General features: G+C 40.6%; 5 protein-coding genes and 2 pseudogenes across 17 annotated transcripts; 5 read left to right on the top strand and 2 right to left on the bottom strand.

The window, feature by feature from the left end:
* Positions 1–105,653: 105,653 nt before the first annotated feature.
* LOC114226488 (shugoshin 1-like) lies at positions 105,654–107,420 on the bottom strand (annotated as a pseudogene).
* Positions 107,421–116,118: 8,698 nt separating this feature from the next.
* LOC114226494 (transcription factor BTF3 pseudogene) lies at positions 116,119–116,433 on the top strand (annotated as a pseudogene).
* Positions 116,434–317,542: 201,109 nt separating this feature from the next.
* On the bottom strand, positions 317,543–803,792 carry OPHN1 (oligophrenin 1). Of its 2 annotated transcripts, XM_028126580.2 has the most exons (23): positions 803,639–803,792; positions 644,622–644,717; positions 611,882–611,943; positions 605,722–605,793; positions 539,149–539,250; positions 515,418–515,528; positions 512,772–512,876; positions 510,642–510,771; positions 507,950–508,050; positions 503,845–503,936; positions 498,493–498,571; positions 496,021–496,054; positions 495,425–495,487; positions 493,870–493,944; positions 437,866–437,950; positions 432,629–432,687; positions 431,397–431,502; positions 409,719–409,878; positions 370,225–370,372; positions 345,846–346,172; positions 326,710–326,875; positions 325,634–325,684; positions 317,543–317,576 (listed from the first exon to the last, which is right to left on the bottom strand). In XM_028126580.2, exons 1-23 carry the CDS (start codon positions 803,790–803,792, stop codon positions 317,543–317,545), a joined length of 2,412 nt encoding a protein of 803 aa, XP_027982381.2. The 2 variants fall into 2 exon arrangements, with proteins under 2 accessions (XP_027982381.2, XP_087885122.1); XM_088028996.1 differs by lacking the exon at positions 345,846–346,172.
* On the top strand, positions 698,833–699,513 carry LOC114226472 (V-type proton ATPase subunit E 1-like). Of its 3 annotated transcripts, none has more exons than XM_028126582.2 (2): positions 698,833–698,877; positions 698,932–699,513. In XM_028126582.2, the coding sequence occupies exons 1-2, from the start codon at positions 698,833–698,835 to the stop codon at positions 699,511–699,513; spliced, it is 627 nt and encodes a 208-aa protein (XP_027982383.1). The 3 variants fall into 3 exon arrangements, with proteins under 3 accessions (XP_027982383.1, XP_027982384.1, XP_027982382.1); XM_028126583.2 differs by having other exon boundaries at positions 698,833–699,107; positions 699,198–699,513; XM_028126581.2 differs by having other exon boundaries at positions 698,833–699,513.
* Positions 803,793–838,092: 34,300 nt separating the features above from the next.
* YIPF6 (Yip1 domain family member 6) lies at positions 838,093–863,264 on the top strand. 2 transcript variants are annotated; one of them, XM_028126597.1, is made up of 7 exons: positions 838,093–838,172; positions 848,605–848,733; positions 850,045–850,123; positions 853,498–853,540; positions 856,023–856,148; positions 856,785–856,942; positions 858,718–863,264. In XM_028126597.1, the coding sequence occupies exons 1-7, from the start codon at positions 838,116–838,118 to the stop codon at positions 858,834–858,836; spliced, it is 711 nt and encodes a 236-aa protein (XP_027982398.1). In that variant the 5' UTR covers positions 838,093–838,115; the 3' UTR covers positions 858,837–863,264. The 2 variants fall into 2 exon arrangements, with proteins under 2 accessions (XP_027982398.1, XP_087884889.1); XM_088028763.1 differs by having other exon boundaries at positions 838,117–838,206.
* Positions 863,265–877,984: 14,720 nt separating this feature from the next.
* Positions 877,985–959,650, top strand: STARD8 (StAR related lipid transfer domain containing 8). 9 transcript variants are annotated; one of them, XM_088028762.1, is made up of 17 exons: positions 877,985–878,000; positions 898,612–898,645; positions 946,327–946,398; positions 948,405–948,486; positions 949,463–949,526; positions 951,003–952,426; positions 953,039–953,212; positions 953,316–953,378; positions 954,210–954,369; positions 954,814–955,012; positions 955,421–955,631; positions 955,900–956,014; positions 956,271–956,495; positions 957,281–957,394; positions 957,497–957,714; positions 957,817–957,993; positions 958,147–959,650. In XM_088028762.1, exons 5-17 carry the CDS (start codon positions 949,470–949,472, stop codon positions 958,262–958,264), a joined length of 3,255 nt encoding a protein of 1,084 aa, XP_087884888.1. In that variant the 5' UTR covers positions 877,985–878,000; positions 898,612–898,645; positions 946,327–946,398; positions 948,405–948,486; positions 949,463–949,469; the 3' UTR covers positions 958,265–959,650. The 9 variants fall into 9 exon arrangements, 6 of the variants coding, with proteins under 6 accessions (XP_087884888.1, XP_027982401.1, XP_027982402.1 ...); XM_028126600.2 differs by lacking the exons at positions 877,985–878,000; positions 898,612–898,645 and adding an exon at positions 926,146–926,313; XR_003612768.2 differs by lacking the exons at positions 877,985–878,000; positions 898,612–898,645; positions 946,327–946,398 and having other exon boundaries at positions 948,412–948,486; positions 958,147–958,316; positions 958,511–959,650.
* Positions 959,651–1,050,556: 90,906 nt separating this feature from the next.
* On the top strand, positions 1,050,557–1,063,565 carry EFNB1 (ephrin B1). Its single transcript, XM_088028761.1, has 5 exons — positions 1,050,557–1,051,439; positions 1,060,032–1,060,309; positions 1,061,089–1,061,181; positions 1,061,387–1,061,515; positions 1,061,677–1,063,565. Exons 1-5 carry the CDS (start codon positions 1,051,312–1,051,314, stop codon positions 1,062,087–1,062,089), a joined length of 1,041 nt encoding a protein of 346 aa, XP_087884887.1. The 5' UTR covers positions 1,050,557–1,051,311; the 3' UTR covers positions 1,062,090–1,063,565.
* Positions 1,063,566–1,153,433: the final 89,868 nt, after the last annotated feature.

Below are 1,153,433 nucleotides of genomic sequence, written 5' to 3'. Positions count from 1 at the left end.
GTATTCAGGGAGTCTTTTTTAATTTAAAATCAATTATCATATAGTGTATTATTAGTTTCAGAGGTAAAGTTTATTGATTCGTCAGTTGCATAAACACCCAGTGCTCATTACATCAAGTGCCTTTTTTAAATGCACATCACCCAATCACCCCACACCTCGATCCACCTCCCCTCCAGCAACCTTCAGTTGGTTTCCTATAGTTAAGAGTCTCTTATGGTTTGTTTCTATTTCTGTTTTTGTCTTATTTTATTTTCCCTTCCCTTCTCCTATGTTCATCTGTTTTGTTTCTTTAATTCCACATATGAGTGAAATCATATGGTATTTGTCTTTCTCTGACTTATTTCGCTTAGCTAGTTCCATCCACGTCCCTGAAAATGGCATGATTTCATTCTTTTTGATGGCTGACTAATATTCTAATATATATATATATATATATATATATATATATATTCTTTATCCATTCATCTGTCAATGGACATATGGGCTTTTTCCACATTTTGGCTATTGTAGACATTGCTGCTATAAACATTGGGGTGCAGGTGCCCCTTCAAATCACTATGTTTGTATTCTTTGGATAAATACTTAGTAGTGCAATTGCTGGGTCATAGGGTAGCACTATTTTTAACTTTTTGAGGAACCTCCAACTATTTTCCAGAGTGGCTGCACCAGTTTGCATTCCCACCAACAGTGTAAGAGGGTTCTTCAGGGAGTCTTTTCTGCAGAAACATACTTAAGAGGAGAAAAGAACAACAAGGCCTTCTGGGATTGGTAAATTGGGGCTTCCATCTTTGGTCCTCAGTGTTTGCTTCTAGACTCCACTCACCCTGGTGTGCCACTGACAAATATGAATAAACCATAGAGGGCTCTCTAGCACTTCCTGTGTCTGCCTGGTTCCCAGAGCATAAATTCTTTTTTTCTAAATGAGGTATATTGACATATGACATTAAAATAGTTTCAGGTGTACCACAGAATGACTCAGTATTTGTATGTATTGTGAAATGATCACAATAAATCTAGTTAGTATCCTTCACCAAACATAGTTATAAAACTTTTCTCTTGTTATGAGGACTTTAAAGATCTACTGTCTTGGCAACTTTCAAATATGCAATACATTAACTATACTTATCAGGCTGCATATTACATCCTTATGACTTACTTATTTAATAATGGGAGTTTGTACCTTTTGATCACCTTCAGGCATTTCGTGACTCCCCTCTCCATGGCCTCTGGCAACCACCAGTTTGTTCTCTGTATCTATGAGCTTTTTTTTTTATTTTTTAGATTCCACATATAAGTGAGATCATACAGTATTTGTCTTTCTCTGCCTGACTTATTTTACTTAGCATAATGCTCTAAGTGCATCCATGTTAATGCAAATGGCAAGATTTCATTCTTTATATGACTGAATAATATTCCATTGTATTACTTTTCCATTCATCTGTTGATGGACACTTGGTTGTTTCCATATCTTGGCTATTGTAAATAATGCTGCAACAAACATGGGGGTGAACATATCTTTTTGAGTTAGTGTTTTCATTTTTCTTTGGATAAATATCCAGAAGAGGAGTTGCTGGATCATATGGTAATTCTATTTTTATGTTTTCAAGGAACATTTGTGCTGTTTTCCATAGTTGCTGAACCAATTTATGTCAGCACCAACACAAGGGAATTTTTAAGTGTGCAAGGTTTTCCTTTCTCCACATCCTCACCAATTCTTTCTTTCTCTTTTTTCTTTCTTTCTTTCTTTCTTTCTTTTTCTTTTTCTTTCTTTCTTTCTTTCTTTCTTTCTTTCTTTCTTTCTTTCTTTCTCTTTCTTTCTTTCTTTCTTCTTTCTTTCTTTTTTCTTTCTTTCTTTCTTTCTTCTTTCTTCCTTTCTTCCTTCCTTTCTTCCTCCCTCCCTTCCTTCCTCCTTCCTTCCCTCTCTCCCTCCCTGCCTCCCTCTCTCCCTCCTTTCCTTTCCTTTCTTTTCTTTCATTTCTTTCCTTCTTTTTGATAATAGGCATTCTAACAGGTATGATGTAATAGCTCATTGTGGTTTTGAGTTGCATCTCCATGATGGTTAGTGATGTTGATCATCTTTTTATGTACTTCTTGGCCATCTATAGGTCTTCTTTGGAAAAATGTCTATTCAGATAGTCTGCCCGTTTTTATTGGATTTTTTGGTTATTGAGTTGTATGAGTTCTTTATATATTTTGAATATTAATTCCTTATCAGAGATACGATTTGTAAATATTTTCTCCCATTCTGTAGGTTGCCTTTTCATTTTGTTGATTTTCTTTGTTGTGCAGAATGTTTTTAGTTTGATGTAGTCTCATTTATTTTCCCTTTTGTTGCCTTTGCTTTTGGAGTCAAATCCAAAAAAAAAAGCATTACCAAGACTGATGTCAATGAGCTTACTGTCTATGTTTTCTTCTAGGAGTTTTATAGTTTCAGACCTTACATTCAAGAACTTAATTTTTTGTGAGTGGTGTAAGATAGTGGTCCAGTTTCATTCTTTTGCATGTAGCTGTCCAGTTTTCTCAACACCATTTATTAAAGAGACTGTCCTTTCCCATTTGTATATTCTTGGTTCCTTTGTCATAAATTAATTAACCATATATGTGTGGGTTTATTGCTAGGCTCTCTATTTCCCAAGGTGGAGCCTCTGAAGAGAATAAAACTAATCAAATCCCAGATACCTGACATATAATTTTAGCCCAGTGAAGGAGAATGGCCAATAACCTTTCACTTCCGTCAGGCTCTGAATACCTTACTTGTTTCTTATCACAGAGAAGTGGGATAAGCAATGGCCAGGCTAGAAATTATGGGACAGTCATGTAAGGTAATCTTAATATCTGGATATCATCATTCCCTGCCTCCAGAGTTCAAGGTTTCTGTTCTGGTCTCCCCTGTGTTTATCAAAACCCACCTAACTTCTACCTCATCTAATAAAATTTCCTTCCCCCATCCTGAAGTGACAGCACCATTCTCCATAGTATCATAATACTTTCTCTGTCCCCTTATGATTCTCATCACTTTCTGACTCATTTATTAGCTATGTGTGCCTATGTTCTAGCTATCAGAGTCAGAGCTGAGTTCAAATTCAAACTCCACTACTTACTGAATGATCTTGGACAAATTCTTTAACATTTCTGAGCCTCAATTTCTTCATCTAGAAAATTGTCATGGCATCACATAAGTTTGTTTTATGGGCCAAAACACACGCTTAAAATATTTTCCCAGACCTCTACTTTCAGATCTAACATCAATCTTGTCCTAGCAACAAAAAAAGCCAAACTGAATATAAATGACTTTTCTTGGAGCCATCAGAGAATTGACATTTCAGGGCAAACCACTACACAAAAATCTGGAAAAACGGGTAAATCTACAGAATCACCACCCAGATCTAGAGCAACAATCATTAGAGCCATAAACTTGTAAGAACACTTAAGTGGTAATTTTGACAAATTGCTGGAATCTGAATGTGGATTAGTGTGAGTCGGAGCCTCAGTTTTAGTAAGGAAACCCATAATCTTATAGAGTTTATCTCCAAGAATTCCATCATTTTCTCATGTTGGAAAGTCAATAAAAATCCCCCTTGCAGCTCTGGCAGGGTAGAGGAAAAATAAACATTTTAAGATGCACCTAGAGCATTTTCACAACAAAGGCCTGTTCTTCAGAGGAAAAGACTTTACCAGAGCTTTATCCCACCTGCAGGGATAAGGCATTTATTCAACTCCAGTCCCCTTAAGACTTTTTGTTTCACATAGGGGAGTTTTTTAAAAAGCTAAAACAAACAAACAAACAAACAATGCTTGTGAAAGTCATATCCCAATAACACAGGTCCAATAAAAGACTGAAAAGTAATCATAAGACCATAGAACACTTCCCCTTCTTCATACCTTAGCACTACACCAATAGGGCTCCAGCATAATAACAGTGGATTACAACAGAAAGGACTGCAAAACACAAAGCTTACTTAAGGAGTAAGTCTTAGGGACACCTAAAGACAACAGGAGAGGGAAACACAAGGACAAGAGGAATTTGGAGCCTTTGGCACCTACTACTACATAAAATGTTAAATGCAGCCCAACTCCTGGCCAGATAAACATAAAACCTCACACCGAAGACCTATTTATCTCCATTGCTGCTATCTGGTACATTATTTCCTGCTTTCACCAAAACATTGCAATGTACACTAATTAAAGGCAGGAAGAAAACGTGGTCTGAATAGACAAAGAAAGCATCAGAACCAGACTCAGATATGACACAGAATCTTTAATTATTAGGCAGAATATTTAAGATAACTATGACTAATATGTAATAGGCTGTAAGGAAAAAAGTAGACAACATTCAGAAAGAGATCAGTATCAGAGGTAGAAAGATGGAAACTTTAATAAAGAAACAAAAAGAAATGCTCTAAATAAAAACTCAGAAATTAAGAATCAGTAGAATGGGCACAACCAAGGAAAGAATTAATTGGCTTGAAAATATGTCAATAGAAACTTCCCAAATTGAAACACAAAAAGAAAAAGAAAAGCAGAATATCCAAAAACTATGAGATAATGCCAAATGGTGTAAGATACACTTACTCAGAATAACAGAATAAGAAAAAAAGAACAGGGCAGAAGAAATATTTGAAATATTAATGGCTGAGAACATTCCAAAATTAATAACAAACACTGAGTCACAGATCCAAGAAGCACAAATGTCTTATCTAACCAGAATAAGTATCCCAAAAATGTACATCTAAACATATCATACTTCAAATGTAGAAAACCAAAGACAAAGAGAAAATCTTGAAGGAAGCTAGCAGTGATGGTGGTGTGATAACAGAAGGTATCTTATCGATACAGGAACAAGGATAAGAATCACAGCAGACTTGTCATCAGAAACCTTGCAATCAAGAAGAGAGTGAACAATTTAGAGAGCCAAAAGAAAAACGAATTCATGAACATAGAATTTTTTATATCCAGCAAAATTATCTTTCAAAAGTAAAGGAAAAATAAAGACTCTTGGACACACAAGAAACTGAGGGAATTTATTGCCAGCAGACCTTCCCTGCAAGGAATTTTGAAGAAGTTACTCAAGAAATAAAACCATATAGGACAGAAATTTGGATGCACATAAATAGGTAAGAAGAATATTGTAGAAAATAAATAAAAGTAAAATACAATAATTTATCATTATTAATTAATCTGAAACTGTTTAAAGTGATACTAGTAACAATGTACTGTGTGATTTTAGCATATAGCTAAATGAAATGAATGATAGCAATGTTATAAGGTATGGGAGGGAGGAGGGAATACCCTAAGGTACACCAACTTCTACATGAAAGTGGAATAGTGCTATCTGAAAGTGGACTTAGATTAGTTGTAAATTAATTCAACAAAGATTAGTTGAAAGTGGACTTAGTTGTACAGTATAAATCACTGTTTTTTAAAAGTATAATTAATGTTTTAAGAGAGGAGAAGAAATTAAATCATATAAAATGTAATGTAAAATGTTCAATTACAGCCAGAGAAGGCAGAAAAAAAGAGGGGAAGAAAAAAGGAAATAAAGAAAAAATACAACAAATAGAAAACAGTTACAAACATTAGAGATGTTTACATATTCAAGTATATCAATAATCACTTTTTTATTGCATCATTTTTAGGAAAAAATTAAATTTCAATTCCAGTATAGTTAACATCAAAGAAACAAATCAAAAAACAGACTCTTAACTATAGAGAACAAACTGTTACCAGAGGAGAGGTGGGTGGGGGGATGGGTGAAATAGGTGATGGGATCAAGAGTACACTTATCTTAATGAGCACTGAGTAATATATAGAATTGTTGCATTACTATGTTGTACACCTGAAACTAATATCAATAATCACTGTAAATGTGGTCTAAATACACCAAATAAAAGACAGAGGTAGTCAGAATGGGTAAAAAATAAATAAATAAACCCACTTTAAATATAAAGACTCAAATTAAAATTAACAGGATGGTGTAAAAAGTAAAGGATGGAAAAAGAATATAGGCATACCTTGAAGATGTTTGTAGGTTCAGTTCTAGACAACTACAATAAAGCAAATATCACAATAAAGCAAGTTAAATAAATTTTTTGGAAAAAAATAAAAATAAATAAATTTTTTGGTTTCCCAGTGCATATAAAAATTATGTTTACACTATACTGTAGCCTATTAAGTGTTCAATAGCATTATATCTAAAATAAGCAATGTATATACCTTAATTTAAAAATACTCTGTCGCTGGTGGAGCAAGATGGCAGAGGTGTAGGAGAGCTAGATTTCCTCTGGTCCCAGAATTCAGCTGGATAGGGATCAAACCATTCTGAACACCTACGAACTCAACAGGAGATTGAAGAAAAGAATAGCAACAACTCTCTGAACAGAAAAGCGACCACTTTCTGGAAGGTAGGCTGTGCAGAAAGTGAATCCGAGGTGATATTCGGGAGGATAGATGGCGGGGGAGGGGATCTCCATTCACCGCTTCTGGCAAGTGATAGAGCCATGGAGCACAAAATCGGAACTTTTAGAAGTCGGCTCTGCTGAGGGATGTTGCTCCAGTGGCTAAGCGGGGCAGGGGGGAATCCCTCATTGGGACAGTGTGGTCTCAGGACCCTTGAGGTCACAGAAAGACCTGGGGTGCCTGACTATGGCACAGCTCCCAGGTATCGGAGTGGGGAAGCCGGCTGCAGAGACAGAGCCGAGGAGAGGGCTCTCACCTCAGGGTTGCAATAAACTGTTATCCATGGCACAGTCAGGCCACTGTTCCTCCAGCAGGGACCCAACAAGCGGCAAATCCGGGGAGACTCCCCTTACTCCTCCAGGGGGAGCGGCATGGGAGTGCACTGCAGGGATCTGCTGGGTTTGGAGACTCCACACGGGGTCATGTGCCAGAGATAGAAATGCTCAGTCACAGGCTGGGTGAGCAGAGAGTGCAGCCGGAGACTGGGGAGAAGGGCATGACTGACTGCTTTTCTCTGGGGGCTCACTGAGGAGTGGGGCCCCGAGTTCTCGGCTCCTCCAGGGCGGAGATTGGGAGGCTGCCATTTTCACTCTCATCCTCCAAAGCTGTACGGGAACCTTGCAGGAAAAAAAAGCTCCCGAGAGCAAACCCGAACAGATTACTTAGCCCGGAATGGCAAGGGTAGGGCAATTCTGCCTCTGGCAAAGACATTTGGGAACCATGGCAACAGGCCCCTCCCCCAGAAGATCAACAAGAAAAGCCAGCCAAGACAAAGTTTACCGATCAATGAGAACGGCAGAACTCCAGCGCTAGGGGAATACTGCATATAAAATCCATGGCTTTTTTCCCCCTGATTCTTTAGTCTTTCAAAGTTAATTTTTTTAACTGTCTTTTTTTTAATTTTTCTTTTTCCCTTTTTCAAACAACATCTTATCAATCCCTTTTATAAAAATCTTCTTTATTTTTCATTTTTAGAGTCATATTCTATCCCTTCATAGTAGTTACCCTTATTTTTGGCATATATATATAAGTTGTTCTCTCTTTAAAATTTTGAGATACAATTTCTTCTAACAGATCAAAATATACCCGAAATCTCTAGTTTATGGCTTTGTTCTAGTCTCCTGCCTGATCACATTCTCTCCCCCCCTTTTTTTTACATCCCCTTCTTTCTTTTTTCAACCAACTTCTTATCTTATCAATTCCTTTTATAAAATCTTTTATAATTTTCATCTTTATAGTCCTATTCCATCCCTTCATTGTATTAACCTTTATTTTTGTACATATATATGTTTCTCTTTCTTTAAATTTTTGGGAGGCACTTTCTTCTAACAGACCAAAATACGCCCAAAATCTAGTGTGTGGCACTGATCTATGCACCAGCCTGATCATATTAGATCATATTCTGTTTTGTTTTGTTTTGTTTTTGTTAGTTTTTCTTTTTTCTTTTTCTTTTTCTTTTCTTTTTTCTTTCATTCCCTTTCTTTTCCCCGTTTCAGGTCTTTTCTGATTTGTTTCTGGGGACGTTGTTACCCTGTTAGCATTTTGTTCTCTCATTCATCTATTCTCCCTTGGACAAAATGACAAGATGGAAAAAATCACCTCAACAAAAAGAACAAGAGGCAATACTGACGGCCAGGGAACTAATCAATACGGACATTAGTATGATGTCAGAACTAGACTTTAGAATGATGATTTTAAAGATACTAGCTGGGCTAGAAAAAAGCATAGAAGTTATTAGAGAAACCGGTACTGGAGAAATAAAAGAAGTAAAATCTAACCAAGTCAAAATCAAAAAGATTATTAATGAGGTGCAATCAAAAAGGGAGGCTCTAACTGCTAGGATAAATGAGGCAGAAGAGAGAATCAGCGATATAGAAGACCAAATGATGGAAAATAAAGAAGCTGAGAAAAAGAGAAATAAACAACTACTGGATCATGAAGGGCAGAATTCGAGAGATAAGCGATACCATAAGATGAAACAATATTAGAATAATTGGGATCCCAGAAGAAGAAGAAAGAGAGAGAGGGGCAGAAGATATATTGGAGCAAATTATAGCAGAAAACTTCCCTAATTTGGGGAAGGAAACAAGCATCAAAATCCAGGAGGCACAGAGACAATAAAAATAGGTCAACAACCCAACATCTAATAGTAAAACTTACAAGTCTCACAGAGAGAAAATCCTGAAAGCAGCTCGGGAGAAGAGATCTGTAACCTAAAATGGTAGAAACATTAGATTGGCAACAGACCTATCCAAAGAGACCTGGCAGCCCAGAAAGGACTGGCATGATATCTTCAGAGCACTAAATGTTTTTAGTGCTCTGAAGCACTAAAAATGAAAAATTTCTCATTTTTCTAAATGAGAAAAATATGCAGCCGAGAATACTATATCCAGCTAGGCTGTCATTGAAAAAAGAAAGAGATAAAAAGCTTCCAGGACAAACAAAAACTAAAGGAATTTGGAAACACGAAACCAGTCCTCCAAGAAATATTGAAAGGGGTCCTCTAAGCAAAGAGAGAGCCTAAAAGCAACATAGACCAGAAAGGAACACAGACAATTTACAGTAACAGTCAGCTTACAGGCAATACAATGGCACTAAATTCATGTCTTTCAGTAGTTACTCTGAATGTAAATGGGCTAAATGCCCCAATCAAAAGACACAGGCTATCAGATTGGATTAAAAAACAAGATCCATTAATAAGCTGTCTGCAAGAGACTCATTTTAGACCCAAAGACGCCCCCAGACTGAAAGTGAGGGGGTGGAAAACCATTTACCATGCTAATGGACACCAAAAGAAAGCTGGGGTGGCAATCCTTATATCAGACAAATTAGATTTTAAACCAAAGACTGTAATAAGAGATGAGGAAGGACACTATATCCTACTTAAAGGGTCTATCCAACAAGAAGATCTAACAATTGTAAATATATATGCCCCTAACATGGGAGCAGCCAATTATATAAGGCAATTAATAACAAAAGCAAAGAAACACATCGACAACAATGCAATAATAGTGGGGGATTTTAACACCCCCCTGACTGAAATGGACAGATCATCTAAGCAAAAGATCAACAAGGAAGTAAAGACTTTAAATGACACACTGGACCAAATGAACTTCACAGATATATTCAGAACATTCTATCCCAAAGCAACAAAATACACATTCTTCTCTAGTACCCATGGAACATTCTCCAGAATAGATCATATCCTACGTCACAAATCAGGTCTCAACCAGTACCAAAAGTTTGGGATCATTCCCTGCATATTTTCAGACCACAGGGCTTTGTAACTAGAACTCAATCACAAGAGGAAAGTCAGAAAGAACTCAAATACATGGAGGCTAAAGAGCATCCTACTAAAGAATGAATGGGTCAACCAGGAAATTAAAGAAGAATTAAGAAAATTCATGGAAACCAATGAAAATGAAAACACAACTGTTCAAAATCTTTGGGATGCAGCAAAGGCAGTCCTAAGAGGAAAGTATATAGCAATACAAGCCTTTCTCAAGAAACAGGAAAGGTCTCAAATACACAACCTAACCCTACATCTAAAGGAGCTGGAGAACAAACAGCAAATCAAGCCTAAACCCAGCAGGAGAAGAGAAATAATAAAGATCAGAGCAGAAATCCTTGAAATAGAAACCAAAAGAAGAGTAGAACAGATCAACAAAACGAGGAGCTGGTTCTTTGAAAGAATTAACAAGATTGATAAACCCCTGTCCAGACTTATCAAAAAGAAAAGAGAAATGACCCAAATCAACAAAATCATGAATGAAAGAGGAGAGATCACAACCAACACCAAAGAAATACAAACAATTATAAGAACATATTATGAGCAAGTCTATGCCAGCAAATTAGATAACCTGGAAGAAATGGGTGCATTCCTAGAGATGTATCAACTACCAATATTGAACCAGGAAGAAATAGAAAACCGGAACAGACCTATAACCACTAAGGAAATTGAAGCAGTCATCAAAAATCTCCCAAGAAACAAAAGCCCAGGGCCAGATGGCTTCCCAGGGGAATTCTACCAGACATTTAAAGAAGAATTAATACCTATTCTCCTAAAACTGTTCCAAAAAATAGAAATGGAAGGAAAACTTCCAAACTCATTTTATGAGGCCACCATTACCTTGATCCCCAAACCAGACAAAGACCCCATCAAAAAGGAGAATTACAGAACAATATCCTTGATGAACATGGATGCAAAAATTCTCACCAAAATACTAGCCAATAGGATCCAACAGTACATTAAAAGGATTATTCACCACGACCAAGTGGGATTTATTCTTGGGCTGCAAGGTTGGTTCAGCATGCACAAATCAATCCATGTGATAAATACATTAATAAAAGAAACAACAAGAACCATATGATCCTCTCAATAGATGCAGAAAAAGCATTTGACAAAGTACAGCATCCTTTCTTGATCAAAACTCTTCAGAGTATAGGGATAGAGGGTACATACCTCAATATCATAAAAGTCATCTATGAAAAAACCACAGCAAATATCATTCTCAATGAGGAAAACCTGAGAACTTTCCCCTTAAGATCAGGAACACGGCAGGGATGTCCACTATCACCACTGCTGTTCAACATAGTATTAGAAGTCCTAGCCACAGCAATCAGACAACAAAAAGAAATAGAAGGCATCCAAAACAGCAAAGAAGAAGTCAAACTCTCACTCTTTGCAGATGATGTGATAGTTTATGTGGAAAACCCAAAAGACTCCACCCCAAAACTGCTAGATCTCATACAGAAATTCAGTAAAGTGGCAGGATATAAAATCAATGCACAGAAATCAGTGGCATTCCTATACACCAACAACAAGACAGAAGAGAGACAAATCAAGGAGTCGATCCCATTTACAATTGCACCCAAAACCATAAGATACCTAGGAATAAATCTAACCAAAGAGGCAAAGAATCTGTACTCAGAAAACTATAAAATACTCATGAAAGAAATTGAAGAAGACACAAAGAAATGGGAAAACGTTCCATGCTCATCGATTGGAGGAACAAATATTGTGAAGATGTCAATGCTACCTAGAGCAATCTACACATTCAATGCAATCCCTATCAAAATACCATCCACTTTTTTCAAAGAAATGGAACAAATAATCCTAAAATGTGTATGGAACCAGAAAAGACACGAAATAGCCAGAGGAATGTTGAAAAAGAAAGGCAAAGCTAGTGGCATCACAATTCTGGACTTCCAGCTCTATTACAAAGCTATAAACAAGACAGTATGATACTGGCACAAATACAGACACATAGATCCATGGAACAGAATAGAGAGCCCAGAATGGACCCTCAACCTTATGGTCAACTAATCTTTGACAAAGCAGGAAAGAATGTTCAATGGAAAGAAGACATTCTCTTCAACAAATGGTGTTGGGAAAATTGAACAGCCACATGCAGAAGAATGAAACTGGACCATTTCCTTACACCACACACAAAAATAGACTCAAAATGGTTGAAAGACCTCAATGTGAGACAGGAGTCCATCAAAATCCTAAAGGAGAACACAGGCAGCAACCTCGTCAACCTCAGCCGCAGCAACTTCTTCCTAGAAACATTGCCAAAGGTAAGGGAAGCAAGGGCAAAAATGAACTATTGGGATTTCATCAAGAGAAAAAGCTTTTGCACAAAAAAAGAAACAGTCCATAAAACCAAAAGACAACCATCAGAATGGGAGAAGATATGTGCAAAATCAAATAAAAGGCTAGTATCCAAAATATATAAAGAACTTAAACTCAACACCCAAATAACAAATGATCCAATCAAGAAATGGGCAGAAGACATGAAGAGACATTTTTCCAAAGAAGACATCCAAATGGCCAACAGACACATGAAAAAGTGCTCAACATCACTCGGCATCAGGGAAATCCAAATCAAAATCTCAATGAGATACCACCTCACACCAGTCACAATGGCTAAAATTAACAAGTCAGGAAACAACAGATGTTGGTGGGATGAGGAGAAAGGGGAACCTGCCTACACTGTTGGTGGGAATGCAAGCTGGTGCAGCCACTCTGGAAAACAGTATGGAATTTCCTCAAAAAGTTGGAAATAGAGCTACCATATGATCCAGCAATTGCACTATTGGGTATTTACCCCAAAGATACAAATGTAGGGATCCGAAGGGGTACGTGCACCCCTATGTTTATAGCAGCAATGTCCACAATAGCCAAACTGCGGAAAGAGCCAAGATGTCCATCGAAAGATGAATGGATATAGAAGAGGTGGTATATATATACAAGGGAATATTATGCAGCCATCAAAAGGAATGAAATCCTGGCATTTTCAATGACTTGGGTGAAACTGGAGGGTGTTATGCTGAGTGAAAAAGTCAATCAGAGAAAGACATGTATCATATGACCTCACTGATATGAGGAATTCTTAATCTCAGGAAACAAACTGAGGGTTGCTGGAGTGGTGAGGGGTGGTATGGATGGGGCAGCTGGGTGATAGACATTGGGGAGGGTATGTGCTGTGTTGAGCATTGTGAATTGTGCAAGACTGTTGAATCACAGATCTGTACCTCTGAAACAAATAATACATTACATGTTTAAAAGAAGAAGAAGAAGAAGAAGATAGCAGGAGGGAAAGAATGAAGGGGGGAAATCAGAGGGGGAGATGAACCATGAGAGATGATTGACTCTGAGAAACAAACTGAGGGTTCTAGAGGGGAGGGGGTGGGAGGATGGGTTGACCAGGTGATGGGTATTAAGGAGGGCACGTTCTGCATGGAGCACTGGGTGTTATACGGAAACAATGAATCATGGAACACTACATCAAAAACTAATGATGTAATGTATGGTGATTAACATAACATATTAATAAAAAATATTCTATTGCTTAAAAATGCTAACCATCATCTGAGCTTTCAGCAAGTCACCATCTTTATGCTGGAGGAGGGTCTTGCCTCCATGTTGATGGCTGCTGACTAATCAGGAGCTGGGAGGGTTAGAGAGAAAGGGAACATATTGGTCAAAGGGTACAAACTTTCAGTTATAAGATGAGCAAGTTCTGGAGACCTACGGTACAGCATGATGACTATAATTAATAATAATGTATTGCATAATTGAATTTGGTTAGAAAGTAGCCGAAAAATTTTCTCACCACAAAAGCAGTGGTACTTATGTGAAGTAAGTAAAATGTTAATTAGTTTGATTGTGGCTGTTGTTACCTAATGTATACATGCATTAAAACCTCAAATATATAAAATTTTTGTCAATCATACTTCAATAAAGCTGGAAAAATTTTTTAAAAAAGAATTACCAAAATGTGACACAGAAGCACAAAGTGAGCAAATGCTTTTGGAAAAATGGACTTGACAGACCTGCTTGATGCAGGGTTCCCACAAACCTTCAGTTTGAAAAAATGCAATTATCTGTGAAGTGCAATAAAGTGAAATGCAATAAAACAAGGTATGCCTGGATGTGAATGTAATGGTAAAATGCTTTCAGATAGTAAGAGCTCAATGAATAGTAGCTATGATTATTCTGTTGCTGTTGCTGCTGTTGTTATTAGCAAACTTGGAGCTCCTAGAGGGGTGGGGCCTAATCTGCTTCATATCTGCCTATCCAGTACCTGACATAGAGCATTGGAAGGAAGAGAAGTCAAATCAATGTACATAAAGTGGATTAAGTGACTACATTGTGCCAGGCCTTGTTTGGGAATGAAAGAAGTGCTTTAGGCCCAGATTTTGTCATTGAATAGCTCACAGTCAAATGAAGAAAATGAACTTAAACTCTTTCAGCAAATATTTATCTGTAAATCAATAATGAGAAGAACAATGTGGTAAATTTTTCACATTTTGACACCTTTAAAATTGCCAGGCATCTTGAGATCAATGGTGTCTTTGGTAGTGTGTTGTTGTCTAAGAGTATTTTTTCCCTCTGTGTTATATAAAATAATGGTGTGATTTCAACTAATAGCATCTTAAATTTGATGAACTATGGCAATAGATTATGTACAAGGCCTTCAACAACCTTAAGCCATTAGGTTTTATTTATGAGAAAACTGAGGTTTATTTATTTATTTATATTTTTTAAAGACTTTATTTATCTATTTGAGAGAGAGAGAGTGAGAGAGAGCATGAGTGGAGTGAGGGGCAGAGGGAGAAGCAGATTCCCTGCTGAGCAAGGAACCCGACTCAGGACTCAATCCCAGACCCTGAGATCATGACCCAAGCTAAAGGCAGATAAATGCTTAACCCACTGAGCCACCCAGGCACCTTAATATTGAGGTTTAGAAATGTTAAGTAATTTGTTCAAGGTCACACAGCTGATAAGTAGCAGGTCACTGTGACTGTAAAACTCATGCACTTTCCCTTTCATTATAACTCTTTTTTAAGTTTTCATTTAAGTTCCAGTTCAGTTAACATACAGTGTAATATTAGTTTCAAGTGTACAATTTAGTGATTCGGCACTTACATAGGACACCCTGTGCTCATCCCAACAAGTGCACTCCTTAATCCCCATTACCTATTTCACCCACCTCTCCCCCAATATCCAAAGGTTTGTTCTCTATAATTAAGAGTCTGTTTTCTTGCTTTTCTCTCTTTCTTCCCCTTTCCTCATTTGTTTTATTTCTTAAATTCCACATATGAGTGAAATCATATGCTATTTGTCTTTCTCTGACAGACTTATTCCACTTAGCATAGTACTACCTAGCTCCCGTCATGTCATTGCAAATATAGTATTAAAATTAATTTTACTTTTTTTAACTTTAAGAAAATATGGTCACTAGAACATTTAAAAATATATATGAGGCTTACATATTTATATTAGATAGCAATAAATATCATCAAGCACTTTATTTAAAAGGCTGGCATTTTCTGTTACTCACTCATTCATTTATTCATTTATTCCAATGCTCAAAGTGATACTGAGTGCCTACTCAATTCTTTAAGAGTCTTTTACTGTGAGCCAAGGAAGTCATTCCAATTAAAATCCCTACCTCATTTTCGGCAAACCAAGAAACAGACTCTATAAACTCTAAAGAACAAACTGAGGGTTGCTGGAAGGGAGGTGGGCAGGGGGATGGGTTAAATAGGTGATGGGTATTAAGGAAGAAAGCATGTTGTGATGAGCACTGAGTGTTGAATGGAACTGATGAATCGCTAAATTCTATACCTGAAACTAATATTACACTGTATGTTAACTAATTGGAATTTAAATAAAAATTTTTATATGTAATTGATGAATTCTTGAACACTAAATCTGAAACTAATGATGGACTGTATATTGACTAATTAAATTTAAATAAAAAATAAAATAAAATAAAATGAACAGAACATCAGTGATTGATAAATAAATAAATAAATAAATAAATAAATAAATAAATAAATAAAAATTTGGAGAAAGAAAATATAAAATCCTTACCTCATTTTCGCAAGTGCTGCTACTGGGTCTTGACTTTCCATCTTGTAATTGTACCTATAGTTTTATCCTCTAGCAAATCTTACCCTTTTTGCTGGGTCCTTATTATCTCACACTGAGGTAATTGTAAAGTCTCCTAACCAGTATCCTTGCCACCATTCTAGACTCCCTTCATTCTGCTGGCTTCAAGGTTTCCAGACTCTGAGAGAAGGACCAACTGTTCTCCAGCACCCTCAGGGATATGGAGTAGGCAAGAATAACAGTGAAAGAACTGAGATGAGAGATAATTACTTCTCCATCACAGGCACTTTATGGAGAAGGGACATGCTCTCCTAACTAGTTTTCCTACTTCCAGGTGCTCCCCTTCAACCTGTCCTCTACCAGCCACAAGTGTGATTTTTGTAACACAGATCCACATGTCACTCCCTTTCTCAAAACCCTTGAGAGGTTTCCATTACCTATAGAATAAAGTCCAACTCTGAATACAGTATTTAAGTCCCTCTAGGGTTTAGTTAAACCCTCCAGTGACTTCCCACCTCATTCAGAGTAAAAGTCAAAATCCTTAAGGTCACCTGTAAGACCCTACATGTTCTGCCCCTTCCCCTGCTTTATAATCCTAATCTCTCTGACTTCATGCCCAACTATTTACCCTACCTCATTCTGTTTCAAGTATACCAGTGGCCCTACTTATTCCTTGAACATGAAAAGTGTGTTCCCACTTTAGGACTTTTGTACTTGTCACTTCCTCTGTCTGGAGTTCTCTATAGCCAGATATTCATGTGGCTCACTCCTTAACTTTTTTCAGGTTTTTATTCACATATTACCTTCTCAATGATAACACCCTATATGAAATTACATTCCTCATCCTCATACATCTCATCTTTTTCCCTGCTTTATTTTCCACCATAGCATTTAATATCTACTATTTTTATGTTTATTATCTGTCTCCCTCTACTGGAATGTAAGTTTCATGAAGGCAGTGATTTTTGTCTATTGTTTACTGCCATATCCTTGACACTCCCTCAACCTTCCCATCTGGATATAATCTTCCCCCATCTCAATGCAGTGTCCTGCATTTGTCCCTTTGGTAGCACTTATCACACTGCACTATAATTTTCTCCCTGTCTCCCCACTAATTCTAGAGCTTCCTGCAAGGTTTGCACTGTGTCAGCATTTACTCTTTAATTGACTTTTACAGGTAGGTTTTGTATGTAGCTTAGGTGCAGGACTTTGCACTTGAATAAGATAAATGCATGTTGTTAGTTGTGGCCCAAGGTCCCAGTTCACACACAATGTCCTTGGGCTGAGGATGTGGTCTTGGGCTCCTGTCTCTTGACTCCACCCTTTCCCAGCTTCTTAACATTTGTGATATTGATTGGCATGTTCACTGGTTCCTCAACAAGGGGACTGGTGAAATTATCGGGCAGGATATTAAAGTAAAACCAGGGAAGGAATGCTTTTTTGCAAACTACCAAGGATATCATTTGGAAGAACTCTACTCTATTCCCAAATGTTGTATGAATGCACTCATTCAGTCACTCCAGGCACACCCTGCCTGAGATAGTCTTTATATTGGTCTTAGATATTTTCTTAAATTGTCTACAGGGAGGCAAAAATCCTCCACATACACATACACCTTCTGGTTTTTAACACTGATGTCCCAAACACACAGGATTCTCATAGACCTAAGGAGCTGCAACACTAAAGCACTTAAGTTCATCATATAGTGTCAGAGACTGCTGTGCCCCAGGACCTTTGAGGAGTAGCCTGGGAGTTTTTGAGGGGAGACATGTTATCTTATCCATCTTTGTATTCCTGAAATTTGATAAGGCCATGGCACAAAATAAGCACTTATCAAGAGATGAATGATAAATGGATGAATGAATAAATAAACTAATAAATGAAGTTGTTCATACTCTAGAATACAAGAGGAGGAAAGAAAACTATTTCTTAGAATTAACTAACAAAAAATATCAGGGACTAGAGGCCAAAAACCAAAACTAAAAAATCATGGTAAGATTCTAGACACCATATGCCCTCCCAACTCTTGTTTTAATGGTTACTCACCTCCAATTTCCTGATTAAATTATTAAGAAACAACCTAAAGCTCAAAAGGAAGCCTAGGGTTCATGAGAGTATGGAAAATGAGCACTATTAGTATTGTGTTGGAAAGACTGTAAATTGCTACATCATTTTTGGAAAGCAGTCGTGATTCAGCAGTTCTATCTCTAGAAACTGAACCTAAAGAGACAAAGAGACTATTAGAATACAAGCTTCAAGATGGCAGGAACTAGGGCTGTTTCATTCACCATTTTCCTACTTAGCATGATAAGTATCTATAAACATTCAATCAACAATAAATTGTTAAATAAATAAAATCTAGAAAACATGTATTTTATGCACAAGGATATTAATTATGATGTTTATACTATTGAAAAATTAAAAACTACCTAAATATCCTCCAGAGAGTGGTACCTGTGGAATACTATGTAGTCATTAGCAGTGGTGCTTTAGAACTATAAGTTTTTGCATATACATATGTACAAAACATATAGGTTGAATATATGTATTATATATAATATATCAATTTATATAATACTGCTTAAAAGGAGTAGACTAAAAAGCATGTATAACATGATCCATTTTATAAAAAATATTCTATGTGTGTATGTGTACGACATATATGTGTCTATATTTTCAACAAAATGTCTAGTGGGTTATGTCTGAATGGTAGGATTATAAGAATTTTGAACTTTCCTTTTTAAGTGTTTTATAATGTATTCTTTTAAAATGAGAAATTAACCCACTGCTAACAGTATACTCAATGGTGAAAAATTAAAAGCTTTTCTTCTAAGATCATCAAGACAAGAATCTCACTCTCAGGTGCCTGGGTGGCTCAGTTGGTTAAGCAACTGCCTTCGGCTCAGGTCATGATCCTGGAGTCCTGGGATCGAGTCCCACATCAGGCTCCCTGCTCAGCAGGGAGTCTGCTTTTCCCTCTGACCTTCTTCCCTCTCGTGCTCTCTATCTCTCATTCTCTCTCTCTCAAATAAATAAATAAAATCATTAAATAAATAAATAAATAAATAAATAAAATCTTAAAAAAAAAAAGAATCTCACTCTCACTACTCTTATTTCATAAAGTACATGGAATCCTGGCTAGTGCAGTTAGGCACGACAAAAACATAAAAGACATTCAAATAAAAAAGGAAGAAGTAAACTTGTCACCATTTTCAGGCAATATGTTTTTGTATATACAAAATCTCAAAGACTTAACCAAAAAACTGTTGTAACTAATCAATGAATTCAAGTAAAGTTGCAGGATATAAAATCAATATACAGAAATCAGTTGCATTTCTATACACTAAAAATAAAACAAGTGAAAATTAAATAAATAAAACTCATTTACAATAACATCAAAAATAATAAAATGTCCAGGAAAAAATTTATCCAAGTAGGTGAAAGATCTGTACAATGAAAACTACCAGACTTTGCAGAAAGAAATCACATAAGACAAATGGAAAGACATCCCATGTTCATAGATCAGAAGAACTAATATTGTTAAAATGCCCATATTACCCAAAGCTATCTATAGATTCAATGCAATCTTCATCAAAATACCAATGACATTCTTCACAGAAATAGAAAAAGCAGTCTCATAGTTTGTGGGGAGTTACAAAAGACCACAAACAGCCAAAGCAATACTACAAAAAAAAAAAAAAAAAGAAGAACAAAGCTGGAGGTATCACATTTCCTGATTTAAAACTATACTACAAAGCTATAGTAACAAAAACAGCATGGTATTTGCATAAAAATAGACACATAGACCAATGGAACAGAATAGAGAGCCCAGAATTAAACTACTGCATGTATGGCCAACTAATATTTGGCAAGGAGTTGAAAATACCCAATGAGGAAATGATAGTCTCTTCCACAAATGGTGTCAGGAAAACTAGTTAAACACATAAAGAACAGTGAAATTGGGCCCCTATCTTATACAACTTATACCACTCACAATAATTAACTTGAAATGGATCAAAGACTTAAACATAAGACCTGACTCCATGAAACTCCTAGAAAAACACACAAGGAAGAACTCTTAGACTTTGGTTTTGGCAACAATTTTCTGATATGATACCAAAAGCAAAAACAACAAAAGTAAAAATCAATAAATTAGACTGCTTCAAAATTGAAATATTCTGCACAGCAATGGAAACAAATAACAAATGAAAAGGCAACCTACATAATGGGAGAACATTTTTGCAAACTATATATCAGATAAAGGGTTAATATCCAAAAAATTAACAAACAAATTGAATCATAATATTGTTTGTTAGTATTTTGGATATTAACTCATCATCAGGGAAATGCAAATGAAAACTACAATGAGATATCTATCCCCTCAGGCTTGTCAGAATGGCTAAAATAAAAAACTCAAGAAACAAAAAGTGTTGGCAAGGATGTGGAGAAAAAGGAACCCTCGTGTACTGCTGGGGAGAAGCCCAACTGGTGCAGCCACTGTGGAAAAAGTATGGAGCTTCCTCAAAATGTTAAAAATAGAACAACCCTATGATCCAGTAATTGCACTACTGAGTATTTACTCAAAAAATACAAAAACACTAATTCAAAGGGATACATGCACCCCCACATTTCTAGCAGCATTATTTACATTAGCCAAATTATGAAAGTAGCCCAAGTATCCACCGATTGGTGAATGAATAAAGAAGATATGATTATATATACAATGGAATATGATTCAGCCATCAAAAAGAATGAAATCTTGCCATTTGCAAAGACATGGATGGAGCTAGAGAGTATAATGCTAAACAAAGTGAGCCAGATACCATTTGATTTCATTCATATGTGGAATTTAAGAAACAAAACACATGTTCAAAGGGAAAATAAAAGAGAGAGAGAGGCAAACCAGGAAACAGACTCTTAACTATAGAGAACAAACTGATGGTTACCAGAGGAGAGGTGGGTGGGAGATGGGTGAAATAGATGATGGGGATTAAGGAGCACACTTGCTGTGATGAGCACTGGGTGATGTATGGAATTGTTGAATTGTTGAATCATAATATTGTACACCTGAAATTAATATAACACTGTATGTTAACTACTGGAATTAAAATAAAACAACAAAATACAAAAAACACAAAATACATCAAGAACTCATATAACTCAATAACAAAAAACCAACCCAGTCAAAAAATGGGCAGAGGAACTAAATAGACATTTTTAAAAATAAGACACCCAAAGAGTCAACAAGTACATCAAAAAGTCTTCAACATCACTAATCATCAGGAAAATACAAAGCAAAACCACAATGAGATATCACGTCATACCTGTTATATAGCTATCATCAAGAAGACAAGAGATAACAGGTGTTGGTGAGGATGTGGAGAAAAGAGAACCCTCATATACCGTTAGTGGGAATGTAAATTGGTGTAGCCACTGTGGGAAATAATATAAAGATTCTTCAAAACATTAAAAATTGTTCTACCATATGATCCAGCAATCCCATTTCTGGGTATATACCCAAATGAAAGGAAAACAGGATATTGAAGAGATATTTGCACCCTTCTAGTTATTACACCATTATTCACTATAGCCAAGATAGGGAAACAGCCTAAGTGCCCATTAAAGGATGAATCAATAAAGAAAATGTGGCATAGATAGATAGATCGACAGAGATAGATACACACACACACACACACACACACACACGCACACACACACACACGAATATTATTCAGCCGTGAGAAAAAAGGACATCTTGTCATTTGCAACAACATGGATGGACCTTGAACACATATGCTAAAGTGAGATAAGTCAGACAGAAGACACATCCTGTATAATATCATTTATATGTGGACTCTAAAAAAGCCAAACTCCAGGGCACCGGGCTGTTTCAGTTAGTAGAACGTGCGACTCTTGATCTCAGGGTCTTGGGGTTATAAGCTCAAGGCCTAGATTAGGTGTGGAGCCTACTTAAAAAATAATAGTAATAAATAAGTAAATTAAATTAAATTAAATTAAAAAGCCAAACTCATAAAACAGAGAGTAAAATGATGGTTACCAGGGGATGGGAGTCAGGGTGAGAGGATAGGACAGATGTTGTTTCAGGGTACAAATTTACAAAAAATAGTAAGTCCCAGAGATCTAATGCCTGGTGTAGTTAATACAGAAAACAATATTGATTATAACCATCAAACATGCTAAGAGACCAACCACTAAAAAGAAATGATAATTACATAACTGATAAGAGGTACAGTCATATTATAATATATAAATGTATTAAATTAACATGTATACCTTAAATCTACACAATGTTATATTTCAAATATATCTCAAAAAAGTTAAAATTAATTAATGTATTAACATAAAATGAAATAAACTATTTAAGTGGCTACTAAAAAAATGGTCGAAGATACCACATCCTTTGCTGCAGTCAGTTTTTGGTCCTAGAGGTCATAGATAGGCCCAGTTTTAAAGAGGGGGGAGAAATCAACCTGAGTGCTCAGGACCAAGACTAGAGTTAGGCCAACCCTTCTGGGATAGAGAAGGGGTCCTACATTTAGCTGATTGGAGGCCCATTGGACCTCAGCTTTTGAGCCATCACAAGAGTCCTGTTGGTGTGTTGGTCTGCTCTTGCCTGGCTTGAAATTCCCTGGCAGCCAACTGGAATGGCTGAATGAACCAGTTAATGTATGGAGTTCTTCCTGATGGAAACCCAGCTAGGCGGGAGGAGACAACTGCTTTTTCAGCTAATGTTGTGCTGGTACTCACTGATCAAGGCCATTCCCATACTATAGGCTTTGAGAATTGTCCCCTGGAACACCTAGAGAAAGTGGCCCCACCCTCTTAAAGGAATGAATGAGGGACTGGATGTCCCAACAAAATAGCAAAACAGGCTTACATATACTGCTAAAATTTGAAGGCTGAAAGGGAGAGGGAGTATATTTCAAGCCACCGAGTTAGGCTCCAAAATGATGTCAACAGACTGAAATAACTGCCAGGTCAGTAAGAACCTGACCATATTATTGACAGTTACAAATGGAAAGTCCTGCGCTTGATGCAGAAAACCAACTGGCTATACACAGGATGTAAGAGACTGCCCTGTAGGGTGCCTGAGTGGCTCAGTTGGTTAAGCGACTGCCTTCGGCTCAGGTCATGATCCTGGAGTCCCAGGATCGAGTCCCGCATCGGGCTTCCTGCTCAGCAGGGAGTCTGCTTCTCCCTCTGACCTTCTTCCCTCTCGTGCTCTCTCTCTACCATTCTCTCTCTCTCAATAAATAAATAAAAATCTTAAAAAAAAAGAGAGACTGCCCTGTACACAGTTTATAGGAAAGGGAATTGAGACTTTGCCTAACAGGCATCACCATTAGGATGCTAAGGCCAAAAAATTTAATGAGGACTTAGGCTGCATTAATACAAGCATAAGTGTCCAGATCAAGTGAAGTAACAATCCCTTTTCACTCTGCCCTGGTTAGACTGACTCTTATTGACTAGCTGTACCCAGCTCTGAGTTTCATACATTAAGGGGTCATATGTGAAATGAGTCCAGAAGGAAGTGAGCAGTCAGGAAAGGGAGCTGAAAGAGAACTGTGGCTGTTCATGCTGGAGAAGAGAATATTTAAGGGTCATGGTCTCTGCATTCATACCTCTACAGAGCTGTCATGGTCAGAGGGAGCAGATGGGGTCAGGAGGCCTCAGAGAGCAGAGTTCATACCCATAGGTGGAAGATTTTAGCTCAAAAGAAGGAAGAACTTTCTAACTGAAAGGGATATAAATGGAACAAGTTGTCATCATATGGAGTGAGCTCTTTTTCATGGGAGATGCTCAGGAAGGGCTTAAAGAAGTGCTTTTTCTAGATGTTGCAGAGAAGTGTGTCAGCTAACAGGCATGAAAGTAGTCTAAGTGGCCTCTTAGCCTTCCCCCAGCCATGTATGTCTAGTTTTCTGGGCTCTGTTCAGCTGAGAATTCCCTTTGTACAGGCCCAGGCATAGCCTCTGTGGTGGTGTCTACCAGCTCATAGAAACTTAGATACTAACTTCTCCCTCAGGAAATTCTGTGGCACACTCCCCAGCCTTCCCCCTGGGACTTCAGAAGCTTATGTGCTGACTTATTTACTGTTTAAGCTGCTTTGCTGTTCCTAATTTAAAAAACAAAACAAAACCAAAAAACTGTCTACAAACCATTTCTTAGGATGAGAGCTGAGAACCAGAGAAAGACAAAAAGAATTAGACAAATGTTATGATCAGGTCACCCAGAAAGGGCAGGTTGAGAGGAAACACATGGGTGGGCTAGGGGACAGGCAGACAAAGACACACACAACCAGGGTGTGCCTGGGTGGCTCAGTTGATTAAGTGTCTGATTCTTGGTTTCGGCTCAGGTCGTGATCTCAGGGTCATGGGATCGAGCCCCGTGTCTGGCTCTATGCTCAGTGTGGAGTCTGCTTTTCCCTCTCCACTTCTTCACCTGCTTATGCGCTCTCTCTCTTCTCAATCAAATAAAAAAATAAATAAATAAGATCTTAAAAAAAAAAAAGAAAGACACACACAACCTGAAGGGGGTGGTGAGGCAGATGAGAAGAGGGATGGAAAGCGAACAGAAGAGTCCAGGCTGCTTAAAATGTGTGTTAATTGGACTTTCATTATAATGACAAAGCTCTCACCATTGTATGCTTAGTATTTAACTTCTGAATTTTTAGAGCTTCATAAATACTGATTACTTCTAAATTTGTCCCACCAAAGGGTGCTAAATTGCCAATATATCTGCCATGTATGCTTCTTGGTGATAAAGGTTTTTTTAACACAAGGAGAGAACACAGCAACCCCCCTCACCTCCACCCATGCAGGGATCTCACTGTCCAGGGGAGGCAGATACAGGTCTAGACTGAGATAGCCTCCTGACCTCCTGTACCAGTTCCCAGACCATCCCTTGGACATGGCTACCAACTTTGCAACTAGAAATGCCTCTACCTCTCCTTGGCATGTGGTGGGGGGGAACAGGCAGCAGTTGGGAAGGCAGGCCAATGAGAGGAACAGGTATTCAATTACCCCACACACTTGCCAAGCTCAGCACATAAAAAGACCAAGAGAATCCTAAAGGTAAGAATTTTCTGTAAACTGGACACTCCCACTTATTCTCTTATGTAATTCTCATTCATTCGTTCAACAGATTTCCACTGAAAACGCACTATAGGGGTGCCTGGGTGGCTCAGTTGTTAAAGGTCTGCCTTTGGCTCAGGTCATGATCCCAGGGTCCTGGGATCAAGCCCCACATTGGGATCCCTGCTCAACAGGGAGTCTGCTTCTCCCTCTCCCTCTGCTGCTCCCCCTGCTTGTGCTCTCTCTCTCTCTCTCTCTCTCTGTCAAATAAATAAATAAATAAAATATTTTTAAAAAATGAAAACACACTATATATCAAGCACTGTTCTAAGTGGTGGCATAAAAAAGTGAATGAAGCAGCCAAAGATCATCCCTGCTATAAATGGAGCTGATGTTCCAATGGGGAGTTGGGAAAACAATAAGCAAAGAAATTATAAAGTATGCAAAAAAGTGAGAAATGTTATTTTAAAAAAGGTAAAGCTAGATAAAGGGAATTAAGAGTGCCAAGTGAGGTACTGTCTCCATTTCACAGATAAAATGCCTGAGCTTTGAGAAGAGAGGTGATTTACCTAAGGTCACCAAACTGGCAAGTGTTGCATCTGGTATTGAAACCCAGAGTGTGGGACCTTTTCTGTTTTGCCATACTGCATTCAAAGATACGTAACTGAAGTTGAGATCCAGAAGGCTGACCTGGTAGCAAGGGTGGGAGGTGTCCTGTACTAGGCACAAGATTAGGAAGAAGACTCTGGTAGGGCCTAAGAAACCCACCAGGCTGACAGTTTTGCCTGCTGGCCAGACCTTCAAAATGAAACTTCCAGCAGCACACCAGAGAAGACAGAAAATTAGCTTGCTAAAGAGAGCTAGGAATCATATATACTTGCTATGCAGTTCTAGCTTCCTAAGTTCTTGTGATGAGAGGTCCATACCTTTTCCTCTCTGGGTCACAGAACCCCTTTTGTGTAATCAGATTTGGACTTTAGGAAGTTTTTAAGATGCTTTCCCCATCAGATGTTCTATTGGTCACTCAGCTTAGTAACAGAATGAAGTTAGTTACTCAAAAATTCTGTAAGATTCCTTACTATATTATGGTTCTGCCATAGCCTAGAAGTGAGTGGCACCAATACCTCAAGTTCCTGGATGCTCACTTTTGAAGAAGGCAAAAAAAAAAAAAAAAGGAAGAAATGAAGGAGATTGTGTTCAAATCCACAGTAAAAATGCAACTGGTCCTATGGGGATAGAACCCAAGAGAACTGAGTCAGTGAATGTAAAGAGAAGGAAGCAGATACAATCCTAGAGCCAGAGGAAAAGAGGAAGAGGAGGCCTCAGCCAGACATGGATAAGGCATTCTGGAAACTTCCCCCATCAGACTCTTGGATTCCCTGATCATATTCTCTTCACATTCTCCTTTCCAGCTCATCGTACTAACCTGCAAATGTAGTGTGGGTTGCACAGGTGGCCCAGTTCTAGTTTACCACTCTCATCATCTTCTGTCCCCCTTCCTTGATATGCCCAGGAAACTAACAGTTTGAAGAGAAAGTTTTTAAATTATTGCATGTACAAAGAGTATCTGCTTTTGTGTCAAAGCCCTGAGTTCTAGTCCCAGCTTTGCTCCTGACTTACTCTGTGGCTTTGGGCAAGTTCCCCTGACCCCCTTCTCAGGAGCTCATCTGTAATTTAAAGGTTTTGTAATGCTTAACTTTTTCTGGGATCGTAGACTTCTGAGAAACTGATGAAACCTGTGAATGCAGGTGGTACAATTTTGCATATAATTTCAGGCGACTCATAGACCCCCTAGGCTAAGAATTCTTGCCTAATAGCTAAGGGCTCTCTCAGCTCTCAGTCTGTGGTTATGTGATCTGGACATAAGGCCAAGGTCTGCCTGCCCCTTCCGGAGGAAGCAGAGGAGGAATCTACCCTCTAAATATATCCTTCGGCCTGAGCTTCCAGTTGCTTTTGGCTTTAAACCATGACACTGTGGCTATGGGGAGTTCTTGTTTCCCCCACAAGGCCTGAAACTGAGTCACAAAGACAAAGGCAAGGTGCTAGAGTCTGTTTAAAACCCAGTGCCTCTGAGCTCCCTTTCTAGGACCCCTTGGGTCCCAGCCTAAAATTAAAGGCAATAGGAGGTGGACCTCTGGTTCAGGCAGAAAATGACCCCAGGAAGTCTGGCTTGCATTGCTGGCTGGGAAGGCTTGTCCAGACTGTGCTGTCCTCTGGTGGCTGTGAACACGTATATAGACTTTGCTGGATGCCCTAAGCTTTAATGGCAGTTTACTGGGACAGTGATCAGCTGGTAGCAAACCCAAGGAAAGTCCCACAAGGTGCCTGGATTTTTTTCCAGAGCTACTGCTATAAGACAATCTCAGAATGTGGGCTGTGAGGAGTGAGAGCTGGGAACAGTACTACCAGAACATTCTGAGGTTAGGCTAAGCAAGTACTGACTTTTGATCTTGGAGGCATCATTACTCACTCTCGTGAGCCCCCTCTTTTACAGATCCTTGTTATTCTTTCCTTGGAACCCTGAAGTAGAGTTCCCCTATTATGACTCTGCCAGTATATTAGGTGTGAGAAAGTAGGGAGTGGTCAATGAATAGCCGGCCTCTAACTACAAATGAAGACCAGGGCTCCTTCCCAAGTATCAAGACTAATCTCGTATTTTCTTTTGGCTCAAACTTATGTAGCGAACTGGCTTTTGGGCATCATATACCTAGATGTGCCACAGATTTTCTCCCCAAATCACTGTATCCCAACTTAACTCCTCACTTTCCTTTCCTAACCTATTTGTATCACTTAGGAGGCTTTGAACTGCAGGTAACAAACTTAAGTAAAATAGATTAAATTACGATAAAATGTATGAAAATTTATTGTCTTTAACAAATGCCCTGGAGATAGTTATGATGTTGGTCAATTCAGTGGCTCCATAATATCAAGGATTCAAGTCGTTTCCATTTGTCTGCTCTGTTGTCCTCAGCATGTCAGCTACTTCTTTTATGGTCAAAAAATAGCCACAGCAGTGACACACATCAAGTTTTTGTGCAATGATGTCCACAGACTTAAAGACAAGACAATCCATCCTTTTGATCTTTTTCAGACGGAAAATATTTCCTAGGAACTCCACAGCAGACTTCTCCTTACATGTCATGGGTAAGAATTACACCATATGATTTGTGCTTTTAGAAGTTAGTGTCAGGGTAAATGCTAGTAAAGGTCTAGTAAAATGTATTTGTAAGCCTTCCTTCCTCTTCTATTCTTTGGAAATGTTTGAGAATAGGTGTTAACTTTTCTTCAAAATTTTTGGTAGAATTCACCTGTGAATCCATCTGGTTCTGGACATTTATTTTTTGGTAGTTTTTTGATTACCAATTCAATTTTGTTACCTATAATCAGTCTGTTCAGATTTTCTATTTCTTCCTGGTTCAGTTTTGGAAGACTGTCCATTTCTAAGAATTTATCCATTTCTTCTACATTGTACAATTTGTTGGCATATAATTGTTCCTAGTAGTCTATTATGATTTTTCCCATTTTTGTGGTATTAGTTTTACTTCTCTTTAATTTCTGATTTTATTTATTTGAATCCTTTCCCTTTTTTCCTTCATGAGTCTGTCTAAAGAATTATGAATTTCATTTATCTTTCCAAAGAATCAGCTCTTGGTTTCATTGATATTTTCTATTTTTTAGTGTTTATCTTACTTTTAATTTTTTTAAGTTTTCACTTAAATTCCAGTTATTTAACATGCAGTGTAATATTAGTTTCAAGTGAACAATATGGTGATTTGACACTTCCATACAACACCCAGTGCTCATCACAGCAAGTACACTCCTTAATCCCCATCACCTATTTCACCCATCCCCCTACCTACCTCCCCTCTGCTAACCATCAGTTTGTTCTTGATAGTTAAGTCTGTGCTATGGTTTACCTCTCTCTCTCTTTTTTCCCCATTTGCTCATCTGTTTTGTTTCTTAAATTCCACATGTGAGTGAAATCATATGGTATTTTTCTTTTTCTGAATGATTTATTTCATTTAGCATAATACTTGAGCTCCATCCCTATTCTTATATGGCACCTTTTCTTTATCCATTTATCAGTCAATGACACTGGGCTGTTTGCATAATTTGGCTGTTATAGATAATGCTGCTATAAACCTTAGAGGTACATATATCCCTTTGAATTAGTATTTTTGTATTCTTTGGGTAAATACCCAAAGAGTGCAATTGATGGATCATAGTGTTGTTCTGTTTTTAACATTTTGAGGAACTTCCATACTGTTTTCCATAGTGGCTGCACAAGTTTGCATTCCCACCACCAGTGTGAGAGGGTTCCTTTTTCTCCACATCCTCACCAACACCTGTTGTTTCTTTTGTTATTAATTTTAGCCAATCTGACTGGTGTGAGGTGATATCTCCTTGTAGTTTTCCTTTGTATTTCCCTGGTGATGGGTGATGTTGAGCATTTTTTCATGTGTCTGTAGGCCATCTATACGTCTTCTTTGGAAAAATGTCTATTCGTGTCTTCTGCCCATTTTTAATTGGATTATTTGGTTTTTGGGTGTTGTGTTTTATAAGTTCTTTATATAATTTGGTTCGTAACTCTTTATCAGGTATGTTATTTGAATTTTTAAGAATTTCATCTTTTTGTGTCTCTGTGCTGTCTAGATAATCTCGTCTGTTCTATCATCTATGACACTAATCCTCTCTTCAGGTTTGTTCAATTTGTTGCTAAACCTATCAAAGGTTTTTAATTCAATTACTATTTTTTATTTTGATAAATTCTAATTAAAATTTTAAAAATTTCTTCATGAAAAAATTCTCAATTGCACTTTATTATTTTCAGTCTTTAAATTTAATTAATTTATTTATTTAAGATTCATTTATTTTAGAGAGAGCACAAGCAAGGGGAGGGGCAGAAGGAGAGGAAGAGACAGAGAATACTCAAGCAGACTCCCCACTGAGCACAGAGCCCAACGTGGGCCTCAATGCCAGGACTCTGAGTTCATGACCTGAGCCAAAATCAAGAGTCAGCTGCTTAACCAACTGAGCCACCCAGGAGCCCCTCTTTAAAATTATGTTGAAACATTAATTCTCATTTTCTATTATGTGTCTGATAATTCCATTATTTAAAATCTTGATAACAGTATGTCTATTATTTCTGCTGGTTGTATGCATGGTGTCTTATTTCCTTCTATGTTTTGGGATTTTTAAGTATGTAATCTTATTTCTTAGAATCGCATCTATGAGAATTTTTTGAGCTTGTGATTACATTTCTACTTTCATTGCATTATTATGAGAAGAGATACTTTGTGTGATTTTAAACTTTTTTACAATTTACTAAAACTTGTTTTGTGGCCTAATATATGGTTGATCTTGGAGAATATTCCATGTGCACTTGAAAAACATGTCTATTAACAGCTTTTCTCAGGTAGACTGTTCTGTGTATTTTGTATCCAATTGGTCCATAGAGCTGTTCAAGTCCTCTATTCGCTTAGTAGTCTTCTCTCTGGTTCTAGCCATTATTGTATGTGAGGTATTGAAGATTCCTTTTACTATGGTAGTGTTGTTTATTTCTCCTATTAATTCTTTCAATATTTGCTTCATACATTTAGAAGCTCGGATGTTTGTGCCAATACATTGCGATTATTTTATTTTCTTGATGATGTGATCCATTTATCATTATATAAAGTCCATATTTATCTCTTGAAATATTTTTTTTTACTTCAAGTCTATTTTGTCTGTTATGTAGTGTAGCTATCTCTGCTCTCTCGGTTATAATTTTCATAAAATATATTTTCCCATCTTTTCATTTTCAACTTATATGTATCCTTAGATCAAAAGTAGGTCTCTTGTAGGAAATATATAGTTTGACTCTGTTTTTTAAATTCATTCTGTCTATTTATGTCTTTTGATTGGAGTTCAATCCATTTAAATTTAAAGTAATTACTGATTAGATTGGATTTATTTTCATTATTTTATTATTTGTTTTCTGTAAGTCTTATAGCTTCTATTTTTTAAAAAAAGATTTTATTTATTTGACAGAGAGAGACACAGCGAGAGAGGGAACACAAGCAGGGGGAGTGGGAGAGGGAGAAGCAGGCTTCCCATGGAGCAGGGAGCCCAATGTGGGGCTCGATCCCAGGACCCTAGGATCATGACCTGAGCCGAAGGTAGATGCTTAATGGACTGAGCCACCCAGGCGCCCCAGTGTTATAGCTTCTTTGTGTCTCATTTTCTCCATTATTGCTTTCCTTTGTGATTAGTTGACTTTTTTATGGTGACAGTTTTGATTCTCTTTGTATTTCCTTTTGTGTATATTCTCAATACATTTACCTTTTGATTTCCATGGAAATTACATATCATGTCCTAAAGTGATAATAATCTATTTTAAACTGATATCAACTTAACCTCAATCACATACAAAACACTACTTTATTAATGCTTTACCCTTCCCCACACTGTTATTAATGTCACAATATATTGTGTACCTCTTTACATAGATTTATAATTATTTGTCTCTTAAAACCTGAAGAAAAAGTAGAGTTACAAACCAAAATTACAATCATACTAATTTTTAAAATATTTTATTAAGATTTTATTTATTTATTTGACAGAGAGGAAGAGCGAGTACAAGCAGAGGGAGCAACAGGCAGAGGGAGTGGGAGAAGCAAACTCCCCACTGAACAGGGAGCCCGATGAGGGGCTCGATCCCAGGACCCTGGGATCATGACCTGAGCTGAAGGGAGACACTTAACTGACTGAGCCACCCAGGTGCCCCACAATCATACTGATTTTTATATTTGTCCATGTATTTGCATTTACTGATGGGGCTTTATGTATTTGTATGGCTCAAGTTATTATCTCCTTTTTTTGTTTTTATTTAAATTCCAGTTAGTTAACAACAGCATAACATTAGTTTCAAGTATACACTATAGTGATTCAACACTTCCATACAGCACCTGGTGCTCATCAGAACAAGTGCACTCCTTAATCCCCATCACCTATATAACCTCCCCCAAACCACCTCCCCCTGGTAACCATCAGTTTTTCCCTATAATTAATAGTCTCTTTCTTGGTTTGCCTCTCTCTCTTTTATTTCAGTTTGGAGAATTACCTATCACAGTCCTTGTAGGATAGGTTTAGTAATAATAAATTCTCTCAACTTTTGTTTACATAGGAATGTCTTAATTTTCCCTACAGTTTTGAAGAACAGATATGAAGAATATAGGATTTTGGGTGGACAGTTTTTTTTTCTTCACTGCTTTATTTTTTTAAAGATTTTGTTTATTAATTTGACAGAGAGAGAGAGAGATTGCGAGAGAGAAGCACAAATGGGGAGCAGCCAGCCGAGGGAGGAGAAGCAGACTCCCTGCTGAGCAAGGAGCCTGATGCAAGGCTCAATCCCAGGACCCCAGGATCATGACCTGAGGTGCTTAACGGACTGAGCCACCCAGGTGCCTCTGTACAGGAAATATTTTAAACAGTTGTCTTAAAACCAGGGGAGTTAAAGGGAGGTAAAATTTGTATACTTCATGAGAACTGGGGAAAAACAATATCATTAGATGATGGTTATATATATAGTCTCTTTCTTTCCTTCCAAATATATGTATTATATATATATATTATATATATAATACATATATACATTATACATATATATTATATATTATACATATAATATATATATTTGATATATATAAAATATATATAATAATATAATATATGGTATAATGTATAATATATAATAATATATCCTATATAATATATATTCTAGCAAAATGACAAAGAAAGAACATAAGATAAATTATTGATAATACAAATGTAATGTAAATGTAATATCTAGGTCAACCACTTAAAAGACAATACAAAAAAGACACGGACAAAAATAATAGAAATGTCTAAATGAAATTCTGCAAAATGTTCAAGTAATTCATAGGCAGATATAAAAATGAACACAGAGAAACAAAATACATAGTGAAAAATCAAAAACAAAAATAAAAAGCAAACTTAAGCCCTAATATATCAACAATTACATTAAATGAAAATTAATGAAATTTTTAAATACAGTATTTATAGGACAGAATGAATAATGTGAGTAACATCAGCAAAATGGCAAAGCAGGAAGCTGCATGCCCTTGATCCCCCATGGAAAGATTAAAATCCTGCCTAAAGATTGTTTAAAATAACTTTATAGGAGCTATGGAAATCTATCAGAGGTTTATAGCAATCAAGAAAATACCTAATCATGAAAAAGCCATATTCAAAATGATAAAAAGTTTTTAATTTAATTTATTTATTTGAGAGAGAGTGAGAGAGAGAGCATGAGCAGGGGGAAAGGGAGAAGCAGACTCCCCACTGAGCAGGAGCTGGACAAGGGGCTCAATCCCAGGACCCTGGAATCATGACCTGAGCTGAAGGCAGGCATTTAACCAACTGGGTCACCCAGGCACTGCTAAAATGATAAAAAGTTTGGGGCGCCTGGTGGCTCAGTTGGTTAAGCAACTGCCTTCAGCTCAGGTCGTGATCCTGGAGTCCTGGGATCGAGTCCCGCTGCAGGCTCCCTGCTCAGCGGGGAGTCTGCTTCTCCCTCTGACCCTCCCCCCTTTCATGCTCTCTCTCTCTCTATCTCATTCTTTCTCTCAAATAAATAAAATCTTTAAAAAATGATAAAAAGTTTTATGGCATTTTTTACTTGCCCTTGTCCTACACTTCCCTTAGCACAGTAAGGTCAGGAGGAGACAGCCCACTTCCCGGTTTCATTTCTTGGGACTGAGAGAGCAGAATAGAACTTATTTCTATGTTTCTCTTTTGCCTGATTTGGAGCTCAGACTGTGAAAAGTGGCATAATTTGGATCTCAAGCTGTGAAAGGCTGCAGAAGGCAATGACATGTGAAATAACTGAAATAATAAATTCACTAGAGAGGTTTTACAGCAGATTTGAGCAGGCAGATAAAAAAAAAATTAGTGACCTTAAGACAGAACAATTAAAATAGTCAAGTCTGAGGTGGAGAAAAAAAGAATAAAGAAACGTTGATTGGAGGCAAAGGGTCTTATAGGACAGGATCAAATGGAACCTATATATAAGAGTCCCAAAAAGAGAGATAGGGAAAGGGGCAGAGAGATTTTTTAAATAAATAATGGCTGAAAACTTCACAAATTTGAACACAAATCCAAGATGCTCAATGAATTCTGAATATGATAAAATCAGAGACCCACACTAAGATACATTATAATCTATCAAAAGACAAAGAGAAAATCTTAAAAGCATTGGTAGAAAAGTGACTTTTCATGGGCAAAGTTTCCTCAGCAAGATTCCCAACACATTTGTCAGCAGAAACCTTGCAGGCCAGAAGACAGTTGGATGATATATTTAAAACACTGATCGAGCCCTGTGTCGGGCTCCCTGCTCAGCTGGGAGCCTGCTTTTCCCACTCCTCTCTTTCACTATCTCTGTCTCTCTCTCCCTCAAATAAATGAATAAAATCTTTAAAAAAAAATTCCTGTACATACATTACAAACCACATCAGATAACGGTAAAAATTTTGCTATGTCACACATCATTTAGAAAACTCAAGGAAATAAAGCTTATTGTACTTACCCATACTTTTGCTTACTCTATTCTTCTGTTCTTTATTCCTTACTGATGTTCCAATCATCCTTATTTTATTACTTTCTTTCTTTTTAGAGAACTTCCTCACATCTTTTTGTGACAAATTCTTAGTCCTTTATCTGAGAATGTCTTTATTTCCTCACCTTCTCTGAAAGATATTTCAATGGGTATAATAAATATCTGGGTTTTTCTCTTTCAGTACTTAAAAAAATATTATGCCTCATCTTTCTGTCTTCCATGGTTTCTGATGACAAATCTCTTGTCATTTTATTGTTTTTCTACATTTGATCAAGTGTTATTTCTCATGCCTTTCAAGAGTATTTTCTTGTATTTACCTTTTATAAATTTTATTCTGATGTGTCTTGGCATGCATTTCTTTGGACTTGTCTTGTTTGGTGTTTTCTCAGCTTCTCTTGTTCATTATACTGTTCAGACTATCTTTGGAACTTCCCCCCTTTCCCCCCCAACTTTATTGATATATAATTGACATAAAACATTGTGTAAGCTTAAGGTGTACAATGTGATAATATATGCTTGTGTATATTGCAAAATGTTGACCACAGTAACAGTTAACACACACTTCACCTCACATAATATCCATTGTTGTTGATACGGTGAGAACATTTAAAACCCACTCTATTAGCAACCTTCCAGTATATAAAAGAATATTGTTAAATAGAGTCACCATGCTATATATTAGATCCCTAGAACTTATGCCTCTTAATAACTGAAAGTTTGAACACTTTGACCAACATCTCCCAATTTCCCCCACTACACAGCCTATGGCAACCACCAATCTACTTCGTTTCTATGGTTTCTGCTTCTTGAGATTCTACATATAAGTGAGATCATACAGTATGTCTATGTCTGACTTCTTCCATTAACATTATGCACCAAGTATTTTCCATGTTGTTGCAAAAGACAGTATTTCCATCTTTTTATTACTGAATAATATTCCATTGCACAAATATACCATATTTTCTTTCTCCATTCATTTTTTGATTGACATTTATGTTTTTTTTCATATTTTATTGTACATACAGCTGCAATGACCATGAGAGTGCATTTATCTCTTCAACATAGTAATTTCATATCCTTCAGAATAATATCCCAAAGTGGGATTGATGGATCTATGGTAGTTCTACTTTTACTTTTTTGAGAAACTTCTATACTACCTTTCCTTAGAGTATATATAATATAACATATATTATATTATAGTGTCTGTACCAGTTTACATTACTACCAGTAGTGCACAAGTGTTCCCTTTTCTTCACACCCTCACCAGCCTTTGTTATCTCTTGTCTCTTTATAATAGCCATTCCATCATGTGTGTGGTGGTATCTCATCATGGTTTTGATTTTCATTTCTTTGATGATTAGTGATGCTGAGTATCTTTTCATGTACATTTTCACCATCTGTATGTGTCTCCTTTGGATGAATGTCTATTCAGGACTTCTGTCCATTTTATAATTAGATTATTTGTTTTTTTGATATTGGGTTTTGGCTATTAATTCCTTATTGCATATATGGTTTGTAAATATTTTCTTTTCATTTTTTTAACTTTTTGTTTTTACTTTTTAAAAAGTTTTTTATTTAAATTCCAGTTAGTAAACATACGGTGTGATATTACTTTCAGGTGTACAATATAGTGATGTAACACTTCCATATAACACCCAGTACTCATCACAACAAATGCACTCCTTAATCCCCATCACCTATTTAACCCATTCCCCCACACACCTCCCCTCTGGGAAACATCTATAGTTAAGAGTATGTTTCTTGGTTTGCCTCTTTTTCTTTTTTTCCCCTTTGTTCATTTGTTTTGTTTCTTAAATTTGACATATGAGTGAAATCACATAGTATTTGTCTTTCTCTGACCGACTTATTTCAGTCAGCATTATATTGTCTAGCTCCATTCATGTAGTTGCAAATGGCAAGATTTCATTCTTTTTGATGGCTGAGTAATATTTCTGTGTGTGTGTGTGTGTGTGTGTGTCACCTCTTCTTTATCCGTTCATTAGTCGATGGACATTTGGGCTCTTCCCACAATTTGGCTATTGTTGATAATACTGCTATAAACATCAGAGTGCTTTGTATCCCTTTGAAAGCTGGAGGCATACAATTCCAGAGCTGTAGTGATTAAAACAGTATGGTACTGGCACAAAAACGCACACATAGATCAATGGTATAGAATAGAAGACCTATAAATGAACCCACAACTATTGGTCAACTAATATTCAGCAAAGCAGGAAAGAATATCTGATGGGAAAAATAAATCTTTAACAAATGGTTTTGGGAAAACTGGACAGCAACTTACAAAAGAAAGAAACTGGATCACTTTATTACACCATACACCAAAATAAACTAAAAATGGATAAAACACCTAAATGTGAGACCTGAAACAATAAATATCCTAGAGGAGAACACAGGCAGTATCTTCTTTGACACCAACCATAGCAACTTCTTTCTAGATGTGTCCATGGAGGCAAGGGAAACAAAAGCAAAAATCAGCTTTTGGGACTATATCAAAATAAAAAGCTGCACAGTGAAAGAAACAATCAACAAAACTAAAAGGCAACCTATAGAATGTGAGAAGATATTTGAAAATGACATGTCCAATAAAGAGTTAGTATTCAAAGTATATAAAGAACTTATAACATTCAACACCCCCAAAAGAATAATCCAATTAAAAATGGGCAGAAGGCATGAGTAGACATTTTTCTAAAAAGACATCTAGGGGCACCTGGGTGGCTCAGATGGTTGAGTGTCTGCCTTCAGCTCAGACCATGATCCCAGGGTCCTGGGATCGAGCTCCGCATGGGGCTCCCTACTTGGTGGGAGCCTGTTTCTCCCTCTCCCTCCACTGTTGCCCCTACTTGTGCTCTCTTGCTCTCTCTGTCAAATAAATAAATAAATTCTTTAAAAAATATATATCCAGAGGGCCAAAAGACACATGAAAAGATGCTCAACATCACTCATCATCAAAGAAACACAAGTCAGAACCATGATGAGATACCACCTCACACCTGTCAGAATGGCTAAAATCAACAACACAAGAAACAACAGGTGTTGGTGAGGATGTGGAGAAAAAGGAACCCTCTTGCACTGTTGGTGGGAATGCAAACTGGTACAGCTACTTGGAAAACAGTATGAAGCTTCCTCAAAAAGTTAAAAATAAAAGTACCCTATGATCCGGCAGCAATCATGCTACTGAGTATTTACCCAAAGAATACAAAAACACCAATTCAAAAGGATACATACACTCCTGTGTTTATAGTAGCATTATTAACAATAGCAAAGATATGGAAGCAATCCAAGTGTCCACTGACTGATGAATGGATAAACAAGTTGTGGGATATATAATGGAATAGTATTCAGCTGTGAAAAAGAATGAAATCTTGCCATTGGCAATGACATGGATGGAGCTAGTGAGGATTGTGACATGAAAAAAGTCAGAGAAAAAAATACCATATGATTTCCCTCATATGTGGAATTTAGGAAACAAAACAAATGATCAAAGGGAAACAAAAGAGAGGGAGGCAAACCAAGAAACAGACGCTTAACTATAGAGAACAAACAGATGGTTGCCAGAGGGGGGTTGGTGGGCACATGTGTGAAATAGGTGATAAGGATTTAGGAGGGCACTTGTCATGATGAACACTGGGTGATATATGGAATTGTTGCATCATTATACTGCACACCTGACACTATTATAACACCGTATGCTAAATATACTGGAATTAAAATGAAAACTTTAAAAAGTTATAAACAATGGAGTATATACCTTCTCTGTAATATCTAAAAATAAAAGCAAATTATTGTGATCTATAGGTATTAATTTTAAATACAACTATATTGAATTTGAAATATGAGTAACTCCAACAATTTTGGTTTATGTTTTTGACTTATGTCAAACTTTGTATGTCTTCATTACCCATGAGTTTTTTTGTAAAGTTTTTTATTCATTGTGAATATTGTTTTAAGTTTCGATGTGAAAATTGTAGCTAAACATAATCATTGTCACCAGTCTGTAAAAGAAGCACAATTCTATCATTATGTTTTACTTATAGTTATTAAATCATTACATTTATAATGTTTAAAAAATAACAGAATAGGAAACATCCTAGATTTTGCTAGAGAAAAGTTTCAAAAAATAGATATAGGAGGGAAAGTACAGCTTTTTTCAGATGTCCATATTTTATCTCCTGGGCTTCACTTTTCTTCAAAGTCTCTGGTTCTCACTGCCACCTCTTGTAAGGGAAGTGCTTTACTGATTTAATCACAACAGAGAAATTCCCAGGTTTGGACAAAGGGGAGCTTCGGAAGAAAGTCTTTCAAGAAGGAAGGAGCAGCTGCCCACAGCTTACCCCTCAGAATCACCTCATCCTCAGTAGACCCCATTGCCCCACCACTCTTCAAACTCCACTTGAAGAAGGTTGCAGATTACACCAATTTGAGATTGCATATGTCCACAAATAATAAAAGAAAACAAGCATACAAAAAACACAGAGGTTTAAATATATAAGGGATTTATTTTTCTCATATAATAAGAAATTAATAGGGAGTCTAGACCCACTGGGTATCCAGATCGCTGTGTCTTTATGTTCTACTATTTTTACCTGTGGTGTGATTCTTGGGATATAGAATTCTATCTATAAGATAGATAGTTCTTATAGCACCAGACTTCTGCATTGCAGGAAGAAAGGAGAGGAAAAAGCAAAAGTTATGCTTCCACTGAGTCTACCCCTTTTAAAAAATACTTTCCTAGAATCTCCACACAGTGACTTCTGCTTACCTGTCATTGGCCAGAAACCTTCTGGGAGGCTAGGAAGGCTGAAACATGCAGTTTTGTATTTGTCTGTTTGGTTGTTTATCTGGGACTACTTTTGCCCCAAACAAAATCAGAGTTCCATTAGACAGGAAGAAGAGAATGGATATTGGGTGAGGACAAGCTATGTCTGCAACACATATTTTCTGCTTCTTTGCAGCACAACTGAAAATTACTGACATTTCACAGACACAAAACTAACTACTAAAAAAAGATTAAAGGCAGAAAGAATGGTGAGAAAAGAAACACTTATTAATGTGGTTACACTTCCAAAGAAGGGTTTTGTGACCAGAACACAAATATCCTCACCTCTCAAGAAACTACATCTCTGCCCCCAGTTTCCTTCAAATACCACCTCTCTTGGACCTCACAAGCTCCTTCCAAACAAAGGCCAAAGACAGCGTTTGCCTGGGGCCTTATTTCCTCAGGTAGTTTTCACCTTGCTTCTTTCATAGCGCATTGGTTGGGCTTGGATAACAAGGGTGTCAGCAGAGGCCATGAGAACCTGGAGATTAGAAGCTCTTCTTCCATTTATCTGCACACTGTATAAGCCTCCTGGATTCTGGCGCCAACCTGGGATGTGGCAATAATATCTTATATAGAGGTGAGCAAATAGGGTATTCCACACAGACATGATTTTTTGTCTAAGAGTCATACCTAATGCAAAAGCCTCCTCCATTTTAAAGGATCCTCATTGTTTCTCCACATACCTCTTTGATTATGATCTTTTCCACTTGCTCCTTGCCATTTTCACCCTCTGTATCTCCACCCCTCCATCCTTACAGACTAGTCAAGATGTCTCTCACTAGTATCTGAAAGAGGCAATACCATGTAGTAGTTAAGAGCATCAGCTCTGAAGTCCAACTGCTTGGGTAAAATAATGCCTCCCCTATTCCCTAGTTAAAATAGCCTTGGGCAAGTCATTTAACCTCTCTGTGCCTCAGTTACCCATCTGTAAATGGGGTAATAATATTATTTACTTCATTGGGATTTTTGTCAGGATTAAATGAATTTGGCATAAAATACCTGACACATAGTAGATTCTCAATAAATATTAACTATTATAATCAGTCACAGGATTTGACATAGTTGTCCCTCTGCTTAGATCCCCCTTTCCAATTTCTGATGGTGAAATCCTATTTGTTGTTCCAAAATCACCAAAAAACTATCTTTTTGTGAAGTGTTGCTTGAGTCCCCTAACCCAAATTTTGTATGTAAACCCTAATCTTACACTGATCACTGTGTATTATAACACTGTCACATCTGCTTCCACTAATCTGGGCACTCCTTGAGGGCAGTGGTTAGTGCCTTATTTCTTTATCCCCAGACTCTCACACAGGTCTTAACCTACAATAGACACTTGGTGACTGTTTAGGAATGAATGAATGAGTGAGTGATTAATGAATAAGGAATGCAGCAATGAAAACCATATTCTCCCTGTGCCCTAAGTTTCTCAATGACAGAGTTTATAAGTCCTTCTTTCATATTGTCTTAAAATGTATTTCTAAGTACCGTTTTGTTCATGTCAATGTGTGGTGTGAGAATGCACTAGGCTAGCTGTCAGCAGAGGGGACTGGTAGTGATGGTGGGTGATGGGGAGGACAGGAGTTGGGTAAGAAGAGCACTAAGTCACCAAGATCTCCAGAGATGTTTTATTCTATTACATTCTTTTTCCATGAGGCATGCTCTTAGAGGTGTTTCTTGGGGGGGAGATGAAGCTTTCAGGGCCTAAAGCAGCTCCTGTTTGTGGAAATCTGTCCCTGATTATGGATAAATAGGCTGAGAACTCAGCCAGAGCAGTCATAAAAAACATACCAGAGCTTATTATAGGCTTAAGCTGTTAGATAACCAAGGTCTCAAGAAGAATCAGGTGTGGCTAGTAAGTGCTTTGAACCAGACTGAAGAAAGGGATAGGTCCCTCTCTGATAGTTCCCCTTGTATCCAAAAACTGGGTACTCACACAAAAACAAAAACTTTCAGGATGACTAGAGCACTGGGTGATAAAGGGCAAAATATGAGGCAGAGAAAATTTGCAAAATCAAACTACAATGTGGTTGCTACTCCTCCACAGGCTGCAAAGACTGGCTTTGCCACTGACTCATCATGTGAACTTGGGTAAGTCCTTTTCCTTTTCTAGGCCTCAGTCTCCCCATCTCTTCAATAAGGCAGTTAGACCTGATTGATGATCTTTAAGAATCCTTAAAGATCTTTTAAATTGTGGCATAAATAGTGGAATGAGATATCCATAGACCTTTACAAACAGGAGAGATTTCATCTGTTGGGCTTGAAAGAGAGGCTGCCCAGTGTGAAGGCAGGGAGCTTATTGAAGATGGTCCTCTTGAGGGCTCAGTAGGCCCTGAATGTCTGGGTTCCCCAAGAGAGCTGGGGATAATTGTGTGTTCACTCCACAGTCTTTTATCTCTGAGTGCCTCCCCAAGGTAAGATTCTTGCATTGAAGATTCTGGGAGAGGCCCTGGTTAATGAAGGTAATTCTTCCCTGGAAAGATTGGAGTGGTTTTCCCAGCCTGAGAGGGTGATGATTTTCTCACTTAAATCACATTTATTATAAACCTGACAGGAGCTTATTTGGAAAATAATTTAGTTTCTCAAGACAACTAAAGAAAAAAAAAACTATTAGTAGTGGGAGATAATTCCAAGCAGCTGGCATTTTTTTTTTATAGCTCTTTGGAGCTGAAAGGAGTGTAGCCAGAGGGGAACTCAACTCCCAAACTCTGAGGCAAGGCCTGGAACACTTTGTATTTTTTTTTTCTGGGAGTTGCAAGAGGGGGAGCATCCTTGGACTATGAGAAAATGTATAGGAGGATAATAAAGATATCCCCAAAAAAAGATATGAGGAGAAACACTAGTATCTGATTTTGGAAAAAGGCTTGGGCTACAGAATTGTTGGATTATGACCTTTAAAAACTAGAAGGACCTTAAAGAGATTATCTAGATCAAAATCCTCATTTTATAAGTTAACTGAAGCCCAAGGGACAGAGCAACATCCAAATTCATACATATATATATATACACACTTACAAACACACCTGATAGTTATGGAATCATAGATGCACAGTGTCCTCAAGCCAAACCTTTGTAAAATATATTATCAAATCTCCCTTATACTATAAATGGGGACCCAAAGGCCTAGAAAGGAGAAACCGTAAACCCGAGGTCACAAACTGATGGTTGCCAGGGGGAAAAGGGATAGGAGGTCGGGCAAAATGGGAGAAGGGGAGTGGGATATGTAGGCTTCCAATTATAGAATGAATAAGTCATGGGAATAAAAGGTACAACATAGGGAATATAGTCAATGATATTGCAATAGTATTGCATGGTGACAGATGTTAGCTACATTTGTGGTGAATGAATATAGAATAATGTACAGAGGTGTTGAATCACTATATTGTATACCTGAAACTAATGTAACATTGTATGTTAACAATACAAAAATTTAAAAAAAAGAAAAAGAAAAGAAAAGAAGCCTGCAATGCCAGGCTAAGGGCTTTGGATCTTATCCTGGATGCAATGGAGAGTCATCAAAGAATTTTAAGCAGGGGAGTAAGATTATAGGTTTTTTTGTTTTATTTTCTTTTAGATGATAATTATGGAAACAATGTGAAGAATTGGCTGGAGAAAGGGAGGACTAGAAACAGGGAGACCAGTTAGAACATTCTGAAGGTCAGAACTGAGTCAGTGGAAAAGATAGGAAAGATATTTAGTCAGTAGAATGAACAGAATCTGGGTAATATTGAGTTGAGGTGTCTAGCAGTCATCTTCTGCCATACTAATGCTGCCTAACAATCACAGAATCCTTATTTTTTTACTATATTTCCTTTAATTTAAAGAGTTTAAACATTGCCTTAACTATATTAAAAGAAAAATGTATTTCATGTAAATTATTCTTCACTAAATTGTATATTTGATTAACATTTTTTAATTTATTTTTTCAACAAATTTCATTATCCACCTGCAAAATCAAAAAGAACATTTATTACTTGAAGCATACCTCAGAATACATGGTTCTAAAAGATATATATATAAAACATTCCATCCAAGAAAAAGAGAACACACATTTTCCTCAAGTACACACAGAAAAATTCCCTAGTTAAATCACATAAAAAGAGACACAACAAATATTATAAATTTAAGAAAACTAAAATGATATCAAGCATATTTTCCTTTTTTTTCATCTTTCAAGTTTTTATTTAAATTCCAGTTAGTTAATATACAGTGTAACTTTAGTTTCAGGTGTAGAATCTAGTGATTCATCACTTCCATAAAACACCCAGTGCTCATCACAAGTGCCTTCCTTAATACCCATCACCCATTTAACCCATACCCCACCCACCTCTCCTCCAGTAACCCTCAGTTTGTTTTCTATAGTGAAGAGTCTGTTTTATGGTTTGCCTTTCATTTTTCTACCCCTATAGTCATGTATTGTTTCATAAATTCCACATATGAGTAAAATCATATGGTATTTGTCTTTCTCTGACTGACTTATTTTGCTTACCATAATAATCTCTAGCTCCACCAATGTCACTGTAAGTGGCAAGATTTCATTCATTTTTATGGCTGAGTAATATGCCACTGCATATATATATATACCACCTCTTCCTTATCTGTTCATCAGTCCATGGACACTTGGGCTCTTTCCATAATTTGTCTATTGTTGATAATGCTTCTATAGACATCAAGGTACATGTATCCCTTTGAATCAGTATTTTTGTATCCTTTGGGTAAATACCTAGTAGTGCAATTGCTGGATTATAAGGTAGTTCTATTTTTAATGTTTTGAGGAACTTCCATACTATTTTCCATAGCGGCTGCACCAGTTTCATTCCGACCAACAGTGTGAGAGAGTTCCCCTTTCTCTGCATCGTCACCAACACCTGTTGTTTCTTGTGCTGTTGATTTTAGCCATTCTGACAGGTGTGAGGTGATATCTCACTGTAGTTTTGATTTGTAGTTCCCTGATGATCAGTGATGCTGAGTACTTTACATGTGTCTGTAAGCTATCTGTATGTCTTCTTTGGAAAAATATCCAAGATAGAGAGATGGAATTTCTTTTAAAGTTTAAGAAGTAAATTAAGAAGGACCAACATAGATCCAATTAGAGTCCCATAAGGGAGGAGGAAAAAAATGGACAGGATCAATATATAGAAATAATGGCTACATATTTTCAAAACTTTTATGAAGGCAAATTTATATATTAAAAGACCAAGGAATATAAAGCAGGATAAATGCAATGGAATCTTCACCAAGTCATATCACTTCTAGCAAATAAAATAAATAAAAGATGTTAAAAGCAATCAGAAAAAAATATATACAAATTGTTCTTAGAAAAATTATCACTTCAATGATAGCTAACTTTTCTTTTCTTTTTTTTTTATTATTATGTTCAGTTAGCCAACAGAGTACATCATTAGTTTTTGATGTAGTGTTCAATGACTGATTAGTTGCATGTAACACCCAGTGCTCATCACAACACCTGCCGTCCTTAATACCCACCACCTGGTTATCCCATCCCCCCAACCCCCTCCCTTCTATAGCCCTCAGTTTGATTCCCAGAGTCCAGAGTCTCTGATGGTTTGTCTCCCTCTCGGATTTCTTCCCATTCAGTTTTCTCTCTCTTCCCTTATGGTTCTCTGCACTATTCCTTATGTTCCACACATGAATGAAATCATATGATAATTCTCTTTCTCTGTGTGACTTATTTCACTTAGTGTAATCACCTCTAGTTCCATCCATGTCGATGCAAATGGTGGGTATTCATCCTTCCTGATGGCTGAGTAATATTCCATTGTATATATGGACCACATCTTCTTTATCCATTAATCTGTTGAAGGACATCTCAGCTCCATCCACAGTTTGGCTATTATGGACATTGCTGCTATGAACATTGGGGTGCATATGCCCCTTTTTTTCACTACATGTGTATCTTTGGAGTAAATACCTAGTAGTGCAGTTGCTGGGCCATAGGGTAGCTCTATTTTTGACGTCTTGAGGAACGTCCATACTGTATTCCAGAGTGGCTGTACCAGCTTGCATTCCTACCGACAGTGTAAGAGAGTTCCCCTTTCTTCACATCCTCACCAACATTTGTTGCTTCCTGTCTTGTTAATTTTTGCCATTCTAACTGGTGTAAGGTGGTATCTCAATGTGGTTTTGATTTGAAATTCCCTGATGGCTAATGATGATGAACATTTTTTCATGTGTTTGTTAGCCATTTGTATGTCTTCTTTGGAGAAGTGTCTGTTCATGTCTTCTGCCCATATCTTGACTGGATTATTTGTTTTTTGGGTGCTGAGGTTGAGAAGTACTTTATAGATCTTGGATACCAGCCCTTTATCCCCTTTATCTGTAATGTCATTTGCAAATATCTTCTCCAATTCTGTAGGTTGCCTCTTAGATCTGTTGGCTGTTTCCTTTGCTCTGCAGAAGGTTTTATCTTGATGAAGTCCCAAAAGTTCATGTTTTGCTTTTGTTTCCCCTGCCTTTACAGACATGTCTTGAAAGAAGTCTCTGTGGCCGATGTTGAAGAGGTTACTGCCTATGTTCTCCTCTAGGATTTTGATGGATTCCTCTTTCACATTTAGGTCTTTCATCCATTTTGAATTTATCTTTGTGTATGGTGTAAGAGAATGGTCCAGTTTCATTCTTCTGCATGTGGCTGTCCAATTTTCCCAGCACCATTTATTGAAGAGACTGTCTTTTTTTCCATTGGGTAGGTGTCCTGATTTGTCGAAGATTAACTGACCATACAGATGAGGGTCCATTTCTGGGATCTCTATTCTGTTCCATTGATCTATGTGTCTGTTTTTGTGCCAATACCATGCAGTCTTGATGATCAAAGCTTTGTAATATAGCTTGAGGTCAGGCATTGGGATGCCCCCAGCTTTGGTTTGCTTTTTCAACATTTCTTTGGCGATTTGGGGTCTTTTCTGGTTCCATACAAATTTTAGGATTGTTTGTTCCAGCTCTGTGAAAAATGTCAATGATATTTTGATAAGGTTTGCACTGAAAGTGTAGATTGCTCTGGGCAGCATAGACATTTTAACAATGTTTATTCTTCCAATCCATGAGCATGGAATGTTTTTCCATCTCTGTGTGTCTTCCTCAATTTCTTTCTTTTTTTAATTTAATTTAATTTTATTATATTATGTTAGTCACCATACAATACATCATTTGTTTTTGATGTAGTGATCCATGATTCACTGTTTTCGTATAACACCCAGTGCTCCATGCAATACATGCCCTCCTTAATACCCATCACAGGGTTAACCCATCCCCACACCTTCTCCCCCTCTAAAACCCTCAGTTTGTTTCTCGGAGTCCATAGTCTCTCATGATTTGCCTCCCCCTCCAGTTTTCCCCCCTTCATTTTTCCCTTCCTTCTCCTAATGTCCTCCATGCTATTCCTTATGTTCCACAAATAAGTGAAACCATATGATAATTGACTTTCTCTGCTTGACTTATTTCATTTAGCATAATCTCTTCCAATTCCATCCGTGTTGATGTAAAAGTTGGGTATTCATCCTTTCTGATGGCTGAGTAATATTCCATTGTATATGTGGACTACATCTTCTTTATCCATCTGTCTGTTAAAGGGCATCTCTGCTCCTTCCAGAGTTTGGCTATTGCAGACATTGCTGCTATGAACATTGGGGTGCATGTGGCATTTCTTTTCACTATATCTGTGTCTTTGGGGTAAATGACCAGTTGTGCAATTGTTGGGTCATAGTGTAGCTCTATTTTTAATTTTTTTTGAGTCACATCCACACTGTTTTCAAAAGTGGCTGTACCAACTTGCATTCCCACCAACAGTGTAAGAGGGTTCCCCTTTCTCCACAACCTCTCCAACATTTGTTGTTTCTTGCCTTGTCAATTTTTGCTATTCTAACTGGTGTAAGGTGGTATCTCAATGTGGTTTTCATTTGAATTTCCCTGATGACTAATGATAATGAACATCTTTTCAGGTGTCTGTTAGCCATTTGTATGTCTTCTTTAGAGAAGTGTCTGTTCATGTCTTCTGCCCATTTTTTGACTTGTTTATTTGTTTTTTGGGTGTTGAGTTTGAGAAGTTTTTATAGATCTTGGATACCAGCCCTTTATCTGTAGTGTCATTTGCAAATATCTTCCCCCATTCTGTGGGATGCTTCTTTGTTTTGTTGACTGTTTCCGTTGCTGTGCAGAAGTTTTTTATCTTAATGCAGTCCCAAAAGTTCATTTTCGCTTTTGTTTCCCTTGCCTTTGGAGAGGTACCTTGAGAGAAGTTGCTGTGGCTGGTGTCGAAGAGGTTACTGCCTATGTTCTCCTCTAGGATTTTGATGGATTCCTGTCTCACATTGAGCTCTTTCATCCATTTAAGTTTATCTTTATGTATGCTGTTAGAGAATGGTCCAGTTTCATTTTTCTGCGTGTGGCTGTCCAGTTTTCCCAGCACGATTTATTGAAGAGACTGTCTTTTTCCCATTGCATATTTTTTCCTGCTTGTTTCAAGATTATGTGACCATAGAGTTGAGGGTCCATATCTGGGCTCTCTATTCTGTTCCATTGTTCTATATGTCTGTTTTTGTGCCAGTACCATGCTGTCTTGGTGATCACTGCTTTGTAATATAGCTTGGAACCCGGCAACATGATGCCCCCAGCTTTGATTTTATTTTTCAACATTTCCTTGGCAATTCAGGATCTTTTCTGATTCCATACAAATTTTAGGATTGTTTGTTCCAGCACTTTGGAAAACATCATTGGAACTTTGATTGGGTTGGCGTTGAAGGTATAGATTGCTCTGGGTAGCATAGACATTTTAACAATCCTCAATTTCTTCTGTAAGTGTTTTGTAGTTCCTAGAGTATAGATCCATTATCTCTTTGGTTAGGTTTATTCCCAAGTTATTCCTTATGGTTTTTGGTGCTATTATAAATGGAATAGATTCCTTAATTTCTTTCTTCAGTAGATTGTTAGTGTATAGAAATGCAACTGATTTTTGTGCATTGATTTTGTATCCTGCCACATTGTTGAATTTCTGTATGAGTTCTAGTGATTTGGGGGTGGAGTCTTGGGATTTCCACATAAAATATCATGTCATCTTCAAAGAGAGAGAGTCTGACTTCTTCTTTGCCAGTTTGAGTGCCTTTTATTTATTTTGGTTGTCTGGTTGCTGAGGCTAGGACTTCTAGTGCTATGTTGAACAGTAATGGTGAGAGAGTGGGTATCTTTCTCATTTTCCTGACCTTAAGGGAAGAGCTCTCACTTTTTCCCCATTAAGAATGACATTCGCTGTGGGCTTTTCATAGATGGCTTTTATGATACTGAGGTATGTTCCCTCCATCCCTATACTTTGAAGAGTTTTAATCAGGAAAGGATGCTGTGTTTTGTCAAATGCTTTTCCTGCATCAGTTGAGAGGATCATATGGTTCTTGTTTTTTCTTTTATTAATGTGCTCTATCTTTTTGATTGATTTGTGAATGTTGAACCACCCTTGCATCCCAGGAATAAATCCCACCTGGTCATGGTGAATAATCCTTTAAATATACTGTTGGATCCTATTAGCTAGGATCTTTGTTGAGTATTTTGGAATCCATGTTCATCAGGGAGATTGGTCTGTAATACTCGTTTTGATGGGGTCTTTGTCTGGTTTGGGGATCAGGGTAATGCTGGCTTCATAGAACAAGTTTGGAAATTTTCCTTTCATTTCTATTTTTTGAAACAGTTTCAGTAGAATAGGTATAAGTATTATTTCTTCTTTAAATGTTTGGTAGAATTGCCCTGGGAAGCTCTGGACTCTTGTTTTTTGGGAGGTTTATGATTACTAATTCAATTTCCTTACTGGTTATTGTTCTGTTCAGATTGTCTATTTCTTCCTATTTCAGTCTTGGTAGTTTATAAGTTTCCAAGAATGCATCCATTTCTTCCAGATTGCTTAATATGTTGGCATAGAGTTGCTGGTAATAATTTCTTTTGTTTTATTTCATTTATTTATTTGTCAGAGAGAGAGAGAGAAAGAGCACAAGCAGGGGGAGTGGCAGGCAGTGGAAGAGCAGGCTCCCTGCTGAGCAAGGAACCCAATACAGGACTAAGTCTCAGGACCTTGGGATCATGATCTGAGCTGAAGGCATCCTCTTAACCAACTGAGCCACTCTGGTGTCCATGCTCATAATAATTTCTAATAATTGTTTCTATTTCCTTGGTATTAGTCATTATCTCTCCCCTTTCATTCATGATTTTATTAATTTGAGTCCTTTCTCTTTTCTTTTGGATAAGTCTGGCCAGAGGTTTACTGACCTTATTAATTTTTTCAAAGAACCAGCTTCTAGTTTCATTGATCTTTTCTACTGTTTTCTGGTTTCTATTTCATTGATTTCTGCTCTAATCTTTATTATTTTCTTCTCTTGTTTGGCTTAGGTTTTATTTGCTGTTCTTTCTCCAGGTCCTTTTGGTGTAAGGTTAGCTTGAGCATGTGGGATTTTTCAAATTTTTTGAGAGAGGCTTGGATGCCTACGTATTTCCCTCTTAGGACTGCCTTTGCAGTATCCCATAGGTTTTGAACTGATGTATTTTCATTCTCATTAGTTTCAATGAATTGTTTAACTTCTTTAATTTCCAGTTGACCCAATCATTCTTTAGCAGTATGCACTTTAACTTCCAAGTGTTTGAGTTCCTTCCAAATTTCCTCTTGTGGTTGAGTTCCAGTTTCAAAGCATTGTGGTCTAAAAATATGCAGGGAATAATATCAATCTTTTGGTATCAGGTGAGACATTATTTGTTACCCAGTATGTGGTCTATTCTGAAGAAAGTTCCATGTGCACTCAAGAAGAATGAATAGTCTCTTGTTTCAGGACAGAATGTTCTGTATATATCTAAAATTCCATCTGGTCCATTGTGTCATTCAAAGTTCTTATTTCAGGTAACCTGGGTGGCTCAGTCAGTTAAGCCACTGCCTTTGTCTCAGGTCATGATCCCAGGGTCCTGGGATCGAGTCCCACATAAGGCTCCTTGATTAGTGAGGAGCCTTCTTCTCCTTCTACCTGCCACTCCCTCTGCTTGTGCTCCCTTCCTCTCTCTCTCTCTGATGAATAAATAAGTAAAATCTTTAAAAAAAAGCTCTTGTTTCTTGGGGGGGAAGAAAAGATGGCGGAGGAGTAGGGGACCCTATTTCAACTGGTCCCTGGAATTGAGCTGGATACCTACCAGGCCACTCTGAGCACCCACGAAATCAGCCTGAGACGTAAGAAGATCTAGGTCTCTACAAACAGAATATCGCAGGCGGTTGGTTTTGAGGTAAAAAGCAGGGAGCCGTGATTCTGCGGGCAGATATAGGAGGATAAATGGCAGCGGGAGGGTGCCTGGCCATGGGGATCTTACACCACTGGTGAGTGACAGCCTCACTCACTGGGGATGGGACACAGACTCGCAGACTGGTAGTGGTGGGGAAAGGACTTTAGGGCAGCCCCCGGGAAGGAAACCCAGAGTGGCGGGGTTGTGTGTGCGAACTGGGAGTGGCTGGTGGTTTTAAAAGCACAAAGGGCAGAGATGTGCCCAACCTGGAGGCAGGACTGGGAGTGCTGTGGAGGGGAGCACAACCCAGGATGCTGCAGATTATAGGAGCACAGACAGAAACAGAGACAGTGTGGCCTAGAGAGCTCACTGAAGAACAGACTGTGATCTCTCTGCTCTAAGGCAGAGGGTTGGAAATGGTCTCTATGGCTCTGACTCTCAGAAGAGACGCGGAAAGCCACCAGGGAAAGCCGCCAGAGAACAAAAGCCCCAAAAAACTGATTCCCACTGAGCCCATCCCCCACCACAGAGGGGCAAAGCAACTCTGCCCAAACAGGGTTGCCTGAGTAACAGCACGGCAGCCCACTCCCCCAGAAGACAGACTGGGAAAACAAGAGGCCAGCAATTATAAGGTCCCTAGAAAACAGGTGCATATTGCTTGGGTTCTGGTCAATAATTTGGACTCTATACATTCCCTCAACCATTCATCAAAAGAATGACTAGGAGGAGGAACCCCCAAATTAGAAAAGACTGAGAGATTATGACTTATGCTGCAGATTTACAAATGGATTCAGATATAACCAAGATGTCGGAGATGGAATTCAGGCTAGCAATTGTGAAGACAATAGGTAGAATGGAGAAATCAATTAATGGCAACATAGAGTAAGGACAGAAAAGAAAGCTGAATTGGCAGAACTTAAAAATGCTATCAATGAGGTCCAATCCAATCTAGATAATCTAACAGCTAGGGTAAGTGAGGCAGAAGAACGAAAAAGCGACCTGGAAGACAATATAATAGATAAAAAGGGAAAAGAGGAGGCCAAGGAAAAACAACTCAGAATCCATGAAAATAGAATCAGAGAAATAAGTGACACCATGAAGCGTTCCAATGTCAGAATAATTGGCATCCCGGAGGGAGTGGAGAGAGAGAGATGACTAGAAGATGTATTTAAGCAAATCATAGCTGAGAACTTCCCTAATCTGGGGAATGAAATGAACATTCGCGTCCTAGAGGCACAGAGGACCCCTCCCAAGATCAAGGAAAACAGGCCAACACCCCGGCATGTAATAGTAAAACTTGCAAATCTTAGAACCAAGGAAACCATCTTAAGGGCAGTGAGGGGGAAGAGATTCCTTACATACAGAGGGAGGAATATCAGAATAACGTCAGACCTATCCACAGAGATCTGGCAAGCCAGAAAGGCCTGGCAAGACATATTCAAGGTACTAAATGAGAAGAACATGCAGCCAAGAATACTTTATCCGGCAAGGCTGTCATTTAGAATGGATGGAGAGATGCAGAGCTTCCACGACCAGCAGAAACTGAAAGAATATGTGACCACTAACCCGGCCCTGCAAGAAATATTAAGGGGGTTCTATAAAAGGAGAAAGACCCCAAGAGTGATATACAATGGAAACTTACAGGGACAGTCTATAAAAACAACGTCTTCACAGGCAACATGATGACAATTAATTCATATCTTTCAATAATCACTCTCAACGTGAATGGCCTAAATGCTCCCATAAAAAGGCACAGGGTTGCAGATTGGATAAAAAGACAGGACCCATCCATATGCTGCCTACAAGAGACTCATTCTGAACCTAAAGATACATCCAGACTGAAAGTGAAGGGTTAGAGATCCATCTTCCATGCCAGTGGACCTCAAAAGAAAACTGGGGTAGCAATTCTTATATCAGACAAATTAGATTTTAAACTAAAGTCTGTAATTAGAGACACAGAAGGACACTATATCATTCTTAAAGGATCTATCCAACAAGTTCTAACAATTGTAAATATCTATGCCCCCAACATGGGAGCAGCCATCTACATAAGCCAACTGTTCACCAAAATAGTCATATTCATAACAATACGTTAATTGCAGGAGACCTCAATACTCCACTCTCAGCAATGGACAGATCATCTAAGCAGAAAATCAACAAGGAAACAAGAGCTTTGAATGACACACTGGACCAGATGGACCTCATAGATATTTACAGACATTCCACCCTAAAACAACAGAATACTCATTCTTCTCGAGCGCACATGGAACTTTCTCCAGAATAGACCACATACTGGGCCACAAATCAGGTCTCAACCGACACCAAAAGATTGAGATTATTCCCTGCATATTCTCAGACCACAATGCTTTAAAACTGGAACTCAATCACAAGAAAAAAACTGGAAGAAATTCAAACACTTGGAAACTAAAGACCACTCTGCTCAAGAATGTTTGGGTCAACCAGGAAATCAAAGAAGAACTTAAACAATTCATGGAAATCAACGAGAACAAAAACACATTGGTCCAAAACCTATGGGATACTGCAAATGCAGTTCTAAGGGGGAAATAGATAGCCATCCAAGCCTCACTCAAAAAAATAGAAAAATCCCGAATTCACCAACTAACTCTACACCTTAAAGAACTAGAGAAAAAGCAACAAAAGATGCCTAAGCCACACATTAGAAGAGAAATAATGAAAATAAGAGCAGAGATCAATGAATTAGAAACCAGAAACAAAGTAGATCAGATCAATGAAACTAGAAGTTGGTTCTTTTAAAGAATTAATAAGATCGATAAACCACTGGCCAGACTTATCCAAAAGAAAAGAGAAAGGACCCAAATTAATAAAATTATGAACGAAAGGGGAGAGATCACAACTAACACCAAGGAAATAGAAACAATTATTAGAAATTATTATCAAAAACTATATGCCAATAAACTGAGCAATCTGGATGAAATGGAGACCTTCCTGGAAACCTATAAGCTGCCAAGGCTGAAGCAGGAAGAAATTGACAACCAGAATAGGCCAATAACCAGGAACGAGATTGAAGCAGGGATCAAAAACCTCCCCCCAAAAAAGAGTCCAGGGCCTGATGGATTCCCTGGGGAATTCTACCAAACATTCAAAGAAGAAATAATACCTATTTTCCTGAAGCTGTTTCAAAAAATAGAAACAGAAGGAAAACTTCCAAACTCATTCTATGAAGCCAGCATTACCTTAATCCCCAAACCAGGCAAAGACCCCATCAAAAAGGAGAATTTCAGACTGATATCCCTGATGAATATGGATTCCAAAATTCTCAACAAAATCCTAGCTAATAGGATCCAACAATACATTAAAAGGATCATCCACCATGACCAAGTGGGATTTATCCCCGGGATGCAAGGGTGGTTCAACATTCTCAAATCAATCAATCTGATAGAACACATTAATAAAAGGAGGGAGAAGAACCATAGGGTCCTCTCAATTGATGCAGAAAAAAGCATTTGACAAAATACAACCTTTCCTGATTAAAACTCTTCAGAGTATAGGGATAGAGAGAACATTCCTCAAGTTCATAAAATCCGTCTATGAAAAACCCACAGCGAATATCATCCTCAATGGGGAAAAGCTGAGAGCCTTTCCCTTAAGATGAGGAACACGTCAAGGATGCCCACTCTTGTCACTATTGTTCAACATAGTACTAGAAGTCCTAGCAACAGCAATCAGACAACAAAAAGAAATAAAGGTATTCAAATTGGCAAAGAAGAAGTCAAACTCTCTCTTTTTGCAGATGACATGATACTTTATGTGGAAAACCCAAAAGACTCCACCCCCAAATTACTAGAACTCATACAGCAATTCAGTAATGTGGCAGGATACAAAATCAATGCACAGAAATCAGTTGCTTTTTATACACTAAAAACGCAACTGTAGAAAGAGAAATTAGAGAAATGATTCCATTTATAATAGCACCAAAAACCATAAGAGACCTCGGAATAAACCTAACCAAAGAGGTAAAGGATCTATACTCTACGAACTACAGAACACTCACGAAAGAATTTGAAGAAGACACAAAAAGATGGAAAAACATTCCATGCTCATGGATCGGAAAAATAAACATTGTTAAAATGTCTATGCTATCCAGAGCAATCTATACCTTCAATGCCATCCCGATCAAAATTCCAATGACATTTTTCAAAGTGCTGGAACAAACAATCCTAAAATTTGTATGGAATCAGAAAAGACCCCGAATCGCCAAGGAAATGTTGAAAAAGAAAAACAAAGCTGGGGGCATCACGTTGCCTGATTTCAAGCTATATTACAAAGCAGTGATCACCAAGACAGCATGGTACTGGCACAAAAACAGACATAGAGACCAATGGAACAGAATAGAGAACCCAGATATGGACCCTCAACTCTATGGTCAAATAATCTTCGACAAAGCAGGAAAAAACATGCAATGGAAAAAAGACAGTTTCTTCAATAAATGGTGCTGGGAAAATTGGACAGCCACATGCAGAAAAAAGAACCTTGACCGTTCTCTAACACCATCCACAAAGATAAACTCAAAGTGGATGAAAGACCTCAATGTGAGACAGCAATCCATCAAAATTCTAGAGGAGAACATAGGCAGTAACCTCTTTGGCATCGCCCACAGCAACTTCTTTCAAGATACATCTCCAAAAGCTAGTGAAACAAAAGCAAAAATGAACTTTTGGGACTTCCTCAAGATAAAAAGCTTCTGTACAGCAAAGGAAACAGTCAACAAAACAGAGGCAACCCACAGAATGGGAGAAGATATTTGCAAATGACACTACAGATAAAGGGCTGGTATCCAAGATCTATAAAGAACTTCTCAAACTCAACACCCAAAAAACAAATAATCAAGTCAAAAAATGGGCAGAAGATATGAAAAGACATTTCTCTGAAGAAGACATACAAATGGCTAACAGACACCTGAAAAGATGTTCATCATCTTTAGCCATCAGGGAAATTCAAATCAAAACCACATTGAGATACCACCTTACACCAGTTAGAATGGCAAAAATGGACAGGGAAAGAAACAACAAATGTTGGAGAGGTTGTGGAGAAAGGGGAACCTTCTTACATTGTTGGTGGGAATGCAAGGTGGTACAGCCACTTTGGAAAACAGTGTGGAGGTTCCTCAAAAAGTTAAAAATAGAGCTACCCTATGACCCAGCAATTGCACTGCTGGGTATTTACCCCAAAGACAAAGATGTAGGGAAAAGAAGGGCCATATACACTCCAATGTTCATAGCAGCAATGTCCACAATAGCCAAACTGTGGAAATAGCCGAGATGCCCTTCAACAGATCAACGGATAAAGAAGATGTGGTCCATATATACAATGGAATATTACTCAGCCATCAGAAAGGATGAATACCCAACTTTTACATCAACTTGGATGGGACTGGAGGAGATTATGCTAAGTGAAATAAGTCAAGCAGGGAAAGTCAATTACCATATGGTTTCACTTATTTGTGGAACATAAGGAATAGCATGGAGGACATTAGGAGAAGGAAGGGAAAAATGAAGGGAGGGAAATCGGAGGGAGAGATGAACAATGAGAGACTATGGACTCTGAGAAACAAACATGGTTTTAGAGGGGAGGGGGGTGGGGACATGGGTTAGCCCGGTGATGGGTATTAATGAGGGCATGTACTGCATGGAGCACTGGGTATTATACAAAAATAATGAATCATGGATCACTTCATCAAAAACTAATGATGTATGGTGACTAACATAACATAAAAAAAAGAGCTCTTGTTTCTTTGTTGATCTTCTGCTTAGATGATCTGTCTATTGCTGAGAGAGGAGTGTTGAAGTCTTCTACTATTAATGTATTATTATCCATATATTTCTTTATTTTGGTAATTAATTGGTTTATGTAATTGGCTGCTCCCATGTTGGGGGCATAGATATTTACAATTGTTAGATCTTCTTGTTGGATAGACCCTTTCAGGATGCTATAGTGTCCCTCTACATCTCTTCCTATGGTCTTTGGTTTAAAATATAATTTGTGTGATATAAGGATTGCCACCCCAGTTTTCTTTTCGTGTCCATTAGCATGGCAAATGGTTTTCCACCCCTTCACTTTCAATCTAAGGGTGTCTTTAGTTTCAAAATGAGTTTCTTGTAGACTGCATATGGATGGATCCTGCTTTTTATCCAATCTGAAACCCTGTGTCTTTTATGGGAATATTCAGCCCATTTACATTAGGAGTAACTATTGAAAGATATGAATTTAGTGCCATTGTATTCCCTGCAAAATCCCTGTTTCTGTAAACTGTCTCTGTTTCTTTCTGGCCATTAGACTCTTGGGGTCTCTCTTCGCTTACAGAATCCCCCTTAATATTTCTTGTAGGGCTGGCTTGGTGGTTACATATTCTTTCAGTTTCTGCCTGTCCTAGAAGCTCTTTATCTCTCCATCTGTTCTGAATGACAGCCTTGCTAGATAAAGTATTCTTGGCTGCATGTTCTTCTCATTTCATACCCTGAATATGTCTTGCCAGCCCTTTCTGGCCTGCCAGGTTTCTGTGGACAGATCTGATGTTATTCTGATGTTCCTCTTTCCATATGTAAGGAAACTCCTCTCCCTAGCTATTCTTAAGATAGTTTCCTTGGCTGTGAGATTTGCTAGCTTCAGTATTATATGTCAGGGTATTGACCTATTTTTATTCATTTTTGGGAGGGGTCCTCTCTGCGTCTTAGACACGAATGCTTGTTTCCTTCCCCAGATTAGGGAAGTTCTCAACTATAATTTGCTGAAATATACCTTCTAGACCTCTCTCCCTCTCCACCCCCTCGGGGATCCAAATAATTCTGATCCATTATAATTCAAACAGCATGGCAGGCCCCTCCCCCAGAAGACAAGCTGGAAGAACAGGTGAATTATGGAAGCTCTCTCCCCCTTCTGTTTATCTTCCGATATCTCCCCTCAGATTCATGACTCTGCACATCCTACCTTGCAAAAAGCAGTCACTTTTCTGCTTGTAGAGATCCAGATATATATTCTTACATCTCAGGCTGATTTTGTGGGTTTTCAAAATGATGTGATAGATATCCAGCTAAGTTCAGGGGACCAGGTGAAATGGGGTCCCCTACTCCTCTGCCATCTTGCCTCCCTCTAGCTAGCTTTTCAACAACAAGGTGAGAATGGATTTATATCTTTGTTGTGCTAAGAGAACAATGAAAGAAAACAAACAAAATCCATCAGCTCAGGATGTTACATCTAGCAAAGGAATCTTTGAAACTCAGAATAAACATATTTTTAGCAAACAAAAAATGAGAGTTTGTCACCAAAAGATCCATACTAAAGGAAGATGTAAAGAATGTTCTTCCAGCATAAGTAAAATAATCTCAGGTAGAATGCCTGGGAACAGTAAAAAATGAGAATGAAAGAAGTTATAAACATATTGATAAATCCAAATGAATAATAATTGTATAAAACAACCATAATAACACCATAAAAACACACCATAATAACAGTGATAACAACAACATCTTGTGTGTTTAAAAGAGAGACAAATCTAACATACATGACAAAATTCAAATATGTCAGTAGTGGGCCATAAAACTATGGTGCTCTGAGGTCCTCATATCTTTCAGGTGAATGGTAAAGATAATGACTAATCTTTTTATTTTTCTTCTTTTTTTATTTTTTAATGACTAATCTTTTAAAAGTCAAGACTAGCTTTAAAATTCTCTAGTATAAGGGCTCCTGGGTGGCTCAGTCATTAAGCATCTGCCTTCAGCTCAGGTCATGATCCCAGCGTCCTGGGATCGAGCCCCACATCATGCTCCCTGCCCAGCTGGAGACCCGCTTCGCCCTCTCCCACTCCCCCTGCTTTTGTTCCTTCTCTCGTTTTGTCTCTCTCTGTCGAATAAATAAATAAAATCTTTAAAAAAGTAAAATAAAATAAAATTCTCTAGTATAGCAGTGAAAGAAATAGAGATAAAGATGGGCACCTGGGTGGCTCAGATGGTTAAGCATCTGCCTTCGGCTCAGGTCACGATCCCAGGGTCCTGGGATCAATCCCACATCAGGCTCCCTGCTCCTTGGGAGCATGCTTCTCCCTCTGCTTCTCTCTCTCTCTCTCTCTCTCTCTCTCTCTGTTTCTCATGAATAAATAAATAAAATCTTAAAAAATAAACTTAAAAAAAGAAATAAATACAGATAGAGAATTTAACTTCCTAGTAGAGTGAAAAAATGCAAAGAGAAACATGTATAATAACCTAAAAGAAACAACAACAATAAAAAGAAACTGAAAAAGTAAAACAATTAGAAAGCATAAAATAAGCTGTGGAAAATCCAAAAATATCAGTATTACAGTAAAAAATGACTTAATACTCCATGTAATTTAAAAGACAAAAAAATCTGTCAATGGACATCTTGGCTCTTTCCACAGATGAATGGATAAAGAGGATGTGGTATATATATACAATGGAATATTATGCAGCCATCAAAAAGAATGAAATCTTGCCATTTGCAATGACGTGGATGGAACTGGAGGGTGTTATGCTGAGCGAAATAAGTCAATCAGAGAAAGACAAGTATCATATGACCTCACTGATATGAGGAATTCTTAATCTCAGGAAACAAACTGAGGGTTGCTGGAGTGGTGGGGGGTGGGAGGGATGGGGTGGCTGGGTGATAGACACTGGGGAGGGTACGTGCTATGCTGAATGCTGTCAATTGTGTAAGACTGTTGAATCACAGACCTGTACCTCTGAAACAAGTAATACATTATATGTTAAAAAAAAAAAAAGGAAGAAGATAGCAGGAAGGGAAGAATGAAGGGAGGGAAATTGGAGGGGGAGACGAGCCATGAGATACTATGGACTCTGAGAAACAAACTGAGGGTTCTAGAGGGGAAGGGGGTGGGCGGATGGGTTAGCCCGGTGATGGGTATTAAAGAGGGCATGTTCTGCATGGAGCACTGGGTGTTATACACAAACAATGAATCATGGAACACTACATCAAAAACTAATGATGTGATGTATGGTGATTAACATAACATAATAATAAAAAAATTAAAAAATTAAATAAAATATAAAAAAAGACAAAAAATCTCAGATTAAATTTTAAGACTAATTATAAGATACATATATACAACATAAGGAAAAAATATATTCCAGACAAATGTTAACCAAGAATATTGTATAGCTATAATCATAGCAAACAAAAAATAAACAGAAGCATTACTGAACATAAAGATCACTTTATACTGAAAGAAGTTTTAGCTCACTGTGATGACACACCATATTTCATCAAATCAAGAGTTATATAAATTGTAGGATACATAAATATGTGCTAAATTAAAAGAATATAGCTAATTATTATTGTAAGACACCATCAATTATAAGACACATATTGATTTCAGAAATGTGAAAATAAGGAAGAATTGTAAATCTTAGAATAGATGAAATAAGGTAAAACCTTTAAAATTATATCAAAACATTTACAATAAACATTGACAAATATGAAGAATAATAAACCCATCATGACTGTGAGTGATTTTAACTTCTCTCACAATAACACAGAACAAGCAGGTAAAATATCAGTAATGATATGAAGGTTTTGATCAACATAATTGACAAGCATATGCAAAAAGATAAACATACCAACTTATTTATACCTACATCTATATATAAAACAGTGTAAATATATATGTCCACCTACATATATGTGTGTATGTATATTTTTATATATTTAATGTATATGTATATATTTATACACACATCTATAATTACATATATATAATTGCTGAATATGCATTCTTTTCAAGACCACATGGAATATTTCTTAAAAATGATCACACATTGGTAAATTTTAAAGCAATAATACCATACAGGCCATATTCTCTAATGCCAACAAAATTTAGTTAATATTCATAATATATTTTTAAAACCATAATTCCATGTATGCTAGAAAGATCCTCATGAATTTAGAAATTAAGAAACATAATTCTAAATAACTCATTGGTAAAAGAAGATAATAATGGATAATAGAAGATATTTAGATCTTGACAATGATAGCAATGTTACACATAAAAATTGTGAGATGTATTTGAAAAATCTTTACAGCAAATTTTATAGCCTTAAATGCTTATATTAGAAAAAAAAGAAGGTTAAAATTTAATGAACTAACCATTCAATTTAAGAAGTTAGAAAAAGGCAACAGAATAAAGAAAGGAAGAACAAAGATAATTGAAATTAATAGAATGAACTAAATACACAAAGTATCAGCAAAGTCAAAGATTGTTGAAAAAACTAGTAATATGAACAAGGGCAGAGGGCAATATACATGAAAGAAACAACAACGAAACAATTGTGAGAATGAAGAAGTGTAATAGTTACAGATGAAAAACATTAAAAGATAATAAGATATTGAGTTTATGCTAAAATTTGAAAATTTAGATGACATGGACAAATTCTTAAAAATATATAACTTACTGAAATGGAATAAACTAGAAACAGAATATCTAAATAATTTTATAACAATTAGAGATAATAAATCTGTTGTTTAAATTATCCTTCCATGCCCCCACCACAAATACTGTAGGTCAGACAATTTTACTGGACAGTTCTAATAAACATTTGAGGAAAAAATATACATAATTTGAGACAACTATATTCTTATAGTATAATAAGAAATATATTTGATCCTTATCCTCTCTTCCTCACACAGAGCTCCTAAAACTTTTGGAATTCCCTGAGTGATAGGAATATCTTTTGTTATTCATAATGAGCCCCTTTAAACACATCTGAGTTTATGCTAATAAACTTAGGGTGGGGCCCCTAGATAGCCGCAAGATGGGGCTGGTCACCAGAAACTAGTTTGGCTGCCCATCACTCAAAAGACCAGTACTCAAGAGATGTGCTTTGATTGGAAAGGAATATGAGCTTTAATCAGGAGGCTGGCCACATTGGGAGAAAGCAGACTCTTGACTAAAGGCCAACTCCTAGGTTTCTGCCTGGCCCAGAGATTTTTAAAGGGGTTTAATCAGTTAAGAGCGTGCAGTGGTCTGTGACATTTCTTTTTTTTTTTTTAACATTTTATTTATTTATTTGTCAGAGAGAGAGAGAGATCACAAGCAAGGGGGAAGGTAGAAAGAGAAGCAGACTCCCCACTGAGCAGGGAGTCCAATGCAGGACTCGATCCCGGGACCCTGGGATCATGATCAGAGCCCAAGGCAGCTGCTTAACTTACTGAGCCACCCAAGAACCCTGTGACATTTCTTGATTACATGTAGACTCAATGATGTCAGCTACAGAGTTATCTCCATGCTCAGAGGTTGTGCAAGAAGTTCTAGCTCTTTGGTGCCCAGGGAAGTTGTGCAAGAAGGTCTGGTTCCTTGGTACCCATGGGTTGTGCAAGAGTACTCTGTTCTTTCTGCAAAGTAGGGCAAAGTCTACAGATGTACAAAGGTATGTCAGTAAAGTCATTTGTGTGGCCTTAAAAAAGAAAAACATTTTGCTAAAAGATTGCTTGGCTAATCAGAAAGCTAAGGGGGCTTCAAACAGACTTGCTGTCCTCTGTGGCCTGGGGATGTTCTGGTCCTTTATTCCCCAAGGCACAGTGGTCTTCAAGTCTCAAAGAAAGTAAATTAGTTCTGTTACAGATGAAGGACCTTAAGTCAGTCAGCAAGCAAGCAAGAGGTGTGTTAACTTTAAGTAAGTTAGCCCTTAAGACCAGCTAGAGTGCTGTTATAATTAGAGGGTTTGAACTTTTGCCCCAACCCACCAATCTCCAGGAAGAGGAGGGGCTCTGGTTGGAGTTTCTCCAAGGAAGGATGCACTCATTGGTGGGTGCAATTTTTGTTCTCCATCTACCTTGCTAGTGTCCCACAGCCAAGATTTCACCCAGCCCTGATCAAGTAGATAAAGTCTGCAGACTTGCTCTGCCCCTGTGATCTCCCACAGGCCCCCTGAAGCCAGTGGAACTGCCCCACCCCCAGGCACACCTTTAATCCTGCTGTAACTCACATGCTCACTCTGGCCCAGGCTTCCCTGTCACCCTGCTGCAGCCAGTGGGCTTGCACCTGACCCCAGGCTCCCTCAAAGCCCAAAGCCCTGCTGAAGCTGGCTGGGTTGGCCTGCCCCCACATGCTCCCATAGCTTTGCCATAGCCAGCAGGACTCTCTTGCCCTGGGCACCCCCACAGTTCCACTGAAAGACAGCAAGCTTGCCTGGACTCAGGCTCCCCCATGGCCCTGCTGAAGCTTGCAGGCCTGCCCTGACCCCAAGCTCCTTGGTGTTCCTGCTGAAGCTGACAGGCCTGCTCCAGGCCTAGGCTCCCAAAAGCCTATGCAGAAGGCAGCAGACTTGTGCATTCCACAAAGAGGACACCACTTAAACACCTGGCTCTGGTGACCAGGAGCACTTACATTGCTGAGTACCAGGGGACTGAAACAATTGGCAAAGCAGTTCTTGGCAGGCTAACCACCCAGGGCACAACACAGCGGATTGAAACACATCCCCCATCGTCCTGTGAAAAGGGCCTATTTACTGGTCCTAGAGCTCAGCCTGAGGGGCAGATTTCAGGTTAATCAAGTCTAGATGTTACAGAGGAGCTTTTAGAGAATATAGGCCAAGGGACACCTGTTTTGCATTCTCCCTAGCCTCCCTACAGCTTGCTGGTACCGCTCAGAAAGGAGCTTATAAACTCATCTGGAGCCCCAGTTGTTGCAACTGTTGCCCAAGGGCCACCTTTAAATTACCTGGTCTGAAGACCAGTAGGGGTTATAATTGTCCCAAAGGACTGTATATGTTTGCATACTTTACAAGCTGCTGCTAGTGAGTCTGCTTGAAATCAGCCTGAAATTACGTGCTGTTATCCCTCCCTTTGGAACACTGACAGGTTTTGGCATAACCTCAACAAGTGAGACCTATCAAGAATAAATCAGGCTACTGAGAAATATGAGAGTATGAAAAATAGTGAAGCCAAGGGGTAATGAGGTGCCACACATAAGTGAAGAAGTCATCTTGGAAGGGATCTTCCAGTCTCAGGTATCATAGCAGGCATCAGGTAGATCAGAAACTACCTAACCAAAGTTCTTACCAAATTCCTGACCTAGAAAATCATGAAATATAATAAAAATGGTTGTTTGAAGTCATTAAGTGTTGGGGTGGCTTGCTAAGTAGCAATAGATAACGAGAGCAATATTATACCCCTTTGTCCTATGTAATGGTTTTATCCTTTAACTCCACTTTTTCCAACAATAACATTTCTCCTTTAGTATGTCAAAACATTTTTTTTAATTCTCCTTTTGACCTTTTTTTTAAAAAAATGTGTTTCTCATAAGCATCATAGTTTGTGTCTTAATCCAATATTACAGATTCTCTTTTGCTTGGAGATTTCAGTTTTTTAAATTTTTTAAAAATATATTTGTTTATTTGACAGAGAGAGAGCGTGCACAAGTAGGGGGAGTGGCAGGCAGAGGGAGAAGCAAGCTTTCCACTGAGCAGGGAGCCCTATGTGGGTCTCGATCCTAGGACTCCAATATCATGACCTTAGCCAAAGGCAGACACTTAACAGACTAAGCCACCCAGGTACCCTGTTTGTTTACATTTATGTTGATAACTGAGACTTGGTTAATACTTCTATCTTATTTAATATTCATTATACCTTATTGTCATTTCCTCTTTTCTGACTTTGTTTCTCTGACTGACTCACTTTTCCCCTTTCCTTAATTTTTCTGGTTTTGTCACCTTTCATTTATTCCCATTTTCCCCAATGTTATTTTGAAAGTTCTACTAGTTTTTTAAATTCAATTTTGATAATGGCTTAATTTTCATGTCTCACAACCTTACTTTTCTCTATTACTATTAATTGATATTTAATAACTATTTTTGCCAGGTTGCTTTACTTACCCATAACCCTCTTCTCATCCATAGACTAAATTGGGACCTTTGCTCACTTAAACTTCCCTATTACCCAAGATTCATCTTTCTCTGCACTCTGACACAAACTCCCATCAGCCACATTGACTACCAATAGCAACAAGAAAAACAAAAATAACTGCTACAGTGTTTGCAAAGACTTTTAGACATTTTAATTCCAGGTAATCATTATGTTTTCCTTATATCATTTTCATGATCCTTCTGTTTCAACAATCTTTAATTAACATTTAAATATTTTTGGCAGTATAGTATCATTACTCACTTAACATTAATTACATACACACACATTACAAGATTAATTGCTAACTACTCTTTTCTTTTTTTTTTAAAGATTTTATTTATTTATTTGACAGAGAGAGATAGGAAATACAAGCACGGGGGAGCTGGAGAGGGAGAAGCAGGCTCCCCTCCGAGCAGGGAGCCTGATGCAGGGCTTGATCCCAGGACGCTGGGATCATGAACCGAACTGAAGTCAGATGCTTAAGGACTGAGCCACCCAGGCACCCCTAACTACTCTTTTCTTATACTTTTCATCATAGGTTAGCTTAAGAACATTCCATTTACATTTGTTTAGGGCACTTCCTTAAATATTTTCCTCAAATAGAGGAAAGTAAGTGGCACTGTATCTCATGCTATATATGTACACATTTTTTTTTCATTTTCCCCATCAGATGAATGATATTTTAGCTTATTTCAGGATTCATTGCTCTTTTTCTCTTAATCATCTACATATATTGATTGTTTCACTGTCTTCTGGCTTTCTGTGTGTATTAGTTAGGAAACAGATTAAGTTTCTGCAACAAAGGGAACATACAAAGAGTTATCTAAATAAGATGTAAGTTTATTTTTCTTTCATATAAAAGTCAAGGTATGTAATCTAATGTAGTTATGTCAATTCAACAGTGGAAGAGACCCATACTTCTTGTATTTTATTGCTCTATCATTCTCAAAACATGGCTTACATCTCATGTACAAGTTGGAATCAACAGCTTTCACTATCATATTTAAAGTCCAGGCAACAGGAAGGCAGAGTAGAAGAGGGAAGAGCTTGTTTCTTCCCTCTAAGTGTATGACCCATATTTTGCACAAGTTACCTCCATTCCCACCAAATTAGTCACAATTTAGTTTTATTGCTGTTTAACTACTAAGAAAGAAGGTTAAAATGGATATTGGGGGATTTGTAGTTTTTTTCAACATTCTACCCTATTGACCATCAAAATGTGTACCCTTCCTACCACACATCAATATGTTCACCCCTGTCCTCAAGAGACACACTTGCATCAAGCTCAAAGTATCTGAATGATGAGAAGTTATTGCCATCTTGTCTGAATGTGGCTTCCTGTAGCAGTGACCAATACACTAAAAGACAAGTTATCTGTACACACACAATATACAATGGAGGAAAAGAGACAATATGCCTGCATTAAAACACCAATGTGGAAAAGAAAAAAAAAGGACCATAAAAATTATAAGATCTTACTGAGTAATTATAACAATTCTCTTTCCTAATTGTGAAGTAATCTTGGTGAGCCCATGTTTCTTTCATCTTGGAGGCATTAATTCCCTTCTCCATTGACTTTCTTATTGCCTGGATTTTCTTTCTGGGAGATCCTCCCTTATCAGTTATCTTACAGGCACTGTTGGAGATGTCTTTCTTTTCCACTTCTAGAATACTGTCTCTCTTTTGGTAGCATGGAAGATTGAATCCCAAGCCAGCCCTTTCATCTGTAAATCTCAGAAGAACCTGTAGCCTCAAATGTGTACTACAAGACCAGAAAGCATGTCAATTGGTTGTTGTTCTACTGCAGATAAAAAGTTACAGGGGAGGGGCGCCTGGGTGGCTCAGTCATTAAGCATCTGCCTTAGGCTCAGGTCATGATCCCAGGGTCCTGGGATCGAGCCCCGCGTCGGGCTTCCCTGCTCCACGGGGAGCCTGCTTCTCCCACTCCCCCCTGCTTGTGCTCCCTCTTTCACTATCTCTGTCAAATAAATAAGTAAATAATATTTTTTAAAAATTACAGGGGAGATGTGCCCTGAAGCCACAACCTTCCAGGATCCTTATTAAACAACACTATTGTTTGGATTGTAAAACTCTGGAATTAATTAAATGTCCCTCAATATGCAAATGGATAAATTGCAGTACATCCACATTATGCATAAGGAGCCATTAAATAGTATGGTATCAGCCTACATGAACTAGCATGCAAAAATGACTCATATACTACTAAGTAAAAATCATAAGTTTCAGAAGCATATGTATTGTATTTTTCCATTTATAGTAAGAAAACCATGTATCCATATATATGTTAAAAGGCATAGGAAAGTATCAGAAATATACCAAAATAGTTAATACTGGTTATCTCTGGTAGGAGAAAAGAATAAGGTGAGAGTAGTAAAAGGGGAATCTTCCATTTTTTTTCTGAGTATTCATATTATGGCAATATTTTAATATTAGACAAGTCAGTTTTAGTCCCTTTAATTCCTGTTGTCCTACACCCTCTTTCCTTTTTAGATAATGTTTGTGAAATATTAGTTTACTCTTTGAAAAGGAGGCCACAGAAGAATAACAAATGACGAGTTAATTTTTGGATTCTGATTTTCAAAATACACTTTTGAATACTAACAGTCAAGATATATTCAATAGTTTATAGATTAGGAAGAATGAATGAAGACTTAAGAGTGGTGGGAGTTATGCATCTAGAGATGGAGATAGAGAGAGGGAAGTAAGAGATACAGACTAGTGAAGGTCACTGAAAAAAGTATCAATCTGACCTCTCTAAGAAATGGAGCATCAGAAACCTCCAGATGGTTTTGTGCAGATGAGAAAATTGTATCTTTATCTTGCTTCTCACTGCTTTCTTAGGAGGTGAATGAGAGAATAGAGTTGGTGGAATGGGGTGCTTAGTACAAATGGGCCTATATTAGGCTCATGGAGCCTAACCTCTGTGTTCAAGGATAAAAAGCTTATATTAGATACAGTAAAATTGAGGTAAGGCCCAGAGGTATTATGGTCAGGCTGAGAACTCCAAAGATTTGTTCAGACCAATGAAAAGTTGTTGGTTGAGGTTCCACACTTTTCAGTAGAAGTCAGTTGGCATAGATGTCAACCACTATGGACTAGGTAGTTCCTCTGACATGAAATGGACCACGTTGTCAATTTCCTGGAACTTAAAACAACCCAGGAAAGATGGGAGAAAAATAACTTTAAATTACTTTGGACTTAACTGAAAGAAAAAAAAAAAAGCAACCCTAATTTGATGGGATTTTGATCTAGAAAAGAATATCATCCTTTGCAACCAGAGTTTGTAACCTATAAGAACTATTTTCAGTTAAGATGGTGGAGGAGTAGGGGACCCTAATTTTGGTCCCTGGAATTCAGCTAAATAGTTATCAAATCATTCTGAACACCTGTGAAATCAATCTGAGAAAAGAAATGTTGCAATTCTACAAATAGAAAAGCAACCACTTTTGGAAGGTAGGAACAGCAGAAACTTGAATCCAGGTTGATATATCTGAGGATATGGGGGAAGAGGAGGTTAGGGAGCCAGCTTAAGAAGGCTACCACAAAGTATTATAAGCAGCAGTGTGCAAAATTGGAACTTTTAGAAATCTGTTACAGTGGGGGATGTCCCTAGCTTAAAGTTGCTCAAGTGGCAAAGCAGGGCAAAATCTGAGGTGGGACAGCATGGACTCAGGATCCCCGGAGTCACAAGAAGAATGGGGGTGCCTGAGTGCGGCAGAGTTCTCAGGCATTGGAGCAGGAAAGCCAGCTGAAAACAGTGAGTGTAGGTGCTGGTTTTATTCTCTGTATTGCCATAAACTGCAAACTGCTGCACAGTCATGCAACTGCTTTCAGGTCAGGAAACCAGCAAAAGGCAGAAGCATGGTGAGATCCCCCTCCCTCCCACAGGAGAAATGGTCCTTGCTGCAGGAGTCCATAAAATTTGGAGTCTTGAAACTCAGTTCCATGTTTGAGATAAAAAAAACTCCATCACAGTCTGGGTGAACAGAATTCGGATGGAAACCAGGGACACAAGAGTGAATGACTGCTTTTCTGTGAGGGCTCACTAAAGAGTGGGGGGCATGAACTATCAGTTCCAGGGCTAAAGAGCGGGGGACCTGCCATTTTAATCCTGCCCATCAGTGCTGAATGCCTTCAGGGAGCAAAACAGCACCACATAGTGGAATCAAGGGCCAGTTACACTGATCCTGTCCCCCTGGCAAGGGAGGCACATTTCCACAAGGGCAAGGGCACCTGAGAATCAGCACAACGGGCCCCTCTCAAAGAACAACACAAAGTTTACTGACCATAGAGAATTGCAAAGTTTCACTTCCTGGGGAAAAGAGTATATAGCATTTGTGGGGGAGTTTTATTATTATTATTTAGTCTTTCAGATTTATTTTTTCAGTTATTGTCTTATTTTTTCAATATTTTATTCTTTTTAAAATTTTTATTTTTATATATATGATATATATACCAAAAATAAAACTATATACATATATATATACATATAGTTTTACTTTTGGTTTCCTTTCATTGTATTTTATTTTATTTTTGTAAATATATGTTTTTCTTTCTTTCCTCTCTTGGGATCTAGTTTGTTTTAACAAGCAGACTGAAACACACACAGAATCTAGTTTTTTGTTTTGTTCTGTTTTTTTTCTTGATTTTTCTTATTTTGTTTAGTTTTTGTTTTTTTCTGGTTTGTTTTGGGTTTTTTTTTCTTGTTATTGTTGTTGTGATTGTTGTCTTTTCTCTTTCTTTCTTCTTTTCATTTCTGGACAAAATGACAAAATGGAGAAATTCACCCAAAAAGAAAGAACAAGACAGAGTAGTACTCACTGCCAGGGATTGAATTAATACAGATATAAGATGTCTGAACTACATTTTAAATGATTATAAAGATACTAGGTAGGCTTGAAAAAAGCATAGAAGACACTAGAGAATCCTTACTGTAGAAATAAAAGAACTAAAATCTACTCGGGCCAAAATTAAAAAATGTTATTACTGAGATGCAGTCCCAAATGGAGGCTCTGAAAGAGGATAAATGAAGCAGAAGTGAAAGTCAGTGATATATAAGATAAAATGATGGAAAATAAGGAAGCTGAAAAGAAGAGAAAAAGACAACTACTGAATCACAAAGGGAGACTTCGACAACTCAGCAATTCCATAAAGGAAAATAGTATCTGGATAATTGGGGTCCCAGAAGATGAACAGAGGGAGAGAGGGGCAGGAGGTTTATTTGAACAAATTATAGCTGAGAACTTCCCTAATCTGGGGAAGGAAACAGGCATTCAAGTCCAGAAGGAACAGAGAACACCCCTCAAAATCAATAAAAATAGGTTAGCATCTTAACATGTAATAGTGAAGCTTGCAAATTTCAAAAATAAAGAAAAAATCCTGAAAGCAGCTTGGGACAAGAGGTCTTTAACCTACAGGGTAGACACATAAGGCTGACAGCAGACCTATCCACAGAGACCTGGAAGGCCAGAAAGGACTGGCATAATATATTCAATGGGCTAGATGGGAAAAATATGTAACCAAGAATACTTTATCCAGCAAGGCTGTCATTCAGAGTAGAAGGAGAAATAAGGAGTTTCCAAGGAAAAAAAAGGAATTTGTGAACACTAAACCAGCCCTGCAAGAAATATTAAAGGGGATCCATTGAGCGGAGAGCCCAAAAGTAACAAAGACCAGAAAGGAACAAAGGAACAAAGACAATCTACAGAAACAGTGACTTTACAAGTAATACAATGGCACTAAATTAATATCTTTCAGTAATTACACTGAATGAAAATGAACTAAATGCTCTAATCAAAAGACAAAGGGTATCAGAATGGTTAAAAAAAGAAAACAAGACTCATCAGTACACTATTTACAAGAGACTTTTTATTTTATTTTATTTTTTACAAGAGATTTATTTTAGACCCAAAGTCACCTCCAGATTGAAACTGAGGGGGTGGAGTACCATTTTTCAAGGTAATAAACATCAAAGGAAAGCTGGAGTAGCAATCCTTATATCAGGAAAACTAGATTTTAAACCAACAACTGTAATAAGAGATGAAGAAGGACACTATATCATAATAAAAGGGTCTGTCCAACAAGAAGATCTAACAGTTGTAAATATTTATGCCCCTAACTTGGGGGCAGCCAAATATATAAGCCAATTAATAACAAACTTAAAGAAACTCAATGATAATAATACAATAATAGTAGGGGATGTTAGCACCCCACTCACAGCAATGGACAGATCATTAAAGCAGATCAAGAAGGAAACAAAGGCTTTGAATGACACACTGGACCAGATGGACTTCACACATATATTCAGAGCATTTCATCCAAAAGCAACAGAATACACAGTCTTCTTGATACACAGTCTTCTTGAGAGCACATGGAAAATTCCCCAGACTAGATCACAAACTAGGACACAAATCAGGTTTCAACCAATACAAAAAGATTGAGATCTTTTTTTTATTATCCAGCATATAGTTTTATTGTCATAAGGTTTTTTTAATTTTTTATTGTTATGTTAATCACCATACATTACATCATTAGTTTTTCATGTAGTGTTCCATGAATCATTGTTTGTGTATAACACCCAGTGCTCCATGCAGAACGTGCCCTCTTTAATACCCATCACCAGGCTAACCCATCCTCCCACCCCCCTCCCCTCAAGAACCCTGTTTGTTTTTCAGAGTCCATCATCTCTCATGGTTCGTCTCCCCCTCCGATTTCCCCCCCTTCATTCTTCCCCCCCTGCTTGCTATCTTCTTCAAAGATTGAGATTTTATCATGTATATTTTCAGAATAGAATGCTTTAAAACCTGAAGTCAATCACAAGAAAAAATTGGAAGGAACACAAATACATGGATGTTAAAGATCATCCTACTAAAGAATGAATAGGTCAACCAGTAAATTAAAGAAGAATTTTAAAAAATTCATGGAAGCAAATGAAAATGAAAACACAGATCTTCAGAACCTTTGGGATGAAGCAAAGATGGTCCTAAGAGGGAAGTGTATAGCAATACATGTCTTTCTCAATAAACAAGTAAAGTCTCAAATACACAACCTAGCCTTACACCTAAAGGAACTAGAAAAAGAACAGCAAATAAAGCCTAAATCTAGCAGGGGAAAAGAAATAATAAAGATTAGAGCAGAAATCAATGATATAGAAATAAAAAATCAGTAGAACAGATCAACGAAACTAGGAGCTGGTTCTTTGAATGAATTAATAAGATCAATAAACCCCTAGTCAGACTTATCAAAAAGAAAAAAGACCCATGAAAGAGGAGAGATTACAACCATTACTGAAGAAATACAAATAATTATAAGAGACTATTATGAGTAATTGTATGCAAATTAGGCAATCTGGAAGAAATGGATGCATTCCTGACACATGAAAAGATGCTCAACATCACTCACTATGAGGGAAATACAAATCAAAATCACAATGAGATGCCACCTCACACCAGTCAGAATGGCTAAAATTACCAACACAGGAAACAACAAATATTGGTGAGAAATCAGAAAAAGAGGAACCTTCTTACAATTTTGGTGGGAATGCAAACTGGTGCAGCCACTCTGGAAAACAGTATAGAGGGTTCTCAAAAAGTTTAAAATAGAACTACCCTATGACCCAGCAATTGCACTACTAGGTATTTACCCAACGGATACAAAAATACAGAATCAGATGGGTACATGTACCATTATCAACAATATCCAAACTATGGAAAGAGCCCAAATGTCCATCAACTGATGAATGCATAAAGATGTTTTGTGTGTGTGTATATATATATATGTATATACACATGTGTGTATGCGTGTGTGTGTGTGTGTATATATATAATGGGATATTACTCAGCTATCAAAAAGAATGAAATCTTGCCATTTGCAATGATGCAGATGGAACTAGAGTGTGTTATGTTAAGTGAAATAAGTCAGAGAACTACAAATCCCATATGATTCTACTCATATGTGTAATATAAGAAACAAAGCATGAACATATGGAGAGGAGAAAAAAGAGAAAGAGGGAAGCAAACCATAAGAGACACTGATAGAAAACAAACTGAAGGTTGATGGAGGGATGTAGGTGGAGTATGGGCTAAATAGGTCATGGGTTTTAAGGAGGGCACTTGTTATAATGAGCAATGGGCATTGTTATATGTAAGTGACGAATCACTAAATTCTACTCCTGAAAACAATATTGCACTATATGTTAAAGAAGTAGAATTTAAATAAAATTTGAAAAAAAATAAAAAATAAGTTTAAAAAGGAGATCAAGCTTTTCTTGTTTGTCTTTTCTCCTTTGTTAATTTTTTGTTTCTTAAATTGCACATATGAATGAAATCATATGGTATTTTTCTTTCTCTGACATTTCACTTAGCATTATACTCTTCAGATCAATCCATGTTGTTGCAAATATCCATTGATAGATGAGTGAATAAAGATACACACACACACAGACACAGACACAGACACACTGGAATATTACTCAACCATAAAAAGAATGAGATATTTTAATTTAAAAAAAATTAATTCTACAAATAAGTGAGAACATAAGGTATTTGTCTTTTTTTTTTTTACTTATTTCACTTATAATACCCTCCATGTCTATCCATGTTGTCATAAATGGCAAGATTTCCTTCCTTTTAGTGTATGAATAGTATTCCATGGTATATATACTACATTTCCATTAACTATTCATTTGGTGATGCACACTTAGTTTGCCTCTATGTCTTTGCTATTACAAATAAAGCTACCATGAATATGTTGGTACATATATATTTTTGAGTCAGCATTTTCCTTCCCTTCAGAAAATGGGTAGATATAGAATTGCCGAAAATCTTTAAAAAAAAAAAAAGGAGGCGCCTGGGTGGCTCAGGTGGTTAAGCATCTGCCTTCAGCTTAGGTCATGATCCCAGGGTCCTGGGATGGATCCTTTGTGGGGCTCCCTGCTCAGGGTGGGGGGTCTGCTTCTCCCTCTGCCCCTCCCCGACTCATGCTCTCTCTCTCTCTCTCTCTCTCTCTCTCTCACAAAGATAAATAAATAAAATCTTTTAAAAAAATAAAAAAAGAATTGCTGTAGCATATCCTAGTTCTAGTTTTGATTTTTTGAGGAATCTCCATACTGTTTTCTATAGTGGCTGTACTAATTAACATTTCCTCCAATGCTGTGCAACAGGTCTGTTTTCTCCACAGACTCACCAACACTTGTTACTTCTTGTCTTATTAATAATAGACATTCAAAGAGGCCTGAGGTGATATTTCACTGTGGTTCTGATTCACAATTCCTTTATTAGTAATGTTGTGCAACTTTTCATGTACCTGTTGGACATCTTTATGTCTTTTTGGGAAAACTTCTCATTCCTTGCTCACACTTTAATTGGATTGTTTTTATTTTCTACTTATTTTTATTTCTTGTTATTGAGTTGTATGAGTTCTTTACATATTTTAGATATTAACCCCAAACAGATAAATGATTTTCAGAGATTTTCTCCCATTCTGTAGGTGGCCTTTGAATATTACTGATGGGTTCCTTTGCTCTGCATAAGTATTTTAGCTTTTTTCAATTGAAGTACAATTAAAATATGGTGTTATAATAGTTTCAGTTGTATAAATAATGATTCACCAGTTTTACACATTATTTAGTGCTCATCAGGATAAGTGTACTCTTAATCCTCTTTATTTTACTCATTCCCCAACCCACCTTCCCTCTGGCAACCACCAGTTTTTTCTTTATATTTCAGTCTGGGTTTTTTGTTTGTTGCTTTTTCCCTTGTTCCTTTGTTTTGTTTCTTAAATTCCACATATGAGTGAAATAATGTTTTTCTCTTTCTCTGACTTATTTCACTAAGCATTGTATCCTCTAGGTCCATCCATGTTGTTGCAAATGGGAACATCACGTTCTTTTTTATGGCTGAGTAATATTTCATTATATACATATAAGATATATAATGAGTATATATATTAAATATACAAATATATTTATATATATAAAACATATTTATCCAGTTATCTATGGATGGACACTAGGTTTGCTTCTTTATGTTGGCTATTGTAAATACTGCTGCAATAAACATAAGGATGCAAATATGTTTTTGAATCAGTGTTTTCATTTTCTTTGGGTAAATACCCAATAGTAAAATTACTAGATCCTATAGTAATTCTGTTTTTAATTTTTTGAGGAAATACCATACTGTTTTCCATGATGACTGCATAAATTTGCATTTGCACCAACAGTGCCTGAAGGTTCCTTTTTCTCTATGTCCTCACCAACACTTGTTATTTCTTGTCTTTTTGACTCTGGCCATTCTAGTGTGAGGTGATATCACACTGTGGTTTTGATTTGCATTTCCCTAATGATTAGTGATGTTGAATATCTTTTCATATGTCTGTTTGCCATTTGTACATCTTCTTGAAAGAAAATGTCCATTCGGTTCCTCTGCCTTGTTTTTAATCAGGAAAAAGCTTTTTAGGTTCATATAGTTCCACTTATTTATTTTTGTTTTTATTGCCTTTGGTTTTGGTGTCAAATAAAAGAAAAATCATCTCCAAGACTGATGTCAAGGTTCACCTACTCCCTATGTTTTCTTGTAGGATTTTTATGGTTTCGTAAATGTAATTTTTCGTATAAGGCTTAAGAAGTGGTCCAGTTTCATTTCTTAGCATGTAAGTTGTCTGGTTTCCCAAAGTATACAAATATATATACTCCTGTGGGATTTGAGCATAAGCCCCACTGGCCACCATATCTGGTATTGTACAGTTGTCCCCTAGGTAGCAGCCACAAAAATCAGGGTGCAAGACGAGATTAGAAGTTCCTTTTCAGAAGATACCAGGGATCTTAAATAAGGTAGAAGGATAGAAAAAGATGGGAACTACCAGCCACTTTCCCAAGAGAGATCCCCTCAGGAGGGTCCTGGATGTGTGCCAATCCAATATCCTGCCTTTTAGGTCAAACTCCAAATTCAGAAAATAGGCATTTTTCACATAAAGAGCAGGTGTACATTTCAGTCTGCTGTTTATGCTGTGCTTAGGGGAAAATAGGTGGCCATGAAATGCCTCTCCGTTAAACTCCGATGGAACACATGAGCAGAATCCTTATTCATCACTGAGCATGAGATCCGGGGACATCTACTGGGTGGTTTACATAAAAACCAAAGTACCAGATATAAAAACAAGGGCACAAGACGTGTGTGCAAGTTCCCCTCCAGGTGATAATGGAAGAGGAATTTTATAGCAATAAACGCATACATCAAGAAAAAAAAGATCTCAAATAAACAATTTAACTATATTCCTCAAAAACTAGAAAAAGAAGAAATTTAGCATAGAGCTAGTGGACACAAGAAAATAGCAAAGATAAGTGCAGAAGTAAATGAAATAAAAACAGAAAATTAATAAAGATTGATACAAGTAAGAGTTGGGTTTTTTGAAAGGATAAACAAAATTTAAAAATTTTAGCTTGACTAAGGAAAAGAGAACATGTAAATAAATAAAAACAGAAAAGAAAGGAGTAATTAAAACCGATATCACAGAAATACAAAGAATAAAAAATAAGTACTTTGAATAATTATATACTTAGAAAACCTAGAAGAAATAAATTCCTAGAACATTCAACCTACCAAAAGTGAGCCATGAAATTGAAACTCTGAACAGATGAATAAAGTGCAAGGGTATTGAATCACTAATCATAAACTTCCCATCAGGGAAAATACCACGGCCAGGTGGTTTCAATGGTTACAAATGCACCAAAAAAACAATACAATAGCTAGGAATAAACTTAACCAAAGAGGTAAAAGACCTGTGCTCTGAAAGCTATAAAATATTCATTAAAGGAATTGAAGATGAAACAAACAAATGATAATATATATCATGCTCAGGGATTGGAAAAATTAATATTGTTAAAATGTCCATATTACACAAAGCAATCTACTGATCCAATACAATCTCTGTCAAAACACCAACAGCATTTTTCATAATACTATAACAAATAATACTAAATTTGTATGGAGCCACAAATGACCCTGAAAGCCAAAACAATCTTGAGAAAGAAAAACAAGCTGGAGGTATCAATGCAAGAGTTCAAAATATACTACAAATCTGTAGTAATCAAAAACAGTATGGTAAAATTCTACAGAAGATGGCAGAGTAGGAGGATGCTAAGCTTACCATGTCCAGTAAATACAACTAGATAACACGCACATCAGTGTAAATAACCCAGAAAATGACCCAAAGACTGGCAAAACAGACTCTCTACAGCTAAATGTAGAGAAGAGGCCACATTAGTAGGCTAGGCACAGACAGCTGGTCTAACAGAAGGCCCTACCCACCAACAAAAACTTCTCAGGTGACAGCACAGGAAAAGTGCCTGCTACCTCAGTGGTATTGCATTTCTGGCAAATGGCTGGTCTGACTTAACTCAAACACAAGGTGGCCCCAGACTGGGCCACCAAATACAGAGGGACCAAACTTTGCTCACAGGGCAGACATTATAGAGAACTGGACTAAAGACAAAAGCTGTTCAGCTTCAAAAGCAGGACACATGCAACACATGGGAGGCACCCCTAAAGAAAAAGGATCTGGTGAACAGGGGACAGTGTACTGCAGGGCACTACAGGAACTTTTCATCATAAAGCCACTACTCTCAAGGGCGCGAGACACAGCTGAATTTCCTGGCATACAGAAACAGTAACAGAGAATTACACAAAATGAGGAGACAGAGGAATATGTCCCAAGTGAAAGAACAGGGGAAAATCACAGCAAGCGACCTAAGTAAAAGGGAGATAAGTAATACGCCTGATATAGAATTTAAAGTAATGGTCATGAAGGTGCTTACTGGACTTGAAAAAAGAGTGGAGGACCTGAGTGAGACCCTAAATAAAGAGATAGAAAGCGAAAAAGAACCAATTAGAGATGAGGAACTCAATAACTAACATTAAAATACACCAGATGGAATAGACTGTAACTTAGAGGAAGCAGAAGAATGGAACAGCAACATGGAAGACAGACTAATGGAAAGTAATGAAGCTGAACAGGAGAGAGAGAAAAAAAATTTAAAAAATGAAAATACACTTGGGAACTCAGTGTCAAAATTGACCATAATAGGGGCGGAGCAAGATGGCAGAGGAGTAGGAGACCTAGATTTCGTCTGGTCTCAGGAATTCAGCTGAATAGGGATCAAACCATTTGGAACACCTACGAACTCAACAGGAGATCGAAGAGGAGAGTAGCAACAACTCTCTGAACAGAGAAGCGACCACTTACTGGAAGGTACACATGCGGAGAAGTGAATCCAAGGCGATATTCGGGAGGTTAGACGGCGAGGGAGGGGCCTCCGCCTGCCGCTTCTGGCAAGTGATAGAGCCGCGGAGCACAAAATCGGAACTTTTAGAAGTCGGCTCCACGGAGGAACGTCGCTGCAGTGGCTAAGCGGGGGGTGGAATCCTCCCGGGACAGTGTGGTCTCAGGACCCTTGGGGTCACAGAAAGACCGGGGGTGCCTGAGTGCAGCAGAGCTCCCAGGTACCGGAGCGGGGAAGCCGGCTGCAGAGACAGAGCGAGGCGCAGGCTCTCAGCTCGGGGTGGCCATAAACTGTGATCCGCGGCCCAGTCGGGTCACTGCTCCTCCAGCAAGGACCCAACAAGTGGCAGAGCTGGGGAGACTCCCCTTCCTTCCCGGGGAGGAGCGGCGCGGGAATGCACCGCAGGGATCTGCTGGGTTTGGAGACTCCACACGGGGTCCGGTGCCAGAGATAGAAACGCACGGTCACAGGCCGGGTGAGCACGGAGTGCGGCCGGAGACCAGGGAGATGGGAGTGACTGCTTTTCTCTGGGGGCACACTGAGGAGTGGGGCCCCGAGTTCTCGGCTCCTCCAGGTGGAGATTGGGAGGCCACCATTTTCACCCTGGTCCTCCAAAGCTGTACCGAGAGCTTACAGGGAACAAAAGCTCCTGAGAGCAAACCCCAGCAGCTTCCTTAGCCCGGACCGACAAGGGCGGGGCAATTCAGCCTCCGGCAAAGACATTTGGAAACCACAGCAACAGGCCCCTCCCCCAGAAGATCAGCAGGAACAGCCAGCAAGCCAAGACCAAGTTTCCCGATCAAGGAGAACGGGAGAACTCCAGCGCTAGGGGAATACTGCACATAGAATTCATGGCTTTTTTTTTTACCATGATTCATTAGTTCATCAAAGTTAATTTTTGTTAACTGTTTTTTTTATTTTTATTTTTCCCTTTTTCAACCAACATCTTATTAATCCCTTTTAAAAAAAAAAAAACGTTTTTTATTTTTCATTTTTAGAGTCATATTTTATCCCTTCATAGTAGTTACCCTTATTTTTGGCATATATATATATAAGTTGTTCTCTCTTTAAAATTTTGAGATACAGTTTCTTCTAACAGATCAAAATATACCCTAAATCACTACTGTATGGCTTTGTTCTAGTCTCCTGCCTGATCACATTCTCTCCCTTTTTCCTTTTTTTTCTTAAATCTTCTTTCTTTTTTCAAACAACTTCTTATCTTATCAAGTCCTTTTATAAAATCTTTTATAATTTTCATCTTTACAGTCATCTTCCATCCCTTCATTGTATCAACCCTTATTTTGTACATATACGTCTTTCTTCCTTTAAAACTTTAGGAGGCACTTTTTTCTAACAGACCAAAATACGCACAAAATCTAGTGTGTGGCACTGATCTATGCACTAGCCTGATCATATTTGATCATATTCTGCTTTTTTTGTATTGTTCTGTTTTTATCCTTTTTTTCTTTTTTTTTCTTTTTCTTTTTTCTTTCTTTCCCTTTCTTTTCCCCTGGTTTCAGGTCTTTTCTGATTTGTATACAGTATATTTGCTGGGGACGTTGTAAACCTGTTAGCATTTTGTTCTCTCATTCATCTATTCTCCTCTGGACAAAATGGCAAGACGAAAAAAATCACCTCAGCAAAAACAAGAGATAGTACCGTCAGCCAGGGACCTACTCAATACAGACATTAGTACGATGTCGGACCTAGAGTTCAGAATCATTACTTTAAAGATACTAGCTGGGCTTGAAAAAAGCGTGGAAGTTATTAGAGAAACCCTTTCTGGAGAAATAAAAGAACTAAAATCTAACCAAGTCGAAATCAAAAAGGCTATTGATGAGGTGCAATCAAAAATGGGGGCATTAAATGCTAGGATAAATGAGGCAGAAGAGAGAATCAGTGATATAGAAGACCAAATGATGGAAAATAAAGAGGCTGAGAAAAAGAGAGAGAAACAACTACAGGATCACGAGGGCAGAATTCGAGAGATAAGTGATACAATAAGACGAAACAACATTAGAATAATTGGGATCCCAGAAGAAGAAGAGAGAGAGAGAGGGGCAGAAGGTATATTGGAGCAAATAATAGCAGAGAACTTCCCTAATGTGAGGAAGGAAACAGGCATCAAAATCCAGGAGGCACAGAGAACCCCTCTCAAAATCAATAATAATAGGTCAACACCCCGTCATCTAATAGGAAAACTTACAAGTCTCAGAGACAAAGAGAAAATCCTGAAAGCAGCTCAGGAGAAGAGATAGGTAACCTACAATGGTAGAAACATTAGATTGGCAACAGACCTATCCACAAAGACCTGGCAGGCCAGAAAGGACTGGCAGATATCTTCAGAGCACTAAACGAGAAAAATATGCAGCCAAGAATACTATATCCAGCTAGGCTGTCATTGAAAATAGAAGGAGAGATAAAAAGCTTCCAGAACAAACAAAAACTAAAGGAATTTGCAAACAGGAAACCAGCCCTCCAAGAAATATTGAAAGGGGTCCTCTAAGCAAAGAGAGAGCCTAAAAGCAGCAAAGATCAGAAAGGAACACAGACAACATACAGTTAACAGTCACCTTACAGACAATACAATGGCACTAAATTCATACCTTTCAATAGTTACCCTGAATGTAAATGGGCTAAATGCCCCAATCAAAAGACACAGGGTATCAGATTGGATTAAAAAACAAGACCCATCAATATGCTGTCTACAAGAGACTCATTTTAGACCCAAAGACACCCCCAGATGGAAAGTGAGAGGGTGGAAAACCATTTACCATGCTAATGGACACCAAAAGAAAGCTGGGGTGGCAATCCTTATATCAGACAAACTAGATTTTAAAACAAAGACTGTAATAAGAGATGAGGAAGGACACTATATCCTACTTAAAGGGTCTATCCAACAAGAAGATCTAACAATTGTAAATATCTATGCCCCGAACATGGGAGCAGCCAATTATATAAGGCAGTTAATAACAAAAGCAAAGAAACACATTGATAACAATACAATAATAGTGGGGGACTTTAACACCTGCCTGACTGAAATGGACAGATCATCTAAGCAAAAGATCAACAAGGAAATAAAGACTTTAAATGACACACTGGACCAAATGGACTTCACAGACATATTCAGAACATTCCATCCCAAAGCAACGGAATACACATTCTTCTCTAGTGCCCATGGAACATTCTCCAGAATTGATCACATCCTAGGTCACAAATCAGGTCTCAACCGGTACCAAAAGATTGGGATCATTCCCTGCATATTTTCAGACCACAATGCTTTGAAACTAGAACTCAATCACAAGAGGAAAGTCGGAAAGAACTCAAATACATGGAGGCTAAAGAGCATCTTACTAAAGAATTAATGGGTCAACCAGGAAATTAAAGAAGAATTAAAAAAATTCATGGAAACCAATGAAAATGAAAACACAACTGTTCAAAATCTTTGGGATACAGCAAAGGCAGTCCTGAGAGGAAAGTATATAGCAATACAAACCTTTCTCAAGAAACAAGAAAGGTCTCAAATACACAACCTAACCCTACACCTAAAGGAGCTGGAGAAAGAACAGCAAATAGCACTAAACCCAGCAGGAGAAGAGAAATAATAATGATCAGAGCAGAAATCAATGAACTAGAAACCAAAAGAACAGTAGAACAGATCAAAGAAACTAGGAGCTGGTTCTTTGAAAGAATTAACAAGATTGATAAACCCCTGTCCAGACTGATCAAAAAGAAAAGAGAAATGACCCAAATCAACAAAATCATGAATGAAAGAGGAGAGATCACAACCAACACCAAAGAAATAAAAACAATTATAAGAACATATTATGAGCAACTCTATGCCAGCAAATTAGATAACCTGGAAGAAATGGGAGCATTCCTAGAGATGTATCAACTACCAAAATTGAACCAGGAAGAAATAGAAAACCTGAACAGACCTATAACCACTAAGGAAATTGAAGCAGTCATCAAAAATCTCCCAAGAAACAAAAGCCCAGGGCCAGATGGCTTCCCAGGGGAATTCTATCAGACATTTCAAGAAGAATTAATACCTATTCTCTTGAAACTGTTCCAAAAAATAGAAATGGAAGGAAAACTTCCAAACTCATTTTATGAGGCCACCATTACCTTGATCCCCAAACCAGACAAAGACCCCATCAAAAAGGAGAATTACCGACCAATATCCTTGATGAACATGGATGCAAAAATTCTCACCAAAATACTAGCCAATAGGATCCAACAGTACATTAAAAGGATTATTCACCACGACCAAGTGGGATTTATCCCTGGGCTGCAGGACTGGTTCAACATCCGCAAATCAATCAACGTGATACAATACATTAACAAAAGAAAGAACAAGAATCATATGATCCTCTCAATAGATGCAGAAAAAACATTTGACAAAGTACAGCATCCTTTCTTGATCAAAACTCTTCAGAGTATAGGGTTAGAGGGTACATACCTCAATATCATAAAAGCCATCTATGAAAAACCTACAGCGAATATCATTCTCAATGGGGAAAGGCTGAGAGCTTTTCCCCTAAGGTCAGGAACGCGGCAGGGATGTCCACTCTCACCACTGCTATTCAACATACTATTAGAAGTCCTAGCCACAGCAATCAGACAACAAAAAGAAATCAAAGGCATCCAAATCGGCAAAGAGGAAGTCAAACTCTCACTCTTTGCAGATGATATGATACTGTATGTGGAAAACCCAAAAGACTCCACCCCAAAACTGCTAGAACTCATACAGGAATTCAGTAAAGTAGCAGGATATAAAATCAATGCACAGAAATCAGTGGCATTCCTATACACCAACAACAAGACAGAAGAGAAACAAATCAAGGAGTCGATCCCATTTACAATTGCACCCAAAACCATTAGATACCTAGGAATAAATTTAACCAAACAGGCAAAGGATCTGTACTCAGAAAACTATAAAATACTCAAGAAAGAAATTGAAGAAGACACAAAGAAATGGAAAAACGTTCCATGCTCATGGATTGGGAGAACGAACATTGTGAAGATGTCAATGCTACCTAGAGCAATCGACACATTCAATGCAATCCCCATCAAAATACCATCCACTGTTTTCAAAGAAATGGAACAAATAATCCTAAAATTTGTATGGAACCACAAGAGACCCCGAATAGCCAGAGGAATATTGAAAAAGAAAAGCAAAGCTGGCGGCATCACAATTCCGGACTTCGAGCTCTATTACAAAGCTGTCATCATCAAGACAGTATGGTACTGGCACAAAAACAGACACATAGATCAATGGAACAGAATCGAGAGCCCAAAAATGGACCCTCAACTCTATGGTCAACTTATCTTTGATAAAGCAGGAAAGAATGTCCAATGGAAAAAAGACACTCTCTTCAACAAATGGTGTTGGGAAAATTGGACAGCCACATGCAGAAGAATGAAACTGGACCATTTCCTTACACCACACACAAAAATAGACTCCAAATGGTTGAAAGACCTAAACGTGAGACAGGAGTCCATCCAAATCCTAAAGGAGAACACAGGTAGCAACCTCTTCGACCTTAGCCGCAGCAACTTCTTCCTAGAAACATCGCCAAAGGCACGGGAAGCCAGGGCAAAAATGAACTATTGGGATTTCATCAAGATAAAAAGCTTTTGCACAGCAAAAGAAACAGTCCACAAAACCAAAAGACAACCGACAGAATGGGAGAAAATATTTGCAAATGACAGATCAGATAAAGGGCTAGTATCCAAAATCTATAAAGAACTTATCAAACTCAACACCCAAAGAAGAAATAATCCAATCAAGAAATGGGCAGAAGACATGAACAGACATTTTTCCAAAGAAGACATCCAAATGGCCAACAGGCACATGAAAAAGTGCTCAACATCTCTCGGCATCAGGGAAATCCAAATCAAAACCTCAATGAGATACCACCTCACACCCGTCAGAATGGCTAAAATTAACAAGTCAGGGAACGACAGATGTTGGCAGGGATGTGGAGAAAGGGGAACCCTCCTACACCGTTGGTGGGAATGCAAGCTGGTGCAACCACTCTGGAAAACAATATGGAATTTCCTCAAACAGTTGAAATTAGAGCTACCATTCGATCCAGCAATTGCACTACTGGGTATTTACCACAAAGATACAGATGTAGGGACCCGAAGGGGTACGTGCACCCCAATGTTTCTAGCAGCAATGTCCACAATAGCCAAACTGTGGAAAAAGCCAAGATGTCCATCGACAGATGAATGGATAAAGAAGAGGTGGTATATATACACAATGGAATATTATGCAGCCATCAAAAGGAATGAGATCTTGCCATTTGCAACGACGTGGATGGAACTGGAGGGTCTTATGCTTAGTGAAATAAGTCAATCAGAGAAAGACATGTATCATATGACCTCACTGATATGAGGAATTCTTAATCTCAGGAACAAACTGAGTGTTACTGGAGTGGTTGGGGGTGGGAGGGATGGGGTGGCTGGGTGATAGACATTGGGGAGGGTATGTGCTACGGTGAGCGCTGTGAATTTTGCAAGACTGTTGAATCACAGATCTGTACTTCTGAAACAAATAACGCAACATATTTTAAGAAAAAAGAAAAAGAAGAAGATAACAGGAGAGGACGAATGAAGGGGAGTAAGTCAGAGGGGGAGACGAACCATGAGAGATGATGGACTCTGAAAAACAAACTGAGGGTTCTAGAGGGGAGGACGGTAAGGGGATGGGTTAACCTGGTGATGGGTATTAAAGAGGGCACATTCTGCATGGAGCACTGGATGTTATGAACAAACAATGAATCATGGAACACTACATCAAAAAAAAAAAAAAGATTGTTCCAGCAGGAAAAAAAAAATTGACCATAATATTTGCATTATAAGAATCCCAGAAGAAGAGAGAGAAAATATTTAAAGAAATATTTAAAGAAATAAGAGCTGAAAACTTCCCATATCTGAGGAAGGAAACAGAAATCCAGATCCAAGAGGCACAGAGAGGCCCCAGAAAAACTGACCAAATGAGGTCCACCAAAATATATAGTAATAAAAGTGGCAAAACCTCATGATAAAGAGGGAATTTTAAAAGCAACACATGAAAAGAAAGCAGTTACATATAAAGGAAACCCCATAAGGGTACAAGGTGACTTTTCAGGAGAAACTTTGCAGGCTGGAAGGTTGAGTCATGATCTATTCAAAGTGCTGAAAGAAAAGAAAAAATTTGAACCAAAAATATACTATCAAGGAAGGCTACCATTCAAAATAAAAGGAACAATAAAGAGTTTCTCAAACAAAAGTTAAAGAAATTCATTACCACCAGCATCCTGATCAGAAATGTTAAAGGGCTTATTTGGGTGGAAAGAAAAGACCATATGTTGGAAAAAGAAAAGTAGGAAACAGAAAAGCAAAAAAAAAAGTATGTTTATAAAAATCAGCCAAGGGAATCATGAACTAAAGGTATGTAATGTATAACACCATATACATAAAATATGTGGAGGAGAGGAGTAAAAATGTGTTCAAACTTAAGTTGCCATCAACATAATATGGACTTATATATGCATATATGTTATATACAAACTTAATGGTAATCACAAATCAAAAGCCAGTAATAGATAAGCAAAATATACAGAGAGATGTATCCAAGTACATTGCTAAAGAAACCAGCAAACTGTGAGAAAAGAGAGCAAGAGAAGAACCACAAAAACAACCACAAAATAAGTAACAAGATGGCAATAAGTACACACCTATCAATAATTATATTGAATGAAAATGGACTAAACATTCCAATCAAAAGACATAGTGTGATGGAATGAATAAAAATGCAAGACCCATCTATATGCTGCCTACAAGGAACTCAATTCACACCTACAGACACATACAAAGTAAAAAGAAAGGTATGGGAAAGCATCATGCAAATAGGTGTGAAAAGAAAGCCAGGGTAACAATGCTTATATCAGATAAAATAAACTTTATAAAAAAGATCATAACAAGAAACAAAAGAGGACACTAATAATAAAAGGAACAATACAAGAAGATAAAACAATTGTACATACTTATGTACCCAACACAGGAGCACCCAAAAACATAAAGGAACTAGTAACAAACATAAAGAACTGATATTAATACAATAGTAGTAGGAGACTTTAACACCTCACTTACATCAACAAATAGATGATCCAAATAGAAAATCAACAAGGAAACAATGGCTTTGAATGACATATTGGCATGATGGATCTAACAGATATGTTGAGAACATTCCATCCTAAAACAGCAGAATATAAATTATTTCAAGTGCACATGGAAGCGTTGTGCTTCTATTAGGTCACAAAACAAGTCTCAACAAATTCGAAAAGGTCAAAGTCACACCATGAATCTGTTCCAACCACACCACTATGAAACCAGAAATTAAGTACATGAAAAAAATCTGAAAAGAAAACAAATAAATGGAGGTAAAATAATGAATGAGTGAACTAAGAAATCAAAGAGAAATTTAAAAAAATGGAGAAAAAATGAAAACACAATAGTTCAAAAACTTGAGTTCACCAAAAGTTGATTTAAGAGGGAAAATTAACACTGTATAGGGAAGGAGCTAAGATGACGGCATAGTAGGAGGACCCTAGGCTTGTCTCCTCCCTCCAACACAACTGGATACCATCAAATCATTCTGAATACCAAAGAAATTGACCTGAGGACTGACAGAACAAACTGCACAACTAGAGAAGAGAAGAAACCACATCGAAGAAGGTAAGTGCAGAGATGTGGTTTGGGGGAGAATTTGATTGTTGGTGCTGCCAACGGGAGGGAGAAAGGTGAGAGAGAGGAGTTCACAGGCAAATGCACAAGGAGAACACTACTCCAAAGCCGTTGGCTGGGAAAACGAGAGGGGCTTTTTCATGAGTTTTTGCAACCAGTGGGGCTCAAAGAATGGAGTTTTAAATGTAGGTGGGCTTGGCTGAGATAGAACCCTAAGGGCATTCCCCTACTTCTGGAGAAAAGGCGGGCAAACAATCAGTGGGCAGACAGCATGATCTGAGGATCACCCAAAGCACATGGGGGAAAGACTGTTCCTACTTCTTGGAGTGTATCTGTGAGAGGTGGTGTTCACAGATGTCTCTCTGGGGACAGAATACCTGGTGGGAGCCATTTCCTTCCTCTGACCCTCAGCATAGATGCAGAGATACCTGCTGAGGGCAGCTAACCCTAACACTGACTGTTTAGCCTACTTGCTCCAAATCCCACAACCCCTGCACTCTGGTGTGACTGCCCTTCTCAGTCAAACCTGCATCTGTCTGAGTGTGGTGAGTCCATCCCCCAGAAGACCAGTGCAGGCCCCCGCCACAGCATGACCCTAAAGTACGGAGTTTTAAAAGTCAGTAGGCTTGGCTGGGATAGAGCCCAAAGTGCACTACACTGCTCCAGGCAGACAAGCAACAAGAACAGACACCATGAAAACGGTGATCTGAAAAATGCCTGGGACACAGAAGGGGAAGTTATTTGCTTTACTAGGAGTGCTTCCCTAAGAGCAGCAAGCATGGAGATCACTCTCCAGGGACAAAGGAACTGGCTGGAACCCTTTCTCTCACCTGCCCCTCAGTATAACCACAGGGCCATGTGTGGGAACCAACACTCACTACCTAACTTGCTTACACCAAGCCGTGACCCCCCACATTCAGGTAGAACTGCCCTTTCTAGTTATGCTTGCCTCAGTCCCAGCGTGGCATCAGGTCTCATTTAACAAACAGATCAGAGCACACCTAGTTAAAACTCCCCACACTCTGGCCAAGGTCCAAACACTACCCACTGCAGACAAGGAGAACTTCTGCAGACAAATGGCCTGAAGGATAAGTCAGAAAAACACAGCAGCAGAATATGTGCAACACACACCAGAGACAGCCCCTGAAGAGCTAGGCTCTGGACACTATATGAAATGTTCTTTATAAAGCCTTTCTCTTAGAAGCAGGAAATAGACTTTGATTACACACAGAAGAAGACAGAGACTTAGAAAAAATGCCAAGACAGAGGAACTTATCCCAAAATAAAAAGCAATAAAAGGTCACAACCAGAGATCTATTCAATACAGATATAATTAATATACCTGATGGAGATTTAAAGCAACAATCATAAGGATACTTGCTTGGCTTGAGAAAAGCATAGAAGACATCAGGAAGACCCTTACCACAGAGACAAAAGAGCTAAAAAAACAATCATGAGCAATACAATACAAAAATGAGCAACACAAAAAAGAGCAATACAATAACAGATTCAAAATGGGGTAGATGTAATTACCACAGGGATGCAAAAAGCACAGGAATGAATAAATGATATAGAAAGTAGAATAATGGAAAATAATAAAGCTGAACAAAATAGAGAAATTATGGATCACGAGAACAGAGGTAGGGAACTCACTGACTTCATGGAACATAATAATATTCATATCATAGGAGTCCCAGATGAAGACAAGACAGGACAGAAGGTTTATTTGAGGAAATAATTGCTGAAAACCTCCCAAATCTGGGGAAGGAATTAGACATCCAGATCCAGGAGGCACAGAGAACTCCCATTAAGGAGTTCAACAAAAGCAGGCCAACACCAAGACATATTGTAGATAAATTTGCAAAATATACTGATAAAGAAAAAATCTTAAAGCAACAAAAGAAGACCCTAACTTACAAGGGAAAAACCATAAAGGTAGCTGAACATGTTTCCACAGAAACTTGGCAAGCCAGAACGAGTGGTTTGATATATTCAAAGTGCTGACTGGGAACAATCTGCAGCCAAGAATACTCTATCTAGCAAGGCTATCTATCATTTAGAATAGAAGGAGAGATAGTTTCCCAGACAAACAAAATCTAAAGGAGTTTGTGACCACTAAACCAACCCTGCAAGAAATATTAGAGACTCTTCAAGTGGGAAAGAAAGACCAAAGTGACAAAGATAAGAAAGGATCAGAGAAAATCTCCAGAAACAATGACAACACAAGTAATAAAATGGCAATAAGTACATATCAATCAATAATTACTGTGAATGTAAATGGACTAAATGCTCTAATCAGATGACATAGGGTGTCAAAATAGATTAAAAAAAAAACAACACCCATCTATATGCTGCCTAAAAGAGACTCATTTTACACCTAAAGACAACTGTAGATAGAAACCAAGGGATGGAGAAACACTTATCATGCAAATGGAAGTCAAAAGAAAACCAGTGTAGCAATAATTATAAAAACAAACTAGATTTTTTTTCTTAAGTAGGCTCCACACACTACATGGGACTTGAACTCATGACCTTGAGATCAAGAGTTGCATGCTCTATAGACAGAGCAAGCCAGGTATCCAGAAACAAATTAGATTTTAAGACAAAGACTGCACAAGAGATAAAGAAAGTATCTATATCATCATAAAGGGGGCTACCCAACAGAATATCTAACAATTGAATGTGTTTATGCCCCCAACATGGGAGCATCCAAATATATAAAACAATGAGAAACATAAGAGAACTCATTGATAATAATACAATAATAGTAGGGGACTTGAACACCCCACTTACATCAATGGACACATTATTTAAGCTGAAAATCAACAAGGAAAAAATGGCATTGAATAACACCCTGTTCCAGATGGGCTTAACAGACATATTCAGAACATTTCATCCCAAAGCAGCAGAATACACATTCTTTTCAAGTGCACATGGGACATTCTCCAGAATAGATCACATACTAGGTCACAAATCAGGCCTCAACAAGCGTGAAAGAATGAGGTCATACCACGCATATTTACTCACCAGAACGCTATGAAACTTGAAGTAAACCACAAGAAAAAATTTGGAAACACCACAAATACATTGAGGTTAAACAACATGCTACTAAAGAACAAACGGGTCAACCAGGAAATCAAAGAAGAAATAAAAAATACATAAAATAAATGCAAATGAAACCACAACAGTCCAAAACATTCGGGATGTGGCAAAAGCAGTGATAAGAAGGAAGTATAGAAATACAAGCCTACTTCGATAAGCAAGAAAAATCTCAAATAAAAAACATAACTATACCTAAAGGCACTAGGAAAAGAACAACAAAGACTGAAGCCAGTACATGATGAGAAATGATAAAAATGAGAGTAGAAATAAAGGATATAGAAATTTAAAAGAAAACATCAATGAAAGCAGGAACTGGATCTTTGAAAAAAAAATTGATAACCCCCTAGCCAGACTTATCAACAAGAAAAGAGAAAGGACCAGAATAAATAAAATCACAGAGAGGAGAAATAGCAACAAACACCACAGAAATACATACAATTATAAGAGAATATGATGAAAAATTATATGCCAACAAATAGGAGAACCTAGAAAAAATGATAAATTCCTAAAAATTTATACACTAGAAAAGTGAAACAGGAAGAAATAGAAAACTTGAACAGACTGATAACAACCAAAGAAATCGAATCAGTAATCAAAAATCTCCCAACAAAAGTCCAGGCCAGAATGCTTCACACATGAATTCTACCAAACATTTAAAGAAGACTTAATACTTATTCCTCTCAAATTAAAAAAAAAAAAATGGAAAGAAAACTTCCAAATTCGTTCCATGAGGCCAACATTACCCTGATTCCAAAACCAAACAAAGACTCCAATAAAAAGGAGAACTACAGTCCAATATTGTTGATAGATACGGATGAAAAATTTTCAACATGATACTAAAAAATCGAACCCAAAAAATACTTTAAAAGAATCATTTACCATGATCAAGTGGGATTAATTCTTGTATTGCAAGTGTGGTTCAGTATTCACAAATCAATCAACATGATATACCACATTATTAAAGAGAGGATATGAACCATATGATCCATTCAATAGATGCAGAAAAAGCATTTGATAAAGTACAACATCCATTCGTCATTAAAAATAAACACCCTCAACAAAGTAGGGATGGAGGGAACAGGGAAGTCCACTCGCATCACTATTATTTAGCATAGTACTGGGAGTACAAAGATTGTGAAAACAACTCTATTACCCAAAGCAATCTGCACATTTAATGCAATCCTTATCAAAATACCACAAGCATTTTTCACAGAACTACAACAAACTATCCTAAAATTTGCATGGAACCACAACAGACCCAGAATAGCAAAAGTAATCCTGAAAAAAAAGCAAAGCTGGTGGCATCACAATTCTGGACTTCAAGTTATATTACAAAGCTGCAGTGATAAAGACAGTATGGTACTGGCACAAAGACAGACACATAGATGAATGGAACAGGATAGGAAACTCAGAAATAAACCCACAATTACATGGTCAACTAATCTTCAACAAAGCAGGAAAGACTATGCAATGGAAAAAACAGTCTCTTTAACAAATGGTATTGGGTAAACTGGACAGCCACATGCAGAAGAACGAAACTGGACCACTTTCTTCCACCATACACAAAAATAAATTCAAAATGCATGAAAGACCTAAATGTGAGACAGGAAACCATCAAAACTCTAGAGGAGAACACAGGCTGCAATCTCTTTGACATTGGCCATAGCAACTTACTAGATACGTCTCTGGAGGCAAGGGAAACAAAAGCAAAAATGAACTATTGGGACTCCATCACAATAAAATCTTCTGCACAGTGAAGCAAACAATCAACAAACTAAAAGGAAACCTTCAGAATGGGAGAAGATATTTGCCAATGACATATCTGATAAAGGGTTAGCATCAAAAATCTATAAAGAACTTTTAACAGTGAACACCCAACAAAAAATAATGCAGTCAAAAAATGGGCAGAAGACTTGAATAGACATTTTTCCATAGAAGACACAGAGATGGCCAACAGACACGTGAAAAGATGTTCAACATCACTCATCATCAAGGAAATACAAATCAAAACTATAATGAGACATCACCTCACACTAGGCAGAATGGCTAAAATAAATGACACAAGAAACAACAGTTGTTGGTGAGGATGCAGAGAAAGGGGAATCCTCTCACACTATTGATGGGAATGCAAACTGGTGCAGCCATTATGGAAAACAGTATGGAATTGAAAATAGAACTACCTTATGACCCAGCAATTGCACTGTTAGGTATTTATCCGAAGGATACAAAAATACTGATTCAAAGGGATACATACACCCTGATGTCTATAGCAGCGTTATTAATAATAGTAAAATTATAGAAAGAGCCCAAGTGTTCATGGGCTGATGAATGGATAAAGAAGTGATATATAGGTAATGGAATATTACTCAACTATAAAAAAGAATGAAGTCTTGCCATATACAATGACATGGATGGAGCCAGAGAGTATTATGGTAAGCGAAATAAATCAGTCAAAGAAAAATACCATATGATTTTACTCATACATGGAATTTAAGAGACAAAAGAAATGAACATGGCGGAAAAGAGCAGCCAACTAAGAAACAGACTCTTTACTATAGAAAACAAACTGATGGTTACTAGAGGGGAGGTGGATGGGGGATAGGTTGAACAGGTAATGGGTATAGCAGGGGGCACTTATGATGAGTACCATGTAGTGTGTGTACATGTTGAATCACTAAGTTCTACACCTGTTACTAATATTACACTCTATGTTAACTAACTGGAATTTAAATAAAAATTTGGAGAAGACAAAAAAATAATAGGGAAGATAATAGCAATACAGGCCTACCTGAAGATAAAAGAAAAATCTCAGATAAACAATCTAACCTTACACCTAAAGGAGCTAGAAAAAGAGGATCAACAACAAAAAAGAGGGAAGGAAATAATAAAAGTAAAGCAGAAATAAATGATATACAAAATTTTAATAAACACAATAGAAGAGATCACTGAAACCAAGAGTATGTTCTTTGAAAAGATCAACAAAATTGAAAAACCTTTAGCAGACTTGAGAGAGAGAGAGAGAAGACTCAAATAAACAAAATCAGAAATGAAGGAGAAATTAAAAACTGACACCACAGAAATACAAAGGAATAGAAGATAATATTATGAAAAATTATATGCCAAAAAATTGGATAAACTAGAAGAAAAAGATAACTTCCTAGAATCATATGAACTCCCAAAACTGAATCAGGAATAACCAGAAAATTTGAACAAATAGATTGCCAAGAATGAACATGAATCTGTAATCAAAAAATTCCCAACAAACTAAACTAGGACCAGATGCCTTCACAGGTGAATTCTACCAAACATTTAAAGAAGAGTTAATACTTATTCTTCTCAAACTATTCCAAAAAATAGAAGGGGAAGGAAAGCTTCCAAATATATATTCTATGAGACCATCATTACCCTGATAACAAAGCCAGCTAAATATAAAATGAAAGAGAACTACAGACCAATATCTCTGACAATATAGATGAAAAAATCCTCAACAAAACATCAGTAAACTGAATCCAACAATACATTAAAAAAAATCATTCATCATGGGGTGCCTGGGTGGCTCAGTTGGTTAAGTGTCTGCCTTCAGCTCAGGGTCCTGGGATTGAGCCCTCCATCAGGCTCCCAAGCAGGGAGCCTGCTTCTCCCTCTCCCTCTGCCTGCTGCTCCCCCTGCTTGTGCTCTCTCTCTATCAAATAAATAAAATCTTTAAAAAAAAGAGAAAGTGGTCAAGTTTCATTCTTGTGCATGCTGCTGTCCAGTTTTCCCACTAAACATTTAAGAGACTGTCTTTATCCATTCGGATATTCTTTCCTGCTTTGTTGAAGATTAGGTGACCATATAGTTGTGCTTTCATTTCTGGGTTTTCTATTCTGTTCCATTGATCTCTGTGTCTATTTTTGTGCCAGTACCATACTGTCTTGATGATCACAGCTTTGTAATATAGCTTGATGTCTGGAATTTTGATGCCTCCAGCTTTGCTTTTCTTTTTCATGATTGCTTTGGTTATTCAGGGTCTTTTGTGGTTCCATGCAAATTTTAAGATTGTTTGTTCTAGTTCTGTGAAAAATGCTGGTGGTATTTTGATAAGGATTGCATTAAATATGTAGATTGCTTTAGGTAGTATAGACATTTTAACAACATTTGTTCTTCCAATCCATGAGCATGGAATGTTTTCCCATTTCTTTGTGTCATCTTCAATTTCTTTCATCAGAATTTTATAGCTTTCAGAGTACAGAGTACCTTTGGTTAGGTTTATTCCTAGGTATCTTATGGGTTTTTCTCTAATTGTAACTTGGATTGATTCCTTGATTTCTTTTTCTGCTGCCTCATTATTGGTATATAGAAATACAACAGATTTCTGAACATTGAATTTGTATCCTGTGATGTTACTGAATTCATGTATCAGTTCTATCAGTTTTTTGATGGACTCCTTAGGGTTTCTATATAGAGTATCAAGGCATTTGCAAATAGTGGAAGTTTTACTTCTTCCTTGTTGATTTTGATGCTTTTTATTTCTTTCTGTTGTGTAATTGCTGGGGCTACAACTTCCAGTTCTATGTTAAATAACACTGACAAGATTGGAATCCCTGACTTGTTCCTAACTATTGAGGAAATGCTCTCACTTTTTCTCTATTCAGGATGATATTACCTGTGGGCTTTTTCATATATGGTTAAAAACCACTGAGATGCAGCAAATGTGCTCCTAGCTATACAGGCCTACCTCGACAAGCATGAAAATTCTCAATTAAACTACCTAACCTTACACCTCAAGAGCTAGAAAAATAACAACAAACAAAGCCTAATGCCAGCAGAAAGAAAGAAATAAGGAAAATCACAGAAATAAATTATAAAGAAACTAAAACAAAAACAGAAAATATCAATGAAACCAGGAGATGGATCTCTGAAAAAAATTAGTAAAATTGATAGAGCTCTCACCAGATTCATCAAAAAGAAAAGACCCAAATAAATAAAATCACAAATGAAAGAGGAGAAATAACAACCAGCACCACAGAAGTACAATTATAAGAGAATATTAGGACAAACTATATGCCAACAAATTGGACAACCTGGAAGAAATGGATAACTTGCTACAAACATATAAATTACCAAAAGTGAAACAGGAAGAAATATAATACTTGAACAGACCAATAACTCCAAAGAAATTAAATCAGTAATCAAAACACTTCCTTGAAACAAAAGCCCAGGGCCAGAATGCTTCACACATGAATTCTACCAAACATTTAAAGAAGAGTTAATACCTATTCTCAACATATTCCAAAAAAAAAAGAGAAAGAGAGAGAGAAAGAAATGGAAGGAAAATTTCCAAATTAATTCTATGAGGCCAGCATTACTCTAATACCAAAACCAGATAAAGACTCTATGACAAAAGAGAATTACAAGCCAATATCCCTGATGAACATGTATGCAGAAATTCTGAACATTAAAAAAATCATTCACCATGATCATATGAGATTTATTCCTGCATTGCAAGAGTGGTTCAATATTTGTAAATCAATCACATTAATAAAAGAAAGGATAAGAAACATATGATCATTTTAATAGAAGCATAAAAAGCATTTGACAAAGGTCAATATTCATTCATGATAAAATCCCTCAATAAAGTAGTTTTATAGGGAATGTACCTCAAAATAATAAGGTCATATATGAAAAACCCACAGCTCATATCATCCTAAGTGGGGAAAATCTGTTAAATTTCTTTACAGTAATAATGAAGGAGCAGAAAAAAAATTAAGAAAATAATCCCTTTTACAACTGCACCAAAAAATAAAATACCTAGGAATAACCCTAAACAAGGAGGTGAAAGTCCTGTATTCTGAAAAGTATAAAACACTGGTGAAAGAGATTGAAGACAACAGAAGCAAATGGAAAGATAACTCCATGCTCATGGAATGGAAGAACAAATATTTTTTTAAACACACATACCACCCAAAGCAATCTACACATTTAATGCAATTTCTTTCAAAATACCAACAGCATTTTTAACAAAACTAGAACAAACAATCCTAAAGTTTTATGGAACCACAATAGACCCCCCAAATAGCCAAAGCAATCTTGAAAAAGAAAAGCAAAACTGGAGGTATTCCAGATTTCAAGTTATAATACAAAATTGTAGTAATCAAAACAGTATGGTACTAACACAAAAATAGACACAGATAGAACGGAACAGAATAGAAAACCCAGAATTAAACCTACAATTATACGGTAAATTAATCTTTGACTAAGGAAGGAAGACTATCCAATGGGGAAAAGATGGTCTCTTCAACAAATTGTGTTCGGAAAACTGGACGTCTTCATGCAAAAGAATGAAACTGGACCACTTTCTTACACCAAACACATAAACAAACTCAATGGATTAAAGACCTAAGTGTGAGAGCTGAAACCACAAAAATCCTAGAAGAAAGGACACACAGTAATTTCTCTGGGATTGGTTATAGCAAAAGTTTTCTAGATATGTCTCCTGAGGCAAAGCAAACCAAAGCAAAAATAAACTTGGGACTGACTACATGAAAATAAATACTTTCTGCATAACAAAGGAAACAATCAATAAAGCTAAAAGATAACCTACCAAATGGAAGAAGATATTTGTAAATGACAAGTTTAATAATAGGTTAGTATCCAAAATATATAAATAACATACAAAACTCAATGCCCACAAAACAAATAATCCAATTTAAAAATGGGCAGAAGACATGAGCAGTCATTTCTCCAAAGAAGACATCCAGAAGGCCAACAGACACATGAAAAAATGTTCAACATCACTCAGCATCAGGGAAATAGAAATCAAAATCAAAACCACAATAGATATCACCTCACATTCATCAGAATGCTTAAAATAAAAAACAGAAGAAACAAGTGTTGGCAAGGATGTGGAGAAAAATGATTCCCCCTTGCTTTGTTGGTGGGAAGGCAAACTGGTGCAGCCACTGTGGAAAAAATTTCCTCAGAAAGTTAAAAATAGAAGTACCCTATGATCCAGTAATCACACTACTATGTATTTATTAAAAAACAAAAACAAAAAGCAAAATCAAAAACAAAAACCACACACAAACACACAAATTCAAAAGGCTATAGGCACCCTTATGTTTATTACAGCATTATTTACTGTAGCCAAATTATGATAGCATCCCGTGTCCACTGATAGATGAATGGATAAAGAAGTTGTGATATATCGTGTGTGTGTTATATATTATATATTATTATATATATAATGGAATATTACTGAGACATATAAAAGAATGAAATCCTGTATTTTGCAACATGATAGATAGAGACACTAAAATGCTAAGTGAAATAAGTCAGTCAGAGAAAGACAAATATGATATGATTTCACTCATATGTGGAATTTAAAAACAAAACAAATGAACAAAGTAAGAGACAAACCAAAACACAGACTCTTAATTATTGAGAAAAAAATGAAGGTTATTGAGTGGAAGTGGGTAGGAGGATGGGTGAAATAGGTAAAGAAGATTAAGAATATACTTGTCATGATAAGCACTGAGTAATGTATAGAATTGTTGAATCAAAGGGAGAGGAGCAAGATGGCAGAGGAGTAGGAGACCTAAATTTCGTCTGGTCCCAGGAATTCAGCTAGATAGTTATCAAAACATTCTGAACACCAACAAACTCAACAGAAGATCAAAGGAAAGAATAACAGCAATTCTATGAACAGAACAGCAACCACTTTCTGGAAGGTAGGATGTGCAGAGACGTGAATCTGAGGCGATATTTGGGAAAACAGACCACAAGGGGAGGGAACCTCTGTCGGCCAACTACCAGCAAGTGATACAGCAAGTGACGTCGCTCCAGTGGCTAAGCGGGGGGTGGAACTCTCACTGGGACAGTGTGGTCTCAGGACCCTCGGGGTCACAGAAAGACTGGGGGTGCCTGAGTGTGGCAGAGCTCCCAGGTATTGGAGCAGGGAAGCCAGCTGCAAAGACAGCCAAGGATTGGGTTCTCAGCTCGGGGTTGCCATAAACTGTGATTCTTGGCACAGTCGGGCCACTACTCTTTGAGCAGGGACTCAACAAGTGGCAGATCCAGGGAGACTCCCCTTCCTCCCTGGGGAGGAGTGGCATGGAAGTGCACCTCAGGAATCTGCTGGGTTTAGAGACTCCAAACAGGGTCGTGTGCCAGAGATAGAAATGCTCGGTCACAGGCCATGAGCATGGTGTGTGGCTGGAGACCAGGGAGACAGGAGTGATTGACTGCTTTTCTCTGAGGGCTTACTAAGGAGTGGGGCTCCAAGTTCACAGCTCCTCCAGGGTGAGAGATTGGGAAGTCACCATTTTCATTCTTGTCCTCCAAAGCTCTACGGAAAGCTTTCAGAGAACAAAAGCTACCAAGAGCAAACCCAAACAGATTACTCAGCCTAGCCTCTGGCAAGGGCAGTACAATTCCACCTTGGGGAAAGACATTTGAGAATCACTGCAACAGGCCCCTCCCCCAGAAGATTAGTAAGAACATCCAGCCAAAACCAAGTTTACCAATGAATGAGAACAGCAAAACCCAGCACTAGGGGAATACAGCACCTAGAATTCATGGCTTTTTTCCCCATGATTCTTTAGTCTTTCAAAGCTAATGTTTTTAATTTTCTTTATTTTTTCTTTTTCTATTTTTTAAATTTTTATTCTTTCCTTTTTCAACCAATATATTACCTTATCAATTCCTTTTTTAAAAACTTTTAAAATTTTCATTTCTACAGTCGTATTCTATCCCTTCATTGTATTTAACCTTATATTGTGTGTGTGTGTGTGTGTGTGTATAAAGTTTTTCCAACTTTAAAATTTTTGAATACAGTTTCTTCTAACAGACCAAAATATACCCTAAATCTAGTGTATGGCTTTGTTCTACTCTCCCACTTGATCATATTCTCTCCTTTTATTCTTTTTAACTTTTTTCTTTCTTTTTTCAAACTTCTTATCAGTTCCTTTTTAAAAATCATTTTTAATTTTCATCTTCACAGTCATATTCCATTCCTTCATCATATTTACCCTTATTTTTGCATATATATATATATAAGTTTTCTTTCTTTAAAATTGTGGGAGGCAGTTTATTCTAACAGACCAAAATATACCCAAAATCTAGTGGGTCGCTCTGTTCTATTCACCAGCCTGATCATATTCTTTTTTTTTTTTTATTTCTTTTCCCCCTGGTTTTGGGTCTCTTCTGATTTGTTTAGTGTATATTTTTCTGGGGTCATTGTTACCCTTCTAGGATTTTGTTCTCTCATTCATCTATTCATCTCTGGACAAAATGACAAAATGGAAAAACTCACCTGAAAAAAAAAAAGAATAATAGGCAGTACCAACTGCCGGGGACATAATCAATACAGACATTAGTAAGATGTTGCAACTAGAGTACAGAATGATGATTATAAAGATACTAGCTGGGCTTGAAAAAAGCATAGAAAATACAAGAGAATCCATTTCTGGAGAAATAAAATCTAACCAAGTAAAAATCAAAAAGGCTCTTTATGACATGCAATCAAAAATGGAGGCTTTAACTGCTAGGATAAATGAGGCAGAAGAGAAAATTAGTGATATAGAAGACCAAATGATGGAGAATAAAGAAGCTGAGAAAAAGAGATATAAACAACTACTGGATCACGAGGGCAGAATTCGAGAGATAAGTGATACCATAAGACAAAACAATATTAAAATAATTGGGATCCCAGAATAAGAAGAAAGAGAGAGGGCAGAAGATATATTGGAGCAAACTATAGTGGAAAACTTCCCTAATTTGGGGAAAGAAACAGGCATCAAAATCCAGGAGACACAGAAAACCCCCCTCAAAATCAATAAAAAAGGTCAACACACCAACATCTAATAGTAAAACTCACAAGTCTCAGAGACAGATATTCCTGAAGCAATTCAGGACAAGAGGTCTGTAACCTACAATGGTAGAAACATTAGATTGGAAGCAAACCTATCCACAGAGATCTGGCAGGCCAGAAAGGACATTGGCATGATATAATCAGGGTACTAAACAAAAATATGCAGCCAAGAATACTATATCCTGCTAGGCTGTCATTGAAAATAGGAGAGATAAAAAAGCTTCCAGGACAAACAAAAACTAAAAGAATTTGTGAACACCAAACCAGCCCTACAAGAAATATTGAAAGGGGTCCTCTAAGCAAAGAGAGAGCTTAAAAGTAAGGGAAACCAGAAAGGAACACAGATAATATATAGTAACAGTCACCTTACAGGCAATACAATGGCACTAAATTCATATCTTTCAATAGTTACCCTGAATATAAATGGGCTAAATCCCCAAAACAAAAGACCTACAGGGTATCAGATTGGATGAAAAAACAAGACCCATTGATATGCTGTCTGCAAGACACTCATTTTAGTCCAGATTTAAAGTGAGGGGGTGGAAAACAATTTACCATGCTAAGGGACATCAAAAGAAAGCTGGGGTGGCAATCCTTATATCAGACAAATTAGATTTTAAACCAAAGACTATAATAAGAGATGAGGAAGAACTCTATATCATACTTAAAGGGTCTATTCAACAAGATCTAAAAACTGTAAATATCTATGCCCCTAACATGGGAGCAGCCAATTATATAAGCCAATTAATAACAAAAGCAAAGAAACACATCAACAACAATACAATAATAGTAGGGGACTTTAGCACCCCCCTCAATGAAATGGACAGATTATCTAAGCAGAGGATCAACAAGAAAATAAAGGCTTTAAATGACACACTGGGCCAGATGGACTTCACAGATATATTCAGAACATTCCATCCCAAAGCAACAGAATACACATTCTTCTCTAGTGCCCATGGAACATTCTCCAGAATAGATCACATCCTGGGTCACAAATCAGGTCTCAAAAACTACCAAAAGATTGGGATCATTACCTGCATATTTTTGGACCACAGTGCTTTGAAACTAGAACACAATCACAAAAGGAAAGTTGGAATGAACACAAATACATGGAGGCTAAAGAGCATCCTACTAAAGAACAAATGGGTCAACCAGGAAATTAAAGAAGAATTTAAAAAATTCATGGAAACAAATGAAAATGAAAACACAACTGTTCAAAATCTTTGGGATGCAGCAAAGGTGGTCTTAAGATGAAAGTATATAGCAATACAAGCCTTTCTCAAGAAACAAGAAAGGTCTCAAATACACAACCTAACCCTACAACTAAGGGGGCTGGAGAAAGAACAACAAATAAAGCCTAAGCCCAGCATGAGAAGAGAAATAATGAATATCAGAGCAGAAATTAATGAATTAGAAACCAAAAGAGCAGTAGAATAGATCAACAAAACTAGGAGCTGGTTCTTTGAAAGAATTAATAAGATTGATAAACCCCTGACAGACTTATAAAAAAAAGAGAGAAAAGGGACACAAATAAACAAAATAATGAATGAAAGAGGAGAGATCAACAACCAACAACAAAGAAATACTAACAATTATAAGAACATATTATGAGCAACTATATGTCAGCAAATTAGACAATCTGGTAGAAATGGATGCATTCCTAGATATGTATAAACTACCAAAACTGAACCAGGAAGAAAGAGAAAACCTGAACAGACCCTAACAAGTAAGGAAATTGAAACAGTAATCAAAAATCTACCAACAAACAAGAGCCCAGGGCCAGATGGCTTCCCAGGGGATATCTACCAAACATTTAAAGAAAAATTAAATACCTATTCTTCCGAAACTGTTCCAAAAAATAGAAATGGAAGGAAAACTTCCAAACTCATTTTATGAGGCCATCATTACCTTGATCCCAAAACCAGACAAAGACCTCATCAAAAGGGAGAATTACAGATGAACATGGATGCGAAAATTCTCACCAAAATACTAGCCAATAGGATCCAACAATACATTAAAAGGATTATTCACCACGACCAAGTGAGATTTATTCCTGGGCTGCAAGGTTGTTTCAACATGTGCAAATCAATCCATGTGATACAATACATTAATAAAAGAAAGAACAAGAACCATATGATCCTCTCAATACATGCAGAAAAAGCATTTGACAAAGTACAGCATTCTTTCTTGATTAAAACTCTTCACATTGTAGGGATAGAGGGTACACACCTCAATATCATAAAAGCCGTCTATGAAAAACCCACAACAAATATCATTCTCAAAGGGGAAAACCTGAGAGCTTTCCCCCTAAGGTCAGGAACATAGCAGGGATGTCCACCCTCACCACTGTTGTTCAACATAGTACTGAAAGTCCTAGCCTCAGCAATCAGAAAACAAAAAGAAATAAAAGGCATCCAAATCAGCAAAGAAGAAGTCAAATTCTCACTCTTCGCAGATGATATGATAGTTTTTGTGGAAAACCCAAAAGACTCCCCCCCAAAACTTCTAGAACTCATACAGGAATTCAGTAAAGTGGCAGGATATAAAATCAATGCACAGAAATCAGTGGCATTCCTGTATACCAACAAGAAGACAGAAGAAAGAGAAATTAAGGCATCAATCCCATTTACAATTGCACCCAAAACCATAAGATACCTAGGAATAAATCTAACCACAGAGGCAAAGGATCTGTACTCAGAAAACTATAAAATACTCATGAAAGAAATTGAAGAAGACACAAAGAAATGGAAAAAGGTTCCATGCTCATGGATTGGAAGAACAAATATTGTGAAGATGTCAATGCTACCTAGAGCAATCTACACATTCAATGCAATACCCATCAAAATACCATCCACTTTTTTCAAAGAAATGGAACTAATAATCCTAAAATATGTATGGAACCAGAAAAGACCCCGAATAGCTAGAGGAATGTTGAAAAAGAAAAGCAAAGCTGGTGGCATCACAATTCCGGACTTCCAGCTCTATTACAAAGCTGTCATCATCAAGACAGTATGGTCCTGGCACAAAAACAGACACATAGATCAATGGAACAGAATAGAGAGCCCAGAAATGGACCCTCAACTCTATGGTCAAATAATCTTCAACAAAGCAGGAAAGAATGTCCAATGGAAAGAAGACATTCTCTTCAACAAATGGTGTTGGGAAAATTGGACAGCCACATGCAGAAGAATGAAACTGGACCATTTCCTTACATCACACACAAAAATAGACTCAAAAAATGGTTGAAAGACTTCAATGTGAGACAGGATTCCATCAAAATCCTAAAGGAGAACACAGGCAGCAACCTCTTTGACCTTAGCCGCAGCAACTTCTTCCTAGAAACATCACCAAAGGCAAGGGAAGCAAGGGCAAAAATGAACTATTGGGATTTCATCAAGATAAAAAGCTTTTGCACAGCAAAATAAACAGTCAACAAAACCAAAAGACAACCAACAGAATGGGAGAAGATATTTGCAAATGAAATATCAGATAAAGGGCTAGTATCCAAAATCTATAAAGAACTTATCAAACTCAACACCCAAAGAACAAATGATCCAATCAAGAAATGAGCAGAAGACATGAAGAGACATTTTTCCAGAGAAGACATCCAAGTGGCCAACAGACACATGAAAAAGTGCTCAACATCACTCAGCATCAGGGAAATCCAAATCAAAACCTCAATGAGATACCACCTCACACCAGTCAGAATGGCTAAAATTAACAAGTCAGGAAATGACAGATACTGGCGGGGATGCGGAGAAAGGGGAACCCTCCTACACTGTTGGTGGGAATGCAAGCTGGTGCAACCACTCTGGAAAACAGTATGGAGGTTCCTCAAAAAGTTGAAAAATAGAGCTACGGTAGAAAAAATACCTACGACCCAGCAATTGCCCTACTGGGTATTTACCCTAAAGATCGAAATGTAAGCATCTGAAGGGGTACATGCCCCCCAATGTTTATAGCAAGAATGTCCACAATAGCCAAACTATGGAAAGACCCAAGATGTCCATCGACAGATGAGTGGATAAAGAAGAGGTGGTATATATATTCAATGAAATATTATGCAGCCATCAAAAGGAATGAGATCTTGCCATTTGCAACGACATGGATGGAACTGGAGGGTGTTATGCTGAGCTAAATAAGTCAATCAGAGAAAGACATGTATCACATGACCTCACTGATATGAGGAATTCTTAATCTCTGGAAACAAACTGAGGTTTGCTGGAGTGGTGGGGGGTGGGAGGGATGCGGTGGCTGGGTGATAGACATTGGGGAGGGGACGTGCTATGGTGAGCGCTGTGAATTGTACAAGACTGTTGAATCACAGATCTGTACCTCTGAAACAAATAATACAATATATGTTATAAGAAACAAAGAAGAAGATAGCAGGAGGAGAAGAATGAAGGGGGGGAATCAGAGGGAGAGATGAACCTGAAAGACAATGGACTCTGAAAAACAGACTGGGGGTTCTAGTGTGGAGGGGGGTGGGAGGATGGGTTAGCCTGGTGATGGGTATTAAAGAGGGCACGTTCTGCATGGAGCACTGGGTGTTATATACAAACAATGAATCATGGAACACTACATCAAAAACAAATGATGTAATGTATGGTGAGTAACATAACAATAAAAAATTAAAAAAAGAATTCCTCATATCAGTGAGGTCATGTGATAAAAAAAGAACTGTTACAATTAGTATTTGAATTTAATAAAGTTTCAGTTTATAAAATAAATATACAAACATCTAATAATGAACTATCAAAAGAGAAATTAATAAAACAATCCCATTTATAATTGCATCAAAAAGAATGAAATACCTAAAAATAAATTCAGCAAAGGTGGTTAAAGACCTGTATATTGAAAACAAGACATAAATGAAAGAAATAAAAGGCACAAATGAATAGGAAGGTATTCCATGCTCAGGGATTGGGAAAATTAACATTGTTACAATTTCCATACCACCAAAAGCAATTAACAGATTCATTGCAATCCTTAACAAAATTTTTTTTTCTAATCTCTCAAAAGAATAAGTTCAGTTTATTTATATAATAAAATACTGATGAAAATAATCTACATCTGCCAACATGGATAAATCTCAAAAACAATGGTGAATTAAAAGTCAGTTGCAAGAAAATATATACAAAATAACATTTATGTAAAATGTTAAAATATAAAGCAATTCTTAACAGTCTATGGATGAACACTACAGCAAGAATACAGTAATATTAAAAGTACAAAGACACCAAATTTGCAATCACCCAATAGAGAGCTTTCTATGGTGATGGAAATGTTTTATAGCTTCATTGACCCCAATATGGTAACCACTAATTAGGGAACTATCCTGAAAGTCCAAGACATAACAATTTGTGATTTTGCTGAGGTATCACTGAACAATGTACATGTAGAACTTGGTATTCAGAGCTTGTCACTTACCTATTCCCTGAGCCTAAGCAACCATTAATTATTTAATAATGATCTCACATTTTATTTGAAATTTTAAATATAACAGTGGTATAAGAGATCCACAAATAACTTAGGGTATACCCTCCTGTGCATGTCAAGGACTTATTTATTCAAATATTATATAAAGAGTTTCAAAAGATCCTTGGACTGTCTTCAAAAAAATCATTCATTCTAGTATTTTCCACTTAAGGGAAAAATAAAGACAACAGAACCTTATAATTAAAACATCTTAATTTGATTTTTCATTTCTAAAATTTTTGTAGAACATACATTCTGAGTAAAATTAAGTGTTTTAGGCAGTTTAAGAAATAGGGCTTATGGGACACCTGTATGGCTCAGTTGTTAAGCATCTCCCTTCTGCTCAGGTCATGATCCCGGGATCCTGGGATCTAGCCCCACACTGGGCTCCCTGCTCCACAGGAAGCCTGCTTCTCCCTCTCCCACTCCCCCTGCTTGTGTTCCCTCTCTCACTGTCTCTCTTTCTGTCAAATAAATAAAATCTTAAAAAAAGAAATAGGGCTTAGGTCCAGTTATTTATATTTAAAAGAAAAAATAAACCAAATTTATTAATGGTATGGAAAAAAGCATCACATTTGAAGTATAGGTGTAGTAGGATGAATTTAAACAGCATCCAACAAACACTTCACTGTATTTGCTTCGTTTTTTTGTTTTTTTTTTTTTTTGAACTGCGTCTGGAATCTTTTTTCTATTTGAAAATTGGAGAATTCAAGAAACACAAATATGTAAAATGATATCCTCTTCTCAGTTTTGAAGCGAGTGTGTTCCTTGTAATTCATACTGACTGCACACCTGCGCTTAGGCAGACACACTGCTGGGTTTTCTTTCTTTTATGGAGAATGAGAAAGTTTACTGATTTTCACTACAAGATACAAGGGGACATTGGTGATATCCTTCAGGCTAAAATGAAGTAAGCAGTGAGTTTTAGGTAGTGCACTGATAGGAGTTTTTGTAAGCTTAGAATCTTCCATCTCTGTTTCATCTCCATATTTTAGTGCTCTTTTAGGTTGAGACCTGGTGACTGGGCTCCTATCTGATTCACTGGAGAGATCTTGACTCTATTTGCAAGTGGGCAAATAGAGGTCATCAGAATCATCTCCTGAACTATTTGATTCACAGATGCTCACTTCAAATTCATTGTTGTTTTCTTCTCTGTTAGAATCATTGCTCATTTTTTGTCGGAAAGGAGTGAGATGAATAGCCTCTTCCAAATTAAGATTGTAAACATCACTGGAAGTGACAGATTCATCCAACTTTTTTTTTCTTTTGGAAACAGTTTTTTTTTTAATTTTCACTTTTGCTCCTTTCATACTTTGATAAAGATTTTGATTTTCTCCTGTTAGCTTTTCTTTTCTCCTTTTCTTCCTTGTGTACCTCTATGCTTACTTTTAGTTTGTTCAAGTTTATATTCTAAAATGTTTTCTTTTGTTTTAGTAGGTCTTCCTGGGTCAATCAACTTTGGTGATAAGTTAATTTGACCCTTATTTCATTAACAAACACTCTGTTCTACGTTTTCAGGGTCTACACATCTAATTCTTTTGGATTCAAAGGGCTGCACTGAGAAATGACTGATTTCAAAATCATCCAAGGTATTGAACTGACATAGATTGTTAAAATGTTTCTTTAAACTTCAATGGACAGATACAGTTGTAGGTAAGACATTATCAACAGATTTATCTTTATCTGAATCCAAATCAAATCCCAGTCTATCTTGAGAAATAGGTATTTGCTCTTCTATTTGGAATGATTCTCTTTGTCCCAGAAGGTGAGCTTCCTGAAGAGGAGCTTGTGGTATATCCTTCACAAATAAATCCCCAGAGTTGTTGTCACTATTGGAGTTCACTCCAGAGGGACATATTTCCTGGTTCTGAGAAGTTTCTTCTGTTTGTTGTGAAGTCGGTTTTTCTTTCAATGTGTATAGCTGACACGTGAGGTAGTAACATTCTTTTCTCAGTTGGAGGATGATATCTTGGGCTTTTCTCACTTTGGGTTTTTCATTTTCCAAAGCTAAAACTAACATTCTGTTTTTATCATGGTAGTTTTTCAGCAGTATAGAAGTGTTGGAGATTATTTGGCATGGTGCACTTATAAAAGACTTCTGTTTGCCAGTCTCTGCCAAATCTTTATTCCTTTTCTCTTTCATCCATTTCTTTGTGTCTTCAAGATTGTCTTGAAAGGACTTTTTAAGGCACCTTTCCTTGGCCACCACTTCTGCCACAGCTGTCACCCTCCTTCTTACATTCCAAGGTTCCGTGAGGCTCTCCAGCTGGTGTATCCCACGCTTTGGACCCTCTGGGTCTAGGTTCCATCTACTGTCCCCTATCAAAAATTCAATGGCATTTTTCACAGAAATAGCAGACAGTCTTAAAATTTGTACATATCTGCTAAACATCATGAATACCCAAAACAATGTTGAGAAAGAAGAACAAAGCTGGAGGCATCACATTCTTTATTTATAAGTGTATTACAGGGTATAGTAACTAAAACAGTATGATATTGTCAAGAAACAGACACACAAATCAATGGAACCAAATAGAAAGCTCACAAATAAACCCACCTGAATTTTTTTTAAGATTTTATTTTTATTTATTTGACAGAGAGAGACAGGCAGAGAGGGAACACAAGCAGGGGGAGCAGGAGAGGGAGAAGCAGGCTTCTCGCAGAGCGGGGAGCCTGATGCGGGGCTCGATCCCAGGACCCTGGGATCATGACCTGAGCTGAAGGCAGATGCTTAACGACTGAGCCACCCCGGCGCCCCTACCCACCTGAATTTTATGACAAAGAATCTATGTATGTACAATGGGGAAAGTATAATCTCTTTAGTAAATGATGTTGGGGAAACTGGACAGCCTCATGCAAAAGAATGAAACTAGACTATTATCTTACACCATACACAATGAACTCAAATGTTTTAGACTTAAAAGGAAGACCTAAAAACATAAAACTCCTAGAATAAAACACACACAATAAGCTCCTTGACATTGGTTCTGGCAATGATCTTGTACCTGACCATAAAAGAAAGGTAAAAAAGAACAAAAACAAAAATAAGCAAATGGGACTACATCAAACTTGAAAAACTTCTGCTCAGCAAAGAAAACTAAGAAAATGATAAAGAAACCTACTGAATGATGGGGTACCTGGGTGGCTCAGTTGGTTAAGCATCTGCCTCTGGCTCAGGTCGTGATCCCAGGATCCTGGGATTGAGCCCACCATCAAGCCCTGCATAAAGCCCCACATGAGCAGGGAGCCTGATTCTCCCTCTCCTTCTGCCACTCCCCCTGCTTGTTCTTCCTTGCTTATATAAATTAAAAATCTTTAAAAAAAAAAAGAAACCTACTGAATGAAAGAAAATATTTGCAAGTCATATCTGGTAAAGGACTAATATCCATAATATATAAAGAACTCATAGAACTCAACAGCAAAAATAATCTGATTGAAAAATTGTCAGAGGACCTGAATAGACTTCTTTTTTGCAAATAAGACATATAGATGGCCAATAGGCCCATGAAAAGATGCTCAACATCACTAATTATAAGGGAAACACAAAACAAATTCACAAGATACCACCTCACATTTGTTAGAATGGCTAGTATCAAAAAAACCAGAAATAATGAGTGTTGGCTAATATGTGGAGAAAAGGGGACTCTCATGCACTGTTGGTGGGAATTCAAATTGGTGCAACCACTATTTAAAACAATATGATTTCTTCCCAAATGAAAAATAAAACTACCATCTTATCCAACAATTCCACTACAATGTTTTTATCTGGAAAAATAAAATGAAAACACTACTTCTAAAAGATGTGTCCACCCCTATGTTCATTGCAGTATTATTTACAATATCCAAGATATGGAAATACCTAAGTGTCTATCAGTGAATGAATGGATAACAAAGATGTGGTATATAAATGCAACGTAACCATATTTCACTTATATGTGGAATCTAAAACCAAAACAAAATTCACTGATACAGAGAACAGAACTGTAGGTGCTAGAGTGGAGGGGGCTTTGGGTTGGGTGAAAAAACATTTCAAATATAAAATACAGTTATGAAGATGTAATGTACAGCACAGAGACTATAGCCAATAACACTGTAGTACCTATTTGAAAGTTGCCAAGAGAGTAAATCCTAAAAGTTCTCATCAAAATAATTATAACTTTGTATGGTAAAAAATGACAACTAGGCTTATTGTGGTGATCATTTAGCAGTGTAGGCAGATACTGAATCATTATGTTGTATACCTGAAACTAATATAATGTTATATGTCAATTATACTTCAATTAAAAAAAAAAAAAACTTCAGGTCAGAGTTTTAAAAAAAATCAAATTATCACCTATACAAATGAAGAAAGAGCATTTGACAAAATTCAACATGCATTCTTAATAAAACTCTCAATAAGTTGAGTATAGAAGGAATGTATCTTAAATGAAAGCTAAATATGACAAACCCACAGCTAACATAATACTTAATCGTGAAAAGTTGAAAATGTTTCCACTTAAGAGATCAGGAACAAGATATGAATGACCACTCGAACCACTCTTAATTATCATAGTACTGGATGTCCTAGCCAGAGCAATCAGATAAAAACAAGAAATAAAAAGCATCTAAATCACAAAGGAATAAATAAAATTATCTTTGTTTGCAGATGACATGATTTATATACTGAAAATCCTACAGATTCCACCAAAAAACTTTTAGATTTTAGATCTAATCAATAAATGCCATAAAGTTGCAGGATATAAAATCAACATTAAAAAATCAATAATGTTTCCATACACTAACAACAAAATATATTAAAAAGAAATAAAGTGAACAATCCCATTTGCAAAAGCTTCAAAATAACACTTTAGGAATAAATTTAACCAAGGAGGTGAAAAATCTCTACACTGAAAACTGTGACATTGGTGAAAATTTTGAATAAGACATAAATAAAGGAAATATCATGTTCATGGCTTATAGAATTAACATTGTTAAAATATTCCTACTACCCAAAGTCATATGTACATTGAATGCAATCTTTGTAAGATTCAAATGGAATTTTTATAAAAATAGAAAAAAACAATCCTAAAATTTATGTGAAACCACAGAAGATTGTGAACAGAAAATTGAGAAAGAAGAACAAATCAGGAGACAGTATGCTTCCTGATTTTAAACTATATTACAAATCTATAGAAAACTATACTATTTGCATAAAAATAGATATATGGAAGAGAATCAAGAGCCAAAAATAAACCCATGCACATCTGTTCAACTAATATTTGACAAGGGGTTCAAGAATATTTAATGGTGAAAAGATCATTTCTTCAACAAATGGTACTGGGAAAATTGGATGTTTACATGCAAAAGAATGAAATTGGACCATTATTTACACCATTCACAAAATTAACTTGAAATATATTAAAGACTATATGTATGACCTGAAATCATAAAATTTCTAACAACAACAAAAACAAAGGAGAACACATCCTTGACATTGGTCTTGGAAATTATTTTTGGATATGACACCTAAAGGACAAGCAATAAAAGCACAAATAATTAAGTGGGACTATGTCAAAATGAGAAGCTTTTTTAGATAGTGAAAGAAAATAATCAGATTCAAGAAGATGGTAGTGAAGTAGGAGGACCCTAGGCCCATCTCTTCTATGAACCCAACTAAATAACTATAAACTCATACTAAATACCCCCAAAATCAATCTGAACACTGACAGAAGAAACTCCCAACCTAAGGGAGAGAAGAGGCCACGTGGAAGAAGGTAGGACATACAGGGACTGCAGGTGATACAGAGGAGAGGGAGCAGTGGGTGAGGAGAAGGGCAAGAGAGAGGAGCATACTGGGGAATGTACAAGGAGAACATTTCCCCAAAGCAATTGTTTTGGAAAGTGAAAGGAGCTGAATTATGTGAATCCTTAACAACCAGCAGGGCTTAAAGCCTAGAGTTTTAAATAACAGTGGGCTTGGCTGGTATTAGCCTGGCGGGCACTGTGCCCTTCCTGGAGAGAAGGCAGGCAAACAACCTGGGGGCAGACAGAGTGGAAACAGTGATCTGAAGAATGCCTGGGGCACACTGGGAGGAGATTATTCACTCAAAGTGCTTCCCTGAAAGGCAGCATTCAGGGAGACTCCTCTCCAGGAACAAAGGAGTTGACCGGTGCCATTTCCCTCCCCCTCCCCTCAGCATAAACACAGAGCCATCTGGGGGAAGCAGCTCAGGGCTGATACAGGCCACCTAACTTGGTTACATCAAGTCCCACACCTATGTGCTCTGGTGTGATCACCCTTCTCTCTCAAGCTCACCTCAGTACCAGTGCTGCAGGCCACTCCTCCAGAAGACCAGCACAGGCCCCTGCCCAAACCACTTCCCTAAACCCTGGAGTTTTAATGGTCAGCAGGCGTGGCTGGGATAAAACCAGGAAGGCACTGCGCTGCTCCTGGAGAGAAAGCAGGCAAAAACCTGGAGGCAAACAGCATGGAAACAACAATCTGAATAATGCCTGGAGTTCATGTGGTGGGGGGCAAGGGGGCTTATTCACTCCCTCTGGGAGTGCTTCCCTGAGTGGCAGCATTCAAGGACATGCCTCTCCAGGGAGAAAGGACCTGGTCAGTGCCATTTCCCCCCACTCCCACCCCTCAGCATACACACAAAGACACTTGCTAGTAGCAGCATAGAGCTCACACTGGCTGCCTAACTTGCTTACACCAAGCCACACACCCTGCTCTCTGGTGGAGCTGCCCTTCTCAGTCAAGCTTGCTTCAGTCCCACCATGGCAGGCCCCTCCCCCAGAACCAACACAAAATCCAACCCACACCACATCTTCCAACCAGAGATCTGCAATGCCTCAGTTCCAGTGGAACTAGTATCAGGTCTCATTTCACAAGCAAACCAGAGTACAGCTAGTTAAAACTTGCCACATTCTGACCAAGAAACAAACACTGCCTGCAGCAGGCAAGGAGAGCCTCTGCAGACGACTGGCCTGAGGGACAGAGCAGCCAAAACACAACAGCAGAGCACAGGCAGCACACACCAGAGTCTCTATGAAGCACCAGATTCTGGACACTACATGGCCTCTTCATAAAGCCATTACCTTCAGGAGCAGAAGCATAACTGGCTTTTCTAATACATGAAAGAAGAAGGCAGAGATTTAGACAAAATGCCAGGAAAAGAAACTTATCCCAAATGAAAGAACAAGTTAAGGCTATAGCCAGAGATCTAAGTGAAACAGTTATAAGTAACACACCTGATGGAGAATTTAAAGGAAAAATCATAAGGATATTCAGTGGGCTTGAGAAAAGAATAGAAGATATCAAAAAGATCCTTACCACAGAGATAAAAGAGTTTAAAAAAATCAATCAGAAATGAAGAAAGCAACAAATGAGACTGTAAACAGGTTTGATGCAATAACAGCAGGCTGGAAGAAGCAGAGGAATGAATTAGTGATATAAAACACAAAATAGTGGAAAATAATGAAGCTGAACAAAAGAGAGAAAGAAGACTTATGGAATACGAGAATAGACTTAGGGAACTCAGTGACTCCATCAAACATAATGACAATCATATTATAGGAGTCCCAGAAGAAGAAGAGAGCGGGAAGTGTGCAGAAAATTTATTTGAGGAAATGATAGTTGAAATCTTCCCTAATCTGAGGCAGGAAACGGACATCCAGATCCAAGAGGCACAGAGAACTCCCAACAAAATCAACAAAAGCAGGCCAACACCAAGACATATTGTAATTAAATTTGCAAAATATACTGATAAAGAAAAAAATCTTAAAAGCAGCAAGAAAAAGTCATTCACTTACAAGGAAGACCTATAAGGCTAGCTGCAGATTTCTTAACAGAATCTTTGCAAGCCAAAAGAGAGTGACATGATATATTCAAAGTGCTGGATACGAAAAATCTACAGCCTACAATACTCTATCCAGCAAGGTTACCATTCAGAATAGAAGGAGAGATAGAGTTTCCCAAACAAACAAAAACTAAAGGTGTTCTTGACCACTAAGCCATTCATGCAAGAAATAGTAAAGGGGATTCTGAGTGGAAAAGAAAGACCAAAAATGACAAAGACAAGAAAAGATCAAAGAAAATCTCCAGAAACAACAGCAAAACAAGTAATAAAATGACACTAAATACGTATGTCAGTAATTACTCTGAATACAAATGGACTAAATGCTCAAATCAAAAGACATAGGTTGTATGAATGGGTTAAAAAGAAAAAAATAACAAAACCCATCTATATGATGCCTACAAGAGAGTCACATTAGACCTAAAGACATGGCAGATTGAAAGTGAAAAGATGGAGAAATATTTATCATGCAAAAGGATATCAAAAGAAAGCTGGAGCAGCCATACTTATATCAGACAAATTAGACTTTAAAACAAAGATTATAACAAGAGACAAAGAAGGGCTATATTAGAATAAAGGAGACAATCCAACAAGAATATCTAACAAATGTAAATATTTATGCACCCAACATGAGAGCACCCAAATATATAAAACAATTAATAACAAATAAAAAAGGAACTCATTGATAATAATACAATAATAGTAGGGGACTTGAACACCTCACTTACATCAATGGACAGATCATCTAAGGAGAAAATCAATAAGGAAACAATGGCTTTAAATGACACCCTGGACCAGATGGACTTAACGGATAGATTCAGAGCATTTCATTCTAAAGCAGGAGAATACACATTCTTTTCAAGTGCACATGGGGTATTCTCCAGAATAGATGACATACTAGGTCACAAATCAGACCTCAACAAATACAAAAAGATTGAAATCATACTGCATCTTTTCTGACAATATTGCTATGAAACTTGAAGTCAACCGTAAGAAAAAATCTGGAAAGACCACAAGTACATGGAGGTTAAACAAAATGCTAACAAACAATGAATAGGTCAACCAGGAAATCGAAGAAGTAATAAAAAATACATGGAAAAAATGAAAATGAAAACAAAACTGTCCAAAACCTTTGGGATTCAACGAAAGCCATCCTAAGAGGGAAGGACAGAGCAATAATGGCCTACAACAAGATGCAAGAAAAATTTCAAATGAACCACCTAAACTTACACCTAAAGGAGCTAGAAAAAGAAAAACAAATTAAGCCTGAAGCCAAAACAGAAAGTAAGTAATAAAGATTAGGGCAAAAATAAATGATATAGACACTAAAAAACAATAGGGGAATATGGGTGGTTCAGTTGGGTAAGTGTCTGACTCTTGATTTCAGCTCAGGTCATGATCTCAGGGTCCTGGGATTGAACCCTAAAAGGGGACCAGTCCTCAGTGGGGAGTCTGCTTGAGGATTCTCTCTCTCCCTCTCCCTCTGCCCTCCCCCTGCATGTATGCACACACACTCTCTCTCTCAAATAACTAAATCTAAAATATATATATACATAAATGATCAGTGAAACCAGAAGTTGGTTCTTTGAAAAAATTAAGAAAATTGATAAGCCTTTTGCCAGGCTCATCCAAAAGAAAAGAGAAAGGACCCAAATAAATCAAATCACAAATGAGAGAGGAGAAATAACAACCAAAACCACAGAAATACAAAGAATTATCAGACAATATTTTGAAAAACTATATGCCAACAAATAGGAAAACCTGCAAAAAATGGATAAATTCCTAGAAATATATAAACTAGCAAAACTGAAACAAGAAGAAATAGAAAACTTGAACAGACTGATAACCAGCAAAGAAATTGAATCATTAATCAAAAAACTCACAAAAACAAAAATCCAGGGCCAGAATGCTTCACACATGAATTCTACCAAATATTTAAAGAAGAGATAATACTGATTCTTCTCAAACTATTCCAAAAATAGAAAAGGAAGGAAAACTTCCAAACTCATTCTATGAGGCCAGCATTACCCTGATAGCAAAACCATATAAAGACTTCACTAAAAAAGAGAACTATAAGCCAATATCCCTGATGAGCATGGATGCAAAATTTCTCGATAAAATACTTGCAAACAGAATCTAAAATATATTTAAAAAATCATTCACCACAACAAAGTGGGATTTGTTCCTGGTTTGCAATGGTGGTTCAATATTCACAAATCAATCAACATGATACACCAGATTAATAAAACTAAGTATAAGAACCATATGATGTTTCAGTAGATGCAGAAAAAGCATTTGACAAATGCAACAATGATTCATAATAAAAACCCTCAATAAAGTAGGTTTACAGGGAATGTACCTGAACATAATAAAGGCCTTATATGAAAAAAAACACAGCTAATATCATCATAAATGGGGAAACACTAAAAGCATTTCCTCTTTAGTCATGAACAAGACAGGCATGTCACTCTCACCACTGTTATTTAACAGTACTAAAAGTCCCAGACTCAGCAAATAGACAAGAACTAGAAGATATCCAAATCAGCAAGGAAGAAGTAATACTTTGACATGATATTCTATATAGAAAACCCAAAAGACTCCACAAAAAATTGCTAGAACTGATGCATGAATTCAGTAAAGTTGCAGATAAGAAAATTAGCATACAGAAATTTGTTGCATTTCTATACACGAGTAATGATGCAACAGAAAGAGAAATTAAGGAATCAATCCCATTTACAATTGCACCAAAAACAATAACATACCGAGGAATAAACCTAACCAAAGAGATGAAAGACTTGTATTTTGAAAACTATAAAACACTGATGAGAGAAATTGAAGAGGACACAAAGAAGTGGAAACACATTCCATGCTCATGGATTAGAAAGACAAACATTTTTAAAATATCTATTCTACCAAAAAAATCTACACATTTAATGCATTCCCTATCAAAATACTAACAGTGCCTCTAGCTGCCATCTTGTGTCCCTGCGTGTGTGTACCTAATCTCAGCTGGTCCACAGGAGACCCCCTGAACACCAACCCTATTCCTCCGTGCCATCCCATTTCCACTCCAAGATGAAAGAAACTATCATGAACCGGGAGAAACTCGCCAAATTGCAAGCGCAAGTGTGCATTGGTGGGAAAAGAACTGCTCCCTGAAAGAAGAAGGTGGTTCATAGAATGGCTACAGCAGATGATAAAAAACTTTAGTTCTCCTTAAAGAAGTTAGGGGTAAACAATATCTCTGGTATTGAAGAAGTGAGTATGTTCACAGACCAAGGAACAGTGATCCACTTTAACAACCCCAAAGTTCAGGCATTGCTGGCAGCAAACACTTTCACCATTACAGGCCATGCTGAGATAAAGCAGCTGACAGAAATGCTACCCAGTATCTTAAACCAACTTGGTGCAGACAGTCTGACTAGTTTAAGAAGACTGGCTGAAGCTCTGCCCAAACAATGTGTGGATGGAAAAGCACCACTTGCTACTGGAGAGGATGATGATGATGAAGTTCCAGATCTTGTGGAGAATTTTGATGAGGCTTCCAAGAATGAAGCAAACTGAATTGAGTCAACTTCTGAAGAAGATAAAACTCAAAGAAGTTACTGGGAACTGCTATTTTATATTATGATTGCTTTTTACAATTTTGTTCATGGATCTGATATATTCTAGATCTCTAATATTTTTAAGCCCAAGCCCCTTGGACATTGCAGCTCTTTTCAGGTTTTGCTTATACACAATTCATTCTTTGCAGCTAATTAAGCTGAAGAAGCCTGGAAATAAAGTTTGAAAAAAGGGTTAATAAAGTTCTTTGCCTAGGATATGGTTTTATTTTTTATTTCATTGACACTGATTTGTACACAGAAAGTAAAGTTGTTTATAGAAAGCTAATCATGGCATATAATATGGCTGGTAATCTTTGATGAAATTTGATTAAAGATTTTAAATGGCCATATAATATACAAAAAAAATACTAACAACATTTTTCACAGAGCTAGAACAGACAATCCTGAAACTTGTATGAAACCCCAAAAGACTCCAAATAACCAAAGCAACTTTGAAAAAGAAAAGTAGAAGGAGGCATCACAATTCCTGACTTCAAGTTATATGACAAAGCTGTAGCAATCAGAACAGTATGGTACTGGCACAAAAATAGACACAAAGATTGATAGAACAGAATAGAAAACCCAGAAATGAACATAGAACTATATGGCAAATTAATCTCAAACAAAGCAGGAAAGAATATCCAATGTGAAAAAGACAGTCTCATCAACAATTGGTGTTGGGAAAAGTAGACAACAATATGCATAAGAATGAAACGGGACCATTTTCTTACACCATACACAAAAACAAATTCAAAATGGATTAAAGACCTAAATGTGAGACAGGAATCCATCAAATTCCTAGAGGAGAACACAGGCAGTAACCTTCTTGACCTCAGCTGCAGCAACTTCTTGCTAGACATGTCTCCAGAGGCAAGGGAAACAAAAGTGAAAATGAACTCTTGGGACTTCATCAACATAAAAAGCTTCTGCACAACAAAGGAAACAGCCAACAAAGCTAAAAGGCAATCTACAGAATGGGAGAAGATATTTGCAAATGTCTTATCAGACAAAAGGCTAATATCCAAAATCTATAAAGAACTTTTTTTAAGATTTTATTTATTTATTTGACAGAGAGAGACACAGGGAGAGAGGGAACACAAGCAGGGGGAGTGGGAGAGGGAGAAGCAGACTTCCGTGGAGTAGGGAGCCCAATGCGGGGCTTGATCCCAGGGACTGAGCCACCCAGGCACCCCAAAATCTATAAAGAACTTATCAAACTCACCCCCCAAAAAAATCTAGTCAAGAAATGGGCAAAAGCCATGAACAGACATTTCTCCAAAGACATACAAATGGCCAACAGACACATGAAAAAATGCTCAACATCACTTGGCATCAGGGAAATACAAATCAAAACCACAATGGGATACCACCTCACACCAGTCAGAATGACTAAAATTAACAACTCAGGAAACAACAAATGTTGGCGAGGATGCAGAGAAAGGGGAATCCTCTTACACTGCTGGTGGGAATGCAAACTGGTGCAGCCACTCTGGAAAACAGTGTAGAGGTTCCTCAAAAAGTTAAAAATAGAACTGCCCTATGATCCAGTAATTGCACCACTGGGTATTTATCCAAAGGATACAAAAATAGTGATTCAAAGGGGCACATACACCCCAATATTTATAACAGTAATGTCCACAATAGGCAAACTATGGAAAGAACCCAGATGTCCATCAACAGATGAATGGATAAAGAAGATGTGGTGTATATATATACAATGGAATATTACTCAACCATGAAAAATAATGAAATCTTGCCATTTGCAACAATGTGGATGGAACTACAGGGTATTATGCTAAGTGAAATAAGTCAGTCAGAAAAAGACAAATACCATATGACTTCACTCATATGTGGAATTTAAGAAACAAAATAGATGACCATAGGGGAAGGGATGGAAAAATAACATAAGATAAAAACAGAGAAGGAGGTAAACCGTAAGAGACTCTTAACTACAGGACAGAAACTGAAGGTTGCTGGAGGAGAGGTAGGTCGGGGGGATTGGGTAATTGGGTGATAGGCATTAAGGAGGGCACATGATGTAATAAGCAACTGAGGAATCATTAAATTCTACCCCTAAAACTAAGAATACACTATATGTTAACTAAATTGAATTTAAATAAAAAATTTTTTAAAAGATAACAATAAAAAGGTGACAAAAAAAGGAAAAAAATCAATGGAATAGAAAAGGGAACCTATGGAATGGGAGAAAATATTTGCAAACCACATATCTGATAAGGGTTTAATATCCACAATACATAAAATATTCATGAAATTTAACAGGAAAAACAAATAATAAACAAAAAACTGAGGTAATCTAATTTAGAAATAGACATAGGTCCTGAGTAGTCATTTTTCTAAACAAAGTATTCAAATGGCCATCAGACATGAAAAGGTGCTAATATCACTAATCATGAGGGAAATGCAAATGAAAAACACAATGAGATATCACTTCACACCTATTAGAACAGCTTATGAAAAAGACAAAAGATAACAAACACTGGCAAGGAAATGAAGAGGGAACCCTTGTACACTCATTCTAGGCATGTAAATTTGTGCAGGCACCATGGAAAACAGTATAGATGGCTTTGAAAAATTAAAAATCAAGTTATCATATGATCCAGCAATTCATCTTCTGGGTGTATATCCAAAGGAAATTAAATCACTATCTCAATGTGATATTTACATCCCTATTCTCATTGCAGCATTATTTAAAATAGCCAAGTCATGAAAGCCTAAGTGTTCGTCAGCAGATGTATGGATAATGTGGGATATATATACATATATATATATCCCTCATCAACCTACACTCTCATGGTATACAGTCATGGTACTCTCTCCCACCAAGCCCAGATAGTGCCACACAATCCTTTCCAAAATGGTACACAATACAGTCACAATTAATTAGTTAGTACATGCAATGTTATTCCATATATATTCCATATATGTATGGAATATTATTCAGCCAGAAAAGAAGAACCTGCCATTTGTGATGACAGGAATGAATCTTGAAGGTGTGATGCTAAGTGAAATGTCAGAGAAAGACAAATTCTGCATGATCTCATTTATAAGCAGGACCAGAAATACTGATCTTATAGAAACAGAGAACAGATTGGTAGTTGCCAGCATGGATGGATGGGGTGAGAAAAATGGGTGGAGGTGGTGAAAATGTATGAACATCCAGTCATAAGAAGTTATGAGGGTGTACTGTACAGCATGATGACTATAGCCAGCAATACAGTATTGTATATTTGAAAGTTTCTAAGAGAGTAGCCCTAAAGGTTCTTGTCACTAGAAAAAAAATGTAACTACGTGAGGTGATAGATATTAACCAAAGGTATCGTGATAATCATTTTGCAATATATTCATATATTCAATCACTATGGTGTATACCTTAAACTTGTATGATGTTATATGTCAATTGTATTTTAATAAAACTGGAAAAAAGAAAAAAGAATATTTATAACTCAGTGTAGAATTAAGACAGCTTTTCAAATCAATAAGAAAACTATAGATTACTTACAAATGGTACTAATACAATTTATCATTATTTATATATGTATTATCATTATTTGTACATACATATATACATATATATCTGTAAAAATTGGATGTATTTTACAACAATCATGCAAGGTAGGCATTATCACTATTAGGTTTGAAAAATTAGGTCCATAGAGTTTAGGTGAGTTGCCCTAATGTAGAGAACATGCCTGTCCTGCTCACTGTTGTGTCCCCATTGTCTAGAATAGTACCTGGCACAGAGTACTCCCTCAAAATATTTTTGAATGATTGAATCTTACAATTGTTGTGGAAAATATATTCCATCTATGCATTAGTCAACTTTTCTTTCATAGTAAGAGAATTACGATTTTTGTGTGTAACAATTTTCTCAGTTTAAAAGAAGATATACATTTCCCAGCCTTCTATGTAATTAGGAGTGGGCATGTGACAGAGTTTAGTCATTGAGATGTAACAGAAATCTCCAGATCGAACTTCTAGGAAAGCTCTTAAGGTCAGGATAACTCATCTTGTGTATTTCTTTTGTTCTCTGCCCTTTCCTTTCTTCTTATCTAGTATATGTATGTGATACAGGAAGTAGAGTAGCTATTTTTTGTCTTGAGAAGACATGGTTAACCATAGCCAAACCGTATAGCTTTGTCATGAGAAAGAGAAGGTGTTACTTCTAAACACAATGTTAATTTCTTCTTTCACTTACCCCCTTATTGAGCACCACTGGACAGTGAAAATTGTTAGAACCACGTGTTGCAGGCCGGACTGAATAGAAGACCAGAAAAGGCTTAGATATCTCAGAGCATCATAAAGCCACCTACCTCTGGAATTCTCCTGTGAGAAAAATAAAATCCCTAATAACAACAACTGTTTGGAATTTTCTGTTATTCACAGGTAAAGACAATGCTTAATTTATAAAACTATGGACAAGCCTCTTTGTGGGGGGACCATCATTGCCAGGGCAAGAAATCCATATCTTTTGGGGGGCACTTGGTAAAAATAGATTTTCCTGAAGAATGTGAAAACCCTATTTGAAAATTAGAGGGAGGAGTTACCAGGCCTAGTTGTGAAAAAACTACAATAATTTATTTCCTAGGAGTTTACTTCCCTCTAAAATGCCTAGCAAGGAAAAGGTTATTGCTGGAATTAGGAGTTCTGATAATAGCCCAAGAGCTATTTGAGCCTGGGCATGTAAGCAAAATTTGCATAAAGCAGTGAGTTTGTGTTCCCTTTATCTTATCAGTTCTGTTCTGATACTGGACTGGACACACACACACACCATTAAATGCATAATGGTTGTAGCTTTCCTATCCTCTGCACTCTGCACTTACTCTCTGTTCCCCCCAACATATGCCTCCTAGACAGAAGCCCAAAGTCCTACTGCTGACTGGGTCAAGAAGTCCTCAGAAATTATTCAGTACTCAAGAATACAGGCTGTCCCAAAGTGAGTGGGACAACTAAGAGTGATGGTGATGGTTGAGCTTGATCCAAAAGTCGGTATTTTAAATAAGCCAAAAATAAAGCCAAGTACACTCTGAAACCATTTATCCAAAGGGGCTCATCTCTGTCAACAAATATACAGACTGCATACTGCCACTCACAATCCCTCATCAACCTACACTCTCATGGTATACAGTCATGGTACTCTCTCCCATCAAGCCCAGATAGAGCCACACAATCTTTTCCAAAATGGTACACAACACAGTCACAATTAATTAGTTAGTACATGCAATGTTATTCATGTTTCACTCTAGGACTGGGCAGAAAGGGAGAATGTGGATGTAAAGGCAGTGATGTGGTAAATGGGGATCAAGACAAAAGCAAAAGGATTAAAAATGGAGTGCAGAATTATGGCTTTCAGAAACCAGCTGATACAGAGAGGGTGGATACAGAAGCTCTGTGGGAGGTAACGAAGGCTGAGAGAGAGTCAAGGACAAAATTGTTAGGATTGCTGGCTCAGCCTAGGTAGGAGTACCTCAACAGTGCTGTCTCACAGGAATCTTGTGGACACAGGCCTCTGGGGAATGCAGGCAGAGGTGAAAGTCAAATCAGAGAACTGTGATATTGGGGCTATAGAGAGGAGAAAGAAAACAAGAAAAGATGACTATAGTTTTCTCGTATATGTTTAGTCTAGTCCTAGTTACTAGGAGTTTAAACATTCTATCCCTACCTCTTAGACTTCCTTCACTGGACTATGACCTGTGACTTAGTATTTTAAAATTTTCCTCAAAATCCCTGAATTGGGTGCTGTACTATTTGGCCCTTGCTAAAAGGCTGTTTTATATGTTTGGTTCCTTCAATTTCTTTGAGGTCTACTGATGTTGATTTCTCATTGTTTTCAACCTCTGAGGCTAATTCTGGAAAACAGAATCTGTTTAACTGCTCCTCAGAAGGTTGCCTTCTTGAACAGACTTCAGTTCTCAATGCTAGCTTTTGGAAATCCCTTTTTATAAGACAAGTTATTTGGAGGCCCCCAAAAGGCTTCAAATTTTTTCAGAAACTTGTCAGAAGAAACTCCTTAGGGACAGACCACCATCTTTTGTTATGGCCCAAACATCTTTCACAAAATAAATAACTCATGGTCCTAAGAATGGATACATGTTTGGTTTTTTTTTCCTCTTTTCTCAGGGTGAGCATTATACCTCTCCTGGAGCAATGGTTTCCCTCTTAACTAAATTGGCTCACTTTTTGTCCTCTCTTTTTGTTCCAGAGTTTATATTCAGCTACAAAGTTGTCTCACTGCATTTATCAGGAGGGCTTGGGCCCTGCCTGGTTTAACCAATTCTCCTGGCCTTAGGCTCTACTAGCTCAAAATTCCAAGGGTGGATGTGCAGATTAAACCCTATGACATAATAATAACATATGTGTAAATAGAGCAGTAAAGCTTTTAAAGCACGCATGCCCATGATTTATTTTAATCCTTCCCTGTGAAATAAGTAGATCAGAGGTTATTATCCCCACTTTCAAAAGAAAAAAACAGTGTTCCAGAGAGGGGCTTTAACTTGTGCAAGGACACATTGTATGACTACATAATTCCCCCTCTAATGTTCTTTCTGCTCTACTATAGGCCTCTGAATCAGGGTAGTTTACACCCACAGTGGGATCAGCCTTCTCTTAACAAGGCCCTTTTACCACAGCCAAGGAGCTGGAGGCCTTAAAGCCCATCTGGTCTCCAGTGGATGAAGCTTTTAGTGATTGGTGACAAGCCACACCCTCCAGTCCACTCCATTAGGGAATGTTCTGTCTGAACTGCTGGAGACACGAAAAGCTCTATGGTATGTGAGTGTGTAGTCAAAATCTGCTTTGCATTTGCAGACTGCAAACCCCAGAACATTGGCATGGGGCTTAAAAGCATGAGAATGTTTGAGTGTGCCCACACTTTAAGACAGGGCAACATTTCCCGTGCCAGATTCCTGGAAGAAGACAGGGAAGATGTACTTAAAACAGAAACTCAAGAGATGGAAGCAAGTGGGAAAGCACTTCATTGAAACCCACTTTACACCATTTTCCAGATGAGGGAACAGTGAGTCTCAGAAAGATGAAAGGACCTAGTAGATGTTCTAATATCAATACTTGACAGTGGTGGGATTTTAACTCAGTCTGTGTGTTCTCAGACCTGGTAATCTCTCCACCGTACCACACTGCCATGCTAGGTGCCCTCAAGGAAAAGTTTCTTATTCTGGTTCACTTCCTTCCTCCCCTTTAGTCAAGGTTTAGGGTGCTCAACTTTCAAGTCCACGAGAGAAACTTGATGAGGAGGAAGTAGGGAGCAGCGGTAAAATGACTTGGGCTTATCCTGCATGCATGATGAATAAAGATGAGGGCTCCTCTTTTTAGCAGACTCACAAGGGGTGCAGTTCCTGCTGGCTTTCAGGCTGGCTTATTTCTTTTTATCACTTTTAAAGCATTTAATAATTCATTAGGAGTGATTGATAATGTGCCTGACTCACAGAGAGGGATGCAATAGGGAGAGATTTCCAATAACTTCATTTTGTAAGTGAAATAAGGAACAACCTAGTCTCGGCAAGTTTATGACCCGGGGCCTAAGCTAGAGAACTATGTGACTGCTTGCACCTGAATGTCTGGAAGACGGTGTTCTAGCCAGGTTCAGACCCTGAATGGGCTTTTCACTTGCTTTGTGAATTCTGAGTAGTCATTGAAGTCTCTTTTTACCTCGGGGGGGAGAAGATGCTCTCCATTCTTCCAGTGCAGGGCGCTGAAGGATCAGGATTAGCTCACATTTGATTTTGCAATATAACATAAATATTTACCCTGCGTCTTGGAATTGGTCAGTATAGACATTCCTGGTGGTTGCTGTCTATTCCTGACTAAGTTTATACTAAGATATTTAATTAAATGAGGTAGTAAGAGAGATCAGGGGGCAAGAAGTCAGGACATCAAAATTCTTATCTTAGCCAAGTGTCTTCTTTTTTGGGCATTGGTTTCCACATGAGAACACCAAGAGGTAGATTAACTAGTATCTAGGGGCCTTTCTATTTCTGACAGTCTCCTTTGAGCCTCTTCATACTCATACAGATTTAAGAATTTTTAATATGGTTTAATTTAAAAATATTACACAGGTATTACAAGGTCACTGTCCAACAATAAAAAATATAAACAACAAAAGAAAAAAATCAATTAGAATTTCATTTCTTAGAGATAACTACAATTAAAACTGAGAGGTATTTACTCTTCTGAACATTTTCTATGTACCTTTATTTATGCTTATATATTGAGTTTGGACTTTTTATTAAATAGATTCATACCATACAGACTACTATTTTGTAATCTACTTTTTTCAATTCACAATACATAATGAATATTGTGCAGAGATGGAAAATTTATGTCACTCTCTTCATGTTGTGGATTTGAAACATAGGAGATCTCTGTTCTCTCTCTTTATACAGGTATAATGTAGAGAGGGATTATTTACCCCTCTTGTCACAAGCTCACTAATTCCTTATTTGCTCCTTTACAGTAGTTACTTTTTTAAGTTTTTATTTTAATTCCATTAATTAATATACAATGTTATACCAGTTTCAGGTGTACAACAATTCCATACAACACCCAGTGCTCTTCACAAGTGCACTCCTTAATCTTCATCACCTATTTAACCCATCACCTCAACCACCTGCCTTCTGGTAACCACCAGTTTGTTCTCTATTGTTAAGAGTCTGTTTCTTGGTTTGCCTCATTCTCTTTTTCTTTTTACCCTATGCTCCTTTGTTTTGTTATATTCCACATATGAGTGAAGTTGTATGGTATTTGTCTTTCTCTGACTGACTTATTTCACTTAGCATAATACTCTGCATAATACTCTCTAGCTCCATCCATGTTGTTGCAAATGGCAAGATTTCATCATTTTTATGGTCAAATAGTATTCAATGGAATATATATTCCATGAAATACTATATATATACCATGGAATACTATTTGGCTATATATATATATCATGCCATCTTTATCCATTCATCAATCCATATACACATGGACTGCTTCCATTGCTTGGCTATTGTACACAAAGCTGCTATAAACATAGGGGTGTATATATCCCTTTGAATTAGTATTTTTGTATTCTTTGAGTAAATACCCAGTAGCGCAATTGCTGGATGATAGAAACATTCCATTTTTAAATTTTGAAGCACCTCCATACTGTTTTCCATGGTGGACATCAGTTTGAATTTCCAACAACAGTGCAAGAGGGTTTCTTTCCCTCCACATCCTTGCCAACACCCTGTTTCTTTCTTTCTTTTTTTGTAGAAAAAAATATTTTATTTATTTATTTTTTTACTTTCCTCCAAATATTTGTGGGGTTTTTTTGGTTTTCTTTCTTTATTTTATTTTTTAGTTAACATATAATGTACTATTTGTTTCAGGGGTACAGGTCTGTGATTCATCAGTCTTACACAACACCCAGTGCTCACCACAACACATACTCTCCCCAATGTCCATCACACAGCCAACCCATCCCCCCACCCCCACCTCTCCCCTACCCTCCAGCAACCTTCAGTTTGTTTCTTAAGATTAAGAGTCTTTTATGGATTGTCTCCCTCTCTGGTTTTGTCTTGTTTCATTTTTCCCACCCTTCCCCTATGATCCTTTGTCTTGACTCTCAAGTTCCTCATATCAGTGAGATTATATGATAATTGTCTTTCTCTGGCTGACTTGTATTTCACTTAGCATAATACTCTCTAGTTCCATCCACATCGTTGCAAATGGCAAGATTTCATTTTTTGATGGCTGTGTAATATTCCATTGTATATATACGCCACCTCTTCTTTATCCATTCATCTGTTGATGGACATCTGGGCTCTTTCCATAGTTTGGCTATTGTGGACATTGCTGCTATAAATATCGGGGTACAGGTGACCCTTTGGATCATTATATTTGTATCTTTGGAGTAAATACCCAGTAGTGCAATTGCTGGGTTGTAAGGTAGCTCTATTTTCAACTTTTTGGGTAATCTCTATACTGTTTTCCAGAGTGGCTGCACCAGCTTGCATTCCCACAACAGTGTAAGAGGGTTCAATTCCCTTTCTCCAAATCCTTGCCAATATTGTCATTTCCTAACCTGTTAATTTTAGCCATGTTTCTTGTGTTTTGATTTTAGCCATTCTGATGGGTGTGAGGTGATATCTCATTGTAGTTTTGATTTGCATTTCCCTGATGGTATGTGATGATGAAAATCTTTTCGTGTGTCTTTTGGCCTTCTATTATTCTTCTTTGGAAAAGTGTCTGTTCAAGTCTTCCACCCATTTTTTAATTGGATTATTTGTTTTTTGGTTGTTGAGTTTTTAAGTTCTTCATATATTTTGGATACTAACCCATTATTGGATACATAATTTGCAAATATCTTCTTTATATTTTTTGGATACTGACAGTTTTGGATATGTAATTTGCAAATATCTTCTCCCACTCATCAGGTTGTCTTTTACTTTTGTTGATTGTTTCCTTCATTGTACAGAAGCTTTTTATTTTGATGAAGTCCCAATAGCTTATTTTTGCTTTTGTTTCCCTTGCCTGAGGAGACATTTCTAGAAAAAAATGTTGTAGCCATTGTCAAAGTGGTTACTGCCTATGTACTCCTCTAGGATTTTTATGGCTCAAGGTCTCACATATAGGTCTTTAATCCATTTTGAATTTATTTTTGTGTATGGTGTAAGAAAATGGTCCAGTTTCATTCTTCTGCATGCTGCTGTACAGTTTTCCTGACACCATTTGTTGAAGAGACTCTTTTTTCGATGGGATACTCTTTCTTGTTTTGTTGAAGATTAATTGACCATATAGCTATGGGTTCATTTCTGGTTTTCTTATTCTGTTACATTGATCTATGTGTCCATTTTTGTGCCAGTGCCATACTGTTTTTGATTATTTCAGCTTTGCAATAATAATGTGAAGTCCAGAATTGTGATGTCCCAGCTTTGCTTTGCTTTTTCAAGATGACTTTGGCTATTCAGGGTCTTTTATGGTTTCATACAAATTTCCAGATTGTTTGTTCTAGCTCTGTGAAAAATGTGTGCATTTTGATAGGTATTACATTAAAAGTGTATGTAGATTGCTTTGGGTAGTATAGATATTTTAACAATATTTGTTCTTTCAATCCATGAGCACAGAATGTCTTTATATTTCTTTGTGTCATTTTTAATTTCTTTCATCAGAGTTTTATAGTATTAGAGTACAGGCCTTTCACCTTTTTGGATAGATTTATTCTTAGGTATGGCATGATTTTTGGTGCAATTATAAATGGGATTGATTCCTGCATTTATCTTTCTGCTGCTTCATTATTGTGTACAGAAATGCAATAGATTTCTGTGTGTTGATTTTTGTGTCCTATGACTTTACTGAATTCATGTAAAGGTTCTAGCGGTTTTTTGGTGGAGTCTTTCAGGTTTTCTATATAAAGTATCATGTCATATGCAAATAGTGAAAGTTTTACTTCTTCCTTATCAATTTGGATGCCTTTTATATCTCTTTGTTGTCTGAAAGCTGTGGCTAATACTAATACTTTGTGCGATAAAAATAGTGAGAGTGGACTAACTTGTCTTGTGTTGATCTTGGGGGAAAATCTCTCAGTTTTTCCCCCTTTAGGATGATATTGTCTATGGGTTTTTCATATATGGGCTTTATTATGTTGTGGTATTTTCCCTGTAAAACCTACTTTGTTGAGTTTATACCATGAATGGATGTTGTACTTTGTCAAATGTTTTTTATGTGTCTATTGAAGTGATCATATGTTTCTTATCCTTTTCTTATTGATGTGATGTATCACGTTGATTTATTTGTGAATATTGAACTATGCTTGAAACCAGAAATAAAGCCCACTTAATTGTGGTGAATAATTTTTTAACATATTGTTGAAATGCACTTACTAGTATTTTATTGAGGATTTTTGCATCTATGTTCATGAGGGATATTGGCCTGTAGTTCTCTGTTTTAGTGATGTCTTTATCTGTTTTTGCTATCAAGGTATTACTGGCCTCATAGAACGAATTTGGAAGTTTTTCTTCCTTTTCTGTTTTTTGGAATAGTTTGAGAAAAATAGATATTAGCTCTTCTTTAAATGTTTGTTAGAATTCATGTGTGAAGCCATCCAGGGCTGGACTTGTGTTTGTTGAGAGTTTTTAATTTTTATTTTATTTATTTTTATTTTTATTTTTTATTCTTTTAAAAATTTTATTTATTTATTTGAGAGAGAGAGAGTGAGTGAGAGAGAGAGAGAGACAGAAGTGCGGGGAGAGGCAGAGGGTGAGGGAGAAGCAGACTCCCTGCTGAGCAGGGACCCCAATGTGGGGCTCTCTCCCAGGACTATGGGATCATGACCTGAGCCAAAGGCAGACACTTAACTGACTGAGCCACCCAGGCACCCCTGTTGGGAGTTTTTAATCACTCATTCAGTTTATTTACTTTTATTTATTTGTTTATCAGTCTGTTCAATTTTACTATTTCTTTCTCTTGCAGTTTTGGTAGTTTCTAAGTTGTCCAATTTGTTGGCATACAGTTTTTCATCATATCCTCTTTTAATTGTATTTCTGTGGTGTTGGTTGTTACTTCTTTCTCATTTGTGATTTTATTTATTTGAGTCCTTTCTCTTTTTTTGTTGATAAATCTGAGTAGAGATTTATCAATTTCATTGATTTTTCAAAGAATGAACTCCTGGTTTCATTGATCTGTTCTATTGTTTTTTTACTTTCTATATTATTTATATCTGCTCTAATATTTACTATTTTCTTCCTTCTGTTGGCTTTAGGCTTCATTTGTTCTTCTTTTCCTAGCTCCTTTAGGTGCAAGGTTAGGTCATTTATTTGAGACTTTCCTTGCTTCTTGAGGTAGGCTGCTTTCCAATAAACTTCTTTCTTAGAACAGCTTCTCCTACATCCCAAAAATTTGGACCATTGTGTTTTCATTGTTTTTTGCTTCCACATACTTTTTATTTCTTCTTTCATTTCTCAATTGACCCATTCATTGTTTAGTAGTATGTTATTTAACCACCATGTCTTTGTGGTCTTTCCATTTTTTTTCTTGTGTTTGACTTTTAGTTTCATAACATTGTTGTCAGAAAAGATCCATGGTATACTTTCAAACTTCTTGAATCTGTTGAGGCTTGTTTTGTGGTCTAATATGTGATCCATTCTGGAGAATGTTCCATGTGCACTTGGAAAGAATGTGTACTCTGTTGTTTTAGGATGGAATGCTCTCAATATATATGCTTAGTCCATCTGTCCAGTGTGTCATTCAAAGCCCTTGTTTCCTTTTTGATATTCTGTTCAGATGATTTGTCCTTTTATGTATGTGGGGTGTGAAAATCCCTTACTATTATTATATTATTACTAATTAGTTTCTTTATGTTTGTTATTAAATATTTTATGTATTTGTGTGCTCCTATGGTGGGTACATAAATATTTACAATTTTTATAGCTTCTTGTTAGATTGTCCCCTTTATTATTATATAGTGTCCTTTGTTGTCTCTTGTTACAGTTGTAAAAGTCTATTTTGTTCAATATAAGTATTGCTACTCCAGCTTTCTTTTGACAACCATGTCCATGATAGATGTTTCTTCATCTTCTCATTATCAGTCTACAGGTGTCTTTAGGTTTATAATGAGTCTCATGAAGGCAGCATATAGATGGGTCTTGTTTTTTTATTCATTCTTTCACCCTATGTCTTCTTATTGGAGCATTTAGTCCATTTACAATCAAAGTAATTATTAATAGATATGTACATATTGCCATTTTATTACTCGTTTTGTCATTGTTTCTGAATATTTTCTCTGATACTTTCTTGTCTTTATTTCATGTTTTGCTGATTTTCTTTAGTATATTTGGATTTCTTTCTCTTTATTCTTTGCATATTTATTAGTGGTTATTCATATATGATTACCATTAGGTTTGTATATAACCTCTTCTGCATACAAGAGTCAGTATTAAGTTGATGGTTATTTAAGTTTGAATCTATTCTTTTTTCCTCTCCTCCCCACATATTAGGTATATATTATTATATTTTATATCATTTTTTATTTCCTTGACTGATTTTTTACAGAACTATTCATTCTTACTGGTTTTCTATTTTTTACCTTCATACAGTCACTTTTGGTCTCTTCTTTCCATTCACAGAGTTCCCTTTAATATTTCTTGCAAGCCTGTCTTATTGTTCATGAACTCCTTTAGTTTTTGTTTGTCTGGGAAATTATATCTCTTTATGTTCTGAATGATAACCTTATTGGACAGAGTATTCTTGGCTGCAGATTTTTCATGTTCAGCACTTTGAATATATCATGCCACTCTTTTCTGGTTTGCAGAGTTTCTGGTGAAAAATCTCCTGCTAGCCTTATGGGGTTTCCTTGGTAAGTTACTGACTTTTTCTGCCTTGCTGCTTTATTAAATATTTGTTTCTTTGACACTATATTTTTGTCACTATATTTTGCCAATTTAATTACAACATGTCCTGGTGTGGATCCACTTTTGTTGATTTTGATGGGAGTTCTCTGTGCATCCTGGATCTGGATATCTATTTCCTTCACCAGATCAGGGAAGTTTTCATCTACTATTTCTTCAAATAAATTTTCTGTCCCTTTTTTTCTCTCTTCTTTTGGTACTTCTACAATATAAATGCTATTATGTTTGATGGAGTCACTGAGTTCCCTTAGTCTATTCTTGTTTTACATAATTCTTTTTTCTCTCATTTGTTCAGCTTAATTACTTTCCATTACTCTGTCATCTAAGTGACTAATCTGTTCCTATTTCCTCCATCCTGCTGTTCATTCCATCATGCATGTTTCTCATTTAGTTTATTGAGCATGTTATCTCTGTTATGTTATTCCTTATCTCTGTGTTAAGGGTTTCACTCATGTCTTCCACTGTTTTCTCAAGTCAGGTAAGTATCCCTATGATCATTGCTTTAAATCCTCTATCAGGTATGTTACTTATATCTGTTTCACTTAGATCTCTGGCCATGGCCTTGGTTCTTTCATTTGAGATAAAATTCTCTTTCTCATTTTGTTTGCCTCATTGTGTTAAGAAAGTCATCTGTGTTCTGCTCTTGAAAGTAGTGCCTTTATGAAGAGGAGGTCCTGGAGGGCCCTGTGGGGACGTGTCCCTTGTTCACCAGAACCTGGCACTTCAGGAGAGTATCCTATGTGTGTTGCTTATGCCCTGCTCTTTTGTCTGAGTCACTTTTCCTTTCAGTGAAGTCATCTGCACTGACTCTCTGCCTTTTAGGGGCTGTGCTTGCTCTCTGTTGTGTTAGTGGGACCCAGGCAGGGCAGTTCTGGGGGTGGATGCCTGCTGGAGAACCTTGGAGTAGGGCAGAGGTGTTAGGAAAATTTATACCAGGCCAGTAGTCTTATGCCAGAACCCATGAAGTGCTACAGTGGCTGGGGGCTGTGTGTCAGTGTAGCTGGGGACATGAGGCTTAGCATAGTATTTGATGATGCCTGGGTTCAGTATGGCCCAGTGCAGGATGCTGGCTGGAGAGTGTAGCTGGGCATGGTGGCTGGGTGTAGTGCACATTAGGCTTTACCAGAATTTGCCCTGAGCCCAGGCCTGAGGCTAGCCATTTGGAATGGGCCATTTTACAGAATTCATGGCTGTGGTGCACTGCTAGCAAGTTAGGTAGCAAGTGTCTGTGCAGCACCACCTCATGCAGATGGTTCTGTGTTTTTGCAGGAGGATGGGGGAGGGATGTGGAGCCTTCCAGCTCCTTCGTTTTCAGAGAAGTCCTCCAACATGCTCCAAAATCCATATGAACAGATTTATCTCACATTTGCCCTCTGCATTGTGTAAACTGCCATTTTAATGTTGCCTCTCCACACAGGCTGCTGTCTAAGGGCAGCAACCCAGTTATCAGTCACCATCCCTGCTTACCTAGTGCTGAGTCAACTGACTTTTAAAGCTCCAGACTCCAAATACCACTGGTTATACAAACTTATGGAATTCAGTCCCTCTGGTTTGTAAAGCCAAATATTATGGGGATTAGTCTTCCCCATGTGAGCTCCCTGGTGAAAGGGCTCATTTCTTTGTCCTCTTCATGCTTATAGCGTCCTTCCTCCTGAGGGCAGCCTCCGTCAGGCTTTCTGACCTTCCTAAATTTTCAGATGCAGCGTCTTACCTATATTTAGTTGTGGTGTTTGTTCTTTTAGTCTTCAGATCACTCTCTGACTTATTGACTTAAATGTGGATGATATCTAGTTGTAAACATGGGATGGGTTGAACTCAGGGTCCTCCTACACTGCCATCTTCCCAAGCTCTTATAGTAGTTATTAGTTCAGAAAAATTTGGAGTGGACATATGTATTGATAGGCAAGGTTACAATAGTTAAAAAGTAGCATATTTCTTTCCTTTCATTTGCAATACCTATGCATTTCTGGCCCTCCTCCACATTCTGGACACTATAAGGTAAGGGCACTAGGTAAAAAACAAAAACTTGCCTTTTAGTTATCCTCCCAACTCACTTTCTTCTGCTTGCAATTGATGTATATGGCAAACTCTAATCTTCTTCTATAGGAACTTGTTGTGTAAACATACCCAAACCAGTTTTGCAGATTCAAGAGAGTGTAAAATGCAGCAATTCAGCCTCAAACCTACACTACTTTCTCTAAACTATAGCTCTACACTGGGGATATAAACATCTTGCCCAAGTGAATACAATTAACACTTGTTTTCCTTTTGAGTAATTATCTTCTTGTGTGCTTTCCATTTGCCAGAAAAAGGGAGAACAAAAAAGGTAAATGGTATTCTGATATTTAACAGTGAAGATCTATGTCAATGACTATATTTCTGTCTTGTCACTTAACCAGCTACAGGGTATCTCATTGTAAAGATGTTTCGTATTCATTTAAACAATTCCCTATAATTGAACATATAAACTATTTCTTTTTTTTCCTTGGCTATAGAATCTGTATGCTGAAAATTTAAAAATTCTGATACAAGAGATCAAAGAAGACATAAATAAATGGAAAGAAATACGATGGTCATGGGTTGGGAGAATCAGCACAGTAAAAAAATGTCAATTCTCCTCAAATTTATATAAGTTTAACATAATTCCTGTAAAAATCTCAGCAATATTTTTTGTATATACAGAATAGATAATTCTAAAATGTGGATGAAAAGGCAAAGAAACTAGAACATCTACAACAGTTTTGAAAAAGAAGTATAAAGTGGGAGGAATAACTCAGATATGAACTGTTCATATATAGCTGCAGTAATCAAGACTGTAGTATTGAGGGACAGATATATAGTTCAATAGAAAAAAAATAGAGAAACCAGAAATAGATACACACAAATATGTTCAACTGATTTTTGAGAAGGGTACAAAGCAATTCAATGTAAGAAGGTTAGCCTTTTCAACAAATGGTACAGGAGCAATTGGATATTCATGGGCAAAAAATATGAACTTTGACTTAAATTCCTTTACACAAAACTTAACTCAAAATGTATCACAGACTTTAATGTAAAACATAAAACTCTAAAACTTTTAGAAAAAAAAAAGGACAAAATCTTTGGTATCTGAGACTAAGAAAAGAGTTCTTTAATTTGTTGCCAAAGCATGATCCATCAAAAGCAAATTTGATTAATTGAACCTCATCAAAATTATTTTTAAAAAAATTGTTCTGTAAAAGCCCATGAGAAAAGGATGAAAAGACAAATTGAAGCCTAGGAGAAAAGATTTTCAAAGCACATATCCAAGAAAAGGTACATATACGTATATGACATGCCAGTGTGAGGAACTCCATGGTCCCACTCCCTGGTGAAACTCCTGAATATTATTTTAAAACAACCATTTAAAAGCTCTGGAAGTTGTCCTGAAGGAAAACAGCAAATGAAGCAACAAGTATTCAAGAAAAATATGCAAAGATTAGGTAAGAAAGTAGAGTATGTGGTATTTGAACCAAAACCATTCCCTCCCATTCTGCTCCCAGATTAACAAGGTAAATACTCCACTCCAAACAGCTGAAGCCAAAAACACAGTGTTCCCTCTTCCCTCAGCTACCAGTCAGAGGGCATTCTTCCCTAGAGAAACAGGAATTCAGCATTTTTCACATTGCCTTCAGATATCTGTTGCTGAGGCTCAATAAATAGGAAGCTCAGTCTAGATTTGGGACCAGAGGGCTTTTTTCTTCTGCCTAACCTCCACTTCTGAAAGGGTGACCTTGTCCTGGGTATGATGTGTTGAGAATACTGAGCAATGGGGCTTTTCGCCCATAATTTCAAATGGTGGTTAAATACCAGGAGAAGGAAGATGAGAGGACCTCAGGCTACTGCCCAGCCACCCCACCACCACTGAGCATTCAGCTCCTAGAATGACAGTGTCATTCAGAGAGATGCTTGTCATTGCCCCTGACTTCCTGAACCCTAGTTTAAAACATTTTGTTTGGGTGGACCTGCAAGACATAAAGCAGATAGCTCTTAATCTCTTCTCAAAGGAACTGACTTCATTTGTAAGAGCATGGGGAAGTTTAAAACGAAGAGTTCTCTCAAAACCAGTGACATTATGGTAAAGGGAATTGATAAAAGATTTATATATCTAATGAAGATACAGCCTAAACTGTAGACTGGCTAGTTTGAAGGAGAGAACTAGGGAATGAGACAGTTGGGAGGAGCTCTGCTAATGTCAGAACAAATATGAAACACTGACCACTGAAACCATTCCATAAAAGGAGCCACAATTTGATTAGATTGGTTTGTAGATAAATTTTATGCTCCACCACACTGTTGTAAATGATAGAGAAATAGGGAAGAAATTAGTAAAGCTTAGCAGCTGAGTATGGTCAGAGAAAGAGTGGGAGAGAACCTTACTATTATCACTGTCATCCCCTGGTAGCTGTGTACACTCCCAAAGTTTCATCATCCAGAGAAACAACACCAGAGATTTAAGACTGTGGAGGGTTGGAAGAAAGTAGACGTCATTAAAAAAATGCAGTCATTCACTGAAGAAGTAAACAAGTCACTATTAAAAAAAAAACAGGGGTGGAAGGACTAGTATACAGAATTGCTACAATATATTTTCTAAAATATCCAGTTCCCAACAAAACAAATTATAAGGAAAGGAAAGAAACAAGAAAGTATGACCCATACACCTGTAAGAGTGACAAGATGTCAAGTTTAAGAGGATAATATTTCAAAGTATCCATTATAAATATGTTCACATAACTAAAAAAAATACAAAAACACTTGAATAGAGAAGTAAAAGAAGGTATGACATTGTTGATCAAAAGATAATAAATTAGAGAAGGGGCAAAGATGGCAGAGGAGCAGGGGACCCTATTACAACTGGTCCCCTGAACTGAGCTGGATATCTACCAAATCACTCTGAACACCCACGAAATCAGCCTGGGATGTAAGAAGATATATATGATTCTCTACAAACAGAATATCACCAGTGGTCAGTTTCGAGGTATGAAGCAGGGAGTCGTGATTCCAAGGGCAGATATCAGAAGATAAACAGAAAGGGGAGGGAGCCTCCACAATTCTGCATCACCGGAGCTTGAAAGCCTCCCGCAATGGGGACTGGGCACAGACTCACAGACTGGTAGTGGTGGGGAAAGGACTTTAGGGCAGCCTCCCGGACTGAAACCTGGAGCTGTGGGGGCGTGCATGCGAACTGGGGGTGGCTGGCAGTTTTAGAAGCACAAAAGGTGGAGATGTAACTGGATCTGGAAGCAAGGACTGGAAGTGATGCTGTGGGAGACACAACCCAGGACACTGAGGTTTTAGCAGCACAGACAGAAACGGAGACAGTGTAGCCTGGAGAGCTCACTGAAGAACAGACTGCGATCTCTCTGTTCTGAAGCATAGGGTTGGAAAGAGTCACTTCTGCTCTGACTCTTGGAAGAGACACAGAAAGCCACCAAGGAAAGCCACCAGAGGAAAAAAAAAGTCCCCCAAAAATGGTTTTTACTGAGCCCATCCCCCCACAGGGGGAAGGGCAACTCTGCCCAAATAGGGTTGCCTGAGTAACTGTGTGTCAGGCCCCTCCCCCAGAAGACAGGCTGGAAGAATAAGAGGCTAACAACACTAAGGTCCCTATAAAACAGGTGCATCTTGCTTGGGTTGTGATCAATAATTTGGACTCTGTACATTCCCTCATCCACCCCTCAACAGAATGACTAAGAGGAGGAACACCCAAAATAGGAAAGATTCAGAGACTGTGACTTCTGCCATAGATTAACAAATGGATATAGATATAAGCAAGATGTCAGAAATAGACTTCAGGGTAACAGTTATGAAGATGATAGCTAGAATGGAGAAATCAATTAATGGCAACATAGAGTCTCTAAGGGCAGAAATGAGAGCTGATCTGGCAGAACTTAAAAATGCTATCCATGAGATCCAATCTAATCTAGAGACTCTAACAGCTAGGGTAAATGAGGCAGAAGAACAAATTAGTGATCTAGAAAACAAACTGATACAAAGAAGGAAAATGAGGAGGCCTGGAAGAAACAGCTTAAAATCCATGAAAACAGAATGAGAGAAATAAGTGATGCCATGAAATGTTCCACTGTCAGAATTATTGGGATCATTGAGGGGGTGGAGAGAGAGAGAGGACTAGAAGATATATTTGAGGAAATTGTAGCTGAGAACTTCCCTAATCTGGGGAATAAAACAAACATTCGTGCCCTAGAGGCAGAGAGGACCCCTCCCAAGACCAAGGATAACAGACCAACACCCCAGCATGTAATAGTAAAACTCGCAAAACTTAGAACCAAGGAAACTATTTTAAGGGCAATTAGAGGGAAGAGATTCCCTACGTACAGAGGGAGGAACATCAGAATAACGTCAGACCTATCCACAGAGACCTGGCAAGCCAGAAAGTCCTGGCAAGACATATTCAGGGTACTAAATGAGAAGAACATACAGCCAAGAATACTTTATCCAGCAAGGCTGTCATTTAGAATGGATGGAGAGATGTAGAGCTTCCAGGACCAGCAGAAACTGAAAGAATATGTGACCACTAAGCCAGCCATGCAAGAAATATTAAGGAGGGTTCTATAAAAGGAAAAAGACCCCAAGAGTGATATAGAACAAAATTTACAGAGACAATCTATAGAAACAAGGACTTCACAGGCAACATGATGACAATAAATTCATCTTTCAATAATCACTCTCAAGGTGAAAGGCCTAAATGCTTCCATAAAACAGCACAGGGTTGCAGATTGGATAAAAAGACAGGACCCATCAATATGTTGTCTATGAGACTCATTTTGAACCTAAAGATACATCCAGACTGAAAGTGAAGGGATGGAAATCCATCTTCCATGCCAATGGACTTCAAAAGAAATCTGGGGTAGCAATTCTCATATAAAACAAATGAAATTTTAAGCTAAAGAATATAGTTAGAGACACAGAAGGACACTATATCATTCTTAAAAGGACTATCCAACAAGAAGATCTAACAGTTGTAAATATCTATGCCCCCAACATGGGAGCAGCCAACTACATAAGCCACTGTTAACCAAAATAAAGAGTCATACTGATAATAATATGTTAATTGTAGGAGACCTCAATACTCCACTCTCAGCAATGGACAGACCATCTAAGCAGAAAATCAACAAAGAAACAAGAGCTTTGAATGACACACTGGACCAGATACACCTCATAGATATATACAGAACATTCCAACCTAAACCAACAGAATACACATTCTTCTTGAGCGCACATGGAACTTTCTCCGGAATAGACCACATACTGTGTCAAAAATCAGGTCTCAACCGATACCAAAAGATTGAGATTATTCCCTGCATATTCTCAGACCATAATGCTTTAAAACTGGAACTCAATCGCAAGAAAAAAATTGGAGGAAATTCAAATATTTGGAAGCTAAAGACCACTCTGCTTAAGAATGTTTGGGTCAACCAAGAAATCAAGAACTTAAACAATTCATGGAAACCAATGAGAATGAAAACACATTGGTCAAAAACCTATGAGATACGGCAAAGGCGGTCCTAAGGGGGAAATACATAGCCATCCAAGCCTCACTCAAAAAAATAGAAAAATCCCAAATTCACCAATTAACTTTACACCTTAAAGAACTGGAGAAAAAGCAACAAATAACGCCTAAACCATGCATTATAAGAGAAATAATTAAGATTAGAGCAGAGATCGATGATATAGAAACTAGAAACACAGTAGAGCAGATCAAAGAAACTAGAAGCTAGTTCTTTGAGAGAATTAATAAGATCGATAAACCACTGCCCAGACTTATCCAAAAGGAAAGAGAAAGGACCCAAATTAATAAAATTATGAATGAAAGGGGGAGAGATCATGACTAACACCAAGGAAATAGAAACAATTATTAGAAATTATTATCAACAACTATATGCCAATAATTAAGCAACCTGGAAAAAATGGATGCTTTCCTGGAAACCTATCAACTCCCAAGACTGAAACAGGAAGAAATTGACAACCTGAATAGACCAATAACCAGTAACAACATTGAAGCAGTGATCAAAAACGTCCTGAAAAACAAGAGTCCAGGACCTGATGGATTCACCGGGGAATTCTACCAAACATTCAAAGAAGAAATTATACCTATTCTCCCGAAGCTGTTTCAAAAAATAGAAACAGAAGGAAAGTCTCCAGACTCATTCTGAGGCCAGCATTACCTTAATCCCCAAAACAGGCAAAGACCCCACCAAAAAGAATTTCAGACCAATATCCCTGATGAATATGGATTCCAAAATCCTCAACAAAATCCTAGCTAATAGGATCCAGCAGTACATTAAAAGGATCATCCACCATGACCAAATGGGTTGTATCCCTGGGATGCAAGGGTGGTGTAACATTCACAAGTCAATCAATGTGATAGAACACATTAATAAGAGGAGAGAGAAGAACCATATGGTCCTCTCAATTGATGCAGAAAAAGCATTTGACAAAATATAGCATCCTTTCCTGATTAAAACTCTTCAGAGTATAAGGATAGAGGGAACATTCCTCAATTTCATAAAATCCATCCAAGAAAACCCCACAGTGAATGTCATTCTTAATGGGGAACTGCTGAGAGCCTTTCCCTTAAGATCAGGAACATGACAAGGACGCCCACTCTCAACACTATTGTTCAACATAGTACTAGAAGTCCTAGCAACAGCAATCAGACAAAAAGAAATAAAAGTATTCAAATTGGCAAAGAAGTCAAACTCTCTCTCTTCACAGATGATGTGATACCTTATGTGGAAAACCCCAAATTACTAGAACCCAAACAGTAATTCAGCAATGTGTCAGGATACAAAATCAATGCACAGAAATCAGTTGCTTTTTATACACTAACAATGTAACTGTAGAAAGAGAAATTAGAGAATTGATTCCATTTACAATAGCACCAAAAACCATAAGATACCTAGGAATAAACCTAACCAAAGAGATAAAGGATCTATACTCTAAGAACTACAGAACACTCATGAAAGAAATTGAAGAAGACACAAAAAGATGGAAAAACATTCCATGCTCATGGATCGGAAGAATAAACATTGTTAAAATGTCTATGCTGCCCAGAGCAATCTATACCTTCAATGCCATCCCAATCAAAATGCCAATGACATTTTTCAAAGTGCTGGAACAAACATTCCTAAAATTTATATGGAATCAGAAAAGACCCTGAATCACCAAGGAAATGTTGAAAAAGAAAACAAAGCTAGGGGCATCACGTTGCCTAATTTCAAGCTATATTACAAAGCAGTGATCACCAAGACAGCATGGTACTGGCACAAAAACAGACACATAGACCAATGGAACAGAATAGAGAGCCCAGATATGGACCCTCAACTCTATGGTCAAGTAATCTTCGACAAAGCAGGAAAAAATATGAAATGGAAAAAATATAGTCTCTTCAATAAATGGTGCTGAGAAAATTGGACAGCTGTATACAGAAGAATGAAACTCGACCATTTTCTTACATCATACACAAAGATAAATTCTAAATGGATGAAAGAACTTAATGTGAGACAGGAATCCATCAACATCTTAGAGGAGAACATAGGCAGTAACCTCTTCAACAATGGCCACGGCAACTTCTTTCAAGACACATCTCCAAAGGCAAGGGAAACAAAAGTGAAAACGAACTTTTAGGACTTCATCAAGATAAAAAGCTTCTGCACAGCAAAGGAAACAGTCAACAAAACAAAGAGGCAACCCACAGAATGGGTGAAGATTTTTTGCAAATGACACTACAGACAAAGCTCTGATTTCCAAGATCTATAAAGAACTTCTCAACCTCAACACCCAAGAAACAAATAGTCAAGTCAAAAAAAGGCAGAAGACATGAACAGACACTTCTCCAAAGAAGACATACAAATGGTTAATAGACACATGAAAAAATATTCATCATCATTAGCCATCAGGGAAATTCAAATCAAAAGCACATTGAGATACCACCTTACACCAGGTAGAATGGTAAAAATTGACAAGGCAGGAAACAGTAAATGTTGGAGAGGTTGTGGAGAAAGGAGAACTCTCTTACACTGTTGGTGGGAATGCAAGTTGGTACAGCCACTTTGGAAAACCGTATGGAGATTCCTCAAAAATTTAAAATAGAGCTACCCTATGACCCCGCAATTGCACTACTGGTTATTTACCCCAAAGACACAGATGTAGTGAAAAGAAACGCCATATGCCCCCAATGTTCATAGCAGCAATGTCCTCAATAGTCAAACTGTAGAAAGAGCTGAGATGCCCTTCAACAGACGAATGGATAAAGAAGATGTGGTCCATATATACAATGGAATATTTCTCAGCCATCAGAAAGGATGAATACCCAACTTTTACATCAACATGGATGGGACTGGAGGAGATGAAATAAGTCAAGCAGAGAAAGTCAATTATCATAGGATTTCACTAATTTGTGGAACATAAGGAATAGCATGGAGGACATTAGGAGAAGGAAGGGAAAAATGAAGGGGGGCAAATCAGAGTGGGAGATGAACCATGAGAGACTATGGACTCAGAGAAACAAACTGAGGGTTTTAGAGGGGAGGGAGGTGGGAGGATGGGTTAACCCAGTGATGGGTATTAAGGAGGGCGCGTACTGCATGGAGCACTGGGTGTTATAAGAAAGCAGTGAATCATGGATCACTACATCAAAAACTAATGATGTATTGTATGGTGACTAACATAATAAAGTAAAATTTTTAAAAAGATAATAATTTAGAATTCTTTTTAAACCCAAAATTTTAAATGAATCAAATGCAAATTCTGGACTTGAAAAACACAATAACTGAATTAAAATACTTACTAGAAGTCCCCCAGGAGTAGATTTATCAGGCAGAAAAATAATTTACAAACAAACATAAATTAATAGAGATTATGCAAGCTGAAGAACAGAGAGAAAAAAGAATGAAGAAAAATTAACATAGCTTCAAAAAAATGTGGGACATTGTTGAGAATGCCAAAATGCACATAATGGGGGTATCAGTAGGACAGAAAGAAGTAGAAGATAAATATTCAAAGATATAGTAGCCAAAACTGTTTCAAATGTATTTTTAAAATGACTACATACATGTCAAGGAAGTTCAATGAAGTCCAAGTAGGATAAACTCAAAGACATTCACAGACACATCATAGTAAAAAAAAAAAAAAAATGCTGAAAATAAACAAGGAGAAACGTCTTGAAAGCTGCAAGAAAAAAAAATTGTATATCATTTATAAGGGAACCCCAATAAGATCAATAGCTGATGTCTAAGCAGAAACAATGGAGGCCAGAGGCAGTAGGATAACATATTCAAAATTCTCAAGGAAAAACACTTCTCAACCAAGAATTTTATATCCAGCAAAGATGTTAAAAATTAAGGCAAAATAAAGACTTTTCAGATAAAAATTAAGGGAATCCAGACTTCTGGAAAGATGTCCCGAGTATGAGAATCCTGAGCTCACCTCTACCCAAGGACACACTGAGAAAATAACTACATCAGAGAAACTAACTCCTTTTTAAAAAAAATTTATTTATTTATTTATTTGAGATAGAGAGAAAGCAGGAGCAGGGGAACAGAGAGAGAAGGAGAAACAGTTTCCCTGCTGAGCAAGGAGCCCGACATGGGGCTCAACCCCAGGTCTCCAGGACCATGACCTTAGCTGAAGGCAGACACTTAACTGACTGAGCCACCCAGGTGCCCGGAGAAACTAACTCTTAAATGAACTAAAGACTACTAGTACAGACTTTTCAGAGTTAATCAAAGAGAGGAGGCAACACTGAAAAGGGTAAGAGGGGCAGAGACTCAGGCACCACACTCCCAGTGACACTAAATACAAATGGAAGGGGCATCACAAGCACAGAGAAGCAACAAGATCAGACCCCACAGCAGGCGCCACAGGCACTGTGGCATGTACTAGGAAGACAAGTCCTCATATCATTTGGCTTTGAAAACCAGTGGGGCTTAACAATGTGAGGTTTTACAATCACAAAGGCTTAACTCCAGGTAAATTCAAATCAGTCGCCTTAGTTTGAGAAGAGCCAGAGGGCAATAGGAAACAGAGTCCCCATCTTTAAAGAGCCAGCATAACAAGTAGCCTGGCCCAAACACTGCATAGAAACAGCAGGTTGAAAAGAACCTGGAGTATAGTGAAGGAAATTTATTCACTAGTCTCAACACGTGCTTCAGGGGAAGGGATCTTTAGGAGACTTCACCAAGAAGAAAAGTGCTGGTGGGTGTCATGTATCTCAGCCCCCAACCTGAGCCTAGATAGCCAGACACTTACACGAGCAAGTGCTTGCACTTTCCACCTATCTTGCTAACACCTCATGCCCTGCCCCCATGTTCCTTTGAAGATTCACTGCATCCAACCCTTTCTACTCCACAGGTATCCCTTCAAAGTGCCCACAAGGGGAAGACAATTCCCCATAGAAAATGTCTTGGAAAGAGAGACAGAACAAATTTTGTGAGTTCTTACAACCAGTGGTGCTTAAAGCCTGTTTTAAAAGTCAGCAGGCTTGGCTCAGGGAAAGCCTAGAGGGCATTGCACAGCTCTTGGAGAGAAGGCAGGGAAAACAACCCACAGACATATAGCTTGCAAACAGCAATCTGAAGAGTGCCTGGGGCACACAATGGGGAGGTTATTTACTTTTTTAGGAGCATGTCCCAGAGAGGAAGCATTCATGGAAAGACCCCTCCAGAACAAAGGAACTGACCAGCACCATTTCCCTCTCCCACCCCTCAGCATAAGCACAGGGCAACCTGTGGGAACCAGCACAGCACACACCAACACTTGCTACCTAACTTGCTTACAACAAGCCCTGACCCCCTGCATTCAGGTGGAATTGCCCTTTTCAGTCACAATTGCCTCAATCCCAGTGTGGCAGGCCCCCTCTCCCGGAAGACCAGCCCCAACTCCTGCCAACACCACCTCTCTTGAACTGGGAGTTATGCAGGGCCTTAGTTCCAGCAGCGGTGGCAATAGGTTTCATTTCAGAAGCAGACAAGAGCACACTGAGTTAAAACTGGCTACATTCAATTCAGGCCAGTGAAAAAACACTGCCCACAACAGGAAAAGAGAGTCACTGCAGATAACTGGCCTGAAGGATAAAGCAGCCAGGACACAACAGCAGAGAGCATGGAGCACATATTGGAGATAATCCTTGAAGAGCCAGGCCTGGAGGAACATGGGACACTGCACAGCAGGGCACTATAGGACCTCTTCTTCATAATGCCCTTACCCTCAAGAACAGGAGACATAGCTGACTTTCCAAACCCATAGTCAACAGGCACAGACACTTAGACAAAATGAGACGATAGGTGAATTTGCCCCAAATTTAAAAATAGGACAAGGCCACAGCCAGAGACCTAAGTGAAATAGATATTAACATGCCTGAAGAGAATTTAAAAAAATGATTATGAAGATACTCACTGGACTTGAGAAAGAGTGGAAGGCATCAGTGAGAACCTTAACATAGAGATAAGGAATAACATATCAGAGATGAAGGTACAATAATTGAAATAAGAAACACACTTGATGCACTGAACAGCAGACTGGAAGAGGTAGAGAAATGAATTAATGACCTAGAAGACCATAATAGAAAGTAATCATTCTGAACAAAAGAGAAATGAGAATAGACTTAGGGAACTCAGTGATTCCATCAAATGTAATAACATTCATATTTATAAGAGTCCCAAAAGAAGAGAGAAAAAAATTTACAGAAAATTCATTTGAAGAAAGAATAGCTGAAAACTTCCCTAATCTGAGTAAGGGAACAGATATCCAGATCCAAGAGGCACATAGAAACCCCCAACATCAACAAAATTAGATCCACACCAATCCATATTGTAATTAAAATGGTAAAATATAGTGATAAAGAAAAAATCTTGGAAGCAACAATACAAAATAAGACAGTTACATACAAGAGAAACTCCATTAAGTTACCAGTGGACTTTTCAGCAGAAACTTTCCAAGTCAGAAGGGACTGGGATGATATATTCAAAGTGCAGAATGTGAAAAATCTACAGCCTAGAATACTCTATCCAGCAAGGCTATCATTGAGAATAGAAGGAGAGATAAAGAGTTTTCTGGACAAACAAAAACTAAAGGAGTTCATGACCACTAAATCAGCACTGAGAGAAATATTAAAGGGGACTCTGAATGGAAAGGAAAGATCAAAAGTGATATAATGAAGATAGGAAACACAAATGCAGTAAAAATGAATATTTCTGTATAAAATTAGTAAAGGAACTCACAAAATGAAAGGATGTAAAATATGACACCATATACCTAAAACATGGTGGGTAGAGAAGTAAAGAATTGGTTCAAGCAATCATCAACTTAATATGGACTGCTAAATACTGAATATGATATATACAAACCTAACGGTAACCACAAAACAAAAACCATCTATAAATATGCAAAGACTAAAAAGGAAGAAATCCAAGTATATCAATAAATAAAACTAGCAAGCCATGAAAAAGAAAAAGACAAGAAAGGATCAGAGAAAATATTCATAAACAACAACAAAAGAAGTAATAATATCACAATAAATACATATCAATAATTATTTGAATGTAAATGGAACAAATGCTCCAATAAAAAGACATAGGGTGATAGAATGGTTAAAAAAAAAAAAAACAAGAACTATCTGCATGCTGCTTACAAGAGACTCAACTGAGACACACAGACTCCTGAAGATTAAAAGTGAAGGATGGAGAAATATCTATCATGCAAATGGATGTCAAAAGAAAGCTGGAGTAGCAATTCTAATATTGGACAAAATAGACTTTAAAACAAGGACTGTAATGAGAGACAAAGAAGGGCACTATGTAATAATGAAAGGGACAATCCAACAAGAAGATAAAACAAATTTAAATATTTATGCACCCAAAATGGATCACCTTAATACATAAAACAGTGAATAACAAAAATAAAGGAATGAATCAATAATAATATAATAGTAGCAGGGGTCTTTAACATCCCATTTAAATCAATGGACAGATCATCTAAACAGAAAATCAACAAGGAAATAATGGCTTTGAATGACACACAAGAGCAGATGGATTTAACAGATATATTTAGAACATTCCATCCTAAAACAGCAGAATACACATTCTTTCCAAGTGCACATAGAACATTCTCCAGAAAATATCACGTTAGGCCACAAAACGAACCTCAACAAATACAAAAATATTAAAGTCATACCATGTTGCTTTTCTGAATACAGTGCTGTGAAACTAGAAGTCAACCACAAGAAAAAATCTGGAAAGACCACAAATACATGGAGGTTAAAGAACATGCTAATAAACAAAGAGTGGGTCAACCAGGAAATAACAGAAGAAATAAAAAAAAATACATGGAAACAAATGAAAATGAAAACACAATGGCTCAAAACCTTTGGGATGCATCAAAATCTGTTCTAAGAGGGAAGTTTATAGCAATACAGCTCTACCTCAAGAAGCAAGAAAAATCTCAAAAAAAAAATCTAACCTTACACCTACAGAAACTATAAAAAGAAGAAATAAAAGCCAAAACCAGGAGATGGAAAGCCATAAAAAATGAAATCTTGTCATTTGCAAGGACATGGATGAAGCTGGAGACTATAAAGCTAAGCGAAATAAGTCACCCAAGAGAAAGACAAATACCATGTGATTTAACTCATATGGAATTTAAGAAATAAAACAAATGTTCAAAGGGGGGAAAGAGAGAGAGAGAGAGAGAAGCCAAGAAGCAGACTCTTAACTATTGAGAACAAACTGATGGCTGCCAGAGGGAAGGTGGGTGGGGCATGGGTGAAAAAGGTGATGCAGATTAAGGAGGCACTTGTCATGACAGGCACTGGGTGATGTATGGAATTGTTGAATTATTATATGAAGCTAATATAACACTGTATGTTAACCACACTGGAACTAAAATTTTTAAAAAGAATCCATGATAAGGGTGTGCCTGGGTGGCTCAGTTGGTTAAGCATCTGCCTTTGGCTCAGGTCATGATCTCAGGGTCCTGGGATGGAGCCCCACATTGGGCTCCCTCCCTGCTCAGCAGAGAACCTGTTTCTCCCTCTCCCTCTGCTGCTCCCCCTGTGTGTGCTTTTTCACTCTCTCCCTCTTAAATAAATAAATAAATAAATAAATAAAATTTTTTTAAAAAAGAATCAATGATAGGGGTGCTTGGGATCCCCCCATGGCAAAGTCCGTTGAGCATCCGACTTTGGCTTTCAGCCCAGGTCGTGATCTTGGGTTCATGAGATCAATCCCTGAGTCAGGCTCAGCACTCAGTGCAGAGTCTGCCTGGATTCCCTGTCTTTGCTCTGCCCCTACCCTCCTCTCTCTCTCTCTTTCCATAAAATAAATATTTTTAAAAAGAATCCGTGATAAATACATAGTGTGCAGTACTACTCTATAATAAGAAGTAACAAATTACTGATGAAGGCAACCACTTTGATGAATATCCAAGGAATTATGCTGAGTGGGAAAAAAAAAAGCCAGACACAAATGGTTACATACTGTGTGATTCATTTATACATGACTTATTTATTTTTGAAATAATAAAATTATAAATGTAAGACAGATTATTGGTTTCCAGGGGTTAGAAGTAGAAGAGGGATGCAAGAGGATGGTAGGTGTTGTCATAAAATGGCAATATGATGGATCCTCAGAACTGGATCAGTAACTGGACTGTGGTGCAAACAGAGTTGTTGGGACTAATCAGTAACTTGACTGTGGTGCAGGTGAAGGAATCTTCACAGGTGATACAATTTTATAAATTGTATAATATACACACATAAATGAGTAAAAACCTGAGGAACTATGAATAAGATTTATGGATTATATCAATGTCAGCATCTTTGTTCTAATAATATACTGTAGTTTTGCAAATGTTACCATGGGGGAACCTAGGCAAAGTGCACAAGAGATTTCTCTGTACTATTTTGTACAATTGTAGGTAATCCTCCAGTGATATCAATTGAAATTTCAATTAAAAAATAATTCTAGAAAAAATTTTGATGGGCCCTGCATAGTCTATCTCATTATTGATTTCAACTAAAGTCTCTTGACAAAAATACAAAAAGCAAATGTTTGAGGATTCTGAAAACTTAACAATAGTAAGCAGATTCAGTAGGAAATCAAAACTTGAAGAATAATTCTTATGGGAGTGAGTTTATTGGGGGTTTCCCTCATTTTTGTTTCTTGGCTTTGACTCTAGGGCAGTTCTAGTGCAGAACTGCACAACAAGCAGGGACAGTGAAAACTGAGAGAAACCCTGTCTTGCTAGCAAGAATATTGGGAAAGAAGACCACTCTTAGCCCCTAAATGTTGGAGCAATCTTTGTTTGCATTTATTTTTTTCTCTTTTTCTTTCTAGGCCCTGCCTTGAAGTGGCCCCACTCATGGGGCTCTACTGCAGCAGCAGTGGTACATTTATCTAAACCACAAGAGAAAATCCATATTTCTTAATAAGGAAAGGGGGACCTGTTGTTCAAAAACTGTGTATATAATTTTCTTTTATATTGTTTTTACATCTTTTTCTCTCACTGATTCCCTCTTAGGATGGCCTCAGATGTACATAACTGCATGGCACTGAGTGGCAAAATCTTTGAGAGAAAACACATCTTTCTAACAAGAGTATAGAGGAAAGAAGCTCCTAGGATCAAGGCAGTGTAAGAGAAATCACAAAGAAAAATCTGGTTAGGTGATCCCCTAACCCTGTGTATGAATTAATGAAATTCCCAGGTGCACACCTGAGCTGTGTATGTGAGGTAGAGACCCAAAGCAACATAGCAAAGGCTTTTACTACTGATAAGAGCCACCACCTAAGTCCCTGACTAACTGCTAAGTGGCACAAAGATGAGAGAGACAAAAACAGTATAAGAAAGTCTTTTTAATTAACTGACATTGGGGGGCGCCTGGGTGGCTCAGATGGTTAAGCATCTGCCTTCGGCTCAGGTCATGATCCCAGGGTCATGGGATCGAGCCCCACATCGGGCTCCTGGCTCAGCGAGGAGCCTGCTTTTCCCTCTGCCTCTCCCTGCTCATGCTTTCTCTCTCTGTATCTCTGTGTCTCAAATGAATAAATAAAATCTTAAAAAAAATTAACTGACACTGGAATAATCAGCAACAAAAGACAAGAGAGAATTTTCAGTCTGAACCTACTCAGGTTGAACTCCAGCTAAAACAAAGAAACAAATCAATATTACCAAGAGACTTTTAACAAGACCCAGAGTCTTATGACATAATATTCAAAATGTGCAGAATACAACCCAAAATTATTCAACATACAAAGAACTAGGAACATGTGACTAATTCTCAAGGAAAAAGACAAACAATAGATGCTGCCTACAAGATGATCCAGATGTAGGAATTATCAAACAAACATTAAAGCAACTATTATAACCATATTTTATGAAGTACAGATGAAAACTTTGAAGTTAACAGAAAGAGAAAGATTCTCAGTGGATAAATGGAAAGTATAAAATGGAGTAAAGATTTTTTTTCTTAAGATTTTCTTTTAAGATTTTATTTAAATTAAAGTTAGTTAACATATAATGTATTATTAGTTTCAGGGGTAGAATTTAGTGATTCATCAGTTGCACATAAAACCCAGTGCTCATTACATCAAGTGCCCTCCTTAATGCCCACCACCGCATTCCCCCATTCCCCCATTCCCCCACTGACTTCCCCTCCAGCAACCCTCTGTTGGTTCCCTATAGTTAAGAGTTTCTTATGGTTTGCCTCCCTCTCTGTTTTTGTCTTATTTTATTTTTCCTTCACTTCCCTTATGTTCATCACTTTCGTTTCTTAAATTCCACATATGAGTAAAATCATGTGGTATTTGTCTTTCTCTGACTGACTTATGTCACTTAGCATAATACACTTTATTTCCATCCACGTCATTGCAAATGGTAATACTTCATTCTTTTTCATGGCTGGGTAATATTCCATTGTGTATATATACACTACATCTTCTTTATCCATTAATCCATCATTGGACATCTGGACTCTTTCCATATTTTGGCTACTGTGGACATTACTGCTATAAATATTGAGGTGCATGTGCCCCTTCAAGTCACTATCTTTGCATCCTTTGGATAAATACCTAGTAGGGGAATTGCCAGGTTGTAGAGTAGTTCTATTTTTAACTTTTTAACTAGAGTGCCTGCACCAGTTTGCATTCCCAACAACAGCGTAAGAGGGTTCCTCTTGCTCCACATCCTTCCCAACATCTGTTTTTCCTGATGGGTTAATTTTAGCCATTCTGACTGGTGTGAGGTGGTATCTCATTGTGGTTTTGATTTGTATTTCCCTGATGTCAAGTGATGTTGAGCATTTTTTCATGTGTCTGTTAGCCACTTGTATGTCTTCTTTGGAGAAATGTCTATTCATGTCTTCAGCTCACTTCTTGACTGGATTATTTGTGTTTTTGGGGGTGTTGAGTTTGATAAGTTCTTTATGGATTTTGGATGCTAGCCCTTTATCTGATATGTCATTTACAAATATCGCCTCCCATTCTGTAGGTTGCCTTTTAGTTTTGTTGATTGTTTCCTTTGCTGTGCAGAGGTTTTTTATCTTAATGAAGTCCCAATAGTTCATTTTTGCTTTTGTTTCCCTTGCCTCTGGAGATATGTCTAGAAAGAAGTTGCTGCAGGTGAGGTCAAAGAGGTTGCTGCCTGTGTTTTCCTCTAGGATTTTGATGGATTCCTGTCTCAGATTTAGGTTTTTCATCCATTTTGAATTTATTTTTGTGTATGGTGTAAGAAAGTGGTCAAGTTTCAGTCTTCTGCTTTTTGCTGTCCAGTTTTTCCCAACACCATTTATTGAAGAGACTCTTTTTTCCATTGGATATTCTTTCCTGTTTTGTCAAAAATTAATTGACCATAGAGTTTTGGATTCATTTCTGGGTATTCAATCTGTTCCATTGATCAATGTTTCTGTTTTTATGACAGTACCATACTGTCTTGATGACTACAGCTTTGTAATACAGCTTGAAGTCCAGAATTGTGATGCCTCCAACTTTGGTATTCTTTTTCAACATTCCCCTGACAATTCAAGGTCTTTTCCAGTTCCATGCAAATTTCAGAAGTATTTGTTCCAGCTCTGTGAAAAATTCTGGTGGTATTTTGATAGGGATTGCATTGAATGTATAGATTGTTTTGGGGTGTCATTTTAAAAATATTTGTTCTTCCAATCCATGAACATGGAATGTTTTTCCAATTTTTTGTGTCTTCCTCAATTTCTCTCATAAATGTCCTATAGTTTTCAGAGTACAGATCCTTTACCTCTTGGATTAGGTTTATTCCTAGGTATCTTACGGTTTGGAGTACAATTGTGAATGAAATCGATTCCTTGATTTCTCTTTTTGCTACTTCATTATTGGTGTATAGAAATGCAACAGGCTTCTGTGCATTGATTTTATATCCTGTGAATTTTCTGAATTCCTATATCAGTTTCGGCAATTTTTTGGTGGAGTCTTTTAGGTTTTCTACATAGAGTATCATGTACTCCGCAAATAGTGAAAATTTCACTTCTTCCTTGCTGATTTGGATCCCTTTTCTTTTTTTAAAATTTTATTTTATTATGTTATGTGGATCCCTTTTATTTCTTTTTTGTATTCTGATTGCTGAGGCTAGGACTTCCAGTACTATGTTGAACAACAGTGGTGACAGTAGACATCCCTGTCATGTTCTTGACCTTAGGGGGAAAGCTTTCAGTTTTTTCCCCATTAAGGATGATATTGGCTGTGAGTCTTTTGTATATGGTCTATATGATGTTGAGTTATGTTCCTTCTATCCGTACTTTCTTAAGGGACTTTTATCAAGAAAGGGATGCTGTATTTTGTCAAATGCTTTTTCTGCATTTATTGAGAGGATCGTATGGTTCCTATCTTTTCTTTTATTAATGTGGCTTATCACGTTGATTGATTTGCAAATACTGAACCACCCTTGCAGCTCAGGAATGAATTCCACTTGATCATGGTAAATAATTCTTTTAATGTACTGTTGGTTTCAATTCGCTAGTGTCTTGTTGAGAATTTTTTGCATCCATGTTCATCAGGGATATTGGCCTGTGATTCTCCTTTTTAGTGGGGTCTTTGGTTTTGATATCAAATTAAAGCTGGCCTTGTAGAATGAATTTGGAAGTTTTCTTTCTATTTCTATTTTTTGGAACAGTTTGAGAAGAACAGGTGTTAACTCTTCTTTAAACATTTGGGAAAATTCCCCTGGGAAGCCACCTGGCTCTCAACTTCTGTTTGTTGGGAGATTTTTGATTACTGATTCAATTTCTTTGCTGGTTATCAGTCTGTTCAAATTTTCTATTTCTTCCTGTTTCACTTTGGGTAGTTTATATGTTTCTAGGAATTTATCCATTTCTTCCAGATTGCACACTTTGTTGGCATATAATCTTCATTACATTCTCTTATTATTGTTGGTATTTCTGTGGTGTTGGTTGTGATTTCTCCTCTCTCATTAGTAATTTTATTTATTAATGTCCTTTCTTTTTTCTTTTTGTAAGTCTGGTTTATCAATTTCATTAATTCTTTCAGAGAACCAGCTCCTAGTTTTATTGATCTTTTCTACTGTTTTTTTTTTTATTTCTGCTCTAATCTTTATTATTTCCCTTATCCTGCTGGATTTATGCTTATTTGCTATTCTTTTTCTAGCTCCTTTAGGAGTAAAGCTGGGTTGTGTACTGGAGAGTTTTCTTGCTTTTTTAGGAAGGTCTGTATTGCTATATACTTCCCTCTTAAGACTGCCTTTGCTGCATCCCAAACATTCTGAACTGTCTGTTTTCATTTTCATTTGCTTCCATGTATTTTTTTAATTCTTCTTTAACTTCCTGGTTGACCTATTCATTCTTTAGTAAGATGTTCTTTAACCTCTATGTATTTGTGGTCCTTCCAAATATTTTCTTATGGTTGACTTCAAGTTTCATAACATTGTGGTCTGAAAATACGCATGGTATCATCTCAATCTTTTTGTTTTGGTTGAGGCCTGATTTGTGAACCAGAATGTGATCTAGTCAGGAGAACGTTCCATGTGTAGTCAAAAAAATGTATATTCTGCTGCTTTAGGATGAAATGCTCTGCATATATCTGTGAAGTCCATCTGGTCCAGTGTGTCACTCAAAGCCCTTGTTTCCTTGTTGATCTTCTGCTTAAATGATCTGCTCATTGCTGTGAGTGAGATGCTATAATCCCCGACTCTTTTTGTGTTATTATCAATGAGTTTCTTTAAGTTTGTTATTAAATGGCTTATGTATTTGGGTGCTCTCAAGTTAGATACATAAATATTTATAATTGTTAGCTCTTTTATTGGATAGACCCCTTTATTATGATATAGTGTCCTTCCTCATGTCTTATTACAGACTTTGGTTTAAAATCTAGTTTTTCTGATACAAGTTTGGCTACTCCAGCTTTCTTTTTGATGTCCATTAGCATGATAAATGAGTCTCCACCTCCTCACTTTCAAAATGGAAGTGTCTTTGGATCTAAAATGAGTCTCTTGTAAGGAACATATCAATAGGTTTTGTTTATTTTTTAATCCATTCTAATACCCTATGTCTTTTTATTGAAGCCTATTATCCTCTTCCTTTCAGAGTAATTATTGAAAGATATGAATTTAGTTTCATTGTATTACCTCCAATTTTGATATTCCTGTAGACTGTCTCTGTTGCATTCTAGTCTTTGTTGCTTTTGGTCTCTCTTTCCTACTCAAAGTGTCCCCTTTAATATTTCTTGCAGAGCTGGTTTGGTGTTCACAAACTCCTTTCGTTTTTGTTTATCTTGGAAAATATCTTTCTATTCTGAATGACAGCCATGCTGGATAAAGTATTCTTGGATGCATATTTTTTCCCATTTATCACATTGAATATATCATGCCAGTCCTTTCTGGCCTGCCAGGTATCTGTGGACAGATCTGCTGTTAGCCTTATGTGTCTACCCTTATAGGTTAAGGACTTTTCCTTAGCTGTTTTCAGAATTCTCTCTCTATCTTTGTATTTTGCAAGTTTCACTATGATATATCTTGGTGTTGACCTGTTTTTGTTGATTTGAGGGGAGTTCTCTGTGCCTCTTGGACTTGAATGCCTGTGTCCTTCCCCAGATTAGGGAAGTTCTCAGATTTAATTTGTTCAAATAAACCTTCTGCCTCTTTTCCCTGCTCTTCTTCTTCTGGGACTGCTAAGATATGGATATTATTGTCCTTTGTGGAATCTCTGAGTTCCTTAAGTCTATATTCATAATCTAATAGTTTTCTTTCTCTCTTCTTTTCAGCTTCATTATTTTCCATAATTTTATCTTCTATATCGCCTATCCTCCCTCTTCTTCTTTAATCATCATTGTTTTTATGTCCAATCTGTTTTGCATCAGTTATAGCATTTTTTTAAATTTCAGCCTGACTAGTTTTTACATCTTTTATCTCTGCAGCAAGTGTTTCTCTGGTGTCTTCTATGTTTTTTTCATGTCCAGCTGGTAGTCTTATGACTGTAGATCGAAATTCTTGTTAGATATATTGCTTATCTGTTTTCAGCAAGTCCCTGGCTGTGATATCTTCCTGACCTTTCTTTTGGGGAGAATTCCTCCATCTTAACATTTTGGCTAAGTTTTTATCTTTTGTGTATTATGAAAGCTTGTTATATTTCCTGCACTTCAGAGTAATGTTATATTAAAAACAGGTCATACACTGTCCAGGGTCTGGCACTTCAAGAAGTGTTCCTGGTGTATGTTGTGTGCACTCAACTGTTATGTTTTGGCTGCTTTTTCCTACTGGTCAGTCCTCCTCAGCATTCCTCCTTGTTTGCAGTGTGGAGTGCTTGAACCTTTATCTAGGTGTGCTTTGATTTGTTTGTTGAATAAAGCCTGGAAAAAAAGGAAGAAAAGAAAAAGAAAAAAGAGATAAAAAGCCTGATGCAAACAAAAGAGAAAAGAAAGGGACTCGGAAACAAAACAAAACAAAACAAAAAATAAACAATCACAAAAACTATCAACCTGATTCTAAAGAAAAAGGAAGGGAAAAAGAAAAAAAAGAAACCTGATTCCAAAAACAAAGAAAAGGAAATGATAAAACAAACTAACTAACAAAAAACCATAACCCTGATTGCACAAGAGAAAGAAAGAATAAGAAAGAAAGAAAAAAAAAAAAACCCAGCCTGGTCCTATTGCCAACAAAACTGAAGGGGATGATTTGAAGCACTGTATGATCAGTAGACTTGGTGCATGTGGCATACTGCCTGTTTTGCTCTTCTGGGGGAGAGGCCTGCTCTGGTGGCTCAAAGTCAATCCTGACCAGTAAAAAAAGCACTTGCTATGCACAGTGGGGCAGGGTTTGATGTAAGTGGCTCCTACAAACACTAGGGGCCACTGTGTTGTTCTCTGATGTCCAGCCGTTTTGGTAGTCGTGGTAAAATGGCGACACCTCACTCTTTTGTCCCTGGACAAGGAGATCTCACACCCCCTGCTGTTCAGGAAGCCCTCACAGAAAAACAGGGGCCCTCATTGTGCCCTGCAGCCAGCTCTCCTAAGTTTTATCTTTGGCAAAACTGGGATTCAAAACTCCAAATCTCCTGCATTTTATCTTTGGCAGGTGCCTGGGATTCAAAACTCCAAATCTTAAAGAGCTGGCACTGCTCAGACCTGCTCTTCCTCCAGATTAGAAGCTTGCTGCACACTGACTAGTGCCCTTTGTCACAGAAAAACAGTCCCCTGCCTGTGCAGTGCACAGAATCTGTGGTATGTCACCATAAAAATGAGTAACAAGGTTAACTACCCTCTGCACATGCCTTTGTCCCCTGTCTAGGAAAGACATTTTGCTGGAGCCTGCAAGATCTTTTGTCTGTGGAGAGGCAATATATCCTCCTCCAAATGTATTCCAGGAAGAGGAATGATCTCTCCCAGTGTGACCCTGGAGAGCCCTACACCACTTTGTGCTCACTCCTGGACCAGAGCACTCCTTCTCTCCAGGTGTGCACCCTATAGCTCAGTCCCAGTGAAAGTCGTGCACTTCCAAAATCTCAGAGCTTGAGCTCCAGTTATTGTTTGCAAAATACCTGTGCCACTCAGTTCCTGCCCCACCTGGCTCCCCAGTCTGTGGTCTGAGAGGTTTCCTTTTTGTTTGAACTCAATGCCACACTCCCTTAACCCTTCTCTCCCTCTCTCCCTTTTCTCTCCCTGCAAAAAAAGTTCACTCTCCTCAGCAGCAGGGCAGCTTTTCTCTCCCCCAATTCACTTCCATGCACCTTCCACTTGCTATGCTGTTTCCTTCCAACTGTGGAGATCCTTCTTCCAACCTCAGATCTATTTGCTAGGTGTTTCAAGTGATTTGACCTCAATACAGCTGTGTACAAGGGACAAGGGATGCCCAGGGTCCCCCTACTTCTACACCATCTTAACTCCTCCTTGGAGTAAGTGAAGATTTTAGAACAAAAATATAATATCTGATAAAAAGAATCATTGGGGATGTCAGCATCATGATGGTGTATCTCTCCCCCTTTTTAAACAACTAATTAGGCATCCATAACCAAACAAAAACTCCTCTACACATTATATCAGGGGACCTGGGAGGTTTCTAGCCCACATGTGTATCTGAAATAAACAAAGAGTACCTTGGTAAGGATTGTAAATCCAAGGCAGTAGGCATATCTGCCTTACCCCACCATGGGGGGTAGAAACCTAAAGAGTACAAAGCTTAGCAGATACCTATGGCGTTGGTGGTATAGTGGTGAGCATAACTGCCTTCCAGATACCTATGAACAGGAGAATTGGTGGAAGTCCAGCCTGCCTAAGGAGAGATTCAAGCACACCACTGGAATGGGACAGTGACCAGTTTGAATACAGAAGAGAGAGAAAAACTTGTCAAGGTAGCCCCCTCCCTAGGATGACACTTCAAGGGGCTGGGCTTTTGGCAGCAATAGCAGCAGTCTCTCCAGCAGAGGAGATGGAAAGTGGTAACCTTTTCCAGGAAAACATAAAAGCAAAAGTAATGAGTGACTGCTGGCTTACCCCAATTGTGTAGGTTGCAGCTTGAGAAACCCATTTCTCTCCAGAAGCATCTGAATTGCTGAGTGAGGACCTCCATGACTGGGGGGAGGGAGAAAAAGAAGAACCTGAAGGAAACAGTAAAAACATCAAAGGACGTTACATGAACATGTTTCTTGCTGTCTACTTCAGGACTTCAGCAAGAAGTCTGTCCATAAACCTCTGAGAGTGCACCACTTGAGGATGTCCCCACCAGGTCTGTGGACATCATCCAAGCCCCAACTGCTAAATCCACACCTTTCTCAACTCTGCTGCCATTTCCTTGTAAGTGCTCCAGAGTGCATCTGTGAGAGTAAGTTCTGGTAAAAACAGGATCCTCAGATAATAGGCCAAGGTCAGTGGGCCAGAGAGAAACTACAAACGTGAGCTATAGTGTCACCTTCTGGAATATTAAAAAATGTTTCAAATAGCCAGCCTATTGAATTGTAAGAACTGTAGAAGAAATAAAACTTTAGTTAAGGAGGTGTCTGCTACATCAAATGTGAAAGCAGAAGCACAAACCTACAAACACCATGAAAAAATCAAACAAATATTGAATTGAAAAAAGAAAACAGTAATTCTCCAACTACTGAATTCAAAGGCACAAAATATTGTGGACTAACAAAGAAAGAATTCAAAATAGTCTTTGCACATAATCCAAGCTATTAGAAACCTTAGAACATAATTCAATGAACTCAAGAATAAAATTAATAAACAGAAGTTCTTTACCAAAGAGATTTTAAATTATATGTATAATTTATATAATATATATTATATATATCATGTATAAAATGTATACATGTATATCATGTATAAAATATATATTATATAATATATAATTATTAAATTATATAGAATTCGAGAAATGAGAAGAATTCAATAAAGTGCATTGGTAATAGAGAAGGCCATATGGAATAAGTGAACTGGAGGATAGTAATATAGAAATAATTCAGTCAGAAGAAAGAACTAAGATTTCTAAAAGTGAAGAAACCCTATGAGAGCTATCAGTTTCTATCAGAAAGGAAAATATTAGAATAATTGGGATTCCAGAAAGAGAAAAGAGGGAGAAAGTGGCAGAGAGCTTATTAAAGAAATAATAGCTGAGAATTTCCCAGACTTGGAAAAGAACTTGGACACACAAGTACATGAAGCTAATATAACACTCTATTATCTCAATAGGAAGAGCCTTTCTCTAAGACATATTATAATGAATCTGTCAAAAATCAATGATAAATAATCTCAAAGGCAACCAGAGAAAAAAGGAAGTAACCTACAAGGGAACTCCCATTAGATTATCAGCAGATTTCTCAATAGAAACTCTATAGCGCAGGAGAAAATGGAATGACATACTCAATGTGTTGAAAGACCAAAAAGTTACCAACCAAGAGTACTTTATCTGGCAAAGTTATCCCTCAGATATGCAGGCGAAAAGAAGACTTTCTCAGAGAAACAAAAGCTGTGAGAGCTCACCACCAGTAGACCTGACTTATAAGAAATGCTAGAAGGGGTTCTTCAAGCTGAAAAGAAAAGATGCTAATCAGTGGCATGAAAACATATGAAAGTATACAACACTTTAGTGAGTGAAAAATAGACAGTCAATAGACATTAGTTTTCTAATGTAACTCTGTATTAGAATGGAATGTTAACCACTTAACTATAGTAGAAAAGTTAAAGGAAAAGAGTATTAAAAATAACTATAGCTGGGTGCCTGGGTGGTTCATTCGTGTCTGACTCTTGGTTTTGGCTTAGGTCATGATCTCATGGGTCATGAGATTCAGACCCGCATCAGGCTCTGTGCTCAGTGGGGAGTCTGCTTAAAGATTCTCTCCCTCTTCCCCTACCCCAACTCATGCTTTCTCTCAATAAATAAATAAATAAATAAATAAATAAATAAATAAATCTTTAAAAAAGAATTGTGGCTACTATAATTTGTTAACAAACACAGAGGATAAAAAGAGGTAGATTGTGACATCAAAAAATAAAAGTGGAGGAGCAAAGGGTAGAGATTATACAAAAATAAAGATAGGTTGCTATCAACATAAAATTTATTGTTTTATTTATGAGATGTTTAATGTAAACCCTGTGGTAATGACAAAGCAAAAATCTAGAGTAGATTGTTGAAGCAAAAATGGGGGAGGGTAGGTAGACAGAGCATACCACCATGTAAAAGCACCAATTTACAAAAATAGGCAGAAACAGAAGGAAAAAGAAAAAATGGAGATACAAAATTACTAGAAGGCAAAAAACATGATGGTAGTCATAAGTCCTTACATATCAATAATCACCCTAAATGTAAATGGATTGAATTCACTAATCAAAAAGCACATGATAGCAGAAAATATTTTTTTTAAAGACCCAAAGGTAGGCTGCCTACAAGAGATTCATTTCAGCTCTAAGGAGACATACAGGCTCAAAGTGAAAGGATGGAAGAAAATATTTCAAGCAAGTGGAAAACAGAAGTGGAAGTAGCTATACTTATATCAGACAAATTAGACTTGAAGGCAAAACCAGTAACAAGAGACAAAGAAAGCCATTGAATAATAGTAAAGGAGCTAATACATCAAGAAGACATATGTGGAATTTAAGAAAGAAAACAAATTAATAAACAAAGGAAAAAAAGAGACAAACAAAACAGACTCTTCAATACCGAGAATAAACTGGTGGTTTCCAGAGCGGAGGTAGGTGGGAGAATGGGTGAAATAGATAAAAGGGATTAAGAGTACACTTATTGTGATGAGCACTGAGTAATGTACAGAATTGTTGAATAATTATATTGTATGTCTGAAATTAATATAACACTATGTCAACTATACTTCAATAAAAAAGGAAAATGTAACAATCATAAATATATGAACACCCATCATCAGAGCACCTAAATATATTAAGCAAATACTAACTAATCTGAAGGGAAAAATAAACAATAAAATAATATTAGAGGACAATGATATTCCACTTTCTGCAATAGATAGATCATCCACACAGAAAATCAGCAATAAAATGTTAAAATTGAAGCACACTTTAGAACAACTGGACTTACTAGATGTATATATAGAACATTCCAACCAATAGCAGCAGAATAAACATTTTTCTCAAGTGCACACAGTGTATTTTCCAAGGTAGATTATATAATAGGACACAAAACAAGTTTTAGAAAACTTAAGAAGGTTAAATTCATACCAATATCTCTTCTGACACAATGGTATGAATATTGAAATCAACAAAGATAAGACAGGTGAAAAATCTATAGGTAAATGGAAAGTAAACAGCACATTTTTGAACAACCTATGGGTAAATGAGAAATCAAAAGGGAAATAAAAACATTTTAAAACAAATGAAAGTGGAAACACAATATACCAAATATTGTGGGATGCTCCAAATCAGTTCTGAAAGGAAATTTATAGCAATAAATGCATATATTAAGAAATAAAAGGGAGCCGGGGAAGATGACAAATTAGGAGAACCTTAAGCTCACCTCATCTCACAGATACAACCAGATAAGAGCCACATTAGAGTAACTAACCCAGAAAATGAACTAAAGCCTGGCAGAACAGACTCTCCACAGTTAATCTTAGAGAGAAGGCTATATCAAAAATAGTAAGAAGGTGGAGAGGTACTCGGCAACAAAACTAAACTGTGAGACTAATCACAAATGGGACAGACACCACAAGCACAGAGAAAGGAGAGGAACAGACCCACCAGGCACCCCAAACATAGGGGACCTGCACTAAGAAGATGAGTACCCATAACATTTGGCTTTGAAAACCAGAGGGGCTTAAAGTCATGAGCTTTTTACACTCAGTGAGATTTAGCAGCTAGAACTTTAAAAGCAGTAAGGTTGGCTCTGGGATAGCTGAGGGCTATAGGAAAACAGTCTCAGCCTTTTAAGACCCAGCATAACAAATAGCCCTGTTGAGATACATCATAGAAGCAGCAGTTTGAAAAGTGCCTGGGGTATGCTGGAAGGAGATTTATTTACCTTTTTTCTTCCAAATTTTTATTTAAATTCAACTTAGTTAACACATAGTGTAATATTGGTTTCAGAAGTAGAATTTGGTGATTCATCATTTACATATAACACCCAGTGCTCATCATAACAAGTGCCCTCCTTAATACCTATCACCTGTTTGGCCCATCCCTCAGCCACCTCCCTCCATCACTCCTAGGTTTCTTCTCTAGAGTCTCTTATGGTTTGCTTCCCCCTCTTTTTTTTTTCTCATTCCCATATGTTCATCTGTTTTGCTTCCTAAATTCCACATATGAGTGAAATCATATGGTATTTGTCTTTCTCTGACATATTTTGCTTAGCATAATACTCTCTAACTCTATCCACGTTTTTGCAAAAGGAAAGATTTCATTCTTTTTGATGTCTGAGTAATATATATAATAATAATAATCACACATCTTCTTTATCCATTCTTCAGTCAGGCTCTTCCCATAGTTTGGCTACTGTTGATAATGCTGCTATAAACATCAGGGTGGATGTTCCCTTCCAATCTGTATTTTTGTATCCTTTGGGTAAATACCTAGTAGTGCAGTTGTGGGATCACTGGGTAGTTCTATTTTTAACTTACTGAGGAAGCTCCATACTGTTTTCCAGAGTGGCTGCACCAGTTTCCATTCCCACCAACAGTGCAAGAAGATTCCCCTTTCTCTGCATCCTCACCAGGATCTGCTGTTCCCTGTGTTGTTAATTTTAGCCATTCTGACAGATGTGAGGTGGTATTTCATTATAGTTTTGACTTGTATTTCTCTGATGATGAGTGATGTTGAGCATCTTTTCATGAGTCTGTTAGCCATCTGGATCTCTTCTTTGGATAAATGTCTATTAATGTCTTCTGCCCCTTTCTTAACTGGATTATTTGTTTTTTGGGGTGTTGAGTGTAATTAAGTTCATTATAGATTTTGGATACTAACCCTTTATCCGATATGTCATTTGCAGATATCTTCTCCCATTCCATAGGCTGCCTTTTACTTTTCTTATTATCTTCCCTGTGCAAAGGAATTTATCTTGATGAAGTCCCAATAGTTGTTTTGCATTTGTTTCCCTTGATTCCAGTGATGTGTCTAGTAAGAAGTTGCTGCAGACAAGGTCAAAGAGGTTTTGTCCTGTGTTCTCCAGGATTTTGATGGTTTCCTACCTCACATTTAGGGCTTTCATCCGTTTTGAATTTATTTTTGTGTATGGTGTAAGGACATGGTCCAGTTTCATTCTTCTGCATGTTGCTGTCCAGTTTTCCCAACACCATTTGTTGAAAAGACTTTTTTCCACTGGATATTCTTTCCTGTTTTCTCAAAGATTAGTTGACCATATAGTTCAGGGTCCATTACTGGGTTTTCTATTCTGTTCCATTGATCTATGTGTCTGTTTTTGTGCCTGTACCATACTGTATTGATGACTGCAGCTTTGTAATATAGCTTGAAGTCTGGAATCATGATGCCTCCAGCTTTGCTTTTCTTTTTCAGGATTGCTTTTGTTATTCGGGTCTTTTGCAGTTCCATACAAATTTTAGGATTGTTTCTTTTAGCTCTGTGAAAAATGCTCATATTTTGATAAGAATTGCATTAAATGTGTAGATTGCTTTGGGTAGTATAGACATTTTAACAATATTTGTTCTTCCATTCCATGAACATAGAATGTTTTTCCATTACTTTGTGTCCTCTTCATTTTCTTTCATAATCATAATTTTCAGAGTACAGATCTTTTACCTCCTTGGTTAGGTTTATTCCTAGGTATCTTATGGGTTTTGCTGAAATTGTAAATGGAATCGATTCCTTGATTTCTCTTTCTGCTATTTCATTATTGGTGTATAGAAATGCAACAAACTTCTGTGCATTGATTTTATATCCTGTGAATTTTCTGAATTCTTATATAAGTTCCAGGAATTTTTGTGGAATCTTATGGGTTTTCTACATAGAGTATCATGTACTCTGCAAATAGTGAAAGTTTGACTTCTTGCTGATTTGGATGCTTTTTATTTCTTCTTCTTCTTCTTTTTTTTTTGTCTGACTGGTGAGGCTAAGACTTGCAGTACTATGTTCAATAGTAATGGTGAAAGTGGACAGCCCTGTCTTGTTCAGGACTGTAGAGGAAAAACTCTCAGTGTTTCCTCATTGAGGATGATATTAGTTGTGGGTCTTTCATATATGGCTTTTATGATATTGAGGTATGTTCCATCTATACCTACTTTGTTGAGGATTTTTATCATGAATGGATGGTGTGTTTTATCAAATGCTTTTTCTGCATCTATTGAGAGGATCTATGGTTCTTATCTTTTATTAATGTGGTTTATCAGATTGATCGATTTGCAAATATTGAACTACCCTGCAGCCCAAGAATAAATCCTACTTGATCATAGTGAATAAATCTTTTAATGTACTGTTGGTTTTGATTTGCTAATATCTTGTTGAGAACTTTTGCAACCACGTTTTTCAGGGATACTGGCATGTGATTCCCTTTTGTTGGGGTCTTTGTCTAGTTTAGAATTAAGGTAGTGATGGCCTCATAGGATGAAGTTGGAAGTTTTCCTCCCACTTCTATTTTTGGAACAGTTTAAGAAGAATAGGTATTAATTCTTCCTTAAATGTCTAGTAAATTCCCCTGGGATGTTATCTGGCCCTGGACTTTTGTTTGTTGGGAGATTTTTGATTACTGATTCAATTTCTTTGCTGGTTATTGATCTGTTCAAGTTTTCTATTTCTTCCTGTTTCAGTTTTCATAGTTTATATGTTTCTATAAATTTGTCCTTTTCTTCCAGATTGCCCACTTTGTTGGCATATAATTTTTCATAATATTCTCTTAAAATTGTTTCTATTTCTGTGGAGTTGGTTGTGATCTCTCCACTTTCATTCATGATTTTATTTATTTGGGTCCTTGCTCTTTTCTTTTTGATAAGTCTTGCTAGGGGTTTATCAAGTTTGTTAATTTTTTCAATGAGCCAGTTCTTACTTTCATTGATTTGCTCTACTGGATTTTTTTTTGTTTCTATATCATTTATTTCTGCTCTAATCTTTATTATTTTCCTTCTTCTGTTGGCTTTAGGCTTTATTTGCTGTTCTTTTTCTACCTCCTTTAGGTGTAAGGCTCTGTTGTGTATTTTAGCTTTTTCTTGCTTCTTGAGGTAGGCCTGTATTGCAATATACTTATGTCTTAGGAGAGCCTTTGCTGCATCCCAGAGGTTTTGGACTGTCATGTTTTCAGTTTCATTTGCTTCCATTTCTTTTCTTTTTTTTTTATTTCCTCTTTAATTTCCTGGTTGACCCATTCATTCTTTAGTAGGATGTTCTTCAATCTCCATCTATTTGTGGTCTTTCCAACTGTTTCCTGTGGTTGACTTCAAGTTTCATCACACTCTGGTCTGAAAATATGTATGGTATGATCTCAATCTTTTCCTACTGTTGAATACTGATTTGCGACCCAGTATGTGATCTAGTCTAGAGAATGTTTCATGTGCAGTTGAAAAGAATGCGTACTCTGTTGTTTTAGGATGAAATGATCTGAATGTATCTCTTAAGTCCATCTGGTCCAGTACGTCATTCAAAGCCATTGTTTTCTTGTTGATTTTCTGCTTAGATAATGTACCTGGTGTATTAAAGTCCCTTACTATTATTGTATTGTTATCAATGGGTTTCTTTATGTTTGTTATTAATTATTTTATATATTTGGGTGCTCCCAAGTTGGGGGTATAAATATTTACAATTGTTAGACCTTCTTGGTGGATAGGCACCTCAATTATGATATAATGTCCTTCTTCATCTCTTGTTGCATTGTTTGTTTTAAAATCTAGTTTATTTGGTATTATTATGGCTACTCTGGCTTTCTTTTGATGTCCATTAGCATGATAGATGGTTTTCCATCCCCTCACTTTCAATCTTCAGATGTCTTTAGGTCTAAAATGAGTCTCTTGTAGGCAGTATATAGGTGGGTCATGTTTGTTTTATCTATTCTGAAACCCTATGCCTTTTAATTAGATCATTTATTTTATTTACATTCATGGTGATTATTGATAGATACAAATTTAGTGTCATTGTGTTACCTGGAAAGTTGGTGTTTCTGGTGATGTTCTCTATTCCTTTCTAGTATTTCTTGCTTTTGGTCTTTTTCCCCTGCTCAAAGAGTCCCCTTTAATATTTCTTGCAGGTCGGGTTTAGTGTCCATGAACTCATTTAGTTTTTGTCTGGGAAAATTTATCTCTCCTTCTACACTGAATGATAGCCTTGCTAGAGGAAGTATTCTTGGCTGCATAATTTTCCCATTCAGCCTGTTGAATATATCCTGCCACTGTCTTCTGGCCTGCCAGATTTCTGTGGAAATCCTTGTAGGCTGACTTTTCCCCCCCTTACTGCTTTCAGGATTCCTCCTTTGTGTATTTTGTGAATTTGACTATGATATATCTTGGTGATGGCTGCCTTTTGTTGCATTTAATGGGAGTTCTCTCTGCTTCTTGGTTTTCAACGTCTGTTTCCTTCCCAAGTTTAGGGAAGTTTCAGCTACCAGTGGTGCCCATTGGGTTTTTTGTCCCTGGAGAGGCCATGCTGCCAGTCCCAAATGCACTCCAAGCACAGGAACTGGTTCTCCTTGTACGACTCAGGGGATCCTCAGATCACATTGCTTGCCCCCAGGTCTCTGCCATCCTTCCCCATTGGAGCACCAGCAAGACCATAACGCCTAACCCTGGTGATGGAGTGGATCTCAAAACTTCAAAATTTTCACTCTGCCACTTATAAAAACTTGCAGTGGTTAGGCCCTATTCTTTTCCCAGTCAGTAGTTTTGGGGAAGACTTTTTTGTGTGTGCAATCCCCTTGCTGTGCTTTCATTCTTTCTCTCTGTCTCTCTCTCTCATACTCTTCTGTCTGTGAACAGGGCTTCTTCCCATTTGCAGCACCGATAGTTCTTTTCTCCTCCAAATCAACCCTCTGCAGCTCCTGCCTCCTACAATGTGGCCATTTTGCAAACTCTAGTTGTGCATTTTTGCTCTCTCTCAGTCCTCAGATCAATTTCTTGGGTGTTCAAAATAATTTGATATGGGGGGAGGAGCAAGATGGCAGAGGAGTAGGAGACTTAAATTTCGTCTGGTCCCAGGAATTCAGCTAGATAAGGATCAAACCATTCTGAACACCTACAAACTCAACAGGAGATCAAAGAAAAGAATAGCAGCAACTCTCTGAACAGAAAAGCAACCACTTTCTGGAAGGTAGGACGTGTGGAGAAGTGAATCTGAGGCAATATTTGGGAAGATAGACGGCGGGGGAGGGGACCTCCATCAGCCACTACCGGCAAGTGATAGAGCAGCAGAGCACAAAATCGGAAATTTTAGAAGTCGGCTCTGCTGAGGAATGTCGCTCCAGTGGCTAAGCAGGGGGTGGAACCCTCGCTGGGACAGTGTGGTCTCAGGAACCTCAGGGTCACAGAAAGACCAGCGGTGCCTGAGTGTGGCAGAGCTCCCAGGTATAGGAGAGGGGAAGCTTGCTGCAGAGACAGAGCTGAGGAGTGGGCTTTCAGCTCAGGGTTGCCATAAACCATGATCCAGGACACAGTCAGGCCACTGTTCTTCCAGCAGGGGCCCAACAAGTGGCAGATCCTGAGGGACTCCCCTTCCTCCCCTGGGAGGAGCAGCATGGGAGTGCACAACAGGGATCTGCTGGGTTTGGAGACTCCACACAGGGTTGTGTGCCAGAGATAGAAATGCTTGGTCACAGGCTGGGTGAGCACAGAGTGCAGCAGGAGACTGGGGAGATAGGAGCGATTGACTGCTTTTCTCTGGGGGCTCACTGAGGAGTGGGGCCCTGAGATCTTAGCTCCTCCAGGATGGAGATTGGGAGGCCACCATTTTCACTCTCATCCACCAAAGCTGTATGGAAAGCTTGCAGGGAACAAACCTCCCAAGAGCAAACCCGAGCAGATTACTTAGCCGGGAATGGCAAGGGTAGGGCAATTCTGCCTCCGGCAAAGACATTTGGGAACCATGGCAACAGGCTCTTCCCCCAGAAGATCAACAAGAACAGCCAGCCAAGACAAAGTTTACCGATCAATGAGAATGGCAGAACTCCACCTCTAGGGGAATACTACACACAGAATTCATGGCTTTTTCCCCATGATTCTTTAGTCTTTCATAGTTAATTTTTTAAAATTTCTTTTTCTTTTCTTTTCTTTTTTTTTGAATTTTTCCTTTTCCCTGTTTCAACCAACATCTTACCAATCCTTTTTTTAAAAATCTTTTTTTATTTTTCATTTTTGGAGTCATATTCTATCCCTTCATAGTAGTTAACCTTATTTTTGGTATATATATATCTAAGTGTTCTCTCTTTAAAATTTTGGAATACAGTTTCTTCTAACAGACAAAAATATTCCCTAAATCTCTAGTGTATGGCTTTGTTCTAGTCTCCTGCTTGACCACATTCCCTCTCTATTCTTTTTTAATCCTCTTCTTTCTTTTTTCAACCAACTTTTTATCAATTCCTTTTATAAAATCTTTTATAATTTTCATCTTTCCAGTCATATTCCATCCTTTCATCATATTTACCCTTATTTTTGTACATATATTTTTTTTTCTTTAAAAATTTGGGAGGCATTTTCTTCTAACAGACCAAAATACGCCCAAAATCTAGTGTGTAGCACTGATCTATGCACCAGCTTGATCATATTTGATCATATTCTGGGGTTTTTTTTATCTTTTTCTTTTATTTCTCTCTTTTTTTTCTATCCCCTTCTTTTCCCCCAGTTTCAGGACTTTCCTGATTTGTCTAGTGTATATTTTTCTGGGGTCATTGTTACCTTGTTAGCATTTTGTTCTCTCATTCATCTCTTCTCCTCTGGATAAAATGACAAGATGGAAAAAAATCACCTCAAAGAAAAGAACAAGAGGCAGTACCAACTTCCAGGGACCTAATCAATACGGACATTAGTAAGATTCTGGAACTAGAGTTCAGAATGACAATTTTAAAGACACTAGCTTCGCTTGAAAAAAGCATGAAAGATAGTAGAGAAACCCTTTCTGGAGAAATAAAAGAACTAAAGTCTAACCAAGTCTAAATCAAAAAGGCTATTAATGAGGTGCAATCCAAAATGGAGGATCTAAATGCTAGGATAAATGAGGCAGAAGAGAGAATTAGTGATATAGAAGACTAAATGATGGAAAATAAAGAAGCTGAGAAAAAGAGAGATAAACAACTACTGGATCACGAGGGCAGAATTTGAGAGATAGGTGATACCATAAAATGAAACAATATTAGAATAATTGGGATCCCAGAAGAAGAAGAAGAAAGAGAGAGAGGGGCAGAAGTATAGTGAAGCAAATTATAGCAGAGAACTTCCTTAATTTGGGGAAGGAAACCGGCATCAAAATCCAGGAGGCACAGAGAACCGCCCTCAAAATCAATAAAAATAGATTAACATCCCGACATCTAATAGCAAAATTTATGAGTCTCAGAGACAAAGAGAAAATCCTGAAAGCAGCCTGGGACAAGAGATCTGTAACCTACAATGTTAGAAACATTAGACTGGCAACAGACCTATCCACAGAGACCTGGCAGGCCAGAAAGACTGGCATGATATATTCAGAGCACTAAATGAGAAAACTATGCAACCAAGAATACTATATCCAGCTAGGCTCTCATTGAAAATAGAAGGAGAGATAAAAAGCTTCCAGGACAAACAAAACTAAAGGAATTTGCGAACAGGAAACCAGCCCTACAAGAAATATTGAAAGGGGTCCTCTAAGCAAAGAGAGAGCCTAAAAGTAACATAGACCAGAAAGGAACACAGACAATAGACAGTAACAGTCACCTTACAGGCAATACAATGGCACTATTCATATCTTTCAATAGTTACCCCGAATGTAAATGGGCTAAATCCCCCAATCAAAAGACACAGGCTATCAGATTGGATGAAAAAACAAGACCCATCAATATGCTGTCTGCAAGAGACTCATTTTAGACCCAAAGACACCCCCACCTTGAAAGTGAGGGGGTGGAAAACAATTTACCATGCTAATGGACACCAAAAAAAAGATGGGGTGGCAATCCTTATATCAGACAAATTAGATTTTAAACCAAAGACTATAATAAGAGATGAGGAAGGACACTATAACATACTTCAAGGGTCTATCCAACAAGATCTGACAATTGTAAATCTCTATGCCCCTAACATGGGAGCAGCCGGTTACATAAGCCAATTAATAACAAAAGCAAAGAAACACATTGACAACAATACAATAATTGTGGGAGACTTTAGCACCGCCCCTCACTGAAATGTACAGATCATCTAAGAAAAGATCAAAAAGGAAGTAAAGACTTTAAATGACACACTGGACCAAAAGGACCTCACAGATATATTCAGACCATTCCATCCCAAATCAACAGAATACACATTCTTCTCTAGTGCCCATGGAACATTCTCCAAAATAGATCACATCCTAGGTCACAAATCAGGTCTCAACTGGTACCAAGATATTGGGATCATTCCCTCATATTTTCAGACCACAATACTTTGAAACTAGAACTCATTCACAAGAGGAAGGTCGGCAAGAACTAAAATACATGGAGGCTAAAGAGCATCCCACTAAAGAGTGAATGGGTCAACCAGAAAATTAAAGAAGAATTAAAAAAATTCATGGAAACAAATGACAATGAAAACACAATTGTTCAAGATCTTTGGGATGCAGCAAAGGCAGTCCTAAGAGGAAATTATATAGCAATACAAGCCTTTCTCAAGAAACAAGAAAGGTCTCAAATACACAACCTAACCCTACACCTAAAGGAGCTGGAGACAGAACAACAAAGAAAGCCTAAACCCAGCAGGAGAAGAGAAATAAAAAAGATCAGAGCAGAAATCCATGAAATAGAAACCAAAAGAAGAGTAGAACAGATCAACGAAACGAGGAGCTGGTTCTTTGAAAGAATCAAAAAGATTGATAAACCCCTGGCCTGACTTATCAAAAAGAAAAGAGAAAGGACCCAAATAAACAAAATCACGAATGAAAGAGGAGAGTTCACAACCAACACCAAAGAAATACAAACAATTATAAGAACATATTATGAGCAACTCTATGCCAGCAAATTAGATAACCTGGAAGAAATGGGTGCATTCCTAGAGATGTATCAACTACCAAAATTGAACCAGGAAGAAATAGAAAACCTGAACAGACCTATAACCACTAAGGAAATTGAAGCAGTCATCAAAAATCTCCCAAGAAACAAAAGCCCAGGGCCAGCTGGCTTCCCAGGGGAATTCTACCAAACATTTAAAGAAGAATTAATACCTATCCTTCTGAAACTGTTCCAAAAAATATAAATGGAAGGAAAATTTCCAAACTCATTTTCGGAGGCCATCATTACCTTGATCCCAAAACCAGACAAAGACCCCATCAAAAAGAATTACAGACCAATATCCTTGATGAACATGGATGCAAAAATTCTCATCAAAATACTAGCCAACAGGATCCAACAGTACATTAAAAGGATTATTCACCACGACCAAGTGGGATTTATCCCTGGGCTGCAAGGTTGGTTCAACGTGTGCAAATCAATCCATGTGATACAATACATTAATAAAAGAAAGAACAAGAACCATATGATCCTCCCAATAGATGCAGAAAAAGCATTTGACAAAGTACAGGATCCTTTCTTGATCAAAACTCTTCAGAGTATAGGGATAGAGGGTACATACCTCAATATCATAAAAGTCATCTATGAAAAACCCACAGCAAATATCATTCTCAATGAGGAAAACTTGAGAACTTTCCCCTTAAGATCAGGAACACGGCAGGGATGTCCACTATCACCACTGCTGTTCAACAGAGTATTAGAAGTCCTAGCCACAGCAATCAGACAACAAAAAGAAATCAAAGGCATCCAAATCGGCAAAGAAGAAGTCAAACTCTCACTCTTTGCAGATGATATGATACTTTATGTGGAAAACCCAAAAGACTCCACCCCAAAACTGCTAGAACTCATACAGGAATTCAGTAAAGTGGCAGGATATAAAATCAATGCACAGAAATCGGTGGCATTCCTACACACCAACAACAGGACAGAAGAAAGAGAAATTAAGGCGTCAATCCCATTTACAATCACACCCAAAACCATAAGATACCTAGGAATAAATCTAACCATAGAGGCAAAGAATCTGTACTCAGAAAGCTTTAAAATACTCATGAAAGAAATTGAGGAAGACACAAAGAAAGGAAAAACGTTCCATGCTCATGGATTGGAAGAATATTGTGAAGATGTCAATGCTACCTAGAGCAATCTATACATTTAATGCAATCCTTATCAAAATACCATTCACTTGGGCGCCTGGGTGGCTCAGATGGTTGAGCGTCTGCCTTCGGCTCAGGTCATGGTCCCAGGGTCCTGGGATCGAGTCCCACATCAGGCTCCCTGCTCCTTGGGAGCCTGCTTCTCCCTCTGCCTCTCTCTCTCTCTCTCTCTCTCTCTCTCTGTCTTTCATGAATAAATAAATAAAAAAAAATACCATTCACTTTTTTCAAAGAAATGGAACAAATAATCCTAAAATTTGTATGGAACCAGACAAGACCCCAAATAGCCAGTGGAATGTTTAAAAAGAAAAGCAAAGCCGGTGGCATCACAATTCCGGACTTCCAGCTCTATTACAAAGCTCTAATCATCAAGACAGTATGGTACTGGCACAAAAACAGACACATAGATCCATGGAAGAGAATAGAGAGCCCAGAAATCGACCCTCAACTCTATGGTCAACTAATCTTTGACAAAGCAAGAAAGAATATCCAATGGAAAAAAGTCTCTTCAATAATTGGTGTTGGGAAAATTGGACAGCCACATGCAGAAGAATGAAATTGGACCATTTCCTTACACCACACACAAAAATAGACTCAAAATGGTTGAAAGACCTCAATGTGAGACAGGAGTCCATCAAGATCCTAAAGGAGAACACAGGCAGCAACTTCTTAGACCCCAGCCACAGCAACTTCTTCCTAGAAACATCTCCAAAGGCAAGGGAAGCAAGGGCAAAAATGAACTATTGGGACTTCATCAAGATAAAAAGCTTTTGCACAGCAAAGAAACAGTGAACAAAACTAAAAGACAACCGACAGAATTGGAGAAGATATTTGCAAATGACCTCAGATAAAGAAAGGGCTAGTATCCAAAATCTATAAAGAACTTATCAAACTCAACACCCAAAAAACAATTGATCTAATCAAGAAATGGGCAGAAGACATGAACAGACATTTTTCCACAGAAGACATCCAAATGGCCAACAAACACATGAAAACGTTCTCAACATCGCTTGGCATCAGGGAAATCCAAACCAAAACCTCAATGAGATACCACCTCACACCAGCCAGAATGGCTAAAATTAACAAGTCAGGAAACGATAGATGTTGGCAGGGATACGGAGAAAGGGGAACCCTCCTACACTGTTGGTGGGAATGCAAGCTGGTGCAACCGCTCTGGAAAACAGTATGGAAGTTCCTCAAAAAGTTGAAAATAGAACTACCCTACAACCCAGCAATTCCACTACTGGGTATTTACCCCAAAGATACAAATTAGGGACCCAAAGTGCTACGTGCACCCTAATGTTTATAGCAGCAATGTCCACAATAGCCAAACTATGGAAAGAGCCAAGATGTCCATCAACAGATGAGTGGATAAAGAAGAGGTGGTCTATATACAATGGAATATTATGCAGCCATAAAAAGGAATGGAATCTTGCCATTTGCAACAACGTGGATGGAACTGGAGAGTGTTATACTGATGAAATATGTCAATCAGAGAGAGACGTGTATCATATGACCTTACTGATATGGGGAATTCTTAGTCTCAGGAAACAAACTGAGTGCTGCTGGAGTGGTGGGGGGTGGGAGAGAATTGGTGTCTGGGTGACTGACATTGGGGAGGGTATGTGCTATGGTGAGCACTGTGAATTGTGTAAGACTGTTGAATCAAAGACCTGTACCTCTGAAACAAATAATACATTATATGTTAACAAAAAAAAGAAGAAGAAGAAGATAGTAGTAAGGGAAAAATGTGGGGGGAATCAGAGGGGGAGAGGAACCATGAGAGACTATGGACTCTGGACTCTGAGAAATAAACTGAGGGTTCTAGAGGGGAGGGGGGTAGGGGGATGGGTTAGCTGGTGATGGGTATTAAGGAGGGCACATATTGAATGGAGCACTGAGTGTTATAGGCAAACAATGAATCATGGAACACTACATCAAAAACTAATGATGTAATGTATGGTGATTAACATAACATAATAAAAAATTGTTTAAAAAATAATAATAATTTGATATTTACCAAGCTGTATTTGAGGGATGAAGCAAGCTTCGGGTCCCCCCTATTCCTCACCATCTTAACTCCTACCCTATAGAAAAGAAGCTAGATTTATTAAATAATCTCAGGACATATGCTAGAGGGGCGGGGATCTTTAGGAGGCTTCTCCAAAATCAAAAGAGCTGGTGGGCACCATTTCTGTTCCTCTCCCCCCACTAGTCAGATACACAGACACCTGCAGGAACCATTGCCAACACTTATTTCTTAGCTTAATAATACTGTGAATCCCACCTCCACATTCTCCTAGAGACTTGTCCCATCCAACCTACCCCACTCAGCAGGAATCTTTCCAAAGAGGCCTCAGGTCCCAGCTTGCAAGCCGAATAGTGTATACTTTTCTAATACCACACACTCTGCCACCATGCTCCAGTGGACTGTTTCATCTAACCAGCGTCACTTGGCAGGAGTCTAGCCAAAGCTACACGAGACATGTCTCATTCTCCAATTGGCCCTAACCATCGCCAGGAGCACTCCAAAGTGACACTAGGCCCAGGAAGGGTGGGTGGAGTCAACTGCGTACACCAGTGAGACTATAGCCCCAGCAGTAGGCTGGGGACAGGCATCTAATCTGACTGCTTGTTTCTTCCACCAATGGAAAACTCACATGGGGCAGCACAAACAGAGAAATCTGTAGCTCAGAATGACAGGAACTCCAACAGACAGACTGGAGGCAGATATCTGGTCTGACTAAAGGCCCCACCCACCAATGAAAGCCTCACAGGAAACAACACAGGGAGAGCACCCTCTTGGTGTGACTATAGTTTTGGCAAATGGACTAAGGGTTTGACCCAACCCAAACCCAAGGAGGCTCAAGACTGACCCCTTAACAGCACAGTGACAAAATCCTTTCCACAACAGGCAAAGAGGGCTATTTCAACTGAATGAACTTAAGGCAAACATGACTCAACCACAATAGTAGGACACATGTAGCACACATAGGGGACACACCTGAAGTGCCAGGTTCTGATAAACAGGGGAAATTACACTACAGAGCACTACAGTATCTCTTTATCATGAGGCCACTACTTCCAATATCAGGAGATATAGCTGACTTTCCTAATACACAGATATAGACCCAGAGAGTTAGACAAAATGAGGAGACCAAAGAATATGTCCCATATGAAAGAACATGACAAAATCACAGCAAAAGAGCTAAATAAAATAGAGATAAGCAATATTCCTGATAGGGAATTCAAAGTGATGATCATAAGGATAATTTTTAGACTTGAGAAAAGAGTGGAGAATCTTAATGAGACTTTCAACCAAGAATTAAAAAATATGAAAAAGAACCATGAGAGATGAAAAGTTTAGTAACTGTTATTAAAAATACACTAGCAGGAAAAATAAACTAGAGGGAATAAATAGTAGACTAGAGGAAGTAGAATAGATCAGTGATATGAAAGACAGTGATGGAAAGAAATCAAGCAGAACAGAAAATAGAAAAAAAAGAATAACAAAAGAGAATAGGTTAAGGAAACTCAGCAAAACCATCAAGCATAATAAAATTTGCATTACAGAGATCCTAGAAGAATAAGAGAAAAAAAGAGAGACAGAATATTTATTTGAAGAAATAGTAGCTGAAAACTTCCCTAATCTGGGAAAGGAAACAGAAATCCAGATCCAGGAGGCACAGATATCCCCCAAAAAATCAACCCGAGGATCACCAGACCAAGGCACATAATAATGAAAATGACAAAAAGTAGAGATAAAGAGATAATTTTTAAAGCAAGAGAAAAGAAAACAGTTACATATAAAGGAAACCCCTTAAGTCTATCAGCTAATTTTTCAGCAGAAATTTTGCATGTCAGAAGAGAGGGACATGATATATTAAAAGTGCTGAAAGGAAAAAAACCCTCCAACCAACAACACTGTACCCATTAAGGCAATCATTCAAAATAGAATGAGAGATAAAAAGTGTCTCATACAAACAAAAGTTAAAGGAATTCATTACTAATAAATCAGCCTTGTAAGAAATGTTAAAGGGAATTCTTTGAGTGAAAAGGAAAGGCCAGCAAAGGAAAACAATTCACAGATGCATACAAACATAATCAAAACAGTATATTAATCACTTATAAAACCAGTACAAAACGATAAACCACAAAAATGGTAAAATCAATTATATCTATAAAAATGTGAAGGCATTGACAAAATAAAAATCTACGAATATGACATCATATACATAAAAAGAGGGAAAGGGAGTAAAAATTGAGTGCTTTTGCAATATGTTCAAACTTAACTGTCAACCTAATAAAATCTGCTATATAAACCTAATGGTAACCACAAATCAAAAATATGTAATAGACAAGCAAAAGACAAAGAGGAAAGAATCCAAAAATATCACGAAAAGAAACCACTAAACCAGAAGGGAAGAGAGCAAGAGAAGAAAGGAACAGAAAGGAACCACAAAAACAATGATAAAACAAGTAACAAAATTGCAATAAGAACAAACCTATCAATAATTATTATTTTTTATTTAAATTCAATTAGTCAACGTATAGTACATCATTAGTTTTTGATATAATGTTCAATGATTCATTAGTTGTGTATAACACACAGTGCTCATCACATCACGTGACCTCCTTAGTGCCCATCACCCAGTTACCCCATCCCCCCACCCCCCCTTTCTGCACCCCTCAGTTTGTTTCCCAGAGTCAAGAGTTTCATATGGTTTGTCTCTCTCTCTGATTTCTTCCCATTCAGTTCCCCCCACCCCTATTGTCCTCTGCACTACTCCTTCTGTTCCAGATATGAGTAAAACCATATAATAGTTGTCTTTCTCTGATTGACTTATTTCGATTAGCATAATATCCTCCTGTTCCACCTATGTCAATGTAAATGGTAGATATTCATCCTTTCTGATCACTGAGTAATATTGGAATAACTTAACCAAGAAGGTGAAAGACCTATATTCTGAAAACTATAAAGTATTGATGCAAGAAAGTGAAGATGACACAAAGAAATGGAAAACATTCCATGCTCATGGACTGGAAGAACAAATATTATTAAAATGTCTATACTATCCAAAGCAATCTACACATTTGATGTAATTCCTATCAAAATACCTACAACATTTTTCATAGACTAGAACAAATAATATTGAAATTTGTATTAAACTACAAAAGATACTGAATAGCCAAAGCAATTTTGAAAAACAAAGAAAAAACCGAATACTACAAAGCTGTAGTAATCAAAGCTGTATAGTATTGGCACCAAAAGAGACACATAGATCAATGGAACAGAATAGAAAGCCCTAGAATACACCCAGGATTATATGGTCAATTAATCTATGACAAAAGATGTAAGAATATACAATGGGTAAAAGACAGTCTCTTCAACAAATGGTATTGGGGAAACTGGACAGCTACATGCAAAATAATGAAACTGAACCACTTTCTTTCCCCACATACAAAAACAAACTCAAGAGGGATTGAGAACCTAAATGTGAGACTTGAAACCATAAAATTCCTAGTAGAAAACAGAGGTAGTAATTTCTTTAACATTAGCTGTATCAACTTTTTTCTAGCTATGTCTCCAAACAAACAAACAAAAAAACTATTGGGACTACACTATAATGAATATCTTTCTTTTGCACAGCAAAGGAAATGTCAACAAAACAGAAAGCTTATGAAATGGAAGAAGATATTTGCAAATGATATATGCGATAAGAAGTTAATTTTCAAAATATATGAAGAGCTTATACAACTCAACATCATAAAAACAAATAATCCAATTTAAAAATGGGCAGAAGACATAAATAGACATTTTCCCAAACAGATACAGATGGCCACAGACACATGAGAAGATGCTCAACATTACTAATTATTAGGTAAATGCAAATCAAAACCACAATGAGATATGATCTCACACTTGTCAGAATAGCTAAAATGAAAAGCACAAGAATTATACAGTGTTATATTAGTTTCTGGTGTATGATATAGTGATTCAACAATTCTATACAATACTTAGTGCTCATCACAGTGAGTGCACTCTATCCCCTTCAACTATTTCACCATATGTTAATTATACTGGAATTTAAAAGATAAATACAAATTTTAAAAACACAAGAAACAGCAAGTGTTGGTGAGGATATGATGAAAAAGGAACCCTCATGCACTCTTGGTGGGAATGCAAGCGGATGCAGCCATTGTTGAAACAGTATGGGGGTTTCTCAAGAAATTAAAAATAGAATTATCATATAATCAAAAAAAGAATTATTATATGATCCAATAATTCCACTACTGGGTAATTATCCAAAGAAATGAAACGCTAATTCAAAAAGATATATTTACCCTTATGTTTGTTGCAGCATCATTTACAAAAGCCAAGTCATGAAAGCAACACAAGTGTCCATATATCTATAAAGAACAAACTGGTGTTTGCCTGAGGGGACCTGCATGGGGGATGGGTGAAATAGGTGAAGGGGATTAAAAGTACACTTAGGGTGTTGAACACTGGGAAATGTATAGAATTGTTGAATTACTATATTATACACCTGAAACTAATATAACACTGTATGTTAATTATACTTGAATTAAAAATAAATTTATAAAATAAAAAATAAATTAGAAAGATCTAAAATAAGCAACCCAACTTTACACCTCAAAAAACTAGAAAAAGAACAATTGAAGTCCAAAGTTAGCTGAAGAAAAGAAATAAAAAATCAGAGCAGAAAAAAGTAGGGACTAGAAAAAAAAAACAGAAAGGATCAATAAAACTAAGAGCTGGTTTTTTGGAGATAAACGAAATTGACAGAACTTTAGCTAGACTATAAAAAAGAGAGAAGACTCAAATAAATAAAATGAGATTTGAAAAAGGAGATATCACACTGATACTATGAAATACGTAGGATTATGAGGATACGATGAAATACATAGGATTATGATGTAATTATGAAAAATTACATGTCAATAGAATTAGATAATCTAAAAGAAATGGATGAATTCCTAAAAAGACATAACTTACCAAGACTGAATGAGGAAAAAATAGAAAATCTAAATAGACCAATAACATGTAAAGAGATTGAATCAGTAATCAAAAATTTCCCAATACAGACATCTTCAAGACCAGATGGTTTTCCTGGTATATTATACCAAAAATGTAAAGAATTAAATCAATCATTTTCAGACTCTTCCAAAAAGTTGAAGAGGAGCGAACACTCCCAAAATCATTCTACAAGGTCAGCATTACCATGATAGAAAAGCCAGATGAAGACACCACAAGAAAAGAAAACTATAGGCCACTACCTTGATGAATATGGATGCAAAAATTATGAACAAAAAATAGCAAACTGAATTCAAGAACACATTTAAAGGCCATGAACACATGGATTTTATCTCTGGGATGCAAGGATGTTTCAATGTATACAAAACAATAAATGTAATACATCACATTAATAAATGAAAGAAAAAACACATTACTATTGCAATAGATACAGAAGAAGCATTTGAGAAAGTACAACACCCTTTCATGTTAAAAACCCTTAACAGATTGGTTATAGAAAGATTATACTTCAACATATCAAAGGCTGTACATACACAACAAATCCACAGGTAATATTAGACACAATAGTAAAGAATTGAAATCTTTTCCTCTAAGAACAAAACAAGAATGGCACTCTCACCAGTCTTACTCCAGATAGTACCAGAAGTCCTAGCTAGGGCAATTAAGCAAGACAAAGAAGTAAAAAACATTCAAATTAGAAAGGAAAAAGTAAAAAATTGTCATTATCTGCAGATGATGCAATTTTGCATACAGAAAATTCCAAAGAGTCAAACCAAAAAACTATTGGAACTAATCAACAAATTTCAGTCAAGTTGCAGAATATAAGATTGATACAGAATTCAGTTGCAATTCTATGCACTAACAATGAAATATCTGAGAAAGAAATGAAGAAAACTATTCCATTCACAATAGCATTAAAAGCAATAAAATGTCTAGGAATAAATTTAACCAAGGAGGTGAAATATTTGTACAGTAAAAACCAAGACTTTGTTGAAAGAAATCTAAGACACATAAATGGAAAGACATGCCATGTTTAGGCATTGAAAGAATTAATATTGTTAAAATGTCTATTCCAGGGGTGCCTGGGTGGCTCAGTCATTAAGCGTCTGCCTTCAGTTCAGGTCATGATCCCGGGATCCTGGGATTGAGCCCCACATCGGGCTCCCTGCTCAGCGGGAAGCCTGCTTCTCCCTCTCCACTCTCCCTGCTTGTGTTCCCTCTCTCACTGTGTCTCTCTCTGTCAAATAAATAAATAAAATCTTTAAAAAAATGTCTATTCCACCAAACATCATCTATAGAGTCAGTGCAATCCCCATCAAAATACCAGAAACATTCTTTATAGAAATAGAATGAAACAATCCTATAATTAGTATGGAATTACAAAAGGCCACAAATAACTAAAGAAATATTGAGAAAAAAGAGCAATACTGGAGGTATCACACTTTTTGATTTCAAACTATACTATGAAGCTATAGTAATAAAATCAGTATAGTATTGGCATACAAATAGACACATAGACCAATGGAACAGAATACAGAGACCAAACCTAAAGCCCTGCATATATGGTCAACTAATATCTGACAAGGGAGCCAAGAAAACACAATAGGGAAAGGATAGTCTCTTCAACAAATGGTGCTGGGAAAACTGGATAAACACATGCAGAATAAATGAAATTGGACCCATATCTTACCCACTCACTAACTTGAAATGGAGCAAAGACTTAAACATAAGACCTGAAACCATAAATTTCCTAGAAGAAAAGACAGGGAAGAAGCTCCTTGACATTGGTCTTGGCAATGATTTTTTGATTGACACCAAAAGCACAAACAACAAAAACAAAAATCAACAAATGATATACTGCATCAAACTTAAGAGCTTCTTAACAGCAAAAGAAGCAATTAACAAAAAAGGAAATCTATAGAATTGGAACATTTTGCAAACTATATTGGATAAGGGGTTAATATCCAAAATATATAAATAACTAATATAAGTCAATAACAAAAAAATCTAATTAAAAAATGAGGAACTAAATAGACATTTTCCCAAAGACATCCAAAGGGCCAACAGGTACACAAATCTCACATGTTAGAATGGTTATTATCAAGGAGACAAGAGATAAGAAGTGTTTGTGAGGATGTGGGAAAAAAAGAACTTTGTACAATGTTGGTGTACAAATATAGGTCAACCATATGATTCAGCAATTCCACTCCTGGATATATACCAAAGGAAATAAATACAGGATATTGAAGGGATATATTAACTCCCATGTTTATTGTAGCATTATTCACAAGAGCCAAACTATGGAAACAACTTAAGTGCTTATCAGTGGATGAACAAATACAGAAGATGTAGGGGTATGAATAATATATATATGAATATTATTCAGCCATGAGAAACAAAGACATCCTGCCATTTGTAACAACATGGATAGACCTTGAGGGCGTTATGCTAAGTCAAATACTTCAGACAGTGAAAAACAAATGCTAGGAAATATATTCAATGGTATTATAATGGTGTTATAATAGTGTTGCATGGTGACAGATGGTAGCTACACCTGTGGTTAGCATAGCATAATGTATAGAATTGTTGAATCACTATGCTGTATATTTGAAACTACTGTAACATTGTGTTCCAACTATACTCAAAGGCAAAAAAAATCACTTATATGTGGATTCAAAAAAAGCCAAAATTCGTAAAAAGAAAGAGGGGATGTGGACGATGGTTTTTAAGAGCACAAACTTGCAACAAGTAGTAACCAAGTCCTAGAGATTTAATTTCCAGGATAGCAAATATAGATGGCAATATTTTATTATAATCATCGAAGTTGCTAAGAAACTAGAACTTAATTATTCCAACTACTAAAAAGAAATGATAATTATGTGTTGGGTAGTGGGGCTAATTATCTTTACAGTGGCAATCATATTACAATATGTAAATGTAGCAAATAAAAAAAATGAATCACTGGACAGGATCAATGTCATTATAAATATGACAAAGGTCAATAAAAATTATCAAATCTTTGGAACAGAGAAAAATATTAAAAATAAACTGAGTATCAGAGGCCTATGGAATAATATCAGAGGGTGTGACATTTAGGTCATTGGATTCTCAAAAGAGGAGAAAAAAGATATTGGCACAAAAATTTTTTTTATTTTTTTTAAATGTTTTATTTATTTATTCATGAGAGTCAGAGAGAGAGAGAGAGAGAGAGGCAGAGGCAGAGGGAGAAGCAGGCTCCCTGTCCAGCAGGGAGCCCGATGCAGGACTCGATCCCAGGACCTTAGGATCATGACCTGAGCCGAAGGCAGATGCTTAACCATCTGAGCCACCCAGGTGCCCTGGCACAAAACTTTTTGAAGAAATTATGTTCAAAACCTCCCCAAATATAGTAAAAGATAAAAATTTTAAATTCATAGTTACATGTATATTAAATTGTATACTTTAAATATGTTCAGTTTATTGTATGTAAATATCTCAATAAAGCTATTTTTCAAAAGACCTGTCAATATTTAAATTCACATTTGAATTTCTTTACTTGTATTAAAAAATAAGATATCATTAGTCATTAGAGAATTAAAATCACACCAAGGGCACCTGGGTGGCTCAGTCATTAAGTGTCTACCTTCAGCTCAGGTCATGATCCCAGGGTCCTGGAATCGAGCCCCGCATCGGGCTCCCTGCTCAGTGGGAAGCCTGCTTCTACCTCCCCCACTCCCCCTGCTTGTGTTCCCTCTCTCTCTCTGTGTCTCTCTCTGTCAAATAAATAAATAAATAATCTTTTAAAAAAATCGCACCAAGATACCACTTTGCATTTACCTAAGATAAATGAAAACTTATTTTCACAAAAATAACTGTAAAGTGGGTATTTATAGTAGCTTTATATATAATCACCAAAAATTTGACACAATCCAAAGAACTTCAACTGATGATAATGGATAAATAAACTGGTACATTCATATAATGTAATACTACTCAACAATAAAACATGCAAAAATGTAGATTAACTTCAAATGCATCCTGTTAAGCAAAAGGAGCCATACACAAAGACTAAATACTTTATAATTCCATTTATATAACATTCTGGAGAAAGCAAAACTATAGGAATGGTTTTCAGTGGTTGGAAATGGGCAGAAGGTGTGACTGTGGCAGTGCAAAATTTTTTCAGTCAAAGAACTTCACATATTGATTGTGCTGGTGATTACAAGACTCATAGAACCCTATACCAAAAGAGTAAATTTTAATGTATCAATATTTTTTAAAAAATAATAATTTAAAATATAATGTTGGGGAAACCATCATAGCCAAGTTTTTATAGCCATCCTTAATATTTGCTTTAAAATGTTCTTAGAGATATATTTGCTGAACAAATGGTATGCACATTTTAAGATCTTTGATATGATGGTATATTTTCCAGACAATGAACCCAACTGTAGTACCTTCCATTAAGGAGCTGCCCTGGGGTAAGAAGTGGGGAGTATTTCATTTCAGGTTCTTATTCATGCCTTATTTCAATTTAATGAGCTGTTATTTTGATTGATAGTCCTGTTTTCAATACAAATTGTTATGCATATAAATGATATTTATAGACATATTTTTAGACAATTAAAACTTGGTATTTAAGAGGCCCAGCTCTGAAGTTAGAAACTACATAGATTCAAATCTTAGCTATACTAATACCTAGCTGTGTGATAATGAATGAGTTATTTAACCTCTCCAAGCCTCAGTTTCCTTACGTTTCCTTAACATTGCCTGTCTCAGAGGATGTGTGTATTAGTTTCATAGTAAATACCCAATAAAGAGCAATAATAATGATTATTTATAATTTGAGAATATGAGGATTAAACAGAAACTGTTTAGCAAATGTATAGTACAAGAAGCTCTACATGCTTGCTTCTTACACTGACTCCTTCTGGACAAGCAGCTTTAAGCCATTGTTTCTCAATAAGATTATGCCATATGGTATGGGACCCTAATAGCCAGTCCACACATGATTGAATCAAGGATCCTGTCAAATCTAAAAAAATTCTCCAACAGTGTTTCTTAACCTATTAGGGATAATAAAATTCTTTCCTCCTGATAAAACTGCACATTTTTTTAAAAAATTTTACTTAGTTCATACAGAGCAACATGGGTTTCTGGAGTAGAATTCAGTGATTCAGCATTTACACACAACACCGAGTGCTCATCTCAGTAAGTGTCCTCTTTAATACCCATCACCCATATAGCCCATCCCCGACCCACCTCCCTCCATCAACCTTCATTCAATTTGTTCTCTATCGTTAAGAGTCTCTCCTGGCCTGTTTCCCTCTCTCCTTTTGTTTTCTTTTCCTTCCCTTATGTACATCTGTTTTATGTCTTAAATTCCACATGTGAGTGAGATCATATGGTATTTATCTCTCTCTGAGTGACTTATTTCACTTAGCATAATACATTCTAGCTCCAACCACATCGTTGCAAATGGCAAGATTTCAATTTTTATGGCTGAGTAATATTCCATTGTATATGTATATACTGCATCTTCTTTATGCATTCATCAGTCAGTGGGCATTTGGACTCTTTCCATAGTTTGGCTATTATTGATAATGCTGTTATAAACATCCAGGTGCATGTACCACTTCGTATCTGTATTTTTGTATCCTTTGGGTAAACACCTAGTAGTGCCATTGCTGGATCATAGGGTAGTTCTACTTTTAACTTTTTGAAGAACCTCTGAACTGTTCTCCAGAGTGCACCAGTTTTCATTCCCACCAACAGTGCAAAAGTGTTCTTCTTTCTCCACATCCTCACCAACACCTGTTTTTTCTTGTGTTGTTTATTTTAGCCATTCTGATGGTGTGAGATGGTATCTCATTGTGGTTTTGATTTGTATTTCCCTGATGATGAATGATATTGAGCATTTTTTCATGTGTCTGTAAGCCAACTGGATGTCTTCTTTGGAAAATTGTCTATTGATGTCTTCTGCCCATTTTTTAATTGGATTTTTTACCTTTTTAGCTAGGTTTATTCCTAGGTATCTTATTGTTTTTGGTGCAATTGCAAATGGGATCGTTTCTTTGATTTCTTTTTCTGATGCCTCATTATTGGTGTATAGAAATATAACAGACTTCTGTGTGTTGATTTTACATCCTATGACTTTGCTGAATTCACCTATTAGTTCTAGCAAATTTTTGGTTGAGTCTTTCAGGTTTTCTGCATAGACTATCATGTCATCTGCAAACAGTGAAAGTAAAACTGCACTTTGATTATACTTTGCCAAGAATTTTAAGGAGTCTGTGGACTTCCTGGAGATATCCTTGGGCCTCAAGATTTTCTGATGCAAAGACTGTATGAAAAGGAGAAGAAACCTATGTGACAATGCCTATGTAATGCTCAGTGACAAATAAAATCAATCAGAGCTTCCTTCTCACTTTGATAGTATAACCATGGCATTTAAATAAAGAAGGACCTAGGGAGAAATGGTGTTCTTCTTTATGGAGGATCAAACAGATATCTGAGCCATTGGAACTGTGGTTATATCTTGAATGATGCTGAGTCATTATTCTCATTCTCCCTGAGGTCACACAATTCTATCTCACCCACCATGGCCTCCATATACCCCAAGACACCTCTATATAACATGATCTGATCTTAGCTAATCCAGGTACTCATTTTCCTTGCAACTTAAAACTTCCTAATAACTTTAACATAAAAGGAGATCAGGTGTTATGAAAGATACATTTACTTTCCAAAACTTATTCTGTGGTCACCTATGGTAATGGGCCCCATCCCCACCCTGAGGCAGCTACAATGTTCTTTCATTTTTTAAGATTTTATTTATTTATTTGACACAAAGAGGAAGAGTATAAGCAGGGGTAGTGGCAGGGAGAGGGAGAAGCAGGCTCTCTGCTGAGCAGAGAGCACAACATGGGGCTCGATCCCAGGACCCTGGGATTATGACCTGAGCTGAAGGCAGATGCTTAACCGACTGAGCCACCCAGGTGCCCCTACAATGTTCTTTCTTATATTAAACTCAAATCTGTTTTATCAAGCTCCCACCTATAGATCTTGTCCCTCTTCTAATTAGATAATGCTGTTAAAGTGATGTATTAGGCTTACATTTTACTTTTTGGTTGTCTTGGGCAAATTATTGAGATTTTCAAAATTATCTTTTTTTGTGTATTCTTCTAATGAGGACATTAGCTATCATTTAAATAAGCAAAATTTTCAGACCTGCCAGAGATGATAAATATGTTGCAAGGCATCAGGACAGGCATTCTGTAGCCAGAGCCAAATCCCAGGTTTTGGATGTACTCAGAGAAAACCCAGGAGTCCACTGATGGGTGACCATGTAAGTCTTACATTTATTTGACAGAGTTTGTGGCATGTGCTTTATGCATGGTATCTTTTGAAAGAGGTCCCAATCTTCTGCACCCTTCTACCCTCCACTCTCTCCACTGCCAGGGACAACTCTCTAATAACTAAGTCACTTCATTTATTCTGTAATGCCCACTTGATTTTTCATGTTCATCTAAAATCACATGCTGGTAGAGTTTAGAGGCATTCTAGTCCCACCTCTCATGTTGCTTTCGGGAAATTGAAGTTTGGAGTGGTAAGAGTGTTTCCAAGATCACACAGATAGCCAATATATCTCTCACACCAGGGAAAATGCTTATCCTTAGGCTTCATAGGTCCCTTTTGGCTGTGACTCTCAGAACTCCAACTTAGACAATCAAAAGTGAATCTCTAAAGATAAGTTATTTTTCTTCCCCATCTGTGTTTACTCTCACTCTTGTTCTCCTTGAAGTCTGTTTTTTCTGTTACTTAGCTTCCTTCCTTGCCCCTCAGGCAGGCCATTGCATTCCTTGCTTTTATCTTTCTTTGCAGGCAGTTTTTCTTCATGCATTCCTTTCTCAGCTTTCCCTACTCTGGACCACTTCCAAGCCATTTTCTTCTATGTGTGGGGGCAGCAGTCCAAGAAGGAAAGGGTAGTCGTTTATCCTGGCATAGGGCAAGTTTCTGGCCAAATAATCTTCATGAGGCATAAGGACCCTTTTGCTGAGAAGATCATAGGGACAGTCAAGACTGGGTTCTGGGGTCACTTCCTTTAAAAAATTTGCAAATATCAGGGTATTCCAGAGGCTCCTAGAGGTTTCATCATAGCATAGTCATCAATTTGCCATCTGCTTTAGGCCAATCCTCCTCCTGAGAGGGAAGTCTCAGAGGTTGATTGTCTCCCAAGGTTCCCTTCAGTGAAGCAAATGCTATCTAAGCAATGGGAGAACTGGGCTTTAGGTTTCATTTTGTTTGTATTATTACTAAAGTATAAGGGAATTCAAATTTCCAGAGCACCTTCTATGCACCAGGTGCTGTGCCAGGCATATTATATATACTGGGAATATTCTCATTAGTGGCAACACCAACTTCGCAGACAAAGAGAGGATTGTAAAAGCCATCCTGTCTTCCTCCCTTGCCATCACCCTCCACAGACAACCTATCAGTAAATCCTCTTATTATATCTCTAAAATATTTTTATTCCATCTTCTTCCCTCCATACATTCAGCTGTGAATCCAGGCTAGTCCACTCTCACCTCTAGACTGGCCTAATGAAATAGTCTCTTAATCAATCAACTTATAACTGTTCTTATGCCCCTGCAATCCTTCACACATTAGCCAAAGTGATCTTTTAAAAATGAGTATTTGATTGTATCTCATCTCTGCTTCAATGCCTTTCAAATGCCCATTGGAGAAAGCCCCAAATACTTAACTTGACACACAAAGTTAAATTTAGTTTCCCAGCTTTATCTATCTCCACTTGCAACCTTTCTATTTCCACTCCAGCCACATTAGACCTCTCAGTTCTGTCAACATGCCAAGCCCTCCTCCATCTTAAAGCTGCAAACATGATATTCTTTACAATCTGAATATTCTCCCCTCTTTTTTTACCTAGTCAATTCCTACTTATCCTTAAGATATCAATTTATGTATCATTCCTTAGGAACATCTACCCTACATTTACACCCTAGCCTCATGCTGCTCCCATTTTCACCCAGGAAATGTTGGATTTTATTATACTATAGACGCATGAGTATTTAGAAGTATGTGGTGCAATGGAAGTGTATGGAAAATTCCTAATACTAATTACACTTATAATTATTTATTTAATTTCCATGCTTTGTTATAAACTTCAAGAGCACAAAAGCAATGTCTTCCACATTCCATATAGAATTAGTACAAATTCCTCCCTAAATATTTAGTATAATATTATAGTGAAGCCATGTGAACCTGAGGCTTTCTTTTTTTCACATACTTTTAAATCTTGGACTCAATTTTCTAGGACTCTTTTTTTTTATTTTTTATTGTTATGTTAATCACCATACATTACATCATTAGTTTTTGATGTAGTGTTCCATGATTCATTGTTTGTGCATAACACCCAGTGCTCCATGCAGAATGTGCTCTCTTTAATACTCATCACCAGGCTAACCCATCCCCCACCCCCCTCACCTCTAGAACCCTCAGTTTTTTTCTCAGAGTCCATAGTCTCTCATGGTTAACTTACCTATTTCTTACTGGATGTGTATTAGTAATCTGTGGATTATGAGAAATTGGTTCATTAATCTAAGTTGTTGAATTTATATGCATAGAGTTCTTTCTCATATTCCCTTTTTTTCACTTTAATGACAGCAATATCTGTAGTTTTATATGCCCTATTTCATTCCTGATATTGGTAATTTATGCCTTCTCTCTTTCTTTGTCAGTTTTACTTGATGTTTCTCAGTGTTATTGATATTTTCAAATAATCACCTTTTTGTTTCAATGATTTTCTTTCTTGTTTTTCCATTTTATATTTCATTGTTTTCTTTTTTTGGAGGTAATGGATATATTTATTATTTTGATTGTGACGATGGTTTCATGGATGTATACATATCTCCAAGTTTATTCATATTGTATACATTAAATGTGCCCACTGTGTTTTTTAAATATCAAAAATACTTCAATAAAGCTATTTTAAAAGTACATATACCAGTAGGTTTATGCTGGAGTTTGGAAGTATTTATTTATTCATTTACCTATGATATAATTCACATATAACATTGTATAACTTCAAGGTGTACAACATTCTTTGGCTTGCCTCTCTCTTTTCTTCCCCTATATTTATTTGTTTTGTTTCTTAAATTCAACATGAGTATTTTTATTTGATACATGTATACATTTTAATATGATTACCACTGTAGGATTATCTAAAACCTCTATCACATCACATAATAATCATCTCCTTTTTTGTGGTCACAGCATTTAAGATAGTTTCTTAACAACTTTAAAGTATACAATACAGTACTGTTTATCTAAATCACTATGCTGTGTGTTAGATCTCCAGAACTTATTCATCTTCTAGTTGCGAGTTTGCACCCTTTGATCAACATCTCCCAATTCATCTACTCTGCAGCCCCTGATAAGCACAATTTACTCTGTTTTTAAAAGTTGGCTTTTTTAGATTCCACATATAAGTGATACCAAACAGTATTTGTTTTTTTTCTGACTTATCTCAATTAGCATAATCACCTCAAGGTCCATGCATGTAGTCACAAATGGCAGGATTTCCTTCTTTCTTATGGTTGAATAGTATTCCCTTGTATAAATACATACCACAACTTGAGGGAGGGTCCAGGGCAGCAGCATAGGAAGATCTTGAACTCACATTCTCACATGACACACTGAATGTGTACCTACATATAGAGCAATTCCTCCTAAAGAACTGAGGGCTGATTGAAAAGCTTTGGCACAACAAAGGATAGAGGAACCACATAAAGAATGGCAGGAGAAATGGAGACGGAGTAATGATGGGAAGCCCACTCCCAATGCTGTGAACTGCAGTGGGGAAGATTAGTACTGAGGGACTCTGAGCAGGTTTGCTTGCCCTGGGGCACAGAAAAAAAAAGCCACAGTTTAAAGGACAACTATACTACAAGTGAACTAATCCTAGAGTGTCTGCCAAATGGTGGGAAAACACTGTAATTGTCTCCAGTGCTGTTTGTGCTGGCAAGTGTCACTGTGTATGTTCCCCCTCCACCTTGATAGCACAGAAAGGAGTAGGGTCCAGGTGCTCTAGCTGGCCTGCTGCCTCAGCAATCCCCAGACCCCTAACCCACACCAGTCCCAGGCACACTGGGGCACAGAATAAAAAATCTGTGATATAAAAAGCAGCTAGACTAGAATTGAACTAACCCTAAAGGATCTGCCAAATGGTGGGGGAATTGCTAGAAATCTTTCCAAGATTAAACGTGCTGACAAGCACCATTGTTTGCATTTCCCCTCCACATTTATAGCACAGACAGGAGTAGGATCTGGATGTCTAGCTAGCCTGTTGCTTTAGGGAGCACAAGGACCCTGGTCTATCCCAGCCCCAGCTCTCTCCTTAAAGTGGCCCCCACACTCATATCTGCCAAAGCTCCAGCCATCCCACTAAGGTGACCTCAGTGTGGTGCATACTGGGACATCCTCAGACTGCAACTACTACAAATCCAGACATCTCACAAGGTGACACAGGTACAAAGCAATTCAGTAAACTGCAGGCCCACACCCATTGCAACTTCAGCCAATTTGCTAGGGCATCTCCTCTTTGGAGTACCCCAGGACCACCTGGTCCATATCCACTTCAGCTCCAGATGTCCCTCAGGGCACTCTCATGTTCAAATGGCCTGGAAACACCTAGTCCACACTTGTACCTTCTTAAAATACAGCTATTTCAACAGGGTGCCCCCTGCAATAGAGCACACTGGGACCCCCTATCTGCTGCCCACTTCAATTCCAGTCATCCCACCATAATGGTCCCAACATAAAGTACCCAGAAAACTCCAGGAAGCATGCACTATGGCTTCAAGCAGCCAGCAAAACCCACCAGGCACACACAGTCTACCCAGGAGACGTTTTTCACAAAACCAGTTCTTCAACACTGGGAGAGGTAGTTTTTACCCTAATACATAGAAACAAACACAAACAAACAAACAAACAAGGACATCAAAAAAAAATGAGGAGAAAGGGTAATATGCTCCAAAAGAAAGAACAAGACAAAACTTGAGAAATAGAAAGAACTGAAATGAACATAAGCAATCAACGTGATGAAGAGTTCAAAGTAATGATAATAAAGATGCTCACCAAACTTGAGAGAAAAATGGATGAACTCAGACAGAATTTCAACCAACAGGTCAAAAATATTAAAAAGAACCAATCAAAGTTGAAGAACACAATAACTGAAAAATAAACTAGAAGGAATCAACATCAGATTAAAAGATGAAGAAGAACAAATCAACAATCTGGAAGAAAGGGTTTAGCACACAAGCTAAACAGCAAAAGAAAAAAAAAGTTAAAAAGAGGATAGAATCAGGGACATCTGGGACAACATCAAACATACTAATATTTGCATTTTGCAGGTCTCTAAAGAGACAAGAAAGACAAAGAATCAGGAATTTTATTTGAAGAAATAATAGCTGAAAATTTCTGAACCTGGAGAAGGAAACAGACATCCAAGTCCAGTAATCAGAGAGAGTCCCAAATAAGAAGAACCCAAGGAGGTCCACACCAAGACAAGTAATAGTTAAAATGGCAAATTTAAAAATAAAGAGAGATTCTTAAAAGCACAAGAGAGCAGTGACTAAAGTACAAAGGAAAACCTATAAAGCTATAACTTTATAAAAACTGATTTTCAGCAGAAACTTAGAAGGCCAGAAGAAAGTGGCACAATATATTCAAAACCTACAACAAGGGGCACCTGTGTGGCTCACTTGGTTGAGCAGCAGACCCTTGATCTCAGCTCAGGTCATGATCTGAGGGTCCTGGGATCAAGCCCTGCATTGGGCTCCACACTCAGCAGGGAGTCTGCTTCTGGATTCTCTCTAACTCTGCCCCTCTTCCTGCTCATATTCTCTCTCTAAATAAATAAATAAATAAATCTTAAAAAATAAAACTACAACAAAAAACACTCCACCCAGCAGCGTTATCATTCATCAATGAAGGTGAGATAAAAAATGTGTTTTTTTAAAGTTTTTATTTAAATTCCAGTAACTTAACATACAGTGTAATATTAGTTTCAAATGTACAATTTAGTGATTCATCACTTACATACAACACCCAATGTTCACCACAAGTGCCCTTAATACCACCACCCATTTAACACATCCCCCACCTATCTTCCCTCAAGCAACCATCAGTTTGTTTTCTCTAGTTAAGAGTCTGTTTCTTGGTTTGCCTCTCTTTTTCCCCCTATATCCATTTGTTTTCTTTCTTAAATTCCACATATGAGTGAAATCATGGTATTTCTCTTTATCTGACTGTTGTATGTTGCTTAGTGTAATACTCTCTAGCTACAACCATGTCACTACAAATGACAAGATTTCATTCTTTTTATGGCTGGGTAATATTCCATTGTATATATCTACCACATCTTCTCTATCCATTCATCAGTCAGTGGAAATTTGGGCTCTTTCCATAATTTGGCTATTGTAGATAATGCTGCTATAAACATTGGGTTGCATGTTTCCCTTTGAATCAGTATTTCTATATTCTTTTGGTAAATACCTAGAAATGCAATAACTAGGTTGTGGGATAGTTCTATTTTTAACTTTTTGAAGAACCTCCATACTGTTTTTCAGAATGGCTACACCAGTTTGCATTCCCACCAAGAGTGCAAGGGGGTTCCCCTTTTTCCTCAGTCACCAACATCTGTTGCTTCCTGTGTTGTTGATTTTAGCCATTCTGACAGGTGTGAGGTGATATCTCATTGTAGTTTTGATTTGTATTTCCCTGATAATCAGTGATGCTGAGCATCTTTTCATGTGTCTATAAGCCATCTGGATGTCTTCTTTGGGAAAGTGTCTATGCAAGTCTTCTACCCATTTTTAAACTGGATTTTTTTTTATTTTGGGGTGTTGAGTTTGATAAGCTCTTTATGTATTTTGGATATTAATGCTTTATCAAATATATAATTTACAATTACCATCCCCCACTCTGTAGATTGCCTTTTAGTTTTCTTGATTGTTTCCTTTACTGTGCAGTAAATTTTTATGCTGAAGAAGTCTCAATAGTTTATTTTTGCTTTTGTTTCCCTTGCCTCAGGAGACATATCTAGTAAGAACTTGCTATGGACAATGTCAAAGAGATTACTGCCTGTGTTCTCCTCTAAGATTTTGATGGTTCCTGTCTCACATTTAGGTCTTTAATCCATTTTGAATTTATTTTTGTGTATGGTGTAAGAAAGTGGTCCAGTTTCATTCCTCTGCATATTGTTGTCCACTTTTCCCAACATCATTTGTTGAAGAGACTGTCTTTTTTCTCTTGGGTATTCTTTCCCACTTTGTTAAAGATTAATCAAATATATAGTTGTGGATTCATTTCTGGGATTTTTATCCTGTGTCATTCATCTATGTGTTTGTATTTGTGCCAGTATGATACTGTCTTGATGACTACAGCTTTGTTAAATGGCTTGAAGTCTGGAATTGTGATATCTCTAGTTTTGGTTTTCTTTTTCAACATTACTTTGGCTATTTGGATTCTTTTATGGATCCATACAAATTTTAGGATTGTTTGCTATACCTCTGTGATAAATGTTGGTGGTAATTTGATAGGGATTCCATTAAATGTGCAGATTGCCTTGTGTAGTATAAACATTTTAACAATGTTTGTTCTTCCAGCCCATGAGTATGGAATATTTTTCCATTTCTTTCTGTCATCTTCAATTTCTTTCATAAGTGTTCTATAGTTTTCAGAGTACAGATCTTTTATCTCTTTGGTTAAGTTTATTCCTAAGTATGTTATTGGTCTTGGTGCAATTGTAAATTAGATCAAGTCCTTGATGTCTCTTTCTGCTGCTTCATTATTGTTATATAGAAATGCAACAGATTTCTGTACATTGATTTTGTATCCTGTGAATTTAATGAATTCATGTATCCGTATTAGCCATTTTCTGGTGGAGTCTTTTGGGTTTTCTATGTAGAGTAGCATGTCGTCTATAAATATTGAAAGATTGACTTCTTCCTTGTGGATGTAGTTGCCTTTTATTTCTTTTGTTGTCTGATTGCTGAGGCTGGAACTTCCAGTACTAATTTAAATAACAGTGGTGAGAGTGGAATCCATGTCTTCTTTCAGACTGTAGAGGAAAATCTCTCAGTTTTTCACCATAGAGGATGACATTAGGTATGGGGTTTTTTTGTATATAGCCTTTATTATGTTGAGGAATGTTCCCTCTAACCCTATTTTGTTGAGGGCTTTTATCATGAATGAATGTTGTACTTTGCAAATGCTTTTTCTGCATCTATTCAAAGGATCATATGGTTCTTTTCCTTTTTTATATTAATGTGGTGTACCATGTTGATTGATTTGTGAATATAGAACCACCCTTGCAACCCGGGAATAGATCCCAGTTGATCGTGGTGAATGATTCTTTTAATGTACTATTGGATTAGATTTGCTAGTATTTTACTGATAATTTTTTGCTTCCATGTTCATCAGGGATATTGGTCTCTTGTTCTCTTTTTTAGTGGAGTCTTTATCTGGTTATAGTATCAAGGTAATGCTGGCCTCAGAATGAATTTGAAAGTTTTCCTTCCATTTTTGTATTTGGAAGAGTTTGAGAAGAATAGGTATTAATTCTTTAAATGTGTGGTAGAAATTGTGTGTGAAGCATTCTGGTCTTGGACTTTTATTTCTTGGGATTTTTTTTTTTATTATAGATTCAATCATTGCTGGTTATCAGTCTGTTAAAGTTTCGTATTTGTTTTTCTTTCAGTTTTGGTAGTTTATATGTTCCCAGGAAATTATTCATTTCTTCCAGGCTGTCCAATTTGTTGGCATATAATTTTTTATAATATTCTCTTATAATTGTTTGCATTTCTGTGGTGCTGGTTGCTATTTCTTTTCTTTCTTTCTTTTTTTTATTTCAATGCAATTAGCCAACATATAGTACATCATTAGTTTTTGATGTAGTGCTCAATGATTCATTAGTTGCATTTAACACCCAGTGCTCATCACATCATGTGCCCTCCTTATTTTTTCTTATTTGGGTATTCTTTTGATAAATTTGGCTAAAGGTTTATCAATTGTATTAATTTTCTCAAAGAACCAGCTCCTGGTATCATTGATCTGTCCTATTGTTTATTTTAACTTGTATATCATTTATTTCTGCTAAATCTTTATTATTTTCTTCCTTCTGCTGGCTTTAGAGTTTGTTTGTTGTTCTTTTTCTGTCTCCTTTAGGTGTATGGTTAGCTTGTTAATTTGAGATTTTTCTTGCTTCTTGAAATAGGCCTGTATTGCTATATCCTTGCATCTTAGGACTGCTTTTGCTACATCCCAACATTTTGGATCATTATATTTTCATTTTTATTTGTTTCCATGTATTTTTTTAATTTCTTCCTTGGCTTCCTGGTTGAGACATTCATTGTTTAATAGCATGTTATTTAACCTCCATGTATTTGTGGTCCTTCCAAAATTTTGTTGTGATTGACTTCTACTTTAACAGTGTTCTGGTCAGAAAAGGTGCATAGTATGACTTCAATCTTTTTGTATTTGTTTAAGCCTGTTTTGTGACCTAATATGTCATCTAGTCTGGAGAAGGTTCCTTGTGCACTTGAAAACAATATGTATTCTGCTGCTTTAGGATGGAATGTTTTGAATATATGTATTAAGTCCTTCTGGTCCAGGGTGTCATTCAAAGCCATTGTTTCCTTGTTGATTTTCTACGTAGATGATCTCTCCACTGATGTAAGTGGGGTGCTAAAGCTCCCTACTATTATTGTTTTATTATTATCAATTAGTTCCTTTATGTTTGTTATTAATTGTTTTACATATTTGGGTGATCCCATGTTGGGTTCATAAATAATCACAACTGTTATATATTCTTGGTGGTTTGTCCCTTTTATGATTATATAGTGTCCTTCTTTGTTTCCTGTTACAGTCTTTGTTTTCAAGTCTAGTATGCTCAATATGAGTATTTCTACTCGGGCCTTATTTTGACATCCACTTGTGTGATAAATATTTTTCCATACTTCACTTTCAATCTGCAGGTGTCTTTAGATGAATCTCTTTTAGGCAGCATATAGATGGGTGTTTTGTTCTCTACATCTGACACCCTATGTCTTTTGATTGGAGTGTTTGGTTTAATTATACTCAAGGTAATTATTGATAGATATGTATTGAGTACAGTTTTATTACTTATTTTGTCATTGTTTCTGGAGATTTTCTCTGATCCTTTCTTGTGTTTGCCACTTTTGGTCTCTACATTGCACTGAAAAATTCCCCTTCAATATTTCTTACAGTGTTGATTTAGTGGTTACAAACCCCTTTACGTTTTGTTTGGGAAACTCTTTACTCTCCTCCTATCCTGAGTGATAACCTCACTGGATAGAGTATTCTTGGCTGCAGATTGTTCCCATCCAGCATATATCAAATATCATGGTATATATATAAAATCAACATATCATATATCATATAGCATGGTATATATATACATACACATGTATATATATATATATATATATATACACACATATATATATGTAGTGTAGTGTACATATATATATGTAGATATATATACCATATATCATGAATATATCATGCCACTCCCATCTGGCTTGCCAAGATTTCTTGAGAAATCACCAGTTAGCCTTATGAGTTTTCCCTTCTAAGTTAAGGACTTCTTTAGTCTTGCTGCTTTTAAGATCATTTCTTTGTCACTATATTCTACGAATTTGATTACAATATGTCTTGGTGTTGGCCTGCTTTTGGTGATTTTGATGGTGGTTTCTGTGCCTCCTGGATCTGGATATCTGTTTCCTTCCCTGGACTGGGGAAGTTTTCAGCTATTACTTCTTCAAATAAATGTTCTGCTCCTTTTTCTCTATCTTCATTTTCTAGGACTCTTATAAATTGAACATAATTACATTTGATGGAGTCACTGAGTTCTTTAAAGTCTATTCTCATGTGCATAATTCCTCTCTTTCTCTTTTGTCCAGTTTTATTATTCCATTTCTTATCTTCTAGGTCATTAATTCATTCTTCTGCTTCTTCTAGCCTGTTGTTCATCGCCTCAAGTCTGTTTCCAGTCTCTTGGAAGATTATATCTCTTTCACTTAGACTTCTGGCTGTGGCTTTGTTCTGCTTTTTTGTGTTTTTGTTTTGTTTTGTTTGTTGTTGTTTTTCATTTGGAATAAATTTCTCAGCCTCTTTTATTTTGTCTAACTCTCTGTCTTCTTCTGTGTGTTTGCAAAGCCAATTATGTCTCCTGCTCCTGAAAGTAGTGGCCTTATGAAGAAGAGGCCATGTAGTGCCCAGAGCATGGCACTTCAGGGAATGTGTCTGGTATGTGTTTCATGTGCTCTGCTGTTGTGTTTTGGCTGCTCTATACTTCAGAGCAGTCATCTGCAGAGGTTCTCCTTGCCTGCTGTGGGCTGTGTTTGGTCCCTGTCCTGAATGTGGCGAGTTTTCACTTGGTGTACTCTGGTGTGTTTGTGAAATGAGCCCTGACACTCCCACCACCAGAATGGAGGCCCTTTCAAATCATGTGGCCAGGAGATGTGGTGTGGACAGGGGTTTGTGCTGGTCTTCTGATGAATTAGACAGTCATGTTTGGACTGAAGTAAGCTTGACTGAGAAGGGCAGTTCTGTGAGAGCACTGGGGGTGGGGCTTGTTGTATGCCAGTTAGGCAACCAGTGGTTGTGCTGCACTGCTTCCCACAGGTGGCTCTGTATTTATACTGAGGGGCAGGGGAGGGAAATGGTCCCATCCATCTCCTTTATTCCCTAGGTTGTTTTCCTGCTTTCTCTCTATGAGCAGTGCAGTGCCCTCTGAGTTCTACTTCAACCAAGCCCACTGACCTTTAATGTATCTATGCTTTAAGCCTCACTGGTTGCAAGAACTCATGAAATGAGCCCCTCTCATTTTCCAATCCAGTGGTTTAGGGAAATGTTCTCCTTGTGCATTCCTCTGTGTTCTTCTCTCTCTCTGTCACTCCTTTTCATGACTAAGGCTCCCTGCCCTCCACAGCAACCACAGATCCTTTCTCCCCTATATCTCAACTTCACATCCTACCTTCTGCAATGTGGCCTCTTCTCTCCCTTTAGTTGTGGAGTTTTTCTGTTAGGCTTCAGGTTGATTTCTGGATATTTAGGATGATTTGATACTTATCTAGCTCTATTCATGGGATGAGGTGACCCTAGTGTCCTCCTACTCCACCACCATCTTCCTCTCCTCCTTGACATCCAATTTTAAATGAAATGTAGTATATGCACTTCTTTTTATTCTTTGTGTAAGCTCATCTTAAAATACTAGAAAGTATATGTAAATAAATAAGGAATATTCTGAAAGTTGGAAAAAGAAGGAAGTCGACCTTAGTACCTTGACACCCTATTGTCAATGTGGTAGTGAATTTCTCTGATTTCCTTTTGCTTCTGAATCCCTTGGATTTCTTTTTGCTTCATATATCCAGAACTGGGAGCTGTAGAAACTGGCATTAGAAATGACAATATTCAGATCGAAGAAGATGAAGACAAAGACAAAGATTAAGATGAAGACAAAGATGATGACAACAATGAAGAAGAAGAAGAAGAAGAAGAAGAAGAAGAAGAAGAAGCAGAAGAAGAAGAAGAAATATCAGTTCTCTCTATTCAAATAACCATGAAATGGAGACAGCCACTCATGACAGAAAGCTTCTAGATGATAATCTCCTTCCTACTGCAGCCAAACAATATGTAAAAACATGTGGCTCCACCTCATCTTCACCAGCAAAGCTAAGCAGGACACTTAGACATCCACTTTCACTGAGCTGTAATGAAACATCCTTCCTCACCTCACCCTACGAGGGTGGCATAATAGAACACTGAATAGGAATCTGCAACTTTGATTCCCATCTGGTGGCAACAATGCCCACAGCTTGTCTTAGTGGAGACTACATGGAGAATCTGTACTGTCTCCCCTACCTAGTGATAACAAGTAGCTCCTGCCATTCCACTTGAGTGATACCTCATGGAGAACCAGAAATTTCACCATTCCATAATGGTAACCTCATCTAGTTGTAAAGAAGTGCCCCATTCCATCACAATTTCAGTGGAAGCCATGGGGGGAGCAATTTTGAGATACTACTCTCCTTCTCAACCAGTGATTTTCTTGGAGGCCTAGTGATGAGTCTAAACTTCCACAGGAAAAAACTTAGAGCTTTTTCTTTATGATCAGGAACAAGACAGGGATGTCAACTCTCACCACTGGTATTTAACATAGTACTGGAAGTCCTAGCCACAGCAATCAGACAGCAAAAAGAAATGAGTCATCCAAATTGGCAAAAAAGAAGTGAAACTCACTATTTGCAAATGACATGATACTATATATAGAAAACCCAAAAGACTCCACCAAAAAACTACTAGAACTGATAAAGGAATTCAGTGAAGTCACAGTATGATACAAAATCAATGTTGAGGTATGTTCCCTCTAAGCCTACTTTGTTGAGGGTTTTGTTTTTTTTTAATCATGAATGGATGTTGTCGTGATGCAGGGTAGAAACAGTGATCTGGAGAATTCCTGGGGCACATAGTGGGAAGATTATTCCCTCTACTTGGGACATGTCCCTGAGAAGAAACATTTAACAATATTTGTTCTTTCAATCCATGAGCATGGAATGTCTTTCCATTTCTTTGTGCCTTCTTTAATTTTATCATCAGTATTTTATAGTTTTCTGAGTACTGGTCTTTCACCACTTTGGTTAGTTTTATTCCTAGGCATCTTATTGTTTTTGGTGCAGTTGTAAATGGAAGTGATTCCTTAGTCTCTCTTCCTGCTGATTCATTATTTGTGTATAGAAATGCAGCAGATTTCTGTACAGAAACAACTCTAGGATAGAGAAAACCAATTTAAAAAAGCTGGATTTTTTGAAAATTGTCATATATTGGGGCGCTTGGGTGGCTCAGTTGGTTGAGCATCTAACTTTTGATTTTGGCTCAGGTCATGACCTCAGTGTCATGAGATCAAGCCCCAAACTGGGCTCCATGCTCAACAGGGAGTCTGCTTGAGATCCTCTCTCTCCTTCTCCCTCTGTCCCTCCCCCACTCTCTTTCTCAAATAAATAAATAAATCTTTTAAAAAGTTGGCATACATCTACCAAGACTGACAATGAAAACAAAAGCAAATATATGATTTACCAATATCAGAAATGAAACAGGATATCACTGTGGATGTTGGTAGATGTTGTAGATATAATAAGGGTATACTATAAAGTAATCCACACATAAATTTGTAAGTTAGGTAAAAAGGACCAATTCATTGCAAACAACAAACCACACTGACTCAAACAATATTAAATAGTTTTAAAAGCTCTATAACTATTAAATAAATTGACTTAATAGTTTTAAAATTCCTGAAAAATAATCTCCAGGCCCAGATGGTTTCACTTGGATAATTATAAGAAACATCTGAAAAAAAATTGACATCAATTCTACACAGTCTTTCCAGAAAATAGAAAAGGAGGGAGCACATATCAACTCATTTTATGAGATCAATTTTCAAAAACCTCTACCTTTTTTGCCATTTCTATACTTGTATCATTTCAAGAATGTTATATAATGGAAAGCATACAGAATGTGACATTTGGAAGTGGTTATTTCACTGAGAGTAATTCCCTGAAGATTCATCCAAGTTGTTTGGTGTGTCAATAGTTATTTCTTTTCATTGTTGAGTAGATTTTATGGCATGAATGTATCACAATTTCTTTCACTTATGAAAGGATATTTGGGCTTTAAGTTTTAAGGCTACTATGAACAAAGCTGCTTTAAATATTCATGTACCAGTTTTTATGTGTGTATAAAGATTTATTTCTCTGGGATAAACGTCCAGAAATACAATAGCTAGATTGTATGGTAAGCATATGTTTATTCTTCTAAGAACTTCCAAACTGTTTCTCAGAATGGCTATATCATTTTACATTCCCAAAACTAATGTATGAGAAAGCAATTCTATGAATCATCACCAACATTTGATGTATTCACTAGTTTTTACTTTAACTCTTCTAATAGATGTGTAATGATATCTCCTTGTTTCTTTTTAAATTTTAAATTAAAATATAATTAACATACATTATATTAGTTTCAGGTTTACAATATAATGATTGAAAAAATCCATACATTTCTCAGCACTCATCACAGTAAGTGTATTCTTAATTCCCTTTATCTATTTCGCCCATCCTCTCACCCCCTCCCTTCTGGAAACTACCAGTTTGTTCTCTGTATTTAAGAGTCTGTTTTTTTAGCTGTCTCTTTTTTCTTTGTTCATTTATTTATTACATTCCACATATGAATGAAATCATATGGTATTTGCCTTTCTCTGACTGATTTATTTCACATAGCAATTATATCCTCTAGATCCATCCATATTGTTACAAATGACATGATTTCATTATTTTTTATGGCTAAGTAATATTTATTATATGGTTAAGTAATATATATTTACCTTATGGCTACCACATTTGTTTTATTCTTCCATTCTTGGACACCTGAGTTGCTTCTATATCATGGCAATTGTAAATAATGCTGCAATAGACATAGAGGTTAATATATGTTTTGGAAATAGTGTTTTCATTTTCTTTGGGTAAATAGCCAGCAGTGCAATTACTGGATTATATGGTAATTCTATTTTTAATTTTCTGACCAACGTTCATATTTTTTCCCAGAGTGGCTGTACCAATTTACATTCCCACCAACAGTGCATGAGGGTTCCTTTTTTTCTACATCCTCTCCAACAGTTATTTCTTATGTTTCTTTTTTATTTTAGCCCTTCTTACAGGCATAAAATGATATCTTATTGGACTTTTCATTTGCATTTCACTGATGATTAGTAATGTCAAGCATCTTTTCATGTGTCTGTGGGCCATTTATATTCTTTGGAAAAATGTCTATTCATGTCCTCTGCCCATTTTTACAGTGGATTATTTTTTTCATGTTGAGTTGCATAAGTTCTTTATATATTTTGAATATTAACCTTTTATCAGATATATCATTTGCAAATATCTTTTCCCATTCAGTAAGTTGCTTTTTTGTATTCTTGATGGTTTCCTTCACTGTGCAAAAGCTTTGTGGATTAAATTTACATTTTTACTAATGACTGGATGTGATAAATGTCTTTTAATATGATTATTTTCAAACTGCATATCCTTTACAGTGAAATGTCTGTTCATGTACCTCTCTAATTGGATTGTTTATTTTTTACTGTTGAGTTTTGTGAGTTTTTATATAGTCTACACATGATTAGTTTCTCAGATTTTCTCCCATGTCTGTAGCTTGTATTTTCATAATCTTAACAGGGTTTTTGGCAGATTATAAACATTTTAATTTCAATGAAGGAATTAATAATAATTTTTCAAATTTTAATTTTATGGGTCATGCTATTGGTATCATGCTTAAGAAAAGTTCACCAAGTCCTATGTAACAATTATTTGCTCCTAAGTTTTCTTTTTCCACAAATATTACAGACTTAATAACATTTAAATTGTGATTTATTTGAGAATGAAACTGAACTACTTTCTAACACCATACACAAAAATAAACTCAAAATGGATTAAAGAACTAAACTTGAGAACTGAAACCATAAAAATCCTAGAAGAAACCACAGGTAGAATTTCTCTAACATTGGTTATAACAATAGCTTTCTAGATATGTTTCCTGAGGCAAGGAAAACAAAAGCAAAAATAAAACTATTGGGACTTCATCAAGATACAAAGTTTCTGCAGAGCAAAGGAAACAATCAACAAAACTGAAAGGCAACCTACAGAATGGGAGAAGATGTTTGCAAATAACGTATCTGATAAAGGGTTAGTATCCAAAATATGCAAAGAACTTATAAAACTCAACACCCAAAAAATGAATAATCCAATTTAAAAATGGGCAGAAGACATAGACTTTTTTTTCCAAAGAAGACATCCAGATGGTCAACAGACACATGAAAAGATGCTCAACATCACTCATTATCAAGGAAACACAAATTAAAACTACAATGAGATATCACCTCACACCTGACAGGATGGCTAAAATCAATAACAGGTATAGGTGAAGATGTGGAGAAAGGGGAACCCTCTTACACTGTTGGTGGGAATGCAGACTGGTGCAGCCACTCTGGAAAACAGTATGGAAGTTCCTCAAAAAGTTAAAAATTGAGCTACTATCAGCAATTGAACTACTAGGTATTTACCCAAGGAATGCAAAAATACTCATTCAATGGGATACATGCACCCCAATGTTCATACCAGTATTATCTACAATAGCTGAATTATGGAAGTAGTCCAAGTATCCATCAAGAGATGAATGGATAAAGAAGTAGCATATAAAAATACAATGGGATATTATTCAGCCATAAAAAAGAATGAAATCTTACCATTTGCAACAACATAGATGGATTTGAGAGTATAATGTTAAGCGAAATAAGATAGAGAATGAAAGACAAATACCATTTGGTTTTACTTATATTCGGAATTTAAGAAACAAAACAGATGATCAAAAGAAAAAAAAAGGGAAACTGGGGTGCCCGGGTTGCTCAGTCAGTTGAGCATCTGCCTTTGGCTCGGGTCATGGTCCCAGGGTCCTGGGATCTAGTCCCGAGTAGTCGGGCTCCCTGCTCAGTGGGGGGCCTGCTTCTCCCTCTCCCTCTGCTGCCCCCCCTGCCTGGGCGCTCTCTCTCTCTGTCAAATAAATAAATAAAATCTTAAAAAGAAAAAAAAGAAAAAGATGGAAACTAAAAAAGACTCTTAACTATAGAGAACAAACAGATTGTTACCAGAGGGGGGGTCAGTGGGAAGATGAGTTAAATAGGTGAAAGTGATTAAAGGTACACTTATCTGAGATTAAGAATTCCTCATATCAGTGAGGTCATATGATACATGTCTTTCTCTGATTGACTTATTTCACTCAGCATAACACCCTCCAGTTCCATCCACGTCGTTGCAAATAGGAAGAATGAAGGGGAGTAAGTCGGAGGGGGAGACGAACCATGAGAGACGATGGACTCTGAAAAACAAACTGAGGGTTCTAGAGGGGAGGGGGGTGGGGTGATGGGTTATCCTGGTGATGGGTATTAAAGAGGGCACATTCTGCGTGGAGCACTGGGTGTTATGCACAAACAATGAATCATGGAACACTACATCAAAAACTAATGATGTAGTGTATGGTGATTAACATAACAATAAAAAATTATTTTAAAAAAAGTACACTTATCTGGATGAGCACTGAGTGATATATGGAATTGTTGAATCACTCTATTGTACACCTGAAACTATGTTAACTACACTGGAATTAAAATAAAATAAATATAAAAATAGAATATGTTTGATTTATTTGATGAAGTTTTTTTTGTATATGGTGTAAGGTTTACACTGAGATACATTTTTTTGGCCTCTGGTTATCCAATTATTTCAGCATCATTTGTTGAAATACTATCCTTCCACCACTGAATAGTTTTTACTTTTATACCTAAGCAGTGAATTTTTGAGTGACTATAAATGGTATTGTACTTTTTTATTTAAGTATAATTAACATACAACAGTTTCAGGTGCACAATATAATGACTCATCAATTCTATACATTTCTCAGTGCTCATCAAGACAAGTGCCTCTTAATCCCCTTTATCTATTTCACCCATCCATCCCACCTCCCTTCTGGAAACCACCAATTGTTCTCTTTACAAAAAATTGTGGGTTTTTTGTCTCTTTTTTTCTTTGTTTTGTTTCTTGAATTCCATATGGTATTATATTTTAAATTTCAGTTTCCATGTCGTTATTGCAAATATAGAAGTATAATAAATTTTATGTTGATCTTGTATCTTGCAAGATCAGAACTTTGCACATTTTGGTTCTGGAGGTTTTGGGGGTTTTGGTAGATTCTTGAGATTTCCTGTGGAGACCTTCATATCAACTACAAATTGGAACAGTTTCATTTCTTTCTTAAGCTTTGTATGTCTTTTTTATTTTATTGCTTTATAGAGCTGGGTAGGAATTCTGGTTCTATGTTAAGAGTAATGAGTGCACATTCTTGCATTTTCTTTTGCCATTGAATTTGATACTAACTGTAGGTTTTATGTTGATATTCTTTATCAAGTTGAGGAAGTTCCTCTTTTCTCCTAGTTTTCCAAGAATTTTGGTCATGAATGAGTATCGAATTTTGTCAAATGCTTTTCCTGTATTAATTGACATGGTCAAGTGATTTTTCTCTTTTGTATGATAACAAAGTGGGTGAATTACACTGATTATTTCCTGTCAGAAGATTATCAGTTTTACTAGATGTTTTAAGACACCAACTTCAGCTTTGATAAATTTTTCCATTGTTTGAAAACAAGTTTGTTTTAATTGAAGTAATTTTTGCTTTTATCTTTATTATTTCATTTCTCTTATTTCAGGGGGTTTGATTTCTTTCTAGCTTTCTACTTTCTTGAAATGGATTCACAGATCATTGATTTTCAGTCTTCTTTCTTATCTATACATGCATTGCTTTGTTATATTTAATGTATTGAATGCTATGCTTTCTTATGCATGTACTGCCCTCCAATTATGTCATTATGTGTTTTGCATAACTTTTGGCATGTCATATTTTTATTATCACTCAGTTCAATATATTTTTCTAATTTCCATAATAATTTCTACCTTGACTTATGGATTATTTCAAAGTGTCCTTCTTAATTTTCAAGCAGTTTGAGATTTTCTACTTATCTTTTTGTTATTGATTTCAAAGTAAATTCTATTATGGTCAGAAAATATAGTTTATTTTATTTCAACTCTCTGAAATTTGCTGAGACTTACTTTATGGTTCAGCATAGTGCTAATTTTTGGTAAATTTTTCACATACACTTGAAAATAATGATCATTCTTCAGTTTTGTGAGGCAGTGTTCTATACCTATTTAATAGTCCTCAGTTCAAATTTTCAATCTTCTTACTGATATTTTTGTAACATATCCTATAAATTACAGAGGTATTTCAACATTTCCCAATATGATTGTGGATTTGTTCCTTTTTTGTCATGCTATTAATCTTACACTTTATTTCAACATTTCTGTATCTTTGTATTTTTTTTACTTTAATAACACTGTATTTGTTCACAAATAAAACTAGATTTATTATAAACAACTTTGTAATTGAGCCTTTACAGAGTGTATTAAATGCAGCCCTTGTATTGAATACATTTTTTCACTAAATAGCATTCTTGCTTGATGCAACAAAATTATATTGCACATAGTAAATCATCTATTTATGTGACTAAATATAGTACATTCCATGTACCACAGTAGTAAACACATTCTAACACTATTAACACTATATTTATTCACAAATACAGCTAGTATTCTTAGCATCATCTTCTATACATGTGCCTTCATATAGTCTTTTCCATGTACCACTATGTGGATATATTATTTTAATCAAATAACACTGTGCTTATTCAGTTATTATTCTTAAATTTTTTAGTTCTGTGCTTTACAGATGTATTAAATGCAGCATATGTGCTATACACATTATTTCATGAATGTTATGTCATGAATGACATTACTTATATGAAACAAAATTCTATTATTCTGAGAAAAAACTCTTTGTAAAGTTTTTATCTAAATTCCAGTTAGTAACATACAGTGTGTAGTATTAGTTTCAAGTGTACAATATAGTGATTCAACACTTCCATACAACACCGGCTGCTCATCATAAGTGCACTCCTTAATCCCCATCACCTATTTAACCCATTCCCCTACCCACCTACCCTCTGGTAACCATTAGTTTGTTCTCTATAGTTAAAAGTCTGTTTTTTGGTTTACCTCTCTCTTTTTCCCCCTTTGTTCATTTGTTTTTTTATTCTTAAATTCTACATATGAGTGAAAACATATGGTATTTGTCTTTCTCTGACTTATTTCACTTTAGCATAATACTCCTTAGCTCCATCCATGTTGCGAACGGCAAGATTTTCTTCTTTTTTTATGGCTGAATAATATGGCATTTTATCTATATAATATAATAGGTAGACACCTATTCTTTATCCATTCATCAGTTGATGGACATTGGATATTTCCATAATTTGGCCATGATAGATAATTCTGCTATAAACATCAGGGTGAATGTATCCACATGAATTAGTATTTTTTGTATTCTTTGGGTTAAATATCTAGTAGTGCAATTGCTGGATCATAGAGTGATTCTATTTTTAACTTTTTGAGGAAACTCCCTACTGTTTCCCAGAGTGGCTTCACCAGTTTGCATACAAAGTGCTTATAAAACTCAACACCCAAAAAACCTATACACCACTTAAAAATGGGCAGAAGACATGAATAGATATTTTTCCAAAGCAGACATACAGATGGCCAAGAGACACATGAAAAGATGCTCAACATCATTGATTATCATGGAAATATAAATCAAAACTACAATGAGATATCACCTCATACTTGTCGAATGGCTAAAGCCAACAACACAAGAAACAACAGGTGTTGGTGAGGATGTAAAACAGTCTATATCTTTATATTAAAAGTGTGTTCCTTGTAAGCAGTGTTTATTTAATTTTTAATTTATAATTATTAATGCAGTGTGACAATTTTCATCTTTTAAGTCTAATGTTTCATTTATTTATTATTAATGAAATTACTGTTATATTTGCATTTAAATATGCCATATAAATATTTGTCTCCTATATATACATCCTATTATTTGTCCCTTTTTCTTTTTTTCTTTACACTTCATGCATAAATAACATTTGTAATTCCATTTCTTTGTTACACTTTTTTTTTAACAATTCTTTGTCATTATCCTAGATAATACAATGATTCTTTGACTTTTTAGAGCCTAATAAAAATTAGCCCTTTTCCACTATTTGGACAATATAAGGACTTCAGAACACTTAAACTACATTTATTCACTGCTGGCTTTTGTAATTTGTTTACAAGCATTTTATTTGTACAGAATTTTAAACCATTGAAGGCATTATTATTTATTATTGTTTACAGAAAACATTAATCTAGATTATTGCTAATGTTCACCATTTATGTTGCTTTTGATACAGTGATAAGTTTTGCCCTCTGGAATAACTTTCTTGTTGCCTAGAGGACTTACTTCAGTATATTTTTAGGGAGTATCTGCTGATAATCATTTCCTCATTTTTTTAAAACAGAAAATTTATTTGGAGGAGGACTTAAGATGGCAGAGTAGTAGAGGGACTTTGGCCTTGCCTCATCCCTCGAACACAGCTTGATCAACATCAAACCATTTTGAACAACTAAGAAATTGATTTTAGGATTAAGAGAATAATTTGCACAATTAGCAGTAGAGAACATGGCAGGTTTATTTTAACAAACAAATCAAAGCACACGTAGTTAAAAGTCCAAACACTCCCTGCTGCAAGCAAGGAGGAACTCTGAATAAGACTGACCTGTGTGGAAAAGGAGCCAAAACCCAACAGAAGAGTCCACACAGCACACAAGAGAAGCACTTCCTGAAGTACCAGACCCTAGACAGTGTATGACCCCTTATAATATAGCATTACTCTCAGGAGCAGGAACATAATAAGCTTTCATAACATGTAAAAGACAGAAACCTAGACAAGATGATGGAGGAATTCTTCTCAAAAGAAAGATCAAGAAGAAATCACAGTCAGGGGTTTACTCAAAACAGGACATAAGCAATATATCTGAACAAGAATTTAGAATTTAGTCCAAAAACTGCTGTAACTGATTTGGAAACCAACTGGATGTACTACAACAAGGATTGAAGAAGCAGAGGAATGAATAGGTGATATAGAAGATGAAATTATGGGGAATAACACAGCTGAAAAGACGAGGGAAAGAAAATAGATCATGAATATAGACTTAGGGAACTCAGAGATTCCACAAAGTGCAATAATATCCATATCATAGCACTCCCAGAAGAAGAAGAGCAGGAAAAATAGGCAGAAAGTTTATTTGAACAAATTATAGCTGAGAACTGCCCTAATCTGGGGAAGTAATCAGGCATTCAAGTTCAAGAGGCACAGAGAACTCCCCTCAAAATCAACAAAAATAGATTAAAACCATTACATATCATAGTGAAATTTGCAAAATACAAAGATAATAGAGAATTCTGAAAGCAGCTAAGGAAGAAAGATCCTTAACCTAGAAGGGTAGACACATAAGATTAGCAGCAGATCTGTCTACAGAAACTGGGTGGGCCAGAAGAGAGTGGCATGATATATTAAATGTGTTAACTGAGAAAAATATGCAGCCAAGAATACTTTATCCAGCAAGGCTGTCATTCAGAATAGAAGGAGAGATAAAGAATGTCCAAGATAAGCAAAAACTAAAAGAGTTTGTGAACACTAAACCAGCTCTGCAAGAAATACTAAAGGTGACCCTTTGAGCAGGAAGCAGAAACCAAAAGCAACAAAGATTAGAAAGGAACAGAGGTAATCTATAGGAATTGTGACTTTACAGGTAACACAATGGCATTAAATTCATATCTATCAATAATTACTATGCATGTAAATGGACTAAGTGCTCCAATCAAAAGACATAGGGTATCAGAACGGATTAAAATAAAAAACCATCGATATGCTGCTTATGAGAGACTCATTGTAGACTCAAAGACACTTCCAGATTGAAAGTGAGGGGGTGGAGAACAATATCATGTTAATGGACATCAAAAGAAAGTTGGAATAGCCATACTTCTATCAGACAAACTAGATTTTAAACCAAAGATTGTAATAACAGATGAAGAAGGACACTATATCATAAAATATATCATCCAACAAGATCTAACCATTGTAAATATTTATGCGCCCAACTACAACACAGACAAATATATAAATCAACTAATGACAAACTTAGAGAAATTCATTGATAATAATACAATAACAGTAGGGGACTTTAACATTGTACTTATAACAATGGACAGATCATCTAAGCAGAAAATCGACAAGGAAACAACGGCTTTGAATGACACACTGGGCCACATGGACTTAACAGATATATTCAGAACATCTCATCCTAAAGCATCAGAATACACATTCTTTTCAAGGGCAAATAGGACATTCTCCAGAAGAGATCACATACTGGGTCACAAATCAGGCTTCAACCAGTACAAAAAATTTAGATCATACCATGCATATTTTCAGACCACAATGCTATGAAACTTGAAGTCAACCACAATAAAAAAAATTGTAAAGACTACAAATACATGGAGATTAAAGCACATCCTACTAAAGAATGAATGGGTTAACCAGGAAATTAAAGAAGAAATAAAAAAATACATGGAAGCTAGTGAAAATGAAAATATGACAGTCTAAAATCTTTGGGATGCAGCAAACCCAGTCTTAAAAAAGAAGTATATAGCAATACTGTCTTTATTCAAGAAGCAAGAAAAGTCTCAAATACACAACTTAACCTCACACCTAAAAAAGCCCAAAAAAAGAACAGCAAATAAGGCCTAAAACTAGCAGAAGAAAGGAAATAATTAAGATTACAACAAAAATAAATGATATAGAAACCAAAACAGTAGAACAGATCAATGAAACTAGGAGCTGTTTCTTTGAAAGAATTAACAAAATTGATAAACCCCTAGCCAGACTTATCAAAAAGAAAAGAGAAAGGACGTGAATAAATAAAATTACTAATGAGAGAGGAGAAATCTCAACAAACACCACAGAAAGAGAAATAATTCTAAGAGAATATTATAAAATATTATATGCCAAAAATTGGACAATCTGGAAGAAATGGACAAATTAATAGAAACATACAAACAACCAAAACTAATACAGAAAGAAATAGAAAACTTGAACAGACTGACAACCAGCAAAGAAATTGAATCACTAATCAAAAACCTCCCAACAAACAAAAGTCCAGTGCCAGATGGCTTCCCAGAGGAATTCTACCAGACATTTAAGGAAAATTTAATGCCTATTCTTCTGAAAATGTTGCAAAAAATAGAAATGGGAGGGAAACGTCCAAACTCATTCCATGAGGCCAGCATTTCCTTAATTCCAAAACCCGACAGAGAACCCACTAAAAAGAATTATAGACCAATATCCTTGATAAATATGGATGCAAAAATTCTCAACAAAATATTAGCAAATTGAATCCAACAGTACATTAAAAAGGATTATTCACCACAGTCAAGTGGGATTTATTCCTGGGCTGCAGGGGTGATGCAATATCTGCAAATCAATCAGTGTGATACACCATATTAATTAAAGAAAGCATATGATCCTTTCAATAGATGCAGAAAAATCATTTGACAAAATACAGCTTCCTTTCTTTATGAAAACCCTCAGGAAAGTAGGGATAGAAGGAACATACCTCAAAATCATAAAGGCCATATATGAAAGATGCACAGTTAATATCACCCTCAATGGGGAAAAACTGAGAGACTTTCCTCTAAGGTCAGGAACATGACAGGGATGTCCACTGTCACTACTGTTGTCAGCAATCAGACAACAAAAAGAAATAGAAGGCATCCAAATCAGCAAAGAAGTCAAATTTTCACTCTTCACAGACAACATGATACTCTATGTAGAAAACCTGAAAGACTCCATCCAACTTTGCTAAAACTGATTTATGAATTCAGGTAAGTCACAGGAATTAAAATAAATGTATAGAAATCTGTTGCATTTCTATATACCAATAATGAAGCAGCAGAAAGAGATATCAAGGAATCCATCTCATTTACAATTGCACCAAAAACTATAAGATACCTAAGAATAAACCTAACCAAAGAGATAAAATATCTGTACTCTGAAAACTATAGAACACTTATGAAAGAAATTGAAAAAGATGCAAAGGAATAGAAAAACATTCCACGCTCATGGATTGGAAGAACAAACACAGTTAAAATGTCAATACTACCCAAAGCAATCTACACATTCAATGCAATTCCTATCAAAATACCAATAGCATTTTTCACAGAGCTAGAACAAACAATTCTAAAATTTCTATGGAACCAGAAAAGACTCAATAGCTAAAGCAATTCTGAAAAAGAAAACCAAAGCTGGAGGCATCACAATTCTGTATTTCAAGCTGTGTTACAAAGCTGTAATCATCAAGACAGTATGGTACTGGCACAAATACAGACACGTAGAGCAATGGAACAGAATAGACAACCCAGCTCTATGTTCAACTGATCTTTGACAAAGCAGGAAAGGATATCCAATGGAAAAAAAAAAAAGTCCCTTCAACAAATGGTATTGGGAAAACTGGACAGCAACATGCAGAAGAATGAAACTAGATGGCTTTCTTAGACCATACCCAAAAATAAACTGAAAATGGATGGAAGACCTCAATGTGAGACAGGAAAACATCAAAATGCTAGAGAACACAGATAGCAACCTTTTTAACCTTGGGCATAGCAACTTCTTACTAGGCTCATCTCAGGAGGCAAGGGAGACAGAAGCAAGAATGAACCATTGGGACTTCATCATGATAAAAAGCTTTTCCATGGTGAAGAAAACAATCAAGGAAACTAAAAGGCAGCCTTCAGAATGGGAGAAGATATTTGCAAGTGGTTTTGGATAAAGGGCTACTAATCAAAATCTATAAAGAACTTATCAAACTTAACAGCTCAAAATAAGTAATCCAGTTAAGAATTGGGCAGTAGACATAAGAGACATTTCTCCAAAGAATATATACAAGTGGCTAACAAACACATGAAAAAATGTTCAACATCACTCACCATAAGGGAAATACAAATCAAAACCACAATGTTACCACCTTACACCAGTCAGAATGGCTAAAATTAACCAGTCAGGAAACAGAGAGTTTGGGAAGGTTGCAGAGAAAGGGTAACACTCTTATACTGTTTGTGGGAATGCAAAGTGGTTCAGCCAATCTGGAAAACATTGTGAAGGTTCCTCAAAAAGTTAATAAGAGAACTACCCTACAATGCAGGAATTGCACTATCATGCATTTATCCAAAGAATACAAAAATAGTGATTTGAAGGGGCACCAGCACCCCAAAGCTTATAGCAGTAGTATCAATAACCAAATTATGGAAATAGCCCAAATGTCTATCAACTGATGAATGGATAAATAAGATGTGGTATATATACAAAATGGAATATTTCTCAGCCATCAAAAAGAATGAAATCTTGCCATTTGCAATGATGTGGATGGAGCTAGAGGGTACTGTGCTAAGCAAAATAAGTTAGAGTAAAACAAATACAGTTTGATTTCACTCATATGTAGAATTTAAGAAACAATAACTGATGAACATAAGGGAAGGCCAAGAAACACAAAATAAGATAAAAACAGAGAAGGAGGCAAACCATAAGAGACTCTTAACTATAGAGAACAAACTGAGGGTTGCTGAAGGGGAGGTGGATGTGGGGATTGGCTATGGGTGATGGGCATTAAGGAGGTCACTTGTGATGAGCACTGGGTGTTATATGTAAGTGACGAATCACTAAATTCTACTCCTGAAACCAATACTACATTATGTGCTAACTAACGAGTTTAAATAAAATCTTGGAAGGAAAAAAAAACAAAATTTATTTATTCACCCTTCACAGTTGAAAAAGAGTTCTGCTAGGAATAGAATTCTAAAATTGCAGTAATTTTCCTGGAAGAATTTTTTTTTTCCTTTTCAAGTTTCATTTAGATTCCAGTTATTTAACATACAGTGTAATATTCATTTCTGAAAACTACAGCTTTATGTCTTACGGTAGTATCCTAAGATTCTCAGCCATTACTTTTCACATAATGCTTCTGCTCCCTTTTTACTCCCCTCTTTTTCAGGAAATCCATTTACACTCATGTTAGTCCTTTCTACAGTTTCTTATACAACTCTTATTCTCGTTATGCTATTTGCTTATTTCCTTTATCCATACTTTTATTTTGAATATTATGTGCTGACCTACCTTAAATTTCACTAATGCTCTCATTAGCCATGCCTAGTCTGCTGTTAAATCCATCTATTGAGTTGTATTACTGTAACTTTAGTTCTAAAATATCTATTTTAATTCGTTTCTGTAGATTTCATTTCTCCACTAAAATTTTATGTTTTTATCCATTTTGTTTAATGAAAAATTATTTTAAAGTACAACTGTAATAATTGAAAAATATGAATCAATTGTAGGTATGCTTTTTATTGCATTTTTCCTTCTTAATCATGTCTCCTGTGTGTTGGCAATTTTTATACAATACTGGACATTAAAAAATTATAGAGGCTATGAATGATATTAATTTTGTGTCTATTAGGCAGGTAAATTAAAGGGTGGACAATTTAATCTAGTCTGGGATTGAGCTGATTTAAAGTTGTGTTTTAGTATTTATGAAAGCTGGTCTATTTTCAGTTGAATTTACTCCTAGGGACCAGTCCTTCAAGTGTCACATCATAAAGTCTGAGATATTCATCAAGGCCTCTCAAATTTAATAGGTTATTGTGGTAAAATATTTCAATTTCCTGCTCTGTGAGACTGTTTTAGCTCTGTTTATCTTTTCAAACTTGTAGTTATGCTCTCTGCTGAGCTTTTCAACCTCTAAGCTTTGTGCTAGGAATAAATGAGTAAAGACCATGAAGGGGGAAAAGGGGATACAAATGTTAGATTTACTTCTCTGTGTGTCAGGCTTACTTTTCTGTCTCTCCAGTATCGAATCCATTCAAGTCATGGCTGCCTTGGCAGTTCTCCAATTCCATTAGGTTTATTTTTTCCATATTCACGTTGTTTTATTTTAGCACATTTATTTTCTTTCTTTCAGAAGTGCTTAAATTTATATAATAAAACTGATATATAGATAGAGTTTTTTATTTTTTACGTTTTAAAAGATTGTATTTATTTATTTGTCAGAGAGAGAGAGAATACAAGCAGGGAGAACAGCAGGCAGAGGGAGAAGCAGGGAGTTCGACAACAAAGGGTTCCATCCCAGGACCCAGGGATCATGACCTGAGCCAAAGGGAGCCGCTCAACTGACTGAGCCACCCAGGCATCCCAGATAGAGATTTTTATTTATCTTTTTTAAAGAATTTACTTATTTATTTGACAGGGAGAGAGAGACAGTGAGAGAGGGAACACAAGCAGGGGAAGTGGGAGAGGAAGAAGCAGGTTTGCTGCTGAGCAGGGAGCCCGATGCAGGGCTCAATTCCAGGACCCTGGGATCATGACCTGAGCTGAAGGCAATCGCTTAATGACTGAGCCACCCATGCGCCCCCCAGTAGAGATTTTTAAAGATTTTTAAATTCATTTATTTGGAGAGAGAGAGAGCGGGAGGAGGGGCAGAGAGAGAGGGGTAAGCAGACTCCCCGCTGAGTGTGGAGACTGACATGGGGCTCGATCCAGGGACCCCAAGAACATGACCTGAGCTGAAAAGCCAATGCTTAACCAACTGAGCCATATAAAAAAGAATTTTAATATGAACATGGCTCTTTAATTTTTAAATACTAATTTTCCTAATTGTATAATTGTAAAATTTTAAGATTAAAAGTGGAGAGAATTGGATGAAGGAAAGATGGTGGAGGAGTAGGGGACCCTATTTCAACTGGTCCCCAGAATTGAGCTGGATATCTACCAGACCACTCTGAGCACCCACAAAACCAGCCTGAGATGTAAGAAGATCTGGATTTCTACACTACAAACAGAATATCTCAGGCAGTTGGTTTTGAGGTAAGAAGTGGGGAGCCATGATTCCACGGGGAGATATCAGAGGATAAATGGCAGCGGGATTGTGCATGGCCGTGGGGATCCTACACCGCCGGTGAGCAACAGCCTCTAGTGCTGGGGACAGGGCACAGACTCACAGAACGGTAGAGGTGGGGAAAGGACTTTAGGGCAGCCCCCAGGGCGGAAACCCGGAGCGGTGGGGTTGCGCCTGCACGCATGTAAACGGGGAGCGGCTGGCGGTTTTAGAAGCACAAAGGGCAGAGATGTGCTCTGATCTGGAGGCAGGACTGGGAGCACTGCAGAGGGGCGCACAACCCAGGACACTGCACTTTATAGCAGCACAGACAGAAATGGAGAGTGTGGCCTGGAGAGCTCACTGAAGAACAGACTGCAGTCTCTCTGCTCTGAGGCAGAGGGTTGGAAACGGTCTCTTCTGCTCTGACTCACTGAAGAGACGCGGAAAGCCACCAGGGAAAGCCGCCAGAGAACAAAAGCCACAAAAACTGATTCCCGCTGAGCCCATCCCCCACCACAGGGGGGCAGGGAAACTCCACCCAAACAGGGTTGCCTGAGTAACAGTGCGGTAGGCCCCTCCCCCAGAAGACAGGCTGGGAAAATAAGAGGACAGCAACCCTAGGGTCCCTAGAAAACAGGTGAATCTTGCTTGGGTTTTGGTCAATAATTTAGACTCTATACATTCCTTCAAACACCCATCAGCAGAATGACTAGGAGGAGGAGCCCCAAAAATAGAAAAGAGTCAGAGATTATGACTTATGCTGCAGATTTACAAATGGATACAGATATAACCAAGACGTCGGAGATGGAATTCAGGCTAACAATTGTGAAGACAATGGCTAGAATGGAGAAATCAATTAAGGGCAACATAGAGTCTCTTAGGGCAGAAATGAAAGCTGAATTGGCAGAACTTAAAAATGCTATCAATGAGGTCCAATCCAATCTAGATAATCTTACAGCTAGGGTAAATGAGGCAGAAAAACGAATAAGCAACCTGGAAGACAATATAATAGACAAAAAGGGAAAAGAGGAGGCCCAGGAAAAACAACTCAGAATCCATGAAAATAGAATCAGAGAAATAAGTGACACCATGAAGCGTTCCAATGTCAGAATAATTGGTATCCCGGAGGGAGTGGAGAGAGAGAGAGGACTAGAAGATGTATTTGAGGAAATCGTAGCTGAGAACTTCCCTAATCTGGGGAAACAAACAGTCACATCCTAGAGGCAGAGAGGACCCCTCCCAAGGTCAAGGAAAACAGGCCAACACCCCAGCATGTAATAGTAAAACTTGTAAATCTTAGAAACAAGGAAACCATTTTAAGGGCAGTTAGGGGGAAGAGATTCCTTACGTACAGAGGGAGGAACATCAGAATAACGTCAGACCTATCCACAGAGACCTGGCAAGCCAGAAAGGCCTGGCAAGACATATTCAGGGTACTAAGTGAGAAGAACATGCAGCCAAGAATAATTTATCCGGCAAGGCTGTCATTTTGAATGGATGGAGAGATACAGAGCTTCCACGACTGGCAGAAACTGAAAGAATATGTGACCACTAAGCCGACCCTGCAAGAAATATTAAGGGGGGTTCGATAAAAGGAGAAAGGCCCCAAGAGTGATATACAACAGAAATTTACAGGGACAATCTATAAAAACAACGTCTTCACAGGCAACATGATGACAATTAATTCATAACTTTCAAGAATCACTCTCAACATGAATGGCCCAAATGCTCCCATAAAATGGCACAGGGTTGCAGAGTGGATAAAAAGGCAGGACCCATCCATATGCTGCCTACAAGAGACTCATTTTGAACCTAAAGATACATCCAGACTGAAAGTGAAGGGATGGAGATCCATCTTCCATGCCAGCGGACCTCAAAAGAAAGCTGGGGTAGCAATTCTTATATCAGACAAATTAGATTTTAAACTAAAGTCTGTAATTAGAGACACAGAAGAACACTATATCATTCTTAAAGGATCTATCCAACAAGATTTAACAATTGTAAATATCTATGCCCCCAACATGGGAGCAGCCATCTACATAAGCCAACTGTTCACCAAAATAGTCATATTCATAACAATACGTTAATTGTAGGAGACCTCAATACTCCACTCTCAGCAATCGACAGATCATCTAAGCAGAAAATCAACAAGGAAACAAGAGCTTTCAACCATACACTGGACCAGACGGACCTCAAAGATATTCACAGAACATTCCACCCTAAAACAACAGAATACTCATTCTTCTCAAGCGCTCATGGAACTTTCTGCAGAATAGACCACATACTGGGTCACAAATCAGGTCTAAACTGATACCAGAAGTTTGAGATTATTCCCTGCATGTTCTCAGACCACAATGCTTTAAAACCGGAACTCAATCACAAGAAAAAAATTGGCAGAAATTCAAACACTTGGAAGCTAAAGACCACTCTGCTCAAGAATGTTTGGGTCAACCAGGAAATCAAAGAAGAACTTAAACAATTCATGGAAATAAATGAGAATGAAAACACATCAGTCTAAAACCTATGGGATACTGCAAAGGCTGTCCTAAGGGGGGAAATACCTAGCCATCCAAGCCTCACTCAAAAAAATAGAAAAATCCCGAATTCACCAACTAACTCTACACCTTAAAGAATTAAAGAAAAAGCAACAAACGATGCCTAAGCCATGCATTAGAAGAGAAATAATTAAAATTAGAGCAGAGATCAATGAATTAGAAACCAGAAACACAGTAGATCAGATCAACAAAATTAGAAGTTGGTTCTTTGAAAGAATCAATAGGACCGATAAACCACTGGCCAGAATTATCCAAAAGAAAAGAGAAAGGACTCAAAAATAAAATTATGAATGAAAAGGGAGAGATCACAACTAGCACCAAGGAAATAGAAACAATTATTAGAAATTATTATCAGCAACTATACGCCAATAAACTGAGCAATCTTGATGAAAGGGAGGCCTTCCTGAAAACCTATAAGCTGCCAAGACTGAAACAGGAAGAAATTGACAACCTGAATAGGCCAATAACCAGGAACGAGATTGAAGCAGTGATCAAAAACCTCCCCCAAAAAAAGAGTCCAGGGCCTGATGGATTCCCTGGAGAATTCTACCAAACATTCAAAGAAAAAATAATACGTATTATCCTGAAGCTGTTTCAAAAAATAGAAACAGAAGGAAAACTTCCAAACTCATTCTATGAGGCCAGCATTACCTTAATCACCAAACCAGGCAGAGACCCCATCAAAAAGGAGAATTTCAGACCGATATCCCTGATGAATATGGATTCCAAAATCCTCAACAAAATCCTAGCTAATAGGATCCAACAATACATTAAAAGGATCATCCACCACAACCAAGTGGAATTTATCCCCGGGATGCAAGGGTGGTTCAACATTCGCAAATCAATCAATGTGATAGAGCACATTAATAAGAGGAGGGAGATGAACCACATGGTCCTCTCAATTGATGCAGAAAAAGCATTTGACAAAATACAACATCCTGTCCTGAATAAACTCTTCAGAGTATAGGGATAGAGGGAACATTCCTCAAGTTCATAAAGTCTGTCTATGAAAAACCCACAGTGAATATCATCCTCAAAGGAGAAAAGCTGAGAGCCTTTCCCTTAAGATGAGGAAAACATCAAGGATGCCCACTCTCGCCACTATTGTTCAACATAGTACTAGAAGTCCTAGCAACAACAATCAGACAACAAAAAGAAATAAAATGTATTCAAATTGGCAAAGAAGTCAAACTCTCTCTTTTTGCAGACGACATGATTCTTTTTTTTTTAATTTTTTTATTGTTATGTTAATCACCATATATTACATCATTAGTTTTTGGTGCAGTGTTCCATGATTCATTGTTTGTTCATAACACCCAGTGCTCCATGCAGAACGTGCCCTCCTCAATACCCATCACCAGGCTAACCCATCCCCCTACCCCCCTCCCCTCTAGAACCCTCAGTTTGTTTTTCAGAGTCCATCATCTCTCATGGTTCGTCTCCCCCTCTGACATACTCCCCTTTTCTTCCTCTCCTGTTATCTTCTTCTTTTTCTTTTTTCTTAAAATATGTTGCGTTATTTGTTTCAGAAGTACAGATCTGTGATTCAACAGTCTTGCACAATTCACAGCGCTCACCGTAGCACATACCCTCCCCAATGTCTATCACCCAGCCACCCCATCCCTCCCACCCCCAACCACTCCAGTAACACTCAGTTTCTTTCCTGAGATTAAGAATTCCTCATATCAGTGAGGTCATGTGATACATGTCTTTCTCTGATTGACTTATTTCACTCAGCATAACACCCTCCAGTTCCATCCACGTCGTTGCAAATGGCAAGATCTCATTCCTTTTAATGGCTGCATAATATTCCATTGTGTATATATACCACTTCTTTATCCATTCATCTGTCGTTGGGCATCTTGGCTCTTTCCACAGTTTGGCAATGGTGGACATTGCTGCTATAAACATTGGGGTACACGTAACCCTTCGGGTCTCTACATTTGCATCTTTGTGGTAAATACCCAGTAGTGCAATTGCTGGATCATATGTTAGCTCTATTTTCAACTGTTTGAGGAACCTCCATACTGTTTTCCAGAGTGGTTGCACCAGCTTGCATTCCCACCAACAGTGTAGGAGGGTTCCCCTTTCTCCACATCCCCGCCAACATCTGTCGTTCCCTGACTTGTTAATTTTAGCCATTCTGACGGGTGTGAGGTGATATCTCATTGAGGTTTTGATTTGGATTTCCCTGATGCCAAGCGATGTTGAGCACTTTTTCATGTGCCTGTTGGCCATTTGGATGTCTTCTTTGGAGAAATGACTGTTCATGTCTTCTGCCCATTTCTTGATTGGATTATTTGTTCTTTGGGTGTTGAGTTTGATAAGTTCTTTATAGATTTTGGATACTAGCCCTTTATCTGATATGTCATTTGCAAATATTTTCTCCCATTCTGTCAGTTGTCTTTTGGTTGTGTGGACTGTTTCTTTTGCTGTGCAGAAGCTTTTTATCTTGATGAAATCCCAATAGTTCATTTTTGCCCTGGCTTCCCGTGCCTTTGGCGATGTTTCTAGGAAGAAGTTGCTGCGGCTAAGGTCGAAGAGGTTGCTACCTGTGTTCTCCTTTAGGATTTTGATGGACTCCTGTCTCACGTTTAGGTCTTTCAACCATTTGGAGTCTATTTTTGTGTGTGGTGTAAGGAAATGGTCCAGTTCCATTCTTCTGCATGGGACTGTCCAATTTTCCCAACACCATTTGTTGAAGAGACTGTCTTTTTCCACTGGACATTCTTTCCTGCTTTGTCAAAAATAAGTTGACCATAGAGTTGAGGGTCCATTTCTGGGCTCTCGATTCTGTTCCATTGATCTATGTGTCTGTTTTTGTGCCAGTACCATACTGTCTTGATGATGACAGCTTTGTAATAGAGCTCGAAGTCCGGAATTGTGATGCCGCCAGCTTTGCTTTTCTTTTTCAGTATTCTTCTGGCTATTCTGGGTCTCCTCTGGTTCCATACAAATTTTAGGATTATTTGTTCCATTTCTTTGAAAAAAGTGGATGGTATTTTGATGGGGATTGCATTGAATGTGTCGATTGCTCTAGGTAGCATTGACATCTTCACAATGTTGATTCTCCCAATCCATGAGCATGGAACGTTTTTCCATTTCTTTGTGTCTTCTTCAATTTCTTTCATGAGTATTTTATAGTTTTCTGAGTACAGATCCTTTGCCTCTTTGGTTAGATTTATTCCTAGGTATCTAATGGTTTTGGGTGCAATTGTAAATGGGATAGACTCCTTGATTTGTCTCTCTTCGGTCTTGTTGTTGGTGTATAGGAATGCCACTGATTTCTGTGCATTGATTTTATATCCTGCTACTTTACTGAATTCCTGTATGAGTTCTAGCAGTTTTGGGGTGGAGTATTTTGGGTTTTCCACATACACTATCATATCATCTGCAAAGAGTGAGAGTTTGACTTCCTCTTTGCCGATTTGGATGCCTTTGATTTCCTTTTGTTGTCTGATTGCTGTGGCTAGGACTTCTAATACTATGTTGAATAGCAGTGGTGAGAGTGGACATCCCTGCCACGTTCCTGACCTTAGGGGAAAAGCTCTCAGCCTTTCCCCATTGAGAATGATATTCGCTGTAGGTTTTTCATAGATGGCTTTTATGATATTGAGGTATGTACCCTCTATCCCTATACTCTGAAGAGTTTTGATCAAGAAAGGATGTTGTACTTTGTCAAATGCTTTTTCCGCATCTATTGAGAGGATCATATGATTCTTGTTCTTTCTTTTGTTAATGTATTGTATCGCGTTGATTGATTTGCGGATGTTGAACCAGCCTTGCAGCCCAGGAATAAATCCCACTTGGTCGTGGTGAATAATCCTTTTAATGTACTGTTGGATCCTATTGGCTAGTATTTTGGTGAGAAATTTTGCATCCATGTTCATCAAGGATATTGGTCTGTAATTCTCTTTTTTGATGGGGTCTTTGTCTGGTTTGGGGATCAAGGTAATGCTGGCCTCATAAAATGAGTTTGGAAGTTTCCCTTCCATTTCTATTTTTTGGAACAGTTTCAGGAGAATAGGTATTAATTCTTCTTGAATTGTCTGATAGAATTCCCCTGGGAAGCCATCTGGCCCTGGGATTTTGTTTCTTGGGAGATTTTTGATGACTGTTTCAATTTCCTTAGTGGTTATAGGTCTGTTCAGGTTTTCTATTTCTTCCTGGTTCAATTTTGGTAGTTGATACATCTCTAGGAATGCACCCATTTCTTCCAGGTTATCTAATTTGCTGGCATAGAGTTGCTCATAATATGTTCTTATAATTGTTTGTATTTCTTTGGTGTTGCTTGTGATCTCTCCTCTTTCATTCATGATTTTGTTGATTTGGGTCCTTTCTCTTTTCTTTTTGATCAGTCTGGACAGGGGTTTATCAATCTTGTTAATTCTTTCAAAGAACCAGCTCCTAGTTTCGTTGATCTGTTCTACTGTTCTTTTGGTTTCTAGTTCATTGATTTCTGCTCTGATCTTTATGATTTCTCTTCTCCTGCTGGGTTTAGGCTTTATTTGCTGTTCTTTCTCCAGCTCCTTTAGGTGTAGGGTTAGGTTGTGTATTTGAGACCTTTCTTGTTTCTTGAGAAAGGCTTGTATTGCTATATACTTTCCTCTCAGGACTGCCTTTGCTGTATCCCAAAGATTTTGAACAGTTGTGTTTTCATTTTCATTGGTTTCCATGAATTTTTTTAATTCTTCTTTAATTTCTTGGTTGACCCATTCATTCTTTAGTAGGATGCTCTTTAGCCTCCATGTATTTGAGTTCTTTCCGACTTTCATCTTGTGGTTGAGTTCTAGTTTCAAAGCATTGTGGTCTGAAAATATGCAGGGAATGATCCCAATCTTTTGGTACCGGTTGAGACCTGATTTGTGACCTAGGATGTGGTCAATTCTGGAGAATGTTCCATGGGCACTAGAGAAGAATGTGTATTCCATTGCTTTGGGATGGAATGTTCTGAATATGTCTGTGAAGTCCTTTTGGTCCAGTGTGTCATTTAAAGTCTTTATTTCCTTGTTGATCTTTTGCTTAGATGATCTGTCCATTTCAGTCAGGGGGGTGTTAAAGTCCCCCACTATTATTGTATTGTTGTCAATGTGTTCCTTTGCTTTTGTTATTAATTGCCTTATATAATTGGCTGCTCCCATGTTCGGGGCATAGATATTTACAATTGTTAGATCTTCTTGTTGGATAGACCCTTTAAGTAGGATATAGTGTCCTTCCTCATCTCTTATTACAGTCTTTGTTTTAAAATCTAGTTAGTCTGATATAAGGATTGCCACCCCAGCTTTCTTTTGGTGTCCATTAGCATGGTAAATGGTTTTCCACCCCCTCACTTTCAATCTGGGGGTGTCTTTGGGTGTAAAATGAGTCTCTTGCAGACAGCATATTGATGGGTCTTGTTTTTTAATCCAATCTGATAGCCTGTGTCTTTTGATTGGGGCATTTAGCCCATTTACATTCAGGGTAACTATTGAAAGGTATGAATTTAGTGCCATTGTATTACCTGTAAGGTGACTGTTAACTGTCTGTTGTCTGTGTTCGTTTCTGCTCTTTGCTGCTTTTAGGTTCTCTCTTTGCTTAGAGGACCCCTCTCAATATTTCTTGGAGGGCTGGTTTCGTGTTTGCAAATTCCTTTAGTTTTTGTTTGTTCTGGAAGCTTTTTATCTCTCCTTCTATTTTCAATGATAGCCTAGCTGGATATAGTATTCTTGGCTGCATATTTTTCTCGTTTAGTGCTCTGAAGATATCTTGCCAGTCCTTTCTGGCCTGCCAGGTCTCTGTGGATAGGTCTGTTGCCAATCTAATGTTTCTACCATTGTAGGTTACATATCTCTTCTCCCGAGCTGCTTTCAGGATTTTCTCTTTGTCTCTGAGACTCGTAAGTTTTACTATTAGATGTCGGGGTGTTGACCTATTATTATTGATTTTGAGAGGGGTTCTCTGTGCCTCCTGGATTTTAATGTCTGTTTCCTTCCTCACATTAGGGAAGTTCTCTGCTATTATTTGCTCCAATATACCTTCTGCCCCCCTCTCTCTCTCTTCTTCTTCTTCTGGGATCCCAATTATTCGAATGTTGTTTCGTCTTATTGTATCACTTATCTCTCGAATTCTGCCCTCGTGATCCTGTAGTTGTTTCTCTCTCTTTTTCTCAGCCTCTTTATTTTCCATCATTTGGTCTTCTATATCGCTGATTTTCTCTTCTGCCTCATTTATCCTAGCATTTAGTGCCCCCATTTTTGATTGCACCTCATCAATAGCCTTTTTGATTTCGATTTGGTTAGATTTTAGTTCTTTTATTTCTCCAGAAAGGGTTTCTCTAATAACTTCCACGCTTTTTTCAAGCCCAGCTAGTATCTTTAAAGTCATGATTCTGAACTCTAGGTCCGACATCGTACTAATGTCCGTATTGAGTAGGTCCCTGGCTGACGGTATTACCTCTTGTTCTTTTTGCTGAGGTGATTTCTTTCGTCTTGTCATTTTGTTCAGAGGAGAATAGATGAATGAGAGAACAAAAGGCTAACAGGTTTACAACATCCCCAGCAAATATACTGTATACAAATCAGAAAAGACCTGAAACCAGGGGGAAAGAAAGGGAAAGGAAGAAAAAAGAAACAGAAAAAGAAAAAAAAGAAAAAAAAGATAAAAACAAAAACAAAACAATTCAAAAAAGGCAGAATATGATCAAATATGATCAGGCTAGTGCATAGATCAGTGCCACACACTAGATTTTGGGCGTATTTTGTCTGTTAGAAAAAAGTGCCTCCTAAAATTTTAAAGGAAGAAAGACATATATGTACAAAATAAGGGTTGATACAATGAAGGGATGGAAGATGACTGTAAAGATGAAAATTATAAAAGATTTTATAAAAGGACTTGGTAAGATAAGTTGTTTGAAAAAGGAAAGAAGATTTAAGGAAAAAAAAAGGAAAAAGGGAGAGAATGTGATCAGGCAAGAGACTAGGACAAAGCCATACACTAGTGATTTAGGGTATATTTTGATCTGTTAGAAGAAACTGTACCTCAAAATTTTAAAGAGAGAACAACTTATATATATATGCCAAAAACAAGGGTAACTACTATGAAGGGATAAAATATGACTCTAAAAATGAAAAAAAAATAGAAAATGTTTTTTTTTTAAAAAAAGGGATTTATAAGATGTTGGTTGAAAAAGGGAAAAAGAAAAATAAAAAAAAGTCAACAAAAATTAACTTTGATGAAATAATGAATCATGGTAAAAAAAAAAAAAAGCCATGAATCTATGTGCAGTATTCCCCTAGCGCTGGAGTTCTCCTATTCTCCTTGATCGATCAACTTGGTCTTGGCTTGCTGGCTGTTTGTGCTGACCTTCTGGGGGAGGGGCCTGTTGCTGTGGTTTCCAAATGTCTTTGCCGGAGGCGGAATTGCCCCGCCCTTGTCGGTCCGGGCTAAGGAAGCTGCTCCGGTTTGCTCTCAGGAACTTTTGTTCCCTGCAAGCTCTCGGTACAGCTTTGGAGGACCAGGGCAGAAATGGTGGCCTCCCAATCTCCACTCGGAGGAGCTGAGAACTCAGGGCCCCGCTCCTCAGTGCGCCCCCAGGGAAAAGCAGTCACTTCCGTGTCCCCGTCTCCGGCCGCACTCCGTGCTCACCCGGCCTGTGATCGAGCGTTGCTATCTCTGGCACCTGACCCCGCTCGGAGTCTCCAAACCCAGCAGATCCCTGCAGTGCATTCCCGCACCACTCCTCCCTGGGAAGGAAGGGGAGTCTCCCCGGATCTGCTGCTTGTTGGGTCCCTGCTGGGGGAGCCGTGCCCCGACTGGGCCGCAGATCACAGTTTATGGCAACCCCGAGCTGAGAGCCCGCGACTCTGCTCCGTCTCTGCAGCCGGCTTCCCTGCTCTGATACCTGGGAGCTCTGGCGCACTCAGGCACCCCTGGTCTCTCTGTGACCACAAGGGTCCTGAGACCACACTGTCCCGGGAGGATTCCACCCACCGCTTAGCCACTGCAGCGACGTCCCTCCGCCGAGCCAACTTCTAAAAGGTCCGATTTTGTGCTCCGCGGCTCTATCGCTTGCCAGAAGCGGCCAGCGGAGGCCCCTCCCCCGCCGTCTATCCTCCCAAATATCGCCTCGGATTCACTTCTCCGCACGCCCTACCTTCCAGTAAGTGGTCGCTTCTCTGTTCAGAGAGTTGTTGCTACTCTCCTGTTCGATCTCCTGTTGAGTTCGTAGGTGTTCAGAATGGTTTGATCCCTATTCAGCTGAATTCCTGAGACCAGACAAAATCTAGGTCTCCTACTCCTCCGCCATCTTGCTCCGCCGCAGACCACATGATTCTTTATGTGGAAAACGCAAAAGACTCCACCCCCAAATTACCAGAACTCATACAGCAATTCAGTAATGTGGCAGGATACAAGATCAATGCACAGAAATCAGTTGCTTTCTTATACACTAACAACGCAACTCTAGGAGAATTAGAGAAACGATTCCATTTACAATAGCACCAAAAACCATAAGAGACCTCGGAATAAACCTAACCAAAGAGGTAAAGGATCTATACTCTAGGAACTACAGAACACTCATGAAAGAAATTGAAGAAGACACAAAAAGATGGAAAAATATTCCATGCTCATGGATCGGAAGAATAAACATTGTTAAAATGTCTATGCTACCCAGAGCAATCTATACCTTCAATGCCATCCAGATCAAAATTCCAATGACATTTTTCAAAGTGCTGGAACAAACAATCCTAAAATTTGTATGGAATCAGAAAAGACCCCAAATCGCCAAGGAAATGTTGAAAAAGAAAAACAAAGCTGGGGGCATCACGTTGCCCGATTTCAAGCTATATTACAAAGCTGTGATCACCAAGACAGCATGGTACTGGCACAAAAACGGACATATAGACCCATGGAACAGAATAGAGAATCCAGATATGGACCCTCAACTCTATGGTCAAATAATCTTTGACAAAGCAGGAAAAAACATGCAATGGAAAAAAGACAGTCTCTTCAATAAATGGTGCTGGGAAAATTGGACAGCCACATGCAGAAGAATGAAACTCGACCATTCTCTCACACCATTCACAAAGATAAACTCAAAGTGGATGAAAGACCTCAATGTGAGACAGGAATCCATCAAAATCCTAGAGGAGAACACAGGCAGTAACCTCTTGGACATTGCCCACAACAACTTCTTTCAAGATACATCTCCAAAAGCTAGTGGAACAAAAGCAAAAATGAACTTTTGGGACTCCATCAAGACAAAAATCTTCTGCACAGCAAAGGAAACAGTCAACAAAACAAAGAGGCAACCCACAGAATGGGAGAAGATATTTGCAAATGACACTACAGATAAAGGGCTGGTATCCAAGATCTATAAAGAACTTCTCAAACTCAACACCCAAAAAACAAATAATCAAGTCAAAAAGTGGGCAGAAGATATGAAAAGACACTTCTCTGAAGAAGACATAAAAATGGCTGAAAGACAGATGAAAAGAATGTTCATCATCATTAGCTATCAGGGAAATTCAAATCAAAACCACATTGAGATACCACCTTACACCAGTTAGAATGGCAAAAATGGACAGGAAAAGAAAAAGCAAATGTTGGAGAGGTTGTGGAGAAAGGGGAACCCTCTTACACTGTTGGTGGGAATGCAAGTTGGTACAGCCACTTTGAAAAACAGTGTGGAGATTCCTCAAAAATTTAAAAATAGAGCTCCCCTATGACCCAGCAATTGCACTCCTGGGTACTTACCCCAAAGACACAGATGTAGTGAAAAGAAGGGCCATATGCACCCCAGTGTTCATAGCAGCAATATCCACAATAGCCAAACTGTGGAAAGAGCCGAGATGCCCTTCCACAGATGAATGGATCAAGAAGATGTGGTCCATATATACAATGGAATATTATTCAGCCATCAGAAAGGATGAATACCCAACTTTTACATCAACATGGATGGGACTGGAGGAGATTATGCTAAGTGAAATAAGTCAAGCAGAGAAAGTCAATTATCATGTGGTTTCACTTATTTGTGGAACATAAGGAATAGCATGGAGGACATTAGGAGAAGGAAGGGAAAAATGAAGGGGGGAAATCAGAGGGAGAGATGAACCATGAGAGACTCTGGACTCTGAGAAACAAGCAGGGTTTTAGAGGGGAGGGGGGAGGGGTGATTGGTTAGCCTGGTGATGGGTGTTAAGGAGGGCACGTACTGCATGGAGCACTGGGCGTTAAACAAAAACAATGGATCGTGGATCACCACATCAAAAACTAATGATGTATTGTATGGTGACTAACATAACATAATAAAATTTTTTTAAAAAGTGGAGAGACTTGATAGTCATGGTATTTTTATTCCAGTTCCTTGGTGTAAAGAATTTTCTAATTTTGTGATTAAAAAACACATAAAATGAGATCTACCATCTTAACAAATATTTTAAGTGTACACTACAGTATTGTTAACAATATACACATTTTTGTAACACAGATCTCTAGATTTTTTATCCTTCATTCTATTAATTTGGTGTATTACATTAATTTGATTTTGTTAAATGTTAAACCATTTTCACATCTCAGGGATAAATCCCACTTGGTCATGGTATATGATCTATTTAATGTGCTATTGAATTTGTTTTACTATTACTTTGCTGAAGATTTTTACATCTATATTCATTAGGAATGGCTTATAGTTTTCTTACAGTGCCTTTGCCTGGCTTTGGTATCAGGGTGATACTGACCTCATAAAAAGAGTTGGAAAGTGTTCTTTCCTTTTCAAGTTTTAAGAAGAATTTGGGTAGAATAGACCTCAATTTTTCTCTAAATGTTTGGTAGAATTCACAGTAAAGCCATCTGGTCTCTGGTTTTCTTTGTTGGGAAGATTTTGATTACTGATTACTGATTATTCCTTACTAGTTATAGGTCTGTTCAAGTTTTCTGTTTCTTCATGATTCAGTCTTGGTAAGTTTATGGTTCTAGGAATTTATCCATTTTTAAAGGTTATGTTGTTAGGAATCTCATAATCCTTTCTATATCTGTAAAATCAATCATAATATAAAATTTCACATTTCAATTTTATTTTTGAGTCTTCTTTTTTCTAACTCTACTTAAAGATGTGTTGATTTTTTATCTTTTCCAAAAATAAATTTATTTTTTCTTGCTGTTTTCTATTGTTTTTCAGTTCTCTTTTTTATTTATTCCTGCCTGGGGTTGAATGATTTCTTTTCTCGTTACATGATGTTTAACATTGGATTGTTTATTTGAGATATTTCTTTTTTTTAAGATTTTATTTATTTATTTGAGAGAGAATGAGAGAGAGCACATGAGAGGGGGGAAGGTCAGAGGGAGAAGCAGACTCTCTGCCGAGCAGGGAGCCAAATGCGGGACTCGATCCCGGGACTCCAGAATCATGACTCGAGCCGAAGGCAGTTGCTTAACCAACTGAGCCACCCAGGCGCCCCTGAGATATTTCTTTTTTTAAAACATACGCATTTATTGTCATAAACTTAATTTTTACTACTGCTTTTGCTGCATCCCATAAATTCTGATATGTTATTTTTTAATTTTATTATGTTATGTTAATCACCATACATTACATCATTAGTTTTTGATGTAGTGTTCCATGATTCATTGTTTGCATATAACACCCAGTGCTCCATTCAGTACATGCCCTCTTTAATACCCATCACCAGGCTAACCCATCCCCCCACCCCCCTCCCCTCTAGAACCCTCAGTTTGATTCTCAGAGTCCATAGTCTCTCATGGTTTGTCTCCACCTCCAATTTCCCCCCCTTCATTTTCCCCTTCCTACTATCTTCTTCTTTTTTTTTTAACATATAATGTATTATTTGTTTCAGAGGTACAGGTCTGTGACCCAACAGTCTTACACAATTCACAGCATTCATCATAGCACATACCCTCCCCAACGTCTATCACCCAGGCACCCCATCCCTCCCACACCCCACCACTCCAGCAACCTTCAGTTTGTTTCCAGAGATTAAGAATTCCTCATATTATTGAGATCATATCATACATGTCTTTCTCTGATTGACTTATTTTGCTCAGCATAATACCCTCCAGTTCCAACCACATCATTGCAAATGGGAAGATTTCATTCCTTTTGATGGCCACATAATATTCCATTGTGTGTGTGTGTATATATATATATATATACTTCTTCTTTATCCATTTATCTGTTGATGGACATCTTGGCTCTTTCCATAGTTTGGCTATGGTGGACATTGCTGCTATAAACATCGGGGTGCACAAACCCCTTTTGATCACTACATTAGTAACTTTGGGGTAAATACCCAGTAGTGCTGTAGCTAGATCGTATGATAGCTCTATTTTCAACATTCTGAGGAACCTCAATACTGTCTTCCATAGCAGCTGCACGAGCTTATATTCCCACCAACAGTGTAGGAGGGTTCCCCTTTCTTGACATCCCTGCCAACATCTGTCATTTCCTGACTTGTTAATTTTAGCCATTCTGACTGGTGTGAGGTGGTATCTCATTGAGGTTTTGATATGGATTTCCCTGATGCTGAGGGATGTTGAGCACTTTTTCAAGGGTCTATTGGCCATTTGGATGTCTTCTTTAGAAAAATATCCGTTAATACCTTCTGCCCATTTCTTGATTGGATCATTTGTTCCTTGGGTGTTGAGTTTCAGAAGTTCTTTATAGATTTTGGATACTAGCCCTTTATTTGATATGTCATTTACAAATATCTTCTCCCATTCTCTCAGTTGTCTTTTGGTTTTGTTGACTCTTTCTTTTCCTGTGCAAAAGCTTCATATCTTGATGAAATCCCAAAATTCATTTTTGTCCTTGCTTCCCTTGCTTTTGGCGATGTTTCTAGGAAGAAGTTGCTGCAGCTGAGGTCGAAGAGGTTGCTGCCTGTGTTCTCCTTTAGCATCTTGATGGACTCCTGTCTCACATTAAGGTCTTTCAAACATTTTGGGTCTATTTTTGTGTTTGGTGTAAGGAAATGGTCCAGTTTCATTCTTCTGCATGTGGCTGTCCAATTTTCCAAACACCATTAGTTGAAGAGACTGTCTTTTTTCCATTGGACATTCTTCCCTGCTTTGTCGAAGATTATTTGACCATAGAGTTGAGGGTCCACTTCTGGGCTCTCTATTCTGTTCCATTGATTGACGTGTCTGTTTTTGTGCCAGGACCATATTGTCTTGATGATGACAGCTTTGTAATAGAGCTGGAAGTCCAGAATTGTGATGCCACCAGCTTTGATTTGCTTTTTCAACATTCCTCTGGCTATTCGGGGTCTTTTCTGTTTCCATACAAATTTTAGGATTATTTGTTCCATTTCCTTGAAAAAGGTGGATGGTATTTTGATAGGGATTGCATTGAATGTGTAGATTGCTCTAGGTAGCATTGACATCTTCACAATACTTGTTCTTCCAATCCATGAGCATGGAACGTTTTTCCATTTCTTTGTGTCTTCCTCAATTTCTTTCATGAGTATTTTATACTTTTCTGAGTACAGATTCTTTGCCTCTTTGGTTAGACTTATACCTAGGTATCTTATGGTCTGGGGTGCAATTGTAAATGGGATTGACTCCTTAATTTCTCTCTCTTCTGTCTTGTTGTTGGTGTATAGGAATGCCACTGATTTCTGTGCATGATTTTATATCCTGCCACTTTACTGAATTCCTGTATGAGTTCGAGCAGTTTGGGGGGGGAGTCTTTTGGGTTTTCCACATAAAGTATCATATCATCTGCAAAGAGTGAGAGTTTGACTTCTTCTTTGCTGATTTGGATGCCTTTTATTTCTTTATTTCTAACCCTCCTACACTGTTGGTGGGAATATAAGCTGGCGGAGCCGCTCTGGAAAACAGATTGCTGTGGCTAGGACTTCTAATACTCTGTTGAATAGCAGTGGTGATAGTGGACCTCCCTGCCGTGTTCCTGACCTTAGGGGGAAAGCTTTCAGGTTTTCCCCATTGAGAATGATATTCGCTATGGGTTTTTCATAGATGACTTTTATGATATTGCAGTATGTACCCTCTATCCCTATACTCTGAAAAGTTTTGATCAAGAAAGGATGCTGTACTTTGTCAAATGCTTTTCCTGCATCTATTGAGAGGATCATATGGTTCTTGTTCTTTCTTTTATTAATGTATCGTATCACATGAATTGATTTGCGCATGTTGAACCAACCTTGCAGCCCAGGGATAAACCCCACTTGGTCATGGTGAATTATCCTTTTAATGTACTGTTGCATCCTATTGGCTAGTATTTTGGTGAAAATTTTTGCATCCATGTCCATCAAGGATATTGGTCTGTAATTCTTCTTTTTGATGGGGTCCTTTCTGGTTTTGGGATCAAGGTAATGGTGGCCTCCTAAAACGAGTTTGGAAGTTTTCCTTCCATTTCTATTTTTTGGAACAGTTTCAGAAGAATAGGTATTAATTCTTCTTTAAAGATTTGGTAAAATTCCCCTGGGAAACCATCCAGCCCTGGGCTTTTGTTTGTTGGGAGATTTTTGATGACTGCTTCATTTTCCTTAGTTGGTTATAGGTCTGCTCAGGTTTTCTATTTCTTCCTGGTTCAGTTTTGGTAGTTGATACATCTCTAGGAACGCATCCATTTCTTCCAGATTATCTAATTTGCTGTTATATTGTTGCTCAAAATATGTTCTTATAATTGTTTGTATTTCATTGGCGTTAGTTGTGATCTCTCCCCTTTCATTCATGATTCTATTTATTTGGGTCATTTCTCTTTTCTTTTTGATAAGTCTCGCCAGGGGTTTATCAATCTTGTTAATTCTTTCAAAGAACCAGCTCCTAGGTTCATTGATCTGTTCTACTCTTCTTTTGGTTTCTATTTCATGGATTTCTGCTCTGACATTTATCATTTCTCTTCTCCTATTGGGTTTAGGCTTTATTTGCAGTTCTTTCTCCTTTAGGTGTAGGGTTAGGTTGTGTATTTGAGACCTTTCTTGTTTCTTGAGAAAGGCTTGTATTGCTATATACTTTCCTCTTAGGACTGCCTTTGCTGCATCCCAAAGATTTTGAACGGTTGTGTTTTCATTGTCATTTGTTTCCATGAATTTTTTTAAATTCTTCTTTAATTTCCTGGTTGACCCATTCATTCTTTAGTAGGATGCTCTTTAGCCTCCATATATTTCAGTTCTTGCCGACCTTCCTCTTATGATTGAGTTCTAGTTTCAAAGCATTGTGGTCTGAAAATATGCAGGGAATGATCCCAATCTTTTGGTACCAGTTGAGACCTGATTTATGACCTAGGATGTGATCAATTCTGGAGAATGTACCATGGGCACTAGAGAAGAATGTGTATTCTGTTGCTTTGGGACAGAATTTTCTGAATATATCTGTGAAGTCCATTTGGTCCAGTGTGTCATTTAAAGTCTTTATTTCCTTGTTGATCTTTTGCTTGTATGATCTGTCCATTTCTGTGAGGTGTGTGTTAAAGTCCCCCACTATTATTGTATTGTTGTCGATGTGTTTCTTTGCTCTTGTTATTAATTGGCTTATATGATCAGCTGCTCCCATGTTAGGGGCATAGATATTTATAACTGTTACATCTTCTTGTTGGATAGACCCTTTAAATAGGATATAGTGTCTTTCCTCATCTCTTAATACAGTCTTTGGTTTAAAATCTTATTTGTCTGATATAAGGATTGCCACCCCAGCTTTCTTTTGGTGTCCATTAGCATGGTAAATGGTTTTCCACCCCCTCACTTTCAATCTGGGGGTGTCTTTGGGTCTAAAATGAGTCTCTTGCAGACAGCATATCGATAGATCTTGTTTTTTCATCCAATCTGATAACCTCTGTGTTTTGATTGGGGCATTTAGCCCATTTACATTCAGGGTAACTATTGAAGGATATGAATTTAGTGCCATAATATTGCCTGTAAATTGACTGTTACTGTACATTGTGTTCCTTTCTGGTCTATGTTGCTTTTAGTCTCTCTCTTTGCTTAGAGGACCCCTTTCAATATTTCTTGTAGGGCTGGTTTCCTGTTTGCAAATTCCTTTAGTTTTGTTTGTCCTGGAAGTTTTTATCTCTCCTTCTATTTTCAATGACAGCCTAGCTGGGTATAGTATTCTTGGCTGCATATTTTTTTCATTTAGTGCTCTGAATATATCATGCCAGTCCTTTCTGGCCTGCCAGGTCTCTGTGGATAGGTCTGTTGCCAATCTAATATTTCTACCATTGTAGGTTATAGATCTCTTGTCCCGAGATGCTCTCCGGATTTTCTCTTTGTCTCTGAGAGTCATAAGTTTTACTATTTGATGTTGGGGTGTTAACCTATTTTTACTGATTGTGAGGGCAGTTCTCTGTGCCTCCTGCGTTTTGATGACTGTTTCTTTCCCCAAATTAGGGAAGTTCTCTGCTCTAATTTGCTCCAATATACCTTCTGCCCTTCTCTCTCTTTCTTCTTCTGGGATCCCAATTATTCTAATATTGTTTCATCTTATGGTATCACTTATCTCTCAAATTCTGCCCTTCTGATCCAATAGTTGTTTATCTCTCTTTTTCTCAGCTCCTTTATTTTCCATCATTTCATCTTCTATATCACTAATTCTCTTTTCTGCCTCATTTATCCTAGCAGTCAGAGCCTCCATTTTGGATTGCACCTCATTAATAGCATTTTTATTTCGACTTGTTTAGATTTTAGTTCTTTTATTTCTCCAGAAAGGGTTTTTCTACTATCTTCCATGCTTTTTTCACGCCCAGCTAGTATCTTTAAAATTATCATTCTGAACTCTAGTTCCAACATCTTACTAATGTCTGTATTGATTAGGTCCCTGGCAGTCCATACTGCCTCTTGTTCTTTTTTTTGAGGTGAGTTTTTCCATCTTGTCATTTTGTCCAGAGGGGAATAAATGAATGAGAGAACAAGATGCTAACAGGGTAACAACAACCCCAGAAAAATATACACTAAACAAATCAGAAGAGACCTGAAACTGGGGGAAAAGAAAGGGAAAGAAAGAAAAAAGAAAAAAAAGAAAAAGATGAAAATAAAAAGAATATGATCATATATGATCAGGCTGGTGCATAGATCAATGACACACACTAGATTTTGAGTGTATTTTGGTCTGTTAGAAGAAAGTGCCTCCCAAAATTTTAAAGAAAAAGAAACTTATATATGTACAAATATAAGGGTTAATACAATGAAGGGATGGAATGTGACTGTAAAGATGAAAATTATAAAAGATTTTATAAAAAGAATTGATAAGATAAGAAGTAGGTTGAAAAAAGAAAGAAGAGGAATTTTAAAAATGTGAGAGAATGTGATCAAGCAGGAGACTAAAACAAAGCCATATACTAGAGATTTAGGGTATATTTTGGTCTGTTTGAATAAACTGCATCCCAAAATTTTAAAGAGAGAACAACTTATATATATATACCCAAAATAAGGTTAACTACTATGAAGGGATAGAATATGACTCTGAAAATGAAAAATAAAAAATATTTTTTAAGAAAGGGATTGATAAGATGTTGGTTGAAAAAGGGAAAAAGAAAAATTCAAAAGAAAAAAAGAATAAGAAAAAAAAGAAAATTAAAAAAATTAACTTTGAAAGACTAAAGAATCAGGGGGAAAAAGCCATGAATTCTATGTGTTGTATTCCCCTAGTGCTGGCATTTTGCCCTTCTCATTGATCGGTAACCTTTGTCTTGGCTGGCTGTTCTTGCTGATCTTCTGGGGGAGGGGCCTGTTGCAGTCGTTCTGGAATGTCTTTGCTGGAGGCGGAATTGCCTTGCCCTTGCTGGGGGCTGGGCTAAGTAATCTGCTCCGGTTTGCTCTCGGGAGCTTTTGTTCCCTGCAAGCTTTCCATATAGCTTTGGAGGATGAGACTGTAAATGGTGGCCTCCCAATCTCCACCCTGGAGTAGCCGAGAATGTGGGGCCCCACTCCTCAGTGAGCCCCTAGAGAAAAGCACTTAATCACTCCCATCTCGTCAGTCTCCGGCCGCTCTCCATGCTCACCCAGCCTATGACTGAGCATTTCTGTCTCTGGCACATGACCCCGTGTGGAGTCTCCAAATCCCGCAGATTCCTGCAGTGTGCTCCCGTGCCGCCCCTCCCAGGGTAGGAAAGGGAGTCTCCCTGGATCTGCCGCTTGTTGGGTCCCTGCTGGAAGAGCAGGGACTGACTGTGCTCTGGATCATGGTTTATGGTAACCCCGAGCTGAAAGCCCACTCCTCAGCTCCGTCTTTGCAGCCGGCTTCCTGATACCTGGGAGCTCTGCCACACTCAGGCACCCCCGGTCTTTCTGTGACCCCGAGGGTCCTGAGAACACACTGTCCCAGCGAGGGTTCCACCCCCTGCTTAGCCACTGGAGCGACGTCCCTCAGTGGAGCAGACTTCTAAAATTTCCAATTTTGTGCTCTGCTACTCTATCACTTGCCAGTAGAGATTGATGGAGGTCCCTTCCCCCCGTGGTCTATCTTCCCAAATATCACCTGGGATTCACTTCTCCACCTGTCCTACCTTCAGAAAGTGGTCGCTTTTCTGTTCAGAGAGTTGTTGCTATTCTTTTTTTTGATCTACTGTTGAGTTTGTAGGTGTTCAGAATGGTTTGATCCCTATCTAGCTGAATTCCTGGGACCAGACGAAATTTAGGTCTCCTACTCCTCCGCCACCTTGCTCCTCCCCCTGATATGTTCTGTTTTTATTTTCATTTGTTTCCAGATAATTTCTACTTTCTCATTTGATTTTTTTTCTTTGACCAGTTGGTTGTTAAGAGTATGTTGTATAATTTCAACATATCTGAATATTCCAGTTTCCTTCTGGAGTTTAAGCTTTCTTTCAAATCTTCCAGCTTTCTTTCCTGGTGATTTCCAGTTTCATTTCATTGTAGTCAGGAAAGATATTTACTATGATGTCAATCTTTTAAAATTTTAAACTACTTATACAGCTTAATATATATTTTTATCCTGGAAAATGTTCCATGCGCACTTGAGAAAAATGTGCAACCCTGCTGTTTTGGTTAGAATGTTGTATATATGTCTGTTTGGTCTAGTTGGTACAGAATGCTGTTCAAGCACACTATTTCCTTATTTGTCTTCTTTCTAAAGTTTTTCTCCATTATAGAGATTAGAGTATTAACATCTTCACTACTATTGCAAAACTATTTTTTTCTTTTAATTCTGTCCATACTTAGAAACTGTTTTGTTCTGTGTATGCTTATAGTTGTTATATTATCATAATGTATTCATCTTTCTATGAACATATAATGCCCTTTTTGTCTCTTGTAACATTCTTTGACTTAAAGTCTATTTTATATGTCGAGCTATTTATATAGCTACCTAACTCTCTTTTGGTTACTATTTGCATAGAATAACTTTTTCGATCTTTTCACTTTAAACCTCTCTGTTTCGTTCAATCTAAAGCGAGTTTCTTTACACAATGAAAAGATGCTCAACATCACTAATCATCAGGGAAATGCAAATTAAAACCAAAAAAGAGATATCACTTTGTGTTTGTCTAAAATCGAATGATTGACTAAAATCAAAACACAAGAAATAACAAGTATTGGAGATGTGGAGAAAAGAAACCCTTGTACACTGTTGCTGGGTATGTAAATTATTGCAGTCATTCTGGAAAACAGTATGGAGGTTCCTTAAAAAGTTAAAAATAGAACTACCATATGATCTAGTAATTCCACAACTGGGTATTTACACAATGAAAATGAAAACACTAATTGAAAAAATACATGCACCTCTTTATTTATTGCAGCATTATTTACAATGGCCAACATATATCTAAAATATTTCAAAGCCATGAAAAAGAATGAGATCTTGCCTTTTGTAACAACATGGATGGACTTAGAGGGTATAATGCTAAGTGAAATAAGTCAATCAAAGAAAGAGAAATTATCATATGATTTCACTCATTTAAGAAACAAAATAAGGGAGGAGGGGAAGATGGCAGCAGGGTAGGAGGACCTAGGCTTGTCTCGTCCGGAACAAATACAACTAGATAACTATGAAATGATTCTAAATACCCCAGTAATTGACTGGCAGAACAAACTCCACAACTAAAGGTAGAGAAAAGTCCACATCAAGAAGGTAGGAAGTGTCGAGACATGGTTTGGGAGAGAAACAGATGGGCCACTGTCATGGGGAGGGAGCCTCAGTCACAGAGAAGGGTGAAAGAGTAGTACACAGGGGAAGGCATGAAGAAAATTAATCCCTATAGCAATTGGCTTGGAAAGCAAGAGGGACAAAATTTCCTGAGTTCTTGCAATGAGTGGAGCTTAGATCCTGAAGTTTCAAAGGCCAGCAGGCTTGGCTTGAATAAAGCCCAGAGACATTGGGGCTGTTCTTGGAGAGCAGGCAGGGAAAACAACCCACAGACACAAAGCATGGAAACCGTGAACTGAAGAGCACCTGGGGCATATGGGGGAGGGTGGTATTTGCTCATTTCAGAGAGTGTCCCAAAGAGGCAGCATTTACAGAGAGACACCACTGGGAACAGAGGAACTGGCAGGGGCCATTTTCTACTCCTCTTCAGGATAAGCACAGGGCCACCAGCAGCAACCAGCCTAACACTAACACTCACTGCCTCCCTTGCTTAGCCCAAGCCCCACCCTCCCAAATTCCAGTGGAATTACCCTTCCCAGTGACATTTGCCTCAGTCACAGCACAGTGGCCTTCATCCCCCAGAAGACTAGCCAAACCCCTGCATCTTCCAACTTGGGAATTTTGTAGTGCCAGTTTCATTTCTCAAGCAGACCAGAGCACATCTAATTAAAATGCACCACATTCAGGCCAGAGACCAAACAGTGCCCACAACAAAGAGAGCCTATGCAGAAGATTGGCATGAAGGATAAAGTGGCCAGGGTGAAATAGCAGAGCACACACAAAATGCATTAGAAACCCTCCTGGAAGCACCAGGCCCTGGGGAACAGAACACACTACACAGCAGGGCACTACAGGACCTTGTCTTCATAAGACAAATACCCTCAAGACAGGAAGCTTAGCTGACTTTCCTAACACAGATAAACAGACACAGAGACTTAGACAAAATGAGAAGACAGAGAAATTTGTCCCAGATGATAACACAGGACCAGGTCACAGCCAGAGATCTAGGTGAAACAGATATAAGAAACATGCTTGATGGAGTAAAGTAATGATTACAAAGATACTCACTGGACTTGAGAAAGAGTGGAAGACATCAGTGAAACCTTTAACACAGAAATAAAAAAACAATCAGAGATGAAGAATACAATAAACAAGATGAGAAAAATGCTTGATGCAATGAACAGCAGGCTAAAAGAAGCAAAGGAATGAATTAATGACCTACAAGGCAGAATAATCGAAAGTAATAAATCTGAACAAAAGAGAGAGAAAAGAATTATGCAAAATGAGAATAGAGTTAGGAAATTCAGTGACGCCATCAAATGTAATAACATTCATATTATAGTAGTCCCAAGAGAAGAAAGAAGAAGAAGGAGAAGAAGAAGGAAAGAAAGAGCACAGAAAATTTATTTGAAGAAATAATAGCTGAAAACTTGCCTAATCTAGGAAAAGAAAAATATATCCAGATCCAGGAAGAACAGAGAACCCTCAGCAAAATCAACAAAAGCAGATCTACACCAAGACATATTGTAATCAAATTGGGCAAATGTAGTGATAAAGAATAAAATTTAAAAGCAGCAAAATGAAAGAAGACAGTAACACAGAAGCGAAACCCCATAAGGCTATCAGGGGGTTTTTTGCCAGAAATTTTTCAAGCCAAAATAAGGTGGAAAGATATATTCAATGTGCTGAATGGCAAAAATCTGCAGCCAAGAATACTCTAGCCAGCAAGGTTATCATTCAGAATAGAAGGAGAGATAGTTTTCTAGAAAAAGAAAAATTAAAGGAATTCACGACCACTAAACCAGCCTTGCAAGAAATATTAAAGGGCATGTTTTGAGTGGAAAGGAGAGACCAACAGTAACCATATGAAGGTAGGAAACACAAAAGTAATAAAAATGGATATTTCTGTGAAAAATCAGTCAAGGAACTCACAAAATGAAAGAATATAAAATCTGATACCATATACCTAACACATGGGGAGGAGAGGAGTAAAGAATGCATTCAAACTTATATGACCATCAACTTAATATAACTGCTAAATACAGAAAATGTATACAAATCTAACGGTAACTGCAAATCAAAAACCACAAATAAATGTGAAAAAAATAAAGAGAAAGAAACCCAAATATATCACTAAAGAAATCCAGCAAACTATGAGAGAGAGACAAAAAAGTATCAGAGAAAATCTTCAGAAACAACTATAAAACAAGTAAGAAAATGGTGATAAATACTTATCTATCAATAGTTATTTTGAATGTAAGTGCATTAAATGCTCCAATCAAAAGACATGGTGTAGTAAAATGGATGCAAAGACAAGACCCATCTATATGCTGCCTACAAGAGACTCATTTCAGACCTACAGACACCAGCAGGTGGAAAGTGAGGGGATGAAGAAATATCTATCACGCAAATGGATGTCAAAAGAAATTCAAAGCAGTAATACTTAGATTGGATGAAACAGACTTTAAAACTAAGACTGTAACAAGAGATGAAGAAAGGCATTATATTATAATGAAGGAGACAGGAGCAACTGGGTGGCTTAGTTGGTTAAGCATCTGACTTCGCCTCAGGTCATGATCTCAGGGTCCTGGGATCAAGCCCCATGGGTTCTTCACTCAGTGGGGAATCTGTTTCTCCTTCTTCCTCTGCCCCTCCCCCCACTTGTGCTCTCTCTCCCTCACTCTCTTTCAAATAAATAAATAAAATCTTTTAAAAAACTAATAAAGGGGACAATCCAAAAAGAAGATCTAACAATTGTAAATATTTAAAATCAACAAGGAAATGACACATGGGACCAAATGAATTCAACAGATATATTCAGAATATTCCATCTTAAAACAAAAGAATACACATTATTTTCAAGTACACATGGAACATTCTCACAACAGACCACATACTGGGTGAATAAACAACCTCAACAAATTCAAAAAGACCAACATCCTACCATGTATTTTTTTGGACCACCAAACTATGAATCTAGGTCAACCACAAGAAAAAATCTGGAAAGACCACTAGTAAACAGAGGTAAATAACATGCTACTAAACAATGAATGGGTCAGCCAGGAAATGAAGACGAAATAAAAAAGTACATGAAAATGAAAGCACAATGATCCAAAATCTTTGGAATGCAGCAAAAGTGGTCCTAAGAGGGAAGTATATAGAAATACAGGCATACCTCAAGAAGTAAGAACAACCTCAAATAAACAATCTAACCTTACACCTAAAGGAGCTAGAAAAAGAAAAACAAACAAAACCTAAAACTAGAAGAAGGAAGGAAATAGTAAATATTAGAGAAGAAGTAAATAAGATAGGGACACCTGGGTGGCTCAGTCGGTTAAGCGTCCAATTCTTGATCTCGGCTCAGGTCATGATCTCAGGGTTGTGAGATCAAGCCCTATATCAGGCTCCACACTCAGTGGGGAGCCTGCTTGGGACTCTCTATCTCCCTTTCTTTCTCTGTCCCTCCCCCATCTCTTAAATAAGTAAATAAATAAAAATAACCTCTTAAAAAAAGAACAGGACAATGAAGCCAGCAGATGATTCCTTGAAAAAAATCAATAAAATTGATAAACCTGTAGCCAGACTTATCAAGAAAAAAGGCAAAAGGACTCAAATAAACAAAGAAGAGGAGAGGAGAAATAACCAACACCAGAGAAATACAAAGAGTTGTAAGAGATTAGGAAAAAATAAGCCAAAAAATTGAACAACCTAGAAAAATTGATAAATTCCTAGAAACACATAAATTACCAAAATGGAAACAAAAAGAAACAGAAAATTCAAAAAGACTGACAACCAGCAAATAAATTGAATCAGTAATCAAAACACTCCCAAGAAACAAAGCCAGGGACCAGATGACTTCACAGGCGAATTCTACCAAACACTTAATGAAAATTTAATACTTATTCCTTTCAAATGATTCCAAAAACTAGAAAAGGAAAGAATACAAAGAATACTTCAAAACTTATTCTGTGGCTCCACAACTACCATGATACCAAAACCAGATAAAGACATTACAGAAAAAGAACTACAGTTCAATATTCTTGATCAACATAAATGCCAAAATCCTCAACAAAATACTAGCAAAGTAAATCCAACAATACATTAAAAAATTCATTCACCATGATCAAGAGGGATTTATTCCAGGGTTACAAGGGTGGCTCAATGTTTGCAAATCAATCAGTGTGATACAATAAGACAAAGGGTAAGAACTATATCATCATTTCAATAGACACAGAAAAGGTATTCAACAAAGTACAACATCCATTCATGATAAAAACCATCAACAAAGTAGGTTCAAAGGGAACATAACTCAACATAATAAAGAACATCTAGGAAAATCCAACAGCTAACATCATCCTCAATGGGAAACAACTGAGAACTTTTCCCCTAAGGTCAGGAAGAAAACAAGGCTGTCCACTCTCACCACTTTTATTTAACATAGTACTGGAAGTCCCAGTCTCAGTAATCAGACAACAAAAAGAAATAAAAGGTATCCACATAGGTAAGGAAAAAGTAATACTTTATTTGCAGATGGCATGATACTCTATACGGAAAATCCAAAAGACTCCACCAAAAAACTGCTAGAACTGATAAACAAATTCAGTAAAGTCGTAGGATACAAAATCAATGTACAAAAATATGTTGCATATCTATACATCAATAATGAAGCAGTAGAAAGAGAAACTAAGAAAACAATCCCATTTATAATTGCAACAAAAATAGTAGGATATCTAGGAATAAACTTATCCTAAGCGTTGAAAGACCTGTACTTTGAAAACTATAAAACACTGGTGAAAGTTATTAAAGAGGACACAAAGAAATGGAAAGATATTCTATGTTCATGGATTGGAAGACAAATTATTACTAAATATCTATACTACCCAAAGTAATCTACACATTTCATGCAATACCTATCAAAATACTAACAGCATTTTTCACAGAAATAGAACAAGCAATCCTAAAATTTGTATGGAACATAAAAGACCCCAAATATCCAAAGTAACCTTAAAAAACAAAAGGAAAGGTGGAGGCCTCACAATTCCACACTTCAAGTTATATCACAAAGCTGTAGAAATTAAAAAAGTATAGTACTGACACAAAAATATACAGCTAGATCAATAGAACAGAATAGACAATTATATGATCAATTAATCTTTGACAAAGCAGGGAAAAACATGCAATGGGTAAAAGACAGTCTCTTCAACAAATGGTCTTTGGAAAACTGGATGGCATCATGCAAAAAAGGAAACTGGACCATTTTCTTTCACCATACACAAAAATACTCAAAGTCAATTAAAGACCTAAATGTGATACCTGAAACCATAAAAATCCTTGAAGAAAGGACAGAGAGTAATTACTGACATTGACCATAGCAAATTTTCTCTAGGTAGGTTTGCTGAGGCAAGGGAAACAAAAGCAAAAATGAATTATTGGGACTTCATCAAAATAAGAAGCTTTTGCACAGCGAAGGAAACAATAAACAAAACTAAAGGAAAACCTATGGAATGAGAGAAGATATTTGCAAATGACATCCAATTAAGGGTTAGTATCTAAAATATAAAGAACTTATAAAATTCAACTCCCTGAAAATGAATAATCCAAGTAAAAATTGGGCAGAAGACATGAATAGACATTTTTCCAAAGAAGACATACAGATGGCCAACAGATACATGAAAATATCTTCAACATCACTCATCATAAGGGAAATGCAAATCAAAACTACAGTAAGATATCACCTCATACCTCTCAGAACTGGTACAGTCAACAACACAAGAAACAACAGGTGTTGGTGAGGATGTGGTAAAAGGGGAAGCTTCTTGCTCTATTGGTGGAAATGCAAACTGATGCAGCCACTATGGAAAACAATATGGAGGTTGCTCAAAAAGTTAAAAATAGAACTACCCTATGACCTAGCAATCACACTATTATGTATTTACCCAAAGAATGCAAAACTACTAATTCAAAGGATACATGCTCCCTGATGTTTATAGCAATATTATTAACAATAGCCAAATTATGGAAACAGTCAAAGTGTCCATTGATTAATGAATGGATAGAGAATATGTGGTATACATATACAATGGAATATTATTCGGTCATAAAAAGGAATGAAATCTTGCCATTTGCAACATTATGGATGGAGCCAGGAGTATAATAATAAGTGAAATAAGTTAGCTTTAGAAAGACAAATACCATATAATTTCATTTATAGGTGGAATTTAAGAAACAAAGAATAGTAGCAAAGGGAAAAAAAGAAAAAGAGACAAACCAAGAAAAAGAAGCTTAATTATAGAGTACAAACTGATGGTTACCAAAGGGGTGGTGGATTGGGGGGATAGGTGAAATAGGTGATGGGGATTAAGGAGGACACTTATCATGAAGAGCACTGAGTAATGCAAAGAATTATTGAATCACTATATTGTACACCTAAAACTAAAATCACACTGTATGTTATCTATATTGGAATTAAAATAAAAAATTTAATACTGAAAAAAGTCCCATGGTAATTCCAATGTGCAGTCAGGGTTAATAAGCACTGATAAAGTGCAATTTTTATTGTATAAGTGAGCACACTGAGGCTCACAAGTTGAAAGAATTGTCAACTATGCCATAGTAAATGATTAAAATAATCTAAAATATGGGTCTTCTTAGTCCTAATCCCATACTTTTTCTGATGTTCCACATTACTTCTCAATGTAGAAGGCTAGTACAGTTCTGAGTTCCCTCTAATCATCACATATGTCTGGTTTTATATGGCGTAAAACCTATCACTATCATTCCATTCAAAATTCCTCAAGTACACCTCATGTAACCTTAGATTCAGAAAATGACTGAAATGTGGAGGAGTTGCTTTTTAATGTGAAATGAAATATCTTTGTGTCTGACCACTCCAAGGAACCCTTAACATCAGTGCATGGAAAAACTTACTTTAAAAATGGGATATTCTGGTCATTTTTATCTGCTTTTGTATGAGAATTCCCTAAATAATTAAATGTGGCTGCAGAATCTACCTATTTGTAACTCTGTTTTAATTAATTAATCACACATTATTGTACATTTAGATGGTTTCTGGTTGTTTTGCTATTATGAATGTCTTCAATGAACATTCCTGTAGTTAAATTTTTGCCACACTTAAGATAATTCCTTAGTGAAAACATCTGGAAGTAGAAAAGCAAACTATAAAAATACAAATGATGATTGTTTTTAAGCTCCAAATTATCCTTCCAAAAGATTGTACTGATTTATACAGTCACGGAAAGTAGAAATGTAGAAATGACAAATTCCCCACATTTTGCATACTATCTTTTTAACTCTTCACCAATTTGACAGTGAGAAAATAGTAACTTGTTTTAATTACATTTATTTTATTAATATAATTATTTTATATTTTATTAATATAATTTCCCATGTGTTTGGATTTCTTAAGGTTTCCCTGTTCATGCCCTTTGCCCATTTTAATAGACAAAATTCTAAAATGACCCCCAAGATTCCCAACCCTTGGTGTATATGCCTTCCTCTAGCATGCGAAAAGGATATGTGAATATGATGGGATAGACACTCTTGGTTAGGTTATGCTATATGGCAAAATTGATAGGATAGTCAGTCCCATGATTATGTTATGTTATATAAGACTTTGATATAGCATGCTGTAAATTGATTCTAGTTCTGGCCTTTAAGAATAAGCTGTCATGCCATGGAAGGACCATGTGGCTTGGAATTGTGGGTGGCCTCTAGAAGGAGAGAAAGATTGCTTTCTACCCAGTTGACAATTCAAAAAAAAAATAGCTACTCAGTTCTATAATCACAAGGAATAAATTCTGCCAATATCCTCCATGAGCTTGGAAGAAGACTCTGAGCTTTAGTGGATGTGATATTCTGTGACTTCAAAAGCTAAGTTTTGGGTATTAACCCTTTATCAGATATATCATTTGTAACTATCTTCTCTTATTCAGTAGGTTACATTCTTGTTTTCTTGGTGGTTCCCTTTGCTGTGCAAGATCTTTTTTATTTGATGTAGTCCCAAATTCCACATATCAGTGAGATCATATGATAATTGTCTTTCTCTGATTGTCTTATTTCACAGCATAATACCCTCTAGTTCCATCCACAAGATTTCATTTTTTGATTGCTGTGTAATATTCCATTGTATATATATCTTTTAGTCCTCTCTCTCTCCACCCCCTCAGGGATCCCAATAATTCTGACATTGTTTCATGGTCACTTATTTCTCTCATTCTGTTTTCATGGATTTTGAGCTGTTTCTCCCAGGCCTCCTCATTTTCCTTTTTTTTCTATCAGTTTGTCTTCTAGATCACTAATTCGTTCTTCTGCCTCATTTACCCTGGCTGTTAGAGTCTGTAGATTAGATTGGATCTCATGGATAGCATTTTTAAGTTCTGCCAGTTCAGCTCTCATTTCTGCCCTTAGAGACTCTGTTGCCATTAATCGATTTCTCCATTCTAGCTATCGTCTTCATAACTGTTATCCTGAAGTCTATTTCTGACATCTTGCTTATATCTATATCCATTTGTAAATCTGTGACAGAAATCACGTTCTCTGAGTCTTTCCTATTTTGGGGGTTCCTCCTCTTAGTCATTCTGTTGATGGGTGGTTGAGGGAATGTACAGAGTCCAAATTATTGATCACAACCCAAGCAAGATGCACCTGTTTTATAGGGATCTAAGGGTTGTTGGCCTCTTGTTCTCCCAGCCTGTCTTCTGGGGGAGGGGCCTGCCACATTGTTACTCGGGCAACAATATTTGGGCAGAGTTGCCCTTCCCCCTGTGGGGGGAGTGGGCTCAGTGAAAACCATTTGGGGGGGTGGCTTTTGTTCTCTGGTAGCTTTCCCTGGCGGCTTTCTGTGTCTCTTCCGAGAGTCAGAGCAGAAGTGACTGTTTCCAACCCTCTGCCTCAGAACAGAGAGATTGAAGTCTGTTCTTCAGTGAGCTCTACACTGTCTCCGTTTCTGTCTGTGCTGCTAAAACCACAGCATTCTGGGTTGTGCACCCCACAGCAGCACTCCCAGCCCTCGCCTCTAGGTCCATGCACGTCCCTGCCCTTTGTGCTTCTAAAACTGCCAGCTGCCTCCAGTTCCCACGTCCGCCCCCACAGCTCCAGGTTTCAGTCTGGTGGGCTGCCCTAAAGTCCCTTGCCTGCCACTACCAGTCTGCAAGTCTGTGCCCAGTCTCCAGTGAGGGAGGCTTTTGAGCTCTAGTGGTGCAGGATCCTGGAGGCTTCTTCCACCTTCCATTTATCTTCTGATATCTTCCCTCGGAATCATGGCTTCCTGCTTCATACCTCAAAACCGACCGCCAGCAATATTCTGTTTGTAGAGCTCCAGATATATCTTCTTACATCTCAGGCTGATTTCGTGGGTGTTCAGAGTGGTCTGGTAGATATCCAGCTCAATTCAGGGGACCAGTTTTAATAGGGTCCCCTACTCCTCTGCCATCTTTGCCCCTCCTCTCTCTCGTATATATATATACTACATCTTCTTTAGCCATCCATCTGTTGATGGACCAAATAGTTTATTTTTTATTTTGTTTCCCTTGCCTTAGGAGACATATCTACTAAGAAGTTGCTATGGTCAATATCAAAGAGGTTACTGCCTGTGTTCTCCTCTAGGATTTTAATGGTATCCTATCTCACATTTAGGTCTTTAATCCATTTTGAATTTACTTTTGTGTATGGTGTAAGAAAGTGGTCCTGTTTCATTCTTTTGCATGTAGCTGTTCAGTTTCCCCAACACCATTTGTTGAAGAGACTGCCTTTCCCATTGTATATTCTTGCCTCCTTTGTCATAGATTAATTGATCAGAAAAATGTGGTTTTACTTCTGGACTCTCTATACTGTTCCATTGATCTATGTGTCTATTTTTGTACCAGTACTATACTGTTTTGATTACTACAGCTTTGCAGTATATCTTGAAATATGGGATTGTAATGCCTCCAACTTTGCTTTTTTTCTTTTTTTTCAAGGTTGCTTTGGCTATTTGGGGTCTTTTGTGGTTCCATACAAATTTTAGGATTCTTTGTTCTAGCTCTGTGAAAAATGCTGTTGGTAGTTGGTAGTTTCATAGAGATTGCATTAAATGTTCAGATTCTTTTGGAGAGTTTGGATATTTCCTCAATATTCGTTCTCCCAATCCATGTTCATGGAATGTCTTTCAATTTGTTTGTGTCATCTTCAATTTCTTTCATCGGTGTTTTGTAGTTTCCAAAGTAGATGGTTTGCCTCTTTGGTTAGGTTTATTCCTAGGTAATTTTTTTTATTTTTTATTGTTATGTTAATCACCATACATTACATCATTAGTTCTTTATGTAGTGTTCCATGATTCGTTGTTTGTGCATAACACCCAGTGCTCCACGCAGAATGTGCCCTCCTTAATACCCATCACCAGGCTAACCCATCCCCCACCCCCCTCCCCTCTAGAACCCTCAGTTTGTTTTTCAGAGTCCATCGTCTCTCATGGTTCGTCTCCCCCTCTGACTTACTCCCCTCCATTCTTCCCTTCCTGCTATCTTCTTCTTTTTCTTTTTTCCTAACATATCTTGCATTATTTGTTTCAGAAGTACAGATCTGTGATTCAACAGTCTTCCACAATTCACAGCGCTCACCATAGCACATACCCTACCCAATGTCTATCACCCAGCCACCCCATCCATCCCACCCCCCACCACTCAGCAACACTCAGTTTGTTTCCTGAGATTAAGAATTCCTCATATCAGTGAGGTCATATGATACATGTCTTTCTCTGATTGACTTATTTCACTCAGCATAACACCCTCCAGTTCCATCCACGTCGCTGCAAATGGCAAGATCTCATTCCTCTTGATGGCTGCATAATATTCCATTGTGTATATATAGCACCTCTTCTTTATCCATTCATCTGTCGATGGACATCTTGGCTCTTTCCACAGTTTGGCTATTGTGGACATTGCTGCTATAAACATTGGGGTGCATGTACCACTTCGGATTCCTACATTTGTATCTTTGTGGTAAATACCCAGTAGTGCAATTGCTGGATCATATGGTAGCTCTATTTTCAACTGTTTGAGGAACCTCCATACTGTTTTCCAGAGTGGCTGCACCAGCTTGCATTCCCACCAACAGTGTAGGAGGGTTCCCCTTTCTCCACATCCCCGCTAGCATCTGTCGTTTCCTGACTTGTTAATTTTAGCCATTCTGACTGGTGTGAGGTGGTATCTCATGGAGGTTTTGATTTGGATTTCTCTGATGCCGAGTGATGTTGAGGACTTTTTCATGTGTCTGTTGGCCATTTGGATGTCTTCTTTGGAAAAATGTCTGTTCATGTCTTCTGCCCATTTCTTGATTGGATTATTTGTTCTTTGGGTATTGAGTTTGATAATTTCTTTATAGATTTTGGATACTAGCCCTTTATCTGATATTTCATTTGCAAATATTTTCTCCCATTCTGTAGGTTGTCTTTTGGTTTTGTGGACTATTTCTTTTGCTGTGCAAAAGCTTTTTATCTTGATGAAGTCCCAATAGTTCATTTTTGCCCTTGCTTCCCTTGCCTTTGGCGATGTTTCTAGGAAGAAGTTGCTGCGGCTGAGGTCGAAGAGGTTGCTGCCTATGCTCTCCTTTAGGAATTTGATGGACTCCTGTCTCACGTTTAGGTCTTTCAACCATTTCGAGTCTATTTTTGTGTGAGGTGTAAGGAAATAGTCCAGTTTCATTTTTCTGCATGTGGCTGTCCAATTTTCCCAACACCATTTGTTGAAGAGACTGTCTTTTTTCCATTGGACATTTTTTCCTGCTTTGTCAAGTTAAGTTGACCATAGAGTTGAAGGTCCATTTCTGGGCTCTCGATTCTGTTCCGCTGATCTATGTGTCTGTTTTTGTGCCAGTACCATTCTGTCTTGATGATGACAGCTTTGTAATAGAGCTGGAAGTCTGGAATTGTGATGCCACCAGCTTTGCTTTTCTTTTTCAAGATTCCTCTGGCTATTCGGGGTCTCTTCTGGTTCCATACAAATTTTAGGATTATTTGTTCCATTTCTTTGAAAAAAGTGGATGGTATTTTGATAGGAATTGCATTGAATGTGTAGATTGCTCTAGGTAGCATTGACATCTTCACAATATTTGTTCTTCCAATCCATGAGTATGGAACGTTTTTCCATTTTTTTGCGTCTTCTTCAATTTTTTTCATGAGTATTTTATAGTTTTCTGAGTACAGATCCTTTGCCTCTTTGGTTAAATTTATTCTTAGGTATCTTATGGTTTTGGGTGCAATTATAAATGGGATCGATTCCTTGATTTGTCTCTCTACTGTCTTGTTGGTATATAGGAATGCCACTGATTTCTGTGCATTGATTTTATATCCTGCCACTTTACTGAATTCCTGTATGAGTTCTAGCAGTTTTGGGAGGGAGTCTTTTGGGTTTTCCACATACAGTATCATATCATCTGCAAACAGTGAGAGTTTGACTTCCTCTTTGCCAATTTGGATGCCTTTGATTTCTTTTTGTTGTCTGATTGCTGTGGCTAGGACTTCTAATACTATGTTGAATAGCAGTGGTGAGAGTGGACATCCCTGACGCGTTCCTGACCTGAGGAGAAAAGCTCTCAGCTTTTCCCCATTGAGAATGATATTCGCTGTAGGTTTTTCATAGATGGCTTTTATGATATTGAGGTATGTAACCTCTATCCCTATACTCTGAAGAGTTTTGATCAAGAAAGGATGCTGTACTTTGTCAAATGCTTTTTCTGCATCTATTGAGAGGATCATATGATTCTTGTTCTTTCTTTTGTTAATGTATTGTATCACATTGATTGATTTGCACACGTTGAACCAACCTTGCAGCCCAGGGATAAATCCCACTTGGTCATGGTGAATAATCCTTTTAATGTACTGTTGGATCCTATTGGCTAGTATTTTGGTGAGAATTTTTGCATCCATGTTCATCAAGGGTATTGGTCTGTAGTTCTCCTTTTTGATGGGGTCTTTGGTTTTGGGATCAAGGTAATGGTGGCCTCATAAAATGAGTTTGGAACTTTTCCTTCTATTTCTATTTTTTGGAACAGTTTCAGGAGAATAGGTATTAATTCTTCTTTAAATGTCTGATAGAATTCCCCTGGGAAGCCATCTGGCCCTGGGATTTTGTTTGTTTGGAGATTTTTGATGACTGCTTCAATTTCCTTAGTGGTTATAGGTCTGTTCAGGTTTTCTATTTCTTCCTGGTTCAATTTTGGTAGTTGATACATCTCTAGGAATGCACCCATTTCTTCCAGGTTATCTAATTTGCTGGCATAGAGTTGCTCATAATATGTTCTTATAATTGTTTGTATTTCTTTGGTGTTGGTTGTGAACTCTCCTCTTTCATTCATGATTTTGTTGATTTGGGTCCTTTCTCTTTTCTTTTTGATCAGTCTGGACAGGGGTTTATCAATCTTGTTAATTCTTTCAAAGAACCAGCTCCTAGTTTCGTTGATCTGTTCTACTGTTCTTTTGGTTTCTAGTTCATTGATTTCTGCTCTGATCTTTATTATTTCTCTTCTCCTGCTGGGTTTAGGCTTTCTTTGCTTTTCTTTCTCCAGCTCTTTAGGTGTAGAGTTAGGTTGTGTATTTGAGACATTTCTTGTTTCTTGAGAAAGGCTTGTATTGCTATATACTTTCCTCTCAGGACTGCCTTTGCTGTATCCCAAAGATTTTGAACAGTTGTGTTTTCATTTTCATTTGTTTCCATGAATTTTTTTAATTCTTCTTTAATTTCCTGGTTGACCCATTCATTCCTTAGTAGGATGCTCTTTAGCCTCCATGCATTTGAGTTCTTTCCAACTTTCTTCTTGTGATTGAGTTCTAGTTTCAAAGCATTGTGGTCTGAAAATATGCAGGGAATGATCCCAATCTTTTGGTACCGGTTGAGACCTGATTTGTGACCTAGGATGTGATCAATTCTGGAGAATGTTCCGTGGGCACTAGAGAAGAATGTATATTCCATTGCTTTGGGATGGAATGGTCTGAATATATCTGTGAAGTCCATTTGGTCCAGTGTGTCATTTAAAGTTTTTATTTCCTTTGTGATCTTTTGCTTAGATGATCTGTCCATTTCAGTCAGGGGGGTGTTAAAGTCCCCCACTATTATTGTATTGCTGTCAATGTGTTTCTTCGCTTTTGTTATTAATTGCCTTATATAATTGGCTGCTCCCATGTTCGGGGCATAGATATTTACAATTGTTAGATCTTCTTGTTGGATAGAACTTTAAGTAGGATATAGTGTCCTTCCTCATCTTTTATTACAGTCTTTGGTTTAAAATCTAATTTGTCTGATAGAAGGATTGCCACCCCAGCTTTCTTTTGGTGTCCATTAGCATGGTAAATGGTTTTCCACCCCCTCACTTTCAATCTGGGGGTGTCTTTGGGTGTAAAATGAGTCTCTTGCAGACAGCATATTGATGGGTCTTGTTTTTTAATCCAATCTGATAGCCTGTGTCTTTTGATTGGGGCATTTAGCACATTTACATTCAGGGTACCTATTGAAAGGTATGAATTTGTGCCATTGTATTGCCTGTAAGGTGACTGTTACTGTATATTGTCTCTGTTCCTTTCTGATCTATGCTGCTTTTAGTCTCTCTCTTTGCTTAGAGGACCCCTTTCAATATTTCTTGGAGGGCTGGTTTCGTGTTTGCAAATTCCTTTAGTTTTTGTTTGTCCTGGAAGCTTTTTATCTCTCCTTCTATTTTCAATGAAAGCCTAGCTGGATATAGTATTCTTGGCTGCATATTTTTCTTGTTTAGTGCTCTGAAGATATCATGCCAGTCCTTTCTGGCCTGCCTGGTCTCTATGGATAGGTCTGTTGCCAATCTAATATTTCTACCATTTTAGGTTACATATCTCTTCTCCCGAGCTGCTTTCAGGATTTTCTCTTTGTCTCTGAGACTCGTAAGTTTTACTATTAGATGTCGGGGTTTTGATCTATTTTTATTGATTTTGAGAGGGGTTCTCTGTGCCTCCTGGATTTTGATGCCTGTTTCCGTTTCCTTCCTCACATTAGGGAAGTTCTCTGCTATTATTTGCTCCAATATACCTTCTGCACCTCTCTCTCTTTCTTCTTCTTCTGGGATCCCAATTATTCTAATGTTGTTTCATCTTATCGTATCACTTATCTCTCGAATTCTGCCCTCATGATCCTGTAGTTGTTTCTCTCTCTTTTTCTCAGCCTCTTTATTTTCCATCATTTGGTCTTCTATATCGCTGATTCTCTCTTCTGCCTCATTTATCCTAGCAGTTAGTGCCCCCATTTTTGATTGCACCTCATTAATAGCCTTTTTGATTTCGACTTGGTTAGATTTTAGTTCTTTTATTTCTCCAGAAAGGGTTTCTCTAATAACGTCCACGCTTTTTTCAAGCCCAGCTGGTATCTTTAAAGTCATGATTCTGAACTCTAGGTCTGACATCATACTAATGTCCGTATTGAGTATGTCCTGCCTGATGGTACTATCTCTTGTTCTTTTTGCTGAGGTGATTTTTTTCGTCTTGTCATTTTGTCCAGAGGAGAATAGATGAATGAGAGAACAAAATGCCAAGAAGTTAAGAACGTCCCCAGCAAATATACTCTATACAAACAGAAAAGACCTGAAACCAGGGGAAAAGAAAGGGAAAGAAAGAAAAAAGATAGAGAAAAGAAAGAAAGAAAAAAAAAGAAAAGGATTAAAAACAAAAACAGAACAATACAAAAAAAAACGAATATGATCAAATGTGATCAGGCTAGTGCATAGATCAGTGCCACACACTAGATTTTGGGCGTATTTTGGTCTGTTAGAAAAGCGCCTCCTAAAATTATAAAGGAAGAAAGACTTATATATGTACAAAATATGGGTTGATACAATGAAGGGGTGGAAGATGACTGTAAAGATGAAAATTATAAAAGATTTTATAAAAGGAATTGATATGATAAGAAGTTTGAAAAAAGAAAGAAGAAGATTAAAAAAAAAGGGAGAGAATGTGATCAGGCAGGAGACTAGAACAAAGCCATACACTAGTGATTTAGGGTATATTTTGATCTGTTAGAAGAAACTGTATCTCAAATTTTTAAAGAGAGAACAACTTATATATATATATAATATGCCGAAAATAAGGGTAACTACTATGAAGGGATAAAATATGACTCTAAAAATGAAAAATAATGTTTTTTTAAAAAAGGGATTGATAAGATGTTGGTTGAAAAAGGGAAAAAAAGAAATTAAAAAAACAGTTAAATAATTAACTTTGAAAAACTAATGAATCATGTTAAAAAAAAACATGAATTCTATGTGCAGTATTTCCCTAGCGCTGGAGTTCTCCCGTTCTCCTTGACCGGTAAACTTGGTCTTGGCTTGCTGGCTGTTCCTGCTGATCTTCTGGGGGAGGGGCCTGTTGCCGTGATTCCCAAATGTCTTTGCCGGAGGCGGAATTGCCCCGCCCTTGTGGGTCCCAGCTAAGCAAGCTGCTCAGGTTTGCTCTCAGGAGCTTTTTTTCCCTGCAAGCTTTCCGTACGGCTTTGGAGGAGGACAGTGAAAATTGCAGCCTCCCGATCTCCGCCCCAGAGGAGGCAAGAACTCGGGGTTCCGCTCCTCAGTGAGACCCAGAGAAAAGCAGTCAGTCACTCCCGTGTCCCCAGTCTCTGGCCGCACTCCGTGCTCACCCGGCCTGTGACCAAGCGTTTCTATCTCTGGCACCCGACCCCGTGTGGAGTCTCCAAACCCAGCAGATCCCTGTGGTGCATTCCCGCGCCGCTCCTCCCAGGGGAGGAAGGGGAGTCTCCCCGGCTCTGCCGCTTGTTGGGTCCCTCCTGGAGGAGCAGTGGCCCGACTGGGCCGCGGATCACAGTTTATGGCAACCCCGAGTTGAGAGCCTGCGACTCGGTTCCATCTCTGCAGCCGGCTTCCCCGCTCCGATACCTGGGAGCTCTGCCACACTCAGGCACCCCCAGTCTTTCTGTGACCCTGAAGGTCCTGAGACCACACTGTCCCGCGAGGATTCCACCTCCCGCTTAGCCACTGGAGCGACGTCCCTCTGCGGAGCCGACTTCTAAAAGTTCTGATTTTGTGCTCCGCGGCTCTATCACTTGCCAGAAGCGGCCGACGGAGGCCCCCTCCCCCGCCGTCTAACCTCCCGAATATCGCCTCGGATTCACTTCTCCGCATGTCCTACCTTCCAGAAAGTGGTCGCTTTTCTGTTCAGAGAGTTGTTGCTACTCTCCTTTTCGATCTCCTGTTGAGTTCGTAGGTGTTCAGAATGGTTTGATCCCTATTCAGCTGAATTCCTGAGACCAGATGAAATCCAGGTCTCCTACTCCTCCGCCATCTTGCTCCGCCGTCCCCTAGGTATTATTTTTTGATTTCTCTTTCTACTACTTCGTTATTGGTGTATAGAAACGCAACAGATTTCTGTACATTGATTTTGTATCTGGAGACTTTGCTGAATTCATGTATCAGTTCTAGCAAGTTTTTTGTGTGGTCTTTCAGGTTTTCTATATAGAATATCATGTCATCTGCAAATCATGAAAGTTTTACTTTTTTCTTGCCAATTTGGATGCCTTTTATTTCTTTTTGTTGTCTCATTGTTGTGGTTAAGACTTCCAGTACTGTTAAATAAGAGTGGTGAGAGTGGTGAGAGTAGACATCCTTGTCTTCTTCCTGACCTTACAGGAAAAGCTCTCAGTTTTTCCCCATAGAGGATGATATGAGCTATGGGTTTTTTTGTGTATGGTCTTTATTATGTTGAGTTATGTTCCCTCTAACCCTACTTTGTGGAGGGTTTTTACCAAGAATAGATGTTTTACATTGTCAAATGCTTTTTCTGTATCTATTGAAAGGATCATATGGTTCTTAACCTTTCTTTTATTAATGTGGTGTATTATGTTGATTGATTTGCAAATACTGATCCACTCTTGTAGCCCAGGAATAGATCCCAGTTGATGGTAGTGAATTATTCTTTTAATGTGCTGTTGGATTTGATTTGCTAGTATTTTATTGAGAATTTTACATCCATGTTTATCAGGGATATAGGCCTATAGTTCTTTTTTTTAGTGGAGTCTTTGTCTGGTTTTGGTATCAGGGTAATGTTGCCCTCATAGAATGAATGTGGAAGTTTTACTTCCATTTCTGTTTTTTTGGAATAGTTTGAGAAGAATTGGTGTTAACTCTTTAAATATTTGGTAGAATTTCCATGTGAAGCCATCAGTCCCTGAACTTTTGTTTGTTGGGAAATTTTTGATTATTTATTCAATTTGTTTACTGGTTATCAGTCTGTTCAGGTTTTCTATTTCTTTCTGTTTCAGTTTTTATTGTTACATGTTTCTAGGAATTTGTCCATTTCTTCCAAATTGTGCAATTTGTTGGCATACAATTTTTCATAAGTTCTTAGAATTATTTGTATTTCTGTGATGTTGGTTGTTATTATTCCTATCTCATCTGTGATTTTATTTATTTGGATCCTTTCTCTTTTCCTTTTGATAAGTCTGACTAGGTGTTCATCAATTTTATTAATTTTTTCAAAGAACCAGCTCCTCCTTTCATTTACCCGTTCTACTGTTTTTTGTCTGTTTCTTTCTATATCATTTATTCTTTCTTTAGTCTTTATTATCTCTTTCCTTCTCCTGGCTTTAGGCTTTGTTTATTGTTCTTTCTCTAGCTCCTTTAGGTGTAAGTTTAGGCTATTTAGATTTTTCTTGCCTCTTGAAGTAGGCCTTTATTCCTATATCCTTCCGTCTTAGGGCTGCTTTTGCTGCATCTGAAAGGTTTTGGGCCGTTGTGTTTTCATTTTCATTTGTTCCCATGTATTTTTTTATTTATTATTTGATTTCCTGGTTGACCCTGTTTAGTATCATATTGTTTAACCTCCATGTATCTGTGGTCTTTCCTAATTTTTTCTTGTGGTTGACATCAAGCTTCATAACGTTATGGTCAGAAAAGATGCATGGCATGATCTTGATCTTTTTATGCTTGTTGAGGCCTGATTTGAGAAGTATTCTGGATATATGATGTATTCTGGAAAGTTTCCATGTGCACTTGAAAGGAATGTGTATTCTGTTGTTTTAGGATGGAATGTTCTGAATATATGTGTTAATCCATCTGGCCCAGGGTTTCAAAGCCCTTCTTTCCTTGTTGATTTTCTGTGTAGATGATCTGTCTATTGATGTAAGTGTGGTGTTAATGCTCCCTACTATTATTGTATTATTTTCAATGAGTTCCTTTATGTTTGTTATTAATTGTTTTATATATTTGAGTGTTCTCATGTTGGGGGCATAAATACTTACAATTGTTAGATCTTGTTGGGTTCCTTTTATTATGATATAGTGTCCTTCTTCACCTCTTGTTACAGTCTTTGGCTCAAAGTTTAGTTTGCCCAATGTAAGTATTGTTGCTCTGGCTTTCTTTTGACATACATTTGCAAGATAAATGTTTCTCCATCCCCTCACTTTCCTTTTTTTTAAAGATTTATTTATTTGAGAGATAGAGAGCATGAGCACAAGTGGGAGGGGCAGAAGGAGAGGTAGAGAGAATCCCCAAGCAGACTCTCCATTGAGTGTGGAGCCCAATGTGGACTCAATCCCAGGACCCTGAGACCACGATGTGAGCCGAAACCAAGAGTCAGACGCCTAACCAACTGCACCACCCGGGCACCCCCATCCCCTCACTTTCAATCTGCAGGTGTCTTTTGGTCTAAAATGAGGCTCTTGTGGGGGTATGTAGATGGGTCTTGTTTTTTTTTTTTTTTATCAATTCTGACACCCTATGTCTTTTGATTGGAGCACTATCCATTTACATTCAGAGTAATTAGTGACAGATACGTATTTAGTGCCATTTTATTACTTGTTTTGTCATTGTTTCTGATTTTCTCTTTCCTTTCTTATCTGTCACTTTTGGTCTTTCCTTTCCACTTGAAGAGTCCCCTTTAATACGTATCTTGCAGTGTTGGCTTAGTGGTCATGAATTTCATTAGTTTTTGTCTGAGAAACTCTTTATCTCTCCCTTTATTCTGAATGATAGGCTTGCTGGATAGAGTATTCTTGGCTGCAGATTGTTTCCATTCAGCACTTTGAATACATCATGCCCCTCCCTTCTGGCTTGCCAAGTTTCTGTTGAGAAATCTGCAGCTTTTCTTACGGGTCTTCTTTTGTAAGTTAAGGACTTCTTTCGTCTTGCTGCTTTCAAGTTTTCCTTTATCAGTATATTTTGAAAATTACAATATGTTTTGGTGTTGGCCTGATTTTTTTTAATGTAATGGGAGTTCTCTATGCCTCCTGGATCTGGATGTCTGTTTCCCTCCCCAGATTAAGGAAGTTTTCAGCTATGAAATCCTCAAATAAATTTTCTGCCTGTGTACACTTCTTCTTTTGGGACTGCTAAAATACAAATGTTATGTTTGATGGAGTCATTGAAATCCCTAAGTCTATTCTTATGTTCCATGATTCTTCTTTCTCTTTTGTTCAGCTTCATTATTTCCATTAGTTTATCTTCTATATCACTTATTCATTCTTCTGCTTCTTCCAGCCTTGTGTTCATTACAAATCTGTTTCCAATTTCAGTTATTGCATTTTTCATTTCTGATTCTTTTTAAAATCTTTTATCTTTGTGCTAAGGGCCTCCCTGAAGTCTTCCATTCTTTTCTCAAATGTAGTGAGTATCCTTATGATTGTTGCTTTAAATTCTCCACCAGGCATGTTACTTTTATCTGTTTCACTTAGATCTCTGGCCATGATCTTATCTTGTTGTTTCAATTGAAATGAGTTTGTTCTGGCATTTTGTCCAAGTCTCTGTCTTCTTCTTTGTGTTAGAAAAGCCCATTATGTTTCCTACTCTTGAGAGTAATGGATTTATGAAGAAGAGGTCATAAAATGCCCAGGGCCTGGTGCTTCAGGGAGTGTCTCTGATGTGTGCTGCAAGTGCTCTGCTGTCATGATGAGCCTATTGTATACTTCAGGCCAGTTGTCTGCAGAAGCTCTCCTTTCTTAGAGTGGGCAGTGTTTGGTCCTTGCCCAGAATGTGTCCAGTTTTAACGAGGTGTGCTCTGGTCCGCTTGTTAAATTAAACCTGATTCCTCTTCCACTAGAACTGAAGTTCTGCAAAACTCTCTGGTTAGGAGATGTGGTATGAGCAGGGGTTTCTGCTGGTCTTTTTGTGATATGGCCTACCACACTGGGACTGGGACAAGCTTGACTAAGGTGAGCAGTATTGCGAGAACACAGGAGTGTGGGACCTGGTGTAATCAGGTTTGGCAGTCAGGTATTGGCACTGTGCTGCTTACCACAGGTAGTTCTGTGTTTATGCTGAAGGGTGGGGGAGGAAAATGGCAGCAACTAGCTCCCTGGTCCCCAGAAAGGAGACTCTGTACACACTGCATCTCTGGGTTGCACTCGAAAAGGGCAAAAAATCTTCCTGTGTGTCCCAGGTGCTCTTCAGATTGCTGTTTCCATGCAGTCTGCCCTCAGGTATTTGTTTGCCTTCTCTTCAGGAGTAGGACAATCCCCTCAGGGCTCTATCCAAGCCCAGCCAACCAACCTTTAAAATGCCAGTCTTTAAGCCCTGCTGGCTACAAGAACTGACAAACATCAGCTTCTCTCATTTACTCAGCCAATGGCTTTGGGGAATTGTTCCCCTTATGGGCTCCCCCCCACGCCATTCTCCAAGTCCATGGCTCACTTCCCTTTGCAGTGCCAGTCATCTGGTTTTCCCACACAAACAATGTCTCCACACATCCTTCCTTCCTCAATGTGGCTTCTTTGTTCCCTTTAGCTGTGGAGTTTGTTCTTTCAGTCATCAGTTTATTTCTAGGGTATTTAGAATGATTTGATAGTTATCCAGTTGTGTTCAAGGGATGAGAAAATCCTCGGGTCCTCCTACCTCACTGCCATCTTAGAAAAACTAAGGATTTAATTTTTTAAATGTTACAATGTGTACAGATTTAATGTGTTAACAAAATTATAATTTCTAGATTAACTTTAGTTAGACCTAAGTTAATTAATAAATAATTTTTAAATGCCTGTACAGTTTCTAAAAATCTCATATATACAAAAACACTGAGTATTAAATGTAATTTTTATTTGTTTTCATTTCTTAAAATGTCAGTAGATCAATGAAAATGCATATGCTTTTGGATAATAATACATATATCTTTTATTGCCCTCTCATATAAAAAAATCATATAAGATAAATGTAGTTGGAGAAAGTAACCGGATAATTTTTTATTTTTGTCCTCTGGAGTTTTTTGGGTCTCCAGAAGAAAAGAAAAAATTAGTTACTTTAATTAAAGATACAAAAAGGCAACCTACTGAATGCTAGACTATACCTGCAAATGATATATCAGACAAGGGTTAACATCCAAAATATATAAAGAATTTATATGTCAACAGCAAAATAGAAAAAAATCTGATTTAAAAAGGGGCAGAGGATCTGAATAGATATTTTTCCAAAGAAGACATAAAGATGGCCAACATACACATGAAAAAATGCTCAACATCACTAATCACCAGGGAAATGCAAATCAAAACCACAATAAAATATCATGTTACACATATCAGAATGACTAAAATCAAAACACAAGAAACAACAAGTTTTGGTGAGAATATGGAGAAAAAAAGAACACTTGTTCATTGTTGGTAATGTAAATTTGTACAACCACTGTGGAAAACAGTATGGAGTTTCCTTAAAAATTAAAAATAGAAATACCATATGATCCAATAATTCCACTGGTGGGTATTTACCCAAGGAAAATGAAAATACTGTTTTAAAAAGATATATGCAAGGCTATGTTCACTACTGCATTATTTACAATAGCCAAGATATGGAAGCCCCCCAAGTGTCTATTGATAGACAAATGGATAAAGACATGGTGTGTGTATATATATGAATATATATATGAATGTATATATCTATATCTATTTCTCTCTCTATATATAGATGCTATGCAGCTGTAAAAAAAAAAGGATGTGATCTTGTTGTTTGCAGCAACACGGATGGGCCTAGAGATACGATACCAAGCAAAATAAACCTGACTGACAGAAACAAATATTATATGATTTTACTCATATATGGAATATAAAAAACATAGCAAGCGAATAAACAAACAAAAAACATAATCAGACCTATAAATACAGAGAACAAACTAAACAAACTGATGGTTGCCAAATGGGAGGGGATAGGAAAAATGGGTGAAAGTGAGTGGAAGATACAGATTTCCAGTTGTAGAATAAATTAGCCACAGGAATAAAAAGCACAGCATGGGGAATATAGTCAATGATAATCTTTTTTTAAAAAAAGATTTTATTTATTTATTTATTTGACAGAGGGAGACACAGCGAGAGAGGGAACACAAGCAGGGGGAGTGGGACAGGGAGAAGCAGGCTTCCCGCTGAGCAGGGAGCCCGATGTGGGGCTCGATCCCAGGACTCTGGGATCACGACCTGAGCCAAAGGCAGACGCTTAAAAACTGAGCCACCTAAGTGCCCCAGTCAATGATATTCTAATACCATTATTGTGACAGATGGTAGTTACACTTGTGGTGAGCGTAGCGTAATGAGAAGCTGAATCATTATGTTGTACAACTGAAATGAATGCAACATTGTGTGTCAACTATACTCAAATAAGAAAAATTAAAGATAATTAATGTAAATAATTGATTGTAGCAGGTATAGTAATTGCAGAGAATTATAGGTATGTGAACAGGATAATAGATGTGATTTTGTTTATTTTAAAAGCTATTCATTCAAATGATAAATGTAATATGATATGTATTACTTATAATATACCTTCTGTTATATTTTAAAGCTTGACTTAAAACTATACATTATAACTTATTTGTATGTTTTTATATCTGTGTATGTTTAAATAAATATAAACAAAGGTACATTCATAGAGCCTTTAATACAATTTGTTAAATAATGTATCAAAGGAAGAAAATTAGAATTCTGTTTTTTCTTATAAAATGCCCACATTAGTAGAGGTTCAATTTTATGACCAAATTATTCTGTTAATTCTTGGTGTTTTTAGTATGGTCTTAAATCATTTTGTTAGAGAATGCCTTGAATAGCCTTGACCTAGTTTTATTTGTTCATTTTTCAAAATGTTATCAGAGACCTAAATTCTCTCTTAAAATATAAACCACTCCAAGAAATTAAGTGATCTCATTTGACTAAAATATTTGCCATTACCTGAGCCTACCAGCTGGAAGAAAGTAAAAGCAAATATTTCTATTGATAGATGTGCTTTTGGGGTAATCCACCAATTTGGAATGCTTTGGAAATAAAGAGGTTTTTAACCTTGATGAAAACCTAAGGGAAAAAATGATGACAAATTGAACTTTTAGTTGTTTTGCTATTACCTAAGGACATAGCTTTAATAAAAATAAAAGGTCACGTGAAGTACAAAGACCCAGAATTTCATGGTAATGCTTCAGAGGAATGGGAAGCTAAACAAGCAGCATTAACCAATATAATTGCTCCTGTAATCACACAGAGAAGAGAGAAGCTATTTATTAACAGTCAGAGACAACTCCCTGATTTAGAGAAAAGAAAATGGGAAAAGTTAGGATGCTTATTGCATAAAGATAGTATTTGCCATTTTAAAGATGGCCAACTGAAAACACCAAATAATTTAAAATGGAATTTAGTGAATTGCTTCATGAAATTACGTATAATAGCAGAGATAAACTGGCAACAATATTCAATAATCATTGATGGGGCAATGTTAGAGGTACTGCCAAGGGTGACCTAAAATATATCCAAACCTGCCAACAACTTAATCTTGGTAAAACTGCAAAGGTGGGACATGGATAGAAACCAAAAGCTTAAGGGACCTTTTAAACACTTCCAAATGGACTTCATACATATGTTCTCTGCAATAGGCTATGAATATGTGATGGTTATTGTTTGTTTATTCTCAGAGGAAGTTAAAGCTTTTCCTTACTGGAGAGCCATGACCCTGTAAATTCCCCTTCTCCCACAGCAAACCTGCTTGGTTTCTTTTTCTCAACCAAAAGAATGCCCATTTATTTCTCTAACAACAGATATTCATTTTGCTAGTAATGCTATTAGGGGACTCTAAATTTTTATCTTTTACCCAGACATGTCAATAGCTTTTTCATCCACAGTCCTTAGGAAAAAAAAATAGGACTCTTGGAATTCTGAAACTAAAATTAAAAACACTCTTAGAAACCCTTGAACTCTCATGTCCTAAATTATTACCAGTAGCTATAATATATAGAAGATCTCCTTATAAAATAATAATAGACCACCTCATGCATTTGATATTACAAGCAGATACCATTAATTACTTCAAGGGACTCATGTGATACCTCCAGCTTTATCATTAGCAAGTATGGGACTTTGTTTCCAAAACTCACACCTAAGCATCCTCCACATAATCAGCAACCTTGAGATTTAATCTTGAAAAAGACACTAGAAAAAAAAAATGCCCTTGAGACTTGATGAAAAGGACCTTATCAGATGTTATTAACAATTGGCACAGCAACAAAACTAAGATATAGATTCTTACATTCCTGTTTGCCAGTTCAAAATAGCTACATCCTTTCCTCCTGACTACTTAAGATCCATTCTACCTAGAAATAATAAAAAGGATTCTCAGAAATTCCCCAGAATCTATTGACTTCAGAGAGGGACAGCTTCTATCCAAGCCAGTGGAACAATATTAGTTTTTTGATTCTTCAACACTCTTCCCTGTCCTTTTACTTTATTACCAATTTGTCCTATTATTCCACTTTTATAACGTTTAAAACACTAAGATGATCTTTCTTACCTTCACCTTATTATTTCTGAACTTTATGGTTTCCTATTATTTAAGAGAGAGCAAAACTCTCTTACACATTTTCTCCAGTTGATAGCTACTGCTCTAAATCTAACAATTTGCTGACCCTTTTGCACCTCACCTGATGTGCCTGATGAAAATTTAATAGTCTTTCCTTTAAGTCTTTCAAAAGACAATTTCCCTTTAACAAGCTGATCTGATTCTTAAGTTTCTCTCACATCACTAATCCTAACCTTCCTTCACATAAAAATTAAACTTTGACCTCACATCAACAAAATGCTGAGGTCACTACAATCCTATCAGCAAGGCCTAGACAATAAAAAAATCAGCAAGGCTCATATGACTTATGTTTTGGATTTAGCCATTCTGACAGGTGTAAAGTGATTTCTCATTGTGCTTTTGATTTGCATTTCCTTGATAGATTAGTGATGTTGAACATATTTTCATGTGTCCATTGACCATCTGTTTGTCTTCTTTAGAAAAATGTCCATTCATGCCCTTTGAGCATTTTTTAATTGGATTGTTTGTGGTCTTTTTTGTTGTTGACTTATATAAGTTCTTGATATTAACCCCTTATCAGATATATAATTTACAAATATTTTCTCCCATTCAGTAGATTGCTTTTTTCTTTTGTTGATGGTTTCCTTCACTGTGCAAAAGCTTTATGTTTTAGTGTAGTACCAAAAGTTTAATTTTCCTTCTGTTTCCCTTGCCTTAGAAGATGTATCTATAGGCAATGTCAAAAAATTACTGTCTCTGTTTTCTTCTAGGAATTTTATGGTTTCAAGTCTCACATTTAGGTCTTTAATTTTGAGTTTATTTTTGTGTATGGTGTAAGAAAGTGGTCCAATTTCATTCTGTTGCATGTAGCTGCCCAGTTTTCCCAACAACATTTGTTAAAGAGACAGTCTTTTCCCCATTGTATGTTCTTGCCTCCTTTGTCATAGATTAATTGACCATATAAGCATGGGTTTATTTCTGGACTCTCTATACTGTTTCATTGACCTATGTGTCTATTTTTATGCCAGTACCATACTCTTTTGATTATTACAGCTTTGTAGTGTATCTCAAAACCTGGGATTGTGATATGTCCTGCCTTGTCTTCTTTCTCAAGATTGTTTGGCTATTTGGGGTCTTTCGTGGTTCCATGCAAATTGTAGGATTATTTCTTCTAGTTCTATGAAAAATGTTGTTGGTATTTTGATAGGGATTGCATTAAATCTGTGGATTGCTTTGGGTAGTAAGGATATTTTTAAAATATTTGTTTTTTCAATCCATGAGTGTGTAGTATTTTTTCCATTTGTTTGTGTCATCTTTAATTTCTTTCATCAGTAGGAATGCAAATTGGCATAGGCACTGTGGAAATTGTATAGAGGTTCCTTAAAAAATAAAAATAGAATTATCATATGATTCAGTAATTCTACTACTGGGTATCTACCCAATGAAAATGAAAACACCAATTGAAAAAGATATCTGCCCCCCATGTTTATTGCAGTATTATTTACAATAGTCAAGATATGAAACCAATCCAGGTGTCTATCCATGGTATATATATATGAATATAATATTGCAGTATTATTTACAATAGTCAAGATATGAAACCAATCCAGGTGTCTATCCATGGTATATATATATATGATACTCAGCCATCAACAAGAATGAGGTCTTAAAAAAAAAGGAATGAATGAGATCTTGCCATTTGCAACAACATGGATGGACATAGAGGGTATAATCCTAAGTGAAATAAGTCTGTCAGAGAAAGACAAATGCCATATAATTTCACTTGTATGTGGAATTTAAGAAATAAGGCAAATGAATAAACAAAGAAAAAAGAGGGGAAAAAAAACAATAAAACATACTCAAACAGAGAGAATGTGCTGGTGGTTGCCAGAGGGGAGGTAGGCAGGGCAAAATAGATAAAGGGTATCAAGAGTACATTTATCCTTTTTTTTTTTAGATTTTATTTACTTATTTGACAGAGAGAGACACAGTGAGAGAGGGAACACAAGCAGAGGGAGTGGGAGAGGGAGAAGCAGGCTTCCCGCTGAGCAGGGAGCCCAATGTGGGGCTCGATCCCAGGATCCTGGGATCATGACCTGAGCCACCCAGACGCCCCTACATTTATCCTTTTTTAAAGGTTTTTAGTTGAATTTCAGTTAGTTGGCATACAATGTAATATTAGTTTCAGGAAGAGTACACTTATTTTGATGAGCACTGAGTAATATGTAAAATTGTTGAATCATTTTATTGTACACCTGAAATTAACATAACACTGTAGATTAATTGTATTTTAATTTAAAGAAGAAAAAATAGTGTCATATATCGGGTGTTACTCTGGTTACAATAACTTGTTTATCTTCAGAGGTACTTCAGCTTGCTTTACAGAAATGGTTTGATTCCACTCAAAAAATCTGTGTACCTCAAGGGATACAAAATTCACTCACTCCTATTATAGTAAATAATATTTATGCTCTTAATACAAACTGTGCTCCACTAGGCTACTATTTCTTACATGGACATCAGGCTTATAACTGTTGACTGCACATTTACTTATTCTGTGTATTCGTTGTAATTGTTAGAGACTTCCAGATATTTAAAACTGTCATTGCTCCAGCAAATGATGTTTCTTTTGATATGTTGATCAGAGTTCTCCAAATTAAAACAATCACAGATTATTCTAGAAAACTTCCAGGGGGGTTATTGATTTCTTCCTCATGTGAGTTATAATTTCCACATTTGGAATAATACAACTACAAAAGCTGGTTCAAAACTTGTCTCTGACTTTACCAGAAGTCATTAAATGATAGTATTTCTTCTTTAAAGGCCAACAAATTCTAAATTCGTTAACTAGAGTTATCATGGACAGTGGTGTAGCCTTTGATTTCCTCTTAGCTAGCCAAGGGAGAGTTTGTGTTATAGCAAATACTTCTCATTGCATCTATATATATACTAAGAACAAGTAGAACAGTCTGTGACTAGAGTGAAATGAAAAGTACCTGGCTCTCTGAAACAGATCCAAATGAATTCTGGGACATATTTTTATTGCTTGGGTTTCATAATCTAGGTCCCCGGCTTCAAGACCTGTTAGAAGGACTAATAGTCATATTGTTTCTGACAACTGACTGTGTTATATTTGGCTGATATATTTTGTCTGGAGTCTTATATGCTACTTAGCAGCCCTAGTCATGTCTGATGGTTCAAAAACTTATTCTATAACAGAAGGATAAGAGAAATTAACCCTGGTTCAACTACAGATGGCATTCAATGGACATTCTTCTGATCTTAATCAAGAAAATACTGATAAGCGTGAAAAAAATCTGGATATCAATCACGGATTATTGTCCTGCAACATGACGTTGTGTGTCTTTGGCCATAAGGAGGGAACTGAGAGTGAAAATAATCAGACCCTCACCTCCAGAACTGATCTGGCATTCACAACTAGACTTCAAACCCAGGTCATTTTGTCCCACTGTTGGACATAAACAATCTCAAAGAACACAACCTCAGACTACATTACACTGAGAGTACAATGAAATAAAACAAAACAAGGCCAGTTAATAAATTTTTTTAGGCACAGACTAAAACAACATCATGAAGCTGTCTCCACTTTCTGACTGCATCTAATCTTGAGAAAACCCCCACTCCCTTCAACCTTCCCCAAAATTATGCAACACAGCCCAAATTTTATAATAAGTTCTTTCTAGCACCCTCTTACTGAAAGGAACACCATGGTTCCCCACAGAGTGTATCTTGTCTAACTCCAAGAAGTAATAAAATCCAATTTGTTTGACTACAGCTGTGCTCCTGATGGCCTTTGCTTAAAGGTCATTAACATCACATAGAATGTGCTCAATGAATATTTGTTAAATGAATGATTCATACAGTATGCCTCCTTTTCCAACTTGTATACAGGATGGCATTCGAATTGCCAAATCCAGTGGTTTTTCTCATACTAAATCCTCTTCAACTGATTGTAGCCCTTCACACACTTGACTACTCTGTCACCTTCCTTACCACTGATACTGAAGGTAGCCTCTCCTGGTTTTTCTCCTACTTTTCTAATTTCTTCACTGCTTTCTCTCCTCCTTCTCCTTCTCTTTTCCTCCTCCTCCTCCTCCTCCTCCTCCTTCTAGATTTTATTTAAATTCAAGTTAGCTAATATATACTGTTTTAGTTTCAGGGGTAGAATTTAGTGATTCATCAGTTGCATATAACACCCAATACTCATTACATCAAGTGCCCTCCTTAATGACCATCACCCCCCACCCACCTCTCCTCCAGCAACCCTCAGTTTGTACCCTATAGTTAAGAGTCTCTTATGGTTTGCCTCCCTCTGTTTTTATCTTATTCTATTTTTTCTTCCCTTCCCCTATGTTCATCAGTTTTGTTTCTTAAATTCCACATAAGAGTGAAATCATATGGTATTTGTCTTTCTCTGACTGACTTATTTGGCTTAGCATAATACACTCTAGTTCCATCCATGTTGTTGCAAATGGCAAGATTTCATTCTTTTTGATGGCTGAATAATATTCCATTATATATATATATATATATATATATAGTTATATATATATATATATCACCTCTTCTTTATCCACTCATCAGTTAATGGACATTTGAACTCTTTCCATGTTTTAGCTATTGTGGACATTACTGCTATAAACACTGCAGTGTGTGTGTCCCTTTGGATCACTATTTTTGTATCCTTTGAGTAAATACCCAGTACTGCAATTGCTGTATTGTAGGGTATTTCTATTTTTAACATTTGAGGGACTTCCATACTGTTTTCCAGAGTAGCTGCACCAGTTTGCATTCCCATCAACAGTGCAAGAGGGTTACCCATTCTCTGCATCCTTGCCAACATCTGTTGTTTCCTGAGTTGTTAATTTTAGCCATTCTGGTTGGTGTGAGGTTGTAGTTTTGATTTGTATTTCCCTGATGCCTCTTTGGTTAGGTTTATTCTTAAGTATCTTATGGTTTTGGTGCAATTGTAAATGGGATCAATTCTTTGATTTCTCTTTCTGCTGCTTCATTATTCGTGTATAGAAAATGCAAGAAACTTCTGTGCATTGATTTTGTATGCTGTGACTTTGCTGAATTCTTGTATCAGTTCTAGGAATTTTTTGGTGGAATCTTTTGGGTTTTCTATATAGAGTATCATGTTGTCTGCAAATAGTGAAAGTTTGACTTTTTCCTTGCTGATTTGGATGCCCTTTACTTCTTTTTGTTGTCTGATTGCTGAGGCTAGGACTTTCAGTACTATGTTGAACAACAGTGGTGAGGGTGGATATTCCTGCTATGTCCCCGGTCTCAGGGGAAAGCTCTCAGTTTTTCCCAATTGCAGATGATATTAAGTGTTTTTCTTTTGTAGATGGCCTTTATGATGTTGAGGTATATTCCTTCTATTCGTACTTTCTTGGGGGTTTTTATCAGGTAAGGTTGCTATATTTTGTCAAGTGCTTTTTCTGCATCTATTGAGAGGATCATATGGTTTTTACCCTCTCTTTTATTAATGTGGTGTATCACGTTGATTGATTTGTGGATGTTGAACCAGCCTTGCAGCCCAGGAATAAATTCCACCTGGTCCTTGTGAATAATCATTTTAATGTACTGTTAGATTCTATTAGCTAGTATCTTGTTGAGAATTTTTGCATCCATGTTCATAAGGGATATTGGTCTGTAAACTGCCTTCTCTTCTTAGTCCATTCTTAAATATTGGAAATCCATAAAGTTATACACTATCCCTGGGAGGATTAATTTGCTCCTAGGACTTCAACTACTATGAATATGTGAATATGTGAATGCTTTCAAAATTTCTGTTTCTTAACAAGATTTTTCTCCTGCCTATCCATTAACTCCACCTGGATGTGTCAATTCAACAATTGTCAAGCCATTACCTTATCCACTATTCTTTAGAATCCTTGCTTACAAATCTTTGCTTAGGAATCCCATGTCTCTATGCTGGCACATATGTACCTCTTACAACAACCCAGATCAGTGAGATACCATCAGTTATCATTGAAGACATGGTGTGTTATAGTCTGAAATTTATTTTGGCTCGAAATTTTTTTTATTGTTTTGATTCTAAAAAATTAAGATGCTGAAAACCAAATATTATCTGTAGTGGTAAAAGTCTGATTTCTAAACTGCTGTGTAATGTAACTAAAGAAGATCTTAATATTTAAGAGATAAATGCACCCAAAAATGTATGAACTTCCAAATTATAAATACTAATAGAAAATGTAATCTAAGATAAAAAATAATAAGCATTCATTGATTACTTGCTATGTGCCTGGTGTGGTGTTAAACTATTTCACATGCATTACCTCCTTTAATCTTCATAAGAATCCTATGAAGCAATTTTCTAATGAGAAAAACTGAAGGATAAAGAGGTTAAGTAACTTGCCCAAAGAGGTTAAGTAACTTTGGGCAAGTTACTTGCCAAGTAACTTTGGCAAGTTACTTCAACTTCACCACCAAGTTACTTCAACTTCACCACCATAAAAAGTGGTGAAGCCAGTATTCAAACCCAGGCAGTCTTGGAGGAGACAATGATTTTTTAAACGGAATAAAGTGTTAATCATTTAAAAATAGAGTATATTAAGATTAAGAACTTCTGTTCATCAAAAGACATAAATAAGAAAGAAAACTACTCTAGCCATGGATTAGAGGAAGATGTTTCAATGTATGTATTTGACAACGGATGTATATTCAGATATAGATAGATGATATAGATATAGATAGATAGATATAGACATATCCCCTACAAATTAATGAGAAAAGGCACACCAATAGAAAAATAAGCAAAGAACTTGAATAGGCACTTCAGAAAAGCAGACATACAAATGGCCAATAAATATATAGAAAAAGTGCTCAATATTATTAGTTGTCAGGGAAATGCGAAAGGAAACCATAATGAGATGTTACTCCACAATAACCAGAATGATTAAAATAAAAAATACAAAAGCCCCAAGTTTTGATGAGGATTCAGAGCAACTAAAACTCACATACTGGTGATGGAAATACAAAATAGTACAACCGCTTTGGAAAAATGTTTGGCAACATCTACAAAAACTGAATGTATGCACACACAATGACCCATCTATTCCATATCTAGGCATATACCCATCAGAAATGCATACATGTTCACTAGAAGGCATGTATAGAAATGTTTATAGCAGCACTATTTATAATTGTCAATAATTAGAAACTACTTAGTGGCCGTGGATAACAGAATGATCTAGATAAATATATTGCTGTACATTCACACAATGAAATACTATAAACCAGTGAAAGTGAAACAACTACACCTATTAGAGCAATATGGTTGAATATCACAAACATAACATTGAGAAAAAGAAGCTAGAGAAGAAAAGTAAATATGGTATGATTCCATTTATGTAAATTACAAAAACAGGCAAAACTAACTTATTGTGTTAGAAGCAAGTTTAATGGTTTCCACTGGTGGGGTGTGGAGTTACTATAAGGGAATGGGAGGAATGGTACTTTTAGGGTGCTGGTAATGTTCTGTCTCTTGATCTGAGTGTTGTTGCATAGATGTATTCATTCTGTGATTTTCAGTGATCTGTGTACATATAATTTTTGTGCTTTTCTGTATATATGATATATTTCAATAAAAAAAAAGAGAAAAGCAGTCTGCCTCCAGATACCACACACTTAACCATGATATCATACTGCCAATGAGTAGCAAACTGCAGAGCCAAGCTGAGATACAGATGATGGGACTGCTCATTAGTAAGTAACTCATTCCAACACACCACATTTGATTTAATTTCTTCATTGACAATTGACAAATGACTGCATGTTTTAATTTTTTAGGGTCACATTTGAAGCTCTGATTATTGAATTTTCAAAATCCAAGAGTCCTGTCTCAACCGTCTGGTAACTGAGACAAGAGTGTTGGCATTTCTGAGACTCAAAGTAATTGTGAACATTCTGTTCCAATTGAGAATTAGTTGGCAGGGGCAAGGGTGGATGGATAGTATAAGGTAGACATGGTTCTCTATAGGAATAGAAAGCAAAGATTTGGGAGGTTCTGTAAGAAGCAAAGACTTGAAGGAGAGCCTGAAGAAACCTCCATGAGGGTCATCTCCCTTGGTGGGTGGAGCTTTCCTCACAGCACTTGGAGGAAGACAGCTCTTAAATAATCACAAAATAAATGCATAATTATAGAATATGAAAAGTGCTATTAAGGAAGAGTAAAGAATAGGATAATAGATCATGAAAGGGAAATTGTTTGGCTTAGTTTGGGGGCGCAAAGCAAAATTTTCTAAGGTATTAACATTTAACTAGCTAGCTAGAGCTGAGAGATAAGACATTAACTCATGTAAATAAATGGAGAGAAATTGTCCAAGTCCAAAGAAAAAGTATGTGTCTAGGCCCTGAGACAGAGGAGAATGAGGAGAATGGTATGTTTGAGGAAAAGAAAATAGGTCAGTGTATCTGGAGGAGTGCGAGCATGGAGGGAAAAATACTGTGAGATGAGCTGGAGAAGTCATCTTGGGGGATAATGCAGAGACTTGTAGGGCATATTAAGGATTTGGGTGTCAAGTAAAATGGGAAACCACTTATAGCAGGGCTGTGGCATGATCTGATTTACATCTTAAAAAGATCAGTCTAGTATTCATGTGATACTTTTATTATAGAGCGAGATGAGAGGAAATATGGAGACCAATTAGAAGGATATTAAAGTAGTCCAGGTGAGAAGGTGGTGGCTTAGTCCTAAGTGATGGTCATGGAGAAAAAAGAGTGCATAGTTTTTGGATATATTTTGCATGTAAAATTGACAGGACTTACTGATGCTCTGGAGTGGTGAATGAGAGAGAAGGAGGCATATAAATTATGCCCAGATCTTTTGGCATGAGCAATTGGGTGATAAGAAACTGAGTCCCCACCCTTAAAGAGACAGCATAACAAACAATCCCATTGAGATACACTATACAAGTAGCACTTTGAAAATGCCTGGAGTATATGTGAAGGAGATTTATTACTAATCTCAGAACATGTGCTGGAGGGGCAGGGATCTTTTGGAAACTTCTCCAAGAACAAAAGAGTGGACAGGTGCTGTTTCTCTCCCCCTCTCCCCAGCGTAAATAACTGGACACTGTGGGAATCAGTGTGAACACCCTCCATCTACCTTGCTAATATTGTGTACCCCACCACCATGTTCTCCTGTGGATCTGCACCATCCAAACTGTCTCACCAAACAGCAGTCCTTCCAAGCAGCTCCTGTCACCTCTCATTTTCCAAGCAGCCCCAGCAGTGACTGGCACAACTCCAAAGTCACTTCGTCCAAACTGTCCCACCAAACAGCAGTCCTTCCAAAGCAGCTCCTGTCACCTCTCATATTCCAAGCAGCCCCAGCAGGGACTGGCACAACTCCAAAGTGATTCTGCCCTGGGGAGAAGGGAAGATAATAAGACACACCAGCTTTAGTGCAGTCTCACCAATCAAAACTCATAACTGAAAGTGTGGAGAGAGTGCCCTGACAGTTGGTATGTCTGCAGCCAGGTCAGACTGACTGGGGACAGGTCTCTGATCTGATTGTCAGACCCATCCACCAACAAAAGTCTCTCAGGGGATGATGTAGGGAGAGAGCTTTGCAGTTAGGTGCAACCACAGGCCTGACAACCAGGCTGAGGGCAAGCGTTTGGTCTGACACATCTACAAGCCCATGGAAGACCCAGACAGGCCCCTTATCAACAAAAGGACAAAATTCTGTCCACAACAGGCAAAGTGAGCCATTGCAGCAGACTGGACTGAAAGCAAATGGGATTCAGCCACAACATCTGGACACACACAACACAAATAGGAGACACTCCTGAAGTGCCTGGTTCAAGTGAACAGGGAACATTGTGTTACAGGGCAGCACAAGACCTCTTCTTCGTAGGGCCACTACTTGGAAGATCAGAAGATATAACTGAATTTCCTAATACATATAAATAGAGACAGACAAAATAGGAAGATAGAGGAATATGTTCCAAATGAATGAATAGGACAAAACTACAGCAGAAGAGCTAAATGAAACAGAGATAAGCAAAATGCCTGATAGAAAATTCAAAGTAATGGTTATAAAGATACTGGACTTGAGAAAAGAGTAGAGCATTTCAGTGAGACCTTCAACAAAGAGATAGAAAATATAAAAAAGAACCAATCAAAAGTGAATAACTCAATAACTGAAATAAAAAAATACACTAGAGGAAATCAATTGCAGATTACAAAAGGCAGAAGAATGGGTCAGTGAGCTGGAAAACAGAGTAAAGGAAAGCAACCAAGCTGAACAGAAAAGGAGAAAAGAATAATAAAAAGATGAGATGGGTTAAGAGAACTCAGTGACATCATCATGCATAATAACATTTGCATTATAAGGATCACAGAAGACAAAGAGAGAAAAGGGGGCAGAGAATTTATGAGAATAAATAATAGCTGAAACCATACACAATCTGGGGAAGGAAACAGACATCCATATCCAGGAGGCACAGAGATTCCTCAACACAATCAACCCAACGAGGTCCACACCAAGACACATAATAATTAAAATTGCAAAAAGTAGTGGCAACAATAGAATTTTAAAAGCAGCCAGATAAAAGAAGAATGTCACATAAAAGGGAAACCCCATAAGGCTAAGAGCTAATTTTTCAGCAGAAATATTCCAAGTCAGAAGGGAGTGGCATGATATATTCAAAGTGCTGAAAGGAAAAAATCAACAACCAAGAATAGTCTATTCAGCAGGGCTAGCATTTAGGATATAAGAAGAGATAAAGAGTTTCTCAAACACAAGTTGAAGGATGTTATCACCACTAAAACAGCCTTACAAGAAATGTTAAAAATAATTCTTTGGGTGGAAGGAGAAGGCTATAATCAGGAGTAAAAAAAAATAAGGAAAAAATTACACAGGTACATACAAACATAATAAATGTGGTAGATTAATCACTTATAAAACCAATACAAAGTTTAAAGCACAAAAGAACTGAAATCAATTATTTTTTTAAAGACTTTATTTACTTATTTGAGAGAGAGAGAGAGAGAGAATGAGAAAGAGTGCACAAGCAGGGGGAGGGACCAAGGGAGAGTCAGACTCCTGGCTGAGCAGGGAGCCCAATTCAGGGTTCCATCCCAGGACCCTGGGATCATGACCTGAGCTGAAGGCAGACACTTAACCAACTGAGCCACCCAGGCACCCCAACACTAAAATCAATTATATCCATAAAAATTAGTCAAGGGTTTAACAAAACAAAAGGATGTAAAGCATAACACCATACACATAAAAGGGGGAGTAAAAATACAGTGCTCAAATTTAAGTGACCATCAACTTAATATAGACTGCTATATGCATAAGATGTTATATATGAGCCTAATGGTAATCACAAATAAAAAATCTTCAAAAAATAGTGATGTACTATATGTTGGCTAACTGAACATAATAAAAATAAAATAAAATAAAATTCTCTAGAGTCCTAAAAAAAATCTGTAACAGATACACAAAAAAATAAAGAGAAATGAATACAAACATATCACAAAAGAAAGCTATCACACCACAACAGAAGAGAGCAAGAGAAAAAAAGAATAGAGAAGAACTATAAAAACAACTGTAAAACAAGTAACAAAATGGCAATAAGTACCTACTTATCAGTGATTACTTTGAATGCAAATGGACAAAATACTTTGATCAAAAGACATATGGTGACTAAATGGATAAAAAAAGAAGAACCATCTATATACTGCCTGTAAGACATTCACTTCAGTCCTACAAACAGATTGAAAGTGAAGGGATGGAAAAATATTTACCATGCAGATGGAAGCAAAAGAAAGCTGGAGTAGCAATATTCACATAGAAGAAAACAGACATTTTTTTTCTAGTTTCAGGTTTTTATATAAATTCCAGCTAGTTAACATACAATGTAATATTAATTTCAGGTGTAGAATTTAGTGATTCATCACTTACATTCAACACCCAAGTGCCCTCCTTAATACCATCACCCCTTTAACACATCTCCCCTGCCCATCTCCCCTCCAGCAACCCTCGGTTTGGTCCCTGTAGTTAAAAGTCTGTTTTCTGGCTTGCCAATCTGTTCTTAATTTTCCCCTATGTTCATCAGTTTTGATCTTAAATTCCACATATGAGTGAAATCATATGGTATTTGTCTTTCTCTGAGTGACTTATTTTACTTAGCATAATACTCTCTAGATCCATCAATGTTCTTGCAAGATTTCATTCCTTTATATGGCTGAATAATATTCCATTGCGTATATATATGCATATGTATATGTATATGTATATATATATATCACTTTGTGTGTGTGTGTGTGTGTGTGTGTGTGTGTGTGTGTGTATACCAATATCTTCTTTATTCATTCATCAGTTGATGAATATTTGGGCTTTTTCCATAATTTGGCTATTGTTGATAATGCTGCTATAAACATAGATGTGCATGTATCCCTTAAAATCAGTGTTTTTGTATCGTTTGGGTAAATACCTATTAGTGCAATTGCTAGATTGTAGGGTAGTTTTATTTTTAACTTTTTGAATAGCTTCCATTTTCCAGAGTGGCTGCACCAGTTTTCATTCCCACCAACAGTGCAAGAGGGTTCCCCTTTATCCGCATCCTTGCCAACATCTGCTGTTTCCTGTATTGTTCATTTTAGCCATTCTGGCAGGTGTCAGGTGATGTCTCAATGTAGTTTTGATTTGCGTTCCCCTGATGGTGAATGATATTTAGCATTTTTCATCTCTGTTAACCATCTGTATGGCTTCTTTAGAAAAATATATATTCATGTTTTCTGGCCATTTCTTAACTGGATTATTTGTTTTTTGGGGGTATTGAATTTGAAAAGTTCTTTATAGATTTTGGATACTAACCATTTATCAGATATGTCATTTGCAAATATCTTCTCCCAATTCAAACAGTTGCCTTTTACTTGTGTTGATTGTTACTTTTGCTGTGCAGCTTTTTATCTTGATGAAATCCCAAAATTTATTTTTGCTTTTGTTTCCCTTGCCTCGCAAGACATATCAAGTAAGAAGTTACTATGGCTGATGTCAAACAGGTTACTTCCTGTATTCTCCTCTAGGATTTTGATGGTTTCCTGTCTCATATTTAGGTCCTTCATCCATTTTGAGTTTATTTTTGTGTATGGGGTATGAAAGGGGTCCAGTTTCATTCTTTTGAATGTTGCTCTCCAGTGTTACCAACACAATTTGTTGAAGAGACTGTCTTTTTTCCTTGAATATTTTTTCCTGCTTTCTCTGAGATTAGCTGACCATATAGTTGTGGGTCCATTTCTGGGTTTTCTATTCTGCTCCATTGATCTATGTGTCTGTTTTTGTGCCAGTACCATACTGTCTTGATCACTATAACTTTGTAGTATATCTTGAAGTCCAGAATTATGATGCCTCCAGCTTTACTGTTCCTTTTCACGAATGCTTTGCCTATTTGGGGTCTTTTGTGCTTCCTTACAAATTTTAGGATTGTTTGTTTTAGCTCTGTGAAAAAGGTTGGTAGTATTTTGATAAGAATTTCATTAAATATGTAGGTTGTTTTTGGTAGTGTAAACATATTAACAATATCTGTTTCCCAATCCATGAGCATGGAATGTTTTTCCATTTCTTTGTGTCCTCTTCAGTTTCTTTCACCAGTGTTTTATGGTTTTCAGAGTACAGATTTTTACCTCTTTAGTTAGGTTTATTGCTAGGTATCTTATAGTTTTTGGTGCAGTTGTAAATGGGATCAATGCCTTGATTTCTCTTCCTGCTGCTGCATTATTCATGTACAGAAATGCAATAAACTTCTGTTCATTGATTTTACTGAATTTGACTTTACTGAATTCATGTCATTTCTAACATTTTTTTTGGTGGTGTCTTTTGGTTTTTCTACATAGAGTTTCATGTTGTCTGCAAATAGTGAAAGTTTTACTTCTTCCTTGCTGATTTGAATGTCTTTTACTTCTTTTTGTTGTCTGATTGCTGAGGCTAGGATGTCCAGTACTACGTTAAATAACAATGACAAGAGTTGACATTCCTGTCTTCTTCCTGACTTTAGAGGAAAACTTCTCAGTTTTTCACCATGGAGGTTATTAGCTGTGGGTTTTTCATACATGGCCTTTATTATGTTGAGGTATATTTCCTCTAACCCTACTTTGTTGAGTGTTTTTATCAAGAATGGATGTTACTCTGTCAAATGCTTTTGCTGTGTCTATTGAGAGAATCATATGGTTCTTATCCTTTCTTTTATTAATGTGATGTATCACATTGATTTGTGAATATTTAACCACGCTTGCAACCCAGGAGGAAATCCCAGTTGGTTGTGGTGAATGATTCTTTTAACATACTGTTAGATTCGATTTAGTAGGATTTCTTGAGAATTTTTGTGTCTATGTTCATCAGGGATATTGGCCTGTAGTTTTCTTTTTTTAAAAGTGGAGTCTTTGTCTAGTTTTAGAATCAGGGTAATGTTGGCCTCAGGATAAGTTTGGAAGTTTTCTTTCCATTGAAATTTTTTAGAACAGTGTGAGAATAGGTATTAACTGTCTGGTAGACATTTCCCTTTAACGTCTGGTAGATATTCCCCTTTAAATGTCTGGTAGAATTCCTGTGGGAAGCCATCTGGCCCAGGAATTTTGTTTGGTGGGAGATTTTTGATTACTGATTCAATTTCTTTGCTGGTTATCAGTCTATTCAAGTTTTCTATTTCTTCCTGTTTCAGTTTTTGTAGTTTATGTTTCTAGGAATTTATCCATTTCTTCCAAATCATCCAATTTGTTGGCATATGATTTTCCATAGTATTTTCTTAGAATTGTTTGTATTTCTGTGGTGTTGGTTGTGATGTCTCCATTCTTATATGTGATTTTATTTATTTGGGTCCTTTCTCTTTTCCTTTTGATAAGTCTGGCTAGGTGTTCATCAATTCTATTAATTTTTCAAGGAACCAGCTCCTGTTTTCACTGTTCTACTGTTTTATTTGTTTATTTGTTTGTATATCATTTCTTTCTTTCTTTTAGAGAAGGGGAGAGAGGGAGGTAGGAGCAGAGGGAGAGGGAGAGAGGGAATCTTAAGCAGGCTCCATGTGGAGCCTAATATGGGGCTTGATCTCACAACCCTGAGATCATGACCTGAGCTGAAATCAGGAGTTGGATACTTAAGAAACTGAGCCACTCATGCACCCTTCTTTATCATTTATTTCTGCTCTAATCTTTACTATTTCCCTTCTTTGGTTGGCCTTAGGCTTTATTTGTTGTTCCTTTTCTAGCTCCATTAGATGTAACGTTAAGTTGTGTATTTGAGTCTTTGCTTGCTTCTTTAGGTAAGCCTGTTGCTATATACTTCCTTCTTAGGACCACCTTTGCTGCATCTCAAAGGTTTAGACTGCCATGTTTTCATTTTCATTTGCTACTATGTACTGTTTAAAATTTCTCCCTTAATTTCCTGGTTAACCCATTCATTCTTTAGTAGGATGTTCCTTAACGTCCATGTATTTGTGGTATATCCAAAATTTGTGTGTGTGTGTGGTTGACTTCAAGTTTTTAGCATTGTGGCCTGAAAATGTGCATGGTATGATCTCAATCTTTTATCCTTGTTGAGGGTTGACTTGTGACCCAGTATGTGACCTCTTCTGGAGAATATCCCATGTGCACTTGAAAAGAATATGTGTTCTGTTGCTTTAGGATGAAATGTTCTGAATATATCTGTTAAGTCTCTCTGGCCCAGTGCATCATTTAAAGCCATTTCCTTGTTGATTTTCTGCTTAGATGATCTATCCATTGATGTAAGTGGGGTGTTCAAGTCCCCTACTATTATTGTATTATAATCAATGAGTTCCTTTATTCTTATTGTTTTATATATTTGGGTGCTCCCAAATTGGGGGCATCAATATTTACAATTGTTAGATCTTCTTGTTGAGTAGATTCCTTTATTATGATATAGTGTCTTTCTTCATCTCTTGTTACAGTCTTTGCTTTAAAATCTAGTTTGAAAAAATATATAAATAAAATCTAATTTGTCTGATATAAGTATGGCTACTCTGGCTTTCTTTTGATGTCCATTAGCATGATAAATGTTTCTCCATCCCCTCACTTTCAATCTTCAGGTGTGTTTGGGTCTAAAATGAGTCTCTTGTAGTCAGCATATAGCTGGGTCTTGTTTTTATATTCTTTCTGATACTTTATGTCTTGATTAGAGCATTCAGTCCATTTACATTCAGAGTAATTATTGATAGGTATGAATTTAGTGCCATTTTATTAGTTGTTTTGTCAATATTTCTGAAGACTTTCTTTCTTCCTTTCTAGTCTTTGTCACTTTTGGTCTTTCTTTCCCACTCAAAAAATCCCCTTTAATATTTCATACAGGGCTGTTTTAGTGGTCACAAACTCCTTTAGGTTTTGTTTGTGTGGGGAACTGTTTATCTCTCCTATTCTGAATGATAGCCTGCTAGATAGAGTATTCTTGGTTGCAGATTGTTCACATTCCATGCTTAAATATAATATGTCACTCTCTTCTGGCCTGCCAAGTTTCTGTGGAGAGTTTTGTTGCTAATCTTATTGGTCTTCCCTTGTCTTGCTGATTTTAGGACTTTTTCTTTATATTCTGCAAATTTAGTTACAATATGTCTTGCTGTTGGCCTGCTTTTGTTGACTTTGATGGTAGTTCTCTGTGCCTCTTGAATCTGGATGTCATTTCCTTCCCCAGATTGGGGAATTTTTCAGGTATAATTTCCTCAAATAAACCTTCTGCTCCTTTTTCTCTCTATTCTTCTTCTGTAACTCATATGACATGGATGTTATTATGTTTGATGGAGTCACTGAGTTCCCTAAGTCTACTTTTGTGATCTAAGATTTTTTTCCCTCTTTTGTTCACCTTCATTATTTCCCATAATTCTATCTTTTGTATCACTTTTTTTCCTCTATGTCTTCCATCCTTGAGGTCATTATATTCAGTTGGTTTTGAACCTAAGTTATTGCATTTTTCAATTCGACCTGATCTGTTTTTAGCTCTTTTATCTCTGTGGTAAGGGTCTCCCTGATGTCTTCTATGCTTTTCTCAAGCCCTCTAGTATCCTTATGGCTGTTGTTTTAAATTTTGGATCATGAATATTACTTATATTTGTTTCAATTAGCTGTTACCTTTTCTTGTTCTCTCTTTTGGGATGAATTCCTCTGTGTTGGCATATTGTCTAGGACTCTGACTTCTCTGTGTTAAGAAAGCCTCTTATGTTTCTTGTTCCTGAGAGGAATGGCTTTGTGAAGAAGAGGCCATAGATTGTCCAGGGCCTGGCGCTTTGGGAAGTGTCGCATGTGTGTGCTATATGCACTCTGCTGCTGTGTTTTTGCTGCTCTATCCCTCAAGACAGTTGTCTGCACATTTCCTCCTTGCACATAGTTGGGAGTGTTTGAACCTTGGCCAGAGTGTGGCAAGTTTTAACCAGGTGTGCTCTGGCCTGTTTGTTAACTGAGATCTGATGCTATTTCTTCTAGTACTGAAGTTCTCATAACTCTATGGTTAGTAGCATGGTGCCTGTGGGGGTTTGTGTTGGTCTGCTGGGGGAGGGGTCTGCAGCACTGTTCTTAGGAACACTTGCCTGAGTAAAGCAGTACCAGCAGAATGCAGGGGGATGGTACTTGATATAAGCAGGTTAGGCAGCCAGTGTTGGTGTTGTGTTATTTACTGAAGTTGGTTTATGCTGAGGGTCAGGAGAGGGAAATGGTGCCAGTCAGCTCCTTTGTCCCTGGAGAGAGGAGTTCATGCTTGCTGCTGTCAGGAAAGCCCCCCAAAAAAGAGTGAATAATGTCCCATCATGCATCACTGTGTTTTTTTGTTTGTTTGTTTGTTTGTTTCAGCTTGCTGCTTACACATTGTCTGTGTCTGGGTTGCTTTCCTGCCTGGAGCAGTGTAGTGCACTTTTGACTCTATCCCAGCCAGGCCTGTTAAGTTTTAAAACTCCAAACTTTAGGGACCTGGTGTGGTGGGGATCTGGTCTGGTCTTCTGGGTTACAGTCTCACTGTGCTGGAATCGATTCAAGTTTGACCCAGAAGGGCAGTCGCACCAGAGTGCAGGAGTGTGGGATTTGGAACAAAGCACACTAGACAGCCAGTGTCCGGGTTAGCCACCCTCAGCAGGTGTCTCTGCACTACTGCTGAGGGGCAGGGGAGGTAAATGGCACCCCACTGGCTCTTTTGTCCCCAGAGAGGCAATGCCACCTTTCTCAGATGCACTACAAGAAAAGGGAACAGTCTCTCCCGGTGTTTCTTAGGCAATCTTCAGATTGCACCGTTTGTCCCCAGGTTACCTGCCTCCCTTCTCACCAGGAGCACTGCAGCACCCTCAGGGCTCTATACCAGCCATGCTGTGGACCTCTAAAACTCCAGTCTTTGAGCCCCACTGGTTGCAAAAACTTAGGAAAATCAGGCCCTCTCATTTTCCCAATCAATGGCTTTGGGGAAGGGTTCTCCTTCTGTGATCCTTTGTGTGCTCCTCTCTCTTGCCTTTCTCCATGACCAGGCCTCTGGCCCCTCCTCAGCACCCATGATCCATTTCTCCCCCAAACTACGTTTCTGTATTTCCTACCTTCCTTGATGTGGCTACTTCACCGACTGTAATAGTGCAGCTTCTTCTGTCAGTCCTCACATCAATTTCTTGGGTATTCAGAATGATTTGATATTTATCTAGCTGTGTTTGAGGGACTAGGCAAGTCTAGGGTCTTCCTACTTCTCCGACACCTTTACTCTTACCCCAAATGAATAAAATAGTCTAAAACAAAGACTGTAATAATACAAAAATAATTGACACTACATAATGATAAAGGGAACAATATAACACAAAAATGTGACAATTATAAATATTTATGCAGCCAACACTCCTATATACATAAAGCAAGTATTCACAGACATAAAGGCAGAAATTGACAGTAATATAATAATAGTAGGGGACTCTAATACCCCACTTACATCAACAGATATTTCATTCAGACTTAAAATCAACAAGAAAACAACAGTTTTGAATGATGTATTGAACCAGATGTACATAAAAGTTATATTCAGAACATTCAATCTAAGAACAGTGGATACACATTCTTTTCAAGTGCACATGGAACAGTGCCCAGAATAGATCACGTTAGGACACAAAACCAGTGTCAATAAATGCAAAAAAAAAAGGAGTCATATACATCTTTTTCAACCACAACAACATGAAACTAGAAATCAACCACAAGAAAAAAACTGGAGAGAACACAAATACATGGAGGTAAATAACACGCTACTAAACAATGAGTGGATCTGTCACAAAATAAAGGAAATAAAAAATTCATGGAGACATGTGAAAATGAAAACACTGTGGTCTAAAATTTGGGGGATGCAGCAAAACTATTCTAAGAGGGAAGATTATGGCAATACAGGCCTACCTCTAGAAGAGAAATCTCAAATTAATGACATAATCTTATGCCTAAAGGAGCTTAAAAAAAAAAGAAAAGAAACAACGCTCAAAGTCAATAAAAGGAAGGAAATAATAAAGATTAGAGCAGAAATAAATGAAATAGCAACAAAAACGACAGATCAATGAAACCAGAAGCTAGTTTTTAAAAAGACTGACAAAATTGATAAGCGATAATCAACTCATCAAAAACAGAAAAGAGAAGCTTCATATAAATAAAATCAGAGGAAGGAGAAATAACAATCAACACCACAGAAACAAAAAGAATTATGAGAGAATATTATGAAAGTTATATGCCAACAAATTGGACAACCTAGAAGAAATGGATAAATTCCTAGAAACATACAACCTTCCAAATTCCTAGAAACATGTAACCTCCCAAAACTGAATAAGGAAGAGATAGAATATTTGAACACACTGATTATTGGCAATGAAGTGGAGTTAATAATTAAAAAAAAAAAAACTCCCAACAAAGACAAGTACAGGACCAGATGGTTTCACAGGTGAATTCCACCAAATATTACAGAAGAGTTAATGCCTATTCTTCTCAAATGATTCAAAGAATTAGAAAAGCTTTCAAAATCATTCTATGAAAAAAAAAATCATTCTATAAGGTCAATGTTACCCTGATACCAAAACCAGATAAAGACACTACCAAAAAATAAAACTACAAACTAGTATTTCTGATGAACATAGATGCAACAATCCTCAACAAAACATTAGCAAATCGAATACAAAAAGACAGTAAAAAAATCGTTCACCATTATCAAGGATTTATTCCCTAATGCAAGGGTGGTTCAATATTTGCAAATCAATCAAGATGATACATCACATCAATAAGAGAAAGGATAAAAACAATATGGTCATTTCAAAGCATTTGACAAAGTACAACATCCATTCATGATTAAAAAAAAACCATTCAAAGTAGGTTTAGAGGTAGCAAACCTCAACATATTAAAGGCCATATATGAAAAACCCACAGCTAACATCATATTCAATGGGGAAAGTCTGAGAGCTTTTCCTCTAAGGTGAAGAAGAAGACAAGTGTGCCCACTTTCACAACTTTTATTCAACATAGTACTGGATGTTCTAACCACAGCAATTAGACATCTCCTCCTCAAAAAGAAACAAAGGCATCCAAATTGGTAAGGAAAAAGTAAAATTCTCATTATTTACAGATTACACAATACTATATATAGAAAACCCTAAATACTCCACCAAAATACCATTAGAACTGATAAATGAATTCAGTAAAGTTGCAGGATACAAAATTAATATACAGAAATTTCTTGCATTTGTATATATTAATAATGAAGTAACAAAGGGAGAATTTAAGAAAACAATCCCATTTATAATTGTACCAAAAATAATAAAATACCTAGGAATAAACTTAACCAAGGAGTTGAAAGACCTGTACTCTGAAAACTATAAAACATTGATGAAAGAAATTAAAGATAACCAAACAAATGGAAAGGTATTAAGTGTTCATGTATTAGAAGAACAAATATTGTTAAAAGCAATATTACCCAAAGCAATCTACAGATTTAATGCAATCCTTATTGAAATACCAACAGCATTTCTTACAGAACTGGAACAAATAATCCTAAAATTTGTATAGAACCACAAAAGACCCCAATTAGCCAAAGCAATCTTGAAAAAGAACAAAGATGGATGTATCACAATTCCAGATTTTAAGATAACTACAAAGTTATAGTAATGAAAACAGAATTGTACTGGCAAAAATAGACATATAGATCAATGGAGCTGAATAGAGAATCCAGAAATAAACCCATGCTTTTATGGTCAATTAATCTATGACAAAGGAAGCAAGAATATTTAATGGGGAAAAGACAGTCTTTTCAACAAATGGTGTTGAGAAAACTGGACAGCTACATGCAAAAGAATGAAACTGGATGAGTTCCTTACAAAAAAAATAATAAACTCAAACTGGTTTAAGGACCTAAATGTGAGACCTGAAACCATAAAATTCCTGGAAGAAAACATAGGCTTAAAAACATTTTTCTAGATATGTCTTCTCTGGTAACAGAAAGAAAAGCAACATTAAACTATTAGGATTACACCAAAAGAATAAGCTTTTGCACAGCTAAGGAAATCATCAACAAAACAAAAAATGGAGCCTACTGAAGGGGAAAAGAAATTTGCAAATGATATATCCAATAAGAGGTTAATATCCAAAATATATAAAGAACTTATTCAACTCAACACCAAACACAACAATCCGAATAAAAATGGGCAGAGGACCTAAATAGACTTTTTTTTTTAAAGAAGGTATACAAAACAAGTGTGGGCAAAAATGTGAAAGAGAAAGGAACCCTTGTCCACTGTTGGTGGACAAACTGGTGCAGCCACTGTGGAAGGCAGTATGGAGGTTCCTCAAAATGTTAAAAATATAACTATCCTACAGTCCAGTAATTACATTACTGGGCATTTGCCCCCAAAATACAAAAACACGAATTCAGGGTGCCTGGGTGGCTCAGATGTTTAAGTTCTGCTTTCAGCTCGGGTCATGATCCCAGGGTCCTGGGATCGAAACCCGCATCAGGCTCCCTGCTCGGTGGGGAGCCTGCTTCTCCCTCTCCTTTTACTGCGCCCCCTGCTTGTGCTTTCTTGCTCTCTCTGTCAAATAAATAAATAAAATCTTTTTTAAAAAACACTAATTCAAAGAGATACATGCATCCCTATGTTTACAGCAGCATTATTTACAATAGTCAAATTATGGAAGTAGCCAAAGTGTCTATAGACAGAAGAATGGATAAAGAAGATATGGTATATATGCAGAGGCGTTAAGATGGTAGAGGACAAGGGGACCTTAATTTCTTCTGGTCCCTGGAATTCAGCTAGATGTCAAATCCTTCTGAACATGTGAGAAATCAATTGGAGATTGGAGAAAAGAGTTGCTGGAATTCTACAAATAGAAGAGTCCACTTTTTGCATGGTAGAAGGTGCAGAGATGTGAATCTGGGGTGAAATATCAGAGGATACCCCGTGGGGAAGAGCCTGCTCAAGGAGGCTACTGCAAAGTACTATAGACATAGTTTAATGGTTTCCACTGGTGGGGTGTGGAGTTACTATAAGGGAATGGGAGGAATGGTACTTTTAGGGTGCTGGTAATGTTCTGTCTCTTGATCTGAGTGTTGTTGCATAGATGTATTCATTCTGTGATTTTCAGTGATCTGTGTACATATAATTTTTGTGCTTTTCTGTATATATGATATATTTCAATAAAATCAGAACATTTAGAAGTCTGCTACAGTGACTGGGAACGTCACCGGCTTAAAGGTGCTCGGGTGGTGAAGCAGGGCAGAATCTCAGGTGGGACAGCATGGTCTCAGGATCCCAGGGGTCACAAGAAGAACAGTGGTGCCTGAGTGCAGGAGAGTTCGCAGGCATCAGAGCGGGGAAGCTGGCTGAAAACCCCAAGTCTAGATGCCAGCTTTCTGCTCAGTGTTGCCAGAAACTGCAAACTGCTGCACAGTTGCACCACCACACTCCAGGCAGGGGCCCAACAAAAGGCAGAAGCATAGCAAGACAGCCCTCCTGAACTTGGGAGAAATGGCACAAGTCCATGCCACAGGAGTCCATAATGTTTGGAGACTTTAAACTGGGTCCCATGCCTGACATAAAAATGCTGGATCACAGGCTGGGTGAACAGAGTTTGGAAGGAAACCAGGGAGACAAAAGTGATTGACTACTTGTCTGTGAGGGCACACTGAAGAGTGGGGGGCAAAACCTTTGAGCTCTGGGGCTAGAGATCGGGGCTTCCCCATTCTCATGCCCCCTATCAATGCTGAAAGCCTCCAGGGAGCAAAATAGCATCACATAGTGCAATCTGGAGCCACTAACACTGAGCCTGTCCCCCTGGCAAGGGAGGGGCAATTCCAACAGGGCAAAGACACCAGAGAATCAGCACAACAGGCCCCTCCAAAGGACCAGCAGGAAGAACTCCTTAGCACCAAATTTATGGATCATAGAGAACTGCAAAACTTCAGCTCTTGGGGAAAATGGTATAGAACATTCCTGTGTGTGTGTGTGTGTGTGTGTGTTTTACTCATTCTATAGTCTCTCAGTTTTATTTTCTTTCAGCTATTTTCTTATTTTATCAATTCATTTTTTAAATTTTTTTCATATATATATATGGTTTCCTGTCTTTATATTTTATTTTATTTTTGTATATATATGTTTTTTTGTTTTTCCTATTTTGGGATCTAGTTTCTTTTAAGAAACAGACCAAAATACACCCAGGATATAATTTATTGTTTTGTTCTGTTTTATTTGTTGAATGATTTTTTTTCTTATTTTGTTTCCTTTCTGTTTTCTTCTGGTTTGTTTGTATTTTTCTCTTTTTGTTGTTGCTATTTTTATCTTTCCTCTCTCTTTCATCTATTCTTTTCTGGACATAATAATGAGATGGAAAAATTCACCCCAAAAGAAATCAGGAGGCAGTACCCACTGCCAAGGATTTAATCAATATGACTATCAGTAAGATGTTGGAACTAGAATTCAAAAAAACAATTATAAAGATACTAGCTGGACTTGAAAAAAACATAGAAGTGGAGAATCCCTTACTGGCGAGTTAAAAGAACTAAAATCTGATTAAAATTTAAAAAGCTCTTACTGAGATGCAGTAAAAAATGGAGGCTCTACCTGCTAGGATAAATGAGGCAGAAGAAAGAGTCAGTGATATAGAAAAGAAAATGATGGAGAATAAAGAAGCTGAGAAAAATAGAGAAAAACAATTTTTGGATCACCAAGGGAGAATTCGAGAAATCAACAATAGCATAAAGTGAAATAATATTAGAATAATAGGGGTCCCAGAAAAGGAGGCGAGAGACAGAGGGGTAGAAGGTTTATTTGAACAAATTATAGCTGAGAACTTCCCTAATCTAAGGAAGAAAACAGTCATTCAAGTATAGGAGGCACAGAGAACCGCCATCAACATCAATAAAAATAGGTCAACAACTCAACATATAATAGTGAAGCTTGCAAATTTCAGAGGTGAAGAGAAAATCCTGAAAGCAGGTCGGGACAAGAGGTCCTTAACCTACAAGGGTAGAAACATAAGGCTGGCAGCAGACCTGTCCACAGAGACCTGGCAGGCCAGAAAGGACTGGCATGATACATTCAATGTGCTAAATGGGAAACATATGCAGCCAAGAATATTTTATCCAGCAAGGCTGTCATTCAGTATAGAAGGAGAGATAAAGAGTTTTCAGGAAACAAAAAGTAAAGGAATTTGCGAACACTAAACCAGACCTGCAAGAAATATTAAAGGGATCCTTTGAGCAAAGAAAGAGCCCAAAAGTAACAAAGATCAGAAAGAAACAGAGACAATGTACAGAAACAGTGACTTTATAGGTAATACACTGGCACTACATTCATATCTATCACAATGACTCTGAATGCAAATGGACTAGATGCTCCAATCAAAAGACACAGGGTATCAGATTGGATTTAAAAAAAAAAAGACCCATTGATATGCTGTCTACAAGAGACTCATTTTAGACCCAGAGACACCTCCAGATTGAAAGTGGGGAGTGCAGAACCATTTATCATGCTAATGGACATCAAAAGAAAACTGGAGTAGCAATCCTTATATGAGACAAACTAGATTTTAAACCAAAAATTGTATTAAGAGATGAAGAAGGACACTATATCATAAGAGGGTCTGTCCAGCAAGAATATCTAACAATTGTAAATATTTATGTCCCTAACTTGGGAGCAGCCAATTATATAAACCAATTAACAACAAAATTAAAGAAACACATTGATAATAATACAATAATACTAGGGGACTTTAACAACCCACTCACAGCAATGGACAAATCATCTAAGCAGATCAACAAGGAAACAAAGGCTTTGAATGACACACTGGACCAGATGGAATTCACAGATAAATTCAGAGCAATTCATCCTAAGGCAAGAGAATATGCATTCTTTTCAAGTGCACACAGAATATTCCCCAGAATAGATCACATACTGGGGTATGTCACAAATTAGGTCTCAACCAGTACCAAAAGATTGAGATTATATGATGCATATTTTCAGACCACAGTGCTTTAAAACTTGAACTCAGGGGGAGGAGCAAGATGGTGGAGGAGTAGGAGACCTGGAATTTGTCTGGTCCCAGGATTTCAGCTGGATACGGATCAAACCTTTCTGAACACCTACGAACTCAACAGGAGATCAAAGAAAAGAATAGCAGCAACTCTCTGAACAGAAAAGCGACCACGTTCTGGAAGGTAGGACGTGCGGAGAAGTGAATCCAAGGCGATATTCAGGAGGATAGACAGCGGGGGGCGGGGGGAGCTCCATCAGCTGCTTCTGGCAAGTGACAGACCGAGGAATACAAAATCAGAACTTTTAGAAGTTGGTTTCGCTGAGGGACGTCGCTCCAGTGGCTAAGCGGGGGGTGGAACCCTCGCTGGGACAGTGTGGTCTCAGGACCCTCAGGGTCACAGGAAGACCGGGGGTGCCTGAGTGCGGCAGAGTTCCCAGGTTTCGGAGCAAGGACGCTGGCTGCAGAGACGGAGCCGAGGAGCGGGCTCTCAGCTCGGGGATGCCATAAACCCTGATCCATGGCACAGTCGGGCCACTGCTCTTCCAGCAGGGACCCAAGCAGCAGATCTGAGGAGGCTCCCCTTTCTCCCCCAGGAAGAGTGGTGCAGGAGCACACTGCAGGGATCTCCTGGGTTTGGATACTCCACAAGGGGTCAGGTGCCAGAGATAGAAAGATTTGGTCGCAGTCTGGGGGAGCATGGAGTGCTGCCGGAGACTGAGGAGATGGGAATGATTGACTGCTTTTTGCTGGGGGTGCACTGAGGACTGGGGCCCTGAGTTCTCGGCTACTCCGGGGCAGAGATTGGGAGGCTGCCCTTTTCACTCTTGTCCTCCAAAGCTGTACCAAAAGGTTGCAGGGAACAAAAGCTCCTGAGAGCAGACCCGAGCAGATTACTTAGCCCAGACTGGCAAAGGCAGGGCAATTCTGCCTCCGGCAAAGACATTTGGGAACCATGGCAAAGGGCCCCTCCCCCAGAAGATCAGCAAGAACAGCCAACCAAGACCAAGATTACCGATTAATGAGAACAGCAGAACTCCAGCGCTAGGGGAATACTGCACATAGAATTCATGGCTTTTTTACCATGATTCTTTAGTCTTTCAAAGTTAATTTTTTTAACTGTCTTTTTTTTTAATTTTTCTTTTTCCCTTTTTCAACCAAGATCTTATCAATCGCTTTTTTAAAAAAATCTTTTTTATTTTTCATTTTTAGAGTCATATTCTGTCCCTTCATATTAGTTACCCTTATTTTTCTCATATATATGTAAGTTGTTCTCTTTTTAAAATTTTGAGATACAGTTTCTTCTAACAGATCAAAATATACCCTAAATCTCTAGTGTATGGTTTTGTTCTAGTCTCCTGCCTGATCACATTCTCCCCCCCATTTTTTTAATAAATTCTCTTCTTTATTCAAACAACTTATATCTTATCAAATCCTTTTATCAAATCCTTTATAATTTTCATCTTTACAGTCATAGTCCATCCCTTCATCGTATCAACCCTTATTTTTGTACATATATAAGTTTTTCTTTGTTTAAAACTTTGGGAGGCACTTTCTTCTAACAGACAAAAATAAGCCCCAAATCTACTGTGTGGCACTGACTTATGCACCAGACTAATCATATTTGATCATGTTCTGTTTTATTTTGTTTAGTTTTGTTTTTGTTTGTTTTTATCTTTTCCTTTTTCTTTTTTCTTTCTTTCCCTTTCTTTTCCCCCCAGTTTCAGGTCTTTTCTGATTTGTTTAGTGTATATTTTCTGGAGATGTTGTTACCCTATTAGCATTTTGTTCTCTCATTCATCTATTCTCCTCTGGACAAAATGACAAGATGGAAAAAAAACACCTCAACGAAAAGAAGAAGAGGCAGTACTGACTGCCAGGGACCTAATCAATACGGACATTAGTATGATGTCAGCAATAGAGTTCAGAATGATGATTTTAAAGACACTTTCAGATGGGCTTGAAGAAAGCATGGCAGTTATTAGAGAAACCCATCCTCGAGAAATAAAAGAACTAAAATCTAACCAAGTCGAAATAAAAAAGGCTATTAATGAGGTGCAATAAAAAATGGAGGCTCTAACTGCTAAGATAAATGAGGCAGAAGAGAGAACTAGTGATATAGAAGACCAAATGATGGAAAATAAAGAAGCTGAGAAAAAGAGAAACTACTGGATGATGAGGGCAGAATTCGAGAGATAAGCGATACCATAAGACAAAACAACATTCGAATAATTGGGATCCCAGAAGAAGAAGAAAGAGAGAGGGGGCAGAAAGTATATTGGAGCAAATTATAGCAGAGAACTTCCCCAATTTGGGAAAGGAAACAGGCATCAAATTACAGGAGGCACAGAGAAACCCTCTCAAAATCAATAAAAATAGGTCAACACCCTTACATCTAAGAGTAAAACTTACGAGTCTCAGAGACAAAGAGAAAATCCTGAAAGCAGCTCGGGAGAAGAGATCTGTAACCTACAGTAGTAGAAACATTAGATTGGCAACAGATCTATTCACAGAGACCTGGCAGGCCAGAAAGGACTGGCATGATATAAGCAGAGCACTAAATGAGAAAAATATGCAGCCAAGAATACTATATCCAGCTAGGCTGTCATTGAAAATAGAAGGAGAGATAAAAAGCTTCCAGGATAAACAAAACTAAAGGAATTTGCAAACAGGAAACCAGCCCTACAAGAAATATTGAAAGGGGTCCTATAAGCAAAGAGAGAACCTAAAAGCAACATAGACCAGAAAAGAACACAGACAATATACAGTAACAGTCACCTTTAGGCAATACATAGGCACTAAATTCATATCTTTCAATAGTTACCCTGAATGTAAATGGGTTAAATGCCCCAATCAAAAGACACAGGCTATCAGATTGGATAAAAAAACAAGATCCATCGATATGCTGTCTGCAAGAGACTCATTTTAGACCCAAAGATACCCCCACATTGAAAGTGAAGGGGTGAAAAACCATTTACCATGCTAATGGACACCAAAAGAAAGCTGGGGTGGCAATTCTTATATCAGACAAATTAGATTTTAAACCAAAGACTGGAAGAAGAGATGAGGAAGGACACTATATCCTACTTAAAGGGTCTATCCAACAAGAAGATTTAACAATTGTAATTATCTATACCCCTAACATGGGAGCAACCAATTATATAAGCCAATTAATAACAAAAGCAAAGAAACACATTGACAACAATACAATAAAGTGGGGGACTTTAACACCCCCCTCACTGAAATGGACAGATCATCTAAGCAAAAGATCAACAAGGAAATAAGACTTTAAATGACACACTGGACCAAATGGACTTCACAGATATATTCAGAACATTCTATCCCAAAGCAACAGAATACACAATCTTCTGTAGTGCCCATGGAACATTCTCCAGAATACATCACATCCTAGGTCACAAATCAGGTCTCAACCGGTACCAAAAGACTGGGATCATTCCCTGCATATTTTCAGACCACAGTGCTTTGAAACTAGAACTGAATCACAAGAGGAAAGTCAGAAAGAACTCAAATACATGGAGGGAAAAGAGCATCCTACTAAAGAATGAATGGGTCAACCAGGAAATTAAAGAAAAATTCATGGAAACCAATGAAAATGAAAATACAACTGCTCAAAATCTTTGGGATGCAGCAAAGGCAGTCCTAAGAGGAAAGTATATAGCAATACAAGCCTTTCTCAAGAAACAAGAAAGGTCTCAAATACACAACCTAACCCCACACCTAAAGAGCTGGAGAAAGAACAGCAAATAAAGCCTAAATCCAGAAGAAGAAGAGAAATAATAAAGATCAGAGCAGAAAACAATGAAATAGAAACCAAAAGAACAGTAGAACAGATCAATGAAATTAGGTTGTTTTTTGAAAGAATTAATAACATCGATAAACCCTTGGCCAGACTTATCAAAAAGAAAAGAGAAATGACCCAAATCAACAAAATCATGAAGGAAAGAGGAGAGATCACAACCAACACCAAAGAAATACAAACAATTATAAGAACATATTATGAGCAACTATATGCCAGCAAATTAGACAATCTGGAAGATATGGATGCATTCCTAGAGATGTATCAACTACCAAAATTGAACCAGGAAGAAATAGAAAACCTGAACAGACCTATAACCACTAAGGAAATTGAAGCAGTCATCAAAAATCTCCCAAGAAACAAAAGCCCTGGGCCAGATGGCTTCCCAGGGGAATTCTACCAAAATTTAAAGAAGAATTAATACCTATCCTTCTGAAACTGTTCCAAAAAATAGAAATGGAAGGAAAACTTCCAAACTCGTTTTAGGAGGCCGTCATTACCTTGATCCCCAAACCAGACAAAGACCCCATCAAAAAGAATTACAGACCAATATCCTTGATGAACATGGATGCAAAAATTCTCACCAAAATACTAGCCAACAGGATCCAAAAGTACATTAAAAGGATTATTCACCACGACCAAAGGGGATTTATCCCTGGGCTGCAACATGTGCAAATCAATCCATGTGATACAATACAGTAATAAAAGAAAGAACAAGTACCATATGATCCTCTCAATAGATGCAGAAAAAGCATTTGACAAAGTACAGCATCCTTTCTTGATCAAAACTCTTCAGAGTATAGGGATAGAGGTTACATGCCTCAATAACATAAAAGCCATCTATGAAAAACCCACAGCGAATATCATTCTCAATGGGGAAAACTGAGAGCTTTCCCCCTAAGGTCAAGAACACGGCAGGGATGTCCACTATCACCAGTGCTATTCAACATAGTATTAGAAGTCCTAGCCACAGCCATCAGAGAACAAAACGAAGTAAAGGCATCCAAATCGGCAAAGAAGAAGTCAAACTCTCACTGTTTGCAGATGATATGATACTTTATGTGGAAAACCCAAAAGACTCCACTCCAAAACTGCTAGAACTCATACAGGAATTCAGTAAAGTGGCAGGATATAAAATCAATGCACAGAAATCAATGGCATTCCTATACACCAACAACAAGACAGAAACAAGAGAAATTAAGGAGTCGATCCCCTTTATAATTGCACCCAAAACCATACGATACCTAGGAATAAATCTAACCAAAGAGGCAAAGAATCTGTACTCAGAAAACTATAAAATACTCATGAAAGAAGCTGAGGAAGACACAAAGAAATGGAAAAACGTTCCATGCTCATGGATTGGAAGAACAAATATCGTGAAGATGTCAATGCTACCTAAAGCAATCTACACATTCAAAGCAATTCCCATCAAAATACCATCAAATTTTTTCAGAGAAATGGACTAATAATCCTAAAATTTGTATGGAAACAGAAAAGACCCCTAATAGCCAGAGGAATGTTGAAAAAGAAAAGCAAAGCTGGTGGCATCACAATTTTGGACTTCAAGCTCTATTACAAAGCTGTGATCATCAAGACAGTATGGTACTGGCACAAAAACAGACACATAGATCAATGGAACAGAATAGAGAGCCCAGAAATGGACCTTCAACTCTATGTTCAACTAATTTTTGACAAAGCAGGAAAGAATGTCCAATGGAAAAAAGACAGTCTCTTCAACAAATGGTGTTGGGAAAATTGGACAGCCACATGCAGAAGAATGAAACTGGACCATTTCCTTACACCACACACAAAAATAGACTCAAAATGGTTGAAAGACATAATGTGAGACAGGAGTCCATCAAAATGCTAAAGGAGAACACAGGCAGCAACCTCTTCGACCTCAGCCGCAGCAACTTCTTCCTAGAAACATCGCCAAAGGCAAGGAAAGCAAGGGCAAAAATAAACTATTTGGGATTTCATCAAGATAAAAAGCTTTTGCACAGCAAAAGAAACACTCAACAAAACCAAAAGACAACTGACAAATGGGAGAAGATATTTGCAAATGACATATCAGATAAAGGGCTAGTATCCAAAATCAATAAAGAACTTATTAAACTCAACACTCAAAGAACAAATGATCCAATCAAGAAATGGGCAGAATACATGAACAAACATTTTTCCAAAGAAGACATCCAAATGGCCAACAGACACAAGAAAAAGTGCTCAACATCGTTCGGCATCAGGGAAATACAAATCAAAACCTCAATGAGATATCACCTCACACCAGTCAGAATGGCTAAAATTAACAAGTCAGGAAATGACAGATATTGGCAGGGATGTGGAGAAAGGGGAACCCTCCTACACTGTTGGTGGGAATGCAAGCTGGTGCAGCCACTCTGGAAAACAGTATGGAGGATCTTCAAAAAGTTGAAAATAGAGCTACCATATGACCCAGCAATTGCACTACTGGGTATTTACCACAAAGATACAAATTTAGGGATCCGAAGTGGTACGTGCACCCCGATGTTTATAGCAGCAATGTCCACAATAGCCAAACTGTGGAAAGAGCCAAGATGCCCATCAACAAATGAATGTTTAAAGAAGAGGTCGTTATATATACAATGGAATATTATGCAGCCATCAAAAGGAATGAAATCTTGCCTTTCGCAATGACATGGATGGAACTGGAGAGTGTTATGCTGAGCGAAATAAGTCAATCAGAGAAAGACATATATCATATGACCTCACTGATATGAGGAATTCTTAATCTCAGGAAACAAACTGAGGGTTACTGGAATGGTTGGGTTGGGAGGGATGGGGTGGCTGGGTGATAGACATTGGGGAGAGTATTGCTATGGTGAGCGCTGTGAATTGTGCAAGACTGTTGAATCACAGATCTGTACCTCTGAAACAAATAATACATTATATGTTAAAAAAAAAAGATAGCAGGAAGGGGAGATGAACCATGAAAGACGATGGACTCTGAAAAACAGATGGTTCTAGAGGGGAGGGGTTTGGGAGGATGGGTTAGCCTGGTGATGGGTATTAAAGAGGGCACGTTCTGAATGGAGCACTGGGTGTTATATGCAAACAATGAATCATGGAACACTACATCAAAAACTAATGATGTAATATATGGTGATTAACATAACATAAAAAAAAGAATTGGAAAAAACTTGAACTCAGTCACAGGAGAAAATTTGGAAGGAACACAATACATGGAAGTTAAAGAGCATCCTACTGAAGATTAATGGGTCAACCAGGAAATTACAGAAGAATTAAAAAAAAACACATGGAAACATGAAAATGAAAACATGACAATTCAGAACCTTTGGGATGCAGGAAAGGCAGTCCTAAGAGGGATGTATATAGCAGTACAGGACTTCCTCAAGAAGCAAGAAAAGTCTCCAATACACAACCTAACCTTATACCTAAAAGAGCTGGAAAAAGAACAGCAAATAAAGCCTAAGTCTAGCAGGAGAAGGGAAATAATAAAGATTAGAGCAGAAATCAATGAAATAGAAATCAAAAGAACAGTAGAACAGATCAATGTAATTAGAAGTTGGTTCTTTGAAAGAATAATAAGATTGATAAACCCCTAGCCAGACTTATCAAAAAGGGAAAGGAACCAAATAAATAGGATATTAATGAAAGAGGAGAGATCACAACCAACACTGAAGAAATACAAACAATTATAAGAGCATATTATGAGTAATTTTACACCAACTAATTAGGCAATCTTGAAGAAATCAATGCATTCCTAGAAACATATAAACTACCAAAACTGAACCAGGAAGAAATAGAAAACCTGAACAGACCCATAACGAGCAAGGAATTGAAACACTGATCAAAAATCTCCCAACAAACAAGAATCCAGGGCCAAATGGCCTCCCAGCTGAATTCTACCAAACATTTAAAGAAGACTCAATACCTATTCTTCTGAGGCTGTTTCAAAAAATAGAAATGGAAGGAAAATTCCAAACTCATTCTATGAGGCCAGCATTAGCTTGATCCCAAAACCAGAAAAACACCCCACAGAAAAGAATTACAGACAAATATCCCTGATGAACATGGATGCAAAAATTCTTACCAAGATACTAGCTAATAGGATCCAACAGTATATTAAACTGATTATTCATCATGATCAAGTGGGATTTATTCCTGGGCTGCAAGGGTGGTTCAACATCTGTAAATCAATCAATGTTATATACCACATGAATAAAAGAAAGGACAAGAACCATCTGATCCTCTCAATAGATACAGAAAAAGCATTTGAGAAAATATAGCATCCTTTCTTTTTTTAAAGATTTTACTTATTTATTTGAGAAAGACAGAGAGGAAAAAAGGCATGAATGGGGGAGAGGCAGAGAGAGAGGTAGAAACAGACTCCCCGCTGAGCAGGGAGCCTGACACGGGACTTGATCCCAGGACCCTGGGACCATGACCTGAGCTGAAGGCAGATGCTTACCCGACTGAGCCCCCCAGGTGTCTCCTACAGCATCCTTTCTTAATTAAAACTCTCTGCAGTGTAGTGATAGAGGGAACATAGCTTAATATCATAAAAGCCATATAGGAAAAACCCACAGGAAACACCATCTTCATTGAGGAAAACCTGAGAGATTTTCCCCTTAGGTCAGGAACATAGCAGGAATGTCCACTTTCACCACTGCTGTTCAACACAGTACTGGAAGTCCCAGCCTCAGCAGTCAGACAACAAAAATAAAAGGCATATAAATCAGCAAAAAGAAGTCAAACTTTCGGGTGCCTGTGTGGCTCAGTTGTTAAGCGTCCACCTTCGGCTCAGGTCATGATCCCAGGGTCCTGGGATCGAGTCCCACATTGGGCTCCCTACTCGGTGGGAAGCCTGCTTCTCCCTCTCCCACTCCCCCTGCTTGTGTTCCTGCTCTCGCTATCTCTCTCTCTGTCCACTAAATAAATAAAATGCAATTACATAAAATAAATAATATAAAATAAAATAATAAAATAAAATAAAATAAAATAAAAGAAGTCAAACTTTCACTCTTCACAGAGGACATGACACTCTATGTTGAAAATTCAAAAGAGTCCACCCCCAAATTTCTAGATCTCATACAGGAATTCAGCAAAGTGGCAGGATATGAAATCAATGCACATAAGTCAGCTGCATTTCTATACACTAGCAATGAGGCATAAGAAAGAGAAATCAAGGAATCAATCCCATTTACAATTGCACCAAAAACCATAAGATACCTAGGAATAAACCTAACCAAAGAGGTAAAGGATCTGTACTCTGAAAACTATAGAACACTTATGACAGAAATTCAGGAAGACACATAGAAATGGAAAAACGTTCCATGCTCATGGACTGGAAGAACAAATACAGTTAAAATGTCTATGCTACCCAAAGCAATCTACACATTCAACACAATCCCTATTAAAATAAGACTGACATTTTCAGAGAGCTGGAATAAATAATCCTAAATCTGTATGGAATCAGAAAAGACCCAAATAGCCAAAGGAATGTTGAAAAAGAAAACCAAAGCTGGTGGCATCAGAATTCTGGACTTCAAGCTCTATTACAAAGCTATAATCATCAAGATAGCATGGTACTGGCATAAAAACAAACACATAGATCAATGGAACAGAATAGAGAGCCCAGAAATGGAGCCTCAATTCTATGGTCAACTACTCTTTGACAATGCAGGAAAGAATATCCAATGGAAAAAATGTCTCTTTAACAAATGGTGTTGGGGGCACCTGGGTGGCTCAGTTGGTTAAGCGACTGCCTTTGGCTCAGGTCATGATCCTGGAGTCCCGGGATCGAGTCCCGCATTGGGCTCCCTGCTCTCAGCGGAGAGTCTGCTTCTCCCTCTGACCCTCCCCCCTCTCATGTGCTCTCTCTCTCTCATTCTCTCTGTCTCAAATAAATAAATAAAATCTTTAAAAAAAATGGTGTTGGGAAAATGGGACAGCCACATGCAGAAGAATGAAACTAGACCACTTTCTTACACCATACATGAAAATAAACTCAAAATGGATGAAAGACCTAAATGTAAGACAGGAATCCATCAAAATCCTAGATGAGAACACAAGCAGCAACCTCTTTGACCTTGGCTGCAGTAACTTCTTGCTAGCCATGTCTTCAAAGGCAAGGGAAACAAAAACAAAAATAAACTTTTGGGATTTCATCAAGATAAAAAGCTTTTGCACAACAAAGGAAACAGTTGACAAAACTAAATAACAACCTACAGAATGGGAGAAGATATTTGCAAATGTCTTATGAGAGAAAGGGCTAGTATCCAAGATCTATAATGAACTTATTAAACTCAACCCCCAAAACAAAAAATCCAGTCAAGCAATGGACAGAAGACATGAACAGATATTTCTCCAAAGAAGACATACAAATGGCCAACAGACACATGAAAAAATACTCCACATCACTCAACATCAGGAAAATACAAATCAAAACCACAATGATACCACCTCACAGCAGTCAGAATGGCTAAAATTAACAACTCAGGAAACAACAGATGTTGGTGAGGATGTGGGAGAGGCGAACCATCTTACCCTGTTGGTGGGAATGCAAACTGGTACATCCACTCTGGAAAACATTATGGAAGTTTCTCAAATAGTTAAAAATATAAATACGCTATGACCCAGCAAATGCTCTACTAAGTATTTATCCAAAGGATACAAACATAGTGATTCAAAGGTGCACATGTACCCCAATGTTTATAGCACCAATGTCCACAATAGCCAAAATATGGAAAGATCCCAGATGTCCATTGACAGATGAATTGATAAAGAAGATGTGGTATATATATATAGGAATATTACTCAGCCATCAAGAAGAATGAAATCTTGCCATTTGCAACGACATGGATGGAACTAGAGGACATTATGCTAAGTAAAATAAGTCCATCAGAGAAAGACAAATATCAAATGATTTCATTTATATGTGGAACTTAAGAAACAAAATAGATGACCATAGGGAAAGGGAAGGAAAAGTAAAAGAAGACAAAATCAGAGAGGGAGAAAAAGCATAAGAGACTCTTAACTATAGGAAACAAAGGGAGGGTTGCTGGAGGGGAAGTGGGGGGGGGATAGGGTAACTGGGTTATGGGCATTAAGGAGGGCACTTCATGTAATGAGCATTGGGTGTTACACCCAACTGATAAATCACTAAACTCTACCTCTGAAACTAATAATACACTATATGTTAAATAATTGATTTTAAATAAAAAAGAAGAAATGGTATATATACACAATGGAATATTAGTCAGCCAGAAAAAGAAATGAAATCTTGCCATTTGCAATGACATGGATGGAAGTAGAGAGTATTATTGTGCTAAGTGAAATACATCAAAGAAAACAAATGCCATGATTTCACTCATATGTGGAATTTAAGAAACAAAATAAATGAGCAAAAGCAAAAAATAAGGGAGAGACAGAGAGAAACCAAGAAAGAACGCTTAACTATAGAGCACAAACTGATGATTACCAGAGGGGAGGTGGGCGGCAGATGGTAAGGAGTATACTTGTTGTTGTAATGAGTACTGGGTGACGTATGGAATTGTTGAATCACTATATCATACACCTGAAACTATCACACTGTATGTTAACTACATTGCAGTTAAAAAAAAAAGACTTGGAAAAAAAAACTTGTAGAGCTTCAGTTTCTACATATCTCAAATTAGCATAGCATTATCTCTCCCAGAGCTATTATGAGAAATATATGAGAAATGTAGTGTATAAGAACCTAGCAGAGGGCCTTTACCTCTTCCGTTACTTAATTCTTTCTCTTAGCTACCAGTCAGCAGTGTAAAGCTTTAAGGTCTTCAAAAAATATGTTAATACTGTAAGTTCAAAGCCCTTCTTTCTCTCTAACTTAGCTTCCATAATTCCTTTTCCCTTAGAACCATGTAGGCCTTGATATGTAGAATAATCTTCTAGTCCTTAGATAGATCTGAGGCATGCTCATTCATGTCTCAGTTGTTTCATGATTGTTTCACCTCCTTTGCACTTCTGGGCACTTTTCCAGGGCCACAGAATGTGGTTGTGATGGCCACATCTCACCTTTCAATCAGAGATTTGTCTACTTATTAAATCTTTCTGGCAGATGGTCATAATGTGTCTTGAGCAATGGGTGTTTTTCTAATTCACACAAAGCCTCCATATAAACCAGAGGTAGTCCTGGGGCATCTGGGTGGCTCAATCCATTGGTGTCTGCCTTTGACTCAGGTCAGGATCCCAGGGTCCTAGGATGGAGACCTGCCTCAGGCTCCTTGCTCAGTGAGGAATCTGCTCAAGGATTCTCTATCTCCCTCTCTCTCTGCCCCTCTCCCCCACTCATTCTCTGTCTCTCTTTCTCTCTCTCTCAAATAAATAAATAACATCTTTAAGAAATAAAAAATAAACTAGAAGTAGTCCTGTACTTCCCTATCCCCAACTTGCTTCAGGCACTGGCTGTATACTTATTACTTCCCCCTTGCCCCACCTCTTGCAGCACCATAATGAAAAGTTTCTTTTAGAGATGGCAGTTCAACTGAGTTTGGGGGCCCTCAGTGTTAAAAAAGTTTTCAGTAATGAAAATATGCCATCTTTTTACAGGCTCAGGATTCCCAAAGGTCTCCATTCCTATCTTGGCTTCTACCATTTAATCTCTATGTGACTTTGAGCAAGTAACGATATTTCTGGATCTCAGTCTATTTATCTGTAAAATGGGACTAAAATGAGGTATTGGAGAGGCTCAAATGAGACAATGTACATACAGTGTATGTAATGTGCCTTCCAGGTGGTAGTACTGTTTTTTTTTTTTTTTTCACCCAGTTACCACCCTAACTCTTATCCTAGATCTCCTGGAACGACCCAAGGATTCAGTACCCTCCCACTTCATGCTTGGCTCATGATAGATATTCCACAATGTTTATTTCCTTCCCTTAGTCTCAGGGGACCCCCAACTCCATTGTGGGCCTTGTTTCAACTCCCAGTGACCTGAATTCTAGAAGAAAAAATTATACAAAGGCTTCAGATCTGATTCTCATAACCTATATATTTGTGGTCAGTCCTGAGCCCCTTTCTCCCTTTGTCACAGCGGGATTGGCCTGGCTACTTGGCTGACCGTGCTTCTTTCCCAGAGCTCTTCAAATTTATTTAAAGACTATTTCCTAACACATTTTGTGATATCTTATTCATTACAGGGAAAATAATGTGATATTTTGCTGGACATAAATACACCCTGGACAGCCAACCCAGGATTAATTTATAATTAAGCATGAAATCAGCCAGTAGCAGGATAGGGCTTCTTTCTATCTCCCCTGTAGGACTTGTCCACCACTTCACTGAGTGCATTTGAGGAAGAACCATAAGTACAATTGTAATGACATTAGGATTAAAAAATATAGGAGTAACTGTATTAAAAGAGTAAAAGAAAGTAAGGGAGAGTGGGAAAGACAGCTGCTCCCCAAAATATCCTAAGGGGTGCTCAAAAAGGTGGAGGTACCCTAGCCACATCATCAGGAGTTTAACTGTCATAGGAAGAAAAAGTACCTGTCAGACCTCAAGGCATAGGAATCCTCCAGACCTGACTGTTGGCAACTGCACAGGGCAGAGTAGTTGGGACTGTTTTTGGCATGAAAATCCTGTATGAGACCAAGTATGGGGGGAACTGAGCCAGTTATGGAAACAACATAGATAGGGTAGTAGGGGTCAGGATGGCTAGTTACAAGGACAAAGGACATAATAGTTTCCAACCAAACAGGTTACACTGCATTGAAAAATCTAAGAATCAAGTGGCAGATAACATTTGGGAAGATCTTGAATGACAGAGCATGATCCACCAGCTCTGAAGTGGTGTAGGGAAGATTCTATTCCTGGATAGCAACTGAAGCAGCTGCTGCTACCACCACCGTCACCGCCACTTCTTCTGTGACTACTTCTGGTTACTACTTCTATGACTATGATGGTTAATATTAATTGAGAATTTATTAAGGGCCAACCACAGTTATTAGGGTGAAATAACTTGCCAATGGTGATTGAGACATGAATATAGATAATAGTGCTTTAAATTCCTTCCATAGGAATTAGAAGCCAAGGTCTGATCTGCAATGGCTAGCAAAGAAGACACAGGGAGCGACAGAAAAAAATCAGTCTTTATTCAGTCCTTGTAGCTCTTAGCACCATAAGGGAGAGAGAATTCTGAGTCCTGCAGAATGATAGTAGGGGTGGAGAAAAGGTGAGCTACAGTTTGGACTGAGGTTGTTCATACCCTATCTACCTCATATCTTAATGGCTCCGGGAACTACAATAGGTTGGTAGCATCATGGGACCTAGATGGGAGTAGCTGAGGAAGCAGAAGCCAGAGGAGTAAATCCAGGTCTGACAATACTTGTGTAAACTCAGTTCCCACAAGCTTGCCAAGGCCTGGGAAAGGGCCAGCATAGAGAAGATGACTGCCTAGCTTTGTTCTCCAGCCCTCTTTTGCAGGCTTAATTTTAGGTACCTTTTTTGGGCGTTCTGAGGGCTTGGGCCTTCAGGAAATGGGCTTCACAGACAGAGAAAGTAGTACATCTTCAAAGCACACTAAAACAGGGAGATCTCCTATCTCATGTGGAGGCTACCAAGTGGAAATTCTACTCTGGAGAGAGCATTCCTGAGGCCAACCCATCATGACCACATTCACATGAACTGACAGTCTCCTTTTCCTCCAGCCTCTGAGAAAAGATTGGGCACCTTTGCTTTGTAGCCCATTGGCTCCATAAAACCCACTAAAAGTCTAAATTCAACATACTCTTTCAGAAAGTTCAGTTGTGCTCACTTGGGTTTCCAGAATTCCAGGACCCTGAGGGCAAGCTTAGAGAATCAAAGGTGCAAGGGACTTTTAAATCAATTTGGCCTCAGTGTCTCCTCTAGGAGAATTTTTTTTCTATCTACCTGTATATATGTCTTTTTTTTAAATTTTATTATGTTATGTTAATCACCATACAATACGTCATTAGTTTTTGATGTGGTATCCATGATCCATTGTTTTCGTATAACACCCAGTGCTCCACACAGTATGTGCCCTCCTTAATACCCATCACCAGGCTAACCAATCCCCCCTCCCCCCTCCCCTCTAAAACCCTGTTTGTTTCTCAGAGTCCATAGTCTCTCATGGTTCATCTCTCCCTCCAATTCCCCCCCCACTCATTTTTCCCTTCCTTCTCCTAATGTCCTCCATGCTATTCCTAATGTTCCACAAATAAGTGAAACCACATGATAATTGACTTCTCTGCTTGACTTATTTCACTTAGCATAATCTCCTCCAGTCCCATCCATGTTGATGTAAAATTTGGGTATTCATCCTTTCTAATGGCTGAGTAATATTCCATTGTATATATGGACCACATCTTCTTGATCCATTCATCTGTTGAAGGGCGTCTTGGCTCTTTCCACGGTTTGGCTATTGCGGACATTGCTGCTATGAACACTGGGGTGCATATGGCCCTTCTTTTCACTACATCTGTGTCTTTGGGGTAAGTACCCAGGAGTGCAATTGCTGGGTCATAGGGGAGCTCTATTTTTAAATTTTTGAGGAATCTCCACACTGTTTTTCAAAGTGGCTGTACCAACTTGCATTCCCACCAACAGTGTAAGAGGGTTCCCCTTTCTCCACAACCTCTCCAACATTTGCTTTTTCTTTTCCTGTCCATTTTTGCCATTCTAACTGGTGTAAGGTGGTGTCTCAATGTGGTTTTGATTTGAATTTCCCTGATAGCTAATGATGATGAACATTCTTTTCATCTGTCTTTCAGCCATTTTTATGTCTTCTTCAGAGAAGTGTCTTTTCATATCTTCTGCCCACTTTTTGACTTGATTATTTGTTTTTTGGGTGTTGAGTTTGAGAAGTTCTTTATAGATCTTGGATACCAGCCCTTTATCTGTAGTGTCATTTGCAAATATCTTCTCCCATTCTGTGGGTTGCCTCTTTGTTTTGTTGACTGTTTCCTTTGCTGTGCAGAAGATTTTTGTCTTGATGGAGTCCCAAAAGTTCATTTTTGCTTTTGTTCCACTAGCTTTTGGAGATGTATCTTGAAAGAAGTTGTTGTGGGCAATGTCCAAGAGGTTACTGCCTGTGTTCTCCTCTAGGATTTTGATGGATTCCTGTCTCACATTGAGGTCTTTCATCCACTTTGAGTTTATCTTTGTGAATGGTGTGAGAGAATGGTCGAGTTTCATTCTTCTGCATGTGGCTGTCCAATTTTCCCAGCACCATTTATTGAAGAGACTGTCTTTTTTCCATTGCATGTTTTTTCCTGCTTTGTCAAAGATTATTTGACCATAGAGTTGAGGGTCCATATCTGGATTCTCTATTCTGTTCCATGGGTCTATATGTCCGTTTTTGTGCCAGTACCATGCTGTCTTGGTGATCACAGCTTTGTAATATAGCTTGAAATCGGGCAACGTGATGCCCCCAGCTTTGTTTTTCTTTTTCAGCATTTCCTTGGCGATTTGGGGTCTTTTCTGATTCCATACAAATTTTAGGATTGTTTGTTCCAGCACTTTGAAAAATGTCATTGGAATTTTGATCTGGATGGCATTGAAGGTATAGATTGCTCTGGGTAGCATAGACATTTTAACAATGTTTATTCTTCTGATCCATGAGCATGGAATGTTTTTCCATCTTTTTGTGTCTTCTTCAATTTCTTTCATGAGTGTTCTGTGGTTCCTAGTGTATAGATACTTTATCTCTTTGGTTAGGTTTATTCCGAGGTATCTTATGAATTTTGGTGCTATTGTAGATGAAATCGTTTCTCTAATTTCTCCTAGAGTTGCGTTGTTAGTGTATAAGAAAGCAACTGATTTCTGTGCATTGATCTTGTATCCTGCCACATTACTGAATTGCTGTATGAGTTCTGGTAATTTGGGGGTGGAGTCTTTTGGGTGTTCCATATAAAGAACCATGTCGTCTGCAAAAAGAGAGAGTTTGACTTCTTCTTTGCCAATTTGAATACATTTTATTTCTTTTTGTTGTCTGATTGCTGTTGCTAGGACTTCTAGTACTATGTTGAACGATAGTGGCAAGAGTGGGCATTCTTGATGTGTTCCTCATCTTAAGGGAAAGGCTCTCATTTTTCCCCACTGAGGATGATATTTGCTGTGGGTTTTTCACAGACGGATTTTATGAACTTGAGGAATGTCCCCTCTATCCCTACACTCTGAAGAGTGTAATCAGGAAAGGATGTTGTATTTTGTCAAATGCTTTTTCTGCATCAATTGAGAGGACCATATGGTTCTTCTCCCTCCTCTTATTAATGTGTTCTATCACATTGATTGATTTGCGAATGTTGAACCACCCTTGCATCCCGGGGATAAATCCCACTTGGTCGTGGTGGATGATCCTTTTAATGTATTGTTGAATCCTATTAGCTAGGATTTTGTTGAGGATTTTGGAATCCATATTCATCATGGATATTGGTCTGAAATTCTCCTTTTTCATGGGGTCTTTGCCTGGTTTGGGGATTAAGGTAATGATGGCCTCAAATAGAATGAGTTTGGAAGTTTTCCTTCTGTTTCTATTTTTTGAAACAGCTTCAGGATAATACGTATTATTTCTTCTTTGAATGTTTGGTAGAATTCCCCAGGGAATCCATCAGGCCCTGGACTCTTGATTTTGGGAAGTTTTTGATCCCTGCTTCAATCTCATTACTGGTTATTGGCCTATTCAGGTTGTCAATTTCTTCCTGTTTCAGTCTTGGCAGCTTATAGGTTTCCAGGAAGGCCTCCATTTCATCCAGATAGCTCAGTTTATTGGCATATAGTTGTTGATAATAATTTCTAATAATTGTTTCTATTTCCTTGGTGTTAGTCGTGATCTCTCCCCTTTCATTCATAATTTTATTAATTTGGGTCCTTTCTCTTTTCTTTTGGATAAGTCTGGCCAGTAGTTTATCGATCTTATTAATTCTTTCAAAGAACCAACTTCTACTTTCATTGATCTGATCTACTGTGTTTCTGGTTTCTAATTCATGGATCTCTGCTCCAATCATAATTATTTCTCTTCTAATGTGTGGCTTAGGCGTCACTTGTTGCTTTTTCTCCAGTTCTTTAAGGTGTAGAGTTAGTTGGTGAATTCGGGATTTTTCTATTTTTTTGAGTGAGGCTTGGAGGGCTATCTATTTCCCCCTCAGGACCGCCTTTGCAGTATCCCATAGGTTTTGGGTTTTTTTTTTTTAAGATTTTATTTATTTATTTGACAGAGAGAGACACAGCGAGAGCAGGAACATAAGCAGGGGGAGTGGGAGAGGGAGAAGCAGGTCTCCTGCTGAGCAAGGAGCCTGATGTGGGACTCGATCCCAGGACCCTGGGATCATGACCTGAGCCGAAGGCAGACGCTTAACGACTGAGCCACCCAGGCGCCCTTCCATAGGTTTTGGACTGATGTGTTTTCATTCCCATTGATTTCCATGAATTGTTTAAGTTCTTCTTTGATTTCCTGGTTGACCCAAACATTCTTGAGCAGAGTGGTCTTTAGCTTCCAAGTGTTTCTGGGATCCCAATTATTCTGACATTGGAACGTTTCATGGTGTCATTTATTTCTCTGATTCTATTTTCATGAATTCTGAGTTGTTTTTCCCTGGCCTCCTCTTTTCCCTTTTTGTTTATTATATTGTCTTCAAAGTCGCTTATTCATTCTTCTGCCTCATTTACCCTAGCTGTTAGATTATCTAGATTGGATTGGATCTCATTGATAGCATTTTTAAGTTCTGCCAATTCAGCTTTTATTTCTGCCCATAGAGACTCTATGTTGCCATTAATTGGTTTCTCCATTCTAGCCATTGTCTTCACAATTGCTACCCTGAATTCCATCTCCGACATCTTAGTTATATCTGCATCCATTGGTAAATCTGCAGCATAAGTCATAATGTCTGAGTCTTTTCTATTTTGAGGGCTCCTCCTCTTGGTCATTCTGTTGATGGGTGTTTGAGGGAATGTATAGAGTCCAAATTATTGACCAGAACCCAAGCAAGATGCACCTGTTTTCTTGGGACCTTAAGGTTTCTGGCCTCTTGTTTTCCCAGCCTGTCTTCTGGGGGAGGGGCCTGCTGCGCTGTTACTCAGGCAACCCTGTTTGGGCAGAGTTGCCCTGCCCCCCTGTGGTGGGCGATGGGCTCAGCGGGAATCAGTTTTTGGGGCTTTTGTTCTCTGGCGGCTTTCCCTAGTGGCTTTCCGCGTCTCTTCCGTAAGTCAGAGCAGAAGAGACCATATCCAACCCTCTGCCTCAGAGCAGAGAGATCGCAGTCTGTTCTTCAGTGTGCTCTCCAGGCCACACTGTCCCTGTTTCTGTCTGTGCTGCTATAAACTGCAGCGACCTGGGTTGTGCGCCCCTCTGCAGCACCCCCAGTCCTGCCTCCAGGTCGGGGCTCGTCTCTGCCCTTTTCACTTCTAAAACTGCCAACAGCTCCCAGTTCGCACGTGCGACCCTGCCGCCATCCTGTGGGCTGCCCTAAAGTCCTTTCCCTGCCGCTAGGGGTCTGCGAGTCTCTGTCCTTTCCCCAGCATGTGAGGCTGTCGCTCACCGGCGGTGTAGGATCCCCACGGACAGGCTCCCTCCCCCTGCCGTTTATCCTTCGATATCTGCCTGGAATCAGGGCTCCCCACTTCGTACCTCGAAACCAACTGCCTGCGATATTCTGTTTGTAGAGATCCAGATCTTCTTACATCTCAGGCTGGTTTCATGGGTGCTCAGAGTGGTCTGGTAGATATCTAGCTCAATTCTGGGGACCAGTTGAAATAGGGTCCCCTACTCCTCTGCCCTCTTTTCTTTTCTCCTTTAGAATTATCTCAATCTGGTGGAAGGCACAGAGGATTAGCCATAGAGGAATTTACCATTTCCTGGCTCTGAGAACTTGGGTAAATGGCATAACTATTCTGTGCCTCAGTTTTCTCATCTATGAAACAGAGTTATTACCATTACTCACCTCATAGAAATATCAGGACAAATTCAATAAACCCATTCAAAAGCACATAAAGACATATTTGGCATACAGTATATGCTATACAAGTGTTAGCACCCCTGGTCAAGTTATATGGGGAATACCTATCTTACCTTGGGCCTTTGGGGAAGCTGCTTCTCCCTGTCCTAGATAGAATGAGACGTAGTTACGGAATTGGTCACCAGCATCAAGGTGCCATCTTGGAATACCATCAGCTTCCAAAGAGCCCCCCTTGCACTCCAGCTACCACTTTCTTTGGTGTGTTGCCCAATTGTCTCTTGAGTGTTTCTGAGAGATGGGAGAAGTTGAACAGCATCAGAGTTTCCAACTGCTCATGTAGGTGGGATGCACCTGGTAATTATTTTCTTCCCTAGGATAAAGACCTTGACAACTATGTGTCTTTACAGTGAAAGGCAGGGTTTCTGTAGGTAGCTGCTTCAATGTTAAGCAACATTATGACATTCAAGAATATTTTATGTCCTAATCTTTAGAACGGTAATTATATGGCAAAAGAGATGCTGAAATGTGATTAAGGTTACTACTGACATTAAAATAGGGAGGCTATCCTGGATTATCTGTGTGGGCCCAGTGAAATCACTCCAATAAAAGAGTAAGCCCTTCACAGCAGAGGCAAAAGAGGAAGTCAGAGAGATGCAAAAGGGGAAGCAGGATTTGACATGCCATTGTTAGCTTGAATATGGAGAGGGGCACATGTCAAACAAATGATGACCTCAGTCACATAACAACAAGGAACTGAATTCTGCCAATAACCAGCTTGGAAGAAGATTCTGAGCCCCAAATGACAACCACAACCCCAGCTGATATCTTGATTTTAGTTCAGTGAGACCCTAAGAATAGAATCCAGCCACACTATGCTGAACTTGTGACCTACAAAAACTGTGAGAGAATAAATGGATGTTGTTATAAGCTGCTCAATTTGTAGTCATTTGTTACAGCAGCAACAGAGAAATAATACAATGCTCTGGGCCTCAATTTATACATCTGTCAAATGGAGCAAAATGCCTTATCTTGCCTACCTTTTGGGCTGTTATGAGGACAAAATGATGGATCTAAGAAGGCTTTGCAGTTTCAAGTTATAAAACTGTTAGGATATTCTCCAACAGGGAAAAAAAGTCCATCTGTTTTGAAGCAATTGGATTGAAGCAATTAAAATCTTAGAGCTGTGGGGTGTCTGGATGGCTCAGTTGGTTAAGCATCTGCCTTCAGCTCGGGTCAAGATCCCAGAATCCTGGGATCGAGCCCCGCATCGGGCTCCCTCCTCAACAGGGCATCTGCTTCCCTCTCCCTCTGCCCCTCCTCCTGCTCTTTCTCTCTCTCTCTCTCTCAAATCTTAGGGAAAAAAAATCTTAGAGCTGACATTTCCCAGAAGTGCTGAGGGTTTGGAGGGCTGCTTCTCCTCTCCTAGAGAAGCAGTACAGTATAGATGAAATCAGAAAACCTAGGTCCAAGTTTATTTTCTACTTGCATGTCCTTAGTCATGTTGTGTCACCTCTCTGAGCCTCAATAAAACGAGGGTAATCATCTCTGCTCTGCCTAGATGATATGGTTGTGTGAGGCTTGACTGAAACAATGACTGTAAACATGTGATGGGGACAAAATACCCAGACAGAAGGTTTATTAGTCCTCCCCAGTGTGTGCTCTGATGTTGGAAGCAGGTATGATTTGGATAAACTAGTCATCCAAAGAAAGTAGAGTTGAACTCTGATCACCTGTTTTCTGCCATTGTCTCTGGTATGTGGCCTTAGGCAAGTCCCTTCTCCTCTCTGAATCTGTTTTTCCATTTTAAGAGGTTATATTATAGCCAGTTGTCTTCACCTAATAGGCATCAGAATCACTTGGAGAGATGAGCGGCAGATGGGGGATAAGTAGAAGTTCTCTCCTTTTTATATGCCTCTCCTACCCCCAATAAACTATCCCCTAAAAGCCCAAATCAGAGCAGTTTATTGAATCATGCAAAGTAAGCCCTATTTAGGATATAGGATTTGAATCCCAAGTATGTGGTTTGAAGCAATTGATTCTTAAATTTCAAAGTTTTTTTTTAAGATTTTGTTTATTTATTTGACAGAGAGAGACACAGCAAGAGAGAGAACACAAGCGGGGGGAGTGGGAGAGGGAGAAGCAGGCTTCCCGCCGAGCAGGGAGCCCGATGCAGGGCTCGATCCCAGAACTCTGGGATCATGACCTGAGCTGAAGGCAGACGCTTAACGCCCGAGCCACCCAGGCGCCCCTCAAATTTCAGTTTTCTAATTTAAATTTTTCCTAGCCAATTTCAAGCTGGTTAACTAGAGTCATGCCCCTCCCAGTTCCTTGCAATTCCCATTAATGTTGCTTTTTTGTGACTGTGAGATTTCCTCCCAGAATACCCCTTCTTATGTGAACTGAGGATGTTAAACTAGGGCCAGACAAAAGCCTATAGATTTGTCCATGTTTTAATTAAATGTAATCTGTAGCAAAACCCACAGTTGAGAATAACAGAACATCAAAACTTAAAAGGCACTTTAAGACTATCCTGTTTAAAGACACTCACATGTGGAATATAAGGAATAGTGCAGAGGATCATAGGGGAGGGGAGGGAAAACTGAATGGGAAGAAATCAGAGAGGGAGACAGACCATGAGAGACTCTTGACTCTGGGAAACAAACTGAGGGTTGTAGATAGGGAGGTGGGTGGTGGGATGGGGTAACTGGGTGATGGGCATTAAGGAGGGCACGTGATGTGATGAGCACTGGGTGTTATATGCAACTAATGATTCATTAAACTCTACATCAAAAACTAATGAGGTACTATATGTTGGCTAATTGAATTTAAATTAAAAAAAAAGACAATTTGAGACCTACAGAGAGGAAGGTATTTGCTGAGCATTAAAGAGAATCAGTGACAGAGGCAAATATGGAACCCCCAGGGCTTCTGAAAGGGGTTCCTTCCACTGCTGCATGTTGCCTTTCCACTGCCTTTAGTGGTCAGAGATTGGAAAATCAAGTGATTTTCAGTCTTTTTCCCTAGGCTGGTTTCACTATTCTTTGAAGTGAAGAAACTTCATTTACATGTCATCTAAGAATGAGGCCATGTACAAAGCACTCTAAGAAGTAGTCAGCTATGGACACAATCTTTCTAAACACTCCCAACATAACCAGATTGGCCTTATCCACCATTTTTGGTCTTTGGCTCACTCAAAGTTCTCCTTCCTCAACCTGCTTTTTTGTTTCAAATGCCTTATATCAGTGCTTCTCAAACTTTAATGTGCATAGAAATAGAGATCTTATTAAAATAAAGGTTTTGATTACAAATGTCTGTGATGCTGCTCAAGAATCTGCTTCTAACAAGCTCCCAGGTAATGATGCTGCTGAGGGGGATGATGGACCACATTTGGAGTAGCAAGACTTGTAGATGTTGTTTCCATCAGTCGCATTTCTAAACATCTTCTCTATTTACCATCAGGATTCCTTTACTACTAAGGGGGTAGTGTGATGTATTAGAAACAGTAAGGCCTCTGTAGCTTCCAGTCCTGAATTTTTATCAATCCTTAGCTGTGTGATCTTGAGCAAAGTCATTTCTCATCTCCCTGAACCTCAACTTTCCTTATCTGTAAAATGGGGCTATTACCCATCATGCAGTGATGTTGTGAGGCCTGAGGGAATGACAAGGGTTTGATGCAAAGTAGACTGTAGATTGAGAATCCTGGTTATAAAAAGATTCTGTGCTTGGGTTTCCTTAGAATTGCAAAAGATGACATGAGCAGTGCATGGTGGCTGCATCATCATGTCCAATATGCTCAAAGATTGTTTCCATGAAAAAATTGCCACTAGATATATGCAACTGATAAATCACTAAATTCTACCTCTGAAACTTATAATACACTATACATTAACTTGAATTTACATAAAATTAAAAAAAAACTGCAGATGGACACCATCAATACTGGACAGTCTGCATATTTTATTGAAAGTCACATGAATGGGCCCCAGGATCTCTTTCTTTTGTCTGATGTCACATATATATTTCCCATAGGCAGTCTTTCTAGCATCTATTAATGTCCTTGGTATCAAGTGCTTCTTTTCCCTGTGAAAATGAAGGCTTTTCTTCATCAAAAACATCTCTTCAAGGTATGTTGCTTCTCTCTGCAATTTTTAAGTGCTCCTGAAGCTTTTTGGGCTTGTAGTGTGTCAAGGCTATTTGCTTGCAGCTATGTTAAAACTAGTATCATTGATCTACATTCTTTTGAAAGCAATTTTTTTCTGGTCACAGAGACACATCTTCCTCTACTACTTTATTCTAGTTATTACATAATCAAGGAACTTCTAAAAAAGGGAAGTATCCTAAAACTATTATTTTAGAAATACTAGAGTATTTCTATATGATGTTTTATTACTGAAGTCGGTGCTGAGTTTCACACCCCCATCCTGTGGCTGGGCAACCTCCCCACCCTTTTTAAAGCAAAAACTTCAATAATATTTCTTATTCTAAATTATCTCTTAACTTTTGTTCTCACCACAGAAAACCTTGTAAGGATTTGACCCCAAGGCATTAAGTACCAGAGAGGCACCAATACCTTTTGTCCTCAAACTGTATGTGTGGATGTCTTCAGTCTCTTGGACTGAAAATAAACATGCTACAACCATGGTAAAGTACATAGACATATACAAGGACCCTTTTCTCTTTGAAAAACAGCTAAGCCAAAGACTTAGTAACTACGAACTAAAAAATAAATTCATTTCACAAGGTAAAATTGAATGATCCTTTTTAAAACATTACCAAATGAGTATATGGAAGGTTAGGAGAAAGCCCAACTCAGAAATCTCTTGCAGTCCAGTTTTTGTTCCCCTGTAAACTAGACCTGCCCTACTTCCCTTCAAATGCTTGTTTTTTAATATTTTATTAGGCAGAGAAAGTCAGTCATCCAGTTCCAGTAATGTAGCCTCTGTGTGGTAAAGAGAAAACATCATGGGGTACAGAGTCGGAGAGGCCTGGATTTGAGTCACAGTCCTGTTATTTACTTTCTGTGAGACCCTGAGCCAGTTACTTTAGCCTTCTGGGCCACAATTCTTTTATCTGTAAAATGAGGGACTAGCATCTACTTGCATCACTGTTGTAAGGACAAAGGAGATTATGTATATGAAGCACTTAGAACTTAGTAGGTGCTTAATAAATGTTACCACAGTCAGTTCAAGGTTTATGGTTCATCCATTGCCAGTTTCTCTAACCTGCTGGCCAAGGTATGCAGATAATTTCCTATAGTTGCCACTATTCAATTATCACCCCATTCCCATAGGCTCTTCTGAATGACTATTCATCCATCAAGCCTGGGCCAAGCCAGTTTCATTCCATGACAGTGAGCCTCACCACAGAAGCTTTTGCTCTTTAAATTAGAGCATAAAAGGGGGAGGCACTGAGGTTCATTTTTGGGCATTCTTCAGGTATAGCCCAGGGCAGGGGCAGAGCTATCCAGCTACTGCTTCCTGGTCTCCAGCCAGCCTGGTAGTCCCAACTTTCTAGGCCAGGCTCTTGATCTATGTCCCAGAAAACACACAGTAATCTCATGGTCACACTTCTGGGACATCTATTCAATTGGGACTGCAGTGGCTTTCTCTGGTTCTCAATAATCTTTCAATATTTGTAGTGGTGATTTTGGTATTCCCCTATCCCAAGAAAACAAGAGTGAAATCATGTCCTTACCATCTTCAAATGTACTGAAGCCCCACTGGCCACTGCTTCTGTGGCCAAAATCCACACACCTACTTGCTTTAGTTAGTTATCTAATGGGGCAGAGCAAGCAGAGAGGCCACAGCTCTGAGAACGGGGCTCAACAAGCACTTCCTGGGTGAGCCCAGGAGTCTCACAGCAACTTCCTTTGGGGGTGAGCCTCAGGTAGAATGGTGATCACTTGGCTCTCTTGTCCCTGGTTCTTATTAACTTGGCCTTTGAGACTGGGTAGAGCTGAGAGAGTTTTATGTGGCCACCTGGGCATGTCTTTATCGGGAATAGCATCAAGTGTCTACTCGATTACTTCCACAAAGGCCTACATGTTACTAATTCACCAGTGGATCATGTTGAGTTCAGTCTTGAAAGTGGCTATCATCTTTCAGTAACATTGTTTCAAAGGCATCTCAGAGTTGGTTTGGGCATGTGTGTATTCTCTCTCTCTTCCCCTTCTTCCATCTCCCTCTCCTTTCTTCTCTCCTTCTCCTCCCTCCACCCATGTCTATGCTTCTCTCTCAGTTCCATAGTGAAGGTATTGCTAGAAGGGTTCAAGTAGGAAAGCCCTTTTTCTCACATTTGGCCATATTATAATTACACAGACCCTAAAGACAGGTTATGGCCCGAGAGCATGGGAACACAAGCAGTGACACTTTCTCCAGCAGCTTCCCATCAATAAACAAGAATCAGAAATGTCTATTCAGATTTCTGAGTCACTATACAGGTCGTGTTTTAGTTCCTTTCTAATGACTGAAATGGCAAATGGAACACCAGGAGCTTGTGTCTGAAAGTTTTCCACTTGATAACAAATATGGGAGGCTCAAGAAAGGGTAAAAGCCCAACACTCAAACTGATGACCACTAAAGCCACCAATCATAAGGCCCCTTGTTAAACAAGTGTCGTATAACGGAAAGAAAATTGTACAGGAGCCCAGGGACCTAGGTACTTGTTTAGGCATGGCTGATAACTTGCTCTGCCTCAGTTTCTCCAATAGTAAACTAGGCAATTAGACTAAATAATTTTGGAAGGCCTTCCAATCAAATACTTTATGGGTTGTAAAGAGTTTTTTATCTCAAGTGCTGTGGTTCTTAACCCTTATTGGGTCACAGGCCCATCTGAAATTCAGTAGAATGTTATGGACCATCTCCCCAGAAAAGATACATTGTCATGGAATTTGGCATACCATTTCAGAAGCTTCATGGAGTTTCTGAATCCACGGACACTGGGTTAGGAGTTGCTTCTTGGAGGAGATAAAAGCTTATCTGCAGAAGGCAAACATGAAGCAACAGTGCCAGCTGCCTCACCTCAATCCATCTTAACAATTTTTCCCAGTATTTGACCCAAAAATGGAACTTCTGCAGGACAGATACAGTCTACCTTTTTTAAAGAACTGTTTTCAGTTTTTGTTTCTTTCTTAATTGTTTAGAAATTAAGCTGTCTGGAAAAAAATAGGAGGGAAAATAATTCAAACAGACCTAGGCTTCAACATGCAAAATATTCTTTGCAGATTTGTCCTAAGTGGTTTTATGCAAAAACAGAAAGGCCACCGTCCTGAGTTCACATGAAGTTGTGGTTGGGATCACCCATGCCGTCTGGCCCAACAGGAACAGACAGGTTCTTGGCAATATACTGCAGTGCCAGAGCTCCAACCTGGTGCCAGGGTCATTATCCTCAGTAAGAGACATGTTAAGATTCACCAATGTTTGGCAAACATTCCTACTCTTCTACTTCCAAGGCAAGCAATGGCCCCAACTCAAGTAGCTTTTACTTCAGGGTAAGACCTCTGAGATCAGTCTTTAGTCCCAAATATTTCAGAGTTTGATGGTCTTTTGAGGAGACAGGAAATTCAGAGAAGAGTTGAAAACTAAGTTCCTTTCTTCGACTCAGGTCAGTAGATAGCTTGGTTTCTGCAGTCTGGCTTGAGGGAGTTCAGCCATTCACAATCATATAGGAGCTCAACATAGACCTTCTGAGGGAACAAAGACAGAATACATAAGAGAAATAAACCTGTGTCTAAGACATGTGCCCCTTATTTTATAGCATCCTAGAGCCTGAAGGTGCAGGGCCAGGAAGGAGCTGCTCTCTTCAGCACAAAATGACTCAGCACAGAAGAGTTTGAAGAAGACCCTTCCAGAACAGTGAAGGGTCCCCTGAGGCCAAGGATTTTAAAACCTGAAAAGGAAAGAAGAGAGTAGGTAATTAGCTAGGACTGGTCAAGTACTTAACAGCCACTGAGAAGTGAGGCCTATCTTGGTAGGTAGGTAATTACATAATTGGTAGCTAATCTTCTGAGCAACAGAGGCTGGCTAGGAAAAGGCCCTTACAACTTAGATCCCATGAAACAGGTCTAAGATGGTGCTATAATCAGGGCTGGAAACTGTGCATTTGACCTCAATTGTAATCGCCCAAAAGTCTACAGAAGATGAAGCCTGATACCTTTGAGACTACCCACCTACAACATAGACACTGCCTTTATGGCCTTATACTGACTCCAAATTTCTTTTTTGGGATTCCACTTCCATGAGGGATAATAAGGAAAAGCTTATCAACCCATGGACCCCTGAGGACTGGCAGTGATAGGAAGTAAAGGGAGGCTGGGGAACAAATGGAAAGCTCTTCTCCAGATACCCAGATCTCATTTATATATATACTGGTTCATGTCATGCCAGAAATATGATAGCCAAACAATTATAACTCCTACGTAGAGAAAAATAAATTCTATGATCTCTGTAGCTCCTGTGACCTTAGCAAGTTAATTTATCCCTTCTGAACCTCAGTTCCTTTATTTGCTAAGTTAAAATATATATTATCCTCTTTATTCTGGCATCTGATATGGATCAAATGAAATAATGGAAGTGAAAGTACTTTTCATTAAACAAATATACAGGACTAAGGATAGAGGTTCAGGGGAAAAGACTTAAATAGTGATTTGGTCTGAAGGTGTGAAGTCTCTACATGATACTGAAGTGGACTCATGGTACTTGCCATAATACCAAAAGAGAGGTTACTGATGTCAGAGTTATAGGGCTCCAAACTTTTAATTTTACAGATTGGGAAACTGAGGCTCAGAGAACGAAATGTACTTGCCACAAATGTCAGAGTCTGGGATTCCAAATGAACTACACTGTAATTTGGTTGGGGGAAGAAAGAAAGGAAAGAGGAAGGAGACTTAAAAACACAGGGAACCTCAGAATTGGAAGGTAGTAAGTTTAAGGGTCACATAATTATAGGTTAATGAACTGAGACATGGAATATGTTCCTATCCTCTGGACCCACAAGATATTTTAGTCCTCAAAAGCTCAGATCCCATAAAGAAGGCTTACGTGTTACAAGGTTCTGTAATCAGGAGTGGAGACTACATACCGGAGGCCTCAACTCTCATCTCCAGGAACTCTGCCTTGAGAACTGTGGGTAAAGGAGGAAAAACATTTCACTAAGACTCTAGAAATCAGAACTGGAAAGGCAAAGCGAGGGGATGTGTGACCCTTCCAGGCCAGTGCCAAAGAGTCCATTTGAAAAATGGGAAGTGATTCCATCCAAATGTTTCAGAACATCTAGATCTATGCTTATAAGTTGGGCTACCTCTCTGGCAGATTTAGCAAGCCCAGGAACCGAGGCGAGATACAAAGAAATCTCTCAGGTGTCAGAACAATCCTTTGAGTGTTAGACTATGGGTTAGTGGAGCCCAGAGAAACTGGCCCAAAGACTATATTCTGTGATTATTTCTAATAGGTAGAAGGGCAAGGTGGAAGGAAGGGCAAATGTCATGCAAAACATGAATCATCCTTTGCCTTGAAGATCAAACCAACTTTCCCCAGCCTCTTGATGTGCTTATATCAGTACTAAATTAGGCTTGTCTGGGAAGAGCTGGAGGGAAGAGACAATCCTAAAGAATGAAGCCCTATATAGTGTTGCCAGAATATCCCAGAAAATAGCTGGTCCCAGGGCTATTTCTGTAGCATTGTTTTTCACTTCTTTCCTGAGTCTATTTATACTTACTTCCTGAGTGATCTTATCCCATTCATGGTTTAAATCACCACCAAATATTGAGAACCCACCAAAGGGCCACTATTCATATTGTGGTAAGTGTAAATGCCCCAGGAAGTTGCACAGTGGCTGTACTCAACAGTTCTACCCTTAAATCTCTGTGGGTTGAACCCCAACTACTATTCTAAGTTGCAGTTGCCTACTGAACATTTCCTTTTTTATTTACGTTTTATTTAAATTCCAGTTAGCTAACATACAATGTAATAATAGTTTCAGGTGTACAATAGAATAATTGGACACTTCCACACAATACCCGGTGCTCACCACAAGCGCCCTCCTTATGCCCACCATATATTTATCCCATCCCCACCTCCTTCTCTTCTGGTAAACATGTTTGTTCTCTATAATTAAGAGTCTGTTTCTTGGTTTGTCTCTCTCTCCATTTTTTCCCCTTTGCTCATTTGTTTTGTTTCATAAATTCCACTTGAGTGAAATTATAAGGTATTTGTCTTGCTCTGACTTATTTCCCTTAGCATAATACTCTCTATCTCCAAGTAGTTGCAAATGGTAAGATTTCATTCTTTTTAATGACTAATAAGCCATTGTGTGTGTGTGTGTGTGTGTGTGTGTGTGTGTGTGTGTGTACACACAACGTCTTCTTTATCCATTCATCAGTCAGAAATGGGCTGATTCCATATTTTGGCTATTGTAGATAATGCTGCTATAAACATCGGGGTGCAGGTATCCCTTTGAATTAGTATTTTTGTATTCTTTCAGTAAATACCTAGTGCTGCAATTGCTGGATCATAGTGAAGTTCTATTTTTACCTTTTTTATTAAGATTTTATTTATTTATTTATTTATCTATTTATTTATTTATTTATTTGACAGAGAGAGAGCGAAAGCAGCAACACAAGCAAGGGGAGTGGGAGAGGGAGGAGCAGGCTTCCCACCGAGCAGGGAGCCCGATGTGGGGCTCGATCCCAGGACCCTGGGATCATGACCTGAGCCGAGGGCAGACTCTTAATGACTGAGCCACCCAGGTGCCCCTATTTATACCTTTTTAAGGAACCTCCATACTGTTTTCCAGCATGTCTGAACCAGTTTGCATTCCCACCAACATTGCAAGAGCGTTCCCCTTTCTCCACATCTTCACCAACCTCTGTTGTTTCTTGTGTTGTTGATTTTAGCCATTCTGACATATGTGAGATGGTATCTCATTGTAGTTTTGATTTCCATTTCCCTGATGAGTGATGTTGAGCATCTTTTCATGTGTCTGTTGGCCATCTGGATGTCTTCTTTGGAAAAATGACTTTTCATGTCTTCTGCCCATTTTTTTAACTGGATTATTTGTTTTTTGGGTGTTGAGTTTTATAAGTTCTTTATATACATTGGATACTAACCCTTAATTGGATATGTCATTTGCAAATATCTTCTCCCATTCTGTAGGTTGCCTTTCAGCTTTGTCGGTTATTTCCTTCACTGTGCAGAAGCTTTTTATCTTGATGAAGTCCCAAAATTTATTTTTGCTTTTGTTTCCCTTACCTCAGGAGACATATCTAGTAAGAAGTTGCTATGGCCAATGTCAAAGGGGTTACTGCTTGTGTTCTCTAGAATTTTAATGCTTCCGTGTATCACAAATTTAGGTCTTTTATCCATTTTGAATTTATTTTTGTGTATGGTGTAAGAAAGTGGTCCAGTTTCATACTTTTGCATGTGGCTGTCCACTTTTCCCAACACCAATTGTTGGGGAGACTGTCTTTTTTCACATTGAATATTCTTTCCTGCTTTGTCGAAGATTAATTGACCATACAGTTGTGGGTTCATTTCTGGGATTTCTATTCTGTTCCATTGATCTATGTGTCTATTTTTGTGCCAGTACCATACTGTTTTGATCAATACAGATTTGTAATATAACTTGAAGTCCAGAATTGTGATGCCACCAGCTTGGCTTTTCTTTTTCAAGTATTGCTTTGGCTATTTGGGGTCTTTTGCGGTTCCATACAAATTTTAGGATTGTTTATTCTAGCTCTGTGCAAAATGCTGTTGTTATTTTGATAGGGATTGCATTAAATGTGTAGAGTGCTTTGGGCAATATAGATTTTTCACAAAATTTGTTCTTCCAACCCATGAGCATGGAACATTTTGCCAGTTCTTTGTGTCATCTTCAATTTCTTTCATCAGTGTTTTGTAGTTTTCAGAGTACAGATCTTTTACCTCTTTGGTTAGGTTTCTTCCTAGGTATCTTATGGTTTTGGTGCAATTGTAAATGGGATCAAGTCCTTGATTTGTCTTTCTTCTGCCTCATTGCTAGTGTATAGAAATGCAACTGACATCTGTGCATTGATTTTATATCCTGCCACTTTGCTGAATTCCTGTATGAGTTCTAGCAATTTGGGGGTGGAGCCTTTCGAGTTTTCTATATAGAGTGTCATGTCATCTGCAAACAGTGAACATCTCACTTCTTCCTGGCGTTTTGGATGCCTTTTATTTCTTTTGTTGTATGCTTCCTGTGGCTCGGCCTTCCAGTGCTATGTTAAGTAACAGTGGTGAGAGTGGACATCCCTTGTCTTGTTCCTGACCATAGAGGAAAAGCTCTGTTTTTCCCCATAGAGGATGATATTAGCTGTGGGCTCTTCATATATGGCCTTTATTATGTTGAGGTATGTTAGAGGGTCCCTCTAACCCTACTTTGTTGAGGGTTTTTTTTTTTTTTATCATGAATGGGTGTTGTACATTGTCACATGTTCTTTCTGCATCTATTGAAAGGATCATATGGTTCTTTACCTTTCTTTTATTGATGTGGTATATCACGTAGATTGATTGTTGAATATTGAGCCACCCTTGCAGCCCAGGAATAGATCCCAGTTGATCCTGGTGAATGATTCTTTTAATGTACTGTTGGATTTGGTTTGCTGGTATTTGAATGAGAGTTTTTGCATCCGTATTCATCAGGGATATTGGCCTCTCGTTCTCCTTTTTAATGGAGTCTTTATCTGGTTTTGGTATCAGGGTAATGCTGGCCTCATAGAATGAATTTAGAAGTTTTTCTTCCAGTTCTATTTTTTGGAATAGTTTGACAAGAATAGGTATTAACTGTTCTTTAAATGTTTGGTAGAATTCCCCTGGGAAGCCATCTGGCCATGGACTTTTATTTGTTGGGAGATTTTTGATTACTGATTCAATTTCTTTGCTGGTTATCGGTTTGTTGAAGCTTTCTATTTCTTCCTGTTTCAGTTTTCGTCATTTATATGTTTCTAGGAATGTATCCATTTCCTCCAGGTTGTCCAATTTGCTGGCATATAGTTTTTCATAATATTCTAATTGCTTGTATTTCCGTGGTGTTGGTCGTTATTTCTCCTTTCTCATTTGTGATTTTATTTATTTGGGTCCTTTCTCTTTTCTTTTTGGTAAGTCTGGCTAGAGGTTTATCAATTTAGTTATTTTTTTCAAAGAACCAGCTCCTGCTTTCATTGATCTGTTTTATTGGCTGTTTTTTAGGTTCTGTTTCATTAATTTCTGCTTTAGTCTTTATTATTTCCTTCCTTCTTCCTGGCTTTAGGCTTTGTTTGTTGTGCTTCCTGCATGTGGCTTTGTGTTTATGCTGAGGGGTGGGGAGTGAAATAGCACCAGCCAGCTCCTTTGTTCCTGGAGGTATTTCCGTGAACACTGTCTCTCAGAGATGCACTCTGAGAAGAGTGAACAGTCTCCCCTCTGTGTTCTGCAGGTGCTCTTCAGTTCATTTTCCACGCTGTCTCTCCCTGGGTTGTTTGCCTGCCTTCTTTCCGGGAGCAGCACAGTGCCTCCAGGCCTCTATCTCAGCAAAACCCATTCTCCTTTATGCTTCTCCCTCTCCCTCTGCTTCTCCCCCTGCTCATGCTCTCTCTCTCTGTACCTGTGTCTCGAATCAATTAAAAAAAAAAAAAAAAGCACAACTGCAGGCTTTAAGCCCCACTTGGTGCAAGAATTCAGGAAATTCAACCACTCTCATTTTCCAAGCCAATGGGTTTAGGGAAATGTTCTCCTTGTGTGTTCCTCTGTGTGCTGGTCTCTCTCTTGCCCTTCTCTGCAACCTCAGCTCCCTCCCCTCCATAGCACCTGAGATTCCTTTCTCCCCTAAGCCCACTCTTCGCATTTCCTACCTTCTTCAATGGGGCCTCTTCTCTCCCTTTATTTAAGGAGATTTTTCTGACAGTATTCATGTCTATTTCTGGGATATTTGGGATGATTTTTAGTTATCTAGTTGTGTTCGTTGGATGAGGCAAGCCTAGGGTCCTCCTATTCCACCACCATCTTCCTCTCAACCTGCACTGGGCATTTCTATCTGAATATCCCACAGGGTCTTCAAAAACACTGTGTCCAAAATTGAGAGCAACTTTCCCACAAAACCTGTTCTTCTATGATTAATTATTGTTACCATCCACTTAATTTTCCAAGTCAGACTTTTTTCCCTCTTAATCCTTCTCCAATGCTCCATGTTTTTTTTTTAAATATTTTATTTATTTATTAGAGAGAGAGAGAGAGAGAGAGAAAGATCAAGAGCATAAGTGGTGGGGAGGGGCAGAGGGAGAGGGAGATGCAGACTCCCTACTGAGCAGGGAGTCCAATGTGGGGCTCAATCCCAGGACCCTGGGTTTATGACCTGAGCCGAAGGCAGACACTTAACCAACTGAGCCACCCAGTTGCCCATCCAATGCTCCATGTTTGAAAAGTCAGCCAGGTCTCCTTGTGTCTATCTCATATCTGTCCTTCTATTCCATTTCACTGGCAATGCCATAGGTTAGGGCCTCATCAATTGTTGCCATGATGATTAGCCTCCCAATTTGTCTCTGTCTCCAGTCTTTACTCTCCCATCTATCTTTCTCATTACTAACAGAATGAGGTTTTATTTGTTTTTTGTTTTGTTTTGTTTCACAACTTAGTCATCTCAGAGTATGCATTGTCATGCTTAAAGGTTACATGATTCCCCATGGACTAAAGTATAAAGACCAAATTCCTTAGTATGTCATATAAGGTTTTACAATCTGGACCCAGTCTATCTTTCTGGCCTCACCTCCAGATAAGCTTCCCTCTTTTCACCCCAATATCATAGCCAAAGTGCAACACTAATCACTTACTGAACCTGTCTTGCATAAGCTGTTCTGCCTTGCTGAACCCCTTCCTTCTCTTCTTGATGGACCACTTCCCATTTTCATTTAAGTTTTAAATTTTTTATTGGTTGTGGAAGAGAGATGAATGAGGAAGTAAAGTGATTCAAATGTCAGGCTACAGTTGGGTACAAATGGAAAGCAAAAAGGAGCAGAACAAAAGCTAAACAGATCATTATTTTCATCAGAGAGAAGAGCTTGCCAACAATGTCTATAGATGGTACTGATGTGGCTAGTCTGAGGATCTTGACCAGTGGCCAGCATGTAGATGTACTGATGTAAGTGGTGGTCACAAGGTGGGAGTATAGACAGAAGTCGTGGTTTTTTTCTATGTGGATACTAAATGGGAGGAACCTATATGGCTTTATGGCTCATGACACACTGGAGGACAGGTGTATCCACTTCAGTCTTGGCCACACTCCTGGCAAGATGGAATCTGGGGATAAGGAACAGGATTAAATCTATGTTCCAGAGGCCTAAACATAGGATAAGTAGAGTGGTGCTTTAGCCTGAAGTGCCTGGTTTGGTTAGAGCCCCCCCCCCACCCCTTATTTTGTGAGTTGGTCCAAGAATTCCCTGAGCAGTAGGTGACAAAGCTCAGACAGCAGTATCAATCTTTCCATACTCTCAACATCAGTTTGGCTATAGTTTTCTTATTAGAAGTTGGCCTGCCTTAAAGATTCTACTGGACTTTGTTAATGCCTCTTACATATTCTCTCTCAATACACTGGTTCCCTGTCCAAGGATACAGATGAATTCCTCATACTTTTTGGTGTATTTCTACTCATTTTTAAGCCCCAAATTAGATATCACTTCCTCTAAAGAGTGTTCTTATAGATATACCCAGCTCACTCTGTTAATTCTAGTTTACTTCATTCCATTTCCTTGTAACTTATTTCTCATATGGCTTATTCTAGGGAGGGAGGAAGGAGCACCAGAAAATAGGAAGTGGTCCTGCTCAAAAGTGGGTACTATATTAAGAGTATTAAAGAGTCTCTCTGTCTCTCTCTTTCATCTTTTTTCTCAAGAGGGACATTTGACTAAGCCTGATTTAAAAACATCCTAGGCAAAAATTTTACTGTATTAGTAAGAGAAATCTGGGAGCTTGACCTCATTTTTATCTGTTATGGTAGAATAAATAGCAAATTATTGTCTAAGGAGAACTGGACCTGGTTTAATGGCTGACTGCCAAGCAGAACTAGGGTGACTTGCTGTGCAGTATCATGTCCTGGTGAGTTAGGTCTCACAGTTTTGACCAGATGATGTTAAACTTACCCTAGCTCCACTGCTGGTAAAGGCACATTGTTCTTTTAACTGACCACCTAGAAGAGTTATACTCTTATCACCCATCAGGAAACACAATTTCAAACTCTCTAAAAAGCAACATGGAGCAAAATCACAAAAGAGTCCCTAAAGTCTAAGCAACCATTTCTTAGGTATTCTGTTCTAAAGGGTCCCAAATGCCAAACTTTGGACAATTTGTACCAATACCTTAGAAGTTTTAAAAACAAACAAACTGGAATGAAGGTAGGAAGGAAGGAAATAAAACAAAAAAAGAGATTCCCAGGCCCCACTCCTGGAGATTCTGTGTTAGTGGGTCTAGGGTGGAAAGCAAATCTGTTTATGTTTTTGTTCCCTCAGTTGTTTCCAGGTGATTTATATCATACCACCTAATGTTTACCTGTGTTTATTCTAAGGCTGTTTATGTGAGTGTTGCATTCTATAGATTCCTATCAGCTGCCCTTTTAGAATATAATAGAATCTAAATAAGTAAACTAACAAAAAAACAAGACCTACATTGAATGTCATGTTCTTTTGCAGTATTACTTAGCATGTGAGTACTGTGTGTGTGAGAGACAGACGAGAGAAGCAGAAGAGAGGAAGAGGTAGAAAAACACAGTCAGAGACTCAAAGATACCACAGATACAGAGACAGGCAAAGAAAGAGGGAAAGGGGAGAGAGAGACAGAAAAAGAGTAAAACAAACAAAGAGGGAGACAGAGACACAGAAACAGAGATATAAGTAGAAAAACACAAAGAGAGACAGAAAGAGACTGAGAATGACAATGACACAGAGAAAGAAAGAGTATGAGGGAGACAAATAGAATAACAAGGACAGAGAAACATATGTACAGAGACAAAAACAGATGTGTAGGGTGAGAGAACAGGAAACAGAGAGACAGAACTAGGGGAGAGAAAGGAACAAACAGAGAGCCAGAGATGAAACTGCACAGAAACAGAAAAAGAGAATGTAAGACAGCAACTGTGATGCTCATGATCCATTTATTAAAAAGTAACCTGGTGTCTCTTCTGTTATCTATGTGTCTTACCTTCCTGTTTTTCGGGAAGCTGTTTCAAAGAACCTGGTCCTGGAAGCCACCCTGCAAACAGAAGCCAATCAAGTCCCATGAGTTGCTCTGGAATACATATGAGAACCAACAGACAATGGACAAGACAAAAAGTATAAACCAAACAGGCCACCAACTGAAGGGGCTTCCCTAGCTTGCAAAGGACCAGGGCCTAAGGAGAACCCAAATATCAGAATGTGAAATGACTCAGAGACCATAAGCACCCTCAAGGCTACGTCTAATGCCCTTTGCTTTCCCTTGGTTCAGAGTGGTGTAAGTATGTTGTTTGTTCAGGCTATTCTTATGAGAAATAAGTGAAACAAGTCCTTGGCTTCAATGTATAAATTGTTGACATTTTCGTAAATACACTTAGCTGCTTAATCAACATGATAGAAGCTTTGTTTTTCTTATTTCGCCCATTTTACAATTATGGAAAACAAGAGACACAAGAAAAAGGAATACTAGGAGGCAGTATATGAGAGGGGTCCCAAGCACTGGCTGAAGAGAGACCAGTCAGGCTAGTTATGACCATACAAGGCTAGTTCTTGAGAGCTGCTGTGGCCCTGCCTTAGCTACTTTATACCTCGTTTCTTGGCTTCCAGTCCCACCTCAGGAAAACGTGCTGGCCATTAGCTCAGTTCTTACCCTGCAAGAGGCTCTCTGGAGAACCTGAGTCATTTTAGAAGATTAAAAAAAAAAAAATCATACCACTGATTTAAAAAGAAAGCCTGAAGGCACAAGTACAATGAACAAATCTGTTCATTACAGTAGCAATAAGAAAATATGAAAAATTTCCAGAGCCAAGGGAGCATGAAAGCAGAAGGTAATCTTATCACCCTACAGAAATCAGGGCAGCGTTAGTGAAATCTCTCAGCCTTGGGTGCTGAGTGGAACACTCCAAACAGGGCTTGTCTGTGACATTTCCCTAGACTATGAAGTGAATGATACCCTGGGGTTGTGCACTGTATACCCTTCACAACCATTATGGTGATCCTGGAAAGAACTCCTGGTGGCCTAAGATGAGCCTTAGGCCAAGGTTGAGGAAAAACTCTACTTACACAGATGATGGGATTTCCCCTGCATTGCTAACCACAATATCTGGCTTTGGTTCTGGCTTTTGGGGAGTAGCTGCCCGGCATGGAGGGTCTGGAGGCCTCACTGGGGGGCGGACGATGGTAGGCTTTTCTCCTGGAGGCCGCACTTTGCTGAAACTGTCAGAATCTCCTGAAAGAGAAAATTACTTGAATGGTTAGCCAAATGGAACACTATTCATGAACAGGCATCCAATACTGGAGTTATCTGCGCTACCTCCCTTAGCGTCCAACTATTTTTGGTCATAACAACTCTGGATTTCTTTTCTTTTTTTTTTTTTTTTTTTTTTGTAATTCTTCCAGCAGCTTAATCCTTCAGAAAGCCTATGTTTGAAACCCAGCTCTAGAACTTCTATTTGTGTGACCTAGGGTATGTAATATCAATCTGCTAAGTCTTAGTTACCTCATCTATATAATGAAGACCAATAATACATTATCTTACAAAGATATTAAAATTTTAATTAGGTACTAACATGTTTAGTATGAGCCTGGCACATAGTAGGTATTTAGGCAATATGTGATGATGAATTTGAATTTATTAAATTCATAATTACCCAAACTCAGGCCCTTTTTACTTAAGACATTGACTATCACAGCAGTCCCCTAACTTGCCTCCCTGCTTCTATGTCTCTGGTTTCCAGGTCAGTCAATATAAAATAAATATATATAATTTTTTTATGAAATGGATTTAGCAGGAGTTTTGGCAGGAGAGACACTGATGCACTCACACATTGCTGGTAGCACTGTACACTGGGCTTATTCTATTTACACAGGCATTAAGAATTCTGGAAAAATGTAGACGAAATGCAAAATCATACATATGAGATAGTTCATATTTGTTGATCGATTGGATCCATTTTGGGGAACAGGCCAAGGGAATTAACCACCAAAAAATAGGAAAAACAATTGACACAAAAACATTCTTCTTAATAGAAGAAACTTGGGCCCAACCACAAAGACTACACAAACCATTTTGTACAAGTACTTAACCAATACATATTATACATGAACTGACAAGGATTTGGGCCAGGTCAAAAAAGTATGTGCATTTAAGTGGAAAAAATCCACAAAAAGTACTCATGGCCTGATGAACACCATATGGAAATAGGCATATGTACAACTATGCAAGGTTGTTAGTTGGGGGGGGGTGCGGGGATGTTGGGGAGGGGAGCAAAGATGGTGGTGGAGTAGGACTCTAGTCTTTGCCCCTCAAACACAGCTAGATAATTATCAAATCTTTCTAAATACTCCAGAAATCACCCTGAAGACTGAAAGAACAAACTCCACAACTAAAAGGAGAGATGAAGCCACATCAAAGAAGGTAGGATGTGTGGACACATGGTTTGGGGGAGAAATGGATCACGGGTGCTGCAGAAGGGAGGGAGCCATGGTCGTGGAGAAAGGCAAGAGAGAGAGGAGCACACAGGGGAATGCACCCCCAAAACCATTGGCTGGGAAAATGAGAATGGCTGACTTTCATGAGTTCTTGCAACCAGGGGTGTTTAAAGACTGCTGTTTTAAAGCTTGGCATGTTTGGCTGTCATAGAGCCCTGAGGGAGCTTCCCTACTCCTGGAGAGAGGGCAGGCAAACAACCAAGGGGCAGCTGACATGGAAATAAGTGATCTGAAGACCACTTGGGGTACACAGAGGGGAGATAATTTGCTCTTCCTGGAGCACCACCCTGAGAGCAGAGTTAAGGGAGACACCTCTTTGGTGACAAAGGAGTTGGCTGGTGCCACTTTCCTCCCCCACCCCTTAATACAAACACAGAGCTACCTACAGAGGGCAGCTCTGCCCTTACACTGGCTGCCTAACTTGCTTACACCAAGTCCCACACTCTTGCGCTCTGGCACAACTGCTCTTCTCTGTCAAGCTCACCTCAATTCCAGCATGGTGGGCCCCTTCCCAAGACCGGCACAGGCCCCTGCCCACACCACATTCTTAAACCCTACAGTTTTAAAAGTCAACAGGCTTGAAGTAATGAGCATTTGGTGTTACATGCAACTGATGAATCACTAAATTCTACCTCTGAAATTAAAAATACAGAATAAGTTAATTAAATTGAATTTAAATAAAAAATTAAAAAAACAAACAAATAAGCATCTAATCAACTTTTATCTTTAATTTGGAAGATGCATTTGTGGTTAACAGTTGGAAAAATTAATTAAATTTTAATTAATTTAAAATTAATTTAATTTTTAATTATTTTTAATTAATTAATTAATTAAAAATTAATTAAACTATACTGGCCTTTTTGATTTGCCAAAATTATGGAGGGACCTGCTGGCATTTGAAAGGATAGGTCAATATGCTGGATAGTCCATACAAGGAAGAACTGTCTCACCAATCGATGTTTCTTGATGAGCACCTCGCCACAAGGTAGTTATACATACATTGGACATAATACTGTGGTACTGTACATAGATCCCTTTTTCTTTTCACTATTTTCATTAATGCTATTACATATAAAATTTATCTGGAAATGAGGAAGTCAATGACTTCCCATATAGATCCCTTTGGAGAAACTTATGTAAATGATCTGAATTGAAGAAACTAGAGAAACCCAAATATGGAAACAGAGTTTATTCAAAAAAACACTTAACTCCATTTTCTCCAGGCACTGTGCTGGGTGCCTTAGAGGGTGCAAAGATGAATAAGATATGGCTCTTGCTCTTAAAAAGAAAATAAAGTGAGCAGGCTTTGCTGGGATAGAGCCCAGAGAGCACTGTGCTGCTCCTGAAGAGAAGGCAGTATACAACAGGGAGTCAGATAGTGTGTAAACAGCAATCTGAAAAACCCCTGGGACATATGGTGGGGAGATTACTTGCTCTTCTTGGAGTGCTTCCCTGAGAGGCAGTGTGCATGGAGGCACTCCTCCAGGGACAAGCTAGCTGGCACCATTCCCCCGTCCCAGCCCCTCAGCATAAACAAAGAGCCACCTGCAGGAAGCACTACAGCACCAACACAAGCTGCCTAGTCTGCTTATACCAGGTCCCATACCACTGCTCTCTGGTGGTACTGCCCTTCTCAGTCAAGCTTGCATCAGTCACAGTGTGGTGGGCCCCTTCTGTAGAAGACCAAAGAAACCCCTGCTCACACCACATCTCCTGAATAGAAAGCTCTGCAGTGCTTCAGTTCTACTGGAAGTATTAGCTCTCATTTCACAAGCAGACCAGAGCACACATAGTTAAAACTTGCCACAGTTTGGCCAAGAACCAAACACTGCCCACTGCAGGCAAGGAGAACCTCTGAGGATGACTGGCCTGAAGGACAGAGCAGCCACAGCACAACAGCAGAGCACAGGGAGCACACACCAGAGACACTCCCTGAAGCTCTAGGCCATGGATACTGTATGGCCGCTTCTTCATAAAGCCATTACTCTCAGGAACAGGAAATATTACTGGCTTTTCTAACACAGAGAAGAAGATAGAGACTTAGGAAAAAATGCGAAGACAGGGGGATTTATCCCAAATGAAACAACAAGATTAGGTCACAGCTAGAGATCCAAGTGACACAGATATAATTACATGCCTGATGGAGAATTTAAAGCAACAGTCATAAGGATACTTGCTGGGCTTGAGAAAAGAATGGAAGACTTCAGGGAGGCCCTTACCACAGAGACAAAAGAGTTAAAAAAGAATCAGTCAGAAATGAAAACTGCAATAACTGAAATTGGAAACAGACTTGATGGAATGAACACAAGGCTGGAAGAAGCAGAAAAATGAGTAAGTGATGTAGAGGACAAAATAATGGAAAATAATGAAGCTTAACAAAAGAGAGAAAGAGAAATCATGGAACATGAGAATAAATTTAGGGAACTCAGTGACTCCATCAAATGTAATAACATTCATATTTTAGCAGTCCCAGAAGAAGAGAAAGGAGGGCAGAAAATTTACTTAAGCAAATCATAGCTAAAAACTTCCCTATCTGGAGAAGGAAACAGTTATTCAGATCTGGGATATACAGAAAACTCACATCAAAATCAACAACATCAGGCCAACACCAAAACATACTGTAATTAAATTTTCAAAATATAATGATTTAGAAAAATTCTTAAAGCATAGAGACAAAAGAAATCCCTAACTTACAAGGAAGACTCATAAGGCCAGCTGCAGATTTCTCAACAGAAACGTGGCAAGACAGAAGGGAGTGGAATGATGTACTCAAAGTGCTGAATGGGAACAATCTGCAGCCAAGAATACTCTATCTGGCAGGTTGTCATTCAGAATAGAAGGGGAGATAAAGAGTTTCCCAGACAAGCGAAAAATAAAGGAGTTTGTGACCACTAAAACATCCCTACAAGAAATATTAAAGGCAACTCTTTAAGTGGAAAGGAAAGACCAAAACTGACAGGGACAAGAAAGGATAAGAGAATATCTCCAGAAACAACGAACAAATAATGAAATGGCACTACATACATATCTATCACTAATTACTCTGAATGTAAACAGACTAAATGCTCCAATCAAAAGATATAAGCTGTCAGAATGGATAAAATAAACCCATCTATATGCTACCTACAAGAGACTCATTTTAGACCAAAAGACACCTGCAGATTGAAAAGGAGGGGATGGAGAAACTTTTATCTTGCAAAAGAATGTGAAAAGAAAGCCAGATTAGCAATACTTATATTGGACAAAATAGAGTTTAAACAAAGACTGTAACAAGAGATAGAGAAGGGAACTATATCATAATAAAGGGGGCAATCCAACAAGAAGGTCTAACAATTGTAAATATTTATGCCCACAACATGAGAGCACTGAAATACATGAAACAATTAATAACAAACATAAAGGAACTCATTGAGAGTAATAATATGAGACTTCAATACTCCCACTTACATCAATATACACCTCATCTAAGCAGAAAATCAACAAGAAAATCAACAAGAAAACAATGGCTTTGAATGACACCTTGGACCAGATGGATTTAACAGGTATATTCAGACCATTCCATCCTAAAACAGCACAAAATGCGTTCTTTTCAGGTGCACATGAGACATTCTCCAAAATAGATCACATACTAGGTCACAAATAAGGCCTCAACAAGTACAAAAAGACTGAGATCATTCCATGCATCTTTTCTGACCACAAGGCTATAAAACTTGAAGTCAACCACAAGAAAAAATTTGGAAAGAACACATGGAGATTAAACAACATGCTATCGAACAATGAATGGGTCAACCAGGAAATTAAGGATAAAATTTAAAAAATACATGGAAACAAATGAAATGAAATGAAAATGAAAACATGATGGCCCAAAACCTTTGGGATACAGCAAAAGTGGTCATAAGAAGGAAGTAGACATAGGAATACAGGCCTACCACAAGAGGCAAGAAAAATCTCAATTAACTACCTAACATTAAAATTAAAGGAGCTAGAGAAAGAACAACAAACAAAGCCTAAAGCCAGGAAGAAGGAAGGAAATAATAAAGACTAAAGCAGAAATTAATGAAACAGAACCTAAAAAACAGCCAATAAAACAGATCAATGAAAGCAGGAGCTGGTTCTTTGAAAAAAATAACTAAATTGATAAACCTCTAGCCAGACTTACCAAAAAGAAAAGAGAAAGGACCCAAATAAATAAAATCACAAATGAGAAAGGAGAAATAACGACCAACACCACGGAAATACAAGCAATTAGAATATTATGAAAAACTATATGCCAGCAAATTGGACAACCTGGAGGAAATGGATACATTCCTAGAAACATATAAATGACGAAAACTGAAACAGGAAGAAATAGAAAGCTTCAACAAACCGATAACCAGCAAAGAAATTGAATCAGTAATCAAAAATCTCCCAACAAATAAAAGTCCATGGCCAGATGGCTTCCCAGGGGAATTCTACCAAACATTTAAAGAACAGTTAATACCTATTCTTGTCAAACTATTCCAAAAAATAGAACTGGAAGAAAAACTTCTAAATTCATTCTATGAGGCCAGCATTACCCTGATACCAAAACCAGATAAAGACTCCATTAAAAAGGAGAACGAGAGGCCAATATCCCTGATGAATACGGATGCAAAAACTCTCATTCAAATACCAGCAAACCAAATCCAACAGTACATTAAAAGAATCATTCACCAGGATCAACTGGGATCTATTCCTGGGCTGCAAGGGTGGCTCAATATTCAACAATCAATCTACGTGATATACCACATCAATAAAAGAAAGGTAAAGAACCATATGATCCTTTCAATAGATGCAGAAAGAACATGTGACAATGTACAACACCCATTCATGATAAAAAAAAAAAAAACCCTCAACAAAGTAGGGTTAGAGGGACCCTCTAACATACCTCAACATAATAAAGGCCATATATGAAGAGCCCACAGCTAATATCATCCTCTATGGGGAAAAACAGAGCTTTTCCTCTATGGTCAGGAACAAGACAAGGGATGTCCACTCTCACCACTGTTACTTAACATAGCACTGGAAGGCCGAGCCACAGGAAGCATACAACAAAAGAAATAAAAGGCATCCAAAACGCCAGGAAGAAGTGAGATGTTCACTGTTTGCAGATGACATGACACTCTATATAGAAAACTCGAAAGGCTCCACCCCCAAATTGCTAGAACTCATACAGGAATTCAGCAAAGTGGCAGGATATAAAATCAATGCACAGATGTCAGTTGCATTTCTATACACTAGCAATGAGGCAGAAGAAAGACAAATCAAGGACTTGATCCCATTTACAATTGCACCAAAACCATAAGATACCTAGGAAGAAACCTAACCAAAGAGGTAAAAGATCTGTACTCTGAAAACTACAAAACACTGATGAAAGAAATTGAAGATGACACAAAGAACTGGCAAAATGTTCCATGCTCATGGGTTGGAAGAACAAATTTTGTGAAAAATCTATATTGCCCAAAGCACTCTACACATTTAATGCAATCCCTATCAAAATAACAACAGCATTTTGCACAGAGCTAGAATAAACAATCCTAAAATTTGTATGGAACCGCAAAAGACCCCAAATAGCCAAAGCAATACTTGAAAAAGAAAAGCCAAGCTGGTGGCATCACAATTCTGGACTTCAAGTTATATTACAAATCTGTATTGATCAAAACAGTATGGTACTGGCACAAAAATAGACACATAGATCAATGGAACAGAATAGAAATCCCAGAAATGAACCCACAACTGTATGGTCAATTAATCTTCGACAAAGCAGGAAAGAATATTCAATGTGAAAAAAGACAGTCTCCCCAACAATTGGTGTTGGGAAAAGTGGACAGCCACATGCAAAAGTATGAAACTGGACCACTTTCTTACACCATACACAAAAATAAATTCAAAATGGATAAAAGACCTAAATTTGTGATACACGGAAGCATTAAAATTCTAGAGAACACAAGCAGTAACCCCTTTGACATTGGCCATAGCAACTTCTTACTAGATATGTCTCCTGAGGTAAGGGAAACAAAAGCAAAAATAAATTTTGGGACTTCATCAAGATAAAAAGCTTCTGCACAGTGAAGGAAATAACCGACAAAGCTGAAAGGCAACCTACAGAATGGGAGAAGATATTTGCAAATGACATATCCAATTAAGGGTTAGTATCCAATGTATATAAAGAACTTATAAAACTCAACACCCAAAAAACAAATAATCCAGTTAAAAAAATGGGCAGAAGACATGAAAAGTCATTTTTCCAAAGAAGACATCCAGATGGCCAACAGACACATGAAAAGATGCTCAACATCACTCATCAGGGAAATGGAAATCAAAACTACAATGAGATACCATCTCACATATGTCAGAATGGCTAAAATCAACAACACAAGAAACAACAGAGGTTGGTGAAGATGTGGAGAAAGGGGAACGCTCTTGCAATGTTGGTGGGAATGCAAACTGGTTCAGACATGCTGGAAAACAGTATGGAGGTTCCTTAAAAAGGTATAAATAGGGGCACCTGGGTGGCTCAGTCATTAAGAGTCTGCCCTCGGCTCAGGTCATGATCCCAGGGTCCTGGGATCGAGCCCCACATCGGGCTCCCTGCTCGGTGGGAAGCCTGCTCCTCCCTCTCCCACTCCCCTTGCTTGTGTTGCTGCTTTCGCTCTCTCTCTGTCAAATAAATAAATAAATAAATAGATAAATAAATAAATAAATAAAATCTTAATAAAAAAGGTAAAAATAGAACTTCACTATGATCCAGCAATTGCAGCACTAGGTATTTACTGAAAGAATACAAAAATACTAATTCAAAGGGATACCTGCACCCCGATGTTTATAGCAGCATTATCTACAATAGCCAAAATATGGAATCAGCCCATTTCTGACTGATGAATGGATAAAGAAGACGTTGTGTGTGTACATACACACACACACACACACACACACACACACAATGGCATATTATTAGTCATTAAAAAGAATGAAATCTTACCATTTGCAACTACTTGGAGATAGAGAGTATTATGCTAAGGGAAATAAGTCAGTCAGAGCAAGACAAATACCTTATAATTTCACTCATATGTGGAATTTAAGAAACAAATGAATATGAGTGGGAGAAGAGAGAGGAAAACCTGGAAACAGACTCTTAATTTACAATTAATACAATTAATTTACAATATACAATATTCCATTGTGTGTGTATGTGTGTGTGTGTGTATATATATATACACACACATGAAGATATCACATCTTTTTTTTCCAAGTTTTTCTTTAAATTCCAGTTGGTTAATATACAGCATAATATTAGTTTCAGGTGTATAATTTAGTGATTCAACACTTACATAGGACACCCTCTGCTCATCACAAGTGCAAGACCAAATGATAGTTGTCAGAGGGGAGGTGGGTGGGGGGATATGTTAAACTGGTGATGGGGATTAAGTTTTGCACTTGTTGTGATGAGCAGAGGGTGTCCTATGTAAGTGTTGAATCACTGAATTGTACACCTGAAACTAATATTATGCTGTATATTAACTGGAATTTAAAGTAAAACTTGGAAAAAAAAGATATGATATCTTTATGTGTGTGTGTATATATATATATATATATACATATATACACACACACACACAATGGAATATCGTATATATTATATTATATTATATTGTATATATACACAATGGAGTATATATGTATACATATATATACAATATTTTATATATATATATATACACACACACACACACACACAATGGAATATTACTCACCCATAATAAAGAACTAAATCTTGCTCTTTTCAATGATGTGAATGGAGCTACAGAGTACTATGGTAAGCAAAATAAGTCTGTCAGAGAAAGGCAAATACTATGAATTCACTAATATGTGGAATTTAAGAAACAAAACAAATGATCATAGGGGAAAAATGTGAGTTGCACACCAAGAAACAGACTCTTAACTATAGAGAACTGATGGTTACCAGAGGGGAGGTAGGGGGGTTGGGTAAATAGGTGGTGGGGATTAAGGAGTGCCCTTGTTTCGTTTTAAGATTTTATTTATTGGGCGCCTGGGTGGCTCAGTCGTTAAGCGTCTGCCTTCGGCTCAGGTCATGATCCCAGGGTCCTGGGATGGAGTCCTACATCGGGCTCCCTGCTCGGCGGGAAGCCTGCTTCTCCCTCTCCCACGCCTCCTGCTTGTGTTCCTGCTCTCGCTCTCTCTCTCTCTCTGTCAAATAAATAAATAAAATTTTAAAAAAAGATTTTATTTATTTATTTGACAGAGTGAGAGAGCACAAGCTGGGGGAGCAGCAGAGGGAGAAGCAGGCTCCCTGCCGAAAAGGGAGCCTGATGTGGGGCTCAATCCCAGGACCCTGGGATCATGACTTGAGTCAAAGGCAGACACTTAGCAACTGAGCCACCCAGGCACCCCTGGAGTGCGCTTGTTGTGATGAGCGCAGGGTGTCGTACGTAAGTGTTGAATCACTAAATTGTTCACCTGAGACAAATACTATACTGTATGTTAACTAACTGGAATTTAAATAAAAACTTAAAAAATTGAGGAGAAAAATATTGTTGGTGATTTTGATATTTCTTGATTTTTTGTTTAGTACATCTTTATAGTCTCAATTTTTCTTCTATAAAATTTTAAAGTAAATATAAAAAATATTAACTTTAATCTATGTAATACTGTTAAAAGGTTTACCCTAAGTATTTTAACATCATTTTTCTTCTTGAAGATCATACAGTAGCTATAAAATGTATAGGATATTGTGGATCACCACATCAAAAACTAATGATGTATTGTATGGTGACTAACATAATAAAATTTAAAAAATTAAAAAAAAAAGGATTTCATACTCTAAAAAAAAATGTATAGGATAAAGTTCAAATTCTTTACTATAAATTCAAGGCCCTCTATGAGCTGCTCCCAAATTATAATCCCAGGCAGCAAATCTGGACTTTATCTTCCAGCTCTACTCTAGTCAAACTGGTCTCCTAATTGCCCTATCAAAGCAAGCCCTTGATTCTTTTTTTAAAGATTTTATTTATTTATTTGAGAGATAGAGCATGAGCAGGGGGGAGGGCAGAAGCAGAGGGAGAAGCAGACTCCCTGCTGAGCAGTGAGCCCAATGTGGGATTTGACCCCAGGACCCTGGGATCATGACCTGAGTCAAAGGCAGATGCTTACTGACTGAGACACCCAGGCACCCTGCCAGCCCTTGATTCTTACTTCTAGGTGAGCTGGTATGGTATGGTGGAAAGTACTGAAAGTTTGGAGTTGGGTAGTCCTGATTTTGAGGCCTTGTTCTGCTACTTCCAAGCTATTGGACTCTGGGCAGTTATTTCCCCTTTTTGACCATCAGTGTCTTCATCCAGGAAGTGGGTATAATAACCTCTCCCCACCAGGTGATTGTAAGGACTAAATAAGCCTATTGACAGTGCCTAGCATATATGAGGAGTAAGTAAGTGTTAGACTCTGTTTTGCTTCCTGCCTGATATATGCCCCAGTTCTCATGTCTTATCTGTACTGTAACCAACCCTCAAAACAGCTCAGATTTCACCCCTCTGAACAGTTCTGGTGACATAGGTGATTTCCATCCATATAAACACTCATGAAGTACTTATATATTGCCTTGTGGGTTTTTTTAATTCCTCCAGCTAGCCAGCCATTCTGGTGAGGGACACAGATATGAAAAGAGATAATGATAATACAGTATGATTGGTATTCTAATGGAGGAATTATTTGTGTACACACATACAAATTCTGTCTCCCCATCTAGACTGTATCTTATATTTCTGAACATGACATTCCCCTTAGCACCAGGCTGGGTACACAGAATTGCAGCTAAAAAATGACCAAAATTATAATAATAATCTGATTTTTCTAACACACTTTATACCATTCAAAGCACTCTTCCAGATAACTATTTGATGTTCACAATAATCTTGGGAGAGAAACAGTGATGGGTCTTATCTTCTTCATTTCATAGAGAACAAAATTGAGGTTCAGAAAGACAAACTAATTCAAGTCACGTAGTTAGGTAAGTGATAGAGTGAGGGTTGAAACTCCTATCTCTTGTTTCTGCATCCACTGTTTTTCCTAGTGCCTGCTGTTTTGTTATTATTAGTCATATAAAAATTATAAATGGTAAAAATAATAGTAATGGTAATAAAATAGCTGGTAAAAATTTTGGCTTTTATTGAACACCTGCTCTATTCTAGATGTTAGGATACTATACTCAGTATTTTATGCATACATTCTCATTTAACATGGGTTATAACCTTCCAAGGTAGAAAGTATTATTCCTATTCTACAGTTGTGAAAACAGAGACACAGAGATAAGAAGTAACCTCATAGGTAATTGGTAATAGATTCAGATACATCTGATTTCTGAAGTCCAGGTAGTCCCAAGTACCAGTGGTTTTCAACCTTGGCTATACATTGGGAACATGAAAATCATATAGTATCTGGACCCAATCCCCAGAGATCCTAGTTTAATTGAATAGGGTAGGACTTGGGTATGGGTATGTTTAAAAGTTCCCCAGGTGGGACACCTGGGTGGTGCAGTTGGTTGAGCATCCAACTCTTGGTTTCAGCTCAGGTTGTGATCTCTGGGTTGTGAGATCAAGCCCTGCGTCAGACTCTGCTCTGGGTGTGTACTCTGCTTGAGTTTCTCTCTTCCTCTGCCCCTCTTCCCCTGCACTCTTTCTCTGAAATAAATAAATAAATCTTAAAACAAAAACAAAAAGTTCCCCAGGTGATGCTATGTGTAGCCAGAGTTAGGAACCACTAGGCCACATAATGCTAACTTGGTCACTGCAGATCAAAATGACCAGAGCTGATAATGCTGTTCCATTTCAAATGGATAGTGGAGGGGGTGTTGGACAGGAAGAGTATGCTGTGGTCAAACCAGAAAATACTTCTACCCAAACCTGGGTCCGTCTTAGGGCGATTGCTTTTCTTGATAAAAGAACCAGATGATGCCTCCTAAAATATGAATCCCATTTCTTTCCAACTTACAGCCAAATCCAAATGGACATCAACCCAAGGCCTTGGAAAACAAACATTAGGCTCTTTATTGATGATTCATTACAAGTCAAACTTTGAAGTCACAGCAAAGGGATTTCTTGGTTAAAACACCCCAGTGATGTTCTCTCTTATTCCAATTTGCCACAGTAAAACCACAATATCAAACTGAGGAGGCAGAGATGGAAGAGTAATATAACTGGGAGTCAAGAGACCTAGATTCCAGTCTTAATACTAAAACAAACTTGCTGTGTAACCTTGACAAGATCATTTCAATAGCTGTGCAACGTGGACTTGGACTGTTTTACAGATCAATGGGTTCATGATATAAGTCTATAGACCTATATCTCTCCCTGCTGACTTTTAAATGCTGCTTTTGGAGTATTTTAGAAGCCAGTTCTGATGATGTACTTAACCAGCTTGAAAAAAATCTCTTGATAGATAGATTTAGATTTAGACTCCATAGTTCAGTGTTGCCTGCAGAATAAACTCAATCATTTTTAACCTGGAAGTCACTATCCTCTTCCACTTGGCTTCAACTGATCTTTCTGATCTAGCTTTCCACCATTTCTCTTCACATATGCTACAGTCCACACAAACAGTATTATTTGTTGTTCCATATACATGTTTCACAATTGATCATATGTTCCCCAGATTCCCTTTACCCTATTCCCAAACACCTAAATTTACATCATCTATCAAGATTCAGCTTAAGTGCTCCAAGCCTAAGATGCTCCAAATTCTTTTCTCTGACTCCTCAGGCACTAATCATCTTGTACTTTGAATCAGGGCTCTTTGTTTTGGTGGCTCTATGTCCCCTATTAGAATGGAAGCAAGATGATAGCAAGATCCAGGTGGGATTCATCTCTGTAGTCACCAAAAGTCCAAGTAAATTGCTTTGCACATAACTGGTATTCCATAAATATTTACTGAGTAAAGAAAAATGTAGTTCAGTCCATTAGAAGACAACATAAAGAGATTTTCTTTTTTAAGTTCCCAGTTGCGACATCTTTGACACACACACAAACATGATATGGCCAAATTTCAGGGCTATTCTGGAACCTAAATTGAAAGACACGCTGTGTTTCTTGAGGGCTTTTGTGCCCAGCCTTATGCTCTTACAAGTGATATGATACAGACTTTGCCCTCCAGGGGCTTAAAACAGAATTGGACAATGAAGTCATACATTTAGAAAACAATTGTGAATACTGTAACTCAGCATCCACATTAAAGGGTCAAACTTGAATGTCAGAAGAAATGAGGTAAGGTAGAGTTCCCTGGGGCAGAACTGTCAGGAAGCTTCATGGAAGGAACAGGACTTGAGGTAGACCTTGAGGGATGGCGAAATATCCTTCCTTGTCTCTTCCCCTCAACAATGGTCCTCCTCTTTCTCAGTATTTGGCATGGTCAGAAAGTTTGAGGGTGGAAAAAGTAGCTCTGAGCTCTTAGATGTCATCTATGTTTGAGGCTTCAGCTTCTCACACGCTCCAAAATACAAAAGAATAAACATGTACCATCTTCTTTGGCTGCCAGTTTCCTGAGAGGTTGTTGCCCATCCAGTAGCAATATCATTTTTTGAACTTCTATTGTATTATTGCATAAATGTTTTGTATACCTAATCTTACTTTATACCCACAAAAAATGTTTCTTACAATGTAAGCATTGTCCCCATTTACAGTTAATAAAACTGGCTCAAAGAAGTTAAGTTTATCTAAGATTATGTAGCTAGTACTTAGCTTCCTATAAAAGCAAAACAATTGCTACCACTTACTGAGTACTCACTACGTGCCAAGCAAATGGATGCCTCATTCCATTGTTGTAACAATCCTATGGGCATAATTATTATCTTCATTTTACAAATAAGAAAACTAAGACTCAGAGAGGTTGTGGCTTGCCAAAGGTCCCACAGCTCTGAGGCAGAGCTAGGATTCAAAATCCTATCTCGGAGACTGAAGCTTGTCACATCTGAGACTTCACTAAGCCTTCTGAGCCTATGATCTTTCTACCAAACTGTACTTCCTCTTAATTTCTTTTTAACTTTGGTCCACACCTGACTTTTACTACAAATTTTACCTCCCTCTCCAGCCCAACCTCTTCTCTCCCTCCACATTCTCTGTAAAATGACTATAACCAATCTTAGCACTTGTTGATTTCTTAGTACCTCATGGCTATCAGTCTTCAACCTTAAACAACTTTCTCCCACCTTTTCTTATATCCATCTACATCAAATCTGAAAGCACGGTAAGGGGAGGTTCTTTCTCCTTGTACATTCCCCCAGTTTTCTAGAATCATCTCTTACTTTCTATGAAATTCTGCCATGCTCACCTGAAAGCCTCTCTTCTCCTGTAGCCACTAATTACTCTTTTGGATCACTTGGGAGTTAGGCTCCAGGAAAGGCAGAGCATGAAAACCAAACACAGTAGATTACTAAAGCATAATGAATCCAAACAAGCAAATGTGGATAAAGGCCAGCACAGCCAATTATTTCAAGGACAGGTCTGTTTCTAATGCTTCTGGAGCTGATGCAAATGCTACTCACTGCAATAGTTAACCCAGTGGAGAATTGATGGCCCTGTAGCTGAGCAAGGCCTTACAAGCACTCTTTCTCCAAACCCTAGAACACACCATCAGAATGTAGTCTTTTCTCTCTGGTCAAGACAGAGGAAAGAGTTAAGAAGGGATCCTAAACACATGTATTATAGGCTTCCAGTGTGGATATATGCTTCACTTTTATCTCAGAACCCAAGGCAGAGTGAAGCGCTCCTTGCCCCATGCTCCAACAGGAATTTATTCTCACCCCCGTCAGAACATGGGTCATACTGGACTGGGACTGGTTGCTTACATGCCAGCCTCACCATCCTCTGCCCTCTGGAGGGCAGGGACCATGCATGGCCTTTCATCTTTTTCTCTCCCACTGCATAGCACTATGCCCGAATAAATGAACAAATGCATGTAAGTAGATCTCTTCCCCACCCTACTCTCAAAAGGAACATCCTAAGTCCCTTTGTAGAAACTACACAAAAGCCCTCTCCAAAGCCAGGCCTGGTTAGAAGCAGTGCTGTCAAAGGAGGGCAGGATATTGGCTTGTATAATTTTGCTCTCCTAAAAGCTAATGCTTTTTAGAAAATAGAAAGGACAAAGTAGCTAAAGCTGTTTAAGAAATAAAAATGTGATACTCAAAAGAAGCCAAGGTTCAAGCTCTGTCTCCATATCTTACAACGTGGGTGACTCTGGGAAGTTGTTTCACTTCTCTGAGCCTCAGTTTTTCCTTAATGGGGAAATAAACGTGAAATGAGGGGAAAAACCTATCTCATAGGTCTATCACAATAGAATACAATAGAAAAAGAGAAAGCATCTAGTTCTATGTCTGGAAAAAAAAGAGTCCTTGACTAAATTATATCAGCAAACAATACTGATTTTTATTGTAAGTTGATTGCCATGGAACAATGCAATTTAACATGCACCTTGTGTGTGCTATTTTTAATTGCTAAGGAAAAATGTAAAGAATATCAAGTCCACTCAAATGTTGGATTGATACAAGGGATGGAGATGGGAGACATGAGAGTGGCACAGTAAGTAAGAAGTTGCTACGGCTAATGTCAAAGAGGTTTCTGCCTGTGTTTTCCTCTAGAATTTTGATGGTTATAGCAGCATTATAAACAGTAGCCAAATTATGGAAAGAGCCTGAATGTCCATTGATTGATGAATGGATAAAGAAGTCATGGTATATGTATACAATGGAATATTACTCAGCTATCAAAAAAATGAAATCCTGCCATTTCAATAATGTGGATGGAGCTAGAGTGTATTATGCTAACCGAAATAAGTCAGTTAGTCAAAGACAAGTACCATATGATTTCACTCATTATGTGGAATTTAAGAAACAAAACAGATGAACATACGGGGAAACAAAGAGAGAGGCAAACCATAAATCAGACTCTTAACTATAGAGGACAAACTGAGGGTTGCTGCAGGGCAGGTGTGTGTGGGGGATGGGCTAAATGGGTGATGGATATTACGGAGGGCACTTGTGATGAGCACTGGGTGTTATATTTAAGTGATGAATCACAAAATGCTACTCCTAAAATGAATGTTACACTGTATGTTAACTAACTGGAATTTAAATAAAAACTTGAAAAAAAAAACCAGCAAAGAGGCAGAAGTTTAGCTGATTTTCCACCAAGGCCAGAACCACTACCTCAGTTCTGATTTCTGTGGCTAAGGCTGGAGGCATAGGGCTTTGAAAAAAGCTGCATCACCCTAGCCTGTTGCTGACTGATTTAAGACAGAAAGCAAAAGCAGGCAATGATGTGGCCCAAACTTAGATAGGTTGGCTGATACTTGACAGCAAGATCAGTACTTTCATTGACTGAAACTGTTAGTTGCTGCCAGAAGTCTGGAGCAGGACTGTGGAGGAAGGGGAAGGGGGAATGCCTCTGGAATTTAACTTTGCAGTAGATGATGGTTAGGGAGGGCTGTTACTGTGTGTGCTAAACTTACAGGATCTGGCTGACCTCAAGACTTGGCAGCAGGCAAAACAAACTTCACTGTGATGAATATAACTTGAGTTACCCAACTCTCTAACAGATTGATGTGAAGGTCAACACATGACTTATAAATTGAAGTTGTGTCCACATAGAAGTCTGGTCTTAATTGGCTATTTCCTTGAATAGGCAAATCTTAAGAAGGGCAAGGGCAGAGAAAGGGAATTAATAACATATTTTGAATACTGATTACATGGCAGATATTTTGTTATTTTTTTTAACCTTAGCAATAATTCTGTGGGATGAGCTGTTTCTATTTATAGGAGATATAGATATAGATAGATATAGAAACCAAGGTGTGCAGATTTTAAATAACTTAACTATTAATCATACAGACAAATGCATCACTGGGTCAAGCCAAAGAATTCACAGAGTCAGTTACTTAGTGGAAATCTTATCAGACCCCCATAGAATAGCTTTTATTGAATTGTGCTCTGAGACAATGCAATCAGCCCATATTGAGGTTTTTATATGCAACAATCCTTGAGAGAAAATGCTTCTTAGAAATATTCTCTGGCTTCAAAAATGGATGAGTTGTGCTTTTTTGAACAACTTGCTTGTTGTTACCTTAAGAGCATGGATTTACATGACTATTAAGTTCTTTCGCTTTTCATTTTCTCTAGAAAGTTTGGAGCCAAATCTGTGACACTGTTCCAGCAAGTGTGTAAGGCTTCATAGCAAACATTTTGTGTACTAACTCCATTCTTTCCATATCCCTACTATCCTACCTTTTTTCCCTCTCTTGGCTTCATTTTTTCTCACCTGTACTCTCTAGAATCTAAGGCAGAAGTCAGCAAGCATTTTCTGTAAAGTATCAGATAGCTAATATTTTAGGACTTGTAGGCCATAAGATCTCTGTTGCTACTACTTAATTCTGCTGTTTTAGTGTGAAAGTAGCTTTAGACAATATGTAAATGAGGTGTTGTGTTTCTGTTGATGGGTACAGAAATTTTAATTTCATATAATTTTCATGAGTCATGACATATTATTTTTCTTTTGATATTTTTCAGTTAAGGCCATAGTTCGCTAAGCCCTGATATAAGCCTCAAGAGAGTAGGGACCTTGTATCTCTTATTCATTCTTATGTCCTTAATGCCTAGGATAGGGCCAGGCACACAACAAGTACTCAATAAATACTTGTTGAATAAATTATTCTTACTATTTTTAAGTTCCTGTATTTTCTATATTGTGAAAGCCTTAAATTCTTTCTGGAACAGGACAGGATAAAAAACAAGGCACATTTTTAGAAGGGCATCTAGCTAGAAAGTAAAAGAGCCACAATTTGGGTCTGAGCCTTTCTGATATCAAAGTCCATATTCTGTCCATTATATCATATTATCATCATAGAATTATGTACTGCCCTCCAGATACTCTCTGGATTAGCCCCAACCTCCAAACATGAGTCTCCAATTAAATTTACCAAAGTAAGCCACATCTTGAATTTGTAATTTAAAAAGTCCAGAGTTTTGCAGAAGTTGTGTCCCTTTGTCCCTATCTTGGCTAATCTGAAAAGTGAGAATGAGAAACCATCAGTTCACCAATTTCAAAGCTTCTTATACAAAGGAAAAGTGATAGTTCTGCCTTATTGGAAATAACACAGGCTTTGTTACCTGCCAGACTTGATAAGATTGAGATCCCAGCTCTGCTAGTTAGTAACTGTGAATCTTTGGCAAGTCACTTAGCTCTAGGATCCCCAGCTTTCTAGTAGAAAAAAAAAAAAAACAGTAATACATTCTTCACAGTAAGGTTGTGAGGATCGGAAATAATTTGTCAGTACCTAGTACAGTGCCAGGGACACAGCAGATACTTAACGGCAACAGCAGCAATAATAATATTGATAAAAACATCATTATTATTAATTTATTCTACAATGAGTGCTTACCTTGTGACAGTCAAGCATTGTCTAAGCACTTGGGATATAGAAGTAAATAAAATAGGCCCCAAATCCCCACCCTCATTAAGTTTACACTCTAGTGATTATTGTGAATGGCTTTTATGTTCTTACCCACCATTCCAATATTGGTGGTAGTAAACTGGAAACAAATCCCTACTTAAATATCTCCAACCTCAGAAAGATATTAGGGTGCAAAATAGTTGGTTTCAATTCTGATTCCAATGAGATTCCCAAGCACTTACCCTCCTTGTGGTGAGCCAGGGGTCGAGGAGCTGGTCTCTTTATGTGGAAAGAGGGGGCTTTGGTGGGCCCAGAGCCTGGCACAGGTCCATTGGTGGCCTTTGGTATGGCCTTGGTCCCTCCATCCTGCAGCCTAGACACCAGCTTCCCCACATCCACTTCAGGACAGGACTCCAACTTGCCATCTGAAACAGGCCTGCTACTTGGAGACTTCCTCCCAGTGTCAGCTTCTCCACTCCTCTGAATAGGCAGTTTGGGGTATTGTGGTAGCTTGGGGGGTTCCATACTGCTGGCGATAATACCATTGGGTGTTTGATGTTGGATTTCATCTAGGAAAAGGTGGTGCAAAGAGGGAAGATTAAAGCTAACTTCATTACCATTTCATTTTTATACACGCACACATAATATTGAAAAATTTTATACATTGTCAATGGAGCTATTATTGTGGAACAAATCACTGATATCTCGCAAAATCAGTCTCTATCTAGCCCAATTCATGTGGAGTCACAGATCCCATAAAATAGGGAATTCAGTTCAAGATGCGAGTTTGATTTTCACCACCACAATTTAGTAAAACCATAATATACCAAGATGCTTTATTAAAAGGGATATGTAATTTAAAAGGAACTTAAGAGTCCCCAATTATAATTCTCTTCTTTTCAAAGAGACACCAGTTAATCCTTAATGATTTCTATTTCTCTCAAAAGTAATTTGTTAAAATCTCTCAAATTTAAAGTTAATAAACTTAACAGAATTTAACTTCATTCTCCATCCTCATAAAGAAACCTCCAACTAGCCATGTTCTTCCCTTAGCTTTTGTGGTCCACAATTTTCTGTGACAATAGTACCTACTTTTCAGTTGTTCTGAGTCTTACTTAAAGCTTTGAGACTCTTAGGAGAGCCAAGGATACTCTCCCTAGACAAATTAACCCACACAAATACATGAAAAATTTTAAAAACTAATTTTAAGAGATTCATAGAGTCCCTTAAAGCTGTTCATCCTTGATTGAAAACTCCTGCTGTAAGGAAACTGTCACCTTTCTTCATAATAGAAAACCTAGATCAGAGTGTAGTGGTTAAGAATAGAGGTTCTGTTTGGCCAAATGAGACTTGAGAAACATGTTGAGCAGTTATAATACATATATCTTGTTGAATCCTGATTTTTAAAAAAATGATGGAGAATTTAAACATTGACTAGATAGTGATCTTAAGGAATTACTGTTTGTTTTGTTTTCTTTCAGGTATGATTATGGTATCGTAATTTTGGCTTTAAAGTCCTTATCTTTTAGAGATGTATACTGAAACATTTATGGATGAAATGACATACATGTGTCTTAGTTGGGGATGTGGGTAGGGGTACAGATGAAACAAGAACGGACATAATGGGTGGTAAATGTTGAAGCTGGGTGATAGGCACATGGGGAGTACATTATACTGTTTATTTTTTTTTAACTTTGGCTTATGTTTTAAACTCTCCATAGTAAAATGTTAAAAGAAATGCAGGCTTTGGAGTCAGATAGCCAGGTCTGAATCTCAGTTCTGCTTCTTATCAACTGTAGGACCTTGAGCAAATTCATAATCTCTCTATACCTCAAGTTTTCTCCTCAATAAAATGGGAATAATAATAGTACCTACTTCATGAGGTTGTAGTGAGGGTTACATGAGATGGTATACTTATTTCAGTGCCTGGGACATAATAAACACTCTGTAATTGTTAGTTATTACTTATGCTATTATGCTCTAAGAGGGCAGTGAGGTAAGAGTTTTTATGTGGGAAGGAAGGGCTAAGTTTTGCTGCAAAGACTTTTTTCCCCAGAGAACTTTCTTCTCCTTGAGAACCTGTCACCAATCAGTGCTGCCACCATTATAGGGATCAGGGCCAAAAGGATTCCCTCTATAGTTTCCTTACTCTGTAGCAAGGTAGGTATATAGCCCTGCTTTTATTAACCCTACCACAATTGCCATAAGACTAGAACATTCAAACAAAAATTTACCAAAGGCTCACAAATAATAGTAGGGACATAAGCACAAAAGAGCCACATAACTAGATCACGTGCTTCCAGGACATGCTTATGGCAGAGGCCACCTGTAAACCTCTAGCATTCAGGAGTAACCTTAAGCACATTTACCCTTTCAGAACAATGAAGTGAACAGTGACATGAATTTCTTCTCTCACATGCTTTAGGCCCAACATCTCAGTTACATGTTTCTATTTGAATACTTTCTTCTAATAGAAAGACCCTAGGAAATTTTATCCCTGCTCTACTTTAGAAGACACCACAGGGGTTGGCTGTGCCTTCAGGACATAACAGCATTGTTACCATCTCAATACATTTAGGGAGGTCCAATCTCATAAAGATGATCCACATACACAATCTCAAAGAGGCCACTACCTTCCACATGGGGAAGAACCATTTCCTGATGCAAGGAAATAGGGGATGGAATGATAGCAGCAATGGAGACTCTGAACTAGACCCTATGCCAAGGGAAACTATTTCTAGGTTCTGGAATATGCTGAATTATTATTGACAAAATGAGAAAATGGTAATGATAATAATGACAATGATGATAATGGTAAGAGATACCATTATTTGAGCACTTTATCTGTGCCAGGCCCTGTTCTAAGTGCTTCACAAGGATTATCTCATCATTATCTTCAAAACAGCTCTATAAATTAGTGAACTCTTATTAGTCCCATTTTACAGATAAGGAATCTAAGGCACTGAGACAAGCTCAGTGTCACAAAACTAATGTGGTAGAGCCAGTTTTCAAACTCTGAAGTCTGTTTCCAGAGTCCACACTTTCTGAAGAGAGAGTTTATACCTCCGGTCAGGTAACAAGAGTTTAGTTATCATTCTCTTTCTTTAACCAGCTATCCATTTCCACAGGAAAACATATAGACCAGCTTCAGAAACTGCAGAAAACTGGGAATAAATCAGGATTGACAGGGAGGCCTCACAAATAGGCAAGCAGCCAACTGTAGGCCTTTCTTCTATGTGTGGGTAAGTGGTAGGGAGAAGCTTTGAGATGTAACATACCAGTGCAGCAGGAGAAAAATATCAATTACTATGATACAAGTAGAATCATGCAAATAAGTACTATGAGGAGGACAGTGCTAATTCTGTCTGGAGGGGCTGAAGAAGATCTTGTAAAAGAGGTAACATTTGAGCTGGGCCTTGAAGGATTACAATAGGTTATAAACAGTGGGAGGGGGGAGGAGCAAGATGGTGGAGGAGTAGAAGACCTAAATTTGGTCTGGTCCCAGGAATTCAGCTACATAGGGATCAAACCATTCTGAACACCTACAAATTCAATAGGAGATCAAAGAAAAGAATAGCAGCAACTCGCTGAACAGAAAAGCGACCACTTTCTGGAAGGTAGGACGTGCGGAGAAGTGAAGCAATATTCGGGAGGATAGACGGCAGGGGTGGGGGCCTCAGTCAGCCACTACTGGCAAGTGATAGAGCCGCAGAGCACAAAATCGGAAATTTTAGAAGTCAGTTCTGCTGAGGGATGTCGCTCCAGTAGCTAAGCAGGGGGTGGAACCCTCTCTGGGACAGTGTGGTCTCAGGACCCTCGGGGACACAGAAAGACCGAGGTGCCTGAGTGCAGCAGAGCTCCCAGGTATCAGAGTGGGGAAGCCGACTGCAGAGATGGAGCCGAGGAGCGGGCTCTCAGCTCAGGGTTGCCATAAACCGTGATCCGTGGCACAGCTGGGCCACTGCTCTTCCAGCAGGGACCCAACAAGCAGCAGATCAGGGAGACTCCCCTTCCTACCCCTGGAGGAGTGGTGCGGGTGCGCACCACAGGGATCTGCTGGGTTTGGAGACACCACATGGGGTCATGTGCCAGAGATAGAAATGCTCGGTCACAGGCCGGGTGAGCAGGGAGTGCGGCCGGAGACCAGGGAGATGGGAGTGACTAACTACTTTTCTCTGGGGGCGCACTGAGGAGTAGGGCCCCAAGCGCTCAGCTCTCCCAGGGCAGAGATTAGGAAGCTGCCATTTTCACTCTGTATGGGAAGCCTGCAGGGAACAAAAGCTCCCAAGAGAAAACCCGAGCAGATTACTTAGCCCGGCCCCCAACAAGGGCGGGGCAATTCTGCCTCCAGCAAAGACATTTAAGAACCACTGCCAACAAGCTCCACCCCCAGAAGATCAGCAAGAACAGTCAGCCAAGACCAAGTTTACCGATCAGTGAGAACCGCAGAACTCCAGAGCTAAGGGAATACTGCACATAGAATTCATGGCTTTTTTCCCATGATTCTTTACTCTTTCAAACTTAATTTTTTAAATTTACTTTTTTTTTAATTTTTCTTTTTCCCTTTGTCAACCAACATCAATCCCTTTTTTAAAAAAATCTTTTTTATTTTTCATTTTTAGAGTCATATTCTATCCCTTCATAGTAGTTAACTTTATTTATATATATATATATATATATATATATATATATATATATATATATATATATAAGTTGTTCTCTCTTTAAAATTTGGGGATACAGTTATTTCTAACAGACCAAAATATACTATAAATCTCTAGTGTATGGCTTTGTTCTAGTCTCCTGCCTGATCACATTCTCTTCTTTTTTTTTTAAATCCTCTTCTTTATTTTTTCAACCAACTTCTTATCTTATCAATTCCTTTTATAAAATCTTTTATAATTTTCATCTTTACACTCATACTCCATCCCTTCATTGTAATAACCCTTATTTTTGTACATATATAAGTTTTTCTTTCATTAAAATTTTGGGAGGCACTTTCTTCTAACAGACCTATGCCCAAAATCTAGTGTGTGGCATTGATCTATGCACCAGTCTGATCATATATGATCATATTCTGTTTTTTTCTTTTGTTTTGTTTTGTTTTTTTATCTTTATCTTTTTCTTTTTTCTTTCTTTCCCTTTCTTTTCCCCCAGTTTCAGGTGTCTTCTGATTTGTTTAGTGTATATTTTTCTGGGGCTGTTGTTACCCTGTTAGCATTTTGTTCTCTCATTCATCTATTCTCCTCAGGACAAAATGACAAGCAGAAAAATCACCTCAAAAGAAAGAACAAGAGGCAGTAACGACTGCCAGGGATCTAATCAATACAGACATTAGTAAGATGTTGGAACTAGAGTTCAGAATGACAATTTTAAAGATACTAGATGGGCGTGAAAAAAGCACGGAAGATAATAGAAAAACCCTTTCTGGAGAAATAAAAGAACTAAAATCTAACCAAGTCGAAATCAAAAAGGCTATTAATGAGGTGCAATCCAAAATGGAGGATCTAACTGCTAGGATAATGAGGCAGAAGAGAGAATTAGTGATATAGAAGACCAAATGATGGAAAATAAAGAAGCTGAGAAAAAGAGAGATAAACAACTACAGGATCACAAGGGCAGAATTTGAGAGATAAGTGATACCATAAGATGAAACAATATTAGAATAATTGGGATCCCAGAAGAAGAGAAAGAGAGAGGGGGCAGAAGATATATTGGAGCAAATTAGAGCAGAGAACTTCCCTAATCTGGGGAAGGAAACAGGCATCAAAATTCAGGAGCCACAGAAAACCCCCTCAAAATGAACAAATATTGGTCAACACCCTTACATCTAATAGTAAAACTTATGAGTCTCAGAGACAAAGAGAAAATCCTGAAACCAGCTCGGGAGAAGAGATCTGTAACCTAAAATGGTAGAAACATTAGATTGGCAACAGACCTATCCACAGAGACCTGGCAGGCCAGAAAGGACTGGCATGATATCTTCAGAGCACTAAAGGAGAAAAATATGCAGCCAAGAATACTATACACAGCTAGGCTGTCATTGAAAATAGAAGGAGAGATAAAAAGCTTCCAGGACAAACAAAAACTAAAGGAATTTGCAAACACGAAACCAGCCCTACAAGAACTATTGAAAGGGGTCCTCTAAGCAAAGAGAGAGCCTAAAAGTAACATAGACCAGAAAGGAACACAGACAATATACAGTAACAGTCACCTTATAGGCAATACAATGGCACTAAATTCATATCTTTCAATTGTTACCCTGAATGTAAATGGGCTAAATGCCCCAATCAAAAGACACAGGCTATCAGATTGGATAAACAAACAAGACCCATCAATATGCTGTCTGCAAGACACTCATTTTAGACACCTCTAGATTAAAAGTGAAGGGGTGAAAAACCATTTACCATGCTAATGGACACCAAAAGAAAGCTGGGGTGGCAATTCTTATATCAGACAAATTAGATTTTAAACCAAAGACTGTTAAGAAGAGATGAGGAAGGACACTATATCATACTTAAAGGGTTTATTCAAGAAGAAGATCTGAGAATTCCAAATATCTATGCCCCTAATATGGAAGCAGTCAATTATATAAGCCAATTAATAACAAAAGCAAAGAAAAACATCAACAATGCAATAGTAGTGGGGGACTTTAACACACTTCTCACTGAAATGGACAGATCATCTAAGCAAAAGATCAACAAGGAAATAAAGACTTTAAATGACATACTGGACCAAATGGACATCACAGATATATTCAGAACATTCCATCCCAAAGCAACAGAATACACATTCTTCTCTTGTGCCCATGGAACATTCTCCAGAATAGATCACATCCTAGGTCACAAATCAGGTCTCAACCAGTACCAAAAGACTGGGATCATTCCCTGCATATTTTCAGACCACAGTGCTCTGAAACTAGAACTCAATCACAAGAGGAAAGTTGGAAAGAACTCAAATACATGGAGGCTAAAGAGCATCCTACTAAAGAATGAATAGGTCAACCAGGAAATTAAAGAAGAATGAAAAAAATTCATGGAAACCAAGGAAAATGAAAACACAAATGCTCAAAATCTTTGGGATGCAGCAAAGGCAGTCCTAAGAGGAAAGTATGTAGCAATACAAGCCTTTCTCAAGAAACAAGAAAGGTCTCAAATACACAACCTAACCCTACACCTAAAGGAGCTGGAGAAAGAACAGCAAATAAAGTCCAAACCCAGCAGGAGGAGAAATAATAAAGATCAGAGCAGAAATCCATGAAATAGAAACCAAAAGAACAGTAGATCAGATCAACAAAACGAGGAGCTGGTTCTTTGAAAGAATTAATAACATTGATAAACCCCTGACCAGACTTATCAAAAAGAAAAGAGAAATGACTCAAACAAAATCATGAATGAAAGAGGAGAGATCACAACCAACCCCAAAGAAATACAAACAAATATAAGAACATATTATGAGCAACTATATGCCAGCAAATTAGATAATCTGGAAGAAATGGATGCATTCCTAGAGATGTATCAACTACCAAAACTGAACCAGGAAGAAATAGAAAACCTGAACAGACCTATAACCACTAAGGAAATTGAAGCAGTCATCAAAAATCTCCCAACAAACAAGAGCCCTGGGCCAGATGGCTTCCCAGGGGAATTCTACCAAACATTTAAAGAAGAATTAATACCTATTCTTCTGAAACTGTTCCAAAAAAATAGAAGTGGAAGGAAAACTTCCAAACACGTTTTAAGAGGCCACCATTACCTTGATCCCCAAACCAGACAAAGACCCCATCAAAAAGAAGAATTACAGACCAATATCCTTGATGAAAATGGATGCAAAAATTCTTACCAAAATACTAGTCAACAGGATCCAACAGTACATTAAAAGGATTATTCACCACGACCAAGTGGGATTTATCCCTGGGCTGCAAGTTTGGTTCAACATGCGCAAAACAATCCATGTGATATAATACATTAATAAAAGAAAGAACAAGAACCATATAATCCTCTCAATAGATGTAGAAAAAGCATTTGACAAAGTACAGCATCCTTTCTTGATCAAAACTCTTCAGAGTATAGGGATAGAGGGTACATACCTCAATATCATAAGTCATCTATAAAAACCCACAGCAAATATCATTCTCAATGGGGAAAAACTGAGAGCTTTCCCCCTAAGGTCAGGAACATGGCATGGATGTCCACTATCACCACTGCTATTCAACATAGTACTAGAAGTCCTAGCCTCAGCAGTCAGACAACAAAAATAAATAAAAGGCATCTGAATAGGCAAAGAAGAAATCAAACTCCCACTCTTTGCAGATGATATGATACTTTATGTGGAAAACCCAAAAGACTCCACCCCAAAACTGCTAGAATTCATACAGGAATTCAGTAAAGTGGCAGGATATAAAATCAATGCACAGAAATCAGTGGCATTTCTATACACCAACAACAAGACAGAAAAAAGAGAAAGTAAGGAGTTGATCCCATTTACAAATGCACCCAAAACCATAAGATACCTAGGAATAAATCTAACCAAAGAAGCAAGGAATGTGTACTCAGAAAACTATAGAATACTCATAAAAGAAATTGAGGAAGATGCAAAGAAACGGAAAAACGTTCCATGCTCATGGTTTGGAAGAACAAATATTGTGAAAACGTCTATGCTTCCTAGAGCAATCTACACATTTAAAGCAATCCCTATCAAAATACCATCATTTTTTTCAAAGAAATGGAACAAATAATCCTAAAATTGTATGGAAACAGAAAAGACCCCGAATAGCCAGAGGAATGTTGCAAAAGAAAAGCAAAGCTGGTGGCATCACAATTCCAGACTTCAAGCTCAATACAAAGCTGTAATCATCGAGACAGTATGGTACTGGCACAAAAACAAACACATAGATCAATGGAACAGAATAGAGAGCCCAGAAATGGACCCTAAACTCTATGGCCAACTAATCTTTGACAAAGCAGTTTAGAATGTCCAATGGAAAAAAGACAGTCTCTTCAACAAATGGTGTTGGGAAAATGGGACAGCCACATGCAGAAGAATGAAACTGGACCATTTCCTTACACCACACAGAAAAATAGAATCAAAATGGATGAAAGACCTACATGTGAGACAGGAATCCATCAAAATCCTTGAGGAGAACAGAGGCAGCAACCTTTTTGACCTCTTCTTGCTAGACACATCTCCAAAGGCAAGGGAAGCAAGGGCAAAAATGAACTATTGGGACTTCATCAAGATTAAAAGCTTTTGCATAGCAAAAGAAACAGTCAACAAAACGAAGAGACAACCTACAGAATGGGAGAAGATATTTGCAAATGACCTATCAGGTAAAAGGCTAGTATCCAAAATCTATAAAGAACTTATCAAACTCAACACCCAAAGAACAAATAATCCAATCAAGAAATGGGCAGAAGACACGGACAGACATTTCTGCAAAGAAGACATCCAGATGGCCAAAAGATACACAAAAAAAGTGCTCCACATGGCTCAGCATCAGGGAAATACAAATCAAAACTTCAATGAGATACCACCTCACACCAGTCAGAATGGCTAAAATTAACAAGTCAGTAAATGACAGATGTTGGCAGGGATGCGGAGAAAGGGGAACCCTCCTATACTGTTGGTGGGAATGCAAGCTGGTGCAGCCACTCTGGAAAACAGCATGGAGGTTCCTCAAAACGTTGAAAATAGAGCTACCCTACTACCCAGCAATTGCACTACTGGGTATTTACCCCAAGGATAAAAATGTAGTGATCCGAAGGGGCACATGCACCCCAGTGTTTATAGCAGCAATGTCCACAACAGCCAAACTATGGAAAGAGCCTAGATGTCCATCAACGGATGGATAAAGAAGAGTTGGTGTGTACACACACACACACACACACACACACACACAGGAATATTATGCAGCCATCAAAGATGAAATCTTGTCATTTGCAATGACATGGATGGAACTAGAGGGTATTATGCTAAGCGAAATAAGTCAATCAGAGAAAGACATGTATCATATGATCTCATTGATATGAGGAATTTGAGAAACAAGACAGAGGATCATAGGGGAAGGGAGAGAAAAATGAAACAAGACGAAATCAGAGGGAGACAAAATATAAGAGACTCTTAATCTCAGGAAACAAACTGAGGGTTGCTTGAATTGAGGGGGGTGGGAGGGATGAGGTGGCTGGGTGATGGACATTGGGGAGTGTATGTGCTATGGTGAATGCTGTGAGTTGTGTAAGACTGATGAATCACAGACCTGTACCCCTGAAACAAATAATACATTCTAGTTAAAAACAAACAAACAAAAAACACATTTTTCTTAACCATGACAGAGAGGATTAAATAATCTTTCTGTCTTCTTTATGGAAAATTAGTACCAAATTTTTATCAAATAAAGAGAGGAAAAATATAAAGATATATCAGGTATTTCATTGTTTAAAATAAAAATAGATTTTGTGATAAAAAAATTTTAATTTATTTGAGAGAGAGAAAGAGTCTGTGTGTGAGAGAGAGCACAAGCAGGGAGAGTGGCAGAGGGAGAGAAAGAAGCAGACTCCCCACCGAGAAGGCAACCTGACCCACGGCTGGATCCCAGGACCCTGGAATCATAACCTGAGCTTGAAGGCAGATGCTTAACCGACTGCGCCACCCAGGCGCCCCTAGAGTTATTTCTGTATAAGATCATACCATCTACAGGGCGCCTGGGTGGCTCAGATGGTTAAGCGTCTGCTTTCGGCTCAGGTCATGATCCCGGGGGGTCCTGGGATTGAGTCCCGCATCGGCCTCCCTGCTCTTTGGGAGCCTGCTTCTCCCTCTGCTTCTCTCTCTCTCTCTCCGTCTCTCATGAATAAATAAATAAAATCTTAAAAAAAAAAAAGATCATACTGTCTACAAACAGACTATTTTACTTCTTCCTTTCTAATTTGGACACTTATTTTTTCTTTTTCTTGACTAACTTCTCTGGCTAGGACTACAGTATTATGCTGAATAAAAATGGAGACAGTGGACATCCTTGTTCCTGATCTTAGAAGAGGTTTCAGCTTTTCACCTTTGAGTATAATATTAGCTGTGGGTTTGTCATATATGGCCTTTATGATATTGAAGTACATTCCTTCTATACCTAATTTGTTGGGAATTGTTATCACAAAATAATATTGATGAATATGCTTTTTCTGGATCTATTGAAATCATATAATTTTTATCTTTCATTCTATCAATGTGATGTGTCGCATTTATTGTTTTATTTATATTGAACCATACTTGTATCCATCCTAGGGATAAATCCCACTTGATCATAGTTTAAGATCCTTTTAATCTGCTGTTGAATTCAGTTTTCTAGTATCATGTTGAGGAGTTTTGCATCTATGTTCATCAGGGATACTGGCCTACAGTTTTCCTGTTTTATATTGTCTTGTTTGGCTTTGGTATCAAGGTAATGCTGGCCCCATAAAATGAGATATAATTGTTCCCTCTTCTTAAAGTTTTTGGAAGGGTTTGAGAAGGATTGGTATTAATTCCTCATTAATTGTTGGTAGAATTCTCCAGTGAATACCTTAGGTTGTGAAGAAGCTTTTCTTGGTTGGGAGGTTTTCAATTGCTGATTCAATCCCCTTACTCATTATTGGTCTGTTAAGTTTTTCTATTCATAATTCAGTCTTGATAGCTTATGTTTCTAGAAATGTATCCATTTCTTCTAGGTTATCCAATTTGTTGGCAATTGTTCACAGTTGTCTCTTTATGATTCTCTGAATTTCTGTGGTATCAGTTGTAATGCCTCCTCTTTCATTAATAATTTTGAGTCTTCTCTTTTTTTCCCTAGTCTAAATAAATGTCAATTTTGTTTTTAAAAACAAATTGTTTTTAAAAACAATTTTTAAAAACAATTTCTTTTATTTTTTCTATTGTTTTTCTGATCTTTATTCCCTTTATCTCTACACTGATATTTATTTTTTCCTTCCTTCTGCTAACTTTGGCCTTATTATTTTTTTCTTTTTTGTAGTTCCTTATGATGTAAGGCTAGGTTATCTCTGATTTTTTTTTTCTTAATGTAGGCATTTGACACTATAAACTTCCTTCTTAGAACAGCTTTTACTACAATGCATAAGTTTTGGTACATTGTGTTTCCATTTTTGTTTGTTTCATGAGAATTTTTTTAATTCCAGTTTGATTTATTCTTTGACCCACTGGTTTCTTAGGAGTGTGTTAATTTCCAAATATTTGTAATTTTTTCTATTTTTCTCCAGCCATTTATTTCCAGTTTCATATCACTGTGGTCAGAAAAGATACTTGGTATGAATTTAATCTTCTTAAATTTGTTAAGACTTATTTTGTGGCCCAACATATAATCTATCCTGGAGAATATTCCATGGTGTTCATAAAAATGTGTATTCTATTGCTACTGAATGGAACATATGACTCTTAAGTCCATTTGGTCTATATTGTTGTTCAAGTCAGCTATTTCCTTATTTTCTGTCTGAATGATTGATGCATTTTTAAAAGTGGAGTATTAAAATCCCCTACTATTTTGTTATTGCTCTATTTCTCTCTTTATTCTGCTAATATTTGCTTTACATACTTAGGTGCTCGGATGTTGGGTACATATATATTTACAATGGTTATATCCTTTGATAAATGACATAATTATTATTATATAATGACCATTTTTGTCTCTTGTGACAGTTTTTGACATATAGACTATTTTTCCTTATGTAAGTACTGTTACTCTTGCTCTTTTTTGACTACCATTTGCACGGAATACTTTTCCTCCTCCTTCATTTTCAGCCTATTTGTGTCCTTACTGCTAAAGTGAATCTTTTCTAGACAAAATATAGTTGAATCTTATTTTTTAATCTACTCAGCTGCTCCATGTCTTTCATTGGAGAATTTAATCCATTTTCATTTAAAGTAATTACAGGCACACCTCAGATATATTGCAGGTTTGGTTTCAGACCACTGAAATAAAGTGAACATTACAATTAAAGAAAGTCAAATAAGTATTTTGGTTTCCCAGTACATAGAGAAGTTATGTTCATACTACACTGTACCATATTAAGTATGCAATGACATTATGTCTAAAAAGACAATGTGTATACCTTAATTTAAAAAAATACTTTATTGAGAGGACTCTGAGTAGAAAGGAAAGACCATAAATGAGAATATGAAACATAAGTATACTTGTAAAAATCAGTCAAGGGATTCACAAAAGGAAGAATGTAAAATATGATACCGGATACCTAAACTATGGGGAGGAGAGGAGAGAAGAGTGGATTCAAATTTAAGTGACCATCAATTTAATATGGACTGCTATATGCAGAAGGGGTTATATACAAACATAAAGTAAACATATATCAAAACCCACTAATAAATATGCAAAAAATAAAGAGAAATGAATCCAAGTGTATCACTAAAGAAAACCAGGAAACACGAAAGACAGCAAAAGAAGAAAGGATCAGAGAAAAATATAGAAACAACCACAAAACAAGTAACAATATGGCACTAAATACATATCTATCAATAATTACTTTGAATATAAATGGACTAATTGCTCTAATCAAAAGACAGGCTGGTGAAATGGATTAAAAAAAAAACAAGACCCATCTATATGCTGCCTATAAGAAACTCATTTCAAACCTAAAGACACTTGTAGATTAAAAATGAGGGGATGGAGAAACATTTATCATGCAAATGAATGTCAAAAAGCCAGAACTGCAAAACTTATATCAGGCAAAAGAAGCTTTATTTATTTTATTTTTATTTATTTATTTTTAACAAAATCCATTTATTAGTTGGTGGACATGTGGGTTGTTTCCATTTTTGGCTATTATAAATGTGATGCTATATACATTCACATACTAGTTTTTATTGTTGTTGTTTGTTTGTTTTTCTTTTATTTTAGTTTCAGGGGTAGAATTTAGTGATCCATCAGTTGCATATAACACCCAGTGATCAAGTGCCCTCCTTAATGCCCCTCACCCAATTACTCCATCCCCTGACTCACCTCCCCTCCAGCAACCCTGTTTTTTTTCCCTATACTTAAAAGTCTCTTATGCTTTGCTTTGCTCTCTGTCTTTTTTATTTCATTTTTCCTTCCCTTCTCCTATGTTCATTTGTTTTATTTTTTAAATTCCACATATGAGTCAAATCATATGGATCTGTCTTTCTCTGACTTATTTTGCTTAGCATAATACCCTCTAGTTCCATGCATGTCATTGCAAATGGCAAGATTTCATTCTTTTCGACTGCTGAGTAATATTACATTGTGTGTGTGTGTGTATATATATATATATATATATATATATATATATATATACACCACATCTTCTTCATCCATTCATCTACAATAGATATCTGGGCTCTTTCCATATTTTGGCTATTGTGGACATTGGAACTATATAAACATTGGGGTGCATATGTCCCTTCAAATCACTATGTCTGTGTCCTTTGGAAAAATACCTGGTAGTGCAATTGCTGGGTTTTAGGGTAGTTCTATTTTTAACTTTTTGAGGAAGCCCCATACTATTTTATGGAGTGGCTGCACCACTTTGCATTCTCATCAACAGTGTAAGAGAGTTCCTCTTTCTCCACAACCTCACTAACATCTGTTGTTTTCTGAGTTGTTAATTTTAGTCATTCTGACCAGTGTGAGGTGGTATCTCATTGTGGTTTTGATTTGTATTTCCCTGCTGCCGAGTGATGTTGAGCATTTTTTCTTCTCTCTGTGAGCTATTCGTATGTCTTCTTTGGAGAAATGTCTCTTCATGTCTTTTGTCCATTTTTTAAATTGGATTACTTGTTTTTTGAGTGTTGAGTTGTATAAGTCCTTTATATATTTTGGTTACTAACCCTTTATCTGATATGTCATTTGTGAATATCTTTTCCCATTCCATAGGTTGCCTTTTAGTTTTGTTGACTGTTTCCTTTGCTGTGCAAAAGCTTTTTATCTTGAAGTCCTGATAGTTAATTTTTGCTTTTGTTTCCCTTGCCTTTGAAGATGTGTCTAGCAAGAAGGTGCTGTGTGGCTGAGGTCAAAGAGGTTGCTGCCTGTGCTCTCCTCTAAGATTTTGACGGATTCCTGTCTCACATTTAAGTCTTTCATCCATTTTGAGTCTATTTTTGTGTATAGTATAAGAAACTGGTCCAGTTTCATTCTTCTGCATGTGGCTGTCCAATTTTCCCAACCATTTGTTGAAGAGACTGTCTTTTTTCCATTGGATGTTCTTTCCTGTTTTGTTGGAAGATTAGTTGATCATAGAGTTGAGGGTCCATTTCTGGGCTCTCTATTCTGTTCCACTGATCTATGTGTCTGTTTTTGTGCCAGTAACATACTGTCCTGATGATTACAGCTTTGTAATAGAACTTGAAGTCCGGAATTGTGATGCCACAAGCTTTGGTTTTATTTTTCAACATTCCTTTGGCTATCTGGGGTATTTTCTGGTTCCATACAAATTTTAGGATTGTTTGTTCCAGCTCTGTGAAAAATGCTGATGGCATTTTGATAGGGACTGCCTTGATTGTGTAGATTGGTTTGGGTAGCGTAGTCATTTTAACAATATTTGTTCTTCCATTTCGTGAGCATGGAAGATTTTTCCCTTTCTTTGTGTCTCCTTCAATTTCTTTTATAAGTGTTCTATAGTTTTCAGAATACAGAACCTTTACCTCTTTGGTTAGGTTTATTTCCAGGTATCTTATGGTGTTTGGTGCAATTATAAATGGGATCGATTCCTTGATTTTTCTTTCTGCTGCATCATTGTTAGTGTATAGATATGGAACTGACTTCTGTGCATTGATTTTATATCTTGTGACTTGGGCAAAGTAGGCTTTAAAAAACAAAGACTGTCGGGTGCCTGGGTGGCTCAGATGGTTAAGTGTCTGCCTTTGGCTCAGGTCATGATCCCAGGGTCCTGGGATCAAGCCCTGCATTGGGCTCCCTGCCTGCTTGGTGGGGAGCCTCCTTCTCCCTCTCCTTCTACTGCTCTCCCTGCTGTGCTTTCTTGCTCTCTCTGTTAAATAAATAAGTAAAATATTTAAAAAATAAAACAAAGACTGTAGCAAGAGACAAACAAGGACAGTATATAATAATAAAGGGGAAAATCCAACAAGAGGATATAAAAATTGTAAATATTTATGCACCCAACATGGGAGCAACCAAGTACATAAAACACTTCACAAACAAAAGAACAAATTTATAATAATACAATAATACTAGGGGACTTTAACACCATGCTTACATCAATGGACAGACCATCCAATCAGAAAACCAACAAGCAAATAACGGCTTTGAATGACACACTGGACGAGAAGGATTTAACAGATATATTCAGAACATTCCATCCTGAAACAGCAGAATACACATTCTTTTCAAGTACACATGGAACATTCTCCAGAATGGATCACAAATTATGCCACAAGACAAGTCTCAACAAATTCAAAAAGATTAAAGTAATACCATGCATATTTTCTGACCACCATACTATGAAACTATAAATCAATGAGAAGAAAAAATCTGGAAAGAGCACAAATACATAGAGGCTAAATAACATGCTACTAAACAATGAATGGGTCAACCAATAGATCAAAGAAGAAATAAAAAATTACATGGAAACAAATGAAAAAGAAAACACAACAGTCCAATAATCATTGGGATGCAGCAAAGGCAGTTCTAAGAGGGAAGTTTATAGCAAGACAGGCCAATCTCTAGAAGCAAGAAAAATCTCAAATAAACAACCTAACTTCACACATAAAGGAGCTAGAAAAAGAACAAACAAAACCGAAATCCAAGTAGAAGGAAGGAAATAATAAATATTTTAATAGAAATAAAAGATACAGAAGCTTAGAAAAAAAAAACTATAGAACAGCCAATGAAACCAGGAGCCAGTTCTTTGAAAAGATAAACAAAACCGATAAACTTCTAGCCATACTCACCAGAAAAAAAAGAGAAATTACTCAAATAAATAAAATCACAAATGAGAGAGGAGAAATAGCAGCCAACACCACAGAAATACAAACAAACATAAGAAAATATTATGAGAAACTACATGCCAACAAATTGGACAACCTAGAAGAAATGGGTAAATTCCTAGAAACATATAACCTACCAAAACTGGAGCAGGAAGAAATAGAAAAGTTGAACAGACCAATAACCAGCAAAGAAATTGAATTCAGTAATAAAAAAACTCCCAAAAAACAGAAGTCCAGGCAAGAGAGCTTCACAGGCAATTTCTACCAGACGTTTAAAGATTTGATATCTATTCTTCTCCAGATATTACAAAAATAGAAAAGGAAGGATAACTTCCAAATTCATTCTATGAGGCCAGCATTACCCTGATACCAAAACCAGATGAAGACAGCACACAGAAAAACCCCACAAACTGATATCTCTCTTGAACACAGATGCAAAAAAATCTCAACAAAATACTAGCAAATCAAATACAACAATACTTCAAAACATTTTAATTCACCACAAACAAGGGGGATTTATTCCAAGGATGCAAGGGTGGTTCAATATTAGCAAGTTAATCAATATGATACATCACATCAATAGGGGAAAGGATAAAAACCATATGATCACTTCAGTAGATGCAAAAAAGACATTTGACAAAGTGCCCATCCATTCATGGAAAAAAAAAAAACCTCAACAAAGTAGGTCTTGAGGGAACATACCTCAACATAAAGGTCGTATATGAAAATGCAAAAAAGACATTTGACAAAGTGCCCATCCATTCATGGAAAAAAAAAAAACCTCAACAAAGTAGGTCTTGAGGGAACATACCTCAACATAAAGGTCGTATATGAAAAACTCACAGTGAACATCATACTAAATGGGGAAAAACTGAGAGCTTTTCCCCTAAGATCATGAACAAGACAAGGATAATCACTCTCACCACTTTTATTCAACATAGTACTGGAAGTCCTAGCTACAGCAATCAGACAAGAAAAAGAAATAAAAGGCATTCTAACTGGCATGGAAGAAGTAAAACTTTCACTATTTGCAGATGACATGATACTATATATAGAAAAACCTGAAGACTCTACCAAAAATCTACTAGAACTGATAAATAAATTCATAAAGTTGCAGGATACAAATCAATGTTCAGAAAAGTCAATACATTTCTATATAATAGTAATGATGCAGCAGAAAGAGAAATATAAAAAACAATTCTATTTAAAATTACACTAAAAATAATAAAGTACCTAGGAATAAATATAGCCAAAGAGATGAAAGACCTGTACACTGGAAACTATATAACATTAAAGAAATTAAGGATGACACAAAGAAATGGAAAGAAACTCCATACTCATGGACTGGAATAACAAATATTGTTAAAATGTCTCTACTACCCAAAGCCATCTAGAGATTTAATGAAATTCCTATCAAAAGACCAGTAGTATTTCTCACAGAACTGGAAAAAACAACCCTAAAATTTATATGGAATCAGAAAAGACCCCAAATAGCCAAAGCAATCTTGAAAAAGAAAAACAAAACTGGAAGCACAATTCTAGACTTCAAGTTATACTACAAAGCTGTAGTAGTCAAAAGAGTACGGTACTGGCACAAAAATAAGTAGATAGATCAATGGAACAGAATAGAAAACCCAGAAATAAATGCACAATTATATGATCAGTTAATCTTCAAAAAGGAGGAAAGACTAAACAATGAGGAAAAGACTGTCTCTTCAACAAATGTTGCCTCTAAAACAGGGTAGCTACATGCAAAAGAATGAAAGTGAACCACTTACTTATACCATATACAAAAATAAACTCAAAATGGATTAAACATCTAAATGTGAGATCTGAAACCCTAAAAATTTTAGAAGAGAACATAGGCAGTAATTTCTCTGACATCAGCCATAGCATCATTTTCATAGGTATGTCTCCTGAGGCAAGGGAAATAAAAGCAAAAATAAACTACTGGGACCATATCAAAACAAAAGCTCCTGCACAGTGAAGGAAACAATTAACAAAACTAAAAGGCAACCGGTTGAATGGGAGAAGATATTTGCAAATGATGTATCTGATTTAGGGTTAGTATCTAAAATATGTAAGAAACTTATACAACTCAACACCTAAAAAACAATCCAATTAAAAATAAAGGTCTTATATGAAAAACTCACAGTGAACATCATATGAGCAGAAGAAATGAACAGACATTTCTCCAAAGAAGACATATAGATAGCAAACAGACACATGAAAAGATGCTCAACATCACTCATCATCAGGGAAATTCAAATCAAAATTACAATGAGATATTACCTCAAACCTGTCAGAAGGGCTAAAATTAAAAATATAAGAAACAGTAAGTTTGGTGAGGATGTTCAGAAAAAGGAAATCTCAGACACATTTGGTGGGAATGCAAACTTGTACAGCCACTGTGGAAAACAGTATGGAGGTTCCTCAAAAATTTAAAAATAGAACTACCCCATGGGGTCCTCTAAGCAAAGAGAGAGCCTAAAAGTAACAGACAGGAAAGGAACACAGGCAATATACAGTAGCAGTCACCTTACAGACAATAAAATGGCACTAAATTCATATCTTTCAATAGTTACCCTGAATGTTAAATGGGCTAAATGCCCCAATCAAAAGACACAGACTATCAGATTGGATAAAAAAACAAGACCCATCAATATGCTGTCTGCAAGACACTCATTTTAGACCCAAAGACACCTCCAGATTGAAAGTGAGGGGATGGAAAACCATTTACCATGCTAATGGACACCAAAAGAAAGCTGGGGTGGCAATCCTTATATCAGACAAATTAGATTTTAAACCAAAGACTGTAAGAAGAGATGAGGAAGGACACTATATCATACTTAAAGGGTCTATTCAACAAGAATTTCTAACAATTGTAAATATCTATGCCCCTAACATGGGAACAGCCAATTATATAAGCCAATTAATAACAAAAGCAAATAAACACATCGACAACAATGCAGTAATAGTGGGGGACTTTAACACCCCCCTCACTGAAATGGACAGATCATCTAAGCAAAAGATCAACAAGGAAATAAAGACATTAAATGACACACTGGACCAAATGGACTTCACAGACATATTCAGAACATTCCATCCCAAAGCAACAGAATACACATTCTTCTCTTGTGCCCATGGAACATTCTCCAGAATAGATCACATCCTAGGTCACAAATCAGGTCTCAACCGGTACCAAAAGACTGGGATCATTCCCTGCATATTTTCAGACCACAGTGCTTTGAAACTAGAACTGAATCACAAGAGGAAAGTCAGAAAGAACTCAAATACATGGAGGGAAAAGAGCATCCTACTAAAGAATGAATGGGTCAACCAGGAAATTAAAGAAAAATTCATGGAAACCAATGAAAATGAAAACACAACCGTTCAAAATCTTTGGGATGCAGCAATGGCAGTCCTAAGAGGAAAGTATATAGCAATACAAGCCTTTCTCAAGAAACAAGAAAGGTCTCAAATACACAACCTAATCTTACACCTAAAGAGCTGGAGAAAGAACAGCAAATAAAGCCTAAACCCAGAAGGAGAAGAGAAATAATAAAGATCAGAGCAGAAATCCATGAAATAGAAACCAAAAGAACAGTAGAACAGATCAATGAAATGAGGAGCTCGTTCTTTGAAAGAATTAACAAGATTGATAAACCCCTGGCAAGACTTATCAAAAAGAAAAGAGAAGGACCCAAATAAATAAAATCATGGATGAAAGAGGAGAGATCACAACCAACACCAAACAATTATAAGAACATACTATGAGCAACTATATGCCAGCAAATTAGATAATCTGGAAGAAATGGATGCATTCCTAGAGATGTATCAACTACCAAAACTGAACCAGGAAGAAATAGAAAACCTGAACAGACCTATAACCACTAAGAAAATTGAAGCAGTCATCAAAAATCTCCCAAGAAACAAAAGCCCTGGGCCAGATGGCTTCCGAGGGGAATTTTACCAAACATTTAAAGAAGAATTAATACCTATTCTTCTGAAACTGTTCCAAGAAATAGAAATGGAAGGAAAACTTCCAAACACGTTTTAAGAGGCCACCATTACCTTGATCCCCAAACCAGACAAAGACCCCATCAAAAAGAATTACAGACCAGTATCCTTGATGAACATGGATGCAAAAATTCTCACCAAAATACTAGCAAATAGGATCCAACAGTACATTAAAAGGATTATTCACCACAACCAAGTGGGATTTATTCCTGGGCTGCAAGTTTGGTTCAACATGTGCAAATCAATCCATGTGATATAATACATTAATAAAAGAAAGAACAAGAACCATATGATCCTCTCAATAGATGCAGAAAAAGCATTTGACAAAGTACAGCATCCTTTCTTGATCAAAACTCTTCAGAGTATAGGGATAGAGGGTACATACCTCAATATCATAAAAGCCATCTATTAAAAACCCACAGCAAATATCTTTCTCAATGGGGAAAAACTGAGAGCTTTCCAGCTAAGGTCAGGAACACGGCAGGGATATCCACTATCACCCCTGTTATTAAACATAATACTAGAAGTCCTAGCCACAGCAATCAGACAACAAAAAGAAATAAAAGGCATCTGAACAGCAAAGAAAAAGTCAAACTCTCACTGTTTGCAGATGATATGATACTTTATGTGGAAAACCCAAAAGACTCCACCCCAAAATTGCTAGAACTCATACAGGAATTCAGTAAAGTGGCAGGATATAAAAATCAATGCACAGAAATCAGTGGCATTCCTATACATCAACAAGACAGAAGAAAGAGAAATTAAGGAGTCGATCCCATTTACAAATGCACCCAAAATCGTAAGATACCTAGGAATAAATCTAACCAAAGAGGCAAAGAATCTGTACTCAGAAAACTATAAAACACTCAGGAAAGAAATTGAGGAAGACACAAAGAAATGAAAAACATTCCATGCTCATGGATTGGAAGAACAAATATTGTGAAGATGTCAATGCTTCCTAGAGCAATCTACACATTTAAAGCAATCCTTATCAAAATACCATCCACTTACTTCAAAGAAATGGAACAAATAATCCTAAAATTTGTATGGAACCAGAAAAGACCCCAGATAGCCAGAGGAATGTTGCAAAATAAAAGCAAAGCTGGTGGCATCACAATTTTGGACTTTAAGTTCTATTACAAAGCTGTAATCAACAAGACAGTATGGTACTGGCACAAAAACAAACACATAGATCAATGGAACAGAATAGAGAGCCTAGAAATGGACCCTCCACTCTGTGGTCAACTAATTTTCGACAAAGCAGGAAAGAATGTCCAATGACTTAATCAAGATAAAAAGCTTTTGCACAGCAAAGGAAATAGTCAACAAAACCAAAAGACAACCGACAGACTGGGAGAAGATATTTGCAAATGACATATCAGATAAAGGGCTAGGATCCAAAATCTATAAAGAACTAATCAAACTCAACACTCAAAGAACAAATAATCCAATCAAGAAATGGGCAGAAGACATGAACAGACATTTCTCCAAAGAATACATCCAAATGGCCAACAGACACATGAAGAAGTGCTCAGCATCACTCGGCATCAGGGAAATCCAAGTCAAAACCTCAATGAGATACCACCTCACACCAGTCAGAATGGCTAAAATTAACAAGTCAGGAAACAACAGATGTTGGCGGGGATGTGGAGAAAGGGGAACCCTCCTACACTGTTGGGGGAATGCAAACTGGTGCAGTCACTCTGGAAAACAGTATGGAGGTGCCTCAAAAAGTTGAAAATAGTGCTACTATATGACCCAGCAATTGCACTACTGGGTATTTACCCCAAAGATACAAATGTAGGGATCCGAAGGGGTACGTGCACCCCAATGTTTATAGCAGCAATGTCCACAACAGCCAAACTGTGGAAAGAGCCAAGATGCCCATCGACAGATGAATGGATAAAGAAAAGGTGGTATATATATATAATAGAATATTATGCAGCCATCAAATGAATGAAATCTTGCCATTTGCAATGACATGGATAGAACTGGAGTGTATTATGCTGAGCAAAATAAGTCAATCAGAGAAAGGCATGTATCATATGATCTCACTGATATGAGGAATTCTTAATCTCAGGAAACAAAGTGAGAGTTGCTGGAGTGGTGGGGGGTGGGAGGGATGGGGTGGCTGGGTGATAGACATTGGGGAGGATTTGTGCTATGGTGAACACTGTGAATTGTGTAAGAATGTTGAATCACAGACCTGTACCTCTGAAACAAATAATACATTATGTGTTAAAAAAAAAAAAAGAAGATTGTAGGAAGGGAAAATTGAAAGGGGGGACATTGGAGGGGGAGACGAGCCATGAGAGACTATGGACTCTGAGAAACAAACAGAGGGTTCTAGAGGGGAGGGGGTTGGGGGGATGGGTTAGCCTGGTGATGGGTATTAAAGAGGGCACATATTGAATGGAATACTGGGTGTTATATGCAAACAATGAATCATGGACCACATCAAAAATTAATGATATAATGTATGGTGATTAACAAAACATAATAATAAAAAAAAAGAACTACCCTATGATCCAATAATTACACTACTGGGTATTTATCCAAAGAATACAAAAACACTAATTCAAAGGGATACATGGACCCTTACGTTTATAGCAGCATTATTACAAGAGCAAAACTGTGGAACCAGCCCAAGTGTCCCTCGATAGATGCATGGATAAAGAAGATATGGTATATATGTGGGGTACATATAATGAAATATAATCATCCATATAAAAGAATGAAATCTTGCCATTTGCAATGATCTGTATAGAGCTAGAAAGTATTATCCTAAATGAAATAAGTCAGAGAAAGACAAAGACCATATGATTTCACTCATATGTAGAATTTAAGAAACAAAACAATCCAGCAAAGGGGAAAAGAGAGAGATAGAGAAACCAAGTAACAGTCTCTTAACTATAGGGAATAAACTGATGGTTACCAGAGGGGAGGTAGGTGCTGGAATGGATAAAATAGGTGATGGGGATTAAGGAGTACATTTGTTCTGATGAGCACCAAGTGTTGTATGTAAGTGTTGAATCACTACATTGTACGCCCGAAACTAATATAACTGTATTAACTAATATAACTTTATATTAACTATTTTGGAATTAAAATAAAAGCCTAATAAATAAAAGAATACTTTATTGCTTAAAAATGTTAACAATCATCTGAGATTTCAGCAAGTCACAATCCTTATGCTGGAGGAGTGTCTGGCCTTATTGTTAATGGCTGCTAACTGATCAGGGTAGTGGCTGCTGAAGGTTGGGCTAGCTATGGCAATTTCTTAAAATAAGACAATAATGAAGTTTGCTGCATTGACTGACTTCTCCTTTCACATGCCATTTCTGTTTAACATGCAATGCTGTTTGATGGCATTTTACCCACAGTAGAACTTTCAAAATTGGAGTTGATACTCTCAAATCCTGCCACTGCTTTATCAACTAAGTGTAAATAATATTCAGAATCCTTTGTTGTCATTTCAACAGTCTTTATAGCATCTTAACTAGGAGTAGATTCAATCCCAAGAAACCACTTTCTTTGCTCATCCATAAGAAGCAACTCCTCATCTGTGAAGTTTTCTCATGAGATTGCAGCAATCTAGTCACTTCTAATTCTATTAAGAAGCTAAGGATATACCTCAGTACTGACCTTCACTTTCATCCAAGGAAGAAGTATAAAAAACTGTTCTTTCCCGCAGCAAGCGTTTTGAAATTGTGATTGGTTTGTGCCTTCTTGCTGTCACTCGAGGTGGAGGCACTGGGGGTGTGGCACTTTCCTCAGGTGGACCTGAATAGATCTGTAAAAGGAGAATATTTTCAGGAAACAATTAGAAAGATCGAGTTTTTGTCTCCCTAATGCTAACTACCAGTTGATGCCTACCAGCACTACATCTAGAGTCTGACAGAGCAATTCTAATATGACTAAAGGAATTGGGATTTTTAAAATCACTCTAGTTACCAGCAAGTGTTTAGAAGTCTCCTATCATGTTTAAGACACAGGACCTGGCACTTCACAGTGTGGAGGAAAGAATGCAGACAAAAACTGCACAATCAGTTCTGGATTTCCACTTACTGCCTGGAAAACCTTAGGCAAGTCACCTATCTCTGAGCTTTAGATTCCTCATCTGTAATATGGGGAGAGCACCATGTACCTCACAGGGTGTGATGAGAATCAAGTAAAAAGGGTAGTCAAGGTACCTACTGTATGGGTAGGGGTGGGGTGTGGAGGGTTACTAAAATGCACCCAATATTTCTGAAAGGATACTAAAGAAATTGGTTAAATTGTTTGCTTCAAGACAGGAATAATGAGTGGCTGAGGAAAGGATGGAGGAAACTTATTTCTCACTCCTTTATCATTTTGATCTTTTAAAATTTCATACCATGTAGCATTACTTAGTCAAAAAAGAAAGGGCGAAAACAAAATGTTTTATACATTGTAAAAAGTGCTGGACAAATGAGGGAGAAGCTATCATTACAAAATTTTTTTAAGCAGGGTCCATGCTCAGCACAGAGCCCAACATGGGGCTTGAACTCACGACCCTGAGATCAAGACCCAAACCGAGATCAAGAGTCAGATGCCTAACTGACTGAGCCAACCAGGCACTCCTAATGATTACAATTTTTATATAGTGTCATATGTATTGGAAAATCTTTCTTGTCTCTGGGGGAGACTGAGCTTTTGGCCAGAGTGCACACATTTTGGGAGGACACACACATGGTGAGGGAAGAAGGGGACAATTGTGTAGTGCAAAAATGAAATCAACCCCGATGATTAGTGCAAAGAGAAATGCCAGAGACCAGTATCAGGCTGCAAGGTCACAAAAATTACATGACTGGGAACACAAGGAAACCTTGTGTAAAAGCTGAACAATGATAGAAAGCAGGGCATGTCTCAATGTTTCATGGCATAGGAAAGAGAGAATATGACATAGTAGCAAGCAGATAAACTTTGAGGCCATAGAGTTTCCCAACCTATAGTAATAATATTCTAAATAAACTACCACTTTGTGAGCATATGTTTATGCACTATAGGAGTTAAGAATATCCCTTGCCATTTATCAAACACACCAGGGCCTATGCACTGAGTGTTTCATCTACCTGGAGTGCTCTTCCTCCAGATATCCATATAGCTTGCTCTCTTAATTTCAGTAGGCTATGATCAAATTTATTCCTCTCAGTGAGTCTTCCAAGTGAATGTATCTAAAATTTTTATATACCTCCCTGTATGCAATGCCTCCTATCTCCCTTCCTTTTTTTTCTCCTTAGCATTTCTTATTACTTCCTAACAAGATATATTGTAATTATTTATTTTTTTGTTTTTGTGTCTGCCACTCTAATCTATTGTAAGGTATATGGAAGTACATTATCATGTTCACTGCTGTATCTCCAGCAACTAGAAGACTGGAATTGCTGGGTCAAAGAAAAACACATTTAAAATACTGAAATAAAAGGCCAAACTGTCCTCTGAAAAGATTATAATAGCTACTTCCACTTCTAGCCAAGATAGGACTAAAGGTATTAGGTTTAAATCTTCTGCAAGTAATAATTTAAAAACTAGAAAAAAATACACATAACAATGGGTTTCAAGGCAATGGAAATCTGGTAATGAAAGACGGTGATCCACGAGAGACAGGAAAAAGAAATGAGGTGAGCCTCATGATATTCCCAGCGTACAGTGTGGAGAGAGTCTGCAAGCCATAGTATATGGAGGGAAGCTCAGGGGGAGCCCATCAGTCTGCTTAAGTTGAAGATACTGAGTTGCGAGTATGGAGAGGGCAAGAAAGATAATTTTTCAGGGCAAAATATCAGAGAGAAGATAGCTGAACAAAGGGCTCTGGAGAACTGCAGGGGGGTCCTCTTTAACACTTTAGCTGATTAATACTTACGTGTGAGGAAAGAACCACAAAATTGAATTAAAGGGATTAATTACCTAAGATCATACAGTGCCTAGAAGAGTTCTTGTTTTACCAGCCACCGTGGAAAATCAAATAATTAAGTGCTGTGGGTGGTGGGCACTGCACATGTGGAGCATGCAGGCAGCTGGCTAGCTCCAGCAGAAGGCTGAGTTGCGACTTGGGTGTCATCTTTCTTTTGTCTTAAAGTGGGTGTTTATCAGTATAAAATTCCCTCTTAAAACTGCTTTGCTGCATCCCATAAGGTTGATACACTGTTTTTCCATTTTCATTTGTTTCAAAATAATTCTTTATTTCCCTTTTGATTTCTTCCTTGACCCACTAGTTGTTCAAGAGTGGGTTGTTTAACTACCACATATTTGTGAATTTCCAGTTTTCCTCCTGTTATTAATGCCTAGTTTCATATCATTCTGGTCAGAAAAGATACTTGGTATGATTTCAATCTTCACACATTTGCTAAGGCTTGTTTTGTGACCTAGCATATGATCTATGTTTTAGGAAGTTCCATGTGCACTTGAGAAGAATGTTGGATGCAGTGTTCTATAAATGTTTGTTAGGTTCATTTGGTCTGAGGTTTAGTTCAAGTCCAATATTTCTTTATTGATTCTCTGTCTGGATGGTCTATATGCATTGTTGAATGTGGGGTATCAAATTCCCCTACTATTATTTTTTGTTGTCTATTTCTCCTTTCAGATCTTAATTTATTTACTTAATATATTTTAGTGCTCTAATGTTGGGTGCATATATACTTACAATTGTTACATCCTCTTGAAAAATAGACTACTTTATCATTATATAATGACCTTCTTTGTCTCTTGTTACAGTCTTTGGCTTAAAGTTTACTTTGTCTCATATAAGTAAGCAATCCCTGCTTTCTTTTGGTTTCCATTTGCATGGTATTATCTTTTTCCATCCCTTTATTTTGAGCCTATGTGTGCCCTTAAAGCTGAGGTGAGTTGCTCTTAGGCAGCATATTACTGGGTCTTATTTTTAATCTATTTGGCATTCTATGCCTTTTGATTGAAAATTTTAATACATTTACATTTACATAATTATTGATAGGTAAAGATTTACTAATTCTATCTTAATTGTTTTCTGGCTCTTTTGTAATTCTACTGTTCCTTTCCTCTTCTCTTGCTGTCTTCTAGTGAAGTGATCATTTCTGTACTGGTATGTTTTGATTCCTTTCTCTTTATCTTTTGTGTATCTACTTTAAGTTTTTCCTTTGTGGTTACCATGAGGCTTTCATAAACAAAAATATCTTTTAAGCTGATAACAACTTACCTTTGAACACACACAAAACCTCTACCATTTTACACCTCTTCCCATATTTTGTTTTTGATGTCAAAATTTACCTTTTTATATTGTGTACCTATTAAAAAATTATTGTACCTAGTTTTTTTTTAACACTTTTGTATTTTAACATTGATACTAGGGTTACATAGTTAACATACTACCATATTACAGTATTAGAGTATTCTGAATTTGAGTATATACTTACCTTTACTAGTAGATTTTACATTTTCATATATTTTTATATTACTAATTAGTGGCATTTCATTTCAGCTTGAAGAATTCCTTTCAGTATTTCCTGTAAAGCAGGTCTAGAGTTGATGAAGTCCCACAGCTTTTGTTTGTTTGGTAAAGTCTTTATCTCTCCTTCATTTCTGAAAGATGACTTTTCTTTTTTTTTTAACCTTTTTAAAATTTTATTTAAATTCAATTAGCCAACATACAGTATATCATTTTTGTCAGATGTAGTATTCAATCATTCATCAGTTGTGTATAACACCCAGTGCTCATCATATCATGTGCCCTCCTTAATGCCCATCACTCAATTACCCCATTCTCCCACCCACCTCCTCTCCAGCAACCCTCCATCTATTTCTTATAGTTAAGAGTCTCTCATGGTTTTTCTCCCTCTCTGATGACTTCCCATTCATTTTTTCCTCCCTTACCCTATGATCCTCTGCCCTGTTTCTTATATTTCACATGAGTGAAACCATGTGATAACTGTCTTCTCTGATTGTCTTATTTTGCTCAGCATAATACCCTCCAGTTACATCCATGTCGATATAAATGGTAGGTATTCATCCTTCTTGATGGCTGAGTAATATTCCATTATATATATAAACCACATCTTCTTTTTTTATTTAAATTCAATTAGACAACATATAGTACATCATTAGTTTTAGATGTAGTGCTAGAAAATTCATCAGTTGTGTATAACACCAAATGCTCATCCCATCACATGCCCTCCTTAATGCCCATCCCCCCAGTTGCCCCATCCCCACCCCCACTTCCCCTTCCACAACCCTCAGTTTGTTTCCCAGAGGCAAGAGTCTCTCATGGTTTCTCTCCCTCTCTGATTTACTCCCATTCAGTTTTCCCTTCCTTCCCTTATGATCCTCTGCACTATTTCTTATATTCCACATATAAGTGAAACCATATTACAATTATCTTTCTCTGATTGACTTATTTTACTTAGCATAATTCCCACCAGTTCCATCCACATTGTTGTAAATGGTAGGTATTCATCCTTTCTGATGGCTGAGTAATATCCCATTGTATATATGAACCACATCTTTTTTTATTTGTATTTTGTTTTATTATTTTTATTATGTTCATTTAACCGAATATATAACATCATTAGCACATCTTCTTACTCCATTTATCTATGGGAAGGACATCTTGGCTCCTTCCACAATTTGGCTATTGTGGACATTGCTGCTATGAACATTGGGGTGTAGGTGCCCCTTTGGATCACTACATCTGTATCTTTGGGGTAAATACCTAGTAGTGCAATTGTTGGGTCATAGGGTAACTCTATTTTTAACTTCTTGAGGAACCTCCATACTGTTTTCCAGAGTGGCTGTAGCAACTTGCATTCCCACCAACAGTGTAGGAGGGTACCCGTTTCTCCGCATCCTCGCCAACATCTGTCATTTCCTGACTTGTTAATTTTAGCCATTCTCACTGGTGTGAGGTGGTATCTCAATGTGGTTTTGATTTGGATTTCCCTGATGCCGAGTGATGTGGAGCTTTTTTTTCATGTGTCTGTTGGGCATTTCTATGTCTTCTTTGGAGAAATGTCTGTTCATGTTTTCTGCCCATTTCTTGATTGGATTATTTGTTCTTTGGGTGTTGAGTTTGGTAAGTTCTTTATAGATCTTGGATACTAGCCCTTTATCTGGTATGTCATTTGCAAATATCTTCCCCCATTCCGTAAAGATGACTTTTCCAGGTAAAATATTCTTGGTTGGCAGTTTTATTCCTTCCACATTTTGCATATATCAACCAACACTCTCTTAGCCTGAAAGACATCTGTGGGAAATCTGCCGATAGCCTTATAAGGTTCCCTTATATGTATTTTTTTCTTTCTCTCTTACTGCTTTGAAAATTCTTTTTTTCATTTTACATGATATTTTGAAGAAGACTGTTTCAGGTTGAAATTTTGAAGCACTTGCTAGGTTCATAAATCTCTCCCCAGATTTGAGAAGTTCTCCTTTTTTTTTAAATTTTAATTCCAGTATACTTAACATACACTGTTATATTAGTTTGAGGTGTACAATATAGTGATTCAACAATTCCATATATCACCCAGTGCTCATCATGAGAAGTGCCCTCCTTAATCCCCATCACCTATCTCACCCATCTCCACCCACCTCCCTTCTAGTAATCATCAGTTTGTTCTCTATAGTTAAGAGTCTGTTGCTTGGTTTGTGTGTATCTCTCTCTCTCTTTTTCCTTCACTCATTTGTTTTGTTTCCTAAGTTCCACATATGAGTGAAATCATGGCATTTGTCTTTTTCTGACTGACTTATTTCGCTTAGCATTATACTCCCTAGCTCCATCCTTGTCATTGCAAATGGGAAGATTTCATTTCTTTTTTATGGCTGAACAATACTCAATTCCATTTATATACCACATCTTCTTTACCCATTCATCTACCAATGGACACTTGGGCTGCTTCCATAATTTCACTATGGTAAATAATGCTATAAACATAGGGGTGCATGTAGCCCTTTGAATTAGTGCTTTGTATTTCTGGGTAAATACCCAGTAGTGAGATTACTGGATCATAGGGTAGTTCTACTTTTAAGTTTTAGAGGAAACTCCATAAAGTTTTCCACAGTGCCTGCACAGGTTTGCATCCCTACCAACAGTTCACATGTGTTCTTTTTTCTCCACATCCTCAACAACACTTGATGATTCTTTTGTTTTTAATTTTAGCCACTCTGACATGTGTGAGGTTATATCTCCTTGTAGTTTTGATTTGCATTTCTCTGATGATGAGTGATGTTGAGCATCTTTTCATGTGTCTGTTGGCCATCTGGATATCTTCTTTGTAGAAATGTCTGTTCATGTTTCTACCCATTTTTAATTGGATTTCTTTTGGGGTGTTGAGTTGTATCAGTTCTTTATATATTTTGGATACTAACCCTTAATCAGATATGTCATTCACAAATATTTCTCCCATTCAGTAGGTTGCCTTTTAGTTTTGTTGATTGTATCCTCAGCTGTGCAGAAGTTTTTTTCTTTTTTGATGTAGTCTCAATAGTTTATTTTTGCTTTTATTTCCCTTGCAACAGGAGGCATATCTAGAAAAATGTTGCTATGGCTGATGTCAGAGACATTACTGCCTGTGCTCTCTTCTAGGATTTTTAGGGTTTCAGGTCTCATATTTAGGTCTTTAATCCATTTTGAGTTTATTTTTGTGCATGGTGTAAGAAAGTGGTCCAGTTTCATTCTTTTCCATGTAGCTGACCAGTTTTCCCAATACAATTTTTTGAAGAGACAGTCTTTTTCCCTTTGGATATTAAGCCATTATTTCTTTAAATAAGCTTTCTCCTAATCTTCTCTTTCTGGGATTTCCAGGACTTCAATAATGCACAGATTGTTTCTTTTAATGGATCACACAATTCACATAGGCTATCTTTATTCTTTTTCATTTATTTTCTTTTTGTTCCTCTAAATGTGTGATTTTAAATGGCCTGTCTTCTTTTTTTTATTTTATTATGTTATGTTAATCACCATACATTACATCATTAGTTTCTGATGTAGTGTTCCATGATTCATTGTTTGCATGTAACACCCAGTGTTCCATTTAGTACGTGCCCTCTTTAATACCCATCACCAGGCCAAACCATCTCCCCACCCCCTTCCCCTCTAGAACCCTCAGTTTGTTTCTCAGAGTCCATAGTCTCTCATGGTTCGTCTCCCCCTCCGATGTCCTCCCCTTCATTTCTCCCTTCCTACTATCTCCTTCTTTTTTTAACATATAATGTATTATTTGTTTCAGAGGTACAGATCTGTGATTCTTCAGTCTTACACAATTCACAGTGCTCACTATAGCACATACCCTCCCCAATGTCTATCACCCAGCCACCCCCAACCACTCCAGCAACCCTCAGTTTGTTTCCTGAGACTAAGAATTCCTCATATCTGTGAGATCATATGATACATGTCTTTCTCTGACTGACTTATTTCGCTTAGCATAATACCCTCTAGTTCCATCCACGTCATTGCAAATGGCAAGATTTCAGGGTTTTTTGATGGCTGCATAATATTCCATTGTGTGTGTGTGTGTGTGTGTGTGTATACACACCACCTCTTCTTTATCCATTCATCTGTTGATGAACATCTTGGCTCTTTCCATAGTTTGGCTATTGTGGACATTGCTACTATAAACATTGGGGTGCACGTACTCCTTCGGATCACTACATTTGTATCTTTGGGGTAAATACCCAGTAGTGCAATTGCTGGGTCATAGGGTAGCTCTATTTTCAACTTTTTGAGGAACCTCCATACTGTTTTCCAGAGTGGCTGCACCAGCTTGCATTCCCACCAACAGTGTAGGAGGATTCCCCACATCCCCGCCTACATCCGTCATTTCCTGACTTGTTAATTTTAGCCATTCTGACTGGTGTGAGGTGGTATCTCATTGAAGTTTTGATTTGTATTTCCCTGATGCTGAGCCATGTGGAACACTTTTTTTGTGTGTCTTTTGGCCGTCTGGATGTCTTCATTGCAGAAATGTCTGTCCATGTCTTCTGCCCCTTTCTTGATTGGATTATTTGTTCTTTGGGTGTTGAGTTTGATAAGTTCTTTATCGATTTTGGATACTAGCCCTTTATCTGGTATGTCATTTGCAAATATCTTCTCCCATTCTGTCGGTTATCTTTTGGTTTTGTTGACTGTTTCCTTTGCTGTGCAAAAGCTTTTCATCTTGATGACGTCCCAATAGGTCATATTTGCCCTTGTTTCCCTTGCCTTTGACGATGTTTCTAGGAAGAAGTTGCCGTGGCTGAGGTCGAAGAGGTTGCTGCCTGTGTTCTCCTCTAGGATTTTGATGGACTCCTATCTCACATTTAGGTCTTTCATCCATTTTGAGTTTGTTTTGTGTGTGGTGTAAGAAAATGGTCCAGTTTCATTCTTCTGTATGTGGCTGTTCAATTTTCTCATAAATGGCCTGTCTTCTAATTCACTAAATCTTTCTTCTGTTTGGTCAAGTGTAATGCTGAAGCTCTCTATTGAATTCTTTAGTCACTGTTTCTTGAACTCTAGGATTTGCTTTTTTTAAATGGTTTTTATTTCTTTGTTGAACTTCTCATTTTGTTCATGTGTTTTTCCTCTAATTTCATTTAGTTGTCTATCTGTGTTTTCTTATAGTTTACCCAATTTCTTTAAGATGATTATTCTGAATTCTTTATTGACAATTCCTGGATCTTCATTTCTTTAGGGTCAGTTATTGGAGCTTTATTAGTTACCTTTGATGGTGTCATGTTTCCTTCATTATTCATGATCCTTGTGTCCTTGCATTTGTGTCTGGCATTTGTCCAAGTAGGCATCTGTTCCAGTCTTTATAAACTGGCTTCAGCAGGCAGAAGCCTTCAGCAGTTAGCTCATTCTGAGATTCTGAGTGGGCCATCTGGTGGTGTCTTTGGGGAGGCTTGTGGCTGGAGTTCTTGGACAGGTATGTCTGGTGCCTGGATGAGTAGATGGGCAGGCCTGATGCCCAAGGGGGTGGAGCTTAGATTCACTGGGGTGGGCCTGGTGTTTGAGTCTGTGGTGATGGACCTGTAATCTGAGTTTGTGTGGATGGACCTAAATCTGGACCTGGGTCCATGGGGGCTCACTAGGCTCAGGGGATTACTGGGGTGTGTCTGGCATCTTGGTCCACAGGAACTGGCATGATGCTGGGTGGGCCAAGAGCCTGGTTTCATAGGAACTGGCCTGGAGGCTAGGGCCATGGGGGCTGGCCTGCTACTAAAGTAAGCCTGGAGCCTAGGGCCATGGAAGTTGACCTGTAACCTGGGGCCTTGGGGGCCAGCCTGGAGATTGGGTCTATGAGGTCTGGCCTGGTCTGGGCAGACAAGGAGCCTGGGTCCATGAGAGTTAGCCTATAGGCTGAAGCTTCAGGTGTTGGCCTAGCACTGAGGTAGACCAGGAGGCTGGGTCCACAGGAGCCCACATGGAGCCTGAGCCACAGGGGCAATCCTGGTGTTGAAACAGGCCAGGAGTCTGGGTCTGTGGGACCTGGTCTAAAGGCTAGTTCTGTGGAAGCTGGCCAGTTCTGGAATCAACCAAGAGTCTGTGCACACTGGAGCCCACCAGGAGCCTGGTGACACGGGGGCTGGCTGACAGTGGGGTGGGCCAGAAGCCTGGTTTGTGGCGGCCCCCCCTTAGCCTGATGCCTTGGGAGCCGCCTAAGGGCATGGGATCTGGGTGATGCTGGTGTGGCTTGAGGACTTAGGTTCACAAGAACCTGCTGGGCCTGATGCTGTGGGAACTTTCTGGGGCTACAAGAGCTGCCTGGGACCACAGAAGCTGGAGGACACCTGGGTGGGGAAGGGGACTGGGTTTTCAGGAGCCCACCAGGACACTAGGGCTATGGAAAACACCCAGGCCTGCAGGAACTGGCCTGGTCCTGGGGAGGGCCAGCAGTTGGGTCCATGGTGAAGTCAGGTGCTCACTTTACTCTCCCCCTGGGGAGGGTGTCTATCTCTGCATTGGGCTGTCAAGGATTGGGGGAGGGGTGACAGGGATAATGTGACTATCTTTCCTCCTTGGTGTGTCTTTTCTTATTTCTGTGCTTCACCCAGGTGTTGTAATCCCTCACCAGGATTCCTTAGCTCTTGTGAAGATATTTTTGCATGTAGACAACTGTTCAAATTTATGTTGCTGGGAAGGGCCTGGCCTCCACTTTTTCATATCCCATTTGCTCCTCAACCTGGTCTCTGCCCATACCACTCTTGTAACTGTTTTCACAGTGATTACCACTAACCTCCTAACTGCCAAATCCAATGGTCCCTTTTCAATCCTTATTTTGACTTTGCCTCAGCATTTGACAGAGTTGACATTCCTGTTCTAAAAATGTAGGCTAAAGTGGGTAACCTTTACCTTTCTGAATAAACATATTCCTACCTCTCCGAACACTGCCCAGTCTCTTTCACTGGCTCTTCCTAAATGTTGATCTTCCCCAAAATTATGTTTTCAGTCCTCTAATGATCTCACTTATCTAGACTCATTCTTTCTCTCAACACTTTAATTCACTCTCATGGTTTGCGCTACTAGTTTTCTCTAATAATTTCTATACCAGTATATCTAAATTGCCTGCTCAATAGATGCCATTTGGATATCTCAACCTCAATATTCTGAAAATTAAACACATTTAATTCTTTCCTTATAACTGTTTATTACTCAAAAACAATGCTAATATCCAAGCCAGAAATCTGGACATTATTATCCTTGTCTCCTCCCTCTCTCTCACACCCCACATCCATTTAATCACCAAGGTCTATCAGTTATACTTCCTTAATCTCTCTACTATATCTTCTCTGTTCACTGCCATTGCCTTGGTTTCATGGATCATCATGTCTCTCTAATATTACTACAATCGTCTCCTGTTTCTCTATGCCTCCTGTCACTTCTTCCTTTAATATGTCTACAAAGTATGGATTGAGGGACCTTTATAAATTCAAAATATAATCATGCTACTCCTCTGCTTAAAATATTTCAGTGACCCCACACTATCTTTGGGATAAATTCTAAATTCCTTAGCAGACAAGGTGTTCCATAATCTGGTCACTGCCTGCAATCTCCAGTCTCATCTTCCACTACTTCTATTTTCCTACTCTACTACAGCCATACTGAATTATTATACCCCTTTACATATCATGTTTTCTCACTCCTTCGTGTATACAGAATTCTCTGTGCTTATAACACCTTTCCTCCTTATGGCAGAGACTGCTAATTGCTTCTCAGTGTCTATCCCCTCTTCTTGCTTTTACTTATAGAAGTCACTGAGTTTTAGCTGGGTGCCCATGCCTACATTTTCCAGCCTCACTTACAACTAGGTGAGACCATGTACTTAAGTTTTAGGTAATAGAATACAAGTGAAAATGATGTATGTAAACTTCTGGATCATGTTTTTATAAAGGAATTGTCTTTATTCCATTCTGTCTCTTTTTCCCCTTCTCTTTGGGTGGTACAATGTCTAGGACCCAGAGATTGAGGCCAAGTGGTGAGGATAACAGAGCTGCCCCACAAATTTTGGACTGTTTACCTCTGGACTTCTCCATGACAGAAATGAACTTTTCTCTATCTTATATATGTCACTGAATTTGTGGTTCTCTTTGTTACAGGATGTTGGCCTGTACCTTAATTAATCCACTCTTCTTTAACTTTCAGGACTCAAATCATGCATTACCCAGTGTATGAAGTCTTCTCTGACTCCCAAACAAAGATATATTCCCCTTCCATGTGCTCCCATAGCATCTAATATATATATATATGTATATATATATATATATATATACATATATATATATATAGTTATTATACTATATCCTGAGTGTTAGTTGGTCCAAATTCTCTGCCAGTATCATGAGCTTCCTGACAGTAAAGATTTTTGTCTCATTCATCTTTAGAAGCAAGAGCCCTACTAGGGCACCAGACAAAAGGTAGCAGCTCAGTGGCAGTTTTCAGAATTAATAAATGAATCTTGGCTGCCAGGCCCCTCAAGGCCATTAAATAATAGAGCCCATTCTCACTTATTCCTTCTCCAACTGTGATTGGGAAAAGAAAGCATAGCAGAGAGATCAGAGTCAGCTTTGAGTCAGAATCAGTTGTGTTGGGGCTTTACCACTTACTAGCTAAGCAACCTCAGGGAAGGAACTTAAACTATATGAGCCTGACACTTGAGGCTCAGTTTGCATTTTGCAAACAGTTGCAAAATGAGGATAATAATACCATCTACTTCATAGGGTTGTTGTAATGATAAATAAGAAAATATATGTAAAGAGCACAGTTTCAACATATTAAACACTCAATAAATGATAACTATTCTATTAGCAATCCTAAAAAGGACTTAAACCCATATTTCCTTGGATAAGATGGATAAGGAGCTGGGGCAGGAGGGAAGTGGAGATCAGAACAATAAGGGGTGAAGTGGTTATGTGCTATGCAAATCAGGGGATAGGAACTTGTTGGCTCTTTAAGGTCTCTGCCAGATTAAATGATTTTATTTCCCTCTTCCAGTTATACAAATTATTCATCTATCATTTACAAAGCTTCTTCCTCACAGCCTGCTCTTTAAGGAATTACCCAGGCCCCAAGATGGATATTGGCTCACCAACCTCTAGGGTTTGTAATGAGAACTTCCAAATTTACCTGGACAGGATGTCTCCACCAAATAGACTAAGGCACTGGTTGGGAGCCTTTTGAGACCAGTTCTGCCAATGTGCCAGTAGGCAGAGCTCAGAGAAGATGCTTGTTAGGCTTAAATTCACACTCTCTCTAAATGAGAAAAGTCTAGAAAAACAGAGAGGACACTTCCTGTTGTGCATCCTCTCTAAAATTAAAACATGGCCTTTATAACCCTACAGTCAACACGGATTGCAACATCTTCCCCAAAGCTGGCCTACATATGCAAACCTTGAAGGCAGGCTTTAATGTGGAAATATTGAAAATTACTGCGGTAGGAAAAATCCACTACCTCTCTCTGTTCTGTGGGCCCTCCAAAGGTCTCATTTCACATCTCTTTTTAAATGAGCTTTAACCTATGTGTTACTGCTATTCCCTTTGAGAAAAGAAATGGAGTAAATGGTCCTGCTTGCTCATTCAACCCTGGCCACTTTGGCCTCTTTGCTGTTCAACATGCCAAAGAACTTCTGCCTCAGGGCCTTTGCTGTTCAATATTCTTGGAGCAGTTCTTCCCCAAGATACCCACCATGGCCTGCACCCTTAATTTATTCACTTTTTTGACTAAATATGATATGACATGATATGATGTTATATTAATATCATCTTCTATAAGGTGACAATCCCTTACCTTGTTTTATTTTTCTTCAGAGCACTTATCACCACCTGGCAAATATATCAAATTGTTTATCATTTTGTCTCACCCAAGTAGAATATAAGATCCTTTGTTTTGTTTACAGGTATATATAATAAGAATTTAGTAAATATTTAACTAACAGATATCATTAGCTTTTTGAAAATAGAACTATAAACTACAGATTAACTAGTGACCCTTGGAAGGAAATCCTGGGAAAATCTCCACAGTTTCTCTTATGAGAGGAGAAAGTAGAGATGATGGGCCCATGATCTCTGGACTTACTTTTGGCAGTCCATTTTTAATGAGGGGAAAACTTTTAGAGATGAAGGGAGTTAAGAAAGGCACAAGAAGGGAAACCCAGTCTGTTCTACTCAATTCCCTATCAACTTCTTGAGTATCCATGAAAAGACATTCTAACCACGCTCTGAGAAAGGAATAACAGTATACCCTTTGAAGGTAGAAGAAACAAATCCTAAAGGATGGGAAACTCATAGTGCATGGGGCTCTCCTAGGGATGGATGGGGACAAATACCAATGGCACAGGATACAAAAATAGCTCCTCTGTGTCTCATGCAATCATTGCAAAGGGGAAGTGACATCAGTGGCAAGAAAGGGCATAAATGGTGGGACCAGCTGCTGACCTAGAAGACTGACTAAAAAATGGCTTTGGTGGAACAAACTTTTTCCAAGTTCAAGCCATGGGTCAGAGCTGTTTTTAATGACCAGCTCCTATACGGTGTTTACTATGTGTCGAGCACAGTTTAAAATATTCTACATATACTAATTCATTTACTGATTGTTCACAAATTCCTTTCTCTGAACTTCCAAAGGGAATTTAGGGCAAAAGGACATGGTTGATCAACTAGCACATTAGGGTAACCACAGAATAAATCCCTCTATCCACCCTTTTTCATAGGATTAAGAAGGGGAGAATAATTGGCAATGTAAATGGAAAGTTGAATAAACTATCACTAAAACTTGACAGGAAATAAGTCCTTACTTTCTCCCACTTTGGTCACTGGAGTAGCTCATCTAGAGGTGAAAAATCAAGCTGGTATTCTTAAATCTTAGACAGACTAGGTCAATTCACTAGAGAGAAGACTAGAGAGGGAAATTTGAGGCTAAAAAGTTGGCTAGGAATGAAGAGTGTGCATTTTCCAAAGTACCCTGATCGTAAGTGGCAGGACCATGATATGAACTCAGATGTATTTAGCTTTAAAGTTAACATTTTTTCTACTATATAGCATAGAAGGAAACATTTTAAGTTTAAAAAATAATTCCTTGAGTGGAAAGAGTATTAGGCAAAACTTATTTACCCACTCTCCAAAACTCCAGATAGAGAACAGACTGATCTGGCTTTCTGTGGACTGGTTAGGAACACTTAGCGTTTTGTAGTCTTTGATAGTGACTTCAAGAAAAATCCCAGAGGGTAGCCAGAGCAGAGTCTGGGGGTAAACCAGTGCTTATATGTTTGCTGGGTACATGGTTGGCATTGACTGAATGTTAGCTGAGTTGAATTCTATTTTTTTTAATTTTTTAAAAAATATTTTATTTATTCATTTGAGACACAGAGATACAGAGAGAGAGAGAGAGAGAATGAGCAGGGAGAGAGGCAGAGGGAGAGGGAGAAGCAGGCTTCCTGCTGAGCCAGGAGCCCGATGTGGGGCTCGATCCCAGAACCCTGGGATCATGACCCGAGCCAAAGGCAGACGCTTAACCATCTGAGCCACCCAGGCGCCCCTAGCTGAGTTGAATTCTAAAGGCCTGATCTAAAAAACTCAATATTCAAGAAATACTATTTCACTCTGTTGGGCCTTAGCCATTGCCAGGGGTTATAGTCAGGAGTCCAACTCCTGGGAGTTCTTCTAAAGGCTCCTGAGGGCTAACACTGGATGATAAAATTTGTTGAGCTTTGAGGGACACCCAGAGAAGGATCTACACAGGGAACAGGGTTCATGAACTTCTTGCCTGACTGGTCACATATTAACCCTCTTCTGGTTTCTTCTCTTTCATGTCTTTAGGTGTGAAATAAAGAAGAAATTTAACACAAGACAATCATTTTTCAATTGCTAATTGTCATGAGGTCCACATTCATTCCAACTCTTGGAAATTTTGGCAAAACTGAGCAACTATCTGGATTCTTCCCAGATGCTGCTTCAGGGCTACGAATATCAGATTGTACAAAAAGCATCTTGCCTTTTTATAAATCAAGGCTACAAGACTTGGCCTTGATGAAATCCAGCTTTCCACTGAGTCTCCATTTATACTCTAGCTGAGGCTGTGTTGGGCTTTCTGGGCCTTGGTTATATTAGCAAAAGCTGTACTCTGAACTTCATTAGAAAAAAGGTGGTGATGGGGTTAAAATAATGAGCTCTTAGCATTTGGCAGAGATCACTTTAAACATCAAGTGTGTCACCACGTTTTCTTAGAGTATGCACAGAAATTTGAAAATATCATGTCTGTTGTTACCAAGAGCCAATTTTTTAAAGAGGGCTGTCACCAGCTCTGTCTTTGGTCTCTTCAACACGTAGTCTTTAAGGCCCATCTAGATGTAACATTCTAGAATCCTACCTAGTCTTACCCATACATCATACTTATGTGAAAACTAATGTCCAAACAGGGGAAGTGATTTGCCCAAGGCTCCAAAGCTAGTAGGTGGTAGAACTGAGACAAGATCCCAACAATTCTAATCCTCAATCTGGTACTCTATCCCCTTAAAACATAGTACTTCCTATATAAAACAATTTTTTTATACTCCCACTGATTATATCTAATAGGTCTATAATCTATACTCTGTCTGTCAGTTCATTCCCCTGTCTAGTTGACTTGGGAAGAGAATACTGAGGGAGAGAAACAATAAAGTCAGATTCTGCTAAGGACACCTCCATCTACTTGGCATGGGTTATGTTTTCTACTCAGAATGAAATGGCATATTTCAAATGAAGTTTTCCTTTAGAACTATTTAGGATGCTTTTAGGCTGGGGAAATGAAGTTTTAGTATCATTTAACAACCAATAATTAACAATGGTCTAACAACAACTGAGGAAAGCCCATTTCGCTACAAAGACTTAATAGACACCAAGGGAAAAGGATTATGGAAGAAGGTCATCACTAAGATAAAGTTAATTTCCTGTCAATACAGTAAAGGGATAGTAGTATATGGCAAATGGAGGTATTAAAATTTGGTGGGCAATACTATCTACAAAGTACTTGACATATTTATCTCATTGAATCCTCCCAACAACAGAGTGAGAGAGGTCTAATTATTAGCCCCATTTTTAAAGTAAGGGTAACTGGGCTCAGGAAGGTAGACTAGCTTGTTGAAGACCACCCAGCTAGCAAAGGATGGAGCTGGGATTCAACCTCAGGGCCATCTGGTTCCAAAGCATTTTTTCCATTCTTTCCATCATATACTTACCTTTTGTGATATTTGGCAAGCCTACAGAGTTGGCCTTGGCATTTTCAGGGTTATTTTAAGATGTTTTAATCCAAGAAAGTAGCAGTGCTCCAGCCATCAGTTCCAAAATCTCAGAACAAAGAAAAAGCCCACCAATGGTCCTCCACTGATTCCTGGTTTTTGAAGTTTCTATAGGCAGTACCACCAGACTTAGGAACTTCAATCTGCTTCGAGTCTAACTGCCGAAGTACACATCTGGCCCTCTAGCACACTGGCCCCAGTCTTACTGTATTATTTAGGCTCTGATTTTCAAACCTGAGACTCAGACCACTCAAAGGACAATAGTAAAGGCAAAAGTATATGGAGATCTTTTTAAATTCTCAAAAGTCTATAATTCTCTCTCTCTCTCTCTCATTCTCTCTCTCTCAACAAGCACACACATGCACAAACATATGCAAGCAAACTACAAAAATACAATAAAAACAGATATTTGATTTTGGTATTCTGCAACAAATTTAGCCCCTTATAGGTCTCAGTTTACCTCAAGTAAAAGGAGGGAATACCTCATAAAAGTTGGAAGGATTCAATGAGATGTTGAATGTCAACTGCTTAGCACAGTACGTGGCACATAGCAAGCTCTCAATAAATGCTATCATTTTTGCTGTTGCAGTTATTGTTTCAGTGCCAGCTGAAGAAAGAAAAAGGAAGGAGAAGGCATTTCCACCTTTTGCTGAATCTTGAATAATTCTTAGGGTGACAAGAATCAAAAGGGTGACTCATGGGGAATGTTACAGCTCTCTGAAGGTTGAAGGGTAAACCCCAGCTCACAGCTGCATTCTACACTTATCACACTATCTCATCAGGCTTGGACATGTTTATTCATTTCAAACAGGTCTCGACCTCACTTCAAAGCTAAGACAACTAGGCTTTTGGAAAGTGTGTGATCTTGATTTAGCCAGAATTGAAAACTTGAAGTTATGTTTTCAAAGATTCACTATGACTAATGAACATATCTGAATTTCTCAATCTTAATAATTCTCTGTTCAAAGATGTTTTCCTTCAGGTTACAGTTTGCTCTTAATAATCACTACTTAAAGATATTTTTTCTGAAGATTCATTTGAAAATGTTTGCCAAATCCCCAGCTAACTACATATTAGACTGAAAATGTTTTCACACATACAAGTTAACAAAATGTTATTTTTAATAACTTTTAGGTTAACTTTATCATTTCAGAAATTAATGACAATGAAGTACAGACCTGGCTTAATTAGATTCTCTTGTTCTCTCCGTATGCATATGTGTGTGTGTGTACACATATAGGTATATATGTAGTTAGGCACACAGAGATATATTTTAAAATAGATAAAACATAAATCTATATTTATATTTACTTATATTTTAAAACATGTATCTACCTATTATTCCAGAAAGCAGAGGTGGAGGGAAACATTCATCTATTCTCTTGCTGCCCTCTGGTGGCAGACCAAAATTCACAGAAGCCACATTTCAGAAAGAAAGGAGGAACAGACTAGAACTAGAAGGGTCTTGTTTCCTCTGAGTTGCTAAATGGGTGTCTAAAAGATACATAAATCAGAGTAGTTCCTTAAAAGGGACTCTTGTTTGCTTTCCCAAATCCATTATATTGCTACGATGTAGAGTTTTTCCTGGACAAGTTCCCATTTGGCCATTTGGGAACTAGGCACCAACTGAGTTCCCCCAAATTGCACTAAGAACAACCCAGCTTTCTCTGGCCAATTTACAGAAAGAACTGCCCTCAGCCATATAGATCTGTAGCAAAGACTGTACTGTTTAGTTTCCTCAACCATGGCTTCTAACCATACATATTTAGAAATAAGAATAAAATCCATTTTCACATATCCTGATAATAGATTTTCTAATTATCTTGAAAATAATTAATTATTTTCCCAGAACACTGCACTTAAAGCAGTAAAGCAAGATTCTGTAGGATTAAAAGGCAGCTTCTCACCCAGTAAAAGGACGAGATTGGCAATGTGGATAGAGCTCAAGGGAGGTTAGAAAAGCTAAGTCAACATCAGTGATACAAAGATAAGTACCAAAACTCGCTGTTGTTTTTAACATCTCACATAAAGGGATCCACATTCCCTGAGGTCCAGCCTTATACTAATAGACCTAGATTTAAGTCTCAGCTTTGCCACTGACCACACTCAGTGCCTAATAAAAAAAAATGAAAACACTAATACCCATCAATCACAGTTACAATAAGGAATAAGTGAGATAAAAAGTAATTGCCCCACACTGGTCACATAGCCTGATTTCATGTTCCTTGAATACAAATCTAAATCTAAAGAGACAAACTTGCTGGTTCCTAGCTCCAACATAATGATCTCAGGAGTAGTAAAAGGGAAATGCCAGCTCGTATAACTGAGAAGATGAATTTGCAAAGCACAAGTGAGACAACTGGTAAGACTTTGGGGCTGGTACCAGAGTTCTTTTATAAACTAGTTGGGAAGAACTTTGGAGGTAGGTGGGTGAGCGTGGGCTAAAGTTCCAAAGAGTAGATGACTGGGAATGGAGTTGGAGAAATGCAAATTTGTTACCACGACTGCAGCATGCATAAAGGGACTTAAATTAAATGATGAGCTGAGACCAGAAGGTCTTCAAGGTCCCTTTCCCAGTATTAATATTCAAATGGATCGATCCTATATTTTGTCCTCTGAAGTGAAATAACTTGCTGTCCTCAAAACTAAATTGCTAAGAGCTGACCTCCCTTCCACTGTATTTCCTGAAAGTTTCCTAAGACAAAATGTTCAGAAAACTGAAGTCAGTCTTCCTCTATCAGTCCAAACTGCCTGTGTTTCAAAGCAGCAGCATCAGGTTTGGGCACCCCGACACATACTGCTCAATGAGGTGGGAAGAGACAGAACTTAAAAATGACTGATGTTGTTCTAGGGATCAGAGTAGAGGCAGATCTTCCCCAATCATTTACTTACCTACCAACTTAGAAAATAATTTAGAAAAGATTATTCAAATTGTTTAAAAAACTCTTTAAAAAAGACTTAGGAATGGACTCCTTAAGTATCAATTCTTTTGATGCATTTAAATTTTATTCACAAAACCTGGATATTCTTAAAAGAGAGGCTGAAGGAAGGGAATGACAGAGAAACTTAAAACCAATGTGATTAAGCCCTTTTCTATCTAAGAGCAAGTATAAATGGAAAAAACACATTACTGAAATTATAATATGTCAACTGAAAAATCATATCCCATTAACAGAACAACTTGGCAGGAACATATAATCCCTGATACTTGTAGAGCAGCATCAGTTCTCATATATATTATCTCTTTTAATCCTTGCAACTATCCTATGAGGTTACACCTACATAAGGTCCAGAATTTCTGAAACAATCTCACCCACACATCATTTTGCTCTTTTTTAAAAAAGGCAATTCAATATAAATGTATAATAAACTGGGACTTCATTTCATAGCTCCATGAAAGATATTTCATATGAAATACATTTATAAGTCAGGAAAGATCCTTGGTTACCATGTCTTTGTTTGGAAAACATGGTCAGAGTACATCTCTGGTATCACACAAAGGTCAGAACTTCAATCATTTAACACATATTTACAGGTTACAAGGTATAACAACTTCACTCAAAAGCTGACCATTGGTTAGTAGAAATGATCCTATTAGATCTCGGGGATAACAGATTATCAACACTGTAATCACTCCACAGAATACACTTTTGATTTGCTGGCCAAAAGCATAGCAAAATCACACTAATAAACTCAGTGGGGGTTGAGGTTATTCACACAAAAAAAGGATTTCTGATAAATTGAAGTTGGTATTTTCTCTAAAAATTATATAGAATAACAATACAAAAGCCCCTATTTTGTTAGATTAATGAAGAGAGACCAAGCACACTGTGTCAATCTTCTATCCACTTGTTAATTAATTAGAACATTTAAAATGCAATGAATCATGCAATGAGCTTCCATGTCTCCCTATTACCTTCAAAATAAAAGACCTGACCACTTAGCCAAGCATACAAGATGCATGATCTGACCACCAAATGCTAAAATTAGAAGAATATCTTCTAATGCAACTTGTCATGGTCTATGTAGGTGACTCTTCAGCAACTGTTGACTCAAAAGTTCCATGGTCTTTTCATCGCCAGTGACCTTCACCTCCATTTCAGGCACCTATTTTTCTGAATGTAACAAAGATCTTGAAGCGGTAGAGTAAAGATCTGAACTGCCTGGTTCCAAATCTGATCTCCAGTACTTACTCACTCTGTGACCCTGGACAAGTCACAACTACTCTGTGCCTTGTATTTTTCTTATGTGAAATTAGGTGTAAATTTCCTAACATGTGTAAAGTGCTTCAAACAGTGTTTGGCACATAGTAAGGACCTTATATGTATCAGCTAATACCTTTTTGTCATCACCTAGAAACTTGCTTCATCTTTGACATTTAAAATACTAGCATTTCTGGAGGCAAGGGAAACAAAAGCAAAAATGAACTATTGGGACTTCACCAAATTAAAAGCTTCTGTACAGCAAAGAAAACAATCAACAAAACTAAAAGACAACTTACAGAATGGGAGAAGATATGTGCAAATGACATATCTGGTAAAGGGTTAGTATCCAAAATCTATAAAGAACTCATCAAACTCAACCCCCCCAAAACCCCAAATAATCCAGTTAAGAAATAGCAGAGGACATGAATGGACATTTTTCCCAAAGAAGACAAATAGATGGCTAACAGATACATGAAAAGATAGCTCACTATCACTCATCATCAGGGAAATACAAATCCAAACCATGATGAGGTACCACCTCCTACCTGTCAGAATGGCTAAAATGAACAACACAGGAAACAGCAGGTGTTGGTGAGGATGCAGAGAAAGGGGAACCCTCTTACACTGTTGGTGGGAACGCAAACGGTACAGCCACTCTGGAAAACAGTATGGAGGTTTCTCAAAAAGTTAAAAATAGAACTACCCTACGATGCAGCAATTGAACTACTAGATATTTATCTGAAGGATATAAAAATATTGATTCAAAGGGGCACATGCACCCTGTTTTTAGCAGCGTTATCAACAATAGTCAAATTATGGAAAGCACACAAATGTCCATTGACTGATGAATGGGTAAAGAAGATGTGTGTACACACACACAGGAATATAACCCAGCCATCAAAAAGAATGAAATCCTGCCATTTGCAATGACATGGATGGAGCTAGAGTGTATTATGCTAAATGAAGTAAGTCAGTCAGAGAAAGACAAATACCATATGATTTCACTTATGTGGAATTTAAGAAACAAAACAGATGAACATAGGGGAGGGGATTAAAAAAGAAGAGAGGGAAGCAAACCATAAGAGACTCTTAACTATAGAGAACAAACTGAGAGTTGATGGAGGGAGGTAGGTGGGGGATGGGATAAATGGATCATAGGTATTAAGGAGGGCACTTGTTGTGATGAGCGCTGGATGTTATATGTAAGTGATGAATCACTGAATTTTGCTCCTGAAACCAGTATCACCCTATATGTTAAGCTAACTAGAATTTAAATAAAAACTTGAAATGAAGCACAAATCACCTGAAATCAGTCAATATAATTTCCCACACATAAAAATCAAAACACAAAAAAAGGAATGATAAATTTGCTCATAAAGTTAGTGCATTCCTTATATCTATCTAAATTACACTAGCACTCACACCTTTGTTAAGTGTATTGGGTAAATAACCTTATTGCACCTGAATGGAAACCTTACATTAAATTTGTACATAGAGCTCAAAAAAAAAAAAAAAGAAAAGAAAAGAAAAGAAAAATAAATGCTAGTATCCAACTTTGATGACAACTTCTTATCCTTCTAGCAATCTCATGCTTTCGCTCTCTCTATTCCTGGTCAGTTTACCAAATCCCTCATTTCCTTCCCCTCCTTCTCAGATTGGTCTAAATGGTGGAATAATAAATAACTACCTCAGAATTTTTGGTCTTTGTTCATTTTCTGCACTTCCTTAAAAACACCTGAAGGCAGCACATAATCAGTCTTTTCTAATTGTACACACTGGCTTTTGAGCAGTGCTGGGTGGGAAAGTAAAGCTCCACCAAGGATGGTACCACTCTAGATTTATGGTGTGCAATTTCCTAACAGCCCTGTAACATGTCCTTGGCCAGCTTTCTCCATTCCCTTCATAGACTGTTCTAAACCTTCTCTTACTCACTTCAAGCCTCCAGCCCTACACCCATTTTCCCTTACTCTCAGCAGATAAGATAAACTTGCATTGTATTTGAGAAAATGGAGTACAGCAATCATTATCTTCCTCAGTTTTCACAGACACTGCTTCCTCATAATCCCTGCCTTCCTAAAAGGTCATCCAAAGCAATCCTTCTTGCAGTAATCTGGAGGCCATTTGCTCAAAGCTCCTTAGGGACCTCCCTCCATCAATTACTCTCTCTCTCACTTGGATCTTTAATCGCTTCTATCATACTAATTCTACTCACCCTGGTTTATAAACATGTACAGGTTTATCAGTTTTAAAAAGATTATCTCTTGAATCAATGTCTCTTTAGCCACTGTCTCCAATTTTTTTTCCTTTTACAACTAAGTTACTTAATGTTTATTTCCTCACCTCCCACTAAATATTTAAAAATAATTTATTATGAAATATTTCAGATAGATATGAGATTAAAAATATTATAACAAAAACCTGTGTAACTACCACTCATTTTAAGATTAATAATCCTCAGCAACTGCACTGCCTTTCTTCTCACAGAAGTAATCACTATCCTGAAGTGAAGTTTTTAGTGACTAAAGATTAAATGGGTGTACAAGAATAATAGGCACACATCCAAATTTCAACCCAGTAAAAACAATCTGCCACCCCCATCTCTCAACTAAAATAGATAGCTGTTATGGACCGAAATGTGACCTCCCATTCATATTTTGAAGACTTTAACCCCAGTGTGACTGTATTTGGAGATAGGGCCTTTAAAAGCTAATTAGGGTTAAATGAGGTCATAAAGGTGGAGCCCTAATCCAATATTACTGGTGGCCTTATAAGAAGAGGAAGAGACTCCAAGGAGGCACACACACAGATAAAAGACTACATGAGGACAGAGTGAGAAGGGATCCATTTGCAAGCCAAGGAGAAAGGTCTCAGAAGAAACCACCCTGCCAGCACCTTGATTTTGGACTTCCATCTTCAAGATGGAATTTCTGTTGTTTAAGCCACTCAGTATGTAGCATTTTGTCATTACAGTCCTAGCAAATTAATATAACCAATAAACATATGAAAAGATAACCAATCTCATTCATAATTTCAAAAATTTATTGAAAACAATGAAATATAATTATTCATTTACAATCTGGATAGCATTAAAACATTCAGTAATATCCTAGTTTATTGAGAATGTGAATAGACCAAATAACGATGGTGCCAGTATATATCAATAAAAGTGTTTTTCTTTTTATTTTGCAGTGATTTTAGACTTACAGGAAAATTGCAAAAATAGAACAGAGTTTCCATATAACTTTCACCCAGATTCCCCTAACATTAACATCTTACATAATCATAATGCAATTATCAAAATAAGAAAACTAATATTGACTGATAATATTAACTAATCACAAATTTTGTTTGAATTTTGTCAGTTTTCACATTAATGTCTTTTTTTTTTTTCTGGTTTAAGATGCAGTCCAGGATCCCATGTAGCATTAAATTGTCATGTCACTTTAGTCTCCTCCAGTCTGTGATAATTCCTTAATCTTTCTTTGTCTTTCATGACCATAACACTTTTGAAGAGTACTGGTGTGACAGAATAATGATACCAAGATGTTCATGTGTTAATCCCCAGATCCTGTTATTATGTTACCTTACATGGCAAAAGAGACTTTGCAGATATGATTAAGGCAAGGATTTTGAGATGGGAAGATTATCTTGGATTATCTGGGTAAAACCACTATAATCACAAGGGTCCTTATAAGTGGGAGGCAGGAGGGTCAGAGGGATAAGGTAATGTGATAACAGAAGCAAAGGTGAGTTGGTGAGTAAGGGAGTGAGAAAGAGAGACAAAGAGACAGAGATTGATTGATTAAGTTGAAGATGCTACACTTTGAAGATAAAGGAAGGGGCACAAACCAAGGAATGCAGGAGGCTTCTAGAAGCTGGAAAGGGCTAAGAGAGAGAGATGTAGCATTGCCAAATGATTTTATACTTCTGGCTTCCATACTTGTTAAGATAATGCATTTGACTTGTTTTAAGCCACAAAGTTTGTGGTAACTTGTTAAGATAATACATTTGACTTGTTTTAAGCCACAAAGTTTGTGGTAATTTTTTACAGCAACAATAGGAAATTAATATAAATTTTGGAACCTGGAAGTGGTGTGCTGTACACAAAATACTTAAAAATTGTGGAAGTCTAAATTTTAATAAAATTGTGGAAGTGGCTTTGTAATTGGGCAGTGATCGGAATGATAGAAACAGCTTAGACTGCCTTGAACAAATTGTTAGAAATGTGCATATTAACAATTCTGCTAGTGAAGGCTCAGAAGGAAGTGAGGAGCACAACAGAGAAAATGTATATTAGAGAACACTGAAATTGTTATAAACAGACTATTGGTAGAATTATGGATGTTAAAGATGCTGCTGCTGAGGGTTCAGAAGGAAATGACAAACATGTTATTAGAAACTGGAGGAAAAGGGATTTTGCTATATAGTGGTGGAAAACTTAGCTGAGTTGTGTCCTACAGTAAGGTGGGAAGCAGAACTTGTAAACAGTGAACTTAGTTATTTAGCTGAAGAGTTTTGCAAGCAAAGTATCAAAGACATAGCCCGGTTTCTTCTTGCTGTTTATACTAAAACATGAGAGCAAAGACATAAATTAAGAAAAGAACTGTTAAGCAAAAGGGGAGTAGGTCTTCTAGGACCAGATAATGTAGGAAATTCACAGCCTGTACAGATTGCAAAAGATTCTAAAATTAGGAGATACACTGTCAGAAAAGCATCTTCTAGAGAGAAAGCCAAGGATATGGCTAGATAGCCTTTTGCTAGTGACTCAGAAGGATCAAAAGAGCACAGTAGTTACACAGGGGGCTCTTTAAAGAGACTATGCATATGACTCACGAATCCCCTTAGCTATCACAGTAAAAGCCAAAATTAGAGTTGGTATGGCTAAAAGGATTATTTAGGAAAGAATTGTGGAGAAACTTCTTTTCTAGTAGAATGAATCTCAATGACATACCTGGGGGACCCACAAGATTTTGAGGATACTTATACCAACATAAACACTGCCAGCTTGGCCTCAAAGGGACAGAGAGTAGATGAAACGAAAGAAGGCTCAGACCCTCAAAATTCCACAAGCAGGACATAGGCTAATGAAACTACTCAGCTTCAAACATATGCTACTTTTCATGAAAAAGGAAGGAAAACTCAGAGGGTGGAGCTGCAAGCCCAAAGGATTGAGCCACATTCACAGAGGATTATTACAGGCCTTGAAACCTAAAAAAAAAAAAAAAAATTGCCCAGTTGGATTTCAAAATTGCTAGGTATTGGTGGCTCATTTTTCCTTCCATTTTCTCCCCTTTGTAATGGGAATATCTATAACTGTTATCTTGTATCTGTCCTACCACTATATTTTGGGAGCAAATTACTTGTTTTCTAGATTCATTGGTGAACAGATGGTAAGAAATTTCACCCTAGGATGAATTATAACAAGAGACTCACCCATATGTAGTTTAGATAATTTAGATTAAGAAATTTGTGACTTTTGAGCAGATAATAATTAGATAAGGTTTTAGACTTGTATTGATGCCATTATCAGTTGAGATTTTGGGGGAACTTGGAATAGTTTGGTTGTATTTTGTATGTGGGATGGATGTAAATCTTTTGGGGCCAGAGGGCGAACTGTAGCAGACAGAATAATGACCCCCCAAAATGTCCACATCCTAATCCTCAGAACCTGTAAAAAGGTCACCTTACATGGAAAAAGTGCATACAACTGGGCAGTTATTTTGTAGGATTCAGGCAATGTGGGGTTTTATGATATTGTCTCATGATTAGATTTAGGCTATGCATTTTTAGAGAGGAAGCGATGCTGTACCCCTCTCAGTGCATCATATTAATGATACAAGATGTTAATATATCTTATTACAGGTGATACCAGACTTTCCACCATAAAAATACTATTTCCCCACTTCTCATTAATAAGTATCTTGCAGAGAGATATTTTGAGACCATGTGATGTGGGAAACAGAGGCAGAAGAAAAATTATTAAATTTCCTTACTACCTACAGCCCATTGACAAGTCCCTGAAACAGGCAGAGTAACCTTCCTCTAGGGACTCAACTGCCTCAGTGTTCATACTTTGCTAAGGGCTAAAGGCAACCCTAGCCTGACCGCCCCCACCCCCGCCCCCCAGGATCCTGTAAGTCTACTTTAACATATAAAAATTCCTTTAGAAACTTCCTTTATCTCTAAACCCTCCAAGATACACGTTGGCTATCATCCCCCAAGCCTATGGCCCACCGAGATACATCTGAAGGGTCTCATGACTGAGGTTTTATTAGATGGTAATAAATGACCTTTTCCCAACAATAGCTAGCCCCCTCAAGGTCCTGGAAACCTTGCTTCCAAAATTTCTTAGAGACTTACACTATCCCTAACCCCCTCCCTACTTGGAAGTATATAATGGGCCACTCCTCATGACCCCATTACAGCTCTTTCTGCCCACGGGTCCTGTCCCCATGCTTTAATAAAACCACCTTTTTGCACCAAAGACCTCTCAAGAATTCTTTCTTGGCCGTTGGCTTCGAACCCTAATAATGTCTTTCCCACATCACATGCAGATATCCTGATTCTGGCCATAATTTTATCCACCAATTTTAGTTCTGTTAATGGTTCTTTCCTGCAAACACTGTGCTATTTACTGTAGTGATTTTCTATTTTTTCTTATTCATTCTAATTTGTTATATAAAATTCTATGGTAAGAAAGAGCTGTTAATTCTCCCTCCTGTGTGTTTGTTTCTATCAGTATGAAATCATATATATTTACTTTATTCTATGGCTTGTAATTCAATAATAACATTATTTCGTTGCTCAAATATTCTCACTTTGACCATTGGGATCAATTTCATGTTGGCTCCTGTGTCCTTTCATCATGTCCTTGTAATTATTTTTTAGCTTTTCCTTATTTTCTGGCATCACAAGACATTCTAATCTCATCTTGTATTTTCCATGCTCCAGATCTGGAATCAGCTATTTCTCTAAGAAGTCCTGGTTATTTTATTGGCGAATGGTATTTAGAAACCAAGATCTGGCTGTTAAGTGTGCTCACTGGTACTAGAGTGGCACTGCTTCTAGGCCCTCTCAGCAGACAGACACAGATACATACTAATCCATATTTCCTTCTGTATCTATCTGTATTTTTTTAAAAAATGAATTCACATTGATTCTTTCCATTCTAATCAAATACCACAGTAATCACTGTAACCTCCGCCCTTTGTTTATGTTTAATGTCCATCTTCAGTAGCAATAAATTTAATTTTCAATAGTCATAACATACTTTTTAAAAAAAGATTTTATTTATTTATTTGTCAGAGGGGGAGAGAGAGAGAGAGCAAGTGCACAAGCAGGGAGAGCTGCAGGCAGAGGCAGAGGGAGAAGCAGACTCCCTGCTGAGCAGGGAGCCTGATGTGGGACTTGATCCCAGGACCCTGAGATCATGACCTGAGCCGAAGGCAGACATTTAACTGACTGAGCCACCCAGGCTTCCCTATTCATAACATATTTATTTATTTAATCCTAGAATATAAGCACATTAGTTTCAGAATTGCTAGCCCATACCAACTGTGAGCAATAAATTTACCAACTAGAGTATGCTGTTTGTGTATAGTTCTTTCTTTTTTTTAAAGATTTTATTTATTTGACAGAGAGAGACACAGCAAGTGAGGGAACACAAGCAGGGGGAGTGGGAGAGGGAGAAGCAGGCTTCCCGCGGAGCAGGGAGCCCCATGCAGGGCTCAATCCCAGGACCGTGAGATCATGACCTGAGCCAAAGGCAGAAGCTTAATGACTGAGCCACCCAGGCACCCCTGTGTACAGTTCTTTTTGTCTTTGTCTTAAAATACAGAGTAAAAATACTGTTTTCCAAATTACTGTTGTTAGTTCTTTCTGTCCCATCCTCTTCAATACGGCTATTATGGATTTGTAATATAAGGTTAATTTGTTACTATGTGTACTTCACTTTAGGTTCTTCCCCCAACCTGGTTGATTTTATTTAGTTAGAGTACATGAAATGTTACTACGATTCTGTAAGTCAGACCTATGCAAAAAGAAAAAAAAAAAAAGTATGCTCAAAGAGTTGCTCCTCTCTCGTCCCTACCAAACCATTGTCATTATCCCATTCTTACCAACATATACTCACCAAATGCCTACAGGTAACCAATTCATTAGGTTCTGGTTTACCTGTCCTGTAAAACTTTACACAATGTGAAGACACATTTCTATTTTCTTATATCTCCTTTCTTACTTAAAGGGTAGTATATTATAGACACATTTTTGCACTAAGCTGTTTTAATTTAAAAGTATATAATGGAAATAATTCCATATGAGCATATTGAGATCCTCCTCATTTAAAAAATTTGTATAATATATATTATTAAACGACTTATGTCCAAAATATTATTCCCACATGTAACCAATAAGAAAAATTTGAACTGATTTACATTTTCTAACTTTTTATTTTGAAATAATTACAGGTTCACAGGATGTTGCAAAGACAGTGCAGAGAGGTTGCACATACCTCTTACCCAGTTTCTCCCAACAAGGTGACATTTTACATAACTACAGTATAATATCAAAAACTGGAGAATATTGGCAAAATGTGTATATAATGCTATGCCATCTTATCACATGTAACCAAAATCACAATCAAGATACTATTTCATCATCTCAAAGATCTCCCTAATGCTACCCTGTTTAGTCACACCCACCACTCTTTGTCCCCACCATCACTAAACACTGGCAACCACTAATACGTTTTCATCTCTATAATTTTGGCATTTTGAGAATATTATACAAATGGAATTATAGGGTATGTAACCTTTTGAGATAGGCTTTTTCACCAGCAAAATGCCCTTGAGACCCATACCAGTTGTTGTGTATACCAATAATTCATTCCTTTTTATTGCTGAGTAGTATTCTATTGTATTAATTACTGCAATTTGTTTAACCATTCACCCACTGAAGGACATCTAAGTTGTATCCATTCTTTGGCTATTGTTTACAAATAAAGCTGCTATTAAAATACCTGTAGAGATTTTGTGTGGACATGTTATTATTTCTGCGGGGTAAATGCTCAGGAGTGTAAATGATGATTTATATAATAAGTACATGTTTAAGTTTCTTTTTAAGAACCTGCAAACTTTTTTAGAGTAGCTATACCATTTTATGTTCCCACCAGAAGTATATGAGAGATCTAATTTTTGTGTACTCTGATCAGCATTTGGTGTTATCACTATTTTTGATTGTTCTAATAGGTATGCAGTGATATCTCATTGTGATCTTAATTTACATTTCCCCAATGCCTCGTGATCTTAAACATCTTTTCATGTGCTTATTTGTCAACCACACATCTTTTTCATGTCTTTTGCTCATTTTCTAATTGGATTGTTTGATTTTTACTATTGAGTTTTGAGAGTTCTTTATATATTCTAGATATGAGTCCTTTATCAAGTATATGGTTTGCAAATATTTTCTCTACATTGGTAGCTTGTTTTTTCATCTTTTTAATAAGGTCATTCATAGAGCAGAAGTTTTTAATTTTGATGAAGTCCAATTTATTGATTTCTTTAATGGTTTGTGCTTGTGGTTGTCATGTCTAAAAGCTCTTCAGTAAGACTTCAATAGGCTCCAAAGATTTTCTCCCATGTATCTTCTAAAAGTTTTATAGTTTTACATTTAAATGTATAATCATTTTGAGCTAATTTTTATATAATATGTGAGGTTTAGGTTGAAGTTTACTTTTGTTGCCTATAGATATGCAATTGCAACCATTTGTTGAAAGGACCATCCTTCCTCCTTTGATATACTTTTGTATCTTTTTCAAAAACAATTTGGATGTACTTTGTGAGGCTATTTGTGGATTCTCCGTTCTCTTCCACTGATCTGTGTTTATCCATCTGCCAGTCTCACACTGTCTTGCTTACTGCAGCAATACAGTGAGAATTAATATAATACCTCCCAATTTATTCTTTATTGTCAAAACTGTGTTAGCTCTGCTAGTTCCTTTGTTTTTCCATATATATTTTAGTATAATCTTGTCTCCATCTACAAAATACTTTTTTTAAGATTTTATTTACTTATTTGTCAGAGAGAGAGAGTACAAGCAGAGGGAGCAGCAGGCAAAAGGAGAAGCAGGCTCCCCGCTGAGCAAGGAGCCCAATGCGGGATTTGATCCCAGTACCCTGGGATCATGACCTGAGCCGAAGGCAAATGCTTAACCAACTGAGCCACACAGGCGTCCCTCTATCTATAAAATATTTTGCTGAGATTTTGATATCAATTACCTTAAACTTATATATCAGTTTGGAAAGAACTGACATCTTCATTACATTGAGTCTTCCACTCCATGAGCACAAGATGTCTCTCAATTTACTTGCATCTTCTTTTACTTCTTTCATCAGCATTTTGTATTTTCAGCATATAAATCCTATAAATGTTTTATTAGACTTATAGCTACGTATTTCACTTGTTTTTGAGAGTTTGTAAATTGTATTCTATTTTTAATTCATTTTCCACACATTCACTGCTAGTATATAAAAATGCAATTGAGCTTTGCATGTTGGCCTTGAATCCTGTAACCTTGTTAAACTCCTTTATTAGTTGTAGGAGGTTTTCTTAATAGATTCTTTATGATTTTCTATGTAGACAGTCATGCCATCAGCAAATAGAGAAAGTTGTATTTCTTCCTTTCTGACCTGTATGTGTTTTATCTTCTTTTCTTGCCAAATTGCACAGGGTAGAAATTCTATTACTATGGTGTATAGTAGTGGTGAGAAAAAGCATTCTTGTGTTATTCTAATCTTAAAAAGAAAGCATTCAATATCTCAACATAAAGTCTGATGTTAGCTATAGGTTTTATTTATTTATTTATTTTTGTAGATGTTCTTTACCAAGTTGGGATAATTGTCCCCTATCCCTAATTTGCTGAGTTTTAGTTTGTTTTTTATGAATATATGTTGATTTCTTCAAATACTTATTCTGCATAAATAGGTATGATCATATGATTTTGCTTCTTACCCTGTTAATATGGTAGATTATACTGATTGATTTTCAAATCAATTCAGCCACCTTACATTCCTGGAATAAATCCCACTTGAGCATAATATATATACATACATATGTATATATATAAAATAATATATTTATATAAATATATATTCATATAAACCTAAACCTCACATATTATAAAAAATATATGTATAACCTAAACTTCACATAGCTCAAAATGATTATACATTTAAATGTAAAACTATAATATATATATATATATCTATCTGTAACATTTTGTATGATTTTCGCACTTAATTTATGAGGGATATTGGTCTATAGTTTTCTCTTTTTTTTGTACTTTTTTCTGGTTTTGGTATCAGGGAAATACTGCCTTCATACAATGAGTTGGAAGTGTTTCCTCCCATTCTATTTTCTAAAAGAGAATGGTTAGAATTGGTCTTAAATTTTCTTTAAACAGTTGGTAGAATTCTCTAGTACAATCATCTGGGTCTAAAGATTTCTTCCTCAGATGCTATTTAATTATGAACTGAATATTCTTAATAGTTTTAGGGCTATTCAAATAATCTATTTCATGTCAAGTGAGTTTTGGTAGTCTGTACTTTTTAAAGAACTGGCCTGTTTGATCTTAAGTTGTCAAATTTGTGTACATAGAATTGTTTATATTATTCCCTTATTATCATTTTCAGATCTACAGGATTAGTATGATACTACTTGTCCTCTCCTTTTTCCTCATACTGGCAATTTATGTCTACTCTCTGGTTTTCTTTCTCAATGCTCTAAGAGGATTGCCCCTTTGAATCTATGTTTTTGTATCCTTTGGGTATATACCTAGTAGTGCAATTGCGGGGTCCTAAGGTAGTTCTATTTTTAACATTTAAAAAAAATTATTTATTCATTTGAGAGAGACAGCACAAGAGAGAGAGCATGAGAGAGAGAGAGAGAACATGAGCAGGGGAGAGGGGCAAAGGAAGAGGGGGAAGCAGACTCCCTGCTGAGCAGGGAGCCCTGACACAGGGCTCGATCCCAGGACCCTGAGATCATGACCTGAACCAAAGGCAGATGCTTAACCCACTGAGCCACCAAGTTGCCCCTATCTTTAACTTTTTGAGGAACCTCCATACTGTTTTCCACAGTGGCTGCACCAGCTTGCATTCCCACCAACAGTGCAAGAAGGTTCTGAGAGAGGGCTGTTAAAGTCTTTGAGTATAACTGTGGATTTTTCTATTTTTCCTTTCAGCTCCACAAATTTTTGTTTCATGTCTTTTGAAGTTTTGTTGTTTATTATATAAACATTTAGGATTTCTATGTCTTCTTGAGCACTTTTTATAATTCCAGTTTGATTTATCTATAGTGCTTCTGAGTGTATCCCTTTGTATAGATTTTTAGTGGTTGTTTCGGGTATTACACTGTACATATATGAGTCACCACAGGCTACTGGTTTCAACATTTTACCTGTTTGCTGAAATGCACAAACCTTACCTCCCTCTAATGTTCTTTATGCTCCCCCTTTTATAATGTGTCTTAAACATTTCTTTCACATACATTGAGAATCACATCAGATCATATTGTAAATTTTGTTTTATCTCAATAAAGCTAAAAAATAATTTGCTTTAACCATCAAACATCACTGAGAAAACTCAAGAGGAAAAGGAAAGTCTATTAAATTTACCCAAATATTTGCTTTTTCTATTTGTTCATTTTTCCTTCCCAATATTCCAAGATTCCTTCTTTTATTGTGTCTTTTTTGTTTAGAGAACTTACTTTAGCCATTCTTTTAGGAGAGGTCTGCTGGCAACAATTTCTCTTAGTTTTCTGTTGTTTGGATTGCATAATTTCTGTTACTCTAAAAGTTCAGTCTCTTTCCCCTGTCCTCTCCATTCTATTGTTAGCCCATCCATTGGATTTTTAAGTTTCATTTATTGCATTTTGCAGTTCTATAATTTTTACTTGGTTTTTCTTGATATGTTCTATTTATTTGCCGAATCTGTATTTCTTTGCAGAAACTTTCTATTACTTTGCTGAGATTCTCTATTTTTTTTCTTTCAAATGTATTCCTAATAGCTCATTAAAGCATTTTTATAATGGCTACTTTAAAATTCTTGTCAGATCATTAACATCTGTGTCATCTTGGTGTTGGTTTCTCTTGATGATCTTTTCTCATTCATGTTGTGATGAATCATCTTGGTATGATTTTGACAAATGATTTTCAACTGAAGCCTGCACATTTTGGGTACTATGTGAGTCTTGTTCTTACTTATATCTTCTGTTATAGCAGGCCTCCTCTGGCACTGCCACTCTAACATAGGAGGAGCACTGCCTCATTTCTGCCAGGATAGAGTGAAAGTCCAGGTTTTCCACTTGGCCTCCATTGACATCTCAGTGGAAGGTAAGAACTTCTTGTTACTGCTAGGCAGGAGTAGGATTTCAGACTTCTCACTATGCCTCTGATGATACCACTGTGGCCAGAGGGGGAGGAGTGTCTCGTTACTGTTCCCCAAATGGTCTCCTCTCCACTGACACTATAGTGTGCTAGACTTATTACCACTGAGTGGTGGTGAAAGTCCTGTATTTCTACCAAGCCTCCTCTGATGCTACTCCAATGCCAAATAGGCATGGGTGTCTAGGTGCTTCATGTGGTCTCCACTGACACCACTGAGAGTGGAAGATGGTGTCTCATTACCACCAGGTGAGGATGAAATTCTGGCTCCCCACTTGGCCTTCTTGACAACACTGCATGAAGTGGGGGGAGAGAGGCTCAGGTGCTTGTTACAGCCTGGCAAAGGTAAAAATCTAGCTTCTCCACTCAGTATTTGCTGGAAGGGGTGGGGGTGGGGCTGCATTTCTTTTCTGTGCTATTTTGCTGGAGTACAGAGGTTACTATCTAAAATTTTTCTGTGTTGTAGGGCTGTTCCTTTCCAGGTCCTTTGGCTAGAGAGAGTAGACTTTTGTTGATACCTTTTTTGACCGCACCCAATCTGGGAGATGAGGCAAAAACAAAATCCAGGTGACTTGTGGCCATGTCATTCCTCAGGTCCTAAGGTCCTTAGCCAGTCTGGTCCACCTTCTATATTTCAGAGTCTTCTTGTGTTATTTTTATATATAATGTCCAGAGATTTTAGCTGTACTAAGTAGAAGAATAATATATGCATATAAAATATGTCAAATATTTTATATGCACATCTATGTGTATATACGCACTTTTTTCCTTTGCCAAAATGACCAGAAACTCTTGAAATGAGGATTGGAATTAGGAGTTGAACACAGGTAAAGGATAGAAATGTGTTTTATTCTTTATGGTTTGTATTTTTGCCATGTATAGATATTGCTTATATTTAAAAAAAATTTATATGTAAAGCAGTAGGTACTTTTCAGTGCTTGTCCAACATAACATGTCTTGAGAAATTGTAACTACTGTCTACTCTTTCCTTCCTAAGACTCTCTCATTTCCAGGGCTCTGTGGCTCCCCTATCTCCTAGATCTGTCATTGATCAATCCTTCTCAATCTGTTTTGTAATCTCTTCCATTGGCCCTTCAAACACTGGCACTCCCTAGTTTTCAATTTTTGGTCTAACATTTATTCTCTCACAAAAGTGTTCATTAGGCCAGAATATTCATTCACATTGTCTTAAACACCAACTCTATGCTGTTGAAGGCCAACTCTATTTCTCTAATCCTGTTTTCTTCTCTGATCTCAGATGTCTCATAGGCTGAACTTCTGCTCCTTTTTTCTTTCAAATCTGCTCCTCCCTCATTCTTACATAGCTCAGTAAATGGCAACTTCATCCTTCCAATTGCTCAGATAAAAAACAAAAACAAAAACCCTGAAGTTACCCATGACTCCTTTCTTCTACATTCCACCTGTCATTTGTCAGCAAATACTGTTGGCTCTGACTTCAAAATACATTCAGAATCTGACCACTTCTTACCATCTCCACTATTACTACCCTCATCCAAGGTACAACTATTTTTTGATTGCATTATTAAAACAGCTTCCTAATTAATCTCCTTCCTTCTACCCTTATTTCTACACAGCATCCAGAATAGTCCTGTTAAACATAAATCAAATTGTGTTATTTCTCTTAAAAACCTCCCTTTTATCTTACTCAGATACAGCGAAGTCAAGTCCTTCCAATGGATTCTAAGGACCTATAGAATCTACTCAGCTTTCTCTATTTTCTTTCTGAATCCATCTTCTTATATTTCTTTCTTTTTCGTTTGTTTGTTTGTTTGTTTGTTTAATCCTTTTTAGCTAATCTAGCCTCCTTTTTGTACTTTGAACATGATAGACACACTTCTGCTTCAGGGATATTGTGCTTACCATTTTCTCAGCCTAGAATGCTTTTCCCTCAGATAGCTGAATGAAATCACTCCTTTATTTCCTATAGATCTCTGCTCAAAATTTGTCCTTTTAGTGAGGACTTACTGTATTTTAAAATTACAAAACCACTTTCCAACCCTTCCTATTCCCCTTCTCTGCTTTATTTTTCTTCTTAATGCTCATTACCATCTAACACACTATGTATTTTACTTATTTTGAATATTGTTTTTCTACTTCCTTCAGAATGTAAATTCCATGAGGGCTGTATCTCCAGGACCTAAAATAGTACCTGGCAAATAGTGGGTACTCAATACATATTGGTTGATTGAATATCAATCAATCAATTAATTAATTAATGAAATTTGGGTTTTAGACCAAGAGTCAAGAAATTGCAGCCCGCGGGCGCCTGGGTGGCTCAGATGGTTAAGCGTCTGCCTTCGGCTCAGGTCATGATCCCAGGGTCCTGGGATCGGGTCCCGCGTCAGGCTCCCTGCTCCTCGGGAGCCTGCTTCTCCCTCTGCCTCTCTCTCTCTCTCTCTCTCTGTCTCTCATGAATAAATAAATAAAATCTTTAAAAAAAAAAAAAAAAGAAATTGCAGCCCATAGGCCTGCTCCCTGCTTTGTTAACAGAGTTTTATTGGAATATTCATTTGTTTACATGTTGTCTATGGCTGCTTTCCCAATACAAAGGTGGAGTTGAATAGTTGTGAAAGATTTCTATGACCTGCACAGCCTAAAATATTTACCATAAATATTTTCTTTGAGTAAAGTTTGCTACTCCTTACTTTACTCCAACTACTTCATAAATACTGCTTTCTGGATATCCTTCAGGAATCTGAAGTCCAACCTGCAGCAAATCAAGTTTTTTTTCCATCTTCTCCCAACCTTTTCCATTCTGTATTTCTTATATTTATGAAGGACAGCCCCATCCATCCAGTCAGCCGAGTCAGAAATCCAGAATTCAGACATCTTCCTCTCCCACATTTTCCACTTCCAATCACTCAGTCCTATGCTTTTCCCTCCCTGTTCCTCTTCCCACCACCCTGACTCAGACTACAGTTATTTATTGCTCTGATAATGGCACTACCCTCTCTCTTTGTAATCTATCCTTCACACCACAGACAAGATAATGCCTCCTGAATGTAAGTCTATCCATAATACTACTCTACTTTTAAGCAATGCTTTCCCAAGCCTGTAGGAACAATGCCAAACATTCCAAACTCTTCAACTAGACAGAGTTTAGTCCTTTTGGGACCTGGCCCCTGTCTGCCTCCAATCACATCTCTGACCACTGCTATTTTTATTTCATGTTCCAACAATACCAAATTACTTGAAGTTTTAGGTCTTTGGGCCTTTGTTCATGCTGGGTCATCTCCTTGAAATTTCCTTTCCCTATTTTCCTTTATTTCCACCTACAGTAGTGACATAAATTGTACTTCTTTGCAAGTACCCATCCTTGATAATCCCAAGTGTCCTCTATGCCCAATAATATCACCATTCAAAAATGATCAATGAGGCAGCACTTCATAGTGATTAAGTACTTCAACTCTGAGCCAGGCTACTTGGATTTAAACCCCAGCTCTGTTACTAGCTAAGTGGCCTTGGACATTTACATAGTACTTCACATAGTACAGGTTTATTATCATCTTCACATTTTAGCTAAAAAAAATGACTATCAGAGAAGTTGTTTGATGTAACACAGATAATATAGCAGAGAATACCAGTTGTAATCCAATATACACTCATTTTTCTTTTAGAAAAAGAACTAAAGATTTATCTGGGCACAGGAGGGCCCCAGATAAAAACTATACTTCCCTAACTCATCTGCCAGATGTGACCACAGGATTAAATTCTGAAATGGTATATAAATAAAAGTGATATATGTGACTCTCAGGTCCTGGCCTTAAAGGACAGGGTTGTATCCTTCATTTTCCTTTCTTTCATCCTTCTCAACTGATATGATATAGAAGATATTTGGTCATGCAGTGAAGCAGCCCTTAGAGATGGCAGAACAAGAAGAAAGAAGGAAACTGGGTTCTTGCCCCTGTCAAGTCACGATATCAGCACTGGAACACCTCACTGGACTATCCCACAATCAAGTAATAAATGTCTCTTTTGTTGGAGCCACTGTGTTTATATGTGGAGTCTTAGAAGCCTAACCTATATTCCACCAAATATAGCTGGTAAGTGGTAGAGCTTGGGTTTGAACTGTAGATGCCATCTAGATAGTGTCATTAGCCTCCTCCCCCTGCAGAAAAGTTTTTATTGAATTAAACCTTGCTAGGATGGTACTGGCTACTAGAAAGCTTAAGAGTCAGATGAAAGGCCATCTGTAGCAAGTGTACAGGACTTGTCAATAATTATTTCTTGTCTAGCCTCATTCCTGGGTTCATTTTCTGTCTCTATCCTTATTTTTCCTTTTTCATTTGACCTAATTATGATGTATAATATAGTACCTTGTATTTTATATACCATATAAAATATACCACCTTAATTTTTTTTGAAATAGGATGAGGTTAAATAAGTATAGATATTGCTTTCTTTATGGTTTCATTATACACGCACCACTTTCATATCTATCATTTTCATTTGTATATATGGCTATCTTCATATTATACTATTAACTCTGTACAGGCATGAACAATGATTTTTTTCTTCTTCTATACCATCTAGCCTGGTGCCTGATAATAAAATAGTTATAGAACTGAACAGTATTTGCTAAATGAATGAATTTCAGTGTCAGAAATGCTATTTAAATGCCATTGTGTCATAATAGAATTCCCTTCCATTATCAACTTGAACAAGGGAGGGAGACACAACTCTAAAAGGTGGCTAGGGGAAAGTGTCACATGCTTGGAGAAGTGATGGTGAGAACAGGGAATACATACCTTGACGAAGTGCTCAATTAGGATTTCCACCACAATGTTCTGGAATTTGATGTTCATCATGGCAGCGACAGTGTCCTCCTGAGCTCTCATCAGAGTGGGCCCAAAGATCACGCCCATGTTGGAAGGGGTCATAAGATTCTCTTTGCTGTGCTCACATACACTGCCAAAAGAGAAAAAAAAAATGATTAACAAGATTTTCTCCAAGACCCCCTTGTAACCAAGACTGTGTTAGATGATATGGGGGCAAGAGAAACTAAAAAGTAGGAAAAAAGTAGAGTCCAAAATATATATGAGAAGACTACAAAGCAAACAAGTAGCAAAGAATAAAAGTATATTATTAGGGGCCTAAGTGAGACACAGCTAACTTAGTAGCACTGTAGGAGTTAAGAGAAGGGGGGTAGGTAGCCATAGTTAGAAAGTATTTAGAAAGACAGGAAAGAAGCAAGACAACATTCCAGGCAATAAGTACAGCATGTATAAAGCACATATAAAAAAGAACAAAGCACATAGATAAGTACCTACCAGTCTCACCAGTCTGACACCAGTCAGGAATGTAGCCCCTCCCCCACCCCTAGTTTGAAAGTAAAAAACTCAAAAGAGCTGGAAGGGATCCTTGAAATTAGCCCTTTATCATCACTGTCCTCATTTTACAGATGAAATCACACACACACACACACACACACACACACACACACACACACCCCAAAACAAAAACAAAACAAAAAAACAGAGGTCCAGGGCGCCTGGGTGGCTCAGTTGGTTAAGTGACTGCCTTCGGCTCAGGTCATGATCCTGGAGTTCCAGGATCGAGTCCCGCATTGGGCTCCCTGCTCAGCAGGGAGTCTGCTTCTCCCTCTGACCCTCCCCCCTGTCATGTGCTCTCTCTCATTCTCTCTCTCAAATAAATAAATAAAATCTTTAAAAAAATAAAAACAAAAAAACAAAAAAACAGAGGTCCAAAGAAGGAAAGGGATTTCCTTGAAATCACAGTCAGTCTCATCAGAGTAGAGCCTGTAATTACCAATATTCTGATCCCTAATCACTCATCTTGCTAAAATTCTCTTTAGGGGCTTTGTAGCACTTATAGGATAAGGCCAGCTCTCTTCAAAGTTGCAACTTATAGCCTGTTTCTAATCCCAATGTAAAGGTTGGACTCTGAAGCTGACGTGGGCTTGAATCCTAACAGTACCACTCAATTGTGCAACAGTGTTAGTGACATAACCTCTCTGGGCTTCAGTTTTCCCATATGCAAAAATAGTACCCACCTCACAGGGCTGTTTACATAGAGCTAAATTGCTTTCACGTGGTATCGTGAAAATATTGCATTAGAAATATCTGCTATTATTATTACCTCTCCAGGAGTCTCCATCTAAGTACTGCTGACCTCTGATACTCTTGATACACTATACTGCTTAGATTAGGTTTTCTGGCTATACCATGTTGTTTCATGCCACTCCTGCTTAGAATGTCTCCTTCCTTCTGGATATAAAGAATGTCTATTTATCCTCTGAGATTCACTTTAGGTGACATCTCCTTCAGGGCTATCACAGCCCATTGTCCTCTTCTTGATTGACACCATTGGCAAGCAAATATGTTACAATTTTCTGTTTCTTATCTGCCTCCCTTACTAGATGGTAAACAACTTTCAAGTGTGTGTGACTCATACAAAGCAGCTACCAATTAATTATTTTGAATGGAACTAAGTGCCTCTACTGCTCTTTCAAATAGTACTGGAGGCAGCAAATAAAATATGAGCAGCTCTTTGGTTAGTTTGGCTGTGAGGGTGGGGAGGTGAGGCAGTGAGACCACCCACCTCAAACACTAATTTTCAAAACCCTCCCAGGTAAAGGCCCCTGAGAGACTGACCCTATCAACAGGCAGGCTCTTTACTAAGTGGGTAACTGACAGAGACAGAATCCTTGGACAAATCCTGATGAAGTCTGTTAAGCTCATTACAAAGGTTGGGTGCCATTCACATGATAATGAACAGCAACCATTCACAGGCATTTATTATTGCTGGGCTGGTGATGGGTCCCTTTTAACAGTTTAAATATTTTGACAATTAACCCTTATTATTTAATGACAATTTTTTTGAGATGTTAAAATGGAAAAGCAACTCCATACCACCACCAAGTGGCTAAACCACTAGTAGCAAGGCAAGGACACTCGTGAGACTGCAGCCTCCAACACCTGTGAATGCTTATCTCCTTCTGTGAACTTTGAAAGGAATGGACTTCTGGTGAAGGTGCCAGAGCTCACTTAACACTCCCAACTCCAAAAAAGGCAGAGTGTTTTATCTCTGAAGCCTAGGTTTACAGAAGGTAAAGCACTTAATCAAGGTCACACAGTTTGTGAATACATGACAAGGATTCAAACCCATATTTGTTGGGCCACAAGTCTTACAGTCATCCTATTGCATCCCACTGCTTGCTTATCTAATTCCTGTTAAGAAATCAAAACCCTTGTGGGGCTCTCTTTAAGCTAAAGCCACCTTCTATTTTTCTAAGGGAGGTTCCTGGTATCCCGTTTAGGACATTCTTTTTCTTCTTGGCCTTCTTATGAGATTTGGAAGGTAACCTATTTTAGAGGGAGATTTCTTTGCATTTGACATCTCTCTTTTTATTATACATTATCATTAAGAGGTATGTCACACCCCAAATTGTGGGTTAATAAGGGAAATAAAACCAAAAATAAGAGCATTGTGAGTAGTGAATTAGGTAGGAGTTTGTGATATGACTTGACAGCAAACAAATCTCAAATTCCCTAGTCCACATGGACTCGCCGACAATGGGTACAACTTCTGGAACATCAAAATTTAAAACAAAAAATGGCTATCAGAGGGAGGTTGTAAAAAGCCTACAGTTTAGAAAAATAATTTTGATTAGATGGTTTAGATCCGAGGTCATAAACTAAAATGTCTATAAAATAGAACTACCTTATGATCCAGGAATCCCACTTCTGGGTATATATCCTGATGAGAGAAAAACTCTCTCAAGGCCTGATACACAAGGGAAGCCATTTTAGGTTTCTTTTTTAGTTAGCATTACTGTACATAAATGTTGTTTAAATCAAAAGCCTGATTTATGGCTCAACATGCATACATTGTACACCTGCTTTGTGAATGAGTAGCCTAAAGGAAAACCATCATGTCCTTGAGATATCAGTCAATATTCCTACCCCTATGATGAGAAGAAAGGCAAAAGAAATGTAGATACAATTAAATTTCCTTACAACTTGCAGCCCATTGAGAAATACCTGAGACATGCAGAGTGTGACATTCCTCAAGGAGCTCATGGCTGCCTTAATGTTGACGTTTTGCTAGAGACTAAAAGCAACCTTAGCTTGACAATAGCCAGACCTCCAGGATCCTGTAAGTTTTCTTTAACATATGGAAATCCCTTTAGTGACTTCCCTTATCTCTGCCCCCCAATTTGAAAGTATATAGTCAATTTCTCCACACAGTCACAGTGCAGCAATTTTGTCCATGAGTCCTGTTCCATGCTTTAATAAAAACACCTTTTTGCACTGAAAACATGTCAAGAATTCTTTCTTGACCTTTTTTGCTCAGAGATCCCACATCACCTGCATTCCTGAATGATGAAACTCGTGATTCCTGCCTATGTGCTAATCTATAATATTTTGAGCCTTTACAAGACGTAAAAAAGTATTATAATCCTGTAAAAAAGGTTCATTTTTCTGGAGCACTTTCTTCCTTGTAAAGACCATGTTTCCTGGGCAGCTGTCCTAACTTGGGCTCAAATAAAACTCTCTTTCTACTTTTATTAGGGATTCTGAAAGGTTTGTTCATTTTGCATAGACAATCCAAAGGAAATGAAATCACTATCTGAAAAAGTTATGTGTACTCCCATTGCAGCATTATATGGGAGCAAACTAAGTGTTCAACAATGGGTAGCTAGATAAATATATATATACAATGGAATGTTAAACAGCCTTAAAAAAAGAAGGAAATTCTGCCATTTGCTAGGTTCATGGATGAACCTAGAAAGACAAATACTAAACAATCTTGCTTATATGTGGAATCCAAAATAGACATAGAAGCAGAAAGTAGAATGGTGGTTGCCAGGAGGTGGAGGGAGGGGAAAATGGGAAGATGTTGGTAAAGAAGTACAAAGTTTCAGTTATATAAGATGATTAAGTTCTGGAGATCTAATGTATAGCAGTGAGAATAGAATTAACAATACTGTATTATACATTTGAAATTTGGTAAGAGGGTAAACCTTATGTGTAATCACCACAAAAAGAAGAAAATGAAATTATGTGAGGTGGTAGATAAATTAATTAGCTTTATCGTGGCAATTATTTCACACTGTATACATAAACCAAACATCAAGTTGTATATCTTAAACATATATATAATTTTTATTTGTCAATTATACCTCAGTAAATACAGAAAACATAAAAATAAAAACTGAAGCAGTTCATTAAAGCTGGTTCAGTCACTTATGTGACTTTTGGCTTATTTTTTTCTATCCCATGTATGTATTCTCTCATCTGTAAAATGAAAGTTTATTAGGTGATCTAAAGGCACTTCCATTTCTGTCATCTAATGAATCTAAAAAAATCCTTCTCTTGAAAAGGGGAGTATGTCAGAGGGGGAGACGAACCATGAGAGATGATGGACTCTGAAAAACAAACTGAGGGTTCTAGAGGGGAGGGGGGTAGGGGGATGGGTTAGCCTGGTGATGGGTATTGAGGAGGGCACGTTCTGCATGGAGCACTGGGTGTTATGAACAAACAATGAATCATGGAACACTGCACCAAAAACTAATGATGTAATATATGGTGATTAACATAACAATAAAAAAAATTAAAAAAAAAATCCTTCTCTTGAAAGGAAATTAAATAATACATGGAAGCAAATGACAGTGAAAACACGACAGTCCAAAACCTTTGGGATGCAGCAAACGGGGTCCTAAGAGAGAAGTATATAGCAATACAGGTCTACCTCATGAAGCAATAAAAATATCAAATACACAACCTAACCTTACACCTAAACAATCTAGAAAAAGAATAGCAAATGTAGCCTAAAGCCAGTAGAAGGGAAATAATAAAGAATAGAGCCTAAATAAATGATACAGAAACAAGAAGAACAGTATAACAGATTAAATAAGGAGCCAGTTCTTTGGGGAAATTAATAAAATTGACAAACCCCTAGGGTGAGTGAGTTAAGATGCTGGAGAAGTAGGGTACCCTGAGTATGCCTGGTCCCTGGAATTCAGCTAGAGACTTATCAAAGCATTATGAACACCTGTGAAATCAATCGGAGATCTAAAAAAATAAATACTGCAATTCTACAAATAAAAAAGCAACAGGGGCGCCTGGGTGGTTCAGTCAGTTAAACGGCTGCCTTCGGCTCAGGTCATGATCCCAGGGTCCTGGGATCGAGCCCCGCATCGGGCTCCCTGCTCAGCGGAGAGCCTGCTTCTCCCTCTCCTGCTCCCCCTGCGCTCTCTCTCTCTCTCTCTCTCTCTGTCAAATAAATAAATAAAATACTTTTTTTAAAAAAAGGAAAGAAACCACTTTTTGGAAGGTAGGAGGTGCAGAGACTTAAATCCAGGGCAGTAATTCAGAGGATATGGTGGAGGGGAGGGAGCTTGTTTAGGAGACCATGGCAAAGTATTATAAGCACCTGAGCACAAAATCGGAACTTACAGAAGTCTGCTACAGTGGGGGACGTCCCCGGCATAAAGGTGCTCAGGCAGGGAAGCGAGGCAGAATCCCAAGTGGGACAGCATGGTCTCAGGATCCCCGGGATCACAAAAAGAATGGGGGTGCCTGAGTGTGGCAGAGTTCCCAGGCACGAGAGTGGGGAAGCCAGCTGAAAAGAGTGAGTCTACGTGCCGGCTTTCTGCTCTGTGTTGCCATAAACTGCAAACTGCTGAACTGTCCTTGGACCACTCTCCAGGCAGGGGCCCAGCCAAAGGCAGAAGCACAACGAGACCACCCTCAACGACCCCCACCCCGGGAGGAACAGCTGAGACCACGCTGAAGGAGTCAATAAAGACTGGAGACTCAAAACTGGGTTGCATGTCTGTGATAAAATGCTCAATCATAGGCTGGGTGAACACAAAGTATGCACGGAAACCAGGGAGATAAAAGTGATTGTTCATGAGGGCTCACTGAGGATGGGGGGATTTGAACTTCCAGCCCCAGGACTAGAGATCAGTGCTGAAAGCCTACAGGGAGCAAAACAGCACCACATGCTGTTTTGCATGTGCAATGAAATCTGGAGCCACTTACAATGAGCCTGGGCTGCTGGCAGGAGGGGTGCAATTGCACCAAAGCAAGGACTTCTGAGAATCAGTGCAAGGGGCCCCTCCCCCAGAAGACCAGCAGGAACAAATGGTTACCACAAAGTTTACCAATCAGAGAGAACTGTCAAATTTCAGCTCTTGGAGAAAACAGTATATAGCATTTTTCCTTAGTCTTTCAGGTTTATCTATTTTCAGCAATTTTCTTATTTTTTCAATCTTTCTCTTATTTTTTCAATTTTTATTTTAATATATAATTTATATATATATTAAATTTGGTTTCCATTCTTTCCATTTTATTTTATTTTTGTGTATGTATATATGTGTGTGTGTGTGTGTATATTTCTTTCCTTCCTATTTTGGGATCTAGTTTCTTTTAACAAACAGACCAAAATACACCCATGATCTAGTTCATTGTTTTGTTCTGTTTTATTTCTTGTTTGATTTTTTCTTCTTTTGTTTTGTTTCTTTCTTTTTGTTTCTTTCTTTCTATCTAAAATCAGATATATTATTTTTGTCTTTGCTCTCTCTTTCTTCTTTACTTTTCTGGACATAATGATGAGAGAGAGAAATGCACACCAAAAGAAAGAACAGGAGGAAGTAGACACTGCCAGGGATTGAATCAATACGGATATAAATAAGATGTTGGAACTAGAACTCAAAACAGTGATTATAAAGATACTAGCTGGGCTTGAAAAAAGGATAAGACACTAGAGAATCCCTTACTGTAGAAGTAAAAGAACTAAGGGCAAAATTTAAAAATGGAAGCTCTCACAGCTAGGATAAATGAGGGAGAAGAGAGAGTCAGTGATATAGAAGACAAAATGATGGAAAATAAGATAGCTGAGAAAAAGAGAAAAACAACTCCTGGATCACACTTCAAGAAACCAGTGATACCATAAAGTGAAATAATATCTGAATAATAGGGGTCCCAGGAGATAAAGAGGAGGGCAGAAGATTTATTTGAAAAAATTATAGCTGAGAACTTCCCTAATTTGGGGAAGGAAACAGGCATTCAAGTCTAGGAGGCACAGAGAACCCCCAACAAAAACAATAAAAATAGATCAGCACCTCAACATCTAATAGTGAAACTTGCAAATTCCAGAGACAAAGAGAAAATCCTGAAAGCAGGTTGGGGAGAAGAGGTCGTTAACCTACAAGGGTAGAAACATAAGGCTGGCAGCAGACCTGTCCACAGAGACCTGGCAGGCCAGAAAGGACAGGCATGATATATTCAATGTGCTAAATGGGAAACATATGCAGCCAAGAATATTTTATTCAGCAAGGCTGTCATTCAGAATAGGAGAGAGAAAGAGTTTTCAGGACAAATGAAAACTAAAGGAGTTCATGAACACCAGCCCTGCAAGAAATATTACAGGGATCCTTTGAGCAAAGAGAGAGAGCCCAAAAGTAACAAATTTTAGACAAAGACACCTACAGATTGAAAAGAAAGGGGTGAGGAACTATTTATCATGCTAAAGGACATCAAAGAAAGCTGGAGTACCAATCCTCATATCAGACAAAATAGATTTTAAACCAAAGACTGTAATAAGAGATGAAGAGGGACACTATAACATAATAAAAATGTCTATCCAACAAGAAGGCCTAACAACTGTAAATATTTATGCCCCTAACATGGGAGCAGCCAATTATATAAACCAATTAATAACAAAATTAAAGAAACACATTGATAACAATACAATAATAGTAGGGGATTTTAAGACCCCACTCATAATGGGGTCTTAGATGGACAGATCATCTAAGCAGATGATCAACAGGAAACAAGGGCTCTGAATGACATACTGGACCAAATGGACTTCACAGATATATTCAGAGCATTTCACCCTAAAGCAACAGAATGCACAATCCTCTCAAGTGTACATGGAACACTCTCCAGGATAGATCACATACTGGGTCACAAATCAGGTCTCAACTAGTAGAAAAAGATCAAGATTATACCATGCATATTGTAAGACCATAATGCTTTGAAATCTGAACACAATCACAAGAAAAAATTTGGAAGGAACACAAATACATGGAAGTTAAAGAGCATCCTATTGAAGATTAATGGGTCAACCAGGAAATTATAGAAGAATTAAAAAAAATACATGTAAATAAATGAAAATGAAAACACATCAGTTCAGAACCTTTGGGATGTAGTGAAGGCAGTCCTCACAGGAAAGTATATAGGCAATAAAGGCCTTTCTCAAGAAACAAGAAAAGTCTCAAATATACAACCTAACCTTACACCTAAAGGAGCTGGAAAAACAACGGCAAATAAAGCCTAAATCCAGCAGGAGAAAAGAAATAATAACGATTAGAGCAAAAATCAATGCTATAGAATAAAACAAAACAAAACAAAAAAAACAGTAGAACAGATCACTAAAACTAGGAGCTGATTCTTTGAAAGAATAATAGTGATAAACCCCTAGCCAGACTTATCAAAAAGAAAGAGAAAGAAACCAAATAAATAAAATCATGAATGAAAGAGGAGAGATCACAACCAACACCAAAGAAATACAAACAATTATAAGAACATATTATGAGTAACTATATGCCAACAAATTAGGCAATCTGGAAGAAATGGATGCATTCCTAGGGACATATAAACTACCAAAACTGAACCAGGAAGAAATAGAAAACCTGAACACACCCATAACCAAAAAAGAAACTGAAGCAGTAATCAAAAATCTCCCAACAAACAAGAGTCCAGGGCTGGACAGCCTACCATGGGAATTCTACCAAATATTTAAAGAAGAATCAGTATCTATTCTTCTGAAGCTATCTCAAAAAGTAGAAATGGAAGGAAAACTCCAAACACATTCTATAAGGCCAGCATTAGCTTGATCCCAAAACCAGACACAGACCCCACAGAAAAGGAGAATTACAGACCAATATCCCTGATGAACATGGATGCAAAAGTTCTCACCAAGTTACTAGCTAGCTAATAGGATCCAATACTACAATAAAACGATCATTCACCATGAGCAATTGGGATTTATACCTAGGCTGCAAGGTGGTTCAACATCTGCAAATCAATCAATGTGATACACCACATTAATAAAAAAAAAGAGAGAGACAAGAACCATATGATCCTCTCAAAAGATGCTGAAAAAGTATTCGACAAAATACAGCACCCTTTCTTGACGAAAACCCTCTGCCATGTAGGGATAGAGGGAACATACCTCAATATCATAAGTCATATACAAAAAACCCACAGCAAATATCATCCTCAATGGAGAAAAACTGAGAGCTTTTCCCCTAAGGTCAGGAACATGACAGGGATGCCCACTCTCATCACTGTTGTTCAACATACTACTGGAAGTCCTAGCCTTAGCAATCAGACAACAAAAAGAAACAAAAGGCATCCTAATCAGCAAAAAAGAAGTCAAACATTCACTCTCAAACATATACTCACACAAGGTACTCTACATAGAAATTCCAAAAGACTCCACCCCAAAATTCCTAGAAATGATATAGGAATTCAGCAAGTCACTGGATATAAAATCAATGCACAGAACTCAGTTGCATTTATATATACTAACAACGAGGCAGAAGAAAGAGAAATCAAGGAATTGATCCCATTTACAATTGCACCAGAAACCATAAGATACCTAGGAATAAACCTAAGCAAAGAGATAAAGGATTTGTACTATGAAAACTACAGAACACTTATGAAAGAAATTCAGGAAGACACAAAGAAATGGAAAAATATTCCATGCTCATGGATTGGAAGAATATAGTTAAAATGTCTATACTACCCAAAGCAATGTACACATTCAATACTATCCCTATCAAAATACCATCAACATTTTTCACAGAGGAGGAACAAACAATCCTAAAATTTGTATCGAACCAGAAAAGACCCAGAACAGCCAAAGGAATGTGGAAAAAGAAAACCAAAGCTGGCGGCACCACAATGCAGGGTGTCAAGCTCTATTACAAAGCTGTCTTCATCAAGACAGTATGGTACTGGCACAAAACCAGACACAGAGATCAGTGGAACAGAATAGAGAACTGAGAAATGGACCCTCAACTCTATGGTCAACTAATCTTTGACAAATCAGGAAAGAATATCCAAAGGAAAAAAGACAGCCTCTTTAACAAATGGTGTTGGGAAAATTGGACAGCTATATACAGAAGAATGAAACTGGATCACTTTCTTAGACCATACATGAAAACAAACTCAAAATGGATGAAAGACCTAAATGTGAGACAGGAATCCAACAAAATCCTGAAGAGAACACTGGCAGCAACCTCTTTGATCTTGGCCACATCAAATTCTTGCTAGACACGTATTCAAAAGCAAGGGAAATAAAAGCAAAAATGAACTATCGAGACTTCATCAAGATAAAAAGCTTTTGCACAGCAAAGGAAATAGTTGACAAAATTAAGAGGCAACTTATGGAAAGGGAGAAGATATTTGCAAATGTCTTATCAGAAAATTGGCTAGTATCCAAAATGTATAAAGAACTTTTCAAACTCAACATCCAAAAAACAAAAAATCCAGTCAAGAAATGGGCAGGACAAAAACAGGTATTTCTCCAAAGAAGACATACAAATAGCCAAGAGACACATGAAAAAATGCTCAACATCACTCAGCATCAGGGAAATACAAATCAATACAGTGAGATACCAAATCACACCAGTCAAAATGCCTAAAATAACAACCCAGGAAACAAGAGATGTTGGCAAAGATGCAGAGAAAGGGGAAGCCCCTTACACTGTTGATGGGAATATAAACTGGTACAGCCACTCTGGAAAACAGTATAGAGGTTCCTCAAAAATTAAAAATAGAGCTACCCTATAACCCAGCAATTGTACTACTAGGTATGTATCCAAAGGATACAAACATAGTTATTCAAACGGGCACATGCATCCCAATGTTTATAGCACCAATGTCCACAATAGTCAAAATATGGAAAGAGTCCTAATGTCCATCGACAGATGAATGGTTAAAGAAGTGGGGTATATATATATATATATATATATATATATATATATATATATATATATATATATATAATGGAATATTACTTAGCCATCAAAAAGAATGAAATTTTGCCATTTGCAGCAATATGGATGGAACTAGAGGATATTATGCTAAGTGAAATAAGTCAGTCAGAGAAAGACAAATATCAGATGATTTCACTCATATGTGGAATTTAAGAAACAAAACAGATGAATTAAGGGAAGGGAAGGAAAAATAAAATAGGATGAAATAGAGAGGGAGACAAATCATAAGAGACTCTTAAGTATAGGAAACAAATTAAGGGTTGCTGGAGGGGAGGTGGATGAGGGGGATGGGGTAACTGGATGATCAGCATTAAGGAGGGCAGTTGATGTAATGAGGTGTCTGTGTTATATGACACTGATGAATCACTCAATTCTACCCCTGAAACTAATAATAATACACTATATGTTAATTAAATTGAATTTAAATAAAATATTTTTTTTAAATTGACAAACCCCTGGATATAACTATGGGAAAAAAACTGAGGGTTAAAAAAAAGAAACTGAAGAGTGCTGGAGGGGAGGTGGGTGGGGGGATGGGGTAACTGGGTGACAGGCACTAAGGAGGGCACCTGATGTGATGAGCACTGGGTGTTATATGCAACTGATTAATTACTGAAACCTACATTTGAAACTAATGATACACCATATGTTGGCTAATTGAATTTAAATAAAAATTTTAAAGTAAAAGTAAAATAAAAAAAGGAACCCAAATAAATAAAATCATGAATGACAGAGGAGAGATCACAACCAACACGAAAGAAATACACTATAAGAGAATATGAAAAAGTATATGCCAATAAATTGGGCTATCTGGAAGAAATGGATAAATTCCTAGAAACATATAAACTACCGAAACGGAAATAGGAAGTAATAGAAAACTTTAACAGACTGATACCCCACAATGAAATGGAATCAGTAATCAAAAATCTCCCAAGAAATAAAAGTCCAGGGCCAGACAGCTCCCAGGAGAATTCTACCAAACATTTAAACAGTAAATACCTATTCTTCTCACACTGTTCCAAAAAAAAAAAAAAAAGGAAGGAAAACTTCCAAACCCACTCTACGAGGTCAGCACTACCTTGATTCCAAAACCAGACAAAGACGCCATAAAAAGAATTGCAGACCAATAACCTTGATAAACATTGATGCAAAAACTCTTAGAAGATAGTAGTTAATTGACTCCAACAGTACCTTAAAAGGATTATTCACCAGGACCAAATGGGATTTATTTCTGGGCTGCAGGGGGGTTCAATATTTGCAAATCAGTAAATGTGACAGAACACATTAATAAAAGAAAAAGAACCATATGAGTTTCTCAATAGAAGCAGAAAAATCATTTGACAAGTTAGAACTCCATTCTTGATAAAACCCTCAACAAAGTAGGGATAGAGGGAACATATCTCAACATCATAAGGTCACATATGAAAGACCCACACAAATATCACCCTCAATGGGGAAAAACTGACAGCTTTTCCTCTATGGTCAGGAAGAAGACAGGGATATCCAATCTCACCACTGTTATTTAACATAGTCCTGGAAGCCCTAGCATTAGCAATCAGACAAAAAAAGAAATAAAAGGCATCTAAATCAGCAATGAAGAAGTGAAGAAACTTTCAATATTCACTGATGACATGATACTCTGTATAAAACCTGAAAGACTCCACCAAAAAATTGCTAGAACTGAAACACAAATTCAGTAAAGTCACAGGATACAAAATTAATGTACAGAAATCTCTAGAATTTTAAACACCAATAATGAAGCTGCAGAAAGAGAAATCAAAGAATTGATCCCATTTAAAATTATACCAAAAACCATAAGATACCTAGGAATAAACCTAACCAAAGTGGTAAAAGATCCATACTATGAAAAGAACAGAATATTTATGAAACAAACTGAAGATGACACAAAGGAATGGAAAAACATCCCATGCTCATGGATTGGAAGAACAAAATACTGTTAAAATGTCTATGCTACCCAAAGCAATCTACACATTTAATGCAATCCCTATTAATACAACCAGCATTTTTCACAGAGCTAGAAGAGATAATCCTAAAATTTGTATGCAACCACAAAAGACCCCAAATAGCAAAGCAAGCTTGAAAAAGAAAAGCAAAGCTGGAGGCATCACAATTCTGGACTTCAAGTTATATTACAAAGCTGAAGTGATCAAGACGGTATGGTTTTAGCACAAAAACAGACACATAAATCAGTGGAACACAACAGAGAATCGGTAAATGGACCCTAACTATACTGTCAACCAATCTTCAACAAAGCAGGAAAGAGTATCTTAGAGAAGGAAGACAGTCTCTTCAACAAATGGTGTTGGGAACAGTGGATAGCAACATGCAAAAGAATGAAACTGGACCACTTTTTTTTTTTCCACTTTAAACTCTTTATTAAGGAAACATAATTATCAGTAAACATTGTTCTTTTCTTTTTTTTGGATTTAGCTTTATTTATTTTTTTATTATGTTATGTTAATCACCATACATTACATCATTAGTTTTTGATGTAGTGTTCCATGATTCATTGTTTGCATATAACACCCAGTGCTCCATGCAGTACGTGCCCTCCTTAATACCCATCACCAGGCTAACCCATCCTCCCACCCCCCTCCCCTCTAGAACCCTCAGTTTGTTGGAAACAAACCGGGCCACTTTCTTATACCATAGACAAATCAAATTCAAAATGGATGAAAGATCTAAATGTGAGACAGGAAACCATCAAAATCCTAGAGGAGAACACAGGCAGTAACCTCTTTTATATCAGCTGTAGCAACTTGTTACTAGATATGTCTCTGGAGGCAAGGGAAACAAAATGAACTACTGGACTTCATCAAGATAAAAAGCTTCTGCACAGTGAAGGAAACAATCAACAAAACTAAAAGGCAACCTTCAGAATGGGAAAAAATATTAGCAAATGACATATCTGATAAAGGGTTATATCCAAAATCTATAAAGATCTTATAAAACTGAACACCCAAAAAACAAATAATTGTTTAAAAAAATGGGCAGAAGACATGAATGGACATTTTTTCAAAGAAGATAACCAGATGGCCAACAGACACATGAAAAGATGCTCAACATCACTCAGCATGAGGGCAATACAAATCTAAACTAGAATGAGATATCACCTCACACCTGTCAGAATGGCTAAAATTAACAGCACAGGAAATAACGCTGTTGGTGAGGATGCAGAGAAGGGGGAACCCTCTTACACTGTTGGTGGGAATGCAACCTGGTCCAACCAGTCTGGAATACAGTATGGACATTTCTCAAAACATTAAAAATAGAACTGCCCTACAACCCAGCAATTGTATTAGTAGGTATTTACTCAAAGGATACAAAAAATATTGATCCGAAGGAATACATGCACCCCAATGTTTATAACAGCATTATGAACAATGGCCAAATTATGGAAAGAGCCCAAATGTCCATCGACTGATGAATGGATAAAGAAGATGTGGTTTATAAATACAATGGAATATTACTCAGCCATCAAAAAGAATGAAATATTGCCATTTGTAATGTGGATAGAGCTAGACTGTGTTATGCTAAGGGAAATAAATCAGAGAAAGACAAATACCATATGATTTCATTCAAATGTGGAATTTAAGAAACAAAACAAATGAACATAGGGAAAAAAAGAGAAGCAAATCAGGAAATAGACTCTTAACTACGGAGAACAAACTGAGGGTTACTGTAGGGGAGGTGGGTGGGGGATGGATATTAAGGAGGGCACTTGTGATGAGCACTGGTCATTGTATGGAAGTGATGAATCACTACATTCTAGCACTGAAACTAAGATTACACTATTTGTTAACTGTCTGGAAGTTAAATAAAAACTTAAAAAGGAAAAAAAAAGAAGCATGCTGTTCTACAAAATCACAAAATATTTTCATACCCAAGAAAATTTACAGTGTCACATCATCCAATTAGTGGTCCATATTCAGATTTTGTCAAATGTCATGCAAAAAGAAATTATAGTTGGGCTTTTTCAAACCTAGATCCAGAGTTCATGCACTGTATTTGTTTATGTTTCTTTAGTCTCTTAATATAGAACAGTACCCCTACCTCTGTTTCCCAGGCCAGGGAAAAGTTCAAGCTAGTTTCTTAATAGAATGTCAAGCAGTCTGTATTTTTCTATACCCTCTATTTTTTTGTAAACTGGAAAGGTTTAATTTGATTCAGGTTAAACCTTTTTGGCAAAATTATTTAAGTTATATTGTGTACTTCTTTCTGTATCCTATCAAGAGGCACATAAGGCCAGTTTGTACTATTATTAGTGATGCTAAGTTTGATCAATTAAGTAAACTGGTGTTTGCCAGATAGCTTGATTGTAAAGATACATTTTTTTTCATTTGTAATTAGTAAGTAATCTGTGGGTGATACATTGAAATTATGTGAATATCTTGTTCCTGAACAATCTTTTACCCAATGGTTTTGATATATGCTTGAAACGGTACTGAGGTTAGAAACTACAGGTTTGTCTAATTCTATTATTTCTCCCACATCTATTAGCTGGCATTCTTCTGTAAGGAAGAGCTTTCTTTATTCTACTTATCTCCCATAAATTTTTATTTATTCAAAGAGTTATACTCAAATACAGTATTTTTGGTTTTGATGTTTATGTTGACTCCAAATGTAATCAGTGTCAGCCTTTTCAAGCAGGTTCCTGTGTCCTCGTGACATGACTGTATTAGTACTTGAGCTCTTATTTGCTCACAAAGGTACACTTTATCCTAGGCTCACCTGGTATTTTCCTTGCCTCAGACCTGTAATCAGCCATTTCTCTAAGAAGTGAATGTTATTTAGAAACAAAGAGCTTGGCATTATGTATGTTCATAGCTTTTTTGGGGGGGTAGAATCACTTCAAGACTGGTTCAATGAATAGAAGTTTTGTTGTTTTGTTGGGGTTGTTTTTGGTTTTATTTTATTTAAATTCAAGTTAGTTAACATATAGTGTATTATTAGTTTTGGGGTAGAATTTAGTGATTCATCAGTTGCATATAACACCCAGTGCTCATTACATCAAGTGTCCTCCTTAATGCCCATCACCCAATTACCCCATCCCCCCACCTACCTCCCCGCCAGCAACCCTCAGTTTGTTCTCTATAGTTAAGAGTCTTTTATGGTTTGTCTCCCTCTCTATTTTTACCTTATTTATTTTTCCTTCCCTTCCCTTACATTCATCAGTTTTGTTTCTTAAATTCCACAAATGAGTGAAATCATACAGTATTTGTCTTTCTCGGACTGACTTATTTAGCTTAGCATAATACACTCTAGATCCATTGTTATTTCATTTTTAAATCATGAGTTCAGGGGCGCCTGGGTGGCACAGTCGTTAAGCATCTGCCTTCAGCTCGGGTTGTGATCCCAGGGTCCTGAGATCAAGCCCCACATCAGGCTCCCTGCTCAGTGGGGAGCCTGCTTCTCCCTCTCCCACTCCCCCTGCTTGTGTTCCCTCTCTCGCTGTCTCTCTCTGTAAAATAAAATAAAATCTTAAAAAAAGAAAAAAATATTAAAAAAATAAATCATGAGTTCATATTGGCTTTCTAAATTCAACTTTACCATTATAGATTTTTTCTTTATATCTTACATTTTGTATCTTTATCTCTTTTTCTTACACCATAAATCTTGTCGTCTGATAATACTAATATATTTACTTTTTCCTTTATCCTTGTGATATATAAATATAAAATAGTTTCAAATTTAATTATAATATTGTTACTATTACTAAACCTACTGGGTGATGCTTACTATTTTGTAGCTTTTCCTGCTTTTAAAATATTATCTCATTAAGGATGAGTCAGAGGACTGTGTTTATAAATTATTTGCAATAGCTATTTCCTTTATGGGACTATGTTACCAATTTGATAAACATTTAGACTCATTTGCTTTTTTAAAATATTTATTTATTTGAGAGAGAGAGAGAGAGAGCATATGAGCAGGGGGAGGGGCAGAAAGAGAGGGAGAAGCTGACTCCCCCTGAGCAGGGAGGGAGCCCGATGCGGGGCTTTATCCCAGGACCTGGAGATCATGACCTGAACCAAAGGCAGAGGCTTAAATGACTTAGTCACCCAGGCGTCCCTCATTTACTTTTTTATCTTCAGTCTCGGGGCTTATATCCTTGATTGATTTTTACTTTTTGGATATATAAAACATAAGTATGGTTCAAAAGTCAAAACCATACAAGGAGGTGGATTTAGAGGAATGTGGCTCTCATCTTTATCCCTTCTACCCTATTCACCAACTACCCCCTTTAGTAATCATTTTCATTAGTTGTTTTTTTTTTTTTTTGCCTTTTGGATATTTGTACCTCTTAATCCCCTTCATCCATCCCCCGCCCACCCACCTTCTCTCTGACAAACACCAGTTTGTTCTCTGAATTTAAGAGTCTGTTTTATTTGTTTTTGTTTGTTTTGTTTTTTAGATTCCATAGTATTTATCTTTCTCTGTCTGGTTTATTTCACACACACACACATCCATTATATATATTTTATATATCCATTATATATATAATATGTATATTATATATATAATATATGCATTATTTTCACATCTTCTTTATCCGTTCATCTATGGATGGGCACTTGGGTTGCTTCATTATCTTGGCTACTGTAAATAATATTGTAAATAATGCTGCAATAAACATAGGGGTGTATATATCTTTCTCAGTCAGTGTTTTCATATTGCTTGGGTAAATCCAGTAGTGGAATTACTGGAATTATATGGTAATTCTATTTTTTAATTTTTTGAGGAACCTCCATACTGTTTTCCACAGTGGTTGCACCAATTTACATTCTTACCAACAATGCATGAGGGTTCCTTTCTCTCCACATCCTCACCAACACTTGTTATTTCTTGTCTTTTTGATACTAGACATTTGGCAGGTGATATCTGATTATGGTTTTGATTTGTATTTCCCTGAAACTAAGTGATGTTGAGCATCTTTTCACGTGTCTGTTGGCCATCTGTACGTATTCTTTGGAAATTGGAAAAATGTATATTCATATCTTTTACCCATTTTTAAATCAGATGGTTTGGGAATTTATGGTGTTAGGTTGTATGATTTATGTATTTTAGACATTAACTTATCAGATTAATATCTTCTTCCATTCAATAGGTTCCCTTTTTGTTTTGTTGATGGTTTCCTTTACCATACTTATTAGTTTGTTTTTATAACAGCTTTATTGAAATATATTTCACATACCATACAATTCACCTTTTTAATGTTTTTTCAATGGTTTTAGTATATTCACAGAGTTGTGTAACCATCATCACTATCTAATTTCAGGGTATTTTCACCACTCCAAAAAGAAACCCCATGGTAATCACTCTTCATTCCCTCCCATGTCCCCACATCCCAGCCCTAGGCAACCACTAATCTACTTTTGGTCTTTATAGATTTGTCTGTTCTGAACATTTTATATAAATGGAGTCATATAATATGTGGTATTTTGTGTCTGGCTTCTTTTACTTAGCATAATATTTTCAAAGTTCATCCTTGTTGTAGCATGTGTCAGTGCTTCATTTCTTTTTTTTAAGATTTTATTTATTTATTTGAGAGAGACAGCACTAGCGAGAGAGCATAAGCAAGAGGACTGGATCCCAGGACACTGGGATCATGACCTGAACCGAAGGCAGATGCTTAACCACCCAGGTGCCCCAGGGCTTCATTTCTTTTTTCACTGAATAATATCTCATTGTATATTTATACCACATTTTATTTTTTTATTTATCGGTTGATGGTCATTTGGGTTGTTTCCACCTTTGGGCAACTATGAATAATGGTACTGTGGATATTTGTGTATATGTTTTTACGTGAACATATGTTCTCATTTCTCCTTATTATATACCTAATAGTAGAATTGCTGGGTCATTTGGTTTAACTTTTTGAGTCATTAGGTTTTTATTTATCTTATTGTGTGCTTAATTTGACAAAAGTAAGAAACTATGTGTTTAATATTCTTATATATCCTTATTTCCCTCTTTTGTTCTTATAAAAAGGGTAGCATACTCAGATACCTTGTTTTTAACTTTGGGTTTTTTGTTTTTATTTTTGCTGTTGTTCTCTGTTATACACCCTGAAATTCATAATGCATTCTAGAAATCACTACAAAAAAAGTTTGTAGGTATTTTCCTAATTCTTTTTTGACTGTATAATACTACATTGTTTGAATATACCATTATTTACTCAACTAGTCCCCTATTGTTGGATACTTTGTATTTCTAACCTTTTGGTATTAAAAAATTGTGCTTCAGTGTTTAACCTTGTGCATATGTTGTTTGGTACTTGTGGAGGTGTGTCTTCAGGGTATATGTCTAAAAGTAGAATTTCTAGGCACAGGGTAAGTGAATATGCAGACTTGTTAGATCTTGTCAAATTCTCCTCCTCTAGTGTTGTATTGCATTAATGCCAGCAATGTAGTAGAGTATCTATTTGCCCCAAAGTCTCATCAACAGAGAATGTGGTCATGCATTAGGTTTCGCCAATGAATGGTATCTCAGTGCAGATTTTAATTTGCATTTTTCTTCTTTGAGGAAATGAGCAGTTTTTCATATATTTAAGAGTATTTGTTTATCTATTTCTGTGTCTTGTGTGTTTGTGTCTTTTGCTCCTTTTGTTCTAGGCTTTTTGAGGACCAAGATTTTTTTTTAAGATTTTATTTATTTGACAGAGAGAGAGAAAGCAAAAGAGAGAGAGTAGGGGGAGTGGGAGAGGGAGAAGCAGGCTTCAGCCGAGCATGGAGCCCAATGGGGGGCTCGATCCCAGGACCCTGGGATCATGACCTGAGCCGAAGGCAGCCACTTAACTGACTGAGCCACCCAGGCACCCCAAGGACCAAGATTCTTGAAGTAAGGCAGTAGCCAACCTTTGGGTAGATGGAAGCAGGTGCTTCTCACTAACTGCTAGCAGGATAATCCTTAGCTCAGTCCTTGGCTCCTGTCACATACTAGGAATCTCAGAAAATCAGAGCAGGAATAACTATTTTAGATTAGCTAGTTCAGTCCCCTCATATTATAGATGAATAAATGGAGGCCCAGAGAGTGGGAGGGACTTTCTTCAGTTCACACAGAAAATCAGTGGTAACGTGGAACTTGAACCCAATTTCTCTTTCCCCCAGGGCAACTTCAAATTAATATGCAAATGATTTATGTGCTGATTGTTATACTTTCATTGAAATTATCACAAACAACTTTTTGGGAAGAAACTGCCTCGTGATGTCCTCTATTAGCCCAAATTACAAATATTGGCAATAAATATAAAAGGCATCCTCTTGTTAATTCTGCCTCTTTATCTATATTAGTGTCTATAATGCTCATTTGTTATAGAAGTATAAGAAAAACATAGAATGTCAGCTGCACTGAATCTTGGTGATGTCTCATTATGTCACAGGGAAACCTGAGATCCAGAGATGCAGAATTTATCACAGGGGGAGACCAAGAGGGCCATTTAGCCTGGAGCCTCACCTTCACTAAAGGCTTCAAGTTTAGGTATTTGAGATCTTCTCCAAATGAGGTTAAAAATGTATGACTACTGCATTTTTTTTGAGTGTCATGATAGCTTTATTTTGAAAAACAGACACATATAAAATGCATTGCAATTTCTCTAAGCTTGTTGTCTCATTTCTGTACTTTTTAATATACCAGAAGAAGCCTCAAGAGTGACCTGCCCATGATTGTCAATAAAGCTAGTAGCAGAACTGACACCAGAACCCAGATTTGCTGACCTGTAGTCAGAGTGCTTTCTGCTGCACCATAATGCTTCATAAGAGCCAGTTTCTGGCCTTTTACAAGTCAAGTAAATTCATCTTCATCCACAACATTGAACCCTCTGGCCAGAAAGCACCACCCATGCCACTTAAATGCACCATCTTGGAGCTCATCACAAAGCCTACTCTCTATAATACTGTCTTTCCTGCCTGCCATACCCAATTAAAAAGTTGGCCACAATCTTCATAATAACTCCCATTTCTTGAGAATCTCCTATGTGCTATGCACTTTATCTGTGTTCACTCAAATCCACAGAACAGTCCTGCGTGGTGGGCAATACTATTCTCATTTTACAGATGACTAAACAGGCTAAAAGATTATACAGCTAAGTAAATGGTACAACTGGGATTTAAAACCAAGTTTATCTGACTGCAAAGCCTGCATTCAGCCCATTTTACCCGGTATTACTCTTCAACTGAGATGCATGATGACTCTGGGAGGATATATACAAGGGCCAAGGCAAAATCACCTTCTTCATAGAGCACTCAGACTGTCCAGGATGAAACAGTTGGTGGCTGGGACATAAGGAGATGACAAACAGTTTCTCTGCGATGCTACCCTGTGGGCCAGTCCTCTAATAGAAACTCTTCCTGAAAACCCAGAAGTTACTTACTTGACCAAGTGTCTTATAAGAAGTTCCAGCATCTCTCTGTTCTTTTCGGGTAGCTTATATACCAGGGAGTGAATAGCTCCCAGCCGGTAATCCAGGTTGTCGGACTCTGAGAGAGAACAAAGAGAAATAGTTTTGCCTTTTGGGCAACTGGATCAAGCAAACTCTCATACACACACACACACAAAATCAGAAACACAGAGAGATGAAAAGAGACAGAGAGATAAACAGGCAAAGGGAGATCAAGAAAAAAAGACACTGAGATGGAGAGAGAAAGACAAAAGAGACCAAAAGAGAGATAAAAGACAAAAGAGACCAAAAGAGAGATAAAAGACAAAAAGAGAGATAAAAACAAAGAAATAGGCCTAGAAAAATAAAAAAAAAAAAGAGAGAGAATAGAAAGATGAGAATATAAGACCATCTCTGAGGAAGTCAGAGTTCTAGGTATAGCAGGTTGTCCCTAAAGTTCCACATGTAACTTGCCCACCCATCTTTCTGTGGTGCTGGGAGGTATACTGCTACCTCTGGGTTTATGTGAAAATCACTGAGAGAGCTCAGAGTAAAGACCAAAGGTCTCTTGCCTCAACAAAAATTCATTATGAGGTCAAGTCTTCTCAGTCTTTTTCCTGCACACCACAGAGAGCACAGAGCAGGAGAAGGGTCATGTAGAGATAGGGAGGGATACTCATATACTGGCCTCAGCCAAAACTTTTAATACTTCTTCAGCTGCCACATTTTGGAGTGATTCTATATGCCGTATTTCCCATGCAATGCTCCACTTTCACCCTCATTTTTATCATCTAGGAAATGTGATTCTAGCACTAACAGATTAGGAGTAATAATTCATAGCACAAATGAAAAGCATTTGAAAAGGCAAAGTTATGAAAAAATCTAAAACAGCAACTATTATGGAACCATTTTGGTGCCCCCTAGTTATGTGAACCAATGCTCTTATTCTGATTGAAGAGGCACATTCAGTCAATAAAGCCCTCACACCTGTCACATCCTCATGTTAGCCAGTTTTCTCCAACCTACTCAACTTACATTGATTTATGAAAAGTAATATAACACTCGAGTTAGACAGCAAGCAAGAATACTCTCATTTGGCAGTGGACAAAAATCTATGGGTATGTTTTGTTTTTTCCCCTCACTTTCTCTCATTTTTCTAGGTTCATTGCTATGAACATTATTAAAAAGCCAAGACAACACAATTAACTAGTAACATAAATACTTACTGGCAGCCGAGACCAGCTCTTTGTGAAGTCTATAGGTCATGACAGGTTCAGAGAGATTCCTGAAATTAATGAAGACTGTAAGTTCCTTTGGGGAGGGAATAGCTGGGTCTTAGATTTTCAGTTCTGTGGACAGCAAGGCTTGTTTCTGATCCCTAGAGCTTAGTGTGTGACTACATACATTTCTCTCTTCACCTGAAACATTGTCAGAGGAATGCTACTTACTAGTAATTCAATAGAATACCTGCAAAAGTAAAAGCCAATTAGTCCTGCAGGGTCTCTAATTAGTTCCCAAAAGTGAAAGGAGTCACAAACCAGTACTGAAAAATTCCAAAGTGAACCCACTCTGAATGCTGCTATAAAGTCCTTGCAGTTTGATAGTTCCTTAGTTTTCAAAGTGTTTTCATATCTGTCCTCCCATCTGATCCTTCCAATGATCCTGTGAGATGGAGCACTTATTCAAATCCCAGTTTAATGGAGGAGAAAACTGAGGCCCAATAGGTTTCTTTATTTAGTAAAAAAATATTGGCTGAGCACCTACAGGTACCTGACATTGTGCCAGATATTGAGGCTGCAGAGATGAGTAAGACAGACCCCAAACCGCCAAGGAACTAATAGTCTAGTTGAGAAGAGTGCCATATACAAAATTTACAATGTAAAAGGACCAGTGTGATGATAAAATAAAGATAGGTGGTGCATAGCTCAGAAAAAATAATTCACTTACAATAATAGTAAATGCTTCACTGTTCTAAGTGATTTGCATATATTTACTAATTTAATCCTCATGACAACCCTGTAAGGTAGATATTGTTATTATATCCATTTTATAAATGGGGAAACTGAAGTTCAGAAAAGTTAAATAATTCATCCAAGACCATGCACAGCCAGTAAGTGGTAGAACTAGGCAGTCTGTCTTGAGTCTATGTTCTTAATCACTGTTATACTGCCTGCCACTATTATTATTGTAGTAGTCCAGTTGAGAGATAATAAAGGCCTAAACAAAAACAGTGGCATCAAGGATAGAAAGAAATGATGAGGAGAATTATTTAAAAGACATTAAAGACAGAACTTCTTCAATGACAGGTATACTGGTGAGGGAGAAAGTCATCTGGTTTATGAGACTGGATAGAATAGAAATGGATTCAGAAGGAAGTAGAGATGCTAAGCCAGAGGGACTTTTGGGATAGCCAAAGGGAGATGTCTATCAGGCAGATGGATGGAATGCCCTTCTAGATCTGAGAAGTAAATATGAAAATCATAAACCTAGGTGAGTGGTTAAAACCATGAACACAGGTGAGTGGTTAAAACCACAAGAACAGATACCACGGCTCAAGGAGAGATGGCCAACTCACCCAACAGCTACACGGGGCCTTCCATTTATTATTTGTCCAGAATAGTGTATTAAAAAAGACATGGAATTGTATTAGTTATCAGAATATAAAAATTTGAGATATTTCACAAAAGATCCATATTTTCTACCTCTACTGAAAAATGGAAAGATCTGGCTATATTGGGCCCATATGGTTATTTGTGGAAGTAAATATTATTGCTGATTATATATAAACAAAGGGATCACTATGCAAATACAGGTTCAATATGCAATGTTTTAATATGGAAGTAGTCTGCTTCATTCATTTTCGTGTCCTGGACCCTGTGGATATTTGAATTTTCCATCCTTCCATTATAGGAAAAAGAGAGGAGAATCCTGGAAAATATCAGGTAGAAAGTCCATAAAGGGGACTGCTAAAAATGGTCAAAAAAGGTACGAGGAAAGCCAAAAGCAAGTGATATATTAGAATCCAAAAGAGGAGAAAGTGTCAAGGAGGGCTCATTAACAGCTTCAAATGCTACAAAGAAATCAAGTAAAGACTGAAAATTGTACATTGTGTTTAGCACTGAGGGAGTCACTAGTGACCTTGGCAAGAGCAGCTGCAGTGGAGAAGTGTTGGGAGGGAGACTGCAATGGGTTAAGGAGCAAACTGGGAGATTAAGAAGTAGAGACACTGGGACACCTGGACGGCTCAGGGGGTTAAGTGTCTGCCTTTAGTTTAGGTCATGATCCCAGGATCCCGGAATCAAGTCAAGCATCGGACTCCTTGCACAGCAGGGAGCCTGCTTCTCCCCCTGCCTGTTGCTCCCCCTGCTTGTCCATGCACTCTTTCTCTCTGACAAATAAATAAATTTTAAAAATCTAAGAAAAAAAAAAGAAGAAGTAGAGACACTGTGTGTAGATTACTTCATATACTGAAGCTTGGATAGGAAGGCATGAAGTATCTCTCTTATTAGGCAATCTCATCCAAGCTCCTTCCTCCCAATTACCATATATATTTTCAATGATTCACAAATTTTTAGCTCAAGCTCAGATTTCTTCTCTGAGTTCATTCCCATATATGCAATTGCTCACTTAATATCTTGCCCTGATTTCTTCAGACACCCAAATTTGACATATCTAAAGCCCAACTTGTCATCTCCCCTACATCTAGTTTTTGTCTTGTGTTTCTCAAATCAGTAAATATATGGCCACCATTTCGTTGTATGGGCCATAAACATGGAAGTCATTCTTTTATCTCCATCTCCCCCATTCTCATATCTAAATTTACTCCCTAAATTTCTTAAGTATGCTTATTTCTACCAATCTACACTGTTACTCCTTAGTTCAAGCAGAAGCATCATCTCTTTCATGCACCACAGCAATAGCCTACTAATTGGTTTCTATCTCTACCTACCTATTGATTCCCTCTAATCTGATCTCTATATGTTTTTTTCAAAATGCAAATCTCATCATGTAACCTACTGCTTAAAATCTCTCAGTTTATTCCCATTCCTTTTAAAATAAATCCAGACCCCAATGGGGCGCCTGGGTGGCTCAGTCATCAAGCGTCTGCCTTCGGCTCAGGTCATGATCCCAGGGTCCTGGGATTGAGCCCCACATCAGGCTCCCTGCTTGGCGGGAGGCCTGCTTCTCCCTCTCCCACTCCCCCTGCTTGTGTTCCTGCTCTCGCTGTCTCTCTCTCTCTCTCTCTGTCAAATAAATAAATAAAATAAAATAAATTCAGACCCCAATTCTTAAAACATCCCATACAACCTTGCATGATCTGGCTCCTAATATCTCTCCTTCCCTCTCTATACTACAACACACCACTTATACTGGTACATGTAGAAGGGGTCATTCTCTCATGCTTCAAGGCCTTTGCGTATATAGTTCTGTCTGTCTGGAACTGCCACCTCTCAGCTGACTCTAAGTTACAATTCAAACCTCAGTTCAAAAAACAACCAGAATAAACCAAGTCTTCCTATATATGTCTTCATAACACCTTGCACCTTTTCTTCAGAGCACTTATTATGGTTTGTGATATTTGTATGATTATTTGTTTTTTTCTGCTCTCCTAACTGGACTATAACTTTTTCAAATTTAGAGACCACATCTATTCACAATTGTATACCTACTGCCTAGTACCATGCTAGACATAGACTAGATACTCAGGAAATGTTTATTGAATAATTTAGGAAATGGGAGAATGAATTTATTCATTTATGAAAAAAGACACAGGTCAAAGTGATGTGCTTTACAGGAGCATATTTATATGCTGAGAAGAAAGAGCCAGTTGAATAAGAAAGATTAAAGATATTAGAGAGAGAAAGGATAGTTTTTAGGGTACTTTTCTGGAAATGTTGGAATAAGGGGCGAGTTAGGTATATATAACACAGATGAATAGTCCCTCTCTGAAAATACTAAAGTATTTGAGAAACCTAAAGGGTGTTAACTGGCTAGTGCATATTAAATGCCCATACATTACGTCTTAAGGACAAATCTTTTCTTGGAGGTATTGCTCATTCAGGTTTTCAGGCTTGATCTTCCCATCTTTCAAAAGGGCCACACTGCTTATTATGGGATGAGTTGGGAAAGATGTAATGTGGGGAGGTACTTAACCTATATAAATCTTTGAAAAAAATTGACTGCTTTGAAAAAGGCTAGAGACATAGAATCATTTACCCTCACTAATCACCACCAGTCTTCTAAAAGTATGCATAGTATATTGCTCTCTGTCTTCACTAAAATTACCCAAGCAACTCCAAGAAGGTCATAGCCCCTGAGGGTGGGAAACAGGAAGAAGATGTTCCAATACCAATGGCCTATATGTCAGAGATAGTTAGGTTCAAATAATATGAGCTGTGAGCATGGATATTACTTAACAGGAAAGGAGGTGCCTTTCAATTTCCTCTTCTGTAAAATTAGTATGATACCACTTACCTAACAGTATTATTGTAAAAAAACAAAACAAAACAATGATATTATCAATGTAAGCAACTAGAACACTGCTTAGTACAGTATAAACCCTCTAACAACAATACATTTCTTCTTTGGCAGATGCCAGAGAAATACTGCCGGAAAGAGCATTCATGTTTATATAAAGTTCTAAAATGATACTACAGCAGAAGGTCACTTAACAGCAATATCTGGGACCCAATTTATTTTGGATTAATGATATTCAAACATCTATCTTAAATGCCTAAAGAGTACAATAATTGAAAAAAAGACATTTAGTAAATAATGTATGGTACATACTATTGGACATAAAGAATAGTAAGAAATGAATGAGTTTAAAAAGTATATGTCCCCCCTCAAAAAAAGTATATGTCCCAAATATTTTTACATAATATAAATTTATGCCAATCAACTAAATGATATATTCATCACCACTGTGCATCACCAAATTTTGCTGATAAGGTAAATTTTGTTTTCCTATTGCTCTCAATTCACTCAGTTCTAACATTTGTATGACTGCATTTTCTTGTTCTTTTTATTTCTATTATATGGATGAAAGCATGAAATATGATGCATAACACACAGACACAAATATTATGTTTGTCAAATGCAATTTAATGTTTCAAAATAGTTATTATTCAACAAAACATGTTAACAACCTTGAATTGTCATAAATCCTGATATTATTCATGAGCACATTGAGACATCACTCTATCTATGAACAATGGCAAAACTTCCATTACTTTAAGGAAAAGCCATTTTTCAATAATTCTATTATTTTGATGCCTTGCTTGCCTAAATTCCCAGGTTAAAAATTTTACAATACACATTCTTTTTTGATGGAAATCCTTTTCACTCTTTTTTTCTTTAGCAACTCCAACCTCCTGAAACTGTGACCACATAAGCTCCAATCTCCACCTAGACAAATTTCATCAACTATGAAAAACAAAGTCCCAAATTGTATCAGGCATACCTGAGGTAGAATTTCAAGGAGCTGGTGATTGTCTTAATGTCCCAGTCACTATTATGAAAATCAACATCTCCTGGGCATTTAGGATCTAGTTGAGGGAAAAAAAAAAAGAAAAAAGTTAATGTTCTAAAAGTTCTTACTGTTTACCCCTTTAAAAGAAAAATAAAGTGGGTAGCCTAGGTGGCACAGTTGGTTAAGCATCAGACTCTTGGTTTCTGCTTGGGTCATGATCTCAGAGTAGTGGGACAGAGAGCCAGGTTGGGCTCTGTGCTCAGTGCAGAGTCTGCTTGAGACTCTATCTCCCTCTCTCTCTCTGCCCCTCCCCCTACTTTCTCTCTCTCTCTAAAGTAAGTAAAATCTTTAAAGAAGAAAAAGAAAAAGAAAATACATTACATTAAATGATAGTCACTCTACCCAGTTTTCAAGAGATGAAAACTTTGTACAACGACCATGTCTTTGATGTCTTAAAAATTCCCTTGCATTCCATTCAGGCATGTAAGAAGCTTGGAAGTCATGTCTTCCATCCACACAAGAAAAAAAGTGTAACAAACTGAAAATCAACTCCTCTTAGATCCATCAGAGAATTAAGGTCATATAACAAACTACTGTCCTTAAAACTGAAGAGAGAGGCTGGCAGATCCAGAAAATCAAAACTTACTAGAACAGAAGCCCAGGAGCAGAAAACTCCTTGGGAACCACTACAGGGTTAGGAAAACCTAACCTGCAATTGATTTGATAGAGGCTCAGTGTGGACAAGTTTGAGAGTTAAAAATTTTAAGGGGGCTTGGTTCTAGGGGGACCTGCACACTTTTGTGAATTTTACCTCCAGGAGCCCTATCAGGCTCTCACAGTGAAGATCTGAGAAAAATTCACTCATGTTTCTGTGTTTCTTTTTAATAAAAGAGAGGATAAGAACCATACGATCCTCTCAACTGATGCAGAAAAAGCATTTGACAAAATATAGCATCCTTTCTTGATAAAAACTCTGCAGTGTAGGGACAGAAGGATCATACCTCAATATCATAAAAACCATATAGTAAAAACCCACAGTGAATCATTCTCAATGGAGAAAAACTGAGAGCTTTTCCTCTAAAGTCAGGAACACAACAGGGATGTCCACTCTCACCACTGTTGTTCAACATAGTACTAGAAGTCCCAGCCTCAGCAATCAGACAACAAAAAGAAGTAAAAGGCATCCATGGGTGCCTGGATGGCTCAGTTGGTTGAGTGACTGCCTTCGGCTCAGGTCATGATCCGGGAGTCCCAGGATCGAGTCCCTCATCGGGCTCCCTGTTCAGCGGGGAGTCTGCTTCTCTCTCTGATCCTCCCCCCCCATGTGCTCTCTCTCTCTCTCTCATTCTCTCTCTCAAATAAATAAGTAAAAATCTTTAAAAAATAAAAAGAAATAAAAGGCATCCAAATCAGCAAAGAAGAAGTCAAACTCTCACTCTTCACCAGAAATGGCCACACTGGTGGTCCCAGCTATTTCAGACCTGGATCCTGTTATATACATAGGGAAGAGGGATGTGACCTTATAAAAGGGTAGAGACTACTTTAGCAGCTTAAAGTAAATCCATCTGTGGTCAATTGGTTCTCCCTGGATTCAAATTACATCAAGATTATTAATAACACTTATAACCCTGAAGCAATAGTTCTGTCAGCGAATCTACCCAAAGTATACATTAGAATAGACTCATCTACAAATACATCATCACAAAAAAGGAAAAAAGTTAAATGCTAAATAATAAGGAAGTAATCTGATAAATATTGGTCCTTTTATTTACCATAATATTATAGCCATTGAAATATTTACAAAGTATTTTTAACCATATGTGAAATGCATATGTCAAGGTAACGTTGGCCATGTAAATCTAAGTCTGTCTACACATCCTCCAGAAAACAACATGGAACCACCAGAAAAACAGGGCTACACAAAGCCATGCCCTCCACATAATAAAAACATAGAAAACACCCAAATTCCAAATCACTTGAAAGTAGGAATATAAACATTAAATCCCAGGGAGCTATCACTAACATTCCTTCTCCACAAACATTTGCAGGGAGCAAGCGAAATGCTGGGAAAAGGTCATTCATAAGAAAATAAGGGGTCTGGAGGGCTAAGATTAATCTGAAACCAGCACCAGAAAGACAAAGTCTAAACAAACTATAAAAATACTGAAAAATAGGGTAAATCAGAGCACTTGTGGAAGAGTGTTCTAAGTGATCTTCAAAAAGAAGTCATGGAAGGTATTGCTCCTAGGAAAGGAAAGGGCAAAACATAATGGAAAGACATCAGCCAAAGAGAAGTGAAGCAAAAGAGGAAAATTTAGGAATGGGCAAAGATCTACCAGGCAAATGCAATCAGTATCAGGCAAAGTAGATTTCAAGCCCAAAAGCACTAAATGAGACAAAGAACACTTTTAATGCTAAAAACCTTACTCAAAATGAAAGCAAAACAGCTATGAATATCTGCATATCAAATAACATGGCAACCAACTTTATAAAACAAAAATACAGAATACAAAAGGAGTCATCAGTAGGGACTTCCAGGGGAGATGGAGGAGAAGGAGGACTCTCTACTCACCTCTCCCAAGGATACAACTAGATAACACTTGCACAGTGCAAACAACCCAGAAAAGGACCCAACGACTGGCAGAATAACTCCATAACTAAAAGTAGAGAAGAGGCCACATTGAAGAGGGTAGGAAGGGCAAGGATTCAGTGGGAACCTAAACCCTGTGGGTCTGAAAGCTGGAAGGAGGGAGCTGCAGGCTCAGAGAGGAGCAAGGAACAGACTAGCACACTGGGGAGCCTACAAAGGGAAAAAAATCCTCATAGAATTTGGCTTTGAAAATCAGAGGGGCGGAATTTTGCGAGTGCTTATGACCAGCAGAACTTAAAGCCTGGAACTATAAAAATTAGCAGGCTTGGCTCTAAGAAGGCAATAGGAAGCTGAGCCCCTATCCTTAGAGACAGCACAGCAAACAGCTCATGGAGATACAGCTTGGAAGCAGCAGTTTGAAAGGCACCTGGGGCTTACAAGAGGGAGAATTAGTTACTAATCTCAGAGTTCACTTGAGGGACTTCTCCAGGAATGAAGGAGCTGGCAGGTGACATTTCCCTTCCCGGTCCAAATTCATAAATGCACAGCCACCTGTGGGAACTAGTGCAGCACCAGCACTCATTACCTAACTTAATTACACCATAGCACATGTCCCCAGCCAGACCTCTCTCAGTCCCAGTGCTACAGATCCCCTCCCCCAGAAGACACATGCAAACCTTGCCACCCCTGGATCTGTCAGCCTCTCAGAGAGGATGTACACAACTTGTTAAAACCGCACCTGCTGCCCACCATGCTGTATGGAGCAGCCAGCTCCAGTCTCTGTGGCAGATGTGCATCCCCAGTGGAGGAGGGCCAGTGTGAACAGTTTATGGCACTGCACCCCCATCAGTCCACTCAAGTTTTGTGCAGTGGCCTTGGCCAGTTTCAGTCTCCACAGTGGCTGAGCATCCCCTGTGGTGGAAGACAAGTGCCACCTAGTTAAAAGTGCACACTCTGACCACTACTTTCAAGAGCAATAGGTATAGCTGACTTTCCTAAAACACAGAAACAGACACAGAGAGGTAGGCAAAATGAAGAGAGAGAAGATGTATCACAAATGAAAGAACAGGGCAAAACCACTGCAAGAGACCAAAGCAAAAGGGATGTAAGTAACATGCCTGATAGAGAATTTGAAATAATGATCATAAAGATACTCACTCAACTTAAGAGTGGAGGACATCAGTGATATTCTTAATACAGATATAAAAAAAAACAATTAGAGATGAAGAGGACAATAAATGAAATTAGGAACACAATTGATGGAATAAATAGCAGGCAGGGAGATGCAGAAGAATGAATTAATGACCTAGAAGACAAAGTAATGGAAAGTAAATAAAGATGAACAAATGAGAGAAAAAAGAATTATGCAAATTGAAAATACACTTAGGGAAATCGGTCACTCTATCAAGCATAATAATATTCACATTATAGGCAACCTAGAAGGAGAAGACAGAGAAAAGGGGGCAGGATATTTATTTCAAAAAATAATACCTGAAAACATCCCTAATCTGGGGAAGGAAAAGGATATCCAAATTCAGGAGGCATAAAGATCCACGAAGACACATAGTAATCAAAATGAAAAAAAGTAGTGATAAAGAAAAAAAATTAAATCAGTAAGAGAAAAGAAAACAGTTACATAAAAAGGTAACTACATAAGGCCATGAACAAATTTTTCAACAGAAACTTTACAAGCCAGAAGAGAGTGGCATAATATATTCAAAGTGTTAAAAGGGAAAAATCGATAGCCAAGAATACCCTATCCAGCAAGGCTATCATTCAAAGTAGAAGGAGAGATAGAGTTTCTTAGACAAAAACTAAAGGAGTTTTTGACTACTAACACAGCCCTACAAGAAATATTAAAAGGGACTCTTTGAGTGGAAAGGAAAGATGAAAAGTGAGAGTATTAAAGAAGGAAACACAAAAGCAGTAAAAATAAGTAATTCTGTAAAAAAAAAATAAGTAAAGGGAGTCACAAAATAAAAGCATGTAAAATATAACAACATATACCTAAAATGGGGGGGGTAGTGATGAGTAAAGAAAGGTTTGAAATGTAAGCAACCATCAACTAAATATAGACTGCTATAGGCAGAAGATGTTATATACAAACCTAATGGTAACCATGAATCAAAACCATTAGTAGATATGCAAAGAATAAAGAGAAAGAAATCCAAGTTTATCACTAAAGAAAACAAAGAAACCATGAAAGATATAGTAGCAATACTTCTATCAGACAAAATAGACTTTAAAACAAAATCTATAAAAAGAGACAATGAAGGAAACTATATAATAATAAAGGGAAAAATCCAACAAAAAGATATAACCATTGTAAGTATTTATGCACCCAAAATAAGACCCCCCACATATATAAAACAGTTAATGACAAACCTAAAGGAATTTATCAATAGTAATACAGTAATTGTAGGGGAATTTAAAACCCAATTATATCAATGGAGAGATCAGCCAAACTGTTTGGCTTAAGGAAGGAAATAGTGGCTTTGAATGACACACTGGACCAGATGGACTTAAAAGATATATATAGAACATTCCATTGTAAAACAGCAGAATACACATTCTTTTCAAGTGCACATGAAACGTTCTCCAGAACAGATCATGTATTAGCTCACAAAACAGACCTCAACAAATATAAAATGACCAAAATCATACCATGCACCTTTTCTGATCACAATGCTATGAAACTAGAAGTCAACAAGAAAATTTAGGAAAGACCACAAATACATAGAGGTTAAACAACATGCAACTAAACAATGAATGGCTCAACCAGGAAATCAAAGAAGAAATAAAAAAAAATTCCATGGAAAAAATGAAATTGAAAACACAATGGTCCAAAACCTTTCAGGTGCAGAAAAGCAATACAGGTCTACCTCAAGAGACAAGAAAAATCTCAAATAAACAACTCCATTACACCTAAAGGAGCTAGGAAAAGAAAAACAAAACCCCAAACCAGCAGAAAGAAAGAAACTATAAAGATTATAGAAGAAACAAATGATATAGAAACTAAAAAAACAATAGAACTTATCAATGAATCAGGAGCTGATTCTATGAAAAGATACATAAAATTCATAAATCTCTGGCTAGACTTATCAAAAGAGAGAGAGAGAAAGGACCAAAATAAATAAAATTACATAGAAGGGAGGAGAAATAACATCCAAAACCACAGAAATACAAACCATTTTAAGAAATTATTATAAAAAACTCTATTCCAACAAATTGAAAAACATACAGGAAATGGATAAATTCCTAGAAACACTTAAACACCAAAAGTGAAGCAAGAAGAAATAGAAAATTGAATAGACTGATATCAGCAAGGAGATCAAATCATTACTAAAAAAACTGACAAACAAAAGTCCAGGACCAGATGGCATTACAGTTGAATTCTACCAAACATTTAAAGAGTTAATACCTATTCTTCTCAAACTATTCCAAAATATAGAAGACGAAAGAAAACTTCCAAATTCATTCTATGAGGCCAGCATTACCCTGATGCAAAAACCTGAATAAAGACAAAAACAAAAAAGAGAACTATAGGCCAATATCTTTGATAAACACAGATGGAAGATTCCTCAACAAGATATTACCAAAAAGAATCCAACAATACATTAAAAAAATCATTCACCACGATCAAGTGGGATTTATTCCCAGAATGCAAGGGTGATTCAATATTTGCAAATCAATCAACATGATGCATCACATCAATAAGAGAAAGGATAAAACCATAGAATCATTTCAATAGATGCAGAAAAAGCATTTGACAAAGTACAGCATACATTCATGATGAAAACCCTCAACAAAGTAGGTTTAGAGGGAACATGCCTCAACATAAAAAAGGGCATATATGAAAAACCCACAGCAAACATCACACTCAATGGAGAAAAACTGAGAGCTATTCCCCCTAAGGTCAGAAAGAAGACAAGGATGTCCACTCTCACCACTTATATTCAACATAGTACTGGAAGTCCTAGCAACAGCAATCAGACAACACAAAGAAACTAAATGCATCCGAATTAGTAAGGAAAATGTAAAACTTTGATTATTTGCAGATGACATGATACTCTCTATAGAAATCCCTAAAGACCCACCAAAAAACTACTAGAAGTGATAAATGAATTCAGTAAAGTCACAGGATACAAAATCAATGTGCAGAAATGTATAGCATTTCTATACACTAACAATGTGGCAGCAGAAAGAGAAATTAAAAGAAAAATCTCATTTACAGTTGCACCAAAAATAGTAAGATACCTAGGGTTAAACCTAACCAAAGAGGTGAAAGACTCTGAAAACCATAAAACACTGGTGAAAGAAACTGAAGATGACACAAAGAAATGGAAAGACATTCCATGTTCATAGACTGGAAGAACAAATATTGTTAAAATATCTATAATACCCAAAGCAATCTACACATTCAAAGCAATCCCTGTCAAAATGCCAACAGCACTGTTCACAGAGCCAGTACAAAAATCCTAAAATTTACATGGAACCAGAAAAGACCTTTAATAGCCAAAACAATCTTGAAAAATAATGGCAAAGCTGGAGGCATCATAATTTCAGACTTCAAGTTATATTACAAAGCTGTACTAGTAAAAACATTATGGTATTGACACAAAAATAGACACATAGATCAATGTAATAGAAGAGATAACCCAGGAACAAACCCACAATTATATGGTCAATTAATCTTCAACAAAGGAGGAAAGAATATCTAATGGGAAAAAGACAGTCTGTTTCACAAATTGTATTGGGAGAACTGGACAGCTACATGCAAAAGAATGAAACTGGATCACTTTTTTCCACCACACACAAAAATAAACTCAAAATGCATTAAAGACCTATATGTGAGACAGGCAACCATAAAACCAGCAGAATACACAGGCAGTAATCTTTTTGACATTAGCCTTAGCAACATTTTCTAGATAGGTCTTTTCAGCCATGGTAAATAAAAGCTAAAATAAACTATTGGGACTGCATAAAAATTAAAAAAAAAAACAAACAACTTTTGCATAGTGAGGGAAACCACAAAGAAAATGAAAAGGTAACCTACTGAATGGGAGAGAACATTTGCAAATGCTATATATGATAATATTCAAGATATATAGAGAATGTATGCAACTCAACACCAAAAAGCCAAATAATACCAATAAAAAATGAGCAGAGGACCTGAATAGACATTTTTCCCAAAGAAGATATACCAATGGCCAACAGACACAGGAAAAGATGCTCAGTATCACTAATAATCATGGAAATGCAAATTAAAAACACAACAAGATATCATCTTAAATCTGTCAGAATGGCTAGTATCAAAAAGATAAGAATAGCAATCTCACTCCTGGATACATATCCAAAAAAATTGAAATCAGTATCTCGAAGAGATATCTGCAACCCCCATGTTCATTGCACCACTATTTACAACAGACAAGACTTGGAAACAGTCTTGTGCCTTAAGTGTCCTTCAACAGATGAATATATAAATAAGATATGATATATATATATATATAATAGAATATTATTCAGCCATGAGAAAGAAGGAAATACTGCCATTTGTGAATTGTGACAACATGGATGGACCTTGAAGGCATTAAGCTAAATGAGGTAAATCAGACAGAGAAGGACAAATATTTTATGATACCACTTATATGTGGAATCCAGAAAAAACTGAAGTTGTTTTTCTTTCAATTTAATTTTATACAGGTTATGTATATATTTGGAACAACATTTTGGAAGTATAGAAGATACACTATGTAAAAGAAGTCTCCTCCCACCCCGGTCCCTAATTGTCCAGTTCCCAACCCAGGAAGCAAACACAGTTACCATTTTCTCTACTATCCAGTTCTTTCTTTTGTTGTTGTTGTTTAATTGAAGCATCGTTGACACATAATGTTACATTAGTTTCAGGTGTACAAAATAGGGATTCAACAAGTTCATACATTATGCTATATTTACAAGTATAGTTAACATCTGTCAGTACACAATGATATTACAATACCACTGACCATAGCGATGCCTGGGTGGCTCAGTCCATTTAGCGTCTGACTTCAGCTCAGGTCATGATCTTGGGGTCCTGGGAACAAGCCCCATGCCAAGCCCTGTATCAGGCTCTGTGATCAGTGGGGACTCTGCTTGTCCCTCTCCCTCTACCCCCTCTTGCTCATGCTCTCTCTCTCTCTCAAATAAATAAAATCTTTAAAAAAAAAACCCGAAATAATACCACTGACTATATTCCTTATGCTCTAATTTTTATCCTCATGACTTATTTACTCCATAACTGGAAGCCTGTATCTTCCACTCCTCTTCACCACTTTTTGTCCATCTCCCTACTCCTCTCCCCTCTAGAAACCACCAGTTTATTCTCTATATTTATAGGTCTGCTTCTGCATTTTGATTTATTTGTTTGCTTTTTAGATTCCAAATATAAATGGAATTATATGGTATTTGTGTTTCTCTGTTGGCTTATTTCACTTAGCATAATATCCTCTAGATCCACCCATGTTGTCACAAATGGTAAAGTCTAATTTTTTATGGCTGAGTAATATTCCACTGTATGTATATGCCACAACTTCTTTATCTATTTACCTATCAATGACAGTTGGGTTACTTTCATATCTTGGCTATTGTACATAATGCTGCAATAAATATAGGGATGCATTTATGCATTTATCTTTTCTACTTGGTGTTTTCATTTTCTTTGGGTAAATACCCAGTAGGTGAAGTACCGGATCATATGTATTTCCATTTTTAAATTTTTGAGAAGCCTTTATCCTGTTTTCCACAGGTTGCACTGATTTACATTCCTGCTAACAGGGAACAAGGGTTCCCTTTTTCTCCACATCCTTACCAACACTTGTTATCTTGTATTTTTTATAAAAGCCATCCTAACAGGATTTTTAAAAAACTGAACTCATAAACATAGAGGGAATGGTGATTTACCAGGGGCTGGGGTTGACAGAATTGGGGAAGTGTTGTTTAAGGGTAAAATCTTACAACTAGTAGTTAAATAAATTTTGGAGCTTTTAAAATTTTTTTTATTTATAGATTTTTTTTAATTTATTTATTTGAGAGAGAGAATGAGATAGAGAGAGAGCACGAGAGGGAAGAGGGTCAGAGGGAGAAGCAGACTCCCTGCTGAGCAGGGAGCCCGATGCGGGACTCGATCCCAGGACTCCAGGATCATGACCTGAGCCGAAGGCAGTCACTTAACCGACTGAGCCACCCAGGTGCCCCTAAATTTTGGAGCTTTTAGGCACACCAAGTGAGTATAGTCAACAATACCATGTTATAAACTTTAAAGTTGCTAAGAGACTAATTCTTAACAGTTCTTAACAAAAAAAGAAATGATAAATGTGTGACATGATAAAGGTGTTAGCTAATGCTACTATAGCAATAATATCACAATATATAAATGTATGAAACCAACCATTGTATACCTTAAACTTATACACTGTTATATGTCCATTATATTTCAATTAAAAAAAGAAAGAAAAAAAAGACAAAACCTCATCATAAGCAAGGCCCTACCAAGAGAGTACGTACATGTTGAATACTTGCTGTCCCAAGAGGAGGTGGTTACAGATTTGAGCAGAGAACACTAAGAAATCAGGTAGGGCACTCAGAAGTCTCTATCCAAACACCAACCTTTTGAGGATAATTTAACTCAAGAGAAGAAATAACAGCTTCCTTTTAGACCTAGCAAGTGCCAGCTGACACATTCTCAGTGGGAACTTTCCTTGAGCTATATAAAGACTATGTGTAAAGAGAAAAACTAAACCCTTAGGCAATTCCATTGGACTTGGTATAGTTCCTTTAAAAATCTGACAACGACAGACACAACATATTAGATCCACACACTAGAAAGAAAGCCTCAGCAGTAAATGATGAGGCCATGAAAGAGATGGATCAGCTTGAAGCAGCCATCCCAAACTGTTGCCATATCTTTACAGGTTCATTGGACATAGTCAAAATAATTGCCCAGAATAGTTCCTTCCTTATGGAAGAGATGACTGAGGAAAAAAGACTGACGAACCTAGATACCAGAGGAACAACTGCATGATCTGACCAACGACCAGAACAATTGATAATGCTAATGGATAACACTATCTTAAAAGAGTCTTTAATGAAAAAAAGCAAAGACTATGACTGGTTTTGCTCATATTTTTATCCTTTGCATTTATCACCATGTTTGACATTTAGTATTTATTCAATACACATTCAACAGAAGGACTTAAGATAGGCCCATATAACAGGAAACACTCATAGGGCAGCAAGAAGAATCTCTGTCATGTTGATTTAATAGGCCAGCATAAAGCAATGTGGTAAGGTCAGGGCAGAAACAAGGGACTACATGTAAACAAAATCTCTGTGTGTGAAGGTTACCAGTGTGACTTTGTATACTTTCTTAAATTACTGCTACTTCAAATCTAAAATACCTTTAAATGTAATTTCTACCATTATTTTTGTATTAGTAAGAGAGAAGAAAACTGTCAATTATACTGACATACCATCACTTATGAGATAAATCTCAATTTAATAAATGTGAAAATGTGAAAAATGTGTGAGTCTTAGAATCAAGGAAATATGATATTTATGGTTGCTGGGACTGGCTCTTTCCCAGTGTGGGTATAGCTACTCATAAAGAGGGTCCAGTGACTGAGACTTATGGGCAAGAGAGGCCCTAAAAGAAACCAGAAGTGCATTGTGACCAGGAAAAGAAAAGTCGAAAGAGGGAGAGAAAATGAAGATAGTTATGATTTAATAGCAGAAAACATGGTGTTGATAAGAGAAAAGGAATTGGAGAGTCAAGGGCCCAGCTTGGAAGAGTTACAAATGAAGAAAGTTGCCTATTGATCTGGACAGTCTTTGAGATGATGCCTACAATTGGGCCCCTGGCAAACAGCCCCTCAGTCCTGACATTGTCCCCTGTTCCAAATGTTCCTACACGGTTTCCCAAATGTTGATGAAGCATCTATTAAGCTGACGGAACTATAATAATGCCTATTCCATGTTTTAGATGGTGCTGACACAGGACTTAGGACACAAACAACAATATTCCAGGACATCATACCCTGGGGAATTCTTGTAAGAGCATGATGACATAGGTGTTATACAAATGTAGATGCTAAAGGATTATTCAAAGTCTTAAGAACATACATGAAGATAAAGTATTAAAATACAGTGGAATAGGGATAAGTATACAATTAAAAGGAATGAAACATTTTCCCAGATGGCTTTAATTTGGGGAAGGATGGATATTTTATTGGTAAACAGAATCATTATTTTATAAATTTATTATATAAAATCTTGAGATAAATTATCCATTCTCTGCTTGATAATTTGTGGTGAAAAAATATAAAACTGGAGAACAATATGGAGTGGTAAAGTTATGTGAAAATCTGGACCTGGCAACCACTCTCACTAGGACTTATCAAATAAAAGATTTTACTTTATATACCTCCTTATTCTCTGCTTTTGTTTGATTTAACTTCTGGGATGTTGACAAAAGTGATTAGGAATTATTTGTAACAATATTTAGGATATCTGAGATGTTCTATGTGTGTGAAAATTTTGCTTGTTACGATGGATTATGTTCAGTACGTGAATTGTGGCTATGCTTCTTTTTCTTTGATAAAAGTCTATGATCAGATTTATTCTGCAAATAATTGGGTGGGGGGATGGGTTAGCCTGGTGATGGGTATTAAAGAGGGCATGTACTGAATGGAGCACTGGGTGTTATACGCAAACAATGAATTATGGAACACTACATCAAAAAGTAATGATGTAATGTATGGTGATTAACATAACATAATAATAAAAAAGAGAAAAAAGGAAATTACATAGCTTTAAAAACCTGGATAAGTATTAAGCACTGTTCTTGGTATATATTATCCTGCAAGGACCTTTTTGTCATGTCTAATTTCAATTGCTCAGATTAAGAGATGGACATGATTTGTGGTCTCTTACCCGCTATGTTAACCCTTACAGAACAAGCCTTCTCTGTGAGTTCCTTTACTCTGGATTCAGACTTGAAAACCTCCTCTTTTGGTAAGGAAATGTGGGTTCTCAAAGAGGATTCTTGAAGACCCCCAAGGTGCTTACAGTAAATAAGAAGGTATGTTGATACTTTTTGGAATCATACCCTATTTCTGGCATATAACCATAGTGCTGGGCCTCAGTAGAAACAATTTCCTTTTCAGTCTTTCTGTAACTCAACTGACAATGGCTATGGGCACTGTACCATAAAGAGTGACAATTATAGAGAGTAATGAACTAAAACGACACTGAAATAATAACGGCACAGATAAAAGCATCAAATGTAAAAAAAAGTTTGCAGAGTCACACAAACAAGTTTCAATTGAGTAAAGAAACCAAAAATTGGCATTTAAATATTAAGGTTTATAAAACATATTTAACACATGAAATTGGGTGAGGTAATAAATAGCGTATTACATAGAATCTGATATATGCATACTGCATATGAAAAAATAAAAAGAAAACAGGATGTCAAAAGTAAAATTATACTAAAGAAATAAAAAGGGAACTGGGGTGAAACTGCACATTAATCAATCAAACTCAGAGCTTTGAGTTTCCATCTTCCACTGTGTTATCTAAAATTGCCTTTGGAATAACCCCACATCTCACTAGAAACCATGCAGAACTATGCCCTCTGAAATGAATAACATCATTCATTTATTTATTCAACACATGTTTCTGAAGTAATTTTTCTGTGCCAAACACTATTTCAAGGTTCTAAGAACATAGCAGTAGATAAAACAAAATTTCTGTTCTCATGGAGCTCAATATATGGTTCATTTCATAACTCTTCACCAAATGAGTTCAAGGTCAATAGAAAAGAATGCCAGCCTTCATCTTGGAACAAGAAAAGCAATGGTTATGGAGCATCATATTACTAAAAAGGCACAATACTGTTCTTCCAAACTGAATATAGTTCGTTACCAAGCTATTTTGGGGGACAATAAGAAACATAGGAAGGATACAGTATCTTAAGGATGTCAACAAGGAAGGCTTCTAGGAGGAGATGGGACACTTGATGGATATCAAAGAATTATCAAGGGTTTTTTGCTTTTTGGTTTTAGGAATTATCAAGTTTTAATGCTGTGATGTGTTTACTTGTCACTGGCCTTCAAAGAATATTATTCCTGCTGTTACGATTTTGCTCACTATCCTTTCTGCTTGAAACATTCCTCCCATATTCAGCCTATTCAAACTCTACCCATCTTTTAAGGTCACCTCAAATTCTTTCCTTCCTTCAACAAGAACCAATAATAAAATCCTTAAAACAAGAAAAAAAAAGGCACAATGTTTGCCAGGTTTTCTAGGATACTTCTGGAGTGGCCAGAGGCAAGTCACAGAAAAAGCTTCCATGATGAGGAGAGGTAGTTAATTAGATTATTAAGTAATTAGATTTAATTGGAACAAGCTGAGTCTTTTTAAGGGTCCACAAAACCACAGAGAAAATGCAAAGCTAATATGAAGTATGCTAGAGAATAAGGTCATAAAAAGTTATTGTAATATGTATATATTGTCAAGAAATTATGCAACAATTCTGTAAAGAGAAAGAAGGAAATGTTATATGTTGACAAAAAAGAGCTTACATCTTAATATTCAAATCATCTATCATAAACTGTTATTGCATTAAAAGCCTCCAGACATAAATGTAGTAGATTCCAATCTGCTAACATAAGGACTCTTCATTTTCCACCATGCTAATATTCCTTAGAATTCTTGCACGCATCAACAGCAGAGGTGGCAAAGTGATGGCATCTGAGTCAAATTTAGCTTTCAAACATGTTTTGATTGGCTTACACAGTGTCTTTTATTGTAAAATATTTCAAACATAAAGACAAAAAGAGAAAAAATATAGCAAAAATCCATGTACTAATCGTATCATAATATTATGCCATATATCCATCAGATCATTTTTATAAAGAAATTAAACACTGTAATTAAATTGACTCACTCTGTGTACCCATCCCTCCCTCTTCAGAAATAACCACTATCATGAATACATGTGTGCGCATGTGCACTGACACACACACACACACACACACACACACACACACATATCCATAAATATTATATTCTTTTTTGGGTCTTTAAACTTTATCCAAATGTTAATAAAATGCATGAATCCTTCTACTTTGTTTATTCAAATTATGTTTCTGATATTTATTCATGTTGATATATCCTACTTGGTCCAAAACCAACCTGCGACCTGTTTTTATAAATAAAGTTTTATTAGAACACAGCCACTGGAACACTCTCATTAGATGACATATTGTTTATGGCTGCTTTCTCACAATAGCAACGGAGTTGAGACAGATAATGTGGCTCTCAACCCCTCAACTATTATCTGACCCCTTACAGAAAGAGTTTACCAACTCTTCTAATAGTTAATTCATTGTAATTGTTGTGTAGCATTCCATTGTGTGAATGTATAACATGCAGATAAACATTTTTATTTCTTCAGTTTTTTTCACTATTTAAAGCCTCACTTGTGTGCATTCTTCTTTTCCAGTCTACCTGTGTTGTTATCTCCTCAATTCTACAAGTGGAGATCAAATGGACACTGAACTCAACCTTCTGAAACATATTGAGCCAAAAACTGCTATGCCAAGCCAAAGGCCTTATCTGAGAAAGGCTTTCCAACAGCTGAGAGTTCAAATGGTACCAAGCAGGGTATGAGTAGAAAATAAAAATAAAATGGAACAAGCTGAAACTGCAAAGTGGTTTTGAGTCCATGATGAAATTGAAGCAAAAAGACAAGTTTAACATGATCTGAGTGATACAAGATAGATATTTCAAAGTAGTTGTAAAGAGCACATTTTTATTAGAAAGTAATCACTGTAACTGTTAAGAACTCATATGCCAATGACAATAAAAATGACAAAGGGCTATATGATATCATGAGAGAATGTGTCCAAATATCCAGGACTAACATCCACTGTGCAGAGTAAGCACAATGCCTAGGGCCCGTGATACTTTTAGAGGCTCAAAAAATATTTTTTTAAATCAAAAGAAAATATTAATATAGTTCATTCTCTATAATATTTGCCTTTATAACCAAACAGTCATAAAATAGAACTTTAAGGGGTGCTTACATGGCTCAGTTGGTTAAGCATCTGCTTTTGGTTCAGGTCATGATCCCAGGGTCCTGAGATTGAGCCCTCTGGCTCTCTGCTCAGCGGGGAGCCTGCTTCTCCCTCTCCCTCTGCCTACAACTCTGACTACTTGTGATCTGGAAGCCAGGGACACAGGAGGGGTGATTTTTTGCATGTCTGTGAGGGCTTCCTGAAGAGTGGTGGGCACAAGCTCCCCACTCCACAGACCAGAAGAGGCGGAGCCATTTTCACCCCTTGCCCACCAGCAACGACCTACCTCAGTGAGAGAAAAGAGCACCACCAAGTGGAGGTCAGAGCTGCTAACTCCAAGCCCCACCCCCCTGCACCCTGCAGGCACATCTCCACTAGGGCAAGTCCAACTGAGAATCAGAGCAGCAGTTCCCTCCTTCAGAAGAACAGCACAAACCCCTCTCAGGCATAAAGTCTATGGATCAAAGAGAGCTGCAAAGTTTCAGTTCTAGGGGAAACAAGATCTAGCTTCCTTTGGGTATTTTCATTTGTTTGCTTTTTGGTTTTGTTTTTGTCTTTGTTTTTTTTTGTTGGATGCAAAAAGAGTAAATTATTTTTTTCATTTTCAATATTTTATGTGCTTTTTTCATTTTTCTATCAAGTGACCTCTTAACAAGCAGACCAAACACTTCTAAGATCTAGCTTCCTTCCTTCCTTTCCTTTCTTCCTTCCTTCCTTTTTAAAGATTTATTTAATGATTTGAGAGAGAGATAAAGTGCAACCAGGGGGAGGGGCAGAGGGAGAGAATCTCAAGCAGACATACCACTGAGCATGGAGTCTGAGGCAGGGCTCAATCTCACCACACTGAGATCATGACCTGATCTTAAATCAAGAGTTGGATACCTGACTGTGGCAACCAGGAGCCCTTATTTATTTATGTTTTAGTTTTAATTTAATTTAATTTTACTTCTTTTTGACTTCCAAAACGACAAGATAGAGAATTCACCCCAAAAGAAAGAACAGGAAGAATGATGGCCATAGCTTTAATCAATACAGATATAAGTAAGATGTCTGAACTACAATTTAAAACAACAATTATAAGGATACTACCTGGGCTTGAAAAAAACATAGAGGACACTAGAGAATCCCTTACTACAGAGATAAAGGAGTTAAATCTAGTCAGGTTGAAATTAAAAAGGCTATAACCTGGATGGAAATCTGAATGGATGTCAGAACAATGAGGATGGACAAAGCAGAGGAATGACTCAGTTATATAAAAGATAAAATTATGAAAAAAGATGAAGCTAAAAAGAAGAGGGAAACAAAGGTAATGGATCAGGAGGGTATAGACGTAGGGAACTTAGCAACTTATTAAAATGGAATAATATTCCATTGCATTCTGGAGTCCCAGAAGATGAAGAGAGATATAAAGGGGCAGGACGTTTATTCTAGCAAATTATAGCTGAAAACTTCCCTAATCTGGGGAAGGAAACAGACATAAAAATCCAAGAAACACAAAGAATTCCCATTAAATTCAAAAAGGTGAGCCACTGCCAAGGTATAGTCAAATTCACAAGATGCACAGACAAGGAAGGAATCCTGAATGCAACAAGGGGAAAAAAGTCCTTAACCTACAAGGGAAGACAAATCAGGTTTGCAGCAGATCTCTCCACAGAAACTTGGCAGGCCAAAAGAGAATGGCAGGATATATTCAATGTGCTGATTGGGAGAAATATTCAGCCAAGAAGACTTCATCCAACAAGGCTGTCATTCAGAACAGAATGAGAGATAGAGTTTCCGAGACAAACAAAAACTAAAGGAGTTTGTGACCACTTAACCAGTCCTGCAAGAAATATTAAGGGGGATTCTTTAAGTGGGAGAATAAAAACCCAAAAGCAACAAAGCCTATAAAGGGACAGAGAACATCACCAGAAACACCAACTTTACAGGTAACACAATGGCACTAAATTCATAGCTTACAATAATCACTCTGAATGTAAATGGACTAAATGCTCCAATCAAAAGAAATAGGGATTCAAAATGGATAAAAAAATGAACAAGATCCATCTATAAGCTGCCTACAAGAGACACATTTTAGACCTAAAGACACCTGCAGATTGAAAGGGAGGAGATGGAGAACCATCAATCATGCTAATGGATGTCAAAAGAAATCCAGAGTAGCCATATTTCTACCAGACATACTAGATTTTAAAAAAATTTCTGCACTTTTTATTAAAAATAAAGACTGTAACAACAGATGAAGAAGGGCATTATATCATAATGAAGGGGTCTATCCATCCAGAAGATCTAACAATTGTAAATATTTATGCCTCTAACAAGGGAACACACAAATATATAAATCAATTAATAACAAACATAAAGAAACTCACTGATAATAATACAATATGAGTAGAGGACTTGAATACCCCACTTAATTGAAGAATATATTCAGAGCATTTCCTCAGAAAGCAGCAAAACACACATTCTTTTTGAGTGCACATGGAACATTCTCCAGAATAGATCACATACTGAGTCACAAAAAACCATCAACAAACACAAAAAGGTTGAGATCATACCATGCATATTTTCAGGCCACAATGCTATGAAACCTGAAGTCAACCAAAAGAAAAACTATGAACAGACTACAAATACATGGAGGTTAAAGAACATTGTACTAAAGAATCAATGGGTTAATCATGAAATTAAAGACAAAATAAAAACGTACATGGAAGCAAATGAAAATGAAAACATGACAGTCCAAAACCTTTGTGATACAGCAAAGGCAGTCCTAAGAGAGAAGTATATTGCAATAAAGGCTTACCTCAAGAGGTAAGTAAAGTCTCAAATACACAACCTAACCTTACACCTAAAGGAACTAGAAAAGGAACAGCAAATAAAGCCTAAAGCCGACAGAAAAAGGGAAGTAGTAAATATTAGAGCAGAAATAAATGATACAGAAACAAACAAACAAAAACCCCCAGTAAAATAGATCAATGAAACTGAAAGCTGGTTCTTTGAAAGAATTAACAAGATTGATAAACCCATAGCCAGATTTATCAAAAACAAAAGAGAAAGGACCCAAATAAAATCATGAAAGACAGAGGAGAGATCACAACCAGCATCACAGAAATACAAACAATTATAAGAGAATATTATGAAAAAATATATGCCAACAAACTGGGCACTCTGGAAGAAATGGACAAATTCCTAGAAACATACAACCTACCAAAACTGAAACAGGAGGAAATAGAAAACTTTAACAGACCCATAACCAACAAAGAAATTGAATCAGTAATCAAAAATCTCCTGACAAACAAAAGTCCAGGGCCACATGCCATCTTAGGGAAATTCTACCAGAGATTTAATGAAGAGTAAACACCTATTCTCAAACTGTCCCAAAAAATAGAAATGGAAGAAAAACTTCCAAACTCATTCTATGAAGTTGTCATTACTTTGATTTCAAAAACAAAGACCCAGCTGAAAAGAACTACAGGCCAATATCCCCAATGAACATGGATGTAAAAAATTCTCAACAAGACACTAGCAAATTGAATCCAACAGTACATGAAAAGAATTATTCACCACGATCAAGCGGGATTTATTCCTGAGCTACAGGGCTGGTTCAATATTTGCAAATCAATTCAACATGTTACACCACGTTAATAAAAGAAAGAATGAGAACCATCTGAACCTTTCAATAGATGCAGAAAAAGCATTTGGCAAAATACAGCATCCATTCTTGATAAAAACCCTCAACAATGTAGGGATAGATGGAGCATACCTCAACATCATAAAGGCCATCTACAAAAAAACTCACAGCTAATATCATCCTAAATGGGGAAAAAGTGAGAACATTTCCCGTATAGTCAGGAATAAGACAAGGATGTCCATTCTCACCATTTCTATTTAACATAGTACTGGAAGTCTCAGTCTCAGCATTCAGACAACAAAAAGAAATAAAAGGCATTAAAATTGGCAAAAAAGTTCACTATTTGCAGATGATATGATACTTTATATAAATGACTTGAAAGACCACCAAAAAATTGATAAAAGTGATACATGAACTCAGTGAAGATGCAGGATACAAAATCAGTGTACAGAAATTTCTTGCATTTCTATACACCAATAACAAAGAAGCTGAAAGAGAAATCAAGGAATTAATCCCATTTACAATTGCACCAAAAGCCATAAGATACCTAGGAAGAAACCTAACCTAAGAGGTAAAAGATTGGTACTCTGAAAACTATACAACACTGATGAAAGAAACTGAAGATGAAACAAAGAAAGGGAAAAACATTCCATGCTCATGGACTGGAAGAACAAATACTGTGAAAAATCTATATTACCCAAAATGAGCTATACATTTAATGCAATCCCTATCAAAATAACAGCATTATTCATATAACTAGAATAAACCATCTTAAAATGTGTATGGAACCAAAAGACCCCAATTAGCCAAAGCGATCTTGAAAAAGAAAAGCAAGCTGGAGGTGTCACAATTCCGAATTTCAAATTATATTATGAAGCTGTACTCACCAAAACAGAATAGTACTGGCACAAAACCCACAACTATATGGTCAATTAATCTTTAAGAAAGCAAGAAAGAATATCTAGTGGGCAAAAGAGAGACTCTTCAACAAATGGTGTTGGGAAAACTGGACAGTGACACACAAACGAATGCAACTGGACCATTTTCTTACACTATACACAAAAGTAACTCAAAATGGATGAAAAATCTAAACGTGAGACAGGAATCCATCATCCTAGAGGATGACACAGGCAGCGATCTCTTTGACCTCAGTTGTAGCAACTTCTTACTAAACACACAGCCAGGGGCGCCTGGGTGGCTCAGTTGGTTAAGCGACTGCCTTCAGCTCAGGTCATGATCCTGGAGTCCTGGGATCGAGTCCCGCATCAGGCTCCCTGCTCGGCAGGGAGTCTGCTTCTCCCTCTGACCCTCCCCTCTCTCATGTGCTCTCTCTCTCTCTCATTCTTTCCCTCAAAGAAATAAATAAAATCTTTTAAAATAAAATAAAATAAACACACAGCCAGAGGCAAGGGAAACAAAAGCAAAAATGAAATACTGGGACTTCATCAAGATAAAATGATTGTGCACAGTGAAGGAAACAATCAAGAAAACTATAAAGCAGCCTATGGAATGGGAGAAAATATTTGCAAATGACATATCTGATAAAGAGTATCTAAAATCTCTAAATAACTTATCAAACTCAACACCCAAAAAACAAATAATACAGTTAAAAAATAGGCAGAAGATATGAATAGACATTTTTTCCAAGAAGTCTTCTAGATGGGTAACAGACATGAAAAGATGCTCAACATCACTCATCATAAGGGAAATACAAATCAAAACCATGATGAAATATCACTTCACATCAGTCAGAATGGCTAAAATCAACAACACAAGAAACAACATGTGTTGACAAGGATGCAGAGAAAGGGGAACACTCTTACACTGTTGGTGGGAATGCAAACTGGTACCGCTACTCTGGAGAACAATATGGAGATTCCATAAATGTTATAAGTAGAACTACCATACGATCAAGCAATTGTACTACTAGGTATTTACCCAAAGGATACAAAAATACAGATTCGAAGGGGTACATGAATCACAATGTTTATAGCAGCATTATCAACAATAGCCAAACTATGTAGAGAGCCCAAATATCTATCAGTTGATAAATGGATAAAGAAGTGGTATTTATATATATATGTGTGTGTGTGTGTGTGTGTGTGTGTGTGTGTGTGTGTGTGTGTGTGTGTGTGTATATATATTAGTCAAGAAAAATAATGAAATCTTGCCATTTGCAATGATGTGGCTGGAGCTAGAGTGTATTATGCTAAGCAAAATAAGTCAGTCAGAGAAAGATAAATGCCATATGTGGACTTTAAGAAATAAAACAGATGAATATATGGGAAGGGGGAAAAAGAAAAAAAGGGAAACAAACCCTAAGAGACTCTTAATGATATAGAATAAACTGAGGGTTGATGGGGGGACATGGGTGGGCAAAGGGCTAGATGGGTGATGGGTATTAAAGAGGACACTTGTTGTGATGAGTACTGGGTATAGTATGTAAGTGATAAATCACTGAATTCTACTACTGAAACCAATATTGCACCATATGTTACAGAACTACTATTTAAATAAAAATTTTAAAAAGATACTTCTCAGCCTCAAGAAAGAAAAAAAGAATTCCATAATACTTTATTGGTGGTGTCAACTTTTTAGTATAAAAGTTAAAAGACAAAAAATTAAGAAACACTATAATTAAAAAATTTATTAATGATATACAATATAAAAAGATGTCAGTTGTCAGATCAGTAACAAACGGTGGGGTACAGAAGCAAAAGTATAAAGTTCTTAATGGATTGATTTTTATTTTCAGCTTAAAGTAAACTTTTAAAACTTTAAGATGTTTTATAAAAGCCTCATGGTAACCACAAAGAAAATACTTATAGAAGATTTAAAAAAAAAGAAGAAAATGAGAGTGCAGGGTATATGGTAGAGTAGGAGGATCCTGAGCTCACTTCATCCCACAGAGTCACTGAGGCAAGAACTACATTTCACCTAACTCTGAAAATAACCTGAAGACTAGCAGAACAGATCTTCCACAGCTAGTTGTAAAGAGAAGGCCACACCAAAAAGGGTAGAGAGGGCTGTAGAAAAGGTTGGGAACCAAACTCCCAGCATGATTAGCCACAAACAGGAGGGGCATGAAAAGCACAGAGAAGGGAGGGTATCAAACACACTAGGCATCCCCAGGCCTGGGGACCCACAATGGGAAGATGAGTCCCCAAAATGTGTGGCTTTGATATCTAGTGGGGCTTAGTGCAGGAATATTAAAAATCAGTGGGCCTTAACTCAGAGAGCCAGAAGGCTACAGGAAACCAAGACCACACCCTTAAAAAGACAGCACCCTAAATAACTCTGCCTGAGACATAGCAAAGACACATGAATTTAAAATGTACCTGGAGACAGAGTAAAATGGCAACAGAGTAGGAGGACCCTAGGCTCCCAACTATCCATGAATACAAGTAGACAATTATCAAATCATCCTAAATAACCCAGAACTTGACCTGAAGACTGACAGAACAAACTCTACAACTGAAGGGAGAAAAGAGGCCACACCAAAGAAGGTAGGAAGTGCAGAAACATGGCTTAGGGAGAAAAGAGATCACAGGTACTGTGGAAGGGAGGGAGCCATGGTTGCAGGGCAGAGCAAGTGAGAGAGAGCACACAGGAATGCACAAGTAGAACATTTCTCCAAAGTAATTGGCTTGGACAATGAGAGGAGATGAAGTTTCTGAGTTCTTGCAACCAGTGGGGCTTAAAGCCTGGAATTTTAAAGGACAGTGGGTTTGGCTGATGTGAACCTGGAGGGCACTGTCCTGCTCTTGGAGAGAAGGAAGGCAAACAACCTAGGGGCAGAGAGCAAGTAAACAGTGATCTGAAGAATTCTGGGCACACAGGAAGGAAATTATTCTGAGCACATCTCTGATAGGCAGCATTCACAGAGATGCCTATTCTGAGACAGGGGAATGCCAGCACCATTTCCCTTCCCTGAACCTCAACATAAACACAGAGCCACCTGTGGGAAGCAGTACATCACCAACACTAGCTGCCTAACTAGCTGACATCAAACATCACTCCCCTGTGCTCCAGTGGAACTGCTCTTCTCAGTCATGCTTCCTTCAGTTCCAGCACTGTAGGGCACCTCCCCCAGATCAGCACAAAACCCTGCCCACAGCATGACTCTGGATCAGAGAATGCAACAGGGCTTCAATTCTAATAGAAGTGGTATCAGATTTCATGACACAAGCTGACCATAGCACACCTAGTTAACACTGGCCACATTCAAACCAAACACTGCCCACTGTAGGCAAGGAGAGCCTCTGCAGATGACTGGCCTGAAGGATAGAGCAGCTAAAACACAACAGCAGAGCACACAGAGAACACACTGTAGACACTCTGTGAAGTGCCAGGCCATGGACACTATATGACCTCTTCATAAAATCATTTCTCGTAGGACCAGGAAAAATAACAGGCCTTGCTAACACACAGAAGAAGGCAGAGAGACAAAATGCAAAGCTGGAGGGATTTATTCCAAATGAAACAAGATAAGGTTGAGGCTAGAGATCTAAGTGGAACAGGTATAAGTAACACATCTGATGGAGAATTTAAAGGAACAATCATAAGGACACTCAATGGACTTCAGAAAAGAATGGAAGACTTCAGGGAGAACTTTACCACAAAGATAAAAGAGTTAAAGAAGAATCAGTCAGAAATGAAAAATGCAGTAACTGAAATTGGAAACAGACAATGCAATGAATACAACGCTGGAAGAAGCAGAAGAACAAATAAGTGATACACAGGCCAAAATAATGGAACATAATGAAGCTGAACAGAAGAGAGAAAGAGGAATTATGGAACACAAGAATAGACTTAAGGAACTCAGTGACTCCATCAAATGTAATAACATCTGTATTTTAGCAGTCCCAGAAGAAGAAGAGACAGAAAAGGGGTCAGAAAATTTGAGGAAATCATAGCCGAAAACTTCCCTAATCTGGGGAAAGATACCCAGATCCAGGAGGCACAGACAACTCCCATGAATACCCACAAAAGTAGGCCAATACTAAGAGAGATTGTAATTAAATTTGCAAAATATAGTGACGAAGAAAAAAATTTAAAAAGCAGAAAGACAAAAGAAGTCCCTAATATATAAGGGAAGACCAATATGGTTAGCTGCAGCTCTCTCAACAGAAATTTGGCAAGTCAGAAGAGAGGACCATGATATATGTAAATTGCTGAATGGAAAACTCTGCAGCCAAGAATACTCTATCCAGCAAGGCTATCATTTAGAACAGAAGGAGAGATAAAGAGTTCCCCAGACAAAACAAAACAAAAACTAAATGAGTTCCTGACCACCAAACCAGCCCTGCAAGAAATATTAAAGGAGATTCCTTGAGTGCAAAGAAGAGACCAAAAGTGACAAAGACAAGAAAGGATCAGAGAAATCTCCAGGTCTAATTACAAAACAAGTAATAAAATGGCAAAAAATACATATCTATCAAGAATTACTTTGAATGTTAGTGGACTAAGTTCTCCAATCAAAAGACACAGAGTATCAGAATGGATAAAAAAAAGAGCCATCTATATGTTGACTACAAGAGACTCAATTTATCTCTAAAGATACCTGCAGATTGAAAATGAGGGGATGGAGAAATATTTATCATGCAAAAGAATGTCAAAATTAAGTCAGAGTAGCAATACTTAATCAGACAAAATAGACTTTAAAACAAAGACTATAATGAGGCAGTGTACTATAAAATCATAACAGGGAAAATTCACCAAGATATAACAACTGTAAATATTTATGCACCCAACAATTGACCTCACAAATACATAAAACAATTATTAGCAAACATAAAGAAACTCATTGATAATAATACAATAACAGTAGGGGACTTTAAGATCCCACTCACAGCAATGGACAGATCATCTAAGCAGAAAATCAACAAGAAAACAATGGCTTTGTATGACACAGTGCACCAGATGGACTTAACAGATATATTCCAAACATTCTATCTTAAAAACAGCAGAATACACATTCTTTTCAAGTGCATATAGAACACTGTCCACAATAGATCACATATTATGTCATGAAACAAGTCTTTACAAATACAAAAAGACTGAAATCATACCATACTCCTTTTCTGACCCCAACACTATGAAACTAGAAGTCAACCACAAGAACATTTTGGAAACACCACAAATACATGGAGGTTAAACATGCTACTAAATAATGAATGGGTCAACCAAGAAATCAAATAAGAAAGAAGAAAATACAGGGGTGCCTGGATGGCTCAGTTGGTTAAGTGTCCTACTCTTGATTTTGGCCCAGTCATGAACCCAGGGTTATGAGATTCAGCCCTACCTTGTGCTCGGTGCTGGGCATGGAGCCTGCTTAAGATTCTCTCTCTCCTTCTGCCCCTCCTACCCTCCTACGCTCCACCCACCCCAACTTGCATGCAAGCTCTCTCGAAAGAAAGAAAGAAAGAAGGAAAATTTAAAAAGAAATAATACATGGAAACAAATGAAAATGAAAACACAACTGTCCCAAACCTTTGGGATGCAACAAAAGCAGTCCTAAAATGGAAGAGTAAAGCAATACAAGCCTACCTCAAGAAGCAAGAAAAATATCAATCCACCCTTACACCTAAAGGAGCCAGAAAAAGAAAAACAAATGAAGTCTAAATCCAGAGGAAGGAAAGAAATAATAAAGATTCGAACAGAAATAAATGATATAGAAACTAAAAACAAACCAACAAACAACAAAATCAAAAACAATAGAAAAGATAAATGAATCAGGAGCTGTTTTTTATTTTTTTAAGATAAACAAAATTGATAAACCTCTAACCAGACATACCAAAAAGAATAGCGAAAGGGCCCAAATAAATAAAATCACAAGTGAGAGGAGAAATAATTAACACACAGGTTACTCCTTGTGTTCTCCTCTAGGATTTTTATGGTTTCAGGTCTCATATTTAGGTCTTTAATCCATTTTTAATTTATTTTTGTGTATGGTGTAAGAAAGTGGTCTGGTTTTATTCTTTTGCATGTTGCTGTCCAGCTTGCCAAAACCACTTGAAGAGACTTTTTCCTAGTGGATATTCTTTCCTGCTTTGTCTAATATTAATTGACCATATAGTTGTGGGTTCATTTCTGGGTTTTCTATTCTTTTCTATTGATCTATGTGTCTATTTTCATGCCAGTACCATATATTTTTTTATCACTACAGGGTTGTAATATAACTTGAAGTCTGGAATTGTGATTCTCCAGCTTTACATTTCTTTTTCAAGATTGCTTTGGCTATTCGGGGTCTTTTGTGCTTCTGTAGAAATTTTAGAATTTTTTTGGTCTACTCTGTGAAAAATGCTGTTGGCATTTTGATAGGGATTACATTAAATGCGTATATTGCTTTGAGTAGTATATACATGTTAACAATATTTGTTCTTCCGATCCAGGAGTTGGAAATATACTTGGCCAAATGCTTTCTCTGCATGTCCTCAAATGATCTTATGGTTCTTATCCTTTTTCTTATTGATGTGATACATCATGTTGATAAATTTGTGAATACTGAACCACCTCATGTCCCAGGAATAAATTCCACTTCATTGTGTTGATTTTTTTAATGTACCGTTGGATTTGGTTTGCTAGCATTTTGTTGAGGATTTTTGCATCTATGTTCATCAGAGATACTAGCCTATAGTTCTTTTTTTTTTTTTCTTTGTGGTGTCTATCTCTGGTTTTGGTGGGTATACTCACCTCATAGAATGAATTTGGAAGATTTCATTTTTTTGTTGTTGTTGGGAATGATTTGAGAAAAATATGTAAGAATTTGCCTGTGTAGCCACCTGGTCCTGGAATTTTATTTGTTAGGAGTTTTTTGATTACTGAGTCAATGTTTTTGCCAGTAATCAGTCTGTTCAAATTTTCTATTTCTTCCTGGTACAGTTTTGGTGGGTTATATGTTTCTAGGAATTTATCCTTTTCTTCTAGGTTGTCTAATTTGTTACCATATAGTTTTTCATAATATTCTCTTATAATTGTATATCTGTGGTGTTGGTTATTTCTCCTCTTTCACTGGTGATTTTCTTTGAGTCCTTTCTCTCTCTCTCCTTTAAATGAGTCTGGCTATTGGCTTAGTAATTTTGTTGAAATTTTCAAAGAAACAACTCCTGGTTTCATTGATCTGTTCTATTACTTTTTAGTTTTGATATCATTTATTTCTACACTTGTCTTTATTATTTCTTTCCTTCTGCTGTTTAGGTTATGGTTGTTTGTTGTTGTTGTTGTTTGGCTCCTTTAGGTACAAGGTGAGGGTTTTGAGATTTTTCTTCCTTCTTGAGTCAGGCCTCTATTGCCAGAAACTTCTCTCTTAAAACTGCTTTTGCCCTGCCCTCAGTGAGTATGGCATCAATGTGAAGAAGCCACACTACTTCACCTGAGCCACCCAACCTAAATGTACTTGTCTGTCCCCTTGTCGCCACACCAGTCTGTTTTCGTAATAAACTTTATTGTGAAAGGTAAAACAAAACAAAACTGCTTTTGTTGCATCCATAAGGATTTGGACCATTGTGTTTTCATTTTTAATTGTTTCCATGTACTTTTTGACTTCTTCTTTGATTTCTTGGTTGACCCATTCACTGTTTAGTGGCATGTTGTTTAACATCAATGTATTTGTGGTCTTTCCAGATTTTTTTTCATGGTTGCTTGACTTCTAGTTCAAGTTCATAGCATTGTGGGCAGAAAAGATGCATGGTATGACTTGGGTCTTTTCGAATTTGTTGAGACTGGTTTTGTGAGCTAATATGTGATCTATTCTGGAGAATGTTCCATGTGCACTTGAAAATGTTAGATCATTCCCTTTATGCTATCCTTCTTTGGAAGGATAGGATATGCTATCCTTCTTTGTCTCTTGCTACAGTCTTCATTTTAAAGTGTATTTTGTCCAATAATGATATCGCTAGTCTGCCTTTCTTTTGACATTCATTTGCATGATATATATTTCCCCATCCCCTCACTTTCAATCTGCAAGTGTCTTCAGGTCTGAAATGAGCCTCTTGTAAGCAACATGTGCATGGGTCTTGTTTTTTTATCCACTCTGTCTCCCTATGTCTTTTGATTGGAGCAGTTAGTCTATTTACATTCAAAGCAAGTATTAATAGATACGTTATTTATTGCCACTTTGTTACTTGTTTCATGGTTTTTTTTTTCATATCCTTTCTTCTTTTTCTCTCTTTAATGGTTTGCTGGTTTTCTTTAGTGATATACTTGAATTCCTTACTCTATTTCCTGCATATCTATTCCTATTTTTTCCTTTGTGGTTACCATTCATGCTGTAAATAACATCTTCTGCATATTGTAGTCTATATTAATTTTAAACTCATTCTTTACTCCTCTCACCTCCACATTTCCTGTATTTGGTTCATATTTTGCATCCTTTTATTTTGTGCTTGACTGATTTTTACAGATATACTTATATTTTTTTTTTGCTTTTGTGCTTATTTTTCATACTCTTACTTATGGATTTTGTTTTCCACTCACAGAGTCCCCCTTAACATTCTGCATCTGTGAACATGGAACTTTATCCAAACTCAATCATGCAAGCACCAATAATGAAAAACCTGCCTCAGACCAGATTCCAAAAACCTTGTTAAGTATGTACTCCCTTTGATTTTCCTCTTCTGAGAGGATACTAAGACAGTATCCTACAGAGATGGTTTACTGGTCATGAATTCTTTTAACTTTTGTTTGTCTGGGGAACACTTTATCTCCCCTCTATTCCGAATGATAGCCCTGATGGATAGAGTATTCTTGGCTACAGAGTTTTTCCTTTCAGCACATTGTATACATCTCATGCCCCTCCCTTCTGGCTTGCAAAGTTTCTACTGAAAAATAAGCTGAAAGCCTTATGTGGTTTTCTTTCTATGTAATTATATTGTTTTCTCTTGTAACCTTAAAAATTCTTCCTTTGTACTATTTTTGCCATTTTAATTACTATGTATCTTGGTGTGGACCTCCTTGGGTTGAATTTTTGGGGGAATCTCTGTGCCTCCTGAACCTGAATCTGTTTCCCTCCCTAGATTCAGGAATTTTTAGCTATTATTTCTTCAAATACATTTTCTGCCCCCCTTCTTTCTCCTTTCTTTCTGGGATCCCTATAATGAAAATGTTATTATGCTTGATTGAGTCACTGATTTCTCTAAGTCTATTCTCATTATGCAATATGTATCTCTCTTCTGTTCAGCTGAGATTGATTCAGCTTTCCATTACTCTATCCTCCAGGTCACTGATATGTTCTTTTGATTCTTGTAGCCTGCTATTTGTTCCATCTATTGTATTTTAATTTCATTTATTGAGTTCTTCATTTCTGATGTCATCTTTTTTTTATCTCCTTGTCCTGTTTTTCAGTGATGTCCTCCATGCTTCTCTGAAGTCCAGTGAGTATCTTATGGTCATTTCTTTAAATTCTCTATCAGGCATATTATCTATTTCTCTTTTTCTTCAGTCTCCTGCTGTGATTTTGTCCTGTTCTTTCATTGGGATATATTTCTCTATCTCCTCATTTTGTCTACTGTTTTGTCTGTTTCTTTTTGTTAGGAAAGTCAGCTATGTCTTCTGCTCTTGAAAGTAGTGGCTCCATGAAGAGGACCTGTAATACCCTGCAGTGCTAAGTCCCCTGTTCACCAGAACATGGCACTTCATGGCATTCTCCTACATGTGTTGCCTGTGTCCTGCTATTGTGTCTGAGTCACTGTCCTTTCAGTCCAGACATCTGAACTGATTCCTTGCCTGTTGGGTGCTTTGCTTTCTCTGTGATGTTAGTGAGACCCAGGCGAGCTGGCTCTGAGGGAGGCTGACTGCAGAAGGGATCAGACTGGCAGAGTTAGCAAAATTTGCACTGAGCCACTAGTCTTAGGCCAGATCTCCCACAGTCCAGTGGCTGCCAGGGGCACAGTGCACAGCCACAGTTGTGGCAACTTGGGGTGCATGGAATCTATGTGTTCTGAACTTTGCCTAATCTAAATCATGTAGGCACCAATACTGAAAGACCTGCCTCAAAACAGATTCCAAAAACCTCATAATATGCACTCCCTTCTTTGATTTTCCTGTTCTGAGAAGATACTAAGACAGTGTTGTCATGGTTGTGGCCTTCCTTACAATAGTGCAACAAACTTGGATTTGCTTGATCAGTGGACTATTTTGGTGTCCTCATGGACTCATCAGTCAATAAAATGCAAACTTACTTCATAAAACTTGTTTTAAAACATTGTCATTTTTCATTTTTCTTATGTTAAGGAATAAAATCTTAACATGACTTGTAAGTTCCTATTGCACCTGACCCCAGATTCAGGTTGCCAGATAAAATACAGGATGCCCAGTTTCATTTGAATTTCATATAAACAACAGTTAGGGCTTTTTTGTTTGGTTTGGTTTGGTTTGGTTTTTTTGTATAAGTGTATCCCAAATCTGTTTATCTAAAATTAAAATTCTAAAATTAAAGTTTGGCAAGCTTACTCCATCTTTATCTTAGGGTCACTTTCCACATAGATATCAATTCTGAATATTTATCCATGGAGTACACAGATCCCGTGTGTAGAACATTGGGCAGAGGCTGGCTGGCTGGAGCCAGTAAGGCAGGTTATTAGTCTCTGCAGGAGGCAATTAACTAACTGAGCATTTGGGTTCAGGAGTGGGATGATCTCCCAGAATGCTGGTGGGTGCACACAGATATAGGAGAGTGGCCGCACAATGGGCACCAGAGTGAAGAATAGACTAGAGATGCACAAGCAATTACAGTCTGATAAAATCTTAGGACTTACTTAGTAAGAAGCTCTGTAGCTTCTTTCCCTAGGGTGACAGTTTCTTCAGGAGGGGGCGTCTACATATGTGCAAACTATCAATATACACTGAGTGGGTCCTAACTTGACAACTCTGAGAGACATAAAGGGCCCTGGAGCAACTGACTGCTTGGAAAATAGAGGCTTCCTACAAGGACTCCTGTAGGAAAAGGTTAAAATAGATAAAGAGAAGTTGGGCGAGCGGAGGGGAAAAAAAGAGGAGGGGGAGGGGAAGAGAAAAGGGTGGGAGAGGTAGAGGGACTCATAAGGAGCAGAGAAGAGAAACAGCAGAATTATCTCTGGCCTTTTTGAAATCTAAGAGGTGAGCAGTTGATATCCAAAAATACCCAGAGATAAAGCATCTAGCTGCGACTGTGCAACAGATAATAGATTGGCCTAAGGGGTCCTTGAAAGGACTGAGGTTAATGTTGAAAATACATATCATTTCTAAATATTCAGGAAATTGGTGGTAACAGTGTCTGTCACAAATTCCAGATATCTCCAGGAACTCCAGATGGAAGTGAAAGATTTCAAAGGCCCACAGTCATATTCCATTAAATTAAGATTCTAGAAATTCTTGATATGCATATATACATGATGCTCAACTAAGATTAAAAAGTAGTCTCTCGCCTTAAGACACAGTGAAGCAGGTCAGATAAGCCCAGAAGTAATTACTTCACAGTAGGAAATGCACAATAATAGAAATTGTACAAAGTACAGAACTAGTAGAGAAAAGGAAGTGATTAACTGTTTTGGGTAAGATGCGGTTTGGCTTTTGTGGATACAGAACAGAAATCTAATAGGTGAATAAAAATTCACAAGGTGGACAAATATGGAAGTATGGCCAGACTGCTTGGCTTTAGAATGTACATAATTTTTTTTTCTTTTTTGAGATGACAGGTTCCCCACTAGAGGGAGACCACAATATGCTCTAAAAAAATTAAAAAGATGAATTGAGTGGGAAGAATAATCAAAACTGAACTAACTAACCAGGTAAGAACAGCCTATAGAAAGGTTGGATGTGATCATCTGGCCAGCAAAGGAACAACAGTAAGGGAAAGATGAGGACAATACGAAAAACAAATAAAAGATGCCCTTCAACAGAGAAAAAAAGCTGTTATTTCCCTTTGCAAATTCTAATCTACATAGATTAAATGAGGGATAGCCTCTGATGGGGATTTAGGCATCTTTGAGAATTCTGGCTTCCCATGTAAAAATATTACTAACTTGTTAGTTACTATTTCTTTCCAAATACATTTTTTAAAGATTTTATTTATTTGACAGAGAGAGAGAGAGAGAGCTCAAGCAGGGGGAGCAGCAGGCAGAGAGAGAGGGAGAAGCAGGCTCCCTGCTGAGCAGGTAGCCCGATGGGGGGCTTGATCCCAGGGCCCTGGGATCATGACCTGAGCTGAAGGCAGACGCTTAACTGACTGAGCCACCCAGGTGGCCATTATTTCCAAATATTAATTACCTGTCAGTTTAGATAACTTGGTGGTACTATCTGTAGAGATTCACAGAAACCGTATTTTATAAAACCATATATGGTAGGAATTTTATGCAATGGTATGAAGTACAGTCATGTATATAATGGTTCCTTTTTTGAGAAACAAATTCTCCTGGGACAACTATGCATCAAAAAATAATTTCAATACAACATGATAGGTGATAGGTAAAACAAAAAAAAATGTGTTCAAGATATGGAGTTAGTACAGAAGAGTGAAACATTTATTATTGTACTTTAATTCTGAACAATAAAAATCCTTATTGTTAAATTTGTCCATTATTTGTGGGTTTCATGCTTTTAGTCGTGATTTATTAGTTCTCTTCTCTGTATTCTATAGAATTTTGAGTTATAAAAAAATAAGACAACAGGCCCAGAATGGAGTCACTTATGCTAAGTCCATGTTACCAAAGTGCGAATTACAGTTTTGGCTCCCAAGAAAATAATTAAAATAATAATAATAAAAAGAAAAATGGAATTTTTAAACAATCAGGAATTACCCTTACAGCACTAGTTAGGTAATCTGCCTAATAAACCACTGCCATCCTTTATAAAGGAAGTAAGCTTGCAATAACCAACATGCTTTTTTGCTAGTATAACTTCCTTGTTCCTGCTCCCTTCTGCCCATAAAAGTCTTTCATTTTGTACAGCTCCTCTGAACTCCTTTCTATCTGCTAGACTGGATGATGTCTGATTCGAACTGATTTTTGCTCAAATACACTTAAAGTTTTTAATATGCCTTACTTTATCTTGTAACAGTTCTGATGTCACAAATGGGATCTGAAGGAGAAACCCACTTCCAAAGGCCTCCAAGAACAACAAGCAACCACACAAGGGTACCAGTTGAGCCCCTTGAGTCTGCTGCTTTCTTGCTGCCTCTGGAGGTTGTGAGTAAGTCCTTCTTGGATCCTAGCTCTGCAGCCTTTGCATTATGAGTTTTCAGACTTTATTTGAGCATGTATTTTTCTGGACTGAGTCTGATGTGGAAACCAGACTGGGTCCAGCATCAGACTGAGACTGATTTAGAAACCAGACTGGGTGGGGTCAGACTGAGACTGACTTAAGCTGGACTAGCTCCAGTGTGAGGCCTCAGATGAATGAAATTTTAAGGATGAACAAGCACATTAACCTTACTAAAATCATCTTGAATTACAATGGCTACAATGGAGAACTTTTAACCTAAGTACACTTATCAATTTTGGAGATCTTCTAGAGATAAATGGTCTTCAGCCAAGCACTCACCATAAAATGTAGAGGGAAAATTATTTTTCCTCCTCTACGGTCTCTGATGACCATGATCATACCCACTGAGACAACCCATTTGCTCTGGAGCCTACAGATGGGATCCCAGAAAAATGGGCAGAAGCCAGCAAATGGTGAGAATTCTTACCAAAGTCAGCTCTCACAGATATCTGTAGTGCCTGGTAGAGGAAGGTAAACATTTACAGTGTCCCTTCCTTATCAAATTCAGATTTGCAGAATTAAACTTTTGTAAGAATTAAATTTTTGAACTGTGATTCATGACTTTGCTTTCAGATACTTTTGTCATGGGTTGTTGGTCTTACCGTGGACAGCCACTGCCTTCTTCTTTGTCTTGTTTTGTGTCCTGAGAGCTTGGTTTGGCAACTGTCAGGTTGGGTAGTCTCCCAAATTTGGCCAGACAGAAATGTGGGCTGTACCCCATTTAGGGCTAGCTATGGCTGAACAGAAATGCAGGACACATTCAATTTGCATCTAGTGTCCTACCAACTATTGCCTACTCTCAGGGGAATTGCCTACATCTTTCTTTCTTTTGGCTATTATTTTCGGTTCTGGATCTTAGGGGGTAGCATCTTCTGTACCCTCTTTCGGGACAACTCTTGCATCCAAAGGGTTGCCAGGAATATTTATTATTTGTCCCAGTTGAATCCTGACAAGATACTTGAAAGGATTTTTTTAAGGTAACTCTATGTTCAGAAGTTGGCTAAATTGGAAGTTTTTATTCAGAGCCTGATAGAAAGGATTTTTTAGGCCTTCTTCCCTAAGGTAAAATGAAAGACGTAAGATCTCCTTTCGTGTTTGTATGTTTATGAATGTCTATATATGTATGTTATAGATGTGTGATATTTTTCTACCCTCCAGATGATATTGCCAAACTTAATTTATAAACAGCTCTATTTAATTGCTTAAAGACAAATAAGAATTTATATAAATCAAGTATACCCTCAGAAGTATAGAAACCAACCCAAATGTTTTTCAAGTTCATGTGAACTAGGATAATCTTCAGTAAATAAAAGCTCATTTGTTTGTTGGTTTAATTAAAACAGGCAGGTCTTTAAAGTTATCAGTATTAAATATACTTTTATTCTATCTAGGTTTACTAAAAGTCATATAAGCTCATGTTATCTCTGTTACAGAATTTATCAGCAAGAAAGAGAACTTAATATAATGGTTAGCTATATAATATCTCATAAAATTTTCATGACTAATTTAAACATAATTGTTAAGAATGAGTAAGTTTAAACAGATGTAAGTAAATGTTTATAAACAGGTTTCCAGCTATGGAATGAATAAGTCATAGGAATAAAAGGCACAACATAGGGAATATACTCAATGATATTGTAAGAGTGTTATATGGTGAAAGATGGTAGCTATACTTATGGTGAGCACAGGATAATGTATAGAGATGTGGAATCACTATGTTGTACATCTGAACCTAATGTAACATTGTATATCAAGTATACTCAAAACATTAAAAGTAAATAAAAATTTTAACAATAATTATACTTTATGGTGTATCTATTTAAAAATAGTTTCCTAAATCTTTTTGGTAAGATAAAACATTAAAGTTATACTGAGATAAAGTTAAATGATGGATATTCATTGAATACTAGATCATTTCCAAATAAGATAAAACACTGAAACATTAATTATTAAACATAGGTTTATCTACCTTTGGCTTCCTTTTATAGAGGAACAGATATCTGAGTCTATAATTAAACATATTTTGCACCACTCTGGAAAATTCACTATGAGGAAGAATATACTTCTAAAAATTATGAAATGTACTTATAAATTTTCCAGTCTACTATTGTTTACTTCGTGGTTTTTACTAGAAATTAAGGATCCTAAGGGTTAAGAATTCTAATTAATATATGTAATTAAAACTACTAGAAATAATAAGGGTTCTAAAAACAAGCTATCATATCAATTGTACTTATGTAAAACTAAAGCTAAAAATTTTCTTTCATATGCTAAAAGGACAAAATTTTTCTGGATTATTGGTCTGCTCTTGATAAGAAATTATGAAAGGTTTTTCTTTGCCTTTTAATAATCTACATGGAAAGCAAAGATTTTGTGTCTGACCAAAATAACTTACTATGCTTCACATTGTCTTTATCAGGTCTTTAATAATTAAGAAAACCCAGTCTTCTCAATATTAAGAGAGCTAAGGTTTGTTCAGAACTATATAACCTTATGTGTTTGTCTTTACCATCTTCTTTGTCACTTTGGTTAAATATATAAAATATTATTTCATTATGAAATTTGATCCTTTTTAATCAAATGCTCAAACCTTTGACACTTTCTCAAAATCAAATTCTAAATGACATCTTTTCTACCTCAAACTAACTGAGATTTCTCAGAAGGTACTTGAAAAATCTCAAAGGATTTGTCTCTCAGCTTGTAAAAGAGAAATGTTAAACTAATTAGGCTTATTTGGTATGTTAAATTACATGGGGAATATTGTTAGGTAAATGATGATAAACTTTCTTAGGTTATATTGTATGGATGTATATTATTGATATAAGTGATCTAGAAATCATGTGAAATTCCTAAAAATCTGATACACCTTGGTATAATATCATCAGTCATAATTCCAGTAATTACCATAAAATGTTATGTATCACAGAAATAACCAAATTTTGTTGACAATTCTATTATAGCGAACTATCATCAGATCTTTAACCATGGACATTTGTAAGTCTATTGCCATTTACAGACAGTTATTATTTACTCTGTTGCTTTTGCAAAAGCATTTCATCTTTGGAGAGATTCACAAAAAGAATCTGACAATTACTTTAGAATACAGGTTTCTGATAACGTTACCATTATAAAACTGAACTGAGCAAGAATGTCCAGAACTAATGGAAAAACTGGATTCAAGCAGAACAACAACATGAAGATGAATGAACTAATGAAGATAATTATATTTTTCAAAACTTTTTCTTTGAAACATTGCTTGTTCCTTAATGTTTTCTTTTATCCAGATTTAAGGAAACTTCTCTCTCCTAAGCTATCTATGAACTATAGTAACTTTGTAAAGTATAACTAATTAACCAGAACATAACCATTTACTTTTTCTCTTTACCTGATTTCTCCAGAATTTAAACTTACTAAGTTTTCTTATTTCAAGGCAATATAGTTATTTGAATAAGTTCAGTAAGAATCTGTTCTCCTTAGACACAACTGGAAACAATGGTTATGTTACCAATGCTTTGACTGGAATGTTGTATTTGAGAATATGCATAGAATCAAATATGAAGAGACATCTTTAAAGAACTAAGGTTGACTTTATGGACTTAATAAAGCCCCTTGGAAAAACAAGCCTCGTACCTTGCTTACAGGATTCTTAGCAGCCTAACCAGGTGAATAAAGGAGGTCACTTCCTGGCAGGCCTAGGGACCTCAGAATATGTTGGGGACCTCATGAAGAGAGGAATTCATCCAAATCTAAAGGTATTCCAGAAGTCTGATGGGGAGTCGTTGGCTTGGTTTTTTAGCCTGGAGAGGGTTTTAAAAGTCCACTCTAAGATTACATAGGAAAAGTTACAGCAAAGCAGATTTAAAAAGAGCCTGTATGGTCAATCACTATTTTTGCTGCACTCATAATCAGGCCACTGTAATGGACTAGATTTATTTTGCAAACAAATTAGTCTCACTGGGATTATCTTTGATAGAAATGAGCATGATTGTAGAAAAAAATGAATGTTTCTGTAGAAAATTATAACACAACTCTGAAATATCAAATTTTAGTCCTATTTATTGTCATTGAGATTTTGTTATATAACTCCACACTGGAGTGGATTCTAAATTCTGCTACTTCCCTCAGTTATCCAGGCTACAAGCTATAATTTTCCAAACTAATATTTCCAATTTTCTCCCACCCTTCTTATTAGGAATTATTAAGAATAAAGAGTGCTCTTGAACCTCCTTGAAAGGGACTATACCAGGTCCCCCTCACTACCCAGACAGGAGTCAAACTTCTAGAACTTGAACCTTAGGTCCACAGCTCCCAATTTAAAAAAGCTCCTTCAGACTCTTGGAGCTGTACACCAGTTAGAGATCTAAAATTATTATTCACTAGGGAGGTTCCTCCCCAGAAGTAGATGGCATCTTGAGGTGCAGAGCTCTCCCAAGATTGTAGATCAGGATTTTCATATCCAATAGGAAGCCTTTCCTTTTGCCTTTCACTACTTGCTTTTCCTCTCTGTTAATACACAGGAAAACAATGCTCCTTAACTCTGGTGACTATACCTGAATCTACTACTCAAGCAATAACTGCCCCAAAAAATCCCTAGACTTTCTGAACAAAGTTGGATAGCCCTTGATTATCTTTCAGCTGAGCAGGCAGGTGTTTGTGCTATGGATAATATGAAATGCTCACTTGGACTGACACTTCTGGGAAAGTTGAGACTCAGCTACATAAGATTACTGAACAACTCACTTGGATTAAGAAAGCAACTTCAATGGGGTCTTTCTTTGACGTTGATTCTGATTGGTTTGGATATTGGGAACCATGGCTCCAAAGTACACTCCACACATGTGGAATTATCTTCTTTATAATAATCATAGCAGTCTTGGGGCGCCTGGTTAAGCATCTGTCTTTGGCTCAGGTCATGATCCCAGGGTCCTGGGATTGAGCCCCGCGTCGGGCTCCCTGCTCAGCGGGAAGCCTGCTTCTCCCTCTCCCACTCCCCTTGCTTGTGTTCCTTCTCTCATTTTGTCTCTGTCAAATAAATAAATAAAAATCTTTAAAAAAATAATAATCATAGCAGTCTCCGTGGGACACTGTGTTCTCTCAAAATCTCATTTAAGCATGCTCACAGCTGCTAATAATCAAGAAAATGACCTCCCTGGGATTAGAATGTCAGAAAAGGAGCAAAGAGAATGGCCAACTTAAAGAGTGTGAATCCGATGTCATGACATATGAATACCACACAGAATCAGAAAAGAAAACAAACAAACAAACAAAAACACCTGTGAGCACCCCAGTGCAGTAGCTGGAAGTAGCACTAGTGCCTTAAATTTTGATCACATCTTTCAATTAGGCTGAGAGTCTTTTCAAAAGAGGTGCACTTCTTAAAAAAATGAGACAACAGGCCCAAAATGAAGTCACTTATGGTAACCCCCACATTACCCAAACTGAGACTTAATTATTATTTTGTTTTTCCCAGAAAAGGAATTTTAAACCAGTCCATCAGAAATCAATTAATCAGCACTAGTTAGATGTCTGAAAAACCCGACATTCCCTAAAGGAAAGTAATCTTGGTAATAAGCAACCTACCCTTCCTCCCAATATAACTTCCTGTTGCTGCTCCCATCTGCCTATAAAACTCTTTCATTTTCTCTGCTTGACTTATTTCACTTAGCATAATCCCCTCTGGTTCCATCCATGTCTTTGCAAATGGTGGGTATTCATCCTTTCTGATGGGTGAGTAATATTCCACTGTATATATGAACCACATCTTTATCCATTCTTCTGTTGAAGGGCATCTCGGCTCCTTCCACAGTTTGGCTATTGTGGACATTGCTGCTATGAACATTGGGGTGCAGGTGCCCTTCTTTTTACTACATCTGTATCTTTGAGGTAAATATCCAGCAGTGCAATTACTGAATCATAGGGTAGCTCTATTTTTAACTTTTTGAGGAACCTCCATACTGCTTTTCAAAGTGGCTGTACCAGCTTGCATTCCCACCAACAGTGTAAGAGGGTTCCGCTTTCTCCACATCCTCACGAACATTCGCTGTTTCCTGCCTTATTAATTTTTGCCATTCTAACTGGTTTAAGGTGGTATCTCAATGTGGTTTTGATTTGAAGTTCCCTGACGGCTAATGATGTTGAACATTTTTTCATGTGTCTCTTATCATTTGTATGTCTTCTTTGGAAAAGTGTCTATGCATGTCTTCTGCCCATTTTTTGACTTACTTGTTTTTTGGGTGTTGAAGTTTGAGAAGTTCTTTATAGATACGGTTTCACTCATATGTGGAACATAAGGAATAGCATGGAGGACATTAGGGAAAGGAAGGAAAACCTGAACGGGGGAAAACAGAAGGGGAGATGGACCATGAGAGACTATGGCCTCTGGGAAACAATCTGAGTGTTTCAGGGGGGAGGGGGACGGGTTAGCCCAGTGATGGGTATTAAGGAGGGCACGTACTATAATGAGCACTGGGTATTATACGCAAATAATGAATCTTGGAACACTACATCTCAAAAACTAATGATGTACTGTATGGTGACTAACCTAACATAACAAAAAAAAGTTGGAGGCGGGGCATGGGGAGTTATTGCTTAATTGCTATAGAGTTTCTGTTTGGGATGATGAAAAAGTTTTGGAAATAAATACTGGTGTTTGTACAACATTGTGAATGTAATTAATGTCACAAAACTGTACACTTAAAAATGTCTAAAATGGCAATTTTATGTTCTATATATTCTATGACAATAAAAATTTTTAAAGGAAAAAAAAAGTCTTTCATTTTCTACAGAGCCTTTCAGCTCTTTTCTATCTGCTAGACAGAATGCTGCCCAATTCAAATGGATTTATCCTCAAATTAGCTCTTAAATTTTTAATACGCCTCAGTTTATGTTTTAGCAGTACATGTACCTACCATGGAATGTAAAATTGTGAGTGCAAGTATAGACTGATCAATCTGTGAAATCAGTTTAGAATGTATACTCACACTACAATGGGACTTGCTGAGCATTCTATTCTACAAATTTTGCTGATTTCTAATGTCAGTTTTTATTTCAAAAAGTATGTGAAAGACTGTTAAATGTAACTGGCAATTAATTACTTGTACCATTATTAAAAGTACATGAGAAATAAATGAATATGGAACTATAGCTGGATTTTGCTGTAGCCAGCACTGTGTCCCAAGTATTGTGACTTTTGGAATTATCATTACACCACTCATTCATTCCACAAATATTTCTTATGTCAGCCATTGTGCTGGATATTAGATTCCTAGAGATGCAAGCATCTTGTGGGGAAAAAAAATAGACTGAGGAATGCTAGAGTATGTACCACCTACCTGAGAATTCTGTAAATGCAATTTTCCCAGATGACAACTAGATTTGATCTAGAGAAGACTAGTCTTTTATTTCTGATTGAATTGACTGGTTACCTGTATCTGAAAGGGTCTCCAATGTGAGCTAATGGGAGACATTTTATGAAAATAAATTGACAGTATGTCAGAATGGAAGGCAAGGGATATGTGAAGCATAGGAGAAAAATAAAAGATAAAGAGAGGTAAAGAGCAGCCATAAACACTAGTGTCTATCATATAGTAGACATTCAATAAACACTGAATCAATCAATAAATGAAATGGCGTGAACTGTAAGACTGGTCTAAGGAAAGTAGAAAGGGGTTCATAAGTCAAGACAGGAGGAGGCAGAAGATAAGCAATAAGACCAGGAGGAAAATGAGAACCAGTGGAGTTTAGACAGAGAAAATGAGGCATATACTCCATATCAGAAAAAAATAATACTTTTACACTATCCCAAAGATAATAAATTCTTCTTACATAATTCATATAAATAGTATGAAAGACCTTGGTTCAAGGAGCAGGCTGTTTTTTCAAAACGTAACTGTGATTTCTCTTTTCCAATTGCCTGTACTGTCAGGTGGAGATCAACAAAACCCTGGATTGGGGATATTCCAGAGTTTATTCTGGGAGGAAAATGTAGGACTATATCCATGAACAATATGGCTGCTGCTAGACTCTATGCTTCATGAGGAATGGGTTTTTTGTCTGTCTATTCACTGCTATACACCTACCACCTGATACAGTGCCTGGCACATAGGAAACAAGGAAAGTAGTCAGCTCCTAAAAGCTACAAAAGGCAAAGGAACAGATTTTCCTTTAGAGCCTCCAGAGTGAACGCAACCCCACCAACACCTTGATTTTAACTCCATAAGACTGACTGATTACAGTAGCAATAGGACATAAGTGCAAAAAGTTCCCTGGTTCCTTATTCATGGTGAGATAGTGGATAGACTCTCCAAATGAGAAACCAAGCAGCAGGTAGCAGGTAGCAGGTAGGGTAAGGAGGTTACCAGATTGATATGTCAAAAATTTAACTTTTTTGTAAGATAAGATACACCTGACACAAATATTTCTTTCCCACTTTTCACACATTGTCAAGAATGCTAGAAAAGGGCAGTATGTTGGTTGGGAACTGAAGATGACTTTGATATCCATTATTCAGATTTTAAGAAAACAATTGAAAAAACAAATATTCATAGCACAAACTTTATTTCCAGCTTCAAAACTGAAGGCAAATAAAGAATATAAAAAAGAACATTAAATAACTATTTACAAATTATTCCAGCCTCTTAGTGGTACTGGTTCAAAGTACACATGATCTGAGAACATTCAACGTACCTATTTCGGTGACTAAGAATAGTTGTGATTAAGGTACTGAACCTATAAGTTGTTAAATACATGCGCGCGTGCGCGCGCACGTGCGCGCGCGCACACACACACACACACACACACACACACACAAAACCCTGACCTTAGGAATAAAAATGCCTTGATTATGTATTGAAAGGTAAACCTCCCCACTATACTTGAGTATAATAAAGGTTATTAACCTGCAGAGTTGCTTTACAGATAAATGCATAGAGTTCAAGTAATGCAGCTCCTAAAGTAGAGTGTGATACGCTTTTGTTTAATATCCTAGGGGTATTATGTCTCTGTAATTCAAAGAGCTCATATACTTTGAAGATGCTTCTTTTCAATATATATTTATGATCTATTTGTCTAGATACATGTGAGTTTTATACTAAACATAAGTCTTTAGACGCTGAATAGTTAAGTATGAAATTTTTTTAAATTTTATTTTATTTTATTATGTTATGTTAGTCAGCATAGAGTACAACGTTAGTTTTTGATGTAGTGTTCCATGATTCATTGTTTTCATATAACACCCAGGGCTCCATGCAATACATGCCCTCCTTAATACCCATCACCGGGCTAACGCATCCCCCCTCTCCCCTCCCCTCTAAAACCCTCAGTTTGTTTCTTGGAGTCCATGGTTTCTCATGGTTCATCTCTCCTTCCGATTTCCCCACCTTCATTTTCCCTTCCTTCTCCTTATGTCCTCCATGCTATTCCTTATGATCCACAAATAAGTGAAACCATATGATAATTGACTTTCTCTGCTTGACTTATTTCACTTAGCATATCTCCTCCAGTCCCATCCATGTTGATGTAAAAGTTGGGTATTCATCCTTTCTGTGGCTGAGTAATATTCCACTGTATATATGGACGATATCTTTATCCATTCCTCTGTTGAAGGGCATCTCGGCTCTTTCCACACTTTGGCTATTGCGAACATTGCTGCTATAAACATTGGGGGGCATATGGCCCTTCTTGTAACTACATCTGTGTCTTTGGGGTAAATAACCAGTAGTGCAATTGCAGGGTCATAGGGTAGCTCTATTCTTAATTTTTTGAGGAACCTCCACACTGTTTTCCAAAGTGGCTGTACCAACGTGCATTCCGACCAACAGTGTAAGAGGGTTCCCTTTTCTCCACCTCTCCAACATTTGTTTCTTCCCTTGTCAATTTTTGACATTCTAACTGGTGTAAGGTAGTATCTCAATGTTGTTTTGATTTGAATTTCCCTGATGGCTAATGACGATGAACATTTTTTCATGTGTCTGTTAGCCAATTGTAGGTCGTCTCTTGAAAAGTGTCTGTTCATATCTTCTTCCCATTCATTGAGTTGATTATTTCTTTTTTGGGTGTTGAGTTTGAGAAGTTCTTTATAGATCGTGGATATCAGCCTTTGTCTATAGTGTCATTTGCAAATATCTTCTCCCATTCTGTGGGTTGCCTCTTTGTTTTGATGACTGTTTCATTTGCTATGCAGAAGCTTTTTATCTTGATAAAGTCCCAAAAGTACATTTTCCCTTTTGTTTAACTTGCTTTTGGAGATTCCTAGTAATCTTGAAAGAAGTCCATGTCGCCGATGTCGAAGAGATTACTGCCTATATTCTCCTCTAGGATGTTGATGGATTCCTCTCACATTGAGGTCTTTCATCCATTCTGAGTTTATCTCTGTGTACAGTGTTAGAGAATGGTCGTTTCATTCTTCTGTGTATAGCTGTCCAATTTTCCCTGCACGATTGATTAAAGAGACTGTCTTTTTTCCATTGCATATTTTTTCCTCCTTTGTCAAAGATTATTAGACCATAGAGTTGAGGGTCCATATCTGGGCTCTCTATTCTGTTGCACTGGTCTATATGTCTGGTTATCTGCCAGTACCATGCTGTCTTGGTGATAACGGCTTTGTAATATAGCTTGAAATCGGGCAATGTGATGCCCCGAGTGTTGCTTTTCTTTTTCAACATTTCCTGGGCAATTCGGGGTCTTTTCTGCTTCCATACAAATTAGGATTGTTTGCTCCAGCACTTTGAAAAATGCCATTGGAATTTCGATTGGGAAGGCACTGAAGGTATAGATTGCTCTGGGCAGCATAGACATTTAACAATGTTTATTCTTCCGATCCATGATCATGGAATGTTTCTCCATCTTCTTGCGTCTTCTGCAACTTCTTTCATGAGTGTTCTGTAGTTGCTAGAGTATAGATCTTTTACCTCTTTGATTATATTTATTCCAAGGTATCTTATGGTTTTTGATGCTACTGTAAATGAAACTGATTCCCTAATTTCTCTTTCTACGGTTTCATTGTTAGTGTATAAGAAAGCAACTGATTTCTGTGTATTGATTTTGTATCCTGCCACATCAGTGAATTGCTGTATGAGTTCTAGTAATCTGGGGGTGGGGTCTTTTGGATTTTCCACATAAAGTATCATGTCATCTGCAAAGAGAGAGTTTCACTTCTTCTTTGCCAATTTGAATACCTTTTATTTCTTTTGGTTGTCTGATTGCTGTTGCCAGGACTTCTAGTACTATGTTGCACAATAGTAATGAGAGTGGGCATCCTTGTCCTGTTCCTGATCTTAAGGGAACGGCTCTCAGCTTTTCCCCAGTGAGGATGATATTCACTATGGGTTTATCATAGATGGGTTTTATGAACTTGAGGAATGTTCCCTCTACCCCTATACTCTGAAGTTTTAATCAAGAAAGGATGCTGTATTTTATCAAATGCTTTTTCTGCATTAATTAAGAGGACCGTACGATTCTTCTCTCTCCTCTTATTAATGTGTTCTATCACATTGATTGATTTGTGAATGTTGAACCAACTTGGCATCCTGTGAATAAATCCCACTTGGTAATGTTGGATGGCCCTTTTAATGTATTGTTGGATGCTATTAGCTTGGATTTTGTTGAGAATTTTGGAATCCATATTCATCAGAATATCGGTTTGAAATTCTCCTTTTTGATGGGGTCTTTGCCTGGTTTGGGGATTAAGGTAATGCTGGCCTGATAGAATGAGCCTGGAACCTTTCCTTCTGTTTCTGTTTTTTGAAACAGCTTCAGGAGAATAGGTATTATTTCCTCTTTGAATGTTTGGTAGAATTCCCCAGGGAATCCATCAGGTCCTGGACTCTTGTTTTGTTGGGAGGTTTTTGATCACTGCTTCAATCTCGTTACTGGTTATTGGCCTATTCAGGTTGTCAATTTCCTCCTCTTTCAGTCTAGGCAGTTTATAGGTTTGCAGGAAGGCATCCATTTCTTCCAGGTTGCCTCATTATTGGTATATACTTGTTGATAATAATTTCTAATAATTGTTTCTGTTTTCTTGGTGTTAGTCGTGATCACTTCCCTTTCATTTATAATTTTGTTAATCTGGGTCCTTTCTCTATTCTTTTGGATAAATATGGCCAGTGGTTTATCGATCTTATTAATTCTTTCAAAGAACCACCTTCTAGTTTTGCTGATTTGATCTACTGTGTTGCTGGTTTCTCATCCATTGATCTCTGCTCTAATCTTAATTATTTCTCTTCTAATGCGTGGCTTAGGCATCGTTTGTTGCCTTTTCTCCAGTTGATTAAGGTGTAAAGTTGTTGGTGAATTCAGGACTTTTCTATTTATTTTGAGTAAAGCTTGGATGGCTATGTATTTCCCACTTAGGACTGCCTCTGCAGTATCCCATAGATTTTGGACCGATGTGTTTTCGTTCTCATTGGTTTCCATGAATTGTTTAAGTTCTTCTTTGATTTCCTGGTTGACCCAAACATTCTTGAGCAGAATGGTCTTTAGCTTCCAAGTGTTTGAATTTCTGCCAAATTTTTTCTTGCGATTGAGTTCCAGTTTCAAAGCATTGTGGTCTGAGAATATGCAGGGAATAATCTCAATCTTTTGGTATCGGTTGAGACCTGATTTGTGACCCAGTATGTGGTCTATTCTGCAGAAAGTTCCATGTGCGCTCAAGAAGAATGAGTATTCTGTTGTTTTAGGATGGGATGTTCTGTATATATCTATGAGGTCCATCTGGTCCAGTGTGTCCTTCAAAGCTCTTGTTTCTTTGTTGATTTTCTGCTTAGATGATCTGTCCATTGCTGAGAGTGGAGTACTGAGGTCTCCTACAATTAACGTACTGTTATCAATATGACTTTATTTTGGTTAACAGTTGGCTTATGTAGATGGCTGCTCCCATGTTGGGCACATAGATGTTTACAATTGTTAGATCTTCTTGTTGGACAAACCTTTTAGGAATGATATAGTGTCCTGTGTCTCAAACTACAGTCTTTAGTTTAAAATCTAATTTGTCTGATATAAGAACTGCTACCCCAGCTTTCTTTTGAGGTCCGCTGGCATGGAAGATGGATCTCCATCCTTTCACTTTCAGTCTCGATGTATCTTTAGGTTCAAAATGAGTCTCTTGTAGACAACATATGGATGGGTCCTGTCTTTTTATCCAGTCTGCAACCCTGTGCCATTTTATGGGAGCATTTAGGCCATTCATGTTGAGAGTGATTATTGAAAGATATGAATTTACTGTCATCATGTTGCCTGTGAAGTCCTCCTTTTTTCTATAGATTGTATCTGTAAATTTCTGTTGTATGTCACTCTTGGGGTCTTTCTCCGTTTATAGAACCCCCCTTAATATTTCTTACAGGGCCGACTTAGTGGTCACATATTTTTTTCAGTTTCTCCAGGTCTTGGAAGCTCTGCATCTCTCCATCCGTTATAAATGATAGCCTTGCCAGATAAAGTATTCTTGGCTGCATGTTCTTCTCATTTAGTACCCTGAGTATGTCTTGCCAGCCCCTTCTGGCTTGCTAGTTCTCTGTGGATAGGTCTGACGTTATTCTGATGTTCCTCCCTCTGTACGTAAGGAATCTCTTCCCCCTCACTGCCCTTAAGATGGTTTCCTTGGTTCTAAGATTTGCAAGTTTTACTATGACATGCCTGGGTGTTGGCCTGTTTTCTTTGATCTTGGGAGGGGTCCTCTCTGCCTCTAGGACAGGAATGTGTGTTTCATTCCCCAGATTAGGGAAGTTCTCAGCTACGAAATGCTCAAATATATCTTCTGGTCCTCTCTCTTTCTCCACCCCCTCAGGGATCCCAATAACTCTGACCTTGGAATGTTTCATGGCGTCACTTACTTCTCTAATTCTGTTTTCATGGATTTTGAACTGTTTATCCCAGGCCTCCTCTTTTTACCTCTTTTCTATCAGTTGGTCTTCCAGATCATTAATTCATTCTTCTGCCTTATTTATCCTAGCTGTAAGAGTATCTAGATTAGATTGGTTCTCATTGATAGCATTTTTAAGTTTTGCCAATTCAGCTTTTATTTCTGCCTTTAGAGACTCTATGTTGCCCTTAATCAATTTCTCCATTCCAGTTATCGTCTTCACAGTTGCTACCCTGAATTCCATTTCCGACATCTTGGTTATATCTGTATCCATTTGTAAATCTGTGGCAGAAGTCACAGTCTCTGAGTCTTTCCTACTTTGGGGGTTCCTCCTCCTAGCCATTCTGTTGAGGGTTGATTGAGAGAATGTACAGAGTCCAAAATATTTACCACAACCCAAGCATGATGCACCTGTTTTACAGGGACTTATCAGCCTCTTGTTCTCCCATCCTGTCTTCTCGGGGAGGGGCCTGCTGCGCTGTTACTCAGGCAAACCTGTTTGGGCAGTGTTGCCCTGCACCCCTGTGGGGGGGATGGGCTCAGTGAAAACCGGTTTTTGAGGGCTTTTGTTCTCTGGTGGCTTTCCACGTTTCTTCCGAAAGCCAGAGCAGAATAGACTGTTTCCAAACCTTGCCTCAGAGCAGAGGGATCGCAGTCTGTTCTTCAGTGAGCTCTCCAGGCCACACTATGTCCGTTTCTGTCAGTGCTGCTATAAACTGCAGCGTCCTGGGTTGTGGGCCTCTCAGCAGTGCTCTCAGTCCTTGCCTCCAGGTCGGGGCACATCTCTGCCCTTTGTGCTTCTAAAATCACCAGCCACCCCCAGGTCGCATGCATGGCCCCGCCACTCTGGTTTTAGTCTGGGGGACTGCCCTAAAGTCCTTTCCCCATTGCTACCTGTCTGCGAGTCTGTGCCCCAACCTCAGCACGGGAGGCTTTCGCTCACTGGTGGTGCAGGATCCTGAAGGCTCCCTCCCCCTTCCATTTATCTTCTGATATGTGCCCACAGAATCACAGCCCCCTGCTTCATACCTCAAAACCAACCGTCTGCAATGTTCTTTTTGTAGAGATCCAGATATATCTTCTTACATCTCAGGCTGATTTCATGGGTATTCAGAGTGGTCTGGTAGGTATCCAGGTCAATTCAGGGGACTGGTTGGAATGGGGTCCCCTATTTCTCCACCACCTTTATTTCCTCTCAAAGTATGATTTTTGTTAAAAAAAATTCACTATAATTTCTATTGTATTTAACTGTCTACATATGATTATATTAGGTGTTCCATTTAGTTTCTGAAAATTAAATGTATTTTTTAATAGCATAAAGATAAAAGGAGAAATTTTAAAACCTAAATAATTAACATTTTACCAATTATATGTTACTTTACTCACTATGTTCATTTCTCCTCTGTTTAGTTCAGCAGGCCTCTGGCATTAGGTAACAGTATTGTGGGAATAATGCTTTTCTGTGTATGGCTTCCTAGCTAGAATCAACTTCATAAAGGACACATGTCAATACATCCAGTCTCCCTACTCTATCTCACCCCTCTGTTTCAGTCATTGTGAAATACTCTCTGGAGCACAAGATTTTGGAGTCCCACTGAAGGAACCTGCAATGTGCTAGGTACATTGGTATTATCATGTGCATGGTTATGATTATCAAGATTATAATACAAATATATGTAATTATTATAATAGGTATTATCATTAATAAGATGACTATGACTTGATAAGGGGTGGAGAAGCAGAACACTTAGATGCAGTACCAAGCTGTTTCTGAGGTAATCAGATTAGCTTCTCTGTGATTAGAGTAGTTTATGATGGATTCAGCATGAGTGAAGATGTTACCCCCTCAGTTTGCAGAATCTGTTAAAATAGAGCATAATGGGTATTGAGGAGGGCACATGCTGTGACAAGCACTGGGTGTTATACATAACTAATGAATCATTGAACACTGCATCAAAAACTAACGATGTACTATAGAGTGGCTAACTGAACATAAAAAAAAAAAAACCACAGAGCATAATGCAACAATCTTGGCTGGGGGAGGAATGTGACTAACCCAATGATGGCCTGAATGAAAAATAATTAGATTGTGGATGTGTTTTCCCCTCCCATTGACTTTGTGGTCTGTGTTATATTTTATTTGGCAAAAAGACAGATTTTCAGTTGGGCAAAGAATGGAAGCTTTTAGTAAACAACAACAACAACAACAACAACAAAAGCCCACAGTCATGTGTTATAGGAGATGCTATAAAGAAAGTACTCTGAGGGTTGTTTAAGTTAAAAAACATAGCTGGAAGTGTACCTTTGACTTACATAGAGCATGAGACTTAAGGAAAGAAGAGATAAAAACATGCTGTGCTAGCAAAAGGAGAGGAATACTCTTCCTCCCAGGATAAATCATGATGAGGCTATATGGAGCCAAGGCAGCTGGCCCCTAATGGTGTGGAAATAGATCAGGTAGGGTGAAAAGAAGCAAGAATACTTTTGAGGATCCCAGTGAGCATCCCCAGAAGACATAATATACAAGAAGCTTAGAAAGGAGATCACCCCATACAAATATAAATTGCAAGTTAGCAGAAAGACAGTCTTTCCTATAAAATGTAGGCCCCACAAAGGCAGGAAATGCAAGTGATATGTTCATTGTAATCTACATCCTTGAGCAAAATGCCTGACCCTTAGTTAGATACTCAAATTATCTGTTAAATGAATAAGGATCACCAAATCTAGAATTAGAATTGGGGAAAGGATCAGAGTTTACCACTTTTATGCATAAATAAGTAAAACTGACACTGTTTTATATTATATGTATAAATATTTATATCCAGAAATTCTTGGTCTACTTTTCAGATATTCATGTAAGTAATGATATTTGGAACTTGATGTTGAATAGATGCAATATGCCAACCCTGCCACTTTCTATGATATATGAATCAAATTGTATTGCCATGTATGATTTGAGGGAACCATTTCAGTCCTATTGAAGCCTGTAAGAGAATCAGTAGGATATTGAGCATGGCACATGTTTTAGCTTATTATATATTAGGTAGAAGAATGTAGTGATACTAGACAGAGAATTCTAAACAGCTAATCTGATTTCAATAATTTTTCAGAGATTAAGTATTCTGGGTCATGCTTTAAGCCCTTTCATAAATAAAAAAAGTGTCCTATAGCTTATAAAATGTGATGTAAATGGCCTGGAATAGGACAATGTGATTTTTTAAGTCAAGAACGCAAAGTGATAAATGCAAACAAATGCTGAGGCAATAATGATGTACTCTATAATACAAAAACTCTATACCTGCTATTACTACATGCTGTAGCATCCTCAAATACTAACAGGGTTAGGTTGTCAGGCCTACAGGGTTATGGAAGGTAAGCTATGCATCAGAGAAAAGACCAAAAACACGTGCTTTATTCAAACTACAGCTCTCCACATTCAATTTGTTTTCTGACGCTTTATGAAAACTGCCATTATCAGATAGTTTACTACTATTCACAAAACGAAGAACAGCAGGTTTGCAGAAAGATAAAAACAATTAAGTTTAGTTCTGAACATGTCAAATATATGTATCTGTGAAACATGTATGTACAGAGAGAGTCTGCGACAATTCCAATTCCGATTCCTTTGGCCCTTGGAGCTTAATACCTCTGCCATGATCAGTTTTTTTCATATAACAGAGTACGCTATACAGATATGATCATTACAATGTACCATGACCTAAATAGATTTGGGAAGCACAGGTCCAGTGAGAAACTAGATACACTGCATTTAGAACTCAGGAGATGATGTCTAGGCTAGAGATTTTTGGGTGCTGTCCGCACAGAGGTGCTAGTAAAACCCCACAGAGGGACTTCTACTCCAGGCCACGTTGGAGTAACTGGTACTAGACTTGCTCTCCTGTTGTAACAATTAGAAAATTGGGCAAAATATAAGAAAGAGTTCTTTGCCAATGACTCTGAAAAAAAGGGAAACAAACTAAGTCCTACCATTGTCACCACTTGCTACCTGAAAGCAGCACATTCTGAATGGTAGCATAGGGAGCTTGGAAGTCTTGCTGAGCATGGAAGTCTTCCTCAGGTGGAAGAGACAAAGACTGGAGTTCAGAGAGGCTGAGACAGCTAGAATTTGCAGGGCAGTGTACCAGAAAAGAGAGCTGTATAGAGAAAGAACTAAAAAAAAAATTTCTATGGGTCTCCTTGAGTCTGTCCATTGAATACTAAGCCATGAGTGGCCAAGATAAAAATGTATGAGCTAGGGGCACCGGGGTGGCTCAGTCAGTTGAGCATCTGACTCTTCATTTTGGCTCAGGTCACGATCTCAGGGTCGTGGGATCGAGCCCCACATTGGGCTCTCCACTCAGTACGGAGTCTGTTTGAGTTTCTTTCCCTCTCCCTCTGCCTCCCCCTCTGTGGCTCCCCCAGCCTGTGCTCTCTCTCTCTCTAAAATAAATTAAAAATAAATAAATAATCTTTAAAAAAAAAGTCTATGAGGTTAGCCAATGAAGTATCAGGGAATTTTAAGCTGAACAATTCCAAGAAGTGATGCAGAGCTGGGAGATGTTTAAGTTCCAACCAATAAGAATGAAGAGAAAAAAGAAGGCAGACTTTAGTAGTAGGACTAACCTGGCCAGTAAAAGATACCTTATATTTGTCCTAACAAGCTTAAAAGGAAGCCTGAAATGGACGAAGTTGATCTACAAATAACTACCTGAAAAACTAATTTCAATACTCTTTAATAGAAGTCAGCAAAATCAAGACATGCAATATCCACGATTTTCAGAATCTAATCAAAATTGCTAGACATACTCTTAAGAGGGAAGTATATACCAATACATTAGGCCTACTTCAAGAAGCAAGAAAAATCTCAAATATACAACCTAACCTTACACCTAAAGGAGCTAGAAAAAGAGCAATAAATGAAGCCTAAAACCAGCAGAAGAAGAGAAATAAAAAGATTAAGCAGAAGAAATGATATAGAGGCAAAAGAAACCAATAGAACAGAACAATGAAATCAGGAGCTGTTTCTTTGAAAAAATAAAGAAAAATGATAAACTCCTAGCCAGGCTTATTAAAAAGAAAAGAGAAATCACCCAAATAAATAAAATCAAAAGTGAGAAAGAAAAAATAACAACCAATACCACAGAAAGACAATTATAAGAGAATATTATGAAAAAAATATATGCCAACAAAGTGGACAACCTTGAAGAAATGGATAAATTTCCAGAAACATATAAATTACCAGAACTGAAACAGGAAGAAATAGAAAACTTGAACAGACTGAAAACCACTAAAAAATTGAGTCAGTAATCAAAAATCTCCCAACAAACAGAAGTCCAGGGCCAGATGGCTTCACAAGGGAATTCCACCAAACATTTAAAGAAGAGTTAATACTTATTCTTCTCAAACTATTCCAAAAACTAGAAAAGGAAGGAAAACTTCCAAATTTATTCTTGAGGCCAGCATTTTCCTGATACCAAAAGCAGATAAAGACTCCACTGAAAAAGAGAACTACAGGCAAATATCCTTGATGAACATGGATGTAAAATTTCTCAACAAGATACTAGCAAATTGAATCCTTAACAGTACATGAAAAGAACCATTTGGCATGATCAAGTGGGATTTATTCCTGGGCTGTGAGTGCTTCAATATTTGCAAGTCAATCAACATGATAGACCACATTAATAAAAGAAAGGATAAGAACCATATGATCCTTTCAATAGATGCAGAAAATGTATTTGACAAAGTACAACATCCATTCATGATAACAATCCTCAAAAAGGTAGGATTAAAGGGAATACCTAAGCAAAATAAAGGCCATATATGAAAAACCCACAGCTATTATCATCCTCAATGGGGAAACCTGATAGCTTTTCTTCTACAGTGAGGAACAACACAGGAATGCCCACTCTCACCACTGATAACATAGTACTAGAAGTCTTAGCCACAGCAATCAGACAACAAGAAAAAAATAAAAGGCATCCAAATTGGCAAGGAAGAAGTCAAATGTTCACTATCTGCCAATGACATGATACTATATTTAGAAACCCTGAAAGACTATACCAAAAACTTGCTAGAAATGATAAATGAATTCAGTAAAGTCGCAGGATACAAAAACAATGTACAGAAATCTGTTATATTTCTATACACCAATAATGAAGCAGCAGGAAGAGAAATCAAGGAATTGATCCCATTTGCAATTGCACCAAAAAGCATAACATACCTAGGAATAGACCTAACTGAAGAAGTATATGATGTGTACTCTGAAAACTATAAAACACTGATGAAAGAAACTGAAGATGACACAAAGAAATGGAAAAAGACCCATGCTCATGGATTTGAAGAATAAATATTATGAAAATGTCTATAGTACCCAAAGCAGCCCCTATCAAATTACCAACATCATTTTTCACACAGCTAGAACTAAGAATCTTAAAATTTGTATAGGACCACAAAGACCCTGAATAGCCAAAGCAATCTTGAAAAAAACAAAGCAAAGCTGAAGTCATCACAATTTTGGACTTCAAGTTATATCACAAAACTGTAGGGATCAAGACAGTATGGTACTGGTACAAAAATGGACACATAGATCAATGGAACAGAATAGAAAACTTAGAAATGTACCCACAACTGTATGGTTAGTTAATCTTCAATAAAGCAGGAAAGAAAATCAATGGAAAAAAGACAGTGTCTTCAACAAATGGTATTGCAAAAACTGGTAATCTACATGAAAAAGAATGAACCTGGAATGCTTTCTTATACCATTCACAAAAATAAAAATGGAGTAAAGGCCTAAATGTGAGACAGGAAACCATCAAAATCCTAGAGAAGAACACAGGCAGTAACCTCTTTTATATCAGCCGTGGCAACTTCTCAATAGATATGTTTCCTGAGGCAAGGGAAATAAAAGCAAAAATAAACTATTGGGACTTCACCAAAATAAAAAGCTTCTGCACAGCAAAGTAAATGATCAATGAAACTAACAGGCAGCCTATGGAATGGGAAGAGGTATTTGCAAATGACATATCTGATAAAGGGTTAGTATCCAAAATCTATAAAGATCTTATAAAACTGAACACCCAAAAAACAAATAATTGTTAAAAAAATGGGCAGAAGACATGAATAGAAATTTTTCCAAAGAAGACAAATAGATGGCCAACAGACACATGAAAAGATGCTCAACATCACTCATCATCAGGGCAATACAAATCAAAACTACAATGAGATAATCACTTCACACTAGTCGGAATAGCTAAAATTAACAACACAAGAAACAACAGGTATTGACAAGGATGTAGATACAGGGGAACCCTCTTGCAGTGTTGGTGGGAATGCAAAGTGGTGCAACCACTCTGGAAAACCATGAGGAGGTTCCTCAAAAAGTTTAAAATAGAACTACCCTATGATCTAGCAATTGCGCTACTGGGTATCTGCCCAAAAAATACTAATTCAAAGTATAAATGCACCCCAATGTTTATAGCAGTACTATGAATATAAGCCAAAATATGGAAAGAGCCCAAATGTCCATTTGACTGCTGAATGGATAAAGAAGATGTGGTATATATACACAATGGAATATTACTCAGCCATCAAAAGGAATGAAATCTTGCCATTTGTAACAGCATGGATGGAGCTAGGGAGCATTATGCTAAGCCAAATAAGTCAATTAGAGAAAGACAAATACCGTATGATTTCACTCATTTGTGTAATTTAAGAAACCAAACAAGTGAGCATAGGGGAAAAAAAGAGAAAGGCAAACCAAGAATAGATTCAACTATAGTGAACAAAGTGATGGTTATCAGAGGGGAGGTGGGTAAGGGGATAGGTTAAACAGGTGATGGGGATTAAGGATTATATTTGTGATGAGCAATTGGTGTTATATGGAAGTGCTGAATCACTATATTATACATGTGAAACTACTATCACACTGTACGTTAACTAAGTGGAATTTAAATAAAAACTTTAAAAATCAGTAGACATGTAAAAAGGGGAAAAAATGTCATGCATAACCAAGTTAATATTTATTCATTAGGAATACATGTAGAGGAAGAAGCAACGGGTGGCAAAGATGGAATGCTGGAAAATACCCAGCCAAGATTTAGAAGATGAGAAGAAGAAAAAGGACCTGACAAGAGTCACTTGAAAGGTTTAATACAAGATTTTAGAAAAGTCACAGGATGTTGAGTCACAGAAGTCACATTAGGGAGAAAGTTTCAAAAAGGAGGAAATAGTCAACAAGGAGATCAAGCAAGACAGAGTCTGAAAATTGTTCACTGGATTTCACAGAAGATACCTTCTAAGCCTGGCAAAAGTAGTTCCAGTGGAGAGGCTGAGGAAGAAGCCAGACTGCAAAGGTTCTGAGGTGTCAATATGATGTGGAGAAGGAGAGATGCTAGTTGTTTCAAGGCAAGATTGTCTCTGAGCCTGGGTAGGCAAATATGCGTACATTTTTCCTTTGAAAATATTTCTTAAACATTCTACAACCTTTTTTAGCAATGTCTCCTTTCTCTTATAGACACATTTATTTTTAATACACAATTTCCAATAAGAATTATGAAATTAAAATTGTTACCAAAAAAGGCATTCAGCAGCTTCTGAACCTGAATGTTGCTGCCCACAGTACGGTATAATCCCTCTGTCTTGATCCCTAGGGAAAGAAATTGAGGTCAGTTTTGTTTCCATAGCTAGAGCTTTCATTTTCCTCAGGGTAGAGAAAGTAGGTACTTACACCCTGGTTTCAGTTCAAACAGGAAAGTGTCTCCCTACCCTCTGCAAGCTCTCCAGCCTTCCCCTGCAATAGGGGAACAGTTTTGAAGCCTCTCTCCAAATTATTCTCTCCATACTTTCATTTGGATTATACCAAGATTTCATTAATGTGAACAGAAGAGAATATACTCTATAGTAAATAGAAAAATATGCTTAGGTGGGTAGCAGCAGGTGGCTGAGAATAGGGTTTAATTGAAAAAGGGAGCTACGGTTTAATTGAAAAAGGAGGAAATATCAACCTCCGAGTTGCTTGTGAGCAGTGATATAAAGGGAGAAAGGGATGGAATATGGCATATGTGAAACAAATGGCCATTTTGCATATAGAGAAATTCTAGCAACATTTCAAAGAATAAAGAGGCTTGGCTCATATACTACCTGCCCACATTCTAAATATTCTCAGAGAGAAACTAGAGAGTATAATCAACCTGGGAAAACACTGATTCCATATTTGTCTGAGTTCAGCTTTGCACCCCATCAATTTTTAAACTGATATGTATTGTGGCAGAAATTGAACTCTTTATTTATTTGCAATGGAACTGTCATAACACTATTTGAGGAGTGCCCAGTAGTATTTTAGAATACTTTATAAGCTGTTTGAAGCTCTTTCTCTTTATTTTTTTTTGAAATACAAGAGGCTGTACATATTTAATATATACAACTTGGTGAGCTTGGAGATAAAGGAAACCATCGCCACAATCTATGCAGAAACACATCCATCACCTCTAAAACTTTTCTGTGGCCCTCTTTATTCATTATTATTTTTTTGTGATAAGAACTCTTAACACAGGCGCCTGGGTGGCTCAGATGGTTAAGCGTCTGCCTTCAGCTCAGGTCATGATCCCAGGGTCCTGGGATCGAGTCCCACATCAGGCTCCCTGCTCCTTGGGAGCATGCTTCTCCCTCTGCTTCTCTCTCTCTCTCTCTCTCTCTCTCTCTGTCTCTCATGAATAAATAAATGAAATCTTTAAAAAAAAAAGAACTCTTAACACAAGATTTACCATCTTAGAACATTTTTAAGTCTGCAATACAGTATTGTTAACTACAGCTTTGTGCTGTACAGCAGATCTCTGGGACATAATTATCTTGCATAACTTAGAATTTTGTACCATTTGATTAATTAAGCTCTTTCTCTTTAAAAGCAGGGAACCACAAATTATCCCAATATGCTTGGATACCACTGGCTTGGAATTTGCTGGAATTTTAGAAATTTGTGTCTCGTGTTCAAGGTTCATAAATAGTCTTCATTGCTAAAATGAGTCCTGACCAACAAATGACATCATTGCGACTTTAGAGAAATTGCCCCAGAATAAATTCAGAGTGACCGAATTCAAACACTGCCAACACTCTGGTTCATGTCTTACCTTTAGTCTCAATGACATTGATGCACTTCCTAACAAACTTGAACCCCACTTCATTCAGCTCCACTGTTTCAAACAAAGGAAAACAGAGTTAGATCCTGCTATAACAAGCTTTACCTACCAAACATTTATTGATCATGCTAAGAGACTGCAATGAGAATAAGGGGTATGGTTTTTCATCTCCAATACCCTTAAATGGAAAGATCTTCCCCCCCCCCTCAGGGGAAGAATAGAGCTTTTACTCTTATAACACAAAATGCTTTTAGTGATTCCATTGTATTATGTTTGTTTTAGACATGAGCAACATCAAACATGAAATGTTAGGGTGGAAATGCACATAATTTCTATCATGTGTTTAGAACAAGAAAGATATAATGCTATTCTCTATATTACTATTACTACCCACACCATAAGCTAAGATAAAGTGACTTCCTTATTTCAATAAGTAGACATATTAAAAAAATAGGTCTGAATTTTATTCTACACAGAGGAATCAATAAACACACTTGCATCAATATTACATATTATTGATGATAGTATTAACTGTGATTAGGACAGCTAGCAGTTTGTAATGTCAATAGATCATAAATTTGACTCACTTTCTTCCTGTTTTGTTATGGGGCTGTGGTAGATCTACAAAAGAAGAGAAAGAAAAAGCCATGGCTATTGGGAATCACTATAGGTAAGTATGGCGAATAATACTAAATCTCTTTCCCCAGATAGTCCATCAAAACCATTAGCGACTCTAAAGCTTTAATAAGATGAAAAAGTGGACTAAACAGAATGATCTTTGCCTAGGTCCCTAGAAAACACGTGGATTAACAATCTCTGAAGACTATGGCAGATTCCAAGTAGCTCACTGCAGCCTACCCATCTTAGAGATTTACTTATGTAAAGCTTGCAGAATTTTTCTGATGGAGCAAGAGAGCATGAGAGAAAAGAAATAGTTTTCTAATGGATATATGGCTAACGGGCATTGATGGTAAAATGTAAATGTTCCCAATACCAACCTCCTACCCCAAAGGCTAACTAATGGGTGTTTCTCTGTAGAAAAGCAAGTGTCCAACTGAAAGAGATCCATGCATTGATCAAGATTTGTCTGAGTCATATTGAAGTACACACTGTGACAGCTGTGTGAGAAACCAAAGAGGAGATCCTTGACGAAGTCTAGTCCAGGCTCCACCTCTACCTCATTATGAAATCTCGGGCGTGTGTGTCCTTTTCATTCTCTACACTTCAAAATTAAGATCTCTAAAATGATCAGGATTGGAGTAGATGTCCCTTCAAGTCCTGATCTTCTCTGACACTTTAAACAAAGGCATGTATACCCAGTATAAGATTAGTGAACTGAGGTGTTTAGTAAAGCAGCAAAAACAATAATGTGAAACTGCAGGAAATAAGCCTTCTATATGGCATCTATTAGTCTGCTTTAACAATCTCTCCTTTTAAAAGAAAATTATCTGCATCTGTGTGTATGCCCATGGATATTTCAATGAAGGAGATTTCTATGCTGACCAGCCCTTGCTGCCACTTTTATAAACAAGATATTTGTGGGGGCGTCTGTGTGGCTCAGTCGTTAAGCATTTGCTTTTGACTCAGGTCATGATCCCAGGATCCTGGGATCAAGCCCCGCATTGGGCTCCCTGCTCAGCGGGAAGCCTGCTTCTCCCGCTCCCGCTCCCCCTGCTTATGTTCCCTCTCTCTCTGTGTCTCTGTCAAATAAATAAATAAAATCTTAAAAAAATAAACAAGATATCTGTGGAAAGTCTATCATAATCAAGTTGTTAAGGATCCACATTCAGTGGACCTGTATTCTAACGTCATTCTCCACAAAAAGCCATCTGCATCCTTTGACCATTAAAATCTAAAGAGAGAACAAGTTCAGAAGAGGGAATCAAGAATAAAATGCTCTGCTCAGCCTCCCACCATCTTCCTAGAGAAACATCAAAGGCATGCAATAGTTAAACTTCTTGGGGGCTATAAATGCAATCTGAGATCTGGGTATTCCTCTTTAGTCTCCAGGGCACTGAGGAGACACAGAAAGAAAACCCTGGAGTATATTTCCCCCTCTTAGCACATTCTTGCCTTGAATAAAACAAGATTAGACTATATCCAAATATTATTGAATCTCAGTAGCTTTGCACTCTTTCTTCAGCCCAGTTAGAAGCACCTAAAACTAATATAGCACATTATGGTTGACAGACTTCCATTCATTTGATTTTACAAAGCAACTCTGTGAGGTAAGTAGAACAGAGATTATTAAACCCATTTTACTGAAGAGAAGAAAACTGAATCTCAGAGAGATGGAATAACTTGCTCAAAGTCACACAACCACTGAATGGCACAACAAAAGATCCAAATTCAGGCTTTTGGAATTCCAACACTAGTTAGGTGATATTAGTTCATATGCCACTAGAAGAAACCTACATGGAAGATACTGAAGAGAAAAAGTGCTTTTTCCTCGTTTCTGACTCTTCATATTGGTCTTTCTATGACAGTCACTAAAACTTTTAAGGTACTGTTTGTCCTCTTATGTAACAATGTTCTAAACGGACCAGTACATCTTGGGATATAGTATGGCAGTACCATCTTCCCCAATAGCTGTACCCTTAAAGAGAATAAGCTGACTTAGGAATGTAAGATGGGAGCAGCAAAACCAATGTGAATAAAATCTTAACAAATGCTTATTCAGTTATGACAATTATTTTCCATCTTTCTATATGAACACATGTTTTATAAACTGAAAAAAGGCTTAATTTTCTTTCTTAAGAAGATCTTGTGGGCACAGCTGCATCATCTAGCACTGCAGCAAGAAGCTGAGAAACCTGGATTCTAGGCCCAGCTGTTATGCCTTTTCTGAGAGTAATTCCAGAGAAGTCCCTCACCCTCTGGAACTCAAAATTGCCTTACTTTTTAAGCAAGAAATATCAAGTCAACAATTCCTTCTAGCTCTAAAATTTTGAGTCTGATGATCTGACTATTTAATTGTCCTAGACCCACTGGTACCACTAAGGGCACTCACACACTGGATTATGGTGCTGAGGTTTCTCTAGTATCCTGAGGTAACTTACAGGTTCTTTTCCATCCATGGCCTCCATCCATAGCCTTCTGTTAGCTTCTGAAAGGGCCTGCAAAGTGATGGTTCCTGGCCTAAGGGGAAAAAGATGACAAGTTAAAAGTAGAAAACTCACCCGAGAAAATGAAGTCTTGTGATCTAGGGTCCCTCTCAGCCCTGGGAGGTGTCACACTGAGCAGGCACATACAGAATTCCAATTTTTCAAAATCTCTCTTACTCAAAAAAAAAAAAAAAAACAATGAAACATTTAGAGAGCAGTAACGTTGGGAACCCTAGGGGAGATGGTATCTTGGCAGCCTCATGCCAGGGTCAGGCAAGGAAATAGGAAGGTAGATCCCAAGACACCTCATCAGAATACACACTTAAATTGGCTCCATTGTACTTGAGACAAACCGTGGCTCTCTTTGCCTTTCTTAGAAGCCAGCAGTTTGGTCTGGGCTCTAGGAGTAAGCATGTTCAGCATGGGCACATTCATCCATCAAAAAAAAAAAATGGCTTTCCTACTTCCCCCATCTATGATGTCCAAAGAGTATTTCCAGCTGGAAAGAATTCAACAACATGCACGCTAGCTCAGCACAGGGAGGAGGCCTTTTGGCTGACTTAAGCAATCTTATGACTAAATAATAACAGTTACTGAATGTTCATTAGGAACCAGGTTCTGTTCTAAGTATTTTATAGGTATAAATTCATGTCATCTACCTAGGAACCTATAAAGCAGGTACCATACAGGAATCCCTATTTTACAAAAGGGGAAACTGAGGCACCGAGTTGTTCCCTAAGTTCACACAGTGGGTAAGTATAGAGCCAGGATTTAAATTTAGGAATTCTGGTCCAACAGCCATGTTCTTTCTTAACCACCATGCTACAAGGCCTTTTCTCCATCAGAGATGGCCTCAAACCCATTTTTTTTTTCTATTTACTTGTAGGCTACCTATAGCCAGAGATACTCCAAGTTGGTATACTCTGTATGGTCTTCTTAGACTTTCACAACCAAACTGAGAATTCCAGATTGACCATATTATTGCAGATATAAAGTCTCCTTGCATTATCTGTATATCTGCACCATTATGAGAAACTGGTTCCTCTTAACTCCTTCTGTTAAGACCTCTCTCAGAGTCGTGGAATAGTAAGAACAATGACAAGAGAGTTCAGAGAGCCTGGAAAAGCAACTGGGTCTCTATGGGCCTCAGTTTCTTTATCCATAATGGTGTTGGACCAGATCAGCTGGGAGGTCCCTTCCAGTTTTGATACCATGGGATTCCTATTTGACGTTCCATCTTTTACTCCATTAAAGTACACCTTAAAAAGGAAAACCCCCAAATGATCTTTAAGACAAAATCAACTGAAAACCAGAACTTGGCTTTGGGCACTGGATTCTTTCAAGTTTACTCTTCTCTAACAAATAACCAACTTTTTGGATATATCACATGGGGCTAGCAAGTCTAGAAATCTTTGTAAAGACAGCTACCCAGCTGAATCCTGAAGCCAGAGGAAGAACAAGGAAATGGGCAACAGATATAAAAGCAGACAGTACAGACCAGATATGACATTAAACACATTCTGGAACTCAGCTTCCCTATCTAGGAAATTAAAACTCCAGTGCGTGTCTTCTCTTAACCTTACAGAGAGGCTGAAAGAATGAATAAGTGACTATTCAAGAAGCATTTGAAGATTCTTGGGTGCCACAGAAAGTCAAATTCACAGAATAATATTTATAAGAACAGGATGACAAAGTAGAAAGAACATTGACTTCTAGTCCAGGATTTTCCACTGACTATCTTTATGACCTTAGGCAAATCCCCTGCCCTTCCTGAGGTCCCAGTCACTCATCCAGAACAAAAAGACATACATAGCATATGTGCAGTACAGAGCAATGGTCAAGAGTGTGGGTTTGAAGACTAGAATTCCTGGATTTGGATCCTGGCTCTACCATTTGCTGTGTTACCTAAGTTGCTTAATTTCTCCCTGTCTCCTTGTCCTCCTTTATGAAATTGGGATAACATCCCATACCTCATGGAACTTAGTGAGGATTAAACGAAATTATACTCTTCAAGGGCTGAGAATAGTGCCTGGTACATAGGCCAACGTTAGCAGTTGTTGTTAGGTTATTATTATTATTATTATTATTATTATTATTATTATTGCACTTCAAGTTCTATGAGCTATAAGCCTGTGGTTTCAAATATTGGCAGCAAATCTATTTATTTTTTTAAAGATTTTATTTAATAAAGAGACAGAGAGCACAAGCAGGAGGAGCGGCAGGCAGAGGGAGAAGGAGAAGCAGGCTTCCTGCTTAGCAAGGAGCCCAACGTGGGGCTTGATCCCAGGACCCCAGGATCATGACCCGAGCCAAAGGCAGAGGCTTAACCAACTGAGCCACCCAGGCACCATGGCAGCAAAACTAATTAAAAAAAATAGTTACCCTCTATTCCTGAGATAGTAAAAGGAACTCAAAGAGTCCTTAGCTCTCTGTGCTGCAGGGACATGAGTATAGGTGACTGATGCTTGCTGGGAATGCTGACTTTGTTTCTTATATCAGATTTACTATCCAGGAAAGCAGATGCCACACTCTTCACAAAACTTCATGCACACAGAGGTACCTCAGCACCTGTTCATTATTATATTTGACCCTTTATTTCACAGCATGTTTATTCTCCTTATAAGACAATGGAGCAAAATTAAAAAAAAAAAAAAAACATGGACTTTGGAGACCTACAAACGAGCGTTTGCACTCAGCCTTGCCACCGTGTGACTTTGGGCAAGTAACTTAACATATTCAAGTCTCAGTCTCCGCACCAGTAAAGTGGGGGAGGGGGATTAGGTGAGTGAATGTTTTTTAAGAGCCTAATATGTGGTAACTAAAATCACAGACACACCAAAACTTTAATTCCTGGGTTCTAGTCTCAGAATTCCTCAGTGTTATGGGGTGGGAAAATACATTTAAAAATAAACACCAAATTTAGTACCTATCATGAGCTACGCATAGCACTAGGTGCAAGATATATGATGATAAACTGGTCCCAGCACATTATCTCAGGGCCAAATTGTCTGCAACTGCTTTAAGTCTATAGGGATATTATTTGCAAATAGCTTGCAAATTTAAGCTGAAAAGGGAATCAGAATGAAACTAGACACAGATAATTTTAATTTCTTTTAAGCACCTTGATGCTACAGAGCGAGAGACAATAAAGGTTCATGAAAGAGAAGCCACAGCCAATAGTTATTTTTTGCAGTAAATAGGACTATAGTTCCCCCTTCCAACTAGGCCTGAAGCTGCTGGAGAAATGAGGGACAGCTGCATGGTTACCAGTAACAATGTTTACTATCACAACCATCTTCGGTCAGGACCATCCATTTCTAACAAAGAAATCATATGGATTAACAAACAGATTTTCAAATGGGGAAAAGGACTTTTTACTTATTTCCAGACTAAAATAAATAAATAAATAAAAGCCCTCATCTCTTAGTATAATCTTTATGATTCCAGTCCTTGATAGTTTAGTTCATATGATATTCTAATTCAACCTTTAAGTCCCTTTCTAGGAAATCTGTTTTGTTAAATTCTATTCTATTATGTGGTACCTAACACATAGAAATAATAGACCGAAATAACGTACAGGGACATTTATTCACTGAATTTTGGATCAACCTCTCAACTACATAATATGCTTTTCTCCAAAGGAACTCCAAATGCTCTCATTTTAAAATTTCAAGGTTAAATTCACCTCTGATAAAACTGCCCAGTTCCAGAAAACAAAAAGAGGGTACTGGAGAGAAACAAATGCAACAAAGTACAAAGTTTGAAAGCCTTAGCTGAAATCAGAAAGTTGATAATCAAACTATTTCCAGTATACCTGCAAAGTAGGGGAAGTCTGTATCATGTTTGCACCAAGTGGGGAAAAAAGACTCCCCACTACCACTACCATCTTCCATCCCTTCTATCTCCCCTTAAAAATGTGTTTTAATTAACTCATTCTTGTATGTTATATTAGGAGATAAAAGAATGAGTTTTGCTGAATGGGAGAAGATACTTGCAAATGACATTACGGATAAAGGGCTAGTATCCAAAATCCATAAAGAACTCATCAAACTCAACACCCAAAAACCAAATAATCCAGTTAAGAAACGGGCAGAAGACATGAATAGACATTTTTCCATCGAAGACATATATCCAGATGGCCAACAGACACATGAAAAGATGCTCAACATCACTATCATCAGGGAAATGCAAATCAAACCCACAATGAGAAACCACCTCACACCTGTCAGAATGGCTAAAATTAACAACACAGGAAACAACATGCATTGGCAAAGATACTGAGAAAGGGGAACCCTCTTATATTGCTGGTGGGAATGCAAATTGATGCAGCCACTCTGGAAAACAGTATGAAGTTTCCTCAAAAAGTTAAAAATAGAGCTACTCTATGATCCAGCAATTACACTCTTGGGTATTTACCCAAAGGATACAAAAATACTGATTTGAAGGAATACATGCACCCTTCATGTTTATAGCAGCATTATCAACAATAGCCAAATTATGGAAAGAGCCCAAGTGTCCATCGACTGATGAATGGATAAAGAAGATATGGTGTACACACACACACACACACACACACACACAGGAATATTACCTGGCCATGAAAAAGAATGAAATCTTGCCATTTGCAACAACATGAATTGAGCTAGAACACATTATGCTAAGTGAAATAAGTCAGTCAGAGAAAGACAAATGCCATATGATTTCACTCATGTGGAATTTAAGAAGCAAAACAGTTGAACATAGGGGAAAAAAAGAGAGGCAAACTAGGAAACAGACTCTTAACTAGAGAACAAACTGGGGTTGCTGGGGGGAGGTGGAGGGTGGGTTAAATGGGTGATGGGCATTAAGGAGGACACTTGTGATGATGAGCACTGGATGTATGTAAGTGATGAATCACTAAATTCGACTCCTGAAACTAATATCACACTATATGTTAACTAACTGGAATTTAAATAAAAACTTGATACTACAAAAAAAAAAAAAAGAATGAGTTTTGTTATGCTGTCTCTGCAGCGTCACCAAATGTTGACTGTTGCAGCATATCTCATAGCAAATTAAATCCTAGGAATGACTTATTCTGCCTAGAGCAGGTGAGGCAAAGCTGGCTGAAGTTCCCACAGGGAAAACCAGCTCTGGGCCAGGTCTAACAGGGGTTCCTGTGAATAGCAGCCAGAGAGCCAAAACAGTAATGTCATGAACAGATTTGCTCATTTTCAGCACGAGAGAGGACAGAGGAAAATAAAAGATCTACTCAGGCTCAGCACCTGGCACATGAGGACATTACCAGTTCATACCAGCACAGCTTACCTTTCATTAGTTTCTATATCAAAACAGAACCTTTTGTCGATAGACTCTGTCTTCCTCCTCACGCAGTACTTCAGGGTTAAGTCCAAAGGCCCCTGATATAAGAGAAGGATTAATAGCCAATTTGAAAAGAAAATGCACAGAAGCTTCTTCTGCCTCCTGCAGTAGCCTCAGCCACTTGGAAGGCATCTGTCAGGGCAGCAGGAGTAATGTTTAGCCTCACTGAGAACCTTGTCCCTTCAAACAGTATCTGCAGCAGATGGTTTCTTCTTGCTCCAATAATTAATGGTTGAGACCAGGACAAAATGCTCGGGATAGGTCAGTACTGTTTTCCAAGCATGGTAGATTAAATAGGAAGCTAATTATACATAATATCAGGGGAATGTAGGACAAATGGGTTGACCAAACGGCATTAAGTGTATTGAATAAAATTTTCATGAAACTTCCAGGTTGGGAGTGGCTTTATGCGACCCTCCTTCTATTAAATTGGCAGATGGAGGAGGGGAGAGAAACATTTTCATTCCCCACCTCCAGACTCTTCAGGAAGACAGGAATCACAAAAGCAATCTCTCCAAAGACTGGGCAGGAGTAGAGAAAATGAGCAAATTTATATATTACTCAAAGTTCCATTTGATATTTCATATATGCAGAACAGTGTAGCCCACCTTAGTCTTATGGGCACTTAATAAGGCCATTGAAGTCCACTGTGTCCACAGATTAAAATTTCCCAATCCCACATTGTTCAGTTTCCCTCTATTATCTCAACAGAGACAATGTGGTATAGGAAAGAGAAGTAAGATTTATCAATTACCTACTATTTGCCACACATTATGCTAGGTATCTTTAAATCAACTTTCTTCATAACAACCCTTAGAAAGAAGTGAAGCTCAGAGAGGTAAAATGGCTTACCCAAAGTCAACCAAGTCAGTATAGTAGAAATAGTAATAAACTAGGAAGTTTAAAACCTGGGGTTTTGTCTCAGTTATGCCATTTACTAGCTTACAATCCAGGGCAAATTGTTTTCCCCTCTGAATCTTAACTTCACAATCTATTAAATGGGGAAAATGCTAACCACCTAGCTGCCAGAAATTCAGAAACACTTCCCAAGTGCCAGGTCTGGGTCTAGGTACTATGCCATCCAAACTGGTCCATACAGTTGATCCAACTGATCAAACAATACTTCTTTTTTTATTTTATTTTATTATTATGTTCAATTAGCCAATATATAATACATCATTAGTTTTTGATGTAGTGTTCAACAATTCATTAGTTGCATACAATACTTCTTTCTTATTGGCACACTCAACCCCCTTTCGGGCCTATCCTTTTACTGTTCCTACACTATAAAAATTCAACTCTAATTTCATTCTTCAATCTGCCTTCTTTACCCCAATACTAAAGGTATCAAGAATTACTAGACTTTCAAGATGACAGTAACTTAACAGCATTATACACTCACCCTCCCTCTTTAAACTCTCAGCTCCCTCAGAGTCAAAGGCATCATAGCTCAGGGGCCTAGGCCCTGTCTATTACTCCAGGTTACCTCTAGCCACCCCCATCTGTTTCATGCCTCATCCGTGCAGAAGTGCTCTCATTTCACACATGTCATAACTCTCATGATTCCATAACTGTAAATAATGTTTCCTCCACCTGCAATGACTTTATCTATATTCTTGGTCTGGCTAAACTCTTAATTGTTCTACAAACTGCAGTTCAGCTTTCATTTCCTCCAATATTCTTCCCCAATCCCATGCACTGTTCACTATGTGTTTTGTGCATTATATTAAAACTTCCTGTTTTCATGCCTTATTTCCCCAATTGACTGAGAACTCAAGGGCATGGGCAGCATCTTATTTATCTTTATATCTCCAGGGTCTAGGAAAGAGTTAGTGCCCAAGAAATTTTTATGAACTACAGTATCATTCTTGCCATTTTTCTGATGAGGAAAATGATACTGAGTAACATTACATAATTTACTTGGGGTCAAAAAGCTACTAGGCCAAAGAGCTAGGATTTAAACCCAATTGTTGAAAGTCTATAAAAATACAGCACTCTTTCCTCTTACCACAACTGCCTGACAGGTAAATGATGGGGATCTTATAAAACATAATTTGGGAAGATAACCTGTAAAATGAGCAGCACAACACAAGTGGAAGTTGATAGGCTGAACTAGTAGGGAACACTGGTAAGTACCATAGTCACAAAGAGGGCTAATTCTGCCACCTTCAAATTGAACTATTAATACTTGCCAGGGCTACTGGGAAAGTAAATGAGGCACATGCCGAAATGTGTCTAGCTCAGTGCCTGGCACACAGTAGATGTTCAATAAATAGTGGATTTTATGGTGTTATTACAGTCTCACTTACTTGTATTGTTTACCTTTCTAAAACACAAACCAGTAATAGGAACTGAGAGAACTGACAAGAAGAAATTATTTCCAGCTTCATTTTAGGGAAATTCAAGTTACTACTTTACCTTCCCTTCCTTCTAAATAGAGAAACAAGTTCCTCTTTCCACCCCATAAGGAACTCCATATTAAAACTGCTTAGACTGACACTATTGCAATTTTACAAGCAGCCACTCAATGAAAAGGGAAGAAGGAAAGAAAAACTAAAAGGAGAGCTTGTGCTCATCTCATAGGAGGATATGAAAGTGGTACGTCCGCTTCTGTCTTGAGCTTTGTAGTAGGTGCCTGAGCAGGGGAAAGGGGGCCTAAATCAGCTTACTTTAAAGTCTGGGACTGGGAAAGTAATGTGTGTAGGAGAAGAAAAGGAAGAAATTACAGGACAGTGCTTATAAGCACTAGCCAGTAAAATACATAGCTAAGTTCTGACAGAAATGGAAAAAATTCTGTGATAGAGCACAAGATAAATTTATTGAAACCACATTGAAAGGTACTTTGGCAATTACCAGACTGGAAACCAGTAAGAGTTTTGGAGTCAGGAATGAGCAACTAGCCCATAGAGAAGCATGGATGAGGCTTCTGGAAACCCCATTTGGTACACTTCATTAGAGGTGCCTTCCATCTCCAATACACGTTAAAAGCCGAGTGACAAAATTTTTGGTTAAAGACAAAAAGGCAGTTTTCTATAGCCTGACATCAAATTTCAGTCCTCTCTAATTTTCTGTGAACAAGCCACACAAGAGAGATCTTCCATGGAAAGCACCAGCAATGGAGACAAATTGGTCCAATTTTTCTCCAAATTTCTGCCTAACAAATTGGGTCTTCTCACACCACCAAGGTTCAGTGCTAACAAATGAACCCTGCTAGACTTTGTAAACAATTTGTAAAGAATAGAAATCCTCAAAATCATGCCTTAAGACCCAGTCTGAGGGACAGTTTAAGGTACACACTAAACTACTTTTAGAATATGAACAGTCTATCTATCAGCTTTTATCTTAATAAACCCTTGAGAGAGAGACAGAGAATTTCCAACGCCTCTACAAAGATAGGCAAAAGTGAGATTGACAGAATAACATTTTTTGGCTGTGTGGTCATATATATAGTATAGTACAGTAAGTAATGTATAAGATTGGGTTCTTCCAGGTAAGTAACTATCTTCTTAGTATGTTCAATTCATCTTGACATTTTAGGGAATCAGGAAGGTTTGAAGGACAGAAGAAGTATTATCTGCTTAAATATATCCGAACATTACACAGAATATGGGGTATAGGTTATTCCAACTTTAGGAAACAGACATGCTTCTCTAAAAAAGGAATTTTGGAAAATGATATTTTAAACTATTTAAAGGAATCCTAAGAATCCTAAGAAGTAGAGACTTCTTAAAAGCAGGTAACACTATCTTCCTGCAATTCATCCATATACTTGCAAATTTTCTTGTACAATGGATGAGCACTTGTAATAATTTAATAAATGATCTGAGAAAGTACAAGCACTTTCAGAAGGCTTGACATAATTAATAGATATATTTCACTCAACTGAGTAGTATCTGGCCCAATGCAAACTTAGGCCAAGAGGAACATACAGAGTCATGGCTTCACATGACAGTGTTGGACTTGATTCTTTGACACTAAGTCAAGATATACTCTTTTCTGAGATGCAGTCACAGATGCATTTCAAAAAAATATGGCACACAAAAGAACTGACCTGTTTAGCACCTGGCTTCTGCTCCATAGGTGTCATGGTGAGCGTTTTGGTCTCCTTCTCATACTGGCAGTAATATTTCACCCAGGATATTCCCAAAGCCCCTACAATGATAGGCAAAAGTGAGCTGACAGACTATATCCATTTGGCTATATGGTCAATACACTCCTAAGATGGAAATGCTATAGTCTGCTCTTCATAGTCATAGGGCTTCAGATCTAGCTCTAACCTTCCCCTGAACTCCAACCTTGTGGGCTATCGACCCACAGCACATATAGGGATCCTAATCCTCATCAAATGCTTTCCACATTTGCTCTAGCATGCTCCAAATAGCTCTTCTTGCCATGTCCCTTCTAAATGCTTCTACTGTTCATCCTATTGTATGAGTTGGAAACATCTGTAATCTTCTGCTTCTTCTTCCCTGTAACCTGTCCCATTTGATTGGTGGTTGGGTTCTGCTCATTCTTTTCCCCACATGTCTCTCCTTCAGCTGCTTCCTCCTCTCCATCCCTTTTAGGACTGAATTAGTTCAGGGCACTATTGCTGAATTACTTGTAGATGTTTTATGATCTACTTCAAACAAAATAAAAACTCACCATTTCACTAATTAATTATGACAGTGGCCTTCTCTCTGATTTCCCCCATTTCTGATCACTCCTTTCTAGTCCATTCTCTATTCTTTAGTTAAAGGAATATTTTTTAAATACATATTTCTCTTTATATAATTTTTCTTATAAATCACGCATGGCTTTCCCACCGTCTCTAAACTCAGGTTGGCCCACAAGACCCTTCATAATATGATATTTACCTTTCCTACTTTGTCTTTTGCCACCCTCTATGGTCCTGCCTCACTGAATTACTTTCACTTACCAAATAAATAGGTCGCCATATATTTTTAGTCCAAATTCAATACATACTTAAGAGTGAATGGGGTCACTATTAATAATTACATCAGGATGACAAGTGTAAACCAGGGCTATTCTTGGCAAACTAAGACCCTGCAAATAAACTACATCTTCACACACCTTTGTGCCTGAGTAACATGTGTATAACTGGAATTTTTCTTCCCCCCATTTTTTGCCTATCAAACTTCCACTCATAATTCAAGTCCTAATTCAAACATTGCTTCCTCAGTGAAGCGCTTAGATATATGCCCCAAATGCAGTACTCAACACATTTCCTTATAATTCTTGATATAGTTGTCTGCCTTCCTCATCAGACTATGAACTTCTTGGAGGCAAAACCAAGATTGGTTCATTTTTTTTTTAAATCCCCAATGCACTGCATATTGTCTGGCAAAAAGTATGCTCGATAAACATTCAACTGAATAGCAACGTCATATCCATTTGACAAATTACAAAACTGGGGCACAGAAGGACCATGTAGCTAGTTGATATTACAGCCAAGATTACAAAATCATTATTCCCACATCTTTTATAATACAGTAGTAGTTCTCAACCAAGGGCAATTTTGCCAAAGAGATATTTGGCAATGCCTGGAGACATTTTAGATTGTCACACCTATAGAGTGCTCTTAGAATAAAGTGAGGACAGGCCATAGATGCTGCTAAATACCCTACAATGTACATGATCCCCCAGCCCAAAACGTCAGCCCAAAGTATCAGTTGCACTGAGATTGAGAAATTCTGCAATGCAGAGTTGAAGAGATAAACCTGAAAGGTGGAAGAACATATCTTTGAAAACCACCAAAAGTTAATTTCTCTAAGAGAAGAAAAGATGATAAGATCATTGCTTAAATGCCCTGCTTTGTGAATTGCAGTAGTTTTTCAAACTGGTAACATCTGAATAGCCTCTTTTGCCTCTTCTTCTCAGGTATAATAATTCTGGGCAGGGCTGAAATCACAGGCTTTGGGAGCATTGGGTCATAGTTCATAAGGAAAATCAAAGAGCACATACAGATTTTCATAATGTAATTTAGGAAGCAGGAAGGCTTAAATACTCTGCAATATTCAGTGAATGGGTAAGTTAACCCGTGGTCCTTGGTTAGCAATGAACAACTGTCTTGCTCACTGAAAGCACAAGGGTTGTTGTTCAGTGCTTTAAGAGCAAACATGTGCTCCTAAGGCAGTGGAAGGTACAGGGTGTGACAGGAGCATAGGTTTTGGCATTTCAGAGAACTGAGTTTACTCTTAGGCTTGCTAATTGATAGTTGGGTAACTTTCTTTTTTTTCCCTTTTTTTTATTATGTTCAATTAGCCAACATAGAGTTGGGTAACTTTCAACTAGTGATCTCTCTAAGCCTCCATGGCCTCAAGTAAAATGGGTATGATAAGCGTTTTTAAAGATTAAATGAGATAGTATATTTAAAGCACTTAGCACCATGCCTGGTACATAGTAGGTGTAATAAATATTATTTTTCTGCCTCCTTTCCCCTACCTCCTTTTTTTTCCCCAGTCACAGTCATCAGAAGGATTAAATAATTAACAATCCCCATTTTGAATCACAGAGAAAAACCTTAGATCTTATCATCCCAAAGTCCTTGGAAGACAAATCCTTAACCTCCCCCTCCAATTTCTCCTTCCTTTTCTTTTTTTCACTGTTCCCAGACTCTTCTCCAAAGAGGTGTAGTTGTCAGGGGTCTGTAAACAATATGGGTGCCAGGAGTTTGGAGAAGCCAAGTGGCAGTAGGTGCTAGCCTACTGAAACCCAGTGGGTATCCTTGTATTCCCACACACATTTCTCTTGTGTATAGAGATAGCCTTCGATGGTAGGCTGTCCTGGAAGTTTGCATGTCTGGGGAGCTTCTTTCATCCTTTTCTTAAGTTCTTCCATCTCTTCCCGGGTACTGGAGAAATGATTTCTTGTCTGTGAAGATATTATCATTGTCACTATTATCATTATCACCATCATTACTAAAAAGCACTTATTGGTCATAGATCCAGTTCAGAGTTTTCTTGGTTTGCATATTATGTTACAACATAGCAAAAAAAAAAAAACGTAGAACGACATAGTGACTAGAAAACAATTTTATGGAGTTTAACAGTGCTGAAGACTAAAAGGGAAACAGAAACATAAATAGCAATATAAACATAAAAACACATCTGGGAGAATTTTTATTCTAATGGGAATCACATAAGCCAATAAATAAGGGTTCTTAGAATTCCGAGCACCAAACTGAACTTCGCTTTACAGGATGGGAAACTGTAAAGAAGGTTTCCAAAGATAATATTATCATGGCAACTTCTAAGCTCTGCCTCAAGTAAAGTTACTGCCTACTTGACTCTGAACCAAATTCTGGCTATTAGGATAAAATACATGACAAGGTGCTATCTTTGAAGACAGGTCAATAGAAAAGTTATGTTTTCATTTCCATGAATAACAAAAGCTAATGGTAAGAAGAAATCTATTTAAACCTACACCACTAAAACACAATAGCAAATGTTTGAAATGTGAGTATGAAAATCACTAGAGATAGGTCCTTAGTGTCCAGCCTCAAGACTGTTAGATCAGTCAAAAAGGTGATCTGAACTACCTTATCTTGTTGGGCCCACTCTATTGATTATCCTGTGAATGAGTTCATCATATACACAGATACAAAGTGCTGTTATTAAACTCATACTTTTCAAGTTCTATTTGGAGGAAGATTCAAATGATTAACCTGGTTATAGGAATATTTTATAAATCCATAGAAGTCAGGGGCTCTCACATTCTGGTGAAGGTGAGTACCCAGAAAGAAACAAAACAACTCTAAGTCAGGATCCTCCTAAACAACCAGGTGAGGTTTATTTCCACTACCAACCTTATTACCAACCTTTTTCATATAAAAATACAGATTTTATGCAATGCAACAACTAGTCCACAGTCACTATCTCAGTGATGCCTTCTCTAACTGTGCCAAGCAGTCAAATGTTCCACTTTCTGTGCTTCCTTCAAATTGTTGGTCTTAACACTATTGAAACACTTATCACAAGGAATTATGATGTGTTCCAGTGTTTATGTTTCTTTCCTGTTCCCTGAGGAAAGAAAAATTAACGTACTTCATTATGGTATGTCCATGTCTGGCACAGAGTATATATTATATCCATAACCATTCATTAAATGTGGGTTAAATAAACAAATGAGAAAAAATATATACGTTACAAAGATGGGAAGGTGGTGCCTATGGCCATCTACAAAAACCAGCATGGGAAAGAAGGTGAATAAAACCTTTATATATAATTTATTTAACTCTAGTAATTAATGAGAAAAGGAAGAGAGGGGAAAATGGGCATTCACGTTCATAAAACTCACAAGTGCCTTGACTGACCAACACGGAAGTAGCATAAGATCTGTGCTTAAAACAAGCCCATAGCTGGGTTCTGATCTGAGAGGGATGCAGTAAATTAGCAACATTTAATATTTATTGGATAAATAGAGGTGTCAGTGGGTGGAAGGGTAGGTTTGAACAACAATAAGCCTCAGGGGCACCTGGGTGGCTCAGTTGGTTAAGCAACTGCCTTCGGCTCAGGTCATGATCCTGGAGTCCCGGGATCGAGTCCCACATCGGGCTCCCTGCTCAGCAGGGAGTCCACTTCTCCCTCTGACCTTCTTCCCTCCCGTGCTCTCTATCTCTCATTCTTTCTCTCTCAAATAAATAAATAAATAAAATCTTAAAAACAAAACAAAACAAAAAAAACAATAAGCCTCAAAGACTGGTAAGAGTTGAAACTGGAAGAGCAAGCACACTAAAATATTTATGATCCACACTAGTATGTCCTGACAAATTGGCTAGAATGCAATAAACTGGGATTTCAAGGTCAAGGTCATTGGGGCTGAAATACAATTGGAATGTAGGGACAGGTAAAGAAACCCCCATGCAAACTCACATTCTGCAAACTGAGCTGGAGCTGCTGTTTGTATGGGAGAAAATCCTGTGTGAGCTCCACAGTCAAGCTGTTGGAAATGAAGAGACTATGAAGAAAGGCCAACACCTAGGGAAAATGTGTAAAAAAAACTTTATCACCAGTACCTTCTCATTACCAAATAAAGGAAAAAGAAACACGGAAAAGAAATTCCACATACCGAGTACAGTGTTAAAAGTAATTGTGAAAACACAAACAGGTCTACACATAGCTATTCTTTTATTAAACATTTACAATGAACTTACTTCCAGAATATAAGAACTACTAAAAATGTATTCATTCAGATCCTTTCCAGATAGCATATAAAACCATTCATAGTTTGGACCAGATGGGAATAGACTGTATTTTCTCTCTATAGCCTCAGAATTGGCACAGAGTAGGTACTCGATATTTGTTGAATAAATAGATAAGTGAATAAATGAGTAAAGTAAGATTCTGTACCCTAATGAAGACTGCCCTAATGCTAAAAGATTCAAAGAGCGTGAGCCCATTTTCAAATCAGAAATGTTTCAGAGGGGTTTCAGAATAAGACATACAAATGATCAATAAAATTTTTTAATGTTCCAAATATTCAACCTCATTAATAATTAAATACACAGAAATAAAAACAATGAAAATATGATTTAATCTATGAAATACAAACCTTTAAACAATAATGCTCAATTCTGGCAATAGTGAAGTGTAATAATAGGAAGTAGTAATAACTGCTCTACTCATTTTAGAAAATAAGCAGGTAGGTATATGTAAATATGCACACAGATACACCATATGCATATACACATGCATATATTATAAATATAAACACAAACTATATATATATGTATATATACATAAACATATAACAACTATGTACATACACACACACGTGTGTGTGTGTGTGTGTGTGTGTGTGTATAGGTGGGTGTGTGTACCACATACGTTGTCATATACAAAATCTTTCTGTTTCTCCTCCAAGCTTTCTCATCTCAGGAAATGACACTACCACCCACTCAATCAAGCCAGAAAGTAAAGAATCATCCTCGATTTCTCTTCCACTCACATATCAATCCAAATCCTACCAGTTTTTCCACCAAAATATATCTCTAATCCAGACATTCTTTTCTGTTGCCACTTCCACCACCCTAACCCAAACTAACATCTTTTCTTGCCTAGACTGCTGTAGTAGCCTCCTATTTGGTTTCCTTACTTCCACTTTTGTTCTCTTCCAAGCCATTCTCCACACAACAAAATCAGCTCATGTCATATCCAGCTTAACACTTATCAGTGGTTTACCACTCCACTTAGACTAATATCCAGACTCTTTACCGTGATTACAAGTCCTATGCCTTCCTATCATACATTATTTCCTGCCACTTTCCTTTTCTATCGCCTGTATCTAAAGGCACTTATCTTTCCATCCCTCGGGCATACGTTCTTTCCTAACTTAAGGACCACGCACACGTGTTTTTCTGTGTTTTAATATTATTTCCCCATTATTCATGTGGCCTCATCCTCTCTTTCTTTAGAACTTAAGTGATACTTCCAGAGTTCCTCTTTGAACACTTAATCTAAAGTAGCTGCCCATTCTTGTTATTTGTTTTAGCCCTTATCATAACTTACAATTAGTTTTATTTATGTGTATCCTTCTTTCCCTTCTGTCTACCCAATAAGAGTGTAGTCTTCATAAAGAGAGAAACAGAGTCTGTCTTCTTCACTGTAGAATACCCAGTGTTTAGCACAGTGCCTGACATATAACAGAAGCTCAATTATTTTGTGTACAAATGAATAAACACTTGGCTGCACACACATATATATACAGATATATACAAATGTGAGGACAGATACACATGTACATAGATATACATGCTCATGTGCAAAACATATACATGTGTACACAGACCTGCACACAGGTGTACACACACCCACATCTACAAGTACAAAGACACACATAAATAGAGAAAGAAATATAATAGATACACAGAAAATTTGGAAGGAAAATGCCAAAATATTAACAGTGACTATCTCTGTATGGGGAATTTGTGATTTTTGTTTTGTTTTTCCTATAATTTTTTTCTAGCTTTTCTGCACCAAGAGTTAAAATTCAGCATAGTTGTCAAATCAAAGCATACCTCTTTTATAGTCAAGGAGATGTAAGTAGAAAAAAATAAAGAAGATAGAAGTAAAAATAGTACAAAAGGAAGTCATTGAGTGCAAGGGACATGAGCTCCTAGAACACTGACTGGCATATGATAGGCACTTTAGAAGATTTATGAAAGCATGAGAGCAAGGAAGGGAAGGGAACAAGGTAAAAGGAAGGGTGACAGAGAAATCAAAGGAGGGAGAAAAGGAGAAAGGAAGCAAGAAAAGAGAAGGAAAGAAAAATCATACCTGGGGGGGAGAAAATGGGAGAGGAAAAAAGGTGGGGGAGGGGAGGTAAGGAAGAGAGATAAAATATTACTAGTAAGAGAGCAAGAGTTACCCAAGCTAGTGTGTTTATTTTCTTGATATTCATTATTAAACATTAAATATCCTTCACCATCTTTGAAATTTCAATTTTATGGTCAAAGTAATCCACATTAACCTGGCATTTGGTAAATATTTCTAGACTATTCATCCACAGATAGAACTTACTGGCTCCACAATGTTGAACTTCTTGGACTCCTGAACTTCCTGGATTTGATAAACATAATCAAGGGAGGACTCAAAGAAATTGTGCCTCTCCTTGTCCACCTGGAGGTCTGCCTGTAGAAGAAGAGTAGCAAATGTCACATAACAGCATAATCATTTATGCAAGTCACTGCTTAGGGACTCAACAGAATGCTAGAGCTAGGGGAGAATTTAAACATCAAGTAATGATCTTAATTCTTTTATTTTACAGACATAGAATTATAAATCAAGAAATAAAAAGTGATCAATGTGAAACTTCTGGTTTCTGGTCCAACAATTAAAAAGCTTGAAAGTTAGCTCACCCATCCTCACAAGATAAATGATGAACAAGTTGAAAATGAACAACTCCCCTTGGAAACAACAGAGAATTGAAGTCAGAGGGCAAACAGTTGCCTCAAATATTGGATAGACAGTTGAAAATGGAGAATCAGAGCTTACCAGAGTGGAAGCCCAGAAGCAGAAACCTGTTACTGCAGACAATATCAGACTATCAGTTATTTAAGAATAACTCTCAGGGCCCTTGGGTGGCTCACTCAGTTAAGCATCTGACCCTTCCTTTCGGCTCAGGTCATGATCTCAGGGACATGAGATCAAGCCCCACGTCAGGATCCAAGCTCAGGGGAGAGTCTGCTTGAGAGTCTCTCTCTCCCTCTGCTCCTGCCACACCCCACACTCATCTCTCCTTCTCTCTCTCTCTCTCTCAAATAAATAAATATTTTTTAAAAAGAATACCTCTCTAAGGAAATCCAAAGACAATGGGGAAAACAGAAAGAAAAACACCAGAGGAAATTCTGGCTTCTGAGAACAATAGCTGGAATAAACCAAGCATAGTCTAACAGCAAACTAAGCACAGCTTAACTCCTAGTCACATAAACATAAAGCCTTATACAAAAGGTCTATTTATCTCAGTTCCTTTTACCTGGAACATCATGCCTGGCTTTCAACAAAATAGTACAAGGCATTCAAAAGGGCAACAACAACAAAAACCAGTTTGAAGATAAACAACAAACATCAAAACCAAACTTAAATAAGGCAGAGATAGTGGATGGTGGAATTATTACACCAGAAATTACAGTAAGGGCTTTAATTGAAAAAGAGGAGAATACACAACAACACATGAGTAATATATGTGGATATGTGAAAACGTGAAGAAATAATCAAAAGGAAATGCTAGAAATCAAAAACAATAGCAGAAATGAAGAATGCCTTGAATGGGCTTATCAACAGACTGAACAAGGCTACAGAAAGAATCACTGAACTTGAAGATATGTTAATAGAAACTTCAAAAACTGAAATGCAAAGAGAAAAAAGAATAAAAAAGATAGAGTCAAATATTTAAGAAGTGTTGGGCAATTTTAAAAGGTGTAAGTTATGCATACTAGGAATGCCAAAAGGAGAAGAAAAGGAGAAACATAAGGAATACTTAAAGTGATGACTAAAAATTTTCCAAAATTAGACAGGTACCAAACAAAAGATTGAGAAAGCTCAGAGAACAACAGCAGTATAAATACAAAAAAATCTACATGTAGGCATATCATATTCAAACTGCACAAAGTTAAAGACACAGAGAAAATCTTGAAAGAAAATCTCCAAGAGGAAACACCTTATCTAAAGAGGGGCAAGAATAAAATTTCTCTTAAGACACCATGCAAAGAGAAGAGAGTAGAGTGAGATATTTAAGATATTGAAAGAAAAATCACAAATTTAGAATTCTGTATCCAGTGATGTTATTTTTAAAAACGGAAGAAAAATTAAAGATTTTCTCAAACAAACAAAAATTGAAGGAATGTGTTGCCAGTAGAATAACGACCCAAGAAATGTTATAAGAAGGGTGCCTAGGTGGCTCAGTTGTTAAGTGTCTGCCTTCACCTCAGGTCATGATCCCAGAATCCTGGGATCGAGCCCCGCATCTGTAAAAAAAAAAAAAAAAAATCTGTAAAAAAAAAAAGTTATAAGAATTTCTTCAAGCAGAGGGAAAACTATATAAGTGAGAAATGCATTACCAACATATAGAAAAGAAGAGCACTAGAGAAGGAATAAAGGAAGGTAAAATAAAATCACATTTTTTCTTTTTTTTTAAGATTTTATTTATTTATTTGACAGAGAGACACAGCGAAGAGAGGGATCACAAGCAGGGGAGAGGGAGAAGCAGGCTTTCCGCTGAGCAGGGAGCCCAACGCAGGGCTCAATCCAAGGACCCTGGGATCATGACCTGAGCAAAAGGCAGACGCTTAATGACTGAGCCACCCAGGCGCCAACATTTTTTATTTTTAACTAATCTTACAGATTAGAGTTTGTCCAAGATAATAATTGTAACAATGTATCTGGTAATTATAGATTATTAAAAAGTAAGGTGAATGACATCAATATTATATGGGACTGAAGGGAGAAATTGAAAATATTGTTATAAGGTTCCTGTGCCACAGCATTATGTTATTTGAAAGTACACATGCATTAATTGTAAATGCATATGGCAAAAAAGATTAACCACTAAAGAAAGTTTTTTAAAAAGTATAATTCATATGCTAGGAGAGGACAGAAAATGGAATCATATAAAACTTTAAGTTAAAAAAAGAGAAGGCAGGAAAAAACTTAAGAGGACAAAAAAATAAACAAAGGGTAGCAAACAATAACAAACACGGTAGAAATCTGCCCAACTATATCAATCACTTTAAAGGTTAATGGCCTAAACACACCAATTAAAAGTCAGAGACCGTCAAAGTGCATAAAAAGTAAGAGCCAACTATACGTTATGCATAAGACATCACTAGAAATATAAATGACATAGAGAGACTAAAAGTAAAGGTATGGAAAGATATTCCATGCTGACAGGTATCAAAAGAAAGCTGGAGTAACTATATTAATTTCAGAAAAAGGAGACTTCAGAGCAACAAAACCTGTCAGGGGAAAACAGGGGCATAACATAATGATAAATGGGTCAGTTATCTAAGAAGATATAACAACCCTTATTATGTATAATAGGAAATCAAAACAAGTGAGGCCAAAAACTGATAAAAATAAATGAATCCACAATTAGAGTTGGAAATTTCAACATTCCTCTCTCAGTAATTGAGGCAGAAAATCAGTAAACACATAACTGAATTGAACAGCACCATCAACCAACAGGATCTAATTAACATCTGTAGAACACTTCATCTAACAACAGCAGAATACACCTTATTTCAAGTTCACATAGAACAAGCACCATGATCAACCACATTCTGGGACATACAATACACCTGAATAAATTCAGAAGAATAGTAATCATACAAAGTATGCTCTCAGACCATGAATAAATTACACTAGAAGTCAATAACAAACAATGGCTGGAACCTGCCAAAATACTCAGAGATTAAACAGCACATTCCTAACTGATACATAGGTCAAAGAAGAATTCGTAAGAGAAAATAAAAAATATTTTGAACTAAATGACAAAGAAAATGCAACTTAGTATTTGTGGATGCACTGAAAGTAATGCTTACAGAAATGTTTATAGCATAAAAGGCATATATTAGAAGAAATCTAAAATCAATAATTTAAGATTCCACCTTAGTAAACCAGAAAAAGAAGAGCAAATTACAACCAGAATAAGAAGAAAATAAATAATAACAATTTTTAAGGAAACCAATAAAATTAACAGGAAATCATAGAAAAAAAACCAACAAACTCAAAAGCTGGTTAATTCAAAACATCAAGAAAATTGATAAGACTATAACCAGGTTAAGGAAGAAAGAGAAGACCTAAATTTAAAATGTCAGAAATGAAAGAGGGGTCATCACTACTGACCTCATGGATATTAAAAGGATAATGAAGGAGTATTTACAACAACTCTAAGGCCTAAAATTTGATAACCTAAAAGAAATAAACCAATTCCTTGAAAGACACAATCTCACAAAACTCGCAAAAGGTGAAATCACACAATCTGAAAGGATATTTATTAAAGGAATTAAATAAATAATTAAAAGCCTTCCAAAAAAGAAAGCACTAGCCTAGGTGGGTTCACTGCCGAATTTTACTAGATATTTTAAAGAAGAAATGATCCCAAAGTTCTACACTCTCTTCCAGAAAATAGAAGCAGAGGGAATATTTTGTAACTCCTTCTCTGAGGCCACCATTACCCTGACACTAAAACCAGACAAAAACATTACAATAAAAGAAATGTACAAATCAGTATATCTCATAAACATAGATGAAAAAATTCTAAACAAAATATTAGCAAATCAAATCCAACAAGGTCTAAAAAATTATATATAAATTATATATAAAAAATATACAGGACCACATGGGAATTATTCCACATAGGCAAGGCTGGTGCAACATTCAAAAATCAATTGATGTAGATCATCACATCAACAACCCAAAGAATAAAAATCATATGATCATACCAACAGATATAGAAAAAATATTTGACAAAATCCAACATCCATCCATTTATGAGAAAAACATTCATCAAACTAAAATTATATGGGCACCTGGGCAGCTCAGCTGGTTAAGCGACTGCCTTCGGCTCAGGTCATGATCCTGGAATCCTGGGACTGAGTCCCACATCAGGCTCCCTGCTTAGTAGGGAGTCTGCTTCTCCCTCTGCCCCTCCCCCTTCCTGTGCTCTCTCTTTCTCTCTCTCTCTCTCTCTCTTTCATTCTCTCTCTCAAATAAATAAAATCTTAAAAAAACTAAAATTATATGGGAACTTCCTCAATTTGATAAAGAATATCTGCAAAAAACCTACAGCTAACATCGTATTTGACGGTGAGAAACTAGATGCTTTCCCTCTAAGATCAGTAACAACTCCTATTCAAATCATAGCGGAATTCCAAGCTAGTACAATAAGAAAAGGAGATAAAAGATATATATATTGGGAAGAAAGTAGTAAAACTATCTTTGTTCACACATGACACAATTGTGTGTGTAGAAAAATCCCAAAGAATCAACAAAAATCTGTTGGAACTAATAAGTAACTACATATACAACTGCAGGATACAAAGTTGATGTACAAAAGTCAATTCCTACATGCTAAGAGTGGACAATTGGAATTTAAAGTGAAAAACACAAAACAATTTGAATTAGAAGAAAATTTGAAATACTTTGGCATATAAAATATGCGTAAGGTCTATATAAAGAAAAATATAAAACTAATAAAGGAAATCAAAGATCTACATTAATGAAGAGATATTACATGTATAGACATAGAAAGAAAATATGAAGATGTCATTTCTTCACAACTTGATCTATACGTTCAGTGCAATCCAATTCAAAATCAATGCAAGCTATTTTCTGTATATCAACAAAGTGATGCTGAAGTTCATAAAGAGGGGGGGAAAAATCTAGAAAAGCCAACCCAATATTTGGAGAGAAGAACAAATTAAAGTATTGACACTATCTGACTTCAAAATTCCTATAAAGCTACCATAATCAAAACAATGTGCCACTGGTGAAAGAATAGACAAACAGATCAATGGAACAGAATAGAAAACGTGAAAGGTATATTTATATATAAATATAGTCAGTCAATCTCTGACAAAGGAGCAAAGGACAAAAAAAGAAAAGATACTCTTTTGGCATGAGGATGTGCTGGAACAACTGCACATCCTCATGCCAAAAAAAATGAATCTAGAAAGACAGATCTTACATTTTTTTCCAACAATTGACCCCAAATAAACCACAGAACTAATTGTAAAAAGCAGAACTCTAATACTCTCAGATTACTGAAGAGAAAATTTAGGTTACCTTGGACTTGGTGATAACTATTTTCTTAATATTTATTAATTTTTTAATTAAAAAATTTAATCTAAATATTAGGTAGTTAACATACAGGGCAATATTGGTTTCTGGAGTAGAATTCAGTGATTCATCAATTACATACAACACCCAGTGCTCATGATAAAAAAAGTACCAATTTAATAACCATCACACATCTAGCTGATCCCCCACCCACATCCCTCCATTAACACTGAATTTGTTCTCTATCATTAAGAGTCTCATAGGACTTGCTTCCCTCTCTCCTTCTTTTATATTCCCCTTTCACACATATACATATATTTTCTTTGTTCAAAGTTCCAAATGAGTGAGATCATATGGTATTTGTCATTCTCTGACTGACTTATTTCACTTAGCAGAATACATTCTAGCTCCATCCACATCATTACAAATGGCAATATTTCATTCTTTTTATGCCTGAGTAATATGCCATTGTGTATATATATATATACCAAATATTCTTTATCCATTCTTTAGTTGATGGAGATGTGGGCTTTCTCCATCGTATGTCTATAGTTGATAATGGTGCTATAAACATTAGGGTGAATGCACCCCTTTCAAATATGTATTTTGTATCCTTTGGGGAAATGCTTATTAGTGCAAATGCTGGATCATAGGGTGGTTCTATTTTTAACCCTATAAGGAATCTCCATACTCTTCTCCAGAGTGGCTACACCAGTTTGCATTCCCATCAACGATGCAAGAGGGTTCCCCTTTCTCCAAATCCTCTCCAAAACCTGTTCTTTCTTGTGTTATTAATTTTAGTCATCCTGACAGGTGTGAGATGGTATCTCATCATGGTTTTTCATTTGTATTTCCCTGATGATGAACTATGTTGAGCATCTTTTCATGTGTCTCTTAGCCTTCTGGATGTCTTTTTTAGAAAAGTATCTATTCATGTCTTCTGCTCATTTCTTAACTGGGTTATTTATTATTGGGGTATTGAATTTCCTAAGTTCTTTCTAGATTTTGGATACTAAACCTTTACCAGATATGTCATTTGCAAATATCTTCTCCCATTCTATAGGCTACCTTTTGTTTTGTTGATTCTTTCCTTTGCAGTGCAGAGGCTTTTTATCTTGAAGAATCCCCAAAAATTCATTTCTGCTTGTTTCCCTGCCTGTTGTGAGGTGTCTAGTAAGAACCTGCTATGGTCAGGGTCAAAGAGGTTTCTGTGTGTGTTATCCTCTAGGATTCTGATGGTTTCCTGTCTCCCATTAAGGTCTTTCATCCATTTTGAATTCATTTTTTGGACAGTGAAAGAAAGTGGTCCACATTCACTCTTCTTGCATGCTGCTGTCCAGTTATGTCAACGCAATTTGTTGAAGTAACAGTCTATTTTACATTGGATAGACTTTTCTGCTTTGTCGAACACTAGGTGACCATAGAAATGTGGGTCCATTTCTAGATTCTCTATTCTGTATCATTGATCATGTGTATGTACTTGTGCCAATACTATACTGTCTTGATGACTACAGCTTTGTAATATACCCAGAAATCTGGAATTGTGATGCCTCCAGTTTTGTTTTTCTGTTTCAGAATTGCTTTGGCTATATGGGGTTTTTTGTGGTTCCAAAAACTTTTAAATTTCTTGGTTCTAGTTCTGGAGAAAATGATGGCAGTATTTTGATGGAAATCACATTAAATGTGTCAATTGCACTGGATAGTATAGACATATTAACAATGTTTCTTTTTGCAATTCATGAACTTGGAATACTTTTACACTTCTCTGTGTCCTCTTCAATTTCTTTCATAAGTGCTATATAATATTGAGGCTACAGATTTTTATTTCTTTTTTTAATTGATGAATGTTTTTTTATTTATTTTTTTAAATTTTATTGTTATGTTAGTCACCATACAATACATCATTAGTTTTTGATGTGGTGATCCACGATCCATTGTTTTTGTGTAACACCCAGTGCTCCATGCAGTACATGCCCTCCTTAATACGCACCACCAGGCTAAACAATCCCCCCTCCCACCCTCCCCTCTAAAACCCTGTTTGTTTCTCAGAGTCCATAGTCTCTCACGGTTAATCTTCCCCTGTGATCCCCCCCTTCATTTTTCCCTTCCTTCTCCTAATGTCCTCCATGCTATTTCTTATGTTCCACAAATAAGTGAAACCATATGATAACTCACTTTCTCTACTTGACTTATTTCACTGAGCATAATCTCCTCCAGTTCCATCCATGTTGATATAAAAGTTAGGTATTCATCCTCTCTGATGGCTGAGTAATATTCCATTGTATATATGGACCACATCTTCTTTATGCATTCAACCGTTGAAGGGCACCTCGGCTCTTTCCACACTTTGGCAATTGCGGACATTGCCGCTATGAACATTGGGGTGCATATGGCCCTTCTTTTCACTACATCTCTGTCTTTAGGGTAAAAACACAGAAGTGCAATTACTGGGCATTGGGTAGCTCTATTTTTAAATTCTTGATGAACCTCCACACTGTTTTCGAAAGTGGCTTTACCAACATACATTCCCACCAACAGTGTAAGAGGGTTCCTCTTTCTCCACAACCTCTCCAACATTTATTGTTTCTTTCCCTGTCCATTTTTGCCATTCTTACTGGTGTAAGGTGGTAAATCAATGTGGTTTTGATTTGAATTTCCCTGATGGCTAATGATGATGAACATTTTTTCATGTGTTTGTTAGCCATTTGTATGCCTTCTTCAGAGAAGTGTCTTTTCATATTTTCTGCCCAGTTTTTGACATGATTATTGGCTTCTTGGGTGTTGAGTTTGAGAAGTTCTTTATATACAGATTTTGGATACCAGGCCTTTATCTGTAGTGTCATTTGCAAATATCTTCTCCCATTCTGTGGGTTGCCTCTTTGTTTTGTTGACTGTTTCCTTTCAAATGCAGAAGCTTTTAATCTTGAGGAATTCCCAAAAGTTGATTTTTGCTTTTGTTTCACTAGCTTTTGGAGATGTATCTTGAAAGAAGTTGCTGTGGCCGATGTCAAAGAAGTTACTGCCTATGTTCTCCTCTAGGATTTTGATGGATTCCTGTCTCACTGAGGTCTTTCATCCATTTTGACTTTACCGTTGTCTATGGTGTTAGAGAACGGTCGAGTTTCATTCTTCTGCACATGGCTGTCCAATTTTTCCAGCACCATTTATTGAAGAGACTCTTTTTTCAAAGCATGTTTTTTCCTGCTTTGTCGAAGATTATTTGACCATAGAGTTGAGGGTCCATATCTGGGTTCTCTATTCTGTTCCATTGGTCTATATGTATTGATTTTATGCCAGTACCATGCTGTCTTGGTGATCACGACTTTGTAATATAGCTTGAAAACGAGCAACGTGATGCCCCCAGCTTTGTTTTTCTTTTTCAACATTTTCTTGGTGATTCGGGGTCTTTTCTGATTCCATACAAATTTTAGCATTCTTTGTTCCAGCACGTTGAAAAATATCATTGGAATTTTGATCGGGATGGCACTGAAGGTAATAGATTGCTCTGGGTAGCATAGACATTTTAAAAATCTTTATTCTTCTGATCCATGAGCATGGAATGCTTCTCCATCTTTTTGTGTCTTCTTCAATTTCTTTCATGACAGTTCTGTAGTTCCTAGAGTATAGATCCTTTACCTCTTTGGTTAGGTTTATTCTGAGGCATCTTATGGTTTTTGATGCTATTGTAAATGGAATCGTTTCTCTAATTTCTCTTTCTACAGTTGCGTTTTTAGTGTATAAGAAAGCAACTGATTTCTGTGCATTGATCTTGTATCCTGCCACATTACTGAATTGCTGTATGAGTTCTAGAAATTTGGGGGTGGAGTCTTTTGGGTTTTCCACATAAAGTATCATGTCATCTGTGAAAAGAGAGAGTTTGACTTCTTCTTTGCCAATTTGAATACTTTTATTTCTTTTTGTTGTCTGATTGCTGTTGCTAGGACTTCTAATACTATGTTGAACGATAGTGGCAAGAGTGAGCATCCTTGATGTGTTCCTCATCTTAAGGGAAAGGCTCTCAGCTTTTCCCCATTGAGGATGATAGTCACTGTAGATTTTTCATAGATGGATTTTATGAACTTGAGGAATGTTCTATCTATCCCTATACTCTGAAGAGTTTTAATCAGGAAAGGATGTTGTATTTTGTCAAATGCTTTTTCTGCATCAATTGAGAGGACCAAATGATTCTTCTCCCTCCTCTTATTAATGTGTTCTATACCATTGATTGATTTACGAATGATGAACCACCCTTGCATCCCAGGGATAAATCCCCCTTGGTCGTGGTGGATGATCCTTTTAATATATTGTTGGATCCTATTAGCAAGGATATTGTTGAGGATTTTGGAATCCATATTCATCAGGGATATCGGTCAGAAATTCTCCTTTTTCATGGGGTCTTTGCCTGGTTTGGGGATTAAGGTAATGCTGGTCTCATAGAATGAGTCTGGAAGCTTTCCTTCTGTTTCTATTTTTTTGTAACAGCTTCAGGATAATACGTATTATTTCTTTTTGAATGTTTGGTAGAATTCCCCAGGGAATCCATCAGACGCCGGACTCTTGTTTTTTGGGAGGTTTTTGATCACTGCTTCAGTCTCATTACTGTTTATTGGCCTATTCAGGTTGTCGATTTCTTCCTGTTTCAGTCTTGGGCAGCTTATAGGACTCCAAGAAGGCCTGCATTTCATCCAGATTGCTCAGTTTATTGGCATATAGTTGTTGATAATAATTTCTAATAATTGTTTCTATTTCTTTGGTGTTAGTCGTGATATGTCCCCTTTCATTCATCATTTTATTAATTTGGGTCCATTCTCTTTTTTTTGGATAAGTCTGGCCAGTGGTTTATCGATCTTATTAATTCTTTCAAAGAACCAGCTAAGAGTTTCCTTGATCTGATATACTCTGTTTCTGGTTTCTAATTCATTGATCTCTGCTCTAAACTTAATTATTTCTTTTCTAATGCGTGGCTTAGGCATCATTTGTTGCTTTTTCTCTAGTTCTTTAAGGTGTAGAGTTAGTTGGTGAATTCGGGATTTTTCTATTTTTTTGAGGCTTGGATGGCTAGGTATTTCCCCCTCAGGACCGCCTTTGCAGTATCCCATAGGTTTTGGACTGATGTGTTTTCATTCTCATTGATTTCCATGAATTGCATAAGTTCTTCTTTGATTTCCTGGTTGATCCAAACATTCTTGAGCAGAGTGGTCTTTAGCTTCCAAGTCTTTGAATTTCTGCCAATTTTTTTCTTGTGATTGAGTTCCAGTTTTAAAGCATTGTGGTCTGAGAATATGCAGGGAATACTCTCAATCTTTTGGTATCGGTTGAGACCTGATTTGTGACCCAGTATTTGGTCTATGCTGCAGAAAGTTCCATGTGCGCTCGAGGAGAATGAGTATTCTGTTGTTTTAGGGTGGAATGTTCTGTATATATCTATGACATCCACCTGGTACAGTGTGTCATTCAAAGCTCTTGTTTCCTTGTTGATTTTCTTAGAGGATCTGTCCATTGCTGACAGTGGAGTATTGAGGTCTCCTATAATTAACGTATTGTTATCAATATGACTCTATTTTAGTGAACGGCTGGCTTATGTAGATGGCTGCTCTCATGTTGCGGGTATAGATATTTACAATTGTTAGATTTTCTTGTTGGATAGACCCCGTAAGAATGATATAGTGTCCTTCTGTGTCTAACTACAGACTTCAGTTTAAAATCTAATTTGTCTGATAGAAGAATTGCTACCCCAGCTTTCTTTTGAGGTCCGCTGGCATGGAAGATGGATCTCCATCCCTTCACTTTCAGTCTGGATGTATCTTTAGGTTCAAAATGAGTCTCTTGTAGGCAGCATATGGATGGGTCCTGTCTTTTTATCCAATCTGCAACCCTGTGCCGATTTATGGGAGCATTTAGGCCATTCACGTTGAGAGCGATTCTTGAAATATATGAATTAATTGCCATCATGTTGCCTGTGAAGACGTTGTTTTTATAGATTGTCCCTGTAAATTTCTGTTTTATATCACTCTTGGAGTCCTTCTCCTTTTATAGAACCCCCCTTAATATTTTTTGTAGGGTCGGCTTAGTGGTCACATATTCTTTCAGTTTCTGCCGGTCGTGGAAGCTCTGCATCTCTCCATCCATTCTAAATAACAGCCTTGCTGGATAAAGTGTTCTTGGCTGCATATTTTTCTCGTTTAGTACCCTGATTATGTCTTGCCAGGCTTTCTGGCTTGCCAGGTCTCTGTGGATAGGTCTGACGTTATTCTGATATTCTTCCCACTGTATGTAAGGAATCTCTTCCCCCTAACTCACCTTAAGATGGTTTCCTTGGTTCTAAGATTTGTGAGTTTCACTATTACATGCCGGGGTGTTTGTCTGTTTTCCTTGATCTTGGGAGGGGTCCTCTCTGACTCTAGGACACGAAGGCTTGTTTCATTCCCCAGATTAGGGAAGTTCTCAGCTACGATTTCCTCAAATACATCTTCTAGTCCTCTCTCTCTCTCTCTCTCTCCACTCCCTCCGGCATTCCAATTATTCTGACTTTGTAACGCTTCATGGTGTCACTTATTTCTCTGATTCTATTTTCATGGATTCTGAGTTGTCTTTCCCTGCCCTCCTCTTTTCCCTTTTTATCTATTAAATTGTCTTCCAGGTCACTTATTCGTTCTTCTGCCTCATTTACTCTAGCTTTCAATTATGTAGATTAGACTGGATCTCACTGATAGCATTTTTAAGTTCTGCCAATTCAGCTTTCATTTCTCCCCTTAGAGAGTCTATGTTGCCATTAATTGATTTCTCCATTCTAGCTATTGTCTTCACAATTGCTAGCCTGAATTCCATCTCTGACACTTGGTTATATCTGCATCCATTTTTAAATCTGTGGCATAAGTCATAATCTCTTAGTCTTTTCTATTTTGGGGGGGTCCTCCTCCTTGTCATTCTTTTGAGGGGTGTTTGAGGGAATATATAGCGTCCCAATTATTGACCAGAACCCAAGCAAGATGCACCTGTTTTCTAGGGACCTTAGGGTTGCTGGCCTCTTTTTTTCCCAGCCTATCCTCTGGGGGAGGGGCCTGCTGTGCTGTTACTCAGGCAACCCTGTTGGGACAGAGTTGCCCTGCCCCCCTGTGGCGGGGGATGGGCTCAGTGAGAACCAGATTTGGGGGGATTTTGTTCTCTGGTGGCTTTCCCTGGCGGCTTTCCACGTCTCTTCTGAGTCAGAGCAGAAGAGACTGTCTCCAAACCTCTGCCTCAGAGCAGAGAGATTGCAGTCTGTTCTTCAGTGAGCTCTCCAGGCCCCACTATTTCCATTTCTGTCTGTGCTGCTATAAACTGCAGTGTCCTGGGTTGTGCACCCATCTGCAGCGCTCCCAGTCCTGCCTCCAGGTCGGGGCAGGTCTCTGTCCTTTGTGCTTCTAAAACCACCAGCTGCTCCCAGTTCACACACGTGACCCCGCTGCTCCGGGTTTCCATCCCCGATAGTGCCCTAACGTCCTTTCCCTGACACTACCAGTCTGCGAGTCTGTGCCCCGTCCCCAGCGCACGAGGCTGTTGCTTACAGGCAGTGTAGGATCCCCATGGCCAGGCTGCCTCCCACTGCCGTTTATCCTCCGATATCTGCTTGCAGAATCATGGCTCCCTGCTTCAAACCTCGAAACCAGCCGCCTGCGATATTGTTTGTAGAGATCCAGATCTATTTTCTTACATTTCAGGCTGATTTCGTGGGTGCTCAGAGTGGTCTGGTAGATATCCAGCTCAATTCCGGGGAACAGTTGGAAAAGGCTCCCCTACTCCTCTGCCATCTTTTCTCCAATCTAGATCTTTTATTTCTTTAGTTGGATTTATACTAGGTATCTTATTGTTGTTGGTACAGTTGCAAAGGAAATCAATTCCTTGATTTCTTTTTCTGCTGCCTAGTTACTGGTGTATAGAAATACAACAGATTTCTGTACATTGATTGTATATCCTGCAAATTTGCTGAATTCATGTATTCATTCTAGCAATTTTTTGGCAGTCTTTTGGGTTTTTTGCATAGAGTATCATGTTGTCTGCACATAGTGATAGTCTGACATCTTTCATGCCAATTTGCATGTCCTTTTTTCCTTTTTGTTGTCTGATTGCTGAGGCTAAGACTTCCAGATGTATGTTAAATAGTAATGGTGAGAGTGAACCTCCATCCTTGTCTTGTTCCTAACCATAGGGGAAAGGGTCTCAGTTTTTCTCCATTGGAGGTGATATTATCTGTGGGTCTTTTGTATATGGCCTTTATGAGGTTGAGGTTTGGTCCATCTATCCCTACTTTGGTGAGCATTTTTATCAGGAAAGGATGCTGCATTTTCTCAAATGCTTTTTCTGCACCTATTGAAAGGACCATATGGTTCTTATTTTTTCATTTATTAATAAGGTGTATCATGTTGATTGATTTACAGATATTGAACCAGCCCCTATTGTCCAAGAATAAATCCCACTTGATTGGGATGATTAAATCTTTTAAAGTACTGTGGAATGTGAATTGCTAGTATTTTATAAAGAATTTTTGCATCAATGTTCATCATGGACATTGGCCTGTAATTTTCCTTTAAACTAAGGTCTTTGTCTTGTTTTGGAATTAAGGTAATGGTGGCCTCATAGAATGAGTTTGGAAACTTTCCTTCCATTTCTGTTTTTTGGAATAGTTTGATGAAGAATAGGTGTTAACTCTTCTCTGAATGTCTGGTAGAATTCCCCTGGGAAGCCATCTGGCTCAGGACTTTTGTTTCTTGGGAGATTTTTGATTATTGATTCAATTTCTTTGCTGGTGAGGAGTCTGCTCAAATTTTCTATTTCTTCCTGTTTCAGTTTTGGTAGTTTGTAAGTTTCTAGGAATTTCTCCATGTCTTCCATGTTGCCCAGTTTGTTGGCATATAATTTTTCAGTGTTCTCTTACAATTGTTTGTTTTTCTGTGGTGTTGGTTGTGATCTCTCCTCTTTCATTCATGATTTTATCTATTTTGATCCTTTCTCTTTTCTTTTTGATAAATCTGGCTAGGAGTTTATCAATTTTATTAATTCTTTTGAAGAACCACCTCTTAATTTCATTAATCCATTCTACTGGTTTTTATTCTATATCATTCATTTCTGCTGTACTGTTTATTATTTCTCTTCTCCTGACATTAGGTTTTATTTGCTGTTCCTTTTCTAGCTCCATTAGGTTTTTAAAAAAGATTTTATTTATTTATTTGACAGAGAGACACACAGCAAGAGAAGGAACACAGGCAGGGAGGAGTGGGAGAGGGAGAAGCAGGTTTCCCGCGGAGCAGGGAGGCCCATGCGGGACTTGATCTCAGGAGAAGGCAGACACTTAACAACTGAGCCACCCAGGCACCCTGCTCCTTTAGGTTTTAACTTCAGGTTATGTATTTGAGACTCTTCTTGCTTCTTGAGGTAGGCCTGTACTGCACTGTACTTCCCTCTTAGGACTGCTTTTGCTGCATCCCACAGGTTTTTGGTTGTTGTGCTTTCATTGATAGATCCCTTAATTATGATATAATGCCTTCCTTCATCTCTTGTTAAAGTCTTTATTTTAAAATCTAGTTTGTCTGATGTAAGTATGTCTATTCTAGCTTTCCTTTGACATCCATTAGCATGATAAATGGTTCTCCATCCCCTCCCGTTCAATCTGCAGGTGTCTTTAGATCTAAAGTGAGTGTCTTGTAGGTAGCATATAGATGGATCTTGTTTTCTTATCCATTCTGATACTCTATGTCTTTTGGTTGGTGTGTTTTTTTTTTTTACATTCAGGGTGATTATTTAGAGATATGAATTTAGTTCCATTGTGTTACCTATAGACTCGCAATTTCTGGTGCTGTTCCCTGGTCCCTTCCAGTTTTTGTTACTTTTGGTCTTTTTTTTTCCCCCCCACTCAAAGTGTCCCTCTTAAAATTTCTTGCAGGGCTGATTTAGAGCTCACAAACGCCTTTAGTTTTTGTTTATCTTGAAAACTCTTTAACTCGCCTTCTATTTGGAATGACAGCCTTGCTGGTAAAGAATTATTGGCTGCATATTTTTCCCATTCAGCACATTAAATATTTCCTTCCACTCTTTTCTGTCCTGCCAAATCTCTGTGGACTGATCCACTGCAAACCTGACATGTCTTCCTTTGTAGGTTAAGAACCTTTTTTTCCCCTTACTGTTTTCAGGATTCTTTCCTTATCTGTTTATTTTGTGAATTTGACTATGATATGCTTTGGCAGTGACTAGCTTTTGCTAAATATAATGGGAGTTCTCTGTGCTTCTTGGATTTTGATGTCTGTTTCCTTCCCCAGATTAGGGAAGTTTTCAGCTATAATTTGTTTGAATAAAGCTTCTGCCCGTTTCTCTCTCTCTTCATCTTCTGAGACTCCTATAATATGAATGTTATTATATTTCACTAATTTGCCGAGTTCTCTAAGTCTTCCTTCATGGTCTATTACCTTTCTTTCCCACTTACTTTTGGCTGCATTGTTTTCCAAAATTTTGTCTTCTATATGACTGATTCGCTCCTCTACTTCATCCATCCTCATTTTTATGACCTCCATTTGTGTTTATATCTCAGTTATAGATTTTTAATTGCAGCCTGACTAGATTTTAGTTCTTTTATCTCTGTAGTAAGGGATTCTCTAGTGTCTTCTATGCTTTTGTCAAGCCCAACTAATATCCTTATAATCGTTGTTTTGAATTCTACTTCAGACATCTTACTTATACCTGTATTGACTAAATCCCTGGTCATGATCTTCTTTGGGGGTGAATTCCTCCATCTAGTCATTTTGTCCAAGAAAGAAAAGAAGTAAGAGAAACAACACCACCACCAACAAAAACAACAAACAACAAATAACAATGAAACAAAAAAGCAAAAACCAAAGAAAAAGAAAAAAAACAAAAATAAAAACACAAAACAAGACAACCAAAAAAACCTAGATCCTGGGTGTGTTTTGGACTACTGGTTAAAAGAATCTAGATCCCCCAATTTTTTTTTAAGATTTTATTTATTTATTTGACAGAGAGAGACACAGCAAGAGCAGGAACACAAGCAGGGGAAGTGGGAGAAGGAGAAGCAGGCTTCCCGCCGTGCAGGGAGCCTGATATGGGGCTCAATTCCAGGACCCTGAGATCATGACCTGAGCTGAAGGCAGACGCTTAACGACTGAGCCACCCAGGCACCCCTAGATCCCAAAATTTTAAAAAATAATAAAATGGAAAGTAGACAAAAATATGCATACATATGAAAGTATACACATATATATTTTTTAAAATAATAAAAATTTAAAATAGAAATTGGAAAATACAAGAAAACAAATGGAAAAAATAATAAAAATAAAAGAAATAAAGAATAAAAGTAAAAAGGAAGTTCAATTCTACTTCCATTAGAGCTGTAGCTTTGCAGCACTCTATGGTTAATAAACTTGGTGAGAGCTAGGTGTTTGTACTGGTGTTCTTGGTGAGAGTGTCGTGCTGATTCCCAGGCTGACTTGTTTCAGTGGAAATGCTTCTCCAGATCACAGGGTGGGTGGGCCTTGGTGTAACTGGCTCTGGTCTCCAGTAGGTGGCGCTATTTTGCTCTCTGAAGGCTTTCAGCACTGATGGGTGGGATTAAAATGGCGGCACCCTGCTCTTTAGCATTGGAGCTGCAGATTCATGCCCCCTACGCATCAGTGAGCCCACACAGAGAAATGATCAATCACCCTATTTGTTTCCCCAGTCTCCGTCTGGAAACTGCATTCACCCTGCCCCTGTCCAAGCCTTTTTATCTCCAGCATGTGACTGAGTTTCAAAACTCCAAACATCAGGGACACCCATGGTGCGGAACCACACTGTTCCTCCAAGAGAAGTTCTAACTATCTTTCCCAGCCCATCCCAGGAAAGCAGTCATAGGACCATGCAGTGGTTCACAGTTTATAGCCAAAACCTGGCACCAAGACCAGATGCTCTCTGTCACCTTCCCAGCTCCTATGCGTGGGAACAGTGCAGCACGTTGGTGCCACCTGTTCTTCCTGGGACCCAGGAGATCCTCAGACCACCCTGTCATTCCTGGGATTCTGCCCCTCTTCACCACCTTAGCATCTTTGATCCAGGCATGTCCTCCATGGGAGCAAACTTAAAAGTTCAGATCTTGTACTCCACTGCTTCTAATACCTTGTGGTAGCCTCCATTAGCAGGCTTCCTCCCTTCCGCCGCATCCACAGCTATGTCTCCCCCAAGTGAACTTCCACACCTCCTACCTACTAAAAGGTGGTCACTTTTCTACTTGTAGACTTGCAGTTTTTATTCTCTAAGGCCTCCAATTGACTTCTTGGTTGTTCAGAATAATTTGGTAACTATCTAGCTGTGTTTGAGGGCTGAGACAAGCTCTCAGGGTCCTCCTACACCTCTGGTGACAAATTCTTAGATATAACATCCAAAGCATAAGCCACAAAAGAAAAAACTGGTAAGTTGGGTTTCATTAAAAATTATTTCTGCTTTAAGAGAAACTTGGTTAAGTGAATGAAAAGACAAGCCATAGACTGGAGGAAAATCTATGCAAAACACTTATCTGATACAGGGCTGATATCTAAAATAGACAAACAAGCATCACTATCAATAATAGCAAAATTATAGAAAGAGCCCAAATGTCCATCAACTGATGAATGTGTAAAGAAGTGTGGTATATACATACAATGGAATATTACTCGGCCATCAAAAAGAATGAAATCTTGCCATTTGCAATAATGTGGGTGGAGCTAGAGTATATTATGCTAAGTGAAATAAATCAGTCAGAGAAAGACAAATACCATATTATTTTACTCATATGTGGAATTTAAGAAACAAAACAGATGACTATAGGGGCACATAAATGAGAGAGGGGCAAACCAAAAACAGACTCTTAACTATAGAGCACTAACAGTGGTTGCTGGAGGGCAGGTGGGCAGGGGGATGGGCTAAATGGGTGAGGGTATTAAGGAGGGCACTAGTGATGAACACTGAGTGTTATATGTTAGTGAAGAATCACTAAATTTTGCTCCTGAAACCAATATTACAATATATGTTAACTAACTAGAATTTAAATAAAAACTTAAAACAAAAATCCAAGTTAAAATTTTATTTTTACCCTAGAAAGCTGAAATAAATATCTCTTACCCGGGGTGGGGGGTGGAAAAAGAGAAGTAGTAGGATATTCTTTGAAAAAAATAGAAAAATAGTGAGGCACCCGGGTGGCTCAGTTGGTTAAGCCTCTGCCTTCGGCTCAGATCATGATCCTGGGGTCCTGCTTGGGATCAAGTCCCACATTGGTCTTCCCGCTCAGCGGGGAGTCTGCTTCTCCTTCTCCTTTTGCCTCTCTGCCCCTCCACTCCACACCTATGCTTGTGCTCTGTCTCTCAAATACATCTTAAAAAATAAAAATAGAAATAAAAATAAAATGGACAAAGAGCTCTTAAAATGCAATAATAGGAAAACAATCCAATGAAAAAGGGCAAAATATTTGAACAGACACCTCACCAAGAGATCTATACATGGCAAAAAAGAATATGAAAAGATGTTCAACATCATATACTATTAGGGAAATGAATTTTTTTCTTTTTGGTGGGCAGTAAAGTAAAGTTTATTGAGCAAGAGTACTGAGCAATAGTACAAAGCACCTGAAGAGGGAGGGTACCTGAGAAGGTTGCCCAGGAAATTAAAATAATAATAGAAATGCGATCACAGTGCAGACCTATTAGAATGGCTAAAATCCAAAACACAGACAGCACCAAATGATGGCAAAGAGAGCAACAAGAAAAACAAGAGCTCTCATTCATTGATAATACAAAAAAAAAAAAAAAAAATGGTACAGCCACTGTGAAAGACAATTTGACAGTTTCTTACAAAACTAAATGTACTCTTACCATGTAATCTACCAATTGTGCTTTTTGGTAATTGCCCAAATTATTTGAAAAGTTATGTATACAAAACCTGCTCTCAAATGTTTATAGCAGCATCATTAATAACTGACAAAGTTGGGGGGCACCTGGGTGGCTCAGTCATTTAAGCGCCTGCCTTCAGCTCAGGTCCTGATCCCAGGGTCCAGGAATCAAGCCCTGAGTCAGGCTCCCTGCTCAGCGGGGTGTCTGCTTCTCCCTCTCCCTCTGCCCCTCCCACATTTGTGCTCTCTCAGGTGTGCTCTCTCTCTCTGAAATAAAAAAAAAATTCTTAAAAAAATAATTGACAAAGCAGGGAGGAAGCCAAGATATCCTTCAAGAGGTGAAAAGATAAAAGAAAGCTGTGGTAAATCCACACAGTGGAATCTTATTCAGCACTAAAAATAAGTGAACTATCCCATCATGAAAAGACACAGAAGAACCCTAAATGCATACTGCTAAATGAAAGAAGCCAATCTGAAAATGCCACATACTGTATAATTTCAACAATAAAACATTCTGGAATAGGCAAAAAGATAGAGACCATAAAAAGATCAATAGTTGCTAGGGGTTTGCAGTGTGGAAAGATGATGGAGGGATGAACAGGTGGTGCCCACAGACTTTTCTGGCAGTGACACTATTCTGCATGATAGTGTAATGATGGATTCATGTCATTATACATTTGTCAAAACCCACAGAATGCGCAATACATTGGCTCACCAATCATATCAATGTATCTCACTAATGCAAATGTTAATAGTAGAGGAAACTGTATGCTGGCAAATTAGGGATATATGGGAACTCTGTACACATATTCAATTTTTCTTTAATCCTGACACTGCTCTAAAAATCAAGACTCTTCATATAAAAAAGTGACCCAGGGTCCCCCAGATTATTTTTAATTAAAGAAGTACAAAGGCTGCATCCTTGCTCTTTAGGAAAGTCAATGGGAACATCTACATAAAACACCACACTTCTAGGACATTCCAGAAGCTTTCATTGGAAAATCCTCCAAAAGAATAAAATTTGGACTATGTCCAGGGTTACAAATCCCCAGGTTTGGTAATTCTGTAGAGGGACTTAAAGGACTCAGCATATAGTCATACTCATGGCTAGTATTTACTTTAGTCAAAGAATATAAAGCAAAATCTGCAAAGGGAAAAATACATGGGATGAAGTCTAGAGGAAGCTAGGTGAAAGCTTACAAGAGTTCTCCCTTAGAAGAGTCACACAGGACACAACTAATTCCTCCAGCAAGAACTTTTAACAACACATGTGAAATTTTGTCTACCATGGAAGCTCTTGAGACTCACTGCCCTAGGTTTTTATTGGGGGCTGTACAGAGGCACCCACTACTAAGCATATACCAAAATTCCAGACTCCCAGTAGAAAATAAGATGTTCAACATAAACCACATTGTTTGTACAGGCAGTCTAGGCACAGTGAGTCACTCTTACCATTTAGGGAAAATTTTATATCTGCGTAAGAAACTGTTCACTAGCCAAGTTCCCAGATACAAGCCAAGAGCTAATCTTGTAGTCAGATTTTTCTAATCATAGTAGACTTGGCCTATTATGTTAACTCTTTTCTGCTCAGGAACCTGACCCAGAATATATGCAAAAGGAAGGAAACAAAAGAATGCAGAAGGAAAATGACAGAAGACCCCAGACTATTCCAGTTCAAGGAAGAAAAGTAGTCCTTCACCTTTTCAATACTAAGTCTATTCACCACTGAGGTTCCTGACTCATCAATTTGAAACACCTCACATGACGTAATGGATATTCACCAAAGCACATATCAGGAGATAAGCTTCAGCTTTGTCACAATCTGTGTAACCTTGGACAAGATGATTTCTAAGAACTTTCCTAGCTCATGTCAGACCTTATTCATTTGAGTGTCTCATTTTATACTTGAATCTAAAATATCTCCATCTTTTACTGGATCTATTATCCAACACAAGGATCTATCCATTAAAAAGTTGTATTTTTTAAGGGTCTATTTATTTTAGAGAAAGAGAGAGAGAGAGAACCCATGTGACTGGGGGGGAAGGGCAGAGGGAGAGGAAGAGAGAGAATCTGAAGGATGCTCTTTGCCCAGCGCAGAGCTCAATCCCATGACCCTAAGATCACAATCTGAGCTGAAATCAAGAGTCTGATGCTTAACTCACTGAGCCACCCAGGTGCCCTGCCATTGAAAACAGTTTAAAATCAGTTAGTTCCTTCCCTTCCTTCTCCAGTGCCACTCTTGTGACTTAGACCCTCTCCCCTAGATCATTGCAATAGTTCCCTAAACTGGTTTTCTTGCTTCCAGTCTGTCAGGGGTCTAATTCATCTTACAACCTCAGACAGTTCAAGCTTCTTAAAACAGAATTCCACTCATATTGCTTTCACTACCAAAAGTGCTCAATGATCCTCCCAGGCCCGAGAGAATTCAATACAAACTCCTGAGACTATTACTCCATAATATGACCTCAACTTCCCTGATCCTATCTTGTCTTTCACTACTCTCCAAAAGCAATGAAAATTCTGGTCAAATGTCCCCAAACGTACTCCATGTTTTCTATTCTTGGGACCATTTCCCTCCATGTGAGAGGTCCATTTCTCCATTTCTATCAAAGGCTTTACCTTTTGTTGAATGGGCACCGCTATGGTGCCAGGGCAAATCTCCACATCCAGATGTAAGGTTTTTATTCTCCAGACACCTTCCCACCCCTACACGGACACCACATACACATTCATGTTACAGTATGTAAAAATTCTACTTGTTTAAGTGTCATGTGTATTCTTATTTTAGCATTCCAATTATAAGCTGCAGAAGGACAGGAAGTATGTCTCATTGACTTTGTAGTCCTGTTGCACCCAGCATAATGCCTGGCATGTGGTATGCACTCATGGAATTGTGGCTTATTTGAACTGAAGTCACTGAAAATCCATTAAAAAAAAGGTAATGTTGGAATATCTTGGGAAAAATGTAGAAGACCTGCTCCTGATCTACCAAATACAACACTAGTTTAACTTTATCCTCATGTGGATTATGGAATCAGAAACATAGAACTGAAAGGGACTCTGGAGATCACTGAGTACCACTCTTCCTTTGACAGAAAGGGAAAATGAGGCCAAGAAAACAATATGTTCTCCAAAGTCACACCATGAAAGATAAGAAATAACAAGTGTTGGAGAGGATGTGAAGAAAAAGGAACCCTCATCTACTGTTGGTGGGAATGTAAACTTGGGCAGCTACTATGGAAAACAGTATGGAGGTTCGTCAAAAAATTAAAATTAAAGAATTACGATATGACCCAGTAATTCTACTACTGGGTATTTATACAAAGAAAATGAAAACACTAATTCAAAAATATATATGCACTCCTATCTTTATTGCAGCATTTACAACAGCTAAGATATGGAAGCAACTTAAATATTCATTGATAGATGAATGGATAAGGAAGATGTAGATATTGGGATATTAGACAGGCATGAAAAATGATGAGCTCTTACCGTTTGTGACAATATGGATGGCCCTAGAGGGTATTATGCTAAGTGAAGTAAGCCAAACTGAAAAAGATTAATACCATATAATTTTACTAATATGTGGAATCTAAGAAGCAAAACAAATGAATGAACAAACAAAAAGTAGAATGAGACTATAAATACAGAGAAAAAACTGATGGGGGTGGACAAAATATGTGAAAGGGAGTGAGAGATACAGACTTCTAGTTATGGGATGAATAAGTCACAGGAATAAAAGGCACAGTGTCAGGAATATAGTCAATAATATTGTAATAGTCTTGTATGGTGAAATTTTATTTTCTCAAACTTGCATTTTATTGCTTACATAAACACGATTTATGTATTAAATTATTTATTCTAATGTCCAAAACACAAACAACAACAAAAATGTCACACGGTGAGTTAGTGGAGGAGCTGCCTTGAGAACTCAAGGCTCCTGAGTTCCAGGCAAAGATTTTAACTGTAAGTACTACTATTATAGTGGATCCCTGCTGAGGCAGGGCAGGAAGAGAGCCTTGGAATAGGAAGATGCCAATGTTACCAAGACACAGCCGGCAAAGGAAGATGGGAACAGCTTTTTGAACATACCTCCTGTAACTGAGATTCTTTCTTTTTGGAAGATAGATGTAAGTGCCGATCCAGCAAGGAATAAAACCTCTCACCATCCTTTTCAAATTTTTTTTTCCGCTCCTACATGTGGGAGAGAAAGCACACATTAAGATATCTATATAAGTTTTTAATTCACTATGCTCAGAATTAAGAATGAAAGATGCAGTGTCAGGATTCATCTATCTAGCCTCTGGGAAGAACACAGAAAGAATTTGCTTTAGCATTGGTCTCAGAAGTTTCCAATCTCTCTAGCCTCTGGGAAGAACACAGAAAGAATTTGCTTTAGCACTGGTCTCAGCAGTTTCAATTTCCTCAAATATAACCCTGAATCATTCCACCTACACAAACGGCAATTGTTATTAGTATACCTGAAGGCTCTGGGAGCTGCTGCTCCAAAAATGACACTTAAAATGGGCCTGTACACTTGTTACTTTTTCTTCTTCCCAGTATTTTTCTTATTTTTTTCACATGCATTAACTACTCCCTCATTTTTTTCAAAGGAGAAAGAAGGAACACAGTGGTGAATTCAATATATGCCTTTAGAAGTCATATACAGATTGAGGGAAAAGATGGTGGAGGAGTAGGGGACCCTATTCGAACCAGTCCCCAGAATTGAGCTGGATATCTACCAGACCACTCTGTGAACACCCATGAAATCAGCCTGAGATGTAAGAAGATACATCTGGATCTCTACAAACAAAATATCGCAGGTGTCTGGTTTGGAGGTAGGAAGCGGGGAACTGTGCTTCTGCAGGCAAATATCGGAGGATAAACAGAAGGGGGAGGGAGCCGAGCCATGGGGATCCTACACCACCGGTGAGCGACAGCCTCCCATGCTGAGGACAGAGCACCAGGCCTCCTTTCTTTCTTGTCTATTAATTGGTCTTCTAGATCACTAATTCATTCTTCTGCCTCACTTACCCTAGCTGTTAGATTATCTAGATTAGATTGGATCTCACTGCTTGCATTTTTAAGTTCTGCCAATTCAGCTTTCATTTCTCCCCTTAGAGACTCTATGTTGCCATTAATGGATTTCTCCATTCTAGCTATGGTCTTCACGATTGCTAGTCTGAATTCCATCTCCGACATCTTGATTATATCTGAATCCATTTGTAAATCTGTGGCATAAGTCATATTCTCTGAGTCTTTCCTATTTGGGGGGTTCCTCCTCCTAGTCATTCTGTTGAGGGGTGGTTGAGGGAATGTATAGAGTCCAAATTATTGACTAGAACCCAAGCAAGATGCACCTGTTTTCTAGGGACCTTAGGGTTGCTGGCTTCTTGTTTTCCCTGCCTGTCTTCTGGGAGAGGGGCCTGCCACACTGTTACTCAGGCAACCCTGTTTGGGCAGAGTTGCCCTGCCCCCCTGTGGCAGGGCACGAACTCAGTGGGAACCGGTTTTTTGCGGCTTTTTTTCTCTGGCGGCTTTCCCTGGTGACTTTCTGCATATCTTCCGAGAGTCAGAGCCGAAGAGACCGTTTCCAACCCTCTGCCTCAGAGCAGAGAGATTGCAGTCTGTTCTTGAGTGAGCTCTCCAGGCTACAGTTTCTCCGTTTCTGTCTGTGCTGCTATAAACTGCAGCGTCCTGGGTTATGCACCCTTCCACAGTGCTCCCAGTCCTGCCTCCAGGTTGGGGCACGTCTCTGCCCTTTGTGCTTCTAAAACCACCAGCCACTCCTAGTTTGCACGCGTGACCCCCACCGCTGTGGTTTCTGTCCAGGAAGCTGCCCTAAAGTCCTTTCCCCACCCATACCAGTTTGCGAGTCTGTGCCGCATCCCTAGCGCGGGAGGTTATCGCTCACCAGCGGTGTAGGATCCCCACAGCCAGGCTGCTTCCTGGTGCTGTTTATACTCTGATATCTGTCCATGGAATCATGGCTCCCCAGTTCGAACCTCGAAACCAACCACCTGCAATCTTCTGTTTGTAGAGATCCAGATCTATCTTCTTACATCTCAGGCTGATTTCATGGGTGTTCACAGAGTGGTCTGGTAGATATCCAGCTCAATTCCAGGGACCAGTGGAATAGGGTCCCCTACTCCTCCGCCATCTTTTCCAAAGCCCCTGAATACCCAACTTGTATATCAACATGGATGAGACTGGAGGAGATTATGCTAACTGCAATAAGTCAAGCAGAGAAAGGTTTCACTTATTTGTGAAACAAGGAATAGCATGGATGACATTAGGAGAAGGAAGGGAAAAATGAAGGGGGGGGAAATTGGAGGGGGAGACGGACCATGAGAAACTCTGGACTCTGAGAAACAAACTGAGGGTTTTAGAGGGGAAGAGTGTGGGGTGAAGAGTTAACCTGGTGATGGGTATTAAGGAGGGCATGCACTGCATGGAGCACTGGGTGTTATACGAAAACAATGACGTGTGGATCTCTACATCAAAAACTAATGATGTATGGTGACTAATATAACAATAAAATAAAATTTAAAAATAAAAGTCATATACAATGCATTTAGACAGACTAATACTAAGTAAAACTTTTCCAAGGCAATAGGAACCTTGGACTGTCTCTATATATGATGAGTTCTTTGATACTGTTTAAGCATTTTACTACTGCCCTATTAAAAGATGATGTTACAAAGGAGGAAACAATCCTGGAAAGTGTAGCCAGAAAGCAAGAGACAAAAAGCTTTATGGGGGATGGAGGACTCAGCCGTCACTCTCCTTAAGTATGAAATTTAATTAAGTTCTCTGCCTCAGCACAACTGGAAGTCACACAGCTCCAAAGGAGCATTAACAATGCTCATATGTCACACACGAATGCTGACACACTGCAATCCTCTCAACACCATGCTGAGAAATTCATGTAAAGGGCCTGTGTTGTGTCATAGTAAATCCAAATTCACTGAGCACCTACAGAGTGCCAGTTACTAGAAGAGGCACAGCAAGAGACACACAGGCAAAAAGAAAAAAAAAAAAACAACTCACACATGATTTATTTCTAGAGGCAATCTGTTCCTGGGCAGGAAGCCAGGACCAAGCTCAGTGACCTCTGACCTGGAAGGAAAGTGTTTTTTCCCAAGATAAAGAAGCAGAGAGGAAACTAACATTAACTGAGGCCCACATCAGGTCAGGCAGTGAAGTAGGTACTTATAATCCATTATTTCATTTAGTCTTCACAACCCTGAGAAGTAGCTATTGTAAAGGAACCTAAGGTTCAAAAAAATGAACTAACTTGTCCAAGGTCATATAATATATAGATCTATTGGATTTCTTCCACATAGTCAAATAGAGCCCAGATGATCATGAGAGGAATTACACTCAGGAGGCCTGTAAATAACCAGGAAACCTTGTGAATAAAACTCAAGTAGGTCTATAGCCCTAGCCCACACTCATACCAAATCACATGAGATAGAAATTTTCCCACAAAACATAGGTAAGACACACCGTTCCTCCAGCAGGTGAATCTATTTAAAGTAGCAATTCTTTGAAGAAAGCATTAGAGCCAGAAAATGTCAGTGAATTCTCTAAGAACAGATTAAGTTCTGTTGGTCACTTCTTCCTCCAATTCAATTTTTAAAATAAAAACTATAAAATGTAATTCACATATAAAATTCATCCTTTAAAGTGAACAATTCAAGGTTTTTAGTGTATTTACAAAGTTGTGCAACCATCACTGCTGTCTAATTCCAGAATATTTCCATCACCTAAGAAAAACCCTATACCTATTAGTAGTCATTCCCCCCTTCTCCTAATACTCCCCTCAAAAGCCAAAATTTAACTTTTGTCTCTGTGTATTTGTATACTCTAGAGGTTTCATATCATTCTAGTCATACAATATGTGACCATTTGTGCCTGTCTTGTTACACTTAACATGTTTTCAAGATTCATTCATGTTGTAGCATGTATCAGTACTTCATTCTTTTTTATGGCTGAATAATATTTGATTGTATGGATATACCACATTTTCTTTATAAATTCACATTGATGGACATTTGGGTTATTTCCATTTCCTCAGCAATTATGAATAATGCTGCTGTGAACATTCATGTACAAGATTTTCTGTGGTCATATTTTCAATTCATTTGGGCATATATATATATATGCAGTGGAACTGCTGAGTGATATGACAACTCTATGTTTAACTATCTAAGGAACTACCAAACTGTTTTCCAAAGCAGGAGTACCATTTTACATTGTCAACAGCAATGAATGAGAGTTCCAATTTCTGAACATCCTTACCAACCCTTATGTGACTTTTTGGTTACAAATAACCTATTGGGTGTTAACTTGCATTCACTGTAGTTTGACTTGCATTTCCTAAATGACTAATGATGTCTTTTCATGTGTTTATTGACCCTTTGTGTATACATGTATATACACTCACATATATATATTCTTCAACAAAATGTTTATTGAATTATTTTGCCCATTTGTAAATTTGTTTTTTTATCTTTATATTTTCAAGTTACAAGAATTTGTTATATAACTCTGAATACTAGCTGTGGTGTATTTTCTCCCATTCTTTGGGTTGTTCTGGCACTTTATTGGTAGTGTCCTTTGAAACATGAACATTTTTAATTTTGTGAAGTTCAATCAGCCTATTTTCTTCAATTTCTTGTGTTTTTGGTGTCATATCTCAGAAAATGTTGCCCGATCAAAGTTCATGAAGATTTATAGCTGTTTTTTTCCAATAACTTTATATTTTTTGGTTTTAATTTTTGAGTGCAGTGTGTTATAGGGCTCCAACTTCATTCTTTTGCATATGGATAACCAGTAGTCTCAGAACCATTTGTTCTAAAGACTATTCTTTCCGTATTAAATTGTTTTGGCATTCTCAGAAAATATCAATCAGCCGTAAATGTATAGGTTTATTTCTGGACTCTCAGTTCTATTCTATTCATTTATATGTCTATCTTCATGTCACAACCACACTGTCTTGATTACTTTGTAGTAAGTTCTGAAATTAAAGACTGTAACTCTTTTTTTTTTTTTTTCAATATTTCCTTTTCTATTCTGGTCTTCTGTGTGGATTTTGGGTCACCTTATCAATCTGAAAAATGGCCAGCTGAAATTTTGGTACAGATGACACTGAATCTGTAGATCAATTCTGTGACTATACTATCTTAACAATATGAAGGCTGATTCATGAACACAAGATGTGTTTCTATTTATCCTTCTATTTATTTAGGTCTTAGTTAATTTATTCCATTAACGTTTTGTACTTTTCAACATATAACTCTTGCAATTTTTTGTTAATTTATACCTAAGTACTTTAATATTTTGATGCTACTGCAAAGGGGAATTTTTTATTTTAATTTTCAAATAATTTATTAATAGTATATAGAAATATAATTTATTTTTGTATATTGATTTTGTATCCTGCAACCTTGATGAACCCCTTTACTATTCCAATAGTGTGTGTGTGTGTGTGTGTGTGTGTGTGTGTGTGTGTGTGTGTTTGTACCTTAGGATTCTATATTTAAAATGAAGTAATCAGCAAACACAGATAGTTTTAACTTCTTCCTTTCCAATCTTGGCTAATTATCCTGGCTAGAACCCCCAGCATAATGTTAAATAGAAGTGCCAAGAGTGGACATCCTTGATTTCTTGAGATTAGAGGGAAGGGTTATAGTCTTTCACTTATGTATATGATGTTAGTAATGGGTTTTTTATATTTCTCAATTATCAGGTTGAGAAAGTTCCCTTCCATTCCTAGTTTGTAAAATATTTTTATCATGATAGGGTGTTGGATTTTGTCAAAAGCCTTCTTTGTCTTGAGATGTTCAAGTACTTTTGTCCTGTAATCTATTAATATAGTATACAGTATTGATTGATTTTTTTGGATGTTAAACCAACCATGCATTCCAGGGACAGATCTCACTTGATTATGGTATATACTTATTTTTATATGCTGATGGATTTGGTTTGCTTGTATTTTGCTGAGAACCTTTACATCTATAGAGTAGTACACTCTTATCCACAATTTTGCTTTCCACAGTCTCAGTTACTAAAGTCCACCAAAGTCTGCAAGAAGATCCTCTTTCTAATGTAACATCAGAAGGTCAATAGTAGTCTAAAGATGTCTCAATGCTTATGTCATTCATGTCACTTCATCTGACCACACAGGAATTTTATCATTTCACATTAGCAAAAGAAGGATAAGTAGAGTACAAAAAGATATTTTGAGAGAAAGAGAAACCACATTGTTATAACTTTTATTATAGTACACTGTTACAATTGTTCTTTTTTATTTTTAGCTATTGTTGTTAATCTCTTACTGTGCCTAATTTATAAATATTATCATATGTATATATGTATAAGAAAAATATATATACATATACATACACACACATACAGCTTGGTACTAAAAATTTTATAGATACATATATGGCTTGGTACTACCCATGGTTTCGGGCATCCACTGGGGGGGGTCTTAGAATGTATTCCTCATAGATAAGGGGTAACTATTCATGAGCCATAGTAGCCTGTAATTTTGTTTTCTTGTTATGCCTTTAGTTTTGCTATCAGGGTAATATCTGCCTTATAGAATGAGTTAGGAGGTATTTCCACCTCTTCTGTTTTTGGAAGAGTTTGTAAAAGATAACTGTCAATTCTTTAAACACTAGGTAGAATTCCCAGTGGGTCCAGTTGGTCCCGGGCTTTTCTTTTTTTTCTTTTTTAATTTTATTTTATTATGTTACATTAATCACCACACATTACATCGTTAGTTTTTGATGTAGTGTTCCACGATTCATTGTTTGCGCATAATACCCAGTGCTCCATTCAATATGTGCCCTCTTTAATACCCATCACCAGGCTAACCCATTCCCCCACCCCCTTCCCCTCTAGAACCCTCAGTTTGTTTCTCAGAGTCCATAGTCTCTCATGGTTCGTCTCCCCCTCCGATTTCCCCCCCCTTCATTTTTCCCTTCCTACTATCTTCTTTTTTTTTTTAACATATAATGTATTATTTGTTTCAGAGGTACAGGTCTGTGATTCAACAGTCTTACACAATTCACAGCACTCACCATAGCACAAATCCTCCCCAATGTCTATCACCCAGCCACCCCATCCCTCCCACCCCCCACCACTCCAGCAACCTTCAGTTTGTTTCCTGAGATTAAGAATTCTTCATATCAGTGAGATCATATAATACATGCCTTTCTCTGACTGACTTATTTCACTTAGCATAATACCCTCTAGCTTCATCCACTTCGTTGCAAATGGCAAGCAACAGCCAAACTATGGAAAGAGCCAAGATGTCCATCAACAGATATATATATATATATAATGGAATATTAAGCAGCCATCAAAAAGAAAAAAGAAAAACTAAATCTTGGTCCTGGGCTTTTCTTTATATAAGTCTATTAAGATTTTCTATTTCTTCTGGAATTCACTTACATTTAATTCCACTAATGTCAACAATCAGTGACATCAGCCTACTTCTTCTGGGACATTCCAATATCAGTTAAAAAGAGCTTTCATTTCAGGGACAATTTGTCTCCAAAGCCAAATGTAGCAGAGGCTCTGATCAAGAGTCACTGGCCATCCTCAAGTTAAATGGCTGCATTAAAACAGTTGTTAGACTGATCAGGAAGGAAAGGAACTCCTATACATTGAGAATATACCTTTGCCAAGCAGGATGTGAGGTTCCTTACTGTATACCAACTACGAACTCTGAATGCTAGGTTTAACTTTTACAAATTTTCTTATTTAATAGAAATTTATAGAGAATCAGAGACTGAATATGGAAAACAGACCCAGGAAATTTGCTTGCAGCATTACATTCATAATGCCCAAGTGATCACATCAGAAGCATTCATGTTTAAGACTTTTATTAAAGTCTTAATTCAAATTATCATCTAGTTCCATGCAGTAGGTTAAGACAAGCAGCTATACCCAGTCACCTTTCTATTACCTCTTCTTTAGAAATAACCTCTTTTGTCTCTAAGCCAATTATTCTAGTATTTACTTCCATATCTCTAATATCTCAAAATAAATTTATATTGCTATTATGAATTTTAAAATTTTGTGCATTATCTATTAACTCTCAAATAAAGATGAGGATTTAACTCTTTCTTCTCCCTATCTCATTACCACTACCATCTCCTTTGTCCCCCAACCCAAAACCATTTCCTGATACTCTCAATATACTTTTAATGCAATTTTTCTTTGATTTATAGTCAGTAATTACATTTGTATGACAATCTAAATATTACTTATAGCTTACATATATATTATTAATGTTACCTTCGTGTACAACTAGATAACAATCAAATCATCCTAAATACCCTAGAAATTGACCTAAACACAGGCAGAATAAACTCCACAAAAAAAAAAAAATAGAGAAGAGGCCACATGAAAGAAGGTAGGAAGAATGGAGATGTACTTTGGAAGAGAAAGAGATCGTGCCTGCTGCAGTCACAGAGAAGGGTGTGAGACACACTAGCATACAGGTGAGCTCACAGGGAAAATGAATCCCTATAGCAACTGACTTGGAAAACAAGAGGGGCCAAATTTCTTGAGTTCTTACAACCAACAAGTTTAAAATCTGGAGTTTTAAAGGTAAGCAGGCTTGGTTGGGATAGAGCCTGGAGGGCATTGCACTGCTCTTGGAGAGAAGGCAGACAAACAATCTGGGGACAAACAGAACGGAAGGAGCAATCTGAAGACCCTGGGGCACACAGTGGGGAGGTTATTCACTCATCTCAGAGCATGTTCCAGAGAGATAGCATTCAAGGAGAGACACCTCTGGAAACAAAGGACCCGGCCAGCGACATTTCCATCCTCCTACACCTCTGCATAAGCACAGGGCCAGATGCAGGAACAAGTGCAGCACTGACCCTCCCTACCTCACATGCTTACACCAAGTCTTCTATCTCCCATGCTCTGGTGAAACCACCCTTCCCAGTCATGTCTGATTCAGTCCTAGTGTGGTGGGGACACTCCCCAAGAAGAGTGGCCCAAATCTCTACTCATACCATGTCTCCCAACATGAGAGTTTTGCAGAGACTCAGTTCTGGAAGCAGCGGTGATAGGTATCATTTCACAATCAGACCAGAGCACATCTTGTTAAAATGCACCACATTCAGGCCAGGGACTAAACACTGCCCACAACAGGCAAAGAAAACCCTCGCAGATGACTGACTTAAAGGATAAAGTAGATAGGGCAAAACAGCAGAACACATGCAGCACACATTGGAAACACTACTGAAAGTGCCAGGCCCTGGGGAACAGGGGACACTACATGGCAGGACACTGCAAGACCTCTTCTTCATAAGGCCATTAACCTCAGAAACAGAAGATGTAGCTGACTTTCTTTTAACACAGAGCAACAGGCACAGAGACACAGACAAAATGAGAAGACAGAGAAATTTATCCCAAATGAAAGAACAGGACAAGGACATGGCCAGAGATCTAAGTGAAACAGATATAAATAACATGCTTGATAGACAATTTAAAGATCATAAGGATAATCATACTACTTGAGAAAAGAGAGGAAGACATGAGTGAGACCCTTAAAACGTGGATGAGAAATAACATAGGAGAGATAAATGACTCAATAAATGAAATGAGAAACATGCTTGATAGAATGAACAGCAGGCTGGAAGAAGCTGAGGAAGGAATTAATGACCTAGAAGACAGAGTAATGGAAAGTAATTAAGCTAAACAAAAGAGAGAAAGAAGAATTATGTAAAATGAGAAGAGACTTAAGGAATTCAGTGCCTCCATCGAATATAATAACATTTGTATCACAGGGGTCCCAGAAGAAGATGGCTTAGGAAAGGGGGCAGAATATTTATTTGAAGAAATAACAGCTGAAAACTTCCCTAAACTGGGGAAGGAAACAGATATCCAGATCTAGGAGGCACAGAGAACTTTCATCGAAATCAACAAAAGCAGATTCATAGCAAGAAATATTGTAATTAAATTGGCAAAGTATAGTGATAAACAACAAATTTTAAAAGCAGCAAGACCAAAGAAGACAGTAAGTTACAAGGAAAACCCATAAGGCTATAAGCTGATTTTTTAGCAGAAACTTTCAAAGCCAGAAGCGAGTGGCATGATATATTCAAAGTGTTGAATGGGAAAAATCTGAAGCCAAGAATACTGTATCAGGCAAGGCTATCATTCAGAACAGAAGGAGAGATAGAGTTTCCCAGATGAACAAAAACCGAAAGAGTTCATGATTACTAAACCAGCCCTGCAAAAAATATTAACAGGACTCTTTGAGTGGAAAGGAGAGGCCCAAACTGATAGGATAAAGGTAGGAAACACAAAAGCAGTAAAAATAAATTTCTGTAAAAAATCAGTCAAGGAAATCACAAAATAAAAGTATGTAAAATATGACAACATATACCTAAAACATGGGGAGGAGTAAAGAATGGGTTCATGGGTGCCTGAGTGGTTTGTCCAGCTCTTGGTTTCGAATCAGGTCATGATCTCAGGGTTGCAAACCCCACATCAGGCCCCATGCTCAGTGTGGAGTCTGCTTGGAATTCCATGCCTCTCCACCTCCATCTCCCTTCCTTGCTCCCTCTCTCTAATAAATAAATAAAATCTTTGAAAAAAAAAGAATGGGTTCAAACTTAAAACAACCATCAACATAATATAGACTGCTATATGCAGAAGAGGTTATATACAAATCTAATGTTAACCATATATCAAAATCCACTAACAAATAAGCAAGGAGTAAAAAGAAAGAAATCCAAATATATCACCAAAGAAAATCAGCAAACCTTAAATGAAAGACAAGAAAGGATTAGAGAAAATCTTCAGAAATAAGCAAAAATCAATAAAATGAAAATAAATGCATATCTATCAATAATTACTTTGAATGTGAATGGACTAAACGCTCAAACAAAAGGCACAAGGTGACAGAATGAATTAAAAAAATAGACCCATCTATATGCTGCCAATCAAGAGACTCATTTTAGACGTAAAGACACCAGCAGAGTGAAGTGAGGGGATGGAGAAACATCTATCATGCAAATGGATGTCAAAAGAAAGCCAGAGCAGCAATACTTATATTGGACAAAATAGACTTTTAAAACAAAGAGTATAGCAAGAAATGAAGGACACTATATAGTCATAAATGGGAAAACTCAACAAGAAGTTATAATAATTGTAAATATTTATACATCTAACATGGGAGCACCCCAATACATAAAACAGTTAATAACAAACATAAAGGAACTAATTGATAATAATACAATAAAGGTAGGTGATGGGAAATACAGAATGCACTTGTCATGATGAGCACTGGGTGATGTACGGAATTGTTAAATCACTATATTATACATGTGAAACTAATGTTACATGGTATGTTAACTAACTGGAATTTAAATAAAAACCTAAAAAATAAACTCACTGACAACTCAAAAAAATGAAGAAAGAATTATATAATTTTACAATAGGTGAAGATATCAATACCCACTTTCAATAATGGATAAAATGTGTAGACAGAAGAATAAGGAAATACAAAATAAACAACACCATAAACTATTGATACCTAACACACATATATTAAATATCCCACCTAACAAGAACAGGAAACACATTCTTTTCAACTATACATAGAATATTTTCTAGGACAGACAATATATTAGGCCAAAAACCAAGTCTTAATACATTTGAAAATTTGGCATTACTTAAGTATCTTTTCCAACCACAACAAAATAAAGCTCAAACTCAATCACAGAAGGGAAAACCGGAAAATTCATGAATATGTGGAAATTAAATAACACTCTCTTAAACAATCAAAGGAATAAAGAAGAAATCACGAGTGAAATTAGAAAATACTTAGAGATAAATAAAAAGAAAATGCAACTTACTGAAACTTATGAGATGTAGCAAAGGCAATGTTGGGAGGAAGATTTATAGATGTGAATGCTTATATTAAAAAAGAATAAAGAGGTAAAACCAATAACCTTCATATACACCTTGAGGAATTAGAACAAGAAAAGCAAACTAAATCTAAAGCCATCAGAATGTAGAAAATAAAGATTAGAGCAAAGGTAAATGAAACAGAGAATAGAAAAACAATAGAAATCAACAAAACCAAAAGTTGGTTCTTCAAAAAGATTTTAAAAATTGACAAGTTTTTACCTAAACTAACAAAAACGAGAAGAAGGAGTCAAAATCAGAAATGAAAGTGAGAACATTACTATCAACCTTCCAGAAATAAAAAAGGATTATAAGAGAATACTATGGAAAACTGTATGTCAACAAACTGTGCAACCTAGCTGAAATGGAGAAATTCTGAAACTACTCAAAATTACTTAAACTGGCTCAAGGAGAAATAGAAATTTTAAACATACCTTTAAAAAGTACAAAAGATTGAATCAGTAATCAAAAACCTCCCAACAAAGAAAATTCCAGGAACAGATGACTTCACTGGTGAATTTTACTTCATTCTGTGAGGCCAGCATTACTCCGATACCAAAGACAGATAAAAACATCACAAGACAATAGCCTTCCATGCTACCCAGAGAGGTGTCCATATGGCAGTTTGTGTTTCTGTCATAACTTAAAGGGAAACTTTCACAATTCCAGAGCCCTTGATGTCCTGAAAATCAAGGAGGACGTACTCAAATTCCTTGCAGCAGGAACCCACTTAGGTGGCACCATCCTTGATTTCCAAATGGAACAGCGTATCTACTAAATGTAAAGTGACAGCATCTACATCATAGATCTGAAGAGAACCTGGGAAAAGCTTCTGCTGGGAACTTGTGCCATTGTTGCCATTGAAAACCCAGCTGAATTTACAGCTATGATTTTCTTTTACTGATTATTTGCTGATTTTGACTATATCCTTAAGAATGACAGAGTATGTTTTATTCTCATAATTTTTCTCCTAGTCTCTAATTATAGATTTGTATTCTTCTTTGATTGAAAAATTATTTAGGATAGCATTGTTCAATTTCCAAAGGGTAGTTTTTCTGATTATAACTCATATTGTTAATTTCTCATTTTATTACAAAATAAACAGAGACTATCTTGTACATTTCTGCTTTTCATATACATTATGAGTAATAGAGGATGGAGTTAGCAAACATTTTAATGGCATGTGGAAGAAATAATACATTCCTCATTTATAATGTATTGTTAGTTAGAAACTGCTATAAGAGAACTCACAAGATTTTTAATGATCTAAATAAAACTGCTAAATAGCTTAAAAAAAAAAAAAAAAACCCCAGCTGATGTCAGTGTCATATCATCCAGGCGTAGTGGCCAGTGAGCTGTGCTGAAGTTTGCTGCTGCTACCGGAGCCACTCCTATTGCTGGCCACTTCATTCCTGGAACCTTCACTAACCAGAACCAGGCAGCCTTCTGGGAGCCAAGATTTCTGGTGGTTACTGATCGCAGGGCTGACCACCAGCCTCTCAATGAGGCATCTTTTGTTAACCTGCTTACCATTGCTCGGTATAACACAGACTCTTCTCTGCACTATGAGGACATTGCCATCCCTTGCAGCAACAAGGGAACTCACTCAATGGGCGTGATGTGGTGGATGCTGGCCCAGGAAGTTCTGCGCATGCATAGCATCATTTCCTGTAAGTACCCATGGGAGGTCATGCCTGATCTCTCCTTCTACAGAGATCCTGAAGAGACTGAAAAAGAAGAGCAGGTTGCTGCTGAAAAGGCTGTGAACCAGGAGGAATTTCAGGGTGAATGGATGGCTCCAGCTCCTGAGTTCACTGCTACTCAACTTGAAGTCACAGACTGGTCTGAAGGCATGCAGGTGCCCTCTGTGCCTATTCAGCAGTTTCCTACTGAGGACTGAAGTGCTCAGCCTGCAAGCAAACACTGCTCTGTAGCTCCCACTGCTCAGGCCACTGAATGTATAGGAACAATCACGGAGTGGTCCTTTGCTCTTCCACAAAGGCAAACAAAATGAAAATAAGGTTGATAGAAAATAGAAAGTTTCGGGCACCTGGGTGGCTCAGTTGGTTAAGCGACTGCCTTCGGCTCAGGTCATGGTCCCAGAGTCCTGGGATTGAGTCCTACATCGGGCTCCTTGCTCAGCGGGGAGTCTGCTTCTCCCTCTGCCTGCAGCTCCCCCTGCTTGTGCTCTCTCTCACTCTCTCTCTCTCAAATAAATAAATAAAATCTTTAAAAAAGAAGAGAAAGTTTCTAAAAAAAAAAGCAAAAACAGAAAAGCAAACAAAATCGTAAGAAAATAAAATTATAAACCAACATAAGTTGTGAATACAGATGTAAAAATCTTCAACAATATACTAACAAACAGAATCTAAGAAAATATTAAAAGGATTATAGACTATGACCAAGTGAGTTTTTTTTCCCAGTAATGAAAAGGTGCTCGTAAGAAAATCACTGTAGCAGTCTCTAAAGATGGTGGAGCAGGAAGATCTTGAGCTCATCTCCTCTCATAGACACACCAAAACTACAACCACATGGAGAACAACTATCTAAGAATGACACAATGACTAGAAGAACAGTTCTTTCACAACTACAGATAAGAAGAAAAAGCCACATTAAAACACATAGGAGTAGAGATGAGGTCTAGTTAGGACCCACACCTCAGCATGGCAAACCATAATCAGGAGGGATATCACAAATGCAGAGTTCCTTCCTAAGGATCAAGGGTTTTAAGTCCCACCTTGAGCACCCCAGCCCTGAGGACCTACACCAGGAAGACAATAACGCCTGGCTTTGAAAACCAGTGGTGCTTAGTTCTGGGAGCTTAGAACATCAGTTAGGTTTTTAACACTGGAAGAGCCAGAGGGCTATATGAAATGAAGACTCTGCTCTTATAGGGCTCTCACACAAACACACTTGCTTGGACATGAAGCACAGAGGTAGCAATCTGAAAAGTGCCTGGTCATAGATGAAGGAGATTTACTGTCTAATTTTAGGATGTGTGCTGGGGGGGCAGGGATCTGTAGGAACTTTCTCCAGGAAAAAACTGTGGGCAGGTGTCTTTTTTTTTTGTTTTACTTTCTTTCTACCTACCTGGCCCAGCACTGGATGGTACCATTTCTGAAGGTCTCCATTTATTTTGTTAGCATCATTTGCCCTGCCCCAGCATTCCCCTGTGAACCCACCACACTCCACCTGCCTGCCCTGGCAGATGTACCTCCAAAGCTGCTCCTGCTATACCACACCCTGTGGGAAAGCTTGGCTGGAACTAGCAACTCCTACAAAGTGGCTCCTGACCCACCAAACCAGGCAGGAGGTCACAACTGAAACTGGGGTCCCCTCAAAGTGCCTCTCATGCTGCCACACATAGCAGGTGGACTTGGTCATGAGCAATGTTCTCCCAAAGAAGCTCCTGGCCTACCATACCAGGTGAGTGGCCTCCATCTAGAACCACAACATACCAAAACATTCCCATCATTGAGGGGGATCAACCCCACCCACCAGCATGCCTGCAACAGTCATGGCCAGGCCATGCAGCCAGCTGTGGTGGAGGGCTAACCCCACCCAAAACTATGACCTCAACAACCACAGCCAGGCCTCCTAGCTAGCCTCATTGGAATCCAGCCCCACCTACCAGTGCAATCACAGCCATAGCAGGTATTGCAGCCAGCCAGTTTGGGAGCCAGTCCTGCCCACCAGCACATCCACACTAATCATAGCCCAGCTACAAGAGAAGAGTGTATGGAGCCCACAGAGGGAACACCTCTGGAGTGCCTGGTTCTTGTGACAGGGGGAGATTGCACTTCTGTGATGCTCAGGACACATTGTAAATTTGCATACTCCTTCAAGACTGGGAGATACAGTTGATCTACCTAATTCATAAAAACAAACAGGGAGTCAGGCAAAATGAGAAGACAGAATAATATGTTCCAAACAAAAGAACAAGACAAAACCTCAGAAAAAAACTAAATGAAACAGATTATTAATCAACCTGCTAAAGAGGTCAAAATAATGGTCATAAAGATCTGAAGGGAACTCAGGAGAAGAATGGATAAATACAGTGAGAACTTCAACAAAGTGGCAGAAGTTATATAAGAAAAAAAATCAGAGCTGGAGTACAATAATTGAAATGAAAAAAATATATATACTAGAGGGAATTGATAGCAGGTTAGATGATGCAGAAGAATAGATCAGCAATCTGGAAGACAAGTTAGTAGAAGTCGCCCAAATAGAACAGCAAAAATAAAAAAAGAATTTTAAAAAATGAGAATAGTTTAAGGGACCTCTGAGACAACACTAAGTATACTGACATTCACATTTGGTGGTCCAAGAAGCAGAATAGAAAAAAAAGGGGAAAGAAAATATATTAGAAGAAATGTTGTTGAAAACTTACCTAATATGTGGAAGGAAACAGACATCCAGGTCCATGAACACAGAGAGCCCCAAACAAGATGAAGCCACAGAGGTCCACATCAAGACACATTACAATTAAAATGTCAAAACTTAAAGGGAGAGAACCTTAAAAGCAGCAAAAGTAACTAGTTATGTATAAGGGAACCCCCATAAAACTATCAGCTAATTTGTCAGCATTAAACCTTGCAGGATAGAGAGGGTGGAATGATCATCAATTCAAAGTGGAGAAAGGAAAAAACCTAAAACCAAGAATATTCTACCCAGCAAGACTGTCATTTTAAATTAAAGGAAAAATAGTTTCCTAGAAAAACAAAAGTTAAAGAACTTCAGCAACATTAAACCAGACATAGAAGAAATGTTAAAAAGACTTCTTGAAGTGCAAAAAAAGGCTATTGCTAGAAGAAAATTATGAAAGAAAAAATATCTCACTTTTAAAAGCAAACATATAGGTAATGACAACCATTTATAAGCTAGTATGAAGGTCAAAAGACATAAGTAGCAAAACCAACTATATCTACGATAATTGGTTTATAGAAACACAAAATAAAGATCTAAAATATGGTTAGAAAAATACAAAGTCTGGGTGGGGAAGGGAGTAAAACTGTGGTGCTTTTAGAATGCATTCAAACTTAAGCGACCATCAACATCAAATGGACTGTTGTATACATAGATTGTGATATATAAACATCATGGTAGCCAAAACCCCAAGACCTATATAATACACACACACACACACACACACACACACACACACACGAGAAAGGAATACAAACACAGCACTAAAAAAATCATTTAATCACAAAGGAAGAGAGCAAGAGAAGAAAGGATCAAGGAAGAACTACAAAAACAACCAGAAAATAATGAACAAAATGGCAATAAGTACATACATATTAATAATTATTTTAAATAAAAATTGACTAAATGTTCCAACCAAAAGACACAGGGTGGCTGAATGGATAAAAAAGCAAGATCCAATTATATGCTACCTACAAGAGATTCACTTCAGATATAAAGACACACACAGACTGAAAATGAAGGGATGAAAAAAGATCTTCCATGCAAATGCATACAAAAAGAAAGCTGGTGTAGCTATCTATACTCATATCAGAGAAAACATACTTTAAAACAACGACTGGAAGTTTAAAAAAGGGCACTGCATAGTGATAAAGGGGTTAATTCAGCAAGAAGATACAACATTTATAAATATACATGCACCCAAAAAGGGGCAGTAAATATATAAGGAAAATATTAACAGACCTAAAGGGAGAAACTGACAGCAACACAATCATAGAGGGGGATTTTAATATACCACTTAAATAAATGTATAGACCATCCAGATAAAAAATCAATAAGGAAATCTTGGTATTAAATAACACATTAGACCAAATGGACCAATACATGTATATAGAACATTCCATGCAAAAATAACAGTATACACATTCTTTTCAAGTTCACATGGAACATTCTCCAGGATAGATCACGTTAGGCCACAAAATAAGTCTCAATAAATTTAAGAAGACTGAAATCATATCAAGCAACTTTTGTAGCCACAATGGTACGATAATAGAAATCAATTACAAGGGAAAAACTGGAAAAAACAAAAACACATGAAGGATACACAACATGATACTAAACAACTGGTCAAGGAAGAAATCAAAGAGGAAATCCAAAAATGCCTTGTGAGACAAATGAAAATGATAACGCAGCATTACAAAATCTATGGGATGCAGCAAAAGCATCCCAAGATGGAAGTTTAGAGTGAAACAGGCCTACCTCAAGAAATAAGAAAAATCTCAAATAAATAACCTCACCTTGCACCCAAAGTAACTAAAAAAAAGAAAAGCAACTGAAGCCCAGAGTTAGTGGAAGGAAGGAAATAATAAAGCACAGGGTGAAAATAAATAAAATAGAAATTAAAAACACAATAAAGAAGACCAATGGAACTAAAAGCTGGTTCATTAAAAAGATAAATGAAACTTATAAACCTTTAGCCAGAATCATCAAGGAAAACAGAAAGAGGGCTCCAATAAATAAAATTCAAAATGAAAGAAGTTGAAGCAGACATCACAGAAATACAAAAATAAATAAATAAATAAATAAACAGACTATTAGGAAAAATCATATGCTAACAAATTGGACAACCTAGAAAAAAATGAATAAATTCCTAGAAATATATATCTTCCAAGACTGACTCAGGAAAAAAACAGAAAATCTGAAAAGACTTGATTACTACTAGTAAAACTGAATCAGTTATCAAAAAACTCCCAAGAAACAAAAGTCAAGAACTAGATGCCTTCACAGATGAATTTTACCATTTAATTAAGAGTAAATATCTATTCTTCTCAAACTAAAAAAAAAAAAAATTGAAAAGTCAAGAATGCTTTCAAAATTATTCTATGAGGCCAAAATTACCTTGATAACAAAACCAGAGAGAGATGAAAAAAATTTAGAAGTCCATATCCCTGATGCAAATAATCCTAAACAAAATATTAGCAATCTGAATTAAATAACACATTAAAATCATCATATACTATGATCAAAGTGGGATTTATTTCTGGGATGCAAGGGTGGTTCAGTATCTGCAAACCAATCAACATGATACAAAACATTAACAAAATGAAAGCTAAATATCATGTGATCTCAATAGATGCAGAAAAAGCATTTGATAAAATTCAACATCTATTTAAAATTTAAAACTTTTAACAAAGTGGCTATAGAGGGAACATATCTCAACATAATAAAGGTCATACATTACAAAGTCACAGCTAACACTGTATGCAATGGTGAAAAGCTGAAAACTTTTCCTGTATGATCAGGAGCAAGACAAGGATGTTCATTCTCATCACTTTTATAAAACATAGTACTGTAAGTCCTAGCCACAGCAATTAGACAAGAAAAAGAAGTAAACGGCATCAAGATTGAAAAGAAGTAAAACTCACTATTTGCAGATGATATGATACTATATATAGAAAACCCTAAGGACCCTACAAAAAAATCTATTAGAAGTAATAAATGAATTAGGTAAAGTTGCAGGATACAAAATTAATATACAGAAATCTGTTGCATTTCTATGTATTAATAATGAATTAGCAGAAAACAATCCCATTTACAACAGAATAAAAAAAAAAAAAAAACCTAGGAACAAATTTAACCAAAGAGGTGAAAGACTTATACTCTGAAAACTATAATGCACTGATGAAAGATATACTGTGCTCATGGATTAGATAAATTAATATTGTTAAAATGTCCCTACTACCAAAGGCAATCTACACATTTAAAGCAATCCCTATCAAAATACTAACATTTTTCACAGAACTAGAACAAATAATCTTAAAACTCGTATGAAACCACACAAGTTCCTGAATAGCAAAAGCAATCTTGAAAAAGAAGAACAAAACAGGAGATACCACAATCCCACATTTCAAGATATACTACAAAACTACAGTAATCAAAACAGCATGGTACTGGCAAAAAAAACAGTCATACAGATCCATGAAACAGAACAGAGAGCCCAGGGCGCCTGAGTGGTTCAGTTGGTTAAGCATCTGCCTTTGGCTCAGGTCATGATCCTAGGGTCCTCAGATCAGGTCCCGCGTAGGGCTCCCTGCTCAGCGGGGAGTCTGTTTCTTCTTCTCCCTCTGCCCCACCCCCCTGCTCCTGCTAGCTGTCTGTCTCTCTCTCTCTCTCTCTCTCAAATAAATAAATAAAATCTTTAAAAAAAAAAAGAATAGAGAGCCCAAAAATAAACTCGCATTTATATGCTCAGTTAATTTATGGCAAAATAGCCAAAAATTTACAATGAGGAAAAGACTGTCTCTTCATTAGATGGTGTTGAGGGAATTGTAAGGCTACTGCAGAAAAATGAAACTGGACAACTTTCTTACACCATATACAAAAATAAATTCAAAATGGATTAAATACCTAAATATGATAAAGAAAACATAGATGGTAAACTCTTGGATATCTGTCTTAGTGATACATTTTTTTGGATCTGCCTCCTCAGACAAGGGTAATAAAAGCAAAAATAAACTATTGGGACTATAACAAACTAAAAAGCTTTCACACAGTAAAGGAACTGTCTACAAAACAAAAAGCAACCAACTGAGTTGGAGAAGAAATTTATAAATTATATATCTGATAAACTATATATCTTATATAAAGGGTTAATACCCAAACTAAAGAACTCATACAATTCAACCTAAAAAAAAAAACACAATAATCTGATTAAAAATGGGAAGAGGGCTTGAACAGACATTTTTCCAAGGAAGACATACAGATGTCCAAAAGACACATGAAAAGATGCTCAACATCACTCATCATCAGGGAAATACAAATCAAAACCACAATGAGATGTCACTTCACACCAGTCAGAATGGCTATTCATCAAAAAGACAAGAAATAACAACTGTTGGCAAGGATGTAGAGGAAAAGGAACCCTTGTGCACAGTTGATGGGAACGTAAAAGGGTGCAGCCATTGTGGAAAACATTACAGAGTTTCCTCAAAAAATCAAAAATAGAACTGCATTATGATACAGCAACTCTACTTCCAAAGTATTTATCCAAAAAAAAAAATTAAAACATAAAAAGATACATGCACCCCTATCTTCACTGTAGCATTATTTACAACAGCCAAGATATAGAAGCAACCCAAGCGTCCATTGATAAATGAATGGATAACAAAGAGGTTTTACATACACACACACACACACACACACACACACTGGAATATTACTCAGCCATAAAAAGAATTAAATATTAGCATTTGTGACAACATGACATACCTAGATGGTATTAAGTAAAATAAGTCAGAGAAAGACAAATACTGTGTGATTTCACTTATATGTAGAATCTAAAAAACAAAACAAACATAAACAAAACAAAACAGAAAAAGACTCATAAACATAGAGAACTAATGGTAGCCAAAGGGGAAGTGTTGGGAGAATGGACAAAATATGTGAAGGAGATTAAGTACAAACCTCCATTTATAAAGTAAATAAATCACAAGCATGTAATGTACACTATAGACAATATAGACAATGATACTGTAAATAATACTGTATGGTGACAGATGGTAAGTAGACTTATCATGGTGATCATTTCATAATGTATATAAATGTCAAATCACTATGTTATACACCTGAAGTTAATATGTCAATTATACTTCAATAAAAATAGAAAATCAATCTAATACACCATATTAGTAGAATGAAAAAAACACATGATCGTTTGAATTGATGCAAAAAAGTCATCTGACAAAATTCAAAAAACTTTGATAATAAAAACACCCAGAAATTTAGGAATGGAGGGGAACTTCCTCAACATAATAAAGGGCATTTATTAAAACTGCACAGGTAGCATCATAGCATCATATTAAATATCAAAAGGCTGAAAGCTTTCTCCCTAAGGTCAAGAAACAAGATAAGAACTCCTTTCACAACTGCTATTCAATGTTGTACTGGAAGTTCTAAGCAGGGTAATGAGGCAAGAAAGAAAAAAGAAAAGAAAAGAAAAGAGAAGAGAAGAGGAGAGAAGAGAAAAGAGAAAAGAAAAGAAAAGAAGAGAAGAGAAGAGAAAAAAAGAAAAGAGAAAGAAAGAGAAAGAAAGACAGACAGACAGACAGAAAGAAAGAAAGAAAGAAAGAAAGAAAGAAAGAAAGAAAGAAAGAAAGAAAATGCATCCATATTGAAAAGGAAGAAGTGAAATGATGTCTCTTCAGAAATGACATGATTCTATATTTACAAATTTATTTTTAAAAATGCACAGGAAATCTACAAGAGCTAATAAATGAATTCAGCAATGTTGCAGGGTACATAATCAGTTGTGTTTCAATACACCAGCAATGAACAATCTGAAAAAGAAAATTAATAAACAATTCCATTTACAATAGTATCCAAAAGATTAAATTACCTAGAAATAAATGTAACAAAGGAGTTGAAAGACTTTTACACTTAAATCCTCAAAATATTGATGAAAGAAACTGAAGAAGACCCAAATAAATGGGAAGATACCCTGTGTTCTTGGATCATAGACTAACTATTGTTAGGATGACAGTACTACCAAAATTGATCTGCAGATTCAATGCAATCTCTATCAAAATCCAACATTTATTGAAGAAATGTAAAAAGTGATCCTCATATTTATATGAAATTGTAAGGGGCCCTGAACAGCCAAAATATTTTTGGAAAAGAACAAAACTGGAGGACTTACACTTTCCAATTTCAAAAGTTACTATGAAACTACTGTAATCCAAACAATGTGGTACTGGCAATGGAATAGAAATGAGAATCTAGAGTAAACGCATATATATGTGGCCAAATGATTTTTGACAAGGGTATCAATATCATTCAATGGGGAAATAAATAGTGTCTTCAACAAATGGTGCTAGGACAATTGGATTTCCATATGCAAAAGAAAAAATTTGGACCCCTGCCTCATGCCTTATATAAAAATTAACTCAAAATGAATCAACAACCTAAATATAATAGCCAAAATCATGAAACTCTTAGAAGAAAATACAGAGGTACATTTTCATGACCTTGGATTTTGTAACGGATTTATTAGATGTAACTCCAAAATCATGAGCAACAAAAGAAATATAAACTAGATTTCATAAAAATTAAAAACTTTTGTGCACCAAAGGCTATTGTCAGGAAGGTAAAAAGACAATCTACAGAATGAAAAAAAAAATTTGCAAATTATACATCTGATAAAGGTCCAGTATCTAGAATATATAAAGAATTCTTGCACTGAACAATATTCAGACCATATAACTCAATTATTTAAAAAATATGAGCAAAAATATATGGGCACAACTTGAATAAACTTTTCTCCATGTCTCCAGATATACAAATGGCAATAAATACAAGAAACGATGCTCATCATCATTAGTCATTAAAAATGCAAATCAAAACCACAAGATACATCCACTTTATACTACCTGGATAGTTATAATTTTAAAAAAATTATGGAAAATAACAAGTGTCAGCGAGAATGTGGAGATATTGGAAACCTTGTGCACTGCCAAAAGGAATGTAAAGTGGTAGAGTCACCTTGGAAAACATTTTGTCATTTCCTCAAAAATTTAAACATACAATTAATAATGTGACCCCTCCTGAGTATATATCTGAAAGAACTGAAAACAGGGACTCAAACAGATACTTGGTTGCCATTGTTTATTCCAGAATTATTCACAATAGCCAAAAGCTGGAAACCACCCAAGTGTTCAACAATGGATGACTGAATAAACAAAATGTGGTATATACATACAATGTAATATTCAACCATAAAAATGAATGAAATTCTGATACATGCTACAACATGAACCTTGAAAACATTATGCTAAGTGAAGTAAGTCAGACAAAAAGACAAGTATTGTATGATTCCACTTATATGAAGTATGTAGACTACAAAAGTTCATAGAGTTCATAGAGATACAAAGTAGTTTAAAGTTTATTAGGAGCTGAAGAGAGGACAGAAAGGTGTCAATTGGCTACAGAGTTTGTATGTGGGATGATGAAAGGGTTTTAGAATTATGTAGTGGTGTTGGCTGCACATAATTGTGAATGTAATCAATATCACTCAACCGTGCACTTAAAAATGATTAAAATGGCAAATTCTGTTATAGAAATATATTTTCTTTTAAACCACAGTAAAAAAATAGTAGGTGCAGGGATCAGACAGACCCAAACTCAAATTCTGGTTATATTATGAATTTTATGACTTTTGAAAAGTTAACCTCCCTAAACTTCAGATGTCATACTCTTCAAAATAATCACAAAAATAACATAGTATCCTATTCTATTTGGGTTACTTGAGGATTAAAATGAGCCAAATACATGTAATGTCCTTATCACTATATCTAATATACAAAAGCTATTATTATCAAAAACAGAAATCAGTCACATCACTTCCTTCAGCTTAAAACCTTCAAGAGTTCTCTGTTGCCCTTAGGATTAAATCCACATTTCTTACTATGACCTACAAAACCCGACATGATCTGATCCCTGTGTTCTTCTCCAACTACATCTTCTACCACTCTCTCCCCAGTGTTCACCCCAGCCAAAATGAATTTCTTTCAAGTTTCTTAAACATACAATCAAGCTTCTCTTATCTCAGAGCCTGGTACTAACTGTTTTCATGACTAAAACATTCTTTCTCCAGCTCTTCCCAAGGCTGGCTCTTTTTTAACATTCGGGTCACACCTAAAACGTCACCTTTTTAGAAGCTTTCTAGTATAAACCCCTTTAAAGTTGCCCAGTACTATCTCTACCCCCACCAGTCAAATTACCAAATTATCCATTTTATTGTCTTTATAGCATTTATCACTATCTAAAATTATTTATCTAATTGTTTACCTAATAGTAAATAATTTAATTTATCTAATTATTAGCATCCCACCCCCTGCCACACCATTATAATGTAAGCTTCACACGGGCACAGACTTCATCTTTCTTGGTCACTGTACATGAAACAGTCTCTTGTATATGGTGGAACTAAATAAATATCTGTTGAATGAATGAATGAAATGGACTTGCAACCTCAGCTGCAGAACAAGCAATATGTTTGGATCCAAATATAACCACAGCATCAAACTGCTGTTGAATTAGAAATACTAATGTGAACTACCTGCCCATAAGTATATTACATCAACTCCTTTTAGTCTATTTTGGGCAACTTTTGCAAATAGTTGCAAATCACATTTTTATCTCAATTATATATAATACTATAAAGTTACCATTTACTGAGGATCATTTGCCAGTTGTTATATTATGCATTTTACATGCATTACTTCTTTAAATCCTGACAAAAGCCTCTGAGTGTTACTATTGTTATCCCCATTTTATAGATGAGGAATGAGCCTGAGCCTCAGAGAACTAACTTCCTTCAGGTTGCACAGCTAGAAATGGAGGAGATAAGATTTAAACCCAGATGTGACTCTAAAGTTCTGGCTTTTTTTTTTTAAGTGTTTATTTAAATTCCAGTTAGTTAGTTAATATACAGTGTCATATTACTTTCATGTGTACAATTTAGTGATTCAAAACTTGCATTCAACACCTGGTGCTCATCACAAGTGTACTTCTTAATCCCCATCACCTATTTAGCCCATCCCCGATCCACCTCCCCTCCAGTAACCATCAGTTTGTTTTCTATAGTGAAAAGTCTGTTTCTTGGTTTTCCTTTTGTCCCCTTTGCTTATTTGTTTTGTTTCTTAAATTTCACATATGAATGAAGTCATATGGTATTTGTCTCTGACTTATTTCACTTAGCATAATACTCTCTAGCTCCATCCATGTCATTGCAAATGGCAAGATTTCATTCCTTGTTATGGCTGAGTAATATTCCATACCATATCTTCTTTACCATTCATCAATTGATGGATATTTGGGCTCTTTCCATAATTTGGCTATTGTTAATAAATGCTGCTTTAAGTCTTTGCTTCTAACTCCAATACTATACTAGGTTATGTTAAGGGCACTGAACCAGGTTTAAATTCCACCTTTTCCAATTATTACTTATGGTACCTTAAACAAAACACTTTCTGGCCATCAATTACCCAATGTGAAAAAAGACAATCTTGTAAAGAAACTATCATATATTTTATAAGAAAAAACAATCAAGGAAATGCTTTAAGGACACACAGCACACCACTGAACCAGATCCCAAGACCCCAGTTATGGGATAGCAATAGTAGACTTAATTCAGTACCAAGTACAAGCTCTTTAGTCTGGAATTCAAGGCCCTCAGTCTCATCCCAATATACTGTCTAGTCTCATATCCTGCACTCCTTGTATGAACCACTCATGTTCTAGCCATATCAGAGTATTCTATGTTCTTGAAATATGCCATACTTTTCATACTGTGCTTTTGTCATGTTATTTTATCTACTTAGCATGTCTTTCTCCAACATCTCCTAATTGAAATGGTGAGACCTTAGCCAGCCAGTTCCTTCTCTTCCCAGGAGTGAAAGCTACTTGACATGCTCATACAGGTCTAGTTGGCTTTAGTTGCTAAGAAGAGGCCTACCATGGGGCAAGATATATTGAGAACTGTGGACCCATACACTGGACTCACCACTATGTCAATGTGGCTACTAGCCTGACTTTGACTTTGTGTCTTATTTGAGACATCAGGATTTCCACCTGGTTCACCCTGCATCTCAGTTGAGTCCCATACTGATTTCCTATGCCTTAGTCCCTACATTGGTAATCAGGTTCTCTAGAACTAGATCCTTTCTGATTCTGGACAACACTGATTACTCCCACCACTCCCACACTCCTACCACTGAACTAGTCACCTTTCACCCTGCTAAGAGACTATCCTTGAACCATCTATCTCCATTTCTAAATAACGCTGACTCCTGAGTTCTGTTGCTACAGTGCTTTGACTAACACTGGCTGGACCAACGCTGTTATGCTGTGGTCTCTCCAGATCCTAGGGATAAGGATGGAGCTCTGTGTTTAATGCAGGAAAGATTTAAGTATGTTTCTATATAGAGGGAACAAATAAGAAAAGACAAGTGAAGAGGATAGCATACAAAGCTCATATGGAAAGACAATGGGTAGGAGAAGGTCCAAGATGCTATCTGACAGGGGAGGGAAGAAGGTAAAGATGGATGGGGATAGAGAGAAGTTTAAAGAGGGCTAGAAAATGAATGGGTTTATGATTTCCTAATGGCATAGAGGAGACCGGAAACCATGGCCTTGTGATTATTATAGTTAGGTACATACTTCAGAGCTCCTTGAAGTCAAGAACTGTCTTATTCAACTATATTCCTAGGGCTTAGAATTGAAACTGGCACATAATAGGTACTCAAGATACACCTGTTAACCTACCATGTAATGCAAGAAATCACAGATGAGTACAAAGAAAGAGAATCAAATAATTTCTTAATACCTCTAATACATCACACATTGTCTGGACCTGTGAACCCCATGTAATCATCAGAGTTACCTTACAATAAACATGATGATGGTTGTTTTACAAATGAAGAAACCAAACTTGAGAGAAGTTAAATGGCTTGCCCAAAGCCACACAGCCAGTAAGAAATGGAATGAACTATGTAAAATCTACCCCATTCCCCTCCTTAAAAGCTTTCAGTATTGGCCGCATGTTTATACACCTTGACCGGACGTACAAGATCCTTTGTGAGATGATCAACGTGTACCTTGACAGTCTTCTATCTTTGCATAACTTGTGCCCAACACCTAGCAAGTTCTTTCCTCACACTCCATTCACTCGCTAACTCTACTTCATCCTTCATGATTCCATTCCTGTATCATGTTCTCCATAGTATCTTTTTTTTAAAAAAAGATTTTATTTATTCATTTGACAGAGAGAGACACAGCGGAGGGAACACAAGCAGGGGGAGTGGGAGAGGAAGAAGCAGGCTCCCTGCTGAGCAAGGAGCCCAATGCGAGGCTCAATCCCAGGACCCTGGGATCATGACCTGAGCCGAAGGCAGATGCTTAACAACTGAGCTACCATGGTATCCCTCTTTTTTCTTTTTTGACGGGGGGGGGGGCGCACAGGGAGAGAGAGAGAGAGAATCTCAAGCAGGCTCCACACCCAGCACAGAGCCTCACATGGGGCTTGATCTCACAACCCTGAGATCATGATTTGAGCTGAAATCAAGAGTTGGATGCTTAACCAACTGAGCCACCCAGGCGCCCCTCCAAGGTGTCTTTTCTAAGCCTTCCTCCATGCCTCATGTCCTAGTCTGGGTTTGGGGTTCCTCCTGTGCTCCCTCAGCACTGTGTACATAGTAACAGAACTGAACAGAGTGTACTGTAATTGTCTATTTGCTGGTCTAGACTGTGAGATCTTTGAGAGCAGGAACTATATTTTATTTATCTCTGTACTCCCAGAGATAAATAAATTGCAGTGTGTGGTAAAGAGCAGGCACTCAGTAAATGCTGAGTGAGAAAGAGATGTGAGAATAAAAAAAGAATGGGAAAAAGAAAAGGAGATGGACAAACAAAAGGAAGGAAGAAGGATTTGTTATGAACAGAATTATATATATTAATATTTTAGTCATTCTAGTACATCCAATAACTAGAAATATTGTCACTGCACCATTTTAATATGAAGATGCTATAATACCATTTACACACAGTAAAATTGTTATAGAAGAACATTATGAGAATAAATCATCATAAGAATTAAGTCCATAGGCAAACAGTTTTCCTTTTCTTCTCCAGTTTTGTTTCTTAAGTATAATTTCAACATTCCAGTCATAAAATTATTTCATCTGTTCTAGCTATAAATATAGTAGCTGAGTTTGTACAAAGCATGGGCTCAGCTCAGAGGGAATTTTGAAGAGTAAACCAGCCTTCAAGACCCTCATAGGTCCAGCAAGGACAAGAGATGTACCCCAAAAGTCCAATATTCTGTTCAGTTGTAAAAAGAAATGAAGTTAATTAATGTGGTAACAACATCTTTCACAAATAAAGAGAATTGGAGTAAATGAAGAACAAATCACTTAACAGAGATTGCTGCTTCTTACGTGTCCTTGCAGATTTTCTTATTTATATATTTTTTAGTCTAGTGGATTGAAGCTGACACTGAGGCAAGAGCAACTGTCCAACCAAAAGTGTGAGTGTAATGTAGGCTTTGAACTCTTGCACCATGAGAGCTTCCTATAGATGAGCAACTAGATGAAGACCATACAAAATGCCTAGAGAACACTATGTCCAGACAGCCAGAGCCAACAAACTTCTGTCCTAGCTAGAGGAAGTTAACATAAGTTGCCAAAGGTTTAAGACATTGGATCTGGTTCAGGAAATCTCCCTTCCAATGTGCTGAGGAGGCTCCTTCTCTTGCCTAATGAAGCTGGGATCATTTGGGCTGGCAAGACCAGCTGTGGAGCTGACAGCTGTTGTCCTTCTCTTCCTTCCCCTTGGAAGGGGATATGAGCTTATATAACTCCTCCACCCACTTGCACATTCCCTGGGGACCCCAGTATGCAGCACATGCTGGGGTGTGAGCTTTTTGTAGATAGTGTATTATTCTTTGTATAGGAGGATGGTGCTTCTGTCCACAGACATGGGACTCTGGTATTTAGCAACATACTCAGGCCCTTCTTCACAAGGGCACCAGAAACGAATTTCTTGTTGGGGGTTCAGAGAAGAAATAATGAACATAAATTAGCAAACTCAAAACCATAATACAAGATTTATTCTCAACACTACAGATAAAATTCATATTCAGTACCATTTTTAAGGTAAAGATAACTTAGGAAAAAGGAGATGGCACAGCTCAGCAACCTTCCAGACAGCCAAGACATATGGGGTCACTGGCTTTTAATCTCTTCCCTGAGGGAAATTGCCTCATTGTTTTTTACCTTGTGTCAAACGGAGATGGCAATACCAAATCATCTTACAGAGTTGCTAAAGCATAAATCATATGGATAAATCAAACAAACTAAGGTTATGAAGGGTTGAAAAGAATACTTAGAAAGACATTTTAAAAACTGATAGAAGTAATTCACTAAAATGGAACTAATGTTTCAGTCCCAAGCATGTTTTATACACTATCTCATTTAATGCTCACAACAATCCTGTAAGGTAGTGTATAATTATCATCTACGTATTACAGATGAAACTGAGGCTCAGAGTGGTGAAATAATTTCTCATCTCACAGAACCAGTGAAAATAGCAGAGATGGTCTGTTTAGTTGTGAGTTCTGTGTGCCTTGATACTGCCCTGTGCCTTGATTCTTGGTACTGCATAGCACAGCAGTTAAGGACATGGACCATGGAACCACACTACCTGGGTTCAAGCACCAGTTCTGTTCCTTTCCAGTACATGACTGTGAGAGTTATGTAACCTCCCTAGGCCTTATACTTTTGTTTTTGCTTGTTTTGTTACTGTTTAATGTATTTTTCCTTTTTTATTAAAGTATAATTAACATAGTGTTATATTAATTTCAGGTGTACAATATAATAATTCAACAATTCTATACACTACTCAGTGCTCATCAGGATAAGTGTACTCTTAACTCCCTTTATCTATTTCACCCATCACCCTCCCACCTCCCCTCTGGCAGCCACCAGTTTGTTCTCTGTATTTAAGAGTCTCTTTACTTGTTTGTCTTCTTTTGTTAGTTTGTTCATTTCTTTCGTTTTCTTAAATTCCACATATGAGTGAAACCATATGATATGTGTCTTTCTCTGACTTATTTCACTTAGCATTATACCCTCTAGGCCCATCTATGTTGTAGCAAATGTTTATTTTAATCTTTAAAAGAGGAATAAATAAGTGTCTCTACCTCATAGGCTAGTTTTGAGAAATAAGTAATTTAATATCTGTAGAGTACTTAGAAGAGTATCTGGCACAAAATAAGCACTATGTAAATGTTTAACGAATAAACAACTATACATACAGAGTTGTAGTACCACAAAATTACAAGAGGTCATGAATCATATCTACCCCACTTTGCTGCTTTGACAATAACTCCCCTTAACACATCACATAGCAGCAGATGCCTTTCTGAAAGATCTTTGAGGAAAGCAATGTTAACAGTTTCCCTAACATACAGCATTTAAATGCTGTTCCATTTAGGAAGTAACTATCTCAGCTTGAACTTCAATCCCTCCTGTTATGACTTCGGACTACTTCCTCTTGTTCAGCCCTTGGAAGAAATGGAAAACATGAGCATTGCACTGTGGGAAATGGAATCACAGTAAAACAACTTCAATTTCATGAGGAAAGGAGGAGGGCTGAAAACTCTCTTCACACCACCTCCAAATATTTCCTTTTCTGTAGTGATGAATACATAGGAATAAAATAGAACCCTAGGTTTTAGTCGTGGCTCTGCTTCCACCTAGCTATTTGAAATCAGGCTAATAATGACTTCACCCCTCTTGTTTCAGCAACTTATCTAGAAAATGAAATACTTAATAAAGAGGCCTCATAAACTTAATTTTGAAATATCATAAGAGAAAATGACTTCATCAAAGTCCTACCAAGTAGTGTCAAGGTAGTACTCAAACCCAAATATCCTGACCCCAAGGCTCTTCTTACTACATCTCTTTGTTTCCATCAAAAGATCTTTTCTAACTCTCACCTTCTGATTCTATCACCACTAATGCTCAGCCAGGTCATGGTAGATTGAATTACTGTTCCCAAATCTTCCCCCTTCCCTGTGCCATTCTCCTTAGTCATGTAACTTTGCAGTCCTCCCACTAGAGGCAGAAATTATTGTACGCTGAACTGATGTTAGGCTATATAGCTTGTTTTGGCCAGTGGAATTTATGAGAAAGTAACAGTGTGAGAGTTTTAAAACTTTAAAAGACCTCACATTTCTCTGCTTACCCACTATGGACTTCTGCCCTCATCATTAGAAGAATATGCCCCAGTACCCCCAATCTTTGAAAAATAGCCACATGGAGAAGACCTAAATAGCACTTATGGCCTTAGCCAAGCCATTTAAACCCATTTGAGGTCAACAGAGCTACCACAATCAACACATAGATGTGTGAGCTAGAAATAAATGCTTAATGCTGTATTCCACTGAGGTTGGGAGTATTTTGTTATGCAGAATCCTTAATGCAATATCTAACGAATACACAAGGTTTTCTAGAGTTCCCAGAAAGGTATTTTGTGGCCATGATACATTTCTTCAGGAATAAAAACTGGAGGCCAAATTAAATTGTCATTCATGGGGCACCTGGGTGGCTCAGTCAGTTAAGCAACTGCCTTCGGCTCAGGTCATGATCTCAGGGTCCTGGGATTGAGCCCCGCATTGGGCTCCCTGCTTGGCGGGAAGCCTGCCTCTCCCTTTCCCACTTCCCCTGCTTGTGTTCCCTCTCTCGCTGTCTCTCTCTCTGTCAAATAAATAAATAAAATCTTTAAAAAAATAAAGAAAGAAAGAAATTGTCATTCATTTCAGCAGGTTACTTCATCTAGCAACAATTTCCCTTTATTTCCCAGTATGAGAATTTACCCTTGAATCAAATACCAGCTTACTTAAGGTTCCTATTTCCCTGCCTTTCAATTTCCTCATATGCAAAATGAAGATAATAATAGTACCTATATCATAGAGTTATTGCAAAGCTGAAAAGAGACAATGTAGAAAATTGTAGTTTAGGCTTAAAGTTGTTTCTTCACTGTTACTGCCTAATAATGTCAACTGCTTATATATAAGAGAGAAGTATGTAAGAAGCAGCTCAGTACATTTCCTCTCTCAGACACAAAAGCTACACAAGTAACTAAGCAAAAGAAAAAGTCTTTGGACATGCCATCCTGGGAGAGTATACTCTACTGTGTGGAGACTCATTTCCCGGAGAGCCTTTTCAGGGGAAATCTGGCTTTGGAATGTAGACCTCCTCAAGGACTGTTGTGCCTGTTAGGACTGATGACATAATGCCAGTTAAAAGACAGAATCCTTAGATATCTGTTTTGGTTAAAACATAGGCGAGGAAACAAAAAGTTCTATTAATTAAGTTGTCTGGATAGATATTGGCTTAAATTAAAAAGGGACTCCTTGATTTTCAGACACGCAATCTATAGACCTAGCTATTGGTTCCAATCTTGTTTGTATGATTTATAGAACTTCAGAAGTAAAATGTCTGAACTATGTCACTCATTCCCCTCATTTTTTTTCCAAATAAGGAAACTGTGATGCACAGAGGTGCACCTGGTTCTGTCTGAAGGGAAATGACTGAAGTAGGGAAGGGTGAAAGAAGGGGCATGACTTTGAGCCTACAAAGTTAACACTGCAGTACTGCCCTACTTGGATTTTCAAGGATGTCGATAATATTATAAGTGATTAGAGAATACACAGTAAAGCTGAGCTCTAATATATCATAATTATGGAATACCTTTGAAGGGAAGTATGATTACACCTGAATAGGAGTAGGATGACCTGGGTTCTGGTCCCATTTCCCCCACTAACAAGCTTTGCCTCTAGGGTCAGTCATGTAAGCCTCTGTTTCCTCATTTGTAAAGTGACATTAGACTTATGCCTTTGAAGGTCCCTTCTACTACCAAATATAAACTACAATATGAATGGCAAACAGTAAGTCAAATTATGTTAAATTTTTAACTGGAAAACCACAACATGGCTATGTTATATAGGTAGGAAAATTTTCCATAGAATTTTTTAAAAGATTTTATTTGTTTATTTGACAGAGAGAGAGAGAGGGAGAGCACAAGCAGGGGGAGTGGGAGAGGGAGAAGCAGGCTCCCCGCCGAGCAGGGAGCCCGATGTGGGAACTCGATCCCAGGACCCTGGATCATGACCCGAGCTGAAGGCAGATGCTTAATGACTGAGCCACCCAGGTGCCCCTCCATATAATTTTTAAAGTGATTAAGATACTCTGAATCCAGGACCAAATGTGATACAAAGAGCATGAATCAAAAGAACATGGGTTCTAATTCTAGTTCTGCCACTAGCTTACTATGAGACATTGGAGGAGTCACTTTCCCTCTCTGGCTCTCCCTCTCTCCTCGGAAGAGAAGACATGAAAAAAACTTCTGTGGTTATTACATGAAACTACTGCAGGCAGATAACCAGAATTTTACTATTTCCTGACCTTTGTGCATATTCCAGAGGTTTTTGGTTAGGGTCCAAAATCTCTATTTTTGAAAGGCCATTATGGCAGTCACTTTTTATTGCCGACCTAACAGCCATCCTTCTTATTCCTTAGTGTTTCTTCGGATATCAGGCAGGTAGCAATGTTCTCTGGGAAAGCAAGACCAAGGGGAAATCTTAGTACTTCAGTTTCTCTTTTTCAATTATTGCCTAAAATTTGACCTATGACTCTGTTCTTGCCAATGAGATAAAAGGGGAAATCCGAAGGTGGCTTTAGGAAGACATTTTTCTCTCTGTATAAAAGACAGAATATGTCATATGAAAAAAGCCCTTTTATTTCCTTCTTGATTAAGATGCAAATATGTAGGGTGTGATGTGTTGAGCGGTGACAATCATGTTATGACCTTAAGGCAAAGTCGAAGAGAATCATAAGAGAAGGTATCTAGAGGCCACTGATTGCAAATTAGAACTGCCTAACTCCAGAGTTCTTAAATCAATAACAAATGATGTTATAATGTTATGATGATTAATTTTATGTGTCAACTTGGCTAGGCTATGGTACCTAAACTTTTGGTCAAACACTAATCTAGGGGCGTCTGGATGGCTCAGTTGGTTAAGCATCTGCCTTCAGCTCCCCGTGTCAGGCTCCCTGCCCAGTGGGGAGTCTGCTTCTCCCTCTCCCTCTGCCCCTCCCCACGGCTCGTGCTCTCTCTCTCACACTCACTCCTAAATTATAAAATCTTAAAAAAAAAACCCACTAGTCTAGATGTTGCTATGAAGGTAATCTTTAGATGCAATTAACATCTAAATCAGTAGATTTTAAGTAAAGCAGATTACACCTTGTAATGTGGATGGATTTCATTCAGTTAGTTAAAGCCCTTAGAAGAAAACAGACTGAGGTTCCCCAAGGAAGAGGGAATGCCTTCAGGCTCGAGCAGCAGTATCAATTCTTTGCTTCTTCTCCAGGCTGCTATCTTGCCCTACAGATTTTGGACTTACCTGCCTAAACAATCACATGAACCTATTCTTTCTTTCTTTCTTTCTCTCTCTCTCTCTTTCTCTTTCTTTTTTTTCCTTTAAGAGAGAGAGAGCATGGAGAGTGGGGGGGCGGGGGGGGGGCAAAGAGGGAGAGCGATAATCCCAAGCAGGCTCCATACCCAGAGTGGAGCACAATGCAGGGCTCAATCTCACAACCCTGAGATCATGACCTGAACCAAAACCAAGAGTCAGACACTTAACCGACTGAGCCACCCGGGAGCTCCTCACATGTACCAATTCTTAATATAAATCTCTCTGTACATATATATGGATACAAATACATACACATACACAGATACAGACATCCTATTGCTTCTATTTCTCTGTTCTGTTTCTTATGAGAATACTGACTGATACATGATCCAGTTTTGGGAATGATTTTTTTTTCTTTAGGTTTAGAAACAAGTATATCTCTTTTCTTCTTCCAAGTTTTACATAAACTGCAGTTAGTTAACAGTGTAATATTAGTCTCACGTGTAGGGTTTAGTGATTCATCACTTCCATACAACATCCAGTGCTCATCAAAAATGCCCTCCTTAATACCCTTCACCCATTTAATCCATCCCTCCACCTACCTCCCCTCTAGCAGCACTCAGTTTATTCTCTATATTTAAGAGTTTGTTTCTTCATTTACCTCTCTCTTTTTCCCTCTATGTTCACCTGTTTTATTTCTTAAATTCTGCATATGAGTGAAATCATATGGTATTTGTCTTTCTCTGACTTATTTCACTTAGCATAACACTCTCTAGCTCCATGCATGTCATTGCAAAAGGCAAGATTTCATTCTTTTTTTATAGCTGAGTAACATTCCACTGTATATATACACCACATCTTCTTTATCCATTCATTAGTCAATGGACATTTGAGCTCTCTCCATAATTTGGCTATTGTTAATAATGCTGCTATAAACATTGGGGTGCATGTATCCCTTCAAATCAGTATTGTTATATCCTTTGGGCAAATACCTAGGAGTGCAGTTGCTGGATTGTAGGGTAGTTCTATTTTTAACTTTTTGAGGAACTTCCATATCGTTTTCAAGAGTGATGAGCACTAATTGCACTACTGGGTATTTACCACAAAGATGCAAATGTAGGGATCCGAAGGGGTACGTGCACCCCAATGTTTATAGCAGCAATGTCCACAATAGCCAAACTGTGGAAAGAGCCAAGATGTCCATCGACAGATGAATGGATAAAGAAGATGTGGTATATATACACAATGGAATATTATGTAGCCATCAAAAGGAATGAGATCTTGCCATTTGCAACGACGTGGATGGAACTGGAGGGTGTTATGCTGAGTGAAATAAGTCAATCAGAGAAAGACATGTATCATATGACCTCACTGATATGAGGAATTCTTAATCTCAGGAAACAAACTGAGGGTTGCTGGAGTGGTGGGGGGTGGGAGGGATGGGGTGGCTGGGTGATAGACATTGGGGAGGGTATGTGCTATGGTGAGCGCTGTGAATTGTGCAAGACTGTTGAATCACAGATCTGTGCTTCTGAAACAAATAATGCAACATATGTTTAAAAAAAAAGAAAAAAGAAGAAGATAGCAGGAGGGGAAGAATGAAGGGGAGTAAGTCGGAGGGGGAGAGGAACCATGAGAGACGATGGACTCTGAAAAACAAACTGAGGGTTCTAGAGGGGAGGGGGGGTGGGGGGATGGGTTAGCCTGGTGATGGGTATTAAAGAGGGCACATTCTGCATGGCGCACTGGGTGTTATGCACAAACAATGAATCATGGAACACTACATCAAAAACTAATGATGTAATGTATGGTGATTAACATAACAATAAAAAATAAAAAAAAGAGTGATGAGCACTGTGTGTTATACGCAACTAATTGAACACTACATCAAAAACTACTGATGATTGTCTAGTTGAATTTAAATAAATAAATAAAAAAAAGAGTGGCTGCACCAGTTTGCATTCCCACCAACAGGGTAAGAAGTTACCCTTTTTTCTGTATCCTCGCCAAAACCTGTTGTTTCCTGTGTTCCTAATTTTAGCCACTGACAGGTGTGAGAGTGGTGATATCACATTGTAGTTCTGATTTGTATTTTCCTGATGATGAGTGATGCTGAGCATCTTTTCATGTGTCTGTTAGGCATCTGTATGTCTATTCATGTCTCCTGCCCACCTTTTTTTTCCCCCAAAGATACAGATGTAGTCAAAAGAAGGGCCATATACACCTCAGCATTCATAGCAGCAAAGTCCACATTAGCCTGTGGAAGGAGCCGAGATGCCCTTCAACAGACGAATGGATAAAAAAGATGTGGTCCATATATACAATGGAATATTATTCTGCCCACTTTTTAACTGGATAATTTGCTTTTTGAGTGTTAAGTTTTATAAGTTCTTTATAGATTTTGGATAAGAACCCTTTATCAGTTATGTCATTTGCAAATATCTTCTCCCATTCTGAAGACTGCTTTTACTTTTGTTGTTTCCTTCACTGTGCAGAAACTTTTTATCTTGATGAAATCCCAATAGTTTATTTTTGCTTTTGTTTCCCTTGCCTCAGGAGATGTATCGAGTAAGAAGTTGCTAGGGCCAATGTCAAGAGGTTACTGCTTCTGTTTTCAAGGATCAGGTCTCACATTTTAGGTGTTTAATGCGTTTTGAATTTGTTTTTCTGAATGGTCTAAGAAAGCGGTCCATTTTCATTCTCTTGCATGTTGCTGTCCAGGTTGCCCAACACCATTTGCTGAAGAGACTGTCCTTTTTCCATTGGCTATGCTTTCCTTCTTTATGGAAGATTAGTTGACCATATCGTTGTGGGTGGATTTCTGGGTTTTCTATTCTGTTCCATTGATCTTTGTGTCTGTTTTTATAACAGATCTCCTTGTTGGGCAGACCCCTTTGTTATGACCTAGTGCCCTTCTTCATCTCTTGTTACATACAGTCTTTGAATTAAAATCTAATTTGTCTGATATAAGTACTGCTACTCTGGCTTTCTTTTGACATCCATTTGCACGACAAATGTTTCTCCATGCCCTCACTTTTAATCTGCAGGTATCTAAAATGAGTCTCTTTTGGGCAGCATATAGATGGGTCTTGTTTTTTATCCATTCTGATACCCCATGGCTTTTGATTGAAGCATTTAGTCCCCCTACATTTGGAGTAATTATTTATAGATATGAATTTAGTACCATTTTATTGCTTCTTTTGTTGTTGTTTCTGGAGGTTTTCTCTGTTCCTTTCTAGTCTTTTTACCAAAGACTTCCCTTTAATATTTCTTGCAAGGCTGGTTTAGTGAACATGGACTCCTTTAGTTTTTGTTTATCTGGGAAACACTTTATCTCTCCTATTCTGAATGACAGCCTTGCTGGATAGAATATTCTTGGCAGCATATTTTTCCCATTCAGCATGTTGAATATATCATTGCACTGTCTTCTGGCCTGCCAAATTTCTGTGGAGAGATCTGCTGCTAACTTTATTTGTCTTCCCTTGCAAGTTAGGGACTTCTTTTGTCTTCCTACTTTTAGGGGTTTTTTTCTTTATCTCTATATTTTGCAATATAGATGGTTGGTGGCCTGGTTTTGTTGATTTTGATAGGAGTTCTCTGTGCTTCCTGGATTTGGATGTCTGTTTCCTTCCCCAGATTAGGGAAATTTTCAGCTATAATTTCTTTTAATAAACCTTCTGCTCTTTCTCCCTCTTCTTCTTCTGGGACTTCATTGAGTCACTGAGTTCATGAAATCCAGTTTCATGATTTAAGATTTTTGTTTCCCTCTTTTAAATGGCTTCATTATTTTCCATAATTCTATTTTCTATATCACTTATTTGTTACTCTGTTTCTTCCATCCTTGTGGTCATTATATCCAGTCAGTTTAAAAGCTTTGTTTTGCCTTTTTCATTTTGGCCTGATTGGTTTTAAGCTCTTTTAATGCTGCAGTAAGAGAATCCCTGGTGTCATCTATGATTTTCTCAAACCCAGCTAGTATCTTAAGGATTGTTGCTTTAAATTCTGATTCAGGCATACTAATTATTATCCATTTCAATTAGAGTTCCTGGCTGTGACCTTTACTTGTTCTTTCTTTTGGGATGAATTCCTCCACATTTGCATTTTGTCAAGGTTTCTTCTGTGTTTTAGGGAAAGTCTGTTACGTTTCCTGCTCCTGAGAGTAATGGCTTTATGAAGAAGATGTCATATAATGTCCAGGGCCTGATGCTTCAAGAAGTGTCTCTGGTGTATGTTGCATGCACTCTTGCTTCCGTTATGGCTGCTCTATCCCTCAGGACAGTCTTCCACAGAGGTTCTCCTTGTCTGTAGCAGGGAGTGTTCGGACCTTGGCCAAAGTGTGGCAAGTTTTAAGTAGGTGTGCTCTGGTCTGCTTGTTAGAAAAGACCTGATGGTATTTCCACTAGAACTGAAGCTCTGAAGAACTCTATTGTCAGTAGACATAATGCGTTCAGGGGTTTGCACTGGTCTTCTGGGGAAGGGGCCGCCTGTGCTGGTTCTTAGGCACACTTGCCCATGAAAAGCAGTTACCAGCAGAATGAAGGGGAGGGGAGTTGGTGTAGGCAGGTGAGACAGCCAGTATTGGCACTGTGCCATTTGCTGACGTTAGTTTATGCTGCGGAACAGGAGAGGGACATGTTGCCAGCCAGCTCCTTTGTCCCAGCAGAGGGGAGTCTGGCTCATTGCTGTCAGGGAAGCCCTCCCAGAATCGCAAATAATTTCCATTCACGTGCTGTAGTTGTTTTTCAGATCACTGTTTTCCCACTGTCTACGTCTGGGTTGCTTGCCTACCTGGACCAGCACAGTGCACTTTGGGCTCTATTCCAGCCAGGCCAGCTGAGGTTTAAAACTCCAAACTTTAGGGACCTGGTGTGGTGGGGACCAGTGCTGGTCCTCTGGGGAAGGGTCTCATTACACTGGGATTGATGCAGGCTTGACCCAGAGGGCAGACACACCAGGGCACAGGAGCAACAAGTTTGGAGCAAAGAGCACTAAAGAGCTAGCGTCCTGGTTAGCTACCCTCAGCCGGTGTCTCTGTGCCTATGCTGAGTGGCGGGAGAGGGAAATGGTGCCTGCCATGCCACCTCTCTCAGATGCACTCCAGGAAGGTGGAACTGTCTCTCCCAGTGCATCTTAGGTGATCCACAGGTTGTGCTCTTTGCCCCCAGGTTACCTGCCTGCCTTCTCTACAGGAGCACCGCAGTGCCCTCAGGGCTTTATACCATCCAAACTACAGACCTCTAAAACTCCAGTTTTTGAGTTTTGATGGTTGCAAAAACTCATGAAAATCTGCCCCTCTTATTTTCCAAGTTAATGGTTTCAGGGAAGTGTTTTCCTTATATTATCCCTGTGCACTCCTCTCTCTCCCCTGCCTCTCTCCATGACCAGGGCTCCCTCCCCTCTACAGCACCCGAGATCAGTTTCTCCCCCAAACCATATCTCTGCACCGCCTATCTCCCACGATGTGGCCTCCTCCCTCCATCTAGTTGTGCAGTTTGCTCTGTCAGTCCTCAGATTGATTTCCGGGGTATTCAGAATGATTTGATATTTATCTACCTGTGTTCGAGGGATGAGGCAAGCCTAGGGTCCACTTATTACTCCACCACTTAGCTTCTCCAGGAATGATTTTTTTGCTTCAAGTTAACAAGAAGCCCAACTGACTCAGTCACTTTATTCCTGGTTACTTATTATTCCTCCTGAACATCTTACTAAAGAAAATCATCATCAAAGCCCTTGGAATCTAAAGTATCAACAAACTAATTTGTTAATGCAAATTAGCAGTTAAGAATTTGCAATTACCTGTGTTATAGGACATTGAATTTTAAGCTTTCCTGGTTAACAGCTAGAGCCAAACAGCAAGATCAAAACTGTACCCAAACTATACAAGATGAAAGGAATGACTTTGGAATTGGAGAGACCAGACAGACCAGAGTATAATCTTAGCTCTACTATTTTGTACCTGTGTGACCTTGGACAAGTCCTTACCCTCTCTGATCCTTGGATTCCTCATCTGCAAAACAGGGATAATATTGTCTTCACAGGTATTGTGAGAACTAAATGCCAGTATAGATTGCAATACATAGTAAGTACTGAACAAATGTTAGCTCCCCCACCTACCCCTACATACAAAATATTATTTTATATTGAAGTACAGTTGAAATATAATGTTACATTAATTTCAGGTGTAGAACTCAGTGATTCAATGAATCTATTATATATTACGCTATGTTCACCACAAGTGCGGCTAGCATCTGTCACCATACAACACTATTACACTGCCATTGACTATATTTCCTATGCTGTACACTTCATTCATATGATTGCATTCTATAATTGGAAGCCAATACCTCATATTCCCTATCACCCATTTTACCCTTCCTCCTACCCCCTCCCATCTAGCAACCCCCAGTTTGTTCTCTGTATTTATGGGTTTGTTTCTGATTTATTTGTTTATATTATTTTTTAGATTCCACATACAAGTGAAATCACATGGTGTTTGCCTTTCTCTAATTTCACTTATCACAATATACTGTAGCCCCAACAATGTTGTCACCAATCGCAAAAGTTCATTCTTTTTAAGGATGAATAATGTTCCATTGTGTATATATATATATATATATCACATCTTCTTTATCCATTCATCTACTGATGGACACTAACTTATGGTAGCTAATGCAAATTATGTTGCAATAAACACTAGAATACATATATATTTTTGTATCGGTGTTTTCATTTTCTTTGGGTAAATACCCAGTAGTGAAATTACTGTATCAAATGGTATTTCTAATTATATTTCTATGTTTAGTTTTTTGAGAAACCTCCATACTATTTTCCACAGTGGCTAAACCAGTTTGCATTCCCACCAACAGTGCATGAGGGTTCATTTTTCTACCTATCCTCACCAGTATGTGTGGTTTCTTGTGCTTTTTATTTTAGTCATACTGACTAAAAGATGATATCTTACTGTACATTTGATTTGCATTTCCTTGATGACTACTGACGGTGAGCATCTTTTCACATGTCTCTTGGCCATCTGTATATTTTCTCTGGAGAAATGTCTAAGTCTTCTGGCCATTTTTTAATTGGATTATTTGTTTTGGGAGGGCTGAGTTGTATAAGTTATTTATATGTTTTGGATACTAACCTTTTATCAGACAAAGAATTTGCAAATATGTTCTCCAAATCAGTAGGATTCCCATTAGTTTTGTTGGTTGTTTCCTTGGGTGTGAAGAAGCTTTTTTTGATGAAATCCCAATAGCTTACTTTTGCTTTTATTTCCCTTCCTCAGGACACATATCTAGAAATATGTTGCTACAGCTGATTTCAGACACATTATTGCTATGTGCTCCTCTAGGATTTTTATGGTTTAAGGTCTCACATTTAGATCTTCAATCCATTTTGAATTTATTCTTCTGTATGGTGTAAGAAAGTGATCCAGTTTCATTCTTTTGCATGTAGCTCAACAATTTTCCCAACACCGTTTGTTCAAGAGACTGTCATTTATCCGTTATGTTTTCTTTCCTATGTCAAATATTAATTGACACATAATTGTGCCTTCATTTCTGAGTTTTCTATTCTGTTCCATGATCTTTGTGTCTATATTTGTGCCAGAACCACACTGTTTAGGTTACTATGGCTTTGTAATATAACTTGAAGTCTGGAATTGTGTTACTTCCAGTTTTGTTTGTCATTTTCAAGGCTGCTTTGGCTATTTGGGGAGTTTTGTGGTTCACAGAAATTTTAGATTGTTCTAGTTCTATGAAAACCGCTGTTGGTATTTTGATAGGGATTGCATTAAATGTTAGATTCCTTTGGGTAGTATAGACACTCTAACAATATTTATTCTCCTCCTCCATGAGCACAGAATATTTTTCCTTTTGTTTGTGTCATCTTCATTTTCTTTCATCAATGTTTCATAGTTTTCAGTGTACAGGACTTTTACCTCTTTGGTTAGATTTATTCCTAGGTATCTTACTGTTTTTGGTGCAGTTGTAAATGGGATTCATTCCTTAATTTCTCTTTCTGCTGCTTCATTATTAACATATAGAAATGCAGCAGATTTCTGTACATTGATTTTGTATCTGCACCTTTACTGAGTTCATTTATCAGTTCTTGTAGTTTTTTGGTGGAGTCTTTCAGGTTTTCTATATATACTATCATGTCAGCTGCAAATACTGCAAGTTTGACATCTTCCTTACCCACTTGGATGCCTTTTATTTCTTTTTCCTGTCTGTTTGCTGTGTCTAGGACAGCCACTACTATGTGAAATAAACGCGATGAGAATGGACATCCTTGGCTTGTTCCTGATCTTAGGGGAAAAGCTCTCAGTTTTTCCCAACTGAGTATGATGTTAGTTGTGGGTTTTTCATATATACTCTTTATTATGATGAGGTATACTGAGGGCTTTTTATCATGAATGGATGTTATATTTTGTCAAATGCTTTTTTCTGCATCTATTGAGATGATCATATGGACTTTATGCTTTCTTTCATTAATGTGATGTATCACATTGATTGATTTGCAAATATTGGACCACTCTTGCACCCCAGGAATAAATCCCACTTGATCGTGGTGAATGATATTTTTAATATATTGTTGGATTACGGTTTGCTAGTATTTTGTTGAGGATTTTTGTATCTATATTCATCAGAGATACTGGCTGGTAGTTCTTTTCTTTTTGTGGTATCTTCTTCTGATTTTGGTATCAGGGTTATACTCACATCATAGAATGAATTTGAAAGTTTTCCTTGTATTTTCTGGAATACTTTGAGTAGAATAGGTATTAACTCTTCTTCAAATGTTTTATAGAATTCGTCTGTGAGGCCATCTGGTCCTGGACTTTTGGTTCTTGGGAGTTTTGTGATTACTGATTCAATTCCTTGCTGCTAATCAGCCTATTCAAATTTTCTATTTCTTCCTGCATCAGCTTTGGTAGGTTACATGTTTCCAGAAATTTATCCATTTCTTCTAGGTTGTCTAATTTGTTGGCATATAGTTTTTCATAATATTACAATTATTTGTTATAATTGTGTTGGCTGTAATTTCATCCCTTTCATTTGTGATTTCATTTACCTGGTCCTTTTTTTTTTCTGATGAGTCTGTTTAGAGGTTTACCAATTCTGTTGATAATTTCAAAGAACCAGCTCCTGGTTTCTTTGATTGGTTGTGTGTGTGTATAACACACACACACACACACACACACACACACACACACACACACGTATATATATATATAAAACATATATATATTGTATGTTATATGTTATGTTAAATATATATATTAGTATATACATAAAATATGTACTATTTTATATATATATACTAACAATACTAATATACTAAACTATAATATATATAGTAGTTTAGTTTTTCTGTTCCTACATCATTCATTTCTGCTGTAATCTTTACTATTTCCTTCCTTCTGCTGGTTTACAGTTTTGTCTGTTTTTCTTTTTCTAGCTCCTTTAGGTTTAAAGTTAGGTTGTTTATTAGAGGTTTCTTGCTTCATAACATAGCCCCGAATTGCTATAAACTCCCCTTAGAACTGCTTTTCCTGCATCCCAAAAGTTTTGGAATATTATGTTTCATTTTCATTTGCTTCCATGTACTTTTTGATTTCTCCTTTAATTTCTTGAATCTGAATATTACAATCTTTTTAAAAAATATTTTATTTATTTATTTATTTATTTGAGAGAGAGAATGAGATGGAGAGAGCATGAGAGGGGGGAGGGTCAGAGGGGGAAGGAGACTCCCTGCTGAGCAGGGAGCCCGATGCGGGACTTGATCCCAGGACTCCAGGATCATGAGCTGAGCCAAAGGCAGTTGCCCAACCAACTGAGCCACCCAGGCACCCTGAATATTACAATCTAATTCAAGGGTTACGTGCTCTTGATTTTCCTCATTTCTTATCCTCTCCAGAGTTGAGTTTGAAGCCAGCTGCTATCGGAGACAAAGTTACAAGCTCACGTGGGTCCCACTCATTTGAACACAGTCCTGCTTGTAATTACAAACATGCTTTTAAATAGTTCAAGTAGAAAGGTCACTAAGGTAGAGAGGATGGGCAGATAACACTCTCATTTTTTTATCACAAAATGAAGGATAAATCTTTTGGTGTCACTCTGTTTTATGATGCAATTTCCTTCAGCTCTACTGAAGGATGGCAAGGAAGATGAAAAACAGATGTGATCTCCTTCTAAAGCATAATCCTTTCAACATCACAGACAAATGGGATGATATTCCCCTTTAACCATCTCCTCTTCACGCTAAATGCAGATACTTTTCTATTTTGGGGGCGATAGATTACCTCATAAAAAGTTTTTATCAATAACATTACCATATTAGCCTGAGTGAGTACATTCCTAAATTTATTGAGGAAAGGTGACTACTGTATGGCAGGTACTTTACATGTGTGATCTCATTTGGTATTAAGTAGAGTTCTTTCTGTTTGCAAGACAGCAGATTTGCATTCCAGTATAATTGCTTTCATTCTGTTCATGGGATACAGACACAATAAACATTTGCTGAATGAAACTTTCTTACATGTTTCTGAACCAGCTTCTGTTTTCCTTGGACATGGAGCAAAGAAAATTCATTCACACTCCTGGTAATGACACAAATTGGTAATAGCCACTAAAGATGTGCATGCCCTACAACCCAAAAATTCTATTTCTAGGTATATACCCTGGAAAAAATTCCAAATGTGCAAAAGACACGTAGAACACTTCTATGGGAGTAATGTTTGCACTAGCATAAAAAAGAGAAGTAACTTTTTCATCAATCAATAAAAGAATGTTTAAAGAAATGACAGTATATTCTCACAATGGAGTACCATATAGCAATAAAAATGAAAGAATTTGTGTTAAATATATGAACACAAATGAATTTCACATATATAATATTGAGTCAAAAAAACAAGGTACAAAAAGAATAAATGAAAAATTATTTCTCTTTTATAAACAGGAAAAGCACTAATAACAAACACACAAAATGCTTATTAGGTATCAGACACTGTTCTAAACACTATATACAAATTAAAACTTTTATTCCTCACAACAACTCTTTAAGTTCGGTACCATTATTTATCCCATTATAGATAAGAAAATTAAGCCCAGAGAAGTTAAGTGGCTTGCCTAAGTTCAAAAGATAGTAAGTTGATGAGCCAGGATGCAAAGTCAGGTAGTCTGGCTCCACAATCCATGGTTTGACTACTATACTATGCAAAACAATACTATGTATTGCTTAGGGAAAGTCGCATATGGGGGAAAGGGAGGGAAAGTCATAATAGCAGAGGAAGCTCCTTAGGAAAGACATTCAGGAACATAAACCCACAGATTTTGCATCAAACACTGACGCCCTCTATGTACATACACAAGAGACTTTCAGCAAAAGATACGATACAAGGAAATATTAATATTTTAATGTTCTTTTATGAATTTTTGGAAAATTGTAACATATGAAGAAGCTTGGAACGATGGTGGAGTGAGTAGGAGGACCCTAAGCATCCCTTGTGCCACAGATACAACTAGATGACACTCAAATAAGCAAAAATATCCCAGAAAACAATCTAAAAACTGGTAGCAAAAACTCAAAATTAAAGGCAGAGAAGAGAACACCTAGAAGAAGGTATGAAATGTGAAGATGCAGTCTGGAAACAAAACAGACCTTGGCAGTCTGCAGTGGGGAGGGAGCTGGTGGTATGGATAAGGACAAAAAACAGTCTTTCACACCAGGGATCCCACAGAGGAAAAATGAATCCCCATAACATTTGTCCTTGAAAGTAAGAGGGTCTGAATTTTGTGAGTTCCTACAATCAGTGAAATTTGGAAATTTGAAAATCAGTAGGCTCAGCTCTGGTAGAGTCCTAAGGGCATTAGGAAGCTGAGAACCTGCCCTTAAAGGAACAGTACCAAAAACAGCATGTGCAGATGCAACAAAGAAAGAGCAATTTGAAAACTGCTGGGGACAGACAGGAGTGAGAGTGACTTACTCATTTCAGAGCATGTCCTGGAGAGGTAGGGATCACAGGGAAACCAGTCCAAAAACAAAGGAGCTACAAGTGTCATCTCCTTCCCTTGAACTCCAACATAAACACAGAGCCACTAGTGGGGACCAGCATGGTGCCCATACTTACTACCTAACTTCCTCACACCAAGTCCCATCCCACCACACTTTGGCAAGATCTGCCCTTCTTAGTCACACTCGCCTCAGTTCTGACACATCGGGACCTCACCCCCAGACGGGCACAAACCATAACAACACCCCATCTACCGACCTGAGTGTTTGGGGGGACCTCAGTTCCAAGGATGGCCATACTGGAAGGTCTCATTTTCCAAGCAGACCAGCTCCATATTGTTAAAATGAGTGCCAAACCTGCTGGAGACCAAAGACTGCCCACAAGAGACAAAGACAGGCTCAGAAGACAACTGGACAAAAGGAAAAAAAAGACCAGCATTCAAAAGCAGAGCACACACAGAAAACACATAGGAGACACTACTTGAAGCGCAATGCCCGGGGGAAAAAGGAACACCGTACTGCAGGGCACTACGGGGCTTATTCTTCATAAGGCCACTACTGCGAAGAGCGGGAGACATAGCCTTTCTGAACCCACAGAAACATACACAAAGAGTTAGACAGAAAAAAAAAAGGCACAGAGACATATGCCCAAATGAAAGAACGGCACCAAACCATAGCAAGAGACCCAAGCAAAAGAGATATAATTAATATCCCTGATAGAGAATTTAAACTAATGATCATAAAAACACTAACAGGACTTAAGAAATGAGTGAAGGACATCAGTGAGACCCTTAACACAGAGATAAGAAAGAACCCATTGGAGATGAAGAACACAATAAATGAAATTTAGAATATAATTGATGGAATAAATAGCAGGATGGAAGAAACAGAGTAATGAATTAATGACCTAGAAGACAAAGTAATGGAAAGTAATCAAGATGAACACATGAGAGAAAAAAGAATTGTGCAAAACTAGAAAACACTTAGGGAAATCAGACACTCCATCAAGGGAAATAACACTAGCATTATAGGGATCCCAGAAGCAGAAGATAAGGAAAAGGGGACGAGACATTTACTTGAAGAAATAATAGCAGAAAACTTCCCAATTCTTGAGAAGGAAACAGATATCCAAATCCAGGAGGCACAGAGATCCCTTAACAAAATCAACCAAAGGAGGTTTACACCAAGACAAATAGAATTCAAAATGGAAAAAAGTAGCAGTAACAAAAAAATTTTTAAATAAGCAAGAGGGGAAAAAAAAAAAACAGAAAACCCATTAGGCAATGAGCAGATTCTTCAGCAGAAACTTTGCAAGCCAGAAGAGAGTAGCATGATATATTCAAAGTACCGAAAGTGAAAAATCTACATCCCAAAATCCTCTATCCAGCAAAGGTACCATTCAAAATAGGAGAGATGAAGACTTTCTAATACAAAAACTAAAGGCATACATTACCATTAAGCCAGCTTGAAATGAAATGTTAAAGGGAATCTTTGAATGGAAAGGGAAGGCCATAAGTGACAGTTTGAAAAGAAGTAATCACAGAGGCAATAAAAATAAGTATATCAGCAAATCAGTCAAGGAATTCACAAAATAAAACGATGCAAAATATGACAATATACACCTAAAAGATGATGTGGGGAGGAAGAGAAGACAGTGTTGAATTTAAGTGACCATCAACAATATAAACTGCTAGGGGCACCTGGATGGCTCAGTCGGTTAAGCATCTGCCTTTGGCTCAGGTCATGACCCCAGGGTCCTGGGATCGAGCCCTGCAGGAATCCTGCTTCTCCCTCTCCCACTCCTCCTGCTTGGCTTCCCTCTCTCGCTGTGTCTTTCTCTGTCAAATAAATACAATCTTTAAAAAATATATATAGACTGCTATATGCAGAAGATGTTATATATAAATCTACTGGTAACTTCAAATCAAAAATCATTTATAGATACGCAAAGAATGAAAAGAAAGCAATCCAAGTTTACCACTAAATAAAACCAGCAAACCATTAAAGAGAAAAAGACAAGAAAGGTCAGAGAAAAATTATAAAAACAACCACATAACAAACACAAAAATGGCAATAAATACATATTTATCAATGATTACTTTGAATGTAAATGAACTAAATGCTCCAATCAAAAGACATTCTGTGACACACTAGATAAAAAAAACAAAAGACCCATCCATACAGTGCCTATAAGAGACTCATTTCAAACTTAGACACCTGCATATTAAAAGAGAGGGGATGGAGAAATATTTATCATAATGGCTGTTAGAAGAAAGCTGGAGTAGCAATACCTATATCACACAAAATAGACTTTACAACAAAGTCTATAACTAGAGACAAAGAATACTATATAACAAAGGGACAAACCAACAAGAAGACATAAAAATTATATTTATTCATCCAACATGAGAGCACTCAAATACATAAAATAGTCAATAACAAACAAAGAAAAATCAGTAGTAATAAAATAATAGTACAGGATGTTAAAACAACATACACTTCAATGGACAGATCATCCAAACAGAAAATCAACAAGGAAAGACTGGCTTTGAGTACCACACTAGAACAGAGTTATTAACAAATATAGTCAGAACATCCATTCTAAAAAAGCACAATACACATTTTTCTCAAGGTGCACATTGAGTATTTTCCAGCACAGATCACATATTAAGACACAAAACAAGGCTCAGCAAATTCAAAAAGATAAAAGTCTTACCATGCATCCTTTCTGATCACAACGCTACGAAACTTGGAATCAGCCACAAGAGAAAAAAATGGAAAGAATACAAACATATGGAAGTCAAATAATATGCTACTAAACAATGAATGGGTCAATCAAGAAGTCAAAGAAGAAATCAAAAAGTACATGGAAACAAAGGAAAATGAAAACACAATGATCCAAAATATTTGGAATATAGTTAAAGCATTATAAGAGGGAAGTTTATAAAAAATACAGGCCTACCTAAAGACTCAGGAAAAATCTCAACTACACAATCTAATCTTATACCTAAAGGAGCTGGAAGAAGAGCAAAAAACAAAACTTCAAGCCGAAAGAAGGAAATAATAACAATTAGGGCAGAAATAAAAATAAACAAACTAAAAAAGCAATAGAAAAGAAAAATGAAACCAAGAGCTGGATCCATGAAAGATCAACAGAATTTGTAAATCTCTAACCAGTTTCATAAAAAAAATACTTAAACAAAATCACAAAAGAGAGAACAGAAATAACAACCAACACCACAGAAATGCAAACAACTGTAAGACAATATGATGAAAAATCATGTACAAAAAAATTGTACAACCTGGAAGAAATGGATAAACTACTAGAAACATATAAACTACCAAAACTGAAACAAGAAGAAATAGAAAACTTGAACAGACCAATAACCAGCAAAGATATTGAATCAGTAATCAAAAAACTCCCAAAAAACAAAAGTCCCAGGTCAGATGGCCTCACAGGTGAATTCTACCAAACATTTAAATTAATACCTGTTCCCCTCAAACTATTCCAAACACCAAAAAAGGAAGGAAAACTTATAAATGCATTATTTGAGGCCAGCATTACCCTGATAACAAGACCAGATAGACTCCACAAAAAAAAAAAAAAAAAAAGACCTACAGGGCAATATCCCTGATGAATATGAATATAATAATTCTGAATAAAACAATAGCAAACTGAATCAAACAATACATTAAAAGAATCATTCACCACAATCAAGTGGAATTTATTCCAGGGGTGCAAGGGTGGTACAATATTTGTAAATGAATCAAGATGATAAACCACATTACTAAAAGAAAGGATAAGAAGCATATAATCATTTCCATAGATGCACAAAAAACACTTGACAAGGTACAACATCCATTCACGATAAAAACAATACTGTAAGGTTAAAAAGAACATAGCTCAGCATAATAAAGTCCATATATGAAAATCCCACAGCTAACATGATCGCCAATGGAAAAAGATAGGGATGTCCATTCACCACTGTTATTTCACATAGTAGTAGATGTCCTAGTCACAACAATCAGGTAACAACAACAACAACAACAACAACAAAAGGTTTCCAAATCAGCAAAGATGTAAAAAAGTTCCTACTTGTAGATGACATGATACTCTATATAGAAAATCCAAAATACTCCATCAAAAAACTGATAGAAGTGATAAATAAATTCAGTAAAGTCACAGGATACAAAATCAACAAGAGAAATCTGTAATCAGTAATGAAGCAGTAGAAAGAGAAACTGAAGAAACAATGCCAGTTAAAATTGAACCAAAAACAAGAAAATACCTAGGAATAAACTTAACCAAGAGGTGAAAGACCTGTACTCTGAAAACAATGAGGAAAGAAATTAAAGATGACAAAAAGAAATGGAAAAACATTCCATGCTCATGGGTTGGAAGAATAAATACTGTTAAAATGTCTATACTACCCAAAACGTTCTATGCATTTAAGGCAAACCCTATCAAAATACCACCAGCATCTTTCACAGAGCTAGAAAAGACAATGCTAAAATTTGTATGGAACCACAAAAGACCCTGGATAGCCAAACCTTCAAAAGGAAAGGTAAAGTTGGATGCATCACAATTTCTGACTTCAAGTTATATTACAAAGCTATAGTAATCAAAAGAGTGTGGAACTTTTGTTTCCTTTGCCTTTGGAGACGTGTCTTGAAAGAAGTTGCTGTAGCCAATGTCGAAGAGGTTATTGCCTATGTTCTCCTCTAGGACTTTGATGGATTCCTGTTTCACACTGAGGTCTTTCATCAATTTTGAGTTTATCTTTCTGTATGGTGTAAGCGAATGGTCAAGTTTCATTCTTCTGTATATAGCTGTCCAATTTTCCCAGCACCATTTATTGAAGAAACTGTCTTTTTTCCATTGCATATTTTTGCCTGCTTTGTTGAAGATTAGTTGAGCATAGAGTTGAGGGTCCATATCTGGACTCTCTACTCTGTTCCACTGATCTATGTCTGTTTCTGTGCCAATACCATGCTGTCTTGGTGATCACGGCTTTGTAATATAGCTTGAAATCAGGCAACGTGATGCCCCAGCTTTGTTTTTCTTTTTCGACATTTCCTTGACGACTCAGGGTCTTTTCTGGTTCCATATAAATTTTAGGTTTGTTTGTTCAGCACTTTGAAAAATGCCATTGGTATTTTGATTGGGATGGCATTAAAAGTATAGATTGCTCTGGGCAGCACAGACATTTTAACAATGTTTATTCTTGTGATCCATGAGCATAGAATGTTTTTCCATCCTTTTGTGTCTTCTTCAATTTCTTTCATAAGTGTTCTGTAGTTTCTAGAGTATAGATCCTTCACCTCTTTGGTTAGGTTTATTCCAAGGTATCTTATGGTTTTTGGTGCTATTGTAAATGGAATTGATTCCCTAATTTCTCTTTCTACAGTTACATTGTTAGTGTATAGGAAAGCAACTGATTTCTGTACTTTGATTTTGTACCCTGCCACATTACTGAATTGCTCTATGAGTTCTAGTAATTTAGGGGTGGAGTATTTTGGGTTTTCCACATAAAATATCATGTCATCTGTGATGAGAGAGAGTTTAACTTCTTCTTTGCCAAACTGAATACCTTTTATTTCTTTTTGTTGTCTGATTGCTGTTGCTAGGACTTCTAGTACTATGTTGAACAACAGTCGCTAGAGTGGGCATCCTCGTTGTGTTCCTGATCTTAACGGAAAGGCTCACAGCTTTTCCCCACTGAGAATGATATTTGCTGTGGGCTTTTCATAGAGCTACCCTATGATCCAGCAATTGCACTACTGGGTATTTACCCCAAAGATACAGATATAGTGAAAAGAAGGGCCACATGCACCCTAATGTTCATAGCAGCAGTGTCCACAAGAGCCAAACTGTGGAAAGAGCCTAGATGCCCTTCAACAGACGAATGAATGGATAAAGAAGATGTGGTCCATATAAACAATGCACTATTACAGAGCCATCAGAAAGGATGAATACCCACCATATGCATCAACATGGATGGAACCAGAGGAGATTATGCTAAGGGAAATAAATCAAATAGAGAAAGTCAATTATCATACGGTTTCACTTACTTGTGAAACATAAGGAATAGCATGGAGGACATTAGGAGAGGGAAGGGAAAAATGAAGGGAGGAAAATCAGAGGGGGAGATGAACCATGAGAGACTATGGACTCCGAGAAACAATCTGAGGGTTTTAGATGGGAAGTGGGTGGGGGGGATGGGTTAACCCAGTGATGGGTATTAAGGAGGTCACATAGTGCATGGAGCACTGGGTGTCATACGTAAACAATGAATCATGGAACACTATATCAAAAACTAATGATGAACTGTATGGTGACTAACAAAACATAATTTAAAAAAAAAAGAAAAGAAAAACAAAAATGGAATTTTTACAATTCCAGACGTCAAGTTATGTTACAGAGCTGTAGAAATCAAAACAGTATGGTACTGGCATAAAAATAGACTCATAGATCAATGTAACAGAATAGAAAACACAGGAATATACCCACAATAGTATGGTTAATTAATCCTTGAAAAAGAGGAATGGATATGCAATGAGAAAAATGCAGTCTCTTCAACAATTGGGGCTTGGAAAACTGAACAGCAACATGCAAAAGAATGAAACTGGACCACTTTCTTTCATCATATACAAAAATAAACTCAAAATGGATGAAAGACCTAAATATGAGACCTAAAACCATGAAAGTCCTAGAGAGCACAGGCAGTAATTTCTCTGACATCAGCCATATCAATATTTATCTAGTTATGTCTCCTGAGGCAAGGGAAATAAAAGCAAAAATAAACTACTGAGACTACATCAAAATAAAAAGGTTCTGCACAGCGAAAGAAACAGTCAACAAAACTAAAAGGCAATGTACTGAAAGGGAGAAGATATTTGCAAATGACATATCCAATAAAGGGTTAGTATCCAAAATAAAGAACTTACACAACTCAACATCCAAAAAACAAATAATCCAATTTAAAAATTAGGCAGAAAACATGAATAAACTTTTCTCTAGATAAGACTTCATAATGTCCAACAGACACATGAAAAGATTTTCAATATCTCTCATTATCAGGGAAATGCAAAATCAAAACTACAATGAAGGGCGCCTGGGTGGCTCAGTCATTAAGTGTCTGCCTTTGGCTCAGGTCATGATCCCAGTGTCCTGGGATCGAGCCCCGCATCGGGCTCCCTGCTCCACAGGAAGCCTGCTTCTCCCTCTCCCATTTCCCCTGCTTGTGTTCCCTCTGTCGCTGTGTCTCTCTCTGTTAAATAAATAAATAAAATCTTAAAAAAAAAAACTACAGTGAGGTATCACCTCACACCTGTCAGAATGGTTAAAATCAACAACACCAGAAACAACAGGTATTGGCATGGATGCAGAGAAAGAAAGGGGAACCCTCTTGCACTGTTAGTGGAAATGCAAAGTGGTGCAGCCACTCTGGAAAAAACAGTATGGAGGTTCCTCAAAAAGTTAAAAATAGAGCTACCCTATGATCCAGCAATTGCACTACTAGGTATTTACCCAAAGAATACAGAAAAACTAATTCAAAGGGATATATGCCCCCTGATGTTGATAGCAGCATTATCTACAATAGCCTTTTTTATGGAAGGAGCCCAAGTGTCCATCAACTGATGAATGACAAGGAAGGTGTGGTGTACACACACACACACACACACACACACACACACACACACACACACACAGGAATATTATTCAGCCATAAAGAGGAATGAAATCTTGACATTTGCAAAAACATGGATGAAGCTAGACAGTATAATATTAAGTGAAATAAGTCAGGAAAGACAAATATCATGATTTCATTCACTCATATGTGGAATTTAGGAAAGAAAACAAACAAGCAAATGGAAAAAGAGCGAGAAAGCAAGAAACATACTCGTAATTATAGAGAACAAACTAATGGTTACCAGAGGGGTGGGGGTGATGTATTAAATAGTGATGGGAATTAAGGAGTGCATTTGTGATGGAATTTTTGAGTCGCTATATTGTACACCTGAAATTAATACAACACTGTATGTTAACTATACTGGAATTAAAATTTAAAACTTAGTTAAAAAAATGTAACATATAATCTGAAAAATACTCTGCACTATTCTCAATAAATATTCACAAATGGAATACACCGGACTTTCTCACTTATACCCCCACTCTTGGGTAACCAGTATCCTGGCTTCTAACACCATCATTTATTTTTGCCTGTTTTTGAACTTTGTACAAATATATACATACAGTAGGCAATCTTTTGTGACTAGCTTTTTTCCCCTTGATCTTGTATTTGTCATTCATCCCTGTTGTTGTATACAACAGGTCTAGTTCATTCATTCTTATTACTGTAAAATAGTGTGATTTTGTCACAATGTATTTACCCATTAAATTATCAGTAGGCATTATTAATCTATCTTTATAAATTTTTTCATAACAACCCCACAAAGCTGGTTTCAGAGTATATAAAAAGGAAAGAGTATGATTTCTGGAATTAACAAATATCTGGTTGAAGCTTGCTTCTGTTAATAACTTTCTGTCCTTGGACAAGTTATTTGACCATTATGGGTCTTGACTTCCTCATCTGTAGGAAGTGGATAATAATGCTTAATTGAGGTAACATACAACAAGCACCTACTATGTGGTAATTATTATTACAAAGCATGTAAAGTATTTGATGTTGGCTTGAAAATCACTTATGGATTACTGTCACACAGCTTAGCTCTTGAGCATGTTGAGTCCTTGACTCTTCTACCTAATACATTACGGGGCACTGAGACTCAAGGGATGAAGTGATCTGAAATTCAAATTGTAGCTTTTCATGGTTATTTGCTCCTCCTTCCTTCCTCTCTGTCCCAGGATATGCACTCACATTTGGAATCCAGGGCAGACTAATACCCTTAGCCTCACCTACCCTAATTATCAGGGTTCATTTTGTTCCATCTTCTTTACTTTTTTTCAACATTATCTACCTCCAGAACAAGCCCTTTTCCTAAAGTTTTTTCTATGATCTCTGTTCATGGAGAAGAAGTAACAGTAAGACTGGCAAACTTATACATTACTGTCAATGCCTACTTGCCTGACATCTGTTGGGTGAGAACACACTATATCATAGCTTCCACACAAGCTCCAACTCTTCAGAAAGTGGGTTAAATGCAGATTCAGATGTCTTAGGCCATTTGGCCCTTATTCTCACCAGAGAATACACAAAGGCTCAATTCAGTGACTATTCTTTGGCAAGAGCATCCTTAAAAAAGAACTGAAAACATAATACTGTGGGCAATTCTGACAAGCCCCAAAAAATATGAATCAAAGGGTACAAATACTTTCTCTGTCATGTGTCTACAGTGGATGACTAAGTCTTTATTCTGCCATCTCCAATGGACAGCCCGGCATTCTACAATGCAGGATGAAAGAACCATTATGAACAGAACTGGACTGAGTTTGGTTTGTCCTTCCTTGACCTTGGTGCAGGGGGCTTGGGGGGGTTGAATGGTGGTGAGAAGGGGAATAGTGGTGGGAAGGGTTCTGCTAACCAAGTGATAACTAAAATATACACATGGGAAATTACTCACAAGATTTGCATGTGCCAGGACTTTTGAGAGGTGAGAGGAATAGAAGGAGTTAACCAAATAGGAGTCTAGAGTAGGTAGACAAAAATTATCTAAGCCTAGTAGACAAGAAATTAGGAGAAAAGGGTAAAGAAGGGGATCATCCTTGATCTATCCTAGCCACCAGAAATTAATACTCATATTAATCCAGTATAGAAAAATGTGAAAATTGGGGAGCCTGGGTGGCTCAGTTGTTAAGCGTCTGCCTTCAGCTCAGGTCATGATCCTGGGATCGAGCCCCGCATTGGGTTCCCCACTCCATGGGAAGCCTGTTTCTCCCTTTCCCACTCCCCCTGCTTGTGTCCCCTCTCTCACTGTGTTTCCCTCTGTCAAATAAATAAAATCTTAAAAAAAAAAAGAAATGTGAAAATTCATGGACTCAGAGCCAAGAAACTTGAGTTCAAATCCTGGATTTGTCACTTGCATTTGTCACTATAAAATGAGCTTAATAATAACCACCAACAAGATTTAATTAAGGTTCCAGACTAGAATAGTAGTGTGATCAACCAGTAGTAATGTGATCAACCCTACCAGTGAAAAGTGAAGGTGTGGTTGATAGGAGTCGAGGGTTTAGAGGCAGTAAAGGAAGATAGAAGTGTTAATATCTCCATCTTACAAAGCCACAGTCAAAAGTGAGTAATGGAGTAAGAAATAGGGGTTAAGTATATTATTTAAAGTAACAGAGGTAAGTAAAAGGATGTTATAGTTATCAGAACTTAGAAGTGGTAGAATAGACAGTTAGGCTTTAACAGGATGTCTGGAGGCCAGTAAGGTGGGAGTCACGGCCCATTATCAAGAAAGTTAGAAACCTGTCTTGGCAGTATTCCAAAAACAAAGCCAAAGGAAGCCAGATCACACCAGACAGGCCCTAGACAAAGAAGGCCAGAGAGCCTGACCAAGTAAGGGCGAAAAGGCATGAAACCCTGCTCCCAAAGAAATCCCCTCCACAAATAACAAATATTCTACCCCTTAGTTAATAACTGTTAATAAAAGATAGAGACCTCAAACGCTAGCTTAGGCACAGCTCTCACTTGAGCTCACCAGCTCTCAGATCTCAAAAGTGTACTCTCCCTTTAATAAACTCTTCCACTTGTACCACTCAACCACTGTGTCTGATCCATCCTTGAATTCTTTCTTGCAATGAAACAAAGAGCCTCTGGCAACAAACCAGAGATAGGTTGGGAGGAGGCGTCAGGGTCTGGAGATCTCCCCAGTCCACCCAGCAACAGAAGGGGAGGGAAAGAGAGAGGTGTTGAGCAATGACTTCCTCTATTCATAGCAAGACAAAATAAATAATTTCTTAAGTGGATAATGCAGTAGCAATAAAAGCATTTTTTTAAATATGAAAGCAACTACCAAAAGAATACAAATGGTTAAAAATATATGACTTTGAGGAGTGGGGAAAGAATGAAGACTGTTGAGTTTTTAATAGATCTTATTGTATTATTTTATTTTAAATTATTGTGCAAGTGTGTGTTGTATATAGGTTCAATTTTTACAGTGGAAAAAATAAACACTTTTTTTCTCAAAACTCAAGGGTTGTAAAATGGGATTAGTCTGATCACACTGCAGATTACACACTAAAATTTGAGGAAAACAAACATGCATCTAATTGCATAAGTATCCCAACTGCCATACAGAGATTAGAAGACATATCCTATTTAATTGGAAAAGAGAGACCAATCGAGTTTTAGCGTAAAGAGGTGGTTTGCAAACCTTTTAGCCAATAGAATCCTATTTTAAAAGAAATATTGCCCCAAAAGTTCAGTATATAAAACAGATCCAAGAGAAACTGCTCTGGCTAAAGTAGGGATTTAGGAGCCCTACCAGCACAGTTTCCCCTGGGAAAAAAATCCTCTGATGGAGAGGATACCTGTGAAATCATCTGGCCCATGATTCTATGCTTGGGAACCCAACCATCTGAGGCATTTAGAAGCTATTGTATAACAAAAGCTAGTGTCCAAGACATCACAGAATGGCTAATCAGATAGAGAAACTGTTGTCTTTGTGAAATATCTCAGTTACAAAATGGCCTTTTGAGATTCTGATTATTGAAAGAGCCTGTCCACTGGGACTAAGTCAGCCAAGTTGAACTGACAACAGAGTTCATTGGTCTGCAAATGGACTCTGCAAACATTATAACTTGCATTACCCAGCAAATTCCCTAACCAATAGCTCAAAATCTATTACAGGAGTCACAGGAGAAGAGTATCATTTGAATATTACACATCAATCCCCACCATGCATGCTCCAACACTTTCCACAGATTTCACACAAGATATTCATTATTTCAAGAGGTACTATCATCAGCATCATTTGAAGAGGCTAATCCTCTTTGAACAACAAGATGAGTTTATTCCAAATATGTCCCCTCTTAGTTCCCAGCACTCTCAATTATTTGCCCCTCCCCTTTTCTAACTTCCTATGACAAAAAGACATCTCAAACACCCCGCAAAGCCAGAGACACAAATCTGGAGATCCAGTGACATGAAACCTCTCCATGTACCAGTAGTCACGTGGGAAACATTCATTGCCACTGTATTTATCTTCCTGTCTCACTCATTAAATTTTCTCCTTGTGAATTTTTAATCAGAGTAAGACTATCACCAATTGGACAATTTTATGGAAAGTGTTCTATTCTCCCTGTTTTACTGCCAATAACAATGATAATGATGAGGATGATGATAACAACAACAGAAAACACTAACATGTATTACATGCCAGGTGCTATTCGAATAATTTTATTTATGTTAACTAATTTAATTAATTCTATATCTATGTGTATATGAATTTTCATCAAATGCTGCCTTCCTGTTGATTCTGAATCCAGAGAACCCATGAAATGGCAGAAGCTTTCTACCAAAAGTAAATAGTTGGACCTAAATGTGAGACCTGAAACCAAAAATCTCCTATAAGACAATATAGGCAATAACCTCTTTGACATCAGCCAACATTTTCCTAGATATGTCACCTTGGGCAAGGAAAACAAAAGCAAAATTAAACTACTGGGGGAGGGAGGCAAGATGGTGGAAGAGTAGGGGAACTCCTTTCATCTGGTCCCTTGAATTTAGCTAGATAACTATCAAACCATTCTGAACACCCATGAATTCAGCCTGGGATATAAGAAAAGAATTGCTAGAATTCTACAAACAGAAAAGTGACCACTTTCTGCAAGGTAAGAGGTGCAGAAAAGTGAATCTGAAGAGATATATCAGAAGATAAATGGTGGGGGGAGGGAGCCTCTGTAAGCCAGCTACTGGAAAGTGATAGAGCCCAGGAGCACAAAATCGGAACCTCTAGAAGTCTGCTCCAGTGAGAGACATCCCTTCCTGAAAGATGCTCAAGTGGAGAAGCAGGGAAGAATGCTAGCTGGGACACTGTGAGTGGTCTCAGGAACCCAGGAGTCACAGAAAGAACAGGGATACCTGAGCCAGCAGAGGTCCCAAGCACTGAAGCATGGAAACTGGTTGCAGTCAGTGAGCCCAAGAGGGGACTCTCAGTTCCGTTCACCATAAATCCCAAACTGCGGCACTATCCAGCAACCACTCTGCAGGCAGGGCCCTGAAAGGGGCAGAGACCCAGCAACCCTCCGCCTTCCCCCAGGAGGGGCATCGCGGGTACATGCAGGACCAGGTGACTGCTCTCTGTGTGGGGAAACAAAAGCAAAAATGAACTACTGGGACTTCATCAAGATAAAAAGCTTCTGCACAGCAAAGGAAACAGTCAACAAAACTAAAAAGCAACCTATGGAATGACAGAAGATATTTGCAAATGACGTATCAGATAAAGGGCTAGTATCCAAGATCTGTAAAGAACGTATCAAACTCAACACCCAAAAAAGCAAATAATCCAGTGAAGAAATGGGCAGAAAACATGAACAGACGTTTCTCCAAAGAAGACATACAAATGGCCAACAGACACATGAAAAGTGTTACACATCACTTGGCATCAGGGAAATACAAATCAAAACCTCAATGAGATACCACCTCACACCAGTCAGAATGGCTAAAATTAACAAGACAGGAAACACCAAATGTTGGCGAGGATGTGGAGAAAAGGGAACCCTCTTACACTGTTGGTGGGAAGGCAAGCTGGTATAGCCACTCTGGAAAACAGTATGGAGGTTCCTCAACAAGTTAAAAATAGAGGGGCGCCTGGGTGGCTCAGGTCATGATCCTGGGGTCCTGGGATTGAGCCCCACATCGGGCTCCCTGCTCAGTGGGGAGGCCTGCTTCTCCCTCTCCCACTCCCTCTGCTTGTGTTCCCTCTCTCGCTGTGTCTCTCTCTGTCAAATAAATAAAAAATAAAATCTTTAAAAAAAAAGAAGTTAAAAATAGAGCTACCCTATGACCCAGCAATTACACTACTAGGTATTTACCCCAAAGATACAAATGTAGTGATCTGAAGGGACATCTGCACCCCAATGTTCACAGCAGCAATGTCCAATGGCTTTCCACAATAGCCAAATTGTGGAAAGAGCCAAGATGTCCAACGACAGATGAATGGATCAAGAAGATGTGGTCCATATATACAATGGAATATTACTCAGCCATCAGAAAGGATGAATACCTACCATTTGCATCGACATGGATGGAACTGGAGGGGATTATGCTAAGCGAAATAAGTCAAGCAGAGAAAGACAATTATCATATGGTTTCACTCATATGTGGAACATAAGGAATAGCACAGAGGACCACAGGGGAAGGGAAAGAAACCTGAATGGGAAGAAATCAGAGAGGGAGACAAACCATGAGAGACTCTGGACTCTGGGAAATAAACTGAGGGTTGCAGAAGGGAAGGGGGTGGGGGGATGGGTAACTGGGTGATGGACATTAAGGAGGGCACGTGATCCAATGAGCACTGGGTGTTATATGCAACTAATGAATCATTGAACACTACATCAAAAACTAATGATGGACTATAAGTTGGCTAACTGAACTTAAGAAAAAAAGAAAAAGAAGATGTGGTGTGTGTATATACATACACACACACAATGGAATATTACTCAGCCATCACCATTTACATCAATGTGGATGAACTAGAGGCTATTATGCTGAGCAAAATAAGTCAATAAGAGAAAGACAATTATGATATGGTTTCACTCATATTTGGAACATAAGACACAGTGCAAAGGATCATAGGGGAAGGGCAGGAAAACTGAAAATCATCAGAGAGGGAGACAAACTATGAGAGACTCTTAACTCTGGGAAACAAACTGGGGATTGCTGGAGGGGAGATGGGTGGGGGGATGGGGTAATTGGGTGATGAGCATTAAGGAGGGCACGTGTTGTGATGAGCACTGGGTGTTATGCACAACTGATAAATTACTGAACACTAAAATAAAATAAAATATTGGGACTACACCAAAATAAAAAACTGCACAACAAAGGAAACTATCAACAAAATGAAAGACAACCTACTGAATGAGAGAAGATACTTGCAAATAGTATATCTGATAAGGAGTTAGTATTCAAAATATATACAGAACTTGTACAACTCAATATCAACAAGCAAATATTCAATTAAAAAATGGACAGAGGACCTGAACAGACATTTTTCCAAAGAAGACATCTAGTTGTCCAATAGTCACAAGAAAAGGTGCTTAATATCACTCATCATCAGGGAAATGCAAATCAAAACCAGGATGAGATACCACCTCACACCTGTCAGGAAGGCTAAAATCAGCAACACAGGGAACAACAGGTGTTGGCAAGCATGCAGAGAAAGAAAGGGGAACCCTCTTGCATTGCTGCTGGGACTGTAAGCTGGTGCAGCCACTGTGGAAAACAGTATGGAGGTTCCTCAAAAAATCAAAAATAGAAATAACACATGATCCAGTAATCCCACTACTGGGTGTTTACCCAAAGGAAAAAACAGCACTAATTCAAGAAGATATATACAGCCCTGTATTTACAACAGCATTATTTATAATAACCAAGGTATGAAAGCAACCCAAGTGTCCACTGATAGATGAATGGGTAAATAAGATGTGGTATATATTACTCAGCAATAAAAAAGAATGAGATCTTGCCATTTGTGACAACATAGATGGACGTAGAGGGTATTACATGAAATAAGGTCAGAAAAACACAAGTACCATATGATTTCACTTACATGTGCAATCTAAAAAACAAAACAAATGATCAAACGAAGAAACAAACCAACAAACCCAAAAAGAAACTCTTAAATACAGAGAACAAACTGGTTGTTGCCAGAGGGGAGCTGGGTGGGGGGGATGGGTAAAATGGATAAAGGGAATCAAGAAGTACAAACCTCTAGTTATTAAACAAATAATTCAACTGTACTTACATTGTTTAGTTCAGTGTTACCAAATAGAAATCTAATACAAGCCATATCTATAATTTTTACCTTTCTAGTAATCATATTAAGAAAAGGAAAAAGAAACAGGTGAAATTAATTTCAATGATATATCTTATTTTACCCACTATATCGAAAATACCATTCAACATGTGATCAATATAAAATATTAATGATATTTTACATTTTTCACACCATCTTCAAAATCTAGCACATATTTTACATTTACAGCACAGTAAATTCTGACTAGCCAATTTCTACTACTGAACAGATGCACTTTTAGTTAATTACCCTTAGAATCTCACACAGATTAGATTAAGGATTATTTGTCCATTGGTTTTGTTGTACATATGAGAAAACTGAGGCCAAGAGAGAAGTGCTATCTTTTTTTTTCCTTTGGGATCCTTGTAGGGAAAAATAATGGCCTACTTTTCATACTACTTGCATAATTTCTGCTAACCATATTTACATGGAGAATTGCATCATTTTTTATGAAATACTGGACATGTGAGTTGGCCTTTATTAAAAAAGGTGACTCCTTGAACTGGAGCATAAAAAATTGGAGTTATTTCTCAGAACATGCAGGCAGACTAAGTTGGACCCTACCCTGCTGCAAAAGTTTTTGTTTTGCTTTTCCTCTAGGCTCAAAGCTTTTGGGTTACTTGGCAAATTGAAGTAGCACATCCACTTGTGGTGTATGTTGCCCTCTAAAAGCAGAAGACATCAACTTAGCATTGTCCCTCTTAGCAGGCCATGCTTAGTGGATGGGTAACAGGGAATTCCTCCCCCCCCTTTTTCAAAGTAATCTCTATGTCCAACATGGGGCTTGAAATCATGACCCCAAGATCGAGGGTCACATGCTCTACCAACAGAGCCAGCCAGGTGCCCCAAGGAACCCTTCATTTTAACCATTAAATTTTTCCATGGAGTATTACCAAGATATGTACCTGCAGCAGCTCCATCTGGACCTGCGACCTGGAATTCAAGGCTTTTTTTTTTTCTCCCCCAGACTTACAATCGAGAGAAATGAATTCAAATCCAAGCTCTGCCACTTCCTGGTTGAATGACTTTAACACTACACCTCACTGAATCTTAGTGTCCTCATCAGTAAAAAAGGACAATAAGTTCTACTTTACAAGGTTCAAATGAGAACATACATCTATATTTGTAAGGGCCTAGCAAAGCATTTTCCACTACCAGTTAAGTCACAGAGCCAACTAGCAGCAGTGCTGGGTGTATCAGTCTGGGCCCAATCAAAAGATAAAAACCACTATATAGATTTATTAAACTCCAAACGTATTAAACTAAAAGAAAAAAAAACTAACTATAATATATAAGGAAATTCTTTACAGTACCCTGAGGCTGAGGGAGGGTACCCATGGAAGGGCAAATTTGGAAGGGGCTCCAAACTCATTGGAAAAGGTGTAATTTAAGCAGAGAAGTTAGCTTAAATTGGTTTGGCCTGGTGTTCTAGAGTCACTAGGTAAGCAGGAGGCAACTCTCCAGAGTGTAGGTGGGGAAGCAAGCAGCAACTAGTGGAGTAGGAATAGAGAGAGAATGGGAACCTTTTAGGTTACCAATAAGCTTTGCAGGACCAGCCTGCCTCAGTAGGAACCCCCTAAGGAGCAAGCAGGCTGTATGGGGGCTTGCAGAGGAAGCAGGGAGCAGCAGCTCTGTTATAAACCTTCAGTCAGCAGGTGGGAGAGGTGTGGGGCCTACAGAGGGGAGCTGGGGGACAGAATGAGTGGGGAGGCCTTCAGGGAGAGACCTAAATTGAGAGATCCGCAGATAAGTTATCGCCAGGCCAGGCAGAGGCTTCAAAGGCACTGAGGGGCCATGTATTCTAGATGTGTGGCTGGGTCAGAGCCCCCACCAGATAGCTCACTCCCTCTCTACTGACCCCCACTTTGCAGCAGTTGGAAACTTCAGGAGAGCCCCTTCCTCCTGCAATATCCCTCCAGCACCATCTCCTGAGAAAGCTTTACAGCTTGATCATTGTAAAGGAGAGATGCTTAAAGGAATTCCATCCATTTTCACAGAATAGGTATTGAGAAGTGTTGGAACTGATAGGCAATAATTTGAAAACACAGGGGTAGACGGGAACCTGCATTTTCTAGTCCTTAGTTCACTGCTCTTTCTATTACCCTAAATTTTACTTACTACCAGGATAATTCTAGATAGTTTCTTGAAAACAGCCCTCACCCTGAGAGTTGGTCACTCGCCTTTTAGGTGTACAAGTTGACCCTATGGTAAGGAAGTAGGAAAAAAAAAAAAAAGACCGATAGGAATATAAGAATATAACCTTTCTGAGTCTCAGTTTCTTCATTGAGATAATGGATATTATACATCCTACTTCATAGGTTTGCTGTAAGAATTAAGGAAGACAACACATGTAAAATCCTCAGCACAGGCCTGGGACATAGGAAATATATAATAGATATTTGTTTCCTTTCCCTCAGATGACATGAGGTCAATCAACCACTGCAGCATATTCTTACTTTCCTTTTTCCTAATCTCATCCAGGAGTGAAAGTAGACTATGTGAAGATTTTCACATTATCTGTCCTTCTTCATAAAGATTCATTGTTATGTAACAACTGTCATATCACTTAACTATTTTCATACCACACTTATGATTTTAAAGGTTCTTCCCTCCTTCAATTATATATTTTCCCAATTAAGTACTTACATTAATGAGATTCCAGATATATCAAGTAGAATCCAGAATTGCTGGGCTATCCATATTAACTCAGTTAGCCTGAATGGCAGTCATTCAAATAATACCCAGGTCAAGCTGACTGATGACATCCAACAGTGACATCACATCCACTAATCTCGTCTTTCCTCTTTCCTCTCTCAACTTGCTATCTTCAATCCAAACTGCTTGCTGTCACAATATTCCAGATAATAACCAGATGGTGTGTTCTCAATCCTTTTTAGGACCAGATGCTTAGTCAAGATGCTACATTTAGTTCTGGAAGACTATCTAGGTTACATGTTGCATACATACTGGAGTTCAAAAAATAGGTCTATTCTTAGCTGAAAAGAAGAAATTTAACAATTTTTCGTACCTCTTTATGAGACACTGGGGAGCCAGATCCATGAGTGATCAAGCTGGAAATAATCTGAGATTATCTGGCACAGTGCTGTCCAGTAGAAATTTCTACAATGACGGAAATGTTCTATGTCTGTGCAATCCAACACAGTAGCTAGTAGCCACATGTAGGTACCAAGCACTTGAAATGTGACTAGCATGACTGAGAAACTGAGTTGCTAATTTTATTTTATTTATATAGCTATGGATACCATATTGGACAGCAAATATCTACATAGTAGGGCTTAATGGAAAGAATGTGGGATTTAAAGCTAAAAGAAATCCTAAAGTCTAAATGCTGGCTACTGTCCCTAACTATAGAACTTTGGTCAGGTTTTTTTTATCTTGCCCAAACCTCAGCTGCCTCATTTGTAAAATGTGGAAAATACCAGAACCTCACACAACTGTTGTGATTAGAGAATGAATGTAAAGCATGTAGCCCAGTGCTTAGCAAGCACATAGTAAGTGCCCTTTAAATAATGCCTATTATCAAGCTCCTCATTTTCCAGATGGAGAAACTGAAGCTCCAAAAAGAGAAGAAACTTGTCCACAGTTGCACAGCTCGTTGGAAACATAGCCAGGAGCCAATTTCAGATTTTCTCACTTTTTTGAATGAATTTTCGTATATATATGAACCCTCCTCACCCCTAAAGAGTGAAGAGTGGTAGCCCAAACTACTCAGGTATAAAAAATATCTTATACATTTGGAGAAAATGTACCTTGGTAAAGCCTATTTGCTCCTTCCGAAAATTTTCCAGGGGTTTAATCAGCAAATCACTAGCATTGTGTACCTAGAAAAAAAGAAAGAACACACAAAACAACTTTCAGATTAGAAAGGTTCAGATTCAGTTTCCTTGTTACTAAGGCATTACCCTGTAATACATCAACCTGCAAAATGTAAATTGATTTGCGGGTTTTTTTCATTGTTGTTACTGTCTTTTTTTCCCATACTGGTCTCTTAAAATCAAATGTTTTGAGAGGAAATGAGAGAAGCGACATTAGGGGCATTTCTCTGTAACTTACTGGTAGTCTGATCTGAGTTTTTAATCAATAAGTATCTATAGTCATGTCCAGAAACAGATACAGGGGGCCTGAAGTATATGTGGAAAAGAGAAAGAGAATGGAAAATGTTTGAAAATACCAATTGCACCAAGTGCAAACCATTTCATGGGAGGCAAATGATTTAGCAGTAATAGCATCAGGATAAATCCCAGGATAAACTATTTCCGGTCCTGCCAGGGAGTGTCATAAAAATCAGAACATTTTCTTCAGAACTTAGGAGTATATTACAGCATCACAGAGAGCACTGGATCAGGCCTTCAAATTACCTACAAAGGTAGGCATCAGCTCCAAAGCTGATAAAAACAGCCTGTCCAAGAATGAAAAATATTGACATTAATATGGTTCTAGAGATATAAAAACACCATTTGCAAACTGGACCCCTTGCTCAGTGGGCAGGCAGAGATATACAAAGATTTGTGTTCATATAAACCTCTTGAAAGATTGCATCTATCCAAGGCAACAAGTGGGGTTTGTTTTCTTCAGTGGTGTGAATCAGCTGTACATTAATGGAGGACCTAAGAGAATACATCTGAAGGGCTGGATTTTAGGACCCATTGCACTAATTTTGAGATAAGACAGGGAAATGAGGTACTGCCTTCTTTGTCAAATGAGACATAAAGTGTCAGTAAGACAAGATATATCTTCATAACAAAAGTAGAAAAAAACAGTAGAAAGCCAGTTTTGACCAGTCCTGTATTCTCCAGATTAAGAGGCAGTTTTTAAAGACTTTTATTTATTTATTTATTTGACAGAGAGAGAGAGACAGCGAGAGAGGGAACACAAGCAGGGGAAGTGGGAGAGGGAGAAGCAGGCTTCCCGCCGAGCAGGGAGCCCAAGGCGGAGCTCGATCCCAGGACCTGGGATCGTTACCTGAGCCGAAGGCAGACCCTTAATGACTGAGCCATCCAGGCGTCCCAAGAAGCAGTTTTTAAACTACCACCAAAATGCATGGGCATTTGGGGTTGGCGCATTAGTACATATTTTTTAATCTGTGTCCTGCAGGCACTTTGGGTCTCCTGTTTTGCGTCCAGGTATGATTCAGAGTTCAACTAAATGGCCAAACTCTCATCTAATCAAGCTCTACCAGAAGCCCTAGTACCAAAAATAAGGACATCAGTGATTCTCCTTGATCAAAAATAAGAATTCTTTTATTAGGGGCACCTGAGTGGCTCAGATGGTTAAGCATCTGCCTTCGGCTCAGGTCATGATCCCAGGGTCCTGGGATCGAGCCCCGCATCGGGCTCCTGGCTCAGCGAGGAGCCTGCTTCTCCCTCTCCCTCTGCCTCTCTCCCTGCTCATGCTCTCTCTCTCTCTCTCTCTCTGTATCTCTGTGTCTCAAATGAATGAATAAATAAATAAATAAATAAATAAATAAAAGATATTTAAAAAAAAGAATTCTTTTATTAAAAGTACTAGCTCACTTAAGAGGGCACATGATGGGATGAGCATTGGGTGTTATACATGACTGATGAATCATTGAACATGACATCAGAAACTGATGATGTACTGTATGCTAATAGAATTTAAATTTTAAAAAAAGTATTAGCACATCTCTCTTGCCCAACACACTCTATAGTTCTATGGACTGTGAGATATGTGATAATCAACTTTGTGTACATACCTGGAAACAAATTATGTCATTAATGTCATAGATCCAGTACAGAGAGTCATTTTTCTTCTCTCCTTTTGTGCAAGTTTTAAAACATGGCCACAAATTTTGTGATACTTTCCCCACTGAGAGGTGAGGTCGCTGTCCCCTCTACCTTAAATATGAGTGGGTTTATTACTTCTTTGAACCAATAGAGTATAGCAGAGGTGACACTATGTGACTTCTCAGACTAGGTCATAAAAGGCCAGCAACTTCCACCTGGGTCTCTTGGAACACTTCCCCTGGGGTGCCCTGAGCTACCCTATAGGAAGCTGGACTATCCTGAGACTACCTACCGAGAGAGGCCAAATATACACTTTCTGATCAAAAGTCCAGCTGAGCCCAGCCTCCCAGCCATTCCACTAAGATGCTTGATAGGTGAGCAAAGCTTTGGACTGCTTTGGACTCTCCACCTCAACCCACCTCCCAGGTGAATACTACCACATGAAGCAGAAAAATTACCCAGCTGATCCCTATCTGAATTCCTGACCCACAACATAATGAGATAAAATTAAATGGTTTTAGTTTAAGCCACTACATTTTGGAATAGGTTGTTGTGCAGCAACAGATAATTAGAAAACCTATTTCCACTTTCACAAAGGTAACACACAAAAAGTGGTTACCTGGGACACATTGAAGAAGTTTGCCTTTGAATACGAAGTGAACATGCCATTTCTAAGGAGAGTAGTATGTGTCAAACTTCTATATGGACTTTCAGCTGAGCCCTTGCATGCACAGGCAACCCAAGAATGGTACAGTTGCCAGTTTTTATGCTTCAAAGGGGATTTTCTTGTATAAGCAGGTGTGCCAGCAACTTCTTACACAGGTCCATAAGGCCACTGCTTTTTGTATGTTTGGCCCTGTCTCTGTCAAGAAAACTAGCACATGATTCACTGAAATTGGACGCCATAGTTCTCACTTGATCACATTGATTATAATACTGCTACCAGTCTCCTACAACACAAATAAATACGCTGAGCATTTCCTCTCTTTGACACTCATTGGTTATTATAATACTTTCTGCCAGAACACAGAGCTAGAGATGTAGGAAAAGATCACACTGAAGCTTGACTTTTTTTTTATTTCGTTTTATCCTCAAATCTCTTAGAAGTCTAGCAACTACTCAAAAAAAGCCCTTTTAATTAAACATGATCTTTATTCCCCTTTCTGATCACTACACCCATTTCATAAGCTCTCTAGCAGAAAAGTTCCTACCTGCTATCCCAGGGTAGAACCCCCAGCATGATAAGTGACACTCTAAACAACACATTAGTGAGTTTAGCTAATCAGGTTCCTATTGTATGAATCCCAATTAACACTAGGTAGGGCATTTAGCAGATTAGAGATGGTACTCAAACCAGCAGTGTAGGATTGTTCATGAATCTTTGATGGATAACTAATTACCAAAAGAAGTCATTGAGGATATACTGCTTGAAATAGTATGGGTCTCTTTAGGTCATTCTTCGCAGTCCTCAAAGACAGACCTTGCACATTGCTAACAGGGTCGCCTTCAGAGTCAGAAAGGCACCTAGGCAAGCAAAACGTTAATCATACAGGAAATCTGTTATCCAAACTTTTCAAGGCCAACTTCTGAGGTAATACAATATCCCACAGGGTACTATTTAAGAACATCACAGTTGGAATGCCCCTCTTCAAAACTTTCCTCCATAATTCCTTCCACAATTTAAGTTCATTTACAAGAATGACTAGACATTTGCAATTATCACAGGCTAGAGCTGTGAACTTCCTCTTCTAAAGCTTCTTTTGGCCTCTTCTTATAGAAAGGAAAAGAAGCTATTTAACACCTCCCATATTATCCATAGTGGGGTAAGAAGTCCTTTTACCACAGTTCTAGGAAAAGGGAGAGGTGCAGTGAAGCAATGAATTCCTGGCATGTTGTGAAAGGCCCTCATTGAGCCTAACCTTCACAGCATTCCTAAAATTAAACGGGAAATGGGGAGCCAACACTCAATACATGATTGAAGAGTTGTGGGGACAAAGAGGCACAACATAATGAGAGACAGAAGAAAATGAGTCACTCCTGTGGAAAAAAGCCAGCAAGAAGGGTGAGAAAAACAATGTCTCAAAAGATGAGTCCTACTTTCATATTTTAGAGCTTTGTAATTGGGTAAATAAAAGAGATCAAGAAACAACTAGGTACCGAGGTACAGGTCTGTGATTGGAGGGCAAGGATGAAGGGGGGGAAATCGGAGGGGGGGACGAACCATGAGACTATGGACTCTGAAAAACAAACTGAGGGTTCTAGAGGGGAGGGGGGTGGGGGAATGGGTTAGCCTGGTGATGGGCATTAAGGAGGGCACGTTCTGCATGGAGCACTGGATGTTATACACAAACAATGAATCATGGAACACTACATCAAAAACTAATGATGTAATGTATGGTGATTAACATAACATAATAATAAAAAAAGAAATGCTTTCTTGATTAAAGTCACTCATGATCTCAAGAGAAAAAAAAAAGGAAACAACTAGGGCTGAAGAGAAGTATAGCTGAGCTTTCTAGTGGTACATGAATGAAATGGAGTTGAATGCCTTTGAGATCAACATTGGCAGCAGTCCACAAATTCTTCAGGCAGAAGAAAACATTTAGCAGAGTGTAGATTAGCTAGGGTGGCCATCTACCAGACTCCAAAGAAACTACCCATATTGGTCTCTCCTTAATATCTCCTAAACTAAGAAAATTCCCAAGTCAAATTTCCATAAGCAGAATCTTGGAAGTAACAAAAGTTAACTACAAAGAACACTCACTTAATAAGTATTTTTTTGCTATTTATAGAAGACTTTCATATTCATTATATCATTTGGAGTTCTTACAACCACCTTGGGAGGTGGGGGTTATTTTCCTCATTATACATATGAAAAAAGAAAGACAGCGAAATACCATTTGTTTGAAATCAACAATTAGCAGCACTGCCATTATTAGAACCTAAGTCTCTACTTCCCCTACATCCAAGTCCTGCCTTCAATTCTACTTCTCTAGGAGCCTAGATGAAATGGCAGCAGGATTCTCAGAAGCCAGTATCATACTGTTGAAAAGGATGAGTAATGACAGATTAAAGAACTCTGGCTATTGAATAAATAGACTTAACAAAACTGAACTGCCCACAGGAAATCATCCTATCAAGAAAGGGAAGGTAGATCTCTCATCACCCTCTACAAAGTTCCAACATTACCTTCACACCCCTAATAAAAAGAAATATTGACCAACTTAGGTACTTCTACATTTAAGTCCAAATAGGTCTGGGGTGGGGCCGAGGACCTGCATTTCTAACAATTTCCTAAGAGACATTGGTGCAGCAGGTCTAGGGACCACACAAAAAGATTATTTTTTAAGCTGCTAAATAGAGTTCACCAAAAAAAAAAAAAATGAAATATAAGATCTATGTAAGGAAACTACAAAACTCTGATGAAAGAAATCAAAGAAGGGTTTAATAAATGGAGAGATAATCCATGTTCATAAACAGGAAGACAATATTCTTAGGATGTCAGTTTATCCCAACTTGTTCTATAGATTCAACATAATCCTGATCAAAATCCCATCAATTTATTTTGTGGGTACTGACAAATTGATTCTAAATTTCATACCTAACATTAAGTCTTACTACAAAGCTACAGTAATCAAAACAGAAGAAAGGGGTTCTGTGAAATCTCTCTGTACTTTCCACTCAGTGTTTTCGTAAAACTAAAACTGCTCTAAAAAATAAATCTATTATTTTAAGAAATAAACTTTAAATATAAGGAGAAGTCTACAGAGAGATTTAAATAAAACAATTATATGTCAAATATAAATAAAGTCTGTATTATTTATTTCTATAAGCAGAGAAACAGAAAAATAAATGAGTAATTTAAGGACAATAAGGGCCACAATTTCTTTCCACATGTTCAATAGCCCAGTTTAATGTCCTTTGAAACCGCTTCTTGCTGATATGAACAGAAATGGAATTTCCACACTAATTTCTACCTAATGCGAAACTCCCAGGGTAAAAGCTTAAAATAGAATAACCAGATCTACTTCCTAAATATCTTTACTGTTCTAAACAGCCATGAGACAGACACTGAAACAACAGAGTATCAATCCAATGAATGAGGACAGAAAAATCCCCAATATCAGCCAAGATACCAGTTCAAGCCCCAGTGTTAGTGACCTACCATCATCATCCTCTCATTTTCTACTTCGTTGAGCAATTCAGCAAATTCCTTGAAGGATTCAGCTAGAAAGACAGAATAAAAGATAAACCAAATTAATCAGAGTACTTGATAGGGAAGTGGGCAGAGATCTGAGTGATATAAGTTAGGGACCAGTGCTCCAAGCCAGCCTGGACACGAGAGGAAGGCATCAAACCTAAGGCCAATAGGAGAATGTGTTCAGTGCCTGTTGAATATTTCTTTTCTTTTTTTGTTTTTTCTTTCTTTTCTTTTCTTTTTTTTTTTTCAATTCCACTACCCAAGAGATTTTTTCCCTTCAGTTTTATTGAGATATAATTGACACACAACACTATGTGAGTTTAAGGATAGGATCTATTCTCTTGGCAACTTTCAAATATACCACATAGCCATGCTAATCACAGTCATCATATTTACATTATGCCCTCAGTTTTTATTTATCTTATAACTGGAAGTTTGTACGTTTTGATTACCTTCATTCAATTACCCCAACCCCCACAAATCCAATTACCTTTCCTAGGAGTTTCTTTTTTAGGTTCCACATATAAGTGAGATCATACAGTATGTCTTTATTTCACTTAGCATGATACCATAAAGATCCATTCACGTTGTCACAAATGGCAGAATATCCTTGTATTTTATGGCTGAATAGTATCCCAGTATGTATGTATATATGTGTATATGTGTGTGTGTGTGTACCATATATATACCACAACTTTTTTATCCATTCATCTATCAATGGACAATTAAGTTGTTTCCATGTCTTGGCTATTATATATAATGCTGCAGTGAACACAGGAGTGCAGATATCTCTTCAACATAGTGGCTTAATTTCCTTTGGATAATTAATTCCCAGATGTGGAATTGCTGGATCATAAGGTAATTCTATTTTTAATTTTTTGAGGGACCTCCATTCTATTTTCCACAGTAACTGGCACCAATTTACATTCCTACCAACAGTGTACAAAAGTTCCTTTTTCTCCACATCCTCGCCAGCATTTGTCATCTTGTCCTTTTTATGAAAGCCATTCTAACTGAGGGAATATCTCATTGTGGTTTTAATTGCATTTCCCTTATGGTTAGTGATGTTAAGCAAGTTTCATGTACCTCTTGGCCATTTTAATATCGTCTTTGGAAAAATGTTGATTCAAGCCTTTTGCCCATTTTTAATTGGATTATTTGAGGGTTTTTGTTTGTTTGCTTTGCTATTGAGTTGTCAGAGTTGTTTATATGTTTTGGCTATTAACCCCTTACCAGATACATGATTTGCAAGTATTTCCTCCCATTCCATAGGTTGCCTTTTCATTTTGTTGACTGTTTCTTTGGCTGTGCACAAGAATTTTAGTTTGATACAGTCCCTCTTGTTGATTTTTTTTTTATGTTGTTGTTTGTCCTTTGGTGTCATAGCAAAGACCCCATCAAGAAGCTTTTTCTTTATGTTTTCTTCTAGGAATTTTATGGTTTCAGGTCTTACATTTCAGTCTAATCCATTTCAAGTTAACTTTTGTGAATGTGTAAGATTGGAACCTACTCTCATTCTTTTACAAGTGAATATCTAGCTTTCCCAACTCCAGACTGTCTTATCCCTACTGTATATTCTTGCCTCCTTTATCTTAGATTAATTGACAACATAAGCCTGGGTTTATTTCTGGGCTTGCTATTCTATTCCACTGATCGATATATCTGTTTTTATGCCAGTACCATACTGTTTTGATTACTACATCTTTGTAGTATAATTTGAAATCAGGGAGTATGATGCCTCTAGCTTTGTTCTTCTTTCTCAAGACTGCTTTGACTATTCAAGGTCTTTTGTGGTTTCATACAAATTTTAAGATTATTTGTTCTAGCCTGTAAAAGATGCTGATGGTATTTTGATAGGGATTGCTTTCAATTTGTAGACTGCCTTGGGTAGTATGGACATTTTAACAATATTAATTCTTCCAATCCAAGAGAACTGTATCTTTCCATTTATTTGTGTAATCTTCAATTTCTTTCATCAATGCCTTATAGTTTTCAGAGTATAAGTCTTTGACCATCTTGGTTAATTTTATTCCTAAATACTTTTGTTATGATGCTCCTGTAAATAATGTAAATAAAATCATTTTCTTTATTTCTTTTTCAGATAATCTTTTTGTTTTTTAACTGTTTATCCCCTTCACCTATTTCTTTTACCCATTACCCCACATTTTTCTGATGAAGTCTTTAGGATTTTCTATATATAAAATCAAACAGAGATGATTCTACTACTTTCTTTCTGATTCTAATGCTTTTAATTTCTTTTTCTTACCTAATTAATCTGGCTAGGGATTCCAGTACAATGCTAAATAGCAGTATTAAGTGGACACATTTGTCTTGTTCTTGATTTTAGAAGGAAAGCTTTGGAACTTTCACCACTGAGTACGATCTTAGCTGTGGGCTGTCACATATTGCCTTAATTATGTTGAGGTACATTCCTTCTATACCTAATTTGTTGAAAGTTTTTATCATGAACAGATGTTGAATTCTGTCAAATGTTTCTTTAGCTATTATTTTTATTGGTGGTTAATCATAATATAATTAGTTTATATTTGTTTTGTTTGCATTAACATTATGAAAGATTCATTTCAGGATACCTTTAATTACTAAACTTTCCTAACATATTTAAAATGTAAATATTTGATTTGTAAAACTTTCCAAACTTTCCAACTTTCCAAAACACATCTGTTTTGTTGAGTAAGGTGCTCCCATAGCCCCGACTTATGATTGAACTATAACAATGAGGTGATGCTTGGCCTTTATTTAGTCTTGATTACCTAAGTCCAGCATTTAGGTCCTGCAGTGCAGTTATTTTGAAACTAATCTCTTTACCCCATTTTGAACATATTATTTCATTTTACTTTATTTTCATCATGATAGGTATATTCTTTAATCCCAAGCCCTATTTCACCAATCCCCCCACACTACCCCCTCTGGTAACCATCAGTTTGTTCTCTATAATTAATAGTCTGTTTCTTGGTTTGTCACACTTTTTTTTCCTTTGCTCGTTTGTTTTCTTTCTTAAATTCCACACATATGAGCAAGATCATGTGGTATTTGTCTTTCTCAGACTTATTTCATTTAGGAATATACTCTCTAGCTATACCCACGTCATTGCAATTGGCAAGACTTCCTTCTTTTTTATGACTGAATAATATCCCATTATATAGATCTAGATAGATAGATATAGATAAAATATTAATACACACACACCATATCTTCTTTATATATTCATTTATCAATGGACACTTGGGCTACTTCCATAATTTGGCTATGGTAAATAATGCTGCTATAAACACAGAGGTGCATATAACCCTTTGAATTAGTGTTTTTGTATTTTAGGGGTAGATATCCAGTAGTGCAATTACTGGATTGTAGGGTAGTTCTATTTTTAATTTTTTAGGGAACTTCCATACTGTTTTCTACAGTGGTTGTACCAATATGCATTCCCACCAACAGTGCAAAAGGATTCCTCTTTCTCCACACCTTCATAAACACTTATTTCTTGTGTTTTTTATTTTAGCCATTCTGACAGGAGTGAGGTGATACCTCATTGTAGTTTTGATTTGCATGTTCCTTTTTTTTAATTATGTTGTGTTAATCACCATACATTACATCATTAGTTTTTGATGTAGTGTTTCATGATTCACTGTTTGTGTATAACACCCAGTGTTCCATGCAGTACGTGCCCTCTTGAATACTCATCACCAGACTAACCCATCCCCCCAAACCCTCCCCTCTAGAACCCTGTTTGTTTCTCAGAGTCCATAGTCTCTCATGGTTCATCTCCCCCTCCGATTTCCCCCCCTTCATTCTTCCCTTCCTGCTATCTTCTTTTTTTTTTTTTAACATACAATGTATTATTTGTTTCAGAGGTACAGGTCTGTGATTCAACAGTCTTACACAATTCACAGCGCTCACCATAGCACACACCCTCCCAAATGTCTATCACCCAGCCACCCCACCCCTCCCACCCCCCACCACATATTCATGATAATGAGTGATGCTGAGTAATTTTTCATGTGTTTGTTGGCCATATTTATGTCTTCTTTGGAAAAATGTTCATGTCTTCTGCCCATTTTGATTGGATTATTTGTTCTTTGGGTATTGAGATGTAGCAGTCCTTTATATATTTTGGATACTAACCATTTATTGGAAATGCCATTTGCAAATATCCTCTCCCATTTGGTGGGTTGTCTTTTAGTTTTGTTGATTATTTCCTTTGCTGTGCAGAAACTTACTTTAATGTAGTCCCAATAGTTTATTTTTCCTTTATTTACCTTGTCAGGAGACGTATCTAGAAAAATGTTGCTACAGCTGATGTCAGAGACATTGCTGTCCGTGTTCTCTTTAATGGTTTTTATGGTTTCAGGTCTTACATTTAGGTCTTTAATCCAATTTGAGTTTATTTTTGTGTATGGTGAAAGAAAGTCCAGTTTCATTATTTTTTTATGTTATGTTAGTCCCATGATGTAGTGTTCCATGGTTCATTGTTTGCGTATAACACCCAGTGCTCCATGCAATACGTGCCCTCCTTAATACCTATCACCAGGCTAACCCATTCCCTCATCTCCCTCCCCTCTAAAACCCTCAGATTGTTTCCCAGAGTCCATAGTCTCTCATGGTTCATCTCCCCCTCTGGTTTCTCCCCCCTTCATTTTTCCCTTCCTTCTCCTAATGTGCCCCATGCTATTCCTTATTCACTTATTCACAAATAAGTGAAGCCATATGGTAATTGTCTTTCTCTGGTTGACTTATTTCACTTAGCATAATGTCCTCCAGTTCCATCCATGTTGATGCAAATGTTGGGTATTCATCCTTTCTGATGGCTGAGTAATATTCCATTGTATATATGGATTCAGTTTCATTGTTTTACATGTTGCTGTCCAGTTTTCCCAACCACAATTTGTTGAAGACACTGTCTTTTTTCTGATTGGATATTCTTTCCTCTTTTGTCAAAGATTAAGGACCATATACTAATTGGTTAATTTGGGGGTTCTCTGTTCTGTTCCACTGACCTATGTGTCTATTTTTATGCCAGTATCATACTGTTTGGATTACTACAGCTTTGTAATATAACTTGAAATCTGAAATTTCGATACCTCCAGTTTTGTTTTTGTTTTTCAAGATTGCTTTGGCTATTTCAGGTCTTTTGTGATTCCATACAAATTTTAAGATTGTTTGTTCTAGTTCTGTGAAAAATGTTGTTGGTATTTTCGTAAGGATTGCATTAAATCGGTAGAATGCTTTGTGTTGTATAGACATTTTAACAATATTTGTTCTTCAAACCCAACAGCATGAAATGTCTTTCCATTTATTTCTGTTGTCTTCAGTTTCTTTCATCAGTGTTTTATACTTTTCAGAGTACAGGTCTTTCACCTCTTTGGTTAAGTTTATTCCTTGATATTTTATTGTTTTGGTGCAACTGTGAATGGGATTGATTCCTTCATTTCTCTTTCTGCTGTTTCATTATTAATTTTTAGGAATGCAACAGATTTCTGTACATTGATTTTGTATCCTGTAACTTTACTGAATTCATTTCTCAGTTTTAGTAGTTTTTTGGTGGAGTCTTTAGGGTCTTCCATATAGAGTATTATTTTATCTGAAATAGTGACATTTTTACTTCTTCCTTACCAATTTGGATGCCTTTATTTCTTTATGTTTTCTAATTGTTATGGCTAGGACTTCAGTACCATGTTGAATAAAAGTGGTGAGTGGACATCCTTGTCTTCTTCCTGACCTTAGGGGAAAAGTTCTCAGTTTTTCACCATCGAGTATGATATTGGCTGTGTGTTTTTCATAGAAGGCCTTTATTATGTTGAGGTATGTTCCCTCTAGACCTACCTTGCAAAGGGATTTTATCATGAATGGATATTGTACTCTAGCAAATGCTTTTTCTGTATCTACTGAAATGATCATATTGTTCTTATCCTTTCTCTTATTGATGTGATTTATCACATTGATTGATTTGCAAATATTGAATCACCTTGCATCCCAGAAATAAATCCCACTTAATCATGGTGTATGATTTTTTTAATATAGTGTTTGATTTGGTTTGCTAATATTTTGTTGAGGACTTTTGCATCTATATTCATGAGAGATATTGGCCTATAGTTCTCTTTTTTGTGGTATCTCTATCTGGTTTTGGTATCAGGGTGATACTGGCCTCCTGGAATGAAGTTTTTCTTCCTCTTGCATTTTTTGGAGTAGTCTGAGAAGACCAGGCCTTAGCTCTTCTTTAAATATTAGATAGAATTCACCTATGAATTCCGGTCCTGGCCTTTGGCTTTTGAGAGTTGTCAAATGGTTTTTCTGCATCAATTGAAATGATCATTGGTTTTTACCTTTCATTCTATTAATGTAATATATCAAATGTATTGATCTGCATTTGTTGAACCATCTTTGCACCCCAGGGATGAATCCTACTTGATCCTGGTTTATGCTCCTTCCAATGTGCTTCTGAATTCTGTTTTCTAATATTTTGTTGAGAATTTTTACACCTGTATTCGTTGAGAATATTGGCATGCAATTTTCCATGAGTTCTTTCATAGCTAATATTTAATTTAATCCTCACAGGCATCCTTAGGAGTAGCTAGGACTTCTCTCATTTCACAGACAAGCAAAATGATTAGGGGAGGGGCGATGGGTTTGCTGTATTGAAAAACAAAAAAGCTGAGCTAAAATCTTGAGACTTGAGTTTGAATCCCTGCTCCACTACTTACCAACCTAGACAAATTTCTCAATTTAGCCCTTCCGTGCCTCAATTTCTCCAACTGTAAAATTAGGATATTAAATTGTTACTCAGAGTAGTTATGGAGATATAATTGAATAATGAGTTGCCAACAGATTTTATAAAGTTTGAGTGTTTTTTCTTGTTTTTAGAAGCACTATGGCTGAGTAAAAAGCACATGTGACTTACTAGCTATGACCTTTGACAAGTTACTCAAATTCTCTGAGACCAACTTCCCCTGCCTAGAAATAATAATTCCTATCTCACAGGGTTATTTGATGATTAAACAAGATAACATCAAGTATAGCTCCCAGAACACATGATAGTGATTCAATAAATGTTAGTTCTGTTCCTTCTTTGATTTAAGGCAGTGATACTTGACACTGGCTACATATTAAAATCATCTGGGAAGTTTAGATACTAATGCCAACCCCCCCCTTCCCAGACCATTTAAGCCCTGATTCACTTGCTAAGTGTCAGATAGCTTCATTGGTAAAATACAATTGCAGTGGTGAACACTCAGAGACTGAGTCAGAAAATAAAGCTTAACTACCCAAGAGTATATTCTTATATTGAAATAAAACAAAAATGAATCAACAAAACAAAATACCAATAATAAAACTATGTTGTGTAGTACAGAGAGCAGTAAGACCCAGGTACTCTTTTGCTTCTGTTTTGTGTTAGTGTTATTATTATATTTAACTACCAGCCTTCTGACCTAATTTTATCACAATTTGGACATTAGCTCCATAAACAACAAGGTGAACATCTTGTTCCACAGTAACAGAAGGAACTCAGATGGTCTTACCCAACTCTTCATGCAATGCTTCAAAACCTGAGGAACTACCCAATCTTTGCTGACACACATCCAGTGACAGTAGTGAAGACCAACTTTTCTTATTATGCCCAGGATTGTCGCAGTTATCAAACTAGAAGCCTTTTATTCCAGGAAAACCCAAAGTCTTAGTCTGCCCAGTACTGTAAGTCAACTAAATAACAGGGCTCACTCTCTCCTAAGGCAGGCCATTCCTTGCTTTCAGGATGTCTTTATTTAAATCTCCTTCCTTAATATTAAGATAAATTCCATCTCCCTGGATTCTAATTTTGTTTTTCCTCAGATTCCTAAAGAGTTTTTGTGGGATTATAGATAAGAAGGGCATGTGACATGATAGAAACATCTATTATTAGGGTGATAGATAAAGAGGATTCTAGTTAAGGGGACAGCTTAGTGAAATAAAAAGAGCATGACTTAGAGAGAGAGAGAGAAAGAAAGCTGGACTTGCAGCCATATTTTATCATCTTCTTGCTGTACAACTTTTGATAAGTGACTTAACTGAGTTTCAGTTGCCTCATTTTTCAAAGAGGCATAATATATCTATGAGAGTGTTGTTATAAAAACTAAATCAGAAGATAAATGTAAAGTGCCAACACACAGTAGGCAATAAACCTAACCCCTTCTCCCCCATCCCAACTTTCTACTCTTCTACTGCCAGTTCTGCCACCTATTGGCAAGGTGTCTGGGCAAGTAACTTCTTCTTGGACCTCATGGTCTTCACATATAAAAAGAAAGATGAGTAAAAGTCTTTAGTGTCCCTTCAAATTCTGGCAACTATTATTTTAAAGGTCACAACTTCTCGCCAGAAACAGAAAGTACATTCTCAAATGGTATCTGATTTAAAGAAAACATACTGAAAGCCTAGAAAATAAATATATTCATATTAATATTTTTATTTTTTTAATTTTATTTTATCATGTTATGTTAGTCACCATACAATACGTCATTAGTTTTTGATGTAGTGATCCATGATTCATTGTTTTTGTATAACACCCAGTACTCCATGCAGTATGTGCCCTCCTTAATAACCATCACCAGGCTAACCCATCCCCCCATGCCCCTTCCCTCTAAAGCCCTCAGTTTGTTTCTCAGAGTCCATAGTCTCTCATGGTTCATCTCTCTTTCCGATTTCCCCGTCCCCTTCATTTTTCCCAAAAACACAGATGTAGTGAAAAGAAGGGCCATATGCACCCCAATGTTCATAGCAGCAATGTCTGCAATAGCCAAACTGTGGAAAGAGCTGAGATGCCCTTCAACAGATGAATGGATAAAGAAGATGTGGTCCATATATACAATGGAATATTACTCAGCCATCAGAAAGGATGAATACCCAACTTTTACATCAACATGGATGGGACTGGAAGAGATTATGCTAAGTGAAATAAACCAAGCAGAGAAAGTCAATTATCATATGGTTTCACTTATTGGTGGAACATAAAGAATAGCATGGAGGACATTAGGAGAAGGAAGGGAAACATTAATATTTTTTAAAGATTTTATTTATTTATTTGACACAGAGAGAGAGAGCACAAGTAGGCAGGGTGGCAGGCAGATGGAGAGGGAGAAGCAGGCTCCCCACCAAGCAGGGCGCCGGATGTGGGGCTCAATCCCAAGACCCCAGGATCATGAGCAAAGCCGAAGGCTCAGCTGCTCAACCGACTGAGCCACCCAGGCACCCCAAACATATTAATATTTTTAATAAAAAATAGATTCCCCTTCCCAAGAGAACTGGACAACTAATCCAGAACTCCTAGTACCAAAGAAACTACATTCTGGGTCAATATAGGACACCAATGACATTCTTTTCTTCTGAGGATCAAGTTGCTCCACATACCCAGGGAGGTCACCTTTGGTAACACTGCAAATTAAAAGCTCAAGCTCAACATAGATAAAAAAAAATACCCTAATCAGGAAGAGTAAATAGGAAAAAAAATGGAAATGTTCTCTGACCTCCTGTCCCCAAATACTGTATGCTACTGTGAAAATTAATAAAGGGAAACCTAACTAAAGTAAACTCGGGATGCTAGAAGGAAGGGCTGGAAGGGGGAGTCATAACACTCAATGTCAATTAAGGGACAAGTCGTCAATCACAGACCCCTAAGAGAAGAATCCTCAGCAGGAAAGAATCATCAATTACAGGCCTCAACAGGGAAAGATGTACATTGCATCTCCTACAGATACCAACTACCCCTGCAACTCAGCCAAGGAGAAACAATCATCACCCTAAACTCTTGCTTTTCTTCAACAACCCCTCTCAACTTCCTCCTTCTCCATAAAATAATGTTTCTTTCCTTTGCTTGTTGAACTTGCCTATGGTTTTGCCATAATTTACTTGTCCTGAATTGTAATTCTCTCTTATTCCCAAATAAATCCATTTTTGCTGGTAAAATAACTGACCGTTTTATTTTTAAGGTTAACACTACGAAAGGAGTCAGGGAGTTTTGTTTTGTTTTGTTTTGTTTCTTATTCTAGCATTTTTCCAGGCAAGATCAGTGTGCCTCTAAAAGAAATGAGATGTATATCATATTGGAACATTGAAAGGAAAAAGTTAATTTCCTGAAACAAATGGATAAAGCCCTTTGGCTGACAGCTTAATACTCATAAAAACTTTATTAGGGACATGTAATTATCCCTAAATTGAACATGAGAATACGAAGGCTCACAGAAGGTAAGCAACTTGTTCAAGGTCACACAGGAAGTAAATGACAATTCTACATATCGAATTCTGACCTTGCTGCCAGAGCTAAGGTCTTTCCACTGTCACACTGCCCACAACTCTCCAGGGAGAGATAACCAAAGATTCGGTTACTAAATACCATCTGACTAGATTATCAAAAAGAAATGAGGGAAGCTACTACTACCAGCAGGTAGGTTTTTAAAATTAGTCAGGCTTCATCATTCATGAGGAAAAAAATGAAAAATTTGACAATATTTAGCTTTAGCTAAATCACTTTTTTGAGATATTACTCACATACCATAAAATGTACCATTTTAAAGTATCCAACTCAGTGGTTTTTAGTATATTTTCAAAGTTGTGCAACCATCACTGCTATATAATTTCAGATCATTTTTATCACCCCTAAAAGAAACCACAAACTCATTAGCATCACTTGCCATTTCCATTTCCCTCTACATTCAGGCAACCACTCATCTACTTCCTATCTCCATGGATTTGCCTACTCTAGACATTTCATATACATACATATATGAAATCAAATAATATGTGGTCTTTTATGACTTTCTTCCACTTAGTATAATATTTTCAAGGTTATTCCATGTTGTAAATCAATATTTCTTTTTTTATTACTACATAATGCTCCATTGTATGGCTGTATCACATTTGTTTGACCACTCATCAATTGAAGGACACATATGTTAGCATTTATTGGCTATTATGAATAATGCATCCATGAACATGTGTGTACATATTTTATGTGGATGTTTTCCATTATTTTGGTATATACCTAGGCAGGGAATTGCTGAATCATACGGTAACTGTAGGTTTAACTTTTTGAAGAATTGCCAAAACGGTTTTCCAAATCATCTACACAATTTTTCTCCACATCCTTGGCAATATTTGTTATTACCTCTCTTTGTGTTACCCACAAACTTAGTGGGTTTGAACTGGCATCTCATTGTGGTTTTGTTTTACCCTAATTCATAATGGTATTGAGAATCTTTGCATGTGCTTATTGGCCATTTAATTATCTTCTTTGGATAAATGTTTATTCCATTATTTTGCCCATTTTGTAATTAGGCTACTTGTCTTTATTATAGAGTTTTAAGAGTACTTTGTATACTCTGGACAAAAATCCCTTATCAGACAGATTATTTGCAAAATCTTCTTGCCTTCTATGAGTTTCTTTCACTCTCATTAGAGTCTCCTTTAAAGAAAAAAAGGTTTAAAATTTTGTTAAAATCCAACTTATCTACTTTTTCTTTTATTGCATGTAATTTTGAGGTCTTATGTAAGAAACCACTGTTTAGTCAAGGTTGTGAATATCTATTTCTTTTCTTCTAAGAGATTTATAGTTTTAGCTTTTACATTTAACTCCTTGATCCATTTGAATTAACTTTTATATATGCTGTAAGGTAATGGTCCAACTTCATTTTTTCACATGTCTATCCAGTTATCCCAGCACCATTTATCAAAAAGATTTTTCCCCCAATTAATGATCTTGGCAGCCTTGTCAAAACCCAACTGACCATAAAATAAGGGATTACTTCTGGACTCTTAGTTTTATTCCACTGATCTCTATGTCTGTTTCTATGCCAGTACCACACATTTGTGATAACAGTTCCTTTGTGATGAGTTTTGAAATGGGGAAGTATGCGTCCTCCAACATTGTTCTTTTTCAAGATGGTTTGGCTATTCTAGGTCCCTTGAATTTCCATATGAATTTTAGTATCACCTTGACAATTTCTGAAAAAAAACAGCAACTGAGATTTTGATAGGTACTACAATGAATGTGTAGATAGATATGGGGATTACTGCCAACTTAACAATATTAAGTTTTCTGACACATGAACATGGGGGTACCTTTGGTTTTTGTATCAGGGTAATGCTGGCCCTACAAAATGAGTTGGTAGGATATTTTTTTTAATTAAAATTTCAATCTCTTTGTTATAGGTCCAGTAACATTTCCTATTTCATTAGTTTTAGTAGTTTGTATCTTTCAGGGAATTTGTTGATTTCACTAAGATTATCCAATTTGTAGACATAGAAATGTTTATACTATTTCCTTATAATCAGTTTTGCTTCTGTAAGGTCAAAAGTAATGGCCCCTATTTCATTCCTGATTTTAGTAATTTAGTAATGCTCTTGGGTCAGTCTAGCTAAGGGTTTGTCAATGTTGTTTAACTTTTCAATAAGCCAATATTTGGTTTTGTTGTTACTTCTACTGTTTTTCTATTCTCTATTTCATTAATTTCTTCTCTGTTATCTTCTTCATTCTGTTTTGTGTTGGACTTAACTTTGCTCCTTTTTTTCAGTGACCTAAGGCAGAACTTTAGGTTATTGATTTGAGACCTTTGTTCTTTCTTAATGTTGGAAATTTGAAGCTACAAAGTTCTCTCCAGTCATTGCTTTAGCTGTATTCCACACGCTTTGGTAAACCGTGTTTTTGTTGTTATTAATTACAAAGTATTTTATCATTTCCTTTGTGATTACCTCTAAATTTAATCTGTTGATTATTTAAGAGTATGCTCTTTAATTTCCACATATTTATGACTTTTCCAACTTTGTTATTAATTTCTTAATTCATTCCATTGTATTCACCAAACATATTTTGTATGATTTTGATTCTTTTAAATTTATTGAATCTTGTTTTATGGCCTAACCTATGGTCTCTCCTGGAGAATATTCCATGTGCACATGAAAAAAATATATTCTACTGTTCTTGGGTAGTGTTTCGAAAACATCTGTTAGGTAGAGTTGATTTATGGTATTGTTCCAGTGTTCTATTCCCTTGCTTCCAAATTTGTCTGTAATATGTTTAAGCACATATTTACAAGTTTTCCTTCCCTCAACTTTTGTTGAACTTATTGGATGAGCAGATTAAAGTTATTCATCACATTTAGCAAGATTTTGGACTTTGTTTCTTCAAATATCTGTTCTGCCTTTTCTCTCTATTCTCTTCTTCTGAGACTACCATTATGTATATTCTATTATGGGTCTCGGAAGTTCTTTTCATTTTTTAATTTATTTTTCCCTCAGATTGAATAATCTCAATTCATCTCTCTTTATATTTAATTCCATCTTCTAGTACAAATTTGAGGTGAAGCCCCTGTGAATTTTTCATTTCAGTTATGTTTTTCAACTACACAATTTTAAATAATTCATTCTTTTTTATTAAATAAATAAATTACAATTTTATTCACGTATAAGTATGTTTATAATATTTAAAACAGCTCATTGGAAGTCTTTTTCTAGGAAGTCCAATGATTTGTCTTCCTCAGGGACAGTTTATATTGATCTTGGGTTTTTTTTTCCTTGTTCATGGGAAATTTTCTTATTTCTTTACATGTCTCATAATTTTTGTTGAAAAGAGAACATTTTAAACTACATATTGTGACAACTTGAGAAATCAAAACCCCCCCTTTTTCCCAATTTTGTTGTTCTCATTGTTGCTGTTTGTTTAGAGACTAATTCTATAAAGTCTGTGTTCTTTATCATATGAAGCCAATGACATCTCTAGTCAGGTAGCTTAGTGGTCAGCTAATGATTAAACAGAGATTTATTTAATTTGAAACATTAAGTCTCCCAGCCTTTGTTAAAGGGCTCTCGTGTGTGTTGGTGAGTGCCTTCAACACTCTGCCAGATAGTTTATAACTCTGTCTTAGTCTTCCTGCCCAGAGCTTCAAATTCAGCTAGAAGTAAGAGAATAGAGCTTTCTCAAGTCTTTTCTAGATAGGCACAGAACGTGCATAGGAGCAAAGCCCTACACATGTACATGATCTTCTATATTTCTAGGAATATGTTGCAACTTTTCAAAGTTCTCTATAGACATCTCAGTCTCCAGGTTTTCTTTTAAGTTTATTGTTTGGCTTCTTGTTTGCTATCACACTTCATGCAGCCTAAGAGAGCTGCAGTACTAAGAAATTACTACCAATTAATTGCTTTGACAAATGCTCTGAGGAATAACCCACTTGTAGTAAGCCACTCTGAGTCAATTCAAATAGGGAAACCCCTACAAGTAATGTTTTTCAGCTTTAGGGTAGCTACAATCTCATTCTGCCCTCTCCAGTGGCTACTAAAATGATGGTTTTCACAGCTTCCCTAACTATCCAGCTGTTAGTTTTCAAAGCTACCATGGAACATAGAAAATAGGGCAAAACACCACAAAGCTCACTGATCTTTTAATTATGCAGCTGTTTTTTTTTTTTTTTTTGAACAAGCACACCTTCTATTATTTCAAATTTTGGTGGATTTCCAGAGTTCTTAAAAAGTTGATTTTGGAAATGTTTGTCATTGTTTTTATTGCTTTTATGAAAGAGCAGCTTTTCAGAGGTCATTTCTCAACCATTCCCATGGAGGTAACCTGGTCAGAGCTTTCTGATCCTTACTTTCAATTAAAAAGAATTCTGTGATTGTTGAATCAATTTAAAATTCAGTAACTGAATCGAGGAAAACCATTTGTTCAATTGCTGGCCTCTAATAACCTTATAAATTTATTTATTAGGTGACCAGAAGACTTTAAAAGTCTACCGAGGTATATGTCAACAAGCAAAAAGTAAAGATATTTTTTGCATTCTGGTCACCTACTATGGGAAAGGCTCAGACTTTACATATTAACTATTTTAGTCCAACTACCTTGATTGAGTCATAAGGAGACTAGAGTCCAAAGATGGGAACTGTCAAGGTCACACAGTTAGCTGCCCAGAGAGATCATGAATTCAATGCTCTGTCTAACCACTGTAAGATAATAATGTGACTCCTGTCACAGCCGAAGTATCCATGTCACATACTTTTCTCTAATTGCCCCCCAAATGATGTTTTCAGTTCTTCAAAAGGTCTCATATTCACTATTCTTTGCTCATGTCTATAGTGAGTTGAGAAATCCTTCAAGAGCTAAAACAGGAGGTCCGGGCAATGGTTATTTCTGGCATTGAGACATGAAGTCCTATAAGACCTCTTACTGATACATTTTTAACCAAATATTATGGGTCATTACAGTACCTTCTAATAGCTAACCCTGCAAATGGCTGTTTAGGGTTATTTTTTTTTAAGTCACAGTAAGATGAGATTATCCATAATACTTAAAATGTCAAAGATTAAAGATAAAGACAGAATCTTAAAAGCAACAAGAGAAAAGCAAACAGCTATATACAAGGGGAACCCCCAAAAGGCTATCAACTGAATTTTCAGCAGAAATGGCACAAATTAAAAAAACCTACAATAGATACACAAAAAATAAAGAGAAAGGAATCCAACCATAACACCAAAGAAAGCCATCAAACCACAAGGGGAGGGAGCAAAAGAAGAACAGAGGGAACAGAGGAAACTACAAAAACAACCAGAAAGAAATTAATAAATTAATAAAATGACAACAAGCACATACCTATAATTACTTTAGATGTTTATAGTGATATAAGCCTACCTCAAAAAGTAAGACAAACCTCAAATAAACAATCTAACCTACACCTAAAGGAATGAGGACAAGAACAAGCAAAGTCCAAAGTTACTAGAAGAAAGGAAATAATAAAGCTTGGAGTAGAAATAAATGAAATAGAGGCTAAAAAAACTTAAAAGATCAATGAAACCAAGAACGGCTTCTTTGAAAAGATGAACAAAATTGATAAACCTTTAACATACAATCATCAAAAAAAAAAAATAAGAGAAGACTCAAATTAATAACATCAGGAACGAAAAAGGAGAAATAACAACTGAAATCAGAAATATAAAAAGGGGGTGCCTGGGTGGCTCAGTTGGCTAAGCATCTGCCTTCAGCTCAGGTCATGATCCCAGGGTCCTGGGAGCATCCATCTGGCTCTCTGCTCAGCGGGGAGCCTGCTTCTTCCTCTCCCCCTGCCTGCCTCTCTGCCTACTTGTGTGCTCTCTCTCTCTCTCTCTCTCTCTCTCTCTCATGGTCAAGTAAATAAACAAAAATTTTTAAAAAAGAAATATAAAAAGGATTATAAGACAATATTATGAAAAATTATATACCAATAAACTGGTCTGGACTGGACAACCAAGAAATGGATAAATTCCTAAAAACATACAATATTCCAAAAGTCAATTAAGACATAGAACACTTGAATAACCAGAGAGGGAGACAAACCATAAGAGACTCTTAATCTAAGGAAACACACTGAGGGTTGCTGGAGGGGAGGGGGGTGGGGGTTGGGGTGGCTGGGTGATGGACAATGGGGAGGCTATGTGTTGTGGTGAGTGCTGTGTGTTGTGTAAGACTGATGAATCACAGACCTGTACCCCTGAAACAAATAATAGAATATATGTTAATAACAATTTTTAAAAAAGAGCACTTGAATAAACCGATCACTAGGAACAAAACTGAATCGCTAATCAAAAAACTCCCAACAAACAAAAATCCAGGACCAGAAATTTTCACAGATTAATTCTAACAAACAGTAAAATAAGAGATAAAACTCATTCTTTTCAAACTATTCCAAAAAAGAGATTGGAAGGAAAGTTTCCAAATTCATTCCACAAGGTCAGCATTACCTTGATATCAGAACCAAACAATGACATTATGAAAAAAAGAAAACTACAGGCCAGTATCCCTGATGAACATAGATGCAAAGATCCTTAACAAAATATTAACTTGTACACACACTCTCTCAAATAAATAAATAAAATCCTAAAAAAACACAAAATACTAACAACAATACTATTGTTGAACAAATTCAACAATACATTAAAAGGATTATTAACATCAAATGGAATTTATTCCAGGGATGCAAGGATGCTCAATTTTCACAAATCAATAAATGTAATACCTAGGATGAAAACCATATAATCACCTCAATACATACAGAAAAAGCAGTTGGAAAAATACAACATCCATTCATCATATAACTTTCAACAAAGTAGGTTTAGAGAAAACATACCTCAACATAATAAAGGCCATATATGAAAAACCCTTAGCTGATACCACACTCGATGGCAAAAAAACTGAAACTTTCCTTCTAAGACCAGAAACAAGACAAGGATGGCCACTCACCATTTTCATTTACATAATGTTGGAAGTCCTACCTGCCAGAATAAGGCAAGACAAAGAAATAAAAGGCATCTAAACTGGAAAGGAAGAAGTAAAGTGTCACTATTTGCAGAAGACATGACAGTATATAGAAAACTCTAAAGGCTCCACCAAAAAACTGTTAGAACTAATAAATGATTTCAGTAAAGATGCAGAATAAATAGTTAAATTAATATACAGAAATCAGTTGTATTTCTCAATACATATAACAAAGTAGCAGAAAGAGAAATTAAGAAAACAATTTCATTTGCAATTGCACCAAAAAGAATAACATGCCTAGGAATAAACTTAACCAAGGAGGTGAAAGACCTATACTCTGAAAACTACAAGACACTGATCAAAGAAATTGAAGATGACACAAAGGAAAAGATACACCATTCTCGTGCACTGGAAAAATTAATACTAATAAAATGCCCATTCTGCCCAAAGCAATCTACAGATTCAATGCAATCCCCATCAAAATACCAACAGCATTTTTTTACAGAACTACAACAATCCTAAAATTCATATGGAACCACAAAAGACCACAAATAGACAAATCAATCTTGAGAAAGAAGTACAAAGATAGAGGTATCACACTCCCAGATTTCAAGATATATTATTACAAAGCTATAGTACCCAGAACAATAGAGTGTAGACACAAAAATAGAACACAGACCAATGGAACAGGATAGACAGCCCAAAAGTAAACCCATAATTATATGGTCAGTTAATCTACAAGGAAGGAGGCAATAATATACAATGGGGAAAGATAGTCTTTTCAATAAATAGTGTTGGGAAAACTGGACAGCTACATGCAAAAGAAAGAAACTTTATTACACCATATACAAAAATAAACTCAAAAAGAATTAAAGACCTAAATGTGAGAACTGAAACCATAAAAATACCTAAGGAAAAAAAAAAACAAACAAACATAAACCTTAATCTCTTGGACATCAACTTAAGCAACATATTTACATATATGTCTCCTCAGGCAAGGGAAACAAAAGTAAAAAGTAATCTATTGGGACTACAACAAAATAAAAAGCTTCTGCACGGCAAAGGCAACCATCAACAAAACAAAAAGGCAACCTACTGAATGGGAGAAGATATTTGAAATGATATATCTGATAAGGGGTTTATATCCAAAATATATAAAGAATCTGCACAACTCAATATCAACAAGCAAATGGATGAAAGACCTAAATGTGAGCCCTGAAACCATAAAAATCCTAGAAGAAACCACAGGCAGTAATTTCTCTGACATCAGCCATAGCAACATTTTTCTAGATACATCTCCCAAGGCAGGGGGAACAAAAGCAAAAATAAACTATTGGGACTAAGCAAAAATGAAAAGCTTTTGCACAGCAAAGGAAACCATCAACAAACAAAAAGACAACCTACTGAATGGGAGAAGATTTTGCAAATGATATATGCAATAAGGGGTTAATATCCAAAATTTTGAAGAACTCACAACTCAACACCACAAAAACAAACAATCCAATTAACAAATGAGCAGAAGGGGGCACCTGGGTGGCTCAGTTGGTTAAGCGACTGCCTTTGGCTCAGGTCATGATCTTGGAGTCCCAGGATCTAGTCCGGCATTGGGCTCCCTGCTCAGCGGGGAGTCTACTTCTCCCTCTGACCCTCCTCCCTCTCATGCTCTCTGTCTCTCATTCTCTCTCTCTCTCAAATAAATAAATAAAATCTTTAAAAAATTTTTTTAAAAATGAGCAGAGGACCCTGAAGAGACCTTTTTCCAAAGTAACATGAATAGATGCTCAACATCACTAATCATCAGGGAAATACAAATCAAAACCACAATGAGGTATCACCTCATGCCTGTTAGAATGGCTAAAATCAAGAAGACAAGAAACAACAGGTGTTGGTGAGGATGTGGAGAAAAAGGAACCCTGATGCACTGCTGGTGGGAATATAAATAGGTTCAACCACTGTGGTAAGCTATATGGAGGTTCTTCAATAAATTAAAAATAGAAATACCAAATGATCCAGTAATTCCCCTACTGGGTATTTACCAAAAGAAAACAAAAACACTAATATGAAAAGATATAGGCACCCCTGTGTTTATTGCAGCATTATTTACAATAGTCAAGATATGGAAGCAACCCAAGTGTCCACTGATAGATGAATGGATAAAGAAGATGTGATACACACACACGGATATTACTCAGTTATAAAAAAGAATGAGCTCTTGCCATTTGCAACAACATGGATGGATCTAGAGGATAATCTAGAGGATATTATGCTAAAGGAACTAAGACAAAGAAAGATAAATACCATACGATTTCACTTATATGTGCAATCTAAAAGAATAAGACAAATTAATAAGCAAAAGAGCAGAATCAGACCCATAATTACAGAGGACAAACTACTGGCTGAGGGGATGGGGTGAGAGTATGGACAAAATGGGTGAAGGGGAATAAGGCATGGGAATAAAAGTACAGCACAGAAAATATAGTCAGTGATACTGTAATCGTGTTGTATGGTAGTCATCATACTTGAGATGAGCACAGCATAACATATAGAGCTGTTGAATCACTATGTTGTACACAAGAAACTAATATAATATTAATGTCAAGTATACTTCGATAATAAAAGAAAAAACAACTGGCTAGAAAAAGAAGACAGACCTGCATAACCACGTGTCACCACCACCACTGTCAACAATATCCTCTGCCCTCCTCACCACAAAACATAGCTTAGAAAATTGACTGCAATGTTGTTGGCTTGCAAATTCCTAGGGAGCCTCCCAGGTGTAATATGAAATTGGTCCCCATAAGCAGAGGTCAGGGATAGACTGAAGATTAGTAGGTGGTAGTTTAAATAGGCAAAGGAAACTTACATGCAAGGTTTGTCTTGGGTGACAGTAAGATGAGTAGATATCTGCACCCACCTACCACATCTTAAAAGTTTTTATAAAGGTCTTAACTTGGTTCAATCACATATACCATCTAAATGGTCTTAGCAACCCCTTCATTATCTTAAGGCCATATCCTTTTGGCAGCTTCAGGGAGCAGAGAAGGCAAGTAGGACAGGGGTGGGGGACACAAGCCTCCAATTGCCAGGATCCAGCTCATGGGTGCAGAGGTCCCACCTTCTCGATGACCTCCCCCAACAAATACTCTTTAATAATGTCCACTGGTCCCAGAGTATTAAAATGAGAGTCCAGAAAAAATTAACTATCCCTAGAAAATTTCAAGGGAGAAAGAGCAAAAAGTTAAGGGGAAAGGAAAAGGAAAGACACTATGCTAGATGCTTCTCGTGTCTTATTCATTATAACCTTTTTTTAATAAGAAAACTGAGGTTTAGCAAGGTCAAGTGAGTTTCTTAACACTAATATACCCTGTCATCCAAAAGGGTTGTAAATTTCCAATGAAGGCTGACAATATGGATCAAAAGGCTCAAAACTGTTTATACTCTTTTAGCCAGTAAATTCCTTTCTAGGAAACCACACCTAAAAACTAATCCTGAATACAGAGAAAGAAACCTTGATGCCCAAAGGTAGGCATTCAACATTATTAATGATAATGAACAACTGTAAACAAAATGTCCAATGACTGAGGAACGATTAAGTACATCTACTTAATGGACTATTACTACAGCCATTAAAAGGGAGCAGTACACATTTTATAAACATGACAAAATGCTTAAGGTGAAATATTATATGAAAAAAGAATACAAAAATTGTACATAAAAAGTGTACATAAAATATAATCGTAACTATGAATAGAAAATTATGCTTAGACCAAAGAAAAGGAGTGGTTTATACATCAAAATAATTGTGATTTGTTGAGTGGAAAGCATATATGTATAAGCTTTCAAATCAAGAACTGATTTTAAATCCCACTTAAGCTAATTATTAGCTATATTATCCTGGGCAAGTTTTTTAACCTCCATTAGCCCGTCTATCTCCTTAGAATTGCTCTGAAAATTAGATAATGCAAGCAAAGCATTTTGCACATAGTAGCTACTCAGCAAATGACAGCTATTCATATTCTGTCTGAACATATAGAGAAGTTAAATGTAAACATTCAGGTAAATGTTGAACTTTATCTGAGCCCTGGGCTCCAGGAAAGCAGCAACTGTTAAGACATGCCTCACCCTTTTGTATTCTGTAAAACAGCTCAACTGCAAAGGACCATCCTGTCTTCAAACATTAGACCCATCTTCAACCTTCCTCGTGACTCCCATTAAGACTCACAGATGGCTCCCTTATTTACTTATCTCTATAATACCCCGCGTTTCCTTTCTTAATACCCCACGTTTCCTTTCTTTGAAATGTTCCTCATTAACAAAGTTTCTCCCTGTGGCAATAATCTGAATACACCACATCTTTAACTGTCCAGCGCACAGCTTTAGTGCTTTTGGTTTTATCATCTGTGTTACACAGGAAGCACTGTCAAAACCGAAGAAATGCTTAGCCTTCCCTAATTTAAATTTGTATGCATTAAATGTTTCAATATACATGTTTCACATATTGTATAATGTACAGAAAGTTCCTAGAGAATTGTCAATGCCCTCCTTGTCCACGACTTGTTTCTATTTATCGGAGTCCTGGTGCTGCCTTCCCTGATATTAGACAACAGTATAGTGTTATCAGTTTTAACTTATTTGTTAATTTAGCATTGTCAAGTCAGTGGTTTCAAATGAAGACTCACATCACTTATCTATGCTACCTTATCAATATACAGATGTTAAGGACCTATTCCAGATTATTAATTCTCTTTACTTGATATTCTTGATGTATTCTTGGTATATTCTAACTATATGATTGGTATATTATGTCATTATTATTATATTATATCTGGAGATTTTTTCCCTTGTAAAGATTGTATTCATTCATTTTTATAAATGACATGTAATATCCACTCCTTGAAAATAGAAATCATTATGTTTATAGATATTTTGTCTAAAAACTTTTCTTAGATTGACTTTTATCTTGTTATGAATGTCACAGAGACAACCATGTCTTTGTCAGTTGCATTATTTTTCTTGTAATGAACTCTCATCAGATCTTTCACTTTTGAAAATGATTAGTAATAAGCTACAGCCATTTAAATCTTTTTCTCATCTATAATATTTTATATTTTAAACTGATGTATCCAAGAAAACCAGGGTACTTCTCTGTTAACAAAGAAGAATTTTCTCAGAACCCCATGGAAAAGAGCTGTACCAGTACTTCTATGTACATGCTTCTGATGGCACTTTTTAAAGAACTTTGAGGTTGTACCAGTGAACTGAGTCAGGATTTCCAGAACTCTCATCAAGAATCAGGTGAGTTAATGTGACTGTTAATGCACAGTCAAATGGAACAAGAATTAATTTCTTAGGACCAAGTAAACTGATGAAGGATGACTGCAGGTTTTGTTCAGAATATTATTGATGATATAATGTTCTATTTTTGGAAATATAAGGAACACACTTCTCTTATTTCATAAGCTATCTATAAGTCATAACAATTAGTGGATTATGCTTTTATAAAATGAAATGATTCTAAATGATACCTTATTCTCTCTTCCAAAATCTCTCCATGATTCAAAAATTCATATTAAATATTTTTATTTCCAAGAAAATATAATTATTTGCATAGGTTTAATGACAGTCTGAACTCTTTGTTATCAGGACAGGATTGAAAACACTGGTTATGCAACCAAAGCTTTGCCTGGAATGACATAACTGAACGTGATGTTCATTGAATCAGATATATGTGACCAGATATGTTTGAGGAGGAAAGGTTGACTTTATAGAGCCAATGCATACAAAGCCCTCTTGGGGAAACCAGGCTGATACCTGATTACATAGTTTCCAGCCTTATAAGTGAGTAGGAAAGTCTCCTGGCAGGCCCGAACACTTTTGGATATTTTTGGGGATCTAGAGAAGAAAGGAATTCACCCAAATTTATAGGTAGTACAGATGAAATCTGGGAGATTTAATACTTAGATTGGCTTCTTAGCCTCAAGAGACTTCTAAAAATCCACCTGAGATTCTTTATGAAAACTTCTGGCAAAGCAAACTCAAATAGACCCATATGGCAAATTACCATCTTGGTTGCAACTGTATAAATAATTAGGCCAAATCTAGTAAGACCAGCCTTGTTTTTTGATCAAGAGTAATTTATCTTTGGAAAAAAAGCAATTTATCTTTGAAAAAAATTAATCTCTGAGATGAACTTTGATCAAAAGAGAGAAATTTTGTTTTAATGGGGAACGATGCATAGCACACCCTTTTGGATGATCAGTTTTGCCCTGTTTTTTGGTCTTTGAGTTAGTTGAGCTTTTGCACCTCTTGTTAATTGTGGGTAATTTATGAGCATGCAAATTCTATCTTGCCTGGTTGAGATTTCATTGGCTTTCTCCCCTTCTCTGTCAAAAAAAAAAAAACAGTTTTGGTACCTATCTGTAAATCAGACTGGATCCTGCTATCTTGCCCAATTCGTAAATACCAAATTTCCAATCCTTTCCATTTCCTTTAATATCTAGTTATAATCCTCCAAACTAACAATTCCAATTTTCGCCCTCTCATATGACTCGGACTCATGAAGAACTAAAACCTGACAGCCCAGTTTCCTATAAAGATTCCAGGTTGCCTTACAACTGGCCCTTTCCCCAAGATCTGAAGACCTGTGAAATAAAGCCTGATAACTTGGTATAAACTTCTAATGAATGGCTCACCACAACAGGAGACCATGCATTGAGCTAGACTCTCCCTGGAAAAGACATTGTCTGGATTAAGAAAGCCTGGTAAAATGTTCAGTTTATGTATGCCCTTATACGCATGGTAGCCAAGTCTGTGGACAATGTCACCTAAAGCACTGACACCCAGCTTGGGAGCTTCAAGAAACTCCAGGAGTGGTACAGTACAGTTGATAGATTTTTCCCCACTGACCTCTTAGAAACAACTGGAACTTCAGGGTTTAACTCCTGGCTCTTTTCTTTAATATACACTTTGATATTAGTATTTCTCTTTTTCACTTTAGGTATCCCTCTTCTTTTAAGATGCCTGACGCTAAAAAAACTGACTTTTGCCATCCCCCTCTCAAAAAATGATCCGGTTTTATAGAAAAAAAAAAATCAAGAAAACTCCTCAAGAGACTAACTCCTTTCTAATCAGGTGGTTTATGACTGGCTGTGAGTTTTCGGCAATGAATAATATCCATGTTGATTAAACGTACGGGGGCTGAGGAGGGGGGAATGACAATGTTGAACTTTATTTGAGCTATCTGCTCCCAGAAAGCAGTAATTGGTGGTTGATGGAATTTTCTACCTGCAAGTTTGACCTTAAGTCAATCTGCTTGGTCCACAAAGGGATTTCTTCAAAAATGTTAGGATGACTAGAGTGGAAATGTAATTTGTAGTCTGAGATTTTACAACACTGTTTTTTCTTTCTCTAGGCATAAACAAACCTGCTAAAACTTAATAGGTGCCATCTTCTGGGAAAGAGGTAACAAGCCAGGTGCACAAAAGAGGACTATGCTACCAGGGTTCACCCAGTGGATACCCCACTTAGTGATGACAAGACTGAAACTCAGGGTTAAAATATAAGGTTCTTGGCAGAGACATGGTGGCATTGCCTCTCCAGGAACAAAAGAGCCACCTGGAGCCATTTCACTTCCCCACCCCTCAGCAGACACACCTACTAAAGGTGCCTAACCTAGACATTGGCTGTTTAGCCTGCTTTGCTCCAAGTCCCATGCCCCCATGCTCTGTCATGACTGCCCTTCTGGGTCAATACTGCATCAGTCCTAGCATGGCAGGACCCCAGAAGACCAGCGCAGAAGATCCCTGCCACACCAGGCCCCCAAAGTATAGAGTCTTAAAAGTCAGCTGGCTTGAATGGGATAGAGCCCAAAGTGAACTGTGCTGGTCCAGGAAGGCAAACAACTCAGACACAGTGTAAAAACAATTTGAAAAACACCTGGGACACATGAGGGGAAATTATTCGCTCTTTTGGGAGGGCTTTCCTGATGGTAGCAAGCAAAGACTGTACTCCCTAGAGACAAAGGAACTGGCTGGTGCCATTTCCCTACCCTGCTCCTCAGCATAAAGGAACTTCAGTAAACAGCACGACACCAGCACTGGCTGCCTAACCTGCTTACATCAAGTCTCGCCCCCCTGCACTCTGCTAGTACTGCTTTTCTCAGGAAAGTGTGCCTAAGGACCAGCACAGCAGGCTCCTTCCCAAGAGGAAAAGCACACATCTCCAAATGCACCATGTCTAGTGACCACTGAGTTCTGCAAAGCTTCAGTTCTAGTGGAAATAGCATCAGGTCTCATTTAAAAAGCAGAAAAGAACACACCTAGTTAAAATTTGCCACACTCCGGCCAAGGACCAAACACGGCCCACTGCAGACAAGGAGAACCACTGTAGAAGACTGATCTAAGGGATAGAGCAGCCAAAACAAAACAGCAGAATGCACACAATACACACTAGAGCCGGAAGCACCAGGCCCTGGACGTCACACAACTTCATCTTCATAAAGCCAACCTAGACAAAATGCCAAGACAGAAGAATTCATCCCAAAAGAAAGAACAAGAAAACATCATATACACTACACACACACACACACACTCACACAATGGAATATATTACTTGGCTCTAAAAAGAATGAAATCTTGACATTTGCAATGATGTGGATAGAGGTAGAGGGTGTTATGCTAAGCGAAATAAGTCAGTCAGAAAAAGACAAATAGCATATGATTTCACTCATATGTGGAATTTAAGAAACAAAAGAGATAAACACAGGGAAAAAAGAGAGAGAGGCAAACCAGAAAACGGACTCTTAAATATAGAGAAGAAACTGAGGGTTGCTGGAGGGGAGATGGGCGGGGAGATGGGTTAAATGGCTGATGGATATTACAGAGGGCACTTGCGATGAGCACTGGGTGTTATATGTAAGTGATGAATCACTAAATTCCATACCTGAAACTAATATTACACTGTATGTTAAATGGAATTTAAATAAAAACTTGAAAAGAAAAAAATACATATATATATATACATATATATAAGGTTCTCCAGTGAGGTCCACCAGAGTTTTTAAGATTAAGTCAAAACTTTTGGGAATCTGCTTAGGTCTCCTTCCTGATCTCTTCCCATTTGTGTATTACTCCCCATAAACTTCAGGATACAATCCAAGATATTTCATGAGGTATTCCAGGCCCCTCACTGTCTAACCCAGGCATCAGCATCACAAACCCATGTACTGTAAACATACCAACAGGTATGTTTTGTTTGGTTCGCATAGTGTTTTTGACTGAACTGCTGACACTTAATACTATGCATAAAGTATCTGGGTATCACTTTCTGGGAAAAAATAGGAGATTCTGGCAATATAGGCCCACATTTTTAGATAGCAACAATCACTGGAGCCCATTCAAGGATGCTGCTCTTAGATGGAGCACGTCTTTTTCTGTTTGTCACAAGCCCTACCTCTCATTACCAAGTCACAGAGACAGAATATCAATTGTCATCCTATATACAGTCTGCTTTGCTCATTTTCATCACCTGCCAAGACTCTAACTTAGCCTTTATGCAACCTCTCAGGTCTTAATCTCTGACTCCTTCCCCATCTTTTCCAGTCACATTCAGTGACTTCCAGTTTCAAGAAAGATAATCTTACTCCCCTCAACTGTGCTTTTGTATATTTGTTTTCTCTGTTGTCTTTTCTTAATTCTCATTCATCCTTTAGAAATTCAACTCAGATCAGGACCAGGACAGGAGAGAGGCAAGTGAGGCACTCATGGTGCAAAATTTAGGAGGCACTCACACTCTGGTGCCCACCTGCACTTTGCATGAACCTGAGAATAAGTGCTTTCTTAAATTGTAGCCCTAGCACCCTCACTTGCCTCACCCTAGCCCTGCATCTAACTTAGATATCATTTCTCTGAGAAGCCTTCCTTGTTTATTCTCCCTATCTCTCTCTCTCTCTCTCTCACACACACACACACACACACACAAACACACACACACCAGTGTGGAGTAGGAGCCACTGTGTGCCTACCTCTATCATAGTACTTTTTATATTGTCTTGCAATTGTCTGTATACTCATCTGCCTCCTTTAATAGACTATGAGATCCTCAAGGGCAGGGAGATTCATTGTGTCTCTGAATCCCCAGTCTATGGCACTTAATGGACACTTTCTACCTATTTACTAATGAACAAATACAATAGCAGGGTTCCTACGAAAAGAGCAAGGAGGTTCTCTGAAGCCTACATGGGAAGCACCCATCTTTCTTGCTCCTGGTACTGCAATGATATAGGAAGTTATTTGCCTATACTTCTTCCTAAAACTTACCTGAATGGAAGCTCCATGACGGCAGGGTTCATGGCAGGTGCTCAATAAAAATTAGTTGAATAAATCAATTGGGCTTTAGGAGACCTTGGTTCCAGCAATAAATCTGGCACTACCTTCAACAATCACTAGCCCAACTCTGGACATCAGTTTCCCTATCTGTAGAATTGGCAGGAGTGGTGGCAGGAAGGTTGGTAAACTAGCTTAGTATATTCTCATCTTCTCCTTCCCTCCCTCCCTCTCTTGCTCTGTGGGTGTGTGTGTGTGTGTGTGTGTGCACGTGTGCGTGCGCATGCGTGCACACATGCCTCTCTCTGTCCCTGTCTCTCTGCTTCTCTCTCATCAGTTTATGTAAAGTGCTTAAAACAAGACCTGGTACTTGGTAAGCACTGTGTAAGTATCAGCTTATTTTTTAATCTGGAAATTCAATTTTTCAAGTAAATTCTTACATGCTTCATTTGAGCACTGGTGGATAGGAGAAATTGAGGATCCAAGGAACAGTTTGAAAAATCCTGAAAACTGACATGGGGTTCCAAAATGCTCATCATTTTATGATGACTGTGTAGAAATCAGGGCGCTAGGCTCCACTACAGAGATTCTGATTCATTTGATCTAAGAGAGGTCCTGAGACTCTGAATCAATAAGAGCTTCAGGTCACTGTGACATATATTAGGAATAACTAAGCTAGATACTCTCTAAGGTTCCTAGAATATTAACAGTTTATTTCACATTTTCTTTTGCAGTTATTCAGAAAGTATAATTTCAAACTGAAATTTTCCAAAACAGGTTCTACCACCTTTCTGGTAACAACTATGAAATACTGAGCACCAATCACAAGTCAGACACTGAGCCTAATCATTTACATATACTCTCTGGTATATGTATTTATCTGATTTACTCCTCACAGTCTTATGAAATAGATTATACTTCCTGCTTTACAGATGAGGAAAACAGAGGCCCAAAAAGCTTAGGTAATGTTGCTAAGATCCCATAGCTAATAAATCTGAAGTATACACAAAAGTACCCAAACTCCTGAGATTTCCTTTGGTTACTGAGCTACAGAGGTAGAGAAAAAGCCAGGCAATGCCAATTGAAGGCATAGATGTCTTGCTCTAGAGCAGGGACAAATGTCATCATCAGGGCAGTGAGACATTTTCTCCCACTTGTCCCTGTTAGACACAGACTACTCAAGTTAGTTACTAGCGCTGATGATCAAGGGAAGGGACTCTCCAAAGAAGCCTCAGGTTTTGACTCACATCCTCTAGGAATCACTACCATCTCTGTTAGACAACTGGTATCTACAAGGGGGTTAATGGTACTGAGTCACATTTTGCAGCCATCATGAAAAATGCATTATGAAAAGAACTGCAAGGCTCTGTTCACATATAATGTGAAATCTAAATCTCAACCCAAAATTCTATCATAACTGTACTTCTACCAATTTTTCTAGTTGAACAGAAGATCTACCTACTCTGGGCCAGTAGTGTTGGCAATTGGAGGGTATGGCACACTCTCCTGTCTCAGCTTCCAAAGCAACTGTTTCCCAACAATGCCCTCCCAGTAGGGTGTCTAATATTTCCTCTCAAAGCCTCCAAAGAGCCTTACCTTAAACTGCTGGAGCACTGGTTGTTCTTCTCACTACCATCACAAATCCCAGTTCTCAAAATGACACATTCAACAAGGACAATGACTATGACAGGCCAATTAAAATCTCAAAATCTTTTCTCAGTCCCCATCAAGAAAAGTCAATTCATGAGTCATCATCCCTAAAGGCAATGATCAGATGGTAACTGTGAGCTTCTGGAGATGGTAGGCAAATGGCAACTGAGTTAAAGTGTTGTTGTAAAGCATACATTAAGAAGCTGTGTCACAGCTAGCAACTTAAATGGAGCTCACAAACACCCACAAGAACCTGGCATCAATAGCCGGGGGGGGGGGGGGGGCGCCATTTTTATTTTTGTTTATAAGCCATCATGCTCAAACTCACACACCTTTTCCCTAAACGGCACTTGTTGACATTTACGGTAAGATGGGTGTTGTACCCTCAGAGAGCCCACCCCTTACAGCTCCTTGGGCATTGGTATCACCCTTTCAAATCTAGGGGGAGGCCCTAGGTCCTCTGCACTCTACACATGTGATGGAAGTGGCAGCCCTGATGATCTCAGGATTGGCTTCAGAGTCCTTCTTCTCTTGTCTTTGAAAAATAGTGCATGTTCATAGCCAAATAGCTATATGGTCTGGTCTAATAGGGTCTAAGAAGTCAGTCTTCCTTCATTTTGTCCCATTTTTGTTTCCTATACTCCCAGCTGGTAGTGTTTCTGCTCATATAATTCCATCTCTATTCCTGGCTTCTGTTCCATGGTTCACACCCACATTGATCTCCTTATGCAATGGTCAGTCCACCACACCCTTAGTGTTCTCTTCCAAACACACTGTCATTTTTTGTAATGTGGACAGGCAGAGAAGTGTCCAAATCTTGAAGTTCTGGTTCCATTTTGTTTAATAATTCCATCTTCAATTCATTTTTCTCCTCTCAGCTTTTGGTAGAAACAGGGGGAACCAAGCCATTCTTTTAACACTTTGCTTAGAAATTTCCTCAGCCAAATATTCAATTTTTTTCAGTCAGAAAACACCATCTTCCACAGAACACTAGAATGCAAACACAACTCAGCCAAGTTCTTTGCCTACTTTATAACAAGGATTGCTTTTCTCTATTGTCTAATAACATGTTCTTCATGGAAACTTTCTCTATGGCTCGCCTTTTTTCTTTCTGAGCTCTCACCACAATTGCCTTTAAAATGCCATTCATGACAATCTAGACTTTTCTTAGCATGCACCTCCAAACTTTTGCAGCTTCTTCCCATTACTCAGTTCCAAAGCTACTTCCACATTTTTAGGTATTTGGTACAGAACACCCTGACTTCCCAGTACCAATTTCTTTCTGTCTTACCACGTTTAGGATGCTATAACAAAATACTGTAGACTGAGTGGTTTATAAACCACAGAAATTTATTTCTCACAGTTCTGGAGGCTGGAAGTCTGAGATCAGGGTGTCATTATAGTTAGGTTCTGGTGAGAGCGCTCTTCGAGGTTGTAGACTGACAACTTCTTGTGTATCCTCACGGGATGGAAGGAGGGTAAAAGAGTCCTCTGGTGTCTCTTTTAGGAGGGCACTAATCCCATCAATGAGGGGTTCCACTTTCATGACCTAATCACCTCCCAAAGACTCCAGCTCTTGATACCATCATATCAGGGGTTAGAATTTCAACATATGAATTTTGGGAAGGACACAGAAGCACTCAGTCCATTGCAGAGTACAAAGAAATCAAGTCTTATATTAACAATGATTAAACAGTTAACATATATTTAGGCACTGTGCACACTTGGCATTGATCATCTCAACCCTATTTCAAAGATGAGAAAAATTAACATTCAAAAAAGGGAAAGTCACCTCCCCAGATTACACAGATAATAAATTCCAAAGCTAGAGTTCAAATTTGGGCTATCTGACTCTAGAGCTCATGATATTAACTTTTAAATAAGTCATGCCCTTAGTCAAAAATAGATCTGCAAAATTAAAATGAAGTGAATAAATAATCTAAATGCAAATGTGTGCCTCATTAGTTACACTACCACATTTACCAAAACAGTCATCAATCTTAGTCTCATGAAAGTACTCATTGCAGTATTATTTATAATAGTGAAAAATTAGAAATAAGCTAAATAGTTGAATATCATATAAACTATGGCTCCTATAATAAAGAGATCTGAATTCATCCATTATTTATTTACTCAACAAACATGTGCTGAGTATCTACTATATGTTAGGCACCCTCTACATGCTAGGGAAATAGCAGTGAATAAAAACAATGTCCTTGCTTCCCCATGAAATTTACAAAGAATTTTAAATGATATCAGAAGCTGATTAGGATAAACTGTTAGGTTAAAAAGATAAAATTACATATTTAGCATGAACTAAATTGCATACACATAAGAGACACATGTACAAAAAAGAGCCAAAATATAACATGCCAATACCATCTAATACATTGTTTCTGTGATGGAATATCTTACTATCATAGGTAATTTTATATTTTTATATATTATTCATATTTACTACAATGACCATTAAATAATAATAATACATTTTCATATTTTAATGCTGGGGTTCATAAATACAACCTTGTAACTAACTTGTTTCAGTGACATTAAATCATTCACCATAGTCCTGTGATCCAGTGTTCTTGTCTAGCAAATGCTTTACACTAATTCTTTAGCTCACTGGTTACCAAACTTTTTCTTAGATGACCAGAACAAATATTTTAGGCTTTGAAAGCCATCCAGTCTCTGCTACTTCTACTCAATGTTGTTGTCCTACCACAAAAGTACCCTTAGACAATATTTTTTTCCCTTAGACCATATTTAAACGAATATATGTGGCTGTGTTCCAACAAAACTTTATTTACCAAAAGAAGGGGGCAGGCAAGATTTGGCCCAAGGGCCATAGTTTGCTGACACTACTTTAACTTCATACCAACTAACACAAAGTTCTTTAACATCCACTATTCAATCTCTTCCCGGTAACATTCTTGATATTAATATTAAACACATTTTATAGATGATAAGACTAAGGCTCAGAAAAAGGAAGTATCGGTCCAAGATCACACAGCTCATAGAGTGAGTTGTTAAATTCAGTTCCCAAGAGAGATGTCAAATGTCCTGTTGTCTGAAAAGCTGGACATATATAAATGTTACTTTTAAACATTCTAGAGGAATTTATTCCTTGGAGGACTATTATTCTAAATCATTTTAGAATTAAAAAAAAAATCACTCTTTCATTTATATTTTACAAAAATATCTGTTTTCATGTATTAGATTCTTTAAAGAAAAAGTCCCCTGCAGATTGACTGAGTCAAAGGCCTCAGTGGAGGCTTAAGGGCTATCTTTTTATTGCTTTTGTTTGAGAGGAGAAGGGGACTGGGAGACAATGTTTCTTTACCCTTCTTAAGCAGCCTCCCATGAGCTTGACACTAGATCACAGAGGATGAAGATGCCCAGGTTCCCTGTATCCAAAAACCTAGGAGTCTCAGAACTGCCTCAAGAGGCACAAGGCCACATGTAGCTGAAGACTTACCAATGTTAATCTCATCATCAGTCAGAGTGTCTCCAATAAAATCAAACTGAAAGGACTGAAGTGTCTGAGAAAATTTCTGAACAGCTGAAGAATAATCTGCAAAGTAAGAGGAACAGAAGAAATGGTCAAGACTGCTGTCCTTTAACTGATTTACTCATTTCTGATAAGGCTGATAGAAGAAAAGCAAAAGGAAGTTCTCCCAGTAGTTAGCAACTTGCATTTAATAAAGTTAAACAAAAGATCAGAACTTCAGTAGAAGATTTGAGCAACTAAAACCATTAAAGATGGAAGGAGGGCAGCTTAGTGAAGTCCTTCTTTTAAGTTATAGGACGTGTTTTACTCTCAATTCCTTACCTCTCTGACTCCTTCTACCCAAAGCCTATAAGACTTAAAACTACTTCGTTTTACTCCTAAAGAATCTCTTTAAGCATTAATTGAGCACCAATTATGGGCACTAACTAAATGCTTTCTCACCTCTCACCAAACAAATACCCACAATCATTCTACAAAGGAAAAAAAATAGCTGAATTTTAGAGCTGTGGTACTCAAGGTCCCTGAGCCAGCCGGCAGTATCAAAAGTAGAAGCTAGATGGTCTGTCCTTTTCCATGGCAACACAGGCACAACCTGGACATTTTACACATTAACCCTATGGCAGCCTGGGTTAGGATACTATCTGGCAGGAGAACAAATTTAACTTGTTCACATAGTATTCAGCAAGGGATCTGAACTAAGGAAGCAATTAATGAAAAACTTCAGGGTGGTATGCCTAGACAAATGCTTTTATTTTGGGTGAATAATTTTGAATTTTATTATATGAAAGTCTAATGAAGGTATAAAACTAAATCATATTTAGCTAGCCTTTTGACAAATTTTCTTCAGTGAAATTTTTTAAAATATGACCTTCACCAAAAGGTACAGCCAAACTCTCCAGCCTTGCTACTCTGAGCGCATCTCAGAGCAGAATCATCATCACATGGGAGCTTTATGGAAATACACATTCCCAGGTCAAACCGCAGACTTACAGAATCAGAAACTGCATTTTCATATACTTCATATGTCCTTTACAGTTTAAGGGGCACTCCTCCCACTAACTAAAGTAATCCATTAGAACATCTTCCAGGGAAGCTCAAACTTCTGGTTATTTTTGCTTCCCTTTTCGTATTTCTTCTTTAACTCCATAGTTTCAGCCTCCTCCACTTTCACATCTATCGATCAGATACATAGGCTTATGAGAGTTTTTACTCTCAGACCAACAGAAAGGGAAACAGTGCAAACAATAACATCTATTCCTTTCAATAAAAAGCTAACATGGTTAGGCACAAACACAATAAAACGTGCTCAGACATTTGGTTGGAACAGATTAAGGATTTAGATCCTTGACCCTTTAAACACATCACTGGTGAGGAGGAGAAGCAGGAGAAGGAGGAGGAAGAGAAGGGGGAGGAGGAAGAGGAGAAGGAGAAGAAAGAAGAAGAGAGGAGCAGTGGCTCAGCCAGTTAAGCATCTGACTCATGATTTTGTCCCAGGTCATGATCTCATGGGTACTGGGATTGAGCCCTGTGTCAGGACTGGTGCTCAGCGGGGAGTCTGCTTGAGAATCTCTCTCTCTCTCTCTCTCTCTCTCTCTCTCTCGCTCTCCCTCTGCCCCTCCCCCCACTCGCTCACACTCTCTCAAATAAAACCTTTAAAAAAGAAGAAAGGTTTTACAAAGCGTAGGGACTGCACACCAGGTTACCATGCCTTCTCAAATTTCCACACTTTGGAGTAACATTTTCTACATCAAATCTGGTACACATAAATGTAAGAGGCGCATGCACACCCTGTTTTCCGTATTTCATCAGAAAGAGAACACAAAACTGGCTCCATGGCTGGAAAACAATCACTTTCCTCTGGCCTCCTTGGCTAGGAGCAGAAAAGGACAAGCTCAGAATTCCCCCATGTGATTTCTGTGTCACTCAGGGAAATTAAATAAGAATATTCATTATATTGCCCTTTCACAAATACCTGGATTCCTTCAGTTTTTTCTTAATACAAAGTACAGTTAATAATCACTCCTCTTTTAGAACTATCTAAACATTTCAGAAACCACAAATATTATGATTTTTTTACATTTATATTATTTTGTAAGTAAAAGCATGGGGTAAAAAAGGAGTTGCATTCATTCCCATTTTCATTATTTGCAACAACATCTCTTCTCCAGACCTTGGGCTGGATGGAAAACACTACTTTACATTTGCACAGAGCTTGAAAAAGTTTATGAAGGACTTTCCATAAGCACTCTCATTTACTCCTCTTAAATACACAAAGATAGGCATTCCTATACTTACCTTCTAAACAAACAAATAAAAAATGAGACAACGCAAACAAATCACATTCACAAATATGAACAAGCATAAATTAGCAGCTCTTCAGCGAAAGAAAGTCTCATATATTTGGCCTCTATACTAAGAAAAGTGTCAGGAATGAGTCCTGTATTTCAGATAAATGAGTTGAGTAACTTTTGGACACCAAAGCATCAATAGATAACCTAGCAATGCTTGTTATGTATGGGGCATTTATTTCCTAATTAAAATAAAATTTACGGGGCGCCTGGGTGGCTCAGTCGGTTAAGCGGCTGCCTTCGGCTCAGGTCATGATCCCAGGGTCCTGGGATCGAGCCCCATGTCCGGCTCCCTGCTCAGCAGAGAGCCTGCTTCTCCCTCTCCCTCTGCCTGCCACTCTGCCTACTTGTGCTCTCTATCTCTCTGTCAAATAAATAAATAAAATCTTTAAAATAAATAAATAAATAAAATAAAATAAAATTTACTGCCTCACTCTACACCATGTAAAATCGTTATTTTATCTTTCCCAATGCTTCTGCATCCCTGTCGACCAAGCCTCGTTCTCCTAAGTGTTCAAGCTATCTTTGAGGGTTATCTCTACACCACCTTCATATTCATCTGTCTTCTGTAATGTTTTTCACCCACTCATTCTAGAATGTAGCAGAATAGTGTTTGTTACACAACAGAAGCTTTCTGGGAATAAGGTAAATTAAAACAAGACTAATTAGTCAGGTAATTAATGTTGTAGAGAAACCAATTTACTTATTATCACTATTATTGTCTATGGGATCATATGGAACATACTCTTATATCTAAATTACTTTGGTCTGCACAATATCGTAGAAATTCATCGATCTGTAATTCATTATTTTTGTTGCTGGGTAAATTCCATTGTATAAATATACCATAATTCATTCATTCACCTATTTATGGACATTGTGCTGTTTCTTCACAATAGTGAAAAACACTAAACATTCATGTATAAATCTTTCTAGGACATATATTTTCATTTATCTTGGGTAAATACATAGGGGTCCAATAAATGGGTTACAGGGTTAGGTGCAAGTGTACCTTAAAACATACAAGAAACGGTCAAATTATTTTCCAAAGCCAATGTACTATTTTGTATTCCAATCAACAACAATATATGAGAATTTTAGTTGATGAAATTCCAACAGCCGGTAACTTAAAATCTTTTTAGTGGTTTTGGGAAAAGATGGCAGAGGAGTAGGGGATGCTATTCCAACCAGTCCCCGGAACTGAGCTGGAAATCTACCAGAACACTCTGAACACCAAAGAAAGCAGCCTGAGATGTACGAAGATAGACCTGGATCCCTACAGACAAAATATCGCAGGCGTTTGGTTTCGAGGTACGAAGCAGGGAGCCTTGATTCTGCGGGCAAATATTGGAGGATAAAGGGCAAGCAGGGGGAGGAAGCCATGGGTATCCTACACCGATGGTGAGCAATAGCCTCCCGTGCTGCAGACAGGGCACAGACTCACAGAGCAGTAGCAATGGGGAAAGGACTTTAGGGGAGCCCCCTGTACTGAAATCCGGAGCAGTGGGGCCACGAGTTCGAACTGGGGGCAGCTGGCAGTTATAGAAGCACAAAGGGCAGAGACATGCCCTACCTGGAGGGAAGGACTGGGAGCGCAGCTCAGGGGCACACAGTGAGGACATTGCAGTTTATAGCAGCACAAACAGAAATGGAGATAGTGTGGCCTGAAGAGCTCTCTGAAGAACAGACTGCGATCTCTCTGCTCTGAGGCAGAAGGTTAAAAACGATACCTTATGCTCTGACTCGCAGAAGAGACACAGAAATCTGCCAGGGAAAGGCGCCAGAGAACAAAAGCCCCCAAAAACTGGTTTTCACTGAACCCATGCCCCGCCACAGGGGGCAGGGCAACTCTGCCCACACAGGGTTGCCTAAGTAAAAGCACAGAAGGCCCCTTCCCCACAAGACAAGCTGGGAGACAAAGAGGCCAGCAACCCTAAGGTTCCATGAAAACAGGTGCACCTTGCTGGGGTTGTGGTCAATAATTTGGACTCTGTACATCCCCTCAACCACCTCTCAACAGAATGATTAGGAGGAGGAACTGCCAAAATAGGAAAGACTCAGAGACTGTGACTTCTGCCACAGATTTACAAATGGATACAGATAAAACCAAGATGTCGGAAATGGAATTCAGGGTACCAATGGTGAAGACAATAGCTAAAATGGAGAAATTGATTAATGGCAACATAGAGCTCTAAGGGCAGAAATGAAAGCTGAATTGGTAGAACTTAAAAACGCTATCAATGAGATCCAATCTAATCTAGATAATCTAACAGCTAGAGTAAGTGAGGTAGAAGAACAAATTAGTGATCTAGAAGACTAATTACTAGATAAGAAGGAAAAAGAGGAGGCCAGGGAAAAACAACTCAAAATCCATGAAAATAGAATCAGAGAAGTAAGTGACAACATGAAACATTCCAACGTCAGAATTATTGGGATCCCTGAGGGGAGTGGAGAGAGAGAGGACTAGAAAATATATTTGAACAAACTGTAGCTGACAACTTCCTTAATCTGGGGAATGAAACAAGCATTCGTGTCCTAGAGGCAGAGAGGACCCCTCCCAAGATCAAGGAAAACAGGCCAACGTGCAAGCATGTAATAGTAAAACTCGTAAATCTTAGAATCAAGGAAACCATCTTAAGGGCAATGAGGGGGAAGAGATTCCTTACGTACAGAGGGAGGAACATCAGAATAACGTCAACCCTTTCCAAAGGGATGTGGCAAGCCAGAAAGGACTGGCAAGACATACTCAGGGTACTAAATGAGAAGAACATGCAGCCAAGAATACTTTCTCCGGCAAGGCTGTCATTTAGAATGGATGGAGAGATGCAGCGCTTCCACTACCGGCAGAAACTGAAAGAATATGTGACCACTAAGCCGGCCCTGCAAGAAATATTAAGGGGGGTTTTATAAAAGGAGAAAGACCCCAAGAGTGATACAGAACAGAAATTTACAAAGACAGTCTATAAAAACAAGGTCTTCACAGGCAATATGATGACAATAAATTCATTTCTTTCAATAATCACTCTCAATGTGAACGTCTAAATGCTCCCATAAAACAGCACAGGGTTGCAGACTGGATCAAAAGACAGGACCCATCCATACGCTGTCTGCAAGAGATTCATTTTGAACCTAAAGATACATCCAGACTGAAAGTAAGGGGATGGAGATCCATATTGCATGCCAACAGACCTCAAAAGAAAGCTGGAGTTGCAATTCTTATATCAGACAAATTAGATTTTAAACTAAAGACTGTACTTAGAGACACAGAAGGACACTATATCATTCTTAAAGGGTCTATCCAACAAGAAGATCTAACAATTGTAAATATCTACGCCCCCACATGGGAGCAGCCATCTACATAAGCCAACTGTTAACCAAAATAAAGAGTCATATTGATAACAATACATTAATTTTAGGAAACCTCAATACTCCACTCTCGGCAATAGACAGATCATCTAAGCAGAAAATCAACAAAGAAACAAGAGCTTTGAAGGACACACTGGACCAGATGGACCTCATAGATATTTACAGAACATTCCACCCTAAAACAACAGAATACTCATTCTTCTCAAGCACACATAGAACTTTCTCCAGAATAGACCACATACTGGGTCACAAATCAGGTCTCAACTGATACCAAAAGACTGAGATTATTCCCTGCATATTCTCAAACCACCGTGCTTTAAAACTGGAACTCAATCACAAGAAAAAATTTGGAAGAAATTCAAACATTTGGAAGCCGAAGACCACTCTGCTCAAGAATGTTTGGGTCAACCAGGAACTCAAAGAAGAACTTAAACAATTCATGGAAACCAAAAAGAAGGAAAATGCATCACTCCAAAACCCATGGGATACTGCAAAGGCGGTCCTAAGGGGGAAATACATAGCCATCCAAGCCTCACTCAAAAACATAAAAAAGTCCCAAATTCACCAACTAACTCTACACCTTAAAGAACTAGAGAAAAAGCAACAAACAATGCCTATGCCACACATTAGAAGAGAAATAATTAAGATTAGAGCAGATGCCAATGAATTAGAAATCAGAAACGCAGTAGATCAGATCAACAAAACTAAGAAGCTGGTTCACTGAAAGAATTAATAAGATCGATAAACCACTGGCCAGACATATCCAAAAGAAAAGAGAAAGGCCCCAAATTAATAAAATAATGAATGAAAGGGGAGAGATCACGACTAACACCAAGGAGAAAAAAACAATTATTAGCAATTATTATCAACAACTATATGCCAATAAATTAAGCAACTTGGAAGAAAATGGATGCCTTCCTAGAAACCTATAAACTGCCAAGACTGAAACAGGAAGAAATTGACAACCTGAATAGGCCAATAACCAGTAACGAGACTGAAGCAGGGATCAAAAACCTCCCAAAAAACAAAGAGTCCAGGGCCTGATGGATTCCCTGGGGAATTCTACCAAACATTCAAGGAAGAAATAATACATACTATCCTGAAGCTGTTTCAAAAATAGAAACAGAAGGAAAGCTTCCAGACTCATTCTACGAAGCCAGCATTACCTTAATCCCCAAACCAGGCAAAGACCCCATCAAAAAGGATAATTTCAGGATCCAAAAATACATTAAAATGATCATCCACCATGAACAAGTGGGATTTATCCCCGGTATGCAAGGGTGGTTCAACATTGGCCAATCAATCAATGTGAAAGAACACATTAATAAGAGGAGAGAGAAGAACCATATGGCCATCTCACTTGATGCAGAAAAGCATTTGACAAAATACAGAATCCTTTCCTGATTAAAACTCTTCAGAGTATAGGGATAGAGGGAACATTCCTCAAGTTCATAAAATCCGTCTATGAAAAACCCACAGCAAATTATCATCTTCCATGGGGAACAGATGAGAGCCTTTCTCCTAAGATCAGGAACACATCAAGGATGCCCACGCTCGCCACTATTGTTCAACATGGTACTAGAAGTCCTAGCAACAGCAATCAGACAACAAAAAGAAATAAAAGGTATTCAAATTGGCAAAGAAAAAGTGAAACTCTCTCTTCACAGATGACATGATACTTAATGTGGAAATTCCAAAACATTCCACCCCCAAATTACTAGAACTCATAGGGCAATTCAGTAATGTGGCAGGATACAAAAGCAAAGCACAGAAATCAGTTGCTTTTTAATACACTAACAATGCAACTGTAGAAAGAGAAATTAGAGAATCGATTCCATTTACAATAGCACCAAAAACCATAAGATACCTCGGAACAAACCTAACCAAAGAGGTAAAGGATCTATACTCTAGGAACTACAGAATATTCATGAAAGAAATCGAAGAAGACACATAAACATGGAGAAACATTCCATGCTCATGGATCAGAGGAATAAACATTGTTAAATTGTATATGCTACCCAGAGCAATCTATACCGTCAATGCCATCCTGGTCAAAATTCCAGTGACATTTTTCAAAATGCTGGAACAAACAATCCTAAAATTTGTATGGAATCAGAAAAGACCCCGAATTGCCAAGGAAATGTTGAAAAACAAAGCTGGGGGCATCACGTTGCATAATTTCAGGCTATATTACAAAGCAGTGATCACCAAGACAGCATGGTACTGGCACAAGAAACAGAAATATAGACCAATGGAAACGAACAGACAGCCCAGATATGGACCCTCAACTCTATGGTCAAATAATCTTCGACAAAGCAGGAAAAAATCTACAATGGAAAAAAGACAGTCTCTTCAATAAATGGTGCTGGGAAAATTGGACAGCCACATGCAGAAGAATGAATCTCGACCATTCTCTAACACCATACACAAAGATAAACTCAATCAAAGTGGATGAAAGACCTCAGTGTGAGACAGGAATCCATCAAAATCCTAGAGGAGAACATAGGCAGTAACCTCTCTGACATCGGCAACAGCAACTTCTTTTAAGATACATCTCCAAAAGCTAGTAAAGCAAAAGCAAAAATGAACTCTGGGGCTTCATCAAGATAAAAAGCTTCTTCACAGCAAAGGAAACAGTCAACAAAACAAAGAGGCAACCCACAGAATGGGAGAAGATATTTGCAAATGACACCACAGACAAAGGTCTGATTTCCAAGATCTATAAAGAACTTCTCACACTCAACACCCAAAAAACAAATAAGTCAAAAAATGGGCAGAACATGAACAGACATTTCTCCAAAGAAGACATACAAATGGCTAACAGACACATGAAAAAATGTTCATCACGATTAGCCATCAGGGAAATTCAAATCAAAACCACATTGAGATAACACCTTACACCAGTTAGAATGGCAAAAATTGACAAGGCAAGAAACAACAAATGTTGGAGAGGTTGTAGAGAAAGGGGAACCCTCTTACACTGTCAGTGGGAATGCAAGTTGGTATAGCCACTTTGGAAAACAGTGTGGAGGTTCCTCAAAAAATTAAGAATAGAGCTACCCTATGACCCAGCAATTGCACTCCTGGGTATTTACCCCAAAGATACAGATGCAGTGAAAAGAAGGGCCATAGGCATCCCGACGTTCATAGCAGCAATGTCCGCAATAGCCAAACGGTGGAAAGAGCCAAGATGCCCTTCAACAGATGAATGGATCAAGAAGATGTGGTCCATATATACAATGGAATTTTACTCAGCCATCAGAAAAGATGAATACCCAACTTTTACATCAACATGGATGGAACTGGAGATTATGCTCAGTGAAATAAGTCAAGCAGAGAAAGTCAAGTATCATATGGTTTCACTTATTTGTGGAACATAAGGAATAACATGGAGAACATTAGGAGAAGGAAGGGGAAAATGAAGAGGGGGAAATTGGAGAGAGAGACGAGCCATGAGAGACTCTGGACTCTGAGAAACAAACTGAGGGTTTTAGAGGGGAAGAGGGTGGGGGGATGCTTTAGCCTGGTGATGGGTATTAAGGAGGGCACATACTGCATGTAGCACTGGGTGTTATATGGAAACAATGAGGCATGGATCACTACATCAAAACCTAATGATGTATTGTACAGTGACTAACATAACATAATAAAATTAAATTAAAAAAATAAAATCTTTTTTTAGTGAAGCATTTCTGAGATACAATGTTATATTAGTTTCAGGTATACAATATAGTGATTCAACAACTCTGCTATGCTCACCACAAATATAGCTACCATCTGTCACCATAAATGCTATTAAAATGCCACTGACTATATTCCCTATGCCATACCTTTCTTCCTGGTGATTTACTCATTCCATAGCTACAGGCCTGTAACTCCCGCTCTCCTTCACTCATTTTGCCCATTCCCCCACTCACCTCCCCTCTGGCAACCACCAGTTTGTTCTCTGTGTTTGTGGGCCTGTTTCCGCTCTTTTTGATTCCACTGTAAGTAAAATCATATGGTATTTGTCTTTCTCTGTCTGACCTATTTCACTTAGCATAATCCTCTCAAGGTCCACCCATGTTGTAACAAATGGCAAGATTTCATTCTCTTTTATGGCTGAGTAATATTTCATTGTGTGTGTGTATATATACACACACCATATCTTACTTATCCATTCATCTATCAACAGACACTTGGATTCCTTCCATATATTGTCTATTGTGAATAAAGCTACAATAAAAATCTGGTAAATGACTTTTTTTATTTCAATTTTAACCATTTCAATGGATGTGTGGTGGTATCTCACTATAGTTTTAATTTGCATTTTCTTGATGACTAATGGTGCTAAGTAGTTTATCATGAACTTATTGGGCATTTACAATATCTTTTTGTCATGAAGGGTCTGTTAAGATTCTAGCCAGTTTTATAATTGGGTTTTTGTCTTCTTATTGTTGAGCTATTGAGCTATAAGATTTCTTTATATATCCTGGACACAAGTTTTTTCTGTCATATATGTTATATATATAACAGATTATATAATATATGTTAGATTATACAATATACATAATAGTCTCTAATAAATTAAAGGCTTAACAATGTAAGGATTCTCTGTTCAAGATAAAAGATTGAATCTTGATAATACCAGTGTACTTTGTTGTGTATTAAGTAAACCTAATCAAATCACTCTCTCCCCAGCTCTGCTGTAGCATTGAAAACCAACAGCTTCCCAACTATGATAGCTGTGTAAACCAACAGGTTAGCAGCCACCAGGGAGAGCAGAATGGGGTTGGAGTTTTACAAGGCTGAACTCTTAAGGGACCTTCACTATTTGTCCATTTTAACAGGTCCTTAAAGTTCCATTCTTAAGTCTAGTCTCTGTCCTAACAAAGCTCATTCTTTGTAAGCAGTGCCGTTTTGGGGGCATTTATGAAAAACAATCATCTCAAATTTTTAAAAAATCGTGGTAACCCAAGGCAATGTAAAAGTTGGGAATTATCAAGAGGTTAACCAAAATATTTACTGTGCTACTGTGATTTATAAGAAATATATATTTGATCATTCAGATGACCAGAATATACTTCTCATATATATTTGGTCTTCATCCACCATTCCCAGCTCACAGCTCCCAAAACCCTTGAAATTTTCTGTGATGAGAGCCATAAAATTGTCTTTTGTTAGGTTAATGGCATGACTTTTGGACCACACCTAAAAATGGGAACTGGTTGCCAGGAGAACTACCCATGTGATTAGAGCATTGGAACTCTCATTCTCACTCCCCTGACCTCTGGGGAGGAGAGAGAGACTGGAAGTTGAATCAACCACCAGTGACCACTGATTTAATCAATCATTCCTATGTAATGAAGCCTCCATAAAAACCTAAAAGGAACTTCCAGGTTAAGTAAATATGTAGAAAAGTGGGGAGAATGGTATGCTCAGACAGGGCATGGAAGCTCCACACCCTTTTCCCATCATATGCCTTATACATACCTTCTATATAGCTTTTCTTATGTTATATCCTTTCATAATAAGCCTGTAATCTAGTAAATAAAATATTTCATTGAATTCTGTGAGTCATTTTAGCAAATTAATCAAACCTAAGGACATTTTGGGAACCTCTAGTTTATAGCCAGTTCGTCAGAAGCACTAGACCTGTGACAGACATCTGAAAGTGGTAGTGCAGTCTTGTACAACTGAAACCTTAACCTGTAGAACCCGGTTTCCAAGGAGATAGTGTCATAGTTGAGTTGAATGGTAGGACATCTAGCTGGTATTCAGAGAACTGTTAGTGTACGGAATCTACTCCCAAAAATACACTGGAATTGGGTCCAAGAACACAAAATGCTTCATCAAAAAACTGGAGAATGCAATTTGGAGAATGACATGTGCACAGGCCCTATGCAAAGCTACAACCTATTTCTAAGAATCTAGAAAGACATGTGTGTGTGAAGGAATGTGTGCACACCTCAGACTATGTCCATGAAAGATTTGAGATGGCCCTAATCTCTCACTTCTATCTGACCTTGAGGCCCTGAACAAGAAGAGAGAGAATGGGTAGGCAGAGTTGTGAACTGACTGGCTAAATGTTGGGGGCATGCCATAACATACACCAACAAAGCCCTTCACCAAAGGCTGGGAAACTTGCTGACTCAAGATATTTCATTGAATCCTTGTACAATCAGTAGGTGATCACTAAGCTAACCTACCAAAGACTTCAGTGGCTACATACAACAAAAAATACAGACTTTAATAGAGAATTAGTTCAAGAAGTCAATAAACAAGGAGACAACAACACACACACAAACCATGGGGAAAGAGAAAGGTTCTCATTTCAAGAATTGTCACATTACATATTAAATGTACACGTTTCATCAAGAAATTAGGAGACCCACAGAAACAGGAAACATTGGCTTATACTAAAAAAAATGTTATCAACAGAAACCATCCATGAGAAAGCCCAGACATTGTACTTACTAGACAAAGATTTTAAATTAGCTATTCTAAATATATAAAAAGAATTAAAAAGAACCATATCTAAAAAAACTAAAGGAGAGAATGAGAACAATGTCTCACCAAATACAGAATATCAATAATGAGTCCGAGAATATTTTAAAAGATCAACAAAAATTCTGTCGTTAAAAAATATAATAATAAACATGGAAAATTTACTACACTAGCTCAAGATGAGAATTGGGCAGGCAGAAGAATCAGTGCAGCTAAAGACAGGTCAATTGAGATTACCAAATCTATAAAACAGAAAGAAAAAAGAATTAAGAAAAATCAACAGACTCCCAGAGACCTATGAGGCACCATAAACATAACAACACACACAATGGGAATCCTAGAATAAGAGAGGAAGATGAAGAAAGAATATCTGCCACATTTGATAAAAATAAAAATCATCTTCACTCCCAACAAGCTCAATGCACACCTAAAGGAAGATAAACTCAGATATACACACCTAAAAATATCACAGTCAACTGCTGAAAGATAGAGAAGGGGACAAAATCTTTTAAAAAGGCAAAAGAAAAAGACATCATGAACAAGGAATCCTCAATAAGATTAACAGCGGAATTTTTCATCAGGAATCATGAAGGATCAGACAAAGTAGCATATTCAAAATGCTGGGGTGGAGGGAACTATCAAGATAATGAGTAAGGGACAGGAGAGGCTAGGAAGGGAAAGACAGGTAGGGAGCTACATGACTAGGCTCACAGAAATCCCAGATGTGAAGAAATGTTATAGATGAGATATTAAACAGAGAGAAGGGAAGGTAACAAATCTACTATCTTTGTTCTAAATATAGACAGGATAGTCTCATGATATTTACAAATACACCCTGTTGTTCTTACCTGTTATTGACAAGAAATTTGCCAAGTTCCCTGATCAGCTTTCTACAAAAGACTAACCATAAAAGCCCTCAGTGGCAACCCATTCAGAACCCCTCTCACTCTAGAGAGCTCCTTTCCTTTCCTCTCTCCTCTCCCCTCCTTCTCCCCTCCCCTTGCCTCTCCTTCCCTCCCCGCTCCTCTCCTCTCCTTTCTCTTCTTGACTTCACTTAATAAACTTTCACTTCACTTCACCCTTTTGTGTCCTGGAGACTCATTGTTCCACTCCGTGAGACAAAAACCCTACAACCCTACAATAATATTCTACATCTAGCGAAATTAACCTTCAAAAAAGAAGATATGCCCAGATAAACAAAAACTGAATTACTTGCTAGCAGATCTGCTTTACAATAAATACTAAACAGAGTCTACCAGGCTAAAATAAAAGAAAAATAAACCAGAATTTGGGAAGATAAGTGTCAGAACAGAGAGACTCTAGGTTGGTCTAGTCCCATGAATACAATGAGATAACTATCAAATCATCCTAAATACCCAAGAAATCAACCTGAAGACCAACAGAACAAACTCCACAACTAAAGGGAGAGAAAAGGCCCCACTGAAGAAGGTAAGTGGGGAGACATGGTTGGGGGAGAAATGGATCATGGGAGCTGCAGAGAAGGGTGAGAGACAAGCACACAAAGGGACACACAAGGAGAATGTTTTCCCAAAGCCATTGACTGGGAAAACAAGAGGGCTGAGTTTCCTGAGTTTTCGCAACCAGCAGGGCTTAAAGTCTGGAGTTGTAAAATGTCAGCAGGCTTGGCTGGTATGAGCCTGGAGGGAACTTCCCTGCTCCTGGAGAGAAGAAGACAGGCAAAAAAGGGGGAGGCAACAGCCTGGAAACAGCAATCTGAAAAATGCCTGGGACACACAGAGGGGAGATAATTCATTCTACTGTGAGTGCTTCCCTGAGAGACAGTGCTCACAGAGATGTTTCTCTGGGGACAAAACAACTGGCTGCTCCCCATTTCACTCCCCCTCCCCAGAGCATAAACACAGAGCCACCTGCAGGAAGCAGCTCAGGGCCTTACACAGGCTGCCTGACTTGATTACAATTCTTACACCCCTGTGCTCTGGCAGGACAACCCTGGTCAGTCAAGACTGCCGCAGTCCCAGCACAGCAGGATCCTCCCCTAAAAGTCCAGCACAATCCCCTACCCACACAACATCTCTAAAGCATGAAGTATTAAAGGTCAGCAGCCTTGCCAGAATTAGAGCCCAAAGGTCACTGTGCTGCTCTTGGTGAGAAGTCAGTCAAAAACCTTGAGGCAGACAACTTGGAAACAAAAATCTCAAAAACGCCTGGGGCACAAAAGGGGAAGACTATTCACTCTTCTCAGAGTACTTCTCTAAGAGGCAGCCTTCAGAGAGAGCTCTCCAGGAACAAAGAAGCTGGCCAGAGCCATTTCCCTTCCCCCTCCAGCACAAATGCAGAGACCCTTGCAGGAAAGAGCTCAGGGCTGACACAGCTGCCTAACTTGCTTATACCAACTCTCAAGCCGTGGCACTTTGGTGGGACTGCCCTTCTCCATCAAGCTTGACTCAGTCCCAGCATGGTGGGCCCTTTCCCCAGAAGATCAGCAGAAACCCCTGCCCATGCCATGTCTCCTGACCAGAGTTCCAAATGCTTCAGTTCTAGATAAAGTAGGATCCACTCTCTTTGCAAGAGCAGACCACAGCTAACCTAGTTAAAACTTGCCACACTCTGACCAAGGACCAAACACTGCCCACTGCGGGCAAGGAGAGGTTTACTGATGACTGGTCTGAAGGATAGAGCAGACAAAACATAACAACAGAGCACAGGAGCACACACCAGAACGACACCCTGAAGTGCCAAGCCGTGGACACTACATGATCACTGCTTCATAAAGCCATTACTCTCAAGAACAGAAAACAGAACAGGCTTTTCTAACATAGAGAAGAAGAGAAAGACTTAGACAAAATGCTAACATGGAGGAATTTATTGCAAATGAAAGAATAAGATGAGGCCTTGGCCAGAGTTCTATGCAAGGCAGATATAAGTAACATGACTCCTAGAGAATTTAAAGCAACACTCATAAGGATACTCACTGGACTTGAGAAAAGAATGGAAGGCAACAAAGAGAATTTTACCTCAGAGATAAAATAATGCAATAACTGAGACTGGAAACAAACTTAATGCAATGAACAGAAGGCTGAAAGAAGAATTATGAAACACAAGAATAGACTTAGGGAACTCAGAGATTCCATCAAATGTAGTAACATTCATATTACAGGAGTCCCAGAAGAAGAGAGGGAAAGGGAGGCAGAATATTTATTTGAGGAAATAATAGGTGAAAACTCCCCTAATTTACCGAAGGAAAGAGACATCCAGATCCAGGAGGCAGAGAGAACTCCCATCACAATCAACAAAAGCAGGCCAACACCAAGATATGTTGTAATTAAATACAGTAATAAAGAAAAAAACTCCTAAAAGCAGCAAGACAAAGTACCTAACTTACAAAATAAGATGCATAAGGCTAGCTTCAGCCCTCTCAACAGAAACTTGGCAAGCCAGAAGACAGTGGCATGATAAATTCAATGAGCAGAACGGAAAAAAATCTGTAGCCAAGAATACTCTATCCAGCAAAGCTATCATTCAGAATAGGAAGAGTTAAAGAATTTCCCAAACAAAAACTAAAGGATGTCATGGTCACTAAGCCAGCCCTGAAAGAAATATTAAATGGGACTCTTTGAGTGGAAATGAGAGGCCAAAACTGACAAAGACAAGAAAGGATCACAAAAATCTCCAGAAACAATGACAAAACAAGTAAAACAGCACTAAATACATATCTATCAATAATTACTCTGAATGTAAACAGACAAAATGTTTCACTCAAAAGATACAAGGTGTCAGAATGGGAAGAAAAAAAAAAGACCCTATATGTGGCTTATTCATTTGAGACCTAAAGATGCCTGAAGATTAAAAGCAAGGGGATGAAGAAATATTCATCATACAAAGAGACATCAAAAGAAAGCCACTGTAGCAATACATATATTGGACAAACTAGACTTTAAAACAAAGACCGTAACAAGAGACAAAGAATGGCACTATATAATAGTAAAAGGGAAAATCCAACAGGAAAATCTAACAATTGTGTTTATGCACCCAACATGGGAGAACCCAAATATATAAAACAATTAATAACAAACATAAAGGAACTCATTCATCATAATACAATTATAGTAGGGGAATTAACACCCCACTTACATCAATGGACAGATCACCCAAAGAGAAAATCAAAAAGGACATAATAGCTTTGAATGACAGGCTAGACCAGGTGGACTTAACAGATATATTCAGAATATTCCAACCTAAAGCAGCAGAATACACATTCTTTTCAAGTGCACATGGGTCATTCTCCAGAACAAATCGCATATTAGGTCACAAAACAATACATATAAAAAGACTGACTCATACCACGCGTTTTTTTCTGACCACAACACTATGAAACTTAAAAGAGATCCACAAGAAAAAATTTGTAAATATCACACATACATGGAAGTTAGACAACATAATGCCATACAATAAATGGGTCAACCAGGAAATCAAAGAATAAACAAAAAAAAATATGGAAACAAATGAAAATAAACACACAACGGTCCAAAACCTTTGGTATGCAGCAAAAGCAGCCCTAAGAGGTAAGGATATAGTAATACATGCCTACCTCAAGAGCTAAGAAAAATTTCAAGTAAACAGCCTAATTTTATACCTAAAGGAGCTAGAAAAAAGAACAAATGAAGCTTAAAGCCAGCAGACAGAAAGACGTAATAAAGATCAGAACACAAAGAAATGTGTTCTGTATGTGTTTCTATAGAGAAATTAAAAACACAGTAGAAAACATCAATGAAACCAGGAGCTGTTCTTCGAAAAATTTTAAAAGTTGATAAACCTCCAGGGGCACCTGGGTGGCTCAGTCATTAAGTGTCTGCCTTTGGCTCAGGTCATGATCCCAGGGCCCTGGGGTCCGGCCCCACATCGGGCTCCCTGCTCCGTGGGAAGCCTGCTTCTCCCTCTCCTGCTCCCCCTGCTTGTGTTCCTCTCGCTGTGTCTCTGTCAAATAAATAAATAAAATCTTAAAAAAAAAAAAGTTGATAAACCTCCAGCCACACCTAACAAAAAAAGAAAGGCCCCAAATAAATAAAATCACAAATGAAAGAGGAGAAATTACAAATAACACCATGGAAATAAAAACAATTATAATAGAATATTATGAAAAACTATATGACAACTAATTGGACAATTTGGAAAAAATGGATAAATTCCTAGAAACATAAAAATTACCAAAACTGAAACAGGAAAAAACAGAAAACTTGAACAGACTGATAACCAGCAAAGAAATTAAATCAGCAATAAAAAAAAATCTCCCAGCAAACAAAAGTCCAGGGCCAGGTGGCTTCATAACACCTATTTTTCTCAAACTAATCCAAAAAATAGAAAAGGAAGTAAAACTTCCAAATTCATACTATAAGGCAAGAATTACCCTGATACCAAAACCACATAAAGATTCCACTAAAAAAGAGACCTACAAGGCAAGATCCCTGATGAACATAGATGCAAAAATTCTCTATCAAATACTAGCAAAGAGAATCAAAGAATATATTAAAAGAATCGTTCACCACAGTCAAGTGGAATTTATTCCCGTGTTGCAAGTGTGGTTCAGTATTTGCTTATCAATCACTGTGATAAGCGACACGAATAAAAGGAAAGATAAGGACCATATGATCATTTCAATAGAAGCAGAAAAAGCATTTTACAAAGTACAACATCCATTCATGATAAAAACTCTCAACAAAGTAAGATTGGAGGGAATAAACTGCAACATGATAAAGGCCACATACACTAAAACCCACAGGTAATATCATCCTCAATGGGGAAAACCTGAGAGCTTTTCTCCTACAGTCAGGAACAAGACAAGTATATCCACTATCACCACTGTCATTTACATTGAACTGGAAGTCCTAGACACAGCAAGCAGACAACGAAAAGAAATGGCATCCAAATCGACAAGGAAAAAGGAAAACATTCACTATATGCAGATGACATGAAAAGAAAACCCAAAAGACTACACCAAAAACTTGCTAGAACTGATACAGAATTCAGTGAAGTTACAGGGTACAAAATCAACATACAGACATCTGTTCTATTTCTAAACACCAATAATGAAGCAGCAGAAAGAGAAATTAAGGAACCAATCCCATTTACAACTATACCAGAAACCATAAGATACACAGGAATAAACCCAACCAAAGAGGTGAAGGATCTGTACTCCGAAAATGATAAAACACTGACAAAAGAGATTGAAGATGACACAAATATATGGAAAAGCATTCCATGCTCATCGGTTGCAAGTACAAATATTGTTAAAATGTCTATACTACCCAAAGCAATCTACACATTTAATGCAATCCCTATCAAAATACCACCATCATTTTTCACAGAGCTAGAACAAACATTCCCCAAATTTGTATGCAACCACAAAAGACCCCATGAAGCCAAAGCAATCTTGTAAAAGGAAAGCAAAGCTGGAAGCATCACAATTCCGGACTTCAAGTTCTATTACAAAGCTATAGGGATCAAGACACTACGATACTGGCACATTAATACACACATAGATCAAGGGAACAGAATAGAAAACCCAGAAATTAACCCAAAGCTATATGGTCAGTTAATCTTCGACAAAGCAGGAAAGAATATCCAATGGGAAAATGACAATCTCTTCAAGAAATGGTGTTGGGAAAACTGGACAGCAACATGCTAAAGAATGGAACTGGACCACTTTTGTACACCACACACAAAAACAAATTCAAAATGTATGAAAGACCTAAACATGAGACGGGAAACCATCAAAATCATAGAGAACACAGGCAGTAACCTCTCTGACATCGGCCCTAGCAAGATCTTTCTAGATATGTCTCCTGAGGAAAGGGAAACAGTTCTAGCAGTTTTTTGGTGGAGTCTTTTGTTTTTCATATACAGTATCCTGTCATAGTGCAAACAGAGAAAGTTTTACCTCTTCCTTGCTGATTTGGATGCCTTTTATTTCTTTTTGTTGTCTAATTGCTGTGGCTAAGACTTCTAGTACTATGGTGAATAACATTGGTCTTGTTTCTGACCATAGAGGAAAAGTTCTCAGTTGTTCCTCACTGAAGATATTAGCTGTGAGTTTTTCATGTATGGCCCTTATTATGTTAAGGTATGTTCCCTCTAACCTTACTTTGTTGAGGATTTTTATCATGAATGGATGTTGTACTTTGTCTAATGCTTTTTCTGCATCTATTGAAATGGTCCTTATGCTTTCTTTTATTAATGTGGTATATCACAGTGATTGATTAGCAAATATTGAACCACACTTGCAACCCAGGAACAAATCCCACTTGATCAGGATGAATGATTCTTTTAATATATTGTTTGGATTCTGTTTGCTAGTATTTTATTGAGAATTTGCAACCCTATTCATCACGGATATTGGCTTATAGTTCTCTTTTTAGTGGAGTCTTTATTTGGTGTTAGTGTATGGATAATGTTGACCTCATAGAATGAACTTGAAGTTTTCTTTCCTTTTTTTATTTTTTGGAATAGTTGGCGAGGAATAGACATTAGGTCTTCCTTAAATGTTTGGTAGAATTCACCTGTGAAGCCATCTTCTCCTGGACATTTGTTTGCTAGGATATTTTATTACTGATTCAATTATTTTGCTGGTTATCAGTCTTTTCAAGTTTTCTATTTGTTCCTCTTTCGTTTTGGTAGTTAATATGTTTGTAAGAATTTATCCATTTTTCCAGTTTGTCCAACTTGTTGCCATATAGTTTTCATAATATTCTGATTGTATTTCCGTGGTGTTGGTTGCATTTATCCTCTCTCCTTTGTGATTTTATTTATTGGGGTCCTTTCTCTTTTCTTTTTGTAAGTCTGATAGACATTTATCAATTTTATTAGTTTCTTCAAAGAACCAGCTTCTGGTTTCATTGATCTGTTCCATTGTTTTTTAGTCTCTATATCATTTATTTCTGCTTTAATCTGTATTACTCTTTTCCTTCTGCTGGTTTTAGACTCCATTTGTTGTTCTTTTTCTACCTCCTCTAGGTGTAAGGTTAGGTTCTTTATTTGAAATCTTTCTTGCCTCTTGAGGTATGCATGTATTGCTATATCTTTCCATCTTAGGACTATTTTTGCTTCATCCCAAAGATTCTGGACCATTGTGTTTTCATTTTCATTTTTTTCGATGTATTTTTAAATTTCTTCTTTAATTTCCTGGTTGCCCAATTCCTTCTTTAGTAGCATGTTGATTAACCTCCATGTATCTATGATCCTTCCAAACTTTTTCTTGTGGTTGACTTCTAATTTCATAGAATTGTGGTCAGAAAATATACCTGGTACAATCTCAATCTTTTTGTACCTGTGGAGGCCTGATTTGTGACCCAGTATGTGATCTATTCTGGTGAATGTCCCATGTGCACTTGAAAAGAATGTATATTCTGCTGCTTTAGGATGGAATGCTCTAAAGATATCTGTTAAGTCCATCTGGTCCAGTGTGTCATTCAAAGCCATTTTTCCTTGTTGATTTTCTGCTTAAATGATCTGTCCATTGATGTAAGTGGGGTGTTAAAGTCCCCACCTATTTTTGTACCATTATCAATGATTTCCTTTATGTTTGTTTTTAATTGTTTTATATATTTGGGTGCTCCCATGTTGGTGTATAAATATTCACAACTGTAAGATCTTCTTGTTGAATTGTCCCTTTTATTATGATATAGTACGCTTTTACATCTGTTGTTTCAATCTTCAGTTTAAAGTCTAGTTTATCCAAAATAATTATTGCTACTCTGGCTTTCTTTTGATGTCCATATGCATGATAAATGTTTTTTTCATCCACTCACTTTCAATCTCCAGTTTTCTTTAGGTCTCAAATGAGTGTCTTGTAGGCAGCATATAGAGGTGCCTTTTTTTTTTAATCCATTCTGATACCCTTTATTCTTTTGATTGGTGCATTTAGTCCATTTACAGTCAGAGTAATTATTGATAGATATGTTTTTAGTGCCATTTTATTACTTGTTTTGTCATTATTTCTGGAGATTTTCTATGATCCTTTCTTATCTTTATAACTTTTGGTCTTTCCTTTCCATTCAAAGAGTTCCCCTTAATATTTCTTGCAGAGATACTTTACTGATCACAAACTCCTTTAGTTTTTGTTTGTCTGGGAAACTCTTTATCTCTCCTTCTATTTTGAATGATAGCCTTGGTGGACAGAATATTCTTGGCTGCAGATTTTTTCCATTCAGCAAGTTGCATATATCATGCTACTCCCTTCTGGCCTGCCAAGCTTCTGTGGAGAGAAGTGCAACTAGCCTTATTTGTCTTTCCTTGTAAGTTAGGGACTTCTTTTGTCTTGCTGCTTTCAGGATTTTTTTCTTCATCACGATATTTTGCTAATTTATTTGCAATATGTCTTGGTGTTGCCCTGCTTTTGCTGATTTTGATGGGAGTTCTCTGTGACTCCTGGATCTAGATGTCTGTTTCCTTCACCATATTAGGGAATTTTTCAGCTATTATTTCTTCAGATAAATTTCTGTCACCTCTTCTCTATCTGCTTCTTCTGGGGCTCCTGTAATACAAATGTTATTATGTTTGATGTAGTCACTGAGTTCCCTAAGTCTATTCTCATGTTCCATAATTCTTTCTTTTTCAGTTTCATTATTTTCCATTATTTTATCTTCCATATCATTTATTTGTCCTTTTGCTTCTACCATCCTTGTGCTCATTACATCCAGTCTGATCTAAATCAGAATTACTGCATTTTTCATTTCTGATTTTTAACTCTTTCATCTCTGCAATAAGGGCCTCCCTGAAGTCTTCCATTCTTTTCTCAAGCCTGGTGAGTATTAGGATTTTCTGCTTTAAATTCTCCTTCATGCATATTGATTATATCTGTTCCAATTAGATCTCTGCCTATGACTTTATCTTGTTTCATTTGGGATGAATTCCCCCATCTTGACATTTTCTCTAAATCTCTGACTTCTTTGTGTTAGAAAAGCCTGTTCTGTTTCCTGCTCCTGAGAGTAATGGCTTTATGAAAAAGAGGTCATATACTGTCCAGGGCCTGGCCCTTGAGGAATTGTCTCTGGTATGTCCTGCATGCACCCTGTGTTGTGTTTTGGCTGCTCTGTCCTTCAGGCCAGTTATTTACAGAGGCTCTCCTTGCCTGCAGTGGGCAGTGTTTGGTCCTTGGCCAGAGGGTAGAGAGTTTAACTAGGTGTACTGTAGTTTGCTTGTTAAATGAGACTTGATACTACTTCCCCCAGAACTAAAGCCTTGCAGAACTCTCTGGTTGGGAGATGTGGTGTGGGCAGAGGTATCTGCTGGACTTCTGGGAGAGGGGCCTGCCATGATGGGCCTGAGGCAAACTTACCCAAAAAGGGCACTACCAGCAAACCACAGGGGTGTGTGACCTGGTGTAAGCGGGTCAGATAGCCAGTGTGGGTGCTGTGCTATTTACCAAATGTGGGTGGCTCTGTGTTTATGATGAGGGGTGGGGGTGGGGAGAACGGCACTAACCATCTCCTTTGTCCCTAGAAAGGCATATCACTGAATATTGCCACTCAGGGAAGCATTCCAAGAAGAGCTAGTAATCTCCCTCTGTGTGTCCCAGGCATTTTTCACATCACTGATTCCATGCTGTCTGCCTCTGGGTTGTTTGCTTTCCTTCTCTCCAAGAGCAGCGCAGTTCCCTTTGGGCTTTATCCCAGCCAAGCCTGCTGACTTTTAAAACTCTAGGCTTTAGGGAATTGGTGTGGGCAGGGGCCTGCCTTCATCTTCTGGGATAGAGTCTTGCCATGCCAGGGCTGAGGGAAGTTTTATGGAGAAGGGCAATCATGCCAGAGTGCAGGGCCATAGGACTTGGAGCAAGCAGGCTTAGGCAGCCAATGTGGGGGCCAAGCTGCCCTTTGCAGGTGGCTCTCCGTATGTTCTGAGGCATGGGGGAGGGAAATGTTGCCTGTTATCTCCTTTGTCCCAGGAGATAAGTCCCTGTGAATGCTACCTCTCAGGCAAGTGCTCCAAGAAGAGTTGAGTATCTCCCCACTGTGTGCCTGAGGCATTCCTCAAATCACTGTTCCCTTTCAATCTGCCCCTGGCTTATTTGCCTGCCTTCTCTCCCTGAGTAGTCTAGTGCCCTAAGGGCTCTATCCCAGCCAAGCCCACTGACCTTTAAAACTCCACTCTTCAAAGCACCCCTGAGTGCAAAACCTCAGAAAAATCAGCCCCTCTCATTTTCCCAGGCAATGGCTCTGGGGAAGTGTTCTCCTTATACATTCCCCTGTGTGCTCCTCTCTCCCTTGCCTTTCTCCACAACCAGGTCTCCCTCCCCTCTGCAGTACCTGGGATCCCTTTCTCCCCCAAAGCACCTCTCTGCACTTCCTACCTTCCTCCATGTGGCCTCTTCTCTACCTCTGGTTGTGAAGTTTGTTCTGTCAGTCTTCAGGCTAACTGCTTGGGTATTCAGAATGATTTGATAATTATCTAGTTGTGTTGGAGGGAAAAGAGGAGTCTAGTGTCCTCCTACTACACAGCCACCTCAGTTGCTCCTCTCCCTATGGCTACTACTCATACCACAATAAACTGAGCAACAAAAGGGTCTGTGCAGAAAGCTAGAAAGGCCAATACAAGAACCATCACCCTTTCTGTCCGGTACACACATTGTGTTAGCTCCTCAAGGCCAAAATGTATCACTCTTCAATAGGCTCATACCTTGTTGCCTTGTTTTTTAGATATGCAGGCAGGCAGCAATCTTTATTTAAAAGAACTCTTCCCATTTCTTATAACTACTTGCTAGTAACAATCTGGGAATTCTGGTGATGGCTTCCCAGACATTGCTCTGCTATCAGGCTAGAAATTGTCCCGTTTTTAAAAACCTTTATTCTTCCTAGTCAACTTAGAATAACCCTCTTCAGCAACAATTTGGTGATCCTCTTGCCCCTGCCTGTTCTATCATTACCAGTCTAGCAGAGCAATGTCAGGATAATTTAAAATGCAAATAAATTTCATACTATAATGTCCAAAAAGTGTATGGTATGTTTTAACTATATAATATGGAAAGAGTTTATATGCACTTAATGCACAAGGAATCATGCTATCCTCTTAAGAGTAAATCTGTAACTATGCTGTAATAACTGTCTCACATAATTTCTTTTCTAGATAAGATTTGCAATTTTTTTGAAATTGAGAAAATAACATTTAAACTAATAAGGTTGAAATTGTCAAAAAATGAGTTTGGTTTTTTTTTTAAAAAAACTACTAGAAATAATAAGGGTGAAAGGTAGTGACTATATGAAAAGTAAGGAAAACAGAATGTATTTTTTAGATAAGGAAAGATATAAAAGACATGGTAGGGGAGTTGGCAAAGGAAAAAAGAATGTAATTTTGTCCTACTAAAGTAAAATAATTGTTCCAGGAAAAAGATAGGACAAACCTAAATAGATACAGAAAGTTGTAAAATGTTTATGGAAAGGAATTATATATATGATCAAGTTGGCTACAGATTGAATTGTTATTATAAGGGTTTTAAAATTAAGCCTTGGGGCACCTGGGTGGCTCAGTCATTTAAGCATCTGCCTTCGGCTCAGGTCATGATCCCAGGGTCCTGGGATCGAGCCCCGCATCGGGCTCCCTGCTCAGAGGGAAGCCTGCTTCTCCCTCTCCCACTCCCCCTGCTTGTGTTCCCTCTCTCGCTGTATCTCTCTCTGTCAAATTAAAACAAAAATTTTTTTTAATTAAAAATAAAATAAAATTAAGCCTTAATACCCATAACATATTTATGTAAAACTAAAAATTATCTTTTATCTGTTAAAAGGACAAAGCTTTCTCGGAGTATTGAGTTGCTTTTGATAAGATATTGTGAAAGGTTTTCTTTATCTTTCAAAGTAATATATTTAAAAAAGATTTTGTGTTTTATCAAAATAATTTCCTGTACAACTATGTAACCCTTATATTTGTCCTTGAAATCTTTTTTTCTCTTTTTTAAAGATTTATTTATTTTAGAGAGAGAGAGCAAGTGAGCATGACTGGGAGGGGCAGAAAGAGATGGAGAGAATCTCAAGCAGAGTCTTATGCTGAACGAGGAGCCCAAAGTGGCTCCCTTGTCTTTGAAATCTTTTATTGTCACAGTGGTCAAATAGATAATTAAATACTGTTTCATAATGATAATGATAATGATCCTATTTGGTCAAGTAATCCAAAAATTTTGGTATTTTTAACAAACTTCCCCAAATTAAATTCTAGACTTTTTTTGTAATATTTTTTTAATTTGAGTATACTTGACACACATATTACATTAGTTTCAGGTGTACATAGTGATTCAACAAGTTTATACATAATTATGCTTTGTTCACCACAAGCGTAGCTACCATCTATCTCCATACATAGCTATTACAATATCATTGACTATATTCCTGATGTTGTGCCTTTTATTCCCATTATTTATTCATTCCATAACTGGAAGCCTGTATCTCTCACATTTCTTCACCCATTTTGCCCAACCCCCACCTCCTTAACTTTGTGATTTTTAGATGGCCCCTGGAACTTCTCAAAAGATTTGTTCCCTCTCCTTATAAAAAAATGAGATGTTACAATAATTATGATTACCTAATATGTTAATTTACATAGGAAGCATTTCAAAAAGTAATACTTCTTTAATGTTATATTTGTACAGGAATATATTCTAAGTGTTCTAGAAATAATGTAATATTCCTAAAATCCTGGTATGTCCTGGTATAAAGATAATTCTAGTTATTATCATGAAATGGTGTGCCACAGAAATCACCAAATCTGCTTGTCACTTGCATCGTAATGAACTTGCTTCAGATCTCTATTTTTTTAAGTCTTTTGTCATTTATGGACAGTTATGGTTTTAAAAGTGCTTCATCTTCAAAGAGATGTATAATTTGACAAATACTCTAAAACACAGGTTTTGATAAATTTAAGATCATAACACTAAAGTGGGTAAGAATTTCTCAAACTCTAATGGAAACAGATTTCTTCAATGTTTTGTTTTCCAGATTTATAGGACCCCATTTTCTCCTCTCCTTTAAGCTATTTATAACTTACAACTTGGTAAAGTGTATCTTTACAACAAAGGTTGAAGGCTTTATCTTTTTCTCCCTACCTTATCCCTCTAGAATTCTGAAACTCTTTTAAATATTCTTATTTTCCATGACAATGTGTATATTTGCGTAAGTTCAATAAAATCTGTTCTCCTTGTAACAGGATGCCCAATGCACCTAGCCATTGATTACTTGCTGAACAAGGAGGCATGTAGGCATGTATTTAATAGTAATACCACCTGCTGCACATGGATAAATTCCTCTGGGAAAGCAGAAACATAATTGCATAAAATCAGAAAACAAGCACATTGGCTGCAGTGAATTTCACCTAAAGACCCCAGGTCTTTTAATCTATTTAACTGGTTACCTTCAGGTCTGGGCACTTGGTTTAGAATAATCATACAAACTGTACTTATCATAGTACTTTTAATTCTTTTTTATATAATTATTTTAAAATGTGTACCTATTGCCTGTCAAATTTCTGCAAAAATAATGCATCAAATAGGATGATGGTAGCTCAGTGTTTTGAGATGATCTCCAATGCTTATGACCTTGATAAGATATACACTTTAAATGGGAAGTACCTGAATGTTCTCTCTACTACCCTTCATTGTTACTTAAATGTGACCTCAATGGTTTCCAGTCATTACACACTAAACTGGTTTCATTGTGTTTTTTATACTACTCTATAATTTAATGATTCTTAAATGCATATCCAAACTTATTCTTTCTGCTGTACCCAGCTCAGTCACATGCTTTATGATTTGCCACATGACCATGCTTGGCATTACTAAAATTCACAAAGCGGACAACCCATGTGAATCTACCTTCTAACCTAGGATACCAGAACGGGATCACTAATATCCCCGTCCAAGGTACAGGAGGGAACCAGATTAGGTATTGAAGACCACACTGGCAATGAGGGGTCAAATGTTGACCTGTGATGTTTTACAGAGGAGATATCTCAATCAAAAGGGGGAAATGTAAATCTGTTGAAAACCTCTGAACATGAGACTTTATTTTAGGACTAAAAATTTCATCCTGCTTTTTTGAAATAGGGACTACACTGAACTACTGAAGTGGGCAGAAGTATATGACTGAACACAAGACTGTTACGTCAACATTCTTGAAAAAAATTAGACACTCTGCACATATATTTTCCTAGTAACAGACATAGGGTACCCAGAAAACCAGTGAGTTGTAAAATGTAATTACATCTTCCAGTCGTAATCTTTGGAAAACAACTTCCATGCATTTTCTAGTAACTCCACAATTTACTAATGAAGACCCCTGACTTTTACTCTTCAACAGGACACATCTGTGATGCTACCTGAATCTATACTCCCTGAACTGCAATTCTAAGATCCCCAAATAAATGCTTTTATTTCAGTACTTCCTCTTTTCTTGGCTGACAACAGAAAAAGAGACATACAATATTTTATTAGTTTCTGCTGTAGAACACAGTGATTTGATAGTTATAAATATTATGTAATGGTCACCACAATAAGCCATTACCATATATCACAATACAAAGTAGTTACATTATTTACTACATGCTCTGTGTTGTAAATTACATCCCCTTATCTTACTTATTTTATAACTGGAAGATCACACATTACATTTAGTAGTCATGTCTCCCTAGGTTCCTTTTAGCTGTGACAGTTACTCTGTCTTTTCTTATATTAATGACCTTGACAGAGCACTAGTCAGGTATTTTGTAAAATATCATCCAATCAGAATGTTATGATATTTCTCACATAACCTAGGGTTAAATATTTTGGGGAACAAAACACAAAAGTGCCATTCTTATCACATCATATCATGGACACACACTATCAACATGACTTACCACTGCTAATGTTGACATTGTTTACCTGGATGAAGCAGTGTTTCTCAAGATTGTCCACACTAAAATTAGTGTTTCTTTCCTTCATTCTATACCGTATCTTTGGAAGGAAAACACTGTATACAGCCCACACTCAAAGAGAGAGGAGTTATGCTCCACCTCCTAGAGTGCAGAATATCTACATAAATTATGGCCCAACTGATTTTTATCTAAAGTGTAAAAACTATTGATTGAAACAAGGATAACTTTTTCAACATAAAGTCCTGGAGTCATTAAACATGAGGCATAAAAAAATACAAAAATTAACTCAATATGGACCTTAGCCCTAAACCTAAAACAATAAATTTTTAGAAGAAAACCTGGAGAAAATCTTTAGGTCATAGTCCTTGTTAAAGGGTTCTTAGACTTGATACTAAAAGCATGACCTATAAAAGAAATATATCTATAAATCAAATTTCACCAAAATTTTAAAATTTTACTCTGCAAAGTGACCCTGTTAAAGAGGATGAAAAGACAAGTTATAGACTGGGAGAAAATATTTACAAACCACATATATCAGAAAAGCTTCACAGAATAGAGACTATATAAAGAATAACCAAAATTGAAAACTAAATACAAACAATCCAATCAGAAACTGGGCAGATATGAAGAAATATTTCACTGAAAAGGACACATGGATTGCAAATCAGTACAAGATATGATACTCAACATCATTAGCTATTTGGGAAGTGCAAATTAAGGCAACAATGAGATATTGCTATATACTTATCAAAAAGGCTAAAACTGAAAATAGTGACAATATCAAAAGCTGACAAGGATGCAGAAAAACTGAATCTCATACACTACTGCTGCAAATGTGAAACTGTAAGACCACTATGGAAAACAGTTTGAAATTTTCTTAAAAAACACCATAAAACCCAGCAATTGTATTCCGAGGCAGTTACTCCACAGAAATGAAAATATATGCCTGCCCCAAATCCTCTACACAAATATTTACAGCAGCTTTATTAGTAGTCAAAACCCGGAAACAACCCAGATATCTTTCACCAGGTGAATGGTTAAACAAACTATGATATGTCCATACCAAGGAATGCTATTCGGCAATAAAAAGGGACGAACTATTGATGCACACAACAACTTGAAAGATTTTCCAAAAAATTGTTCTGAGTGGGGAAAAAAAAGCCAGTCTCAATAAATCATATTCTATATGATTCCATTTGTATAGCATTCTCAAAATGACAAGAAATATAGAGATGGATAACATATTCTTGGTTGCCAGAGGATAAGGAGGGGTAAGTACAAATACAAAGGGGTAGCATGAAGGAGATCTTTGTGGTAATGGGCTAGTTTTATATCTTGATTGAAGTTATAGTCACACAAATCCACAAGTGTGATGAAATGCATAGGACTTTACATAACACACTAAACCCATATCAGTTTCCTGGTTTTGATATTGTATAAGTTATTTAAGAAGTAGCCATTGTCATAAACTCAATGAAAAGTACAAGGAACATTTTTGTACTTTATTTGTAATTCCCTATGATTCCTTTTTTTAAAAGATTTATTTATTTATTTGAGAGAGCAGAGGGGAGGGGCAGAGGGAAAGGAGAGAGTCCCAAGGAGACTCCCTGCTAAGCACAGAGTACAACACAGGAGCATGGCTCAGGACTCAATCTCACGATCCTGAGATCACGACCCGAGCTAAAACCAAGAGTCAGTTGCTTAACTGACTGCACCACCCAGGCACCCTAATTTCCAGTGATTCTATAATTATTTCAAAAAAATATATTTTTTAAAAACTGAGAAAGCTATCCAATTATTTATTGGCCTGACAGTAAAACCAGGGTTAGCCACAGTGGCTTTCTTTCTATTCCTTCAACTTACCAGAAACATGCACCCTTCAGGGCCATTAAAATTTCCCCCACATGTCTTTACTGAAATGTCACTTTACCAGAGAGCCTTCCTTATAAATCCTTATCTAAGAACGCATATACCCTATGCACACAAATATATAAACTCTATCCCCATTCCTGCTTATTTTTTATCATTGGCATTTGTCAATATTTAACATACTATATATTTAATCATCTTGTTTATGATCTGTCTTCTTCCTAGTAGAATATAAAGTTTAATGAAAGCAAGGATTTTTACCCACTTCATTCATTACTATCTCCACACTTATTAAAACAATACATGGAACACAATATGAAATTAATAAACACATGTTGAATGAGTGAATGATAAAATGTACATGGAAAGAAAATTCTAGACCAAACTCATTTATGAAGATAGATGCAAAAATCCTAAACAAAATATTGGTGTATAAGCAATGCAAAAGAAAGTCACTGTAAGAAGGAAATCCTGCCACATACAACAGTATGGATGGACACTGAGGGCATTATGTTAAGTGAAATAAGTCAGACAGAGAAAGACAAATACTCATGATCTCACTTATATGGAGAATCTAAAAAAAAGAACTCAGAAAAGGAAAAGGAGATCAGACTTGTGTTTTCCAGAGGCAGGGCGTAGGGGGTGGGAGCCTGGGGGAATTAGATGAAGGTGGTCAAAAGATATAAACTTCCAGTTTTAAGACCAATAAGTACTTGGGAGGCAATGTACAACACAACAGACTATAGTTAACAGGGCTGTATGGTATATTTAGAAGTTGCTAAGAGAGTAGATCCTAAAAGTTCTTATCACAAGGAAAAAACATTTTTTCTTTTTTTATACATACAAGGAAATGGATGTTATGTAAACTTATAGTGGTATTTTTTTTGTAATATAGGTAAATCAAGTCATTGTGCTACACATCTTAAATTTATGCAGTGCTGTATGGCAAATATATTTCAATAAAACTGAAAAAAAGTCACTATATATCATGTCCAAGTAAGGTTTATTCTAAGAATTCAAGGATAATCCAATATTTAAAAATCCAGGAAACCCCTATAACTCTTACTAACAAAGATTATGTGGAATTCCAGCCATTGCAGTTAGACAAGAAAAAGAAATATTAAGTATAAAGCCTGGAAAGAAAGTCTTAAAATTATAGGTGACATAATTTACTACTTAGCCAATCCAAGCAAACCTACAGGCAAATCATTAGAACTAATGAGACTTCATCAAGGTTCCTAGATACAAGATCAACATATAAAAAATAATAGAATTCTTATATGTTAAAAATAATTTTCTAATTATTTTTCATTATGATTCATTATAGCAACTAAAAGAATAAGCTACCTTGAAGTAAATCTAAGAAAAGAAGTGCATGAATTTTATGTAAAAAATTTTTAAACAGTGTTGAAAGACACAAATGTCCCCATATTAATATCGCAATCATCCATTTCCATACATGGAAAAACTGAATTATCATAAGGGGTCAGTTCTCAATCTATAAATTCAATGCAATTCTAATCAGTAGGATTTTTTTATGGAACTTGATAAAGTCAATCCTTCAAAAGAGAAGTGCCAGTCCAAGAATAGTAAGGAAAGTAATGAATAACAAGTTGGTAAAACTCTCCCTACCAATAGGCTAGATATGTTATAAGACAAACCTAGATGCATTATAACCTAAATGTGAATATCAAATCTTTAAAACTTACAGAAGAAAACAAAATATCTTCCTAACTTTAGTGTAACAATTTTTAAAGATACTAAATGTGCAAATAATAAAGGAAAATATGAATATATTTAACAGTTAAAAACTTCTTTACGACAAAAGGCAACATAAGATAAAAAGGAAGAGAAGGTGAACAGAGTGTTTGCCTTTGGCAATGGAAAAGACTAAGGAAGAGGGGAAAGTTACTTGTAACATATTTAACAGAATTAACTTCTGGAACATACAAATAACACTTATAAACCAATAATAAGAGCCAGCAAACCAAAAGACAAAATGGGTAAATAATACAAAAACAAGCAATTCACAAAAGTTGAAATACGAATGGCCAATAAACATATTATAAAGTGCTCAATTAATAGGTTAAAAAATATAAAGTCTGGTCCAAGGTGGTGAGGTAGGAAGACCCTGAACTCACAAGCTCTGTGGAAAACACCAAATTACACCTATATATAGAACAATTCCTCCTGAAGAACTGAGGGCCAACTGAACAGAATCTGCACAGTAGAGGACAGCAAAAGAGACCAAGAGAGGGGGGAACATGGTAACAAAAGAAAACCCCACCCTGATGCTGAGAATGGCAGTGGAGAGGGATACTAAGGGACCAGGAACAGATTCCTCTGTGCCAGGTCACAGAAAAAAGGCATGGTTTAAAAGAGCAACTAGTTCATCACAGACAACACTAGAACTCTGAAAAATGACAGAAGAGCTTCAGCAGACCTCTCCGAGTCAGAGAGATTGGAGATCTACACAGTTTACATTCTCCCTCTAACTTAAAAAGCCCAGACCAGAACTGAGTCGACACATAAAAACCAGAGGGTTTGGTCCACACAGTGAGCTTGATGCTTCAAATACGTTCCAGGTCTGCAAGCCCATATCAGGCCAGGACATATTGAGGCACAGGGAAAAAAAAAAAAAAGGTCGCAATTTAAAAGGACCAAGGAGCTGCGCAAATGCTGTCTCCACTTTCACATTAAAAGCCCAGATACGGACGCCTGGGTGGCTCAGTGGATTGAGTGTCTGCCTTCAGCTTGGGTCAGGATCCCAGGGTCCTGGGATCAAGTCCCCACATGGGGCTCCTTGCTCAGCAGGGAGCCTGCTTCTCCCTCTGCCTCTGCGCTCCCCTTGCTTGTACTCTCTCCCTCTCTCTAGCAAATAAATAATCTTTAAAAACTAAACAGGCACATGAAAAGATGCTCAAAATCAGTTATCAAAGAAATGCAAATCAAAACTATAATGAGATATCACCTCAAACCTGTCAGAATGGCTAAAATTAGGAACACAAGAAACAACAATGTCAAGAAAAAGGAACATTCATGCACTGTTAGTGAGAATGGAAGCTTGTATAGCCATTGTGGAAACAGTATGGAGGCCCTCATAAAGTTAAAAATAGAAGTGCCTTCTGATCCAGTTATTGTACTACTGGATATGCAAAAACAGTAATTGAAAGGGATAATGATTAATAACTGAATTCTACTCCAGAAACCAATATTGCACTGTATGTTCACCAACTAAAATTTAAATTAAAAAAAATAAATAAATCCAAAGGGGTGCATGCACTGCTATGTTTATTGCAGCATTATTTACAATGGCCAAATGATGGAAGCAGTTGAATTGTGCATTGATAGATGAATGGATAAAGAAGAGGTGATATATATGTACGTGTACACACACACACACACACACACACACACACACACACACAGAGGAATATTATTCAGTCGTAAAAAAATAAAATCTTGCCATTTGTAAGGATATGGATGGAGCTAGTGTGTATAATGCTAAGTGAAATAAGTCAGTAGGAGAAAGACAAATAACATATGGTTTCACTCATATGTGGGATTTAATAAATAAAAGAAATGACCAAAAGAAAATAAGAGACAAATCAAGAAACAGACTCTGTAGAGAACAAACTGATAGGAGAGGGGAGGTGGGAAGGGGGATGTGTTAAATCGGTGATGTGGATTAAGTAGTACATTTATGATGAGCACTGGGTGACGTAATAGAATTGTTGAATCACTATATTGTATACCTGACACTAATATAATACTGTATGCTAACAATACTGGAATTAAAATGAAAGCCAATAAAAAAGAAAAAAAAGGAATGACTAGATGGCTTACTCAGTTGGGGATCCAACTCTTGATCTTGGCTCAGGTCATGATCAGGGTCCTGTGATCGAGTCCTGCACTGGGCGTGGAGCCTGCCTGGGATTTTCTCTCTCCCTCTCCCTCTGCCCCTCCCCACCCCACTTGTGCTTTCTTTCTCTCTCTAAAAAAAATTAATTAAAAAATTTAATACTGTGGTTATTTTGATAGGGATTGCATTAAATCTTTAGATTGTGTTCATCTCTGATTGTTTCTTTTTTCATCTTTTTTTAAGGGCCTCACTTATGTCCTCTACTTTTTTTCTCAAGTCCACTGAGTATCTTTATGATAATTTTTTTTTTACCTTTTTTTAATCATTCTTTAAATTCTCTGTTAGGCATGTCACTTAGGTCTCGTGCTGTGGTTTTATACTGTTCTTTCATTTAGATCATGCTCCTCTGTCTCCTCATATTGTCTCTCTGTGTTTGTTTTGGTGTATTATGAAAGTCTGCTATGTCTTCTGTTCTTAAAGGTAATGGCCTTATGAAGAAGAGGTCCTGCAATTCCCTGCAATGCAGTGTCCCCTGTTCCCCAGGACCTGTCATGTCAGAAAGTGTTGACTATATATGTTGCCTATGCCCTCTCGTGTGTCCTGCTTTTTCTTCCAGTGCAGTCATCTACAGAGGCTCTTTGCCTGTTATGGGCAGCATTTTGTCCCAGCCAGAGTGCAGTGTGTTTTAACAAGATGCACGCTGGTGTTCTTGACAAGTGAGACCTGCCACACTGACACCAGACCTATGGCTATGCAAAATGCACAGGTCAGAGATGTGGTGTTGGTAGCATTTGTACTGGTCTTCTGGGGGAGTGGACCCACAGTGTTGTGGACTGAGACAAGCGTGACTTGGAAGGGCAGATATGCCAAAGCACATGGGGGCAGGTCTTGGTACAAACCAGTTAGGTAGCAAATGTCAGCATTATACTGGTTCCTGCAGGTGTCAGTGTGGTTATGCTGGGGGTGGGGCACAGAGGGAAAGGGCACCTGTCAGCTCCTTTGTTCCTGGAGGGGTCTCCCTGCTATCCTTTTCTCTGGCACATGCTCTGAAATGAGTAAATAACTCTCCCTCCCATATGCCCCATAGGTTTTCAAACTAGTGGTTCTACACTGTATCTCCATGGGTTGTTTGTCATGCTATCTCTTTAAAAGTGGGGACTTGGATTCCTAGTACCCTCCAGGCTCTCCCAGAGCTGAGACTATTGATTTTTTAAAATTCCAAGCTTTAAGTCTCACTGGTTATAAGGATTCATGAAATTTGGCCCCTCTCACTTTCAAAGCCAAATATGGGGCTTTGTCTTCCCCATATAGGTTTCCCAGCATGACAGTCTGTTTCTCACCCTTTTCTGCACCACTGGCTCCCTCCCACCCACAGATGGCCATAGTATGTTTCACTCCCAAACTGTGTCTCTGCTCTTTCTACCTTCTTTGATGCGGCCTCTTCTCTACCTTTAGTTGTAGAGTTTGTTCTGCCAGTCTTTGGGTCATTTTCTGCATTATTTACCCTGATGTGTTAACTAGTTGTATGTGTGAGATGAGGCAAGCTTAGCGTCCTGCTTCACACTCTCACGTTTTTTTGCTTTATCTTTTCCTTTTTTGTTGTTTCTTTCTTTCTTCTTTTCCTTTTACTCCTTTTTTTCTTTTTTCTTCATATTCTTTAAATTAAAGACTTAATTTAAAAAAAAACTGTTGTTATATATAAAAGCCTCAGCCCTAGAACTTCACCAAACAACAGTTGGGTAGCTACTGGAACATTTTCCAGGTGGACAGGGCCAACAGACATGGTCTACACTACCCCTCCACTTTGAAAGCACAGACCAGTGCACGGTCTGGACACCCTAACTGGCCTGCTGCCTCAGTGAAGCCCCAGGCCTCCAACCACAGCATTCAGTGAAGGTGGTCATGGGGCGATGCACACTGGGACACCACTGGTTAGCACTCACTACAGCCCCAGCCTTCATGCCTGGGTGACGTGGATGCAGAGTACCACAAACACCATGGCCCACACATTTCAGACAGCTTACAAAGGCAGCCTTGGTGCAGAATGCTCTAGAACCTCTTGACTGATGTCAGCCACAGATTCAGTCACTCAGCCAGGGTGCCCCCCATGTGGAGGGCTCTGGGAACCCCAAGCCTATGTCTGCATTGATTTCAGCCACTTCACCAGGGCTCCCCTATGTGGAGCATCCTGGAACACACCCGCCTGCACTGGCTTCAGCTCTAAACCAGTCAGGGACCCTCCCCTCCATGATAAACACCTCGGGATACTACAGCCTGCACCCATTTCAGCTTCAGCTGTCCTCACAGGGCATCCACTATGTGAAAAGCCCCATGACCCCCAGCTCCTGCCAGCCATAGATCCACTCAACGAGGAAAAGTTACCATAGCCACACAGTCTATATACAGGACAATCATACACAAGACCATTCTTTCAAGTTTAGGAGAGGTAGCTGGTCTACCAAATCATAGAAACAAATATAGAAAGTCAAGCAAAATGGGGAGACAGAAATATGCTCCAAAAAAAGGAACAAGAAAAAAACCTCAGTAAAATAACTACATAAAATGGAGATACATAGTATGCCTGATAAAGAATTTAAAGTAATGATCTTAAAAGATGCTCACTAGGCTGGAATGAAGAGCAGAAGAACTCAGTGAGACCCTTAATAGATAGAAAATATAAAAAAAGAACCAGTCAGAGTTGAAGAATACAACAACTGAAATAAAAAATACACTAGAGAGAATCAATAATAGATTAGCACATGCAGAATATATCAGCAATCTGGAAGACAGGGTAAGGGAAAGTACCCATGTTAAACAGCAAAAAGAGACAAAGAATAAAATACAAATGGGGATAGCTTAAGGGATCACTTGAACAACAAGTGAACAAATATTCACAATATAGGAGTCCTTGAAGAAAAAAGAGGGAGAAAAGGGGGTAGAAAATTTATTTAAATAAATAATAGCTGAAAACTTCCCTAACCTAGGGGAAAAAAATAAACACCCAAATGCAAAAAGACCAAGGAGTTCCAAACAAGATGAAGCCAAAGGAAGTCCACACCACAACACAAAATAATTAAAATGTCATTCACCATCATCAAGTAGGATTTATTCCAGGGATGCAAGGATGGTTCAATATTCACAAATCAATCAACATGATACATCACATCAACAAGGGAAAGGATAAAAACCATATGATCATCTCAATAAATGCAGAAAAAGAATCTGACAAAGTACAATATACATTCATGATAAAAACTCTCAACAAAGTAGGCTTAGAGAGAATATACCTCATCTTAATAAAGCCCATCTATGAAAAACCCACAGCTACCATGATACTCAATTGTGAAAAGCTGAGAGCTTTTCCTCTAACATCAGGAAAAAGACAAGGATGTACACTCTTACCACTTTTATTCAACATAGTACTGGAAGTCCTAGACACAGTAATCAGATAAGAAAAAATAAATGAGGCATTCACACTCATAAAGAAGAAGTTAAACTGGCACTATTTGCAGAAGACGCGATGCTAATAACAAAGGAGCAAAATTAAGAAAACACCACCACTTATAATTGCATTAAAAAATTACCTAGGAATGAATTTAACCAAAGAGGTAAAAGACTTGTACTCTGAAAACTGTAAAACGTTGATGAAAGAAATAGAAGATGACACAAATTAATGGAAAGATACTCCATGCTCATGGATTACAAGAACCAACATTGCTAAAATGTCCATACCACACAAAGCAATCTACAGATTTAATGCCATCCATATCAAAATACCAACAGCATTGTTCAAAAAACTGGAACAAATAATCCTAAAATTTGTATAGAACCACAAAAGACCTAAGTAGGCAAAGCAATCTGGAGAAAGAAGAACAAAGCTAGAGGTATTACAATTCCAGATTTCGAGATATACTACCAAGTTGTAGTAATCAAAACAGTACGGTACTGGCACAAAAACAGTCTGCCATAAATCAATGCAACAGGATAGAGAGCCCAGAAACAAACCCATCATTATGTGGTCAATTAATCTATGACAAAGGAGGCAAGAATATACAATGGGGAAAAGACAGTCTCTTCAAGAGATGGTGCAGGGAAAACGGGGCTGCTACATGTAAAAGTAAAAACTGGACTGCTTTTTAACACCACACAAAGAATAAACGGATTACAGATCTAAACGTGACACCAGAAACCATAAAAATATTACAAGAGAACACAAGTAGTAATTTCTCTGACATCAGCCCTGGCAGCATTATTCTAAATACGTCTCCTAGGGCAAGAGAAACAAAAACAAAACAAACAGAAAAAAATATTGGGACATCATCAAAATAAAAAAAGTTTTGCACAGGGAAGGAAACCACCAACAGAATGAAAAGGCAATCTACTGAATATGAAAAGGTATTTGCAAATGATATAGCCAATAAGGTTAAATATATAAAGAGCTTATATAAATCCACAATATATAAAGAACTTATACAACATCAAAAAAAAATCTGATTTAAAAATGGGCAGAGGACCTATATAGACATTTTTCCAAAGGACACATACAGATGCCCAATAGATACATGAGAAGATGCTCAATATCACCAATAATCAGAAAAATGGAAATTAAAACCACAATGAGATATCACCTGTTTGAATGGCTAAAATCAAAAAGACAAGAAATAACAAGTGCTGGCAAGCATGTAGAGAAAAAGGAACACCTGTCCACTGTTGGTGAAAATGTAAATTAGTACAGTCACTGTTGAAAACAGTGAGAAATAATGAGGAATATATGATTTAATAATTCCACTATTGGGTATTTACCCAAAGAAAACCAAAACACTAATTTGAAAAGGTATAGGCACCCTATGTGTATCACAGCATTATATTTACAATAGCCAAGATATGGAAGCAAACTAAGTGTCCATGAATACATGAATGGATAAGGAAGATATGATGTATACATACACAAGTGCGTGCATGCACGCACACACACACACACACACACACACACACACTCTCTCTCTCTCACACACACGAATATTATGCAGCCATAAAAAAAGTTGAGATCATGCCATTTGGAACGACATGGATGGATCTAGAGGCTATTATGCTACGTGAAGTAAGTCAGACTGAGAAGACAAAAACCATATGATTTCACAATTATACATGGAATCTAAAAAACAAATGAATATATAAAGAAAAAGCAGAATCAGACCTATAAATGCAGATAACAAACTAATGGTTAGCAGAGAGGAGAGGGGTGGGGGCAATGGAAAAATTGGGTGAAGGGGAGTAGGAGATACAGGCTTCCAGTTATGGAATGAACAAGTCATAGGAATAAAAGATACAGCATAAGAAATATATTCAATGATATTGTAATAGTATTATATGGTGATGGATGGTAGCTACATTTGCGGTGAGCATAGGATAACATACAATAAAGTTGAATCACTGCATTGTACACCTGAAGCTAATGTAGCATTGTGTGTCAACTATACTCAAATTTTAAAAAATAGGAAAATAAAAATCAAGCAATAATGAGATTCCATTTCAGAGTCATCATATTGGCAAAATTTTTCAGGTACAACATCAAGCATTGAGGATGTGGATAAATGGAGAATACCATATTTGTTGGTAGAAGTATAAATGGATATAACCACTCAAAAGTGTAATTTGGAAATATCTGGTAATTCCAAAAATGTTCATTACCTGAGAAACTCTTGCACATTTTCCAGGAAGGCATATATGAGGATGTTCATTGTCATATTATTAGCAATAATGAAAAATGAGAAACAGCCTACAAGCCCATTAATAGAGAAATTAATAGATAAATATGTGTTATACTGTAGGATTGAATGTTCCTGGTTGCCACGAAGGAAAGACCTTTTCCCCTCTCCCTTTCATTTCCTTGAGAAAATTTAATTGTAAAGCTGCCTTCTGTCCCTTCGATATATATGCAAATATTTGTCAAAGCTATATAAGCATTATGACCCAGGAATATTTGTCTTAAAGGCCTAGGAGCAATCTCTTTGAAATATTAACATCAAGGAAGATTAAGTCCTTATCTCCCTGTTACCCTGGAAGTTTACTTGAGGTGCCTTGCTTCAAGTTTTAACTGCCTGCTAGTCATAAGAGATAAAAGTTTTCTTTTTTTCCCTTTTGATAAAGACAATTTAAATGCATAGCATTTCAATTACCAGGTGAATTTTGGATGATCTATGTATATCTAACAGTGCTGTCAAGTCACTTTACTTGAGGACAAGTTATAGTTTAGTTTAGAACATGTACATAATTGGGGCGCCTGGGTGGCTCAGATGGTTGAGCGTCTGCCTTCGGCTCAGGTCGTGATCCCAGAGTCCTGGGATCGAGTCCCGCATCAGGCTCCCTGCTCCTTGGGAGCCTGCTTCTCCCTCTGCCTCTCTCTCTCTGTCTCTCATGAATAAATAAATAAAAAGTTTTTTAAAAAAAAAGAACATGTACATAATGGATTGTATCTGTTTGGCTATACAAAAGGGTGAGATTTCTTTCTCTCCTTGCAATCTTGGTAGTGGACTGTCTATTATTTACATCCCAGTTTATTTTAATGTTTATTCAATAATAAAACAGTTTTCGTTCTTTTCTATATTTACAAAAACGATTTCCTGGGTTAGCAGATTTTATTTTTAATTTCCCCAACAATATTCATAACAGAAGTATACTATTCAGTATTAAAAGTGGATAAATTATATATATATCACATATATTACTTATATATTACATATAATATATATTACATATATTATATTACATATATATTACATATATATATAAAATCTCAACATGGAAATAGCTAAGCATCTAAAAGGAATAATTCTGAGTAAAAAAGTAATTTAATGGTACATGTAGTATGATTTCATTTGTGAAAAAATTCAAATAAATATATATAAAGATTTTATAAACATATCAAATATCTCTGAGATATATGGATACAGACAGAGATACACAGAGAGAGAGAGAGAATGGCCAAGAAGGATACACACCCAATTCAGCATTGTGGTTGCCTGTGCTGAGGACTAGAGAGAGAATTAAAAGCAGACCTCACTATCTCTGTAATGTTTTATTTAGAAAAAGAGAGCAATAAAGAGTACAAAAAGAGAGCAATAAAACTAACATGACAAATGTTCATCTTCAGGAAATGGATGCAACAATGTTTATTATACGACTCTCTGTACTTTTTAATTTTCATTAATAATAGTACTACTACTACTAAGAAGCAGCAGCAGCAGAAGTATGGTTGGTTTTCCCTGTGTCTGCTGTTCTCTTTCCAGAACAGGTAACTTTTTTTTCCAAGATCCCTACGTGCTTGTGGCAGCAACTGGCAGTTCAGCACTCAGTAGCAGCTGTTTAGGGACACAGAGAGAAACCCAGAGAAAATGTGAAAATCTGGCACCCAAACAGGCACCAGTGCTTTTTGGCTTGTTGTGACCTTTGGGAGTTGTATGGAATTCCAAAGTCAGTGAAATGCCTTCTGGTGGAATTCTACCTTTGAGATCCCTTCTTAAAGTTATCACCAATAGTAAGTATCTGGCCAGAGGCCAGGGAAAGGTTATACTGCTTGGGTATTTAATTTGCCCTCCATGCTGCAGGGTCCTGCTTAGTCTTATTAACATCTGAAAAGCTTGTCTTTTTCAGATTTACTGAGTACTAGGCCATTCTCTGATTCCCAAGGGAAAACTCTCATTTTTTTTTTTTTCTTGGCAGGGCCTATGCAAAAGACTCAGCCTTTGAGAGAACAAAGAAGGAGACTTCTAGGCCAAAAAGGACTGAGAGAAAATCTTTATAAGCTCCCCACTATTTTTCCTATTCTAATTTGTCATCTGTGGAAACTGTTAAAAAAGCAGAGAGCTTAGAGCCTTCAAATCATAAGAATATAGGCTGCTGTTATGCCTCTAAAGAGACCTACAGGAGGTAAAGCAAAACAAATTCTGCTATCTGGGTGTAGAAACAATAGCAAATGTCCTTTTGGGGCAAATTTCTTTCTTTAGCACAGGAAAACAAAATTCTTCAGAGACTGACTATCACTGGCTAGCTTCTAGGTCCAGTCAAACTTAGAGAAAGGAACCAAAATGCTACAAATTTAAGCTGACATTCTGGCCCCTGTTAAATCACGATTACAGTACATATAATGTAACAAAGAAATGCATGTAAATGTGATATAATGTAACAATATCCAGCCAATAAGATTGGTACTTTAAAGCAAATATACCTGTGTACAAACACACACACACACACACACACACACACACACACACTCATCCCCACATATGAGAGGGTTGTGGCAAAATAGCTGAATTTTATGTTCATATTAACAGTGAGTACCTATCAGGAAATAAATATGTCATTAATATGAGAAATCCCACCCCTGAGTTTTAAGAGTCTCTAATCACACTCCTAAGGACCAATACTGACAGGGAAATTTTAGCTAATTCAACTAGTATTTCCTAATCAGGTCCAATACAATCCAATCAGTTCTAATCTGACATTAGTAGTTAATCAAATCCAAAAGGATACCTCCTTCTCTAATTCTTAAACTTCAAAAGGAAAGCAGTTTTTATACCTTTAAACAATCACTAAATTTCACATGTAACCGCACATCTTAAACTAACAGACTAAAGTGGAAAAGATAATTAAAGGAGTTTTCTTGTAAAACTGCTTATTCTAAAATGAGAAGATTGAAGTCAAAGGAGGAAACATGATTTCCTCTATGGCACAGAATTAATTACTGTAGTGTCAGCGCTAACTATTAACATGCTCTAACTACTGGTAGGACAAAAAAGGATGTGCTTTTCTCAGTGAGGAGGTGACAAAATCCAACAAAATTCTCTTAGTATTTTAATAAAAAGCATTCCCTCTCTAGCTCCCAATCCTGAATTTTGATATAACTGGATTTTTATGTAGTTATATTTTGATATAGATGCATTTTGATTTAGTTCGATTTTGATGTAATTGGATTTTAATGGATTTCAATGTTTAGATTTTAATACAGTTGGAAAACTACACTGAACTGCTAAATAATTCTAACACTACTTGTAAAGTGGCTAGGCACTAAATGAGATAACATATACAGAGTTCCTGGCCTAGAAAAAATACTCAGTAAATTTTAGTTGCCTTTGGCTGTAATGATGGCTTACATGTGCACGCAGGCTTAATACTTTACAAAGGAGCTTGTTTGTCTCTGATTAGTCTCACAACTATATGAGTTATATAGAGCAAATATTCTTCTCAGAGAAAAAGGTAAAAGTGTCTCAAAGGAGGTAAGTTGCCCAGCAACACCCGAGAGCTGGCCAGTGAAAGCTCCAAAACTCATTGGAAGTCTTCCTACCACAAAGCCCACAATGCTCTTTCTCTATCTATGTCAGCACTCAAACTTCAAAGTGCATCAAAACCAAGAGGAGAGATAAAGCTTGGTAAAACAGAGTCTACCGTGCCCCATTCCTACAGTTTCTGATTTAGTAGGTGTGGAGTAGTAGCTGAGAATTTGCATTTCTAACGTTGTGCCCAGTGATGCTAATGCTGCTGGTCTAGGGAACAGACTTTGAGAACTACAGATCTATGCCATACTGACGAGTCATGAATATGCAGTCTAATATGGGTTAAGAATCTCAGGGATATTGAGGTATGTACCCTCTATCCCTATACTCTGAAGAGTTGATCAAGAAAGGATGCTGTACTTTGTCAAATGCTTTTTCTGCATCTATTGAGAGGATCATATGGTTCTTGTTCTTTCTTTTCTTAATGTATTGTATCACATGGATTGATTTGCAGATGTTGAACCAAACTTGCAGCCCAGGAATAAATCCCACTTGGTTGTGGTGAATAATCCTTTTAATGTACTGTTGGATCCTATTGGCTAGCATTTCGGTGAGAATTTTTGCATCTATGTTCATCAGGGATATTGGTCTGTAATTCTCCTTTTTGATGGGGTCTTTGGTTTGGGGATCAAGGTAATGGTGGCCTCATAAAATGAATTTGGAAGTTTTCCTTCCATTTCTATTTTTTGGAACAGTTTCAGAAGAATAGGTATTAATTCTTTAAATGTTTGGTAGAATTCCCCTGGGAAGCCATCTGGCCCTGGGCTTTTGATTGTTGGGAGATTTTTGATGACTGCTTCAATTTCCTTAGTGGTTATAGGTCTGTTCAGGTTTTCTATTTCTTCCTGGTTCAGTTTTGGTAGTTGATACATCTCTAGGAATGCATCCATTTCTTCCAGATTATCTAATTTGCTAGCATATAGTTGTTCATAATATGTTCTTGTAATTGTATTTCTTTGGTGTTGGTTGTGATCTCTCCTCTTTCATTTATGAGTTTATTTATTTGGGTCCTTTCTCTTTTCTTTTTGATAAGTCAGGCCAGGGGTTTATCAATCTTATTAAATCTTTCAAAGAACCAGTTCCTAGTTTCGTTGATCTGTTCTACTGTTCTCTTGGTTTCTATTTCATGGATTTCTGCTCTGATCTTTATTATTTCTCTTCTCCTGCTGGGTTTAGGCTTTATTTGCTGTTCTTTCTCCAGCTCCTTTAGATGTAGGGTTAGGTTGTGTATTTGAGACCTTTCTTGTTTCTTGAGAAAGGCTTGTATTGCTATGTGAATTCATCAAATAACCTAATCAAAAGACTGAATGCAAACTGGATTTTTAAAAAAAAACTCAACAGTATACTACCTATAGGAGACACATATTACATTCAAGATACAAATAAGTCAAAAGTAAAAAGATGAAAAACATGGCTAGAATGTCTAGTACAATGTTGACTAGAACTGGTGAGAGTGGACATCCTTGTCTCATTCTTGAAATTAGGGCGAAATTATTCAGTCTTCACTACTAAGTATGAAATGAACTGTATGTTTTTCATAGATGTTCTATACCAGGTTGAGGAAATTTCCTCTATTCCTAGTTTGTTGAGTGTTTTAATATGGAAAATTGTGGGATTTTGTCAAATGCTTCATTTCTATTAAATGAGATGACTATGTGAATTTTCTCCTTTATTCTATGTTTTAGAGGGGGGGTGAAGGGCAGAGGGAGAGGGAGAAAGAATATCTTAAGCAGGCTCCGTGCCCAGCACAGAGCCCAACACGGATGCTTTAGTGGTTATATATGCATCAAATAAAATACAATTCAGAGCAAAAAATGATACTGGAAATGATGAAGGACATTTTATAATGATAAAAAGGCCAATTCATGAGGAAGGTATAACAATTATAAACATATATGTATCTAACAATAGAGCTCCCAAAGTACATGTAACACAAACAATGACAAAATTGAAAGGAGAAATAAACAATAAACAATTCAACAATAATAGTTGGAGAATCCAATAACCTACTTTCAGTAATGGTTAGAACTAGACAGAAACTTGGGGCACCTGGGTGGCTCAGCTGTTAAATGTCTGCCTTCGGCTCAGGTCATGAGCCCAGGGTCCTGGGATCAAGCCCTGCATTGGGCTCCCTGCTTAGTGGAAGCCTGCTTCTCCCTCTCCCACTCCCCCTGCTTGTGTTCCCTCTCTCACTGTGTGTGTGTCTCTCTCTCTCTCTCTCTCTGTCAAATAAATAAATAAAATCTTTTTAAAAAAAAGAACTAGACAGAAAATCAATACGGAAATATAAGACTTGGACACATCAGAAACCAATTAGACCTAACATACCTCTATAGAACGCCCCACCCAACAACAGCAGAAAACATATTCTTCTCAGGTGGACATAGAATATTCTCCCACTTAGACTATGTGCTAGTCCATAAAACAATCCTCAATAAATTTGAAAGAACTGAAATCATAGAGTATGTTCTATGACCACATGGAATGATATTAGAAATTACTAATGGAAATAAAGTTGAGAAATTCACAAGTGTGCAGAAAATAAACACACTACTAAGTAGTAAATGGGTAAAATGAGAAATCACAAGGGAAATTAGAAAATACTTAGAGATAAATGAAAATGAAGATACAACACACAAAAACATAGGGCACGTAGCTAAAGCAGGGCTTACTGTACAATTTATAGCTACAAATACTTATATTTAAGATGTCAAATCATTAACCTTTCCTCTTAAGATACTGGAAAGAGAAGAACAAAATAAAAATAAAGCAAGTATAAGCAAGGAAATATTAAAGCAACATATAAAATGGATTATGCATTATGGCCAAGTGGGATTTACTTCAGAAATGCATGAGTGGGGGCATCTAGGTGGTTCAGTCAGTTAAGCCTCTGCCTTCAGCTCAGGTCATGATCCCTGGGATCGAGCTCCACATCAGGCTCCCTGCTCAGGGGAGCTTGTTTCTCCCTCTCCCTCTGCCCCTGCTCATGTTCTCTCTCTGGCTCACTCTCTCTCTCAAATAAATAAATAAAATCTTAAAAAAAAAAAGAAATGTATGGATGGTTCAACATGAAAATCAATGTCATGCATTACATTAAGAGAATAAAGGAGAGTGGGGCACCTGGGTAGCTTAGTTGGTTAATGCCCGACTCTTGATTTCAGCTCAGGTCATGATCTCAGGGTCCATCATCTTTGTGCTGGGCAAGGAGTCTGCTTAAGATATTCTCTCTCTCTCCTTCTCCTTCTGCCCCTTGCCCCCCCCCCAAAAACATAGAATAAAGGAGAAAAATCACATAGTCATCTCAGTTGATAGAAATGAAGCATTTGACGAAATCCAACAATTTTCCTTATTAAAACACTCAACAGACTAGGAAGAGAGGAAATTTCCTCAACCTGGTATAGAGCTTCTATGAAAAACATACAGTTCACTTCATACTTAGTAGTGAAGACTGAATAATTTCCCCCTAATTCAAGAATGAGACAAGGACGTCCACTCTCACCAGTTCTAGTCAACATTATACTGGAGATTCTAGCCATGGCATACACACACACACACACACACACACACACACACACACACACACACTAAAAAAAGAAATAAAAGGTATCCAGATTGGAAAGGAAGTAGAAAAACTATATTCGGGGCACCTGGGTGGCTCAGATGGTTAAGCATCTGCCTTTGGCTCAGGTCGTGATCTCCAGGTCCTGGGATCAAGCCCCATGTCTCTCCCCCCTGTTCGTGCTCTCTCTTGCTCTCTCTCTCTGTCTCTCTCTCTTTCCCAAATGAATAAAATCTAAAAAAAGGGAAAAAAAGAAAAACTATATTTGCAGATGACATGATCTTGTCATGTAAAATATTCAAATGGAATCAGTAAAAATACCAATTAGAATAAACAAATTTAGCAAGGTTGTAAGTTACAAAATAAATATATAAAAACAAATCATGTTTCTATATACTAGCAATGAACAATCCAAAAATGAAATTAAGAAAACCATTTACAATAGTAAAAGATTCTGAACCCAATTTCAATGTGTATGTTGCATGGGGCAGATTCCCACACAAAGAAGAATTTAATTATGACACTATCTACCTGGAGATAGAATCAGATTCTATGGGTTAAGGAATCAGTCCCACAAGACTGCCCTCTACTTCAGAGGTCAATTGGAAGTCAAGAAGTTCCCAGGACCCCCATCTAGGGTTTGATTAACTTGCTAGAGCAGCTCACAAAACTCAGGAAACCCATTTACTTAATGGATTACCAATTTATTACAAAGGATACTAAAAAATCTGATTTCCGGGAAAGATGGTGAAATAGGAAGACCCTAAGCTCACCTCATCCGATGGATACAACAACTAGATAACACCCACATCAGTGCAAATAACCCAGAAAACACCCCAAAGACTGGCAGAACAGACTCCACAGCTAAATATAAAGAAGAGGCCACATCTAAGGAAGTAGGAAAGGCAGAGATGTGTGGTCTAGAGCTAAACTGACCCAGAGGGCTGTCTGAGGGAGGGAGGGATGCCACAGGCATTAAGAGGGGAGATCGTTACACCAGGTAACCCAGGCACAGGGAACCTGCACAGGAAAGATGAATCTCCATAACATTGGCTTTGAAAACCAAAAGGGCCCAATTTCACAAGTTCTTACAATCAGCAGAGCTTAACACCTAGAACTTCATAAAAATCAGCAGGCAGGACTCTGGGAAGGACAGGAGTGCAAAAGGAGAGTCTCCACCCTTAAAGAGACAGCACAACAAACAGCCCTGGGAAGACACAGCATAGAACCAGCAGTTTGAAAAACACTTGGGATATACAAGAGGGAGATTTGTTTACTAATCTCAAAGCTGTGCTGGAGAGGCAGGGATCTTTGGGAGATTTCTCCAAGAACAGAAGAGCTGACAGGCACCATTTCCCTTCCCTACACCCAGCCTAGATAAACAACACTGCAGAAAAGAGTGAAGCACAAAAAGCACTACACCTAGCTTGCTCACAGGACGCCCTGCCCCATATTCTCCTGTGGACACACCCCCTCCAGCTTCAAGTCCCCTCCACAGCAGTCTTGAGCAACCCTTGCTAACAGGAGGCATTCAGCCCCATGTTCTCCTACAGAACTGCCCCCACCTTGGCTGGAGTCCATCAAAAGCAGTGCCACAACCAACAGACACATGAAAAGATGCTCAACATCATGTTCATCGTCAGGGAAACATAAATCAAAACTACAATGAGGTATCACCTCACACCTGTCAGAATGGCTACAATCAACAACACAAGAAACAACAGGTGTTGGCAGGGATGTGGTAAAAAAGGAACATTCATTCACTATTGGTGGGAATGCAAACTGGTGCAGTCACTCTGGGAAATAGTATGGAGCTTCCTCAAGAAGTTAAAAATAGAGCGACCCTACAATCCAGCATGTACACTCCTGGGTATTTACCCAAAGGATACAAGAACACTAATTCAAAGGGATACATGCACCCCTGTGTTTATAGCAGCATTATTTACAATAGCCAAATTATGGAAACAACCCAAGTGTCCATCAACTGATGAATGGATAAAGAAGATGTGGCATACATATACAATGGAATATTATTCAGCCATCAAAAAGAATGAAATCTTGCCATTTGTAACAACATGGCTGGAGCTAGAGAGTAGAATGGTAAGTGAAATAAGTCAGTCAGAGAAAGACAAATACCATATGATTTCACTCATATGTGGAATTTAAGAAACAAAACAAACAAGCAAAGGGAAAAAAGAGAGAGAGAGAAAGCAAGAAACAAGACTCTTAACTATAGAGAACAAACTGATGGTTACCAGAGGGGAGCTGGGTGGGGGAATGGGTTAACTACATGATGGGGATTAAGGAATGCACTTGTCATGATGAGCACAAGGCAATGTACGGAAGTGCTGAATTACTATGTTGTACACCTGAAACTAATATAGCACTGTACGTGAACTATACAGGAATTGAAATTTTTAAAAAAGTGTGAGAAATGTTAACATGTGAGGAACCTAGGTTGAGTATAAAGTTTATATAGAAATTTCTTGTAATATTTTCTAACTATTCTATAAATTTAAAAATATAAAGTTAATGAAAAACCTCAAAATTGTATTTAAATAACTAAATATATTTTTAAAAAATTGGAATGATACCTTTTTTTCCAGTTTGTACCTTTCAACCACCTCCACCCAATTCTCACACCCCTCAACCCTGTCTCTGGCAAATACCAATCTGTTCTCTGTTTTTATGAGTTCAGGTTTTTAGATTTCCACATATAAATGAAGTCATACAGTATTTTTTCTCTGACTTATTTTACATAACATAATGCCCTAACATTATAGTCATGCTATCACAAATAACAGGATACCCTTCTTTTTATGGCTGAATAATATTCCATTGTACATATATACCACAACTACTTTATCAATTCATCCACCACTGGACATTTAGGTTATTTCCATGTCTTGGCTATTATAGATAATGCTGCTATGAACATGGGGGTGCAAATATCTATTCGAGATAGTGATCTTGTTTTCTTCAGATGTATTATATACCCAGACAGGGGATTCCTGGATCATATGGTGGTTCTAGTTTTTAATTTTTTGAGGAACCTCCATACTATTTTCCATAGTTGTTACACCAATTTACATTCCCACCAACAGTGCAAGAGGGTTCCCCTTTCTCTACATGCTTCCCTTTCCTCCATATCTCTTTTCTTTCTGAGGAAAGCAATTCTAACAGGTACAAGGTGATATCTCATCATGGTTTTGATTCTCATTTCCCTGATAATTAGTGATGTTGAGTATCTGTTCATGTACCTGTTAGCCATCTGTATGTCGTCACTGGAAAAAACATCTACTCAGATCCTCTACCCACTTTTTAATTGGACTGCTTGATTTTGTATACTGTTGTATTAATAGTGGTTGAACTAAAGTGGTGGATCCTGAAGTGATTTGTTTTCCTCTTATTTTCCAAATATTTTTTATGCAGTTACATTACCTTTATATTGAAAAAGATTATTCAAAAACATGCATAAAATATATATGGATAAAATGGGACAAGATAGAAATATTTAAGAGCTAAGCTTACAGCTAAAAAATTTTTCAATATTATTACAATAGTATTTTGATAGTAAATAATACCCTTTTATTTTATTTTTTTTTAAGATTTTATTTATTTATTTGAGAGAGAGAGAATGAGAGACAGAGAGCACGAGAGGGAAGAGGGCCAGAGGGAGAAGCAGACCTCCCACCGAGCAGGGAGCCCCATGCGGGACTCAATCCCGGGACTCCAGGATCATGACCTGAGCCAAAGGCAGTCGCCCAACCAACTGAGCCACCCAGGCGCCCTAAATAATACCCTTTTTAAAGAAAGCACAGAGACTATTAGCAGAGATACAAACTGCATGGCCTTGAGATACACATACTGTTATATTTGGTGGTGTTCTGGCTAAAATAAAATATCAGTAGAGTCCTCTGAGCACTGAATGGTTGTCAGAACTGATGAGCTGAGGAGAGAAGTGACAAAGAAGACAAACCTCTATTAATAGCAGAACAATAGAGTCTGATGAGAAATGAACAAGCAAAGAAACAACTGTGAAATTCAAGAGAAAACAAAGGGATCTACAGAAATGACAAATGCAGCATGCCCGTTAGTCTGTAGCATGAAACAATCTAATTAGGCAATAGGGAGAGAATGGGGGCCTCTCCTGGAATGCAGCAGATGGCTAGGAGTGGCTGCTTCAGCAGAATGCTAAAAATGCCTTTAGAACCTAGGATATCAACACAAGAAGATTCACAAGAGGAACCAATATAACCTCTGATCTTACAAAAGGGGAAACCAAGGCCCAGAGAACAGGGGAAGGGTCTTATGTAAAGTCCACAGTGAATTCTGGGAGGGCTAGGACTGAATCCCAGACCAGAACTCTTTCCACCAACATCAGTTGCTTTCCCCAAAGTGTGTATGCTGAGAATGTCACTATTTTTATGAAGGGAATCTAAAACTCCCGAACAATCATGCAGTTGACCCTTGAACAACACAGTTTGAACTGCATGGATCCACTTACACACGGGTTTGTTTCTTTGTTTGTTTTTCATAAATGTGGTGCAGTACTCTAAATGTATTTTCTATTTTATTAATAACATTTTCTTTTCTTTAGCTTACTTTATTGTAAGAATATAGTATGTAATACATAAAACATTATAAAATATTTGTTAATCAACTATTTTATGTTAACAGTAAAGCCTCCGGTCAACAGTAGGCTATTAATAAAGTTTTGGGGGAGTCAAAAGTTACATGTGGATTTGTGCACAGGGGAGAGGGGTCAGTGCCCCTAATCCTTACATTGTTCAAGGGCCAACTGTACTCCAAATTAGGTTCATCATGAAAATGGGGCAATATAATCTCAATTTCTCTATAGAGAATTTCTCTGAGAAAACAATCCAATTTCTTTAACTTGAGACAATTGCTCCTGTGCATTTACAACACAGGACTAAGGTGTAGGAAGGAAATGCATTTTTGTGGACCATTTCACAATTGTAAATATGATCATTGCTGTATGTCACAGGAAAGACACATATCCAAAGCCCATCTCTTTCACCTACTCTCTGGCTTCTGCCTAGACATATTCTCTAGTGTCTTCAGTACAAATGGCAGGAGGCCTGAGCTCCTAGTGGTGTCTGCCATTTTACAGCTAAGTGATCCTTAGCTCCATTTCCTTCATCAATAAAATAGGGAGCTCTACAGGATGACTTCAAAGGTCTCTCCCAGTTCTAACATCCTATGATTCTGTGAACCTAAGTTAACACTGCTATCATCAAACTTTCAAAACCTCCATATTAAATTTGTATTTCCTTATGAGAAAATTAGGAACTCGGGCACCTGGGTGGCTCAGATGGTTAAGCATCTGCCTTCGGCTCAGGTCATGATCCCAGGGTCCTGGGATCAAGTCCCGCATCGGGCTCCCTGCTCCTTGGGAGCCCGCTTCTCCCTCTGCCTCTCTCTCTCTGTCTCTCATGAATAAATAAATAAATCTTTAAAAAAAAAAGAAAATTAGGAACTCTCCTCAGAGAAACCAGTGGGCCCTAATGGCCTAAATTCAAAATCTAGGAGCTGAAGTTATGAATTATATTCCCAACTCTAATAAGAAGTTCTCTAGGTGAGCCTGGGAGAAGTCACAAAGCAAGGGACCATTCTACCCTGGGTCATTTAGTCAGTCAAACTAACATCTCAGGAACACTAATTTTGCAAGAATTTTGATGAGAAAAGACTTACGGATTTTGGAGATAAAAGGTATCTTCAACAACAGAACAACACTTGAACAGAGTAGCCAATCAAGAAGACATGCTGGCCTGGGAATCAGTAGACCTGGAATCAGTCCTAATGTGCCAATTACCAGTGTGTGACCTTAATAGGAACAAGAGGCTGGGAGCAGGAAGGACACTAATATTCACTGAGTACCTATTATATGCCAGGCACATGAGTTGATCTGAAAATAATAATGGAGGCCTATCTCCCCCAAGATATCTTCCAGCTTAAACATCCAAATTTAATCTCCATCGGTGTTTAAAGAACAAGGTAGAAAAGCAGGTGGATTGAATCATGCAAAATGTATTTGGAATTTTGATTTTATAACAGGCTTGAAAGGAAAACAAGATCAGTGAAGGTGGCGGGCATAGCTGACAGAGAGAATACCATATAATTAAATTTTCAGGAGGAAACTACTAAGTATGAAAGCAGAAAATGGAGAAAAGAGAGAGGATAGCAGCTATATGAACATGAACAGAGCAAACAAACAAACAACAAACAAACAAACTAGGGGAATAATGAAACATGAGATTAAAAAGAATTAATAAAGGGAGCTAATTAAACATTTACCAAAAAATGCAAAACTATCTAAAGAATATAAGATACGCTTAGAGAAAAAGACTGAAAGAAAACATGTCAAAAAAAAGTGGTTACTGGGGACTGTGCATGATTGTTACTTTCTTATTTATATCTTCTGTATTTTCTAAATTTTCTTAGCAAGCATATATTGATATTATCATTATAGTGAGAAAGAGGATAAATCTCATGTAAAATGTTTACTCAGTATCTAAAAAAAAAAAAAGTAATATATATTTGGCTGTGACTACAAAAATAAAGAGACATTTACCCAGGTGAGAAGGGATGAGAAAATTCTGGGCAAAAGAAATAGCCAATAAAGAGATAATGAATATGGAAAAAAATAGAAATATTCTAAGAACCTCATGCAGTTGGCAAGTACAGTTATGGGCAAGAATAGTAGGAAATAAATCTGGAAAAGTCTTATAAGTAGAAGAACAACTATGAAGAGCTTTGTATGTCATACAAAGAAGTTTAAATTTCAACCTACAAAAGCTTTTATGAACCAAAGAATAACCAAATCATATTTACATGGTAAAAAGAGCTTTTTAACATGCCAAGTGTTTCCAAAATATAAGACTGCCTCTGCCATATTTTATCTTTTACACATTATCTTTTAGTGGTTTCTTTATTTATCAGAAATTCTTATGGCATTCCCTCAACCAGATTTCAACAACATGAAAATGTCAGGGGAGGGGGAAGAAAGAGGCAAGAAATTCCGTAGCATTATTTCCTCTCTTCTAACCCCTGTCTATAAGTTCAGGGGTGCTCTCAAAAGAGAATTACAAAATTCTCATTTGTCTGTTATCAGTACTAAGTGTCTCAGAAAATAAGGAACAGCACTAATTTAAAATATTCTATCCTGTTGTTACCTTAAGCACGTAAGTACATTGCTATTAATAAAGAGCATATATTTCAAATTTGGGTTCACTAAGAATGGTGACCATAGTATGGCTAGTTGTAAATATGCCTATCTTTCCCATTAGGCCATGTGCTACCTATAAGTTGGCACTGTGTTTACTTCATCTCTCTGTCTCCTAGGCCTAGCACAGAACTTCATGGTAGCCTCACGGCATCGAGTGGGTAAAACCCTCTTAAGAGTCTTCAACTTTGCTTCCAGCCTAAGCTAGAGCCAGTGGGCCTCCAGCCTAGCAGAGCTTTCACCATGGCCCTCAGCGATGCTGACATGCAAAAGCAGATTAAGCATATGGTGGCTTTTATTGAACAAGAAGCCAATGAGAAAGCAGAGGAAATAGATGTGAAGGCAGAGGAAGAGTTCAACATTGAGAAAGGTCATCTTGTGCAAACCCAAAGACTGAAGATTATGGAATACTACGAGAAGAAAGAAAAGCAGATTGAGCAGCAGCAGAAAATCCAGATGTCTAATTTGATGAATCAAGCAAGGCTCAAAGTCCTCAGAGCAGGAGATGACCTTACTACAGACCTACTAAATGAAGCAAAACAGAGACTCAGCAAAGTGGTAAAAGATACAACCAGGTACCAGGTGCTGCTGGATGGACTGGTCCTTCAGGGTTTGTACCAACTGTTAGAGCCCCGAATGAATGTTCGTTGCAGGAAGCAGGATTTCCCTCTGGTAAAGGCCGCAGTGCAAAAAGCGATTCCTATGTACAAAATTGCCACCAAAAAAGATGTTGATGTCCAATTTAATCGGGAGGCCTACCTGCCTGAGGAAATAGCTGGTGGAGTTGAGATCTACAACGGGGATCGTAAAATAAAAGTTTCCAATACCCTAGAAAGCTGGCTGGATCTCATAGCCCAGCAGATAGTGCCAGAAGTACAGGGAGCCTTATTTGGTGCAAATGCCAACAGGAAGTTTTTGGACTAAACCTTTGGGTGAGGCAGAGTTTATCCACTGCTCTCCTGCTGTAATGCGAAAGTTTCTGATATTTGAAGAAACAAGATATCCTCTTCGCTGTTGTAATATTCTATATTTATCAGTGGATTCTCTCTGTAGCTAATGCCCTTGGCCTAATTGTTAACAGGAGAGAAAGTCTGACTTACTATGAGCAGGAAACCTCCTTCTTAGCTTATCTGAAAGTAGCACAACTTTCATCTGCTTCTGTAGCATGAAGGTGAGGGTATCAGATGGTGGTTACTGGAGCTTCCCCGAGTCTCTGCTCTTCCTCTCATCTTCTGCTGTCGTTCTCAAGTCTAGAGGGTGATGTGTATGGTGTTCTCTGACATTCAGTCTCTGCTCTTTAGGCTTCAGATGCATGGGGGGGGGCATGCATTCCTACCAGCACTAGTAGCACTGTTCACCTGTTTGGGCCTAGAAGCGTTCCTCATCTGTAAATGTGATTTAGAATCTAAGCCATGAATCGGTCTTATTTATTAAAACAAAAGGTTTACATGGCAAAAAAAAAAAGAGTCTTAAACTTTGTAAAATTTCCCACAGAACATTCATTTCATTCCTAAAAGATTTTCCTCTTAAGATTTAGTAGTTTGTTCCTAGAAAAATCCTTTAGAAGTTTTTTTTTTTTTATTTCATATTAATTCACAAAAGAAATGGGGGGGGGAACAAGCCCTCTCCAAAGCACATTACTGTTAGTAAGAAGTAAATTATCAGCAGAGCCCACTGACCTGCTATGTACACATTTCTCATAAGCTTTAACTCTATGTAAAGGAATAATATCACCAGAGCTACAATTACAATGTGAGTATTTATGGGCAGAAAAATGAGGACAAGGCCTAGACACCTCAGCTATGGGAAAACAATCCATTATTAAAATAAACACAAGGCTTAGAATGGAAAGCAACTTGGGTTTCACTGGGGATTTTGATGAAACTAAAACACAAAACCTTTCATAAAGTCATTTCAATGTCAGAATTAGATAGGGCTTTGATATAAAGTAGGAAGAGAAAAAGTATGTTTTAAAACCAGTTACAGGAAAGAGCAGCATCCAAGGGCAGAGGAGCTTCTCAATGCTTTGGGATAAGGAAAAAGAATGTTGTTGACAAAGGGAAAGAAAAGTTTCTGCATTAGAAAGACACAAATGTTGGCGAGGTTGTGGAGAAAGGGGAAGGAACCCTCTTACACTGTTGGTGGGAATGCACGTTGGTACAGCCACTTTGGAAAACGGTGTGGAGGTGCCTCAAAAAATTAAGAATAGCTACCTTATGACCCAGCAATTGCACTCCTGGGTATTTACCCCAAAGACACAGATGTAGTGAAAAGAAGGGGCACATGCACCCCAATGTTCATAGCAGCAATGTCCGCAATAGCCAAACTGTGGACAGAGCCGAGATGCCCTTCAACAGATGAATGGATCAAGAAGATGTGGTCCATATATACAATGGAATATTACTCGGCCATCAGAAAGGATGAATACCCAACTTTTACAACAACATGGATGGGACTGGAGGAGATTAGGCTAAGTGAAATAAGTCAAGCAGAGAAAGTCAATTATCATATGGTTTCACTTATTTGTAGAACATAAGGAATAGCATGGAGGACATTAGGAGAAGGAAGGGAAAAATGAAGGGGGGGGAATCAGAGGGGGAGATGAACCATGAGAGACTATGGACTCGGAGAAACAAACAGAGTTTTAGAGGGGTGGTGGGTGGAGGGATGGGTTAGTCCGGTGATGGGTATTAAGGAGGGCACATACTGCATGGAGGACTGGGTGTTATACGAAAACAATGAATCATGTAACACTACATCAAAAACTAATGATGTATTGTATGGTGACTAACACAATATAATAAAATCAAATCAAATTAAATTAAAAAAAGAAAGACAAAAAAATCAGAATAACGGGGAGATTAAGTGAAGTTTTTTTTTAAATACCTTTATCGAGATATACTTCATATATCATAAAATTCACCCATTTAAAGTGTAAAAGGTAAATTTATGTTGTTTTTTATTTCCTACTTAAAAACAAACTACAGGGGCGCCTGACTGGCTCAGTAGTTGGGTGTCTGCTTTTGGCTGGGGTCATGATCCCGGAGTCCTGGGATCGAGCCCCATGTCGGGCTCCCTGCTCCACGGGAGGCCTGCTTCTCCTTCTCCCACTCCCCCTGCTTGTGTTCCCTCTCTCACTGTGTCTCTCTCTGTAAAACAAAATAAAATAAAATAAAATACAACACTATACTCTTGGGGCGCCTGGGTGGCTCAGTCGTTAAGCATCAGCCTTTGGCTCAGGTCTTGATCCTGGAGTCCCAGGATCGAGTCCCGCATCGGGCTCTCTGCTCGGCGGGAAGCCTGCTTCTCCCTCTCCCACTCCCCCTGCTTCTGCTCCCTCTCTCACTGTCTCTCTCTCTCTGTCAAATAAATAACAAAATCTTTAAAAGATAAAAAAATAATAAAAAAACAAACTATGCCCTTTTTAGAACATTAAAGCATGGCATCTTCAAATAATGTCAAAAAAAATGATAATTCCTTATCATTCTCCCTTAAGTGAAATCATTTGTAAGATTCCATTCTATCTAATAATTTTCACTGCATAATTTCTTCATTGCTAAGTCCATAACTTTTTTAACATATACTCAGTGTAGCTATACAACAAAGCATGCAGCAAGTCGTTTTTTCTTGCTAAGATATAATCCTGTAAAAAGTTAGCAGTGAAGCAAAATAGGTAGCCAGATCTTTCAATGCTATCAATTCAACATTCCCAGATCATAGTGAAGACTCCTCAACAATGGATGTTCAAATCCAAAAAGTTACAAAAAGTACATTATTTCAAAGAACGAGGCTTCTGACTCAGATACACATTTTGAATTCACAAATATTCACACAAAATCAGTATCTATTCTGACAAAACAGCACTGAAATGATTTTAGCCATTAATAATCCCTCTGGACTAGAAAGGGGAACCCTCCTACACTGTTGGTGGGAATGCAAGCTGGTGCAACCCCTCTGGAAAACAGTATGGAGGTTCCTCAAACAGTTGAAAATAGAGCTACCCTACGATCCAGCATTTGCACTACTGGGTATTTACCCCAAAGATACAAATGTAGGGATCCGAAGGGGTACGTGCACCCCAATGTTTATAGCAGCAATGTCCACAATAGCTAAACTGTGGAAAGAGCCAAGATGTCCATCGACAGATGAATGGATAAAGAAGATGTGGTATATATACACAATGGAATATTATGCAGCCATCAAAAGGAATGAGATCTTGCCATTTGCAACGACGTGGATGGAACTGGAGGGTGTTATGCTGAGTGAAATAAGTCAATCAGAGAAAGACATGTATCATATGACCTCACTGATATGAGGAATTCTTAATCTCAGGAAACAAACTGAGGGTTGCTGGAGTGGTGGGGGGTGGGAGGGATGGGGTGGCTGGGTGATAGACACTGGGGAGGGTATGTGCTGTGGTGAGCACTGTGAATTGTGCAAGACTGTTGAATCACAGATCTGTACTTCTGAAACAAATAATGCAACATGGTATGTTTAAAAAAAAAGAAAAAAGAAGAAGATAGCAGGAGGGGAAGAATGAAGGGGAGTAAGTCGGAGGGGGAGATGAACCATGAGAGATGATGGACTCTGAAAAACAAACTGAGGGTTCTAGAGGGGAGGGGGTGGGGGGATGGGTCAGCCTGGTGATGGGTATTCAAGAGGGCACGTTCTGCGTGGAGCACTGGGTGTTATGCACAAACAATGGGTCATGGAACAGTACATCAAAAACTAATGATGTAATACATGGTGATTAACATAACAATAAAATTTAAAAATTAATTAAAAAAAACAATAATCCCTCTGGACTGTTGAGTAGCATTTGAACCACCATGATGAAGTAAAAAGAACACTGGCTTTGTAGTTCAAATTCTGGCCATAGTTCCTACTGTCTTTGTGACCTTACGTAAGGCTGTCCTTATCCCTAATGTTCCATACCTCTAGGCCAAACACTCCTTCAAGTGACATGGGCACACATATCTTAGGCACATTTTGGGGGACTAGCATACATGACCAGACTCTTTCTCCACACACACAACTGCCTTTGGGCTTTATTTTCAATATTGGCTCTTCCTGGTTACTATAGATTTAATGTTTGTGTCCCTCCCAAAATTCGTATTTTGAACCCTAATACCCAGTTGTAATGCTGTCAGGAGGTAGGGCCTTTGAGGGGGTGCTTACATCATGAGGACAAAGCCTTCATGAATGGGATTTGTGCTCTTATAAAAGAAGTCCCAGAGAGCTCACTTGTCCCCTTCTGCCATGTGAGGCTACAGCAAAAAGACACAATCTATGAACTAGAAATCAGGCCCTCCCCAAATACTGAATCTGCCCGCACCATGATCTTGGTCTTCCCAACCTCCAAAACTGGGAGAAATAAACTTCCATGGTTTATAAGCTTCCCAGTTTATGGTATATTTGTTATATAGAAGCCCAAATAGACTAGAAGCCCAGTAGACCCTGGTTCTACTGCAGATTGCCTTTGCACTAGAACTGCAACTTTTTCCTAGTTCTCCAACCTGCGGGCCTCCCCGATCAGATTTTGAATTTGGCAAGCCTCCACAATTGTGTGAGTCAATTCCTTAAAATAAATACCTTTCTATACATATACACATCTTATTGCTTCTGTTTCTCTGGAGAACCCTGACTAATACAGCAAAATCTCACCTCCAAATGCAGAGTTTTTAAGAACAGGCTCCACAATGTGTCTGAACCTTGAAAATATCATGCTAAGTGGAAGGAAGGAAGGAAGGAAGGAAGGAAGGAAGGAAGGAAGGAAGGGAGGGGGGGAGGGGAGGGGAGGGGAGGGGAGGGGAGGGGAGGGGAGGGGAGGGGAGGGGAGGGGAGGGGAGGGGAGGGGGGGAGGGGAGGGGAGGGGAGGGGAGGGGAGGGGAGGGGGGGGAGGGGAGGGGAGGGGAGGGGAGGGGAGGGGAGGGGAGGGGAGGAATTAAGTCACACTGATGAGCTAGAAACTCAAATATTCAAATGCCAGGGCAATATTCAGGTTTTACTGGTATATATTCCACTTTTCAGCCCCACCTTCTTTTCCTTTTTTTCTCTACTCTAATGAAACAAATATTAGACATTTTATTATAATCACAATGGTCCCTTAGGCTCAGTTCATTTTTTCATCTATTTTTTTCTCCCTTATGTTTAGACTGGTGAGTTTCTATTGTTTTATCTTTAAATTCACAGATTCTTTCTTCTTTCCATTCTGCTGTTGGCTTTATCCATTGAGTTTCTAATTTCAGTTATTTTTCCATTTAAAATTTTCATTTTATTCTTCTTTCTATTGTCTATATTTTGCTAAGATTTCTATTTCTTCATTTGTTTCAAGCATATTAACAATTGCTGATTAAAGCAATTTTATGACTGACGTTTAACATTTAATGATTCTTGGTATAACAGATTTTTTCTTATATCCTGGGCATTTAAGGTATTCTGTTATGAGATCCTTAATCTCATTAAATCTTGTGTTTTAGTGAGCCTCCTCTGACACCTCTCTGATGGGTGAAGGTAAGTGCCCATTATTGTCAGGTCCTGGGGAAAATCGAGGATCTTGGCCTCGACTGATACCTAAAAGAGGAAGGGTTTCTCCTTATTGCTACATAGGTGTGGGAGTTCAGGTTCCTCAGCACCTCAACAGGCTTCCAATGATACTACCCGAGCTGGAAGAAGTGGTTAGGGTGCTTCATTCATTTCAGTCAGGCAAGGATGGTGTAGATTCATAAGCTGGTCTTTGCTGGTAGTGATGGAGGTAGAGCCATACAGTTTTCTGTGGTATTTGACTTGAGAAGAACAGTTATTATCTAAAAGTCTTCTGTCTGGCTAGGCTGCCCCTAGAGCAGACTTTGCTTGGGTTTTTGTTTTTTATTTTTGCTTCTCCCTATTGGCATTATCTGGTTGCCAGCTTCTACAGCTCCCAGACTGGGTATATGAGACCAAAAGAACACCCAGGGAATTCACCACCATGTACTTCCTCAGGTCAAGGTTCCTAGACAGTTTGTCTACCTGTTTCTACTCATAGTCTTCTTGTACTATATCTGTTTTATATATAATGCCCATGGTTCTTATTTGTACATTGCAGGAGGGATAGGAAAAAAAGGACATCTACTCTACATTTCCAGAAGGGGAAGTTCCCTACAATGTGTGTGTGTGTGTGTGTGTGTGTGTGTGTGTGTGTGTTGCATAATCTTTTCTAAATTTTATATATGATAAATATTTTAACATTTTCATTTTCAAGCAGGTATCTATTATAATAATCAACAAAAAAGTCACCCTAGACTCCCATTCTAACCACCAGGTCATAAGCTCCATTTCTAACTTCTGGGCTGGTCATGAGCACCTACTCTGGGTATAGCACAGTACCAGAAGTTATAGTGATACAAGATGAATAAAATGTGATTCTAGCCATTGGGAAGTTTACAATACATAAAATGGAGAAAAGGAGAGCAGAAACTACCACAATCCTGAATGAAATCAGAGCTATAACAGAGTTGTTTTGTGGTAGTACCTAGGAAAGAATAATGAACTTGGCTTAGGGAGCTTGTAAAAGGTTTCCTGTTGGTGACCCATCTGGAGGAAGGAAAGAAACTACTGTTAACTGATTTCCTATCATGTATTAGGTACTGCCCTGGGTACTTTATATCATCTCATATCATCCTAACAACCCTATGTGAAAGTTGATATCATCCTATTTTACAAATGAGAAAACTAAGGCTCCGCTATGAGCTCTCATCATCAGAATAAAGTTCACACAGCACAGATCTGGATGAAACTTTATAATAGAGCTTGTTGCATTATTGGACACAACGAAAAAATGGACCTGAAAAACTCATTCTCAATCGAAAGCTGGTTTGGTAAGATGGTGCAGATACAAGAAAGACTAATATTGCAGGTTAAAATATCTCTGCCTACCAAATACAACAGTAATTTGTTAAGAGTCTTGAAAGTCATTTGAAATTGTGACCAGTAACCAAGTTCACAAGATCCAAATAAGAATATCCCATAATATACTAAATAGTTGCATAATGAAGAATTATGACATAAAATGGAATTAAAACAGTATTTAGCATCCAGGATTAGGAAGATGACCATTTAAGTCCCATCACCAGCACTTTCCAGATGTGTGACCTTAGTCAATTGATAAATCTTTATAAGCTTCAGTTTCCTCGTCTATAAAAAAATTAAAATGAGGATACATAAAAGCATTTGTTTTGTTGCTTTATGATTCTGCCATAAGAATTAAAATGACCTCTTCCATGAAAATACTTTCTACATCAGTGACGTCCAACAGAAAATGAGGTGTGCCACAAATGCAAACACGTATCTAATTTTAAATTTTCTAGTAGTCACATTAAAAAGGTATAAAAAGAAATGAATTATTTTTGATAATGTTATTTAACTCAATTTACCCAAAATATAATTTCAACATGTAATCAGTATAAAAGATGATATTCTGGGGGCGCCTGGGTGGCTCAGTCGTTAAGCGACTGCCTTCAGGGCTCAGGTCATGATCCCAGGGTCCTGGGATCGAGCCCCGCATCGGGCTCCCTGCTCAGCGGGACGCCTGCTTCTCCCTCTCCCACTCACCCTGCTTGTGTTCCCTCTCTCACTGTGTCTCTCTCTGTCAAATAAATAAAATCTTAAAAAAAAGCTTTAAAAAAAATAAAAGATGATATTCTGTATCTACAGATGTAAAAATGAGATTTCCTATTTTATCATACCAAGTCTTTGAAATGCAATACATATTTTACACTTACAGCACATCTCAATTCAGACTAGCCACACTTCAACTGCTCAATAGGCCCATGTGGTCAGTGCCTACCATAGTACACAAGGTAGTTCTAGACATAACAATATGCGGACTGCCTGGGTACAAATCCCACTCTACCACTCTGCCAAAGACTAAACTGTCACCTAGTTGACTTCGCTTAAACCATCTTTAGACTCTCTTCAGAAAGGTAGTAAAATGTAGTACTTAAGAGCCTAGATTCTGGGGGTGTCTGGGTGGCTAAGATGGCTAAGCGTCTGCCTTCAGCTCAGGTCATGATCCTGGGGTCCTGGGATCGAGCCCTGCATCAGGCTCCTTGCTCAGCAGGGAGCCTGCTTCTCCCTCTCCCTCTGCCTGCCTCTCTGCCTACTTGTGCTCTCTCTCTCTGTCAAATAAATAAAATATTTAAAAAAAAATAAAGAGCATAGATTCTGGAAACAGCCTGCCTGGGTTCCAGCTCTACCCATTACAGGCTTTTTAACTTCAAAACAAACTCTTTTAATTTGTCTTTGCCTCAGTTTCCCATCTACCAAATGAGGATAATTATACCTACCTCATAAAATTGTCTTGAGGATTAAATTAATATTATAAAAATACTTAATATAGTACCTGGAATATAATAGTGCCTACTATTTATTGAGTTATTATAACTAAAATAATAATTATTAATCTCTAACTCTCTAAACTTCATAAAATAAACTACTGTAGAATGCATTTTATTCTATTGTATATTGTTGCAAAATTTTATTATATTTTGTCCAAATACAAGGCAGTGCACGGTAAGTGCAATGTGCATGCTGCCAAAGTTCAGGCAGAGAAAGGAAGAATTGTTTCCGTGGGGTAAATCACAAGAGGCTTCTTTGAGGAAGTGTTTTTTTTAATTGGGCTTTAAAGATCTTATACAGATCTTTATTTCAACAGCTAAAAAATGGGGAGGGCATACCAAGCAAAAATATATATATTAGCCAAAGAATGGGTGTAAGAAAGTGCACTTTCAAAGAGTAATATGTCTTCTAGATTAACAAGAGCAGGTTCACACTGGGAAGTAATGAAAGATAACACTCAGAAAAGCTGACCAGGACAGGCCAGTTCATGGCGGTGCTTGAACACCAGGCTCAGATGTCCATATTTATTGAGTACATAATAGAGTCACTGAAGGTTCTGACAAGGGATGTTTTAGGGCAAAGGTTCTCAACCCTGGTTACACACTAGAATGACAGGAGCTTTAAAATTTCCAGTGCACAGAATGCACCTCTGACCAATTAAATCAGAATTTTTAGCTGTGGATCCCAGGCATCAGGTTTTTAATTCCCTTGTTCTCTGGGGCGCCTAGATGGCTGTCGGTTAAGCCTCTGCCTTCAGTTCAGATCATGATCCTGGGTCCTGGGATTGAGCCCTGCATCAGGCTCCCTGCTCAGTGGGGAGTCTGCTTCTCCCTCTCTGCCTGCTCCCCAACTCCTGCTCTCACGCTCTCTCTTGCTCTCTTATCTCAAATAAATAAATCAAATCTTTTTTAAAAAAATAAAAGAACTACTAATCTCAGGAGGCTTATTCAAAGAGCCATCATCTTTGGCAAGAAGACCAGTTGAAGGTAAAAATATATATATATATATCTCTTCCAGGAAGAAGAGACACAGAAGAAATATTCTCCTTTTCCAGAAAGAAGAAAAGGATCTGCTACAAGGAGAGTTTGGTGAAGACAAGTGGTGCTCGCCACGATAAAATCTTAGTCCACAGTTAAAAGCAAAAAGGAGTATAAAACCCATGCTAGAGGTAGCCCAGAGTCAAAGAAGAACATAACTGAGGTATATAAGTATAGAAATAAATCATCTGTCTACAAAAAAAAAAACACAAACCACCATCTCTTCTCAACTTTAAATATTTACTGAACTACAAATACATGTTAGGCAAGTTTCATTTGTGTTAGTATAATAATTATCAAGACTAGAGCCATCATTTCCCTGAAAACATATGACATATCAAGCACTAAGCCAAATGGCTTACAAGGATTCTTTAATTTACTACTCAAAACTATATTGTGATAGGAACCACTGTTAGTTCCAGTTGAGGAAAATGTAGCTGAAAGAGGTTAAGTAACTTCCTCAAGGTTAAACAAATGTTAAGTGAGAGAGCCAGGATTTGAATCCCAGTCCATTTGACTTCATGTTACCAGAACCTGAGTTTCTAGCCACCTTATTTGCTGCCTTATGTATTTTGTGATTTACTTTGCATATTAAGAATTCCGTTTTCAGATAAGGAAGCTGATACTCAGAGAGAGTAACTTGTCCCAAATCAAACAACTATTAAACAGTGGAAATGTGATTCGAATCCAAGAATACCAATGCCAAAAACCCCTCGGGTTAATATTCTTAGTATCACCTCACATACGTCTTCTTTCCCTATTCTCCCAAAATGACAGCCCTGGTCAGTCTGGAAAACTGGAAGAGCCAATGAGGCTAGGGTTTCCCTTTCTAACCAAACGTTTTGTTTTCTACTCATCTTTGCTCTATTATTTCATTCATACTCTCTTTAGCAATGGTTACCCCATTCAAATATGAAAAAAACACTTTTGATGCACGCCCCCCCCAAATTTTGGACCTTCTCATGTGATTTGTAATTGTAATTTAAAATATCCACCAAATAAGAAAATATAAGTGCAGTGAATATTTATTATATACAAACTTTAAAAATAGTGTTCACACTATTATTCTACACTACAGGTAAGGTTTGGGGTACATATGGATTTATTGATGCTTTATAATAAACACAAGCCTCCAGTGGTCTCATATCCATAGGACCCATGGCTTTTATGAAACAGAATGACTGGAATGGGAAATGAGTAGTTTCTATTTTTGTGAGGAAGCACAAGAGATCACAGAAGGAAAATATTAAGGGGTACATATGGCTTTATTGATGCTTTATAATAAACACAAGCCTCCACTGGTCTCATATCTATAGGACCTATGGCTTTTATGAAACAGAATGACTGGAATGGGAAATGAGTAGTTTCTATTTTTGTGAGGAAGCACAAGAGATCACAGAAGGAAAATATTAGAGATGATTAAAAAGGAAACTCCCCTGAAACATGAGCTTCCTAGAGCATATTACAAACAGGCCCCAAAAAAGGCATATTCACACCCATCCTACATTCAGTAGTACTACTTATCACTTGTTAGGAATCATCTAGAAGAGAAGAGCCTGATTGCCTAAGTTCAAATCTCTACTCTGAAAGGTAATAGCTTTGTGGCCTTAGGCAAGTTACTTAACGTCTCTGCTCCTCAGCTTCCTCTTCTGTAAAATGAGCATGATATTAGCACACTAATGTTATACGTTTTCTAAAGTACTTGTAAGAGTGCCTGGCATATAATAAGTGCTTGTAATTTACAAACTACTTGGGTGACATTAGATAAATCTCTTAAAACAAGTGGCTTAAGCTATAAAGTTTGAAAGAACTTCCTGGTTTCCAGTAAGTATGTAAGGAGCATGGAAGACATCACTACAAAAATAAGGTGAACAAACTGCAAATCAATAGTTCTTAAATTCATCAGATAATTGAGGTCACAGGACAAACTTGGGCCTCAAATTTGGAGGGACAAACAGGTTAATACAAAAAGTCATACCTTGGTGGAGCAGAAGCTCAGGAGTACAAACCCTCATTGGAGACAGTACCAGGGTAAGAAAACAAAATTATAATTGTTTAAATTTCTGGAGGATCAGTGTGGACAAGTTTGAGATTTAAAAGCTCTGGTGGGGGGCAGTCTTAGGGAGTCCCCCAACAATTCTGTGAGTTTTAGCACCAGGAGCCCTACCAGGTTCTCACAATGAAGATCAGAGAAAAACACCCTTATGTTTCCAGCAAGAGGAGGGGGAGAAATAACCATTTTGAAATACACCCAGAGCATTCTATTCTTCTTTAAAAAGACCTAAACTCAAGGGAAATTATTTTATGAGAGCCTAATTGACTAGGGTTTTATCAAAGCCTAACCAATCTGAAGAAAGGAAAATTCCTAACTGAAGCAAAATTTCACCATTCACACAGAGAAATGAAAGTACTCAACTCCAGCAACCTCTACTTTTCCATGCAGGAAAAAGAAAATACCAACTCTAGGCCCCACTAGCATTTCTCTCATAACCTAAGGTAAGAGAACTGAGAAGCACTTGTAAAGGTCACAGCCCAGGGGCACAGGATCACTAAAACACTAAATCCTAAACATGTGACTACTGAATGCTTCTCATCTTGCCCTCCCCCCAAAATTTAGCAGAATATCAAAAGGGCTCATGTATAATATGAGGAAAATACAACTGAAAGTACTGTACCTTTCAAACCTTATTTCAGAAGAAATCACTAGGGAAACCCAAAGACAAAAAAGGAGACAAAAACAAGGATACCAAAGGAAATTTTAGTTTCTGACACCTCCAGAAATAGCAAACACCAATACAACCCAAGTCTTAGCCAGAGAAACATAAAGTCTCACACTAAAGGTATATTTACCACAACTCCCTTTATCTAGTACATCATGCCTGACATTTAACAAAATTTACAAAGCATACTAAAAAACAAAAAACACAATTTCAAGAGACACAGCAAGCTTCAAAACTAGACTCAGATGTTTCACAAATGTTGTAATAATTAAATCGGGGATTTTTTTAAAATATGACTAATATGTTAAGGGCTCTAATGGAAAAAAGTGGACAACATGCAAGAACAGATGAGTAATGTAAACAAAAAGATGTAAACTACAGAAAAGAATCAAAAGGAAATGCTAGGAATCAAGAACAAAAATGAAGAAAGCCTTTTATGGGCTCATCAAATGATTGGAATAGGCCAAGGAAAGATTAGTGTAAGCTTGAAGATAAGTCAACAGAAACTTCCAAAACTGAAATGCAAAGAGAAAAAAATAATTGAAAGACAGACAGAATATCCAAAATTGGTAGGGCAATTAAAAACAGTGTGACATATGCATAATGAAATTACCACGAAAAGAAGAAAGAAAAGAACAAAAGAAATATTTGAAGCAATAATGACTAAGAATTTCCTTCCAATTATTTTCAGACACCAAACCACAGATCTAGGGGGCTCAATGAACACGAAGCATGGTAAATACCAAAAAGTCCTACCCTCATGTATAGCATACTCAAACTGCAGAAAATCAAAATAAAGGAAAAAAAAAAGAAAGAAAGAAGCCAGAGGAAAAAACACCTTACTTATAGAGGAGGAAAGATAAGAATTATATCCAAATTCTCCTTAGAAACCATGCAAGCAAAAATAAATAAAAGAAACCATGCAAGCAAGAAAACAGTGGAGTAAAATATTTATCATGCTGAGGTGAAAAAAAAATCCATCAGCCTAGAATTATGTGCAAATGCAAAATTATACTTCAAAAGTAAAGGAGGGGGTGCCTGGGTGGCTCAGTTAGTTAGGTGTCTCACTTCAGCTCACGTCATGATCCCAGAGTCCTTGGATCAAGCCCTGCGTCAGGCTCCCTGCTTAGCAGGGAGTCTGCTTCTCCCTCTTCCTCTGCCCCTCCCCCTGCTTGTGCGTGCTCTCTCTCTCAAATAAATAAAATCTTTAGAAAAAAAACATTTATTGCTAATGAAAATGAAAATGAAAATGAAAATGAAAATGAAAATAGTACACCCACTTTGGAATACAGTTTGGCAGTTTCTTAACAAAAGTAAACATACTTTTCATCAAATGATCTGGCAAACACCATCCTTGGTATTTACCCAAATGAGTTAAAAACTTTTGTCCCCACAAAAGCCTGCACACATATGTTTACACAGCTTTATTCATAATTGCCAAAACTTGGGAGCAACTGGTGTATCATTCAGCAGGTAAATGGATAAACTATGGTATATCCAGATAACAAAGTATTACTCAGAAAAAAAAAAAAATGCTATCAAGCCATGAAATAACATGGAGAAACTCTAAATGCATATTGCTAAGTGAAAGTAGCCAATCTGAAAAGGGTCCTACCATATGATTCCAACTATATGACATTCTGAGAAAGACAAAACTATGGAGACAGTAAAAAGATCAATCATTGCCAAGGATTCAGTAGGGAGTGGTACATAAGAATGTGTAAGTGGCACACAGGGGATGTTTAGAATATAACAATTATTCTGTATGCTACTGTAATGGTGGATATATATCATTATACATTTGTTAAAACCCAGGTCATGTACAACATAAAGAGTAAAAACTTATGTAAAATATGCAAGATTTTAATAATATGGGAAAGGTGGGGGTGTAGTTAGGGAGCATATGAAAACTCTGTACTTTCAACTCAATGTTTCTGTGAAATAAAACTGCTCTAAAAAATTAAATCTAATAAAAAAAGATACAGTTTGAGGCAATCAAAAAATATAAACTTAGACTGGGTAGTAGATGATATTAACAAATTACCAGCAATTTTTATTGAATATGATGATCTGTAGTGGTTATATATACTTAAAAAGTCCTTATCAGAGATACATACTGAAATATTTGTGGTTGTAATGACATACTTGGGATCTGTATTAAAATACTCCAGAAAAAAAAACTGTGTGTGTGTGTGTGTGTGTATGTGTGTGTGTGTGTTGGTGGGGTGGGGGGGAGGAGATACATGAAATAACATTGACAAAACGGTAAGTGATGGATACATGGGGTTCATTATACCAGACTCTGGTTTTGGTATGTTTAAAATTTTCTGTAATAAATTTTTTAAATATGTGTGCACTGAAATACCAAAAGAGCTCAGTTTCCTTCTAGCCCTAAGGTTCTTTGATTCTATAGCCTGTAATATGTCCACCCTTATTCAATGTATGTTCTGTGTGGGGAAGCTGGGTTTTCTCAATAATTAATAAAAATGCATTCTTCCTCAATCTCTAATATCCACGCACATGAAGAGTCTGTCATGGATTTTTTTCTAGGACCTCTTGTCATGGTAGCAACAACTTTGCTCGCTGGGTGGTTTTCATAATCTCCTGTTCCTTTAGCCCAACACCAATTGTCTTTGATGGGATGCTTAAGGCGGTAGTATTTCTGTGATTTTAAACTTCCATTGGAATAATTACTTTTATATGTTTGTGTTTCAGCCAGAGCAATAACATCCCCCCCAACATATACTGCAATGTTTCATTTTTGTGCTGTATAGTTAATATGGTAAAAAGATGGATTTTATTTTTTTAAAGATTTATTTATTTATTTGAGAGATAGAGAGCATGAGAGGGCAGAGGGTCAGAGGGAGAAGCAAACTCCCTGCTCAGCAGGGAGCCCGATGCAGGACTCGATCCCGGGACTCCAGGATCATGACCTAAGCTGAAGGCAGTCGCTTAACCAACTGAGCTACCCAGGAGCCCAAAAAGATGGATTTTAAAGTAATGGCTAAGAATATCTATTCCCAATAACAATTTTTCCAATTTATACAGCCTTAACACTAAGTCTTGATAATACTAACAAATTGCTTACAAAAGGACCTAGCATGCTGAAAAAGCTGGTAGATCAGTGTGGCAAGTAGATGGGGACTTGGTTAATGTAAGGACACCGTTACATGATTAATATAAGAAAACAACAACAGGAAGCAAAAATCTCATAATGTACAAGCTGACATGAAGTAATGACCATTTTTTGTTCATTTTCCATAAGCAGCTGTCTTCCCACTCAGCATTAGGAATGTCTCTCTGACCAATTATAGCTATTACCTTTTCCCTCATTGGCAAATTCACTGAAGAGAGTAATAGTACTCTAATTTTACACAATAATATAATCATATACAAGGTCTGAGCTGAAATGGGAAAATGTCAGTGAACAAAGTTCTCTCCAAGAAGTAGCAAAGAAAACTACCAATTAGTGGAAATCTACTATCTACCAATCAACACTTAGAAGTAGTATCACTTCACCCTCTACTTAGAAGTAGCAAGAAAATATTCAGAAATACAAAACAAGTAATAGAATAGCAATATACACATACCTATAAATAATTACTTTGAATGTAAATGGACTAAATGCTCCAAACAAAATATACAGGGTGACAGAATGAATTAAAAAACAAGACCCATCTATCTGCTGCCTACAAGACATTCACTTTAGACCTAAAGACACCTGCAGATTGAAAGTGAGGGGATGGAGAAAGATCTATCATGCAAATGGATGTCAAAAGAAAGTCAGAGTAGCGATACTTACATCAGACAAAATAGACTTTTAAAAAAAGACCGTAATAAAAGACAAAGTAGGACACTATACAATAATAAAGGGACAATCCAACAAGAAGATATAACTATGGTAGATATTTATGCACCCAACATAGGAGTACCCAAATACATTAAGTGTTAATAACAAACATAAAAGAACTAATTGATAATAATACAACAATTGTAGGGGATTTTACATCCCCACTTACATCAATGGACAGATCGTATAAACATGAAGTCAACAAGGAAACAACGGCTTTGAATGACGCACGGCACCAGAAGGATTTTAATAGATATATTCAGAACATTTAATCCTAAAACAACACAATACACATTCTTTTCAAGTGCACAAGGAACATTCTCCAGAATAGGTGACATATTAGCCCACAAAACAAGTCTCAACAATTTCAAGAAGATGGAAGTCATACCACGAAATTTTTCTGAACACAACACTATGAAACTAGAAGTCAACCAAAAGAAAATTTCTGGAAAGACCAAAAATATATGGAGGTTAAATAACATGCTAATAAACAATGAATGGGTCAACCAGGAAATCAGGAAGAAATTAAAAAGTACATGGAAACAAATGAAAATGAAAACAGTGGTCCAAAACTTTTGGGATATAGCAAAAGCAGTTCTAAGAAGGATGTACATAGCAATATAGGCCTACTTCAATAAGCAGGAAAAATCTCAAATAAAAAACCCACCATTACACCTAAAGGAGCTAGAAAAAGAAAAACAAACAAAACCTAAAACCAGCAGAAGGAAGGAAATAATAAACATTAGAGCAAAAATAAATGATATAGAAATTGAAAAAACAACAGAACAGATCAATGAAACCAGGAGCTGATTCTTGAAAAAAAAATCAATAAAATTGATAAACCTCTAGCCAGACTTATCAGGAAAAAAAGAGAAAGGACTCAAATAAATAAAATCACAATCAATAACAACCAACACCACAGAAATGCAAGTAATTCTAAAGGAATATTATGAAAAACTATATGGCAACAAATTGAACAACCTAGAAGAAATGGATAAATTCTGAGAAATATATAAACTATCAAAACTGAAACAGGAAGAAATGGAAAATTTGAACTGATTGATTCCCAGCAAATAAATTCAATCAGTAATCAAAAACTTCCAACAAAGAACAGTCCAGTAATACATGGCTTATAGGCAAACTATACCAAATATTTAAAGAAGAATTAATACCTATGTGAGTTTTAAAAGTTAATACCTACACTTCTGAAACTATTCTAAGAAATGGAAGAAGGAAAACTTCCAAATTTATTCTATGAGGCCGGCAATACCCCGATAGCAAAACAAGAAAAAGACACCACAAAAAAGAGAACCACAGGCCAGTATCTCTGATAAACACAGATGCAAAAATCCACAAAAAGTACCGTAAAATTAATGCAACAATACATTAAAAAAGTCATTCAAAAATATCAAGTGGGATTTATTCCTGGGTTGCAAGGATGGTTCAATATTCACAAATCGATCAATGTGACACAACATATCAATAAGAGAAAGGATAAGAACCATAGGATCATTTCAATAGATGCAAAAAAAATGGATTTGACAAAGTAAACAACCATTCATTATAAAAACCTTCAACAGAGTACATTAATAGGGTACACACCTCAACATAATAAAGGTCATTTATGAAAAACCCACAGTTAACACCATCCTCAATGGAGAAAAACTGAGAACTGTTCCCCTAAGGCCAGGAACAAGACAAGGATGTCACCACCATTATTCAACATAGTACTGGAAGTCCTAGCCACAGCCATCAGACAACAAAAAGGAATAAAGGGTACCCAAATTGGTAGGAAGAAGTAAAACTTTCACTAATTACAGATGACAGAATACTATATACAAAAAAACCTAAAGACTCCATGAAAAACTGCTAGAACTACTAAATTAATTCAGTAAAGTCACAGGATAAAAAACCAATGTACAGAAATATATTGCATTCCTATACACCAATAATGAAGCAACAGAAAGAGAAATTAGGAAAACAATCCCCTTTACAATTTCTTTGACATTGGTTGTAGCAACTTTTTCCAAGATAGTTCCCCTGAGGCAAGGCAAACAAATGCAAAAATAAACTATTGGGGGTACACCAAAATAAGAAGCTTCTGCACAGCAAAGGAAACAATCAACAAAACTTAAAGGAAATCTACTGAATGGGAGAAGATATTTGCAAATGGCATATCTGATAAAGGATTAGTATCCAAAATATATAAAGAACTTATAAATCGCAACACCCAAAAAACGAATAATCCAGTAAAAAACAGGCAGAAGACATGAACAGACATTTTTCCAAAGAAGACATACAGATGGCCAAGAGACACATGAAAAAAATGCTCCACATCACTTACCATCAGGGAAATGCAAATCAAAAGTACAGTGCGTTATCACCTCGCACCTGTCAGAATGGTTAAGATCAACAACACAAGAAACAGCAGGTGTTGGTAAGGATGTGGAGAAAAATGAACACTCATGTACTGTTTGTGGGAATGCAAACTGGTGCAGCCACTGTGGAAAACAGTATGGACATTCCTCAAAAGGTTAAAAATAGAACTACCTATGATCTAGCAATTGCACTACTAAATATTTACCCTAAGAATATAAAAATACTAATTTGAAGGGATACATGCACCCCAAAGTCTATAGCAGCATTATTTACAATAGCCAAATTATGAAAGTAGCCCGTGTCCATCAAATTGATGAATGGATAAAGAAGGGAGTATGTATCTATATACACATACATATGCACACAATTGAGTATTATTCAGCCATTAAAAAAGAATGGAATCTTGCCATTTGAAATGATGTGGATGGAGCTAGAGAGTATAGTGCTAAGCAAAATAAGTCAGAGAAAGACAAATACTCTATGGTTTCATTTATATGTGGAATTTGAGAAACAAAACAAATGAGCAAAGGGGACTAAAAAGAGAGAGACAAACCAAGAAATAGACTTTTAACTACAGAGAGAAAAGTGATGGGGTTACCTGAGGGAAGGATGGCAAGGGGATGGGTGAAACAGGTGATGGGGCTTAAGGAGTACACTTGTAATGAGCACTGGGTGATGTATGGAACTTGCTGAAACACTATATCGTACTGCTGAGACACTATATCGTACAGCTAAAACTAATATTACACTGTATGTTAACTGGAATTAAAATTTTTAAAAAGTGTAGTCAGGAAGTAACATTAGCAAAATGGCAGATAGTAGCTCTAAGCTCTTGCCCCACTCCCTCATCCAGAAACATCAGAAAGCAAGTAGAAAATGTCAGAACCAACTTCATCAGAACTCTGGAAAACAGTCAAAAGTTTACACTCACCAAAAAAATGCTGAATCAAAAATAAGGCAACCTCGGGGCACCTGGGTGGCTCAGTCATTAGGCATCTGCCTTCGGCTCAGGTCATGATCCCAGGGTCCTGGGATGGAGGCCCACATCGGGCTCCCTGCTCAGCGGGAAACCTGCTTCTCCCTCTCCCACTCCCCCTGCTTGTGTTCCCTCTCTCGCTTGTGTCTCTCTCTGTCAAATAAATAAAATCTTTAAAAAAAAAATAAGGCAACCTCACAATAGTAGGAAGGTTTGTGGGATTTTTAACTTGCCTTTTATCCACCCCATCTCTGATGCAATGGCATTTGTGGTCTTAAAATGGTGGCAGCCTGTGTTCCCAGTGTGTGACCTTAGCCCTTGGTCCTAGAAGGTGCAGATCAGATCTTTTTCACAAATCATCATGTATACCTGTTTGAACCTGTCTGGTGGATACCTGAAAGACTGAGGTCAGGTGCTTGTGTTTGTTTCATGTAACTCAAAACTCAAGCTGGGAAAGTAGTTGGGCAATTCTTGAAAATACTGCCAGATGACCTAACAACCCTCTGATGCTTCAGGCAGGAGATTATGTTGAAACCAACAATACACTGACTACCGCATGGGAGCAAAAGCTAAGGGAGAGTTTCCTCGGAAAATTAGAATATTCAAAAGCAACTGTGTATACGGGGAATCAAACAAAACCACATTCATGCCCAGAGCAATATGCATTCTCAGAAAATACCTGAGAAGACCCTAAACTTTCACCTTGGGCCAATCCCTAGTCAGTGCAAGCCTGGCTAATTGTTAAAGGATGACTCAAGCACAGGACCAATCAGGAAAGACTGGGAGAGTTATTTGTTTATTGGTTTGTATATTTGTTTTCAGCTTTTGGCATTCAAGAAAACCTGTGTCAAAATTCTAGTTGAACACAAGCTAAGTATCAGAGACATTCGTGACCCCACAGGACAAAGCCAAAGGATATAGCCTTTGCCAAAATAGTTTAAAGAAAAAAGAAAGAAAATCTTGTGGAAGGGAGAGAATCTAATTTCCAGAGTCACCACCTTATAATATTCAAATGTTTACTTTTCAACAACAAAAAAAATCACAAAGCATATGAAGAAACAGGAAAAGTATTGTCCAAAGGAACAAAATAGTCCGAAACTTAGGATGTCGACATATCATATTTACCAGGCAATAATTTCAGAACAATAACTTTTTTAAATATGCTAAAAGAGCTAAAGGAAAACAGCAAATAAAAATTGGGAATATAATACATAAATAAAATGAGAATCATTAAATATATTAAAGACTGAACAGAATCTCAGAGACCTGTGGGACACCATCAAGCAGACAAGAATATACACTATAGGACTGCCAGAAAGTGAACAGACAGTAAAAGGGGCAGAAAGACTATTTGAAGAAATAATGGCCCCAAACATGCCAAATTTGATGAAAGATAAAAATCTATACATCCAAGAAGCTCAACAAACTTCAAGGAGAACAAACTCAAAGAGACTCACACAGACACACTGTAATTAACTGCCAAAAGTCAAAGATAAAGGAAGGATCTTGAAAGAGAAAAGTGACTTGTCATGTAGAAGGGATCCTCATTTATGATTAACAACCAATTTCCCATTAGAAACCATGGAGGCCAAAACTGTCCTTCAAAATGAGGGAGAAAATAAGACATTCCCAGATAAACAAAAGCTAAGGGAGTTCTTTACCACTATACTTCCCTTACAAGACATGCTAAATGGACTCCTTTAGGTCGAAATAAAAGGACACTAGAAAGTAACTCAAAAATGAAGGTATAAATAAAGATCTCCTGTAAAGGCAACTATATATGCAAATATAAAACCTAGCATTATTGTATTTTTGGTTTGTAACAGCACTTTTTAATTTCCTACATGATTTAAAAGACAAATGCATACAAATAATTACATGTCTACGTTCCTGGACACACAGTGAATACAGATGTAATTTGTGAAAAAAATACACAGGGGAAGGTCAGAGCTGTAAAGAAGCAGAGATTTGTTTGCTATTGGAGCTAAGTTGGTATCAATTCAAACTTGCTTGTTATAAATTAAGGATGTTAAATGTAATCCCCAAGGTATCCGCAAATAAAATATTTTAAAAACATACATAAAAGGAAATGAGATGGGAATAAAAATGTCTCACTACAAAAAACTCAACTAAACACAAAAGAAGGCAGTACAAGGAAATGAGGGACAAAAATAGTAGAGGACACACAGAAAACAAATAGCAAAATGGCAGAAGTTCTTACCTATCAATAATTACTTTAAATGTAAACAGATTAAACACTCCAATAAAAAGGCAGAATCCATAGAATGGATCCATACAATTAAATAATCACATAGGATTTAATCCATGGAATGGATTAAAAAACAGGATCCAACTACATGGTATCTACAACAGACTCACTTTAGATCCAAAGACAGAAATACATCCAAAGAAATAAAGGATGGAAAAAATTATTCCATACAAATAGTTATCAAAACAGTATGGTACTGGCATAAAAACAGACACACAGATCAATGGTAAAGAATAGAGAGCCCAGAAATAACCCTCACATGTATACGGTCAATTATTTTATGACAAAAAAGGCAAGAATATACAATGGGGAAAGGAAAATATCTTCAATAAATGGTACCGGGAAAACTAAACAGCTACATGCAAAAGAATGGAATGAGACTACTATCTTACATCATACACAAAATTAACTCCAAATGGATTAAAGACTTGAATGTAAGACCTGAAATCATTAAACCCCTAGAAGAAAATATAGATGGTAAGTAAACTCCCTGACATCAGTCTTGGCAAGGATTTTTGGATCTGACGCCAAAAGCAAAGGCAACAAGAGCAAAGATAAACAAGTGGGACTACATCAGACTAAAAAACTTCTGAACAGCTGGGGCGCCTGGGTGGCTAAGTCATTAAGCAACTGTCTTCAGCTCAGGTCATGATCCCAGGGTCCTGGGATCAAGCCCCGTGTCAGGCTCCCTACTCAGCAAGGAGCCTGCTTCTCCCTCTCCCACTCCCACTCCCCTGCTTGTGTCCCTTCTCTCGCTGTATCTCTCTCTGTCAAATAAATAAATAAAAATCTTTAAAACAAAAAACCTTCTGAACAGCAAAAAAAAAAAAAAAAATCATCAACAAAATGAAAAGGCAACCTACTGAATGGGAGGAAATATTTGCAAATCATATATCTGGTAAGAGGTTAATATCCAAAAAAGTAAAGAACCCATACAACTAAATAGAAAACAAAACAAAACAAAACAAAAACAAAAAATACATCTGATTTAAAAATGGGCAGAGAAGGGCGCCTGGGTGGCTCAGTTTGTTAAGCAACTGCCTTTGCCTCAGGTCATGATCCTGGAGTCCCGGGTTCGAGTCCCACATCGGACTCCCTGCTCAGCGGGGAGTCTGCTTCTCCCTCTGACCCTCCCGCCGCTCATGCTCTCTCTCTCTCTCTCATTCTCTCTCTCTCAAATAAATAAATAAAATCTTTAAAAAAAATAAAAATAAAAATGGGCAGAGAATCTGAATAGACTTTTTTTATTTTTTAATTTAAATTCAAGTTAGTTGACATATAGTGTATTATTAGGTTCAGGGTAGAGTTTAGTGATTCATCAGTTGCATATAACACCTAGTGCTCATTACATCAAGTGCCCTCCCTAATACCCATCACCCAATTACCCCGTCCCCCCATCTACCTCCCCTCCAGCAACCCTCAGTTTCTTCCCTATAGTTAAGAGTCTCTTATGACTTGCCTCTCTATTTTTATCTTATTTTTCCTTCCCGTCCCCTATGTTCATCTGTTTCATTTCTTAAATTCCATACGTGAGTGAAATGGTATTTGTCTTTCTCTGACTGGAATGAAATATATATACATATTCCATTACACACACACACACACACACACACACACACACACACACACACACACACACCCCACATCTTTAGCTATTCATCCGTCGATGGACATCTGGGCTCTTTCCATATATTGACACTCGTGGACATTGCTGCTATAAACATTGGGATGCATGCGCCCCTTTAAATCACTATTTTTGTATCCTTTAGATAAATACCTAGTAGTACAATTCCTGGGTCGTAGTTCTATTTTTAACTTTTTGAGGAACTTCCATATTGTTTTCCAGGGTGGCTGCACCAGTTTGCATTCTTACCAACAATATAAGAGGGTTTCCCTTTCTCCACATCCTCACCAACATCTGTTGTTTCCTGAGTTAATTTTAGCCACTGAATAGACATTTTTCCAAAGAAAACCTACAGATGGCCAACAGACACGTGAAAAGATGCTCAACATCACTAATCATTAGGGAAATGCATATCAAAACCACAATGAGTTATCACCTCATACCTGTTAGAATGCTAGTACCTAAAGGACAAGAAATAAGTGTTGGCAAGGATGTGGAAAAAAATGGAAATCCTTGTGAATGCTGGTAGGGACATAAAATGGTACAGCCACTATGGAAAATAGTATGGAGATTTCCCAAAAAAATTAAAAATAGAACTACCATATGATCTAGTAATTCCACTTCTGGGTATTTATCTGAAGAAAATGAAAAACCTAACTCAAAAAGAAATCTGCACCCTTATGTTCATTGCAGCATTATTAACAATAGCTAAGATATAGAAACAATAATGTCCACTGATGGATGAATGGATAAAGATGTGGTGTGTATGTATACATATACATATGTATACAATGGAATACTATTCAGCCATAAAAAGAGACTATTTGCAAACAGGAACCAAAAGAGAGTTGAGGTGGATATACTAATAAAACACAAAAAAGACTTTAAGTCAGAAACTGACAAGGATGTCAAATCCATTCAATGGAAAAAGAACAGTGTGTTCAACAAATGTGGCTGGACAAGTGTATTTCCACAGGCAAAATAATAAATTTGGACCTTTACAACACATCACATCCAAAATTTACTCAAGTGAGTAAAACCTAAAATAAGAGGTAAAAGCATAAAACTCTTAGAAGAAAACATGGGAGTAAATCTTCATGACCACAGACTTGACAATGAATTTAGATATAATAACAAAATCATGAACAACAAAGAAAAATAGAAAAATTGGATTTCATCAAAATTTAAAACTGTTGTGCAACAAAGGACATCATCAAGAAAGTGAAAGCCTACAGAATGGGAGAAAATATTTGGAAGCCATATATCTGATAAGGGTTAATAGCCAGCACATAGAAAACTACAGATCAGCAACAAAAAGATAAATAACCCAATTTAAAAATGGGCAAAGGACTTGAATAGACATTTCTCCAAAGAAGATATACAGATGGAAAATAAGCATATGAAAAGATGCTCATTCTTAGTCATTAGAGAAATGAAAATAAAATCTATAATAATATATCTCCTTCACACCTACTAGGATGTAGTTTAAAAAAAATAACTAGGAAGTGTTGGTGAAGATATGAAGAAGTTGGAACTCTTGTACATTGCCAGTGGGAATGTAAAATGGTACCACTGCTGTAGGAAAGTTTGAAAGATCCTCAAAAAGCTAAATACAGAATTACCATATGGAGGCACCTGGATGGCTCAGTTGTTTAAGCATCCGACTCTTGATTTTGGCTCATGTCTTGATCTCATTGTGAGATGGAGCCCCATGTGTCGGGCTCTCAGCGCAGAGTATGCTTGAGATTCTCTCTCTCCCTCTGCCCTTCTGCCCGCTCATGCTCTCTCTCTCTCTCTCTCAAATAAATAAATAAAATCTTAAAAAAAAAAGAATTACCATATGACCCAGCAAATCTACTCCTAGGTATAACCCAAAAGAATTAAAACAGGTATTCAAACAAAAACTTATTCACAAATGTTCACAGAGCACAATTCACAGTGGTCAACATGTGGAAGTAACCTAAATCCCTATCAACAGATGAATGGATAAATAATATGTGATATATATATCACATACACACAGAAACCACAGAATATTCATTACTTGCCAATAGGAAGAAATGACATAGCGATGTGTGCTACAACATGAATGAACCTTGAAAACATTATGCTAAGTGAAATAAGCCAGCTATAAAAGGACAAATATTATATTATTCCATTTACATGAAATATCTAGAATAGGGAAATTCATACAGACGGTAGATTAGAGGTTAGTAAGGGCTGAGGGGAGGGCTAATGGGGAGTTATTTAATGGTTACAGAGTTTTTGTTTGGGGTGATGAAGACATTTTAGAAACAGTGGTAATGGTTATACACCATTACGAATGTAATGCCACTGAAGTGTACATTTGTAAATGTTCAAAATCACAAATTTTATGTTATATAATATATTTTACCAAAATACAAAAATTCAAAAAAAAGTAGGCAATCTGCCTCAGAAACTATGCTCTTGAACACTATGGGTGATAACCCAGCCCCCTCCAGTTCCAAATCCCTGACAGCTTGCATATCTATAAAATATGAAAAATAATCCCTGCCCTGCCTCTCTTGTCCTTGTTGGAAGAGTCAAATTAAATAGGGCACATCACAGGGCTTTCTAAACTACAAAGGACTGAAGTCAGGTACCATTATCATCTTGGAGGTTTACACATAAACCACCACAATGAGTTGATCTTCAGTACTGTGCAATAAAACATATTTGTTTTGCTTTTTCTTGCAGCTCAGAGGCAATTTCAATTATACTATCGGTTTCCAATGACACTACCCTAAGTAAAACTTCACACTTGACCAGACTGATAGGAATCTCTGGTCAGAATGGTTGTGACTACACGTGCTTATCAGAAAAGATTAATTCACGTAGGATCTCAGAACACAGACCAAAGAGGAAGTAAAAAACAAACAAAAAAGCAAACAAACAAACAAAAAAAACCACTGAAGCTTCCAGCTCTTTCTCAGGGAGACTAAGGAGAGTTCCTAGGCAGCCAACAAGATATGCAATGCCAGAGAGCATAATGGGGATCAACAAAGTGGCATGGTATCCAGTTTTTGAAATGGCTTCCAGACCAAGACCTACCACAGGCACAATCAGCTTTCTGAGAAGGTTCTTCAGCCTTTACAGCTTTATTAAGCGGTATGTTTTAGAAAGATTTCCCAGAGGGCACCTGGCACATCACCACACTATTGGCGTCAAATCAGAAGTGTTCACAGCAAAACAAGGTCTTGGACTAAATTCACTTAGAGAAAAGAGGGCAAAAGACTTCCACACAGCTAGTAAAGAGCATCCTGAAGTGAAATGCCAAGTCCAAGACCTTTAAAAAAGGCTATGAGGCCACAATTCAATAAGAGTGTATCCCAATATTTTACTCTATACACAAAGTCCAGAACCCCATTTGCCCTTACCAATTCTGAAAAATTTTCTTGAATTCTCTCTTCCATAACATTTGACTTCATTTTTTATTTCCCGTTTTTGGCTACACATACTCTTGACTTGTACTGAACTGGCCTTGGTCTCAGCTCCTCTTCCCAATGGGAATTGCTGTCACTTCCTCACTACAAGTACTTTCAGTCATCATCTCAATAGAACCCATCTGCCAGAACCCTACGTTAGCACTGATCCATGTTCCCCAACATCCTTGGAAAGGATTAAAAGAGACAATGTATGTTATCAAATTTTGTAAATTATAAAATAAATTACCAAAATTTGAAACTCTGTAAGTGTAATAATAATGGCTACTAGCAGGTGTTTACACATCTAGTCTAGAATCCTCACTTCAACCTTAGAAGTTATGTCCTATTATTATCCCCATTTTTGAGGAAAGGAAAATAAGGCCATGAGAGGTTAAATAATTTCCCAAGGTGTCACAGTTAAGAAGTGGCAGAGATTTTTCAACAAATGTTGTGGAGCAATTGGATATCCATAGGCAAAAACAAACAAACCACTTCAACCTAAACCTTGCACCTTATACAAAAATGAACTCAAAATAGACCATAGATCTAAATGTAAAACCTAAACTTGTGACACCTCTACAAGAAACCATAAGATAAAATTTTAGTAACCTAGGGTTATGTGACATGTTCTTGGACACCATAAGCACAATACATAAAGAAAAAGTAAATACATTGGGCTTCACCAAAACTAAAAACTTGTTCTGTTGAAGACCCTAATGAGAAAATGTTCAAAAAAGTAAGCCACAGACTAGAAGAAAATATTTGTAAATTACATATTTTACAAAGAACTCATATCCAGAGTATATAAATGATTTACTAAACCCAAAGGTAAGAAAACAAACAACCCAATGAGATAATGGGCGAAACACTTGAGCAGATACTTAGTGAAACAAAATATACAGATGGCAAATAAGCACATGAAAAGATATTCAACATCATCAGCCACTAAGGAATAGCAAATTAAGGCCCAGATGAGATTTCACTACACACCTATTAGCATGGCTACAATAAAATATAGTGACAATACCAAGTGCTGGCAAGGATACAGAGAAAATGGAATTATCATACATCGCTAGTGGGAATATAAATTGGTTTAGCCACTCTGAAAAAGGGCTAGTCAGTTTCTTATAATATTAAACATGTACATATATGAGCCCACAATCCCATTTCTGGGCATTTATCCTCTAGAAATGAAAACTTGCATTCACATGAAAACCTGTATGACAATGTTTAACGCGGCTGTATTTGTAATCACCAAAAACTGCAAACAATCCAAATGTCCTTCAACTGGAGAATGGATAAAAAACCAGTACATCCATACAATGGAACACTCAGATGGATCACAAGGGCATCATGCTGAGTAAAAAAAAAAAAAATGCCAGTCTCAAAAGTTCACATTCTATAGGATTCCATTTAATAAATATTCTTGAAATGACAAAACTATAGAGATAGAAACAGATCAGTGGTTGCCTGAGGTAAAAGAATTTGAAATTGAGACCTTAGGAAAACCTGCAGACATCTTTGAGAAATATGCCAGTAGCTATATGTGCAGAGATAACAGGAATTCTTTGTTGAGTAATCACATGGTGAACAACTGAAATTTTTTCAAGAAACTCTTATGACAAATGCTAATATTATGTGTGACTAAAATCTTAGAATGTCAAGAAATTTCTGCAGGAAAATCTTTCAAAACAAAAAGCAAAGACTCCTGATGGCAGCAGACACCAAATTTTATCCAACTGTGCCTTAGTACCTAGATCATGGCAGGCACTCAGGAAATACCTGTTTTCAGTAATGTTGAAATTAAAGAGATCACTAGACTTCTCAAACTGCCTTGTCCATAAATATGCTGGGTAACTAGTTGATTTAGGTAAGAAAAGCTAACATTTATAGAGTACTTACTATGTACTAAGAAGCGTCAAATATTATACACACACACACACATATATATATATTAGTTCATGTAATTCTCAAAACAACCCTATGAGGTAGAGATGACTATGATCCTCATCTTACAGATGAGAAAAGTGGGTCACAGAGAGATTAAAGGACTTGCTTCCAGGCCCCATCTCCAGGAACAGAAGGAGCTACAATGTGATCTGGATCTAGAATTATATCCCCATAATTGTTATAAAGCCTTATTACTATATTCTATAGTCTCTCTATGATACACTTTTCAGTCATTAAGCCTTTGGTTTATGTTTAGGTTCATTAAAGATTCACAAATACAGGACTGTTGAAAATTTTCTTAGATAACACAGAGGGATCTGTATAGTTATGATTCCTTCAGTCAGCAAGCATTTCCTTAATAGCAATTCCAGCACTAAGTACCAGAGACCCAAAGAGAGACAAAATACAATCCTGCTTTCAAGGAGCTCATTCTGGTGATGGTGACTCACATGGAACAAGTGCAATTCAGCGGAGTAACTCTGACAGTGGGAAAAATATCAGAGAAGGCGTCCTGAAGGAGGGGGATATATGAGTTGAGGATGTGAAATTAGAGATTGCTAAAAAAAAAAAATATGGCAGGGAAGGGTGCTTCAGGCAGAAGGAAATGTAGCTGCAAACGAATGAATGATAGAGACAGACAGAAAGACAAAGAAATTAAGAGACAAAGAGAAATATCAGTAATAACATGGTTCAGTGTGGTGGGAAGGCTGGTTGCTATACAGGGCAAGGTTGCAGAAGGAGTGTGGCCAGTACTGAATATACTACCTACTCCACAACCAAATTTCCCTTCTTTCATGCTGGCAGCCTTGAACAAGGAAGAAAGAAAACTTCCTGGGGTATAAGTAGTATTGGTCACCAGTGCACTCCCAGTATCTAGGATAGTACCTCTTATAGAGTATCTTGTATTAGTTGCACTTTGTGATTTAAAATTGTACTTTATGACTTCACTGACACAAAAAATTAAATGTTACTATCAGAACTGTAGACGGACCAAAAAGAATGGAAATGCAATTTTCACAGGCACTGTCCATAATAACTCTTCACCTTGTACAGTATTACACAACTAATAAAATTTTTATTCATATTATGCCAAGTAATCCAGAAAAAACTCTTGTTAGATATTTCTACAGAAGAGAAAATAAGCCTAGGGAATTGAAGTGACCTAAGGTTACTGGCAGAGTCCAAACCATATGGATTCAAATCCAGTGATTTTTCCACAATACCACAGCAGCTAGACTCAGAATAACAAGCTAGACCCAGCTCTGACTTGACCTTGACCTTCCTACCTGCCTCCATGCTTCTCCACACCTAACTTCTCACTTCCAAATCATCTCTCTTAGGCAATCCCAAGGATAAATGTTCTGCCAAAACAAAATATGAGAAGTTTGTTAACAGCTCTCTGCTTTCGAAATGAAAAAGTTAAAACTATAAATTTATAGCCACTACCTCCTACACCGGACACACCCTATCCCCTACTTAATCAGTCATACAATCTGATTTGTAACTGACTTGTCATCTACTTCCTCAAACAGAATTTAAGTTTCTTTGAGGACAGGGATTTTTGTCTTCTGCCTACTGCTCTACCTGAATATCTACACAAGTGCTAGTGCATAGCAATTGCTCAATAAACATCCATTAAATGAATGAATGTACTCTTTTGTCTGATATGAAGACCCTTCACAGTTTGACTTGCACAATGGTCTCCCTCACCATCTTCCAATCTCCAACCTATCTCAAGATCCTCCCAATATGTTTCCAGGCCTTCCCAACCCTATGCCTTTGATGTTATTCCCATCTACATTTAGGTAAAACCTACTTCTTTCTGGAAGTCTTTAATCACACCAGCCCACTTTAATCTCACCTTCCACTAGGCTTAACAGTATCAACCATCTGTGGCAAGTGTATGGCATCTCTAAAGTGTGGTGCTACACTATAAACCAGCAACCAACTAGATTGGAAACTTTTTAAGGAAATGATCTCTGCGTCAGTCCTCTCCACATGCCACTTTGCTTCTGTACCAGTACCTGATATGTAGCAAGTAATCAATAAATACGGACTTACTTCATTTTTATTTTATTTGGGTTAGTTGACACACAATGTTACATTAGTTTCACATGTACGACATGGTGATTTGACAAGTTTAAACATTATGCTATGTTCACCACAAGTGTAGCTACCACCTCTCACCATACAATGCTATTATGTTATCATTGACTATATTCCTTATGCTGTGCCTTTTATTCCCATGACTTATTCATTCTATAACTGGAAGTCTGTTATCTCCTACCACTCTTCACCCATTTCGCCCATCCTCCCACCCCCTTCTTCACTCTGGCAACTCAGTTACTCTGTGTGTTCACTCACCAGTTTATCATAGAACATCTCAAATCATGGTTCACATTGACGAGAAGTAGGGAAGACTGTGCTTATTCCTATCACATGACCAAAGTGTGACGGGGTGATGAATTGTTAAAAGCTATGGAGTCAAGGAAGAGGAGGGAAAGATGGTGGCACTGTACAAGGACCCTAGGATCACCTCTTCCCGTGAACACAACTAAGTAATTATCAAATCATCCTAAGTAGCCCAAAAATTGACCTAAATACTGGCAGAACAAACTCCACAACTAAAGGTAGAGAACAGGCCACCTCAAAGACGATAGGGAGTGCAAAGACAGGGACTGGGAGAAAAAAAGATCATGGCCATTGCAGTGGGGAGGTACCTGCAACACAGAGAAGGGCAAGAGACAGACTAGCAAACAGGAGAGCCAAACACAGGAAAAATGAATTCCCATAGCAATTGGTTTATAAGGTGAGAGGGGCAGAATTTCATGAATTCTTGCAACCAGCAAGGCTTCAAGCCTGGAGTTTTAAAGGGCAGTGGGCTTGGCACAGATACAGCCTGAAAGGCATTGTGCTACTTTGGAAAGAAGGAAGGCAAACAATCCCTAGACATTCAGCACTGAAACAGCGATCTGAAGAACACGTGGGCACATATTGCAGAGGATATTTGCTCATTTAGGAGCATGTCCCAGAGACACAGCGTTCATGGAAAGACCTCTCTGGGAACAAAGAAGCTGGTAGATGCCATTTCCCTCTGCCATCTCTCAGCATAAACAGAGAGCCTCCTATGGGAACCAGCACAGGAATGACACATGCTACCTAACTTGCTTACACCAAGCCCCGCCCGCCCACACTGTGGTGAAACCACCCTTCCCAGTCACACTTGCCTCATCCTTCCCAGTCACACTTGACATGGCAAGCACCCTCCCCCAGAAGACGGGGGCAAACCCCACCTCACACCATGTCTGCTGACCCAGTAGTTTTGCAGAGTGGCAACAGATCTCATGTGACAAGCAGACCAGAGCATATCTAATAAAAATTTGCCAGATTCAGGCCAGGGACCAAATACTGCCCACACCATACAAAGAGAGCCTCTGCAGACAAGCGGCTGGAAGGATAAAGCAGCCAGGACACAAATGCAGTACACACAGAGCACACAATGGAGACACTCCCAGAACTGCCAAGCCCTGAGGAACAGGGGACACTACATGGAACAGCAAAATAAGACCTCTTCTTCATAACACCATTACCCTCAAGAACAGGAGATATAGCTGACTTTCCTAACAAACAGAAACAGGAACAGGGAGAGACAAAATGAGAAGACAGAGATATCTGTACCAAATGAAAAAATAGGACAAGGTCATGACTGGAGATCTAAGCAAAATAGATATAAGTAATTTGCCTGGTGGAGTAATTAGAGCAATGATCATGAGGATACTCACAGGATCTGAGAAAAGAGCAGAAGACATCAGAGAGACCCTTAACACGGCAATAAAAAAAGAACCAATCAGAGAGGAAGAGTGCAAAAACTGAGATTAGAAACATGCTTGATGCAATAAACAGCAGGCTGGAAGAAGCAGAAAGATTAATTACTGACCTAGAAAAGAGAGTAATGGAAAGTAACCAAACTCAACAAAAAAGAGAAAAAAAGAATTATGTAAAACAAGAACAGAGTTAGGGAACTCAGTGACTCCATCAAACATAATAATATTCATATTATAGGAGTCCCAGAAAAATGAAACAGAGAAAAGAGGGCAAAAATTTATTTGAAAAAATAGCCGAAAACTTCCCTAATCTGGGGAAAGAAACAGATACCCAGATCCAGGAGACATGGAGAAACCTCCAACAAAATCAACAAAACACAAGACATATTGTAATGAAACTGCCAAATACAGTGATAAAGAAAAAATATTAAAAGCAGCAAGACAAAAGAAGATAGTAACATGCAAGGGAAACCCCATAAGGTGAGCAGCCAATTATTCAGCAGAAACTTTCCAAGCCTGAAAGGAGTGGCATGATTTATTCAAAGTGCTAGATGGGAAAAATCTGCAGCCAAGAATACTCTATCCAACAAGGCTATCATTCAGAATAGAAGTAGAAATAGAGTTTTCCAGAAAAACAAAACCTAAAGGTGTTCATGACCATTAGTCAAAACCTGAAAGAAATATTAAAGGAATCCTTTGTGTGAAACAGAGAGATCAAAAGTGACAGTATCAAGGTAGGAAACACAAAAGCTGTAAAAGTGAATATTTATGTAAAAAATACGTTAAGGAACTCACAAAATAAAAAGATGTAAAATATGACACCATACACCTAAAATGTAGGGACGGGAGGAGTAAAGAATGAGTTCAAACTAAAAGAATCATCAACTTACTATAGACTGCTATAAGCAGATGCTATATATAAACGTCATGGTAATCACAAATCAAAAACCACTAATAAATATGCAAGGAATAAAGAGGAAGAAATGCAAATATATCACAAAAGAAAACCAGCAAACCATGAAAGAGAGAAAGGCAAAAAAGGTTCAGAGAAAATCTTCAGAAACAACTACAAAACAAGTAATAAAATAGTAATGCATACATATCTATCAATAACTCAGTGTAAATGGACTAAATGCTCCAATCAAAAGATATTAAGGGTGGCAGAATGGATAATTACAAAAAAGTCCCATCTATATGCTGCCTAAAAGATACCCATTTTAGATCTAAAGACACCTTCAGATTGATAGATAGACGGAGAAACATTTATAATGCAAATGGATGTCAAAAGAAAGTCAGAGTAACAATGCTTATATCTGCCAAAACAGACATTAAAACAAAGACTATAACAAGAAGGGGACAATCTAACAAGAAGATATAACAATTGTAAAAATTTATGCACACCAAATGGGAGCACCCAAATACATAAAAGAGTTAATAATAAACATGATCAACAAAATCAATAATAATACAGTAACCGGAGGGGACTCTAACACCCCACTTATATCAATAGACCGACCATCTAAACAGAAAATAAACAAGGAAACAATGACTAAATGACACACTGGAACACGTGGATTTAAGAGATATATTCAGAATATTCCATCCAAAAACAGCAGAATACACAGTCTTTTTAAGTGCACACAGATCATTCCCCAGAATAGATCACATATTAGCCCATAAAACAAGCCTCAACAAATTCAAGAAAATGGAAGTCATACCAAGAACCATTTCTAACCACAATGCTATGAAACTAGAAGTCAACCACAAGAAAATTTCTGGAAAGACCACAAATATATGGAGGTTAAACAACATGCTACTAAACAATGAATAGGCCCAACCAGGAAATAAAAGAAGAAATAAAGTACATTGAAACAAATGAAAATTAAAACACAATGGCTCAAAACCTTTGGGATACAGCAAAAGTGGTTCCAAAAGGGAAGTTTCTAGCAATACAGGCCTACCTCAAGAAACAAGAAAAATCTCAAATAAACAACCTAACCTTATACCTAAAGGAAATAAAAACAACAAACAAAACCTAAAACCACCAGAAGGAAAGAATAATAAGTATTAGAGCAAAAATAAATGATAGAGAAACTAAAAGAAAAAAAAAAAACAATAGAACACATACATGAAACCAAGAGCTGGTTCTTTGAAAAAAAAACAATAAAATTGACAAACCTCTAGACTGACTTATCAAGAAAAAAAAGAAAGGACTAAAAGAAAAGAAATCACAAGTGAAAGAGGAGAAATAACAACCAGCAGCACAGAAATACAAACAATTCTAAGAGAATATTATGAAAGACTATATGGCAACAAATTGGACAACCTAGAAAAAAATGGATAAATTCCTGGAAATATATAAATTACCAAAACTGAACCAGGAAGGAATAGAAAATTTGAACAGGACCAATTATCAGCAAAGAAATTGGATAAGTAATCAAAAACTCCCGACAAGCAAAAGTCCAGGGCCAGATGGCTTCAGAGGCAAATTCTACCAAATATTTAAAGAGTTAATACCTATTCTTCTCAAACTGTTCCAAAAAATAGAAGGAAAACTTCCAAATTCATTCTATGAGGTCAGCATTACCCTGATAACAAAACCACATAAAGACCCAACAAAGAAAAAAGGAACTAAAGACCAATATCTCTGATAAACACAGATGCAAAAACCCTCAACAAAATACTAGTAACCCAGATCCAATAATACATAAGTGAATCATTCACAAAAGATCAAGTAGGTTTTATTCCTGGGATGCAAGGGTGGTTCAATATTCACTAATCAGTCAACGTGATACATCAGATCAATAAGAGAAAGGATAAGAACCATATGATCATTTCAATAGATGCAGAAAAAGCATTTTACAAGGTATAACATCCATTCATGATAAAAAAAAAAACCCTCAACAAAGTAGGTTTAGAGGGAACAGATCTCAGCATAATAAAGGCCATCTATGAAAATCACACAGCGAACATCATCCTCAATGGGAAAAACTGAGAGCCATTCCCCTAAGGGCAGGAACAAGACAAGGATGTCCACTCTCAGTACTTCTATTCAAAATAGTACTGAAGGTCCTAGCCACAGCAATCAGACAACAAAAAGAAAAGGAATCCAAATTGGTAATGAAGAAATAAAACTTTCACTATTTGCAGATGACATGACACTATACGTAGAAAGCGCTAAAGACTCCATGAAAAAAACTGCTAGAACTGATAAACAAATTCAGTCCATTTATAGGATACAGCATCAACATAGAAATCTGTTTTATTTCTATACGCCAATAATGAAGCAGTAGAAGGAGAAACTGCATAAACAATCCCATTTACAATTACAAGAAAAAAATAAGATACCTAGGAAAAAAACTAACTAAAGACATGAAAGACCTATACTTTGAAAACTATAAAACAGTGAGGAAAGAAATTCAAGATGACACAAAGAAATGGAAAGGCATTCCATGCTTCTGAATTGGAAGAACAAATATTGTTAAAATGTCTATACTACCCAAAGCCATCTATACATTTAATGCAATCCCTATCAAAATACCCACAGCATTTTTCACAGAACTAGAACAAACAATCCTAAAATTTGTATGGAACTACAAAAGACCCCGAATAACCAAAACAATCTTGACAAAGAAAAGCAAAGCTAGAGGCATCACAGTTCTGGACTTCAAGTTATATTACAAAGCTGTAGTAATCAAAACAGTATGGTACATGTACAAAAACGGACACAAAGAGCAATAGAACAGAACAGAAAATCGAGAAATAAATCCACAATTAAATGGTCAGTTGTTTTTCCACAAAGCAGGAAAGAATAACCAATGGAAAAAGGACAGTCTCTTCAACAAATGGTGTTGGGAAAACTGGACAGCAACATGTAAAAGAATGAAACTGAACCACTCTCTTACACCATACACAAAAATAAATTCAAAATGGATCAGAGGCCTAAATAAAACACCTAAAATCATAAAAATCCTAGAAGAGAATATAGGCAATAAAGACTCTGACATTGGCTGTAGCAATGTTTTTCTAGATAGGTTTCCTGAGGCAAGGGAAATAAAAGCAAAAATAAACTATTGGGACTACATTTAAAAAAAAAAAAGATTCTGCACAGCACAGAAACAATCAACAAAACTGAAAGGCAACTTACAGAATGGGAAGAGATATTTGCAAATGACATATCCAACAAAGGGTTCATATCCAAAATATATAAAAAAAAAACTTATAAAACTCAACACCCAAAAAACAAATAATCTACTTTAAAAATGGGCAGAAGTCACAAATAGGTATTTTTCTAAAGAAGACATATAGATGGCCAACAGACACATGAAAAGATGCTCAGCATCACTTACCATCAGGGAAATACAAACCGAAACTACCATGAGCTATCACCTTACATTCTGTCAAAATGGCTGAAATCAACAACACAAGAAATAGGAGGTGTTGGCGAGGATGTGGAGAAAAGGGAACCCTCTTACACGACTGGTGGGAATGCAAACTGGTGCAGCCACTGTGGAAAACAGTATGGAGGTTCCTCAAAAAGTTAAAAATAGAACTACCCTGCAATCCAGCAATTGCACTGCTGGGTATTTACCCTAGGAAAACAAAAATACTAATTCATGCACCGCTATGTTTACAGCAGCATTATTTACAATAGCCAAGTTATGAAAGCAGCAAAAGTATCCATTGATTGATGAATGGATACAGAAGATGTGGAATATACATACAATGGAATATTATTCAGCCATGAAACAATGAAATTTTGCCTTTTGTAATGACATGGATGGAGCTAGATAGTATAATGCGAAGCAAAATTAATCAGAGAAAGAGCAATACCATATGATTTCACTCATAGGTGGAATTTAAGGTACAAAACAAACGAGCAAAGGGAAAAAAGAGAGAGAGACAGAGAGACAGAGAGACAAACCAAGAAAAGACTTAACTATAGAGAACAAACTCTTGATTACCAGAGGAGAGGGGGTTGAGGGTGGTTTAAATAGGGGATAGGGATTAAGGAGTGCACTTGTTGTGATGAGCACAGGGTGATGTATGGAAGTATGGAATTAGTATATTGTACATCTGAACCTAATATAACACTGTATGTTTATTAAGTGTAATTAAAAACTTAAAAAATGCTGTGGAGTCAAACAGTCTGCATTTGAATCCAGGCTTCACCACTTAAAACCTGTTTGATTCTGAACAACTTTTAAATGTCTCCATGTTTCCTCAGTTTCCTCATTTGTAAAATGGGGATAGTATCAGTCCAAAGCTTACAGGATTGTGACAAGTATTAAATGAGATAATACATGCCCAGTGCACAGAATACACTCTCAACAAACATTAGCCATTATGATTGACATTGACCCAGGCTTAGTAGTAGGCCTTTCTAATGCGTATAAGGTTTCTCTTTGGAGTGATGAAAATATTCTAAAATTGACTGGGGTAATGGTTGTACAACTCTATGAATGTACTAAAAACCAGTGAATGTTACAGTATGAATGGGTGAACTGTATGGTGTTTTTAAAATAACCCCCAAAACAAAATAGGCCTTGGATCTATTCATTAATTGGAACAGGAGGTAGAACATAAAAGGATCTCTGCCCAAAAGCATATTATTAACACTATTTGCCCAAAGCCTGTAGAATACCAAGGTTTACTTTCTGTTCTGGTGATAGGCAAGATCTTTGTAGTTGTGGCCCACCTAGGAGGAGGGGTGAGGGTCACCATGCTAAGCATACAGATTACATTAAAAATGCTACTGAGTGAAATCAGAGATAAAGGGGTAGAAAAACATCACTTTTCATCTCAGACCAACTATAGATTGCCTAAGTCTACTTGGAAAACATTTTGGCATGATCAAAATGGAATTAAATAGGCAGTTGGAGGAAAATCCTCTAAAGGGAAGCTCAACGTTGAAAACAAGGGAAAAATAAATGGAAAACAATAGGCTGTCCAGAAGAGGACAAGCCCTCAGGGATCCTCAGAAAGCTCCAATGTATTCTTTCAATTCTTTCTCTTATCCATGAGAGAGCTAATCACATTTAGTAATCTCAGGCAGAAACCCCACAGCAGAGAAGACAGTTCTGTGTTTATTTATTTGCCTCATTGTCACTGGTGAAAAAGGTAAGACCGAGTGAGATGCCACCACTTGGCCTGGGAATAAGTTCAGAATCATTTCCCCAAGCGGGAACATTTGCCAGGTACCTCATGAGTTCACACTCTGACCTGGGTTAAATAACCGGAAAGCAAGTTTATATGTCATCTACAACTTATGGGGGAAGAGTGATTGAAGAAAAAATAAAGCAGCTGGTGATCACACCTGATTCCTAGTGAATACTGGGAAGCAGCTATGGAGAGGAAAGGAGAGAATGGGTTGCAAATACTTCATTGCATTCAACTTAAAAAAAGACCTCTTTCCAGAGCCTTAAGTATTTTTTTTCATATCACCACCTCTTCCCATGTATATTATTTCAAAAGTAGAGGCTCATGAGAGATACCATTTTTTTCAAGCTGTCACACAGCAGACATAGCTAAATTTCTTGTCTAAGTAAAAACTGAAGCATAATATTCTTTAATTAAATTCCAGATTCTACTACCTTTTGACCATATGTATGCCTGGGAATACCTTCTCACCAGTCAAAACTCCCTAAAAGTACAAAAGACATCAGCCTAAAAGTAATTAAATGAACCCTTCAAAATATCTGGCAAGAAAGGACACTAGGCGAATTTCAGGAGAGCTGAATTTTAGTCCAGCTTTGTCACTAGTTGTGTAACCTTCAGCAGGTCTCTCTAGTCCTCAGTCACCCCTCTAAAATATGAGGAGTTTAAAATTTATCAATAGTTCTCAATCTCAAGGCAGTACTATATAGCCAGGGGACAGTTGGAAATGTGTGGAGGTGATTTTGGTTGGCACAATGACTCGGGGAGAACTACTGGCATTTATTGCAAGATAGGGAGGGACAGCTAAAATACTAGACAGCTAGCAATGCCCAGAACAGACAAACACAAAAATACCTATCCTGTGGGACGCCTGGGTGGCTCAGTTGTTTAAGTGTCTGCCTTTGGCTCAGGTCATGATCCCTGGGTCCTGGGATTGAGTCCCGCATCGGGCTCCTTGCTCAACGGGGAGCCTGCTTCTCCCTCTGCCTCTGCCTGCCGCTTCTCCTGCTTGTGATCTCTCTCTCTCTGACAAATAAATGAGTAAAATCCTTAAAAAATTAAAAATTAAAGAATTATCCTGTCTAAAATGTCAAGAGCATATTAATCTCTCCTACCCAGAAATAAATGGACAAAATAAGATCTTGTCAACCTCTAAAATCCTTTGCCATAGGCAAATGTAACAAAGAATACTGCAATACTGTGTTTGGCCTGAACAGTGGGGAAACTTCAGTCATATTTGGCTCAGTAAATGAGAAGAAAAGAAAAATAAAGAAATTACTCTGCATTTCATGCTATAAAACGTGTAATTAACAAAATCTCTTTTAGAACAGATCTGAATCTGGAAATGAACCTTACGACTGAAGACATTAGGCACACACACACACACAGAGAACTATTAACTGCAACCAGATGTTCCTTAAGGACCATTTGTTTAAAAAAACACAAACAAAAAATTCCATTAGACTTTGTTGTTCACATTTGAAATCCAAGTGAAACTGAGTTAGGAGCAAGTAAGAAAAGGAGTTGGAAAAGTGTTCATAGAACAGCAAAATGTTTACTCTGCTGGATCCGTGTGTTTCAGGCCAATTAAAAAACATGAGTGGCTGTGTATTAGCTGTAACCCAAGAGTCAAGAGGTTTTACTTAATATAATTTACTATTTTTAATTCCTGCTCTGAAATTCTTCCCACAAATCCTACATAAGTACTCTGCCTTATGGATCAGAAACAATGAGCTACTTTGTGTCTGCTACTTATCAATCTGAAGGTAAATCAATTGGAATAAAATTTTAACTCCAGGGTCTTAACCACAAACTGTTATAAACTGATAATGAACTCACTGATAGAATACCAGGAGCCAAAGGAAGAACATAAAAGCCTCTAGCACACCAACAGAAGAAGGGCCAACAGTTAAATAGGATCTTTTGAAAAAATAGCTTTTCTGGTTTTTCTGGACACAAACTATAATAATCCCATCCATACCCATTACTCATCAAAGCCAGATTTAACCCCTTCCTGAAACCAGCCAAGAGATTACAGCAAATAAATCCTTTCCTTTTAAGGATGTATTTCAAAAAGCAGTTATTTTCTGTGGCAGAAAAAGCAGATCTCCATGGCAAACCCCACCTTGGCAGCAGTCTCCTAGAATATAGCCTAGAGTTCCAGAAATTTAAAAATCCTGAATCTGCGCTAGCAGTTTTTACCACTGGCCTCACTGGGCTGGTATCCAAACTCTAGGGTCTAATGTTTCAAAATAAGCCAAACCCAATACTGAACAATCATCCTTACTGTTTAGTAGTGTCTTCTAAGAATATTTTGCTCCCCACAAATTCTCATCTATACTGAGGAACTAATAACTGTATTTGGCTCTGACTAATCAATTATTTTCCCTGCCACCCACCAGTTGACTTCTAGCCAATCTATCCACAACTGTTATTAACTTTCAAAGACCAATATGGCCCTTCTAAAGGGCCAGTTGTGTGGGTCAGGTTTTTTGAAAACTGAATAAGGAAAGGGAGGGGCAAACATCTTGTCTCCATCTAACGTTTGCAAAAGGTGAAATATAAGAAAAACCTACGTAAACTCTAGTAATTTTAATGCCTAAGGAAGCCAATTTTCAACTGTCAAAATGCTTCCTTCTCTCATCTCTGCTCTCACAAATCAAAGAAGTAAGGATAGGGGAATGAAGTTTTGCTTATGCTATCCAGCTGATAAAAATTCTAGACTGACAAAAACTACCCTTGTTTATTCATTTCAAATAGGCATCTCAAATTTTATTATGTCCAAATAAAACTATCTTCTCTCTCACACTCACTCTTGTGTGCTCTCTCTCTCTCTCTCACACACACACACACACACAAACACACACACAATCCAGGTTATCAAGCCAAGAATACTTGTGACTCATCCTTGATCTCTTTCTTCCTCTCTTTCCCTCCCTCTCCCTTCCCTTCTATATCTCTCAACCAATTCATTGGCAAGTAATAAATAACAATGGCTCCAGTTGTTTTTTTTTTTTTTAAGTAGGCCCCATGCCCAGCATGGAGCCCATCTCAGGGCCTGAACTCACGACCCTGAGATCAAGACCTGAGCTGAGATAAAGTCAGACACTTAACCAACTGAGCCACCCAGGTGCCTCAGTGGTTCCAGTTTCTAAATATCTTGAATCCCTATGCACTTCCACCACCTCCACCACTACTTCGGTCCAGGCCACCACCATCTCTTAACCAGATTAGTGTAATACCCCTTTAACTGATTTTCCTGCTTCCAACTCTTACTCCTATAATTCATTAAACTTACAGAAGCTACAAGTAACTCTTAAAAATATAATACGTATGATATTCTCTATCCCATTATCCTGCTGTATTTTTTCATAGAACTAATAACTATCAAGAAATATCTTATTATAGAGAACAAACTGATGGTTACCAGAAGGGAAGAATTGGGGGGCTGGGTGAAATGGGTGATGGGGATTAAGGAGGGCACCTATCCTGATGAGCACTGGGTGATGTATGTAATTGTATTATATACCTGAAACTAATATAACACTATATGCTAAATAACTAAAATTAAAATAAAAACTTTTAAAAAACAAAATACCTTATTTAATTATTTACTACATTTTATGTTTTTCCTCATTAAAATTCAACCTCCATTAAGAGAAAGGACTTGGTCTCTTTCACCACTGAATCTGTAACACTTAGAACATTTCATGGCATACAGGAGATGTTCAGTAAACATGCAGAATGAATGAATGAATGATTATTGAACAAACTTTTAGGGAGCACTTACTTTACAAAACGGTGCTAAGGACTATAGGTGATGGAGACAAAGAAGACATGGTCCCTGACCTGGAAGAGCTCACATGAGGGATATAGACATTAAATAATCATAATACAATGTCATGAATGTAACAATAAAAGTATAAATCAGAGGACCTGGAAAAATAAAACAGGGGGTCATCTGACTATACTTGGGTGAGATGCAGAAAGCTTCACAGAAGAGAATAAATGCGAGCAGGAACTTGAAGAATGCATACATTTTCCAGACTGAGAAAATGTGCAATATGTATGACAGGTAAAGGAAACAACACAGACTGAGAATGGAGTTGTAAGCAAGGATATGGGGCTTAAGAATGACAACAACGTTCAGGAAAAATTAAGTCGTTTGGTGGCTAGAATGGAGGATGTATATGGGAGGAAAAGCTAGGAAAGGAAGCTTGAAGAGGTGGGCGGCAGTCAGATAATAAATGATCATGCTTTGTTAAGAAGTTTGGTATTAATTCCCATACACAGGGAGGAGTCAAGTGCAAGTAAAGAGTGAAAAACATTCATCCATTCAACAAATGTTTATTAAGTGTCTGGACAGATTTGTTTTTAAGGAAGATAACCTAGGCAATAAGGGCAAGAGTATACCAACATTTGGAATAAACTAAAGGGAGGCAGAAAAATTAGAAAGATGCTACCAATACCATACTGTTTTGATTACTACAGCTTTGCACTATATTTTTTTACTCTTCATTTTTTAAAAAACGTTTTTATTTGAATTCCAGTTGCTTAACATACAGAGTAATACTAGTTTCAAATGTACAATATACTGATTCAACATTTCCATACAACCGGTGTTCATCTCAGCAAGTGCACGCCTTAATCCCCACCACCTATTTAACTCAGCTTCCCCACCACCACCTCCCCTCTGGTAACTGGCAGTTTATTCTCTATGGTTAAGAATTGGCTTCTTGCATTATCCCCTCTCTCTTTTCTTCCCTTTTGCTTCCTTGTTTTGTTTCTTAAATTCCACTTATGAGTGAAATCATATGGTACTTATCTTTCTCTGACTGATTTATTTTGCTTGGCATTATAACACTCTAACTACATTCACAAATTTGCAAAAGGCAAGATTTCATTCTTTCTTACAGCTGAGTAATATTCCATTATGTATATTTACACCACATCTTCCATATGAATTCATCAGTCAATGAACAATTGGGCTCTTTCCATAATTTGGCTACACTTGATAATGCTGCTAAAAACATCGAGGTGCATATTTCCCTTTGAATTGCTATTTTTGTATGCTTTGCATAAATAACTAGTAGTACAATTGTTGGATTATAGGGTAATACTATTTTTAACTTTTTAAGGAAATCCTATGTTGTTTGCCACAGCGATTACACCAATTTACACTCCCAGCAAAAGTGCAAGAGGGTTCCCCTTTCTCCACACCCTTGCCAACACCTGTGGTTTCTTGTGTACTTGATTTTAGCCATTCTGACAGGTATGAAATGATACCTCATTGTAGTTTTGATTTGCATTTCCCTGATGAACAGTGATGTTCAGCATCTTTTAATGTGTCTGTTAGCCATCTGTATGTCTTCTTTGGAAAATATCTATTCATATCTTCTGATCATTTTTTAATTGGATTATTTGTTTTGGGACTGTTGAGGTTTCTGTAAGTTCTTTATGTATTTTGGACACTAACCATTTATTGGATATGTCATTTGCAGATATCTTCTCTAATTCAGTAGGTTGCTTTTTAGTTTTGTTGTTTCCTTCACTGTGCTTAGAAGGGTTTTATTTTCATTAGTCCCAACAATTTATTTTTGCTTCTTTTTCCCTTGCCTCAGGAGACCTATCTAGGAAGAAGTTGCTACAGCCAAAGCAAAAGAGGTTACTGCCTATGTTCTCCTCTAGGATTTTTAGGGTCTTATATTCAGGCCTCTGATCCATTTTAAATTTACATTTGCATATGGTGTAACAAAGTGGTCCAGTTTCACTGTTTTGCATGTTGTTGCCCAGTTTTCCCAGCACCATTTGTTGATGAGACTGTCTTTTTGAATTAGATATTCTTTCCTGCTTTATCAAAGATTAATTGACCTTATGATTGTGGGTTAATTTCTGAATATTCTGTTCTGTTCCATTAATCAAATGTGTTTCTTTTTCTGCCAGTACCATACTGTTTTGATTACTATAGCTTTGTAATATAATTTGAAGTCCAGAATTGTGATACTTCCAGCTTTGTTTTTCTTTCTCAAGACTGCTATCCCTATTTACGGTATTTTGTGATTCTATACAAATTTTAGGATTGTTTGTTCTAGTTCCATGAGAAATGCTGTTGGTAGTATTTTCATAGAAATTGAATTAAATGTGTAGGTTGCCCTGGGTAGTATTCATTTGAACAATATTTGTTCTTCCAATCCAGGAGCATGGAATGTCTTTCCATTTCTTCATGTTGTCTTGAATTTCTTTCCTCAGTGTTTTGTAGTTTTCAGAATATAGGTCTTTCACCTCTTTGGTTAGGTTTATTCCTAGCTATCTTAGTTGTTTTGGGTGAAGCTGTACATGGAATGGATTCCTTAATTTCTCTTTCTGCTGCTTCATTATCAGTGTTTAGAAATGCAACAGATTTCTATATGTTGATTTTGTATCCTACAACTTCACGGAATTTGTTTATCTGTTCTAACAGATTTTTGGTGGAGTCTCAGTTTTATAGATAGAGTATCTTGTCATCTGAAAATCATGAAAGTTTTAATTCTTCCTTGCCGATTTGGATGCCATTTATTTCTTTTGTTGTCTGATTGATGTGGCTGGGACTTGCATTACTATGTTAAACATAAGTGGTGAGAGTGAACATCCTTGTCTTGTTCCTTGACTTTAGAGGAAAAGACTTCAGTTTTTCCCCATATATGATGATCGGTTTTTCATAGCTGGCCTTTATTGTTCTGAGGTGTTTTGCCTCCAAACCAACTTTGTTAAGGGATGTCATCATAAGTGGATGCTGTGCTTGGACAAATGCTTTTTCTGCATCTATTGAAATGATAATGTGGTTCTTATCTTTCCACTTATTGATGTAATGTATCACATTGATTCATTTACAAATATTGAACTTCCGTTGCAACCCAGGAATAAATCCCACTTGATGGTTGTGAATGATGCTTTTCCAATGTATTGTTGGATTAGGTTTGCTAGTATTTTATTCACAATTTTTGCATCCATGTTCATCAGGTATATTGGCCAGTAGTTTCCTTTTTTAGTGGAGTCTTCATCTGGTTTCGGTATCACATTAATGCTGGCCACACAGAATGAATTTGGAAGTTCTCCTTCCTTTTCTAGTTTTCAAATAGTTGGGGAAGAATAGATATTAACTCTTCTTAAATCTTTGGTAAAATTCATTGGTGAAGCCATGTGGTCCTGGACTTTCCCTTGGTGGGAGATTGTCGCTTACTGATTCAATATTTCTTGTTGATTATCAGCCGGTTCAAGTTTTCGTTTTCTTCCTGTTTCATGTTTGGTAGTTTATATATTTCCAGGAGTTTATCCATTTCTTCAGGTTGTCCAATTTCTTGGCATATACTTTTCTATAATATTGTCATTTAATTATTATTTCTGTCGTGTTGGTTATTATTTCACCACTCTCATTTCTGATATTATTTATTTGGGTCCTCTCTCCTTTTTCATAAATCTGGGCAAAAGTTTAGAGATTTTCTTAATTTTTGCAAAGAAACAGCTCCTGGTTTCATTGATTGTTCTATTGGGATTTTTTTTAGTTACTAAATCATTTATTTCTGCTCTAATGTTTATAATATGCTTCCTTTTGCTGGCTTTAGGCCTCATTTGTTTTTTTCTTTTTCTAGCTCCTTTAGGTATAAGGTTAGGTTCTTTATTTGAGATTTGTCTTGCTTCTTAAGGTAAGCCTGTAGTGTTGTATACTTCCCTCTTAGGACGGTTTTGCTGCATCCCTAAGTTTTGAACCATTGTGTTTTCATTTTCATTTCTTTCCATGTACTTCCTTATTTTTTTATTTCAATTACAGTTAGTTGGGGTGCCTGGGTGGCTCAGTCGTTAAGCATCTGCCTTCAGCTCAGGTCATGACCCCAGGGTCCTGGGATTGAGCCCCACCTTGGGCTCTCTGCTCAACGGGAAGCATGCTTCTCCCTCTCCCACTCCCCCTGCTTATGTTCCCTCTCTCGCTGTGTCTCTCTCTGTCAAATAAATAAATCTTTAAAAAAAATTACAGTTAGTTAACATATAGTGTAATATTAGTTTCAGGAGTTAATCTATTAATTATCAAGATTAAAAATTTCTGCACAGCAAAGGAAACAGTCAACAAAACTAAAAGGCAACCTACGGAATGGGAGAAGATATTTGCAAATTACATACCAGATAAAGGGCTAGTATCCAAGATCTATAATGAAAAGTTTAGAGATTTTCTTAATTTTTGCAAAGAAACAGCTCCTGGTTTCATTGATTTGTTGAATGAAACAACAAATTCATTCATACATACAACACCCAGAGCTCATCAGAGCAAGTGCCCTCCTTAATACCCATCCCCATTTGACCCATCCCCTTGCACACCTCCCCTCCAGCAACTGTTACTTTGTTCTCTACAGTTAAGAGTCTGTTATTATTTCTTTTCCTTCTGCATAGAAATCATCTTTGTTTTATTTAAATTGAGTTAGCCAACATATAATACATCACCAGCTCCAGATGTAGAGCTCAACAATCCATCAGCTGCTTACAACACCCACTGTGCACCACATTACATGCCCTCCTTAATACCCATCACCCAATTAACCCATCCCCCCACCCACCATCCCTGCAGCAACCATCAGCGTGTTTTCCATAGTTAAGAGTCTCTCATAGTTTGTGTCTCTCTCTGATGACCTCCCATTCAGTTTTCCCTCCCCTATGATCCTCTGCACTATTTCTTACATTCCACATGAATGAAACCATATGATAATTTTCTTTCTCTGATTGACTTATTTCGCTTGGCATAATATCCTCCTGTTCCATCCAAAGCAATGTAAATGTTAAGTATTCATCCTTTCTGATGGCTGAGTAATGTTCCATTGTGTATATATACACCACATCTTCTTTATCCATTCATCTGTCAATGGACATCTTGGCTCTTTCCATAGTTTGGCTATTGTGGATGTTGCTGCTATAAAAATTGGGATGCATGTGCCTCTTCGAATCATTACATTTGAATCTTTGGGGTAAATACCTACGAGTGAAATTGCTGGGTCATACGGTACCTCTATTTTAAGCTTCTTGGGGAACCTCCATATTGTTTTCCAGAGTGGCTGTACCAGCATGCATTCCCACCAACAGTATAAGAGGGTTCGCCTTTCTCTGCAACCTCCCGAACACTTGTTGTTTCCTGTCTTGTTAAATTTAGCCATTTTGACTGATGTGAGGTGGTATCTCATTGTGGTTTTGATTTGTATTTCCCTGATGCCAAGTGATGTGGAGCATTTTTTCATGTCTGTTGGCCCTTCTTATGTGTTCTTTGGGGAAATGTCTGTTCATGTTTTCTGCCCATTTCTTAACTAGATTATTTGTTTTATGGGTGGTGAGTTTGATAAGTTCTTTATAGATCTTGGATACTAGCCCTTTATCTGATATGTAATTTGCAAATATCTTCTCCCATTCCGTAGGTTGCCTTTTAGTTTTGTTGACTGTTTCCTTTGCTGTGCAGAAATTTTTAATCTTGATAAAGTCCCAATAGATCATTTTTGCTTTTGTTTCCCTTGCCTTTGGAGACGTGTCTAGCAAGAAGTTGCTGTGGCAACTTCTAGCAAAGACGGTGCTGCCTTTCTTCTACTCTAAGTTTTTGATAGATTCCTGTCACACATTTAGGTCTTTCATCTATTTTTAGTTTATCTTTGTATATGATATAAAACAATGGTCAAGTTTCATTCTTCTATATGTGGCTGTCCAATTTTCCCAACACCATTTATTGAGACTATCATTTTTCCACCGGATATATATTCATGCTTTGTCAAAGATTAGTTGACCATAATGTTGAGGGTCCATTTCTGGGTTCTCTATTCTGTTCCATGGATCTATGTGTCTGCTTTTGTGCCAGTACCATGCTATCTTGATAATTACAGGTTTATAATATACCTTGACATCCAGCATGGTGATGCCACCAGCTTTGATTTTCTTTTTCAACATTCCTCTGGCTATTTGGGACCTTTTCTGGTTCCATAAAGATTTTAGGATTATTTCTCCCAGCTCTGTGAAAAATGTCGATGGTATTTTGATAAGGATTACACTGAATGTGTAGATTGCTCTGGGGAGCATAGATATTTTAACAATATTTATTCTTATAATCCATGAACATGGAATGGTTTTCCATTTCTTTGTGTCTTCCTCAATTTCTTTTGTAAATGTTCTGTAGTTTTTAGAGTACAGATCCTTTATATCTTTGGTTAGATTTATTCCTAGGTATCTTATAGTTTTTGGTGCAACTGTAAATCTGATCGATTCCTTAATTTCTCTTTCTTCTGTCTCATTGCTAATGTGTAGAAATGCAACTGATTTCTATGCATTGCTTTTATATCCTGCCACGTTGCTGAATTCCTGTATGAGTTCTAGCAATTCTGAGGTGGAGTCTTTTAGGTTTTCCACATAAAGTATTATGTCATCTGCAAAGAGTAAGAGTTTGACTTCTTTGCCAATTTGAATGCCCTTTATATCATTCTGATTCCTGATTGCTGAGACTAGGACTTCTAATACTATATTGAACAAAGGTGGCGAGACTGGCCATCCCTGTCATGTTCCTAACCTTAGGGGAAAAGTCCTCAGTTTTTCCCCACTGAGAATGATATTCACTATGGGCTTTTCATAGACGGCTTTTATGTTATTGTGGTATGTTCCCTGTATCCCTATACTGTGAAGAGTTTTAATCAAGAAAGGATGCTGTATGTTGTCAAATACTTTTTCTGCATCAATTGAGAGCATCAGATGGCTCTTGTCCTTTGTTTTATTAATGTGATGTATCACACTGATTCATTTGCAAATGTTGAACCACCCTTGCAGACCAGGAATAAATCCCACGTGGGCATGGTGAATAATCCTTTAATGTACTGTTGGACACTCTTGGCTAGTATTTTGGTGAGAATTTTGGCATCCATGTACATCATGGATATTGGTCTGTAATTCTCATTTTTGGTGGGGTCTTTATCTGGTTTTAGGATCAAGGTAATGTTGGCCTCATAGAACAAGTTTGGAAAATTTCCTTCCATTTCTGTTTTTTGAAATAACTTCAGAAGAATAGGTATTAATTCTTCTTTAAATGTTTGGTAGAATTCCCTTGAGAAGTCGTCCAGCCATGGACTCTTGTTTGTTGGGAGATTTTTGATTACTGCTTCAATTTCCTTGCTGGTTATGGGTCTGTTCAGATTTTCTATTTCTTCCTGGTTCAGGTTTGATAGTTTATAAGTTTCTAGGAATGCATCCATTTCTTCCAGATTGCCTAATTTGTTGACATACAGTTGCTCATAATATGTTCTTAAAATTGTTTGTATTTCCTTGGTGTTGGTTGTGATCACTCCTCTTTCATTCATGGTTTTATTAATTTGCGTCCTTTCTCTTTTCTTTTTGATAAGTCTGGCAAAGGGTTTATCGATCTTGTTAATTCTTTCAAAGAATCAGCTCCTAGTTTCATTGATCTGTTCTATTGTTCTTTTGGTTTCTACTTCATTGATTTCTGTTCTAATCTTTATTATTTCTCTTCTCCTGCTTGGTTTAGGCTTTATTTGCTGTTCTTTCTCCAGCTCCTTTAGGTGTAAGGTTAGCTTGTGTATTTGAGACTCATCTAGTTTCTTTAGAAAGGCTTGTATTGCTGTGTACTTCCCTCTTAGGACCGCCTTTGCTGCATCCCAAACGTTTTGAACATTTGTGTTTTCATCTTCATGTGTTTCCATGAAATTTTTTAAGTCTTCTTTAATTTCCTGCTTGACACATTCATTCTTTAGTAGGATGCTATTTAACCTCCAAGTATTTGAGCTCCTTCCAAATTTCCTCTTGCAACTGAGTTCAAGTTTCAAAGCACTGTGGTCTGAAAATATGCAGGAAATAATCCCAATCTTATGGTACCAGTTGAGACCTGATTTGTGACCCAGTATGTGATCTGTTCTGGAAAATGTTCCATGTGCCCTCGAGAAGAATGTGTATCTGCTGCTTTAGGATGGAATGCTCTGTATATATTTGTGAAGTCCATCTGGTCCAGTGTGTCATTCATAGCCATTGTTCCATTGTTTATCTTCTTCTTAGATGATCTGTCCATTACTGTGAGTGGGTTGTTAAAGTCCCCTACTATTATTGTATTATTATCAATCTGTTCCTTTGTTATTAATTGGTTTATGTAATTGGCTGATCCCACATTAGGAGCATGAATATTTATAATTGTTAGATCTTCTTGTTGGATAGACCCTTTAAGTATGATATAGTGTCCCTCTTCATCCCTTACTATAGTCTTTGGTTTAAAATCTAATTTGTCTGATATAAGGATTGCTACCCCAGGTTTCTTTTGATGTTCATTAGCATGATAAATGGTTCTCCACACCCCCCCACTTTCAATCTGGAGGTGTCTTTGGTCTAAAATGAGTCTCTTGTAGACAGCATACGGGTATTTTCTTATTTCTTATTTGATTTCCTGGTTGACCCATTCATTGGTTAGTAGCATGTTGTTTAACCTCCATGTATTTGTGGTATTTCCAAATTTTTTTCTTGTGGTTGACTTCTAGTTTCATAGAGTTGTGGTGAGAAAAGATGCATGGTATAATTTCATACTTTTTCTATTTGTTGAGGCCTGATATGTGACCTAATATGTGATCTACTCTGGAGAATGATCCATGTACACTTGAAAAAAATGTGCATTCTGCTGCTTTAGGATGGAATGTTCTGAATATATCTGTTAAGTCCATTTGGTCCAGTGTGTCATTCAAAGTCATTGTTTCCTTGTTGATTTTCTGTTTAGATGACCTATCCATTGATGTAGGAGTGTTGGGCACCTGGGTGGCTCAGTCGGTTGATAAGTGGGGTGTTAAGGTCCCCTAGTATTAATGTATTATCAATTAATTCCTTCATCTTTATTATTTTTATATATTTGGGTGTTCCCACATTGGTTGCATAAACATTTACCACTGTTAGATCTTCTTGGATTTTCCCCTTTATGATTATATAGTGCCATTCTTTGTTTCTTGTTAAAATCTTTGTAAAGTGTAGTTTGTCTAATATAAGTATTGCTACACTGGCTTTCTTCTGATGTCCATTTGAATTAAAAATATTTCCGCATTCCCTCACTTTCAATCTCCAGGGGTCTTTAGGTCTAAAATGAGTCTCTTGTAGGCAGCATATAGATATATCTTTTATTTTTATCCACTCTGACACCCTATGTGTTTTGACTGGAGTATTTTATCCATTTAGATTCTAGGTAATTACTGACAAATAGGTATTTTGTGCCATTTTATTATTTGTTTTGTATTTGCTTTTGGAGATTTTCTGATCCTTTCTTGACATTTTCAATGTTGGTCTCTCTGCACTCAAAGAGTCTCTAATATTTCTTGCAGAGGCTGGTTTACTGGTCATAAACTTCTTTAATTTTTGTTTGTCTGGGAAACTCTTTATCTCTCTTTCTATTCTAAATGACAGCCTTGCTGGACAAAGTATTCTTGGCTGCAGATTCTTCACATTCAGCACGTTGAATATATCAGGCCACTCCCTTGCGGCTTGCAACGTTTCTGTTGAGAAATGGGCTGATCACTTTATGGGATTTCCCTTGTATGTTACTGTCTTCTTTTGTGTCTTGCTGCTTTTAAGACTGGTTCTCTATCACTATATTTCGCCAATTTAATTACAATATGTCTTGGTGTTGGCCTATTTTTGTGGATTTTGATGGGAGGTCTCTGTGCCTCCTGGATCTGGATGTCTCTTTCATTCCCCAATTTCCCCTATTATTTCTTCAAATAAATGTTCTGCCCCCTTTTCTCTCTTCCTCTTCTGGGACTCCTATATATGAATGTTACTACATTTGATGGAGTCACTGAGTTCCCTAAGTCTATTCCCATGTTCCATAATCCTTTCTTTCCTCTTTTTTTTTCAGCTTCATTATTTTCCATTATTTTATCTTCTGTATTACTTATTCATTCCTCTGTTTCTTCCATCCTTGTGTTCATTGAATCAAGCCTGTTTTGAAACTTCATTATTACATTTTTCATTTCTGATTGTTTTTTAACTCTTTTATCTCTGTGGTAAGGGCCTCCCTGAAGTCTTCCATTCTTTTCTCAAGCCCGGTGAGTATCTGTATGATTTTTGCTTTCAGTTCTCCTGAATCAGGCATGTTACTTATATTTGTTTCACTTAGATCTCTGGCCATGACCTCATCTTGTTTCATTTGGGATGAATTCCTCCAACTTGGCATTTTGTCTAAGTCTCTGTCTTCTTCTGGGTGTTGCGACAGCCCACTATGTTAACTGCTCCTGAGAGTAATAGCCTTATTAAGAAGAGACTATATAGTGTCCAGGGCCTGGTGGTTCAGGGAGTGTCTCTCGTGTGTGCTGTGTGCTCCGCTGTTCTGTTTTGCCTATTGTATCCTTCAGGCCAGTCATCTGCAGAGGTTCTCCTTGCCTGGAGTGGGCAGTGCTTGATGCTTGGCCAGAATGTGGGCAGTTTTAACTGGGTGTGCTCTGATCTATTTGTGAAATGAAATCTGACACCAACTCCACAAAAACTGAGGCCCTACAGAACTCTCTGGTCCAGAGATGTGCTGTGGACAGGGGTTGGTGCTGGTCTTCTGTAGAATGGGTCTGCTGCACCAGGACTGATACAAACTTAACTGAGAAGGGCAGCCCTGCCAGAGCACAGGGGAATAGGGCTTGGAGTAAGCAAGTTAGGGAACCAGTGTCCACACTATGGTGCTTATGCTGAGGGGCAGAGGAGGAAAATACTACCAGACAGCTCCTTTGTTCCCAAAGAGGTATCTCCATGAATGCTGCCTGTCAAACACGTGCTCCAAGAAGAGTAAATGATCTCCCATACATGACCTAGGATTTCTTCAGACCGCTGCTCCCATGGGGTCTTCTCCACAGGTTGTTTGCCTGACTTCACTCCAGGAACAGTGCAGTGCCCTCCAGGCTCTATCCCAGCCAAGCCCGCTGATCTTCAAACCTTCATGCTTTAAGACCCACTGGTTGCAAGAACTCACAAAATTCAACCCCTCTCATTTTCCAAGCCAATGACGTTGAGGAAATGTTTTGCCTGTGCATTCCCCTGTGTAATTCTCTCTCACCCTTCTCTGTGACCATGGCTCCCTTCCCTCCACAACACCTGCAATCCATTTCTTCCCTAAACCATGTCTCCACACTTCCTACCTTCCTCCATATGGCCTCTTCTCTCCCTTCAGTTGTGTTCTGTCAGTCTTCAGGGTGATTTCTAGGGTATTTAGGACGATTTCATATTCATCTAGTTTTATTTGTGGGGGGAGATGAGCCTAGGATCCTCCTTAATCTGCTGCCATCTTCCTCTCTCTGTGGTATCTCTTAAAATCTAGAATTGAGATAGCTTCAGCACTATTCTTCTTTCGCAATTGCTTTGCTTATTTGAGGTCTTTTGTGGTTCCTTAATATTTTAGTATTCTTTGTCCTAGTTCTGTGAGTAATGTTGATATTTTGGCAAGGACTGCATCAAATCCATAGATTGCTTTGGATAGTTTGGACATTTTAACTATATATTCTTCCAATCCATTGGACAGGCTATCTTTCTATTTGTTTGTGTTGCCTTCAATTTCTTTCATCAGTGATTTATAGTTTTCCAAGTATAGGCCTTTTACCTCCTTGGGTAAGTTTATTCCTAGGTATTTTACTCTTTTTGGTGCAATTGTTAATGGAATTTTTCTTTGTACTTCACTTTCTGCTACTTTATTGTGTATAGAAATGCTACCAATTTCTGGATAATACTTTTATATCCTGCAACCTTACTGAATTCATCTTTTACTTTTAGTCATGTCTGGTGGAATTTTTAGGATATTCTACATATAGTATCATGCCATCTACAACTAGTAACAGTTTAACTTCTTCCTTATCAATATAGGTGGCTCTTACTTCTTTTTCTTCTGTGATTGCTGTGACTAGGACTTCCAGTAATATGTTGAATAAAAATAGTGAGTGTGGACATTTTTGTCTTGTTCCTGACCTTAGGGGAAAAGCTCTCAGTTTTTCACCATGAAGTATGATATTGCCTGTGGGTTTTTCATATATTGTTGAGGTTTGTTCCCTCTAACACACTTGGTTGAGAGTTTTTATTATGAATAGATGTTAAATTTTGTCAAATGTTTTTTCTCTCTCTGTTGAAAAGATCATATAATTTTTATCTTTTGTTTTGTTGATGTGTTGTATCACACTGATTGATTTGTGAATATTGAACCACCCTTGCATCCCCAGAATATATCCCACTTGATTATGGTGAATGATTATTTTAATGTATTGTTGAGTGCAATTTGCTAATATTTGGATGAGTATTTTTGCCTCTATGTTCATCAGAGATGTTGGCCTGTAGTTTCCTTTTTTTGTATGGTACTGACACAAAAATAGACACATTGATCAATGAAACACAACAGAGAAATAAACCCATCATCATGTGGTCAATTAATCTATGACAAAGCAGGCAAGAATATACAATAGGGAAAAGATAGTCTCTTCAATACATGGTGCTGGGAAAACTGGACAAGCTACCTGCAAAAGAATGAAATGACCACTTTCTAATACCACACACAAAAATAAATTCCAATTGGATTAAAGACCTAAATGTAAGACCTGAAACCATAAAACCCTAGAAGAGAACACAGGCAATCGCTCATTTTTCCAGATATGGCTGTTAAGGGAAACAAAAGCAAAAAGAAACTATTAGAATTATATGTAAAGAAGAACTTTTGTACAGTGAAGGAAACCATCAATAAAACAAAAAGACAACCTATTGAGTGGAAGAAGATATTTGCAAATGATACATCTGATAAGGGGGTTAATATCCAAAATATGAAAGAACTTAGGTAACTCAACACTAAAAAGAACACAAACAATCCAATTAAAAAAATGGGTAGAGGAACTAAATAGACCTTTTTCAAAAGACATACACGTGGCCAAAAGACACAATGAAAGATGCTCAACATCACTCATTGAAAGATGCTCAACATCACTCATCATCAAGGAAATGCAAATCAAAACCACAATGAGATATCACCTTATGCCTGTCAGAATGGCTAAAATCAAAAAGCTAAGAAATAAAAAATTAATGTATTATTAAACAGTAGTGATGAACAATATGAAAAGGAAATTAAAAAAAAAAACAAAATTCTATTCACAATAGCATCAAGAAGAATAAAATACTTAGGAATAAACCTAACCAAAGAGGTGAAAGCCTTCTATGGTGAAAACTCCAAAACATCACTGGAAGAAATTAAAGAAGACACAATACATGGAAAGACATCCTGTGTTCATAAATTGAAGACTTAATATTGTTAAGATGATACTACCACCCAAAGCAATTGACAGCTTCAATGCAAGCTCTGTCAAAATCCCAACAGCATTTTTTACAGAAATACAAAAACCCACCCTAAAATTCATACACAATCTCAAGGGACCTTGAATGGCCACATCAATCTTGAAAAGGAAGAACAAAGTAGAGGACTCATACTTCTCTATTCCGAAACTTACTACAAAGGTTCTATAATAAAAAAAAAAAAAACATACTGAACTGACATAAGGACATATAAACTAATGGAATAGAATAGAAATCCAGAAATAAACCCTTGCATATATGGTCAATTGATTTTCAATAGGGATGTCAACACCATTCAATGGGGAAAGAACAGTCTTTTCAACATGTGGTGCTGGGTAAACTGTCCACATACAAAGAATGAAGATAGCCCCTTATCTTACACTACATACAAAAATTAACTTCACATGGGTCAAAGACTTAAATGTAAGAGGTAAACATGTAAAACTCTTAGAGGAAAACATAGGGGAGAATCTTCATAGAATTTGATTTTACAATGATTTCCTGGATATGACACCAAAAGTATAGGTTACAAAGAATAAAATAGACAAAAATGGACCTCATCAAAATTAAAAAACTTTTGTTCATTAAAAGATACTATTAAGAGATTGAAAAAGCAACCCATGGAATGAAAGAAACTGTTTGCAAATCATTCATCTGTTAAGTGATTAATATCCAGAATATATAAAGAATTCTTACAACTTAACAACAAAAGACAAAAAAATACAATTCAAAATTGGGCACAGGACTTGAAAAGATATTTCTCAAAACACGATACAGAAATAGACAATAACCACATGAAATAATTTTCAATATCACTAGCCATTTAAAGAAACACAAATTAGCGGTGCCTGGGTGGCTCAGTCTGTTAAGCATCTGTCTTTGGCTCAGGTCATGATCCCGGAGTCCCAGGAATTGAGCCCCACACTGGGCTCCCTGCTCAATGGAGAGTCTGCTTCTCCCTCTCCCTCTGACCCTCCCCCTGCTCCTTTTCTCTCTCTCAATCACTCTCTCTCTCTCAAATAAATAAATAAAACCTTTAAAGAAAAATAAAGAAATGAAAACAAAACCACAATGAGATACCACCTCACACCCATTAAGACGTGGATTATTAAAAAAAAGAAAATAAGCACTATGGGGATGTGGAGAAACTGGAACCCTTGTACATTGCTGGTAGGAAAATAAAATGGTGCAGCCACTGCAGTAAACAGTATAGTAGTACCACAAAAAATTAAACAGAATTACCGTATGATCCAACAGTTCTATCTTTGCGTTTATACAAAAGAATTGACTCAAGCAGGTAACTGCACACCAGTATTCATAACAACACTATTCACAATAGCCAAAAGACAGAAACAACAGAGATACAAAATGTAGTAAGACATACAATGGAATATTATTCAACCTTAAAAAGGAATGGGAATAAAAAGGAATGAAAATCCGATACATGTTACAACATGGATAAATCTTGAAACTATTATGGTAAGCGAAATAAGCCTGACACAAAAGGACAGATACTATATAATTCCACTCAATATATATTATGTACCTGGAATAAGCAGACTCATAGACAAAAAGTAAAATGATGATTGCCAGGGGCTGAGGGGATGGAGTAACAGAATTATTATTCCGTGGGTACAGGGTTTTTGTTTGAGATCATGAAAATGTTCTGGAAATGTACAGTGGTGATGGTTGCATAAAATTATGAATGTGCTAAATGCCACTGAATTGTACATTTAAGTATGGCTAAAATGATAAATTTTACATTGCATATATTTTACCACAATAAAATAAAACCTCAGTGTCCCACACTTATCCTAGACCAATCACATCAGAATCTCTGGAAGTAGTCTTGGCATCAGTATTTTTAAAGTACCTGGAGTAATTCCAGTGTTCAGCCAAGATTGAGAACCATAGCTCTGGACTTTTTCCTCTCTTGGGGCACACTCAATTATCACTTGCAGATCACTGATGATGGATGCCCAACTGTGCTTTTCCCAACCAAAGTGAGGCCATTGGCTCTACTCATTTTCCAGGTTGTCTCTGAATACTAATTTCTACCCTAACTTGAATTACTAAGCTACTAGGATACAGTTGCTACAACTGAATAGTATAAAAATTGTGTTTAATGCTAAAGTATTTTTTAAGACTTTATTTGACAGAGAGAAAGAGACAGTGAGAGAGGGAACACAAGCAGGGGGAGTGGGAGAGGGAGAAGCAGACTTCCTGTGGAGCAGGGAGCCTGATGCGGGGCTCGATCCCAGGGCCCTGGGATCATGACCTGAGCCGAAGGCAGCCGCTTAACGACTGAGCCACCCAGGCGCCCCTAATGCTAAAGTATTTACAGATAAAATTATATGTCTGAAAATTTGCTTCAAAGAAATCCAGCCCAGGAGTAAGGTATCAGGTGAGGGTTAGAGATAAAAAAGATAGTCCATATGTTAATAATTTATGAAGCTGCATGATGGGTACACAGGTGTTCTTTATATTCCTCTCTACTTTGGTGTGTATTCGAAATTTTCCAAATTAAAAGTGGAAACAAATTCAATTAAGTTTACAAAGGAAGTGCTAATACAATCTTGGTCCTATAAATTTTAGTAGATATATCTAATGGAATATTAAGCAACATGTTTAAATGACAGTAAAAAATCTGTAATGATATGGGAAGATGCTTACGATGTGTGATTTGGTAAAAAAGCAAGTTATCAAAATCAGCATATACAGTATGAGCCAATGATTGAGCAGGCTGTGGATGGAACATAGTGGTTAAGAGTATTAGATCGGGAGTCTGACAGATCTGGGCTTCTGCCACTTACAAACTGTGCAATCTTGGGCAAGGGTGACAATAATAGCATCTACCCCTCATGGGATTTTTATAAGGATTAAATTAAGATCATGTATATAAAGCACTTAAGAGATTATTATTATTTTATTATCATTAATATTATTATCAGCTATGTGTGGCAAGAGCTACTTTTGGGAAAAAGCAAAACATTGGAAAAAACTTAAGAGCTAATTGAAATACTAGTAAGATAAATTATGGCATATTCATTAATTTACTAAATAGTTATTAAGGGGCCACTGTGGAAAAGACATTGGAAATATAATGGTGATCAAGACATAAATACAAGGTAGCTATGCTCACCACAATACAAAAATCAGCTATTTCCATACACTAATAATAATCTGAAAAAGAAATAAAGAAAACAATCCCATTTACAACAGCATCAAAAATAATAAAATACTTAGGAGTAAATTTAACTAAGAAGATAAAAGATCTGTACACTGAAAATCATATACATTCATAAAAAAATGATGAACATACAAAACAATGGAAAGACAGCTCATGTTCATGGATTGGAAGAATTAATAGTACTAAAATGTCCATACTACCCAAAGCCATTTGGCAATGCAATCCCTATCAAAATTCTAATGGCATTTTTACAGATATAGAAAAAGCAATCCTAAAATTCACATGAAACAACAAAAGAGCAATAACCAAAGCAATCTTGAGATAGAAGAACAAAGCTGGAGGCATCATGATACCTAATTTCAAACTTCATTATATAGCTATAGTAATCAAAATAATATGGAACTGGCATAAAAACAGACACATAGACCAATGAAACAGAACTGAGAGCCCATCATCAATCCACACATATATATGGCCAACTAATATTTGAACAAGGGAGCCAAGAATACTCAATAGGAAAACAATGGTCTCTTCAACAAATGGTTTTGGAAAAAAATGGATATACACATCCAAAGGCATGAAATTGGACCCCTATCTTACATCATTCACAGAAATTAACTCAAAATGGATTAAACACTTAAATGTAAGACCCAAAACTATAAAACTACTAGAAGAAAACATAGAAGTAAAGCTTTTTGACATTTGTCTTAGCAACAATTTTTTGGATGTGACACCAAAAGTACAAGCCACAAAAGCAAAATAGACAAATATAAGTCCATGAAACTAAAGAGCTTCTGCACAGCAAAGGCAACAATCAACAGAGTGAAGAGACAACTATAGAATGTGAGAAAATATTTGCAATCCATACATTTAATAAGTTAATATCCAAAATACATAAGGAATTCAAACAACTCAATAGCAAAAAAACCCAAGTAATCTGATTAAAACATAGGCAAAGAACCCAAATAGACACTTGACCAACGAAGATATACAAATGCCCAAAATATTTATGAAAAATATGCTCAATATCACTAATCATTGGAGCAATACAAATGAAAACCACAATAAAATATCACCTCACAACTTTTAAGACAGCTATTATCAAAAAGAAAAAGGACAATTGTTGGCAAGCATGTGGAGAAAAGGGAAACCTTGTGAACTGTTGGTGGGAATGTAAATTAGTGGAGCCAAAATAGAAAACGGTATGGAGGTTCCTCAGAAAATTAAAAATAGAGCTGCCATACGATCTAGCATCCCACTTCTGGGGATATATCCAAAGGAAATGAAATCACTATCTCAAAGAGATATCTGTACCCCCAAGTTTGTTGCATTCACAATAGCCAAGACATGGAAACAACCTAAGTGTTGCATGGATAAAGAAAATGTAGTGTAAATATAAATGTGGTGTATATATATATATATATATATATATATACACTTATGTATAGAATATTAATATATGAAATATTATTCAGCCATAAAAAAAGAAGGGAATCCAGCCTTTTGCAATATGGATCAACCTTGAGGGCACTGTGCTAAGTGAAATAAGTCACAGAAAGACAAAACTGTATGCTTTCATTAATCTAAAAAAGCTGAACTCAGAGAGCAGACTGGTGGTCGCCAGGGGTTGAGGGTTGGAGGAAATGAGTAGATTTTGGTTAAAGGCTACAAACTTCCAGCTTTAAGATGCATAAGTTCTGAAGATATAATGTACAGAATGGTGACTATAATTAACAGTACTGTATTATATACTTGAAAGTTAAGAAAATAGAACTAAAATGTTATCACCACACACCAAAAAAAAAAAGGTAATTATGTGAGGAGATGGAGGTGCTAACTAACCTTATTGTGGTAATTACTGTACAATATATACATGTATCAAATCATCACATCTTAAATGTACAGATATGTCAATAACATCTCAATAAAGCTGTGGAAAAAATACATGAATAGTCCCTACCCTTGTACAACTTACAGTCTAGAAAATAAGGCAAACAAATAAACAGTGATAATATTAAAGTAAAGGGCCATTAATTACAGTGTTCACAAAAAAAGTTAAAGCATGTGGGAAAATGCTTATCATTTAAAGAACTTGCATTAGTTTTCTAATGCTAGTGTAACAAATTACCAAAAATTCAGTATTTTAAAATGACATAAATTTATTTTCTTACAGTTCCAGAGCTCAGAAGTCCAAGAATTCAGTCCTTCCCTTTTTCAGCTGATCAAGGCTATACACATTCTTTGGCTCCTAGATGCATTACTCAACCCAGATAATCCAGAATATCTCCCTATCTCAGAATGCTTAATCATCTTTATAAAGTTTCTTTTGCCATGTGTGGTATAGTATAGTCACAGGTTCTGAGGATTAGGGCTTTGAAATCTTTGAGAGTCCTTTATTCTGTCTACTACTAACTTTGAATTTAAAAAAATAAAAGGAAATATAGAAAAAAATATTAACAGTGTTGAGTCTGGATGGTTGAATTAAGTTTTACTCTTTTGCAACTTCCAAAAGCTCTAAAATGAGCATATGTCACTTTTTCTAAAGAGACAATACAGACATACAAACACAAAAAGTTCAAAGGGCATACAGTAAATTGTCTTTGTCACACCCTTGTCCCTCAGCCCCCAGGTTCCTCTCTCTAGAGGCAATTATCATTAGCAGTTTCTTCTTCTTCCAGAGAGAGGATATGCCAGAACATGTCCATGGTAGGCTAATTAATGGCCCCTCGAAGATGTTCATGTCTTAATCCCCAGAACCTGTTAATATATTACCTTACTGGCAAAAGGGACTTTGCAGATATGATTAAGGATTTTGAGATGGGGTGATGATGACCAACTGTCTGGATAAGCCCAACATAATGACAGGGATCCTTATAAGAGAGAAGCAGGAATTAGGGCTAAGTGGGGAGAAGACAGCTAAGTGACAACAGAAGCAAAGACTGGAGAGATATACTTTAAAAATGGAGGGAGGACCCACAGACCACAGAATTGAGGAACCCACTAGAAGCTGAAAAAGGCAAGAAAACAAATTTTCCCCTTAGAGCCTCCAAAAAGAACCAGCCCTATTCATGCCTTGACTTGCTCAGCGAAACTGATTTTAGACTTAGGACCCCCAGAACTGTAAGAGAATAAATCTGTCTTGTTTTAAGCCACTAGATTTGTGGTCATGTGTTACAGTGGCAATGTAGATCATCTTTGGACATGTATCTTTTTGCACATGTATGGATATATTGGATATATCAATAGAATAAACCCAAAGAATTAGAATTCCTGGGTTAAAGTATATAATTTTTCATTTTGACTTAAACTGCCAAATTTCCTACATGCCGAATGTACCAATCTCTACTGCAATAATGTATGAGTGTAACTCATTTGACTTTACCATGATGCTCTTTTTCCAGAGGTTTGAGTTTCATGCATCTTTTCCTCTTATTGCTTCCTAATTTTGTATCACAATTTAGAAATACCTACTCCAAACTTAATTTTTAAACACTCCCATATTTCCTATTAGTTTTATGGTCCAATATTTTACATTTAAATCTTGATCTAACTGTGGTTAACCATGAGGTATGGATGCTACTCATTTTCCCAAATGGCTACCAAGGTGACCCTTAAGTAATTCATCTTTTTCTCACTAATCTAAAATGCCACCTTTATCAGATGTTGAATTTCTATCTGATTTCAATCTATTTCTAGACTTTCTAGTCTGTTTCATTGATTTGCCCATAAAATCATGTAGCAGTACCACACTGCTTTAACTACTGTAGCTTAAAGATGTCATTTTTAATCTCTGATAAAACATCTCCCTTAACTATTCCCCTTTTCCAAATTTCTCTGGGTTTTCATGCTTGCTTGTTTTCACATATGATTTTTACATCCAGCTTAACAAAAAAATGTATCTTTACTTGAACTGAGTTTAATTTATCTTACTATTTACTTAAGTCTTGAGTAAATTAATGTATTTTATATTATTTTTCCATTTAAGAATATGCCATGCCTTTCTATTAGTCTAAATATTCTTTTATGGTCCTCAGTAAATTTATTTTTTCATTCATGCAGAACTTACATATTGTTTATTAAGTCTACTTTTAGATATTTTCTCTTTTCTATTGCTATTTAAATGTGGTCTTTCTGGAGACTTCTTGGAAGATAGCAGATCAGGAGGATCTGATGCTCGCCTCACCCCATGAACACACCTAGAGAGCAGACACATCACTGCAACTAACCCAGAAAATGACCCAAAGACTGGCAGAATAGACTTTCCACAGTTAATCATAGAGAGGGGGCCACATCAAAAACGATAAGAGGGGCGGACATGCAGTCAGGAACCAAACTCCCAGGCATACTAACCACAAATGGGAGGGACACCAGAAGCACAGAAAAGGGAGAGGGACAGACCCCACACCAGTCACACCAGACAAGGGGTACCTGCAGTAGAAAGACAAGTCCCAATAACATTTGGCTTTGAAAACCAGTGGGGCTTAACTTCAGGAGTTTTTACAATCTGTAGGGCTTAAAACCCAGTACTTTAAAAAAATCAGCAGGCTTAGCTCGGGGAAAGCTAGAGGGTGATATGAAACAGTCCCAGCCCTTAAGGAGCCAGCATAACATACAACCCTGCTGAGATATGGCATAGAAGCAACAGTTTGAAAAGTGCCTGGGGTACATGTGAAGGAGATTCACTTACTAATCTCAGAACATGTTCTGGAAGGGCAGGGATCTTTAGGAGACTTCAAGAACAAAAGAGCTAGCAGGCACCGTTTCTCACCACCCCCTCCACCAGCCTGGATAGCTGGACACTTGCAGGAACCAGCACTAACACCCACCACTTAACTTGCTAACATCCCCTGCCCCACCTCCAGGTTCTCTAGGACATCCACCCCATCCAACTCACCACACTCGGCAAGAGTCCCTCTAAAGTGGTTCCCGCCATGTTTCATCCTGTAAGCAGCCCCAGCAGGGACTAACGCCACTCTAAAGTGCTTTAGAGAGGAGAAGATAACCACATACACCAGTTCAACTGCAGCCTCAGCAGATGGACTAGAGGCAGATATCTGATCTGACTTCTCTCCCTACCCACCAACAAAAATCTCTCAGGGATGCAGCACAGGGAGAGAACCCTGTAGTTCAAGGTCACTGTGGCCCCAGCAGACAGATCGGGGATGAGCACCCAGTCTGACTGCCAGCCTCACCAACCAACAAAATTCTCTCGAGGGACAAGGCAGGAAGAGCACCCTGCAAGTCAGTGCTATTATAGCTCCAAAAATGAACTAGGGACAGGCACCAGGTTCGACTGCAGGACCCATCTACCAACAAAAGTATCTCAGAACACAACACAGGGAGAGTGCCCTGCAGTTTAGTGGTATTGCAGCCTCGGCAAACAGGATGAGAACAGGCATCTGGTCTGACTGCTGATATTGCCCAACTATAAGCCTATGGCAGCTGCAGACTGGCCCCTTAACAACACAGGGACCAAACTGTTCCCCACAACAGGCAAAGTGGGTGACAGCAGCCACTGGACTGAAGACAAACACAGATCAGCCACAACAGGAGGGCACACACAACATACATAAGAGACACTCCTGAAGTGCCTATTTCTGGTAAATAGGGGGCATTATGCAAGAGTACACTGCAGGACCTCTTCTTCATAAGTTCACTATTTTCAAGATCAAGAGATTTAGCTGATTTTCCTAATACACAGAAAAAAATACAGAGAGTTGGACAAAATGAGAGGCAATGGATTATGTCCCAAGTAAAAGAACAGCAAAACAACAGAACTAAATTTAATGGAGATAAGCAATATGCCTGATTAAGAATTTAAAGGAAGGGTTATAAAGACACTCTTTGGGCTTGACAAAAGAGTAGAGGATCTCAGTAAGACCTTCAACAAAGGGATAGAAAATTTTTAAAGAACCAATCAGAGATGAGGAACTCAGTAACTAAAATTAAAAATATATTAGAAGGAAAACTAATGATGTAATGTATGGTGATTAACATAACAATAAAAAATTAAAGGAAAAATATATATATATTAGAAGGAACCAGGGCACCTGGGTGGCTCAGTTGGTTAAGTGTCCAACTCTTGGTTGCAGCTTAGGTCATGATCTCAGGGTTGTGAGATCGAGCCCCGCATTGGGCCCCGTGCTCAGTGGGAAGTCTGCTTGAGATTCTTTCTCCCTCTCCTTCTGCCCCTCCACCCCCACTCTCTCTCAAATAAATAAATGTTTTAAAAATGTACTAGAGGGAATCAATAGATTAGAAAAGGCAAAATAATGGGTCAGCAAACTGGAAGATAGTAATGGAAAGCAACCAAGGCTGAATAGCAAATGAAAAAAAAAAAGAGTTAATAAAAGATGAGAACAGGTTAAGGGAACTCACTGACATCATCAAACAGTAACATTCACATTACAGGGATCCCAGAAGACAAGAGAGAAAGGGGGTAAAAATTTGTTTGAAGAAATAATAGCTGAAAACAACCTTAATCTAGGAAAGGAAACAGACATCCAGATCCAGGAGGCACAGAGAGACCCCAGAATAATGAACCCAAGGAGGTACACCAAGACATGTCATAATTAAAGTGGCAAAAAGTAGTGATACAAAGAGAATTTTTTTAACGATTTTTATTTGAGTAAGAGAGAGCATGAGCAGGGGGAGGTGCAAAGGGAGAGGGAAAAGCAGACTCCCCACTAAGCAGGGAGCCTGATGTGGGGCTCGATCCCAGCACTCTGGGATCATGACCTGAGCCAAAGGCAGACACTTAACTGACTAAGCCACTCAGGCGCCCCAGTGACACAGACGGAATTTTAAAAGCAGCCAGGGAAAAGAAAACAGTTACATACAAGGGAAATTCCATTAGGCTATCAGCAGATTTTGCAGCAGAAACTTTACAAACCAGAAGAGTATGGCATGATATATTCAAAGTGCTACAAGGAAAAAACCTGTAACCAAGTATAATCTCTCCAGCAAGGCTATCATTTAGAATGGAAGGACACATCGTGTTTCCCAGAAAAACAAATGCTAAGGGAGTTTGTCACCACTGACCCAGCCTTATGAGAAACATTGAAGATAATTCTTTGAATGGAAAGAGAAGACCATAATCAGAAGTAAGAAAATTAAGAGAGGAAAAAATTATAGTTGCATACAAACATAATAAATGTGGTAGATTAATCACTTATAAAACCAGTACAGGTTAAAGCACAAACACAGTAAAATCAATTATATCTATAAAAACCAATCAAGGATTCAAAAACTAAAAGGATGTAAAGTATGACATCATACACATAACAGGTGTTAGGGACAAAAAATTTAATGCTTTTGTAATGGGTTCAAACTTAAGCAAACATCAACTTAATATAGACCACTCACTATATGCGTAAGATGTTATATATGAACCTAATAGTAACCACAAATCAAAAATAAGTAATGGATACACTAAAAATAAAGAGAAAGGAATCCAAGCATATCACTAAAGAAAGTCATTAAACCACAAGGGAAGAGAGCAAGAGAAGAAAAGAACAGAGAAGAACTGCAAAAAAATAACTGTAAAAGAAGTAATAAAACAGCAGTAGGTACACACCTATCAACAACTACTTCTAATTTAAATGAACTAAAGGCTCCAATTAAAAGAAATGGCGTGACTGAATACATGACAAAGGAAGACCAATCTATATGCTGCCTACAAGAGATTCACTTCAGACCTAAACACACACACAGATTGAAAGGGTAACAGGATGGAAAAATATTTACCATTCAAATGGAAGCAAGAAGAAAGCTCAGGTAGCAGTACTTGAATCAAACAAACTAGACTTCAAAACAAAGACTGTAACAGTGACAAAGAAGGTCACTACATAATGATAAAGGGAATAATCCCATAAGTGAATATAACAATTGTAAATATTTATGCACCCAACAAGGGAGCACCTAAATACATAAAGCAACTATTCACAGACATTAAGGAAGAAATTGACAGTAATAAAACAATAGTAGGAGACTTCAACACCCCACTTGTATCAATCATCCAGACAGAAAATCACCAAATGGTTTCAAATGACATATTGGAACAGATGGACCTAACAAATATATTCAGAACATTTCATCTGAAAAAAGCAAAATACACATTCTTTTCAAGCGTACATGGAACATTCTCCAGAATAGGTTACACATTAGGACACAAAACAAGCCTCAATAAATGCAAAACAATTGCAATCATTTTATGCATCCTTTCTGACCACAACAATAAGTAACTAAAAACATCAATCACTAGAAAAAAAATCTAGAAAGAAGACAAATACATGGAGGCTAAATAGCATGCTACTGAACAATGAATGGGTCAACCAAGAAATCAAAGAGGAAATCAAAAAAATACATGGAGACAACTGAAAATGAAACACAACATTTCAAAATCTCTTGGGTACAACAAAAGCTGTTTAAGAGGGAATATTATGCTAGTACAATTTTTGCTACCTCAAAAAGCAAGAAAAATCTAAAATAAACCAAACTTTACATATAAAGGAGCTGGTGAAAGAACAAACAAAGCCCAAAACCTACTACAAATTTAATGCAATCGCTACCAAATACCAACAACATGTTTCACACAACTAGAAAAAATACCAAAATCTGTATGGAACCACAAAAGACCCTAAATAGCCAAAGCCATCTTGAAAAAGAAAAAGAAAGCTGGAGACATCACAATTCCGGGCTTTAGGTTATATTACAAAGCTGTAATAATCAAGGCATATGGGTGGCTCAATTGGTTAAGTGACTGCCTTTGGCTCAGGTCATGATCCTGGAGTTGCTGGATCAGGAGAGTCCTGCATCGGGCTCCCTGCCGAGCAGGGAGCCCGCTTCTCCCTCTGACCCTCCCCCCTCTCATGTGCTCTCTCTCTCTCTCTCTCTCATTCTCTCTCTCTCAAATAAATAAAGAAAACCTTTTTAAAAAAAACAAAGCTGTAATAATCAAAACAGTATGGTACTGGCACAAAAATAGACACATAGATCAACAGAACAGAATACAGAGCCCAGAAATAAACCACGATTATGGGGTCAATTAATCTATGACAAAGGAAGCAAGAATAAACAATGGGGGGAAAGACAGTTTCTTCAATAAAAGGTGCTGAGAAAACTGAACAGCTAAAGGTTAAAGAATGAAACTGGACCGTCTTTTAACATCATCAACAAAAATAAACTCACAATGGATTAAAGACCTAAATGTGAAACCCAAAACCATAAAAATCCTCAAAAAGAACCCAGGCAGTGATTTCCCTGACATCAGCCCTGGCACTAATTTTCTAGATACATCTCCTAAGGCAAGGGAAACAAAAGCAAATAAAAACTATTAGGACTACATGAAAAACAAAAAGCTTTGGAACAGAAAAGAAAACCATCAACAAAACAAAAAAAGCAGCCTGTTGAATGCAAGAAGATATTTGCAAATGATATATCTGATAAGGGGTTAATATCCAAAATATATAAAGTGCTTATGCAAGCCAACATCAAAAAAACCCAAATAATCTGATTAAATAATGGGCAGAAGACCAGAACAGACATTTTCCCGAAGAAGAGATATAGATGGCCAATAGGTGCATTAAAAGATGCTCAACATTACACTAAATCATCAGGGAAATGCAAATCAGAGCCACAATAAGATATCATTTTACACCTGTCAGAATGGCTAAAATCAAAACCACAAGAAATAACAAGTGCTGACAAGGATGTGGGTGAAAAGGAATCCTCATGCACTGTTGGTGGGGAATGGCAAACTGGTGCACCCACTGTAGAAAATAGTATGGGAAAAAAAGAAAATAGTATGGAGAGTCCTCAAATAGTTAACATAGAATTACCATATAATCCAATAATTCCACTAGTGAGGAAAACCAAAACACGAATTCAAAACCCCTTATGTTTCTTGCAACATTATTTACAATAGCCAAGATATAGAATCAACCCACCACGTGGCTATCCATCGTTAAATGCATAAAGATGTGATATATATAAATGGAATATTATTTTTTTAAGATTTTTATTTATTTATTGAGAGAGAGAGAATGACAGAGAGAGAGCATGAGAGGGAGGAGGGTCAGAAGGAGAAGCAGACTCCCTGCTTAGCAGGGAGCCTGATGCGGGACTCGATCCCAGAAGTCCCAGATCATGACCTGAGCCGAAGGCAGTCACCCAACCACCTGAGCCACCCAGGTGCCCTAATGGAATATTATTTAGCCTTAAAATAGAATGAAATCTTGCCACTTGTAACATAGATGTACTTAGAGAGCATAATGCTAAGTGAAATTAAGTCATTCAGACAAAGACAAACAGCATATGATTTCACTCATATGTGGAATTTAGGAAACAAAACAAATGAACAAAGAAAAAAAGAGACGAAATAAAAGAGACTTTTATTTTAATTCCATAATAGTTAACATACTATGTCATATTAGTTTCAGGTATACAAATAGAGCAATTCAACAGTCATGTACATTACTCAGTGCTCATCATGATAAAGTGATCCCTCCTAACAGATACTTGAATATAGAGAACAAACTGGTGGTTGCCAGAGGACAGATGGGTGGAGTGATAGGTGAAAAAGACAAAGGGGATTAAGAGTACACTTACCTTGATGAGCACCAAGTAATGTACAGAACTGTTGAATCACTATATTGCACACCTGAAACTAATATAACACTGTTAAGTTTACTGGAATTTAAAATAAAATAAAATAAAATAGGGACACTTGGGTGGCTTGGTCGGTTGGGTGTCTGCCTTCGGCTCAGGTCATGATCCCAGGGTCCTGGGATCGAGCCCCACATTGGGCTCCCTGCTCAGCGGGGAGCCTGCATCTCCTGCCTGCTGCTTCCCCTACTTGTGCTCTCTCTCTCTCTCTCTAACAAATAAATGAAATCTTAAAAAAAATTAAAAAATTAAAAATTAAATAAAATAAATAAATGAAGTCTTTCCTTTCATTATATATTCTAATTGTTACTACTTCACATGAAGGCAATTTCAGGATTCCTAAGGAATCTGGGATCCTTTCTTTGAATGCATAGCAAAGATTCTGATCAATAGATTACTGAGGTTGGAAGCTGGCTGTTAGGATCCTCAAACCATTCCTCCCTGAGACAGAACAAGGCAGGATCTCCCTGTATAGGCAGTAAGCATCAAGAATATGAAGGCTAGGTGAATCCACATGCCTTCTCCCCATGTCTATGGCTTAAGGTTTTATAGGAAGGACTACCAGGGAGTTACTAACTCTGAATACTTGTCTTGCAGGTTGAGCCCCTGGTCAGTAGTAACTAGCTATAACTTTACCCATCATTCCCTGCCTTCCTAGGGGAACTTGCTCCCAGAAGCATGTGATTCTGTCTGGACTGTGGGGCTTGAGGAAACTGCAAATAACTGGATCCTGTTGTTAATCTTCTCTGGGTGGCTAATGAAAATTATGTCCCCATTGTGAGCAGCTCTTGCCTTGGGAGCAGTCCCAGAGCTGTTTAACAAGAGCTATGTTGAAAAAGCCTCCAGTACAGTTCACTCCGATTTCTTTTAATCTTCTCTAAGCCTGTAATGGAAGTTCCATTTAGATAAAATCATAGCAAGGTTAACGACCTTTTCCTCTTTTTTTTTTTTTTAACCTCTAACTTAAAATTTGCTGTTAACTGGGGACCATATGCATTTGCCACAGGATTCCCAGCCAGTTTACAAAACAGGATTCCCCACCCCCATCCCCCTTCTCCCCCCAAACCTTGCCCCAGGCCTTCTATCAGTGAAGCCAATTGCATTTCCCTACAAGCCTGCAGTTTCTCAGGTAGCTGAATTCATTTCCACACTGTGGCCTCAACACAGCTTGTCTGTTTCTTTTGGCTTTTTTTTTTCTCTATTAGATTAACTAGTTAACCCTTCTTAATTCCCCGAGTTGTTTGGGTTTTGTTTTTGTTTTTTGTTTTTATCACCACCATCTTTCGTTTGGCACTGCTCTTGCTTGCTACTTTTTCTTCCCAAATCAGGCTACTTCCATCCTCTAACATTTATAAAAAGGTAATTTAATGATCTTGCTTGGGGTTGGGAAGTGAGTCAAAGAAAAACTAAGAGGCCAGCTATTCCAGACCAGAATATCTACAGGAAAACTACCAGACTGGGACACAAAGGACTGCAAAGAAACTGGAACTGACTTCAATCTTATGTTGCCTCCTGCCTTTTCTCTGTACCTCCATTTACTAGCTTTTATTGGCTAGTATTTTTAGGAGACACTTTTATAGTTGTTCATGACTGAATCTGTGTACATTTTCCTCAACTTACCCTCTGTCCAATAAGAGAAACATCCACCTAAAGATCACCCTCTTCCATAGTGCCCCAATACTGGAATGATCTTTGGATGTTTTGGATTCTCATCTACTGCTCCATTAATTGATTTCAGCTGCAGCTATAATAACCCTATGGAATGGTTGCCAAATATGTCAAGCCAACACATTTTTCACTTGAAATTTTCAAACCCACTAAAATGTTCTCCAGCCCCTTCTATGTGTTCCCTTCCTGCAGTGATGATGCATTTAATGGTGAAAAGGAAACCACACAGGGCTATCAGGCTTGTAAAGAAGTCACTTTACCCTCGTCCCCATGCCTCAAATGAGGAGCACATTTATACAGTAACAGAGAGCCGGCCCTAACCTACAGGCAGTATGCCTGGACTGTGTGTCAGGAAGGCTCCTCAATATATATGTAATCTAATGCCCAATCTTCCACAGAACAGTTTTTGTTTGTCCAGGATTCCCCATCACAGAGAATGGCTCCAACATCCATCTAGAAACCAGGTATCTGTGATATTTCCCTCTCCCTCATTTTCCATATCTAATCTGTCACCAAAACCACGGATTTAAACTCCTAAATATCTAATATACTTTTCTCTGACTCCCCCCAATCTAAGCCATCATCATTTCACATGTACCTCCTGCACCTACCACCTAAACAGTCTCCCCTTGTGCACTCTTGCCCATCTTGAATTCATTATCCATGGTGCAACCCGAGTAAGTTGAAAATATAAATTGTATCACTTGAATCCTCCTGTTTTAAACTCTCTAATGGGTTTACATTTTATATCCCTACCTGCCGGATAGGCTCTGAGTGAATAGGCAATTACTCAATACTTTCTAACCACATTGCTCTTCTTTTAGTATCTTAAAGGGGAAAAAAGGAAGCTCTTTGCAACCTCAGAGTCTTTGTCTGCAATGTTCTCCTAATCCCTTTGTGTGGTTGGTGCCTTCCAAATTAAGTTCCAAATTAAATGCCACCTTTTCTAAGAAGCCTTCCCTGACCATGCTACCAAAAGAAAGTCTCCCTTCATTATTCTCTCAACCTTTGTGTAGTCCCATCACAATTTTTACCACAATATTGGTCTGCTTACTTATTTTTTGCCTGCCTCTGGAATGTTAGTTCCCTGAAAGCAGAGACCATATTAGTCTTGTTCATCACCCTATCCCAGTGCCTAGTATACAAAAGGTGCTCAATAAGTACCTCTGCAGGACTTAAATTCTGATTGAGCTGAACACTTCCTTATCCTTCTCCCCTGCCCTCCCTAAACATCCTGGATTAAGTTTTTATAATATGGCTTTCATGAAGCCTTTACTATGTATGGTAGATATTAGTGTTGTACACCAAATATTGCTGATTCCTACTTCCCAGGCAGCTGGTAGGGTTGCACTTTCCCATCTTCTCTAAAGGCAGCTTTGACCATGTGACTTACTTTGGCCAGTGTAATATGAGCAGAAGTGATGTATATCATTTCAAGTAGAAGCTCTAAGAGCCATGGAGGAGACCCTCATTTTTTTCCTTTGCCCCAGTCATTATGAAAAGCATATATGAAAATGGAGCTCCAGACACATGAAAAGATGCTCTACATCACTCATCATCAGGAAGATACAAATCAAAACCATGATGAGATACCACCTCACACCTGTCAGAATGGCTAAAATTAACAACACAGGAAACAACAGGTGTTGACAAGGATGTGGAGAAAGAGAAATCCTCTTATACTGTTGGTGGGAATATAAATTGGTGCAGCCACTCTCCAAACCGATATGGAGGTTCCTCAGAAAGTTAAAAATGGAACTACCCTATGATACAGCAATTGTACTACTAGGTATTTACCCAAAGAATATAAAAATATTGATTCAAAGGGATGTATGCACCCCGATGTTTATAGCAGCATTATCAACAATAGTCAGATTATGGAAAGAGCCCAAATATCCATTGACTGATGAATGGATAAAGACGTGGTATGTAATGGAATCTTACTCAGACATCAAAAAAGAATGAAATCTTACCATGTGCAACAACATGGATGGAGCTAAAGAGTATTATGCTAAGCGAAATGAGTCAGTCAGGGAAAGAGAAATACCATATGATTTCACTCATATGTGGAATTTAAGAGACAAAACAGATGAACATAGGGGAAGGAGGGAAAAAAGGAGAGGGAGGCAAACCATAAGAGACTCTTAACTACAGAGAACAAACTGAGGGTTGCTGGGGGGGAGGTGGATGGGGGGATGGGCTAAATGGGTGACGGGCATTAAGGAGGGCACTTGTTGTGATGAGCACTAGGTGTTGTATGTTAGTGATGAATCACTAAATTCTACCCCTGAAACCACGTTACACTATATGTTAAGTGGAATTTAAATACAAAATTGAAACAAGCAAAAAAAAAAAAGAAAGAAAGAAAGAAACGAAGCTCCTCAGCCTCAGTCCATGCGTCTCTATGATAAACAGGGCACCCAGACAAACTTCCATGGATATGCACCATGATAAAGAAATAAACCTTTGTTATTATAAGCCATTGATTTTTTTTTGTAGGTTGTTTGGTACTGCAGCATGAGGTAGACCATCCTCACGATATATCTTATCACCTATTGTTAGTATTACACTCACAGATTTTTTTTAATGTCACAACCTTCTATTCTTACACACAACAACCCTAGATGTGTTCATATAGCCTCTAATTCCTAGTGGATATTGGAACTTCACCATTCATGACTTAGACAAGGAAAGGTTCTTAGAGTGGGTCTCAGATAATTGGGAGAAAAGTTGTTCTATACACTAATCACTCTATGAATGTGGCTGAGCATAAGAATAGCTTTTTTGAAAAGAAGATGAAAAAATATAAACTTTAGGATAATTATAGTTACTCAATTCAACTAACAGTCACTGAATATCTTTCTATGAGCTAGGCACTGTGCTTAATGTCATGAGATATACAAAGATGAATCAGAGCCAGTCCCTCTCCCAGGAGGGGAAGGGAGATATTCCCAAATTTAGCTAACTTAATAACAAAATAGATGGCTACAAATACAGTATAAATAACATATAAATGATCATCAGTGGATGTAGTGCTAGTTCTAATTGAGAAGGTGGCATGTGAGCCTGGCCTACAAAAATTTCAGATAAACTACTGAAACAATAAAGATAACTAAAGAGAACTCTATTCAGTTTCACAAATAATTATGGAAAGCCAGTTATATGCAAAGCTCTAGGCCTCATATTATTCAGTAATATAAAGATTATTAAGAAACAACTGCTGTCTTTGAAGGACAATATCCAATGAAGCAGTGAAGATGAGTATATAAATATCTATAATATCAAGAATCATACAAGCCTCATGAGACATAGATAGGCCCGTGAGAGTTCAAATAAGGAAGAAATCACATTCAGTTGGGAGGATCTGGGAAGAAGGAAGAAGGTGAGATTTGACATGGGCCTTGTAAGATGGAAGGATTACAACAAAGAGAGATGATGGAGACAAAAGCAAAAGAATGGCTAGGGCAAAAAGGACTAAGGTGGTACAGAGCTAAGCATAGGTTTGGAAAACAGTGTGGAGTCCAATTTAGCTTGAAAACAAAGGATACAAATGGGTGTAACAGGAAATGAGTCTGGAGAAGACACTTGGGTGCCTAATCTGGAAAACCTTGAAGGTCAGACCAAACATTCTTTTTTTTTTAAGGAAGTTCACAGTATGAGAAGCCATTTAATGCTTCTGAACAGGAAGTGGCATGATGGGTGCTTTGATTTGGAACAGTTCATCTAGAATCAGTATAGGACAAACTAAAGGGGAAAAGAAAGATAAACAGTTGAGGACCAGTTTTTGCTCAGGAAAAAGTGGTTAACAGTTTGAAATGCACCCAGAAGGAGAGCAAGGGAAAGGTAGAGTTAAATGCGAAAGACAATGCCAGAGATAAACCTACCAGACTTGGCCATTTATTGGATGTTAGGGCCATGGGAAGAAAAAAAGAAAGAAAAGTTGTCTTTGAGGTTTCAAGTCTGGCCAAATGGCCAGCCGGGGATACCATGAACCAAAATAAGGAAGTCAGCAGGATGTGGGGAAAAGGCTTAGCTGGGTTTTCACTCAAAACAAAGACAAAGTAAATCAAATTATGAAACCCCAGGTATAAATAAACCCTGCTGCATACCTTATGTTGACAGGCCTTAAGATATGTTCTCTTCAAACAGTTCAGTAAGAGTTATAGATAGCGCTACACCAAGAACTAGAAACCAAAGAAATAATCCCTGGTAAGATATTCAGATGAGTGCTTATAAGATCAGGTTTGCAACACATTTTCATAATGAAAAGGGCCAAGATAGGTCCCACATATGGCCAGCAGTTTTCAATCTTTGGAAATTCACCAAACACTATGGACTTGCTCCCTGAGAAAAACATACCTTAGTATGTACCCACACATTAAAATATAAAATTGTGGGGAGGGGATGTTGGATGGACCCTAGAGGGTATAATGCTTAGTGAAATAAGTCAGAGAAAGACAAATACCTTCTGAGTTCAGTCATACATGGAATTTAAGAAACAAAACTAATGAACAAACATAGAAAAAAGAGACAAAAAAACAGACTCTTAAATACAGAGAACAAAGACGTGGCTGCCAGAGGAGAGGTGTGTGGGAAGATTGGGTGAAATAGATAAAGGGGCTGAAGAGTACACTTTCTGTGATGAGCACTGAGTAATGTATAGAAGTGTTGAATCATTATGTTGTACACCTAGAGCTACCATGACACTGTATGTTAGTTATACTTCAATAAAAGTGAAAAATAAATAAAAGTGGGGAGGTGTTTCCACAAAACTCCTAATAGAGAGTTATAATTATATAGGAGTAGTTGAAGTAAATACTCAACATTTTGATAGTCTGCCTAGAAAGAATGATAGTGTCCTTGACGGAATTTGAACAAGCCAGCGCTAAATCATAAGCAGGTTAAGATGGGAAGATGATAAACAAAGCCAAAGATAGAGAATTAAGATACAGTCCCTGCTGCCAACTGTCCCTGTGTGCTGAATAGGAATAGGAACACAGACACCAAATGTTTCAAGTCCGCAGATTCCAGGAGGACACTGTTTATTTAGCAATCTATGGCTTAGGGAGCTTGGTCTTAGGACCTTTCACACCACTAACGTCAGAGCCCAGATACAGAACCAGTATCAAATGCCTTTCACTTTAGCAAAAGAGAATACTAAAATGATCCCTATGGAAGAGGAAAAAGACACCAAATAAATTGAAAACCAAATTTAAAAACTCAAAATCAGGGAGACACAACTTGTGGTAGGAAGCATTCCTAGAGAGAAGGGTAATGATGTGCTACAACTGAAATATAAAAATCATATGCCTTTTTATTTTAGAACTGCCTCTCTTCCCTACAGATGAGCAACCTTTTCACATGTGTGCAAGCATGTGTTATTTTTGGAACTGTTGATGTTGAAATAATACCTGCTTTAAATCGGGAGAAATCTAAGGGGGAGGGGGTCAGTGCTCAGCAACTAAATCAAAGACTAACTGTGTCTTTCAACTCTAAAAAGGAAAATTCCCTATCAATGACCTAGTGCCATAGAGACTCACAGAGCTGTGCCAGTTGGCTACTTCCTTGTGTGTGATCCTGAGCTCAAGAGCACAAGGCAAAGGAGCAGTGATGAGTCTCACCTGAGGCAGCATTCTGAACTCTAAGAAATCAGGTACTACACCAGACACACTGTTTGATGGATGGGACATTTCTTGAGCAACGGGAACATCTATACCACACAGGCTCAAGAAAAATTCTAAAATAGAAGTACCACAATCACATCTGAGGAGCTCTGGAGGGATGGCATAAGCAGGGAAGGAACAAAGGAGGAAATGAGATACAGAATGCAGAGTAAGATGACCTGGATTCAAGTCTCAGCTTTACCACTGTGTGACTTTGTATATTTAAGTTATTTTGCTTCTTTATCTGCAGGACAGGGTTAATGACAACAACCCTATTTCAAATAATTTGTATGAGATGCAAACAGGTTTGTTAAAGTAATGCATATTCATTTGAAATAATAAAGTCCTACATATTTATATGGTACAACATTTCTTGTTCATCATCTATCCCCTATTCTACTCATTCCAGTCCCTGAAATTATTTTATTTTTCCTCTATTTTGGCACAGCCACATTCCTGTAATACAACTGACATCAGACCTGTACATGACTGGGATTTCCTAGATGTCAACAGGAAAGCTGGAAGATGCCCAAGTCCTTGCCTTGTTGAAAGCAGAAGCTGCTGCAGAATAAGTAATCTCTATCTTCAACAGTTCTGGGTGGTAGGTGAGGTTTCACAAAAGGTGCAAGCAACCTGAGGTAGTGCAAAGGAAAGAGGGTATCCATATTCCCATTTTGTTCTAGCCATCATGTGACCCTTGGGAAAGTTACTTGGCACCTTTCAGTTCAATTTCTTCAGATAGTAAAATGGAAGCAATGATACCTATATGCCCTACCTACTTTTCAGAACTGTTCTAAAATGCAGAGCATAACGATGCTAACTATGTGGAAGACTTGAAAAAAAAAAAAACAAAAGCTTTACAGTCTAGAGACGAGATGCAAACCACTTATAAGAATAGATTGCATGGATCCTACCTGAAGCCTCAGTATTCTCATCTGTAAAATGGGAGTAACAATACGCACTTCAGTGGATCACTGTGCAGTTTGTAAAATGAGACAATGCCTATAGGAAAGTCCTTTATTTATATTTATAGGTAACATACCAGAAAAGATAAGGACCATGTGTTCCTCTCCAGATGATGCCACAAATCTGGCATAACAGTACCCTGTTAAGGCCCTCTACCTGTATATTAGGTGTAATAATACTAAAGTATCCAGCTGTGAAAAATAAAAATAATTTTAGGGGCGCCTGGGTGGCTCAGTCATTAAGCCTCTGCCTTCGGCTCGGGTCATGATCCCAGGGTCCTAGGATCAAGCCCCGCATCGGGCTCCCTGCTCAGCAGGAAGCCTGCTTCTCCCTCTCCCACTCCCCCTGCTTGTATTCCCTCTCTCGCTGTCTCTCTCTCGCTCTGTCAAATAAATAAATAAATAAATCTTAAAAACAAAAATAAATAAATAAAAATAATTTTATAATGATCACTAAAATATTAATATAATAATGTCCTATTTATTCAGCATTATTGGATAATGCATCATTAAAGAAAGTTAATTTTCAATTTGGATAAGGCTTAACCCTTTAAGCACTGATTTTCTTCATTTTAACCATTTTAATGGAAAGCTATCATTTAATACTTCCTTCTAAAGAGATTTTGGATGACTCAATTTCATCATCATGATACCATCAATCAATCTAAGACTATCATATACTCAACAAATGTTCAGGTACATAGAACTGTTTATCCCTCCACAAAATCAGCCCAAACAAAATGTTTTGTAGACTTTATACCTGTTTTTCAGATATTTTGAGTTGCCTCCCTAACCTTAATTCAATTAAATTTGATTACTTATTCTTCATATCAAAGCTCTGTTTCTAGACCCCTTCTTACTTCACCTTCACATCCTTAGTTTTTGCCTCTAAATTTCTGAGGGGTAGGAAACCACATGCTCTTTCATGGAGTAGAATGCCCAGTGAAAACCACTTTAGCTATTTAAGACTATTTGAGGCCAACCTTTAGACTCTCAGTTTTATTCTGGATATTGAGATAAGAAAACTGACCTTCAAATATATAGTGCTATTACTGCAATGAGGCAGTAAGAGCATTTTTATGCACGTTAGGTTAGTTACCCTAATTAGCAACTGGTCCAATGGCTTATAAGTAAGTCAGGGAAGCAAAATTATTTGATACATCCTATAATCTTTAAGTCTCAATCAATCAACATTTCCCACCAGTGTACAGCACTTAATAAAAAGTAATCTAACTTCTATAATTTCACTTGATTCTCAGAATAATCTTAAGGGGTAAATAGGGCAGGTATTCTTTTTTTTTAAAGATTTATTTATTTGAGAGAGAGAGCGAGAATGAGAGAGCACGAGCAGGGGGTGGGGAGGAGTAAAGGGAGAAGGAGAAGCAGACTCCCTGCTGAGCAGGGAGCCCAATGCAGGGCTTGATTTCAGGACCCTGGGTAAACAGGGCAGGTGTTCTTGATTCCATCTCACATATACAGAAACTAAGGCTCTAAAAGATAAACTGTACTTAATATGTGGGTAGCAAAGATTTAGGACTTGACTCCTGGTTCTAGGAATGCTAGGCCAGTCTTCCTGGTACTAGACCACATTGACACTCATGAACACACCAAAGCATCTCCGTAAGTGAATAAAATGAAGAGCATTTTATCAGCTACAGTCCTCAAGGGGAGGAGGTGTGGACTGTTTCCAAAAATTACAAGCCCAACAAAACGGTGATTATCACTAAGCAGGGAATTACACACCTTGCAGACTGAAATCTCCTCCCTTGGCTTCAGCATTGCCCTGGAATGCTAATGACAATGTTCAGAATGTCATATGAGACCTGGACATGATCCAGAAATAGAGGACCAAATGTTGGCCAAGCAACTGATGTGTTTTAAAATGAAATGCTAATGGAACAACTACAATTACTTTATCTGAAAAGATGATGACTGATAACTGAAAATAGAAACTGGCAGAGTCACACAAGGTAAGGAGATGTTAATACATGGAGTTTTCTGTTTTTGTTTTTTAGCAAATCTGAAAAACCAAAACTTAAGTAGGCATCATCTTGAAATTTCAATGAATCAGTTTAAAGAAAAATTAAAGAGTCATACTAAAACAAAGAAAGCCCCAAGCCAGTAGAAAGAAGGAACTGATAAAGATTAGAGCAGAAATAAATGAAATAGAGACTAAAAAAACGATAGAATAGATCAATGAAACCAGGAGCTGGCTCTTTGAAAAGATCAGCATAATTGATTAACCTTAGCCAGACTCATCAAGAAAAAAAAAAAAAAAAGAGAGAGGACTCAAATAAATAAAATCAGAAATTAAGGAGGAGAAGTAACAACCAATACCACAGAAATACAAAGGATTATAAGAGAATACCATGAAAAATTACATGCCAACAAATTGGATAACCTAGAAGAAATGAGTAAATTCCTAGAAACATATAACCTTCCAAAACTGATTCAGGAAGAAATAAAAAAAGTTGAACAGTTCAATTACTAGCAATGAAACTGAATCAATAATCAAAAACTTCCCAACAAACAAAAGTCTAAGACCACATAGCTTCACAGGTGAATTCGACCAAACATTTCAAGAACAGTTAATTCCAATTTTTCTCAAACTATTCCAAAAAAGAGAAGAGGAAGAAAAGCTTCCAAATACATTCTATAAGGCCAGCAATACCCGCATAACAAAACCAGATAAAGACACTACAAAAGGAGAAAACTACAGGCGAATACCTCTGACGAACATAGATGTAAAAATCCTCAACAAAATATTTGCAAACCAAATCCAACAATACATTAGGAAAATCATTCACCATGATCAAGCTGGATTTATTCTGGGGATACAAGGGTGGTTCCATATTCACAAAATCAATACCCATGACATGCCATATTAACAAGAGAAAGGATAAAAGTCATATGATCATCCCAGTAAATGCAGAAAAAGCATTTCACAAAGTACAACCTCCATCCATGATAAAATCTCTCAACAAACTAGGTGTAGAGGGAACATACCTCAACATAATAAAAGCCATATGAGTAAAGTCCACAGCTAACATCATACTCAATGGTGAAAAACTAAGAGCTTTTCCCTTAAAGGATCAGGAATAAGACCAGGATGTCCACTCTCCCCACTTACCATTAACACAGCACTGGAAGCTCTAGCCATAGCAATCAGATAAAGAAATAAAAAAGGATCCAAATCGGCAAGGAAGAAATACAATTTTCACTATTTTCAGACAAGATACTATATGTAGAAAATCCTAAAGACTCCACCAAAAAACTACTAAAAGTAATAGATGAATCAAGTAAAGTGGCAGGATAAAAAATTAATACCCAGAAATCTGTAGCATTTCTGCACACTAATAACAAAGTAGCAAAAAGAGAAATTAAGAAAACAGTACCATTTACAATTATCCCAGAAGGAATAAAATACCTAAACAAAACCTTAACCAAAGAGGTCAAATGCCTGGACTCTAAAAACTATAAAACACTGATGAAAGAAATTGAAAATGACACAAATAAATGGAAAGATATCCCATGCTTATGGAGTAGAAGAATGGGTGTTGTTAAAATGTCCATACTACCAAAAGCAATCTACAGATTTAATGCAATCCCTATCAAAATAGCAACAACATTTTTCACACAACTAGAAAAAATACCAAAATTTGTATGGAACCACAAAAGACCCCAAATAGCCAAAACAATCTTGAAAAAGAAAAACAAGGTTGGAGACAATCACAATTCTAGACTTTAGGTTATATTACAAAGCTGTAATAATCAAGACAGTATGGTACTGGCACAAGAACAGACACATAGATAACAGAACAGAATACAGAGCCCAGAAATAAACCACGATTATGGGGTCAATTAATCTATGACAAAGGAGGGAAGAATAAACAAGGGGGAAAAGACAGTCTCTTCAATAAAAGGTGCTGGGAAAACTGAACAGCTAAAGGTTAAAGAATGAAACTGGACCATCTTTTAACACCATCAACAAAAATAAACTCACAGTGGATTAAAGACCTAAATGTGAAACCTAAAACCATAAAAATGCTCAAACAGAACCCAGGCAGTGATTTCCCTGACATCAGCCCTGGCAGTATTTTTCTAGATACATCTCCTAAGGCAAGGGAAACAAAAGCAAATAAAAACTATTAGGACTACATGAAAAACAAAAAGCTTTGGCACAGAAAAGAAAAACATCAGCAACAATAAAAAAAGCAGCCTACTGAATACAAGAAGGTATTTGCAAATGATATATCCAGTAAGGGGTTAATATCCAAAATACATAATGAATTCATATAACTCAGTAGCAAAAAAAATTTTTTTTATTTAAAAATAGAGGATCTTAGGGCACCTAGGTGGCTCAGTCAGTTAAGCATCCAACTCTTGATTTCAGCTCAGGTCAGGATCTCAGGGTCATGAGATCGAGCCCCATGTCAGGCTCCCTGCTCAATGGGAAGTCTGCTTCAGATTCTTTCTCCCTCTCCTTTTGCCCCTCCCCCCACTCTCACTCTAAGTAAATAAATAAACTAACAAATAAATAAATAAATCTTTTATAAATAAATAAACAAAAATAGAGGCTCTGAATAGAGATTTTTCCAAAGACATCAGATGGCCAACAGGCACATAAAAAGATTCTAAATATCACTCTTCATCAAGGAAATGCATATCAAAGCCACAATGAGATATCACCTTACACCTGTCAGAGTGACTATTATCAAAAAGATGAGAAATAACAAGTGTTGGCAAGGATGTTGGAAAAAATGAAACCTCATACACTGCTGGTAAAAATGCAATTTCGTGCAGCCACTATGGAAAACAAACAGAGGTTCCTCCAGAAGCCAAAAATAGAACTGCCATTTTATCCAGCAATTCCATTTCTGGGTATATATCAGAAGAAAATGAAAATACTAATTCAAAAGGATATATGCACCCACATGTTTTCTGCAGCATTACTTACAACAGCCAATATATGGAAATAACCTAAAGGTCCACTGATAGATGAATGGATAAAGAAGATGTGGTATATATTTGCAATGGAATATTACATAGCCATAAAAAGGATGAGATCCTGCCATTTGCAACAACATGGCTGGACCTGGAAGGTATTATGCTAAGTTAAAGAAAGTCAGTCATAGAAAGACAAATACTGTATGATTTCACTCATATGTGGAATCTAAAAAGCAAAACCAATTTTTAAAAAAGCAGAATCAGACCTATAAACATGGACAACAAAGTAATGGTTGCCAGAGGCTTTGGTCAAAATGGGTGAAGAGGAGTGGAAGATATAGGCTTCTAGTTATGGATGGATGGTACAGGAGAGGGAATCTAGTCAAGGATATCGTAATAGCATCATATGGTGACAGGTGGTAGCTACACTTGTGATGAGCACAGCATAACATATAAAGAAATTGAATCACTATGTTTTACAGCCGAAACTAATGTAACATTGTGTGTCCACTGTACCTCAATAGGAAAAAAAAAAAGTACGAAAAGAGCTGCTGCAGTGACTCAAAAGCAGACAGGAAGCAAAGGAAGAGGAAAAGACAAAAACACTCAAATAGCCTGCCATCGAATGTGAAATTATACCTCTCCAATTTGTTTAGGCCTACTGTGTAACAGACCCTGTTTATGTATTTCCGCTGGGGTTTCCAAATTACTTCTGCAACAATTGGGGCACAGTGAGGAGTTCAAAAAGGGGCCAGCTTTCTAGAGACAGAGGGTGTCTGTATATTCAGAGAGAGGACTTCTACACACAGTTTTATTAATGTACATTAGCCCTACCCTGTGGCTCTATCAGAATAACTCATTTTAATCAATGCCACCTCCCTGAGGAATGTAGTCAGATCCAAGGAGTCAAGGCTGTAGAATGAGATATACCCTCTATACCCATATCCACACATCACTGTTACTGTGCTTTTCTTCCAAGTCACCACAACCATAAAATCCATGCCATGACACCCAACCTTCTCCATACTCCCACCTAGGCCCCTTTGTTCAACCTCTTCTCTGATTAGAGACAAAAAAGGGCCCTCCCTATTTGTAGCAATGTCAACAACTATGAAATCCTAGCTAAAACACTGTACTTTGAATTGCCATATAGCATTCTCACTGCATTTTTAACCCACTCTCCTAATTTAGGTAGACGCTGATCACCAGCTGGTGAGGGGGAAGGAAGTCCCTTTACATTATACTGCATGAGATGCATGGGGCAAGAGGAAAGAGAGACTGGAAAGGGAAGGATTTGTGTTAAAAAAACCAAAGTAGGAGACCAGGTCCCATTAGGGACAAGGCCACAATTTCTGTGTTATTCCTTGGATAAGCCACTTAACTGTTCTTTTTCTCAATTTACCTGTTGTAAAATGGCTCTCATTATTCATTCGAATAGAATACTTAGAGAATACTGAGGATCAGGCACTATGTTAGGCATTTTGACCAGACCTAAAGAGTGTTCCCTTTCTCAGTGCCAGGAGAACTGCAGCAAAGATATGACACTCAACTGCAAATAGCAATGCTAATCTTTCTCAAATTATTATTATAGAAAAGGAGACCAAGATCAGGCACACTGATACCTTCCTTGTGAGTGAAATTCTTTTATATGCTATATCAGAAGGCATTCTGATCAGTCCCTACCTTACTTACTCTCACTGGGGCATCTCTGCAGGGCTGTCTGACAGAAAGCACTATGACTCATGTTACTTTGCTCTTCTCTTTGTAAAATGTATTCTTGAATTCTCAATTAATGGCCCATACCCAAACTCCAACCAAGTTGTTGATTACTACAATTTAAGTTTATTTATGGCACAAGGATTGCCACAAATATGTTTTTAAAAAATACTTAGCAGATCCTAACAATTATGAAGAGCATGTTACTTTTAAATATCTGATTTCATTAATACACTCAATGACCAGGGTTGGTATTACTATCTCCATTTATAGTTGAGGAAACTGAGACTTTAAGAGGCTGGTAGCTTGCCAAATGCCACTCAACAAGTCAAAAGCAAATATGGAGTTTTAACCCAGGTCTCTGTGCCTAGAATGCACAAAACATCAAGCTACTGTGCTAAGCTTCGCCATGTCATTCTTTGCTGATAAACTCTTATTTCCTAGACAGAGAATATGCTGAAACCTAAGTTCAGTAACATAACCTCAACCAAGAGCATATCTTTAACTACTTTAGTCCCAAGTGTCCTTTAGGTAAGATTGAAAAAAAAATAGAAGACTTAATTAAAGCCCTGGGATCCAAAAGTTATATTTTCCCTAACAAACTAGTACCCAGTGCTCCCAAAAGGACAGAAGTTAATGATGGAAAACATCCCTAAGGCAATAGTCTAATTCCATACCTTTTCTAGCTCTCATCTATTTTGGCTGATTTAGGTGCCTGGAAAACATAGCTGTTGTTGACTCCATGACCTCCCGAACCCCTTCTAACACTATAATTCTGATTGCCTTACTTATATAGGGGAACTTGTGGTTATTCTCTAAAACTAGGTTTTAGAGGCCAGACTGTTCCATTTTAGTAGAGGTACCACAAATAACATGAAATCACATCTAGCAATTGCCATGCTTTTAAAATTTATATTAAATCATACCAAAATGCCAAAATCATACCAGTTAATCACAAGGAATAAATAAAAACCAGGAATGCTGAGAGGTACTCCTGTTCATAACATTCCATTTCTTTGGACCTCTGAAATAATATCTGACCAGTTGGAGAAAGCCCGACTGGGCAGCATGCCCAATTGTGACTTTTGTGGTTCCTGTCCTGTCACCTTCATTGTTAACTCTCAAGGGAACTGCTATCTGGCCCCTTTAATGAACCAGAAGTTCCCAAATTGGTCAAGGAGAAGAAAAGATTCTTGTTATTTTATGACAAATCATACATCAGAAATCATGCGTTTCCCTTCTAGCAAAGCCATAGATTACACCTTAGGGCTTAATATACCAGTTCAAAATCAACCAATGCATACAAACTCTTCAGGGGATTTGTAAAAGACTCCAATGATCTTTTATCCAATGATGGTCTCTAATGGGAAGGAGGAAACAGGGGTTCATGGCCAAATAACTGAAAGATGATCAATTTTTGCACTGGAAAAGCAACGTGCTTCTGACTGGTCACTGGGGAAAGCAAAAACCCTGGATGATAGCTTCTTGAGACCAGAGCTGAGATTGAGTCAGGCCCTGGGCTAGGCATTAGGGATGCATCACTGATGGAGGCTTTTACCCATTCAAACAACAACAACAGAAACAAAAACACCCAGTAGTACCATATGGATTCTAAGCCTTCATTGTGTTTTAGGAAGTAGGCTATTTCTAAAACCACTTCCTTATATACCTCTCTACACAAACCCAGACAAAGCTGGACAAAAACTAAAGGGCCCAAGGAACATTCAAGAAACTCCATGTCTTGCCCTACCCAACAACAGCCAATTAGTGTTACACAGACTATTTTAGTCATCAAGGGCTATACTGTCTCTGCTGAAACTACTCAACTCTGCCATTTTAGTGCAAAAGCAGCCTTAGACAACATATAAACAAGTGGGTGTGGCTCTGTGCCAATAAAATGTTATTTACAAAAACAGACATTATTTACAAAATAGGTGGTGGGCAGGATTTGGTCCATGAGCCATAGTATGGTGACCCTTGCTTTGGTGCAAACAGAGCAAGGAGACCTCTTTGAGAAATCAAGTAACTCCTTATCCCATCTCCCTTCAGCCCAGGACTTCTAAGAAGGAGCAAAGAGCAAAGGTGCAAGGCTAGAAAAGTTTCCCTCAATCACTTATTCTTAAAGTCAGAGCCTACAAAACACTTCGAAGTATACGATGCCTGTGAGTATCCCTTCCACCAACTTCTACTTGTCACCATTAGAAAACAAAAGTCTTTGCTGATCCAATAGAGAGACCACAGTGACATTCTCTGATGTGCCAATGGAATGATTTTTTTTTTTAAACATCACATTATTAATTCTTGCCTGATGGAGGAACTCAGACAGTATCCCATAGGAAACATCAAAGCCACAATTGTCCAGCAGCCTTCATGAACACCCAGAAGCTCCTGGAGGGCCACACTTTGGGAAAGCCAGTCCTAAAGAGGACTACTAACTCCTTGAGGATGAGACTGCTACTGAGAGAAAAGAATTCTCCCTAGAAAGAAGACTTGCCAAGCAAGTGCCTCCTTGCCCAGTGACTGGTTCAATGCTTTAATCAGCCAGATCCTGCTGGACTTGTTAGACCTGACAAAACACCAGCAATATAGCTTTGGTAATAATGCCAGACATGGGTCAGGGCAAAACAGCTTGCTGCAAAGGAAATCTATATAATGGGCTTTGCCCAGGAAACATGCCAATTATTCTCATATTACCAGGGAAGCAGAAGCTGATTAAAGGCACAGGGGTAAGAGAGAAGCAAAGGATTGGTCCTAAACATCACCATGGCACACCTAATATTTATGAGCTCCTTTGAATGGGGGCTGTCTAACACATGGCTTGAGGGAGGGGCCCAAAGACTTTAAATCACAATTTGGAGGGTGGCAGGTAAGTCATCAGAGCAGAAAGAGGTAGCTAGGCATAAAAACAAGGCACAGAAAGGCAAGGTTTCTGAGAGGGCTTCCTAGGATCCAGAAGGTAGGAGATGGCATCTGGCACTGGGCAACAGTGAGGAGACTGAATAGTAATAAGAGTTTAACAGAGAGTGAGATAGATAAGGAAATGGTGTTAGGAGGGCAGGCTCAAGGAGCAGAAGAGGACTGAGTGCAAAGCCAGGCCAGAGCTAGGACACACATCAGGGAGAATCAGGTACCTACCATGGCAAGAGACTAGACAAGAAAGCCAGAGACACAGACTTCCCAAACCCACCCTGTAAGGCATAACCACTGATCCCATTCTACAGAGAATACATTAGAATAAGAATAAAATCTGAAGCCCCTGAGAGCCAGAAAATCTAGGTTTGGATCCCAATTTGCCACACATTAGCTGAATAACTCTGAGCAAATCACTTAACTTCTCTGAATTTCAACTTCCTCATCTGTAATAGTGGGAGACCATTAGTTGCCCTCGGTCACTTCACCTGTATAAAGAGGAACACTAATAATACCCTGCCTGATTAGCTCTTTAGGGTTGGTGTAAAGATGAAATTGAAATCATAGGTAAAACAGGTGAACTGAAAAATACTAAGAGAGATGTTTTACTTCCATTATTTTTATGAAGTATTATTACGTATGATATCAGTGCAAACACACAACTCCATCTAAGGATGAAACTGGTTTCAAACAAGATATGCATTAGCCCTAAAAGTCAACATTCACATAACTTGGACTAAATAATGTCTGCACCACCAATGAAACCTCTAGAATAGAAAACTAAGTGGCATATTAAAATACCCACCTATTTTACTTCCTTATTAGCTAAAGTGCTATTTTAAGCTTCATTTTACATCCCAAATCTGTAATGAACGTTGCCCAGGGCCACCCCCCTCACCCATCATCAATATGAAGCTTCTTCAATTCTTTCTAACCACCTTCCCTGGCTTCGGAGAATTCTCCTTTAAAGACCTCTACACTGGGGCGCATGGGTGGCTCAGTCGTTATGGCTCAGGTCATGATCCCAGGGTCCTGGGATGGAGCCCCACATTGGGCTCCCTGCTCGGCAGGAAGCCCGCTTCTCTCTCTCCCACTCCCCCTGCTTGTGTTCCCTCTCTTGCTGTCTCTCTCTCTGTCAAATAAATAAATAAAATCTTAAAAAAAAAAAAAAAAGATCTCTACACTGGTCTGGACTGTCTTCTTCACAGCAACCTTCCCAGAATAGCACAAGTAGGTTGATGATGCCAGAGACTCTACCACGAGCCCTGGGCTATCTGCCCTGCCAGCTACCCACTTCTTTACTGCTGTCCTCCAGCTTTCAAACCTTTCTTAATGGCCACTTCCCCTATACACGCATACTGGTGGCTACTCCTGTTTCTCTACAGAAGGCGACGTATCTCTTCTTCAGATCTGTTCTTTCTAAACTATCTGTTCCTCTGAATAGCACTTATATTCTCTTTCATCATTAAAGGGGAAAAAAGCAATGTGGAACAGCGGAAAGATTACTCAGAAAATCTAAGGCTTAGTCCTACTACTGACTAGCAGTGGGAAAGTACTTAAGCTCCCTAAGCCTTAGTTTCTTCATCTATAAAATGGAGATAATAACATTTTCCTTCCCAGATTAAGTGACATAACGTATGTGAAAGTGCCTTGTATACTATAAAGTGCTTTGCAAATGTTAATTTATACCCATATCTATATCCACAGTTTATGCCTATATCTATATCCACATCCAGGTAATTGGTCAACCCGAGTAAGACCACATTCACAGATCCCAGCCTTGCTGTTGCCCAGCACAAACTTCACCATACCTGAAACACAACTCAATTTGTATTAGAATTACTTCTTCCTCATGCATAATTGGATTCTCTAAATTCCACATATCTGGAGGGGAATTCTATTATAAAAGAACATTCTCTTGATCTGCTTCATCAAGCTAGGCAAGAGCCAACTAGAAAAAGTACAGCAGTAACTTCAGCCTTCCTGAACCTTCCCTCCCCTACTCCATTCCCGCAGGTCTGTGAAATGCGTGGCTGTCTTTAAGGCCAACACTGGAGGTGCATTCTTGGCAAGAGGCAGTAAAGAGAAAACAAGTCTTTTCTTTCACAATCTGAAAGTGATTCTGAAAAAAAATCACAGGCTCAGCAAAGAGGCTGTGAAGAGTAGAGAGTGTTTTGTGAGGCATAGTGATATTGCACAGAGCCCAGGAGAGGGAACTAGTTACTGGGTTCCAGTAATGACTCTCTGACTAACTGGCTCCATGATCTTGGACAAGCAACATCCCCTCTTAAGTTTGCTTCTTCATCTGAAATATGAAAGAGTTAAATGTTCTCTGAAGGGCCCTTGGAACTCTATGCGTCCATTTCCAGCAAGATCGTGCCCACTAGTCAAAAAGAAAAGGAAATAAACAGCAACTGCTTTTCACAAAGGAAAAGCAAACAAAATGCCAAGAAGCCCCAGCTTTCCCTCCCCTTCCTTTCTGCCAGTGCAGCCATACAATCCCTGGCTGAGCTGTTACCCAATTAGCACACTGATAACCTTTTGCTTTCCTATTTAGTGCCATAACAGAATAATCATACCCATAAACCCTGAAACACTGGGCATGGGCGGGGATTCTAGAAGAGAGATCTCTCCAGACAAACCAGACATGGAGAGCTATGAATATTTACCATGTTAAGAGCAAGAGAAATTCAGCATGGTGACAATGGTGGCAAGGACATTCTCTCTACAACTCCCTTTGGAGTTTTTCTCCTGCTCTAGACAAAAGCTGTAAGGGGCAGCTATAAAACACCTTGATGGCTTGTTACTCACCACCCTCCCCCCACCTAATGAATTCAGGATGGATGAATTCAGGATTAGTCCCCAGCTGTCAACTGCCATATGCAAAATACATATTTTTCCAATCACACGGAAAGGCTTTTCCACGACAGCCTGGCTCTGTAAAGAGAGTTGGAAGCTGAAATGTGGCCCTCCTATTTCTGGGAAGTCCTTAATGAAAACCTTTTGCAAAGAACTGCCTTTAAGTTCCTAATATGGTACTATAGTGTGGGGCCTACTGCTTGCCACTTAGAAGAAATTTCATGCTGCCTTACGATAAAAATAATAGGGGGGGAGGACTTTGTCACCCTTTAGTAATGCCACACATTTCCCAATTAGACACTACCCACTACAAGAAAAGCAGCTGCTTTTGCCAAAAGACATCAACAAATGAGCAGAGAAGAGAGGAGGCCTCTGGAACTGCCTAACCAGCTGGTGTAGGCTCTTAAGGAAGGAAACAATGAGGACGAGTGTCACACCATCAGAATGTATAGCCGTTCTTCTATGACAAAGGACAGAAAACACAACCAGATCCTAATTAAATTGAGGCTAGACTGCTTAACAGGGAAACCCCTAATCCCAGCCATGATGGTGGGCTGGGGGAAGGGAATGAAAGGAAACTTACTACTGGTCCAGCTCTTTACTGCCAACTGGGTCATTTGAAACAAAAGTACCCCCGGTCCCAATAAAAAATATCCAGGCAGTTTTAATGCAAGATACCTGCTTTAGAGTACAGTATAAAAAGAACCTTAGAATTGAAAACCAGGAAATCCGATTCTGGTCCCAATTTGGATGCCAGCTCTATGTCCCTGGACTCAGTTCTCTCCCTTGGCTTCCTTTTCCCTAGACATAAACTCAACAGAGTGGATGTAAAGTTTCCTAAACAACCTTCCAGGTCTGTTATTCTGTAAGAACCAAAGGAAAAAGTAGGACTATAAGCCAAGCACCTCCGTTTCACATGCACAATGTGGGAAAAAAAATGGCTTTAAGATATAACTCACATATCACAAAATTCACTCATTAAAGTGTACAATTAAGTGGGTTTCAGTATAGTCAAAGAGTTGTACAACTATCATCACAATCTAATTTTAGAAGATTTTCACAACCCCAAACAGAAATCCTTCGCCTATTAACAGTCATAATACATTGCGACCCTCTCCCCCAGCCCTAGACAACCACTAACCTGATATACCTAGTTTAATGGTTTTTAACATAATAAGGTTTTTAAAATATCTGTATCATATGGGGGCACCAGGATAGCTCAGTCGGTTAAGTGTCTGCCTTCAGCTCAGGTCATGACCCCAGGGTCCTGGGATCCAGCCCTGCATCATGGCTCCCTGCTCAGTGGGGAGTCTGCTTCTCCCTCTCCCTCTGCCCCTCCCCCAGTTCGTGCTCGAGCATGCTCTCTCTCTCTCTAATAAAAATCTTTAAGAAAATATCTGTATCTATTATATGTTTTTTCTCTTATTCCAATTATTTGGTGCATGATTACATTGATCGATTTTCAGATGTTAAACTAACTTTGGATTCCTGAGATAAATTCCACTTGATTATGGTCTATAGTTTTATTTTCTTGTGCTGTCTAGTTTTGCTATCAGGCTATTAGTGGCCTCAGAGAATATGTTAAGAAGTGTTCTCTCTCTCATTTGCAAAGGATGGGTATTAATTTTTATTTAAATGTTTGGAAGAATTCACCAGTGAAACCAGCTAGGCCTGGACTTTTCTTTGTGGGCAGTATTTTGATTACTAATTCAGTATCTTTAGTTGTTATAAGTCTATACAGATTCTCCATTTATTGTGGAGTCAATTTTGGTAGTCTGTGTCTTCCTAGAAATTTGACCATCTCATCTAAATTACATAATTTATTGGCATAAAGTTATTCATAGTATTCCCCCATTTTTTTTTAATTTTTGTAGGGTTGGTAGTGTCCCCACCTTCATTCCTGCTTTTAATAATTCAAATCTTCTATCTTTTCTCTGTCAGTCTAACTAATGATTTCTCAATATTGTTGGTCTTTTTAAAAACCAACTTTTGATTTTTTTAAATTTTCTCTATGGCTCTCCTATTCCTTATTTCATTTAATTCCACTTTATATTTTTCTCTTCTTTTCTTCTACTTTCTTTTGGATTAGTTTGTTCTTTTTCTAGTATCTTGATGTGGAAGGTTAGATTACTGAATTGTGGTCTTTCTTCTTTTCTGATGTAGGCATTTAAAGCTATAAATTTTCCTCTAAGCACTGCTTTTCCTGCATCCCATAATTTCTGGCATTTTTTATTTTTATTCATTCCAACATATTTGCTAATTGCCCTTATGATTTCTTTGGCCCAAAAGACACTTAGAGTCTGATAATTAATTTCCACATATTTGTGAACTGCCTAAATATCCTTTTGTTATTGATTTGTAGTTTCATTCCACAGTAGCTAGAGAATATGCTTCATGTGAATAAATATATGTAGGCATGTTTTGTGGCCTAGCAGAAGGTCTATCCTGAAAAATGTTCCATGTGCACTTGAGAAGAATGTGTATCTGCTGTTGTCATGTAGAGTGTTCTACAAATGTCTGTAAGAGGTCTCGTTGGTTTATAGTATTGTTCAAGTCTTCTATTTCCTTGTTGATCTCTGTCTAGTTAATCTCTCCCTTATTGAAAGTGGAATATTGAAGTCTCCAACTACTATTTTTAGAGTATCTATTTCTCCCTTCAATTCTGTCACTTCTGCTTCATGTATTGTGAGGCTCTGTTGTTAGGTGCATATGTTTATAATCTTCTATCTTCCTGATACATGAACTGTGTTTACCATTATAAAATATTTTTCTTTGTATGTCAAAAATATTTTGTCTTAGAATCTATGCTGTCTGGGAGCACCTAGGTAGCTCAGTCAGTTAGGCATCTGACTCTTGGTTTTAGCTCTGGTCATGATCTCAGGGTCATGAGATTGGACCCCGCTTTGGGCTCCAGACTCAGCACAGAATCTGGTTGTCCCTCTCCCTCTGCTCCTCTCTCTGCTCGCTCTCTCTCAAATAAATAAACAAAATCTTTTTTTAAAAAATCTACATTGGGGCACCTGGGTGGCTCAGTCATTAAGCGTCTGCCTTCCGCTCGGGTCATGATCCCAGGGTCCTGGGATTGAGCCCCACATCGGGCTCCCTGCTCCACGGGAAGCCTGTTTCTCTCCCTTCCCCACTCCTCCTGCTTGTGTTTCCTCTCTCACCGTGTCTCTCTCTGTCAAATAAATAAATAAAATCTTAAAAAAAATAAAAATTAAAAAATCTACATTGTCTGATATTAGTATAGCCAACCACAACTCTCTTTGGTTACTGTTTGCTTGGCATATTTTTCCATCCTTTTATTCTCAACCATTTGTGTCTCTGAATCCAAAATGTATCTCTTAAAGACAGTATGTATTTTAATCAATTTATCCATTTTGCTAATTCCTGCCTTTCTACTTCAGTGTGTATTCCATTCACACCTGATATAATTACAGATAGGCAGGATTTATGTCTACCATTTATTTTCGATATATCTTATCTTGTGTCCTCTATTCCTCCATTACTACCTTCTTCTGTGTTAATTATTGTCTACTGTACTATTTTAATTCCTTTGTTTCTTTCACTATATATTTTTTAGTTGTTTTATTAGTGGCTGACCTTGGGATTACAATTACCACCTTAATTTAAGACAATCTGGTCCAGATTAATTTTAACTTAATTTAGAAAGCATACAGAAACAATGGTGCCAGTATAATTGTTTCCTCTCTCCTGCTCTGTGCTGTATTGTCATATGTATTGCATCTTTATATATCATAAGCTCATCAACATAGCTTTGTAAATATTGCATTATGCAGTTGTCATTTAAGTCGGGTAGGGAAAAAAGAGGTACTAAAAGACAGTTATACTGTCTCTTATGTCTTCGTATATAGTTACATTTACTTGTACTCTTCATATTTTGTACAGATTTGAGTTACCATTCATCATTCTTTCATTTCATCCTGAAGGATTCCCATTAGTATTTCTTATAGGGCAGGTCCGCTAGTGACAAATTCTCAGTTTTTGGTTTTGTTTGCCTGAGAATGTCTTAATTTCTCCTTTGTTTTTGAAGGAGGAAGGATGGTTTTCATGAATACAGAATTCTTGGTTGTCATTATTTTTCTTTCAGCACTTTGAATTTCAGCAGCACTGCCTCCTCGTCTCCATGGTTCTTGTTAAGTTACCTTTAATCTTTTAAGGATCCCATTTACCTGGTGAGTTACTTTTCTCTTGCTTCTTTCAAGATTCTCTCTGTCTTTGGTTTTTAACTGTTTAACTATAACATATCTAGGCACGGCTCTCCTTTAGTTTCTCCTATGTGGAGCTTTTTGAGCTTCCTGAACCTGGAGATTAGTGTTGTTCATCAAATTTGGGAAATTTTAGGCCATTATTTTTTCAAATATTCTTTCTGCCCCTTTCAATCTATTTTCTCCTGGGACTTCCATTATGCATATCTTATATACTGTGTCCCACAGTTTCTGGGGCTCTGTTTGTTTTTCTTCATTTTTTTCTTTCTTTTGCTCAAACTAGATAATCTCAATCTTCAAGTTCTTTACTCTCTTCCGCTAGCTCAATTCTGCTATTGAACTTCTCTAGTGAATTTTTCATTTCAGCTATTTTACTTTTCAACTCCAGAATTTCTCTTCTTCTTCTTTATAATTTTTGTTTGTTTGTAGTGTCTCTTTGTTGATACATTGTTCTCATGAATTCCTTTAAATCTTTAGACATGGTTTCCTTTATTTCTTTGATTATATTTATATTAGCTGATTTAATCTTTTTTGTCTAAATTCCAACATTTAGGCCACATCAGGGACAGTCTCTACTGACTGCTTTTTTTCCTACATAGAGGTCAAATTTTTTTGGTATGCCTGATCATTTTTTGTTGAAAATTGGGCATTTTAAACAATATAATGTGGTACCTCTGAAAATCAGATCCTGACCTCCACCCAGGTCTTGTTGCTGTTGTTGTTGTTGCTTTGTTTAGTGTCTTTCTTGGATTATTTCTGTAATGTTTGTATTCCTTGTATTCCTTGCCAATGACATCTCTGCTTGGTTAGCTTAGTGGCCAGCTAGTGACTTCTCAGAGACCTTCTTAAATGTCTTGAACCATTAAGACTGCCACCTTTTGGGGCGCCTGGGTGGCTCAGTTGGTTAAGCGACTGCCTTCGGCTCAGGTCATGATCCTGGAGTCCCTGGATCGAGTCCCGCATCGGGCTCCCTGCTCGGCAGGGAGTCTGCTTCTCCCTCTGACCCTCTTCCCTCTCGTGCTCTCTATTTCTCATTCTCACTCTCTCAAAATAAATAATAAATAAATCTTTAAAAAAAAAAAAAAGACTGCCACCTTTTGCCAAGGGGTTCTGTGTGTATGTTGGGACATTCCCTCAACACTCAGCCAGGTACTTCACAATTCTGCCTCAAGTTCAGCCATAAGGGAGAAATTAGAGCCCTCTGAGGTCTCTTCTAGGCACATGCATAGTCCTGGGCATGCACGTGGCCTTCTAGATTTCCAGGAATATGTCAGAGCTTTCCAAAGCCCCCGTGGGTATCTCATTCCCCATTTCTTCCTTTCATGTTTTTGGCCAGGCTCTTGCTTGCCCTACTGGTATTGCAGTCTCATGCAGCTGTAATGTTAAACACCCTAGGGATAGAACTTTTCTACTGAGCTAGCCCTAAGTCAGGTGAAAAAAAGAGAAGTCCTATAAGTGGGCTTTTCTAGGTAGCTTTGAGACAGGTTAAATAGTGACAAGACTCTGGGTATGTGAGTTCTTGAGGAGCTACAAACCCAGTCTTCCCCCTCAGATGCTAAAAGGGCTGGTTTCCACAGCTAATGTGGTTATGAGGCTGTTGGTTTTCAAGGTTACCCCAAAACTATGGAGAAGGGAAAAGGAGGCAGGTTAAGTTAAAATGCCACAAACCCTGCTGCTACAAAGGTTCTACATCTTTTCAGATGAAACAGAAGTTAAAAGAAGCAATGGGGTAAAGTCTTTTTAAAGAATAAACAAACAGCTACCTGTTGTTGCTGCTAGGGTGGAGAACCCGGGAAGTGGGACATAAGAGGAGGCAGAAGGTTTAGCCTTTTGTACCTTTTGAATTTTGTACCATGCTCATGTGTTACTGATCAAAAAAAATTGTAATATAGTTATAAAAGGAGACAGTAGGTACTATAGATTTTCCCTGAAGACCCCATGAAATGTACTATACCCTGTCTGTTTCTGAGAAAATTTCCACTCACTTGAAGTATCTATTAACTACCATTAGCCAGGACCATTAACTACAAAGGGAAGGATAGTAAGACAGGTAGCTTTGACTTAGGAACTCTTCCTTTTTCAGTTCATTCTTTTTCCTATGGACAGTTACATCCCCATAGTCTAACTCCCTTTTCTCCCCCACAAAGATCCTCCTTGTAACATGTGATAGAATATACATCATACCCTGAACTTTTCACTGCTATTCTCACAATTGTAATTAAATTATTTAAATGAGCAATCAGATGTTTTATGTATGCTCCAAGAGGGAGAGCCCATAGCAGCCTTATTCACCCCATTTCCAGGATAGTACCTGACACATACAAGTGCTTAGCAAATCCATGTTGAATTAAATTGAAATGCCTTCACATTGTGCAAGGCTTTAGCACTTGATGCGAGTCCAATAAAGCATCATGTGGGCTCTCTACCCCACCAGCAAAAAAACTCAGCTCAAGATTTCAAGGGTACTCCCCTGGAAAACCATATTTCCTTCTAGATCTTCATGGGCTTTAGAAAATTCCTATAGTAAATGATTAGAGAAACAGATGCCAGAATAAACAAGACTGCGGCTATGCTTTAACAAGTGAGGCTATAAAAATTAAGCTAAAAAGTAACTTCCCTTCATCACTATTAACTCTGAAAAACTGCTCTTAACAAGCAGGTCAAGCCACAACATTCCCTACCCGATCCCAACACCATCCCCCATTCCGCCCCAACAAAAAACTTCTTATAAATGGTCACACTGAAAGGCTGGTTTGGTTCCCTTTTCCTCCCAAGTCCCTACAGCACTACTAGTCCAACTACTTTAGACTTTGGAATCTGGTTTCCTGAGGGCCTTCAACGAACATGGCAGTAATGCCCCCACCAAATTCCATTCGACACCGGTTAACACTTACTAACAACAGTACCACATGACATACTCATTACATTGATCTGACTTCAGAGAATATCTAAAATAACCCCATGTGTTTCTAAGGCACTAATTAAATATCACCAAGATAATGACAGGATATCTGCTGAGAATGTATATTACATCACCAACTCCTCCCTGCACACCATGACACTATACCCACCCCGAAGGAATTAAAAGCCTTGGGTTCTCTCACTAGAGAGCTATTCTGGACAGAATGAAAGGCCATCAGGGTGACACCTTTCAGGAAGCATTCATCAAGAAGATAATCAGATAAGTTAGCACGATTCAAGTCATGTACTTATGCTGGACATATCAGTTTGATTTTCCCCTTGCCTACTCTTCCAGAGTAAAGGTGAATTGGCTCTAAAGTTTATAACAGAATCAATTTAGGCTGCTTGGCTATGAGCAAGACAGTTGCAGCCCAGAAAACAGAGAATGATAAAGCCGGGAGGAACGCTAAGGCTTACTGACCAAAACTCTAATTTTACAAATGGGAAAACTCGGGCTCACAAAGCTAACGACTCATTCAATGTCACACAGCAAGCTAGTGACAGAGTTGGAACTAGCAACCAGGTTCCCATTGATATTCAAGATCAAATTTGCCTCACAGAAGGAATCAATCCGTCCTTCCAAGAAAACACTTACCAGACAGGTGCCCCAGTTGCCAAAGCAAGAGGTGAACAGATACCCCAAAAGGTCACCTTAATGTAAATATCTAAAACTCTTGTCTTTAAAAAAGTATAGAATAGGGGCACCTGGGTGGCTCAGTCGTTAAGCGTCTGCCTTCGGCTCAGGTCATAATCCCAGGGTTCTGGGATCGAGCCCCGCATCGGGCTCCCTGCTCCGCAGAAGCCTGCTTCTCCCTCGCCCACTCCCCCTGCTTGTGTTCCCTCTCTCGCCGTGTCTCTCTCTGTCAAATAAATAAAATCTTTAGGAAAAAAAAGGATAGAATATAAGAAAGTGGCATTTTTAAAGAATTTAAGACTGGGTTATAAAAGCTATACAAATTATATGATTTCTACTTTATCAACTTCATGTACATTTTTAGTACAGAATGCATCTTTTATATTTTTATTTTTTTAATGTTTTTAAGTTTATTTATGTAAGTAATCTGTACACCTAACATGGGGCTCAAACTCATGACCCCAAGATTGAGAGCCGCATGCTCTACTAAGCCAGCCAGGCACCCCTCTTTTGTATTCTTTTAAAACAAAGGTTTTCATTAGTCCCAGACAACCTATGTATGTGTGACTATACATGTATATGTATAGGCTTAGTGATATAATTCTTTTTTCCTGACATCTGCTTTATATATACAAACATACATAATGTATGTTATCCTTGGTTTTTGAAAGACTAAAATTTTTGTTTAAATGTTTCTATTTAACTAAATACTGACATGTACACTAAAATAATGTGAAAATTTATGTAGGCATAAAATAAGTTCCTATAATTGGGTTAGTCATTTCTTTCCCAAATGAGTAAACTACAATATGCAATACAAAAAAAAAAAAGCCATGGAATGTTAGAGCTGAAAGTGAGCTTACAGATCTCCTGCCCAGCCCCTACCTTTATAAAGCTGCAGACCTGGGGCCCCAAAAAAATGACTTACAAAGGTCACAGATCCCATTAGTAACAGAACCATACCCAGGTATCTAATCGTTATGTCTAGGGATTGTTCCCCATTATACTATCATTCTGTCTCTGCTCATATGGAAACAGTGCCCTGTAGTGCTTCCCCAGAGAAATCTCGATCTGAAGACTGTTGCCTTTCATTTCCCTAGCACATAAGCATTCAAGACTCATAGACTAATAGAGTTAGATCATCTAGCTCAGGAGTTGCAACCTGATTAAATATAGGCTCTGAATGTATTTTATTTAGTTAGCACATTAAAAAAAAAAAGAAGGCCATTTGAATGGGGTGAGGCTGCTATATTTTGCCCCAATCTTTCCAGCCCTATTAACCCATTTCCAACAGCTTTATACTTTTCCGTTTTCTCCTTGGTCTCTGACAGCACTTGAGCCTGTGATCCCTGAATCCGGATCAGGCATAATTAATAGCACACCAAAGGAAACCTAGTTGATGGAAATGTGAAATATGGCATTATATTCTACCATTAGCTATTTTCATTGCCTCGCCAATAAAAATCCATTTCGGTTTTTTTAGGTTGACTAGTTATATCAGAGGTCTGCCAACTACTACCAGACAGACAAACCCAACTTGCTGCCTATTTTGGCATGCCTCCCTCCCCTAGCTGAGGTGAGAATGGTTTTTATGTTTTTAAACAGTTGAAAAATTCTAAAGCAGAAGAATATTTTGTGACATATGAAAAATTTTTTAAAGATTTTATTTATTTATTTGACAGAGAGAGACACAGCGAGAGAGGAAACACAAGCAGGGGGAGTGGGAGAGGGAGAAGCAGGCCCCCGGCCGAGCAGGGAACCCGATGTGGGGCTCGATCCCAGGACCCTAGGATCATGACCTGAGCCAAAGGCAGTTGCCACCATGCCTCTCTCCTAACGAAAAACATTTTTAATATTCCCTCTATCTATGAAGAAAAATCTGAAGTATTTAACAGGTCCCTGCACAATTAAGGCCTCAACCTTCCAGTCCAACCTCATCTCCCAAAATGTCCTTCCTGCAACCTATCCATTGCAGATAACTTGAATTACCTGCTGTCCCTTTACATCTTCTAGGTCATTCCTACTACATGAAATGCCTCGTCCCGAATACAGTGCAACACAGTAAAGTAAGCAGGGCCTTTAGAGTCAGGTCTGGGTTCTAATTCACACTCTCGCCCTTATTTGTTGAGAAAGTTACTCAGCACCTCTGAACTTCAGTTTTCTCATCTATACAGTGGGAATAATCCTTACCTCATAAGGCTGTTACAATATTTTAATGCCTGGCACTGGGAACAGTTAACAAGCAGTAAGTATGATTTCTGTCAAATACAATGCTATTTCCTCCTTTCCTTTTCCTTGCCTTCCCACCAAGAAATGAGCTCTCCTGCTGGTGTCATGTGCCCTGATACCCACCCGTTTCATTCTTATGGCTCTGATCCATATCTACTGCCTTACATGATAGTGATCTCTACCCATGTCTTTTCTCTCCTACTAATCTAGGAACTCTCTGAGGGCAGGATCCATGTATGACTAAGCCTGCCACATCTGTGACAGCCCTGAGGACAGGCTTGATTATAGTATGTGTACAAGTATTTACTGAATGAATGGTATGTGTTCACTGAACTATATATATCATTTATTAGGTGTATCATGTTGCCTTGTGATATAAGCAGGAGCCACGTCACTTCTTCTGAATAATTCCTAGCCTGAGTGCCTAGAAAATATTCAAACACCACCAGGGACCAAAACTGCCAACATAAAAACAAAGGACAAACAGAAAAGCAGGCAATATGTTCACCTTTCAGAGTCATGGTGTTTTTATTTTCCACTAGTTTAAATTATAAGCATCATCTTGTACCCCAACGATTATAAATAAATCACATTTAAAGGGGGGAAATCAACTACTTCCCCAAGGGAGACATGTTGAGTATTGTTCATAACATCAATTACCTCTGAGTACAGATGTAAGTAAATCTAAACACTCAAAAGGGACCTATGTTTAATGACTAAATCATGACACAAAGTTGTGACTTAAACCTTATCTGGAGCTCTGTACAAAATCAGACACAAGCAGGATAAATGTAGAAATCCAGTTCCACCTAGGCTAGCAACTTTAACAAAAACTGCAGCTAGTTTTTGCAGCACAATGCACCAAGTTTCATTGGTTCCTAGAAACACTAGCCATTTGATTTGCTAGTCAGGTTAGTGAGGTAAATGGAAAGGTGTCAGTCATTCTTTCGGATGTTAATGCCAGGCGCCAAATGCCAAAATGAATCCCCACACATGAATACAAAATTAATCGCTGAGACATGCCAATGTAGGGAGTGACATTTTCCAATAAGATGACAGCAAAAATTATGTTTCCAACTACTTCTGTTTATTCATTTCCCTTCAGAAACCTACTGAAAAATACACACTCACCAGCAGATACATTATTAGCCTAAAGACATATTATCAACAACTTTCTATGTTTAGCTGTTTCCATTCAAAAAGCACTTTCATAATCCATTAACTCCTTTGAGTCTCACAACAACCCTGTGAGGTGGGTATAATCACCCCTATTTAACAGATGAAGTCAGCAATCTGCGCCATCTTATCCCAAGATGGCGAAGCCACGTCTTCTAACTCCAGTTCCAGCGTTCTCTTTTCCTGTTTCCTCCACACAAAGAAAAAGCATACCTTTGCTTTGCTTCCCAATTTACTCTCAAAAAGCTAGCACACTGTGAGGAAGTAGAGTGGGAGTATAAACATTACTGTGGTCAAGACAGTGGGAAACATCCCGCCTTTGCCTCTATCTAATCATGTTTTTAGAATCATGCAACTCAAAGGAAAGAAATGGAGTGTGGGTTAGCTGCTGGGTTTTATTTCCTCCCTGCCCTATTTTGGCTTTCTATGTATATTCGGAAACAGAAAACCACCCTGAATATCAAGAAACCCCACGGGCCAAATTATTTCTTGGATCTTCCACCCATCTGCAAAGGTTTAGGCCTGCTTAACTGTTGACTCTTACCAGTCTCAGTCTCAGAGAAGAAGGAAAGAGTAAGAACCACTACTTGCCCCTAGCATACAAAAATCTGTCCTTCCTCAAATGTTAATGTTAATCTTAATCTCTCTGTATCTGGTCACTTTTTAGCACAAACAATTTCAGCTTACCATACACTTCACAAAACCATTCCCTTCCTGGGGCTTATGATGAGCTACATTTGACTGTAGATAACTACACCAAGCAGTTTATCATAATAAGTAAAAATTTTAAAAAATCCAAACATTCTCCCCTTTTCCTTTCAATGAACCCTCAATCTTTCTAACTACTTTTGTGGCATAGCCTGCATATCTTTAACCCCTCAATGAATTCTATTAAGTGGCAACACACCCCAAAGCCTAGCCTATACGCCTCTAAGGATCAGCATTTCAAATACCCCATCTTTAAGGTGCTTCCAAGAGTGTGCTCTTGTTTAGACCACAATACGACAAAAAAATTAAATAATCAAACTCAATCAAATGACCAGCAGGAACTTGGGCAATTGATATACTCTCACCAAAGTGGGCAGACAACACTGGCAGTGAAAGCACAGATTCCCAGGAGCAAATCAAAAGAGCTGCACAAAAATACCAGCTGGTAGCTGTTACCACCGCACCCCCAAGCCTTTCTCCCTGCTCTTCATCGGTTCCATCTGCCTTGAGAAGGTCCCCACACTGGACTCTGGACACAGTTTTTCAGGGATAAACCCATTCAGAACACAGTTATAAGCAGACGGGACATATTTACCAGTGACTCTGACCAGTGACTTTACTTTTTGCAACCACTTTTCAGCCAAGAAGAGAAAAAATTATCACTCCACCCAACTGCTATCCTCCATTCTTCTGGGTATATATACTTTGGCACAAAGGGCTGGCTTGCCTGCACTCTTGTTGGGAATATTTATTATTCTTTCTCTTACTCCAAGCCTTCTGCCAACTAGCAGAAATAAAAACTCCACACAGTGGGGAAGGGGGGGTAGGGTCCCACAGCTGCCAGCTGTGACCACTGGGAAAGCCAAACTAGATGAGGTTCCTTCAGACCACTGGCCCTGAAGTATGCTCCCTGGGGGTTGGGCTCCTTATGCCAGGTACCAGGTAGGTCTCAGTTTCACCCCCAAGCAGAATTCAGTGGCACGTGAGGCCATCCAATAATTCAGGGCTTAGACTGACTCTGACCAAAACCATAGCTCAGGACCTTAAAGGAAAAAAGTCACTGGGGCAAAGGTGCTTTCCTTAGAAAACAGGTTGATACAGAGATTTTTTTTTTTTTTTTTTTTTTTACTGCCCCGACCCTCATCCGTTAGCAACCAGAAGCCAGGACAAAACCATTACTCAAGCTGCCGGCTTCAAATCTCTCTTCTTTAGGAGGTGCTAGGGCAAGTTCCTTGGTCAGCTTGAATGTCTCCTTACCCAAGCCATGAGTACTAAACATGTCCAACAGTACAGGCAAATTGTCCCTTCAGAACACCAATCTGCCAAGTAAGGATAGCTGCAGAGCAAGGGGGTCCTTGGCACAGGTACAGATCAAGTCTTACAAAGTCAAGGCCACTAAAGTTCTAGTTATAGCCACCACCTTCCACTTCAACTGACGCCGCTTCCTAAGTGTTCGGAAACCCACTCGCCTCAGAGAACTGGATTGGGAAGCACCGTGAATCCTCCCTTTCCCCTGCGGTGTGGAAGAGCTGAAAGGCCAGAGCCACTAGCTCAGGGAAACAGCTCATCCATCGAAACCTTCCACTTACTTCTCATTGCGCTGATAAGCGCGTTGCCATCTTTGATCACGTCCTTAATGAATTTATTGGTTCTCTCCAGCTCCTGCTCGTAACACTTGAGCCTCTCGCGGAAATCGGGGCTGTCCAGGTAGCAGTCGCTGAACTCCAGAGGGGGATGCCCCATGGTTCTGATGGCGAGGGCTGAAAGGAGAGAGGAAAGACACAAAGACCAAGAGCATCAGCGGCACAGCAGGGGGGAGCAGATGGGAGGAACTGAGCGCGGGACCCGCCTGGGAAACTCGTAGCCTCCCTCCCTTTGGAGGACAGGTACCTGTTCCGTGGAGATTCCTGGGCAAAGCTGGCTGGTCTGTGCCAGAAGCGGGCGGCCGGCAATTGCTTCAGGTGACACAGAAAGCTAACTAACGCAGTCCGACCCCGGAGGGGTTCTGCCTAGCAAGCAGCATGCCCCCAAGGCATTGCCTCCCCTGACAGGCAGCCCAGCCTGCCTCCGGAGACCAGCGGGAGTCCTTCCTGAGCAACTGCAAACGTGACACTTCGGCCCGCCCAGGGTGGAGGCTGGGGTGGGCGCTGGGACGGGAAGCCTCCTCTCCTCGCTCCTCGTTCCCGAGCTAGCTGAAGATTTCCTTTGCCGAACTCCGCGGGCAACCCTGATTGCACTATCCCCTCCCCCTTCTTAAAGCCAGAGCTGCCGCCCCGCCCCAGCGAACCTTTGTGCCGAGCCCCAGCCCTCGGGCTCCTTCTTCGGCTGTCTTCCTCGCACCCTGGGATTGCGTGACCAGAGTGTTCTCGCTCCCAAGAGTTCTTCCTGGTCCAAGGGAGCCGGCCTGCTGTCCTGTTAGGCGTCGGAGGGGTTAAGCCCCGGCAGCAATTGAAACGTAGCCTTCCTCCCGAGACACCCGAGAGGGAAGAGGAGGGCGATATCGCTACGCACAATAGCTGCGGTAGCCTGGCGCTTGCCTACGGAAACTGGGGAGCAGTCGGCGCCCTAGGATTCCTGCTGGAAAGCGTGGCGGCCTGGGAGATGTAGTCTTTCCGTTTCTCGCCCCATGACTCCTCCCTGCGATCTCCCCACCACCCAGCCAGGGCGGAGGCTCTCCTAGCAAGACTTTCCCAGCCTGCCCCAGGCTCGCTCCCCAGGCCCAGCCTCGAGGGGCAGGTGCGCCACGCTGGAGCCTAAGAGGAAAAGTTTCCGAAACGAGCGAGAGAACCCGGGAGGCGTCGGTTGTGGGAGGCTATCTCTCACTTCCCATTGGCTTTTTTTTTTTTTCCTTACTCTCTTTCCAGCTAACCTCTGAGGGAGCAACTTCCTTTTCCCTTCCCTTGCCCATTTCTCCTGATCCTAGTGTTCTAATTCCCATGGGCCCTCGACCTGGACAACCTCAAGGGTTGACTCCTACTCTAGGATCTCAGTGTTAGGCTCAGAACCCCCTGCCAAAGGAAGGGAGGCCATAATTAGGAGTTCACTTTTTCCTGACTAGGACCTCAGAGTATGGTTTTTGTGATTCAATTCACTGCATAGGTTGTTCATTAAAGCACATGATTTTCCATGTGTAAGTGGAAAACCTAAGAAGAAGATGTTATAAATTGTCTTGCAGCTTGGCTAAGAGACCTCTTGTTCATTGTCCAAGGTAGGAGAACTGGGGCTACTCTTACAGGTGGATGCCTTGAGATTAAGAGCAGCTTCGCGGTGGAAAATCGTGTGTCCGTGGGCAAAAGGATCCATTTTTATTGTGGAGAAGGGTTTAGATTACGTTGCCTTGTGAAGAAAGCCAAGAAAAGCCAGAACTGAAGGGAGTTGTAAATAGGGTAATAATGGCTAACCCACCGGTATGGGTGTCCTATTTCTGCTGTAAAAAATTACCACAAACTTGGTGACTTAAAACAACATGAATTTATTATCTTAAGAGTTCTGGAAGTCAGAAATCAGAAATGGACCTCACTGGGTCAAAACCAAGATGTCAGAAGGCTGTGTTCTTTTCTGGAGGCTCCAGGGGAGAATCCACTTCCTTGCCTTTTCCAGTTTATAAAAGCTATCCACATCCCTTGCTTCATAGCCCTCTTCCTTCCTCTTCAAAGCCAGTAATGCCTGATCAAGTCTTTCTCCCACTGCATTGCTCTGACTCTGACTTTCCTGCCCGCTTTCGCTCATAAGAACCCACCAAATAACTCAGGATAATCTCCCCATCTCAAGAGCCTTAACTTAATCACAGCTGCGATTATTTTGTTTGTCACATAAAGTAATATATTCACAGGTTCCAGGGATTAGGACATGGACATATTTGGGGGCAACATTCTTCCACCTTCCACACAACCTATAATTCTTTAAACCCATTTCACTAACCCTCAAAACAATCCTATGAGGTTAGTATTCTTATTATACCCATGTAAGGATACCTGAGTTGAAGAGAAGTTAAATGACTTGCCCAAAGACACACAGCTACTTAAGTGGCAGTGTTTGAACTTGAGCCTAACCTGGCTGGTTCCAGAGGCACTGCTTCTAACCACTACACTCTACTGCAGTTTGGTAAAGAATCCAGTGAAGAAACACCTTCAGAAAATTAATGAGTAGCCACGTCCCAGGGAAGGATTTTATTGCCTACTCCTTTCATCTTTATGAGAAAATGTCCAAATTGAGCTTTTAAAACACCGATGCAGGTACTAGGGAAGGTGCCCAATAAATGGGTGTATGGTCTTTCATTCTAGCAAGGTTCCTCATAGCATTCATTCACTAATTTGACAAGCATTTACTGCATATCTACTATATGCCTTGACTTATAGTCTATACCTGTTTTCATCACTATGAATATTACCATTGACATTATTGATGTTAGGTACACTCTTACTTGTCTAATTTCCTATACCCAAAGTGTTTTTACAATCATCTGTTTTATCCTTTATCTAGACAATGAGGCTAAAGTACAGAGGAAAACAAATGCCCTGGATCAAATACCAAAGAAGAAAGAGGATTAAAATGAGAACTCAGTCCTCAAATAATAGCTACATTAATTGAGCATTATCCTAGATGCTTTGCATACATTATACCTCACCCTCACAACAACTCTAAAGGATTGGGATCTTCAAACTTGTATTCACATAACCCCTAGAAGAATTTTGAGAAGCTATGTACTCCCTCACATATTTTTAGGTTGACATCTAAATTTTTCATCATGTTTAAATAATTGCAAAAGGTACAATATCCAGTATACTATACATATTGACAACTGAAAATAAAACTTTTATATTATGCTTTTAAAGATTTTCATTGGATGATAAATACCAGAGCAATTTGATGCCCACTATCAAACATTAAACACAAAAGTGTAAACTTTCCTTTAACCTTCAGAAAATTTGCATTGTTTCTTTCTTCTCCTTGAAATCAAATATCCATTGCATTCTCCCCATAGAATTGTATTCCATCATAATATATTTTTATACTTGAAAGTCTTCTATTGATCACCATATTGAATTTCTCTACAACAAAGATTTGTCCATAAATAGAAATTGAATTATTTTTATTTCTTTGTGATCATAGCCTCCAAGTATAAAAAATCTTCTAGATTCAGTTACAATTGCAATTGTTACGCAAACACAATAGATAAAAACAGCATGAAACTCTTATATATTGTGATTATTATTTTTTTCAGATCTCATAAACTTTATTTGTAACAACATGCCTCAAATAGCCATTACAAAATCAGGGTAACCTGAGATCCAACATCAAGGTCATAAACCATCATATCAATATGAACCATGTAATAGGATTGTGCTGCTATCCCTAGGATATCTTGTTCCACGGATCAAAGATTTGAGTCAATTAATGATATTATTTGACTGGAATAAGTCTAAGTGTGGTCATTAAGAGGTTTTTCTCTTTTTATGTTTTTATGTAAATTCCAGTTAGTTAACATACAGTATAATATTAGTTTCAGGTATACAATATGGTGATTCAAAATGTCCATACAACACCCAGTGCTCATCACAACAAGCGTACTCCTTAATCCCTATCACCTATTTAATCCATCCCCCCACCCACCTCCCCTCTGATAACCAACAGTTTGTTCTCTCTAATTAAGAGTCCATTTCTTAGTTTGCCTCTCTCTTTTTTTTTCCTTTTGCTTGGTTGTTTTGTTTCTTAAATTCCACATATGAGTGAAATCCTATGGTATTTATCATTATTAAACTTAAAACATAAACTTTATTGGAAATGCAGCTCTTAGTGAGATGGATGGGGAAGGGGTAGCACAGGACCTTGACTTGAAGAAAATTCCTGGACATCAATTTTTGAAATTGTTGCCTTGCTTAGCACCAAGGGTTTTTACACCCTGAGTCAATGTACCTTAGTAAGATTTTTGACCTTTGAAAGGTATGCTTTCGTTTTTAGAGACTTGGAAAGGGAAGTAGGAAAGGCAAAGAGAAGATGAGAAAAGGCAAATAAGTTTTTTTTGGAAGTAGTACTAAAGAAAGTTGAGGATTTGGAAATTGGTCCCCTTTCAGCTTTATTCATAATTATCAAAACCTAGGAAGGAACTAAGATGTCTTTCTGTAGGTAAATGTAAAAATATGCTGTGGTACATCCGTACAATGGAATATCATTCAGTGCTAATAAGATAGGAGCTATCAAGACAAGAAAAGACATGGAGGAAACTTAAATGCATATTAGTGAAATAAACCAATCTGAAAAGGCTACCTACTTTATGATGCCAACATTATAACATTCTGGAAAAGGCAAAACTATGAAGACAGTAAAAAGACGGGTTGTGCTAGAGGGTATGGAAAGGAGGGAGAGAAATGAATCGGTGGAGTAAAACAGGATTTTTAGGGCAGTGAAAATACTATGTATGATGCTACAATGGTGGATACATATCATTATACATTTGTACAGCACCAAGAGTGAACCCTAATGTAAACTGTGGACTTTGGGTAATTATGATGTGTCAGTGTAGGTTCATTAACTGTAACAAATGTGCCACTCTGGTGGGAGATGTTGATAACAAGGGAAGCTGTGCATGTGGGGGGGTGGAGGGTATATGGGAAATCTCTGTACCTCCCTCTCAATTTTGCTGTGACCTTAAAATTGATCTAAAAATAAAGTTTTTAAAAAATGTTGGGGGAAACAAATCCCATTTCCCCTATTTCCTGTATGTAAAGGTAACACCAACCTCTACAGTCTTAATGCAGGACAGTATCTCTTTCCTAAGCAGTCACTCTTATGTTAGCTCTGATGCTGTGGAAAGAACACAGAGCTGGAACAATATTGGTAATACAGAGCTGAAATATGGTCTAGCTCCACCCCTTAGAATCTCAGTGACCTGAGTAAGTCATGTAAACTCTCTTTGGAATAATATCTTCTTTAGAAGTTTTTTTTTAATCTTTTTTTTTTAGATTTTATTTATTTATCTGACAGAGAAAGACACAGCATGAGAGGGAACACAGGCAGAGGGAGTGGGAGAGGGAGAAGCAGGCTTCCAGCAGAGCAGGGAGCCCGATGTGGGGCTCGATCCCAGGACCCCAGGATCATGACCTGAGCCGACGGAAGACGCTTAACGACTGAGCCACCCAGGCACCCCCAAAAGTTTTTCTAAGGATTAACTATAGATAATATATGTGGAAGTACCTGGCATATAATAATTCCTCAGTAAATGTTGGTTGAGCCCAAAGCTTTTTCATTGTTCTTGGTCTGATGAACAACATCAGAGGCAGAGAGAGTCAGATTGCTTACAATGATATTCCTAGAAAAACATTACTATTTACATAACAACACAACTTGATCCTTGTTCATTATCATTATAGGAAAACAAAAACAAAAACATGCTCAGAGAAATTTACATTTCAACTAATACAGAAACTATATCCTGGTTTGTGGTCTGGTTAAATATGCTTTCTTTCAACTTTCAGTACACTCAGAGTCCACAGCATAACAAGGCCAAGACTCCCTTTCAGGTTTTAAGAACCAGAACCTGAAATCCCCAGGAGTTAATCATTTTAGTGGATTACTCTAAGGTGGAGTTGCAGGACAGCTATAAGTCTCAACACTGTTCAACTCAGGTCCTCCAGGATAGGAACTTATCAACTTGATGTGTCTATCTGTCTGTCCCTCATGTCGGAACCAGAGCCATAACCCTTTAACCCAATGAAGCAGATCATTGGGTTAAATGATCTTGTAAATTTAAAATTTATTTCACAATTTGCAAGATATAAGGAGTGGGAAAGTAAAGAAACCATATGTCATAGATTTTTAGGAAAGGCAATATACGTCCCTGAGAAAATCAAACAAATATCCATAATTAACTTAATATGCCAACTTCTACTTCATCTCTCCCATCTGGGATCAAAGATGGCTTCATTAAAATATTTCAATACAGTGCTTGTTAATCATTTGCTCTTATCCACATGTGAAAAAATATATATATATATGTAAGGAAGGTTTTGTTTTTTTTTTTTTTAATGCTCTGGGCACCTGGAAAGAAAGGTAATTTTCCAAATGACATTTTAAGCTCCAGTAACTTATGAGATGTGTTTTAAGAGAGTTTTTATCTTAAAGATATAAAGTAATATTTTATAACCCTTCTGCTTCTTATAAAAAATCTTAAAGGTGTTTGTTCTAAAATGTTATAGTTCTTCTTTCACAAAAACATAGAAAAGATACATCAGTTAACTGGGCTGTATCAGTAACAAGAAGAGAAACTAGAGGGGAAGCAAGAGTAAGTGGAGGGCTAGGGGGCAGCACGGGTTGATGACTTCTCTTATGCCAGGCACTTTACATAAATGTTCTCATTTACTTTACATGACAACTCTGTGAGAAAGGTTCTGTTGTCACCTTCATTTTACATATGAGGAAACTAAAACTCAGAGGAGTTAAGCTACTTGGCCAAGAAATTAAATGATGTACCAGAGATTTAAATCCATGTCTGAATCTGCAGCCATTTTTTTGCCATTGCATTACAATGCCTTCCTGTCTAATACATCAATATCTAATCTCCATTTCATCCTGTTTATGTGACTGGGTGTACTTAGTACTGTAACACGGAAAAAAATAATTCAAGGTCATTTGTTGGTAACTGCAGCAAATAATTTGAAATTAGCCTAGGTTTAATATTAACGAAGGTTTTATGGTGAACTTCTTTGAAGACAGCTGACAAATCTGGCTCCCATGTTCCATATGCCCAACCTTCTACATTTTCCAGACTTGAACTGCATGGAACATAAGACAAAGTGTCTATCAGTCCCCCAGCCCCACCACATGGCTAGCCTTGCTCCTAGTTCTAGCCTAGCCTAAATCCTATACTATTGTTGGCACCATTCCCAAGCCCCAGCCTTGGCTCTGGCCCATTCGCTGTTTTGACTAAACTTGGCCTAGTTTCTTTCCCTAGCCTAGGCCAAGATTTTAGTAGTTATAAGTGGCAAATGGTTGAAGGAAGGGAAAATCCTTTTCCATAGTTATCCAGATATCCAATGCTCCACTTAACTTCCCTCTTCAAGTCTCCCCTTATGATATTTCTTGGTGGAAAAAACCATCAATTTATAGCTTTAAAATTGTAATCTGTTTAATCCATGTTATTTACTATCTACCAAAATTCTTTATTCCTAGAATTTAGCATTTTCATCACACTTTCATGTCAGCAGGACTATGTCAAAGCTGTCTATTGGTAAAGATCTGAGGATGATCTCCTTGTGGCTATTTTCTGCGTCCATTTTGATTCTTAACTAGCCACAGTTCCAAAAAAAAAAAATCCAAACAGAGCCTATTTCAATTCTGAGAGACATTCTAAGGATGATGAAGGCATGGCTGTTTACACTGAAACTCCCAGAAAGGGATGCCTGGGTGGCTCAGTCTGTTAAGCATCTGCCTCTTGGTTTTGGCTCAGGTCATGATCTTGCTGTCATAAGATGGAGCCCGGCTTTAGTGCGGAGTCTGCTTCAGATTCTTTCTCCTTCTGCCCCTCTCTGCTCAGACACATGTGCTCTCTCTCTCTCTCTCTCTCTCTCTCTAAAATAAACAAATAAATAAAATATTAAAAAAACTCCCAGAAAGATACCAATACCCACCATTCCAGTACAGCCTGCTTGCCTACTCCATTTTCTAACATCTTAGAAGGTACTATGATCTACTGAAGGGCCAGAAACTGTCCAAAAATTTCTAAGGACTCTTACTAAATAGTGGAACCTAAGTCATGATGTTCAACTAATGTTTCTTGAACTTTGATTCACATAAGAATCACTCAGGGTGTTTGTTGAAAATGAAGACTTTCTTGAAACCTTCTCCCAGGGTCTGAGAGTATAATATGGATTCAGGTATGGGTTGAGGCCAAATAATATGGATTGAGGCCTGAAAATTACAAGGAATCCAAAAAATGGAAGGAGAGGAGACCTAGGTAAGTTCTTGGGAAATCTTAATTTTAAACAAGTACCGACATGTGGTTTTGTTGGAGGGGGTCCACAGTCCTGTCATCCAGTCATTGATATAGGGTTTTATCTATTAAAAACTGGTTTAGACATGACATTCCTCCTACAACAGTGGTTTTGATTAATAACATGAGTGAAAGTTTCCACTCCTCATTTTGGCAAAAGTTAGACTTTCTGACTTCCATGGCAGTTCATCTTACACTCTAAGCTAATAATTAAATAAATGTGATTCAATAACTGTGGCATTTGTTTAACGTTTTGTATGCGGTCATTTTTACTCATATCACATAGCACATTACCTCCTTTTTTAACAGAATTACTAGAATAACTTGAGAAAAATAAAACAACTGAGATATTTTCCAACAGGTTTTTGGCTCTGAGGGTGATAAGACATGAGGAAGCCTTCAGACAACTGAGGCTAGCAACTTATTTTAGTTTCTCTTAAAGTAAAACAATACAAGATAAAACATATGATTCTTTCTTTAAATCTCTTCCTTTTTTCACAGTAAAACAAGCAGTAGACAAATGTAAAGAACATGTCACTGACTGCAAATGGATATGTATTTATACTTAAAGTAAAATATTAAGATATAAAACAAAGCATTTTAATAATTCTAGAGCAATATAAATTGGACCGTTACCCACAAATTTGCAGTAATTTTATACTAGCAACTTTATAAATGGAAACATCACACCATGAACATCAAGATGGTTGTCTAAAGAAGGGAACAGTGCAGTGGCAATGCTCTGGCAAGGCAGCAAGGGGCCAGTACATGCCAATCATGCTTTCTCTTTCTCATTGTTAAACCAACATTACCACAGGAAGGAAACTGGTTTCAGAACTACTAAAAATGAATTGTGGGTGAATTTGCATTTCAATCTTCAAAAAGCTTGATTAGACCACTAAGTTACTCTACTTTCTATTCTCAAAAACAACATTGAATTTTAGGTTAATAATGTTAAATACTGAAAGGTAAATAAATACTAACATTTACTGTGTCCGAGGTACCTAGGAATATCATTGCTATTCCCCAGATGAGGAAACTGAAACTTAAATAGATAAAGTAATTCGACCAAAGTCACACAACTTGGAAGTGTTTGAGCTGGGAATCAAATCTAGCTGCTGGGACCCCAGGATTTCATCTTAATTTCTATGCTAGCCTGCCTATGTGCTGGTGATATTATTTTCATCAAATTGGACAAGCTTAAAATGTTTCTAAAAACTGATGTTGACAAGGAGAAACAGGAACCCTCATAGACCGATTATGGGAATGTAAACCGGTGTAAACACTTTGGAAGGCAATTTGGCAATATATATCAAAATTTTAAATGCATATTCCCCTTGACCCAACAGTTTTACTTTTAGGAATTTGTGCTATATATTTCATCACAGAAGAATGCAAAGATATGGACGAGTATGTGTACTATAGCATTTTTTTGTAGTAGCCAAACTGGAAACCCCTGATATGGCCATTATGGAACTAGATATATAAATGATATACATCCATGCAGTAGGAGATTATGCACACATAAAGAGAACAACTTAGTACAAAAATTCACCCACGGTATGTAAGTGAAACAAACTAGTTGAAAACTAGTTTTACATCAGTATCTAGAGTATGACAAATTTTGTGTTTTATATTATATATTATAATTTATAATATTTTTAAGTTGTATCTAAATAAAATGGGAGTGTGTATGTATATATGTATTTATATAAGTAATTTTAAGGGCCCTGATTTGAGGGAGTGGAAATGCGATGGGGGGGGCTTTCATTTTACACCCTCCTAGACAGTTTGAGTTTTTATTATATCTTATTAAAAATAAAATTAAGACCAAAAAAACTCAAAAACACCCTCAAAACCAAAAACTCAAGGAGCATCACTTAAGTCAGTACCATTTGAACTTTTTTGACAATGAACATAGTAAGCAATACATTTTACATCATAGACCAGAACATATATGAAGTTTCACAGAATACTACATAGTATGTGCTCTACTATCTTCTATCCTATTATATTCTACTCTATTTCATTTTTTTAAAAAAACTTTGATTACTACCCACTAAAGTGATCTCATATAAGTAAATCCTGACTTGTCCTGCAGACATGGGTATAGGCCCAACTAGATAAAAGTAGGAGGTAGACCTCATTTACACAACAGACCATGTCCAGCCATCCTGAGTGCTTACCTAACCCACAAACCCAGATATTCCCAGCCCAATTAACAAAAGACACTGCTTTCCTACAACAGCACAGATGCGGTCTCAGATCTTTTCAGTTTAAGGGACTTATCCCATTCTTCCTATCCCCAGTCTCATATCCCAAAAGCTACCTAGACTTTACTAAATTGGGTTCCCTGTTTGGCAGTAATACTTTTTTGACTCAGCTACCTGTAGTGTGACCTGATCTAATTCACTAAGGAACCAAAAAAAAGTTGTTTCTGTTGCTTGTTTTTTTTTAAGATTTTATTTATTTATTTGAGAGAGAGAGTGCGAGAGAGAGCATGGGTTGGGGAGAGAGGCAGATGGAGAGGGAGCCTGATGCGGGGCTCGATCCCAGGACTCTGGGATCATGACCTGAACGGAAAGCAGCCGCTTTACCTACTGAACCACCCCGATGCCCTTGTTGCTCATTTGTTTTAACATGACTTTTTTTGTTTTCTTCCCAGTGTACTACCAGTTCACATACCCAAATTCTTACGTCCCCTATTCATATAATGAATATTCATATAACCCATAAAATCATATTCCTGATTTACTTATTCTGAGATTGTGCAAAGTAAAGCCAAGCTTTCTTGTAGCCAGCAATAACACATTTTTTAAAAGCCCCACTGAACCCAAAGATGTGGGGAGAGTTTGGTTCACCACAAAATTTAAGTGAGGCATTAGATTATTTAATGTGGGACCCAATTTAAAATTGTACATCATGTGGTTAAAAAAATGCTTACTTTTTGTGGTTCATGTGAGCTTATGTAAAACTGCTTTGTTAAACTATAAAGGTAAAACAAAATTAAATAAATAGAACACTGAGGAGAAAATGCAAACTATTTTACATTTTTAACATGCCTTTATCAATAAACAGTAAATTGGAACTATTTAAATTTTAAATAAATATGAAACAGTGCATAGTTCTTGAAATAACCATTCTGGGAGGACTGAAAACTTTAGTCACTGTCATGCCTAACCAATACTTTGCTGCAATAGCCCTAGACTTTTTTTTTAGTTAACAGTTTTATTGATATATAGTTCATATACCAAATCCACACATTTAAAATGTACAATTGAATGCTTTTTTGCATAGTCACAAAATTGAACAACCATGACCACAATAAATTTTATAAATTTTTCATTACCTCAAAATTAATAAATAAACAAAAACGTATTAGGAATCACTCCCCATTTCCCCACAAACCGACCTCTAGCAACCAGGCTCTACCAGCCATTATTCTGCCTTCTGTCTCTATAGATTTGCCTATTCTGGACATGTTACCTGAAAGGAATTATATAACATGGGACCTTTACTGCCTGGCTTCTTTCACTTATCAATTTTAATGTGAATCAGTACTTCATTCCTTTTAATTGCTGAATAAAAATCTATTGTATAAATATATCACATTTTGTTTATCCATTCATCAATTGATCATTTTGATTCTTTCCACTTTGGGGCTATTATAAATAATGCTACTATAAAAATTCATGCAATAAAACTAGACATTAATAACAAAGGATAACTAACAGATCACATATATTTGGAAATAAAATTGCATATTAATAAACAATCCTTTAGCTAAAAAAAGAAGCATAAAGGCAATTAAGAAATGTTAGAATAGAATAATAAAACTATGCATCTTAAAATTGGGGTGCAATACCTGAAAAAGGCTATATAAGTATACAGGCTAAAATTTATGACATTAAATAACTTGAACAGGAAACCAGAAAGTTTAAAAACAAAAAATGTTGAACATTCAAATCATAAATTGGGAAGAAGTGCATAGAGAAAATATTAAAAAAGAATAATAAGGATAAGGGAAATAATGAAATAGAGAAGAAAAAAAAACAACAGAAGATTTACAAAATGAATTGCTCCCTTAAAAAGATTAATAAGACAGAACTTTGGCAAAACTAATTGTTTAAAAACATTTCTCTGAAGAAGATATACAGATGGCAAACAGACACATGAAAAGATCCTCAACATCACTCATCGTCAGGGAAATGCAAATCAAAATCACAATGAGATACCACCTCACACCTGTCAGAATGGCTGATATCAAAAGAAACAGCAAGTGTTCGTGAGAATATGGAGAAAAAGGGACCTTCATGCACTGTTAGTGGGAATGTAAGCTGGTGCAGCCACTGTGGAAAACAGTATGGAAGTTCCTCAAAAAGTTAAAAATAGAACTACTGCATGATCCAGCAATCACACTACTGGGTATTCACCCAAAGAATTAAAAAACACTAATTCAAAGGGATACATGCAGCCCTATGTTTACAGCAGCATTATTTACAATAACCAGGATATGGAAGCAGCCCAAGTGTCCATTGATTGATGAATGGATAAAGAAGATGTGGTATATACATATACAATGGAATATTATTCAGCCACAAAAAATAATGAAAATTTGTCATTTGCAATGACATGAATGGAGCTAGAAAGTATAATGCTAAGTGAAATAAATAAGTCAGAGAAAGACAAATACCATATGATTTCACTTATAGGTGGAATTTAAGAAATAAAATAAAGAGTAAAGGGAAAAAAGGGGAAAGACAGAGACAATCAAGAAACAGACTCTTAATTATAGAGAACAAACTGATGTTTACCAGAGGGGTGGGAGTGGGCTAAACAGGTGATAGGGATGAAGGAGTGCACTTGTCATGATGAACTCAGGGTGATGTGTGGAATGTTGAATCACTATACTGTACACCTGAAACTAATATAACACTGTATATTAACTAACTGAAATTAAAATAAAAACTTAAAAAAAGAAAATAATTCCATATACAATTTCACCAAAAATAATAAAATACTTAGGAATAAACTTAATTAAGGACGTGAAAGGCCTATACTTTGAAAACTATACAACATTGATGAAAGAAATTGAAGATGACACATAAAAATGAAGAGATATTCCATGCTCATGAATAGGAAGAACAAATATTATTAAAATGTCCATACTATCCAAAGCAATCAACAGATTTAATGTGATCTCTATCAAAATACTAACAGCATTTTTCAAAGAACTAGAAAAAATAATACTAAAATTTCTGTGAAACCACAAAGACCCTGAAAAGCCAATGCAATCTTGAAAAAGAACAAAACTGGAGGTATCACAATCCCAAATTTCAAGTTATATTACAAAGCTGTAGTAATCAAAACAGTTTGGTACTGGCACAAAATTAGACACATAGATCCATGCACGAGGAGAGGGAGCCCAGGAAGAAACCCACAAGTATATTGGTCAATTAATCTTCAACAAAGGAGGAAAGAAAGTGAAATGGGAAAAAGACATTCTCTTCAAACATGGTGCTGGGAAAACTGGACATCTACATGCAAAAGAATGCAACTAAACCTTTAAGAAAAAAAACTCAAAATGGATTAAAGACCAACATGTGAGACCTAAAACCATAAAAGTCCTGGAAGAGAGCACAGGCAGTACTCTCTTTGGTATTGGCTATGGCAACATTTTTCTAGTTATACCTCATAAGGCAAGGGAAACAAAAACACAAAGAAACTAATAGGACTTGATCAAAATAAAAAATTTTCTGCACAGCAAAGGAAACAATTAACAAACCTAAAAGACAACTACTGAATGGGAGAAGATATCTGCAAATGACATATCTGATAAGGGATTAGTATACAAAATATATAAAGAACTTACACAAGTCAACACCAAAAAACCCAAATAATCCAATTAAAAAATTGGCAGAAGACATGAACAGACATTTCTCCAAAGAAAACATACAGATGGCCAACACACACATGAAAAAGTTCTCAACATCACTGATCGTCAGGGAAATGCAAATCAAAACCACAATGAGATATCACCTCACACGTGTCAGAATGGTTAAATCAAAAACAGAAGAAATACAAGTGTTGGGTAAGGATGTGGAGAAAAAGAAATTTTCATGTGCTGTTAATGGGATTGCAAACTGGTGCAGCTACCATGGAAAACAGTGTGGAGGTGCCTCAGAAAATTAAAAATAGAATTACCATATGATCCAGTAACTCCACTACTATTTACTCAAAGAATATGAAAACATTAATTTGAAAAGATATATGCACCCTTACATTTATTGCAGCATTATTTACAATAGCCAAATTAAGGATAAAGAAGATGTGGCACACACACACACCTCCCCCCCCACACACACACACCATGGACTATTACTCAACCATAAAAAGAATGAGATCTTGCCATTTGCAACAACATGGATGGATCTAGATGGTATAATGCTAAGTGAAATAAGCTGGTCAGAGAAAGACAAATACCATATAATTTCACTCATTTGTGGAAGTTAAGAAATAAACCAAATGATAAAGCAAACAAAGCAGAAGCAGACCCATGAGTACAGAGAAGAAACAGGTACTTGCCAGTAGCAGGGGAGGGGGGATGGGCAAAATGGGTGAAGGGAAGTGGGAAGTACAGGCTTTCAGTAATGGAACAAATAAGTCCTAAGGATGGATGGTACAGCAAAGGGAATATTGTCAATGGTATTGTAATGGTATGGTGACAGATGGCAGCTCCACTTATGGCTAGCATAACATAACATATAGAGTTGATGAATCACTAGGTTATATACCTGAAACTAATGTAATATTTTGTGCCAAGTAAATCTCAATTTTTAGAAAGGTAAATTAACCTGAAAATAATGCACAACACCATTGATTATTAAAAAATGCAAATTAAAATTTCAGTGACGTACTGATACACACTTCCAAGAGTGGCTAAAATGAAAAGGTCTAACAAAAACAAAACAACAGTTAGAATAATAATTTACAGTCAGTGGATTTAACAAGGTCATAGAACACAAGGTTAATAAGAAAATTGATCATATGTTTACATACTAGCAAAAGAAATGTGAAAAATTTTTTACAAATCCAAATACAGTAAATATAAATGGCAAGAAATAAATTTTTAAAAAGATATCTAAGATCTGTACAGTATAATCTTCAAAAATATTGCTAAGATAAATTAAAGAAGATCTAAATAATTTAAAAACTATGCTATATTCATGATTGAAAAATGTTTAATTATTTAATATTGTTACGATGGTAATTCTCCCCAAACTGATCAATAGATTTAATGCAATCCCAATAAAAATTTCCACTGTCTTTAAAAACGTAAGTTAAAAAGCTAATTCTAAAATTTATATGGGGGATGGGTGAAATATGTGATGGGAATTAAAGAGTATGCTTATCATGATGAAACAAATAAAATAAAATGATAAAAAAAGAAATAAAATTTATATGAAAATGCTAAGCACCTACAATAACTAAAGACCTTTTTAATAGGGACAAAGTTGAAGGACTTACCCTATCTGATTCCAAGATTGAATGTACAGCTACGGTAACAAAGGGAGTTGGTATTTTTGACAAAAAATAGACACACAGATAAATAGAATGAAACAGACAGCACAGAAATAGATCCAGACATCTTCTATCAATGAATTTTTACAAGGTACAAGGTGATTCAATGGGAAAAGGCAGAATTTAACAAATGGTTTTTAACCAATGAGAATTAAATGTGGAAAAAATGAGTATCTACATCATGCACAATTAGCTGAAAATAGATCATAGACATAGAAGGGCTGAAAGCTATAAAATTATTAGAAGAAAATATAGAGGCAAATCTTTGTGACTTTGAGTTAGCTATGACAGCCAAAGGACAGCAACAAAACATTGGACCTCATTGAAATTTAAAACTACTGTTCATCAAACAAAACTATCAAGAAAGTGAAAAGAAAACACATAGTATGGGAGAAAATATTTGTAAATTATATATCTTACAGGAAAAATGTATATATAATATGTAAATTACTCTTAATAACTCAACAATAAAAAATACAATAATTTTTAAATGGGCCAAAAGTTTGAATAGACATTACTTCAAAGAACATAGGTAAAATGCCAAAAAGGAAATGAAAGATGTTCAACACCAGTAGTCCTTATGAAAATGCAAATCAAATCCACAATTAAATATCACTTCACACCCACCAGGTGACTATAATACATATACAAAATGTATATAAAATAACAAGGGTCTGCAAGAATGTGGAAAAATTTAAACCCTCATAAATTGCTGTTGGGAATATAAAATTCAGCCATATTGGTGAACAGGGTGGTAGTTCCTTAAAATGTTAAACATAAAATTACCATATGACCCAGCAACTCTACTCTTAGGTATATAAAACTTATGTCCACATAAAGGCTTTCATGCAGAAGTACACAGCAACATTATTCATAATAGCCAAAAGAAATGGAAATAATCCCAATGACCATGAACTGATGAGTGGATAAACAAAATGTGGCTTATTTATACAATATAATATTACTCAGCCATAAAAAAGAATGAAATACTGATACATACCTCCACATGGATGAACCTTGAAAACATATGCTAAGTGAAAGAAGCCCACATATTGTGTGATTCCATTTATATGAAATGTCCAGAAAAAGAGAATCTCTAGAGAGAAATGGTTGCTTAGGGCTGGGAATGGGCAATGGGAAATTGACAGGTAATGGCTACAGGATACATGATTTCTGTTTGGGGTGATGAAAGTTTGTAAAATTGATTGTGGTGATGGATGCATAACTCTGTGAATATACTAAAAGTCATTGAATTATATACTTCAAATGGGTGAATTATATAATATGTGAATTATATCTCAACAGAGCTGTTACAAAAACCCTTGAGGTTTTAATAAAGATAATTTCAGACATAAAATAGATGAAATAATTTATCACTAGTAAGCCTGCACTACAAGAGATATTAAAGGAATTCCTTCAAATGGTAGACAAATGATACCAGTGGGAAACCTTGGGCTACACAAACAAATTAAGAACACCAGAAAGGCAGAAAGGGTAAATATACGTATGAATATAAATAATTCCTTTCTTGTTATTTAAATATGTTTAAAGGATTATTGGCTGTTTAAAGAAAAACAACCATGTATGACAGAGTTTATAATATATGTAGAAGTAAAATCTATGAAAGCAAGGGCACAAAGGCCAAGAAGGAAGAAATGGAAGTGTTATAAGGTTCTCACACTATAAATGAAGTTGTATAAATTACTTGAATATATCACCTGACTGTGATATATTAAAGATATTTAATATAAACCTTAAAGCAACCACTGAACTAATAGAGCAAAAAATTATAGCTAATCATCCAAAAAAAGGATAAAAAATGGGATGATAAAAAACAGTGAATTAATGAGAAAGAAATCAGAAAAAGAAGAGAGAAACAAAAATCAGATGGAACAAATAAAAAACAAATTGCAAGATGGTATATATAACACCATGTATATCAATGATAGAAATGATCTAAATATATCCATTACAATACAAAGATTGTCTGATTAGGTAAAAAAGTAAGATCCAGCTGTATGCTATTTAAAAGAAACTTACTTTGAATATAAAAATCTATTATGTTAAAAGTAAAAAGATAGCAAAAAATACCATGCAAACACTAACCAAAAGAAAGCTGGAGTACCTCTACTAACCTGAGAAAAACTAGACTTTAGAACCAGGAATACTATCAGGAATAAAGAAAGATATTACATAATGGTAAAAGTGTCAGTTCTCCAGGAAGACATAAAAATCCTAAATGTGTATGAACTTTCAAAATATATAAGGCAAAAACTGATAAATCGGAAAAGAGTGATAGATAAATTCACAAGTATAATTGAAGACTTCAACACTCCTTTCTTAGTAATCGATAGAACAAGTAGGCAGAAAATGTTAAAGAATATATTTTACATGAACAACATAATCATTCGGCTTGACCTAACTAATATTTATAGAGCATGCCACTCAACAACAGCAGAATAGACATTCTTTCCAAGTACACTTGAAGCAATCACCAACATAGACCATATTCTAAGTCATAAAACAAACATTAAATTTTAAAAGGATACAAATCATGCAAAATATGTTCTCAAACTATAATGTAATTAAATAAGAGAGTGATAACAAAATATCTTGAGAAATTCCCAAATATTTGTAAATTAATCAACACACTTCTAAATATCTGGCACATCAAAAGGAAGAATCAGGGAAATTTAAAATATTTTGAACTAAATGAAAATAAAAATAAAATATATCATTTTTTGTAGGATGCAGCTCTCACAGTGCTTAGAAAGAAAATTATAGCATTAAATTCTTACATTAGAAAAGAAGAAAGACCTTAAGTTGGTAACTTAAGCCTCTAATTTATAAAATTAGAAAAGAAAGAGCAGAAGAGAATTGAAACTAAAGCAAGCAGAAGGAAGAAAATAATATAGATTGGAGGAGAAATGAATGAAGCCAAAAATAGAAAAATAATAGTGGAAATAAATGAAACCAATAGATGGTTCTTTCAAAAGATCAATACAATTGATAAACCTCAAGCAAACCTGAATAAGAAAAAAAAGACGCCAATTACCAACATCAGAAATGAAAGAGATCTCTACTGATTGCACAGATACTAAAAGGATAATAAAGAAAAATTACTACAAACAACTCTATGCCCATAATTTAACAACATAGATAAAATGGACCAATTCCTTAGAAGAGATCAACCATCAAAAATCACACAAGAAGAAATAGCCTAAATAGTCCTGTGTTTATTAAATAAATTGAATTTACAGTTAAAAAGAAAAACCTTCTATCGGCCATCAAAAAAATGAAATCTTGGGGCACCTGGGTGGCTCAGTAGGTTAAGTGCCTGCCTTCAGCTCAGGTCACGATTCTGGTGTCCTGGGATGGAACCCCACAGCAGGGAGCCTGCTTCTCCCTCTCCTTCTGCTGCTCTGCTTCTGCTCTCTCTCTCACTTGTGCTTTCTCTCTCAATTAAATAAATAAAAATCTTTTAAAAAAAATCTTTTAAAAAAACTTCCAAAAAAGAAAATTCAGGCCCAAATAGTTTTCGCTGATGAATTCTACCAAATATTGACAAAGAAATTATACCAATTCTAAACACTTCCTTACAGAAAATAGGATATTGCACACCCTATCTCATTTTATGAGGCCAGCATTCCTTTAATACCAAAGCATAAATATTAAAAGAAACCTGCAGATCAAAATCCTTTCTTCAACAAAATCTTCACAAAACACTAACATCAAATCCAGCAATATATAAAATGGATAATACAATACCACTAGGTAGGTTCCATCTTAGGATAGCAAGACTGGTTCAACATTTGAGAAATCAATCAATGTAATTCACCATTTTAGCAGACTAAGTAAGAAAAACCATACGATCATGTCATATGGTATGCATTTTCTGTAATCGATGCAGAAAAAATATTCAACAGAACTCAACACCCGTTCCTGATAAAAACTCTCAGCAAACCAGAAATAGACAGGAACTTTTGTAATCTACTAAAAAGCATCAGTGAAAAATCTACTCTAACGTCATAATTAATTTATGAAGAAAGCAAGGATGTCCTCTCTCACCACTCCTGCCCAATGTCATACAGGAAGTCCTATTATGTGCAAAAAGATGAGAAAAAGAAATGAGGCATCTCATACAGGAAGTCCTATTATGTGCAAAAAGATGAGAAAAAGAAATGAGGCATCTAGATTGGAAAGGAAGAAATAAAATTGTCCTTATTCACAGATGACATGATTGTTCACCCAGAAATCTAAATAAATCTACAAAAATCTCCTAAAACTAATAAATGAGTTTAGCAAGATTACAGGATAAAAAGTCAATATAAATACTGGCAATGAACAGGTAGAATTTGATATTTTAAAAATACCATTTACAATAATGCTGGAAATGAAATGCTTAAGTATAAATTTAACAAAAATATGTATGCATTTTTCTGAAAACTACAAAATATTGATGAAAGAAATCAAAGATATAAATAAATAGATATATTCTATATTCATGTGTGTGAAGCCTCAATACTGTTAAAAATGTCAGTCCTCCCCAAGTTGACATATAAATTAATTGCAATTCCAAGTGAAATCCCAACAGGATTTTTGGTAGATATAGACAAGCTGTTATCATACCAAAATTAAACAAAACAAAATAAAACCATTCCTTAATCTCATCAAAAATATCATCAGTATTGAAAATTATGCAGGTTGTCTCAAATGGTGTTTTTTTTTAACTTTTGTTTTTTTGAATTACGATCCAAGTAAAATTCACGCATAGCAATTGAGTTTTGCTTTTGAATTTATTTTCAAAGTTGGGACTGAGGAGGAGATGTTGAGCTTTTGAGGATACACCACAAACAGGTTGTTTGTAGATTAGAGTTTCCCTCAGTTCGGATTTTGCTGATTGCATCCCTATGGTAGCATTGAACATGTTCTTCTGCCTTCTGTATATCTTGTAAACAGGTAGCTAGAGCTAAAGCAGGAATTGGCAAACTACAGCCTGCAAACGAAATCCAGCCTGCAGACTGTTTTTGTGCTGCTACTTAAGTCAAAAATGGTTTTTGGTGTGCTATGGTCTATAAGTTTGTGTCCCCTCCCTCGGATTCATATGTTGAAATTCTAACCCCAAAGGGATGGTATTAGTAGGTGGAGCTTTGAGGAGGTTATTAGGTCATGAGGGTAGAGCCCTCATGACTGGGATTAGCACTTTTATAAAAGAGAACCCACAGAGCCCTCTAGCCCATTCCACTATATGAGGACATAGTGAAAATGTACCAGCTATGACCAGAAAGAGGGCCTTGGTGTTAGTGCTTGGATCATGGACTTCTAGCATCCAGAATCGTGAAAAATATATTTCTATTGTTTATAAGGAGCCCAGTCTGTGGTATTTTGTTGTAGCAGTTCAAACAGGCTAAGACACTACATTTTTAAAGAGCTGTAAAAATTCAAAATAAAACAAAAAGAACATGTAAGAGAAGCAATAGGTCTTCAAAGCCAAAAGCATTTACTATCTGTCCTTTTACAAGTAATATTTTTCAACCTCTGATTTATAGAACTGATTCTCTGACTATTTAAAATGTTTTCTTAAAAACTGGGGACCAATACTTAAATCAGACAAAATAGACTTTAAAATAAAGACTGTAATGAATCACACACACACACACACACACACACACACACACACAAATGTAGGTTTTAAAAAGGTGAAAATTTACTAAAGTCTGTAGTCTAGTTCTCTAGTTCTTGGTAGTCTAGTTCTCTGATGTCAATTTTTTGGTTTTGACATCGTACTACAAGTATATAAGATATCACTCTGGGGTCAGAATTACCTATGACTCTTTTGTACTTTGCAACTTTCTGTAAGTCTATACTCATTTCAAAATAAAAACAAAAAAAAATCTTTTTTAAAAAAATCACCTTTAGGGGTGCCTAGGTGGCTCAGTCTGTTAAGCATCTGACTTGGCCTCAGGATGTGATCTTGGGGTTCTGGGATGGAGCCACACATCAAGCTTGCAGCTCGGCAGGGGGTCTGCTTCACCCTCTCCCTCTCCCCCACCCTCGCTCGTGTGCTCACTTGCTCTCTCTTAAATAAATAAATTAGTAAAATACTTTTTAAAAGTCACTCTTAAAAATATCTATTAGAAAACAAAGTGAAAAAGTAAACAAAAATAATATTTTAGAATTTCCAAATATTTAAAGTTGATAAAGTGACATCAGTTTAAGTTCACAATATTCATGGGATTAAAATGGGATTTGGTTGGATTCAGAGTGAAAAAGTGATCTGTTATCCCATCACTCAAAACCGCATGTTACCTAATGTGTGCACAAAATACATAAAATTAGCAATTAAAAAAAACTGTAACAAGAGACAAAGAAGGGCGTTACATAAAGATAAAGAGATTAATCCAACAAGAGACTATAACAACTGTAAATGTCTATGTAGCCAACATTGGAGCATGTGAATACATAAAGCGATTCTAATGGACATACAGAGACATGAATGATAATAAAATAATAGTAGGGCAGTTTAACATTCCACTTCCATCAATGGATATTCAGGCAGGTACTCAATAAATTAACAGTGTCTTTGAATGACACATTAGACCAGATGGACATAACAGATTTATATAGAACATTCTATCCAAAAACAACAGAATACACATTTTTTTAAGTGCACATGGAACATTCTCTAGAATAGATCGTATGTTACGCAACAAAACAAGTTTCAATAAATTTAAGGAGACTAAAATTATACCATGCATCATTTTCAACCACAATGATACGAAACTATAAATCAATCACAAGAAAAAAACTGGAAAAAACACAAACACACGGACATTAAGCAACATGTTAATAAAAAAACCAATGTGTCAATGAAGAAATTAAAGAAGAAATTTAAAAATACATGGAAAAAATGAAATGAAAACACAAATGTTCTAAATCTTTAAAATGGGATGAAAGCAGTTCTAAGAGGAAAATAAATAGCAATACAGGTCTACCTCAAGAAACAAGAAAAATCTTGAATAAACAATCGAATTTTCCACCTAAAGGAACTAGAAAAAGAAGAACAAAAAAGACGCAAGGTGAGTAGAAGGAAAGAAATAATACAGATCAGAGCAGAAATAAATCACATAGAGTCCAAAAAAAATAAATAAAATAAAAAAATCGATGAAACCAAGAGGTGCTTCTTTGAAAAGATAAATAAAATTGATAAATCCTTAGGTAGACTCATCAAGAAAAAAAGAAAAAGGACCAAAATAAATAAAATCAAAAAAGAAAGAAAAGAAGTAAAAACAGACACTACAGAAAAACAAAGAATCATAAGAGAATACTACAAAGAAATATATGCCTGTATATTGGACAACCTAGAATAAATGGATAAATTCCTAGAAACACATAATTTTCCAAAACTGAATCAGAAATAAGTATAAAATCTGAACAAACCAATTAGTAATAACTAAATTGAATCAGTAATAAAAACAAAACCAAAAACTTAAAAGTCCAGGACCAGATGGATTCACAGATAAATTCCGCCCAACTGGCACAAAAATAGACACATAGATCAATAGAACAGAGTAGAGAGCCCAGAAATAAACCCATGCTTATTTTTTTTAAAGATTTTATTTACTTATTTGACAGAGAGAGACAGTGAGAGAGGGAACACAAGCAGAGGGAGTGGGAGAGGGAGAAGCAGGTTTCCTGCTGAGCAGGGAGCCCCATGCGGGGCTCGATCCCAGGACCCTGGGGTCATGACCTGAGCAGAAGGCAGATGCTTAACGACTGAGCCACCCAGGCGCCCCCATGCTTATATTTTCAATCTACAACAAAGGAGGCAAGAATATCCAATGGGAAAATTGGACAGTGACATACAAAGAATGAAACTGGACCACTTACACCATACACAAAAATAAACTACAAATCATTAAAGACCTAAATGTGAGACCTGAAACCATAAAAGTCCTAGAAGAGAACACAAGCAGTAATTTCTCTGACATCGGCTGTAGCAACATTTTTCTAAGCATGTTTCCTAAGGCAAGGAAAACAAAACCAAAAATAAACTATTGGAACTACATCAAAATAAAAAACTTTTTCACAGCAAAGGAAACCAACAAAACAAAAAAACAACCTACTGAACGGGAGAAGATATTTGCAAATGATGTATTCAATAAAGGCTTAATATCTCCCAAAATATATAAAAATTTAATCAACTCAGCACCAAAAAACTTCACAAATAATCTGATTTAAAAATGGCAGACACTTGAATAGGTATTTTTGTAAAGACGACATAGAATTGGCTAACAGATGTATGGAAAGATGTTTCACATCATTAATCATCAGAGAAATGCAAAATAAAACCATAATGAGATATCACCTCACACCTGTCAGAATGGCTAATATCAAAAAGACAAGAAACAAGTGTTGGCAAGGATATGGAGAAAAAGGAACCCTCATGCACTGTTGGTAGGAATGTAAATTAGTGCAGCCACTGTGGTAAGATTTGTGGAGGTCCCTCAATAAATTGAACATAGAAATACCATACAATCCAGTTATTCCACTACTGGGTATTTACCAAAAGAAAATGAAAACACTAATTTGAAAAGATATATGCACCTCTATGCTTACTGCAGCATTATTTAGTAACCAAGATATTGAAGTAACCTAAGTGTCCATTGAGATAAATATAGTGCAATATTACACAGCCATAAAAAGGATGAGTTCTTGCAATTTGCAACACCATGCTTGGATCTAGAGAGTACCATGCTATGTGAAATAAGTCAGACTGGGAATGACAAATGTCACATGATTTCATTCATATGTGGAATCTAAAAAACAAAACAAATGAATAAACAAACAAAGAACAGAATCAGACCTGCAAATACAGAGTATTGGTGGTTGTCAGAGGGAAGGAGGAGAGTGTGTTGTACAAAATGGGTGAAGGAGAATGGGAGATACAGGTTTCCAGTTATGGAATAAATAAATCAAAGGAATAAAATAGCACACCATAAGAAATATAGTCAATGATATTGTAATAGCATTGTATGGTGACAGATGGTAGCTACCCTTGTGGTAAGCACAGCATAACATATACAGAAGTCGAATCACTATGTTGTACAACTGAAACTAATGTAATATTGTGTGTCAGCCATACTCAAGTAAAATATTTTTTAAAAATAAAATATGTTATTACAAAGGTATTGTTCTGATAAGGTTTTTTAAATCCTCCTGGGGCAGTTTCGATTTATATTTTCCTAAGAATCTATCCATCTCTTTGATGTTTTTAAACTTGTTTGCATGGATATGTATATAGTACTCTTATATAAATTTAAAAAACCTTCATTATTACTCTTGGCTTAATTTTAAGCCCACTTTTATCACTACAAAATTTCTGAGTGATTTGGAACAAATCACGTATCTTGTTTTAAGTCTCATAGTCTCATAAAATGGGAAGAATAACAAAAGTTACCTCACAATTTTTGTGAGGATAAGATGCAATAATGTATGTGAAATTCGTTTCTAAAATAGTTGAGCCCAAGTTGAGGCTAGTTGTTATTTTTAACCTGCTAGGTTATTTGTTATTTTAACCAACTCATTTCATTTATGTAGACATTTCCTTTTAACTTTGACATGTTATCTTTGAGTGGGAAGATAGGGGATTGGATCTAGTACACGAGTGAAGGGGGTTAGCCCTATATAATAGTGACATTTGTCGGGAGCAAGGGCAGAGAGTGTGGTTACAGATGTTTATAAGTGGGTAGTTGTGGTGGTGAAAGTCTGTAGAAGTTCTCTTTTTATTGCTTTTATGTTAGTGAAGTTGAAGGCAAAGTTGTCATGTGAAATTCAGGACTAGAGAGAAAATGTTGAGGAGACAGAGGTATAATAAAATACTCGTCTAAGCGATTGGGTGAGTGACTGGACTTATAAAATATGTGTGATCACCAGGCAGCATTAACCAGTCCATAAAACTTTGTGGTCATTTAAAGTGAGACCAGTCAGCGTAGTTGCAGGCTTTACTCTAATCACACCTAGCTAACTGTGGCAGGCACCAAGAAGATCTGGTGTTGCCTTCAACCAGGGCTAGACTTTTGCCACATAAATACGATGAAGCAAAACAGGGTCAAAGGAGTTGAGAGTTTTGCAAGGGCATGAGTACAGTGATCATCAACGGAGTTTGAGCGGAATAAGTAGGGAAGAGAAGATATCAGCGGGATGTGGGACAGTGAAATATCAGTAGATCAATTAATTTTAAGTCCCAATGAAATCAAAGAAGAGAAGGAGTGAGGTGGTTTTGTTTCTCCCTGAGCTTGTTTCTTGCTCATCTCACATACATTAAAGCAGTGGGCTTTTCTAAGAATTCACACATAAACAGAGGTAGGAAATAATTTGGTGAGCTGAACTAAAGAAGTAACTATATTTTAAGTTCTCATACAAGTAGTTCAGATATTAGTGGATTATGTATGCTTCCTTAATTTTTTTTAAGATTTTATTTATTTATTTGAGAGAGAGAGAGCACATGAGAGGGGGGAGGGTCAAGGGAGAAGCAGACTCCCTGTCGAGCAGGGAGCCCGATGCGGGACTCGATCCAGGGACTCCAGGATCATGACCTGAGCCGAAGGCAGCCGCTCAACCAACTGAGCCACCCAGGCACCCTATGTATGCTTCCTTAGGGACTGCAAGATCTAGGAAAATCAGTGGCCTCAGCCCCACTTTGTCATGCCCACTCACACCATTTTCCTTTCCCAACCTTCTTATAGAGGAAACCTACCTCAAAATGATTCCAAATGGTGTTTTCATATTGCAGTTTACTTAAAGAAAGAGAAGTGAAGCTGTTCCATACTCCTCAGAGTGTTCTTTCCTTTCCTATCCTTCCTCCTGCTCTCCTTATTTACAACCTCCCTTTTTGAAAAAGAGATGTTGGGGAAGGGTGGGAAGAAGAAATGTATAGTCCAGCAGACACATTTCTCTTTGCTCTGTGTGTAATTTCAATGAAAGTCTAATTGCAAAGGTTTTGTTCACTTTTGAAAAGTACACTTTTCAGGGGCGCCTGGGTGGCTCAGTCGTTAAGCGTCTGCCTTCGCCTCAGGTCATGATCCCAGGGTCCTGGGATCGAGCCCCGCATCGGGCTCCCTGCTCCGCGGGAAGCTTGCTTCTCCCTCTCCCACTCCCCCTGCTTGTGTTCCCTCTCTCACTGTGTCTCTCTCTGTCAAATAAATAAATAAAATCTTTTAAAAAAAGAAAAAAAAGAAAAGTACACTTTTCAGATGAACTTATTCAGAACAAACACTGACCAGACATTCTACATTTTTAGTTCCTGTGGTCCACTGAGCCAAGAAATTCTCTCACAGTAGTCCCATGTCCTCCTTCTTCCTAGCTACAAAAGAGGAGGGCATTGCTGCTAACAAGCAAGATAGTGAAGGACGAGAAAAAGAGGCAGAAGGAATAACCAAAGGAGGTAAGGGAAGGAATACTCCTCCTTGGCTAGCTAGATACTAACACTCACCACTCAATTTACCTGCTTTGCTTTCCACTCCTCAGTTTCCCTCAACACTTGACCTGACCTGACATTGCTGACAGAATAGCTTTGTGTCACCTTCCAACTACCTAAGCCCGAGATTTCCTATCTCAATATCCTATCCATGTCCAATCCCTCCCTGGCAGTGTGGTTTGCTTTTCTTTCACTTGAAAACAAAAGCATTCTAACAGATACAGGACATTTTGTGTTTTATATACTTAGGTATTTTGATTCCTTACGACAAACATGTATTTCCATTGTAAGTATTAATAGCTAACGTTTAACTCATAGTCCTTACAACTCTGTAAGTCAGCTATTGTTATTGTCTCCATTTTACAGATGATGAGTCTGAGGCACAGAGAGGTTTAGTAACTTGACAAAAGTCAAGTAAGAAGTAAATGAGTAAATGGTGGAGTTGAGTTTCATACCCAAGTGCTCTGGTTCCAGAGTTTATGTTCTTATTCACTTCACTAAGTTGCCTCTCTTTTTATAAATGCAAATATAAAAATAAAGAAAAAAGTAAAACAAAATTGCTCCTTTGGCATTCCTACTGCCACCACTATTTTGCAGATGTCCATCATCTTGTGTTTAGACTAGGCATCTACCTCTCTTGCCGGGCCTCAATCCTCTCAGCCCTCCATTCTGCCAGGCTGAACCGAAAAGCACTTGTCTATGCTGTGCTATATTTCACCTTCTGTCATAGGCCTATGGAAATCTCTTCTGCCATTCTGAAATGCGCGCATGTTTGGAGATACAAGAGACTTAACACTCCACATAGTGACCTTTGACAATGGGATGTGGGAACTGTAGAGAAATAGTTCCCTCTTCTGTCTCTCCAGGGACAAATGTAAAGCACATTCTACATGGTTCCCCAGTGGTATCTATCCCCAGTTTTGCAGCTTGAAAATGTACCCTTCTAATGAACTTCCTTCCATTTCTGCTTCACTCTTCCCAGTTCCTACTGTTGCCTGGGATCACTTCCCAACATCAACATGTATATAAAAGTCCTTGTCTCAGGCTCTGCTTTCTGAAGGAAATGCAGGGTAAGACAGACTACTCTTCCAATAGAGTATATTTAACTTTAACTTTATTGTCCACACTTTGCTACTTTCTCATTTAAGCCTCCAAAATTTAGTTTGAATTAAGTGTTGACAGTATATCTCCATTTTCATAGAGATATACTTATTCATATATTGCAATAACATGTGATGATTCTTTTAAAAAATTACATAGAATATGAAAAGACCATTCTCAGCCCATGACAATTTGTCCATATCTTTGTCTTCTCTTAGTTGCAAGTTAGCCGCTACACCTCCAGACATCATACCTGCATTCAGGGAAGGAAGAGTGGGGGAAGAGGCAAGCCATGCAAGCTGAATTTGTTTCTTCTATCTTACAAAGCCTTTCCCAGAAGCCTCCCTGGATGACTTCTTTTTGTTCTCATTAGCCAGAACTGGATCATATGGTCATCCATGTCAGCAAAGGAAGTTGGGAAGATTGCCATGATTGACTTGAATTGATCATGATTCAATACTTGGGTCTGGACACATTGCCGAACTGAACAAAAGTGGGGTCTATCAAGAAGGAATAAGGGAAAAATGGATATTGTTGAGGCAATTAAATTCCTGTCTGCATTAACCTCTATACTTAACACAAATACTGTTTTTTATATGCCGCTTTTTTCTTTTAATATATCATGGACATCTTCATATGTCAATACACAAAGATCTATTTTTCCTTTTCCAAACAATGCATGCTTAAGTGTTTAGGCATGAAGTATACTAATGTCTTTGCTTTGAAATGTATAAAGAATGAAATGAATGATGCATGAAGAGATTTGTTGGATGGACAGATGGATAGAGATGTATCCATGTATGATGGCAGAAATAGCAAAATGTGAATTGTAGAAATCTAGGTGGAGGCTCACTGTACTAGTCTTTCAACTTTTCTATATATTTGGATATTTGGATATATTTGGATATTTTCATAGCAAAATTTTGGGGAAGTATGAATCAAATAGAATAATATGGACAAATGTACAAATATTAAAAAATAAATTATAAAATTATTTCTTTTGCTACAAAATTATAATTTGTCACATGTTAAGATTGTGAATATAATTTTATGGATAAAAAAATCAAATGTCAACTGCTCTATTGAAAATATCCATTTTTTAAAAAAAGATTTTATTTATTTATTTGACAGAGAGAGAGAGGGAACACAAGCAGGGGGAGTGGGAGAAGGAGAAGCAGCCTTCCCACGGAGCAGGGAGCCCAATGCGGGGCTCAATCCCAGGACCCTGGGATCATGACCTGAGCCAAAGGCAGACACTTTACGACTGAGTCTCTCAGCCGCCCCAGAAAATATCCATGTTTTTAAAAAGAATAATTAATGTAGGTATACACAATCATAAATGTTGTTGGATATGTCTGTAACAGGAAAAAATGCGATGGCAATTCCTATTCTGTGAGTTGTTTATGTCCTTTACATCTTTTCACCTTTAGAGCGTTATAGCCTGACCTCCTCCTAGCCCAGGGGCAAGGCAGTCCTGAGTCGGAAGCGCTGAGAAAGCCCAGGGATGAGGTACACGGTAGAGGAGTCAGAGCAATAACCTAGTTTGGAGATAGGTGTGAAAATAAAAGGTATAAAAAGCCTCGGTTGGGGCACCTGGGTTGCTCAGTCAGTTAAGCATCTGCCTTCAGCTCAGGTCATGGTCCTGAGGTCCTGGGGTCCTGGGGTCCTGGGATTGAGCCCAGCATTGGGCTCCCTGCTCAGCGGGGAGTCTGCTTCTCCCTCTCTCTCTGCCCCTCTCCCCTGCTTATGCTCTTTCTCTCGCTGCTCTCTCACTCACTCAAGTAAATAAATAAAATCTTTTTATTTTTTTAAGCCTCAAAAAGTGGAAAAGGACTGGAGGAGAATGGGGTAAGGGAAGGGCTGGGCCAAGGCAGCAACTGGGAAAGAGGTGGAGGCAGATAGGTTAGGGAGGGGAGTTATCAGTAATTCTTTACAATAGGAGAGGGAAGAAACTATGTTTACACCAGGAAGGGTGGAGTGTTTACATAGAGAAGTGCTATACTTTGGGAGAGGCAAGTGCCAAGAAAAGAAAATACTGGAAGTGCGAAACAGACTTGGAGTTTCTAGGGCTAGAAGTTTGCTTGTGTATTAGAGAGAGAGGGTTAAGGTGGGGTTTATGGGTGAGAATATCCAGGGGGACCAATGGCCTCAAAGAGAATGAGCAAGGCTACCCCTGGCCCCCAGTGGAGGAAGAGTCTAATTGCACTGCCTGGCACTTGCAGAACAGTGTCAAATGATAGTGGTGATAATAAGCATTCTTCTCTTGGTCTTGGCTTAAATAGAATGCCAGGTATAGCAAGATGCTTTTGGTTTGAGACAGATTTCTTTATGAAATTAAGTATCCTAATGTAGTTATTATGTAGTTATTATTAATAATGTATTTATTTTCAGGAATGAAGTTGAATTTTCAGCATCAAGATGATGGTTTTTTTCTTTGACATGTTAAAATGGTCAGTTATCACTATTGCATTTCCTGTTTCTGAATGAACTGTACATTTCTGAGAAAAACTCTACTTGGTCATGGGATATTATTATTGTATTATTTTGCCAGTTTTGATTTGCTAGTGTGAGATGTTTGTACCTAATATTGATAGTGAGACTGCTACAGTTTTCTCTTTTAGTACTCTTTGTCAGGATTGATACCATTTTTATACTGGGTCCCCAGAATAAATCTGTAAATTTTCTTTTTCCCTCTCTCTGGAAAAAATTATGTAATGTAGAAATGATCTGCTCCTTGAAGGCTTGAATGAATAGCCTGTGAAACCATCCAGCACTTTGTGGGTGGGAGGGAAGGATAGATTTTGACAACTTTATGTTAAAGTAATACATGTCTATGGTAAAAATTTCAAACTGCATGAAAGTTTATACAACAAAAATCCTCCCTTGAAAGTCATTAAGTAGTCCCTCCCACCTCTTACTGCCAGTCCCTCCGTTTGTCTCCCGAGGCAACCACTGTTACCAATCTCTTGTGTAGCCATTGGGACATAGTCAGTGAAAATTCAAGTATATGAATATATATTCCCTCCCCCTTACTTTTTACCCAGATGGTAGCATACCATACAAACTGTTCTGTACTTTTCTTTTTATATATTTGATTTTTCATTTCCAAAATTTTATCCCAACGAAATTCCCTACTTCCTTTTTGAATTAATTTTGACCATTTTTCTAGGAAACTGCCTGTTTCCTCAATATTTTCTAGTTGTTTTCTTAGAGTTGCGCTTTGTATTGTCCTGTAATTTAGAACAACTAAAAAAGTTCTCCATACCTATTGGCCTAAATATTAATCTCACTTCCACCACTTACAAAGTTTCTGGGCAACTTTGGGCAAGTCATGTTGAGTCCTGCTGCACTGTAAATGTTCATAGTCTAACAGAGGGTAATGACCGAAAGCGTGTTAAAGAATACTGAGTTTGGCAATTTTGTAAGATATATTTGCAACTAAAACATAAAATAATTCTGGGGCGCCTGGGTGGCTCAGTCCTTAAGCAACTGCCTTCAGCTCAGGTCATGATCCCAGGGTCCTGGGATTGAGTCCCGTATTGGGCTCCCTGCTTGGAGGGAAGCCTGCTTCTCCTTCTGTGTGCCGCTCCCCCTGCCTGTGCTCTCTCTCTCAAATGAATAAATAAAATCTTAAAAAAAAAACAAAAACATAAAATAATTCCTATTTTAGGAGCATGTCCCTATGCCACCTGCCTCCTCTACAACCTTTCTTTCTGAGTTTTTTTCTTCACAGCATATTACCTCATATTCAACCTGTACCCTATTAGTTAAATGAGGGAAACTGACATTTTATTTTTTTATTTTATTTTTTTTAAAGATTTCATTTATTTATTCATGAGAGAGGGAGAGAGAGAGAGAGAAGCAGAGGGAGAAGCAGGCTCCCAAGGAGCAGGGAGCCCGATGTGGGACTCGATCCCAGGACCCCGGGATCATGACCTGAGCCGAAGGCAGACGCTTAACCATCTGAGCCACCCAGGCACCCGAGGGAAACTGACATTTTAGCCGGAACTAATTAATGCCTAGGGAACCTGAACACTGACTGCCTGAACAATTGTTTTATGGCCTGTCCTCTTCTTAACCCAGCATCAGAGCCATCTTGAAACCAGTAGCAAAGAGGCCAAGAGATGAGGTTAGGTGGCAGAAGTTGGAGCTTGGAGTTAGGGAGAGATAACTTAATTTTGGAGGTTGGCAAGGAAATAGAAGAGATTATCAACAGCCTCAGAAAAACGGGAAGGGACTTGGTAACCTGATAACAAGTGCCAGAAATCTGGACTGGGGTGGAAGCGGGAGGGGTAGAGTGGGTGGCAAAGCTGGGGCTGGGGAATTGTACCTAATATTCTCTTGTAAAAAAAAAATGTTTAAGGGACTCCTCGCTGGCTCAGTCATTAAATGTCTGCCTTCCGCTCAGGTCATGATGCCGCTGTCCTGGGATCAGCCCCACGTGGGGCTCCCTGCTCAGCGGGGAGTCTGCTTCTCCCTCTCCCTCTGCTCCCTTGCTCCTGCTCTCTCGCTCTACCTCAAATAAGTAAAATCTTTTAAAAAAAAGTTTCAAATCTATTGGCCTCAATTTTAATATCACTCCCATCAGTACTTGAGCAAGTATTGAAAATGTGCTTGAGCTGAAGAATTATGAGAATATTTAAACAAAAAAAACCCCACACACCCCCCACCCCAACATTTATTTGAGAATTTCCTCCCACCATATTCCACATTCTTTTTTTTTAAAAGATTTTATTTATTTATTTATTTAGAGAGAGAGAATGAGAGAGAGAGAGAGCATGAGAGGGGGGAGGGTCAGAGGGAGAAGCCGACTCCCCGCTGAGCGGGGAACCTGATGTGGGACTCGATCCCGGGACTCCAGGATCATGACCTGAGCCGAAGGCAGTCCCGTAACCAACTGAGCCACCCAGGCGCCCATCCACATTCTTTCTTCTTAAATTTAACACTTGATTTCTTTCTGGATTGCCTATCCAAAAATAGAAAGCACTTTATTACACACCCATCCCTACCCTGTTTCTTAAAAGCGGAAACCTGATATTCATACCACCAAAGGACACTCAGGTATCCTGAATCCTCCTTGCATCAAAAATGACTGTATTACCTGATCGCATTTTAACCTGGGCCCGAGGTAAAATGGAGTGAGAAAGACCCGGAATTAGGTGGGGAAAAGAGGTTGGGACATGCAGGTTTGTTTTTGTTGTTGTTGTTGTTATTCTTACAATAATCACCCTCTTTTAGACCTTAAACATCTTTAGTACTTGCTCCAAATCACTTAGCAATTTTAGAAGTTGTAGTGAGATTAAAATTTTGGCCAACGTATATAGAGAAGCTAGCTTCGACCCTCCTCAAAGGGGGTGAGGGAATAAGAAAAGTAATCTTGTATAGTTTATAAAAGCTGGGAAGTGGAAAGCGGCTGGTAGCGGGGCGGGGGGGAGCGCAAGGCAGGAGCGACGGCGGAGGAAGCAGGTGGTCAGGCGGACTTGATCTCTTTATTCAGAAGCACGGAAACGCGAATTTCTTCTGCGGTCCGGGGAGGCGCAGGCTTTTTCCGCGAAGTGCTAGCTCTGCGGACCCGCCCTGAGGGCGAGAAACGGGTGCGCGCGTGCGATGGATTAAAAAAAAAAAAAAAAAAAAAGGCAGCCGTGGACCGATCTTAGGATCGGGGTTGAGTATGAAAAGGGGGAGCATGTCTGAAGGGACCTGCGGTCCCTAAGAAGCGAAGCGAGGCGCGGCGACTCGGACCTCTCCCGGACACCCGGAGGACAGGGACAGCAACGTGTGACGGGACCGACAGCCGTTACCAGGCGCCCTTCGGTGACGCGACCGCCGCGCGATGACGCGCGCTGAGCAGCCGCGGCCTCCACGTCTCAGGTTCCGCAAAGGCCTGTGGGAGCGACCGGGGAGAAGGAGGGCCAAGATGGCGAAAGCGGCCGAGTCTTCAGGAGACCCGGGGACAACATCGCCCAGGCCCCTGGTGAGCTTGGGTTCTGCGGCAAAAGGGACTGAGGGTGAGGCAGAGTGCCCTTAAGGAAGTCGGGTGACGGGCTTCTGGCCGGAGAAGGCCGGAACTCCTTCCTCCCGGTAGGCCCTTCCTATACCCGATGCCAGAACCAGTCTCAACACTGCACCTGCTCTTTGGGCTAACCGCTTTCCCCCTGTCCTCCTCGTTCCTTCCACGCCTTCTTGTGAAACTCCTATTCATTTTCCTGTCCCATACTCTCAGGGCTTGTCCTCCTCCCGTACATTGTGTTAAATGCTGAGCTTTAGGTGATTTCTTAAGTATCTTTGCCCCTGCTGTCCTTAATGTTATCAAGTTCTGTCACTAGTTCTTGTTGGAGTAGCAGCATTCTTGGATTAATGAGATTGCTTCCCAAAGGACGTTATAACTTGATTATTGATTTGTTCAGTGACCTCAGTAGTCTTGATTTAATCCCTGCCCTCCCTGTTGCAGTTCCTTGCAATGCTCTTCATGATGCCCTGCTGTTCATGATGCTGTCTTGCTCCTGTCGCTACAGGGGGTACGATTTCCATTGCAAGTACAAGCCCAAAGCCTGGACAAGTATTTAAGAACACAAGTTTTGGAGTTAAACTTACCTGGGCTGGAATCACCCGCTCTGCCTCTTATGAGAGTTTGGGCAAATCATTTCACGGAGAGTGTTTCTTCATCCGTAAAATGGATATAAAAATACCTGCCTCAAAGAGTTTTTAGGAAGATGAAATGATATAATTTATGTAAAGTGTCAAACACAGTGTCATGAACTGAGGAGTGTAATTATTCAGCATTCTGCCCTAGGATCCCTCTTCCCAAACGGTGTTCAGTTTTATAGCAGTTTAATAAATGGTACATCCCTTTCCTCTGTTTTAGATTGGCAAATTCACAGCAGAGGACTGAACTGGGAGTCAGGTGAAATTGCTTCTAGTCCTGGTTCTGCTTACTAGCACTATTTTTTCATTTCTTCATTCATTCAACAAATATTTATTGTGTGTTATATCTACTGTGTTCCTGGCACTCCTTTAGGCACTGGGGATACAGCAGTGAAAGAGAGTGAGTGGGTTCAAGTTCTCATGGAACAATTGTGACCTTGAGGAAGTCACTCTCAACCCCAGTGTCCTCATTTGGAAAATGGGATAGTAACTCATCACAGAATTAATGAGAGTACTAATGAGCTATTATTATACACACAGTGCCTCGTGCGACATAGTTACAGATGCTTAGCTGTTTTTAGTTCCTGTTCCACCTCTTTTTTTAAATGAAGTTTTCCCCAATTAATTTTAGTGGTTCTGGTCATTCATTACTCAATGTCCAATCCGCCTCTACTCAGTAATGTTTATTGAACTCCCACAATGTGCAATGCATTATGCTAGCTGTTTTAGGGCATTGCCCTAAATGTTTTAGGGCTTGCCCTTATGGTGCTTACAGTCTAATACGACACAAGTACAATGTTAAAATAAGGTAGTAAATCAGAGAGAGTTACACGTAAAATATTAACAAAAATTAAAGGAAGATGCTATCATGTCCATTTGGGGTGACAAAGCAAGCTACACAGTAGAAGTTATATTTGAGAGGGCGTCAAAGGGTGGGTAAGATTTGAAATTTCAGGTGAGCATAAGAGCTATCAATGATTGAGCACTTGCTATGTGCCAAGATTGTACTAGACATCCTCTGCATATTTTCTAAACTTCACAGCAACCATTTCAGTTAGGTGGTTTTTAAATTGTGTTTTACTTGCAGATGAGGAGAGGAGACTCAGAGAGGTTTGATCATTTCCCTAGGGTCTTAGAACCAGTTAGTGGCCAGGCCTAAAATTTGAAACTAGGTCCGCTTTTTTTTTTTTTTTTTAAGATTTTTATTTATTTATTCATGAGAGACAGAGAGAAAAGAGAGAGAGAGAGAAGCAGAGGGAGAAGCAGGCTCCCCGCTGAGCAGGGAGCCCGATGTGGGACTCGATGCCAGGACCCTGGGATCATGACCTGAGCCGAAGGCAGATGCTTAACCATCTGAGCCACCCAGGCGCCCCTAAACTAGGTCCGCTTTCGAAGCCCGGATTATTTCCATTAAGACTGCACAACCTCTCAGAAGTTGGGAAATGTTAATGTATTTATAGAACAACAGGTAGATCACTTTGGCTAAATTACAGGGAAGTCTTAGGAGGTAAGCCTTAAAAAAATAAGGCCACTGAATTAGGGAGCAGTATGAAACAGTGGTTAGGAATTTGTGCACTGGGGTCAAATTGCCTAGGTTTGATTCCCAGCTCTGTCATCTAACCTCTCCATGCCTCCGTTTCCCCATCTGTAGAATGAAGATACAGTAATAATTAGCTCATAAGGTTGTTAGTGGATTAAATGAGTTAAGACACGTGAAGCACTTGGTAGAGTGCCTGGCACATAATGATCATACAATAATAATAATGATCATACAATATTTCTTCTTGTTGACTACTAAGCTTTAATAGGCAATGAGGAGCCAATGGAAATTTTTGAGGAGGGAAGGGTTTAAAATTATGAATTTGACAACATAATTGAGGGAGAGTTACCATGAGGAATGTTTGGAAGCTAGACTAGCGAAACCAGTAGTTCTAGGAACAAGTGATTGCTACCTGGACTATAGCAGTGATGGGAGCCGTGAAGACTGGACACAGGCAGGCTCCTTGAGGGTTTGGAGTGCTAGGGAGACTGTGTCTTGGATCAGAGTTTTTCGAACTGTAATGTGCATAGCAGTCATCTAGGGGATCTTGTTAAATGGCAGATTCTGATTTGGTAGGTCTGAGAGGACACCTGCGAGTCTGCATTTCTGACAAGCTCCCAGGTGATTCTGCTGCCGCTGCTGCTCCCAGTACCACATTTTGAAAAGCAAGATACTGATGCCCTGAACAGAAATACGTAAGAGGAGGATGAGGACCATAAAAGTTGATTAATTCACTTTTGGACATGTTTAGTTTGAGATATTGGCAGGCCATCCAATAGATATCCAGCAGGCAGTTTGTCTAAAACCTGGACTTCAGGGCTCAGAAGTCAGGACTAGGTTTAATTAGGAGTCATTTGCATAGAGTTGAGAAGACAGTCTTTGGTAATGCTTATCTATTGTTTGTCTGTTTAGGGAGCAGGAAAAAGTTATAATAATGGCTTTAGCCTGAGGTCTGGAAGGCCTCAGGTAAAGGGGCTGGCTGGAGACCACACCACTAGTCACCCCTCCCCACTTCTTGGAGCCAAGCCTCTTGGACTGAGCTGGTTTCTGCTTGATGCCTACCCCCCCAACTTGTTGACTCTTTGCTCCAGGATTTTGGTCAGTAGTATAACCCATCTGGTCCCAGCTGCTTTCTTAAGTCTGCAGTCCCTGCTTCTACTGTATCTTTTTGGCCCTGCCTCTACCTGCTCCCCTCCTTGGCCCAAGCTAGGCAGCAGAGTGTACACATGGGTTTCTGTGCACATGTGTGCATATATGTGCCTGAGCCTGCCTGCAGAGGGAGAAGGGAAGAGACATTGGGTCCAAGGCACCTTTCATCCCCGCTGAGAGGCTAGTCAGAGAGCAAGGTCCACTAGACCTGACTAGCTGAGGGCCTAGAAGTCCTGTTTGTCATAGGTGGGGCTTGAAGTCCACAGATCCTGGCTCAGCTCTCTGAACCGTATCACTGATTCTCCTGAGAAGAGGTACTAAGGAAATGTTGGGATGGGGGATAGGATAGGAATCACATGACACTTTAGTGACTGCAGTGACTTCCAAAACCAATTAGCTGGAGTTAGGCCAAACTTCACAGGTTAAGGGCACAGTCTTCCACAAGACTGCCCTTACTTCAGACACCAGCCACAGGTTTGGATGTTCCCAGGACCACCCTTACTTCTGACCTACTGGCTGCAAATTCAGGGGTTCCCATGATCCCCTCAAGCTCCATACTTCACTAGAATGGTTCATAGAATTCAGGAGAGCACCATACTTAAAATTACAGTTTTATTATAGCAAAAGGATACACTTCAAACCAGCAAAAGGGGTAGATGCATAGGGTGAGATCTGGGAGGGTCCCCCTAACACAAAGCTTCCTTGTCTTCTCCCTGTGGAGTCAGGACCCTGTTAACCCCCTGATACATCAATCTGTGACAACAGGCAGAATATTGCCAACCAGTGAAGTGCACTCATGTATCTAGAGTCTTTATTAGTGTTTCTTTATGTAGGCATGATTGACTGGATAGATCATTGACTCCTCCCCTCCCCAGAGGCCAGGTTTATGTCACAGGAGTCAAAGCTTCAGCCCTCTAATATTGTGTTTTGTCTGTCTGGAATGGTTTGCCCCCATGCTGAGTCATCTCATTAGCATAAACTGTCTAAGGGCCTACCATGACTCACCTGTTAGCTAAACTGTTAGGGCCTACCATGAATAACAAAAATAACACTATCATTTAGGAAATTCCAAGGGTTTACAGGCTACCTTGCAGGAACAGGAGACAAAGGCCAGCCAAATTCCCCATTTTATACAAGGGACAGAACTGGAATTGACCCCCTGGGAATCTTGAACTAGAGCTAACATGTATCTAGCCCCTGCTGTGAGCCTCTTACTAAGTGCTTTACACATAGTAATGCATTTCTTCCTCACAACAACCCTGTGATGATGATACTATTCTCTCAGTTTTATAGATGAGGAACTGAGGTATGGAGAGGTTAAGGAACCTGCTCAGTGTCACGTAGGTAGTAAATGTTAGAGCTGGGTGGCTTCCAGCAGCACTCTTAACCAATACACTCTAAATATCGTATGTTGAGCATGTTGTGTTGAGCATGAGGTGTTGTCTCCAAGTGAGGGCAGAGCCCAGTTTGGCTTTGAAGCTCATTCCTTCTGTACTGCTTTGCCTTCCCTAGCAGTTGCAGGCAGCATGAAAACTCAAAACAGCAATCCTGGAGCTTGAAAGGTCAGTGTCATAGTAGTGAGAGAATACAGCTTCAAAAGGGGTGATTGACATATTAAGTGCTGAAGAATATTCAGAGGGTGAAGGGATCCTTGTACTTCTTGGTTATGAGGTCACTGTTACAGAGTCGTGGGGAAAGTAAAGTTGTGGGAAGGCAAAGTGCCAAGTTACAAAGGATTAAGGGAGTAGGCAAATTGCAGAGCAGTTTGATCAGGGACGAGGAGGGGAAGGAGAGTAGTTCGAGGGAATGGCAGAAACAAGGAAATGGTGTATTTAAAAATTCTATTACAGAAGCTTTTAAGTATATAAATAAAATAAAGAGTGGTATAATGAACCCAGGTACCTATCAAAATTCTGCTATTCTTATTTCATCTCCCCACATTTTTTTTCTGGAATACGATTTTATTTTTTTGTTTAATCTTTTTTTTTGTTTATTTTTTAAGTTCAAGTATGTATAACATACAGTGTTATACTAGTTTCAGGTGTACAATATAATGATTCAACAATTCTATACACATCTCAGTGCTGCTCATCACAATAAGTGTACTCTTAATCCCCTTTATCTTGTTCACCCATCCCCCCAATCAGCCTCCCATCTTGCAACCACAGATTTGTTCTCTATGTTTAAGAGTCTGGTTTTTTGGTCTCTTTTTTTCTTTGCTCATTTGTTTTTGTTTCCTAAACTCCACTTATGAGTGAAATCATATGGTACTTGCCTTTCTCTGACTTATTTTACTTAGCATTACTTACCCTCCAGATCCATCCATGTTGCTGCAAATGGCAAGATCTCAATCTTTTTTATAGCTGAATAATATTCCATTGTGCATCTATACCACATCTTTATCCATTCATCTATCAAAGGACACTTGGTCTGCTTTCATATCTAGGCTATTGTAAATAATTCTGCAATAAACATAGGGGTGCATATATCTTTTCAAATTAGTGTTTTTGTTTTCTTTGGGTAAATACCCAGTAGTGGAATTACTGAATCCTATGGTAATTCTCTTTTTAATTTTCTGAGGCACCTCCATACTGTTTTCCACAGTGGCTTGCACCAGCTTGCATTCCCCCCAGAGATGCACAAAGGTTCCTTTTTCTTTGGAGTATGAGTTTTAACCTGTTTATTTTTAACTAATTTTATACCTACAGAAAAGTTGCAACAGAGAGTTCCTATATAGCCCTTACCCAGTTTCCTCTAATGTTAACATTGTACATAACTATAGTACAATGATCAGAATCAGCAAATTAACATTGACACAATACTATTAACTAAATCACAGATCTTACTTGAATTAGACCACATTTCTACTAATGTTTCAAGATCTTATCCAGGATCTCACATTGCCTTGAGTTGTTGTTTTTCCTTAATTCCCTTCAATCTTTAATGGTCTTTCATTAGTAATTCCCTAATATCAAATATCTTGTCAGTGTTCAAATTTCCAGTTATCTCCTAAATGTCATATTTTTATGATTTAAAATCTGGCCCACTACCTATTTTTATAAATAAGGTTTTATTAATTGTTTATGTCTTGTCTTGGACTGCTTTCATGCTACAGCAGCAGAGTTCAGTAGTTGCAACAGAATCTACATGGCTCTCAGAGCCTGAAACACTTACTTTTGGCACCCTTTAAAGAAAAAATTTTGTGACCCTTGCTCTAGGCAATCATCTTTTAGAATAATTTAAAACAAGAAAAAATATTTTTTATAATTATCTTCATTTTAACCACTTCTGGAGATCTTCTTTTCCTGTGTAAGTCCAAGTTTCGTTCTGATATCACATTCTTGAAGATCTTTCTTTAACATTTCTTGTAGTGTGTGTCTCAGCTTTTGCTTGTCTGAAAAAAGTATTTTGCCTTCATTTTTGATAGCTGTTTTTCCTGGGTTTAGAATTCTGGGTTGACAGTTTTTTGCAGCATTCTAAAGGTATTTCCATTTTCTTCTAGCTTGGATAGTTGTGGGTGAAATGTCTGTTATTTATCTTTGTCCCGCTGAATGCAGTGTCTTTCTCTGGCGGCCTTCAGGATTTTCTTTATTTTTGGTTTTCAGTAGTTTGATTGTGTCCAGGTTTGTGGATTTTTGGTTTTGTTTTGTCTTTAGGTATTTATCTTGAGTGAGGTTCTCTGGGCTTGGATCTGTCATTTGATGTGTGTCATTATTTTTGGAAAATATTCAGCCATTATTTTTCCAAATATTTCTTCAGACACATTTTCTCACTCTTCTGGGATTCCAATTATATATATATATATATATATATATATATAAAAGACCATTTAATATTGACCCACAGCTCTTGGATGCTTATTCTGTTTTGGGTTTTGTTTGTTTTTTCAACTTTTATTGAGATATAATTGACATAATAACATTGTTTAAGTTTAAGGTGTACAACAATGATTTGATATATTTTTTTCTCCTTAAAATTTTCTCTTTTTGTTTTAGTCTGGATAATTTTGACTGACCTATCACTGATTTCTTTCTTTGGCTGTGTTGAATCTACAGATAAAGCTGTCAAAGGCATTCTTCATCTGTTACTGTGTTCATTTATTTCTGGGATTACCATTTGACTTTTACAGTTTCCATCTCTTTGCAGAAATTCACCATCGTTTGTGCACATGCCTTTTCTACTAGAGCCTTTAACATATTAATCATAGTCCTATTAATTTTCCTCTGGTAATTCTAACATCTGGGGCATCTCAGAGTCTCTGGTTTTGTTGATTGCTATGTCTCATCATAGTGGGTTGTTTCTTCATTGTGGGGGGAGTAATTTTTTTTATTGAATGCTGGCCATCATGTATAGAACAGTAGAGACTGCCTGGAAGTGGCACATCTTTTCTGCCAAGGTTTTCCTGTGGGGATTAAATCAGTCTGGTCAGGAGTTGAACTGTGCTTGAGTTTCATCCTTGCTATGGGAACCTTCAGTGTGTCACCAACTTCAAATTCCTCTTCTGTTACATTGTGCTTGGGGTGAGTGCTAGATCATCCCTGTGTTTTTCCTACCGTTCCTGTTCTATTCTCAGCTCTCTGCATTTTCCCTTTGCCCTTGCATAAGATAGTGGTTCTCTCTCCAACCTTTAGGCCCTCCCCTAGCAGTAGACTGCTGTTGGTTTTGACTCCATACTTGCTACTCTAGGGGATGGGGCTGGGAGGGGGGATTCTTTGCTGTGTTGGTCCAGCCTCAGCCTTAAGTAAACCGTGTATCCTTGTGTCTCCTGAGTGGGACTTTCACTGATTCTGTTTCTCTCTCCAGCTGAAGGAGACTGTCGTGGTCTGGCCTCAGGATGTTTTCCTATCCCTCCCCCAGGAGTAGAGAGATTTGTCTTTTCCCTTTCCCCAGCCACAGTGGGTCTTCGCCTGTGCCCTGGAGACAACAGAGTTCTCCCAGTAGCTCTAAGGCTGTTGTTCTGTAGGGGAGAAGAGTCTGAGCAGGGCTCTTTGCTTTTCTCGGAATTGGCAGCTCCTCCCTCCCCCAAAACCCAGACCCAGTGGAAGTCGGTGGAGAAGACTCTGCAAGTGGGTGTGAACTCCCCTTGTGTCTGATGCTTCCAGGGGCTCTGTACTCTTGTACTAGTCCATGCTTGGCCTTTAGCAATTCATTCTAAATTTTAGCAGAATTCTTAAGCATCTGTGTGATGCCTAGTGTCATTCTCTGTGTTATGATACAATGTGCAAAGTAGTGCTCATGTCCCATGTTTTCCTGGAAGTACCTCTCTTTTCTTAGATTTTAATCAGGCTGCTTGGTTGCTCTACAACCTCCACTCTCTGATGGGTTCAAGGAAAGTTATGATTTTGTAGTTTATCTAACTTTTTCTCATTGTTCTAGTGGGAGGGGTATTCTTTCCAGCTTTCTACATTCTAATCACAAGTCAAATTACGGTGTATTAAAGTCACTTGAAATAGTTGCTGTGTGGTTGTGCATTTAATTCAACGTACAGTAGGTTCATTTGTTTCATTTTTCTTTCAGTCTTAAGGACTTCTTTTAAGTTTTAATTTTGTTTCATAATTATTGCAACTATTTATATGATTTCAAGCTCTCAAGTCATATATATAGAACAACTTGTATTTGAAGAAGCCTAACTTCTCTCCCTGTCTTCTCTACCTTATTCCCCACTTTCCTTAATAGGAAGCCTCTTTAAAAAAAAATCATATGACTTACTTCTTACATATGACTTACATCACACTGCATGATTTATCTCTTACACGTTTCTTACATTTAAAAGATAACGTTCAGGTGTGAGAGTGTGTATTTGTATTCCCTCCTTTCTTAGATAAATGGTAGCATATTATACAAACTTTTCTCCACGTTGCTTTTTTATTTAACACTCCATAAATAGTTCTTTGGAGATACTCCCATTCCTTTTACAGCTGCATAGAACTCTGTTATGTGCATATCCCATACTTTATTCAAGTAGTCCTCTGTTGATGGGCATATGGATTATTCTCAGGATTTTGCTTTTACAAGTAGTGTTATAATAAGTAGTTTTGTTTATATGTCCTTTTGTGTTTTTGCCACTTTGTCTTTAGACTCCTAAAAGTGGCATTGCTTAGTCAGTGGACGATCCATATATAAATTTGCTAGATATTGCCAGATTTATCTTCAGTAGACTGTAGTACCAGATGTGTGTGAATGCTTCACCTGCAGAGTATGTTGTCAAACTGTTGGATTTTTGCCAGTCTTAACAGGGAAAAATTTTTATTACAAGTAGCTTTAATTTGCATTTCTTATTAAAAGTGTGTTTGAGAATTTATTTTTCATAAGTTCTTTGAGCAACGTTATTCTTCCTAAAATTTCAGTATACTGTCTTGTACTTGGTTTACCTACAACTGCTACCCTCTAAATATTGTGCCTGTTGGGCCAAAATCCATGTGAGAAGGGATTGCTTTTGTTTTCTTAGGAACTTGAAGATTTCAGAGTTTTAGTTAGAATAATAAAATTTGGCAGATGGACATAAGAGTTTATAAGCTTGCAATCTCATAATTCACTTTGGAAATGTTATTTGATCTGGTTTGCTAGGTAACCTGGTAAAAAGAGTAGAAATCAAGATTTATTTTGCTATTTCCCTGTTCTTCCCAGTTTCCCGTTAGGCTTCACCTAATGCTCCTTTCTAGCCAGCAGAGGCCACCGGAGCCTACCAAGGAGCAGAAGAGCTACAGAATTGTGGCTCTGTGAAGATGTGGTTGCCGAAAGGTTGCTTTCAAATAGCTTTGCAGTCTTGTTAGCTTGTGCCATGTGAAGGTTTCATGCTTGAAAGAAAGCAAATATTTGAGGGCAAGAAAGTGTCTATGCCATTTACTTCGTAATTTTTCCCATCATATGCCATCTCCTTCTTTAAGTTAAAAGAAATAAGCATTTGAGAATTTTAGTTGACCGTATTGTTTAATGTCTGGTAAACTAATACGTTACTTGAAAAATTGTGTAAATCCCTACAAAAAGAAGTAGTCCTTACTCACTAGGAAATGTTGTCTTTGAGGAATGCAGTTGATTATAGACTTTACTTTTTTTCCCCAACTATTCTCAGTTTGCAGGCCTTTCCGATATATCGATCTCACAAGACATCCCCGTGGAAGGAGAAATCACCATTCCTATGAGATCTCACATTCGGGAATTTGACAGCTCCACATTAAATGAATCTGTTCAGAATACCATTGTAAGTGAGACTAGCTGAGAGAACTTCTATTCAGTATCATGGGACTAAATAACTATAGTACTTTGTAATAATTTTTATTTGGCTCACTGATTTTCAGTATATCTTATTGATTGAAGTTTAAGATTTTCCCCTAGAGAATAATTCGGTACAGCCTTTTTGGAGAGCAGTTTCACCATAATGAGTATTAAGAATCTTATAATGTTTGAATATTTTTAAGCTGATAATTCTGCTCCACATACAGTATATGGAATTTTTTTAAAAAATATTTTTCAAAATACAGAAGAATATTAATATACAAAGATGTTTATTACAGCATTCCTTATAATAAGGGGAAATTGAACAACAGAGGGGATATCAGTTAAGTAAATTATGTTACATCTATGTAATGGAATACTAAACAACCGTTCAAAATGTATTTACAAAGAACTGTTAAATGACATGAAGAAATTTCTAGGTAAAAAAGGCAGGACAGAATTATCTCAACTATATTTTGGCAGGTTATATTTGTATTACCTCAAATGTCATGATTTTTTTTAAAGGTTTTTTTTATTTATTTGAGAGAGAGAGGGAAAATGAATGGGGTGGGGGCAGGGGGAGAGTGAGAAGGAGAAGCAGACTCCCTGCTGAGCAGGAAGCCCAACAGGGGGCTCAATCCCAGGACTGTGAGATCGTGACCTGAGCCACCCAGGTGCCCCTCAACTGTCTTGATTTTTAAAAATCTAGCTTTTAGGATTCATTTACCAGTTAAATTGGGAATGTTGGAGATTAATTTGTTTTATATTGTATATAATGCGGTAGCCGGGGAGCAGGCTAATTGGCCCTTAGGACTTCATCAGTTATGAACTGAAAGTCAGATGCCATGTGTTGCAGAGTAGATTTTTAATAGTTATATTATTTTAGTTTCTTTAAGTAATATATTGGGACAGCTATATTTCTCTTTTACAGAGCTTTAAAAATCAAAACAGAGCTGGTGGATGTGGTAAAGAGTTAAATGTTGGCTTAAGGAGTTAATAAAAAAGTTAATAGAACACTGGGTAGTATATAAGACTGATGAATCACTGACCTCTACCTCTGAAACCAATTATACATTATATGTTAGTTAAGTGAATTTAAATAAATTAAAAAAAGAAAAAAGTTAATAAGAAACACACTACCTTTCTGTTTGTATAGTGAAGGAGTTAAACTGGAATTGTAGCTCCCAAATTCAATGAACCCAGGAGGTTAAAATAAAAGAAATTTGAGCAAATTAAGTGAGGGGACTACTTGGTAACCTTAGTCATGACACTACAATAAGTTGTTTCTGTCTTTCAGATGCGTGATCTAAAAGCTGTTGGGAAAAAATTCATGCATGTTTTGTACCCAAGGAAAAGTAATACTCTTTTGAGAGATTGTAAGTATGAGTTTCTTGAGGATTTGCTATTTTTCAGCATACCTTATCATAAATACTTTTTTGTGGCTAAATTTCTGTGATAAGAAAACTGACATTTTGCAGAATGAAAAAATACATAAATGAACATGCAAATGAACATTCTGAAGAATTTAAACATTTAGAATGGAATTTCAGAGATTGGAAGAATTTGCTTAATATATTGTCTTCATTAATAAATATAGACTGTATATCTTCACCTGCCACTGAAAAAAATATTTCTGGAAGCTGCAAACACATAGGGACTTTATTCAACCACAGAACTGACAGTCTCCAAGGGAAAGGCAAAATGTTTGAATATTAAATTAGAATAACAGCTAATACCCATTAAGGATTAACAAATTAATACCCTTATTGACATTTCTATTTGCAGAACTATTACTTAGTCTGCTGACTGCTTTTTTTTGTCCACGAGTTCTATCAAAACAGTGTTTGCAATAAATTATGCTCTTATTTAGAATTTATTATTAAAATTGTTAGACCTTTTATTTTTGCATTCATAGTACCCTTTATCAGAAAAATTGAATCAGTTGTTTGAGAGTAGTAACAATGATGTTGTACATGAGTGTACCTTCTATTTTGGCAGCATTTCAGCTGTAATGTAGGGATGTCAAGTATGTGGCACATGGATGCAGTGTCAGAATCTTTTTTAACATAGTACACTGTGGGTTGGAGCTGACATGATTTGCTACTGCTGGTATATAGTGGAAAGAGCATGGACAGATCTGGGTTTGAATAGTGGTTCCATCACTACCTATGTGATCTTGGATAAGACAGTTAACTTTTCTGAGGCTCAAGTTTCTTCCTCTGTTAAAGTGGAGATAATACCGTGTATCTGCTGGTGAGGCTTAGAGATAATGCATATCAACCACCTCGCACAGCATCTGACATTTCGTAGGCAGCCCATAAATGTTAGCTGTTACTCTAGTGCCTTGCCCTTCCCCTACACATACCTCTTTTTTAATCCTTACAACAACCTTGTGAAGTACGAATTATTGCTCCTGTTTTACAGATGAGGAGAATGAGTCTCAGAGAAGCTGAGTGTCTGGTCAAGATGACACAGGCAGGACTAGCACCCAGTTTTCAAGTTCATTGCCCTTTCCATTCTACCACTGCTATCCCAGATGTGAGGATACCCTTTCAACTGCTGCTGTGGCTCAGTCCAAAGCAAGTTTGCTTCAGTGACAGTGCAGAACCAGTGTGTTATCTTGCCGATTAGTGATGATGATTAGCTATGTCTTGTGTTAAGGTCCATTCCCAGACCTTGTGGGGATAGACACATAGGCTGGCACAAAGGGTAAGTCAGTCATGGCCCAAATTTGCACTTCTGCCCTGCCCTGTTAGCATAGCCCTTGGTAAAGTGGCAAGGAAAAAATTCACAACTTAAAAATAAATTAAAAAAAAACCACAATGTGATATCACTTCACACCCAATAGGATGGCCGTTATCAAAGAAACAGAAATCACAAATATTGGTGAGGATGTGGAGAAATTGGAACCCTTGCGCATTGCTAGTGGGAATGTAAAATGGTGCAGTTTTTGTGCAAAATAGCATGGTGGTTCCTCAGAAAATTAAGCATAGAATTACTATATGATCCAGCAATTCTACTTCTAGGTATATACCCAAAAATTGAAAGCAGGAACTCAAGCAGATATTTGTGCACCCATGTCTATAGCAGCCTTATTCACAATAGCCAGAAGGTAGACGGATGGATAGACAAATTGTGGTATATACACCGTGACATATACCGTATACTAATAGACTATGACTCAGTTTTAAAAAGGAGTGAAATTCTGATCCAGGCTACAACATGGATTAGCCGTGAAGACATTGTGCTAAGTAAAATAGGCCAGTCACAAAAGGACATACGTTTTTTTCACTTATATTTGGTTCCTAGAGTAGTTGAATTGATAGAAAGTAAAATGATGATTGCTGGAGGCTAAGTGGGGAATGGGAGTTATTATTTCACGGGTTGGAGTTTTAGTTTGGGAAGATGAAAAAGTTCTGGAGATGGATGATACAAAGGTTGTACAACAATGAAAAAAAAAAGTTGTACAACAATGAATGTACCCAAAGCCTGTACACTTAAAAGTGACTAAAATGGTAAATTTTGTGATATATATATATATCTATAGATATATATATATTCTATTAAGGTATATATATATTCTACTAAATAGAATATATTCTACTAAAAATAGAATATATTCTAAATATATATATATTCTGCTAAAATAAGAAAATAGTTTTAAAATACTATTACAGATTTTTTATGAATTAAAAAAACTTAAGTGTATTTTTTTAAAAGCCAGTATATTAATGTCAGTTGTACTTGAATTCACTTTTTTAGTTGATAAGTTCAAAAATTTAACAAGAAAAACAATATTTTATCAGAGTGGTAGGATTATAATTTTTCTTTATACCTTTTCCAAACTTTCCTCAGTGGTGTCAAAATTACATATATAATGTGAAAAAAAACAATATAAGTATGTACATATGCATACTTCTTTAAAGTTATGTACGTAAGAGGTTAAAGTTAGAAATGGTGTATGTATCTTTTTTCATATTAGTGGAGGAAGGTAATTTTGCTGTAGGCTGTATGTTACTGAACTGTTGGCTGATTAATTTACCTAACAGCTATTAATTGAGAACCGCTGTGCTTAGACCTGATGTTGGCAGAGCCTTTTATACTTTTCCAAAAGCTTTCATGTTATTTGCTAAGGTTTGACCTAATGAAATTACCAATATTGGCCTGTTTTTTCACCTATAAGAACAGCAATTCCATACTAGTTCAGTGTAATGGATTATAGAAGGGAAGCAGTGTGGCAGAGTGGAAAGAGCTCTGGAGTAGGACTCAGAAGACCAGGGGGTCTGGTCCCCCCTCCACACCTAACTATTTATATAAACTTGGGGAAATCACTTCCTTCTAAGCTTCATTTCTCATATTCTTGAGGTGAGCCTGATTATACTTGCTTTGTCTAATGTAGTCTCAGTTTTGTGGAGTGACTTGGCTCTAGTCTTTCTGAGGGTGGGGCACCTAAGTCTTTTGACTCCCTGCCCCTTGGTCTTTATAGCATGCTGGAATGTGGCTTAGTAGGTGGGAGAGAGGTGATTTGTGGTCTAAGAAGTCAACAAAATTTAAAGGATATATGAAGAAGGGCATTCAGAATTGGGGAGCAGGGAGGGCAGGTAGAGGGGTAGGAGAAGTGGGAAGGCTTGGGCCGACAGAAGGAGCCTTGATGTCTGCATTCCAAGAGTGGGAGAGGTAGATAATTGGAATAAAGTTAGAAAATACTACGTAGTTGTTTCTTAATAGTCTGTTTTTTCTTGCCTCATAGGGGATCTATGGGGCCCTTTGATCCTTTGTGTGACACTTGCATTGTAAGTACTTACATTTCCTTCCTTTGTCATTTGAGATAGACTGTACTTTTTTTGTGTGGAGTTTCAAAATTGAGGGGAATTTTGAATATTTAATTTGGGACTTCTATGACATATTGTACTCCTTATGATTTAAATCTAAAAAGTGAAGCAGGTTTCCAGATCAATTCAAAGAGTGATGGAATTAAAGACATGAAAATTGCGCTCCTCTCTGTTTACCAATAACTTCTTAGCCTGTTTTAGGCATTTCTGTTGAACTGACATTTGTTTACTCTCATGCACCTCCCCATCATTAAACTAAGTGAATTAAATATCTATAGGTTTAAGCACTGTTTATTTGCAAACATAGGTCTTTTTAAATCTTAATAATAATACAGATGAGAATGAGAATAAATTAGAGTAGAACTGATAGAGTTCAAAGCAAGATCATGTTTCAAAGTGGTAGGCTTTCCATACACATTGTACTTGGAGAAGACAGAAGAGCGAAGTTCCATTGGAAAGGGGAATATAACCATTGGTAGCATGGAAAAAAATACTGCATTAGGATTCGGTTCTGGGTTCTCATCCTGACTGTGCTGTCTGCAAAGCGATTTGGGGCTACCTGGAACCCTAAAATGTGTATAATGATTTTTCCCGGTTTACAGAAAACTTTTAAATACCTTCTCTCTATTTTATCCTCATAGCAAGAATATTATTTTCTTTCTTTTTTGACAAACAAGCTTAGGTTCAAAGAGATTGGGGACTGAACCGAGATCACTACAATCAGTGGTAGACCTGGGATTCAACCTCAGATTTCCTTGATTGCCCATTTTCTTCCTCTGTGATTATTATACATCTCTTCCCAACTAACCCCTCTGGGTCTCCTCTTCCATATCTATAAAAGGAGATGGCTAAGGATCCCTTCCAGGCTTGACCTTTTATGATTCTAAATTCAGCAAATTTCTAATGATTTTTCTACCCATTTTTAATGTAACTTAGGTAATAACATAGAGTGCTATTTCTTATGCCTTTAATAACCACATCAAGGGCAATACTCCAGTGCCTTGACAGACAGGTTTATAGTAGAATCACTGAGCATATATTTTTTTAGTTTTAAAAAGGTTAACATTAGAGATTATGTAGTTTAATCCAATTTATTTGCAGAGAGGACAACTGGAGTCCCAAGACATCAAGTGATTTATTCTAGTTTATACACCTAGTGACAGAACTAGGATCACTCTCTGGATCTCCTGCCTTCGAGGCCTGTTAATGTTCTCCCATCATACATGCTGAAGCAGTAGAGATTCTAGACAACAAGTGATGAGTGCCAGCATTCCTTGCATTGGATTGTCTGGACGCAGAATGGAGTACTTACAACTGTAGAATACAGAAGCCTGTCCCGGCAAACAGCATAGCAGGGCGAGACTTACTATGTGATTCCTCTATACTATGTAATAAAAAGAGATTGGGAGCTTCGTGTTACTATTTTTCTGGGGAAAAAAATGACACTCAGTCCAAGTGTTCTAGTCCACAATTCAAAACAGTTTATGTCTGTAAAATTCTTAGACAAAGAAAAAATATTTCAGTGACTGTTCAGCTACTCCATTTTAAAGCAAAGTCTTTTAGTAATAATCTGTGTTTTGATTCAAAAGAATCACCTAAATAGGTTTATAGACTGTTTCCATTTTGAAATGTCAGAACTAGGGGCACCTGGGTGGCTCAGTCAGTTAAGTGTCTGCCTTGGGCTCAGTTCATGATCCTGGGGTCCTGGGATCCAGCCCTATGTCGTGCTCCCTGCTCAGTGGGGAGCCTGTTTCTTCCTCTCCCTATGCTCCCCCTCCCGCCCCCCGCTCATACTTTCTCTCTTGCTCTGCTCTCTCTCTCTCAAATAAAATCTTAAAAAAATAATAAATGTCAGAACTAAAGCCTTAACCAAAGGATTACAAATGCAAATGTGTCTAGGGGCTAGAGAAGTAACCTAAATGTGTGCCTGATTTGGTGACCTGAAGCCCCTTGTGAAGGGACCTGCTTCTATGTCAGTCAACTGCTCTCAGTTGTTGCCATGTAGGAACGTAAGCCCACTGTTAGAAAGTCTTCAGGTTTTTCAGGAAAATCCAGAAATACATATTTTTAGGTGAAACCTCCCAATTTTAAAAACCGTCACTTGAATTTAAACCCATTTTAAGTCTTGTATGGACTGACAACCTCATGTCTGTGAGTCACATTTGACCCTTCAATTTATAACCTCTGCTTAACCAAAAAGGTCTTCAATAATCCATTTACACATCCCAACAAGGCCAAGTGAGGTGACCCTTGTAGTCCTGAGGCATTTGGAATTGGAAGTAAGGGAGCCTTGCCAAATATTTCTGGCATTTTACTTTCGTACAACCTATATATTACAGATCTTCAGGTAAGGTTTAGGACAGCTTCCTGTTTCAAAGTTTGCCTTAACTTTATTGCTCTAAATAAAAGATGAAGCAATTCTCATGCCATTTCCTTGTCACAGAATGCTTCAAAGAAGCTCTATAGATAGTGAAAAGGATGGAGGGCCCCAGTTTGCAGAAGTGTTTGTCATTGTCTGGTTTGGTGCAGTTACTATCACCCTCAACTCAAAACTTCTTGGAGGAAACATGTGAGTATTACTAAAATATACTTTTTCCCTTGCCAGGTAGCATATCTTAGATTTTTAATGAAGTCTGGCTAGTTAGGTATTTTTTTTAAAAGAAAAAATGAAAATAAATGAGGGCTAAAGAGAAAGTTCTCTTAAACCCACTGAACAGGGATAACCTAGTTTAACTTACCTTAAATTATCTAGGGTCCTATGATAAGCTTCAGATGCTTTCTCCAGCTCCTGAAATCATATGGAGACTTTTTTTGTGTTAGAAGATTATGTCCATTTTGCATAAAAGATGGTCTGTAGCTTTCAACAAATTCTCAAATAGGTCTTTCAACTAGAAAAGATTAAGAACAACTGTCTTAGAGGTTCGGTGGGAGAAGGAAGTCTCTAGGAATTAGAGTAGATCATCTGGTACCCTAGGTGGTTGACTCTCAGGAGTTTGAGAGGAAAGGAGGAAGAGTATGGGGAGAGAAAAATTAAAGCATATGCTTAATACAGAAGGCTCTCCTCATAAAATCAACGTTAGGGTATAGGTATTATGTATTTGAAGGAAGGTAACAATCCATGATATATAGAAATCTGTGTAATAAACTGTATCATGATACAGATCAACTATATTTATGATCTTTACAGATGTATGTTATTTTTTAGATCTTTTTTTCAGAGCCTCTGTGTGCTGGGTTACTGTATACTTCCCTTGACAGTGGCAATGCTGGTTTGCCGGTTGGTGCTTTTGGCTGAGCCAGGACCTATAAACTTCATGGTCCGGCTCTTTGTGGTGATCGTCATGTTTGCCTGGTCTATAGTAGGTAAGAATGTACTTATCTCTACAATAGCAAAGCAAACAAAAACATGAGTTAGAGATGAAGACTGGATGAAGTGCAGTGTAACTCCTGAGTCATATGTGAGTGGTAGGATTCTTGCCAGTATCATCCATAGAACCCTCTTCTCTAAGTAGGCAATGATAGGGATGCTGTCCATCTTATCTGAGTTGGATATCTGGACTTCTGAGATGTGGACAGTCATATCCTTTCTTTTTTATTCTTAAATAATGGATAGGGTTGGGAAAGGAGATTACATTAGACCTAGCTCAGATCCTAGCATATAGGATGAGGCATAGGTGACTTGAGAAATGACTTGGGCTTTTTCCTGACAAATTAATCATGATGAGAATAGTAGCCAGCATTTACAGATTGCTTATTCTAGGCAAGCACCGTTGTGAGTGTTTTATATGCATTATCTCACTTAACCCTCACAACTCTAATAAATAAAAACTAGTATTATTAGTCCCATTTTTACAGATGAGGAACAGAGCCAGTGAGGTTAAGCAACTTGCCCTAGGACACAAAACTAGTGAATACGGAATTAAGTTTCAAATCCAAGCAGATGACACACCTGTTTAGAACTGTATTATACTACCTCCCAGTATAGGTTGTTAGGTATATCATCTACAGTACTTTTCTGCTTCAGTAGAAAATTCTGCCAAAGATTAGGAAGAGCCTATAGCGGTGGCAGTGCATGCTATGGGCTCGTTGTTGCTGCATTCCTAAAATTCTCTTAAAATTCTACCTTCAACTAGAACTGTTCACTGGCTTCTTACTTCATGGGATAGACAGACTGCCTAATATTTTTAAGTGCATTAACATATCTTTGCTCTGAAACATGGTTAAAATCCAAGAAGTAACCCAAAAATAAGGTCTGAGAATGCCACAATTGATATTATGAAGACTGTGTGTTAAGCTCAAGTGCTTTACCCATGGGAGAACCCCCTCATTCCCTCACTTAGAGTCTGATAATTTACCATACTTGTAGTTCTAAATATCCAGTGTCCAGGCTTATGGCAGTTCAGAAAGTAGAATTTTAGAAGAGAGAGAGAGGCATTCCATTTTTTAATTCAGCAGATATTTCTTGAGCACAAACTATGTGTCAGGCATTTTGCTAGGCATGGTCTCTATCCTCAGAGTTCAGAACTTAGTGGAACAGCCAGACAGGGAAACACTTAAGGGCAATAGGCGTCCCAGGCGGGAGATGGAAGTCTGTGCAGGGTATGGTAGGGACACAGAGGCGGTAAGTGGGCAGTTCCGCCTGGGATGGCAGAATACAAGATGGTTGTTCAGGAAAGATTGCCCGTGAAGGGTGATCACTGATGAGTAAAAGGATGAGTCTCATTTCCTGGGTGGACAAGAAGAATGGCATCTAAAAGAGCCAATAACACAATTACTCAAAAAGCACAGCAGTATGAGGCCATTTGCCATAGGAGCAACTCGCCTTATACATCTTTCTCAGTGTATTCGGCACAGGTCAGTAACTTCTCAGAAAAGGGTAGGAAGCTCCTTTTAGAAAGATTTTCATGTGAAATGGTCGAAAACTTTCAAAGTTTAGTATTGGAAACAAGTAGCTCTCAACTGTCTGGAAAACTATGCTGCAGAATGCCTTTTTCTCTGAAGATCACAAATATAACTGAGCTTTTTGTATAATTTTGTGTTCCAGACTATGCCAAGCACATTAAAGTGTAGTAAATGTTAGTGGTTGTGACAATCTTATTATACTAAAGATTCCATTTTGTTTTGTTTGTTTCGTTTAGCCTCTACAGCTTTTCTGGCCGATAGCCAGCCTCCAAACCGCAAAGCCCTGGCCATTTATCCCGTTTTCTTGTTCTATTTTGTCATCAGTTGGATGATTCTCACATTCACTCCTCAGTAAATCAGGAAATGGAAACTAAAAACCAGTGAATTGAAAGCTCATCTGAAAGATGCAATTCACCATGGAGCTTTGCCTCTGGCCCTCTTTTGTCTAATTTTGGAGGTATTTGGTATGTGAGGAGATTTAAAAGGGAGCCATAAAGCACCATCACTGCTTATGTAAGGAACCGATGTTTGAAAGGCTGTCCTTTGCCTCTTGATGTTATTTCTTCAAAATACGTAGTATGTGCAGTATAGTGCTGCCTCAAGGCATGATAGGATCACTGTGGTCCATTTGAGTGACAACCAACGATTTGGGAAGCACATGGATACATCCTGCAAGTTGAGTGGAATTAGCAACTATATTTTCAGTTTTGAGAATACCAGTTCAGGTGCAGCTCTTAAACACATTGCCTTATGACTATTAGAATATGCCTCTCTTTTCATAAATAGGAATGGGTAGTCTATCCATGTTGTTTTATTTCTTTCTTAGGCTTAAAAAGGCAATGACAGACGTTGGGAACGGGGTTCATAATTGGGGAGGAGAAAACATGCATTAACCAGTATTCAGATTTTGACTGGAGAAAATTCTGCACTCGTTGCTTTTTAAAAAAGCAAAGGACATCTAAAGAATCAGCTTCTTTAGTCGTTCTGTATAGTCCCTTTTCCGCCATGCTTATTAACAGCACCTCATTGACACTCTAGTTTTTAATCTTACTCCCTAGCTCTGAATATGTAAGCTGTTAGCAGTCAATATGTAATTTTCCTTTCATTAAAGCTCTCAGTGGACCAGTGCTTGAACTTATCTGGGTGGAAGACTTCCGAAATTTAGATTGGTTGGTCCTTAATGCATATTATCATTTGGGCACTTGTTTCTTCTTCAGGGTAGAATGAGGCAGTTTGGATACAGCATAGCTCTAAGGAATTCTTCATTATTCTGTGTAGTCTGGCTTCTAACTAGAGAGTAAAGCTAAATCAGAAGCCTGCATTTAACCGTATGCACATGGAGGGATTTAGTGTTCTGATGGCTGGTTCACAGAACAACTAGATGCTTAGAGCATGACGTTGGATGACGTGGGTTTACAGCTGCCACCTCTTCATAGTGGGCTTAGCAGTTTTTTCATTAGATGTGCTTTTTGGGTCGGGGAATAGCAATTTGTTTTCTTGGTTTTAGACTTTATTTGTAAAGCTACTTAGCTCTTCTTTAGACGAGTACTTTTTTTGCACATGTGCACCTACTTGTATTCTCAGCTATTTATACACACAAGTGTGAAGGCTTTTCAGGGAGCAGAGTGTCTGGAAAGGCTGATTCTAAGCTAAACAGCGCTCCTTTAAGGTAATATGAGCTACTGCCTTCTATAAATTGCACATTGAAGAACTCTTAATAGACAAAAGATTAGGAGTCAGGCAGAAAACATTCATTGTATATACAGTTACTTACAAAGATAGGAATTTATTCCACGGTTTTTCTTTATCATGGAATCTAAATATTTATTCATTTTGTATCTAAAGACTACACATAGATATATAATTTTAAAAACGTATTTTCTCCATTCCCAGATTAACCAAGAGCACTACTAGGATAAATGAGTTCTTGGAGTGATATTAAATTAGTGAGCATTACAGAGTTGGTCCCTTCTGTCCCAGCCTTGTCCAGAGGTTTTGTTTATATATTTATATTCATTTCAGTTTCCCTTCTAATTAAAATAAACCTGGTGAGCACAAAGCCAATTTTTCAATCTTGAATTGGTAAAGACAATATTTTGAAACTGGTTTTGATTTTGAAATTGGTCCTTAAGTTATCATCTATTTCCATTGTCTGAAATTTCCTAACCTTTACTAAAAACATCTCTCTTAGAAAGTTATTTCATAATCCGTCCCAATGGTTATAATGTAAAAATTAAAGAAATGATCATGTTTCTCAAAAGGGAATTGCCTACTGAATTGTACTCAGGCTAAATATTTTGGTCAGAAATTTTTAAGGCTACAACAGGGGTGGGGGTTGTGTGGGTAGAGGGCGGGGAGAGGGGGTTATCACATTGGGTATTAAGGCAGCTTGTTCTGTGTGTTAATCTGTTGCTCTCGGGTGACTTAAGGAATGGTTTCATTTGATTTAAATGAAGATGGGTAAAATGGAGATTATCTTTCTGGAAATGAATGGTCAGTTTTATGGTATAAATGATTATTTTCTTAATATATGCAAAAAAAAAAGTGCATTGCTCTCTGTGGCAGAAGACCTGATTATCTGGAAGTTGTAACCCTCAACGCAGCTTTCCCTGGTTTGCTGCAAAGGCATATGGCTAATTTTAGAAACAAAGACTAGAAGAGAAGGGGATTTTAACGGGGATTTTAACAAAGGAAACCCTGTTCCAGGAATTGGGAAGTTTCATGCTTTAGATGAAACTCAAGTGTGTGAGCATCATTACCAAATGTGGTACATCACTGTCATGGCTTGTCATTTGCTGCTCCTACTTCTGAGATTGAGCCTCCGTTGTCACATTCTTTAGCAATAGGAAAGGTGAAGACTGGATGTAATTGCTGTTCAGATTATAAAAACTCAACTGATGCAAACATGTTTGAATGTGCAGTGTAGTCTTAAATGTCAACCATTAACTGTCAAGTCTTTTGCCTCTTAGGAGTCTTATTACATGAGTTGAATAGGATCTTTTTATTGTGATGGGTTTTTTCCTGTTGTTGGGCAAGGTGGGCTTGTCATAGGGCATAGGACCAGTCTGCATTTTATTGTTTACTATATTTGTCTTTTTATGAAGTATCCGCTAGATGTGATTAGAAGGCTAGCAAGCCTGTATTTGAAGATTTAATTGTATACTTCTTATAATCTAACTACTTACTGTACCTGGACTTCCTGTTTATTCCTGAAGATGAAAATGAAAATCTTCGGTCATTGCAGTGACATCAAGTCATTGAAATTTATTTAAATGCTATAATGATACGATCAGACATCCATTGCATGAGCTGTTTTATTCCAGAGTAAAATACTGAAATTGTTATTCTTAATTAGACTGTTAACTTCTGAGACAATTTGGACAGAAATAAATGTGTGAATGTTAATTCATGTATGTAAATTAGAAATACTTTTCTAGATTCTGTGGGCTTTTACTGAAAATAAAGAATTTCTAGGAATTTACTCAGGCCATAGGATGGCCAAGTAATAATAATGACAATAATATTACTACTAATAATGGCTTAACATTTATTGGGCACTTACATTGTGCCGGGCAATATTCTATTTTTTTAAGAATTTTTATAACAGCTTTATTGAGATATACTTTTACCATAAAATTCACCCTTTTAAAGTGATGTACAATTAAGTAATTTTTCAGTATATTCACATAATTGTGTAATTATCACCACTAGTTCATTTTAAAACATTTTCATCACATCACAATAAAATCCCATATCCAGTAGCATCACTTCCTTTTCCCCTTCTCCCCAGCCTCTGGCAACCACCAATCTGCTTTCTGTCTCTGTTGGTTTGGCCAGGCACTATTCTTAAGTGCTTTTTATGTATCTCCTCTACTCCTTAACATAAAGTGCTATAATTCTCATTTTACAAGTAGAAAATTGAGTCACAGAAGGGTTAAGTAAATTGCCCAAGGTCACACAGTAAATTGATTTAAAATAGGAAAACACTGTAGATGGGAGCATAGTAAGACAGTTTTGAATTGCATTGTTATATACATGAAATGAATGTACCCCTTTCCCAGGGTATGCTCCTTGTCATTAGCCATTACACCCTACAACTGACTGGAGATACATAACTCTCATCCTTTTTTTTTCCCCCTGAATAATAGAACACTATATTAGCATCTGCGGAAAACACAAGAGCAGCTGTACATCGGAAAGAGTTAGGTTTGCTGCCCTCCCCAAACTTGAGCCCCTTTTCTCTCCTTTCCCCCCACCCAACACACATACACACACACTCTCTCTTTCTCTCTCCTCTCCTTTTTCCCAAAGTCTTAAGAGTCAAGTGACTTCTGCCTCTTTTCATTTTTATTCTCCCAGAGGGATGGTTAATGCATCAAAATTTAACCTGTTTATTCAGGTGTTTATAGTCAGGGGATGCATCTAGTCATTTATAATACCAATTATATTTCTAAGACCTCAGAGAGCAGTAGCGTGAGAGTAAAATCCTTTTTTATTTGGGTTAAACTAGGTGGGAGAAATAACAGAGTAAAGGCTTTGCCTTAAGGCAATGAAGTCAGTGGTTCCGCCTGGTAGGAAGTGGCCACACGCTGCTGTTGTCCACTCTGTTCTGTTTATTTCAGAGCCTTTGTACTCTATGCTATCACTGCTGGTAATTTCTTGGTTCTCTTCAATACTCCATTTTAATCCTGATCTTTCCTGTAAATAATGAACCTGTGGAAAGAATAAATCTGTAAAATGATTTGTGAATGTTAAATGTGCAAATAAAAACACTGGAAAAGGAGATTTTGTACGTGCCTATTCTTGAGCTGAAAGACACAGACATTTGCTGCATACTGTTTTCAGATGTAATATATTGTGATCAGACAATACTGAATGCTGTGTAGGATTGCACAGGCAGCAAGCAAAAAGGGAAATCACATTTACTGAGCAAGTAATATATACCAGGTGTTATGTTAACTACTTTATAACAGTATCTCCTCTAATCACAGCAGCCTTTTAAAGTTTTGGTATTATCCTTATTTCAAAGTTTTGGAACCTGGAAATTTGGGGAGGTTAAATAAATTGCCCAGAGTCACAGTGAGTGGTGCAACCAGGGTTCAAACTCAGGTTTTATGACTCCATAGTCTTCCATATTAGTTCCTTGCCAAACTAAAATCATATCTACCTACTTAACCTAAGCCACATCAATCAGGTAGCTTAATAATATGGTGGGAAACGGGGTTTTCACCCATCTGCTGGGGACTGTACTAATTTCTGCCTTCAGTTTACGATCTACTTGGAGAAACAAAGTTCCGCACCATCTGTACACACCATGATGAGATACACTTTACACCTGTCAGAATGCCTAAATTCAAAAACAGGAAATAATGTTGCTGATGATGTGGAGAAAAAGGAATCTTTTTTGCACTGTTGGTGGGAGTGCAAATTGTTGGTGCAGCCACTGTGAAAAGCAATATGGTGATTCCTCAGAAAATTAAATATAAAATTAAAAATAAAATTACCATATGATCCAGTAATTCCACTACTGGGTATTTACCCAAAGAAAACAGAAACACCAATTCAAAAAGATATATGCACTTCTATGTTTATTGCAATAAAGATATGGAAACAACCCAGGTGTCGATCGATAGATGAATGGAGATATATATATATATACACACACACACACACACACTATATAATCTTCATATATATATATAAAATACTTCATACTACTCAGCCATAAAAAAGAATGAGATCTTGCCATTTGCAACATGGATGGACCTAGAGGGTATAATGTTAAGTGAAATAAGTCAGAGTAAGACAAATACCATATGATTTCACTCATATGTGGCATTTAAGAAATGAAGCAAATGAATAAACAAAGAAAAAATCAGACTCCTAAAGACAGAGACTCCTAAAGACAGAGAACAAGCTGGTGGTGCCAGAGGGGAGGGGGAAAGGGGGATAGGTAAGACAGATGAAGGAAATTGAGTACATTTATCCTGATGAAATGCATAGAATTGCTAAATCATATTGTATACCTGAAATGAATGTAACACTGTATGTTAATCATACTTGAAAAAAAAAAAGAAAGAAAGAAAGGAGCCGAAGGCCTCCCCAGAGAGGCAGAGTAAAGTGGCTTAAAGTATGGGTTGCTGGGCCTGGCTAGGTCCCAGAACTTGGTCCTTAGGGATCATGTCCCCTGCCCTTCCTTAACTCTCAGCATACCAGGCTGGTTGAGGTAGGGGCAACAGGAGGTAGGAGGTGCTGAGCTGACCTACTTATGGGCAGAGCCACTGTGTTCCTGAGCTGGAGAGTCAGTATTTCCCACCCCAGGGATTCACTTCTCCAAGGGGCATTTAATGTCTTTTCTGGGCATCACCTTTTGGCCTGCCTCAATCTCTGGCTGCTTACCCTGATGGTCCTGTGACACACAGAACTCTAGTCTACATCCCATCCTCCAGCCATCCCTGGTCCCTTGCCTTGGGCAGTAAGAAATTCCTGCCAAGACAAAGGTCATTTTTCAGCAAAGAAACGATTACCTCCTTCCCATCTGCCAGAACTCCCCATAGTGTGGGCATTTAAAATGGTAGCCTTTTGCCACTGGGAGAGGAATAGAATGGGAATTCCGAAGTCTTTTGTGTTAGGCCTCCCTGGTAAGGAAACCTGGGGGACAGAAGGGTCTCAGGGATTTAAAAGCATAAAGGTATATCCTGCTTCTCCAGCATAATCAATTCTTGGATTGGTCACAAAGAACATGGGAGCTAGAAGGACCCTTAGAACCACCCAGCCCATTGGTTTCCAAACCCAGCTATTCATCAGAATCACCAGAGATCCAGGTCCTACCCCTTAAGGTTCTGACTAAGAATATCTAGGGAGGGGCCTGACAGTCTATATTTTTAAATATAGATGTGCAGCCAGGTTCAGGAAGCTCTGGTCTAGTCCAGTGCACTCACATTACAGATGGGAGAACTGAGGCTCAGAGAGGCATATTTTCAAGGTCATATGGCAACTACCTAACCTGACATTGAAAGCCTTCTATGATCAGTTCTAATTTATCTTTTCTCATTCTAGCATTTCAATTATACACCCTTATGGTTGCTATATAATATTCAGGATGCCAGTTAAATTTTAATTTCAGACATACTTATACTACAAAGATTATTCACTGTTTATCTGAAATTTAAATTTAATTTAACTGAGCATCCTGTACTCATATTAGCTCAGTCTGGCAACTCCAAGCACCCAACACCACAGACCACCTGAATGAACTTTGTCATATGTGCCAGATGTAATTTCTGAAATTTTTCTTCTAGGCCTTTGCTTATGCTGTTCTCTCTGTCTGGAATACTCATCCCATTATTTTCCCAAATCTTGCCCAGTCTTCAACCCTAATGCCACATTTTATCTTTAGCTTTCTTATTTATTTTTTTGTTAAAATTTTTAAATATTTTTTATTGTTATGTTAATCACCATACATTACATCATTAGTTTTTGATGTAGTGTTCCATGATTCATTGTTTGTGCATAACACCCAGTGCTCCACGCAGAATGTGCCCTCTTTAATACCCATCACCAGGCTAACCCATCCCCCCACCCCCCCTCTAGAACCCTCAGTTTGTTTTTCAGAGTCCATTGTCTCTAATCGTTCGTCTCCCCCTCCGACTTACTCCCCTTCATTCTTCCCCTCCTGCTATCTTCTTCTTCTTTTTTTTTCTTAACATATATTGCATTATTTGCTTCAGAAGTACAGATCCGTGATTCATCAGTCTTGTACAATTCACAGTGCTCACCATAGCACATACCCTCCCCAATGTCTATCACCCAGCCACCCCATCCCTCCCACCCCCACCACTCCAGCAACCCTCAGTTTGTTTCCTGAGATTAAGAATTCCTCATATCAATGAGGTCATATGATACATGTCTTTCTCTGATTGACTTATTTCACTCAGCGTAACACCCTCCAGTTCCATCCACATCGTTACAAATGGCAAGAACTCATTCCTTTTGATGGCTGCATAATATTCCATTGTGTATATATACCACCTCTTCTTTATCCATTCATCTGTCGATGGACATCTTGGCTCTTTCTGCAGTTTGGCTATTGTGGACATTGCTGCTATAAACATTGGGGTGCACATACCCCTTCAGGTCCCTACATTTGTATCTTTGGGGTAAATACCCAGTAGTGCAATTGCTGGATCGTATGGTAGCTCTATTTTCAACTGTTTGAGGAACCTCCATACTGTTTTCCAGAGTGGTTGCACCAGCTTCCATTCCCAACAGTGTAGGAGGGTTCCCCTTTCTCCACATCCCTGCCAACATCTGTCGTTTCCTGACTTGTTAATTTTAGCCATTCTGACGGGTGTGAGGTGGTATCTCATTGAGGTTTTGATTTGGATTTCCCTGATGCCGAGCGATGTTGAGCACTTTTTCATGTATCTGTTGGCCATTTGGATGTCTTCTTTGGAAAAATGTCTGTTCATGTCTTCTGCCCATTTCTTGATTGGATTATTTCTTCTTTGGGTGTTGAGTTTGATAAGTTCTTTATAGATTTTGGATACTAGCCCTTTATCTGATATGTCATTTGCAAATATTTTCTCCCATTCTGTCGGTTGTCTTTTGGTCTTGTGGACTGTTTCTTTTGCTGTGCAAAAGCTTTTTATCTTGATGAAATCCCAATAGTTCATTTTTTGCCCTGGCTTCCCTTGCCTTTGGCGATGTTTCTAGGAAGAAGTTGCTGTGGCTGAGGTCCAAGAGGTTGCTGCCTGTGTTCTCCTTTAGGATTTTGATGGAGTCCTGTCTAACGTTTAGGTCTTTCGACCATTTGGAGTCTATTTTTGTGTGTGGTGTAAGGAAATGGTCCAATTTCATTCTCCTACATGTGGCTGTCCAATTTTCCCAACACCATTTGTTGAAGAGACTGTCTTTTTTCCATTGGACATTCTTTCCTGCTTTGTCGAAGATGAGTTGACCGTAGAGTTGAGAGTCCATTTCTGGGCTCTCGATTCTGTTCCATTGATCTATGTGTCTGTTTTTGTGCCAGTCCCATACTGTCTTGATGATGACAGCTTTGTAATAGAGCTAGAAGTCCGGAATTGTGATGCCACCAGCTTTGCTTTTCTTTTTCAATATTCCTCTGGCTATTTGGGGTCTCTTCTTGTTCCATACAAATTTTAGGATTATTTGTTCCATTTCTTTGAAAAAGGTGGATGGTATTTTGATGGGGATTGCATTGAATGTGTAGATTGCTCTAGGTAGCACTGACATCTTCACAATATTTGTTCTTCCAATCCATGAGCGTGGAACGTTTTTCCATTTCTTTGTGTCTTCTTCAATTTCTTTCATGAGTATTTTATAGTTTTCTGAGTACAGATCCTTTGCCTCTTTGGCTAAATTTATTCCTAGGTATCTTATGGTCTTGGGTGCAATTGTAAATGGGATTGACTCCTTGATTTGTCTCTCTTCTGTCTTGTTGTTGGTGTATAGGAATGCCACTGATTTCTGTGCATTGATTTTATAGCCTCCTACTTTACTGAATTCCTGTATGAGTTCCGGCAGTTTTGGGGTGGAGTCTTTTGGGTTTTCCACATACAGTATCATATCATCTGCAAAGAGTGAGAGTTTGACTTCCTCCTTGCCAATTTGGATGCCTTTGATTTCTTTTTGTTGTCTGATTGCTGTGGCTAGGACTTCTAATACTATGTTGAATAGCAGTGGTGAGAGTGGACATCCCTGACGCGTTCCTGACCTTAGGGGAAAAGCTCTCAGCTTTTCCCCATTGAGAATGATATTCGCTGTAGGTTTTTCATAGATGGCTTTTATGATATTGAGGTATATACCCTCTATCCCTATACTCTGAAGAGTTTTGATCAAGAAAGGATGCTGTACTTTGTCAAATGCTTTTTCTGCACCTATTGAGAGGATCATATGATTCTTGTTCTTTCTTTTGTTAATGTATTGTATCACGTTGATTGATTTGCGGATGCTGAACCAGCCTTGCAGCCCAGGGATAAATCCCACTTGGTCGTGGTGAATAATCCGTTTAATGTACTGTTGGATCCTATTGGCTAGTATTTTGGTGAGAATTTTTGCATCCATGTTCATCAAGGATATTGGTCTGGAATTCTCCTTTTTGATGGGGTCTTTGTCTGGTTTTGGGATCAAGGTAATGGTGGCCTCATAAAATGAGTTTGGAAGTTTTCCTTCCATTTCTATTTTTTGGAACAGTTTCAGGAGAATAGGTATTAATTCTTCTTTAAATGTCTGGTAGAATTCCCCTGGGAAGCCATCTGGCCCTGGGCTTTTGTTTCTTGGGAGATTTTTGATGACTGCTTCAATTTCCTTAGTGGTTATAGGTCTGTTCAGGTTTTCTATTTCTTCCTGGTTCAATTTTGGTAGTTGGTACATCTCTAGGAATGCATCCATTTCTTCCAGGTTATCTAATTTGCTGGCATAGAGTTGCTCCTAATATGTTCTTATAATTGTTTGTATTTCTTTGGTGTTGGTTGTGATCTCTCCTCTTTCATTCATGATTTTGTTGATTTGGGTCATTTCTCTTTTCTTTTTGATAAGTCTGGACAGGGGTTTATCAATCTTGTTAATTCTTTCAAAGAACCAGCTCCTAGTTTCATTGATCTGTTCTACTGTTCTGCCACTTACCAGCTGTATGACCTTGGGCAAGATTTTTCATCTTTTTGGTATTCAGTTTCTTCATCTGTAAAATGGGAATTTTAAGAGTAATTTCTACATAGGGTTGCTGTGAAAACTAAATGAGATGAAGCTTTGAGAGCACTTAGAACAGAGCTAGTATACAGAAAGTGCTCAATATATGTTAGCTATTGTTATAAATCACTATCTCTGTAACCTCAGAGTGAAGCACAGAGTAGTTATCAGTAAAATCTACTGAGTGAATAAATGAATGAATACATGAATACACGAATAAAAGTAAAAGGCCTGGATATAAGACCCTGTGCCCTACTGACAATGCTAGATGCCAATGTGAACAGCTTTGCATTGAAAATACATGTTCATTGGAAAACCGTGCTCCCCTAGGAGAAAGTTTCTGCCCTTGAGGAGCTGTATATAATACCATATTCCTCTCTGGGGGCATAAATTGTTGTTTGGAGATTGTCCCACAGTTTGTCTCTTCTATGCTTCTAGTCTCTACAATAATTATTGGAAATGAAAATCTAGACTTGTGCCTTTCACTCTATCCTTACCTTCCTATGGACTGCCAAGAAACTCTATTTCCATTGGGCTTTGCTCTCTCCCTTTGTTACAGTGAAAGTCATTGATTGAAAGATTGGCAAATACTTGGAAATCAAGGGGGGAAAAGATGAGATAAAAATGCCATGTTCTGTTCAGGTTCACTTTTCTGATTCCTCACCATTGCCACCCCCAACAATTTGAGGGTTCACTGGGTCCATGGCATTTATTAAAATGAGCATAAAATAAACAGGTAGAACTTGAAACAAAAGGAAGTGAGATAGATGGTTTTCTAGTGCAGTGATATGTATTATTATCATCTGAAATCACGTATGGCTTTTGTTGGAACAAGACACTCAGTATATTGCTTGATATATAGTAGGTGCCTATCACATTCCTAGTTCAACCTGGAAAAGTGACCGATCAGGCCCTGCCACAGGAACCCTGCCTGAACTTTGGTGCAAGTACCATTTATAGTCACCACCAGTAGGCTCTTGAAGCCAATAGGAACATGAGAGGTTAGTTGGGCCAACTTTTCCTTTGTATATGTCCAGTGATAGGGGGCTCACTACTTTATAATTGTTGCAATGTTCTTATTGATTCTATGATCTTTGAATGCTCTGAAAAACTCTGACTGCTGCATCAATGACAGATCGGTACTAGAACCCAAAACTCTCTATAAATCAGACTAGGGTACTGTCCATTGTAGTACCCTTGGAATTATAAAGCTATATTTATTCAGAGGTGTTGAGAAAAGAACTTTCCTAAGTAGCAGGTGACCTGGGTCCACATCTGAGCTCTGCCATTGACTTACTGTGTATAATTGGGGTAATCCCTTCCTTATGTGGCCCTCGGATTCCCTTTTTGCACAATGACAGTCTCAAACTGGATGATCTGCTAGATTCTTCCAGCTCACATATTCTAGCATCCTGTAATGAGGTCTAATCAAGATCTCATAATACAGTGGTTCTCAAAGTGGCCCAAGAATCCCTACGGATAACTGACACCCTTTCCAAGGTTCAGTGAGGTCTTCCTTTTCAAACTATATATCTGTGGGAGGAAGTATGCTTTTCATATACTTCAACCAAAACAGCATATCACAGCAGACTGAATGTAGGAGCATCTATGAGAATGCAGTTCTCCTCTATTAAGACAGACATTAAAGAGAATATCAAAAAATGTGAAACCATGCCCCTCTTCTCAGTCAATTTATCTTAGCTATAGAAAATATTATTATTTATAAACTATACTAAAAGCATGTTCTAGAGACAGGGAGGAAGATGGTAGTGGAGTAGGAGGACCCTAGGCTTGCCTCGTCCCATGAATACAGCTAGATAACTAACAAATCATCCTAAGTACCCCAGAAATCAACCTGAAGACTGACAGAACAAACTCCACAACTAAAAAGAGAAGAAGCCACATCTAAGAAGGTAGGAAGTGTTGGAGATGTGATTTAGAGGAGAAATGGATCCTGGCTGCTACAGAGGAGAGGGAGGTGGTGGAGAAGGGCAAATGAGAAAGAGGAGCACACAGGGGATCCCACAAAGAGAACATTTTCCCATAGCCACTGGCTTGGAAAATGAGAGTGGCTGAATCTTGTAAGTTCTTGCAGCCAGTGGGGCTTAAAGCCTGGAGTTTTAAAAGTCAGTGGGCTTGGCTGGGTTAGAGCCCAGAGACTACTGTGCTGCTCTTGGAGAGAAGGCAGCAAACAAACCAGGGACAGACAGTGTGGAAACAGTGATCTGAAGACTGCCTGGGGTACACAGCGGGGAGAGTATTTGCTCTTCTCAGAGGGAGTCCATGAGAATCAGCATTCACAGAGACACCACTCCAGGAACAAAGGAGCTGACTGGCAACATTTCCATCCCCCGCCTCTCAACATAAACACAGAGCCACCTGCAGGAAGCAGCTCAGCATGGACAATGGCTGCCTAACGTGCTTGCACCAAGCTCCACCCCTGCCTGCGCTCTAGGAGGTCTCCCCGTCTTAGTCAAACTTGACTCAGTTTCAGTGAGGTGGACCCCTCACTGAGAAGACCAACACAAACCCTTGTCCATACCACATCTCCCCAAAACAAAGTTTTGGAGGGCCTAGTTCCAGTGGAGGTGGTGACAGGTCTCATTTCACAAGCAGACCTGAGCACACCTAGTTAAAACTCAACCACAATCAGACCAGGGACCAAACACTTCCCACTGCAGGCAAGGAGAGCCTCTTCAGATGACTCTCCTGAAGGACAGGGCAGCCAAAACACAACAGCAGAGCACACACAACCACATTGGAGACACTTACTGAAACATCAAGTCCTGGGCACTACATGACCTTTCTTCCTAAGGCCAATACTTTCAGGAGCAGGAGACATAACTGGCTTTTCTAAAACAGAGAAGGCAGAGACTTAGACAAAATGTGAAGATGGAGGAATTTATCCTAAATGAAAGAACAAGATAAGTCCACGGCCAGGTATCTAAGTGAAACAGATATAAGTAACATGCCTGATGGACTATTTAAAGCAACAATCATAAGGATACTCACTGGGCTTGAGAAAAGAATTGAAAACATCAGTAAGACCCTTACCAAAGAAATTAAAGAGTTAAAAAGAATCAAAGAGGAAGAGTGCAATTAAGGAGATTAGAAACATGCTCAATGGAATGAATAGCAGGTGGGAAGAAGTAAAGGAACAAATTAATGACCTGGAAGACACAGTAACAGAAAACAATGAAGCTGAACAAAAGAGAGAAAGAAGAATTATAGAACACAAGAATAGACTTAGGGAGCTCAGTGACTTCACCAAATATAGTAATATTCCTATTGCAGGAGTCCCAGAAGAAGAGAGAGAAAAGAAGGAAGAAAATTTATTTGAGGAAATAATAGCTGAGAACTTCCCTAATTTGGGGGAAGGAAACAGACATCCAGATCCAGGAAGCAGAGAATTCTCATCAAAATCAACAAAAAGCAAATCCAGATAAAGACATATTGCAATTAAGTAGGCAAAATATAGCGATAAAGACAGTCTTAAAAGCAGCAAGACAAAAGAAGTCATTAACTTATAAGAGAAACCCCAGAAGGGGATTTTTTGCAGAAACTTTCCAACACAGAAGAGAGTGACATGATATATTCAAAGTGCTAAAAAGAAAAAAATTGCAGCCAAGAATAGTCTATCCAGCAAGGCTATCATTCAGAATTGGAGAGATAAAGAGTTTCCCAAACAAAAACTAAAGGAGTTTACGACCACAAACCAGCCCTGCAAGAAATATTAAAGGGGACACTTTAAGTGCAAAGAAGAGACCAAAAGTGAGAGTATAAAGGCAGGAAACACAAAAGCAGTAAAAATAAATATTTCTGTAAAAAAATCAGTCAAGGAACTCACAATAAAAGATATAAAATATAATATATATACCTAAAACGAGGAGAAGCATAAAAAATGGGTTCAAACTTAAATGACCATCAGCTTAATAGACTGCTATTTGCATAAAGATTAAATACAAACCTAATGGTAACCATATATCAAAAACCACTAATAAACATACAAAGAATAAAGAGAAAGAAATCCAAATATATCACTAAAGAAAATCAGCAAATCATGAAAGAAAGACAAGAAAGGATCAGAGAAAATCTCCAGAAACAACAACAAAACAAGGAACAAAATGGCACTAAATACAAATATATGAGTAATTACTCTGAATATAAATTGACTAAATGCTCCAATCAAAAGACATAGGGTGGCAGAATAGATAAAAAAACAAGCCCACAAGAGACTCATTTTAAACAAAAAGACACCTGAAGATTGAAATTGAGGGGATGGTGAAACATCTATCATGCAAATGGATGTCAAAAGAAAGCCAGAGTAGCAATACTTATATCAGACAAACTAGACTTTAAAACAAAGACTGTGACAAAAGACAAAGAAGGGCAGTATATAATAATAAAGGGGACAATCCAACAAGAAGATGCAACAGTTATAAATATTTATGCACCCAATGTGGGAGCACCCAAATATATCAATGTGGGAGCACCCAAATATATAAAACAATTAATAAGAAACATAAAAGAACTAAATTCATAACAGAACAATAACAGTAGGGGACTTTAAGACCCCACTCAAATCAATGGACAGATCATCTAAATAGAAAATCAAGAAAGAAACAAAGGCTTTGAATGACACACTGGAACAGATGGACTTAACAAATATATTCAGAACATTTCATCCTAAAACAGCAGAATACACATTCTTTTCAAGAGCACATGAAACATTCTCCAGAATAGACCACATATTAGGCCACAAAAAAGGCCTCAACAAACAGAAAAGTCATACCATGCATCTTTTCTGACCATAACGCTATGAAACTAGGAGTCAATCACAAGAAAAAATATGGAAAGACCACAGATACATGCAGGTTAAGTAACATGCTACTAAACAATGAATGGGTGAACCAGGAAATATAGAAACAAACAAAAAATACATGGAAAGAAATGAAAATGAAAACACGATGGTCCAAAATTTCCGGGATGCAGCAAAAGTGGTCCTAAGAGGGAAGTATATAGCAATACACACATACCTCAAGAAGCAAGAAAAATCTCAAACAAACGTACCTTACACCTAACAGAGAAAAACAACAACAAATGAAGCCTAAAGTCTGCAGAAGGAAGGAAATAGTAAAGATTAGAGCAGAAATGATATAGAAACTAAAAAACAAACAGCTGAACAGATCAATGAAACTGGGAGCTAGTTCTTTGAAAAAATTAAGAAAATTGATAAACCTCGAGCCAGACTTACCAAAAAGAAAAGAAAAAGGACTCTAATAAAGAAAATCACAAATGAGAGAGGAGAAATAATAGCCAACAGCACAGAAATACAAACAATTCTTTTTTTTTTTTTTTTAGATTTTATTTATTTATTTGAGAGACAGAGAGAATGAGAGAGAAAGCACATGAGATGGGGGGAGGGTCAGAGGGAGAAGCAGACTCCCTGCTGAGCAGGGAGCCCGATGCGGGACTCGATCCAGGGACTCCAGGATCATGACCTGAGCCGAAGACAGTCGCTTAACCAACTGAGCCACCCAGGCGCCCAGAAATACAAACAATTCTAAGAGAATATTATGAAAAATGATATGCTAACAAATTGGACAATGTGGAAGAAATGGATAAATTCCTAGAAACATATAAACTACCAAAACAAACAGGGAGAAATAGAAAACTTGAACAGATAACCAGCAAAGAAATTTAATCAGTAATCAAAAATCTCCCAACAAACCAAAGCCCAGGGCCAGATGGCTTCACAGGCCAATTCTACCAAACATTTAAAGAAGAGTTAATACCTATTCTTCTCAAACTATTCCAAAAACTAAAAAAAAAGGAGGGAAAACTTCCAATATCATTCGATGAGGTCAACATTACCATGATACCAAAACCAGATAAAGACACCACACAAAAAAAAGAGACTGTAGGGCAATATCTCTGATGAACATAGATGCAAAAATCCTCAACAGAATACCACCAAACTTAATCCAAGAATACATTAAAAAAATATTCACCAGAATCGAGTGGCGTTTATTCCTGGGTTGCAGGCATCCTTCAATATTTGCAAACCAATCAATGTGATACATCACATTAATAAAAGAAAGGATAAAAACCATATGATCACTTCAGTATGTGCAGAAAAAGCACTCAACAAAGTAAAACATCGATTCATGATAAAAACTCTTAACAAAGTAGGTTTAGAGGGAACATCCACAACATAATAAAGGCCATCTATGAAAAACCGTCACCTAGCATCAGGTCAGGAACAAAACAAGGATGTCTACTCTCACCACATTTATTCAACAGAGTACTGGAAGTTCTAGCCACAGTAATCATAGAACAAAAAGAAATAAAAGGCATCCAAATTAGCAAGGAAGAAGTGAAACTCACTATTTGCAGATGACATGATACTATATATAGAAAACCCAAAAGACTCCATCAAAAAATTACTAGAACTGATACACAAATTCAATAACGTCACAGGATACAAAATCAGTGTACAGAAATCTGTTGCATTTCCATACACCAATAATGAAGCAGCAGAAAGAGAAATTAAGGATTCGATCCCATTTACAATTCACCAAAAACAATAAGATACCTGGGAAGAAACCTAACTAAAGAGTTGAAAGCCCTGTACTCTGATAATTATAAAACAACTAATGAAAGACATTGAAGATGACACAAAGAAATGGAACAGCATTCCATGCTCATGATTTGAAAGAACAAATATGTTTAAAATATCTATACTACCCAAAGCAATCTACATATTTAAGATAGTTCTTATCAAAATATCAACAGTACTTTTCACAGAGCTAGAACAAACAATCCTAAAATTTCTATGGAACCACAAAATACCCTGAATAGCCAAAGCAATCTTGAAAAAGAAAAGCAGAGCTGGAGGCATCACAATTCTGGACTTCAAGTCATATTACAAAGCTGTAATAATCAAAACAGTATGGTTCTGGCACAAAAAATAGACACATAGACCAATAGAACAGAATAGAAAACCCAGAAATGAACCTACAACCATATGATCAATGAATCTTCGACAGAACAAGAAAGAATATCCAATGGGAAGACAGTCTCTTCAACAAATGGTTTGGGGCAAACTGGATGGCAACATGCAAAAGAATGAAGCTAGACAGCTTTCTTACACCATAGATAAAAATAAATTCAAAGTGGGTTAGAGACCTAAATGTGAGACCTGAAACCATAAAAATCCTAGAGAGAGCATAGGCAGTAAGGTCTCTGACATCAGCCATAGCAGCATTTTCTTTTTTTAGATATGTCTCCTGAGCAAGGGAAATAAGAGTAAAAATAAACTGCACAGCATAGAAAGCAATCATCAAAACTAAAAGGCAACCTGCAGAATGAGAGAAGATATTTGCAAATGACATATCCAATAATAAAGGGTTAGTATCCAATGTATATAAGGAACTTATACAAATCACCCAAGAAACAAATAATCCAATTAAAATGAGCAGAAGAAATGAACAGACATTTCCCAAAGAAGACATCCAGATGGCCAACAGCCACATGAAACAATGCTCAACATCACTCATCATCAGGGAAATGCAAATCAAAACTACACCGCAATATCACCTCACACCTGTCAGAATGGCTAAAATGAACAACACAAGAAACAACAGGTATTGGCAAGGATGTGGAGAAAGGGGAACCCTCTTGTATTGTTAGAATGCAAAGTGGTGCAGTCACTCTGCAAAACAGTATGGAGGTTCCTCAAAAGGTGGAAAATAGAATTACCTTATGATCCAGCAATCACACCCCTGGGTATTTACCCAAGGAATACAAAAATACTAATTTAAAGAGATACCTGAACCCCTATGTTTATAGCAGCATTATTTACAATAGTCAAGATGTGGAAGCAGCTCAAGTGTCCATTAATTGATGAATGGATAAAGAAGGGGCGTATATATACAATGGAATATTATTCAACCATTAAAAATAATGAAATATTGCCATATACAAGGACATGGATAGAGCTAGGGTATAATGCTAAGCAAAATAAGTCAGTCAGAGAAAGACAAATACCATACGATTTCACTCATATGTGGAATTTAAGAAATGAAACAAATGAACAAAAGGAAAAAAGAAGAGAGAAAGACAAACCAAGAAACAGACTCCTACCTCTAGGGCATAAACTGATGGTTGCCAGAGGGGAGGGGGTGGGGGCTGGGGGAAATAGGTGATGGGGATGAAGGAGGAGGGCACTTGTGATGAGCACCAGGTGATGCACGGAAGTGTTGAGTCACTAAATTGTACACCTGAAACTAATACAACACTGTATGTTAACTAACTGGAATTAAACTAAAATGAAATAAAATACAGACGTGTTCTAAAATATGTCATTATGTTAACATGTCTAAATTGTAAGCATGTTTTTTGAATGAATAAAATCAATGAGTATTCATTAAATGTCTCAGTTTTAATTTCTAATATGGTAAATATCCATAGATATAGCCCACATAAATAAAATTTCTGGTCTTTAATAACTTTTAATAGTGGAAAGGTGTCTGGAGAGCAATCAAGCTTGAGAACCGCTGTTCTGGTATGTCTCTGACTTCCTGTCTTCATTTGGTACAGGCTTCTCCTTCCAGTGGTTCCAACTGTGATCTGCGCAATATCTGGCAGAAGGATGGACACAGTTACCCTGAGAGGAAGGCCATTCTTCCTAACTCACAGGTCTCAACCGTACCAAGATTCTTCTTCTCCTTCACCTGGGTTCCTTGGCATGGACTGGTGATTCTGGCCTTAAACAAGACACCCTATCACAGGCAGTGCCAGTTCCTGGGTAAGGAAATAAAGCAGCTGGCCTGGTGAATGTTAATGTGATAGATAGCCCCCCCACACACACACCTGCTTGTTCCCTTGCCCTAAGTGCTGCACTTCCTATACAGCCAACCCCCTTCCCTGACTTTCCTCCCAACCACCACCCTCTACCCACCATCAAGGAAAGCAGGCTTCATGTCTGTTATTCTGATCTTGGGAGGTATTCGGTGTGAGGCAAGGGAAGCGCTCACAGATTCAGAGTCCTTATGGAGTGTCGGAGGCAGAAAGAAGAAAGAGAGGAGGGAGAATTCATGTTAACTGAGAGAACCCACAACATTTTCAGGTTCTTCATGTCCCTCCTTCCTTAATGACAAGGCTGGGAGGTGAGTAAATATCTTTATCTTCCTCCCCATGTTACAGCCAGGGAAACAGAGTCCTAGAGATAAAGTGACTTGCCTTAGGTGGTTACACAGTCAAAAAGTGCCTGGGCTTGGATCGGAACTCAGGTCTGGATGATGCCAAATCAATGCTCCTTCTGCTTTACCAGAAGCAGGGAGAGTCAGGAACACCCAGGACAGGAAGAGAGAAAAAGGGAACTAATATCTATTGAACACTTACTATGTGCTGAGCATGCTAAGTATAAATGGATGTTACCTCATTGACTCCCAGCAGTGGTCCCCTTATGTAAACAGTGAATCCACAGTTTACAGATGAGGCACCAGGCTGCGAGAAGTGAAGTGCGTTTCCTAAGGGAACCCTGCTAAAAGGTAACAGAGCCAGCATTCAAATCTAAGACTGTCTGGTCCCAAAGCCTTAGCTTCTTCAGTAATAACAAATAACATCTATTGAGAATTTACTTTATGCCAGGCACGATACTAAACCTATGCTAAATGCTTTAACTCATTTAATTTAAACCTCCCAACTAGCTGGGTGCTATTATTATTCCCCATTTTACAGATGGGAAAACTAAGGCCACAGCAAGCCCGAGGTCACCCATTTAGAAAGTAACAAAGCTGGGATTTGAATCCAGGCAGTCTACCTCCAGAGTTCATGGGCTTATTACTGTTTTCTAATATCCTCAAGGCTAAACTGGTGTGAGAAGCCTGGAACTGAAACCATTCTCCTGGTCTCTCCGGTCAGTGTATTGTGCACTCTCACCTCTAGAGTGAATGGCCAAAGCCACCTCCTCGCAGTGGCCTGAATCTAAAGAAGGAGATGGACTCCAGAGGTCATGGGGCCATCCTAGGAGGTCTGTTCTCCTGCCATAGAGCCTCTCCTCCAACAGTTGTTTCATGGTTCTCCATCTTCAGGTCTCTGGCTGTGGGGGAAGAGGGCATATACTCAAAGGAGGGAACACTACTCTGCTCTGCGTCTTCATGTTACCCTTCTGCCCCATACAGGGGGCTTTGCCTTATAAGACTGTGTCCAGCTGGAGGTGAGTGGGAAGGAGCCACTTGTCTTATCTATGGCTGACTGTCATCCTGACAGGGCCCAACAGAACAGACCATCTGAGGCACCCCAGAGGTCAGGGCTAGAGAGAAGATGAGAGATCAGTTATCGTAAGCTCCCCAGGAGACAAATGGGGAAACAGAGGGCCACAGAGTAAATTGTAAGCAGAGCTGGAAAGATTCTCACAGACTCTAGGGACAAACCTCTGGACCAAACCAGTAATGAAGAAAGTCCTCAAAGAAGCAGAGGCATCCTCAAAGGGTCCCAGGATTTGGTCCTTTGCCTGACCAGCTGGGGTCTCTGAAAGGGAAGTGAGGCCAGGGGGAGTAAGTTATTCTGGGCCTTGTGATGACACATGCCCCGAGAGACTCACGCCTGGCCCTTTGCCATGGGGTTCCTAGGAGGCTTTTGGCTGCCAGCCACAGCACCCTGCCTGCTGAGGCTTGGGGGAGGGGAGAATCACTGCTTCTTAATGGCTTCCTGCCCATAAAACCTCTAGAACTGCCTAGTGCTAACTTTATTTTTGCTGAAAGAACTGACTTCAGTGTTTCCAGGAGGTTCAAGTTCAGATTCCAGGCTGAACAGAAACCTGAGCATTCTAGGCTGAACAGATCCAGAAGTTCAGCCTGGAATGCTCAGGTTTCTGAGCATGGGACTAGATAAAGGAGGAAAGCTATCATCTCCTCAGATGTTCAGAAAATGGCATCCACCCAGGTTATCTGAGGCGGGCAAGAGTTATGATGCCCTGAGGCAGGCAAATCAATGAAATGGCCTTTGTGGGCTCAGATTGGCTTTGGAACATTACCTGACCTCTTATGGGCCACACAGGAGTTCTGAGAGGAGCTGTAATTGTTGTCCAGAATGCAGTTTCTTCTAGACTTGCCCTGTACCTAACTCCAAACAGGAGTCATACATACTTGAGACGTAGACACCTGTGACCCTGCCTGTCATTGCACAGCCAGGAAAACTGAGGTCCAGAAAGGAAGGTGCCTCCCCAAGGTGCCAGAGTGATTCACGATTCTTAACTTTAAAGTGGGGGTTGGAGAATGACCCAGTGACCAAGGGCCCAGAGTCTCATGTCTGAGAAAGTTCCCCAGGCTCATAGCTTTTCTGCTTCCACCAACCGCCTTCACACTTGGCCTAGGTCCTGCCTGGGTTGAAAGTTCCCCTTGCTGCGCTCTCTTTCCACAGCACCTGTGTGGTCTTGGTTGTCCCCAGTGGCCCCCAGGGAGAGCTGGTGTGTCATTCAGCAGGAGGCAAGAAGGAATGCATGCCAGAGTGCCGGTGGCAGAGTGACGGGTGAGCCGGCAGGCAGGCCGGACTCTCCAAGCCTGGGAACTGTAATGTTCAAGGAATTTCAACTGGCATTGCTCTCCACTCCCAGCCAACTGGTTAACGGTGCCGAGTTTGAATCAGTGACCCGCCTCCTGGTCCCTCCTCCTTAGCTAGCCTCTCTCTCCCTCCCTCCTTCCCTCCCTCCCTTCCTACTTCCCTCCCTGGGGCCCTCTGGGAGGCGCCTGAAGAGGAGGCAAACTGAGCTCAGGCCAGGCTGCTCTGTGCGTCTCCCCTCACTGGTGTGCCCGGTGCGGCTGATGGAGCACAGGGCCAGGGCTGATTCTCACGGAGGCCCGCATCCTCTCTAGTCTAGTCCCTAGAGAGAAAGAGGCCTGTGCCCGGCAGAACTCTGCCTGACCCTGCCAGCTCCCTGCACCCCACCATGCCTCTGCTGGACGTTTTCTGGGCTTGCTTCAGGAAAGTGAAGGTAAGTGGCTGCCCAGACCCAGCCCACTCCACTCAGAAGGGCTCAGAGGGGACAGAGGCAGCCGGGGACCACTGTGTGCCAGGTGGAAGGCAGATGGGCTTCTGAGACTACCTTGGAGCTAGAAAGAATTGGATTCAAGTCTTGCTTTTGTCACTTAACCAGCTCTGTAAATGTCTGCTGCTTTCCCATAAAAATAAGTAGGCTAGCTGCCTATCATAAAACTTGCCTCCATTGCTTCCCAGGCCTTGCCACAAAGGCAAGATTCTTAGCCCCTTTGAGCCTCAGTTTCCTCAGCTTTAAAATGAAGACAGTAGGGGTACCAACCTCAATAAGGCGATGAGGTTGGTATTTTTGTTTACATACTAAATGTTTGCAAATAAAAGAGATAATGTGTGTTAAGTTCCTAGCGTGATGTCTTGCATAGAGCATCCATCTGAGTAACAGTAACTATTATTATGATTACTATTACTAGTTTCCATCAACATATATCAAGCTCTGTGCTAGGCACCATAGGAGTTACATGAAGACAAAAAGGGACATGGCTTCTGTCCTCAAAGAGGAGGTAGGAAAAGTGACAGATCTTTATCAAGCACCTACTATATGCTAGATACTATGCTAGATGGTCGGTAAATACTTGTTGAATGCCTACTATATCTTGGACATGGGGAATACATGAGCACAACAGGACCCACAAGGATGTGCAGGGCATAATTTCTGCTCTCAAGATCCTAGAAATTGATATTTATTTAGTATCTGCTATGTATCAGACAGAGGCACTTTCAGTTCATTAACTGTGGTGGTAATCTTTACCAAAACCCACTGTTTTCCTGTTTTTATAGATGCGGAAGGGACACTGTAAAAGATTAAGGAAGGTCACTCAGATATGCCTGGCAGAGTTGGGATCTGAACTCCTAAGTCCATAACTCTCTTGACACTATGTGGCGTCCCACAGTTTAATTCAGTAGGGAAACTTTTAAATAACTAGCCTGATTGTAAAACAGGACGAAGAGAAGGCTGGGACCCTTGGAAGGAAAAATCACTTCCACCAGAAGGGACTTGGAAAGGTTTCACCGGAGGTCACATTTGGGCTGGGCCTGAGGCTTGAAGGAAGACTTTGTCAGTCCAAAAAGCGGGGAAGGGCATTCCAGGCGTGCCTGGCAGAGTTGGGGGGGCGGGGTGCCTCCAGTACAGGGTCTGAGGGAAGAGATGCTAGAGAGGGGGGAATGGGGCTGCCTCCCATAGGGTCTGCAACTGATCCATGGGGCTGTGGTCTTTACCTAGTGGGGGTCCTAAATGAGATTCTCACCCATCTGCAGTGAAATGGGAGAAAAGTGGGAATAATGTAGTACAATTTTCAGAAAGCTAAATTAATTCAATTCAAAAGACTATTCTTTATTTGGAGATTATTACGTCTTTCCAATGAGGTGGGGTTCAAGAGTAAGAGACTTTAAAAATATCTGTCCTCAGCAAAATAAAAAGTTTGCAGTGCTCTGTTCCCTTATGTATTTATTTAAAAATTGTCTTTCTCATCTGTGAAATTCCAAAGTCCAGAGACTGTTGTTTTAGGGGATCAGGAGGAATTCAGTGAAGTAGGGATATAATTCAGTGGACACTTTTAAGAAATGCACTCCAGCAGCCTTCCACTCCGGTGTGGAAGGGCCCAAGTGGTGATGCTGAGGCCAGGAAGGTGGCTGCGATGGCAATGAGGCTGGGTGGGGAGGAGATGATGGGAGATGGATCTAATGATAAGGACAAGGCAACAGGGAAGCAAAAATATCTGTGAGATTTGACACCTGATTGGCACCACTGTCCTCTACTCCGGCTAACCATTCTGGGTGCTTGGCAGGGATTGGAATCACTTTGCATTCATTACCTCAGTCTCTCAGACTCCCAGCAAACACTCCCTGCCCATTTCAGCCTCTTAGAAATTGTTAGGGCAGGAGAATCCACCCCCAGAAGGCTTGGAGACCTCTATCCCAGTCCTAGACACTGGCATACACACACACACACACACACACACACACACACATTCTCTCATGCATTTCCACAAACACAGGATGTACACATGTGTATATGTTTATAGTTACACACTCAGGTGCATAGACACACCATTCAAGTGTGCACACACATGCATTTCAGGACAAACACATGCACATGCACATGCACATACAGCGTACATCCACTATCATGTAAACTCACGCATGTATGCCTGCATACACATACAGAGACAGGCACACATGTACACAAATAGATACCGTCCCATGCACATGCATGCAGACACACACAGACCTAGGCACATACACCAAATCACGTAGGTATACAAAATCATGCACATGGCACAAAGGTACATATGCATGCCCTCCCACACACAGGGCTGTGGCAGATGTGAATCAACACATGGTTATATCTCAGGGCTAAGAGGCAGCCTGACAGACCCACATACATGCTACTTTTCCAATGCTACTGCTTTGAGGTCCTGGTCAGAGAGGCAGGCCTTCTGGGCTACTCTGAGTCACCCTCCCTTTCTGAGCCAGGCCCCCTTGTGAGCAGTTGCCTGACTGTGGGAGAGCTGAGTGCAGAGAGGGGCAGGTTGTAGCAGAGTCTGCCATAGCTGAAAGGGATCTTTTAGATCATCTCATTCAACCTTCTTGTGGTCCTAATGGAGAAACCGAGCCCCCTACCATCCCATACTATATGGTGCTCTCCATCAGCTGAAGAGGTGTGAAGGGGGGGGAAGCAGAGAAACGTAGGTTTGAATTCCACCCCCCTGATACACACACACACACACACACACACACACACACACTAGCTGTGTGCTTTTGAGCAAGTCCTCTCTGAGCCTCCGTTTTCTTATCTAAAAAAATGATACTAATCAGTGCCTGCCTCACAGAGATGTCATGAGGATTTGGGGAGTTGGTGTCTTTAAGGTGCTTGGCATGGAGTAGGTAGGTGGTCAACACATGACTTGTTGGAAATAGGTTTCCAAATGACACACAGTGGGGGGGGGCACCAGGCAAAGAACAAGGATTATTCCATATTTGGAAACTCCAGGGTTGAGAGCTCAGGTCTTATCTGCTCCTTAGCCACAATTTCCCTTCAGCACTCTATACTCTGGCCCTGCGTGAATCTAGGACCAGAAGCAACCCATTTGGGAGCTGAAGAGTGCTACCTCAGAAGCCAGGGATACTGAGAAGGTAGCAAGATGCCAGGCCAGGGCCCAGGACTGCTTGAGCTGCACTGGGGTTAGGGGCAGCCAAGGGATAAGACCTTCGGATGTGAGATGAACCCAGTATAAATAGTTTCATATGTGGCTGATGTGTCTTCCCCACAGGCTGGCAGGGGCCAGAAAGGTATCAATGGGCTCTTACCAAAACCGAGCATGCATATGGGTCCGCACTCCAGCCTCACACTCAAACATGCACACACACAGGACTCCTTCGATGTGTCCTTTTGCTCCCTTCCAGCACTTAGCATGGTGTTAATGCACATAACAAGTGACCAGAATTTGGATCCTCTTTCATGGAACTCTCTTTGTATCAGGTGGGCATATCTGTTCCTGGAGGGCACTGACCTGGAAGGTGGAGAATCTGGCTGGAGCTCTATCTAAGCCATGACCTCTAGGTGACTTTGAGAGGGTCAATACTCCCTGCTGTCTTTCAATTCTTTTCTCTTATACCAGATAGTCATACAATGTCAGAGATGGAAAGGCCCATAGAGGTCACCTGTTCCTCCCCCTTCCCTCCCTCTAAACTATGGATGAGGCCCAAAGATGGAAAGAGCTGTGCCCAAGGTCACAGGTGGGGCAGTCAGGACACAGCCGGGTCCACACATGGTCTATGTAATAGACCATAATCTCCTTCCTTCCCTGTGGCCAAATCCAAACACAACTTGTCTGCAGTAGAATCCAAGGGCAATATCAGGTGGGACTTTAACACACGTGTCACATATAACCACACATGGTAATAACCCTGTCTCACTTACTTGCAGAGCTTCTATGGGAGGCAAAGCAAATTATGGAGAGAAAAGTCCTTTGTAAGCTGGGAAGCCTCAGAGAGTTTAACCATCCAGTCATGGTCCAACAAGGGACACCACACTTTTCCCCAGTCACTATATTCACATACTTAGTCATGCATATCAGTGCATATGTGCACAAGGGCTCTCCTGATTCACCCAAGGACATATTCTCAAGCACTGTCTCCTATGAATTCACTGCCACAGTGTGCATGGGACTTGTATGTGGCTGTTCTTATACCTGGCTCCTAGGCACCTGTTCATATGGGTGTGTGTGCTTTCACACTCCCTCCGCCCGCTCATATTTATGTACATATATACACTCATGTGAGCACACATACTCATGCGTGCTTCTTCACCCCTGGGGCTCTTTCTGTCCCCAGGCGAACTCACAACTTCGCAGTCTTTGTCCAGAATCAGCCTGGCAGGATATAGGGTGAAAGTGTGATGGTAACTGGGTGATTCAGCAGTTGTACTCCCAGCCTCCAGGATGTCTCTACTTTTCCAGGCCTTGGCCCTTATTGTCTCAAGCAAGACCCATTTTCCACATGTAGAGTGTATTCATTGTGAGAGGGGCAGGAAGGAGTGTAGAGAATTCAGGAGAGCATATGAGTGTATAGAAACTCTTAAATGCTTCTGGATGCCATTCCCACATTCCATGTAGGAGTCCTATCACATCTTGCCAAAAGGATGGCTAGACATTTTTGCATACCTCCAGTGATGTAGAGCTCACCACCTCCTCCAATAGCCTGTTTCTTTTTTTTTTAAGATTTATTTATTTATTTGAGAGAGAGAAAAGGGGGGCAGAGGGAGAGAGAGAGAGAGAGACAGAGTCCCAAGCTGACTCCCCACTGAGCATGGAGTCCAACACGGGGCTTAATCTCACAACTCCGAGATCATGACCTGAGTGAAAACCAAGAGCCAGATGCTTAACTGACTGCACCACCCAGGATACTGCCATGAGTCCCTTAACCAGTGTGTGTGTGTGTGTGTGTGTGTGTGTGTTGTGTGTGTGTAAGTGGTAGGTGTATACTTGTACATCTGAGACTTGTACATATGGTCCCCTCTCAATTACTGGACCCAAAGAAAGGAACTATGACATACTCTCCCAGGTCATGGAAAAACCACTTAGAGAGGACAGGGCAAGGTCTTATACCCCATAGAAGGAGTCTTCACCCTCAGGACCTCTCTTTGTAGTTCCACAGCTTAGTCAACTTGAGTGGTGGGCACTGGCTCCTGACATGGGTGAAAAATCCACACTATGGCTTCTCCTTGTGTGGCTAATTGTAAATTGCCTAGATGCTGGCATATGTCACAAATTTGTGAGGCCCAGGTCAATGGGCTGAAGTAAAAGAACAGGTGTGCTAATGTTATTGACAAAACATGGACTTAAAGAGAGTTTTGAGTAGGTTTCTTGGTGATCTAGAAAGCTTTCTGGGAGGAGTTTCCTGGCTCAGAACAGAAGGCAGCTGGGTGTGGCAGAAAGAACACTGGACATGGAGTCAGACTGGCTTGGATGTAGTGCACACCTCTGCCACATCTAAGCTGAGTGGTCTTGGGCAAGCCATCTTTCCTCAGTGGATAAGACTTAGTGGAATTGCCAAGGAAATAATGGATTTACAAGCCCAACACATGGTAGATGCACAATTGGATCAGAATCTGAAGAGATGATCTATGGAGAAAAGGAGGGAGGCTTCTTCAAGGAGGGGTAAGGTTGGAGACAGGAGAAAGAGGAGGCACAGAGAACCAGGGGACTTGCCCTGGATGTAGAAATTGGATGTGTACAGTTATGGGAGCAAGGGTCAAAATTAGAAACTTGCAAATTTGTGTGTGGGAGTTCGACTTTACTTAGTGTTCTCTTGATGCAGTGAAAAAACCAGGGTCCCTAGAGTAACAAAACAAGGAGTCAAGCCCTTCACTCTCTGAGCCACAACTTTCTAGCTGTGTGACTTTGAGAAAAGTACTTCACCCCTCTGAGCTTTAGTTTCCTGCTCTGTGAAATGGAGCTAATAATAGTACCCACTTCATAAAGTTGTTACGAGGCTTAACTGAGTTGACATGTATAAAACACCTGGCACCCAGTTAGTGAGTATTAACCATTTTTATTATTTGTACACTGGGGAAAATCATAATTCCTACCTCACAAGGTTGTAGTGAGGAATGCATGAAATAATGACAGCAAGGACTGTTGACATGTTTATTTATTGTTATCTTGAAGAAAATGGGAGGTTTCCTTAAGCTGGGAATAGCCTTGAGGAATTCATTCCTTCAGTCATTACCAAGCAATATTTATTCAGGGCCTACTATGCATCAGGCCCTGAGGGGATAGATAATGGTTAATAAAATAGTTGTGGGTCTTTAACCTCATGGAACTTACTGTCTAGTGGATATAAAATGAGAGTTTTTCATACTCACAACCCCCAAGTGCCCTGTTGGTGAGTATGACTGATTCAGTCCAGAAAATGCCAGGGCATGAAACTGTTTGCTTAACAATTTTAGTCTATCTAGCACCAGTGCATGGCAATTCCCACCTAGTCTTCAAGGCAAAGGAATGGCTAAACTGGAGTCCCTGGTACTTCTTGCAACAGCATAGCCAGAACAATCTTAAAAGTGGGCCCAGCCTGGAGATGGAGATGGGGACCTCCAGAATTTGCCTGATCTGAACTCCTAGCCCTTGTCCCTCTCTCCCAGTTGCCCCATTTCAGCACAATTTGTACTGTTTGATCAAGTCATCAAGAGATTGGACAATATTTGTTCTGGGAACTAGGAGAGATGGAGATGGGCAGTGGGGAGGTGAGAAGGGGAGTGTCTAACTTATGTCTTGGACACTAATTCTTACTTTACCTTTAGTTTCATTGGCACCAAAAGGAGTATGAGTGGGGGCTGGTGGGGGGTGGTGGTGGAAGACATATCTGACAATATGGCTGGTGAAGGCAGAAGTAACTGGAAAAGGTTGTGGATTGGCAATGCCAGGTTGGTTTTTTCCCTCCAAAGCACTACAGAAAGTTAAAACTAATATTAATTGCTAACATTTATAGAGCACACATTATGTGGTAGACACTGTTCCGTGCCCTTCACATATATTAACTCAGTTTATCATTACAAGAACTGCAAGGCTATTATTCCCATCATCCTCATTTTACTGAAACACAGAACAATGTTAAGAAACTTATCCAAGGTCACACAGCTATTATTGGGATTTTAAACCCATGTAATCCGGGTCCAAAGTCCATGTTCTATCCACTATGTTTATATAATCTCTGCTCAGTTTTCCACCTATAAAATGACTATGTTAGACTGGTTTATCTCTGAGAGTCTCCCCAGCTCTGCCACTCTCATCATTTTTCATATATAGTTCTTTGAACTTCCAAGCAAAGTGGAAAAAAAAAACCTGCTCCCCAAATGTCAGTGATTTCTACTCAAGGTCCCTGGGGAAGGGGAAGGGAGCTCAGGCTCAGGAGAATGAGCCTGCCCTGGAGGTTGGTCCTCTCAGCAGCCAGTAGGGCCTGAGGACAGCTGGAGGCTTGACAAGCTCTGGGAGCCAGGGCCTGGCCTGCATTTCCAAGTCACTAAGAACAATAACAGGGAGCAGAGCTTAAGTGGCCTACGCTGGGATGTGGGGTCAGAGGTTTCACAGAGGGGTGGAGGAATGGAGCTCCTTGACCCCCACCTCTCTGGCCCACCCCTCAAGCTGCTGTTGCTGCAACCAGGGACCTTGAAGTCCAGTTCAGCTGGCAGTTCCAAGGCTGGGGTTGCCAAGGGGTAGAAGAAAGGAAGCCCTGCACTTGGGGAATGGGGTTTGAGGTCCTGGAAATTGGTGTGGGCTGACTTTCCCTGGACTCTCCTCTGCCCGGGCCTGGGTCACCCTCGGACCTTGGGAGAAGAATATGGTATAATGATATAATCCAGTAGCTGCTGGAAATAGGACACCAATCAGCTAGCCCAGGGTCAGCCTCTACTTCCCCTCTCTGAGCCCCAGTTTCCTCATGTACAACATGGGGAGAATATTCTCTACTTCACAATTGATTGCAACGAGGACATATATGAAAGGGCCTGCCACAGAGTAGGTGCTCAGTAAGTCTGAGTTAAATTTGAAGATAGTTGATTGGTTGCTCTAGGTGATCCTGGGCCCACGGTTTGTGCTCTGAGTTTCCTGATCTGAAAAATAAGATTTACCTGCCTGAGGAGAGCGTGGACTTGGGAACATCCTCTGGAAGTAAAAAGACAGTAGGAAACCTGATGTTACTACCCTGAGGCTCAGGAAGTGGACTGTTTAGGTGATTCCCCTCTTTTCTCCCCACCCCTTCTCCCAACCCTTGTTGAACTAGTTGCAGAGTCTGGAAAAGAGGCTTTGCTCCACCCTGGAACCACTGTGTCTCTCCCCTTCAGTCTTTCCCTGCGCTCGCCCCATCCAAGGCCCCTCTCCTGGAAGGACTCTCAAGCTGTGGGCAGGAAGGAGGGTCCCTGTTGGCTGGTGGGAAAGTCAAGACTTAGGGATATGACATTCCTGAGATTATCCAGAGAACCCCTGGGGGTTGCAGCTGCTCACTCTCCTCCCTGGCTCAAGCTCTCTTGCCTGCTGTGGAGGCAGAAGGACAGTAAGGAAGGACAGAAGGCAAAGGGCTGGGCCTGGAACAACCCTGCTGGCCAGGTGAGAAATGGGGAGAGAAGAGGAAAGGAGACCCTTCCACAACAGGCAGGAAGGAATTAAGGTGAAAAGAGTTCAAGGCAGCAGGACTTTGTCATGGGAGGAGTTATAAAATGATATGTAGATCAGCATTCCTGAGGCTACAGGTCAGGTACTCTTCTGGGGGGGTTGGTGAGTAGATATGAGACCACCATAGTCCTGGTGGCTAGGAAAGGACAGTCAGGCGTTCTGGGGCCACACTCCTAGCTAGCATGGGACAGCTTGTACCTTCAGAGAGGGGACAAAGGAAGTAGACCCTCTGGGGATTCCTCACAAGGCTGTCCCAGACTCTGTGTTCTACAAAGACCTTCTAGAGATCATGTCTTCCTTTGCCCTTTCCCAGCTGGGGTTGTCCCTTACCCTCCTCCCTGTGATGGGAGGATGAGAATTGTCAAGGACTCTCTTATCATTATAGGCAACAAAGAATTGGAGGACCAGCAAAGAATTGGTCAAAGTCACATGGTTAGGCCCAGAATGCCTGTGTGGGTCGGTCTTACTCTAAATCAGGTCTCCTTTCCCCTTTCCAGGAAAAAGACTGGCATTCCTCAGGGCTGTAGCACCCCCTCTCAGCAGACATCACACCCTGAACATGAACACATGTTCCCAGGCCTCCGGGATGGGGTTTAAAAGTGGCATCATGACACCAATGCTCCAATTTAGGACCTGGTGGCAGGATGATTCCAGACTCAGCCCACACAGTGCCCTTCATTATCCAGATGTCTCCATACTGGACTGTGACCTCCTCTAAGGACCCAGCCTGTGTCTTATCCACCCGTGTCCCGCCACACACAGCCCCTATTCTAGGCCTAGCCTAGAGGAAGTTGGCTGAGTGTATAGGACATACATGCATATTCATGCACATACTAGTGGCCGGACCCACTGCACCCCATCCCAGCAGAGAAACCCTAAGATGCAGAGAAATAAGCTCTTGAGGAATCAGAAAAGCCTGCTTCCCACAGTGGCCACAGTCTGTGTTGGCAAAACCCCAGCTGGGGCTCCACGTGGAGGTGGTGAGGGCCCACTCTGGAGGCCAGGAGGGTCAGGCTGTGAATAAGGCTCTGTGTGTCCTAGCTGATAGGGCTGGGGGAGGCTGGAATGTGAAGAACGTGCTCTCATGACTGGCCCCAGCCTTGGGCCTGTGGCACAGGACTGGCCAGGGGATGAGAGGGAGCAGAGAAACCAGGCAAAGAAAGTTTGAAAAGTCTCCAGGCTTGCCCTCAGATAGCAGGGCAAGGGCTGGTCATAGCACTTGCAAGCACAGCAGAGAGGCTGCTGGAGAGAGTAAGGTCCGTCCTGGCCACTTACTGCTGAGGACTCCTCGGGTCTGGACAAGGTCTGCCTTTGCAGCTTGCCTCCAAAACCACCCCGCTTAGACCTCCCACCTTCTCACCCAGCAACCAGCTTTATGCTCCCATCCCCTTTTTAGCTTGTGTTCTCTCTTTTTCACGCTTTCAACATGATTCCCTATTTCTCTCAACAACTCCTGATTTGTCTTTTTATGCTGGCCACTCTATTGCCCACTAGACTGTAAGATCCTCAAGGACAGGGACCATATTTGCTTCTGTGTGACTTTGCTTCTGTAGGTCTACCACACTGCCTTCTGGACAGCTCTGAACAGATTCTCCACAGACCCCTCAAATCCAACAAGTTCAAAACTGTGATTCATTACAAAAGGAAGACTCTCCTTCCCTCTACCCCCAATCATGCCGGTTCCTCTGTTCCTGACCTCAGTTAATAGCCCTGTTATTCACCCAGTTGCATAGGCCAGAAACTTTGGATTCATCCTATCATTGACTTTGGTTTTACCATATAAATAGTTCATATGTTGGTCCTTTCCTTTTCTGTCCCAAAGGCCACTGCTCCAATCTGCTCTGGCCTCTCTGTCTCTAGTTTTGTCTAACCTCCCCCAGTCCCATTCCCAATCTATTTTTTCACTCAACAGGTAAAATAACATTTTGAAATATAAATCTGACTATGGTACCCTTCTCTTTAAGCCCCTTCAATGGCTCCCCACTGGGCTCTGGATAAAGTTCAAGTTCCTTCACATGACGTACAAGGTCCATAATCTGGCCCCTACCCCTGTTCCAGACTCATTTCTTACTCCGCTCTCCAGCCAGACTATACACTTCCACAAACCACATGCTTTTATACCTCCTTGCCCTTTTCTATGCTCTTCTTTCTACCTGCCGTGCTCTTTGCCCTCTTGTCTTCCTCATGAACAACTTCATCCTTCAAGTCCTGTTCTAAATGCTGCTTCCTTCATGAAGGCCCTCATGACAATGCATCCACACTCCCAGCAACCAATTACTCCATTTGCTCAGGTCCACAGGGTTTTATACTTTCCAATAGCACTTACATGGAATTGTGATGATATGTGCATGTGGCTTCCCCTCCCACCCACTTGGCTGTGAGTTACTCAAGGGCAGGGAATGTGCCTGATTTGTCTGAATCCCTGAATACCTAGCACAGGGCTGGCCCTGAGGAAGCTTGTAGGGAGTGAATGAATGAATGAATGAATGATGGGAACACTGTCACCACTAATCCTGGTCTCTTCCAGGGTGGCTGTCTCTGTAACTTCTAGACTCCTGGGTTCAGAACAGCCCCAAGTGTGAGGAATATGTTCTGCAACAGGAAACAAAAAGAGCCTCCACTCTACAGCAGAACTCTCTGATATAGAAGTTTATGCCTCACCTTTTCCTGTAAGGTCCTCAGCTACTAAGATCAGGGTCCAAAGCAGAGTGGAACTCATAGTCCTGGCCCAGTTCAGGTTATCCTGGACCCCAGGGAGAAAAGAATAGGATACAATAAAATCGGAAGCTCCGTAGGCCTAAAGTATAAACTTGGTTCTGATATTTACTAGCTGTGTGACCTTGGGTAAGTCATTTCACTTCTCTGGACCCCATTTTCCTCATGTGCTACATGAGGATAAAAAACCTACCATGTGGAATGTGTGTGACGAACAAGGTCACTTATTTGTAAACTGTAAATTCCTGTGTAAAATTAAAGCCTAATTTAGCTCTTGCTCTATCTTTAATCTGTTGCACCCATGATGGGTTGGGGGATAGGGTGGGAGAAGAGGGAATTTAATGTGAATAGAACAGGACTGCAGAGTTACAGTCTTTTCCACCCAACAGTTCATCTCCTAATTTCCCAGAATGGTCACGTTTAGGACCTCACAGGAGACTGCTTCCTCCTTCTCTCCCATTCCCTTACCCTTTTCTTTTAGTCCCCTTCTGTCCACCACTGAGAATTATATCGACTTGCTTAATCATAGGTCCCTTTGTAGCTTGTAGGGGAATACCATATCTGTCCCTCTTGATTGGTCTTTCTCCTCTTTTTACACCTATCTCATTCTATAATTTGCCATCTCTCTCATACTAGCATCCCTCAAGGTTCTTGTCAATGAACCCTTAGGGGAACACCTCCCACCCCTCCTCTCTTCTGTGGCCAATTGTGGGTTGAAGGTTCACCAGGTTGTCTTGTGGTCTACCAAGGTGGAGCTGAACTTTAGCCATTTTAAAGTGATCTAGGGCTGAGACTAATCTCCTAAGACTAGAAATCATTGTAGTCAAGTGTCTGCACCTGGTGTGGCAATCATTGTTCAGGGGATAAGAGAGATGACAAATACTATGACAACTCCTTTCCCCATAAGCTTTTGATTGACTGCATAAGAGAAACCCTTCTTTCAAAGTAACATCTCGACATTGCTTTCCTGAACTACTGCAAAAGCCTCCTAAAAGGTCTCCCTGCTTTCACTGTAGCTCCACAATGCATTCCCCACACAGCAGCCAGAGAATGATCTTTTTAAAGTGAAAATCAGATATTGTCATTCTCCTCTACACCCTCCAATGTCTTCCTAACGTAATTTAAATCAAAGCCCCAATTATTCCCCCGGCCCTCAAAACCCCTTGCTTCTCTCTTCAACCTCTGCCTGGAATGTTCTGCACCCAGATTGTCACATTACTGGCTCTGTCTTATCATGCAGGCCTCTGGTTCAAAGTTCAGGTCCTCTGTATAATAATAAAGGGGACAATCCGACAAGAAGATATAACAATTGTAAATATTTATGCACCCACTATAGGACCACCAAATACATAAAACAGTTAAAAACAAACATAAAGGAACTTATCAATAATAAGGCAGTAATAGTAGGGGATGTTCAGTAAGGGGGTGTTCAAACACCCCACTTACATCAATGGACAGATCATCTAAAGAGAAAATCAACAAGGAAACAATGGCTTTGAATGACACACTGGAACAGATGGATTTGACAGATATATTCAGAACATTCCATCCTAAAACAGCAAAACACATATTCTTTTCAAGTGCACATGGATCATTCTCCAGAATAGATCACATATTAGTCCACAAAACAATCATCAATAATGTCAAGAAAAATCAAAGTCACACCATGCATTTTTTTCTTATCACAATGCTATGAAACTAGAAGTCAACCACAAAAAAATATCTGGAAAGACCACAAACACATGAAGATTAAATAACATGCTACTAAACAATAAAGGAAGAAATAAAAGTATATGGAAACAAATGAAAATGAAGACACAACCATCCAAAGCTTTTGGGATGCAGCAAATGCATCTGTAAGAGGGTAGTATATAGCAATACAGGCTTACCACAAGAAGCAAGAAAAACCTCAAATAAACAACCTAACCATATACCTAAGGGAGCTGGAAAAAGAACAACAAACAAAACCTAAAATTAGCAGAAGGAAGGAAATAATAAAGACTAGAGCAGAAATAAATGATATAGAAACTAAAAAGCAAACCAAAAAAAAAAACAAAACCCACAGTAGAACAGATCAATGAAACCAGGAGCTGGTTCTTTGAAAAAAAAAAATCAGTAAAATTGATAAACGTCTATCCAGACTTATAAAGAAAAAGAGAGAGAAAAGATTCAAACAAATAAAATCACAAATGAGAGAGGAGAAATAACAACCAGAACCATGAAAATACAAACAATTCTAAGAGAATATTATGAAAAAGTATATGCCAACAAATTGGAAAAACTAGAAGAAATGGATAAATTCCTGGAAACATATAAACTATCAAAACTAAAACAGGAAAAAATTTGAGCAGACCAATAACCAGCAAAGAAATCGAATCAGTAATCAAAAAACTCCCAACAAACCAAAGTCCAGGGCCAGATGGCTTCACAGGCCAATTCTACCAAACACTTAAAGAGGATTTAATACTTACTCTTCTTAAACTATTCCAAAAAATAAAAAAGGAAGGAAAATTTCCAAAGTCATTCTATGAGGCCAGCATTACCCTGATACCAAGATACCAAAACCAGATAAGGGCTCCACTAAAAAAGAGAACTACAGGCCAATATCCCTGATGAACATGGATGCAAAAATTCTCAACAAAATACTATCAAACCAAATCCAACAATACATTTAAAAAAAATCATTCACCACAATCAAGTGGAATTTATTCCTGGGTTGCAAGGATGGTTCCATATTTGCAAATCAATCATTGTGATACATCACATCAATAAAATAAAGGATAAAAACCATGTGATCATTTCAATAGACGCAGAAAAAACATTTGACAAAGTACAGCAACCATTCATGATGAAAACCTTCAACAAAGTAGGGCTAGAGGGAACATACCTCAACATAATAAAGGCCATCTATGAAAAACCCACAGCTAACATCGTCCTTAATGGACAAAAACAGAGTTCTCTCCCTACGATCATGAACAAGACAAGGATTTCCATTCCCACCACATTTATTTAACATAATACTGGAAGCCCTAACCACAGCAATGAGACAACAAAAAGAAATAAAAGGCATCCAAATCGGTAAGGAAGAAGTAAAACTTTCACTATTTGCAGATGACGTGATACTCTATATAAAAAAATATGAGAGACTCCACCCAAAACCTGCAAGAGCTGATACGCGAATTCAGTGAAGTCACAGGATACAAAGTCAATGTACAGAAATCTGTTGCCTTTCTATACACCAATAATGAGGCAGCAGAGGAAGAAATTAAGAAAACAATCCCTTGTACAGTTGCACCCAACATAATGAGATACCTAGGAATAAACCTAACTAAAGGGGTGAAAGACCTATACTCTGAAAACCATAAAACTTTGGTGAAAGAAATTGAAGATGACAGACGTGAAAAGACATCCCGTGCGCATGGATTGAAAGAACAAATATTTTTAACATGTCTATACTACCCAAAGTAATCTACACATTTAATGCACTCCCTATCGAAATACCACCAGCATTTTTCACGTAACTAGAACAAACAATCCTAAAATTTGTATAGAACCACAAAGACCCCAAATAGCCAAAGCAATCCTCAAAAAGAAAAGCACAGTTGGAGGCATCACAATTCTGGACTTCAAGTTATATTACAAAGCTGCAGTAATCAAAATATTATGGTACAGGCACAAAAATAGACACATAGATCAATAGAACAGAATATAAAACCCAGAAATAAACCCACAACTCTATGATCAATTAATCTTTGACAAAACAGGAAAGAATATCCAATGGGAAAAAGACAGTCTGTTCAACAAATGGTTTTGGGAAAACTGGAGAGCAGCATGCAAAAGAATGAAACTGGACCATGTTCTTACACCATACACAAAAATAAATTCAGAGTGGATTAAAGACCTAAATGTGAGACTTGACCATCAGAATCCTAGAGGAGAGCACAGGCAGTAACCTCTTTGACGTTAGCCATAGGAACTTTGTAGATATGTCTCCTGAGGCAAGGGAAACAAAAGCAAAAATGAACTATTGGGACTACATCAAAAGAAAACATTTCTGCACAGCAAAGGAAACAATCAACAAAACTAAAAGGCAACCTACAGAATGGGAGAAGATACTGCAAATGACATATCTGATGAAGGGTTAGCATCCAAAAAAATATAAAGAACTTATGAAACTCAACACCCATAAAACAAATAATCCAAAAAATATGGGCAGAAGACATGAACAACCATTTCTCCAAAGAAGACATACAGATGGCCAACAGACACATGAAAATATGTTCATCATCACTTATCATCAGGGAAATGCTAATCAACACTACAGTGAGATATCACCTCACACCTGACAGAATGGCTCAAATGAACAACACAAGAAACAACAGGTGTTGGTGAGGATGTGGAGAAAAAGGAACCCTCACACACTGTTGGTGGGAATGTAAACTGGTGCAGCCACTCTGGAAAATAGTAAGGAGGTTTCTCAAAGAGTAAAAATAGAACTACCCTATGATCTAGCAATTACACTGCTCGGTATTTACCCAAAGAATACACACACTAATTCAAAAGGATACATATACCCTTATGTTCATAGCAACATTATTTACAATAGCCAAATTATGGAAGCAGCCCAAGTATCCAATGACTTATGAATGGATAAAGAAGATATAGTGTATATATATGTACACACACAACATAAGATATGGTATATATAATATATATTATATATATAATAGAATATTACTCAGCCATAAATAAGAATGAAATCTTGCCGTTTGCAATGACATGGATGGAGCTAGAGAGTATTATGCTAAATGAAATAAGTCAGCTAGAGAAAGACAAATATCATGTGATTTTACTCATATGTGGAATTTAAGAAACAAAACAAATGAGCAGAGGGGGAAAAAAAGAGAGAGAACCAAGAAACAGACTCTTAGTTATAGAGAACACACTGAAGGTTACCAGAGGGGAGGGGGATAGGGGTGATGATGGGTATTAAGGAGTGCGCTTGTGGTGATGAGCACCGGGTGATGTATGGAGTTGTTGAATCACTATATTGTACACACGAAACTAATATGTTAACTAATTAGGATGAAACTAAAAACTTAAAAAAAATTTCAGCTCCTCTGAGACACCCTCTCTGACCACCTTTTCTAAAGCAATTATCTCTATTTTTCCTACCCTATCACTCCTTACCTCATCCTGTTTTCTTTAGTTTCTCCTTCTTGGTTCTTAGTGATGTCTGAAAGTTCCTTATTTATTTGTTTACCTATGCATTGTTTGTCCCTGCTCTATGAGAACAGGGACCTTATCTGTCTAGATGACTGCTACAGCTTTAGCATGGTGCATAGTGCTCCATAGGGTACTGGTGTTCTAAAAATATTTATTGAATGAATGACTTTATAATGTGTTTTATTTTAAAAAGTGCTTTCATGTAAATTAATTTCTCACAAAGCCTGTGAGGTTGGGATTATTACCATCGTAGTCTTAGGGATGCAGAAACTGAGGCTCAAGAAGGTATGTCCAATGTTACATAATAAGGTAGCCCTGAACTTGAGTTTTCCAATTCTAAATACTGCTCTTCCCACCAACATACTTTGCTTCTAACTAATGACGTTATGTTGCCAAGCAAATGCTAACTGATTCTTTGATAATCCTTACTGTCGGTTCTTGGAACAGCACCGTGAGCTGTGCAGACAGTCTCCAACTCCCGACTTAGGGACACTCCCCAGTCCATGAGAGTGAAGTGAACCAGAGGAGTCAGTCAGTGGAGCGGGAGAAAGTATTATGGATCAGGCAGCAGGAGTCTGGGCTTCTAGGCTCGACTTGGTTTCCTATTGTACTTCATTTTCCTTTTCTGTAAGCCTCAGTGTGTCTTTCTGTAAAATGAGTAGATTGAACTTGCTGACTTCCAAAGATTCCTTCCAGTTCTGACATTGCATGGGTCTCTGCAATGTGTTGATTTCTTCTCTGTTTCCTTTGTAGTGCTTCCCATTGCTGCAGAGGCGGAAGAACACCGGTAAGTGTGTGAGGTGGGGGTCACAAGTGTCATGCAATGGGGCTGAGCTTCTCAGTGGTACTCATGAGCTGGCTGATCTGGTTCCTGACCAATCAATGGCCTAGATGCAAAATCTGGAAACATCCTCTGTCTCCCTCCAGTGGGCATTTCCTGACCTCCTCCAGCCTTTCCTTCTGGAAGGGAGTTAGCATGCAGAACTTCTTTATTTCTCAGATGGAGGGTTTTCTCTGGTCAGGGAGCCAGGGGAGGATTTCCCTAAAGAACTATCAGCAAGTGGCAGCCATCCATATGCTTCCCTTGTTCTCAGGTGCCTACTTTCCCCCAGGAAGTATATTACGGGTGGGAGGTATGTTGGGAAAAGGAATAAGTAAATGGAAGGTAAAGGAGAGAAACATGACATTTAGGATTCAATGTCTGTGATAGTCCCAACACTTGTTTTATCTGAAAGGCTTCTAAGAGGGTTAGTGAGGACTGAGGGAAAACATATAGCCTTGAAGCGAAAAATTCTCTCCTTTTTCTAACAAGTTTCTTTGCCTTCTGCCCCTGGTGTCCTACTTGGGTGTGGGCAAGTTAGTGGCATTCTGGGAACAACTCACTTTCATTGAGGAGGACACAGCTGTCTGGAGGGGACACCTGGTTTGGAGAGGAAGAGAAAGAAGGATACTGGCCGGGAGTGAATTTGCTGCCAGAGTCCGAACTCCTGGCATTGGCTCAGATTTGCTGAGGCCATGTAGGCCATCCTCCTGGCTCTAGCCCAACCTCAGCCATTCCCATTGGCTACAGTTTTTCTTTAGGATGAGCTCATGACTTGATTGAGCATGGTTTCTAGGTGGCAGTTAGGGCTGAGGGTCACAGAAACAGAAAGGCATCAATGAACAAGTGGCAGGCTAAGGGCCTGTGTGAGGCAGCTTAGGGAGCAATTGGAAGAGATGACCTGATCTCTTGCTCCTGAAGACTTCCCCCAGTAGTTGGAGCCAGTTTGGGCACAGTTTTACCTGAAGGCAGAGAGGGTATCTGGTGACCTCCTAAGTACTTTCCCACCTTAGGATCTTGAGTTCTTGGGTGGTGGCTGCTAGAAAAAAAGAAGAGTTGTCAGGGCAAGGTGTTTATTTGCACTGCCATGACAGCAGATGAGAGGGGACCTATTTTGAAGTAGGAACACTGCGTTGATCAGCATACAGCATACATCTGCTCTTCCACTCCCCACCTCCTCCCCCTTCACCATTCCAGCACTTCTTGCTGAGCACAGTTCCTGCTTTGCAAAGGCGACTTTTGGGGACACAATATCTGTGGGCTACCCATCCTGGGAGAAGAACAAACTTCTCCATTTCAGAGACACCAGCTGCAGAGGCTAAAAAGAAACCCTTCAGACCCTGAAATAGTGACCCCCTCAGATGAATGTTACTTGCAGTTGCCAAGTTGCCTCGTTAGAGTGTCTGTGCCAAGCTCAGTCAACAGGGCTGAATCCTGGAAGGGTGGGCCCCAGGTGGCTGAGAGGTCTGTGGCTTCCTGAGGAAAGAGAGTGTCCTTTAGGGGGTGGGCCCAGGCAGAAGAAGTTGCCACGGACAAAGCTGAGCTGGGACTAGTTTTTGTCCTACTTCTTTAGGTTAAAGTTTGAAAATGTCTATTTAAGGGCAAACGTGAACACTTTGTCTCAGGCCAATCCAAGGACCATCTGGCACAAATTATGACTTTATGTGGATGTGGCAACCGAAGCAACAAGGCACTGGGAATCAAAGGACCTAGATTTTAGTACAAATTTCATTACCAGTTCACTGTATGAGCCCAAATAAGGAGCTCCCTTTCTCTGGACCAGTGTCCACACCTATAAAATGGAACTTACTGCATGGAGCTCTAGTATGCATCATACAAGATAGTGCATTAGGATGTCAAAATGCTGAACAAATATTATTTCTGAGATCTAGCTCAGGGAAGGGCAGAACTCTTTGGTTTTTTAGTCAGTTATTTTTGGAATATGTAATACCTTCACATGTCTCAAACTTCAAGAGATATGAAAATAAAAATTCTTCCCACCTCTGTCTCTCAACCACCCAGCAATCCTCTTGGAGGTGACCAATGTTACCAGCTTCTCGGGCCCTTGATGAGTTTAAAGGACTAAAGTGAGTTTGCTAGACAGGACGTCAGTGGAGGTGGCTGCCTGATCTGGAGTGGGGGGGCGTCCTGCTGAGGGGAATATGTGGGAAAGGCAATGGAGAAGGAATTGTGGAGCGGGAAATGTGGGGCAGAGGTGGAAGAAGCACGAATTTGGATGTCGGGAGGCCTGGGATCCAGTCTTGACCGTTCCACTCACGGCTGAATTATCTTAAGAACCTTCCCCTCTCTGACCCTCAATGTTCCATCTGCACATTAAAACTGTTGTGTTCTCATATGCCATTCTGACAATTTCCACCAGAGTTGAACAGATATGATGGAGGAGAGGACCAACCAGGGACACTGTAGAGAAAAAAAAGCCAAGAAATTGATTCAAAGCTGACAATTGAATATGATTTACATATGTCATCTTCTTCATATTAAGATCAGTCAGGGGAAGGGTTCTCTGACATGCTACTGCTTTTGTCCTGGTGGTCTCACTGACAGAGGACACCTTTGGCACTGTCTTCACAGGAGAACATTAGGAATGTCCAACTTGCTTCAACATATGTAGTGCTGCCCAGGCCCAAGAGGATGGGCTGAAGGACCTCTGACAGCTGTGCTATAATGGTCCAAGAATCCACCAGCACAGTGTTTCCCAGATTTTACATATTTGTGAGTCAACTTCACAGTTTTTGCCATCACTTCACCCCGTGCCAGTTCGTACTTATTTTTTTTTTCTTCGCATCAATCCGATTTTAAACAATAACCTTACTCGAAGCCATAATATCTATGAAATTAGTGTTTGTGCTACTAGTTACATCTTTCCTAATAAATACTGAATTCAATATATATCTCTCATGATTCAAAATGTCAGTGTATCACTCCAACTCATCCTGTGCATATATACAAACACTGGGAAACACAGAGGTAGCAGTAACACAAACCAGCAGGTCAGAAGGAGGTTCAGGCCTTCAGGGCCCACCCTAAGACTCACTAAGTGCTCTTGGGCTCCCTGAAATACTACATCCTCCTTCCAAGTCCTCATATCATGTTATGCAAGCACGAATTGCTCCTGAGATGGAAGTAGGTTCTGGAGCCTAAACGGAGCTCCCTCCTTCTAAACAAAATCCACAATTCTGAATGGCCTCACAGATACTGAAGTGAGAACACTTGACTAGGGAACCAGAAGCTCTAGGTTCCAGTTTTGGCTCTGCCATTTGCCAGCTGTGTGACCTGGGGCCTGTCTCATTCCCTCTCTGGGCCTTAGCGTCCCCAACTATAAAATGAATAATTTGGTCAAATGGCCTCAAAGGTATCTTGCTGCTCTGAAATGCAATGACTCCTTCACTTGTAGACCTCACACTTCTGCTTAACCCGTTGGCTCCCAGCAGCTTGCAGAGGTGGGAGGTTGCTGAGCTGACCTCCTGCTACCTCTGTACCAAATCCTCCCTGAGGCCCCTTGCCCCCAGTGCACAAAGCTCCTTTTGTTGCCTGAAGCCATTCAGGGCCTCTCTCCAGGCTCCTGCAGAAGTAGCTGAGGTGACGTGGGGGGTAATAGCTGGCTTGTAACAAGAGCCTGGTTCCCCAACCCAACTGGCTCTGGCCTGGCTGCAAGCTTGGCCTTAGCACCAGACTCTGTGTATCAGCTGCCCCAGACCCCTCCCTTCAGCTCTGAGGGGGCAGGGAGACCAGTTTAAAGGGGAAAAAATAGAAACAAATACATTAATTTAAGTGCATTTATTTAAGCTGCTGTTGGGTATCACTTCCAAGGCTCAGGAGGGCAGGAGACTGAAATACTGAGCCAAAGAAAATCAGTAATAATAATTCAATTAACTTTCTTTCTTTTGAAAATGACCAAATCATTCTTGTAACTAATTCTTGACAGATTTGGCCATTTAACATTTGCTATTTCTTGAAAAATATTTGCAAGGTATAACTTATCTAGCATTTGACAAATAGTTTATCCAGCAACTTGGAATAGTATAAAGATCTACTTAGTTAGGGGGCATCTGGAATTGATTATCACTTGAGACAGGAAATCTTTCAACCATGATCTATAATGAATTCAGCCAATGCAAAAATACTGGACTGTGAGTTGAGAATTCTAAGATCTGGTCCCAGGTCTGACATTAACTCCTTCTGTGACTTCGACTTAGTTGTTTCCTTTCCCTGGGCCTCAATTTTCTTGTCTGGAAAATAAAAATGTTGAAATAGAAGGTCCCAAAGTCCTTGGTACTCTGATTCTGTGTCATCCTTGATCCTCCACCCCTGCCAGAGTCAGAGTGAAAGGAGGGAGAGGTGGAGATAGGGTCAGTGGAAAGGGCAATTTCAAGATGTTCTTTGGGATTGGAGAAGGATTTCCAGACCTGTGGAGGAGTGTAACCGCTTCCTTTTGGGTCAAAAGGGGCTGGGAAGTCCAGGTTCCCAACGCCTGTTTTCAGGAGTGCAAAACAGAAAGTCAGGCCCAGGTTTACAGATGCAGGTAAGGCAAATGTCCTGAGGCACAGCCTAGTGGGGCATTTTCATAGCTTGGACCAATCCAGAATCAGAGCAAGGCCTGGATGGCATGGGATAACTACCCGGGGGCTAGGAAGGGAATGAGAACTGCAGGAGGAATGACAGGTCTGGAAAAGATCTGGAAAGTGTTATTGGACACTTCTACCAGAACAACCCATAAATCCTTCAAAGTCAACACTAAACATCATTATTCATCATCATATTCCTGGAAACCTTCTCCTTCTACAGGACTCTCTTTCTTGGTTAATGCACCGTCATCCCCCCAGTCAAGCAAGAATCCTGGGAATCATCTGGACTCCTCCGTCTCTCTCATTTGCTGTCATCCACTTGCCAAATCATGGCCAAGAAACTTCTTTGTAATGTTTCCTACTTCTGCCTCTTCTTTTCCATCCACACTAGGATAGCCTTCCATCTCAGACCTTAGCAGCTCTGGCAAGGATGGTTGCTATGGCTTCTTAACTGGTGTCCCTGTCACCATGCTTTTCCTTCCAGTCCATTTCCCATACTGCTGCCAGAGTTCACTTTTTATTTTATTTTATTTTATTTATTTATTTATTTTAAAAATTTTATTTATTTATTTGACAGAGACATAGCGAGAGAGGGAACACAAGCGGGGGGGGGGGTGTGGGAGAGGGAGAAGCAGGCTCCCCGTGGAAGAGGGAGCCTGATGTGGGGCTTGATCCCAGGACCCTGGGATCATGACCTGAGCCGAAGGCAGACCCTTAACGACTGAGCCACCCAGGCGCCCCCAGAGTTCACTCTTTAAGAGAACAATTTGGTCATGCTCAAAAACCTTTGATTGTTCCTTACCTTTGGTCAAAGTCCAAATTCTTTGCATTGGCATTCAAGGTCTTTCACAACTTAAACAACCTATCTTTCTTTCATCTACCGCCACATCCTCACATTTCTGAGCTCCATGGGACAACTCCCTATTTCCTCTACATATAATGAACTCTCATATTGGACTCTTCACTGTGGGTGTCTTTACCAACAACCCCCCTCCACTTGGCCTGTTAAGCCATCCTCTAGATTCCCTTTCCATCAGTTCCACATCTCTATTATAACAGAACATATTGTTCCTCATTTACCTCCTTTCTTTCCTGTATCTCCCACAGACCATGTGTGTACGAGAGCTATATCTGACTGACTCCTGTAGTCCCAGGACTAAACACAGGGCCTCAAATAAACAATGAATCTGGCAAAGACTGTCTTTTATTTTTGATGGCATAGCAAAAGAACTGCTGGTAATCAGGCTAGTGACTTCTTCCTTTCAGCAGACTTTCTTCTCTATCATTTCAGCTCTGCACTTGCTAATCTAAATTGACACACAGACTCCACTGTCTCCAGATGACAAATTGTCTTGAGATGGGGTCTTGAAGTTCCTGTAGTTCCAGCTAATGGTGCAGATCCATGTAAAACACATTTCCACCAAACCCTGGAAACTTTGAGGTTACCTTACATCTCAAGGCAGGAAGGGCACTTAAGGACCTTACTAACCAGTGGTTTTCAAACCAAATACTGAGGAACTCTAGAGTTCCCAGAGATTCACTGGGGTATGTGAAAGGAGGACAGAATTGAGGGGTGCTTCATTCAACCAAATCTATTTTACCTTTTGGAGATTTCATGAAGATTTCATTTGGAGACTGGAGTTGACCACATAAAAGTAGATGTTGGAGACCACTGCTCTAGTCCAGTGCTTAACAGCTAACGGCCTCCCTTTTATACCATGCCTGCTATGTATCCACTTGGGCTTGGACCAAACTCTCCAGGTATGGTCAAATATCCCTTTACATTCTGTACTCAGTCGAAAGTTCTTATTTATATAGAACCAGAATCTGCCTTACAACTTTCACCCAGCTGTCTCATTTTCACCCCTTGGAGTCTCATGGAAGTTGTTCCTTCTTCCCTATGACCTATCTACTGGCATTTAGAATTTCCCAAAGTCATAGACGGAAGTGACTTTGTAGTTCATACAGTCCAATGCCTTCATTGTAGTTGAGGAGCTCAAAGCCCAGAGAAGGCAGATGATCTGCACAACAGCAGGCAGCTCATCAGTGGTAAAACTGAGACTAGAAGCCAAGTTCTGACTCATCTATAACGTCTTCCCCTGAATCTGTCTTTCCCCAGGGTAGATTGCTCCAACTCTAAAATGATTCCTCACAGTCCTGATGACTATTCCCTAAACTTACTCTTGATTGACAGTAACCAGTGGCTGAAGATCAGCAGCTCAGCTGGTGAAAGCTTTATGGTACCCAGGCTTTCATTGGCTTGGGGTAAGGGCAAAGGCAAAGGAAAGCAAACTGGCATCAAAAACAGAACTGTTCCCTCACCACAGCCTGGATGCTGTTCTCCTCCTCCTCCTCCTCTTTCCATAGGACTAAATTCCATTCAAACAGTGCTCCTCCCATGGCAGGGCAGCCAAGGGGCAGCTTTCAGAGGCCCCTACTGACCTGTTTGCTAGAGGGTCCCTGCTGTGTGACCTTCCACATCCCAAACCCAGAAACAGGAAGAGCTGGTTTGGTTTACATTTTGAGAAGAAAAATGAAAACATAGGAAGTGGGGCTCCTGAGAACAGAGGCTTCCAACTCTGTGTCCATGTGCCCCTGGAACAGGATATTTCAGAGAATACATTCCACAAGAGAAGGGAACGGCCTCCTTATTAAAAACAAAACACAAAGCCCTTCAAGGTTTGGAAAGAGAAAAAGGCCAAAGGAGACTCTTACAGAGGGGAGGGGCAGCTGTTTCAGAATCTCCAACCCTTCTCCCCTATCCACCACTTGGAGATGTCGTACTTTGATCTTACTGCTGTTATCACCACATCTGGCCCCCAGAGATCCCCTGCTCCCTTTAACCTATGGCCCAGAAGAAGGTCCAAGCCTCCTTTCTTGTTTATCTGAGTATCATCAAAGTAGGCTGTCACTCAGAACCTTCCTTTAAAACCAAGAAAAAGCAGACGTAAATTAATTACAGAACCCACAAACAGCAGAACAGCATTCAGGCTTCACAAAGTAAATGCCTCTTGTCTTAAAGCCCGCGAAAGGAGGGAAGCACTTTGCCAGTCCCCAAATATCTCTCAGGATAACTACTTCATTGCCCCACATGAGCTGCTGTAAGTTTGCCTGGCTTTCTCCTCTCTCAGCTCTCTGTCGTTGGGATGTGGTTTCCCAACCACAATTACCAAAAGAGTCAATGCAAAAGGTCTTTTATAAAAAAAAAACAACCTTCCACCCTTCCTCTATGCTTCTCTGTTTTGATTCTTAAATTCCACATATGAGTGAAATCATCTGATAATTGTCTTTCTCTGACTGACTTATTTTACTTAGCATAATACTCTCTAGTTCCATCCATGTTGGTGCAAATGGCAAGAGTTCATTTTCTGATGGCTGAATAATAATATTCCATTGTATATATTAAAACAAGACAAAATCAGAGAGGGAGACAAACCATAAGAGACTCTTAACCATAGGAAACAAAATGAGGGTTGCTGGAGGGGAGGGGATGGGGTAATTGGGTGATGGGCATTAAGGAGGGCATGTGATGTAATGAGCACTGGGTGTTATATAAGACTGATGAATCACTGACCTCTACTTCTGAAACTAAGAATACATTATATGTTAATTAATTGAACATAAAAAAATAAAATTAAAAAGAAAAAAAAGGGCGCCTGGGTGGCTCAGTTGGTTAAGCGACTGCCTTCGGCTCAGGTCATGATCCTGGAGTCCCGGGATCGAGTCCCGCATTGGGCTCCCTGTTCAGCGGGGAGTCTGCTTCTCCCTCTGACCTTCCCCCATCTTGTGCTCTCTTTACTCTCTCTCTCTCTCTCTCTCTCTCTCAAATAAATAAATAAATAAATAAAATATTAAAAAAAAAGAAAAAGAAAAATGAAAAACCTCCCAGAACCCCTTAGGTCCTTTCCAGTTCTGGTTTTTGCATTGAGGAACCTGATTAGTTCTCAGGTAGTTGGCAGGGTAAAAGTGTGGATCATCTGGGTGCCAAAGGAACATGGTCCCACAAAGAAACAGTTCTGGTCACCTCTGGAACGTCTATAGGCACATGATCATGTGTTACATGCATGTACGTGTGCACACATACACACACACAGCATCTTTACCAAAAATCTTAGTTTTGCAGAGTAACAGTTCCTTCAAAACACAAAAATGTACCATTGTCTCTTCCTTCTCAAAGGGAACTATGTGTCCCTTTGGGCCAGGGGTAAGCAGAGCCTCTTCCTGGAAGATGCTTCCAAGAGCATCTGATTGGAATGGCTCATTCTCCTTAAAAGATCCAGGTGGGGGGAGCATTATTTTTATATTAAAACAAGCGCAGATTATGTTATGGAATAGCATGCAAAATTCACATGAATTTGTGAGATAAAAGTGGAGACCTCAAAGAAATTTCACACTTGTGGCTGACTACATGGGCTTCTGCAGCTCCTTGGGGCTGTGTGGGAAATGAGTTCATTCTGTTCAACCATCTGGTACTTTGGTGCAAAAGTTTGAGAAGCATGCACTGAAATGGTGGGCTTCCTGAGGGTAGAAACTTCGTCTCATTGCTCTCTGTATCTTCATGCCCAATACAGAGCAAACCACAGACAGGGTGTGCTCAAGAACTGTTTGTTTCATCTTTCCATCCACCCATCTGCCCATTCGTCCTCGTCAAGGAACAAGCAAAAAAAGGTAGCCTTAAAGTGGTGGAAAGAACTCAGTTTCTGGAGAATTCAGACAGCTCCGTGTTGAATTCTGACTCTGTCACTTATTAGCTATGTGATTACCTCTCTGAGCCTCAGTTTTAAAATGAAGATCAAAATACCCATCTCCTGGGTTGTTGTGGGAACTTAGTGTGGTAGTGGGTATAAGAGTGCTCTATAAGCTCCCAGGCAATAGGCAAAACATAGTTATTAAGATTATAAAATGACCGCCATGACTAGCCCAGGCAGGAGGGTGAGGGATGGGAGAGATGTTTTCTGCAGCCCAGAAGCCTGATTTGAGATTAAGAAGGCAGGAGCTGAGGCCTCAGGAATGAGCCCCTGGGCCTCTGGGATGGGGAAGGCTGATGTTGAATCATGGCTGTAGAGCCCCACCCCCACTTCAGGGAAGCAGTGTGCAGGCCAGAGGGCAGCTTCTTCCCCTGGAGTGATGGAAGGATCAGATGTGCCTGATACACCTCAGGTCTCCAAAGGCCAGATGGGCTTGCTTTCTCATGTCTGCCGATGAGCTCCTCGGTGGCCCAGCGCACAGCAAGGGTCATTTGTCAGTAGGAGCTAAAGTATAACCAAGCATGATGATTTGACTGCTAACAAACTCTGTGACCTTGGGCAGGTATCTTCTCCTTCTGGGCCTGGACTTCTTCACCATTAAAATAAGGAGATTGGAGAGGGTGGGGCTCTAAGGCCCTTGATCTCCTACACACTATGGTTATGAGACCCTTAAATGAAAAGGTATTTGACCTTGATTTACCAAAAAAAAAAAAAAAGTGATCAATCTGATCACCTGATAGTTTGATACTGGACCCCAGTAAAAAAAAACAAAAACAAACAAACAAACCCCCCAAAAACGAACAAACAAAAACAAAAGACAGTGGAAAGCGGTGTGGGGAGGCCTTGCTGGAACCCCCTTCCATTTCTCAATCTGCTGGTCCTTGTGCCTGTGTCTGGCTGGACTGGCAGTCTGGGATCACAGTCCAGGTGAGGGGTGAGTGGATGAAGCAGGTGTTTCCCAAGCCCTGGGCTCTGACCCAGGTAACTCACAATATAAAATGAGGAAAGGGAAGAAAACAGGAAATGCTGTCCACTATATGCACCTAATTGTTCAGGAAGAATTCCTTCTAGGCTGGCGCGTTGTCTCAGAAGTCAGCAACAGCTGTTGAGCTGGAAAGCTGACCACTGCAGTCTCTGGGATTCTGGGACTCCCCACCCCCATCTCAGCCTGTTTAGACCTTTGCCATTCTTCAAAGCTCATTTCAAATACTGTTGCCTCTACCTTCAAATCCCCAGCATACTGTGTGTCTGTCTTCTAGCATGGATCATACTCTGCCTCCTGTTGGAGCTATTTCCTTTCACATGTAGATTGGAAATAAAATATGTTCTCCAAGGAAAAATTTCAACCTGTACATCTGGATATAAAATGGAGAACCAAAGTCCTATAATCCCTCATTCCTAATTTCCATAACCAACCACTGTCTGGAGGTTTCCTCGCAGCTTCCCGGAAAGCTCCTACTGTCAAAGCTATTGAAAAGGCCAAAGCATGATGCTTTGGACAGAGTGCTGGCTCTGGAGACTAAACACTTGGGTTTGTGCCTCAGCTCTCCATTTGCTGGTCAGATCAGCTTGGGCGAATTCGGTCTCTTCTTTGATTCGCAGTCCTCTGCTCTGTAAAATGGGATAACAATTCCTCTCCTGCTATCTCACAGGACTGTTGTAGAGACCAAATGAGACAAAAGACATACAAGCATTTTTGGAAACTCTAAGGGGTGTTCTATTTCTCTCCATGCTTGTGTCTGCAGCTTGAATGTAAGCACCTTGAGAACAGAACCCTTGGTCCCTCTGGGGCCGAGTTTCCATTGCCCTTAGCCCAGATGACCTGTCTAGAACAGGCAGGTGGCGAATGATAGGAGATACGGAACTCAATCCCAGAGGGTGTGCTATACCTAGAGGGGTTGGTGCTTTGTTCCTGTCCTGCTTCTGGGCACATAGTTCTTGACCTTCCTTTGGAGACAAACCCAGCTGAGAGGACCGTTATTTTCTAAAGTTACTTGGCTTTCAAAATGATGCTCGGCTTTGAAAATCCTGCAACTGCTATTTCAGCCTCTACCTCCCTCAGGTCTCAGTTCCTCAGATTCTGGCCCAGCTAATGCTTTTGGTGTTCCCCATGTGTGTGCTGTGGGTGTACATATAGATACAAATACGGGAGAGAGAGAGGGAGAGGTGGCTAAGAAGATTCAATTTTTTAAATGGGCTAGCTGTAAATGGAAACGAGAGCTAACCTGTACCAGCTGGGGAAACTGAGACCCAGAAAAGGGAAGGGATTTTCCCAGGAAGCTAGTGGCTCTGACAGCCAAGTTACTGAGGGAAAAGGCAAGCCGCTGGGCTGAGGGCCCTCAAGTTAAGGGAAGTGGCCTGGAGAGAGTGGGTGGGGCCCAAAAAGAGATGAATGTGGGCAGAGAGGGGGCATCAATCAGGAGAAGCAGTTGGGGCCATCTGCCAAATTCCCCTGGAAAGTGGAGATATAAGAAACATGAGGGTTGTGGTTTAGCAAGTTCCGAGGAGTATTGCTGAGCAAGGGGAGGGAGGAGAGAGGAAGAGAAAAATAGAGGGGGGCAGAAAAGGGGAAAAAGAAGGAGAAGAAGGAAGGCTAACCCAGGCAGATGGAGAATATTGGGAGTAGTAGGCTCAGTAAGGGCTGAATGTAGCAAGTCAGTAGTGTTTTGTTGCACGCAGGCCCATCTAGCCACCTTCTAAGTTCCCACCAGCTCGGCTGCTCAGTTTCTTTTAGACTCTGAGCGTGCAAGCCAGTCCTTACTTTCTTAGCAGATGCAGCAGTTTACCACGGCACTGTTTGCAGAAGTGGCCCCAGACTGTAGATTTGGCTTCAGATTTGGCACGCGAGGGCACCACCATCCGTACAGCCCGGACTGGTCGTCAGAGTGGGAATGCACTCACTCTGCCGCCACGATCCGATTTTAGGCACACAGTCACATTGTGAGGTGAACTCAGCCCCTTTTCCAGACGAGGGGTAATGTCATTTGCCAATGAAAATAATAACCAAAGGAACAAGTTGCTTAACATCTCTGTGCCTCAGTGTGCTTATCTGTAAAGTGAGGATAATAATAATACCTTCTTTTTTTAAGATTTTATTTATTCATTTGAGACACAGAGATACAAAGAGAGAAAGCATGAGCAGGGAGAGAGGCAGAGGGAGAAGCAGGCTCCTCGCTGAGCCGGGAGCCCGATGTGGAGCTCGATCCCAGGCCCTGGGATCATGACCTGAGCCAAAGGCAGACGCTTAACCATCTGAGCCACCCAGGTGCCCCAATAATAATACCTTCTTGAGAAGATCTGTAAGGATCAGGTGAGTTGACCCAGGTACAGCCTTGGCACAATTCTTGGCACATAACTTTCCACAAATGGTGGCTACAGTTGACATCATCATTATGTGCTGGGCACTGCTCTAAATGTTCTACTTGTATCGTGGTGTATAATGATCACTCAGAAGGTAACTGAGGCCCAGGAGCAAGAGGAACACATCGAGTCCATTGGCCTTTAAATTTGCCTTAGATGCAGGCTCCTTGCCCCGGCCTGGACTGAATTCTATGTAGAACTCCGCTATGTAGAACAGATAAAAAGCATTACGGCTCTGACTGGAGCAAAGTTGAGTAGGGGTGGGGGCCTAGAGCCTCTTGCCTCAGCCTTCCCGTGTTCTCTCCTCCCCCAACCTCCCCAAGGCAGGCCTTCTCTGGTCACTGTGAGGAGCAATCTGCAAGCCCGCTGATGTAGTCCGTCCCACCTTTTCATGCTCAGATGAAGGTATCATGAACCCCGAAAGGGCGAGTCATGTGCCCAAGGTTGCACAGCTAGAGGGGGGCACAGGTGGCACCACGGGGCATGGAGGGCAATAACTTAGGCGAGGAGAAAAGCCTCCTTGGTTAAGCCAGAACACAGAACACGCTAGGCTTGGGCAGAGAACAGCTAGGGAAGGAAGGTGAGCAGGCGGAAAGGGGAGGTTGAGCCAGAGGCCCTGCCCCTGAGTCCTGGGTGTGAGCAGACCCTGTGAACCCTCATATCCTACTGGAGCCACCCTAGACTTCAAGACAATACGACAGTGCCCTACCGTCATGGGGCCTCTCACTGCACAGGGTCTGGGGTTCTGTTTGGACAAGGGATGTAGCCCCCTGTCCCCGAACTCTCTAGTCCGTGGGGTGCATCTGACCTGGGGCTAAATTCTGCCCTTCTGGCTGGACTCTTGGCCTTAGCTGGGCATTTTTATAAGGCTCCTTCGTCTCCAGGCTTCTGGGAAGGTAGCCTGGCTTCCAACCCATTGTTGTCAGGAAAGTGTGGGGGAGTGGCCCGATGCTCCGCCCCTTTTACAGCTGTGCACATGGATGCCCCTATCTGTTCCAGGTGTGCTGCTTTTTAATCTGAGAACCTTTGTGCTGCCAACTTCTATTTCCAGACTTCAGCATGGGTTACCCGAGGACACCCCATGGAGGAGAAATTACAGGAGAAGTTCCTCCCAGAGAACCTTGGGACTTCTCTGGAATCCCTTCTTCTGACCTAATCAGTTGAGCAACTCAGGCCCCATGAGAGCTCTAGAAGACTGAATCTTCCAGAGGCAAATACTGGAGGGCAAAGCCAGGGTGCGGGGCCCTGAGTTGCTTGCCCCTCCCTGGGTGGCCTCAAGATCTTCATCTGGACCATGAAGGAGTGGAGCAGATGTGCTCTGAGGGCCCACCAGCTCCAGGCTGGTCTTCTGTGGAAGCCCCCCACCACTTGGGTGCTCTCTCATGTGCTGCTCTAGAATCCCAGGGGAACATACCAGGTGATGGATGCAAAAAAGCCTGCCCCCTGCCATGGTTTGCTGGCCCTTTGGACCAGTCACAAGAGGGTGGGGATGCAGGAGGCAGAATAATGATCCCTGACTTGCAAACCACTCCTCTGGCATAAAAGCAGCTTTTGCTTATGGCAAAAGGCCAGTTGCTCAAATGGACAGAGCCCTGAACCCCTGAGCCATAGTGCAAGGTATGCGTTACTGTGGGGTTGTTGGTGCACCCCGCCAGATGATGGGAAGAGGAGGAAGGGACTCTGCGAGTTTTGACCAGGGCAAAGGAGTAGGGACTAAGGCTGGGGACGGGGGTGGGGGGTGGCTGGGGCTGGACCCAGACAAAGGCAGAAAGAATCAGTGAAGTTCCCAACTCTGCAGCCTACATGATTCAAGGGCAGGAAGAAAGACATGAAGCAGGGTGAAGGGCTAAGGGGCCATCCTGTCACTGATAAAGGCATCTCACTGACACTTTCACTTTTGATCCACATAACATTTGAGGGAGGTAGGTGTTATTGTCTCCACTGAACAAGTGAGGAAACGGAGGCCCAGAGAGGTGATATGACATGTCCTCAAGTAAGTGTTAAGGCTGGCGTTCAGGGGCGCCTGGGTGGCTCAGTCGTTAAGCATCTGCCTTCGGCTCAGGTGGTGATCCCGGGGTCCTGGGATCGAACCCCTCGTTGGGCTCCCTGCTCAGCTGGGAGCCTGCTTCTCCCTCTCCCTGTGCTCCCCCCCCCCACTCATGCATGCTCTCTCTCTCTCTCTCTCTCTCTCTCAAATAAATAAAATCTTAAAAAAAAAAAAAAAAGCTGGTGTTCAAACCCAAGGGTGCTTTGAGAGTTGCAGTGCAGTGCTCAGGGATCCCTTTATCTGGAGCTGATAAAATCCATACATGGATACCATGTTGCTTCCCATCCAGCAACCCTGCTACAACTTGGCTGCAAGGGCCTAGGAATTATCCTTCCCATTTTACAAAGGCCCAGAAAAGGCTGATGATTGTACCGGAGTCATACTCAGGCAGGGTGAGAGAGGGGAGAGGCTGAGGCTCAGGTCCCTCACCTAGCTGCCTTCAACTGGAAAGCTGCGGAACGCTGCTAGAAGTAGCCCTCCTGCTGCCATTTTCTCTGCATCTGGTCATTTTCCCCTTACAAAGGCTCTCAGATCCAGTATCTCAAGTTCTGTTTGCAGGGCAGAAAAAGTTATTTCCATTTTTCTAGGTTCGGTAACTTGCCAAAGGTAACACAGCTACTGCATGGTGGAAGCAGGACTTGAGGCCAGAGTTGGGCCAGACCCCCCTCTGTTTTCCTACAAAGTGCATTTGGCCAGCAAGAGACAGACAAAGTTCACTGAAGCATAGCATTTGAGACCAAAAGCAGCAAACTCCAACCCCTTGGGGTGACAGTTCAGCCCTTTGCTCTTTTCCATATGAACCTCTGAATTGCAGAGGCAGTCCTGGGGTCTCTGAGGGAGAAACGCAGAATCCAGTGAGCTCAGGTCTTCAGAGCAGACCCCAGAGCTGCCAGCTTCTGTGGCTTACTAGATGCCCTGTCAACCCAAATGGCCTTGTGTGCCAGGTGCGGTCCAGCCACACAAATGGCAGGACAGTGGTGGTCGGGGCGGGGCGGGGGGGTTCTCTCTCTTCCCCTCTCCCTACCTGTGGTCGCATTTCATGCTTGGTCATCTTTACGTTCCTCTATCCCAATAACATTGGGGAAAGAAAACCCCAAATTTCTCAGCCACCATTTGGTTTGGTCAAGGCTGCTTTGGGGCCAGTCACTCATTCATTCTCTCAACTGTCATCAGTCCTTTAGCCAATATCTCCTAAGTGCCAACTCAATGCCAGACTCCTTCCCGAGCAACAGATAGGCCATAAGTAATAAAACACAGTCCTGGCCCTCAGAGAATTCACACTCTTATTGGGCAGGAAGACACAGAGATAACTAAACTCAACATAGAATGAGTGCCGATACAACTGAGCTGTGGGAACGCCCAGATAGGGAATGGCTTATGGTATTCATAAGAAGGGCTGCAGGAATATGCAGGACTTTGCCAGGTGCAGGAGATAGGGCAAATAACTTAGCCTCTTTGTACCTCAGTTCTCTCACTTATAGAATGGGAGAGTAACAATACCTGCAGTGTTTCTGTAAGGAGTCCTTGAGTTAAAATATGCAAACAGCTGAGAACAGTGCCAGGCACACAGAAAGCACCATATAAGTGTTTGGAAAAACAAAAAGTCAAAAGAAATAAGAATGAGCATTTTTGCGAGAGAGAAGATCCCATGTAACACATCTGGAGGGTTAATGAGGTCTAGGGTGTTCTGGGAGTGCCAGCCGATTTGCAGCGCGTTGAATGTCAATGTTAGAGGCATGGACTTGTCCCCTGTGGATGATGGGCAGCCATTTCCGAAGCTGGATCTTTGCCAAGGAGAGTGGCAGAGGATTCCTGTGTGAAATGCTAGTGCTCTGTCTACCAGCCCAGTAGGTGCTAGGTCCAAGAGACTGCCACAGGTCAGAGACCAGTCAGTTGCCACACACGAATGGAGGACAAGCCGTCTGCACAGCCCAGAGCCTGGCTCAGCGTCATCTGGGAAAGGGTGGGTCGGTGGGGGAGACACTATGTATCCGCCCTCAAGGCGCTGCTCCTCTAATGGGAATAAGTCCTGCTTCTGCCAAGAATCAACTCAATCATCCTGGTAGGAAGTGGTGGAGACGGGTAAGGAAGAGAGGCTCTGTTGTGGCCTGAGGGGCAGTCCGTAGAGCCGTTACAAGCCAAGGCTGACACTCAGGCTGGGGGTGTTTAAAGCCTAGTGGTCACTCACAAACTGTGTGACCTGGGGCTAGTTGCTTAACCTCTCTGTGCTGCAGTTTTCCCACTAGAAAATAAAGGCAATGATAATCATTTTACCTCCTCATAGAATTGTCACAATGATTAAAATCATATGTGGAAAGTGTTGGGGAATGTTGGTTCATACAAAAGCACTTCATTAACATTAGCTCTTCTCAGTGACTAAGGGCCCACCATATGCCAGGTGTGTGGTACCCCTGGGATAAAAGGCAGTGGCCTGGAGCACACAGATGCACAGGACCAGTGTAGCCCGTCTTCCTGGAGTGTCAACTTTCCTCAAAGGCTTAAAGGAGAAAAGCCCCCGTTTTTCTCAGAAAACAACATGGATGTACACCAGAGTTAACCAGGAAATCCAAGTAGGTGTTTAAGATAAGAGCGGGGACTTCAAAGACATCCTCTGCATGGAGCCAAAGCTTCCGGTTGTGTCTTCAGCTCCCCCAGGGTTTCTACGCATTCTTCCCCCTTAGCCGTCAGGGGCATTGGGTACAAAAGTTCCAGCCGCACAGACACATGTGAGCTCATGGAATTTAAAGAGGGCTCATTCTCTGGGGTAAGGATGATCCCCGTCATGATACTGGTGAAAACTGAGGTTCAGGGTTCAAATTCTGCCAGCGTCACTTCTTAGCTGTGTGAACCTAGCAAGTCGCGTTACCTTTATGACAAAGGGTCAAAGAGGGCGATGGTGATGATGATGACAATAATAACAGTAACCTACTTTAGAGGGTTGCGGTGAAAATTAAATAGACGAATACCCAAAAAGCACCTGGAACAAGGCAGGGCATAGAGTTAGTGCTCAGGGCACAATAGCTTTTACTAAATCTGTTCTCACATTCCCTCCCACAACAACACTGGCGGGTAGGTGTCATCCCGCCCGTCTTATGAAGGAGACAATTAAAGCTGGAAGAGGTTAGATCACATGCCCCCCTCCTCTCTGCTACCAGAGGGCATTCCCGGTAGTAGGGAGGAGGTGGGAATAAATGAGCTCTGAGGTCCTTTCCAGGTCCAAGGTTCTGCGACTCAAGGCAAACTTTGGAGCCCCTTTCATGCCACTGTTCTGGCTGGGGCTGAAGTGGCAGAACTCAGGAAACGGGAGGGACTAGCCAGGGAGGGAGATGCTTTAGCAGGGTAGGAAATGGCCACCGCCGCCCTTCCTTCAAGGCTACTGCTCCGAGAGGCTGTGTCCCGCACTCCCACCCCACCAGAGAGCAAAAGGGAAACTCCTGTGCTTGGAGGAAGCTGACTGGGGCCTCCTGCTCCTCAGAGAGGAACTTGCCCCTGGGGGGCAGAGGCAGTGCAGGGGCTGCGAGAAACTCAGAAGTCAAAGGCTTGCTAGTACCAAGCTGGGCACAGAGGCCTCCCCGTGGCTGCCTCTCCTGGCTGAGCTCGTCAGGAATGGGGGTTGCTGATAGGCCAGAGGGTTCCGGGGGAGAGGAATGAGCTCCCCACTGATTGATGATCATATGGGGGAAAAGAAATTCCGTCAAGTAGCATGGCCTAGTAGGGGTAGACAGGAGATCTGTCTTGACTGTGAGACAGACTCACTGAGTGACTTTGGGCAAGTTCTCTTCCCCGTGGGAAGCATACGTTCGTGCAATACTTTGTGAGCGCCTACTGTGTGCCAACACTGCCCTGGGGCAAAGGGTGACGGGCACGGAGATCAACACGTTTCTTTCTCATTCCTTTCCAGCTCTGCCCATGGCATCTATGAAAAGCGAGTGCAAATCTTGTGCAAATAAGCACATACGAATTCACAAACCCCTCTTCCTTCTCCTAGCCTGTCCCTCACAAATGGCGCTGTTTGGCCCTAGTCTAGTGGCACAAGGTATGGGGATGGTCGAGAGAGGGGCTGTGACCTTCACCTGTGTATCCCTTTACCATTATTCTGATTGAGTCATGGGATTATTATCCTCATGTTACAGACAAGGAAGTGGAGGCACAAGAGGGAAAACTGCCCAGGCTTTGCTGAGTTCATGCAGAGCCACGATTAGAATCTTGCCTCCTTACTGGCCACCACCAGAAGCGGAGTGGAAGTACCCAGGTCTGAAAGCTGACAACTTTCTGCCTTTCCTCCACTGTAAACAAAGGCGGACAGAACTCCCCACCATCCCCAAATCAGGGCATGCAAGTTTGCTTGCCGTGGGTGGAGGTTAGGGGTCAGGGAAAGTCATGTAATTTAGCGTCCTGGTCCAGGCTTTCTTCGTGGCAGATCCTCAGTGCTGATATCTTTGCGAATAGAAGTTAATCTTTCTTTCTTTTTTTTTTTTAAGGTTTTATTTATTTGGCAGAGACACAGCGAGAGAGGGAACACAAGCAGGGGGAGTGGGAGAGGGAGAAGCAGGCTTCCCGCCGAGTAGGGAGTCCGATGCGGGGCTCGATCCCAGGACCCCGGGACCACTACTGGAGCCGAAGGCAGATGCCCAACGAATGAGCCAGCCAGGTGCCCCAGAAGTTAATCTTTCTTTATGGAGACTGCACGCTGTGCCAGGCACCATGCTGAGCTGCGATGGAGCCTCACGACAGCACTGCAACAGAGATAATTGTCCCACTGAGATGATCACCAGGCCATTTGCATTCTTGGGCCTCAGTTTTGCTTCTCTAATGTAAGAGAGTCTATAAGAAAGGAACGCTTCTGCTCCTAAGGTCCCGGATATTCTTGGTGCTAGAAGGACTTCAAGGCGTCCTCTTTGGAAGCCAGGGTCCTGTTGCTCTGGTCAGACAGACAGAACATGGGGCTGGGAGGGTGGTAAGAAGCAGGGCGTGGAGGAGGCTGAGGGAGTGAGTGAGTCAGTCCACCAAGTGGGCTGGAGCCGCTGTTCCCCACTCCAGCTGGCTGTGGCACACGGGCTCCTGCCATGTAACGTGGTTGGCGAGGTTTGGGGGAGACCGGACGTGGAGGGGCTGACCTGGCGACGAGATCTGGGGGAGACGGGAGGTGGAGGGGCTGACCCTCACTATCTCGCACTGGCATAGGACAGCAAAAGAGGAGTGGGATCGGTGGTGAGACACCCCTCATACAGGGGGCCAGTATGCAAAAGGCCGGAGGGTCACGGCAACCCAGTAGAGGAGGTGCATTGGCGAGGGGCGAGGCAGAGGAGCCCAGCTAAAGAAATGACTTGAGGCCAGCGTAGGATAAAGAAGGGGGGCTTCCTGCTCAAGGTGGGGGCGTGGAACTTTTCTGGGGGCGGGGCAACCGGGGCCGTCGTTCCCTCAGCCCCTCCCTCCCTGGGCGCCATCCCCGCCAGCGGCTCAGGCCCGGTACGACCACCCGAGGCGCCAGCGCTCAGCTTGGGAGTCGCCGGTGGACTCATGGCTGAAGCGCCGGGTGGGGGGCCAGCCTTGCGGCTCCCAAAGCCCCGGACGTGGGTGCCGTGGAAGCCGCGGGGTGTGAAGGGCGCTCGGTGGGACCTGCCGCGCTGGAAGCCAGGTGAATGGAGCTGGGCGGACCCCGGTGGGAGGTCAGGGCTTAGGCTCGCACGTCGCTGGGAGCGTCGGCGCTGCCGGCTGGCTAGGCAAAACTTGAGCCCCCCTCGCCTCCGCATCTTTGCTTCCAGTCCCGCTTTCATCTACTAGTCCTCTCTCCGTTTTGATCCCACCCCTGGCTGGCGCTCTCCTTTTTTCAGACCTTCCATCCCCGCACTCCTGCTTTCTTCTAATTCTTAGCCAGCTCGTGGGCTTTCTCAAGGCGCCCGCATCCTTTCATCTCAGCTGTCCCTCTGGCTTCGTCCGTCCCTGCCTCTCTCCCTCTGCCCTCATCCTCCACTCAAAAAAGAGCGACATTTTGGTTGTTAACACATAGTAGGCGTTTAACAAACAGTATGTCCCTTACCCCCTAGTGCTCCAGCAGTTTCTTTGTCCCTGCCTCTGGCCTCACACTTCCACCCTCCCATCTGTCTTCCTGTCCCGCTCTATGTCTGGCCCTCCGCTTATGTTTTGACTTCATCCCACCATCTGTCCTTCTATCCCTCTTTTTGTCTCTGTATCCTTGGGTCTTACTACCTAGCCAGTAGCTCCACACAGCCCCTGTCGCTCCAGGAGACCCTTACTGCCTCACTCGGTCCCCAGTTGCCTGACATGGCCCAGCCACCCTAGCAGCATGTTTTTAGTCACTTTGAATTGCCTAAAAGCTCCATCCCAAGGCCTGTTTCCACTCTAGCGGGTCTCCCAGACTACCCGGTACTTTGAAAAAAGTATATATTTCTCGGAGTGCTTAAAAAAATTTCCGGGCTGGGCCACTTCCTTTTCCCCAGTAAGTTCTCCCTTGCTCCTGCCCGAATGGCAGGGAGGACGTAGCAAACTGGGTTGGGTTTCTCAACGTGGGTTTGTCATAGAACACGAACACACTTAAAGGACAGGGCCCCCAGAAATCCTCAGAACAGACTCTCTGATTGTACATATGTGGACCCCGAGGCCCAGAGAGGGCAAGACTCTCAGCCAGGTCACACAGCTCCTCAGTGGTAAAACGGGGGTAGAAGCCAGAGTTGCAGTGTCCTGGCCCCTGATCCAGGAGTCACTTCCCTGGTGTTTCCTGGGGGTCCGTTGATCCAGAGATATCAAGTGTCCAAACCTGGGGGCCTTGCTGTCCCCTGTCTCCCTGTCCTCTGGGACCTGATCTGGCTGCACACCTGCCTGGGTTGGGTCTTCTCTATCTGGGGGCTACTGTTGACTCTTCCACTGGCATGGGAGTTCCATCAGGCAGAGGCCCTGGCTGTTGGGCCTACCTGCCTTGTTCTCTGCTCCAGCCCCCCGCCCCACACCCAGTGCCTGGGTGCCCATGTTGACTGATGGGTTGATACATATGTATAGGGAAACCAGGGCCCTGGCTGAAGATCAGCTCAGAATTTTTATTTAGTGAGAATGTGTGTGTGTGTGTGTGTGTGTGTGTGTGGAGGGGTGTGTGGAGGGGTGTGGAGGGGGTAGCTATGTTTGGAGAAGGGCACACTGAGAGGGGCTTCAAGAGCCCAGACCCTTCGTTGAGTGGCCCTCAAGCGTCACCACACATCCTGTGCCCTCTCTGATGTCACCCAGGGGCCTCTGCGGACTATTCTTCAGGGGAAATAGACAGGGTGGGTGGCCAGGGCATGGTTCTGTCTGCTTGAACTGAGAATACCAAGCCCTAGAGACCCATAATCTTAGGGTTGGACTGGGCCAGACTCTGGGCAGGCCCGTGAAAGCCAATCCCCCGCTCCCACCTCCCACCCGCAGCCCTCCAACTTCGCGGGCGCTGTATCTGGTTGCAGCATGAGGTCAGACCATAGTGGACTGACGGGGCAGCCTGTTGGGTGGGAAGGAAGAGCCCACTCTTTCTTCCTCCTCCATCTCCTCCTCACCCTTTCTGTTTTGTCCCAGGAGCTGCTTCCCTTGAGGGACAAGTGGAAAGGTCCCAGGCAAGGGGGCGGGATCCTGAGCTCTGTTCAGAGGCTCTGTGTGTCCTTTGCCACTGGGTGAGCTGGAGGCAGCGCTGGAGGCAGGGGCCAGGTCTCTAAACTTCTAGGCTGGTTTGGCCTCAGCACCTGCCCCGCCTCTTTCTCTGCCTTTGACCTCAGCCTTCCTCCTTCCTTTTTCTCACTTTCCTCTGCTCTTTCTCCTCATCCTCAGAGGACTCTTACACCCCCAAGTACTCCCTTCCTCTGCAGAAGCTCCAGGAATGTTGGGTTTCTAGGAGCCTCACCCCCACAGGAACGAACACACAGAGAAGCTCACAGAAGCAGAGAATGTAATGGAAAGAAGGTACCAGGGGTGTCTGGGTGGATCAGCCGGTTAAGCATCCGACTGTTGATTTCGCTCAGATCATGATCTCAGGGTTGTGAGATTGAGCCCCTCGTTGGGCTCTGGGCCCTCTGCCCCTCCCTCTCTCTCAAAAAAAAAAAAAAAAAAGAAAAGAAAAGAAAAGAAAAGGAGGTATCCAAGAACGCAGGATCCAGCTCTGTTTTTCCAGATGAGGAAACTGAGCCTGGCCAGGAAGGAGCGAGCTCAAGGACTGAAACTAAGTCAGGCAGAGGGGAACATTGTTGGGGGGCACAGGGATGGTTCCTCTGGTCTCAGCTGCTTGTAGCTGTGCATGGGGGTGGAGTGGGGCAGGGCGAGGGTTTTGTGTTAGAAGTTGACTTGCTTTCGCTCATCTCACCACACCGTGACTATCCTCTGGAAGGGCACGAATGGGGCGGGAGAGTGGGAGTGGACATCCTGCTCTGGGTGTCTGTGCCAGGTTCACCAAGGGCTCAGCCCCTTGCTTTGTTCGAGCTGAGGCAGGCAGACCTTCTCGAGGGAATGGAGGGGGTGCTCCCTTTGCCTGCAGCTGAAAACCTCTGGCCCCTTTGAGACTGGCCAGTAAAGCCAGGCCAGGGGCCCAACCTAGGTGTGAAATGGGGCCTGCCACACTGTCATGGCTCAGTGAGTCTGTTGTGCGGATGCTGGGGGCCGGCTCTCCAGCAGCTGACAGTTTGCCTGCTATCTGTTGGAGAGATGGGGGCAGGCTCTTGGGTGTCTGGGGAAGAGTGGGAGGCAGAGACTGAGGGGGCCTGGGTTCTCCCTCTCCAGCTGCCTAGTCCAGGTGCCTGGAGGTTCATCATGAGCTGCCCCAAACATTCCTTTCAATAGTTCCAGGAGGCAGGTGAGAGGGAATAGATGCATCTGTGTCCTAGCTTGGAGTTGGGGAGGAGGGTGTCCTGGGAGAGTAAGCGATCCCTGAAACTCCCCTGGCCTGTGCCTGGCTCAGCCAGTACTCCAGCTTTCCTCACAGCCAGCCCAGGGCTCCCAGCCCAGCACAGAGCCCCCCCGCCCCGCTTTCAGGGTACTCTCGGGTGTGGGGTAGGCACAGCCATAGTGGTCTCCTGGGCTTTGGGCTGAGAGGTGGTCTTTGTGCTCCTCCCGGGGCTTAGCTCCGTCCCCCACTCCCACTCAGCAACGCACGGTGAGGTGCCTGTTGTCCCTGACCTTTTCAAACCCCTCCTACTACCAAATCCCTTTCTTCCTACATTGGTCCTGTTCTGGCTGCCCTTCTTAGCGCAAGCTCCCCTGCTGTGGGATGGCTCCTGAGGCTTTTTTTTTTTTTTTTTAATGAGCTGTAACTGTCTCATGTTGTGGGGATCTGATCAGTAGCCCCCTTTCATGAAACTGGGTGGGGGCCCCTGAACCTTCGAAAAGCAGGCCTTTCCCGTCCTAGGCTTGACTGGTGGGCTCTCGATGAGGTATGCGGGAACATGTGTGTGAGTATGAGGGCATCCGTGGTCATGTGCTGCGCAGGGCTGGTCCAAGTGTAATTCATTTCCCTCTCGTGGTTCTCTCTTCTCAGCTGGGTTCTCTGGGATTATTTGCTGCTGATCCTTTCGCTCCACGGAAAAAGAGTAGTGGAAGCACCTGTTTCGTTACCCTCAGCCGTTCCAGAGTGGGGCTATGGGTCTGCCTGCAACAGTCTGAAGAATCCCCATTCCTAGACAGGGAGAGCTGTGGGGGCCGTCAGAAGTCCAGATAGGCACTTATTGGGACCCAAGTGTCTTGGAGTGTGGCTCACAGTAACAGCATCTGGAGTTTCTCTCTGCCACCTCCTAGAAGAAAAGAGCTGATTGGCCTTGGAAAGAAGCTGAGCTGTCCAACACCTTGCTTGGCCATCCCATCACCTGCCACCACCCTTTACAGTACACCCTCACATCCACTGTCTTAATCTTGCCTGCTAGGGATTATGCTCTATCCTCATTTCACAGGTGAAGACGCTGATGCTTGGAGTGGCACAATGCCTTCCCCTCGGTGACACAGCCAGAAAGTGGTAGAACTGGAGTAGTACCCAAGTCTTTTACTTCATTGCCCAGTGCCTCTGTCACCATATCTAACACTTAGGAGCATGTACTGTGAGCTAGCCACCATTCTAAGTGCTATTTAGCCCAGTGGATCTACCTAACAGCCATATAAGGTCAGGACTGTGATGATCCGCACTTTACAGGTGAGGAAACTGAGGCACAGAAAGGTGGAAAGTAATTTGCCCAAGGTCACACGGCTAGTAAGTAGCAGAGTTGGGCTTTGTGCTTGGGCTGTCTGGCTCCAGAATCCATCATACTGCTCTTTGTATGACCCAACTGGGCTTTGGTAGTGGCAGAGGGAAGCCCCATGTCTAGGGCATAGAAATGCATACGTGCACCCCAAGGCTTTTCCACCTGCCCTCAGCCTGCTCTCATGCACTCTACGTTTCCCCCCTTAATGGCCGAGCTGGCATCTGGGGTAGCACCGGTAACAGCACTGTAGGACACACAGGCAATAGTGGGGGCTCATGGGAAAAGGGACACCCAGAACCTACGGGCTCCAGTTATCACCAGAGCCACTCGAGATGCAGCCCAGAAAGGAGACTGTGAAAAGGTACCATTTCCTCATCTGTTCCAGGCACAATTACTCTGACTTAGGTCAGGGCCTGGGGGGGGGGTGTAGATCAGGGAGCAAGGATTGAAGGAAACGAGCTATCTCCTTCTAAAGAGGCTGAGTTCTTGGCTTTCTAAAGCTCATGGGTTAAGAGAAGGAGATCAAGAAAGACCCAAAGCAATAGCCTGGACATTGCTTGGGCTATTTTATTTTATTATTATTTTTTTTGGCTTGGCCATTTTAAAAAATGTCACAATGTGCATGGCAAATATTAGGATTGTGGCTTTTCCTGACTATTGTGTTCACTTAGTCATTCAAAAGATGTTTTTATTGAGTACCTACTCTATGCCAGGCGCTATGCTCTTTTGTAGTTTTTGTACTTTCTGTAGTTTTCCCTTTTTTAGTTGTCTGGTTTGATTACTTTTTTTTTTTTAAAGAACCGGGTGTCTCAGAATCCATCATCTCTGAGTCAGTTAAATGTATCTACTAAAAGGTTAGTGGGGTTTGGTCATTATTTATATGACTGCAATTTCTTCATGGTTGTCCCTTGATTATCTTTCAGCATTACTGAGAAACTACCGTGGGCACTGTGCTTGGTGCCATGTGGTGAATGGAATCGGCTCTGACATGGCTTCCTCCCCTTAGAGAAGCTACAAGGATATTGCAGGACCCACACTTTTATACCCTTTTAGCATTTTCCAAAAGCAAGATAAATTTGGCCCCAACTCAGGACCTTAGGGATGCTTACAAATATAACAGCCCAGCCTCAGGAAGGAGGTCGTCTACCTCCCCACCCATTACAGGGGTTCCTGACACTGGGTAGGATTTTGTTTCCAGAAGTGAGTTCTGGAGTCTCATCTGCAGGTCTCGTCTACATCCAAGACCCACAGGGACATGGTTCATCTTGAACAAAGTGCCAGTTCCCTTCCGTCTTGCCACTGAGAGGAAAGGAGGGGTGCACCCTGGGGGGTAGCCTTGCTTCAGCATTTCTCCTCTGATTCTCATCAGGGCCAGCAGGGAAGGAAGGTGGGAGAATTACAGTTTGTCTGAAGACCAGACAGGAGGGGGACACCTGGGGCTCTGTCTGTCTTTGCCATTGTCTGGGTGACCTTAACAAAGTTGTTGTCCTAATAAACATGAATTTTTGCTCTCGCCTGTGTTGGGTACTCTAGCAAACAAATTAGATGGATGTGGCCCATGCTTTCCAGGAACTTCAGCTTCATTTCTCCCATCTGTTAGGTATGGAGAAAATAACCCACGTGCAGGTATTATCCCTGCCATGGATCTGGTGGGTTAGCTTGAGTGAGTCATCTCTTCTCAGTTTCTGTATCTGTAACTGTGGAAGATGGCGGTTGGATGGCAGGTCGTCTCGAGTACTCCCAGTCCCCGCTAATAGGAGTCCTCAATTCAACAGTGAAGTCATGGTTGTGAACTTGTATTGGACCCTTGTGAGGAAAGGCAAGAGAGAAATCAAATCTTAACACTCTGTTTCTTATAGAATTTAAGCCACCTTTCTGACGTCACACTCTTGGGAGCCCTTGCCTGTCATGATTAATGCATATGCCCCAAGTTTTCCATGAAGTTCTCCGCGGAGGTAGAGTTTGGACTTGAGGCAGAGAGCTGGGGGTAGTGGGGAAGTTGCACAATGCTGGGGCTTGAGCAAGGTGGGAATGGCAACTTCCTGCTCAAATTGTTTATGTCCAAGATCGTCTCTTGGTTGTCCCCACTAACCGGCGATCTCACTGAAGTTGTCTTCTGAACTCCCCGTAAATTACCCGCAGCAAGCCACTGAACCTTCACGTGCACATGGCGCATGTATTTAAACCCCCCATACGGTGCCAGGCACATTCAGAGCCCAATAAATAGTCTATGCGCCTGGCCGGCTGCTCGCTCCTTCACCCTCCGTCGCGCGCTCCGGCGGTGACTTCTCCCCGCCTACCCCCTCCCCACCAGCGGTGTGACCTGAGCAAGAGTCAGCCGCGCGGATATTGGAGCAGCTAGGCGGCAGGGCCCCGCCCACCACAATTTGGGCGACTTTCTGGGGAGTCCGGTGGGCCGGACTGCGCCCTCATTGGTCGAGGGTCCTGTAGGTGGGCGGGGCGTCCCTACCGCCCAACTCGCCGCCCGTTCCCTCCCCACCTGCGCCGAAAGTGGCCTCGGGTTGACAACAGCTAAGCAGCCGCGGCAGCTGCTCCTCTCGCTGGCACCCTTACCCACGCCCGACCCCAGGCTCCGCGCGTGCCCCGGACGGGAGCAGTCCTTCCTGCACTCACCTCCTGCCCACTGGCCGCCGTGTCAGGGTCTCGAACCCCAAGTGGTGGACGCGGGCTCCAGGTAGGAGTTGGGGCGACGTCAGGCAAAAATCCGGACCAACGGGGCCTCCTGGGCCCCCTGGGCCCCCTGGCCCGGCCTAGTCCCCGGCGCGCTCTGGCCCGCCCCCGCTCTTAGCGGTTCGGCCGGGCAGCGCACGCAGGAGACGCAGAGGACGCAAGCCGAGCCACCTTCGCCCCCGGGGCTTTGGGGTCGGAGTCGCCGAAATTGGGGGACTCCCTGAGCCCGCTGGCAGCGCTTCTCCCCAGGGAAGCCCCGCGAGTCGGGTGGTAGAAGAAGGCTTTCCGCCCGTTATCCCGGGCTTGGCCGGAATTCTGGAGCCAGAGCTCTGGGGCTTTGGAGGGGGACTGGTACTGGGCAGGGGTGGCGGCCCTTCGGGCTCGGTGCCACCTCGCCTACCCTTTTCCTTCCTCTGCTTTTGAGGGCATTTCCAGGAATCCCCGGTCGGGCCCTATGGGCTTTCCCCTTGGCCATTGTCTTGTCCTCCCTTCTGAGAAACGCTCCGGACTTTCCTGGTATTACGGTAGCTGTGGGGATCAAGTGAAAACCTTTGGATAAGTCGCATCTTTCAGGGCTCAGTTGCCCCATTGAAGTCCCAAATGGGTTTGGATTACAGAAGCTCTGAGGAAAGGTTTCCTTTTAGTGGACATTTTTTTGGGACTTCCAAATTAGGTAGTCTGGGGCTCTCTCCATTTCTCTCCTCCCAAGACTCTTTAAAGTGGAGCACTGATTTAGGACTCAGGAAACTGGGGTTCAGCCGCTAATTCATGTGACCTTACACGTGAGTCATGCTACTTCTGCGGGCCACAGTGTTTTCAACTGCACTTGTGCACTTTCAGCTGTGCTCAACTTCAGGTGCTGGGCTGGATTTCAGTATCTAAAGGGCCCGTCTCTTCCATGACATTTTGACTTGTCACGCGGGTTCAGGCTCCTCCCTGGCAGGTAAAAGGTTGTCTTTGAGATCCTTGGGGCGACAGAAGCTATGCAGATGGAAAGCTTTGTGGTGATTATGCCGCCAAGCAAGCTGGAAAACTAGTAGTGGCGGGAAGGGTGAGCAGGGCAGCAGCCAGACTGAAGGTGGGGAGGAGTGGGGCCAACTCAGAGCCTGGGACCCCAGAGGTTGGGCTGGAGAAGCCTGGCTTGCCTCTGTCCCCCTTGGAGCCCCGAGGTCCGCCCACGTAGGAGGAGAGGGTGATGAATCACACCCAGGGCTATTTTCAAACCCGGACTCCTACTGTGGGACCTGTCCCCCCCCCCCCCACTCTAAGGGTTGCTGTCTCCACCCACCATCTTTTCTTATTGCTCTCGCTCTCTGAGTTTTCCCCTCACTTCCATCTGCCAGGAATAAAGGAGAGACAATTTCTCTCTGGGGATGGGAAGGCAGCCAGCCCAAGGGCACAGAGAAAGAGGCACGGCTGCAGGTGGTTTATGAATGGTTGATGGAGCAACCGGGTAAGAGGGTGACAGGAATGAGGGTGTTGGGGGTTGGGGATTCGTTCGCCCTAAAGCTACAGCTACCGTGTCACTGGACATTCTGGGTTTGGTCCTCATTTCCGGCGTATGACCTCTGTCCAATTTTGTTCTGGATTTGGGGTTTGGAATTTCTGTTCCCTGGACCTCTGTCATTAGGGCTAGAAAACACCACATGGACAGAATCCCGTTTCCCGTCTTCTCTGGCCTTCTGTCCACCTCTTAAGCAACTCTTAGAGAAGTATGCTAAACCTCCTGGTGCATCCGCAGCTCACCTCCCCCCTCGGGAGAGGAGACGCGGTTGAGAGATACCTGGATGTGTTTAGAGCAAGAAGAGGGGCAGAAGGTGCACAAAGGGGCTGTGTAGCTTGTGTGAGTGCTGGGGAGTTGGGGCAGAGTTGTGCAGGGTGGATGGAAGGGCCTTCCTTAGTAAAGCACACCTCCTGAGTTTGAGCACAGGAGCCAAGAAAGTGGCACAAAGAGGCCTGAACTTTGACCCTTTCTGCCATTCTGAAGTTTTAAAATTCTGCCCTTAGGGCTAGGGATTGGAGAGGGAGCAGAGAACCCCTGGAGCCAGCTACAGGGATACCTGCAGCAACACAAAAGCAAGAAGGTTCCAAAGGGAGGAGAGGAAGGAATCTGGATGCTGTTGCAGCTGCTGGCGCTTTTCTGCTTAGGACCCTCTCGGAGTTCTCTGTTCCGGCCACAGAACGTTCAGGTTCCGTGGATGGCAGGCTTAACAAAAGCAGCCTGTGCCCTCACCTTTTTGGAGAAGGTGGGGCAAGGGGTCTTTGGCTGGAAGAAGGAATTGCCTCTGGCTTGAATAAAATAGAACTTTTTCTTTGGGCTTCAAGTTTGGGTAAGATCAAGTGCCTTGGCCCTGGGCCTTTGGGAGGCTATTATCAGATAAAATAGAGATAAACGATCTCAAAAATACAAGGGCTCTAGGATGGGAAGTGTGAGCTCCCCCATCCTGCAACCCTAAGCAAAGTAGTTGAGCACAGGCCTGGGCACACAGCAGTTGCTGTCCCGTGTTTATTAAGGCTCTTTTCATCTGTGACCCGCGCGCGTTCTTGGTTTGTGTGTATGTGACGAGGGGGTACTAATAGTCCTCGAATCAGTCTGTCACAGGTCTGAAATGCTGTGTTTGTGTGTTGAGTCTGCTCTTGCCCAACCCTCCACTTTGGGAGCTCACATGTCGCCGATTGCTGTCCCTGTTTACTCCGACCCTCAGGTTACTGGTACAGGTAACCGGACGTTAAGTTCCTCAGGAATCCAGGGTGGTGTGGGGCAAAGGGCAGGGGACTGGGAGCTGGACATATGGGGGGTTTAAATCCAGGCCCCGCTGCTCCACCTGTGACCTCTCGGACTCTTAGTTTCTCCTCACTGTTTCCACTTCACTGGATTAAACGAGGGGATCCATGGCTAAGTGCTTTGTAAACTACCAAGTACTGTACAAATTGTTAGTCATTAAGTTCAGGCTTGGCTAGGTCTTGTGGAGGACACAGAGTGTAACCCCCATCTTCAGGGAATCTAGTTTGGGGGTTCGTGGCATAAATAATGCATGGCATACTAAGTCTTTACCTCCGTGAGGACCTTTAAAAAAAATGATTATGAAGACTTTCAAACATATGTAAAAGTAGAGACGATTAGTGTAATTAGGCCCTCTGTACTCATCACGGAACTGCAACAGCCCATGGCTATAATCCTGCCTATTAACACTTCCATCTACTTCACCTTCTTTCTTGTTGTTTTGAAACAAATCCCAGACATCTTACCAATTTATCTATAAGTAGTTTTTTCTCTCTCTTTCTTTACATATATATATATATATATATATATATATATATATATATAAAGATAAGGATTCGTAAAAAATAGCTACTGTACCATTAGCACACCTAGAAGAGCCCCTGAATATCATCAGATATCCTGACAGTGTTCATATTTCCAATTGTCGAGGGGGCTGTTTTGCCCGGGGAGGCCTGACTAGGGAGCTGTTGCTTTTGACTAAGGGGAAGATGACTGACAGAGGCGAGGCAGTGACATTTGAGCTGAACCTCTGAAGAGAGGCCCAGGCAAAGTCAGAGCTGGAGCGATTAGGGAGCCCCGGCCCCTCATTTTACAGCATTAGCCACAGTCTCTGGGACTGCCGCTCCAGAGGCACAAGAAACTTTGTGCCTTGCTCCTCTAGCAGTAAATGGGGTAACCTCTCCCACTTGCCTCCCCAGTTCCAGGGCCACCCAGGAGTTTGAGGTCAGCAGGCCTGGGAGAATTCCTGGGAGGCTCCTCTCCTCCTGGCCCCTCCCCTGGCCCCTGAGGCCACTTTGGAGCAAAACAGGATGCATTCAGGATGAGCGTCTTTCCCAGCTTGTCATCTAATCACCAAGGCCCAGCTTGGAGCTTCCTCTCTCATTCATGATAAAACCCTCACTGTCTCCCTTTTCCCTCTGCCTCAGTAAGGGTGTGCTGACTTCCTCCACATCCGGGCCAGCCCTCCTCCACCCCCGTGTGGAGCTGAGGGAGAGCTTCCCTCATCCCGGCCTCCCTTCCCACTGCTCCAGAGCAGGCTGTGAGAGGACGGCGAGACCCCATGAGTGCTCTCCCTGGCTGCAGCCTCCTGCTCTTGGGCTGTCCTTGGGAAAGGAATGGCTCCTCTCCAACAAGCCTGGGGTCCTGCCACTGCTTGGTTAATGATTGAGCCACATAATAACCACCTTGAAAAGTCACCTCTGGGGGATGGCCATTAACTAACTCCCTGTTCACTGCAGGCCTTAAGGGGGTCCCATCTTAACCCTCGCCTGCCCCAAGGGGACACTAACAAACATTCCTTCGCGGGAACTTCCAGGGCCAACTAAACATCTGCCCCTGTGTCTTCGTTTGGGCAGACGGAAGCTGTTCCTCACATTGCTGAAGGACACACGTTCGTTTGGGTGGTTACTGAGAGGGTCAGGGAGTTGGGTTGCTAGGGATTCAGATGGGCAGTGGGGTAAGGGGGAATCAGAGTCAGAAGGGGCTGGGGGTGTTTCCAGGAGCACTTGACCCCCTCTAAGGTCAGTTTGAAAGAGCGAGAAATACCCAACCAAAGGATCTGCCATTAGTAGGCCTGCGTGTGTGTCCGTTTTCAGTACAGCTGTGGGTCCCTCCTCCACACTAGGCAGGGTCCTGGGCTGTGAGCCACACTGTAAGGTGCTGCTGTAAGGCTGAGGCCTCCTGCAAGAGCCTGTATCTTGACAAGCAGTGGAGATTGGGACGGGTCAGGCCAGGTCCCATTGGGAAAGCTCTGGACCCCAAGCGGTTTTCTGCAATTTCAATGAGAAGAGAAGGAACCAACATTTAGGGATAGAGTCAGGAAGCCTGGCTTCTGGTTGTGCCTCTCTGTAGCTGCTTCTACATGAGTGACATTTGCTTTCTCTGGGCCTCAGTTTCCACAATTTTTAAAACTGGCAGGGCAGATGGCGTGCACTCGGTGGTCTCTCAGGTTCCAGTCCAGCCAAAGATTAAGCATTCCCAGCCAAAGCCTTTTGCTTGTCCACAAGGCAAAGGTCAGTTGGCTTTAAATTCTGCCAGGCCCAGTCACTAAGTTTCGCCCGTTGGCTGGTCAGTTTGGGCTGACCAGGCCTTGAACTGCCACAGCTTGGGTTTTCCTTGAGCCATGGGCTTTTGTGCAGTTTGCTCTCCAGCCCCCTCCCCATGTTTGTGTGTGTCCCAAGTGGCCACCCTCTGACCCATTCAGCCACAAGTTAATGAGTCACCTGCTCTCCCTGGGTAGTAGCGGCCCGAGGTGCTCTTGGGATCCCAGGTCTCTGTGGGAAGTGGCCAAGGGCTCAGCCAGCCCCAGTCACCTTTATGCTTTCTCCCACAATACCCCAGAGGTAGGAAGCAGACAGAGCTCCGGGGAGAAGGGCCTTTAGAGGACACTCGGTCCAACTCTCCTTGTGAACCGAGATCTTCCCACCAAGTATTTGCGTAGCTCTTGTGCCCCCATCTTCAGTACCCGAGCACAACGTTTCAAAGCAGTTGCTTTCATTCCTGGGACGTCCAAAAGCATTTGTTTATGTTGAACTGAACGCCATATCCCCATGGCTTCTACAACCCTGGGTCCCAGCTCTGCCCCCTGGGACCACCTAGCCAGTGTCTGTTCTCTCTGATTCCCAGAGGTCTGAGGACAGAACCCAAGTCCCTCTGCTTCTTCTGTACACCAAACAGCCTCAGTTCCTCCAAGTACTTCTCAAGGGACCTGGGACCAGTCCCCTTCCCAGCGTCATTACTGTCTTTTGCACATGCTACTCTTGGTGGCCCTGGGAATGGGAAATGGGGCTCTGGAAGTCCCTCACTCTCCTCTGTTTATTTCTAGCCTGAACTTTTCTTTCTTTTTAACATTTTATTTATTTATTTGAGAGAGAGAGAAGGAGGGAGGGAGAGCACGAGCAGGGGGAGTGGCAGGCAGAGGGAGAGGGAGCGGGAGAAGCAGGCTTCCCGCTGAGCAGGGAGCTTGATGCGGGGCTCGATCCCAGGACCCCGGGATCATGACCTGAGCTGAAGGGAGACGCTTAACCGACCGAGCCACCCAGGAGCCCCTAGCCTGAACTTTTCTACAAGACTTCTCCATTATCTTTTCCTGGTGATTCCAGCAGGTGCCTTTTGAACCCCCAGACTCCTGGGTCCAAACACCTCATGCAACTCTTTGATTTGTTTGTTGGTCAGGCCCAGCCAGCTCTCATGACTGGGGAGCCCTTGGAGGCGAGGGCCTTCTTCTTGGGGCCCTCATAGCAGAGGGCAAGTCTGGTGAGAGGAGGTGCTCACTTTTGATGAGTTGACTGCAGTGTACTCTGTGGGGGCTGCCAGTATATCCTGTTTTCCTGCCACTTGCTTTCTTCCCTTGAGCTGGTGGAGGTGGTAGGGGAAGGGGATATTTTGAGGAGCATCAAAGCCGGAAATGAGTATGAGCCATGCCCACAGTGGGGCCTAGAAGGGTGAATCAGATGGGGAGAAACACCAACTCAGCCATTCCTCCCCTGCAGTTGACGATGATGACCACGATGAGTCTTCCTATTTCTTTCCATTTCCAAGGCACTTTCACTTCCACGATTCCATTCTGTTCTCAGGGCAGCCTGGTAAGATAAGCAGTGTGATCCTTGCTGATGCCCACCTGGGACCCAGATAGGGGAAGGGCCTGGTCTCCAAGGGAGGGAGGATTTGGAGCCTAAGTCTCCTGATGCTCAGCCCTGCCTATTTCCCCCAAACCACACCCGGCAGCCAAGGCAGCTGGGGCTGACTCGGCAGCTTCCTCACCACAGAGGAACCTCTGCCCAGGCTGCAACTCTGTTCCCATGGTAGAGGGAGCAATCTCCAGGGGAGGTGGCCAAGGATTTCCTGTCCTTTATCTGGGCTGGCCAAAGGCTGGCCTGTCTGAGGTGTGAGACACGCACTTGCAGCCAGCTTTTCTGCTCCAGGCCAAGGTCAAGTCAGGCTGGGGCTACAAGCAGGCAGCTTGGGAAGTGCTTGGCCCCAGGCATCTGGCCTGAGCAGCCCCCCACCTGAGCAGGCCTTTCTAAATGGGAAAAGCAAAGAGGGGCGTGTGGGAAAGGGGCCAGAATAGAGATGAAGCCAAAGGCGTGCTGAGTTGTGTGCACGGAGCTTGGGGCAGGAAAGTGTCATGGTGGGGAGCAGGGGCTCTGGGATAAACAGCACTGGGTGACTTTGGGCAAATTACTTAACCTCTGTGAGCCTCCATTCTGTCAGCTATATGTACCTACCTCATGGGGTTGGTGAGTAGTGAATCCGATCATATGAACAGAATTCTCACTATTATTGTTGTTTAGGGGTACTTTCTGCCACCTTGCCTCTTTGCTGTTTTTCACTGACCCGGGACTGTGCGATGCTCAAACATGCTGCCCACTAGGCCTTAGGTCTGGACTTCTCTGTCCTTCAGATTCTACTTCCTCCCAAAAAGCATTCCTTGGCCACGCCCACCTGTAGGGAGGGATCCTTCTGGCCTCCTCGAGTGATATTTTTGACCATGATAATGACAATAATCATAGTAAACTCTTCTAAATTCTTGACACATTTGAACTTATTTAGCTCCCATGGTACCTCTGTAAGGTAAGAACTACTATCCTCATCCCCATTTTACATATGAAGAAACAGGCAGGGAGAGGCTAAAGGAAGAACATACGCAAGGTCACATGGCTAGGGAATGATGGAACTGGGATCAGGCCCCAGGCAGGCTGCATCCACCGCCCACACCCTTAGCAACGGTGCCATGCCTCTTCTCCCTTTCTCGGGTGCCCGGCCAGGAGGCCAGAGCTTGGGCTTGGGTCTCCCTTCTGCCCCTGACTGCTTATTTTACCCACCAGTGATCAGTCACTCCTGGGCACACAGTCCCTAGGTCCTTGCCTGCCCTCTCCCCACCAAGGTGGACAGATGGAGAGGAGAGAAAAATCAAAGGGCTGGGTATCGAGGCTCTAAAGCAGAGCTGCACTGTTGGGGGAGGGTGTGCAGGAGGAAGCTGGGGAGGTCGCTCTGACAGCGGCAGGCCTGCCTGATTAGCACCTTCTAGCACTAGGGGTGGAGAACAGGGTGCTGGGTGGTATCAGGGAAGAAGAGACGTTATAATGATCTTTCCTGACAACTAGATTTTGTTATTTAGAAGGTGTGGGTGGTTAGGGGCAGGCGGGAGGCTGGCCGGATTAACTTGCGTGACCCCTCCAGCTGGTGTGACCCGTGCTGGTATTGGGCATGTGGAGGGGTAAGCTTTGGTCCAGCAGCTCTAGCCCTCCCCACAGTGTTCCCACCTCAGGGCCCTCGGGGGGCTACAGACTTCCTTCCCATAGGCTGTACCAGCTGTGAGCTCCATTGCTTTCGAGCTCATTCTCTGTGATCTTGCCACCAAACAGAGGCCAGAGAGTGCTTCAGAGGACAGCCCATCTTAGCTTCTGCCTCCCTGGGAAGTATGGGCCTCGTCAGGTATTCCAGGAGAGTTTGGCTTTTGTTCAATTTCAGACCTTGGTGCCTAGCACGGGGCCTGGCACCAAGTAGGAGTGGATTTGGAGGGGAGAGCCTAGGGAGACAACATGGGAACAGATTGACAGGATGGCTGTGGGCATTTAGGCAGGCTCTAGGCCCCCACCGTAGTCCAGTGGAAACCACTTGACCTTCTGTAGCCTCAGTTTCCCCATTCGTGCAGTAGGTCTGCTTCGGACAGGGCTGTCATAGGGACCACATGAGATGTGGGATGGTCAAGTGTTTTCTCCACCGATGGGAGGTTACTTCACACTAAGGGTTCATGCTGCAAAACTCCTGGTGTATGTTTCTTGTGTCTATGGCCAAGGTGACTTCTCCTGTTTAATGAAGAGTATTCTAACTTGGTGGACTTGGAGGACTCTGGATCTAGACTGCCCGGATTTGCACCTTGACCCACCACTTCCTAGCTGCTGATTTGGGGCAAGTTACTCGATCTCTCTGGGCCTTAGTTTTCTCATCTGTCAAATAGGAATTTCATAGCACTTACCCCCACAGGGTTGTTGTCAAGATTCAGTGATATAAACCATATAAAAAGTACCTATGCCTGGGACACAATAATGACTCAGAACCCTTTGGTGGTGGTTGTTATTATCTCATTTTATACCTGCAAAAACCTCCTGTTGTCAGTGATATAATCATATCGCTATTTTATGGATAAGGACACCAGAGCACAGAGAAGTTAAGTCTTGCCCAATGTGATCTGGGTAAAGTTCTTAGCTCAGGGCCTGGCACGTAGTAAGTACTCTGTAAATATTAGTGTTTAATCTTAATTATTATTAATAAATACATTCAGTATCATAAGTGTTATTATCAATAAGGAACACAACCACAGCTGAGAAGTAGCAGAGCCAAGACTAAAAGCCACATTCTCAGATTGTTAGCCCGTTAGTCTTCCCACTGTACCCGAAAACCTCTGTTTCTAGATATTACACAGCTGTTAGGTCACCATTTTGGATTCTCCTTCCCTTCACCCCCCATGGCCTAAGCATGCACGTTGCCACCCCCTGCCCATAAAGCCAAGGAAGGTCCCTGCCCTCCCCTTTCTGCCCAGAATCACAGCCCTCCCTTTGGCTGCGGGGCTCAGGCGAGGCTTGTGTCCACTGGCTTACAGAGGGGGAACAGACCCTGTGAAGAGGCTACTTCTCTCGGGCCCATTTTCTTTCAGTAAGAGACAATTTTTTTTCTGGGATCTCAGGGTGGGACCAGGCTCCTTCAAGGCATTTCCTGCCCAGGAGTTTATATTTGGCCTCTGCAAAAGGAAAAGGAAGTAGGCAAGGGAGGGGGTGGGATGTAAAAGTGGTGGCACAGGGTCAAAATGGGTGAGTGCCAAGACTTTGCAGGCTAAGAGAGGAAGCAGGAGATGGCGCATGTCCCTTCTCATGTACCCTCGCAGGAGCTTGGGAAGAAAGCGCTGAGGGTTCCTTGAGGCCAGAATGCCTTCACCCTCAGGCAGAGGTTATTTTCCCTTTTTACACCTCTGGGCCTTGGTTCCTGGCCCCGTGGTTTCTGCCCTGGGGCAAGGTGTTCTGCTGGCTATCTAGTTGGCTGAGTTGCAAGCAGCGTGTCTCCTCAGTTCCGTGTCTTTGCTGTAGTGATGCCAGAGGAATGGGTGGAGTCAGAAGCCTGCACACTGTTTAGCTGGAAAGCAGGACTTCCCGTCTGGGTGTTGCCAGAACATTCTGTAGCCCTTACCGCACTGCAGTAGGGATACTGAGACCAATAGGATCCAATGCTGTGGGACTCCGGTTGAATGGGGTAGACAGTCTCATGTGCCGCTGAGAAGGTAATGGGAATGTGTAGGGGGTCACTTCATTTGAATGAGCGGTTGGGTTGTAGGGGGTTAGTGAGAGGTCAGGGAAGGAAGATTTCATGGGGGTGGGGTATGACCTCCGTCTTGATGAATAATGGGAGTTTGCAGCTTCAAGTCAGGCTGGGTCTAGGGTGTAGGAGGCCTCAAGTGCCAGGTGGAAAGCAGGCTGGTGTCTGCTCTGTGCTGTGGGCGGTGGGGAGCCTGCTAGGCTGCAGAGTAGGAGAGTGGCCAGGTCAGAGCTGGGCTCTTGTAAGAAGAAGCTGGCGGGACAACCTATTGAAAGGAGAGACTAGAGGCCGGGAAGTTGGAGGGCTGAAGTAATCCAGGCATGCCAGCCTAGAGCACGGTTGGGCTTGGGAAACCGTGACCGCTTGATGGAAAAGTCGATAGAACCTGGTGACTTAAATACATGAGTCGAGAGAGGACAGAACAGGATGACTAGTGGTTTAAGCCTGGGTGTTCGGGTGCCTTGGGAGGCAGGAAAGCAGGAGAGCCAGACTGGGAAGGGAAGATGGGTTTGGTCTTGGTCCCCACTGACCACCCTCACTGGAGTCTCCCAAAAGAGAATGTGCTCCCTCTACTGAACCAGCCAGTGTGAATCACACATGCCCCTGCTCTGGGTCTAGATTTTGGTGAGCGGCCACTAGGAGACGGAAAAACTGAGGCCCAGACAGAGTTGGTGGCTTGCCCCCGGTCACCCAACAAGTTCCTAGTACAGTTAAGGCTAGAATGTAGTTCTCCTGACCTTCAGTCCAATACCTGTACCGTAGTGGAGAGCAGTTACCACTGGTCTAACATCTGCCCCAGACCAGTTAGGCTGGTATCTCTTGCCTCCAGGCTGGCGACTGGAGGCGATGGAGTAGTGCATGACTTATTAAAACACCAGTCCTTCCTTGTAACCATGACCTTGTCAGAGCACTTGGGACTGGGTTGGGGGCAGGATCCCCTGAGGGCAAGAAAGCTAATGGAGTGACTGCAGCAGAGTAGGTGGCAGTTTTGACCTTCACCGGCTGGGCAAGAATGTCAGGTGCCTGCTTCAACCCTGCAGTATCAAGTACCAGCCTAGGAGACCACAGACTGGACTCTGGACCCCAATTTTCAAGCAGCCCCGGGAGGCCAGAGGCCTGGTTTAGCCACAGGGCCCTTCTGTGCCTCCCTCACTTGAAGCTGCATACCAGATCTCAGGCTGCACCTCGTGGGGGAGAGGGGCACGGTTGGGGGGTGGTTCTTGTATAAAAACTCCAAACTCGAACTGCCACTTGTTCCTGGCTGACCTGACCCTGCCTGCAAGGGATTGACAGTGTCCACAGACAAGGGACCTCCACGGAATCGGGCATCCAGTCTTTGCCTCATCCCTTAGCACATCTTCAAGGAGGGGGTGCCTGAGGCCCCCAGGGAAGGTGGAGGCCGACCTCAGTGTCACACTTCAGGTCTGGAGTCAGTCTTTCTTTTGTTGTGGGCATTGTCCTGGATACTGTAGCGTGCTGAGCAGCATCCCTGGCCTCTACTCAATAGGTGCTAGTAGCATCCCTCTCCAATTGCCATGACCAAAAATGTTTCTAGACATTGCCAGAGGTCTCCTGGGGCATAACATTATCCCTGGCTGAGACTCCCTGAGACTCCCTGACTCCCTTTGGCTTTGGTGCGGACATGGAGCGTTAAGGAGAGAGGGGTATTAGAACGGGGACCACACATATCAACCTGCCACTAGCCAGCAGGAAGATTCAGTGGCTTCACTATGTTGCCACCCAGTCGCATGGTACTGTCCCTGCCTGGGCTGTGTGCCTTGGTGGTGCTGCAGTTCTGACAGGGAGACTCCAAAAGCGTTGCTCACACGGGCCCGGGAGCTTGGCGTCCGGCTGTAGCTCTGGCTGAGATCAAGACTGGCATCCCAACAGGTGCAGCAGGGGCCCCAAGTCCTGCCTTGCGACCTAACAAGCTAGAGGCCAGCCAGTGGCTAGCACTGCCAAGCTGGCTGCCTGAAATCCAACAGCCCTTACTGCGGCACCCCTCCTGTGGGGTTTGGAATGTGGGATGAGAGCTATTTTGGTCTTGCCTCTTTCCCCCTTTTGCCCCCTCCCCTGTAAGACTCTACTAAGAGTTGTGATTACAGCTAAGAACAGCAGTAGCAGGGAGACAAGTGTACGCAGTCTCCCGGAGGACAGGGTATTGCGGACCCCCCTGAATGTCCCGCCCAAGGTCAGGAAGGGAAGTCTTGGCAGTCGTAAAAGTCATGACAGCTGTTAGTATGAGCCCTTGTGAGGGCTCCTCTCGCTCTGTCCCTCTGGAGTGGGGGGTCATAGCCAGACAGTCCCCTGTTGCAGCTTTTGTGTAAATTTGAATGAAGCCCCGCCTCTGAGGGACCCAAGGCTCAAGGCCGGGTGGGCACACTTCTTGTGGCCTAGGCTCCTTAGATGTATCCTTATGGGAGGGTGAAAGGAGCCGCTAATAACCCCTTGGGGCCAAGTGAGATACAAGCCCCCTGACAGAAAGCCCACATGTCTTCCTTAAAGGATCCCTCTCTGGGAGTGAAGGTGGGCAAAGGAAAAGGGCCTTGCATCCACCAAGAGAAATGAGCTGAGGATCTGTTTGCCAGGACCTAGCATTTCCCAGCTATAGCAGCAGGGCCTGGAGTGGTGGGGGGCCCTTCTGCCTACCTGGAATACCAGCTCGGCCTTGCAAAGCCCACCTTGGAAACTTGGGTTGTCACATAGACAGTGGCATTCCAGGTCTTTCTCTACTCTCTCAGAATGCTGGCTTTTCCTCCTGGGCTCACTAAAGGTGGGAGAGACCATGCTGATCCCAGACCTTGTTTGGGAGACATTCGTCCTAGAGCGAGGGCCGTGAAGGAGATGTCTTTCCAAATAGAAAGCAAAGTAAGGCAAAGGAAATCAGCACATTTGCTGAAAGCTTCCTTATGGAGTAGGCCAGCTAACTGTTTCAATAAATTACCTTCGCAAACACCCACAGACTCGCCCTCCCCTGTCCCACCATATGCATTCATATTACTGCTCATTGGTCTCTTGCTCCTTCACTTGGGCCTAGAGAGAACACGGACCAGTGACCAGAATGGGCCTGAGTATGGCCTCTGGCTAGAATCTTTCCAGACACCTACGCTGTGGCTTTTTAGCTGGCCATGTTTGTTCAGGGCAGTGGTTCTCTACCTTGCCTGTACTTGAGAATCATGTGGAAAGCTCTCAAAAACAAATGAAAACTTTCCCAGAGATTCTAATTTAAATGGTCATGACTGGGGCCCAGGCACCGGAATTTTTAAAAAAGATTTGAAAAATCCTGGTATGTGGCCTACGTAAGTGTAGGTGCATATTGCTGTCTGAAATCATCTGCTGCACAGCCATTTTTCTTTGACATTCCCTCCAGGAAATTCAAATTATTTGAGAGAGAGAGAGAGAGAGAGAGCGCACGTGCGCTTGCAAGCACGAGTTGGGGGGAGGGGCAGAGGGAGAAGCAGACTCCCCGCTGAGCAGGGAGCCTGATGATGATGATGATGCTGCTGCCACGAGGACTCGATCCCAGGACCCTGAGACCATGATTTGAGCCGAAGGCAGACGCTTAACCGACTGAGCCACCCAGCCGCCCCCCGCCGCCCCCCTGCCAGGCCCTGGAATTTTTAAAAGCTTTCAGATTATAATGTGCAGTCTGAGTGGAGAGGTTGCTCTTTTGGCAGTAACAAGGACCCCGTTGTTCTGGGCCTCTGTGACATCCACCCATTACTTGTCTTGGGCTCCGGGTCTTACCTGGTACCTCTGCCTGAGCTGGGTTTTGGGTTGGGAAAGAGTAGGCAGAAGTGGGGTCTGGGCAGCTCTCTCATAACCCACTGAGTGACCACAAGGGAGAAGGACTCAAGTCCCCTGAGTGTGGCATGAAGAGGGTGGGGTTGGTGATATTGGCTGGGTGAGGCCTGACCTCCCTCAACTTAGTTGCCGGTTACCTTTTCTTTTCCTCCTAGCTCATGCTCACTGTTTTACAAGTAGGACACACTCTGAACTGAGCCTTAAAGACTGTGAATGTGTGCATACCAAGGTCAGTCTTTTTAAACATTTTTTATTTAAATTTCACTTAGCATACAGTGTAAAACTAGTTTCAGGAGAGAGAGAGAGACACCAAGTTCAAGTAGTCTTAACAAAAGTAGTGCTCTCTAATGATAACTTTCATACAGCCACTTTCAAAACCAGGCAAAACCTGACCCATTCCACATAGTAACCACGGAGGTAGGCAGGAAAGCTGTTGGTCTTCACTACATAGATCAAAATCCAAAGCTTAGGGGATGAAGCAGGTTGGCTAAAATGACTTAGGCAGTGAGTAGGGGAGCTAGCTGGATTGGAAAAAGCTTTCTTCAACTCAGTTCTGTCATCTTTGAGCATTATTGCGTTTCCTCCGTGGGAGATGTTGCTGCCCCTTTCCTGAGTACATAAACTACCCTTGTTCATATAGTGTTTCTCAGGAACAGAAGCCCCACTTTTCTCCTCATTCCATCCTCCTCTGAATAGAAAAAAAGCTCTGTGCTAAGAGGATCCCGCTATGTGGCCTACATAAGTGTAGGTGCATATTGCTGTCTGAAATCATCTGCTGCTGCTCAGCCATTTTTCTTTGACATTCCCTCCAGGAAACCTGTGGGCATGGCCTTGAGACCTGATTTGACCCTGGAGCTTTTGAGTATGCCCTTTTCCCCAATTCTTATGGCTCAGATCAGCTGGGACCCTCCCCAGGGAGAGAGTCTGGGCTTAAATCTCTGTGGAATCCAGCTTGTGCCAGCTGAGTGCCATTCCTGACCTGTCCCAGCATATCATCTTAGCCTTGGCCAGAGCACGGCCTGTAGAATATAGAGGTTGAAACTGCTGGAATCTGCACATCTGGACATAGAAGCAGGACTAGGGGTTACAGACATTCCTTCATCACTCGCCTCAGCCTGCCCTGTGTCACTCTCCCCGCCGGGCACATAAGGCCATCCTTAGTCTGGGATACCGGGGCCCCAACCTCAGGTGAGTGGACTCTCCTGGGGGTGACTGGTCATTTCTGGGCCCAGCCTGGGCAGGCTGGGACGGGTGGGAGGGATGAACGCAAAGCACTTTAGCTCAGTCCTTAATCACCAAGACATATGTCTCTGACTGCTCCATCTGGGAGGGAGCCTCAGGGCCTCCCAGGCCTCCATGAGGTGGTGTATTGTTGGGAGCCAGTGTCCCTGACATCCTGTTGGGTAATAGCCCATTACATTCTCCAGATTCCTGCCAGGGAGTACTTGCTGGGGATTCAGTCCGTAGCCCTGCTTCAAACTCCTTGGCTCCTTTGTTTTTTGAAGCTGTTGTGACCTCTTTGAAACGTCTGCCTCCTAACTAACCACACTTCCCAGAGCCTTTTGGCTGCAATTTTGACAGTAATGTGGATGCAGCCACTTTCCAGACCCGAAAGGAAATGCCAGCTGGGCCTCTTTCTTCTGTTCTTTTTTCCTGGGACCCTTCAGTTAGTGGGGAGTGTGCCAGGGTTTTGTTTGTTTTTTCCCTCTCCAGTATTTTACTTAATGCTCTCAGTAGTTATTCCAAGTAGACTCTATTACCTCCATTTTACAGAGGGGGAAACTGAGTCTTACAGAGTTTAAATAACTTGCCCAAAGTCAGAGAGCTCCTGACTGGCAGCACCAGGATTTCAACTCAGGCTTGTAACTCTACTGTATCAGAAGGGCGGAAAAAACTGGGGGGACCTGGAGTTGGTTCCTTGGAGTCTAAGCCTTTTGTTTACCTGGCATCTGAGGGCAAGTGACATAACTTACTGGAAAAGAGAGAGCTGGACAGGAAATGAAAAGATCAGGGTCACACATGAATAGACATTTCTCCAAAGAAGACATCCAGATGGCTAGCAGCTGCATGAAAAGATGCTCAGCATCACTTACCGTCAGGGAAATGCAAACTGAAACTACAGTGCGATATCACTTCACACCTGTTAGGATGGCTAAAATCAACAACACAAGAAACAACAGGTGTTGGTGAGGACGTGGAGAAAGGGGAACCCTTTTGCACTGTTGGTAGGAATGCAAGCTAGTGCAGCTGCTCTGGTAAACAGTATGGAGATTCCTCAAAAAGTTAAAAACAGAGCTACCTTATGACCCAGCAATTGCACTACTGGGTATTTACCCAAAGGATACAAAAACACTAGTTCAAAGGGATACATATACCCCTATGTCTTTAGCAGCATTATTTACAATAGGGAAGATATGGAAGCAGCCCAAGTGTCTATCAATTGATGAATGGATAAAGAAGATATGATGTGTGTGTGTGTGTGTGTGTGTGTGTGTATGTATGGAATATTACTCAGCCATAAATAAGAATGAAATCTTGCTGTTTGCACCCACGTGGATGGAGCTAGAGAGTTTATGTTCAGCAAAATGTCAGAGAAAGACAATTTAGGAAACAAAACAAATGAGCAAGGGGAAAGAGAGAGCAAGTGAGCAAGAAACGGACGCTCGACCATAGAGAACACACTGATGGTTACCAGAGGGGAGGTGGCTGGGGGGATGGGTATAATCAGTGATGGGGATTAAGGAGGGCATCTGTCGTAATGAGCACTGGGTGATGCATGGAAGTGTTGAATCACTATATTGTATACCTGAAACTAAAATAACACTGTATGTTAAGTAACTGGAATTAAAACAAAAACTGAAAGAAAAATAAAAGATCAGGGTCATAGTCTCAGCTGTGACACGTAACTCTGTGGGAGTTGGAAAAGTCCCTTGGGCCTCAGTATGCCCCATACTGTAGCTTTTTTAAAGTGCTGATTTGTAGAGCCTCACCACAGACCAATTAAATCAGCCTCTGAGGCTGGGGCCCCAGGAAATTGGTATTTTTTAAGCTTCCTAGCTGTTTTTAATGTGCATCCAAGGGTGAGAATCCTTGTACTAGGTAATATAGGCCAGTGCTTCTCAAACTTTAATGTGCATGCAAATCAACTCAGGATCTAGTTAAATAAATGTAAATTCTGATTCAGTAGGTCTGGGATTCTGCATTTCTTTTTTTTTTTTTAAGATTGACTGATTGATTTGACAGAGAGAGAGACACAGCAAGAGAAGGAACACAAGCAGGGGGAGTGGGAGAGGGAGAAGCTGGCTTCCCGCTGAGCAGGGAGCCCGATTCGGGGCTCGATCCCAGGACCCTGGGATCATGACCTGAGCCGAAGGCAGACGCTCAATGACCGAGCCACCCAGGCGCCCCTGGGAATTCTGCATTTCTAACAAGGTCCCTGGTGATGCTGATGCTGCAGGTCCAGGGATCACATTTGGAATAGCAAGGGGCTAGAGGGCTCTAGGTAGCAGTGAAAGAACTTGGTGCCTACCCACGTGAGCTTGTTTCCTTCCTGACAACCCTGGCTAGGGCCGCTGCCTAGCATGAGAGGGGCAGGGGGCTCGCCACTCTCCTAAGAGCTCTGCCTCCGTGGCTCGGGTAGATGGTGCAGATATTTAAGATGTAGGACTTTATTACTGCACTCTCCCACCTGCTTCAGGCTTAGGAGGGAGCTCAGGAGTAACGGGCAGGCAGGTGCCTCTCTCCTTCCCTTCGCTCTTTGTTCTGCCTCTAGTCACGAAGGACTGAGGGCTGCAGTGGACTTTGAGGGTGTGTTCTTGGCATGCAGGCCTATCCCTGGGGATTGCCTGCCCTGCCCGGGGTGGCCATACCAGACTCATGGCCCTCTAGGGATCACTGTTTCCTTCTGTGCCTGCCTTTCTGGAAACTCCTACCAGGTCCCTCCTTCAGTACCTTCTCTTTGTCCTAATGATGGGATAGCAGAGCTGGCTGCTGGGAGGGGCTCTGTGGATGGAGAAGGGCCTTCTCCTGGGGCTGTGGTAGGATCAGGAGACAGGGAGGTGGTTATGGCAGCTGGTTCAGCTGTCCTAACAGCAAAACCATGTCCTTTAATGCTTCCTGGGCTGATGTGAAGTCCCTTCCAGCAGCTCTTAGCACAATTCTCCCAGGCGGCCTGTTGCCTAGAGACCTGCATCCTCTCCCAGGCCTGCATTGCCCCCTGCCAGAGGATCTGCGGTACTGTTGGCTGAGCTCAGTGGGAACAAACGCTTTCCAGGACCTCTCAGAAGTCCTGATGACCCCTAGATCTTTATCATAGGTTAGGAAGTTGCAGTAACAAAAAACATGTGCACATACAGATTTGGGTGCGCACACAGGCTGAGGGGCCTGTCCGTGTGTGCGTACGGGCGTGCCGTCCCACGCCAATCTTCACGGATCATGGACATGAGCAGACTTGGCTACAGCTGTGTGCAGAGGCAGATGCTGGGGTGGCCCTCACTCTGGGAAACACACAGATGTTCATCCCCGCCCCACTCCTGTTTGCCCCCAAAGCCCTTGGGGGCTCCAGAGCCTTCTCTTCTCCCTCCTCAAATCCTCATCAGTGTGTGACCCTTGAGAAGCCTGTTGTTTTTTCTGACCGACTTCCACCTTTCTGCCCTCTTCCCTCCCTCGTGTCCCCACCCAGCATCCTCTCAAGTACCATTTTGTCTTTTAACTTCTCAGTCCCAGCTGCCAGGACCTCATCCTGGATTTCCCTGTGGGAGAGCACTGGAGAGAAAGAGCTCTTCCTGTCTCAGAGAAACCTCACCAGTCGCCTTGGAGTCCCCTGGTCATGGGTGTTAAGGAAATCAAGGAGATGTTGGGCGCGTGCTCTGTGGCCAGAGCAGCTCTGCCGAGCCAGCAGCCTCCTCCATCCCCCAACCCCACAGTGCCTGGTCCCATAGTCCCAGCCCCCTGCTCCCTGGCAGCACTTGGGTAGGAAACATATTGCTGCCTGGGCAGTCCCAGGGCTTTGCTAATGGCATTCAGCCCACCCTGGCCTCCTTTAGTTCCAGGTGCGTGTCTCCACTGAGGCTGGGAGGGGTGCTGGGCCTTCCCAGAGCAGAGGTGGGAGGCTAACCCAACCAGCGTCCTCCAGGATTCTCACAGGCCCGCACTGTGTCATCATGACAATCAGCACTGGATTACACCACATAGGCCTAGCCACCGGGGAGAGCTGGAGCAGTCCTGGGAGGCTCCCTGGGGAGGGAGGGCTGGAAATCGATGTGTGGTCGGGGAGGGTGAGCATTGGGGAAGCTGCCGCGTCAGAAGGGTAGGAGCCCTGAGTGGGAGTCAGACTGAGTTTGATCTCTGGCCCCAGTACTGCTACCTTGGTCAACTGTGAAACTGTGGATGAGCCCCTTCCTTCCTGAGCCTGTCTGGAGATCCATAAAACAGAGAAAGTAAGACCTTCTTCACAGCATATTGTGTGTGTTAAGTGAGATTTGGTTCTCAAAGTGCTGGGGAATGTTAGGTATAATAAGGGTGGGAAAGAGAATGAAAATCGTTGAACATTTTGTGGCTGACTCCACGCTTTCCTGGGAGTTGCTGCTGGTGGGTTCTGTTCTTGGGCAGGGGTGGGAGAGTGAGAGGGGTATTGGGACAGGCAGGGAGTGAGGCTCAAGAAAGGCGCACCAGGACATAGAGAGGGTAGGGTATGGGGAACCGAAGGTAAATCCTAGCTGGCTGTGACCCCCAGTGAATATGCCAGGCCCCTCCATGCCTTCCTTGCCATTTCCAGATCCCGAGAACTGGAGGTGCTTGTCCGCGGAAGGTGAGGCAACGTACACCCGGGGTGGCTCAGTACCAGCACCCAGCTAACCCCATTTCTCTGCCTATTTCTGTCCCTCTGTTCCATTTTAGAAGTTGAAGCCAAGAGAGCATGCAAGTGGCTCCGAGCAACAGGATTCCCTCAGTATGCTCAGCTTTTTGAAGGTAAGGCTACTCGGTTGCTCCCCCTTCCCTACCCCAAAGCTTGCCGTATCCCTCTGTTTTTCATCTGTAAAAGGAGGCCAATCGGAACCTTTCTCCAACCACGCAAGAAGCTATGCTCTTTGGTCCTGCTCCTGTCACGACAGCGTCATCTCTAGTGGGTCACTCTGATTGGGCTCTTCTAAGCTCTGGTGTCACCAGTGTGTTAAAGTGCCTTGTCTCGACCAGGGCCCCTGCACTGTACCACTGCTGAGGATGCCATTTGCAGAGATGCATCCTGGGCTCCCTGACCTCATCTCAGCTCCCGCATGGCCTCAATTTCTCTGTTTCCCTTCATTTTTCTGTTTTGTTCTTTAGAGTTGTTTATATTTGCTGTTTCCACTTTCCCTCTTCTTCCCACACTCCCCACCGTACCCTGCCTTCACTCCCACTTTGCCAACCAAACAGTCCTTGTCCAGGTCACCAGGGACTCCCACGTGATCAAATGCAGCGGTCCCTTCCCAGTCTTAATCTCTCAACAGCCGTTGAGAGATGAGGGGCGTTGGCCACTCACTTCAGCTTCTGGAACACTCGCCTCTCCTGGCTGCCTCTCTCTAGATGCCGCTGTCAGTCTTCTTATACCAGACTCTGCTTTCTCTTAACAGATCGAAATGTTGGGGTGTCCCAGAGCTCAATCTTGGCCCCTCTTCCCTCTCCACATTTCTTTCCCAGGAGATCCTTCTCCAAGTACCGTGCATCTTCTGGTGATTCCCAAATATCTCTGTCAGACCTCATTCCCGAGCTCCAGATTCATCCATTCAGCCAACAATTCAGTATCTCCTCATCTGTCTGATAGGCATCTCAGATGGAACAGGTCTAAATTCCACCTCCCAAGGGCCCCACTGCCAGGAATCATCCAGGAATCATCCTCATTCCAGGCTCACACCTTTCCTTCCTCAGAGCCTTAATGTTAGTCCTGCCTGGAACCCTCTTCCCAGGCTCTTGGCCCGGCCAGCCCCCTCTTCAGGACTTGTCTCGGAAGTCACCTCTCTCCGAGTGGTCCCCACCCCACCAGCCTCGCTTTACCCTATCACCCTGGCTAATGTCTTTCATGGCATTTAGAACTGTATTATCTTTCTTTCTTTTTTTTTAAAGATTTCACCTATTTGACAGAGGGAGACACAGCGAGAGAGGGAACACAAGCAGGGGGAGTGGGAAAGGGAGAAGCAGGCTTCCCGCGGAGCAGGGAGCCCGATGTGGGGCTCGAGCCCAGGGCCCCGGGATCATGACCTGAGCCGAAGGCAGACGCTTAACGACTGAGCCACCCAGGCGCCCCTAGAACTGTATGATCTTGTTCCCCGTACGGTCTCTCCGTGAAGGCAGGGATCATTTTTATCTCGTTCGCTGTTGTATCCCCGGTGCCTGACATCAAGTAGGTGCTCAAGTAATGTTAGTTAAATGAGAAAATGGGTTTCTTTTAGCAGTCAGGCAGAGAGGTGTGGGATTTCCTGGATGCCCTGTCCTCTGACCGCACTCCTTCCTCTCTCCCCTCCCCTTCCTACATCCCAGGGAGCGGGCTCCCCTGTTTGGACCAGTAGGAGGAAATGAGGCATTGTTCGGCTGCATACTGTCCTCTCTCACTGTCTCCCTGCTCCCCCCAGTTCACCTTGGGCCGGGGAGGAGGCTCCCTGTCTGAGTAGCCCAGGATGCAAAGGGGACTGGGGTGGGAGGGTGAGCTTCGCTCTTGGCAGCCACCCAAGACCTCGGACCTGCCATCTCCCGGGGACCTGTCTTATTGTTGGGTCCTCTCATCCAGCTCAAGCCTCCTTTCCCTCAACCCTGAACTTGCCTCTGATGGTCAACCCGAGCTCCCTGGGCCCCTCCCTTACCCCAGGTTTGCTCCTTCTGCTCGGCTTTTTGCCTTCCTGCCTCCTCTCTTCCCTGGCCTCCCCTTCCCACCTCAAGGGCTACTGGCACTGAGTTGCTGACCTACCACCCTCGACTCATCTTGGCTTTTCTCCGCCATACAGAAGGTCTGTTTCCCTTGGATATTGGCTCTGTGAAGAAGGACCACGGTTTTCTGGACGAGGACTCTTTGGGGGCCCTGTGCAGGTAGGGGGCACTAAGGGCCAGGCCTGGGAGGTCAGGGCCTGGCTTGGGGCTTCCCCGGGGGAAGAAACAGTCCGTGTCCCCTCCAACAGAGGAGGAGCCCAGCCTGTGACAACACTCCTCTGCCGCAGTCGCACATCTCACTCTGTCTTTTGTGTCTGTGACGCCGCAGCGCTCAGGCCCTCTAGCTAGAGAGCCAAGATCTGGCTGTGATTCATCTTCTCCCTTCAGTTCAATTCCCCAGACATTCCTGTGCTTTGGCCCCTCTCTACTTACACGGGTTTGGGCCTTCTTTCAGGCCAAACCACGGCTTTTCTGGATCTGCTTCAGTAGCCTACTAACTGGCCTGCCTGCCATTCCCCTCCTCGCCCTGATCCAGCCTCTTTACGGCCACCAGATTCCGCTTCCAAGCAGGCACCCCTCTGCTTGGGGTGTGCAACTGCCTGCAGAGGAAAGCAACGCTTTTTTACCATGAGGCACCTTTGCAATCTGGCTCTGACCGACCGCATCAGCCTCCGTCTCCCCTGTCACACCAGTGCTGGTCCGTTTACTGACCGTTTCCCTCCCTTGTCACAGCCTCTTGTGGAAGCCTGGCATAGAAGTCCCTGTTTTTTTTTTCTCCTTCAGAATCCCACCCCTGTCCTCCGGGAAGCCTTCTCTGACTGCCTAATCCCTCTTCATGGAAGTTCCTTGTCCCCCCCCCTTTGTGCCTGCTGTGCCTCAGTCTACCCTGTTCTTGAACTTGCCCCATCTCTGTAGTGGTTTATTCCGCATATATAAGCTCCCAGAGGACAGAAGCCATAATCTCCCGAGCATTGCGTCTGGCACTGAAACCTTCATGAACACTGGGTCTTAGGAGATGTTTTGATGGCTCGGGCATGTAAAGTAGTGGATGGCATCTTGGGACTGTCTTGGTGGGTCATGCCCCGCAGCCTTTGGTTGGGACCCTTGGGTGAGCGCTTGCTTTCTTTCCTTACAGGAGGCTGATGACCTTGAACAACTGTGCCTCGATGAAACTGGAAGTTCACTTTCAAAGCAAGCAGGTGAGTCATGGCAAGGGTGGAGCCTGGGGCCTTGTGGCACCACGGGGAACCCAGGACATACACAGGGCACTTGCAAAACCAGCTCCCGTGCCCTGGGAGTCTGAGATGTTACAGAGAGGTGCCTTGCTCCAGCCTGGGAGTGAAGTGTAAGGAGCTCTATGAGCCTGCTGGGTTTTGGCAAGTGTGGCCTAGAGGTTGGAGTCTGAGAACAGGTACGCTGGCCCATGGCCTCACCCACCCCCTTTGGCACACCTCTCCCCACTGAGTTTACTCATAACTTGGTCCAGTGATGGCCCTTCCTCAGGGAAATCTCTCTGCCTCCTCTACCTGCTTTGCGATGGTAAGAATTCCTTGACTAGGGAGCAGAGACAGAATAATGTGGTGGAAAAATCATGGCCTATATGATCTGAGAAGTCAGGATCCCCAGCTATGTCCCCATGAGGTCTTATACCCCTGAGTCTCATGTTCCCCATCTCTACACCAAACTGGAGGGGGGCATTAATAGCCTCAAGAGGCCTTTCTGACTCTGCCAACCTGGAATTGCAGAAACGGAGAGGATTCTTAGTCCGCTTGGAGCCCTGGAAGGCTAGCCTGATGACCTCATCCTTCCATAGTGTCGGGCTTTGTGGGTTTATTCTGGGGCTTTCTCCACCAGAGGTCTGGAGCCAGCAGGGCCAGCTGAGCTGCCAGAGCCCTGGCCTGGGAAGCAGGAAACCCCTGGAGCCTGGTCCTGCCTCTGCCACTGCTTGCTCAGTAGCCTTGAGCAAGCCTCTTCCCCTCTCTGGGCCTTGATTTCCCCATATCGCAAAGTAGAAAATTAGAAAATCTAAAATCTCCTTCCAGTTCTGGCACTCTGTGGTTCTAATCTAAGACTATAGCCTAGAGACTTGGGAGGCTGCTGAGGACAGGAGGACAAGACACCTGGATTCTTTTTTTTTTTTTTTTTTTTAAAGATTTTAGTTATCTGTCAGAGAGAGAGAGAGAGAGAGAGCACAAGCAGGGGGAGCGGCAGGCAGAGGGAGAAGCAGGCTTCCCCACTAAGGAGCCCGATGTGGGGCTCGATCCCAGGACCCTGGGATCATGACCTGAGCCGAAGGTAGACGCTTAACGACTGAGCCACCCAGGCATCCCAGGACACCTGGATTCTAACCCCGGCTCTCTCACTGACTTAGTGCATGCCATTGTATGACCTTAGGCAAGTGGCTTCTCATCTGTGGGTCTGGGTTTCCCTGTCTGTAACATGAGGAGGGATTAGATTAATGAGATGACTGTTACCATCCATCTGGGCTCCGTCCCTGAGCCCTGGCTTATTCTGCTGCTCCCAGAGCCAGCTCCCCATCTAGGACATGTCCTCCATCAGAAAGCGGGACCCTTTACCTCAAAGTCCCCCAAGAGTTTGGAGGCAGAGTGTGGGGGTACAAACAAGGGCTTGGGGACTAGACTTCTCTGACCTTGACCCCGTGGCTCCTTCCCCAGAATGAAGACTCAGAAGAAGAAGAGCAATGTAGCATCAGCAACCACTGGGCTTTCCAGCGAGAAAGTAAATGCTGGTCTCGTGGGGGCTGCTCTGACCTGCTGGCTCCCCCGAGCCCTGGCCTGCCGGGGACCTCCAGCTGTGAGAGCGTCCTCACAGAGCTCAGTGCCACTTCCCTACCAGCCATCACCGTGAGCCTATCGCCGGAGCCAACGGACCTGCCCTCACCCTGCCGTGTCCCCAGCCCGAGCAACCAGCTCCTCCTCAGCGCCCCCCAGGGCCAAGAGGGTCCCCGGGACAAAGCCAAGAAGCACCGTTCTCGTAGCTTCCTTAAGCACCTCGATTCTCTGAGGCGGAAGGAAAAGGGTGGCGGTCGGCAAGCGGAGCCCGCGCGTGGCCCAGCCACCTTAGAGAAGGCCACCAAAGCCTCCTCTTTCTGCAGTCGCCGTGGCTTCCTCTCAGCTGGATTCTACAGGGCCAAGAACAGGGCAGCCACCTCAGCCGGTGATTGCGGCACTGCGACTCAGAGGGCCTGGGAGGCCTGGCCTGTGGCCATGTTTCGGCATCCGCAGCGGGCGCACCGGGGGGACTGCCTTGTGCACGTGCCCGGGGACCACAAGCCAGGCACATTCCCTCGCTCCCTGTCCATCGAGAGCCTGCTTCCTGAGGACGGACAGCGCCTGGCCGATTGGCAGCCAGGTAGGCCCCGGGGCTATGAAGGGCGCCGGGGTTCCTGCGGCTCCACGGGCAGCCATGCCAGCATCTATGACAACATGCCCGAGCTGTACCCAGCGGAGCCACTACTGGCCAGGGCTGCAGCCGAAGAGGACGAGGGCGGGGGCAGCTACACCCACCTGGACGATATCCTCCAGCACGTGTGGGGGCTGCAGCAACGGGTAGAGCTCTGGTCCCGGGCCGTCTACCCGGACCTGCGGACTGGAGATAAGGACGAGGAAGAAGAGGAGGAAGAAGAGGAGGAGGAGGTCACTTCAGCAGCAGAGATGGCCACAGTTGAGGTCGAGGGGCAGGCTGAGGCTCTGGCCCAGATGGAGGCCCCAGCCCGCAGAGGGTCCTCGGCCCCGGGCCAGGCTGATGTTCCGCCAGTGGTCCCAGCTCAGGTTCAGGGTCGGGCGCAGGCCGAGCCCCTGGCACGGGCACAGGCCGAGGCCGAGGCTCTGGCCCCGGGTCCAGCCCAGCATAATGGGCAGGAGGCAAATTCAGGTGGGGAGCCCACCTCTGCCCCCAGCCTGACGGTGGAAGATAGGCACTCCGTTGCTGACACCGTGGCCTCCTCCGGCGAACTGGACAGTAGTGGAAAGTCGCTGAACGAGCCCGAGGCCGCAGGCTCGCCGGCTGGACCTCAGGCATTAGCACCGCGGGAACGACGAGATTCAGGCGTTGGCGCCTCACTTACCAGACCCTGCAGGTGGGAGGTTTGAGCAGGGCTGGGGACAGGGGACTCTGTTGTGTCTCTCTGTCTCTCTCCCTCCGCACCCTTCCTCTTCTCTCTCTTCCTGCCCCTCTCTCCGCTGCACAACGCTCCCTCAAGGCAATTTCTGAGTCCCGAGGCCCAGGGGCAGGGTCTCCGTTCCCTCCCGGTTAAGTTCAGGGCCTGCCTCTGCTATACGGCCTTGAGCAAATTCTAGCTCCTCTCTGGCCCTTGGTTTCCCCATGTGCAAATCGAAGGTATTAGAGGAGATGGTTTCTGGTCCCCAGCTTTGCCATCCTGGGTTCTCAGAGCAGCCCCTCTGCTGCAGTCTTGGAAGCGTAAGGGGATGATGGTACTTACTGCTTGGTGGCTCTAGATGGGCCTCAGCTCCGTGCCACCCTCCCTGAGAGCATCTTGCCCACTGGGCAGTCCTGGAAACTAAGATTCGGTTTTTCCACCCTGGGGCCCAGTAGCAGCACTGACAACAGTCCCGTCCCCCCGCATCTGCTCTCTTTGGGGAGAATAAAGGGACCCGAAGAACTCAGCCTACCTTAAGATTCATCCAAACCTGCCCCCCTGGCCTTCTCTGCCCCCCCCATCTTTCACCAGGAAGCTCCGTTGGCACAGCTTCCAGAACTCCCACCGGCCCAGCCTGAACTCAGAGTCCCTGGAGATCAATCGGCAGTTTGCCGGCCAGATCCACCTCCTGCACAAGGGCTCGCTGCTGCGGCTCACCGCCTTCATGGAGAAGTACACCGTGCCGCACAAGCCGGGATGGGTCTGGTGAGTGCTCCCGGGCCGTGGTGGGGAGGCGGCGGGGGGGTGGGGTGGGGTGGGCGGGGAGCTGCTCACCCACGCCCTGGCTCCCTCCCTGTCCCCGCTCCAGGACCCTGGCAGGGTCAGCCCCAGAAGGTGGGTGCAGGCGGGAGGAAGCCAGAAGCCAGCAGTGGTAGGTTGTGCCAGAAAGCTGGAGGGGCCGTGGCATGGCTTGCATATGGTCTGTGGGGGGTGCTCATGGGACGTGCGTGTGTCTGTGCGAGGAGGAGTGGGGGCGGGGGACCCCACGTCCTCCAGCCGTACCTCCATCCCAGCCTCCGGGCTGCCGCCAGTGAGATTGTCCTGAAAGGCAGCTTTGGTTGCTGCTCTCCCGATAAACACCCTTCCGTGCCCCCCCCTCCCGCCCCCAGTGCCAAGGAAGGTCCAGCTTCCTTCCCATCCTGACCCTTTCGTGTTCTGGCCCTGCCCCAGCTGCTGGGGTCCTTAGCCTGCCGCCCTCAAGCCATGCCGCCATGTAGGCCAGTGGGGGCGTTGTCCTTCCCTGAGCGTGCCGTCCTCTCCTTCCTGCCCCTTTGCCTTTGTGCTCTTCTCTCCGCCTGGAATGCCTTTTCCCCGTTTCTCCTCTGGGACAACTCCTACCTATCCCTCAAGAGCCTGCTGAATTTCCATATCCTCCCTGAAGGCTTCTCTGATCCGCTAGGTATAGTTCTCCTTCCTCGTGGGACTTAGCCGAAGTTCTTGCTTGCTCCGCTCCTGACCACGTATACTGTCCCCGCCTGTTGATGCAATTATCCCCTTAAGCAGACCGAGAGCTCCCTGGATTCCTCTGTGACTCCCTAGGGCCGGGCCCCGAGCAGGTGCTCAGGGAATGTTGACTCTGGGGACGTGATGTGCCTCTCACCCCCGCATCCCTGCCCGAGCCCCCTGAGACTGCGGAGTCTCCAAGCTGTGTCTGGGCCGACCCCAACATCCCTCACGGACCTCTTGTCACTCCCCCAAACAGGTCAGTGCCCAAGTTCATGAAAAGGCATAAGACCCCGGACTACCGGGGCCAGCACGTGTTCGGGGTGCCCCCCCTCATCCACGTGCAGCGCACCGGCCAGCCACTGCCACAGAGCATTCAGCAAGCCATGCGCTACCTGCGCAGCCAGTGCCTGGACCAGGTGAGCCCTGCCGGAGGACCTGCAGAGAGATGGCACTGGGGAGGAAAGCCAAGGCTGAGGAGTGGGGGAGGGGGGCCGCTAGGGCCTTTCTGGCCCACTAGAGACCCTTCTGGGCCTTCCTAAGCTGAAGCTCCCCTCTGCCCGGCTGTCTGCCAGCTTCTTTTTGGCCTGGGCACGGTAGGCCCCATCTGTAGGAGCCTGCCTTAGCCTCGGTCCCTCTTTTCCTACTCATTCCTGCTACAGCCATCTTTCTCCTTGACCCTGAGGCTATAAAAACCCTTCTCTTTGGTCTTGCCATTTTTCTCCTACCCTGCCCGTCAGGAAGCCTGGCAGGCTGGGAAGTCTTTGGGGTGGCCCTGTCAGGGCTGGCCTCATAACCTTCCTCCCCACCCCACCCCTGCCCTGCATGTCTCCCTCCCTCCCTTCCTTCCCTGCATGGGCCAGGTGGGCATCTTCCGCAAGTCGGGGGTGAAGTCCAGGATCCAGAACCTGCGCCAAATGAATGAGACCTCACCAGACAATGTTTGCTACGACGGCCAATCGGCCTACGATGTGGCCGACTTGCTGAAGCAGTATTTCCGGGACCTACCAGAGCCTATCTTCACCAGCAAGCTCACCACCACTTTTCTGCAGATCTACCAGCGTGAGTCACCTGCACCTGCCCCCAGCAACCTGCCCCGTTCTCGATCTCCCTGAATCCTGGGGCTTGTGAGAGATGAACCCGGTGTGGGCATGAATGAGCTCGTTGGAAGATCTACTATCCAGAGTTGGAAAGGCCCTTGGAGGGAGACCACACTCTGTTCCCCAAACCCCTTATATGGAGACCTGGACTGAGGCCCCAAGGAAAGGCAGGGGCTTCCCTAAGGTTACATTGCACATTAGAGTGGGGCTTGATCTGGTACGCAGAGACCTCCCAGAGCCCATCTTTACCCTGTCCTCTCACTGACTTCCTTTGGGACCACTGTGCCCTCTGCATTCCTAGAAGCAGGAGACTTGTTGCCGGAAGCTTCTAGGGGAATAAGAAAGCCGTTCTGCCATTCCTTCCTCACAGTCCTCCCCAAGGATCAGTGGTTGGCTGCAGCGCAGGCCGCCACCTTGCTGCTCCCCGACGAGAACCGCGAGGTCCTACAGACCCTGCTCTATTTCCTAAGTGACATCGCCTCTGCTGAAGAAAACCAGATGACAGCCGGCAACCTAGCAGTGTGCCTGGCGCCTTCCATCTTCCATCTCAACGTCTCCAAGAAGGATAGCCCCTCACCCAGGTGAAACAGGGCAGGATGTGGCAGGGCCAGGCGGGGAGGGTCTGGGCCCCCTTGGGCTGCGGACCCTTGAGGGCTGGCCCTGCAGTTCCCAGGCATCACCACAAGGGGTCAGCCTGGCTCTTCGGGGGCCTGGGACCGGTTGGATGTTTTTGAAGCAGGGCCTTCTAAAGGGCAGCAGGTTGTTTTGTGTTTCGGGGGAGCTAGAAGCCAGCCGGTCATCCATCTTGTCTTGTGCCCGTGCGCCATCCTCTCCTCCCGTTCCCTCCAGGATCAGGAGCAAACGCAGCCTGGCTGGCCGGCCGGGCCCTAGGGACCTGAGTGAGAACATGGCTGCCACCCAGGGCCTATCGCACATGATCAGTGACTGCAAGAAACTTTTCCAAGTGAGTAACTCTAGGCCCAGATCCAGGGGAACCACCAGGCCAGAGCTCTGCACCCCCAGTCAGGGACAGGGCCCAACTTGACACATACCCCCTCAGCTTCCAACTCTTGCCCTACAAGCTTTCTCATCTACCTCACTGCCGTAGCCAGGCCTCTCTGCCCCTGAACATGGACCGGAGAGATCCCGTGGGTTCTGGGACTGATGGCCCCTGACCTTCTGTTGCTCCCCACGGCCCTAGTGCATGTGTGCTCTCCCAGGTCCCCCAGGACATGGTGCTGCAACTATGTGGCTCCTACAGTGCGGCTGAGCTCTGCCCTCCCGGCCCGGGCCTGGCTGAGCTGCGGGAGGCCCAAGCTGCCGGCAGGAGCCTGAGCCTCTACATGGAGGAGAGCGTCCAGGAGCTGCTCCGTGATGCTGCCGAGCGCTTCAAGGGCTGGATGAGTATGCCAGGGCCCCAGCACACGGAGCTGGCTTGCAGGAAGGTGAGTAGCACACTGCCCGTGGCTGCCACGGAGCTGGGAGCGTTCATAGGGCAGGCAGGGAGGTCCAAAGTCCCAAGGGAAGGAGCTGCCCCGTCAGTCGCACGGTGCCTCGGCTTGATCTTGGAGGGTGTCAGCCAGCAGAGCCAAGGACCTTCAGGACCCGAGAACCCGATGAGACCAGGGGCTCTCTGTTGGGCATCGCCGGCCGGAATTCCTGTACCAAAGCCCCGCTGCAGACACGTCAACTCTGTGCGTGCAGAGCCTCACCTCCAGTATCTTTCTGCACCACGGCCGTGCTGAGCTCCTCACACTTGCACTTCTGTGCTCCGGCCCTGGCTGACCTGCCCCGAGCATTACATGCCCCAAGCCACAGGAAGCCTCAACTTGATATGCCCTCTCCTTTGGTCAGAGCCTCCTGTCATGTCTCAGATGGGAGGTGCCTTCTCTGTCCTTCTCTTGGCGCTAGCCATCCTCTTTCTTGGATTCCCGTGCCAAGTAAGACCGCGAGCCCGAGCTTTGCCGTGTATACGCCAGTCGTGGTGAAACTTCCCTCCTGGGATCGGGATGAGAGGCTGGCACGGCGCCTGGCACATACGGAAGACTCACCGAGTGGCAGCTGTGCCCTTGTCCTTCCGCCTGTGCTAGATGGCAGGTTCCTTGAGGATGATCACCGTCTTCTCTTCCTGTTCACTTCCAGAAATTCCAAGCCCCGTGTCCCTTTCATGGTAGAGCCTGGTAGGCCCCAGAGGACTTGCGTCTCGCCATCTCTCTGTGCTTTTGACTAGGTGGAGAAGCAGACATCCAGAAAGGAGAGAGGACAGGGAACACAGGGACGGCCTGTCCGGATCTGGCTAGGGTTAGCAGAGGACCCCTGCAGCCTTCCCTTGTCAGGGGCTGAAGTGAGGGCAGGCTGGAACTGGGGGTGGGGGGGGTGGGAGGGGCACAGTGGGTATTCTCCAGCCCTGACGGCTGTCCCCCGTCCCCACTCCCGTGGCTCGCAGGCTCCAGACGGGCACCCCCTGCGTGTGTGGAAGGCGTCCACTGAGGTGGCGGCCCCTCCAGCCGTGGTGCTACACCGTGTTCTGCGGGAGAGGGCCCTCTGGGACGAGGACCTGCTGCGGGCCCAGGTGTTGGAAGCCCTGATGCCGGGCGTGGAGCTGTACCACTATGTCACCGACAGCATGGCGCCCCATCCCTGCCGCGACTTTGTGGTGCTCCGGTGAGGGCTTCTGGCTGTCGGCCTGCCGTGCGTGCAGGACCAGGGAGGTGGACTGGGAATGGATGCCGGGAACCTGACCGTGTGTGTGTCCCTTCCCCACAGGATGTGGCGCTCCGACCTGCCCCGCGGCGGCTGTCTGCTAGTCTCCCAGTCCCTGGATCCGGAGCAGCCCGTGCCAGAGTCAGGGGTGCGGGCCATGATGCTCACTTCCCAGTACCTCATGGAGCCTTGCGGCCTGGGCCGCTCCCGGCTCACTCACATCTGCCGCGCTGATCTCAGGTACCAGGCCCCTTCAGCCGCACGGCACTCTCCCCACCTCTGCCCCGTGCCATTGATCCCTGGGGGCTGGGGGCGAGGCCTTTCTTCCTTCCTCCTGCCCAGGGCTCCAGGGCAGAACCCATGGCTCATGCCTGCCTACTTCTACCTCCCCAGGGGCCGTTCTCCTGACTGGTACAACAAAGTCTTTGGGCACCTGTGTGCCATGGAGGTGGCAAAGATCCGGGACTCCTTCCCCACCCTGCAGGCAGCTGGCCCCGAGACAAAGTTGTGAGCCTCAGCTCAGCGCCAGGGTGGCACCACCCAGGCCCCTCCGCACCAAGGAAGTAAGTGGGTAAGGAAAGGAGAGCAGCCCCCACGTGTTGCTTCCAGGGGCAGAGCCAGGCCCTTGCCGATCCAGCAGCCTGCTGTCCCCTTGTCTTCCTGAAGCTCCTCCACACATACAGGGGAGGAGGAGAGAATTTCAGTGTCCCATCTCTACTCCACCTGTACCCACCAGCCTGTGTTCTGTCCTCCCAAGAGAGAGGAGTCATTTTCAGGAGCAGAAGACTGCTGCAGCCCTCCAGGCCCACCGAGGCACCATCAGTCTGAAGCCTTGCCAGCACCCCCCACCTGCAGGGGGAAGGAGGTAGAGAGCAGTGTGTGCGTCCAGCTCTCTGCCACTCCGAGAGGCCAAGCCGTCCTTTTTGGTGCTCGGGTCCCTTTGAGGTTGGCAGGAGGCTCTGGTCCTGCCTTGGGGCCTAATATTGGTCCTGAACTAGCTCTGCCAGAGAAAGCGAACTAGAGAGGATGAGCACAGGGCAGCCCCAACCACACCATGAGCTGTTTTATTGGTGTAAATGCGATGCTGATTCACCTGAGGCTGATTTAAAGAGTGCGCACTACCAGCGGGCAACAGGACAGTTTGGGGCAGCCTGGGAGATGGTAGTGGAGCGGGGAGGGGGCTTCCTTTCTCAGGTCTCAGGAGACCAGTGAATCAGTCTCCCTGGCTCGGGCCGCCTACTTTATCTGCCACTCCCTGGTGTTCTGTGCGGCCCTTGGTCACACACTCTTACGTCTGGAGAGCAAACGGGCTCACTCCCACTGCACAGGCCAAGCAAAAGCAGATGGTAGTGAATAGACACATATCTGTGTCTGCGTCCCTTCTCCTGCTCTTCCTGCCTATGGTACCAGGCTGACATAAGAGCCCCGTCATCAAGCAGAGACCTGGCCCCTGCTTCTGGCAGCTGGCCAGCCAGATGGAAGGGCCGAGTGTCACTTCAGCCAGCTGGGGCTTGATCCAAACCTGATCCGTCCCACCCAGCAGCTATCTTGACTTATGTGGAATTCCAAATGACGTTCAGATGCCAACTGGTGCTTTATTTTTCTTTCAGCTCAATAAACTGGAGTGGGATGGGTCCCAGCCAATGTTGTAATTTTTAAGCCTATTTTATTTGTACCTATAAATACTGTACAGTCAGAATATATATATGTATTTGTATATATATATAGATACATATATATGCACATCTATATACACACACGTATTCTATTGTGAGTATATTATAATCTGTGGGTGCGAGCAGGGGTCTGGAAAGCCCAAGGGAGCAGGGATGAGGGAGGTGGAAGGCAGGAACCATGTGACCCCTCGGGAGAACAATAAAGCATTACTAGAGATGGACTCTGGTTGTGTGACTGTCTTCCCTGAGATGATGGGCTGGGGACTGAGGGCAGGTTACAATGTGGGCTTATTAGTGTTAGCGTGAGAAATTGTGAACATTACCGGTGTAGGATTTGGGGGGAGGCCATGGTGGGAATGGGGAGGGCCTCAGCTCTTCTCTTTGGGAGGTGATTTGGGGGTGGGGAAGGTGGGACTACAGGAAGCCAGGGCTTGGGCAGAAGCTGCAGACCCCCCGTCCCCTGATCTGGCCAGGGTCCCCAGTTGGAGTGGCACACAAGCATGACCTCAGGCATCCTGACAGTAGCCCTAGGGAGAGATGCTCCCGGCTCTGCTTTCCTTCCTTCACCTGTCACGCACAGCCCAGGCTTCAGGATGAAGAGTGGAAACCCAGCCCCTGGAGGCTTGGAGACCCTGTTTTCCCCATAAACCAGCCTAAGAGAGGTTGGAGTGCCTGAAGGCAGCCCCTGGTCTGGCTCCAGTGGCCAGCAAAGCCCGGAGGGCGGGGGCTAGAAAGGCCCCCTCGTCTTTACTTCCCCACAGGAAAAGGCTCTCTTTGCCGCACTGCTGTAGCCATAAATTTCCCAAGCTCCTGGAGGCAGTTAGAGAGGAAGCGCAGGCTTTGCCATCCAATCTATGTTTGTACCCATTGAGTGCCGTTGGGTCACCTGGGGCAAACAAGTCCTACTGCTGTCCCTCTATCTGAACGTCCGCCTCCTTGTGGGCCAAATAGGCCAGTGACACCTTGGCAACAAGCCAGGCTCAGCAAGTGTTCAGTTTGGCCTGCCCCGCTCGGCCTGGACAGGTTGGGGCGTCTGTCAAGTCCCATTTCTCTGTTACCTTTTATTCTCTTCTTTTGGGTTAAGCTGTCCCTACGTGCCTTTGGCCTTTCTTCACTGCTGCTGCCTGGGGCCCTCAGCTAGCCTTAGGAGGCAGCACGGTGGAACAGAAGTGCCGTCAGTCGTTCGCCCGTGGGAGAACAGTGGAGGCCCCCCACATGTGGGTATGGGTGATGAGAGATGGCTCAAGCAGTGTTGGTGTTAAGGGACACCAGGGGGAAGCTCCAGCCAGTGGCCTGAGGCAGGCAGCCAGGGGACCTTCTGGCGCAAGCACCGCCTGACCTGCTCGTGGAAGGAGGCTGGGGCGATGGGACAGAGTATAGGGTTGGGCATGCTGTCAATGGGTGAGATGATAATGTCTGCCCAGGTGACGGTCGCTAGGAGACAAAGAGTCGTGTAGGAGGGAGATTCTTGGAAGAGCCAGAGAATCCCTCCAACCTCTCAGCTCTGGACCCTTGCCCTGGACCAGCTGCCCAGTGGGGGACCAGTGTGGTTCCCCATCTCTGGCATTCGTTGCCAGAGTGGCTGAGAGTAGATGGTAGACCTGGGTTCAGAGCTCTATCTCCATCATTTCCTGGCTGTGATCTTAAGTGACACATTTAACCTATCTGACTTCTTTTTCCTCACAGAAGATAAGGCTAAGAATTATTTATATACTGCAGTGTTGTCATTAGGGTCGAATGAGCCAATGGCTGTGAATGTGGCTGCACAGTGCCTAGCACATGGTGGATACGAATAAATGGTAGTCTCCGCTACCCTGCCTCCTACCTGCCTCGCCCTCGCCAGTCAGCCTCTGTGCAGAGGGCTTGGGCTTGGGTGGATGGGTGGGTATGCACATTATGTTCTGCTTGGCATCGGGGCCCTGCCTGCCTCCTTGGCTCTCAGACCCCCATGGCCTCGGCTGCCACCATGCTGGACACACCTCATCAGGCTCAAAACATCCCAGTGACCTTTTTGTATCCTAACTACTGATTGGTTTTCATACCACTTCCGCCCTGAGAATTTGGCTCCCTGGCCCTATCTTCCCTCTTGAAGCCCTCCTTCCTCTGCGCAAGGGGAGCTCTTCCCACTTCTTTGAGCACGGCTCCTGACCCTCTTTCCTTGCCCCTTTCACTTCTCTTCTCCCTCTGTGCCACCTCAACCTCGGTCATTCCTCCAAGTTCTTCCTTTTCCACCACCCTGCTTCACCTTGCTCATCAGGGACCTCGCTGGCATCCATGGTTTCATTTATACTTCTGTGCAGATGCCCTGTCACTCCCAGAGCCCTCTCACCTTCCCACATAACCAATGCATACAGGCATCCATCCGTCAGTCCAAACACTCATACATTCTGCCATTCAACAGGTAGTCGCAGAATGCTGGCATATATGCCAGACACGAGGCACCGAGAATACAGCAGTGACCCAGACCAACAAGGTTCCCACATGCCTTTAGCACCCATCCTAGTAGTTGGACAAGTGGAGGGAGGTAGACGATAAACACGCAAGCTAACTTCAGCTATAAGGGTGATGAAGGCAATCAAGCAGGGTAAGGCAGTGATGACTGAGCACTTACGTCCATCCGATGATCAGGGAAGGCCTCTCTGAGGAGGTGATACGTAAGCCAAGACCTGAGGGCGGAGAATGAATCAGCCATGCAAAGATCTAAGGGGAGGAGTTCTGGGCAGAGGAAATAGCAGATACAATGGACCTGGGGTGGAGGCAAAGTTGGCGTTTTCTGGGGGTGAGCAGCTGGTTAGCATGGCTGGAATGCAGGAGCAAGGGGAGGGTAGAAGGAGAGGGCGTGGGAGAGGTAAGTAGAGGCCTGGATCATGTGGACCTAAAGGGGAGCTAGCCACACATGCTGTCAGATCTACCTCGGCCGTGTCTCCTGTATCTAGCTTTTACCCAGTGTCTAGGGCACCCTGTTCATATTGCATGCCTTTCCACCCAGACATTAGGAAGAGGCACTCACCTCATTTCTCTTATCCTGCCCATTTCCACCTATACTTAGTACCAGGTGAATCATTCAAGAGTCGAAAAGTCAAGTATCATCCTATGTTTTTCAGACTGTGGCATTCAGGACCCCGTGATGTGGCCTTAGGCCTTGTCCACCAAATTTCTTCTTTTCACTTCCCTTCTTCGGCCATGTGCTTGACATGCTCCTTCCATTTCCTCTGCCATGAGCAGACATAGAACTGTCCTGGATTTGGAGGACCCAGGTTCAGGTCTCAGCTCTGCCACTTCTTAGCTGTGGGGCTGTGGGCAAGTTATTGAAACTTTTGGGAGCCCAGTTTCCCCATACATAAAATGAGGCTTGGAGAGATGTGCAGGTTACTTAGCAATGTAGGTCAATTATTACAAAGTGCTATCACCCCCAGACTTCATCAGTCTGGCAACGCCCAATGCCAGTATATCCCCACCATGAAGCTGTCCCTGAAGCTTCCAGCAAGGTTTCTTGACTCCCTCTTCTGAGTCCTCATTTGCCCTTTGCATCTGTTTCCAAGCTTCCGTCCTGCTTATGTCTCCTCTTTGTGTTCTTTGGGTACCAGTCACATGACCCCCATTAGCCTGGGAGCACCCGGGATCAGGATCCTAGTGAGGATCATCTCTGCGTCCTTCATAGTGCCCAGCCCAGAGAGGCAGGGAGGCCTGGTGGAGGGCATCTGGAGATACACAGAGGTGGGTTCAAGTCCTGGCTCTGCCACTTCTTAGCACTGTGATCTTGAGCAAGCCCCTTTGCTCTCTGAGCCTTGGCATTCTCATCTGTAAAGTGAGTGTTGAGAGGAGCCCAGGCACCTAGCACAGTGCCTAGTACACTGACAGGCCTAAAGGGAGTGTTTCATCACCATTGATAATGTTGCCTTGTTCACTCCAAGCCCTTGCTCTGCAAGGTTTCCTCTACTTGGCTTGCTCTCCTTTATCTCCACCAGCTGCTCACACCCTTCCAGCCCCAGCCAGCCTTTCCTAACCAACCCACCCCCGAGCTCCTGAAGCACTTTTTGAGTGGATCACTCAAAAAGCACTTTTTGTCGCACAAAACTAACCTCAAACGGACAAGCCTGTCTCTTTGCCTAGGCTATGACATCAAGGACATGGACCCAGTGAGATTCAGCTCTGTGGCCCCAGTGTCCAGCACAGGGTCTCAGGAAGTGTGTGCTGAATGCAATTACGTATTTGGGTGTAGCAGCAGGGAGACATGAGAGAGCATGAGGCAGGGAGTGTGAGGGTGGGTGCACAGGAGCCCAAAGGAGCCTGGTAGAGTGGGTGAGACCCGCATCAAACCCTCCTACTGGCTACGAGGGAACGCATGGATACTGAACTGAGTGTCTACTCTATAGCAGGCACCATGCCATGCATTTTCCCTTACAGCATGTCCTTTTAACCTCAAAAGTCTCCTGTGAGGTGTTAGCACACCCCCCCCCTTTTTCTGGATGGAGATTTCAGAGTCTGAGAAACAGGGCGACTTGCCCTGGAGTACACAACAAGTAAGGGACTGAATGAGGACTTCTGCCCAGACTCCTAAGCCTGTCTTCTTTCCACTGGAGCCCAGTGCAAAGGGAGAGGACACTCCTACCTCCCACTGCTGCCTTCAGTGTGTGTGTGTGTGGGGGGGCGTGGGGAGTGAACTGGGAGTGGTAGGTATGAGAGCTGTTGAACAAAGGAGGAAATGTGTTTGAGGAATGCTGGCTGAAGAGTAGTCTGGCCAGGAGAGAGGGAAGAGGGCCAGGGATGGTAGCATGCACGATGATGTAGAGACTGCCCTCGTCTGCCCTCACAGCCTGCTGGGAGTTGGCCTGCTTTGCCCTGCCCTGCCTCCTGGATTCCAGCAGTGCTCCAGAGGGCTCTAGGGTGGCCTTGGGCTGCTGCTGTACGTCTAAGACAAGCAGATGGTGCCTCAAACAACGGGGAGGGCCTGGGATGGAGCAGAGACCAAGGCTGCATCTGGACTTTAATGGGTCCTTCCTCTATAAACAATATTTAAAATTATATTTTACAACTGCATCGGTATAAAGGTGAATATTATTTGGGCTGCCCTATTCATTATATATGTGCTGTTATTATACTCCTTTTCTCTTCTGATGTTAAAATAAATCAGGATGAAAACATTTTTATGGGCCCTAGATACCAGGCCTAATATGCCTAATGATAAGGTGGCCCTGGCAGAGGGCAGCACAGAGCCTGTATTAAAGTTAAAACGTTGCTGCTCAAGGGGAAGAGAGGTACTCAGGCCTGGGCCGCTGGAGGCCTGACTCTACACTTCCTGTGATCTAGCACGTGCGACTTGTAAGGGCACTTCTGGCCTTCCTTGTTGGAGTGTAGACACCTCTTCTCATTTTCTAACTCCATCCCAGCTATGCTTCCTAGTCCAGGGAGGCAAGCAGGTTTCTGTCAGGGCCTCTAACTGGCTTCTATGGCCTTGGACAAGTTCTTTGCTGCCAAATGAGAGCAATATAGCCCAGGGCTCCCGACTGGGAGGCAGAGCTCCTGGGGTTCCCGGCCTTCTCTCCTCCGAATCAGCAGCTGAGTCAGTGGCTTCAGTTTGTCCGTGGAGTGGGACACATTGTCCAGGTCACCCAAAGAAGCCCGCATAAACAAGTGCAGAGTAAATGGCCATGTCCTGGCCTGTGACAGCTTTAGGAGGAGAGGAAGAAGAGGTGGGAGGAAAGTGAGATGGAGGGTAATGGGGCAGGGTGCTAAGAAAGGAGGCAGGGCCCAGGACCTATGCAAAGGAGGAGGAACCACAGAAATGAAAACCAGCCTCTCTCCAGTGTGCCTGACACGGCTCACATTCCTGTTTTCTCATTACTCATAAAACCCCGAAGGTAGGGATAATTTTGAGCCCCATTTTAGAGGTGCAAAAACTAAGGCTCAGAGAGGTGAAGGAAGGGACTTGCCCAACGTTCTACTCAGCTAGTTAGTACTGGAGCTAGATTTGAACAAATTGGGTCTGTGTGACTCAGTGTTGGGTGGGTGGGAAAAGATTAGTCAGCGAGGTGGGCGGGGAGAGTGAGTGAGGCAAGAGTGCCTTTTCTCGTGGTTTCGCTTGTCTGGGGGGGTGGCCAGGTCAGTCTCCTTACTGCCTCCTGTCAAGGACACTCGGTTTGCTTCCAAAAGACCTTCAGGTGGGTATCAGCATAAGGGGAGCTAACATTTATTCAGTGCCTACTCTATGCCAAGCACTGCTTACACAGTTTACATGCCTTTCCTCCCCTAATGCTTAGTGTGCAATTATGATGCCAAGCCGTGTTGAGCACTTTATATGCATGAGCTCATTCACTTTTCACAACAGTCCTGTGATTAATAGCCCCACTTTATGGATGAGAACACCTGCAACCCTGAGAGGTGAAGGGACCTACCTGAGGTCACAGAGCCAGCAAGTGGGGGAGCCTGAATTTGAAGCTTGGGCTGTCAGACTCTGAAGACCAAAGAAAGGCTGTGGTTGGGCATGGCAGTGGGCATTAGACCCAGTGGGATAAACTTGGCAGAGTTAGGGCGCTGAAAATGGAGCCCAGCCAGAGAAGAAGCAACACGTGACCGAGACACTCTTCATCCAACAGGTGGTGACAAGTGGTTCCCTTGTCCATGCAGGAAAGAGAGGAAGTAGGTCGAGGGGAACGACTGGAAACATTGGGGTTTGAATGGTAAGGAGCACTTCCTCATTCTGTGGCTCACTAAAGCACCGCTTACCTGGCAGCATCTTACCTGGAGACAGAGGCTGTTTCAAATGACTCCCATGAGGCCTGGAGGTTGAACCAGAATTTGGGGAGGACGGGCAAGGATTATTTGGCAAACAGCAGGGCTGAGTTCCTTTCTGGAGACCAGCTCCCAGGGACAGGTGGGAGGAACAGAAATGGACCTGAGGCCCAAGCACCAGATTTCTCCCACCACTTGCCCCCTCCCAGGCCAGGTTTGGATCTGGCTGCATATTTGATTATTTACATCTGAGTGGCAAACTTACTTCCTACTCTGAGGCTTAGAGGCCCAACCTCTCAGAAGGCTTTGCACCCCCCATCCTCCCACAAGATGGGGAGCTGGAGGACAGTGAGCAGTGCTGTAGCATCATTGAATTAAGTGCACCACCAGCTGAGGCCTCAGGTCACTAGGGATGGCATGGTGAGGAAGGGCAACAGGAGAGCACTGTCAAACACCTTCATGCTACGTAGGCTGCTTTGATCTGAATTCCACAGCAGGTCCATGTGCTGAAGGCTTAGAGACTCATTTTACAGGCCAGGGAAACTGAGACTCGGGGAGTGCTAGAATGTGAGAGGAAACATGGAAGGTATGCCAAGGGGCAGAGGTTTAGGGGAGGCAAGATTTCATTCTAATGGGGTAGTGCAGGGGGAGCATCATTTTAAGGTAGCATTTGAGAGAAGCTAGAAGAGTAGAATGATTTGGGGAGGATGGGAGGAGGAGATCTCATGGAGGAGAGAAGAGTGTGAGCTAGAGTTGGCAGCTGGGAGAGCACAGGTCCCACCTAGTGAACCTGAGGAACTGGGTTGGCAGGTAAGTGCAGTGGAGGCAGGGAGAGAAGGGGGATGGGTCTGGAGAAGAGACTCCCCAGAGGGTGACTTTGAATGGAATTCCCTAGGGCCTAGGCCACAGGGAGCCACTGAAGGTTTTTGAGCAGGAGAGGAGTATAACAAAAGCTATGCTTAAGGAAGTTAAACCTGGCAGCATGGTGGGGTGAGGTTAGAAGGGGTGCAGGAAACCCAAGGAGAAAGCTCTTTCTAAGACTCCTGGAAAGAGAAGTTAAAGGTCATGGACTGGGAGCCAAGAGGTGTCAGTTCTAGACCCCATACAGCCACTGAGTCCTTGTCCCTCTTCTCTTGGCCTCAGGGTTATGATCTGCACAGCGATTTGGGCTTTGGTTCTCCAAGGGTCCTAGAGCCAAGACATCCTATAGCTCTAACTTGCCAAGTTCCCTCCAAGAGTTCCTGGAGGAACCAACTCAAGACCTTGGTTACTCCTGCCACATGGGCCACAAGACTGAAAAGGTGAGGGTGCCTGAGGGGTGGTTAAGCAAAGGCATTACGGGCAATTGTGCAGAGAATGGAGTCACTTACAACACAATGAAGGCCCTACAACCCTGACACATGGAGGTGCTCAGACCACTGATAGTGTCACACTCTAGGACCCTCAGGGTAGAGGAGTTGGAGGGTTGAGCCCAGGGACACCCCTGGTGGCACTGGCTTTGTCCAGGTACCCCATGGTGATGACAGATTGCTTAGAGAGGAGAAAATCAAGGAGTTATGATGCTCGGCCATGGTGAGCACCTAGCAGGACAGGTAAGGTCTTAAAAAGACCCAGCTGGGCTCTAGAAGGAAAGTGGCACATTGCCCTAAGACTCGGTCTTGCAAACAAATGCCATTTCACTATTAACACAAGGGCAAGGCCCAGTGTCCTCCCCTAATCCCTGGTCCCTTCCCACCCTACCAGCTCTCATCCCAATCTACTTCCAAGTCCTCCCAAGTTGTATGGATGGGAGTGCTTGGGCCTAGCTCACAAGTGTTGGCTCCTGGAGTTCTGGGTCTTATCCCCAAGCAGGCAAGGGGCCTGGCAGGAAGAGGGCCTCAGAGAGGTACGGGGAACATTGGAGCTGGTTTAGTTCACCACCTACACCACAGCCTTCCCAGGAAAGGGAGGCAGAACCAGAGTGGCCGCCTTCAGCTTAACCCAGTGTTTCTCAACTGAAAGCAATTTTTCTTTCCAGGGGCTATTTGACAATGTCTAGAAATGTTTTTTGTTGTCACAACTAGGACACAGTGGGGAGAAATGTGGTAATGGCGCACCAAATGCCATGCAAAGGCTAAGGATGCTGCTGCTCAGGCCATAGGACAGACTCACAACAAGAAATTTCCCAACCCAGAATGTCAATAGTGCCAAGGTTGAGAAGTGTTGGTCTAACTCAAATCCTTCCAGTTGTGATTTGGGTTAACTGTTTAAGGCCATTGGTACCGAAGTCTGTAAATCCAGAAAATCAAGGTTGAGAAGATAAAGGAAGATGAAAAGAAGGGCTGCGGAGAGTTGACTGTGAGCCCCCCAGCCCTACTCCCAGAGCTCTGAAGAAGGGGCCCTCACAGCCAGTTCAGCTTGGGTCTCTAGGTACAGAGATGAAGTGGGCATGTAGCTGAGAGAATTGTGCAGCAGGAGGCTAGAAGGTGACAAGCAAATAGGCAGGCCGGAGTGCTCGCCAGGGACTCAGGACTCTGCCAGACACCCAGGGAGACACGATGCCTAAGAGTCACCTCTCACAGCCACATGGCCCTTGACACCCAACTAAGCATTGCTCTGTCCATGGGTTCCTGCAAGCTTCACAGGTGCTCCATGGGACTGGCAAGATGAAGATTCTTCTCTCTGCTCTAGGGGAGTAGTAAAAACACTGCTCTGAGAATCAGGAGCCATGGAGTCTGTCACAGCTCCGTGACTTCTGAACTATGTGACCTTGAGCAAGACCCCCCCTCAACTCAGTGTTTCCTCCAAGCCCACCCAGTGTAAGTAGAGACATGGTCTAGGGACCTAAAGCAGGGTCTGTCCTCCACACCGCCACCACTTCCAGGGGATGGATTTGGGGACTTCTGGGCCCCTGTTCTCTGGGAAGAAGCTCCTGTCCCTCTCCTGGTTGCAGGTAGGTCTATGCTTACACACACATGCTTACAGACATGTGTATTATACACACATGCTCATGTGTGCACACACACAGTCACCAGATTCTTTGCGCCCTGGCTGGAGCAAACGTGGGCAAAAAGGAGGACACGATTAAGAATTTACAGAAAGTTGAGTTCCTTACAAGGAACTCAGCTCAGAAAGCTATCCAAGAGCAGCTGGATGAGGTTATTGCCATCCAACATCCTGCGGGAGGCAAGCCTCAGCAAGTGGGTAGAGCACGTGGGCACTGCCCAGGCAGGAGGCCTGTCTCCAAGATGGGGTACAGACAGAGGTGTGGTCTCCAATCAGCCTTTCCCTGAATTGCTGTCCTTATCCTGGACAGCCTCGAGGAGAGTGTCACAGAGGTGCCCTGATAGCGGGGCCAAAGAATTTTTTGAACATCTGAGGTGAAGTTTCCTTCCAAGCGTGGGCCTTGCGAGGCCCTCAGCCTTGCTTTGTTCTGGTTTATCCAAACACAAGAGGTAACTGCCAGCAACCAAGGCATGAATTGGTCTCACTGTTTTACTGTTCATGGGGTGCTGAGGCTATGCAGTCAAGGTGAAATGTGCCACCCAGGGAAGAGACCCATACATGCTTTGAGGTCATTGAGAATAGACAACACACACACCAGGCTCAAGTGGCATAACTCTTACTTGCAGCAAGAGAGGAGAAAGTGCACAATATTCAGCCCCTTGCAGAGTGTTGGATCCCCCATGCCAGAGGATCTGTTTTATAGCTGGCAGCGTGACTGCAGGTGCCCCACTTCATGCTTTGGTGGAAGGACTTGATCCTACCCCCTGTGGGGTCTGAAATACAGAAAGCTGGGGGCAGGCTTGAGGGCCACAGATGTGGGAGCTTAAGCAGAACACATGAGTAGGCATCAAGCCCAGAACAGGGAGAGAGAGTCCCTCACAAGGCTAGAAGCCCAGCACAATGTTCTAGGCCCAAGGCCCAATGGAGGTAGGGGGGAAATGGAGGGTGAGGGGTGGAAGACTGCAGGAGACTGCCTTTCCCAACAGTCCCTGAGGCTTTTCTTGACTCCTTTCCATCTCCTTCCCACTCTCATAAGGAAAGAAGCTACTCGCAGACCCTCCAGGGAAAGGTCCTGAAAGAGCCAGGGAGAGGGGACCACAAGGGCCCCAAAAGACAGAGCAGAGTCTAAGACAAGGGCAGGACTGGGCATGGGGCTTACCTGGGTAGTGGGTGTGCTCAAGGGTCAAGGAGGACTGGCTTTGAGTAAAAAAGTAAGCATCGAAGAGCAAATCTAATTTAAGTGAGAAATACATGGCAAGTTCCTAGTTGGCCATGAAAGACACAGACATTTTTCTCTGGTGAGTCTTCCCATGGAGGATTAATTTTTCTAAAAGTTACTTTTGCCCTAAGGATATTGCCTCCTTATAACAACCGCTTCTCCAAAGGGGCCGGTCAGCCCACCAAATGCCCAGGGTCGCCAAGGGAACAAGTAAGAGTGGTGATGGTTCTCTTGGTCTTAGACCAAGAGTGAGGACTAAAGTCTTGGTCATCTTTGTTAAGGAAGGACTTGGTAAGGTCTGGGACAGGAAGTGGTAACAGATGTCCCTTCAGACCTGACCAGTGATCCCTAGGATCAGAGACAAGTGTAATTCTTGGGTACAAGGTCACTCATAACTGAGGTCTGAACACATTTCCCTTTCTTCTGGCTTCTGGCAAAGGATATTAACCAGTGGCCAGTAAACGTGGACTCCAAACAATACCAAGGCCACCCCAAGCTCAAGTTTCTTTCTGCGCTGGGCTCCCAATCTCCCCTCTTACCCAGCCAAACAGCTGAACATTTCCATCTTTCTCTAGCTCCCAAAGCCTCACCCCATCCCTACTCCCTAACAACCAGGCTCCAACCAGGAAACCCGGCACTCGCACCTTTCTCAGTTCTGACAAACCTTTGAAAGCCTTGGGAGTAATAGGGTGGACTGAGTTGTCAAAAAGAAGCTGTTAAGCAAAGAAAGGTGCTGGGGTACCTCATAATATCCAATGCTCTCATGCCCCAGAGAAACCCAGGGCTCAAGGGAGGAACCAGATCCCCATGTGTTGTCTCTGGCTCCATTGACTCTCCCAGATTCCAGTATTTCTATCTGGGCCTGCCAAATATCTCATTCCCTTCCTTCCAGCAAAACACATGGGGCTTTGCTAGGTCAAGCAGGATCTGCAGTGGGGCCTGCACTGAGGAAGGTAAATGGGCTTTGCAGGAACTTGGTCTACTTTCACCATGCCCTGAAAATTGGTTTGATTATCGGAAGCAACTATCAATAAATGGCAGCTCCATCTTTCCAGTTGCTCAGGCCAAAAGCCTATCTTTCTTGCATACCCCACATTCAATCCAAGTTCTGTTGGTTCTCCTTTCAAAATCCATCCAGATGTGCGCCTGGGTGGCTCAGTTGGTTAAGCGACTGCCTTTGGCTCAGGTCATGATCCTGGAGTCCCAGGATCGAGTCCCGCATCGGGCTCCCTGCTCGGCAGAGAGTCTGCTTCTCCCTCTGACCTTCCCCCCTCTCATGCTCTCTCTCTCTCTCTCTCATTCTCTCTCTCAAATAAATAAATAAAATCTTTAAAAAAAGATTAAAAAAAAATCCTTCCAGAAACTTCCCGCTCCCTACCACACCCACTGATCTCACCCTAGTCCTTGCTAACAACATCTCTCCCATGGGTGATTGCAGGAGCCTCTCAACTGGCCTTCCTATTTCCACCCTAGCCTCCTACAATTCATTCTCAATATAGAAACAAGAAAGACCATTTGCTCAAAACTCCAATGGCTTCTGATTTGCTCAAGTCTTTGTGATGGTCTACAAGGCCCTGCCCAAGTTTGCCCCTTGTTACCTCTCTAACCACGTCTGCTACTTCCCCCTCATTTTATCTGCATTGGCCACACTGACCACCTTGTTCTCCCTTGTCAGGCCTACTCCTGCCTTGGTGTCCTTACATTGCCTAACTCCCCAGATACTGGCAAAGCTTTCTCTCTTACCTCCTTGGAGTTCTTACTCAAATATCAGTGAGGCTTTCTTTTTTTTTTTTAGATTATATTTATTTATTTGAGAGATAGAGTGAGTGAGAGAGAGTACATGAGCAGGGGCAGAAGGAGAGGGAGAAGCAGGCTCCCCTCTGAGCAGGGAGCCCAATGTGGGGCTCGATCCCAGGACCCTGAGATCATGACCTGAGCTGAAGGCAGACGTTTAACCAACTGAGCCACCCACACGCCCCATCAGTGAAGCTTTCTGTGGCCACATATTTGAGATGGCAATGTATACCCCATCCTTGGCCCCAACACTCCCTATGTCATTTTTCTGCTTTACCACCATCTGACATACTATGTCACTGACGAATTTCATATATTGCCTGTCCCTCCCCACTCAGCAGAAGCTCCACTAAGGGCAGAGATGTTCGATAGGTTTGGTCTCTGCTCTATCACCAGAATCAGGACAGTAGTTAGTACACACTCAATGAATAAGCATTGAATGATTAGCAGTGAAACCCTTCAAGTCAAGCTGGGAAACCCTACCCTTCTTCAGTTGGGTTGGTGCCCAGGTGGAAGCATCTTCAACATGGGTTGTGAGTCCAACAGAGCAAGGACTATGCCCACCTGATGCAGGACCTGGCACTTTGTATGTACCCAGTGTTTGATCAATGAACAGATACTAGGGCAAGTTGATAGGCAAATATGAAGTGACTAAATACTGGTTTCTCCTCTTTGGTAATAAGTTTGCATTTCAAAGGAGACCTCTCAAGACACAATGTTTCAATCCCGAGGGTGGAAACTCAGGCCCTGCAGCCACCTCAAAGAGTGACTCTTGGAAAAAGTGAGGATTGAGGTACTCCTTGAATTTCACTCCAGCCCCCAAGCTCATATCTCTTGACCTACATTCACTCATTTAACAAAGATTCCTTGAGTACTTATTTTATATCAGGTTCTAGGAAAGCTAGGGTTCTGCCCACAAGGAAGCCCATCTAAACCTTAACTTTGGCCTTTCTTTCTAGTGTCTTTCTTTTCCCCACTTCCAAACTCTGAGCCTCAGAAGGAAGGAGAGGGAAATGGGCCCAGAGAGACAAGAGATGCATCACCTGCGTGGCGGCCAGGACGCCCCAGTGCCCTTCTGTGGAGATGGGTGAGTCCTCAGACCTTTCCTTCCATAGAGGCACTACAGCAGCTTATGGGTAAGGCCCCAGTGGAGTAGAACCTGACACTGACACACGCTGCCTGTGGGCCAAATGGGGGCCACCTGAGCAAGGGGATGACCTTCCTGAGCTCTTTAGCAGAAATTGTTTTGTTTTGTTTTGTTTTTCAAATTAGTGAACAGTGCTGAATTAGTAGGATGGACTTGCCCAATGTATTGGCCTCACTACTGTGTGTGGGCTACAGCATCACTGGATGTCAATAAGCTAAGAATGATCAGCCATTCTTACTAAAGCAGCATAGAGTATCTTATATAATGTCTGCTGTTCAATTTCAAGTCTGTTTGGTTGACACACAGAACCTGGAGCATTCTGAAGGCTTCCTAACGAAAGCTTCCATATAGTTGACACTTGAACATATGGGGATTGGGGGCATCGATCCCCCACATAGTTGAACATTCATGTATAACTTTTGACTCCCCCAAAACTTTACTAATAGCCTACTGTTGTATGGAAGCCTTGCTGATAACATAAACAGTTAACATATTTTGTATGTTATATGTATTATATACTATAAACTACATTCTTGCAATGAAGTAAGCAAGTGAAAAGAAAATATTATTAAAAATCATAAGGAAGAGAGCAAGATGGCGGAGGAGTAGGAGACCTGGATTTCGTCTGGTCTCAGGAATTCAGCTGAATAGGGATCAAACCATTCTGAACACCTACGAACTCAACAGGAGATCGAAGATAAGAATAGTAACAACACTCTGAACAGAAAAGCGACCACTTTCTGGAAGGTAGGACGTGCGGAGAAGTGAATCCAAGGCTATATTCGGGAGAATAGACAGTGGGGGAGGGGGCTTCCGTCGGCCGCTTCTGGCGAGTGGTGGAGCAGCGGAGCACAAAATCAGACCTTTTAGAAGTTGGCTCCGCAGAGGGACGTTGCCCCAAGCGGGGGGTGGAAACCTCGCGGGACAGTGTGGTCTCAGAACCCTTGGGGTCACAGAAAGACCGGGGGTGCCTGAGTGCGGCAGAGCTCCCAGGTATCGGAGCGGGGAAGCTGGCTGCAGAGACGGAGCCAAGGCGCGGGCTCTCAGCTCGGGGTTGCCATAAACCGTGATCCGCGGCACAGTCGGGCCACTGCTCCTCCAGCAGGGACCCAACAAGGGGCAGATCCGGGGAGACTCCTCTTCCTCCCCCGGGAGGAGCAGCGTGGAAGCGCACCACAGGGATCTGCTGGGTTTGGAGACTCCACACGGGGTCGGGTGCCAGACATAGAAACGCTGGATCACAGGCCGGGTGAGCACGGAGTGCGGCTGGAGACATGGGAGATGGGAGTGACTGCTTTTCTCTGGGGGCGCACTGAGGAGCGGGGCCCCGAGTTCTCAGCTCCTCCGGGTGGAGATTGGGAGGCCACCATTTTCACCCTGGTCCTCCAAAGCTGTACCAAGAGCTTGCAGGGAACAAAAGCTCCTGAGAGCAAACCAGAGCAGCTTGCTCAGCCCGGACTCACAAGGGCGGGGCAATTCCGCCTCCGGCAAAGACATTTGGGAACCACGGCAACAGGCCCTTCCCCCAGAAGATCAGCACGAACAGCCAGCAAGCCAAGACCAAGCTTACCGATCAAGGAGAACGGGAGAACTCCAGCACTAGGGGAGTACTGCACATAGAATTCATGGCTTTTTTACCATAATTCATTAGTTTTTCAAGGTTAATTTTTCAACTGTTTTTTTTGAATTTTTCTTTTTCCCTTTTTCAAACAACATCTTATCCCTTTTTTTAAAAAAATTATTTTTCATTTTTAGAGTCATATTTTTATCCCTTCATAGTAGTTACCCTTATTTTTGGCATATATATATGTTGTTCTCTCTTTAAGATTTTGAGATACAATTTCTTCTAACAGATCAAAATATACCCTAAATCACTACTGTATGGCTTTGTTCTATTCTCCTGCCTGATCACATTCTCTCCCTTTTTTTTTCTTTTTCTTTTTAAATCTTCTTCTTTCTTTTTAAAAAACAACTTCTTATCAATTCCTTTTATAAAATCTTTTATAATTTTCATCTTTACAGTCATCTGCCATCCCTTCATTGTATCAACCCTTATTTTGTACATATATAAGTCTTTCTTCCTTTAAAATTTTAGCAGGCACTTTCTTCTAACAGACCAAAATATGCCCAAAAGCTAGTGTGTGGCACTGGTCTATGCACTAGCCTGATCATATTTGATCATATTCTTTTTTGTTTTGTTTTGTTCTGTTTTTGTTTGTTTTTATCTTTTTCTTTTCCCTTTTTTTTTCTCTTCTTTCTTTCCCTTTCTTGTCCCCTGATTTGTATAGAGTATATTTGCTGGAGACATTGTTAACCTGTCAGCATCCTGTTGTCTCATTCATCTATCCTCCTCTGGACAAAACGACAAGACGAAAAAAATCACCTCAGCAAAAAGAACAACAGGTAGTACCATCTGCCAGGGACCTACTCAATACTGACATTAGTACAATGTTGGACCTAGAGTTCAGAATCATGACTTTAAAGATACCAGCTGGGCTTGAAAAAAGCGTGGAAGTTATTAGAGAATCCCTTTCTGGAGAAATAAAAGAACTAAAATCTAACCAAGTCGAAATCAAAAAGGCTATTAATGAGGTGCAATCAAAAATGGGGGCACTAACTGCTAGGATAAATGAGGCAGAAGAAAGAATCAGCGATATAGAAGACCAAATGACGGAAAATAAAGAGGCTGAGAAAAAGAGAGATAAACAACTACAGGATCACGAGGGCAGAATTTGAGAGATAAGCAATACGATAAGATGAAACATTAGAATAATTGGGATCCCAGAAGAAGAAGAAAGAGAGAGGGGGCAGAAGGCATATTGGAGCAAATAATAGCAGAGAACTTCCCTAATGTGGGGAAGGAAACAGGCATCAAAATCCAGGAGGCACAGAGAACCCCTCTCAAAATTAATAAAAATAGGTCAACACCCTGACATCTAATAGTAAAACTTACGAGTCTCAGAAACAAAGAGAAAATCCTGAAAGCAGCTCGGGAGAAGAGATAGGTAACCTACAATGGTAGAAACATTAGATTGGCAACAGACCTATCCACAGAGACCTGGCAGGCCAGAAAGGACTGGCATGATATCTTCTGAGCACTAAACGAGAAAAATATGCAGCCAAGAATACAATATCCAGCTAGGCTATCATTGAAAAGAGAAGGAGAGATAAAAAGCTTCCAGGACAAACAAAAACTAAAAGAATTTGCAAACACAAAACCAGCCCTACAAGAAATATTGAAAGAGGTCCTCTAAGCAAAAAGAGAGCCTAAAAGCAGCATAGATCAGAAAGGAACACAGACAATATACAGTAACAGTCACCTTACAGGCAATACAATGGCACTAAATTCATACCTTTCAATAGTTACCCTGAATGTAAACGGGCTAAATGCCCCAATCAAAAGACACAGGCTATCGGATTGGATTCAAAAACAAGACCCATCAATATGCTGTCTGCAAGAGACTCATTTTAGACCCAAAGACACCCCCGGATTGAAAGTGAGGGGGTGGAAAACCATTTACCATGCTAATGGACACCAAAAGAAAGCTGGGGTGGCAACCTTTATATCAGACAAATTAGATTTTAAAACAAAGACTGTACTAAGAGATGAAGAAGGACACTATATCCTACTTAAAGGGTCTATCCAACAAGAAGATCTAACAATTGTAAATATCTATGCCCCTAACGTGGGAGCAGCCAATTATATAAGGCAATTAATAACAAAAGCAAAGAAACACATTGACAACAATACAATAATAGTGGGGGACTTTAACACCTGCCTGACTGAAATGGACAGATCATCTAAGCAAAAGATCAACAAGGAAATAAAGACTTTAAATGACACACTGGACCAAATGGACTTTACAGACATATTCAGAACATTCCATCCCAAAGCAACGGAATACACATTCTTCTCTAGTGCCCATGGAACATTCTCCAGAATTGATCACATCCTAGGTCACAAATCAGGTCTCAACCGGTACCAAAAGATTGGGATTGTTCCCTGCGTATTTTCAGACCACAATGCTTTGAAACTAGAACTCAATCACGAGGAAAGTTGGAAAGAACTCAAATACATGGAGGCTAAAGATCATCCTACTAAAGAATGAATGGGTCAACCAGGAAATTAAAGAAGAACTAAAAAAATTCATGGAAACCAATGAAAATGAAAACACAACTGTTCAAAATCTTTGGCATACAGCAAAGGCAGTCCTGAGAAGAAAGTATATAGCAATACAAGCCTTTCTCAAGAAACAAGAAAGGTCTCAAATACACAACCTAACCCGACACCTAAAGGAGCTAGAGAAAAAACAGCAAATAAAGCCTAAACCCAGCAGGAGAAGAGAAATCATAAAGATCAGAGCAGAAATCAATGAACTAGAAACCAAAAGAACAGTAGAACAGATCAACAAAACTAGGAGCTGGTTCTTTGAAAGAATTAACAAGATTGATAAACCCCTGGCCAGACTTATCAAAAAGAAAAGAGAAATGACCCAAATCAACAAAATCATGAATGAAAGAGGAGAGATCACAACCAACACCAAAGAAATACAACAATTATAAGAACATATTAAGAGCAACTCTATGCCAGCAAATTAGATAACCTGGAAGAAATGGGTGCATTCCTAGAGATGTATCAACTACCAAAATTGAACCAGGAAGAAATAGAAAACCGGAACAGACCTATAACCACTAAGGAAATTGAAGCAGTCATCAAAAATCTCCCAACAAACAAAAGCCCAGGGCCAGATGGCTTCCCAGGGGAATTCTATCAGACATTTAAAGAAGAATTAATACCTATTCTCCTGAAACTGTTCCAAAAAATAGAAATGGAAGGAAAACTTCCAAACTCATTTTACGAGGCCACCATTACCTTGATCCCAAAACCAGACAAAGACCCCATCAAAAAGGAGAATTCCAGACCAATATCCTTGATGAACATGGATGCAAAAATTCTCACCAAAATACTAGCCAATAGGATCCAACAGTACATTAAACGGATTATTCACCACGACCAAGTGGGATTTATCCCTGGGCTGCAAGGCTGGTTCAGCATCCGCAAATCAATCAACATGATACAATACATTAACAAAAGAAAGAACAAGAATCATATGATCCTCTCAATAGGTGCAGAAAAAGCATTTGACAAAGTACAGCATCCTTTCTTGATCAAAACTCTTCAGAGTATAGGGATAGAGGGTACATACCTCAATATCATAAAAGCCATCTATGAAAAACCTACAGCGAATATCATTCTCAATGGGGAAAAGCTGAGAGCTTTTCCCCTAAGGTCAGGAACGCGGCAGGGATGTCCACTCTCACCACTGTGATTCAACATAGTTTTAGAAGTCCTAGGCACAGCAATCAGACAACAAAAAGAAATCAAAGGCATCCAAATCGGCAAAGAGGAAGTCAAATTCTCACTCTTTGCAGATGATATGATACTGTATGTGGAAAACCCAAAAGACTCCACCCCAAAACTGCTGGAACTCATACAGGAATTCAGTAAAGTAGCAGGCTATAAAATCAACGCACAGAAATCAGTGGCATTCCTATACACCAACAACAAGACAGAAGAGAGGCAAATCAAGGAGTCCATCCCATTTACAATTGCACCCAAAACCATAAGATACCTAGGAATAAATTTAACCAAAGAGGCAAAGGATCTGTACTCAGAAAACTATAAAATACTCATGAAAGAAATTGAAGAAGACACAAAGAAATGGAAAAACGTTCCATGCTCATGGATTGGAAGAACAAACATTGTGAAGATGTCAGTGCTACCTAGAGCAATCTACACATTCAATGCAATCCCCATCAAAATACCATCCACCTTTTTCAAAGAAATGGAACAAATAATCCTAAAATTTGTATGGAACCAGAAGAGACCCCAAATAGCCAGAGGAATATTGAAAAAGAAAAGCAAAGCTGGTGACATCACAATTCCGGACTTCCAGCTCTATTACAAAGCTGTCATCATCAAGACAGTATGGTACTGGCACAAAAACAGACACATAGATCAATGGAACAGAATAGAGAGCCCAGAAATGGACCCTCAACTCTATGGTCAACTCATCTTCGACAAAGCAGGAAAGAATGTCCAATGGAAAAAAGACAGTCTCTTCAACAAATGGTGTTGGGAACATTGGACAGCCACATGCAGAAGAATGAAACTCGACCATTTCCTTACACCACACAAAAAATAGACTCCAAATGGTTGAAAGACCTAAACGTGAGACAGGAGTCCATCAAAATCCTAAAGGAGAACACAGGCAGCAACCTCTTGGACCTCAGCCACAGCAACTTCTTCCTAGAAACATCGCCAAAGGCAAGGGAAGCCAGGGCAAAAATGAACTATTGGGATTTCATCAAGATAAAAAGCTTTTGCACAGCAAAAGAAATAGTCCACAAAACCAAAAGACAACCGACAGAATGGGAGAAAATATTTGCAAATGACATATCAGATAAAGGGCTAGTATCCAAAATCTATAAAGAACTTATCAAACTCAACACCCAAAGAAGAAATAATCCAATCAAGAAATGGGCAGAAGACGTGAACAGACATTTTTCCAAAGAAGACATCCAAATGGCCAACAGACACATGAAAAAGTGCTCAATATCACTCGGCATCAGGGAAATCCAAATCAAAACCTCAATGAGATACCACCTCACACCCGTCAGAATGGCTAAAATTAACAAGTCAGGAAACGACAGATGTTGGCGGGGATGTGGAGAAAGGGGAACCCTCCTACACTGTTGGTGGGAACGCAAGCTGGTGCAACCACTCTGGAAAACAGTATGGAGGTTCCTCAAACAGTTGAAAATAGAGCTACCCTATGATCCAGCTATTGCACTACTGGGTATTTACCCCAAAGATACAAATGTAGGGATCCGAAGGGGTACATGCACCCCAATATTTATAGCAGCAATGTCCACAATAGCCAAACTGTGGAAAGAGCCAAGATGTCCATCGACAGGTGAATGGATAAAGAAGATGTGGTATATATACACAATGGAATATTATGCAGCCATCAAAAGGAATGAGATCTTGCCATTTGCAACGACGTGGATGGAACTGGAGGGTTTTATGCTGAGTGAAATAAGTCAATCAGAGAAAGACATGTATCATATGACCTCACTGATATGAGGAATTCTTAATCTCAGGAAACAAACTGAGTGTTGCTGGAGTGGTGGGGGGGTGGGAGGGAAGGGGTGGCTGAGTGATAGACATTGGGGAGGGTATGTGCTATGCTGAGCACTGTGAATTGTGCAAGACTGATGAATCACAGATCTGTACCTCTGAAACAATTAATGCAATATATGTTAAGAAAAAAAAAAGAAGAAGATAGCAGGAGGGGAAGAATGAAGGGGAATAAGTTGGAGGGGGAGACGAACCATGAGAGACAATGACTCTGAAAAACAAACTGAGGGTTCTAGAGGGGAGGGGGGTGGGGGATGGGTTAGCCTGGTGATGGGTATTACAGAGGGCACATTCTGCGTGGAGCACTGGGTGTTATGCACAAACAATGAATAATGGAACACATCAAAAACTAATGATGTAATGTATGGTGATTAACATAACAATTAAAAAATACTTAAAAAAAGCACAAATAAAAGCACCAGGGATGGGAAAAAAATCATAAGGAAGAGAAAATATACTCACAGTATTGTACTGTAAAAAAAATCTGCATATAGGGGTGCCTGGGTGGCTCAGTCGGTTAAGTGTCTGCCTTCGGTCAGGTCATGATCCCAGCGTCCTGGGATTGAGTCCTATGTTGGGTTCCCTGCTCAGCGGAGGGTCTGCTTCTCCCTCCCCCTGCTCTTGCACTCTCTCTCGCTTTCTCTTTCTCCCTCTCAAATAAATAAATAAAATCTTTTTAAAAAATCCACGTATAAGTGGACCCATGCAGTTCAAACCCACGTTGTTCAAGGGTTAATTGTACTTGCTGTTGCTTCTTCATTCCCTCTTTCTTTCTGTCCTTCTCTTTCTTAGAATCTCTTTTTCTTTCTCCGCTGTTCTTTCTATCCCATCTTTCCATCCAGCATTCACTGAGAACTGGCAGGCCCTGTGCTGCACTCTGGGCCCAGAGTTGAATAAAGCTGAGACCCTGCCTACAAGGAGCTAAAAGTCTCATGCAGGAGACAAATACAGAAATCATTTCAATACATGGCCATTACTGACAAGGCAGAGATAGGCACAGCCGGGAGAGTGAGTGATGAGTAGGGGGTGGGGGTAGCCATAGTAAGTTTCCTGGAGGAGGCACAAGTATAAGAGTCCTCAAAGATTAAGTACGAATTAGGCAATGGAAGGGCCAAGGAAGGCATTTGAGTTGAGAGGACAGCATTAGTGAACATATGGGAGCTGGAGGTGCAGGCAAGCACCAGGTTCCAGAGACCTGTCAAGCCAGTGTTCCTCAAACTGTGTTCTGCTGAACACAATGTCCTGTGAGAAAGGTGGTAGAGAGGAGGGTTTTGGTGAGCCTCAGTACACATTATTATAGTACAGGTGCTGATCTGTCTTGCAATAAAGACACCTGTTTTACTTTGTTGAACCCAGTATCCTCTTAACTTATTTACCTTTGGAGCCCGTTTTGTCACAAGATCCAGGGATCATCCCAGGCCACAGAGTTTGAGAAATGCTGCCATAAACATTAGGGAACAAGCAGAGGGTTTCAGTCTGGGAGTGATGAGATTGAGCCTGTTATAGAAGACTCACTCTGGACACTGAGTGCGTCATGGACTGGAGAGGGAGAGAAGAACTGCAGGGAGATCAGAAGAGACCACTGCAATCACCCAGGCAAAAGAATCGAGAGTTCCATCCAAGGCAAGGATGCAGCAGGGGTGACAGATGGCATTGAAGCCTGCATCATCTTTGAATTGGGCGCAGTCCACGTGCCCTGAAGCTTGCCCACAGACTAATACTGAGCCCTCTCAGTCAGCCTAGTCTCACTGTAAGTCTGTCTGCACTCCCCACCCAGCCCTAGTCACCCTCCCAGCCCCAACTCCTCCCAACTGCCAAGGATACCAGTGTGCTGGCACTTACAAAGGCTGGGTTCCTGGCTTCTTTCCACCTTAAAACCTTAAAAGGCTGAGGTCTCACAAGGCTTATACTCCTCAATTCCATTTCTCCCTAATGGGATTTGCAGCCTGAGCAGACCTGGCACCAAGCTCCCTTCTCTTTTATGAAGCATTTTAAGACTTTCCACTGGAGGGATTTTTTGGGAAGGCTGGCTAGATTGGTGGAAGCAATGAAAGAGTGAGGAGGGGGGTGCAAATAACAGCTCTTCGTCCCATGGATCAGCCTTACTTCCTCACCCCAGGCAAATGCAATTTCAAGATCGCAGATGGAAACACTCTGACACTATTTCTGTGGGTAATGGTGATAGGCACCTTTGCCCACATGGACACACACTATGTACACTGAACAAGGCCCCCAGGCCTACAGGTACTTGGGCTGCCCCAAGTGTTCAAAAAAGGAAACATGTAGCCAGTGACCCTTATTTACTCACACAGAGGCTCTCTTTCTCTTTCTCTCTCACTGTCTCTCTCTCTCTCTCTCTCTCTCTCTCTCTCTCACACACACACACACACACACACACACGGGTACATGGCATTTTGACCTGGTTGCTTTGATGCATCCATTTGGACACCAGGAACACTTTGTTCTGACTGCTTTAATGTGGTGGATTTGATAGAAAGATTTTTTTTAAAGGCCTAAAATTAAACCAGTAAACTTTCAGCTTTAAAAAAAAAATTATTATTATCAAGTGCTATTTGAAAAGGACATCTCAAGGTAGGTCCTGTAATTTGGTAATGGTGGTGACTAATTCGCTTAAACTGTAGTTTAAAAGTTAAAAAATTAGTGTAGTAAAAATAACTATAACTATAATAATCTGTTACTAGTTACACAATATAAAAACATGTAACTTTTAACAGCAATAACCAAAATGTGAGGGGAAGAGAAATAAAAGTTTAAAGTTTAGAAGTTCTATTAAAGTTAAGTTGTTATCAGCTTAAAATAGGGTGTTATAATTTTAAGATATTTTATGTAAGCCTCATGGTAACCACAAGGGAAAAACCTGTAGCAATTACACAAAAGAACATGATAAAGAAGTCAAAGCATACTAACACCAAAAGACATCAAAACAAGAAAAAAAACAGGAGAACCTCCAATTGAAAGACACAGAAAGGCTGAATAGATTTTTTAAAAAGAGCTAAAGAGGTACTGCTGACAAGAAACTCACTTTTGCCTTCAAGACACACATAGTGAAGAGATGGGAGAAGTCTTTTCAAGGAAAAGGTTACAACAACAACAACAAAATCAAAACAGAGGTAGATATATCAGAAAAAATGGACTTTAAAAATAATAAAAGGAAGAAAGAAGGCCATTATGTAATAAAAAAGGGATTAATACATCAAGAACATAAAACAGTTATACATATTTATGAATCCAACATCAGAGCATCTAAATATATAAAGCAAAAACTAACAGAGCTAAAAGGAGAAATAAACACTAAAACAATAATAGTTGGAGACTTTAACCACACTCCCAACAATGGATAGATCATCCAAAGAATTAATAAGGAAACAGTGGATTTGACATACTATAGACCATATGGGCCTAACAGATCTATACAAAACATTCTATGCAGAAATGGCAGAGTACATTCTTCTCAAGTGCACATGGGACCATACATTAGGCCACAAAACAAACAAGTCTTAGTAAACTCAAAAATATAGGAATCATACCAAGTATCTTCTCTGAACACAATGGCACAAAACTAGGAATCAATAACAAGAGGAAAACTAGAAAATTTATGAACATATGAAAATTCAACAACACTCTTCTGAACAACCAATGGACCAAAAAAGAAATTAAAGGGGAAATAAAAGTTTCTTGAGACAAATGAAAATGGAGATACAACATACCAGAACTTACAGGATGCAGCAAAAGCAGTTCCAAGGGGGAAGTTCAGAGCATAACACCTACATTAGGAAGCAAGAAAGAGCCCCCCAAAACAACCTAACTCTATATGTTAAGGAAATCAAAAAAGAACAAACTGAGCCCAAAGTTAAGAGAAGAATGAAAATAATAAAGATTAGAGCAAAAATAAATAAAATAAAGAACAAAAAAACAATAGAGAAGATTAAACAAGCTAAGAGCTGGTTCTTTGAAAAGATAAACAGAATTGACAAACTCTTGACTAACCAAGGGAAAAAGAGAGAAAAATCCAAGTCAACAAAATCATAAATGGAAAAGGGCACATTATAACTGATACCACAGAAATACAATGGATCATAAGAGAATAGTATGGACAAATATATGTCAACAAACTGGAAAACCTAGAAGAAATGAAAAAATTCTTAGAAACATACAACTTACCAAGACTGAATCATGAAGAAATAGAAAATCTGAATAGGCCAATTACTAGTAAGGAGATTGAATCAGTAATAAAAAATCTCCCAACAAAAAGAAGCCCAGGACCAGATGGCTTCACTGGTGAATTTTACAAATGTTTAAAGAAGAATTAACACCAAATCTTCTCAAACTCTTGCAAAAAATCAAAGAGGAGGAAACTCTCCCAAATTCATTTTATAAGGCCAACATTACCCTGATTCCAAAACCAGAAAAGAAAACTACTAGAAAAAAAACCAACAACAAAACAAACAAACAAAAACAATTACAGGTTTATATCCCTAATGAGTATAGGGATATAGATACTAGGAATACTAGTAACAAAATACTAGGAAACTGAATTCAACACACATTAAAAGAATCATTCACCATGGCCAACTTGGATTTATCCCTGGGATGCAACATATGTAAATCAATCACATTAATAGAATAAAAGAATCCTAAGTTCATCTCAGTAGATACAGAAAAAGCATTTGACAAAATTCAACATCCATTCATATAAAACTCTTCACAAATTAGTCATGGAAGGAACATATCTAAACATAATAAAGGCCATATGTGACAAGCCCACAGCTAATTCATTCTCAATGGTGAAAATTTGAAAGCTTTTCTTCTAAGATCAGGTATAAGACAAAGGTGCTCACTCTCACCACTCTTAATTCAACATAGTACTGAAAGTCCTAGCTACAGCAATCAGCCAAGAAAAAGAAATTGAAAGTATCAGAATAGGAAAGGAAGAAGTAACATTGTCTCTATTTGCAGATGACATACTTTTAAATATAGAAAATCCTTAAAGCCTTAACCAAAATAACCCACAAATTGTTAGATCTAATCAATGAATTCAGTACGGTTGTAGGATACAAAATTAACTACAAAAATCAGTAGCATTTCTATACACTAACAACAAAATTTCTAAAAGTGAAAAAAACTGACCCTATTTACAATAGCATCAAAACTCATAATATACTTAGAATAAATTCCATCAAGGAGGTGAAAGATCTCTACTCTGAAAACTGCAAGACACTGATGAAAGAAATCAAAGAAGACACAAATAAATGGAAAGATATCCTGTGTTCATGGAATGGAAGAATTAATATTGTTAAAATGTCAATACTACCAAAAACCATCTATAGATTCAATGCAATTTCTATCAAGTGTTCAATGGCATTTTTTACATAGGTATAACAACACTCCTAAAATTTATATGGAACCACAAAAGACCCCCCAAACCGAAAAAATCCTAAGAAAGAAGAACAAAGCTACAGACATAGCATTTCCTGATTTAAAGCAATACTCATCAAAACAGTGTGGTACTACCATAAGAACAAACAAATGGACCAATGGAACAGAATCAAGATGCCAGAAATAAACCCAAGTATGCACAGCCAACTAATACTTGACAAGAGAACCAAGAATACTCAATGGAGAAAAGAAAGTCTTTTCTTTTCTTTTTTTTTTTTAAAGACTTTATTTATTTGACAGAGAGAGAGAGACACAGTGAGAGAGGCAACACAAGCAGGGGGAGTGAGAGAGGGAGAAGCAGGCTTCTGGCCGAGCAGGGAGCCCGATGAGGGGCTCGATCCCAAGACCCTATGATCATGACCCGAGCGAAAGGCAGATGCCTAACGACTGAGCCATCCAGGTGCCCCAAGAAAGTCTTTCAATAAACGGTGTTCTGATATTTGGATATTCATATGTAAAAAAATGAAACTGGACCCTTATCTTACACCACTCATAAAAATTAACTTGAAATGGATTAAAGACTTAAATGTAAGATCTGAAACCATGGAAGTCCTAGAAGAAAACTTAAGACTCCTTGACATGGGTCTTGGTGATGATTTTTTGGATATGACACCTAAAGCACAAGAAACAGAATAAAAAATAAACACTGGGACTACATCAAACTAAAAAGCTTCTGCACAGCAAAAGAAACCATCAACAAAGTAAAAAAGACAACCTATGGAATGGAAAAAAAATTGCAAACCATATATCTGATAAGGGGTTAATATCCAAAATATATAGACTCATACAGAGCACTGAATAATGTATAATAATGTATAGAACTGTTGAATCACTATATTGTACACTTCAAAATAATATAACACTGTATGTTAACTATACTGGAATTAAAATTTTAAAAATTAAACTAAAAAAATAAAGAACTCATACAACTCAGTGGTTAAAACCAACCAACCAACTAAACACTGGGTAATGGATCTGAACAGACATTTTTTCTTTTAAGATTTTATTTATTTATTTGACAGAGACACAGTGAGAGAGGGAGCACAAGCAGGGGGAGTGGGAGAGGGAGAAGGAGGCTTCCCTTGGGGCAGGGAGCCCGATGAGGGGCTCAATCCCAGAACCTTGGGATCATGACCTGAGCCAAAGGCAGACGCTTAACGACTGAGCCACCCAGGCGCCCCAAACATTTTTTCAAAGAAGACATAAGATAGGTTAACAGGTACATGAAAACAATGCTCAACATCACTAGTCATTAGGGAAATGCAAATTAAAACCACAGTGACATATCACTTCATGCTTGTTAGAACGGTCATCATCAAAAAGACAAGAGATAACAAAAGCTGGCATAGATATCGAGAAAAGGGAACCATTGTGAGCTATTGATGGGAATGCAAATTGGTGCAGTCACTATGGAAAATAGTCTGAAAGTTCCTCAAAAATTAAAAATAGAACTACCATATCATCCATCAATTCCACTTCTGGGAATATATCTAAAGGAAATAAAAATACTAACTCAAAAAGGTATCTGCACCCCCATGTTCATAGCAGCATTATTTACAACACCCAAGACATGGAAACAATCTAAGTGTTCATCAATGGATGAATGGATAAAGAAGGTGTGGTATATATAGCTACAATAGAACATCGTTCAGCCATAAAAAAATGAAATTCTATCATTTATGACAACATGAACAGACTTTGAAGGCTTTATGCTAAGTGAAGGATGTCAGACAAGAAAGACAAATATTGTATAATCTCATTTATATGTAGAAATCTAAAAAAATAGAACTCATAGAAAAGGAGATCAGACTTGCAGTTACCAGAGGTGGGGTGGGGGAGGGGGAAGTGGAAGAAGGCCGTCAAAATGCACAAACTTCCGGTTATAAGAAGTAATATGCTGGCTATAGCTAACACTGCTCTATGATATACTGGAAATTTGTTAAGAGAGTTAATCCTAAGAGTTCTCTTTACAAGGGAAAAACATTTTTTTTTGTTTTTTCTCTTCTTTTTATTGTATCTATATGAGATGATGGATGTTAACTGGACCTATTGTGCTAATCAGTTCACAATATATGTAAATCAAACCATCATGCTGTACATCTTAAACTTATACAGTGATATATGTCAATTTTTTCCCAATAACTCTGGGCAAAAAAGAAAAAAGACCAAAACTGAAAATGATAAAAGATTCATTATGGAGGCATTTTATGTACCAAAAGATGATGCATAAAATCAAATAAGTCTTGGCCTTGCAATAAAGAAATAAGAAATAAATACAGATTAGTGGTTTATTTTTTAAAAAGAAAAAGAAAAGGACATCCTCACCTCCCCACTTCACCTCACTCTATTGGTGACCCTGGCTCTGATGGGGATTGATAGAGGAATTCACAGGGGAAGGGAGGCTCAGGGATGTAGCAGAAGTCCATTACCAGGTGGTAATAAAATCATGGTGATTTTATGTTGTAACCCAGTCATCTGGGTATAGTGTGTTAATGGCTCCAGTAGAATGCCCTCAAAATATTCTGTTAGGATGTGCTGACTATGGTGATGCATGGGGATGCAGAGTACACAGGCACATGTGTACACAGTGGCACAGAAGAACAATCCTAGGCACAAAGACACACAGGAGTCTCTAATGCACATCATTTCCCCTTCTCATTTACTTAATTATGCAACTCTGGGTTGTAGTGTGTCTTGGTGACACAACCTCTGCTGCAATCAGGGTGTGTGGTGGGCACACCAGTCATAGGACAAGGGCAGAGGCATGCAGGCACTTGTAGCCCTTCAAAATGTGAGTATTAGATGAACTGCTTATCCAGGAGCTGGTGGGGCTGAAGGAGGGTTGGAGACCCAGGGCTGGTTGCAACCATTGACCACCCCATTTTCCTCCCCCAGGGGTAAATCACACACGTGGTCAGCCCCGTCAACAGGAGTGCATATGTGGGGGTGTTGCTCTGTATGTCCCTTGCAGTGTCCTGGGAATGTCTTTGTCCTCAGGCACTTGCCTTGTACAGAAAGATGGCAGCCTGTCTGGGAGAGAGAAGAGAGGGAGTCTGATCCTCTAATCAGCTGGGGGAGGTGGAGAGGAAGGAGTTAGGAGGGCAGTATCTCCAGACTGAAATGAGGTATTGGTCCAGAGAGCTCCCAGGCTAGGCCTTCTAAACAGACCACATTAGCAGGGGACAGGGCTAGGGGTAAGCATTTACCCCTCATTCAGGCCAGGCCCATCCAGATTATGTGGGGAGGGGTCTCTTCCTGGAGCCCAAAAGTCTTCATACAAGACCATTCCATAACCACTCTTCTCCTACTCACAGGCCAAGCTGGCTCCGCAGCTGGAGGGGATTGGCCTGGTACAGGCACTGTCTCTCATTCCTCTGAACACACACACACACACACACACACACACACACACACACACACACCAATCACATCAGTCCAACCAGAAACTTGTGTTTTGTGGGGAGTGTCATACTGCCCCTGACTGCCCCCCCCCATGCTTATGGGAACTCTGTCCAGGTTTGGGCTGATTGCTGGCTTTGTCAGTCTTATTTAAGAAGTTTATGTAGCTCCTTCTATCTAGCCATCATAGAGATGTTGTTAGGGTTAAATGAATTAATACTTAGTTACTAATTAGAACAGTGCCTTACATATAGTGAGAGCTTTATGCCTGTAATAAATAAGACATAATAGCTACTATGTATCAAGTACTTTGTAGGTGCCTGATACTTTACATGTATTATTTTATTTAATCCTCATAACTACACTCCAAGATCGGTACTATAATTATCCCCATTTTGTAAAGAAACTGAGGTCTAGAGAGGTCTAGAAACCTATCTGAGGTTACTTGCATCCAGGGGCAGAACAGGATTTCCAACCCAGGCAGTCTGGCTCCAGAGCCCAGGTGTTTCATCTCTAGGCCATTCTGCCAAGTGAGCTGGGTGTGCAACTCTCAAGGGCACAGGACTGGTTGTAGCACTCACCTTCTCTGCCTGGGGACCAAAGTTAAAGGCCCATGAGTTTGGTTCTTCAATGACTCCCTCAGGCCTTCAGGATAGAATCTCAGATTCCTGACATGACATACCAGGCTCTCCACAACACAGCCCTACCCTTGTACCTTATCCTTCATCACTAAATTCCCTTACATTCTTTGCTCTGGCCACATACAATCTCTTGCAGTTACTGGAATGTGTTATGCTTTCATTTTCTTCCTAGACTTTGAACATGCAAGTTCCTTTGTCTGGAATGCCATTTCTTTTCCTTTGGTTAACTCTAATTCCTTCTTCAGGTCTCAAGTCAGATTTCATGTCTTCTTGCAAACCTTCCTTGCTCTTCTTCCTCAATCCCAGTGTGGAGTAGATATCCCTGTATTTACTTTACATGACACTGGCAATACTGCATTTTAATTGCCTTTTTGTGTGCTCTCATCTCAACTAACGGAATCATTGGAAGGCAAGAACTATGACTCAGTTCCTCAAAGTCCCTAGCACTTTGCCTGGACTTGGCCTGAGTAGAGCTTAGCCTGTGCTTTTGAGCAAAGACTGGGAATATCATCTGAACAAGGCAGAGATGTGACCCTGGAGGAAGGGATGCAAACCAACCATTTGACCTGGGTTGTCCATTGAGGGCAGGGAAAGACACTAGGGAAAGCTTTGAGACCCCAGCATTGGAAAGACTACCAGAACACACAAGTAGAAACGATGCTGTGCTTGTGGGTGGAAAGTGAGAAACAAAGAAACAAAGTAGATATTGAGGATAAAGGTGACAATGAGGAGAGGGACAAACAAGGGAGAGAAAGGAAAGAAAGGTAAGGACATCTCTTCCGTCTACCAAACAGATAATCTTGTGTGTATGAATGGTTGGTTATTGTGTTGCATTTTGGCATTCCATGTGTGGGTGTGCTTTCTCCTAGAGAGAAGATATTTCTGGGGTCATTGACTTGGGGAAGAGGCAGATCCTGATATAGAAACCCAAACTGTGAGAAGTGGCCATTTGACAGGACAGAACCTCTTCAGCCTATTGGAGTATTGGGCTAGACATGGGTTTCTGGGTGGTACCTGCATTGTGGTAGCAGGCCAGAAGCTGAGATGGGACTGGAATGGGCCTCAGGGATGGGTTCTGTTGTAAGCTGGATGATGTAGGTTTATGTCATTGCCCTGCTATTATCCAAGCACCTATAAGAAAGCTTTGGCTATACAATTCCACACTAAGGGCAGGGAATGAAGAGAAATGCCCTAGGTCCTCCCCTAGGCCAAAAGCATTAGTTGGGTCCTGCCAATGTTTGTATAGAGTTGGGGAGAAGGAAGTAGCAGTAATTAGTGAGAGGTCCCCAAGTTGAGTCTCCCTCCACTGTTAACCATGGGCCAGCTAAGCTGTCTTTTATTAAGAATGCCAAGGATGCAGCAGGGGGTGGGGGGCAGATCTCATTTGGCAAGCATATCACCATATGCCTTGTTAAAACACACCCCACCCTTGCTGGGGACCAAACACTGCCCACAATAGGTAAAAAGAGCCTCTGCAGATGACTGGACTAAAGGATAAAGAGGCCAAGACTCAATATCAGAGCACACACAACACACATAGCAGACACTCCCAGAAGCTCCAGGTCCTGGGGAACAAGGGACACTTCACTTCAGGGCACTACAGGGCCTTTTCTTCGTAAGGCTATTATCATTAAGAGCAAGAGAAGTAGCTGACATTCCTAACACACAGAAACAGACACAGAAAGTCAGACAAAGTGAAGAGACAGAGAAATATGTCCCAAATGAAAGAACAGGACCAAACCACAGTAAGAGACCTAAGTGAAATGGATATAAGTAATGTGCATGAGTAGAGAATTTAAAGTAATGATCATAAAGATACTCACTGTACTTGAGAAGAGTGGAGGACACCAGTGAGACCCTTAACACAGAAATAAAAAAGAAACAATTACAGATCAAGAACACAACAAATGAAATTAAAAATACACCTGATGGAATAAATAGCAGACTAGATGAAGTAGAGGAGTGAACTAATAACCTGAAAGACAGAGTAATAGGAAGTAAAAAAGCTGAGGGAAAGAAAGGAAAGAAAATTATGCAAATTGAGTGACACCTGGGTGGTTCAGTTGGTTAAGCGTCTGCCCTCAGCTCAGGTCATGATTCCAGGATCCTGGGATCGAGCTCCATGTTGGGTTCCCTGCTCAGCAGGGACCCTGCTTCTCCCTCTCCTCTCTGCACGTGCTCTCTCTTGCTATCTGTCCCTATCTCCATCTTTCTTTCTCAAATAAATAAATAAAATCTTTTTTAAAAAAAGAAAATTATACAAATTGAAAATAGTCTCAGGGAACTCAGTGACTCCGTCAAGCATAATAACATTCACAATATAGGGATCTCAGAAGGAGAAAGAGAAAAGGGGTCAGAAAATTTATTTAAAGAAATAATAGCTGAAAACTTCCCTAATCTGGAAAAGGAAAGAGATATCTACATCCAGGAAGCACAGTTCCCAAAACAAAAATTCAAGGAGGTCCACAAGATACATAGTAATTAAAATGGCAAAAAGCAGTGATAAATATTTTTAAACATTTTAAAAGCAGCAAGAGAAAAGAAGACAGTTTCATACAAGGGAAACTCCATAAGGCAAGCAGCGTATTTTTCAGCAGAGACTTGGTAAGCCAGAAGAGAATGGCATGATATAGTCAAAGTGCAGAATGAGAAAAATCTGCAGCCAAGAATACTCTATCCAGCAAGGCTATCATTCAGAATAGGAGAGATAAAGAGTTTCTCAGACAAACAAAAACTAAAGGAGTTCATGATCATTAAATCAGCCCTACAAGAAATATTAAAGGGAACTCTTTTAGTGGAAAGGAAAGATCACAAGTGAGAGTATAAAAAGTAAAAAACACAAAAGCAGTAAAAATAAATATTTCTGTAAAAATCAGTCAAGAGATTCATAAAATAAAAGGATGAAAGATATGATGTCATATACCTAAAATGTGGGTTTAAATTTAAGCATCCTCAACTTAATGTAGACTACAATATGTAGAAGATGCTAAATGCAAACCTAATGGTAAGCACAAGTCAAAAATCACTAATAGATATGCAAAGAATACAGAGAAAGGGATCCAAGTATATCACTAAAGAAAGCCAATGAACCATGAAAGAGAGCAAGAAAAGAAAGGATCAGAGAAAATCTAAGTAAAGAATAACAACAACAAAAAAAAAACAAGTAACAAAACGGAAGTAAATACATATCTAGCAATAATTACTTTGAATGTAAATGGACTAAATGCTCTAATCAAAAGACATAGGGTGACAGAGTGGGTTAAAAAAATAAGACCTGGAGGGGGAAAAGATGGCACAGGAGTAGGGGACCCTATTCCAACCGGTCCCCGGACTGAGCTGGATATCTACCAGACCACTCTGAACACCCATGAAATCAGCCTAAGATGTAAGAAGATAGATCTGGATCTCTACCAACAGAAAATCTCAGGCGGTTGGTTTCGAGGTACGAAGCGGGGAGCCGAGATTCCGCGGACAGATATCAGAGGATAAAAGGCAACAAGAGGGAGCCTGGTGGTGGGGATCCTACACCTCCGGTGAGCAATAGCCTCCCACGCTGTGGACCAGGCACAGACTCACAGACCGGTAGTGGTGGAGAAAGGACTTTAGGGCAGCCCACAGGATGGAAACCTGGAGCTGTGAGGTTGTGCATGTGAACTGGAGGCGGTTTTAGAAGCACAAAGGGCAAAGACGAGCCCCGACCTGGAGGCAGGACTGGGAGCACTGTGGAGGGGCACACAACTCAGGATGCTGCAGTTTATAGAAGCACAGACAGAAATGGAAATAGTGTGGCCTGGAGAGCTCACTGAAGAACAGACTGTGATTCTCTGCTCTGAGGCAGAGGGTTGGAAACAGTCTCTTCTGCTCTGACTCTTGGAAGAGAGGTGGAAAGTGGCCAGAGAACAAAAGCCAAAAAAAAAAAAAAAAAAACCGTTTTCACTGAGCCCATCCCCCACTACAGGGGGCAGGGCAACTCTGCCCAAACAGGGTTGCCTGAGTAACAGTGCTGCAGGCCACTCCCCCAGAAGACAGCTTGGGAAAACAAGAGGCCAGCAACCCTAAGGTCCCTAGAAAACAGGTGCATCTTGCTTGGGTTCTGGTCAATAATTTGGACTCTATACATTCTCTCAAACACCCATCAACAGAGTGACTAGGAGGAACTCCCAAAATTGGAAAGACTCAGAGACTATGACTTATGCTGCAGATTTACAAATGGATTCAGATGTCGAAGATGGAATTCAAGCTAGCAATTGTGAAGACAATAGCTAGAATGGAGAAATCAATTAATGGCAACACAGAGTCTCTAAGGGCAGAAAGGAAAGCTGAATTGGCAGAACTTAAAAATGCTATCAATGAGATCCAATCTAATCTAGATAATCTAACAGTTAGGGTAAGTGAGGCAGAAGAAAGAATTAGTGACCTAGAAGACCAATTAATAGATAAAAAGGGAAAAGAGGAGGCCAGGGAAAAACAACTCAGAATCCATGAAAATAGAATCAGAGAAATAAGTGACACCATGAAATGTTCCAATGTCAGAATTATTGGAATCCCTGAGGGGATAGAGAGAGAGGACTAGAAGATATATTTGAGCAAATTGTAGCTGAGAACTTCCCTAATCTGGGGAATGAAACAAACATTCATGTCCTAGAGGCAGAGAGGACCCCTCCCAAGATCAAGGAAAACAGGCCAACACCTCAGCATGTAATAGTAAAACTTGCAAATCTCAGAACCAAGGAAACCATCTTAAGGGCAGTGAGGGGGAAGAGATTCCTTACATACAGAGGGAGGAATATCAGAATAATGTCAGACCTATCCACCAAGACCTGGCTAGCCAGAAAGGGCTGGCAAGACATATTCAGGGTACTAAATGAGAAGAACACGCAGCCAAGAATACTTTATCTGGCAAGGCTGTCATTTAGAATGGATGGAGAGATGCAGAGCTTCCAAGACTGGCAGAAACTGAAAGAATGTGTGACCACTAAGCCGGCCCTGCAAGAAATATTAAGGAGGGTTCTATAAAAGGAGAAAGACCCCAAGGGTGATATAGAACAGAAATTTACAGGGACAGTCTATAAAAACAAGGTCTTCACAGGCAACATGATGAAAACAAATTCATATCTTTCAATAATCACTCTCAACATGACCAGCCTAAATGCTCCCATAAAACGGCACAGGGTTGCAGATTGGATAAAAAGACAGGACCCATCCATATGCTGTCTACAAGAGATTCGTTTTGAACCTAAAGATACATCCAGACTGAAAGTGAAAGGATGGAGATCCATCTTCCTTGCCAGCGGACCTCAAAAGAAAGCTGGGGTAGCAATTCTTGTATCAGACAAATTAGATTTTAAACTAAAGACTGTAGTTAGAGACACAGAAGGATACTATATCATTCTTAAAGGGTCTATCCAACAAGAAGATCTAACAATTGTAAATATCTACATCCCCAACATGAGAGCAGCCATCTACATAAGCCAACTATTAACCAAAATAAAGTGTCATATTGATAACAATATGTTAATTGTAGGAGACCTCAATACTCCACTCTCAGCAATAGACAGATCATCTAAGCAGAAAATCAACAAAGAAACAAGAGCTTTGAATGACACACTGGACCAGATGGACCTCATAGATATATACAGAACATTCCACCCTAAAACAACAGAATACTCATTCTTCTCGAGCACACACGGAACTTTCTCAAGAATAGACCACATACTGGGTCACAAATCAGGTCTCAAACAATACCAAAAGACTGAGATTATTCCCTGCATATTCTCAGACCATAATGCTTTAAAACTGGAACTCAATTGCAAGAAAAAATTTGGAAGAAATTCAAACACTTAGAAGCTAAAGACCACTCTGCTCAAGAATGTTTGGGTCAACCAGGAAATCAAAGAACTTAAACAATTCATGGAAACCAATGAGAACGAAAATACATCAGTCCAAAACCTATGGGATACTGCAAAGGTGGTCCTAAGAGGGAAATACATAGCCATCCAAGCCTCACTCAGAAGAATAGAAAAATCCCGAATTCACCAACTAACTTTACACCTTAAAGAACTAGAGAAAAAGCAACAAACGATGCCTAAGCCATGCATTAGAAGAGAAATAATTAAGATTAGAGCAGAGATCAATGAATTAGAAACCAGAAACACAGTAGATCAAATCAATGAAACTAGAAGATGGTTCTTTGAAAGAATTAATAAGATCGATAAACCACCGGCCAGACTTAACCAAAAGAAAAGAGAAAGGACCCAAATTAATAAAATTATCAGTGAAAGGGGAGAGATCACGACTAAAACCAAGGAAATAGAAACAATTATTAGAAATTATTATCAACAACTATATGCCAATAAACTGAGCAATCTGGATGAAATGGATGCCTTCCCAGAAACCTATAAACTCCCAAGACTGAAACAGGAAGAAATTGACAACCTGAATAGGCCAATAACCAGGAATGAGATTGAAGCAGTGATCAAAAACCTCCCCCAAAAAAAGAGTCCAGGGCCTGATGGATTCCCTGGGGAATTCTACCAAACATTCAAAGAAGAAATAATACCTATTCTCCCGAAGCTGCTTCAAAAAACTGAAACATAAGGAAAGCTTCCAGACTCATTCTATGAGGCCAGGATTACCTTAATCCCCAAACCAGGCAAAGACCCCATCCAAAAGGAGAATTTCAGACCAAAATCCCTGATGAATATGGATTCCAAAATCCTCAAAAAAATCCTAGCTAATAGGATCCAACAATACATTAAAAGGATCATCCACCACGACCACGTGGGATTTATTATCCCCGGGATGCAAGGGTGGTTCAACGTTCACACATCAGTGTGATGGAACACATTAATAAGAAGAGAGAGAAGAACCATATGGTCCTCTCACTTGGTGCAGAAAAAGCATTTGACAAAATACAGCATCATTTCCTGATTAAAACTCTTCAGAGTATAGGGATAGAGGGACCATTTCTGAAGTTCATAAAATCCATCCATGAAAAACCCACAGCAAATATCATGCTCAATGGGGAAAAGCTGAGAGCCTTTCCCTAAGATCAGGAACACGTCAAGGATGCCCACTCTCGCCACTATTGTTCAACATAGTACTAGAAGTCCTAGCAACAGCAATCAGACAACAAAAAGAAATAAAATGTATTCAGATTGGCAAAGAAGAAGTCAAACTCTCTCTTTTCACAGATGACATGATACTTTATGTGGAAAACCCAAAAGACTCCACCCCCAAATTACTAGAACTCATACAGCAATTCAGTAATGTGGCAGGATACAAAATCAATGCACAGAAATCAGTTGCTTTCTTATACACTAACAATGCAACTGTAGAAAGAGAAATTAGAGAAATGATTCCATTTACTATAGCACCAAAAACCATGAGAGACCTCGGAATAAACCTAACCAAAGAGGTAAAGGATCTGTACTCTAGGAACTACAGAACACTCATGAAAGAAATTGAAGAAGGCACAAAAGGATAGAAAAACATTCTATGCTCATGGATCGTAAGAATAAACATGGTTAAAATGTCTAAGCTACCCAGAGCAATCTATACCTTCAATGCCATCCAGATCAAAATTCCAATGACATTTTTCAAAGTGCTGGAACAAACAATCCTAAAATTTGTATGGAATCAGAAAAGACCCTGAATCGCCAAGGAAATGTTGAAAAAGAAAAACAAAGCTGGAGGCATCACGTTGTCCGATTACACGCTATATTACAAAGCAGTGATCACCAAGACAGCATGGTACTGGCACAGAATCAGACATATAGACCAATGGAACAGAATAGAGAACCCAGATATGGACCCTCAACTCTATGGTCAAATAATCTTTGAGGAGGCAGGAAAAAACATGCAATGGAAAAAAGACAGTCTCTTCAATAAATGGTGCGGCAAAAATTGGACAGCCACATGCAGAAGAATGAAACTCGACCATTCTCTACCACCATACACAAAGATAAACTCAAAATGGATGAAAGACCTCAATGTGAGACAGGAATCTATCAAAATCCTAGAGGAGAACACAGGCAGTGACCCCTTTGACATCAGCCACAGCAACTTCTTTCAAGATACATCTCCAAAGTTTAGTGAAAGAAAAGCAAAAATGAACTTTTGGGACTTCATCAAGATAAAAAGCTTCTGCACATCAAAGGAAACAGTGAACAAAACAAAGAGGCAACCCACAGAATGGGAGAAGATATTTGCAAATGACACTACAGATAAAGGGCTGGTATCCAAGATCTATAAAGAACTTCTCAAACTCAACACCCAAAAAAACAAATAATCAAGTCAAAAAATGGGCAGAAGACATGAACAGACACTTCTCTAAAGAAGACATACAAATAGCTAACAGACACATGAAAAAATGTTCATCATCATTAGCCATCAGGGAAATTCAGATCAAAACCACATTGAGATACCACCTTACACCAGTTAGAATGGCAAAATTGACAAGGCAAGAAACAACAAATGTTGGCGAGATTGTGGAGAAAGGGGAACCCTCTTACACTGTTGGTGGGAATGCAAGGTGGTACAGCCACTTTGGAAAACAGTGTGGAGGTGCCTCAAAAAACTAAAAATAGAGTTACCCTATGACCCAGCAATTGCACTCCTGGGTATTTACCCCAAGGACACAGACGTAGTAAAAAAAAAGGTCCATATGCACCCCAATGTTCATAGCAGCAATGTCTGCAATAGCCAAACTGTGGAAAGAGCCGAGGTGCCCTTCAACAGATGAATGGATAAAGAAGATGTGGTCCATACATACAACGGAATGTTACTCAGCCATAAGAAAGGATGAATACCCAACTTTTACATCAACGTGGATGGGACCGGAGGAGATTATGCTAAGTGAAATAAGTCAAGCAGAGAAAATCAATTATCATATGGTTTCGCTTATTTGTGGAACATAAGGAATAGCATGGAGGACATTAGGAGAAGGAAGGGGAAAATGAAGGGGGGGAATCGGAGGGAGAGATGAACCGTGAGAAACTGTGGACTCTGAGAAACAATCTGAGGGTTTTAGAGGGGAGGGGTTTGGGGGATGGGTTAGCCCGGTGATGGGTATTAAGGAGGGCACATACTGCATGGAGCACTGGGTGTTACATGCAAACAATGAATCGTGGATCACTACATCAAAAACTAACAATGTATTGTATGGTGACTAACATAACATAATAAAATAAAATAAAAAAAAATAAGACCCATCTATACACCTGAAACTAATATAACACTGTATGTTAACTAACTGGAATTTAAATAAAACCTTAAAAAAACCAAGACATATCTTTATACTGCCTATAAGAAACTCATTTCAGACTGGAAGACACTTGCAGATTGAAAGTGAGGGGATGGAGAAACGTTTATCATGTAAATGGATGTGAAAAGAAAGGCAGAGTAGTCATACTTATATTGGACAAAATAGATTTTTTTTAAATGTATGCTCCATGCCTAGTGTGGAGCCCAACATGGGGCTTGAATTCAGAACCCTGAGAGTGTGACCTAAGCTGAGATCAAGAATTGGACACTTAACAGACAAGGTCACCCAGGCACCCCATGACAAAATAGGTTTTAAAACAAAGACTAAGGAGAGACAAAGAAGGACACTATATAATAATAAAAGAAACAATCCAACAAGATATGACAACTGTAAGTATTTATGCACTTAACATAAATTAGTTAATAACAGGAAACACGTGATAGCTAATACAATAGTAGTAGGGGACTTTAACGCCCCACTTACATCAATGGACAGATCATTCAAACAGAAAATCAACAAGGAAACACTGGTTTTGAATGACACACTGGAACAGATGGATTTAACAGCCATATTCAGAACATTCTATTCTAAAACAGCAGAATACACATTCTTTTCTAGTGCACATGGAACATTCTCCTGAATAGATCACATATTAGGCCACAAAATAAGCCTCAAAAAAAAAAAAAATCGAAGTCATACCATGTATCTTTTCTGACCACAACACTATGAAACTAGAAAGTCAATCACACACACACACACACACACACACACACACACACACACACACATCTAAAAGAGCACAAGTACATGGAGGTTAAATAACATGCTACTAAACAATGAATGGATCAACCAGGAAAATCAGAGAAGAAATTAAAAAGTACATGAAAGCAAATGAAAATGAAAACACAATGGTCCAAAACATTTGGGATGCAGCAAAAGTGGTTCTAAGCAATACAGGGTTACCTCAAGAAGCAAGAAAAATCTCAAATAAACAACCTAACCTTGCACCTTAAAAGCTAGAAAAAGAACAAACAAAACCTAAAACTGGCAGAAGAATGGAAATAATAAAGATTTGAGAAGAAATAAATGATATAGAAACTGAAAAACGAATAGAACAAATCAATGAAACCAGGAGCTAGGTTTTGAAAAGATCAAGAAAATAGATAAACCTCTAGCAAGACTCATCGAGAGAGAGAGAGAGAGAGAGAGAGAGAGAAGCCAAATAAACAAAATCTTTAATGAAAGAGGAAGAATAACAACCAACACCACAGAAAGGCAAACAATTGTAACAGAATATTATGAAAACCTCCAATCCAACAAATTGGACAACTTCAAAGAAATGGATAAATTCCTAGAAACATATAATTTACTAAAAGTAAATCAGGAAGACATAGAAAATTTGCACAGACTAATTACCAGCAATGAAATTGAATTAGTAATCAAAAAACTCCCAACAAACAGAAGTCCAGGACCAAATGGTTTCACAGGTGAATTCTACCAAACATTTAAAGAAGAGTTAATACCGATTCTTCTCAAACTATTCCAAAAAATACAAGAGGAAGGAAAATTTCCATATTCATTCTATGAGGCCAGTGTCACCTTGATACTAAAACCAGATAAAGTCACCACAAAAAAGGAGAACTACAGGCCGATATCTGTCATGAATATAGATGCAAATATCCTCAAAAAGATATTAGCATACCAAATTCAACAGTACATTTAAAAATCATACACATTCGGGGCACCTTGCTGGCTCATCAATGTAACATGTGACTCTTGATCTCAGGGTCATGAGTTCAAGCCCCGCATTGGGCATGGAGCCTACTCAAAAAAATAAAAATAAAAAACAAAAGATCATACACTATGATCAAGTGGGATTTATTCAAAGGTTGTTCAATATTTGAAAACAATCAACGTGATACATCACATCAATAAGAGAAAGGATAAAAATCATATGATCATTTCAATAGGTAAAGAAAAGGCATTTGACAAAGTACAACATCCATTCATGATAAAAACCCTCTGCAAAGTAGGTCTAGAGGAAACATACCTCAATGTAATAAAGGGCTTATATGAAAAACACACAGCCAACATCATACTCACTGGTGAAAAACTTAGAGCTTTCCTCCTAAGATCAGGAAGAAGACAAGGATGTCCACTCACCACTTTTATTCAACATAGTACTGGAAGTTGTAGCCATAGCAATCACACAAGAAAAAGAAATAAAAGACATCCAAATTTGTAAGGAAGAAATAAAACTTGTACTCTTTGCAGGTGATAGGATACTGTATATAGAAAACATAAGGACTCCATCAAAAAACTACTAGAACTAATAAATGAATTCAGTAATGTTGCAGGATACAAAATCAATGTACAGAAATCTGTTGCATTCTTATATGCTAATAATGAAGCAGCAGAAAATGAAATTAAGAAAACAATCCCATTTATAATTGCACAAAAAACAATAAAAAATCTAGGAATAAACTTAACCAAAGAAGTGAAAGACCTATACTCTGAAAACTATAAACCACTGATGGAAGAAATTCAAGATGATGCACAGAAATGGAAAGACATTACATGCTCATGGGTTAGAAGAACAAATATTTCTAAAATGTCTGTACTACCTAAAGCAATCTATGGATTTAATGCAATCCCTATCAAAATACTAACATTTTTTAACAGAACTAGAACAAAGAACCCTAAAATTTGCGTGGAATCAAAAAGACCATGAATAGGCAAAGTAATCTTGAAGAAGAAAAACAAAACTGGAGGCATCACAATTCCAGATTCCAAGTTATATTATAAAGCAATAGTAATTAAAACAGTATGGTCCTAGCATAAAAAAAGACACATAGTTCAATGAAATAGAACAGAAAACCCAGAAATAAACCACAATTATCTGGTCAATTAATCTACAAAGGAGGAAAGAATATGAAATGGGAAAAAGTCTCTTCAACAAATGGTTTTGGGAAAACTGGACAGCCATATTCAAAAAAATGAAACTGGACCACTTTATTTCACCATACACAAAAATAAACTCAAGATGGATTAAAGATCTAAATGTGAGATCTGAAACCCTAAAAATCCTTGAAGAGAGCACAGGCAGTAATCTTCACATCAGCTGTAGCAAAATTTTTCTAGATATGTCTCCTGAGGCAAGGGAAATAAAAGCAAAAATAAACTATTGGGACTACATCAAAATAAAACATCTCTGCACGGCAAAGGAAACAACAAGACTAAAAGGCAATGTATATAATGGGAGTAAATATTTGCAAATGTCATATCTGATAAAGGACTAGTATCCAAGAAATATAAAGAACTGATATCATTCAATACCCCCCGAAAAACAAATAATCCAATTAAAAATGGGCAGAAGGCATGAGCTAACATTTCTCCAAAGAAGACATACAGATGGCCAACAGACACATCAAAAGATGTTCATGATCACTTATCATCAGGGAAATGCAAATAAAAATGAGATAACACCTTATACCTGTCAGAATGGAAAATGGAAAAGACAAGAAACAACAAGTGTTGGCAAGGATGTGGAAACAAAGGAACCCTCTTGCACTGTTGGTGGGAATGCAGATTGGTGCACCCACTGTGGTACAGTATGGAAGTTCCTCAAAAAATTAAAAATACAACTACTCTACAATCCAGTAATCTCAGTAACAAAAAAATACAAAACCACTAATTCAAAGGTCTACCCTCACCCCTATGTTTATTGTAGCACTCTCTACAATAGCCAAACTATGGAAGCAGTCCAAGTTTCCCTCAATAGAGGAAAAGATAAAGAAGATGTGGTGTGTATATATACAATGGAATATTACTTAGCTATCAAAAAGAATGAAATCTTGCCCTTTGCAGCCACATGGATAGAGGTCGAGAGTATAATGCTAAGCGAAATAAGTTAGTCAGAGAAAGACAAATACCATATGATCTCACTCATATGTGGAACTTAAGAAACAAAACAAATGAGCATAGGAAAGATGAGCTAGAGGGACAGAGAGGGAGAAAGAAACCAAGAAACAGATCTTAACTATAGAGAACAAACTGATGGTTACCAGAGGGGAGGTGGGTGGGGGGATGGGTGAAATAGGGGATGAAGATTAAAGAGTACACTTACCATGATGAAATAAAATAAAATGATAAAATATTTTAAGAATGTGAAATGGCTGGACTGGATTACTAACCTGCCACACAGAACCCATTCAGCTCTAAAATACTTTTGTCCTATGATTTTGCAGCATCCAGGGATTTCAAGAGACAGAAATAATGTCATTCTCCCATAAACAAAATGTCTAAGAGATTCAGTGACCTTGAGGTAATATTGAATCTTGCCATAGCTGGCCTCCAAGAAGTGCCCAAATAACTCAGGTTGTTTAATGAGTCTAGGTATTCCTGGGCTTGAATAACAGATGTGATGCTAAAAAAACCCCAGCATGCAAATCAAACATTGGCACACCCACTTATGCTTCAAGTGCAGGAGTGAGGAGGGATGAAGTGGCATTTGACGCCAAGGAATCCCATAGCAAGCCCCTTCCTGGAACAAAGTTACCTCCTAATTGTGTTGTATAGGATTCCATTTTCACATCAGGTCTTGAAAGCTCTGGAAAGGGTCCCTGCCTCAGAAATAAAATAGTACCCAGCTCCATGAAAGGGCTACTATGAAGCCACAGATGAAGTACAGCTTCATACAATGGGGAAAGGGGAGGTGAGAAAGAGATCACTGGCCATTTTTAAATTAATAAACAAGGATACATTTGAAAGTCAACATCAAAGTTTGCATTAATTCACTAAGAATGAATTCAACACCTCAGAGCAGTTCTGGCTTATGGTCATGCAGTGGTCATCCTCAGATTTCCAGGGGTAGCTCTGCACTCTCCTCTGCCATTAAAGCCTTATGGAAGCCCCGAGTCCAGGCACCTGATGGAATAGTACTCTGGCACCAGAAAGAAAACACACAGGAGTCTCCACTCTCTAGAATGCTACTCAAGCTACTGACCCACAGGGTTTAGAGGTTGAGGGAGGGGCCTGACTACAAGGGAGCATTTGGGGGATGATGGAACTGTTCTGTATCTTGTGTAACTGAAGCACTGCATATTAAAGCCACAATTTAAAAAAAAAGAATGCCAAGAAGGGCTTTTACAAAGGACAGAGGAGAAGACCCAGGAAAAAAGAGAAAAGGGGAGAAAGATGGAGAGAAAGCGAAGGAGAAGAGCGGAGTGTTAGAAATACCTCCAAAACTCCTGAAACCCAGATCCTGGGATCTGGGTATTAAAGAACAAATGTCTCTTTAATAAGAAACACCCCAGAAGAAGTCTTGGCAATCAGAAGCTAATAACAACCTTGCATTAGGTTGCCTGGAAATTCTCTCCATTCAGAGGTTTGTGAGTCAAATCAGGAGGCTGGACTGCCTACCTGATTCTGGATGACTGGGCTGAACAAATCTCTGAAAAGTTTAGTGATGGGGTGGGGAAGAAAGAGGAGGGAAGAGAAAGAGAGATTGATGGACTGACTTGGAGAACAGAGCTGCCTGCTTATAAAACCCCAAACAGAACCATGTCCTGGAAGCTGGACTTAAAAGATCTGGGACCTCGTCCTTGGTAGATGGTTTCATAAAGGGCACCTTTGAATCTACTGTGGAAATGGCTCTTTCCTTTCTGTGGGTCAATGTCTCTTAGGTTCCTAGAATGGTCCAATTTTCCTTGGCCACTCTCCTTACTGTACTCACTGGGCAATTGACCCAGCCTAGGCTACTCAGTGAGATAGTAATAGAGGAGGATCCAGATGCCAGGATTCTAGGTGCCTTCCTTCTTCAAAACTTTTTTGTTCTGACAGGGGTGAAAAAGTCTCTTTTGATGAAAACGTGGGGTTGGTGAGGGTAGAGGCTTTCAATTATTATGGATCTACCATTGTCTTATGGCTGGATGCATCAACAGTCCAGCAAGATGGCAGAGTGGGTATTATTTTCCATCTTTGCAAACCAATCTACTGAGACCAGCAATGAACAGTGAATGACTTACCCAAGCAGATTAGTGGTAGTGTCAGGATCTGAACCCAGGTCCCCTGATTCCAAATTCTGGGACTGCCAATGTGTAAGGAGCTCTATGTCTTGGAAGAAATGGATGACAGGTTATTAGGGTATTAGGGTTCTCCAGAGAAATAGAACCAATAGGATAAACAGATAAATAGATCCATTAATTATGAGGAATTAGCTCACACAATTATGGAGGCTGAGAAGTCCCAAGATCTACCATTAGCAAGCTGGAGACCCAGGAGAGCCCATGTGTAGTTCTGGTTCAAGTTTAAAGGCCTGAGAACCAGAAGAGCGGATGATATAAGTTCCAATCTAAAAGTTGGCAGGCTTGAGGCTCAAGAAGAGCCAATGTTTCAGTTGAAATATGAAGGCTGGAAAATACGGATGTCCCAGCTCACATAGTCAAACAGGAGTTCCCTCTTACTCCTGGGAATGTCAGCCTTTTTGTTCTATTCAGGCCTTCACCTGATTGGATGAGGATTTTCCACATCAGGGAGGGCAATCTTCTTTATTCAGTCTCCTATTCAAATGTTAATCTTATCTAAAAACACCCTTACAGACACACCCAGGATAATGTTTGACCAAATATCTGGGCACCCCATGGCTCAGTCAGGTTGACACATAACATTAACTATCACACCCAGGGAGAGGGTGAAGGTGAGCCTATGGCTCCCTTCCTGTTGAGAGCTACTCACTTCATGGCTGGTCCTCTTTAATCCACTTTCATACTTGTTTCACTTTCTGATCAAGTCCAAAAGCTGGACCCATCCACTAATGTTCACTGACAGGAAAGAGGACAGCTGGGGCGAGGGGAATGGACAGCCCCCAAGCAGATCCTCCCTGCCTCCTCACTGTAAGGGTTCCCATGTGCCAAGAGGCTCCATGGACCTGGCATTTGATTGGGGACTTTGTGGACAGGAACTTTAATATTCTCTCTTAATACCACCCTGGGAGGAAGTGGAACCGAACCAACATGAATTTGCTCCCTGGTGAGTCACAGATACACCAGGTGGAGTTGTCGGCCAAAGTAAACTTTATTTGCGGCAAATAAGGAGCTCACAGGGAATAACTTCCAAAGCCATGACTTCCCGAGCAAGGGTGAATAGGCTCCTTTTATTTAGGTTTAGGTGAGTAGGGAAGACTTGTTATCTTATGTAGAAGCGGGCATAAGGCCTTATATATGCCTTAAGGAAACATGCCTATACATACTTTGTATGCTATGTAAATAAGGCTTGTGCTCCTCCTTGGGTGGAGATTTTAGTATTATAATGAGTTAAAGGTAGTTGTCAGTCATTCTAGAGGTCAGTCCATGGTCCATTTGTCTAAGTGTTAGTTGAGGATTACACTCAAACTGGTCTGGGTGATCTGGGTTGGCTGGAGGTCCTACCAGGGCAGTAGCTCTTGCTTGAGGGGTGGTTTGGGTTTTCATTTGCCCGAGTTAAGAGATAAGCTGGAAAGAAGAGCTTAAGGAAAAATGTGGGACAAAGGTCAGCAGTTGCAAGCAGATGGGCAGTAAAGGTCAGGTCTTGGGTCTCGCTGATGACAGAAGGAAACCCAGTAGAAAGTCACTCATTTGGAACCTAAACATCCAAGGCATCTGAATAGCAAAGGACTTGTTATAAGGGGATGTTTTAAGGGGACATCAATTTTTCTTAAGAAACAACGCCATAATAACGCAATGATGATTTATTGAGCACCACAGCTCATTACAAGATGAAGGTGTATAATGTTGGTTGAGGTCACAGTGGCCCAGTTCATGCAATATGGACAGAATGGTGTGGATGTCACATGAGCCTAGTAATACCACAATGACAGTCTCACTGGTAATACATATTTAGTTATAACAGTGACAAGTTATTTATTTGTCTTCATGGTTAACAAAAATTATGCATATATAAATAGATTTTTTCATGTACCTTTAAAAAATTGTTCTGTCTTGTGGTAAACATTCTAAACTTTGGCAATATTATTAATGCAGAAAGTGAAGGATCAGCTACTATACATAAAAATCTTTTCAATATTGTTATCCCCAGTTTTAAGGGATTAGGGAACTGGCCTGCAATTATATAGCTGCTAAGTAGGGGAAGTGGGATTTAAACTCCATATCTGCCTGACTCCAAAACTGTCATGTGACTGATGAGGAGCCAGGGATCCTGAAAAGGGAGGTGGTGGATTTGTGTGGTGAAGGGAGACCACTCTTACTTCTCCCCCCCGCCCCAGAACCCACTTCTTATCTATAGCCCTTCCTGATTGGTAGACAGGATCAGTTCTTGGGATGTGATGAGATATGTCTCTGGGAAGGCAGCTTTTGGGGTGGGGAGAGGTTGAGAATGGAGGCGCAGTCCTCTGGGAAGGAATAAGGATAGCCTATGGGTCAGGTGCCAGGAAGCTAATGGGAGGCCATGGGAGACCAAGAGCTAAGTATGTTTGAATGCTTAGAGTGGGGCTACCAGGGGCTTCTGGGGTGGGTGAGTTGGCTAAGGGTGGGGAAATGGGCGGATAGGATTCACCACGACCCTTCTCATCAGCACCAGTTGGCACACTCCAGCCCATCACTGCAGCATAGGAGCTGGGGGAGGCAGCCGCAGGAAAATTGGCCCAGGAAACAGGGCTGATGGGGGGTATCTCCACTGAAACTGGAATGGGTCAGCAGGGAATCTGCCTAAGGGAAGCACAAAGTATATGGGGGATGTATATTAGTTTCTTAGGGCTGCTATAATAAATTACTATAAACTGGTTTGCTTAAACCAACAGGATTTATTCTCTGGAGGGAAGAAGTCCAAAATCAAAGTGTTGGCAGTGCCACCCTCTCTTTTGAGGCTCTAGGGGAGAATTGTTCCATGGTTCTATCCTAGCTTCTGGTGATTCCTCAACAATTGTTGCCATTCCTTGGCTTGTAGTTGGCATCAGTTCAATCTCTGCCTCTGTCTTCACATTGCCTTCTCCTCTGTGTATCTCTCAAAACCTTTCTCTTACACATGTGATTGCATTTACAGCCTACCTGGATAAGCCAGGGTAATTGCCTTGTCTCAAAATCCTTAACTTAATTACATATGCAAAGACCCCTTTTCTAATGATTAGGACTTGATACCTGTGGGTAGCCATTACTATAAGGGATGAAGATGCGTGTCAAGATGATTGCAGGATTTATTGGCCTGTGGCTCCTCTCTAATCCATATGGTGGTTTCAATCTGAGTCTGGTTCCAAGATGGCTGCCACTGCTCCTTTCCAGCCCAATAACATCTCACAAAAGATGGGAGAGATCATCTCTTCCCATGTGGTTTCGTTATAAAGCAAGGGAAACTTTCCCAGAAGGTCCCCCAGTAAGCTTCCCCAAGTATCTCATTAGTCTGAACTGTGTCACATACCCATGCCTAAGACAATCACAGGCCAGGGGTCAATGGTTCTACAATAGTTTTAAACCAATCAGGACCCATCTCTTGAATCACATGACCTTGCAGAGGAGGGTGATTACCTGAACAAAATCAGGGCTCCAATAAGAAAGAGAAAAGCATGGGGAAGCTCTAGTTTTCATACTTTGAGTTGGTTATAACCAGATCGATTAGCTAGGGGACACTGTTTGCATCTTTGAGCTGCTACTGGTTATCAAGCTAAGCTTTGAATGTATAGAAAATGTGTTGCTCATGCTACAGAAGGCCACATGATACTAGCTCTGAGGAGCTGACTGTTCAGGTGGCGTGTCTTCTATTTAATGATGGCAACTGTGATCTCTCATGATTTTTTTTTATTGAGGTGAAAGTCACACAACATACAATTAGCCATTTTAAAGTATACAATTCAGTGGCATTTAGTGCATTCACAGTGTTTTGCAACCACTACCTCTCCCTAATTTCAAAACTTTTTCACACCCCCAGAAGTATACCCCATATACATTAGTCACTCCTCAATCACCCCTCCTCTATTCCCTAGCAACCATTAATCTGTTTTTGTCCCTATGGATTTGCCTATTCTGGATATTTCATATAAAAGGAATCATACATTATGTGATTTTGTGTCTGGCTTCTTTCACTTAGCTTATGTTTTTGAGGTTCATCCAAATCTCTCTCTATATATATTATCAGTATTTCATTTCTTTTCTATGGCTGAATCTTATTTGATGTATGGATAAACCACAGTTTGTTTATCCATTCATCTGTTGATAAACATTTGGGTTGTTTCCACCTTTTGGCTATTATGAGTAGTGTTGCTATGAACATTTGTGAACAAGAGTTTATTTGAGTGCCCATTTTAATTCTTCTGGGTATATATTTGCAGTGGATTTGTGGGGTCATACGTTAACTCTATTTAACTTTTTGAGGAAGTACCAAAATGTTTTCTACAGAGGGCATACCATTTTACATTCCCACCAACACTATATGAGGGTTCTTATTTCTCCATATCCTTGTCAACACTTGTTGTTTTCTTTTTAAAATCTATAAATATGCATATTATATATTTAAATATATATGTATATATAATTTATAGCCATCCTAGTGGGCACGAAGTTATATCTCATTGTGGTTTTGATTTGCATTTCCTTAATGGTCAGTTATGTTGACTATCTTTTCATGTGCTTCTTGGCCATTTATATCTCTTCTTTGGGGAAATATCTGTTCAAGTCCTTTGCCCATTTTTGAATTGGGTTGTGTGACTTTCTGTCATTGAGTAATAAGAGTTGTAACAGGTCTATTCTAAATATTAAACCCTTCTCAGATATATGATTTGCTAATATTTTCTCCCATTCTATAAAGTATCTTTTAATTTACTTGATAATGTTCTTTGATGCACAAAGGTTTTAAATGTTGATGAAGTCCAATTTATCTGTCCACAGATGATTTATTTGTCCACAGATGCTCAGAGCTCTTGTCTCTCATGCATCACGAGAGGTATCTCCAAGTGCCCAAACCATTGCAGAATTCAGCCCGGGCTTCCTTCAGGGACTAAATTAGATATATATTTTTTTAAGTTTGATTTTTTCCCTCAGTCTCACCTTGCTTCACTCTCTAGTCCAGTCAAGTTCTATCCAGAGAAATGTTGCTCTTCAAGAAATCCCTGGTTTTTGAATACTCCCGGGTCTCCCAATCCTCTTCTTTTAGAACACGCAGTGCAGCAAGCTCTTCTTTTCTTCCTTACCTTCTTCTTTTCTCTCCTTTATTATTTCCTTCCCTTCCTCCTCCATCCCTTTCCTTTCCTTCCTTCACTCCCTGCCTCGCCCAATTTCCAGGTCATTTAAATAGACTTGAGATGGAGAAATAGAGATCTGAGGTGAGGGAAGCCTGATCTAGTGAAAATGACCTTCAGACAGTTTTGGGAAGGCTGAATCCTAGGCCTCAGACAGCCATGGCCTAAGCTCCTATTCTGTCACTGACTGCATGTGACCAAGGTGAGTCCCTTCTCCCTTTCAAGCCTCGGTTTCCTTTTTATCTGTAATATGAAAACATTGGAACACATCTGTGGTTTCCACACTTAAAAATACTTTTAAAATTCTATGTTCCAATGAAATCTAACTCAGAAAAAAAAATACGAAACAAATAAAAGCAGGCTGGCTGTGGTGAAGAGTATCCACTTAGCTCAGCCAGTTTGCCCCTCAGTGGCTGCTCTAGAGGCATGTCCTTAGAACCTGAAAGCTTGACGTTACTCATTTATTGAACAAATATTTTTTGAGAGTCTACTATGGCTAAGCCTAAAGTTTCCACTATGCAGTTCTCTGTGACATTGGATTATAAAAGGATATGTTATAGGTTCGGGCACTGGCTTTTGTGCCCCAGGCTCTGTGTCTCTGATGCCTGCCCTGTGGGGGTGTTCTCCATTGCCCACTCAATACCTTGAACCTACCCCTTCTCTTCCTGCTCCCTATTTTTTGCTCCTCTCCCTCCACACCGAATCTCTTGCTTATCTGCCCAACACTATCTCTTCCAAGGCAGGAGGGGAAAGCTATTATTGGGAACTCTATTCCAGCTTCCTTGTCCTATTTTTCTGCCCAGATCATCTTGGAATTTACAGCCGCTAAAAAGGGGGGGGCATCCCCTAGAGCTGAGGACTCATCTACACTTAGGGTTGCTGAAGCTTTGAGAATCTGCTTGTTGCTCAATAAACATGCTAACATATAATAGTCCAGGGCAAATGGCTCTGTGAGAGGCCCCTAACTCCAACTCTTCACCCACAACCTGCATACCATTTTCCCTGAGGCTCATCTCTGTGGGTAAGAAGAGAAGGAGCAGGAAGGAGTTATCCACATGCTGGGAACCCTGCTCCTAAGTCCAGTCAGAAAGAAGCCTGTCTAGATTTTTAGGTAGAGCCCAGGAATGTGTAGGTTTAACAAGTACCCCAGGTGATTCTTACCATCAGGGGTGTTTAAGAAACCCTGAATTGGTAGCTGTCAGCCCTGGCTGTGAGCCAGTCACCAGATGCCCAGGCCACACCCCAGACCAATTACGTCAGAGTCTCTGGGGGCAAAACCCAGGCAGTGGTATTTTTTAATGTTTTCCAGGTGATTCCAGTGTGTAGGCAGAGCTGAGAACCACTGTCTTAGATGGTCTGAGAACCGCGTTTCAGCCCTAAATTCTATGGCATACAGACTGTGTGCAGCTGAGAAGGCTCCTCACGGAGAGGAGAGGACCCTGCAGGGGAGCAGGAACAGGCCTCTCTTGGAAGACAATATGTTGAAGTGGAGCGAGCCACCTGCCAGAGGAGGGTGGCAATGATGCCTGCCTGTGCACAGGCAGAGTCCAAATACCCAGCTTGAAAGCCCAATGTCTGGAGTGATCAGTGACTCGAATGAAGTCCCCAAGGGAAGTAAAGGCTAATGTGGGAGTCTGGTGGTTTTTTGCTCTGGGACTCTTATCCTTTAATGAAGCCCATCCCCTGGAACTCTTATCCTTTAATGAAGCCCACGCCCTGATGTCCACACCTCCAGCAGACAAGCACCCAGGCAGAGGGAAGACCTCTGTGGAGGCTAACCTCTTCCTAAGCACTGCATGTACTAACTACCCCCAACCAAAAAAATGCATCTGTGGCTTCCCTTCACCTTCAAAACCAAGCCCATACTTAGCTGGAGTTATAGGCCCTTCGCCATCTGGTCTCAGCATATCTTTCCAGCCTTCTCCCTCACCCTCTCTCCTTCCCCACTGTGGGCAGAACCCAGCCACACCAGATTACCTCTTGATTTCTCTCAAATTCCAGGCTCTTTCAGGCCAGCATCTCTTTGCTCCCACTGTGCTCTGCCTGTGCTGTACTCCTACCCCAGACTCTGCCTAGAAACTCCTAGTTTTCCTTCAAGACTAGGTCAAATAACACCCCTTCTGGGAAGCCTTCTCTAATATGCACCTCCCTCAATTCAGGCCCAACTGCTTAGGCACTTTGTTCGGGCTGCTCCCCTACCCCGCCTTCAGCACTGTACGCAGCAGGGCAATGTCAAGCCACACCGGGGCCAGAGACAAAAGGAAAAATCAGCAATACCCAGTCTGCCTTCTTGTACAGTTCTGATATATTTTTATCGTGGATTTCTTGCATTCATTCTGATTTTAAAAACATTATGCTAAAATACATAAAAATTACCAAGATTTTTTGGTGACCCCTTAAATTTCAGCCCAAGGCAACTGCCTCACCCTAGTTCAGGCCCTGGGATGTTCTGTCCCACTTAGCACTGTGGCTGGTTTCCTTACTTCATTCACATTTCAGCTCACGCCAGAAATGGACTCATACGAACATGGTCACTGACTTACAAAAAAGGCCCTTACTGTGATTCAATGGAGGAAAGGACAGTCTTTTCAGTAAATGGTGCTTGGAGCAATTGGCTGTCTGTATGGGGGATTCGTGTGCCTGTGTTCTACGTAAATTATACCTCACAGAAAAAAGGTAAAAATATCAGCTCTTCATGAGACCATCTGGGACCATCCTGTTTAAAACAGCACACCCATCACTCTTGGCACACGACCCTGCTTCACCTTTTATCAAAGCACTTATCACAACTTAACACAGTGTTAACCTTTTGCTGGTTTACTGTCTGCCTCCCTGCACTAGACTTGAAGCCCATCAGGGCAGGGATTTTGTCTTGTTCACTGCTTAGAGCAGCGCCTGGCACCGAGCAGAAGCTGGATTACTTCTTTGCTGAGAGCCCTTAGCACAGCTGTCCAGTGTGATGGCAAGAGGTGTGGAAGCGAGCACACAGGCTCTGGAATCGTACTATCTGAGTTCATATTCTGGTTCTGTTGCCTAATAGCTGAAGGGCCTCAGGCAAGTTTCTTCACCTTACTGTGCCTCAGTCTTCCCATCTCTAAAATGGACAAAACCCCGGTTCCAACCTAGCTGCAGCCCAGAGCAAGGAGCTGAACACTGCCATCCCTCTCACGAGGGGCCAGCGGGCTCATATGGCCTGGGATTCATCCTGCAAGCAGCTCCCTGCCCTTCTTCATACCTTCTCTCAGGAGGCTTCTGATATCCTTCAACCGTCTGAAAGGAAAGAGCATATTGTGCACAGTGCTATTCTCCAACCACTGCTTCTGACGTATATATCTCAGGCAGAATGCCTGCAGTTCATAAGACAGTTTGTTAAAGCTCCTGGTTTCCTCTGGCAGAATTTCCTCTTTCTCCAAAATGTTCTTTGCCGGGATAGAAAGGCCCATTCGAGAGCCTACAGTGGATTTTAGCTCACTTGGCCTTTAGACACTTCCCCCTGGCTTCAGATGCAAGTGCCCAAAGAGGGCAAGGAACTTACCCTAGGTCTATGGCCGACCAGGAATAGAAGGGAATTTCTGTCTCCCAGTCCAGTGCTCTTTTGGTTATGAAATCTCATTCACTCTCCTATCTAACTCCTCTCCCCCAAACCCAGGTGAAGCTTCAAATCACAGTGAATAATGTATTTCTCGGACAGACTCAAAGGCAAGCTGGAAGAAGAGTGGCTATGGCAAGATGGAATTGGCTGTGAGGCCCTGCCTAGGGCTTGACTTTGTCCAGAGGAACTGAGTTTTCAGTAAAAGTGAGCACAAGTGTGTATCTTTGGGGCTGGCGGTAAGCAAGCTGTGTATCGTTCCTCCAGGCTGTTTTCCGCCCAGACACTAACAGCCTTCATAGATCCTTACACCCAAGAACTCAGATATATGTATGTTCTGGATCAAAATGTTCCCTATAGAACGTTCAAGCTTCTGCAGACTTCAAGTTTAGGTATACATGGAAATGTGTGTCTGTATAAAGACATTCATTCGTCTAGTCAACAGACATGTTTCCCTGCCAAGGGACACCCTGGGAGCTCCTGTCAGCATTATTACTGTATTTTACCATACTTCAGGTTTACCTGGTGACTTATAGTTTTAGAAATACTTCCTCATTCATTTTATGCTTTCTTCTTTATAAAACCCATCTGAGGCCCACCTGGTGATTTCACGTTATAAATGGGAAAGCTGAGGCTCAAAGGCCAGAATGTACTTTCTGAAGATGAGAGTTAGTGGCAAAACCAGTACTAGAAGCCAGGTTTCCTCCATAGCACCAGGCCACCCCCTCCAGGCATAGGATCCTATACCTTCTCATGGGCAACTGGTTTAGTGTTTGAATATCCCTCACCTTTTTTTAATGTCTGATCCCAATCTCTGTAGCTGGCATATGCAGTCCAGCTCTTCTGGTTCTGTCACCATGTAACATCTGAGATTTCAGAGTGTTTTGCCAAGAGAGGCCCAGGGTTCCCCTGAAGGTATAGAAGGAAGAAGTAGACGGAGAGGAGAATGGAGTGCTCCAGAAATGACTTCAGTGCCGGGGCAGCAAAGAGAAAATGAATGTACTTGCTGCATCTGTATCCCACCATGTGCTCCCCTCTCTGGCTGGCAATTCAGAGGTTTGCTAAGACCCCTAGATGTTTTTACTCAGAGAGAGAGAGCCCCGATGGAACTCAGCATTCCCCACTCAGATGATATGGTCTGATGACTCCAGAATGTTCATTTCCCAGGAAAAGTCGGGGCCCAGCCTACCCTGATGGAAGGAGCTGCCCACCCAATTTCACAGCTCCACCTACCTTCCTGGATGTCCCCCATTCAGCAAAGTGACCAGAACTTTCCTCAAGAAAGATATAACTTCACTGTCCCATTTATTGACCTCTAGGCAACCTTGCCCAGAACTAAGCCAGAGGCCCACACCCTTCAGTTTCTGTTCAGCCCACCCAACCTGAACCTGACTGCTAGGCCTCAGAGGCTGGGCTCCCTAACATCTCCCTTGAAGGCCACTTCTTCCAGAGAGCCTTCCTTGATTAGCTCTATTCTGCTGCTCACCCCCTCCCCCAGCTTCATTCTTTCCCCCTTTTTACCCTGCTCTTTATCCCATGTGGGCAGGAGGCAGTTGACCCTTAGGGACAGCATCACTTGGCCTCCCTTGCCCTCTAGCTTCCCATTGGATTCAGTCAATGGGAGGCACCTGCAAGGGTTGAGGGGGGGAATAGAGAGAAATCAAGATGGTTCTTCTCTACTTCCCCCCTGTGGTAGCACCTTCTTCTGATAGAACTACCCCTCCTGTTGGTTGCCACCTTTCTATGACTCGAACTCTCTGGGACAGCAAACAGGTCAACCTCTCATCCAGTTGTGGACTAGGGAAACCACTCTCTGCTCCCCTGGGGGGAAGGAAAGCAGAAGGGAACAAGCAGGCACTTATTGGTAAAGGCTTAGAAGAGGGCTATGAGCAGACAGGAGGTGTTCTTCAGGTTGTTGGGAGCATAGGGAGAAGGAAATCTCTGGCAGAACTTGCTCATCTCTGAGGGCCCTTGACTGGCTGGGGTAGACTCGGCTCTCTCTTTTCTCCCTCTCTCCCTTCCTTCCTTCTCCCTTACTCTCCTGCCCACCTCCCTCCCTCCCAACCCCCTTGGTCTCACATAGTCACACATGTACTCATTCACATAGTATCTCTCTCTCTCTCTCTCTCTCACACACACACACACACACACACACACACACACACACACACACAGAGTCTGGCTCCCGTCATGCACTGGCACTCACATACACACATTCACATGCAGCTGCCAACACCAGATGGCACATACTACCTTTCCCTTCAGCCTTATTCTTGACCCTCAGAAACACAAGGATTCACACAGAGACATACAGGGGCTCACACACAGACTCACAATCACGATTTCTCTCTCTATCCCACACACACATACACACACACACACACACACACACACACACTCAGCAGCCCTGTCTGAATTGCTCTAAAAGCCCAGCTTTCTTCCTTTGTCCTCCTCCAGGTAGGACATCTACCTCTCCAGCTTTGGAGAAGAACTTGGGATGTCAGGCCTGGCTATGGCCCAACAGTCTCAGCTGAGCCCCAGGACACTGCCAGCTTATATGTTTCCTGGAAAGTCAGGAAATAGTTACTTCTGAGAGGGAGAAAGAGGTATTAGAAGGCTTTCCTGCTCTCAGGTGCTGGGTACTCACTCTGTCTTCCCCAGGCCTCAGCAGGCAGAGCAAAGTCAAATAGCTGGAAAGGGCTTATCTGGCTCAGCTATCCCCTGGCCCTCCCTTCCCCAGCCTGACCTCACTAGGAGAGTTGGAGATAGGAGGTCATTTTTTTCATCCAACAAATATTTTTGATCTGAGAGGCCAAACAGAGGATGGCGAGGCAGCCCACATTAGCAGCAGCAGACCACTGTCACCCTTAGACTGGAGGAACAATAGGAAGAGGTGGTGTTACTGGAACACAGATGCTGGGTAATTCAGGGGGAACTAGAACCACAGAGAGTTGCCTGGTGAGAGATGGAGCACAGAGGAAACACAGCTGCTTCCAGAGCCAGCCCCCAAAGCAGGACCAGAGATGAAGAAAGACTTACTTCCCCTTGCCTTCTAGTCTTCCACCAGTGCCTCAAATTGGCCAAACCCAACATAGAACAGAGGGAAGGAAGGGCCAGAGACAAGATCTGAACATAAACTGACAAATGACAGACACAAAAACGCTGCTATCACCACCACCCCAGTAAAGAATGTTCTGGTGGCCTGAGCTAGGTGGACTGAGTCATTGCTTGCAACTCCCTGCACTCAAACATCATGACATTTCCAGCAGCCCATCCCAGGGATAAGCCTCCTTGAATAATGGATAGTCAGGGAATGTGTGATAGGATTAAGGAACAGAGCACAAAAGAGCCTCCAGTCACAGGCTGTCACATTTCTAGGAGACCAAATCCCGGCGCCAGGTTTCAAGTACTCAGGCTACCACGGTTTCCTTCCCACCAAATCTCCAAAGTACTAATTGTTCACATATCTACTGGACATCAGGAAAATTCCAGAATTCTCAGTCTTTTCTAGGAGAGTCTGGCCTATGACTTTGTTAGTCTGATCTTCCTAGAAAACAGCTTTAGCTCATGACACTCCTTGACTCGGGAACTACCAATGGCTTCCCATTACCTGTAGGAAAAACTCCAAAATTTAGCGTGTAGACATCCATCATTGTCTAGGAGCTGGCTCAAATCTACCTCCCCAAGTTCATCTTCTCCCTTCTACTAAATAGTAGTACTAATTTCTATTTATTGAGATGTCTACTATGAGTTGGATGTTATTTTAAGAGCTCTACATGTATTATCTCATCAAATTCTCATAATATCCTTATACAGAAGGTCCTGTAACTATCTTCATGTTACAGATGAGGAAACCGAGGCCCAGAGAAGTAAGGTAAAATTTCCGAGGTTACACAGCTATAAGAGACAGAGTTGCAGCCTCTATCCCTAACTGATGCTTTACTCAGTTTGTACCCCCTATGCTAGCATCTTTGGATTGTCTTTTTTGCTTCCTTTCCCTTGTTTGATTTAGCTGAAATTCTATGGGATCCATTGTCTCATGAGAAGGCTTTCTTGATCCTCTCCATTCATAGTGCCTTGAACATTGCAGCTCTGTGAGCAGGAACTCTCTTGACTCTCATGAGGCATCATAAACAAAGCCCAGTCTTACAAGACAGACAGACCTCACTGTGAAAGTTGTGACCTTGGGCAAGTCACCTCACCTTGCTAAGCAGCCTGTTTCCTCATCCCTAATATGGAACTAATGATAATTTAGAGCTTCTAAGGTGGCTGGAGACATTAAGTGAGGCCATGAATAAAAATGAGACCTCTGACAGTGGAAGTAGAATCTCTTGGCTGGCTGGTCTCCTTATCATGTTCTTTGGTCTGCTCTCGCAGGGAGTTGGGCTGCAGGTTGGGGAGGCAAAGGCCCTTCTTTGAATGGTTCTTCCTGAAGAAAGGAAGTGAAGTGGTGGATTGCTATGGCCCCTCCACATGCAGCCCTGTGTTCTATGCTCTTTATGTTCTCTTCTGCATTTTGATGGCTACCCTTGGGGCAGTGTCATTATCCTCTTGTCACAGATGACAATGCCAAGGTCTTATAAAAAGAAGTGAGAATAGAAAACAGGCCGGCCTGAGGCTTAGGCCCTTGGTCTGAAGAACAGGCCCTAGTACACTGTGGGAAAAGCTGTTCTATAGCCACAGGAAGGTCCAGTCTTTCCTACTTTCCAGAGTCTTGGTCTAGAAGAAGCACCTTCTGCCAGCCATAGATGTTGGTACCCACTGTGTCTGGTGAGCTTTGCTCTATAGACTGCACATGTCTTTGAAGCACCCCCCCTTGAATTCAGCCACTTATCAAACACTCCCTAGAGGAGACCACCCATGATCTCAGCAAAGCTCTCCACGCAGTCAGATATTCACAAACCATAAAGATGTTTCAAAACAATTTATAAAAGAATAGTACATCCAGCTCAGGATAAATGGGGTTGGCCTTGGATGTAGGGCCCAAAGTGTGAGCCACTACGAACAGCACAGTTGGCCAAGTATTCATCTCTTTGGCCCTATCCACATTCTCCAGCTTCTAATTTGTATATAATTTATAAGTTTTTACTTCCTGTAGCAGATATTTCTAGAACTCTAGCTTGGGCAGCTGTGACCATGAAAAGCTGAAACAGAATGCAAAGAAGAAACCAAATGGGGAGGGAGGAACAAATTCCCATCTACTACCTGATTTCTTTCAGATCTTGGACCTGTGGACTGGTGCTTATTGCATGTCTGGAGTCTGTTCTCATGGGCCACCTGGGCTTACTAGCTTCTTTCCTAGAATAATGTGTTCTTTTGTGTGCTTCTCTCTTCTCCTCCAGAAAACCTCACATAGCCTGGGCACTTGAAATATATATGGACTGATAAATCACCCAATGTCTATAACAGTCATCCTTTGCCCACATATATGCACTGCATTTAACAGTTTGGAAAGTGCTTGCACATAAATTATCTTATTTGACCCCTCCAAATATACAAAGAGGTATCATGAGAGGGAGATAGATGGTAAGTGGAATGCACACTGGACAGGGATGCAGGAGTCCCAGGTGCAAGTCCTGGCATGGCTACTTACTCATTTTATGGCGTTAGGAAACTTTTCTCCTTAACTATAAAATGAAGGGATCAGATCAAATTGGGAATATAAATTTACACAATAAGCAGTGGCTACTTGGATCACTACCTGGAGGTGGACTCTGAGGACATCTGGGCTAAAGGAGAAGGAATGAATCAGCGATGTCTGCCATGGATGAGGGAGAAAGGGGCAATAGCATACATACCACCCATTTACCCTCTTTGGATTAGAGGGTATTTAAGTGCTCATTCCACTTCTGAGAGTTTTGGGTTTTCAAGTGCCTTGTCCTGGAGGTCACTCAGTGAGCTGAAGGCAGAGCTGGGACTAGACCCATTCCTCTACCCACTAGGCTTTTTATCTTTCCTGCCAAGCTCCATTGGGGCACGGAATTCATAATTTACTTCAGCCCTAGGTGTCAAGTTGAGATTTGCTGAGTTTTCACCTTGTAGCTTGGGGAAAGCCACTTCCTCAAATGCTGTTTTCAAGGTATATTCATGTTGTAGCCTTGATCAGTACTTTAATATTACATTTACTTAATGGATAAAATTTGGTAAGAAATGACAGTACAGTGAAGAAGATAAAAATCATATATAACTCTGCCACCCAGGGTAATCAGTGTACACATTTTAGTGTATTTCTTTCCAATCTTTTATCTATATCTATATCTAAGTATAATTTAAGCATTTTTTATATATGTATATTTTTAAAATATATGAAAATTATGCATATTTTCATATATATATATTGCATCCTGTGGGTGAGCTGTAATTTATTTAAATAATTCCCTATTGTTGGGTGTTTAGGGTGTTTCCAATTTATCTTAAACTGCCAAGTTTTAAACAGTGTAGAGAGTCTCCTTAGTGTGTGATGGCTTCAGGGTAGCCCAGAACAGAGGCAGGGGAATGGTTGAGATGTACTCTTAAAGTTCCTCTTGTGCTAAATACCTTCTCTGAGGGAATGTCTTCTTTTCTGTTCTCCCTGGGAAATTTATTTAAGCAACAGTTTGGATTATTTTCATTGGATCTCTGAACTGACACACTATTCCTCCAAGTTCTCAAGTGGTTCTTCCACCAAATCCAGGCTGCTTATAGCTTTGGCCTTCTTGGTGATAAATCCCTATTCCTGGCTTATCCACCCACTGTGGCAGCTGCCAAGAAGCAGTCTTTGCCAGGGTCCACAAAGGTAGCTTTAAGGGTATCTTCCAGGGGCCAGTGGGCAACTAGAGCAACCAAGATCTTTCTGGAAGTGGGAGAAGGGTGGGGACAATTGAAGCCAGGGACTATAGGGGTAAGAATGTCTGAAGGGTGCCTGTGAAGTGGGTGGCCTAATCTGTGGAGTCTTTTGTTCATGAGTGGGGGAGCCCTGTGAGCTTCTGGTGGAGAAAACTTGGGGGAGGCAGAAGCTGGAGAACCAGTCAGGAGAGGTGGATGTTCCTCTGCAAGGTGGAAACAAAGACTGAGAATACCAATGATTTCTCACACTCTTTCCAAAGTATACCAACTGACATTGCCTTCCCCCTCCCAACAACTGTCGTTAGGAGCTAGATAGGGCAAGGGTTATGGTGCTCATTTGAAGCATAAGGAAAATGAAGCTCAGAGAAGTGAAGTAACTTACGCAGGGAGGAGAACCTATCCACCCATTCACTTGATGAACAAGGTCAGGCACCGTGCTGGTCACGAAGATGAATACAGCTCAATCCTTATCCTTTACTGGGCAACAGCCATGCGACAGAAGTGGCAAACCAGAGAGATATGATCCCCACCCTGAAGAAGAAGCTCTTTTGCCTGTGAGCACCTTGAACATCAGGTTAGCTGCTTGTACAGGCTGCTCTGCACAGTCTCTGGCATGGACTGTATATGAGGGTGCTAAGTAGGGTCCCTAGGACTTTTGGAGGCCTGACAGAGGATTCTAGCCCTCCATTCCTCTATGTTCCCAGACTGAGTGACAGACCATTCCCCCGGACCAATACCATTCCCTTGAGATGGGATCTGAGCTATGACAGCACAATCCAGTAGACAGGGGTACCCAAATGATATAGCAGAGGGTTCAGGGTTTTCCTCCTTAGGGAGTAGTAAGCTCCCTGTGACTGGGAATGTGCAAGCAGAATCTGTGAGAACAGCTGCTGGGGATGCTACAGCATGGGGCATCAGGGGCCAGTGGCAGTGGGCATGGAGTGGAACCAGGTGGACTTCCCTATCTTTTCCTGCTTTCAGTGCCGAAATTTGGAGATTCTGCCCAGTTGTTTTCCAGAGGTGACCCCACAGAGTTCTGCCATAGACAGATAGTGGGGCACAGTTACCCAGCCAGGTCAACAAAGTTCCCTTGGGGCTAGTGAGTAGTCTCTGAGAGACCCCTTGGTATCCCTGCCATTCTTCTTATTTTCCCCCTGCACTCGAGTCCCCACCTCAATGTAACCTTAGTTGCTAGGTAACAGGTAGGCCTTGGACACCAAACCCAGGTCCCAGTGTGGTTTGGCATCTGCCTGGAGGTGGGAGATGCTGGGGATCAGGTAGCATGTTTTCTGCCTCCTAATGCATGCTTACTCTGAGCATGGTGTGGCTTAGCCATGCTCCCCACTCCTGCTGACCCATCTGGAGTCTTAGTGTCTGAAGTTCTCAGTAGAAGATGTATATCTAGGCAGGAGTTTCCCAGCGAAGGGAGTAGTGAGAGAAGGAAGGAAGAAAGGAGGAGGGGAGGGAGGGACAGAGGGAAGAAGAGCAGGAGGAGGGAGAGAAGAAACTTTAATCGAACTTCACTTATGGGCCAGGTGCCATATTAGACACCAAAGGAAACGTGGTTTAACGGAAAGAGCAAAGACTTCAGAGTTAGACATTCATTCATAATTTTATCCATTTATTTAACAGATATTTATTGAACCTACTATACATCAGGCATCATGCTAAATACTGGGGTTATACAGTGAAAAAACATGATCTCAGACCTCATGAAACTACAGTCTACTGGGAGAAACAGACATAAAGCAAATCATTCCCCCAATTGATTCCAAATTACAAAGTGTGATAAATGTTCTGAAAAAAGAAATAGAGAGGCTTTGAGAGTATATAGCAAGGGAAGCAAAATTCAGACTGGTGGGGAGGGGAGTGTCAAAGAAATCCCCTATGAGGAAAAGGCCCTAAAATGAGACCTAAAGGATGAGTAGGAATTGCCAAATTAAGAGTGAAGGGACTACTTTAAGCTAGGGCCTCAAAATGGGGAAGATATCAGATTGCTTAAAGAATTAGAAGGAGACTGGTATGACTGGGGCAAAGAGGTTGAGCCACCCTGCGGGGTTTGTTCCTTCTTAATCCCCTTCCAGGTACCCAAGGGTCAGGGACTGTGGGCCCCACTTGAAAGGAGGAATGAGGCCTGTGGAGGAAACTGGCTGCTCAGTTCCTGTGGAAACAGTAGTCTGTTAAGCTTCCCCAGGCCTGAGCCCAGCTTTGCCTTTCATCAAGCAATCCAGCATGGTATAGGAAGGCTTAGTGGCGGCATTCTTTAACCTGGAAGGGGCCTAAGCCAGCCTGGCTATCTCCACATTCTTAAATGTCTGCTTCTAGTGCCCCTGCCCCAAATATTTTCTGAGTGCTCGCTCTGTGCCAGGCCTATGCTAGGTGCTGAGGATCTAGAGATGAACTTAATAGTTTCTCCCTCAATGAATGGGGAGACAAGCATACAGAAACAATTACATTTATCATCAGGAAGTCTTCAGTAGCTAACTTTAATCTCTCTTGCTGCATTCTGTGATGATGCCACCCCAGATTCCTTTATACAAGCCTCCCCTCAGTTTCCTAACATCACCTTGGTAGGCTGTGGTAGAAGCTTCAGCCATCAAGTTAAACTTCTGCTACTGTTCTCTGCTCACCAGGAGTGAGGACTTCCAATTTCCCTCTGGCTTTTCTGTCTCCACTGTTCTATCTCCCAGCACCCAAAACTCAACAAGAAAGTATTTATGTGAGCCTGAGCTAGTGGAAGGGGTGAGGTGTGATAAGGTTCACCAGAAGCCTATGCACTCCTACCCCTCCAAGATCAGAGAATAGAAGGGGATACTGGACTTGGACTTATTCCAGGAGTGCAGGTAGAAAACACCCTGGGATCCTGAGGGATTTGGTGGCAAGAGTCACAGAGAGACACTGAACAGGCAGAGAGAGGCCCACGTCTCCCACCCCTCCCACCCCAAACCATATCAATTGCTAGCTCTCTCACAGGAAGAGTGTCAATCATTCTTCCTGGGGGGCACAGGAGGAGACAAGTCAAGCTCTGTGATAGAGAGTGGAGGCTTGAGAACTAGGCAGCCAGAGGTTAAATCTGGGCCAGGTGTGGGATTGTGATAGGCATCACTGACATTCATCAATAGTAGGCTCTGTTTGCATTTCTAGGTACACAGAGGATTATATGTCCCCACTTGTTTGAAGTTAGATGTGGACATATGACTAGTTCTGGCCAAAGAAGTGAGGACAGAACTGACAAGGGTCACACCTGGATCTAAACATTTAATGGCACAGCAATCTTCAGCTGTCCACCTTTGTCTTCCATAATTTTGACAATGGTAGAAGCCCAGGTTGAGATGGTGGTGTCACTGTCATAAGATGGTGATTGCTCCCCTAGCCTGGGTCCTAGAACCCTCCTGTTGACCCACAATGAACATATAAGATGAGTGAGAGTAAGCTTCCTTTTTAAGTCCCTGAGATTTAAGTGATGTTTATTAATGCAGCATAACCTGGCCTGTACTGCCCCAAACTGAATTATGCGCAAGTTACTTAACCTCCCTGTGCCTCAGTTTCCTCATCTGTAAAATTAAAGCCATAAAAATCCCCATCTTCTATAAGGATTACATGGGTGATACATAAGGGCTTAGAACAGTCTGAAACATATAATAAAGCATCTAATCAATGTTAGCTTTATTACTATGATCTCCTACCTGGAAAATCTCTTCATCTTGATCGGATTAAGCAGAGAGATAAAGAACCAGACAATTAGGGATGACAGAGACTTCACAGTTTTCTGGTTCCACCTTTATTTTGTGTTGGGGTTTTCTGCGCAGCATCCTTGTCAAGTGCTATCCAGAACTTCTGGGGGTCCTAGTACTGGTAGCAGAGGCAGAGCTGCAACCTGTTCATAGATACTTCCTCTCTCCCCACTCCTTGTGCATCTATATTAGGGGTGGCACTCAGACCTGGGATTCCTGCTTCCTTGTCTGGTGTGTGTTTTATGACACTAACAAAATGCAGGGCACCAGTTTCTGCTGTTAGTGATATAGCCATGGAGAAAAGGAGCTGGGGGACTTTCTTCTCAAGCTGTTTGGAAATCATATCATCCCTACCCCCACACAGTCCTCTGCCCCATGCTGTCATTGGATTTCCCTCAAAGACACCTCCTAGAACATGCATCCTGGGCTCTGACCAAATCCCTCAGTTGCTCTATCTCCTTTCCTCTTATGTCCTCTTTGAAAGGGGCCTCCTACTGTCTTCCTCCATCAAGCCACTGTGTGTATTCTTCCCAGACTCACAAAAATTGGCTTTGTGCCTCTCCATTATTGGTGGTTCCTGTGGTGTTCACAGCCCCCAAGGCTGAATTGTAGCAGAGGCTGGGGACAAACAAAGCTTGTTTGGCTCAAACATGGGAAGATCAAAGCATATTTGCACCTTGTGGGACCGCGTGGTCACACTCATGAGGTACCATCTGAGAGAAGTGGAGACGCTGGACCCCAGATGTCACTCCCACCTGTCACTCACAGTGTCTCACTGCCATCATTTAAGATAAGGTATTGCTTTGCGGGGAACCTAGGAAGGCTATTGGCCCTGTCCACGTAGATTAATTAAGGCAGCTGTCTGGTCTGGGGAACTCTTCATTGGAATCATCTGAGGTGTATGTTAAAAATGCAGATTTCTCAGGTGGCTTCGTGGGGCTTGTCATCTGCTATTGGAAGAAGGGCTGCTAGGGGAAGGGAAGGAGCAAATTTTGAGCATGGGTCCTAATCTCTCCCACCCTGGGGGCCACCCAGATCCCATCTACAACCTCTGCTTGTGACAATACTTCTGAGGTCTGAAGTCAGAGATCATGTACCCTTGAGTCTCTACTTTTCAGTAAAATGAGAGTGGGGGCTCCACAAGATTCAGGAAAGCAGTTGTAGTCTTTGGAAGCTACCTCATGCACCTTTGAAGAATAAGGGCTCATAAGAGAGCATGGGCTGACACTACAGCAAGAGGAGACCATGCTAGAGGTGGAACTGCTGGTCAGACAGCAGGAAGAATTCCTGGCAATAAAACTTCCTCACATTTGTGCACTGGTTTACAGTTTATAGAGTTCTTTCATTTTCACACTCTTCTGCAAGCATCTCACAACACTGTGAGGTGGATACTAATTACCTCTATTTTACAGAATTAGTAGTTGGAGCTCAGAGAGATTAAGTAACTTGCTTAAGATCACACAGCTACTAAGTAGTGGAGAAGAGATTGGGTTTTAGGTCTCCTGCCCCTCAGTGATAATTATAGGTCATTCTGGGTCAGTTGGATGGATGCTGGCACAGATTTCAGGTCTCAGAGAGGCCACCAAGTGGGTTGGAGGCCTCAGAAGTTCCCTTACCCCCATTGTGATGTTTTCCTTCTCCCTAAGGAAGGTCTGGAAGAGATGGACCCCAGTCCTTGTGGGTAATTTACATTTATTGTTCTCCATTGGGCTCCCAGCTCTCAGAAGCCACTATTTGAACAAGTGTGTCATCCCTGGATGATTTCTGGATTGGCCAATAAGGCACCTACAACTCTGCTGTAATGGGGTACTTGGAATAGAAATACCTGTCTCCATTGTCTCCCCATGGGCTGGTCCCAATAACTTACTTACTACTTGTTAGGTGATATTTGACCCAGTGAGAATGTATACGAGGCAGAAGTCAGCCTAGTAAAATGCCTATTTTGAAGCAGAAAAGCCGGAGTCAGTTGAATAGCAGTTCTCTGCTGAGAGAGTTTGGAAGAGGAAATTTCATAGCTCCTTTTTATGTTTTCATGGCAAGTAAGCACCCTCTCTGTTTGCTCAATATATTAAACAGCCCTTTTCATACTAAGAAGAACCCACTGTATGCACTCAAGCACCAGCTTGGGGTGCAGAAGTACCAGGTTCTGGTCCCCTTTCAACTATGAACTCACTGTGTGATCTTCTTGACAACTCGCTTCCTCTCTCTGGGATTCACATTCTAAGGGTCTTTCTATTTAGCAGTTCAAAAGCCTCTGATCAGATGATGCTATGCCAAGAGTTAATGTACATGTCTGCAATTAAAAATTCACCATGGGAAAAAATTGACTGATGGAAAATAGAATAATGTATTAATTGGAAATATGCAGTTATACTCAGATGTACTTAGAGATATTTAGTTGGGATGGAACAGAGAAGAACATAATGGGATGGAGGTGGGCAGACAAACTGATGGCCTCAGAAAGAAGATTGCAGAGAGGTATGTACATAGAGATCTAGTAAAAATGACAAGGCACTGGATGAAAATAATGAAGAGAATGGAGAATCCAAAGATGGGCAGGACTGAGCTATTTGAGAAAAATATCAGCACTTATAAGTCTATCTGCCTACTGGACATCTTCCCTCAGAAGTCCCACCAACAACTCAAAGCCACAATGGCTTTTGTTGGCCCCAACCCAACTCAGCATCTTTCTCCTCCCGAATCAGATCCTTCAGTGAACCAGTCTCCAAGTCCAGTGTTGTTGGTTTTTGTTTTTGTTCTTGATTTTTGTCTCCTCCTTACATCTCAAGTTTGAGTCTGCCTTGTCCTCCATATCTACACAAGGTCATCATCATCTTTTACCACCTGGAATACCAGAGTACCTCCTAACTGATTTCCTTGAGTTCACTCTTGCCTCTCCAAACCATTCTCCACATCCCTGAAATACCCTTCACTGGTTCCCCATTGCTCCTTAGGTAAAATCCAGACTCCTCGCCAGGGCCTACAAGGCCCCCCACAGTCTGACATATGCTTTCTTCCCAGCTTCATCTCTCTCACTTCCTAGTAGATGGCAACACTTCTATCTTACAAACCACTCTTGCCCATCTCCAGATTTTGGCACACACTTCTTCCTCTGCCTGAAACATCTTCCTTCCTACTTCATCACTTGGCAAAACCCTCATCCTTTTAACCTCAGCTTGCCCAACTTCTTTTTTTGAAAGCCAGTCTGGGTTGGAGTTCCCCTTCTGGGCTCCCACAACCCCTGGTTTCTCTTTGTCACAAAATTAATCACATTAATTAGTATGAATCTAGTTATATTTCAGACTCCCTTACTCAACTGGGATCAATTTGAGGACAGGGACCAAGTCTTATTTGTCCTCATATGGCACCTTGTAGGTGCTTAATGATTGTGTGTTGAATGAACATTCTGGAAACAGCCTGGTATCTTGTGCACCGTAAGCTGATGTTTATTGGATTGAATTACTACCCAGGAAAGAGGTGGTAGATGTAGATGTCAATGAAAGTGGATAGGACTGGGATTGAATTTGAGGTAGTCAGGCAGAGTTTTGGCTAACCCCTGAGGTTTCTGCTAGGAAGGACTAGGTAAGTTGAGAGAAGGGGAAGTCTGTCCAGGTTGCAGGGCTGGGTGGGTGGGTGTGAGGTGCATGCCATGACATGGAAACCAGAAGGAAAGATACCAGCTTTAGCCCTTCAACGGGACCAAGCAGTTCTCTGTAACTACATTCCCCATTCCATACTTCATGGGCTTGTGGCATGGAGTGCACACAGTGCTGTTTTATAGGCTGGATGGCTGACAGTGGAAGATTTGGACTGTGAGACCCCATCCATCCCACAAATATTTGCTGAGCACCCATGATGTACCAGGTACTGTTCTTGTCACCGAGGAACACAACAGTGACTATGAGAGGCAAAAACATATAAAAATCCCTTCCCTCGTGGAGCTCACATTTGTGAAGGGAGACAGACAATAAACAAAATAAATAAAAATTTATAGAATGTTAGAAGAAAAAGTAAGGATCAAAGGGATCTAAGAAGTTGTTAGGGGAGGTGTATGTTTTATTCCTAAGTAGAGAGGTCAAAGGCCTGCAGGAGGTGAGAAGCCTCTCCTGCACGGGGATGTTGAACAGGGGAAGAGCAAGGCCAGGGAGAGGTGAGCTCACTACCAGGCCTATAAGTAGAAGCCACAGTGAGGAGCCAGGGACTTAAGTGGGCACCCTGGAGACCGGTGTGAGCCTGGAATTTCATGGTGCCTGCATTCTTATTTCTTCTCATTTCCCACTACATCACCCCCTACCCCCGCCCTGCCTCACCACACATACACAGAGTAATAGCACCTCAACCTTCACAGTCCAGAACTGATTCTTGGTGGCTACTTCCTTTCAGCTGAAACTGAAACCCTGACAGTGTGACTAACAAGTCTGATTAACCAATGCAGATTGTGCGTGCTATCTCAGATCCCTGTATTTATCAGGACGGCAGGAATGAATATGGGTAAGACATCACCACTAATGTATCCACAATGTGCTCCAGGTACTATGTGTGTGTGTTGGAGTTGGAATTTCATGTGCAGCCTCAGTGACCCTGGGAAGTTCCTGTTCCTTCTCTGAGTCTCAGTTTCCCCATCTGAAATATGAAGCTCCTGTCCTACCTCCTTTGCAGGATACTTAAGGATGAAAATGATGTGAAAATCTTAAGGCAAGATATAAAAATCTTTGGTGGAGGCCACCCTCATTCACTCTTTGTTGAGAGGTAGAGATGTCCAAGCTCCTCTAGCTATCCACATGTGCCTGGACCTTGGATAAACCTTTGGGTGGTTTCACTTAATTGATGATCAGATGGGTCTATATATGCCAGAGAGAGCTGCTGGTGGCCCATGGCAAGGAAGGAAAGGATACTGCTTCATCAGCTGGTAATAGAGAGGTGCCCAGGGTCATGGTAGCCTAGGGGCACAGAAGTATGTGAGGGTGGCGGTGATATAGGCCTTTCTCCTCACTTGCATACCATCTTTAGTGAAGAAATTGAAATTTCTCTTTGGTAGACCCAGGATATTTAAGAAGCCTTTGTCACACCAGGAACTGCACTGAGCACAGTGTGTGTGTGTGTGTGTGTGTGTGTGTGTGTGTGTGTGTGTGTGTGTGTCTTTTTTGGTGATGGTAGGAGAAATGGAAAGACAAACAAGGTCTGACCTCTATCTCAAGGGCTCACATTTTAGTAAGGGGGAAGAGATAGGGAGTCTTGAAGGGGAAGTCTGCCAGGTAGGGTTTTAGATTCACCCTAGGTGTGAGGAAAGGGTGGCTGGAAGCAGGGTCATCGAAGAGACTTTTGCTGTGGTCTAGGGAAGGGATGTTAGTGTCTTAAACTAAGGCAGAATGAGTGAGAATGGAGAGGAGGGCATGGGTGGAAATGACTGTAGCCTTACTTGGCAAATGGTTGATTAGAGGGAAAAAGGGAAAAGGGCAAGTTCAAAGGGCTTCCAAATTCACTGCTGCTACGACCCACCTTCCCTTTCTTAGACTTGTGCAGTTGGACTGAGGGGTGAGGCGTGGGGCTAGTTACAGATTACATTTGGCGCTTTAATATTTCACCTTGTCCTTCTCAACTCATTATTCCAGCCTGCAAAGAACTCTCTGATGCTTGATTCACTGTCATCACTACTAGTCCTCTGGATTTCATGCAATTTGCAAAGTCTCAAGAGCTAGGCCACTGTGTTTAATTCTTAGCTCTACCACTTATTAGCTGTGTGATCTTGGGCAAGTTACTTAACTTCTTTAAAGTCGCAGTTTCCTCATCAGTATTATCAGAATATAATAGTATTTACCCTATAAGGTTGATGTGAGGATTAAATTAGTTAATGTATGAAAAGGTATCAATGCCTGCCATATTGTAAACACTTGATAAATGCTATTATCATTAGTGTTGAATGCATTTTGACTTAGTACCTATATTGTGCCTGACTGTGCCAGATGCCCTGGGAGAAGCGACGAAGAATCAGGACAGGTTTCTGGGAGAGAAATGTATACTTACATTTGAGGAATCCAAGAGGCTCAGGACTAATAGAGAGAGGCTCAGAGTGCTGTGGGAGCAAGGAAGGGAAGAGGAAGTAATTGAATCTGGTGAGGTGGAGTAGAGGTGAGCATGGTTAGTTGAATCAAGTTGGCTATTTGACCAAAGGGCAGCCCACTTGGTGGTACCTTAAAGGTGGTCTGGCAGAAAACTCCATGCAAAAGGAATTCTGATATGGGAACTAGAGAAGATCATCAAGTAGCCAGCACTGAAAGTTGGATCTGAAAGATGAAAATAGAAGCTAAGAGTGAGTATTTTAAACTCCTGCTGCTGGGATCTCTGGAGTAGCTTAGAATCCAGTTCCAGCCTCCATGAGGCCAGATCATTCTAAGGTTCTGTCTCTTCAAGTCCCATATTTATTTCCTTATTGCCTGTACATGAAACCTCTGCTAACTGAGCAGGTCTGAATGCATCACAGCTTCTGCTTTTTTTTTTTTTTTAAGAACAGCTTTATTGAGATATAATTCACATACTATACAATTCATCCATTACTGAGTATATAATGCAATAGTTTTTAGTGTATGTGCAACTACCACCACAGTCAACTTTAGGACATTTTCATGACCTCAAAAAGAAATCCTGTACCTGTATTATCAGTCATCCCCCCTTCCTGCTTTTCTCCAACTCCTGACAACCGGAAGTATCTGTGGACTTGCCTATTACAGACATTTCATATAATTAGAGTCATATAATACATTGCCTTCTGTGACTGGGTCCTTTCACTTAATGTAATGTTTTCAAAGTTCATCTGTGTTGTAGCATGTGTCTGAGTTTTATTTCTTTGTATTGTGAAATAAATTTTCACTATACAGATAGAGCGTATTTAATTTATCTATTCATCTGTTGATAGATATTTGGGTTGTTTCCACCTTTTGGCTATTATGAATAATGCTGCTATAAGCATTCATAAACAAGTTTTTGTGTGAATGTGTGTGTTTTTATTATTATTTTTTTGAGTGTATGCCTAGGATTGTAGTAGCTGGGTCATATGGTAGCTTAATGTTTAACCATTTGAAGAACTGCCAGACTGCTTTCCAAAGTGGCTGCACTATTTTACATTCCCTCCATCAATATATGAGGGTTCTGATTTCTCCACATCTTCACCAACACTTGTTATGATCCGAGTTTTTGATTGTAGCCATCTTAGTAGATGTGAAGTGGTATCTCATTGTGGTTTTGACGATTGACTAATGATTTTGAGAATCTTTCCATGTACTTATTGGACATTTGTATATCTTCTTTGGAGAAATGTCTACTCAGATACTTTGCCTATTTTTTAAAAATTGGATCATCTGTTATGGAGTTTTAAGAGTTGTTTATATATGCTACATACAAGTCCTTTGTGATCTGCAAATATTTCTCCCATATTGGGGATTGTTTTTTCAGTTTCTTGATAGCCCTTTATGTCATAAAAGTTTTTCATTTTGATGAATTCTAATTCAAATTTGCCTATTTGAATTGTTTTTCTTGTGTTTTGGTGTCATATATGAGAACCCGTTGCCAAATCCAAGGTTAAGGGATGTCATGGAGAGGACATAACCACCAATTGACTGGTGAGGTGGACCAGGGCAATCAGAAGCTCCTCACCCACTCCTCTGTCCTTGAAATGTGCATTCTGCTTGCCTTTCCTGCTCCTAGAAGCTGTCCCAAAGATATAGCCTTGAGATAGTAATGTGGTGTTGAGACCATCTGAATGGCATATGTGACTGAACTCAGATGCCCAAATATATGAAGCAAAAATTGACAGAATTAAAGGGAGGAATAAATGATTTTACAATAATTTTTGGAGACTCTAATAGCGCACCTTCAATAATAGACAGAACAACCAGATAAAAAATCAATAAGGAGATAGAGACCTTAAATGACACTATAAACCAACTAGACCTAACAGAATCCTCCACCCAGCAACAGCAGAATACACAAAAAGCTATATAAGAAAGGGAAATGGGGGCACTAAACTACTTGGCTATAAAAGGAACAAAATGTACAAGTCACAAAAATTAATGCAACCATTGTTTATTTTGAATCAACATATAGAGAGAAAACATGGAAGAGTCAATTATGCTTATAGAACAGAATGCAAATATCATCAGTCTTGACAACGCAAAATTAAAAATACAGGTGACAGAAAATGGGATGTAGAAAGGAGAGAAGAGCATTAGGGAAAAGCAGGGCCACTAATATCATCTCACAGAATGGAGGGTCAAGAGATATTTAGTGTTGCTAAAACAAGAAATACAGATACAAGTATATTGTCTAAAGCTACACAGAAAAGCAAGGGGGTGATTGAAACTCTTATACATTGCTGGTGGGAATGTAAAACGGTGTAGTGTCCATTGAAAGATGGGAGTACACAGATAGGAGTACGATATACAAAGATAGAGTGTATATTGCAAAGATAAAAATAAGGAGGTTATGTCTTAAATTGATAGATCAAGAAATAGCCACTTATGTATATTAGTAGGAATAAATGAAGGAACTAATTATCAGGAGAAACAAAAGAAGAGAGGGTCTGACATGGGACAAATGGAGCAAGAGACTGCTAGTTGTTATAATAAACACTTCTGCTCCTTGATTTTTAACCATATACATGCATACTATTTTGATTTAAAAATACTTTTTAAAAATATTATTTATTTATTTATTTATTTGAGAGAGAGAGAGAGAGAGAGAGAGAGCATGAGTGGGGGGAGGGACAGAGGGAGAGGGAGAGACACAGACTGCCCACTGAGCAGGGAGCAGAGCCCAACCCGGGGCTCGGGGCTCGATCCCAGGACCCTGAGATCATGACCTGAGCCGAAGGCAGATGCTTAACCAACTGAGCCACCCAGGCGCCCCTACAAACACTTTTTAAATTCTGTAATTCTAACCATGCCAACTCCTAGCCTTAAATCTTTCTAAGGCTCTCCAGTGATACAGGTTAAATTATGAATTCTTTACATGTCATTCAAAGCCCTTCAAAATCTGGCCCTGACCTACATTACCAGTATCACAACTCCGTGGGACTCTGACCACACCAGTTTATTTGTAGCATCTTGGGTGCCATTTTTGCTCATGTTTACATGCTTTTTCGCATTTTATTGCCTCTGCTTGGCATTCTTCTCCTCCCCCTCCCTCTCCTCCTCCCTTCCTTCCTCATCAACCTGATGAACCCATACTCATCTTTCCAGACTGTGCAAATGTCACCTCCCCCAGGAAGCCTTCCCTAGCACCCCACGGGAAGAGTTTTGGTCTCTTCGTCCGAGATTTCTCAGCAGTTTGTAAATCTCTCTTTACTATAGGACAGACCACATGGAATTGAACTTGACGTGTTTGCTTTCCCTGCTAGACTGTGGGCTCATTGACAGCAAGGACCAGCTTTTATTTATGTTTGTATTCCCAGGGCTTAGTCCATGCCTTATTGACTCAAATGCATTTTTAAAAGGAAGCTTGAAAAAATAAGTTTTACTAAGAAACTAGGAGAAAAAAATAAAATCTCAGAAAGCTAGTGCAGGTGATTGTATTAACAGCTAGTGCAGGTGATTGTATTATCTTCACTAACATGAAGAAAGAAACATTGATAGTCTGGTAGTTCCTCAAAATGTTGAACAGTTACCATATGATCCGGCAAGTCCACTTCTAGGTATATACACTATTCAAGAAAAAAGAAATATATGTCCACATAAAAAATGAATAGTAGCATTATTCATAATAGTAAAAAATGGAAATAACCCAAATGTCTATCAACTGAAGACTGTATAAACAAAATGTGGTATATCCATACAACAAGATGTTATTTGTTGGAATAAGGAATTCATAAGGAACGAATTACCAATATATACTACAACATGGATGAACCTTGAAATCATGCTAAGTGAAACCAGACACAAAAGACTTCATTTTTATAAAATGTTCAGAATAGGCAGGTCTACAGAAACAGAAAATAAAGTATTGGTTTAGTTTGGACGTGAGGTGGGGGTAAATAGGAGCGACTGCTAATGTGTACAAAGTTTCTCTTTGGAGTGATGAAATGTTCCAAAATTAGATAGTGATGACTATCACACAACTTTGGGAATATGCTAAGAAATTATACACTTCAAAGAGGTGGACTTTATGGTAGTCAAATTATATCTCAATAAATCTGTTTGTTTGTTTTTTTAAATAAAGAAACCTAGAAAAAATCCTGGAAAAAACACACCGAAAGGTTAATTGGTTGTTACTTCTGAGTCCTGGGAAATTTATGAGGGTGATTGCTATTCTTTTCTTTTCTTCTATGATGAACACAACATTAGAAACAGACACTTCACATTTGAAAATATCAAGGAGTGGGGGAGAGAAGGGAATTAACGTGTCCTGAGTACCGACTACGTGCTAGGTGGGACAATCCCCACAGCATCCCTGTCAGGTTACTGTTTTTATTTTGAGTTCACCAGTGTGACAGGAAAAAATGAGGCATGAGGATTCATTGTCTTCTCCCAGTCTTTTTCCCTTTCTAATAAGCTTCTTGAGTTTGCTGGCTGGATTTGGGGCCTTTTGGTTTGTTGAATTGGTACTAAATAAAGGAAAATCGAAAGAGGCTTTGAAAGGCTGGAGTGATTTACAGTAAAAGGAGTAGAGAGTGGCCAGAGGAAGCAAGAAAGGTTCTGGGGAAAGATCAGAGGACAAAGAGAAGAGGTGGCAAGGGCTGAATGCAGGGGAAATGAGCCTTGTGTGTAGAAGGGTGGACTGGAATCTGGGTGCCTGGCTTTTTTTTTTTTTTTTAATCATTCTGATCTTAGCTCAGACATGGCCTCTTCAAAGGCCCCTTGATAACCTACCTCTATGGGAAGCCCACCCACGTCTATGTCCATCTCTTTCCATCCCATTACCCTGCATTATCCTCCACATTGTACTGATTACTATTTGAAAGGTCCTGTCTCCTCTCAACTGCAGTGTGAGTGCCTTTCCAGAGCCAGGGTCTCCTCTGGCTTGTTTACTGCTCTACTGCAGGGCTGAGAACCAGGTCTGTTACCATGGTGGTGTTCAGAAAATAAGAACTGCTGTTGCTGTTGTCATTCATTGACTCCTCTCTCTTCACTTACCTCCACTTTTTCAAATGCTATTCATCCTTCAAAGCCTTGCTCAAGACCCCAGTAATTCCCAGAACTCATACCCCTTGGCTGGAAGTGAGCTCCTGACCTTGACACATGAGTCCTCAACTACTTTTACACCTGTATCATAAGTTCTTTGATGCTAGGGTCCGTTTCTTATACATCACAGCAACAAATTTTACTGGATTTGTGTGTGTGTGTGTGTGTGTGTGTGCGCACATGTGTGTGTGTGCATGCCAGAGAGTAAGCTAATAAAGAAAATGGTAATTTTAGACTATGATAACTGTTATGAAAAAATAAACAAGATAATTGCTTAGGCAATGGCTAGGGTTGGGGAAGCGGCACTAACTTAGTCTGGATGGTTGGAGAAGGTTCTCCAAGGAGGTGGCAATTGAGCTGAAATTTGGCTGATGAGAACTAGGTATCTTTCTGCACATCCCATAATTCCTTGTCTCAGGAGTGGAATGTTCCTAAAGATTATCTAGAGAAGGTCCAATCCTACATGGGTTTTATCTTCCAACAGTAGGTTACTGCTCCCAAGTAAGGCAACCTGCCTCAGGGTCCCCAAAGTTTCACACTGAAGTTGTTTCTCAAGATTCCCTCATGGATAGCTGTAGATTGAGCATTTTCTAGGTAGCTGCTGTGCACCAGACACTTCTATACCCAGTATCTTACTTGACTCTTACCTAGTAGTACTATTATTATTATGCCCATTTGAAAGATGGGGCAAATCAGAGAGCTTATAAACTTGCCCAAGGCGACACTGCCAGCAAGTATGCAGTGAATGTGCCTGACTCTAAAACTGGTGCATCTTGCTACCATTCCTTGCTCCTTTAATTCTGAAGTTTCAACCATCCTGTTTAGGCTAAAAGTTCTTTGAGATTTCTAACCTCAGGACAGGCTTGATTTCATCGGATCTTTCTCACTAGAGCTGTTCCACATACTAACCCTATAGAGACATGAAGCTTTGCTGCCTTTATTTTTCATTATTATAACATGAAGACTGAGATCTAGTATGGCCCCAAATGCTCCCAACTGGACATTCTCATGCCTCACTCATGTTCCCTTCCAGAAATCTGGGACTCCCTCGTAATTTCTGTGTGTGTGTGTGTGTGTGTGTGTGTGTGTGTAATACACTAATGTTGTTTACCTGCCTAGCCTGAAGGCTATAAGGTCATTTCAGTCCCTTGTATTGTGACTTCTTCCCTCCGCGCTCAACCCCTAAATGTGCTGAGCCAGTTTTACTTTCCCTTTTACTCCCTTCCGTGGGTTGACATAAGGTATCTTTTGTGCCCCAGAGAGGACCCTATTAATCTCCCAGGCCCTCTCCCTCCCTCCATCAGCCTCTTTCTCAGTCACGGGGCCTGGGCCTGCTGCCCTAGAGGTAGAAACAAGGGAGAATGAACCTGGGGCTTCCCTGGGAGTCTCTGAGCCAGCCTGTTGTGAGAATCACACGCCCTCATGTGTTCACCTCATGTAAATTCAGGCTGAGATGACAACCAGTAACCCTCCTGGGAGAGTCTTCTTTCTCCAGGGCCTAGCCAAGGGTCCTAGGCTATCTCTGCCTATTTGTACCATTGCCTTCCTGGCATTTGAATCAGCCTAGGTCTTGGCGACTCCATCTGGTCTCACTCCAAATGTAAGTCCTTCCAGTCATTTCCCCCTCTTTCACTTTCTCTCTCTCTCTCTCTCAGTTGTAACTATATGGTAATAAAAATAGCCACAATTTGTTAAATCTTTAGTATGTGCCGGGATATTTACATGCATGAACTCATTCAATCTGCACAGCTTGCTGATGGCTAAGTGTTATTTTATTGGCAGAGAGTAGGCATTTAATGAATGAATAAATGATTTCTCCCCAGTTTATCATAGGGCAAACAGAAGCTCAGGGAGATGACACAAGTAATAAGGGGCAGGGACAGAATGGGAACCTAAGCCTGTTTGACCTCAGAGCCCAGGCTCCCCAAAATCACATCAGGATGCTTCTAAAACCACTGCCAATGCATTGAATGCCAATCCCCAGGCCTTTGTGAGGGGGAAGCTGAGAGTTGTGGTTAGGGATACTGGATGTGAAGTCAGGGAGCTAGTTAGTAAGCAGGCACACCATTTCCTGGCTATGTGAGTGTGGTCAAGTTGCTTAACCTCTCTGTACCGCAGCTTCCTCACTGGCAAATGGGGGTAATAATAGTAACAACTCAGAGGGTTGGGCCACTTTAATGAGATAATGTGCATAAACGGCTTAGCATGGAGCTTGATACGTGGTTATCACTCAATAAATGTCTGTGATGATAATGGTGACCGAGACAAACACAACACGATAGCCCCTTTTTATACCTTCTCTGCACTTGATCCTCACCCCATTCCCTGAATGGTAGCCACCAAAAATATATGCCCACGCCCTAATACTATGTAACCTATGAATGTTATCTTATTTGGAAAAGGGATCTCTCTCTGCAGGTATGATTAAGTTAATGAGCTCGAGATGAGGAGATCATCCTGGATTATCTGGGTGCATTCTAAATTCAGTGACAAGTGTTCTTACAAGAGAAAGGCACAGGAAGATTTGAGTAACAGTATTCAAGTATTGTTAACTTTACATCATATTATTTAAGTTATGGGGATATTATGGGGAGAGTAGACATCACTCAAGGACTTTACCCCCTGATCTGGGAAAGGAGTTAGTGTGCTTTTGGTTGTAAGCAGGATAATTGCATCATGTTGGTGGAATTATAACCTTGTTACAGTCTTTATTTGGAGATTAAGTATGATTTAAGGAGATGGATATGAGTGTCAAGTTGATAAGGGGTGGACTTGTGATAGATAATTTTATGTGCCAGCTTTATGGGGTCATGGGGTGCCTAGATATTTGGTCAAACATTATTCTGGGAATGTCTGTGAAAGTGTTTTTGGATGGGATTAACATTTAAATCGGCAGACTGAGTAAAGCAGATTGCCTTCCATAATATGGATGGGCCTCACCCAATCAGTTGAAGACCTGAATAGAATAAAAGGGTTGATCCCCCCAATCTTACTTGATTTTGCCCCAAATAATTTTCCTGCCTGCCAGCCTTCAAGCTAGAACATCAGATCTTCCTGCCTGAAGGCCTTTGAACTGGGACATTAGCTCTTTCTGGTTCTACAGCAGCTATCAACCTCCCGACATGAACTGGCACCCCAGCTCTACAGATTTTGGCCTTGCCAGCCTCCATTATTGCAGAAGTGAATAAGCCAATTCATATATATATATATACTATTGGTTCTATTTCTTTGGAGAATCCTAATACAAGGAGAGAATCCTTTTTCAACTCATTCAAATGAAGTAAATATTACTGATATTAAAGCTAGACAATGACATCATAAGAAAACTACAGACCAAACCATATCCAGTAACATATAAATAAAAACGATTAAGCACTATCAATCAGTGGAATTTATCCTGGAATAAAAGGTTTATTTAACACCCATATTAATTAAGGACAAAAACTACACGATCTTCTCATTAGACACTCAAGTGCTTGGTAAAATTTGTCATTCTTTCATGATAAATGAAATCCCCCAAACTCAACAAACTAGAATGAGAAGGGAACTTCTTCAACCAGATAAAGAGCATTTACCAAAAAAACTCACAGTTAACATCTTACTAAATGGGGAAAGACTGAGTTCTTCCTCCCTAAGTTCAGGAGTAAGACAAGGATGTCTGCTTTTGCCACTTCTTTTCAACATTTTTACTGGAGGCTCTAGCCAGGGCAATATAGCAAGAAAAAATAAATGAAAGATAATGAAAGAAAAAGTAAATATTTATCTCTACTTATAGAATATATAATCTTATGTATAGAAAAGCATAACAAATCTACTAAAAGCCTATAAAAGCAACAGATGAATTTAGCAAAGTTTCAGGATACAAGGTCAATGTACAAAAATGTGTATTTCTCTATACTAGCAATGAACAATCTGAAATAAAATTAAGAAAACAATCTCATGTATGATAACATCAAAAGAATAAAATAGGAATAAAGTTAACAAAAGAAGTACAAGACTTGTAATCGGAAAACTACAAAATGTTATTGTCAGAAATTAAAGAAGATCTAAATATGTGGAAAGTCATCCTCTGTGTTCATGAAATAGAAAACCTAATATTTTAAATTTCATTCTTAAATTGACCTATAGTTTCAGTGCAATTCCCATGAAAATCCCAACTGGCTTTGTTTTGCAGATTTGACAGGCAGATCCTAAAATTCATATATGGAAGGCAAGGGACCCTGAAAAGGCAAAACAATTTTGAAAGAGAGAAACAAAGTTAGAGGATTCACACTTTCCAATTTCAAAATGTACTACAAAGCTAGTACATTAGTAATCAAAACAGTATCATATGGGCATAAGAATAGACATGTAGATCAATGGAATATGACCGAGAGCCCCCAAATAAATATTCCCACATATAGTCAATTGATTTTCAGCAAGGGTGCCAGGACAATTCAATGGGGACAGAAAAGTCTTTTCAACAAAAGTGCTAGGAGACCTGAATATCCCCTCGCAAAAAAAAAAAAAAAAAAAAAGAGGTTGGACCCCTACCACACACCAGACGCTAAAATGAACTCAAAATGGATCAAAGATTTAGATGTAAGAGCTACAACTATAAAACTCTTAGAAGTACCTTAGGAGTAAATCTTTGAGACCTTGGGTTATGCAGTGGTTTCTTGATGTGATGACAGAAACATAAGCAACAAAAGAAAACAATGTGCTTTAAAGACCATATCAAGAAAGCGAAATGACAACCCACAGAATGGGAGAAAATATTTGCAAATCATATATCTGGTAAGGGACTTGTGTCCATAATATATAAAGTGTACTTAGGACTCAACATTAAAAAGACAGATAACCCAAGTAAAAATGAGTAAAGTATCTGAATAGACATTTCTCCAAAGAAGATGTGCAGACGTCCAATAAGCACACGACAATGTTCTCAAGATTACCAGTTATCAGGGAAATGCACACCAAAACCGCAGTGAGATGCCACTTCACACCCACTAGGATAACTATAATCAAAAAAAAGGAAATAGATGTTGGGGAGGATGTGGAGAAATCAAAACCCTCGTACATTGCTGGTGAGAATGTAAAATGGTACAGCTGCTTTGGAAAACAATATGGCAGTTCCTAAAAAAAGTTACAGATAAAATTACCACATGACCCAGCAATTCCACTCCCAGGTATATGTAACCAAGAAAAATGTAAATATACGTCCACACAAAAATCTGTGCATCCATGTTCATAGCAACATTATTCATAATATCTAAAAAGTAGAAACAACCCAAGTGCCCATCAACTGATGAATGCCTAAAAATTGTGTGGTATATCCATGCAATGACATATCGTGTGGCAATAAAAACGGGAAAGCTACTGACATGTATTACAACATGGATGAACCTCAAAAACACTATGCTACGTGAAAGGAGCCAGTCACAAAAGATGTATGTATTGTATGATGCCATTTATATGAAATGTTTAGAATAGGCAAATCCACCAAGACAGAAAGTCTATTAGTAGTTCCCGGGAGCTGGGGGGAGAAAGGAATGGGGAGTGGGGTGTGGATGCTAATGGATATGGTATTTTGGGGCATGATGAAATATTCTGAAATTAGATAATAATGATGTTCGCACAACTATGCAAATATACTAAAACCTACTGATTTGTACATTTTAAAGGGGTGAATTTTATGGTATGTAAATTATATCTCAATAAAGCTGTTATCAGGGATAATCTGAAAAGCAAAAACATAGTAAAATAATTTGGGCTCCAAGTTCAAGAGAGTTTCAACAAATAATTAATATTCTTGACAGATAAATTGTTCTCACGGGTTAACAAAAAAACGCAAAGGCAAATGAGAGGAATATGTAAAGCTGAGAAGAAATACAAATTGGCTAATAAATATTTGAAGAGGACAAAAAGACAGTTAATGAGGGCTAACACATCCATGGTGCATGCTATATAAATGCTTCACATATATTACCCAATTAACCCTCACAACTCTATAAAATAGACTCCCAGCCCTTCACGGTGAATGCCACCAGGCTACCCAATACTGTGTGACACCCCTGCCCCATCCACAGGGCACGGTGGTGTGCTGACTTGTGTGCAGTGATGTGTGCCCCCACAATCCCCATCTGAGGGCCACTGACCCCGGGGATCTGATTTCATCCCTGGGGTCATTTAGGGTGTCAGGATAGCTTGCTGGACTGCACGCCTTCAGACAAGGCTCCTGGAGTCATTATTTCTGAAAGTACACGTTTTGCTAAGTGCTAGGTGGCAGTGTGTGAGCCCAACTTCCCTAATGAGCTCCTGGAGTGCAAATATTCTTTGTGGCAGGGTACGTGCACACCCATCAGTCTTAGCAATCAGCTAGGCTGGGAGTGAGGTTGTTCGCTGCTGATGGAAGTGGGTTGCCCGGTGAGGGCACGTTCGCTCCTAGAGGAAGATCACTATGCTTCTGCCCAGCAGTGGTCCTGAGAGGCCCTGCTAGCAGGCCTGAGATTTCCTATGGGAAGCAGTTCTGTTTTGTACCCATGTGAGAAAAAAAACAAGAAAGGGTTTCAGAGTCAGAGGCCTGTGCCTGGTCATTTCAGACTGGACTTTTTATTTTTTACAAGATTTTCTTCAGTTATTTATTTGAGAGACAGAGCACAAGAGAGGGGAGAGGCAGAAGGAGAGGGGGAGAGACAAGCAGACTCCACACTGGAACGCAAAGCCAGACATGGGACTCGATCCCAGGACTCTGAGATCATGACCTGAGCCAAAGTCAGACACTCAACTGACTGAGCCACCCAGGCGTCCCAGACTGGACATTTTCAAAAGCAGGTGTTACGTGTTGTGATGAGCACTGGGTGTTATACCCAACTAATGAATCATTGAACACTACATCAAAATAAATAAATAAATAAATATTAAAAAAACAAAAACAAAGAACAAAAGCGGGTGTTACCACTCATCCACTTCGGCAAAAAAACAAAACAAAACAAAAAAACCACAAACACAAAAACAAAAAAACCAACAAACAAAAAAAAACCCTTAGTGAACTGTCCGTGGAAAGTCCAACCCGAAACCTGAAGGGTCTGCTCCTTGTAAGAGTGTGCCTGGGGAACTGAGCTTCCTGCTTTCCGGGGTTGTCAACTCTTTTTTTTTTTTTTTTAAAGATTTTATTTATTTATCAGAGAGAGAGAGAGAGAGAGAGAGGCAGGCAGAGGGAGAAGCAGGCTCCTTGCTGAGCAAGGAGCCCGATGTGGGACTCGATCCCAGGACCCTGGGATCATGACCTGAGCCGAAGGCAGACGCTTAACCGACTGAGCCACCCAGGCGTCCCCAGGGTTGTCAACTCTAAGCCAAGGCCTTGTTGGGACCTTCGTGGTGGGGACAGGCAAGGGAGGGGGAGCTTGAACCACCTGAGACACCCACAATGGGCTCTTTTCCTTTTCAGCCCAAGCAGGTACTCTTTGCACCAAGGACTAGTAAGAATGGAGTGACTGAAAGAGTCTCAGGTGAATGCTTTACCCGGGAAAGGAGGGAGGGCAGGCGTGAGATGACTCAGTTTCCTCTTAGGTCACCAGGCTGGAAAAAGGCAAAATGGTTCAGGGAAGTCAGGGGCAAGAGTAAGGTTCAGATCAGTGTGTGCTCTACTCAGTGGTGCTTGTTGGCCTGGGACTGTTAGCTAACTGGGCACAGCATGGAGAAAGGGGAAGTAACTGGCGCATCTCGCTCATCTCTTTAAACCTCAGATTCCAGCTCCTGTCAGGCTCCCAGAGCCTGGTGAACTGAACTGACCCATGTTGGTTCTCGGGAGGGTCTGGGTATCCTACTGAGAGCAATGTCTGAGGGACTCTTCCTCTGTGGCACTGGATTCTTGACTCTTTTAAGCACTTATTGTCCACAGAAGTCTTCTTGTTGGCCCCAGTCTCCTTGTGTGCTGGGACCCGGGAGACTTGCTTCTGGGCTTGGCAATCTGCTCTGTCAAAGAGCAAACTAGAGAAAACCTGGAAGGATGTGGAGCCAGTTCCTCCATGCTCTGTGGAGCATATCGTCTTTGCCATGGCCCACACCATGGCTCGTCGTCAGGGGCTGAGTCGTAGTCATCCCCACGTCCCTTCCAGGGGTAAAGGCAGTGTATTGGCCCGTAGGAGATGGAGATACCTATAGCTTGGAGCCAGAGAAACCTGCATCAAGCCTCAGAGTCTGCCACTTACTACATGTGAGGCGTTACTTAGATCAATTGACTTCTGATAACATTAGTTTCCTGGTCTGTACATAAAATGACTTTTGAATGAGAAAATGGATACAAAGTACGTGGGATGTCGCAGGTGCTCAGTAGATGGCAGCTGTCACCACCACCATCATCACCATTAACATTTATTGTATGTCCATCCTTATGCTTGGCCCTGACGCAGAGGGTAAAGGAGAAGCAGTCAGTGATTTCTGCCCCAGGTTAGTAGGCAGTGGGAGAGCTATAGGGTGTACACAAACAATGAAAATTCAAGTGCCAATCACAGGTGGTACAGCCATGATATGGAGCTCAAAGGAAGGAAAGTTTCCAGGATCTGCCAGTAAGGCTGCCCAGAGGAGGTGGATTCTAATGTGGGCCTGGATAGACCGGATTGACAGCACCGGGAGGGAGGATGGGGAGGAGAAGGGAGGATGTTCTTGGCCCAGCCCAGCCCAGGCCAGCCCCCAGAGCTGGCAGTGTCCCCTAGTTCCCGTTGGCTGTCAGTGGCCGGGTTTAGGGCTAGGTCAGCTTTGGGAATGCAAATACTGGGCTGGCCACTGGGGGTCGACAGAGATTGAGGAATAAGGGAGGCTACGGGGAGAGGGGAGGATTTCCTTGAGGACTCTACCGCTTTGATTCAACAACCTACCTAGTGCCTCATTTCCCCACCGCTGAAAATCCCACCTCCTCCCTCCCATGTCTTCAGAGCCTTAACCCCCTATGGTGCTCTTAGTTCAGAAGCCCCCAGCTTCTTGACTTCCCCACTCCTTCCCAGGACACCAGCCCAAGGAGGAAAATTCCTCCTGAGGTTGGGGGCTCTACTTTGTGCCCTGGAGAGGGTCTGGGAAAGAAAAACCAGCCAGGCCAAGGAAATTTCTGTTCCCTTGAGAAGCTGGCTTCCCATAAGGAAGATGCTGGGTGATTCCTTAATGGAGGTCTTACCCCACCCCCAAGTGGAGGTGGTGGGGCCAGGATGGGAGAGGCGAGGTGAGGAGACTAATGGCTTAGAAGGAAACTGGGCGCTCACTGGGAGGTACACTGAGCCCAGGAGGGAGCACTGGGGCCCTCCTGCCCGAAGGTAGGACGGAAGGTCTCGAAACCAAGCTTGACTAAGTTGTGAGTGGGGACAGGAGGTTTCAATGTCAGAGATCCTGGCTGGGTTGGTTAAGGGGCAGCTGGAGGCTGGTGAGCCTGGGTGCCATATATCTATCTGCCAGTGGGTATCTGGCCAGCTGGGTTGGGTCCTTTGTCTCTCCTCAGGATGCCCCCAGGGGCTCATGACCTTTCTACCAGTAGGCCTGGGTTTATCAGTCAAGGAAGCCCAGGACCTGACCCTTTAGCCTTCATGGCAGGGTGGGATGTAAGAAGTTAGCTCATAGGCTGGTAAGAGGTCAGATCTAGGAGGGCTGGAGAGATGAGGAAGCAGCTGCCCTTCCCGGTGCTCCTTGGGTTGTCCAGATGCTTGCTCTGCTTGGGGTGTTCCTCTAGGGGAACTCTATTCCCCATGTTTATGGGGCCTGACATGTCCAGTGCGTTCTCTAAGGAGCGAGGAGCAGGACTGGACGAAGATGCTATTTCTCTAGCCAGCATCATCCTCCCCCAGGCCTACTGGCCTTCTGAGATGGGAGCTAGGCTGGGGCCAGTGACAGGTGGGGACAGCTACCACTTCCGCTTCCCCAAATTCCCGAGACCTTGACCATGATGAATGGCCCAGTCCTGCTTTGCCTACTCTCCAAGTCACGGGGGAGTGCGAGAACAACGGGAGGGCTGGGCCAGAGTGCTGTGGGACTTCCCCCCTCCCCGACTGCCCCCTGCTGGGCTAGAGAGCGCAAGACAGGAGGGACTGCTGGAGGGGACAGGAGGGCACGGATGTCCAAAGGTGAGGCTTCCAAGGAACCCAAGGTTCCAGCTGCAGTTCAGAGCCTTGTACCACCTCCTCTGCCACACCGAGCCATACTCTGTCTTTCAGATGTCCTGTTCCAGGCTCTTTTCAGGGCCGGGGGCCGGTCATTTGCCTGTATGGAGCCTGAGGGTTTGGGACAGACTTCTAGAAGTCCAGGGTGGGGTAAAGTGGAATAAGGAGGGGATAAAGAGAGAGGGAGGGAGGGGGCAGGACCATCTCAAGAAGCCGGGCTCCTCCTATCCCCAGTATCCTGCCGACAGCTTGAGCAGGGGCCAGGCTGACACCTGGAAGATCAAGGTGATCTCACCACAAACACCTGTAAACCAGGCGTGAAGCTGGGGCGGGGACTGGGGGTTGAGAGTCTGGTTGAACCTTGGGCGTTTGGGACCAACCCCTCCTGCACCAGCCACTGAAAATTGTCATGGCTGCAGTGGAACTAGACTTGCAAGGTTTACCTCCCTGGAGCTCCATCTGACCTAGTGCTGGGGTGTGGTGCATCCAGGAAAGGGGAGGAGGGAGAACGCGAGGGCTCGGGCCCCACCCTGGGTTTGCCCTGAGACTAACCCAGAGAGAGAGAGTGATTTGGGGAAGAAACCAGGTATTTGTGGGGGAGGGAGGACAGCCTGGGCCCAACACAGACCCCAGCAAAGCTCAGCTAGGAGGACCCTGAGGGCAGAGGGAAGAACAGGAGAGAAATGGACAGCGGGAATGAGCCAGCCGGCACGAGAGGGCCTCACAAGTGGAGGCTGCAGGCGGGGGATGCAGACCATTCGAGTCTGGAGCCTCAGTTTTTCTCATCTCTAGAGTAGGCCTATCAATGTCTACCTCAGGGACGTTGTGAGAATTATACTCAGATAACGCAGCGCCCAAAGTGAAAGTACCCAGCTACAGTGGGTGGCATACAGTGGGTGTTCAAGAAACGAAGCTCTCCCTCTCCCTGTAGGGAATGGCTGTGTGCGTCTTTGAGGGCACAGACAGGGACCTAGGGCAGGCTGGGGATGACTGTAGGTACAATAGAGGGTTGCTAGCCTCACTGGGCTCTCCCAGCTTACATTGCCCTGGGCCTCGGGGTAGGCTTCCTGTGCTCTGACCCTTTGGTATGCAAGGCCCACCCCTTGGCACACACTCCTTTCCAGAGCCTTGGGATATCAGTGTAGACTCATGAGAGTCATCAGTTACAACACAAGTTGTGTAGCTCAGTAGCCTAGGTTAAGATCGTGACTTTTCTACTTCCTGGCTGTGTGGCCTTAGGTAAACTAATTCACCTCTCTTGTCTCAGAGTTCAAGGCAGGCGAGTACAGGTCAAGGACAAGGGCCACAGGAATTACGTGTGTGTATGTGTGTGTTCGTGCATGTGTATGTAACAGCGACAAGAGAAATGTGGAGGCTAGACTCTAGGTTCCATAGGAGTGGGAACCAGGCCTGCCACCTGGGGCTGCATGCACTGATAGGTGAGAGACCCCAAGTGTTCTTGTGGGACTATGCACCTGTATGTGAAAATACAAGAGGGGCTAAAAACTGTGCATGTGCACACAAAACATGTGAACATGCAAAAGCGAGAACCTGTATGACTAGGAATGAGGGTGTCTCTGGAAGAATGAGTTTCCATATAGTGAGCACCGGGGTGGGCCAGGCATGATGCTAAGCCCTTGTTGTACATTATCTCATTCACCCCTCACCACAGCTCTGTGAAGGAGGGATGATCTCCAGATTATAGATGCACACACAGAAGCAAAGTAGCTTGCCCAAGGAGACAGAGCTGATAAGCGGTGAAGTCTGGGACTCGGAAGTTGATACCTCCCTGCCTCCCATGGGTGTGGGAAGCTGAGCTCAGAAGGAACTTCTCTGTAGTTCTCTGGGGGCTGCATGATCCCTGGTCTGGGAGGTCCCCACACGCTGACTTCGGTGTGCTTGGAGCTCCTCAAAGGCAGGGCTTGGCGGGGCTCTTGTTTGGGTCACCAGGATAGGCCCAGCTCAGAGGTTAGCACAGCATCAGTGCTCAGGAAACTCTGGTGGACTTGAACCCTGATGGGTGCGTGTGTTTGTGTGTGTGTGTGTGTGTGTGTGTGTGTGTGTGATGACGCTGATCTGGGAGGCTTGGCGAGGGGTGTGACTGCTACTGGAGTAGGGAGGGCTTGGATAAGAGAGGGCCCGCCTGCCGCACAGATTCCCAACTTCTTCTCAGGCTCCCCTGGGGAGTAATTTCTCCCTACCTCAGGGGCCTGAATCGTTACATCTGAGGTCCCTCTAGGGTGGCGCAGGTGGTGCGGGCCTGGAGTCACTGGCCCTGGCTATGGCCGAGAGTGGGCCCCGACCTGCTACTGAGGCCCCTAGAGCTGGAGTGGGCAGGTTGAGGCAGAAGGTTGTGCTGTGACCAGGGGTGGCCATCATGTAAAGCCGGCCTCAACATAAGGGGTCTTCTCCTCTTTCCTCGGCTGCCCTCCCCACCCAGCATTAGGGTGTGCCAACGCACGCTCAGGAGCTGCTCAGGGTTCCCAAGTCTGGCACCATAGCCTCATCTCCCCCATCCCCCACCTGGTCTTGGGCTTGCTCCCAAAGGGCCCTGGGGGCATGTTGGCAGCAGAATCTGAGGCTGGTTCTGGGGTTGGTGGTGGTGATTTTAGGTGGGAACCTCGAGATGTGGCCGAAATTTCCCAGGCCTAGTAACGTGTGAATGAAGAGTGAGTCCTGGCTATATCCCGACGGCTGCTGCCTTCCGAGCTTGAGCCAACTTTTGGCCAGGAACGAATTAAGTAAGCAAGTAGGCGAGAAGGGGCTGAACATGTGGCAAGTCAGTATGGTACAGGCTTTGCAATTGGTATAGGCTTTGGAGACAGATAAGCCTGGGGGAACGTCCTGCTTCTACCACCGATTAGCCCAGTGACCTCAGTGGAGCTACTCCTCTTCCCTGAGCCTTATCTTCCCTCTTACGTGAAATGGGGGGAGTGGAACTTAGGTCAAGGGACTCTGAGAGGAAATCCATCTAACACCATTCTTGACACGGACTCGGCACTCAGTAAGCAGCAGGCTTCTTTCCATACTCAGGTGCCATGCACACACTTCAAGGGATCCTAGTCCCCAAGCTGGACTATTGGTGTGCCCTTGTTCTCATCTCTCCTTGTTCACACCCCAATAAGGGGTCCAGCTGTCAGCTGAGAGACCCGACATAGCTCCTCCTGGTCCCTGTCCACCCAGATCCCTTTCACCCTCCAGGCCCTGTCCCTAAAAGGAGGAGGGGCCTAGCTTCTCCTTTCTTATCCCCCCCCCCAATCCAGGTCCACTCTACAGCCAAAGAGATCATCATAGGAGTCCAGTGAGAAACTCCGACTTGAGTGCGATAAGGACAGGAACTTGTGTAAACGGTAGAGCCCTTTGGGAATGTTGCTCACCTAATTGTCTCCATCAAGAAGTGGCGAGGAGACTATATCCCAAAGCCAACCCCAAACCCAGATCTTCCTCCTAGTGCTTTCCCTCCCCCCCCCATACTGGGCCGCGGTTCTTGCCAAGGCCACCACGCCGGTCCCAAGTCTCGCGTTCAAGTCAAGTGCTAGGTTTCTGTGGGCCAAGCTCCTGGGTGTGAGCTTCCAGTTTGTCCGGGGTTCCCGCAGTGCTACGGAAGACCAGTAGGGGGAGACATTAGCACGTGGGTATGCCTGTTGGGGTCCGACCAGGAGAGCGGGCCGGACCGGGAGGGTCTGAGCTATGGGATGGAGCCAAAGTTATAAGCAAGGAAGCGAGGAGGGGCGGGGAGAACGGGCCCGGGCTGGGAGACAAAGACCCAGATGGCGAGGCCGGGAGGGGCTAGAGTCTGGCGTCTTGGGGCCAGGACGCCCGCTTTTGCTTTTTCAAAAGGCGTCTGCCTGCGCCTTTTCCTTTTTGCCCTCGAGGTGTGTTTCTTTATCGAGGTGCCCGCTCATTCCCGCTGGCCTTTTCCGGGGCCTTGCCTGCCCCTTCAGACAGGACAAGACTCTAAGTTTGGGCTCCCGGGTCCCACACGGCTCTCCCCCGAAGCTGAGAATCCGAAGGCCTGTCCCCAGGGCCAAAGAACGCACCTCCCATCCGCCTCCATCCCGTACTTGACCTCTCTGAGTCTCCTTCACCTACCGCTATCCGTAGGTTTAGGACTCCAGGTCCAAGGGCAAGCAGACACTGCACTGCGAGGTAAGAAGGAGGAAGGCCTACCAGAGCCCTACGTGAGATGGGACGGGGAGCAAAGCGGCTACTTTTGCCACAGAGGTGGGCACAGAGCAGGACCTCGGGGCTCCTGTGTAAAGAGAATGGAAGTACTTTCCAGGGGTACTTGTGACAGGGCCTGTCTGGCCCCGGTCAGTGGGCCAGAGTGTTGACTAGGCGCGCGGGAGGAGAGCAGGCCGACAGACCTAGAGGAACGTCAACTTCCCACGGGCTGAGCGCTCTGGGAACGGGACTAAACCGGACCCACCCCTAACCGCACGAGCCGCACTCTCAGATTGGTGCCATCGTGAGCACGGCGTCCTTAAGAGCTCCCAGGAGCCCCGCCCCCTTCCTGCTCTGGGGGCGTGGCACGGGACAAGGACCCCGAGACGGAGCTTACTATTGGCTAAGAGGAGTAGGGTTGGCCTTGCGTTCGCCTGAGCAGGGGAGTAGACAGCTCAGCGGCGGCGGAGGGAGTCTATGCGCGCTGGACAGCAGTGGGAGGTGTGCGAGGCTCGCACTGGCCGCAGACCTTCGGGCGCGATCGCGGGGGAGCTAGGACTCGGCGACGGGGCTGCGGGGCTACCGGGCCGAGGCTCCAGAAGCGCAAACTGATGGGACTAGCTTGCTCGGCAGCGTCTTCCCGCTCTTCTGAGTACACTGAACGGGGCCCCCGCTGAAGTAGAAGCTGTCGGGGGGCGCGCAGCCCAGAGTCCCAGTGTGGCCTGGAGGAACGGAGACCGTGCCAGGGCGACCCAGCCGGGAGCCCCCGGACTGAGCTCGCGTTGGGGGGAGACTCCCACTTCTTCCGAGGGGCGTCGATCCCGGGACGGCCGAGGCGTCGGGTCGGCCTCCGAGAGACCCAGTCAGGGAGAGGGCGCGCAGTCCCGAACAGTCTCGGGGAGCCAAGCGGAATCGGGCCGGATCACCCGGGGGCTCAGAGCCCCCGTCGCGCCTCGTGCGGCGGAGAGACCAGGGGAGCGAGTCCTCGGAGGCCGCGGCCCATGCCCGGGTTGGGGACGGCTGCCCAGTGAGTCCTCCTGGCCCGCCGGGCGGAGAAGAGCGACACCGAAGCCGGCGGGAGGGGAGCACTTCAAGGCCGGCGACTGCGGAGGATGGGCGCCTGAGCGGTTGAGAGCGCAGCGCAGCACGGGAAGGCGAGGCCAGTTTGCTGAGGAGGCGCCAGGGGATCCCAAGTGCAGCCTGCTCCCGGGAAGATGGCCCGGCCTGGGCAGCGTTGGCTCGGCAAGTGGCTTGTGGCGATGGTCGTATTGGCACTGTGCCGGCTCGCCACGCCGCTGGCCAAGAACCTGGAGCCCGTGTCCTGGAGCTCCCTCAACCCCAAGTGAGTAACTTATTGGCTCTGGTCCCTGGGGGTGGGAGGCACTCCTGCAGGGTGAGGCCACGCGCCCCCGAGTGCGTGCGGGGAGGTGTTTCGAGGAGGAGCGGCGCCCCATTTTGTCTCTGGCGTTTTCGAGTGTTTTCCTGCGGGCGGGCGGGGCAGGGTGCGGCGGGGTGGGGTGGGGGGCACTCGGCTGGGTTGTGACCCTTTGGCTTCCCCGCCCTCTCCTCCGCACGTCCCGGATCAAGTCGAGATGGTCGCGCCTGGCGGAGCTGGGAGTCCGGGCGCTCGAGGGCGCATCCGAGAGCTGGGTGGGGGAGAGAACGCATTCCCCTGTGGGGCCCCTGGGAACGTGGCGGTTTTCTCCGAGAGCCGCTCGAGGGGCGAGCTTGACCTGGGTGGGGGACGATGCCGGAACACAGGTTTCTCGTTTGTTTAGCTGGGAAGGGACCACGGCTCGGGACTACGCGCTTCGGGCGGGGGGCAGCGCCTGTATCCCCATTCGGGCTTCTCCCATTTCCATTTCTCTTTCTTTCCTCTTTACCTCCCCAGCTTTTCGCTTTGCCGTCTCTTCTGGCCCCTCTTTTCTCCCTGCCGGGGCCGTGGAAGGGCGGGCGCCTCTCCCAGGCTCACAAAGGCGGCCGGTGGAGAGGGGCGGAGTGGGAGAGGGATTTGTTGGGGAAGGGGGGGTTCGATCCGGCGCCCGTCGGGGGTCCAATGGAGCCGGCGGCAGAGCTTCGAGGGCCAGCCCAGGCAGAGAGTGGCGTCCGAGCTGGCAAGGGAGGTGGGTTGGGGTCGAAGGATTCCTGCCCAGGCGGGCCCCAGTGCCCCCCCCCAACCCTCTGTCCCTCAGATTGGGGAGCTATGCTTCGCTTTTCCCAAGGGGTTGGGGATGTAGCTACGTAGAGGAGATGCTTTCTTTTCTTCCTCCTCCTACCCCTTCACAATCCCCCCCCCACCCCAAACAACACGCACACCTTTTAGGGCGGTGGCTCAGTGGTTTCTGGGAGGCTGTTAGTGAAGAGTCGCTGGGGCTGTGTAGTGACCTCTGGACCTTTTACTCTTTTGGCATTCCGGCCTGGGGTTGGAATCCAGGGTCAAGATTGCTCTTCCTGTTTTGTGGAGGTCCTGGCAATATGCGGATACCCCTACTTAGTGGGAAACTGGGGGGCTTTGGCCTGCCCTCTGTGCTCTCTGATTTTTTGTATCTGGAATCTCTTTATCTCCACTCTCCTGGGCTCCCCGGCTAACTTCCCGGGCTCCTGCCTGCCTTGGCCTCTTAGGTTCCAGGGACAGTGCATCTCTCAGCCCTGGAGCGGGGAGAAGGCACCTTCTCTAGTTCTATTCTCCTTGGGTTAAGGTAGGGTCCTATTTACTGGTTTGTGGGATGGCTAAAACAAGGTCAGTGTAGAGGGTTCCGGAAAGGGAACAAGGTACCCAGGAAAGGGATTGACAAGAATTTCTCCCCCACCTAGAAGCTAAACTGGGTGCAGCGCTCTCCTAACAGCAGGGAGTCAGGATAGTCTGGGGGCCCTGAGCTGCTTAGCTCAAGGGGAAAGGTTGTGAAGAGCCCAGTTCCTCCCCTCCACCCCCTGCTTACAGGGGAGGTGGAGGCTGGAAATGCTCTCTCTTGAGCCAGGATAGCTGAAATCCGCCTGGGGTAGCCCATTATAGGGGCTCATGGGAGTGACCTAATTGCTCTCTCGGGTCTCTAACCAGAGATAGCAGGCAGCTCCACAGCTGGAAAGGAGCTCTCCTGCAGAGTTGCGGGGGGGGGGGGGGAGGTGGTGGTGCTGGGAGAAACAAGATCTCTCTGAGCTTCTCCCTTTTTGTGTTTTGAGCCTTTAGTGCTCTGGACCAGTTTACAGGTTTTTGAGTTCTACCCACCCCACCATCCACTTCAGGCTGAGGGGGCAGGCATCCGGCGCGGGGGGAGGACTCAGTAGGACTCAGTAGCACCCGCACGAATTCTGCCCTGTAACTGAGCAGATCCTGAGAATGGTGGGGGACTGATCCTGGTGCCCCTGCACACCGCCCCCCACCCCAGTTCCATCCACGTCCAAGGGTCTGTGTGTGTGGGTGCATGGGGGGTGGGCAGGAGGACAGGAGGGAGGCACTGCCCTCAGCTCCACTAGAGCTCTGGGGGCTGCCTCTGCCACCGCGCCCAACCCTCAGGCTGCCCCAGCCTTTCAAATAAACAGTCTCTCTCTGTCTGCCTCTCCCTCTTTGCCTCCTGCCCGAGTTCTCCCTCTTGGGTCTGTGTCTGTTCGCCCTCTCACACCCTCTGTGAGCTGCGCTCACCTCCCCTCTCCAGCTAGGCTCGCCTGCTCTCCCTCTTTCTCACACTCCCTCTCACTCTTAGTCACTCTCTGCCTCTTTTTCTCAAGTCCTTTTGTTTCTCGCACATGCCCGTGCTCTCCCTCACAGGCTCATTTTCTCTCTTCCCTCCCCTCTTCCTCCCTGCTTTTGGTGTCTTTCCTCAGCCTTGTCAGGAACCGGCACCCCCCCCCCCCCCCGGTCAAATCTCCCGGTGCCCATAAACCTTGCTTAATTGCTTCCTTCTTGGGGGAAAAAACAAATCAAAATAAAGAAGTGATGGGGTTGGGGGTATGTTTCCAGGTTCCAGGGTGCGTGCAGCCCTAGCCCTGATGGAAGAGGAGAGCAGGAAGGGCCAGCTTAAGACTTCTAGGCTCTTTCCCGAATTGGTGCGGGGGGGTCTTTCAGCGTGGAAGTCCCTGGGTGGCGAGAGCTTCTGCCTCTCCTTCGCCCCTCTTGTCAGATTTGCCTGATGAGCATGGGGTGGGGAAGCAGGTTCAGTCCCACTACAGGTTGGGAGCAACCAGAGTGTATGCATGTGCTTGGGTGGGTTGGGGGCTGTGATGGAAGGTCCCAGAGTGGCCCCCTCCCCCAGCCTCTTCCCCGGAGAGCTTGGGGCAGCCGGCAGGCCTCACACTTGAGTCCTCAGCCAAGTCCAGCTGCTGCAGTTCAGTCTCTCAGTCCCATTCTGACCCCTTCCTGCCCCCCACTCAGGTTCCCCCACCTCCAGGGAGTGGGAATGTGCCTGAGATCACATTACACCTTCCCTATAAGGGGGTGGGGGTGGGGGGTTCGGCTTGGTGTCCAGGACCCTTGACTCCATCCAGCATGGGTGGGGGCAGCTGCAGACCCCCAACCTAGGCTTGCCCGCTACAAGCCGAAATGTTGGTCCCAGCCCCCTCACAGCTGTTCCAGCTCACAGTCCTGGGGAGGCCAGCTCAGGGGGCCCCTTTCCGGGGCGGCTAGGGACCTGACCTCTTCTACCCTGTGGCTGATTGGCCACAGGTGGGGGCTTGAGAGTGATGGGAACCCAGCGGCTCCTAAAGTTTCCCATTCTCCTCCTTCCCCACCCCCATCCCGGGCAGCCGGGGCCCTGGGGCAAGAAGGGCCTGTGAGGCTGGGGTGGGGGCTAACTGGAGGGTTCCCTGTTTCCCCTTGGGTTCTCTACTGCCTCGTCAGCTCAGGTGGATGGGGATGGGCAGGCCCTGGATACTACTGTTTTCTGGGGTTGGGACTGTGGGAGGGGTGGGCCAGCCCGGAGGCTGCTTGTTGCCAAGAGAACACCAGGTTTGGGGGAGGGTCCACTCTGTGATTATTAGGGGAGCTGAGGTGGGGGGATGCTCACCAGCCACATCCTGGGCTCCTGGCCCTGGGCACCATAGTGGCCCCTCCTGTGTGTGTTCTCGTAGTGGTCATTTCGGGGTGTGGGGATGCCTGCAGCCAGGAGCGGAAGCTCCTGTAGCTTCTTACTTCTAAATGGTACTGTGTTTGGCAGGCTACCTTAGCAATCAGGCGGCACCTTGCTACTTACAAAGCATCCTCATCTGTAAGTTCATTGCTGGTTCCCAACAGCCCCAGGGAGTAGGAATTGCCCCCATTTCCAGATGAGAAGGCCTGTGCCTGGAAGAGGGAAGTGACTTGTCTAGACTCAGCTCATAGGGGGTAGAGCTTGTCATGTTCCATTCCTTCCATGCCATCCTGCTACCTTGGAATCTAGGAGAGATAGGAATTCAAGGTGGGGTTTGGAAAGAGGTGCCGGCTCCCTGCCCCTGGGTTCCCCTCTTACCTCACAGGTGTGCGCGCATCTGTCCTTGTGACTCAGGCTCTGCCTGCGTGGGATGAGCAGTGCCCTGGCTTCCTCATTTGATTTTGCTAGGTCTGCCTCTGAGGGCAGCCTGCTTGGGTGACCTGAGCTAGAGGCAGTCAGCTCACCGCCTGGCACTCTCCCTCCCAAGCTCTGAACAGCACCTTTGGTTCCTCTCTGGGTCAGGAACCTCACTGCCTCTCAGGGATCCCACAGAAAGCAGACAACAAGAAAGGGGGTGTTAGGCCCCCCAGTGGACCCAAGTCTGAGCCTGGTGGGGCGGAGGGGAGGGCAGGGTTCAGTGTAGGTGGGGAGGTTGACTTCCTCTAGGACTCTCCTGGCTTCCCTGCCTCCAACAGCGGTGTGTGTGTGTGTGTGTGTGTGTGTGTGTGTGTGTGTGTGTGTGCGCACGCGCGCGCGCGCCCGCTCGCCAGGACCCAGCTGCTGTTCCTGCCCACCCACGCCTGGGCGGGCACTGCTGGGACACGCCAGGCCTGCTCCTGCCGCCTCGGGGGCTGGGTGGAGCTGGGCGAATGAAAGAGGAGCCTTTAATTTGGGGGCTCCCCACCCTTGCTGGGATGAGAGCAGACTTGAGCTCTGGCTTGGGGTCTGTCCTCCTCTCGTCCTGCCACTCTGTGGGTGCAGGCGCAGTGCCACCAGGGTCCCCGAGTCAAGGCCATGGCTGGAGTCTTCTACCAAGCTTGGCCCGGCACGGCCTGGGACCGGGCTGTCCCTTCAGCCGCTCTCTGACCACAGGTTCCCAGAGCCTGTGGGAAGGGCGAGAGGGAAGCCAGTGTGGGCACCTTTCTGGGCATGACCCCTACAGCTGCAAGCTGGCCCCCCTGCAGATTGTAGGTGTTTGGGTGGAGAGGGGCTCAGCTGGATGCCAGAAGCAGGCGGGCAGTTGGCCTCTGACTGGGCTACTGCCCCAGACCCTTCAGGCTTCTTGTGTCCCGGGATTCTTACTAGCAGTCATGGCGGCACTTCTCAGCTCAGTAGAAAGGCTGAGGGAGAGACTTGGGCTAGGGTGGAAGGGAAGAGGCAGGCCATAAGAAGGAGCTGGAATGCTCCGGCCGCCTCCCGCAAGTCCCTTTACTCCCTGGGGTGGCTCACTGGGGTCCTGGGGCTATCAGAGGCTAAGGAGGGAAGGCCTCAGGGGTTACCATGGCGACCTGCTTCAGGCTTCCTGCTGGGCCTTGTCAATCCCCTTATTTTCCAGAAAAGGGCTTTGTCTGGGGGTGGCCCCAGGCAAGAAAGCTTGGCTTCATAATGGGGGAGTAGTAGTTTTTGAAAAGTGGGGGATAAAGAGTTTAACTTGGGGACAATCTCTTTCTCCTCCTCTCTTGCCCCTACTCCTAACCTGACATGTATGAGGGGAGACCTGCAGGGTCCCCCCTGTATAGTATGACTGGTGTTGTACCTGGCTTCAGGCTTCGCTCTCCCTGGCTACACACCTGCCCCTTATGTCCCCTTGCCACTTTCCTGGGCTTCTCATAGGCCAAGAAGCAGTTCTCCTGATGCTGGAGAAGATGCTGAGGAGGCACCATTATGGGGGATCAGGGTCAGGGAAGGCAGGTCTCATCAGGCTCCTCTCCCTTCTGCACTTTAGGGGAAGGTGAGTTTCCCTCTGCCAGCTGCTATGCAAATGAACTGATGAATATTTATGAAGTCGTCGCAGAGGTTGAAGAGAAGGCTGAGGGGTGTTAGGGGCAATAGTCCTCTTTTCTTCCCCCTCCTCCATCCACTGTATAGATACCTGTTTTCTCGATGTCTCTGGATTCAAGGTAGAGCCCCCAGTAGCTGGAAGCCCTGTGTTTCAGTTCCGGAGCTCCAGAGCCTGAACGGCCATTGATGTGCTCAGAACAGCCAAGCCTCCATGGTGAGGAAGCCCGGGCAGAGTGGTTTGAGGGGTGAGCTGGCCTGTGCCCCTTCGCATGCCCTCTGTGTACCCTGCCGTCACCTCCAGGGAGGGTCTCGTTGAAGTGCAGCTATGCAAGGATTCAGCCAAGGCTTCTTAGACCCCTAGGGGTTAACGTCCTGGGTGAGGGTAGCCTCCTCCAGTTGGCTTTGAGCACCTCTCTTCCATAGCAAATGTTCCTCTGATCACTCCCTCCCTCACATGAGGGGCCTGGACTCAGTGGGTCTCGAAGGTTCCTCTGGCTCTAAGAAGTTACAAGTCCTTTAATCCTGCTGTCTGGGTGGACCTAGTGTGAGGCTGGGGAATTGAAAACTGCCTTGGGAATTATGGGGGCATGGGGTGAGGGTGTTCGCTCGCAAATGTTTGTAGGGGCCTTCATCCCATGGCCCTCTGGAGTGCAGTAAAGCTAGATACTAAGGGAAAGACCCTCTTGTGGTTTTTACCCTCCTGTACAGCAAGATGGCAGGTCTCAGCTTGTTGAAGCCTCATTTAACATGGAGGGAGGGCTGCCTTTCTTCATCTACTTGGTCTAGACTCACCTCCTGGGGTATCATTTGCCTCCCTCGAGTGAGGGCCCTGAGCTCCCGGTAAGCCCTCGTACCTTGTGGTCTCCAGTGCGCAACGGGCCCCCAGGAAGTGGAGCCATGCTCTTCTGCTGTCAGCTCTGTTCTCCTGAAGCACTGCTTTCAACCCTTCATTGTCCTTGCTAGAAGGTCTGTCCCCAGTGGGATGAAAGCCACCCTGCTTGTTGTGACACCTGAGGCCTTTCAGTCTGGCCCCAGCTGAGCTTTTCCACCTCTTCTGCTTCTCTCTACCAGTTGTGGGGCCAGTCACTGGCCTGGGGTTTGTGTTCCAGCCACTCCTGTCCACTCTTGCTCTGTGTTAACTTCTTATCCGTCGCCCCCCAGGACTCACTTTCCTTCTGCTCCTTCTGAGGAACCATCTCCTGTCAGGTGAATTATCTCCTTCCTCTCACGGCCTCCAGCCCTTGCGGCTGGAACCACCGTCCTCCCACATAACCTACAGATAGCCTGGTACTGTCTGTTGCTAAAGCATGGACCATTTTTACTTTTCTGACCCACAGCAGACAATAAAATCCTTGAGGATGGGGCCACAGCTTCTCTTCCTAGCCAGCCCACCCCCCACCCCTGCCAAAAACCCCCAAGACTGGCCTTGTAGGTACTTGCTGTTAGTGTCTTGCCTCTTGGCAGACTAGACTGTTTCTAAGCGAGAGTCAGACATGTTGAGTGCCTACTATGCGCTAGGCACTCTGCATGCGCCATTGCACCTCCTCCACAATCCCAGGGAGGTAGGGCTCTTATCATGGCCTGCTTATAAGTGAGGAAACTGAAACTCAGGGAGATCAGGCAGCTCATGCAAGGTCGCGGAGCTAGGAAGGGCCGTGTTTGTCTGGTTCCAAAGTCTGTCTGCTTTCTCCTTCCTCCATGCTATTGCCTTGCTCCCAGCTCCAGCCTGCCCAGGCTCAGAAATGGCCAAGATAGCAGCACTGTTTTACTGTGTGCTTAGGTAAGGACAGAGTGATATGAATAGATGAGCTTGGGCAGCTACCCTCCCTCTGCTAGTCCCTGTGTCTGGCCTTCAAGATTAGAAGATGAACCTGGCTCAGAAGGCATTTGCCCGTCTCCCTCAGGATCTGGAACAGAGGCAGATGTGGAGGTGGGAGGATTAGAACACAGATGTGTGAGGTTCCTGGGGCCCTGTCTCACATGATCTGTTGTCTGTGTTTGGGCACCTTCTCCCCTCCCTCTGTTCTTTTTAGGACTGAGACTGGTCAAGTTTAGGGACTCAGGTTCTCACATTATGGGGGTTGGATGGGTCCCCCCTCTGAGACACTGGGCTGTGGGGAGTGGGGAGAGCCGTGTGGAGTCACACCTGGCCAGAGACTGTGCCCATTACCCCTTGGTTCCAGGCGATGCCTATTCCTATCTCCCCATCCTGCCCAAGATTAGCAAGGAGGGGAGAGAAGGCTTGGGTCCCAGACAGGTTGAGCTCCCCCAGTTGTAGCCTGGGAGCCGCAGGGGTGGTGGCTAAGGCATGTGTGGGCATGGGGCGTGTGTGTGTGTGTGTGTGTGTGTGTGTGTGTATTTGGGTGCATGTGTGCACACACACACACACGCATGTGTGCTGGGGAGATGGTAGCAGTGGCTCTGAAGGAATGTGAGTGTGATGGCAGTGGGAGAACAGGGCTGCCACCTCCAGGCAGCCGGAGCCTGACACCATTGGCCACGTCAGCCCCCCTGCGGAAATGCCACATTAGGACAACGGGCTCCCCCGGCTCGGCAGTGCCCCACCCTGCCGAGCAGTCAAAGCCTGGCAGCGTTGCCCATGGGCCACCCCTTCCACACCCTGCTGGCAGTGTGATTGTCTCTCCTCAGCCCCAGCCTGAGGATGGAGGAAGGACAGAATGCCTATCCTTGCCATCTCCCCCGCCCCCCAGTAGGCTCAGCCTGTGGCCCTCATCGTGTGTGCCCCCGATCCGGGGGGATGGCCCGGGACCCTCAACCCTGAGGCTGACCATGTCATCCCTCCTGGGCAGGTTCCTGAGTGGGAAGGGCCTGGTGATCTACCCAAAGATTGGCGACAAGCTGGACATCATCTGCCCCCGAGCGGAAGCAGGGCGGCCCTACGAGTACTACAAGCTGTACCTGGTGCGGCCTGAGCAGGCGGCTGCTTGCAGCACTGTGCTTGACCCCAACGTGCTGGTCACCTGCAATCGGCCAGAGCAGGAGATTCGCTTCACCATTAAGTTCCAGGAGTTCAGCCCCAACTACATGGGCCTGGAGTTTAAGAAGCACCATGATTACTACATTACCTGTGAGTCCCTTCCCATCGTAGGGCTCTCTCTTATCTTGTAGCAGCAGGAGCTTCTAAGTAGTACGGTGAGACAGCACACGGCCTGTCCTGGGCCAGTCCCCTCTGAAGACTGGCCTTGGATTTCTGGCCCTAACATTCACCAAGGGGGTGGCTGCCCGCTCACCTTGGCTCTAGGAGTTGGGTGGGAGGAGACTCCAATTTGCGGTGCCCTCTCTCATTTTCTTGGCCTACCTCAGGTCTAATCTCGGGAATGGCAGAGTTGGCAGAACCCTTTGGCCTCAGCTGGCTGTTGGGCCTTTCTCTTCGTGGGAAACTGGCCCCAAGAGGTGAAGGAGCTTCTAGCCCCATGTCACTCGGGGAGCCGGGAATAGCATTGGGACTGCAGCCCAGTTTACCTGACTGGCTTCCTTCCAGGCTGTATAGGAGCCTCCCCCATGATTCCGCTTCTAATTGTTTGGCCTCTGAGCAACATCGCCCAGAGAGAAGATACCTCAGTGTCCACTGAGAAAGAAGGGCTAAGGCCTGGTCCTGATAAGGGAGCAGCCCCCTTGGGGGAAGCGCTAGTTTCCGACGTGGGCTGGGCCGGGCCGGCTACTCTCTTCCCAGCGCGAGGGAGCCGAGAGCGGAAAGTTTCGCAGGTAGGCGGGAGCTGCTTGTCGCCCCCTCGCCCCAGCTCCCAGTTCTGTTCCTACGGGCTAAGACAGCACTAGGATTTCTAGGTAGTGTGGGCAGACTTTCTACCCCCCCCCCACCCTGATTTCTTTGGCCTCTTGCTACAGCTACATCCAATGGGAGCCTGGAGGGCCTGGAAAACCGGGAGGGAGGCGTGTGCCGCACACGCACCATGAAGATTGTCATGAAGGTTGGGCAAGGTGAGTGCCCGGCGTGAGGGCTCCCTAGTTGAGCCTTTGCAACAGATGTCCCTGGCTGGGTATGGCTGCGTTTGGGAGTAGGGGAGGGGCAATAGGGTCAGAGTATCTGGGATCTGACTTACAGGTCACTGTTTGCTCGTGCTAGATGAGTGAGGCACCTATGCTCGTGGGGTCCCCCACTCACCTGTCCTCTCCCCGGCCCCAGACCCCAATGCTGTGACGCCTGAGCAGCTGACCACCAGCCGGCCCAGCAAGGAGGCAGACAACACCATCAAGATGGCCACACAGGCCCCCAGTGGCCGGGGCTCCCTGGGTGACTCTGATGGCAAGCATGGTGAGTGGTACAGGTGTCTCCCGAAGGGCAGAAGCCATTGCTTAGCTGCCTTTTCAGGCCCTTATCTCTGAAGGGCGGCGGCACGGGGCCCAGCCTGAAGTGGGCAGCGCGTCCCTGGGACCTGTGGCCGACCACGTCTCCCCTCCCTCCTCCTTCCTCAGAGACTGTGAACCAGGAAGAGAAAAGTGGCCCAGGGGCAAGCGGAGGTGGCAGTGGGGACCCCGACAGCTTCTTCAACTCCAAGGTGGCATTGTTCGCGGCCGTCGGCGCCGGCTGTGTCATCTTCCTGCTCATCATCATCTTCCTGACAGTTCTGCTACTCAAGCTGCGCAAGCGGCACCGGAAGCACACCCAGCAGCGGGCGCCCGCCCTCTCACTCAGTACCCTGGCCAGTCCCAAGGGGGGCAGTGGCACGGCGGGCACCGAGCCCAGCGACATCATCATCCCCTTACGGACTACAGAGAACAACTACTGCCCCCACTACGAGAAGGTGAGTGGGGACTACGGGCACCCCGTCTACATCGTCCAGGAGATGCCGCCCCAGAGCCCAGCGAACATCTACTACAAGGTCTGAGGGCCCAGCGCGGCCTCGGGCCCCCGAGGGACAGTCGGCCAGGACTGCACCTCTCCTTTCTCCCCCATGCTCCCCTCCCCAACCAGCTGTGCCCACCTTTGTATTTAGTTTTGTAGTTTCTTGGCTTTTATAATCCCCCTTTTGCCCTGCCCCCTGGGCTTCGGAGGGGGTGCTTGTGCCCCCAGCCCCCATGCTCTTGTGCCTTCCCCCTCTGGCCAGGCCTCTGGGCTCTGCAGGGGCGCCCCTTCTTGGAGGGCAGGGTTGGACGCTGATGGACAGCAGGCAGGAAGATGCTCCCCTGGCCCTGCCTCCCCTCCCCCCTCCCCCCCTTCCCAGGACTGTTTGTCCACTGTCATCACTGTTTTTAATGTTTTTGTGTTCATTTTTTAGCTGTCAACTCATTTTCATCTGTTTTTTAAAGAAAAATGGAAAAATGTAAAAGGCAGCCCCTCCTTCGGCTTTCTGAGCCTGGCCTAGCCCAGTTTAAGGGAACTGGGGCAGGATGTGGCCAGCCAGGAAGCATAGGATGGCATTTCTTTTATAAACGCCTTGGTATTTGGGGGAGGGGTGGCAGGCCAGAGCTGTTCTTGCCCAGGAGGGAAGACGAGAGGGCTATTGGGCAAAGTGTCTCGCCCTGCCCTCCTGACCCTCCTTCTACAAAGCTGATCTTGGCAATGGGGTAGTGGCTGCCACCCTTCCACCAAAAAAAAAAAAAAAAAAAAAAATCTCTTCCTTGTGGGATTCTTGGGCATCTCCTGCCTCCCTCACTCTCACGGTAATTAACGTCTTAATTGGCTGTTGCCTGGGGAACAGGAGAGCTGCTGCAGGCAGATGACCTCATGGGGGTGGAGGGAGGTGAGGTGCCCAGGTGGCTATTTGCCCTGCAGAGCTGGGAGTTTCCCCTCCCCCTCCCCGCCCTGTTCTCTCCTCACCTTTGGCATCCTTTGGCCTGGTGGGGAAATGGAGGCCCAGGGCAGAGACCTAAGCGGGTATAAGGCCAGGAGGCCTGCTCCTTTTCTGGGCTCTAGCACAGGTGGGTGCCCCCTCAACCCAGCTTCCGCTGGCCCCTCCAGTCTTGGGCCGGGGCCTGGAAAGAGGAAGAGGCTGCCCAGGGCTGGGCCAGCACGCCGTGCACTTTGACCCCGGCTCCTTGCCAGCACGGCTGCGTACAGACGGCCACTTGAGTGTGCTTTGCAGGTGCTCCCAGAGTGGCCATGGAAGGAGCTGGGCCTTTATGCCCCCCACCTCCACACTGGCTCCTGGCCCGCTGCCCACCCCAGTGCCAGGTGGGAGAGGGAGCCAAACAGCCAGCCCCTTCCAGGTGGCAGTCGGAAGGGTTTTTTGTTTTTGTTTCTGTTGCCATTTGTGTAAATACTAGTCTTTTTTGGAAGAAATAATGTAAAGATGTTTTGTATAAACTCTGAATTATTTTCTTGTTGCTTTTTTCTTAGAAAAAAATGAGAACTAAAAAAAAAATTAACCACATGGAGAAATGGGTGTAAAATGGTGTCATGATGTTGGGGAATGAGGTGTGAGTATGTGAGTGTGTGCGTGTGTGTGTGTGTGTGTGTGAGAGAGAGAGAGAGAGAGAGAGAGATTTCCTGTGCCCAAATCACTGAAGATCTGGGCAGGTATGGGAAGAGGGTGGCTTTCCTAGTGGAGCAAGATGTTTCTAGGTGTCCTATGCCTGTCTTCTTCTCTGCCCCCCGCCCCCAAGTTCCTCTGCCCTCTTGTTCTGCTGGAGCCTGCGACCATTTCTCCCTGTCCATCCTGTCACCTCGGTGGCACAGGCCATGAGCATCTGCCCAGTCTGTCATTAGGCTCTGCTAGAGAGACTTGATGGGGGAGGGGGTGTTCCCATGGGGCCCTGGGTGTGTCCGCCAGCACTGCCACCACCTGGCTGGAGCTACGTCTGGGACCTGCTGGCAGGCCCGGCCCTGCCCTGCCTCAAGACACCTGAAGGTGGATAGAAATAACTTTCCAAGAGCTGGGCCTCAGCTGTGGCCCACTAGGTGCTGGGGTTGCTTCAGGCCGCCTAGTTCACTTCTTAGCCTCTCTCGTCCTCAGAGGTGGGCCACACCAGAGTCCTCACCAGGGCATATACTTAGGGGCTTCTGGCTGGCAGGCGAAGCCCTGGAGCTAGGCGGCCGTGAGCAGCCGTGAGCACCCAGTCTCCCTCCCGCAGGCCGATGGTCCAGGAGGGTGGCGGGGGCCCTGAAGAGGGTCTGGCCTCAATCCCACAGGAGAGAGGCAGACTGGCAAGGGCCCGGGGCCTTCCTGCTCCCGTCTGGGGGTGGGGAGCTCCCTGTAGAGATGGCCAAGGCAGATGTCAGGAGAGGAGGCGAATGAGATCCCAGTAGCTAGAAATGGGTAAGAAGGCACTAGAGGAAAGAAGAAGGAGGAAGGAAGGGGAGGGCTAGCTAGTGATCCAGAGCAGGAAGCTTCAGAGAACCACCAGCCAAGGCGCAGGCAGGGCTGTGAGGGAAGTGGGAAGTGCTGGGAGAAGGAAGGGGGAGGAGAGCCATGGGCCCTGTAGGGTGAAGGGAAGGGAGGCTGGGCTGGAGCAGGGCTGGAGCAGGGCTGGAGCAGGGCTGGGCCCGGCTGGGGTGCTCCTGGAGCCAGCTGGGGCAGAGGCTGTTTATTTGGTTTCTCATTAACCAAAGGAAGTGCCTGGATCAGATGGGGCCTCTGCTACTTGACTGCCTGCCCAGCGTGGGGCCCCCAGCCTGGGTCGGGGGGTCTTTAACCAGGGCTGGTTCAGGCCGGGTTGACATCTCTAACCGAGGTGGAGCCTGACCCGGGTTGGGTGAGCCCTTCATGCACTTCTGCAACTCAGTGTGCTTGGGTGGTCCCCTGCCCAGCCCATGACATCAGCTGCCCTCACCCTACCGGTGGGGGGGGGGGGGTCGAGTTCCTGGGGGCCCCTTGGGGGTAGTAGCTATGGGGGTGTGAAGTAAAATCTGCGGGAGAGAGCAGGGGAAAGTGTGGGGCCGTCTCTCCAACAGCCCAGATCTGTGACTGGCCGTTCCCACTTGCCCTGGCCTGGGTGCCACGGCTGGTGCGGGCTTGGGCTCAGTGCCCGAGCTGGGCTGGCCACACAGTAGTGCTCAGTAGCTCCTTGTGGCAGAGTGTCCTTCACCTGGACAGTGCCTGCCACTTGTTTCACTTACCCTTATGCACATCGTTGTCACCGAGTCTCATAAACCTTCCTTTGAGGGTGGACGGTGGGCAATTATTTGCCTCATATTTGAGATGAGGAAGCTGAGACTCTATCAGGGGCAGTGACTTGCCCCAGGAACACATATCAAGGGATCCAGAGCACTGGGATTGGAGCCCAGGCCTTTTTCTACGCTGTGAGCAAGTGGAAGTTCCTTGAAGGTGATTCTCCTTCTCCCCACCCCCTTGCCCCTTGCCCTGTCTCGGGTGAGACCGAGCAAGCGTGCTTCCTTAGGGACCTTGAAGGACAGGAGCCCTCCCCCACCCTGCCTTCCCAGCTGTGTGGGTCAGAGAGAGACCAAGCTGAGCTAGGCGGAGGCAGGAGGTGTGAGCCTCCTGTGGTAGGGCCCAGACCAGCCCCACCCTCAGCTCTCCTTCCTGTCCCAGCTGGGCCCAAGCTCGTGGTGAGTCAGGGATAGAGGATGCTTTCCAGGTGAGGGTGGGGCTGCCTGGCTTCCTCTGCAGGCTGAGCCCAGATCACCAATGAGGCAAGCTGGGCAGGTGCTAACCAGGCGTCAGTTTCCCTTGAAGGGGCGGGCCTCGCGGAGCTGGAAAACCGGGGCTCTTGTGATTTATTGCTCTGGTCCATTTTACGCTCACAGGAGGCCTCCCCGAGGATGGGGATGGCCTGGCGCACTCTAGGCAGGGTCCTGAGGGTGGGCCAAAGAACCCAAGGAGAGACACGGGCCCCACTGGGACCATCCTAGCTTTGCCCCTGCTGAGCCAGTGGCCCTTTGGCCACCTGGCACCAGTCGCTCTCAGAAATCCAGCCTTGCCTGCCTCACCTCCTGTCCTGCCCAGGCACGTCACAGGCCCACTGACACCCCAGCTGAGTCAGCCCCAGCCGGCCTGGGGACCCTCCTTGCCCATCTGCTGCTGGTCTCCTGTACAGCTGGCCATTAGACCTGGGGTGGGGGGCCTGGAGCCCCAGCTGGTGCTTGTTAGGTTGGCTGCTGAGGGCGAGACCAACCTCCACCCAGGACAGGGGTCACGGATCCCAAACTGAAAGCAATTTAAGGGCATGGGGGAGACAGTAATTATAGGTTCTGTTTCCAATGGTTAATTACCCAGCTGGCAAAGAGAAAAGAGGAAAAGCTGGGGGGTGGGGGGAATAAGGAATGTGTGAAGGGATATGGGAGGGTGGGAGGAGTTTGCCGGAGGGCCCTTTGATAAACGGGGAAAGAGCCCCGGCCCGAGAGGCTCGAGACTGAGGGCCCAGCCCAGCTCCAGCCTGACTCTTTTTGACCAGAGGCAGGCAGGCCCCTGTTGCTTTGGGCCTCAGTTTCCCTGTCTGGGTAATGAGGAGTAGAACAAGATTTCTTCATCTATTCAGAAACTATTTACTAAGCACCTCCCATATACCAGCTAGTGGTCTGGGCATTGGGGTACAGTGATGCACAGAATAGACAAGGTCCCTGCTACCAGGGACGTCACATTCTAGAAAGGCCCTTGAGTGCCTGGTTAGCTCTTAAGGGTTTGCATGGTGATGGGTCGTGGGAATGTGAGAGGCAGAATAGAAGGTACACAGATTAGAAACTTGGGTTCTAAAGTTAGCCTTTCATGCATTCACGCATCCATTTTTTTTTCCCATGAGTTGTTGAATGCCGGGCATGTAGTAAGCACCAATAAATGGTACCTGTTGCTTTTCTCGTGAGGCAGGGAATGGGCAGTTCGGCTGGGCTTCTTGGGGACCCCAAGCCCCTGGCTGTTCCCATCATCACTGATCAAAGCTGGCCTTTTGTAAAGCTCCTGAACATCCCCATCAGAAGTTACCCTGAGGCTCCAGTCTCCAGGCTGCCTCCCTTAGCCCTAGTCCCAGGTTCCTGGGCTGGGGGCTGGGCACAATATACCCATAATAAACTCTTCCAAAGCCAGAGTAGAAGAGATGTGTGTCCATAGCCCTTGCTATCCCCGTGGCTCCATGGGTTCGTCTCTCCCAGCCTCCCTAGAGGCAGCACTTGAAGAACTGGCTTCTGAGAGAGGAGCTGCCCCTTTTCTCTGGCCAGGGCCATAGGGAGAGGCTCCAGGTGGCTCCTTAGCTTCCAGATGACCAGGAGAAGCCAAGGAGATCCTGGAATCCACCCTGCATCATGGGGATTTCATGCCGGCTGGATTCTACTGGGCAGAGCCCTCGCTCTCAGGGGATGAGCCAGATTTCCCTGGCTGCCCTCAGGCCTGTTCGGTAGAATCTGAGAGGCCAGAGGCCAGGAAATGGTAGAGCTAGGACTTTCCCAAGAGCTCCTTTCCAGACCAAGCCCCTCAGGGGGAAACTGAGGCCCAGGCACAAGAAGGGACTTATCACCCAAGGACACACAGGGAGGACCGGCTGAGCCAGGCCTCAGAACCAGCTCCTTTGCCTCACAGGCCACAGTCGCCTGCTCTTTCTTACGCATTGTTGCTTTGATCTCTCAGAATCCTCAGAAGTCTGTGCCTGTGAGTGAACCAAACAAATCCATATATACACAGTATTTATATTGACAAACTATGTAAGTTTACACAAGGCAATTGCCAAAACGACACATTATATATAACCCTGAGGGAAACATGGCCCTGGGAGGTTTAGGCCTGGTCACAGCCGACCTGGAAAATGCACTGATAGTTTGCCCCGTTCCCTGGGTGCCCCCCTCTCCTGTGGCACCTCACACAGCTCTGAAGTCACTAGGTACAATAGATTGGGGGCGACTGTGGAGGCCAGACCCGCTGGTTCATGGCGCAGACCCAGAACTGGGCATCTCCGTTGGGCGGGGCCTTAAAGGGAGACAAGTGAGGTGGTCCAGCCTCCTGTGCACACCTCCGGGATCTCCCTCCCTCCCTCCCTCCCCCACCCAGGCAGCCAGCCTGGGCCTCTCAGGCCAGCCTGACAGTTAGCTGTCCTTGCCCTGTCTTCAGCCCCCCTGCCCACACTAATAGCCATGGCAGTAACATGCTTTCACATGCAAATTGCTATGGAATTCTCAGACCTTGCCGGTGCCCCAGCCCCCAAGGCCTCCCCCTGGGCAGATTCAGAGAAGAGAATGGAATCTTTCAAGTTGTTAGGGCGTTTAGAGACCTTCTAGTCCAGCCCCCTTGTTGGATGGATGGGAAAACTGAGGCCCAGGGAGGGGAAGAAGGAACTGCCCGGAGTCACACAGAAAGTTCAGCATGACTGGCCTTCACCCAGGTCTTCTGACTTCCAGCCCATCGCCTCTTCAAACCACCACACAGCTTCCCAATACCGCCCCCCCCCCCCGCCACCGCCATGGGTTGTTTACTGTGTACTCTGGGATCCCTTCCTCTAGCACAGATGCTCAACTGAGGCACCTCCCAGTGGGGCCTGGGAGGGTCTAATCCAGAGAAGAAAAGGCCAGAGGTATCTATGACCTACGGACATTGCCCAGGGAAGGGAGCCATTCTCCTTTGAAAAAGCCAATAGGCAGGATTTTCGAATTTCTCGCTCTACACAGCACCGCACCCACCCCCATCCCCTGATCCAGGCCAAACGGCTCTCACTACCCTCCCCCCTACCCCCCCCCGGCTACCCCCCCATCCGCCTCAGCAGGCCTGCCAAACCACACCAAACCTTCTCCTGGGCCCTAGCCTCACCAGATCTTTCTAGCTTTGTGTATAATCACTCCGCTGGAGTTGCCACCAGTAAAACCCGGGCCCTAGGAGGTGCGGGAACCCAGGTCCCAGCTGCGGGATGGAAAAATCTCCCTTTCTTTCAGTTCAGCTGAAACAAGAGCAGAATTTTCTGCAATGAACTTTACAAGGAAACAAAAATAAACACCAAAGGGGAAAAAGAGACCAGTTTACAGAGCACAGGTGTCTGCTCCCACCTCAGCCAGGGTCTTGCCACAGATGGGCCTAAGCTAGAAACTTCAGGATTAATCCTGTAGTCTCTGCCTCCGAAACAGCTCTTGACTCTGCCCATTGCTGACCACCCCTAACACCACTGCTCTGGTTCAAGCTGCCTTTCATCTCCTGCCGGGACGATGGCAATAGCCTCCCACCTGGTCTCCGTGCTTCCATCCCGTCCGCCTCTCTTGCAAAACAGCAGCCAAAATGTTCTTGCCCAAACTCAATCCTGATATGGCCAATCTCTGTTTACCTTTCAAATGTGTCAATCATCCATCAACTCCTCAGCATGGGTATCAGGGCCCTGGCCGATCTGATCCCTGCCCGTATTTTAAGCTTTGAACCTTTCATCCTTCCACGCCATACTCACCTTAACAACACAAACCTACTCTCTGGTCCCTGACCGGGACAGGCACCCTTAAGCCTCTGAGCCTTTCTGGATGCCCTTCCATTGGCCAGAAATGCCCACCCACCTGCCCTTGGCCTGGCAAACTCCTATTACTCCTTCATGAACGTTCTCATCCGCAAATCCAGGCCAGGATAGGGTTCTCTTCTCAGCTCTCACAGTGCTTCTGCTCACGCTACGTGGCCTGTGTCCGTTTCCCCCACTAGACTCCGAGCTTCTGGAGGCCGGAAACCCTGTCTAGTTCATCTCTGTATCTCACCTAGATTGAGGCCCAGAATAGAGTTTAGTACAGAGGCAGTATCAATACCCTTTTGAAATGTTTGTCGAAGTGAAGGGGCTTGGATGGGCTGGGACAGTCATCCCAGGGCCCTGTCCCTGCCCCTCTACCTACTTACATTACTGTCCAGCCAATCTGGAGCGTCGACATGTTATTATATTACCCTACAATAACAGGGAACATTGATTGAATCCTTCCTATGGGCCAGGCACTGTGCTCAACATTTGACAGGCGTTACTCCTTTGACACCTCATGGCTCAGTGAGGTTCCAGAGGGGGCCTTATCTGAGGTAGGGCTATGATTAACGCTGTGCCCCAGGTACAGAAGCGGAGGCTCAGAAAGGGAAAGTACCTTGTCCGTGAGCACGTAGCTAGGAAGTGGCAGAGCAAAAGGATTTGAACTCAAGAGGCCTGACTCCAGAGTCCAAATGCTTAGGTACTTTGCCACAGTGCTGAGGTGAGAGGGTAGTGCTGGCCAGAGGAGAGGGAGAAGCTGGGCCCTGCAGCCTGCGCTGTTGATGTTCAGCCACGTGGCCTCAGAGGCTGGTTGCCGGTGGTAGTTAAGAGCCCAGACTCTGGAGTCAGGCTGCCAGGGTGGGCACCCCAGCTCTACCGCTTTCTGGCTCTGAATTCTCTAGCAAGTTCCTGAAACCCCTCTGTGCCTTTGGTTTTTGCTCCAGAAGATGGGGCTGACAGTAGCGGCATCCTCATGAGATTGCAGCGAGGATTACATGAAGGCCTGCCTAACAAGCCCCGGGAACAGTGCCCTGGTAACCGCTCGGTGCGTGCCGTTTACTAGCCTCGGAGTCCCGGAGCGGCCTTCGGTGCTTCTCACCCCGCTGTAGGCCGCCAAGTCTGCTCCAGGCTGGTCTCTGTGTGGCCACTGGAATCAGGGGCTCAGCAGCCAGAGAATCTCTGGCCTCAGCCTCAGCCTGGGTCACTACAGTTCCGGTGGGAGTCCAGTGGTGGTAGGCTGCCGGCTACTTCAGGCCCAGATGAAGGAACATCCAGTCTGTTGTGCAGCCCCCCCCCCAAGCTGAGACTCAGCGTTGGGAGGCCTGCATTTGAGGCCTGACTCTGCCACTAATACTTGAATAATTTATCTCTTGGGGCCTGGGTTTCTTCATCATCTGTTGGGAAAGGAATGATGTAAGCAAAACTGCTTGGTAAAAAGCACCCACTGAACTTCGATATAAGGAGCCACCACTTCTCATCAGAGTGTGGGTTCCTGGGGCGCCTGGGTGGCTCAGTTGGTTGGGCAGCTGCCTTCGGGTCAGGTCATGATTTCAGGGTCCTGGGATCGAGTCCTGCATCGGGCTCCCTGCTCGGCGGGGAGCCTGCTTCTCCCACTCCCCAACTTGTGCTCTCTCTCTCAAATAAATAAATAAAATCTTAAAAAAAAAAAGAACGTGGGTTCCTTTGGGCCAGTGAACCTGGCAGTCAGCAAAGGGCTGATGAATGAATAAATAAGCGAGTGTCTCTCCGTGCACCCCCCACCCCCGCCTAGAATCTACTGCCACCCTTCACCAGGCTCCAGCAGCCAGAGGTCCAGCTCCAAAGCAGGAGTGCTCCGGTAGTGGTCTGCAGTGCTTCTGGGAAATCAAGAAGCATGTGCTGCCCTGTTCAGGAGAAGCGCACTGACCAAAACCTGAGATCCAGAGACTTTCTTGTTCTCTTCCTCAGCAGGGTCACTGGAGCTTCCGGGTACCCTTGAAAAGAAAGACGCTACACTCGATGGTTTCTTTTTTTTTTTTTAAGATTTTATTTATTTATTTGAGAGAGAGAAAGAGCACATAATGGGGGGAGGGTCAGAGGGAGAAGCAGACTTCCTGCTGAGCAGGGAGCCCGATGCGGGACTCGATCCCGGGACGCCAGGATCATGATCTGAGCCGAAGGCAGTCGCTTAACCAACTGAGCCACCCAGGTGCCCATAGATGGCTTCTTTCTACACTTACTCAGCTGGTGAAGTGTAAGCCAGTGCAGCCTTTCTGGAGGTCACTCAGATAATACTATACATATCAAAAGCCCCCAAAAGGTGCAGGCCCTCTGACCTAGCAATTCCACTGTGGATTAAGGGCCTGTGTAAAAGATTTTCGTTGCAATTGTACATAGTTTTAGGGTTTTTCTAAAATCAAAAAATTGGAGAAACTTCAAAAGCCACCTTCTCTGGTAAGTTTTCATCATCTACACACACACACACCCGCCTCTGGTAATGATGCAAATGGTTTGAGGTAGCATATATTATAGCTGTCTTCTCCATTAAGAAAACTTCCAGGTTCTTCTTCTGAGCTCTGTGAGTGTCCCTGGGTTCTAACACATTGGATCACAATTACTGAGTTCCTTACCCCTCAGTAATTCTGTTTTCTCATCTGTAAAATGGGACTGCTGATACCACTAACAGTGTTGGGTTGTTAAAGAGATGCCATGTCAAGCTCTCAACACAGGGCCTGGCAGGCCATCATCACTCAATTCACTTTATTATGACGATTACTATCTCAGTGCGAGAGAGTTGCATGACCCCCTGTCAGTTACACCACGATGTCTTCGAGGGTGAAGACTATACTATATATTTTTTTACTCTCTGAATCTACAGGGCCTGTGTGGAGCTTGGCACATAGTAGGCGCTGAGGGAGTTTGATGAAAGAAGAAATTTCGTCCAATGCCCTCAACGTGGAGAAGAGGCAGCTGAGGCCCAAGGAGGGGGCGAGTCAAGTGTTAGGCCTAGAACTTGAGTCTTCTGTCCATAGATTGTGGTGCCCTGGGGATTTGGGGGTGAGGGTGGGGGTTGGGAGCAAACTTCTGGATTCCTTGAGCTGAACTGTCCGGGCTCTTTCGATGCTTTGGGTCTGGGAGCCGTTGTGTTGACTCTCCTCCCCATTCCTGCCCTCATTCTCTCTATCTCAGGCTCTAGCCTGGCCCAGCCAAACAGGAAGATTCATTAACCGTCTAAATATACAGAGCCCAGGGGCCATGTGCAGCCTGCAACAGAGCTGGGGTCCCAGCAGGGCCAGAGCCTGAGGCAGTGGTGCAGGCAGAGGGCTGGCTGGGGCGGGGGGGCGCCAGCAAGGGGGAAGGCCCTGGAACAGCTAATGTGATGATTGATGGGGAGGTGAGTGAAGCCAGGCCAGCACCAGGCCCTTGGAACTCCCAGTCTCTAGTCCCATTCGTAGCCATCTATCCCTGTACCACCCCCCACCCAGATTTGACCCTGGTCCCCATGCCAGCTTTGGTCCCATCCCCCTCTCCACGCTCCCCAACCCCTCAGCCCAGCTTTCTGAGCCTCAGAAGTATGGAGCTTAAGAGGTGGGCAACCAGGAGTGGGGGTGGGTTTCCCTAGGCTCCTGCCTGCTTATTATTGTAAGGGCTATTTCTCTAATCAAAACTCCCCAATTACCCAAGGGCCCCTCTGATTAATATTCCATGATAACAGGAACAGGTCACATCTGGCTGCAGGAGTTGGAATTCGACACTCCAGGAGCCCCATGATTGGTCTGCAGGAAGAATAATAAACTTCCTTTATCCTGCCCCCCTTTCCCTTCCTTCCCATTCAGAGGCTCCCCTTTTCTTCTACCTCCCCTTCCCCAGTCCTTTCCTGCCCCTCTCCAACCCCATCCAAGTTCCCCGCTTTGCCCTCTGCCCTCTGTGGAGGCAGAAGTCACCTTCCCAGCCTTGGGCAGGCCCCCTGGTCATTATCGACCCCTGCTTTGCTAGGCTGGCTCTTTGGCCAGGGAGCATCTTATGCTGGGGTGTGGCAGGCTGAGCGGGGAGGGCAGTTTCTGAGTGATCGTGGGTGCTCTGAATGTCTCATGTCATCAAACCCTCATTACCATCTCCTACAAGGCGGTCACATTATCCCTGCTTATTGCTAGGGGCACAGTGCCTCTGAGAAGCCTCTGGACTTGCCCACATCACACAGGCTATACGTGACAGAGCTGCGACTTCAAACTCAGAGCTTTCTGCTTCCAAGGCTCCTCTTCTGATCTGCTGAGGTTGGTTGCGGTCTCTGGATGCTTGGATTAAGGTGGGACCCACTGACATGACACAGAGTCAGTTCCCGGGACACCAGATCCCCGGCTTCCATTGGATTCGAGTTGGATTGTCAGGAAACAATGAGCTGAGACCTTGCGAATTCCACAGGCCAGACAGGAGAAAAGACTCGCCTTCATTCATGCGGGGAGGGGTGGTAAATATGGGACTTGGCCCCAGGTCTTCTAACATGTGGATGAAAGCCCCTTCCATTTGCCGTCCTGTGGGGGACTCTGAGAGAGAGGTTTCCCAGATGCCAGGATCCTCTGACCTGACTCCCACACTCCCAGACAAGGGCATAGCTGCTTGTGTTTGTTCAGTCTTCACCGAGGAGCCTGGGCCGAAAGCAGTCTCTGCTTGGAGTGCAGTGGGCGCAAGGAGAAGGGGCTGCGGTCGCCACTGAAGGGCAGAAAGGAGTTGCTTTCCACCTGCTCTCCCCTAGGCTGTGTGCCCCTCTGGCGGCTGCCCCCTCCTTTCCCACCAGGATTCTTAGTAGCCAGAAGAAGGGGCAGGCCCTCGCGTGTCAGGGGCACAGTTCTCCCCTGTTCTCCCTCCCCCCTCAGTGGCGGGGTGCACACAGGTTCTGTGAGTGCCTGACGGCCAGACAGCAGTTTGATTGTGCTAAGGAAGGGCAGGGCCGTGGAGTGTGCCTCCCATCCCTTACACTCTCACCTGGCACTTTCCTCGGCCTCTCACCCTGCTCGTTCCCCCTTTGTGTGCTCCTTTGCCCAACGCTATCGGAAACACCCAGGAACCACCTCCCTACTTCACAGTTGGGTCAGCTGAGGGCCCCAGATGAAGAGACTTGACTAAGGCTTGACTCCGTCAGTGGCCCAGGCTCCAATGGCTCTTCCCACGCCTGCCCTTTCATGGCTGGGATGTCCTGGCCAAAGGGCTAAAACCTGGGGCTGCTCAGTCCTTGTGTTCTGCCCTTTGATGAGGTCTGAGACCCACCGGGCTTTGTAGGAAGCCATGAGGCTTCTGGCACCCAACTACCTCAAGATGGAGGTCCGCACAGGTCTTGTGGGATCGCGATCCCTGCCTGGGGAGCAGAGGCCCAGGTCTCCCTCATCCCTAGGTTGTCTTCCTGCTCCTGCTCATGTTACCCTGGCCCCACAGCCTCTCACTTGAGCCCCTGGCCCCACCTCCTTCCTGGTCCCACTTTGCCTTCCCATGGCCCCTCTAATTCACCTTCTGCACACTGAAGCCAGGCTGACCTTCTTAAACTCCAGGTCCAGGTTACGTGCTCTCCTTCACTAGGCGTCAGCTTCCTCCTCTGTGAAGTGGGGATAAAAAGCAGACCTAGCTCATGGGGCCGTGGGGATGAACTGAGAGCATGATGTAAAGCACTTAGCTCCATGGCCAGAGGAAGAGGGAGCACCCCGTATTGTTATCTCTTCTGCTATTAATGATGAAGCCTAACACCAACTGAGTGGTTACTGTGTGCCAGGCACTGTTCTAAGTGCTTCCCTGTGCGATGGTTTCTTTAATCTCCACGACAGTTTTACATGGAATCCCTGCTATTGTTCTCATTTCACAGATGGGTATACTGAGGCACAGCAATACTGTGCAACTTGCCAAACCTCACACTGCCACTAACCTGCTGATCAAGCATTGGAATCCACATAGTTTGACTCCAGAGTTTGGCCTCTTAACCACTCAGCTGTCTTCCCTCCCTAGAAACAGTCTATGACTCCCCAGTACCTATAGGTGATTTGTGGTGTGAGGAGAAGGAGGGGTAAGAGAGCATTGAGTGGCAGCTTAAAGAATTGAGACTGTATCCTGTAGGTACTGGGGAGTCATACACTGTTTCTGGGGAGAGAAAGTAGCTGAGTGGTTCAAAGTGACTGCTTCCAGAACATCAAGGGCACTTACCTGCTTGCCAGCCCTGGCTTAGTCAGTTTCTTCAGCTTGGAATGACCCTCTCCCCACCCTCTACCAAAAAAAAAAAAAAAAAAAAAAAAAAAAATCCGTGCATATACGAACACAAACCCTGTCTTTCCAGGTATTTATTCTGAGCCCATCTCCAAAGCTAATGGTTCAAAGCAAGCACCTGGAGAGGCAGGGTTTGGGGAAGTATTTTGGGTGGGGGAGGGGAGACTTAGAGGGACACTTCAGCTGTGACCACCCTCCCGAAGCTATATAGGGTGCTCAGTGCCTGTGGTCCTTAACCATTTCACCACCTAGGGCTGTCCTTTGGAATTCTTCTTCCCCATGCCTCTCTTCTCCCTGCCCTCAATACCACAGCTTTGAAAGATCTTGTCTACCAAACCCTCTGCATTTAAAAAATATAAAGCAGGGTTGGGGAAGGCAGGTCTCTCGGGAAATCAGATACTACCTTTGAGAGGTGTATGGATTTTGCCTTCTCCACACACCCCGCCTCTTCTGAACTTGAGTTTGAATGAGTCCATGAGAGTTCTGGGCAAAGCCGAGGCCGGGGCTGGGCCCCCTGCAAATGAGAATAGAAAGATCAGTATTTTTCGCTCTGCTGTTGATATGGCTTTATTGTCATGCTGTAGGACTGACTGCAACAGACAATTGATCCGACAGCCCAATTATTATCAGAAAGCAGACCTTAGGATCAACTAGCAGAAAACCCAGATCATCAGCATTGGCAGACAGCCCCCAGCATTCAGCTGGTTTCTCTCCAACAATTTAATACAGCAGGTCAAATCATTTAGTTACCTGGGGGTGCAATTTGCAACTAATTCATCTTGGAGGGTTCACCAGGAAGCTATATTGCCTAAATTAGATGTTCTAGGGGTGTTTTATTGAGTTTTAAAATGGCCACAGTGGCAATTGGTAACGCCTGCTTTGAAAGCATTCCAGACAGAAATGGCTACAGGCCTGGCTCGATGGCAGAGAACTTTGCACGTTGGAGGGGATTCAGAGCTGTTTTCAGGAGAACATTGCTCTTGCACATGGGTACCCCTCCAGGCCTCTCTGTGAGAAGCGCTCCTAGGCCCTTTTGATCCATGTAAGCCCTCCCCTCTGCCTAGCTCTCCAGCCAAGCGTGGGGCTCTGCCCTGCATCAGCGACTCACAATTGTGACACTCCAGGATCTTCCTCCAGATAACTCAGCCTTGAAGCCCCTGATGCCCCAGCCTTATCAACAGCTCAGTTGGGAGAACCAATATTTATGGTGGATGGTCTGCAGAGCAGAGTGTCCAGCCTATCTCCTGGAGTCTCATATTATCCTTAACTTAAGGCAGCTCATCAGAAGGCTGGGTATTTGGAGCACAGCACTGTGGCCCTTCTGAAGGCAGGAGAGTAGAGCGATCACGAATCTGGGTTCTGGCGACAGACGGGTCTGGGTTTGTGTCTAGCCCTCCCACCGTCCTGCCTGTGTGCCCTTGAACAAATGATTTCATCTGACTCTCAGTTTCCTCATCTGTAAAATGGGCATAATAACATTGCTCACCTCCTGAGTTTATTTGGGGGGATTCAATCCCTGGCACGTAGTAAATGGTGGTGGTCATTATTTATTGTTATCCTGGGGAAAATTGCTTTGGGTCCTTGTGGTAGGTGGCTAGAGGGAACATTGTGAGAAAGTCAGCCTAGAATTCACTGGCTGCAGGGATGTCAAAGACATTGTGTGGTCGTTTCTCCCGGGGTCCTCTTTGTGAAGGGCCAAGGAAAAGATGTGCTTTCTTTTCTGACTAGAGAAAGCCATGCTTCTCTGGAATACTTGCTTTATCTTTATGTTGCGGATGCTATGAAGCTTAAAACTGATGATGTTTCCCTCTTTTATGAGGCTATCAGAGGAGCAGGCTCCAATATCCGTATAGAACTTTAGAGAAGGCCTTGTAAGTGTGTGTGTGTGTGTGTGTGTGTGTGTGTGAATCTTACTTCTGGCTTTATTATTTTCCTGACCTTGTTTTTCTTTATCTTGATTTCGCTCAAGTACATATTTTATCATTTTATATTTTATAGCATTTGTTCAGTTGTCCCAAATCCTTTAATGACTAACTTGTGATGTAAATGACTGCTGTAAGAACCACCATGAATTAGCCTATTTAATCGCACAACAACCATATGAGAAAGGGGTTGTTATTATTTTTTTAATAGTTTTCTTTATTTGAGAGAGAGATCAAGAGAGAGAGCATGAGTGGGGTGAGGAGCAGAGGGAGAAGCAGACACCCTGCTGAGCAGGGAGCCCCATGTGGGACTCGATCTCAGGACCCTGGGATCATGACCTGAACCGAAGGCAGACGCTTAACCACTTAACTGACTGAGCCACCCAGGCGCCCCAGGGGCTGTTATTATTATTCAACTTTTACAGACGGGACAATTGAGGTTCCGAAAGTCTGAGTTACTCACGCCAGGTCATATGGCTTGGTAGATCTGGGTAGGGACCTGTGCCATCCGACTTGAGAGCCGTACCCTCACTCTGCAGTGTGCCTCTGATAAATGGAAGGTAGGTACACAGGTGGGCATCTAGGGGATACATGTATATAGATGGCAGATTAGATAAATAGATATAGGCAGGTAAGATAGGCGTGGATGGCAGACGGACAGTGAGATGAAAGATATGATTGGTTTTTCCATAAGATAAGCAAGAGTTGCCTCGTCGGGGTGATAGAATTCTAGCCCAAGGCGAAAGAACTTGATGCCTTAGCTTGAACAATTCTACCATAAAGAAATGTTCATTCTCCCTTAGGGCTTTTGAAAATTGAGATCCTTGTGGATGTTCATTAATGCCTTTGTGGACCCCTATTCATTCATGCATTCATCCATCATGCAATTACTATGTGGCTGGGCACCGGGGACAGAGAGATAACCAAGACATGATGTGTCCCCACCCTCAAGGGGCTCCTGACTCACTGAGTGAGACATGCATGAAGACTAGAGATCACAGCGCAGATGCTGGAACCCGGGCCTCTTCAGGGTGTTTGGGAAACACAGAGGCAGCCAGGGGTGGGGAGCAGGTCAGCAAGGATCAGGAAACACTTTAAGTCATCATCTCATTGGGAAATGCTTCCAAGAGGGGGAGTTGAGCGAAGAGTAGAGGGCAATTACGGGTTTGCTAGGCTGCCGGCGGAGGACAGGCAGAATCACATGGGCAAAAGCACAACGGCGGGGGAGACCAGGGCACGGTGGAGAAGCTGCAAATAATCTGTTCTGGTTGAAAGGCAGGGGATGTGTTGGGTCGCCTAAGAGATGAAGCCGGACGGGTAAGGAGGCCAATTCCTGAAGGGCCAAGGCATTTGGAGTTCATCATACAGCAGATGGGGAGTCCTGGAAATGTCGAAGGCAGGGCAGGGACTTGGGTTTGAGAAGTGAGCCACGTAGTCAGAGCAGCATGGAGTGTGGAGGCAAGGAGACCAGGTAAGAGGCAGTTTCCGCCACCCAGTTCTGAGCCTGCTACCGTATGTGTCCCTGCTTCAACAAGTATCTATTGAGCACCTATTAAGCACCAGGCACGGTGGTCGGCATTGGAGACACGGCAAGAAACAACATGGACAAAGCTCCTTGACCTCGGGGACACACAATAAACAATAGACATAATAAACAAGTAATTTCTACATGACGTGAGAAGGTGAGGAAGAGCTACAGAAAAAGACAAAATAGAGCACAATATGGAGAATTGGAATTGTGAGGTCAGGGCTGGCCTGAGACCTTTTCGAGAAGGTGACATTTAAGCCAAAAATGTGAAGAAAGCAGAGGCCATATGAAGGACTCTCCATGTCTAGTTCCTACAGGCGTCCGCAGCCCAGGCCAGTGGACTTGGGATCTGACAGGCCTGGGTTCAAGTCCTAGCACCTTGGACAGGAAACCGCCCCTCCGAGCCTCTATTTCTCCTGTGCATCCTGCCTCCTGAGGCTGCGGTAACAGCCTGAACACAACGGTGCCTTCTAATCTGACAGGCAGGGCCCAGGGTAAAGGGGTTATTACGAATCTTCTCTGGCATCCCTTTCCAGGCCTCTGGCAGCCCCAAGGCTCTTTGCGCCTGAGGAGCCAGTGAGAGAGAAGGCCGTGGGAGACTTGCTGACAGCCTCTTGCTCAGGGGAGGGGGAGCAGCTTCTCTCAGCTCCAGGGAGGATGAAACTGGGCCACGGGCTGGGCCTGTGGCATTGTGGCTGTTGCGTCCGCCATGCACCACTGGGCATGAACCCGCCATGTGGCAAACAATCCAGCTCAGCCCCTACGGGATAGATGGGCTGCTGAGCCCAGGGACGGCAAGGGACTGACCCACGGACACACGGTGAGTAAGTCAGAAACCTGGAGCTGGGCTCTAGGTCTCCTGCCTCCCAAGTGGGTCATGGCTGAGCTGGGAGGCTCCTGTGACCTGAGTGGATTTGTTAATAGTGAGAGCCTGCCCCTGCTTTTTTTTTTTTTCCTTCTACTGAGGCTTCCTTTGGGGACCTGGAGCCCACTGCTAAAAATTAGAAGGCTAGCTAATATTTAGCATTCTTCCAAGAGATTTCCATTCATGATCTCACTGAGCCAATAACCCTATGAAGTAGTATTAACCCTATTTTTATTGGTGAGGAAGCCAAAGCTCAGAGCAGTTGAGTGACTTGTCCAAGGTTACAAGTTAGAGGTTGGGGAGCTGGGTGGCTCAGTCAGTTAAGTGTCTGCCTTCGGAGTCGGCTTCTCCCTCTGCCCCTCACCCCGCTTGTTCTCTCTCTCAAATAAATAAATAAAATCTTAAAAAAAAAAGAAATGGGGGAGCTGAACAATTTTGGTGGTTGTGTTTACGAGTCTTTGTACTCGGCCACTAGGTTATACAGGTGTGAGATGAGTGTGTGGGCATGATGATTTTGTGCGTGTGTGTGTGTGTGTATGTGTGTGCGTGTGTGCGCACATAATGGTTGTGTGTGGTTGGTTGTGAGTTGGGAGGAGTTCTTGGCTAACTCCCAATTGCTCTGTCATGCTCTGCACAGGGGCTGTCTGCGGCACAGGGCGAACTAAGCCTGGGGGTTGGGGGCCTGTGGTTCAAAATAACCGTGACCTGACGTCCGTGTCCCCTATCCCTCTGTTATAAGAGCAGCACACATTAGCAAGAACATGCACAGACACCACGGTGGATGTGAAACCACTTGCATGTGGTTCTCCAAACTGTGGTCCCCAGACCAGCAGCATCAGCATCACCTGGGAACTTGTCAAAAATGTTAATTCCTGGGGCGCCTGGGTGCCTCGGTCGGTTAAGCATCTGACTCTCGGTTTCAGCTCAGGTCATGATCTTGCCATGGTGGGATCGAGCTCTGCATTGGACTCTGCTCTCAGCATGTAGTCTGCTTCGGGTTCTCTCTCTCCCTCTCCCTCCTGCTCTCTCTCTCTCTCAAATAAATAAATAAAATCTGGATCGCCTGGGTGGCTCAGTTGGTTAAGTGTCTGCCTTCGGCTCAGGTCATGATCCCAGGATCCTGGGATTGAGTCCCACATTGGGCGCCCTACTCAATGGGGAGCCTGCTTCTCCCTCTGCCTGCCGCTCCCCCTGCTTGTGTCCCCCCTCTCTCTCTCTCTCTTTCTCCTGGACAAATAAAGAAATAAAATCTTTAAAAAAATAAATAAATAAATAAAATCCTAAAAAAAAAAAAGAAATGCAAATTCCCGGGCTCTACCCCAGTCCTACTGAATCAGAGACTCGGGGTGGGGCCCAGCAATCTGTGTTTTAACAAGCCCTCCAGGTGATTCTGATGCAGCCTAAGTGTAAGCATTAGATACAGGCGGGAGGGGCGCAAAGCCTGCTGGGATGCATGCTTCCATGTACATGTACACACGTGCCAGGGCCCAGCACTTTACAGTTTACCAAGGGCCTTCTCACCTATAACCTCCTCCGATCCTCTTAACAACAGGGATCCCGCCCACTTCCCAGATGAGTAAACTGACTTCCAGGGAGGTGAGGTCATGCAGCAGCAAGTCCTTGATGGATGCCAAGCATGGCAGTCTTCTCCTTTCGCCCAGGGCCGGTCTTGGATCTTCCTACCCTTGCCCCCCATGCTGGTCCATGGCTTTTCCTGCCCACAGCAACCTCCCAGAGGAAAGAGAGCAGAGAGATGGCCGACCTTGGCTTTCTGCCCACCCCGCCCCACCCCCTCTTCCTCTTGTCAGCAGCACCTGTAGAACAAGTTCCCTCTTCCCCAGGTGACTTGACCTGACAAGGAAGGAGAACAGAGTCCACAGAAGTAAAAGGGGCTCCAGGGACCCAGTGGCTATTTTCTAGGGGGTGCCTAAAAGTGGATCTGGGGGCAGCAGAAAAGTTCGGGCTCAGAGTCTGCTCTCCATTTCTTCCTCTGGATATGGGAGCTCCACTGGAGCTGGCCCAGCCCCAGTGGAGGGTGAAAGGTGGGGCCTCGAGCTGATTTCTGCCCAGGCCCGTCTCCCATTCTGACCACATGGCTGCTCTGGGGGCCCTGGCAGGAAAGTGAGAAGACTATCTAGTCTGCCAGAGGGGCTGGGGGTAACAAGAAGAGACAGAGAGAGGGGGCATGTCTGGGTCCATGGAATTAAGGTATATACACAGCCAAGAGACCAGAAAAGTAGGCATAGGTCCAGAGCATGTTGGCAAACATCTGGCCCAGTGATTCTCAGCCTGGGATTTGTGTGATTTCTGGGAGGAGGGGGGAGGTGGTGGTCTATTCTCAGGGGTCACGAGTTCTTTGAGAATTGAACTTTTATGTTCTTATTTTGATGGTAATCTAAACATGATTTTTCTTACACTTACAACAGCAGCTATAATTCACACTGGAAGACATTTTCATAGCCTCTGTTCAATTCTGAAGACATTTCTCAAATGAGGGACATGCAGATCTGGGGGTGGGAGTTGTAGCTATTCAAAGATATCATTTCAGGGGCTGGTTCTGCTGGAATGTTCATCCAGTAAAGGGAAGAGCTGTGGATTCCACTCCACAGTTGAGAAGCACTGATTTTGTTCAGCCCCTTCATGTTTCAGTTGAGGACACTGAGGCCTATAGAGGGCTGAGCACTTGCTTGAAGTCTTCCAGGAAGTCAGGAGCGGGGCTGAGACCACAACCTGGCCTAGAACTCTTCCTGTCACACTTGTAGGGTCGTGGCTCAGGCCATGGCAGGGGCAGGCAGGGTGGCAGAAGTGTGTGCCTCAGATAGTTCCATTAAGATTCATCTGGTCCTCCTTCTGTTCGTGGGAACTGCATGGTCATTTGGATCTCTTTAAGAGATGCGGCCAGCCAGGGGACAAATGGGGAAGAAGCAGGACTCAAATTTTCATGCCACGGTGACTATGGTGTCTCCATTCTGTGAGACACACACGGATGGGCCAAATGTAGCCCCTGCTTACTCCCTGCTCCAGCACTGTCTGGGGAGGCAGGTGCAAAGATCATGGCAATGCCTCTCAACTCTTCAAAGCGGACTCTCCCATCCATCTGGCTTGTGGACACTTACTGAACATTTACGATATGCCAGGTACTTCTTTACCTATAAGATGTCGAGATGTCACTGAAGAAGGTGTGGCCCCCTTTTGTAGATGGGGAAAATGAGATCCCGAAAGGTTAAGCAAACTGCTTCTAGGTGGCTGAGCCAGGCGGGCCGATTCCTGGCCACATTTTCTTAACCTTTCCCTGTCTCGTTGATCCTTGTGGTAACAGCCCTGGAAATGGGCCTGGATGGGTCATTTCTCCCCATTTCACAGAAGAGGAATCTGTGGCTCAGAGAGGGGGAACGGTTGGATCCCAGGGTATGAAGCTAGGAACTATTTGGTCTGCTTCCTGATGTAGTATCTGCTCACTAGCCTTAGGCTGTCCCATCGGAGACCTGAGACGGTGAGATCTTTGCAGATCTGGTGGCATGTCAGAAACAAACCAGTAAAAAATCGGTGGCAACCGCAAATTCATTAAGATTATAAATTGGTTGAAAATAAATCTGTCTAGTCACAGGTTTTCCATGTAATAATAATTTCCAGGCACTATGGGGACGTTTTGTTTGTTTGGTTGGTTGGTTTTTGTTTTTTTGCACTTGGAGTGTGTTTGCCTATTTTCTGGATTTTTCAGTTTTTATTTTTCAGGGGAGAATAATTCGGGGATTCATTTTCAACTCATTCTTCCTGCTCTGGTCGTTCAACAAGATTTGCACAAACTTTGAAATCATACCTCAGATTCTAAAGAAATCACCCCAAAAGCAAGTAAGTTGAAACTGAAAAGTTTCCATCTGCTACTCCCAGCTTCCATAAGTTTGTGTAAGCTAGGATGAATATACAACCTTTCAGTGCAACACAATCTGCTTTTCAAGTGATTTGCCTTTAAGTTTTGCAAATTGAATTTTTTTTTTTTTACCAGTGATGCTCACGTTCTTTATCTTTAACCTACACTCTCACTGGTTTCAACATACACCCCTTTTCAACCTAAGCGGCTTTTGCTTAGCATCTTTTCAACTGTGCCATGGTAATCATGTGTTCCCACTGGGAATGCCGCTTGTTGTCAGGATTGAAGTGCTGTATGGTTTCCGGGACAGGGACAGACTTGGGCTGAGCTTTGTTGGTGTAATGGTGCTTGAAAGTATTGGCAAGGAAAATGCCAGCAGGCATATTGTCCACACACACAGCACACCAGGCAGGGTGTGAGGTGAGAGAAGCATCGGAAGGCAGTGAAAAGGATCGGGGCGTGGGGTTCATGGCGGCCCACGTACCGCTGCCTCAGTGTTGGTCCACATTGTCTGTGCCTCGGTGCTCCCAGCCCTGGCTCTCCCTCAAAAACTGAGCTGGGCCCCTCTCCTGGGTAGCAGCAGAGCAGAGTCTAGGCTCAGAGTGGTTGCCCCACTGGCCTTGCACGTGTTGATCCTTCCACCGAAATGAAACAAATACCCTTCAGTGCATCTGACCAGGAAGAATGGGAGTTTCAGTGAATTAGAAACAATGCCCCACAAGTAAAGAATGAGCCCCTCCCTTCGAAGTGAACAATGCCCTGAAAATGCTTAAAATTGTCAGAAAATTTGCTGAAGCATTGCATAGTATGTCAAAATGACCAATAACTGGAAAAACAATCACTAAAGGAGTATGATTTTTTTTCTCTAGTTTATCGTTTAGAACCAATTTTTTTTTCATCATTTCACTTGGAGTCAGACCAGACGGGTTGGAACAAAGGTCCTCATCTCGTTCTCCCTGGAGTTGCCTAGAGCACCACTGGGCCCATGCTTGAATTGCATTCAGCTGGGCCTCATGCCTCCTTTTTCTACACTCTTGCACTGCATTATCTGTCTTGAAGTAGATCCTTTGGCCTCGGAATTCAGAGAAGAGAGCATGTGGACAAATCGAGGTTAAATCAACCCTATAGCTAGTACGGATTCAAAGTAGATTTCTTCCTTTCTTTAATGGGTTTCTCTGTGTTTTCTAAATTTCCTACAATGACCATGTATTACTTTTGTAATGAACAAACATAAATCCCACAATAAGAAGCTGAATGCACATATTCAAAATGCAGAGCCAAACCACGTACCAAACACAGTGATGGGTACTTTGGGATTGGGACTGTGGGTCCCTGTCCCGTGCCGTCTGGTCCTACTGGAGGCTTACTCTCTCAGCTAGTAACTAGGCTCCTCTCAAACCTCCACGGTAGCTTCGTCTGCCAAGAGAGCCAAGGAAGGAGGTAGGGTACTCAGATCTCTGTCACCAGGGGAGTGAATTGATTAATATAAGGGGACACATAGTAAATTGAGACGCAGTTGGGATAGGACCGCACCATTTAAGACAGGAAAGTACTTCCACCCCAAAGACTAACGACCTGTCTAGGCAGGTATCTCTTCTCTCGCCTTCAGCTCCCTTGACCCTCAGGCAGGTCTAGAGCCCCTCTTCTCCCTGCCCCCTCCCCCAGTCCAGGGAAGACCTCTTTTGCCCCCTCCCTGACAGTCTGTCTGGGCCGGTCTGTCTCCCCAACCCCAGCGAAGCATTAAAAATTGAAAGCTCCTTTGAAGAGAAAACAGTTTAATAAAAGCTCTATCCATTTTTCATGAGGGGACCAGGAGAAGGATGGTGCAGAGAGGAGAGGCAGCATGGGGGAGACAAGAGGGGGTGGGGACAGTGGGCAGTGAGGGGCTTGGGGAAATCCCTCATGGGGGCTCAGCAGAGCAGGAGTCAGGAAGGGCCGCCTCCCCCTTACCCAAAGCTCTGATGGCCCCAGTGCTCTCTTCTTTTCCCACTTCCTCTTAGCAGGATCTGTGCCAGGCCTGTCAATACTGAGAAAGATGGCTTCCCCTCTGAGGAAGCCTCCTGCCTTCTCTTTGGAGAAGGCCTCAGAGGACCTGGGCTGCATTCCCTCAGAGGAGTGGGAGCAGTAGATAACCTCTGGCCCGGGGGGCCCTCTTCCACCACTCAGCAGCTTCCCAGGTTGGGCAAGACGAGGCCTGTTACTTGAGCCCTGGCCACGTATTTGGCACCCAGAGGACTGGCCAGGCCGGACCACCAGGCTGGTCACTGGGCAGAGGGCTGAATTTTGGGAAGAAGTACAACAGGGAGGTTGGGGCCTGGGGGGCCTGGGGGAATGAGGTCCAAACCCTGGCTCGTGTTCTTTGGACCCTAGAACCTTTTCTGCATAAAAGAGACACAATTGCATTCACTGGCCGGCTTAGCCTCCACCTTTTCTTTTTCTTTTTTTTTTTTTTAAAGATTTTATTTATTTTTCAACAGAGAGAGAGGGAACACAAGCAGGGTGAGTGGGAGAGGGAGAAGAAGGCTTCCTGTGGAGCAGGGAGCCCGATGTGGGGCTCGATCCCAGGACCCTGGGATCATGACCTGAGCCGAAGGCAGATGCCTAACGATTGAGCCACCCAGGCGTCCCTCCACGTTTTCTTATCAGTCCCACCTCAACAAAGACAGGTCTGCCCAGCAAAGAGACCTCAGAGACTCGCCCTGGCAGGAGAGATATGTGCCTCCGTGTAATCGGGTCTATCTCTGGCACACGTCTCTGTGTGTGCATGTCTACATGTACCAGTGTGTAATAGTGCCATGTGCGTGAGTGTCCATAACCAGGGTGTGTGTGTGTGTGTGAGCCAGGATGTGGGATGGTGCCCATGGGTGACAGTCCTTGTTCCTACTGCTCCCTGCTTCTGAACAAAAACAAGCCCTTCCTGAGCGCGTGCCACAGGGCAAGCGCAACAGAGAAGATGGGAAATGGGAAGCATGGAAAGGAGAGCAGACCCCAGGGAACTGAGCAGGCTCTGAGCCCTGGAAGCCAGCCCCAGCCGCAAAGCTGTTCCCTGCAGGCCCTGGAAACCGAGAAGGAGTTTGCTCCCTTAGTGTCTCCAACTCAGGAGGGCAAGAGATTGTGTGCGTGTGTGTTTGTACAATGAGCAGGGGCTTCGTCAGCATGGTCAAGGGGGGCTTCAGGGGACATTCCTGGAGTGAGGATTAGGGAAGAGAATGAGAGGCTGATCGATGGTGCTTCTATGGGTTTGGGGCTCCAGCTTTCAATAAGAGACCCAGGCCAACTTTGGCAGAGTTTCTTCTCCATTCTTCTCTGCCCCAGCAAGAGTCAGATCCCCAGGGCCCAGCCTCCAGGTGGCTGGGGTAAGGAGTGAGGTCTTGGATCTGGGAGAGAATTTAGGACCAGTGTTGGGTATCCTGCCTGGGCCGCCTTCTGGGTTTGCTCCAAACATGTGTCCATCTAGCCATTCTTCCATCCATCCACTCAACACTTATTCACTGAGACTTGCCTCCTGTGCCAGGGATTTTGTCAGGACGTTGATCAGGCAGATAGGTCCTTGCCGCCCAAGACCATGGAATCTAGTGCATTCTTAGCCATACTTCTCCATGACTTCACATAGGTTGCCTACTTCATGGCTCTGTGAGGCAGGTGGCCAACCCTTGTATCGGCAGTTCACTTTGGTAGCTTGACAAGCCAGGAAGCCAGAAGATACAGAACCTGACATTCCCCATGTGACCTTGCCACTGTCCCTGCCAGATCCTTTGTTTTCCCATTTATACTGGGACTGGATGCCCTGTGATGGGCTCAGAGGGTCTTTCCTGCTTCAGTGACTGTTCTTGCCTTTGGACAGATGCTGTAAGATCCCAGCGCTGACAATTCCTGGGGAACTTTTCCCTTGGCCCATGGCTCTGGGCAGCCTTAGGCAATTTGATGGCGTCTCGGCATCTCTTTAAGCTTCATCTCCTCAACTGTGAAGAGGGCATAATAAAACTACCTTCCTCAGAAGATCTTTGGAGGCATGAACCGTGGGTGCTCATGTGTACCGAAGTCCTGACCCAGAGCATGTGGGCTGAGAGCAGCATGAAGCCATTGGGCCAGGCCTCAAGGTAGCATTGCTGACAGTGTTCCCAGTCCCGCCGTGCTTAGCTCCCCCTGCACATTGAGGCTGGAGTGTGAGTTCAGGTGGTGAGCATGGGAATTGGACGTTGAGGGAGCTGGTCTGGGTCTTGAGGAAATCTGGCAAGGGAGCCAGGGAGAGAGGCCATACCAGGTATGAGCTCCACTTGTCCCGTTCACCTGAGCCCAATGTTGGGAGGCTCCCATAGGCCCCAGGGCAGATCAAAGGGGTGGTTGCAAAACTCCATTTCATTGCTCTTCCCGCCCCCACCCCCAAGTCATCCCTTCAGCTCTGAAGGCCAGAGCTGAAGAAGAGCTGCTGACATTGTCCTCTGTGCTAAAGAGCACATGTCCCTCATTGTGGGTAAGGCATAGCAGAACAGGGAAACAGAGCAGGAGGCCAATGGTCACAGGCTTGATTCCTCTTTCCCCTCTTCCCTCTTCTCAGTGGCCCTCCTCCGTTCCTCACCCCTACCCTCCTCAAAGGAAGGAGTGGCCCTTCTCCTCTGAAGTCCGACTAGCCCATCCCTTAGGGGACCATGCTCCAGTCATTCTCTCCCTTCTGCTGCTTCCCTGCCCCCCCCCAGCCTGCAAATACATTCCAGTTTTTCCCATCTGAAAATATGCTCTCCTCCATGCTGTATACCCCCTCGAACTCCCTGGTCGTAGCCAAGCATCTACCTGCACTGTTTCCTGGCCTGGACGGCCTTCCACTCTACTCTCACCGCAAAAGCCATTGATGTCTGTAGGACTCGAGGTCATCTCCTCCCAACTTGGCCTTGACAACACCCGTTCGGTTTTGACACCCTTGTCCAGGCTCTCCTTGCTGTTGTCCTTTCCCAGCTTTCTTTGGGACTGTGCTCTCTGAATCCTCCTTTCTCTCTCCTAGTCCCCCTCGGGAGGACTTCTCTTCCTCTAATATCTTACCTTGGGAGACTCATCTCTTCCTTTGGCCTCAACTGTCTCCCCTGACAGAGGAAGAGTGGGCATGTGAGGTTGGACCAGGAAGGGGAGTCCTGTCGCCTCAGGAAGGAGAGATGAGTGCTGAAGAGGAAACCGACTCCGAGCTCCTCCAGGCCAGAGTCTGTGATGTCAGTGAACTGCTGTATCTGAGTTTCCAGTGATCCTCCTCCCCCTCTCTTTCCTCCCTGCCCCGTCCACCTTTCTTCTCCTTCTTTTTTACCCACCACCTAACATCTTCTGAGTGCTCACTAAGTTCTAAGGGCTTTGTCACGTTGGAGGGCTCAGCAAGGAGGAGGTTGGTGACATCGGAGGTGAGTGAGCAAGGGGAAGAATGGTGAGGATTGAGTGGGAGAGCCAGGCGGGGCCACAGCACGCAGGGCCCTGTAGGCCATGGGGAGGACTTGGGGCTTTGTTCCAAGGCAAATGAGAAGGCCATTGGGGGGTTGTGAGCATGAGAGTGACTTGATCTAATTTGCATTTTTAAAAGACCTACTCTGGTCTCTGTGTTGAGAATACATGGGAGGTGAGAGGAAGTCCACTGGGGTGAGTCCACTGCTCTCTCTGGGGTGGTGGCTTGAGTCAGGCTGGTGCAAGGGGAGGTGCTGAAGAGTGGATGGATTAGGATATATTCTGGAGGTAGGGCGGCTAGACTGGCTGATGGAGTGGATGTAGGAGGTAAGAAAAAGAAAAAGATTCAAGTGTCTGGGGCTGGAGCAACTGGCTAGATGGTGATACCATCTATGGAGCCAGGGAACATGGGGAGAAGGAAGGTTTAGGGGAAACTCAAGAACTCTGCCTTGGCTATGTTAACTTCAAGATCCTATTCAACATCCAAGTGGGGTGTTAAGTGGGCAATTGTCTGGAGCTCAGGGGAATGGTCAGGGCAAGAGGTATAAATGTGGAAGTGATCAGAGTTTTTACCTGGGGCCTTTGAACTTGCTCTTCCCTCTGTCTAACACTGTCCTCATTTAGGTCTCAGCTCAAACATTGCCTCTCACCCCAAGCATGCTCGATCTCACACCCTATTTCATTTCCTTCCCTGCACTCATCACTTGCTGAAGTCGTCTTGTTCACTTACTTATTTACATGCTTCTCCACTACGCCAAATTGCAAGTTCCATGAAGGCAAGTGTTGTCATCTGTGTTTATTTACTGCCAGATTCCTGTGGCCTAGAACAGTGCCTGGCACGTAGTAGATGCTCACCGGGTATTTGTGGACCGAATCAATAAGCACTTTATAATGCGTCAGCTGCCTTCATCCCGATAGCAACACCGTGAGAGTGGTTGTTGTCACCCCCAGCTTTCAGAGCAGGAAGCTGAGCCTTAGGGAGCTCACGGAAAGTTCTAGGTTGCCCACTAGGAGGTGGTGTAACTGGGATTCAATCCCAGGCCTCTGGCTCCAAAGCCTGAAAGTGTTTTTGAGAGAAGGCTTGGGTTAGAATCCTCCTCAGCCACATCTTTGCTCTGAGATCTTGGACAAGTTCTTAAGCAGTTCTGACCCTCAATCTCCTCTTCTCTCAGCTGGGCAGAGTAAGTATCCCTTACTTCAGGATTATCACAAGTACTCCATGTGGAAACATGTGCTAAAGAGCTTTGTCTGCTCTAGAGATGTGTATATGTATACATGGGGTTAATAACCTCTTCGGGCTTCAGTCTCTTTATCTGAATATGGGTGGGAGTTGAGGAGAGTGTAGAGGGGACTAGGTGATCTCTGACCATCCTTCTAGCACTGACATCCCAAGAATCCTGGGTCTCCAACTTCTGTAGAGATGAATTGAGCTTACAACATTCCAACCGTGAGCATTGTGAACACAGGGGCCTCTACTTTGGCCACAGAAGCTTCAGCTCTGTGGATGTGGGGGGCCTCTTTGAAGCTTGAGGGAGGTAAATTGAGGACAAATCAAAGGAAGTCCTTCCTCACCCCAGCTTAATGAGCTTATGGCTTTCATTACACAAAGGAGTGGTCTAGGCAGGAAACAGGAATGGCTTTGGATGGAATGATAAATGCCAGAGACACGGATGGTTCTGGGCAGGAGCTGACAGAGCTGACCTCTAAGGTCAATGGGAGGAAAGTGGCCCCTTAGGGCCCAGAGACCAGCCCGAGGCTTCCAGAGTGGCAGTCACGGGTGGTGGGAATTGGGGGTGGGGAAGTCACTGAGGCCATCTACCTGGACTCCCTCCCTCCAACTCCCTTAGCTTAGCCCCCGGCTGGGGGTTGGTAGGTAGAGTAGGGGTGGGAACTACAGGGGAGGCAGTAGGATGCAGAGATTCCAACCCTGAACCTCCACCCACCTTCTCAGGAAGGCTCAGGCCGGCTATGCCAACACTCCCCAGCTGCTGGGAGGAATGTCTGGCATATGATCTCCCTTTCCTTCTGCCTCACCCCCACCTGCACCTGGTGACGTCAGCTGGAAGGAAGGACTCTGTTCCTTCCACACACGGCGGGGCAGGGGGAGATTGGTAGCACTGGGAAATTGGTGGGGTTTGGCCCTGGTAGCCTTGCTCTCGACCCTATCAAAGCCCCTCTATTTCTCCTATTTCTGTCCTACCTCTTCCAAAAGCCAGTACTGTAGGGTCTTGCTCTCAGCTGGCTGTCAACTAAGGTGTTAGCTGTCAACTAAGGTGTTAGCTGTCAACTAAGGTGTTAACTGATATCTAAGGTGTTACCTGATAACTAAGGTGTTAGTTGACAACTAAGGTGTTAGTTGATAAGGCTTAACACCCCCCAAGGGGTATGTGCATTTTAATAGGGGATTGTTGAAAAGGACTGGCCTTCAAGACTCAAATGATATATGCTATATTGGTGGAATTTCAGGCAATGGTGTTGATTATGGTGGAGGTGTGGGTAGTCCCCTCTAAATCATACCACTTAGGTAATCGCTTATTCATAAGGTCACACGTGCACACACACACACACACACACACACATCTCTATCACTCTTGCAGAAAGGTTCTGAACTGCATGTATATAGATGTACATTGGTATGACATGTAATAATAACAAACACGCAGCACCATGATAGGCACTGTTCTAAGCACTTTACACATGGTAACCTATCTCTTCAGCACAGCAGCCTTAGGAGGTACATACTACCATTATCCTGATTTTACAGTTGAAGAACTGGAGGCTCAGAGAGGGGCCATAACTTGCCACCAGGCCACACAGCTAGCTGGAGGCAGACCATGTAGACAGACTGCATTCAGGGTCTTCACTACTGTCCCAAACACTTCTCACCCGGGTGCACAGTAGGACGCATTCACTGTAGTGTGGGTACATCCTAGGATGTGAGGGTGGTGTTCTTGTTTGCCAGTGCGCACCCCGAGTTTTTAACTCCTAGAGTATAGGGCTCGGGAGAGGTCTCTTTGGATAGAGAGACTGTGTGCATTGTGTGAGCTGTAGGTCTGTGTGGTGCGAGGGCTCCATGGGCTGAGGTTGGCTGCTAGGGAGGCATATAGTGACTCCGCAGGGCGGCGTGTCCAACTGCATCCTGAGCTCACCAGTCACATGAGACAGTCCTGTGATCTCTCTGCCCCGCCCCCAGCCCCTACTTTGCAACCCACCCTGCTGCCCTTTGGAATTGCCTCCATCGGGAGACTGGGCTCTACCAGAGGCTACTACGGAACAACGAGAATCAGCCTCTGGTTGGCCAGTGGGGAAGAAGACCCCGGCACCCAAATAAAGGCAGACAAGAGGAATGGATTAGAAGTGACTAAAGGGAATGTGTGTAGGGAGGGTGGTATGGGTGTGAAGCTTTGGTAGGGCTTCTGCCAAGTAAGGGTGGGATGATAGGAGCAAAGGTGGAAAATGTGCGTGTGCGCACTCGCGTGCGTGCGTGCGTGTGTGTGTGTGTGTGTGTGTGTGCGTTCCTCCTCCTTGTGGGAGGGGACTCTGGGAAATGAAGTTTTCAAAGAGGTTGACAGCCCATAGCTCTTTTCCTATGGGCACTTGGGATCCACTGACTTGTCTTACAGGTGGGGGACACATGATCAGATGAATCTTTTAACAAAAGTTGTCCAGATTGCTGCGTGAGGAAGGCAGGGTGGAGGGGAACAGGCCAGAGGCTGCAGTAGCCTGAGTTGGGCATGGCTGTGTGGCTGTGGGGAAGCTGGGAAGGGCATGTGGAATTAAAGTTGCCGTGGCCTATAAGAGGGGGAGAAGCCTATGGCCCCATGGAAACCAACAGTGGGTTTTGTAGCCTGGAGGTCAGGAGAGAAGTCTGGTTTAGAGATGAAGCTTTTTAAAAAATATTTTACATGTAATTTTCTTATTGCTTTTTCTTATTACAAAAGCAATACATGTTTATTTAAAGATACATGGCAAATGTAGACAAGCCAAAATAAGACAGCAATAATTTGCAACATCCCGGCCAGAGTTAACAAATGTTAACATTTTGGTGTATTTCCTCCATCTGGTCTTTTATCCCCTGTATGTATTTACAGGTCTTGGTTTTCATAAAGTGACCTTTAAGGTAGATTGTAAACATTTTCTGCCACTAAATTTAATCTACAAGTTCTTTTTGTTACTAAGCATTCAACACTATGGGTAAACTAGAATGCATATACTCAGTCCCCAACTTTTGTTGGACCTTTATGTTGTTTTTAAAGTGTCTCCATTATAATGATTGTTGTCATGAATATCGCTGTAGTCAGTGAGACGGAGATTTGGAGGCTGTCAACTCTATCCCTCTTGGCTCCCTCCCTTCCCAGGGCCCATTAGCTGAGGTGGTCTTTCTGGGCTTGGATATTTAGAACCCTGCCAAGGACAGGCTGTAGGGTCTCAGGCAAGTCTCTCTCTCTCTCGGGGGCCTCAATCTTCCCATCTGTGCAGTGGAGGAGATTAGACTTGGTCAAGTTCTTGGGTTTTCCTAGGCAATGTAAGAAATGTCCTCTCTGAGTACTTTCTTTGCTTTCATTCTCTTTAGTAGCTTTCTTTGCCCCCCCCACCCCTCACCCCATCTCCTTCCCTCTCTGGGCTCCCTATTTCCTCTTTTCACTTCCTTGCTTCTCCCCACCTGTTCTTTGGTCCACTTCTCCTGGGCTCTCCTACTGGGTCAAACTGCCAGTGAGCCATTGCCCACTTTTGAGCTGGCCTGCTGGCCCAACTCCTCTGTTCCACACCAGCCCTGCCTGGCAGAGACCTGCCATGGATGTCAGGGCCCCTGGGGCAGTTCTTGCTACCCCAGTGGTTACAGTGACACTAGGCTTTCCTGGCACTGGTTGTCAGGTGACTGGGTGGGCAGGCGAGACACTCCTGAAGTGAAAACTGAGGCTCTGGGAAAGTGTAGGGAAGGTTGAGGATTTCTTGAGTTTATCCTAAAGGGGCACTCTTTCCCAAGAGGGGAGGCACCATGCAGGGAAGAGCCGTTGGGTCAGAGTTTCTGGATCCCAGTTCATGACCAGGATCTCTGGGCAACTTCCAAGGATCTGGAGACCGATTCTTGGAAATGAATTGCAAACAGGTGTGGGCGTGTGTTCCCACAGTCCAGGCTTTTCATCAAGATGCTCAAGAGGTGCATGACTTCAGAAAAAGATTAGGAAGTCCTGTCCTTGGAGGTCTTCTTGTCCCTCCCCTTGTCTTTAAAGATCTACCCTCTGGTACCCAACACAGACATACACAAGTCCAGACGCTGGGGATTTACTCCAGTGATGTCACATCACCGGGAGGGTGACATCAGTGTTGCTTAGGGATGTGCTCCCCACATAACGCTTTTGGGAATCCCTGTCCTAGCCGCTGTCCAGGGCCTTCCACCTGTTCCGAAGTTTTCTGTGATGAGCAGAAGTTTTTCAGCCAGGAGGCCAGGCTTGGGGCATCTGCATGGGAGGTAGCAAGGGCCAGAGCATCTGCTGCCTGGGGCCTCTGAAAGTGCCTGAGGACGCGAGTGTGTGGAGCAATGCAGAGAGGGAATGGAGAGGATTAGATAATTGACCTCATAATTGACCTAATTAGTGAGTGGCTGTGTGGAGAGCCCTTGGGGACGCTGGGCCCGCAGGTGGCACAAAGGCCAGGCAGAAACACATAGAGGCTGTGAGAGCCAAAGCCTGGGCATTTGCCAACAGTTGGAGAAAGGATTGCATTGCAGGGAGAGGGGCAGGACCTGAGGGCACCAAGAAGAGAGGGGCAGGGGCAAATGGGGGTCACTGAGAGGGAGAGGGGCAGGACAGACCTTGAGAGCCAAGGGATGGCAGCTGGCCAGCCGGTGAGGGGAAGGATCAAGATCTGGGGACACCAAGGGGAGGGAAGCAGGAACTGTCAGGGGGGACCAGGGAGGAGAGAGGAACAAGGTCTGGGGACACAGGGAAGAGGGTCAGAGGAGGGACAGGGAAGACCTCGAGGGCAGAGAGACAGAGGCAAGGGGGCCTGGACGGGAAAAGGGAGCTGTTGGAACAGGAGCAGCAGGTGAGAGAAATTTAGGAGGGGAAGGGCAAGGCCTGGGGGTTGTCTGGAGTTTGGTGGGCCAGAGGTGGAACCAAAGAACCTGACCCCAGTGCCCACATTTGGGCAGTGTGTGTGTGTCTCTGTGTGTGTGCACGTGCACACACACACGTACCCTTGTGTGCACAGTCACTCTAATCCTATTTGGGGCTGCGGGGAAACTAAAGGCATCGTGGTAGGAGGAGAGGTGGTTGGGTGGCATTGGAAATGAGGACTGGAACTCCTAGATCGCAAAACAAGCTCTAGGAAGAACTTGGCCTTTGGGGTTTCCTCCTCAGGATGCATTCTTCCCTTCCAGTATGCATATTCATTGTGTGCCTACGAGATGCCAGAAAATGTTTTCGGAGCTGGGATACATCAGTGATTAGATCTGACCAAGATCTCACGGAGCTTACTTTCTAGGGAGGGGAGACAAATAACAAACATAATAAATGAGGGCATCATACAGTGTGCCAGAACGTGATTAATGAGGACCGGATTATGGAAAACAGGGAGTTCCAGGGTGGGGTGGGCAGTGATCCGCAATTTTGAATGGAGTGGTCGTGGTGGGCCCCATTGAGAGGGTGATAGGAGGCATCTGAGTAAATAACGAAGGAGAGGGAGGGAGCCTTGTGTCTATCTGCGGGAAGAGCCCTCCAGGCAAAAAGAGAAGCAGATACAAAGGCCCTGAGGCAGGAGAGTGTGTGGTTGCTGGAGAAACAGCAAAAAGGCCTGTGAGGCCGGACCAGCAGCGAGCAAGCGGGGAAGATCGAAGAGGAAGTCAGAGAAGTAATGGCGAGCCAGGGAGGCACACGACAAGGGCCCTGGAAAGCACGATGGCTTTTCCCTCTGAGTGAGGTAGGAGCTGTCACAGGGCTTGCAGCAGAGGAGTGGCTGGACCTGACCTCGTTTTAACAGACCCCCACCCGACCGGTTTGTGGAGCTTTGGCAGGGTCAATGGAGAAGGCAGCAAGCAGAAAGGAGCCTCTGTGGTCAGCTTGGTGAGACGGAAAGGCGGCTCAGCCAAGATGGCGGTGGACAGGTGGGTCGAAGACCCCATCACCGCCAGCCTCCTGTGCTTGCATGCCTGGCTAGGGTGAGTCAGGGCAGAGTGAGGAGCCCTGTCTAAGAAGAGAATATGAATCCAGGTCCAGGAGTTCTCACTCATCAGGAATCGGGCACATCTGATGGAGAGCCATGTCTAGGGATGCTGTGTTGGAAGCTTGGTCCTTGGCACATGGTGGGCAAGTAATTTACAGGAGAAATGGCATCCGCAGTCCCTGTCCTCGGGGTGTTGGCAGTGTGGTTGAGGAGACCAAACCTATACACAGACACGCCAGCTGAGGAAGAGCCTGGCCCCAGCCCCGATGTCTGCTGGGAGCAGAGAGGGCAGGGAGAAAAAGGGCTTTTGGGGATGGCTCAGGAGAACATCGGGAGACTTTCTGGAGGAGGTGGCCTTGGGCCCTCCTACCCACAAATATGCACACACAGAAGCACACATTCGGATGCAGATGCCCATCACAAAAGCGGCCACCACTGCATACGCACACAAGGGGGATGGGCGCTCAACTCATGCCTATAGGGATCTGCACCCACGGACACTAATGCATGGCTCACACGTTCATATACGCATGCAAAGTCTTTACCACGGGCCACAATGCCCTCCCAGCCTCATCTTCCACCAGCCCCTGACTCTCTCCATTCGCACCCCAACCAAGCCACCTTCCTCAAACAGGCTGTGCGTTTTCACGCTGTATCATTGTGCTTTCACACATTGCCTCTGCCTGGAGTGATTGTCTTCTTTCTCTCTGACCTCCTTCTACCAACAACTGGTGCTCCCCCTCCCCGCCCTCCCCCCCCCCCCCCGCCCCCGCCGCATGGAGCACACAGAAGTGTCAGTACCTGTGCATTTATGTTTCTTCTGTCCTGTACTGGGAACCCCCCGGGGCCTTGTCTGTCTTCACCCCTGGACCCCCAAGGTCGGGGCCTGCCACACACTAAGTGCTCATCACTTGTTGAAGGAATGAATGCAGGTCTTGAAGGGGTTGAGGTCTGTGGTGGGTTAAGGAGGAAGACAGACCCGCGGTGAGGTGGCCAGAGCACACTACACATCTTGCTCTGAGGGGCAGCAGTGATGGCAACTGGGTTGGGGGGGGTTGTCTGGTGCCCCTGCTGCAGCTCCACAAGCCCCAGGGCCTGGTCTCCCTCCACCTGCAGGCCTGAAGGAACTTCTTGGGGCTGGGGGAGGAGGAGGTGCAGGGGAGGGGACACGGAGGAGGAACGGATTAATCTGGGGATTAATTGAAGGACTTGGCGGCCTGGCAGGGCGTACTTGGGGTAGTGACTCCAATGGCTTAATCAGATTACAGGCTTCGGCACTTGGTCTGTCCCGGCAGTGCCCAGCTCACCCTCAAGAGCATCCCCATCCCAGGGCTCTGCAGGATGGAGCCCACACCCTGTGGTCAGAACCCACTCTGAAGCTTGGCATCCTGAGCACCCACCGTGGAGACCCCCTATCTACCCAGTCTAGCCAGGTCCGGGCCCACCAGATGAGCCGATTTGAAGGGCCTATATTTGCAGTTGAGACAAAAATGGGTTCAAAGCGCAGCCCCACCACTTCTTAGCTGTGTGATCTTGAGAAAGCCATATAACCTCTCCGAGCCTCAGTTTTCTCACTTGTAAAACGGGACAGTAACGTCTCCCTGGAGGCACTGATATGAGATTTGAACGCGATGCAAGAGGAAGCACGTTGCAAGTGTTCTTTACCGCTGGTAGAGCTGGTCAACCCTCTCCTCCCACTGGTTCAGTCTAGATGAGGCTGGAGCAGCCTCCACGAAAATATAGGAAAGCAAGCAAGGCCAAGAGGAGAGAAGATTTGTCTCAGTCAGTTGCCTGAGCTGGGCCTAACAGAGAGAACTCTGCCCACACAGATGCTGATAGGACCGCCGGGTACCAAGTAAGCTGGGAGCCTCCAGCTCAAGCTCCTGGACCAGATAGCCTGGGGGTGGGAGCCCTTGGCCTTGCCACCTCTCCTTCCATGCCAGGCAAAGCTGGGCAGAGCCCCCAGGGTTCAGTGAAGATGAGAGCCTCTGGCCTGGGGGAGGCCCCATGGTGCTGAGGCCTGGGGAATCTCAGATCCCAGGGCCAGGACTGGAGTGGTGGCGGTGGGGGTGGGGCTGGAGATACACTCTCTGTAGGTCTGGAAAGCCCTCTGACTGTCCTGGGAGAGGCCAGGCCCACGAGGGGACGGACGGACTGCTTTGGGAACAGACTGGCTTCCGGCCTCCCTTCTTCTAGCCCCCAGTAGTTTATTAGGAGTAATTTGTTAAGCTATTCCAACTTGTCAACAGCCACTTCAATGTCTCTGCCTCCTGCTTGCTTTTTTGGGGGGGTCCAAAAATGTCAAGAGCTGAGGGGCAGGCTAGAAAGGAGAAGGTCATGTGAGAAACAGGCCTTTTGAGGAAGGGGGCACCCAGGCCTCTCTCTATCTTGAGGCCTTACCTCCACAGGATGCCATGTCTGAAGGGAAGAGAGATGGGATAATTAATCTATCGCCCTCACACCCCCGCCCCCTCCAGTTGTGCTCCCGTCTCAGGGAAAGAGGGGTCTCCAGAGAGGAACAGGAGGCTGGGGTGGGGCAGGCAGGCGGGGTGGCCTCTGGTGGATTGGGGTGGGGACTGAGCCTGGAAAGAAGGTGGGGATGGCTAGAGGGCCTCAGGCTGCTCTGCGGTGCTTGGCCTCAGGTGGATGTTAGGAACCTGCGTGAGTAGAAAACTAGATAGGGTCCCATTGTGCAAGGCACTGGGTTCTAGGTTTCTCCGGAATCAACTCATTTTATCTTCATAACCTTGTCATTTTACAGGTGGAGGCACTGAGGCTCAGAGAAGTAAAACGACTTGCCCGAAGTCACACAGCCCAAACGAAAGTGGTAGGGCTGAATTTGAGCACAGATCTGGCTGACTCCAAGGCCTTCAGGGTATTTAGGACTGCTTTGGATTACAAAGAAACACAAAGCTCTGTCAGGCCGGCGAGAGAGTAGCTCACTGGTTTGCCAGGCCTCTGGCCCTGACCTGGTTTCCCGCCCCTGTGAGAAGCAGCGGGAGCTAGAATGGAGTCTGCTGGGCAATTCTGCCAGCTCTGATGGTCAAGCATTTCCCAGATCTGTCTTTGACTCCTTGTGATGGCCCGTCTGCTAGCCAGTCAGGGCTGGGGGACAGGAAGGCAAACGTAGACGAGCTTGAGCCACCCTGGGGACAAGGGAGGTGTGGGGGGAGATTTTTCATGAGACAGTCAGGCTCATAGTACCCGGCCAGGTGCAGCTTTGAGCAAGACTTGGCAAGAGGAGACAGGTCTGAGGCGAGTTTTGGCTCTTAATCACTGCTCCCCTCCCTCCTGCACACCCTGCCACCCTCCCAGGAGCTGGGCGCCATGGGGGGCTGGGAATGAGAAGGCCTGCCTGCCACATCCCCTGCCCTGGCCCTGCCCCATGGACTCTGGGGAAAAGCTCATTAGCTTGGGGGGTGCCCTGGCCCTCCCCTCACAGCTTGTCACACAATTAGCCACCCTCTCTGTACAAGTTGCTGTGTAATTATTGGGTCTTGGCGGGCTTGGGGCCATGTAATTAGCCTGCCCCAGCCTCCAACCAGCTCTCAGGGTCATTAGTGGGCCCACTGGGGGCGGGCGGGTGGGCAAAACATCTGCATGACAATGCACACATTGTGGTGCCTCTGCCTGTACCCAGGGTAGAGGGGGCAGCTGGTGCCACTGTGGAGCCGGGCTCCTGGGCACATGTGCCCCTAGCCTGCCCGGAAGCCCTCCCAACAAACCCTTTCCCACCCTGGCTCATCCGGGAGCCTCACCACCACCCTGGACGTAGGTACTCCACTTATCCCCATTTCACTGATAAGGTAACCGAGGCTTAGAGAGGGGTCAGGGCTCCCCTAAGATCACTTAGCTCTCAGGTGGTGGGGCCAGGTTTGGTACCCAGATCCGTGTCACTCATTCACTTTGTCCCCATGGTAAGCCTGGGAACAGACGGGCTCCTGAGGGCCAGCGCTTGATGCTGAGCCAGAGGCTGCCTGAGCAGCCTTGTTTGCCCCCAGGGGCCTCTGGCGGGGGGACGGGGGCTCTTTTCCGGGCCCTGAAGCCCTCTGCCAGCTCCTTGGCCACCCCAGCCTCTTCCAGGACCCTCCTTCAGGAGTTCTTGGAATTCTCCCCCAAGCCAGCATGACAAGGCGACTTCCCTAAGCATTCAGCCTTCCAAGGGGAGGGCCGCCAAGATCCCCTTAGTACCTCTGCCTGCTTGGAAATGTCTCTTCTATCTGTAGCCAGGTGCCTCCTTGGAGCGCTGAGAGTGGGCACCCCCAGCTTCACAAGAATATTCCTGCACTGAGACACTGTCCCCTGTCCCCCTCCCAATCTGCTTCTCCCTGCCTTGAAAGGTCTTTCACTGTCTCCCACTCTCGCCTGCTGTCTAAAAGCCTGGGCCGTGCTGTCCTCCATTAGGATGCTCTGCATGGTTGACGGAGGTGGGGAGGGACGGACGGACGCGGCCCGGGCTCCTGGATGCTTAAGCTGCTGGCCCTGCTTCGCAAAGGTCTAAAGGTACATTTGCCATGGGACCTTGCCCGGTTACTGGCTCCTTAGTCTGGCCAGCTAGAGCTGTGCGATCTTGAGCAGGTTCCCTAACCTCTCTGACCTGGCCAGGAGTTACTGTGAAGCCTGACTGACACAAGTTTGGCAAGAGCTTGGCCCTGCCAGTGCAGGGCGCGGAGTGAGAAAGTGAGTTCTCGTCCCAGTTCGCAGCAGCTATTGGCCTCCGAAGCCAATCCCACCTTCCATCTCTCCCAGGGCTCTGAACAAAGTCCCCACAGAGCCCCACTGTTCTGCACCTTGTCCCCCTCCCTCCCCTGCTGCCTGCCCCTGGCGACCCCCGGCCACCTTCCAGCTCCCCCTGAACCCTCTCCCCGGTTTGAAGGCTGCATTATCCTGGCTGCAGGGAAATTAGTTGTTCCCTTGAAACCCTCTGCCCCGCCCTCCCTGCCCCCCTTCCCAGGGCTGGTGACAAGTATGTGGGACTTAATTGGCTGGCATGAAAGGCAGCACTGACATTAATTGGCTACATTTGGCAGGCAGGCCCCCAGCCTCCCCCTTCTCTCTCCAAACCCCTACCGCTTCCCAGGAACCTTATCAATCCCACCACAGGGACCAAGAGCTTCGAGGCCCCTGCCAATTAGGCACTTTTTGCTTCTTTTCTTCCCCTGATGGGGTTTCGTTAGAATTTATGACACTCTATAGGGCTGGGGGTGAGGAGGGTGGGAAGCAGGAGATGGGAAGGTTGGGGGAGGCCCATTCCTTTGGAGAACAGGCTAGGGGAGGGGGTGGGGGGGTGCGGATATGAAAAGGACACTTGGGATTAGGCCCCGAAGCTGGAGGGGAGGGGGTCTATGATGCAGGATGTAGGGGCTTGGGGGAAGGGCTTTGGCCAGGCCAAGAAGACTGATTTAATAGGCACTGCGTGCACACTTGAAGGAAGGTTTGGGAAAGTTTGAGGCAATCCAGTGACATGGCCAGGGGACAGAGCCGGAAGGCCCGAGACCCGGCTTTTCTTTCTGGCAATCCGTGTGCACCCTCGCATCCATCACTGGCCCTTTCCGGGACACGAAGGGTTGGGGCAAGGCCTGTGGTTCCCATCCCAAGCCAGTGTCCATGAAGAGACTGGCTGGAGAGCCCTCTGAAAGTCAGCCACACTGCTTCAGAAAGCCTGTCCTGGGTTCAGGCTGTCGTGCCAATGACCCATTGGTCTTGGCCAATTTCATGCCGGCCTGAAGCTTCGACTGGCAGCCCAGGATGTCGATACAATAAAACCGGGAAGACAAATGAATCGTTGCTCCACGAGGTCTGTGTGCGGGAGAACAAATCTCTCAAAGCCCGAAGAAGGTGGTAAAAGAGGTTCCTGGTGATGTTGAGGGGGCCCACCGGCCTGGGTAGGCCAGCACAGGTGGGGAGGAGGCAGAGACGAGGGGCCACCTCGTGTCACCCTCGGAAATCACCCTCGCAGCCAACGTAGCTGCCCTCGTGGGCAATGGGAAAAGGTTCAGCTGATTCAGGGCTCCCGAGGACATTTAAATACAGATGTGCTCTTTCGGAAAAGGAAGGCCTCGGGCATTTTGGACCTATACCAGCGTTTTGGTGTTGACGAGTGGGTCCGATACTGTTCTTATAGGCCTCTGTTGTTCCCTGTTTTCACACTGGTTTATGAGCCTCTTCTTGCCTGCTTCCATTTTTGTTTTCCCCTCTCTTTCAGGCCACACACAAACCTCTCGTTCTTCTTAGAGTCTTGGAATCGCCTCTCTCCTCCCCGTGGCACTGTCCCCCAATCTTTTCTCTGGCTTCTCCGAGCTCTGTGTTCCTGGTGCCCTGGGGCCCATGCCTGTCACGGTGGGAGCCAGCCCTGCTTTACTGGCTCACCTCCTCCCACAGGACCCAGCTCCTTCTCCTCCCCCAAGGTCCTTCTTGTGGGTCCGATATAGGTCCAGAGAAGCCCCTGGCCTCAACCTCCCCTCTGCCAGCTGAGAGGCTGATGCTCACCAAGGGCCACCAAGGATAGGGCAGCCATTTTGCTTCTAGCAGAGGGGACCTGACGCTGGCAGTGGTCTGGAGAGGGAACGCCAAGCCACACACCCCCACTGTTGCTCTAACAAGGGATGGCTTCCAACCTAAAAAAAAAAAAAAAAGTAAAAAGAGACCCCAGGTCCCCAAGGTTTTCAGTTCCATCACCAGGGTCTCCAGGCCACTTAGGACTAACTCTGGGCTTTGATAGTCTCATTGGCCTGTGCATGACGTGTCAGGACTGGGCAGTGGGAGGCTGGCCCTGAGGAATCTTGGCAGGCTCCTCCAGACACATCTTGAACACAACACACCTCTCACACGCGCCCCTTTGTCTCCTGGCACAGATGTTTCCCGTTGTCCAAACTCATCTCTGTTTCTCCTGACGACTACTAATTAGACCACTACAGCAACCACTAGTTTTGAGGGTACACTAGGGCCGGGCATTATTCTCAGCACCTCATCTATAGTCACCCATGTAGTTCTGACTTCCATGTTGCAGATGAGGAAACCGAGGGAAAAGTCTCTTGTCCTGGGTCACATAGCTAAGAAGAGGTGGAGCTGGGCTTCAGGGGGCAGATCTGTGCGACTTTGAATCCTGGGCCTCTTTGCCTTTGGTGGGGCCAGAGGTACTTGTCACAGTGCAGGGGAGGGAGTATTGCCAGTATGTATGCGTGCTGATTGGAGCACATGGAAAACACGTCCGCTTCCTTTGTTCCTCCATCCCCTGGCACCGATGCCCCTCCAGGTCCTCGGACCCTCTCTGTTATTGTATGGCATCTCGTATCCCATCTAAGAAAATTGAATCTCATCTGCGGATCCTGCGGGGAGCAGGGGAGAGCCTGCAGAACCCACACTTGGCCACAACCTCAGGCCCCAAAGCTCAGGGACAAAGACTCCAGGGGCCACCAGGGTTGGGTTTTAAGACCTTTAGAGGCCTTAAGCTCTAAACAGCCTGCACAGCTCCTGCCCCCCGCTGACCATATATAATTAAAATTAAAAACAATACTAAACCATAAAATACGTGTAAGGAAGTCCAACAAAGTTTCAATTTTTCCCAAGGTACTACTTTGATGCTTGAAAAAATATATCAAATTCTTTCAAAATTTTTTGCTTTCCCTCTCATGTGCATGCATGGACGCGTGCACACTGCTGCTCATGCCTGAAGTGCACGCAGGCTGCCTGCCATTCCTGGAATCCAGTACTCTTGCCCTCTCTGTGGTCCTCACCCCACCAGCAAAAGCCTACATTCTCACCTCCTCTTGGACGCTGCCTTTTTGCTGAGCTTTTGGTTCCTGAGCCCTGCGCTCCCCTCCCCTGGTGCATTTACCTGGGCTAAATTGCCAACCTGTTGGTGGGGAGGGGCTGGCGATTAACTGTCAACCACCCCTCTAAGGCTTGCCCTTGCTACCCCAGGTGTGGTGGGTGGAGCAGCCACCACACCTGGGAGCTTCTTAGAAATCCAACCCCCCCCCAACCCCGCCCCCGGACCTGCTCAGTCAGAATCCACAGTCACACACCTTCCCCAGGAATTCCACGTGCACGTTATAGTTGCAGTAGCTCTCAAAAGGTGCTCCCCAGACCAGGAGCATCAGCAACACCCTGCCCCCCCCTCCGCCCCGGCCCCGGGAACTTGTTAAAAATCCCGATTCTCAGGCCCCACCCTCGTCCTACTGAATCAGAAACTCTAGGGGGCGGGGCCTGGCAATCTGTGTTTGAACAAGCTCTCCAGGTGATTCTGGTAGACTGTAGAGTTTAAGAAGCACTGTTGCACTACATACATAAAGCAGGAAGCTCTCACGGAAAAGTGTCAGGCCCTTGGATTTCCCGAACCCTGACGAAGATGAGTACCAGGCCGGCCTCAGCCTCTGAAGGGGGTCCTGCCCTGTCCTGATGATTATTCAGGCATCTGGGGTAGTCTCTGGGAAATGACGCTTGGTGTTTGGGAGATTTCAGAAGGCTGTCATGTCCACAGCACTGACTATGTGCTGGGGCTAGCCAGACGCAGTCACAGACATTTCTTCACCTAATCTATAGACCATCCTGTGGGCTAAGAGTTAGTCCACCACCCCCTTTAAAGATGAGGAATCTGAGGCTCAGAGAGGTCAAGTGGGGTATGAAGTGTTTAAGCCCAGATCTGTCCGAACACAAGTTTCATGCCTTGTCCGTAGAACTTCTGTTGCCCAGACTTTATTGCTCTAGAAACACCGAGTGCTGACCGTACCCTGGACACCATTCTAACTACATTACCAATATTAAGCCATTTAATCCCATAACATCCCCATTTTACAGATGAGGAGACTGAGGCCTGGGGAGGCTAACTTACCCGTCCAAGGTCTCATAGCTAATAAGGGCTAGAGCTGAGATTCCAACTGGGGCTGAGTGGCGCCAGAGGCCTCGCCTGAAAACCAGAATGAATTTGTTGTCCCTTTAGAAGCCAAGTACAGGTCAGGCAATGGGAACAAAAGAGGGAGTTTGTTGGCCTTGACAGGTTTATTGAGGTGGTTTATGTTTGATTTCCCCAATTTCCAGCTCAGTTGTTTCGCTCACATCCCCTCCCTCCCAGGCAAAATCAGCCCAGGCCTGCAGGCCACTCCCCTGCTCTGTCTAGTGCTTCTCCCACCTCATTCTCCAGGCCCCTTAGGGTCCCCTGTAGCAATCACCCTCAGCTCAGGCTGGTTTGGGGGGCTTCCTGCCCAGCATCCAGTTGGCCAGCCTGAGGCCCCCAACCACCCAAAAGTCAAGAAAATAGGAATCATATAGGTTCTGGGGTCCCCAGGGGGCAGGACTAGATGACAGTCAGATGAATGCGTCCTCACGGACCCTCCCCATGCTTCCCTCTCCTCAGTATTCTGGTCCTCCACCACCCGCTTTTCCTATTGGACTCCTACCCGCCAGGAGCAGCAGGGCCCCGGCTTGGCACAAATTCTAGGACACCAGCTTCCTATCTTGACAGATGGGAAGGTGGGCCACTGGACAGGCAGACAAGCTGATGGGTTAGAGGGTCTTGAGGCCATGGCCCTCCTCCCAGGGGTAATGCGATTCTCCCGGCTGACATGTGTGTAGTGGCTGAGGGTTTACAAAACCTCCTCAGAGCGTTCTCTCGGTGAATCATCACAACCACCTTGTGAGGAAAAGCCTCCTTACTTCTGCGGGTTTTTTGCGTGAGGAAACTGAAGAGGTTCAGAGAACAAAGCAACGGGACAGAACTCGCACGGGCCTGCTTACCCTGTCCTGAGCCGGTATGGCGCTATGGTGCTCCGTTGATGTCACCAAGGACCTGGCCTCAAATCTGTTTGGGAGCTATTAGGGCCAACCTCTTGGCAAATGAGATGGAGTGACTGGACCAGCTGAGGAATCTCCATGAAAAGTTGGGGGACCTGACATGCTTTGCGCTAGTCAGCTCCAGGGACCCAGGCAGTTGTCTCTTGCATTTGGACCTGCCGGGAAGAGGTTGGATAAGCTGCTGTGGTTATGCTCCCGGAGGACTGTTCCAAGGACAAATGGCTCTCTCAGGTGCCTCCCCAGGCCCTCATCCTTCTTACCCAAGTCTGACTTCACCCTACCACCGCCCTGAGTGTTCTCCGTGAAAGCCTGTTGCATTGGAAACCAAGCCACCGGCCTCCAGATTTTCTCCAAACACATTCTCCCTTTACCCTCAGATCAGAACTGAAACCAGGTATCTGCCTTTAGCAACTCTCTCCAACGGATGCCCTGCTTTTCCCTTTGCCCAGCTTGGTTTCTAGGAGCAGTCGGGAGACTGGCGTGGTCCAAGTGTGCAATTGCTGTTTATGGCCCAAGGCTCCTGTGCCTAATTCCAATTCCCCCTCTTCCACAAGGAGCCACGTTATTGACCAGAAGCCCCTCTCCCCTTGCTCAGCCCCGCTGCCCACCAGAATATTGGCTGGGTTTTAGTTCCCACAGCACCAGGTCCCAAGCCTTTCTAGCCTGGCCCCTGCTGTCTTCCCTACTGGCTTTAGTGCCCTCATGGACATCTCCTCAGCCTGACCCCCAGCCATCCTGCCTCCATGGCATCATCTACATGTCCTCTCTATTGAAGTGTCCCATGGGCATGGCCACATCTGAAGCCTTGTCATTACTTGGGTTGGGCTCCAGCTCCAGAATTTCCTATCTTCGGCTCCTCTACCCCATCCCTCAGGTGACTGGCTGCTTTATTCTTCCTGAACCTGGTTTGGTTCCAGCGCTTGATACTGAGCGAAGTAACCATTTGCTGGATGAACGAGAAAAATGAATTGGTCCCTCCACTCCTGAGCACTTTAGTCTCTCACCCCCATCCCCTAGCCCATTCTTCCAGCCCCCAGACCTCTTCGAGCCCCCCTCACCTCCCTGCTTTGTCTCCTCTGGACCCTGGTGCCAGCCATGACCTTCATGACTTGAAGCCATTCAAGCTTTGCTATTTCTGCCTTCTCCTGTCCCTTGCCCTGGCCAGTTAGATCGTAGCACTTATAAGTTTGCCAGCCTCAACAGGAGGCCCTTGCTGATGCTGCTGTCCCACAGTTCTTCGACTCATCCCATGGGGACTGCTGTTCCCATCTTCCACTTTTCTTACATTCCAGCCTTACGACTACACCCCTCCTAATACTTGGCTTCCAATTTTGCTAAGATAAAGGCTGTCCATCTAAAAATTTCCCTGTGTTCCCTCTGTCCCTCCCAGTCTCTCTTCTTCCTTAACCTCCCTCCTTCCCTCCCCTCTCTCCCTCCCTCTCCCTTTTGTCTCCTAGGAAGACATGTCTATCCTCCTCTCCATACCTAACCTCTAACTCCATCAATTATTCCCTTTCTCCTCTATCTCCACCTCTCCCCCTCTTTTGAGTGCTGTTTCCTCCTCAGCCTTCAAGGATTTTCAGCTCTCCCCCATCCTTCAAAGAAACCCTCCCTTGACCCTTCCTCCCTCTTAAGCTATCATGTTCTCTCTTGCCTTCGTTTCTCAGCCAAACTTCTTGGAAGCATTGTCTACTCTCACTGTTGCTGCTTCCTCACCTCCCACTCTCTCTTCAGTCTCCTGCATCGTGACCTCTCTCCCTCTCCCCTGAAATTGCTCTTTTAAAGGTCACCAGTGATTTCCTTATCGCCAAAGCGAGTGGCCTTTTTCCACCCTCACATGTGACCCTGCCACATGTCCCTTCCTACTTGGCATTTTCTCTTCCCTTGGCCTTGTCTCTTGCCTCTTGCAGCTCCTTTACTCTCCGCTCGTGCCATGCATGGGTTGATTTTTGCTCTAGCTTTTATCTCTGGTCTTCTCTCTCGATGCACTCTCCAGAGCAGTCATGTCTACTCTCCTGCTTTTAGCCATTCTGATCCTGTCGCATTATTTATCGCTAGCCCTGATCATTCATTCAGTCCCAAACTCACATCCCAATGTACTTGCTGGGCATGTTCATTTTATGTCAGACAGGGACCTTGAACTCAATGCATCAAGCTGAAGTCATCATTTCCCCCCCAAGCTGGCCCCTTCCTATGTTGTTCAGTTTCGTAAGTGGCACAACTATCCACTCAGTTAGTAAAACCAGAAGCCTGGGAGTCACCCTTGCCTCACTTCTTCTTCTCCTCACATCCAACCCATCACCAAGTCTTATCATGACTGCTTCCTCAGTATCTCTCCAGTTTGTCCCCCTTTTTTTCCCCCAGCCCAACGTTCCGTTTTTGCCTCATCTATCCATTCATTCAGCAGTTACTGAATTCTTCGTGACTGTCACTGTGTCAGACTCTGGGGGACACCTGGTGAACAAGACAGCCAAGGTGTCTGCCCTCAGGATACTTACATTCCGGTGAGGAAAACAGATAGGGAAGAAACAAACAAATACATAGAGAGAAACAAATGGAGTAAATAGACGGCCGTGGTAGAGAACAACAGGGGGCCCTATTTTATTTTTTTTTAAAGGTTTTATTTATTTATTTGACAGAGAAAGAGAGAGTGCACAAGCGGGCAGAGAGGCAGGCCGGGAGGCAGGCAGAGGGAGAGGGAGAAGCAGGCTCTCCACTGAGCAGGGAGCCTGATGCGGGGCTTGATCCCAGGACTCTGGGATCATGACCTGAGCTGAAGGCAGCCGCCTAACCGACTGAGCCACCCAGGCGCCCCCAGGGGGCCCTATTTTAGATACGGTGTTCGGAGAAGGCCTTTTAAAGGAGACCCTATTTAAGCTAAGGCCTGAAGGCTGACAAAGAGCCGGCAATGTGAAGAGCCAATGAGTAAAGTTTACAGGCAGGGAGAACAGCAAATGCAAGGGTCCTGAGGCCAGAAAGAACTCAAGTATGCAGGGCGCCTGCGTGGCTCAGTCGTTGGGCTTTGGCTCAGGTCATGATCCCGGGGTCCTGGGATCGAGCCCCACATTGGGCTTCTTGCTCCGCGGGAAGCCTGCTTCCTCCTCTCCCACTCCCCCTGCTTGTGTTCCCTCTCTCGCTGTGTCTCTCTCTGTCAAATAAATAAATAACATCTTAAAAAAAATAAAGAACTCAAGTCTGCTACAAAGCAGAGAGGATGCCAAGTGTGGCCGAAGTGGAGAGAACAAGGGGGCCAGCAGGACAAGGTGTGGTCAGAGAGGGAGGCAGGGGCCATATCTCGAGGGGCACCATAAGCCAAAATAAGAAGCTTGCATTCTTATTCCAAGCACAGTCCCAAACCACTGCAAGGTTTTCATGTAGGCAGAGATGTGGTCTGATAGGCATTTTGTAAAGCAATTACTCTGGTCATCGTGAGACGAGTCTGAGGGAAGATGGTGGCGGTGGGACAGGTGGAGAGACACGGATGGACAAGATAAGCTCGAGGTAGAACAGAACCTATTGGTAGGTCGAACATGGGGAGCGAGGGAAAGGAAAGAATCAAGGATAACTCCTGGGGTTTGGGCCAGAGCAACTAGTCAAGGGTGCCATTTACTGAGATGGAAAGCCTGGGGGAGGAGCAGGTTTCAGGGCAGCTTCCGCCTTTTTCCTGGGACATATTGAATTGGGGTTTTTCTTTAAGCATTCAAGTGAAGATACTGAGTAGGTAGCTGCTTACATGAGGCTGGAGGTCAAAGAGGTTTGGGATGGACACAGATATTTGGGAATTTTTACAAGCATAGAGATGGGAATGGGTACAGTCACTTATGGGAGAGAATGAAGAGAGGAGAGGAGAGAGCCCGGAATGGGTCTCCGGGATTTCAGTACTTAGAGGTTGGATAGGGTGGGAGTGAACAGAGGGACCAGTGAGGTGGCTGGTGGAAAGAACCGGGAGAGTGTGTGGTCACAGGGTCGAGAGAAGAGACATTTTACGGAAGGAGGAAGTCGATCCACACTGGTGAAGTCTGCTGAGAAGTCAGGTCAGATAGAAGCCACTGACGGAGCCGGCCCGTAAGGAGCACCTGGTGTGTGCCAAGCACTGTGTGAATGTACTCAACAGGTATTACCTCGTTGAATCGTCACATCAACCCTAGGATGTAGGTGCTGTTATTATCACCTCCACTTTACAGATTAGGAAATTGAGTCCCAGCGGGGTTAAGTGTCTTTCTCAAGGTCACAGACACACAGTTGGTTAGTGGTCGATCTGGGGTTCAAACTTTGGCAGGCTGGCTCCAGAAGCCCTGTCTTAACCACTACACTGGCCTCTCATAGTATCAGCTCCTAGAAGTGTCTGCTGGATTTGGCAATCTGGCAGTTGTTGGTGATCTTGATAAGGGTGATTTTAGTGGAGGAGTGAGGGTAGAAGCTAGAATGCGGGGGTTGACAGATGAAGGGAAGGTGAGGAAGCAGAGACTGAGTATATATAGATGGCTCTTTCGAGAAATTTCCCTGTGAAAGAAAGCATAGAAATAGTGTCATAGCTGGAGGGAGTTGTGGATCAAAGGAAAGTCTTGTCTTTAAGTTTTTTTTCTTTTTCCCTTTCCTTCCCTTCCCTTCCCTCCCTCTTCCCCTCACTTCTCCCCTTTTTCTTTTTTGTTAAGAAGAAAGACACTGAACTTGCATCTTTGTTCAAGGGAATGAGTCAGAAAGTAGAGGAAGCTACCCAAAAAAGCCTTGGGAAGGTGAGAAGGGTGGTCTCTGGAGGACAGTTTGAAGGGCTGGTCTGAGATGGGAGAAAGGCCTCGTCCTCCATTGCGATAGGGGGGAAAGGAGGAACAATGGGGATACAGAATTTGTGGGGATAGAAAGAAGTTCCTGTCTAATGGCACTTGTTTTCTCAATGCATAATCAGGTGAGGTTATCAGCCGTGAGGCATGGGGGTTGGGGAAGAACGGAGTCATAACTCCATCAATTGTCCCCTGAGCCATTGCAATAATCCACAGCAGGCCTCCCTGCCTTTACTTTTTCCTCCATCCTCCACACGGAAGCTAGATTACTCTTTCTAAAGATTTGAAAGGTTAACCTCTGCTCCAAAACCTTCAATGTCTTTACGCACCTCTTCTCCTTTACCTGGAATGCCTTCTCCAATGGCCCACCTCTGTCTGTCGAAGCCTTCTCTGGAGCTCTTTGGGTGGATATAACTTTTCTATCCAGATGGAACTGAACGCTCCCCATCCTTTGTAAGTAATAGATCGACATGCCGGGCCCTGAGCCCTCAGAGAGCAGAGGTTCTGCCATATTCACCTCTGCGCCCCTTCCATGACAACACAATGCCTGGCACACAGTAGGTGCCCTACTGTGTGTTCATCCACACAGGAGATCAGTGCATGTTAACCGGAGCACACGCATGGCCCTGAGAGTCCAAAGAGCAAGATTCTAGTCTCCCCTCCTGCACCTCCGTTTCTGTCTTTGTAATATGACTGGATGGGATCTGATGGTTTCTAATGCCTCAGTCCTGATACTTTTTAAAAATTTTTTATTTTGTTTTGTTTTATTTTACTTTATTCTATTGCATTTTATTTATTTATTTATTTTTTTAAATTTATGCCTCCACCATTGATGAATTTACCGGAGTCTTCGGGGAAGCCAATGCCACTGCCAACCTTTTAACCTAAGTTTACAAGCCTCTGGATGGAGAGGGATGGCTTTTGACCTATGTGCCGGCCTCTGCCCGAATCAGCCTTTCTAGCTAACAACGGTGATAGCCAGCCTTTGTGGAGCACTTACTGTGTACCATGCTAAGATCTTGGCGTGTATTTTTTTCATTTCATCCTCCCCACCATCGTGGAGGTCATATTCTACGGATAAGGAAACCGAGGTTTGACAAGGTTAGGTAATCTGCCCCGTGAGATACAGTTAAGTGGCAGAGCTTGACTTCTAATGCAGGCCTGCCTACTTGCAGAGCTCCTGTCCTTAATGGCTCTGCTGTGTGCTAACCTCTAATGGTGCTCTCCACTTTGGCGGCACAGTAGACTCACTTGGGGGCCTTTAAAACATTATCGATGGCCGAATCCGAACGCCGGACATCCCAACACAATTGGTCTGTAGTGTGGCCTGGTCCCTTGGGGATATTTCGGACCTCCCTAGGTCATTCCATTGTGCAGCCAGGATCCAGACCACTGACCTAGAGGCCCAGCCCTCAGGCCTGAAGCTGATCTTGACCTGGATGACCTCGGCTCCACCAAGTGTTCCTATGAGGGGTGAGAGTGGAGCTTGGGATAGAGGCAAAATGTAAGGGCAGGAGGGGGGTAGGGGTGGTGTAATGGGAAAGGTACCTGGAAGTTCTCTTATCATATAGGCTGTAGCACCGGGGGCTGGGAGAGAATCCTGGGCCAGATTTGTGTCCATTGTGACTTCCTTGCCCCCTGCAGCCATACATGGGGCCAAACTGTGTGACTTGTTGGCCAAAAAGAGTATTTCTTCCTCACAGGGTTGAAGCTCTGTCCAAGGCCCCCTCCATACCCAAAGCCTTGGATGCTAGTTCACGGACGCTCAGGCCCTGGCTAGAACGCTGTCATCAGTGCAGAGTACCTAGAATTCTGCCAGTCTGATGCCAAAAGTCAGTCACCCACCCCCTGGCCTCTTGTCACTGGACCTGCCCCAACACTGAGCCTGACCAAGGTCAGGGTCCACAATCCACTGGACCAAGCTTCCTGCACCGGAATCAGGTTCCTGGCCTCAGCTTCCTCAGGCTCTGCCTTCCTTTTCCCCCCACCAATCCCGATGGCTGAGGTCACAGCACGCCTTTACAAAAGCCCACCCAAGTTACACATGACAAGGTCAAGCAGCCTCTTTCCAGAGGGCCAGGGTGTTCTCTTTGAGGACAGTGCCGGGCTAGGGAAGTCCTGTGCCCCGAGAAACTGGCCTCTGCATGCCTACGTGCCGGGGCGGGGTACCCCTGAGGTGGAGAGGGCCTGGTTGGGGGAGGAAGGCTGTGAGCTGCTGGGTGGGCCAGGTGGGTGTGGAGAAATTCTCTGTCCAGCTGCACATCTTTATTCATAATGCTTGATTGTTCCTGGCTAGGGAGCTGATCATGCTGTGTGCGTTGGGGTGGGGGGAGCCCCAGGCAGACGGGCGGGCAGGCAGTGGGCTCAGCCTGCTCCCTTCGTCTGTAAGTGCAGTGGGAGTGGGGGTGGCCACGAGCCCGGGGCTCTCAGGCTGCTCACAGCTGGTCCCGATTTGCGGACAATGGGAACTCAGCTCACAGTGCATCTCATCCGAGCCTGGGCTCAGTCTGGGACTGCTTGAAGGCTTGCACAGGAATGCGGGGCGGAAAGGCTCAAAGGGCACACTGCAGAAGAGGCTGCGAGAAAACGCTGCTCTGCCGGAGAGGGGAGTGAAGAAGTTCGGGGGAGGGCAGCGGGAATGAGGCATGCCCGCTGACCTCACCGGGCCAGGCAGGGCCTCAGCAGTGACCCCTGCTTTTGCGGCCTGGAACCCCTGCAGCTCCACCGCTGGGGGAGAGGGGACCAGCTGACACCCATATAAGGACAGGGACTTGACCAAGGGCCCACAGGGTCCCTGGCAAATTTGGGACTGGCATCCAGGCCTCCGGACTCCAGCCATGCCCTTCCCGCTCCTAGAGCTGACTACTCTGCACCGAAGACCCAGTCCCCTGACCTCAGTGCCCAGGCCATCCAGAGCGCCTGTGATCCCAACACCCCAGGCCTGCCAGAGAGCACAGGGAAGAGCCCTGTGGGGACATGAATTTCTGAAATCCCGGCCCCGCTCCCTCCGAGCAGGGACTTTCTCCCTACCCTATGCCCTGCCAGGCACCAGAGCACCTGGGCTGTTCTGAGGGGATTCAGGTTTGGGCTGGGCCAGATGGGGTGGGGGAGGTGTGGGGGGATGGAGGCAGGAGGGATAATGATAATGATATAATAGCCCAATGTGTTCTTATCATCATATATATATATGTATATATATATATAACTATGTGAGGTGGTGGACGTCAACTAAGTGTGGTCATCATTTCACAATAGATATGTATATAAATCATTATTGCTGAACACCTAAAACGAATACAATGTTATGTGTCAATTATATATCAAGTAAAATAAATAGCAGGCCAACATATCGATCATCTAGTATGTGCCAGATGCAGTGCTAAGCACTTTGCACACACAAGATCTCACGTCATCCTCATAAGCACCCTAGGGGGTAGCTGTGTCCATTCACCTCATTTGTAGAGGAAGAAACTAGGGCTTAGAAGAGAGAGGCAACTTGCTCAAGGTCTCACGGCCATTGATTGGCAGGGCAGAGATTTGAACCCGGGACTGATTCCCAGATGAACGTTCTTGCCACTAAGCTGCTTTTATGAGTGCTTTGGGCTAAGAGTACTATTGAAACATCATCCAATCCATGCTCTGCACTCAAACAGGGGTGTAAATAGCAGCCCCAAAGGCACGGGCTGAACTTACAGCTTCGGAAGAGCTGTCAGGATCTGGTGAAGAAGGCTGGCTCTTTCTGGATGGAGTGAAGGACCATCCTGCCTCGAGGCGGCGACCCCTGCCCTGGGACAGGCAGGGGGGCCAGAGGTGGAGGGGTAGTGTAGGTTACTTCTCGCAGGACCTCGGGAAGGCTGCGGTCAGCCCGTGAGGGATGGAGTAGTAGACATTCCAAACCTTGGTCTTCTCCTCTATCCAGGGCTGGGCTGAAGTGGTGGGAAAGTCAACCTTGGCACTAAGCTGGGCTCCTGCCTTGCGGGATGTGAGTTACTAAGAAACCAAGACTTCTGAGAGAGAGAGAGCAAGCTAGAGTTAGTTCATTAGGAATATTTGGGACCTTTGTGGAGCTGCGGAGGCCTCCCTTCCCTGAGCTGCTTTGTCTGTTGCCCAAGCAATGTTCCATAAGGCAGCCTGGGCTGGGGGAGTGGGGGTGCAGGCCAACAGTGGCAGAAGGGGAGGGAGCCCAGAGGGCGCCCGGTGCTGGCGTAGAGCTACATACCCCTGGCTCTGAGAGCCGCTCAGCCAGGTCCGACCTGGGGTGGGTTCTGACCAGAGACAGAGGCCTCGCTGTGGGTGGAGATACCCCACTGAGCGGAGGAGCCTCTCTGTGCCCAGGCACTCTGCTGGGCTCTTTGAACGGAGGGCCCCTGTTTTTCCCCACCGGCCTTGCGAAGTGGGCCTGAGGATTCTCATCCTGTGACCAGTAAGGAAAACGAGGTCCTGAGAGGAGACCAGTCTGAGGTCACAGAGCTCTTGAGTTGCCGAGCCAGGATTGCGGGCCGGGCTGTACTTAGTCCTTAAGCCTGCTGGCCCCCTGGGCCCTGGACAGACGGCCCTGGTTTCTGTGCCCATGTCTGACCTGTCCAGGCTGGGCCAGGGGTCAGGCCACGCGCGCCGGGGAGAGGGGCGCCAGCCGCCAAGATGGAGAGCTGTGTGTGTTTGCATGTCTTTCTGTGGGCGTGTGTGTGCCTGGGTGTTTCTGTGTGTGTGTGTGTCTCCCAGCGGCTGTTCTGCTTCCTCAGCAAGCCTTTCCCTCCCCCCTCCACTTCGTTTCTCTTTCTTCTTCTCCTTATTCCTCATTGTCGTCTTCTTTTTTTTAATGAGACTTAATTAGCGTCGAGTTCCTCCTCCGGCTCCCTCTCCGCCCCCTCCCCGCCCCTGCCCTCGCCCCCCCCTCCTCTCCCTCTTTCCCGAGGTACAGGCCAAGCGATCTGACAAATGCACTTGAGAACAAAGCGCCAGGCTAATTCGGGGCCTGCTCAGGAAGCAGGAGCTGAGCTGAGATAATGGGTCTGAAATAGCCCAGCATGATTATGCTTCCTCAGCCTGTGGCCAGGCGGGTGCAGGCTCCGGCCGGCAGGCGGGTGGCAGGTGGACGGCGGGCGCCGGACGCCGCTTGCCTACGTCCTGCCGGTGGGACCATGCCAAGTCCTGAGCCCTTCCTTAAAAGCCCTCCAGATGCTCTGGGTAGTGAGGGCCGTGCTTCTGCACCCATGTCAGTCCTCTTCTGGCCTTTGCGGGAGCTGCTTTCCCTCCTGGAAGCCTACAGACCCCAGCAGGGACTATCCTGGGTCAGCAAGGGCCAGGCACTCGACCACAGATGCCCGAGGGGCTTATGGCAATGCTGCATCAAGAGTCCAAGAGTCCAGGCCCCCTGCCTTAAGTCCTCCTTGCTTGGTCATGCCGTCCCCTTCCCAGCTTGGTGGGAGAGGCGTGGGAGGGATAATACGGAGCAGGGCTTGGGCCTCCAGGCAGGGCCCTGCTAGGAACCTGAGTACTGGGGAGAGACGGAGCCCCCCCCCCCACCCCCGCCCCCGATGACCAGAGAAGAAGGGGAAGCTGGGTCTGTTCTGGCATCCGAAGCAAGCTAGGACACTGGCATAGTGCCCACCAGAAGGGTAGGTTCGGATGTCACTTGGATATCCTCAGCCTCGGCTTCCTGGAGTTTGTCCAGAGCTTGAAGCCAGACTGCGGGAGGAACAGTCAGAAGGCTAGGCCCAGGATGAGCAGGAATTCCTTCCCACAGGCCGCTGGCCCATCCCATCGTCTCCCTGCCCCTGCCGCCATGCCTCCATCCTCCTCCAGACAGGGCCTGGAGCCCTGCAGTGAGAACAGGCATGGATCTTTATTTCCTGGCCCAGTGCTTAAGTTCGCTGCCTTTCCTAGACCCAGCAACCAGTGTGCTGTGTGTGGACATGTGTCCATTTTGCCTCATTCATCCGGACAATATGCTCAGAGCCGGGCCATGGGGACTCAGGCAAATTGGACAGAGACCCTGGTCTCAGGTGCCCTTAGTCTGGTGGCAGTGACGCACAAAAGCCAGAGATACAGTGCAGTGTGATCAGTCTGGTGGCAGTTGGAGTCCAAGGGGCCGTGGGAGCTGAGAGGATATCAAGAGCAGGGGGTCAGGGAAGGCTTCGCAGAGGACGTGACGTTTGAATTAGGCTCGAGAGACGAGTAGGGCTCCGCCAGGGTCAAGATGGCGGGGCTAGAGTTTGGCTCCCTTCAGGGCAAAAGGGAGCTGGAGTGTGAGAGTGCCAAACACATGCGTTCTAATGTTCTAACGATCATTGACAACCTTGGGGGCCTGGGGCTAGAAGGAAGCGGGGGGTGGGGGCAAATGGGCCCCAGTTGCATGCAGTCCTGGCGGGCCACCACCTACAGTCCCTGCCCCACAGTGATCTGACCTAATACAGGACCAAGGGTTCTCTTCCTCAGACCTACAGCACTAATCTCTCTGGTCCTTGATCAGATCTCAGCCCGAACCACACTGATGGAACCCAGACCTCAGCCCTTGCCCCCTGTTCTCCAAACAGAACCCCAGGCCTTACACCTCTGGTTTTCATTTTGAACTTTATTTCTGACCTCCTCGCGCCAGCCTGCCCTCAGCCCTGAATCACCCTTCTAGCTACCAGGATCCCAGAGATGGCGTTCCCTTCCGCACGTTTGCTTCAGAGCTGGCCGTCTGTGGAGTGAGCAGACTGCCTTCCTTTGGTGTTTTTCCATCTCTTGAGCTGTTCCAGGACTTAATATAACCATCCTGGCTTTTCTTGTAGCAAGGTCTCTATAGGAGCCCAGTGCAGGCTTTCTGAGCCTGCATGAGAGAGCTCAGACTGTCTCCCAGAGTCACCATGTATGGTTGTACAGGTTGTGAACTGCACAAGGGGGTCTGGCTGAGGGTGTGAGTGGGGACTGACATCCGGCCTGCCTTCTTTTTCCCAGTCCTGGGCAAACCGGTGCAGGCTGTGTCTGCCAACAGGGGGTGCCCTTTTCTAATTAGCACAAAGGTACTGGATGGATGGGAGGGGCCCTGGCTCCCCTCCCCCGTGTCCCCTCCCCCATTCCGGAGCCCTGGATGAAGGGGACTGCAGCTGATGAACTCTGCAAAGCCCTCCCAGCTGAGGAGCCTAGGTTTGTGAGCTGCAGCAAGTATCTGGTGAGTGGAGCCAGCTCCGGGACAGAGGCTGTTCCGGGCTGTGCAAAGGGACTGTGTGTGAGGATTAGTGAGAGGAAATGAAAATTGGGGATGGCCCTCGGGGGAATTGACTGCAGATGATGTCAGAGAGGAGGCTGCCTCCTGGAGAGCAAGGGACCCGAACGGCTGCAGAAACAGGGGAAGGCGTGGGAAGGAGGGGGCTCGCCCCACTGTCCCCAGCAGCTAGGCAGGCTGCCACCTTCAAGGCCCGGGTCCCGGTCAGCCCACCTGTTTTTCTGACCCCCAGCCGCCTCCTAGCTCTCCAGGCGCCTCGGGAGCTGAGGGGGCACATCCCTGCCGAGGGCCTCCAAGGGCCCAGAGCGGGAAGGCAGGGAGGAAGAACGATCAGGACAGGGTTTTACCTCCCGGCTGCACAGTTCACCCCTGCAAAATGGTCTGCTCTTCCAAACGTGATCATCACAGACTCCCTTGGCCATGTCGCAAGGTGGGTATCATCACTGCCATTTACAGATGAGGAAACTGATGCTCAGGGAGATAGGAAGTGACCTATCTAAGCTCATTGAGCTGGCAAGTTATAGAACCTGTATTTGAACTCAATTTTGCTCAGGCTTTTCCCATTTCACCCCACGCCTGCCGTGGGCAAGAGCCGAAGGCCGGGTGTTCCGTGTTAATGATTTCAAAAACTCAAAACATTCTGTTTGGGCAGGATTGCCTCCATTTTCCAGATGAGGAAAACTGAGGTCACGCACGGCGGCTAAGTGGCAGAGTCGTCAGTGATGGCCTTGGAGGGGGCAGGGAACGGGAGCGTTTTCAAGAAGGAAGGAGGAAATGCACATGTGCGCATGTGTAGGGGTGTATGCATGTCGGGCCAGGGGCCAGGAGGCATCATGGAACGCTCATGCCAGCTGAGCAGAGGAACAGAGATGGGAGGGCCCGGCTGGAAGTGGCTTCGGGACGGGTGGAGAGGGGAGGGGGTAGTATGTGGGTCCGGCGGTGTGGCTAGAGGGTTGTACCCTGGAGAAGGGCAGGCTCCTTTTATCGTGATATTTCCCCGAGTTTGCAAATAGCTCTTTCTTCTTTTGCAGGGAGGGCTTTCTCTCCAAGACTCTGCCACTGCCTGCCCCCCTCTACCCTCCGTGGGGGCTTTGCCTGGTCCCCAGCTGGAGCCCCCAGCCCTGCTCCCTAATTCCAGCGGGGCAGGCAGCATGCCCACATGCCCAACTGATTCTCCCAGCATGCACAGGTAATTCATCTCAGCTTCCCTTTCAGACCCCCGCCCCCAGATGTGCGGCCTTCCTAGCAGCCAGAGGCCACCTCACCCCACCCATATCCCCGGCCAGCTGCAGCCCCTTATTTCCCAGGGAAGAGAGAACTAATAAAGGACAGTCTCTGAGCCACAGCCCCCCCCATTCTTTCTTGCCACAGCCGCCCCATAAAACTGAGGGGAGAGATATAAAGAGAGCAAGTGTGAGTGGAGATAGAGTTTCCATGTGAGGAGGGAAGTGGAAAGGTGGGGATGTGTAGCTAGGGTTGGGACAAGAGTGGGCCAAGGCTGGAGCCTGAGCAGACATGGAAGTCCCTGTTAACAGTCACTTTGGCCCTAAAGAAGGGAGAGGGGTAATATGGGTCTGCAACAGATGGCGGTGGTGAATATGCCGAAGGTGCTAGGCCTGGTGTGGGCGCCCAGGAAGGGGTCATCGGGAGAGCATCCTTTCTGCCTTTCCCTTCCCTTCCCTGCTCTGTCTCAGAACCCGGTAGGAGAGTCTCGAGCTCTGACTCCCAAGCCTAGCTGCACACTGACCCAGAGTGACTTTGGTCTGCTCCTTTACTCTTCTCCCCAGGCCTCAGTCTCTCTGACTGTGGAATGGGCTCTGCCAGACACCCTACAAATCTGAGTTAAGACAGGATGTGCTATCGGCTCTGCTCCATGGGAACTCATGGAAGCCCCTTGTTCCTCTCCTCTCAGGTCTGGCAGAGCCCTTAGGAGAAGGTCGGGTCTTACCAGTAGAAGAGCCAGGTGCTCTGGGATGGGCAGAGTCTGAACTCTGCAGGAGGTATGCCCTTTCTCGATGTGTCCAAGAGAAAGAGGGGGGCAAATCTGAGGATATGAAACCCTCCCCACTCGTGGGACTCCTGGTATAACATTTATTCATTTATTCAATTCAACAATTACTTATCAAGAACGTTCCATGTGCCAGCCACTGTTGCAGGCATGGGGGATGGAGCAGTGAACACAATGCACAAATCCCTGTCCTCCAGGAGTGAACATTACAGTGGGGACAGAGAAGGACAATAAGCAGGTAACTCCTCTTCTATAAACCAGAGGTTGGGAGATGGGGGTAGGAAGTAAGACTGGGGCGGGGGGGGGGGGGGCTCTGGGCCACACGAGGGCCTCTCCTCCCTGGTATGGCTCTCAGAAAGGAGCCCTAAACCGTTCTCCCACCAAGGCTCCTTTGCCAGAGCTGGACTAGTTTGGGTTGTGTTCTGGATTTAAGGGTAGGGCATAATGGCCAATCCCTTATGTCTAGACGCTGGAATAGGAGCTTCCTCCAATCCTGTCCCCGGCTTCTGCCTGCTGGGGTGGACCTGAGGTTCAGTCCTGGGCGTGCAGCCTGAACTGGCCCTGCTGTGGGCCCCATAGCTGATACCAACCTTCCCAGTGGCAGAGGACCTGGGCAACTTGGGTCGCCTGCTGCTGGATCTGGGGTTGTATGCGTAGGGCTCTAATCCTCTCTCTGCCATCGACTCCTTAGCAGACAGTGGACATAAGGTTAATCACCATTTACCTTGGTTATTAAAAAAGTGGCAGTTGTGACAATGTATGAGAGGGTCCCCTGGAAAGGTAAAACTCTCGCCAGATGTTCGAGTTTATTCGTATCTGTCTGCTTTTCCCCGGCTTCTTGCTCAAAGCGGGACCTCAGTGTTCGTTGACAAAGCCTTCTCGGTAGAGAGCACCTACCCGCTCCTTTGCCCCTGGTTCTGGGAACAGAGTTGGGATGGGACAGTGCAGACTGGTTGACCTCTGCTCAGTAGTTTCTACCCCTGCTCTAGATCTGTCACTGCCTGGCTGTACGTCCTGGGCCAAGTCCTTTGACTTGTCGGGACTCAGGGCTCTTGTCTATGAAGCAGGCAGCAGAATCTCCCGCTCTGCCTTCCAGAGGTTTCTAGTGACAGTCGGCTAAGACACTGTCAGATGTGCCCGTTGTAAGGCAGAGAACAGATGATGGCAGCAACTGCGAGGCCCACAGGGCCGACGGGGTGCGAGGACAATTTCTCAGCTCCAGCAGCCCCAAGGTTTAATTGGGATGGTGATTCAGGAAGGACCTGGAATGGGAGAGGGGAGAGGCATTTTCCAAGCAGAGCCAGGCCTAGTGCTGCCATTCCCTGCCCTGCCCCCACTGGGCTTGGCCCCTGGCAGGAGTCTGGTGCCCTGAAAGCCTGGCCCATGCCTGTACCAGAGGCCCCTGGCCACATCGGGGAGGGGTCAGGCAGTGGCCATCCTCAGCCCTCACAGAGCAAGAGAGAGAGAGAGAGAAACCCAGAGAGGGTGCGGGGCTGCAGGATCTGGACCCCAAGAGAGAGGAACCCCCAGCGACTGAGACAGACAGGGAAAATGGAAGAGAGAGAGAGACATACAGGGTGAGAGATATGGGTGAGAGATATGGAGAAGCATAGGATACCATGACAGAGAGACTGGCAGCAGTGAGAGAGAGAGAGACAGGGAGACTGAGCAACAGACGAGGGACAGAGAAAGATTCAGGAGAGAGCAATATTGTGTTTGAGAGAGACAGGCTGAGAGACAGCAGACAAACAGAGGGAGAAGGAGAGAGCTCTCAAGACACGGACAAGAGAGAGGGTGAGCGTGAGTGCCACCATCAACCAGAGGCAGAAGACAATCCAGTTTTTCTTCTGCTGCCTCGCCACCGAGGTGTGGGCCTGGGACTGGGGGGAGCCGACCTGAGCTGGGCAGGGGGAGCCCCTAGGGGTAGGGAGGTAGGTATGGCGTGGCGGGCACCTCAAATTGCCTGACTTCCTTGGCCAGGAGAAGCCCCTGAGGAATTGTCCCAGCCCCCTGCTGCTTCAGAGAGAGCCTGAGAGCATGCTAGAAGGGGGCCCTGCGGTTGGGGAGATTCAGAAAGGGCCCTCACTTGGGAACTCTGGATTCTGATTCCAGGTCTGCCACCACTCAGCTTTGAACCTGAGGCTGGACCTTTCCCTGTTTTGGGCCCCAGTAGGCCTTTCTTATAATGGATGTGTCTGGGGAGAGTTGAATTGAATAATCTCTTCCAGCTCTAATGTTCTAGGATTCATCTAAGGAAAGGCAGGAGAAAATGAGATCCCTTAAAATACAGAAACCCGGAGGCGGAGAATTTCCAGGCTCCATATGGATATTTATTTTTTCTGTAGAGAAGGCTAAGAAGTTAGATTTTCAGTCTCTGGAGGGAAACACAATTGGGTGTCTGAGAGTTGGGAATGTAAGGAGGCTCTGAGGAGGGACTGCTTGGTGCTGAGCAGAGGGAGGCTGCCTCAGGTGGAGAAGAGCTTCACTTGCCTTCAGGTAGGGGAACGGTGCGATTCATTGCAGAGGCCCCTGCTGGTCTGCGGGTCGGCGGGGTAGAGTTTGGGCACCCCAGTAGCTGTGCTGCCCTGAGACAACCCGGGGGGCCTGGCCACTGTGGGACACGGTCTTGCCCCCCGCTTTAGCAGCTGAGAGCTCAGTTAACAGGGTACAGGGAGATAGTGGGGGTTGCGTTCGTTCCCAGGAGCGGGCCAGCTGGGGAGGGGCTGACAGAGTCCTGTTGTCCTGCTGTGCTGTGGGAGTGGGGACCCACAGACATTTCCCAGCCACTGCCCCGAGTGACAGGAGCCTGGAGTGTGACGAAAAAGATGACCGAGGCTTTGCCTGGCTGGTGGGATGGGGGAGAAGTGAGGCTGGCCCCAGGCAGGCCCTTTCCAACACGCTCCGTGCTCCTTCCTCCCCGCTGCATCTTGCAAGGCTGCCCTCCCCTCCCGTGCCCACAGGTGCAGACCTTGCCCTCAGGGGGGCTGCTGTGGCCTCGTGGGCGGGCACTACTGTGGCAGGAAGGCTTTACCCAGCCCAGGAGCTTCACCCTCTCCCACTCCATGGCACCGGGGTCGGGCTTGCTCATGGCACTCTCATTTTCCACATTGATAAACGGAGGCCGCATCCTCCCCTGGTTCTTAATTTGGCAGGAGAAAGACTGAGCTGGTTGAGCCTGGGGCCACCCCCAGTGCTTGCGTGCATCTTGGCGGCTTTGTCTGCCGTTAAGGATGCCCAGCTTCTCCACCTTTGTTCTCGATCTCCCTGAAGGGACCAAAAGAAAAGGTAAGTCGGCTCTAGAGCAAAGACAGAGGAATGTGGTATCACAACACTCATCCCAGAGGTGAGGTCTTGGAGGCTCAGAGAAGCCTCGGCTGACTTGTCCACAGTCACACAGCTAATGGGGGCACGGTCGTGACCCTCTTTGTGTCAGGCTCCAAAGCATCTGCCCACTTTTTGTGGTTGCTTTGTTTCTTTTGGTCTTTTTCATTTTGAGGGGGGAGAGGTGAATGATAAGCGTAATACATATTCACTGTAGAAAATGTAAAAACCACAGAGGAGTATTACCAAGAAAATATTACCTATAATCCCACTAACCAGGGAAAAGCACTGGTCACTTTTTGGTATCCTTCCTTCTAGTCATTTCTTTCCTCTGTGCGCACACAGACACACACACACACACACACACACACACACACACTCCTCCTTTTTACCCAAGTGATCATACCGGTCATTCTGATTTTTTTTTAAATTGTGGTTTAAAAAAAATAAACCCATAACATGAGATCTACCCTCCTAACAAATTTTTAGGTGTAAGTGTAGTTAACTACAGGCACAAGGTCACACAGCAGATCTCTAGAACTTTTCTACTTCACATGACTGAAACTCTAAAGCCATCGCACGGCAACTCCCCCATTTCTCCCTCCTCCAGCCCCTGGCAACCACTATTCTACATTCTGTTTCTAAGACTGACTATTTTAGGTTCCTCATACAAGTGGAATCAGGCAGTTTTTGTCTTTTTGTGACTGGCTTTTCTCACTGAGCATAATGTCCTTCAGGTTCATCCATGTTGCCGCATATGGCCGGATTTCCTTCTTTTAAAGGTTGAATAATATTTCATTGTGTGTGTGCACGCGCGCACGTGCGTGTGTGTGTGTGCGTGTGTGTGTATTATGTTTTCTTTATCCATGTATCTGTTGATAGACATTTATGTTGTTTCTACTCTTGGCCATTGTGAATAGCGCTGCTATGAACATGGGGGTGCAAATGTCTCTTCAAGATCCGGATTTCAATCCCATTGGATAAATACCCAGAAGTGTAATTGCTGAATCCTAAGGTAGTTCTATGTTTAAGTTTTCGAGGACCCTCCATACTGTTTTGCACAGTGGCTGCACCAGTCTGCATCCCCACCAACAGTGCACGAGGGTTCCAATTTCTCCACCTTCTCACCAACGGCTGTGAGTTTTTGTTTTTGTTTTCCAGATGGTGGTGTGATTATGGCCATCCTGACAGGTGTGAAATGATACCTCATGTGGTATTGGTGTGCATTTCCCGGACGATGAGTGATGCCAAACGCTTTTCATGTATGTGCTGGTCATCTGCGTGTCTTCCTGTGGCCCCTGTGTTTTGTACCCCGACTTTCTCATATATCACGGAACCAGAAGCATTTCTCCACATCATTAAATATTCTTGGCACTGCCCCTTACTTCATCCTGAAGGCAGGGGCCTGAACTTGGAGAGCCTCAAGGTCCTACCAGGCTTCTGTTGGTGCCTGGTGCATCAGCAGGCCCGAGGCTTGGCAGAAATAGAGGTGGGAATGCATCCAGGAGAGGCCCTGGAGCCATAATAGTTAAGAGTGTAAATTTGGCGGCAGAAAACCCTCAGTTCAAATCCAGATTTTGTCACTTCCAGGCTGCCTGGCTTTGGGCCAGTCAGTTCCTTTCTGAGCCCTGGCTTCCCCATCTGCAAAATGGGGATAATGGTAGAATCTATTTCACAGCCCCTTTTGTGTGGCCTCACTGAGCATGCCAGGACTTAAGCTACGGCAAGTCTCCTCTCAACAACCAGCTGTTGTTATTGTGGGAAGGTCAGGAAGCCCCGAGCACGTTCCTTCCTCTCCCTATGGCCTCAGTTTCTTCATCTGTACTATGGGGGACTCTACCAGATGCCGCCTTTCATCTCTGTCTTGAGATCGCTTTGAATAGAGGGGGAAGGAAGGTGAATGTCAGCTGTGGAGAAGCTGGGCACTCCTCCTCTGACCTCCTTGTCTTTATGGTCCTCTGCCTTTTTCTCCAGCAGACTCTTTCCCCCTGGTCTGAGGTCCAGACAGGCTCTCATGTGGCCCCAGCTTGGTGGGGCCTCTGGCCAGAGTAGAGCAAGGCTGGGCTGCACTGCTGCAGACAGCTCTTCTGTAGGCCTGGGTCGCATCCGTCAACACCCTGGAGAACGTGAGCATTTAATTTTGGCACTTGTTAGGAGAGTCACAGGGAGGCAGAAGCTAGCCCCACTGCCCACCCCCCCGCCCCGCCCCAGAGGCTAGGATCGGGCAGAACTGGGCTCACTTTGTTCCGGCTCAGAACCAGATACTCAATTAGGTTTTATAAAGAGAGAGACAGAATCTAATATGGGGTTCCTGCCAGTCCTTGAGATTTGGTTCTCTTCTTACATATAGAAGGAACTCAGCCAAGGCAGGGCCTTCAGAAGATACTGAATCCAGTTCTCCCCATTGTACAGATGGAGACACTGAGGCTGTGGGGGGAGAAAGGATTAGTCCACATGGCCCATCTCTTCCATGTTACTGTGTAGGAGGCAAAGATCAGTTCTGTTTTAGCTTCTCTGGAGATTATGAATGAGCAGAACCAGAGGATGCATGGGGTATAGGTTAGATAAGCAGATGAACTTCCTGGCAAGACCCTAAGCTCATTGAATCTTCCAGTATCAGGGTAGAAAGAAACCATGAGAAGGCATTCCTTTTGTTTTCTTTTTTTTTAAAGATTTTATTTATTTATTTGCGAGAGAGAGAGAGAGTACACAGTGGGGGGAGGGGCAGAGGGAGAGGGAGGGAGAGACTATCCAAGCAGACTCCCTGCTGAGTGTGGAGCCTGACACGGGGCTTGATCTCATGACCCCGAGATCATGACCTGAGCTGAAATCAACAGTCCAACCGCTTAACCGACTGAGCCGTCCAGGCGCCCTGAGAGCTTCATTCGAAGCTAAAGGTTTGGAAACTATTTTTAGCCACATAAACTGTATAGCTTGAGACCTAAGCGTGGACCCCAGTCCCTGCACCCTCTCTCAGCGGCACCCCCAGACGCACCTGCCAAGAACCTTGGAGCTGAGCTCACAAAGAGGGAGGAGCTGGTCCAAGGCCCAGTGGCGAAACGGCGATTGCCCATTTTGGCGGCCCTCCCGGGACCCACAGCGCCCTTCAGTTAGTCTCCTCTGGTGTGCCCCCTGCCAAAATGCCAGCTCCCTGGGGACTCCAGCTTACAGTGTCTTTAGCATCTGTATTTGCCACCATATGCCACATCGCGGGCTCAGGCTCGTGTGCGCGCCACCGTTCGTGAAGGCCAAGGGGCACTGGCCACGGAGGGGCACGGGCAGAACCAACCTGGCTTGGTTCGGGCCCTGACAGCTGGAACCATCTGGCCCTGACACTGGAGGAGCTCTACCCCCAGTAGCAGCAGCCTGGAGCTTTTGATACGCAGCCCCCAGGTGCCCAGGAGTTGCCCACAGAACTGTGCCCATTGTCCTTAGGCCACAGGACCTAATCTAGCCTTTCTGTCTGGGGCCCACGGCCCCTTCTGAAGTCCAGACAGGTCTTCAAAACAGGAACTTCTGATATGAAAAGCCAAAGCTGAGGCTGGGGTCACGGGGCCCTTCAGGAAGCTGTTCCTTTCTTACCCAACTTCATTCAGCCGCCAGTTTTGGATAATTCGTTCTTAGAGACCAGGAGTGGCCGGCCCCTCTCTCTGGATGCTATTAGAGAAGAGGCAGATAGCATTCATGAATCTGTTGATACATATTACGCGCCAGGCACTAGGCTAGGGGCTTCTCTTACGTGATTTTATTCACTCCTCAAACAATCCCATGAGGTGGGAGTGAGGGTCCTCATTTCACAGCTGAATTAACCAAAGCTCAAAGAGGTTGCATTACTTCCCTAAAGCCAGGCGGCAAATAGGAGACCAAGCCGGGACAAAGCCTAGGGTGCTCTTTTTATTGCTCCTACGAGTCTCTCAGAGAAACTTAGAAAGCTGCTGGCCATTGGCGTAGGGCAGGGCAGACAGAGCACTGAGGTTGGGTGCCCTCGTCTAGGGCCCCTGGAGCACTGCCTTGCAACCCCCTGTCCCCTTTCTTGGAATTCTCCGACCCTGGGAGGGGCCTAAAGGGGCTGGGGAACAGGAGAAGCAGGGTGGGGACTACAAAGAACTGTCCCCAGCCCCAGGAACTCCCTGCTTAACCCCAGCCAGTGGGGTAGCTCCAGAGAGACCTTCTGGGAATAGAAATTCATTAGTGGATGTGCAAGTCCCAAACCGATTAGCGATTTATACTCAGGGCTCAAATGGCAGGTGGCTTAGGTTTATTATCTGACTTAGCCCAAAGGCCACCCAGTTCTGCCCCTCCCTTCTTCTTTCCCTTCTTCCCGCGGTCATCAGAATTAGATCCTCGGCCTGACTTGTCTTAGGCCATTCCTATAATCCCCATAGCCTAGGCCAGTTCCCAGGAGTGAATGCGCTGGGGATGGTAGTGGTGGGGAGTGACGCGGGCAGGGTGCCAGGATGGCCTCCTGAACAGGAAGAGATTTTCTAATCTGAGAGCTTTGTTCATTCAGGGACCAAAGAAGGCTTCGTTTCCATTTTGGGGCAAGGCAGGAAGAAAGAGGGTGACGTAGGTACTGCAGCAGGAAGGATGGAGGATAGATACTAAGGGGAACTTCCAGAATGCTTGAGTTTTAATTCCTGGGCTGGGACAAAGGCGCTGCTTGGCTGTGGGAAAGGGGCTGGGATGGAAATGACACAGGCTGGGCCTATAGCCAATGGGAACTTCCCCACAGAAGATGCCACTTAAAAGTGTTATTAAACCCTCAGGACTTTTAAAGCAGAGAACAAGGTAACTATGAACACCCTTTAAAGCGATACTGAGAGTTCCCGAGGGAGCTCTGTGTCTTTCTCACTCCCCTCTGCCTTGGGAAGGAGACATGTGGTGTTCCCATATCCACACCCCCCCACCCCGGCCACCCCCGCCTGCACTGTGCGACGGTCATGGCTGCCGTCCCCTTCTTTATCCTCCAGCCTAACCCAGTCTTCAGCTCTGAGCCAAAGGGCCAGCATTGATTTCTGGGCTTCTCTGTAGTGAAGACAGAGGGTGGGCCTGGGTCTGTCTGCCTCAGCGGCATTCTACACCCTGGGCAGCCTCTGGGGAGATAGAGGCTGTGGTGGCCTTGAGCTTGCACTGCTAATCAGCAAGCAGCCTCAGCACTGGACTGGGGACATTCCTAGGTGGCGTTAGCTTCAGACTACTAGACAGGAAATGAGGTGAATTGACTCTCCCCACTTCCCCCCACTTCCCGATGCTGAGCTCTAGGCTTAGGGATACAGGTGGAAAAGTCACTCAGCCAGCCCTTGCCCAGCTCGGAATGTTACTTCCCCATCCCCCCCCCCCCACCCACCCACTGGGCTTCCAGTTCAGGGCGGGAGACTCCAGAGTCCACCGGGATTGCTTCTTTGGGGTTCCACCTTCAGGAAGTTCTTCCTGGTGTCTGACCTGAAGCCTTCCTGCAGTAATGAAATCTTTTTTTTTTTTCTAGTTCCATCCAGAGAATCATGAGGAGAAATTTTTTTTAAGATCATAGTGTGTGCAGAGCTTAGAAGACTGGGACACATCGGTGGAACCAGGAAGCCTGAAGGGGCTCAGGATCTGCTGGAGCGGTTGTTGCTGAGATGGCCGGCCCCTCCCTCCTTGGCTGCTCTGGAGGTTCCTCCCCAGTCCCATGAAGAGAGGCACCACAGGGTGAGGGGAAAGGACTTAGTGCTGCTTCTTCCTAGCTGTGTGACCTTGAATGGAGCCAGTCCTAGAGCCCTGGTCATTTGCCTTCCGGTTTCACGGTCTTGTCATTCAGTCTCTCCTGGTACCATTAGTCCTGCCTGTTAGTCAATTATTCAGCCAAGGGTTGTATGCCCATCCCAGAGTGAGGCGCTGCTGGGGGTGGGAGTGGCACTGACAGGAATGTGACCAAAGTGGCCAGGCCCTACCCTTCAGGGTCTCCCAGCCTAGCAGCCCTTCCCAGACTCACTTTCTTGATAAACCATCTGGGCTGGGGGTGGGGGTGGGGGGTGCTTCCCACCCAGCTGAACTGAGTAATTAAAATCTCTCCTCTTCCCCTGACAGATGACCTCCAAAGTCTGTTCCAGGCCTATGATTCTATGATTCCAGCTGGGGGTATCCAATTAACCCTTGTCATGCTTGGCTGGGCTTCGTGGGCTGTAAAGTGGGAAGGGGTGGTGACGCACACACCAGGATGCTCCACCCCTTCCTCTCCTCCCCTCCTCCCCCCTCCATCTTCCTCAGCCCCCATGCCAAGGTTGTGCCTACCAAACCCGGGCTGTGAAGTCAGAGTGTCCGAGTAAGGACGGGGCTACTGGTAGACCTGGATCTGGGGGGCTGCCTCTTTTCTGTGTGGGCCTAAGAGGCAGATGGATACCAGCTATGGCTTTGCATAGTATCTTCCTGGCCCTTGGTTCAGGCCCAGGCAGATTGTATTCCCAAAGGAAGGTTCTGAAGGGCTGGTCTGAGGTAGTGGGAGGTGGGAGCTTTGGGAGCAATACCACTGGCCAGTAAACAGGTCATCTGGAAGACTAGCATCTTGGGTCACATTCCCCCCGCCCCACCATGCCAACGCAAGGCTGCCTCCTCTTGGTGGTACATTCTGCTCATTCCCCAAGGGCAATGGCATTTGGATGAGGTTTGGACTCCACTTAGGATATAGTGGTAGAGCCGTAGATGCGGTGATTGAGCTGATGCAGGCCTTCGAGACTTCCATAAAAAGGCAGCTTCCAGGCCACTTAAGACCCTCAAAAGTGTTTTCTTGGGCTTACAACAATGCCTACATTAAGAAGAAATTAGCTGCCGTCATTTAAAATTCAGATTTTTACATAAAAATCCAGATTTATAACTTCTAAAAAATTCCAAAGATCTAGTAACACCGGGCCCATATTCTCACAAGGCAACGGCTGGAGCCGAGTGGCAGCTATGCCCGTGACCAGGGCACATGGTCTGCTTCTCTGCGGTCCCTACCTGCTTGAGTTTGCCCTTCATGGGAGCAAATGGGGAAACTGAGGTTCAGAAAGAAAGAAAGGAGGGCCCTAGCCCAAGGTCACCCAGCCAGGGTGGGGGACCAAGCCAAGATCCGAACCCAGGCCTCCTGCCTGTGGGCCAGCCCCATGCCCTTCCCCTGTACCCTCCTCCCCAGAGCTCGGTGGAGGCTTCAGGGCCCCTGCCACTGCCATCTCTTCTGTTCCTGAAGCCTGGGTAGCCTCTGCGGCCGGGCTTTGTCTGGTCGCCTTCCTGCATGGCCCCTTTAGTTGCTGGGCCCCAGCCCCAGCCCAGGCCCCCTTCGGGTGAGAGCAGGGGCACTGCGGGGCCTCCGAAGCCCGGCCCCATCTCCCGCAGCTCTGAACAAGAATCTCATTAAGTGCAGGGGGCGGCCGCCGCCGGGCCTGGGGCGCCCTGACCACAGAGCTGGCTTCCTTCTGCAAACAGCGCTGGCTGGGCCTGGGCCGGCCGTGTGTATGTGCACGTGGGGGCACTGCGGTGGCCCGTATCCAGCCCGCCCTGCGGCCTCTCAGGCTGCCTTGTGCCTCCTTCCCCGCCCACCCCTCCGACCACCTCATCCCGGTTTTTGTCTCTCCACCGTTCCTCCTGCCCCCAGCCCCTTCCTTCCTTCCTTCCTTCCTTCCTTCCTTTATTTCTCTTTCTTTCTTTCTTTCTTTCCTTCCTTCCTTCCTTCCTTCCTTCCTTCCTTCCTTCCTTCCTTCCTTCCTTCCTTCCTTCCTTCCTTCCTTCCTTTCTTTCTTTCTTTCTTTTTCTTTCTTTCTTTCTTTCTTTCTTTCTTTCTTTCTTTCTTTCTCTCTCTGTCTCTCTCTGTCTCTCTCTCTCTCTCTCCTACTCCATTTTCTTTTTTGTCTCTCAGCCTGGCTCTGTTTCTGTCTTGCTTATGTCCTCAGGTCTCAAGCAGCCCCGGTTCTCCTTCATGATCTGGTTTCCCATCTCACTCAGGAGTCCTGCCCTACTTCCCTCAGGCACCATCTTGCTGTCCCAGAGAGGGGCCCTCTTCGCTGCTGTTTGCCATGCTCTGTCCCTGAGCTTCACTCTGTCTCTCTTCCTTGGTCGCTCCAGTGCTTGCTCTCCCTTAGGCCTCCCTTACCCCGAGCCTCTGAGTCACTCTATGTCTCCCTTACTCGAACTCTCCGGCCTGCTCTGAGTCTCTGTTTCTGATGCTGCCACAAGACGCTTCTGGGGAGGTTTGCTCTACTGGATAAACATGGCCCCAGCAGCAGGACGTGAGGAATTCTGCTGACGGCGCTTTCCTCAGGGGCTGGGAGGGGGGGTAAGTGTGAGCCAGCGGCCAGGGGCCCCAAGGAGACAGCAGTGTCCTTTCCATGCCGGTACCCCCGACTTCCCAGCAGCTCAGCCCAGCCCAGCGAGTCTCCCCAGCTGGAGAAAAGGAACAGACCCCAAGGGGCTGCTCACCCAGCCTAGCCCACTCACCAACAACCCCCTCCCCACACAGTACGCACATACTTCCCTCCAGTAATCTATGCCTGGAGCCAACTAAATGGAATTCAGTCCTGTGTTTCTCCTGGCCTGGCCTGCCTAAGCCTCAAGGGCAAGGGCGGTGGGAAGGGAAAATAACCCCAGGGGTCTTTGCTGTGAGGTAGTAGATGCAAGAACCCATTAGAGGTCACTGCAGCCCCCCCTCTGCTCCCAGACAACACCCTGCCCTTTGTAAGTGTTCTACATTTAAAATCCCTACCCTCAGAGGAAAAGCTTATTGACTTCCCCCTCTAAACCTAGTCTGAGGACTTACCCTACTGTCTGTCCGAAGGTTCCCGAATCAAACAGAAATCCTTCATCCTGAGACTCCGATGAGTACGGGTGTATGCCCGTGATGTGTGTGGTGCATGGTGCCTGTGTGTTGGGGTGTGGGGGAGGCTGGGTGCCTAGGGAAAATGGAGAAGGGCCCTTTATTTGGAGGTGTGGCAGTGGCACGGGGTGAGACACAACTCAGGGAGCCCAGAGGAGAGGCCGGCACAGTGGTCCAGGGGAGGGAGAGCCCATGGGCTCTGGTGGCAGAGGGGCTGAAGGAGGGAAGACTCCGGGGATACCAACACTGAGGAAGGAAGCACAGGAGAAGGCGCTGCATGGTGTGAGGCCAGGAGGCTTCCTGAGGCAGAACTGGGGGCGGATTTGGGAGAAGAGACTTTCAGACTGAGGAAGGTTAAGTGTTTGGAGGCATGTGGAGAAGCCAGAGGGTCTTCAGAGGCAGGCAGCTTCTAGGAACAAACACTCATCTAGCTCCTACTCTTAGGATGACTGACTCATCCCAGTTTGCTCAGAAGAGTCTAGATTTTTAGCCCTGAAAGTCCCACGTCCTGAGAACCCCCTCAATCCTAGGTAAATCAGGATGGTGGGTCACCCTACCTACCTAGCCAACCCCACCTACCGGGCAGCGTGCGCAGGATGGCTCCTGTCAACCTCACAACAACCCCGCAGGATACACTGCATTGGCCCCATTTTACAGATGAGAAAACGGAAGCTAAGAAAATTTAAATAACTTGCTTTAATGGCACACAGCGAACGGCAGCTTTGAGGCCAAGTTCTGTTGTTCCCCCGCATTGAGTTGTTTTATCCTAGAGTCAGAGACCTTCAGGGACAAACTTAGTAACCTCCCCCCCCACCTCCTCCCCTACGTGCACTCCAACCTCAACAGAGTTTCAAAGTCTTGACATGAGCCAGTGTCGTTTGGACCTACTGCCAGAGTCCCACTGGACTTGGGCTGGGAGTCGGGGTGGGCTAGAGAAAGGGGGGCTTCATCCCCTTCAGCACGAGGCCTACCAGGGCTTCGTTATGGACTGCCACCTGTTGATTCTTTGGCTTCTCCCCCAGCTGGGGGCAGGACCAGCTGCTGGGGGACGGGGGCGGGAGGCGGAAACTGGGGGAAGAGCCGAGGGGAGGTGTCTCCAGGGCCTTGCTGGGTTCCTGGGCTCCAGGTGGTGGGTCTGGGGAGGGCTGGCCCAACATCTGAGAGCAGGCTGGAGGCCGGGCCCCAGGAGTCCCGCACTGCTGGTCAGCGCCTCCGGTGTGCTGGGGTGTGAGGAAGCGGCCACAGAGCAAACAAACAGAGCCATGAGGACAGGAAGCAATTACGGACCACCCGGCCTAGGCTGCTGAGGAGCTCAGGGTGGAGGGAGGCAGGCTGGGGCAAGGATAGGCTGCCAGCAAGGTGTGGCCTGGGGTGAGGCCGGAGAAGCAGCATGAAGAGGTTCTAGGCTGGTGGGATTCTGGGGAGGCCATAGCAGGTGTCCCCCTGCCTTTAGGGGACATCTCTCCTGCTTAGTAATAACTCCAGAGAAGGGGCTACCTTAGTAGGCACGGGGTACTGGCTTCTGGTCAGAAGGCCTTGGTCCAGGGCGCCTGGGTGGCTCAGTCGTTAAGCGTCTGCCTTCAGCTCAGGTCATGATCCCAGGGTCCTGGGATCGAGCCCTGCATCGGGCTCCCTGCTCAGCGGGGAGCCTGCTTCTTCCTCGCCCACTCCCCCTGCTTGTATTTCTTCTCTTGCTGTGTCTCTCTCTGTCAAATAAATAAATAAAATCTAAAAAAAAAAAGGCCTTGGTCCTAGGTCTAGCTGTAGCACTCATGTGCTTTGTTCGAGGCCTGTCCCTTCCACTCACTGAGCCTCAGTTTTCCCATCTATATAATGACATGGTGGGAATAAATGACCTTCGATTATACCTCCAGATTTTATAGTCCATAGTGCCATAAAGTTGCTGAGAGTTAAGGATTTTTTAAAAGATTTTATTTATTTGTGTGTGTGTGTGTGTGTGTGTGTGTGTGTGTGAGAGAGAGAGAGAGAGAGAGAGAGAGAACAGGGGAAGGAGCAGAGCAGGAGGGAGAAGGAGAGAATCTCCAGCAGACTTTGTGCTAAGCACGGAGCCTGACGTTAGGCTCAGTCCCACATCCCTGAGATCATGACCTGAGCTGAAAACAAGAGTCATTGGCTTAACTGCCTGAGCCACCCCAGGCACCCTGAGAGTTAAGGATTTTTTTTTAGCTAACAGGGATTTATTGAGTGCCAGCTATATGCAGCCTCTGGGGCTAAATGGGGTTGGGGCAAGACATTTGGGAGTTTCAGACCTGGGTTCTGTCCTTCAGGAATAATATTATCTTAAAAAATAATATGTATTGAAATCTGGCTGAGAAGTATATTGAAATGACATCATCGAATTTCATCCCAAATCCTGCAAAGCAGGTACTATTATTATTTTCGTTTTGTAGATGAGGAAACTGAGAGTAAAGAAAGGTAAGCAACTTGCCTGACACTACATATCTAGGAAGAGGAGACCCAGACTTTGACCTAGACAGGTCTAACCCCAGAGCCAGATTCTAAATTGCTTCTAGTGCCAGCCAAAGTCCTTGGCAGCAATGCCCCTGCAGTCACCAGGGAAGCATCCCATCTTGTCACCCCCTATGCGGTGAGTGGATAGGCAGGCACGCAGCATTTGGCACTTTGCTCCCCTCCCTTTCCTTCCGTCCCCAAAGACTTATTAAGCGCCTCTCATGCCCCAGGGGTTGTGCTGGGGGGTTCTGTGCATTTTTCCTTCTTTTTAAATAGATTTTTTTTTAAGATTTTATTTATTTGTCAGAGCGGGAGAGACAGTGAGAGAGGGAACACAAAGGGGGCGGGGAGCTGCAGGCAGAGGGAGAGGGAGAAGCAGGCTCCCTGCCGAGCAGGGAGCCTGACGCAGGGCTCGATTCCAGGACCCTGGGATCATGACCTGAGCCAAAGGCAGATGCTTAACAACTGAGCCACCTAGGCGCCCCTCATTATTCCTTTTTTAAAAAGATTCATTATTTATGTATTTCGGAGAGAGAGAGCGTGAGAGTGTGAGTAGGGGCAGCGGCAGAGGGAGAGGGAGAGATTCTCCAGAAGACTCCCTGCTGAGCACAGATTGAGGTGGGGCACAATTTCCCAGACTCAGAAATCCTGACCTGAACTGAAACCAAGAGACAGACGCTTAACTGACTGAGCCACCCAGGCACCCCGCCGCCCCCCCACCGCCACCCCGGTGGCATCATTCCCTTAATCACACAGCTCCCCCATGAAGTAATTTGACCCCTCGTTGTGCAGATGAGACAACTGAGGCTCAGGGCATTCCAGCCTCCCTCCCTGCCAGGGCCCAGGGCAGGGCCTGCAGGGGCTGTAGTTCTGTCCGTTTTCCAGGACACCCTCCGTGAACTGCCCAGCCAGAGCTAGATCTTTCTCTCGGCTCCTGGAGACGAGGCCATGTTCAGCCTCTCCCACAACACCCTTCCTCTCTCCCTTTCTGACTTTCATGGAGCTGAAGCTCAGGCCCACTCAGGAGGGGGCTCTTTTGTGTCCTGATCCGTAAGTGCTTTTGTGTTGCTGGGACCTCAGCTCACAGGTACTGTCCCAAGCTCTGTTACCTGAATTACCTCATTTACTCCTTACTGCAATCCCATGAGATAGGTGGTTATTATCACCATCATTCCCATTTTCCAGATAAGGCAACTGAGGCACAGGGACGTAAGTGGATCACTCAAGGTCATCAGCTGGTGAGTGGCAGCGCTAGGATTCACACCCAGGTCAGCTGGTGCAGGGCCCCTCTGCCGAGCCAATTTGTGAAATTTTTAAGTGTCAGCCTTAAGGAGCGTGGCCTTGATCCTGAGGCAAGAGGAAGTAATTGAGGGGCTTAGCCCAGGGGGGACATAATCTGCTTTGCCTATGAGAATAATCTGTCTGGCAGCAATAAGGAGGGGACTCGGAGGGGCAGACGAGAGGTAGGGACACTGGTGAGAAGGACGAGGAGGCTGGAAACCCGGGGAAGGGAGGGTGGTAGCCTGACTTAGGGCAGTGACAATGGTCATGGACGGAAAGGGACAGAGATGGAGGATATCTGGGACTTGAAGGCAGAGCCACTGCTCAGCCAAAGGACAAGCGGGGCCGGGGGGTGCCGCTCCTGCTCCCCCTGCCAAACTGTGTGCCATGGTGTGCAGGAGCGTCTGTCCTCAGGAAGGGGCACTCATCTCTAAATTATCTGCCCAGAGGGGCACCTTCTTCCAATTTGGCACAGGACACCGCACAGGCTATCTGAGGGCCCTGATTGGATGCCTGCTGAGGACCCCACCAAGCCCTTTCTTCTCTTGCTTCCTCCTGTGCCCTGGAGCTCCCTTCAAGTTGGGGCATTGTGACAACAGGAGGAAATGCAACGTGTACTTGTGTGCACGTGTGTGCGCGTGTGTATATGTGTGTGAAGGGGGAAGTCTAGCTAGAGACAGCAAACTCTTAGTAGTGGTTCTGCTGGGGACAGAAAAAAGAGATGTGGAGAACTTCACCTTTTTTTTGCCATATACACTTAGACACTGTACGAATGTCCTTTTACAAGAAGCATGTTTGGTCTAAGAAACTAACAGAAGCACTTGTAAAGGGAATGCGAACTGAAGGTTCAGGGTTGATGTGAGTATCCATTGAGATAATGGGCAGCACTTTGCAAATTGAGGGGTTGGATGACTGATTAGTGATATTCCTACCCCTCCGTGAAAAAGGAAAGGGCGAAATGTCCCGGGGCTGATCATTCCCAGGCGCAGAGCCCTAGGTGGGCCAAACCCTGGGAAGCAAGTGGTCAAGTGGTCAAACTCAGCTGCCCTGGGCTCCTCAATGGTTGCTCTCACCCCATCAGTCCCCCGGGGCCACGCAGAGTTTGCACAAAAGGGAGCTTCAGTTGTAGGCCTTTGCTGGGGCCCCGGGAAACAGTGACAAATTGAATGGGATAATAAGTTAATTAAAGCTGTCCCATATGTGAGGCATCCCAGGGCAAAGGAAAGAGGCTTGGCCAGGGAGTCACACAGGGCACCTGGATTCCTGAGCCACAGACTCCCTGAGGAACCTTAGGCCAGTCTCTCCCCCTCTCTGGGCCTCAGTTTCCCCACCTATGCAATGAGGAAACTGGCAAACCTGGTCTCTTAGGTCTGTGCCAGTGCTAACATTCCAGGAATCTCTAATTAAAACTGTCCCCTGTGTATTAATCTTCTTGTCAAATTTTAATTAATGGCTGATGGAGCCAGAGCAGGCACCAGATGCCACCCTCCTGCTGGGAGGCGGGGGACACCCACAGGATGCTTGACCTGATAATCATCACTAAGTGGCCTCTATCCCCATCTCTCCACCCCAGGCCTGCTCTCATAGCGGAATGCTTTTTCCACTACACTACACCACCTAGGGTTTGAGAGCCAGCGTGCGTGCGTGTGTGTGTGTGTGCGAGTGTGTGTGTGTGTTTGATGGTGGTAAAGGGTATAGCCTTTCTCTCAACTCTGCTACTAACCAGCTCTGTGATCTTGGTTTGTAACTTAACCTCTCTGATCTTCAGTGTCCTCTTCCATTAAATGGGGATAGCAGTGGGCTGCAAGTAACGGAAGAAACACTGAAAATGCCTTCGCCATAGGCACAGCTGTTATCCCACAGAGGAAGTCCTGACAAAGAGTGCTTCAATGGTTGGTTTATTCAGCATCGAGAACTCCAGTTCTTTCCATCTTTCTGCTCCACCGTTCTTAGCTCTTGGCTTCTGTCCTAGGACTTGTCCCCTCATGGTCGCAACATGGCTGCAGGAGCTTTGAGTATTACACTCTAATTCAATAAAATCCAAAGACTGAAAGAAGTAACAACCTTGCCTATGTCCCTTATGTCCCCTTTCAAAAACAGGGCAGAGTCCCACAACAGCTTTCTGTCCATGCTGCTCATTGGCCAGAATTGGGTCCCACGCCCAAGCTGAACCCAACCACATGGCAAAGAGGTTGGAACCGTCATGGAACTATCATGACTGGCTTGGACAAGTATTGTCAACCGTGGCTATACACAAGAATTTCCTGGGGTGCTTTTAAAAAAATACCAGTGCCCAGACTGTACTCCCAGACCAATTTAATCTCTGGAGGTGGGGCCTGATTACCAGTATTTTTTAAAAGCTCTCCAAGTGAGCCAAACATGCTTAGACCAACCAAGATTCAGCCCCTGAAGCCCAACCTTCCACGTGCTAGTTCCGATAGAAAAGAGGAAATGGTGGCAAGTGGCTGTTAGCTGCCCACTATCCATACACAGCCTTTTTCTCATTTGGCACCAGGAGTGGGGTTTAATACCACGCAAACGTGTGTCCTCCAAAGATTTCCTTCCAGGACCCGCCCTGCCTTGAGAATCTAAGGCTCTCTTGAAGCAGTTGCTTCCAAACCAGGTTATACTGCAGATGTTCCTGAGGTGCTTGTTAAAAATACAGATTCTTGAGCCTACTTAACAGCTATAGAATTAGAATCATTAGAATAGAGTCCAAAAGGGGCGCCCAGGTGGCTCAGTTGGTCAAGCATCCCACTCTTGATCTCAGCTCAGTTCTTGATCTCAGATTCGTGAGTTCAAGCCCGGCATTGGGCTCCATGCTGGGCATGGAGCCTACTTAAAAAAAAAAAGAATGTGGGCACCTGGGTGGTTCAGTTGGTTAAGCATCTGCCTTCAGCTTGGGTCATGATCCCGGGGTCCTGGGATGGAGTTCCACATGGGGAGCAGTACAGAAGTCCTCTGTTTTTGAGGACAGAGGGAGAAAAGGCTGGATTGTGTGGTTCTCTCCAGGGAAGAAAGGCCTGGTAGGTGTCCATGGTGAGGTCTGGGGAGGTCTGAAACGAACGAGGACGTTTTCCCATGTCTTTGGGGATTTCTCCTGGGGTCTATGGGGCCCTTAGTGTTGCTCACTGGACTTTGTGAAGCTCCTGATCCAGAAGCTCACTGCCTCACTCAGCAGCAGTCTGTTGGCACTGAGGGCTTTGTGAGGCCTGTAGGTCCCAGCCTGACCTCAGGCTCCAGTCTCCCTCCAGGCCCTGGATCTCCCATTTCCCCAGTGCCCTTTGCTCCAACGTTTAGCTCCAGGTCAGATGTGGATTTTCCTGCCTGAGAGTGTCCCTCTGTGTAGCCAGAGCTGGAGCCGCAGGCAACCTAACAAGGAGCTCATCCATCAGCAGAGTCCCGGCTGGAGCTGGGAAAGAAGACCATGGGGTATCAGGCCACCCTGGATGTGGGGTGGGGAGGGGAGCCTGAGGATCTGCCAAGGAGGCTTCTTCTGACTGAGGTAGTCTGGGAAGTGGGGCACTCCAAGATGGGGAATGAGGAATCCCAAGTCTGGCCCTCAGAGTCCCACTCTTTGTGTGACCTTGAACATGACCCTGCCTCAGTCTCACCTGTAGCATAAAGGGGTTAGATTAGAATCCCAGTCATGGACTCTCAATGTTGAAAGTACCCTTAGCAGCTATCTAGTCCCAACCCACACCCAGAGCTTGACGCCCTCTGGAGCATCCTGCACAGCCATCGTCCAAACTCTGCTTGCATACTTCCAGTGATAGGAATCTCACTTCCTCCAATGGCATCCTGTTTGATCTCAGCATAGACACCCATTAGATGTTTCATCTGAAATTGGTCTCCCTGTCACTTCCATCAGTAGGTCCTAGCTTTGTCTCTTGCAGCCACGTACCTCATCTTCCCCGTGAGAGCTGCTCAGAGATCTGAATTCAGAGTTCAAGTTCCCTGAGTCTACTCTTCTCCAGACCAAATAGCCCCTTCATCTCCACCTATTCTCACAAAGTCTGGCCTGTGACTCCTTCAAGTGTGGAGACCAGAACTGGACACAGTCCCCCAGGTGGGTGGGGTCCTGGCAAGGCTGCCCAGGACCCGAACATCCCCTAGCTCCTTTTACAAACAACCCAAGTTCCCATTGGATTTAACACCTACGGGGTGTCCCCTAGCCTGGGAGCTCTGTGAGGGTGGGGGGCTTTTCTGATTCCTTTCTGTTACACAAGGGCCCAGCCCAGGGCCTTGCCCAGAGTTGGCATCATAACTTGTGTGGTGAAGTGCCTGAGAGCAAGGTGCATGTGGGGATGCAGTCCAAATTGGAAGAGGGCCCTTCCACGGCCCAGATTATCCATATACATTCAGGCAGCGTCCTCCCACCCCTGCACAAGCTACACTGGCCCACAGTGAGGGCCCAGCGTGTTGTTCTGGTGGTGCCGGTGTTCATCAGTGCCCAAGCCTCAGGGGGGCTGATGCCTGCATCTGCAGCCTCCCGGGGCTCTGGGGAGCCCTGCCTGCCTCTCCCAGCTCTGTGTGTAACTTGCCAATGTTGTGTACAACTGTGTGTGGCTGCTGGAGGCACCCCCTGGTATCTAACAGAGGCAGAAGGGGGCAGCTGTATCCCATCCGTTGGCAGGGGTGACCTGGGGACCCATCTGAGGCAGTAGGAAACATGCCCCATCAGTCAGCTGGGGTGTTCCTGGCTGGCTGAGGAGAACAGTGGCTATCACCTGACAGTGGTATTCCCAGCTGTCTGCATGAAGAGGGGGAGGCAGCTGCCCTGGCAGGCAGGCATGCCCACCCTGATGTGGCCCTTCTGTGTATAATGTGTGTGTGTGTGTGTGTGTGTGTGTGTGTGTGTGTGTGTCCTCCTGCCACTCAGCTGTCATCAGCCCCGATCACCACAAGGGAAGTCAGCCCTGCCAGAGCTCAAGGTCATGGAAAGGACACTTCAATTATTCTGCCATCATCTGTCAGGGTCCCGGTGGAGTGGGCAACCGCTGGCTTCACGGCTGGCTGGAGGGAGTGCGTACCAGGGAAGAACAGGGCAGATGAATGGAAGGAGAGGGAGGGTCAGGAAGAAACCCATGAGCCATTTTGAGCAACGGGAATCAGCAGAGATGCCTCCAGACACATAGCCAGAGATGGGGGCGTTTCCAGAGCCAATTTCTGCAGTTGCCACAGTGGCAAGGGCAAACACGGCTTTGGGAGTCGGACGGACCTAGGTTCTAGTCCTGGTTCTGCTGCTTCCTGGCTCCCTGGCCAATTTTTGTTTTTTTTCCAGCTGAGAAGTGGGGATGTTGTAAAAATGCCAGGTCAGGCCCAGGGTACATGCCTAGGAGACAGAAGGCCCCTCTTGCCATCTCCTCTCTCTAAGGCTACCCACGTGAGGCAGATGGTGGCAAAGGCAGAAACAGGAACTGCCTTTGTGTTGGGGGGGGGGTCTCTGTCAGGTATGTCCTGAGCCCAGTCCAAAGTCTTCTTTTTCTCTTGGCTTCTTCCCTTTGGCTGGGAAACCTAGCTGTCATAGAAGAGAGGAAGGGGTGATGGGGGCAGCAGCTAGAGTCCCTGTAAGTGACTCTGTAAGCAGCTCTAGCTTCTGCTTGGGTGTTCTTAGCATTCCCCACCTCTGGGATCTTTCTAGAAACATAGCCAGGGACTAGTGACACACCAACTTCACAGACTAAAAGGCTGTTCTTCCGTCCCCTTCCCAGAGTGGGAGGCAGGCACTGGTGCAGATGAGGAAACTGAGGCTCTGTGTAGTGACTTGCCTAAGGTCACACAGCTGTGGGATCAACACAGGATTCAAACCCACCAGACCCACTGTACCTTTGATCTTCTTTCTCATCACCCTATCTCCCGCATCCCATCCCCAGCCTCCTAGGCCCCAGCCGTGACAGACTGGCGACTCATGACTTCCACAATACTCCCTGTATTGTCCTGCCTCTGTAGTTCTCCTCAAAGGCTCCTCTGGCCTGGAATGTGCACTGCGCCCTGCCCTACTTCTTGCATTTCCCCCCACTCATCTCCCCTCCTGGGCCTGTGGAAATCCTCCTTCTTCAAAGCTCTAATACCTCGTCTGATTCCTGAGAGCTGAAGGACTTCCGGTGTTCCCAGAAGGCTTTGCTTCACTCTTGTCTTACGTTGTGAGCTGCTGTGCCCACGGAACAAGAGAGATCTTGGAGATCATTGAGGCAAACCCTCTCAGTGAAGGAGCTTAAGAGAACCAGAGAGCAGAAGGGGCTCCAATATCTTCCTGCTTTTCTCCCTAACCCTTTGGCCACTGGTTTGCAGTCTCTTTCCTGTTGGAGGTCTCAAGGCTTTAGATTCCCCCTTGCCCCTCCCCTCTCCTCTCCTCTCCTCCTCTCTCTCCTTAGGGGAACTCAGCTATGATGAGGCCTTAAGGACAATATTTCTAATTGCCTCCAGGTCATTGTCATTAGGATGTCCCCTACTCACCTCAAATTCAACACGTCACAACTAAATCCATCAGGTGCCATCCTCTCCAAACCTGCCCCTGTTTCTGTGTCCCCTGTCTCAGTGGATGGCATCACTACATCCCCACCAGAAACCGGGAGGCATCCTCCAATACCTTCGTTCCCCTACCCCTGTCACATCCAACCAGCCACCAAGTCCCACCCATTCTACCTCCAACACATGCTGAATTCCCTTGCTTCTCTCTCTCTGGCTCCATGGTTTCCAGCTTGGTCTAGACCTCATCAGCTGTTGCTTGTGGTTTCCTTCTCCCTGTCTTCCAGCTTCCACTCTGCCCCTGGGTCTGCCAGCCCATTCACCCCAAGGTGGTCAGAAGGAAGCTTTCAAAATGCAGGGGCGCCTGGGTGGCTCAGTCGGTTAAGCGATTGCCTTCGGCTCAGGTCATGATCCTGGAGTCCCGGGATCGAGTCCCACATCGGGCTCCCTGCTCAGCGGGGAGTCTGCTTCTCCCTCTGACCCTCCCCTCTCTCATGCCCTCTCTCTTTCCCATTCTCTCTCTCAAATAAATAAAATCTTGAAGAAAAAAAAAGAAGGAAGGTTTCAAAATGCAAATCAGACCATGTTGTTACTGCCGTGCTCAGAAACCCCAGAGACAGAGAATAAAATTCAAGTGCCTGAAGGGTCTCCACCTTGCTTTCCTCCTCCCCCGACATACTGAATGTGCTAGTCCACCTTCTGCTCCTGAGCGGGCTCAGATATCAGGCTCTGCTGCTTCTGGCCGAACCGCTGCCCTTTCACCTTCACCTGGCCAACTCCCTCTCAGCCTTCGGGTCTCAGGTTGTACATCACTCTGTGCGTGCCCTTTAGCACTCAGCTCGGGTACCACCACCTTTTCCTGGAAGTTTTGCCCGACTCCTCTTCCCCTCCAGTCTGGGTTAGACACCCCTCCTGTGAGCTTGGATCCCCTTCCGTGACTCTCCCCTGCTGCCCCTAGATCTCCTAGCACAGCACGGTTCATCATGGACTGTAAATACTTGGGTGCCTGGTCGTTTCTCCCACTAGACCAGGGGCTGGCAAGCTACGGTCCTCAGGCAAAGTCTGATCTACTGTCTGTTTTTGTAAATAAAGTTTTATTGGAGCACGGCCATATTGTCCATGGCTACTTTTACACTACAACGGCAGAATTGAGTAGTTGTGACAGACCACGAAGCCCCAAATAATTACTATGTGGCCCTTTACAGGAAAGGTTACTGACCCCTGCACTGGACCATCTGCCCCACGAGGGCAAGGGTGGTATTCTCCTGGTTCATTGCTGGATCCTCATCACCCAACACAATGGCTAGTGGTTGGCAGGTAGTGTCTAGAAACATTTGTCAAATAGTGCTTGAAGTGCAGATGATCACAGGGTAAATCTGTGGCCTGCCCAGGGTCCCTGCAGCCCCATGTGGGCTCTGACCTTTGATTTCTCAATCTGCATCCCCAGGGAACAAGAATGAGGTCAGACTCCCTGTGTATTCCCAGCCTTCCCCAGAGCAGGGCCGGGTCCAGAGGATAGAGAAGCTGTGTCGCTGTGGGCCACTGGGAGGGCTCAGGGGAGAAGGAGAGCAGGGCCCTGGGGCTGCCCTGAGGGGGCTATGCCCACATCAAAGATATGTACTTCCACCCTAAGACTGTCCCTGACCCTAGAACAGCTGGACCTCAATGAGGGACCACTTTGCCCGCAGGGGATATTTAGCAATGGCCGGAGACGTCCCTAGTTGTTACATGTGAGAGGCTGGAGCGATGCATCTGCTAGTGGTAAACATTCTACAAATGCATAGGACAGCCCCATACAGCAAAAATTACCTGGCTGAGCATGCCAAGAGTGCCCAAGCTGAGAAATTCTGCTCAAAAGCAAGGGTTTTCAGCCCGGCATGCCCATTAGAGATGGGCACGCTTGGGCTCCAGCCTGGATCAATTAGAACAGAACCTCTGAGCTGAGATCCAGGCATCAGCATTTTTAGAATCTCCCCAGGTGATTCTAATGTGAAGCCAGCACTGAGAATGTCCAGGCTAGAGCCTCCTTTCCGGGAAAAGTTTCCAAAGATGGACCTGCCCATAACCCCAAATCACCTGGGACAGTCTATGCCTCAAACATTGGGTCCCACTGCCAGGCCTGGGGGCCCTGGTCATTTCAGAAAATCTGACTGCTGCCCTCCTGGGGTATCTCTGAGCACCGAGGGGCCAGCAGAGCCCTCTTCCCCCCCCTTTCCTCCCTGCCCATCTCTGAAGGAGGAGGGGTGCTGGTGGAGGAGAGGGGGGGTTGGGGAGCACAGCTGGGATTCCAATCACCTCCAACCGCAAAAATCCATATCAAGCATCTCTCTCCCTTCTCCCCCTTCCAAGCTGAGCTGTAGAGAGAAGCACCCCCTTTCTGAAAGCAACCCGGAGGCCCCAAGCTGATGTGGAGAGAGGGGCTCAGCAGTGTGGCTGTTGGGGAGGAGGAACACAAGCTCTTATCTCCCTTATTTGGTCCTGGTTTGGGGGATGTGTGTGAAGTTCACCGCCCCTCCTCAGCCTCTGGGTCTGAGCAGGCTCCCCGGCCTAGGAAAGGAAGGGACTGGATGGTTGCGGGAAGGTAGGTTACCCCACCACGGGACCAACTTTTCCTCTAAACCAGTGACTCTGCAGGGGCGAACCGGTCTGGCTGCCCCTCACCAGCTTCCACTTTTCTCCCGGGCTAGGCAAGCCCTGACCCCGTTCTAGGCAATTCTAGCCCAGGCTGCTTAGCCACCGAATGCTGGGAGGAGGGGAGGCCGAAAAGAGCAGGGCCAGGCTTCCATGGGACTCTCCGACCGGGAAGACTTCTGCAGTGTAGACGCTGCTGGAATTCAAGATTGGAGAGGCCACAGGGCAGCCGGGCTCCGACAGTAAGTCTGCAAGGAAGCAAGGAAGCGGGGCCAGATTTGGGCTTTGGGGTAGATTCCTGGGGTCTAAGCTGAGAAGCTGTTGCCAGAGGGACAGAGCAGAAGCACAAACAGAATGAAGCTGAGCAGTGGATTCCTGCTGCTCAGACTGAACCCTGGCGGGGGCTCTCCAAAAATGACAGGCGAGGCTCCTAAGAGCACTGAAGTGGGAGCAAGATGGTAACTGCGCTACTTCAGGGAGGGGGAAAGGAAGGGGGTTGGGAAGTGGCAGGCAGGGGACTTCGGAGCTCCAGCCTTGAAGCATGAAGGAGAGAGTGCAGAAGACAGAGAAGAGGGGTCCAGTGGGAGGCCATAGTGGAGGCAAACGCCAGGAGGGGTGCTACACCTGGGACCGGCCGCCCGGGGCCCTGTGGAGAGAACATGTGGTATGGTAGGCCAGAGATACGACTGAGGCCCTCAGCTCGCGTGCTCAGAACGGGAAGGGCTGTGTGTCCGCCCAGATGAGAAACCTGACTTTATCCTGAGAGCCGTGGGGAGCTGTGGATATACTTGAAGCAGGGTAAGTGATATGATTGCCTTTGACACTTATAACCATTCTTCCCCTCATGGTTGGAGGCTGGGTGGGAGCATGGGAAGGTCCAAGGCCTAGAGACAAAGGACCATCTGGAGGCCTGCGGAATGGTCTGAGCGTAGGCTCATGTGGCACTAGTCACCATTCAGGCGTCAGCTAGGAAGCTGGACCTCCATGATCCCCACCCCTCTTCTAGGCTCCTTTGGCCCCTTGGACGACTCCCATCTTGGTCCTTAGTAACATGGATGGCGGTTTTCTGTAAGCTGTGGAAGGGCAGGGATCATGACTGACTTGTTCACCACTGTCACCCACCTCCATGCCCAGTGCTGGCGCATGTCCTATACATGCGGAAGGAAGGAAGGAGGGAAAGAAGGAAGGAAGGAAGGGGAGAGTCGTGTCAAGAATGATGCTCAGCTGATGGATGGTGATATTATTGCTAAGGGCAGAGGATGGACTTTATTTTGCTGGTGGAGAGAGATGAGTTTAGAGCTGACCTGGAGGCATCTGAGGCTCACCCCAGAGGACATACTGAGTAAGCTGTCAACTCTGTGGGCCTGCAGCTCAAGGAGCCGCTTGGACTGGCCCCGTCTGCTGAGAGGTGTGAGCTAAAGCTATGGGAACGAATTTAAAACTTGATGTTTTTGATTCTTAAGTAAACAGCCAGCCAAGGACCAGTATATTTTGAACCACTGGTGGCCAAGGACGTGACAGGAAGAGGTAGAGGGAGGTGGCAGGAGGTGGCGCCTTCCCCCTGTGGGGTTGAGGAGGATCCCTCCTCTGGAACTGCCCCAGCTGTCGCACAGCTCTGTAGGGAGAGAGAGAGCCCTGGCTGGGGGAGGAGGGGCTGGCTTGGGATGAAGGACTGGACAGAACAAAGGTCCCCTGGCCTCTCTGTGCTCCTCCCTCACCAGGTACCCACTCTAAGTGCTCCCTGGGTCCATCCCCGCTGGCTGGAGCCTGTGGACCCCAATTTGCTGTGAGTCTCCCATCTCCATAGACTTACCCACACCCCCTTCCCCACTGCCCCTTCCTTGCCCTAGCCAGCCTCTGTAACTCAATGCTCCTGCTCCTTCCTTAGCTGGGCCCAGGAATCCTGCCAAACATTGTGCTTCCTGGCCTGGGGATGACTCAGGCTTCCCTCCCCAGCATCACCCCACCCCCAGCATCACCCCACCCCCAGCCCCTGAGCCATGCCATAGGCTGAGCAGGGAGACTTGCTGATGGGCAGCTTGACTCTAGGAGCCCAGGTGCTGGGGAGGTGGGCCCAGGCCCCTGCTCCTCATGCCAACCAGGCAGCATCCACAGGGGCTGGAGGAACTGCAGGTAAGGTGTCAGGGCTGGGGATTGCTAGGAGGCCTGGCAGGCTAGCATCAGCACTCCAATATGATAGTACCCTAGGAACCAAAGGGTCCATAGATACCTACTAAGTTGCAGGCCAGGCTGTCTTCCTCAAAGCCTTAAAGTTTTCCACTGAATAAGGGGGGGTGGGGCGTCATCCAGGGCTTCTAGGGATCACAGGCCTGACATAAAATCCTGGTGCCACCTCTTCCTAGCTGAGTGACCTTGGACAAGTAAGTCACTTTGAATGACACTCAGTTTGCTCATCTGTACAATGGGGAAAAGAATAATAATAGCCTGCTGCCAGGGTTGTTGAGAGGATTGAAAGAAGGAACACATGGAAAATGCTCTGTAAACAGGAACTGTAACAGGAGGGGTGTTATATTTATCTGCATGGCTAGGGGATGGAGAAGAAACAGGTGGCTTTCTGCTTTTCTGTCATCCGGGGGCACATTCCCCAGTTCTTTCCACTTGATACTATGGGATTCCTTGAGGCCTCAGCCCGTGGAAGGAAGGTCAGGGCTCAGAACGATGGTTGCATATTTTGCTGGAGGACCTTCGGCAAGAGGCTTGACTTTTCTGAGCCTCAGCAAAGCTGTATTTAGAGAGAGAAAGACGGGGAGAATTTCTCCTTCCCTCCCTCCCCTCCCAACCTCTTTCTTCCCCTGGGGCTGGTGTCGTGTTCAAAGAGGAGGTTCACACAGAGGTGAGGCCCAAAGGCCCAGTACTCTTCCCAGATGTGCTGGGGTTGGTGGGGAGGGCAGAAGAAATGTGGACATGTGGAGGGCAGGGCCCGGGCTGGCCTGTGTCTGCGATCAAAGGCACAGGGTGGGGTGGGGCAGGGGGTGGAGGGTGAGTTCTTTGCATTGCTGAGGGTTTAGTGCTTTCTCTTGGTTGCCTGGATGCCTTGGTGTCCACCTCCCCCGCCCAACCCCAGTATCCACCTTGGGCCTATGCCCATAGCCCCTACTCAGGACTAGCATGAGTAAAGAGCAGGCTGCTTGCCTGGCCACTGGTGAGCAAGTTGGTGGATCACCTGCCCGGCCAGCTGTCCAAGCCCTGGCTCGCTGACAGCCACCTAACCTCACTGTCGCATGTGCAGCCATGGGCTGTTAGCTTCCTGGGTGGACTATCAGAGCGCTATGCCTTCTGCAAGCTGCCCATGGCCAGACTGCGAGGCATCCCACTGTCCCGCCGCCTGGGCCTCCCCGGCTTCCAGCGTGTGTGAGAAGGTGCCAGTGCTGTGGCCGGGTCTAGCCCTCTCAAACCCTTGGCTCAGGGCAGCGACTCCTGTGTGGCAGTGTAGGCCTATGTAAGCCCGTGTTCCGCTTCTGGGCCAGAGGACAGCGAGCTCAGCTCCACAGGCCTGCAGCTTCCTCCAAGGGAAGGAACACAGGAGCCAAAATAGTGGCTTTGTTCTGGAGGAAAGGAGGAAAGATGCAGGCCCTCCTGGGCTCACTCCAGCACCCTGGGGGCTCTGACTGCCAACTCATCCAGGATACGTGCCTTCTAAACAATACCCAGGCCAGCCTGTCCCAAGCCCTACTTCCCATCCTTGGTGGGAGTCCTGGGGGAGACGCCTCTGAACCATTGTTCCCAGGGACGACTCACCAGGGTCAGGTCTAGGCCAAGCCAGGGTCCTGAGCTTCCACACCCTAGGAGGAGGCACATGATGTCTCGGAGAAGTGGCTCCTCCAGCCTTTGTTCTTGGCTGGGCAGGCAGCCACTCAGGACACCACGGTTTGGCGGGGAGAGGGGTTGGAGTAGACAGTGCTCCTTTTTATTTCATTTTGGGACGGGTTTATAGGGGGTAAAATGAGGAAGAGAGCAGACACTTGGCCCAGGATCGTGGCAGAGTTGGAATGGCACCACGAAATGGAAGGAACCCCCGAAGTGTGCTTACTTGTTCTCTGGAGTTTGGGCTCCATGGGGGCAGGGACATTATTTTGTTCCTGGCTGCATCCTCAGTGCCTAGAACAATGCCTGGCACATAACGGTGCTCAGAAAATATCTGTGACTCTATGAAACCCCCTGCTTTCCCATTTGACCCTCCACCCACATGACTGAAGGCTGCCAATGCTCAGAGTGCCCTGGACTCACAGACAAGGCTGGTTTCCATTTTGGTCTACATCACTTTCTAGCTCAGGACTCAGTTTCCTTATCTGTAAAGTGTAGAGAGCTATCCCTACCTCCAAGTTACTGGGAGGATTTTCTGAGACAGCTTTGGGAGCTTTCCTGGGACACAGTAGATGCCCCACAAATGTTGGTTTTTTCCCATTTTCTTTTTACTGAGTCTTCTCACATTCAGGCTGAACAACACAGCAGCCTCAGACATTCCTTATTATTTCATCTGATCCTCAAAACAGGCCCTGTCAGGTGTGGGGCTGTCCATATCCCCATCTTACAGATTTGGAAACTGATGCCCAAGGAGAAAGATTCTGGTCACACAGAAAGTGCTAGGGGCAGAATTTTTAGGCCATTCTGTCTGGCTCCTGGCCTTTTGCTCTATGCAACCCTTGGCTCTAGCTTGTGCCTGCCATTTCTAGCTGTGTAACCTCAAGCACCTCACTGCACGTCTGTGAGCCTCGGTTTCTGCAGCTGTCCAATGGGAATAATTATTCTGACTCCCTAGGCCTTGATGCCAACCCAGCATGGTTGGCCACTTCATCAGTTCCTCGCCTTCGCCCTGCTTCTCTCTCAGTGACTGACAGACGATGGGCCTCTGACCACCATCCTCCCCAGGCGCTCCTGGCAAGGCGGCGGGAACTCCAGCCCATTTGCTCTCTTTCCAGGAAATGTATCTGAACTCAAATGAGTGAGAGGGACATTATTAGAGGGATAACATTGGGTCAACTCTAGTTTATTAAAACAGCAGTAAATCATTTTTTAAACTATTATTAGCACCAAATGACTTTCGACACACTGTACAACTGCTTGTGACACACCAGCAGGTCATGACTCCTCAGGGAGAACGGCTGCTATTCCTGATAGCTCTTTTGTGAATGTGTAGAGTCCTATGGAAGTGCAAGCAATGATTAGTATTGTTAGAGTAATCACCATGGCACTGGGCAAGTCTCTGAACTCCTCTGTGCCTCAATTTCTCCATATATCAAATGGGAATAATAATAGTAGAATCTACTTCCCAGGGTTGAGTTTCAAATGAGATAATGTAGCTAAAGTATATAGCCCCTTGTTTCAGTCAAGGGTCTGCAAGCTCCAATCCGCAGGCCCCTTTTGGCTGTTTGTCTTTGTGAATAAAGTTTTATAGGAACACGGCCAGGTTACTTTGTTTACCCATTGTCTGTGGCTGTTTTTGTGCTATAGAACAGCAGAATCGAGTAGTTGCAACAGAGACTGTACTCTCTGGTCTCTTACAGAAAACACCTGCCAAACTCTGTGCTAGTTCATAGAAGAATTGTTCCACAAATGTGAGCTGTTATTATTTCATTTCATTTCTTTATTCTAAAAGCCCATTCGGGGGTCCATGGGTGGCTCAGTCGGTTGGGCGTCTGCCTTCGGCTCAGGTCATGATCCCAGGGTCCTGGGATTGAGCCCCGCATCGGGCTCCCTGCTCGGCAGGAAGCCTGCTTCTCCCTCTCCCGCTCCCCCTGCTTGTGTTCCTTCTCTCGCTATGTCTCTCTCTGTCAAATAAATAAATAAAATCATAAAAAATAAAAAATAAAATAAAAGCCCATTCATTGTAGATATGGGGGTACGAGTCTGGAGAGGGGAAATGACTTGTCCACGGCCACACAGCTAGGACGGTACGGGATTGGGCATGGAACCCAGGCCTCTTGACTTCTAGTCCAGGGAATTTTCTAGTACATGACACTGACCAAGGATCCCCTGTGCTTGGAGTCCTTGGGTTCAAAGTTCTTCCTTCAGGACAAGGATGAAGCTGGCTTAGTGCCCAGGCCAAGGGAGGCCAGCTGCAAAGCCCGTGGACACTCCTCCGTCCCTGTGTCAGAGGCTCTGCCAGAGCAGGCGGCACAGAGCAGTGTCATTGCGCCATGCAGGTCCATTAGGACACTTCTCTGGCTTTCTGGCCTTGGGTCCATTGCCCTAATAGTCTGGGCTGTGGTGGCTGGCTTGCTGGGTGATTAATGTTTCTGTCTCACACTCAGGACCCTTATCTGCTTGCTGGCCTTGCCCTTGTTCTTGTAATGAGCTGGTTTAGGCCATTTACATTTCCTTTGGGTGCTCTCCTGTCCAATAGCAACTATGACATAATTATGTTGCTCTCCCTTATCCTTAATCCTCTCAAACTGCCTAGTTATCTTTAATTTCCTGTCCATTTCCCTTATTGGGGAGCTAAGTGGAACTAAGTCAGGCCAAAACTTATGGGATAGCGTGGGAAAGCTCCCAGAGGCTCACCCAGGGTCCCTGGAGCCCACAGAGGTAGCTTGGACTCCAAGAGCCTGTGAAGGCTGGTAGGACACACCACTTCCCAGTCTGGACCTCCTCTGTTAACAAGTATGAATCATCGGTAGGGGCAGGGAGGGAAGACCTCTGACGTCCCCTTCTCCTGAAATGGGTGGTCTGGGAGCCTTAAGACCTAATTTTAGAGGACTCTGTAACCTCCAGCCTGTCCACTTCCCCTCAGTACCAATACCAAGTGCGATTCCTGTCCCTGATGTCTTCCCCAGGTCTCACAGCTACCAGAGGGGCAGGCCCAGGACTGATTCGAGCTAGAGTGACCGTGTGTGTGTGTGTGTGTGTGTGTGCGCACGCACACACACACACACGTATGCAAAGGCTCGCGCATGTTCCTGTGACCGTGAACTCCCTTTGACATATGGTAGGCACTCAAGACCTTCTCATTTTCTTCCTCTCTTGGATGACCATAGTGCCTAACATGGGGCAGAGCTGGTCAGGTGGGAACACAGTAGATGTTCAGTCAGTGTCTATCAAATGACTAGATTGAATAGGAGCATTCTTCCTGGGCGTATGTTCTGTGTTTCGTGTGCACACGTGTGTATGTGTTTCTGTGTGTAGTGTATGGAATGTGTGCCCTTTGGGTATGGAGTGTGTACTCTGTGAGCATATGTACTACATGTGCTTGGTATGTGGGCACAAATGTGCATGGCATGCTGCTGTGTATGTGTACATGGGAGTGAGTGTAAGCAGGAAAGTGCAGTAGCTTAGAGCTCAACACACAAGCTCTGACTGACCTGGATTTGAATCCCAGCTCCCTACTTTCTCATGGTGTTACCTTGGTCGCTGAATTCACCTAAGTCCCCATTTCCTCACCTGTAAAAAGCAGAGGGGTGGGGATTTGGGGGCGCCTGGGTGTCTCGGTCCCTTAGGCAGTTAAGCAGCTGCCTTCGGCTCAGGTTGTGATTTTGGGGTCCTGGGATCAAGCCCCGCATCATGGCTCCCTGCTCAGCGGGGTGTCTGCCTCTCCCTCTCCCTCTGCCCTTCCCCCCCACTCATGCTCTCTCTCTCTCTCAAATAAATAAATAAAATCTTTTTTTTTTAAAGCAGGGGGAGGTTATCAATGCCAAACTCACAGGGATGTAGAGAGCATAAAATGTGCTAATGCAGCAAAACTAGCGCATGACCTCGCACATGGTGAGTGCACCACAGCTGATAATTGTTGTTGATGATGATGATGATTAGTTCGCGGGGAGCTTGGCTGTCAGGGGTGTATGTGCTGTGTGGGGAGTGTGAGCGTGTGTGTGTGTGTGTGTGTGTGTGTGTGCGCGCGTGTGCTCGCGCGCGCCAGTGTGCAGCAAAGTGTGTGAAGGAAGACTCGATGGGAGAGGCTAGAGGTGTTGGCAGACCCTGGGGATGCTCACCTAGAAGGGAAGCCTGGAAAGCAGGAGTCAAGGCCACATGCACGCACAGAGGGAGCTGAGAGAAGCCTAGACTCCGATGTATGGATATGATGACTTAATGAGCCTCTTCCCCTGTCAACAGCCGGATTAATGGGATGAAAGTGGGC

The sequence above is a fragment of the Eumetopias jubatus genome, unplaced genomic scaffold, assembly GCF_037043125.1.
Source record: "Eumetopias jubatus isolate StellerSeaLion01/CBP00866 unplaced genomic scaffold, mEumJub1_p1.0 scaffold_11, whole genome shotgun sequence".
Taxonomy (NCBI): domain Eukaryota; kingdom Metazoa; phylum Chordata; class Mammalia; order Carnivora; family Otariidae; genus Eumetopias; species Eumetopias jubatus.
This window is presented reverse-complemented; position numbering and strand designations above follow the sequence as displayed.

What these genes read in the sequence shown, in the direction of transcription:
- OPHN1 (XM_028126580.2), bottom strand. Translation starts at nt 803,792, where the DNA reads ATGGGGCATCCCCCTCTGGAGTTCAGCGACTGCTACCTGGACAGCCCC. An exon ending in AGTTCAACATTGTGGAGCCA is followed by an intron (nt 512,877 to 515,417) that starts GTAAGTTCTATC and finishes CATTTTCCCTAG; the next exon opens with GTGTTGGCCTTTCTTCATAG. An exon ending in TCTCTATACACAAGAGAAAT is followed by an intron (nt 508,051 to 510,641) that starts GTGTGTGGGAAT and finishes CTATCATTGTAG; the next exon opens with GGGCTTTGGGAATATCCTGG.
- YIPF6 (XM_028126597.1), top strand. Translation starts at nt 838,116, where the DNA reads ATGGCGAAAGCGGCCGAGTCTTCAGGAGACCCGGGGACAACATCGCCC. An exon ending in CTTTGTGTGACACTTGCATT is followed by an intron (nt 853,541 to 856,022) that starts GTAAGTACTTAC and finishes TCCTTGTCACAG; the next exon opens with AATGCTTCAAAGAAGCTCTA. An exon ending in AAACTTCTTGGAGGAAACAT is followed by an intron (nt 856,149 to 856,784) that starts GTGAGTATTACT and finishes GTTATTTTTTAG; the next exon opens with ATCTTTTTTTCAGAGCCTCT.
- LOC114226472 (XM_028126581.2), top strand. Translation starts at nt 698,833, where the DNA reads ATGGCCCTCAGCGATGCTGACATGCAAAAGCAGATTAAGCATATGGTG.
- EFNB1 (XM_088028761.1), top strand. Translation starts at nt 1,051,312, where the DNA reads ATGGCCCGGCCTGGGCAGCGTTGGCTCGGCAAGTGGCTTGTGGCGATG. An exon ending in TGGAGCTCCCTCAACCCCAA is followed by an intron (nt 1,051,440 to 1,060,031) that starts GTGAGTAACTTA and finishes CCTCCTGGGCAG; the next exon opens with GTTCCTGAGTGGGAAGGGCC. An exon ending in TGACTCTGATGGCAAGCATG is followed by an intron (nt 1,061,516 to 1,061,676) that starts GTGAGTGGTACA and finishes CTCCTTCCTCAG; the next exon opens with AGACTGTGAACCAGGAAGAG.
- STARD8 (XM_088028762.1), top strand. Translation starts at nt 949,470, where the DNA reads ATGACCTTGAACAACTGTGCCTCGATGAAACTGGAAGTTCACTTTCAA. An exon ending in TTCACTTTCAAAGCAAGCAG is followed by an intron (nt 949,527 to 951,002) that starts GTGAGTCATGGC and finishes CTCCTTCCCCAG; the next exon opens with AATGAAGACTCAGAAGAAGA. An exon ending in ATCTGCCGCGCTGATCTCAG is followed by an intron (nt 957,994 to 958,146) that starts GTACCAGGCCCC and finishes CTACCTCCCCAG; the next exon opens with GGGCCGTTCTCCTGACTGGT.